The sequence below is a fragment of the Giraffa tippelskirchi genome, chromosome 13, assembly GCF_054371585.1.
Source record: "Giraffa tippelskirchi isolate mGirTip1 chromosome 13, T2T-mGirTip1v1.2.pri, whole genome shotgun sequence".
Taxonomy (NCBI): domain Eukaryota; kingdom Metazoa; phylum Chordata; class Mammalia; order Artiodactyla; family Giraffidae; genus Giraffa; species Giraffa tippelskirchi.
The window spans coordinates 59,269,685-60,328,178 of record NC_137287.1 but is presented as its reverse complement, the minus strand read 5'-3'; the positions used below and the strand labels follow the sequence as shown (position 1 = coordinate 60,328,178).

Here is a 1,058,494-nt window from a genome sequence, read left to right as displayed (position 1 = left end):
GGGTTGCCATTTCCTTCTCCAATGCATGAAAGTGAAAAGTGAAAGTGAAGTCGCTCAGTCGTTTCCGACTCTTCATGACGCCATGGACTGAAGCCTACCAGGCTCCTCTGTTCATGGGATTTTCCACAAAAGAGTACTGGAGTGGGGTGCCATTGCCTTCTCCGTACTACTGTGTGAGATGAACGCAATTGTGCAGTAGTTTGAGCGTTCTCTGGCATTGCCTTTCTTTGGGACAGATGTTTCTGTGCAAACTGATAAACTGATCTCTGAGCTCTACTGCCCCCTGGCTTCCAGGTAGGGGAGAGCGAGGTGGCTGAGGTCAGCAGGCCTATTCCTCTGCCTGGCTTCCCTCCTGTGAAGTCCCTCCACCCTAATGGAGAGTCAGGCCCTTCCCTGGACTAGAATTCACAGTGGATACTGATTTCACTTGCTTCTGAAAAAACTTCAGCTTCTTTGGAAAATCTGTAGATCAAGAAGCACTTTCACTACTGTAGCAATGGTGGAAATGGTGGTGCTACTGGTTTTCAAAAGTCCTAGATTCTGAAGGTCTGACTTAATAATGAAGACTTGGGGGTGATGGCGATATATTTATTTTTTCTGATGGCAAAAGAGACTGTCAACTTAGAAAGATGCACAACGTGGAAGTTTTATTTGTGGCAAAACAAGGACAGTGGCCCAGAAGACAGCACCTCAGATAGCTCTGAGAGACTGCTCCAAAGAGGCAGGGGGGAAAGGACAATATGTAAGTGGTTTTGGTGAAGAGGCAATACCTGCAGTCAGGCATATATTTTTCTGGAAGGTTTCTACTACTTTTGTGGAGTTTTTGCAAGTCATGAGGAACAGTCATCACCATGAAGGATTTTAGTGCTTTTCTAGATACGGAGAGATTCAAGAATTGGGCTCAAAAAACTGGCTCCTGAAAATATCTAACTATTTGAAGACCTGTCCTGGCAGTTTTTCCCTAAGCACAGAATGACTCATTTCTGCTCTCTACCCTGAACTCCGTTCAGGGGGTGTTGAAGGTCAGCACATGATTTAATCCTTGTAGAGGTAGATGGTAAATGCCAATTTGTAGTTGACGCCACTGTGCATCAAACTCGTTTTCATCTCTAATAAAGAAATCATGTTCTGTTCTCCCTGGGACGGGGTACAGGAGGCATCAGAACCTTGTACACTCGGGGCAGTCTGTGTAGAGCAGCAGGCACTGTTCTTTCCCCTTGTTTTCTGGATGGCCTGCTTCCTCAGGGGCATTTCTCAAGAGAAGAGTTCCTGACTCAAGTCGGTCTGGGAAATACAAAGCAAAAGCAAAGTTACACGGGCAGGTTTATTGCTGAACTTCTGAGTCCTTCATTTGCTAAATCAGCCTTCATGTCAGCACCTACCTCTTGACCACCCTGTCTGTGTGATGTTGTAGGAGGTGCTGGAAACACGGGGATGAGAAGTTTGGTATGAACTTTATGTGCCAGCAGCAGCCAGACAGGAAATAACTACTTCTCCACTGAGAATGCAGTTGTGACCCTCAATAAGCACCACATAGGAGAAAAGCCCACTGCTGTGAGAACCTATCACTAAGTCCTGATCAGCCTGGGGAATCCTGGAATGCCTTTTCTGGGGAGATGAGGCTCAAGATAAGCTCTGAAGAAGAAGAGGCTGTGGACCTGGAGGAAGAGGTCTGGGTGCAAACACTCTCAGGCAGAAGGGTGGTTTATGCAAATGTCTTGAGTAGGAAAGGGCTGGGCATCGGTGTTGTGTTTTGGAAACAGATCTGGTTTCTGATCAGAGAACTCCTTCTCTACAATCCTCCCACCCTCCCATGTGGTGTGGGATCAGCATTTACCTGGCTTTGATTTTATAGAAAGATCCCTGGCGGGGCTTTGGGAAACTCTGGCTGCGGTTGCTACCTGTCAGAAGTTGCTGGGGAGACAGTGCGCTAACTTCTTTGAGCCTTGCCTTTCTTACCAAGAAAGCCAGGGACAGACAGTATGATTCTGAAGATCCTTTCCAGCTACAGCATGCTGCAAGTTCATAGAACTGACTCTCTGTTTCTCAGGGTGGAGAGAAAGGGGCAGTCAAGCTCATATTAAACAGAGTTCATGTTAAAAAGCTCTGGGGCTAGGAGGGCTTCCCTGGTGGCTCAGATGGTAAAGAATCTGCCTGCAATGCACAAGACTTGGGTTCGATCCCTGGATAGGGAAGATCCCCTGAAGAAGCGAATAGCCACCCACTCTAGTATTCTTGTCTAGAGAATTCCACAGACAGAGGAGCCTGGTGGGCTACAGTCTATGGGGTCACAAAGAGTCAGAAGCGACTGAGCAATTAACACTTGAGGCTAAGAGCGAAATGGTTCCTTACTGCAGAGGCTGAGATAGAAAAATACAGCATGTTGACCATCCTTAGGCCTGAGGCAGGACGTTCTGTATTCACTGGGGCTCATGTCACCACGCAGTTATCATTTATCAAAGAGGTGCTCTTTCTCAAGTGCCCTGGGGGATGCGGGGCCTTGGTGTGAGTCAAGAGGGCAACCTGGAGGGGGGGACTTCACCCTGCATGCTTTCTCCTTTCAAAGGCAGGATTTTCAGGGACATGATGCCTAAGGGGCTCTACTGGGGACAAAGGGCTCTGCTGTACACTGGACAGGCCAGAGGGCTGCCCAGGAGGGACTGGCATCTCTTCCTGCCATCTCACCCCCATTCCAGGAGACCCTGGAGCGGGAATCCCAGAGAACCCAGCAGGAGACTTTCAGAGGAGCATTTATTTGGCGAAGTAACAGGTGCACCCAGAATGCCAACCAGTCCTATTTTTCAAACTCCTGAAGGTCAGAAAAGAAGACCCCTGGCAGCACCAGCCTACGAATAAGGACTGAAAACCATGATCTCTCAGGATCCCTGTTTCTCTGTTTTTCCACTTTCAATCTCTCTCCCTCTCATTTTTTTCAGACGCTTTCCTCCCTGTCCCAGAAAACAGACTCTGGCTTTTCTGCTGCTCTCAGATTACTTTGCTGGAAGAACTTGGTGTGAAAGGTTTTCTCCCTGCTCGGAGGAAAATGGAACACTAGTCCTATCTTTGAGCTGTGGCTTGGAACATTCTGGACCCTGCCCCCAGGCCCAAGGAAGATAAACGTCCTGCAAAGGCCCTTCTTCCTGTGGGGCTGGTGTCTTTGTACACTTTGTGGCTTAAACAGCAGGTGTTTACGGTCTCGCAGTTCTGGAGGCTGCCAACCTGAGATCAAGGGGCTGGTGGTGAGGGGTGGTGAGGGAGGGTCTGTTTCAAGCTCTCTCCTTGGCTCGTTGACGATGGCCATCTTCTCCCTGTGTCTTTTCACATCATCTTCCACCTATGCGGGTCTCTGTGTCCCCATTTCCTCTTATAAGGACACCAGTCATGTGGGATTAGGGCCCACCCCAAGGCCCTAATTTGACCTGATTAACTCTTTGAAAACCTTATCTCCAAGTAAGGCCCCATTCTGAGGTCCTGGGAGCTGCGACTCTGACATATGAATCTTGGGGAGACGCAGTTCAACCCATAAGAGGCAATAAGTCTTAAAAAAAAAAAAATTCATTGGCATATAGTTGCTTCACAGTGTTGTGTTACTTTCTGCTACATAGCAAAGTGAATCAGCTATAAGTATACATAAATCCCCTCTTTTGTGAATTTCCTTCCCATTTAGGTCACCACAGAGCACTGAGTAGAGTTCCCTGTGCTATACAGTAGGTTCTCACTTAGTTATCTGTTTTATGCACAGTATGTATGTCAATCCCAATCTCCCAAGTCACACCACCCTACCTTTCCCCCCTTGGTGTCCCATGTGTTTGCTCTCTACATCTGTGTCTCTATTTCTGCTTTGCAAATAGGTTTATCTGTACCGTTTTCTAGATTCCACATATGTGCATTAATATGCAATATTTGTTTTTCTCTTTCTGATGTACTTCACTATGTATGACAATCTCTAGGTCCACCCATGTCTTTTCAAATGGCACAATTTTGTTTCTTTTTATGGTTGAGTAATATTCCATTGTATATGTGTACCACATCCTCTTTACCTATCCTTCTGTTGATGAACAGCAGCAAAGTAAGTCTTAAATGTCAGTGTACTTATGGCTTCTATGGAGGCTTATTAAAAACAGAAGTGCCGGTAACACTCCCACAGATTCCGACTTAATGGATCTGGGGTGGAGATCAGGACTTTGTATTTTCACAACCCCTGCCTGGGGTAAGTGTGATGTGTCCCCTCTCCCCATAAAACCCTCCTAGATTTCAGACAATAAACCCAGCACCTTGCTTACTGAGGGCTTATAATGGCGTTGTGCCGATCATCTCAAACTGCAAAGAAATGACTTTCTCTTGTATCTAGCTTTTCCTAAGTCCCCACTGCAAGGCCAGGCCCTGCTTACATGTCACTGCACACCCTCTTGAATTTTCCAGTCAGACCCTTGTCACGTCTGGAGGCTGCCAGGCCCACATTGATAGTTATTGTCCTCTCTGACTGACAGGTATATGGTGTGACTTGAGCTTGGGACTTCGGGGCCCAGCTCTGCTGCTTACTGGCTGGTTGACCTTGGACATATCCCTGGGCCTCTCTGAGGGTGAGTTCATATGCCTCTGCATTGAGAAGCTTCCTTGCCCATCTCAGAAGGCCCCTGCCCGGACTGAAGGATGCAGTGTTTTCAAAAGGTGGGTTACCTGGTATGTAAAGAGGATAGAGTGTACATTGGTTACTATTATAATCCTCTACCTGCCTCAGATGGCAAAGCCAGATTTAGCTCATTTCTTTGCAGTTTGAGGTGACTGGCACAGCAGGAGGAGGTGGGTTGGCCCGCGTGGGTCCCAGAGCCCCCTGTCTGACCACTGCCTCTGAAACCACGAGAGAATAATTTCTGTTATTTGAAGCCACCCAGTTGGTGGTCATTTGCTATGGCAGCACTAGGAGAACACACATTTGGGGTCCTCTAGGCTAGATTTAGTCCCGGGGGAGTGGCTGACCCCACCTCTAAGGGCCCAAGCCTCCTGTGCTCAGCTCTGGCCGGCGGTAGACAGCTATGGCTGGTGGGATCAAGGAGAAACAGTTTCCAGCAGCAGCGCTGGATGGCCTCCAGGAGCAAAGACGTTTTAGACTTGACACTTTTCTCTGCTCAGGTGGTATGGATCTCTTGGGGTGAAGAGGAGGGGATCCCTGAAGCAAGTAAATGAAATTCCTGATAGTTACACAGGGTCTGAGTATTAATGGTAAAAAATAAAAGGGATGTGACCATATGTGCACACCAATTGGAGCAGTTTTTACTGCTCACACAGGGCTGGACCTGCCTGGGTAGGTCTGCTCCGGGCACTGCCTTTGAACATGGAGATTCCTCATGTCTCTGTTTCTGCGATCACGTCTCAAACAAATGTTATCAAAGTGCCGGCATTCAGATGTTTGAAAGAAGACAGTTACTATTAATTAAACTAGATATGGAGTGCTGGACTACTGTGGGTGCCCTGACCCTCCCCCACCCTGTGCTCCCTCTGAGCCAAATACCAGACCAGATGGCTCCCTGGCACTGCCAGGTGGGGGAACCACTGCTTGTTATGGGAGCGTCTGTGGCCAGGAATCAGGTGAGGAATTCCCAGCAACTCTGGCAGGCGTAGCGGTGGGTTTGCCAGATAGCGGCTCTGCTTCCTGCCAGATTCCTCCTGCTGGCCAGGAGCTGCACCCAGCTCTGGGTGTCCGGCTCTTCTCTCTCCGTTCAGCAAATTCTTCCTTGGTTTGCTCTGTACCCAGGCCCACTTCATACACTATGTGAAGGAAATCGTGTAAATTAAGGACGTAGGTGATCACACCCCACAGGGGTAGGGGAACCTGGTGTCAGGAGAGGCTGGAGCCCCACCCAAGGGCTTGGAGTCAACCAGGAGCCTCCCTGGGACAATGTGAAGCCCAAGTTAGGGCAGAGAGAGTGGGATAACACCAGATGCCAAATTGTATAGGGTGCAGATTTTTAAAATAATGGCTTTTTGTTTGTTTGTTTTTGCCACATGACAGTGTGTGCTTAGTCACTCAGTCATATCTAACTCTCTGCAACCCCAAGGACTGTAGCCTACCAGTCTCCTCTGTCCATGGGATTTCCCAGACAAAGATACTGGCGTGGGTTGCCATTTCCTCCTCCAGGGGATCTTCGCAACCCAGGCATCGAACCCATGTCTCTTGCGTCTCCGATACTGGCAGGTGGGTTGTTTATCACTAGCGCTGCCTAGGAAGCCACACGACAGGTGGGATCTTAGTTCCCTGACCAGGGATGGAACCCATGCCCCCTGCAGTGGAAGGTGGAGTCTTAACCACTGGACCACCAGGGAAGTCCTGAAAAGATGGTTTTAGAAGACTATAAAGTCCTAAGCTGGTAACTCTTAAGGAAATGCCCTACCACGTTCCTTGCCTCTCCCATCCGCACCTGAGGGCAGCTTCTCGTTGGGGTAGCCAGGTGACCCCTGTCCCTGTGTCAGCCTCAGTGGGCATCAGGGTTCAGGGAGGGAACTTTGTCTATGTAGGAGTCACTCTCCCCTCGCCATCCTGTATATGGTTTTCCCATTGGTCTCAGAGCACTTTTCAGATTCCAAGCCTCAAGAGCCAGAATTGCTGGTTACCGCCTTGGGGAAAGATGATCCCTGGGAGGAAGATGGACTCCTGTGCGCCTGGAGAAGAACTGGATGGAGGGATCGGAGAAGTGGGTCCCTGACAAGGTCCCACCGAGGTGCCGGCCACAGGCGCCGTCTGCACGGGTGGAGTAGACAGATTAACTGTGAGGGTGAAGGCTCCTAACAGAAATGAAAGGCTTCCTTTTTCTCCGATGTCAGCTCAGTTGAAAACAGGTTCCTACGTTTCTGGCTCTGGCTGAGGCCATGAAGACGTCTGTCTTCGGGTGGGGGACTAAGGGCTGACACAGGTATTGTGGGGATATCGCCGAGGCCGCTGTCCCAGAGCTGGGAGATGGTGACCCCACAGCCTGGGTGCCTGTTCTGTTCTCTGCCGCCCACACCCTGCTGGGTGGAATGCTGATCTCTAATTTCATGGATCTGCATTTCTCAAGAACAAATGAAGTCAGACCACAACTCTCTCACTCCCCAAAGCTTAATGAGATCAGAAGAATATGGTTGTGTCCAGCCTCAAATCCCACTGTCAAACAGGGAAAAGGGTACCATCCCACACTGCAACCTTTGAAAAGTGGTCGCTGAGGGAAGAGACATGGTACTCTAAGTGGCTCCTCATTTCACCTGCACCCCTACCAAAGTCCTACAAAAGCAAAATGTAAAAAGCATGGTTAATCAGTAAAATTAGGAACATTCTCTAGTGAATGAAGCAGCTAGGCAAGTATTGATAAGGAAAGTGTTGTTGTTCAGTCGCTCAGCCGTGTCCAGCTCTTTAGACATGCAACCCCATGGACTCCAGCGTGCCAGGCTTCCCTGTTCATCACCGTCTCCTAGAGTTTTATCAAACTCATGTCCATTGAGTTGGTGATGCCATCCAACCATCTCATCCTCTGTTGCCCCCTTCTCCTCCTGCTTTCAATTTTCCCCAGCATCGGGGTCTTTTCCAATGAGTCAGCTCTTTGCATCAGGTGGCCAAAATATTGCAGCTTCAGCTTCACCATCAGTCCTTCCAATGAATACTCAGGGTTGATTTCCTTTAGGGTTGACTGGTTTGATCTCCTTGCTGTCCACGGGATTCTTAAGAGTCTTCTCCAGCACCACAGTTCAAAAGCATCAATTCTTTGGTGCTTAACCTTCTTTATGGTCCAACTCTCACATCCATACATGAGTACTGGAAAAACCATACTTTTGACTATATGGACCTTTGTGGGAAAAGTGATGTCTCTGCTTTTTAACACACCTTCTTACAAAAGCAAAATGTAAAAAGGAAGTTTAATCAGTAAAATCAGGAACATTCTCTAGTGAATGAAGCAGCCCAATGAGTATCCATAAGGAAACTGCTTGAAGATAAAAGCTCTTACCCAGCCCCCTCCCCCCAGGCTCTCAGGCTCTCAGGCCCTTTCTAGAACTCCACAAAATCGGGAGGAATGACCCAAAGATCCAAGGGATCCATACAGTAGTTAGAAATACTCTCAATGAGGTAGAGTGAAATCTAGGACATTTCACAGGATCTCAGGAGAGAAGGCCAGATGCAGCATTGCCAGCAAAGTTTGCTCAGAACTCCCAGAAATGCCCCTGTTCCCATCCTTGCCAAATGACTGGGTACAGAAAAGTGACTATGAGTGCAAAACTCTCGTCAGAACTATAGCTTGGAAGGGGGAACATAAAAATGATCTGATAAGAACAGAAGTATGTCTCTGAATGGACATTCAGCCACACTCTAGGAGAGAAAAACGGAAGCCTGAAACACCAAATGTGCAAAAATAATCAAGGAAGCAAAGGCGGGAAGAAATAAACATCCATACAAATGATGGACTAAGAAACCAGTCTGTGAAAAAACCTCATCAAAGGAATAGAAGTAGACTGGAAGCCATGTTTCCGGCCAGAATAGATCCAGGTGGTTCCCCAGATTGCCTCTAACCTAGCAGGCTGTGTTGGCCACTGTTGCCCTTGGCTGCCTTCCTTCCTTGCAGCACACCCCCACCCACCCTTGAGTCCCAGGCAGCTGGAAGCCAAGGCTGCCTCAGGATTAAAGTCTGGCCCCTTGCCTTAGGTGGGCCAGCCCCATGTTCAGTGCTGGCTTGTGGGGCTCACAACTCTACCCATCACTTAGTGGGCAGAGCTGGAGGAGTAAATGGGGGAGACACTTCACACCCACTGAGACTCACGGGTCACCTATTTCTCAACAAGCACAGGAAAGCTTACTCTTTCCCAAGAAGAAATAGTTCTAGGCCCTTGATGTGGCTGTAAAGGGAGGTTTTTCTGCCTAGGAACTGGGTTTTGCTGAGGCTCTTCCTAGATCCGGCATCCGAGCCCAGCATCATTAGGCTGTGAGCAGCAAGCTGGTGTAACTGGTTCTCTGGGCGATGGCAGTAATGAGGTCACTGACAAGCCATCTCTCCTGTGTGTTTCAATGGCACAAGCCCAGAATACCTGTATTCCTCCTGGGGACATACCTGGGGCCAGTCTGACTCTGCCAATACCATTTTCTATTTCCAGATACTTCCCTCAACCCTGTGTGTGAAGCCCTCTTATAGGGAAGATCTCCTTTCCTCAGAGTCAGAGTTTCCACCCCCTCAGCATGGAGCACTGCCAGATTGTGGGTAACTCCTGTCCTCTGGTTAATTAGCTGATCCAATGTGGTTTCTCCTGAACAACTGGTCTACCCTGTAACACCTGGCCTGGTCCTGTGTGTGGCTCATGTTGGTGATACCTCCTCTGGGTGACTTCAGAGATCCTCTATGGCATTCCTCCCTACCCCTTGTCTTGTCCCATAGCTCCTCTTTCTGACATCTGAAATTCCAGTTAAACCATATTCCTCTTTGTATTAGTCAGCTTCTCCAGAGAAACAGAACAAATAGGATATATAAAGACAAACAGATATACAAAGGAGATTTATTGTGAGGGATTGGCTCATGTGATGTTGGAGGCTGAGAAGTCCCACAATCTGCCATTTGTAAGCTGGAGGCCCAGGAAAGCCAGTAGTATGAGTCTGGTCCAAACCTAAAGGCCTGAGAACCAGGGTTCCACTGGGATGAGTCCCAGTCTAGGTCTGGGAACCAGGAGTGCTATTGTCTGAGGGCAGGAGAAGATGGACACCCCAGCTCAAGAAGAGAGAGCAAATTCATCTTTTCTATGCCTTTTTGTTCTATTCAGGCACTCCATGGATTGGATGATGCCCACACACATCAGAGAGGGAAATCTTTACATTCTCTAGATAAATGCTAATGTCTTCCAAAAACATCCTCCTAGGCACACCCAAAAACAGTATTTTACCAGCTATTTGGGCATCCCTTGGCCCAGTTAAGTAGACAGTTAAATTACCCATCACTTAAAGTTTTGTCAAGAATGCAGATGCTGTTCAAAGAGGCAATAGCTCAGCTGCCAAAGAGCAGGCATGGACATCTTGATGAAAGACCATCACATTTTCCCTTAAAGCCTAAGCTTTAGGAGTGCATAGGGCTGGGCTGCGGCCTACAGGAAGAAGGAAAGGAGTGAGATGAACATTCAGGTGGGCAGGTAGAGGAAGCTGAAGATTCCTTTATCAACTTTACAGTTTGTCTCTGGGCTGGGCTAGCTTTGGATCAGGTGTGGGAGAGAGGGACACAGGGTACAGAGGTCCGCTGGGACCCTAAGTACTTCTTCCCAGACCTCTGCCAAAGCTAATGTTGCCTGAAAAATAAGGTCAATGCACTGGTGAGCTGCCATGAGCTCTGAGGGCTCTGGAGGAACCCAGCCTGGCCACCCCAACCTGTCCAGTTAAAACAAGGGGGAGCCTGGGAGTGCAGCTGCCATGGGCTTCATACTCTGTGGACCTGCCTAATGACTGAGGACACCTTCTCTGAGTCAGGTTTGTTATCGAGTTTGGCTCCTGGAGTGCATTGTTTTCTTTCCTTTTTAAGACATGTGAAGTCCTTTGATGAGCTGATGTTTATATTTCATGTTTTCTCATGCCAAACGAGCACTTATTATTATCTACAATTACAAAAGCATTTGGTGTTTTCTGAGCTTAGCTAGCTTCAGATTCCAAGAATATTTTGCTTTTTATGCAATAGAGGGGTTCTGAAACAGTTGTATGTAAATTAGATTTCTGATAATTTAGTAATGATTAAAATTCACTGGTGACCAAAAGGAAACTTCTGGTGGATTTTTTGGGTGAGAAATAAAGCTAACATTCTGTAATGATAATAGCTGCCTCTGTGCTAGACAAAGTGTCATTAAGTTGAGATTTCAGGTTGGCGTGTTTTTTCATTAATTAATTAATGAATTAATTTTTGTGTGTGTGGGTCTTTGTTGCTTCGCGTGGGCTTTCTCTAGTTTCGAGGAGTGGAGGCTGCTCTCTAGCTGTAGTGCATGGGCTTCTCATTGTGGTGGCTTTACTTGCTGCAGAGCACGCTCTCTCGGGTTGCACTGGCTCAGTAGTCGAGGCACACGGGCTTAGTTGCACTGTGGCATGTGAAATCTTCCCAGACCAGGGATCCATGTCTCCTGCGTTGGCAGGCGGATTCTTAACCACTGGACCACAAGGGAAGTCCTGGGTTGGTGTTTTTAAGGAAGGCATCCTGTAACATACACGCTTACTGTTGTTGTATCCTCTATGGAGTTCCGTCTTTTCTTCAATTTTTTTTTCCTCTGCCACTTTTATTTTAATTGGACTATGACTCATAGAACAAGTCAAGCGTGTTAAAAGCCAGACTAAGACATTCAGGGATAGTCCCCAGAACCCCCAGGGCTGGCAAACACCTTGGCTGCAGGGGAAGCCATCCGTTTCCTCAACTGGTCCAACTGGCAAAATGTATTAATAATTATAGTTTGCAGTGCTTGTTAAAGCAGCTGGTGGATGGAGAGCAGGTTGAGCTGCCTTTTTCCTGGGGCTCCAAACAAATGAAACACCTCTTGTTTACCACCCCATCCTAGGCGCTAGTGCAAAGGCCTTCTCTGGATCTTTAGAAGTCGACCTTGAACATGGGTCCCCGCTGCCTCTGAATGCTCATAGGTGAGTCCCGCCAGGAGGCAGGGGTGCACAGAGCCCGGCCTCCTCCAGACCTGACACCAGGCCTCCCCTGCTTCCCTGCCCCGAACCAGAGTCCCAGAGTCCTGGTAATTGGTCAAACTAGTTGTGGTTTTAAGGTGTGGGGAGCCAGCTCCCGGGCTCCCGTAAAGGAAATGCAGCCTTCTCCTCTTCCTTCCGAGAGGGAGCAGCCAGAGCCCTGGTTCAACACAGGTTAGACAGGTACCAGAAAGAACAAAGAACTCTGGGCCTGCTGATCTGGTTTGAAAGCTGCTTGTGCAAGCAGCCAGGGCAGGGCCACCCCCTTGTTTCTCTGCCCAGCCCTCCTGCAGTCCGGCTGTCCTGAGGTGGCTGTGTGTGCTGGGGTGAGGCCATTGGGCAGTGAGGGTGCACTTATCTCCATGATCAAGAGCAGGCCTGGAATCTAAAGGGCAGAATCTTATCCTTCTTGTTCCAAACGTGTGTGTGTGTGTGTGTGTGTGTGTGTGTAAGGAATTGAGAGCAGGAGTGGGGGTGGGATGTGATGAGGGAAGTCCTGCAGGAGAAAGAACAGCATCTCCCACCTGCAATGGGAGTGTCTCTGTCCTGTCTGTTTCACTCTCATTGGAGCTGGGCAGTGCACCCGTCTGAAGTCAATGCTACTCCATTAACAGAGAAAGAAGCTTTTGAAACAAACTGGCTCAGGCCTCGGTGATGGGAGGCAGTGGTGTTGTTAATAAAAGGAGTGAGATAGTAAAGTTGCCCTGTTTCACGTGGCCCAGGGACCTGGGGCCAAGAGGAGGGAAGATGAGCGCTCGGGAGCTGGCTCTGGAAAGTGGAGACAGGACGACAGCAGATGGGACTTTGCAGCTTTGTGCCTTTTTAGGAGGTCAAGCTCTATCTGCTCAGTGCCTTCTCCAAGAAGCAGGCTGGGGAGAGCAGCTCAGATGGCTGGATTGAGCACGGGATGGGGCGTGGAGCCCTGGCAGCCTTTTGGGAGAAAGTCAGAACAAAACCCAAGGCCAGGCCAGTCAAATAACAAGGGTTGTTTCACTTTGTTAAATCAACTCTGACCCCAGGACGCTGTGTTGAGAAGGATTCTGAGTTTCTATCGTAGCAGTCTTTCCTGTTCCACCAAGGCTGTCAGGGGCCCTGGAGGTCCTTACGCAGCAGGCCACCCAGCTCATGGAGCTGTGCGTCTTTCCTCATCTCTGATATGCATGTGACCCTGGTCTCACAGAACTCTGATGCCTGGGATGGGGGACCCCTTTGGCTATAGGGCAGCCACACTTAGGCTGGGAAATAGGGGCAGGCCAGGGCCTGGAAGATTGAATCCAGATCTCTTCCTCGGCAATGGACAAAGAGCTGCTAACTAAAAGTGGGGCCCCATCTACAGAAACTCTGGCAGGTTGGGGCAGTTTTTTGACCGTTGCCCTGGCGGCAGGGGCTTATACCATGGTGTGTGCACTCCTCCCAGAAAGGCCAGAAGTCTAGAATGGAGTGTGGTCTCTGGACACCTGACCAAGTGCGGTTGCTGACTGCCTTGCACAGAACCCGGGAGATTTTGTTTGGGATTAAATGAACTGAAGCACATCAGTTATGGTGGTGCTGATATATGCTAGGTGCTCCATGAATATTAAGTCACTTTCCCTTTCTTTTTAAAAAAATCCAGCAAAAATATACACAATGTGAAATTTATCATTTTAAACATTTTAAGTCTACAGTTGAGTGGCCTTAAGAATATTCACATTGTTGTACAACCATTACCACTGTCTGTCTCCAGAACTTTTTGGTCTTCCCCAATAAAAACTCTGTCCTCATTAAACACTGCCTCCCCAGCCCCTGGCAGCCTCCATTCTACTTTCTGTCCCTATGATTCTAACTCTTCCAGGAATTTCATATAAGTAGAATCACACAGTATGTCCTTTTGTGACTGGTTTATTTCACTTAGCATAGCGCGTGGGCTCAGGTGAGTCCCACTAGGCATCCACGACCTCCTTGGTTGGACAGTTCTGTCAAGCTGAAGGTTAACAGAAACACTGAGGGCTCTTTGAAAGGAAGAAGCCACTAAAGGACATGGTATAATTGGAAGTTGTATGTGGAGCAGAGTGGGGTGATGTGGCTCTGTAAGGATTATTTATACAAATTTACATGCACAGATCTATGTGTGAGTCTGTATGTGTAGACCGAGCTCTACAGGAGTCTTGGTGTTTTCTCAGTAGCCGTGAACAGCACTGCCTTCCTGACTTGTCCCCTGGCCCCCATGGTCCCATGGGCGGAGAGCAAAGTTAAGCTTTGCTCTGTCCTAGGAATATTGCTTGTTCCATCTAGGTTGTGACTTACATATTAATAACTGTTTCTTGCTGTCCTCAATCTGGTAGGTTGGTCCTCCCCCATGGGGTGCTTGCCCTACATGTAAGCACATTCTTCCTCACTCTCTGCAATAGTTCAGACTTAAACACCACCCTTTGCAGAGAATGTGAATGCTAGGATGAGAAAGCACAGAGTTGTTGGCTATAACTAGTGATTATACCACTTTCTCAGTAATACCTGCCAACAATTAGCATCGTGTATGTGTTACACCCCACATATGGGGGCTGCTTAAATCTCCTTGGTACAGACAGACTTCAACTGCAGCTGCACTGGTTTTAAAATCAGATCAATTTAGTGTGTGAGAGCGCATTGTGTCACCGGAAAGCCAAAGTCATTGTGACACAGCTTGAACCACTTAACCTTTGAGTCATTGCAACAGGGGTTGAACCATTGAAACTTTGGGTCATGGCAGCCTTTGTCTGATGGGTATTTTTCTGTTTTCAGTATATTAAAAAAAAAAAAGGAAAGGAAAAAAAAGTCACACAAAGCCCTGTGTGAGGAGGACAAACCTTCCTTTCTGTTTATCTCTCTCTCTGAGGCTGGGAAGAGATAAGATGGAGCTCTCCAGAAGAGGCTTCTATGCACAGGCCAGCTCTGCTGTGGTCCTTGGGCTGCTCTCATTTTGTTGATACTTTCATCCTAGCTGGCATTCCATTCCCAAGTTGGGGTCATCCCTCAACCTGTGGGATGTTGCAGGAGAATTCCCCACCAGCCCACAGTAGTTCTTCCCTCCACTCTATTCTCCCCGGTCTCTGCCCTTAGGAAGTTTGCAGACACACAGTAGATCATTATGGTAATGGAGAAGATGAATGCAGGAATGCAGGAGAGCCGGATGCAGAGCCCAGCCCAGGGAGGGGAGCAAGGCAGGCATTTAAAGGAGGTGACCGGGGGTGAGGGGCTTCCTACCATGTAGAGGAAGCTTTGGTAGTATAACACTCCTAGTCTCCTTCTGCCATGTAGCTTAAAGGAAGAGGAATTCCTTACGTTTGGAAAGAGATACTGGGTTTGCAGGGTTCAGATATGTCCTCTCCTTTTTTTAGAGAATCAGACTGTCTGCAGAGGATGCAGATCTTCTCTGCCCTTCCCTGCTGTCAATATTCCAGGGGCAAGACCCCCACACAGGGAGGTGTGCTCTGACATAGCACAGCCTGTTACTGGTGGGGGCAGTTCTATTTGAACCTGGTGATAGTGTTCAGAAGCCACTTGTTTGCAGATAACATAAGCCACATTCTCCAAGATCTATTATCTGTTGTAAAGGCAATATTTGGGTTTCCATCTGCTTGGGTCCTTTGACTTATTTCTTAATGACTCAGAACTTGAATAGAGAAGAAGGGTACCATTTGGGGGGGCCATGTTGAATTCTAGTAGTGACAGTTCAGCCCCAAACCCTGATCATTTAAAGAAAAAGGAAGTTGAGAGCATGCTCTATCGTCAAAGTGGCTGTCTGTGAAGAATGTAGGGGTGAGCTGTGCAGGCACAGGGAACAGAAAACCCAGAGCTCGGAGTGAGAAGGACTATCATGCAAAGACTGGAACATACCAGTGTGGCTGGAACACTGTGACTGAGGAAGGAATAATTGAGCAAATGCTCGAAAAATTACCCAACCAGACCACGCAGGCTTTGCAGGCTAAGGAAGAAGAGTTTGAATTTTATTCTAAAAGTGATGGTAGGTCAGTGAAGGTCTTCACAGAGTAAGGATATGACTTCGAGTCATTCTTTTGAATGGTCTGTGGCTGGGTAATGACAATAGGAGAATTGAGATGAATCCTAAATCTGGCTTGATGCATGGATGGATGGATGTGCCATTTACAGAGCTGGTGAAGACCAGGAGAAAATTATCCAGGAGGAGTATGGGGAAGGTAATTAAATTTCAGTTGTTCTGAGACTTCTCAGGGGCAATGTCAGATCAGGAGATGGATATGGCCTCTGTAACTCAGAGGATCTGGAGGAACCCAATATTTAGAGGAGTGTGTGTGCGTGCGTTTGTGTGCATGCGTGTGTGTACACCACACAACAGAGACAAATGAAAACATCCCTAGCTAAGCCATGTCATCCCACCTGGACACTCACTGACAAGGAACACTAGCAAAACACCATTTTTTTTAATTTAAGTTTTTATTTTTATTTAGCAAGGTTTGGGGCTGAATAACACAGACAACGTCCCTTGGAAAATTCTGTATAGAAAACCTAGCATTATAAAGAACTATCACATGATTTTATTTGGGGGAAATTTTCATAACTTCCAGGATATTTTTTCTTCTCCACACAATAACTAGTTGTCAATCATTTTCCTGTTGAGGGCAAAGAATTCAGAAGAATTTTTATTCATTACAATTGATGTCTTTTGCAAAAGGACCCCTTAATTAATGTTTATATGGGGCACATAGATTTTTCAAAGACATCTGGGCCTTCCTAACACACACAGCTGTGCTTGAGAGCCTGATTTTTCACCCAGCCAAAGGACCCCACAGGGATCTACTATTCATCTTAACCTCTGCCTCTCCACATTTTTCATAATGGAGCCGCTTTCCTGCAATGCTCCTGCTGGCTGAAACCCATTCATCTCCATGAAAGGGGCTGCCGATATTTAAAGTTCATTTCAGGAAGGTTTCATAATAAGAACTGGGGAAAATAACATAATCTCATTTTAAAACATTTCCTTCCTCTGTTCTGCTGATGGAATCAAACAATTCAGAGTTCCATCTGTCCTGTAACAGGTCCAGATTGCCTGATGTGGTTTTGAAGTTGTTTGTTTGCTTTGTTTCAGGGCACCTCTGGTGGGATTCCCTCCCCTCCTTGCTGTATTCAGACTGTGCCATTTGATCCTCGGATTTGCAATTCCAGGAGCAAAAATAATGAGCCAGCATTGTAGGAAAATGTCACTCACCCTCAACATGGTCAGAATGCAGGGCTGGTGAGGGATGTCAGGCTCCAAAAGGCAGAGTGGATTTTTGCTTAAACATTTATTTTTTCTCAAATTTTATTTATTTATTTTTGGCTGTGCTGGGTCTTTATTGCTGTGAGGGCTTTTCTCTAGTTGGGGAGAGTGGGGGGCTAATCTTTAGCTGTGGTGCACGAGCTTCTCATTGCAGTGGCTTCTTTTGTTGTGGAGCACAGGCTCTTGGCATGCAGGCTTCAGTAGCTGCGGCTCCTGGGCTGTAGAGTACATGCTCAGAAGTTGTGGTGCATGGGCTTAGTTGCCCTGTGGTATGTGGAATCTTCCCAGATCAGGGCTCGAACCTACATCTCTTGCATTAGCAGGCAGATTCTTTACCACTGAGCCACCAGGGAAACCCAAGGAACATTTTTTAAGTTAGCATAAAAACACACAAGCATCAAATAACACAACAGCAATAATAATTCAAATGTGAGTCTATATGTAATGTGCTGACAGGCTGCATGGTATGTTCATCTTTTTCCCTTCCCTAGGCCCCTGAACAACCTAGGCATTGTAAGATACTACAAGCCTCACAGAGAAACCCTTTTCTTATGTGAGCTCAGTCCTGGATGAAGGTGGGATGGGACTATCTTCTACAGCTTTGCCCAACTCTTCCTTTCTTGAGTTTCTGACCTGTCCATTCCCTTCCCTTTAACCTTGAGGGCTGGCAAACCTTTTCTGTAAAGGGCCATATCTTATTGGTTTAGGCAACTATAACAAAAATACCACAGACTGGTGACTTGTAAACAGAAATTTGCTTCTTACAATTCTGGTTACCAGGACATTCAAGATCAGGGCACCATCAGATTCAGTGTCTGGTGAAGGCCCACTTCCTAGACTGTGCCTTCTGTTGTAACTTCACATAGTGTAACAGAGGGGTGAGGGAGCTCTCTGGGGTCTCTTTCATAAGGGCACTAATCCCATTCATGAGAGCTCCACCCTATGACCTATTCACCCCCAAAGGCTTCACATCCTAATACAATCACATTGGGTGTCAGGTTCAACATAAGAATTTTCGAGAGATACAAGCATTCAGACCAACACGGACCAGATGGTAAATATTTTAGACCTTGCAGATCACACATCTCTTTCACAATTACCCAGTTCTGTCTCACAGCATGAGAGCATCCCCAGTGAAGGGTGATCCAACAAGATTATTTATGAACGTTGAAATTCGAATTTCAGATATATTTCACATGTCATGAAATAGTATTCTTTTGGTTTTTAGAAAACCATTTAAAAATGTAAAAGACATTTTTGGCCCACACGTACAGGCTGTGGGCAGGACAGATTTGACCTGTGGGCTGTGGTTTGCCAAGGGCTTCCCTTGTAGCTCAGTTGGTAAAGAATCTGCCTGCAGTGCAGGAAACCTGGGTTCGATCCCTGGGTTGGGAAGATCCTCTGGAGAAGGAAATGGCAACCCACTCCAGTATTCTTGCACGGAAAATCTCATGGACAGAAGAACCTGGTGGACTGCAGTCCTGCTGCTGCTGCTAAGTCACTTCAGTCATGTCCGACTCTGTGCGACCCCATACATGGCAGCCCACCAGGCTTCCCTGTCCCTGGGATTCTCCAGGCAAGAACACTGGAGTGGGTTGCCATATCCTTCTCCATTGCATGAAAGTGAAAAGGGAAAGTGAAGTCACTCAGTCGTGTCCGACTCTTAGCGACCCCATGGACTGCAGCCTACCAGGCTCCTCCGTCCATGGGATTTTCCAGGCAAGAGTACTGGAGTGGGTTGCCATTTCCTTCTCCAGCGCTGCAGTCCATGGGGTCGCAAAGAGTCGGGCATGACTGGGCGACTAACATTTACTTATTCTAGTTTCTTGCTTTTGTGCTAATATTCCTCCTGGCCACTAGGGGCACATGGCTTTCTCTTCACACTGATCAAAATTCCTTCTCTACAAAAATGAGGATGAGAGAATTTCTATCAGATTGGAGTTGAAAGGTGGAAGGATCCTTCTTATTTTAATTTTTAACTCTCCTTTTTTACTCATTATCCTCGGCAATGTGGTGAGCCTTACCCTATCAGTTCAAGGCCCAAATAGAACAAAAGGTTGATTGCCCCTGAGCATGGAGACTTCCTCCTGCTTGAAAATCTTTGGACTAGGACATTTGCTTTTTTTCTCTCTTTAGACTCAAACTAAATCTTTGACTCTTCCTGGGTCTTAAGTCTATTGGACTTGAAACTGGACTACATCACCAGCTCCCCTAAGTCTCAGGCTTTCAGGCTAGAATTGGAATTATACTCTCAGCTCTCCTGGGTTTGCAGCTTGCTGCGTCTTCCTTCACATGAACCTATTCCTTATAATAAATCTCTCTATATGTACACATCCTACTTGTTCTGTTTCTTTGGAGAACCGTAACTTCCCAATCTAATTATCTGTAGCAATCTGATCTTTAAGTTCCTTGAAAGCACTGAGTCCCTCCCCTCTGTGAGGACCCTTCCTCCCTCCTTCTTGTCCTGGCTAAGGCCTAATCCACCTCAGCTTAAGGCCTCAGTTTAAGCATTATTTCCTTAAGAAAGCCTGACCCCTTGGCATCTTCACGCCCACTGCTAGACCAGCTCTCACTAAACTTCTTTCCTAGTACTTACCATAGTGTGAAGTGTTAGTTGCTAAGTTGTGTCCAACTCTTTGCAACCCCTTGGACTGTAACCTGGCCAGGTTTCCCTGTCCTTGAATTTCCAGCAAGAATACTGAAGTGGGTTGCTGTTTCCTTCTCCAGGAGAGCCTCCTGATGCAGGGATCGAACCCGAGTCTCCTGCAATGCAAGTGGATTCTTTACCATCTGAGACACTAGGGAAGCCCAGTTCTTACCATAACTGTAATTTAAATGTTTATTTGTGAATTTTCTTGTTTAATGTCTTGTGCCTTCCAGGACAGGACGCTTCCTAAGGGCAGGGACCACGCCTATTTTGTTCAACACTGTAGTCCCAGCATATGGACATGGCCATGCACAAATTGATGAAATGATTGCGTGGACTCCTCTGCTCATGGCTGGTAGTGTTCCGGAACGGATAATGTTCTGCAGAAGACAACAAATCTGTCAGGGCAAGGTAAAGAAGTAAACAACCTGCCTGCTGTCATTTATATCAAGAAGTCTAGATCCTCAAGAGAAAGATGTTTTTTCCTTCTAGTTAGAAATATCACTATTGCTCAGTCATAGTTAAGATGAAAATCAATCTTATTAAGGCAGCAAGGTATTTTCCGGTTGGATACTTTTATTTGTTGTGGTTTTTAAAGTGTGTGGGTAGATCTAGGTGATAATAAATGACTAAGAGTCAGGGTAGATGAAATTTTAATGTTTGCTTCTTCACTTTTATCCATCTTCCACTTTCTATAATGACTTCTATGTGGGGATAAACATGATTCATAACTCATGTTTTTAAGTTAAAAATGTATAAATTGAAGCTTCTCAGTCTGCCTCATTTGTTTCAGTTTACAGAGACCTCCTCTGAAACCAGGTTGTCCTTGATTACTGAGGCCTCCCTGGACAGAGGGCAAAATGGAACTGAACTCCATGAGGCTGGGTTTCCCACAGAAAGACCTTGCAGTTCCCTCCTTCCATCTTTTCTGCCTCTTGTCTACCTTCTTCCTCCCACACACCTACTTGACTGGTTTCCATCAGAGATTTGGAGTGGGATATTTCTTCTATTTCCTTACCATGTGCTAAGTTCTATTTTCAGTTTTCCAAAGGACATAACATGAAATCAAAAGAAGAAAAAGTTTCCAAAATAGTGGTGAAGATTTTTATAATATGAAAAGTATGGAAGTGTTAGTCACTCAGTCATGTCCAGCTCTTTGCAGACTCTATAGACTGTAGCCTTCCAGGTTACTGTGTCCATGGAATTCTCCAGACAATAGTAATGGAATGGGTTGCCATTCCCTTTTCCAGGGGATCTTCCCAACCCAGGGATTGAATCCGGGTCTCCTGCATTGCAGGCAGATTCTTTACCATCTGAGCCATCAGAGATATTTTGATAATATGCAAGGCCATTAAATGATACATCAGTTAATGGACTTGATTTTGAAAAAATTTTATTGAAGTAAGGATGATTTACAATGTTGTGTTTATTTCTGCGGTACAGCAAAGTGATTCAGTTATATATATCTTTTTTCATATCCTTTTCCATTATGGTTTATCACAGACTATTGAATATATTTCCCTGTGCTATACAGTAGGACCTTGTTGTTTATCCATCCTATATATTAATATAATAGTTTGCATCTGCTCATCCCAAACTCCCATTCCTTCCCCCCAACCCCTTGGCAACCACAAGCCTGTTCTCTATGGACAGACATGTTTTTGAGTGTCTTCTTTGAGATCTGTGCTGTAGTAAACAATTGAGAGATATAGAAGTACACAGTTATCTATTTGCTCCCTACCTAATATAGTATGCATTGGACATTTGCCTTAAGCAATGTGGAAGATTGTGTTGGAGCTGGAAAGCCCTATGTGCTGAAGTGGGGTGTGTCTGGAGGAAAGGAAAGGAGAAAGCCAGTTAGGAATCGTGTCCTCTGGTGTGAGTTGCTGAGTGCCTGAGTGCCCACACTTCAGAGGTGATACAACCTCACTAAGCTCATCCCTGCTGGGTTCCTTCTGCGCGGCTGCCCTGAATGCTGTTTCTCTAAGTATTTCATGGCTGACTCCCTCATCTTCTTCAAGTCCTTATGCAAATATCATTGTCTCAATGAAACCTCATTATTTGCTATGTTCTGAATTTTGTATTTGGTGTCTCCCCCCAGATTATATGGTGAAACCCTAAACTACAATTGTGATAGTTTTAGGAGATAGGAACTTTGGGAAGTGATGAGGTCATGAGGGTGGGGCCCTCATAAGTGAGATTGTTGTTGTTTAGTTGGTCAGTCATGTCCAACTCTTTTGCGACCCCATGGACTATAGCCCACCTGGCTTCTCTGTACATGGGATTTCCCAGGCAAGAATACTGGAGTGGGTTGCCATTCCCTCCTCCAGGGGATTTTCCCAATCCAGAGATGGAACCTGAATCTCCTGCATTGCAAGTGGATTCTTTACCACTGAGCCACTGGGGAAACCCCTCTGAGTGGGATTATCACCCTTATAAAAGAGATATATATTATTATGTTGGCACCTCTGCTCCCCACAGAATATCTGCTCTTTGAGGGCTTATCTGTATTATTCATTGATGTAGCTTAAGTGCCCAGAAAAAGCACCTGCATGGATACTCAATCAGTTTGTGTTGAACAAACACATGGCAGGTTCACATCCTCTTAGCTAATTTGCTTTTGTGTTCTTCTGGCACATCACTGCATTGAAAGTGGTAAATAATTTACCTTCAAACACCTGTTAGTTGATACTTGTTCTTTTTGTCTCCTGGTTTTCGAGTAGCTGAGAGGGAATCACCAAGGTGGTAACTTCATTGAGAATGGAGATGTTCCATTTGCATGCTAGGGGCAAGTGGGTACTCTTTCTGGATGTATATGGTTCGGACTCCAGGTGCTAAAGACAAGGGATGAGTGGGGGCAGCAAGACGTAGGCTGGACTGGAATAGCTGGACCTTAGATCAGTCATAGGAAGCACCTTCCTGGCATAATGCCCCAGGGGCAGAGATGCGCGAGAAGACAGAGCAGACCAGCTCCTGGATGATGGGGACCAAGGAGAAGCAGGAGGGAGGGCTGGATGCTGAGAACAGGGAAAGCTGGGCAAAGAGCTTTGATATTTTGTGATGAGCCACAAGGAGACAGGGAGTGATCCAAAGAGAGCTTATTTTAGAAGAGACATGGAGTTTCACAAGCCAGCCTGCAAAGTGGAGTCAGAGAAGGTCCGAGCCATCTGCCTCTAAGTTACTACACATGAGAAAGCCAGAAAAAGGTGTAGTAGTACTGGGGTCACCTCAAAGAGATTTTGAAAGAAGCACCTGAAGTTCTTCCAATTTTTATTATGAAAAATTTCAAATGTACAGAAACATTTGAAATATAGTGTATTACTATACATATATGTGTATACACACATTGCCTGGACTCAGCAACTGAAACAACATAATTTGTAAAAAATTTTGTTTTATTTTTAATTGAAGGATAATTACAATATTGTGATGATTTCTGCCATTCACCAACATGAATCATCCTCAGGCATACACGTGTCCCCTCCCTCGTAGACCCCCCCCCACCTCCCTCCCCATCCCACCCCTCTAGGAAACAACAGAATTTTAAGTGGGTTTTATTTCATTTACCAAGAGCCAACGAATGGGTTACAGTAGGGACACTGTATACACAGAATAATATTTTTCCAATTGTTGCAATAAGACCTTTGATTCAATATATGATCACACTGCCTCATTATAATTTCAGTGAGTCAAGACTATAATACTACTTTTAGGAAACTTAGTTTTTGAATATGAACCTCTATGTGAAGTCACAATTCATTAAATTAATGAGAAAGGCAATGTGATGCTGTTTGGTTCAGCGCATCTGTGATTGTAATCTCTGCCAGCAAAATATTTTTTAAATGTTCCTGTTAGTTGGGTTGAGATGGAAAATATTGTTTTGTTCCCCTCTAAAGAAAATAAAAGCTTGTGCAGTTATTTTTTATGCCAAACATTCTCTGAGGATAAAGGGCTCATTCATGCTTCAGTATTTTCACCTCTCATGTAGGAAAATGAAAAAGTAAAAGAGTGAAGTATGAAGGTGAAAATACTGAGGAAGAGACTTAGCAACTTAACATGGAGGGTTTTTTTGTGTGTTATTTTTTTTTTAAATCAGGTTTCTTCCTTTCCCCAGTCTTCTGGTTTAGGTTGTTTTTGTTGCTGTTTATCTGTTTTTTTTTTTTCCAGTCTTTTCATCTGAAAAGGGTTACTTTCTGTGCCTGTCAATTCATAGGTCACCTTTGTCACCAGTTCTCTTGTGGGTGACTTGTTAAAGAACCAATTCAGTACATTCAAACTAGTCTGGTGTATCTGTTCTAAAACCACAGATACTGCATACTCACTGAGACGCAGGTTCTTTGAATTCTCTGTGTAATAAATCAAACTCCCTTGGAGGTGAGTCAAGGAAAACGGTCTGACCGTGAGTTCTGAAACTATAGGTTATGGAGTTTCAGCGAGGACCTAGTGGGGAAGTTCCCACAGTGCTGGTTCTTAGTCCAGTGTCTTCCTCATTCTGCGGAGGGTGGGTCAGTGGTTTGGGGTACCACTGCTTCAGAATAGATTGCTGGGGCCACCCAGCCAATAGAGATGGATGGGTCCATGTGTCAAACATCCAGTCAGCGCTGAGGGAGAGGGTGTGAGGGCGAGAACGAAGTGGGCAATTTTGCTTCGTTCCCTGGAAGAAGCTCCATCCTTCTCAGCGGTCAGCTCTATTTGTTTGTCTGGCTCATGAAGACATGCTCTGTTCATTCTCCTCATTCTTTTTCTGCTTTTATTTTTTGAAAAATTTTATTGAAATATAATTGACTTACAATGTTGTGTTAGTTTTAGGTGCACAGTCAAGTGATTCAGATAAATACATATGTATATATATTCTTTTTAAGATTCTTTTCCATTATAGGATATTACAAGATATTGATCATAGTTCCCTGTGTAGGTCCTTGCTGGTTATTTATTTTATATAGAGCAGGTGAATATTTTAATAAAAACTCCTAATTTATCCTACCCCACCCTCTTTCCCCTTTGGTAACAAGTTTCTTTTTTGTTTCTTTTTTAAAAAGTTAATTAATTTTTGGCTGCCCTGGATCTTCACTGCTGCACACGGGCTTCTTTCTTTGTGGCGCGTGGGCTTCTCATCAAGGTGGTTTCTCTTGTGGAGCACGGGCTCTACAGCACTGGCTCACTAGTTGTGGCTCAACGGCTTAGATGCCCTGAGACATGAGAATCTTTCTGGACCAGGCATCAAGCCCATGTCCCCTGCATTGGCAGGCAGATTCTTAACCACTGGTCCGCAAGGGAAGTCTGGTAACCATGTTTTTTTTTTTTTTTTCCTGTATTTGTAAGTTTATTTTTGTTTTGCAAGTTCATTTGCATTCCTCATTCTTTTAAAATCCACTTTTTACTTGCACAAGTAACGCATGAATATATTCTCACTGTAAGAGAAAATTCTATGCAGATAAAGACAAAAATCCCCCTGAATTCCCCACTCTCCAACCTACTTACTCCCCTAGACATAATTGCTAGTATCAGTTATTGTTTGGTATAAATGTCCAGATTTTCTTGTTTTCATTTGAGTGATCATATTTACATAGAGAAATATAAAATTTAGTGTATGTATTTGCATGAACAATGTCATGTAGCCTTCTGCAACTTCAGTTTGCAGTCAGTGATATGTCTTTGAGATCTTGACATAGGACTATTGATGTGGTCTTTTCCATATGAATTTACTTCATTTATTTATTTTTTTGCTGCTACAGTGTATTCCATGGATATGCAAAGATTTAACTAGTATCTCTAATGATAGCTTTTTAAGCTGTTTCCTTTTTTTTTTTTCAAATTTTCGACACTGCTGTAATAAACATTCTTTGCTTCTTTTGTGCATACACTTGAATAACTCTCTAGGACAGATGGAAACTGGGACAGACATCCAGAAGTGAATTGCTGGCTGAAAGGCATGGACATTTCATAAAGATAGATCCTGTCAAATTCCCACCCCCTAAAGTGTTATCAGTAGACTCCCAGTGTATGGAAGAGAATCTATTTCCCTACCTTAGCTATGGACAATCTTGAATTTTTACCACTCTGTTTTGCAAAGATGTATTATCTCACTGTCATAATTATAATTGGTGTTTCATGAGAATTAGTGGCCACTGAACACATTTATTGGCTATATGCACTCCATCTTCTTGTTCCCTCATTAAGATGCCTTAGATGTTTCTTTTAACAAACGTGCATAATTATGGGAAGACATGTGTTATTTGAAGGGATTGAAGTGAGATGCTTCAATCTGGGATCCAGTCCCTCTCTACAGGTGCATTATCTGTGTGTGGGGTCTGGACTGTGGTGGGACCAGGGTTCTACCTGTGGTCTAAAATGGTTTGGAAAGCTTGTAGTTATTAATTAGCAAATCTGATGACTTTTAAAGACAAAATTCTCTTTTCCTCTGGGGGCTTCGTGACACCAAGTCGGGTTTGATACTCACCCTATCCTTTTACAAGGCCCGATTGTCAACTACAGTCAGCGGGTCATCAGAGATGTTCTGGCCCCTGTTCATCCCCTTCTGAGTGGTTTTCCCTCATCTACAGAAATACTAAGGGCTTTGCTGGGATCTCCTCATCCCTGAGAGAAGATTTAAAGATTCTCCTGATACATTTGATCCTGTCACTTGTCAGGACTCCCTTTTTGTGCCCATCACTCCTTGACTCCAATCCACATGTGTTAACCTCACCGGGATCCTCCTCTTCCCCACCCCGACCCGTCACAACCATCCTAGGATCTGCCTGAGGTCCCTTAGCCCAGTGGAAGGCTTCAGAAACACCTTGGACTTAAAGGCATGGGTGGGGCTGCCAGCGACAGCTGTTCTGCTGTGTTCCCCTCACCTGTCCCTCTCTCTCTGCTTCACTGACCTCTGCTGGCCACACCCTCACTGCTTACCCTCTGCCCCCTCCTCCTCCAGCCCAGCTGTTTATCCACAACTTCCTCCCTCCTGGCAGCAATCTCATCCCACAGCCTGCTCTGCCGATCTCTTCCAAGAGACATGGGCAGCGTCTGCAATGGAACCCAAGGTCCCTGGGAAACTTGACAGCCGCTCACCCCCACATGTTTTCTCCTGGCTCTCCACCCCGAAAATGCACTGACATGGACCAGATGAATACTTCAGTGGCCAGCCACTGGTATGTTTTCAAGTTCCCACCTGCTGTCATTTTGTCCTGAACCTGTTTATCCAGGTGAATTCTGCTTACCTTAGAAGATGAGGTCTTGAAAACAAGAGAGAGACCAGTTCTATGCAACTCCCTCTGCACAGAGCTTAGTCCAGAACCACAAGCACTTAGGTATTTAAGAAATGCTTCCTGGTGGTAGAATACTACAGGAAATCTTTTCTTTAATTGTGTATATCTCGGACTTTCTTGGACTTACGAAGTAGGTGGAAAGTAGGTGGAGTAAGGTGAAAGTAAGTGATTATGTTTTAAAACTTTTCCCAGGGCTCAAACTTCTAATTTGCATATACATGATTGCATAGACATGCATAGAATGTCTGATTTGACAGACATTCTGATTGCCTGGTTCTGGAAAAGTAAAGTGTATTCACGTTATGCCTTACATTTCAAATGTGAAGCATATTCATGGGCTTTCCAGGTGGCTCAGTGGTAAAGAATCCAACTGCCAATGCAGGAGATTCAGGTTCAATCCCTGGCTCAGGAAGATCCCCTGCAGAAGGAAACGGTAACCCACTCCAGTATTTTTGCCTGGAGAATCTCATGGACAGAGGAGCCTGGCGGGCTACAGTCTGTGGGGCTGCAAAGAGTCGGACACCACTGAGTGACTGAGCACATACACACAAAACATATTCAAAAAGCCAAGTCACATTTAGTCCCCAAATGAGCTGCCATACACAAATCTGAACAAATGTTAGTGAAGTCACCCCATTCTTGGCCTCGAGTGGGTGTACTTCTGCTTTGGAGACTTGTCGTACCAAAGCAAATAGAACAGGAAGGGCAGGCTGAGGAGGGAGGAGATGTACTATACTTACATATGATTCATGTTACTGTGCAGCAGAACCCAACACCACATGGTAAAGCAGTTATACTCCAATTAAAAAGAAAGTAAATTTACAAAATACAGAAAAAAGCCCCGCGAAGGGCGAAGAGCATTTCCCCATCCCCACCCCCAGACTGTCTTAGGCAGCCAGGAAACCTTCCTTTATGTCTGATTTTTCATTTTTAAATAATAAACTTCTACAATTTAAAGAAGCTTTTAAAATTTACACAATTTAAAGTTTTAACTGTGACTCATTTGTTGGGGAGGGATGTGGGTGTCTCTATAGTATTATTTGAAGACTAGATAAATTAGAGGAGGTCTATAGGACTTGGGCTGCCCAGGTGGTGCTAGTGGTAGAATCCACCTGGGTTCTTCCAAGGTGGCAGAACCCACCTGCCAATTCAGGAGAATTAAGAGATGCAGGTTCGATCCCTGGGTCAAGAAGATCCCCTGAAGGAGCGCATGGCAACCCACTCCAGTATTCTTGCCTGGAGAATTCCATGGACAGAGAGTCCATGGGGTCACAAAGAGTCAGACACGACCGAAGTGACGTAGCATGCACCAATAGGATTTGGAATCAAGAAAGCTAAGAGTTTTTGTTGTTTGTCTGTTCTAGTTTAGGCAACTTAACCTTTCTAAGTTTTGACTCTCTTACAATAAAACAGGTGTAATGTTTTAAAAAGAAGCCTATGAGCAGACTATTATAATAGCTCTCATAGCTTTAAGTTTAAGGCATCATCAGAATGTCACTCCAACAATTAACCTGGGCCTGTTTGATAAGACCTAGATCTGGGGCCTGATGCATTCTAATCTTGGCCTAACCCAGTGACTCACTATGTGACCAAGAAAGGGTTGGTTTCTCCGTTCAACTTTTCGAATTGTGAGATGGGAACCCTAACAGATTACTGTCTGCCACCCTGATCTACTCAGAATAAAAAGCTGCTGCATGAATGCAGAATAGAAAACGAGCTCTGTGTTGAAAGGACTTGCCCCCAGACCACATGTCATAGCTAAAAACAAGTGCTCAGGACTTCCTGCCTCATGGTCTAGTGCCCAGGCCAGATGTTTGGTGAGAGAGGAAGTAGAAGTGACCCACTCCAGAACTGTCTACTCTCACAAGCTGCCAGTTGGCCTGGCATCAAGGGACTTTCCCGGTAACTTAGTGAAGATGGTTTCTGCTTGGCTCCATCCGTGAATAGCCTTCTGGTGAGGACCAGGGATGCTGCTGCCCAAGAGCTGGATGTTTGAGGGAGCTCGTGCCAGCCCCATAACCCTGCTCAGCCCCTGTGTGTGTTCCCAAGGCCCCTGATTTCCTGGGCTTGTCATCAGAGCAAGGCACAGAGCCCTCCAGGAAGGACCCCTTTGGCAGATGGGAAGGGGCAGGGTCCCACTTGAGCCTGTTGTGAACAGAGCTGGGATAGGAAATCCACCTGGAGGAGAAGGAGAGGGAGCAGAGAAGGCGGAGGAAGAAGTCTGTGTTGTAGAGGCCAGGAGAAAGAAAGTGCACTCTCCTGTCCCTTTCGACTTAATTTTTATTTCAAAATTCTTTTCCTGTCTCTCTGTCCGGGGCTGTATTTTCCATTCAGCTTTCTAACGTCCCGACTCTCAGCTTTGGTGCATATAATCTGCTGTCAGCCTTGCCCTCTGTCTGTTTCCCGCATTTGCCACATGGATCCAGGCTTCTCTCTCTCTCTCTTTTTGCCTTCCTGCAGTTTCCAGAACACATTTTAGAGACAGCAGTCTTCTCAGGTATTGGGTGAAATCCCTTTTCTGATTTTTTTGGTAAGAACATACTTCTTCCTTCCTCCTAGAAACCCTCTTAATCCCCCTCTGATTTCTCCCAACCTCGCAGTTCGCTTTCTCCTATGCTCACTTCTTCCTTTTCCTCCTTTCTCCTCACTGTGAGCTGCGTTTTGGTAACAGCCGTATGGAGATACAGCTCACGTATTACACCATTCTCCCGCTTAAAATGCACAATTCATGGATTTGCCTGGTCGTCCAGCGGTTAAAACTTTGCCTTCCAGTGCAAGGGGCGCATATTTGATCCCTGGTTGGTAGCTAAGATCCCACATGCCTCCCAAAACTCCAAAACGTGAAACAGAAGCAATATTGTAACAAATTCAGACTAAAAATGCTCCACATAAAAAGATAAAATCTTAAAAAAAAATGTATGATTCAGTGATTTTTTGTATAGTCACAGAACTGCAGACCCCTCACCTCTCAAAGAAACCCTGCACTCATCAGCAACCACTTCCTACAGCCCCCATCCCCAGCCCCTGGCAACCAGTATTCTGGTTTCTGTCTCTATGAATGTGCCCGTTCTGGACACTTCACATAAATAGAATCACCATATAATATTTCATCTCTTGTGACTGGCTTCTTTCACTTAGCCGAATGTTTCCAAGGTTCATGCATGTCATAGCACCTGTCAGTTCTTGTTCTTCTTTATTGCTGATACCCAGAGATTTCGTGCATCATGTAGCACAGATAAGGCTGGGGCAAGTGTCAGATGTGATAAGAGGAACATGCATTGTGAGGAAAAGAATTCAAAGTGATAGGTTATTGAAATACAGTGTGGAGCTTTTGCCAAAAATAGTGCTAAAAGCATAGTAAGGATCATCAAATAATCCTGGCAGAAGATATGAAATAAATCTCCATAATTCAGGAAGGGCCCAGTCTAGAAAACTCCTTCCGTGCACATCTCAATGCTCCCAAACTCCCTCCTCTTGTCCCTTTCTCCCTTTTTAACTCTGCTCTGTCTGTACAAAGCAGCAGCACCACCCTACTTGGAACAGTGTGCCCGTGAGGTTGTCCCTGTCCCTGGGAACTTCAGTCTTGGTCAAGAAAGAGAGACGTGCTTTCTTTACTGGGAATTTGGAAGGGCTCACATGAGATAGGCTGAGTTGGCTTCTTATGGTAACAAAAGATGTTATTAACTAAGGAGGAGATGAAAATGGTGAAAGATATTGATAGTCGACAATTTAGAGACTAATTGGCATTGAAGTCTGATGTCATAACTAGTCACTCAAGAGCCAGCAGGTGCAGGATCAGGGAGTAAATGTTGGTAGGGATGGGTGGAGGGAATTGAGGAAATGGTGTCTTGAATTTTCTTCATTTTCAGGGCAGAGGTCGGAAACCATCCTTGCAGCCTCCAGTGCAGCTGTTGTAAATGGGAAAAGCCTCTGATGCAACTGTAGTAAACAGGAAGAGCTGGCCACATTTGAAGTTGAGGAGTAGATCCATTGGTGTTAATATGAACCAGAAGCTGAGAAGCTGAGAAAGGGATAGAGGAGCAGGATGGAAAAGTGCTCCTCTTGCAAAAATATCTCAGAAATTATATTAATCATAACAAAATCCAGTAATTTAAATTTCATGAACTTGACCCATGTGGCTCTAAAACATTAATACAGAAAAAGAGAGAAAGACCATTTTGAAGCTCTGAGATGGCTGATAGGATATTTTGAGGTTGGATTGGAAAGAAAGCAGAAAAGTCAAGGTGTGGTTTGCCATGTTCCATTGGCAGGTGATACTGCTGCCGTGAACTCTGAGATCCTGAGACTCAAGCCCATCTCAAAGGTCCTCATCCACCTGCCATGTTCTCTAAAGAGCCCAAGTGGTGTTGTTCATGCCCCAGAATTTGACCGAGTTCACAGTGACAGTTGTTTTATTTGTAGTCTCCTGTGAGCCCAGGACCCCCATATGCATCCCCAGAACTGGGCAGGAACAGGGATGCTCCCCACCACCACATCGTGTTCTGAATCCCTTCACTCCCTTAAAGAGGGAACGGGCAGTTATTAGTACTACTGACAGTGGGAGTCAGCTGGGTGGTGGAGGGACAGAGCCATGAATAAAATAATCATGGTCCTGCCTGTGAACTGAATGTGCCTCCCCCGCCCCTCCGCAATTTACATGTTGAAATCTTGACCTTCAGGGTGATGGTGTAGCCTCTGGGAGGTGATTAGGTCATGGATTAGTGAGACCCCAGAGAACTCCCTTACCCCTTCCACCTTGTGAGGACACAGCAAGCAGATAGCTGTCTATAAATAAGAAAGTGAGTCCTTACTTACCACTGCCTTAAATTTTTTTTAATTTTCTATACAGTTTTTAAAAGTTACTTTCCATTTACATTTATTACAAAATGTTAGCTATATTCCCCATGTTATATAATACATCCTTGAGCCTCTCTTACATCCAGTAGTTTGTCTCTCCTACTCGATCACCTTCATATTGCCGCTCCCCACCTTCCCAGTGATAACTACTAACTTGTTCTCTATATCTGTGTTTGCTTCTTTTTTTGTTATGTTCACTAGGTGTTTTTTTTTTTTGGTTTCACCTATAAGTGATAGCATGTGGTGGTAGTCTTTCTCCATCTGGCTTATTTCACTTAGCATAATGCCCTCTAAGTCCATCCATGTTGCTGCAAATGGCAAAATTTCATTTTTTTTTTAATGGCCAAGTCGTATTCATTGTGTATATGTACGTAACACATCTTCTTTTGGAGAAGAAAATGACAACCCACTCCAGTATTTTTGTATGGGAAAGCCCATGGACAGAGAGGAGCCTGGTGGGCTACAGTCTATGGGGTTGCAAAGAGTCAGACACAACTTAGTGACTAAACAGCAACAACACAGACATACTCTTTAACCACTCATTTGTTGATGGACACTTAGATTACTTCTATACCTTGGCAATTGTAAATAATGTTGCTGTGAACATTGGGTACATGTCTTCTTAAATTACTTTTGTTGTTGTTTTTTTTCAGATATATACCCAGGAGTAAAATTGCTGGGTCATATTCTAGGGCTAGAATTCATATTCTAGAATTCTAGGGCTTCTCTGGTGGCTCCACTGGTAAAGAATCTACCTGCAATGCGGGAGACCTGGGTTTGATCCCTGGGTTGGGAAGATCCCCTGGAGGAGGGAAAGGCTACCCACTCCAGTATTCTTGCCTGGAGAATTCCATGGGCTGTATAGTCCATGGGGTCATAAAGAGTTGGTCACAACTGAACGAATTTCACTTTAGCAGCTGCCTGGCTAGCTCAGTCAGTAGAACAAGAGACTCTTAATCTCAGGATCATGAGTTCAAGCCCCATTTTGGGCTTCCCTGGTGGCTCGGATAGTAAAGAATCTGCCTGAAATGCAGGCAACCCAAGTTCGATCCCTGGGTCCAGAAGATCCCCTGGAAGAAGAAATGGCAACCCACTCGAGTATTCTTGCCTGAAGAATTCCATGGACAGAGGAGCCTGGTGGGCTACAGTCCATGGACTCGCAAAGAGTCAGACATGACTGAGTGACTAACACTACTACATATGGTAGTTCTATTTTTAGTTTCTAAAGAAGTCTTACTGTTTTCCACAGTGGCTGCTCTAATTTACATGTCATCAAAAGTGGATGAGGGTTCCCTTTTCTTGCCAATATTTGTTATTTGTGTCCTTTTTGATAATAGCCATTCTGACAGATATGGACTAACATCTCATATCTCATTGTGGTTTTGATTTGCATTTCCCTGATGATTAGCCATGTTGAGCATCTTTTCATGTGTCTGTTGGCCATCTGCATTTCCTCTTTAGGAAAATATCTATTCAGTTCTGCCTATTAAAAAAATTTTTTTTGCCCATCTTTAAATTGAATTGTTTGGGATTATTTTTTGATATTGATTTATATGAACTGTTTCTATATGTTTGATGAAAGTGAAAAGTGAAAGTATAGTTGCTCAGTCGTGTTCAACTCTTTGCGACCCCATGGACTGTAGCCCACCAGGCACCTATGTTTGATATTGAATCACTTAACATTTGCAAATATTTTCTCCCATTCAGTAGGTTGTCTTTTTGTTTTGTTAATAGTTTCCTTTGCTGGGCAAGAGCTTTTACGTTTAATTGGGTCCCATTTGCTTATTTTTGCTTTTATTTTCTAAAGTTTAAGAGATAGATCTTAAAAGATATTGCTGTGGTTTGTGTCAAAGAGTGTTCTCTCTGTGTTTTCTTCTAGGAGTTTTAGAGTATCCAGTCTTACATTTTAGGTCTTTAATCCGTTTTGAGTTTATTTTTGTGTATGGTGTTAGAGAGTGTTCTAATTTGATTCCTTTACATGCAGCTGTCCAGTTTTCCCAGCACCACTTATTGAAGAGACCCTTTTTTGCATTGTGTATTCTTGCCTCCTTTGTCATAGATTAGTTGACCACAAGTGCATGGATTTATTTCTGGGCTCTCTACTCTCCTCCACTGATCCACGTGTCTGTTTTGTGCCAGTACCACACTATTTTGATTACTGTGGCTTTTGATACTACTGAAGTCAGGGAGTTTGTGAATTTGCAGATTTCTTGACCTTGGATTTCCCAGCCTCTAGAACTGTGAGAAGTAAATACCTGGTGTTTATAAGATCCCAGTTCATGGTGTTCTGTTACAGCAGCTGGTATGGACTAAGACAGGTGAGCTCATGCAGTTTGGAGTGTGTGGCAGCAACAAGCATTAAACACATCTTTCGCTATAACTGCAGGAAGGGCTATAACGACGCTAAAGGGGAGAGTGTACTCAAAGACACTGAAGGGGAGAGTGTACTTTATGGGATCCTCCCTGAATTGGAAAATTGCTCTTCCCCTGTTTGGAGCCAGACTTTGTTTCTGGATCAGCTCCCTGGTGCCTGGGTCTTTCTTCCTTTTCACTGAATTCCTAGTCCTCTCGCAAATAAAATTCTTTCAGGCCACCCCAACATTTCCCTAAATCTGTCCAGGTATATCCCACCACAGGACAAGGTTATAGTCTGAACTCAGGCGGAGGTCCCTATTGTGTGACAGGAATTTTTAAAGTTTTCTGTTTCTTTCATTTTTAAATTATGGTTTAAAAAATACATAACATGAAAGTTGTCATCTTAACCATTTTTATATACATGGTTCAGCAGCATTCCCTGGGCTTCCCTGGTGGCTCAGCTGGTAAAGAATCCACCTGCAATTCAGGAGACTTGGGTTTAATCCCTGGGTTGGGAAGATCCACTGGAAAAGGGAAAGGTAACTCATTCTAGTATTCTGGCCAGGAGAACTCCATAGACTACATAGTCCATGGGGTGGCAGAGTCGAACATGATTGAGCAACTTTCACTTTCAGTAGCATTAAGTACATTCATATTGTTGTACAACCATCACCACCATTTATCTCCAGAATTTTTCCATCTTTTCAAGTGGAAACTCTGTGCTCATTAAGTAAAACTCCATATTCCTCTTCCCCCAGCCCCTGGTAACACCATTCTACCGTCTATCTCTATGCATTTGACTATTCTAAGAACCTTATATGGTAAAATCACATATATTTATCTTTCTGTGTCTGGCTTATTTGACTTGCCATAGTGTTTTCAAGGTTCATCTATGTTGTAGCGTGTGTCAGAAGTATGTGTGTGCATGTGTGTTTAACCCATCACGCCAAGGTTTTATTGTTCTTTGTAGCCTCTATTGCAGGCATTAAGTCTCACTTCAGTCTTATTCGACATACAAACTCAGAAAACTCGTGGTAGGAAGGCTATCTGGTGATGACAAAGCCCACAGAATAAGCTCTCCACCTCAGGCGCCTGCAACAGGTACGTTTCTTTATATGTCATTTTCCACAGAAAATTGAGGTACTTTCAGGCATTGCTGGCAAGAGTTCAAAGCAGCTTAACAACTAAGGAGGAGGACTTTGTAACATTTAATAAACATCAATGGGTCTCACTAAACTGAAATGAAGATGTCAGAAGGTCTGCATTCCCTTTGATCCAGCAATTTAGCTTAGACTAATTTATTCTGAAGAAACAACCTCCCAGATACAAAATGCCAAATGAAAAATGGTATTGACTGTGGAATTTTTTATAATAGCAAAATCCTGAAAGCACAACCAAAGTTCTTGTCCATAAGAGACTGGTTGAATCCATCATGGAGCAGTCATGTTATGGAGTATTATGCAGCTATAAAAAAGAATGACTGAATCTGTATGAACTGATGTGTATGGATTTATAAGCTATATCCCTAAGTGAAAAAGCATTGTGGAAAATAATATATAAAGCATGTTACCATTTATGTAAAAAAAAAAAAAAGTATGTGGGGAGATGAATACTCCCCACACACATACATGTGTGTTTGCTTGTTTCCACCAGAATCACAGGACAGGTAAACCAGAAACAAATGAAGATAATTACCTATAGAGCATAGGTGTGAATGGAGTGGAAGGAATACAGATGATAGTAATAGTTTTCACTTCTTTGAGGTTATAAGTATTTAAAAAATTAAATTAAATCTAAGAGGAGTTTTAAAAAACCCTTGAAGCTAAATGTGAACAGAAATAAAAGGATCTATGTGGTTAGCAAATTGATGGCGTAACAACACAGATAAGAACTACATGTAACTTTTGAACCTTATGTTCTGATTTGTGTTCCTGCTCAGTTGCTCAGTTGTGTCTGGCTCTTTATGACCCCATGGGCTGTACATGGAATTCCCCAGGCAAGAATACTGGAGTGGGTTGCCATTTCCTTCTCCAGGGGATCTTCCGGACCCAGGGATCAAACTCATGTCTCCTTCATTGGCAGGTGGTTCTTTATCACAGAGCCACCAGGGAAGCTCCATGCTCTGACTAGTGGAATATATTCTAAGGGGAGAAGACCTGCAAGAAGTTTATGAACTGGGCTAGTAATTGAGAGTAATATTGGGGTCATCATGTGAACCTCTCTTGTGCATGTTGTAGGATACAGCAAATGAGTCAACATATTAACTGTGTGGGGGTGACCTAAGGCTCTCATTGTAGTGGGGGAGAAGTAACAGAATGGAGGTAAATATGGAATGGTAATATGATCCTGCATGAGAAATGGAGGTATCAGTAGGCGTTCATGGTGTTCCAGTTCTATCCACTGTTAAAGACAAAGGGGAATGTTAGTTAAAGCTGTGAAAACATACTTTATTCAGTAACTAGTGACCATAGGGAAAAGAACTGAGATCGTTTTATCTCTTTCTTTCTTTTTGGCTGTGCTGGGTCTTTGCTGTTGCATATATGCTTTCTCTAGTTGCGGCAAGTGGGAGCTACTCTTCACTGCAGTGCTTGGCATTCTCGTTGTGGTGGCTTTTCTTATTGTGGAGCACAGGCTCTAGGGCGGCAGGCTGCAGTCATTGTGGCACACGGGCTTAGTTACCCTGCTGCATGTGGAATCTTCCCAGACCAGGGATCGAACCCATGTCCCCTGCCTTGGCAGGTGGATTCTTAACCACTGGACCACCAAGGAAGTCCAATGTCTTTGTTTTTAGAAGATACTAAGACTTAAGGGTGAAATGCCCCAATGTCTGCAACTTATTTTCAAATAAAAGAGAGAGAGAAAGGGAAAGGGGAAGAGGAAGGAGGAGGGAGAAGAGGGAGCGAGAGCAGGAGGGGTGAGGAGAGAGGGAGAGGGCAAATATGGCAAAATGTTCACGACTGTTTGAATCTGGTGACAAGTATACAGCTAATCTTTTTTCTTTTATTTTTTGCATGATAATAGTGTAATAGTGTTAGTCGCTCAGTCATGTCTCTTTGTGACTCCATGGACTGTTGCCCACCAGGCTCCTCCGTCCATAGAATTCTCCAGGCAAGAATACTGGAGTGGGTTGCTATTTCCTCCTCCAGGGGATCTTTCTGACCCAGGGATTGAACCCAGGTCTCTCGCACTGCAGGCAGATTCTTTACTATCTGAGCCACCAGGGAAACTCATAGAAGGAAGGGAAGCCACGTGATAGATTTATTAGAACAAATTCCATGATAAATCATATAAAATCACCATTTTTTGAAAGTCATCCATAACGACCACCTGAGGACAAACTTGTAGAGGTGCCTCCAAGAAGCCAGACAAATGAGTTACTGATCCCACGGTGCAGGCTGGAGGAGAAAGGGGCACGAATTTGTGAATAAAAATATTGTACTGTGATCATCACGGAGGGTGGGGGGATGGAGGTGAGGTGTATGGACAACCACTGCTTGTTTCTGTGGGACAGCTGTGTGGGGCATGGTTGGGGGGCAAGCACCTCCCCCGTGTGGACACAGCAGACTCGAGGGTGGGGCTGGGCATATACAGCTATTCTTGTAGTAGTATTTCGCTTTGCTGTAGGAGAGATAGTTTTAAAATAAAAACTTGGGAGAAAAAGTTTTCCTAGAAGAAGTCACCTATCAATGAGAAACACAGTAACACATCAAGGGCAAGAAAGCCTCTCTAGGTTGATTGGCAGGACCCCGGAAGCAGCAGACATGCCCCTTGGCACTTCAGCATTGTTCAGATTGTCTTCCAATCTGTGTGCCCAGCACAGTCAGTCTTGGTGAGCAGAGCAGAGCTGACAGCAGACAGGGATGTGAGATGGGCCCTTTCCCTGTTGTGGGCTAACAAGATGAGCTGAAGCCAGATTGGTAGACCAGCTGGCCAAGGGCAGAGGTTCCTTCTGTGTGGTGAGAAAGGAGGAAGTCAGGTGCCAGTTCAAGCTTGGACAACTTATTTGAAAACTGGGGAAAATATAGCCTCTTTATTTATGCAACAGAGATCAAATAAGTTCTTGTACAAGGCAAAACAGTCTTCACAGATTTTTCTTATTATCTTGTTTTGAAGATTATCTCATTTTATTTTATAGATTTTAAATTCTGGAAATATGATAGCTTCTTTCATATATGGGTTGTTACAGATGTACTTGCTCTTTGTAGTTCTTTGCAATTCTATTACAGTTTCTAATACAGAATTTGTGATCATTCTATTTCACATGATTCCCATCAAAAAAGAAAAAAAAAAGCACTATGTCTGAAAGGGTCTTTGCCATGTTGTTGAATCCTGCTAACTCTTTAGGAGTCAGAAGCAGAGGCCTTCTTCTCTGACTGGGCTTCACTGAGAACTGATTGCATATTTCAAACTTGTTTCTCTTTCACTATCAGTATGCTTTCAGGGCCTGGTGCAGTAGGACACTTTCATACTAAGACATGTTTTCTGGGTGAATCTGCCTAATGTATAGTAAGAAATATTCCTGGAAGCCATTGCTACATTAAGGGGGCTGATAACAGCCATAACCCAAGTGATTGTGAACCACATGGATCCCACCAAACCCAATAAGATGTATCCCTAAGTCAACTAACTTCCCCTTAGCTGGAATCCAAAATGCCATAACCTTCCAATGTATCTGTGCAAGGGGAAGGAGGATGGAGAGGAACTCAAGAGGAAAGACAATGATCTTAATTAACTACAGTTAAAACATCTTACTTTAAAGAGAGAGAGGGGGAGAGATGGTCAGGGAGAATTTCTCAGTGTTACATTTAACAGGAGGTAGAGAGGTCCATCAGGCAGTCAGAAATGTGGGTCTGAAGAGATAGTGAATGGTAACACAGAGGTTAAGGATGTCATTTCACAATCATAGCTGCATGATTGGATGAATTCCCCAAATGAAAGGAAAGAAAACAGGACAGAATATTGGACAATGCCTAAATTTCATTGTGATGTATAGGGGAAGAGATGGCTATAAAATCTTGGTCCAAGACACTGATTACAGCCAGGATATGAAGAATGAAGACAGATTGGTTTGGGTTTTTGTCATTTATAACAGAAAGACTTTTGATAATACATACATTGAAATATTTAAGATGAACTATAAACCTATATTTATAGCTCTTCTACAATTATAAAATCAAAACATATTAAGTACAAGCAGAACTACAAAATTCAAAAAATAGAAATTGACATTCAGTATGACAGATGGTATTGTTTTGCTGAAATAAAATTGCTGCTATTGGCATTAATAGTAGAAAATCTATTTATATGGTTTCCATTTCTCTCGTTTTGTTATTTTGATTTTGAGCATACTTCCCATCATTTGGGTAATTGTCATGATATCTCTGGTGATATTTTTCCTTTTTGACAGAGTTTATTTTATATCCCCTATCCATCATTTAGAAGAGACTGTCTAATGCTGCATCTCAAATATGATGGCAAAAGTATCAGATAACAACATTTATTCATCGAGTGTTCACTATACCCACTAATGGCTTCCTGGATGGCTCACTGGGTAAAGAATCCTCCTGTAATGCAGGAGGTGAAGGAAACGTGGGTTCAATACCTGGATCAGGAAGATTCCCTGTAGGAGGGCATGGCAACCCATTCCAGTGTTCTTGCCTGGAGAATCCCATGGACAGAGAGGTGCTTATAGTGCTATAATCCATGGAGTCACAAAGAGGTGGACACGACTTAGCAACTGAACAACAACAACTGTCAAAAAAATGTCTGTGTCAACCTTTCCACATCAAAGCCCTTATGGGAGTCAGTGTACAAGGAGCATGCGTGTGGAAGTCAGATAATTTTGAATTTGGTGATGCTCTCACTAGCTTTAACATTGGGAAGTTATTCAATCACTTGTTTTTCTCATCTGTAGAGAAGTGTTATGATGATTAAATGAGGTTATGTAGCTAAAATGCCTGAAGCTGCCTAATACATAGCTGGTGTTCAGTAATTGTAGCTTTATCAGTTTTAGACATTCAGTAGGGCTAGGATAAATGTGGAACTCAAAATGCTGGTAGATTAGATAAGTAAGGCTCAGAGGTCTGATAGGTCTGGATCAACCAAACTAAGGGCGGGCGTTGGCACTTAAGATGATTCAGAGTCTGTATCCAGGTTATTGCTTGTTCTAAATTTTTGCAATGTGATGTCCTTCTGTGTTTGTGTCTAGATAATGCACCTGTCCCCCAGCTGTTCAAAACCCTAGCGTCACTTACTCATCACATCTTATCAATGAAATTGATGAATTTCATTATCAATTTGGGGGAAAGGCTTTGGTACACAATCCATTCCTGGGGGGGTAAAGTGATTATTTCCTTCATCTTTGAGGATGATAATCCCTTTGGGTTTCTCTGGACTTTCTTCTTTTAGTCTTTCTTAAAGAACTAATTTCTATTCTTTTTTGCTGTTGTGGTTGTCATTGTTAGTCTGAAGAGTTCAGTCCTAATCATGTAGGAGAAGAGATTAAGTTCAAGCAGACCTGATTTCATCCTGGGTCTGTCACTTCACTGTTGCTTGATCTTTCTGAGCATGAGTTTCCCCTGCTGGCAAATAAGGAACAACAAAGCTCACCTCCTGAATTATTAGGAGGGTCAAAGGAGAAATGGCTGTAAAACCCTGGACCATTCAGCACTGTTCACATCTTCCCAAGTTCTCCCACCCCACTTAAAGAGCTCTTTGCAAGGTCAGCAGTTCTTTGGCATACAAAAAAAGCATTTTTAATTCCTGTTTGGAAAATATTAAAAACTATAGCACCAAGCTGAGTCTAACCGCACTTCAGAAAATTGGAGAGGAATTTTAAACTGGAAGCTTACTTTATTCGGGATGAAGAAATACTGAAATCAAGGGGGGAAAATCTGCTGCTAACTTAAATACATAATTATTACCATAATTTATTTCTTTTTTTTTTAAACTAAGGAGTACAGCTAAAACACAAATGATTTCCAAAGCTTGTCTGCAAATGCGTTTAGCACGAGGCAGTACAGTGCAGGGCCCCTGCCACTAATGAGCTCTAGAGTCTCAGCAGGTGCCCCCTTCCCTCTCTCCTCAGTTTCCCACCATAAAATGAGGTGGTTGAGCTTAACTGGGAAGAAGAGTGGGGCTTGAGTATGTGTGGGATGTTTCTGCTCTCACAGGGGTGATAGGCGTATGGTAACCAGATTCCCAGTGAGCCCCCACCGACCCCTAGCTCTCTAGGCACCTCCTCCCCAATACTGCAGCAAGATTGATCAGTGTGACCATCTTCAAAAGTGAGGGCCATTCATCTATCGATGGACACTTAGGTTGCTTCCATGTCCTGGCTGTTGTAAATAGGGCTGCAGTGAGCATTGGGGTGCACATGTCTTTCTGAATTATGGTTTCCTCAGGGTATATGCCCAGGAGAGGGTTGCTGCATCATAAGGTAGCTCTATTTTTAGTTTTTTAAGGAACCTTCATACTGTTCTCCATAGTGGTTGTATCAATTGAGGGTTGGTGGGAGGGAGGTCCAATAGGGAGGGGATATATGTATACATATAACTGATTCATTTTGTTGTCCAGCAGAAACTAGCACAACATTGTAAAGCAATTGTACTCCAATTAAAAAAAAAAAAGTGAGGGCCAGTCATTCTGAGATAAGGTTAGGAAAGGTACCGTAGCCTCTGTCTTGGGCTTCCTCTCGCCTTCCTCCCCCTCCCTTTCTATCTCTCTGTCTCTCTCTCCGCTTGATCTGTGGAAACCCTACTGTGAGCAGCTCTGGGGAGAGGTCCACATGATGAGGGACTGAAGCCTCCCACAAACCGGCCACGTGCGTGAACTTGGAAGGTAGCCCTCCAGATCAGTCAGCTCACACCTTGACTGCAGGCTCATGAGAGACCCTGAGCCTGGAGCAGCCAGCCAAGCTGCTCCCAGGTTCCTGAGCTACAGAATCTGTGTGATAACGTCAATAAGTAGATATTTGTTTTAGGATGTTAAGTTCAGAGTGATTGGTTTTTCAGTAATTGGAAACTAACGTAGCATGCTGATGATGATCTAGTCGCTAAGTAGTATCCGACTTTTGCAACCCCATGGTCTATAGCCTGCCAGGCTCATCTGTCCATGGGATTCTCCAGGCAAGAATACTGGAGTGAGTTGCCATTTCCTTCTCCCAATATAGGATGCTACTGGGTTTGAATTAGCAGAGTCAGAAATACGAAGTGTCCTGTGGTCTGTGGGACAGTCCTGCTCCCCAAATTTCTGTATTGGAATCTAATCCAAAAAGGTGATGGTATTTGGAGGTGGGGCCTTTGGGAGATGATTAGGTCATGAGAGGGGAGCCTACATCAGTGGGATTAATGCTCTTATAAATGGACCTCAGAGAGCTCTCGCTCCTCCTGTCCTGGGAGAACACACGGAGAAGAGAGCTGTCTGTGAACCAGGAAGCGGGCCCTCACCAGACACTGAATCTGCCAGTGTCTTGATCTTGGGCTTTCAGCCTCCATAGCTGTGAGATGTAATTGTTTATTGTTTAAGTTGCACAGTCTATGGTATTTTTGCTAAAGCAACACGAATGGACTAAGACACCACCCCAGTGTGGAGACCAGGCCTCTTCCAACGCTGGCACGACCTCTCTCAGCTTGAAATATGGATGATTATCTTTGTTGAGTATCCAATGGCCCAATGATTCTCTTTTTTAATCTATTCTAAGAAATCCTGGCAGATGTGAACAAAATGATGTACAAGGATATCTCTTATCCCTTTGTTTGCAAATCTCACTGAAAACCTAAATGTCCACCAACAGAGGATTGTAAGTTGTAGTACATCTGAAATATTATGCAACTCTTAACAAAAATGAAGTCAGTCTATCTGTTATGGCATAAAATGAGCTCAAATGCCAAAGAATGCTCAAACTACCACACAATTCCACTCATCTCACACACTAGTAAAGTAATGCTCGAAATTCTGCAAGCCAGGCTTCAACAGTATGTGAACCGTGAACTTCCAGATGTTCAAGTTGGATTTAGAAAAGGCAGAGGAACCAGAGATCAAATTGCCAACATTCACTGGATCATTCAAAAAGCAAGAGAGTTCCAGAAAAATATCTACTTCTGCTTTATTGACTATGCCAAAGCCTTCTACTGTGTGGATCACATCAAACTGTGGAAAATTCTGAAAGGGATGAGAATACCAGATCACCTGACCTGCCTCTTGAGAAACCTGTATGCAGGTCAAGAAGAAACAGTTAGAACTGGACATGGAACAACAGACTGGTTCCAAATTGGGAAAGGAGTACCTCAAGGCTGTATATTCTCACCCTGCTTATTTAACTTATATACAGAGTACATCATGAGAAACGCTGGGCTGGATGAAACACAATCTGGAATCAAGATTGCTGGGAGAAATATCAATAACCTTAGATATGCAGATGACACCACACTTATGGCAGAAAGCTAAGAAGAACTAAAGAGCTTCTTGATAAAAGTGAAAGAGGAGAGTGAAAAAGTTGGCTTAAAACTCAACATTCAAAAAACTAAGATCATGGCATCTGGTCCCATCCCTTCATGGCAAATAGATGGGGAAACAGTGGAAACAGTGTCAGACTTTATTTTCTTGGGCTCCAGAATCACTGCAGATGGTGACTGCAGCCGTGAAATTAAAAGATGCTTGCTCCTTGGAAGAAAAGTTATGACCAACCTAGACAGCATATTAAAAAGCAGAGATATTACTTTGCCAACAAAGGTCTGTCTGGTCAAAGCTATGGTTTTTCCAGTAGTCATGTATGGATGTGAGAGTTGGACTATAAAGAAAGCTGAGTGCAGAAGAATTGATGCTTTTTTTTTTTAATGAAACAATATTTTTATTTATTTTTTTATTTTATTTTATTTTTTTCCAAATAAATTTATTCATTTTAGTTGGGGGCTAATTACTTTACAATATTGTAGTAGTTTTTGCCATACATTGACATGAATCAGCCATGGGTTTACATGTGTTCCCCTTCCTGGACCCCCCTCCCACCTCCCTCCCCATCCCATCCCTCTGGGCCATCCCATTGCCCCAGCCCTGAGCATTTGATGAAACTGGAGCCCATAATACAGAGTGAAGTAAGCCAGAAAGAAAAACACCAATACAGTATACTAATGCATATATATGGAATTTGAAAAATGGTAACAATAACCCTATATGTGAGACAGAATAAGAGACACAGATGCATAGAACAGTCTTACGGACTCTGAGGGAGAAGGTGAGGGTAGGACGTTCTGGGAGAATAGCACTGAAACATGTATATTATCATATGTGAAACAGAACACCATTCCATGTTCGATGCATGAGAATTGATGCTTTTGAACTGTGGTGTTGGAGAAGACTCCTGAGAGTCCCTTGGACTGCAAGGATATCCAACCAGTCTATTCTAAAGTAAATTAGTCCTGAATATTCATTGGAAGGACTGATGTTGAAGCTGAAACTCCAATACTTTGGCCACCTGATGCAAAGAACTGACTCATTTGAAAAGATCCTGATGCTGGGAAAGATTGAGGGCAGGAGGAGAAGGGGACGACAGAGGATGAGATGGCTGGATGGCATCACCGACTCAATGGACTTGAGTTTGAGTAAAACCCAGGAGCTGTCAATGGACAGGGAAGCCTGGCGTGCTGCAGTCCAAGTGGGGCTGCAAAGAGCCGGACATGACTGAACGACTGAACTGAACTGAAAGTGAATTATTAAATGAAAAATCTTAATCACAGAGCACTATAAATGGTATACCATTTAGGTTTTTAAAAGCAATAGGCTGGTATGTGTGTGCATATGTATGTAAATGCATGTAAATAGATAAGATATGTATGATTCCCCTCACACCCTTAACAGTAAATTGCCATTTGGGAAGGAGCTGTGTTAAGTAGAACTTTGTCTTTCATTCTCCAAACCACTGTTTCATTTGAATTTTTTACAAAAAAGCATTGCTTTGTCATTGTAAAATGTTTTAAGTCATTATACTCAGTGACATTGGTAATGTCTCGTGTATTTTGGGTGCCACTGAGGTTGGCAGGGTAACAGAATTGAGGACATTTGTGTGGAGCATATTTCACACTTTGGCCACAGCCCCCTCAGCCCTGTGAATTCCAAGGTCCCTAAAGGACCCATTACTAGCTGGTCTGGAAGCATTAGAAGCAGCTCCGCATCCAGAGATGGAACTGGGAACACTTGGACTCAGAATGTCCTGGAGACCCTCCATTTCCTCTTGGCTCCTTTAAAAGTGAAGCTGTGTTTCCACCAACATTTCCAATTTAAAAGTGGAGTCAAAGATTTCAGAAGTATGAAGTAAGAAGTATGACTTTACATGGGTTGGACTGGAGTGCGTCTACTCTGCTCACAGCTAGCCTCCCCCTGCTCATTGGCTGGCTGCATTCTTACCTCAGCAGGTCCTTGCCAGATAAAACATATGGTGATAGAGGAGACCTCACTCATTATCAACCAACGGAAGCTTGGTGTTATATATCCAAAGTCCAAAAATGTACAAACAATGAGATCAAAATGAGAGTAATAAATATGACTAAGGAAACGCAAAGTTAGATTTATGTGTGAAGATAAAACAATAAGGGGCTAGGACTTCCCTCATAGTTCAGTTGGTAAAGAATCTACCTGTGATGCAGGAAACCTGGGTTCAATTCTTGGGTTGGGAAGATCCCCTGGAGAAGGAAATGGCAACCCACTCCAGTGTTCTTGCCTGGAGAGTCCCCTTGGTCAGAGGAGCCTGGCACGCTACATTCCATGGGGTCGCAAGAGTTGGACACGACTTAGAGTCTAAACCACCACCACAATAAAACAATAAAGATAAGTAGTACAGACATCTCAGATAATGATAAATAAGATCCAAAGATGAGAGGGGAACAGCTAAAGGAAAAAAAAGAAGCACATTTTCGAAGACCTGTTGATCACTGCTTGACCATCATCTCAGAAAAATATAAAATCACGTTTTCTAGGTTGAACAAAAATTCAAAGAACTCCCCTGAGGCCCTTTGGTTTGTTACAAACAACACTTGTTCAAGATGTGTGGAGCTGAAGATATTGTTTTTCCCCACAATCCACAAACCCCTTACTCAGGACAGGAAATGTACATTCAGCGAATGACTGTGTCGAAAACACAATAAAAGAATGGGAAAACTTTACTTTTTCCCTTTGTATGGAATTAAACTGTTGGAAGGAAGCCAAGGAAATGACACATCTCACCTCTGTTCTGGCTAAACAGCCATTTAATCACTGATAGTTGTTAATCAAATTGTTCAGGGTCTTAGAGACTGTGGGCGAATTTACTTATTTTCCAGCCAACCAATTTTAGTTTTTTTGTATTTCCATGAGGAAATGAGATATGGTGCTTTTATGTAAATCATAAATTTATACTACTTTAAAAATGAAAACTAGTGGAAAATTATCCTTTGCATCATCTATTTGAGTAGTTGTTTGGTTACTTGTGCTGATTTTTAATATCTTTATTTAAGTGACTTCTCTCCAACCAAGTAAATGTAGAGAATAAATCTTTTCTTTCCTATGTGTTTTTCTGAATATATGGGGTTGGCCAAAAAGTCTTTTGGGTTTTCTGTACGATGTTAGGGAAAAACCCAAATGAACTTTTTGGCCAACCCAATTCTTGACTTTTCACTTTACCTCTCAAAGTCTTAGTTTCCTTATCTGTACAGTATAAGTATTTACTGTATGAGTCACAGGTGTACTTTATTTACTTTATACTATACACACATGTCTATAGTTGAAAGCACTTTGTAAACAGTAAAGTGATAGAAAAATACTAACTACTTTGTTTCCTGTTCAGTTTATGGAATTGAATATTTTTTCATAATTCTAGAAGATATATCTAGAGCCAGACATCCTGGAATGCACAGTCAAGTGGGCCTTAGGAAATATCACTACAAACAAAACTAGTGGAGGTGATGGAATTCCAGTTGAGCTATTTCAAATCCTAAAAGATGATGCTGTGAAAGTGCTGTACTCAATATGCCAGCAAATTTGGAAAACTCAGCAGTGGCCACAGGACTGGAAAAGTTTTGTTTTCATTCTAATCCCAAAAAAGGCAATGCCAAAGAATGTTCAAACTACCACACAATTCCACTCATCTCACACACTAGTAAAATAATGCTCAAATTTCTCCAAGCCAGGCTTCAACAGTACGTGAACCATGACCTTCCAGATATTCAAGCTGGATTTAGAAAAGGCAGAGGAACCAGAGACCAAATTGGCAACATCCGTTGGATCATAGAAAAAGGAACCGAGTTCCAGAAAAACGTCTACTTCTGCTTTATTGACTATGCCAAAGCCTTTTACTGTGTGGATCACAACAAACTGTGGATTACAACAAACATCTTCATGAGATGGGAATATCAGACCACCTAACCTGACTCTTGAGAAATCTGTATGCAGGTCAAGAAGCAACAGTTAGAACTGGACATGGAACAACAGACTGGTTTCAAATCGGGAAAGAGATACATCAAAGCTGTATATTGTCACCTTGCTTATTTAATTTATATGTAGAGTACATCATGAGAAATGCTGGGCTGGATGAAGCACAAGCTGAAATCAAGATTTCCAGATATTGAAGAAATATCAATAACCTCAGATATGTAGATGACACCACCCTTATGGCAGAAAGCAAAGAACTAAAGAGCTTCTTGATGAAAGTGAAACAGGAGAGTGAAAAAGTTGGTTTAAAACTCAATATTCAGAAAACTAAGATCATGGCATCTGGTCCCATCACTTCATGGCAAATAGATGGGGAAACAATGGAAACAGTGACAGAGTTTCTTTTCTTGGGCTCCAAAATCATGCAGATGGTGACTACAGCCATGAAATTAAAAGACACTATCTCCTTGGAAGAAAAGCTATGACCAACCTAGACAGCATATTAAAAAGCAGAGACATTACTTTGCCAACAAAGGTCTGTCTAGTCAAAGCTATGGTTTTTCCAGTAGTCATGTGTGGATGTGAGAGTCGGACTATAAAGAAAGCTGAGCGCAGAAGAATTGATGCTTTTGAACTGTGGTGTTGGAGAAGACTCTTGAGAGTCCCTTGGACTGCAAGGAGATCCAACCAGTCAATCCTAAAGGAAATCAGTCCTGAAAGTTCATTGGAAGGACTGATGTTGAAGCTGAAACTCCAATACTTTGGCCACCTGATGCAAAGAACTGACTCATTTGAAAAGACCCTGATGCTGGGAAAGATTGAGGGCAGGAGGAGAAGGGGACGACAGAGGATGAGATGGTTGGATGGCATCACCAACTTGTTGGGCATGAGTTTGAGTAAGCTTCGGGAGTTGGTGATGGACAGGGAAGCCTGGCGTGCTGCAGTCCATGGGGTCACAAAGAGTCAGACACTACTGAGCGACTGAAGTGAACTGAACTGATACATATAAGAAAGCTAATCAAACCTAAGTGAAAAGTGAAGATATTGAAGAGCTAATTGCATATATGGTTTTTAGACTAAGGATAGGAGTCTGAGCTGAGAGGAGGCATTTGGGAGTTTTCAGCCTCTCTATGGCAGCTGAAGCCAAAGATGTGGCTGAAGTCACATAAGGAGAGTATGCAGTGTTAGAAGAGATGAACATATGGCTTGGGGCTGAACCCAAACCAGTACTAGCAGTTTATGGCACAGGTTTTTGTGATGTGTTAGTTGCTCCGTCATGTCTGACTCTTTGCAACCACGTGGACAGTAGCCCTCTAGGCTCCTCTGTTCATGGAATTCTCCAGGCAAGAATACTGGAATGGGTAGACATTCCCTTCTCCAGGGGATCTTCCCAACCCAGGAACCAAACCTGGGTCTCCTGCATTGCAGACAGATTCTTTACCATCTGAGTCACTAGGGAAGCCCGTATCTTATTTTTTTTTACGTTAGAGGTCTTTAAACTGAGATAAATTCCTCCTAGTGAGGCCTTTCTAAGAGATGCAAGAGTATGGATGTTTTAAGGGGATTCCATTTATAGATCCCCAGCTTCCATTCCTAAATCTGTGATGGTGGGAGGGGTTGGTTGGTGAGTAGGGGAGAGGGTCTCCTTTCTTATTTTTTCACAATTGCCTTTTTTCCGCTTTCCAAAAGAAAGGCACAGTCTTTACCGCACCATGTTACATTACCCTGGAGGGTGAAAAACCTCAGGGGTGTCAAACAAAGAGGCGGATGGAAATACTGTTGGCACTATTTCTGAGGAAGTGAATGACTCTACTGACTAAGTAACAAACCCTCTGCCAGAAAAGTGGCCTCCAACCCTGTGCATTAGCAGAATTGAAGTTGTCAACCTTACTGAGTAGTTAGCTGTTAAGCCATCACAAGTGATTTGTGATTATAGATCACTCTGCAATTTGGGATACAATGAAAAAAAGAGTTCAAAGATTTGAGAGACATTGCTATTAAAAAAACCCAAAAACCAGCTCTTCTTTTCCTATCCATTTATTTATGTGAAAAAGGTTTCTCAAAGCTTCCATCCGTAAAAGTGAAAAATAGGGATGGAATTAATGCTGAACCCTGTCTCATTCTGGTGACAAGTCATATTTAGCAACAGATGACTACATAGGGGAGCAGGGCACAGAAATATATATCTCTGGTCGCATAAATTAAGAGATGCATTTCTGTTGTAGTCTGTTCAGGCTTCTATAACAAAATACCACAGACTGGATGCTTTATTAACAACAACTTTATTTCTCACAGTATTGGAGAATGGGAAGTCTAAGATCGAGGTGTCAGCAGATTCTGGTCTGCTAAGAGCATAGTTTCTGGTCCATAAGTGGCACTTACTATGTCCTTACAGGGTGGAAGGGTCAAGAGAGCTCTCTGGGGTATATTTTATAAGGGCACTATCCCCATCACTAGGGTTCCATCCTCATGATATAATCACCTCCCAAAGACCCCATCTTTTTTTTTTTTAATATTATACCCTGAAAGAAATCAACCCTGAATATTCACGGGAAGGACTGATGCTGAATCTGAACGTCCAGTATCAGTGACCACCTGATGAGAAGAGCCGACTCACTGGAAAATCCCTGATGATGGGAAAGATTGAAGGGAAGAGGAGAAAAGGGCAGCAGAGGATGAGTTGGTTAGATAACATTACCAACTCAATGAACATGAATTTGAGCAAACTCCAAAAGATAGTGAAGGACAGGGAAGCCTAACATGTTGCAGTCCATGGGGTCTCAGAGAGTTGGACATGACTTAGTGACTGAACATCAACATACCCATAAATTCATTGCTGAGGTCTCTTTTGTTTTGATTTTTAAAATTTTATTTATTTATTTATTTTGGCTGCACTGGGTCTTCACTGCTGCCTGAGGGCTTTCTCTAGTTGCGGCAAGCAGGGGCTACTCTCTAGCTGTGGTGCCCGGCCTCCTCACTGTGGTGGCTTCTCTTGTTATGTTGCATGGTCCCTAGAGCACAGGCTTAGTAGTTGTTGGGCATGGGCTTGGTTGCCCTCAGGCATGTGGGATCTTCCCAGAGCAGGGACTGAACCCGTGTCATCTACATTGGCAGGTGGATTCTTAATCACTGGACCACTAGGAAAGTCCAAGGCCCCATCTTTCAATACTATTATATGGGCATCAGGATTTCAAAATCTGGATTGGCAGAGATAACAACATTCAGACCATAGCAACTGGCAAAAATAGTCACAGAGAGCAGAATAGTGGCTGCCTAGGGTTAGGGGCAAGAGTTGGGGATTGTCTGCAAAGAGCCAAGAGGGAAATTTTGGAGTTAAGAAAATGTTTTAGATATTTATTTTGATTGTGGTGTTGGTTACATAATAGAACACAATAGTCTAAACTCATCAAAATGTACATTTAAAATGGAAGAATCAATTTTGGATGAAAATTATACTTCAGTGAAATTGTTGGAAAAGTTTACTTTTCTATTAAATATCTATCAAATGTGTAATATTTTTACTGTTTTGATCAATTACATACTAATAATTATTATAATGACAACTCAGCACAGAAGTCTTTTTTCTTTTTTGCCTTTTTTGTTCTATTTATTTAATATTCACTCTAGATCTCAGTAAAAAAATAATTACACAAATTGTACTGTAAACCAATATAACTATGCTTTTCCATATTTTATCAAAGAACAATATACATACAAAAAAGTATATATTTCATAAAGTATTCACAGTCATGCAATGAACCTGGACATAAATAGTGAAATAGCCCAAAGTATTCTTCAATGAATATTAACTATTCAAAAGATCAAAACACCTAATCTTCTATATAATTTATGATAGTGAATGGTACATAAGGCTAACAAACCCATTGAAATTGAACTGGACCTTCAGAATAGTTTATCTTATAATTGTGTCCATTACATTTATTAATATTATTCTTAGAAATCACTGCAACAAAGTCAATGAAATTACAAAAGAAACCTTTAACACTTAGAGGCTTGTGGCTATGGGAAACACTGCGAATTTTAATTTATACTGTTTTTCCCAGAGAAGTAAGAAAGTGATCAGTGAAAGGCTGTAAAATGGAAACTGTATTAAGGAAAAATTCTTTGGGAAAGGAAATGTGATACCAAAGGGGAGAAAAAACATATAAAATACCATCTGTTAAAAAAGAGATTGTTCAAATATTTAAAAATATGATGATAGTGGGTTGTAATAAATCACCACGTTTTGTAGATTTCATTAGATTTATTTAGAAAAATGATTATAACAGCTTCATTTGAAAACACTTGTATTTATGCTATATTAGAAAACTCTTTCTTGCAGCTATTTAGAGTTGTTGTCGTTGTTTAGTCTCTAAGTGAAGTGAAGTGAAAGTCACTCAGTAGTGTCCAACTCTTGGGACTGTGTAGCCCACCAGGCTCCTCTGTCCATGGGATTCTCCAGGCAAGAATTCTGGAGTGGGTTGCCATTCCTTCTCCAGGGGATCTTCCTCACCCAGGGATTGAACCAGCATCTCCCATATTGCAGGCAACTTCTTTACCACTGAGCCACCAGGGAAGCCCATTTAGACTTATGATAACATTTTTTAAAATGTCAACTTCAAAAGGTACAGAGAGAGTGTATAATCTTTCAAAGTACTTATAAAGAAAAAAAGGAAAAAAGAACCATTGATCTAGGGGTAGGTAGAACAAAGAGGACTAAGAAAGAATAGTCAGGAGAAAGAAGGAAAACTCAGGAAGCATGTTCACAAAATTCAAAGGAGGCAAGGCTTTGGAGGAGGGAAGATTGTTCTGGGCCTCAGAGAGCAAGCAAGGCAAGTTCTAAGAGCTAATCTACTGAGTGCATAGGTCAGTGGGAGATAGTTCACCTTTCCCCTGCTCAAGGGGCATTTGAGTTTGGAGATCAAGGATATCATTGTCCCCTTAGGGGCTAAAAAGGAGTTGGCTTGTTTTAGAGCGGGGGAAGGGCTCCAAGGAGGCTGCAAAATTGAGAGCGGACCTGTTAGTGAGAAGATGGTGTCCTGAGTGATGGAGAAATGAACTGAGGCCCGTGGACTCGAGAGCAGCAGGGCCCAAGGTCTCCCCGCTTAGGACCAGTGGGCACATGACTGGTGCAGTATTCACCTAGGGGAAAACCAGTTTATCTAGTCTAGACAGCACCCCCATGCCCAGCCTAGAACAGAAGCAGGGGAGCCATTCACCCCTGATGAAAGTATATGGGGTAGACGAAAAGCAGATCACTCCAGACTCTGGGAACAAAAGACCCCACCCTCAGTGTTGTGTGCTGTCTAAAACTCTCTGGAATCTTGCTGACCCAGGTCCCAGAGGGAGAACCCCAATAATGGCAGAAATTGGATTTCCTCCCTATCTAGTGGGAAAGGGAGCTTAGATTAATTTTTAGAAAGGAAAACATAAATAGAGCATTTCTTAAAGTCTCCCTGTTGTTACATATTCAAAGCTGCTCCGTAAGGAATGAAAAGCATTTGGTTGTATCTGACAGCTAGGGGGTCATAGGTGCAGTTTCAGCAGAGTTTGAGGGTGAGATCTAGATTTTATGGAATGAGGAATGAGTGGGAGGTAAGGAAGGAGAGGAAACACTTGCAGATGGCTATTCCTAGAAACTTGGCTGCGAACAGAAGGCGAGATGAAGGATGCAAGCTTGAGAGGATGTAGAGGAGAGGGTTCTCCTGTGAGGCCCCTACAGCAGTGTTGGAACCTCATTCTTGCTGACTGTGTTCCTCCCATCCTGCTTTCTTGGGCATCTTTTTGTTGTTTCCTTGGTATTTATAGAGGAATGTATAACAATAATAAAGATACTTAACAACAAGGTCCTACTGTATAGCACAGGGAATTATATTCATGATTCTGTGATATGCCATATTGGAAAAGAATATGAGAAAGAATGTTCAGTTCAGTTCAGTTGCTCAGTCATGTCCGACTCTTTGTGATCCCATCGACTTCAGCACTCCAGGCTTCCCTGTCTACCACCAACTCCCGGAGCTTGCTCAAACTCATGTCCATCGCGTCAGTGATGCTATCCAACCATCTCATCCTCTGTCATCCTCTTCTCCTCCCACCTTCAATCTTTCCTAGCATTATGATCTTTTCCAGTGAGTTGGTTCTTCGCATCAGGTGACCAAAATATTAGAGTTTCAGCTCCAGCATCAGTCCTTCCAATGAATATTCAGGACTGATTTGCTTTAGGATTGACATATAAAGAATGTATATATATGTACAACTGAATCACTTTGCTGTACAGAAGAAATTAACACAGTGTTTGCAAATCAACTATACTTAAATAAATTTTTTAAAAATCTAAAGAAAATAGGGATATGCCAAATTCAACAACAACAACAATAATAACAAAGGTATTTATTGTTAAGTGAGCTGCTTCAAAAAATGAACTGCCAAGTCTCAGTTGCTTAACACAGTAAGGTTTTCTTTCTCATGAAGATAAAACCCTCTTGGGTTTTCCTGCTGGGACCCAAGCTCATTCCATCCATATCATCTTCCACACTTGCTTCCAAAGTTGCTCAGGAAAAGGAAAAGAGCATAGAGAACTGCCTCTGAGAGGGTTCAATGGGCCACGACTGGAGGGGATGAACACCACTTCTGCACACTTTGAGCAGAGCTCAGTCACGTGACCACAGGTAATCATAAAGGGGCTGGAATGAGTCCATAAGGAGACGAGGCTGATGAATGTGAACATGTCTCCACTATGTTACTTACTCACTTACCACTATGGCCCACTTAGCCTATGTCTTAGCCTCTCAGGACTCTCAGGATCTTGACTAGGGTGCTGCTCAGATCCCTGTCCTAATATTTCCAGCCTGATGCATTCAAGTCTCAGAGTTTATCAGATAGACAGTAAGGGAAGAAGTTAAATCACAAAGCTCCTACATTCTGGGCTTGAGAAGTACCAGAGGGGAAGGTTTAGGGGACTGGGCAGCAGGATCAAACACCCTGCCCACGAAACATGGGCAATTCGCTTTCTCCTGGGGTTCTCTACTGTGATGACTACTGTCACCACCATGGCACAGATACTTTCTCCATGAACATCCTACCCCCCAATGTAAAAAAGTAAAACAAAACCCATCTTCACACAGTTGAGACAAAAATGGCATTTCAAAGAGACTTTACTACATTCTACGGCCATCTAAGTGAAGAGCTGACCCTTTGGAAAAAACCTTTATGCGGGAAAGATTGGATTTCCCTGGTGGCACTAGTGGTAAAGAGCCTGCCTGCCAATGCAGGAGATGTAAGAGATGTGGGTTCGATCCCTGGGTTGGGAAGATCCCCTGGAGGAGGGTATATCAACCCACTCCAGTATTCTTGCCTGGACAATCCCATGGACAGAGGAGCCTGGCAGGCTATGGTACACGGGGTCTCAAAGAATCAGATATGACTGAATCGACTTAGCACACAAGCACCCTGAGAAAGATTGAGGGCAAAAGGAGAATGGAGACTCAGAGAATGAGATGGTTAGATAGCATCACTGACTCAATGAACATGAATTTGAGCAAACTCCAGGAGATAGCAGAGGACAGAGGAACCTTTTGCAGTCCATGGGGTCGCAAAGAGTCAGACACAACTGAGTGACTGAGCAACAGCAACAAGGGATGACAAATGAAAATGAACAAAACTCCACCAGCTTTTCCTTGTAAGCATCCTGGTTAGCATATTGTTTGCCTCCAGCTATTATCCTCAGAGTCAGGTAGCTGCAACATTAAAGACTCTGCATTGTTTTGTAATCCAGGCTGCTGGGCAGCCAGCATCTGGAGCCTTGCTTTGCTTGCTGTCATCACTCGTCATCATTGTGACAGAGAGCTTTGGAGGGTCCAGTGCCAGCAATCACGTGTTTCACACAGAAGTTACACATGCCACATTCTGTTCACAACTCACTAGCCAGAAGGACCCCACCCAACCCAAAGGGGCTAGGAAGCAATTCTACCGAATGTCTGAGAAGTAGAGAGCCAGCAATATTTGTTGAACATCACTAACAACTGTCACCCACTGAGCAAACCCCAAGGGGAAATGAAATTCAGGTGCAGAGGCAAGTTCTCCATTGTCAGCATCTTGTCCTCCTGAGGAGTGTCATCTCTCAGAGATAAGGGAGACAGAAATTCCTTATATTTGTGTTTTTTTAAAAAATGTATATTTAAAAAATTTTATTCCATGTGTTCTGCTTAACATGCCTTTTCAGATTATTTTGACTATTATTAATTTTTTGAGGAAGGATCGCAACGACTCCAAGATTAAATACACAAGTTTCACTACTGCTGAAGTAAGTGATGACATTCTTTTTAACCTCGACTCCAAGATTAAATACACAAGTTTCACTACTGCTGAAGTAAGTGATGACATTCTTTTTAACCTCAACATAGTTACGTCTTATTAATAGTTTTATTTGTATATGCCCTGTTTACTCAAAGACACTCTCAGTTTATACCCAAATAAGTACACAGTGTAGAAGGGTTATCACTGGCCATTATCTGTAACAACTGCCATCTTGAGTCTGCCTACCAGAGCAAATTTCTTTATATTATGGTCCATTGATGTCATGAAAATGAAAAGATGGTTCCATATTGATTTGCTTCCTAGATTTCGCAACATCAGAAAAGGTGGATCTTAACTTTTTTTTGGTCAAAAGGAGTGTATTTGGTATTCTTTGAGATATGTCTTGATGCTGGTACCACACATATGTTCGTCATTAGCCATTCTTCCACTGAACTGCATCTTCTTAGCTTCTTGAGGATAATGTCACATCAGAATCTTTATTGAAGAAAGATGCTGTAGATTATAGTTATGGCTCCTTATCAGCATAGTCTCCACTTCATCCTAGAAGGAAATGAAATTGCATTTGCACAGTTTGCTCTGTTCAGAGCTCTCTTCTATTGTACTTTTCTCTGCCCCTCGATGCTTATTTTTGTTGCTGGCCTTCCTTTTATTTGGCAATGGATTATTTCATATTTATATTAGTATCTCCCGGTAGCAAAGATATAAATGTGTGATATGTAATTCCAAGGTTGCCTTTTATTTTTCCACTTCAAAGGCCCTCCCTCCCCCAGTCGTATGTACTATGGGCCTTCCATTATATCCACAAAATAATTGTCATGACCACATAATATACTTCATGGTTCCTCTTGTACTTCTTGGTGAAGAGTGAAAAATGAACAAATAATGTATAAAATAAATTGGGAAGAGCATTAATGTACAAAGGACATCTGTTTTGAGCCTTTGCCTGGAGACCAGCAGGGATTAGGTTATCCTAAGAAAGGATTATTAGCCCAAAGTTATCCCAGATGAGGAAAAGATTGACAATCTTGAGTCACTCCTTTACTCAGTCAGCCTGTCAATCATTTACTGAGTGTTCGCATGCACTTTGCTCTGAAGCTCTGAACAAGCAGCTAAGTGACATGGTCAGATTTAAACAACAGGCAAATCATGCTGTTAACCGTGTGAGCCATAGCTGTGTAGGACAGAGGGAGGAATAGATGGGAGATGAAGAGATTTATAGTAATCCAAATGCAAAGTGATGAGAGATTGAATCCAAAGAGTGACAGTGGTGGGAACAGATGAGGAGGAAATAGATTCAGGAATTATCTGAAGATGGAACCTGTTGGCTTGTTGGAAATGGGGACGGAAGAGAAGGAATGGGAGGGAGAATGCCCCGGTGGCTGGCTTGGGCAGTTAGGTGGATGGTGGTACTAGTTATTGAATGTGAATACGAAAGGAAGAATGGTGTGTGTGTGATGAAATTAGTAGTAGAGGAGCTGCCGGGAGGGATATGATGAGTTAATTATGTGGGTCTGCAGGTCAGCAGAAAGTTTCATTTATTTAATGAGTTACAGCGTGCCTGGGCTCCAGCTACAAGTAGGGCAATCGGATCATTCTCATATAAAGTGAAAGTGTTAGACACTCAGCCGTGTCTGACTCTATGCGACCCCGTGGACTGTAGCCCATCAGGCTCCTCTGTCTGTGGAATTCTCCAGGCAAGAATACTGGAGTGGGTAGCCATTTCCTTCTCCAGGGGGTCTTCCTGACCCAGGGGTCAAACCTGCATCTCCTGCATTGCAGGCAGGTTCTTTACCGTCTGAGCCACCTGGGAAGCCCCATTCCCATACAATGCGGTAGTTAAAAGTATGGTGTGGATGAGACTGTGCTAGACTGTGAGTGCAGTTAGAAGAGCCCCCTTTCCCCTGTACCTTCAACCTCTCTCCTGCGCCTGGATGCTTTTATCAGCAGCGAAACATGCTCTCAGGTTTCCCACCTTGAAGATCCTCTCTGGACCCCTCCTCCCTTCAGCTCTGGCTTCACCCTCTCCTGAACTTGCTCTTTCTATAGCATCTTCAGAACACTCCACTTTCTGCAGTGTCGTTGGAGCAATATCATTGCTCCATTTCTAGCAATGTGAGGATGATCCCACATATCCTCACTGCTCCTGGCTGCTCTGAATGCAGGAGAATGACTCTTTGTCTTCCTCTGGGTGACCTGCCACTGAAGTTAACACTGTTTATGCCTCTTTGTCTCGCAATGTCCCCTGGGAAAACATCCCTTTTGGTCCTTGCTTGCAACCTGTTTTGCTGTTAGGCTTGATTCTAGTCTGCGAGCCTGGGCTGCAGGTTAAACCGTGGCTGTCCCATTCCTCCAGCTTCTCCATACCCCCCATCTCCTCCCCATAGAGGCATCCCCAAACTGCTTTAGTCACTTCCTTCAATGAAAATTCCCATGGGAATAGGTGTAATATGTTCGGATGTTTATTTCACAAAATGCAGAGTTTTAGAGGAGAAGAAATGTTTATAGTAATACAAGCTCACTGTAGAAGTTATTCAGAACATGTGAAAATGTATAAATACAAAAAAATTTCCGGTTATTATTATCCAGAAATGACCACTCTTAACATTTTCAGTGGGCTTCCTTTCCTTCACACTTTTGTCTATGTGTCTCATACATATTTTATTCAAAATAAGATTCTACTATATATGTAGTTTTTTAAAAAGTAAAGGTATATTTCCATTGTTAATAAATACAGATGGATACAATTTTTAAAAAATTGTTTTATTGAAGTATGGTTGATTTAGATTGTTGTGTTAATTTCTGGCATATAGCACAGTGACTCAGTTATACATATGTGTATTCTTTTTCATATTCTTTTCCATTATGGTTTTTACTGGATATTGAATATAGTTTCCTGTGCTATATGGTAGGAACTTGTTGTTTATCCATTCTATATATAATAGCTTGCATCTGCTAACCCCAAATTCCCAATCCATTCCTCCCCATCTACCCCCTCAGCTCAGCAACCGTAAGTCTACAGATGGACATAATTTTTTTTGGACATAATTTTTAATGGAATTGCATTCTGTTAGATGGGTTGCTCTATTTTAATCAATTCTTTATCGGCATGCAGGTGGCTTCTGATTTTTTCATATTATAAACAAGGCTGTGATAAATGGCCTCATTATACATAGATTTTTGTGTGGCCTTTCTGTGTGTAACTTAGTTCCTTTAAAAATATGGCTAGAAAGTAAATTACTGGATCAATGTATTTACATTACAAAATCTAATACATACTGCAAAATGCTTTTTAGTTAAAACCTGCCAGTTTACTCTTTGGCCAGCAAGATATTCTCAACATATTCTGGGTGTTTTAAAATCTTGGCCAATATGATAGATAAATAATTAACATTCTATTGGCCTCAATTTAGGTTTGATTACTTGAGAAACAGAACAGGTGGTTATTAATCATCTGTGTTTCTATTTCTTATGAATTTGCTTGCCATGAACATTGGTGGTTGCCCAGTTTGCTACTGGCACATCTGTATTGACTCTTACTACATCTAGACAGTGTAATAACAATGATTACTGTCATTATTTAGAGTAAAATTGACTGAATCTGATGCACACATTCATATAAGTTCTGTGAGGGCAGGAACCATATGTGTCCTGTTCATTTTTGATGTTATAATGTGTTTCACAGTACTTGGCATATCTAGGAAATTAATAAATATTGGTTGAATTAATATAACCCCCTGTTTTTCATTGGTTTAAAAAAATAGACTTTATGTTTTAGAGTAGTTTTCAGTTCACAGCAAAATTGAATGGAGGGAACAGAGATTTCTCATATGCCATATATCTCCTGCCCCACCCCAATAGCCTCCCCCAATATCAGCATCCCTCACCAGATAATACATTTGTTACAATTGATGAACCTGCACTGACACAGCATCACCCCCAAGAGTCCATAGTTCACATTAGGGTTCATGCCAAGCCGCTTCAGTCATGTCCATCTCCTTCCGACCCATGAAATGTAGCCTGCCAGGCTCCTCCGTCCATGGGATTCTCCAGGCAAGAATACTGAAGTGGGTTGCCATGCCTTCCTCCAGGGAATCTTCCTGATCCAGGGACTGAACCCACGTCTCCAGGGGCTCCTACACTGCAGGCAGATTCTTTACTACTGAGCCACTGGGGAAGCCCACTCTGATTTTAACATGATAATATTTAGGTCAGCAATGAGGCAAAGCAAAATTGAGGTAAAGAAGTTCTTTAGGTGTGCCTCCTGTCCTTTTATCCAATTAGGGCTGAAGAATGACCTCTTTGTTGTGAAGTATTAACCAGACTCAGAAAACTCGTGATAGAAGTGGATAAACTTGGCAAGGAACATGGAGGTTTTCAGAACCTTCTTGGTCTCTGAACTACCCCTGATCAGGTTTGTTGACTATAATTTGAATGCTTTCTTACCTTGCTTTCCACTGGCTGTGAGTGGTTCAGTGGCTGTAATTCTCTTCTGGCCCAGAATTTAACCAACACTTTCCAAAGGCAGATGAAACATTAGAATCTGATGACATGGGGAGTTCTTCATTGACTAATACCCTACTCAAAGGTGATGACAGTTCTTTTGCTACTGAATCACCAGCTCTTGCCATCACAGTGCACAGCACATGTTAGGGACTCAATGAATATCTGTTGATTGAACAAGTGAATGAATGATTTTCCATAAATGATTAACATCAAATATCAAGTCCTTGCACTAAAATGAATTTTCCTAAATTCTTTTTTGACTTCACCTCAAGGCATGAAATTAATTCCTTGATCAGGGATCAAACCCACACCCACTGTGGTAGAAGCATGGAGTCTTAACCACTGGATCACCAGAGAATTCCCCTTTAAATTAAAAAAATTTATTTTTATATTTTTGATAAATTCTTCATTTCTATACAGTTTTAATTAAAGAAACCTCCCCCCTTCTTTTTCTTTTCATAGAGTAGTGTTTTTTTTTTAAACACCCCATCACCATTTTTGCTGCTATTTAGTGAATTAAGTCTAAACTCATTAGCCAAGCATTTGAAGTCCTCCATAATGCTATGCTCTCAAACTATCCTCCTAGGATTACTAATTTTCAGATAGGCTTCCCTGGTGGCTCAGATGGTAAAGAGTCTGCCTACAATGCAGGAGACTTGGGTTCGACCCCTGGGTCAGGAAGATCCCCTGGAGAATGAACTGGTAACCCACTCCAGTTTTCTTGCCTGGAGAATTCCATGGACAGAGGAGCCGGGTCTCAGAGTTGGACATCACTGAGCGACTAACACTACTACTACTCAAACTCTTCTGCTATTTGGCTCCCACTGACCAGGTCAAATCCCATCTCCTCTGTTACAATGCCTGTAAGATTTCCTGTGGTGAATGCTATGACAACCTCCCCCATAGCCATTCCTCTTTTCTTTGTCATCAGCCTAATTTTGCTTGTGAGAACCATGCCTTCCCCATGTGGGAAGAAGCCTAACTCCATTTTTGGCGCTAAATGGAGTTGAAAGTAATTAACACAATCCTGTATCCTGGCTGTGAATATTGATTCGGAAATGGATATGTGATTCAGTTCACACCAGAGTCTGAGACAGACTAGGTTTGCTGGGAATTGTTGGTTTTCTCTGTGATAAGAAGGCATGAAATTGTGGAAATTGTTGGCAGCTGTCTTGCTTTGGTGGAGCTGACATGATAGGAAGCAGAGAAAGAAGCTGGTCCCTGACAATATCATTAAGTCCTACAAAGCCCATCTTCTAGTAGATTTTCAGTGATACGAGTGAAGTGAAAGTGACTCAGTCATGTCTGACTCTGCGACCCCAAGAACTGTGTAGTCCACCAGGCTCCTCTGTCCATGGAACTCTCATTGGAATACTGCAGTGGGTTGCCATTCCCTTCTCCAGGGGATCTTCCCAACCCAGGGATTGAACCCAGGTCTCCCGCATTGCAGGCGAATTCTTTACCAACTGAGCCACCAGGGAAGCCCCCAGTGACATGAGATGTGCCAATAATTCAGCTTTATTATTTAGCCTAGTTAGAGTTGGGTTTTTTGTTGTTATTTGCATCTGTACCACCTGCCTTCTCCTAAGTTCAATCCAGTTTCTCTCCTAAGCACTTTCTTCTAGTACTTTTTACATACTTCCTGTTAGTTTATATATGTATATATATATATATATATACATATTTGTGTATATGTATATATATATATATATACACATACTTGTTGTTGTTCATTCATTAAGTCGTGTCTGACTCTGAGACCCCTTGGACTGCAGCACACCAGGCCTCCCTGTCCCCCACCAACTCTTGGAGTTTGCCCAAGTCCATGTCCATTCAATTGGTGTGGCTCAGATAGTAAAAAATCTGACTGTAATGCAGGAGACCCAGGTATCTGGATCAATCCCTGGGTAGGGAAGATCCCCTGGAGAAAGGAATGACAACCCACTCCAGTACTCTTGCCTGGGGAACCTGGAGAATCCCATGGACAGAGGAGCCTGGTGGGCTACAATCCATGGGGTCACAAAGAGTCAGACATGAGTGAGCGGCTAACACTAACAGTTATTATATAGCAAAAATGTGCTATACTAATAAATATACTAACAAATATACATAGATACATATATGTACGGATTGAGTTCTATTGATGGTAGGTAAGATGGACAAGCCTTTAAATAGCATTGCCTTTCATAGTGACAAATTTAATTTCTTTTCAGAGATTTCAGTCACCTTTTAGTCCTTGTGAATTTATCAGTGACAATCTCCACCTATTGCCAGTATGTTTAGTACTTTTAACATCTCTCATACATGCTAATCTCCCTCTTCAACAAAGAGAACAGCCTTCAGGCTCAGAAACCTCTAGGCAATGCTAACTAAGTGGTTTTAATATCATTGTTTTCAGTGTGTTCATTTTTACTTTATCAGCTGTTTATGTCACATGACATCTCTTTTCTACTTCAGTAATTTGCATTCTACTTTAGATAGTGATGCAAAATTTCCTCTTTAGATTGATCTGAGAAATGTGAATCAATAATAATATAAATGGTATGAAGATTTAAGGGATAAAGTAGAACTCAGATGATTAAATAGGACACTCTGGTGTAAAGACACACTCTCTAGATCTGGAGAACAGGGACCGGAGTCTCTCTTTCCCCATGCAACTCCAGACACATCACTTAGCCCCTTGTGCTACAATTCCTGCCTATCTCACAGTGCTTTACAAATGTCAATTATCATCAAATTACTATTTGTGTTGGGTATTGCCTGTATTAGGCTTCCCAGGTGGTGCTAGTGGTAAAGAACCCGCCTGCCAATGCAGGAGACAAAAGAGATGTGGGTTCAATCCCAGGGTCAGAAAGATATCCTGGACGAGGACACGGCAACCCACTCCAGTATTCTGGCCTGGAGAATCCCATGGACAGAGGAGCCTGGTGGACTACAGTCCATGGGGTCGCAAAAGAGTCAGACACTGCCTGTATCTCAGAGCTGATAAGGTTTAGATTCTGCCAGTGAGATGCACTTGGGATTTGAACAGCACAAGGATTGTGTCATTCTTCCTCCTGCAGCCACTCACAGGATATAAATTTGTGCAGTGAAGCTAGATGCCAAACACTGCTCCTGACAGGCACTAGCTTCTAAGCTGCAGGGTGGCTGTGACATTCGCCATGGTTTCCTGTCATTTCCTGCAATTTCTGATCTCTGGATGCAGTGTCTTCCTGACATCAGGTCCACAGCTGATGCGGAATAACCTGAAAGTTACAGGGTATCCCTCTCGACCTTCACCCATCCACTCCTTCCAAAGTCCTTGTGCGCATCTGATTTCATGGGTTAAATATCTTTCTATTGGTAATACCTTGAGTCATCTCTTTTTCCCTCACTGAATCCTGACATATTATTTGTTTCATTGAATTTATTAAAAAAAAAAACCCAACTACTTATGTTTAATAATAATACAATAAGAGTGAACAAAAAGTTATTATTAATACTAGTCACTTGGGCTAAGCATTTTGCAGGCATAACCTCCTTCTGTCTTCTTAAGAACCCAATGAGGTAGTTTTTATTACTATCCTCATTCTGCAGAGGAGGAAGCTAAGGCAGAGGGCTGCACACTAACCAAGGTCTCAGAGGTGGCCAGCGGTAGAGTTGGAGTTTGACCTTCGGCTGTGTGAATTCAGAGTCCTCAAGGACTCTGTAGTAGACTGCCCTTCCCCTCGCAATAAAGAATTTACTTTGGGTCACCTATAAAGTCAACTTCGGGTCTGAAACTAGAAGTGTTTTGGAATTCAGAAGTTTCAATTTTTAGGAGAGTGACACAGTACACATACTGCATGTTACTTGCGGGGACAGCACAAGTGGGGTCTGGGATAGGACGCTGTAATCAAACATCCTAATTCTGCAATGAAATGAGCGTTCATTTAAATAAGGTAAAGCCCATAATAAATAGTCATAGGACATTGCAGTTGCTACCCAGTGAGTTTAGGTGGCAAATTATTTACAAAAATATTTTTGGTTTTCAGAGCTTTGTTGATTTCAAAATTACAGATCAGGAATTATGGACCTGAATTTGTTTTTAACTTTTGTTTTTTGCCACCCTGCATGGCATATAGATCTTAGTTGCCCAACTAGGGATCAAATCTTGGCCCATGGCAGTGAGAGAGGAGAGCCCAAACCACTGGACTGCACTTTTAATTAAATATTAACAAATAGAAAAGATAAGCTGAGCAGATTGAAAAAAAATTTTTTTTCATCTATTGTCTTATTTTAAGTGTGTCTTCGGTCTAACTTTTTGTAACCACTCCCTTTTTAGCCAAAGCATTCAGGCAAAGTCTTATTTCATATCTATTTATGTCAAATGTACTTACAAGTATATTTACTTTATAGACACCAAAAGGTTGTCTGTCATGTGCTTCACAACGCCCAGCATATCACTCTGCGTCAAAGGAAAGAAACAGACAAAAAATCAGCAACTTAGTAGGGAAAAGCATGCTCAAAATATGTTAGGTTCACCTTCTAATACAACCTGAACTTCTTATATGGCATTTCTGTTAATCTTAAGTTATTTGTTTATTAAGGTCTTAGCTAAAATATAAGTATAGTTTTAACACCATGTTAATCAATATATTCCAGTTACTTGTAAGAGGGTAACAGACTGTCCTAAACTCAATGGCTTAAAATAATTTATTATTGCTCTCATGGTTCTGTGGGTCCCATGGGTTGACTGAGATGGCCTCATTTGGGGTTTCTCATGGGGCTGCACAGTTGGGGCTAAAGGCACAGTGAAAGTTTGACTGTGTAGAATGTCCAAGATGGCGCACCCATCTGGCTAGCAGTTGATACAGGGGCTCAGCCAGGGTTATCATTTAAGGCACCTGTGTGTGGCCTCTCTTGCTTGGGCTTCCTACAGCATGATGGCTGAGTTCTGGGGGAGAGCCCACTAAAAATAAATATTCCAGAGACCCAGGTGGAAGCAGAAAGACTTCTTATGATCGAGCCTTAGAAATCACTTAACATCACTTCTACCTGATTCTTTTCATCAAAAGTGAATCACAGGCCCAGCCCAAATTCAAGAGGAGGATGATATGAAAGGATGTAGATGTTGGAGGCATGGCTCATTGAGGGGCAGGGTCATCTTTGAAAACAACTCTCAGACAACATATATGTTTACAGAGTTTAAAAGTAAATTAAAAAATCATATACACAGAGACAAAAGTTTTATTGCCCAGCAATGGAGACAAAAATGCCTTGAAATTGTACTTCAGTTTTTTTTCAATATCTTAGAACTTTTGAACACAGCCAAAAAACAAATAAATGGCATGACTGACATCTAAGAGGTAGTCAAATGTAGAGCTGAAGTACGGAAACTCCGAGTTGAGCAGACAGGAGAAATTCTCTAAAGCTGTAAAAATATAAGGACAGGCTTTTCAAATGCTGTGACATTATTATAGGTCTCTGGCAAACCATGATAACCCTTCTAGTGTATAATCAGGATCAGGTTGGCTTACGAACAAAAGACGAGAGGAGATAATGAGGCAGCCTTTGTAGTTGTAAACCAATCATTCCTACCTTTTTTTTTTCTTTTGAGTCACACACCCTATTGAGCATATGGGAAAATTTAGGACATTTTTTTCCACGAAAAGAAAATGTATTTTAAAAATTTAAGTAGAGTTGATGTACAGTATTATACAGAAAAAATGTATATTTGTTTCCTTTTTTCCCTCCTCCATTCTTTCTTCCCTTGTTTCCTTCTCTCTTCCCTCCTTCTCTTCCTTCATTCCTTCTATAATTATTTATAGAGCACTGATTCTGTATTTTAGACACTGATCTGGACCAAGGGATAGAGTAGGGAGGACAGATCCTTCTCTAGTCTCACAACGTGTCCATTTTTATGATACAGAGACAGAAAAAACCCAAGTATAATAATAAACAAGACAACCCCAGAATGTTATAAGGAACAAACTGTGTACACAACATCTTGCATACAATTTTATGGGGTTCACAGTCATGCCGCTGACCCTCCTTCCTTGCTGTGCAATCAGTAACTTCTCTTTTAAATCAAAGAGCAAGTTTTCAACATAAGCAGTGTGGATATGGTTGGTGATTATCAATTGCTTTGTCACTTATACATGGTACAAAGGTGTTGACTGGCCCAAGTTGTTTTCAACAATGAAGGACAATTATATGCAGTGTCATTTGAGCTGATTTTCCTAATCATTGGAAAAGCACTGATGGCTTCTGATGACATTTCAGAAAGTACTACTGCTGGTGAGCACAAAAATGTGCATTGCAAGGCTTTCCATAGCTTTCAGTTCAGTTGCTCAGTTGTTTCTGACTCGGTGACCCCACGGACTGCAGCACGCCAGGCTTCCCTGTCACCAACTCTCAGAGCTTACTCAAACTCATGTCCATCGAGTTGGTGATGCCAACCATCTCATCCTCTGTCGTCCCCTTCTCCTCCTGCCCTCAATCTTTCCCAGCATCAGGGTCTTTTCCAATGAGTCAGCTCTTCGCATCAGGTGGCCAAAGTATTGGAGTTTCAGCTTCAACATCAGTCCTTCCAATGAATATTCAGGACTGACTTCCATTAGGATTGACTGGTTGGATCTCCTTGAAGCCCACGGGACTCTCAAGAGTCTTCTCCAACACCACAGTTCAAAAGCATCAATTCTTTGGCGCTCAGCTTTCTTTATAGTCCAACTCTCACATCCATACATGACTACTGGAAAAGCCATAGCTTTGACTAGGCTGGCTGGCCTTTGTTGGTAAAGTAATGTCTCTGCTTTTTAATATGCTGTCTAGGTTGGTCATAGCTTTTCTTCCAAGGAGCAAGTGTCTTTTAATTTCATGGCTGCAGTCACCATCTGCAGTGATTTTGGAGCCCAAGAAAATAGTCTCTCACTGTTTCCATTGTTTCCCCATCTATTTGCCAGGAAGTGATGGGACCAGATGCCATGATGTTAGTTTTCTGAATGCTGAGTTTTAAGCCAACTTTTTCACTCTCCTCTTTCACTTTCATCAAGAGGCTCTTTAGTTCTTCTTCGCTTTCTGCCATAAGGTTTCCATAGCTTTACTAAAAACAAAAAACTGCCCCTTCTAGGGAGCTATCTGCTTCCCCTTATTAAAAAAAATTAAATGAATCCATTAGCATGGGTTTGCATTTCAAATTCTCATTGTACAGGAGACTCTAGGAACCTACCCTTTCATCCATATTCTGAAGACGATAGTGAAGGGTGTATGATTTGCTTTGGAGATTTTTTCCTTTATATCCTATGTTCTTCTGTTCTCACCACAAATTGTACTTCTGGCCTTGGTTATTATGACATCCTGTGAGTATTTAAACATATACTTTTACCTTTGGCAACATTTTAAGTTTTTTTCATTAGTGTAACTTTTGCAAAAATGAAATGCAAATATCCATTTATCTTATCCCATCATAATATGTGAGACATAGCTCTAAACTTTTTGTTAATTGGGAAATATTTTAACTGGTAACATAAAACTGTTACTCCATGTTTTTTTCTACTTTTTGGTGATTTATGAATATCAGGCTTTTATGCTTTTTTCAGTTAAAGGGTATTTTAATATCTGGCATTTCATTGGAATGAATGTAAAACTGGAGTGAGTATAATCCAAATATAACTATTTCAGGGATTGGTAAAATACATCCCTGTGGGTCAGATCCACCTATTTTCATAATAAATTTCTAGTGGAATACAGGCACACTCATTCTTTTACATATTGTGTATGGCTGTTCTCATGTTTGCTTTTTCCCCTTCAAAAACAAGTTTGCCCGTACCTGATTTAGAGGAAAAATAATTCTATTTCCTTGCTGATGACTGACACAAATTCTATGTATTTATCATATGCCATAGATAAGTGAATTTACATGACTACTATGTGTCAAACACTATGCTGGGGATATAAAGACAAAAATTTGTGTTTACAGCTTAACAATAGCTCCAAGATGATTAATTTAAAAAAATTATGGTAAGTCCCTAAAGTCATACCTTCCTATCATAGCTCAGTTGGTAAAGAATCCACCTGCGATGCAGGAGACCCCTTGGGAAGATCCCCTGGAGAAGGGAAAGGCTACCCACTCCAGTATTCTGGCCTGGAGAATTCCATGGACTGTATAGTCCATGGGGTCGAAAAGAGTCAGACACGACTGAGCGACTTTCACTTTCACTTTTCAAGAATGAATACAGGTTTTATACTGAGATGACACAATTCATTGGTGACACTTTGACTTGGGAGAAAATGTGGGTTTTTCTGAACTTTAATCATGCTAAAATTGCAGTATAAAATTGAGTCAATGCTGCTCAGAATTAGGTCTAAAGTTTTCAAAAAATTACCCATATAAATATATGGAAAAAAACATATCAGAAATTTCCATTTCATTTTGCCAAGTGAGCCTGGGGCTGGGGTTGTTCATCCAAAATCCTATTAACTCATTATCTGGTGACTCCAGGTCCTTGTTTATGAAGTTCTTGAGGAAGTCCCTTGAGTAACATCTCCTGTGAGTCTGTGGTCCCCAAGGCCGCCTGAAATGAGAGCTCAAAAATGGTGATTTAATTCAATAAACATTTATTGAGGCCTACCATGTGGGAAGCTGGAGATGGAAATGGCAACCCACTCCAGTATTCTTGCCTGGAGAATCCCATGGACAGAAGAGCCTGGTAGGCTACTGTACAGGGGGTCGCAAAGAGTTGGACATGACTGAGCACACACAAACCTGTGGGAAGCAATCTACTGGTGCAGTGGGGGCTCCTGCCTTTTAGCGATTCAAAATATCCCAATCTGCAGGATCCTAATGAAAGCATTCTATAACTTTTGGAGAAGTGTTTAGGTGTTGAAAAAGTTACCCATGTCTTGCCAACTCCTAATCTGTTTTTACCCCAATTCATTTCATGTATCAGACTGTTCATGGTTTTTGGCTGTGCCTTGAAGGATGTGGGATCTTAGCTCCCCAACCAGGGATCAAACCTGTGCTCCCTGCAGTGGAAGCACTGAGTCCTAACTACTGGACTACCAGGGAAGTCCTGCTCTTGTTGGATCAGAATCATTAAACACTAGTCTTCACAAATCTGGCTTAAATGTATGAAGGCAGACCCAAAGGGAAGTATACAATTGTATTTTCCTGCATTCCTGGAAGATTCTTTACCACTGAGCTACCAAGGAAGACACTTACTGTATTTTCTTAAAGAGTGTACAAACAAGGTCACAACACTTGTGAGCTACAAGGAGAAGCCAGCACGGTTCTTGAAAAAGAATCCTTTGGAAGAGCTCAGTCACCCTGCCTCCTCCTCCACCCCTCCTCTCCCAGAGCACCCAGTTTCTTGGTCTCAGTTTTCAGCAGCTGGAAAAGAGAGATAATGGCAGCCATGCAGAGTTGCCAGCTTTAGTAACTCTAGTTCCTGGAATGAAGGACAGGAAGCCTTTTAGATATCAGCATACCCTAACTCTGCTAGCTCCTATGGCATAAATCATTCGGCTGTCAGCTAATTACAGTATTGGAAAGTTTACATCATTCATCTTTTTATGGAATCTCTTGATGAAGGATTCTGGAGACGAAAACTCTTGACAATTTCCACGATCTTAAAAAAGGAACGCTGACCTAGAGGAGAGACGGGACAAAAGATGAGCATCTGATAAGTTTCAAGCAGCAATGGGATTTTACACAGTAGCCTATTTAAAGTGGTGCTGATGAGCACTTAGATTAAGTTCTTGGAAAAAGACAGAAATGTGACTTTTGTCAGACACAATCCCATTTTATTGAACGCATGGTTATTTTGCACTTATTAAGTATCAATACTATGCACCTGCTTCCAGGTAACAACCCTATGAGGCAAGTATTAAAATGTCACTTTACAGATAAAGAAACTGAGGCACACAGAAAATTAAAGTGTCCAAGCTCTGACAGCTGGTGGGTAGTAGAGCCAGAAGCGAAACACGAGGCAATCTGGCTGCAGAGCCCATGGCTCTCGGCCACTGCTCTGCTGACCTCACCCCTGGTCTCAGCCATTCCTCGACCTGCCAGTGGACACCAGCTGAAGCCTGTCGTTTTCGTGCAATTACTCGAAGCCCCGCTCCAGGTCCTAGCTCTCCAGTCCCGCCTGGGCCCTCTCTCTCTCTCCCTCCCTCGGGGTCCCGGGGGCTGCTCCTGGCCGCGCTTCCCGGGGAGCGGCGCCAGCACCCTGCGGCCCTGGCAGCGCGCCCCCGCGGCCGGCGGGAACACGCGGGAGCGGCGCGCACGTGCCGCCGGGAAGGGGCCGCCCGGGCCGCGCCAAGATGGCGGCGGCCGCGGCCGCAGCGGCGACGGTTGGCGGCGGCCCGTGAGGCGGGCGGGGCCGGCGGCTCGGAGGCGGGGTCCCGGGCGAGCCGCTCTGGGAGGCGGGGGGCCGTTTCCATAGCGGCGGCAGGAGGTGTCGCGCCGGGGAACTTCCTGGTTCCCGGGCTCGGCTTTGCCGGGATCCTCTCGGAAGGGAAACAATGGGGCGGAGGGCACTGCGGTAGCCGCCGCCGCTGCGCCGGGACCTGCTCGGCCCCCCGGGACCACCCGCCCACAGCCGCCGCCGACGGGACCGTTCGGAGGTAAGTTCATTTTCCCCTTTCCCATTGCGAGGGGCTGGCGGCGACTGAGCTCGGCGGGCTTCCCCCGGGCACGGACTCGGAGGTGGCCCCGGGGAGCCGGACGCCGCCATTCGCGGCTCTAGGGGAGGTGGACGAGCGGCGCTCCCGGCCCCCGCCCTCGAGGGGGCCGGCTCCGGAAACGCGCGCGGCCGCCCGGCCCCCGCCCCCTGGATCCTGGACGGCGGGGTGCTGCGGGTGTGATTGGCAGGTCGGCGGGCGCCGGGCGAGGGGCGCCGGGGGGCGTGCGGGCAGGATTTGGCTGGGACGGCGCGGGAGGGGGACCTGCCGACCGGTGAAGGGGGCTCGTGGAAGGGGCGGGGGTCGGCCAGATCCCGGGGAAGGGGAGACCCGCTGCCTCCCTCAGTTCCCCGCCCCCCGGCAAGTTTCGGTCCCCGGGAGACGTGTCTCCCTTGCAAGTTCCAGTTGCGTCCTCCAGAGTCCAAGTGGGCAGGACTGAGGCAAACTTCGTTCTTTTAAAATTATTGCCTTCCTGCCGCGGAACTTCGTTTCGACTAGGCAAGGGGAGGATGGGGGTGAATGAGGGCTTTGGAGAGCCTGGAAATCTGTGCGCCTTTGCAAAGTTTGCAAAATACTTGGGAGCTCACAGCCGGCTGTTGGTGCGGTAGTTGTGATGCGGGCGAACGGTTACTCGTAGGTATTTTAACTGAAATTGTGAGGGGTCTGTGGATCCACGGGTGAACATTTCTATACATTGAAATGCCCCTGCCCCCCGCCCTTCATTTTAATCCACAGATGCTTTTTAGTCGGTAGATTTCAACATGAGTTAAATGAACCGCTTATGGGACTGGGAAGGAGTTTTGAATTGGGGCAGTAACAAGTCATGGAAATAATGTGACATAGAAAAAACGTGGGGACTCGGTTTTAAGTACTTTGCTGGAAGAAAGTGATTTCAATCGTGTATTAATCCGTTTATAAATAGAAGTAAGTCTTTGGGATACTTAATATTTCGTAGCGTAGAGAGGTCGGACAAAACTTTAGATACCACCCTGGCCAACTCCCTCATATATTGAATCTATGGGAAGTTCTGTTCAGGAAAGTCAGGGTGCTTTTTTCTTTTGTGAAGTCATCTTAATAAGAATCAGATTAGGCAGCATTAAATGGACGGTGGTTTATTTGCTTTTATTCCTCACTCTGTCAGACCCTAAAGTTAAGAAGAACAATACTGAGCTTGCTTTTTTTTTTAATAGTAAAGTTTGTAAACATTATCTAGTTTATTATTTAAAATGGATGTTGTTCCTATGTTATGTTCTATATAGCCAATTGAAATATGTAAAAATGTAAGAGAAAAGAACCTACACGAATAAAAGTATAAATTAAAAAACCAAAGCCTTAATCTCCAATACAGGTATTCTGAGTTAATAGAAATTCCTTTGCTGATTATGTCTTTAAAGAATTACTCAGGTGTTACTAGGGCATCAGAGAAGCATCATTTGCCAAACATTAAGTACCTGGGCCCTAAGTCTTGCTGTTGGTGCCTACTTAATGTTTTTAGCTAGCAGACCTGGCTCTCTGGGGTTAGGGTTATGTTTCTGGTGAGAATAGCCCATTACCAGTTATAACATTGTTTTGATATGAAATAGCTCCTTGGGAGGACAGCTGACATTGGTTAAACAAGCCAGTAAGTACAAGTGTTGGCTTTGGCACCATCTGTTAATTGGCTGGTCATCCTTGGGAACTGAGACAGCTTCCTGGTATGGCAGATGCAAGCTGGGCCCCAGTACCAAGCAGAGGTTGCCTGGTCAGTTCGGTTTTTGGTCAGTTCAGTCTTTGCCCATGGTGTTCCCTTCTATCTTAAGTTACTGTTACATTTTGTAGCTATTGAAGATGAGTGAAAAAGAGGCCAGTAAATTTAAGCTAGTGGCAAATTGAAAAGAAGCAAAATTACTTTGATTGTACATGCTAGGAATGTTAAGGCAGTTTGAAGTCCTGCAAAAAACTTAGACAACAATACCAGAACTTTTAAGAATTGCTGCTTCAGTTAGAAAGTGGCAAGTGATTACACTTTATGGTTTATGCTTGCAATTTCACTTTAACCATTTTTGTTTTGTTTAGTGAAATAGTACTGTTACCAATAATACTCTGATCATTTATTACCAGAAAGGTATAGCTTGTCCCTTCAGTGTGATTTTTGAAAGGTGTATTGCCTTGCTAGATGTGATTTATTTATATTTAGTGTCTCATTTTTTTCCTTTAGAAAGTGTCTGAATTTTTACAGTAAAAGTCAATACCAAAGTAATATTCATTTGAAAGAAAGCTGACTTCTTCAACATTTCTTTATAGTACGTGGACATTAGAGCATGAGAATTAATCACAAACACTTGAAGTTTCAACTGGTCTCTGCCATTTCCAGGTTATGGCATTTTATGAAGATAACTTAGTTTTTAAAAGGTTGTTTCTTTGTAAAATTGGGGAGAATTATAAATTCACATTTGTTTATTCAGCAAATATTTCTTGGGTGCCTTTTTGTACCCACAGCCTTGTGTCATGTACCTTGTTTTGAACAACTAGAGGGATCGGTCCTTTGAAGTACAGTACATGGAACTATAAAACTTGTCACCAGGGAACCTGACTTGATTGGGAGGGGCAGGGCAAGCTGTCCTGAGGAAGTCACTGGTAAGACCTGAAGGATGAGGAAGAGATGGCAGTTGGAAGGGTGGGACACTTTTGAGTATGACGGAGAGCATGTCGAGAAGAGAATGCTTGTGGGTGAGTGAGTTCTCTCTGTGGCACCTATCCCACCAGTGTTGGTTGTGGAGAGAAGGTAGGCTCTTGGCCTCACGAACTGTCATTGTCTGAACCAGGTGGCTCAGCCTTTGTAGAAAAAGAGTCTGTCCAGATGACTCTGACCTCGCTAGACTGGAGATGACTCTGCACACTTTGGTGTCCGCACCGATTACTTGATAATTTCTATATCTGTAAAACTGGAATTAAATGTTAAAAGGTTCTTTGATTTCCTTAGACTGTATGATATCGGTGTTTTTAAATTTTGAGAACATTTTCCTTGGAAGAGCTTAGACTGCCTTATTTAAAATGTCTACTCACAAAATGCAAGTAGCAATTCACTCTAAGCTCTGGAGTTTCACATCTTGTTTGGTTAAGTATTTGGGGCTGTAAAAGGATTACTTAATTATCCTCTGAGAGAGGTATACATTGCACCTGTGTCTTGATGACACTGATACTAGTGTAGTTTTCATTTTATCCTGGAATTTTTCTTCACTGAATTAACAAGGGAATTAAAAAATATTAGAGTAATGCTTTTCATGAAATAAGTGAAAGCATATCGTTTTAAGTTTCTTAATATATTAATTTTGGTTGTCCTATGTGCTCAGTCGTGTCTGACTCTTTGCAACCCCATGGACTGTAGCCTGCCAGGCTTCTCTGTCCATGGAATTTTCCAGGCAAGAATACTGGAGTGCCTTGCCATTTCCTTCTCCAATGAGTGTGAACTCAGTACAGAGTATGGAATTTTGCAGGCAAGAATACTGCAGCGGGTTGCCATTTCCTACTCCAGGATCTTCCTGATGCAGGGATTGAACCAGCATCTACTGCATTGGCAGACAGATTTTTTAACCACTAGCGCCACCTTAGAAGCCTCCACATGCCCCCTAAAAGGGTGGAAAATGTGTGAGACTGATAGTACATAGTTAAAATCCCAACATACACATAATTGTAGTGCCAGAGGAGAGGGAGACGAGTAAGACAGATTCAGTATTTGAAAAAGACTTCACGTAGAAGTATTCTGAATCTTAGAATATTTCAAAATGAAGCCACAGACTGAATAATATCCATAAAACAACTCTCTTCCCCCAAATCTAAATATATCACAGTAATCTAGAGAAAACAAAGACAAAGAGAATGTCTGAAAAGTGAAACCGTTTACCTCAGATTGGGACTTGAACCCATGTACTTCAACTCGAACCCAGCCAAAACCCAGTTTGGGACTCAAACTCATGTGGCTGGGACTCGAACCTAGCCAAAACCCTGCTTGGGGCTTGAACCCAGCCAAAACCCAGAGTACCTGATTTAAGGACCTAGTGAAGCTCAGGTTCTTGATGTCTCATCACATACAGAATTCAGTGAGAGGCAAAGGGATAGGTAAGAAATGGATTTATTCAGATTCAGAGAGAAGCACACTCCACAGACAGTGTGGGCCATCACAGAGGGTGAGTGTGCTGTTAGTGATATTACACAGATCAATAATGGCAGATTAATATTTTATTGTGGAATTAATGCAGCATTTGTAAGCCAGTAGTTCTGGGTTTTTTTTCCCTTGTTTCATTTTGTTTGTTTTCCTTTTGAATCTTTTAATGCTTGTTAGCAAGTCTGTAAAATCCCATGGATGGAGGAGCCTGGTAGGCTGCAGTCCATGGGGTCGCTAGGAGTTGGACACGACTGAGCGACTTCACTTTCACTTTTCACTTTCATGCCTTGGAGAAGGAAATGGCAACCCACTCCAGTACTCTTGCCTGGAGAATCCCAGGGACGGGGGAGCCTGGCGGGCGGCGGTCTCTGGGGTCACACAGAGTCGGACACGACTGAAGTGACTTAGCAGCAGCAGCAGCAGCAGCAGCATGTCTGTAGTTAGAAAAGAAAAGGTGAAATAAGGCTTTGAAAACTGAGTGACAATGGAAATGTAGAAAGTAAAATTTATAAAGGTTAGGTATGTGAGTGGGGGAATAGATATTTCTGTGTATTTTGCTGATGCCTGTTATTAAAAAATGAATTGGCAGGTAATAACAATTGATACGAATTTTTAAAAATTAAGAGTAATGTATTCGTCTCACCTGTTCCATGTTCCTTTTTCTCTTTTGGTTTGTTGTGGATTGATTTAAAAAAAATAATTATTCCATTTCCTCCTTTTTTTTAAATTACCTTGGGGTTATATATTCTTTTCCTCTTCCTTAGTATTTGCCTAAGAAATTCTAATCTTTTCTCTACTTATTAAAGTGTAATATTGAGACTTTCACCCTTTTTCCAGATAATATAAGTCTTTTAAAAACATGTAAGTCAATTTCCTTCCTTTTTTTTTTTTTAGTATTTCACTGATACTATGTTTTAAAATGTATAAATGTTTTATACCCCCAAAGACCTGTTTCTATTGTTCTGTACCATTATTAATCAATTCAGTGCCCTTCTTTTCTTCTTTCTTATCTTATTGACCTTCTGTCTGGAAAAATTTTCCATCTGCCTGCAGAATACCCTTTAGTATTTTCTTTAGAGAGGATTTAGTATTGACAAAATCTAAAACTTTTAGTTTGAGAATGTTTTTATTTCACCTACATTCTTGAAAGATACATTTTGCTAGGTATAGAATTCTAGATTGGCTATATGCACATACATATATTTGTATATTCTTTGGAAAAGAGATTCTATAATATTTGTCTTTGTTGCTGTTGAGAAGGCAGCTGCTGTTTATCACTTCGTTGGTAATTTGTTTCTTCCTCAGGCTATTTTTAAGATTTTCTTTTTGTCTTTCAGATTTGATTTCAAATGATCTCTCTCTCCCTCTCCCCCCTTTTCTTTTCACAGCTGTTTATGCTGTGACCTGATGTCTTTCATCTGTCTCGGGTAGTTCTCAGCTATCATCTCTTCAAATATTGCTTCTCCCCATTTCTCCTGCTTACTCTTTCTGAGACTTCAGTTACCCAGTATTAGGTCTCAGTAACTCCACTGTGTTTCACCTGCCTTCTAGGTTTTACTTTTTTTTCTAGTCGTCAGTTTATGTCTGGCCTTTCAGTTGAGTCTTCATCTCTGATTTGCTCTTAAATATATTCATTTTCTGGATTCTTAATTTTGGTTACTGTATTTTTCATTCTAGAATTTCAGTTTGGTTCTTTAAAAATCGCTATGCCACTTTTGTAGTTTATAATTCCCTATCAAAATGTTCAAGCTCTTCACGTGTCTCTGTGAACAGAGTAAGCAGGTACTCTGTCCCAGAGTCCTGCAGATTTTTTCCTATGGTCTTTTATTCTTTGAGGAGTGTCAGTTCCATGTATGCCTGCTCACTGTGTACTGTTCATTGTATTTGAAAGATTATTTCTAGAAGTAAATGTAGATTTAGATGAGAATTTTTCTGTTGCTTTTGCCAGGCACTTAGGATCACCTTGATTCAAATTGATATTTTTTTAGAGTCTGTACGAAGACTGGTTTAGTTTATTTTTTGTGCTATCCTTTCTTCTGGGATTCAGCTTTTTGAGGTCTTATTCCAGATGGGGGTGTGGCTCCCTTAGTGGCTCTTGTACTCTGATTTGCTGTCTTCTGAGCCCTCAAGGCTGCTTAAGTATAAATTAACCCCTCAGGCACCTTCTTTGGGTAAACATTTCCAGGAGGAAAGAAGCTCCAGGCTTCTTTGTATTACAGTTATTTCTCCATACTACTTTTAACAGATATTTGCATTATTTCCAATGTTGGACTGTTAAAATAAAGCTGCTATGAACATTCTTATATACATATTTTGTTAAACATATGGACTCCTTTCTTTTGGAAATATCCCTAGAAATAGAATTGTTGAGTAAATATTTAACTCTTGTAGTTATTATCAGTTTTTCAAAGTGGTTTTACCAGTTTTTAACTCTGATATTTTTAATAATTAAAAAGTATACTTTACATATGTATATTTAAGTCTAGGTTTTTGCCCCTAAGAATGTTGGTGTGTATTATGTGGCCTAGCTTTGTTGGAAATGCAGGCCCCTTATCTTGTCTTTTATGTAACTCTCATGTGTTTGTGTTTTACTCTCCCAGCTGATGCTTAGTTATTGGTAAATAGAGGCTTAATAGGATAATCTGGTTGTGAAGTAGTAGACTCATTTTGAAAGCAGCATCTTAGAATCTGTATTCAAATTAGTACTAAGTCTAGTTACCATTATTAGACCATATCAGTTGCTGAAGAGAAATGTCTCAAATTGCCTTTTAGAAGTTGCTTTTTAGAAATATTGAACCCTATTTGTCATCAGTTTATGTCACATTTTATTGTTAGTTTGAATTCTAAGCTCCTTCACCAGACTTGCTTGGGAATATTTTTCTTTTATAAACCCTTTTTCCTCCAGAGTTGATGATTTCTCATCACTGAAGATTGCCAAAAGAATATCATCTGGATTCCCTCTTCAAATTTAGGGTTACCTTTGATTACTTCACTGTTAGTAGTCTTTCTGACTTCTTTCCAAGTGTCCTTTGAATCTGCCCTTCTGTCCCCCTTTGTAAACATAACCAGCATTTCAGACCAGTTTGTTTTAGTTCATACTTGGTTTATTGCAATAATTTATTAATTGATTCTACTTACAATGGCGAGGGGTTAGAATCTTTCTTAGTTACCTATTGAATTGAAATTGATTTTTAGGTCACAAACCTTTTAGTGCTCAAAAGAGAACTTAAAAATGGTTACAACTTCTTTATTTTATAATAAGACCAAAAATGGACCTGTGCTAATCCATGTGCCAAATATATGAGATATTTAGTTTATGAAAGCATTTTTTTTTCCCATACGTAATCCCTCGACTCCCATCTTTTTTAGGACTTTTGTCCTGACTGCGTTCTGTTAGCTGGGACCAGGTTTGTCTCTTGCTGTATGTTGAGCCCTTTGAAAAGTTTTTACATGTTGCAGAGCTGAATTAGCATTTATTGAATGGATGGAGACATACTTGTGTTTAGAATCCAACTACGTATAAATCCTTAATGTAGGGCCTGGAATCCTGCCTACTTTTCTTTGTAGTTCTCATGGTATCTGCTATAGGGTTTACTATTACAGTTAGTTGTCTGGAATTAACTGACTTTTAAATTTTATTTTTATTTATTTATTTTTGGCTGTACTGGGTCTTCTTTGCTGTGCATAGGCTTTCTCTAGTTGTAGTGAGCAGGGGTTACTCTTTTGTTGCTGTGTGTGGGGCTTCTCTTGTTGCAGAGCATGAGCTCTACAGCCTGTAGATTCAGTAGCTATGGTGCAGGGGCTTAATTGCCCCGCAGCACATGGAATCTTCCTGGACCAAGTACTGAATCCTGTGTCCATTGTATTGGTAGTTCAGTTCAGTCGCTCAGTTGTGTCCGACTCTTTGCAACCCCATGGACTGCAGCATGCCAGGCTTCCCTGGCCATCACTAACTCCCGGAGCTTATTCAGACTCACGTCCATCGAGTTGATGCCATCCAACCATCTCATCCTCTGTTGTCCCCTTGTCCTCCCACCTTCAGTCTTTCCCAGCTCAGTGTGTGCTGTGTGCTTAGTTGCTCAGTCATGTCTGACTCTTGCGACCCCATAGACTATAACCTGCCAGTCTCCTTTGTCCTTGGGATTCTCCAGGCAAGAATACCAGAGTGGGTTGCCATTTCCTTCTCCAGGGGATCTTCCCGACCCAGGAATCGAACCCCGGTCTTCTGCATTGCAGGCAGACTCTTTACTGACTGAGCTATCAGGGTCTTTTCCAGTGAGTCAGTTCTTCACATCAGGTGGCCAGAGTATTGGAGTTTCAGCTTAAGCATCAGTCCTTCCAATGAATATTCAGGACTGATCTCCTTTAGGATGGACTGGTTGGATGTCCTTGCAGTCCAAGAGACTCTCAAGAGTCTTCTCCAACACCACAGTTCAAAAGCATCAATTCTTCTGCGCTCAGCTTTCTTTATTGTCCAACTCTCACATCCATACGTGACTGTTGCATTGGTAGGCAGATTCTAAGAATCTAGACCACCAGGGAAGTCCTTAACTGACTTTTAAAATGAAGCCAGACCCCTGAAAATCAGAGATACTGTATCCTTCACTTTAGCTTTTATCTGTAGACCTCAGGTACTATGTGTAGTTCTGATAGGATATATTAAGTGCATTAGGCAAATATAACATGTAAGCAAACTATAAGCTACTTTTGAAAGACCCACCTCTCTCTAACTGAGATAGGAAAGGAAGCCTTGAGAAGGACATTTGTTTTTCCTAAATACCTAGAAGTTGCCCAGTGTAAAGCTACTAGAATTTGATAAGTGCTTCTGGAAACCTAACTTAAATTCTACCTGCAGACGGGGAAATCAGACCTCATTCTTATGTGCTGTTTCGTTAACATACATGTGTAAACAAACCTAGGAAATCCAAAATGATTTCTCATTTTGCCCATCTCCTTCTCTGATCTTATTAGTAGGAAGTACTTTGTTAATTTAGTGAATGGGCTAAATAAACCTCCTTTTACTCTAGCTGTAGTAGAAGATAGGCTTTACTTCTCTTGAGCAGGGAAAGCACAGAAAGCCTTGAAAATTTAGAATTGTGTTTCAGGGGGTGTAAATTGCAGAAAAAGAGCTCAGGAATTGTGAAAGTACAGTGGTGAGACCATCCATGTCAATGAATGACTTTAATATTCATCATTCATTGGACTATAGCCCTCCAGGCTCCTCTGCCCATGGAATTTTCCAGGCAAGATTACTGGTGTGGGTTGCCATTTCCTTCTCCAGGGGATCTTGCTAACCCAGGGATCAAACCTCTGACTCTTAGTCTGCATTGGCAGGCAGGTTCTTAACCACTAGCGCCACCTGAGAAGCCCACTTTAATATTAACTGAAGTTATTTCTTTATCAGGCATGAGAAGATATTACCCTGGAATGCCCTGACATGTTTATTTCAACTCATAAACTGTGCATCTGAATTAAGGGGAGGTACTAGAATTGCTGGGATGTGAGTTCCATGCAAAAGGGGTCTTTGTTTTGTTTGTGGCTTGTGTGCAGGGTCTAGAACACTCCCTGGCTTGTAATAACTGCTCAGTAAATATTTATTGAATGAATAATAAATTTGTATGCTATCTGTCTGTTTTAAATTTAAAAATTGAACATTAATCCTTTTAAGTTTTAGTTTATAAGCCTTTGGGGTATTACATTTAAATTGGCTGAGACATCATTTCTGATATTTTTTGTTGGTTGTGAGAAGGTGGCACAAAGCACTTTGGAGAGCATTCATTCATTCGTCATTAAATCTTTTTGAGATGTTTTTTAAGTGGATGCAGGAAATTCTACTCCATGTAAATGAACAACCACTCATTTACTCAGTCCCTTATTGTTGCACATTTACATTTATAATTTTTTTTTTTTTTTTTTTTTTGCTGTTACCAATAATGCTTCAAATAAGAAAATTTTCTTAAGCTTTTTCTTGGGATGGAAGTTCAGTACATAGCAATTTAGCAAAACAGGGTCTAAGAATTTCTACTAAAAAATGAACTTGGGTTATACAGCTGTGTAGGTGAGATCAGAATCTCCAGTGATTAGATAGCTGAGCAGCGCAGCTCATTGGGAAGGCAAGCTTCTTCTGCATCTGGATAAAGGATAATCATCAATCTCTTCATGTCAGTGCTGTCTTGCATTTTATAGTGAACCTGGCTATCACTCGTATTTGTCTCTTTCTCTTAAAGAATAAGTGAGTCACTGAGACTCTTTCTGTCTCTTAATTATGGCTTAAAGATTATAAATACATTTACCTCTTACATATGTGGCTACATAAATTTCTCTTTTAATCATTTCTGAATTTCGTTGGAAAAGTTTTGCCTTTCATATTAAAATATAAAACATTCTGTTCATACAAAGGGCTATGTGTAATAAGTGTGTTATATACGTCTAATAGAATGATGTGTATATGTCCCTTCTCTCAGCTTAAGTAGTACAGTGTTAGCCCCACCGTCTTCTATCTCCCTCCAACTCCTCTTGTCTTACTTCTGTCCCCAGAAAACCATTAGCTTCAACTCTGCTTTTTTCTTTTGCTTTTCTTTATAGTTACATATGTTCATGTGTTGTTAATTTTATTTTTGAACTTTATATAAATAGTATCACTTCGTGTAAATGTATACATATATGTATTTGTGTATATATACATATGTTTGGAAACTTAGTAAAATTTTTTAGTTAAACTAAAACCCACAAATTTAATTTGCCTTTAAGTTAATATCTTTGCCTTTTGTATTAGTCATCTTTTGCTGTAATAATGCTGTGTAACAAGTCACTGTGAAACTTCAGTGATGTACAGTGACAGACATTTATTTCTAGCTCATAGGTTTGGCAGTCTCTGCTAGGTGTGGCTGGGTTTAGTTATGTGCTAGGTGTCTCCTTGTTCTGGGACCAGCAGAGATTGGGGTGCAGTGTGGGAATACAGGAGAACACAGCTCAGTGCTGATAAATCCTTCAGTTAGAACTGGTGCAGTTCTGCTCACATTCCTATCTGTCATGTCCCCAGGCCCTCAAATCCATGAGGTGGGGAGTATCCCAGCATGACAAGTGATAGAAGCCTATGAACAGAAGATAGTGTCTGCTTCATCTTCCTCCTAAAATGCAATATAAGAGACTTGGAATAGTTCCATTCCTGTTATGGTACCTTCCTCCTAGATTACATGCTGTTTTTGTTCAGTACTTTAGGTTTGTTTGTTTTGTTTGTTTTTTGGTTTGTTTTTATAACTCATCATTTCGAAATTATACCACTAATATTTGCATTTACCGATTTTTACAGTTCTCTTTTCTCACCATTCTCTCTTGTATTTCAGACCTCCTTTTTGGCATCATCTTCCATCTTTATGAACTACAGTTTTGGAAGCATCCTTAATGATGATCTGCTTACAGTATATTCCCTCAGTTTATGTCTGAATTTTCTTTATTTTGCCCCTTTTCTTGAAAAAATAGTTAAGCTGAGTTGGTACGTAATTACAGCTTAAAACTTATTTTCTCTTGGAGCTTTGGAGATATTGTTTGAGTGTCTTCTGGCTTCCATGGTTGCAGTTGATCAGAGTCTGATTGTTCCTTTGTAAGCGGTCTGCTTTTGTTTCTGGTTGGTTTTAAGAACTCTTTGTCATTGATGATTTGCAGTTTCACTGTGACATCTCTAGGTGTCCGTTTCTTTCCTTTTTTTTTTTTTAATTGATACCTCTTGGAATTTGCTGAACTTGAATCTGTACATTCACATGAATGTGCAACCATCGCCATTCATCTCCAGAACTTCTTTAATCTTCCCAAAATGAAACTTCAGCCATCAAACACTAACTCCTCATTTTCTGCTCCTCCAACCCCTGGCGGCCATCATTCTACTTTCTGTCTCCGTGGGTTTGACTTCTCTAGGTCCCTCATATAAGTGGAATCATAGAGTACTTGTCCTATTCTCCATGGCTGCTGCTCAGTCATGTTTGACTCTTTGAGACCCCATAGACTGTAGCCTGCCAGGCTCCTCTGTCCATGGAATTTTCCTGGCAGGAATACTGGAGTGGGTTGCCATTTCCTACCTAGGGAATCTTCCCAACCTAGGGATCGAACTTGTGTCTCTTGCGTCTCCTGCATTGGCAGGCGGATTCTTTACCAGTGTGCCACCTGGGAAACCCCTTTTCCTAATATGACTTGCTTATTTCACTTAGCACAATATCTTCAAGATTAAATCTGATTTTTAAAAAATTATACTTTGTGATGAGATTAAAAATGAAGATCACATCAGCTTTTAGTGGATATTGGGATTTTTTTGAGTATTCTCTTTTTAAGAAAAGTTATTGTACAATGAAATAAGTTAATATTAATTTGATCCCTGGGAAGAATACTGTTGGAGATAGTAGTATGTGATCCTGTACGTTGTGGTTTATAATTCTGTTAAATTTAAGGTTTAAGTGACCAAGAGTGACGGGGATTAGTTTTAGATCATGTTTGGTGCCCACAGTAAAGAAAAGGGTGCGGTGGAATATTTTTCCTTTAACTAGACCCTGAGTTCCCTGAATATGGTGTTGTCACAAAAGTTGGAGGAGTCACTTGAAAGTACCCCTAGTAGGTTAGCATGAGATAAATTCTCATTCTCATGCTAAAAGTAAATAGCCCTGGCTCAAGTTCCTGTAAAAATGCGTTGAAAGGCCAGCTTTTGCAGAAGTACCCCAATATGCCTTCTATGTGAAACTGTGGATTTGAGACAAAGTGCTCTTTCCCTCTTGCTGATGCTGCTAAGTCACTTCAGTCGTGTCCGACTCTGTGCGACCCCATAGACAACAGCCCACCAGGCTCCCCCGTCCCTGGGATTCTCCAGACAAGAATACTGGAGTGGGTTGCCATTTCCTTCTCCAGTGCATGAAAGTGAAAAGTGAAAGTGAAGTCTCTTAGTTGTGTCCGATTCCTAGCGACCCCATGAACTGCAGCCTACCAGGCTCCTCCGTCCATGGGATTTTCCAGGCAAGAGTACTGGAGTGGGGTGCCATTGCCTTCTCTGCTTTCCCTCTTAGATGGTGTGAAAAACAACATGTAAGATTCTTCTTTCTCTTTTGTATGTCCAGGTGATAGCATTTACAGGAGAAAGGAAATCTGTAAATGTTGTCTTTTGTGCTACTAAACTGCCTCATTGCTGAAAAGAATTGGTAGTCCACCTCCTTGTGCATGAACGGTTTGCATTTCAAAGCTGTGATTGGTGTAAAGAGTCTTGAACACGTGACTTCAGTTATAAATAATTTAAAAGTATGTTTTCTAAGAACTAGTCCAAGACATTAATTCCAACTCATGCATCATTGCATATTTGTCGAGTACATTTATCACCTCAGATGGTAAGGTTATAAATTCAGTGTTTATAAGTTTTATTGTCCTGTTTTTTTTGAGGTTACTATTTTTGGTGCTGAGAAAACTCCTAATATCTGAGGAACCTCAGTCCTTAAATAAGTATTTATTTGGCAGTTCATAACTGTGGGTAGGAAGGGTGCATGGCTTAATACAAAGTGCTTTGTTGTTGCCATTTAGGAATTTTAAATTTCAGATAAGAAACTTTGATATAAATATGAACAAAGAGAGCAGTCCCTGGGCAGAGAGCAGTGCCCACAGGCGTGAGTGAGCCGCGTGTGAGCTCCTGGGTCCTCTGAGGGTGTGGTCTGCCCTGTGTCACAGGGTGGCGGCCCCAGCCACCCCATGACTCCAGGAAGCCTGGCCCACCTCCTAGTCTCCTGGGTGGGCTCGGTGAAGCGTTTTCCTGGTGAGACCCTTTTGTCATGTGGATTATTTTAGATTTTTCCATACAGCTTCTCATTTTGGGGAGAATAACTGGGTTATCTGGAAATGGAAATCATTTCATAATATCCAGTGCGAAATGAAGGCGAGGCCATGTGGGAAGGGGGCCAGGTGATCATGCAGCGCCCCCTGCAGTGATAGGCCACAGCTAATGAGAGTACATGGACCCTGCTGGCATCCAGAATTGGGCGTCCTTCTGTAAGTTTATACTGCTTTCATATATTACACTGTGTGAGTAAAGATGAGTTAGAGATGGGGCAAGCATTATTTCTTCAAAAAATGTTTCTCGAACTGTAATCTGTTTCAGAAGCAGAGGCCCTTAATATTGTGCTGTTTTCTTAATTGACTTTGAAAGTTATCACCTCTTCTTGTGATCCTGAGAGGTAGCTGATCAGCTATGAGGGCAGCTCTGGGTGACTGAGCACAAGTGTAAATTTTGTATCGAATCTGATGTTACCTGGTTTGTGGAATTTCATACATTAGGTTCAGGGAGGCACTTGTGGGTCCATGGTAATGCTTAAATGTAGAATTAGTATTCCTTTGTGCCTCATTTTCTGTAATATATTATCAAGAGAGGAAGGTTTATAATTACATCCTAACAAAGAGTTAACTTTGTTTTTATAATAATACAGGGTGATGCATTGAGTTTTACTCAACTGAAAAGAACCGAGTACAGAATTTTGTATGTAGTATTTATAAAAGTACACTTTAAAAATATATACAGAAAATCCCTGGAAAGGAGACATGCCACAAATGGTTGGGTAGATGTAGTGGCATTGTACTGTTGAGATAATTTTTTCTTTCTACTTAGCTGTTTCCAGTTTTTTAAAACAATGAAGTCATATTACTTTATAATGAAGAAAAGGCCCATTATTAGAGAAAGTATAGCAGTAACTTTGGTAATTTTTATTTGATGGTGTATATAAATCGTTTATGTCCAGTCAAAATACACTTAGCAGGTGTGATGTGTTTAATTTACCCAAAATGGGGTGCTTTCTTCCTATGACTTATTTATGTGGCGATGGAGGAGGGAACTGAAGACAAAGTAATAAGTTTCTGTGGTAACAACTTTATACATATTATTTGCTTTTGAGGTAACTTCTTACAGAAAAAGGAAAATATGAACAGAATCATGATTTTCCAAAAGTTGATTGGTAATTTTTTACATTTAGATGATGTCAGGGTTTTGTTTTTTTGTTTTTTGGAGATTTTTGTAAGTAAATTATTTTTATTTCCTTTTAGAAAATTTTAAATACTGACCTTTAGAAAATATGATTTCTTTCTCTGTTTTTTTCCCAGGACATGTATTCCTCTGAGAGACACTGGACAGCAGATTTGGGTGTAACGCCTGATCGGGACCACATACAGAGACATCTCCAGTCATGGGTAAGTGTCCTAGGTAAATTGGAATTATGTCATTTCATCAGTGATTGAATACTCTGGTGTGGCCCAATACTGTGCCTTTGTCTCTATTTAAAAGAAGGTGGTACTGTTTGGTGTTTGATTTATTCTAAGAAGTTAGATGTGAGGATCTCTGTGTCATTAGCTTCTTGGCTGGCTTAGTTTACCATCTAAACTTTTCTATTGACTGTTCATTGGAAAGTGACTCTTTAGAAATATGAAGAGGGAAGATGGCAATTGACCATAATTAGCAGAGATTTTATTATGTGACATTTAATCATTGGGTAACATGGGTTAATGTTATTTAATGTATTTAACCAAAGATATATCAGTGTCTTTGGATCAAGGAACCAAGTCTAATAGACTTATATTTTGAAATAGATTTTATCCTCTCAGTTGTAAGGGGATAGTATATATAATATTTTCTGTCATTCCTTTCTACTTCTGTTCATGAACAGGAGAACTAGATTTTACTATTTTAACTGTTTACTTCTGGAGAGTGAGGAAAGAATTAAGATTTTATCCTGATGGGGATCCTATGACAATTGTGGTGTACTTTTAGAGTACAGCCTTTTTGGTAAGGGAAACTGGGATGAAGTGAATATTTTCTTATTAGAATATAATAGCACAGAGTTTAAAATTTTTCACATACTGATTGTATTTACCTTGATAGGAATACAGTAGCTTTTCTCATCAGCTTGTATAATCAGGCAAAAGTTGATAAGTGAAAATGAAGCTGTTGTTATTATTGTGAGATCTTTGAGTACTTTCTACTAAAAGTAAAATTGCAAGCTGTGGTCTTGGGTTTTGGAGACTTTTCAGTGGGTTACTTTTTTGGTGTTGCGCTTTGAATAAAGAAGGATAGTTGCCAGATGAGTTCGAATACAAATTAAGAAAGAAGCAGCTTTTGTTATTTCAGCTCCATTCATGTGAAATTTGGTGAGAATGTTTCTTGTAGAGTGCCAACTCTAGTAAAAATGGTAGTATGAGTTCATGAACACTAAGAGCATTTTAAGAAATGCTTACTTTTTTTGAAATTTGAATTTTGTTCTACTTTGTAATCTTAGTGGTCTAGTAGTGTCACTTACAGATGGCAAGTTCTTTGAGGACAAATACCCAGGTGTCTTTCATTTTTGAATCTTGGAGTCTGACACGGCTGTCCCCCAAAACTCAGAGCCCTGTGAGCCTGAAGGTAGAGGGATGGGTGGCTTACTAGGCATCTGATGATGAGTACTAGAACCACAAACAAATTTTTATTTATAAATTACAATGGTTATACTTCATCTGCAAGATTTTTAATCGATTCTTTTTTATATCCACTAGTTCGTTTCTCATTTCTGCTTGTTTGTGTTTAAAATGTTTTCAGTTCTCTTGTTATTTATGTCTTTGAGGGTCTTATACATGTTTATTTTAAAGTCTTTTTCAGGTCATTCAATGATTTGTTTTGTCTGCAGTGAATTTATGTTCTGGTTGTTGATATTATTGGTGTTGACATCATGTTCTGTAATTTTGCAGGCACGGGAGTTTTCTTGTGATGGGAGTTTTCTTTTTCCTGCCTCTCTCTCTCTCTGATTTCCCCTGCTGGTCTGGCAGTTTTGCCCTTGTCTCTGCCTGGCTTTAGAGTTCCCAGATCAGAATTAGGTTTTGTGTTAGTGGACCAGGCCCCGGCCTCGGTGACGTTGGGGATATCACAGATTCGGTCACTGGGTCAGCTGGCATGAGGTCAGCCGTTTCCTAAGCTGTGGCCTCAGTGCAGTTAGCAGAAATCTTTTTCATTCTAGTTCCCTAAACAAGGCAGAGTGCCACCCCAGTGCCTGGTTTTCAGCAAAGTGCCTGCTGCTGACCCTAGTTCACGTGGAGCCCTTGTTACCCCATCTGATCAACCCATAGTTAATCCCTGAGGACCCACTGCCTGCTTGCTGCCTTTTCCTGCTCTGGGGCCCAGAGCCCAGCAGATCTTCTGGCCTCACCTTGGCTCACAGTGCGTGTTCCTGTGAGATTTCTGATCTGTGGAGATGTTTGACTTGTTAGGGGCATAGGTAATGTCCTTTTGGTCATTTGTCTTTATATTTTATCGGTGTTTTCTCAGTGTTTGTTGTGAAAACAGGGAGCTGCAAAGCATGAACAATGCCACTGGGGGTTTAACCACTGGGATTATAATGAAGTCTCATATCCTTACATCACATTTAAAATTAAAAAAAAAAAAAAAAGAGTTTCTGTTCAGTTCCCTGGATCCTAGAGCTCCTCTCCACCATCCTTGCACCCCTTCACTCGCTGGGGGAGCCCTGGGGTGCTGCTTCTCCAGAGCACGCTGCCTGTCTCACTCTTGGAGCTGACATCCTCCAGGAAAATCACTGGCCTGTTCAATCTTCATCTAATCTGTAAACTCCTTCAGGGTAAAGACTTATTCCTAGGGCTAAGCATGGTTCCTGGCACTCAGTAGATGCTCAATAAATAGTGCATGGATTTGGGTGTTCTGTGTGACACCTTTACTGTGTGATAACTCTTCCACGTGTTATTGTTCTTAGGTGAAGTTTGAGCTGCTCCCATGAAGTGTGTGTGTGTGTTAATAGGATAAAGCATTCCAAGTAGGAGAGCACTGTGAGAAAGGCGTGAAGGTTTGACCACAGGAGGATGTTACTGAGTGGTTGAACATCCTGGAGTATAGAGCTGGGGAGGAACTTGTGAGAGATAAAGCTGGTGTAGACGAAGTCAGGGTCCAGGTTGTACACATTTCAGGAGGTTTGGACTTAGGTTATAGTGCCCAGCTTAGGAATTGTTGAGGGACATCAGTGAGGGGAACTACTTAAGATTTCATTCTGGAAAAATTACTCTGACAAAGAGACATTTTTGTTAGATATAAATTAAAAAGATGGGTTACAGGCAGTGTTTGCCTTTCCTAGTTTTGTTGTTGTTTAGTTTTCAGCTCTTTCGATGCTCCCTTTGAAATAACGTTTTGAGTCTCTCTTTCTTGCCAACTTGATTTTCTCTAGTAATGGAAATCATTCTTGAGTGGATGATTGGAACCATAGGTTAGGGAATGTTGTCATGGTCTTTGCTGTGCTGCAGTTTTCAGGGGCTCGTAAGTTTTCATAAAGATGGGAGGGAACTGAGTAAATCAGAGTTCCTGTTTTTGAAAAAAATACTGGAGAAGATATCGTAAAATATGGTACAGGTTAAAAAATAGGAAGATATGTCATTAAAATCTAGATAGAATTTCCAAACCTAGATTTGGGTGAGATTGTTGGGTAACTAGAAATTTTGTCAGTGTTTCTCTAGAGATTACAAGAGAGATTGGGTACTTGTATATGCCTCTGTAGCATTTCCTAACCCTTCCCATGTCGTGAACCATGTAGGACATGGTAGTGGTTGTACAGCATATGGGATAAACTGATGGAGATGTTGGGGTCTTGGAGGCAGCCAGCTCTGACACCTCAGGCCAGACCCAGAGATCACTTTCTCTGTACATCCTGACACATGAATTGGGATGCCCCAACTGTAAGACCTAGAGAATTTGTTAAATGCTTTAAGATGTTTTTCGGCATTTAGTCTAGATTTTTATATATTCTGTCACGTTCTGAGGCTAAATATGTATCTTGTGCAATATGTTGGGCTGCTATGATGTGCATTTCATTGAGAATTGTTAGCTTTGTTACAATTGACAAAAAGCCTTTTGATTTTTCAGTACTTAAATTGGTCTTAATTTTCTATATGTGCCATATTTAGCCATGTTTAGCATTTTCATTAAACATTTTATTTGATAATGCCAAAGATGAAATAAAGCTGTTATATTTAAATTCTGGCTGTAATTTAAAATGGATTTTTTAGATCTTTGATGGAGATTGTAACAGTAAGAGTAGTTTGTGTAAAGAGCAGTGCTTAATAAGTTCTAGATGATCATTTTGATTAAATGTTTTTAAAAAAAGCCAAAAAAGCATCAAAAACCAAAAGTGATAATTTAGGGTACTACTTGTTTTTCTTTTCTCAGGTGTTAAGATAAAAAGATAAATTTTATCCAGTCTGTTTTAAATTTTTAAATCTTTACTTCTGCATTTATTTCACTTTATTTGGAAAAGTTTTGCTCTGTAAGTAATTACATGACATGTTTCCTAAGAGAGTCTTTTTAGGTGTTGACTGGGCAATCCAGGAGTGAATCTATTGTGTTGGAGTGTTTGATTTTGCCCTTTGGCCTAAATAGTGGAATGAGTTTTTTGAGGTCACTTCTGAATATGAAATATTTCTCTTTTATCTGAAGAAAAAGTAATGTTGGTGAATAATTTGGGATGTAGTGTATTTGTGTCTTTCTAGTAAGAGGAACAAATATCATCATTCATTGGAGCGTAGACTGAGAGACAATGCTGAAGTGAAGAACACTTAGTTTAACATTCATTAGAGCAGATAACGTTGTAAATGTTGAGACGATTACTAAACCCCTGAGTGGTAGCATAAAGATTCTTCTGAGTTTTATTAAATAGAAAAATCATGCAACAAGTAAGATAAGACTTTTCTTAAGTATTGTCTTCTTTCTACAACAGTAGTCTATCTGGATATATGTCCTATCTTATGGAATAGCTGTGTACCACAGAAGATAAAGAAAAGAAAATTTAAGTTGAATTGCATTTTAAATACTGACATACCTGCATTTAACAAAATCTTGAGAGAAATCTTTCTGAAAAGGATGCTAATTTCAGAAAATAGAATTTGATTTTTACAGTTTCTTGAATCCACTTTATTAGAACTGATGTACTGGTTTGAAAATTTCATACATAAACTTATCTATTATTTTTCATTTATCAAAAGATAAGTCAAATAGACATTTTCTATTAAAGGAATTGGAGCCTGTGAATGTATATGATGGATGTCATTGTATAGTTGTCCTCTCATTGCCCAGATGAGTGAAATTCATATTAAAGTTTCTCTAGCCTCTGTCTTTCTCCCTCAAAACTGATCTAAAATGGTATTTTGGTGTTAACCTTTTTTCCCTCTTTTTGGAGATAGAAAAGCAATCATGAAATAATTCTTTCTAGCCTCTCTTTAAAACCCTGGGCTGAGAGGGTCAAGAATAGAGTGAAAAGATTTCCCCAGGTTCCCTTACCCCATCCCCGATTCCCACTTTAAGCACTGAGCCATAGTTAGTTTTTTAAAACAGGAAATGTTGCATATATTTCTGTCATGATTGTGGTCCAGAAGTTAGGAAGCCAAATGGGATTGATACTTCTTTCTTTTTTTTTATTTAATTAAGTTAATTCATTTATGTCTGTCCTGGTTCTTTGTTTTTGCACAGGGTTTTCTCTAGTGGGGGCTACTCTTGGCTGCAGTGTGAAGGCTTCTCATTGTGGTGGCTTCTCTTGTTGTGGAGCCCAGGCTCCAGGGCATGTGGGTTTCAGTAGTCGTGGTTCCTGGACTATAGAGCACAGGCTTAGTAGTTGGGGTGCATGGGCTTAGTTGTTCTGCGACTTGTGGGATCTTCCTAGACTAGGGATCAAACTTGTGTCTCCGGTGTTGGCAGGTGCATTCTTTACCTCTGAGCCACCAGGGAAGCCTGTGAACACTTCTTATATGAGTTATCTCTTACTCAGGTTCAAAGATGGTGGTCATTGTATAGGCAGATGGTAGTAGAGTGCTGTTTTTCCCCCTAAGTTCAGAAGCTGACTTCTGCTGGCATTACCCAGGTACACTTGGAGCTACAACAGTTTTCTTTGTGCTTACACATTTGGAGCGGTCAGGTGGTAAGCTTTAAACAATGGAATGTGGAAAGATTACAGTTAAACACTAGTATGCACTTGTATACATCGTATTAAATTGTAGGGCATTTGGAATTGCAGTGCCTTTTAAAAAGTGCCATTGCCTGTTTTGGATTCTAGAAGAACGGGATAGAATGGAGTTTATTTGATGCATGGTAAAAGCTTTTAACCCTGTAAAGTACTGTGTTTGATCTCACTGGTTAACCTTATTACGTTCTAGTAAATGCAAAGTAGAACAAAATATGTTTGCCTGACTATAACTTAAAAAATTCGAAAAGGAAAAGTGTATTAAGTTTTTTGTAAATAGTTGTTCTTTTCTCTTTTCCCTTAATGACTTTCTGCTATTTCCTTATGTGATATGTAGATATAGCTCAAGTGGAAAGTGTTATGTATCAGAAAAGGAGGAACTAGGTATTATCAGTGTTGGAAGAACTCTGAAAACTTGTTTGTGACAATTATGGCACAACAAAATTTGAATTTCCAACTTGCTTGAATTTATTGAGCTGCATTCTCATGGACAGTAATGACCTCTAGGTAGGTCCTCAGAGCTGTCCTCCTTATTTTTTTCTGTTTAAGTGTGTATCTGTTCTCAGCAGGTGAAATTCTATCCCCCCTTCCCACCTGGTCCAACTTTATTTTCCCCATGGGATCAATTCTGTATTTTTAAGTATCTGAATGTGTATTATTAAAAAATACCTATTACTGATTTTGGAACCGTTTGAGAATAGGTTGCATGTATCATGCTCCATTTTGTATTTCAGTAGGTAGTCCTGAAGAATAAGGCTCTCTTAACGTGACCACAGTAAAACTAACTTAATAGATTGTGTTTATCTGGTCTACAGACCACACTTCATTGTTTACAGTTTCCCCAGTAGTTGTGGCACTTCTGTCCCTCCAGTGCAGGGTCCAGCTGAGTGTCGTTCACACCTTGCGTTTGCTGTCTTCAGTCTCCTCTAATCTGGAAGATTCCTCAGATGTTCTTTATCTCACATGATGTTGTGTTCTAGAAGAATGCAGGCCAGTTCTTTCACAGAGTGTCCCTCAGGTTAGGACTGTCTGAGGCTCCTCTGCTGGGATCCACCCTGGCCTGTGTGACAGGTTTGGGGGCATTCCTTCAGGAAGCCTTCTGGGAGGGACAGGGGAATTGCGTAGTGATCTCCCCATTTCCTTCCCATTTGGTTCTTGCACAGAAAATTTTCCCATTTCTTCTTTAATTGAAATAGAGTTCAAATCTCTTCTATAAGAACAGGATTCATTGTTCTGCTTTGCAAGTTTCTGTTTTGCTTAATTATGAAGGTTTAGAAAAATGGCAATAAAATATTTCCTAGAATGTGAGATGACCTTGAAAGGAGACAACATTTGGCTTTTATCAGGAGAAATTCCTTTCTGTATGATTTCTGTTTTGAATTACATTGACAGAAATCTAAGATGCTCTTGAACAGGTACTGTGAAGATATAAGGTATAGTTGAATTTAGTGTTTTTTAAAATAACAGTAAACCAGCTGCAGCTCTTCATCTATTAATTGAATTTGCTTCACTAAAGATTAGCCCTTCCCATAACCTGGTGCTTCTTTGTCCTAATAAATTTTCTTTAGCTAAAATAGAATAAATGAACATAGCAAGGCTCTAATTCCCATTCGGCTTTAGAGATTTATGGGTTATATTAAATTTAATGTGAAATGTCAGAGAATACTTACCATCTATAGTTACAACTTTTAAAAGTTTAATAATTTAAAGGTATATTGGAAGCTAGAAAATTGATGGACTATTGCAAAAGTATAAGAGATTCAAAACTTGTTTTTAGACAACAGTGAGACAGGTGATATAAATTAATTTCTTAAAATATTTTAAGAGTTGTGTTCGAGTCTGATTTTAAAACAGATTTTAAGGAAGAGAATCCATGACTTGGAGTAAATGTTAAAATGCTTTTATTTAGTACTAACAAGTATTTAGTGAGCACCTCCCCATGGGCTGCTGCTGTGTTGGTCTTTGGGGATTTATTAATAGACAAGGACAAGACCCGCATCTCATGGAGCCCTTGACTAGTGGGGAAGATGGACACCCCAGTGCTGGGAGTGCAGACAGGAGCCAGGAGCCTCTCCCCGGGGAGCACAGGAAGCCCACTCTGGGGAAATCATCTTCCAGCTGAGCCTACTTAAGTGGAGAGCAGAGGGGAGAGGGTTCTAAACAGAAGAAATGACAAGCGTAAAGATCTGTAATTGAGAGACTGAGATTAAGAAATGGAGGCGAATTCAGCATTGGTAGAAATAGGTGTTTGGAGGGGATTAAAGTTGGCAACTTTAGTTTAGATGAACACCCTCCTGTTGCTTCCTAACTGAATCTAAACTAATCTGTTTTCTTCATTTTTGCTAATCCCTTTTCATTGTTGTTTTAAAGTATAACCATAACATTAAAATAAGTCCATTTGGGAATGGGGAGAAAGTCATTGGTAACCCCATTCATTTGCTTTTTTGCATATGACCCTCTGGTATTGTCTCGCTATAAATATTTTGATAAAATTGGGTTCATAGTGTATATGCACTTTTATATTTGGATTTCTAACATTGATTTTAGACAGTTACCATATTTCCATAATTGTTTTTATAATTAGAATTCATAATTTTATTCCTTAAAGGTAACGATGCATAATAACTTAATTAACTATTTCCCTATTTTTTTTGCTTTTTGTTTTTTAAGATGGTTCATTTAAAAAAAGGTTTGCAAAATGAATATTATTGGTGATTTTGCCCTATTTCTTTAAAAAAAAATCCTATAATTCCTTAGGCTAGATTTATAGTTCAGTTCAGTTCAGTTGCTCAGTCATGTCCCACTCTTAGCGATCCCATGGACCACAGCACGCCAGGCCTCCCTGTCCATCACCAACTCCCTGAGTCCACCCAAACCCATGTCCATCGAGTCGATGATGCCATCCAGCCATCTCATCCTCTGTCGTCCCCTTCTCCTCCTGCCCTCAATCTTTCCCAACATCAAGGTCTTTTCCAATGAGTCAGCTCTTTGCATCAGGTGGCCAAAGCATTGGGAGTTTCAGCTTCAACATCAGTCCTTCCAATAAACACCCAGGACTGATCTCCTTTAGGGTGGACTGGTTGGATCTCCTTGCAGTCCAAGGGACTCTCAAGAGTCTTCTTTTGAACCACAGTTCAAAAGCATCAGTCCTTTGGCGCTCAGCTTTCTTTGTAGTCCAACTCTAACATCCATACATAACCACTGGAAGAACCATAGCCTTGACTAGATGGACCTTTGTAGGCAAAGTAATGTCTCTGCTTTTTAATATGCTGTCTAGGTTGGTCATAACTTTCCTTCCAAGGAGTAAGCGTCTTTTAATTTCACGGCTGCAGTCACCATCTGCAGTGATTTTGGAGCCCAGAAAAATAAAGTCAGCCACTGTTTCCACTGTTTCCCCATCTATTTTCCATGAAGTGATGGGACCGGATGCCATGATCTTAGTTTTCTGAACGTTGAGCTTTAAGCCAACTTTTTCACTCTCCTCTTTCACTTTCATCAAGAGGCTCTTTAGTTCTTCTTCACTTTCTGCCATAAGGGTGGTGTCATGTGCATATCTGAGGTTATTGATATTTCTCCCGGCAATCTTGATTCCAGCTTGTGTTTCTTCCAGCCCAGCGTTTCTCATGATGTACTCTGCATATAAGTTAAATAAGCAGGGTGACAATATACAGCCTTGACGTACTCCTTTTCCTATTTGGAACCAGTCTGTTGTTCCATGTCCAGTTCTAACTGTTGTTTCCTGACCTGCATACAGGTTTCTCAAGAGGCAGGTCAGGTGGTCTGGTATTCCCATCTCTTTCAGGATTTTCCACAGTTTAATGTGATCCACACAGTCAAAGGCTTTGGCATAGTCAAATGTTTTTGCTTATATCTTCCTGTCTTTCTTAAAAAACTACATCGATTTATAATGACTCTGGTAATCGATATACAGAATATCAGTTTCTCCATGACTAGCTTAGTAGGCTCAAAACAACATAAAGTTGCTTTCAGTTGCGTATTTGATTTTTAGACGGGATAACTTTTTAAAACAATTGTGGTAAAATATCCAAAATGCAGAATTGGCCATCTTAACCACTTTTAAGAGTACAGTTCAGTTGTTGTTCAGTCATTCGGTCGTGTCTGATTCTTTGCCACCCCCATGGACTGCAGCGTGCCAGGTTTCCCTGTCCTTCACCATCTCCTGGAGCTTGCTCAAACTCACGGCCACTGAATTGGTGGTGGCATCCAATCATCTTGTCCTCTTTTGCTCTCCTTGTCCTTCTCCTCTTGCGTTTAATCTTTCCCAGCATCAGGATCTTTTCTAATGAGTTGGCTGTTCGAATCAGGTGGCCAAAGTATTGGAGCTTCACCTTCAACATCAGTCCTTCCAGTGAATATTCAGGATTGATTTCCTTTAGGATTGACTGGTTTGATCTCGTTGCAGTCTGAGGGACTCTCAAGAGACTTCTCCAACCCCTAAGTATCAATTCTTCCACATTCAGCCTCCTTTATGGTACAATTCTCACATCCATACATGACTACTGGAAAAAACATGGCTTTGACCTTGTTGGCAAAGTAGTGTCTCTGGTTTTTAATATGCTTTCTAGGTTGGTCATAGCTTTTCTTCCAAGGAGCAAGCATTTTTTAATTTCATGGCTGTAGTCACCATCTGCAGTGATTTTGGAGCCCAAGAAATAAAGTCTGTCACAGTTTCCATTGTTTCCCTGTCTATTTGCCATGAAGTGATGGGACTGGATGCCATGATCTTAGTGTTTTGAATGTTGAGTTTTAAGCCAGCTTTTTCACTCTCCCCTTTCACCTTCATCAAGAGGCTCTTTAGTTCCTTTTTGCTTTTTGCCGTAAGTGTGGTGTATCTGCATATCTGAGGTTACTGATATTTCTTTAATATCTGACAATCTCGATTCCATCTTGTGCTTCATCCAGCCCTGCATTTTGCATGATATACTCTGCATATAAGTTAAATAAGTAAGGTGACAGTATACAGCCTTGACGTACTCCTTTCCCAGTTTTGAACCAGTCTGCTGTTTCATGTTCTACCTGCATAAAACTTTCTCAAGAGGCAGGTAAGGTGGTCTGGTATTCTCATCTCTTTAAGAATTTTCCAGTTTGTTGTAATCTACACAGCCAAAGGCTTTGATGTAGTCAACAAAGCAGAAGTAGATGTTTTTCGATGATCCAACGGATGTTGGCAATTTGATCTCTGGTTCCTCTGCCTTTTCTAAATCCAGCTTGAACATCTGGAAGTTCTTGATTCACGTACTGTTGAAGCCCAGCTTGGAGAATTTTGAGCATTACTTTGCTAGCATAGTGTTTAATATATTCACATTATAGTGCAACCAATCTCCAGAACTCTGTGTCTTGCAAAACTGAAACTCTGTTCATTAAACAGCTTCATGTTCCCCTCCCCCAATCCCTCAGCAACCACCATTCTACTTTCTGTCTCTATGATATGACTGCTCTGGGTACCTCTTGTAAGAGGGAGCAAATAGTATTTGTCTTTTTTTTTTTTATTTGTCTTTTTGTGACTGGCTTATTTCAGTTATCATACTGTCCTCAAAGTTCATCCGTGTTGTAGCATGTATCAGAATTTCCCTCCTTTTTAAGGCTGAATAATATTCCGCTGTATGGATTACATTTTGTTTATCTGTTCATCTGTTGATGGATACTTGGTTTGCTTCCACCTTTTGGTTTCTGTGAATAATACTGTTGTGAGCCTAGGTGTACAAATATCCCTCTGAGATCCTGCTGTCTGTTCTTTTGAGTACATATCCAGAAATGGAATTGATGGATAATATGGCAATTCTATGTTTAATTTTTTGAGAAATTGCCACACTGTTTTTCATAGTGGCCACACCATTTTGAATTCTACAAAAATTCCAATTTCTCCACCTCCTTGCTCCAGATCCAGTTGTTATTTTCTGTTTTTTGAACAGCAGCCATCCTAATGGTGTTGAGGTGGTATAGCATGGTTAGGATATCTTTTTTCATGTGCTCACTATTTATACTTTCTGTTATATCATACCCTTCTAAAATAGTCTTCCAGAATTCTTACTGAAAAATCACAGATTTTTAACCTTGGATAATGCTTTTATGTCTCCAAAAATTTATTATGGAACAGTACAGTTTTTGTATGTTTATTGGAGCTTTGTTTCTTTTGGGACATGCGTGTTTTTGTGGTGATCAGAGGAGAGAGAACTCACAGTATACAGAAAAGGCAGAGAAAGAAGGTTTCAGAAAGAGAGGACGAGCAGAGAATGATAGGATCAGTTTTGCTTAATGTATTGTTGTGTCAGGGACTCTCTTGGTGGTTAATGTGCTATGATGATTACAGATTTTACATTGAGGAAACTCTGGAAAGATCTTTTTGAATGTTGAAGGGACTGCTGTGTTTATGTGCGCAAGCACTTTTGTGAACTCTCTAGAAATACCTGTGTCTTTATGTTTGTATGTTATATATATGTATATGTATGTCCACATATGAATATTTGATGCTAAGTGTGATGAATTATGATTTATTCCAAATTGAGTTGTGATTTAAGGGATAAACATAGATGTAAATGATTTTTAATATGTGTTTTTTTAATGGTAATGAATTTTTTAAAACTACTAATGTTATTTTATAGATTTGTTAGTATCTGGAGTAGGTCAGACTGCCTGGATATTGTTTTCTTTGAATTCTTGATTTTGAAAACAAAGTCATATTTAGTTTCCTTATTATAACTAGCAAGCCTCTTTTCTTTCCATATCTGCATTCATCTACATGTAGCTTGGGAAAGTCAGAAGAGAGGTCATTTCTGCACAGAAGGAAGCTTACTTTAAAAATTTGATATGTGGTAACTCAGAAATTGGAATATGTTCAGTTAAAATGTAGTAGTATGGCCTTTAATTCACACTTTTTCCACTTAAGGACTCATGCTCAGTCATCTAGTAAAATTATTCACAGTAGTCAATTCAGTTGTCATTCAATGATGAATTGTGTAATTACTTGTTTAATGCCAGTTTCTCTTGGGAGAATGGAAGGTTGGAAGGTTGATCACCCCTGTAATAACCAGCAGCTGATGTTGTTATCTACTTGATGCCTGTTAGGTGTTGTACATACATACTAGGTGCTTAATATTTTGTATGGATTAATAAGACTTTGTTGCCTTTAACATGCACTTATGGTATACAGACAGTACATTAAGAATTTGTGAAGATATATTGGGATAATATGTCTCTATTTCCCTTGTTTGTAAAGCATATTCTGTACATATTTATGACAGTTTCCACTGAACTACAGAGTTGAAAAGTTTCTTGATTGCTTTTTATAAGTAAAATGGATTGCCCTTTGGTAAAATATTTTTAAAAACTAGTTTTGAAAGAATCGCTAGCTTGATTACATTAATACAGGTACTTCATTCATAAGCAGTTACTGTATCTAATATTCTTGGAGATTATGTAGAAGAAGGATAATGTTATCATCCATAAGCACATGTTCTGTGGCTCCTTCTACATCCTACAGTTATAGGACATTTACCTTTATGCCTATGAAGAAAATCTGTCAAGATAGGAGCTTTTGGCAATGTTAATTTTTAAATGCTCATTATGAATTGTTAGGAACACTGGACAGAAAATAGTATAGTTTTAGGTATAGAAAGAATGTGCAACTTTTATTTTTTATAAATAATATATGTTGTATTTTATATTGATGAGTTTGTAGAGACTGATTTTCAAAATTCTGGAACAAAGTGATTATATCTCATCCTTAAGGTAAAATGACAAAGAAGTGAAGTATATTAACTGGTTTATTAACCCAAGAGGAGACCAGTTAGAGGTGGGTTTATAGCTTAATATTCAGTAGTGTTTTTCTATCTGCAGGCTGACTGACATCTTGAATATTTACAGATTATTTTTGTCATGAGAAGGGTAGCCTCTCACATTTTTTCCTCTTATTTATCTACATGTTCTGAAAAAAGAATGACAGTAGTTTAATTCTGAAATATATTTCCAGGAAAACTAAAGAAGTTTTCTGAAAATTGGGTAGAAAAAGAATCTGAATCTTTGCCAAGAATGAAAAGATGCTGGGCTGTTATTCATTTGATCAAAAAATTTTGTGGACAGAGCACAGTGCAAATAGCCTTGTCTGTGTTTATTTTATGAAAAAGATGTCGATGAAATATTCAGAATTGTGAAAATACATATTAGTTCCAAAAGAGTATGCATGCTGTTATCTCATTTTTGTTAAATCAGCAAGCAGAAAGTACATGAAAAGTCTAAAAGGTTGTTAGCAGTGCTTCTCTCTATACAGTGGGCCTGAGAAAGATTTTTATTTTCTTTTGACTTATTTTTGGATAATTTTTTTCTACAATAAGCATGTATTCTTTTTGTAATAAAAACTATTAAAGATGAAAATTGAAAAAAAGCAGAGACTTTGTTAAATTAGTTTGTAGTTCTTTAAGATTCTAAGGAGTTGGTTTGAAGTATCTATAACATTATTTGTTATGGATAGTAGTATAATTCTGCATTAGAATATATGGATTCTCTTGTATTTCTTTTCACTTAGGGCTAAGAAGGATGCTTCAGTGAACTTGTTCATCGTTTTTTATTAAATGAAAGTGGTAAAGAATACAAATGAGATCAAATTCAGTCTTGTTCTTTCTCTCTTCCTGTTTCTTTTGTTGTTGTTGTTGTTGAATGAGGTATGGTGGGGAAAGATTTCTTTCCTCTGCCAGACTGTTTTTTCTTTACATTATTTGCTACACAGTTCCTGTTCTTCATCCCCTTTCATCTGAAAGTCGATTTTTGCCTTTTATTCTCTTTTGGAGAGAGGAAAATGGCACAGTTGAAATGTCCACATAGAAGCAGATTCGGAGTGCCGTCTCTCCGGCCTGCTGCGTTTCTTTCTCTGTTGTCATCTCTCTCATTCGCTCATGGGTTTTCTCCATTGTTTCTGCTCTGGGAATGCTGGATTTGGAAGTGATGGGAAGGAAAAGTAAATCAGCGGTGTTGGGTCTTGGCCAAAAGTTAGTGGTTTTGGAGGTGGCCATATATAACAAAAATTCAAATGTAGGACCCAAGATTGAGGTAAGAGTTTTTCTGTTAAAAAAAGAAGTAGCTCACAAGTGCTTGCAGGCAGCCCATTGCAAGGGCAATTATAGTATTCCTTGTCCTCCAGGCCACGTGGATCTCTCATGTATGTAGGCAATTCAGATTTTTGTTTGAAGCAGTCTCTCTCCTGTTAAACTCTGTACTCTTTGGATTTATCTTTGTATTAAAGAGTGGGATGCAGATTAAATATATATTAAACGTAGGTTAATTCCTTTGTAATTTTTTATGAAGAGTTTTTTTTTTTTTTTTTTCAGAAAAGTTTTAGGCTTACAGAAAATTTGAGTGGAAAGTACCAAGAGTTCCATTATACTGCTGTTGTTAACATCTTACACCAGTGTGGTACTTTTACTGCAATTGATGAGCCAATATTGAAGCAATATTGTTAACTAAAGTCCATAGTTTACTTTAGGGTTCCCTCTTTGAGTCATTTGTTCTATGAGTCTTGACAAATGTATAATGACATGTTTCTGTCATTACAATAATATACAGAGTAGTTGCACTGTCCTAAAAATCCACATATTGATTCTTCTTTCCTTCTTCCCAAATTCTTGGCCACTGCTAATCATTTTATTGTCTCCATAGTTTTGCCTTTTCCAGAATGTCAAATGGTTGGAATCATGTACTGTGTAGCTTATTTCAGATTGACTTCTTTGACTTAACAATGTGCGTTGAAGGTTCCTCTGTGCCTTTTTGTGTTTGATAGCTCATTTCCTTTTATTGCTGAATAATATTCCATTGCCTGGATGTATCACAGTTTGTTTATTCAGAATTCACCTACTGAAGAATGTTTTGGTTGCATCCAGGTGTTTGGCAATTATAAATATAAAGGTTTTTATGCGAATATAAGTTTTCAACTCATTTGGGTAAATACTAAGGAGCACAATTGGTAGATCATATTAGGATAGTATATTAGCATATTTAGTCTTGTAAGAAACTGCCAAATTGTCTTACAAAGTGACTGTACTATTTTGCATTCCCATCAGCAGTGTATGAGAGTTCCTGTTGCTCCACATCCTTGCCAGCATTTGATGTTGTCAGAGTGTTGGAGTTTAGCCATTCTGATAGATGTGTATTGATATCTTGTTGTCTTAATTTGAAATTCTCTAATGACCAGAGGTTGAACCTCTTTTCCTGTAGTTATTTGTTTTCTCTATATATCTCTTTTGGTGAGATGATGCAGATTATTTTAGTATATGTGCTGCCAAAGCGAGCACGATGCAGGTTATTAAAAAAAAAAAAAGGAAAGTATAATTCCTTTAAAAACTGTAGTAAAATGTGTTCTCTGTGGAAAGGTCTAGCAAAAGAAGACTAAAAATTTATTTATAATGCCATCAGAGGAAAAATCATTGGTATCATTTTGATATTTTTCTTCATACATCCAACTCTCTCTCTCCCCTCATGTATGTATAAAAAATGTTAATAGGGCATTCATGACATTTTGTACTTTTCATGTTTATTTATTCACATATAGTTAGCTTTTCCTGTGTCATTCTTCTAGAATAGTGATTCTTAACCTTGACTGAATGTTAAGATCATTTGGGGGAGCTGTTAATGTTTATGGTGCCCAGGCTGCACCCCAGGATAGTAAAGTCAAAATCCCTGTGGATGGACCTAGACATCATTCTTTAAAAATTTTCACAGGTAATTACAGTGTGTATTGAAGATTGAGATTCACTGGTCTCGAATGTAATAGAATTAACTTTTAAGAAAAAATATAATTCCCAAAACATTACATAAAATATGATGCTCTTTTTACAAAGTTCAAAGCAACCAAATAGCAACACTAGGATTTTGTGTGTGTGTGTGTAATAACATATAGATATAAAGGAAATCAGTGGAATGATAGTTACTGGATTCAGGATGATTCTTACTTTGAGTTGAAAGCAGGGGGGGATGAATTGGTGGTTGGAGGAACCACAGGTTACATGGAGATTATTAAGGTCCTAGTTTTTGTTTTGGTGGTTGCTTTGTGGCATTTATTAAGTGAATAAGTAAAACTGGGCTAAGCATGAACCAATGATTAGAGCTGAAGACTGTGAGTAAACCAATTCTTTGTGCTAGAGGGCCGATAAGGAAATATATTAAGTAGATGAAAACTGTTAAATTCCTCTTGTAAGTTTATCCAGCAGGGCTTAAATATCACAATGGTTTGATACCCAATTTCATCCATCTAAAAAAATTGACAGGCTATTCCTTGGTTGCTAGAGATTTTTTCCCCCCTAAAATACACATTCATTCTACTTTACTCCCAGAGTTTTATTCTAATACAGTTGGTCAAAACAACAAACATGATAAATTTTGATAATTATTCACTATAAACTAATATTTTATTAAAAAACTCATATCTTAATGAGTTGAGTGGGCTCATGTTACCTGTGTCTTGATCAGAGGAGCTGTTGAATTTTCTTTGTCCCCACCTCCCACGTTTTACCCTTTGGGGCTCTGCGCCATAGTAAGATGGGTGACGGTTGGCCTTTTTCTTAAGGTGGGAGGAAGGAGACATCCTTCCTGATGTAAAGGACATCAGAGTGGAGGACCACTGCTGAAGGCATCTCCTCCAGATTAGCTTTAGTGGTAAAACTAATTCTTTTAAGACTACCTATGCCAGAGTAAGCCCAGAGGATTGTGGGCCTTCAAAATTTGCGATCCAGGAGGGTTCAGAATGATTTCTGGGGTGAAGAAAGCAAATATGAAATTGCCCATGGATGTATTCCCAGGTGGCGCTAGTGGTAAAAGAGCCCGCCTGCCAGTGCAGGAGACATAAGAGACAGGGGTTTGATCTCTCGGTTGGGAAGATCCCCTGGGGAAGGGCATGGCAACCCACTCCAGGATTCTTGCCTGGAGAATCCCATGAACAGAGGAGCCTGGAGGGCTACAGTCCATAGGGTCACAAAGAATCGGACATGACTGGAGCAACTTAGCATGCACAGACGCATGCACGTGAATGTATGTAAACATATATATACATATACAGAGTTAACTGAAACACAGCATATATACAATGTGTAATTCTTTTTACATTATTTATCTCATTTTAAATTACTATCCTTTATGATTTAAACATATAATAAACATGAGTACATACTTATCTTTTTTAAACAAAGAATACATGTATTGTGATACGTAGTCAGAATCTAACTATTTTGAAATAGTTTCAGTCTTTGGAAAATGTTGCAAGAGTAACAGACAATTCTCATATATTCTCTCCTCTGGATTTCCCAAATGTTAACCATTTTATCTCATTTACTTTCTCATTCTAATAAATACTTTTTGACCAATTAGAGAGTAAATTAATGTATTTACCCTTAAGTACTTCAGGGTATATTTCCTAACATCCAAGATATTCTGTTACATAACTGCCCTGGAGTGTGGTCATAGTCAGGAGATTAACATTGATAATCTATAGATTGTATTCAAATTTGGCCAGCTGTCTCAAAATGTCATATATTTTCCTTCATCCCTTTCTGGTCCAGGATCTGGTCTGGAATCATGTGTTCATTTAGTTATCCTGACTTTTCATTCTTTCTCTAATCTCTAAATGTTCCTCAGTCTGTCATTGTATCCTGTGATCTTGGTATTTTAGAGAACAGCTCAGCTCCATATATTAGAATATATGCTCAGATATTTTAAGTGATGCAGTGTGTGATAAAAACATGAGAAGCGAATGAGAGACAACAAAAAACTGTGGCTTGGCAAAGGTTGACAGTGGCAAACCAGTGTGTTCAAACTGTTGTATGATTTTCATTTACAAAATCAGTGCTGATATCAGTGAGGATAGAGAGTGATGATAATCAAAATTTACGGGAACACAGATGCAGATGTTCTCTTCACTGGTCAGATATGGAGGACAGAGCTGACTGAGCGGATGATGTCTGTCTTATATGATGGAAAGAGAAAGCAAAGCTGCCAGAAAGTACTTTTCACAAACATCCTTCCTTTCCTCGGAAAGGGGAAGTACTGTCTCAGGAGCTGGACTTGCAAAGCACTGGAAAATAAAGCCAGGGGATATTTAACACCTGTTTCATGTTCAGGCTTCCCTGGAAGCTCAGACGGTAGAGAATCTGCCTGAAATGCAGGCAACCCAGCTTTGATCCCTGGGTCTGGAAGATCCCCTGGAGGAGGAAATAGCAACCCACTCCAGTATTCTTGCCTGGAGAATCCCATGGACAGAGGGGCCTGGTGGGCTACGGTCCATGGGGTTGCAAAGAGTGAGACCCGACTGAGAGACTATCACTACTACTACTTCATGTTCAGAACTGCCCTAGGAAATGGGGTAAGGGGTGGAAAGAATTAGGGGAACTTGACTTGAAGGATTTGACTCAAATGTTGATTTGCCTGTTTTAGGTCTTCAAAGGGATGCATTGAAAAGCACGGTTTTGATTTGAGGTTTAGAATTTGATCTTTGACCCATTTGAACTCTTATCTTGATTTGGTTTGCAAGTACAGACAAGCTCTTTAATAGGATAACTGCTGGATTTTGTCCACCATTTGCCAATATTTTCTCACTACCATGGGTTTGTAGCACTTGTGGGCTTCCCAGGTGGCACAGTGGTAAAGAATCTGCCTGCCAGTGCAGGAGACACAAGAGACTCAGGTTCTATCCCTGGGTCAGGGAGACCCCCTGAAGGGAACGGCTACTCACTCCAGTATTCTTGCCTGGGAAATCCCATGGACAGAGGAGACTGGCTACGGTCCAAGGGGTTGCAAAGAGTCAGACATGACTGAGCACACACATCTTACATTAACACCTATATAGAGAATACATTATGCTGCTAAGTCACTTCAGTTGTGTCCGACTCTGTGCGACCCCATAGACGGCAGCTCACCAGGCTCCGCCATCCCTGGGATTCTCCAGGCAAGAATACTGGAGTGGGTTGCCATTTCCTTCTCCAGTGCATGAAAGTGAAAAGTGAAAGTGAAGTCGCTCAGTCGTGTCCGACTCAGCGACCCCATGGATTGCAGCCCTCCAGGCTCCTCCGTCCCTGGGATTTTCCAGGCAAGAGTACTGGAGTGGGTTGCCATTGCCTTCTCCAAGAGAATACATTATGAGTGGATGTATATGCACACATTCTAGCACTTCTCTGAAGAGCTGAAAATTTTATCCTGAATTTCAAAACTGTACATTTTTTCACAAGAGGCTTGGTGCCATGGAAGGCAGAAGCCTTTGGGTTGGAGCCTTCGTTATACTTCCACCTGTGGTTGATTCACCGGGTACCTCAGTTGTCCAATTGGAAAATGGGAAAGTAGCAAGCAAGCTTTTAACTGTGGAGTAAAGGAAACTGCCTTTGATTTGCTCCAGGATCTATTATTTTATGATACATTAAGAATATAAGTAAATGAGAAGGAAAGAAAACTAGTTAAGTCGACAGTACAGTAGGAGGAACAAATTGCTGGTGAAGAATCATTTTAGTAAATGTAACAGTTGACCATGTTAACCTAAAGCTTGTTTTTCTCTTTTAATTAACTCTGTAGGTTTACTGTGAAAGGGCTGCTGTGTGATGAATGGAACATGTGACAAAAGTATTAAATATTAATGGAGCACAGTTGCAGCTTGGCTGTTAAAAATCATACTGCAGAAACAGTGGTTATACTTGATTTGCAGTTCTCTGGCCCATGCCTCAGATGGTGAAACCAGTGACTTTACAACCATTCTGGGGGTTTCTAGTGTGCAGTGGGACTAAGACCCCACTGCAGGGGCTAGATTGTCAGTGGGACATGTGTGAGGGGGAGGGCAGCGGGTTCTTAGGGTATTTTTTGAGGTACCATATCTTCTATGCAGATCTGAAAGCTTGGAGTTAGCAAGATAGAGTTGTATTTTTATCCACATTTTATTTTCTGTATTTCAAATAGATTTTTGAGAAAATTGAAAAAAAAATATCAGGGCTTTGACAGTGCAGGGTATTTTGGTTGACTGCTTCTGAGTGTGTTTTTAAAAACTTGCACACAGCATCTGTGATCCACTATGTGAGGATTTATAGTGTAGCACTTTCTTTTTCCTGTCGTGACTTTTGTCAGAAAATGTTTTCACTGTTCTCAGTGCTTCACAGATTACTTATATTTTGTTTTGTATATAACTTGTTAATGCTCTGCAAAGTTACACATTTTGGACTCTGAAGACGGTGGTTTTCACATGTGGCAAAAATCACTTTGAAGCCTTCATTTCAAGGAGATGCAGCCCATCCGCTCCTGTATCTTACTAACTGCTTCAGAGCCTTCAGGGAGAGCTGAGCGGAGCATGTATTCCTCTGGAGTTGAACTGTGCTCGTTCTGAGCTTCCTTAAAGCAGAGATGCAGTGAGCTCGCGCTGGTAAAACCTGTTGGATTCCTGGGGGACGCAGCTGGAGCCTTTGGCTTGTTCGCTAGCAATGATTCAAGTCTTGCAGATTGTAAAGGAGCTGGTGACACCATCCAGGCAGAGAGCAGCCAGAGTGAAGGAAGGTAGGAACCGCAGCAGGATGCACAGTCGGAGCACTTAAAGGCACTTAGAGATTTTTACCGATATCGACTTAAGGGGCAGCTATCAAGGAGGAGTTTGAGTTCGACTGTGTGCTTTTGCTCTTCTGATGTATTTCGGTATCTGAAGAGGATCAGGTAATGGCATAATTGTTAACACACCTCATTATTACTGTTTTGAAATCACAAATGAGAAGCATATCATTTTATTACGAGGCCTGAAGAGAGAGGAGAGGTTGTGACATATCTGTTGCAGCCATACTTTCCTGCTGTTGGGATCCTCTCGCAATATTTATTTTGGGGGTGAGAAAAGTAATTTATATAATCCTCTTCTAATTTTAAAATATAATCTTCATGGCAGAAATCAGAAGAGAACAAGCTCGAGTTCCGCCTATAGCAGAGCAGAAGGACTGCTTGGTTCTTATTTGTGTGAATAAGTGATAAATAATAGTAATAAATGTGAATTTAGCCAGTGAAAGGTAGATCTTACTGCCTTTTTCAGTAAATAGTTGCTTTTTTCTGTTTATGATATATGCTTAATTCTGTTAAAATAGTCCAATATTTATAGTCTGTGACAGTTTAATATATGCTGGAATACATTTTCGAAATCTTTTTTAATTGCATGCCTGACTTATGGTTCTTAAAATAAACTAATGCAGATAGATCTTTGAAGAAATATTAATACTTCTGTGTTTTGATTTTTGAGCATTTGAAATAGTTTAGCTAATCTCTAAAATGACAGGAATTAATTTAAAAAATATAGGCCTTCAGTGAAGTTTGTAATACTGGCAATTCAACTAATTTAATCTAGAGCTTAAAATCAGCCAGTTGATAAATTTATATGCCAGCTTTTTCATATGAAGGCTATATCATTCTGTTTTTATATTATTAGAATAGCATAAGCATACCTCAGATGATACAAAATATAGAATATTTTGGATTAAAAAAAACTTGATATGATCTGTGTTTAAAGTTAAGTTTATGAGATTCCTCCAAGTCCTATGTAAATGATTTAGGGTGATGATATTAGATAATATTGTAACATATAATTTAATTAGTAATATACAGAATATTACAGCTGAAAGCAACTATAGAAGTTTTCTTGTCTGTTCTCATTTCATGAAAGAATGAGGTATTTAAATGGACAAAAATGATCTCACAAATCAAAGAAACTATTTTCTTTTTTTTTTTTAATTTTAATAAATTTATTTATTTTAGTTGGGGGCTAATTACTTACAATATTGTAGTAGTTTTTGCCATACATTGACATGAATCAGCCATGGGTTTACATGTGTTCCCCATCCTGAGCCCCCCTCCCACCTCCCTCCCCATCCCATCCCTCTGGGTCATCCCATTGCCCCAGCCCTGAGCATTTGTCTCATGCATCGAACATGGAATGGTGTTCTGTTTCACATATAATAATATACATGTTTCAATGCTATTGTCCCAGAACGTCCCACCCTCACCTTCTCCCTCAGAGTCCATAAGACTGTTCTATGCATCTGTGTCTCTTATTCTGTCTCGCATATAGGGTTATCGTTACCATCTTTCAAACAAAGAAACTGTTTTCATTATGAAAATGTGATAGTATTATCTAGAATGCTTCACAGTTATTTACCTCCTGTTTTCTCCTTCACTTTCTTCTGAAACAGAAGATTGTTTTTTATCTCTGAATAGCAGGATTCTAACAATTAGGCATTTTTTTAAAAAGCTTATTGCTTTTACTATTTCAGGAGAATATAAATTAATTAAATCCCAGTCTGTTTGAAAATGTCAGATTCATATAGTTTGACCTTTACAGACAGAATTTTTTTTATTAACTAGTTTCTTCTAGTTTATATATTTTCAGGCACAATCATTGTTACTTTGGATATATGTGAGGAAGGAATAATAATATTCTTCTTGCCTTTCATAATGCACACACACATATATTTATAAATAATGTTATCATATTGACAGGAAATACCATATGAATATAGGAAACATAGTACTAAAAGATACTAAATACTAAAGTAGTAGAATGGGTTTTGCTTTTAGATTTTTTTTCACCTTTATTTTCAGATAGAATTTTCCATGAAGCAGCTTATATATATAGACATTTTTCTTAGAAGCTTGTTTTTATCAAACCTGTTCTAATGGTGTTTTTAATCATTTAGCTAATATGTTTACTGTTTTATCTTTTTGCAAAGTAATGTATTTTACCAATTTTTAGTATCGGTAACTGCTTGAGAAAGGTAAAGTCCTACAGACAAATATAAAACAGTGACTCACTGGAAGAGAGTTTTAAACTCAATTCTTTAACAGGTAGCGTGAACTTGGATGGCTGCAGGGATTGCAATGTTTCAAAGTATTGTGTTCACATTAATATTAGTAAATACTATGGGAATATTGATTTGTGAGTGGAAGTATCAAAATTGGAGATGAAATAATTATGATAGATGCTTTGAGAAGTTTTCATCAATTAGTTTTCCTTGATATGAGCCAGTAAACAAACTTAACATGTTTTAAGTAAGATCCAAAGGGATGGCTAAAAATTACTTTGGAGGAGAGAAATTACAGAATATTCATGAATATTTTCTCTCAAAATTTTCAGAATATTTGCCAAATCACTGCTTTGTCACTTAGTGGAAAAGCTAATCAAGTATCCCAGTCTACCAAAATTTAGTGAAGTGTAGTGCTTAGAGTTCATGCTAATATTCTTTGAGGGATTTGGATTTTGCAGCGGGTAGCACTGTAAGAAAGGGAGAGAACTGGTGATAGTACTATTTGAAGGATAATTTTGATGGATCCACACTCTATTCTAATGATGCTGGGGGAACTGCTGGAAGTGATTGACATTTGTAAGATAGTTGAAGTGGATAGGAATAGATGTTTTGTAGTATAGCCTTGGAAGACTAGGCAAAGGACAACTGATCTTCAGGAAAGTATCTTTGCTTTATGGGAAGGAGAGTCAAATATGCATGTGTATGTATTCATTTGTTCATCATTCTCTCATTTATTCTCCTTTATCAGGTGTCCACTATTTGGAATACACTGTGCTAATCAATCACTGGGAATACAAAATAAGATATGATCCCTGCCCATACCTGGGACAGAGTAGATTCCAGCTATTTATTGAGTAAAGGAAGGAGTGGCAGAATATATGTTTGTTTGTACAGCCTAGTTGACAGGTTATAGTCAGGGTAGTATTGTGAGTTGTTTGTTTTGCCATGAGGTCATCATGGGCAGGATTCAAGCAGTTTAGTCTTGTGGACAGGGAAGGGAATGGGATAAGTGATTCTGTGCTAAGTGGAAAAATAAGCTATCACAGTTTTCCTCTCAAATGACCTGGTTAGCCTGCATCTCCAGGGCCAAGCTTGACTAGATTGAGAAGGAACCATGTCATAGAACAGGCTGGAGGTAAAACCCTACAACCTATTCAGATGTACATCAGGCACAAATGTGGTCATTGTAGCTGTGTATTAGTAAGGAGCCTGGTTTTATCCTTTAAAGGCATCATGTTTATTTGAACAAAATATTTTGAGAATATTACATATTTATCTATCTGGCTAAAGTATGCTAAATATACATCTTTTCTTAATGATTCAAGTTTGTTATTAAAAAAAATTTTTTTTGTAGTCAACCAGATGACCATATTTATCAAAATTACTCTTAAAATCTGTAGATTGAGAATGAAGCCCTGAAAATCTCTCCTGCTAGTAAAACATACGAGCTTTTGCTTCTGTCTTAACCTTTTCATTCCCACTTTCATGCCTTAGCACCTCTCCTCCAGATTATTAAAGTAACTTCCTCCTTTTATTTGATAAACATGCATTTAACACTTATCGTGTCTTAGATGCAAGGGTACAGATTTGTAAACTCAAGGAATTCATGTGCGGTTGGTAAGAGATGAAAGACAGTGATTACAATATTATGAGGAGTATTGTAATAGATGAGATGTCATGGGAACCCCAGGGGAGAACTGGCCCTGGTTTGGTAATTATGAGAGTGAAGGGATTAAACTCTTTGATAAAGTGACAGATACTCTTATTTGAGCTAAGTACCAAAGGATATTTCCAGAAAAACATCTACTTCTGCTTTATTGACTACATCAAAGCCTTTGACTGTGTGGATCACAACAAACTGTGGAACATTCTTGAAGAGATGAGAATACCAGACCCCTTTACCTGCCTCCTGAGAAATCTGTATCCAGGTCAAGAAGCAACAGTTAGAACCGGACGTGGAACAACAGACTAGTTCCAAATCTGGAAAGGAGTACGTCAAGGCTGTATATTGTCACCCTGCTTATTTAACTTATATTTTGAGTACATCATGGGAAATGCCTGGCTGGATAACTCACCAGCTGGAATCTGGATTGCTGGGAGAAATAGCAATAACCTCAGATATGCAGATGACACCACCCTTATGGCAGAAAGCAAAGAAGAACTAAAGAGCCTCTTGATGAAAGTAAAAGAGGAGAGTGAAAATGTTGGCTTAAAACTCAACGTTCAAAAAACTAAGATCATGGCATCTGGTCCTATCCTTTCATGGCAAATAAGATGGGGAAACAATGAAAACAGTGAGAGACTTTGTTTTCTTGAGCTCCAAAATCACTGCAGGTGGTGACTGCAGTTGTGAAATTAAAAGATGCTTGCTCCTTAGGAGAAAAGCTATGACAAACCTAGACAGCATATTAAAAAACAGAGACGTTACTTTGCTGACAAAGGTTCTTGTAGTCAAAGCTGTGGTTTTTCCAGGAGCTATGGTTTTTCTCACGTCATGTATGGATGCGAGCGTTGTACTATAAAGAAAGCTGAGCACTGAAGAATTGGTGCTTTTGAGCTGTGGTGTTGGAGAAGACTCTTGAGAGTCCCTTGGACTGCAAGATCAAACCAGTCAATCCTAAAGGAAATCAATCCTTAATATTCATTGGAAGGACTGATGCTGAAGCTGAACCTCCAATACTTTGGCCACCTGATGCGAAGAACTGACTCATTGGAAAAGACCCTGATGCTGGGAAAATTGAAGGCAGGAGGAGAAGGGGACGACAGAGGATGAGATGGTTGGATGGCATCACCGACTCGGTGGACATGAGTTTGAGCAAGCTCCGGGAGTTGGTGATGGACAGGGAAGCCTGCCGTGCTGCAGTCCATGGGGTTGCAAAGAGTTGGACACGACTGAGCAACTGAACTGAGCAAAGGATGCACAAAAGCTTGGCAGGGGGGTGGGGGGGTGGGGAGGGAGAATAGGCATCTCAAGCAAAATAAATAGTGGAGGAGAGCTCAGTGCCAAACATGAGCTTCTATCCCCTGTGAAAAAGTTTGGAAATATTCCTAAGGTGACAGTGGAAGAAAGTGAGAAGACTGGTCAGGTGTGTCTGGTCATTGAGCGCGTATTTCATCCTCCCATTGCTGTGTGAGCTCATTTTATGAATTTGCTGTAAAACCTGAAGTTGGGACTTAACCTGTATTTCTAGCTGTGATGATCACTAGCTCTCCCCATGCACCCTCTGTGCCAGCAGCACCAGAATGCTTGCTGTTGCCCAGGTGTGCTGCTCCATCGGGATGGGAAGTCCTTCCCTTTCTTCTCCAGAGACTTACAGTCCTTATCAGATCAGCCTCCAAGGCTCAAACGACACCCTCACCAGAAAATGCTCCCTGAGTTTTTTCTCCTCTTGTCTTTCTGTGTCAGAGTTAATAATTTCTTTCTTTGTAATCTTGTAGCATTTTACTTTTGCCTCTACCACTAGATCTTTAAAATTCTGTACCTTACGGTTATATTTATTAAATTGACCAGTAAATGTTAATTGAAATAATATTTTGGCTTACTGAACAATTTAGTTTACATTCTGATTTTTAGCTGTGTTTTAGATAGTTGAGATTGTCATAAACTGATTATTAGAAATATTAAGTGAAATATTATAGCCAATAACATAACAATGGACAGAGAAATGTGTGATTTTCCCTTCAGATATTTTGTAATGGTTTGATAGGTAATGGTTGTTAGCTTATGTATGTTTATTTGTTGTTTTTTTCCTCTTATGTTCTCTTCAGCTTATGTTTAAACTGTATCCATATTTTGCTACATGTTGACTGTTTTAAGTTTGAGAAACTGAAGTCATAGCATCTAGTGTACTTTATTTCTTTGAAGTTCTCTGTGACTTATGGAGAGGTTCATGCTCTTGACCAAGAAACAAGATACCATGATAATTATTTCATGAGAAGCTGAGAAACAGCTGCTTATGGCAAACACTGTTCACTGTCCACCCAGTCTCCCTTAAATCTTTGCTAACAACAGGATCTTGATTTTGTTTGTAGTGAGGTTGTGCTCAGTTAAAAAACAAAACAGCAAATAAACTGTTTCCTGAGATTTAAGCAAAAAAAAGCCTGCTGGAGACTTCTGGGAAAGTTTTGCTTTTTGAGACAGTTGTCACCTCTGCCTCCTTGTTACATCTTTCTTTCTACCTGTTATGGGAATGTAATTCCTGGAGTTACAGCAGCCGTAATGTGACCATGAGGACAAAAGCAATATGGTGGAGTTCAGTTCAGTTCGGTTGCTCAGTCGTGTCCGACTCTCTGCGACCCCATGAATTGCAGCACGCCAGGCCTCTCTGTCCATCACCAACTCCCGGAGTCTACCCAAACCCATCTTCATCGAGTCGGTGATGCCATCCAACCATCTCATCCTCTGTCGTCCCCTTCTCCTCCCGCCCCCAATCCTACCCAGCATTAGGGTCTTTTCCAATGAGTCAACCCTTCGCATGAGGTGGCCAAAGTATTGGAGCTTCAGCTTCAACATCAGACCTTCCAATGAACACCCAGGATTGATCTCTTTTAGGATGGATTGATTGGATCTCCGTGCAGTCCAAGGGACTCTCAAGAGTCTTCCCCAACACCACAGTTCAAAAGCATCAATTCTGCGGCGCTCAGCTTTCTTCACCGTCCAACTCTCACATCCATACATGACCACTGCAAAAACCATAGCCTTGACTAGACGGACTTTTGTTGGCAAAGTAATGTCTCTGCTTTTAAACATGCTATCTAGGTTGGCCATAACCTTCCTTCCAAGGAGTAAGCGTCTTTTAATTTCATGGCTGCAATCACCATCAGCAGTGATTCTGGAGCCCAAAAAATAAAGTCTGACACTGTTTCCACTGTTTCCCCATCTATTTCCCATGGAGTGATGGGACCAGATGCCATGATCTTAGTTTTCTGAACGTTGAGCTTTAAGCCAACTTTTTCACTCTCCTCCTTCACCTTCATCAAGAGGCCCTTTAGTTCTTCTTCACTTTCTGCCATAAGGGTGCTGTCATCCGCATATCTGAGGTTATTGATATTTCTCCCGGCAATCTTGATTCCAGCTTGTGTTTCTTCCAGCCCAGCGTTTCTCATGATGTGCTCTGCATAGAAGTTAAATAAGCAGGGTGACAATATATAGCCTTGACGTACTCCTTTTCCTATTTGGAACCAGTCTGTTGTTTCATGTCCAGTTCTAACTGTTGCTTCCTGACCTGCATACAGGTTTCTCAAGAGACAGGTCAGATGGTCTGGTATTCCCATCTCTTTCAGAATTTTCCACAGTTTATTGTGATCCACACAGTCAAAGGCTTTGGCATAGTCAATAAAGCAGAAATAGATGTTTTTCTGGAACTCTCTTGCTTTTTCGATGATACAGCGGATATTGGCAATTTGATCTCTGGTTCCTCTGCCTTTTCTAAAACCAGCTTGAACATCTGGAAGTTCACGGTTCACGTATTGCTGAAGCCTGGCTTGGAGAATTTTGAGCATTACTTTACTAGCATGTGAGATGAGTGCAATTGTGTGGTAGTTTGAGCATTCTTTGGCATTGCCTTTCTTTGGGATTGGAACGAAAACTGACCTTTTCCAGTCCTGTGGCCACTGCTGAGTTTTCCAAATTTGCTGGCATATCGAGTGCAGCACTTTCACAGCATCACCTTTGAGGATTTGGAATAGCTCAACTGGAATTCTATCACCTCCACTAGCTTTGTTCGTAGTGATGCTTTCTAAGGCCCACTTGACTTCACATTCCAGGATGTCTGGCTCTAGGTGAGTGATCACACCATCGTGATTATCTGGGTCATGAAGATCTTTTTTGTACAGTTCTTCTGTGTATTCTTGCCACCTCTTCTTAATATCTTCTGCTTCTGTTAGGTCCATACCATTTCTGTCCTTTATCGAGCCTATCTTTGCATGAAATATTCCTTTGGTATCTCTAATTTTCTTGAAGAGGTCTCTAGTCTTTCCCAATCTGTTGTTTTCCTCTATTTGTTTGCACTGATCGCTGAGGAAGGCTTTCTTATCTCTCCTTGCTATTCTTTGGAACTCTGCATTCAGATGAGAATATCTTTCTTTTTCTCCTTTGCTTTTCGCTTCTCTTCTCTTCCCAGCTATCTGTAAGGCCTCCTCAGACAGCCATTTTGCTTTTTTGCATTTCTTTTCCATGGGGATTTTCTTGATCCCTGTCTCCTGTACAATGTCACGAACCTCTGTCCATAGTTCATCAGGCACTCTGTCCATCAGGTCTAGTCCCTTAAATCTATTTGTCACTTCCACTGTATACTCATAAGGGATTTGATCTAGGTCATACCTGAATGGTCTAGTGGTTTTCCCTACTTTCTTCAATTTAAGTCTGAATTTGGCAATAAGCAGTTTATGATCTGAGCCACAGTCTGCTCCTGGTCTTGTTTTTGCTGACTGTATAGAGCTTCTCCATCTTTGGCTGCAAAGAATATAATCAATCTGATTTCGGTGTTGACCATCTGGTGATGTCCACGTGTAGAGTCTTCTCTTGTGTTGTTGGAACAGGGTGTTCGCTATTACCAGTGCGTTCTTGTGGCAAAACTCTATTAGCCTTTGCCCTGCTTCATTCTGTACTCCAAGGCCAAACTTGCCTGTTACGCCAGGTGTTTCTTGACTTCCTACTTTTGCATTCCCGTCCCCTATAATGAAAAGGACATCTTTTTTGGGTGTTAGTTCTAGAAGGTCTTGTAGGTCTTCATAGAACCGTTCAACTTCACCTTCTTTGGCGTTACTGGTCGGGGCATAGACTTGGATTACTGTGATATTGAATGGTTTGCCTTGGAAACGAACAGAGATCATTCTGTCATTTTTGAGATTGCATCCAAGTACTGCCTTTTGGACTCTTTTGTTGACCATGATGGCTACTCCATTTCTTCTAAGGGATTCTTGCCCACAGTAGTAGATATAATGGTCATCTGAGTTAAATTAACCCATTCCAGTCCATCTTAGTTCACTGATTCCTAGAATGTCAACGTTCACTCTTGCCATCTCCTGTTTGACCACTTCCAGTTTGCCTTGATTCATGGACCTAACATTCCAGGTTCCTATGCAATATTGCTCTTTACAGCATCAGACTTTGCGTCTGTCACCAGTCACATCCACAGTTGGGTATCGTTTTTGCTTTGGCTCCATCCCATCATTCTTTCTGGAGTTATTTCTCCACTTATCTCCAGTAGCATATTGGGCACCTACTGACCTGGGGAGTTCATCTTTCAGTATCCTATCCTTTTGCCTTTTCATACTGTTCATGGAGTTCTCAAGGCAAGAATACTGAAATGGTTTGCCATGCCCTTCTCCAGTGGACCACAGTCTGTCAGACCTCTCCACCATGACCCATCCATCTTGGGTGGCCCCACACGGCATGGCTTAGTTTCATTGAGATAGACAAGGCTGTGGTCCGTGTGATCAGATTAGCTAGTTTTCTGTAGTTTTAGTTTTAGTGTGTCTGCCCTCTGATGCCCTCTCGCAACACTTACCGTCTTACTTGGGTTTCTCTTACCTTGGGCCTTGGGTAATTCCTCTTGTCGCCGCCACCGCCGCTGCTGGCCCCAGCCCCTGGCCTGGCCTAGCCCCTCTCGGCTGCCACCCCCGGCACCCGGCCCCCTGCCTGGCCTAGGCCCTGTCAGCCGCTGCCCCCGGCCCCCGGCCCGGCCTAGGCCCTCTCGGCCGCCGCCCCCAGCTCCCGGCCCCCGGCCCGGCCTAGCCCCTTGGGCCGCCGCCCCCAGCTCCTGGCCCCTGGCCTGGCCTAGCCCCTCTCGGCCGCCGCCCCCAGCTCCCGGCCCCCCGGCCCGGCCTAGGCCCTCTCGGCCGCCGCCCCCGGCCCCTGGGCCCCGGCCTGGCCTAGCCCCTGTCGGCCGCCGCCCCCCTCCGGCCCGGCCTAGCATATGGTGGAAGAGAAACATAAAAGTCTGGTCTCCAGTGACACCAATTAGACCAGGGAGCATTTGTGTCAGCCTTGACTTACCTGTAGACCTTTTGGTTTATTACTTGTAGTCAAAGCGATCCTCACTAGTGTGGTATCCAATGTGGTTAAAAAAGTTGAAAATCAAGTTGCATCTTTTAAATGCATTTCAAGCACTGTTACACTGTACTTTGTTCAGTGCTGGGGTTGGTCAGTCTTAGTAAGGAGTAGCATGTATCCCAAGTTAAAACATAGATGTGGCCATTTTAATATGATGGGAGGGACACTGATGATTTGGGAGTCAGAAGACCTGTGATCTAGTTGTACCACTGTGTGAGTTTGGGCAAGTCAGTGAATGTCTTCGTATCACGGGGTTTTCCATCTATTATATGAGTTGTCCCCTAAGATCTCATAGAGACCTGACATTCATATTTTACTACTTAATGCCATTTTTGTTTTCTGTGATAGCCTCTTAGATTAAAATATCAAATTTATAATACCTGCCTGCATACATTTACTCTTTTAAACACACACAAACACATATACACAGTACATTGGGTTATGTAATTGACTTAACGATGGAGAGCTTTTAGAGACTTCTCATGGTTTACTGCTCATGAATGACGGCAGCCCAGGGGAGGCTGGTTGAGAACATGGACTGTAATCAGGCAGATTGGGTCTCAGTCTTGGATTTGCTACTCACTTATTAGCTCTGTGACCTTTAGCAAGTTACTTAACCTCCCTGTGCATCATATTCTTTATCTGAAAAGTAGGGATAATAATAATATGTATTTCACAGGAGTGTTGTGAGGATTGAGATAAGCCATATGAAGCACAGTGGCTGGCCCATAGTAAGGGCTAAATGTAAGCTGCCATTAATATTTTTGTTGGTTTTGATATTTTTATCTTTGTTGTTACTGTTGATGCTACATTCCTGATCACTTAGATGGCCAATAGCTTGTTTATAGGAGTTTATATCTGAGACAGAATATAGAGTTCTGTGGACAATGATCTGATTCAATATAGTGATATTTGTTACTGTTGTAGTGTTGGTTCATTTGTACTTGGAAAACTTTAAGCAGTGAATTTCTTCTTTAGATTTGTAATATTGGAAGTTGCAGTTGTATGTGTGTCTTGTGGGCAAAGTCAGTTGATAAAAGTTTTATCAAAACTTTGTTTTAGGGAAATATACTCCTGTGTTCACATCTTAATTAATAACCTTGTTTTACTTTTGTTTTTTTAAACTTTTTTTTTTTGTATTGGGGTATAGCTAATTAACAAACAATGTTGTGGTAGTTTCAGGTGAGCAGCAAAGGGGATTCAGCTGTACGTATACATGTATCCATTCTCCCCCAAATTCCCTTCCCATCTAGGCTGCCATATAACATTGAACAGAGTTCTCTGTGCAACACAGTAGGTCCTTGTTAGTTATCCATTTTAAATACAGCAGTGTGTACATGACCACCCCAAACTGTCCCTACCCCCCACTCCCCAGCAACCCTAAGTTCATTCTCTAATTCTGTGAGTCTCTTTCTGTTTTGTAAGTTCATTTGTATCATTTCTTTTTAGATTCACATATGAGATGTCATATGATATTTCTCCTTCTCTGACTTCCTTAATTTGTTGCTGCAAATGGCATTATTTCATTCTTTTTAATGGCTGAGTAATATTCCATTGTGTTTTCTACCATGTCTTCTTTATCCATTCCTCTCTTGATGGACATTTAGGTTGCTTCCATGTTTTGGCTATTGTAAACATTGCTGCAGTAAACTTAATAACTTTGTTTTTTTAAATGTTATTTTAAAGAAAGATAGGTCATTTTATTTAGCTCATTGGCCCAGTGTATCTTTGTCTTAACTTTGGTGAAGAGTTTCAAGAATAAAGAGTGAATTTTACAATCACTTACTGCTTGAAGCTCAATTATTAGGTTTTCTTTGAGTTGTTTAAACTTTAAAAATCGAATGCAATGGACTGGCTGCCTGGCCAGGGTTTCTGTCTTGCTTGTCAGTAAGGCAGTGCTCTGGTGTAATGAAGAGCAGAGTCTGAGCTCTGTCCAGCATGCTACACTAGCCACTAATATGGGATTATTTAAGCTTAAATAATTAAAATTAAGTAAAATAAAACATTCGGTTCCTCAGTCATGCAAGCTGCACCCTAAGTGCTTGTTCTATTGGGCCACACTGGTTAGATAGTATGGGCTTCCCAGGTGGCGCTAATGGTAAAGAACCCACCTGCCAATGCAGGAGATGTAAGAGACTCGGATTCCATCCCTGGGTTGGGAAGATCCTCCGGAGGAGGGCATGACAACCTACTCCAGTATTGTTACCTAGAGAATCCCAGCCTGGCGGGTTCCATCCAGTCCATGCGGTCACAAAGAGTCGGACACGACTGAAGTGACTTAGCCCTCACGCGTCATGCACGGATAGATTGTGTAGGCAGACTGCTTGGTTCATTTCCTGTGTTCACTACTTAATAGTCATGTGACCTTGGGCAAGTTAGTTCATTTTCCTGTTCCTCAGTCTCCTCATATGTAAACTTGGACAAAAGTTCTCCTGAGGTTGTTAATGTGGATTATGTGAGTCAACATTTATAAAGTGCTTAGAACAGCAGCAGGCACGTTGTATGTGTTCATTAAATAAACAAATATGCATCATGTTCAGATTTACTACGCTTCATAACTTGTGTAGTGATTATCTTTTTGTCCTTAATGTATCTTTTATTGCCCTTTTGAGGAAAAATTTATGTATACTGGCATGCTTGGATTATTTTTTGTATTTGAATTTTTATGTTTGACTGCAATTTAGAGTAATGTTTCTGTCACTGGCTTGAAAAATTCTCTGGGAATCCTCTGCTGCTTTCAAGGTGAAGCACAATTTCCTTTGTTAGACATTTTGGGAGTTCCAGCCTACCCTTCCCAACTCATTTTCACTGCCTTCCAATTCTATCCCTTTTCAATTAATCACTGCCTTTGTTGTTAAAAATATTTAATGGTGCTGGTTCTGTCTCTTCAGGTGGTACGTAAGCTTTCCTAGAATGTGTAGCATTATTTTTTTGTGCATTTAGTAAATGCTCAGGGTATGCTTGTTGAGTAAAAAGAATCTTCTGTTTTTGAAATGCAGTCAGGATTTCTATTAATATCAAAACCACAGCTATTTGTCATCTCTGAAGTAAAGGGAATTCAAAACCCCTTTCACCATCTGTGATGTCAGTACTAGAAATGTGCTCCATCTCTTAATACTCTGCTACTTGGCTGTACTTGTCTCAGTGGGGAGGGATCTGGATCACGATTCTGACCACTGTAGGTCACTACCCTGCAGCATGGTCATGACGTGTAAAGCACCAATTGGTGACAAATTTGGTGTTTTTCTTGGTTATGCATTCTGAAAGCATGGTGATTTTATCTTGATTTACTCATTTCTTTAGGTTATTTCCCATATTCTTTGGTTTGCTTTTTGTTGCTTCTTTCTGTGTTTTTCCTGATTATTGTTGTTGTTGTTTAGTCACTAAGTTGTACTTGACCCTTTTGCAACTCCATGGACTGTAGCCCTCCAGGCTCCTCTGTCAGTAGGATTCTCCAGGCAAGAATACTGGAGCGGGTTGCCATTTCCTTCTCCAGGAGATCTTCCCAACCCAGAGATCAAACCTTTGTCTCCTGCATTGGCAGGCAGATTCTTTACCACTGAGCCACCTGGGAACAAATGCTTATCGCATGAATATAACAAAAGAAAAAAGTCATTCAAAAGGAAAAATGTACCATCTATTCTAATAAGCAAAACTTAGTTTTCATGTTTCTATAATAATGATACCTGCTAAGTCACTTCAGTCATGTCTGACTCTGTGCGACCCCATAGATGGCAGCTCACCAGGCTCCCCCGTCCCTGGGATTCTCCAGGCAAGAACACTGGAGTGGGTTGCCATTTCCTTCTCCAATGCATGAAAGTGAAAAGGGAAAGTGAAGTCGCTCAGTCGTGTCCGACCCTTAGCGACCCCATGGACTGCAGCCTACCAGGCTCCTCTGTCCATAGGATTTTCCAGGCAAGAGTACTGGAGTGGGTTGCCATTTCCTTCTCCCAATGATACCTAGGTATAATTAAGTATTTTATACTTTAAAGAAGTTACTTTCTCCAACATGAGGAAAAAAGTGTAAAACCTCTGAACCTCTACTATAGAATGATGTATGCCTGTGGTCTAAGGTCATACAGAATTCCCATTTGTTATTACAAGTTGCTTAATATATAACAGCATCAGTGGCAAGTCCGTGATTTTCTGTGGATAGCTGCATTTTGGACTGCATATGCTGTACTGCAATATATTGCATCTGTGTTGTGCAGGTTGCCTTGAGTTATGCTGATGGAGAAAAGAGTGGATATTATAAAACTTGAATAAATGTGAATAAAATTTGAGTAATGTGCATAATAAAAGTTATGTGAATAAAATTCAGAAATAAATTGTCTTGGATTGTAACCGGAGGTACTCAGACCTCATCTCTGAGACCTTGATTCAGTGTTGTAGTGTTGGGTGTTTGGAGGTGGCCTGGGGGCAGTTGGGTACTGGAAGACAGAGGCACCAGGTTCTGCTCAGGAGTTCTTTAGAGTTGCCCTCTGCTTGTTACCCTATGACATGACACTTTACGGTTACCTTTCAAAGTGCTGTGCCTTCATTACTCTGTGAGCTTCTTGAGGGCAAGGACCACAGTTCATTCATCATTTTGGAGAAAAGTGAATTCTGAGAAATGCAGTGGTTTGTGAGCTTGTCTGGTATTTGTTTCTCTCTAGCTTATCGTCAAAGTGATGAATGCACACATGGGTAATAGGTAATTGGTATATTTAATCAGTTACCTAATTACTGAGAGGACTCAATTCTCACTTTATATTATTTTATTACTGAAACAGACTGCCCAGTAGATGTTATAAACATTCTCTAGAGAACAATTAGGTTTACAGTGACTTACTGTGCTTAGAATGCTACTTGGAATTAAATGTTTGTTTGTACCGCTATCTTGGTATAATTTAAATGTAATTTAGAAGTGCTTCAGTGTCTTGATTCAGATAACTTGCTACCCTTTAAAAACTGGCTGCTTGAGTCTTGTTTCTCTCCCATTTGGCAGACACCAGATGCAGTGATAAAGGTCATTATGCTACTTAGTCATGGAGAGCTTTTAATGACTATTACCTGAACATCTGCTGGTTTCATCACTATAGTTACCCAGAACATCCAACACAATATAGATGCTATACTTGGAAAATTTGACTTAAGCTAATCTAAATTACTACTTCAGAACATTTTAATATTCCTTTACATGTTAAATAATTGTCATAAAACACTGATTTTTCTGTAAAGTGAACAATAAAAAATATCAAGAAAAGAGTTTTGGAATGGTTGTTCTGGGTAGTCCTGGAGTCCCATAGGCTGAATTCTCAATGTCTAGTTGTCTGTGTACAGAATTGGGTGGGAGAAGCGGTGACTTGCTCATGCATTCTGTTATGTGAAGCCTTGACTGAAAATGTGGGGCTTGGAGTGGAATTGAAAGGAAGGAAAATGGTTCCCCAGCGTCTGCTGGAAGAACACTGAAAAGTGAGAAAGGGTCTGTTGATTATGGGATTTTCAGAAATAGGAACAAATACTTTTAAAATTTTGAAACAGTTTCAGTGCTTGCTTTGGCAGCACATATACTAAAATGGAAATAACTACAGATTCCCAGAAAGTTGCAAAACATGATACTGAGAGGTCCCATGTATCCTTCACCCAACTTCCCCCAATGGTAGCACGTTACAGAATGATAGTTGAATATCAAAACCAAGATATTGACATTGATGCAACTCACAGACTATATTCAGATTTTACCAATTTTACATGTACTTGTGTGTGTGGGAGGGGGGTAGTGTATAATTTATGTAGTTTTATCACACATGGAGGATCCTTGTGACCATCACCAGTAAGATACAGAACTGTTCTATCACCTTTAAAGCTACCCTTTTATAGTAACACCTCCTCCTTTCACCCTGCCTGCCCTTCCCTAACCCCCTGCAACCACTAATTTGTTTCTTATCTCTGTAATTTTGTCATTTTGAGAATATTATATAAGTGGAATAATACAACGTTACTTTCGGAAATTGGCTCCCCTCACCCCCCAGTATCCTTGCAAACTGTTTCAGACATGAATCGCTAGTTTAGTTTTATTGCTGAGTAGTATCCCATAGTATGAATAGACCAGAGTTTAACCATTTACCCATTGAAGGATATTTGGATTTTTTTTCACGATTTTGACCAATACAAGTAAAGCTGTTACGGACATTCGTATCATATACAGTTTTTTGTGTGGATATAAGTTTTCATTTCTCTGAGATAAATATCCAAGAATATGATTGGTAGATTGAATAGTAAGTAGATGTCTTGTTTTCCAGGAAACTACCAAAAGACCAATACTTTTATTTCTCCAAAACTTAATTACTAATGCTTGATAAAACTGAGACACTGAGAAACTAGTCAGTTCCCATATGATTGTGTTCTATAAAATTCCATGTCTACAGGTCGAGAGACAACCAAATGGACATTTAGCTGATATTAACAGATAAATTACAGAAGAAGTACATACGGCTTGTAACATATGAAGGGATTTTGAATGTTACTGAAAATCAGACAACTGTTTATTGTTGGACTTGTATTTAGATGTAAACTTGTATTTAGATGTAAGTAATTTAAAAGCAGACAGAGGATGAGATGGTTGGATGGCATCACCGACTCAATGAACATGGGTTTGGGTAGACTCCGGGAGTTGGTGATGGACAGGGGGGCCTGGCGTGCTGCAATTCATGGGGTCGCAGAGAGTCGGACACGACTGAGCGACTGAACTGAACTGAACTGAACTGAATTTAAAAGCAGTCGGAATGGCTGGAACAGTCCAGTGTGGGTAGTATGGCAGTACATTGGGCAAGAAATGCCTTGAGCAACCCAGATATTTTAATTTTTCTCCTCAGTCACACTCAATCTTTGTCCTTATATTTTCACGGTGGCTGCTGCATCCCCATCCTTAGGTCCAAGAGCCAGTCAGGAGAAAGGAAAAGGGGCAAATCTACAGTGAGGGTCACCTGTAGAAAGAAAGCAGAAACTTTGCTTAAATCATCAGCTAGAATTGTGTCATGTGCTACCAGCAGCTGCAAGGGGACATGGGAAGCAAGTGTTTTTTTGTTTTTTTTACTTGAAGCATTCTTGCTGAAAAGATATAGGGTGTTCTTAGTAAGGAAGATGTGAGAATCTTGGATAGGCAACTGGCAAACTTTGTTGGATAATGCAGATACTAAATGTCATGTGTGCTTAAGACTGGCTAATATTTAAAAATATGAATAACATATGGTGTTATGTAAGAGGTTCTAACACATTGTTCATAAGAGAGTAAAGTTTATGATGGGTGATATATTCTTTACCAGCATTGCTGCTACTGTTGCTGCTGCTGAGTCGCTTCAGTCGCATCTGACTGTGCGACCCCGTAGACAGCAGCCCACCAGGCTCCCCTGTCCCTGGGATTCTCCAGGCAAGAACACTGGAGTGGGTTGCCACTTCCTTCTCCAATGCATGAAAGTGGAAAGGGAAAGTGAAGTCACTCAGTTGTGTCTGACTCTTAGTGACCCCATGGACTGCAGCCCACCAGGCTCCTCCACCCATGGGATTTTCCAGGCAAGAGTACTGGAGTAGGTTGCCATTGCCTTCTCCATTATCAGCATTAAGGGTTGTATTTCATCCGGCCCATCAGTACAGATTTCTGACTGTTCTGTAGAAATACTGTCCCTTGCCTGCTCATGTGCAGAAAGATCTCCTTTCTGTAGCATTGTTTTCATAATATCAGACCACTAGGAAGTATCTGAATGTCAGTGAGAGAAAAACTCTTGCATCATGGTATATATATACAGTGGAGTACAGGAGAGCCCGTCAATAAAAATAATACACTTGATTTATGAGAACAGATCTGGAAAACAGCCATGAAATATATGAGTAGGAAAAAAATTTTTGTAGATTATGCAAAGCAGAGTTCTACCACCTGCCCTCTATACATATGTATGTGTTCTTGCGCATGTGTGCAGGTGTATATGTGTGTGGTATGATTACATCTTTTTTGGCCTATTCAAAAGAGAAGGACTCTATAGAAGAACACCAAGAACAGTTAACATTGGAAAGTGGGTTTGGGAAGGGAGAATGTGGAAAGAGATCTCATTTTTCTAGATATACATCTGTATTGCTTGAATAGTTTACAAGCTTGTAATAATTGTTCAGTTAGCAAATGAAGTTTTGTATAATGTAAATTTTTGGATGCTTAAAGCACATACTTTTAAGTTATTCTGGATGAAACTATGTAACATGTCATTTCACCATTTTATGCCATAGAGTGTACTAGATATTTTTTCTTAGTAAGGCAAAGAAAGATTGAAGGCGGGAGGTGAAGGGGACGACAGAGGATAAGATGGTTGGATGGCATCACTGACTCGATGGACGTGAGTTTGAGTAAACTCCGGGAGTTGGTGATGGACAGGGAGGCCTGGAGTGCTGCAGTCCATGGGGTCGCAAAGAGTCGGACACAACTGAGCAACTTAACTGAACTGAAGGCAAAGCCTAATGAGATACTCAGGGCTGCTTGAATATACTCAAAAAAGATTTAGATTAAATGTTTTTTAACGCTTTCTTATACATCTTTTAGTTTTGACTTCTTAGGGAGCCGTATCTTTTGTATTTTATCAGGTTTCTGCCTCTAACAGTTCTTCCTATTTCTAATTTCCTGCTTCAATCTTCTTTGACTGGAGAATGAAGCAACCAGCAACTTAGTTTTAATTGTGTCTGAAAATAGTTCTGAATAAAAACAGGATAAATTTGTTCTGAATGAAGGTTTTGAGAGACTCTGGTTAAAGTATGTGAATTTTAACTGCTATTTGAACCCCCCCCCCGTCCCCCCAGTTCAGGGCTCTTTTTTTCTTATTTCCTTTTGTCCTCAGCTGTATTTTAGTTATATGAGATGGCTTGATACATAAAGTTTGCTAAAGCCAGAGATGTTTAAAACACAGATATCCCATCAGTGTTCCTCTTTTAGAGAATCTTATTAACAGCGGTAAAGCAAGGAAAATAGAGTGTTTTAGGGCAGAGTTATATAGGGAAAAAGCTCCCGAGCCTTCAGGTATTTGCATTTTCTTTCTGTTCCTTAATAGTAAGATGATTCTTGCCTTTGTTGACAAGTTAATAATTAACCTTTTGTAATAGTATGTGGAGCACACAGACCAGGCTGGAGTTTGAACCCTGATTCTGTCATGTCCTTAGCTAAGTGACCTTCCTGATGCTCCGTTTTCTTACGTTTAAAAGATTGTTTTGCTTAATATTAGACATAGTTTATATAAATGCCTAGTTGACCCATTCAGAGATTACTGTGAGCCCTGAGCAAAGACAGTGTGTCTGTGTGCTTGTGTAATGTATCTGCACACAGTATTCAAACAGTGAGTGCTATTAGGAAGGATTATGTGAAATTTGAGATTTCTGTAAGATATTGTACTTTTTTCTATAATAAAACATTGTATTTTTTCCTTTTATTTTTACAGAATTATTATCCTGGTGGAGAAAGCTTATACAATGCAGAACATACAAGGGGAATTAAAAAAAAAAAATCCTCTAATTTCCTTACTCAGGAAAGATCTCTATTAATATTTTATAGTCTCTCTTTCAGTTTTTTTCCCATGTGCAAATACTACTTGCTTGCTTTACAGACTGTTAAATCCTGCAGACAACCTTACATGGCGTGGGGTTGACTCAGTCTTCTCTTAGTGGAAATGAGGCTGAGAGGTTGAGATCAAGTCGCTGCTCAGTAGTGGAGCTGGTGTTCAGGGTCAGGAGTGAGAAGGGGCTCCCCTCCCCAACCAGTTGGAAGCAGTCATTTCTCTCCAGAATCAGTCTGCAACAGTCTGTGTTTATAAGATGTTTGATCAAGATTTAGGTTGTACTTTGTATTGCTGAAGAAAGCAAAGTAGATTTGGACTTAATGCATTGTATGTCCATATATTATTGCAGTATAATGTTACTTAGGTGATACACATGTTTGGCGCTCCATCAATGTTAAACTCTAATAATTGAGGTCAGACGAGACTTTGTATTACCCCATTGTGGTCTTTGAGCTGTTCTGAGTCTTACCGTGGTGCCTGGAGAGCACGTGTCCACTTTGGATGGTGGATGACTGAGCGGTCTGGAAATTGACCTTAAAGGTGCTGTTTTATTTTACTCAGAAAATGATTAAATCAGCCATATCCTTATTTTATGTTTTTGATGTTATAATTTCCATGATCATGTATTTTCAGGGTAAGAAGTTGTTAGTTGGGTCAGTAAATATTGCCTTTTGATATAAACATCCTAAAGCATTTACAGATTTATTTATAATCTTCAGAAACTCCCTGAAAAACTAGTTTGTGTATTGTACTGTCTATACTGCCTATATAGTACCTTTAGGTGTACACACACACAAATCTGTTTTCTTATGAGAATTTTCCTTTATTACACTATTATACATGGACCAGCTTCAGTATGTTGTAACTTTCAACTTGATTGGGATTAAGTGGCTATAGTTTACATAAAGTTAATGAGGTGACTTTAGATACCTGTAGAGGTGTGGCATTGTTAAAGAGCTGGGTGTGTCTGAAGAAGAAGTACAATGTGTTTTGACTGTGGAGGTGTGTTTGGAATTCCACAATCACAAACTAGGACCAGACTGTCAAGGGTTGTTTTAGATACATTGGGATTTAGCCTGTAGATACCCAGTGTAGACATCCAGAAAGCATCAGGAGAGGAGTTTAGCATCTAGGTAGTACAGGGTAGATAGAGGGACACGGATACAGGATTCATCATTTTGGGAAAGGATATGATCACTCATGGGAGAACTTGATGACAGAGGGCGTGAAGACAAGGCGGGAGACCTAAGGGAGCCCTCTTGGTAAAGGATACCCTGAGGCGGCGGTGTTCCTCTGTGCACGGGCACTGGTGCTTCTCCCGGTGAAAGAGGAATTCAGTTGGAGAGCAGAGGGAGAGGGGAAGAAGAGGCCAGGGCTTCAGAGTCTTTTTGGTGACTCTTGTGACTTCCTGACAGGCCCTGGCCGACCTGACACCCACTTTGCGTAAACCAGTGCAGCTAGATGGGGCTGGAGAATACACCGTCTCTGACTACTTGTCCTGAATTTTACACTCCCTGTCAGTCGTTCTGTATTACACTACTTCATTCGTGTCAATGACTGTCTCATTTCCCCCACATTTCTCAAACCTTCAACCTCTCTTTGACACCTCAATTCTCAGCTGATTATCTTGTCTTCGTTTGTTACTGAGAAACTTGAAGCTAATTGCTTCAGTCGACTAGCGACTGACTCTGTCAGTTACCTCCATCAGCTGAACCCACGGACTCTGCCTGTTCCTGCCCCGTGTGAGCTTGCTGCTGCCACGTAGGGTAGCCTCTGCTTGTGTGGTAAATTCTCTGTCCCCATCTGCTCATAAACCCTGCTCACTCAGCTGTCCGTCCTTTCTCTTGTCATCAGTTTCTTCCTCCAATTCATCATTCCCATCATTACTCCATGTGCCATTATTTCTCTTATCAATAAAAAAATACTTCATTTGACTCTATTCTTCTTGCCAGCAACTGTTCCATTTCTCTCTTCCCTTTTGCAGTAAATCTCCTCCAAGGAGTTGTTTGTACTCACTGTCTTCAATTTATCCTTTTCCATTTTTCTTTTAAATTCACTTTGGTCAGACTTTTAGCCCCGTGACTTCAATTTAACGTTGGCAGAAAGTCAATTTAAAATTTGCTTTTAAAATCATAAGTCTGATTTGAAGTGGGATTTTATTCACACCATTTTAATCTCTTTTGCTAATGTACTATATTTTGAGAAATGTGTAGACTTTACCATCCATCCATAGTTGCTATGGTTATATCATAAAGAGGTATTAAAAATTGTAATAAAATTTAATTGCTGTGGTATTATATTGAGTATCATACTTGCTGGCTTTGTAGTACTGGTCTCCATATGTCTTTTTTTTTGGTGACTATTCCTTAATCTTTCCTACTATTAAGAAGTTACCTAGTGTTGACCAAGAAGATGATTTCAAGTTTCTCTAACATGTTGAATGAAGTTGTGAATGAATAACTGAGCTGAGTATGAAGGAAGCATGCAGGAACTTTGGTATAGAAGGACAACAAAATATTCAGCAGAGTTAATGAAATGATATCCATAATTGATAATGAGTTGTATGCTTCAGCTTTAGTAATCCATTAAAATTTCTTTTGAGTATATGGAGTTGCTCTAGAATTCTTTTAAAATTCTCTAATTATGACCCCTAAGGCCTTCTTTCATGCAAGGATTGTAAAAAATCTAGGTTGTCAATTGGTAGTACCTCTAAAATTGAGAGCTAGATCAATTTACTCAAAAATACTGAATATGTTCAGTTTGTTAAGAGAGGTCTAGAGAAATCTAAGACTATCTGACTTTTCTCTATATTAAAATTTTCTACTATGAGTTTGAATTAAAGAACCTTAAAATACTTTACCTGGTCTATTTTTCCTTTCAATTTTATTGGTTTTTGTTTTATGTATTTTGAAGCATATTAGGTTTTCCACATGGATTGATTCTTTTGATGCGTGAAATATAACTTTTTATCTCTGCTAATGATTCTTGTCTAAATCTACTTTGTCTAATCTAACTACAGTGATAACTTTTTTTAGATTGTTTGCATGGTATGCCTTTTCCCGTGTTTTGTTTGTTTTCTTTTAACTTTTGTTTCCTTATATTTAAGATATGTTTCTTCTAAGTAGTATATATCTTTATGTTTACATTTATTCTGATTATTTTTATCTTTTAACTGGAGTGTTCAGTCTATTACATATATTACTGTCATGTATGAGTATAAATCTGCTTTTCTGTCTTCCCACCTATTTAACATTTTTTTTCTGTCATTGCTTGACATCTTTTAGATTATTCAGATTTTTATTATCCATTGTCACATTTATTAGCTTGTTATAAATTCTTTTGCTGTTTCTTAGTGTTACCCTGGATTGCATTTTTCATCCTTGAGTTATTTCAGTATATGATAAATTAGTGCTGTTACCCATTTCCCAGAAAAATCTTAAACTTTAAGAACCTTCAAATGCTTTACCTGCATTTATATCTTCCTGTCTTGAGGTATTATTCATGTATGTTTTGAGTCTAGGTACATTTTGAGTCCCGTGTATTTAGTATCCTTGTATTTACTTTTTATATTGCTCGTTATTCCTTCCTTCATGTTTGTTCTTTCATTAAGGCTCGTATTCTTCTGCTTGAAGAACTTTTCTTTTATTATTTCAGTGTATGTATGTGACCGTTACATATCTCAGTCGTTGGTCTAGGAAGTATCTCTATTTTTGGATTCGATTTTAAAGAATGTTTGAAGAATTTCTTGAAGTTTTGAATTGCTGATTATTTTCTTTCAGCACTTTAAAGATATTGTTTCATTGTCTTCTGACTTTCATAGTTTCTGTTTAGAAGTTTGCCATTAGTCTTATTTATTGCTGCTTCTTTGAAAGTTATCTGTCTTTTCCTCTGGCTGCTTTTAGGTTTTCTTCCTTAGATTTCAGAAGTTTTACTCTGATGTGTCCAGGAGGTTTTTTCTTTGTATTTGTCCTGCTTGAGGTTTATGTTACTTTTGAATCTGTGAGTTACCATTCTTGCTTATTGGCTCTTTAAAACTGCTTCTACAGTATTATATCTATCTTCGCTTTCTGAGTCTCCAGTTATACGTGTGTTATACCATTTCTTATGTCTCATATGCGCTTCATGTATTTTCTGTTTTTTTTTTTTTTTGTCTCTCGTTTCAATCTATATATTTTCTACTGATTTGTCTTTCTGGATCACGAATCCTCATGTTAGTTATATCTAATCTGCTGTTAATGCTGTCTGTTGAGTTTTTAATCTCAGTGATTGTATTTTTTAGTCCTAGAGTTTTCATATGCTTCTTTAAAAAAGGGTGGGGATTCCAAGTCTTTGGTGAAATTATCTATCTTGTCATTGATTTTCCTGAACATTTTAATTACAGAATTTTAAAAACTGTCTGGTACTGTAATATCTGACTTACCTTGTGGGTCTCTGCTTCCTTTTTTTTTTTTCTTGGTACTGTTTCTTCCTATGCCTGATTTTTTTTTTTTTTTAATAGAATAGCAGCTATTATGTGAAATATTTGTAGAGGTTTTGGATAAACTTTTGCTTCTGGCAGGCAGTTAGAGACAAGACATGGTAACTTAGTTCACTGGGTTTGAACTTGAGTTGCAAGTCTGAGTATTTATTAGGCTTTGTTTATTTCCAGTTCTCCGTTAATCCTAATGTATTCAACAACCTCACCTGAAAGTCTGGGGCACCTACCAGGTTTCTTTTCTGATGGTGGATCTTGAACTGCAGTTTTTATCATTTCAGGACTGTGAGGTTGCCAAAAATTATTTAGCGTTTTAACTGCTATTGTTACTCTCTACTTGGCTTCTCTCAGTCTGTGCTGCTTAGGAATGGGCAAATGCATTGCAGAGTTAAGCAGCTGAGATTTTGACTGACTGACTGACTGACTGACTGCTCTTTGCTTTCTTCTGTGGGGTTTTGGCTCTGTTGTAGGTGCTGTGAGCACCAGTGTTTGTCTTCCCACCCCTGTGAGACTGTTGCATTTTCTGCCTCTTAGCAGGTTTTATCTGGGGCAAGTAATGTTGTTACTCTTTTCCTTCTGTACCCTCCTGCTTCCTCTTGCCATCTATCTTCCTTCATTTCTGCTGTCTGTAACACAAAGTGATGGTTGAAGGTCCAGCGACCATTTTGGTCCATGAGGTGACTTTGATGATGGAAGTCGTGAGGGAGACACTGGAAAAGAAAGACTGAAGAGTCTGGAATCCTGTTGACTCGAGAGTCTCATATCAGACCTAGATGACTTAGATCTGGATTTCCTTGGCATCCAGAGGGAAATCAATATTTTCTTTCATTTCAGTTTTGCTATTTTAAGTTTTATGTTGTACCCAGGCATATCTAACACTAATTAATGGAGTGAGGGGATTCAGTGAACTAGTGTAAGTATACACTCACATAGCATAGTAAGGGTCATTGATTTTTAGCCTTTTATATGTTTATAACATACATAACAAGAAACAGTCCCTGGAGTGAAGAGTCTCATGGACAGCTTGTCTGTTATATCTACTGTAGTTGCCCAAGTGCCATCATTTTATTTTCTGCACAAGGCAAGATGGAAATACAAGTTAGAGGAGCTTTACTATAGGGAAAGACTCAAATTCAAATATTATCCTTGACAAGTTACTTATGACATACCTACCAAATGATCCTAGTAGATCGCAGTTGGGAATTATTGGACATTATCATGAAACAACATTTTCTTTCCATTCAGCAAATATAATTCTATGAACAAAATATGATTGTAGACTAAAGTGGTAGTGGGGGAAATGAAAAAAGCAAGGGATAATTGAAAAAAAATCATAAATTAGTGGAAAATTACATGTAGAAGAGTGAAAGAAAAAGAAATGTTAAAAATGACACTAAGCATTTGAACTTAAGGTCTAGCATGGTGATGTGATTGGTGGAGATAGGTAAATTTGGAAGCGTTTCTTGCAAGAAAAGAAAGTCTCTTTCATCCCCCCCCCCCCCACCCCACAGATAGTACTGAATTTTACCAGACCTTTGCTTGGTGTTGTACCCTTATATATTCCATTATATATTCCCTGGCTGCCCGTATCCATAGATGGTATTTCAGGAACTAATCTTAAAACCATTTGCAATTCTAATGTAGGTGGCAAAACTATAACCCCATTGAAAACAGGAATTCAGCACAAAAGCTACATTATGTCCTTATTTTGACAATGATTATAATTAGCATCTTAGGACCTGCGGTAGTATCTGTTCACATTTTTGAGGTACACACTTAAGGATGACTCACTATCCTGACTCACTTGTTCAAGTTCACTGTCATTCAAAAGCTCTTTTATTCTGCTGTTCTTTTTTTGGCTTTTAGTTTTTTTTCCTGATGAATAGAATTATTGTAGTAAGTCTCACTTTGCTGAATATAACCTTTGTTTTTTCTTAATTGGTGTGTCTATACCACGCCTCTAGGCATATTTGAGCCTTTTACTTATGATGGCTGGCATTTTGTTGTTTGGTCTTGGCAGGAAGTACAGTAGAGTGAGAGCTGGTAGTGATAAGAGCCGTGAGACTGCAAGTTCTGTGGTTAACGGGGTAAGCGTACTTTAGTGAAAATACACACCTATTGTTTAGGAATGTTCATATGTTTAGTCATACCCAATTAAAGCCTTTTCCAGGAAGTACCATGAGGCTAGTAAATATTTCTGCTTAATAATTGAGCTGGCCCAATTATTTCAAAGAATATTTGATCAAACAAAATTCCAGGGAAATAATCTGAATAGTGCTTGAGTTTGTGATAGGGTCTGATCAGTAGTTTAAGACTAGATGAATAGACCTCAGCAGTCCATTATAGAACCACTTATAGGCATTGACACACAGTGAGGTGCACAGGATTTGGAGATGGAAAGGCCTGGGTATGGTTTGTGGCACCCCCACTGTGTAATGGCCAGTGTCCCCCCCAGCCCCAAGTCTCCAGTGGTTCCTGTGTCACTAGTGTTGTGATGAGGATTAAATTAGGAATTTCTTGTCTGTTCACTTAGTCATGCAGTAAGTTTAGTGAGCATCAATTTTGTGCCAGATACTGTACTGGCACTGGTTTACAGTGGAAAATAAAATGACACGGACTTACCTATGGGTTCAGTGGAGAAGACAGAAAGAAAACAAATCATTGACAGTTGTGGTGCTTTCTGTCAAGGAAGATATGAAGGCACCATAAGAGAACCCCTGAAGATGGTCCTGAAGAGGTAGCTCTTCGACTGACAAGGGAAGAGAGTCTGGAGTCAGCCAGTCAGCATGGAGAGGAGAGCGCTGGCTGAAGGGAACGGAATATTCGCAGGCCCTGAAGCAGAAAAGCAGAAGGGAGGAAAGGGAGGGGAAGGTGCTCCTCGAACTGAAGTCAAGTCTGCGTGGGTGGGAGTATCGTGGGTGAAGAGTAGGGTAAATAACCGTGCGTGATCTGTGTGGCGCCTGCCTGGGGTGGAGGGGCTGGGGTATGATTAACGTTAGTTGCTATCATTGTTCTTATTACAATAATCCTTTATTTAAAGGTTATTTAATGGGCTGAAGGAAGCTAATAGCTTCCAAAGTAGATGCTATGAAGTCAGTGAATTAAACTCATGCATGCTGTTTAGAGAGGGCTCAGGCCGTCAGTCAGAGCTTGTTGGTGATTATTTTTCATACTGTTTGCATGAATTTAGTTATTTGATTTTTCTAACAACCTAGATGTACATATAGAGGCATGAATCTAGAGGTTCTCCAAAAGACAGCAAGAAGTTACAGTGTAATAAAGACAAAATTTAAAGTGATTAGTGATTATTAAAGTGAGATGATGAAATCTTTTCCCTCCAGATTTACTGCAGTATTGTTTATGTACAGTGAAATGAATCCATTTGAAGCATAACTTGATGAATTTTCATAATTATATATAGTCACATAGCCACCCCCATGTCCTGATATAGAAAAGTTCTATCAAGAATCCTAAAAATTCTTGTCTTCTTGTGTCTTTCTCCCTTGGCCATCAGACTTAAGCAGCCTCTAATCTGCTGTCACTATAGTTCTGTTTTCTGGAATTTCATGTAAATGGAGTTGTACATCATGAGGTCTTTTGGTTTGACTTCTTTTATTCACATTATTGCATGTGTTAGTAATGTGTTCCTTTGTATCATTTTGTTGACTGAAAAAAATTGCACAACCTAATAGCTGAGAATTATGTTTTATTCAGTGGACATACTGAGGACTTCAGCCCAGGAGACAGGCTCTTAGGTTGCTCAGGTAAGGGAGGAGCCAAGATATGTGGAGCTTTTGCAAAAATAAACCAGGTAGTTAAACATCAAAAGATTTCAGCTAATTAAAAAGCACATCTCAAGTTAATGAATTTAGTCTGGGCTTACTGAAATCATTTCTTTGATATGTACCTTAACTACCTAGGAACAGTCTCCTATTTTTCTCCATCTTGAATTCCCTCAGGGTGTACAGTTGTGGCCAGCTGCCATGGCTGATGGCTTGATGGCCACAACGCCCTTTATTTACTGATAAGTCAGGATCCATTCATTTGAGTTGTTTTGGACAATTTATGGACATTTGAGTTGTTTTTCATCTTTGATTATGGACATTTGAGTTGTTTCTCATCTTTGATTATGTTGAATAATATTTGTATGTACATTCACATAAAAATTTTTTTGACTATATGATTTTGCTTTGGGTAAATACCCAGGAATTGTATTACTGGGTTGAGTGGTAAAGTTCATGTTTAACTTTGTAAACTACTGAATGGTGTTGTACCATTCTGTGCTCTTCCTAGCCCTGTGTGAGTGTTCTAGGTGCTCCACACCCTTGGGAAGCTCAGTATTGTCCATCTTTTTATCTCTGGTGGATCTCAGTGTGATTTTAATCTGCTTTTCTCTGATAGCTAATGATATGGAGCATCTTTTTATGTTTATTGTATCTTCTTTGTGAAGATACCTGCTTGGTATTTTAAGTGTCTGTTAAATCATTTGCCCATTTTAAAAAAATCTTATATTCTGGACACAATCTCTTTGGCAGATATTTTACAAATATTTTCTCTGTGGCTTATATTTCATTTTCTTAACTGTATTTCTTGAAGTTGAGTTTTTAATTTTGTTGTTCTATTTAATTTTGATGAGATCTATTTTATGAATATTTCTTTTATAGTTTGTGCTTATTTTAGTTAAAATAAATCTGTGTTTAACCCAATGTCACAAAGATTTTCTCCTGTGTTTTCATCTAGAAGTTCCATAGTTCTTTCTTATACATATAGATCTGTGATTTATTTCAAGTTAATATTTGTGTACTGTTTGGGGTAAGAGTCAAAGTTTATTCATTTCTCCCCATATAGATTTCTAGTTATTTCAGCACTATTTATTGAAAAGACTATTTTTTCCCCATTAAATTATTTTGACACCTTTGAGACTGAGACTTTGCTATCATTTGTAACCATCTTCTTTCACCAAGAATTTAAGCCTGACAACAGTGCTTATTCAAATATAAATAAATCCATCTTGTATTCTTATTGGTAAGTATATATCTTAGGATGTTATAGGAACAATGAAGGGAATACTTTTCAGGCTTAATTCAAGCAAATGAGGGGATGTTTGTTGGTAACGTAGAAGTGAGGGTAACTTCTTAGAGTTTGTCAAATTCTAAGAAAAAAGTCAGTACTTAGTGATGTATGATTGTCTTCAGGAAAGTAAGTTAGAAAAATATTAGCATGAAGGTGAGCTTGCTTATATTCACAGACTGTAAAAGGAGATCTGGATCAGTGAAAGAAAGATCTCCAGTGGCTACTGATTCTAATGAGAAAGAAAGGATAAAGGAATTTGCACAAAATGAAGTAGCTTCTTAGGTGCTCTTTGAATTCAAGGTAGAAGAATGAAAGGTAGAAGAAAAAATTTGTAACCAATAATGAATGGAAAAGAGTAGTAGGTACTTCAAACACCAGTATCAGGAAGGATCAAGCAAAAATGAACTGACATCCGTGAGCAGTGTGTGGAGCATGTTAAAAACATCTGAAGAAGCATAATTTGGATCCTGGAGATCAGTAATGACCAGATAGGCCTGCTGTTCAGGGCAGGTCATGTCATGTAAATGTGAGAGAGTGCTTCTGAGTCTTGACTCTTTCTTCCACCTGCTTTTTTAAAAAAGTAAAAAACAAAAAACAAAATTATCTTCAAAAAAGATAAGGGAATGGACAGGAGTGAGAGGTAATTGAAGCCCAAGGTAGATTAGGACATGGTAACACCCTTTAAGTCAGGTCTTAAGGATAGGTTGAGTAATATCATTTTAGACTATTTGGAATAACTGTAAATAGTCTTTTAAGAGGAATAGAACATGGAGAAGGTACCTGAAGACTGGACTCAGAAGAGGGGCGAGGGTAGACTCTGGTAATTAGAAACCATTGGGTTTCATGATCATTTGAATCAGAATTCTAGCTTCGTTTATTAAATAATAGCTTATGAATGGGTTTAAAAGGAAGCGATTTTTAGGAATTTTTTTGGATATAATAAGAAGAAACTAATGTTGTTGTCATTAGATAGATACCCTGAGGAAATGTTCGAGATAGGTTTTATTGATATTTGGGTGTTAGAAAGTTATGTGATATGAAGTCTTCTATGATGTCACCATCAACTAGAGCTCATGTAGGGATGTTATAATTAATTGATGAATCATGTTTAAAGTAATGATGTCAGAGTGAAGGTCTTTGCCAGTGTGTCCTATGGTCTTAACTTATTCACAGCTTTTCAGCAGCTTGGATAAAAATTCAGTAATGGTCATTGGAATTATGACGGAAGGAGGAGGGTACAGAGTTGTCAGAGCTCATAAGATTATGAAATGGAGATTTACAAAGGCCTTTACAGGCTAGAATATGGGACCAAAATGAAAAAAAGTTTGAAAATTATAAAATGTCAGCTTCTACACTGAGGTTGCGACAGCTCCTAAGAGAATATTGAGAGAGGTTAAGTGTATGCTAAGTTGGAGCCCACTATGCTGACTTACAGCTGGTTTGGTGGCAGAGCAAGGGAGCAACAGAGCTATTGTTCTCCTTATCTCAGACTTTTGCTGGGCTATCATGTTGGATTTAGGTGTCTCGTTTCAAATGAGAACTTTAATAAAATGTCATGTGTCACACAGTGTGAATATATCAGTGATTTGTATTTGTAGGTTGTCAGGTGGAAAAGCTCAATTTTGTTTAGAGCTAAAAGGAAGGAAGACATTTCTAATAATAAGTAGAATATTTTAAGATGGAAAAGGCTGACTTGTGAGATTTCATCTCTGAAAGCACTGAAGGTCACTGAATTCAGTGACCACTTAATTAAGAATGTTATAGAGGGGAGGTAGAGCTAGATACACATTGAGGTTCCCTCCAATTCCTTTAACTTTTCTTTTTCATTTTAATTTTTACTTAGGTACCTACACAAACTTAGTAGGTACCTACTCAATTTCCTCAATCTTGTCTTATGTTTATATGGCACTTAAAAGTTCTAGAATGCTTTTTATGAGCCTGATTAAGTAGGATGTTCGCAAGAACTTTACAGGTTGGACAGGAGATGTTTTAGAACTTTTAGGAGCAATATCTTAACGATTTAGAGTCTGGCTTCTGGATTCCAGATGTTTTGGGCTTTGGCACTTGCTGTGAGACCTTTGGAAATTTCTGAATGTCTTCGTTTTCCTCATTTCTAATTTGGTGACAGTAATAGTGACTCCACCATAAGGTTGCTTGAGTTTACATTTGATCATATACTTGAGAATATATGGCTAGGATATTACCCTCTGCTTAGAGCCATACCTGACCCATAGTAGACGCTGAGTAAATGTTAGCTAATGTGCTTGTTCTTAGCACCAGGTACCTGTTGTCCAGGTAAGGAGACTGATGCTCACACAGGTTGTGGCCCAAGTTTACATTAGTTATCACTTAGTGATAGAGCAGTTCTTAAGAATTCTGTTGAATTGGATTTAAAAAATGGAGTAAGATGGCTGTATATGGACTAATTTGTGAAACAATATTGATTTCACTTATTTAAGACTTGTGAAATTGTTGATTGTAGCTACACATTCCAGACATAATTCAGTAGGAAGACCTTTTCTAAAGCATATTATAAATAAAGATAATCACATTTTCCTGAAGACTTACTGTGCTTGATAGTGTTTGAAAGGAAGTAGGCAATTCACTTTAGTTTCTGTCGGCATTCTAGCATACTTGCGAAGCAGTTGAGCTTCTGATTTCTAGATGCGCTTAGATTTCTCAAGGATCATTAAGTCAAACTGAGGACATCTCCTAGAAGAAAAATCGAAATAGGCTCTCATGTGTAACTTTGAAGTAAATAAAAGTGATCTCACTCAAAGTCTGTTCTGTCTTCAGGTGATCACCTCTTAGAATGAGTTCATAAAATGCTCCATAGTTTTCTGGTCACCTTAGAAACAATTTGGATTGTGTAGCAACCTCGTTGTCCCCTGTAGAGGATGTGCTGTTCTTTAAGGATTGTTACTTTTGCCTTGCTTCATTGCTGGTGAACACACCTCTTAGAGTAAGGATCCTTTTATTCATTTACAAGGTGTAAACATCTTTAGAGCAGATACTGTGTTTTAATATTCTATGTTTCTTAGTACTTGCAAAGAGCTTCATACATAGTGAGTTTGTTAAATTGTCAAAGCATTGATGGCTTTACTGGAAACCAAGGAACTCATTAATCTGGCTGTATTAAAAATGGTCAATTAAAGTAACTTGCCATTCACAACAGATTACACATGTAATCTATTTATCAGCAAGTTTATTAAAGTTGTGTTTTTGAAAAGGACCGCTATTGGCAAAACATCAGTTGGCAAGATCAGTGTTGTAAGGAAAATACGAGTTTAAAGGGAAAAAAAAAATCCTCTAAATGGCTTTAAAGGCATTTCAAAAACATTATAAACCTAAGTCCTGTAAGGCATCCATTTCTAAATGACACAGGTTTGTCAGTAATAAAAATCTCCTTTGGTCAGTGAATTGATCAGGAAAGTAGTATGATCTGCTCGGGCAGATTCTTTGTCAGTTTTGTTGTTTGGTTTGTGCTTATTTTTTTAAGTATTTGAACCAGCCCTTAACAGTGTAAAATGTAATGAACTATCCTTTGTTTAATTTTTGCAGTTCTCAGTACAGCTGATCCTTTCACAGATTATTACAGTGGATAAGGATAAGTTTCTCTGGGCCTCATTTTCTATTCATTTATCCAGAAGGTAGAATATAGACTCTTGATCTCCTCTTCCTGTGCTGACACAGGTCCCCTGCCTGCTTGGGCTGCTGGAGGTGAAAGTATTAATTGGTTTTCTTTTGGTCATTGGAAAAAGATAGTCCCCATCTCTTTGAATTTCTATTCTTCTTTTCCTTCCTTTAGAGCAGTAAAGACAACTGGAAGGTGAGGCCATTCCATCAGGAAAAGCTGAGGTGGCCTTGCCCTTGAGAGGGGTCTCATCTCATGAGGGTTCATCTGCTTGTGCAGAAGCAGCTATGTTGGATAAACAGTAAATCTCAGCCTTTTCCTGAGGAAGGATTTTTCTCTTACTCATTATCTTTACAATTGTTAACACTTTCATGTGTAGGTTTTGATAAGGTGGGACATGTACATGGTAAACAGTTCAAGGGTATTGAAGGTTATCCAGTGAAAGATTAGTGTCCTTTCCACTCATCTCCCCCAGACAACTGCCATTAACTTTGTGTATTTATGTTCATCTCTGACCCCTGTCGTGTGTTATAAACCTTGACGTTTTCTCCCTCTACATTCAGTATATCTTGGAGATGAATCCAAGTCAAATCAGTACAGAATATTGCTTCATGATTTTTAGATTACTGTCCTAAATGCATTTTGTAATTTCAGATAGTTTATTCATTGAGTTGTTAACAGTGCTTTCTAAGAAATAACTTCTCGCAATGAGAAGTATGGCAGGTCTTTTATATGAAGTGTGTTTTTATAGTTAGTCTTCTGAAGTATGGTAATCTTTTCTGTGGAAGTTGGCATAACTCATCATGCTGGAAGAGGCTCTCTCCCACTTATGACTTCTTAAAAGAGTTTTATTGCTTGGCTGCTGTGTACAAAAAAATTTTTTTTGTTTAGAATCTGATTGAGCCTGTGTATAAGTTTTTGAGGTAAATTGAGGGTGAGGCATTGGAATGGGAATGGGATTTATAGGTTACTGACAAGAAAACTAAATGTGAATTTGCAGGGTCTCCAGGCAAGTTGCTACCTGGAGCCCAGTGGCAGCCCTTTCCCCTTTTCTTTCATCAGTCAGTTGCATTTAAGATTATTGTCTTGTTTTTAAACCTTGAATGTAATGGTGCAAGTTTCTTTGGAAATCAACACGCTACTACTGCTTTTTTTCTCAGGTATGTTATATACATTATCTGGAAGGTAATGTATGCAACAGTATATAGGCATTTCATAATATTAAAGGAATATGTCTTTGGATGTGATTAGACTTGTTTTTAAAATTTGTGGAGGCATCTGGTCTTTCTTTAAATTGTGCACATTTGTGTTCAAGGTAATACTCAGATTGGACTGATGGACTGCTTTTAGCGAGTAAATACTGTGAGGAACAGCTGTGCCTCCACTGGAACAAAGGTGTGAGAAATTCACTGCTCATTCCTTTAGCTTTGGTGAACAGTGTCTGTTTCATTTTATTAAGATGTCTTTGTCAGGGAAACTCTGAAATCTTTGTACAGTATTATATACTACAAATAACCAATAGTAGATGTGTTGGGAGTATTTTTTTTTTTAAAGTTTGATATACTTTAGAGCTAATGAATCTTTACTCTGAAGAGCAATATATGTTGTATATAGAAAGAAACAGATGTGGTTGAAAGGTTTGGGGGAAAAAAAGTGTTGGATTGGGCTATAATGAATAGACACTATGAGATGGCCTTGGTGGGGAGCCCATGCTTTCCTGTTTTCCTGCCTAGGGTCTGGTAGTTGATAACTAGTAAAGCGTTTTTTTTTTTTTTTAAGCTTACTTGTATCTAGTTGTGTATGAAAACAATATTTAGCTGCCTCAATTTAAACTTCGAAAAAATTTGCTTCCTTGTTTATGATACTGTGAAAATGCATTTTATATCCATAAAACTATGGCAGCTTTGTAGTATCAATGAAGGAAACCTTAAACACTTGAGTATCTGAAAGTGTAAGGAATAAGTAACTCTGAAAAGTAATCATTTTCAGATCTAGGAAGACTTTTCTTTTTATTAGAATAGGACGCTCACTGTGGAAATACAACCAGAATAGTAGTTTTGAGCACACTGGAGTTAACTAACCCACTTTCTGGTGACCCTGCACCAGTTTCTTGGTATTATATACCTCATTAATTTAGATATACACACACACACTTTCTCTCTCTAGCATAGTGGGCAGGTGGACACAGACTTTGGAGCCTTTCAGATGTGGGTTTGAGTTGAGCTCTGATGATAATTTAGATGTGGACAAATTGCTTGGCCTCTGCATTTTATTTTTGTCATCTGTAAAATGTAAAAGATTATGGAGCTGTTTGAATGAGATTTTCTGTGTACCTAGCACAGTGCCTAATGAGCTATAAAAGTTCAACAAACAAGTGTGAGCTGTTAACAGGCAGACTAACCTGTTCTTCCTTCCTACGTGTGTGATAAGTTGCTTCAATCCTGTCCAGCTCTTTGAGACTCTGTGGACTGAAGCCCTCCAGGCTCCTCCGTCCAGGCTTCTCCAGGCAAGAAAACTGGAGTGGGTGGCCATGCCCTCCTCCAGGGGATCTTCGCGACCCAGGGATCGAACCCGTGTCTTATTATGTCTCCTGCACTGGCAGGCTAGTTGTTTACCACTAGCACTACCTGGGAAGCCCCTTCCTTCCGGAGTGGTCTTCATTTTCTCCACAGCTTTTCTTCAACAGGAAGAAACATGTTGACTTCCTGTTGACTGGAGAGCATTTACTTGGCCGCTTGCCGTTGTTTAACACTGCTCTGAGCATTCCTGTTGACAGATCCTCTTGATAAACCTTTGTTCATTTTCCTTTTTTATTTATTCAGAGACCATGTGGAGTGGTTAAGAGCACTCTGGAGCCATATTGCCTTGGTCTGAATGCCAATTCTGCAACTTCAAAGCTGTGTAATCCTTGCAGGTTCATTTACCTAATAATTTTCTTGTCTCTTAAATGAATGATAATGATACCTACTTCATAGTTTTGATGTGAAGACATTAAATGAAATAATATATGTAAGACTTTTAGATTGTGCAGAGTAAGTGCTAGCTACTACTTAGGAGCCTGGCTCTTTGTTGGCACTTAATTCATCAGGACTCCTGATCAGTGACAGACCCAATTTATATAGCATTTTGATGTTTGTTTTGCAAAATAAATCTTATCCTGTACTGGTCACTCAAACACAATATTGTTAACACAGTTACAGTAACCATGCAAGGAAACATTTCATATTAAACACACATACACATGAGATATGTATAGATTACGTTCTTAGGATTTGTTAGGTGAAGTGTGCTGTATGTTGTGAGAATATGTGGTATTGTGTTGGACTTTAGGGCTCTCTGTCTTTTTTAATGAGTGAATGAATGGCAGTTTCAATATGATGTGAGCACTTAAAACATTTATCAAAAACATTTATCATATCCCAGATTTCTGACTTTTGATGAGCTTATGTCCCAGTTTGAACTTAAGGGCCATTTGGGGCCCGAATACTTGCATAGTTCATACTTTTGCTTATGCATTAATGCAGTTCTTCCTGTGTGCTACTCAGTTGTTCTGGGTAATACTTAGTTCTTATTTTGGTGTGCTATTTTGAGCACAATATGGTTTTTACATATTTGGATCTTTGATTTAAAGAGTGGAAAAGTTACCTTTGGGTGAGAATAGAGCTTGCCAAACTACTTGTGGGATTAGTTATTTGCTATTAGGATGAGCAGTCTGTGAATTCTCTGTCTTATATCTGGCCTACAAGAATTTGCTGTAATTGCATTATTTCTTATTAAAATCCATTGAGCTGAATTCAGCACAAAGTTTTACTGTAATTAATAAAACTATACATGCTTACAATTGTGAATGAGCTGAAAAGAGTTGTGAAAGTTGAGTAAATGAAGTGAATTCAACAGAATTCTTCCTGTAATCATAGAAATTAATCATGAAGGTATTTGATTATGTGATATTACGCATAGCAAATGCACGGCAAATGTCTGATACCTGTTATACCCTCACTAAGCAGGTTATAAAGCATCCACAAACAGGGAGTTGTTGCAGACCAGTCTTGTGTCATCTGTTAATACAGTCATGCTCTCGTGCTACTGGAAGAACTGCTAAGGTGTAATTTTGAGTTTGCCAGCAACTGTAGGCGGGTTGAAGTGAGTAAAATGACTCATATGCTTGTCTTGGTTCTAAGGATCTGTAGTTGCAATTTTGTCATTCAACCCTGCCGCCAAGTGTGGGAATTAAACTCACATTCAACAAGTAATAATTATGTTTCTCACCAGTAGTAATGGTATTTAAGCATTGTTACATCACTTCACATCCCTGTTCTCTGTGAATCACCTTTCACATAAACGTTGGAGTTACTAGTCTGATTTTAGGAGTTCTAGGGAAGCAGTTTTTAAGAAAAACATCTATTTCTGCTTTATTGACTATGCCAAAGCCTTTGACTGTGTGGATCACAATAAACTGTGGAAAATTCTGAAAGAGATGGGAATACCAGACCATCTGACCTGTCTCTTGAGAAACCTATATGCAGGTCAGGAAACAACAGTTAGAACTGGACGTGGAACAACAGACTGGTTCCAAATAGAAAAGGAGTACGTCAAGGCTGTATATTGTCACCCTGCTTATTTAACTTATATGCAGAGTACATCATGAGAAACACTGGGCTGGAAGAAACACAAGCTGGAGTCAAGATTGCCGGGAGAAATATCAATAACCTCAGATATGCAGATGACACCACCCTTATGGCAGAAAATTGAAGAAGAACTAAAGAGCCTCTTGATGAAAGTGAAAGAGGAGAGTGAAAAAGTTGGCTTAAAGCTCAACATTCAGAAAACTAAGATCATGGCATCTGGTCCCATCACTTCATGGGAAATAGATGGGGAAACAGTGGAAACAGTGTCAGACTTTATTTTTGGGGGCTCCAAAATCACTGCTGATGGTGATTGCAGCCATGAAATTAAAAGACGCTTACTCCTTGGAAGGAAGGTTATAACCAACCTAGATAGCATATTTAAAAGCAAGAGACATTACTTTGCCAACAAAAGTCCGTCTAGTCAAGGCTATGGTTTTTCCAGTGGTCATGTATGGATGTGAGAGTTGGATGGTGAAGAAAGCTGAGCGCCGCAGAATTGATGCTTTTGAACTGTGGTGTTGGAGAAGACTCTTGAGAGTCCCTTGGACTGCAAGGAAATCCAATCAATCCATCCTAGAGGAGATTAATCCTGGCTGTTCATTGGAAGGACTGATGTTGAAGCTGAAACTCCAATACTTTGGCCACCTCGTGTGAAGAGTTGGCTCATTGAAAAAGGCCCTGATGCTGGGTAGGATTGGAGGCAGGAGGAGAAGGGGACGACAGAGGATGAGATGGTTGGATGGCATCACTGACTCGATGGACATGGGTTTGTGTAGACTCTGGGAGTTGGTGACGGACAGAGAGGCCTGGCGTGCTGCAATTCATGGGGTCGCAAAGAGTCAGACACGACTGAGCGACTGAACTGAACTGAACTGAACTGAGGGAAGCAGTAATGATGCTCTTTCTCTTTGAGAAGTAGGGCAGGAGAGATTGACAGATACCTCCTGTGTTGGCTGATGGAGAACATGACATTAGATCTGAAGTGGAAAGGACTTATTAGCCTCTCTTGATTTAGATTTACCCACTGGGTAACTAGCGCACCCAAGCCAACCCCCAGCTTCTGAGAGGAGTAAGGGGAGAGAAGGTGGGAGTTGGGAGCATTGCTCTAGTGAAGGCCCTTTGTGAAGTATGATGTGGGCACACACAGCCAAGTGAGCAAGACCTTCCCATAAAGCAAGCGAGACAGTGATGGTCTGTGAGTAGGCTGGGGAGCTAGAAGAGGGGAAAATGTGAGGAGTATAGATGGGAACACAGACATAACAAGTCTCTGGTTTCTTCATCTTTCAGGAGCCACACACGTACATACACACACATTCATGCATGTCTTCATTCATTCCTTAATATGAGGGTCTTGTGAATAATCAGAAGTGCTACTTAGTTTGTGACTTCTCATGTCTGAGTCTTAATAAAATTTCAAATGCTCCCTTGAAATAGTATTTTTTTTAAAAAAACAGAATAAAATATATGAGAAAGCTAAGAATCTTTAGCAAGTTCAGTTCAGTTCAGTCGCTCAGTCGTGTCTGTCTCTTTTCAACCCCATGGACTGCCGCACGCCAGGCTTCCCTGTCCATCACCAACTCCCGGAGCCTACTCAAGCTCATGTCCATCGAGTTGGTGATGCCATCCAACCATCTCATCCTCTGTCGTCCTCTTCTCCTCCTGCCTTCAGTCTTTCCCAGCATCAAGGTCTTTTCCTGTGAGTCAGTTCTTTGCATCAGTGGCCAAAATATTGGAATTTAAGCTTCGGCATCAGTCCTTCCAATGAATATTCAGGACTGATTTCCTTTAGGATGGACCGGTTGGATCTCCTTGCAGTCCAAGGGACTCTCAAGAGTCTTCTCCAACACCACAATTCAAAAGCATCAATTCTTCGGTGCTCAGCTTTCTTTATAGTCCAACTCTCATATCCATACATGACTCCTGGAAAAACCATAGCCTTGACTAGATGGACCTTTGTTGGCAAAGTAATGTCTCTGCTTTTTAATATGCTGTCTAGGTTTGTCATAACTTTTCTTCCAAGGAGCAAGCGTCTTTTAATTTCATGGCTGTAGTCGCCATCTGCAGTGATTTTGGAGCCCAAGAAAATGAAGTCTGTCACTGTTTCCATTGTTTCCCCAACTATTTGCCGTGAAGTGATGGGACCGGATGCCATGATCTTAGTTTTCTGAATGTTGAGTTTTAAGCCAACTTTTTCACTCTCCTCTTTCACTTTCATCAAGAGGCTCTTTAGTAAAGGTGTTTTGTTTTGTTTTGGTTTTTTTCAGTGAAGCTATATAGAAGTATTTAGTGAGCAGCTACTCTGTTCCAGGCACTTTGGTAGACACAAGAGATGCCAAGATGAGTGAGGAACAGTCTTTTGTTTGTGGAGATTACAGTTTAATAGAAGTGACAGGGAAATAAGTATGTTCAGTAGATTGTTGTAGGTAAATAGATGGTAAAAATACAGTGGACCTAAAGGAGCCATGACCAGTTCTACCTAAAGTTTGTAGTCATGATTAAATTTGAGGGAAAAATATTATTCTCTCTGTTATAATAATGAAATCTTGTTAGTAATTGTAGGACTTTAAAATGATTTTGTTTCTCATCCTTCTGGAAATCAAGAAGCAAGTAATAGAAACATGCCGTGGAATTATTCTTAAGATTATGATTTAAAATATTTTATTGGTAACAGAAGTACTAAATATCTCTCTGATGCTGGGTGCTCCATTTTAAAATATTGAAGATGTGTCCTATTCTTACATCTCTTAAAATATTTATGCGTACAACTGGAACAGAACATACAAATGACCTACCAGTTATAAAATGTTGATCTTTTTGTTTGTAAAAGCAGGAGAAGGACCTGGAGAAGTGAGGGGACCCTGTGAAAGGAGGTTGTGATGGCAGTTGGGAAACTGTTGGAAGGAACTCAGTTGAGCAACAAGGTACAGACCTGCTCACAAGGAGGACTTTTACAACTCTCCTCAACCCCACTCCCCTCCTTGTTGAAAACTGGGCTTCTGTATAAGAATTTGAAGAAATGTGTTTGCATATTTAGTGAAAATTTTAAAATGAAAGCATGACATCACAGAAAATGTTGACATCATGCTGCTAGTGAGATAATAGAAATATTTTGAATGGAAACGTACCAATCCTATTTATGCTGACAAATAAAAGCTAAAATCGAGGATTTAGGTTTGTTGTTTTGAACACTTTTATCTTATCAGACAATGTATATTACCAGAGGAGGAGTATGAAGATGTATGTGGAAGCTTGTGTGGCTCTTCTGAAGTGGAAATTGCGGCATTTCTGAGGACTTTTGGGTTTATGGCCTTGGTTGTTTCCTGTATTTAACTTTCAGTCTTTGGCTGCCCCTTTCCTTGATCATGATTAGTTGTGCTATTTTTATAATTGCAGCTATGATGAGAATCTTGTTGTTATGTTGTTTCCAAGTTAACATGGAAAGAGGGAAGGAAGCCAAATGATTTTTCTAAGATTATTGCTCTAGTGGGAGAAGGAAGAAGGAGAGAAATGGGTTCTTGAGGTTGTACTTTTTTTTTTTTGATAAGACACTTGTTTAATATGGAGTTGTGAGAGGCAGAGGAGGGACTGTGCTGGAGGGCTCACAAGCAGCGGATCAGAGTTCATCCCAGCAGAGGGGTAAGAGGATTGGAGGTTCTGGATTGTTCCTTACAGGACCACCAGGGGGAGCATTTGGCTAAGGACATCAAGGTCTCCTGGGGTACTGCTCCAGAATAAATTTGGTTGCAGAGCAGGCATATGTCACTTTAAGTGCTGTATTTAATTTCATCTCTCACAGAATGACCATTTAAAATAAGTGGTAGTTCAGGTTCTCATGTGACTGGTGTGCCTTCCTTTATTTTGTTTGTTTTTAGTTGTACTTTGATGTTTCTAGTATTTCTCCTCTGAGCATTCCTTCCTGTCTTGGATCTAGAGCATGGCAAGATAAATGCTGAAGTTTTTGGCAACAGTGCCTATTAAGATTTTATTATTTAAAAAAACTTTATTATTGAGGTATCTTAGTTCATAATCTGACTCAGTGGACATGAATTTGAGTAAACTCTGGGAGATAGTGCAGGACAGGGAAGCCTGGCGCGCTCTATTCCATAGGGTTGCAAAGAGTCAGACACAACTTAGTGACTGAACAACTACAACAACAAAGTCTATAATATACTAAGAAAGTGATCACAAATAACTGAAACATTGTTTAGGCACCATTAATACTCGGGGCCTCTTCTGTTTGAACGATGAGATGGCATTAAGGAACTCATAGATGTGGATAACTTACTCAGAATTTCAGGAAAAAAACACTTGTTGTGTGCATGCATTGCATGGGCAAGGAAAGCCAGCAGCAGCAACTCAGGGACAGGCTGTCTAGTCTTATTTTTAGGCTGAAAGGTCTGTATGATAGTGACTCTGCTGTGCTCTGCGTACTGGGTACCGTTTTCCTCTCTGCATCATCTTTTTCTCAGCTTGCTTGTGATTTCTGCTTCCTCATTTTTTCTGCTTGCCTTTGGTCACCATAGCTGGTTAAGCTCTTTACCTCATAAAGTTTCATCTTTAGCTTTTATTACAGATTGACTCTTTACTTTATCCTAGTCACATTCCTAAGAGAGGACTGATTGAATAACCTATGTTAGTGCATTAGGAAACTTTACAGCTTGAAAAAGAGTTGAGGGAGATCCACTGATTTATTGGAGCCAACCTTATCTCTGTGTTCAGTGACATCACGTTGGTACCTTGGTAACTGGCCACTATGGTGGGAATCTTCACAGCATAGAAATTGGCAGATGCCATAAACCGGAGCTGAAAGCCTGTACTTCTTCCCTCTGGGAACTGGTTGCTAAGCTTTTACTGGCACACCACTGGGTAGGTGTTGATATGCGTAAGCTCTAAGATGTACTGTTAAGCAAGAAAAGAGTAAGATCTAGAATTATATACAGAATGGTTCTAGTTTTTAAATAGAAAAGAAATATTTAAATATATGTGCATGTGCATACATACATGCAGATTCTTGTACAGTGTGGAGAAGAGTTTTGGGAGAGAATGGTGGTTGCTTCTAGGAAGGGGGACTTAGGTTTGGAGTGGAGTATATGCAGCTGTTCAGATCAGAGTTCAATTTTAGACTGTGTGTGTGTAGTTGATTCTGAACATTAAAAGCCAATAAAATTCTTATATAATCATAATGTCAATAGTCAGTATAGTTTATTTCAGTGTTAAACATGATGATGAGGTGCGTAGGAAGGAAATCTAATCCTGACACTGACAGTGTCATGGTCAGATGAATTCACTTTTCCCATATGTATCAAATCCATAGCCACACCCCTTTGTATATTACTTCTTATCAATATTTGACCATAACTTTTCATCACTCTCTGCTTTGTTTGTTCTGAGATTTCTAACAGTCCTCTTACCTCTTTTTGGTGTCTTTTATATGTAAGCGTTTACCATATTGCAATAATGTTGTGATCTGTATGTTGCCTAGCATCCACTTTCTTCTTGAAGAACTTTGTATTCCCTCTTCTAATGCAGTCTAGTAACTCTCTAGGCAGCTACCCAGTTGGCATCTGGAAATGTTCAATTTTAGCCTCTGAAGATTTCACAGATCCAGTGTCTGCTCCTCATTTTGATTCTGTTAAAGAAAAAATTATTCTAACACTTATTACAACAATAAAGAAGACTTTATTCAGGGCTGTTGCAAGGAGTGTCATGAATATCACAATAGGGGAGAGAGATAGGGCTCAGCTCCAAGTATAGTAAGGGATTTATCATTAATTTGCCAAGTGAGGGCTTTGGTGGATGGAAAATTACTAAGAGGAGACCTCAGGGACAGGGGAATCTTGCTAAACCTACATAACAGGATTTTTGGTAGAGACAGGCCAGGGTTACTAGTTATCAAGGATGGAGGAGGAGAAATCTGACCAGATAGCAAAGGTGATGAGGTATCAAGGGTAGGGGGATTCCCTGACTTAACAGGATTCTTGCTACAGCTGGGTGAGGCAGGCTGAAGACAGGATGGAGGCCAAGGTCAAGGCCTAGTAATGAAGATGACTGAAGTTTGGACAAGGAGAGAGTCTTTGTCAAAGAAACATTGTTGAGGCAGTAAACTTTGAATCATTGTATTAGTTTTCTGTTGCTACCTATCACAAACTTGGTGGCTTAAAGCAACAAAATTGATCCTCTTACTGTTCTGGAGGATGGAAGTAGTTCCACTGGACTAAAGTCAGGTGTCAGCAGGGCTGATTCCCTGGGGAGACACCAGGGGAGAGGCTGGGACGCCTGGGGAGGGGAGGGGACGGCGGGTGTCCTCTTGTCTTTTTGAGCTTCTGGAGGCTGCCTGCTTTCCTTGGCTCCTGTAAATGTGATTAGACTGGCATCAAATTTCTAATCAGCCAGAAGGTAATACAGCACTTATTTTCAGAGTTCTGAGGGAAAAAAAAATTATCATGAGCTTGGAATTCTGTATCGAGACAAACAACTGATGAAGTATGAAGAAAAAATAAAAACATTTACAGATAGTACAAGATGTGTTGAGCTGAAGATCGATTCCCCACAACATGTCCACATCCTAATCTCTGGAAGGTGTGGATGTACCTAATATGTCAAAAGGGATTTGTAGATGTAATTAATAAGGATTTTCAAGTGGGAAGGTGATCATGGATCATGAAGGTGGGCACAGTGTCATCACAGGAACCTTATGAAAAGAGGACAAGAAGGTCAGAGGAGGAAGGAGATTTGAGGATGGAGGCAAGAGGTTGGAGTGATGTGAAGGAAGGGGCCAGGAGCCAAGGAAAGCAGGCAGCCTCCAGAAGCTCAAAAAGACAAGGGGACACCCGCCACCCTGCACCCCCGCATCCTGGTTTATGATTTGAACTTTTAACCCTCTCTCTGAGCTTCTGAGATCTTTTGCCTATGTTGAATGTTACAACTGGCTTAACTTTAAGTGTAAGTTGAGTTTGATTGTAAACTTAATTCATTAGTGTAATTAATGTGCATAAGCATGCCTTTAACATGGCTGTCATGTTTGCAAAGTAGTTTCCATATTGTAGGTCCCAACCCATTTTTAAAAAAAGAAAGAAGGACACAATGAAGGGAAGAAGGCGAGACTCGGCAGAATAGAGTAGAACACTTCACAGTGCTGCCCTGCAGTAGTTATGCGTATTGTATCATGAAACTTTTATTTCACTTGTAAATGGGTGCTGTATGAAATATTTCCCAAACCTTCCAGAATTTAGTATGTATTTGCTCAGTGTCTGAAAGGGGCTGAAGCTTTCACATTAAAAAGTATCATTAAAATTGTTATCAAATGTACTTGAGAAGAGTATTCATACTGAGATTTAGTTTGTTTTAAGTAAAAATTGTCTTTGTTGCTCCAAGACAAGTTTTGTTAAAAGTAGTAAGAATGTGGCTAATTTTGAAGCGCAAGATGAAGGCTCATTCAAAGCCCCTGCTTGTTACTAGCTGGAATGCTGGGTGTAGGCTGGTGTGGCTCATACTTGGGATGGAGCCTGAGAGGCATGTTTTTACCCTCAACAAACATCATCTTTGTTTGAGTATCTGTAGTCTGTGTAACTACAGCAAGGTCTTTTTTCTCCCTTAGAATATATCTCAGACCTTTTCTTTCTTGTGTTTGTTTCACAAATAGTTTAAAGTAGAGCTGCCTTCCACTCTTCTGTTTCAGTTTGTTGCAGAATGTGTGAGGGACCACCTAACACTGTTGGTGTGCTTGCAGTAATGGAATCTTGGTGTAGATAAATTTACTCTATGAGGACTGAAGCTGTTGTTAATTCCCAGGGCCAGACTGGTTATCTAACAAAGGGTAAAGTACTTTTTACGTTAAAATATATATCTATTTAACATTCATCTGTCAAAATGTGTACTAGGAAAAGTGGTCTGTCAGTTTTGTGTTATTGGATTGAATTTAAAATTTAAAACCTTTGAATGAATTGTTCATTACAGTCTGGGGCTATTACAATTCAGGTGGATCCTTGATTCTTAAAAATTCTTATGTTTACATGGAATTAGAGATGTTCTTAAAATGCTGTCGTTATTTTCTTCTGTACATTTGTGCTCTGAGATGTTTTATATGTACTTGAGTTTTTAATCCAAGTTTCTTTTGATCCTTAACTGCTTAAAATGTGCCTCTTATACTTTGAGACATTCTTATATTAGATGGAAAATCAATTAAAATAATTTGATTGAATTTGAGTTGGATAGTGTGATAGGTTTCTTGTTTGATGATGTGTGGTGTAAGTGCCCAGGACCACAACTGTTGTTGTTTGATGGTTGCCTGGAAGTCGGTGCACACTTGCACAGACACAAGACAGCTGCGATGCCTCCATGGTCAGTGTTTGTAGGGCAGACTCTTTGTTCTGCAGTGGAATTTCTAAATAAGCAATCAGAACAAAACCATAGGGATTATTCTATTATAATTCTTAATAAACTTCTCAACTGTAGATAAGACAGTGTGAAGCATAATTTAAATACAGTGAATTCTGCATAGGGACCCTACTTACTGGGAAGATGATTGCCTTAAATGATGTCTCTAAACTCAGTGTTGGGAAAGATTGGCATTTCCATTTAGTCTCTTCAAAGAAGCAGGTTTGGCTATATTTTATAAGATAGGCTTGACTTTAAATCTGTTCTCTTTTACATTTATTAATACCACAGATTTTTCTCCTCATGGGAAAATAACAAGAGCTTTCTAAAGAAATTTGAGACTCGCACTTAATTGATTCAGAGTCAACTGTGCTAATCATTTTAATAATTTTTCTCCCATAACATTAGAGCACAGTTTCATCCAGTTCCAGTACAGCCTCTATTATTGGCTTGGTTTTCCTTTCTAGGAATTTCTAGATTGGAGATGGATCCATGTAAAGCATAGTATCTTACAGTTTGCCATAAAGATGTTTTCTTGGGATATTTTGTATCTTCATTTCCCAGCTCTATACTGTTTCCAGTTCTTACCTTTATACTTTTATTAAACTTTTCATTGTTAAGTTAGAAATATAGTTGAGATTCCTAGAACTAGTAGCAGAAATAAAGGACTGGTATAAAATACTTCCAAGAAAGCCCTCATTTATTGAATTTTGCCCAGTCACCATAGAAATTCATGCTTAGCTGTTCTGATAATGGAAATGGAATTTACTGTGTGGTCAGGGTTCCTAGTTTGAGTTTAATTTTTGTTCATTTGCTTCCCCTGCCCTTTTGGTAGGGGCAATGTGGTATGAATGCAATGTGTTAAAACTGGGTAAAGGAAGAGGGGAAAAGGAGTTGAGGAAGGTTCCTAAGTCTAAAATAAGATAATTCGAATGTGTATAATTGAGCTGAGTATCCCAGACTTCTGAATGCATTATGTGTGTGCCAAGTCGCTTCAGTCATGTCCGACTCTTTGTGACCCTATGGGCTGTAGCCCGCCAGGCTCCTCTGTCCATAGGATTCTCCAGGGAAGAATACTGGAGTAGGTTGCCATGCCCTCCTTCAGGGGATCTTCTTGACTCAGGGATTGAACCTGCATCTCTTAGGTCTCTTGCATTGGCAGGTGGATTCTTTACCACTAGTGCCACCTGGGATGCATTAGTTTACTGCAAATCTGAACGACTAATCTATATTTTTTGTAATTTTATCGGACCATTGTGTTATTTATTCACATTTCCCTCAAAGGTTCTCAATTGACACTTTGAGACAAGCAGTGGCATAAACACTTTTTCCCCCAAATAAGCTTTAAGAAGTTGACAAATTTCCGTTGTGCTATTTTTACTATTATAAACAACCTTGTGATGATGTCCTTGTCATAAATTCCTAGAGGTGGAACTGTTGGGTAAAGGAGAGGCCTGTTTTGAAGATTTCTGATGTTTTATCAAGATGCTTTCCAGAAGGAGTTGATACATTTGTGAGTCCACCGACTGTCAGTGAGGGCACACCTCCCCACACTGGAATGAGATGGAGGAATATCAGTGCATTTTGGGGTCAGTCTGAGATAGGTGCAAAGTGGTATTTTAAAACTTGCATTTCTTTAGTTTCTGATGACTTGATTCCCCCTGCCCCTGCCCCGCATGTCTTGGCTTTTAAAATTAGCTTTTATTTTTGTCAGAACTTTACTTGGTGTAAAGATTTAGGATCTGTAAAACTTATTTTGAAAAATAAGCTCACTTCCACACCCCTCCCCACCCGGCTGCCCACCCACAGAAGTAACTGCTCTCCAGTCCCAGCTGATTGATTTTCTGTTTACTTCCAAAGCACTAGATAACATGCCTATATTGCCACTTCCTGTTCTGCAGATTTAGTCATTATCTCATGTTTCCTGCTTTGGAGGGTGAGGATCGGGTTTGCTTCCCTGCACTCAGCCTCTTACATACACACATGCCTCCCTTCAACTCTTAGGAACTTGACTTCTTTAATCAACTGCTTGTTTTCAGCCCCACCCTCACCTGGAACCTCCATTTGCTGTGCCATTGAGGGCAAGGATTTAAAGCATCCCCATGTTGTCAGTTTAGTGGGGTTTTAGGAGGAATGGATATAACAGAGTGTGTTCCATCTGCCCTCTTTCACTGGACATCCTTTTTTGTGTCTTTTAGTAATCATTTAATAGAGTAATGGTTAAAATTATGGGCTGTAGATTCAATATTGTGTGAATCCTACCTTTACTAGCTGTGTCACCTTAGACAAGTTAGTTAAAATCTTTAAACCTTGTTGTTGTTTTTTTTTTTAATCTGTGTAATAGAATTAATAGGATAAAGCCCGGAATTAAGTGTGATAAGGCATGTAAGATCCTGCTGGCAGGTTCTTACTATCTGCCGGGTACTTCCTGAGAAGAGGTTTGTCTCTGCTGTTGTTACTCCTGTGAATTTCATGCTCATGACCTTTGCCCAGTTTCCACTGGGATGCTTGTCTTCCTTCTTGACCAGAGGTGCCTTTTATACAGCCGGTCATTGATCTTTTAATTTATGGTACTTGGGTGTGTAATCATATCCATACTATTTCATATTTTGATCTCTACTCATTGTCAGACTTAACGTTTTTGAAAGATAACATGATGGGTAATAAGAAAGGAGGGTGTGTGTTGTGGTAAAACTGCACATTATGATAATAGTTGGGACAGTTGATAAGGGGGACCTCAGAGGTTAAATGTAAAGAAATGATTATATTCATCATGTCAGCAAAATATTTTTTTAAACCCTTAAACTCTATCTTGAACTAGTTTATTTTGTGAGTAAATTACATAAATTTTTAAAAGGCTTCTTGAATGCTCTTCTCATCACCTACCCAGGTAGATTTCATCTGAAAACTTAGAACTCTCATTTCCAGTTTCTACTTTAATTCTTATTTCTATGAAATTAGATCCAAATATAACTCTTGAGGGATAAGATTTACATATCCTCTAAGTTAATGCTGTGTTAACAGATTTGCTTTCTTTTGAGGGTGGTATGTAATATCGAAATAGTATATATGTAGATATTTCAAAGTTGTAGCTACGGATACTTAACTCACCCTTGTAAGTTTATTTGATTTTTGCTGGTTTGTCATTTTAGGCAGCATCAATTTATTGTTTTATTTTCATTCATTTTGTCTTAGTTTTATGATTAATTAATTTATAAATCTTTAAACAACAGTTCACTGAAATTTGATCTCTCCACAGATTCAAACCAGGATGTAGCACTTAAACTTGCCCAGGAACGAGCTGAAATAGTTGCTAAATATGACAGAGTAAGTATTCATCATTACTCTTTAAGTAATTTTTATTTTCAAAAATATAAATAGAAGTGGATTTGCTTTTTGGAGGGCTTAAATTACAGCGGCAGCTTGTTTATTTCCCATTACTTTTGAAGTCATCTAATTTCCCTGACTTTGTCTCCGTAGTTTCTCTCCCTCCTTCCCTCTTCTCCAGCCACGCTAGTCGCTTGTTATTCTTCCAGGCTTGCTCCTGTCTCAGGGCCTTTGCACAGGCTGTTTCTTCTGCCCGGAACACTCATGTGCTGGATACCCTCATGCCCTTTTGCCTCCTCTTTTTCTTTGCCCCGATGCTACCTCTTAGTGATCTCTTCTCTGACCACACTGTTGAATATCCCCCTCCCTCCTCTGGCTCTCTCTGTCCCCTTTCTCTCCTTTATTTTTCACCATATCTTTTACAATATCAGCATACTTTTTATTACATTTTGTTGCCTGCTCTCCTTCCTAGAATGTAAACTCTCTGAGGGTAAGAATTTCTCTTGTTTGATTTGCTCTTGTATCCTAAATACCTACAACAGTTCTGGCTCATACTAGGTATTCAATAAATGTTTTAATTACATTAGTATATAGAGTTAAATACCCATTTTATTTAATTGATATGTGATATTGAAAATTGGAAACATGGATCTGAAATTTGAATTGATACATGATGTATAATCTAGCTTTTTATCTTTAAGTTAGTTGTGGAATCTGGTTTTTGATGCCCCAGAATATCACAGTTGTTGACAATTTACATATGTCCTTATTAGTACCTTTTATCTCTTGAGATCTATAATGAATTGTAGCTGTGATCTATAAATGTCATGTTTTATATTTATATTGGTTGCATGTAGTTTTGTATCTGTTACTTTTGATGATTTGTGAGAATGACAGGAACATGAAATTATAGAAGGCCATCTGGACTGTGCCCTACAGGAACATGCAGGCAGGGCTCAACTTAACAATCTGTTCCCAGAGTTTGTTTTTAAGTTGCTTGTTTGAAACATCAGACACAGTTTCCTTTTATTATGACTAGGTTTTAGCATACTCTGCAAGAAACCTAATTAATTTATTTAACTGCTTAACTAATTTAAAACCAATAGAACCATCATTCATTCATGCTTGTGTGCATTTTTTTCCTATGGTTAGCACTAAGTGACCAGGTCAGGTGTCATGCTAGGCCTTGGGGAGTCACTGTACAAATATGAGTTACAGGGGTGCTTTGCCCACAAGGTTCTCACGGCCTTCGTGGAGTAGAATGTGAGAGCTGACTGACTGTTGTAAATACCCTCAGGTGGAGGCTCCATGAGACAGTCAGGTACAGAGTGTGAAATGTGAGGGATGGTATAGACCCTTCTGGGGCTCCTGCTCTCATCAGTGCTGGTTCACAGCTCAAGAGGGGAATGTGATGGGCAGTGGGCTGAGGACAGAGCCCTGGGCCCACCGGCACTCAGGAAGGACCCACGAGGAAGCCAGCACGGAAGAGTAGGGCAGGGACGGGAGAACCAGGACCTGGTGGTGTCGTGAGGTTGCGTGAGCAACACTGGTGAGTGCACCGGAACAATTCGCTCGATGAGGATGCTGGAGTGTCCGTGGATCTGATGCTGGGAGGCTGTTTTGACCTTGGCAAGGACAGTATTAGGGCCAGTGGAGCGGGGAAGTGGGGAAGAAGAGAAGCAAAATAGGTGGTCCGCTCTTCTGAGAAGTTAGGATGAAGAGGCGAGACATAGTTTTTTCTAACCCTTGTGTTTTGGTCTTTTAAAGAAATTATTCAGTTTTATACATTCCCAGTAACACTCTTCTTTGTCGCCTTCTATAGGGACGAGAAGGTGCAGAGATTGAACCTTGGGAAGATGCTGATTACCTTGTTTACAAAGTCACGGATAGATTTGGCTTCTTACAGTAAGTCACATAGTTTGAAAGCTGACTTTTAAAATTATGTTTCTATGGTCACCTATTGCATTGATTTTCTTTGTTTTTAATAGCATTGCTGTGATTAAGATTCCAGGATTAGTCCTGCAGCCTGCTTTTCTCTTCTCTTTTTTTAAGTTAAATTCCTGGCATTTTTTAACCTCCATGATTGAAACTGAACTATAGCTAAGAATATAATCTTTAATATTCATTGTGTTTTAAGAACATTAAGTGCAATAAATGAGTTGTAGTAATGATTTAGCAGAATTAAATGGAAATCAATAACAACTTGTATTTCGAAAATAATTATAAGGCATTTTATTTTATATAAATGCATTTAAAAAATAATTAGCAGTCAGAACCTCAGTGTTATGCAGCCTAAAAATGAGCAATGGAAAGAAATGCCATTGACCTTCCTTACGGTTGGAAGTGTATTTGTGTTATTTTCTCTCAAAATTAATTCCATTTATCCTGAATATGTTGTACAAAGAGTTGAGAAAGGTCTGGAGCACTATAAAGTAGTTAGAGTGGTTTTGACCCTTGTCCTGCACTCATAGGAGTCTGCAGATTCTGGTTCCAGCTTTGTTTAAACAGATTCCCCAGGCTAGGGACTCTGCTACATCTCTATAGTTCGTTTGGTTCCATACAATTTAGCAATTACCTTGCCACTTACTCACATTTTCCCCAGTCTCATTTATTATGAAGAGGAAAAAGCCAGGGATTTTTATTTTATGACACATGACTACATTTTGAAGAAAAAATTTCTTAGGGGATTCCAAGTGGTAACTTTATAGTACTCAGACCTTCTTTTTCCTTTCCATTCAATTTTCTTGCATTTAGAAAATATTTTGTTGTATCATGTTTTTCTCAGGGTCTCTCAAGCAAACGGAAACAGTTCTGGGAGTTAGAGAAAGTGTGCTGTTCTTCTGGCTTTGCTGGTCCCAGTTAACTATTTCATGCCGTATCTGTGAAGCAGAAATCATTAACTGCTCTGCATACTTAGGGCTACTTGAAGCTTTGAAGAAATAAGATGACCTACAGGTCTAGACAAACTCAGGTGTTGTTATGCTACCTAATGATATCAGCATATCCGAAATGTTCTCCTGAGTAGTTGTAATTAGAAGACTTTGAATTTCAACAGACCAACAAGAGCAGTCTTTAACTATGATGAAAATACTATTCTTAAAGGAAACCCCCACTTCCACTTTTTTATAAGTAAATCAGACGGCTACAAATGGCAGTAAGTGATTTTTACTTTTGTATGGGTTCATGTACAGATCTGAGGTATGTGAATGCTGTTTGAAGGATACTTTGAGCATTTGGCACCATCAAGATCAGTGGGTCCCCAAATTTCCTGCACGTTAGAATTAGCTGGAAAATGTTTGTTTATTTAAATAGATTTCTGGGTTGTATCTCAGATTTTGATTCACAAGGTAGGCTACAACTCAGCTGATTTTTGACCTCTCCAAGTATTTGTGATGGGAGTGAACCACTCTAAAAGATATTTTTATCAAAAAATGGTCTAATATAGTACAAAATAACATGAAAAGGGCTTCCCTGGTGGCTCAGAAGGTAGAAGAATCTGCCTGCAATGCGGGAGACCTGGGTTTGATCCCTGGGTTAGAAAGATCCCCTGGAGAAGGGAATGGCAACTATCTTGCTGTATATCGCTGTGCACACTGTTCGCTGAACCCAGGGTAGGCAAGGCACGAGCTAAGAGGCTGGAAGAAGACCCGAGGAGCTGTAGGAACTGCAGACACATTTATTCTCTCCTCTCATGGCTGACGCAACAGACATAGCATAACCTAACACAACACAACCTCTCTCCTGGCTGTTGCGGCTGATGCAGCAGATGGAGCAGCAGACACGCTGTATTCTCCCCTCATGGCTGACCCAACGGACACAGCCATGCTGCTAAGTCGCTTCAGTCATGTCCGACCCTGTGCGACCCCATAGACGGCAGCCCACCAGACTCCGCCGTCCCTGGGATTCTCCAGGCAAGAATACTGGAGTGGATTGCCATTTCCTTCTCCAGTGCATGAAAGGGAAAAGTGAAAGTGAAGTCGCTCAGTCGTGTCCGACTCTTAGCGACCCCATGGACTGCAGCCTACCAGGCTCCTCCATCCATGGGATTTTCCAGGCAAGAGTACTGGAGTGGGGTGCCATTGCCTTCTCCAACACAGCCATGATGCAGCACTAAATGCAGCCGCTTCCTAGCTCACATATGCATACAGTACCTCCTGAAACGCATGTTCAGTGCCATAAATGATCTCAGCTGTTACATAGTCATTATTTACAAAATGTGGGGTAAGAGAGCCTGAACACGCCATCTTGGCTCATTTGCTCTTTCCCTACAGCAACCCACTCCAGTATTCTTACCTGGAGAATTCCGTGGACAGAGGAGACTGGCAGGCTACAGTCCATGGGGTCCCAAAGAGTTGGACATGACTGAGCAATTAACACTAACACATATGCAAACCTCTTACATTCCAAAAGGGCCTGGGAGTTACCTAAATTTTCTTTCCTCATTGCTTATAACAACTAGGTTCTGGCCCAGAAGCCTAACCTGTATTTGGCAATCCAAAAAGCACACTCAGTTATTCCACATTTGTTTTCACCTCTGTGCTCAGGTCCATTTGTCTCTAGTGGGAAATAGACCAGTGATTTACCATAACAATATTACCTCGTATTTATTGAGCACTTACTGTGTGCTGGGCACTGTTCTAAGCTGTTTACATGGATTATTCCTTTCAAAACCTCTTAGACATAGGTACTCTTTTTATCTTTCTTGAGATGAATGGAAGCATGGAGAGGTCAAACAGCTTGCCCAGGTTCTGCTTGCAGTAAATGTCAACTCCGAGGAACTCACCTTGGCAGCTCACAGCAGAGCCTGAGTTTGGAACTTCTGCGTTCTACTGCCTGTTACTCTTACTCCTCTGTAGTTTTAATTAGAGAAACATCAGTGAAGCTCTTTGAAATGCCTGGAGGAAAATTAAAGGGGAAAAGAAGAGTGCCTAAGAAGGGGGCCTGTTTGAAATGATTCCCCTCCTGAGATGGACGCCTAGATAGTGGTGAGCTCACCTAGTCTTTGGAAACGAGGCCGAACCAGTTCTCAGGCCAGCCCACTGCATTTTTTATTTACTCCGTGATGCAAACCTAAAGCAGGCCCCACGAAGGAAAATGATGAACATAGAAATGGGGTTTAGTGTGATGTTGTGCTTTGTGGGATTTCACACAAGTCACTGATTTTTGTTGCAGCGCCTCATTTCAGTGAGACACTGTTCCAAGGTCGCTGCTGGCGCCTCTGACCACTGGTCACTGTAGACTGGGGTTTTCTGCGCTATTGAATCAAGTCACCTGGCGCAGGCGTCTAGACCTTGCTCCCTGTGGTACCTCGATCAAAAGAGCGTTTCTTGCTGCTGTTTTAGTTCTTTGTAATTTTTGATTGGTTCTATGGTAAACATGGGTTTTAAGTGTCAATATCAATAAAATGGTACAAAGTAACTTTGTAGCCTTCTCTGAAGGTTGCTGACTTTATGTATAATGACAGTTTTTGTAACTTAAATTACTTGTTATATGTGAAGAAGGATGACCATAATTAACAAACATGGCACAGGACTAACTTGGTTTTATAGCAGATTTCACAATAAATATAAAAACTGTTGACAAACCAGCCTGGCTTGCTGGTGGAACAGGATCATCTTTGTTTAGTGTGCAGAAATGAGGAGCTGTCCCCAGCTATGTGCCTGTGATGGACTTGCATCTGGATAGTGGAGAAGTCTAGCTTATTTAAGAACTTAGAGAACTTTCAGCATTTGAACTTTAAACTTTTTTTTTTTTTTCAAAAATAGTCACTGCTCAACAAAGAATGCTTGGTATTTGGATAATGATAGATAATGCTTTTAGGCCACAAGTTATTAATAGAAGAATTACAGGAAACTTTTTCCGAAAAAGATAAAATTAATACCAAGCCTCAGATTTTCAACCACTTCTTAAAAACGTTTATACATTGTCTGAAGTTTAGTATAACTATAGAAATACTTGAAAGCCAGAATAATGGTGTTTTTGTTAAAGAGTATCTGTTTTAATGACAGGGCCTTGAGAACTCCTTCCACCCATCCAATAATTTTGACTAATTATGACTAGTGTTAATCTAAGACAAAATTTGCTACAAAATCTGTAGTGAAATTTAGTCAGTATATTGAGCTAACTGATTTTAACAAGTTAGTTAACTTTTATGTTTCCAAATGAAACTTTATCTCATAGTTATAGAAATACTCCACCTGAGCTATTGAAAAACCACAAGTACATACACTCTAATTAGTAATTCCTTTAAGCTGACTAGCAGATTGAAAAAACAAATAGATCCAAGTAAGGTCCCTGTAGTTCCAGCTATGACTGTAGTTGTTTTTACTTAGTATATTTCTGTGAGGCATAGCTTCTTGCTGTCAGCTTGGTGTTTTCTTTAAGCAGTCTCTAGGTGCCTCTTTTCATTAGAGGACAAAGCTTTGTTTTCTAAAGTAGGGGTAGGCAGACATTTCCATGAAGACTAGATCTTAAGTACTTCTTGGCTTTGTGAACCATATAATCTTTGTTACAGTTATTGAACTCTACCACTGTAGCATGAAAAAAATCATAGACAATACATAAATGAGTATGGTGGTGTTCCATAACATCTTATGGAAAAACCTGGATGAGCTTTTTGGGCAACCCAAAGTGGCTTAAAGACTTGAACATAAGACCTGAAACTCCTAAAAGAACCCTTACGTGGTACACACCAACTCGATGGACATGAGTTTGAATAAGCTCTGGGAATTAGGGATGGATAGGGAAGCCTGGTGTGCTGCAGTCCATGGGGTTGCAAAAAGTCAGACACAACTGAGCAACTGAAGTGAACTGAAGCTCCTTGTCATTGGTCTTGGTGATGATTTTTTGAGTTTGATGCCAAAAGCAAAGTCAAACAAACAAACAAAAAGCAAGTGGAACTACATCAAGGTAAAAACTTTCTGCATAGCAAAGGAAACCATGGACAAAATGAAAAGGAAGTCTACTGAATGGGAGAAAAGACTTGCAAATCGTGTATCTGATAAGGGATTAATACCCAAAATATATAAACAACTTGTATAACTCTAGCCAAAAAAAACCCTCCAAACAATCCAAGAATGAGCAGAGGATCTGAATAGATACTTTCTATTCAGTAAATAGATACTTGATGTACAGATGACGAACAAGTCCATGAAAGTGTGTTCAGCATCACGAAACATGAGGCAAGTGCCAATCCAAATCACAGTACAATATCACATTGCTCCTGTTAGAATGGATATCATCAAAGAGACAAGAAATAAATTTTGGCAAAGATGTGGAGAAAAGAGAACCCTTGCACACTATTGGTGGAAATGTAAATTGATGCAGTTGCTATGAAAAATAGTATGGAGGTTTCTCAAAAAAATTGAAAATAGTACTGCCAATATGATCCAGAAACTTTACTTTTGAGTATGTATCTGAAAGAAATGAAAACACTAACCCCAAAATATATCTGCATCCACCATGTTCATTGCAGCATTACTGTCAGTAGCCAAGACACAGAGAGAACCTAAATGTCCATCAACTGATAAATGGAAATGTGGTTTTTATCTACAGTGGAATATTATTCACCCATAAAAAGAAGGAAATTCTACCATTAGCAACAACAGAGATAAACCCTGATGGAACTCTACTAAGTGAAATAAGTCAGAGAAAGACAAATGCTCACTTGTATGTGAAATCTAAAAACAGAAAAACCCAAACTCATCCATACAGAGAACATATTGGTGGTTGCCAGAGGTGGATTCATTCTATAGGATCTGCCTGACGCAGACCATGTAGCCTGAGCAGATGATTCCCATCTTTCCACAGACACATGGAATGCTTGGTTCTGGTTCATTTCTGATTGTTGACAGCAGGCACAGTTAGGCCTGTTAGCCTTGTTTAGTGAATGGGAGGACGCTGAAGAATTTAACCTGTGGTGGCAGCCAGAGATGGCACTTTGTTTGCAGTTAGGAATGTTCAGTGTTAGGTCAGGATATGCTCAAGTCAGCCACACAGAAGGTTGCCCTTGCCCCGGGCAGCCCACTCACCCCAGAGATACCACTGTTGGTGCACCCAGAGGTTGCCAGATGTTATTCTTTCAAGATGTCCCTGCTGACCTCATCACTTAGCAAGTATGTTCCAGTGATGTCCACAGGCCTTCTTCTGCTAGTCAGTGAAGAATGGAAGATGTCCCTGCTGACCTCATCACTTAGCAAGTATGTTCCAGTGATGTCCACAGGCCTTCTTCTGCTAGTCAGTGAAGAATGGATGCATGCAAATTCATACATCACTGACCCCAGTAATCAGATTACAAATTAGCAGGGAAAGTTAGACTAAGAGCATAACAAAGGCTATTTTAAAAAGGAAAAGAAAAAAATGAGTAGCCACTTATAAAAAAGCAACTTGTATTTAATCTTCAAAATTTCTTTTCTTCTTGAGAATTGATTTCTTAGCCTGTTTTTCATATACTCTTGCACAATCTGAAGATAGATACATATCTTAAGTTTGAACCCACTGGGTTAGATAATGCTGAACATCTCTGTATTAGGGTAAGTGATGGTGACTGAGTGAAAATGTTAGTTTTCTTATCTGTGAAATGAAGGGTTGTACTAGCTCTCTGAGAGCTCTTTCGGCTGTTAACACTTTGTGGTCAGTTTTGTTACTATAGCTTTATGCTTCACCTAAGAACTCGTCAGAGTAGCAAAAGGATGCTTTTGAAAACATTGGACTCTTGTATACTAATGTGTTGTGTTCTTACAAGTGTTATTATCTGGTATGAAGAGAAAGGCAAAAATATGTATAGATCTTGTCAAAACCAGACTTCTCTGGTGGCTCAGATGGTAAAGAATCCACCTGCAATGCGGGAGACCTGGGTTCGATCCCTGGGTTGGGAAGATCCCCTGGAGAAGGGAACGGCTACCCACTCTAGTATTCTTGCCTGGAGAATTCCATGGACAGAGGAGCCTGGCAGTCTACAGTCCATGGGGTCACAAAGAGTCGGACATGACTGAGTGACTTCCACTCACTTGTCAAAACATCAGTACCACTGATAGAACAACTCAAAGCACATAATGCTGTTTATAGATAGTACAGGTAGCTGTTTTTACATTACTGACAGTTAATACAAGAATCTCTGAATGTTTTATATTGAAGGTGATATCACAAAATTACTGTGTCAGAGAAATGGATTTGATCTTTCATTGTACATTAAAAAGTTACTCTTTTTGAAGTTTTGACAAACGAGGCTTTGCCTGTTTACAGAGTAAAAGTTTAAGTTTTCCTTTTAATTCTTAAATCTGTGGGAGACAGTTTTATTTCCTTATACTGATTGTTTTGAACACTCATTTGTTATGGGCTACAGTTTGAGACAGAGTGGAGGTAATGGTCGTGGGTAGAGGTTGGCAAATGATGGCCTGTTGGCCAAATCCAGCTTTCCACCTGTTTTTGTAAACATTTTATGGGAACTAAACCACACCTGGTTTACATGCTGTCAGCATCTGCTTTCACAGTATGACATCAGAGTTGAGTAATTATGAAAAGGACTGTATGGTCCATAAAGCCTAAAATATTTGCTGTTTCAGTATTTGCCTTTGCAGGAAAGGGTTGTTGACCCCTGGACTAGAGCAGTCTTGTCCAGTGGAACTTTCTGCAGCGTGTGTGGAAGTTTTCTCACCTGTATCCGTACTGTTCAGCATGGTAGCTGAGTTATGGCTTGTGAGGCTGATGGCTGAACTTTTAATTTAACTTCATTTTATTTTACATTTAAAATTAAACAGCCACCTGTGGCTAAAGATGATGAGATTGGCCAGAGCGGGTCTAGAGATTCGCAGACAGGAGATGTGGTTTCAGAATGTTGTTGTTTAAGTCTCTCAGTCGTGTCTGACTCTTTTGCGACCCCATGGACTGTAGCGCTCCAGGCTCCTCTGTCCATGGGACTCTCCAGGCAAAAATACTGGAGTGGGGTTGCCATTCCCTTCTCTAGGGGATCTTCCTGACCCAGGGATCAAACCTGCGTCTCTTGCATTGGCAAGCAGATTCTTTAACACTGAGCCACCTGGGAAACCTGTTTACAGAATAGCTCATTGTTCTATGTTGAATGTGGTGGAATGGAAGCTTACATAACTCTTGTGATGACAGGTAAATGTTTGGACATCATGTGTACCTACAGATTTATAATTTTTTTAAAAAATTTGCCCTTATTTCAACTATTTCACACCCATTGTTTTTCCTCTGCAGTGAGGAGGAGCTCCCATATCACAATGCAGCTATGGAACGGGTAAGTCCAGTTCTGTCTTCATTTTTCATTACCGGGGAATTCCGTTCCTCAGAGGAAGAAAAGTTGCCACTTTTGTGATTGAGGGTGCCCTTATTACCTGTCAGTGCTGCTGTCAGCGTTAAAATTTGACCCTCTGAATATCACTGTAAAAAAATAGTTAAATTAATGGTGAAACTTAGATTTTACGGAACTTCTGTAGGTACTTGGAGAAAAGGAGGGGTGGCCATTAGCAGAGCCTACACGTGGATGGTGGTTCTCCATCGAGGCCGCCTCAGGACGTGGGCCTGGTGAGAGCACACGCTCAGGAGCCCAGGCCCCTAACGTTGCCTAGACATCTCTCCAGCACCACATGGCTCCTGCAGCTCTGGTCAAGACCAGCCACTCCTTGCAACACAACTGTGTCACGAGGTTTCCTCCGCATCTCCCGCAGACGACTGCAAAAAGAGTTTGCTGTAGTCAAATGAGTATGTTTGCATTTTAAAGACTTAAGTCTTATATATAGTAAATCTGTCGTGTTTTGATAACTGAGTGGTTCCCCTTTCTCATTGCAGTTGGCTGGGGCCTGGCTCCACAGCTGGGTGTGCTGACACTTAGGGACTGGTCGTTCTAAGTCCCATGGAGTCCCCTCCCCACCTCTCCATTTTCTCATCTACCAAAAAATGAACTGTAGGGATTCATGAATGGAGAGGGAGACTGTTGATCAGGAACACTAGTCTGTTCGCTTATGTTTGATGGGTAAACGAGACTGAGTTTCACAAAATGAAGGTAAAATTGGCGCTGGAATTTAAAAAGCATTTTAGGGAATCTAAAATCAAAATCTTCTGAAAATTAATACTGTAGTATAACGTTGGATAAAATTGCTATTTTACATATGCCATGTAGAGAACCCTGTAGGTATTTCCGGAGGTTGAATTCTCCAGTGACTGCCTGATTCTCTTTGTGTCATAACCTTGATGTTTGGGCAAAGGAATTTCGTTTAATAAAGCTGTATTACTGCTTAGCAACAATGTGTCAAGCGGGGGTCTAGAATCAAGGCAGTATCCTGGAATATCAGGAAAACATGACATAGCTTCTGTTTCTGTAATGCTAACTGTTCGGCAGTGACTGGAGGCAGGCCAGGAGAGACAGTTGAGGGACGTAACTGTGGCTTTCAGGGCCTGGTATTCATGTCATGCGAGGGCAGTGCTGCTAGAGGAGAAGGCTGGTCCCTGCGGCCCTGGGTTGCTGGAGAAGGAAATGGTGGTACAACGCTTTCTACCAGCTCTGCTCCTGGGGAGCTTGTACCACTCCCTTGGACATGGACACACAGGGTTTTGCCAGTGTCCACCCTCTGGCCATCCTCTCTGGTAGTGTCCCGACTTGGCTTATCCTTGGACCCCCTGGATCCCATCACTGTTAGGTCTTGAACCCCGTCTCTTCCTGCCACAGGTCAGGACCTCCCCTGTCCTACTTCTTCTGAGCTAACCTTCCTGCCCCTGCAGCGCCGGTGTGGCTCTATGCAACTGGGGAAGACTCCCAACTGGGATGAATGGCTTTACTTTGCATCCAGGATCTCAGACTTCAGCTGCACATTTATACTGTCTGGACTTCATGCCATGCCTTCCTGGTGAATTTCTGCTCCCACTTTAGTGCCCTTTCCTCTTCCCTCTCAAGCCCCCAGTACCTCCTCCTCCGGCCTTGCTCAGCTGATGTGCTCACTTGTGCTTCTCATTTCTCATTTCTGTACTGTCACCCCAAGTCGTCAGTTCCCAGCTCCCTCCCACACTGTGATGTGGTTGGTTGACCTCTCACTCTCACATGTTCCCCCCCCTTTTTTTGATTAATTAATTTATTTTAATTGGAGGCTAATTACTTTACAGTATTGTAGTGGTTTTTGCTATACATTGATATGAATCAGCCATGGGTGTACATGTGTCCCCCTTCCTGAACCCCGCTCCCACCTTTCTCCCCATCCCCTCCCTCAGGGTTGTCCCAGTGCACCAGGATAACTGGTGCTGAGTGTCCTGTTTCATGCATCGAACTTGGACTGGTGATCTATTTCACATATGGTAATATACATGTTTCAGTGCTATTCTCTGAAATCATCCCACCCTCACCTTCTCCCACAGAGTCCAAAAGTCTGTTCTATATATCTGTGTCTCTTTTGCTATCTTGTATGTAGGGTCATCGTTACCATCTTTCTAAATTCCATATATATGCGTTTGTATATTGTATTGGTGTTTTTCTTTCTGACTTACTTCACTCTGTATAATAGGCTCCAATTTCATCCACCTCATTAGAACTGATTCAGATGCATTCTTTTTAATAGCTGAGTAATATTCCATTGTGTATATGTACCACAGCTTTCTTATCCATTCGTTTGCAGATGGACATCTAGGTTGCTTCCATGTCCTGGCTATTATAAACAGTGCTGCAACGAACACTGGAGTACACGTGTTGCTTTCAATTCTGGTTTCCTGGTGTGTATGTCCAGCAGTGGGATTGCTGGGTCATATGGCAGTTGTATTTCCAGTTTTTTAAGGAATCTCCACACTGTTCTGCATAGTGGCTGTACTAGTTTGCGTTCCCACCAACAGTGTAAGAGGGTTCCCTTTTCTCCATGACCTCTCCAGCATGTATTGTTTGTAGACTTTTTGATAGCAGCCATTATGACCAGCGTGAGATGGTACCTCATTGTGGTTTTGATTTGCATTTGTCTGATAATGAGTGATGTTGAGCATCTTTTCATGTGTTTGTTAGCCATCTGTATGTCTTCTTTGGAGAAATGTCTGTTTAGTTCTTTGACCCATTTTTTGATTGGGTCGTTTATTTTTCTGGTATTGAGCTGCAGGAGCTGCTTGTATATTTTTGAGATAATTCTTTGTCAATTGCTTTGTTTGCTCTTATTTTCTCCCATTCTGAAGGCTGTTTTTTCACCTTGCTTACAGTTTCCTTCGTTGTGCAAAAGCTTTTTTAAGTTTAATTAGGTCCCATTTGTTTATTTTTGCTTTTATTTCCATTACTCTGGGAGGTGAGTCATAGAGGATCCTGCTGTGATTTATGTTATGTGTTTTGCCTGTGTTTTCCTCTAGGAGTTTTATAGTTTCTGGTCTTACATTTAGATCTTTAATCTATTTTGAGTTTATTTTTGTGTATCGTGTTGGAAAGTGTTCTAGTTTCATTCTTTTACAAGTGGTTGACCAGTTTTCCCAGCACCACTTGTTAAAGAGATTGTCTTTTCTCCACTGTATAGTCTTGCCTCCTTTGTCAAAGATAAGGTGTCCATAAGTGCGTGGATTTATCTCTGGGATTTCTGTTTTGTTCCTTTGATTTATATTTCTGTTTTGGTGCCAGTACCATACTGTCTTGATGACTGTAGCTTTGTAGTATAAAGTCAGGCAGGTTGATTCCTCCAGTTCCATTCTTCTTTCTCAAGATTGCTTTGGCTATTCAGGGTTTTTTGTATTTCCATACAAATTGTGAAATTATTTGTTCTAGTTCTGTGAAAAATACCATTGGTAGCTTGATAGGGATTGCGTTGAATCTATAGATTGCTTTGAGTAGTATACTCATTTTCACTGTATTGATTCTTCTGATCCATGAACATGGTATATTTCTCCATCTATTTGTGTCATCTTTGTGTTTTATAGTTTTCTATACATAGGTCTTTTGTTTCTTTAGGTATATTTATTCCTAAGTATTTTATTCTTTTTGTTGCAATGGTGAATGGAATTGTTTCTTTAATTTCTCTTTCTGTTTTCTCATTGTTAGTGTATAGGAAAGCAAAGGATTTCTGTGTATTAATTTTATATCCTGCAATTTTACTGTATTCATTGATTAGCTTTAGTAATTTTCTGGTGGAGTCTTTAGGGTTTTCTGTGTAGAGGATCATGTCATCTGCAGTGAGAGTTTTACTTCTTCTTTTCCAATCTGGATTCCTTTTCTTTCTTTTTCTTCTGATTGCTGTGACTAAAACTTCCAAACCTAGGTTGAATAGTAGTGGTGAGAGTGGGCACCCTTGTCTTGTTCCTAACTTTAAAGGAAATGCTTTCAATTTTTCACCATTGAGGATAATGTTTGCTGTGGGTTTATCATATATGACTTTTATTATGTTGAGATATATTCCTTCTATGCCTGCTTTCTGGAGGGTTTTTATCATAAATGGATGTTGAATTTTGTCAAAGGCTTTCTCTGCACCTATTGAGATAATCATATGGTTTTTATCTTTCAATTTGTTAATGTGATATATCACATTGATTGATTTGCGAATATTGAAGAATCCTTGCATCCCTGGGATAAAGCCCACTTGGTCATGATGTATGATCTTTTTAATATGTTGTTGGATTCTGTATGCTAGAATTTTGTTGAGATTTTTTGCATCTATGTTCATCAGTGATATTGGCCTGTAGTTTTCTTTTTTTGTGGTATCTTTGTCTGGTTTTGGTATTAGGGTGATGGTGGCTTCATAGAACGAGTTTGCAAGTTTACCTTCCTCTGCAATTTTCTGGAAGAGTTTGAGTAGGATAGGTGTTAGCTCCTCTCTAAATTTTTGGTAGAATTCACTTGTAAAGCCAGCTGGTCCTGGGCTTTTGTTTGCTGGAAAATTTTGATTATGGTTTCAATTTCTGTGCTTTTGTGATGGGTCTGTTAAGATTTTCTATTTCTTCCTGGTTCAGTTTTGAAAGGTTATACTTTTCTAAGAATTCATCCATTTCTTCCAAGTTGTCCATTTTATTGTCATATGGTTGCTGATAGTAGTCTCTTATGATCCTTTGTATTTCTGTGTTGTCTGTTGTGATTTCTCCATTTTCATTTCTAATATTATTGATTTGATTCTTCTCCCTTTTTTTCTTGAGGAGTCTGGCTAATGGTTTTTCTATTTTATTTATCTTCTCAAAGAACCAGCTTTTAGCTTAGTTGATTTTTACTATAGTCTCCTTTGTTCCTTTTTCATTTATTTCTGCCCTAATTTTTATGATTTCTTTCCTTCTGCTAACCCTGGGGTTCTTCATTTCTTCTTTTTCTAGTTGCTTTATGTATAAAGTTAGGTTATTTATTTGATTTTTCTCTTGTTTCTTGAGGTAAGCTTGTATTCTCCAGTCCTTCAGAACCCCTTTTTCTTTCCTCACTGGCTGCTCTTTCTTGGTTTCCTCTGCTTGTTCCTTCTCATCTCCTTCATTTTCATTCTTTCTACTATGCCCTGGGGCTCAGGCCTGAAACTTCTCTCTCTTCAAGTACATCCATGAGCAAGCTTCCTGTCTCAGCCAGTGGCAGCTCTACCCGTCCAATTTGCTGTCTAAAATCTACTGAGTTGTCTTTGATGTCCACTTTCACCCCCACACCTCCTCTCTTAGCTTGGTTCACCATGAGTTCAGTCTGATGCCTTCTCAGCATCTCCTCTTCTGCCGCCTGGTTCACTGGAGCCTCTTCTGGAGCTTCCAGCTCCCTGCTTCTGCCAATGCGCCCCCCTCTTCTCCCCACCGTCTGTCTGCTCACTGGAAGAGTAAGAGGGATCATGTCACTTCTGAGGGGAGCGTGATGCTGATCCCCCATCTTATCCACAGTAAAAGGGAAGGTCCTCAGAACAGCCTCAGAGCTACGTGTGGCTGGTTTCTGTCTGTCCCCTCCTCCTGTCTCTTACTCTCCTGCAGGCCTCCTCATTGCTCCCTGACCTGCCTGCCAGGTCTCTCCCCACAACCCCCCCACCCCCAAGAACCACACGACTGGGAGCTCCTCCTTGACACAAGCTATCTACCCTCTCCATCCTTTATTCTCTATTAGCCCTAACACTGTCCAAGTTACTCAGTGTTTTACTTACAGCTGTATTTTGTCTGTTTCCACACTAGGATGTACTCTCTCTGAAGGGGGTTTCCTCTGCTTTGTTCACTGTTGTAGCCACAGAACCCAGAGCAGGGCACGTAGTATGTGCTCAATAAATGGTGGCTGAGTGAACAACCAGGTGAACATAAGGATGTTGTTCGTCATGAAACGCGGAGTTAAAGGCTGGTGGAGCTTGTCCTTTCGAATGTGACAGCATGCTTTATTTGAGAAATTAGAGAGGAAAGAGTTGGAAGGTGTCTTTCACAAAATATGTCTGTATTTGGGAGAATAAAAATCTGGCAGCCCATTACAATACTGACTTTTCTCTCCAGTGCCTCTTCTCTTTCTCTTTCAAGCGATTTCCTGGTCCAGAAAATTCAGACGTGTGAGAATTAGTAGTATAGATGATTCAAAAAATGTGACAGTGAAGGAAAGAAGAAATATGATACAAAATGTTGTAGAGGATACATGCTTGAGGGAGGTTGTTTGTTTTTAATTTTTTTTTTTTTTTAAGAGACTTGCCTGTACAGTAAAAGACTTCTTTACCCAGTGGAATTAAAGTTACAATTAATGGATTGTTTAAAGAGTTTAATATACTAGGAAACCACTAAGAAATGACATGCATACCTTAACAGTTTAACACAAGACAGTTTTATATTCCCTGTCAATCTGTCACTGGGAGAGGGGGTTCTGAGGCTGCTGACTGAGATTCCCTTCTACCCTCGTCCATAAACTAAGCTCACATTGTGTGGCCTGCCTTTCACAGCTTTGGTTTCTTCAAAGTGGGATGAGAACACTAGACACATGAAAAGCAGTCTGAAGCTGGAAACTTGTTAGTTTATCCGAATTTCCCCCAGTTTTTCTGGTTTCACCTTAGTCCATGTGTTCTTCAGTGACTGCCTAGACCAAATGTTCAAGGTCTGCCATTTCTAAGAAACTAATAAAAATTTCTGCATATATTGCTGCATTGAATAAATCAGTGGAAATGATAGCCTTGCGGAAGCTACAAGTGTTTGTTAGTCTTCACAAAGCATCCACTTGCAGCATGAACTTCCTGCTTGCCGTTTGAAAAGATTTGATGTATAGTAAAGTCTCAGGGCTTTAGTTCCAGCTTTGTGGTGGTTTTTTTTGTTTGTTTGTTTTGTTTTTTTACATAACGTAATTCTCTGTTGAAAATAGGGGTAGTAGAAATCAGGCCCTCATAATAGGATTGGTGTTGGTATTTGCAGAGTGCTTTGGATTCCCCCAAACAGGCACATTAACAAATAAACAAACACACTTATTATATTTACTCTGCAGAGAACACTGTTAATAATGGATTGTATTGTTTCTTTGAGCTTATTGATGCTTTTTAATAAAGGAGGAAAGGATATGTAAAACTATGAATTTTCCTGGATTCAGCTATTCATTTTTGCAGTGTGATATTTTGCATAGCTTATTGGAGCCTATTCAGATTTTTAAAATTATATCTTAATTTTATGTGCTGTGAAATCTTACTCAAAATACATGACTTTTCAATGTCATTCTGTCAAAACACATCTCTACTTCTTGCACTCCTTATCCTCTCCTGACCTCTGCTGGTGAGGTCGAGGAGTGCGTGGCGTGGGTCAACTGTCTTCCTAATATTAAAAACATCTGAAGACTTGAACTTCTGTAAAGTTCTAAGATTTCTTATTCTAGAAGAGAAGACTGTTTAATATTCATCCATGGATTTTGTATGTGGTTAGCTTTTACTGTCTAGGTTATTGATAATGTTAGGAGCAGGAGGAGTGTTGGACCCAATACAGGGTTACTGCGTACTGGGTGAGTGATGCAGCAGTTGTTAAGTACTTCCTATTCAACTGGTCCTGCATGGGCTTAAAGTATGGTCTCAGACCACTAGAGACTGAGGCAACAAAGAAGATATTGGTCTAATTTTAAACCCTGCTTAAACCCTTTTAAACCCTTAAACTCTGCTTGCTCCAATGTGAGGGGCCAGTCTTGATTCAGAGACAATGCCAATTTAAGATGGTCAGGTATCAAACTGCAAGCTTAAAATGGAAGTTTTGTCCTTTCCTGAAAACAGCTTCTGGGGAAAAATACACAAAATGTATTGTTTTCATAATCAGTGGAGTTAATGGAGAAAGAGCAAAGGGAACATAGGAGGAAGACCTCTGCATCATTTTCCTTTTGATATGTGTTGTCCTGACCTTCTCAGGGGAGTAGAATTTTCTTGTACTGGGGTCTCCTGTGTGATTTTAAAAACTGCAATGATGAGCACATCTAGTAGCCATTCCCCCTGAAAAAGTACCCCTGTTTCTTTAAAGAAATGGATGATCTAGGTCTAGTATAGAAAAAGTATAAACTGAACCTGAATTAATTTGCACCAGATTGGGCATGCCTAAAGGATCCACTTGAAGAGGGGAAATCTACAACCAGGTAAGAGGCAGTCCAACCAAATTTGGGACGACTTGAGCCTCAAAAAGAATAATGATGGTAATAATGGATTATAACACACTGAATGAATAAAATAATTCTTTACACCGTTAGTTCAGTTCAGTCGCTTAGTCGTATCTGACTCTTTGTGACTCCATGGACTGCAGCACGCCAGGCCTCCCTGTCCATCACCAACTCCCGGAGTTTACTCAAACTCGTGTCCATTGAGTCAGTGATGCCATCCAACTATCTCACCCTCTGTTGTCCCCTTCTCCTTCTGCCTTCAATCTTTCCCAGCGTCAGGGTCTTTTCAGATGAGTCAGTTCTTCGCATCAGGTGGCCAAAGTATTGGAGTTTCAGCTTCAACATCAGTCCTTCCAATGAACACCCAGGAATAATCTCCTTTAGGATGGACTGGTTGGATCTCCTTGCAGTCCAAGAGACTCTCAAGAGTCTTCTCCAACACCACAGTTCAAAAGTGTCAATTCTGTGGCACTCAGCTTTCTTTAGCATCCAACTCTCACATCCATACGTGACTGATGGAAAAACCATAGTCTTGACTAGACTACCTTTACACCATAGTGATATTTAAAATTGGGAGGGACTCAGGAGGGAAAACATTTTAATAGAAAAATATCAGTTAGTAATATAGATAGAATGAGAGGAAAAAAACTCAAAAAAAATGGTAAAAAAAAAAAAAATTACCACACACACAATAAAGGTAAAAAACCATTTTACCACCATCAGAATCAGAATTGATTCAGGCAGAAATTATAGTGGGTGAGGAGACCACTGAGGAGAGTTGTTAAGGAGCAGGATGTCCACATTATGTTAAAGTGCACCACCCAGATTACATATTAGTTACAAAAGGGAATGTCTCTGTTAACAGAGAAATCGGGCAAATACCACTTAACCAAGGCATCAAAAGTTACATCACAGATAATGGTACAGATCAGCACGTGCTGTCAGTGGATGCCATAAGGACATAAAATCTGTTATGTAGTATTCCCACCCGGAGAAGGCAATGGCACCCCACTCCAGTACTCTTGCCTGGAAAATCCCATGGATGGAGGAGCCTGGTAGGCTACAGTCCATGGGGTCACTAAGAGTTGGACGACTGAGCAACTTCACTTTCACTTTTCCCTTTCATGCACTGGAGAAGGAAATGGCAACCCACTCCAGTATTCTTGCCTGGAGAATCCCAGGGATGGCGGAGCCTGGTGGGCTGCCGTCTATAGGGTCACACAGAGTCGGACATGACTGAAGTGACTTAGCAGCAGCAGCAGCAGTATTCCCACCAAAATCTCAGGGAAACAATTAGATGAAGTCAGATAATGCAGAGGAAATGGCAACCCACTCCAGTATTCTTGCCTGGAGAATCCCAGGGATGGAGGAGCCTGGTGGGCTGCCGTCTATGGGGTTGCACAGAGTCGACTAAAGCGACTTAGCAGCAGCAGTAGCAGCAGCAGACCCTTCAAAAATCAACATCATGAAAGACAAAGGCCAGGAGACTGTTCTAGGGTAAAGGGAACTAAAGAGATGTCTTCTCTCCACCCCACCTAAAGAAAAACAGCTTTATAAACACTTTTGAGACTTGTGGGGAGTTGGGTATATGGATGGTTTATTATCAAATAATGAACCAATTTTTAATTTCTTGAAGGAGTGTGATAGTGGTGCTATGATTATGTAGGATAATGTGTCTTAGGTAAATATTTGGAGTGTTCATGTTGTCTATGATTTTCTAATAGATCAGCCCCCCAACAAAAAAGCACCCCAATATAAATAGATTAAATCTGGCAAAATGTTAGTAATTGATGGATTTTACTGAAGCATATATAAGTATATGGTGCATTGATCTTACAACTTTTTGCAGGTTTGAAATATTTCAGTAAAAATTAGAGAAAGTAAGATGTTGGTATATAAAGTCAATAGAGTTATTTAATAGCAGTTTTGTATAGATTCCTAACAGAGGCATGAAAATACATTGTGTGTTGGGAATGACAGATAGTTCAAGATGACCAGGTCATCAAAGTAGCAGAAAACTAGAAGGTGAGTTTGTGTCATCCTGTGTTAGAGCCATCTGTGTAGACATTTGAACTTTATTTGTAGATAATGAGTAGTCGTCGAAGGATATTTTAAACTGGGACTCAGTTAAAAGGTCACAGCAGTGTGGAGGCTGGCTTGAGGCCACTCAGGGCTGCCTGTGAGTTCTTGCCCTTGTCTAGGGATGAGCATTGCCCCACTCCCACCCCCTGGAACAGGCAGAGGACGTGATGAAAGCAGGAGACATGGGGCGGATCAGCAGAGTGCAGTTTGGGTCTGGAAAGAAGATAAATGCAAGACTGAAAAGCTAAGCTTTTAGGCTGATGACTTAGTGGCCAGTGGTGCTGTTAATTCACAGGAGGGAAGGGAAGAGTAGTAGCACCATGTTTAGGGAAGTCCTTTTGGATGTGTGGAGTTTGATGTGTCTGTTGAACTTCTAGGTGTGGTTCTACCTTGCTGCTCTTGTTCTAGTGTCTTGGTGTCAGTGAGTCCAGGGCAAGCCTGTTTTTCTAGAGCATTTAAGTTCATACTTGTCACATGTGTTTTCAGAATAAATTCTGTAGTTGCAAAGTTGTTAGCATCTTTGCTGATAAAGTATATTTTATCCGCTTATTACAGATTCGTGATGCATTCAAATCTGGTGTAGCTGATCTGACAGCATTACGGAGTTAACACTTAAGCCCGATGGAATACCAATGTATAATTTTATTCTGGTGTATAATTTTAAAATCCGACAGCCTGGGAGCTTTACCCAAAGTTTTTCCTTTTTTTGCTGTAGGGGAAAGCAAAGCATACTTAATAGATCTTAAAATTGTGCATGTGTGTTTTATGCTTGCATGTAAGAATATGAAGCATTTAAAATAATTTTTCTGTATATATGATGAGCGTTAGAATACAAAAACGTGCCTTTTTAAAAAAAAGGATAGCTGTTTCTTAAAGTGAGTTATTGACAATTTAATAGTCATAAAAAGGAAAGATAGCAGGAGACCTGCTAGATCTCAGCAGGGTTTTTCCTGGCAAAGTATATGCTATTATGCTCTTGGGTTGGCTTGAATTATTTGGTGCTTTCCTGTTGGTGAAGAAAGGGATTGAGCTTTGAGGAAGTCAGGGGAGGAAGTGGAGAAGAACAGTAAAGGTACCGAATGGCTCCTTAAATCAGTCTTAATTTTTCACAGCTTGGCCTTCTCTGAAGTTGCATTTAGCAGAAACATTAATTAGATTTCAGTGCCCTGCTGAGGTTTAAAATTAAACATATTTCTGGAACCATCTGTAGCATTTTATCACTAATAATATAATGAAGAATATGCTTAATCTTTTGAAAAATGAGAATCATAACAGTATCTTTTGCTCACAGGTGATCATCTTTGGTTATGAAAAACCCATCAAAATTTTTAGAAGAATATAGAAGTAATTAAAGTGTTTTGAGGATATAATCCCCCCCCCCCCACAAATTGCATAAAAATATTCTGATTGGTGAGAATCTTTTCCTAAATTCAGGATTTTCTTTGGGATTTTATGCTTCTTTTGCATCTAAAAATATTGATGGTGGGCCTGTGCCATCTGCCTATTTGGGGCTGGATTCGTCCAAGAGCTGAGATTCCCCCAAGGAGAGCCAGGACTGGGTGGAGGCAAGGGCCTAGGATGGTGGCTGAGAGCACAGGTCCTGGGGCCAGACAGCCTGGCTTTGACCTGACGGGGGGGGGGGGGGGGGACGTGGAGAAGTCGGTTGGCTGCTCTGGGCCTCTGTCTCCTTATTTGTGAAGTGAGGATGATTATGCCTGCCTCAGAGGGGTGTAGTGAGTGTACATTTTTGAGCGTAACTGTTCAGAACTGTTCTTTCCTGTGTGGTCCTCTGTTTCCTTCGCTCTTCAGATGCATTTAATACACTTACAGAGGTCTTCGGGAAAGAACATGCTGCCATCGAGGAGAATTAACAAAACAGCAGCAGCCCACTTGCTCCTAGGAATTCCGTTGTTTTGTTCTCATGAAAGCATGATCACTAGGTGTGGACCCTGTGGCCCTTTTCCAGGCAGTGAGAGGCCACAGGCACCTTGGCCTTCGTGGAGGGAGGTGTCGTGGGGGAAGGAGGTGGAGGTCAGGTGCGCAGCAGCGGGGGGCCGCCTGGACTGAGGAGAGAGACTCGCTTCCCCAGTCGCGGCCCACTCACATGTGCTTTCTGAATGTAGACTGGGCCCACAAAGGGAAGGAACAGAGGGCCATACACCCAGGTCTTTTTTTCTGAATGTACCAATGAGGTAAGTCACTCTACCACCATGAGAGTTAATAAGAGATTGGAGGGCAGGCTGGAGGACTTAGGGAAAATCCCTTCTCCTGGAAACCACGCTGAGGGAGAAGCCTTTTCTCTACCATCTCCGCCCTTCCCTTAACCCCCTCCACCCTGTTCCCAGCTTTGCCCAGAATCTTAATTTAGTGACAGTTGAGACCCCTGGCCCTGTGTTCAGCCTCAGCTCAGGAAGCGTCCTTTTTTAGCCCCTGTGGTGCTGCATTGTCTGAGAAGTGTATCTGTCCACGCTTCTCGGAATTTTGCACTTGATAAAAGCCCTAACAGTCTTCCAGCTCTTCACTCAGGGTCGCCTCCTCTGCCGTCCCGGGTGGGTGTCCTTGCTCCTGCACAGGATTTCAGTCGCCCTCTCTGCCTCTAGGCGCAGCACTGCATGTTCAGTGTCAGGTGCCCTTGAGCAGACGGTGAACTTTCCCAAGGGCAGCAGCAGTTACCTTGTACAGTTTTCACTAGCATAATGCTAGTTATGTAATGATCTCCCAATAATATCCAGTTCTCCTTTACAAAAACCACCTTTGTCACTAAGAGAATTAAAATGCCACAATTCAATAAAATGTCAAAGAAGAGAATGGAATTTTGAAGTTGTGTGTTTTGTTGCTTCATAAAGATATTTCAAAATATTTTAAAATTTCCTTTTGGCTTAACTTTGTAAAATACTCAGTGCGTAGTCGCTCAGTCATGTCCAATTCTTTGCGACCCCATGGACTGTAGCCCGCCAGGCTCCTCTGTCCACGGGGATTCTCCAGGCAAGAATACTGGAGTGGGTTGCCATGCCCTTCTCCAGGGAAAATACCCAGAGTTAGATTAATTTGAAATGTTAGAAAATCTGAGTGACTCCTCTCTCTTTACCTATCTCTCCTGTGTATTTTAACTTCAGCAAGAGAGTACTATTGATATAGTGGTAATCAAGTGTCCAACTATTTTTTAAAAAGTTAAGGTATTTGCTGTCCAATGTTGAATAACTTTTTTTGTAGTTCTTTTTTCAGCATCATTTTCCTTGACGTTTTTTGGTAATTTGTAAGTAAAAGACGTCTGAAACAAACAATAACAATGAATTTCAATTTTATTTTTAGCAAAAGCACCTGGAAATTGAAAGAACTACTAAATGGTTGAAAATGCTAAAAGGATGGGAAAAATACAAGAATACTGAAAAGGTAATTAAAATGTTACTTCCTTATGAAACTATGCAAATTCAATGTGGATTTTCCCAGTAAAATTTTCTCTCTCATTATAAGAATATTAGATGCATATTCTTTAAAAATTTTTTAAATTTTAATTTGAGTGAGTGAAGTGAAAGTTGCTCAGTTGTGTCTGACTCTTTGCAACCCCGTGGACTGTACAATCCATGGAATTCTCCGGGCCAGAATACTGCAGTGGGTAGCCTTTCCCTTCTCCAGGGGATCTTCCCAATCCAGGGATCAAAGCCAGGTCTCCCGCATTGCGGGCAAATTCTTTACCAGCTGAACCACAGGATAATACCAGAGTGGTTAGCCTATCCATTCTCCAGAGGATCTTCCCAACCCAGGAATCGAACTAGGGTCTCCTGCATTGTAAGCGGATTTTTTACCAACTGAGCTATCAGGGAAGCTCCTGAGTGGAATGCCTCAAATTAGGAGTCTCTGTGTTGTCACAGGATACCCAGTTTAGACTGGTTGCAGGAATTGAGAGGACGCGGTGGACAGTCCAGAAGTTGGCAGGCTTTCAGGGGCGGTGGAATTCGGCTGCTTGGTTACATTGCTGCTTGTGATTTCGTTTCTTTCCATCTCCCTCCTCTGCCTGCTGTGGTGTCAGCTTCCCGCTGAACGTGGCTTCCCTTTGGGGTCAGGATTACTGCAGTCACTCCAGGTTTGGTATCCATCTGTCTTCCTGCTCAGAAAGAGAGAGGGCACGTTTTGTTTTGAAAAGTGTTCGTGAACAGGAGCACGTCCTTGTCCTAAAGCATCTAGCAGACCTGCCTCCTAAATCTTTTTGCCCTGCGTTGAGTTTGGGTTGTTTTAAATCAGTTTTTTTTAAATGCATACATCTATTAATATTCCTACTAACCTCATCAGAAAAGTCTTTAAATATTGTTAAGTTGTGAAGTTCCTAGTAGTCGAAGTTTTCCAAAATTCTAACTTTTGCTTGAAAAGGCATAAGTTATTGGTGGCAAAAATACTGTCAGGTATTTTCCTTAAGGGCTTCCCAGGTGGCTCAGTGGTAAAGAATCTGCCTGCCAATGCCAGAGACTCAAGTTTGTTTCCTGGATCGGGAAGATCCCTTGGAGAAGGAAATGGTAACCCACTTCAGTATTCTTGCCTGGGAAATCCCTTGGAAAGAAGAGCGTGGTGGGCTACAGTCCATGGGGTCACAAACAAGTTGGACATGACTTAGAGAATAAATGACAACAAATTTTCCTTAAAGTAACAGATTTACTTCATTTATTTATTTATTTACTTCATTTATTTTTGAGCAACTGTCTGCTAAACACACAGGTCTCAACAACCATGGTTTGTTAGTCATTTTTTCAGATTAGTGTCCTTGACTGAAGCAGTTGGCTCAGATCGCAATTCAGTTTCATTTATAAATGCTCTTACTTGAGGCTGGCACTGTGCTCTGTGTGTCCCGCCTCATCGCCCAGAATATTAAGAAGATGTGTGTTCAGGATTGAGATTGAGTGAAATTAATAGTTTCCGCTGCTTCATTAAGGACATTGCTAGTGCACTGGCCTCTGTTTTAAGCTGTGATCAAAGAACACCGTGACTGCCCACACAGTGCTTCTCCTGCCTTAGTTTGTGCCGAGGCGCCAGGAGCTTCAGCTTTTATGAGGAGCCACGAACTAAGGTTTTTCTGCTCCCAGTGCCAAAGTCAGCGCAGGGAAAGAGGCCAGTAATGTTTTAGTATCATTAAGAAAATGGTTTGCATGGCCCATGCCTTAAGAACTGCTGACATCTAAGCCTCTGTTTCCTCATCTTTGAAATGGAGATAATAATACCCATTTCAAAGAGATGAAGATTTCATGATTTTATGCGTGTAAGCCATTAAGCATTGCACCTCACATGTAGTAAGCATTCACTAGCAGTTTTTTGAAGGGAGGTTAGACAATTAAAATAATTTTTTTTTAAGAGAAAAAAGAAATCTTCCATAATCCTACAACAAAACACTGAGTTAACTGTTAGGCTTTTTGTCTGTCTCCTCGCACTTTTTTTCTATGCAATATATGTACATTTTCCTATTTACATAGATATAAATTGTTGTGGGTCAGCCTTTGGCAACAAGAATTCCAGGGAGCATCAGTTCCTTGGGTTCTAACGGGTATTTTTCCATGGAAGCAGTGTTGCTTACTGATTAAACAATAGACTATCCCAGGTTCAAACCCTAGCTCTGCCATGTTATTAGCAGTGTGACTTGGGGGAAGGTATTTAACCTTTTTTCTGCCTTAGTTTTCTTGTCTGTAAAATGAGGGTAATCACAATACCTCCTTCACTGAGTTGTTTTGAGGATTAAATAAGATAATTCATGTAAAGCACAAAGAATAGTGCCTGACACTTAATATGCGGTCAGTAAGTGTTGCTTATTATTACATGAGAAAGAGGCTCTTTGGTTAAGTCAAGTTGGGAAAATTAAAACTGAACAGAGGTAAGCAGATTTCTTTACTACAGGATTCCTCAGCATCTTTAATATGTGGTAGTAATTTTCAAGAGGGACATTAAATTACGTGACATTTATTCAACCTTGAAAATCTTTTTGTCATGGTGTATCTCCCAGGAGTAACGTCACTTTTCTTTTGGAGCGTCCTAAATATCCCCATTTAAATTCTGTTAGACCCTTACTATTTTGTTTTCATCAGGAGTAAGTTCATTTCTGGGTTGCTAATTTCATTAAAGTGTTTCAAGAAGAATCCGTTCAGAGTAGAATATTGGTCATGATCTCTGTGCTCTGGTTTAACACTCTGCTTCTCAGACTGACCTAAAGCTGAAAACTCCTTCACCTGATGTCTTTGTGGAAAGATCTTTCAAGTGCTAATTACAGAATCTATCATGATGCGTTGTTCCTACGCTTTAATCTCAGCTTCAGTCCAATAAAATACCTGTAGAATTACATGACTTTATGTCCTTCTCTAGTATACATATGTCTGTGAAAGTATGTAAGCCTTTGTTAAAATGAGCATTCTACTAGGCTGTTATCCTGACAGCAGCTCTGCTAATGTACTTCTCAGTGAGAGAGATTTTAATGGGGCTTTCTTTCATGTATCACTTTAAAGCACTTTCCCACAACTATAATGAATGCTAGAATTATTTGATGATAGATATGGTCCAATCTGGTATGAGGCAGAATGCACCTTCTAAAAGAATTGCTGCTCTCAGTTTATACCCAGTTTTAAATTACATTGAAGTTAAAAAATAGTGTATATTTTTCTTCTCTTCCAAAGGAAAGTATATGTTTTCCCTCAACAGAATCCTTACTTATGTGGTAGTAGTACAAAGAAATATCTATAAATATCTTGAAATAAAAATATATAGGTCTGATAGAGAATATTTGTATTTTTAGAATATAAGTTTTAATGAAAAAAGTTGCCATTAAGGTTGCCTGTGTTTTCACAATGACTACCCCCTATGTACAGTCACACTGCATTTTTAAAATATAATCTATTAAATGAAGAGATGAAGTTATCTCTGCTGGCAGAGACCATTCTGATTTAACTAGTAGTGATGTTATTGTGTCTAAGCTCTGTCATAACAGTTCCTACTATGGAGATATATATATATGTGTGTGTGTGTGTGTGTGTGTGTGTGTATATATATATATATATATATATATATATATATAGTGGGGTTTTTTTTTGGTCAAATAACTGAATGGACCTTTGTTGGTCAGGTAACTGACAGACCTGTATTAGCCAACATTTGATTCTACTGATGGGAAAATGGAGGCACGATGTATAGAAATAAATTTCTCAAGACCGTTTTTAACGATAAGCAAGAGATGGTATGTCCGGATGCCAGGGCTTGCTTATTGTCTGTTTGCTTAGCAGTCCCTTTTGGTGTGTGTCAGTTAAAGGCCAGAAGGAAACAGAATGTGGTTGTTAAGAAGCATGGGGCCTCATGGATGGTTTAAAACTCTCAGATCCAGACTCAGGAGACTTGTGCCTATTTGGAATCAGTAATTTATATATAATTCTTGAATACAGAATTGAACAAAAGCAATAAATAATGTCTAAAATCTTTGTGAGTGATGCAGTGTAAGAAATGCATGTGGTTCTTATTTTACTCATGGAAAAACATCTGTCTAATGGACATGCAAGTACATCCATCAAAGTTGAGCTGTTTACTTGCCATCATTGCTTACAGTTTAACATCTTTATTCTGGAAATTCAGGAGAGAATTTGAAGTTGCTTTTAGTGGATTATATTCCTTTAAAAAGTTAAGTTTATTATAAATTTGAAATGAATACAGGTGATAAACTGTCTTTGGAAAATAAATCTTAAAGTCGCTTAAAAAAAAACCCACACACTCATTTTGCAGTTAATGGTGTTAAGTGTTTAGCACATGGGAAATGCTGAAGCAGAATGGAATTTACACACAGCCTTTCTGTACATATTCTTCCAGTTACATCTACCACCTGAGTTAACACTTCAGTGTTTCTAGTCACTGTCTGCCGAAATTTCAAATTAGAGACCGTACTATGTTTATACCAAAGGAACAAAACTGAAATTATGTATGTGATTATCTAATGGGAGTCAACCTCACAGTATGCACTGTTTCACAGGAAAAGTCATTCTACAGTGTTACTCATTTAAATTCACAGTTTGTTAAAGCTACATCATGATTTAGTAAAGGCTTCATTTTTAAAAATCTAAGTAGTATAATTTTAGAAGTTGAAGCTCTGCTTATTAGTTCATAGCTCATCAGCATTTTGGTTATTAGTTCTAATATCTTATTTTCTTAGCCATGCTATTGAAATAATATTATTTTGTTTGTAATGGTAACTATGTACTTATTTTTACCTCGTTCCTGAAGTTTCTGCCATAATTTAATCACTTCCTTTTAAGTTTTAAAGTTTCCTTACGTACAACTTTGTAATGAGCATAATAAATATATGCTATTTTGAATATGTGATTAGCTTTAAGGAAAAAGGCGAATCACAAGAAGTTGGAGATGTATGCTGAGTCTTAAAATTGTTAGAGTGACAGCAGTGTCGAGTACCCAAAGAGTTAATGATACTGCTGCTGCTGCTGCTGCTAAGTCGCTTCAGTTGTGTCTGACTCTTTGCGACCCCATAGATGGCAGCCCACCAGGATCCCCCGTCCTTGGGATTCTCCAGGCAAGAACACTGGAGTGGACTGCCATTTCCTTCTCCAATGCATGAAAGTAAAAGTGAAGTCGCTCAGTAGTGTCCGACTCTTCGCGACCCCGTGGAGTGCAGCCCACCAGGCTCCTGCGTCCATGGGATTTTCCAGGCAGGAGTACTGGAGTAGGGTGCCATTGCCTTCTCCGATGATACTGATGATTTATACATAATTTCATTCAGAAGTGGTGCTCCTTCTTGATGGAAATTTACCACTATTTTTGTCTGGTCAGATAGGATCAGTGTCATTAGGACAAAAACAAGAGTTTTCCTGAAGGAACTCTCCAGAGTTGAGGAGAGAGGAGAGAGGGAAGAGGGAGTGTGTGTGTGTGTGTTGGGACAGGAAAGGGGGGAGATGAATGAAGACTGGGAGCCACAATGAGTTGTGAGATAGAAGGTTCTGGAGAGACTTCATAAAGACACTTCGACACAAGAGAACCACTTTGTTATTCCAAACCTTTTAGATGTATGAGGGAAAAGAAGGGAAGTAAGTGTGTAACTAGTTAGGCACACCAACAAGGAATGTGTCAGATGTTCACAACTTTAGAAAGGGCGCCGACTGTGCTCTCGTGTGTCTGAAGGCGCACCTTTGCAGTGAATGAAAATGCTAATGTGTGGACATACTAGACATCTTCTTACTTGTTTATTCTGTCCTTTCTGTGTATATGTCTCCCTGTTCAAATACAAAGAGGAGAGGTGAGAGGATCCAGTTGTATCAGTTACCAGGAATCCTTTGAAAAGAGGAACAGCTGTGACTTAAGGGACTAGTTTGAGCTTTGTGTTTGTAACTTTCAATTTATGTTTCTTTCCATAAGTTTCATAGGAGAATTTACAAAGGAATCCCACTCCAGCTCAGAGGTGAAGTCTGGGCACTGCTCCTGGAGATCCCCAAAATGAAGGAAGAGACCAGAGACCTGTACAGTGTGAGTACTGAGAGCCAGCCTGGCGTTTTGAATCCATCAGTCACCGGTGGGGCATATTTGTAAGGAAAATTGATCAACACCTGGTTGCAGCTATTCATTTGCAATGCAGTATTAATAATAGATTTACAGTGTCACTTAGAGCTTTTAGGAATATAACAGCAGAATTCAGTTTATCCAGCAGCTGCGTGTGTATGACTGTTTTCTTCTTTCCCCCAAGATTGTTACAACATTTCTAGGTTTTATTATTCGTTAGTAAAAGTGACCAGCAAGACTTTCTGTAAATTGGCCAGTGCATTAAATTTACCTCCTTGTCATCTCTGCTATAGCCTTTCTAAACCTAAATTTTATATTAACCTTTGGAAGGAATAAGAAATTATATCTAAAAATAAATGTTCCTCTGAAAGTATATATAAATAGAATAAGTTAGAATAACTGAGATGAAGAAAAATTATAATTTAAACCCAGTATTAATTATAAAAGGAACTTCAGAATGCTCTTTTGATACCTTCCTGTTTATGTATAAGTAAAATTTCATCAAAAATAAGATACCCACAGGCGCATGGGTTTATTTCTGGGCTTTCTATCTGGTTCCATTGGCCTATATTTCTGTTTTTGTGCCAGTACCATACTGTCTTGATGACTCTAGCTTTCTGGTATAATCTGAAGTCAGGAAGGTTGATTCATCCAGCTCCATTCTTCTTTCTCAAGACTGCTTTGGCTATTCGGTGTCTTCTGTGTTTCCATATGAATTGTGAATTTTGTTTTTGTTCTAGTTCTGTGAAAAATGCCATTGGTAATTTGATAGGGATTGCATTAAATTTGTAGATTGCATTTGGTAGTGTAGTCATTTTCACAATATTGATTCTTCCTACCCAGGAACATGGAATATCTCTCCATCTGTTTATGTTGTTTTTTATTTCTTTGATTAGTGTCATAATTTTCTGTGTACAGTTCCTTTGTCTCCTTAGGTAAGTTTATTCCTAGATATTTAATTCTTTTTGTTGCAATGGTGAATGGGATTGATTGCTTAATTTCTCTTTCTGATTTTTCATTGTTAGTATATAGAAGTGCAAGTGATTTCTGTGTATTGATTTTGATTCCTGCTAAACTTTGCTAAATTCACTGATTAGCTCTAGTAATTTTCTGATACTATCTTTAGGGTTTTCTATGTACAGTATCATGTCATCTGCAAACAGAGCTTTACTTCTTCTTTTCTGATCTGGATTCCTTTTATTTATTTTTCTTCTCTGATTGCTGTAGCTAGGACTTCCAGAACTATGTTGAATAATAGTGGCAAAAGGGGATATATGTATACCTATGGCTGATTCATGTTGAGGTTTGACAGAAAACAGCAAAATTCTGTAAAGCAATTATCCTTCAATAAAATATAAATTAAAAAATTTTTTTTCATCAAGATGTAAGGTTATAAATATTGGTTAATTTAAGCAGTTACTTTCTTTTTTTAAGCAGTTATTTTTTTTTTTTATGAGACTTTTTAAATTAATTATTTGGACTCTCCACAGATTATGAATTTATGTCTTGGGATTTTTAGAGTTTCAAATTATTTTAAATGGTTGACTAGATACTGATTTGGCTGGAAAGTTTATTTGGGTTTTTCTGTAAGATGTTATGGAAATTCAATGAGAATAAAACTACTTTTCTTTCATCTACTAAGATTTTTCTCTAGACAGTGATAATGGCGGTGGCTTCTGAGCTGGTGCTCTTACCTACTGTTTCTCCCGTTCTTTTAACTGTATCTCATTGTTATCGGTCTCTCTGGGGTCTTGTGATCTGTGTCACAGATGGTGGCAGGGGTCTGGCCATGGTGCACAACAAGCTCACCTGAAGCCTTAGCAAGGCTGAAGAATGTTGTCGGCCGGACCCACAATTAGGTGGCTAGTTTTTCATCCAGGTGCTTTCCACTGTACTTCTGCCCTCAGGTTTATAGGCTCATTAGATCCTATTTCTTCTAAGTAAGTGTTTATTCTTTATTATTGTGACATTTCGTGGACTCAGTCTCAGAGATTACCTGAGAAGTTGCTTACCTCCTTTTGTTAAGATAAATATGCTTAATTTCCTGTATTCTGCCCTTAGCTTGTCACTATTCTAGGACATAAATAATCTTTCTGTTCTGTTATTTTTTTACCTGCTTAACTGGGCTTTGCTTGTGTCATGAGGTCTTTTTTGTGTTAAGTTTTCTTGTCCTCTAGAATAATTCATATTATAGATGTGTTTGGGTGTTTTTTTCTCTTTCAACTAAATTGTATTTTAAGGCATATTTTATCATGTCTCGTCAAGCATTTCCTTTCTGGGGCAGGAGGGGTGAGAAACAGAGGGCCTGTGGGCTGGAGAGGACACAGACATGTGGAGGAAAATGCCAGGGAGTGGATGCCCTGCTTGGGGCAGACCAGCCTTTCCCTCCACTCGAGTCCCAGAACATCAGCAGTTGGGCACTTGTCCTCCTTACGGGGGATCAGAAGAGTTTTTCTCTAGGAATCTGACCAGCCCAAGAAAATAACCCCCAAACTCCTGACTGCAGGGGAGGCCCAGTGAAAGCAGCCAGACCACTCTGCAGTGAAGACAGTTGTGAAGCCCGTCTGCACACAGAACTTTCCATCAGCTTTCTTGTGTCTTTCAAATACAAGCAGACAGTGAGGAGAGGAGCTAGGAGCTAGCATGGAAAATAGGAACAAGTGGAAAAAGCAACTTATGAGAAACAGACCATAGAGCAGGAAAAAAACAGAAGAGCTATTGCCGATGTCTTCAGAGGGATAAAAAGAGATATTGCATCCATAAAACAAGTATAGGATGCTATAAAAGGAATATTCGAGAACAACAGAGCCTATGAATATAAAAGATGATAATAGAAATGAAAAATTCTAGAGGCGGGTTTGAAAATGACAAGTGAAGAAGTTTCCCAGAAAATAGATTGTGAAGTCAAAACTCAACTCACTGAGTTTTTAAGATTGAAAAGATCCATCACATGCCCAAACCTGTGGCTAAAAATAGATCTAAACCAAACACAGAAATTGCAAGTTTCAGAACTTAGAGATAGAAGCCTCTTTCTTATAAAGAAGAAGGAATTAGAATGGCAACACTGGAAGCCAGAAGACAGTGAAGCTGGTGCCTTTTGAGCAAAAATATTTTCTAACTTAGAATTCTAAAATAGCCAAATAGCTAAGAAAGAAGGTAGACTTAACGGACATTCAGAGTATCAAAAAATTGATCTTCCACACATCTTTTCACAAAAGCTACTGGAGGCCGAGCTCCTCAGAACAAAGAAATAAACCAAGAAAGATGTGAGATGCAGAAGCCAGGAAACCCAAGCAAAGGCAGGCCTAGCAGATGTTTGTGAAAGGGAGCCCCTGAGGAGCCCCACTGAACATCTGGTCCGAAGGCCCTAGGAGCCGAGTCTGTGGGGAGTAGAAAACAGGAGGTGCCTGTCCTGCTACAACAGCCAGGAGAGGTTGACAGCAGCCTAAAGTGAGTCTGTATTGCATTAGCAGCACTTTATAGAAAGCGAAGCCAACTGAGAAACGAGAAACTGGGCAGTGATAAGCCCCAAGGAAAGCTAGAACATTATGTTGGAAAGAAGAAAGGAATTGCCATGAACTGCCTGGCTTGCCTGGGAAGAGTCTTAGCAACACAAAGTCGGAACATTCTCCATCCAAATGAAAATCTAACTGTCTTGAGAGGATGGGACGGGGAGGAGGTAAGGCAGGGTGGTGGTGTGTGGACAGAGGGAAACCTTTCACTGTGCACCTTTTTATATTGTTTTCATTTTTGAACTATGGAAATGGCTTTCCTAAATCAAAAAAGTTTTTTAATGAGAATTATTTTACTGTTTGTCATAGACTTTTTGACATTTGATTTCCATTAAAATGTGCTTTCTTCTCCTCTTTTTTTCCTCTTCAGAAATTAAAACACAGAGCACGGGGTTGTTCGCCTGATATCAGACAGATAGACCTTGATGTCAACCGCACATTTAGGGACCATATCATGTTTAGAGACAGATATGGTGTGAAGTAAGTAGAGTTTAATATTATGAACTATGAATAGCATTTACAGATAGTCTTTATCAACTTGAAATATGAGTGTTTGGAATATCTTGTATAGGTGGTAATTTTGCTCCCACCTCTGAGGGTTTAAATTTTGGCAGATCCTTTGGTCCATATTATGTAAACTTTAGGATATAATTTAACTTAAATTTTTAATCTTTGACATATCTGAACTATACTATTTGCTATAAAATCATTTTATGATCTGAAATTCTTAAATATATGGTAGATAATCTTATTAAAAATCTCAGAAAAGAAATGAGAGATTTTGTTACTTTTTGAGAACTGTGTCAGTAATAAATGCATTCTTAGATCCTTGATTCCATGCACAGGTGAAACTAAAAAAATGGGAAATGGGTGAATAAAATGGCAGTGACCGTTTAGGAATGAAATGTACAGTTTTGCTGTCCTCCGTATCAGTTAAGGTTCAGCCAGAGAAATAGGAACCAGTAAGAGATATAAACTAAGGCATTTGCTGTGAGGAATTGGCTTATCGTATGCCGGAACTGACTAGCAAGTTCAAGGTCCATGGGGCAGGTGTCAGGAAGGCCGATTGCACCAGGGCTTCCCAGATTATTGAGGGTAATCTCCCCAACTTCGAGTCAACTGATTGTGTACTTTGGTTGCATTTACAAAAGACCTGTTTCACAGCCACACCTCCATTAGGGTTTGAATATCGGGGGATTGTAGCCCAGCCAAGTGCACATAAGAAGCTCACCATCACAGACCATGCTCGTCAACTTAATTTTTGAATAAAGACAATAAAGCTGTACTTCCTTATAATATTCTGTACTTCCACAGCTATTCTGCTTACAACTCAAAATATGCCAACCCCCTCCCGAAAAACTGATGCTGAGTCCTTGGGGATATGTACTCCTTTTGCTTTGATATGTATAACCTAAAGGCTGTGATATAAAGTCAGCTATTATTAAACATCTTATGGTAGATGGGAACATAAGGGAAAAGAGAAGGAACAAAGCACATTAAAAATATATATGTATATACACAAACATATTGATACCAAAATAAGGAAAAAATACTCATAACAGATGTAGTCACTATCTCCGTGACTGGGCATGTGGTCACTGCTGGTCATAACTTACCTTCCACTTCCCATCCCATGTACCCTTTGCTCTCAGCAAATACTTTGGCTGCTGGGGGCCCTAAACCTTTATTCCTGAAGAGTCTACCATTAGCAGTCCTGCCTGAATTTGATTGTGGTGGTGTTCCGTGGACTTGAATCACTGGGTTTGGTTATACTCAGAGGCCCCTTCAGTGTTCTCTGGTGTTCCAGACGTGCTCTTGCTTACGTCCACCATGTCCTAGCAGCTCACCTTTCCCCTTAGTGACCAGGATCAGTCACTGCAGCTGGTACACTCGCCTCCTTCTTTGCCTGCTAATTGAGAGGCATGAGGAGCCCATGGTGGTAGGGGTGGCCAGCCTGGCTCCCAGTTCAGTGGAAGTGTTTGTCTTCTGGTGGGGACACTCCTTTCTTTGGAGCCAGGACCCCTCAAGCAGCAGAGCCTAAGGTTGATGGAGCAGAAAGCAAACATGTTGTTAGTGGACAAGAGGTGACAGTGGGTGGAGCCACTCCTGTTCCCACGCTTGGATCCTGGGCCCTGAATCCTGGCCAGGGGAGAGGTGATGCCAGTCTTGGAAGCTGATTTCCCGCGGACACCGCCCCCTAGGGGACATGCCCCCACCCTGCAAGCTGCTGCAGGATGCTGGCCCTGTGAGTGAGGCTTCAGAAGGCTGGTCCACAGCTCCGTCCAGCTGGCCCCTTCTGTGGGGATGATTCTATAGTGAGAACAGGTCACTGAAAGAGGACAACAAATTGAAGACATGGTGATGTGCTTGTGCTTTTTGGTATAAATCCTTTCTGTCAAAATGAATGTTATCTAGCCTCAAGTTTAGGCTGTGTAGAGTATTGTTTAAATTTGAGCTTGGGGTCATTTCTTTATAATAATAGTAGTAGCTTTATCTGGATTATCTGTTCATCAGTTTTACCAGTCATTTTTTTTTTTTTCAAGTTCCTAATTTTAAAAGGTGAAAAAACTAAATTGTGTTCAATGTAAATTTCTTTCCTCTAGGCAACAATCACTGTTCCACGTTCTTGCTGCATATTCTATTTATAATACGGTAAGTTGGGGCCTGCCTGTCCACATCTCTTTGAGCTGTGTTCTGAGCACCTGGAGGAAATCTTTGGACCTCCTTCCTGAAAAAGCCCCTTTGGCCTGTGTTGCTTCATCTCAGGACTGAGGTCTGTGTGAGGACCTTCCTAAGGCTCCCTCATCCACCCCAGGGTATCAGAGCAGAACTGCTTGGAAAGTGGGTAGAACCACGGTTATGACAGCAAACCTCACTTTTCCTCCCTTACTAGAGGTTGCTTTGTTTTGTGTTATTGTTTTTCTTATTTTTACTTTAAGCACTTAGGACTGGGAATCAGCAGGGGGAGAAGGGCAGGAAGTAGTGCCTAGATTAATTCTGTTTGACTCTTGGTGACTCTTCATTCCCCTGGAGGTTGCCTTTCAGAATCACATTTCATTTATTTGGTTAGGTCCGGATAGCAGACCATAGATACCTACTTGCTGTCTCCTGGAGTAAGCCGAAACTAAATATTTTGGTATTAGAACATGTTATTCTTAAGCCATTGATTACTCTTGAGGGAGAGAGATTTGGAGGAAGAGATCAACTATTGTCAACACCAGTATGGATGCCAAGTAAATGCTTTGCTGACTGGATTCCAGGAAGGACACCTTGAACCTTGAGGTGTACCATTTCTATTGTAATCAAAACCTTTAAGTTACAAGGAACAGAAATTCACTCAAACTAGGGCAGGTTAAAGAGGAATTGATTAAAGGGACATCTCATAGAAATGAAGCTGGTGGTGGCTGTTGGAGCTGGAGGGTGAGAAGCCTACAGGGAGAGGAGCTCTTCTTTCTGTCCTGCTTGGGGCTATATGGTGACTCTGTCTCTGGAAACTTCATTGTACTGTTTCTCTCTTCAGATGTATCTCTTTGCCTGCTTATCTGTTTTTCTTAGGCTGCTGTTACTGTCATAGCCTCAATGTGGTCTTTCTGTTCAGCTACATACCACCATGTATGTAGTTGTGGCTTTATTCAGTTTTCCTGGAGAAATGAGTAAAACTGTCATGCAGCTGAATTGATGGTTCCCTGGGATAGGTGTCCTTGTCTCCATGAGCTGTGGTTCACATGTCATGATATGGATCCCTAAGGCCATGTGAAATTATGTGTAATTATGGGGAGAATGGGCAGTTCTCAGGGAAGGGGTTTAGACTGGAAGGGTACCCCAAAATGTGTCTCCATAAGGATACAGAAATCTTGAGGAGAAAAGACAAGCCAATTGGGAACTGTGCAAGTAGAGAAATTTGCCAACATCTGAGCAAAGAGGAGGAATATTGAGCTGAGAATCATATAAAACAGAAATGTAAACCGTGCTCTTTACAGAAGGTGTAATAACAGTATTGAGCAGAGGTCAGTAGAGTCCTTTTAGGTTAGACTTGTCCACACTTCTGCATTTATTCTCCAACACAAACATAGTCTTTGATAGCATGTGGCTCAGTACTGTGAAGATTGCAGTATTTCTCAGTAGAATTGTGCATTAAGTAATATATTTAGGCATTTTCTGTTTTCCACATCAGTTTTTCATACCTGCATGTGTATGTAATTTGATCTTAAGACCCCTGGTTTCTCTGTTCTTTGTTTCTCTTTAGGAAGTTGGATACTGTCAGGGGATGAGCCAGATCACAGCTCTGCTCCTCATGTATATGAACGAGGAAGATGCCTTCTGGGCCCTGGTCAAGCTGTTCTCAGGTCCCAAACATGCCATGCACGGTAAGATGCCCCTGTAGTTGATGATCAGCAACAAATGAGGGAGAGACAGGCAGATATAAACAGAGTCAGACTTGGGGTGATGCTTGGTAGAGTCAAGTACAGAAACTTGTCTAGGGGTGTGTTTAATTCATTAGTATTTATTACTAATTTCTTATTTAATTCTTCTTCATTGAACTTTTCTAAGCTTTTCTGTTCACATTTATATTCCTTCATGTTTATTGCAACATATACTACTGATGTTTTAAAATTCTTTCCTTACTTGCCCTGGTTAGGAGAAACTAGGTTTGGAAGAATTTAGGAAAAACTGAATTATTGGACGCTTTTGATTGAAACTGTTAGACAGTCATGCCTTCAGTGAAATGTCTACTGTTGACTGGATATTGTGATTTATACCAGTTTGTTAGAGAATATTAATTGAGAAATGACACTGATGTGTTTAAAAGAAAGGTCCACAGTAATCAAGTAGTTTGGTATGTCAGATATGTGTTTTAGTTCTTTCAGCCTTAAAATTGATTCCATCTTACAGTAAAAAAGCTGATAACACATTCTGGGTACTTTGATATTTCAAAGCTTGCATAATTTTTTGGTTTTCAAGTTATTACACTGTTTTGAATAATATTTTCCTTATATTTGCCAAGCATATGCAATAAACTTAACTTGAGAGAGTTTGGATTGAAACTTCTCTGAAAATAAAAGTGGTGTTTGTCCATATAATGCAAAGTTATTTTCTCAGTGCCATTGAGTGTGATAATACCAAATTAAAAACAATTTTAACACTAACCACTCTGAGAACGGACCATAATTCTGTTTGTGAACGTTGAAGCTTCATGTGGTGGGGAACCTGCCACATGTTAAAGTGATGTTTTAAATTTTCAAAACTATGACCTTCCATAGTTTATTAAATCTCACATTCTTACCACGTGGTTACTGTCAGAGCATTGTTGTGTACGTGTGTATGGTTGCATTTAGCTATCTCCTTCAGTGTTTCCTGTGAATTTTTAAAAAAATAAATACTATCTTCTTGGTAAGTGTTTCTGGACACTTTGCATTCCATAAGTGGACTCCAGTAGTAAGACACATCACACTGAGCTGCCATCCAGTAGTATCATTACAAAAGGCATCTTGAAACACAACTCTTCCTTATCAGTCTTTATTTTGCTTTAGCGTGAGATGGCATTGCTGATAATCTTGGAAGTACAATGGAATGTTAACAGCTTAAGTAGTGTGCAATTATGTGGAATACTGTCCAGTTTTAGAAAATTCATCTCTTTTAACAAACCTGATAACTTGCTTTCAGTAATTATTGTCACCAGTCTAAGCTGTGTGTGTGTGTGCTCAGTCATGTCTGACTCTCTGTGACCCCATGGACTGTAGCCCAGCAGGCTCCCCTGTCCATGGGATTTCCCAGGCAAGAATACTGGGGTGGGTTGCCATTTTCTTCTCTAGGGGATTTTTCCGACCCAGGGATCAAACCTACATCTCTTGTGCTTCCTGCGTTGGCAGGTGGATTCTTTACCACTGGGCACCTGGGAAGCCCCAGTCTAATCTACAAAGCAGTATTTATTTTACTATTGTAACATTTACATTTACAAAGCAGTTTAGGTCATTATTATGGGAAAGTTTGTACCTAGAGATGTTTGTTTCTAGATCTGTCTATGAAATTTTATAACTGAAGGTTACCTAAGTTCTTTGCATTTCCTATATGAACCTGTTATCACTCACAAAAGTGTAAAGTGAGTGCTGAAGTATGAGATTTAAAATACCAAGTCTGGGACCCCACTGAAAAGGGAAGCGGTGTTGGGTGTCTTAGCATCCTTGAGCTCATGTTTATTATTGAAGGAATTGCCTTTTTCCAAATCAGACTTTTTCTCAAGTTTCTTCCAATTCCCTTCCTCTCAAATTGACCATGAAAGTGGCAGAGAAAGAGAGAGATAGATATAGATTTTTTTTTTTATGAAACCATTTCACCAGAAAGTATTACTAGGGGAGGAATTTTCTATCTGGAGATTTTTACACACTCCTTAGAAAGCTGAGAATCAGTTAAGAAATAGCCCTTCCCCGGGGATTATAAAGCAGTGCTTCCCAGCAGTGTTCCTCAGGTTCTTGCAGGGACATAGTTTTGCTTTTTGGAAACATGCGTTCTGTGGGGAAAAATTGGACTCCAAGATTAGATAAGTCTGGGAGATGAGGTAAACCAAGAAAAACAAGTGTCTTTAGTCTATAAAACAACTTAGAAACATTCAGAAGCTCATATGCCTGTGACCATATGCAAAAAAAGAGTATACGTGACATACAGTATTTCTCCTGGACTCTTTTAAAAACAGAACACTTACTAATGTCTTTTGAAGTTACCTAGAACCCAGGCTGAAAAACTCATATGGAGAAATCATAAATTCATTGTGTATGCATCCTTTTTAATGGATTATTAGAATATCTGAAAGGAAACTTGTGAATAAAAATAGATGTAAATTTCCATGAGTTACATACACAAAGTAAATACTAACTTCCCATTTACACTTACTTCCTAGAAATCTTATAGATTGTATTGCATAATCATTTGGGATAGAATATGTTAACGTTGATCATACAGTGCCTGTATGTTTTAGCTTATGTTAAATATCCCATAAAAAGGATTAAAAAGTGATAATAATCTGGGAAGCATGGTTACTCTAATGATACTGTTAGAGTAAGCCTGAAAAAAGTAATTGAGTTTGTTTTATATAATGGTGAAGCAAAATAAGTAATCAAGATTAGAATAATTTGTAGAAGTGTGTGTTTAAGACATCACCCAGTACTTCAAGTAAACAGATAATCTTGATAAAAGGCTTCAGTTTCCATTTTTTCTTACTTTCTTAGTTTCCCTTTTAATTCAGAAATACTCTGTCCTCTTTTATACTTTTACAAGGTGATAGGCGATCCTTAGCAAACACATACTAGGCTATAAGTTTTCATTAATCAAAGCTTATACATAATTGTTTCCTTGGAGAGAAGTAAAAATATTTGGGTAACTACTAGGTTTGTTTTTCTTGTTGTTGACAGCTAAAAGGTAAAAGAAATATGTTGCATTTTAAACTAGGGATTTCTGTTGTTATTATTTATGAAGTATTGTTTTTATGTTTGTATTCTAGGATTTTTTGTCCATGGTTTTCCCAAACTCTTGAGGTTTCAAGAACATCATGAAAAAATACTGAATAAATTTTTGTCCAAGCTTAAGCAGCACTTGGTAGGTAGATATGACCTTGACTTACACCCACCTTTACCAAGAATAAAGCTAGAAGACTTGAGTGCAGCCATTGGTCTCCATTACTCTCTTGGTGTCCAGTCTCATCCATTTCATTTACTGAGCAGTTACAGTTCCCAGTTCCTCAAAGGACATTAGATTTGTGAAATTTAGTACCAGTGAACTATCACAGCCCTAACTCATAGCATCAATTGTCTTTGAAGCTGATATATAATAATACAAACAATATAGTTTTTAAGGATATGTGATTTCTCAGTGATTTAGGAGGTTTTTTAATTGCACTAAAGTATTTGCACTAAAATATCTTAAGGATCATACAAACTCATCCTCAGTGGATCACATACATACTCCTCTGGAAAAATGTAGTAATTTAGTAAAGCAAGGATGCTTCCTTTTAGAATATGTTAAAAGAGACTCCAAGTATTGTATTACAGTCTTATGTTATGAGGGGTTTATTCTCAGGGCGATTTTCAAAAGTACAACTGAGGAAGGAGAAGAGAGTCAGAAGAGAAAAAGTGGAAGTACTCCAGCACAGAGATTTGTAATGAATGGCTTTGTTTAGCTGGGACAGCTACCTCCAACAACTTGCCTAACTTTTAGTATTATATTGTTGTATTTTGTGTGCAGCAATCCAGAAATTGTGAAATTTTTGTTTTTTCCAGGATTCTCAAGAAGTCTACACAAGTTTTTACACAATGAAATGGTTTTTTCAATGTTTCCTTGATCGGGTGAGTATTTATTTAAAAAGTCCAATCATAAAATTAAAAATACCAGACAAGGACAAACTGTTCATCTTATTTCTGTTTTGTTTTTAATTATAGACGCCCTTTACACTAAACCTCAGAATATGGGACATCTATATCTTCGAAGGAGAACGAGTTCTTACTGCTATGTCTTACACAATCTTAAAATTACACAGAAGTAAGAAAGCATTTAATTATAAAGATTTCACAAAAATCTAGCCTTGTTTTAAATCTTGACTTCTCATTACCCACCCAACTTCAAGGTCATTTCCTTTCAGTAATGAGTTTAAAAATTCTTTAAAATCAGTGAAGAAATTATCTTCAGTTGGTAGCTTTCTCTCATTGGTTCTTCCTCGTGACTAGAAGCTTACTCATTGCAAAAGTCAATTCTTTTCTCTGTGTCAGTTTCATCTTCACATTTAAGTAGAATGCAGTATGTTGGTTTTACTACTAATAATATTCCTACTAGTTATTTGTTTCCATGGTGTGTGTGTGGGGATGTCCTTTATTTATTCATTTTTTTTCATTGATCTGATTCTTAAGTTTAATAGAAAAAGGGAGAGACCAAAGAAGCCAGGCCCTTTAGTTAACAGGTCGAGAGACGGCGTTTTCTGTGATTACTTCACCAGGGAAAGAGCATCCAGCCCCATGCCATAGACCAGAGATGGGGACCCTCCCCCTGTCTCCTTGTCTGGCTGCTTTGGGGCGTCTGTAGCACCCTCCAGGCCCACAGTTGTCCAAATGTAGCAAAAGGCCTTCAGTTGCAATATTGCAAGGGCTCGGTAAATAGGATATGCTGTGCCTTACTCTGAAAGTCAAGAAGTGAGAGTTGCTCTTTATGAATATGAGGGACCTTATTCATCTTAAACTACCCTTAAAACTTATGGTACTCCTCTTGTGACCATGCAGAGAAGGGAAGAGAGGCTCCACGTGGGTGCTCCTCACCCAGCACCTCCAGCCCACAGCACAGCCTGAGTTCACATTCACAGTATACTCTCCCTCTTTCCTTGTTCTTGAATGGTCATCTCTTCAGTTTCCCAGCTCAGTGATACATTAGCTGAGTGCTGGGGTCATGTTCTGTAGTTTTCCTCCCTGCTGTGGCTTTGTTCTAAGAACTTCTCGTCCTTGGTACTTTGATAGGAAATGGTTTGATTGCTTACTTGAAAAGCATGGTCTTCAGGACCGCCAGATTATTCAGATTCCAGATAAGACTGAAACTTTAAAATCACATCTGTGTTGTTTATTCTGAGAGAAGAGGATTCAGAAGTCTTGTGGTTCATTTCTCTGCCTCCCCAACACCAAACCACCGCCCCAAGATGAAACAGTTTGGCAGTGAACTGTCTTCCAAAACTCAGATCTGTGGTCATAACCACAGGAAATCAGTCAGTCTCCCTCCCTGCCCTTTCCCCACCATGTCCTTCTTTTCTCTCTCTCTGGATTATGAACTGACCAAGATGTAGAACAGAAGCATACTCTGTGTTAAGGTATATACCTACTAGTTTAACACTCCTTTAGCAGTGAGAAAGCCCCATAACTCTCTTCCTCCTCTTAAATTGTGTTTTACTTATGACTCTTGATTAATTTTGACAAGTAAAAAGTTTCTCTACTCTTTTAAATTAACCTTAAGCATAACAACTACTTTATATCCTACTATATCATTAGGTTAAACTCTGGAAAACCTTTGCTGTTGTGTATTTTTTCTTCATTAGGAAGACAGAGATCAAGGACTTATATGAAGTTCCTGCATCATATAAAGCTTCAAAAACTGTGTCTGGGCCAATAGTTACCTGAGGCTCCTAAGATTTTTTCTTGTTTTTTTTCCTGATTCCCTTACCAGTATTTAGAGGCATTGTTATTAAAAAAAGAAAAAAAAAATCACACTGTGATTTTAAACAGTAAAAACAATTAGAAGCAACCTAAATGCCCAGTATTAGAATACCAATTATTAATAAATTTAGAGCATATACACAGTGGACTCTTATGCAGTTGTTAATAATAATGGCGTAAAACCATACTTGTTGAAGTGAGAGGTATCAGTGATACACACCATTGACTGGGGAAAAGCAAAGAGGTGAATAACATGTGAGGTATCGTTTCTTTCTGTAAATTGAATCACATGTACACACAATCTGCTTATAGGGCATTGGCATAAGTATCAATACAAATAAAATTAATAATCTAGATTTTTAAGAAATTTGGAGAGGGGCATTGGTGGTTTAGTGGTAGAATTCTTGCCTCTGAGATTTTTGAGAAATTCTGAGACAGTTAAAATACAGACCTAGAAGTGGCTATGCCTGTGACAGCCGCAGCTCTGTATCAGGAAAACACGCACATTGTCCTGGGTGGGCTTTGTCAGTCTGGGGTCTCTAGGAACTCTTGCTCTGGGGGACTATTGATACCCAGGTATGGTTATTCTTACACCTGTGAGAAGGTATTTAGCAGCATTCACCTCTCCCCAGTCCCCCAAGGCTACCTGGTTTTCTCTATGACTGCTTTAATGTCAGGAAAGAGTTTTGTCCTAACTGGGTTTCGGTGATATTCACAAGGCCATGTGGAAGTTGTATGTGGTGCACTCTTAAAAATAGACATCAGAATAGAATATGTTATCTTCTCAACCTAAAATAGCCAGTTTATTTTTCTCATGTTTTCTTAGAACATCTTATGAGATTGTCCATGGAAGAACTTGTAGAATTTCTTCAGGAGACCTTGGCAAAGGATTTTTTCTTCGAAGATGACTTTGTAATAGAGCAGCTCCAGATTTCTATGGTGGAACTGAAGCGGGCAAAGCTCGACCTTCCAGAACCTGGTAAGGAAATAGCCAGACGCTTTACGTATAACTTACAGTTAAGATCAGGAGACACCGTGCAGTTAACATGGCCCATTGCTGTGTGAAAACGTCCACACACTTGTGATGACATCACGTAAGTCTGTGTCTTGTTGGCTGTTTACGGCTTCATTATTTTAAGAAAAAGCAAATATTCATTAAATCTGCCTCTCCTAGTTGGAAAATTAGGAAGTTTAATAGATAATGTTGTTTTAACAGAAGTTAACTATGGCTTTAAGTTACCATAACAATAAGCACTCTTACTTTCATCATCACTTGGAGAACCACATGCAGTATTGGAGCAAGTAAAAGTCTCATTTTATAGAAGAGGAAACTGATACTAAAATGCTAATAAATATGAAGCCCGCAGAACCTGCAGATAGCAGTACTGCTGCCAGGTTCCTGACTGCTCATCCCGGGTTCTTTGCAGTACACTGCAGTGTAGATAATATATTTTATCCACTTATTCCAAAACATCTTCCAGTGCCTCCTGTTAGGTTTTCTGCTCTGTTGGAGATTTAACAACTAAAAAGAAAGACATTCTTCCTGTTCTCAGGGTGCACGGAGGAGACCCAGAATTTACGCAGTAACAATAGAGTGTGAATAGAGTCATAATAGAGCTAGAAACAGGGTAAAAAGGGAAGGGTGGATGAAGGGTGGTACCGGATGAGAGGGAAAGAAAAAAGAGAATGCAGAGAGAGCACAGTAGAAAGAAGTTTTCAGAATACGCTTTTGCTAAAAACCAAGATGCTTTGCTTTTAGTTATTTAAGTGCAAGGAGTCTAATCGGTGTTTCTCCGAGGTTTGTTTTGCGTCATCAGGGTTCACCAGAAGATAAGCTGTCACTGCAATGGTGGTGTGTGGGCCTGGGCCCTGTGAGGCCAGCACCTCTGCTCTGGGAGGTCCCTCCTCTCTCATTAGTGTTGTCCCTTTCTATGGATTCTTTCTTGTCACAGCGAATGCATTTGGAGTAGCAATTACTAACTATATTCTTGCTATTCCAGCATTTATTTTTAAATGACTTACCTACTTTTAAAAAGAGTTTAAAACAAGTTTTAGTAAAAGACACATATATTAATGGAAAACATACATATATAATACAACTGTTTAAACAGAATAAAATATCCAAAGCTGTGTAATGGAATGGACTGCTTTAGCATGTCACTAACAGCTAGTGTTTATTGAATTTCTGCTCTGTGCCACATTCCACACACATTGTCTCATTTAATCCCTCAAATAACTTTTAGAAAACACTCAACCTCAGTCTACACATGAGGAAACCTAGTGGCAGTAGTTTGTAAGATCTTTTTACAGTAGAACGCAGATGGAGGGGGTGGGGGCAGATAAAAGGAGAGGGGTGGATAAATAACCCCGGAGCTGGGTTATTCTCCGGGCTGATGTTCTCTACTTGGATACAGAAAGCCGCTGCTGTCTTCCGAGGCAGGCAGTCTGAGGGACTTGTAGTTGCGTGTGGTGTCCACTGGGTGGTGACAGAGACTTGAGTAAGATGAAAGATGGAGCAATCGGACTAAAGAGACTCCCTTATTTTTTTTTTTTTTTTTAGGGATGCTAAGGAGTGTTCTTTCTGTTGGGTTTGTTTTTTTTTTAAAGAAAAAAGTGTTATTCAAGAAAAATAAGAAACTTTTTGCCTTTATTCTGAAATACATCAAGTTACAGTTACTTTTTTTTTTTTGAGCAGAGTAGTCTGAAATATATCAAGTTAGTTATTTTATTTATTTATTTATTTTTTGAGCAGAGTAGTCTAATTCTTGGCAGTGGCATAAAGATATTCACCCTTTATGTGATGGAACCCTAGTGAAAAGTGTCATTAGCATAGCATCCGTGTTGTGTGTGATGGGAATCACGCTGCTTTCCCACGTCTTCGTTTAAACTCCGGGTTTTCAGGGGAGAAAGCGAAGAACAGAATTTTAGGCAAGGGGCTACAGTGGGGTGAGCAGAGTACAATGTCATGTCTACTGAAAAGAAGTCCAGGATGAAAGTGTGGGTAATAAATATTAACACTTATTGCCTATTTATAGCCATCTGTTTAACATCAGTTATGCTTGAATCTTTTAGTTATATACCCCGTTGCTTAGGGGTGAAAGGGGATATTTAAACCAAAGACCAAATGCAACAGTGTGTGTATTGGGCGTGTTGGCCGGGGTCGGGGGTGTGTGTGTGTGCATAGTTTGAATAGTTTGAGATGAATCTATGAAGATATTGTCCAAGAATGTTTAATGCTTATACGGATCTACTTATGTGGGAAAAGGGCAGAGAATATTTATCAGCACATGAGACTATGACATATGTCTTCAGCACATGAGACGATGGTATATGTACTTCAGGAAGGAATCACTTTATAATGAAGTCGGAGAATATTTTTCTTCTGATCCCGTACTTAGACACGGAGGTCAGCTCTCCTGGGCGCAGGGCCCTTGGGTTTTGCTGCTGTGGTTGCCAGACAAGGCCTCGGCCTCACTCAGTCCAGCAGCGGCCTCAGGAGGGCCAATGCTCTGCTGTGGGTATCTCCCCCTTCCCCGCCCCATCACCCCCATTACTCTCCCTGATTCTGCCCCATCCTCCCCCTCCCCTCTTTCCCTCCCTTCTCCTCGGGTCCCTCCTTCCCACCCCTTCTCACTCCTTCTCTTGAGAGACAGGCCCCTTCCCACCGCCATGGAGGCCCTTAGAAACGTGAACAAGTGTACATTTGCTTGCCCTTGAACTGCTGAGGATTTGTGCTGTTCAGAGGGGTTGGTCAGTCACAGGAATAAACTGAACGTGGCAGGATCCACATGTCACCTGTCAGCGACTGCTGGTAGAAGACAGAAGTGGGTGCGGAGTCATGGCCCTACCCTGCTCCCCGGTCACAGATCACTGTGGACAGTAGTTGCTGTCTGACGCTGTTTTAAGTTATGCAGATCCCAGCACTGCGGTCCGGCCCTGGTGCCTGGGAATACACTTACCCTCCTGCGTAGGCCTCCTAGCTTAACCTGCATTAGTGTCCATAATATTGGGAGGCGTTAGGGTTTTTAAGCACTTAGGTTTTTAGAAGGTTCTTTCTCATATGTTTGTCTGTTGCGTCTTTCAAAGTACTCTCCTTTTTTTCCTACTTATAGATAATCTTTATGGGAGCTAAGGGGCTGTATCCTCTAAATACCTTTGTTCAGTTGAGTATTCATCATGCACCTCTTACAGAGTCCTCGTTCCTAGTGAGACACTGACATTCAGCAGTTAATTATAGACACCATGCCCTTTTGTTGGCACTGGATTTTTTTTTTCTCCAAAACAAACCTTGCTATATCTAGTTTCTTAGCTATATAGATCTTGAGTATTTATAACTGTTATGTTTTTGTACTGTTTATTTGAATGATACATCATTACTCTAATTAAGATGAATTATATATGAATGAGTGGACATTTTGTCAAAACCTTACTTGTGATTCTGTTACTATTTTAGACACTATAGGAAAGACTGCAAAATAAGCAGGACCGCACTTTGAGCTGGTTATCATCTCCTAAGGTGAAAGGGAGATGTATTATGGGTGACTGTGAAAGACCTTTAAGAAGCTACTTTTTGGATGTTTTAGAACAGTTGAAGATTCCCCCCCACCCCCGCACCGTCACCCAGTGTGGATTTTGGCCTGTTGCCATTCAGTAAATGGAACATGCTAAAATTTTCTTTTAATTCTAATATGATGTGTAGATGCATAGAATATTAATGTCTCTTCTTAGAGAAATGTGTATATTGGTTTGAATATAAAGTAGTGCTAAGTGTAAGGTGAATACTTTTCTTACCTTTTATATTGAAAAATTAAAACCCCTCATATGTATAACACATACCTTTCCATTTTGCTTCAGGCATGAAATTACCACCTCAGTCTATTACTTCTTCCTCATTTTTTCATTCCTTTTCCTGAGAAATACAGGCCTTATATTTGTAATTCTTCATTTTACTACGCATCCCATTAGTCTTTGCTGATGCATGCCTTTTATGTATCCAGAAGATTTCAGGATGGAAATTTCTGGATATGAGAACATAGGGACAGGATGTCATGTGGTATTATTTTCCCCATATGTTCAATACTCTCAGTCTTCTTTCCTCCCTACTTCTTCCTTCCACTTTACCTAGAGCAGCTTTGTTTATATTTTCTTTTTATTGGAGTTTCATATGAGAGTTTGTTTGAGAAAGATAATTTCCTTTTAAAAAGTTACAAAAACCACTGAATTAGGAAAACACAAGGTTTATTTTTAGCTCAGTAACTTTGATTCTGGCAGCTCATCTATTTAAAGGTTATTGCATTACCATCATTCTCTGCTCCCTCCCAAAGAAAAGCTCCTTGAACTTTTTTAATATCTTAAAGAAAATTATGATATGTGGGTAAATAATACAGTTATCATCACCTAAACCATGAGCTACATGGAAACAAGGTGGCGTTTGCCTGCTCACAACTATGGACTCATGGCTTCCTCCTAACCATTTGATAGATGGGGGGACATTTGAAGAGAGCAAAGACTTATTTTTAAGTGACAATGTTTGATTTTGCAGTGACAGGTAGAAAGCATATATCTTAAACTTTGGAATTTTTGCAAGTGAAGTCTGTTGTCTTTTCAAGATGGTATTTATGGGTGTCCATATTATGGTGGATTGTTTTTAAACATTGTTGACTAAATGTACATTTCTTTAATTCCTCTTTAATTTTCTGGTGTTATTTAAAATGTAAAACTAAAAGTATCTAATATGATTTTCTCTTTCTTTTTTATTCTTTTTTCCTTTTTTTGCATTTAAAGTAGGACCTTGTTAGAATATTAATTTGGAAGTAGAGAATATTGTTTCTTTTTATCCTGTGGAGTTACTTGAGAGAATAATAATGAGCTATTTGGGTACAACTTGGAGCCACAATTGGTCATCAGTTGACCTTTAAACTTGGCAGACTTGCTTGAAGTTGATAGAAACTATTTTACTAAAATTCTGAACTCTTTTAGTTGAGGAATGCTTAAGTGGAAGGAATATAATGGTAAGACATTGAACTACTGACCTGAAAGATTGTTTTAGGAATAGAAATGAGAATATCAGCTTTGCATTTTTGAAAAAGCAGGTAGTAATATAGCTTAACAAAATTTAAGAATCATCTTACACAATTCTATGACCTTTACTCATGGGACTTCCTTCGTGGCTCAAATGGTAAAGTATCTGCCTGCAATGCAGGAGACACCAGTTCCATCTCTGAGTTGGGAAGATCCCCTGGAGAAAGACATGGCAACCCACTCCAATATTCTTGCCTGGGAAATCCCATGGACAGAGGAACCTGGTGGGCTACAGTCCATGGAATCCCAAAGAGTCAGACACTACTGAGTCACTATCACTTTGACTTTTTCTTACTACTCATATAAGGTTATATAAAATCTTCCCATCTGCACACTGCCTAATAAGACTTTTGAGTTTTGGAATGTTTTCGTGGCAATCTCTCTAAAAAATGCTTCTCCTAAGCTACTAAAATGCTGCATGTCTCTGTGTGGGTATGCATGTTGAGTGCGCATGTGAAGAGTAAGCAGTAATTCATTGATGTAGGTCTTAGGTTTGGTACTGTTTGCTCATGTGCATGTAGCACTTATGAATGTGTCTTTCCCTTTAGGCAAAGAGGATGAATTTCCAAAGAAACCTTTGGGGCAGCTTCCCCCTGAAGGTCAGTTGGCTGGTGTCACTCACCTGAGCAACGGACAGAGGAGCGTGGGCAGGTCGAGTCCCCACCCTGGCGGTCGGAGGGGCAGCGGCGGTTCACCCCACAAGACCCACGAGCACTCCCCGCCCCACCCACGCCGGACCGGCACCCCGGAGAGGGCGAGGCAGCAGCGGCGGAAGTCGGACGAGGAGGGTAAGAGGCTTCGCGACGAGGAGGAGGCGCAGGCGCAGAGGAGACTCCCGCCGGGCGCCCAGGACGGCTCCGGCCAGTACAACCACGCGGCGGCCAATCAGAACAGCAACGCCACCTCGCGCGCCCGGAAGGAGTTCGTGCCCCGATGGCACAAGCCTTCCGAGGTCGCAGTTCTGGAGAAGACCGCTAAGTCCGCCCGGGAAGGCCGGAGCCGGGCTGCACCCCCCGCGCTCGCCGACCCCCGGGCCCCCCACGTGAGGCAGAAGACAAAGGTGCTGGATGCAGATGAGGGCAAGCGCGGCTCCACCGCCTCTCAGTACGACAATGTGCCTGAGGACAGTCCGGGCGCCGCCGTGGAGGAGGCGCTGGAGCGCGCACGGGCGCAGAGCCCACGGAGGCCCGCGGAACCCAGCGCCAGCCCGTCCAGGGCCCCGCCCAAGTTCGCCTTCAAAGTCCTGCCTCAGCACCCGTTCCTGCCAGACGGGGAAGATCGCAGGGCCGCGCACCCCCCTTCGTACAGTAACCCCCCCACCTACCAGGGCAGCTCTCCAAAACGGGTCCCTGCCGCCAACAGCAGCTTCCCATTCCCCCCCGGGCCACACACGAATCCTTCACGGAGACCTTACGGCTCCACGCTTTCCATCAGTGCTTCTCCAGAGAAATCTTACAGCCGCCCAACTCCTCTGGTCCAGCCATCGAGTCGAATAGAAGTTCTCCCTGTTGATCTTGGTGCCGGTGGATATTCGGGCAATTCGGGGTCCCCAAAGAATGGGAAATTCATCCTTCCTCCAGGGGATTGTTTGCCAGATAACAGAAAATGGTCAGAAGTTGGTTACACGTGGAGGCCAGAGATGCACGGACAGCCGTGGACAAGAGATGTCAACCATGGCCACTTGAGCAGTTTCCCAAGACACCCCACGTTTCACCACGCCCCCTATCAGGACCACTCCCTCCCCTCAGTCTCCGTAGATGGTCCAGTGCGGTATAGAACTTCCCCAGCTCTGGAAGACGCCCCTTCACCCGGATTTCAGTATTCAGGGCCCTCACCTCCAGTGTATCACTACAGAAATCGGGATGGACTCTCAATCCAGGAGTCAGTATTGCTGTAAGAATTCTGTACTTGCTGCACACAAGAGAATAGAAACCGTATGAGACCTGAATTGCTACGTTTATAATTGCCAAAGCAGTATTTTATACGATTGTAAAGAACTCTCACAGTTCTCATGTAAGTTAGTAATAAGAATATATGGAAGTGATTTCATCCCCACGTAGATGCTGCTTAAAGATGTGCTTTTAACGTGCATCATCACCAAACCCATTACAAAGAATTTAACCTGGAAACATAGCAATAGCATTTAGGGATGCACGCACAGTTTCATTTATATCTTTCTTCAAGATCTGAATATTTGTACTCTCTTAGCCCATTCTATTTTGAGTAATGTTACAAAGCACTGAAAAGCTGTAGAATAGATATTTTTAAGGCTCTACCTAGTGTATGTGATTTTTAATAGATACTATATAGGCATCTACCCATATACAGTCAAACACAGAACTAAAAAAATGTTTAAAGAAGAGAACTTTTAATCTAGATCCATGGAATAATTTATTCTTGTTTTCCATAACTTATCTTTCAGTCAAGTTTTGTCCTTCCCGTCCCCCTTTTATTTGTAACCCAGGTCCTAAACTGACTTGCGGGTTTGCCCTGACCTAATTCAGCATCTCACGGCTCAGCTTTCTGACTCAGTTCCTCATTCAGCTTTCAATCTGAAAATTAAAGACATTGGAGAGAAAGGCTAACCACTTAATGGTGCTTAAAAAATCAGTGCAGTTTAAGTCTTGTTTTCAAAAGTACAGCACACAGTGTGTCCGTCTTCACAGAGAAATCAGCTTTCATGTGTCTGTGCCTTTTTTTCTGATCTGAGTCCTGTAAAGCTCAGAGCAGAGTAGCAGAGTATGCTTGCCAGACACCCAGGAATTGTGTGCATAACTCTCCAGTGGATGCCAGCTGAAGTTGCAAGTTACCGATCATCAGTCACTCATAGCAGAACCAACTGCTTTGAAATTCATTTGAAAGCAGGATTAACAATATGGTTCTTTCTTACTTCTGTCCCTTAAATTCCTGTGAAACCTCCCTACAAAGGGTGGGTAGATACTTACATGGTCTTTTCCTGCCCCTCTTCCTTTAAAGAATGTAGTCAGTGGATATTGCTGCTCTTAGGCCATTAAATTATTGCTTTGTAAAATTGTAAAAAACAATCCTAATTATTTCTAGGAATCTCAGATTTTGGTCTTTTTTTTTTTTTTAATAGTGTGACTTTCATATTTTCAGAAATCTTTTTTTGGTTGGTTGTTTCAGTGGAAAAAGTTCAGCTACATGGTAACAAACCAGCAATGTCTTTCAGAATATTCTTTTACACTACAATGACCAAAACAGTGACCAAGTTTGGGGCACTCCAAGAAAGTATGTGTTTGGGTTTCAGTGGAGAGCTTGTTTTCACCCTCACTTTGCTCCTGTTCGAACAGTAGAGAATAGGAAACCTAACATTGATGATGGTTCTTCTTGTAAGTTGGGGCTTTAAGCTTTTAAGGTACAGAAGTATATGTTTTAAAATGAGAGTAACATTTGTTTAGCTAGTGAATGTGACAATATTTTTTATGTATATAATGAGTCTAATGTAATTTTAATCAACTTGGTAATGATGTTATTAAAGGGCAAAACAAATGCAGTGTATTAGCAGCTGAGCACTGCACAGAAACTCGGACAAAATCCAAATACCACAAGGCTCCCAACTCAGATCATGTGGAAGCTGAGAAATAAGTGTATATAAAAATGTAGCTGGGGATGTGAACTCCAATTTTAAACCATGATTCTGTGACTTGTAATAATCCAAGCTGTACAATTTAGTTTATGATAGCAGTATCAGAGCTGCTTCAAAATATATATATATATCAACAGTGGTAAATACTGTAGATTTATATATATATATATGCAAAATATATACACACACACTATTTTCTTATGTCATCTGACATTTTTTATCTGTATACTTTTTTTGATGTGATTGTTTTTAACATGCTGAAGAAGTATATTTTGTTTGTGTCTTTTATGTGCTTTTTTTCATATGGCATCTCTGATTTTTCTAAACATTGTTCCCTTCTAACTGAGTAGATGTGACCCAGTGTTTGCCTCCATGACTGATATTGCAGTTCTGTGTTACATGCTTTACTAGTTTCCAGTAATTCTGTATTTAGAACCATATCACCTGCCTTTATTTAATCAGCCATTTTTAATAGCTTACAAGTCTTTTAGTGTGTGAAATTCACTCAGTCGTGTCCAACTCTTTGCAACTCCATGGACGTGTAGTCATGGAATTCTCCAGGCCAGCTCTGGAGTGGGTAGCCTTTCCCTTCTCCAGGGGATCTTCCCAACCCAGGGATTGAACCCAGGTCTCCCGCATTGCAGGCGGATTCTTTACCAGGTGAGCCACAAGGGAAGCCCTTTTAATAGCAATAAGGTATTATTTTCAGTTTTCCCCATTGTGAAATGTAGCTGTTGGTTTTTCAAGTAGGAAAATTTAATTTGAACTTATTTTGCCACCATCCAGTTTTACTCTTTCAAATTTATCTTTTAATAAAAGATAAATAATGAAGTGTTAAAAGATGGAATAATATTCATATAGGAGGTTAAGTATATTGATAAATTTCTGGTGAGGATCTTCATTTTTTTCTCTAGATATATACGAGGTAAATATTTTACCACTATTAAGTCTTTTCTTCATAGCAGTTTTACTTAACAAATTAAGCACTTTGATATAGTTTTTTTTTTTTAATAGTTTGAAAAAGAAACTAGACCTAGTGTCTCAAAGAGTTTTAAAACTTCAACTCTTTCAGGTGCTTATGTTGTTTCCAGGATATTTAAAACAGAATACAGCCGATAGATGTCTATATTGTCAAGTCGGACATACAGGAGAGGAACAAAATTACTTTTCCTCTTGCCCTCTAGGTTCTCCATCCAGACCTCATAGATTGGGCTGATAAAGGACAGACAAGCAGGAGAAAAGGAACCAGAAGGTCATTAACATGTGTGTCCTGCCTTCACGTGGTATCCAGTGATGAGTTGCTCCAAGGGAGGGTTAGCTTGGAGTTTCTCCACCCAGCTTAGTTGGGGAAAGGGATGGGGAAGAAAGGGCACTTATGTAAAAACAGATGACTTTCTAGAAAATAAATGGGCCCTTAGCAGAGCAGATAGGAGAAATGATCGTTTGTCCCGGGGGCTGAGTGTGGTGCCAGAAGAGGAGATTATAAAGTTGCCTGGGGAGGAGATTTATAACAATTGCATTCTTTGGGAAGGCTCTGCTTTTAGGCAGGTAAAGGATTTCAGGGACTCAGATAACTTCAGCTCAAAAATCATTCATACCCCCAAAGTGGCCTGCTTTGGGGTGGCAGGTCCTGATCCCCTTCACCATCAATGACAGGATGTTTCTCTAAAGAAGGAAAAGAGATTCAGTCAATGGGACATCTCCAAAGAAGAAAAATAGATGTTTACAGGATGTGATGTGGTTGTTTAACTTTTTTTCATTTTAAGAAGATTCTGATACTCAGTTTTATGTCACAGTGAGTGTCACTTTATATTTGTAATCATTTCCGATCTTTGTCTCAGGGCTCGTTACACCATAAGCACAAAAATGATGCCTAGTCAACACTTCGCTAAGTTCTTCTCTTCTCTTTTTATGATTAGAGAAAAACATTCCAGGTCCACAGATAGGGATTTATTCACACAGGATCTGCAGCTTAATCTTCTGGAAATATTATTACTTCTCAGTTATCTTTTAGATTCGCACCTTTGTTTTAGGATGCTCTTGATTGTGGGTTATTTAAGATTGGTTTTGGCAGTCTGTTTCTTTGTTATAGATTTTAAATTTCATTTCTAATATTAACATTAATACTTATCGATCAGACCGTTTTAATAAGTCAGACTTTACTTTTACAATAACCTAAGATGTTGAGAACAGGAAGAAAGATTTCCATTTAACATTTATTTGTGAATTGTACTCTCAGAAGGGTTTTCAGTTACACATAAATCTAAGCATAACTGCCACCATTTTATCAGTAAGGACCCTGAAAAATAGAGAAAAAATAATAAACTTCATAGGAGTGGATCTTGACCCCTGCTGCACGTTAGAACCAACTGGGGAAATTTTCTTTTTTTAATCGACTGTATATTCCCACTGTGAGCTGTCTCAAAAATTCTTAACAGACCCTTTTCAGAGTTTTGAAACTGATTTTGAGTAAGTTAGGAAAATTTCGACTGGAAAGATGAACATCCCCAGCCATCTCGCGGTTCTGATGAACTGCTGCCAGTGGTGGGAAGTGGCAGTGGCTTCAGCCCAAGGCCAGACCCTGTGCTTCCTCTCATCACGTCTTAACAATAGTTCTTCCAAATAGGTCGAGCCTTAGGAGGATTTCCGTTTTCCCGGATCACTTCTGTCACTTTCCTTAAGCGACCTACTGAAAAGAGGCCCAAGCTGTCAGGAAGCCCGTGTGAGGAGCCGAGAGGGTGCAGCACACTGGTGTCCACCTGAGCAGTCAGCATGTTACTGAGCCCCTACAGTGTGCTAGTCACCCTGGGACTGTGCTGGGTTCATACTTCAAGATAGGAGGTGCGTTTTATAGTCTGTGTCTCAGTTCAATGTTGGCGATGGGACGTGTACAGGTGACCATTGTGGGCACAGAAAGCCCAGTGCTGGAGGGCCGGGGAGGGCCTGTGTGGGCGAATGCACAGAGGAGACGGACTGAAGGGAAGGGGCGTTTGTAGAGAAGGGATGGACGAGCAACCTCATGGCGTGTGTGGGGAAGTTCTTGCTTTGGTGTGTGTGTCTGGGATGGTGTGGGAGAGTCTGCAGAGACCAGTCCTGGGGGCCTTGTGTGCCCTGTGGAGGCGGATGTAAGGGTACAGGCCTGGGGGAAGTTTGGATGATTGCAACAGGTGTTATTTCTAAAAGGTGGTACAGATCTCAGCACCAGGGGAGAAATTACCAAGAAAAGGTGATGAACTTGAGAAGTATTTACCAAGTAAAAATCGGTGAAACTTGATAATTGATTGAATGTAATCATAACAATTAAGGATAATAGCTAACATTACTGAATGCTCACTGTGTGTCTGGCATTGTGCTAGGCATATTACCTGTATTAACTCAATTCTCACAATAACTGAAGTGTATGACCTTAATTCCCAATTTCCCAATTTACATAAGGCTCAGGGAGTTGAAGTGGCTTGCCCAAAGTTATGCAGCTGGTAGGAAAAGAGACCCAGGCAGGACTTGAATCTGAGTCTAGAACTTCCATTCCCTCACTGACAATTTTAAGAAAGTATTATTTACCTACCATAAAATTCACCCATTTAAGTATACACGTCAGTAATTTTTTAGTAAGTTTACAGAGTTGTGCAACCATCACAGCAAACCAATCTTAGAACATTTCCATTACCTCAAAAACTCTCTTTTCCCCATTTGCAGGACCCATTCCCACCCACAGCTTCGGGCAACTGTTAATTCACCTTTCTGTTAATCTAAACTAACTAACTAAACTGTTAATCAAATCTTTCTGATTTGTCTTTTCTCGACCTTTCATAGAAATGGAATCGGACAATATTTGGGGTTTTTGCATCTGGCTTCTTTTGCTTTTTGAGGTTCATCCATGGGTAGCAAGTGTCAGTAACCACTTTCTTCTTTATTGCTGAATAGGATTCTGTTGTATGACTATCACATTTTGTTCCTCAAGTCACCAGTTGATAGACATTTGGAGTACTTTCACATGCTGCTATGACTATTTGTGCCAAGTGTTTGTGTGGCCTTGTTTTCATTTTCCTTGGGTATATATTTAGGCGTGCTGTTGCTAGCTTTTATGATAAGCTTGTGTTTAACTTTTTAAGAAGCTGCCACACTCTTTTCCATCATATTTGTATCATTTACCTTCCTACCAGCAACGTATGAAGGGTCTGATTTCTCCACGTCCTCACCGATGCTTGTTGTTTTATATTTCTGGTTAAAGCCATTCTAGTGGGTGTGAAGTGATATCTCATTGTGGCTTTGATTTGCATTTCTCAAATGGCTAATGATGTTGAGCATCTCTTCGTGTTTTTATGACTCATTCGTATGTATTCTTTGGTGAAATCTCTATTCATATCTTTTGCTCACTTGTTTAATTGGGTTGTTTTCTTATTTTTTTAAAGTAAGCATTCTTAAAATACTCTGGATACAAGTCCTTTGTAAGACATAAGATTTGCAAATATTTTCTCCCAGTCTGTGACATGTCTTTTCAGTTTCTTAATGATGTCGTTTGAAGTGTGAATGTTTTTAATTTTAATGAAGTCCAGTTTATTGTTTTTTTCTCTATGGATCATGCTTTTAGTATTGTATCTCTCTGCCTAACCCAAGGTGACAAATAATTTTTCTCCCATGTCTTATTTCAGAAGTTTTACAGTTTAGATCTATGAGCCATGTCAAATTATTACTGTATAAGGTGTGAGGGAAGGATCTAAGTTGATGATATGCATGTTTAGTGGTCTCAGAACCAAGTTTAAAAGACTGTCTTTTAAATTCAATCCAAAACTGAATTGCCTTAGTACCTCTATCAAAAAATCAATGAATCATATAAGTGTTTAAGTTTCAAAAACAAGAAGTGTACATCCTCCAACTTTGTTCTTTCTCAAGTTGTTTTGACTCTTCGGGTCCAGTGTTACGCCTCTTTTGTTGAAGTTATTCCTGTTGTATTTTTCTTACACTTGTGACTAGAATTGTATTCTTCAGAGCCTGTGTGCTTGCACACATCATTTTGTATTGCTGAGGGGAACAGAAGGCTGGAGGTTGATTTCTGCAGTTCCCTGGTTGGGCCGTGGGAGGGACAGTGAGGCCACCATCTGATGAGAAGAATCCAGGAGAAGGAGCGGGTTTAGGGTTGGCGAGGAGACGGCTTCTGTTTGGACACATAGAGTCTGAACAGTGGGGTACGGACACTTCGTGCTGGTGGGCAGCTGGCGACTGCGGAGAGATTTGGACTGGCCGGCACGTAGGGGTCGAGTCATAGGTGAGCACCTGCCTGGGGAGGAGATGAGCTGAGGACGGGACAGCAGGGCGTCACTGACAGTTGAGAGGTGCCCCAGGGAAGGGAGCATGAAGGACTCGGAGGGACCGACCTGGACTGGGGTTCCACGGCACACAGAGGCCCGGTGATTAAGGACGGAGCTTCTGAGTCAGACTGAGTCGAGTTTGAAGTCGGCACCCGAGGCATCCGCTGGCCTCTGTCCTGGGGAAGGAGGAGCAGGACCATAGCACCCGTGTCCTTCTCTGGAGTATGCAGACTGTAGTGTTTCCTGGAGTTGTGAGGACTCAACAAGCTGATTGGTGCACAGTGTCCAGGGCAGCGTCACCATGCGGTAGTAACGAGGAAGGTTACCTGTCCTCGCAGCCCCCGCAGAGCTGGGCGTTAGTGACCAGGAGGGCCACAGCCCTGACTTCATGGAGCTGAGAGTCTCATGAGCAACATAGTGGCACATGTGTCACGACACGGCACATGGGGGGAGGGTGGCACAGGGCAATGGGAGAGGAGGGGCCCTGGCTGGCGGGGTGGAGGTCCCAGGAAGGAGGAAAGGTCAGCAGCCTAAGTGCAGGAGAAAGATCCAGTGACTTGACTGAAGAGATGATTGGAGTTTGACAGGGCGTTGGGGCTGTCATCTGCTGTCACCCCTAGAGCCATGACCAGTTTGGCATGTGTGAGAAGCAATGCCACTCTCTCCAGAGAAGGGTGGGGGCATAGTGGAAGGGGTGCATGTACATGGGGAAAATGATGCCAGTTAGAGGGCAGTTCTGACCCTTCACACACTTGGAAACTGCTACCAGGCCGCCCTTGGTTTTATTCCAGTTTGTTACTTTCTGTATTCCTGGAGATTAAAATATCAGTAGTTAAAAGTCCCTGTATATTAAACTTTCCACTTTAATTTGGAGGAAAGTCAGCATAATTTGAAGATAAAGCCGGCTGCATCAAGACAGCTCTCACGTCCTTCCCTGGAACACCCTTGCACTTCTGTAAGTTTTGCTGCAGGTGTGGTACGCTAAGGAGATTTGAGTGGGAGTTGCCATGTGTGGATGTGGAAAGGCTCACTCCTCTGAAAGCCAAATATGAATCCATGATGAACCACGGCTCCCAGAAAGCTCAGCCAGTCTTCAATACATTCATCAGCTCCACCGAGATCCTGGTGTGACTCTGGGCAGGTCCCTGAGCCTTTTTGGGCCTGGGTTCTCTGATCTGCAAACTCTGGAGGTGGAGGGGAGAGTCTGAAAAGGGTTCTGCCCCAAACTCTTTAAGGGGAGGGTGCCCCAACCCCAGGCCTGTTTGTCTGCTTTGTGCAGGTGCCATATCACGTGGTCTGAAGACAGTGGTGAGCAGAGAACAGATGGCCTTGTGGCATCATGGAGCAGGCGGATGTGTGGAGAAGGTTGGCATTCATGCTTTGTTACAAATGAAGACCCACATCTATGTCAGGGACCAGGAGGGTGGGGAACCCAGTGCGCTCAGCCCCTGTATGACAAGCACGAACATGATGCTTATGAGAAAAGATGCGACTCAGATTGGACCAGTGGGGTAGTCACCACGGAAACACACGGAGGAAACCGGCTCACAGCCATGGGAAGTGGGGGACCCTCACAGGACAGCCAGGGAGCAGAGGATGGATGCAAAGGAGCAAACAAGACCAGACACTCAGGTTGCTACGTGAAGGCAGTCTTAAATCATCAACCACATCTGTACCCACGAATCATACCATTAGCAGTACTACCTCTGAAAGGGCAAAGAGCAATGGCCCTGGCTGTCCACAGCTCGGTGGAGTGGACTGGAAATCGTCATAGCTGTGCCCCAGTCTGAGCTGCCACTCACTAGCAGGTGAGCTTGGGAAAGCCACATTCCCTTCCTGGCCTCACTTTCTCCACTCTAAAATGTGGGCGTTGGAGCTGGACAGGCTGGCGGAGATCACCTCGGAGAGCAGGTCTCAACCAGCGTGGTGAACGAGAGTCACTTGGGAAGCTGCCCAAAATACTGGTGCCCAGGCCACCCCAGATGAATGAGGCAGAGATCTCTGGGGGTGGGGCCCAGGAATTAGGATTCTTCTTAAAAATTAAGCCCACAGCAGCCCAACAGTCCACGACTCTGTGATCTGTCCCTCAGACCCAAACCACGTGATGCAGTTGGACAGGAATAAGCCGCAAGCAGCCAGGGTCCTGGGGTCAGAACCTCTGCTGAGAAGCCACGAATGACATGCCTGCCTCTGCTGCCAAGCAAACTGTTTTGACCATGAAGGAAAGAGACACTGCCCCCTCTCCACCTCCACATCATTGTTGTTCTAGCTTCTATGGCCTTCTTCTGTTACTGTCCACGAACACCTTACAGTCATGTGAGGGCACTTTTATCTAGAGGATGGAGTGTTGTCTGGAAAGAACTCAGGTTTGCAGCAAGCTTGGAGTTGAGTCTCAGCTTTTCCAGTAGCCTTGCTGAATCTTAGCCTCTTGAGTAAAATAGAGAAGATGAGGTGTCCACCACAGGCCTGCTCTGAAGATGTACTAAGATGATGTATGTGCAATACAGTGCCTGGGACACATGTGCTCAGTAAGGTTAAATGATGAATAGAAATATTTGTATAGGGAATGGACTAATATCACTTATATTTGAAATTTATTTTTCCCCCTTGAGACTTGTGAATTACGCCCAAGTGTAAATGAGCAAAGAACAGTAAAAGAAAATGTATGGATAAAGAAGTACAAAGCTACTAAACATATTCTCCATCCTGCCATTAATTCAGTTTAGTCGCTCAGTCGTGTCCGATTCTTTGCGACCCCATGGACTGCAGCACGCCAGGCTTCCCTGTCCATCACCATCTCCCAGAGCTTACTCAAACTCATGTCCATTGAGTCAGTGATGCCATCCAACCATCTTATCCTCTGTCGCCCCCTTCTGCCTTCAATCTTTCCCAGCATCAGGGTCTTTTCAAATGAGTGAGTTCTTTGCATCAGGTGGCCAAAGTACTGGAGTTTCAGCTTCGGCATCAGTCCTCCCAATGAATATTCAGGACTGATTTCCTATAAGATTGATTGGTTGGATCTCCTCGCAGTCCAAGGGACTCTCAAGAGTCTTCTCCAACACCACAGTTCAAAAGCATCAATTCTTTGTCGCTCATCTTTCTTTATGGTCCAACTTTCACATCCATACTTGACTACTAGAAAAGCCATAACTTTGACTAGATGGACTTTTGTTGGTAAAGTAAGCTTTTTAATATGATGTCTAGGTTTGTCATAGCTTTCTTCCAAGGAGCAAACGTCTTTTAATTTCATGGCTGTAGTCACCCTCTGCAATGATTTTGGAGCCCAAGAAAATAAAATCTCTCACTGTTTCCCCCTCTATTTGCCTTGAAGTGATGGGACCGAATGCCATGATCTTAGTTTTTTGAATGTTGAGTTTTAAACCAGCTTCTTCACTCTCCACCTTCATCAAGAGACTCTTCAGTTCCTCTTCACTTTCTGCCATAAGGATTGTGTCATCTGCATATCCGAGATTATTGATATTTCTCCCGGCAATTTTGATTCCAGCTTGTGCTTCATCCAGCCTGGCACTTCGCATGATGTACTCTGCACATGGGCTTCCCTGGTGGCTCAGTTGGTAAAAGAATCCGCCTGCATTGTGGGAGACCTGGGTTCGATCCCTGGGTTGGGAAGACCCCCTGGAGAAGGGAACAATTACCCACTCCAGTATTCTAGCCTGGAGTATTCCATGGACTGCATAGTCCATGGGGTCACAAAGAGTCAGACACAGCTGAGAAACTTTTACTTCACTCTGCATATAAGTTAAATAAGCAGGGTGACAATATACAGCCCTGACATACTCCTTTCCCAATTTGGAAAGAGTCCATTGTTCCATGTCCGGTCTAACTGTTGCTTCTTGACCTGCATACAGATTTCTCAGGAGGCAGATAAAGTGGTCTGGTAGTCCCATCTCTTGAAGACTTTTCCACAGTTTGTTGTGATCCACACAGTCAAAGTCTTTGGCGTAGTCAATAAAGCAGAAGTAGGTGTTTTTCTGGAACTCTCTTGCTAAATGGAAGCAATGACCAACAAGGCCAGTTGGCAGAAAGGATGTCCATGCCCTGCCAGTGGGAGGAAACATGCCGCCTCAGTGTGCCGGTTCCCACACCACTGCATGAGCAGAAGTACAAGCAGAAAAGATGCATGTAAAAGGATGTTTGTCTTGCCACTGTTAGTAATAGAGGAAATATGGAAATAGCCTGGATTTCCAGCAGCAGAGGATTGGTTAAATTGAGGTTGCGTTCAGTTCAGTTGCTCAGTCATGTCTAACTCTGCGACCCCAAGCACGCCAGGTTTCCCCGTGCATCACCAACTCCCAGAGCTTACTCAAACTCCTGTCCTTCGAGTCAGTGATGACGTCCAACCATCTCATCTTCTGTCATCCCCTTTCTCCTCCCACCTTCAATCTTTGCCAGCATCAGGGTCTTTTCCAGTGAGTCAGCTCTTTGCATCAGGTGGCCAAAGTATTGGAGTTTCAGCTTCAGCATCCGTCCTTCCAATGAGTATTCAGGACTGATCTCCTTTAGGATTGACTGGTTGGATCTCCTTGCAGTCCAAGGGGCTCTCAAGAGTCTTCTCCAACATCATAGTTCAAAAGCATCAATTCTTCGGCGCTCATCTTTCTTTACAGTCCAACTCTCACATCCATATATGACTGCTGGAAAAACCAAAGCTTTGTTGGCAAAGTAATGTCTCTGCTTTTTAATATGCTGTCTAGGTTTGTCATAGCTTTTCTTCCAAGGAGCAAGTGTCTTTTAATTTAATGGCTGCAGTCACCATCTGCAGTGATTTTGGAGCCCCCCCAAAATAAAGTCTGTCGCTGTTTCCATTGTTTCCCCATCTATTTGCCATGAAGTGATGGGACCAGATGCCATGACCTTAGTTTTCTAAATGTTGAGCTTTAAGCCAACTTCTTACTCTCCCCTTTCACTTTCATCAAGACACTCTTCAGTACCTCTTCGCTTTCTGCCGTAAGGGTTGTGTCATCTGCATATTTGAGGTTATTGATATTTCCCCCTGCAATCTTGATTCCAGCTTGTGCTTCATCCAGCCCGGCATCTCGGATGATGTACTCTGCATATAAGTTAAATAAGCAGAGTGACAATATACAGCCTTGACATACTGCTTTCCAGATTTGGAACCAGTCTGTTGTTCCATGACCAGTTCTAACTGTTGCTTCTTGACCTGCATACAGATTTCTCAGGAGTCAAGTAAGGTGTTCTGGTATTCCCATCTCTTGAAGAGTTCTCCACAGTTTGTTGTGATCCACATAGTAAAAGGCTTTGACATAGTTAACAAAAAGCAGAAGTAGATGTTTTTCTAAAACCCTGTTGCTTTTTCTATGATCCAATGGATGTTGGCAATTTGATCTCTGGTTCCTCTGCCTTTTCTAAATCCAGCTTGAACATCTGGAAGTTCACAGTTCATGTACTGTTGAAGCCTGGCTTGGAGAATTTTGAGCATTACTTTGCTAGGATGTGAGATGAGTGCAATCGTGTGGTAGTTTGAACATTCTTTGGCATTGCCCTTCTTTGGGATTGGAATGAAAGCTGACCTTTTCCAGTCCTGTGGCCACTGCTGAGTTTTCCAAATTTGCTGGCATATTGAGTGCAGCACTTTCACAGTGTCATCTTTTAGGATTTGAAATAGCTCAACTGGAATTCCATCACCTCCACTAGCTTTGTAGCGATGCTTCCTAAATTGGGGTATAACCATATAAAATAACACTAATATTGTTCACCCTTTAAGAATAACAGAGATAGCCTGATACGTGCTGACGTGCAAAGAGGTCTGATTTTTTTGCTCAGTGAACAGAGCTACAAACAGCGTTCACCTAGACCTTGGTTGGCTTTCCAGCTTCTCCCTTTGCATCAGGCCAACCTTGAAGCTGATGGCGTTGTGGTGTTGAAGGTCATGCATCAAGTGGGGTCAGTGAAGTTCTATGTACACAAGGCTTCAAAGCCTTGAGGGCAGACACTGAAGAAGGTTTAGAATAGATGGGCAGGTACCTAGGACATTAGAAGGAGCCATGTTGAAATAAGAGAGAGGTGAGGAGGGCTTAGGACCCCTGAAGAGCAGAGGTGTCCCAGGCTTGTAGGGATGAAAGCTGAGAGCGAGCCGAGACGGACATGTCCCATCTGGGGCACCATTTAAAGTTTTTAACCATGAATGAGCCTAACAGGGCTTGGATGAAGCTCAGAGGAAATGGCAACCCACTCCAATATTCTTGCCTGGAGAATCCCGTGGGCAAAGGAGCCTGGTGGGCTACAGTCCATGGGGTCACAGAAACTTGGACGCAACTGAGCAACTAAACAACAAGGGCAGCAAATGCCCATCTTCAGTGGGGAGGCCTTCAAACTACAGTTCCCACCATCCCCGCCCCCAAACAGTCCTGCTGCTTCCCTGGATATTCTCTCAGTTCAGGGAGGCAGAAGGGTAGGAAATCAGAGGGGCCCCTGCGGCAGACCTGAAAGGCAGCCGGGGGTCACAGGCTGGTCACCCCGAGCCCAGGGCACTAGTGGAGGCCACATCCTGATCCCCCAAGGATGGTGTGGCCCGGGACAAAAGGGTACTTGCTTATTTTCATATCAAAGCTAAAGGTCAAATGATGCTAGTGAGTCAAAGTTCAAAGGGCAATAATGGGTTTTTTTGGGGAAGTCAGACATCTCAGAAACATGAAGACCTTGAAGCAAGGGGCGTCCGATCCCTGCTAGTCTCTTCCTGCAAGTAAGTCGATGTTGGACTTGCTTCTGTTTCAGAGCCTGTGTGGGAGGCTGTCTTCTCTCCCCTGCTGGCCCCTCAGAAACAGTAGGTGCTTATCAGTTTGAGACAGGGGTGGGGAGGTCTTAAGCCTGGACTTCTCCCATCTTTTTAAAAATCACTCGATGTTTCGTTAGCCTGGGATAGCCTATCTTTTGGAGTTCATGGATCAGTAAAATGATTTACAAAATTTGAGGCACACAGAACTGTCTTCTGTTTCTTGGTTGCTCCTTCTGGCATGTGGGATCTTATTTCCTTGAACCACGTGCCCTGCAGTGGAAGCACAGAGTCTTCACCACACAACTGCCAGGGAAGTCCTGTCCATTTTTACTTTATCAAATATATTTGTTAAAAATATCTTAAAGAATGTTGTTACACACATGAGAAAGGAAGAGCATAAACTGAGGAAAAATGCACAGTCCATTAAACTGAATGCAGTTAGCCTTTTAAAAAATCCACTGTGTTGACCTTTTTTTTTTGTTGTCGTTAACTCCTTGGAAGGAAGTTTATGACCAACCTAGATAGCATATTTAAAAGCAGAGACATTACTTTGCCAACGAAGGTCCGTCTAGTCAAGGCTATGGTTTTTGCAGTGGTCATGTATGGATGTGAGAGTTGGACGGTGAAGAAAGCTGAGTGCCGAAGAATTGATGCTTTTGAACTGTGGTGTTGGAGAAGACTCTTGAGAGTCCCTTGGACTGCAAGGAGATCCAACCAGTCCATCCTAAAGGAGATCAGTCCTGAGTGTTCATTGGAAGGACTGATGTTGAAGCTGAAACTCCAATACTTTGGCCACCTCATGCGAAGAGTTGACTCATTGAAAAAGACCCTAATGCTGGGAAGGATTGGGGGCAGGAGGAGAAGGGGCTGACAGAGGATGAGATGGTTGGATGGCATCACCAACTCAATGGACATGGGTTTGGGTAGACTCCGGGAGTTGGTGATGGACAGGAAGGCCTGGCGTGCTGCGATTCATGGAGTCACAAAGAGTTGGACACAACTGAGCGGCTGAATTGAACTGAACTGAAATGAACACCCTCATCGTCATGGCAGACTGGTGGAGACTGAGTGGGGCTCGGGCCTGGTGCAGTCATCAGCATTTAAAGGCCACTGAATTTGTGTTTGTTTGAGTACCAGATGATATGATTATATTGTGGTTTGTAGAAAATTAAATTCTTCAGCTAAACCAGATGCTAAGCCTCTGCCCAAAATCGATATACTATTTGAAGGCCTGGAAACTAATAAACATACCATAACATTAATTTATGGATGGGTTGTTGGCAAATAACTTCAGAGAAGGAATCCAGGCTTGAAACAGCTTTTGTAATGCCAGATGGAGTGTGGATTTAATCAGTCCTGAGAAGGGGTATCTGTACAGTATCTTAAAAAAAAAAACCCACCTTAATCTGAGTTAGGTCTGAAATAAGCGCTGAGAAAGCAGGGAAAACCAGAACCTAATTGAAAGAGTACAAGCAATTAAGCCCCATGCAAAGAAAACCAGAGGTTCTTTTATGATGAAATGCATTGGTAGGGGGGCAGGGACAACTTACCCACCCAGAGTCCAGTCACCTGGCAGCTTCACCCAAGGACAAGAGGCCACAAGGGACTGGCCTAATTAAGCAAGTGAACGTTCTGCTCGCAGGGTGGCAGAGCTGGAGCGTAGCACCCTTCGAGAAAGTCTCAGGACAGTGGACTACACACAACTCCTCAGCACACCGTTTCTCTTCCTACCATGTGTGCACACAGGCCAGACAGCTCAGCGGAGGTTCTTTACTTCTGCGTGTGTAACTCGGGGGAGAAGACAGTGCAGTTCAGCTAAGCCAAGCTGTAGGCTGAAAGTTATAACCCACCTAATTCCTTAATGAAGCTGTAATTAAGGCTGTGTCCCTGCCATCTGCCACGCCTGGGCCTCCTGCCATGCAATCGGTGGCAACACTGACTACCCTGTCCATCCAGAACCCAGAGGCCCTACTATGTTTGTTTCCAGCAAATCTGTAGTCTCTGCCCTCCTGCCTTGTCCCCACCCCTGCTTCCTCGTAAAGCATGTTTTGAAGTCCACGCCGAGACAGGTCACCCAGCCCACTTGTCATGCGATGGGGCTGCAGAGTGTGGTGTCTACTGCAGACTTCATCTGAGCCTTCGGAGGCCACCTCCCCTGAGAGGACATCTGTGTTGATCATTTGGCACAGGAGCCAACACCTTTCTGGCCCAAGACGTCCCTGGCTTCTCTCCAGGGAGGAGTATGAGGACTAGAACTCAGAGATAAGGAAAAAATGGAGACAGAGACCCAGGAAAGAGGCCCCCACTGAAGGTAAGAGCCTTTGTAGATGTGCCTTTGTTACCTGAGTGGATGTTCAATAAGCATTTGTTGGATGAATGAGTCAAAGCAAATCAAAAAGGACAAAGCTGTTGTATATGAAGCTCGGGCGTCAACACCAAGTGTCCTCCCACCGGTTCCTTGTCAGGCTCCCATCTGAATCACCCTGGGGCCTGTGGGGACGTTGGTGATGGTGTCCTCCTGAGAAGGTGAGCGATGACTCTACATGGGGTTGTGGCAGCTGTGAGTGGAGCTCCTGGACCTGGTTGATAGCAGAACCTGACCTAAAACCCATATCCTGTGACCCCCAGCTCAACACACTGCCTAATCTGTCAGGCTGTTGACCCAGCCAGGAAGTGTGCACCATCCATGAGCACCCCGCTTCGGGTGAGCATGGGGGTGATTAACTCAGGTCCTGCCCCTGACCTCAGTAAAGCCAGGGGCCTCCTTAGGAACTCGCATCCCAGAAGGAAGACTTGACTTTGAACCCTGCTCTCCTCTTCACCTTGGGCAAACCTTTTTACTCAGAAAGTTTGCTTCTGACCCCTTGTACAGTGAAGATGATGCCTCAGATCAGCAGATGAGTGAACTCACAGTGACTCCTCTGCACCTGTGCTGAGTGACAGATGAAGTGACAGGTGTCCAAGTTGCCACAATGTTCCCTTCCCTGCCGAGGAAGAGCAGAGGGCTCTCCATTCTAGCCTAGAACCCAGGGGAGGCTCGGCTGTTAACCAAGGGGAGGCGACGAGACCTTGGACAGGGCAGACCAGTGAGGAGTGAGAAGTGGTTAATATATCTAAAATATATTTTAAAAATGGAACCAACACCCTTGCTGCTGGACTGGATGTGGGCCGTGAGCCAAGGAAAGGAGAGAGGACCACTGCAGGTATTTGGAGTCTCTTTTTGGCTGAGTAGCTTGGAAGATAATGTGCCCTGAACTGGGATAGGGAAGATGTAGGAAGGGCAGAGGAAACGTGAGGGCACTCGTATCGGGTGTATTAACCTTGACTTAATGTGTAATAAGAATAAGAACAGCCTATGTGTACTGAGCTCTTCCTATGCATCAGGCACTGGGCAAAGCATCTTACAGATAGTGTCCCGTTTAATACTGTAAGAGTGCTATTGTCGTCTCCATTTTAGATGTAAGAAAATTCACAGCCTGACAAGACCTCCTGCAAGAGCAGCAAAAATAGATCTTTCCCGTTTAATTGTTCTGCCCTAACTGCACGGTCATGGTTGGTATTGGCTTGTCACACTGTTAATGAAGAGACGAGTTTTCTCCTTGCTCCCACTGAACAGTGAGAGATTATCAGCTTTGTTCTGCTCCTGGAGCCCTGTCGATGCTCCATAGACACTCGAATGAGTGAGTGAGTGAGCTTGTGGAACGTATGGACACCGACCACAGGCTGGGCTGAGTACATTTCTTGCCTGTGAGTGGGGAGGCCGAGGAGCAGAGCGGAGGGTGGGGTCTGTCCGTCTACCAGGCACATGACAGGTTCTGGGGCAAGTGAGCTTGAAAACCAAGGGCACGGACGGTTCACGGTGAGCAACTGGGCTTCATAACTAGAAGCATCAAAAATAGAAAATCTGAGTCAGCACCTGAGGTGAGCAGCGTGAAGCAAAGTATGAGTCGTGGGGTAGGGGAGGAGGGGGCAGTTCACGGCTAATCTGTGGGGCGAGGTGTGATTTGCTGTTACTGGCTGGGAGAGCTTTACTAGCTGGGGGAGCCCGAAAGAGGTCAGCGGTGTGTGCTGAAAAACAGAGAAGTGGGAAGAGCTCCAGGTGTCCCATTCAAGAAGTGTATTCGTTATCTGTTGGCTGAGTAACGAATCACCCCTACCAGGGTGGCTCAAGACCACCATGTTGATTTACGATATCTCACCATCCAGGAGCAGCTGGTGACATCTTGGAGGCTCGTCGCTGCAGTCTGACTGTCAGAAGCCTGTGCCCATGGTGAAGAAGGCTCACCTTTCTCTGGGAGGTGAATCCAAGAATGTGCCGGCATGTTTTACAACCACACAGAGACATGTGACGTGGTATGAGATCCCCAGACTGGGTCTGGGGATCTCATACCCTCCTGATTATCCAGGAGACTTATCATCTATCCAGTGGAAAGTTTCTTGGTGCCTGCAATGGTTGGCAATTCATGTCGGATGTGCGGGGGGATGATGTGACGTGCAGATAAGTTGGCTACATAATTTCTGAGTCTAAATGCTGTGTCAATGTTATTACCAGGAAACCCCAGGCCTGGAAACACTTTTTTTCTGGACTCAGTTCAGTCGCTCAGTCGTGTCCGACTCTTTGCGACCTCATGAATCGCAGCACACCAGGCCTCCCTGTCCATCACCAACTCTCGGTGTCTACCCAAACCCATGTCCATCGAGTCGGTGATGCCATCCAACCATCTCATCCTCTGTCGGCCCCTTCTCCTCCTGCCCCCAATCCTTCCCAGCATTAGGGTCTTTTTCAATGAGTCAACTCTTCACATGAGGTGGCCAAAGTATTGGAGTTTCAGCTTCAACATCAGTCCTTCCAATGAACACTCAGGACTGATCTCCTTTAGGATGGACTGGTTGGATCTCCTTGCAGTCCAAGGGACTCTCAAGAGCCTTCTCCAACACCACGGTTCAAAAGCATCAATTCTTCAGCACTCAGCTTTCTTCACTGTCCAACTCTTACATCCATACATGACCACTACAAAAACCATAGCCTTGACCAGATGGACCTTCATTGGCAAAGTAATGTCTCTGCCTTTAAATATGCTATCTAGGTTGGTCATAACCTTCCTTCCAAGGAGTAAGCGTCTTTTAATTTCATGGCTGCAGTCACCATCAACAGTGATTTTGGAGCCCAAAAAAATAAAGTCTGACACTGTTTCCACTGTTTCCCCATCTATTTCCCATGAAGTGATGGGACCAGATGCCATGATCTTAGTTTTCTGAATGTTGAGCTTTAAGCCAACTTTTTCACTCTCCTCTTTCACTTTCATCAAGAGGCTCTTTTGTTCTTCTTCACTTTCTGCCATAAGGGTGGTGTCATCTGCATATCTGAGGTTATTGATATTTCTCCTGGCAATCTTGATTCCAGCTTGTGTTTCTTCCAGCCCAGTGTTTCTCATGATGTACTCTGGAGGGTGTATATCGGAGCAGACTATAGAGTAGTCTGTATCCACAGGGATACAAAATAGAGCTAGGAAGGCAGAAAAAGTAAGGAGATTGAGCTGGGGATGAGAAAGTGGCCTTGACTTTGTTGTGTTTTTGACTTGATACAGCAGCAGAAAACTCCAAGTCTTTGAGAAAGAGCAGTATTCTGGACCACCTAATCAGCTGCCTCCATGACTGTTAAAACCAAGAGTGACACCAGTCTTTGCAAAATCAGACCACTCATGGAGAAGACAATGGCACCCCACTCCAGTACTCTTGCCTGGAAAATCCCATGGACAGAAGAGCCTGGTAGGCTGCAGTCCGTGGGGTCACGAAGAGTTGGACACGACTGAGTGACTTCATTTTCACTTTTCACTTTCATGCATTGGAGAAGGAAATGGCAACCCACTCCAGTGTTCTTGCCTGGAGAATCCCAGGGACGCGGGAGCCTGGTGGGCTGCCGTCTATCGGGTCGCACAGAGTCGGACACAACTGAAGCGACTTAGCAGCAGCAGCAGCAGCAGTATGCTACTGACTCCAGTGTGAAGTCACTTGGGGTTCTGTGTATGGAAATTGGACTGTAGATCATTGTTTTGTTAGAGGGGAATTGGGAGTTTAGTGAATATAGTCACTAAATATAAGTGAATTAGTGAATTCAAATGTATTTCCAAGTAGAGTTTGAAAGCCTCCTGTAAGGACATTGATTGCACCATGGGATGTTTGCCTGATGCCAACTAATTAGAAAAGTCCATTCTGGGCTTGGCTTGCGTGAGCCCAGGGAAGCATAAAGTATGTCACTATAGTTGGTACCCTGGAGTTCCCAAGATAACTCGTCATCTCCTTACACTTGGTAGAGTTTATTCCATGCACAGACTTTCACTAAAGGCCACCGTGTCCCACCATGTGTGGTAATTGCCAACATGTTGTGGCATCAACAGCTGGAGTTCTTATCTGTGGTTAAACAATTAAAGAGGAACCTCAGTGTCACTGGAAGCAATTCCTTGGACCATTTGCCACTGTCTGCAAAGGAGTCCAGACACCACCACTGCAGGCCCGACTGGGTAGCAAAGACTCACTGAGGCTGGGGGACTTGCTATTTTGAGGCCCAGCATTATGACCGACTTCTCAGTGTCTTGGGCTGGGCAGATTCCCATGAGGGCAGACCCCAGACCCACATCTCTTAGTGTGTGATGTTGTTCCATTGCTAAATTGTGTTCAACTGTTTGCAACCCCATGAACTGCAGCACGCCAGGCTACCCTGTTCTTCACTATCTCCCGGAGTTTGCTCAAACTCATGTTCCTTGATTCAGTGATGCTATTCCACCATCTCATCTTCTGTTATGCTCTTCTCCTCCTGCCTTGTCTTTCCCACCATCAGAGTCTTTTCCAATGAGTTGGCCGTTGGCATCAGGTAGTCAAAGTACTGGAGCTTCGTCTTCAGCATCAGTCCTTCCAAGTCCTTCCAATGAATATTCAGGGTTGATTTCCTTTAGGATTGTCTGGTTTGAACTTGCTGTCCAAGGGACTCTCAAGAGTCTTCTACAGCACTGCGATTTGAAAGCATCAGTTCTTGGGTGCTCAGCCTTCTTTATGGTCCAACTCTCACATCTGTACATGTCTACTGGAAAAACCATAGCTTTGATTATATGGACCAGTGGAATGTAATTTGGCAAATCTCACACATATTATACAAGAACAAATTAATAAGTAAACAAGCTTAAAAGGGAGAAAAAGAGAAAGTGAGCAAATAAATTTGAAAAACTGGGCTCAATAAAAAAGTTTATTTTTTGAAACAGGATTTCTCAAAGCCTTTAATATGCCACCATGCCTAGTGAATGTCCAGAAGGACAGGCAGCATTTTCACATCCTATGTAACCATCGGAACCATTTTCCCTGAGATCACCTTAGATGACTTTGTTTTCCAGCAGCAACTTTGGAATACTCAGGCCTACACTAGAACTGCTTAGAGTGTGGCCCTTTACCTGGTGGTGTCCAAACTGGGAGTAAGTCTTTAGAAAGTTTTCTGGCACTAGAACAGAGTAATTTTATGTCTGTTGAACCTACCAAAGTAGTGGGGCTTATATTTTGTGTTTCTTTGGTTAATTTCATGTTCTGAGTCATTAAGTTTTAGGGTACTTAATAAAAAGTATCCATCTGCAGCATACCACAAGTGAAAAAAACAATAGTCCTTCTCTTCATCATTTGAGAGCATCCCCACCACCAACAAACCCCAAATTAGATTTTTCTAGCATGAGACCATGAACACAAAGGTTACCCCCAGGTGGAGGCTAAGACACTCTTCCAGCATCCTCTAGCCCTGCAGGGCAGGTAGCCCTGCCTGTTGTCATTTCTTCATTCACCCATGATTTTATAGTCTGAGTGTGAAATCTCAGACCCTTGCCGTGGCCCCTCCACTCCTTGCTCATGGACGAAAAGCCCCAGGATGCTACCTTGTCAGGAGAGGGTTCTGGAGCAGAAAGGAGGCAACAGCCATTACCCTGCCTGACCCAACCCCAACATTCAGCACCTCCCATCCTTGGCCTGTTGCTGACAGCTCTTTGAAAGCTTATAGTGTAACAGGCTTTCAGGAATGGTGACTTCCCAACCAGCAGCAGAGGCCTGGGAGGATTTAAGTAACTGGGTTGAAACAATGCTTGCCTTTTGTTCTCCCTAATTGTGCTGGTCTTGTGGGTTCCCCACCCTTCACTCCTGCCAGCTTTCTGAAGTGTTCTTCAATAGAGGACTTCAATCTTTTAAAATAACAATGGTGATTGCCTCAATTGGAGTTCTTTAAAGGTAGATCCTTCTTGCCCACCTCCTCTGAAGATGTGAATCATACTCTGATTTATTGCTCGATGCTCAATCCACATGGTATTATTTCCTCTTTATATCTGTTAAAGGGCATTGTAGGAGGGGAGGCAAAAAACTTCCAGAAGTCCCTATTTTTTCAGCCTAGAATAATTACAAGTAATTTTTCTTTGTTTCCAGGAAATGGTAGATAATCAGCTTTATGTGAAGAAAAATATGCACATGGCATATGGCTGCACATTCCACTGGGTCCTTTCACAGAGAATTAGAACTCTTAACACCCCACTGGGATCCCCAGCAGAAGTGATTTGCTTGTCATGTTTCTGGAGACCCAGTCCTGTTATTAAGGGACAGTAGTTGGCCCTGCATAGTTTTTATCCCAAACAGCTGCATTCTTTCAAATGGTTGTTTGGTCTGCTTGACACACTCTAGGGAAGCAGGCAAAAAACATCGTGACCTTCCCTCTGTGTATGAGGGACATGAAGAGGAGGAATCCGCATGGAAGGATGCACATGGCTGTGTGGAGGGAGCTTGGGACAAGTTTTCAGGAACCAGTCCTTGGAGCATCTGGACACCCTCCTCTGCTCCTTATGTTCTTTTGTATGTCCGAGGGGACAGAAACAGGCCAGCTCTGGTTCTTAGAGTTCTATTTTATGTTGAGTTTTAATCTCCTGGTTGGTGTTGTGTGAAATTGCTGAGAAATGTATCCATCACAGGTAATCTATAAAAGGGGAAATTGGGAAGCGTTGAGTTTTGCTTCCAAAACTCCTCTTGGAGTGTGATGAGCAAAAGCAAGTAATTTGTATTCTGGAGTTCTTGTTAACTTGTGCTTGTGTGTCATTTCTTTGCCTTTGTCCACATTTTAGAAAGACAGTAAAATGTTTCCTCTGTAGTCTTCTATCTGTCATCTATTCATCCTATACCTGTATGTTTATCTATTATGTATCTATCCAATACATTTATCTAACTATCTGTCTAGCTGTCTATCCATCATTATCTATCCACTGTATGGGAGGACAAATTCTCCTCTATCCTCTTTAGGTCTCCAGTTGGGTCTAAGAATTAAACAGACAAAAACAGATGAACAGGGGAAAAACATACACATTTTAGTAAATTGTTACACATCCATAGGAGCCTCCATAAGAGAATGAAGAACTGAAGAAGCAACCAGAACAGAGTCTTTTTATACATTTTGGAAAGAAAAAATGCATTTGTGAAGAATGGACAGGACAGAGGGGTTTGGGCCAGAGTTAGTAAGTGGCAAAGGAGTAATGAGGAAGATGAGGATTGGCTGAACAAGGTTTGCTTCTACACACTCAGGCACCTTTTCTATTTGTGCTGTCTGTCCATTTCAGCCCAAGCTGTCAATGCTTCTTCCAATATAATTCCCTTAAAAATGTTGTGGATGCCCTGTGAATCCTATTGGGGGGGGGGGGCTTCATTAGGAAAAAAGCCTCACCTGCAAATAGCTCCAATATATGCTTTGTGAGGACATGATTGTTGAAGTGCCTAGTCTATGACGTTTGTTGTTTGTATGGCACCCCAAGCCAACTAAGACAGTCACACACTTGGGTTTGTCCATAAAACAGATTTTCCTGACAGTGCCCTGTACTTAATTTTTCCTAGGAGCCCTTTAAGCTTAACATCATTTGCTGTCTGGAGACGGTGAAAATTTTCGAAACCAGAAAGTTCTTCCTCTCTTTTGGTCAACAGTTCTGCCTTTAGCTCATTTCTCTTGTCTTTTTACTAAAAGCAGCAAGACGTCAAATGGCCCCTTCAACACTCTGCTTGGACCATCTCCTCTGCCACCTCACCCCAGAGGATAAGGTATATTTTCTACCTTCCTTATTACTTTAGAAACAGTGCTGGTAAAATTGCTGTCTCTACTGACATAACAATTTCCAGTAAGATTTTTCTGTTTCCTTTAATCCCTGGCCATCCATGTCTGATGAGAAAGAGTTGGACCCTGACTAGTAGGAGTACAGGTGCATCCACATTCGTGAACACGTCACACTGTGGTTTAGAGCTTTGTATCATTCTAGGTGCTGCTCCGTCTCATTCCTTCAGAACCTTATGAAGTAGACTCACTGATGAGAACACAGAAAAGTTGTGTGGTCCTCTCAAGTTCACATAGCTTGTGGCAGACCAAGATTTGAAAATAAGTCTTTATCAGAGCCCATGACATTTCTAGCATGTCAAAGAGCAGGTTGTCTAAGGGGGCCCCTCTGTGTTGAATGGATGGATGGATAGGTTCCTCTAAGATGGTTCTGCCCCGGCCCCAGGTTTTGTGGTAGAAATAGCGGGGAGTTCTGTTAGATGGGGATGGGTGGAGTGCATGCTGCTGTCCTTGGTAGGTGCTTATGACTGAGGAGTTCAGCTCAACACCAATGATGGATTAAGGCTCTTTGGGTTGACCAGATGGACCCTGGGGGAGGCACGCAGGAATCAAATCGGGTGTCTCATTTCCATTCCCACCTGAACCTGAATCCAACCATTCACAAGGAGCCTATGCCATCCCAGGGGCAGTGATGCTGCTGCCAGAGCCACTGACCCTCCATCCTAGGGTCCCTTGAGAGACCCATGGCCTGAACATCTTTGCGCATTGCAGCCAGAGGATGCTAGCACCACCCCATCACACCTCCTGCTGGAAGCTGTCCACCCTCCTGTCCACTGGAGGGAGTGGCACTTGCTCCCAGGCCCTGTCTCTGAGAGCAGCCTTGGCCAGAGAAAGGCTGGCTGAGTAGAATTTGTTCATCTGCTCCATCTGTTCCCATCAGCATGGAAGGAGTCATGACAGCCCACTTGTGTGCAACAAATTAATCAATGAGGGTTTTGCTGATATTGGAAGAGGCATATGTGGGCTTTGGAGTTGACTGGCTCATGACCAGCTATGTGGCTTTTGGCAGGTGACTTCATCTCTCTGAGCCTCTGTGTCCTCATCCACAGGTTGGGGTGCCAACCTCTTCGGAGTGTTGTGAGAGTTCAGTATAAAGCACATGGTACAGTGTTGGACAAACGGGAGATGTTCAAAGATGTAAGTTTTCTTATTTAGTAATAAGGAAGACGTTTTCATTTGGGGAAAAGTGAGGTGTATATGTGTGGGAAAAAAGAAATTAGAGGGACTTTCCTGGTGGTCCAGTGGCTAAGACTTTGCACATCCAAGACAGGGGGCCCTGGTTAGACCCCTGGTCTGGGAACTAGATCCCACGTGCTGCAACTAAGACCTGGTGAAACTGAATAAATAGGTATTTTAAAAAATTAGAGAGTTTATTAGCTTGATGTGGAAAAAGATGTTGCAGGACTCCAAACTCCTATGCTATACCTGTAAAGAACAAGGACAGCCCCTTCTGTCTACCAGTGGAGATCCTCAGACCATGTTGTTTAGTCCATGTTATGGACTGAATTTTGTGTCCCACAAGATTTGCTGAGATCCTGACTCCCAGGGTGGTGGTATTAGGAGATGAGGCCTTTGGGAGGTGATGAGGTCTTGAGGGTGGAACTCCCCGATTGCATTGTTGTTGTTTAGTTGCTAGGTTGTGTCCAACTTTTTTTGACCCCGTGGACTGCAGCATGCCAGGCTTCCCTGTCCTTCACTATCTCCCAAAGTTTGCTCAAATCCATGTCCATTGAGTGAGTGATGCCATCCAACCATCTCATCCTCTGCCACACACTTCTCCTCCTGCCCTCAATATTTCCCAGCACCAAGGTCTTTTCCAATGAGTCGGCTCTTTGCATCAAATGGCCAAAGTATTGGAGTTTCAGCTTCGGCATCAGTCCTTCCAATGAATATTCAAGGTGGATTTTCTTTAGGATGGACTGGTTTGTTCTCCTTGCGGTCAGAGGAACTCTCAAGAGTCCTTAGAATTAGTGTCCCTCTAAAGAGACCCCAGAGAGCTTTCTAGTCCCTTTGCAGAAGGCTCTATCTGCAAACCAGGAGGTGGCCCTCACCAGGCACAGAATCTGCAGCCTTCACCACTGGGAGAAATGAGTACCCACTGCTTAGGGCAGCCAGCCTGTGGTGTGTTTGTTACAGCAGCCCTAGCCAACTGAGACAGCCCCATGGCTGATTTGAACGAACCCAGACACAGCATTCCTGTGGTGCAGAAGCAGGCAGGCTTGATTATTTTTTGGAAAATCGACATTTAATTATTTGTCTCTGTGCCTCAGTTTTTTGGAAGGGGAAGGATTTGACCGGTCCTCAGACAGTCACGGAGGATGATAGTTCAACATACCTAGAGCCCGACTGCCTTCAAATGGCCTCTCAGTCTTGGCTTTGCCCCAGATTGCTTACATTTCCATCGCCCAGCCCAGCCCTGGCACATAATAAGTGCTCAGCAAACCTAGGCTGACTCTCCAGGAAGAACATTTCTCACTCTGCCTGACCTTTATTATGTGTCTCCATCATCCGAGGCTGCTAGAACTGAAGCAGGAACTCCAGTTTGCCAAGCTCTGCCTCCTTCAGTGGCTTTAGCGGAGCCTCCGTGTGTCCAGCCTCCTGTGAGTCCTGGTTTGTACGTACTTTTTCAATCCTGAAAAAAATGTGTGGACAGGGCTTACAGGTGAAAAGAAGGTAGAAAAAGAACTGCCCCTGCCCCCCCTCCCCCCACCAATCCTCATCTCTGATTCTATTGCAAATCCTCCTCAAAGACTGACCAAGCTCGCAGCCTTGACACGCGATCCTGCGAAAGGAGTCACATGGCTGTGGTCTGTGTCAAGTGTCCTGCTGAGACCCGGCGAGAAGACGAGTCATATTAATTCTGTCTGACTCCAAGGGTCTCCTTGCAATTCTTTGCAGTCCCCGCTCAGAGGTCCTCAGGGAAAAGAATGTTTTTAAATCAAGGACAAAAGCTTGGTGCAGGCAGCCCTCCTGGGGCTGGTGGCCAGCTCTCAATAGAGAAATTGACTGTCCAGGCTCAGGCTTTGTACATGAAGGGCCCTCCCCACATCCGTTACGGACGTGGAGACTACTGGCCTGCTCCAGTGGTTCTCCCTGCCCTGGAGCACTGTCTGGTGACTGACTGTAGACTTGGTAACTGAGGAGGGCTGTGGCTCTCCATCCCCGGACTGGTCATCATCCTCTCCCTCCTCAGAAGAGCATGTCTGTGGCCCGAGAGTCATTTGATGGGGTCGCTGTCTGGTTGACCGACCAGGGGCATTGATTCTGTGCTTCTCTGTGAGCTCCCTGTTCACCTGGATGGGAGCTGTCCACTTGGCTCAGGGCTGGGAGCACTAGGGAGCCTGGTGGGTAGCTGTCACCCAATTATGTGAAATGCTGTGGCCGTGTTTCTTTCCTCTAAGAGTCTGTTGATAAGTGTCATTCTGGACGTAGCTGCATCTCCGCGACAGCTTTGGGTTTTAATTTATTCATGTGTATGTTCTCAGAGCCCCATGCCACTGCCAAAGGCTTTATGGCCTCTTAAAGTTTCAGCGCACTTGCTTTATGGCCAGTGTTTGTTGAAGGGAAGTGGTGTTCAGGGAAATGATCAGTCTGCCTTCTAACTGGATGATGGATGAAGGATTAGACTTTCTTCATTCATTTAGAGCTTGAACACCGCCTGGGCATATGTTGTCCAGCGCCACCCATTTTCCCAGGTTTTCATTAATTTGTGCGTACGTGCACAGGCACATGGGATCCACTCTGTGCCAGACTCGGCGCTAGGTGTGTGCTAAGTTCTTGTGACTCATCATACTGAATCCAGCGGGCCGCAGGTTCCTCTGAGTCCTACTGCAGCACTCTGGGGATCTGGATGTAACCCCCACATCCTCCAAGTGCCGTGCAAACCCTCTGCAGCCTGGCCTGCCCCCGGGCGTGCTAGACTCAAGGTTGGGTCTGTTGATAGCGGTCTACTGAATAGCTGTGGTGAGGAGCCAGGTGCCATGGTCAGCGTTACCAGGTGAAGGGAGCGCAGGGATGTGCAGACATGTCTGGGTCCCATCTGGCCTGCCGCGTATCAGGGGAATGAGACAGTTGTAAGGAGCAGGAGCAACGGGGGAAGCAGGTACCACTCACAGCGGTTGGGCGAGTGCGGGTCTCGCTTGCAGGACTGTCCCACTGAGCGAGGGTGGATTCAGCAGGAGCCTCTCTCCCTGCAGCCACAACCTTGAAACAGGATTTTATTACCTTCTACCCTGGTGCCTTGTGCAGGAGAGCCAGGTACAGCAGCAGGGAGGAGAGACGAGTGTGGTAGGTGGGCTCGCCAGCGACTCTGTCCCCCCAGAGCCAGAAGAGAAGTGAAGGGCCCTGAGCTATCCAGATGAGCAGTGACCCCACCTCCAGTCTGCACGAAGCCAGGAGAGGATTCCTCATCCCCTCCCCTCTAGCAGGAAGGTGGAGAGCAACAACTGATATCCAAAGAAAGTCATGGGCTGGACGGACCCTCCCATCCTTGTGACAAAGACACCTGGTCGGGGTCGAGGGACATTCTGGCTCCTGGGAGGGTCCCTTCCCGCCAGGGGGCAGATGTCCTGGCTTTGGAATGACCTGATCCTTTAACATCTTCCTTGACATAAAGTCCTACAACCTTCTTTGAATATCAGTTGTCAGTGACAAAAATTCCTGGGTCAAATTGGAGGATTTCACAGTCTCATCTATCTAACTTGGATTTTATGAGTTTTCCCCCCAAAGGAAAGATGGTGGAGCAAGAAGGTGAATGGAAATGCTGCTCCTTTGGCTTTAGATTCTGTCAGAGATAGCAGAGTCAATGGAAATTATATCAAGCATGGTGTGTCTCACTTAGAATTGTATGAAGATGCAGGGAACAGAAAGCCAGCTAAAATGACTTGAACACATATGGGTTTATTTTTCTCACATAAACAGATGTTCAGAGGTAGGGCTTGCTGTCCCTGGTTTCCTTCATCCATGATGCTCATGCAAGCTCCTCCTTTGCCTCATGGTTGCAAGATAGATGCTGTGGCTCCAGACATTGTGTCTGAATTCAAGGGGGAAAGAAGGGAATCGAGGAGTCAAACAAGCCTTGTCTATCACTTTAATAGGAAAAGTAAAGTTATCTCAGAAGTGTTCTTAATCTACTTCTATTTGGGTCCAGAGTGGATCGTGAGGCCACTCCTGGTTGCAAGAGGAGTTGGGAAGTTGGGGAACAGGATGGTCGTGATGATCTGGTTTGGGCATGTGGCCACCACAGATAAGAGGAAGAAGAGGGGAAGGAGGATGTAAAGGCTACAACAGGTGCTTTGTCTGAACTGACTTTTGAGTCACATCTCCAACCAGAAGACTACCAATCCACATTGATTTAGGATCCCATCTCGAGTAAACAGGGTCTTTTCACCTGCTGTCTTACGTAGAAAAATTGTTTGTACAAGTGACATTATTAACTTCCTGGCCAAGCAGCCCTGAGGGTTGACCTTCACTTGCCAGTTGAGAGGAAACTGCTGATTTCTGCATATTTACCAGCTGTTCTGTTCGAAAAGTTTGCCTAGTTGGAAAGAAAATGAAGCAGATGGGTCTGAGGTTTCAGGATGAAGTTGAAGGTAGGAAGGAGGGATGTCTTTCTTGAACAATGAGAATCTCCAGTCTCAGTGAAACGCTGGTTTGTGAGAAGATCTTCGAGAGCCAGGGCCAAGTGGCGGTTGCCCATGGAAACCAAGGGAACTTTTTTCCTGATTGGGTAGCTGGTCACGAAGAGGTTTATGGCAGCCTGGCCACTATGTTTATTTTTAAATTCTCTCTTTAATTGAAGTATAGTTGATTTACAATGTTGTGTTAGTTTCTGATGTACAACAAAGAACGATTCATATACATATATATGGCTTTTCTGGTGGCTCAGATGGTAAAGAATCTGCTTGAAATGCAGGAGACCTGGGTTTGATCCCCGGAGAAGGGAATGGCTACCCACTCTAGTATTCTTGCCTGGAGAATTCCATGGACAGAGGAGCCTGGCAAGCTTATAGTCCTTGGGGTCACAAAGAGTCGGACATGACTAAGTGACTAACACTTTCATAAATATATTTCATATTATTTTTCATTAGGAGTTTACTGCAAGACATTGAATATAGTTCCCTGTGCTATACAATAGGACCTTGTTCCTCTGGCCGCCATGGTTTCATGGAGGTTTTTTTCTTAAAATTACATAAATGGAGAGAAAACATAGGATAGGGGATAAGAGCCCATGGCAGATGGACTGTTGGTTTTCTCTCTGAAAGAGACTTCAGGAACCTCCAGCAAAGCTCTGCTAGTTATTATTTAGGGATCCAAAGAGAGGCCTCTTTCCTTTAACGCTAATGAGAGCTCTGATATGAAGTGAGTGTGGCTCCTGATATTTCTAATTCTAAAAAAATTCAGAGATTTTTCAACCCGAGGCAAGGTTAGGTGCTGGCTTATGAGAGGTAGAGTTCTCAGTTGAGCCACATGGTTCTTACAAATGAAACTTATGCTTATTTAAATAACATATATGTTTATTTATTTGTATTTACAAAAAGAACTCTGGACTGGCTCATAGGTTTCCTGATTCCACTTTCTTGGCTAGAAAGGAACGGTCCCTCCGACCTCTCAGGCCACCTGGTGGCCACAGTGGGCACTGCAGTGTCCAGTGGGGACAGTGTCCAGGGGTGTCCCTGCCAAATTGAGCCCCTTTCTGTGATAGAACAATAACGATAGAATGATCAAAAACGATAGAATGATCTCTGTTAGTTTCCAAGGCAAACCATTCAATATCACAGTAATCCAAGTCTATGCCCTGACCAGTAATGCCAAAGAAGCTGAAGTTGAACGGTTCTATGAAGACCTACAAGACCTTCTAGAACTAACACCCAAAAAAGATGTCCTTTTCATTATAGGGGACTGGAATGCAAAAGTAGGAAGTCAAGAAACACCTGGAGTAACAGGAAAATTTGGCCTTGGAGTACAGAATGAAGCAGGACAGAGGCTAATAGAGTTTTGCCAAGAGAACGCACTGGTTATAGCAAACACCCTCTTCCAACAACACAAGAGAAGACTCTACATGTGGACATCACCAGATGGTCAACACTGAAATCAGACTGATATATTCTTTGCAGCCAAAGATGGAGAAGCTCTATACAGTCAGCAAAAACAAGACCGGGAGCAGACTGTGGCTCAGATCATGAACTCCTTGTTGCCAAATTCAGACTTAAATTGAAGAAAGTAGGGAAAACCCCTAGTCCATTCAGGTATGACCTAGATCAAATCCCATATGAATATATAGTGGAAGTGACAAATAGATTTAAGGGACTAGATCTGATAGAGTGCCTGATGAACTATGGACAGAGGTTCGTGACATTGTACAGGAGACAGGGACCAAGACCATCCCCATGGAAAAGAAATGCAAAAAAGCAAAACGGCTGTCTGAGGAGGCCTTACAGATAGCTGGGAAGAGAAGACAAGCGAAAAGCAAAGGAGAAAAAGAAAGATATTCCCATCTGAATGCAGAGTTCCAAAGAATAGCAAGGAGAGATAAGAAAGCCTTCCTCAGCGATCAATGCAAAGAAATAGAGGAAAACAACAGATTAGGAAAGACTAGAGATCTCTTCAAGAAAATAAGAGATACCAAAGGAACATTTCATGCAAAGATGTGCTCGATAAAGTACAGAAATGGTATGGACCTAACAGAAGCAGAAGATATTAAGAAGAGGTGGAAAGAATACACAGAAGAACTGTACGAAAAAGATCTTCATGACCCAGATAATCACAATGGTGTGATCACTCATCTAGAGCCAGACATCCTGGAATGTGAAGTCAAGTGGGCCTTAGAAAGCATCACTATGAACAAAGCTAGTGGAGGTGATGGAATTCCAGTTGAGCTATTTCAAATCCTGAAAGATGATGCTGTGAAAGTGCTGCAGTCGATATGCCAGAAAATTTGGAAAACTCAGCAGTGGCCACAGGACTGGAACAGGTCAGTTTTCGTTCCAATCCCAAAGAAAGGCAATGCCAAAGAATGCTCAAACTACTGCACAATTGCACTCATCTCACATGCTAGTAAAGTAATGCTCAAAATTCTCCAAGCCAGGCTTCAGCAATATGTGAACCGTGAACTTCCAGATGTTCAAGCTGGTTTTAGAAAAAGCAGAGGAACCAGAGATCAAATTGCCAACATCCGCTGGATCATCCAAAAAGCAAGAGAGTTCCAGAAAAATATCTAATCCTGCTTTATTGACTATGCCAAGGCCTTTGACTGTGTGGATCACAATAAACTGTGGAAAATTCTGAAAGAGATGGGAATACCAGACCATCTGACCTGTCTTTTGAGAAACCTGTATGCAGGTCAGGAAGCAACAGTTAGAACTGGACATGGAACAACAGACTGGTTCCAAATAGGAAAAGGAGTAAGTCAAGGCTGTATATTGTCACCCTGCTTATTTAACTTATATGCAGAGCACATCATGAGAAATGCTGGGCTGGAAGAAGCACAAGCTGGAATCAAGATTGCCGGGAGAAATATCAATAACCTCAGATATGCAGATGACACCACCCTTATGGCAGAAAGTGAAGAAGAACTAAAGAGCCTCTTGATGAAAGTGAAAGAGGAGAGTGAAAAAGTTGGCTTAAAGCTCAACATTCAGAAAACTAAGATCATGGCATCTGGTCCCATCACTTCATGGCAAATAGATGGGGAAACAGTGGAAACAGTGTCAGACTTTATTTTTTTGGGCTCCAAAATCACTGTTGATGGTGATTGCAGCCATGAAATGAAAAGACGCTTACTCCTTGGAAGGAAGGTTATGGCCAACCTAGATAGCATATATAAAAGCAGAGACATTACTTTGCCAACAAAAGTCCATCTAATCAAGGCTATGGTTTTTGCAGTGGTCATGTATGGATGTGAGAGTTGGATGGTGAAGAAAGCTGAGCGCCACAGAATTGATGCTTTTGAACCGTGGTGTTGGAGAAGACTCTTGAGAGTCCCTTGGACTGCAAGGAGATCCAATCAATCCACCCTAAAGGAGATCAATCCTGGGTGTTCATTGGAAGGACTGATGTTGAAGCTGAAACTCCAATACTTTGGCCACCTCATGCGAAGAGTTGACTCATTGGAAAAGACCCTGATGCTGGGTAGGATTGGGGGCAGGAGGAGAAGGGGACAACAGAGGATGAGATGGTTGGATGGCATCACCGACTCGATGGATATGGGTTTGGGTAGACTCCGGGAGTTGGTGATGGACAGAGAGGCCTGGCTTGCTGCAATTCATGGGGTCGCAAAGAGTCGGACACGACTGAGCACCTGAACTGAACTGTGATAGAAAAGACACACTGGCTAATCGGTGCTGATTGGATGTTGATTTTGGAGTCTTTTGGATTTCATCCTCCTGTATTTTTACGAGTGTCTTTTGCTATTATGCTTGTTATTGTAAAAAAACACATAACAAAATTTGCCATCTTTACCATTTTTGCCTGTACAGTTTGTAGTAATATTGAGTATATTCCCATGACTGTGAAGCAGAGCTTCAGAACTTTTCATCTTGTTGAACTGAAACTCTGTATCCCTTAGCCTACAACCCTTTCTGACTTCCTCTGGCATTGTCATTCAGAGGGGGATGTTTAAGCCTGTCTGGCTGACCACAGCTGAGGACCTGGGCCTTCACTGGAGAGCTGGCAGCTTGCAGTCCATGAGGCCCCTTCTCCACCTCGGATGAGAATTGAGGGAAATGCAGCTGAAGAAGGTAAAGCAGTTTTGCAATGCGGGGCTTACGGATCAACATGGAAGGGGTGGTGGTGCAGCGGGGAGCCTGTGAGGCGGCCGTGGGCAAATGAGTCAGGCTCCATCTCGAGGACCCTGCTTCCTGGAGGGGCTGGAGGCCTAATTGAGTGAGGTGTTTGCCAAGGAAAGAAATGCTGGTCAGTCCAGTGAGTCAGTTCAAGGCAGTGGAGCTGAACTGAACCTGTGTCTCTCATGTCGAATTTGCCTTATGCTGGTACGTGGAGGAGACTGTTTTCCTGCTGGTTAATGTGAATTACAGTAATACTTGCTTTCTTTGACAGAATCATCCCAAAGTGATGGGAAGCAGTCCCTGGTGCTCATTGCAGCTCAGCCGGGCCCCTCATCTGCTGGGAGGAGGCTGGTTCTGTGAACACGAGCTCCCAGTATCCCTAGCCACAGGCTAGGACATCTGTGTGTAAATGTGGGTGTGTGAAGATATAGTCTGTTTACATGTGAAATGTGCATCTGTTTATAAAATGGACAAACCAAAGACTGCAGAGGTGCAGGACAGGAGATGCTGCCTGTAGGCCTGGTTGAGAGGAGTCCCTGCCCAGACCTGGGGTTGAGGACCCCAAGGGCCAAGTGACGGGGCGCTGACAGCCTCCTTTCTAGATCATGAGACCCTTAACACCCTATCTACATGGGCCCAAGCCCACTTGGAGGGCCCCATCCCAGGGCCCATCCTCCTGAGAGCTGACTAGGGCTGGCACGTCCGCGTGTGTGTGCAAGGCCCCCTGAGCTGTGGGAAGGTGTGAGGGATGGGGCTAGAGGGGGCGTGAGGGGCAGGCTGCCTTGTGCCGCTGTGCTCAGCGTGGAACTCTAGTTGTTGTTCTGTCGCTAAGTCATGTCTGACTCTGCGACCCCGTGGACTGTATCCTGCCACACTCTTCTGAATGGGATTGTCCAGGCAAGAATACTGGAGTGGGTTGCCATTTCCTTTTCCAGGGGATCTTCCCGACCCAGGGATCAGACCTGCATTTCCTGTATTGGCAGGTGGGTTCTTTACCAGGGGAGTCGTGGAGCTCCAAGGAGCCCGAGTTCTACGTTGGAAATTGGCCTCTGTGTCCATGTGAGGAAGTGCTTCTCCAAGAAAAGGATGGCACATATTCTATTTAAGAATTTGTTGGCTCAATTTATTATTTTAAAATACATGTCCACATAGAATGTAGGCCTCTGTCTGTGACCTCGTGCCAGAGCCCACACATGTTCAGGGCAGTCTACTAAATTCCCCTTGTGTATTTACCTTTGAAATCATGAAAATGTTTTACATAATGATGACATGAAATTATATTTTAAAGTGTGCTTCCTAAACGTTGAAAACAAAGAGAAACGACTGAGCAGAACTGGGTCTTGGACCAGTGATGTAACTATCCCAAAAGGGACTGTTTTAGGTGACTATAAAATGCAGTCATTTGACACTACATCCCTGCTTGGGCTGTATTCTGAGGATAAAAAGAACTGTGAAGCACTTTAAGAACTGCATCCAGTGACTCTGGTTTGTGGTGGTATTAGGCATTTTCATTTTGAAATGATCGTGTGTACGTTGTGTAATAAAGCACAGAAGTGCTTCCATTTGCCTCGCGGAAGCTCCAACCCCGGCCTCCTACTGCCTTTGTAGACAAGCCAATGAGTCTCGTGTGCCGGGACCCAGAGTCTCCCGATGAGACCAGGGCCAGCAGACCCCTTTGCTGAGGTTGTCCCAGTGCCGTCCCCGGGGCTGTCGTGAAGGTGAATGACTTAGTTCTCATGACAGGCATTTAGTCATGTTATCATCCCTGTTCTCTGGCTTCCTTTACTAGGACTGGTAGCCACATTAGGGCTCCTGGGTAAATGTTTGCTGTTTGAGTAAATACATCCTTTCCTGCTGCCCAACTTCAAATGAAAACACTTCAAAACTAATGTCTGAAAAGCACCATTCTTGCTGGGTGTTTACATCTGGGTCCAGTCAGGAGGCAGAAACCATACAATAATTTGAACAAGGGACAGTCACTACAAGAAATTATGAAACAATGGTACGATAGTGGCTATAAAGATGGAAAAAGAACTCGGGTGCCCTAGGTCAGGAAGACACCCAAGAAAAGGCAGACTTGGGAGGGGGTTCACCATGGATGAAGCAGTATGGTGTGGGGTGGGGGGCGGTCACTGGCTGGGACGGAAGTCCACTGGTGGCTTTGGCCGGAGCTGACCTGTGTCCCCCGGCAGCATGAACGTGTGTCCAATAGCACAGGCAAACAGGGCTTATAGGTGGGCACACAGCGATCAAGGCGCTGCTGCCCGCATGAGGCTGGCAGCACAGCAGTGTCCCCACTGGGGGTCTGCAGCTGGGCAGTCACCAGCCCGGGCCAAGGCCCTGATGCTGCCTGTGCTCTAGGGTAGAGCACCACGGGGCATTCACACACAGACACACACACAGACACACAAGTGACGACGCAATAGGGATGAAAAAGAGCAAACCCGTCTCCCTGAAATGAGGGGAAAGGACCTGGCCTTTTCCTGCACGGTTCCTCTCTCGCCCTCTACTGACAGAAGTTTGGCATTGCACCCACTGTCAAGGAGAGCAAGTGAGCGCTCCCCACCCCTTATCACAGAGCGGGTGCTGTAGGCGAATTTGGATCCCATAGGCAATAAACTGATAACTGGCTTGCTGGGTGAAAATCTGCAAGATAGAATTGTATGAAGTTATTGAAAATTCTGTTGTATAAAACTAATGCCCTGAGAAAATCCTCATGATATGCCGTGAAAAAGCAGACTACAGAAACAATCGATAGAGTGTAATCCAAATTAAAAAAAAAATGAGCTAAGACCTTTGTGTATAAGATTCCTGAATGTCTTCTCCTCTCCCACTGCCTGTCAACTCCCATAATTTGGTGAGAGTGAGAAAGTGAGTCAAAGTTCGGGCAGTGATAGTCACCTTGTGTGTTAGAGAAGTGATGATTTTAACTCCCTTCCTGTCATCTGCCTCACCCCTTGCCCAGGAGCAGCTGGGGGAATGTGCAGGGAAAGGATTATGTTACTCAGACGCTCAGCCACTTTTCCTGCTGCTTTTTTGCTTTCAGAATCCCCTCAGTGATGTTGGACTGGCCCCTCCTCAGGTCGGGAGAACTGGAAAGGATTGGACCCTGGCTTCAGAAAAGGGTGTGAGAAAAGATGGTTGCCTTTATCCTTCAGACCAGCAGGATCAACGGTCACGTGAAGAAAGGTGGTCCGTGGCTGATGCTGCTAGATAAGCCATGCTTAATGGGTTTTATTGATACAGAGTTTCTCAGGGTCCCTGTGTGCCCTGGACTCTCTACCTGGTCAACAGCAAGTCCCAGTCTTTATTTTAATTCATGTGTGTGTTTGTTTTGTGGAACAGTTTGGAAAATGCTGCTATGGAAACGTATGAAAGATGTCTACAAACATTTTTAAAGCTATAATACCAAAATGCCTTTGACCTCATAGCATATCTTCTTATACTAGTGATTCACTTTTGTTACAAATAAGTCTGTCCTCATAAAAATATCACTGCCTCTATATACATATACACACATATAAGCACATATACATATAAGCACATATACATGATATATGCACATAAACGTACATAATACACACACACAGTACACACATATATATGCACACAATCTACATATATACATACACACCTACACATACATGGGTACATACACATAGCATACACATATACAAACGTAATACATGCACATAATATAAAACATATACATATACCTACGCCTATATATGCATATACATGTAGACATACACATATAGATACACATATACACATATGTACACACATACTATGCATACACGTACATGTACACACATGTACGCTTACATACATACACTGTACATGCATATGCCATCTAGGTTTGTCATAGCTTTTTTTCCAAGCAGCAAGTGTCTTTTAATTTCATGGCTGCAGTCACCACCTGCAGTGATTTTAAAGCCAAGAAAATACTGTCACTGTTTCTATTGTTTCCCCATCTATTTGCTGTGAAGTGATGGGACAAAATGCCATGATCTTAGTTTTTTGAATGTTGAGTTTTAAGCCAACTTTTTCACTATCCTCTTTCAGTTTCATCAAGAGGCTCTTTCATTCCTCTTTGCTTTCTCCATAATGGTGGTGATATCTGCACATCTGAGATTATTGATATTTCTCTTGGAAATCTTGATTCCAGCTTGTGAGTTATCCAGCCCAGCATTTCACATGATGTACTCTGCATATAAGTTAAATTAGCAAGGCGACAATATACAGCTTTGACGTACTCCTTTCCCAACTTGGAACCAGTTCATTGTTCCATGTCTCATTCTATATGTTGCTTCTTGACTTGAATACAGATTTCTCAAGAGGCAGGTAAGGTGGTCTGGTATTCCTATCTCTTGAAGAATTTTCCACAGGTTGTTATGATCACAGTCAAAAATTTTTAGCATAGTCAGTGAAGCAGAATAGATGTTTTTCTGGAACTCTCTTGCTTTTTCTATGACCCAATAGATGTTGGCAATGTATACACATATATACAAGTAATATACACATACAAACATGCATGCATGCAGTATATATTTTTAGACATATAAGCACATATACATACACACATGTAATGCGTATACCTACACATATACACTACACATAATGTACACATAATACATATGCATGCATACAGCATACACATGCATATATACATGCACACATAATACACACAATGTATGTGCACATGCATGCACACAATATACACTCATATGCATGCATATACACACACAGAGACACATATCTACACTGACAAAGATCAAGGTTTCTGTGCCATAGAGACAGCAGCTCTCTTCTCATAGGGATGAAATTATGGGCAATTTATCCCACCTGTGTGCTTTTGTGTAGTCTCCAAAATTCCTGTGGTTGGTTGTTGGTTTTGTACTAAGGCAGAAACACTCGTGAACTGCCTTCTATTGTGTTTTCACTGTAGCGTTACAGCCACTTGGAAGGAGGGCTCGACACACGCCCCATCCGGGTGACTGCCCAGAGGGTGTCTCTGCCGTCACATCTCCTGTTGAGGCAGCCACATTGCAGATGTCAGCGGGGAAGTTTCTCTGACCTGCTAATGGGCTGTGTCCGAATCGGCAGGGTCTGCCTGCCTTTTCAGGGTCACGCTTGTGTTTTCTCAGCTGCTGGATCCTGACCCTCTCTGACAATTATTACTTCATGTCAGAAGGCTGCCGGGCAAGCTGTCTGGAGCTGCTGGGAGAGACGGAGCTGCCCCCATCAAACTCCAGGCGGTGAGGCTCTGGTGGAGGGTTAAAGGTTCCAGAGTTTTCTGTGGAAAGACATCTCGGCCGCTTCCCATGGCCCCCTCCCTCCTGGGCTCCCTCATACCCCTCACCAGCCTGCAGCTGGAGCAGAGGCCTCAGACGGTGGCACCATCGTGGGGCCGGGTCTGTGTCGTGACAAAGAGACAAGAGAGATGGCCCTGGGCTGCCCAGTGACCATCTTCAGGTGGATGATCTGAGTCTCCTGGGATTTGTCCCAAGAGGAAGTGCAGAGGGCCTCTTTCTCCCTATAATAATGATGACTACCCAGTTGGACTCCAGGTTTCCTCCAAGCAGGAGGGAGCGAGGGGGCCAGTGTTTGCTGCCTCCATCACTTCACCAGCTCTTATTTACAGATGCCGACTGGGGCCTTCCTGGAAGAAGAATTCATCTGAGAGGAAAGCGAGGGTCCCTGAGAAAGATGAGGGGTGGCGGAGGGCAGTCACCAGGTCCTCCCACTTTTGTGTTTCCCAGCAGAAAGTCCCAAGATGGCAGGAACCAGCCTGGCTCAGGCAGAAGCTGGTGGATCTTCAGATCTTGACTCCCAAGCTCGAGAGCACCGGTGACATGTAGCTCCAACTTGTGACTTCTCCCACCTCACTCTCTGTGCACCCGGGGGTGGCCTGGGAAAATGCCCCTGCTTCTTGGCAGCACTGAGAGTGCCCTCTGTTTACACGGATGACTCTGGAATGAAGACGGCTGGTCACCACCACAATGGCTAATGCTTTTGGAAGGCAAAAAGTGCTTGCAATGGATTCTTTTATTTAAAGTAGTCTTTCAACACATATGTGAACACATCCTGTGTGCCGGCAAGGTTCTAGGCACTGAAACCAGTGGTAGATGACAGAGACAAAATCTCATGAGGGAATAACATGTGTCCTGTACACAGGATGGAACAATATTCAGCCTTAGAGTGAGGGGACACAGATGTGCTACAGCATACGAACATGTGAACGTATGTGCCACAACACAGATGAACCTTGAGGATGTTGTAAAGGAAATAAGCCAGAAACAAAAGGACAAATACTGTGTGGTTCCACTTACCCGGAGCAGTCAGGTGCGTAGGGATAGGAGCAGAAAAGTTGTTGCCAGGGGCTGATGGGATGGGGGAGGATGCGGCGTTGTTGTTTAATGGTGTTGACTTGAAACAAATAGATGGCTAGATATTTCTCTAGCAAAGAGGTTTATTCAGAATCAGCAGAGAATTGCAACTCGACAATGGTGAGCACATCTAAGTCCCTGCCTAGCAAGGGAAGGACGAGCCTTTTACAGGGGGATCGCTGTGGCTTTAAGAACATGGATGCACAACGCCTCTTTCCTGGGTTTTTACAGAAAGCTCCTCAGGTAATTCTCTTGGGCAGCTGGAGCTGAGAGTCCCTGCTTCACAATCTTGAGTGCACCTTTAATCAACTGGGGAGCTTTAAAAATAATACCGATGTCTGTGTCCCATCCCGAAGTTTTGATGTTGTGTGAGTGCCCTTGAGCTATGGGGCTTCTGAAAGCTCCCAGGATGGCCCACTTCGCATCCTTGACCATGAGCCAGATTGGCAGCTCTGCGTCTCTCTGCCAGGGCCTGAGCCTGCATCAAGCACAGTGCCTGGGACTCATGATACTCTCAGGGGTCTACAGCATTTAGCTTTCATTTCTTTAAAAATCAGAAGCAAAAAAAAAAAAATGAATGTTTATGTTGAAGAAAATGTTGTCATATGTACTGTTAATATGTTCACCCTTGTACCAACACTGCTATCATGTGGAATTTTTAAGACGTTTTTGTGCAGGAAGAGTCCACATAGGTCATGGTGCTGTCCTAATGTCTGCTTTGATCTCAGTGGCCCCCCAAGGTCCCATCCAGAGCTTTGAACCCAGTGGGCACTGAGTGAATGAAGGAGGAGACTCAAAGGATTAAACAGCTACAAGGAAAAAAAATTGTGTTACGAGGTGGATGGATGAGCGTGGAACATTCCATGGAACTTGTCCATGGAATGAACTTGGCAGAGCTTGAAAGACATAGAGAGATCAGGCTGGGAAGGAAAAATTAGGAGAGTGGATGTCTGCCCCCACCAGGCACCCCGTTCTTTTTTAGGGGAAGTGACGCCACGCCTTTAATACCCCAGGGCTTCCCTGATAGCTCAGGTGGTGAAGAATCCACCTGCAATGCAGGAGATCTGGGTTTGATCCCTGAGTCGGGAAGATCCCTTGGAGAAGGAAATAGCAGCCCACTCCAGTATTCTTGCCTGGAGGATTCCATGCACAGAGGAGCCTGGGGGCTTTAGTCCATGGGGTCGCAAAGAGTCAGAGATGACTAACACACACACACACAAGCAAACTGAGGCTCCATTTTCACTCCCTGTAGAAAGAACCCAGCCCCTCCCTGCTCAGCCCAAAAGCCACTTTCCTCTGGAATCACTGGGGTTGTCTCACCTGTTTTCTGCTGCCCCTGGACACAGAGCCACTAGCCAGGAATGCTGCCCACTTCCTTCATCCCCTGCAACACATCAGTCCAGGCCTCTCCCTGACAATTTGGGATAGCAGAGGTGAGTTCATGACAGAGCGGATAGGTGACCACTGAACTTGTGCCCGTGTTTGTCCCAAGGGATCCCCAGGCTTTCCAGGAACTTCCTCACCAGCCATCTTCTTCTTGGGATGCTGCCCAGCCCCTCTGTTCCTCCCAGAGCTCCCCCTACCCCTCTAGCCCTCCAAGGAAATTCCAGTTACAGGGCTTAAATCACTGTTGCTTTTTTATGCTGAGCTTTGAACCCTTTTATCTGGGTGGTGTCTTTTGAGGGAAGGGGCAGGCATTTCTTTTAAACCCCAAAGACCCAAGAAAGCCCACTCAGGGCTTCTGCACCTACCCTGGCACTCCCTTTTGTCTTGTACCAGAAACACACTTTCTTCTTTCTTTCTTCACAGCAGGGACTCCATCTTGGGACAGGCACTGACGTCCAGGAAGGGCTGGTAGGTGGACTGCGCCGGTCACAGCTTCCTCTCCAAGTTTTATGATGCCTTGGCATGGCTGCCCAGGTCACTGGGTGGGCGGGGTATCCTGTCTTGGGTCTTGCCAAGTGTGCTTTCTCACTGATTGTTTGGGGGATGGTTCTTCCGCGGAAAAGTTCTATGCAGAATTCATCTTTCATTCCAGATCCAGCCGGCAAATCTAGACAGGGAAGCTTTCTCTAGTCCTTTATGGCTCTTCCTTCTCCAGATGGGATCATATCTGGTTTGGAAAACTGAGATCCCCAAGGAGACCATCGCTAGGTCTCTGTCCAGATCAGGATCCTCCCATGTTCTGGCTGAAGTTTGGGAGTGAGGCTGGGCCTCAGAGACTCCCAGTGATTCTGAGTCAGAGAGGACAGCAGGGAGCCTCGCTTCCTGCAGGGTGTTGACCACGTGTGCACACAAGCACATGCAGTCATGCACACATGTGCACACCCATGTACACACTCATGAGCACACCCTTAGCTGGCCCTGCACATTCACAGCCGTACATCTAGATGGGGTGCCCAGGGATCTGTGCACACAGCAGTCCTCAGCTTCAGAAACGCGGTTCTTGGAGTGTATTCTGTCCTAACTTGCAGGCAGCAGAGGAAAATGGCTACAGAAGAGTCTAGACCCCAATCTGCTTTTGTGGGCAGGCAGACAGGCTTTCAGGGCAAGAGAAGAGTATGAGGTCTGAAGGATTTGGGGAAACATAAGGACCTAAACTGGGTCTTCACAGATGGGTAGGATTTGGATAAACAGAAGTGTGTGGGGCGTTTAAGACAGAGGGGTGTGGTGTAAATAAAGGTTTGTGTGGGAGTTAGGAGCTTGGGTGAGAGCAGCTGGTGGGACTGGAGTGGAGGCGGATGGACAGAACAGACATAGTGGGTCAGAGGAAAGGGGGCTTGGAAGTTTGTACAAAGCGAGTGGCACTAGGGACCACTCAAAAAGAACAAGAAGAAAAGGAATGGATGCAACATGTATTTACTATTTACCAGATTCTAAACCAGTCGCTTTACATTTATTTAGTCTTTACCATAATCCTCTAAGGTAAGATATTATTATTCCTGTTTTTACAAACGAGGCAGTTGAGGCTCAGAAGATGATGTAATCACATCTTGTAATTGATGTGGCCAACTTTCAAACCCAGTTCTCCTGAGTTCCAAAGGTCCTGTTTCTTTCTTGGATCACACTGTCTCCCAAGAAGAGAAACAGCTAAAATTAATTTGAGGAAAGATTAATCTAGCTGCAGTGAAGACAAAGACAGATTGGAGGCGGGGGTCAGGGGATCTGCTATTGAAATAAACAAGACTGAGATGAATGTACAAGATGAGCCCGGACCATCTTGTCACCCCAGAAAGCAGAGAAATGTCAGAGTGGACGCAGGAGCCAAAGTCCTACTGGCAAAAGAGGAGACAATTCAGACGCCACAATTCCCTTGATGACTGCAAGGGATTGACTTCAGTGGATTAAAGCACATCAGATGTGCTGAAATCCGAGCCTTTGTTTTTATTTTTTAATATTTATGTGGCCATGTCAGGTCTTAGTTGCGGGTGCGTGGACTCTCTAGGTGTGGCACATGGGCTCAGTTGCTCCACAGCGTGTGGAATCTTAGTTCCCCAACCAGGGATTGAACCCAGTGTCCCCTGCATTGCAAGGTGGATTGTTAACCACTGGACTACCAGGGAAGTCCCCAAATCCAAGCCTTTATAATGATGCTAAAAATCAGACACTCTTTGGTTACTTTTGAAGAATGTTAGGAAAGCAATTCAACCTCTGGGAAACTGGTATAAGAAGGGAAAGAATCGAGTATTCATTCTGTCCTCCCTGCCCCCAATATGAAGTTTCTCTTCTTTTAGAAGCATTCCGGCCAATCAATGAAGGAGTTATGGAATTAGAGCATCACCGTGTGACTACCTCTAAGAAATGGATGGATCTGGCATCCATGTCTGTTAACATCTCAGAAGGAACTGACCAGACTTGCTGTACTTGCTGATGGAAGGTACCACTGCCTTTGAAGTTTTTGCCAAAAATAATCACTCAGTCTCTAGATCTAAATATCCTTTTACAGAGAAGTCGAGGGACAGAGTAACATATCAAATGACATCTTGAGGATGCAGTCTGAGAAATCCAGACTTGGGATCACTGACTGGATATTTGATAATATTCAGAAACTGATATTTTTTAAAGGAACAGTCTTGTGGATGTGGATTAAGAAAACTGATCTTTTTGAGATACTTTCTATAATAATTACAGATGAAATGGTATGTTGTCTAGGGTGGAGGATGGGAAAAGCAAGCTGGGTTATGCCTGAAACGCAACTAGCTGTGAGGTGAAAACTGTTGAATTTAGGTGATGGAGGTGCATTAATTTATCGTCTCCATTTTTGTAAATGTTTAAAAAGGTGTTTCAAGTAGGATGGTAATGTTGGTGAGTTCACGGCAGTTGGTGCATGAACGGGGCATTTTTAGAAGGGAAAGGAATGGGTCAGAGCTGGACCAGGGCAGGAGGAGCAGGAGGCACCGGGGCGGTGGGGACATTGGGGAAGGCAAAGCCCTTGGCACCCCACCAGCATACAGCCAGGAACGTGGCCTGGCGTGACCCGGGCTCCCGGGGCCAGGCCCTGACTGCAGACGAACTCCTCTGCCTTGGGGAGCTGAGAAGTGTTCCCAGCCCAGCTGGAAGTACTGTCTGCCAGTTCATAATGAGCTGCTCAATGTTCCAGCCCTGAGGTCACCTCCTCTGTGAGTCTCCTGGATCCCCAGGGGTGGAATCAGTCATGCCCTCCTCCAGGAGCCGCAGCTCCTCAGCCCTGATGGGCGTCTGACTTGCATTTCAGAGACTGTGTTCACTATGTTGTCCACACTGCCCTGTGTCCCCTGGGGCAGAACCCAGAGCCCTCCACACAGGAGGCATTCAACACCTACATATTGGTTATGAAATGGACTGCCCCCTCGTTCCCCGGCAGACGAGGACACAGAAAGTGTGGGACTGGGTTGGGGGTCTGGGACCAGAAGAAGGAAGGCCTTAGTTTCCTCTTAGTGAGCACACCCCCCTTTTCCCTGCCTGGCAGATTGTAAGAATCTGCTGGGGGTGGCCCAGGAGGAGAGATCCCTGAGTCACAGGTGGTCCTTCTGGTTGCCATGGTGATAGCTCACTCTTGCTTCCCCATCACCTGACATAATTGGGCTGGCCAAGGCCTTTGGGTTGTGAAACTTTGGTGTCTACATCCCTTTGTTGTTGTTGTTGAGTCGTTAAGTCACGTCCAACTCTTTGTGATTCCATGGGCTGTAGACCTTCAGGCTCCTCTGTCCATGGGATTTCCCAGGCAAGAATATTGGAGTGGGTTGCCATTTCCTTCTCCAGGGGATCTTCCCAACCCAGGGATTGAACCTGTGTCTCCTGCACTGAAGGCAGATTCTTTACCAACAAGCCACCTGAGAAGCCCGTCCACATCTCTTTCCTCTTCTGAGACTGCTGGGACACTCACATACCAGGTCCTTGGGATTCTTAACAATTCCTTTGCAGGTTTCATGATGGATGGAAAGCTGGAAGGGGACTCAGATGGGTCACTGCATTGCTTGGGGTGACCCTAAAGTTTCTTCCCAGCTAAGAACAACAACAGGAAGAACAGATCAGGGATGAGGTAGAATTTGGTTGAGGAATCCTAATTCTCTTTCCTGAGGTCACTTGCCTGTAAGAAGTGATTCCCACCCACCCTGATGGCTGGAGAGGGCTAGGAGAGCCCTGGAGCCATGAATCCCTTTGTTTCCATTCAATTTAGTGGGAGTGGTTTTAATAGGACCAAGTAGAACCTGTTTACCTTTTCACCTTCTGGGTACCGGGCATTTGACAACACATCTCATTTGTGGAGGAAACCAAACCGCTTTTGTCCTTTTGGGAACACTTGCTGGGTCCCCACACAATTAGGGGGCTGCTCTTAGCTTTCTTTTGCATAGAACCCCCAACTTCAAGTCCTCTTCCTTGTTAGGTATCACTTTCTGAAGGTCAGATGATTTCTAAGCAAGTGAATGTGATTGGAGGGCGGCTAAGGCTCAGCATCATAGTGCGGGGCAGTAAGGGGCACTCTGTTCTCGTGGACCCTGGCAGAGGCGCCAGTGGAGTCCTGGCTCAGGAATGTTGCAAGACCAGAATGCCTCCTGTTTTTCCAGCAGCAGCGGACCTGTGCAGCTGAGCCCTGCACACACGGCTGATTACTAGGAACATCTTGGTTGACTTCTCTATTTCCAGCTGTCCAGTTGCTATCACATTCTTCACTGTCCCTGGAGAGTGCGTCATTGTCCAGACCCTGGGGTTCAAATAGCACAGATCAACACAAGTCAGGCAGCTCCCAGCCAATGTCACTTCCCTGGCAGGCAGTCCTGCAGCCTCTGAAGACCTCCTCTGGCTCCAGGAATCTCTCATACCTCCTGCCTACTGGTGAGATTAGCTGTGGGACCTTCTAGAGCACTGGACATCGGTCACTAGGACGCATGGATGAATGTCTATTCTGCCTGTAACCACTGCCTCCTGGTGAATCCATTCTTCATGCTCCAGATCACTCATGGTAGGAAGTTCTTCCAAAACTCCTTAAAAACTTTGGGGCTATAGTCAGTGACCATTTCCTCCCTGGTTCTCTTCAGAAAGTAGAAGAGGGGCTGGTTTCCCTCCTTCACTTGCTCGTGGGCCATTAGCGGGAGGAGCCGTTCCATTATCTGAGCTCTAATGAGCCCAGGAACTGGAGAAGATGGGCCTGTGGGGGTGATTTGATTTGAAATTCAACAGCCCAGTTATTCCAGGGGGCTTTATTCCTGACCTTGGGGCCCTGCAGAGTGGGGTGTCCTGCGCAGGCGGATCCGGTACCTACTGGGGTGTGGAGGGTATCCAGGCGGTGGTGGAGGAGAGGGACCCAGCCAGGGACGTCTGCCTGTTGTTTTCACTTGTAACAATGGCCCTTCAAATGATCCAAGGCCAGTTGTTGCACGCTCTGTGATTTGCAGCTGTAGGGGCTTAATCACACTCCTCCAGCTTTTATAGTTAATTTAAAATGTTTTAGAGTAGAAGTTTGGCTTGTCTGTGGGCAGCCGGATGGCCCATTTCCAGGGGGTAATGGGATGGTTCCTGTCTGCTAGTCCAGATACTGTTCTGCCAAGGGGCATAGGTGGCAACTTGAGGACAAATCTTCTCAAAAAAAAGCGCAGGCCTGGTTTGTAGTCTCTCACCAGATGTGTTGAGTACTCACTCATCAGCTCATTATTTATTAATTCATTCGTTCAGTCCATGTCCACGGTCTACACAGAGTGTCCCCCTACTTCCTTTCCCTTGCATGCTTGTGCATGTGTGTACACACACACACCACACACACACACACACACACACCACTTCGTTGGGATGCTTTGATTACAAGCTCTGACCGCTTTTTGTTTTCTGCTTCATTTCTGTTGAGATGGAAGAATTGTCCCCCCTCTTTCCCAAAGCCAGCATTTCCACCTGCCTTCTTGGGATCCAATGTTCCTCCTCTACTGGCTCTTTTTAAAGATTTTTTTATTGGAGGAAGGCAATGGCACCCCACTCCAGTACTCTTTTGCCTTGAAAATCCCATGGATGGAGGAGCTGGGCAGGCTTCAGTCCATGGGGTCGCTGAGTCGGACACGACTGAGCGACTTCACTTTCACTTTTCACTTTCATGCTTTGGAGAAGGAAATGGCAACCCACTCCAGTGTTCTTGCCTGGAGAATCCCAGGGACGGGGGAGCCTGGTGGGCTGCCGTCTATGGGGGCGCACAGAGTCAGACATGACTGAAGCGACTTAGCAGCAATTGCTTTACAATATTGTGCTGGTTTCTGCCAAACATCAACATGGATCAGCCATAGGAATACGCACGTCCCCCCCTCTTGAACCTGTCTCCCATCTCCGGCCCTATGCCACCCTATCCCGGCTTGTCACAGAGCACTGGGTTGAGCTGTCTGTGTCACACAGCAAATTTCCATCTACTGGCTCTTTTCCATCATCAGTCAAATGTGTTCAGAACTTTTCCCTTTGGAAACACTCCTTTAGGATCCCTAACCTCCCAGTTGTGACTCCCTCCCTCTCCTTGTGTCCCCAGCCCAAATATTCCAGTGTTGTCCCCCCACCTCTCCTTCCCATGGATGTCTGTCTGTCAGCCCTTCGCGCCCCTGAGACTGCCCTCACCCAGGGCACCACTGGCCTCCAGGTAAATCCATCTGACTGCCACTCACTCCCCATCTGCTGTCATTTTCCAGAGCCTTCCTCACCTGTGTTTTTGGGTGATCCCTCTTGCTCGAGGACCGCCCCCAACCCCCCAGCTTCGGCTCCGGAGCTGGGCTCTGGCCCATGTTCGCATCATGTGACCCCTCCCTGCAGTACTGGGCTGAGGTGGGTGTGTATGCCAATCAGAGTCTCACTGCGGGGAGGTTGGACTTGGGATGCGGAGATGGCCAGCTGGCTGCTGCATGCAGCTAGGTGTGCGGACACACGTGTGTGATCCTGAGACTCCGTGTGTCTTTGTGTGCACTTCTCTGAGGGCTGAGAAGTGAGGGTACTGGACTGGAATTTGATGGTGGGAGGCGTAGGGCGGGGAGCTGAAAGAGCCTGGAGGGTGGCCTGGGGGCCTGAAGATAGTCTAGGCCCTTGCTCTAGAACTTTCCCAAGGCCCACTTGAGTGGATTTCCACGAATCACCCCTTTGTCTTGAAAGTACATCTCTGTTTCTCGTAATCTGACTTGAACTGCTTTCTCTTACTGTGACCAAAGGCACTTGGAAATCTTTCCTTCCATCTCATCACTTTTCTTTTCTCTCATCCAGGTCTCTCTCCCTCTCCTCCCACTTCTCTCTTTTTCTTTCCCTTCCTTTCTTGTCGCTGAGCCAAAAGGGAGGGGCTGTGTTGGGAATAGCAGGCTCCAGGCTGCAATGGTCAGGGTCCTTCTCTTCTCTGGGACGCTGAGTTTCAGTTCTCCCCGGTTCAGTCATGGTGTGAGGGGCCTCTGGGCCCCTGTAAGTCATATTCCCAAGTTTAGATCTGTTTCTTTGTTCTAATAGACATATTTTTCTTATGTTCTCAAGTTCAAAGCCACTACCCTAGTGATGGAGATAGACACTTGCTTTTGTATGTTTATATATATATATGTGTGTGTGTGTATATATATATATAAAAACATATATGGGGCTATTTTCATTTATACTTTTGTCTGTATGGCTTTTCCCCAACAGATCCTAAAAGAGATATTCGCTCCTGCAGAGGGGTCCTATTGTCCTCATTGGGTAGAAGCAACACAGCAGGCGTGTGTGTAGTTAGTTTATACACAGAATAGAATCACAGTAGTGCAATTTTAATGAACAGGGAGGAAATAAAAACCCTTTAAAACACTTTGCTTGATCAAAATTTCAAGGCCCTGTACTTCCTATTTGCTAACCCTCCTGGAAGAAAAGTGCTCCAGTAATGACTAAAGCATGCTGAGTTTGGCCTCTCTTTATTGAAAATGTTGTTGTTGTTGTTTAAAGTAGTTTAATTTGAGCATCAGCACCAGCCAGTCTCCTTTTAATTACAGCCTTCCGTTTCTGTGGCTAGCTGCACCGCGCTCCAGAGACTCATGGGGCGAAGTGATGGTGGGGTACAAGCTGGGGAAGCCTTCTTTCTGGGAGGATTTCAATGCCTTTCATCTGGTTTATTTTTGCTTTCTTAGTAAATGTACACTTAGAACACAGGGTGAACAGTTGAATTCCCAGAGCAGTGCTTGGTGTGAAAGCCTATTATTATTTATTTTTTCCCCCTGAAAAAACTTCCTTTGAGTCTTTGTCCTCTTGGTGTCCTGCCTTCCCTGTGTTCTACTCGCCTGCTAAGTTGTGAGAATCAAAGATCATCAAACAAACAGAGAAAACAGGGACCCGAGCAGGTTCTGGTGTTAGTGGTGGACCGGTGAAGGAGCCATTGGATCTGTCCACTGTCCCCGGGGATTTTCTCACCCTCATGCCAGCCGCCTGCCTCTCCCCAGCCCTGTGTCCTCCTGGAGGCTGTCTTCAGGGCCTGTCCAGCTTCAATGACTCATGGTCCGTCCACCGGTGCCAGATGTCAGCTGTCTCTCATACTCAGGTCCTAGCATTTATGGGAACAGCCTCTTTGTATCCTGCACCAGCTTGGGAACAGAACTCGAAATGGATAATCCTCTGACCCAAGAGCCCAAGTCAGCCAAGGAGGATCCCTAGGGAGGGTTTACAGCAAATGACTTAAAGATCCATTTCAGATGTTCTGCTACTCGAAAAATCCTTTCTCTGAGTGTCTTTCCATTTCCCTGTCCCCAGGAAGTGCCTGATCTGGGTGACTGTCCCCTCTTTTTTCATGAGAAACAGAGCAGCCGTGCCCAGCCTCCACTCCCAGACTTGTAGAAACTCCATACAGATCATGGTGAAGCAGAGGGCGACGGGGTTAACTAGAGCCGCTTTCCTTAAAGGCTGTTCTGTGATCATTTCTGATGATCATGTAACTTACCATAAATGGCTTACCAAAATATTTATTTCAGATAGATGTCTCTGCCTAAGAAAAATAATTGAATAATAATTTCTTTTTTACCATTGAGTTTTTAAATGGTGGTTGTAAATGTGGTGTCATATTTAGTGTTCTTTACACTCCTTCCCTTTGGATTCCCATAGATGTCACACTATCCATTTATGCACTCAGAGAATCACGTTTAATAACCTCTCAGTGCCAAGTACTGACCTGGAAAGCTGGCCAGGGCAGGAGCTGGCACGGGTGAGAAGCATGGAAGAGGGAGGGGCCCTTTGGAGGGCATGAGCGGTGCTGCCAGCATACCTCTGGACACAAATTCCACTTGCTTCTTGCCCCCTCAGCGCCTTCCCCTTGCTTACAAGGAAGAGCCCACACCTCTTAGCTGGTGTGCGAAGACGTCCACAGTCGGGCATTAATGGCACTTTCAATCCTCACCTTCCGCTTCTCCGCACTTTGGGCAGACTGGGTTTTCCTATAAAATGCTATTCATCGGGTGTTCTCTTTCTTTTTCATTTTTTAAGATCTATTTATTTATTCTGTGGCGGGGTCTTTGTAGCTGCATGTGAGCTTTTCTAGTTGTGGTGAGAGGGTTTCTCACTGCTACAGCTTCTGTTCTTGTGGAGCCAGGGCTCTGGGTGCACAGGCTTCTGTAGTTGCAGCTTGTGGGCTCAGTAACTGTGGGGCACAGGCTTAGGTGCTCTGCAGCATGTGGGAACTTCCTGGACCAGGGATTGAGTCAGTGCCCCTTGCATTTCAAGGCGGATTCTTAAGCACTAGACCACCAGGGAAGCCCTCACTGGATATTCTTAATGTGGTGGCTTACACTGTTGCTGATTTAAGCACTCTAGGTTCCTGTAGTATCCGAGGCCATGCCCCGCTCCTGCAAACCCTTCTCATCCATGGAGGGCAGACCCTTTAAGCTGAGGGGGCTAGTCTCCTGGGCCCTGCTCCCCAAGGCTTCTCCACCAGTGCAATTGCCTTAGAAAGCATGCAGCCCTGCCCCTCAGGCCCTTGGAGGTGGGGGTGAATAGCTGGGATCAGAAGCCATAGTGTTGCTGGATATTGATTCAGCCGTATTGCAGGGTAGTACATTAATACCTGGACTGAATGAGAATTTGTCCCAGTAACCTGGATCACACTGACAGACTTTCGGGGTACAGCATGAGTTCTCTTACCCTCAGGTCATCCCCGGAATTCCTGGCCCATCACCACACACCTTACAGGGGCGCTGTGTCCTGAACCAGCCTTAGAGGTCAAACTCTGTTGCATCCCTCAGCAGATCCTGGGTGAGATGCTGCTGGAGAAGGACCAGGGAGTATCATCGTGGGACCTAACCTCTGGGATGGCCAGGTGGGTCTCCCCTGCTCTGATTTGCACCCGTATCACCTTCGGTTCTGCCAGCCAGGGGGCTGTGCACGGGAGCTGTGGGAGCTCTGAGCCTCCCCAAGGCCCGGTCCAGCTTGTTCTGACCTGTGACCTACATCTTCTCCAACTCCAAAGATATTTCAGAGATGCTAAGCAGCTCATCTTAAAACCCCTCTATCCATATGGATAAAGAAAAAAAGAAGCTCTGACAAATCTAGACAGCATATTAAAAAGCAGAGACATCACTTTGCTAACAAAGGTCCATATAGTCAAAGCTATAGTTTTTCCTGAAGTCATGTACAGATGTGAGAGTTGGATTATAAAGAAGGCTGAATGCCAAGGAACTGATGCTTTCAAACTGTGGTGCTGGAGGAGACTCTTGAGAGTCCAGTCAATCTTAAATCAATCTTGAATATTCATTGGAAGGACTGATGCTGAAGCTCTAATCCTTTGGCCACTTGATGCGAAGAGCCAACTCATTGGAAAAAACCCTAATGCTGGGAAAGATTAAAGGTAAGAACAAAAGAGGGTGACAGAGGATGGGAAAGATTGAGAGCAGGAGGAGAAGGGGGTGACAGAGGATGAGATGTTTGGATGGCATCATCGATTCAATAGACATTAGTTTGAGCAAACTCCAGGAAATAGTGAAGGACAGGGAAGCCTGGTATGCTGCAGTTCATGGGGTCCCAAAGAGTTGGACACAACTGAGCAGTTGAACAACACTAATCCATATGGGAACCGAAAGTGGGAGGGTGGAACCATGAGCTAGACCTGGTTTCTTGTCCTGGGGGCAGGTTTGGAATATCCCATTCCCACCCTATCCGGGGGAAGCTGCTAACCTCTCTCCCTGTGACATTTCTCTTTTAGTCTCTAAGACCTGAGCTTGCAGCCTTATTTTTTTCTTTCAAATTCCTACGGCCAGCCTTCCTCTTCCCTACCCAGACTAATCATGAAGGTTCTGGGAGGTCCTCGGGTACTTTACGAAGCCTGAGGTTTCTGTGAACGTCTCCAGCAGATGCTTGGCTGAGTCACGCTGAGGCTGTGGGTAAACCTTCCCTGCTTTGCTACCCCTTCCACTGCCTTGTCCCTGGAACTCCCCAAACTCACCTCCCACTCAGGGGTCTTTTTACCCCCTTTCTGCCAGGAGGTAAGAAATTTAGCTTGGGTTTTCCCTAGACTCTTTCCTCCAACACATCTGCCTCCCCTTTCTGGAGGATGTCTTTGCTTGAAACCTCGGGGCCAGGAGAAGAGTGCTTACTCCCACCTCCTGAGTTGGTTCCAGAACCAAGGGGCTAACTACCCATTCCAAGTGCTTCTCACTCTGAGAAGCTGTTCCCTTTGCCATTACCCCATCATCACACCCCCATTCCAGCACTAGAACAGCTCTGCAACTTGGCACTTCCACCTCTGACTCTGCGGGACCCCACGTGGCATTGAGGCGCAGAGGGACCACGCAGTGGTCTGGAGATCCGAGATGGCAGCTTCCCCCACTTTTCTCCTTGTCTTTCCAGCCAGAATGTGAGGCAGACTGGGTAGGAGAGAGCCTGAAGGACCCATTGTCTTGTATTTTTCAGCCTCTGAAAGTGACTCATAGCCCACAGTAAAGATGCTATTCTTGCCTGGGTTGACTGGAGCTGAGGGTTAGGACTTTCTCTATACCTTTAGCTGGGGCCCCAACTTGTCCACCATCCCCTTAGAGCCAACAAACATGAACTCAGGAGATGCCATGGATGTTCAGATTCATCATAAGGTGTGTGTAAGAAATTTAAACTTCAGAGATGGGGCTAGAAGGAAACCCAGGCATGTGATGCTCCTTCCCACCCCACCCCTGGGCTAGCAATCGTATGTCATTGCATCCTCCAGGAGCTGGCTCAGACCTTTGGGATGACCCTAAGTGGATGTCTCCCAGGCCAGCATGAAGCATCCTCTCTTGCTTTACTAGCTGTTTCTTTTCTTCCTGCACAAGTTTTTCTGCCCGTTTACTTCTTCCTTCTTTCCTCAAGACCCCTCCCTTTCTTCTCCATCCCCACCCCCAGCCTCCACCAGAATTTGAGAGGTTTCTTCTACTGCTCTGTGAGTTTTTGCCGCCTCTGAATATAGTCGTGAACCAGTCATGCCATCCGTTCTGCTGCTTTGTGGAATGAAAGAGGCATTGGCCATTGGTGATTGACTCGGTCTCCAGCTCTGCCCACTCCCCAGAGCTCAGGGGAGGGACTGGAAGTGCCAGCCCTCCAGGCACTTCAGTCACATAATAAGGACACTTTTTCAGTCTCCTCCCCTAGGTAATGCCAAGGGTTGGGGAGCTCTTTGCTGGGATCAGGGAATAAGGCCAAATTTATTTCTCCTTTTGTAAATTGCAGCATCACAATCCTTCATGGTGGGAAGCCTGGTGTCCAGGGTTCCCCTTCCCCATCCGTGTGGGGTTGAGACCTCACGTTACATGAGCCCCTTGGTGCCCACCGTCCCTGGACCCCTGTGTGGTCTCTGACTGCCCCAGCACAGCCAAGCAGGAGAGGAAGCCTCTATGCTTGCAGGTCCAGCTCCTGGAGCTGCCACCACCCGCCAGCACTACTTCCCCAGCTGTTCCCGTGCTCTGTGAGCCAGAGTGGAGCCAGCCAGGGAGTGAGCCCAGGGCTGGACGGGATCCAGATCCTGGAAGTGGGGAGAGGAGCAGCGGCCAGCCCTGGCATGGGGGAACAGCAGCTCCGCCAGCCCGGCTCCACGAGGAGCATGAGGACGGCCCTGCTCCTGGCGGTGACAGATAAAGAGGCTGAGCCAGGGACCCTCTCGGCAGTAGTTAGCAGACTGAGTGGGGAGAGTGGCCATTCCACTTGTGTAGCCAGGGCACTGGGCCATCCAGGGCTCGGGCTCCAGAGGTGGCCAGCAGTGTGGTTCCTGCAAAAAGGATGAGCAGTTGGCAGTTTTGGTTGAAAAGCCAGCTTTTGAAGGGTGATTTCTCGGCTCCTCTAATTAACGAGAAACAGAGATTTCAGGTTGGCGAACAGGGCTCCCTCTGGCCACATGCACATTTTTGCACTCTCTCGCTTTTCATGCCTTTATGTCTTTTAAAAAGACTGAAAAGAATAACAATAATAAGCTTTTGGGGGGGTTCCAATTTTCAGATTTGACAGGTATGCACAGGGCTGAACAAAGAGCTCCAAGAATCCCAGCCTCAAGCCTTGTCTTTGGAAAGTGCTGAGCCGAGGCCCTCTGTGCCCAGGTTCCCTGATGGAACCACCCTTCTGCTCAGGCTGGGTCCTCTCACTGTCTCAGAAGTCTGGAGGAGTCCTCAATTCCCCCTGGGGGACACTCCAAATGCCCCAGCCCTGGCATCCAGGTCCTCTGTGGTAGTTTTTTCCCTCTTACAGGCCAAAATAAGCCCAGCTTCCAAACGGGCAGACACTTCCCAGAGGGTCTGTGATGTTCTTGTCCTCCCATCCTTTATGGGCTGGTGGGGGCCCTGGGTGGCTGTCAGATTCCTCACTTATAAAATCAGGAGCCTCTAGAGTCAGTGGGTCCCCATGCCCATCCACGCAGCCTGTGTTCACAGTCCTGCGGGTAATCAGACAGCTGCAAACCACCAGCCCTGTAACTTCCAGGGTCCCCTCCAGCTACAGAGTTCTGTTTCTATAATTTATTGATTGTTTACAGTTGTTCCAGAGTCAAGTTAATTTGATACATGATCTGCCCTTGAATTAAAATCAAGTCCAGAGGGGGATCAGCTGTGGGGGAACCGGCATGGAGGCTGGGGCGTGGGACTGGGGGTTTCATCCTGGCCCTGGGCTAGTCGCTCTCTGTGAAAACAGAGACCCCAGTTTCCCTTTCTCACTCCATTTTCTCATCTGTCAAGTATGTGTCGCTGCCTCAGCACAACCTGGTGGAACAGCCAGCCGGGCACCCATCTCTGATGTATCCAGCCAGCAAGTCGGGGGCTGCCTCCCTCCATGGAGCCTTCCTCCTCTCTGTTTCTTTAGCCTCTCATGGTACAATTATTTTGGGTTAAAATGAATATAAATGCTGTATAAGATTTTTTTAAAAAGTCAATTTGTGATACCCCATGAAGAAACTGAAGTCCCTCTGGACTGTCACTAAGCTGGTCCCTTTATTTTGTCTCCAGTGGATCTTCCTGACCCAGGGATAGAACCTGCATCTTCTGCGTTGCAGGCAGTCTTTACCACTGAGCCACTGGGGAAGTCCACTGTCCCTTTATGTCCATCCGAGAAGGCAGGGCTCTTGGCCACATGCTGCCACCCAGGGCGGAAGCTGGCATTTCACATGTTGGCAGAAGTGGGACCAGGGTTTCAGGGTCTCACAGACTCTGCCACCTCTCAGCCATGTGACTCTGGGAAGAAAATGAAGTGGTGGAATTTGCAAAGGTTCTGTGAGAAGATAAAATCCTGGAAGTCTAAGAAGCCCCTTTCCCCTCCCTCAGGAAAACTTGAGAAGTAGGGTCTGGCTTCCTCGAGAGATGGCTTGGCTTCTTGAAACCAGAACCCAAAGCGAGAGATGCTGCTCGGGGGCCTGGCTTCCTGTGGGGGCTCCCTGCTGGCTGTTCTCTGCTGCTCAGGCTGCCCTCACACCCTCGCCGGCGTCACAGGGGTGTTCTCCAGGCTACAGCCCCTTGTGATTCTTCCTGCTCACCCTTCCTGCTCACCAGGCTCATCTTTGAAATGAACCCTGGGAATGCAGACGAAGAGCAGAGACACTTAACAGGTGGCCTGATGCCTACCACCAGATTCCAGGGCTTTTTATTCACCAACCCCGCTCATCCCTTTTGTCCTCAAGAGCTCATTCGCGGGGAGAATTTGGGCCCAATTCCCTTTTTCTTCTGCGTGGTCGCTGTGGGCTGTTCTCTGTCCATTTCCTCATCAGTGTATCTGCCTCTGCATCGGGACCTGTGCCTTCTATTTCTCTGCAGTTCTGTGCTTTCTGCCTGGCAACCAGGTAACTAATCCCTCTTTAAAGCTCAAAGAGCTGTTGCGTAAAGCTTTTACTGAAAAACAGAACCCTGCCCATAGTCGAGCTCCATGGTCGTTCGAACTAAGGGGAACCTTTGAAGTTGCCCTCTCCTTGCCACCAGCCTCTACAAAGAAACAGACCTGCTGACCACAGCCTTTCCCCAGAGTCTGTCCTACTTAGCTAGCCAAGGACATCTGACTCTGAGCCTGCCTCTGTGCGGTCTCTGCCTCTCAGCTGTCAGGGTTTATATGATATTCAGAGTTTGGGCTGTTAACTAGTCACCCCCTTTCAGTCACAGACCTGGGAGTACAGGCAACAGAGGGGGTCAGTGTCCAGCCATTTCCCCAGCTGTGGACACCATCCCGGGGAAGCCCCCTGTTTTAGCTGCAGCACAGCAGAGGGGGACAAGCAAGGACACCAGTGGCTGCCACTCAGTCCATTTCTTCCATTTGAAGCCTCAGTTTCCTTATTGAGTGTGGGGGTGAGAAGCATGACCCATAGTCGATCAGGTAAAGAGGCAAACATCCAGCTTGGTGTCCACATGTGGTGGGTGGAGTGGGTTGAACAGTGAGCCCCCCAAATCCATGTCCATCTGGAATCTCAGAATGTGACCTCATTTGGAAATAGGGTCTCTGCAGGTACAGTGAAGATAAGGATGGAGATGAGATGAGCCTGGATTAGGGTGGGTCTGGAGTTCACCAAGAGCATCTGTATAGGAGAAAAGGAGACAGGGACATAGAGAAGGCAGCTGTGTGAAGACAGAGGCAGAGATGGGAGTGATGTGGCCACGAGCCAAGGAACGCCAGGAGCTGCCAGAAGCTGGAAGAGGCCAGGAAGATGTCTTCCCCAGAGAGCGTGGTTCTGCTGAAACCTTGACTTTGGGCCTCTGGCCTCCAGACTGTGAAAGAGAAATTTCTATTGTTTCAAGTTTGTAGTGATTTGTTAGGGCAGCAGCAGGGAGCTAATACGGTGTGTTCTTTTTTTGCCACACTGGGTCTTCATTGCAGCTTGCAGGCTCTTTGTTGCTGCACACAGGCTTTCTCTAGTTGTGGTGCATGGGCTTCTCTCTGCCGTGGATTCTCACTGCAGAACTTGAGCTTCTGTGGTTGTGCCCTGTGGACTCTATAGCTTGGGCTCAGTGGTTGTGGTGCATGGACTTAATTGCTCTGTGGCATGTGAAATCTTCCCAAACCAAGGATTGAACCCATGTTCACATTGGCAGGTAGATTCTTATCCACTCTGCCACCAGGAAGTCCCACAGTGTATTCTTAATAAGGGGCAGTTTTTACTGTCTTTGTTTTAAGGAGGAGAGTGGACCATTTGGAGACTTGCTAGTGAAGGAGGACAGAAGGGCAATTGGAGGAGGATGCCCCTGGAGCCGGAGGGGCAGGGCTTTGCAGAGCAGGTCAGGGTGAGTGGGCAGAGGTGCTGGGCATTAACGCTCTGAGGAATTGACGTGCCCCTTCCCATCTTTCCTGCTCCCATCCATGCTGACACACTCCCCAGGGGTGGCAAGAGGGACACAGAATGCATTCCATAGACTCAGAAAGCCAGTGGACATCCCAGAGCCCCTAGCCTCCCGAGCCAGGACTGGACGATGCTCAGAGGTGGTGTGACTAAGCCTGGACCTGTGGTCTCCCCAGTGAGGGCTGAGCAGCTGGGTGGGGATGGAGGGCCGTTGGGAGAGGGATCCCCCCTGGCCCCGCCCTGTTTGGCTGCCCTGGGCACAGGTGCCCAAGCAGCAGAAGCTGACAGAGGTCCCAGTGCAGTTTGCTCAGTTATGAGGAGACAGAATGTAGGCACCCCTGGTATCTGGGGTGTGTTTAACCTTTGCAAGCTTCTGACTGCAGACGCGCAGCAGCGTGTACCTGATGAGTATCTGTGGTGCTCCAGGAAACAAAGCCTGCTGCCTCCAAATCATCTCATTCCGTGGAGCCTGGGAGGCCTGGGCTCCTGAATCTGACTCTGTTCCGGGAAGAAGTGAAGTGTGCTCCCCCTAATCACACCGTGGGGGCAGTTACAGCAGCTCACTCATGTCACGTTAACTAATCTCAGAAGCCAAGCGTAGCCCACCTGCTCCCTTGTCCTTGCTGCTCCGTCCATCTTCACAAATTTGGTTAGCAAACCCTGGACCAACTTGCAAGAGAGGAGGCCGCAAGAATTAAGTCTCCAGCTCCACTGGAGAGCTGCCTGCTGTAGCTCCCATGCCCACCAGGGAGAGAGACCTGGGCCTTCCCTGTCCAGGGACTGGGGGTGGGGGGTGTCTGCTCTGACCTCGACCTTCCTCCTCAGGGATGCCACTCACAGCACAGTCTCCCATGAAGTGGGAGGAGCAAGGCATGAGATGCAGCTGGAGCCAGGGCACTGCCAGACCTTCTAGTGGTCCAGGCTAGAGCTCTGCATGTTTTCCAGAAGGCAGCGGTAAGCCAGGGGGTGCTGGGCTGGAAGGAAGGGTTTTGGCTTCATCTTTGTAAAAAGGTCATTTAAGGGAGAACAGATGAACATGGGGACAGTGGAGGAAGGGATGTGGGTGAGGATGGAGCAGAGGGCTGTTTTGAGAGGTGAACTCAGACCAGAGTCCATGTGCACAGAGGGTGCGGTGAGGGGGAGAATTTTCCCATACAGACCCCACGCACTCCCGGATAAACCAGGCCCAGCACACAGTGGGCATTAAAGAAAGACTTGCTCCATCCCTCTTCTTAGCGCCCACCCAACCTGCACCCAGTCCTACATTTCCCGCCCTTCCCCCTCCACGTCTGGATCTGCAGCTCCATCAATCAAGCTCTCTGACTTTTTTTTTTAAAATACTGCAGATGTCACTGACGGGCCACCCCACAACTGCGACTCTGTAACTCCACGGAATGTGTAATTATAGCAACACAAGCATCAAATTACCAAGGACAAGTAGCTGCCAAGTAATTACATGATTCTTTGTTACTGGGAGGGTTTGGGGATTTCTCCCCCACTTTTTAAGCTTTAAAAGCACCTTTTGAGTGGGCGGGTGGGGAAGCAGGTGGCAGGTGGGCCAGAGGATGAGAGAGATTAGTGAGTGAATTCTATTTGCTTCTCTCCCCAAGCTGAGAGGGGCCGCTGGGTAGAAGGGTTAGGGAGATGGGGGAGCAGCAGGGGGTGGGTGGTTATTCCTGGGGGGGGGGGCGGGCTCCAGAACCAGCATGAAGTGGTGGTCCCCCATTCTATATCCTCAACATGCTCCCTCAGCCCCTCTCTCCCACCCCATCACACATTTCTCATGGACCCTTCAGCCTCTGCAAAAACCACAGGCTGCCACCAGAAGGGGACCTTGGTCTCGGTATGCATCCTGAGCAGCAGATGGGAGGCTGTGCAGCCCTGGCTCCGACCAGCACCCCAGTGGCCTGGAAGGTGGGGAGGGGTGGTTCTGAGTGCAGCCCTCCCGACCTGCATCTCCTGTCCACCAGCGCCCGATGGTTGTTTGTGGTGTAATCGTCCCTCCCTTCCTCCTCGGCCCCCGCAGCTGCTTGGCCAGCCAGGGACAGCCCCAGCATGGGCCCTGCTGGGCTCAGCCCCAGGCTGCCGTCTGCATCTGCATCAGCTCGGGCCTGGGCGCTCAGTGGGTGGCCGGTGACTGTGGAGTGGCTGCAGGACTAGACTGAAGTGGGACTTGGCTCTAGAGGCAGGACACCAGGTAGGAGAGGGATGTGTGGTCCCTATTGTTCTCCAGTGGGTGCCAGGGTGCCCACGGCGACCTGGAGGTAGGTCTGCCTCTGAGACTCTGTGCAGGGGCCCGTCCTGTGAGCCCTTGTGCTGTCTTTAAGATGAATCGTCTGCCCCCCACCTCTCACCCCTGTGTGCACAGTTACTAATCTGCACTTACTTGACCTAATGCCTCAGAAAGGTTTGGTCAGCTCCCTGCACAAGTGTGTGCGTGGATCCTGTCTCTACTCCCGAAGTGCTCTCACCACCATGGGACCCCACATAGCCAGCTGGTGCTCTTTTCACAGGACACTGTGTCTTGTGAACGTCCTCCGATGTGCAGAGCCACCTCTCTCTCACACCCATTATGGTTTAGATTACAGAGCAATTATCCCACTGAGCAGCTGTGTAATTCACAGGTCACATCCACTCAACCTGCTAATGGCGTCGGCAGACCCACAGTGAGCAGAGCCCAGAAAGTCAGAAGCTGATGCCCACGTACCCTTAGTGTGGTGGGGAAGTGATTGGGGGCTCTTGACTCAGATTCCCAGGTGTGTGGAGTGGGAGGTAGGGCTGGGTTCCCTGGGAGAGCATGGGAATCAGGCTGCATGGGCCAGAATCACTTGAGCTGAGTGGACAAGGGCATTTTGGCTGGATTTGGGATGTCATGCAACCAACTCTTTGAATGACCCAGTAACTTATTTAATCAGGATGCAAGAATTCCATTTCTAGGTCTCCAGGGGGCAGGTGCCCAGCAGAAATGCTGCCAACATAGCAGTCCTGCTGGACCCCTATATCCATGCTGCTATCTGTCTCTCTCTGTGATGGAAGATCGACAGAAATATTTGGAATTCTAAAGTCAAAGACATCTAGAGGATGGTCGTCCAAGACATTTACTCATCTGTTCAGGTTTAGCGAAGTCTAGAATTTAATTACTCAAAGGGAAGGGAGCAAACTAACTACACTTTTCAGCTACTTTTTCCACAGAAGCATAGAAGGAAGAACAAAAGCCCCTTTTCACCCCAGCCCAAGCCTAGTCTCCCACAAGCCCAGGAATAGTCTTTGTTGACAGGCAGTGTATGTACTTCTTTTAGTTATACGTTTATAGATAGGTCATACACACCTATGATTTTAAAAATCACTCAAACGGTCCAATCTTGTTCTGTTAATTTGTTTGTTTTACTTGACAATCTGTTGTGGAAATCTTTCCATGTCGCTATCTATGTGTATGCTCATGTCATCCTTGTTATCCACTATGTAGTGTTCCATAGTGAGATGGCTCATCATTTATGTCACTGCTCCCATAGCAACTGTTCCCATTTTATGATATCACAAATGATCCTCCAGTGTCTGGGAATGCATTTTCCTGTAGGTTATAGATTATAAATATGAATGAAATATAAACATATATCTGATGAATAGCCTAAACAAGATTCTTTCCTCCTTCCTTCCTGTTTTGTTTCTTCCTTCTTTCCTTTTCTTAAATGTAACAGGAAGCTGGAGGGAGGTGGTCCAGGGCTGCTCAAGGATGTTTTCTGTCTTCCGGTTCTGCCATCCTCATATGTGGCTTTGGTCCTCTTAGTGAAAGCTCCATTATCTTCTCCTGTATTTCAACAAGGTAGGAGGAAGAGTGAAAGTGAAGGGCAAGAGACAAGGGCTTTCTGCTCCTGAGAACTTGTGTGTGTGTGTGTGTGTGTGTGTGTGTGTGTGTGTGTGTGTGTATGTGTGTGTTGTGGGAGTGGGTATGGAAGGCAACCCTTGCATAGGAGTGCACCACTATGTAGATGGCCAGACTGTGTCACGTGGCCAATCTGAGCCTTAAAGATAGCTGGAAAGGGATTTATTTTATACACTCAGTTGTTGAGGAAGGCAGGGGAGGAGCTGTTTGAAACCGTGCGTGATCTGTCCTCGGAGTTCCTCTGCCCCAGGATATGTGTGAAGAGAGCTGTAGGAGACATTCCTTAGACTGGGTTTTGTTTCATTTCGAGCTGTTTGACCTGCTATTCAGGGTCTAAGGTCTGACCTTCTTTCCTTCACTCTCCCTCTGGCTCAGTTTCCTCATCTCTGAGCACTGAAGAATCGCATGCTCTGTGCACCCTGCTTTGGACCCCACCGTCTGGGGAGGCCTGGCCACCTCTTTCCAGAGCCCACCCTTCTCTGAGGTTCAGTTACATCTGATGTCTTCTCTGAAGCATTCTCCAGCCTGTTCAGCTGGGCAAAGGCTTCTTTTTCCCCAAATGGAGAGTCTGCTTTTGCTCTCAGTTTCCCTCCCCATTTATTCCCAGGGATCTGTTTTCCCCCCGGAACTAAGGAGGGAAGAAATCAATCAGCAGAGAGAAGGCCGTGGCCTCAGGCTAGATTCAGAGACAAGGCCTGCCACATGGACTCAGGTAGGGTCTATATTCAGTTAAGGCCTTGTGGATTTGTGCTGAAATTCTGGAGCTTGGGGGCTGCAGGGAGAAAGTGAGGAAGCGATTTTGCTGAGTCTGGAGGGCCTCTGGGGCCAGGGTGGGCACTGGGGTGGGGAGAGATGGGTTCCTCCTGAAGTCGATGTTGGAGGGCCTGGGGGGAGCTGCAGGTGGAGAATCAGGTCAAGAAATCTTCCACCAGAGCCTCTGGGTTTCAGCACCCGTGGAGTAACATGTGGAGGTCTGTGAGCAGCAGTGACCTTGGCACCAACATGGGAACCTTTGGCATAGCTGGTGCTGAAGGCTGAGAGATGGAAGATGGCCATGGTGGCTGGAAGATGGCCCTGGTGAGCCCCCTCGAGGGGTCCTGGGTGCGGGCAAGGTTGGGGGCTGGAGTTGTGGAGACCTTTATAGCAGGTGGGGCAGAGCGAAAATGCGGTGCTTTATAACTGGTATGTTGATGCCTGCCTTAAAGTGGGGAGCCTCAGCTTACTTACTCAGAGGCTGTCTTCAGGTCTCGTGGCAGTCCCACGAAGCCAGGCTTTGTCCAGTTCCTGCTCACACCAGCTGCCTGCTTGCAGGGTGGGTCTCCTTCTGTCCTGTAGCTGTACTTTGCTGCGAGGTGACTTTGGAGAGGACCCCAGAAAGCAGTGTTGTCCAAAGCCAGCCAGTCAATGGGCACTGGGTGCTGATCATAGATGTGCCACCAGGTTCTTCCAGGTAACATTACTGTATTTTCTCTGCAGTGGAATTTTAAAGTTTCTGCCTTGTGCATGTGAGCTCAGTTGTATCTGACTCTCTGAGACCCCATGGACTGTATAGTAGCCCACCAGGCCCCTCAGACCTTGGGATTTCCCAGGCAAGAAAACTGGAGTGGGTTGCCATTTCCTCCTCCAAGGGATCTTTCCAATCCAGGGATCGAACCTGCATCTCCCTATGTCTCCTGCATTGGCAGGTGGATTCTTTACTGTCTGAACCATTCCGCCTTGTACCAGATTCCAAGTTATTTTCTAAGGAGAGTTGACCTTCTTAATTTTTCTTCCCTTCTGCCTTCAGCCAAGCTGACTTCTCTCCACAGATGTTTATTAAGCTCACAGTCATTGACAGGAACCATCTCAGACTGGCTTCACCATGTACTAGGTGGCCACGTTGAATGAATTACTTGCCTTCACTGTCCATGATTGGTTTCTCTATTAAGAGGAGGGTAATAGTCATATCTTGTTTGATGTTGGCAGGATTAAGTGGCTTCCTACAGGTTGTGAACCAGTGAAGTGAAGTTGCTCAGTCATATCTGACTCTGCGATCCCATGGACTATAACCTACCAGGCTCCTCTATCCATGGAATTTTCCAGGCAAGAGTACTGGAGTGGGTTGCCATTTTCTTCTCCAAGGGATCTTCCCGACCTAGGGATCAAACCCAGTTCTCCCACATTGCAGTCAGATGCTTTACCGTCTGAGCTACCAAGTGCTTAGAATCTGTAATTGGTACATAGTAAGTGATAAACAACAGCAATGGTAGCTATTGTTGTTACATGTGACAGTAATGGTGGTCAGAGCTCAGTGGACAAAATTGACATGGTTCCTGTCTTCATGGAGCTCACAGTCCAGTGCTTTAACGCGCATGCTCAGCCCAGGACCACTGCTGATTGTGATGATGCAAGACTCTTGCTTCACTGGGTACATCAAATAGGTGAGTCCTGGGAAGGATAATGTGATCTGACCATCGCATTTCTTGCACTTACATGAACACTCAAAGCTTTTCTGCCCATCCTTTCTCCTTCTCACCTTGCCTTTGAATTTACTGTTTCTTCTACCTAAAAAATAAATAGTAGCACACATTCATGTAGCTGTGACCACGTGCCAGGCATTGTTCTGACTTACACACATCAACATGTTTAAGTCTCATGTCAGCCCTATGGGGTAAGTACTGTTGTTATACTGTTTTATATATAAGGAAACTGAGCCACAGAGAGGTCAGATAACTTGCCCAGGGTCACACAGTAGTGAAATGGCAGACAGAACAGGATTTGATTCCAGAAAGTCTCTTAAACCCCAGGCTGTGCAGAACACTGGGCTCCCACCCCTATCTCAGCACTGGGTCCTTTCCTATCACTCAAGCATATTTCTTCAGAAAACCTTCTCTAACTGTCAAATCTAAACCAGCATAATCTCTCATGTTGTCATATTTCTTTTTCTTTCTTCTGTGTGTATTTTTTTTTTTAACATTACTACATATTTGTGGACCCATATACATTGTATGGTATTTTTTTTACAAGTTTTAAAATTTTATGTAAATAATGTCATACATATATACCATTCTGCAACTTGGGCTTTTGCTCAATAATATTTCTGAAATTTGTAAACATTGAAGATATGGTTCTAGGTCATTTATTTGAACTAACAGAAAAGTAATCTATTTTATGATACATATCTATAATTCACCTACTCTCTTGTTGATGGACATTTAGGTTGTTTCTGATGTTTTTCTGCTATAAACAATATTGGAATGAACAGTCTTGGGCATGTGTCCTTGGAGACATGGGAGAAAGCATCTATATAAAAAATTCTGTATGCAGAAGGGTCATGGGTCTTGAAAATATTAAACTTTACTAGATGTTGCCAAGTTTCTATCCGAGGGAGATGCTAGCAGTTCATTCCCCCAACAGCAATTTATGAGACTTCCTTTTTCTCCATGTCAAACAATCCGATTTTGTTCTGAGATCACTCTAGCGATGAGTAAAAAGTGAGCTGGGTGAGGGTAGGAAGGTGTGCACGGGGGTCCAGACACATGGAGAGCTAAGAACTGGGACAGTCAAGGTTTGTCGCTCCAGACTGGTAGGGGAGAACTTCCTGCACGATCCTCTGCTGTCTGTTCCCATTTTCCCTTTTATCATGGGGCTGGCGAGAACAGAATTATCTGCTTGTCAAGTGTTATCAATCAAATATCAAATTGTGCAGGCAACTGAACTGCTCTTCTTTGTAGAAAATTATTATTTATTTTTTATTTAACAAAACTCAAGGCTGAGAGGGTGCTCCACTGTGCCCTTCTGTGGTTTTAGTGTTTTCTCTGCTTTGGCTCAGCCCTGGGTTGTTTATCATGCATGTGTTGCAGTGCAAATGTGGAACAAATGAAGCTGAGATATCAAATTAATACTGTGATCTGTTTTTCTGTTTTGTTGCCATAACAATCTGTGGCTCTTGAAGCAAAGAGAAAATTAGAATTGTATTAAAGGTGTTTACACCATGTACACTCCATCCTGCATTATTATTTATTGCTATAATAAGTGTATTTAACATTTTGCTTAAGAAGGTCTCTCTTCTACTTCCTTTTGCCTTGTGGTTTTTCTGCTTGTCCTTCTAACCTGGCTTTGCTTTTGACCTTGATGTTTCCTGTAGTTCTGAGCAGAAAGGATGCTTCATGACCTCATGATTCCTTATATTTATTCCTTCCCTTCGCGCCCCCATCTCCCCCCAATCCTGGGAGCTCCTTTGAGTCAGGAGTCTTGCTTAGAAACAAAACAGGACTTGGAGTATGTTTTCCTCCTTTGTTTGTCTCATTCTTTCCTTCTAAGCCTGCATTGGAGGTTCAGCATCCTTTGGGAGAGATGAGGAGAAGCTGGGGTGGAAGAAAGGAGAATTAGAGCACTTTATGCCTTGGAAGGAGTGCAGTGGAAATCAACATGGCACATGGAGGCCCAGGATGCGGGTCCCCTAAGATCTCCCTCCATTCCACTCTATTCCTATAAGTGCTCAGCTCCCCAGAGCCCTCTTTGACAGACGACCTTACTGTCCCAACCATCACAAGCTGCAATCTGCTGGGACACAGTGTGGCTGAAATGGTGGGGTTGGGGTGATGGAAGTCCCTTCCCCCACTAACTAGATCAGTTTATCTGCATGGGTAAATTGGGACCATCCAGTGTCGTAAGCTTTTTGAAGGTAGATGCTATTCCTGCTCCATTTATAATGCTGGGCTCACACAAGGAGCTCAAGGAGAGCTTCATCCCCTGATTTTTTGGGTTATTGGCGAGGGAAGATGTGTGTAAAGATGTTTATGAGTTATGCCCACTTCAGGGCATCTGTAGCTCCAGAGACAATAGAATGAAAAGGAACATTGCTTTTCTTAAAAAAATTAATTTATTTTTGGCTATGCTGGGTCCTCATTGCTGTGTGAGCTCTTTCTCTAGTTTTGGCAGCAGGGGCTACTCTCTAGTTGGCGGTGTGCGGGCTTCTCATTGCGGTGGCTTCTCTTGTTGCGGAGCACAGGCTATAGACATGGGCTTCAACAGTTGTGGCACACAGGCTTTGTTGCCCCATGGCATGTGGGATGTTCTCGGACCAGGCCTGGAACCTGTGTCTGATGCATTAGGAAGTGGATTCCTAACCATGGCCCATCAGAGAAATCCTGAAAAGGACCATTTCTGACCCTTCTTGGAAGAGTTCTCCAGGTGACCTGGGTCTGCTTTCTTCTGTGGGGAAGAATGTGGGCAGAGAGGGGACATGGGTCACCTCCACCTGCTGACTCTCTGTGCAAAAAGGTCAGAGCCAAAGAGGCCCTAGAGGATGACAGATTTTTAAAATGTTCTGTTGTTGTCCTTTACTGCCCAAGGGACCTTGAGTCAGGTCTAAAGCCCAGGGCATGATGAAGACCCTTTCTTGTGTGAGTCTCTTTTTGAGACTCAAACCTAGAGTGGTCCCTGGTTACATCAGTAATACAGGCAAAGAAAGCCCATGGGGACCAAGAAAAAAAAATCAACCTTTCTCTCAAGGCCAAAGTTATTTTCTTTCTCAGATTCTTGCACATGGGCACACACTTGAGTACACAAACTTTTTTTTTTTTCTGGCCAAGGCACATGGCCTGCAGGGTCTTAGTTCCCTATCAGGGATGGAACCTGTGCCCTCTGCAGTGGAAGCGCAGAGTCCTAACCACTGGACCACCTGGGAATTCCAACACACGTACTCCTAAAAAGAGAGGATAAAGAGGGCAAAGATTGGTTTGGAGTCCAGGTTAGCATGTGAGTGGTCATAGTGGTTATCACACAGGAGGCGGCTGCTTGTGACTATGGCAACTTGGATCCAGAGGGAGGAGTGTGAAATGGAAGGAATATTAAGCAGACTGGCAAAGGGAAGATGAGGGAGTGACAGGAGGGTCTGAGATGGTTGGGTAAGGTTGGTTCTGGGTGCATCTTTGAAAAAAGCATGTCCTGTCAGGTTTCCTGTCTCTTTCTTCAGAGCCCCCTTTTTTCGCCTGGATGTCCATCCCAAGTCTTAGGACAGAGGCTCCTCTAAAAGTAGGGTTGTGGTGGGCAAAATCAGACAGGAGGCACAGCCCAGTCATCCCCAAACAGCAACTCTTTGCATTTATGAATAACCTGTTAAAAATGTTCCTCTTTAGTCACCTTCTCTCACTCAGTCATGTCTGAGAAGGGTGAGTAAGCTCAGTAAATTCTTTTGTATCAGTGGATTTAAATTGCTTAGACAGTGCCACATCCACTACTTCAGTCAGCATTTCTGGCCATAAGGGTTAATATTGTAGTGTGTTTATTTTTGTGCTGTGCCCTTAACTCGGGCATAGGGATGTGAAATAACTTGTCCAGTTCAGTTCAGTCGCTCAGTCGTGTCCGACTCTTTGCGACCCCATGAATCGCAGCACGCCAGGCCTCCCTGTCCATCACCAACTCCTGGAGTCTACCCAAACCTGTGTCCATAGAGTCGGTAATGCCATCCAGCCATCTCATCCTCTGTTGTCCCCTTCTCCTCCTGCCCCCAATCCTTCTTAGCATTAGGGTCTTTTCCAATGAGTCAACTCTTCGCATGAGGTGGCCAAAGTATTGGAGTTTCAGCTTCAGCATCAGTCCTTCCAATGAACACCCAGGATCTCCTTGCAGTCCAAGGGAACTCAAGAGTCTTCTCCAACACCACAGTTCAAAAGCATCAATTCTTCGGCGCTCAGCTTTCTTCACCGTCCAACTCTCACATCCATACATGACTACCAGGTTCACCCAGAGAGGAAATGCATGACTTCAGAGCACTCTATGATTCTGCTTGCTTCAACGAGCACAGTGTGTATGTGTGAGACCAGGGAGCACTGGAACTTTGCTTTTATTTGGTTGAATTCCCTTGTGTCTACATGGTCTGAATGTCAGTGACTGAAACAGGTACAAGGGAGCAGGCTGCAGCAACAGTACTTGCAGAAATGTGCACTTCCTAACTTACGTGGGACATGACAATTTTGTTTGTTCCAAATAAATGCTTTGCAGTATCCTGCAGATAAAATGTGCCTATTATCCTTGCTTTAAAAACCTTCACAGAATGCATGCACTTCTGTTTGTGTGGGAAGATGTATTGTGAAATATTAACATAATCTTTCTCCTCACAAAGACACACACGCAGTTGTTACCCCATGATACTACACTGAATGAGGGTAACAGAAAACAGATCTTTCCCAAAATAGAATTGTCAGACTTAGCAAATAAATAAACAGGACACCCAGTTCAATCTGATTCAGATAAATGACAAATACTTTTTTGTGTATTCTATGCAACATATGGGATATACTTGTACTATTTGACATTTATCTGAAATTCAAATGAAATGGATGTCTTGTAATTTTCTCTGGCAACCTTATCCCAAAGAATGAAATCAAACAACGAAAGTCACATGCTTGGCTTTTAAGTTTAAAAACGGTGGCTTAGTGTAAAATAGAAACACCAAGAAGAGGAAGGCTCTGGGTTGAGGAAGGGACAGACGATTGAAGCCAGGGGGGAAAGAGACAATGGTGACTGTAGCTATTTCCCGCGCCTCTCTGTGTTCCACAGATAACTTCTGGGTCTGCAGGTACCCTGGGAAACCCAGAATCAGCCAGCATGCCGGAACCAGGACCCACACAGGCTCCGCCCACTCCCCCCCTCCCCGCCCCGCCAGCCATCCCAGAGTGCCTTGCCCCAGAGACCGGATGTCCCAGGATTCCTCGCAGTCCCTCAGGCTGGAAGGAGGTGTTTACCGTCTCTGGGGTTTGCCCCAGGCCGCAGTGGACCTATACCACCTCAGCCGTTGTCCAGGGTCACGGGCGAGGTCAAGGACCCGCAGCTGAGAAGCAGCACCAGGACACTGCGGATGCCGGAGGAGGCTGCTGCGCGGAGTTCATGCCCGGCCTACCGCCAGGTAAGCCACCACGGCCTGTCGAGACTGGCCAGAGTAGGGCAAACAGGACGTGATATCGCGTTGACCCAGAGAACCTGAAACTGATGAGGTTCAAGTTGAAAACAAGGGCCAAGTGAGAGGTGATGAGCAGAAGAACAATAATGGGCCTTGCTCACCGAGAGTTCATGGTCGGAGACGTTTGTGCAGCCTGTGGGGTTGCTGTGGGAACCATGCCAAGATGCTGAGGCCAGGACGCCTGGGGGGTGTTTTCGGCTCCATCTTGTTGTCAAGTGGTGAGGCTGCGGCCTAGTGACCCTGAGGCCTGGCCAAGCACGACTGGGCTGGAGCATATCCTCCCGCCCCCTGAATATAGAGGCACACGCTTCCCGTTGCACTTGACAGTGCACTATCCCCCCTGTATCCACCAGGGAGCATCTGGTGATCTTCTGTCCCTGCCCTCCTGATCTGGGCTTTTATCAGTTGTGCGCCTTTAGGTCATTAGGGAAACCGCGGACCAAACTGTTGGCACCGTCTGGTGGCTTGCTGGCTTTAAATGAACACTCAGCAGCTGAAACTCATTTGCTTCCCTATAAACTCATTTGCTTCCCTATAAAATGAAAACAATAATGCCCCCTTCTTTGGGTCCCTCTGAGGATTAAGTGAGGTAATGAGCCAATATAGTGCAACATGTGGCACATAGCTGAGACACCCAAGGTCAGCTTTTTGGGCAGAAGCGTTTTGTTTGGGCGCCATGCACACCCCCCTCCCCCCTCCCCAACCGACCACATCCTTGCTCCTCCTCCTCTCGGGCTCCCCCTGCCATCCATCCTATTAAGATCACCTCCCAGAGAAAGGCCATTCAGGCTTCCAGGTGGAACTGATGTTGTGTAACCTCTTCCCGAATTGTTGCCTTTTCGGCTTTTATTGAATTGTGGAGTGCAAGGCTTCAGGTTCTAAGTGGAGTTTATTAGGGAGGAAGTGTTTGGACCAAGGAACCCTTTCCTGCTGGGGGGACGGGGGCGGATCAGAGCAGATGGCAGGTGCAGCCTGAGAGGAGCAGGATGGTGCAGTGCTGGGCACTGGTCTGGGCCTGTTCCCAGCACACGGTGATGCTCTGGTGTCTCCAGCAGTTGGCCAGGAGATGCCTGAGTGCTAGGAGCCGGCCGGCAAAATTACAAGCCCACGACCCTGTGGTCTTTCAGCGTCACACTGCCACAGATGTCTATTCTTGGCTGGGGTGATTAGCCTCAAAGTGGAAAGTTAGCAGGAAGAGAATGCGGCTTTCCTGCAGTGAGGGACATGATGATGTATATTTGGTACAGTTTTCAGCTGCCAGAGAGGAAAGGCAGCTAATCAGATGAGCTCATCCTACCTGTAGATTTCAGCTGGTCCAGGCGAGCGTAGAATCATAGCTCCAGGTCGAATGATTCCTTGTACTGATTTTGAGGCAGCCATTTTGACATAGGCATGCCAAAAAGGAAAAAAAGAGGTTTTGTTTTTTTTTCCCCCCTCCACACACTGTTGACCCTTAACCCATCCTGAACCTCTTCCTTGCTCCTGAGTAGAGCTCAGGGGTGCACTTAAGCCAAGGATGCGGTGAGGGTGTGAAAGGGGTAGGATGAGGGTTTTGAGCATGTTTTTTTATTGCAGTATAGTTGCTTTACAACGTTGTGTCAGAAACACTGCAGAACAAAGTGAATCAGCCATGTGTATTTATATATTCTCTCCCTTTTGGATTTCCCTCCCATTTAGGACACCTCAGTCTATTAAATAGAGTTCCCTGTGCTATACAGTATGTTTCCATCAGTTGTCTATTTTATTCATAGTATCAGTAGGGGTCCCTAACCTCTAGGATCTGATGGCTGATGATCTGAGGTGAAGCTGATGTAATAAAGTGCACAGTAATTGTAAAGTGCTTGAATCATCTGAAAACCATCGCCCACCTCTGGTCCATGGAAAAATTGTCTTCTACGAAACCCATCCCTGGTGCCTAAAAGGTTGGGGACCACTGATCTATACCATGTTTCTAGATTTCCACATGGATGCATTAATACATGATACTTGTTTTTTCTCTTTCTGACTTCAGTCTGAATGACACTCTCTGGATTCATCCACGTCTCTACAAATGACCCAGGTTTCTTCCTTTTTATGGCTGCTTGCATGCGTGCTAAGTCATTTCAGTCATGTCTGACTCTATGTGACCCTATGAACTGTAGCCTGCCAGGCTCCTCTGTCCATGGGATTCTCCAGGCAAGAATACTGAAGTGGGTTGCCATTTCCTTCTCCATTTTATGGCTGAGTAATATTCAACTGAGTATATGTACCACATCTTTTTAATCCATTCCTTTGGTAGTGGGCATGTAGGTGGCTTCCATGTCCTGGTTATTGTCAGTAGTGCTGCAGTGAACACTGAGGTGCGTGTGTCTTTTTGAATTATGGTTTTCTTCGGTGAAGTCAAGTGGGCCTTAGGAAGCATCACTACAAACAAAACTAGTGGAGATGATGGAATTCCAGCTGAGCTATATCAAATCCTAAAAGATGATGCTGTGAAAGTGCTACACTCAATATGCCGGCAAATTTGGAAAACTCAGCAGTGGCCACAGGACTGGAAAAGGTCAGTTTTCATTCCAATCCCAAAGAAATGTTCAGACTACCGCACAATTACACTCATCTCACATGCTAGCAAAGAAATGCTCAAAATTCTCCAAGCAAGGCTTCAAACAGGACATGAACCAAGAACTTCCAGGTGTCCAAGCTGGATTTAGAAAAGGCAGAGGAACCAGAGATCAAATTGCCAACATCCGTTGGATCATAGAAAAAACAAGAGAGTTCCAGAAAAACATCTACTTCTGCTTTATTGACTATGCCAAAGCCTTTCACTGTGTGGATCACAATAAACTGTGGAACATTCTTCAAGAGATATGGGAATACCAGACCATCTAACCTGCCTCCTGAGAAATCTGTATGCAGGTCAAGAAGCAACAGCTAGAACCAGACATGGAACAATGGACTGGTTCCAAATTGGGAAAGGAGTACGTCAAGGCTGTATATTGTCACCCTGCTTATTTAATTTATATGCAGAGTACATCATGTGAAACGCTGGACTGGATGAAGCACAAGCTGGAATCGAGATTGCCAGGAGAAATATCAATAACCTCAGATATGCAGATGACACCACCCTTATGGCAGAAAGCAAAGAGAAACTAAAGAGCCTCTTGATTAAAGTGAAAGAGGAGAGTGAAAAAGCTGGCTTAAAAGTCATCATTCAAAAAATGAAGATCATGGCATCCAATCCCAATACTTCCTGGCAAATAGACGGGGAAACAATGGAAACAGTGAGAGACTTTATTTTCTTGGGCTCCAAAATCACTGCAGAGGGTGAATGCAGCCATGAAATTAAAAGACGCTTGCTCCTTGGAAGAAAAGCTATGACCACCCTAGACAGCTGACAAAGGTCTGTATAATCAAAGCTATGGTTTTTCCAGCAGTCATGCATGGATGTGAGAGTTGGGCCATAAAAAAGCTGAGCAAAGAATTGATAGTTTTGAACTGTGTGATGTTGGAGGAGATTCTTGAGAGCCCCTTGGACTCCAAGGAGATCAAACCAGTCAGTCCTAAAGAAAATCAGTCCTGAATATTCATTGGAAAAACTGATGCTGAAGCTCCAATACCTTGGCCACCTGATGCAAAGAACTGACTCCATAGAAAACACCCTGATGCTGGGAAAGATTGAAGGCAGGAGGAGAAGGGGATGACAGAGGATGAGATTGTTGGATGGTATCACCAACTCGATGGCTCAGGAAAATCAAATAGGGGCTCTGTATCAACCCAGAGGGGTGGGGTGGGGAGGGGGATGGGAGGGGATATATTTATATATATGTATGTATACCTATGGCTGATTAATATTGAGGTTTGACAGAAAACAACAAAATTCTGTGAAGCAATTATCCTTCAATTAAAAAAATAAATAAATTAAAAAACATTTCAGTGTACATGAATTTGAGCAAGCTCTGTGAGTTGGTGATGGACAAGGAAGCCTGGCGTGCTGCAGTTCTCTGGGGTCACAAAGAGTCAGATGCGACTGAGTGACTGAGCTTTCTCTGGTGTTTGCCCAGTAGAGGGATTGCTGCATCATCTGGTAGTTCTAATTTTAGGTTTTTAAGGAACCTCCATACTGTTTTCTATAGTGGGCTATATCCAAGTAGCCATTTCAGTTGTAGGGTTTCACGGATGTGGGTGGAGCTTGGCAGTCCCCTGGCCTATGTTGAAGAGGGGCAAGGGAACTGCCTCCACCTGATAGAAATCCCAGACTTTTGTCATCAAGTGGGCAGAGGAGGAAGGTGACTGGGGTGCACGGGCTTTGGATGGAATGTAGCCTCAAGATGTTACATCCCAACTTTCTCAGAGTCTGTGTGCTGATCTCCTTTTGGGGATAGGAGAAATAAAGCCCCTGCATCTTACTAGGTGTTGATGAAAAAACGTTGCCTGCCATATTAGTGAACAAAAGATCCTGTGGCCTTCAAACCATCACACTGTAGCCACCCCCAGCAGTGTACCCTGAGGAGACTCAGGATGAGAAAACACAGGACACTGGCCCCAGAGAGCTGAGGTGCACATCAAAGGAATGATTCTAGTGAGCCCATCCTCTTGCATCTTCCTATACATAGAAAAGTGCTGCTGCTGCTGCTGCTAAGTCGCTTCAGTCGTGTCCGACTCTATGCGACCCCATAGACAGCAGCCCACCAGGCTCCCCCGTCCCTGGGATTCTCCAGGCAAGAACACTGGAGGGGGTTGCCATTTCCTTCTCCAACGCATGAAAGTGAAAAGTGAAAGTGAAGTCGCTCAGTTGTGTCAGACTCCTACTGACCCCATGGATTGCAGCCTACCAGGCTCCTCTGTCCATGGGATTTTCCAGGCAAGAGTACTGGAGTGGGGTGCCATTGCCTTCTCCGAGAAAAGTGCTAACTTTCTTAATTTGAGGTATCTGGTTTTCTTTAAATAATAGTACTCTTTTGATGTTCTGACTACCTGATTTTTGTTGTAAAAATTCTCACATATCCTGGCTCCCTCTTTACCTCTTCAGAGCAGTCCCTCAGAACTGTTTGAGAGGCTGTGTCCTGTACTTCCCAGGTGGCGCTAGTAGTAAAGAACCCTCCTGCCTATGCAGGAGTCGTGGGTTCGATCCCTGGGTGGGGAAGGCCCCCTGGAGGAGGGCATGGTAACTCACTCTAGTATTCCTGCTTGGAGAATCCCACGGACAGAGGAACCTGGTGGACTACAGTCTATAGGGTTGCAAAGACTGAAGTGACTTAGCACGCAAGCATGTGTGTTTTGAGCTTAAGTCCTCAGTTTTGTCTGCCGAATAAAACAACTCTGAACTTTTAGGCTGTGCGTTTTTTTCAGTTGACACAGGACAAGCCCTTTTCCTTCCTTTATTTTTCTTGCCTGTTTTGTAATTAATTAAGCTGTGTCAGGTTCTTAGTTGCAAATCGCAGGATCTTTCCTTGCGATGCACAGACACTAGTTGTGGCGCACTACTGATAGTTGTGGCATGTGGGCTCTGCAGCATGTGGGCTCTTAGTCCCCTGACCAGGGATTGAAGCCGTGTCTCTTGCATTGCAAGGAAGATTCTTAACTGCTGGACCACCAGAGAAGTCCCACTGCCTTCCTTCCTTTTGATGCTCTTGTGAGGTGAGCCCAACCACCCCCTTAACTAGTGACCCCCCAGATTCATGTCGCCCACATCTGTTTCTGGCCCCACCTCCTGAGATCAAGATCAGGAGAGATATGAACATGACATAAACCTACTTGATAACCCACACCCCCCTCCCAGGATTTCCTTCCTCCCTTCCTCTTTCTCTGAATGTCGCATTCAGTATTTTGCTATGTTTGAAATACCTCTAAACCTGTTTTCCCCTCTAGTCTGACTGCTCCTTTCTTCTCTGCTTACCTGAGCTATTACATATCCTTGCATCTAGTCTTTTTGTCTTCAGTTCACTTCCCACATTGATCTTCTGATCTTCACTGGTTGATTGGTTCTTTTTAACATTTGTATGTCTCAGTCCTTGTGGAAGAAATCTCAAAGTCCTTAGTTTGGAATACAGAACTGCTAAAAATCTAATGTCAATCTCATTTCCAGTGCATCCCCCATCTTCATCTAAGCTGCACTCCAGTCAGATCAGGCTGTTCCCTGCTTCCCAGGCAGGCCCGGTGCTTGTTGCTATCGTTCTCCACTTCTCTGCTTGGTGACATCCATAGGCATTTGAGGATTTCTGTCGATTTGGCTATGGATTCTCTCCTGAAACCACCATCATCATTAGAGATACTATTCCTTCCCTGCCTCAGGTTCCAGAGTCCTCATTTGCTCTTTGTTCAACACTTAAAACAGCATCAGTTTAGTCGCTCAGTCTTGTCTGACTCTTTCTGACCCCATGGACTACAGCACGTCAGGCTTCCCTGTCCATCACCAGCACCCAGAGCTTGATCAAACTCATGTCCGTTGAGTCGGTGATGCCATCCAACCATCTCAGCCTCTGTCATCCCCTTCTCCTCCTGCCTTCAATTTTTCCCAGCATCAGGGTCTTTTCCAATGAGTCAGTTCTTCACATCAGGTGGCCAAAGTATTGGAGCTTCAGCTTCAGCATCAGTCCTTTCAGTATTCAGTCCTTCCAGTATTCAGTCAGAATAATCAGGACTGATTTCCTTTAGTATTGACTGGTTTGATCTCCTTGGAGCCCAAGGGACTCTCAAGAGTCTCCTCCAACACCACACAGTTCAAAAACATTAATTCTTTGCTCAGCTTTTTTATGGCCCAACTCTCACATCCATGCATGACTGCTGGAAAAACCATAGCTTTGATTATACAGACCTTTGTCAGCAAAGTAATGTCTCTGCTTTTTAATATGCTGTCTAGGTTTGTCATAGTTTTTCTTCCAAGGAGCAAGTGTCTTTTAATTTCATGGCTGCATTCACCCTCTGCAGTGATTTTGGAGCCCAAGAAAATAAAATCTCTCAGTGTTTCCATTGTTTCCCCATCTATTTGCCAGGAAATATTGGGACTGGTTGCCATGATCTTCATTTTTTGAATGTTGAGTTTTAAGCTAGCCTTTTCACTTTCATCAAGAGGCTCTTAGTTCTTTGCTTTCTTCCATAAGGGTGGTGTCATCTGCATATCAGAGGTTATTGATATTTCTCCTGGCAATCTTGATTCCAGCTTGAGCTTCGTCCAGTCCAGCGTTTCACATGATGTACTCTGCATATAAATTAAGTAAGCAGGGTGACAATATACAGCCTTGACGTACTCCTTTCCCAATTTGGAACCAGTCCATTGTTCCATGTCTGGTTCTAGCTGTTGCTTCTTGACCTGCATACAGATTTCTCAGGAGGCAGGTTAGGTGGTCTGGTATTCCCATCTCTTGGAGAATGTTCCACAGTTTATTGTGATCCACACAGTGAAAGGCTTTGGCATAGTCAATAAAGCAGAAGTAGATGTTTTTCTGAAACTCTCTTGTTTTTTCTATGATCCAATGGATGTTGGCAATTTGATCTCTGGTTCCTCTGCCTTTTCTAAATCCAGCTTGGACACCTGGAAGTTCTTGGTTCATGTCCTGTTTGAAGCCTTGCTTGGAGAATTTTGAGCATTTGCTAGAATGTGAGATGAGTGCAATTGTGTGATAATTTGAACATTCTTTGGCATTGCCTTTCTTTGAAATTGTATTGAAAACTGACCTTTTCCAGTTCTGTAGCTGCTGCTGAGTTTTCCAAATATGTTGGCATATTGAGTGTAGCACTTTCACAGTATCATCTTTTAGGATTTGAAATAGCTCAACTGGAATTCTATCACTTCCACTAGTTTTGTTTGTAGTGATGCTTTCTAAGGCCCACTTGACTTTGCAGTTCAGGATGTCTGGCGTTAGGTGAGTGATCACACCATTGTGGTTATCTGGGTCATGAAGGTCTTTTTTGTATCATTCTTCTGTGTATTCTTGCCACCTCTTCTCAATATCTTCTGCTTCTGTTATTAGGTCCATACCGTTTCTGTCCTTTATTGTGCCCATCTTTACATGAAATGTTCCCTCGGTATCTCTTAATTTACTCGAAAAGATCGCTAGTCTTTCCCATTCTGTTGTTTCCCTCTATTTCTTTACATTGATCACTGAGGAAGGCTTTCTTATCTCTCCTTGCTATTCTCTGGAACTCTGCATTCAGATGGATATATCTTTTCTTTTCCTTTGCCTTTAGGTTTTCTTACTTTGTCAGCTATTTGTAAGACCTCCTCAGTCAACCATTTTGCCTTTTTGCATTTCTTCTTCTTGGGGGTGCTTTTAATCACTGCTGCTGCTGCTGCTAAGTCGCTTCAGTCGTGTCTGACTCTGGGACACCCCATAGACGGCAGCCCACCAGGCTCCTCCATCCCTGGGATTCTCCAGGCAAGAACACTGGAGTGGGTTGCCATTTCCTTCTCTAGTGCATGAAAGTGAAAAGTGAAAGTGAAGCTGTTCAGTCGTGTCCGACTCCTAGCGACCCCCTGGACTGCAGCCTACCAGGCGCCTCTGTCCGTGGGACTTTCCAGGCAAAAGTACTGGAGTGGGTTGCCACTCCAGCTTTTAATTACTACCTCCTGTATAATGTTATGAACCTCTGTCCATATTTCTTCAGGTACTCTATCTGTCAGATCTAATCCCTTGAATCTATTTGTCACTTCCACTGTGTAATTGTAAAGGATTTGATTTAGGTCATACCTGAATGGTCCAGTGGTTTTCCCTACTACTTTCTTCAATTTAAGTCTGAATTTGGCAATAAGGAGTTCATGATCTGAGCCACAGTCAGCTCCTGGTCTTGTTTTTGCTGACTATATAGAGCTTCTCCATCTTTAGCTGTAAAGAATATAATCAGTCTGATTTCAGTATTGACCATCTGATGATGTCCAGGTGTAGAGTCATCTCTTGTGTTGCTGAAAGAGGGTATTTGGTATGACCAGTGCTTTCTCTTGGCAAAACTGTTACATACTGTGTCACTTTACATACTGTGTCATAATTATATACCCCTGTCTCTAACAAGTTGGTAATTTTCCCATGGAGAGAGAACAGCCCTGAAAGGACTTAATTGTCTACCAGTATTTCTCAAAGTGTGTCTTAGAACACTGATTCTTTTTATGTTAGTCAACATTATATAGTGCTTATATTGTTAGTGCTACTATAAATACTGAGTTGGCCAAAAATTTTGATCAGGATGTTCCATAACCTCTTATGGGAAAACCTGAATGAACTTTTTGGCCAACTGTATACTTTGCATGTAGGTAGATATTATTGTTAGCCATTTTACAGATGAAGAAACTAATAGCTAATAAGTGGGAGAGCTAATTAGGATTCAAGTGCAGCCAGTATTGTTCCAAAGGCCATGCACTTAACCCAACATGATTTCAACCTATGACATTACACTATGCTGTCCCTCAGGTTAATAGATATTATGTGATACAGAGCTTTAAGAATGAATGCCCTATTTAATAAGCATTAGGTTAAGCAAAGTTAAATAGATGGCTCTTTGCTTCTTGGAGCTTTTTGTGTAAATTTTACTACACATTTTGGATTTTCCAAGAGGAGGCTACTTATTGTGTGTGCTCAGTTATGTCAACTCTTTGTGACCCCATGGACTGTAGCCCACCAGGCTCCTCTGTCCATGAAATTTTCAGGGCAAGAATACTGGAGTGGGTTGCCATTTCCTCCTCAGGGGATCTTCCCAACCCAGGGATCGAACCCTGGGTCTCCTGCCTTGGCAGGTGGATTCTTTACTGAGTCACCTGGGAAGTTAACAGCATTTCTCACACCTTCTTGGCTACCAAACCCTATTTTTTTTCCTGTAAATTACTTGTCTTGCAGGTTAATGTCTATGGAATGTAATTTGGAAAACATTGCTTTAGATCAGGGTTTTCAAATTCGTGCACACTGTAACTTCATAGATTATCTAAATTTTAAACTGTGGACTATTGTATTTATGTATGTGAATATTATATATTTATATTTATCACATTATTTTTTTCCCTCAGTTTTACTGAGATATAATTGACATACCTCACCAGTATAAGTTTTGGAGAAGGAAATGGCAGCCCACTCTAGTATTCTTGCCTGGAGAATTCTATGGACGGAGGAGCCTGACGGACTACAGTCCATGGGATCACAGGGAGTTGGACATGACTGAGTGACTTACACACACTGTATAAGTTTATGTTGTATAGCATAATGGTCAACGTCCATGTATTGTGAAATGATTACTGTAGTAACATTAAGTAGCATCCATCATGTTATACAGGTACAATAAAAAGAGGCAGCAAAAAAATTTTTTTTTCTCATTGTGATGGAAACTCTTACACTTCACTCTATTAATAATTTTCATTTATTCCATGCATCTGTGTTAACTATAGTCATCATGTTGTATACTACATCCTTGATACTTATCTTTCTTAAAGCTGGAATGTTATACCTTTTGACTGTCATCTTCTACCTCTCCCACCTCTGGTAACCACAGATCTGATCTCTTTTATGAGTGGTGTTTTGTTTTTTCCTCCAAAGGGAGATCATATAGTATTTGTCTTTCTCTGTCTGAATTATTTCACTTAGCAAAATGCTTCAGGGTCCATCCATGTTGTTGGAAATGGCAGGATTTCTTCATTTTTTTAATGGCTGAATGATACTCCATGGTGTGTGTGTGTGTATCACAACTTCTTTATCCATTCAGCTATTGATGTTTCCATGTCTTTTTATTGTAAATAATGCTGCTATGGACATAGTGGTGTAGATATAATTTTGAATTAATTTTTTCATTTTCTTTGGATATATTCCTTGAGGTGAAATTGCTGGATCATATAGTAATTCTGTTTTTAATTTTTTTAGTATTCTCTATACTGTTTTTCACAGTGGCTATAAAGTTTACAGTGCACAAGGACTCCCTTTTTTTTCCCCATATCTTCATCAAGCATTTTTTTCTTTCTTTTCTTTAATGGCATTCTAACAGGAAGGAGGTGTTATCTATCTCATTGTGGTTTTGATTTGTGTTTCCCTGTTGACTAATGATGTGCATTTTTTTCATGTACCTGTTGACTGTTCATATATTGGATTTTCAAAATTGTCTGTTCAAGTCTTTTGCCCGTTCTAAAAAGGTGGATTATTGGTTTTTGTGTTATGGAATTGTAGATGTTGTTTGTATATTTTGGATATCAACCCCTTACTAGATGTATGGTTCACAAATATTTTTTCCCATTTGTAGTTGTCTTTTCATTTTGTGGATGGTTTCTTTTGCTGTGCAGAGCCTTTTACTTTTACGTAGCCTATGTCGTTCAGTCGCTCGGTTGTGTCCAACTCTGCGATCCCATGGACTGCAGCATGCCAGACTTCACTGACCTTCACCATCTCCTGGAGCTTGCTCAAACTCATGTCCATTGAGTCAATGATGCTATCCAATCATCTCATCCTGTGTCGTTCCCTTCACCTCCTGCCTTCAATTTTTCCCAGCATCAGGGTCTTTTCTAATGATGTAGTCCATAGTCCCACTTATTTATTTTTTATTTTATTCCTTGTGTTTTAGGTGTCATATCTAAAAAATTGTGACCTAAAGCTCCATGTGTCAAGGAGCTTTCCCCTTATGTTTTCTTCTAGGAGTTTCATGCTTTTGGGTCTTACTTTTAAGTCTTTAATCCATTTTGAGTCAATTTTGTGTGTGGTGTAAGATGGGCTTCCAAGGTGGCTAGTGGTAAAGAACCTGCCTGCCAATGCAGGAGACATAAAACAATTTGATCCCTGGGTTGGAAAAATCCCCTGGAGAAGGAAATGGCAACCCACTCCAGTATTCTTGCCTGGAAAATCCCGTGGACAGAGGAGCCTGGCAGGATACAGTCCATGGAGTCCCAAAGAGTTGGACATGACTGAAGCGACTTTGCGTGCACAGTGTAAGATAGGGGTCTAGTTTCTTTTTTATAAACTGGAGTCTAATCGCTTTACAACGTTGTGTCCGTCTCTGCTGCAGAGTGAAGTGAATCAGCTATAGGTGCACGTGTATCGCTTCCCACTCACCCCTTCCACACCCCACCCATTTCTGTGTCATCTCAGAGCATCAAGCTGTGCTCCCTCTGCTGTATAGCAAGTTCCCACTCTGTCTATTTTACACATGCTACTGTATATATGTCTATCCTAATCTCCCATTTTTTCCCACTGTCCCCTCCCCACACTGGGTCCACATATCCAGTCTCTCTGTGTCTCTGCAGATAGGTTCATCTGTACCATTTCTTTAGATTCCACATATATGCATTAATATATGATACTTGTTTTTCTCTTTCTAACTTCACTCTTTGTGACAGACTCTAGGTCCATCCACATCTCTACAAATGACACAGTTAGGTTTTTTTTTTCTTTGAGATTTATTTGGTTTTGGCTGCACTGGCTCTTCATTGCTGTGCTCGGGCTTTCTCTAGTTGTAGTGAGTGGGAGCTACTCTTCACAGTGTTGCTTGGGCTTCTCATTGTGGTGGCTTCTCTTGTTGCAGAGCACAGGCTCTAGGCATGCAGGCTTCAGTACTTGTGGCTCTTGGGCTCTAAAGAGTGGGCTTGGAAGTTGTGGCACATGGGTTTAGTTGCTCCAAGACACGTGTGGAATCTTCCTGGACCAGGGATTGAACCCATGTCCCCTGCACTGGACCACCAGGAAAGTCCTGCATTCCTTTTTATGGCTGAGTAACTTTCCATTGTTTATATGTACCACATCTTCTGTATCCATTCATCTATTGATGAACATTTATGTTGCTTCCATATTCTGACTATTGTAAATATGCTGCAGTGAACATTGGGGGTACATGTGTCTTTTTGAATTATGGTTTTCTCAGGGTATGTGCCCAGGAGTGGGATTGCTGGGTTATATGGTAGTTCTATTTTTAGTTTTTAAAGGAACCTCCATATTCTCCATAGTGAGTGAAAATTGTTCAGTCGTGTCCAACTCTTTGTGACCCCATGGACTATACAGTCCATGAAGTTCTCCAGGCCAGAATACTGGAGTGGGTAGCGTTTCCCTCCTCCAGGGAATCTTTCCCAACCCAGAGATTGAACCCAGATCTCCCACATTGCGGGTAGATTATTTACCAGCTGAACCACAAGGGAAGCCCAAGAATACTGGAGTGGGTAGCCTATCCTTTTCCAGCAGATCTTCCCAACCCAAGAATTGAACCAGGGTTTCCTGCATTGCATGTGGATTCTTAATCAACTGAGCTATCAGGGAAGCCCATTCTCCAAGGCTCTCTGATGCCCCTCCAGGGTTCTCCATAGTGAATGTATCAATTTACAGTCTCACCAGCAATGCAGGAGGGTTCCCTTTTCTCCACGCTCTCTTCAGCATGTATTGTTTGTAGATTTTTTTTTTGTGATGATGGCTAGTTTGACAGGTGTGAGGTAATGTCTTATTGTAGTTTTGATTTGCATTTCTCTTAATAATTAGTGATATTGGGCATTTTTTCATGTGCCTCTTGGTCATCTACATGTCTTCTTTGGATGTCTATTTAGGTCTGAGCCCATGTTTTGATTGAGTTGTTTGTTGTTTTGATATTTAGCTGCATGAGCTAGTACTTTGTAGATTAATCCTTTGTTTGTTGTTTCATTTGCAAATATTTTTTCCCATTCTTAGGGTTGACTTTTTATTTTGTTTATGGTTTCCTTTGTCACATAGAAGCTTTTAAATTTAATTAGGTTCTGTTTATTTTTATTTTCATTACCCTAGGAGGTGGGTCAAAAGAGATCTTGCTGTGATTTGTGTCAAAGAGTGTTTCCTAAGAGTTTTGTGGTGTCCAGTCTTACATTAGGTCTTTAATTCATTTTGAACTTATTTTTGTGGTATTAGTGTTCTATTTTTATTCTTTTAGCCGTCCAGTTTTTTTGGTACCACTTATGGAAGAGATTGTCTTTCCTCTTTTGTATATTCTTACCTCCTTAATCATAGATTAGGTGACCATCTCTGTGTGGGTTTATCTTTTTGCTGTCTGTCCTGTTCCATTGGTCTGTATTTCTTTTGTGTGTGTGTGTGTGTGTGTGTATGTGCCACTACCATACTGTAGCCTTGTAGTATAGTCTGAAGTCAGGGAGCCTGGTTACTCCAGCTCTGTTTTTCTTTCTCAAGATTGCACTGGCTCTTCGGGCTCTTCTGTGTCTCCCTACAAATTGTGAAAATGTTTGTTCAAATTCTGTGAAAAGTGCCATTGGTAATTTGATAGGGATTGCATTGAATCTGTAGATTGCTTTGGGTAGTATAGTCATTTTGACGATATTAATTCTTCCAGTCCAAGAACATGGTATATCTTTCCATCTGTTTGCATCATCTTTGATTTATTTTATTAGCATTTTATAGTTTTCTGAGCATAGGTCTTTTGCATTCTTAGGTAGGTTTATTTCTAGGCATTTAATTCATTTTGTTGCAATGCCGAATGAGGTTGTTTCCTTAATTTCTCTGATCTTGCATTGGTTGTTAGTGTATGGAAATATAAGGTGCATTAATTTAGTGTCCTTTGCAACTATACCAAATTCATTGATTAGGTCTAGTAGTTTTCTGGTGGCATCTTTAGGATTTTCTTTGTGTAGTATCATGTCATCTGCAAACAGTGATAGTTTTACTACTTCTTTTCCAATTTGTATTCCTTTTATGTCTTTTTCTTCTCTTGTTGCTGTGGCTAGGACTTCCGATATTATGTTGAATAAGAGTGGTGAGCCATCTTGTCTTGTTCCTAATTTTAGAGGAAATACTTTCAGTTTTTCACCATTGAGAATGAATGTTTGCTGTGGGTTTGTCATATTGGCCTTTATTATGTTGAGGTAGGTTCCCTCTATGCCTACTTTTTGGAGTTTTTTTTTAAATCATAAATGGGGATTCAATTTTGTCAAAAGCTTTTCTGCCTCTATTGAAATGTTCATGTGGGTTTTATTCTTCACTTTGTTAATATGGTGTGTCACATTGATTAATTTTGCATATATTGAAGAATCAATGCATCCCTGGGGTAAATTCCAGTTCATCATAGTATATGATCCTTTTAATGTATTGTTGGATTCTGTTTGCTAGTATTTTGCTGAGAATTTTTGCATTGATGTTCATCAGTGATATTCTGTGATTTTTTTGTGTGTGATGTATTTGTCTGGTTTTGGTACCTGGGTGATGGTTGCCTTGTAGTATGAGTTTGGAGTGTTCCTTCCCCTGCAATTTTTGGGAAGAGGTTGAGAAGGTTATGTGTTAGCTCTTTGCTAAATGTTGATAGAATTCACTTGTGAAGATTCCTGGCCCTGGACTTTGTTGGAAGATTTTTAATTACAGTTTCAATTTCATTACTTGTGATTGGTCTGTTTATATTTTCTATTTCTTCCTGGTTCAGTCTTGGAAGGTTGTACCTTTCTAAGAATTTGTCCATTTCTTCCAGGATATCCATTTTATTTGCATATAGTTGATACAGTAGTCTCATTATTTTTGTTGTAGTTAATTTATTTGGCTGCATTGGGTCTAGGTTATGGCACTCAGGATCTTTGTTGCTTCATGCAGGATCTTTTGTTGTGGCTTGCGGGCTCTCTAGTTGTGGTGTGCGGGCTTAGTTGCCCCATGACATAAAGGATATTAGTTCCCCGACCAGAGGTTGAACCCGTGTCCCCTTCACTGCAAGGCGGATTCTTAACCACTGGACCACCAAGGAAGTTCCTGTTGTAGTCTCTTAATGGTCTTTGTATTTCTGTGATGTCAGTTGTAATTTCTTCTTTTTCATTTCTAATTTTATTTATTTGAATCCTCTCCCTTTTTTTTTTCTTTTTGAGTCTGGCTAAAGGTTTATCAATTTTATTTTCTTCTCAAAGAACCAAATTTTAGTTTTATTAATCTTTTCTATTGTTTTCTTCATTTCTATTTCACTTATTTCTGCTCTGATCTTATGATTTCTTTCCTTCTAATAACTTTTTTTTTTGTTCTTTCTCTCTTTGGTTTAGGTGTATGGCTAGACTGTTTATTTGAGATTTTTCTTGTTTCTCTAGGTGAGATTGAATTGCTATAAACTTGCCTCTTAGAACTGTTTTTGCTGTGTCCCATCATGTTTTTGTTATAATTTGTTTCTGCGTGTTTTTTTGATTTCCTCTTTGATTTCTTCAGTGATCTCTTGGTTATTTAGTAGTGTATTATTTAGCCTCCATTTGTTTGTATTTTTTATAGTTTTTTATTTTTTGCCTGTAGTTGATTTCTAATCTCATGGTATTGTGGTTGGAAAAGATGACTGATGTGATTTCAGTTTTCTGAAATTTACCAAGGCTTTGATTTTTGACTCAATATGTGGTCTACCCTGGAGAATGTTCCATGTGTACTTGAAAAGAAGGTGTATTCTGTCACTCTTGGGTGGCATGTCCTATAAATATCAATTAAGTCTGTCTTTTCTGTTGTGTCCTTTAAAGCTCATGTTTTCCTATTTATTTTCTGTCTGGATGATCTGTCCATTGGTGTAAGTGGCATGTTAAAGACCCCCATTATTATTGTGGTAGTGTTGATTTCCCGTTTTATGGTTGTTAGCATTTGCCTTGTATTGAGGCGCTCCTATGTTGAGTGCATACATATATATAGTAGTTATATCTTCTTGGATTGATCCCTTGGTCATTATGTAGTGATTTTCCTTCTCTTGTAATAGTCTTTATTGTATCTGTTTTATCTGATTACGAGTATTGCTGTTCCAACTTTCTTTTGATTTCCATTTGCATGAAATATTGTTTATCATCCTCTATCAGTCTCTGTGTGTCTCTGGGTCTGAAGTGGGTCTTCTATAGACAGCACATATATGGGTCTTGTTTTTTTTTCCTCTACCTGTATTTATATGTGAATATCCAATTTTCCCAGCACCTTTTATTGAAGAGACTGTCTTCTCTCTATTGAGTATTCTTGGCTCCCTTATCAAATATTAGTTGGCTCTATATGATTGGATTTATTTCTGGACTCTTGATTTTGTTTAGTTAGTCTATTTTTCTGTTTATATGCATATCCGTACTGCTTTGATTACTGTAGATTTATAATATAGCTTGGAATCAAAAAGTGTGATGCCTCCTGTTTTGCTTTTGTTTCTTATGATAGCTTTAGCTATTCAGAGTCATTTTAGTTACATATAAATTTTAGAATTGTTTTTTCTACTTCTCTTAAAAAATGCCATAAGAATCTTGATAAGAGATTACATTGACTTTATTGATGGCTTTTGGTGGTTTTGACATTTTAACAGTATTAATCTTTGCAATCCAGGAGCATGAGATACATATCCATTTATTTGTGTCATCTTTGATTTCTTTCCTCAGTGTCTTGTGATTTTTGTATTTTTAGATCTTTCCTCTCCTTTTTAAAGTTTATTCCTACATATTTTATTGTTTCTGATGCTATTGTAATTATTTCTTTTATAGATGATTCATTGTTTATAGAAATGCTATATGATTTTTGCATGTTAATTTTGTATCCTGAAGCTTTACTGAATTTGTTAATTAGATTTTTTTTGGTGAAATCTTTAGGATTTTCTAGATATAAAATTATGTTGTTTGCAAATAGTCTTATTACTTCCCCCCCACCCCCCCACTTTTGAGGCCTTGTATTTCTTTTTCTTGCCTAGTTACTCTGGCAAGGACTTGTAGTACTATGTTGAAAGTAGGAGTGGTAAGAGTGGGAACCCTTGTGTTGTTTCTGTTTTTAGAGGTAAAACTTCAGCTTTTCACCACTGAATATGATGATAGCTGTGATATAATCATATGTGGCCTTTATTATGTTGAGGTACATTTCTTCTATTTCTAATTTATTAATTTTTATCATGAATGGATGTTTAATTTTGTTAGATGCTTTTTCTGCATTTATTGAGATGATAATATGATTTTTTTCTTTCTAGTAATGTAATGTCACTTTGATTCATGTATTTGAACCATGCTTTCAGGTATAAATCCCCCTTGATCACGCGCTATTATGTTATTGAGAATTTTTGTGTCTGTATTCATCAAGGATATTGATGTGTTGTTTTCTGGTAGTGTTCTTTCTGGCTTTATAAAATGGATTTAGAAGTGTTCCTTCCTCTTTAGGTTTTTGAAATAGTTTGAGAAGGATTGGCTGAAGCCATCTCTAAATGTCTGGTATAATTCACCAGTGAAGCCATCTAGTTCTGGACTTCACCGGGATATTTTTGATTTCTGATTCAATCTCCTTATTAGTAATTGGCCTATTCAGACTTTCTATTTCTTCCTGAATCAAGCTCCTAGTTTATATGCTTATAAGAATTTTTCTATTTCTTCTAGGTTGGTCAGTTTGCTGTTGTATAGTTGCTCATACTAGCCTCTTATGATTGCTTGCATTTTTATGGTATTATTTTTAGTGTTTACTTTTTCACTTATAATTTTCTTGAGTTGGGTCCTCCTTTTTTCCTTGATTGGTCTAGTTAAAACTTTGTCAATTTTGTTTGTCTTTTCAAAGAACTAATTCTTGATTTTGTTAATGTTTTCTGTTGTTTTCCTGTTATTTCACTTATTTCTGCTCCAGTCTTGTTTATTTCCTTCCTTTTGCTCACTTTTGGCTCAGTTTGTTATTTTTCTGGTTCTTTAAGGCGTAGAGTTAGGTTGTTTATTTGGGATCTTACGTCTTAATATAGACATTTATTGATGTGAACTTCTATTTTAGAACTGCTTTTCCTGCATCCTATATGTTTTGATATGTTGTGTTTCCATTTTTTCCTTAAGATATTTTTAAGTTTACCCTTTAATTTCTTCTTTGTTCTATTGGTTGTTTAGAAGAGTGTTACTTAATTTCCATGTTTTTGTGAAATTTTCAGTTTTTCCCTCACTATTGATTTCTAGATTCATACCATTGTGAGCAGAGGAGATAACTTGATACGATTTCAGTCTTCTTGAATTTGCTAAGACTTGTTTTGTGGCCAAACATGTCATTTATCCTAGAATATGTGTTCTTGAGAAGAATATTGTCTATCTTGTAGGATAGAATGTTCTATATATGTCTGTTAGATTCATTTGCACTATAGTGTTGCTCAAATTCACTGTTTCCTTATTGATTCTCTGTCTGGATAATCTATTCAAAGTTAAGAATAAGATGTTAAGATGTTAAGAGTCTCCAACTATTATTGTGTTGCCATATATTTTTCTTTTAGCTCTTTTATAGTATTTGCTTTATTTATTTAAGTGCTCTGATGTTGGATGCATAAATACTTACAGTTGTTTTATCTTCTTGATGCATTGACTCGTTTATTATTATATAATGACCTTTTTTGTCTTTTTTTTTTTTTTTTGCCATTTTCAGGTTAAAGTCCATTTTGTCTGATATAACTATAGTTACCCTTGGTTTGGGGGCTTACCTGATAGCTCAGTTGGTTAAGAATCTGCATGCAATGCAGGAGACCCTGGTTCCATTCCTGGATCAGGAAGATCTGCTGGAGAAGGGATAGGCTACCCACGCCAGTATTCTTGCACTTCCCTTGTGGCTCAGCTGGTAAAGAATCTGCCTGCAATGTGGGAGACCTGGGTTTGATCCCTGGGTTGGGAAGATCCTCTGGAGAAGGGAAAGGCTACCTACTCCAGTATTCTGGCCTGGAGAATTCCATAGACTGTATAGTCCATGGGATCGTAAAGAGTTGGACACTGAGCATCTTTCACTTTCATTTCAACCTTGGTTTGGGGCTTCCCAGGTTGTTCAGTGGGTAAAGAATCTGCCTGCAATGCAAGAGATGAAGGCAGATGTGATTTCGATCCCTGGGTCGGGAAGATCCCCGGGAGAAGGGCATGGCAACACACTCCAGTATTCTTGCCTGGAGAATACCATGGGAAGAGGAGCCTGGTGGGGAACTGTCCATAGAGTCACAAAGAGTTGGACGTGACTGAAGCAACTGAGCACCCATGTACCCTTGGTTTGATTTGCTTATGCTTTACTTGAAATAATCTTTTCCTATCCAATCATGCTCAGTCTCTGTGTGTCTTTAAGGCTAAAATGAGTCTCTTGTATCATTGGATTTTTCTTTTTTTAAGCCATTCTGTATCTTTTCTGTCCTGATGAATATCTGCTGATAGTCTTATGGGGTTCTCTCTTACATAACTTCTTTTTTCTTGCTGCTATTAATGATCTTCTTTTGTCTTTGACTTTTGACAGTGTAATCGTAGCATGTATTGGTGTAGGTATCTTTGGATTCACCCTGTTTGGGATAGTTTGGACTTCTTGTATCTGGATGTGTAGTTTTTGCCCCAGTTTTGGGAAGTTTTTTTTTTTTTGCTTTACATACAACTTTTTAAAGAAAATATATTTTTTTGCTTTCAACATACCTTCTGTCTCTTTCTCTTCTGGAATTCCCACAATATGAGTATTGTTTCTTTTCATTGTGTCCCATAGGCTTTCTTCACTCTTTTTCATTCTTTTTTCTCTGACTGGATAATTTCACATGTTCTGTCTTCCAGGTCATTGATTCTCTTTTCTGCATGGTTGAGTCTGCTTTTGAAGCTCTCTATTGAATACCTCAGACAGTTTTTGTATTTTTTCAGCTCTAGTATTTTTGTGTATTTCATCTTTTTAGATGGTTTCTATTTCTCTGTTTCATTTCTCCTTTTGTTAACTTATTTTGTTCAATATTGTTTTCATAATGTCATTTAGTTGTTTTTATTTTCTTGTATTTCACTAAACTTCTTGAGGGGGATTATTCTGAACCCTTTGACAGTTCATAGGTCTTTATTTCTTTAGGGTCAGTTATTTGAACTTTATTAATTACTTTTCATAGTGTCATATTTTCCTGATTTTTTATAATCCTTGATTCCTTACATTGGTGTCTATGCAGTTTGAGTAAGGGGTCTTCTCTTCCAGACTTTGCAAGTTTGCTTTGGTAGAGATAGTTTTTACTGTTAGCTCATTTTGGGTTTCTGGGCAAGTCTACTGGTAATGTCCTTGGACAGGTGGCACCTGATACAAGGTCTAATTTTGGTGCAGTAACTCTTTAAGCTTTGAGGTGGGATGAGTGATGTATGCCACTGGCTGGGAGCAGCTCTATGGAAACCCTAGCTTGTTCCTTGTCCAAGTGAGGCTGTAGGATGGGCTTTGTGGTTGCCTGGGTTCTCTGGTCAGGATTACTAGATGGTCAGGATTGGATACTATACTCAGCAGTAGGTGGGGCTAAGAATTAACTTCGCTGCAATTTGAGGACCTGAATCAGGCAAGAGTGTACACTGAACATTGTGGTCAGAGGACGCCCCAGGCTTTCCTTTGCATACAGGAAAAGCCACAACTTTCTGGGCAAGTGTCACTGTAAGTAGGGCTATTGGATGGGCTGTGCAGCTTCTGTGTGCTCTGCTAAGACTATCCTGTCTAGCAGGTTGATGGCTGTGTTCAGTTATAAATGGGGCTGTGAATTAGTTTTTCTACTGGGCACAGAAGCAGCAGCTCCAGTGCCACTCAGGCTGTTTGGGGTCTCGGCTCCAGCTTACCCTTGTCCCAGGTGGTCCTCTGGCTGAACAGGGCCACTGGCTTTGCTTTAGGGGTGATCAGCTCTGTCTACCTGCCTCTTGGCTTGAGCGTTGCTGGGTTATACAGCAGGTTCCAGGTGTTCTTACAGCTCTTTCTGTCAGGTGGGGCTGGGGTTATGCTCTACAATATATGGGCTATGACTCAGCTCTTTGGCCTGGGTGGAACTGAGTGGGCCCACTTTAGGCAACCCCCAAATTTTCCAAAACAGAGTTTCTGGTGTGGGGTTTGTGGGGATGAGGGCCATGCCCTGAGCAGGCAGGGCAGACTCAGCTCTCCTGCCTGGGGGTGAGCAGCCCAGGCTCCAGAGCCAGCCCAGCCTATTTGAGGCACTGGATCAGGCAGACCAGCACCCTGCCAAATTCTCTGGTCACTCTACCCCACCCCACAAGTGGGGGCTACGACTTAGGCTCTGCAGGTGAGAACTCAGTTTACCAAGGCTCAAGGGCTGGTTGTTGAAGCTTCTCCCCACTTTTTCATCGTGATCAGATTCCCAGTGATTGAGCCTCACAGACTCCCATGGTTCCTGTGGAGTGGAACTAGAGTTGGGGCTCCCTGTGCTGGGGGGCTGGACGTCACCCCGGGCTCTCTTTTCCCACTGGAGGAGCTGGAGGCTTGGGGAAGACCTTTGGCGTGGTGCTGTGCTGCTCTGGGACAGTGTGGTCAGGGTGTGGCTGCCCCTCCTCCCCTTCTGTGGCAGTCTGTCTTGTCTGTGTGGTGGTGGGGAGTGGGGTGCTTCAGCCCCACCACCCTGTTCCAGGATTCTGTCAGTGGTGTCTTGCCCATTGTAGTTGTTAGCTGTTCTTGTTAAGGGGAGTGAAGTCAGTAGACCTATGTCACCTTCCTGGTGACGACACTCCTATCATATACTTCAGTGACAGAATCCTCAGTGTTTCCTTCTTGGTCTATTCTACACAACATGTGACTGGGCTGAAACTGATACTAGGAATAGGGGTATACTTTGCCCTGTAGGAGAAAATGAATGGGGCACCTGGATGGTGGAACACACTCATGGGAGGATGAGGAGGTGGGAACTGGGTGGAGAGCAAGCTTATGGGCTTGAGATCTGGAGCTCTAGGTGGATGGTGACTCCACCATCAGCTCTGCAGGAGTTTTTCTCAGGCCGTAACTCCATCCCTCATTCCCTCCAGGGCCCTTCTCCCCTTACCAATCCCCTCCCCACCTCATTGTACTCCTTGATGGGAAGGCTTCCATTTGTTTCAGGTTATAGTTTTTAAAGAGGTGAAGTTATTGGATGGAACACATTTGGTAGGCTAAGAATGTGCCACAGGTGGCCAGTTTGGGAAATCACTCGAGTACATAGGACCACTTTGCTCAGCTCTGCCCTGGGTAGAGAGGTTGGTATTGAGAAGACCCTTCCAGCTCTTCCACCCCCATCACCTGCTGTATTTCATTCTCCTCTGGGACAGACCTTTAAGCTCTAGCTGGGAAGACATTGTGTCTGAATAGCACTGAGCTCAGTGAAGGACTAGTCTGTGGATCTTCAGTCTATAATAACCCTGCATGGGTACTGTGGTGACACAGTGTCCGTTGTGGGGAGAGAGTGTTGTGTTTGGACATCTACTCTTGCTGCTTTGAAGAGTTTCTCCTTACTTGGCAGATATGCCAGTCAAGGCAGGCTCCTGGAGGCAGGGCCATGGACTACTTCTCTTTGTACTACCTGCCCTGGCGTGAGTGCCTCACATGGGGTAGCTGCTTAGTACCTGTCTTTTGAACAAGTGACTGATGAGTGGATTGTGCTCTATCTTTTTGGTAGCTGATGACAAGTTGGGACATATCATGTGGATTCAGGTGCATTTCCTGGATGCCTGGAGCCACACAGCACCTGGGCAGCACCATGGACTGTCTGCCTTCAGGGCTGTTCTGATGAGTCAGTTGTGCTGTGCTGCTTGTGGGCTGGCGTGCCCTCCTCCAGCTCCAGGCCTAACCTGGCAGGTTGAACGGTGGCTGCAGCTGAGAGGGTGAAAGGGTGCTGACCGCTTCTCAAGAGTGCCTTGGCATTCAATGCCTTTACTCACAGCTTTCTATTGAATTGTACTCGGTTCAGTGGTCTGATCTCTTGAATATTAAACATCTAGAGACAGTCCCTAGATTAAAAAATGTTCCTGAGAGGGTTCAAAATTTAGCTTAGGAAAAGTTGACAGTACTACTCAAGGAGTTTGACCTCATTACAGGAATGTCCTTCTAGTCAGGACTGAGTAGCTGATGACCTCTGTGGCAACAAGGCAGAACCTGTGTGTTTGGGATGCACACGCAGATGAGTGTTCCTCGTCCCCATCTGTGCCCCAGGCCTCCCACAGTGGCTCCTGACTTCCACCACCAGTTTCTGCCATCTTCATCCCAGACTGTAATCAGACTTCTCTCCACAAATATCTCCTGAGTTGTCCGCTTAATAAGGAATGCTTCTCCCGGCCCTAGCAAGACCACCTGCTGCATTCATCCGTCCACCTGTCCGTCCACCCATCCATTTTGAACACTGACTGTATGGCAGGCACTGTGTTGAGGCACTGGGGATACAGAGATGAATGAGACATAGTCACCGCCTTCACAGCTCGAAGTCTAGTAACATGTAAACAGCACACAGTAAATAGTGAACATCATGATGTGTCAGACAGTGAACTATGGGAACACAGAAGCAGTAGAGAGATGAGGAAGGGAGAGGAAGGAGAGACTGATTCCGAAGACAATAAATACGTGTCACAGAGCTTAAGTAATAGTGACCCTCTCTTAAGACTACCCGCATCTAAAGCAGTGAGTTTTAATCTTTGTGCTTTTAGTCGCAAAACTGTGTTTCTAAATAAAATTCTACTTGGATCACCAGTAATCAAAGCAAACAAAAGCGGTTAAGCTGGGGGTGGGGTGAAGTGATCTAGAGAGCTCTGTGCTTGGCCTCATCCAGGCTTCTGAGCCCTGGCCCTGCTCTTCCTGAGGTGCTCAGAGACATACCAGGTCTGGTGCCACTGAGGACACAACTGTGCCTTGGAAGGCTTGTTACAGGCATATCTCCAGGTGATTTTTTGTCATTCCCACCTAGGACCTAAACTGGAAAGCTAGGCTTTTCTTTGGGGTGAGAGGTTTGTAAGTATAATACTTCAAGGTGGGAAGGGGTGGATTTGAGTGAGGAATCAGTTTCCTTTTCTGAGAATGGAGTTAGCTGTTACCCAAGGCTTAGGGCAGCCTAAGGGGGGGCCTGCCTCTCGTGTACAATTTCTTACAGTGGACCTTGTTAGTGCACAGCCACTGGTAACTGGTTGGCCTTGCTCAGTATTTATCTCAAGTGTTTTGTAAATATAGGCTTAGTTAATCCTCCTAACAGCCCTCTGCACTTGGTATTATTCTTGCATCAGTTTTGCCAAGTGAGGAAATGAAGACACGGAGAGGCTACACGGGTGATGGGTGTTGGTGCTGGCATCCCCATGGAGGCACGTGGCTCCAGAGGGCACCTAGGCACGTTCTCCACCTTGCACACCAGCTTCCAGACTGAGGGGCCACCTCACATCTCAGAGCTGGGGATTTTTATTTGGGCCTTTAACTATAATTGATCAGTTGCAGATCACAGGCCATGTCTTTTATGTTTATGTATGTAATGTACATATTTATATAGTTTTTATTTGTAAAAGCATCCTTCAGATGTGGGCAGGCAGAAGTTGGTGCCAGGTGGCTTTGCTGCCAGTAGAGAAATGTTCAGAGAAATAGTGCCTTCCCCCTAAAGCAGCTCTCACCTGACAGACCCTCATGCTGTTGCTCTGAGCTGGTCCCCAGCACGCAGCTCTTGGCCAGTGAGTTCTGGAGCGGGGGCGATGGAATTGGGGCTGCGGGCTCAAGAGGGGCATACATTGGTGTTCATCCTTTCTTTCCTGAGGCTCAGAGCCCATCTTTCCATTATTGCCTTGGATGTGTCCTTTTTCACAAAGAGGATGCTTTCTCTCTATGAGACTGATGCTGAAGGCCACCCACTTTTCAACACCCGAGCCCAGTTCATGTAGACCAATGGTTTTCAAAATGTTAACCTTTTTAAAAACAGAATTTCTGCCTCAACCTTAAATTGCATGGGCTGCAGCAAGTGCATCAACTTTGGCCCTTGGACTTTGGTACCCTTGACTGTTTCTCTCATCTCTCACTTTCACTGGAAATTTTGGTTTTGGTCACAGATATGAATTGGAGGTTTAGGGTGGGAGGAGGCAGAGACTGGAAGAAGAATTTTGGACTATCTGGGGATTTTCATTGATTGTGCTGTCTCTGTTCCTCATTATCGGGGATGAATAAGGTTTGTTTTATAAAGGATTAGCATGTCTGTGCCATTTTGCAGGTAGAGGTTTAGGACTTTTTCTTCAAATCAAACACTAAGCAAGAAAAACAAATTCTAACATAAAACCTCAAAGCAAAAAAGAAAATCCAACAGAAAATGCCATTCTGTTCAGACTTATGGCCCATAGGAAAAATTTCAAAACTATTCCTTCAAAGGGCCAAGCAGCAGGCCTCCCACTTAAGTTTTGCAACTGTTACAGGATGTCTCTCTCACATGTCACTTTGAAATTTCACCCTTCTCATCCTGAGTGATCAAACCCCTTCTCTTGCTCCCTTTCACTTTGCAGTCCTGAGTAGATCCGCCATTGCTCTCCAGCAGGGTATGGTTTTAGTGTCATTTCATTTTGGAAAAGCATTGATGCCAACCAGCAGTATTCTTGGATCTGCCTTTCTTTTTCGTCCCCTTTCTTCTGAGCCTAAAGAGATCACATTCAGAAAGGCAGTGGGGTTTTCTAGGTCAGGGCAGATTCTGGATGCTTTCCAGGGGTCTCTTGGTGGCGAAGGGATTGCTTTCTTCTGCCGCCCCAGATTTGCCACGGCCACCAGTAATGGAATGGTTTTCCAGATGTCTCTCGCTAAAATACACTCGGAAGAACTCCCCCCTCCCCACTCCATTTTGTTTCCAAAGTCAATTTATTAAATATTAAGTCATAGAGCCAGTGATTATAATTTTAATGAAAAATATCCTGTATCACTCAAGACAGAAAAGAACAAAAATACCCCTTAGAAACACTGCTTTGAAAAATAGTTAACATTAATTTTACACACAACAGAATCCTTTCTTAAGCTTTATTTAAGAAATCGAGTACTATATAGTTCAATATATATAAGACACATCCAGTATTGTGTTCCTGATAGCAAGTGCATAGATTTTGTTAAGATATCATTTTCACTCGATATAAACGTTTCATGGTCACATGAAGATAATATTCCCAGTGATTTTGCCCAAGCATGAGAGGAGAAAACAGAACACAGCAGAAATAGTGAACTACAACAGAGATGAAAAACAAAAACAGCGAATTAGCAGAACAGTCGATTCCTGATAAGTGAATAAGCTGATTGTTTGGTCACAATGTTTTTATTCACTTATCAGGAACGATTCACAGTACATTAATGTTCACTGTGTTTCCTAGCCTGCCAGCTCAGGGTGCCTGCCCGAGACTGCTCAAAACTTCTGTGGGCTCTGCAGAAGTGTGACTTCTGTCAGCAGAGTGAACGTTGACAGGTCTGTCATTTCCCAGTGTGGTCTGTGCAGGCAAAGACACCTTGCTGACACTGCAGTGGTGGTTTACAGAATCAAGAGGGTAAGTGTGAGTTTAAGCAGGGACCAGCTTTACAGTCATACGTGCTTAAGGGAGCTAGCGTTTTTGTCCCCTTCTTTGGAGAATTATTGTTTTCGTTGTTTTTCCAAAACAACAAAAATCTGGCTTTGTTTTTCCCTTCTTTTACTTAGCATGAGTATTTTGCCTTGTGCCAAATGGTGGATGTCTACTTGTATGACTGAAGTATTGAAAAAGTAAACACTTGCATCTTGGAAAGAGTTGATCACCCTCTTTACCCCCTTCTCCCCTCCCTCACACCCTCCACCCCCGCAAAAATATTTACGAGAAAGAAAAGGAAATCACACCCTTAGCACTCTTTTCCCCACTAATGTAAGCAGTGGGTTTTCAGAGGCAAACTGATGAAGGCTCTGATGAGATTTAAAGCAGAAGTATTGGCAGGAAGTCAGCTCCCATCTGTGCGGGTCTGGAGCTAGTGGAGAAGTAGCTGGCCTGTGTGGGAAACAGCCTCCACCTCACCCAGCCCCTCTGTGCTGTGCTGCCAACTAGAAAAGAGAGTCTGGGGCTCAGAGGGGCTGCCGAAACCGGAGGGAGAGGGGCCTGAGCACCTGCAGGGAGAATCTCATTGGCAGCCAGGGGATGGCTGCCGGCGCCGGGTGGCCTGAGTCAGAGCTTGTGCGTCTGAAGAGTTGGAGGGAGAGAGCAGACAGGGAGCAGACGTCAGTGGAATCTTGTAAGAGCACTTGGAGAGCAATCAGATTCCTGAGCAGAAGAGTTGGGCAGAAAGGGAGGAGGGCCTGTGGCTTCAGCTTTCAAGCGCATACAAGGAATGGTTTTTTCCCTAGTAGTTTTCTACCTGGGGTTGGGCAATTGTGGGGGGACAAGGCTTTCTACAAAGTATACACTTTCAGGAGGGAGTGTGTGGATGTATATGGCATTCTTGGTTTTCATGTGGAAATGGATGATGTATTATGAAGACTTGGGCATGAGAAGCTTTACCTTTCCCCCTCCCACACGACCAGACTGAGTAGAGCTTCCATTTGAGCCCTTGCAAGTATTTTCTCTTCCATCAGTTTTAATAATTAAAGCTGCTCCTGGATTCAGTTAGCTCTTTAAAGTAATTTACTTTTCTACACATATCTATTGATTGATGGCAAAACATATATTTAAAAGTTTAACGCCTTTCATGTCTATTCACCAGGTAAGTAAAGTTTATTTTCTTCCCTTAAGGAGCTCACCTTTTTTAAAAAATGTGACTGGTTTCTGAGAAGAGTTTGATGGTAATGATAGGCCTTTGGACTCATGGGTAGATAGAAGAAACCCCAGCTCTGCTGCCTCTCTTCAGACGTTTCTTAAGGTTATGCAGCAAAGTGGCAGCCGTTTTTACTGAGTGTTAAGAACTGCGTACACATATCAAGAGAAGAAGAGAGGTGGGGCAGAGAGCAGAGGAGGAGAGAGAAAGTGCAATGTACCAGTGTGGTCAAAAGACCGGACAAGGTCTTGGCAAATCCGACTCTGTAGGCAGTTATGTAGGTGGACCATAGACATAAGTCTTGGAAGCAGTGGTTAAAATAGGCTGTTGTACATAAATCCGAGGTGGCTGGTGTGTAGTTCCCCCTTCCCCAAATCAGATATTCACTTAGGTGGAATCGACTGTATCTTTTTACACAACATATAGAAAAAAACAGATACGTGAAACAGTGAGGTGTGTAGATGTATCACCAACATACAATGACTACCAACAATACAACACTCAGAGAGAGAAACAAGTATTAGGAAAATGGTTTAATATTGGAGACAGAAGCAAAAAACTGCATCACACAATAACATACGTTACAAAAATAAGTTTGACTGTTTCAACTACACAGTTATGTTCACAATGAGGACAGAAGAATCAGAAAAAACTTTGATCTAAACAGCAAAAAAGCAAACCCCTAAAGCTTTAACTAATACATTTATCCACTTAAAGTGACTGAGTACTTCTAAATCTAATTACCTTATTGTGTAACTGCACAATACAGAATAAAAAGTGAAACTTACCGCTGTATTTTAAGACAAAATTCTAATGCTAGATATAAGCAAAGGGAAAAAAGAAATCAAGCCAAAGTTTTTAATTCTCAAAAGAAAAGCAACTTTCTTTCTATCAACCAGAAATCAAACTTGAAATCAGTCATTGTCAGGGGGCCCACTAGAGTAAGCCACAAAAATTTCCATTTTTTTTAATCTCCAGTATAAAAAGTTCCACTGGTACAAAATGCAGAAGTACAATCAGTTGTAGAAATAGGAAAGCCTGCGTTATTTTTTTTTTTTTGGCTCAAATTCCATCAAACAACAAAATCCAAATGCATCAATAAAACAAACAATACTCAAATGGTCTTACAGTTTTCCACTAGGTTGCATTAACTTTGGCTTTTCTCAGACAATATTTAAAAACTATTTTGTAATTCTAAACAAAATGATATTATTAATCTACAAACAACAATTCTCACAGCACAAAAAAACACATACATTTTTTTTTGTATGACATTATTCAAAAAGGTAATGAAACTACAGGTTTTTTTTAAAATTTTATTTCTTAATTAGCACTTAAGATAATTAAAAACAAACAGTAAAATGAATCCAGAGTAGCACAAGCCAAAGAACTATAACCCCTATGGTGAAAGAAAGATGAACTTGTTACGCCTTTGAGGACTGCCATTTGATCGCAATTCTCTAATTCAGTTTAAAAATGACTATTCTCTACACTTGATTTTAAAAAAAGCAGTTTCCCTGTGTGTTTTCTTCTGGCACAGGCCCTTCGCACCCTTGCAGCTTTTTCCTTTTGATATTAAAAGAGAAAGTGAAGAAAAGGACTACTTGTCTTTGAGGAGGGTTATCTTTTTAGCAATGAAACATGCCACAAAAAAGAAAAGGACCATCCCCCTAATGGTACTGTCTTGGTTGCCTGTAGAATAAACACTTAGCTGTACGTGCCCGCCCTGAGCCTCTTGTCAAGTGCACACAGCTCCTCTGGGGGAGGCGGAGGAGGGGAGGGAAGGAGGAGGGCACTGGAGCACTTCTGGCTTCAGTGAAGAAGTGGGGGAAGATGGTTTAAGGTTTATGTATAATTGATAAGAGATTCTGAATGAAACAGTCTAGGAAATTCAGATGGTGTTGCCTTGTGTTCTTACATGTGTATCTGTGTTACCACCTTATCGTATATACGAGAGAGACATGTGCGATAACCTTTATTATTCGGCTGCTTGCTGCAGGAAGTACAAAATAGCCCTCGAAGGATGAAGGAAGGCCCCAGCAGTAGTAAACACGTGTGAGGATAATACAGGTCATTTCACTGTAAGTGCATGTGCTGTAAGAAGGAAACTTTTTTTTTTTTGCATCATTAGAGGCTAGTCCTTTCTCTCCCAGGGCTATCACATCCACACACACAATAAACCAAACAGGGTGGTCAGTGGGAAATGGAGGGAGGAAGTGGAGCCAGCAGTTTCTGAACTCCATTATGAAACAAAGAAGCTTCCAAAAAAGGTAGGAGTTTGTGTGGGTTGCAGGGATGACTTGGGGTTTGTCAGGACAGCAAGAGACCTGTTCACATGAAATCAAAGAAATATGGCACTTTAGAAAATGGCAGCAGGAACTGGTGCTGGGTATTTTGGTCAGTAACTGTGATGAACTGAGTTTGCCTTGAATGGTCAGTCCCCTTTAGATGCATTCAGTTCAGAAGAAACAAAAAGGCAGGGAAAGGATGGTCAATGTCTAACTCCAGACACGTTGCTTATTCAGAGGTAGCCACTGGGGTCGGAAAATCCCCAGCACAATGGCTGATAAGAAACATTACCTTGGGAATACGTAGGAAACAAAAGCAAAATCCCTCCAAAGACTACCCCATCATCACAGAGTGGTTTACCTGGACAGGTGCATGATGTTACTGTAAACTGGAACATACCGCTCACCTGACCTCAAAAGCAGACTGAATTTAAGGTTTATTTAGGTGCTTGACTCTATCTACCGTTCCCGTTTATCTCGTAAACTCTCTTCCTTTCTTTTGGATCTCAACCAAAGGATAAAAAAGTAGGAAAGACAGAAAAACTGAAAGATATATGCAGAAAAAGAAATCCAAATTAGAAACACCCCAAAACAAACGGAAATGATGACAGTATAAAAAGTTATCAACATTCCAGATAGCTCTGGGTAGAAAGGGTTAAAAGTTCAAAACTTTCTCACCTTAGAGGTTTCCATATATCATGAAGAAAATACATTGTGAGGTTGCCGTCACAGCATTGATGTGCAGAGTGGTTAAAAAAGTGAGACATGGGCACTTATACAATGTCTTACAAAAAACATCATAGAGAAATAACAAACAATAACAATTTCAGGCAACAAGACCACAGGATAGCAAGTTAACAAACTTTTTAACCTTTTTTTTTGTTTTTTGTTTTTTAAATATTAGGGATTTATACAAAACACATAATAAAATACCCATGTTATCAAATTACTTCTCACAAGAAACACACTGAAGCTCTAGGAAGGAAGTACCTTTGGAATTTGGCACTATATATTTTTCACTTTTTTTCTTTAAAAGAAAAAACAAATCACATTTTGCTGAACACAAACACATCTAAATAGTCCACAATTAAAAAAAAAAATGACATCAATGCTTTACAAGCCAACACAAAACTTATTCTGGAATAGGTTTTTTTTTCCCCTCACATGAAATTTTTTTTTAAGCAAACAACTTTTTTTTTGAAATTCTTTTTTGTTTTAAGTAAACCAATTCTAAACTTGTCTTATCAACAAAGAACATTAAGACCGTAAGACTCATGATGAAACCACAACTTAATTCACAGAAGCACCAACGTAACACAGTTTACAGTAACCTTTCTCCTGTACATTGAAACAGTATAAAATATAGGTAATTTCATGTGCATTAAACCATGGATTGTCTAACTGTGAGTCAGTTCAGCAAAAGGTGACACAAATAGGTAGCATTTGCCCCAAAACAGGGTAAATATTTTTCTTATACTAATCTACAAAAAGTGGTTCTATATATATATCTTAATGAGAAAGTGAGCCACCTAAAATGGCCTTATCAAAAAACTTTACACTGCCTGAAAAATGTAAAAACTATTACAGACCTCTAGAGACTTAAAATCAGACAGTTTTTTTCTCAAACTGTTTTTGGAAGTAGTCTGTTAGAAACCAACATTCTGTGTCCCTGGACACATATTGCTATTGTTACCAGTGACCGGGAAGAATGCCAATCCCTGTATAATACTTTCAAGTCTGTTTTATGAAAAGAAAAAAAAAATAAGAAAGAAACATTTTTGCCACAGGTTTTTTTCTATAATTAATTTGTCTAATAATAAATTTCAGTCTTGCATGAATGCAGCAATGTTTTTCACATTGACTTCCCAGAATTCATAGCTAGATGAGGTCACATGCAAATTTCAAAGGTCAAACTAGATCAAAGGTCAGTAGGAGAACCAAATATGATGTGAGGTCAGAAAGACATCAGAAACAATGACGGGACGATGAAACTTTTTTGAGACGCCACAGGGACATGCTAGGCAAACGGTGAACTAACGGGCATGAAGATGTCTAGGGAGAAAACAGGGAGAGTAAAAAGTTACACAGAATCTACGCAGCAGCAACAAAATCACTCTTCAGGGTGCAGGAGAGAAACTAATGCAAATCTTAGGTCATTAGGGAGTCTACGAGCCATCCATGTAATTTGCATTTCTTACACTCTTTATCCACAGCACAATGGAACCCCAGAGAATCCATCCGGAGAGGGAGAGGGATGGATTCTGGGTGTTTTGGGGTGAGGGACTGGCAAGGGATGGGGAGAAGAGGGTCCAGTTTCAACGAATGTAACAGACGGGAAAGTCAGACGACCAAACTGTAAACTAGATAATGGAGGTTACGAACAAAATTATCAGACAGATACAAACACCGAGAGGATAAAGCATGAACTTCAGGCCCAGGGTTCAACGGTGAAAAAAAGCCCGTTCCTAGAATGATTCCTCTAGAGACTACTTCAGAAGAATCTAGCTAGCACAGAGAACTGCTCTTCAGGTACCCAATAAGTTAACAGTAGGCAATAAATAGCTTCCATTATTTCTGAGGCAGTAAAAATTTTGTACAAAAATAGAAATGCTTTTTTTACAAATAAAATTTACAGGCCTGTGGCTTTCTTTTTTATTTATGTATTTATGTATTATTTATTTATTATTAAATTTATCTTTCAAGAAACATCAAGTATTTTCACTCATTTTTAATTTTTAAACCCTGTAGCTTTAAGAAACAGATCTCTAAATCTTTTTTTACATTAATCCTTTCTAAAAACTAAAATAAAACAATAACAAAATAGACAACCAGTGTAATAATCTGACCAATAAATGTCATGTTTCTTTGAACCCTAAAATAAAATCCTGCTTATTAAAACAAACCAAATTTAGTGGAAAGACATTTTGTGTTAATTTTAAGTGCTTCTCCTGGCTTTTCTCTGGCGTTATGCCACCACCTTACCCTCTATAAACAGCTGGCGCCCCCCTGCGGGGTGGGCGTGGGCAGGAGGGGCGAATTCTCCAGGCAGTGCTCTGGGGCACAGGGGTCTCAGAGTTAGAATTGCACATTAGCCTTTGTTTGCCTTGTAAATTCTCAAGATGTCATTTATTGTATACGTGTTTTTCTTTAAAAAAAAAAAAAAGCAAAAAACCCCCAAAACAAAACAAAAAAGGTTAAAGGAGATTCAAATTGCAAAACAAAGGAGAATACAGTGGCACAAGTGGAGGAGGATTTACTTGATAGAAACAAGGTAGCCGAGTTTAGTTATGGCGAACTGGGTGGGGGGCGGGAGGGGAAATGGAGGCCTTATTGTAAAAATAACCGTCTCTCTTGGTAAAAGTTGGCAATGTGGTCCTCCTCTGCCTTTCCTGTTGAGCCCAGGCTGGCTCGTGGGACTTACCCTAAGAAAGCTAAAATAAGAGCAGGGAGCCTCTGGGGGGAGGATCAGTAAGGTTTGCTGTCGTTTTTGGAGCGCTTCAGCTGGACCTTCAAGCGTTTCATGCCAATCTGAAAGCCATTCATAGCCTGGATAGCAGCTTGCGCGGACACGGGATTGTCATAGCTAACGAAACCTGGAAGACACAAGGGGGAGAAGGCAGGGATCAGGATGGAGAGGCAGGGGAGCAGCGGAGGGTGGCTGGAGAATGCTTCTGTAGGTGGGAGTGACGGGGCCCGACCTGGGGTCTTGGGTCAGCTCTACTCAGTTCGCGGTTGTGGTTTAGGGGCAGCACTGGGAACACCCACTGTGAAGCAGTGGAGGTGACTGGCTGTCCTGAGAAAACCACCCCGCAGAAAGGTGAAACCTCACCCAACATTGTCGTGAGTCAGTTCAGTCTGTTGACTAATTCCACTCAAATCTGTTCGTGTCTAAGTCCCTTAGAATCCTCCTCAAAGAGTCTCCGTATATCAGTGCACGCAGGGCCCTCGAAGGGCCCCAGAGGCTCCAGGCCCCAGCCAGGTGAGGTTTAGAGGCTCGATAATTAAGGGAAGGCAGCTGATGTGCTGCCAAAGACCCAGACTGTTTTCATTCCAGTTCTCCATGGATACAGGATGGGGTCAGTGAATTAACTCTAGAATAATTTGTACTTGATTTCTACCAATTGGAGCTATTACTGAGAGGAACCTAGGGGCCCAGGGGAAATGTTGGGCCATTCTATCTCAACTTCCATTTTCAAAGCTCCACTGAATTCAGTAGGATGGAAATTGCTACCTTGTATCCCCAAGTGTTTCTTGGAGAATAAATAGTCTAAACAGCTCAGGGCTTAACAGCCATCCTAACACATACTTCCCACAATTTTTCTCTGTACCAACACTTGGATGCCTCTGACAACCATCTAAGCTCTGCCAAGACCTAGAAACAGAGTTCTGACCACATGGTTTGTTTTAGCACGTAGGTAGGGGTAGGGGTTACATGCCAAGGCTTCTTCAGTTAATGCTAGTGCAAAAGTGTTGCCCCTACTTACTTTTGTTGTTGGAAGGAAGTTATACTGATTGGATTTCAACTCTGACCATCCACTGTTCAGAAGGTTTTATACCAAGTTTCTCCATCTACTAAGGAGAACATTGCTTTACGAGTTAGAGGAAGAAAGGAACATAAATATACCTTTAGCAGAGTTCTTAGCTGGTAATAAGAGGCATATAGTATGAGGCAGACTGGCTTCTCATAGGCTGGCTGTATGCAAAAAGATGGTTTAAATTTTTATTAAATTTAAATTCCCAATAAATGTGATCTTGGATCTAAGACTTTTGCTGATGTTCTTCTTCTACATCTTAATCCACAGGTAGCAAGATGATTAAAGAATGGCAATGCGTCAAGGGTGAAATGGATAATGAAACCTGGCCAAGAGCGTAGGATAAAGAATGGGGTATGGCTTATGACTGGCAAACCTGGGACCCCAAGAAGTTATGCTGTCTCACTGAGACACCTACATATGGGATGCTACAGCTTTTTAATAAGAACTGAAAACACAGTGCCTAATGCTAAGTATAATTGTCTGCTACATTACTATGTGTTATTATACACACAGTGGTTAAGAAATTTGTAGGCTGATAACTCTTTTCAAGACAGTAAATATTTTCTCAAAATCAAACTGCAAAGTACAACCCCTTTCAATCGCCAAATAAACTCAGACACTGTTTAGTGATGAGGACTATAAACGTCTGGCTGGAAGCCTAGGGCAGGGAAGCTTCTGGTGGTGAGCCTCTTACAAAACACACACACACACCCTCTGTAACAACTTACTTTCCATTTCATTCTCTCATGAACCATTACAAGGGCATTTATATACTTGTAATGGGTTCAGGCTAACAGCCTTTCCACTTGGATAAAAACAGTGACTTTAAATGGCTGACACACTGATTCCCCTAACAACAGAGGCTTCAGACCTTCCTGGGTGACAGCACAGAAATTATAAGGATGTTATGATAATGGAATTTTAGAAGCCAAAGCACTCTCTTTAGACGGGTTGCCCCATTACCCATCAGCCAAATACCAAGTCTGAAGTTCTGCCTCTTTGAGAACCACCCCCACCTGTTTTTCTTTATACCATACATTTCTTTTCATTTTCCTCTGGCCCATATCTGTTCTACTTGATCTTGTTTTGTGCTGTTGTTAGTACCTACAGCTAATGTGAGTCATTAAATCGGAGGAGTGAATAAAGCAACTGTTACACCTCAGACTGCGCCAGGACTTGCCAGGTGAGGCACATATATCCTAGACATTTGAGCCTCTAAACTACTGTGGGAAACAAAAGGGTTCAAAACATAAAACGAGAACTAGATTTAATGAATGCTCACCTCCTTTGTAAAACATGAGGGCATGCAGGAAGCCTGCATTACTCTCTCTGGGAGCAAAAGTCACCCCGAGGAGGCAGAGTCCAGGCTGCCTGAAGGAGGAGGTTGTGACAGCTCAGGCCACCACAGATCGGGGCTGTCCAGTGTCCTGAGAACACCTGTGTCTCTGGGGCGCTCTGCCTGCCCAGGCCGCCACTGCAGATCCTATCACCCCACCAGACCGCAGCTTCTCATGTCACCATGAGCTAAATCCGCCACCATCCCTGTGCTCATGGAGCCGTGGCTGTGGGGGTGGCGTGAGCACATCCCTGCCGTGAAGGCGTGTGCACTTAGATGTGTGTACGTTTATGTACCACCAGATGCTGGACCATAAGCCCCCAATACAGTGTGCTGCCCACACCCACGGCATCTGAGTCACAGTGAAGGGGATGGGATTCGGGCCCAGTGTCTGTAGTGCCCTCTGTACCAGGACAGCCTCGACCACACTACAGTCTCTAAACCGTTATTTCCATCTGGTGAAGCTCGTCGTTTAGACTATGGGGCCCAGAGACCGATGTTGCTCTACAGTGAAGACATTAGTTCCCAGTAGTGAGATCCCTGCATAGTACAATATAAAGCATCACCTACTTTGTGGGCGTTCAGTTTCCCAGATCTTTCCTCTTTATATAGCCCCTCTTCCTCTTCCAGTTGAGATGACTTTGCCTAGTCTGCTTAATGGATCTAGAGGGCCAGGAAGCACCACACACACTGAAGGCCCTGTCCTGGCATCTAGAATACTGGCCATTGTACTTTCCCTCCCAGGACTCCTTACGGGGAGTGCCCTGTAATGTTCTAACTGGGTTTATTTTGCATACCAAAGCACTTGCTCAGATTGGTCTGTTTGTCAATGAAGACTTTAGCAGAGATAACATTTCCAAAAGGCATGAACATCTGCAGGATGTCCTGGTCTCCAAACTCCTGTGGAAGGTGGTAAATAAAGAGGTTTGCACCCTCTGGACCTAAAGAGGAGGAAAAAAAAAATCAGAGTAAGGTATTCTTCACTTCTTAGTTTCCAAGGCTGCTGCTTAGGAATGTTTTAACAACAGATGGGCTAAGCACGTGGCTTTCTCTCCTGCTGAATGAGAATGGAGACGGACAGATGTCCAGTGCTGGTATGTCTTTTAGGACAGGAGTCATCCTTCATATCTTTCTGATTTCCAAAGAGACACCAGTTAAGAATGGCATCCTTTTCATCTATAACCTGTGGGTCACATTTGCTTACTGCGCATGAGCACATATTTTCAGTCTTCCTGGGTGTGAAGGTGGCAGTCATGGGGTGGAGTGGAGGGCAGAATTCAGGTGTGGGTTTTTCCTGAGTGGCTTTGTTTTGTAGCACATAGTATATACTGTCTCTTGGAGAGAGTGTCCTGTGTATTCTAAGCAAATTGCAGCAATTTAGACATAATGGATATAGCAGTAATGCTGCTTGGATTTCTCAATCATTTACCTAATTACCCATTCAGTTTTGATCTGGCAAATCGCTTAACACACAGTCTAATAATCATCTTTATTAGAAATGACTGGCAGTGAGTCAAGGCAGGGAAAAATAGGTAGCCAGTTTCACAACTGTGATCGGAAGGATGTCCCTGGGAATTAGCCTCACACACTGAGTGTATAAGGTACAGAAGCTGCTCAAACACTAAGCTGAGCTTCACTCTTAACCATCACTCCCAGAAATACGAGGAGGAAGGGCAGAACAGGGGAGAGCTTAGCTGTACCAGAGAGGAAAGCTCTCTGAACTTTATTTCCATTCCATTCTCTCATCTCTCTAACTCCCCGCATAAGAAGTATCTGCAGCTTAGAGAAAGCAAAAAGGAGGGACTCCCAGAGACCTGATGGCAGGTAGTCACCTTCTAATACGTAACAGGTAAGCATGCTTTCCAGGTCAGAGGGTGCTCGGGGGTGTGGCAGATCCTCCTGCAGAGGTTCTGGGGAGGCCCCGCGGCTGGACGCCTCTTGGATGTTCTGGGCACGGTGTCTGGGAGGAGGGGAGCTCATCAGCTGGTGAAGTGGCCAAGCTGCTAGCTCCTGGGACCTGAACTGACCTTCATGGGAGAAGAGCCAGGACTGCCTGTGCCCCTGGGAAGCCCCAGGGGACAAGGTGCAGTGGGTCCTCAAGGGCTGTGGGGAGGGTGTCTATTTGTATAGGTCGAAAAAAAAATAAAACTGAGGTAAAAAGAACTTTGTAAAAATAAAAAGGATAAACATCTTTGCAAAGAAAACTCAAAACAAGTTTCTTTCCATACACATAATCGTAGAAGAAAAAAGTATTGTAATGAATAGAACTTTTCACAAGGAGATCTTCTTAGAGCAAATTTCTGAAGCCACAGAGATGAAGCATTTCCTTGTTATTTAAGTGTTAACGAGGCTACTTTAATTTTCTGTTGTTGCTCGGAATTTCCAAGGGCATAGCCAGTGCAAGAGACGCAGTTTGTATTTAAAGGGACACAATTACAGCGTTTAGGTCCCCAGATGGTTCCTGGTTTTAAAAAAAAAAACTACTCCTAAAAGAAGTCAACACTTAATATAAATAGATGCAAAACCAGAACCCGGCAGATGGATGTTCTCAGAGCCACCATGCAGTGTGGGGAGCAGGAGACCTGTTCTACCCAAACTGGTCGTGCTTCTAAATAAAAAATCCAGATGCACAATGAGAATTAATGGGACCCAATCTGAATCATGAAGTCATCTCACCTCCTCAAGCCCAGGGAGAAAATGCAGTTTTAATGCACTATGACAGATTACTGGCTACGCATGGGTAGTCCTGGCCTTCTCGGATGCAGTGCCTTCTGAACATGTCTGGGCCAGACAGGGGACCAACAACATAGGAAGAAAGTAAATAAACCCAAGGAGTCTCTGTCTTCTCCCTCATCACCAAGAAATACCTGAATTTTGCCAACTGCCGAAGCCGTTAACACAAAAATGAAAAAGAGGTGACTTGGTATGGAAAATCTCTTAACATTCAGAGATACCAAGGGCAAAGAAATAATTTTTAGAGGGTTCACCCTCTGATCTTCCTTCCATCTCCCCTCAGTAAGAAACCTGCTGACCAACCACGCACTTCGTGGGCTTCCGCTACACCTGACTGACTTGCCAGAGCTCGTTGAGTTGTGTCATTGGTCCAGCTGGCTGGCACTCGAGTTCTTATTTCTCACAGGGCCCCAGGGCCTCTGATACAGCAGGGAGCACTGGGGGTGCCAGCGTCTTGTTGGGATATGGGGGCTCTACCTATTTGTGTGTGTGTGTGTGTGTGTGTGTGTGAGAGAGAGAGAGAGAGAGAGAGAGAGAGAGAGAGAGAGAGAGATGTGCCTCCTGCAAACTGACTCAGGGAGATGGGAAGGTGTGAAAGAGGTTAGAGGCTATTTAGGAAAGGCGGGAAAGGTGATCAGGTCGACCTGCCTAATGCTTCAAAGTCTTAGCTGGGAGAAATATTAAAACCATTTCTTTAGAAGGCCAGACTGGTTCACTTTCCTATGGGAAAATATATACCAGGGTACATGACTTGACTACATTAGATTGACTGCGCTCTCTTGATTAGAGAACTATGGAATAGGAAATCTAAAACTCTGTTTAGCAGTGGAATTCGTTGTGGCGTTTTTCTTTCCTTCTCAGTATTACTTGCCTTTTAAATTATGTTTTAGTTAAGCTAATGTGCTGTCCTTTGTCGCTCAGTTGTGTCTGACTCTGCAACCCCATGGGCTACAGCCCACCAGGCCCCTCTGTCCATGGTGAGTCTCCAGGCAAGAATACTGGAGTTTGTAGCCATGCCCTCCTCCTCAGGATCTTCCCAACCCAGGGATCGAACCCAGGTCTCCCTCACTGCAGGTGGATTCTTTACTCTCTGAGCCACCAGGAAAAGATGGTTTAAATTTGTTGAGTACACGTTAACAGGGCAAGAAGATGATCAGAAGAGACATATGAAAAGATGGGAGATTAAAAAAAGACCTGATCTGAACAATCCTGAAACACCACCAACAAAGACTGAGCACTAACCCACGCTACTGGTAGCCTGCAACACCTAAATATAAATAATCTGGAGAGGCAGTATTTATTCTGAATTAGTAATCCCAGAGGGTTAATTATTGCACAAGTAGTGCCTGAAACTCAAGGCACAGAAGTTTAGGGCTGTGAGCTGGGGTGAAGCAACTTCAGGGCCCAGACTCTCTCCTAAGCCACTAACTTTCTAGTCTGCTTGTGCCCAATGTGATCCAGGTTACACGGTTTGCCTCAAGGCCATCCCTGCCGGGGGATGGGGAAGTGACCAGCACTCAGATGCACGTGAGGGAACTGGCTTTCCTGGTCTCTCCCGAGGACATGATTATCTCACAGGATATTTCCTACCACCCTCATCTGTTACCATGGAAGTTGGACCTCAGAAAAAGGGCCTGCCACACAGGCTTTCCCTTGGGGAAGCTGAGGTATTTATGGCACGGAGTCGTGCGAGCTTTAAAATAAACTACAATAACATCTTAACTGAGAGGAAAGAGAGTTGAGAGAAACTAGGATTTTCAAGTTCCTTCCACTTTGAATGCTGTTACAGATAAACAGAAAAAAAAACCCTTAAAAAAACAAAACGACACAATCTTTAAAGCTGTGTTCCTGTTACAGTTCCCAACTTGACAAAGTAAAACCATTCTACTTCTTATTGGACACCATGTTTAAAGTCAAAGTCTTCAGACAAAAACCAGTTTGGAACTATGGGGTGAGGATTAGAACGAAAAGGAAGTTAAAAAAATGTCTTCAGCACTTTCTCATCCTCGCTTCTTGTATGCGAAACAAGTCAGAAAGAGAATAAATATCTCAGTGCAGATTTTGCTTTAAAAGCAACTTCAGTCAGGAGAAGGAACCAAAAGGAGGAAAGAGAGAGAAGCCCTCCCTATTCGGGCTAGTTCATTAACTGCTTTATAATTAGCTTTCATGTATTCTTAGCATTCACTTCCTGATGTTTATTTTGCCTTATTGGCAGAGAAGCAAGGCAATCAATCACTTATTTGCTTCCCCAGAACACCCTGACTAAACAAAGACCGGGTTGACCCTAAGAGTGGATTTTGTCATTAACCTGGACACCATCGCCAGCTGCAAGGCCAGCTTCACCATCATGGGGGACGTGGACTCCGCAAAAACCAGGTGAGCCCACAGGATGCTGCATTGACAACTGGGCCTTCTTCTAACGAGGAGTCTACGTGGAGGAGGAGAAAGGAGATGGCCCTTCTGATTTGGGAGAGGGGGCTCCTGGCAACAGTTTGGCAGCAGCAGCTACTAAGTAGCTGCGATATGGCACACAGAGGGTGGGAGGTCCACTTGACCAGGGAGCGGGACAGTAAATGAAAAGACAGCTAGAAGATTGCAGCAGAGTGTTCAGGCCTGTCAGATGTCTTAAAACGTGAGCAGGAGAAATGAAGCAGGCGCTCTTCTTATTAGGACAGCGGCTTATCACAACTTGCTCGGGACTCTGCTCCGGGGCCGAATGCTGCCCGCGGGCCGGGTTGGGCACCCACCTTCCTTCTGGCTGCCGGCGGCGCTCTGCTGCTGCAGCAGGCTCTGGCTGTAGAGCGTGGGCAGCGCTGCGGCCGCGTACTGCTGGATCCCTGAGTAGGCCTGGGTGAGGGCGTCCACGGTGCCCGCCGCGCCGTTCGTCAAGCCCGTGGCGCCAAGTCCTCCATTCAGAGCCGCCATACCTGAGAGCATTTGAGCAACTTTACAAAGAACCCAACGATAGAGAAGAGAAACAGCACTTTTCATTAGTGCTTTCCAAAGGAAGTCAGAGAGTTATTTGACACAAGTACGACAGCAAGTGCATGCAGCGAGCACACCAGTTACACCAACGTGAACTTAAAAGACAAAACCATGAAGGAACAAGTCGTAAATAATGGCAGACATACAGACAACCACCACAACCCCCTGAGCAATGGTGAGCCTCACTCCCTAGGCCAGGGAGCGAATTCTCCGAGGCACTATAGGTGGGCAATACATCCGAACTCCATGCAGGGTGCTACTGGCAAGACTGGGGCTCTCTCTTTGAAATAAGAGCCTTCTGCTTCTTATAGCTTGGAAGCATGTAAGAAAAAAAACTTTAGTGGCAGAGGCCTGTGACATCTGTACACTTAACTCTGTTCATGGGGTTCTTGAGAAGCCATGGGATGGCCCAGGGGTTGAGAAAGGAAAGGATAGGACGAACCTTCTCACCCTAAGCTGCCTGACGTGGAAATGGCCGGGAGGATGAGCGCTATAATCAGTGAATCGCCAGTTCCATTGACTGGCTTCCTGAGCAGCTGAAGGATGCTGTTGGGGATGAGGACCTTAGGGAGAGTCTTGCTGATGAAGAATTAAGGTGCAGGAAAAAATGCAGCTCCCTCCCCTCATTGGGGAGGACTGAAGCTGCTTATCCAGTGTGAAAGGCTAGAAAGGGGATGGGACCATTCTCAGAAGCAAATGGACACACACACACACACACACACGCACGCCCAAATACTAATTAGTGCCCGTGGAACTGGGATTTCCATCAAGGAGAGCATTCCATGCCATGTTTTCCAGTTAACTGAAGTGACCCTGCCTCTGGAGCTGGATCTTGGCTATTAACCCATGTGAACTGGGTGGTGGCCAGCACACTTTTAATTTTTTTCCTTGTCTCCTGGCTGCTCTTTTGCTCTGATATGGTTGCTGACTGTGTCAGTTTTTCCTGAATACTGACTCAAAACAAGTATACTTTAATAGAGTGTGAACTTTTCAATGAACTCAGGAAATGGAAGAGGTGACATCATAATTGCTTTGAGTTCCCTTTATGATGAAGACTTTTTTTTTTTTTTTTTGGAAAGATCTGTTTCTGCCAAGAACTCAGTGAAAACACTAATGAAAATCGAAGGAATTAGGGCTATTGATTAAGGATGTTAAAATAGCAAAGATGATTAACTGAAAAAAAAGTGTAATAAGCAGTCTAGTGAGAATAGAGGACAACAAAGTAAGGATGCTTAGATATCATACAGAGGAATCAAATATCAGAATCACCTCAACACTTCCATGCATATTTTTGCTTGCCATCCACAGGACACAGGGGAGAGGGGACAGGTACTTACTCCATCATGCTCTGTTCTTCTGACACCTTCACCTCTTAGATTAGAAGATTACACACAAGACAGGAATGAGAGCATGGCTTAACAGTAGAGGAATCTTATGGTGCCTCAGGGCTGGTATTCTCCCTGGGGGGCTTGAGGGGACAGTGCTGCCCTTGGGTGATGTTTGGGGTGAGGGTGGTGTGTCCAGGAAAGCCTGGTGGTCGTAAGCATGGAAAGCCAACTTCCTGAAAAAGGAAGTGGTTTCAAGCAGCTCTAGCTGATCCTGGCTAAGCTCAGGAGGTGCTGGCCAGCAGAGGCCTGCTGACTCTGCTTCAGGTTTCTTTCCATGAAGGAGTTTATTCTGATTGTTTCTGAGGTGTGTGTGCCAATGCCAAGGTAGAATGGGTAACTGATCACGCGGCAGAATTCGAAGAACCATTACAGAAGGATTTCAACTTCTGAGAGTTATTCCTGTTGATGATTTAATGTTATCCTATATTAAATAATCATTATATGACGTTAACACTTGTCAGTTCAGCTGCTGGTGTTTGATTCCACCTAAGCACTTTGGACAACAGAAATAGAGGTTTGAAGGTTAACTGCATAAAATGCTTCCCCTTAAAAGAACAGGGCTTTCTTCGAAAAAGCCAAATGGATTGATCATTTCATCCCAATTTAATCGAGATTCCCACAGGTGCTATTTGTGTGAGGAAGGCTGGAACAAAAGGACAGCTGTGGCAAACCTCAACGAGGGCAGGAAGTCTCTGCAAATGGTCTAGCGATAAAGTTAGTGCACTTCTTAGTTGAGCTGTTAGTATATGACACCTGCCTCACATAATCCAGGAGGGAAAGGCTCTTGTCAGTGAACTGCCCATGTTCCTTCCTTCTCATCTTGCTGTTCTGCTTTTAGCTTTAGAGTAGTGTCCTTTTTTTTAGTCCCTCCATCCATGCATGAACTTATAAAGGAAGAACAAGGATATGGAGCTCAAATAGTGTAGCTACTTGCCTACTAACCAAAACTTGTTTTGTGGGGAGATGAGGAACCCTCTGGGAGGGAAGAGGTAAAGTTTGGGAATTAACTGGATCCACCTACCACCTACTTTCTCCCTGGCTCCTTTGTGGAAAAGAGTTGGTTCTACTCAGAACACCAGAAACCTCTCCTTATGATGGCAGGTAATGGTTCCTGAGTGGAGTGGGGGAGCAAATGGCAACGCCAGAGAAACTGGTCTAGTGGCCTCTGCCCAGGTTCCCGTTTCTTGACTTCCTTTTCTCAGGGCTGTCCAGTGGGACAGGTGGCATCACTGTGTCTGTTAAGGAAGAACGGTCTGAAGGAGGACCCTCTACATTAGGTTTTCTCTTGCTGTCTGAGAAGCAAGCTCCAAGACAGTGTGTTTGGATTGTGAAATAGCGCTGATGGTAATTCACCCCAGCAGTCGTTTTCTTTGTGCATGACTTTGGGTTTAATTAAACATTTTCCTAGTCCATACTGTTTAGCAGGGGTTATTTGAGACTAGAAACAGTCTTAATTTCCCATGAACTATACTTATAGTTATCCAATGGCAAAGTATTTAAAAAACACAACAATAAGGCCGTTGTTCTTGCCAGAAGCAAAATTGAATAACACAGACCCCACACAAGAACTAATCATGGTCTCTCTGCCATTCAACAGAGTCCCTCTCTAGCCGCTGACGATAACAATGGGAAAACCCCAGCAAAGGACAACAGGACAGGCTGAAGAGGCAGGCCCACACGGACAGGACGACACACAGCAGTCATGAGCACGTGCTGAGGAGGACAGCCACTCCCACTGGCCTGGTACTGTGCAGACCAAGGACAGGCAGGCGATCAAATCAAATTCCTTGTTTTAGGGGAACTAGGTCCTGGGGCATAGAAGCAGCATGGAGGGGTGTGTGCAAACACTCGTCTGCAACCGAGGGGAAGGACAAGTGAGTTGGAGCGTCTGCAGAACAAGGTCAGAAACAGGAGTCAAGGCCATGAGGGCTGCTGGCAAGAGGGGCGCTGGAGGCAGCTTTACTGGAATCCAGTACTCTGCTGTCATGTGGTTACCACTTCATTTACTGTTTGCTCACTAATCAAGAGCCATCCAGTCTGGAAAGAAAAAAAATCTTTTTCTTTTCTGCTTTCTTTGGCCTCTGGTCAGATAATACTCAGTCCAAGTTCATGTTTGTTTTCCCCAGGGCATCTCCATAAAAGGATTCCATAAAACCTGAAAGAATTCCCTACCTCTAAATGTGTGACTTACATCTTCTTATCTGGGTGATAACAGCTAGTCTTCATTTGGGTGAGTTCTAGGTTCTTCTTTACAAAATAAATTACAAGGTATTCTTTTGGGATTTTAGGATATAGAATCATTCGCTTGTGTTTTTCTTTTAAATAAACTGTACTTCTTGATCATCCTTTAAAAACTGTTCACTTAGTGAATCGTGGCTAAAAATAAGGCAACTTGCCAAAATTCTTTTCTTAATACTCGAAAATGGGCAGAGGCTGGGTGGCCTGCTAGGTAATTAGGTCCCCAGGTCAGATCTCCTTAGGCTGTCGTGGGCCTGCTGGGTGTGGCTGTTGTCAGGCACAGGGTGTGGGGACCGAGCTGCAGGAAAGGCAGACCTGGGGTCCCCTCTGTGGACTGAGGACCATTCCCTCCAGTGGAGGAGCCGAGGCTGAGCTCGAGCCTCAGCTGTGATTCATCCGCTGGCCAGGAGCTATTCTCCCCACAGATCTAAAGCACCGGAAGTGGGCAGGCTGCGTAGACAGAACTTAGAGTTCTTTGGTCAGTCTGTGTATTTCAGAGCTGAGGAATTCTGTAAACGATTTACCTGATTCTACTTCAACCTGCCGTAGGGGAATGGGGCCCTTCAGGAGACGCACTGCTGTAGGATGACCCTGGCCTCCGGAGGCTTAAGAAAGACCCCAGACGTTCGCTCCAGGGGTGACTCCTCTCCACTTAGCCTTATTTCCTGCTTCCCAAGGCCTCTTCTCTCCTCCTATATGACTGTCATAAACCTCTTGATTTTAGACCTGGAGGGGACCTTTAAGATCACCTGATCCAGAATGTCCCCTTTTCGATGGGACCCTGAAGTCCAGAATGGGGGCAATGACTGGCTCAGATTCCTGCAGGAGACAGAGCAGACTGGGAGCTGGCCCTGTGGTCCTGACCTCCAACTCATCAATTTCTCTTTTATAACATATTCACAGCCTCTCAGAAGAAGGGCACCAAACCAGAGTCCCGGAAACCTGCGGATACTTGTCACCCACAGACATTTGTGACCAAGGACACAAACTACAGCCCTGAAGACTCAGGGTGGTGAGGGGGCTGTCTGTGGAGACACAGAGTGGACACAGGTAGCACACTCCTGTCTAAGCATGTGCTCCTGCCCCTCCTCCCAAGTTTTAGTTCTCCCTGTGATGCAGCCTTTGCAGGTTGTCTCTGGCTGAGCACTATCTGTGGAGAATTTGGGGGAAGGCTGTCCACCAGAGCAGCAAATACTCACTGTTGATGGTACCTGCTAGTGCATTAATGTTATTCAGTCCGACAGTGGCTCCTGCCAGTCCTTGCAGAGTCCCGAGAGAGGTCAGAGAATTCATGGCTGCACCAGCAGTGGAGTTGGGGGTTGAAGCAGCCACTGCAAGACAAAAGGCAGACGAGTGAATGGGGAGAAAGACACCGTGAGTGAGAGCCCGCTGGCCCAGGAGGCAGTCTGTCCTGTCCTAGCGGACGGAGCTGGGGGGGCCTGCAGTCATGGATGACCAGGAACCTCACTTAGGCTTTGGTGTGAGAGACATGGGCTGGGCTTGTAGCAATTGTGACAGTAAGATTTAGTGAAAAAAAATCATCACGGCTCTGCTGTGCCAGCCAGTGAACACGCGCTCTGCTGGCTAGCTAGGGGCAAGCCACGAGAGGAGGGCCCTTCCTCCTGAGTGGCAGGTCCTTCATCAGCCCCACTTTAGGAACCTCTGAGCAAATGAGCAGCACAAAGTGGGGGAGGGGGAGTGAAATGGCAATTCTTGGCTTATTGTTTCTGCTTCAGACACGGCAATGAAGTGAAAAAAAAAAAAAAAGTCATACATATTCCTGGGTGTCAAACCCAGTCTTCTGTCAAAGAAGACTTCAAGACCCAAGTAGTGGTGATTATAGAAGGGGAGATAAAATAGTCCCCCACCTTTAACTAACAGCTTCATTGGGATATAATTCATGTTATAAAATTTACTCCTTTGAAAGTATGCAGTTCCCTGATCAGTATATTCATAGAGTTGTACAACCAGCACCATAGTCTAATTTTGGAACATTTTTATTACCCTCTAAAGAAACCCATACTCATTAGCGCTCATTCTATGTTCTCTCCCCTCTCCTTGGACACTGGCAACCACTGATCTACTTTCTATCTCTGTGGATTTGCTTAGTCTGGATATTTCATATAAACAGAATCATAAAATACGTCTTTTGTGACTGGCTTCTTTAACTGAACAAAATGTTTTCAAGGTTCATCCATGTTGCAGCATGTGTCAGTACTCTATCCCTTTTTATTACTGAATAATAGTCCACTGTATGGAAACACTCCACTTTTTGTCCATCCATTAATCAGCTGTGGACATTTTGATTGTTCCCACTCTGGGGCTGTTATGAGTAATGGTGCTGTGAACATCTGTACTCAAGTTTCTGGGCAGACATATATGTCTTCGGTTCTCTTGAATACGTAGTTAGGAGTGGGACTGCTGGTCATATGATAAAGCTTTTTAATAATTTTCATTAGGTATGAGTGTTTCCCTGGGAAAAAGTCCTCAGATGTCCTCATACTGAAGACCATTCTGGAAGCTCTTCTCGGGTGTCACCTGAAATCATGTGAAAGCTCTTCAGGCCTTTACCTTTTCATCCCCCCCCCCCCCAGGGCGTTATTACTGGCTGAGAACCAGAACTTGCCCCAGGGATAGTTTTTCTCCCTTACTCGCTGGCACAATAGTTTGGTAACAGCTGTCACATGTAGGCTGCTGTCAGACTAAAATGCATTTCTCCATGGGAAACGCCGGGGGACTTCTGTTTCTAGTGGTTAGGTGGTCTAGGTACTAGAGGGACTCTGCTACTGAAACTAAAATGCTCCATAAGATATTTTAAAGAATACTTTAAATTGCATCACTAACTGACCATTCAGTAAGAATTATTCAGAATCAGTGATATAAGTGAGAAGGGGGAACCCAGGAAAATAAGTAGCACACTGAAGGTAGCTTTTGCCTTAAGGGTATTTTGTGAACCAGATAAATGTAAGATTCAGTTCTCAAAGCCTTCCAGTGCATGACAAATACGAGAAGTCTAGGGTCCACCTGAGGTATAAAGTACGTAAGAAGAGACTCCCCCAGCAGAAAGTCTGGAACCCTCAAGGCTAAACAAGCAGTCTAAGGATGAACAAGATATACTTCCCGCTTCAGAAACTGTAAGGACAACTGCCTGTATCAAAACAGTGCTGAGCAGGGGGAGGGGATTCCCTCTAATAATATATAATAAACTAGCCCTCACATAAGCCTGCAAGACAACTTTCTTTTATCTGACTGGTCAAAACCCGTCCAACCATCAATTTAAAGTGGTCCCCAGCTTGTGCTCTCTTCTAGCACCTTGTAGAATCATCTGTAAGTCAACCTTGAAAGGGCCCATTTTCAACAAAGAACTCTCAGAAATAAGGCTCCAAGACAGTTGAGCTCACAATAAAAAAAACAAACACAAAATATACAAGTAAACCAAGTACCAAGAGTAAGAATCAGCAGAAACAGAGTTAGACACTATAGTTAGATCCACCAAAACCTCAGACACTGGAATTATTAGTGTGCAATAGAAAGGAAGTGTCTTTAACATGTCTGCACAATATGAAAGGGTGAAAAATGAAAAAAAATGATTAGAAGAAATAACAGGCGCTGAAGAATGAGGCTACAGCTGTAAATTATACACCACCACCATTTCATTGGCCTCTTTAAAAAAACCAGAAAACTGGAAGCGAGTGGGGCTGCAGTTAAGAGTGAGAGCTTTACAGCAGTCATTTATAACAGTGAAGATATGGAAGCATCCTGTCCATTGACAGATGAATGGGTAAAGAGGATGTGGTGGGGAGGGGGGTGAAGAGTTCAGTTCGGAAAAAAAAAAGGATGTGGTGTGTATGTGTGTGTGTGTATATACATGCATATATATACGCACACATATATAAAATGGAATACCAGTCAGCCATAAAAAGAATGAAATATTACCATTTGCAGCAACATGAATGGATCTACAGATTGTCATATTAAGTGAACTAAGTCAGATAGAGGAAGGCAAATACATAGCACCGATATGTGGAATCTAAAAAAAAAAACACAAATGAATTTATTTATTTAAAAAAAAAGAGTCACAGACATAGAAAACAAATTTAGGTTACCAAAGGGGGAAAGTGGTGCAGGGATAAATTAGGATTTGGGGGTTAACATACACACACTACTATATGTAAAATAATCAGTAAAGACCTACTGTAGAGCACAGGGAACTCGACTCAATACTCTGTAATAACCTATATGAGAAAAGAATCTGAAAAAGAATGGACATGTGTATAACTGAATCACTTTGCTGTATACCTGAAACTAACAGAACATTGTAAATCAGCTATATGCCAATATAAAACAAAAATTAAAGAAAATACCCAAGTTAGAGGTCTCTCTCTATTCTGCTTTTATATTTATTTAAAGCCCCAGAAGACTGGCTGTAGTGCACTGACTGTGGTCTTCTGACCTCTTGTGCTGCTCTTGGGTAGTCCAAGTAGACAGATGGGAAGAGGGTGGAAAATAGCAGGGAGAGGAATCGACGTGAGATTAACTGAACTAAACAACTTGCCTTAACTTGAGAAGACTCCCATGTACTCCAGTGCTTTGCACAATACTCTGAAAATTTACCCCAGTTTAGTCTAAATTGGAAAAGATATCTCAGTTGTGTATCTGGCTGCCTTTAAGAACCTTCTGGGTTCTATAAAATAATGTCTTTAAAGCAAAAGGAAAACTTAAATTTGTCACACAACCAGTCTCAATCAAGTACTTCAAATACTCAGGAGAAACAGGACAGAGGAGCCCCTGGACACAAAAGACAGAGCTGTATTAAATGTCATTGACATGCCTGTTTTCCTTATTTCTGTGCTGGCAGTCTGGCAGGAGGCTGCCTGCGTTCTGCCCACCTAAAATTAAAATTCCCTTCTGTCTCCACTAAGAACCGTATCCTCTGCTTAAAACTGTTTACAAGATGGCACAGGAACGTTTCAAGAGAAGGTGGTAAATAAACGTTGGTTCATCTTTGCTCATGGCATCTCTTTTTTTTGTCAAAGGATGCTCCACGCAGGGGAGAGGCTGTACATCAAAGCCCAGAGGAATGCGGGGCGTCAGGGGGGCAGAGCTGCCTTACCTTCTGGGCAGTGATGGACAGACCTGGTCACACGTCACGTTTCACGCCTGCAGTGCTGCTGGCTCTAGACCACCAAGTGGGCCAAAGAGGTGGTGAGCAGCTGGCCAGCCAGGAGGTAAAACAGCCACGCAACCCACCAGAGCCACGTGTATGTCACCCCACATGGCAACTCGGTTCCGGGCCTTCTGATGACAAGCTGGGAGGGCTGAGGGTGCTGGAGAGGGAGGGGGACCGGGACCAGGACAGGAGCAGAGAGGCCCCCTGTTCCTCTGATGCAGCTTCTGCGAAAGGAACCAGAGCCCACTGAGGTTTCTGAGGCTACATGCAGGCGCGGCCCCTGGAGAGGCAGGAGCCAGCCCTGACGGCCTCATCCCCCTTTCCCTGGACTGTGAGCAGGGACACAGGGGAGGTGCGGCTTTGTTCCTACTCTCTGCACGAGGTGGGGTGACAAGCAGTCTGGGGGGAGGCCGACTGCTGAATGGAGGGAATGTGGCTCTTCCCCCTTTCACAGATTCCAGATCCAGCCAGAAAAGTAGAAAAGTGGCCATCTGGGGTACCAGCCTCTGACACTGACCACGTCTGTACCATCCTTCCTACATGAAGGGGACCCTTCTCTCCTTCGTTTTATGGGCGCCCTGGCAAGTCCTGTCTCAAGTACTCGGTCCCAGAGATGATCATGCTTTCTAGGAACCTAGTGCTTCCATCTCCACCTGTGAACCTTCTCCCCACTTTTCCTGGACTGCAAGATTTTTTTTTAAACTTTTAATTTTGTATTGGGGTATAGCCGATTAGCAAACACTGCTGTGAACACAGAAGGGACTCAAGTGTACATATACATGTATCCATTCTCTCACAAACCCCTGCCCATCCAGGCTGCCACATAACATTAGGCAGAGTTCCATGGAGGGACACCAGAGTTTCAAAAAGCTACAATGAAACGACATCAACAGAAGACACCAAGAATCTGCCTTCAGCGAATCCGCAAGACACTGAAAGCACAGTAGCTTTGTGGTTTAGGAACTACAACAACCGCAAACACAAGAGAACACTGCCTGCACTGACCAGACGCACTCAGGCGGCGGAGCCTGCAGGCACTGCTCCTCGTCACATAAGCGCTGATGTTCCGGAGGGGGCGGAGTGGTGAAGTGGTGACAAGGGCGCCTCTGTCGCTAACTCATCACAACCTGAGGGCGAGCACAGCGCCTCCGCTCCCGTGGGGTCTAGTTACTCCACAATAACCACACCTCTTATTTCCATTTCTTCCCTAAAAGGATTTTTTGGGGGGAGGGATGGGGAGAGGAGAGATGACAGGGTGGGAGGAGGCTGTTTGGGTTAGAAAACTACATTGAAAGCTTCTGCAGTGTTCTGATCTCCGTACCCAGCCACCTGTAATGCGCATGTCTATTACCCCACAAACACCCACGTCACCTTCTTCCTTCGATAACTGGCTTCCAACTCACAAGGAGCTCAGTCAGCAGCCTGCCTTGTGCCACGCTGGGACAGACAAGTTCTGCAGATGGGCCAGAGGAAGCCTCCGAGTCTGAAGGGCTGACTAGAGGAAGAAGTCCCTTGCAGGGACTCTGAACCCCTTCTGAGGTGTTATGCTACGACAGGGGACGTTTCCAAAGATGAGAGGGGTACGGAAACGGACGTGGGCAGTATCATCTCCTCTGTGTCCACAGTGGTCCCACCGTTTTCTTCACTTCAGTTTCATCTCCAAGTGTTCCCTGGAGCCATCACTGGGGGGTGCTACTAAGAAAGAATCTACCTCATAGTTGTCAACAACCTGTGCACCTCCTCACCTCACCTTGTTTCCGGGATCCTCCCCAGTCCGTAAAGAGGGACACAAGAGTGACGGTGTCATTTGGGGCCATAAACTTATTCTAAACAGTTTACATAAACTCAAGTCTACCTGGATCAAACAAGAATGGAGCAAAGGAAAGGACGAATTGGACCTGTTTTCTCATCTAGTGATATTTTGCTTATGAATCACCAAACTAAAAGCACACCCTTCCTGTAGCTGGCTCCAGGTATTTGCCTTCTTTACAGATGGTCATGGACACAGCTTGAAAAAAAATCATGGTGATTTTAACCTGATATATAATTCTAGGTGCCCAGGAGCTCCTGCTTTTGAACGTTCCCTGGGGCGGCAGGAGCGGTAACCCCTCAACCGCGGTTAACAGCCTGTGTTTCCTTGGCAGAAGGAAACTTTGTTTGACCTTGCAGGCTTCCATTTCCTCATGTGGATCACAGAGGGAGGCACCTGCATGAATGAATGAACTTAAAGATTCCTGGTGCTTATGAAACGGGTCAGATTACTATTTGACCAGGCTCTAGAGAGGGAAAATGAGGAACACAGATTTCTGTAGAAAGCAAGTCCCTGGGAGGGTCCTGGAAGACCTGTCTGGATGCTGGTCTTAGGATGTCCTGGAAAGAGGCAGCTTTCCCTGAGGATAACAGGACCACATGGCTGGCAAGAGGTTACCCGGCAGAGTCCAAGGTCTGAGATGCTGTGAACCACCCTTCTGCTACTGGCATGGTTTTGTCTGGAAATGACTGACCACAGAGCACACGCTCAGTATACTGACTGAAAAAAACAACCACTCTCCAAGGGCTTTACCCTCAGTGATGACAGCTACACAAAAATGGGTCTGATCAAAGTTACCATGCTCTCTTTAATCCCACGGTGGCCATTCTGTCTTTGATAAGCAAGGTGTGTTGATTCTGTGACTTCAAATCAAAAAGTTCACTGCCAACTTCTCCAGCAAAGTCCCAGAGTAGAAAGAAGGAAGGAAAGGCTCTACTCCCTGCATTTATAGTCTAATATTTCTAGGAACAGTGGGGATGTATTTGCTTTCCAAAGTCAAATGTTCAGAGAAGAAAAAAATCACTGGGCCTTATTCCAGGTTTAACCAATCTCTTATTGTCCAGAGGAGCAGAATTTAGTGTCATTCCAAAATAATCATCTTCCCCATATGATACTTTAATGCTCTCTTAAAAAGCAATAGCATACATTATTTACACATTCCCTCGATAGTTCAGTAAATGTAAAAATGGACAATTCGATTTCACAACGGAGAAACTAAACAAAGAAAGATGAAATGACTTGCTAAGTCACAGCCTTCCAGCTCTTGGTCAAGATGTCCATGTATTACTAAATGAAAGCGAAACTGTAGTTCCTCTATCGCATTCTTTAGATTAACTACTTTTTTTAAACCTCTGCACCGGGCATGAACTTTTTTTGGTTTCTAGCCCTAGACATGTACATTCTTGTCCTATGCATGATGTGAATACCTTTCTGTCTCAAATCCTTTACAGCCTCCCCAGTCTTGTGTGTCTCAGTGGTGAAGGTGTTCCCTCTCTTAAGGGTACCCAGTCCACTCACTGAGCATCCTCTTGGCTCTGTGCCCTGTCCTGTATGTTAGTGTCTAATCCAATGCTGGCCAACAGCTCGGAAGGTGGGGTGGGGGGGTTGGGGGGATGGGCGTGGGGATGGAGCCTCACACACGCCACTGTTTCAGGTGCCAGAGAGGAGGGTTTGAGTCTTTCCCTCCAGACTCCTTCCCCCTTCAGTCCGTCAGTTTTTTCCTCTCGTCGGCCTCTCATCCCCTCTGTTCCACCTTCTCTTAAGTCTAGAAATATGTCTTTCTCCATCGTAAAATTTCTCCTTCTATTGACCCTTCTAGACTTACAAAATCACTACACTGCAGGAAGATGTCATCTATAAATACACAGCTCCTGCCTCCAGTCTCACACCCTCTCTCACGGCCTCCAGAATTGTGACATCCCTTCCACCATCACAGGGAACCCACCAGTCGGGGTAGGGGGTGAACTGCCTGCCTGTGGTCGAACTCAAACACCTCTTCTCTGCCCTCACCTCGATCTCCTTCCTGCTTGAAACTCCCGCGCTTGGTTCCCTGAAACCAGCTTCCTCAGGGCTCCCTTCCCACCACGTGGCTCCTCCCCTCTGCCCCGCACACACAGTCATCCGTCCAGGCTTCAACCCCTCCCAGCCTGCTTCTCCGCTGTGTTTCCAGCTCGATGGTCCCCCTCGGGACTGGGACCGCACTGACACCTGCCCACCTCTGCAGCTGCTCTGGGACAAACGCAAGGGTCAGGGACCCATCTGCTTGCGGGATGTATTTACTCGACATACTAGTCCACGTGCGCGGCAGCTCAACGTGCGTGAATACCGAGCGCCTTCGCCAGTAAGCTCACCTGCTCCCGACGGCCCTCTCTCCGCTGATGAAGATGCTGCGTTACTGTTCCCACACCCGGCACCTCTTTCCCTCTGCCTCCCTCACAGCACCCAAGCCCCGCTGACACCCCTGCGCTCAGAGTCCTCACCTGGCTCTTCACCGCCTGCAAGAGGAAGTGCCAGCTTCTCAGCCGTGGCTTCCAGGGCCCTCCCTCCCTGCCAGGTTCCTATTTCCCGTCTATCTCACGCTGGTCAAAAGGGAGATGGGTTTCCATTTGCTGACTGAATGCCTTTTCTGTATTTTCTCACACCTGACACATCTGATAAATCTTTCCATTTCTACCTCAGAAACCTTAACTCATCTTAAAGTTCTGGCTCCAGCGCTGACTCTCCTGTTAAAAGTCACCCATTAAGACAGGATCTCTCCTGTCACTCACACCGTGGGCCTTATCTGATTCTTGCTCCTCCACGGGAAGAGTCCAAGTTGGGGCATCCTGCTTGTTTTGTGCATGTGGCCACTGCATCCAGTTTATGGAACTAAGCCACGTACGAAAGTAGCATTTATATTTTGCTGCTTTTAAGTCTTAAAGCACAGACCTTAGGTCATGAACTTCTGAGAAGTTATGACTAAAAGTGTTGTTGCTTTTCCATCTAATACAAAACACAAGCAATCCATACACGTTTTCACTAGTGGCAGCGGTGATGCCTTTCACCCTTGAAAGAAATGATCTGTTATCCTGAAGTGTGCACTTGACTGAGTACACTTACAGAAGTATTAGAGAATTTTAAGACATCTTTTTAAAAGAAAGAAAGAAAACAGAAGGTCAGTAGGATAATGTACACAGACACAATGTTATGTTTTGGACAGAAAACACCAGAGAAATGCTCGCAAGTGGTAATGCTGAGGCTTGTGCCCACACTCCCAAAACCACGAGGCCAAGGCAAGAGATCCACACGCTGGGCAGATATTAATGTCTTTCTTTAAGACCCAGCCACTTGCCTTACAGACAACTTATGCCTTTCTACCAATACCGAGACTCATGCCTCAACAACAGGTTCAAAATAGGGTAAGAAGAAATGACCCAAGAATTAATTAACTAAATAGGAGACTGTAGTAAACAAAGGAAAAATTATCATACCAAAATAAAAGACAAGAAACACGATTAAATCAGGCTTCAAAAGACCCATAAGAAACTCATAAAAGGCCTAATAATGCATTTACCTGGTTTTTATTCTTTCCTGATTTAATTTCTAATTTTATTCCTTACCATCTGATAAGTGCATGAAACACTTACTCTAACCATGGGCAGCTGAGACTATTTTCATGTTTATTGCAAGGCCAGGAGACAAAGAAACCTATATTTATTGCCTAAGGGGATTTTTTTTTTAAACAAAAAAAATAATGCTTACTCTTTCATGTTTTAAAGCATAGACTGTTTAAAATCATTTATAATAATGCTGTAGGGAGTCTGTTCCTGGGTGTGCAGAACTGAAATTATAAATTTACAATTGTTAAAAAAATGAATAGTTTGGGGGTGCTGAGCTGTCCCTGTACTTCTGGGATGGATTTGTCTGAAGGAAAAGAGGTGTCTCAAGAACAAGTGAACCAAGGCCTGGGCAGTCTGGTACGATGAAGCTCTGCTTTCAGTTTGAATGGACTGGCTGGTTATGCATGGTTCAACAGGAAGCCCTGTGTTTTTTTTTTAATTATTTTTATTTTTATTTTTTATTAAAAAAAAAACAAACGAAAACAATGCACTGGCCTTGGGACTAGCATCCCATCCCTTTTATTTCCTGGCAAATTGCTCTGATGAAGTGGAGAGTCATGAATTGTTACTAACCATGTTTTCTGTGACTTTGAAGAGTCCCCGATGGAAATTAGACAAATAATTTACTTTCACTTCAACACCAGATTTTTTTAGTTATTCTTAAGATAAATAATTGAAATGTAGATTTAAATCGCTTCTGCTGCCCACATTTCAGGACTCTAATGAAGCCTAATGAAGACTCTTTTCAGCTCTTATGCAAAGCTCTGCTCAACACAGAAGAGAAAACCCGTCTCCCTGACACAGTGGTTGGCAGGATTTCTGGTCGGGCCGGACGCCATGTGAAGAGCAAAGGAAAGGATGCCTGGCTGGGGTTGGAAGAAAGAAAATACATCTCAGGACACATTTTCCCTTTCTTTCAGGTCTCAGGAAAAAAGCTGAAAATGGTCAAGTATGTTTCAAGTTTCCTTAAATACTCTGGCCACCTTCCTAGGCTGTTCGAGTGCTCTGAATTTTAAGAAGGTCACTCCGTACTCGCATTCCTGACCGTACTGGATGGCGTGACTGTGGATCCAGACATGGACCTCACCTCTCACCCCTTCCTCAAGATGGTGTCACGCCAGTCCCCCTCCTCCTCGCAGCCTGTTCCTGCTCTGTCCTCTGCCTGGACACCCTTGCCCTGCATCATCTCCATGCTTCCATCACTTTCCTCAGGTTTCTGCTCAAACGCCATGTTTCAGAAGGGGAAAACCTCCTTCCATCCCCTCCCATCTCTCCATTCTTATTCTGCCTGGGCCCTCTTCGCAGTGCTTGCGTGGCATACACACGGCTCTTTCCACTGCTCCCTCTTCGCAGTGCTTGCGTGGCATACACACGGCTCTTGCGACTGCTCTCTCTTCGCAGTGCTTGCGTGGCATACACATGGCTCTTTCCACTGCTCCCTCTTCGCAGTGCTTGCGTGGCATACACACGGCTCTTTCCACTGCTCCCTGTTCGAATCCCCCTGACAGACAGGAGACCCCGGGGGCGGGAGTGTGTCCTCTTCATGGCTGTGTCCCCAGTGCCCAGGCTAGCGCCTAAGGCTACACAGTCGCTTAAAAGCACTAGCTATCAATTACAATATCAACACTGATCAGCTGACAGATGCTTTTGCACTTGGCTTCTTAAACCCACGAGCCTTCTACTAAAGGAGAACAAAATGTTGGAATATTAATCCTGATTCCCTGGAACCAAGGCTCATTCCCACCCAGATATCACAATGGAAAAATATATTTTCATAAAGTTGAATGAAGCTTCCCAAGCAAACAACAGATCACATACCATTCACCAAAATGTCCATTTATGATAATGGTCACTTCTGGAACAGGAAAATAATTTCAATGTAGTGACAATATTAAAGTCTTTAAAGGCTGGTGAACCAAATAATAGACTGGCTCCTTGCCATGTAAGGAAGAGTCTTTATGGGAAAAAGAATTTTCTTTTCTCCCTACCTTGTTACCAATGATGTGGTCAGTTTCTTCTTTTTACTCTCAATAAAAGGGAGTCACCATGGTTGTAAAAATTACAATCATTTACTTCTGCCAAATTAATTAATAGTGTTTTCTCTTAGAAAAAAAAAAGCGCTAATCATTTTCATTTATATATAAACAAATAAAACACCCCTCAGATCTTGAGAAGTATTTAGTTTTTTCACTCCAAACAAAATAAAATGTCAGTTAAAATGCTGACAAACGGTCCATGTATATAAAACCATATACAGTGTTTTTTTAAAAAAAGTTTTATTGGAGTAAAAATTTTTATAGTTGATTTACAATATTGTATTGGTTTCAGGTGTTCAGACTGCTGTTTTAATGTAATCTTTTCACAGTCCTCACAGGGAGATGTTTCTTTTTTTTGGCGATCTCAGTTCCCCGACCAGGGGTCAAACCAGCACCCCTGCAGTGGAAGCAGAATCTTAACCCCTGGACTGTTGGGGAAGCCCTGAGATAGTTCATTCTTATTTTTCTTATTTAGCAAAACACTCTTCAGTCTAATTTCTAAAACAGGGACACTAGTGAGGTCAAATACTTGTGTTTTTAAGAAAAAAAAAATCACTATTATTGTCATAAGGGGGAATACACTATGTCAAAAATGTGTATTTCTTTAAAAGGATATATTTAAATAACCAGTTTATGTTTTGCATTAGTTATAACTTAATCTCTTGAAAAAATCAGAAAGATGATTTTTCAGGAGTATTATTATCTGTTGTGTGGAATGAGGCCCACATGTTGTCATGGGATGTTTTTGAAGACATTTCAAGAATGAAGCCAACATCCCACATGCTGTTGCTCTGAGATGAGGTGATGGATACATTGTCCAGCCTTTCCTCAACATCTCTTAAGTTTCTCCCTCAACACTGAACTCAGAGGGAAAGGAGTTAGAAACGCGGTGTTCAGTAGACAAATCAAGGGCTGTGGGGCTTCTCTGCTCCCTGAAGGCGGTTGCCTGAAGAAGGCTGGTCTACTGGGCACTGTAGCGTTCCTTCTCTATTTTTCTAGAAGAAAACGCTGCATTGTTACAGAGAAGTGTGGGGGCCAGTTAGCTCATCTTTTGGGAGTGGCCGATAGAGGGCCGGGGGTTGTTAGTTAGAAAGGGGCCTGGAGATTGTCCAGGCCAGCGCCTCCACGTACCAGAGCAGAAGGTGAGATCATCCATCAAGGCCCAGAAAACCCAGAGAGGAAGGCAAGCCAGCAAAACACTTTTTAAAAAACAAATCCTGGTGTCTAAGCAACCGCATTTGGTCTGGCTCATATGAGAAAGAAAACAGCATCTGCCTTTGAATAAGGCAACAGAATTTTTAAGGAGGGGGGAAAAAGACCTCACTTTAAATGACATAGCCCAGGAGGGGACCACAGAGGGACAACAAAGACGGTCCCCTCTGGACCTCCATGCTGAAAACCAAAAGTAAAGGATGAAGCTGGTGTGAAATATCACAGACGATGATTTGGGGTTTTGAGATTCAACAGGGAGTTCTTAAATTGCTAAAAACACCAACCACCACAAGACCAGGAGAAAAGAGCATTCCTGAGGGACTGAGGTGCCTCATCACTGGGCAACTTCACCAGGATGGAACGGACGGCACAATTTTCAAACAAAAGGAACGTGTGAGAATCAATAGCAGGCTGGATTCCCTCACAAAGCTTTTCTTCTCATTTTACCCTTGGAAGATAAAAATGCACATGCTCAAACTTTGTTTCTTTAAAAGGCACCTGCACCCCTGTGTTTGTAACAGCACTGTTCATGGCAGCCAAGACACGGAAGCAACCGAGTGCCCACTGACAGCTGAATGGGTAAACAAGATGTGGTATGTGCCTACAACAGAATAGTACGCAGCCATAAAACAAAGCCATCTGCAGCAATATCAACTAGAGATTATCATACCAAGGGTAGTAAGTCAGACAAGATGCAACCAGAGATTATCATACTAAGGGAAGTCAGTCAGACAAATACCATATGATATCACTTCTATGTGGAATCTAAATTATGGCATAAATGAACTTACCTATGAAACAGAAACAGACTCACAACACAGAGAACAGACTTGTGGTTACCAGGTGGGGAGTAGGGGAGGAATGAACTGAGTTTGGATTTAGCAGATGCAAACTATTTTGTATAGAATGGATAAACAATGCGATCCTCCTATACAGCACAGGGAACTATATTCAAAATCCAGGCATAATCCATAATGGAAAAGGATATAAAAAAGAATGTTGATATACGTGTAACTGAGTCACTTTGCTGTGCAGCAGAAATGAACACAACGTTGTAAATCAACTCTATTTCAATAAAGATATGTTAAAAAGACAAATAAGAAATTAAAGAGGTAACTAAGTCTGATGCCTAGCGGGGTCTGGGCATGTCCACCCTGCACCCGGCACTGCCCCCCGCATCCTGTCTCCCAGCGGCAGGACAACCCCTTACCGGGACTGGTGAGAGCTCCCAGGGCGCTGCTCGTGGTGGACAGAGGATTTGCATTGGTGGTGGTGGCTGAGGTCTGGGCTGCGGCTGCAGCCGCTGCCAGCGTGGCCAGGTTCTGTAACTGTAAAGCATTCATGCCTGCAGGGGGGAGAGAGGGCACGTCAGCAGCAGGCCCACTTCGCCTGTTTCCCAAAAGAGAGGGCAGGTGATGAGCACAGAGGGCCCCAGGGCTGGCACACTCACCCAGCTGCCCTGAGGACTCGTGTGGTACCCCATGTCCTGTCCCAGCCCAGGACCCTCTTCCCAGCTGCCCCCTCCTGGGCGGTGCAGCTCAACACAAAAGACAAGCAAGAGGTTTCCGTATGGACCACGCATGGCAGGGCCTCCCACCCCGAGGCTGTCACCTGGAGGGAGGGCTTCAGGGTACACTCTCCATCCTTAAACTCGACAGGTGTGCATTCAAGGTGTGACAGAAGAAATGATGCTTTATTGCTCTGAACTTACACTGATCTGTCTTGCTGGATCTGTAAGCTGTGTGACTCTGGACAGATTTCTTAACCTCTCTGATTCTTGCTTCCTGAATGAGTAGTAACAGTTACTTACCTCCTCCCTCATGTGGTTGTTGTGCAGATTAAATAACTCAATGAATGAAAAGTGACTCAGCACAGTTAACTGGCATGACATAAGCCCCAATAATTATCAGCAACTACTGTGCCTGTCACTATCATTATAGACCCCCAAACTTCTCTCTCTAGGTGTATTCAGGAACTCAAGTAATATTTGCTGAGGAAAAGAATGAAGAAAAATGGCAGTGCCATAATATTTTTATTTGTAATATTTGTATCTGCATTGTAAATATATTTGTATCTCAAAGAGGAACTACTTTTAACTGGAATGAATTGTGGGCTAATGAAAATCAAGAAAAGAAGAGTGGAGAGAAACAAAACTCTGCTGACAGGTCTGGGGGGACTGGCCAGGCACAGATTCCATGCCTGAGTCCTCAGAGGTTCAAAGGTTCTCTACACTAAGTCTTTTTCCATGATTCATTTCACCCCCATGTACATTTGAAAAGCCAGCAACAGTGGTTCTTTCCTCATACAGTGGAATTTTGCACAGAAAGATAATGAAGTTATCAGGCTAATTTTACCTTTTCCTCATGTCTCAAATCCAGGCATTTGATACACGTCTACATAATGAATCCAACCTGCTTTTGAGACAGTGGCCTGATGACAGGACTGGGGGATGGGAGATGGAGGAGGTGCAAGAGAACATTCTAGGAGCACGCCTGCTGGAAGCCCTCAGCCACCGTGTGGAGCCCTTGGCCTCAGCTGGCCTCAGAGCCCGGATGCCAGGCTCACTTACCTACCCTGCTCCTCCACCCCAAGTGCCTTCGTCAGGATTTAATTCTACTTAGAAAAGAGTTCCTCAGGTCCACGCTGCGATCTGGGTTCTCATTTTGCTCATGATGATACCCAGGAGGCTCCCAGCCCTGGTGGCTTAGGGAGAAAGCCAGCCCATGTTTTGCAAACCCACATAGGTCCTGGGGATGCTGCGACAGGACGAGGCCCTGCTGGCATCCTGCGACCGTGACAGCTCTGCTCCACTGAGCACGTGCCACTGGGGACAAAGCTCTATCTTCCCCTCGGGTCAGGGCTCAGACAGGGTGGTGCTGACGGGATCCTGCGAAGGGAAAGCACAGGGCCTGTTTTTCCAGGTTTGCCTGAGGAAAAGGGAGCTGGGGGAACCTGAACCGAGCACAGATCTCCCTGGGGTCCCTGCGCGTGGCTCCTGAAAGCAGCTGACCACACTCCGGCTGGTGTGCCTAGGGGCTGGGCGTGGGAGGATGCTGCAGGCTGGGATGAGGCGCACCAGCATGGACCCGCCTGCTCCCCGTGGCCCCTCTAGCATGCTAAAGATGTAACGCAGAGGACCAGTCAACCGGCACGAGCAGACGGCAGTGCAGACGAGAGAAGGGTTTAGCACCGACGTTACAGTCTGCACATCTGGCCGCGGTTAACAGTCAGCCAAGCAGCCTTCTCAGCCTGCGTTTCCCAGGACACCTGCTCTGACCCGCGCTGCGGAACCGCAGCCCAATGCTGGGGTGGAGGAGCTCAGCCTGGTCCTCTGGGTCAGAGCCTTGCGGGCCCTCCTGACATTGAGGCTCTTCCCTTCGGAGGGTGACTGACGGGCCGTGTCTAAGGGCACCTTTACTCATTACCTGTCATCCTCCGTCTCGCTATCTAACTCCCGACGCATTCATTGCAGCCTGCTTCCACATCATACAGACTGCTGACCTCCACGACTAGACGCTAAGCTCCTTGAGGACAAGGCTGTTGTCTTATTTCCTTTCATTGCAGCCTGCTTCCACATCATACAGACTGCTGACCTCCACGACTAGACGCTAAGCTCCTTGAGGACAAGGCTGTTGTCTTATTTCCTTTCAAGTCCACCTACACACACACACAGAGCCATGTTCATTCACAGTAGGTGAAAAATGGGGCCATGGAAGGTGAATGAACATGGCAACCAACAGCATGAAATGTTCCCACGCTGCTCTAAAGAGTGCTGTCTACAGACCCAAATGAGGTTTTTCTTGTTTGTTCTTCATTCTTCAGTATTTACAACAGCTTCAAATATTGACTATTTCCCTCAATCGTTAATTAATCCATTCTGCAAATATTTATTAGGTCTGTGCGTTTTCTTTCTCTTACCCACCAACACTCAGCGTTGCCCTGGAGTCCAGCCGGCCACCCTCAGGTTTTGTGTCCCCCTGTCCTCCCCACGAGTGTCCCTTTCCCCTGCCTCACGCCGAGGGGCTGCTCTGCCTCCACTGTGAAGGCCAGGTTCTGGGGCGCCACACTGGGAATGGCCAGCTCTGTTCGACCACTGGCCGCTATGGAGAAGGAGAACATGGACCCTAGCAAAGCAGAGATGAAGGTGGGGAGGAGAGGTGTCGCGACCCCAGCATCAGAGGGTTTGGGGCGAGAAGTGGGGGGGTTAGGTGGAGAGAAGCAGTTGGCAGGAGGACCTGCAGGTGCTGCCCAGCTCACCGGCTGTTAGCACGTGGCCCCGACAGGCCAGACCCCGGGCCCCGGACCAAGAACTAAGCCTCCCTGCCGGTGAGGAGGCTGCTGGAGATCCGAGTGAAGGGGAGCCAGGGACTGGGGGAAATTCTGTTTCTGGAAATAAGACTCAGACCCAGAAGCTCATTCTCACGAAATGTCCTAAAAGGGCTGCAAGTCCTGGTAGAAAACCATCCAACGACAGCCCTGGGCTTGGCTAAAGCGATCGGGAGGAATCAAGAAATCCGAGCTCAGGAGTGACAGCGCAGAGAATGGATCAAAGAACACAGCTCCCCCCATCGCCTGCCATCCCCACCCAGAACCATGATGTACATACAGTTAAGCAAACGAAAGAAAACAAAACCAGCCCGAGATTCTCCGAGAACATCGGAGCTGCCGGCTGACACAGGGCAGGGGCCATGCCAAGGCCGGACCAAGGAACCTGGGGGCAGTGGGCATGGGGGATGTGACGGGCGCTCCTGTCCACCTCCAGGGGGCTTACCCCACCCGCACACGGGCCGTGGGGCAACAGAGGCACCTGTTCCCTGCACAGTGTCCTCCGGCCAGTGGAGGCCTGAGGTCTGTTCTCCAGGCCGTCCCTACAGCAAGAAAGCCCCCCAGCGAGGACACCGCGGCCCCACGCCTGGGGGCTTCTGAACACGGCTGACATCGGCACGTTGCAGGGACACGTGCGGGGTGTGGCCAGAGCCCTGGACATCGGTGCAGCAGGGTCCCTGTGTCTTCACACCAGACGTGCAGGGCCCCTGGGACGGATGCTTTGGCTCTGCTTGTCCCTGGTGCTCCCGTAACCAGAGGGTCTCGCCTGTAGTGTCGACATCTCCCCTCCTTTCCCCTCCCGCTCAGGGCAGGGGCTTGGGGGCCTGGGGGCCCCGCTGCTGCTGGGAAAGGCCTCGGCCCCTAGCTAGGAAGGCAACTCAGGAGGCTCCGAGGGGACACACCCCAGGCTCTGTCCTCTGCCTGGTGAACTGCACAGACTTCCTGGTACCAGCATCTTTCCTGACCTCCAGCTGCCGCAGGCTCAGCCCCCGATGGATAGTCAGTCCTGGCCACCCCTCTCCCCGCTCCGGCTGTCTCAAAGGGGGTGTTGCTTCTGCTGACGTTGAATTCACATGTCTGGTTCTTTCTCCGTCGTTTCCTGTTTTCTGTGTGTGTGTGTGTGTGTGTGTGTGTGTGTGTGTGTGTGTAAGCACATCCTGTCCTGTTCTCAGATCCTCTGGTTCTCCACCCCCCGGCCCTGTCTCATCTCTGCTCCCCTGACACAAAAACCCTCAAAGGGCACCAGATGGGGGAGGGCTGGCCGGGGCAGGGGGTGGGAGGGATGGGGGGGCAGGCGATGCTGGTTCTGGTTGGCAACAGCTCTTCCCTGAGAAGAGAACCACCCCTTTTTAACCTCACAAAGCACTCTGCTCGGGTGGACATCCCTCAAACCAGGGGCAAATAATCTGAGTGACGAGAAATGCAAAACATTGAGATAAGTTTTAGGAAACCTAACAATGTGCCAAGATCAAGATGGCCAGAAAAAAAAAAAAGCTGGTCATACAGGGGTTCAACTTTTCCCTTATTACTCTGGAAAAGACAACCCTTCTCCAAACGAGGAAAGTATGTACCGAAGAGATGCACACTGTGCCTGCTTGAAACTTAAGGTTTAAAAAAAAAATTATTTATAAGGAGAAGGGCATGAAAATTTAATTGAATGTTCACCTTAGGTAATTCTGTGTCTTATTGTTCAGAGCAATTACCATAAATCTGCATTTCAATAAGCGAGAACAGATGTCAGTTGTTACCAGCGCTTGCCAATCAGGTCTGTTAGAAAGTGACAGATGGGTGGTTATGGAGCATTCTCGTAAGGGCTATTAGCAGGGAGTGTGGGGTGTGGAGGAGGGGAAGCTGGGCTCTGGGAAGAACCTGGGGCCTTTGTGGGTCCAGTCTGCACACCTCCCAAGTGTGCCCCCAATGCGAGGTCCAATTTTAGCCAAAGTCTTCCCTCTTTTCCGCTCGTTGTCACAGACACGCTGAGCCTGTCTTTGCTCTCAGCCAGATCTCTGGCCAGTACAGCAGTCGCTGTGTGGTTCTTTCAGGCAGACACTTGCCCGCTATGATTTCCCTCTGACTTTGGAAACTTAGGCCAGAGATTCTGAAAGCGAATTACTACCCACTTCTGAACGTCAGAAGTCAAGTGAAGCAGTTCTCCCTTTGTCCATCATTAGGTCCTCTTCTTCGGCCACTGCTTCATAACCTCTGTAACTTCTTACTAACAAGCTCCCCACCTAGAAAAATATTTCCCCTAGCAGAAAACCACCCCCTAATAAATTTGTGATGCTGTCCAGAATGAAAGGAGGAGGTTTTCCTGCGGCCGACACTGGATTGCTTCGCTTGGAGCAGTTTTGGGGTTCTTGTGCATTGTTCATTGACGGCTCAGATTTGCTTCTTAGTTGGTCTCTTCACTCGTCTGAGCGATAACATACCTGGATTTGTGGAAGCGCGGTGCACTGAGTGACAGCCGGGCGAGGGGGTGACAGGGCGCTCAGGCCAGTTTGAAATGTGGATCTGCCATTTCTTACCTTGGTGACTCTGGGCAGTTTGTTCATTAACTTCTCTCATCCTCAGTTGTCCCACCTGTAGAATTGGATGCTGAGAGCCCTCATGTCATAAAGCTGCTGCAGCATGTGGGAGTGCTGTATTCTAATGCATGTCACACCACTTCCTTGTCCTTTTCGTACTTCGGTTTTTCCAGCTGTTAGGTAGTAACAGGTGGTGGTTTTCTCCTTGCTGTGCTGTAAAGTGTGAGGATCAACCCCAGGATTATTTCAAGGTGCTCTGTGAAAAACAAACTGGTGTAATACCACCCTCGTTTTTCTAACAAGATGCTTTTTTCAGATGAAACAAAAGACCGAAAAACCAGTTTCCCCTTATTCTTTCTTTTCTGGAAAAATCCAGACTCTTGGCCTGAACTCAGACCCCAAGTTACGGAGATTTCAGAAATTCATGGAAAAAGTACCACAGTTTGAGTGGCAAATGGACAAATTTTTATCACAAGTGGTAAGAGGGAAAGTAAAATCAATCAACTTGAAGGATACACAAAAAATAAAAAGGATACACATAAAAGCAGTCAGCTTATAAAGATTTCAGCCTTACTGTTATATTCTTTGCTTTTTAAATTTCAGGTTTAGGAAAGGTTCCCTTTCATAAAATCATAAAGCACTTCTGAAGTTACTTTTAATTTGAAAGGAAATTTTTTTTTTTTTAAAACAAAGATGTATATAGTTGATGTCTTGTTTGATTTTATCGATGTAACTACTTTAGAAAATTGTCACCTAATTTTTTTTTGTTTTTCCGTTTTTTTTTTTTTTTTTTCTTTTCCAGCTTTCTTTTATTTTCTCTTCAAACAGAAAATGTTTACTCATTCAGATGAGACATTCTAGACTGTGGTGAGACACCTCAGTTTCCTGTAGGACAGACCCTTCTGTTTTCAGAGCTGTTCACAGCCTAGTATCACTGCTTTCCGAGATGATATTCACTGTCTGTGGATGGTGTTCACTGTCTGTGGATGGTGCTCTCAGCTGCAGTACTCGAGTGTCCCATGTGGAGTCGGCTCTCTAGCCCTGGAGGACATGAACGTGGGTCTTCCAGGTGGTTCTAGTGGTAAAGAACCCACCTACCAATGCAGGAGACAAAAGAGATGCAAGTTCAAGTCCTAGGTCGGGAAGATGCCCTGGAGGAGAAAATGGCCACCCACTCCAGTATTCTTGCCTGGAGAACCCCATGGACAGAGGAGCCTGGTGGGTCCATGGGGTCACAAAAGAGCTGGACATGACTGAAGCGACTGAGCACTGCTCTTGCTCCTCCACAGCCTCAATGGCTTACAGGCGCTGTGACCCCAGGAGGGGTCTGGGATGAGACACCTCTTGGTTTCTTCATGTTGTTTCCACCGTGTATGTTAAGTACCATGCTCATGCGTAACATGCAGGACACTACTCACTCGCTGACCCCAGACATTCCACAGCTCATTCTTCTTTTTTTGTTTTGTTTCTTATCTTTTATTTTTTTTTCACAAGTTATTCTTAAAGATACTGCCGTTAGTTTAGGGAACGGTTTGTGGCTTAGACGTCCAGCTAAAGTCAAATTTCTAATTCAAAAACCAGGCATTTCACTTAAGTTTCATTGGGACTGTATGAAGAACGTAAATTTGCACCTGCCAATTTATAAATTGACTCACTCATCAGCAGCCCCAAAATAGTCCACAAATGCCACTTAGAGGGGGTCACACCCTCTCAGAGCATTGATGATTCAGGAGAATTCACAGGTGAGGGAGGAGGGGAAGGAAGTGAAGGTTTTTAGGGAAACGGGGAAGAGGGGGCCCCTCTCCCACAATTCAGTGCGTGGGGGAAACTTCTCCCACAAAGGGACCCCATGACCCCTCCACTTTCCAGGATGGGTTTAGGTGACTGACAGTGAAAAAAGCCCTACTTTTGGGAGATGATGAAAGAGCCGGGGGCCACAGAACTTGGTTGAAAATAAAAATACCCCAAACCATAGTGCTTCCATCACTGGGATGATGAGACCTGATTTTCCATAGGAATGAAGGGCACTCATTACAGAAATGGCAAAGCAGAAGAACCCTGACATCCCCATCCTCGGTCCTCACTACTCAAGGTGACAGCAGAAAATGGGACACTCGGCCTATGACTGCACAGCCTGGGCGGCCTTGGTGCTGAATTTCACACTGAAGGTTCGAGAAAGGGGAATTTTGGAAGGCCGCGTGCATTTACAGACTGACTTTAAATTAGCCATCTGTTCCACACACCTAAGGTGACTCCCAGATGCCCTCCATTGATAAATGAGTGCCCAGTGCAGAGATGCCGACGTCCTGACCTGAGCTGGTGAGCCGCGGGCTCACAGCCTGATGAAGACGGACAGGGCACCCTGTCCGCGCAGGAAGACACGCCCGGCAGCAGCCTCGGGACCCTGTGACCTTCTCTGCATAGTTTAACCACGGCAATGGGAGAGCCTCAGGCTTCCTCTAAGGGAAGACTCTAATTTTGAATTTGGGGGCGGGGGGGTTCCGACTGATTAGAAGAAAAATCCTGCCTTGGTGGAAAAACATGACGCGTCTTGACATTTCTTTCCGAGTGTGCAATCTGGAGGTTTTTTCTTTTTTAAAAACGTAGAAAACTCCCTGAATATTTAAGTTCTGTCTCTCCAGCCCCCTTCACAGAACTAAAAATAAATCAACCGTTCAAGGAGATGCTTAGCTTCGAGGCCAGCTTTCTCAACTGTGTTCATTAACATTCTGCCGGATGATTTCACTACTTATTATTTTAATATCTATTTTTTCTAATAATCCCAAAGCTGTATTATGACAGAATAGGTGGGCAGTGCCTGCAGATTTAAAGGGCCACAAGTACCCGAGCATTGCTCTTACTGCAGGCCAGTCCATCCTGTCAGGTCACAATTTAGCTCCAGAGGCCACCACGGAAGGCGGGGCTGACCACCACAGGACGTACAGGAGGGACCTGTGTGTGTTCATGCCAAGTCTCTCCAGATCCATTCAAAGTGAAACAAGGAGAAGAAAAATAACACAAGGCTATGTATTCAGGATAAAAAGAGAAAAAAGGAGTTTCATAGTGACAGATAAAGAAATCAGGCTTCCACTCTGCATATCCTGGGTTCATTTCATTGACTCAGGGTGTCATTGATGGAAACAAACTGTGCTTGCCTCTAATATGCCAACAATCTGTTCTCATCGCCCACTCTCCTCTACGTTTTTGGAACTGAGGAAGAAGCTTCCTGACTGTTCCTCACGGCAGATTACTGGCCCCTATGTCCTGATTCACTGCACGGGTCAGCGTATCAGCCTGGAAGGTGACTCAGTGGGACCAACCTCTCACTAATCACTGCCCCTAGGTCACTACCAACACAGTTCATTATCAAAAGAAACCCTTCACGGGCTGGCTTTCACATTCAGTCCCACTGTGATTTTTTCCCGACAACAAAGATTTCCACTTTCCCATAAAAGCTTCTGATGCACAATTCTGTCAACTGGGATTCTTTTAAATTAAAAAAAATAAAAATAAAAAAAGGCACCCCTGTTAATTGTGGTTATCAAGGGACTGAAATAGTATCAGTCAGAGATAGGTCTGCAAGCCTGGCTTTCATTCATTACGGAGGACAAAACATTTTTACTGACTGCCTGTTATTAAAATTTTAGAGGGACGTCAATCATGGTGGCTGCCCTGGATACAGGACTCTTGCTGGAAGTCCGCTCCCTTCCCCTGTCCCCACCTCCCAGCAATCAAACCCATTAAAAAAAATAAACACAACTCTGGAGGGTAAAAGAATCTGCCTGCAATGTGGGAGACCTGGGTTCAATCCCAGGGTTGGGAAGATCCCCTGGAGAAGGAAATGACAACCCACTCCAGTATTCTTGCCTGGAGAATCCCATGGACAGAGGTGCCTGGGGGGCTGCAGTCCATGGGGTCGCAAATGCACACAACTGAGCGACTAACACTTTCCACTTTATGGAGGGTACTGTGCAGGAATTCTCAGCCCCCAGTCTTCTCGTTGTATAACTGTTGGAGATGCCAGAGATAGAAAATCAACTTCTAAGCAGCTGACTCTAAGGTTTAACAGCTAAGCCAACAGGACAGGTTTGTGGTTCTTTCCCCCTGCTTGTTTTCTTCGCCCTCTGAACCCATCCCAAATTCACACAACAGTGCGGTCCAAAGGCCAGGCAGGCCTCGTGACTTACCCGCCATCTGCTGAATGCCACTGAATGCACCCAGGTTGCTGGAGGAGGTGGCCTGCTGCAGAAGCTGAAAAAAAAAAAACAAACACCAAAAACAGAGAAATGTGCTATCAAAAAGAAATGCAGTTGAGGACAAAGGAACTTCCCACATCCACAGGGGCACATCCAGTTCCCTTTACATTCACACAGTCAGCTACTGCTGCCTCTTAATGGGCTAAAGGTTCCCAGCGTTGGAGCCATAAATCCATATTAATGTCTAATCTCTATTAAGAAACACAGACACCGGGGAGACTCAATAACGTCACTACCTTAAACAATTCATCAATTTACAATTTTTAACAACCAGGTGTTAAATCTATGGAAACCAACATGGCGTGACTAATGCTATCTCTCTGGAGCTTAGCAGTTCTCGTAACTCATCTCTGTCAATCAGGGTCCAACCCTGGGTCTCCTCCGCTTTCCTTCACAGCTCCCTGTCCTACAACTTTGATTAGGAATGCGCAGATTCGATGACTCCTGGACTAACAGAGAAACCGCTGAGATACCTACAGAGATAAATGTATCTATTCACAGCTCCACAACTGCAGTCATAACTATAGGATAAAGACAATGGTCAATCATTTTAAGGTGGTCTTTGTGGGTACAGAGGAACATACTATTTGTCAAAACTTAGAACTATTTGGTACACTGATGCTATTATTATAAATATATCAGCATCTTCTAAAAAGAAATGAAGACAGCTGTGAAAAGGTCTCTGCATTTTGTCTCTGGAGCTTCCAGAAGTACATTTATTCCGCACGAGGGAACAGTGAGCAGCACAAGGTAAGGCATGTGATTACCATTTGAAAGCACTCTTTCATTTGTCCAAGTAAGTTGAGTAACAGGTTAACTTAGGGTTTCCCTGGTAGCTCAGAGGGTAAAGACCTGACTGCAGTGCGGGGAAACCGGGTTTGATCCCTGGGTCGGGAAGATCCCCTGGAGAAGGAAATATCAACCCACTAAAGTATTCTTGCTTGGAGAATCCCATGAACAGAAGAGCCTGGTGGGCTACAGTCCATGGGGTCGCAAACAGTCAGACACGACTGAGCGACTTTCACTTAGGTGCTGTACTAAGTGTGTGACTAGACTTACTGATATCCTCCTTCTGGTAGATCAGTACAGCCACAGTCTGTACCTTGGAGCGAGTGTGGAGCTGTCTCCTATACTCAGAAGTCCATGGATGTCAAAAGCATAGATTCACCAAATCTATTATTAAAAAACTGCCACGGTTCTGTGAGCTGAGGAGGAACCAGAAGAATTCACTATTTACAAAACAGGCTCTCATCATTCACTTGGAGCTCTGCGCAACCCAACGGAGAGAGCTGCCACTCCTGCAGGTAAGTGTCGGTTTCCGCAGCTCTAGGAGGAGGAGACTCCACAACGGTATAGGACTCACAAATGGGCATCCAACAGCTGACTTGATTCTACCGAAGTCCTAGTTGCAATGATACTATGGGAATTAATGTGAACAGTTATCAGAAACAGGTCTACACCTTTCACTCATCCTTCTGGATTCGGTGTAACAGACTACCTAGATATTACACCCAGACATACACAGATACACACAGAGTGAGGAAGAGGAGGAAGCCAGGGATGACCCATTTCGACAGAGAGCAATCCCTTCTCTTGGTTTGATTTCTTGGGTTTCCCATTCTCTTGTGGTTACAAGAGAATGGAGCTCTGCACAACTTTTTAAAAACTGAAGTTTAGTCAAATTAAATTAGCTTTGAAGATACTTTGAGGGATTAATAATTTCTACTGGAGGAAGTTGCAATACCTGGAGGGTCATTAACCCGAGGATTCTTTCCACTGACAACCACGCTCTGGTGAGCCAGAGTCAGAATCTGACCTCAACACAAAGAAACAGGTGCTGGGGGATGGGGCCAGAAGACTGGGACAGGCATGGGGTCCTGGTTCCTGGAAACAGTGGAACACGAAGCTAGATTCTTAGAAACTCTGAAAAGGTGAGCTTGCCATCAGTGTATGATAGAAATCCTTGTTTTTATTTTTTATTTCAGCAATTAAAATATTTAAAATATTTTATTTCATATTTGATGTTATATAAAATATATAAATATATAATTGATATATAAATATATAACTATATAAATTATAATTTATTTTGTATTTTATTTCAGCAAGACACGAGGAAATTTCACATGGGGTCCTTGTGGAAAAGATGGAAAAATGGCTAGAAGGTGACACAAACTTGGTTACTGCTTCTATCAATGGCTCAGGGGAAGGCAGGAGAGGCACGCTTCTCCCGCAAGACACAGATGTGTCATGAATACCTACTGCTCGTCAGACCCCGACAAGTGTGAGGGTGGGTAAAAGAGAACTATCAGGGACTTCCCTGGTGGTCCTGTGGTTGAGAGTCCGCCTTGCAATGCAGGAGATGCGGGTGTGATCCCTGATCTGGAAACTACGATCCCACCTGCATGGAGCAACTAAGCCCATGCACCGCACCTGGAGAGCCTGTGCGCTGCAATGAAAAATAACGCGTGATAACAGTGAAGAGCCCACAAACCTCGACTAAGACCCGATGCGGCCAAACAAGTAAATATTAAAATAAAAGGGGAATATGAGTCACAGTGCCTTGGAGAAGCAGCCAGGCTGGATGGAGAGAGCACACGGAGGGTTGAAATCCTGCCTGACCACCAGCACCATAATCTTGGGTGAAGTAACAAAACCTCTTTAAGCCGCTCCTTTCCCTCACCTGCAGAAGCAGGGGGATCACCTTTCACGGTTACAGGGAGGGCTGTTTTGCAGAACAGTATCGGTTCTGCTACAAAGTACAGCTCATGGGTCATACTATCCTGAGGGCAGCAGTTCAAAGGTCAGGACAGAATTAGGACACACATACACAGACAGAGGTTAGAATCAAAGGCCCAAATGCACAATACAAAATTATATTTATTAATGTGTAGTCCAGCAGAAAAGTGGGGTAGAGAAGCATGGTTTGGCACTAGTTCAAGTAAAAATAAGTAAAACCTTAGAGGAGTATGAGCTGCCTTCCACCACTCTCAAGCTACGTGACGATGCTTTGAGGTTCACACTAGGGCTCGCTCCTCATGCTTTTAGATCTTACCAGGAGAATGGTCTTACATTTTGACTCTGGCATTTTAATAAAGACAGTGGCAAAGTGAAATGGGACAAAAAAGGGAAAGGGAAAAAAAAAGAGGAGGTGAAACTTTAGAAACAATGAACTGTAAGGGATGGTTGAAAAGAACAGGGTCTATTTGTCCTGAAACAGGATCTGAGTTTCGGGTTTCCAGGAGATAAAGAAACATTTGAACTGAATCAACATCCCTCCTCTGGAAAGACCCAGTGAAGGACAGTTCCATGAGGCCTCCCTCCTAGGTCCTGCCGAGGAACGCCCTGACCTGGGCATAGAGAGCGGGCTGACCACGGCTGCCTGGGGACCTTAAATCATGGTGTGGGAAGCGTGCCGCACCCCTCCTGATGCAGGAGTTGATGCTGGAACACTGGTTAACACCCAGCCTTGTGGAGCCCAGCTCAGCCTCCATCGAGCTAGACCGAACAGTCCATCCTTATGCTCATCAATTTCACCTGGAAAAACTGCATCGATGCCAAGAATTTCCTGACATTCACAGCATCCTGAGGCTGAGCTTTTGGTGTACTGAGGGAACAAGGAGTCTGGAAGAGTTCCAGGTGCAGGGCTCTCTCTCTCTCCCTGGGGTCCCCACGTCCCCCCACACCCCCATCCCCAGGAACTTACCGCCAGGTACTGCGGGGTGAGGCCGCCCAGACCCGTCAGGTTCCCCCAGGTGGCAGTGTTGAGCTGCTGCATCTGCTGCGCCAGTTGCTGCTGGAGGCGCCTTTGCTCCTTGTCCTTCTGGGTATCCGCGAACTTCACCACGATCGGTGAAGAGCAGCCCTGTGGTCAGACACAGCGGAAAGTGAAGAGGGGGTTATAGCCTGGTCCACTGGGCTCGGGACACTCAGTCAGCGTGGGGCCTAGCTTTCTGAACGACTGTGCAGCAGAGGGGACGGGCTGGGCTGGTTTGTAAGTGGTTTGATGGTCCTTCGTCTTCTCTGAATAGCACCATCAACAGAATATTCCAGGGCCTGTCACTGGTGTCTCTGGGGCTCTGGTGCTTGAAGAAGCATTTTGCTCTTGTGATCTGCTTATTACACTGCCTCGCCTTCTCTCTTCAGGGGTCTTCCTTCCACCATCCCAGGACCTCCTCAGGGACAAGAGACCTGATCACTGGTCCTTAATTAAGCTTCATGGTTCGTTTGTCTGAAAGATGGACTTGTCGTGGTGTGTCTGCCTGTTGCTATGTGTGACCAGGGCACAAAGAGGGGGAGACGTAATGGGAGTGAGAGTGCCTGTCATTCATGTCTTTTTGTTTTTTTTTCACTCTTTCCAATGTTAAGTTAAGCATTTTTGAACTTTAGAATGGTGGGAATTACATCGACCCAGTAATATAATTGGGTAAAGCGGGTTTCATTTTAGGAACGTGGATGAAGGAAGGAGATATTCAGGGAACGCAGGCATGAACCGATGTCACTGTCCCCACGTGTTCAGAAGAGTCTCCTCCTTCTCTGTCACATCTAATCTATCACTAATCCCAGGCTACTGCAAATAAAAAATGAAGTATCAGGATCGTGTTCTAGTCCAGGGAGATACATATCAAATGGGAGATGGAGATTTCTACTTGGCTTCTTTTCCTAATCAATCTTGCTGTTTTAGGAGCTTCTTTCCATGTTCATTTCCTTTAAAAGGCAGGATTGGGGGTAGTGAGTGAGAAATGGCTATAGGTTATATAACAGGACCAGCATCTTTGAGATGGAGACGGTCCTTAGGGAAAGTGAGGGCCTAACACCCTAGGCAGGAGGACTTCTTTTTAAAAGCACTTTTTAACATTCGCCACTTGGTAAACACTCAGTGGAAACCAACTGGTTTCCCTCTCCATACAGTTTACTACACATTCCATCACAATTAATGCTGTGAAATTTTGCTGAGAAAAAAGAAGTTAATTCTACCCAAGTGATTAAAAAAAAAACACAAACTTTTATTGAAACTCAGCGTGATAACAGACCTCTCTCTTCTGTCAGAAATTTAATATTCCTATTTAAATGAGCTTTCCCCTTCCTTTTGGGTTAATTTTTCTTTCTCCTAGAAAGCAAAGTTGCATTTTTTTTTTGTCACCTTGGGTAGTTCCTGGAGATGGAGCTATGCATAGATGAGGCAGTCATGCCTGTTATTAACCCCCAAAATGTGGGAAAAGTGAGGTGACTGGCTGTTGAATGAACCTCCAGTGGATTGATCATCAGCTCTGGGGGTCACAGTCACAACCCAGGATGTTAAGAGTCAATAAACTGCATAAAAGTAACATTTCCACCATTTAAAAAAAATCTATACTTCATTTTTCTTTGTCTGCTCTGTATTTTAGTGCTTCATCATTTTAAAGAGAGCAAAACCACTCTGAAGATAGAAATTACAGAGAGCAAGGGTTTTGCATGGAAAGGGTTGTTATTCTATCAAATTCATTCTGTAACAAATTACAGCATCTCCTCCTAACAGTTCATTTATGGTTGACTTTTTTTCTTCTTTAAATACCAGAAAATGATATAAAAGCAGAAAATCAGGCCAATGATTATAGCTCAAAAAATGACTTGTATAAACTATGAAGGGGAAAAACAGGGTGGGCAGAGATGGGAGGAAGGTGGGAAAAATCAAGGTACCATATAAAATTAATGACTTCTTTTTCTTTAAAGAATGTGTTCATTTAAACTTTAACAGTCACATCATTTTGAATTCGTATCTCTTAGATCATACATCTTGGTTGAAGATGTGAGCCAGAGTCCTAAAAATAATGTGATTAATAATAAAAAAAAAGAAAACAAACTTCAATTATACAACTCTAATGAGACTGCATAATAGACAATCTTCCATTTAAATGTCAATATTTTTGAATTAAACAAGAAATTTAAGTGTCTAAGGGCCCCTCTGATTAAGCATGGATGTCCATATTTAAAAACAAGTGCATCAGATCTGATTTCTGATAAGAGTGATATTAACAAAGGATCAACGACTTCTCAAGAATAAATACGCCCCATTCTCTATAGCAAATTCTTTTCCTTCTGAGAGCCTGTGATTTTCTTGGTTTGGGTTCATACCCAGTTCTGCTGTATTTTCTCGTGTTCTCTGTCTGTAGGGACGTAGGAGAACACAGTCCTCCCATTCGGGTGGGGGGCCCTGGGTGAGGGTACTGGGGTGGCGATGTTTCCATGAGACCAATCAGGTACAGATCACTCCATCACAGGAAATAAAATATTTAAGAGTGAAACACACATGTATATCAAGACTTTCTTTTTAACAGTCCTTTTGTTTCCATTTCCAGGCTGATATGCAGCTGGAAACCAGGCTGATCCACCACACTGGAGCCGCCCAAGGTAAGAGAAAGGGTGGCGGACGAGGGTGGGAGGGGAACAAACATATGATCACATGTGTAACTGCATGTTGTTCGAGACTGGATTCCTAGATATTTCAAATCCCGCTAATTCTCTTATTGTGGCCGACTTTCACCTGAGCTTGCCTTCACGTAGGGGGGTGTGAGTGCCTTAAAAATGCATTGCACTGAAAGGAAAACACAGTGATTATATAAGGTATGTTAGGAATACTGAAGTCAAAAGGAAGTTTGAAAAAGACAATAGGCTTTGCAATGCTATCAAAACTCAGAAAAGTACGGTAAACACTGAATGACAATGCCATGCACACTCTCGTCCCCCACACTTCCACCCACCCTTCTGCTCCCTAGAAAAAGTTTGCCCACAGAACAAGACCCAGAAAGATCACTGAGCTCCCGGCATGCTTCGGGAGATGCAGCATGGCCAAAAAAAATAAAACAAAAAACCGAACAACAAAAAAATTAAAACCCCCCGCAAAAGTGGAGGCAAAAAAGAAGCTCAAACAATAGAGAACTTTTGGCACATTAAATAAAACTGAAAAAAAAAAAATTCTTTTTTTCTTTCAAAAGATGAAAAACATAACTTGAGGTAATAGTACAAAGCCACCTCCAGAAAAGATCACCCATACACAAAGATACAGTTTACATGATACAGCAGAACATGCAATCCCAAAGGATTCTATCAGACAATACAGAGTAAGGAACCGCATATCACTCTTGGAATGCTTTTGTGCAAAATCCTGAAAGGCCATGACCCTCTGTCAAAGGACAGAGCCGACGTCTACATTTGTGGGCCCATGCCAGCGTATTTCTCTTCCCCCAAAGCCACTGTGTCTCTCATTAGGAGACCACATCGGAGCCTTCGAGTTTCTTGGTTACTGGTTTTTTTTTTTTTTAGAAGGGGTCAAATCTAATTTTCGGCGGGTGGGGGGAGGCTCTCATACATGAACATTTGTGCTGGTTCCATGTTGTAGGAGAAGTCTTAACTTTCTCCGACACTGCTGATGCAAAAACAATTCTGTTTGTCTTGATTAAAGGTCACTTGACCTCACATTTAAAAAGAAGAGAAAAAAGAAATGAAAGAACGCTGTGACTGAGCACGGGGCCCATTGCAATTTGGAATGGGGGCTGTTAGCGTTCAACCCATCCCACCCTGGGGGCTGGGCAATGTACTTGGTCCTTGAGGGGCACAAAGATGCCCGGGTTAAATGGCATCGTGAACTTTACACGGCAGGACCTGGGCCACTGCAACAAAAGGCTCAGAAAAGAATGCAGAGCAAGTGGAAGGTTTTACTAGGTGCATTTCCAGTCATTAGGGGAAAAATTCAGAGGAGAGAGAGCGGGAGGGAGAAGAAAGTGGGGCGGGGGGAGAGAGATTAAGGGAGGAGGAGTATGGATGAATGAAGAGAAAGATGGTGAAAGTTTACATCTGTGATTGTCATGTGAACAATCCACACAGGAGAGAATCGCTTTCCATTCCCCACCATTTGCACAAAGAAAACAAAGAAAGGGCAGATGATACAGTACCTCCATGGTCTGAGACTGATGCATGGCTTTGATTGCATTCTGTGCCATTGCCCTTGTAGAAAATGTGACAAACGCACAGCCTGTGGGAAACAAGGGGACAGGGAGCAGGAAAGACAAAAAACAACAAGACAAAAGGTTTGGACGCTTGTTAAACCAACACAGTCTACGAGAACTGCCACAGGACGACACTGTTCTCAGTAGTACATGAAATCAACAACTTCTCTCTTTGGTTTTAATCTCATGTTGCTTTTTTACTTACAGTGCTGACTTGCTAATCTGACCAAAGCAGAGAGATTTACTGATGGATTAGTTTATTTATTTTTAGAATGGAGTCCAGGGAAAGGAGGCTGGGTACTCTTTAAGTTTTTTTAGCCACAGGTTTGAAATGCGCAAGACCTAGTTTGCATTTTCTAAAATAAAGAGTTGCAATTTTACATTTTCTCCTTGGCTGACTATCATGACTGAGGGCATCCACCCATTCTGGTTCTATATTTCAAATGGGAGCCTTGATTTTTAAGCAGCCAATAATAAAATCCTCACACCCAGGGCAAATTAGCAAAGATATTCCAATAGCTTGAAATGTCAGCAAATAAATATACCTCATCTTTTCTGGGTGGTTTAAAAGTTAGATATATGTATAAATACACATTCATGTTACTTAAATGCAAATAAATATACCCAAATCCTGTACAAACTACTTAGTAACTGTTACTGATGAACAAAAACAAACCCCCTATTAACAAATGCGCTATTACTCTGGGAATATTCAACAGTGCATATAAAGTAAAATGTAAACATTTGCATTGGATTTGTTATTTGTATCAAATCTTCATGACTTCTGAAAGTTGTGACTTGTGGTTTCTATCAGAGACTGGACCTCAAGTGGAACATACACAAGACAATGCACATTTCTCTGAATGTCTCCCCTGAGGCCCATTGAACCCTCCATGGCTATTTTTTTTTTCCGGCTGTAAAATAACTAGCATCCATAGGACTCCTTGTAGCAGTGTCAGCTACCATGCAGGTCACCGCTCCAACTGCATGGCTCACTGCCCTTTCCACTAATAAAAACACTGCCTTCTAAAATTTACATTTTATTTATCATGCACCCTTGGGCTTCTCAGAGAAAAAGACTGTGAAATTAATGCAGATTCAGGCTGATTTTATAATAATACCACGGCACACTAAAAGCTTAGCTAAAGCAATGCAGACTATTTCACTTATGATCTCTAATGACTTTAAAAGTGCATTGATTTTCAGCTTCTTTAGCCTTGCACAGTTTGAACTTAGGTATCAGAGAATAATTTAGTGTTCCACTCAATTGCCTCAAAACATTATTATTATTGCTACTTAAAAAGATTTCCAAATGAAGCAGATCTAAACACTGAGGGGCCAAAGCTTGTCATCTCAGAGTGAGTGCACAGAAGTGGAATTCTAGCACCCATCACATGAGACGGGTGCCTCTATGGCCAGGAAGCCAAGCAGAAAACTCTACATTTAAACAACCAGCACATGGCTCGGTGCATAGGAGTCACTGTGGGGGCCACTGAATACATTTTCTCTGTTTGCTCTGCATGTGTACCTGGTGAGATTATCAAGTCAATACTGTATTAGCACTTTTTCATCAAACAGCAATAAGAGAAAGCAATGCCTGCCCACACCCCCAAAGCACAACAACATCCAGTCATGAAAAAAAGTCAATGCATTTTTTTTTTGCATCATGCTGTAAGTTTTAATACACAAAAACGCTCAGTACGTGGGAGGTTCATCTCATTCACCTCTACGTTAAGCTGTCCTGATGAAGCCTGCAGTCTAGCTCACTAAGAACGCCAAGCTATTTCTTAGTTTTTCCGACGTTACAGCAACTGGTGAAGCTGTTTGAGCATGGTGCCTATATCTATACTGGCTGTGGTTTCTGTCATCAACAGAAGCAGCTGGGTGGCCTCCTCTAAGGCATCTAGATGAGATGATGTGTGTAATGCCGTGAGACCTACAATGGGACCTCTGCTGGCTCCATACTGAAATGTACTCAGCTCCAAGATGAGAGAGTCCCAAATTTACCATCCGTTTCGAAGTAATATCTCTTGAAGATTGTGATTATCACTGACACTATTAACAGGGGAAATAAGACTGGGAGATTTTTCTTTCTTATTTCTTATCTGGAGACTGCAGGAGAGGCACAGGAAATCATCTAATGGAGGCAGATATGAAACCATGGGCTAACTCTGTTTCATTCACTTTGCTCTTATTATTCGGGGGCATGTGCCAAACTGAGTGTCCAAGCGGAGGTTCAGAATGCATAAAAAAACATGTAAAATGTCAACAAAAATCAATAAGGCACAGTATATGCATTTACTACAATTTCAGAGCAAGCAGAACTTTTGTTAACTTCAGGAGAAAGATCTAGCAATTAACAGGTCTCAAAAGAAAAGTCTAGCAAGAGAACAATGAAGTGATCTCTCTATAAACTCGAACCATTCATTGCCCTTTGCCCTATGAAACCTGCAATTAAAAGCTTGACTGATGCTTCTAATTATACAATCCTCATCCCCTCCCAAAAAATGATCTGACAAATCTGATGACTTCTTTAACCTTTTAATTCTGTCGGCAGCAGTGCAGGGAGAGAAAACCTGTCTCCTAGGGGCTCTGTCAAGTTCCACGCTCTGTGCTGTGTTCAATTACTTACAGGAGAAAAACGACTGTGTCATTTATAAAGGGGGAGCACGTCTGTTTGCCACTCTGGATAAAGTCAAGCAACTTCAGAACCAGATGTTCCATGGGCTGGTAGCTTGTTAACCTTTGCAACGTCTCTAAAACAGGAGGGCGTGGGTAGTCCTATGACTAGGTTCATTTTGTTTTAAGCACCATTGAAAACTGGCTTTGGAGTGAGCCCTCAAATCTGTGGCTTTTTACTATCATAGGGTCACTCGAGTGCCTATGGGGTGGAGCCTTCTTCCACAAGCCAATCAGATGACTTTCCACTGGGCAGAAATGTCTTAGGTCCACTGTCCCCCTTCTGTTTCTACAAGTGAGCTTCTGGGTACAGTGGAGTCTACTGGGTCTCAACAGGACAAGTGCTCTGATCTTACAGGGTCAGCCCTCAACTGTTCTAGGCTGTCGCACATGCTGGTAAAATGCAGGAGAACTTAGATTTGGGGAAAAAAATACAGGTACCAAGATAATGAAGCTACTTTTGGTGGTGGTGGCAGGGCGGCTAAGAGCCTACCTTAAAGCTTCCAAATACATAATAGCAAAAAAAAAAAGGCAAAAATTCCATCTGTAAATGTATCCAACCTGTAATTTAGTTTGCCACTATTTATTGTCTCCACTTTCAGAGTGTCAGAGATTGCTAATAGAAATGAAAGGAGTTGAATTTCTCTTATTATGGTGAGGTTGTCTTCCTGCCGTTTGAATAGATAAATGATTGACTGGGGAAAGGTTTCTCAAAGTAATTTCCTCCTACAGACAGGATCTAAGGAGGGCACAGAGCCTCGTCACCGAGCAGATTTTGGTGCCCATCTATTACACCTGTCATTTCGATTGAAAGGATGTCTTAACTCAGGTGTTCTACCTTTTCTCTAAGGTGCAAGGGAATTTTGAGAGAACTAGATGAATTCTTGCTGTGCACCAAAAAGAAGGCGAGAGAGAAGAAAGGAAGGAAGGAAAAAAGCAGAGGCCCTAGCACTTTTAAAAGCACATACAGTGATGCTAAGGCCTCTTGTTTTCTGCTGCTGCTTTGAAAGAGCAGCAACAGCCACTTTATTTCAACTGAAGGAAGCATAATTTAAGATAACTTGTGTGGCATGAGAAGATGTCAGCTTATGGAAAACCTGTTTATAAATTCCTCTTCAGCTGTAGGAAGATCTTAGTGCAGCCAGTTTTCTTCTCTGTATCTTCTGAGCAGGATTTAAACTACTCCATGAGTAAAACACTGGAGCATCAGAATTAATACTATGATGCACAACCCCCAAGGTCAGGTTTATTTAAAACTGGCATGGAGAGATTGTTCATTCATGGCTTTTGAGGTTGAGGGAAGGCTAGGACTTCAGAGTTGGCAAAATCTCACCCCTGAGATGAGACTGGAAGAGTATCCAGAGCAGGATGACATGCACGCTCAGTCACTCAGTCACGTCTGACTCTTTGTGACCTTGTGGACTGTACCCGCCAGGCTCCTCTGTCCATGGAATTCTCCAGGCAAGAATACTGGAGTGGGTTGCCATTTCCTACTCCAGCAGATCTTCCTGACTGAGGGATCGAACTCACATCTCTTGCGTCTCCTGCATTGGCAGGTGGATTCTTTACCACTGAGTCACCTGGGCAGGATGAAAAGATGCAGCTAATAACCCAGGGGGCCTCTGGCACAGGTTCCCATATAACTGAACGTTTGGGCACCACGTGGACACGACTAAAACATCACGATCAAAACTGAGTCCTCTCCCTGTACATGTTTTAAAAGTCAAAAGCCCCACCCCAATATTTCAGATCAGATATAATGAAAACAAATGAGGCTATAATGGCTACATCCAGACTGTGCTCACCAACATCCCTGAAAATATCGCCAATTCCTTTGTCAAGGGTTTTGGCAGGAGAATGTTGGAACATCATAAACACAGCTGGAATATTCTTAAACAAGCAGAAAGTTACCTTAAATGGCAGTGAAGATCTGACTGCAGTTCATGGGAAAGAAGAACGAAATCAACCCCTTCATTGTCTCTGAGTCACAGATATTCTGTTGCCACGGTGTAGCAAACCCGGCAGATTGTACCCAAGTCATTCAATCTGACCGTGGGATTGCAGGTGAGAACGTGTGTATTATTTTAGGAAACGGACATGCTCAGGTTACACTGTCCAGTAGATGTGTTGGTGTAGCAGTCTGAGGCTTTGCTTCTAAGAGCAGACGTCTTGTTTTACCTGCCATGGGTGGGCTCATGGAATCTGGCCTGCTTCTCAGTGAAGGCTCACGTGGGGGGCCTGAGAGGCAGATCTGCCATTGCAGAAAGATCTGAGTCTCATGAGGGGCTGAAAAGCATTTCAAACCAGGTTTTCCAAAATGGCAGAATGGGTTACTGCCCCCAAAGGAGAAGATGCATATTTAGATGTGGGCAAACGGTGTAAAGTGAGCAGAGTCCTGATGTCTGTTGAGTCGTTTCAACAGGCCTGGCAGGTGTTGTCCATGTATAGACATGACAGTTTCCCTGGGAGTGAGGGCAGGATGGGAGGTCCTGTCTTAAAACATAGCACAGATCTGGGTGCTGGTGAATAACTATGGGGCTTTTAAAACAGTCTTTCTTGCCTATGTGTAGATCATGATTTTTTTTTTTTTTAAACAGTGATTCTAACTGAGAGCATAGTAGGACTTGATAAGTGTGAATTCTGGCAGCTACTCTCATTTGGGGCAGGGGTACTGAATCAACAAGCCTGGAGGAACCAGAGCGTAACACTTGCCAGGTAGGAACGTCAACTACTGACATAGCAGAGAAGGAAAGACATTAGACGCCTGATGGAGACCCAGGGCTACTGCTTGGAAATGTGCACCACTCAAGGGCATCTCTCCCCCATCATAATCATGTAGTTTGATTTAAATCCTTTCCTACTGACTAGTTTATGCCCTGGTTTAGTATTAAAAGGTGCTTTTCAGAGTAGCCAATCTCTCATTTCACTTCATTATTATTTATTCTGTAAACAGCTGAGCCAGCAACAGGCGTGGAGACCAGAAATGCTGAGTGTTCCTGCTCGGGAGTGCCGCTGATAGGAGATACTTATTAATATTTGATTGAAAACTGCAATTCTTTAATGAAAGCAAAATAGTAGCATGAAAGAGAATTGTTCTTTCAACAAATACACTGATTCAGGAGCAGTCCCCAAGTACCCAGGAGTCCCTGGGTACTGCTAATTGAAAAATGCACCACTGTCTGTCTTTATATTTCAGAACAAATGACTATAAATGAGTATTTTCTTTTTGCCATAGGGGATTCTCATCAGTTTGATAGAAATTCAGAAATTACTTTTCTGTTGGAAAAAAGGAGGGGGGCAAGAAAGAGGATTCTACTCTTTACATTAAACCAGCGTTTGCATAAAATATTGAAGAAAGTGTAACTTGTTTCAGAAATAGGCTGCTTCTGGTGTCATGTGCTGGTTCATCAACCAAATGGCAGGTTGAACTGGCCAATTTCTCTCATCAAGTACGATGTCTTGATGCTCTTTTCTGTGAAAGTTTTGGCTGCTTTAAAAATCTCAACTGCAGAAGTATCTAACATATGCTTGAGGATCTCTAGACACCAGTGCTGTTCCCATCACTGCCCCCACTGGAGAGGTGGAGAAATTGAGTCAGAGACTCCGTTCATAAATCAGTAGAGGGAGAACAGAAGTCCAGCATTCCTACTTCATAGTCAAGGCCTCCATGACACCCTATGAATGGTCTGCTTCTACAAAAATGTGGAAGCATTCCCTGGTGGTCCAGCGGTTAGGACCCTGCGCTTTCAATGCCAAGGGGCCGGGTTCGATTCCTGATCGGGGAACTAAGATCCTGCAAGCTGCAGTGCAGCCAAAAAAAAAAAAAAAGAAGATAACAAAAATGCAGAAGCTAACTATGCCCTATTAGAGGAGAAGGGCACATATTTTGACTGCTGCCATCTTCATGGGGGAAATTGAGGACAGAGACAGGAAAAGGAGTGGACAGCGCCCCAAGAGTTACTCTGGAGAAGTTCTAGGTCTGGACCCCAGGGTCATCAACCTCCAAGGCACTATACATTTCACTATGACTAGACAGTTCCCTGTCCATGCTGTACACCTGAGCAAATGAAAAAAGCAAAGGTAACATGGAACCGTGACTGAGAATTGTAACGGGGGAGAATGGTGGTTCTTAGGACTAAACTGGCAGCAGAAAAGGGTTCACAAAAATATTCTTGTCTTTCTCGCCTATTTAATCCAGCCATGCCGTATTTCACCCAGGCATTCGCTCTCCTGGCCTGTGTGCCTATCTGCCTCTCCTGGCTGCAGCAGGATTGGATGATCCGATGTGATGATCAGCTCTCCTGGTGTGGGTCTGCTGGGGTGCTGCAGAGGGATACAGGATGCAAACCCTGGCAGCCTTCTGCTTGCAATGGCTGTCTGGGTCCCCAGCACAAGGAGCCAGGTGGGGTGATGCTGGTGGAGGCACAGGTGCTAAGTGACAGATAAGCTCAAGGCACTGGGTCTGCTACACAGGGATCCCCCCCGCCATGGTGTCTTGCTCAGCTTTTACACTCCCATCTTTGCAGGGAGTGTTAAGCGTCATTTCCAAGCCTCCTCCTCCTTCTCTCTCTCTCTCTCTCTCTTTTTAAAGCCATCTTCAGAAGGAAATGTAGAGCTCACAAGCTTGGAGTTATTCTTCCTCCCCCTCCTAGTTCTTCTCGACACTCCCTTTGTTTTGGGGATCTGGGGGTGCAGGCAGGTGGAAAGCTTTTGTTCCCTGTGCCTTCGAGCAGCTGACATCGTGAAGTTTTATGTCTAAAAGTCAAAAGAACACATGTTCTTCTTCCCGGGGTGCAGAGTTTAGGTAAGACTAGGGAGATGGGTGAACACTAGTGCCTTGATACTTAAGGCCCAAACTTTTCTTTCAATGCGGGGTTCAGGACAGGGGCAGGCAGTGCAGTCCTACAGCTAGAGATGGGGAACCGAGAGAAGTTTCTAATTATCCCTGTGGAACCTGTCTTGGAAACTTCATTAATTGAATGAAATCCTCTCTGTGTTGCCAAAACAGCTTTCTTATGAGAATGGACAAATGTGTTTTACACGCACGGCTTCACCTGGGCCTTGCTGAGCTGACTCGGGGAACTTAAGTCAGATGACTGGGGACCCGGTGACAAGCCTTATGAGTAGTTTAAGGAAGGAGGCGTATGGCCTTGTCAAAGGGGGAGGTAAGTGTGGAAACAGAACAGTCATCTCCAACCACCTTGCATCGCTGTTGGAGAAAATGCTGGTTTCCATCAGTGCTGGAAAGCCCAGCCTTTGCCTCTATCCTGGTGACAAAGAAGAACCTGCAATCTTCTGGATGAAGTCACTTCTCTGCCACTTAATGGACTCCCTATGTTTAGGACTCCAGGAGGTTTGCTCTTTGCTCTAAAACCCTAACACCCTGAGACAGGCTGGGTTACTCTGAGTCTGTATCTGCTCTATGCTATGCAGGGCATTTTTTTTTTTTCTTGGTTTATTTCTCTGTTAAGAGGCCCACAGCCTCAACACCTCTTCCAGGAACAGGCAGAAAGTCAGAAAACTAAGATGCAAGCGGCATACATTCTCTCTCGCCTGCCAAGTCTCTCCCCTACCCATCCCCAATCTCCTTTAATCTGAGCCTGAAAAGCAATGTGTAATGATGGGGCAGCCTGTAGGCCTCCTGTCTGACAGTGATAACCTGAGCTAATATGCTGGCACCAGGACCTTCTCGACTTGAGAAATAAGAGGTGATCATTCCCGCCACGGTGAAAAGTTCGGGCTGGCTAAGTTCGTCCTGTGGGGCGTGTCTTGGGGCGACCTCCGGCCGCGTGCGGGGCTGTGTCTACCTTGGCTGGGACGCGGGGCTCCAATTAGCGCGGAAGGGCAGAGACGCTGCAGATGGCACACTCACCTCGGCTCAGCCCGTCGGGCCCCCGGAGGATCCGGCATTCTTCTATCTGGCCAAACGGAGAAAACATCACCCGGATATCATTCTCGTTACATTTCTTCGAAACCATTCCTATGAACAATTTTCTGTCTTCCACGGCTAGGAGACAGAAATAATGAATGAGCTGAGGCCATTTCATCTTACCCCTTGCAGGCAACGCTTCATCACCACCTCCGACCAGGCCCTGAGGTTAACTCTTCAGATGCCCAGGCCAGGCACAGGCCACCTCTGCCCTCCCACCTGGCCCTTCCTCAGCGTCTCAGCTCCTATTCCAACGCCGGGAGTTTGCACACTAACAAAACAGCTCCACAGGACATGGAATACTGTTTTTAAGTCCTTTCCCTCCATTTTTAAGCAAACAGTAACATGTTCACTAAAACGGTAAAGTTCTGGGTAACTGCTAAGTGACACCCTTGCATAGAGGTATTTAGGGATACAAATTTTGTTTTGTAGTTGGAGGTGGGGGATAGATGTTCTTTTAACTTGAGTGACAGGGAAAGAGAATGGTCAGCAGAGGAAAAACAACAGAAACCGAGTGAAAAAGTGGTCAACAAAGCTTTTAACAAAGCGCTGACGAAAGAAAACATTCTCCTTGCCTGATTTCAAATAGCTTCATCCTCAGGGGTCCAGACGAGGACAGGAGAGAAGAGATGAGAATTTCTCCAGGGAGCTGGGCAATGTTCTTCTGTCCGTAGCACTGGCTACACAGCCCCACCCAGGGCAGCACATGTGGTCTGCACGTTATGATTAAAGATGAAGGCAACTGCAGTCAGGTGAGTGTGGCTGCAGTTATTTGAGAATCTTGTGTATGTGTGTGGGGGACTCCATCTCAGAGTGAAATCCATCAACAACAACAAAAAAAGTACAAGGAAGGAACAATACTATTCTGTCCATTTGGAGATACATTTTGTTTGTGTGTGTGTGTGGCTGCACACAGCATGTGGGATCTTATGGGAGACCTTAGTTCCCCAGCCAGGGATCGAATCTGTGCCCCTTGAAGCAGAAGCGCAGAGTCTTAACCACTAAACCACCCGGAAAGTCTGGGACGTAGGATTCATGATGAACAGAAATGCATTTGGGTTATCAGGGTAACAACGCGCAAATTCTAACCTTGGAAGCTGACCATGGATAGAGATTAGGGAAGGTTTATTCCTGATGACCTGGGAAATTTTCCCTCTAAACCAATGTGCTTGAGCTCAGGATAACAGCGTTTGCTCAGTCTCGAAGGCAGGACTATTATGGATTTCAACACAGACTTCTGTAGGAGAGCAGAAAAGATCGTCCTAGAAGCCCTCAGGGAGAAGGCTTGCTTATTTCCCATGCTTCACTTCATTTCTTAGAATAATAATAATAAAAATAATAATAAAAGATAGCCAGCTACAGCAGCACTTCAGAAAGTCCTAGCTTAAGGGATCCTTTTATATCTGTATTATAATCTTATCATTGCTATTTAATTGGCTTTCATTTCTGTTTCTCTTACTCTTTCCCTGGACAGTAAGTATCTCATTATCCTCTCACTGGCAAGAGTGTGTTTGAGACTTGCCAGGGCCAATAGCTTCAGGTACTGAAGTCAGATTCTGTGGTCTGTGTCTTCCAGGAGCTGGAACGGACGATCTGTTGATGTAATGAAGAGAGACTGGTTTCCTCTGAAGCACCGCCATCCAGGAGAACTCGGCAGGAAGGGGGAAGTCTAGTCTGTGAGGTCCACCCCAGTGGCTAAAGCTGCCTGTGGCCACTGAGCACTCTGGAAGCTGGCCAGTGTGCGTGAGAAGGTGAATTCTTCCTGTGACGTAATTTTTACTAATTTAAAAGCCGCATGTGACTGCTATATTGGACAAGGTGGCACTGAGGGGCTAAGAGCTCGCAGTCCTAGAATCCCAGGCCAGAAGTAACAGTCTTGAAAGACACGTTGTATGACTCTAAAGAGACGCCTGAGGCCCAGCAGGGGGAAGGGTCTGGCCAGGGGTCCTTGCACAAGGAGGCAGACTAACCTAGACCAGGATCCAGTCCCTTTCCCAGCCCGGGGTTCTGCTCCCTCCATGGTGTTTCTGGCAAGTCCGGAGGAGGCAGATGAGGCCAGGAGAGGAGGCCAGTGCTGTGACTTGGGGGACCCTGGTCCTCTTTCCAGTGCTGCCCGGAAGGCAATGGGTGACCTTGGGTGCTAAGCAGACCTTTCTGGACCTTAGTCTTATCGTCCATAGAATGAAGGTTTCAACTTGATTCTTTTTCTTATTTTCCTTCCTTTCTCTCTCTCTCAAGTGATGGAGAGAAGGCAGCCTGGTTATATGGTTTGCTGACTGAAGCACTTGGGTTTGGAGACTCATGGACTTCAGAATCCCTTTCTACCAGCCCCTCTCTCCACACTGGTTGCAGCTCCCAAGACAATGCAGAGAAAAGAGGGTTCCAAGGAATTCAGGCTGAAAACCACAATTCCACAATTCCTGTAAACTGTGAATTGTGCTCTGGAGTTTGAGAAAGGCTTGATATTAGATGTAGAATTGAAGCTGGACTTTAAGAAGCATTGGCAGGGTCTGGATGCGCTGATAGTGGGCTGGGGACATCACATATTAACCAGACAAGGCGCAGAGTCAGGAAGAACAAGGGCAGTCCTTGGGGTGCCCAGAGGCAGGCAGCCTTACTGGAGCACCATATGTATGGTTTTCTGCTTCACCGGCAGAGAGGGGCTCAGTGCGGAAGGAAGGTCACCAGTGGTCCAGGGCCCCTGACCCTGTTGAGCCTTGTTGAGGAAGCAATGGGCATCACAGGCTCTGATTCCTGGGCAGAGGCCGTGGAGAACCCCAGTTGCTTTGTGCAGATGAAGATTTTTAAATTTAAGAAATCCTTTTTCTCTCTTGTCAGAGTAAGTGGACTCCTGGTCATCTAGTAGGAGCTGGTGAAGCACATAAGTCAAGGACTGGGTTGGCCCAAGGATCCAAGCATTTCTAGAAGCATCAGAGACCAGAGAGGATGGTTTCTTGCCAATGGGAGCCTCCGAGCTCCAGTGTGAGGACCCCAGGGCCCCGCCAGCATGAGGCATTCCCCTGAACCGGAAGGGGAACAGACGGGACTGACGGAAATGGGACCGAGGAGGGAGGGAAACTTAGGGAAGGAGGGAAACCATCCTGACCCCTTCCCACCCTCATCTCTGGGACTCCTACCCTCAGGAAGCTATGGCTGATATCTTGATGAGCAAAAAACTAATTTCTGTTGTATTTCTTCTTATCCAGATGAATCCAGTTTTGGTTCTTTCAAACAAAAGCAAAGAATAAAGTCCCAGTTTCCTTGGTATACCTATAATTATGGTATTTAACCAAAATAATTTTCAGGGTTTGAGCTTTGTTGGGGTGGGAGAATGCTAGAGTCACCTAAACGTGCAACTCCTGAGGAAGTTCAAAAATGATTTATATAAGAATATTAAAAAAAAAAAAAAGGAAACCACTTAAGAAATCCTGACTTCCTAGGCTCAAAGGAGGGATAAAAACTGACAAGCAGAGGGAGGAAACATAGCTGTCACTTTTTTCAGTAACAAGTATTAGCTTAAAAGAAAATCTACACCATCCACATGCTACCGAAAGTGCTAACTTCCTTCCCCGTGCGTGGATGTGTGTGCACACATGTGGATGTGTGTGTGTAATGTATGTGTGTGTGTGGACATGTGTGTGTATGCATGTGTGAGTGGAAATGTGTCTGAACACATGTGTGTGGATACGTGTGTGTGGACACGTGTGTGTGTACGTGTTGCCACGTGTGTGCATGTATATAGGAACCCGAATGGCGGCAATCTCTTGAGCCAAAGCTGCTCTGTGGTTTTAACAGTTGGACTTTGTTTACTTTAGTGGCAAAATGGGAATAACTACAAATACCGAGCTTTCCTCTCCTTGAGTTCTCCTGGATCTTCCAGTGAAAATTTATTTCTGAAATTTATTCCTCGGATTCCCATTCTAAGGATTGCCGAACAGCTCTGTCAACAAGTTAAATAAACATAATCATCCTGAATTCACTTAACTTTTTCATCAATGTTAGATGCATTTTCTGGTGGGTCTTGCCTAAGTATTCCCAAGCAGTTACTTAGCTCACTAATTTTCTTCCATCCACAAGAATGCCAGGTGCTTAAATAAACCTATGACATCCATAATGTTCTGCTAAATGCTTTGGGAAACTAAAAAAAAAAAAAAAGATTTAAAAGATAAGGTCTTTGCCCTCTGGAGGAAAAGTCTATCTTCTTTAAGGATAACCGATGAATGAATGAGGGGAAAGGCTTCATACACCAGGGGCTACACAGACGGGGTGGCCACGAATGTCGGCAGCTAAACTGAAAGTGGATTCACAGCAGCGATCACTGCCAGCTCCCCTTCCACAGTGTAAATGAGAAGGGTAATATTACAGGTACGTGGGGACTTTTTTAAGTTCAGGGACTAGAAACTTTATTTTTAACATGTCCTCCGACCCCCAATTTTAAGTCTGTGCTAACACCCTGGTGTACAACCTGTCAAAGTCACACCTGTATTCGGGGCGGCCTGAATTCATTAACAACTTTCCAATGTGTTGGTGCTAACATATGGCATTTAATTATGGCCTCTGAGTCCCAGAGTCTACTTTGAATTTCAAAATGATTTCTTCCTTTTCCAGTGCATCAGCAAGGGACTGCAGGAGGACAACCAGACCCCCATCTCTACAGGCCTCACCCTCCCCAGACGACAGAGTCCCTTCATACTGGCTCTCGCGAGCCTGGAACTTGATGCCTACTCACTGGGGGTTTCAGAGGCCTTGAGGAAAGAGAGAGGGGCTTAAGGGGCATTTCTGGATGCAAGGCTCTCAGGACCCTTGACAGGTCGTGAGACTGGAAGTTAAAGCAGAATGAACCTGACATTCTGTCCACGGAGTCAGAAAGAATCCTTGAAGCTAGGAGCGTGGCCTCACAAGTGCACATGGCTCCAGCCCCCGGGACCCCAAGCCCAGAACCAAAGGTGACCACGACTTCCTCATCGCCCACTGCTGGACTGACTTCAGACCCAGCAATTGCCTTTAACTTTCAATCCTGCACAGTTGGTTGCTTTTCCCTGCATGGCGATGGAGGATTAAAAGCTGGTAACAAGCCCTCTGATGGGAGAGAGAATGAAAAAGAGTGTGTGTGTTTGAGTGTGGCTGGTCCCTGCAATAATCCACGCCTCCTCAAATGCTCTTCCTGTACCATTCACTCAATTAGATGCAAGGGAAAAACAACCACAAAAGGTGAATGCTGTTGAGACCCGGGCATATGTTCAGTGTGTTCTTCTCAAAGTCCCTGATGTTTTATTGCTGGTCCAGAGTAGGATCTTTTTTTTTAGATGCCTGGTGCAGTAGAAGTGCAAGAATGTGAAGTATTGATGAAATGCTGGGAGTCTGCATAAATGTGCTAGGAGGCTGCAGCCGACGCCAGAGCCACTGGAAGCGCAGGTTCCAGGAAGGGTGGAGATCTTGCAGGTTTGTTCCAGAAAACACTCAAGTGCAGGGAACATACAAGAGCAGACTCACGTTTCTAGGGGGGCTTCCCTGGTGGCTCAGTGATAAAGAACCTGCCTGCTATGCAGGAGACCTGGGTTTGAACCCTGGGTCGGGAAGATCCCTGGACAATGAAAGGTCAACCCACTCCAGTATTCTTGCCTGGGAAATCCCATGGACAGAGGAGCCTGGTGGGCTATAGTCCGTGGGGTCATAAAGAGTCAGACATGACTTAGTGACTGAACAACAAACAATTCTGGGCTCACCACAGACGTTCCCTTTGTCAAAATCCCTGAGTGGACAAAAGCTTAAAGGAGTGATTGCTTTTCTGGAATTCGTCTGTCCATCACTAATGAATCTGTGATGAATCTTGCTCAGCAAATATGAAGTTGGAGAAATCGGAACACACTGATAATGAAGAGAGTAACTGCCTCACTATGATGAGTCCTTTGTGCCATCCATAAATGTCAGCAAACTCAGAAAAAAAAAAAGTGCAATTAGAGCTCGTTATACTTCTTTCACAGCCACAGGAGCTATTTTGAGCATCTGAGCCCAAGAAATCTTGGTGCTCTCTGAGCTGCAGAAACTATGAAAAAGTGAAAGTGAAAGTCTCTCAGTCATGTCTGACTCTCTGTGACCCCATGGACTGTAGCCTGCCAGGCTCCTCTGTCCATGGAATTCTCCAGGCAAGAGTACTGGAGTGGGTAGCCATTCCCTTCTCCAGGGGATCTTCCTAACCCAGGAATTGAACTGGGGTCTCCAGCATTGCAGGCGGATTCTTTACCTGAGCTACCAGGGAAGCCCCACAGAAATTATGATTACTTGTCAAAAATGCCATATGACATCAGAAAAGGCCTGCAGCTTGTATCCCTGGCTTTGGGACATAATATCTTTCTCCTTCTTCCACTCAGGTCGAAGGAGAACCCTGAAGTCTGCTCATGACTATGCAAGGTGGGGGTCCACTGGAGCCTCCATGAAGAAGAGCTCTTTAAAAGCCGCCTCTGGAAATGGCAACCCACTCCAGTACCCTTGCCTGGAGAATCCCATGGACAGAAGAGCCAGGTATGCTACAGTCCACGGGGTCGCAAAGAGTCGGACATGACTGAGCGACTTCACTTTCACTTGGTCCCTTTATACTATTTGACTTGTTGTTTCTTAACTGAAAATTCTGAAAATGAAGTTCAATCTACAAGCCAAGGGACCAATGGACCAGAAAGAAGTTTTGCGGGTTTCCCTTTGTGTGTTCAGATCTAAGCTTTGGCAGGAAGAGCCCAAGGCTGGAAGGGCCGGCCTCTGCTCTCAGGAGGCACAAGAGAGGCTGCCTCTGAGGGGCTGGAGATCTGTCGTTAGTGGAGCAGAGTGAATGTTCGCCTTGCACCAGGTGTGACAGTAAGTCTGCAGATGTCAACTGCGGGATGACGCTGTCAGCTGGGCCTTACGGGCGGAACACAGACTAGAAGACCACAGCCCCTCTTATAGCTGGAGACTTGGAGGCTGGGTGAGGTTAGAGGAACTTGCCCAAGGTCACAGCCAACAAGTGCGGGGTCAGAGGTCAAGTCTGGGCTCCTCAAAAGAGGGTGCTTGAAACATGGCATTTTTGGGTATTTGCTCATCTTAGTATAACAGTACCCAGTTCTGCTTGGTTTTTGAGACTATGCAAAACGGGTTGTGCCCCTGGCAGTTGCATCCTGTTGCTGTGGCTCCAGACCCCAAGCAGACACCACCCTCAGTGTCCAGAGGAGACAGGGGGCAGCGGGCTGTTCTGAACTTCCCTGGCAGCCACTCCATGGACAGTCATGGTTTGCGCCTGCCCAGCAGAAAATGCAGAAGAAAGCTTCTCTTGGTTCAACTCTTCAGGTATTTTAAGTCACACATTTCCAACTCAGTTCTCTCTTTTGTCAGGTTTACCACGATGGCCTAAGGCTCAAATGAAGCCTCTTCTTCAGACTTTGATCCTGTGATCGGTGTCCTGACAGTTTGGAGGATTATGGAGCCAAAGAACAGGGAGCATCTCCCGGTGGCTGGACATGCCAGCATGACCTTCGCTGATGGACTTCATCCCACAAATACCAGCCCCATCCCTCCCTTCTCCCAGGAGGAAGAGAACCGACTGTAGACATGCCCACCTGGAGCATGTGGGCTCGGGGAGCCCGCCTTCTGCCTGGGCAGACGCACTTGGCACAGGGCCCTAAGGACCAGGGAAGAATGGGGGTGGACACCAGGCAACATTTTATACAAGCACTCAGTCACTTACAGCACAATCCCAAATATCTAGGAAAAAAGCTCAGCTCTGAGAGGCAGGTACCTTTTCCTATTCTATGAATGAGATTAAAGTCTAGTCTCTCCGTGACTGTTAAGATACTGAAACCAGTGACAATGGACATCAGTTCCAGGAGGGAATGGAGAGTGTCTTTTGCGTCCTTTTCTGCTTTTAAAAATTCATTGCTGCAGCCCCAGCCCCTGGCAACCTGCCCGGCACAGAGTAAGTAATTGATGAAGAATTGTCAAACAAAGGATGAAGCGACTGGACTAAGACCCCACGACAAAGCAGTGGTGGGTTTTAGACCCTCTGACACCCAACGCCATGATTGCGATAAAGGACTGTAGGAAAAAGGGAATCAGACCTGCAGAGAAGGGTGTGGCTGGTCAGGATGGGGGTGAAGCACCAAAGTTTACTCCCCGACAGATGAACCCAGTGCCGGCAGCATCCCCATATGGCAAGGAACTTCCTTCAAAACTTTCCAGTTGATGGGGCCAGAAAATGGGATGTGCTACAATCAGCAAAAACACACCTCGTGGAGAGGCAGAGCTTCATCATAATTTACACATGCGGATATGCAGATCTCCAAATGCGTGGCTTCTGCCCCATGACTAATTAATGAGGTGCAGAGCTGCCTGGAGGCCGGAAACCACGCTGATTGTGTCAGTCTTGTGGGATGGGAGTGCTGGGCTCCAGGAAGGCAGGAGATTCCTCTAATACACATTCAATCAATCCCAAGAACAAAATGGGGAGAGATGGTCTGCACAAGTGGAAGCAGAAACTCCAGAGAGAAATGTGCCTGTCAATCCTCTGGTGTCATGGAGAGGCAAGTCAATTATTCCACGGACCTCATCAAATGCATACATATGTATATATATTTTTTGCACTTAGGTGTGTGTTTATTAACCAGCAGACTGAATTCTGAATAAATATAGATGCAAATGCATGGGTACAACCTAGAGAAAAGTGCAATGAGACACTCTCAAAGCCAGAGGACCAAAGGAAAGGGGGAAAAAAAAGTCAGCCTAAGTCCTGGTGGGCGAGGCCCTCCTCACCTGGCTTCTCTGCCTGGTGTAAGGCCATCCCTTCCCCTCGGTGCCTGTGTCGCTGTCAGAGGAGGTAGACAAGAGCCAAAGGCCACAGGGTCACCATACAGATCACATCCCAAACAGAGGGACAGGGAAAACCACTTCTTGTCGCATCTTCACAGGTCTTTACATCAGATACAGGAGGGAGGGGAGTGAAGCTCACATTTCTCCAGAGGTGCCCACCCCGATGGAAGCTCCTGAAGCACATCTCTCCACCTTCCCCAGAGAAACAGCCAGCTCCTCCCCGTACCCGCTCCCCCCGCCAGCCTCACTTCTGTGCTTAAGAAAACAGACATTAATAGGAGACAATCGGTCACCACCTACCGTTTGATTTTTCACTATCTGCAGGTTTCATCTGAATGGGATGATGCATCTAAAAATAGAAAAGTGACAAGGTAAGGCAGATTGAACAATAGTTCAACAGTCTCAGAAACCCATGTTGTTCAACAAGACTACGGATACCTTTATAAGGGCACTTAAATAATAACGAGACCTCTCTCAGTTAACGGGAACTATTATATATTAAATGCAAGCATGTGTTTGATGTTCAGCAACAGGATGCTTTTAAGTCCTAGGGCTCTGTGACATGGTATCTTAACACGTGAGCTTTGCAGTCAGGCTCGAGTTCAAAAACCTGGTTCTACCACTCAGTGTGGTTTCTGCCTGGATCTGACAGGTGATTCTGGCTCTGCCGTTCATTACAGCGGCGTGACCTTGGGCAAGCGTCTTCTCTGAGCTTTAGTCTCCTCATCTGTAAGATGGAGGTGACATCTATATAGTAGGGCTGGAGAGAATTACCAGAGAAGATGCATGTGATGTGCTTAACAAATGAGGCATAGGAAAAAACAGCTATCGTTATTTTGCATTATTACAAATGATTACAGATGGTCCATTTTTCTCCTGGTCATTCTGTGTCTGCTGCTTGGCTGTTTCTTGGGTTTTAGAGTTCTGAGTAATTTGCAGGTTGACCCATTGATTGATTTAGGTGTCGTTATCTCATTTTTATTAAACATGAAGTATGAGATAGTAATGCAGAGGCAGTGAAAGAATGGACAGAAGGTGAGAGGGAGGGAGCAAAGAATGAGGGAGGGGCTGACAGTCACATTCAGTGCACACGTAGGTGGAGAAAGCACCTGAGACAACATGGTGCCAAGATCCTGCATCTTGGAGGAACAAGATGCTCCATGCTCTTTAAATGATGCCAATCACACTCCTGTGCGTGATCTGCAGAGTTGACTCCAAGCACAGAAAGCTGCCACCATTTCCAATTAAAATAAATTCCTCAAATGACTTTCACGGGTTCTCTAGCTTCATATTTCATCCTACCCCAAGGACTGTCGACGCCACGGGGTGGATGGAATCAGTGGCTGTGCAAATGCTTTTATTATAATGGGTCCCATTCTCTCTGAACCTTTAATTTCCCCAGTGGACTTCCCTCACTTGCCAGCCACAGCTCTGGGTTTTATCTAATTTAAATGAAAGGGGAATGCTACTTGGCTCTGGCACTGCAATGATGGGAAGTGATTATCGGGCAGTCGAGACCACGTGCACCTATGCCTGCCAGGGTCTTCCAAACACTAGAGGAAGAGGACGAGAGAGCAGCACCGGGGGATGAGAGGCTAAATAATTCAGAGCTGCTTCGTTTACGCTCCAAGGCAAGATGCTCTTATGCACAGAACACAGGCCTTGAGGTGTGGGGTCTACTTGTATTCCTACTCCACTCATTAACATGTTCAATTTGTAGAGAAGAGACCAGCATGAGAGGGGAACGCTTAGGGGTCAGTAAGCAAACTTGTCTTTTCAGAAAAGGGGCTGTGGGAGTACAGGGGAGCAGGCACTTCAGTCTGCCTGGTGAGGGAGGTGGGGGTGCTGTGGCAAAGGGCCCGTCTGCTTTGAGTCCTAAAGGCTGGTGGACTTGCCAGCAGAGGAGGGGGGCAGCTCTGAAACCAGTGGACTGTCCCACACAAAGACACGGTGGTAAGGAGGCGCCCAGCCCTCCTGGAGGCAGTACGCAGTGTGAATGTGTGCGTCAGTGGTGACAGGGGGCACATGAGAAGGGGTGCCAGGGCAGCCAGTCTCCAGGCCGTAGACGATCTCGCAGGCTAAGGAGTTGAAATTTCACCTAAAAGTGAGCGATCAGGTATAGAATGTTTAAGCAGCAAAGCAATGAGATCCCATTTGCTTTCTTGAAAAGCCACCTTTGGCTGCGGCGTTGGAGGGTGGAGACTCAGGAGGCGAGGGGGACAGTTCAGCGGCGACTGACTACAAAGAGCCCCCAGGAGCTGGTGAAGGTCTGAACCTCAGAGGTAACTGGCTAGAGGTGGCCAAACCCCAGACCTGGACAACTGAATGTACAGTGGGACCCCGGCCTGTTCACTTCACTTCTGTGTCCTGCATATAACGCTGTGCCCTACAAGTAACGGCCTAAACAGGGAAAACACGAGAAAGCCGTCTGGGGAGGGGGTGGGCAGAGGCTGAGGGGCACAGGTCAGGATGCCCTGCATTTGGTGTGAAGCTGGATATGTGGGTCCTGAGCTGTTAGGATGGCTCTGGGAGCGGGCTGATGCCACAGGTGTGGCTGAAACTGTCCAGAGAAGGAACTGAGTGAAGGGAGACGACAGCCAAGGGCAGAACCATGGCAACAGCCAGGAAGAGGAGTCGTCAGTGAGACAGAGGAAGGGCCAACCCAGAGAAGCAGGAACAGAACTGTGGGCCCCACAGGTGCCACGTAGGGAGAGTTTCAAGAACAAGGTGGTGGTCAGAGCAAGTGCTGTTAGATGCTATGATGAAAATGCCCCAGGGTCCTTCTGCATCTGGCAATACAGATTTTTTTTTAAATTTATCAAAACAGCTTCTGTGGGGTAGTGGGGGCCAGAATGCCAACCTGCAGGTAGTGGGAGGGTAACAGGAAAGGTAATGGTTGATATGATAGACGCAGATAATTACTTCGAGATTTGTTCTAAGAGGCGGCAAGGAGGAAGACAGGAGGCTTGGTGGATGGTAAGGGTGGAGTCTTTCCAGATAGGAAACACCTGTACAGGTCAATGACCTGAAAAGACCTAGATGAATTTCACAGGTTAAAGGTACAGGAGAGATAAGAGTACTAACATTATATATAGGACACAAAAATTCAATGAATAGGACTCTTGCCTTCAAGACACTGCCAACCCAACATGGTGACTGACATGCACATAAATAAAGGAGAAAGCTGGTGATGAGGATCAGAAAAGCAGTACAGAGCGAGTGCTGTGAGCCCTCAGATCCATCAGCGACGTGCACAGAGGTCTGGATGAGGAAATCTGGGAGCTGCAAGGACAGAATCATTTGACTAAAGCTGCCAAGGGCCCTGGGAATCATCTCGTCCAATACTCTCAACGTCTGAAGGGAACAGGTGACTCCGCTAAGGACACACAGCTGGTTAATGACACAGTTGGGATCAGAAATCAGTTCCCTACTCTTCAACCAGAGACGATTCCCACCAACCGCATGGCTTCCCCAACAAATGCCCAACACGGTGTTTGGACTCCTGAGCCTACGAGGAGGAACTGCAGGCACCAGAGAGACGCTCCCTTGGAGGTGCCAGCAATATCCCCTTGGGGAAAAGTAGTCTTCCTCTGCCTTCCCACCACACTTGATCAACAGAACTTCACCATGGGTATTGCACGAAGACCTGACTCCGGGTTTTCCTGCTGTTGCTGAGAACTGACTCTGATTCTGACCTAAGACTATCCAGAAGGCTCAGGAATGTACCAGTTGTAGCAATAAAACAGCTGTGGCCACTTTGGACTTGAATTTGGTTTCTTTGAACTTGAACTCCTGGATCCGGAGAGGAAAAGGAGAGATCTCCTTATGGAGATCTGGATTGTCAGACCAAGGTGATTCTGAACGCGTGGTCACCCTACTCCAGGGATGTTCTGAAACCAACTGTGATAATGTATGTAAAGCGCCTTGACCTTCTTGGAGAGAGGTGTTCAATCAGGACTGTATTAGGAATGGCTCATTATCACGAACAGTTCATTCGAGTTACAAATTCCTGATCAGATACAGGATGTAAATGTCAAGGAAGACAAAAAAAAAAATATGGTTTGGAGGAGTCATTCTCATAATGTTATGTCACTTCCTCAAAGTCTTATTGGAGTAGAGAATTTCCTGGAAAGGAGGGGGCATTCCAGTTTAAAGTTTCAATATAATATTATAATATAGGGAGATTCCTCCTCTCTAACAGAAATGGTGTCAAAGATTCACCTCAGTAGGGTGCTAAGACAACTCACACATTCACTTCATTCCGTTCTGTTACATGGTGGGAATAATGGGTAAACAAGAGTTCTCATCACAACAGAGTGTCCAACGTAAGGGTAGAGAGAGACACACCAGGCGTTTTCCTCATGCGGCGTGGGGACTCAGACAGACACTCGACACAAAGGAAGGGCAAGTGCAGAACACATCTCAGCTGGAGTGATGGTCAGGTTCACTCTTGAAGGGACCCTAATGCTAACCAGGACTTGAGTGAAGGGCATTTCAGGGAAGGAACAACCTACTTGAAGGAAGAGAGTCAGAGAAACGAAGCCACACTGCTCCTAATGAATGATGATGAGGCATCCTAACCAACAGAGGGAGCAACTGATGTCACCAGAGACCATTCACCAAACCCCGAATAACAAAGCGCTACAAGACCCACCGTCGGGGATAAGCTCACGGATCAGAGAAGTTCAAGCAGAGAGAAAACAGCACACATCTCAGCCCTGAAATAGAATGGCCCTGGGTTGGCAGCCAGAGACCACACCCTCACTGCCTTCCCGGAGAACTGAAGATGACACCCATGGCATCAGAACTGAAGCATGCCAACACAGCTTCTTTCCCGATGGGGACGCTGGCCACCTCCACTGCCTGAGCTGGAGGGTGGGGGTATGCACCATGCTCCGCAGTTGGGCAGGCAACAGCAGTAATGGGAGGAAGGGCCCAAGAACTTGGCCGTCACTGTTCCAATCTCCTACCTGAATCAGTTATACACATGTCCACTCTTTTTTGATCCTTTTCCCATACAGGCCATTACAGAGTATTGAGTAGAGTTCCTTGTGCTATATAGCAGGTTCTCATTCTACATATAGTAGTGTGTATATGTCAATCCCAATCTCTCAATTTATCTCACCTCCTTTCCCCCTTGGTAACCATTAGTTTTCTACATCTGTGACTATTTCTATTTTATAAGTAAGTCCAGTTGTACTTTTTTTTAGACTCCACATATAAGCGATTTCATGATATTTGTCTTTCTCTGTCTTACTTCATTCCGTATGACTATCTCTAGGTCCATCTATGTCACTGCAAATGGCATCATCTTGTTCTTTTTAATGGCCGAGTAATATTCCATTGCATATATGTTAAGAGGCATGTTAATTACTCCAAGGCTGCATCTCCATCATTACACAGGATCAGCTAGGTCTGAAGAAACCTTCAGTGGTCTGTATTGTTATGATCTGTCTACACAGTTAGAGGAGCCTAGGGATTCATAACCTCTAGCCAGTAGCACTGACAGGGTAGCTTCCTTGAGGCCTGGAGAAACAGCAGCAGTGAATCTAAGCATGCGTGCTAAGTCACTAAGTTGTGTCCAACTCTTTGCAACCCTATGGACTGTAGCCTGCCAGGCTCCTCTGTTCATGGGATTCATTCTCCAGGCAAGAATACTGGAGTGGGTAGCCATTTCCTTCTCCAGGGGATCTTCCTGACCCAGGGATTGAACCCTCATCTCTTCATGTCTCCTGCATTGGCAGGTGGGTTCTTTACCACTAGCGCCACCTGGGAAGCCCAGTGAGTCTAAGACTTGAGTTCAACTCAGCTGCCCTTGGAGCAGAGAACCTGTCCTACTCCAGGTTCCCCACAGCAGAGGGCCTGTCTCAGGGAAATGGCAAAATCAAGTATTTTAGAAACAGATCCGCTTCATGGCGGCACATTTAACTTAACAGAGTTCATCAAGTTTATGTTTCTATGAAGAAAGCCTTCTAAACCCATTCCCTTGAAGACTGCCTTTGCATGTGAATTTGTTTTGCATTTGAATTTGTTTTACATTTTATTACAGAACAGTGACATCATACCTCACATTCCACAGTAAGGTATTGGGTAACTTGTTGGTTTCTATTTAGTCCTACTTACTTAAAGGCAAATGAAATCTACAGATAAACAACTAGGATTTACTGTATATTACAGGGCATTATGTTCAATATCTTGGAATAAACTATAATGGAAAATAATAAAGGAATATATATACATACATATATATGTATATCTGAATCACTTTGCTATATACCTGTAACTACTGTAATATTGTAAATCAACTATATTTCAATTAAACAAACAAATGCAAATGAAGTCTGATGAAAGGGGGACTAACCAAGCAGATTCGAGAGAAATCGGTTGTTACTTTCAGTTACAACTGAGTATTCAGTACTGATCATAAAAGCAAAGGGCACTGTGGCCGCAGCCCACCAAGCTGCTGTTCCTTAGGGGGCTGATTAGGGTCTCTTGACCTGTGGGCCCCTGCTCTCTGACATGGGCTAGTTTTCACCCCATGCCTCCACTCTCTCAGGAGGCTGTCAGTGTCAGAGGGCACCAGCCTCCAGAACCAAGCCTCACCCTGTACCCTGCCTCCTAATGGTGAGTGCATGGCCCCTGGCCCTCCTTCAGCTTCTCCCCCAGATTCACAGGGGGGCCTAGATTTGAGGCCCTTACTGCTGGCAGGACCTGCTGCTTCTCACTCTGGAACATGTCAACCTTGGATGCGTCACCAGGAGCCTGGCTGTGGCTCACAGAAATGAAGATGAGGATGTACTATAGGGCAAAGGCACCTCCCAAAGGCTGTGGAGGTGACGGCATGGGGAGGGAGCTACAAACGCCTCTGGCAGCAGCCGTCACCACCCTCATTATGAGTCCCATCCCATGAAAAAGACAAGCCTAGACCACAACCACCAGCATCCATGAACCACACTCTCTATGAAGCCTGAGTCATTTCCTTAGGCTTGATCCTGTGCCTTGATCCCATTTCCTTCCGCCTTGATCCTGTGATGGCTAAGGAGGTGATTCTGAGCTGAAATGGCCAGTGTTAACCCAGATGGAGGCTGGAAGACACAGGACCCTGTTTCTCACACCAAGGAGAATTTGTGTTGAAACTTGTTTAACCCCAGCCATCACCAAAGGATGAGTGAACCACCTTTAACACCAGACTCAATATAAAACATGCCATTTTTAACCTGAAATGGGTTTTACAGAGTCACTACCATGCATCTCATTATTAACCCCATTGTGACCCCTAGAAAGAGCAGCCGTGATGGCACATGTTATAAGCTTATTGCCCACAAAGTATTTAAAGGGAGGAAGAAAGGAGGGAAGAAGTGAATGCATGAAGATGAATGGATTCCACTCAGGAGAGACAAACTGGAATTTCTCTTCTGCTCCCTGACAATGCAAACCTGACTCATGGAGAATATACGTCATATCTTGCTATGAGATACCAAAGGCATCTACGCTTCCTGAATTTTTCTCCAAAATGTTTTGCAAATGGGCAAAAATAAATTTCAGAAGAACTGCCATCAGCTGGAGGCACACCATCACCCCAAAGACAGATGTATTGTCAAGGGATGTTCTATGACCATAAGGAACTCCCAGAGCCGTAGAGGCTCCCTCATCTCTCTAGGTAGGAAATTCTGCCATTTCCGTCACTGCTTTTTATACTCTGCACAGAGTAGACTGGGAAGAAACAAAGGGAGTTTCAGGAATGTTGACTTATCAGTTTTGAATAAGGAGCTTTGAATTTCTCTGATTTTAACAGAGTGACACCTCTGCAAGAATACAGATGACCAAAGTCGCATGTGGGATCCGTCTCCATCGGTGTGAAGCTGGGCTTGGCACTCGCTGTTGCGCTTGCTACGTAAGTAGAGAATTTAGGCGATTACAGTGAAAACTGAGGAAATCTCCCCTGTGCTCTCAGTTTTCCCGGGCTAAGCATTGATTGCTGTAGGCTCTTTATATGTATCCTAACTAATATAATTCTCACAACAACCCTGAGATAGATGTGAATAAGGAACTAAAGGGACAGAGTTGGGGGAAGGATGGAAGGAGGAAGACAAAGAGAGATTAAAGAACTTGGCTGAGGCACACAGCACATCAACAGTGGAGCAGGGATCTGAGCTGGGACTGTCTCAGGCCAGAGCAAAGACTCTCAACCCCTCCTGCATACTGAGCCTCCCCTTAGCATATCCAGACAGCTATGCTGTGAGGTGGTTTCTAAGAACTGAGAGCATTACCAGAATCTCCTCTTCCATGCTAGACATAAAGACTATCTCAGGCTGGAGGGTACCTCCCAATTAGAAACTTATATATGAATGTGTGTGTATGTGTATATATGTATACATTCATATATATTTCACATGCACATATGAAATACATATCTTAAAGACTTATTTAAACAAACAAAAATCCCAGTTAAGCAATTTTTCCCACCTTTCACTCCCAGCCTCTGGCAATCACCTATCCTCTGTATCTGTGAGCTTTTTTTTAAAATTAATTTTTAGATTCCACATATAAGGGAGATCATAAAATATCTGTTTTTCTGTGACTTATTTCAATTTAGCATAATACCTTCAGGGTCCGTCATTTGTCCAAAGGCAAGATTTCATTTTTTAAATAGCTGAATGATATTTCATTATGAATGTATATATGTGTATATGTATATATACACAAATATATACATATACATACATACATATTTAAATATGAAACAATCTCTTTATCCATTCATCCAACACTTTGGTAGCTTTCATATCTTGGCTATTGAAAATATATGCTGCAATGGACATGGGCGTACTGGCTATCTTTTTCAAGTTAATGTCTTCGTTTCTTTCAGATAAATACCTAGAAGGAGAACTGAGGTATCATATGATAGTTCTACTTTTAATTTTTTGAGGAAATTCCACACTATTTTTCATAGCAGCTGCATCAATTCATATTCCCACCAACAGTGGAGAAAGGTTCCCTTTTCTCCACATCCTCAGCAACACTTTTTATTTTTTTTGACAACAGCTCTTCTGACAGGTGTGAAGTTGTAGCTCATTGTGGTTCTGATTTGCAATTCCCTGAAGAATGATGATGCTGAGCATCTTCTCATGTGCCTATTGGCCATCAAGATGTCTTCTTAGGAAAAATGTCTATTCAGATATTCTGCCCATTTTATAATCACATTGTTTTTTTGCTACTGAGTTTATGAGTTCCTTATATATTCTGGATATTAATCCCTTGAATATATGATTTGCAAATAATTTTCTCCCATTCACTAGATTGTCTTTTCATTTTGTCAATAGTTTGCTTTGCTGTGCAGAAGTTTTTTAGTGTGATGTAGTATCACTCATTTATTTTTGCTTTTCTTGCCTTTGCTTTGGTGACAGTTTCAAAAAAAAAAATCATCATCAAGAGCTACATCAAGGAGCTTGCCCCCTATGTTTTCTTCTAGGAGTCTTATGATTTCAGGTCTTATATTAAAATCTTTAATCCATTTTCTTAATTTCTGTGTATTGTGTGAGACAGTGGTCCAGTTTTCCCAACATCATTTATTTGAGACTGTTCTTTGCCCATTGTATATTCTTGGCTCCTCTGTCATAAATTAATTGACCATATATGTGTGAGTTTATTTCCTGGGTCTCTATTCTGTTCCATTGATCTATGTGTTTGTTTTTAATGTCCATACCATACTCTTTTGATTACTACAGCTTTGTAATATACTTTGAAATAAGGGGCATGTTGCTTCCAGCTTTGTTCTTTTTCAAGACTGCTTTGCCTATTCAGGGTCTTCTGTGGTTCCATACAAATTTTGCAACTATTTGTTCTGTTTCTGAGAAGCGTATCAGTGGAATTTTGACAGGGATGGCACCAAATCTGTAGCTTGCCTTGGATAGTATGGGAACTATAACAATATTAATTCTTCTGATCATGAACACAGAATATCTTTACATTTGTGTCTTATTCCATGCCTTTCATTAAGGTTCTGTAGTTTTCTATTTACACTCCTTGGTTAAATTTATTATTTTAGATGCAACTGTAAATGGAACTGTTTTCTTAATTTCTCTTTCTGATATTTCATTATTAGTGAATAGAAACACAACAGTTTTTTTTGTGTACTTTGAATCCTGTGACTTTACTAAGTTTGCTTATGAGTTCAAACATTTTTTTGATGGAATCTAAGGTTTTCTCTATATAATATCATATACCATCTTCAAATAGTGAGAATTTTTATGAAAAAAAGATAGCTTAAGGGACTTATGAGACAACACCAAAAGGACCGGCATTCATATTCCAGGGATCCCACAAGGAAAATAGACAAATGGGAAGAATAATTATTTAGGGAAATAATGGCTGAAAGCTTACTTAACCTGGGGAAGGAAACAGACATTCAGATCCAGGAGCCCAGAGTGTTTCAAATAACTCAAAGAGATCCACACAAAGACAGATTATAATTAAAATGTCAAAACTTAAAGACAAGGAAAGACTATCAAAAGCCGCAAGAGAAAAACAACTTATTATGTACAAAGAAGCCCCCATAAGATTACTAGCAGATTTTTCAGCAGAAACAATGAAGGCCACAAGGGAATGGCACAATACATTCAAAGTGCTGAGAAAACAAAACAAAAAACTCCCAACCGAGATTGCTCCACCCAACAGACTTATCATTCAGAACTGAGATAGTCTTCCAGACAAGCAGAAACCAGGTGAATTCAGTAATACACTAAAAGAGTCATATGCCATGATCAAACAGGATTTATTCCAGGGATACAAGGATGGTTCAACATCCAGAAATCAGTGATACACCATTTTAAAATGAGGTGTAAAACTCGTGTGATCATCAATAGATGCAGAAAAAGTATTTGACAAATTTCAACATCTATTTGTGAGAGAAAAAAAAAAACCTCTCAACAAAGGGGGTACAGAGGGAATGCACCTCAATCTAATAAAGGGCATATATGACAAGCTCACAGATAACACACTAAACTGTGAAAAATGGAAAGCTTTCCCTTCAAGCTCAGCAACAAGACAAGGATGCCCACTTCTGCCACTTTCATTCAACATAATACTGGAAGTCTTAGCCACAGCAATGAGGCAAGAGAAAGAAATAAAAGACATACAGACCAAAAGGAGGAAGTAAAATATTTTAGTCTCAGAACAAAATGATTGTCTAGGTTTTCTCTATGAAAAAGGTAGGAAAGAAAACTTAAAATGCTGTCATGAGTGAAAGAAAAAACAGCCTTACAGCCATACTAGGGAAGTATAGCTCTGATCTATGTGCCATCTGACCACAAGGGAATTGTATGCTGTAATTCAGAGAGATTAAATGTTAGCTCTTCTACAGTTCCTTCAGGTCATTTAAAATACATGCAAAATGGAATTAGACTGTGAAGTTTATATTATGGGCCAAGTTATCCAAAATGTTCTATACCTACGATGATGAGAAACAATTGATAACAAGCAAAATTAGCTCTCAGTCTACGAGAGAATAATAGTTTTGAATTACTGACAACTGATCCTACATTTTGTGGTTTCTTCACAAACTGTTAGTGGAAAAAGTACACTGGAATCTATAAAATGAATCAAGTGTAGACCACTTATTAGATAAGTCAGCATTTACACAGGTAGGCACTGGTATCTGGCTTTATGATAGCTGACTGAATTGTACAATGCCTGCTTCTATTTGAATGTGTGTGTGTGTGGTCGTGCTCAGCTGTGTCCAACTCTTTGCAACTCCATGGACTGTAGCCCACCAGGCTCTTCTGTCCATGGAATTTCCCAAGCAAGAATACTGGAGTGGGTTCCTATTTACAACTTCAGGGGATCTTCCTGACCCAAGGATCAAACCCACATCTCTTGTGTCTCCTGCACTGGCGGGTGGATTCTTCACTGTATGACCTGGGAAGCCAAGTAATCATCTGAATACTGCTTTGGAAGGCAGCTATACTCACGACTACACCACCAATGCTGAATACTGCCTTGGAAATTCTGGAGGACACTGAGTAGACAGTGGCCTTTTGAAGACGCAGATTCGCTGGTGGAAGCAGAGTGTATGGGATTCATTTATGCTTTGAGTCACAGTACTATTCCAAATTGCTCTTTTGTGCATCTCTACTAAGTAAGTTAATAGAGAAGGCACACATAAAACTTTAAATGAATATTTGCCCACGTATATCTTTACAAAAGCGATCAAAGCCAAGGATAAAAGGGGATGCGAATATGACAATAACAAAGAAACATGTTATCCTTTCTCTTCCCATGGCAAATCACAACCAGAGGAAAAAACCTACAGTGGAAATAAATGACTATTTCTTCCTAATAGCCATTGATACATGTGAAGTGCTGAAAGCACTGCCTGCATAATATGTGCCCAATAAAGTTATCATTATGATTGTCATTACTATTTGACAAAGCAAAAGGATATCGCTGAGGGAAAAGGCTCCATTTAAAACACACTGGAAGGAACAGGCTTTCTTGGTCACATGGGAAGTATACAGCTAATATTGCTCCCAGCTTTTCCCATATATAATAACAACCCAGTGAGAGAAAACAACCTACAGAACCCAGAATTATATATCTGCTTTTGGCTTCTCAGGCTCCAAAGGCAACCTTTTTTTGCTGTAATGTTACTAGCTATTTACATTTCTGTTACAATTGTGTGGTACACTAGAGGGGAAAAGTCAAGCAGCATAACCATTTAGCTCTGGCAAAAAATAAAATAAATAAAATACTGCAGGAAAATTAGATTACTCTGGGTGGAATTATAGGAGGGGAGCCTGAGTCTGCTACGGTGATTAAGTCATCATTTCTGACAGATGACTCTAATCGCCTGTCAAATAGCATTCCTCAACCCCATCTGTAACTTGGCGTCCTCGTTACTCAGCCCATGTTACCTTCTGTATAGAAAACACACACAAACAAGGGGAGGTGCAGCCCAGCATTTATTACACTCATTAGCTGTAATTAGGTTCTGTGTTTTCATACTAAGTAATAACATGAGCTTCCATTTTGCTTTATTTATTCTTAAAATTAGAAGAAAAATGAATAGGCTCAAAATAGGAGGCACAGAATGTGAATAAAAATAATTGTTATAACAAAGTGCGAGTGTAATGCTTTTCGAAGCATCCCTATTGAAGAAGGATGTTAATCCTTTCTTAATTTTTCATGGAACTATTGTAAGTATATTACTTAGAGAGGTAAATCTATGACACTTTTTAACCCTCTAGTCAGATGCGGGGCCTAATTAGCTGTGATTTCAGTAGAAGGTATTATTGCTATGTTTAGTCTTATTTTTACAAACAGAAAGCAATTTCTTTGATACGATTTTGGTTCTTCCCTCTGTCACTGAATCTCTGGGATAGAGTATAAACAAACGATCCAATTAATTGCGCTCCCAAATAAATACAATGAAAAGCAAAGCAGAACCAGTTAAAATTGAGTGACTGTACTTAGGCTTTCTGGAATCCTCTGTTTAGAGCTTCATGTTTTAATGACACAAGACTGGAACTATTCTAGAAATGGAGGTGACTGGAAAGACAATGTAAGAAGAGGCATGTAGGATCATAGTGCCGCTCAGGCAATAGGACAACCGTAAGCACAGCGGAAGACCCCACAAGTCACACACACACAGGACAGAGTGTAACAGCCACTCCTGATTAATAAGCCCAAATTAACAATAGACGGATATGCTTTCTAACCATGATTTCCTTCTGACAGTGGAATTGTCTTCCCAAACCCAGTGATGAATGTGCCAAGAGTCACTCTTCCAGATGTTACCCAGACGCTCCATTAGATACGCTCCCTGGCTGAGCCAGGCAAAACACAGATGGAAATAACAGGGCCTGACCTGGCCACAGAGGACTGACTTAATGATCCGGTTGTTCCCCTACACTGCCAGTATGATGGTTCTACAGGCCACAAACTTAGTCTCCTCTTGTATTTTAAGACAGATGAGTCTGGTTTAAAAATAAACTGCCCTCTTGACATTAGCCTTGACCCGTCATGGCCACCTTCGGGCTCGCCTCTCACATGGCCAGGGCCTAACCCAGAAGCCAGCCCGTGGGGCTCGCGGGGGCCCCCTCCCCGACAGCTGTCATCCAGGTGGTCGCGGTTACCCGGGTCTCACCTCCTCTGGACCAGGGGCAGCGAGGCCTGTGAGCTGGTGAGCAGAGGCTCGTCCACCTCCCTCACTGACATGCCCTCTGGGGGGAGATGCCCATTTTGCTTATCTGGCCCTCCTGCTGAGTCTGCATGGCTGGCGGACTCCGCATCCCGTTGGGAAGCTTAGTCAGACTGGGAGCACGTTTCCTCCTCAACCTCTCTGCCCTCTTCCCAGGACCCAGCTCAGTTCCTGACACCCCCTGGTACAGTTTCCTAGTCTTCTCTCTACTCAATTTCAGCCACACTCCTGCCTCACTCTTGTAGGAAACAGCCCTTGGCACAGTGAAAGCTGCCTACACTGCACTGGGTTTCGGTCGGTCCCGGAAAACACCAGTGCAGGGCTGAGCCTGAGGCTGCAGCAGCATCAGCTCAGGACTGGAAGCAGCTGTCTGCTCTGTGTTCCCAGACCCCTGTGGGACCGGTACCCGGACTGCACTGGCTTACTCTTCTGCTTCTTGGAATTCTCACTCTAGATCTGTCTCTGCTAAGTTTCCTTCCCAATCCTGCTCACACAGATTCCTGTAACGGACTCCTTGCATGCTGGTCCTTGTCTCCCAGAGCATCGTACACACTGCTTCCTTTTTAATCCATCAAAAATGCAGGTGTAATGATGTCTGTGCCCGGCTCAAACGCTTTCAATGATCTATCGAATTTCATTCTGGCTCCTTGGCCCATCTTTCAAGGAACGCCATGCTTTGCTCCCAAATTACCTTTTCAGGCTGACTTCCCATGATCGCTCTACATTTCCTGTCTCTTCTAGTCAAATTGAAGAACCTGTTCTTCCTGGTTCTTCTGCCACAGGCTCACCCATGGAAAGGCATCATGACCCTTCCCGTGCATCTACAGAGTATTTTCTTTGTCAATAATAACCTCTGTATATTTGTTACTCAGAAACACCTATATGTCAAGTTACAGGCCAATCATGTGAAATTGCCATTTTTGTAGATTAACAATGGTTGAATGGTGAGAATTTCATACAGTGAGACCTCCTATCCTGCATAGCAAAGAATGGTATCATCTTCTTTTCAGATGACTCATAAGAGGCCCTAAACATTCAGTTCATGCAGCCTACCTCCTTTGCTAGGCTTGAAGATCTTTCCAGTAATCCATCTGCATATGTACAAGCTGTATCAGTTCAATTAAACATCGACTTGATAACATAAAATAACATGACCCTCTAAACCAACCTTGGACTTGATGGGTATTTTGTGTGCAACCCAAGACACTTTTTATCTGCTCTTAGTAGCTTCCATGCTCTCTCAAGATCAGTGATGCTTTATCCAGTAATCTCTAGTTTCCTTTCAACTCTAAGGCAAACCAAAGCCACCACACCACAATGCCCCTCTAACAAGCAAATCTTTAAAACCTCTGGTTCAAAACTAACTTGGAAGATTTAAGCCAACTGTATCTTATCTTGAACCTTCTGACAGGGAGAGGCGTTTCATCTGATCAACAGAAAAGCATCACTGAAGCCTGTATTCTAATGACCCTGCCAGAGCTTAGCTTCTCAGTTCTGAGTGTTTGAGTTGCTCTGCCAGCCACGTTTATTAATTAGTGTATAACATTTCCATCTCTCTGCAAGTTGCAACCTCTCATAAAAAATGCATGATTTGATTGGCTTAGGAATGACAACTTCATTTACAACAGTCAAATAAATACCATACCTCACTCAGCAGTCTCTTCCCATTTATTTATTTAACTATCTCCGTGGCCTCTGGGATTTGTACTGACTCAGTGAATGAAAGGAGATAACTAGTGTAATTTTCTTTTCTTAATCATATTTAAGCAAAAATGATTAAATCTCTCTTTTTTTAAAAAGAAATGAAGACTGGCTTAAAAAAATTCCCTACTAAAAATAGATGGCAAGTTTGAAAAAATGCCTTAAGGGCTATTTCATACTATCCATGTTTAAAATGCAAATCCATTAAACATCTGAGCAAGACATCTGATATTGTTTTTAGCAGCTATATTTATTCATCCCATCTTCCGCCATGGTACTAAACTTTGGTTGATATTTTGCCAAATGAGGATCTCTCCTCCAGCGCTGCTAATTCTTTATGAGTTTGAGCTTAATTTCACGGTCTCATTTTGATCTCCACCTTCTATTCTAATGTGCAAGATCGTTTACCAACTTTGGAAATGACTTGTTGGCAGAGCTTAGGGAAATTATGACGGTTCGATTGTTCTATAAATACCTTCCCCTGAAGCTCAGTCTTCTAGAGATCAAATTCAAGTCTTGGGCCTTGCAATATATGGCATATGACCAAAGTTTAAATGGCAAAGGGAAACTAAGAAAGGGGACCCATGAGATAAGACTTTCCTAAGAAATTTATTCTACGGAAATAAAGGGAGAACCCTTCACTGAAATTCAATCTGCAGGGGCAAATCTACTCTGACGGTTTCTTACTTCTCTGGATGTGCTGTACTGAATGTGGGTCTGGGAAACTGTGGTTGCTTTATGTTTGCTTTGTAACGGAAAGAACACCTCAGTTAGAATCATGAGGTTTGGGTTTGCCTGTTGGCTTTGCCAATGCTAAGTACCTAGAGTCAAGCCACTTGTCCTCATTAAGCTCCAGGGAACTCATGTTTGAAGCAAGGATCATATCAGCAAATTCACTGTCTGGTCTTGAGTCCATGTTTCATCTTGTGCTTCTAGTTTGTAGGGTAGGAGTCTACATGACCCAAAGGAGTGTGAAAGACCATGAAAGAGCTGAGACTATGTGCACTCCTCTTACTTTTACCCCACCAGTGTGTAAAGCACTCTTGAGATTATCTGATTCTGTGAGAGTGTCTATGAATAAAAGCTGTCTCCTTCGGATAAAAGCTATCTCCTTCGGAGTTGGTTTACTCAACAAACATTTGCGGAGCCAGAGCCGAAGGTACGAGGCACCACCCTGGCCTCTGAGAACGTTACTTCTGAAGCTGGAGCTCCGTGTGGGAGATACTGATACATAAGTCAAAGGGGAACAGAACACAGCAGTGGGGAGGGTGAATTTCAGCACAGGCAAAATTATGCACAGTGGACCACAAAGCAAGAATATTCACTCCTACCTTCCGGAAGCGTGAGGCTGTGTTTTCACAGCGGGAACACAGTGTGTGAGCAAGGATGGTGAAGAAACTGAGAAGTTGGAGTTCCCACCTCACCCTCAAGAGTCGACAGTTGTGTTCATTTTTTTTCAGCCATCAGACACAACACAACAATGTTCACGCACTCCCAAGAGTGGCTAAGGAAACGTGAAGCCCCCAGCATCTGGTGGTAATTCCACCATCCGCTCCCCCTGCAGGAAAGTACTTAAAAGACTAACGAGTTTAGCTCTAGGTAGGATAACTCCAAAAATTCCCCTAAGCCCATCTGTGCTTTTATTAGCTGTGATGACAACTGATGAGACCAAGTGATGAAGAGGGTGAAGTTGCAGGGCTGCTTCTCAGGGAGAACACAGATCTCCTCACTGATAAGAAATGGGGCCCAGGAAGGGGGAAAAATACAGGATGAGGGGAACCTGAGGATGATTTCAGCTTCCTGTCTTGGTTGGCCCTCATGTCCATGTAGGTGACACACGAGGAGGGCTGGGCTTGTAGGGGGAGATGACTTCAGTTCTGGAATTTCCTGTGGGCCATCTGGATGGAACTTCCCAATAACAGACGCTGAATATCGAGGTTTGGGGCTTGACAGAAAGGTCTGATGTCAAGGTCAAGTGTGGGGATCCAACAGCCTACAGGAGGTAGAGGAAAGCCAGGAGGGTGAATGACAGAGACACAGTGAAGTCACCCAGTAAGAGAATGTGACCCTAGGGCGCAGAGAGGTTTAAGGCGTAGTCCTTTGCTTGCCATCTTTAGGAGAAATGTGTTCATAATAATGTTCATAAGAACACTGTTGATCATTTCTCTTCACTGTGTGTGGAAGGCACTGGGAAGACACAGCTTGAGACGCCTTTCCGTTCTCGTCAGCACTCAGCTCTGTTCTGCTCCAGCTTCGTCCGTGTTCCAAGCTTTAGGCCAGACCCAGCCTCCCCTTCCATAAATCAGTATCAGGGCAGCCAGCTGGTGTATTTTTTCTTTTTTCTTTCATTTCTTAGAATTTTGTTAAAGTCTCAGCTACATTTTCTCATTCCCAATAAAGCTTTTAAAAGATACAATGGAAATGTTGATATTCTGCATTTCCATACAACTCATCTTTGAGCCTATCATGTTTAGAGAAGAGAATCAAGCTAAAGTGCTGACGAAAACACCCCAAGAATCCAACTACCACATCTGTCCAACCAAATGCTGTCAAAGAGACTGAAGGTCATGCTCAAATGAGACTCTGAGATGTTATTCTGGGAGCCGGGCACTTGGCACAGTTGCAATGGAAAGACCTGCCCTGTTGGAGCCCTAACCTGTGTGCAAAGGGTTCTTCATTTTCTTTTTCCCATTGGTGACTGTGAGTGACTTTCACCTGAGAAGCAAATGATACAGAAATATGAGGGTGTATCTTTAAAATCCATACAGGGTATTTCTTTTTGATCTGCATCATCGGGGTACCTCTCAGGAGGTGGCTCAAGGATTGAAACCTCCTTAGCCTTTTGTTCTCTCCTCCTTCCTGAAGGATAAGAGGGGTTCATGGTTAGTCAGCTGTGTTACTGGCTTCTGATTGTTTCCAAGACCAAAGGTGAGGGGGCTCATCTCGTGGGACTCAGAGCACAGTGAGCACCAGTGAGAAAACAGTAAGGGTTATGAGCCTCCAAACTGCCTCAGGAAGAAGCAGAAGCTATTTTTTTTTTAAGCTCAAATCAGAGACTGAAATAAAAAAACAGGCAGAGGAAGGTGAGCATGAAAGAGTATGTATCAACTGTATACAAACCCAGCTGATGCAAGCTCTTCCTCAACGGCTAGTCATGTGCTTGCGCTAAAAACGAGCAGCCCAAGGTACGTGCGGCAGGTCCAGAGGAAGCCTGGGGTCTCTCTCTTGCATAGCCTGTTCTCCTCTCCTGGGGTCTAATACACCATCAGCAGGCGTGACACCAAACTCTTCTTCCTCGGGGTACCTCCTGTCCTGTCCACTGCCTCCCCCCCCCGCCCCCGCTGCTTTGGTCAGTCAGCCACGATTCACGCTTTGTTGCTGGTCTGACAAGTGACAGCTGTGACTTTGGGAAAGGCTGGCTGTGGATTCCATTTTTTGTGGCAACAAGCGACCCTGTGCAACCAGACTGCTACCGAGGACGTTTGAGGATTAGAAATAAGCCGAAATGCGAAAAAATTCTCTAGATTTGTATGAAGAATGGACAGAAACGAGAACCCAGTCAAGGTGAAGTCTCACAATGACTCGTTAGGGCAGATGACCTTCCTTTCAAGCCTTCCAAGCTGCAGAAATGTAGGGACCTAAAGCATCTCTTGTCAGGAGACAGTCTATACTCTGCCCTAGACAGTCTATACTCGGCCCTAGCGTTCGGGTGGTGGTTACAGCTTCTTGCCTCTCAAGCTGTGGATTCCAAGAGAAACAGGAGAGTAAGCCCTCTGCTTTCCTCTGAAGACGTTTCAAGTCCATGAAGGACGAAGCAGCAGGGATTCTAGAAGTTCCTGTGAGGTGGGGCTGGGCTGACGAGTATTACGGATTAACTCTTGGTGGCAGAAAATCGCTCTTCTTGCTTCAGAATAAAACTGGGCTGAAAACAGCACCCACTCCACTCATCTCCTTCCAGTCTGGGACCCGCGAACTCTGCATCAGTCTCATCTATGGGAGATTCCCCAGCAGGTCTTTTGAGTGTTGATGGGATGGAAAAATACTACTGTCCAGAAACAAGGATGCTGGAGAAGGAAGGGTGCCTTCCAGGCCCAGTGGAGTTGCCTCCTTCTTCACCTGTCCTGGATGGTCAGGTCACCCCGATGCACTGTTAAAGTGTGTCCACAAGGGCACCAGGGAAGGTGTCTCTGTCTCTGCCTTCTCCAGGACTCAGATGAGTGAAGAGATCGACTGAGCAGTGGCAAAAGGCACGGAAGCACACACATTCAGAGCATCTTAAAGGGAACTGAGATGGATTCCCAGGACAGCAGCACTGATGAGGCCCGTTTCTACCAGTGCATAAGCATCAAACTTCACACACTAGATATACACATCATCCGGGGATCTAGTTTAAATGCAGGTCTGGGGCGGGGGCAGAGGACATTTCTCACACGTTCCCAGATGAAGGCCACGCCACTGGTCCACACACCACAGTTTGAGTAGCAAGGCTATGCTGTACTCGTGGGAGGACAACCAGCAGGTAAGGTACTCGTGGGCATCCGGATGGACAGTGGAAGAAGCAAACTGTTCACCACCACCACACACCTCTGGGGGTTGATGATGATCCTCCCAGCTGCTGTTCTCAAATCTGCCCAAATATGGGGCTCGCTGGGGGAACTTTAAAAACATTGAAGCTAAGCTCCCACCCTGGGAAATTCTTACTTAATTTGCCCAAGGTGTGGCCTGGGCATGTGCAGTTTCAAAAATTCCCCGGGTGAGACTGGCTATCAGTCAGGGTTACTATTCATTGCCCCAGCTGTAGATGCAAATGGACTGCATGATTAAGGACTTTCCTTTTTCTTCTTCCATTCTTCATAAGTTCATATCATTTATCTGTCATTTTAGGTAAGGGGCCAGGAAGAATATTATCATTATCTCTCTGGGTCTTGCTCAGAGAATGGAAATATGAAAAGCAATCACCACATTCACTTGCCTCACATCACAGAGTGTAATCTACGGACAGACTGGTAATCTGGGCTCCGAATTTCTGATTACTTAAAATGATGTTTTGGCATCATTGAGAAGTTTTAGGGACATGAAAGAAAAACAATAGGTGCGGAACTGGGAGCCGTGAGTTGCCCCACCTCCACTGCCGGGTGGCTGTGTGACCTTCTGCATACCACCTAACCTCTCTGGGCATCCATTTCCTCGACCATAAAGTGGGGACACTGGACGGTGTTGTTTCTAAGTACATTTATGATCAGATCTGGTCTATTGTACTCTGCATGCCCTGTGTTCCTCTGATGACCCAGAGAACAGTATTCAAATAAGCAGAAACCTGCTGAAATTAGCCACAGATTTCCTAAGTCTGTGACTCTTACTTTTCTTTTCCTTACTGATGATGGTTACTTTTTCTCAATGACCTCCAGGGGTTTATCTGGACAACTTTGACGTAGGAGTGATTTCAGTAACTCAGAAGTGATTTGAGTAACTCAGAAGTGATTTGAGTGAGGAAGATTCTCTGATAAATAACTCACTGGTACCTGTGATTTTGTTTTTTTAGGGGTTGTGATTATAGTTAATGCCTCCATGAGCAGAAGAAATGTGAGAACTCATGGAATTCTGGGCTAATGCTCTTTCTCTCTAAATGATATGTCATAAATGTTAGGATATCATAAACCAGGTACTACCAATGGATGAAGGTAACAAGGAGAAGTTAGCCTGAAATTAGCTCATAGCTGTCTTTCCCATCCAACTTGTATCTAGTCCAGGAGGGAAATTATTAGCCATAGAGGTCAATAAGCATTCACTATCACTATGATTTTTATTAATTGAACACTGATTATCTAAATTACAAAAGCCATCTCCTGGCTGGCTCGGTGGGACTAAATTACGAAAGCCAGTGAAAAATATCAGGTTTACTGAACCAAAACTTGCTAGAAACCTAATCCTCCCAGGGTTCTACCACTATGGGTCTGACTTCACACCGAGGATGCAGGATGGAATGAGGAGATACCAACAGATTTTCTCTTTCCTAATCCACACGACTTGTTGACAGTTCATCAACAGTACCCTGGACCCCATACAACATTTAATGCAAAATATCTGGCATAGTTTCCTGGTATATACTTAAATATATGCTCTTCTGAAGAAATGATGATACAGTCTCCACCTGGGAAGGGTGTGATGCACGGAACTGAATATCCCAGAACATACTTCCACGCACCTTCCAGGGAAGGAGGTGAGTTTTCCGGGGAGCCTGCTCTTTGCTCTTTTGTGGTCCTTCCTGGCCCTGATGGAGGACAGTAACCCAGGAAGGGGTGGCCCAGAGAGCACAGGACTTTGGGTTTCATAACCTCACATGCCCGGGGTCACGTTTCCATGACCAAGACAGCGGCAGAGGTGACAAGTGTCTAAGCCTGCACAATAATCCACTTACTCCCCCCTCCTTCTTAACCACACAGAAATCACAGCTTGATGACTGCACAGAATTACCAACATCCCCCGCCCTCGTATCTGCATCGATCCTTCAGTCTTTGATCCGAACTTGAAGGGGGAGGACAGAGCCAATGGTGGGGGGGCGGGGCACAGACAGAAGGATAGCTGAGCTCCCGAGATCCAGGGCAAAGCATCCGCTGCCCTTGACGTGCTGTAGCCACAAGGACAGCAGTGCCTGTTGGTGCAGCACTACCTGCCTATGGTGCTTGCTGCAGATTTAAGTGCCCTCGTTTGGGGGGAGTCTGGTCCCTCATTTTCAGAAGCAGAGGATGCAGATGCCTAGATGGTTTTGCAGACTTCATCCCCCAGACCCTGGTTCCTCACCCACGAAGTAAGAGGGAGTGGGTGGGTCTGATTGTTCTGTAAAGGCCCCCAGGTCTTGTCGGGGCCACAGGGTGGGTGAGGGTGGCGGGCCTGGAGCTCCTCCGAGTTGCTTCCCGGGCCCACAGCTTTGAGTGGCATGTGATAGGGTTTATGCTTCATCTTCGGAGATGAGCCCTGTCCCCATCTGCCCTCGCCCCTTGGACAAAGAGCCCAGAGATGGAAGAGGGCAGGGAGGCCAGCTGGACAGACAGGACATTAGAATGCAGATTGTGGAGTTGGGGCTGAGAGCCTGGGGTTGCAGATAAAGAAAAGAACCCTAATAACCTGAATGTTAATGAGCTGATGTTGGTGAAGCTATGCTCCTCTGAAGAGAGGTGCTGCATTTATAATCATTTCTGCAAAGCAGATCTTCTTACAGTAAGGACCGCTTCTGATATGTGGCTCCATCTTAGTGAACCTGGTGTCAGTCACCTTGGACCCAAGTGACCAGGATACCCTGCCTCTCGCACCTGCTGTTTGTGGGGACCTCAGTCGGGGCCCAAGAGCGTGGTTTCACGTCTTGGGCAGGGTGAGAGGCTGAGGCCTCATGCCCCAACTCATGGGGTGTCAAGACTGATCCTCTGGGCAGGGGTGCTTGGCTAGCTGTGAGGAGGGCAGTCCTGGGTCCAGGAGCTCTGGCCCTCGGGTGGGACCCCCACACAGCACCAAGAGAAGGGGTGATGAGAGCGCTGAGGCTTCAAACTGGGTTTAGGATGGCTGTGCAGGGAGCCAGGGTGGTTATCGGGAGCTGTCGGTGAAGCCAGGGACTGGCTGGGGACACATTTTCTGCTGCAGGAATGGGGGTGCCCAATGGGGCTTAGGAACTATAAGCCTCTGGCCTGTGGAGTGGGGTGCAAACTTGACAGGTGCCAGAGGCGCTGGTCTGAACCAGACTGTCTGTCCACTCCCTGTTACGGGCTGTGCCACCCTGGACAAGTCGCTCCCTTTCTCTGAGGTTCAGCTTCCTTACCAGCAGAGGGGCTGGGTGACACCTGCCTCGTGCAATAGCTGTGACAATGCCAAGTGCTACATCCCGAAAGCCTCCATTCATCGGGGGCCTGAGACCTGGGCCAGTGACAGTCGTTACTACGTAGTGATTTTCACTGTCGTGCTGTGTTGGCCTCTTGAGTCTGACTCCCTAGCTCCTCCAAGGGGGCAGGCATCAGACAAAAATCTCCCATCAGGAGGCCAGGCTATCAGGGAGGCTGAGGGACTGTGACTTTAATTCTAGTTCCATCACTCCTGTGCCAGGAGAGGGCAGAGAATTTAATTTAATCTTCTGGAGCCTCTGTGTCCTCCGTACAACAAGGTGAACGCTATCACTTCATCCCAGAATGTTTTTACGATGGGCAGCAAATAAACAATATCAGAAAGCCATCTACAAACACAGGCAACTCACTATGCATGCAGACCAGGGACAGAGACCAAACAAAGGAAACCCGCCTCCATCCTGGAGCCTCATTAGGTTAAACACCCTCGTCAGACCAAGACTGGAAGCAGGGAAATGGACTGACCTGCTGGCGTTCACCGCCTTCCCTTTCCTTTCTCTGTTCCCTGGCAGAAGAATCGTGAGCGCTAACCCCCCACTAGTCCTCAACCGGAGGGAAGCAGACAGGCTGGGAACACACTGGATGGCCTGCTGTGTCTGCACCAAGTCCTCTGCCATCACCACCCCACACCCGAAGCAAGTCACTCAGAGACGTTCACCTTCCTCCTGCCCGTGGACCTACATTCCTACCTAGACAGGTTTCCTTAAATTCAACGGGACACTAGTGCAATCGACGCACAGGCGCCTGAGAAGGGCTCTAAGGGTCATTTCAGTCTGACCGCGTCACTCTTTGGATGAAGAAAGCACGGACTCGCGAGTGTTTCTGGAGTACTAGGGGGGAGGCGGTGGCAGTGCAGACACGAATTTCGAGTCCTGACGGGAAGTGAGGACGTCAGGAACGGCAAAAGGAACATGGGTCACAGCGCCCCTCCTGAGCATCCCACAGCCGCTGCCCTTTCTCCTTTCATCTCCGTGACTCGTGGGTGAGAGCAGGAATGATCTGGCCCTGAAATACTGCTCTGTTATCAAAACAACTTTACTAGCTCATGTCATAACACGCCTCCTGAACACCAGTGCACCGTGACAGTCCACGGCCACCACGAGCAGAGGACACATGAGGTCCTTTCCCTCCGGCCCCAGGGGCTGGTCTTCTTCACTTGCTCCCAAGCAGACTGGCTCCAGCCGGCAGTGGAGCTCCGAGGCTCCCTCTTCCGGCATCCCTGGCCCCGGCTCAGCCGCTCTCTGTTTCTTGGTGGCTGGGGAAGACCTCAGGGTTCCTGGAGAGCTCTCCTCACAGCTCCCCATGTCATATACACTTTTTGGTGGCCCAGAGTTGGAGGCTCTGAACTGGCCATCCCACCTCCATCAGACAGTCTCTTGAGTTGGGCTCAGCCCACCCGTGAAAAGAGTAGAGGTCTGCCCAGCTTAACAGCCCTGTTTCGGGTGATGCATTCTCACACAGACCACTCACTCTAAAGATGGAATCTGGACTCTTTCCCAGCTTTTAAAAATTTCCCCTTTCATCCCTTCCTCCACAATTCCATCCAGACCTTTAGTCAAATTCATGGGTTTCCCCCCTCAGTCTTCTCTTGAATGAAATCTTATCAGCTTCGTGGGAACTGAGATTTGTGTAACTGAACCGAATACAGCAGGTCCCCGACACACGAGGGGCTTTCTGGTGGCTCAGCAGTAAAGAATTTGCCTGCAATTCAGCAGATGCGGGTTTGATCCTTGGCTTGGGGAAGATGTCCTACAGAAGGAAATGGCAACCCACTCCAGGATTCTTTCCTGGGAAATCCCATGGACAGAGGAGTCATGGCAGGCTACAGTCCATGGGACTGCAAAAGAGTCAGATATGACTGAGCAACTAAACCACCACCACCACCTACATATGAACCTTCATGGTGCAAACTTTCAAAGATCCAAATGTGTGCTGACAACGTTCAATCACGTGAGTTAGTTTACGTGTCTGGGGTACATTGTCACACGCGAGCATCCTCTACAAGCAGCTGTGCTTTTGTGCACTTTACTGTGAAGTACTGCATAAAGTACACTAGTATAGTATCTTTATTTCAAGCCCAGGATGTCTGGAAGCAAGTGCAAAAGCAGTAGTGTACAGTCAACTGTGTTAGTCGGGTATCTAGACTAACTTTCTTGGACTTACGTACAAATCGGGCTTACACAAGTGCTCCTGAAATGGAATGTGCTCTTGGAACAGAACTCGTTCGTACGTAGAGGACTTGCTATATTCCCAAATGATAAACTCTGAAATCTAACTATGACTTCATTTTACCATCCATTTCTTTCAGACACCAACATTTCTCAGTGACACAGGTGACAGTGCAGATGTGGCCAAACATCTGTGCTAGGTTACAGGCATGCACACTTAGGTAAGCCATTTCCTTCTCCAGAGGATCTTCCCAGACCAGGGATCAAACCTGTGCCTCCTGCATTGGCAGGTGGGTTCTTTACCACTGAGTCACTTGGGAAGTTGCTAAGCTCTCAGAACAGTCCTATTAATTAGGTCGGTGTTTGAGACTGTGTTGTTTGCAAAACAAAACTGGAAGGCCTCCCACTGAGTTCTGTTACCAAAAAAGTGGTGTGCTGTTTCCTGTTTCAACCCAGGCTTCCCATCTCAGCCATTCTCAACTTGCCACCACTAAGGAGCCCTCATGAATCACCTCCCACAGGCTTCCTTGTCTCAAGGAGGCCATAATTTTTAAAAAACTGGTTTTTTGTTTAAGGTAATCAAACCCAAACACCAGGAAATGCCCAAAGTTACTGCAAGGATTGTTGGCCTGTCCAAAGCAGAAGCTCCCACTATACAGGTAGCTTGTAGAAGCTTATGGTGGGTAAATGGACAGTTTCCAACAGCCTTAAAATTTTTTTTTTAATTGGAGAATAGTTGGTTTAAAATGTTATATTAGTTTTTGCTGTACAGCAAAGTGAATTAGTTATATATACACGTCTATCCACTATCCCTCTTTTATTACAAATTCTTATCCCATGTGGGTCATTACAGAGTACTGAGAAGAGTTCCCTGTGGTCTACAGTAGGTCCTTATTGGTTATCTATTTTATATACACTAACGGACTTTTGTCTGTTAGTTGCTTAGTTGCATCTAACTCTTTGCGACCCCATGGACTTTAGCCCACCAGGCTGCTCTGTCCATGGAATTCTCCAGGCAAGAATACTGGGGTGGGTTGTCATTCTCTTCTCCAGGGAATCTTCCTGACCAAGGGTCTCCTGCATTGCAGGCAGATTCTTTATCATCTGAGCCACCATGGAAGCCTAATAGCTTGTTATAAAGTATTAAAACGTACTTTCCCAGATCCCTTGGGATTGGCTTGAAGCCTGGGAAGAACCAGGCCAAGGATTTCTTCCTCCCTCCAACTTTCTTGGGTCTAAGCCAATGAGTTGGCCTGCAATCCTGCCATACCAGGCTGAGATCCCTTTGGGGCTGGTTCTATACCCTGGACCTGTCTTCACAGTGGCTTGGCTCCGGAGATGCAGGTGGTGGGGTGGGGGTAGGGGTGGGGGCTTCTGCACCCGTCCCTTCCAGGAGCTCCTCCAACAGCCACACAGTGGTGCTCTCCATCACAGGCCTTTCAAAGTCATTTTATTGATAATTAGGACTTGCCTGGTGGCTCAACCAGTAAAAGAATCCACTTGCAATGCAGGAGACACAGAAGACACGGTTTGATCCCTGAGTTGGGAAGATCCCTGGGAGAAGGGAATGGCTACCCACTCCAGTATGCTTGCATTGGAAATCTCATGGACAGAGAAGCCTGGCGGGCTACAGTCCCTAGTAAGAGAACACAGGCACAGTAGGAAAAACAGCTGCTCAGGGCTAGAAAGACCAAACATCTCGGCCCTGACCAAATTCTGCAAAGTTAAGTTTGAAGAATGCACACCCAACGGGTGTCCTGACGTCGTCCCCAGCAAATACATTTTATCTGTTGGGTTGCTCCTCAAAAATTTCACACCTACAGAAATTGTCAAGTAGAAATAACGTCTTATAAGTCCATTTCTTCAGGGGCTCAGAAAGCTTTACATACATTATCTCATTCAGTGCCTACTCTTCTCTTAAGGAGGTGGAAGGCAGGGATTACCACCATTAAATGGCAGTTGTCAAGTGCTGTAGTACATGTGCTATGAAGCAGCTATGATCCTAAGCTGAAACAAAACTCATCCAAACAACAAATGTGAAGAATTACACAGCTCATGAAGTCTAAGAAAAGTGACGACCGAGCAAGGAATAATATGTGGGCAGACCAAATAGAAAATGAGACTTTCTGCTATTTCTTCCTGTATTTATTTGACTGAACTAATAACCACATGTGGATGTGTGTGAATGTTTTTCCTGTAGGAATACAGAGATATACATAAATATATAGATCTCTATATGTGAAACAAACTATCATTATATACACAGTTCAGTTCAGTCACTCAGTCGTGTCCGACTCTTTGTGACCTCATGGACTGCAGCAAGCCAGGCTTTCCTGTCCATCACCAACTCCTGGAGCTTGCTCAAACTCATGTCCATTGCGTCAGTGATGCCATCCAACCATCTCATACTCTGCCCTTCTTCTCCTGCCTTCAATCTTTCCCAGCATCAGGGTCTTTTCAAATGAGTCAGCTCTTTGGATCAGGTGCCAAAGTATTGGAGTTTCAGCTTCAGCATCAGTCCTTCCTATGAATATTCAGGATTGATTTCCTTTAGCATGGACTGGTTGGATCTCCTTGCAGTCCAAGGGACTCTCAAGAGTCTTCTCCAACACCACAGTTCAAAAGCATCAATTCCTCGGCACTCAGCTTTCTTTATAGTCCAACTTTCACATCCATACATGACTACTGGAAAAATCAGTTTTGACTAGACAGACCTTTGTTGACAAAGTAATGTCTCTGCTTTTTAATATGCTGTCTAGGTTGGTCATTGCTTTTCTTCCAAGGAGCAAGCATCTTTTGATTTCATGGCTGCAGTCACCATCTGCAGTAATTTTGGAACTCCCCAAAATAAAGTTTCTCACTGTTTCCATTGTTTCTCCATCTATTTGCCATAAAGTGATGGGACCAGATGCCATGATCTTAGTTTTCTGAATGTTGAATTTTAAGCCAGCTTTTTCACTCGCCTCTTTCACTTTCATCAAGAGGCTTTTTAGGTTTTCTTCGCTTTCTGCCATAAGGGTGGCATCATCTGCATATCTGAGGTTATTGGTATTTCTCCTTAAATCTTGATTCCAGCTTGTGCTTCATCCAGCCCGGCATTTTGCATGATGTACTCTGCATATAAGTTAAATAAGCAGGGTGACAATTTACAGCATTGACGTACTCCTTTCCTGATTTGGAACTAGTCTGTTGTTCCATGTCCAGTTCGAACTGTTGCTTCTTGACTTGCATATAGATTTCTCAGGAGGCAGGTCAGGTGGTCTAATATTCCCATTTCTTTAATACAGAGATATACATAATACATACATAATACAGAGATATAATAATACATAAATACATAGCTCTCTCTATGTGAAACAAGCTATCATTATATACATCTAGAATCACAAATCCACATGCATCTTACATTTTGGGGTGTTTGGGCAAAATCATTTTTTTGAATAAAACTCAATTCCTCTACAAGTATTTTTCTTTAACTCATTTGGGCATTAAATACCCAAGATCAATTTATTAAGCACTAACTATACATAAGCACATTGGCTGGCTTTGTTTCTTAAAGATTTAGTTATAAATATCACAGTAGCTACTATAGGTCTTGGAACCTAGAATGGTGCTTGACCAACCATAAAATTCAGTAAATATTTGTTGAACGAAGGTATGAATATTTTGTGTGTTCTCCATGGCACAGGAGTTTGAGGACTCAAACCTGTTCATACTGATCTTTTGCCTTTTTTTTTTTTCTCTCTAACAATTTTCAATGAAAGGCACCCGAGGGGGAAAAAATACTTTGAGCACAGCCTTGTCAGGCTTTGATTCAAACGAGATGGTTTAGGGGGAAATTTCCATGATAGGAAGAGATGGAGCTTGAGATATTTTTATGGCAGAAATAATGATGATGATGATGATAAAATAATCACCACGGCTCTAGGAACAAAGACATTACGTACATATCAATAATCAGAAGAGGTGGTGCAGGGTGAGTGAGTCCCTGGAAAAGCATTAGTGGGCAAAGTGAATTTGGTCCCAGTGACAGTCATTGCTGCTCTGCTGCAAGAAACGAGCCCCAGCACTCCTCTCTGAGAGGACACTGCAGGACAATTCTATGGAGGGTTGTGTTCCAGGCCACCAGGGAGGGCTGCCCGCCCACACAGGGCCAGCCGGGAAGGGGGGCATTCACGCCATGCGGGCGAGCACATGTGGCCCAAGAGGGCATTTCATTTACAGCTTCCTCCTGGTGGATCAAACCCATTGGTTTTTATCTCTCAGATCTACGTGTCATTCCCGTCTGCCACGGCTAACGTGCAGCGCTCTAAACAAATGTGCTCTTAGGGCAGTAACTCCTTAACATAAACTGCATTTAATAAAACTGGTAGGGACTCTTAGAAAGGAGGGAGGCAGGCTTGGAGAAAGTGGCTGGAAGAAATTTGCAATTAATATTCCAATTTCTCCTTGCCATTCAAATTTAAGAGCTTTTTCAAAACTGTATTCGTCTCTGTTATTACATCCTTAATTAAATTAATTTATACGGTGAATGCTCTAACGATGCTGCTGGAGATTTTCAATCAAAAAGCCTTATTGAGAGAGACAATGTGTGTGAAAACCTTGAAAAAAGAGTGGCGCTAGGCCTGGAGCAGGGGGATATTTGGCCCTGACACCCGATTATTGAAGGGGTCGTGGCAGTTTTCCTGGGCCTCCACTGGGGCCGTTACTTTATTTTTTAATTAAGCTAAATTAGGTCAGGGAAAACAAAATGAATCTCGAGAATTGCCTTCACAGGGTTTTTCTCTCTGGGAAGCACCATGGCAGACGATGACATTTCTATTGAGTAATTCGACCAGCGAGGTTGTGCCTGCCCGAAACCCTAAACAAAGATAGTACCTCTCAGCCTCATCGGCTGTATCATCAAAGGAGAGGCAATCAGGATTTGTCCAAAGACACAAACGGCTCAGCTGTGGCAAAAGTCAGGCTAAGAAGTTAGTACCAAGGCCAGTGACTCACCCAGTGGTCCTTTTTGCACAGACATGGTCACAGACTCACTCGGGCAGAGCTTTGCTGCCTGGCCCACTGGAAGAGCCCGATACTCTTGAGTGGTTTGTTAACCTAACATGCCTGTGTGCTCAGTTGTGTCTGACTCTCTGCGACCCTTTGGACTGTAGCCTGCCAGGCTCCTCTGTCCATAGGATTCTCCAGGCAAGAATATTGGAGTGGGTTGCTAGTTCCTCCTCCAGGGGATCTTCCTGACCTGGGGATCGAACCTGCGTCTCCTGTGTCTCCTGCATTGCAGGCGGATTCTTTACCTGCTGGGCCATCAAGGAAGCTCTAACCTAATGAAATGTTAGTAATAAATCATGCCCTGTGCCTAAGATGTGATCTCTTCCTTAAGTGTCAAACCACTATCTCTAGAGCAGAGTGTCACCAAACCAGGAGAAGGATCTCCCAACCCTCTGAAGCTCATTTCTTGCTCCCTATGTAGAGCTGCTGAATTTGCTCCCTTATCTTCTAAGAGTGTATTTCTAGGATTTATTTTGAGCATTTCAGAGGATGTAAGACCCAGTGTCTTTCTCAGTCACACAGTAAGAGATAGGCTTAAGAGATGTGTCCTTGATAACTTTGTGCTGCTAAGTAACGCCCTGATGCTTCTCCCTACACCCCACCAAGGAAAGGGTCTCTATAATCCACACATTACGTAGGAGGAAGAGTGCATAAAGAATGTTCAACTGCATAAAAGAACGGCCCATCAGCTTTTCTTTCTTTTCCATATGAACCAAGTTCTTTGTTTCTCTCAAGAATGAAAATTCCTTGACATTCACCAAGTTTGGCTGCATGATGAAAAGTTCCATATGACAAAACACATCAACTGCAAAAGAAAATTAAATAGGGGGAAAAAAAAAAAGGCAAACCAAACACCCAGCACTATTTGATCTTGTTTTAAATGGAAAGTTTTGGACACTTTAGAAAAAAAAAGGCAGCAAGTGCTGTTTTAATGGATTTTATCCACAGGAGAAATGATTACAACCAGAAAAGCTTTAAAGTGTCAGCTGGTGATGCATTTTTCTTTATCCTTTTTATTTTTATTCAGAAAGAAACTGAAGGCATATGGCAAAGTGCATCATTAATTTCTTATTAATTTCATAATAGGAAGGCAACCAGTTAAAATAGTAGTGCTACAACTTTAAATTACTGAACTTGCTTGGGATTTAATGAGAGATTTAGCGCAGCAGGGATTCTATTAAATTAAGTTGTGCCTTCACATCACAGTGGGAAAACAGGTGTATATTGGTTTAGAATTATGGAAATGTTGACTAATTCCAAGGCTTGTAATCAAACAGCAAGGCACCCTGTAATATTTTTTCCCCAAGAATATGCATTAATCTTTTATGTCTGGTCCCATTTTTTCCCGTCCACCAAAGCTCCCAGCTGATAGGAAACCACTTTCATGTTCTAGCTGGAGCTGTTAAGGGTGATGCTGATCAGATAAAGCAATACATAAATGTGAGATGTGGGACTCTGCTCCCATTCACCTAATTTGAAATGGCAGATGTAGCAACAGTGTGTGTACTGTGAAGCCTCAGCGCTTACAAATCAGACCTGACTTCTCAGAATTTTCACTTAACCTGCCTCAAGTAATTGGGCAGAGGAAATTGAACCGGATGAAAAGAAAGCTGAAAACAATCCACAAACCGTCATTTCCAACCCCAGAATTCTTGTCCTTAATAATGGGTTTCCAAAATCAGCAGCCCTGACTTCTACATGCAGAAATTTTTAAAGCAAAAAAGAGACATGGGTAACAATTTTTTTTTTTTTAAATACAGAAGATGCTATTTGTTTGCTGAAAAAGGGGTCAGAGTAAGATGTCCGATGTCCCAAACAGAGGCAAGCTCATCAGTCATTTGTACGAGTTTTAACACAGCCCTAGAGAAGGCAATGGCAACCCACTCCAGTATTCTTGCCTGGAGAATCCCAGGGACGGGGGAGCCTGGTGGGCTGCTGCCTAAGGGGTCGCACAGAGTCGGACACAACTGAAGCGACTTAGCAGCAGCAGCAACACAGCCCATTCGTTAACTCTGGGTTTTAAGGAGCATCTTCATGCATGAAAATGGCATGTTAGGAGTTGTGCTCCTTCCAGTGGAGGGGATGAACTCAAATGAACCAAGCTTCACATTAATTTAAAATAGGATGAGATTTGGCACCAATAGACTCTAAATGCTATAATAACAATCCATCATCTCAAGTAATTTGTTTAAACACATAGAAGGGATTTTGCACACTAATTATTGTAAAGTATTTCATTCTAAAAGAAGGCATACCAAGTGGTCTCTGGGTTGGATTAGGAGCCTGGGAAATAAAAATTATTTTTTTTTCCTACCATAGACAGTAAATATTTACCTTGGTTGCTTCATTCAATAATGTAACCTAATATTGCAACCTCCCAGAACTTACATTGGAAAAATTCCACTTACACAAGGAATGAAGCTGAAATACTTAAAAAAATCATCAGGCAAAGCACTTAGACCCAGTAAAATCTTCCCTACTAAAAAAGTACCTAAGACGTTTCAGAGAGAAGTAGTTAAATTAAATTACGAGGGAGAATTCTGGTATCACGCTTGCTTTTCTGAATCCCAGTCTGTCTGATTTGCTCACACAAAAAGGGGAAAACCAAAGCAGTGTGGTTTGAGACCACAGTTCATAATTTACTATTTTTTTGTTATTACCAAGTTAATGTTTTGAAAACCTTTTACTGAGTATCTTGCCACTAAAATATATAATTTTCAGTGGAGCTAAGGTGAATTAAACAAATGCTGTCTTCTCTGGAGGTGACAGGGTATCAAATGACTTGTGTACATAGGTTTGCATGACAGATAAATGAGAAGACATTACAATTATACCCTGAATGTTACATTAGGGACATCATGTTATTTTTCTTTTACTCTTATCAAATCAGGTTTCAATAAAATCATTAACACAGCACTGCTTACCAGAGGTTCTTCATTATCAGCAACACACATCTTTCTGCCATTAAATAAACTCATCCCTGATATCTGAATCAACAGGGAAAATATCCCAACTAGCACAGAGAAATTTACACCAGCATGCACTAGATAAAATGGTCACAAACCCCCAGAAATCATGTATTCTGATGCAGCAGCTACAGCCAACATTAGTTCATTTCTAGTGAATGGTACCAAATGTCCAATATGACTGGGAAGGAAATGGAAACAAAAAATTGTAAGCTTTGTATTTTCTGTTCTCTATTGACATGAAGCCACAAATTGGGCATTAAAACATTGACTTTGTTAACCACCACTGACTGTTTAGAAGCCATTAGGAGGTTGAATATTACGGCTGTGCAGAGTACATTTTGTCCTTTCAAAAGAAAAATCTAAGGACTAAATTTGAAAAGAGGCTCCTGGTGAGTAAAAGCTTTTCCTTTTCCATTTGCTCCTCTCATGTATTGCATGCATGTGTGCGTGAGTTCTTTTTTTTCCCCTTTCACAATCGCTGCCCACCCAATCCTCTGTAGCAGCCACTGCGACCCAGTGGGGTCATTGTGATTTTCCGACCAGGGGACACACTCTCTGAGAGGTCTTTCTGTCAGTATTAATGCCAGCGCTTCTTGAGGGGCTGGCCAGACGCTCTGGCTGCTGCAAGGGGGACCGGGGGATGGGTCGGGGGTTAGTCAGCACACCCGCCTCAAAAGCCCAAAGTCATTTTTGGCACTAAGAGCCCATCACTAGAACCTTCAGTTGAAAGGACCATTTTCAAGCAATAAAGTGATTCTGGTACAAAAGTAAACCGACTCACCCCAGGTAAAGTTTTAATATTGTGCAGTGCATTCTGGGCCTCAAGTGCAGCTTTTCTCGTATAAAATGTTACGAAACAACAACCTACAGAGAGAAATGAAAAGGTTTTAGAAATTTCTGTGAATGCTTTGCTTCGATATAATGGAGACTGGGGCGAACGAGTCAACTACTTAAAAGGATGCACAATTTAAAAATAAGGTGCATGGGAACAGTAATAACAACAGCTCAAGCATTTACCCAGCGCCTTTCATCCTAAATCATATTTATTAGCTTTTTCCCATGTTGGGGAATCAATTCATAACTGCACACCAACTACCAGGAACCCGCATCTTCAGGAACGGGGTGGGAGGCCGTGGGTGAGTTGTTAATGGGACTTGTGGCGCAGTCACAGCATCAAGTGAAGTGTTTAATCACAACCACAAGAGCAGACACTTATATTAACTATAATTGTCTTAAAGGATATCTCTAGAACATTGCCCTTTTAAAACACTTTCTCAACTCTGAGGCTTAGACAATCGGATGACAAGCTGCCTAGGAGCTGAGACCATGCCCTCTTCTTTCAAATTTCCACCATAGCACATAGTGCAAAGTTCCACACACAAAACATGCAATATTTGTCTGTTGAAATGAAAGACTCTATTTTAGCCAGTTGAGAAAGTGAGCTATATGTGGTGGGCAGATGCTGAAACAGATGTTTGCACTCTCTGTGCTGAGAATGAAACATGGCCGTGAGACGTCAACCCCACTAACCTCTTGATTCCTCATTTCTAAGAGGTGATGGGAGTCCAGGCTGAAGGCTCCTCCAAGGGAGACCAGCCTGTACCCTTCTCCAAACCACCTCCCTCCACCAAAGAAAACAGTCTTGAAACCTCTCATTCCTTCTGTATTCTAAAGCAAGACTCACCCCTTTTTCAACCTGTGTCTAAAGATACTGGTTAACATGGTTAAGCCAGATGAAGACACTGGTTAATAATCTGTTAATTAGCATAACGTTTCTTAGCACAACCAAGTGTAGATAAAAGGGACAAAAAACTTTGGAAATTAAAAGAAAAAGATGCTCCCTCTGACCTGCCTGTCTTGGATGAGTTGGGCTGAGCAAAAGAAGCAGAGAGATGCAGTCACACTCATTTCACTCTGATTCTTATCCTAGCGCTTGGAGAGATGGGGAGAACCTTGAGAGGTCCTCAAATGCCAAGTACAGCAAGTAGCTGGAGAGAAATTCACAGCACTAAGGCATTGACTTTGGCTCTATTTAGGGGAATGATGTAAGAACACAGACAGAAAAAAGTGGCACATTTGGAGAGTAGGAGGTTGGTACCACAAATCATCAAAGGTTCCGAATCACACATTAGCGTCTAGTTTTCAAAACAAAAACTCATTCGAAGGAGTAGGAGAAGATGAAGTACTATACCACTCCCATAGCATTCTGAAATACATATAAGATGCTTCCTCCTTATTTGGAAAAAAGAACAAAACTTGGAACCTTGTTGTCATATACTGTTTCACTGGAGTCTACTGAGATTAAATATGCAAATCCTTTACCTTCTGGATAAAGGAGAGTATGACCCTAGCTTTTTGGCATTTAAAAACCTCCATGTCGAAGGTGGTCCTAAGATGGCGGAGGAATAGGACGGGGAGACCACTTTCTCCCCCACAATTCATCGAAAGAACATTTAGACGCCGAACAAATTCTGCAAAACAACTTCTGAATGCTGGCAGAGGACATCAGGCACCCAGAAAGGCAGCCCATTGTCTTCGAAAGGAGGTAGGACAAAATATAAAGGTAAAAAGAGAGACAAAAGAGGTAGGGATGGAGATCTGTCCAGGGAAGGGAGTCTTAAAAAAGAGAGAAGTTTCCAAACACCAGGAAACACTCTCTCCGGTGGGTCTGTGGTAAGCCTTGGAATCTCAGAGGGCAAAATAACCGAGAGGAAAAATAAATAAATAATTAAACCCCACAGATTACATGGCTAACAGCAACCCCCAGTGGAGGAGCAGCCCAGACGTGCACATCACCCACTAGCCAGTGGTGGCTGGATAAGGACGGGTGGGCTGCATTGCTTTGGTAAGGACTGGGTCTGAATGCCCCAAGGGCAATCTGAGGGAACTAGCTTGAGATAGCAACCCAGACTGTGGGATAGCTATCCCAGGAAAAGCCTTAACCTAAGACACCGCCAGGCCTGCTCACAGAACAAAGGACTGAGCAGGGCTAGCTGGCTGCGGACCAGCCCATCCCCTGCCGAAGACAGGCAGGCGAGGGCAGCCAGAGCCGGAAGGGTGGAATCGCAGCCCCAGAGAGGCATCCTATGCCAAACTGCAAGCAGACTTGTTGCTAACCAAGACTTCTTGGGATTCTGGACAGTCGACACCCGCCGGGAGGGCTGCAGCCAGACATCAGCTCCCCAGAAGAGATACACGGCACACCTGGGAAGCTGCGCCCATTGCACACCCAGAAAAAGGAGCGGCTTGGATGGGGGAGGGGAAAGGTCACAGACTCCGACTGCGCTAGCGAAACACCTGGTCACCTGAGCTGCTCGGACCTGAGAAGGGCACAAAACCCAGGCTCAACCAAGTCTGAGCCTTTGTGGAGTACCCGGGAACCTGAACCTGAACGGCTTAGACCTGGGAAGTACAGGCAACCCCAGGGGCCCGCGTCAGACAGTTCCCAGCAGAGCAACCTAAAGCCTGAGCAGTGTAGACTGGGAAAGCACATGTGCCACGAGCGGGGGCAAAGACAGTGTGGCTGAATCACTGTGAGCACACACCAGTGAGACTTGTTTGCAGTGTTCCTCCATACCCACAGCATGACTGAAAAAGTGAGACTAAAAAAAAGTGACCACCACCGCCCCCTATGTGTCAGGGTGGAAATTAGACGCTGAAGAGATCAGTAAACAGAAGAAGCTAAAATAAACAGAGGGAACCGCTTTGGAAGTGACAGGTGCAATAGATTAAAACCTTGTAGTTAGCACACACTACATAGGAAGAGGCCTGTAGACCTTGAGAACTACAAACTGGACCAAGGAACTATCTGAAAATGAACTGACCCCACACTGTCCGCAACAGCTCCAGAAAAAGGCCTAGATATGTTTTTACTATTATCATTTTTAAAATTTTTAAAACTTTTTTATTATTATTTATTTTTTCATTTTTAAGTCCCCTATTACTCCTTCAGTTTTCTTTTTTATATCCTACTATTACCTTGCAAAAAAAAAAAGACCCTATTTTTAAAGCAAACTTCATATAAATATATTTTATAATTTTTGTGACTCTGTTTTTTTTTTTTTCTTCTTTTTCTTGTTTTTTTCCTTTTCTTGTCTTTTTTTTTTTTAATATTGTATTTTTGAGAATCTAACCTCTACTCTAGATTTTTAACCTTTGCTTTTTGGTATTTGTAATCAACTTTGTATCTTTAAGAACCCAATCTTCAGTACCTATTTTTACTTGGGAGCGAGATCACTGGATTGAGTGCTCTCTCCCCCTTTTAACTCTCCTTTTTCTCCACCAGGTTGCTTCTATCTCCCCCCTCCCCCTTTTCTTCTCGACCCAACTCTGTGAATCTGTGTGTTCCGGCCTGTGCAGAACACTTAGAGAACTGATTAGTGGCTGGATCTGTCTCTCCCCTTTTGACTCCCTCTTTTCTCCTCCTGGCCACCTCTGTCTCCTTCCTCCCTCTTCTCTTCCCTGTGTAACTCCGTGAACATCTCTGAGGGATCCAGACTGTGGAGAGAACAGAGGGAAGTGATTACTGGCTAGCTTGCTCTCTCCCCTTTTGATTCCCCTCTTCTCCTGGTCACCTTTATCCCCCTCCTCCCTCTTCTCTTCTCCATGTAACTCTCTGTACCTCTCTGGGTGTCCCTCACTGTGGAGAAACTTCTCATCATTAACCTAGATGTTTTATCATCAGTGCTGTATAGATGGAAAAGTCTTGAGGCTACTGTAAGAATAAGACTGAAAACCAGAGGCAGGAGGCTTAAGTCCAAATCCTGAGAACACCAAAGAACTCCTGAATCCAGGAAGCATTGATCGATAGGAGCTCATCAAATGTTTCCATACCTACACTGAAACCAAGCACCACCCAAAGGCCAACAAGTTTCAGAGTAAGACATACCACGCAAGTTCTCCAGCAACACAGGAACATAGCCCTGAGCTTCAATATACAGGCTGCACCAAGTCACGCCAAACCCATTGACATCTCAAAATTCACTACTGGACACTTCACTGCACTCCAGAGAGAAGAAATCCAGCTCCACCCACCAGAACACCGACACAAGCTTCCCCAACCAGGAAACCTTGACAAGCCACCTGTCCAACCCCACCCACAGCGAGGAACCTCCACAGTAAAGAGGAACCACAAACTGCCAGAATACAGAAAGGCCACCCCAAACACAGCAATATAAACAAGATGAAAAGGCAGAGAAATACCCAGCAGGTAAAGGTACAGGATAAATGCCCTCCAAATCAAACAAAAGAGGAAGAGATAGGGAATCTACCTGATAAAGAATTCCAAATAATGATAGTGAAAATGATCCAAAATCTTGAAAAAAATTGGAGTTACAGATAAATAACCTGGAGACAAGGATCGAGAAGATGCAAGAAAGGTTTAACAAGGACTTAGAAGAAATAAAAAAAAGTCAATATATAATGAATAATGCAATAAATGAGATCAAAAACACTCTGGAGGGAACTAACAGTAGAGTAACAGAGGCAGAAGATAGGATAAGTGAGATAGAAGATAGAATGATAGAAATAAATGAAACAGAGAGGAAAAAAGAATTAAAAGAAATGAGGACAACCTCAGAGACCTCTGGGACAATGTTAAACGCACCAACGTTCGAATCATAGGAGTCCCAGAAGAAGAAGACAAAAAGAAAGACCATGAGAAAATACTCGAGGAGATAATAGTTGAAAACTTCCCTAAAATGGGGAAGGAAATAATCACCCACGTCCAAGAAACCCAGAGAGTCCCAAACAGGATAAACCCAAGGCGAAACACCCCAAGACACATATTAATCAAATTAACAAAGATCAAACATAAAGAACAAATATTAAAAGCAGCAAGGGAAAAACAACAAATAACACACAAGGGGATTCCCATAAGGAAAACAGCTGATCTTTCAATAGAAACTCTTCAGGCCAGAAGGGAATGGCAGGACATACTTAAAGTGATGAAAGAAAATAATCTACAGCCCAGATAACTGTACCCAGCAAGGATCTCATTCAAATATGAAGGAGAAATCAAAAGCTTTACAGACAAGCAAATGCTGAGAGAATTCAGCACCACCAAACCAGCTCTCCAACAAATGCTAAAGTATCTTCTCTAGACAGGAAACACAGAAAGGGTGTATAATCTCAAACCCAAAACAATAAAGTAAATGGCAACAGGATCATACTTATCAATAATTACCTTAAATGTAAATGGGTTGAATGCCCCAACCAAAAGACAAAGACTGGCTGAATGGATAAAAACAAGACCCCTATACATGTTGTCTACAAGAGCCCCACCTTGAAACAAGGGACACATACAGACTGAAAGTGAAGGGCTGGAAAAAGATATTTCAAGCAAATAGAGACCAAAAGAAAGCAGGAGTAGCAATACTCATATCAGATAAAATAGACTTTAAAACAAAGGCTGTGAAAAGAGACAAAGATGGACAGTACATAATGATCAAAGGATCAATCCAAGAAGATATAACAATTATAAATATATATGCACCCAACATAGGAGCACCACAATATGTAAGGCACTTGCTAACAAGTATGAAAGGGGAAATTAACAATAACACAATAATAGTGGGAGACTTTAATACCTCATTCACACCTATGGACAGATCAACTAAACAGAAAATTAACAAGGAAACACAAACTTTAAATGATACAATAGATCAGTTAGACCTAACTGATATCTATAGGACATTTCACCCCAAAACAATGAGCTTCACCTTTTTCTCAAGCGCACATGGAACCTTCTCCAGAATAGATCACATCCTGAGCCATAAATCTAGCCTTGGTAAATTCAAAAAAACTGAAATCATTCCAAGCATCTATTTCTGACCACAATGCAGTAAGATTAGATGTCAATTACAGGAGAAAAACTATTAAAAATTCCAACATATGGAGGCTGAACAACATGCTGCTGAATAACCAACAAATCACAGAAGAAATCAAAAAAGAAATCAAAATATGCATAGAAATGAATGAAAATGAAAACACAACAACCCAAAACCTATGGGACACTGTAAAAGCAGTGCTAAGGGGAAGATTCATAGCAATACATGCTTACCTCAAGAAACAAGAAAAAAGTCAAATAAATAACCTAACTCTACACCTAAAGCAATTAGAAAAGGAAGAAATGAAGAACCCCAGGGTTAGTAGAAGGAAAGAAGTCTTAAAAATTAGGGCAGAAATAAATGCAAAAGAAACAACAGAGACCATAGCAAAAATCAACAAAGGCAAAAGCTGGTTCTTTGAGAAGATAAATAAAATTGACAAGCCATTAGCCAGACTCATCAAGAAACAAAGGGAGAAGAATCAAATCAACAAAATTGGAAATGAAAATGGAGAGATCACAACAGACAACACAGAAATACAAAGGATCATAAGAGACTATTATCAGCAACTGTATGCAAATAAAATGGACAACTTGGAAGAAATGGATGAATTCTTAGAAAAGTACAACTTTCCAATACTGAACCAGGAAGAAATAGAAAATCTTAACAGACCCATCACAAGCACGGAAATCGAAACTGTAATCAGAAATCTTCCAACAAACAAAAGCCCGGGACCAGATGGCTTCACAGCTGAATTCTACCAAAAATTTAGAGAAGAGCTAACACCTGTCCTACTCAAACTCTTCCAGAAAATTGCAGAGGAAGGTAAACTTCCAAACTCATTCTATGAGGCCACCATCAGCCTAATACCAAAACCAGACAAAGATGCCACAAAAAAAGAAAACTACAGGCCAATATCACTGATGAACATAGATGCAGAAATCCTTAACAAAATCCTAGCAAGCAGAATCCAACAACATATTAAAAAGATCATACATTATGACCAAGTGGGCTTTATCCCAGGGATGCAAGGATTCTTCAATATCTGCAAATCAATCAATGCAATACACCACATCAACAAATTGAAAAATAAAAACCATATGATTATTTCAACAGATGCAGAGAAAGCCTTTGACAAAATTCAACATCAATTTATGATAAAAATCCTCCAAAAATCAGGAATAGAAGGAACATACCTCAACATAATAAAAGCTATATATGAAAACCCCACAGTAAACATTATCCTAAATGGCGAAAAATTGAAAGCCTTTCCCCTAAAGTCAGGAACAAGACAAGGGTGCCCACTCTCACCACTACTGTTCAACATAGTTTTGGAAGTTTTGGCCACAGCAATCAGAGCAGAAAAAGAAATAAAAGGAATCCATATTGGAAAAGAAGAAGTAGAAATCTCATTGTTTGCAGATGACACGATCCTCTACATAGAAAACCCTAAAGACTCCACCAGAAAATTACTAGAGCTAATCAATGAATATAGTAAAGTTGCAGGATATAAAATCAACACACAGAAATCCCTTGCATTCCTATACACTAACAATGAGAAAACAGAAAGAGAAATTAAGGAAACAATTCCATTCACCATTGCAATGAGAAGAATAAAATACTTAAGAATATATCTACCTAAAGAAACAAAAGACCTATATATAGAAAACTATAAAACACTGGTGAAAGAAATCAAAGAGGACAGAAATAGATGGAGAAATATACCGTGTTCATGGATCAGAAGAATCAATATAGTGAAAATGAGTATACTACCCAAAGCAATCTATAAATTCAATGCAATCCCTATCAAGCTACCAATGGTATTTTTCAGAGAACTAGAACAAATAATTTCACAATTTGTATGGAAATACAAAAAACCTCGAATAGCCAAAGCAATCTTGAGAAAGAAGAATGGAACTGGAGGAATCAACCTGCCTGACTTCAGGATCTAGTACAAAGCCACAGTCATCAAGACAGTATGGTACTGGCACAAGGACAGAAATATAGATCAATGGAACAAAATAGAAAACCCAGAGATAAATTCACACACCTATGGACACCTTATCTTTGACAAAGGAGACAAGAGTATACAATGGAGAAAAGACAATCTCTTTAACAAGTGGTGCTGGGAAAACTGGTCAACCAATGTAAAAGAATGAAATTAGAACAATTTCTAACACCATACACAAAAATAAACTCAAAATGTATTAAAGATCTAAACGTAAGACCAGAAACTATGAAACTCCTAGAGGAAAACACAGGCAAAACACTCTCCGACATAAACCACAGCAGGATCCTCTATGACCCACCTCCAAGAATATTGGAAATAAAAGCAAAAATAAACAAATAGGACCTAATTAAAATTAAAAGCTGCTGCACAACAAAGGAAACTATAAGCAAGGTGAAAAGACAGCCTTCAGAATGGGAGAAAATAATAGCAAGTGAAGCAACGGACAAAGAATTAATCTCAAAAATATACAGGCAACTCCTGCAGCTCAGTTCCAGAAAAATAAACGACCCAATCAAAAAGTGGGCCAAAGAACTAAACAGACATTTCTCCAAAGAAGACATACAGAAGGCTAACAAACACATGAAAAGATGATCACCACCACTCATTATCAGAGAAATGCAAATCAAAACCACAATGAGGTACCATTTCACGCCAGTCAGAATGGCTGTTATCCAAAAGTCTACAAGCAATAAATGCTGGAGAGGGTGTGGAGAAAAGGGAACCCTCTTACACTGTTGGTGGGAATGCAAACTAGTACAGCCACTATGGAGAACAGTGTGGAGATTCCTCAAAAAACTGAAAATAGAACTGCCATATGACCCAGCAATTCCACTGCTGGGCATAAATACCGAGGAAACCAGAATTGAAGATACACGTGTACCCCAGTGTTCATCGCAGCACTGTTTATAATAGCCAGGACATGGAAGCAACCTAGATGTCCATAACAGATGAATGGATAAGGAAGCTGTGGTACATATACACAATGGAATATTACTCAGCCATTAAAAAGAATACATTCAAATCAGTTCTAATGAGGTGGATGAAACTGGAGTCTATTATACAGAGTGAAGTAAGCCAGAAAGAAAAACACCAATACAGTATACTATCACATATATATGGAATTTAGTAAACTGGTAAAGATAACCCTGTATGCGAGACAGCAAGAGAGACACAGATGTACAGAACTGTATTTTGGACTCTGTGGGAGAGGGTAAGGGTGGGATGATGTGAGAGAATGGTGTTGAAGCATGTAAATTATCATATGTGAAACGAATCGCCAATCCAGGTTCAATGCATGATACAGGGTGCTTGGGGCTGATGCACCGGGATGACCCAGAGGGGCAGGATGAGGAGGGAGGTGGGAGGGGGGTTTGGGAAGGGGAACACATGTACACCCATGGCGGGTTCATGTCAATGTATGGCAAAACCAATACAATATTGTAAAGTAAAAAATAGATAAATAAATAAATTAAAAAAAATAAAAACCTCCATGTCTCCAAAGATGGGAGGCTCTTCAAGTGTTTAATTTGCACGAAGGGAGGAATATGAAAATTATGAAGGGTCTTTAAAGAATCACAGATGGACAGAGTGGGCTTTATACATGAGCTTTCCACTTCAGCTATTTGACTTCTTCGACCAGAGTGCATTTAGCCATGCTGCCTGGTGGTAGATTATTTTTCCTAAACTGATCAAATTAATGTATGATTTTCACCTCCACTGGCATAACCTAAGCCCAGAAAAGCTATAGGAATTGCTTTAAATCAAGGAATGATTTTAAACGGCAACGTCCAGTTCCAGCTGCTAGTATCCATTGTAATCACTTTAAGAGGAGTAAAAATACCAATTATCTTATATTAGACTTGATACAGAAAGAAAAACATGGAGAAAAAAATTATAAAAGAAAAGAACACACAAAAAAAGAATGTATAACTGAATTGCTATGCTGTACAGTAGAAATTAACACAACATTGTAAATCACCTATATTTCAATAAAACTGAAAAGAAAAACAGAAAAAGACATCATCTCTGTCTTCTAAAAGCTAACAACCAGACTCTCAGGAAGTTCTCCTTTCTCTCTTCTGGGCTTATGGGCTTGGCTTCTGGATAAACAAGCAATGGGGATGCTCTGAACTTAGACTTCAAAACTGAAGCCTCAGAAAGGGGCAGAATCTGATGCTTTCAAGCAGGTAGATTTTAGGGGTGTGATACTTAAAAGAGAGAACCTTTCAGATGCAGTAGAAGTCATAAAGCAGTTTGCTTGCCTGGAAAGAAGGCAATTAAGGAAGAATTTCCTAAGCAGACAGAAAACAAATACTAGTCCGGCCAAGTTCAGAGCTAAGAAGAAAAGCCAAGGTTGACCTAAAAGAACAGTGGAATGACAAGGGAACTGAAAATGGTGACCGACGTACATGGTAAGACAAAAGCAACGAGGAACAAACGAGGATGTAAACTGAGGTAGACTTGCTATGGGGCCACCCTGGACCCAATGCGGTGGTCTCAGGTATAGAGTGGTCTCCACTCTTGCCTTAAACACCCAAAAAAAATTCCAACCACTTTCCATGGCCTAGAAGTCCACTAGGAAGGTGTAGTTCATCTGCTATTGAAGGATTAAAATGCTACCCTTGAGGAAGGTAATATTTAATTGTTCCTAGCTATTTACACCTTAGTATGAATTTGGCAACTTCAAGTGTTTCTGTCTTAAACAAGGTTCTTGGTGAACAGACAGTGGTTTTTTTGTTTGTTTTGCTTTGAGAAAGTTTGAAGCTGATGTATGAGCAGCATGGGATGGGGTGAGAAGGGGCAAGAAAGCAGAGAGGAGCCTAAGGAGCGAAGGAAAGCTATTTCAAATCTCGGACTCTCTCCAATTTCATGCAGGGTCCACTCTGCCTGTGCAGCTGAGAGGGTGACCTCAGGGATTTGCGATGACAGACCTCTCTGTGAACTGTGCATGCCACTTAACTCTTCTACTGGGTTGGCCAACAAATCAGTTTAGGTTTTTCTGTAACATCTCAGGGAAAAACCCAAATGAACTTTTTGGTCAACCCAATACTTCAGTCCCATTTAAACAAAGGCTCTGGAAGAACATGCCCCCCAAAGCTCTAGTTCTAGCTGTAATGCAAAGAAAGAGTATCCTGGACACCACTGGTGATCCACCTCCCCTTCATTCCCAACCCAACAGCTCATCCCTGGGCACCGTGCACTTAGGACCTTTTAAAGAGGCAGCCTATCCCCATGTGGGCATGGCCCCTGTGGCTTAGTGACTTCGAGCTCGGGCTGAATTTCTGCCCCAATGTGTAGCCTCAGCTGGATGCCCTCATGCAATGAACAACATGCATCAATGTGGGGGCTCTGGGGGAAATCTCACCCTAAGACTCTTCTTTTGGTTTCACACTTTCAGTTCCTGAATGACTCGGTGGAAAACACCTTACTTCCTCTATATCTGAGTTACTTGTGCTGCATCACCTCAAAATTAATGCACAAAAACCAGGGCTGCCTACCACTACACTTCCTCCCTGGAAAAAAAAAAAACCTACCTGGATATACAGACAAAAGGTTTCATTCAGAATAAATTGAACAGTCAAAACTATTCCTTCCCTTTCTTGGGCTAAAAATGTCTTGCACTTCACTCTGCATGCATACTAATTGATTTAATAAAAATAGTGTTTGATTAAGTTATCAGAAAATCTGCGGTAGAAATAGAGAACTCCCAATTTCAACATCCGTCTTTAAGGCAGTCATTTGTGGTTTTCCCCCGATGGGACTGGAGTTTGGATGCTTCCAGAATAAGAATGTGTTTCAGAGACTCTTGCTTCTCTGAATTCTCTCCCAGCTAAACAACCAGACTTTTTTAGCAACCAGTCACTTGATATGCTCATTAAAATCTTAAGATTCGTTGACCTGAGGAAATCATTTCAACACAGGAAGGGAGCAATATCGTTAGTATCTGCCCTGAGGTGGTGCTGATCAGCATGGAAAAAGGTTGGGGAGAGACTCTAGGTCCTAGAAAAATTCATGACGGTGCAACAGGGTGGGAATTTTCTTTCCTGCCTACCCCACCTGAATGGACAGCTGTTAAGGGAGCCACGTGGCTTGTGGACTTTCCCATGCTAGCTGTAACTCAGTGTGAGGTTCACTGGATTTGTCTGCAGGTCAGCTGTAACACCAGATGGCCCTACAGTCTGATTTCGGGACAGACCTTTCTCCTTTACCAGGTTCTGCTTCCAACATCCTTGAAGGTGGGTGGTTAAACACCAACCACAGCCCTGGGTGCCCTTCAATCGTCAGCAGCTGTGCTGTGCACCCGAGGGGACCACCCTTCCGGCGTCAGCATCTCTCCTGGCTCCTGCTTTCTCTGCTGTCCATGAGTGCAGAGCAAGGCTTGCTCTACATCACAGAGGGGAGGTGACCTGCCAGGGAACTCCGGGGATGGGCAGGGGCGGAGGCTTCAGCCAGGCTCAGCCCTCCTGTCTCTGCTCTGGGTGGCTTTGAATTTCTCTACTCTGCTTGTCTGACACAGTCTTGTAAGCACTCACACTTTATGATTCTTGTCACCTTTATCCTCTGGCTCCCGAGTTTCTGCTGGTGGCAGCAGCCGGGTTAGAAAAGATAAACCTGCTGTCCCACATCCAGGTGATTTCAACGCATCCCACTTTCCAAGAGTTTCAACAATTCATTGTGTTAATAAGAGCTTTGGAATCTGAAGTGAAAAATTTAAAAATTCCATCTTTTGCATGTCTATTTATCGGCCTCACTCCCTTAACTCCGTACTGAAAGTGAAAAGTGAAAGTTGTTCAGTTGTGTCTGACTCTTTGTGACCCCACAGACAATACAGTCCATGGAATTCTTCAGGCCAGAATACTGGAGTGTGTAGCCTTTCCCTTCTCCAGAGGATCTTCCCAACCCAGGGATTGAACCCAAGTCTCCCACATTGCAGGCAAATTCTTTACCAGCTGAGCCACAAGGGAAGCCCTTACTCCTCACTAGGGTGCTTTAAATTCACAGGTGAAATGGGTTTAGGGGTAAAACCTGAGAGTGACCCCAGAAGCAAGTATTGGTGTCTCAGGTTTGTACAGAGTCCACCAGTGACGACTCCTCACTGACCCTCAAGTGCTGCTGGGTCTGTACATATCGCTGGGGGTGTCACATGAGAGCTTACTGGCCATAACCGTCTCCCGTGAATTCATTTTGCAGCTCAACTGTGAACACTTGGCTAACCCCTCAGATGGCCACTTAAGCCAGATCCATTTGGATGGGAAAGAAGGTCTAGATGGAAAGGTCCTCGGGTGCAGAGCACCCACGGTGAAGGTGACCAGTGGGAGGCCTTGCTATGGGCATCTCTGGATGATCAGGAGGTGGCCAGGGGGTGCTGGGCCCTGAGAGAATGAGTTGGGGTGGGGCTGGAAGCTTTAGAGGGCCCCAACTCCCAGCGGTCAGCAAGTTCAGCAATGTGGCTGCTCAGCTTGTAGAGCCGTGTATCATCAGTATTATAATGGTAAGGTATGAGTAGACCATCTCGCACCAGAAGTTGAGAATGGTAATTCCCAGAGATGCCATGAGCCACCTACTCCAGCTGGGGTGTTGGTGTCTGACTGACTGCCTCTCCTCACAAACAATTTCTGCTGCCATTAAAGATTCCCTCAGGTATTCTGCCAGCTTCACTGCTGAATAACCTGAGACATGGTGATGAGGTTTTTGCTGTTTCCAAAGATAAAGCCTCAGATGAGGTGGGCCAATGGTATCTATACACACACATGCACACAGACACACACAGCAGTAGTGTATTTAAAGCCATCAAGAAGACACTCAACTTTACTGAAAGACTTTAATTTTAAATGATCAAGCAGACTTATCCTCAAAGAAACCATCTGGATTATCACCAATCTTTTCAAACCACAGCTGTTTCTCTTGGAAAGCTTGACTTGGAGACTTGGTAAAAATATGCTCAGGGGAAAAAAAATGCCCTGCTTATGTAGAGATAATCAGTCTATATCATGGCCTGTCCAGAGTTAAACAGCACTGAATTCACATTCTTCTGAGTGGAGGGCTGCGTAGACACTGCCCGAGAGAATGAGCCTGAGATCGGATTTTAAAATTAGTCCTGCCCTGAAGAAAACTGACCCCACGTTTGTTAAGGAAACTTTCTCTGAGGCTACCGAATTGGGGAGGAAGGAAACTGAGGTCTGATTCTCTGAAGACACCATTTTACTAAAAGGCAATTTTCTTCAAGACTTTGGCTCTAAAATATGGACAAGGTAGTTTTTTACTCTGTGTTTGTTTTAAAGTATCCAGGTATAGAGATGGGAAGCCAGTGACTTGGATGGTTTGCAATTATTGAAAGAGTCATTTGTCAGCTGTAGGGTAGAAAGTTCGGATCACATGCCAACAGTTTAGACTCTCAGTGACACAGGAAGCTGGTCATTCCCCACGATTCTCCTTGAGCTACTAGCCTGGATGGACGATAAATTCTCCTTGAAAGGCTGCTCCCATAAAAGCGAGAAAGGGCCTTTTAGGAACATTCCAGGCCTGACTGATAATTCTTCAGTAATATCTTAATATAGGAAATTATGGGACGTTTTCTGAAATACAAACAACAACTTGAGGATGGAGGCAAGAAGGTGAAAAAATGATACCCTACAATGCTGTGGCCAAGCTGGTAAAATAAATAATAAGTGCGGAGCTTCCGGTCTTGTGCACATGGACATCTGCCTCTCCAAGTCAACTCCATCCCCAGGGTAAAAGAGGGGTCACCCACATCCTCAAGGTCATTCCACATCTCAGTCCAGAAATCTCCATCACTGTCCAAACCCACGCAAATAAACACTTGAAAACAACCACACAAAGATCATGTGCAGACTGAACCTTGTACTTATTTCTTTAAAAAAAAAAAAAAAAAAGGAAATAGTCCTGGCAGACAGATTCAACTCAAGCTATATTTGAATTCAAGACAGCAACAGAGTCATCATGTAGTGAATTGAAAATTCCCTTCAAGTCTGCCTTTGAATTCTAACGGGCTGACAGATCAAGAGACTGAGGCCCTGCAAGGCTAAATTAGTAAACCCTCTATGGTGTCTTTTTTTTTTTTCTTTCTATGAATGAAGCTCTCTTTTGTCTACACATCTCCAAGCCAAGCAGGCGCCTCCTTTACACAACTGAATTGCTACTGGGATCTTGGCTTCTTGGAGGGTCAGTTGCCAGTTTAAGTCAGAAGAGGACAGGCTCCTTCTCCTCCCATCATTGGTTTTCTCCCTCCATCTCAGCCACTATGTAGAGAATTTCATGCTCCTTTCAAAATCCAAAGGTTTCCGGACTTTGTGGGGCATCCTGTGCTCTAATGAAGCTCTCGCCCAGTGAGACTGCCAACCATGGGCCCTACCCCTGCCAAGACGCTTGACTTTCAGTTTCTACAAAGCAGTTAAAGGCTCAAAAACCCCATCAAAAATCCCCTGAATTAAAATTTTAAAGTCAATGTAGCTCTGACCTTAAAGAAAGCAGTTTTCCAGTGGTCCAGCAGGTAGCCCTCAGTGTCATGAGGAAAAGGACAATGACAAAACCCTATTCCTCCAGAACACATGGGTACTTCAGGAGGCCAACTGGTCCCCCAGGGAAGTGCAGGTGGCGCTCTTTCCTCAGCCTAAAGTCCACCCACCAGGAAGAACCAGCACTGCAGGGTAAAAACCACACCTCATGCACTGTTATTAACTTAGGGCCCCCACGGCCCTTGGTCTTTTATTCTTTCTACTTTGTCCTCCAAATGTGCTTGATTTACGTGCAAGATGGGGCACCTAATGCTACTGAGGTTACAGCAGTATTTTAAATTCAGTCCCCTGGAACCTTCCTCCGCTGTTGGTAGAAATGTAAGCTGGTGTAGCCACCATGGAAAACAGTATGGAGGTTCCTTAAAACACTAAGACGAAAGCTATCATACGGCCTATCTATCTTACTCCTGGGCATGTATCTGGAAAACACTGGAAACTCTAATGCAAAAAGATAAAAGCAGCCCAATGTTCACAGCAGCACGGGTTACAACAATCAAGCCATGGAAGTAACCTGTGTCCATCAAAGATGAGTGAATAAAGAAGATGTGGTACACACACACAATGGAATACTACACAGCCGTAAGAAAGAATGAAATGTAGCCATGTGCAGCAACATGGGTGGACCTAAAGATTATCATACTGAGAAAAGTTAAGTCAGACAAAGACAAATATTACATGATACCATTTATATGTGAAACCTAAAAAATAATGGAAATGAATTTATTTACAAAAACAGAAACAGACTCACAGACATAGAAAACAAACTGATGGTTACCAAAGGGGAAAGGTGTAGGAGAGATACAAGTTAGGAGTATAGGACTAACAGATACACACCAATACATGCTTAAACACACACACACACACACACACACACACACACAATAGATAAACAGGATCTACTGTATAGTACAGGGAACTATATCCAATGTCTTGTATTAATAACCTATAATGGAAAAGAATCTGAAAAAGAATCTATGAACTCTATCAGCCTGTCTATCTACCTGTCTATTCATCCCATCCATCCATCCATCATCCACCACATGATCTATGCATCTGTATATGTGTCTGTCTATCTGGATCACTTTGCTGTATACCTGAAAGTAACAAAGTGCTGTAAAAGTCAACTATAGCTCAATAAAAAAATTAGAAAATTCAGTCCTTTGGCTGGTAGACACATTTATGTATTCCAGAGTATGATTTCCTCAAGGTGGCTCATCTGAACTGCTACACCAAGGTGGCTGTCATAACATCAACTAAGAGATACAAAGGAAAAGAATTTTAAAGAGCAGCAAAGCAGAAATTCCTTATGGGAAGCACCTGCAAGAAGATGAAAGAGTTTTGTATCCTATTTTTTTTTTTTGCTTTAAATGCAAAAGTAAGAAAAATAAAATTAGAGGAAGTCAATGCATCATCTTTCTGTCTGATTCCACAGAATCACAGAATTTTACAACTATTATAGTTAACTCGAGTCACCCAACTCTACAGTTCCCTTCCATCTCAGGTGAGCCGACTGCCCACAATCATGCAAGAGGCTCAGAGCAAAGGCTAAGTCATCCACATCATTAGTGGTTGACAACAGCCTTCAAAGTCAATGCCATCACAGGAGCGCCCTCCACCAAGCAGTGCTGGTAGGTTCCGCTAAAGATCCCAGAATTGCTTCAACCTCCTCCCATGTCACCAAAAATGTCTTTTTATACCTGAAATCTCTCTTGTTTTAAACTAGTGGTCTCCTAGGACAAGCCACTGTCTCCCCTCTAACTAAAAGTGAGACTCCAGAGCAAGAATAACAGCTCCCCAATACAAATGCCACATCCTGTAGAAGTCAACTTTTAATGAAACTGTATCCAATTAGCTCAGTTTTATAGAATTTGACATAATAGGCACCCTGATGTAAAAAGTAATGCTATCTGGCCACCACCTAGGGAGTAGAGACGGAGCCATCATTCTGCTTTCAGTACTTGAATTACGTGGACACCACTGTCTGGCTCACAAATGCAGTCCCAGGGAATCCCCTGGGAATTTCTCTGACAAAGCAAGAACTGTGCCTATGACTTGTGGCTGCCTGGGGCAGGGATCTGATGTTCCCTCCAAGAACCCTGGCTCCTGTCCCCAGCAGGAGGACTCCTAGACAGTAATCAGCCAACTTTTCAACCAAGGAGAGACTGCTGATCTCACCAGGCTCCATGCAACCCCCACCCTGAGAGTCTGCACCTGACACCTGGGACCACACTCAGTTAACTGGCCACAAGATCAAGGCTACTACCAGCCTCCCTCAGCTGGGGCACTTTTCTTGGAGGAACCATCTCCTGATTCTCCCATGGCTCTGTTAAGTCAGGCAGGCTTTCTAAATCTGCTAGGAAAATGGAGGTTTTTGTTTGTTTGTTGTTTTTTTTTTATCTAGATTAAATCTACCACATTTTTAAGCCTCTTGGGAAAGCAAGGAGGGATGTGCCTGGCTCTGCACATACTGCAACCATTCCTCACCGATTATGATGTAAATCCCAACAACTGTAGGACACATGGAAAAGATATCAAGGGCAAAACCGGGATCTGCTGTTTCCCCCTTCCCGAGGCCTCTGAAATAAGCCACTAAGGTTAAAGCATTTCAGTGTCATAGCTGTAAACGTATCTGGAGAACTTTAACATCACCCCTTTTCGTGGATGGGACAATCACTGCAAATCGTGTTCCTTAAAGGCTTGCACCCTGCTCTAAGCATCGGGAGGTGAGTTTATGGTGACCTGCGCTTTGTCAGGCTTCCCAGGTGGTGCTAGTGGTAAAGAATCCACCTGCCAATGTAGGAAATGTAAGAGACATAGGTTCGATCCCTGAGTTGGGAAGATCCCCTGGAGCAGGAAATGACAACCCACTCTAGTACTCTTGCCTGGAGAATTCCATGCAAAGAGAAGCCTGGAGGGCTACAGTCCATGGGGTTGCAAAGAGTCGGACATGACTGCGTATGTACACACACGTGTTTGTCAAGGAGCCATGGGGATAGAATGCAGAAAGCAAGCAGTCTCCTTTGTTAAGAAATACGAGAGAATAAGCAAACTGTGAATTTGATTAATTTGTGCTTTTTAAATGTTAATTCTAGAGTGTGTAAGAGGCCTATGTATTTTTGCCTCAAGGTAAGAAAAATAACTTTAGGATGAACACTAGACAACAAGAAGGCCATACAGTGGTCTGGCCCCAATCCCTGGGCTGGTCAGTCCCCCACAGGTCTGGGTGGCTGAGAGGGTCCCAGGGGGCTATGGCAACAAATGCTTATTCTCCAAGGGGCCAGAGGATGGAGCAAGGCCTCAGGCTCAGTTAACCAAGATGCCCTCGCATCGATTAAACTGGAAGGTGTCCCAGGGTTAAGTGTGGTAGGAGGTAGTTCCATCTTGAATCCAATTAAAAAAGGATTTTAGTTTCAAAGGCACTGAGGGACCTCATTAAAAAGTTTTTAATATAAGGTTATTGGGTACATACATTCTCTTGGGGACAGGACGGCATTATAATTAGGAGTCTGGTTGTGATGAGAGTAGGTTACAATCACATCGGTCTTTCTGTGATTCTCAGTTCAGCACACTGGGCCATAAGATGCGGGCCTGACCACTGTCTTAAGTCTCAATTTCATGATCCTGCTTGGATGGTGGGGCAACTTGTATCTGCCAAGTCTATACATATTGACCCCTTACGTCACCTGGAATAAAATACAGTTCAGCACCTACTAGCAGCATCACTGATGAAAACTTATGGCCCCGTTTTAGGTGGGGCTGGCTCTTAGAAGAGCTTTTCAATCCAGAGGAGAAGCAAGGTATTTTTTTCTGTTATGGAGGGGGTGAGGAAAGTCATATTGACTTCCTCATTCTGGTCTGTGGGGGGCATGTTGGCTCAAGGAAAGATCTGACCTTATTTCAGACTTTCTTCCTGTGGCAGATGGCTCCGGAGAGCTGATATTTATGGTCACTGTAACCGCTTAGCCCACTCCCACAATAACGAAGGCATCTTTCATGTGCATGCAGATCAGGGAGGGAGACATTTTTATGAATTGCCTGGGGCAGTGGAAATCATATAAGCAATGCACTTTTGTAGCCAATTGTATAAATTGATGTTCTAGCAATAACAGGCAAGCAGCCCTGATCCCAGAGTTCTCAGGGCAGAGACTACGACAGGTTCCAAAGTAGCTCTGGATACTCGCCTCTGCTCTGCTCATAGAGCTTCGCCGAGTAACAAAATCATCCTTTACCAGTGCTTCAGACAGACTGGGTGTTGGACACATTTCTCCAAGCCTCTTTTCTTTGCTATATCCCTTCACAGAGCCCATGGCCCACACAGACCCTGTGTAGGTTTCCCACGAGGCAGATGAGGGACACTCAGCATCACCCTGATGATTTAATATGCACCCCCCAACCCTGAGGCACAGAAAGGCAGCATTCCCATGCCAGCCATGCCAACACATGGCTCTCCACCAGCCTCCGGATGGAAGCGGAGCAAGCCAGCCTCTTTGGTAAGTGATGACCACACACCCTGTAACAAGGCTTGGAACTGATTTTGTTGTCTTGCTTTCTGGAGTAATTACTCACAACTGGCCATGTGCACCCATTTGCATGGTCCTCGAAGAACCTGGACATCTATTTACATGGCTTCTGAGCAGTCGATCCATTTTAATAGAATCATCTTGAGGACTTTTCCTGTACAGGGTACAACAGAATTTCCCCCCACTCTACGGCTGGCGGCACTCCCCCAAGAGGCAAAAATTCCCTAAGACAGTGACTTTTCAGAAACAAGCCCTGTGGCTGTCTAATGAGCACGCCTGGGCTTCATTCCTGAAAAAGGAGCCAAAGCACAGACCTGCCCTTTCTCTGTATTTTACAACAAGGGAGGGAAAAGAAGAAAAAAAAAAAGCAGTGACACTGGGCTCTGCACGAAAAGGTGGGGTTCTAAACATCATGGTCAGGAGAGCAGAGAAGGGGAGCATCTCAGGAGGACTGCAGGTACACTAGGTACCCCCTGAGAAAGGGTTCCCAGCGGTGGGATTTCATTTTGAGAGTCAACATCACACAGTGAAAAAACACAAGAAAAAAAAAAATCACTGCCTGCTTGATGAACCGCTGTCTCCTACAGCGGTTCAGCTATTACTTCATTATCTGCCATCTCAGGACCATCTTGAAGGGCAAGGAGCAACGTCTGAAGCCTCCTTGGTCCCCTTCACAAGGCTCAACGGGAAGCTGGGCTCACAGGTGCTTCTGAAATACTGATGGATCGACCGTCCTCAGGGCCTTTACCCGTCTGCTCGCCCCACAGCCATACGGTTACTTATAGACGTCATCTGCCAGGAGTCTTTCTGATACAGGCTACGGGTGATAAAGACGGTCGATGCAGTACTCCTGAATCCATTTTCTGACAAATGATTCTGTATACGTGGCCAGTTTCTGACCTAAGGTAGGTTTGATGGTCAGGTGAAACAGATTTCAAACTGGGTTTGTTTAGCAAGTTCACGTATATACAATACGAAACTCCAAACTGGGCACACAGAAAACAGAAAGGAACAGTCAGCTTGTTTTCTACCTTCTACTGTCTGATATCATTCTGGGGGTACCGTGAGGGCTTCTTCCACACCTAGAGTGATCATGAATTCATCATCCAAGTGGGGACAGTTTGGAAAGTGGAAGGGGGACTATCAGTTATTATTCTGGGACAACAGATGAAAATCGGGCTGCCGCAGGCAAACCCGAAGTACCCTTCTCCACCCGGCTCTCTCCCAACTCTGCCCCTTCTCCTTCAAGCTTCATCCTTATGACTTGAAGCTCAGATTTGTATTAAAACAAAATTCCCTTAGAAGAAACAACACTATGATCTATTTTTCCAGTGATTCACACTGGAGTATAAATCAATCTGACTACAAGCTTTGATAAGACTTTATGCAGTGAGAATGTTGTGGTTGGGGCATGAAATAAGTGTCATGGAAAATACACAGTGGCCAGGGGAAAGAAACTTCACTTATGTTGTAATTTTGACAAGGGTTGGTCCAGATTTGACTGTGATCCAGTTTAAATCCTGGACTGGAGCGCGGAAAGGGGCCTTAGTAATCATCTGAGTCCCTACTGCCAGCACAGGGACGGGCAAAAGAAATCGAGGCACAGAGAGAAAGTATTTGGATTGGCAAAGCCTGCACCCCCACCTCACTCTTGACAAAGACCTGGAGATCATCATACCAAGTGAAGTAAGTCAGACAAAGACAAATGCATATATTACTTATATGTGGACTCTAAAATATAATACAAATGAACTTATTTACAAAATAGAAACAGACTCACAGACATAGAAAGCAAAGGGTTACCAAAGGGAAAGGTGGGAAAGAGGGACACATTAGGAGTTTGGGATTAACAGATACACACTATTATATACAAAATAGATGAGCAACAAGGACCTATTGTATAGCACAGGGAGCTATACTCAGTATCTTGTAGTAACCTATAATGGAAAAAGAATCTGAAAGTGTGTGTGTGTGCGTGTGTATAACTGAATCACTTTGCTATACACCTGAAACTAACACAACACTGTAAATCAACTCTACTTCAATAAAAGTGTTATGAAAAGAAAAAAAAAGACCATCATGCTTCCTCATTGCTCTAAATCTCAACCTAGATAAATACTGAGCATGGCTTTCCATTTGTCAGGAAATTAAATAAGTATAACTGATGATGGATACAAGAAAAATATAATACACGGTCCCTGGACTTGATGTGTTTAATATTTAGCTACAGAGTTAACTGCTCATTCTTGAGCAGGTAGAGAGAAGATTCATCTTCTTTGCCAGAGAATCTCTCCCTAGAAAACCTCAGAGGGAAAAGTGAAATATCGCCTTCATTTCAAGATTATGGAAAGCTCTACATACTGCACACTGATTAGCAGCCACTGGACTTCACTCAAGAATAACATGCCATCTACTTGCCTTCCCCATGCTGCACGGATGCTGAAGCAATATTTGATCTAAGAACTTTCATTTTTCTCAATCACTGCCCAATGATACTTATTCTTCTGTTAAACCTTTAGAAAAAGGAGAAAGGAAATAATACCCCATAGGCTCCCATTCCAGCCTCCGATGACTGGATGAAGATGGATTTCCAAGTCCTTAGTCCCTTTTGAACGGAAGGGCTTCTGCTTGTCTGGATTTCAAACAAACACAAATGATATTTAAGATGGGGGTGGGAAGAAAGGCAGGTTGTGAAACACTCTGCAAGGAGCTAAAAGGCTCTAGGCAACAAAGATCACTGAACAGAGAAGCCTTTGCTCCCTAATCATGCAGATAACAGATGATAATAACGCTGCTTTGTAGTTACAAGAGATGTTCTTCCACCACTAAGGGTCTCATAGTCAGTTCTCAACTTTATTGTATCATGACCAGATCAATAACTCAAGCGATCTAAAACAGTGGCTGTCACAAATATCTTTTCATTATTGTCCTGGAATACGTTTTATGTTAGTGAGAGGACAAGTTGTCGTTGTTGTTCGGTTGCTAAGTTGTGTCTGACTCTCTGCGACTCCATGGACTGTAGCTCGCCAGGCTCCTCTGTCCTTCACTATCTCCTGGAGTTTGCTCAAACTCATGTCCGTTGAATCGGTGATGCTATCTAACGTCTCATCCTCTGTCACTCCCTTCTCCTCTTGCCCTCGATCTTTCCCAGCATCAGGGTCTTTTCCAGTGGGCTGGCTCTTCGCATCGGTGGCCAAAGTATTGGAGCTTCAGCATCAGTCCTTCCAATGAATATTCAGGGCTGATCTCCTTTAGGATGGACTGGTTGGATCTCCCTGCAGTCCAAGGGATTCTCAAGAATCTTCTCCAGCACCACAATTTGAAAGGACAAGCTACCTTCCTGGATATAACTGTCTTAGGTTAATCTTAAAGTTGGTTTCAACTTGTTGAAAGGAACATGATCCACATCACTGTTGGGGAGCGTGAAGAAGGCAGTCTAGGGTTCAAATGCACCATGGAAAGTACCCACTGGAACTCCCCACACCTGTGTCATTCTTCTAGAACATTCAGAAGGCTGGGTGGAGCAGGTTTCCAGCCTTCATTTCTAGACTGAGGTCACTGATAAATAACTCAGCCACTACCTGTCAAATATATTTATACTTTTAATTTCCATGATGGCAGGTTTCTAAAGGATTCAACATTATCACAAGAGGGGCGAAATCCTAGGAGTTCTTTCCTTGTCAATCTTATACACTGAATTATGTGTTAAAGACCTGTCGTAAATGGATATATTCCAAGTATCTATATAAACCACAGAATAACTGTGTCAAAATGACTGGTGAGCTTGATCAACTAAGGGAGTGCTAGTCACTCAGTCATGTCTGACTCCTTGTGACCCCATGGACTGTAGCCCATCAGGCTCCTCTGTCCATGGAATTCTCCAGGCAAGAATACTGGAATGGGTAACCATTTCCTTCTCCCAACTAAGGGAAGCAGTCAGCTAATTCAAAGAAAAATTCAGGTTTGGACAGGTATGTAAGTAGTACACAGCAGAGTCACTGTATAATCTAGCCTACACAGTAAGGCCTGTAGCTAAACCTGAAGACTAAAGACATTTAAACCAGGGTGCCAGGGGTTGGGTTTAGCACCACTCCTGGGTAGCTCAAATGGTAAAGAATCTGCTGCAGTGAGGGAGACCTGGGTTTGATCCCTGGATTGGGAATACCCCTGGAAAGGGCATGGTTACCCACCTCCAGTATTCCTGCCTGGAGAATTCCATGGACAGAGGAGCCCGGCGGGTACAGTCCATGGGGTCTCAAAGAGGGACACGACTGAGCAACTAACACTTTCACTTTCACATAACACAGCATTCTCAGCCTAAGACTGCAACAGGGACTTCCCTGGTGGTCCAGCGTTAAGACTTGGACTTCCATCGCAGGGGGGCGTGGGTTTGACTCCTGGCTGGGGAGCCAAGATCCCAAGTGCCTCAAGGCCAAAAAACCGAACATAAAAACCAGAAACCATATTGTAACAAACTCAATTAAAGACTTTAAAAATAGTCCACTTCAAAAAAATCTTGAAAAGAAAAAGACTGCAACAACGTTCAAAGTACCTTTCCCACTATCCAACTATATCTTAAGACAGTGTTTCTCAAGCCTTCCTGAAGATAATAATCACTTGCTTATAAACTCCTTGGAACTAACCCAGGTCCTGGGATCAGTTTTTTCAGGGCCAAGGCCTGGTCAGCTGTAAAGTGTCCCCAATGATTCTTATCCTCTAGGAAGCCTGGGAAACGCCACCTGTGATAGAGCTCACCAGCTGCCACCCAAATCCATTCTCTCCTGGCATGGGGACAGGACTGCAGTGGAGGGCATGGTGAGCCCACGTGGGCTGGCTTCTTGCCACATGACAAAGCACAGAGTCTAACGGGATCTAAGTGGAGTGTTACTTGCTGCTGCAGGGCTTTTAAACAGAGCAGATGGAGGTCTTCCACATTTTCCTTCCTTTACTTCTGGATGGAGGCACATGGCCAATAAATAAATAAATAAAGACGGTATTCTCACCACAAAACCGTTAGTTCCAAGTTTAGAGGCACCATTACTTTATTTACCTGATTTTTCAATAACAGCAGCAGCAACAGCAAACCAAGAGAAAGGCCAGGGCACAAGGTGAAGAATGCTGGTTCCCTGTGTCACCACCAACCCAGAACTCCCAGAAAGGATTCCTGACATGAGCAAGAAAGAAAGCTGCCACAGTGTCTGAAGTCCTAATACCTTTATAGGTCTATTATAGCAATTCAGCCTCTTCTGGTGACTACAACATCTAATGGCAGAAAAATACATGTGTAAAAAGATAATTGACACATGGACAATCACGTTAGTGCTCTTTGTCCTATACCTTTCACACATTTTCAAGGTCCTGACCAAAGTGGCTGTGTTACAAATACACCAGAAGAACTGAAATGAATATAGTTTAGAATTTGGTTCCAGAAAATGAGAAGTTGGTGGATGGCTATAGCAAAATCAGGTAGACACAGTGAATGATGCATTTAAACTCATATCTAATAGTTTTTGTGGTGAGACTACCCTGTTTTTTAATTGAAATTAAATCACTTACTAAAATTGACTAGACTGAGAGGATGTAACTCTTGATAAGCAAGTCTGTCTACATTTCAGCCCACATCAGTAGGCAATTTCTAAGTTCATCTGCTTCTATGGTGAGATTTAGTTCATAAATACAAGCTTTTTTTTTGTCTTCTCTTTCCATCTTTGCTCTTTTTTCTTGTTATTACTGCTTTTCGAAGCAATGATCCAACAACTCAGGTTTGTGCCCTACTCTCTCCCTTAAGCGGTAGTGGTAAAGAACCCACCTGCCAATGCAGGAGACATAAGAGACATGGGATCAATCCCTGGGTTGGGACGCTCCCCTGAGGGTGCGGCAACCCACTCCAGTATTCTGGCCTGGAGAATTCCACAGACAGAGGAGCCTGGAGGGCTACAGTCCATGGGGTTGCAAAGAGTCAGACACAACTAAAGCAACTAACATGCACCCTTCCTCAACTGCTTCTTAAACCTATTAGCATTTCAAGTGGTCTGGGGCCCAGAAAGGGCCCGCTGTGCAGGTGGGTACAGAAATCTGATCTGGAAAGGTTTCGAGGAGTCTGGACCAAGTTGGCAGAAGAAAAAGACAATCTCCTGTAACCATTTTCCTGTGTTAAGTTACAGGAGAGCAAGCAGTGTCTCCAAGTCCTTTCAGTGCCTGGGTAGATCTGCAATTACTTTAAATCCCTCCAAAAAACCCATGAAAATAAGTGCATGCCCAAATAAAACTGATTATATGATATCAAGATGTAGGTTATGAAAATCTAGGGAATAGGTATTTAAAAAATTTAATAAAATCACTTTTTTATCCCTGTTGGTTGAGGGTTCATATAAATTTAAATCAGGATATAGAATACTAAGTGTCTCTGCCTAAGAAGATGCTTTGATGCCTAAGTCTTAACATTGTGATACAGGAACAAAGAAAAATTAACACTTGGAATAGAGGTGAGGGTGACACTAACTATGAGAGATATACCTACATGTGAACATGACTACTAAACAGTTTGTAGGGAACATGAAAATCATATAGGCTAACTGGTTCTTGCAAACTATTTGCAAAACTTCTAGAGTGGCCCTGAAGAATTCATGTGCTCCTTAAAACTTTTATAGGATGGCCAAGGTGAGAGCTGGAAAGTACTTATGTTATTTGAACATCATTCATTGTCTCCCACCATAGCGAGAAACCTGGAAGGTCCCTCAAAACCTGTCCCTGGAAGACCTGCCCTCAACTACATTCTCTAGAACGTACCTCTCATGACCCAGTTTCCAGACATTTATGCCAGGGTACTTCTGGGTGCTGACTGCGCTGGAACGCTCCCAGGTGGGAAATGCGGGCCATCCAATCAGCATGCATCTGGGTTACCTGGAGCCTGAGGACTCTGGCTTTATCTCAGCAGAGTTCATCATATCCCTTGTTCTATGCCTTCCTCAGAACTGCTTCAGGGAAGCCGTGCATAGATTGTAGAGAGAGTTAAAAGAAAAATTCTGAATCCCCAGCTATCAAGGCTAACTTCTTGCCTGTCATCAGCTTTTCAATTATTGATGGCTTCTTCCCCTAACAGACAAGCTATGGTTTTTCCAGCAGTCATGTAGGGTTGTAAGAGTTGGACTATACAGAAGGCTGAGCGCTGAAGAATTGGTGCTTTCAAATTGTGGTGTTGGAGAAGACTCTTGAGAGTCCCGTGGACAGCAAGGAGGTCAAATCAGTCAATCCTAAAGGAAATCAACCCTGAATATTCATTGTAAGGACTGATGCTGAAGCTTCAATACTTTGGTCACCAGATGTGAAGTCCTGACTCATTGCAAAAGACCTTAATGCTGGGAAAGAATGAAGGCGGAATGAGAAGGGGACAAGAGAGGAAGAAATGGTTACATATCATCACCAAATCAATGGACATGAATCTGAGCAAACGCCAGAGATACTGGAGGACAAGGGAGCCTGGTGTTCTACAGTTCATGGGGTTGTAGAGAGTTGAACACAACTTAGTGACTGAACAACAACAATAGGCAAGCTGAGTGGAGTCTAGAGGGCCTGCTCTTAACTGTGATTAGAAATGGACTCCGTGTAATTAGATATATTTTTCAACAGAAGATGTACTCAGGAGAGGAGGGGAGCAGGGATCATCAACCCTCTTTCCAGGTCCGATCTGTCCAATGCAGGCTCTAGACAGTGCAGTAATATATAGGCTGGTTCTGTTCACAAGCCTGTCATATACTTTTATTAAAAAAAATTTCTGGCTGCATGATGTGGCATGTGGACTCTCAGTTCCCTGACTGGGGATTGAACCTGTGCCCGCCTTGCATTGGAAGCGGGGAGTTTTCCTTGACACCTGCTTCTGATGTGTCTAATTGGGGAGCAATGAACTGTGTGGCTGAGTTGAAGCAATGACAGAAGTAGTGTTTGGCTGGAGGGACCCGAGTCTGCCTGAGAGTGACTTACTATATATTCAAGAGAGAGGAGAGGCAAACAGGTGATGAGCAACTGAATCAGGAAGCGTAAATCATCATAGAAACAAATAGGAAGCATCTCGTACTGCTATCTTAGCGAAACAGCTTCTCACTGTCCCCAGTTAAAGAGGTTGGCACCAGAGAGAATATTCTGGGGTTCTAAGAAAACTAAAATTTCTTCCTCGATCATCTTTCACCTGTGAAAAACAACCCCATGACGGTACATCACACTACGCTCACCACAACAAATCCCTCTCCACGAGGCATTCCTCCTCAGCCAACAGAGAAACTTCTTGGGCCACAAGATGAGAAGTGCCCTCAAATACAATTAACTCATTGTATCCTTTTTTCCCCACAAACTGAAAAATGTACATTCTACTTTCGGTTCTAGACGGGTTGTATAATTCCATCAGCAGACCTTTATATAAAATATTTTATTCTCAGTCTTGGCTCTTCCTTAAAACATCAATAACATGTCTAAGGATTTCTTTTGAAAACATCTTTGTAAATGAGCAATTATCCCTGGAGACTACATAGTTTATGGGGGGGAAAAAAAACTATGATGCTTTTCCTTCAGATGAGCTTTGCAGAAAATGCTAGGTATGAAGCTGACCAAATGACCTCTCCCTTTCAGGTCTTTTTCAATAGATGGCAATGAAAGGAGAATGCTAAAAAGTGGATACCGGTCTGGATTTTTTTTTTTTTTTCCAAATCCCCTTAAGTTTAAGTATCTTCTGATTACTTTCAGGACAAATGAAAACTCTAAGAATCAGTATCCTTATTTCCAAGGGGCCTACCTACATCCAGATGAGCGAATTAAAGTCTAGTCAAATCAAGTTCATCTAAAAACAAAAGGTCAAAGGTAGAAAGAGTCACTGACAATAGATTAACTGTTCCTATTCCCAGGCCTTGCCCTACGCTTTCAGGCTCCCAGGAGGTCTGACCATCACAACCTATGTTCTCCCTCTAAGAAGATAACAAAATAGAACTATTCAGTTTGCGAAAGGACTTGCTGAATGCAGTTTTACATCAGGGGCTGCATTTGGCTCCCACATTTTAACTACAGCAGAATAATTATTTTGGAGATTGTACACTGCCAAGCGGAATAAGCTGTAACACTGGGAGATAACTGACTGATTACACAGCCATCTTTTAAACATTTCATCAGTCTTAGAACAGCAGATAAAACAACTATTTCATGTGTACCAGCAGGCTCCAGATTAACCCTGCAGAGTTCAAAACTGTGGAACCAAACATCAGCTGATTCCAATTTAAAGCCATAAATCACTGGTGAATGTTGACACAGTTCTATGCGGTCTGGTTACCAGGTGACAGTTACTGTACATTTTAATACAGCTTGTGTATTAAAAAAAAAAAAGAGTATTTTGCAACTGCCTCAAAGCTGCCACAACAATACATTTTTAAAGGAGTAACAACAACCAAATCCAAAGAGATAGCCTTAATAAAACTGTCAACATCAAAAAAAGATACACAAGAATCCTTGTAAAGATGTGAATTAAAATCAGCAGTAAATATCTACCCATAAAGCAGGCAGGAACAGATTTTGTGCACATGCACCGAAATATCAGATACCCGCTTGGGAATAAAAGTTTTAAGAGTTGCCCCCACCCTACCCTGCCATTGACCATGTCACTCAAACGGAAGTGAGCTTCCATTCAGTGCATTGAGCATGGTGGTCCAAAGGCCAGTCTGTGTGTCTTCCACCATGCATTGTTTAAAAGCAAAGTGGCTCTCTGAGAGGCAGTCACTAAATGCTACACTGCCTTCCTTGGAGGTATCATGCAAGCTGGGCCTCGAGCTGGGTTCCAGAGAGCACAGAGAGTGAGTTGTGTTTCTTTTTTTCCCTGTGACATTTGATAAGGGATGCTTTGCTACCCACTGTCCTTTTCATGGGAACTAGAACTCGAGATGACAATGGACGCCTCTGAAACCACAAAGCCTTTTTGACACCTTTGTGGAGAAAGGAGGCGCCCCACGTGGTGACGGGAGGCCCCAGGATGAAGCTGTCCAGCTGGTAGGACAGCAGGAGCACTGGCCTGAGTCCAAGGTGGTGGCCTTGGTCCCCAGTCTCCCATCTGGGCAAGTCCCTGACCCCTCCGACCCCAGAGTCCCATTCTGTGTAATACCCGGACACTAAGCCCACCACGTGCACTCACAGGGTCCTGATGGGGGATAAATGTGGTGATGACGTGGAAATGGGGCCTCCACAGATGGAAGTTGTTATCAAATAGGGTGTCAACTTGCTGGTTTGTAAACCTGGACTGGCGGCTGCAGAGGTTGAGCAGGTCCTAGGAAATCGCTTTCCATCCTCTCTCGTTGGCTACACAGTGGTCTCCAGCCTTTCTGGCACGAGGGACCAGTTTGTGGAAGACAATGTTTCTACCGACTGGGGGTTGGGGGGATGGTTTCGGGATGGAGCAAGCGCATTACATTTATGGTGCACTTTATTTCCATTATTATTACATCAGCTCCACCTCAGGTCATCCAGCATTAGATCCCAGAGGTTGGGGACCCCTGCTCTACAAGGAGGCCAACCACAATCGTGGGCTTCCCAGGTTCGCTCTGGGATGACAGGTCCAAATCACTCTAGATGACATCTTTCTGGGTGTGTACGGTCACACGCTGCTGACCCCGAGAAACAGCCCACTTACAGACTCGAACCATATGAAAACGGGAAGGATAAAGCCATTTTCAAGGGGCTAATTTCTTCCCCAAGGTTCGGGTGCCCCACAGACGTCTACAGAGCAGGTTTACATGAAGACTCTGACCTGCCTCAGTGAAGAAGAGCATTAACAGGTGTGGACTATGTCTGTGAATGAAGATGTCCAAAGAGCCATTATGTTTTCAATGCAGGTTAATAATAAGGCTATTTTTCCACCCACCCTTTGGTACGGCCATACTGTTTCTGGCCTCAAGTCACAGGCGATGTGAAATGAGGGTTTGGAAGATAAATGATACACAGTTACCGGTGCCAGTTTATATAAAATATTACCAGAATGGAAACAGGCTGTTTATTGTCTTAGAGATCACGGCTCCTTTTTTCTCCTCTTTCTTAGCAAATGCAGAGTTGTGATGCCAAGGCCTACCAACAGAGCCTAGTTTGCAGTATCGAGGTAATGGTGAATTAACTGTGTCCTAATTCCGATCTGTTCAGTTCAGTTGCTCAGTCGTGTCCGACTCTTTTCGACCCCATGAACCGCAGCTCGCCAGGCCTCCCTGTCCATCACCAACTCCCTGAGTCCACACAAACCCATGTCCATCGAGTCGATGAGATGCCATCCAGCCATCTCATCCTCTGTTGTCCCCTTCTCGTCCTGCCCTCAATCTTTCCCAGCACCAGGGTCTTTTCCAATGAGTCAGCTCTTCGCATCAGGTGGCCAAAGTATTGGAGTTTCAGCTTCAACATCAGTCCTTCCAGTGAACACCCAGGACTGATCTCCTTTAGGATGGACTGGTTGGATCTCCTTGCAGTCCAAGGGACTCTCAAGAGTCTTCTCCAACACCACAGTTCAAAAGCATCAATTCTTCGGCGCTCAGCTTTCTTTACAGTCCAACTCTCACATCCATACATGACCACTGGAAAAACCATAGCCTTCCGATCTGATGCCAGCCAAAACCTCAAACATGATTTAGCTCCCGTTCTATTCTCTTTGGTGACACTGCTTTGGTAAGCTCTGCTGTTGGCCTGCACGGGTGTGGCGGGGGCAGAACCAAGTCTGATGATTAGGAAAGAGGAAGGGATAAGAAGAAAGGGTACTCAAGCAAGGCTATCAGGCCTTGTGACCCAGTGCAGGAAAGCACAGAAGCAGGGGTCAGGAGACGCTGAATGTTACCGGCTGCTGTTCACAACCACCTATTGATTGCACCCTAAATCTCCCGGTGCCTGCTGTGCTTCTGCTCTCTCCGGTGCAGAAAACAAGAGGCAAATAGCAGTTAACACTCTCAGAGAGCACTTTGGGGATATTCGAGGAAAAGGACAGTAAAAGTGCCAAGTGTGATATTACTCGGCTGTAATAGAAAGAGAAATATTATCACACCTAGAGGTGTGATAGGAGGTGACTTTAAGTTCAGAGTGGAACACTGACAATAAATATCATAGATTTCTATGGCTTCCAAAAGGACACTTCAAAAGCTCCTTCTGAACTGTGCAGGGGGAGGCACTGATGTCACCGTTAAACCTGGATGAGACGAAGGAAACAGCAGGCCTAAAAGTGACCCACTGAAAATAACAGCTCAGGGCAGAGACCACCAGGATCAAAGCTCACCCCTATTCCTTCCTGAGATTACAGCTCATTCAGCTAAGAGCCATCACTATTTCTGTAACCCATATGGCACCATAAAATATGATGGTGTATTGTTTGCTGTGAAACAGACAGCAAATAAAAACTGGGTTGAATTCCTTTGTGGTAAATAATACCTATGAAAGGAAGTCAAAGTGTTAGTCGCTCAGTTGTGTCCGACTCTTTGCAACCCCACGGACTGTAGCCTGCCAGGCTCCTCTGTCCTTGGAATTCATCAGGCAAGGATACTGGAGTTTGCCGTTCCCTCCTTCAAGGGATCTTCCAACCCAGAGATCAAATCTGGGTCTCCTGCATTGCAGGCAGATTCTTTACCACCTGAGCCACCTGGTAAGCCCAGAAATAATACGTATGGGTTTCTGCAACCAATGCCACTTTCTTCTGGGTTCAGACACTGCTATCTGACTCGATGAGTATTAAAATTCAACACTAAACTCCTAGTAAAACAATGTAATATAGTGTCACTGACCTCTGCTAATAATTACAAAAAGGTGAGGGGGCGGGGTTAGGAAGAGTTTATATCAAGGATCCAGGCATTTAATGAAGCCTGCTTTCCTTTTCTTCTGACCTGTCTACAATCAGTTACTTAAACCCTGAATGCTGCAGGAAACCCTTTGCAGAAAAAGGACTCTGATGATTCTCAAGGGCCAGATGAAGGTAAAGGTAGACATTTTTGGGTTACCGGGCAAAGGAAAGCTGCTTTTCTTTCTCAAAATTTTCAATTTCCTCATTCTTTTACTTCAAATGAAAACCTGACTTAAAAATCTTAACTTTTTAAAGCACAAACTAAAACCATAGTAACATTTATAAGACAGAAAAATCACCAAAACGAGAGTCTTACGATGAGTCCGATGCATGGAGGACCTAACTTCCAGCCTGTTGTTGTTCAGTTGCCCAGTCGTCTCCAACTCTTTGTAATCCCATGGACTGCAGCATGCCTGGCCTCCCTGTCCCTCACCATCTCCCAAAGGTTGCCCAAGTTCATGTCAAATTTCCAGATATGTGACCCTTATTTCAACAGTGAATTTCAGTTTTCTCATCTGCAAAACGAGGATGACCGGACGTCTCACAGACTCTTCCCAAGATCATACTAGGAATTAATAGTTTATAACTCTGTAAACGCGAAGCCCCATAGAAGCACACATATTACAGCATTTCTTAGAAAAGTGAGTCCGTCAACAAAGTGATGCAAACACACATGAAATCATTCTTTCTGTTAAACCTGCATTTTTTCCCCTCACAGCACAAACTGTATTAGACCCCCATTAGGTGTTACGTCTTCTGATGAAAATACACCCCCTTAGATGGGTTTGATCCACACACCCACCCCAATCCTTGAGTGGAACCAATCGGAATGCTCTGCTGGAGGCTGCGCTAGCTTTAATGTTAATTCAATTATACCCCATTGTGGAAAACCTTCTTTAGTTAATGCAGTTTGTGGTGAAATTTTCTACTGAGCTCATTTAAATACAATTACGGCACTTATCTTGTCACTGTGAAACTCTTCAGTTTTTCTTTTCAGATTCACATAAACCTGTGATTTCCTGCAGACCCTTCCTTGTAAGGTTTCTAGGCTGAAATTAACTACCTTATTCATCAAAACCATTTTCTCCCTTATCCTCCTGGTTAGCATCTGTCTCCCTGAAGATGCCCCAGCAGTTTCCAACCAGGAAGCAACTTTCTGGAGTCCCAAGCCTGGAGAGCCAGCGTGGTCTTTCCTGGTTCATAGTAAAGCCATGGTCTCCTAGGGAAGGGCTGTTATGATGTTCTATGAAAATTCACTGCAAGACTGGTGAGACGTTCAACATTGGGGGTGTTTGTGTTTCAGGCAGCAAATTACCTAATCCTCACTTGAAAGCGGTCTCCACTGGGTGCTGGAAGGATAAGAAAAACAAAACCAAGCCAGGTCATGAATGATTATAATGGCATCATATCAATGGGGTAAGTTCCTCAGTCATCACCAAAACAAGCAGAAAATGTTACAGTAACACCAAATAGGTTTTCTGCAAGAAATCTAGACAGCATATTAAAAAGCAGAGACATCACTTTGCTGACAAAAGTTCCATATAGTCAAAGTTATGATTTTTCCAGTAGTCATGTATGGATGTGAGAGTTTGACTGTAAAGAAGGCTGAGAGCTGAAGAAATGTGGTGCTGGAAAAGACTCTTGAGAGTCACTCGGAGTGCAAGGAGATCAATCCACACAATCCTAAAGGAAATCAACCCTGAATATTCACTGGAAGGACTGATGCTGATGCTCTAATACTTTGGCCACCTGATGCAAAGAGCTGACTCATTAGAAAAGACCCTGATGCTGGGAAAGACTGAAGGCAGGAGAAGGGGGCAACAGAGCATGAGATGGTTGGATGGCATCCCTGACTCATTGGATGTGAATCTGAGCAAACTCAGGGAGATAGTGAAGGACAGGGAATCCTGGTGTGCTGCAATCCATGGGTTCGCAAGGAGTCAGACATGACTTAGGGACTGAATAACACCACCACCACCAGATAAGTTAATGGAGTGCCTTTCTTTTTCTCAAAGTACCCTTGTCCCATCTAACCTGGTCCTCTGAACTTTGGGGCACATGCCAACCTGTGAGCATCTTTAGTTGCTGCCCGGGCCCTTCTGGAGAGGAATGAAGTCTGCATCCCTGAGTGTGGAGGGCAGATATTGGTGCTTCCGCTTCTTAGTCTCTCTAGGTGCTTCTAACAGGCACATGTGGGTGTGCACACACACGTGCACATACACGTAAATGGCTGCATCTCTTTTGAACCTTCTATCGACTTTGTGAAAAGGGCACTGAGAGGGCAGGCGACTTACTCCAGGTCACACAGGAGACTCATTCTGAGTCTTTATCAGAACTCAGAGTCCCTGACACCTTTCCAAAACAGCAGGGCTCACTTGTCAGGGTTACAGGAGACTGTCAATTGGGTGTTGTGAGGTTCAAGAGCAGAGTGATTGGTTCCATGGAATCACAGCTCCCCCAAAATCTAGTCTGTGGGTGTCAGTGGGTGACACAGCCTCCCCTCCAACAGTCAGGCCCCTGGCAGCAGGGGAGGCAGGACTGTGACAGACATATTCTGCCCCCAGGCTCCTCGGCAACACCAGCTGGGACCCTATACCACTGCCAGAGTGTGCTCTCTCGCCTCCAACCCTGCCTGGACAAAAGGGTCCTCATTCGGGGGGTGGCTCTTCCTCCGTGTTCAGAGCTGGGCATCTGGGGATGTGCTGGAGCCCCATGTAAATCATCATCAGTGCCCTACTTCATGCAAGTGAGTTTGACAAGATCACAGCCCGAGGGGCGCACAGCTGTAGCCTGGGACAGCTGCTGCTTACAGGTGATGGACGAGCTTATACAAAGGCTTGTGCGGCCGGAGAGGAGCAGACGGCAATCCCTCACCACTAACTGGCTCTTTCGGGCAAACTGCCACCAGTCAAGTGACACTGACTCCACCCTCCCCCAGAAAATTCCTGGACTGTCGATTTTGTGAGAGACTGAAGACACACAAGAGTCAAGACACTTGCACGCGAGGGGCAGGGCGGGAGACTATAAACCAGAGAAACAGACAGTCCTCCTCCCCTCTTACTGGAGATCTCTTTCCCCATATTCAGACTTCGGATAATTGCTTTGATCGGATGTCTGAACACTAACAAAACAACCATTCACGACTTCTTATTTACAAAAGAAGCCGAGTCTGATGATTTGGGAATGATCTAAGCTTTGAAAATGAGGATGCTTGTGGGTATACAACCTGGGGAGTACACGCTGAAATGAGAAACCAGGAGGGCAGAAGGGTACCCAGCAGGGGCTCTTATTTCCCCCAGATGTTCAGTGACTTGAGATGGTGTGTCCCCTGACAGGTCACTTTTCTGAGACTGCCCTTTGGAAGCTGTTCCCATGGCGAGTCCTGGACCAGAGTCCACACCTGGAGCCCAGGGACACCTCCTAAGACCGCAGTCTCAGGGCTCAGTGGTGTGGTTCAGCCTCTCACAGACACGTAGACAGGTGAGCAAAACCAAACACTGCCTTTCCCAAAGTCTCACCCCCTGTATCCTCCAAGCCCACGACCAGGGCGGGAATTTCAGGGTCAGAAGACATTCAATAGAACGCTGAAAAGGGAAGAACAAGACAGACATCTGTGAGTGCCCACTATGTTATAGGCTGGCTTGGTGCTTCTAAATACCTTAGGCCCCATTTACAGATGAGAAAACAGATGCAGAGAGGGCAAACTGCTGACCCAGCATCACACAGCTATCAGAAATGGAATTTAAACTTGACTTATGATCTTTCTATAAATACACCTAAGACCTCAAATTCTTTTTTTTCCTTTGATATTGTGGCATACTATCAGTGTAGAATCCACCTGCAATGTGGGAGACCTTAGTTCGATCTCTGACTCAGGAAAATCCCCTGGAGTAGGGAATGGCAACCCATTCCAGTATTCTTGCCTGGAGAACTCCATGGACAGAGGAGCCTGGTGGGTTATATAGTCCACGGGGTCACAAAGACTCAGACACGACTGAGTGACTAACACTTTCACTTTATAATCTTTCCATAAATATGTCCAAGACTTCAAAAACATTTTTTTTCTTTGAGATTGGGACAAACCATCCGTAACTTAAACTGTACCATTATAACCAATTTTAAGTCTATGGCGAGGCATTAAGCACAATTACATTGCTGTGTAGCCACCCCCAACATCCGCCTTCAGAACTTTTTGATCCTCCTAAACTGAAAGTCTGCGTCCACAAAACAACAACTTCCCATTTACCCTTCCCCCAGATCCTGACAACCTCCAACTCTACTTTTGGTCTCTCAGAATCTGACTACTCTAGGCATCTCATGTAAGTGGAATCATTTCAGTGTATTTTTATAAAGAGACAGAAAAAACCAGGGTGTCAGAATCTAGTTTTGTGCCTTCTCCTTCCTCGAATGCTTTCAGTTTTTCAGAGAGATTTTGGAAGAAGACAAAAAGCTCTCTGTAGCACATCCAGGGTCTAGTCTGCTTTGTGGAAATTAAAAAAAAAAAAAAATTCTCTTAAGACGATCTCCTGTTGGGAGTTACTGCTGTGATTAAACAGCTATTTCTTGAGCCAGGTATAGTACTGGGTTGCAGGGAGACAAAGACATTGATATAAAAATCCCTGCCTTCAGAATCTTTATTTCAAAAGGACAAGGGCATCTCTTGTTGGTAGGCTGACACACAGAGAAGAAAGAGGAGGCTACATCACCTCAGTGAGAGTGGACTGTAGCATCCTGTAGACGTTAAACATCCCTAGTTACTTTTACTGAGGATATTCTTTACCACTGGCTTAGAATTTCATCAGCCCAGTGTTCATTCCCGATTCCCCATAAATGGGTACTGAATGGCCATTTACAGATTGCCTGCATGTGTACACATTGTATTATTTCTAAAAGCATCTGTAGATGACAGATAATCTCAAGGGATTTAGACAGAAGAGATAAGACATATGTCTACATAAGCTAATACACATTAGAAGGTGATAGGTTGAAGCAAAGAGGCACACACAAGTCTTTATAGGAGTCTGGAGAGAGAAGAGATTATTTTCAATCAGGAAATTTGATAAAATTTTGTAGGAAATGGTAGGTCCAGAAGTCAAGCTGCTATGAGAAAGAGATGGAGTACCGGAATTCTACCTTATAAAGGAGAATTCTGTAGGAATGAAAATTAAGAAGAGAATTAGAAAAAACAGAATGCTTTACATAAGTCCTGAAAAATGTGGCCAAAGAATCTGAGTTTTATTTACTAGGCTACATGAAGCTAAAGCTCCAATACTTGTGGCCACCTGATGTGAAGAGCCGACTCACTGGAAAAGATCCTGATGCTGGGAAAGATTGAGGGCAGCAGGAGAAGGGGGTGACACAGGATGAGATGGCTGGATGAAATCATCAACTCAATGGACAGGAGTTTGAGCAAACTCCCGGAGATAGTGAAGGACAGGGAAGCCTGGCATGCTGCAGTCCACGCGGTTGCAAAGAATCAGACACAACTTAGCAACTGAACAACAACAAAGTGCTATTAAGCATTCATGTACCATAACTGATGTTCTGTCTCCTCTGGACATACAGGAGGGCATTTTGAGGAAAAAAAAAAAATCAGAGATAAAAAGTATAACCTAGAAGAGCAGACATCTGCTTCTGGCTCGAGATGGTAACTTTCCAGCCTGAAACAACTGACTTCGCTAAAGAGTTTCTGGACTACAGGACAAGGAGAGGGAGGCCAGGTAGAATACGGTAGCCATCTTGAACTGATTTAAGCTGAGAGTGTAGGGGAGACAAGCCAGTTAGAATTCACAGGAAAGAGGACTGGAGAGGAAGGAGCTACACAGAGAGAAACCCAGATATCTGCAGAGGGTCCCTGGAGTATTCAGTAGAGTACTGATCAGTGCACGTGAGAAAAGAAACTACCAAATTCTAAACAAAATCAACCCTGAATACTCATTGGAAGGGCTAAAGCTGAAGTTTCAATACTTTGGCCACCTGATGTGAAGAGCCGACTCACTGGAAAAGATCTTGATCCTGGAAAAGATTGAAGGCAAGAGGAGAAGGGGGCAGCAGAGGATGAGATGGTTAGATAGCATCACTAATTCAATGGATGTGAATCTGGGCAATCTCAAAGAGACAGTGGAGGACAGGGGAGCCTGGTGTGCTGCAGTCCATGGGGTCACTAAGAGTCAGACATGACTTAGGGACCGAAGAACAACAACAACAACAAAGACCAGGAGTGAAAACATTATCCAAAGGATTAAAAGCTAAGAGTAGTGCCATTTCCAGTATCCAGACTCCTAATTCATGGCACACGGGTGAGAGAAACAAGGAAAGCCTTACCTTTGAAGTATGAAATAATTAGCCTTAGGCTGGGTATTGTTTCAGACCTGCCTACTACATCAAAAAGGCAAAACTCAGAAGGATCGTGTTGCTTTCAAGTAACTTAACTGCATTGCAGAACAAATCTCAGAAATGTTAAAGGAAGGCAGAAGTATCTAGTACCGAACAAGATGGATTTCATAAGGTATGGGTATCTTGGTAATTAGAGATTTCTAGCCATGCAAAGAATAAGGTAACCACAGTCTGCAGACAGAAAAATCAACTAATTTAAACCAACCTAGAGCTAATACAGATGTTAGGATTAGCAGACAAGAACATTAAAATAGTTATTATCCCTGTATTTGGTATGTTTCAAAACATAGGCAGAGATTTCAAAGATAAAAAAAAGACCCAAATGGACTGACAGAGATTTAAAACTATAATATCTGAGATGAGAGAGGCTGGGTGGGATTAATGGATGATTAAACATTTTAGAAGAAAAGATTAGTGAGCGAACTGTGTTCAAAATGAAACACAGCAAGAAGCAAGAATTTTAAAAGTAGGAAAGCACATTAGTGAGCCATCGAACAACTTCACACAGCCAAATATGTGACTAACTGGAGCCTCCAGAGGAGAGAGAAAAGGGGGACAGAAAAAATATCTGAACAAAAGGAGAGCTGAAAAAGTTGCAATTTCTTGAAAACTATATAGTTCATAGATCCAAGAAGTTGAATGATGCTCAAGTGCAAGAAACAGAAGAAAATGAAATCAAACTGCATTTTATAATCAAGCTGCTCAAAACCAGTAATAAAGAGAGAGTCTTAAAAGTACACCAAGAAAAACAGACTCAATATATATGGAGAAACAAAGGAAAGGATTTTCTTATCAGGAAAAACACACCTTGAGAAGATAGTGGATCTTTAAAATAATCAAAGAAATGAACTCTAGCTACAGAGAACAGATTGGTGGCTGACAGAGATAGGAGCTGGAGGGTAGTGAAATGGGTGAAGGGGGTCAAAAGTAAACTTCCACTTATAAGCAAGTTCTGGGGATGAAACATACAGCATGATGGCCATGGTTAGTAATACTGTATTGTATACCTGAAAGTTGCTAAAAGTAAATCTTTAAAGTTCTCATTATAAGACAAAAAACTAACTATATGAAGAGTGAGTGAGTGAGTGAAGTCACTCAGTCGTGTCTGACTCTTTGTGACCCCGTAGACTGTAGCCTACCAGGCTCCTCTCTCCATGGGATTCGCCAGGCAAGAATATCCGGGTGGGTTGCCATTTCCTTCTCCAGGGGATCTTCCTGACCCAGGGATCAAACCCAGGTCTCCCTCATTGCAGGCAGAGAGCTTGAACCTCTGAGCCACCAGGGAAGCCCCTAACTATATGAAGAGATGGGTGTTAGGTAAACATTGTGGTAATCATTTCGTGAAGTATACATATGTCAAAATACCATGAAGTACACTAGAACTAACACAATGTTTTATGCCAATTAAATCTCAATAGAACTGAAAAACATAATTTTAAAATACTCAAAGGGAAAAAAAATACATGGGAATCTATATCCAGTGGGAATATATTTCAAGAACAAAGGTAAAATAAATGTTTTAGACATACAACAGACGACCTACTCTGTAAGAAATGCTAATGAAGTCCTTCAGTAGAAAGAAAGTGCTACCATAGGAAAATAGGGGTCTACACAGATGAATGGAGAACACCAGAAATAGTAAATACATGGGTAAATAAGTAGTTTTTTTTTTTTAAATTTACATCTCTTTAAAAGAAATCTCACCATCTAAGCAAAAAATGAGCGAAGAAGAACTAAAGAGCCTCTTGATGAAAGTGAAAGAGGAGAGTGAAAAAGTTGGCTTAAAGCTCAACATTCAGAAAACTAAGATTATGGCATCTGGTCCCACCACTTCATGGGAAATAGATGGGGAAACAGTGGAAACAGTGTCAGACTTTATTTTGTTGGGCTCCAAAATCACTGCTGATGGTGATTGCAGCCATGAAATCAAAAGACGCTTACTCATTGGGAGGAAAGTTATGACCAACCTAGACAGCATATTTAAAAGCAGAGACATTACTCTGCCAACAAAGGTCCATCTAGTTAAGGCTATGGTTTTTCCAGTAGTCATGTATGGATGTGAGAGTTGGACGGTGAAGAAAGCTGAGTGCTGAAGAATTGACGCTTTTGAACTGTGGTGTTGGAGAAGACTCTTGAGAGTCCCTTGGACTGCAAGGAGATCCAACCAGTCCATCCTAAAGGAGATCAGTCCTGGGTGTTCATTGGAAGAGCTGATGTTGAAGCTGAAACTCCAATACTTTGGCCACCTCATGCGAAGAGTTGACTCATTGGAAAAGACCCTACTGCTGGGAAGGATTGGGGGCAGGAGGAGAAGGGGACGACAGAGGATGAGATGGCTGGATGGCATCACCGACTCGATGGACATGGGTTTGGGTAGACTCCGGGAGTTGGTGATGGACAGGGAGGCCTGGTGTGCTGCAGTTCATGGGGTCGCAAAGAGTCGGACACGACTGAGCGACTGAACTGAACTGAAGCAAAAAATTATAACTATGTATTGTGGGCTTTACCACATATGCAAAAACAAAATTATGGCAATAATAGCGTAAATTATGGGAGGGAAAAAATGGAAGCATACTACTGTATAATCAAACTATAGTAAAATTCTCAAACTATATGGAAGTTGTACACTATTATTTGAAGGCAAATTCTAACAAAGTAAAAATACTATAAACCCTAAGACAATCCTTAAAATAACAAAACAATTTGATAGTTAATAAGTCAATAAAAAAGATAAAATGGAATAAAAATAACCCTTGGAGGCAGAAAAAGAGGAAAAAGAGAAGAACAGATGAGAGAAATAAAAAGTAAACATTGAAAAGATCTACACTCAACTTTATCAGCAACCATATTAAACGTTAATTATATAAGTACTTCCATTAAAAGACAGAACTTGCCACAGTGATTTAAAAAGAAGTCTCCTATCTGTAAGAAATGCACTTTAAATTATACTAACATAAATAAGTTAAAAGTGAAAGAATGGAAAAAATATAACATCATAACACTACTTAAAAGAAAACATGATCGGCTTCATTGACATCAGTCAGAGTAGACAAAGCAAAGGATAATATAAAAAATAAAGAATATCATTTCAAAATGATAAAGGAGAAATTCATCAAGAGGACAAAAAAATTCTAAACATTTATGCACCAAATAACAGAATTGCAAAATACATAAAGTAAAAGCTGATAGAACTGCAGTAATAAACAGAAAACTTCACCATAATATTTTGAGAGTTCAGTAGCCTGCCTGATAGAATATACAGAAAATCAGTAAGGGCACAGAAGATGTGCACATCATCATCAACCAAACTGACATTTATAGAACACTCGTCCCCAAAACAACAGGATATGAATTATTTTCAAACACAAATTGAATACTCACCATAGGCCATGTAATATGGCCTCAAACAAGTCTCAATAAATCTGAAAGTCTGCAAGTCATTCAAGATATGTTATTTTCCCTAACCACAATACAATTAAATTAGAAATCAATAATAAATAGCACAATCTCTGTAAAATTTTTGAATACTTAGAAACCATATAACACACTTTGAATAACCATGGGTCAAAGAAGAAATCAAAAGAAATCAGAAAGTATTTTGAATGGAATGAAAGTGAAACCACTGGAGAAGAAAATGGCAACCCACTTCAGTGTTCTTGCCTGGAGAATCCCAGGGATGGGGGAGCCTGGTGGGCTGCCATCTATGGGGTCTCACAGAGTCAGACACAACTGAAGCAACTTAGCAGCAGCAGCAGCAGCAGAGGTACACTCTAGGTACTCCCTGCTTCTCTGCTGTGGGAATTTGGTCCTAAAAGAGTGGCTGTGCTGTCATGGGGTCCTTCTGGATCATGCTGGTCCCATCAACTCAAGACTGGTTGCTCCTCCTCAAAACCAGGATGAAAAAGTTCTGAGATCCATGGATGAGAAGAAACGTGATTGTGTGATCTGAAATAAACCACTTTATTTCAGGTTTTGAATAAAATCTTTCAAAGGCAAAAAGGAAAACATATGTCAATTCACTTAACCAGTATCTATTTTTTCTCCTGATCAAATTATATACTTTGAGTATCTGATGAAGTTTATCTTTCATTGCCATTTTGCTCTTTGTATTAGGAAGCTAAGTCATGAAAAATGTGTTTCAAAACTGTAAATAAATGGAAGCTGCTTTGACTAGTAAAAAAAACAAAAAACAAAAAAGGAAAGTGAAACCACAACGTATCAAAACTTGTGGGATGTAGCTAAGGCAGAACGTACGTCAAGTATGTACCAGTAGATGTGATCATTAGAAAAGAAGAGAGATTTCAAATCAATGACCTCCACTTTCATGTTTAAACCTAGAAAAATGAGAGTGAATTAAACCCAAAGTAGGTAAAAGAAGAAAAGTAATAAAAATCAAAGTGAAAATCAATAAAATAGAGAAAACAATAGCAATGAAGAAAATCAATAAAACCAAAGGCTAGTTATTGGAGCAGACAAATAAAATTGAGACACTTTCAGGCATATGAAGAAGGAGAGATAAAGCACAAAGTATCAATATCAAGAATGGGAGAGATGACATCACTATAGAATCTATAGATAAAATAAAAAATACTATATACAGCTTTGCACAAATAAAACTTGACAACTTAGGTGAAACAGATACTCTCTAAAGGGGAGAAACTCAAGAATATATAAACTAAATAGACCTTTAAGTACATATATATATATATTTTTAGTACATATAGGTTTATAAATACTAATGAATTGGTGCTTAAAGACTTTCTCTTTCTCACAATGAAAACTTGAGCTCCAGATGATTGAGGTGATGAATTCTACCAAACACTTAAGAAAATAATAATGCAAGTTAACAAACTTTTCCAGGAAATTGAAGAGGGAGTATTTTCTAACTCACTCATGAGTCCAGATTACATTACACCAAAATCAGCTAAAGAAATTAGAAGAAAACCACAAAACAATATTTCTCCTGAATAGAGTGGCACACGTTCTGAATAAAATTTGAGCAAACAGAATCCAATAACACAAGGACTGTATCTTACAATAAAGTCGAGTTTATCTCCCAGCAGTGCAAGGCTGATTTAATGTTGAAAATCAACCTGTTGTAAATTGGCTAGCCAGGAGTGCTGTTTGTTCCACCTAAGGTCCTCACTCTGGTCCTTGGACCTTTCTTTCTTCTATTTTCATGGGCTTTTCCCTTTCTTGTCTTTTAGCTACTGCCATTCTGGACTCCTTTTTCCTGTTCTAACTACCTAACAAACCAATGCAATTCACCATACTTACAATCTAAAAAATAAAACCATGCGATCATCTCAATAGATGTGGAAAAAGCAAATGACAAAGCCCAACATCCATTCTTGATAATACTTTCCAGCAACATGAGAAGGGAATGTTTTCAACTTGATAAAGGGCGTCTATGAAAAACGTAATGGTAAAAGACAGATGATTTTCTTCTAAGATCAAGAACATGATAGTGATGTCCATCCTCACTACTTCTATCCAACTCTGACCTGGAGATTTTAGCCAGGAGGAGGAGGCAAGGAAGTAAAACTCTTTTTTTCCGACTGTGGGTTCGGTTTTCCTTGATACAAAACCAAAAGCACAATCAGTAAAGGAACAAATTAATAACACTTCATCAAAACAGAAAATGCTGGCTTTTAAAAAGACATGATTAAGAGAATGAAAAGACATGACACAGACTGACAACAAATATACACAAAACACTGATCTGATAAAAGGAATTGTACTGTCAAAGTTCAACAATGAGGAAACAATCCAGTTAAAGACAGGCATAAGATTTAAACAGATACTTCAAAGAAGATATACAGGTGTCAAATAAGCTCATAAAAATATGCTTAGCATTTTTAGCTATATGAAAATTAAAACCACAATGACATACACCATTACACCTTTTAAAATGGTTAAAATTAGAAACAGTGATTATACCCAGTGTTGGTGAGGATGTGTAGGAACTGAAACTTCTAAACTGCTGGTGGGACTGTAAAATGGTACAATCACTGTAGAAAACAGTTTCTTAAAAAGTTAAATATACCCCTACCACCTGATTCAGCTATTCCACTCCTAGATGTTTGGTCAAGAGAAACAAAAGCAAACAACACTTGTATATGAATGTTCATAACAACTTCATTTCTTAATCATCAAAAACTGGAAACCACCCAAATGCCCATAAATGGGAGAACTGAAAAACTGCAGTATATTCGTTCAGTGCAACACTACTTAGCAATTAATAGGAGTGCATTACTGATATAAGTGAACCACTAATATTAAACCTTGAAATAATTATATGGCGTGAAAGAAGCCACGCCAAAAAAATTTTAGAAAGCACACATTGTATGACTGAATTTACATAAAATTCTAGGAAATGGAGATGTACAATGACTGAAGGCAGATCAGTGATAGCAGGCAGGGCAGGGGGGAAAGGATTTCTATGGAAGATGAGTAAGTTTTTTGGGGTGATGGATATGTTTGCTATTTTGATTGTGGTGATGGTTTCAGAAGTGTGCTGCTGCTGCTGCTAAGTCGCTTCAGTCGTGTCCGACTCTGTGCGACCCTATAGATGGCAGCCCACCAGGCTCCGCCGTCCCTAGGATTCTCCAGGCAAGAATACTGGAGTGGGTTGCCATTTCCTTCTCCAGTGCATGAAAGGGAAAAGTTAAAGTGAAGTCACTCAGTCGTGTCCGACTCTTAGTGACCCCATGGACTATAGCCTACCAGGCTCCTCCGTCCATGGGATTTTCCAGGCAAGAGTACTGGAGTGGGGTGCCATTGCCTTCTCCGTTCAGAAGTGTACACCTATGTTAAAAATGAACAAATTTTATACATTCAGTACGTGAAATTTATTGTATACTAATTGTGGCTCAACAAAGCTGCTAACAAGACATTTGAAAGGTTACTTGCAGCGTCCTAAAGAAGCAAGAGAAACAGTAGTGGTTGTAGGAAAGAGAATAGCTGTAAGAACACAAAAGACTCAAATTCATAAGTTGTGGATATGAAGGTGAAGATTTGGAGACTGGTTGAGAGGAAGGAAGATGGCACCGTGAACAGAATACAGATGGCCAAAGAAGAGCAGGAGAATCCATGCTGTGGACATGCTGTATGCGGCCAGGTCATCTCATTCCCAGGGGACAGTTTAAAAACCTGGGAGTAGAAACGAGGCAAGAAACCCAGCCTGTGGACTCTCCACCCTTTCTTCAGCTTTGTACTCCTCCCTCATCCCCCTTGGGTAGGATACAATTTCTTCTATGTCATAAACTTGAGGAAGAAAACCCAAGTCTGGAAAATTTCCATTCACCTACGTGTGACCTCTGGGGAATTTCTAGGATCACAATCACAGGTCCTCATCTCACAGAGTTCCAAAACGTGCTCAGCTAAGTGGAGCTTTCACAACCTCATAAAAAGGTTGTGTATGTGTTGGCACTAAGTGAATAAAGTGATGCATGAACACTCGACGGGGAAAGGCAGTGCACACCACAGGATCTGAGAAACTCGGAATGGAGGAGGCCTATGAGGTCATTCCTCTGCTCGCTGCCCCACTCCCTGTTACATTGCTCCCTGCCAGAATGGAACTGTTCCTGAGAACCGCACTGTGGCTTGTCGCACCGGAGCCAAAGGAAACATCTGTAAGTCTGGCGGGGTTTCAGGTGAGCATGCCGCTGCAAGGGCGCCGAGCCTTTGCTGGCAACAGATTCCAACCGCACGGTGAACTGTTTTTCTCCTTCCCTATTTTACTTCAAATGTCAAAGCTCTTCACACTACAGTGACACCCTAAAATGATTCTCTTACTTCCATGGCTCCAGTTGAAAGAGTGTTTTTTCATGCTCCATAGACTGCCCACCAGCTGATTCAAAACTAGGAACGTGACGGGGCACTCTATCTCAACGTGCCATGAAAAGAAAAACAAGGAAAAAAGGTAGAATCAGCTGGCAGGGAACAAATCCCATTCTCTTGAACCTTTGGCACTTACTCACTCAACTGGTGTTTATTACCGTTTTACGCACTCTATTAAGTCCTATACTACATGGACATGAATTTGAGCAAACTCTGGGAGATAGCAGAGGACAGAGGAGCCTAGCGTGCTGCAGTCCATGGGGTCTTGAAGAGTTGAACGTGACTTAGTGACTGAACAACAACAATTAAGTTCTGTGAGGTTCTACGAGGTATACCAGTTGACTAGAATAACCCCTCACTTCCAAAAGCTTCAAGTTCACTTAAGACCACTGCAAACCCAAATGCAGCATGACACAGAAACCAATGCTCATGGGGAGTGGGGGCCACATGCCATACAACTTTCAGTGGAGTGGACATTACTCTTTGAAGGGGTGTCCAGAAGGAGCAGTCATGGATAGAATGGCATTTGTAGTAGACTTTGAAAGACCAGGACATAAGCACTGGAATTGGCAAAAAGAAGAAATAATATGTCCAGGTAGAGAAAACGGATACAAGAATACACAGAAGAACTACACAAAAAAGGTCTTGGATAACCACAATGGTATGATCACTCACCTAGAGCCAGACATCCTGGTGTGTGAAGTCAAATGGGCCCTAGGAAGCATCACTACGAACAAAGCTAGTGGAGGTAATGGAATTCCAGCTGATCTACTTAAAATCCTGAAAGATGATGCTGTGAAAGTGCTGCACTCAATATGCCAACAAATTTGGAAAACTCAGCAATGGCCACAGGACTGGAAAAGGTCAGTTTTCATTTGAATCCCAAAGAAGAGCAATGCCAAAGAATGTTCAAACTACTGTACAACTGCACTCATTTCACATGCTAGCAAGGTAATGCTCAAAATCCTTCAAGCTAGGCTTCAACACTACATTGAATTGAGAACTTCCAGATGTACAAGCTGGATTTAGAAGACAGAGGAACTAGAAACTGAATTGCCAACATCCAGTTGGATAGCAGAAAAAGCAAGGGAGTTCCAGAAAAACATCTACTTCCACTTCACCGACTCCACTAAAGCCTCTGACTGTGTCGATCACAATATCCTGGAAAATTCTTCAAGAGATGGGAATACCAGACCACCTGACCTGCCTCTGAGAAACCTGTATGCAGGTCAAGAAGCAACAGTTAGAACCGGACATGGAACAACAGACTGGTTCCAAATTGGGAAAGGAATACGTCAAAGCTGTATATTGTCACCCTGTTTATTTAACTTATATGCAGAGTACATTATGTAAAATGCCGGGCTGGATGAAGCCAAGCTGGAATCAAGACTGCAGGGAGAAATATCAAAAACCTCAGATATTCAGATGACACCACCCGTATGGCAGAAAGCGAAGAACTAAAGAGCCTCTTGACGAAAGTGAAAGACGAGAGTGAAAAAGTTGGCTTAAAACTCAAAATTCAGAAAACTAAGATCATGGCATCTGGTCCCATCACTTCATGGCACAGATGGGGACACGGTGCAGACAGTGAGAGACTATTTTGGGGGGCTCCAAAATTACTGCGGACAGTGACTGCAGCCATGAAATTAAAAGATGCTTGCTCCTTAGAAGGAAAGCTATGACAAACCTAGACAGTGTATTAAAAAGCAGAGATATCACTTTGTGGACAAAGGTCCATATAGTCAAAGCAATGGTTTTTCCAGTGGTCATGTACGGATGTGAGAGTTGCACCATAAAGAAGGCTGAGCACTGAAAAATTGATGCTTTTGAACTGTGGTGCTGGAGAAGACTCTTGAGAGTCCCATGGACAGCAAGGTGATCAAAGCAGTCAATCCTAAAGGAAATCAACCCTGAATATTCACTGGAAGGACTGATGCTGAAGCTGAAGCTCCAATCCTTTGGTCACCTGATGTGAAGAGCTGACTCACTGGAAAAGACCCTGACGCTGGGAAAGATTAAGGGCAGGAGGAGAAGGTGACGACAGAGGATGAGATGGTTGGATGGCATCACCAACTCAATGGACATGAGTTTGAGCAACCTCTGGGAGATGGTGAAGGACAGGGAAGCCTAGTGTGCTGCAGTCCATGGGCTGCAAAGAGTAGGATGTGACTTAGTGAGATGAATAACAACAGAGGAAATGGGAAAGACACAAAGCATGGAAGCTGAAATCCAAAGAGTGTTCGGGGAATAACTCGTATACCATTTAACGTTATTAAGCACCTACTGGATATAACACACTTCGCCAGGTGGTAGGCATACAGAACTGTCAAACACAACTCACACTCCAGAGGAGCATGCAGTCTGAGGAAAAAACCCAGGTAATTTTAATTAGTAATTTCAATTATAATTTATAATTGGTAATTGTAAATACAATAGTAATTGTAAGTACAAAGGACAGAGGCACACCCAGAGTGCTGGAGGAACTCAGGAGGCAGGGCAGTGATGGTTAGGAGCGTGGACTCTAAACACAAACTGCTTAGGTGTGAATCACCTGTCTGCCACTCATTTATGTGTTTGTTTTTCAAATTTCAGTTTTCTTTGGTATAAAATGGGCTCAATAAATGGTACTTGCATCAGAAGATTGTTGGAAGGGTGTAAGTTAAAATCAGATATTGTATGGTGTCAATATAAGCCCCTGGTGTAGAAGCTGGCACGTATCAAGTACTCTGCATAGATATTAGCTGTTGTTACTATTATTGGCAATACTACTGAGAAGTGATCCTGCTCTTACTGAAAGGTCAGTTTATTCTGAATGCAGGCTGCATGCGGAGGTGCTGCTAGGAGGCTATGCTGAACTGTGATGCTCACCTAACCTCTCTGCACTTCAGTTTCCTCACCTAGAGTAGACTGGGAACAACAAGAGCTTACTACTTGCCAGGTGTTGTTCTGAGTGCTTTATCTGTACGATCTCATTGCATCTGTGTTAACAGCCCTATGCATCTTGCTGATGAGGAAACTGAGGCAGGGAGGCATCAGGCAACACACAGAGAAAAGGTGGGGGGTGGTCAAAATGAAGGCACTTAATGGTCAAGGACTGTTCTTCTTCACCCCTGCACCTCACTGTCTTTCTGTTCTACAGTCATCCAATCCCAGAGTGTTTGACTGCAAACTGGCATTTTATTTTGCAGGTAAAGAGTACACAAGAGCTAAACATGCCATGGTGATCAGCCTAAACCAGGAAAAGGACACCTAATACACACACCTACGCGTCACATCTCCCATTTGTGTGGAGTTTGACAATTTATAAAATGCTTTCACTTACTTGATCTACTTTTCTTTCCTTCTGGCCCCAAATAGCCGAGCACCAAAAATGGACTAATAAACATGGTCTCCTGTAAGAGACACTTGAGTCCTGTGGATTTGTGGGTGTGGATAGATACTAACTTGGGGATGAGAAAGGACAGAGTGGGGGGCTTCCCTGGTGGCTAAGATGATAAAGAATCTGCCTGCAACGCAGGAAACGCAGATTTGACCCCTGGTCAGGAAGATCCCCTGGAGAAGGGAATGGCAACCAACTCCAATATTCTTGCCTGGAGAATCCCATGGTTAGAGGAACCTGGTGGGCTACAGTCCACGGGGTTGCAAAGAGTTGGGCGTGACTGAGCGATGAACGCTTAACAGAGACAGAGTGGAAATTTGTTTTGGAACAGTGCTGAGGGCTGATGGTGGGCTCAGCTCTTCCCAACACCTGGTAAGCTCTCCCAACTGAAGGCTTGGTTCTGAGCACCTACAAGATGCGATACAAGTTGGACAACTGAGACGTCCCTCCCCCTATTCGCACATTGCTGTTTTTCTGAAATTTTATTGGGTCAGGGAGCTTCTAAGGGAAAAATTTTATAGACTGTCTTTCCACCACACAAAGACACAGACACAGACACACACACACACCCTTTGCACTCCCACTGCACTGTCCTGTAGACACGGGCCACATCTTTTGTCTTTGTAACTCTAATACAGTAAGCCCCCTACATATGAGAAAGCTCCATCCTGAGAGCATGTTCATAAGTCCAACAAAGTTAGCCTAGGTACCCAACTAACACAATTGACTGTATAATACTGTACTGTAGTAAGTTTATACTTTTCACACAAATAACACATAAAAAAAACAAAAAATAAAGAAAACATTTTAAATCTTACAGTAGAGAACCCTGAAAAGTAATAGTCCAGTACAACAGCTGGCATACAGGGGCTGGCATCAAGTGAACAGGCAAGAAGAGTTACTGATGGGAGGAGGGAGAGGAGGTGGGAGACGGTGGAGCTGAAGGATCGTCAGCAGCAGGAGATGGAGGGCAAGCTGAAATTTCACTCACGCATCAACTGACGTTGATGGAACACATGTTCACATCTTTGAAAGTTCTCAACCTGAAGGTTGGTATGTAGGGGATTCACTATACACTGCACACTGCCTAGAACATAAGGCTCACAAACAATGTTCCAAGAATGGATGAAAAACTCCCTGCCTACCAGCAGAAATTCTGTAAAAAAAAAAAAAAAAAGGGTACATCAGTGTTGAGCCCAAGAGATGCAGTAGTCATTTTAGTCACTAATCCTGACTGCCTGGTCCATGCCAGGCCCTGGGCTAGGCACAGGAATTCGAGACACAAAAGATACAGTCGGCTAACAAGCTGTCTTCAGCAAATTGCATGAAAGACACTTATGAAAATAAGTGTTAGAAATTCCAAAAGATTTTCAAAGTGTGCCTGGAGCTTTGATTTTTACAAGACAGTATTATGTGCCTGTTATTATTTGAATGAATGCCACGAAAGAAAATGGGAGACTGAGTTGTCTTTTAAACTCCACATGCAATATTCAGGCTTAGATTCAAGGTCATATGGAACCCACATGGTGTAGGTAAAAAGGAGTGGGAGCCTTAGAAAAACCACCTCGAAGCGTGTGTTGGATCTTTAAGACGAGATCAGCAATTTCCCCCTGGCATTATCAGCTTTGCTCAAAATATCACTTAATCTTTGTCTCCGGCTCCTCTTCCAGAAGATGGGGGCGATGTTCCTGGGGGGCACGGAGGAAGCGGCCGGAGGGCAAGGGAGGATGTGATAGGGGTTTAACGGTTTCCTCACTTTGAAGTGTTCTAAAAATACAGCATTTTTCATTGCAAACATGTGATGGGCTATGTGTCAACACAGCATTTTGTGTTGCTAGGGCCGTCTGGCCAATAGTTGTACGAGTCTTTGTGCAGCTATTTAGCTAATGCAAGGGGAGAGAAAGCCGCAGAGAGACAGGCCCCACTCTGATCCGTAGAGCAGTCCCGGTGGGGCATCCTGAAGCCACGGGCAGGCCTTCCGACTACTGATGAGTCCAGGCTCCACAATCAGTCTCTGCCAGTGGCCAGAGACTCTCTCCTGCCTCTTAAACTGTCAGTTTTATTTGCCTGGGGGTTTTATCTGTGATGTAAAAGCCTGACACATCCCACTTCAACACTGTGCTCCGAAGTACAGATTAGAGAACAATTAGGAAGAGAGGAAAACCCAGAGACCCAATTAAAAAAAATGTGTCTTTACTTTATTCATTACCTTTTCGTACTCACTGGAAAAGACCCTGATGCTGGGAAAGGCTGAAGGCAAGAGGAGAAGGGGGCGACAGAGGATGAGATGGCTGGATGGCATCACTGACTCAACAGACATGAGTTTGACCAAAGTCTTGGAGATAGTGAAGGACAGGGAAGCCGGGTGTGCTGCAGTCTGAGGGGTCACAAAGAGTCAGACACGACTTGGCAACTGAATAACAAACCTTTTCTTAAGTCTTTTTCCACCTTCAATGGATCAGAGCAGAGCCTTGGCTCTTGGAAGCCTGGCCTTTTGCAAGGACGTGGGCTGGGCGGAGGGACCCACCCACCCGTTGACTACCTCCAGAGGGGAACACGACCCACACCGGACTTGCAAAACAGCTAAGGACTGTCACCATCTGACAGCTGTGTGGCGGCCTCCGTCCAATGAATGGGTGGTCACAATCCAGCTCCCATTAGGCAGGTGGCCCCTCCACAAAGAGAGCATCACGCTCAGCAGCCTGCTCGGCCAAGAGGACAGTGGACGGGGCATGGGAATTGTATCCACTTGTTCTGCTGAACCAGCCTGCTTCCTGGGTGAGGTGGAAGGGAGCCTGGGGGTAGGAGGGGAGGAGGGCAGTGGCTCTAGAGGCATGTTTGTGCCTCCTTTACAAAACACCTCGCCCCACTCCTCAGGTGTGTCTCATTTACCCCACTGGGTTTTGCCTTATGCAACCACCCAGTGTTCTTTTCTGAGACCAGCCCTAGACATGCTGACTTCAGTCGGGAGTGGCGGTGAGGATGTTGGTGGAGATGCAATGCCCGCCACATTCTCTCATCAGCCTCCCTTATGCTATGAATCAGGGACCACGTGTGAGGCAGAGGCTGCTGAGAAAGGTCCTCTCTCAATCTTTCCGGGGTTGACTAGCATTCTCACCCCAAAGGAACAAGTTATGGCTGATGCTAGAGAGAGAGGGAGTGCCGTCTACTGGACAACTCATGGGCATCTTGGAGCGCTAAAGCGATGAAAGCCCAGCTTGCTGCTCTGCCAGTGAGCAACCTGATTCCATCTAGAGAGTGAAAAAGTCAGCCTACATCCTCCCAGCCTAACGGAAGTGCCCCTCCCCCCAGCACAGGGGAAGGGCCCTCCACCGGGCACAGCAGCAGTGAATACATTAAGCAATGTTTTTTCATAACTCATGCAAACAGTTCTGCTTACATCCTCCTTTTAACAACCTGAAATTCTTTTTAAAATCTAAAATTCATGCACATAAACAGACAAAAACCAAACACCCAACTCAACAAACACCAACCGACCTGACCATGGAGAATCTTTAAGCAGCGACGCAGAACGTGACAAATAAGAATCTTGGGTCTTATCTTGACATCTTGGATTAGGTTGCAGGAACTCTATAACGTGCTAGGAAAACCTGTTCAGAAATGGTATCCAGGACTACACTACTTCTCGACTCAACAGAATGTAGGTCCCGCCTAAGGGATGCCTCAGGAATATAAGTTTTGTAGGGAGAAATGTTAATGTACGTGAAAGCGCACGTTAGCCAACATGCTTATCTCCTTCTCAAAGTGGTGACTCTTCCAATAATTACATTAATGGTAATTAGAAGTCATATCCAAAATGAGCTACCCTGCACAGGCTTCTGAAAGCAGCAGTGATGCTGGGTAGGGTGTAGCAGTGGGTTAAGAACTAGCTTCTATGTGAAATACCTTCTTGAGGATGGTTAGTCTAGTAAGCCTAGGGACTGCTGCCATGAAAATCAGGAAACTCTACTCCACTCATGGTCAGAAAACACACCTCTAATGCCAATCAACCATCTTCAAAACTGAGTGCAGCTGGTAACAAGATAGTCTGCATACAAGAGAATGAAGGCACTGGGGCAAATGTTTGAAAAAAACTCGTAAGTAATGTCGTATGGGATGGTAGTTTAGCTGCAATGTCAGCTCTGAACTGATTGTACAGAAACGTCTGAGTGCCAGAGACAAAAAACAAACTTGAAAAGCCCCAAACGGAAAGCCTAGGACAATATTAAACATGGTCTGATGTGTTGAGCAATTATGATGTGAGGCCCGCAGTCATTATAGAATGTCCCAGGAATCAGGACCAGAGCAAAAATGATCAGACATAGAATTATTCTGAAGAACTATTCTGAAAGAGTCTGTTGCCCTCCAGACTGGGTACGTTAGGATCCAGAATTCTGAACAACTACCTAGGTTTGGAATCTATAGGAGATCCTCTAAAATCTGAGTTGCAAAATATTTGTTTTACTGAATTTTACCCCGTTTCCCCAGCAATCACTGGTTTTTACTGACTACCCCTCCCCTGTCTCATGCTACCACATCCTTATCTTTCCCTACATAATGCAGATTTAAACTGCGTATAATATTTTCTAGCACACTCATTGAGAAAGAAGCATTAGGTTTATAAAAGCCCTTCCCAGACTCGTGGATTGTACCAGATCTTCCACATGGGTAAGAGCCCACTACTGTGGTCTTCTCTCAGCTCTGTCTTCTTCTCCCCCCCTACTCTGCAGAGCCCACATCCTTCCCTCAGTCCCCACCCTATACCAGGCACTGTACCAGGCAATTTACAGCCAATATTTTATGAATAATTTGCTTCTCAGAAGTCTACCATGCATACAATAATGTATACAGTGGAAGAAATGGTGTTCAAAGAGGTAAATTTCGAGTTACCAGAAAGTTCAAAATGTAGGGGTGTGTGTGTGAGTATGTGTGTGTTGTACATGGGACACACATACGCGCATACCTCCCCTGTCAACTGGATGCAGCTCCGCCAGGTAGGGGCCAGCCTTGTCTTCAGGACCTGGCACCAAACAGGGTGACATTGAGGGGGACAGTAAGGACCAGCTGACACACAACCATAGACTCAGTCATGCCAACAGGAGGCTGCAAAGTGTGTGCCCTCGGATTTAATGGAGAACCCTCAGAAAAACTGATTGAGTAAAACTTAGGCTGATCTCGTCCTCAACCCACTACGGGGAGGAGAAAGAAGGAAAAATAAGGCTGAGGAAAAAGGGTAAAGGGCGTACTAGGGGGTACATTGCTGAAAAGAAGAACCTCAGGCTCCCACCATCATACAAACTCGGGGTCCCCCAACCCCTGCTCCACCACTGTTGTACACACAGCACAGGGTGCTCAGCTCACGAGGCCTCCTGAGTGTCTGCATGCACACGCGCGTGCACACACACACACCCCCCAAGTGGTCGGTGATGACCCCAAGCTGCCTGGATGTTTCTAAAGGACTCATGTAGTCCTCCGTTTATTGCCAGTCAATGCTTTCTCTCCTGGTGGGGCCAAAAACATGGCCTGTTCATCTCTACGTTTCAGCAGTTAAGTACAATGCCTGGCACACAGTAGGTGCGTGTCTGACTCTGCGATCCCGTGGACTATAGCCTGCCAGACCCCTCTGTCCATGGGATTTTCCAGGCAAGAATAGTGGAGGGGGTTGCTATGCCTCCTCCAGCAGATCTTCCCGACTCAGGGATCAAACCCACATCTCCTGTGGCTTCTGCATCGCTGAGCCACCTGGGAAGTCCACACACAGTAGGTGCTGATGGACATTTGTTGCCGTGTGACGGGTCCATGGGTAAACATATGGCTAGTTTCCTGGGCCACATCTTTTATCTCTTCTATTGAATATTAAAATTCCACATTAAATGGGACCTGGTGCTTTCAAGGTTACTCTAAGCTCCAGATCCTTCTTACAAAAAAGGGAGGCACAAGGCCGCAGTGGGGAGAGCTGATCTGAGGACCACCCCAGGGGGGGCTGGAAGCAGCTGCCCCTACCCTCACCCTAACTTTCATTCTTTTCTCTAAGTTTACCACCTCCTCTGTGTAAAAGTTTGCTCCAACTCTACACTTGGCCTGCCGTATCAACATTTTAAGGCTAAGCCCCAGAATCCTGGGGTTTAGTATTAATTGAAAGAGCTTATCTACACACAGCCTCACTCTGTACCTTAGCGTCTCCCAAACTTCAATAGCATTCTCTTCTTTATTTTATTTTGGAGAGCACAGTCCATCTTTTTACGTTTCGCTACAGCCTTTCTCTCTTTTCATTCTCATGACTCCATGCTCTCGGGTCTTTTAAGTTCACCTTTGGGACCTCTCCAGACAGCCCACCTTCCTAGACCTTTGTGATTCGTGTTGCTTTGCCTCTGGAGCGTGTCCATCTCCTTGATGGAACTTCAATAACGTTTCCTCCTATGAGGTACCATGGCCTATATACGAGCAAAAAGCTCTGTGAAAAGGGGTGAGTTACTTGTTCCTTAACACTTGGCATCTGGCCTCTTCTTTTGGAACATTTAGCCTTTGGGGAACCATTTTGGACCATTCACTCGTCAGAAGCCTTGTTTCTTATGCCTCTTATCCCCTCTCCACTGATCTGATCGCTCCATACAATTATGATGTGGTTTCCATTAAACTACAGGGAGTTTGGGAGGCACTTTTTTCACCTAAAACTGAAAAGAAGGCAACAGGAATTGGCTGGCAAGAGACCACAACAGCACAGAGGACCCTGAAGACAATTTTGAAGAGACAGGTCTCCACCCACATGTAGGTTCTGAACTTGTTCTACAAACCTCCAATACAAAATGTTTTGGGTCACTTAAAGTGTGATGGGTGGATATTCTCTTTCAATCTCTTGATTCACTTCTCTAATTCCAATTTATGATTCTCTAATAAAAATGAGAAAATTATATTCCTTTATTCTTCCAACTGATCACTGCCGCAAGTATATTTCTCCAGTTGGGTTTCTCCAACTTGAATTAATGGAAGAACATGGATACTACATTGGGGACATCTTTCTCAGTCATTTACATAGAGAGTGAAAAAGTATTGATCCTAATATCAATTCCTGTGGCGTTTAGATTGCCATCCCCATTCTCCTGGAACCACTAGTTTTTTTTTTTTTTTTTTTTTACCATTATAACCTGTCCGTCTTCAGCCAAATAACTCCCTTTTCCATTTAGAGCAAACCTACTTCTTTGCTCGCTGTTTGTCTACGTGACTCAGTGAAAAACGGGCTTGTGAAATCATAATCCATCATTCCACACATGCCTTTTTTTTTCTGTCCTCCTTTCTCCAGCACATGTACTCATCAAAGCAGATTTGAAAATATCTTTGGACATTTGAAGTCCCTGATTCTTTACTATATTTAATTGGTCTACTTCATTGCAAATTTCTCTAGTGAGATAACTAATTTCTAACTGATTTTCCCCTGCATTTCAGAGGATGGGTCAGAACATACTCAATTCTCTTGACCAACACTGTTATCTATCATTTCTGCTACCAGAGCCTATAAAAAACCCATATCAATCATTTGGTCACTCATTATTTTAGCATTCTACTCTTCCCCATTTGACCAACTCTATTTCCATCCTTGTTTGGTTTCCGTTGGTTTTGGAGGTCACAATGATTGCATTTATCCATGATGGGTAATCCTGGACATATCACTTATGTCCAATGGGAAGGAGGATTGTTCTACCACGAGGTTTGGACTAGCCAATATCAGATAACAAAACGTTGAGAATGGACTGTCTCAGGATCAGTGAAACTGGACAAGGAATATACATCTCATGCCTAAATTATGGTAGCATTTGGGATCACAGGTTCAAGAGTGAAAATTCAGTCTTTTAAGAAAATCTACAAACACAAGGTTAAAAAAAGGGGGGGAGCTAATTGTGCTAACAGCATGGTATATTTTTATCATGGTTGGGATGATTAAAGATAATATATTATCTATAAAGCTAATGCTTCATAAAGTATGTGATGATTTCATTTATATTTTTAATGCTAGCATTTCTAAACACTTCTAAAATAGGACATAACCATGGCTGACTGGAAATTTTAATTAGAAGCCAAGATGGAAGAAGAAGGAAAGTCAACCTTTCAACCCGATGGCCTGACTATCTGGGGTCCTTGGAGTGAAAGAGAGAAGAGCCAAGGTCAGGCTAAGGCCATTCCCAGGTAATGCCTGCGTTGTGCAGAGTAACCAGCAGCATTACTCCAGGGAGAGCACTTCTCTTTCTGGCTAAAACACTGGACTTCCCATTTCCAAAGACTGGTTTCATAATGACCATAAGGGCATGGTGAGCCAGGGTGGTACAACTGCATAACAGATGGTGAAGCATCTCTGATGTGGAGACATCTCCTCGGGTGCAAATAAAAAGGCAAGTCAGACTTCCAGGTAGGAAAATTATCAATGCATCCATGGGAATTGTGAGTTGTGAGACCTCCTAAACTTGGCTTTTTCAGTCAACCTCTAACATGTGTTGGAGGGATTCAAACAGAAGCCAAGAAACCCTAGGTTTACAGTTTATGGCAAATTTCTACCCCAAGGGCCCATTCTCCTTTTGTTTAGAGCCTGTTTTCTTTATTCTTTTGACACTTTAATTCCAGAAATACAAATCTACAGAGGACAAGATGACTGGGGACCAGCGCTGATGTACCAGACAGAGAAGAAGAAAACAAAATGGTGAGAAGCAACCTTAGGTTAATTTCATTTCTTCTTTGATCCTGGCCCAGTCTCTGTGTGTCCTCTGGATCTCTCTCCTGCCCCTTCCTCCTCTTTTTTTCCCTCCAGAGATGTAAGGATCAAAATGTACCCAGGACAGATTATTATCTGCCAGGGTAGACGCCGCCCTTCTGATATAAATAATGGAAATTCAGGCTGAGATAGACAAGTATAGCCCAATCTCTGGGCATGGAGTATGGGGTATTTAAAAGGACTCCTTCTTGCTATGATTTCATCAAGGCTCACTTAACATTTCTCTTTCATTTATCTCAGTCAGTTTCTTGGGTGTAGTCTACGTAAGCTACAATAATTTAAGACTCCCCACTTCAAAAGACTGAATTGTTAATTTTTAAAAAAATATAACCATATGCTAAAACTGATGAATCTACCTCTCCCAAGGATGTGATAAAGTCTCCTGCAGGCTTGAATATAAAGCTTCTGACTGCATCTCATATTTATCCTGCAGGACCTCGGTCAGACAACAATGAAAGGATGTCATGATACGTTACACAGCAATTTCTGTTAACATAAAGTTAATTCAGAGTGAAAGCACCCTTCCTGTGGGGCACTGAGGCAGCACTAACATAACTGGTACTGTCCCAGACAATCTAGGGCAGACTGCCACCCTCGTTTGAAAGAAACTCAGGGCAGAAATCCTATCTCCGTGTCCATTAAAAATGTAAAACTGGTTCATCTTCCTGTGTTCTGAATTCTTTCTCAATTACCGATTTTGGGAGGAAAGCGTTGAAATAAACTGGCTCCAAGGACATTTCTACTACCCAAGGGAAGTTTCTGAGAATCTTCAGGAAAGAAAGCAAAGGCAAGGAACGTGAAAATGAGCCTTTCTGCTCCCACTCCAGCCCCTCAATATTCTTCCTCAGATAACAAGGTCAAAGGTGCTCTTCACAAGCCTTGCATATTTTGAAGAAGAATTAAGGTTATAAGATGATCAACTCCCTTTGGACTCTACCAGCAGCATCCCCACTGCTTTGTCCTCCCACTGAATATATACAACAACTTGGAGGTAGGCATTATCACTCCCTGCAAAGGTACAGAGATTGAGGCTGGTTCTCTAGACTAGTCCATGATAATAAACACCAGTTTTAAGTCCCATGGCTCCAGGGCCTGCTCTCATTCGAGCCCAGAGGAATGTTCTAGACTCTAGGCTGTCTCGCCAGATTCTGAAATAAAGACAATTAGCTTTGGTGCTTTCCACCCTTCTTTTCCTCCTCTTCATCTCCCCTGTTCATTCCTTGACATCTCATTCTCCAGGACAACTTTTCCAATGTATTGAACTGGGAAGAGAGGAGGATGAATATAGATTTTATGAATGAATTCCTGAAGACTGAAATAAGGGCATTAAGAAGGAAAAAAGCAACTCATATTCCATCACCTAAGATCAGTGGAGGGAAAAGAAAAGGATGAAATCACCCAAAGCGAGCCCTGGCACCTCTCCAATTGCAGCCTGACCAACCAGGAGATGAAAGGGCAAAAGCTGCTCTTTTGAAGCTTAAAGGTAATCCCCCTTCCCTGAGGAGCCGTGAATGTGACTTTTATTCCACCCACCCTGGACTCGACGTGCTGGAAGGGCTGCAGCTGCATGGTGGTTACGCCATGGCCCCCGAGCACATTTCAAGAAAAAAGGAAGTTCTGTTTTTCAGGCCTCTGGCACGGAGCACTAGTCATCGCAAGCCACTTCCCCTTCCCAGTTCTCTTTTAGCTGAGAAGTCAAAGAGAGACAGTAAAAATGTGATGGGTGAGGCACTGGTCAGGGCCAAGGGTCTGCTTCTGCCTCCCCATCTCAAACATCAAATGACTATTCTAGCCACTCAGCACAGGATCCGAAGAGTTCCTTCTAGTAAAATCAGAATAATAATACCTTACTGGTGGAGCTTAGAGAAATATAACTTAGCATTCATTAGAGAGTAGGTTTTTCCAGGGTGCTGGGATCCTGGGGTATAATTTTGATTAAAATGGAAACTGCAAGAGTGATGCTCCAAGGCGCACAAATTTATGTACCACTTACAGGTTCTGAGTTTGGTGTCACTGGACACCATTCCCACAACCTGCTGCCCCTTGCACTGTATGTCATTCACCACCTCCACCCCCTAGCTCTTCTTTCTCCCAGACCAGAGCTACCCTTTGTTTTCACCAGCTTCTCCACCTGAGATGTCAGTGAATATCCTGATGCAACGAGTACGCTTCCTGACCTCCAGCCGCATCTCTCCAGCTCACTCACTGATGGACAGAGAACCACAACTGCCAGGGCCCGCTGTAAACAGACACAGCCTGAGGGTGACTGCACTGTCCTCCAAGTTCAATAATCCCCTTATTCTTTCCCCTACTGGATTTTCCAAAGCCGTCATTTTACACCTTTTCTTAAGTCTTTGATTCCATCTAGACTTCTCAGAAACGGACTACCTCTTGAGAAGTCCAAGAGCATGTGTGCTGAGTCTCATCTCAGAACAAAATTTGCTCTGGTGTTACTTTGTCCCAACGACCCCACTGTCTCGACTGAAGCATCTCTTCACCCGCTGACACATGCTCTTCAGCCACTCCTTGCATCCCTTCCAGGACCCTGAGCCCCATCTACCTTGCACTAACTTTTTTCGCTCTATCTTCTTACCTTTGGCTCAAAAAAAAAAAAAAAAAAAAAAAAAGTGCCGCTAAGCTTTCTTTCCTTTCATTCTGACTCCCAGAAGAGGTAGTCGCCACTCATATCCCCACATGGAAACTTACATGATCCCTCTTCCCAACCTCCCCCATCCTTCTGAAATGTTCCCAGGTCCTCCAATCACCAAATACAATCACTTTCCTTGGCCTACATTCTGCCCAACTCTTCTGAGGCACCTCAGGCTCGATGTGATCAACACTAAACTGACCACCTGGCTCCCTGTCGGCTCCCACCTGCTGACTCCTTCCCCAGTCAGGCCACAACCTCCCAACTGTTACTGCCCCAAAAGAGTTCTCAAGTCCACTTCCTCCCACATGATTACATCTTGGTCACTTGGTTTCTCCCTCTCCGTTGCCATGACAGTGTCCTGTCCAGGCTCCACAGACTCTCTGACACAGGCCACCAGGGTCCTGGCCACCCTCCCTGTTGCTGAAATACCTTCCCAGTCCCTTGGCTCTCTAAGAAATAAAATGTAAATATTTTGGCCTGAGATATAAGCTCTATAGGAACTGACCCTAGCCTTCATTTCTAAGCCTCCTCCTCATCCCTTCGTCCTTCATTTTCTATATTTCACATTTTCTCTGAACTCTGGGAGAATGCACAGTTCCCAGAACCCAACCTGCATGTTCTCCTCTCCACGCAAGAATCAGGCCAGTCCATCTACTTGTATGTTCAATATTGTCTTTGTTCAGTCACTAAGTTGTGTCTGACTCTTTGCAACCCCATGAACTACAGCACACCAGGCTTCCTTGTCCTTCGTTATCTCCTGGAGTTTGCTCAAATTCATGTCCATTGAGTTGATGATGTCTTTACTTACTCAAATCTTATTATTTCAAGACTCGGTAAGGATGCCATTTTGTCCTATTTCCTTAGTTGCAAGTTATTCATCCCTCCTCTGAACCCCTACAATTCAAATATGCTCATCTCTTTCTTGTTTACTCTCATCTCACATTCTCTTACGTCATAGTGATCTGTGTATTTATTTGCCTCACTGTCCCTATTGGATCTCAGGGACAGTGATGATACTAACAACTGTCATAACAACCAGCACCATAGTGAGCTCCTACCACAGTCCAGTTCTGTGCAAACATGAGGTTTCTCCATCTCAGCAACCCACTGAGGACTGTCTCCATTTTCAGCTGAGATTAAGTAACATGCCCAAGGCCAGCATGTAGTAAGTGATGGAACTAGAAACTGAATTGAGGTTTGCTGAGGTCAAAAGCCATGCTCTTAACTACTATACAGTATTCCTTACTACCTTTACTCGACCAATAACTGCTCAATAAAACACATTCTTCCTAGGACCTCAGAGGTGTGATGGTTTACTGAGCCAGGTTCCCCAGAGTTGCTGAGGCTGCTCAGTGAACACATACATTTATGTGAGAGAAGAAACAGTTTAGGTTCCCTTAAAGGATATTTTCAAAAATAGAAAAAAGTTTTCATGCCTCAAGATTAAATAGCACATCACATACAAAATGAGAGGAAAAACCTAACTCACCTGTATTAGGTAAATGCCTGATTCTGTCTCCTTTGGAACCACTGATGTCAGTAATGCAATACATCAAGGCCACCCTAAAAAGCCTTCGATAATTTAAACCATGTTTAGAGAGAGCCTCCAAATTTCTAATTTCTGAGGCTCTGACATCAGCCCCAGGAAAACAGGACAATTTTACTATGTTAACAGAGTCAGATCCAGTGTAAACGTGCGCTCATTGTATTACCTATGAACACAAAAGTAACGTATGACACACTTGGGTCTCTGTGTAAGGAAAAGTGGTGATGGTTGATCTCTATGTATAAGCGGCTAAGGGCTGTAATCCTCCCAAGAGGAATGTCATTATACAGCTCAAATCCCATCACAACAAACACCGTTACAACAGAGATGTCTGTATAACAAAAACCCTTCCAAGCTTTGGCTGACAGCCCATGTACTTCAAGCAATATCTGATGTGAGACCTGGAGTTCACAGTACTGGGAACTGACCTATATTGGCAAAGGTAAGACCTGAATGATTTCAGCTGTGACTTCTACCCCATGATGCCATGAGTTGCAGTGATGTATAATCTCAACCCAGGAGTACAAAAACTAAAGACAAAGACAGAAGCAAAATCAACCCTGTTCTTGAAGGGCAAAATTCCTGCCTTTCACTTGGGGAACCCTTAGAGAAAGGACCTCTGACCCAATCCTGAAATAAAGCAGACCAAGGGCTTCCCTGGTGGCTCAAGAAGTAAAGAATCTGCCTGCAAAGCAGGAGACCTGGGTTTGATCTCTGGGTCAGGAATATCTCCTGGAGAAGGGAATGGCAATCCACACCAGTATTCTTGCCTGGGAAATCCCATGGATAGAGGAGCCCGGCAGGCTATAGTCCATGGGGTTGCAAAGAGTCGGACATGACTGAGAGGCTAACATACTTTCACTTTCAAGGCTGGATGTGGCCTCATCTCATTGAGAAGCGAGATGGAGTGGCCCATGAAGACAGATGCTGCTACTGCTGCTGCTAAGTCGCTTCAGTCGTGTCCGACTCTGTGCGACCCCATAGATGGCAGCCCATCAGGCTCCACCGTCCCTGGGATTCTCCAGGCAAGAATACTGGAGTGGATTGCCATTTCCTTCTCCAGTGCATGAAAGGGAAAAGTGAAAGTGAAGTCGCTCAGTCGTGTCCAACTCTTAGCGACCCCATGGGCTGTAGCCTACCAGGCTCCTCCGTCCATGGGATTTTCCAGGCAAGAGTACTGGAGTGGGGTGCCATTGCCTTCTCTGGAAGACAGATGAACTGGGCTCAAATTTCTACTCTGATGCTTACTAGCTGGGTAAACTAGGCTACATCTCTTAGTTTTTTGTGATCCTCATTCTTCTCATCTGTAAAATGTGACTAGGACCATCTGCTTTCAGGATTCCAGTAAGAATTAAATGAGATAACTATACAAAGCTCTTGGAGAAGGAAATGGCAATGCACTCCAATATTCTTGCCTGGAGAACTCCATGGACAGAGGAACCTGGTTGGCTCCAGTCCATGGGGTCACAAAGAGTCAGACATGACTGACTAACACACACAAATGTACAAAACTCCTGACATAGAGCCTGGTGTACAGCATGGGCTGAAAAAAAGTAAGTCCCCTTACCAAGTCTCCCTTTCTCTCCAAGACTGTGGGCAGATGCAAACTATTTAAATGAAGTTAGTTATAAGACTGAGTGAATGAAGTTAAAATATAAAGTCACAAATATAGCCTGGTAAAGATACTGCTCAGAGGAACATGGGGGAAAAGAGAGCAAATAGTATAAGAACTAGGCCAGGTACAGACACTTACTTGTCTTAGAGAAAGGTCTTCTTGGCTAAAGTAGGACACATGTAATCAAAAGCTAAACTGCACGTAACCAGGTGTTGTAACAATAAAGCTTTGATCACTGTGTCAGAAGTCATTTTGAAAAATGCTGAATAAACCGAAATTTGCAGGCATATTTTTCTAGTCAAGGATGAACTGTGGTTACTGACTCCCAAGCACCGGTTTACTGCCTACAGCCTAGTTTTCTGTGGGGGCTCTTCCAGAAGGTGGGAGGGCCCTTCTTAGCTAAGTCCTCAGCTTCAGCCCATTCATTATACTGTCTTTGGATACTGTAAAAACATTAAAACACATTCTAGTCTTCTTCATTTGGGAAATATGTCAGTAAAGAGTTTAGAAATATGATCAATATTAGGGATATGCCCTATTTGTGATATTTTTAACCCTCTTGACTTTGAGATACCTAATTTATATTTTTAAATTATGGGACAATCAAGTATGTGGTGACAAAATTCTTATATATATTCTTTTGAAAACACCCTTGGTATTACATGACAGTTTTTAAGATAGAAAAGTAGAGTCCTATAAACATAATCTGAAGGCATGCCTGTTCACCTTTATAAAATAGATATGATCTAGGGGTTTTACTTTGGTCACCTAATGCAAAGGGCCAACTCATTGGAAAAGACCCTGATGCTGGGAAAGATTGAAGGCAGGAGGTGAAGGGGACAAAAGAAGACAAGATGGTTGGATGTCATCACCCACTCAATGGACATGAGTTTGAGCAATCTCTGGGAGATGGTGATGAACGGGAACCCTGGCATGCTGCAGTCCACGGGGTCACAGAGTCAGACAAGACTGAGTGACTGAACAGCAACAACAAGGGGTTTCAAAATTTTTCGAACGTTTCCAAAAAGTCCTATCAGACCCTCAGCAACTACAGGGAGCGAGAGACGGCCGAACGTTTCTCGGAGTCAGAATGTCAGAGTTCCAACAATGACTTAGTAGCCCTTTGCCTTGACAGTAAGGAAAAGGCTCAGAGACGAGAATGGGCTAATGTTCATGTGTTCAACTGAAGTGTGTGCACAAGCCATACGTTGAGCTTACAGGAGCTCTTATAAGAGGAAGCAGAGAAAAAAGATAACAAGCCAGACAGAAGTACCAAGTTGCTGCAGGGAAACAGCAACTGTGAGACTCACAAAGAGATGGAGGAGCCCTGGGTAGGAAGACCAAGAGATCCAGAAGAGAGAAACAATTATCGAAGCGAGGTTAAAACATGGACAGAGAACAGATGATAGCAGCAGAGGAGATACTGTAAATTCATTTCTACACAGAGCTCATAATGGGTGACTCCAATATCCAGAAGCTTCAACCCGGAGAGATGTTTTCAGCCTCTATTTAAGAATGGTGCCTCCCTCCCCATCACCCTCAACTTAAAATGGAGGCAGTGACAGCCTTCAGATTGCACACGTGAATCTTACCCCTGCTAAGGGCGTAAACCACAAGCATTTCTGAAGGTGCGCTAACTCTTTCAGGCCACTAGGGTGCTACTTCCCGCTCCCCAAAGGCACACTTCATTTAATGATCCCCATCTAGACCCCAAGAATTAATGTCCCTCCTAGAAGTGTACCCTTTATTCCTTACACCACTGCTTACTGCTGTTTATAAGGTACTTCAAGATCCCCACAGGCTATGGAAAAGTGAAATGCAATTGTAATTACATGGGCAGTAACAGAAAAGTGGGGGGAGGGGGGGGCCGGTAGAAAGAGCTCCTGAAATGCAAGGCTAAGAAACACTATTCCTCTGGGAGGCCAGCCACTCTGCTCAGAAGAGCCTGCGCTGCCTAGAAAGTGACCTCAGGGAGGAATCACGCGCCTGGACAGAGGCGCGGCCACCCCCTGCTCCTCCCTCCCTGCATCCCAGGCCAGCTGGTCCACCTGTCCGAGAGGCAGGCGGGGGCGCTGGGAGGAGCCCTGTTGGCCACAGCGTACAGGGGCAGCCAGGCGGGTCTTTCTCACCCTCCTCCCTTCCCGTGAATAACCAGGACCCCCACCCCAACCCCTGCGCCTCTGACCCCACGCGCGCGCACCCTGCTGTCTGTACCTTTACTCTGGGGAGGGTTCTGACTCCGGTCCCGGAGGACGTTGATCTGGTAGACGGCTCCGTAAGGCTCAAAAAGTTCTTTCAGCTCCTTTTCTGACCAGGACCGGGGGATCTGTCCGACAAACATCTTAATGGCATCTGGGTCTGGTTGGTCTGAGTGATCCAAAGCGCCGTTCATCTTGTTGGCTGTGCCGTTACTGTCAAAAAGGGAAGCGGGAGCCAGAGTTAGGGCTGCAGGGCGAGGGACAGGAAGACAAAAAATCGGGGGTGGGGTGGGGGCAGGGAGGCGGAAGGAGGAGGAAGAGGAGCACGGGGCAAAGTGCCTAATGAGTCGTGGAAATGTGATGAACTAAAACAAAGCACAGGCACCATTAGGTTGCTCCTCAGCAGCCGTGGTGCGGGCTCTCACTGCAGGCTGCTGTTCGGCACCGTTGCCCGAGCCTGGGGCAGCGCCCCACCGGCTGTCACCCGGGGCGTGGACATCTTGAAACCCGGCTCGGGAGGCAGCTGCAAGTTAAGTGCAGGTCTCGCTCTGCGAGGCTGCCATCAATGCATCCGCAGCGTTATCAGTCCCACACTGGCTCTCGTGTGGAAAGAAAGGCAAGGTTGGATTTCTGCTGCCTTTCCCACCGCCACCCCCTCCACCCTCCACCCCTTTTGGGAGGTTTTTGGAAGACAGGAGAGAGGTGGTAATAATAAAGTCACATGAAAAGAAAATGAAACACTTGGCAGTCCGTCAGATGACTAATGCAAGATGCTGGTGATGAATTTGCAGAGCGCGCGAGGCATCCATGTGTGCATCAAATTAGTACGTTGTTGCTGCTCAGAAGAGAAAGTGCTCCAGCAATGCGGCTGGGTGCACCCGATTGGCTGCCCATGCTGGAGAAAAGGGCCCTGGCGGGGAGGGGGGCTCCCGTTTAAAAAGCACATTGTTTATGGGGCCCGGGCACAAAGGCTTTAATTCAGAGAGGCAAAGGCGATCACAGAATTGCCTGCTTTGTGATAGGAGGGGGAAAAAAAAGCAGTCCCAGAAAGTTGAGTTCTCGCTAAAGGACACTGAATATTTCAAATCTTTCACACTCCATAAATTGCTCTCTGTATATCTGACATCCAGATGTTGCACTTGAGTTCTAAACAATCACACGTTTAGGAGAGAAAAGAGTAAAGTCTGCCTTTCCTTCTCCCAGCTTCAATAAATATTTGGGGCCAATACAAAGAGCAAAGACCATAAGCTTTTACGTATCAATCTTCCTTAATGCTGTTTTCCAAAACCCTCATTTGAAAGAGAGAATGCTTGTTCAGAATCTGCAATTCTAGTCACCAACACGTAAAAGGATGATGAAGGCATTCATATTTTACTTGGATCCCCCCACCATTTAAGCTGCAGTAAATAATAAAGCAAAGCCACATACTACTCTTTTCACCTTCCCCCACCCATCACCCCCCAATGCACCCTAAAGCCACCTACTCTGCCAAAAGTGACAAGGCTGAATTCCCTGAGCAGCACTGATTTGCAGTACTAATCCTCAGTCTGTGAAAACATATAAAATGCACTTAAATTCAGCAAACACAGAACCTACAGAGCCATGTTCATGACTGCCCCTCAACCCCAGCCTCTAGCCCAGGAGGCAGAAAGGTCAAGAAATGGCCACATGGACTAAAGCTTCACTGAAAATGGTCTCTTCACTGGAGCCTAGGGTAACAGTAAGGAGGTTTTCAAAGATCTTAAGTAGGTTTCTTTATTTCAGTCAAAAACCCTCAGAGCACCTTAAATTTGCTGCAAAACTAGGCTAGTCCTGAGCCCTTGGGGGAAAAAAAGACACTGATGGCTAACAAACAACAGCAGTAAAACTTATGGAAAGGAGAAATTCTGAATTCAATTTAATCCAGAGAGGAAAATGATGGTAAACACTCTTCAACTAGGTCCTGGCTTCAATTTCTGTTTCTCCTTATCCCCCAATTTACCACTCTCTCTCTATTTTTTTTTAATCCTTGAGATAAACAATCAGACTAACTTGAAAGCACTTTCAGAGCTTTCTCTAATCAACCTTATTGTATAAAAAAAAAATGTTCTACTGAATACAATATTGAGCACAAAACCTTCCTTCAACAATTTAGGTGTAATGTAACGCTTGTTTATATTAGAGCTGGAGCGTTTATCTTCTTCCCATGCACCTCGACTGCTTTTCAAATTGCCCTCCGGGAATTCAATAAACACTTTTAACCCCACAGGGCTGACTCTGGCAAGAAGGAGGTGGCAGAGCCCCACGCAGAACAGAATGTAGCGCTCATAGCTCGTTGAGAGCTGAGAGTGTGGCAAGACTTATTTCTGGGACAGGAAGGGCCTGTGGTTACTGCTGTTGACAATTAGCTAGAATGAAAAGAGGAAGGCATTGCCACAGGTCCCAGCTAACAGAGAACGGAAGTTCAGAAAATGGGGCTCCTGCATCTCCTCTGAACAGAGTTAACACAACAGACGGATCAGGTGGCAGCACACTGGTCCTCATACCTCAACTTAGAATTCTAGAGCAAGTGTTCTTTCATGGGTCTCCAAACGAGGGGTCATTTCTACTTTCTCAAAAAAAAAAATACACACTCCCTGGGGTGCATAGGGAGAGATACCATGAAGAGGGGCTTATGCTTCATCTTTTGGTCTTTACGTTGGTGAGTGTGTATTTAAAATCCCTGCCCGTCAGTCATCCTTCACGGACGCCTTTAGACTTCTTGTAAGCTGATGCAGGTGGGGGTTGGCACTTGGGGTCTGAATTCTGGCACTATCATTTCCTAACTGTGCTGCTCTGGGCCTCAGGCTCTTCATCTGTAAGATGGGAACAACAGACTTCACCTCTGTTGAGTCATGTGCTAACTACAGGATGTGGTCCCAAGTTAAAAGTGTCTAATAGGTGTCAGCTGTTGCCACTGTTAATCTTTTCTGTGCACTTGTGATGCACTAGAAATGAGTGACCACTACAAGTCTACTTTTCAATCCAAAGTTTTTCACAGTGTGGACTCAAACACAATTCATATCCTAAGTAATAATAATAGGCATCTTCCAGTGAGCAATTCTAGGCAAGATACCATGCTAGGTGCTTTACATATATTATCTAATCCTTTTACCATCTCTATGAGAAATTTTTCAGATGCAGATATCTAAGAAATAATTTCCTTTTCTAACATTACCAGTTTATACATTGTAGAAGTAGAATTTGAACATAGGCCCAGTGGGCTCCAAAGCACAGAGTATCTCTAAACCATCATGTGGCCAAGTATTGTATAAGGTCTGTTTTGGGCTGTGAGTGAACAGCTTGTGGAAAATCTATGAGAAGACAAGGCCAAGGGCAAGACCTACTGGTTCCCTGGAATCACGCTGCCAGATAAAAGGCAGCACTAACAAACACATACACACATCTTTCCTCTTTTGGTGTATGAGAATCAGGGTGCAAAGATGGAACTTAAGAGTCTATTAAGACTAGACTACAGCCCACACTTTCTCCATAATCATACAAAGCGTCTCCAACTCCGGAGACTGCCTCCCTTTCTATTCCCACAGGATCCCATGAATGAGCACCTCTCCTCCCTATCTGAATCCTTTTCCAACTACCTGTCCATTTTGCAAACAAATGTTCCAAAGGTCTGCATCAAATGCTAAGAGCAGGACTATCCATTAACTAAGTCCAACAACGTCTAGTTGTTACACAAACTCACAGCAAAGGCACATCTTCCTGATCGAAGCATCAGTGGTCCTATCCCATCGATGACCCCTGTGTTGCTGAATCCCATGCCCTGGATCCCGATGGTATGTTATCAGGAGCCTGGGTAACTTAGTTCTAACACACGAGCTCCTACTTCTTTGGACTTCCAACTTTCTTCCTGGCTGATATTCATCTCTATCGGAGACTTACTGACTTCTTTTGTCCTCATGGGGCTATAAGAGCTGATACTTCTAAGAAGCCAGAAATCATGTGTGTGACAGTTAAATCTTTTGGGGTACTTGCCAGAGGCCACAGGGAAATCAGTTCGATCTACACAGAAGGGTAATTATGGGAACAGATACCCCAACTCTCACTAAGACTTTTAGTAACACCTATTTATTGCAATCTGATCTTGGACTTAGGAATTAGACTAGCTCCCTTCCCGCCCTCCCTAGTGATCCTCAGCCCCCAGCACAGGGCAGGAATTAGATTCAAATTCAAAGATTTATTGACAGCCTACTCTTCGCCAAACAACTTTTCCAGGTATAGGACACAAGAGCACCACAACAGCTCCACAAAGATGAAATTATTATCCTCGTTTTGGAAATGAAGCAACTGAAAGTCATAGAGATAAAGTGACTTTTCCAATGTCACCTCCCTAACAAGAGGTGTCTGCAGAATCTGAACACAGTACACAGAATCCAGACACAGTAACAAAGGCCAACAGTTACTGCTTAATAGTCCGTGAACTGGGTTTCTTGAGGGTAATGTTTCCTGTGGACTCAGTGGCTGCTGGCAGGCCCGAGACACAAGCCCATACATCTCTGCTGGCACCTCACCTACAAACTATGATACTATCCTGGGTGTCAATTCTACTTTTGCTCTTGGCAAAGTGCCACGTAAGGTTCCTCCAGGCCAGATGCCACATGGAATCGGACCATGAGTTGGAGAGCACTAAAGCCAGCAGGCACTGGTGGTATCGATCTCAGAGCAAAGATGAAAATATGATGATGTTGGGGGGAAAATGATAGTGCTTACTCTTTGCTTTAAGTGCTGGCACTGACCTACTTCCCTACTCTATTTTCGAGTAGAGAGAACTAGAGCAACAGAGGATATGCAAAATCTTCTGAGGTTCCTCTAAGTAGCAAAATATTACAGAAATTATAATAACTAATTCAATGCATTTTAATTATTGTTATTAACTCCAGGATGCAAGCTTTTATGAAGCCCAGGGAATGCAGGCTTCTTTTTGGAGAATGCAAACAAAATAAATGATATTTCTATTATTTTATCTTGTTCCTTGGATAGCAACTTTCTGTATTCTATCTCCCTTATCTATATAAAAGAAAGAATAACAAACTTACAAAGTGGCTATGAGAAATCCCAAGTGGCTATAAATAATTTTATAAAAGTTGAAAAAAATGAAATAAAATGCCACCGTCAGAAGATATACCAACCTGAAAACAACACAAAAAGATGCCTTGTCTTGGAAAAATTTTGGATAAAATTAGCTAATCTCTTTGGCTGTTGTTGTTTAGTCACTGTCATGTTCAACTCTTTTGCGACCCCATGGACCATTGCCCGCCAAGCTCCTCTGTTCACGGGATTTTCCAGGCAAAAATACTGCAGTGGGTTGCCATTTCCTTCTCCAAGTGATCTTCCTGACCCAGGGATAGAACTTGCATCTCCTGCTTGGCAGGCAGATTCTTAACCACTGAGCCACCTGGGAAGCCCAATCTCCTTGGTAGTTACTAAAATAGTTTTATTACTCCATACTTTTTTTATCCATCTTACTTTTTTTTGTTCCTTGGGACTTCCTGTATCAGTGCTGCCAACTGTGTGCAATGATGGGAATGGAGCCTACACAATCCAATATGGTAACCATGGGTTACATGTGGCTACTACACACTGGAAATTACTGCAACTGAAAAAATGAATTTCAAAATTTTACTGTAATGAACTTAAATAGATCTAGATGTAAATGTAAGTGGTTTATTTTTTAAAGACAAATAGAGAGTTGAGATTCACCAAAATATTTCATCAGAAAGTTGTTTCGGGTAAACAGAAATGAGGGGCCAGGAATGTGACACCAATGCTTGAGTCACCCAAAAGTTATTAAGTCAGTTGGCAGTGGACTGGCCAGCCTGGGTTCTTGTCTTGGCTCAGCATCAAATTGACGGTGAGATCCCAAGGTAACAGTGTAACCACTCAGTCTCCTTATGTGTAAGAGAGACACCACGGTCCCCATATGGCTCTTTGTTTCTCCGATTCTGCAAGTGTCTGCGTGGCTGGTGGCTCGGGGCTGCCACCGGAGCATCCTTTCTCTCAACTTGTGCCAGGTCTTCCTGGTATCCCAACTGCAGCCCCATCCTTGGAGTCAGTGGACAGGCTGCTGCTTTAAAAGGCTGAGGGACCACTTTTTAATATCCTCATACTCAAGTAACAGCCCATGAAGAAACAGGCTTTGTGTGGTGCCTGAAGGAAACTGTCCAAGGCTGAGCTGTGTGAGGCGCAAGCAGGAAGAACTTGGCAATGGGCCTGGGGCTTTCTGGCGGGCAACGGGATGGCATGAAATTCAGTCACATTAACAGCCTTCTACACTGTCCCTGTTGCTGTGGCTTATTATTTAAGAACAGAGCTCTCTCCTTGATGGATTGGCAACATGGTGCATGGGGTACAGCATCAGTTCTTTCTCATGCCACTCTCTGGGGGAACATATCAGAGACTGGTCCTGCTCTAGCGTCACGGCCCTCTGCTTTAAACCTAACCTCTCCATTTAGGAAGAGGCATCAGCTGTCATTCAGCCTCGAATTCTGGGAACTGCAGCTCCCTTTGAAAACACACCACTTCGGGGTTACCATGAAGAACACCTCCATCTTCTATGGCTGCCTTCAACAGACTACCTCTGCCGGTGGACCAACACAGTTGCATCTCAATCAGGGAGACGCTGGACGGTTGGAAGATTCTGGTAGACCTAATAAAACTCTCTGGGTATCGGTTTTCTCAGCATTGGACGATGAAACCAAGGCCGTTCCCATATTTACTTGGAAGGCAGTGATATCATTTCTCACGTGCAGCTGAAGCTTTGTGAGTCTCATGTCCACCAGTTACAGAACGGGGCCTCACGTCGGCCTCACCAGTGACAGGACGGGGCCCTCAGTCTTGGAGGTGAGACTTCTGCAGGCAGGATTGGCAAATTTACAGAAAATCAAATGGATCAAATAATACCCAGCATCGTTGAAGAAGGCAAAGCCTTTCTTCAAATTGTAAATAAATCAGTTTGTGCTCCTTAGAAGAAAAGTCCAAGTTTCCTACAAGTATAACCACATGTACAATGTTCACCCCTGGGCTTTGACAAAATTTGAAAAGAAACAGAATTTATTAAGAGTGGACAGGACACCAATTTTATTCACAGGGAAAGCACGTACTTGTGACGGGTGTTCCACTGGATGGCTGGAGTCATTGCAGGACTGCATGTGGATGCAGGTCTAAAAGCTGTACATTCAATTACCAGGATGAAGTGCAATCCTGACTGGCAGGAAACCATTCCGGCAGAAAACTGCACAACACGGGCATATGGACTCACCAAGGAAAAGGGAGACCTTACTAGCTTATCTCAACTGGACTGCTGGTAAAAAGCAGAAAGCTGGAAAAGCCCCACAAAGAAGCAAATGTGGCGACATCCAGGGGGTCCCTGGAGTCTGAACACATGACTGCCCTCGCTGGGAAGGTGGTTGGGTATCAGCTCTGGACAGTCCTGGCCCAGGGAACTCACTTCTCTCAGGGATTTATCAGAAAGAGTTCTGTGGACTGTAGAGCAGAAGGCAATTGTACAGGGAGAGTTGCAGATGAATCTTTAGAAATGGCAACAGGGAAATAATCATCATGCAGAAGATTTATATAAGGCTTCACCTTTTCCAAGTGCTGCTGGAGCTCACATTAATTAATCCTCCCCCTCCAGGGGCAGAGGTCAATGTTCCAGATGAGCCAACAGAGGCGAGGGAGGGGGTGTGCTGGCTTGGGCTGCACACCCCTTCTGGGTACCCCTTCAGGCTGATTCACCTGCCCATGGCGAAATGCTGAGGAAGCCACCTGTGGGCATGGGCAACTACTTGCAAGTGGCCCTTCTGGATGATGGAGAAGACATTGGCTTGGCCCCACGTCAATTAACTGAAACATGAGTCATTACGAAATGAAGACAAGAGGTGGGGGACAACTCAATACTGGTCTGAGCTTCCCAAACGGAACACTAATTTTTACCTAGAATGTCTCCCATACTCACATTCTGGCAGTGAATGATGAACACACAAGATGTATTATGTTTAGGGTGACAACACAGAACAGACCCGGTGCCTGGTACCTGTACCTGGGATTCAGTGACTGTGCTTTTCAAGGCAAATAACTCCTGCTTCCACCACTGGCTACAGTATTTCGCCTCGACTGACTTGTGTGAGAGAAAGAACGCTATCAGGGCAGGTTTACAACACCCTCCATCCACTGAAGAAATACTGGTGGTGGAAGTGGAGGGTTCACCTTGGTGGGATTTTGCCCCCTTCCCTTCCCCTGAAAGTTATTCACACACAAAGGCCTTTTCTTTCCTTTCATTACATAGGTGTTGACATACACAGGTGCTGTGTAGGTCAGGAATGGTACTGGGTCTGAAGCAGAGAGAATGGAAATGTGTAACTTATGCCTTTAAGCCACCAGTAGCCTCTGAGAGGAATCAGCCATATGTACAATACAGAACCAAACCACAGAGCCGGAGGCCCAGAGGAGAGCGGTAGGTAAGGGTTCATGGTCAGCCAGCCAAGGGACTCATCTGGCCATGGGGCCTGGCATTTGGCATCGTGACCACATTCCACCCTTGTGGTCCAGTTTGCCAGGGGAGTCTGCAATAATGAGAGCCACAGGGTGACAAGCTGTACTGCTCCCTGAATTGGCAATGAGACGGAAAGAAAACCACCGCAGCAGGGAAGCTGGGCCTGGAGACAATGTGGCTCAGGGTCCCCCCTCCCCTCCCCCTGCATCTGAGATGAGGGACCAGAGCCTGGAGACAGTGCCACACAGACCCACAACTGGATGGCCATCACCTGCTCTGCTGACCCACACTTGGGGGGGGGACAGCCCAGGGTCCCACCTCCGCTCCAAGGAACTGGGAGGCCATTCTGTCCACGAGGCCCTTCCAGCTCCACTCTTCAGTCTGGCCTAACTCCTCTGGGGTCACCCCTCCAGCTGTCCTGTCACTACGACTCCCCCCGGGCTCGTCCGCTCAACCCTCCCATCTGACCCTCTCTAGCGACAGTCAGCAGAAGGGCCGGCACTACCTCGAACTCAGCGCCTCTACAAATAACCTCTTCCCGCCTTCCTTTCCTCCAGCTGGGTTTCACGTTCAACTTCCCTGTTTTCTTACTGCCTCAATCTACCCCCTGCCCCACCCCAAATCTGAGACCAGGAATAATGTCTTAGAACATGCACGTGACACAGGGTGACCACCAGCCCAAACCTGCCCATTCTCTGACTGTCCAACCCACGGCAAGCATCATTAACTGAGCCCCCAGTCAGACACACGGTGAGACTGTGGGACTCCTGATGACATGGATGTTTTAATCATCCCCTCAATATACAACCCTGAAGTGACCCGCTATTCAGGCCTTATTCAACATGCAGGGGATAAAACACTGAATCAGATCAGGTACAACTGCCTTTATGGAGCTTCTAGTCTAGTGCAGGGCATAAAACAAGCTAACCAAGTAAATCTTCTAAGCAAGCACTTCAATGGAGAAAAGATAAAGCAGGAAAGGGAGATGGAGAGGGCTGGGTGCCAGACAGCAGCTCTAAATAAAAGTGCTCAGAGAAGGCCAGCACAGAGCCCTGCATTCAGTCTCAGTACAACGGGTATCTTTTGGATGAACAGATTCAATACAGCGAGAAGTCTTAAAAGTTGTCATCGTTAAGTCACACACTACACAATTCATCACCACAATCATAAAGGGCCATGTTACCCCATCTGGAACTGTTGTACTGAATCTGGGGGTCACTACACCTATTACCAATGAGTTACGAGTCAGGCCTGTTTTCCTCGAAATGCCCGCCAGGTGCACTTGTCCTGGTGCAGCCACTGACCTGATTCTGACTACTCTGATGATAAAATCGTTTCAAGACTGTTCAGGGGGCTCTCCTACTCTGGACTAAAGGACAAAGATTTCACTGACCTTTGAGTTTGCCTGGCACTCAGAACTCTATCTATCCTTCCGTTAAATATTGATCATCTGTCCATTCATTATTCATTTCACCATTTATCAATGGCAAAATTTAATTTCAGGCTGCTCTTTCCTCAACCTGCTTCTGGACTACCTTCCTTGGTCATAAACGATGTGTGATCAAGGAATACAACTTAATTCCTGAATGCTTGCCTCAGGGATGCAGCCAGCAGCAGAAGCTAGAGGATAAACATGGAGATCAGCAATGCTGCTTTTCCTTCCACTGATCTGGAAAATCAGAAGCTGACGGTTAATAAGAACTAATTACGTCATACTAATGACTGTAGTTTAGATCAGAAAACAGAATCCATTTGTGTATTTCTGCATTTGCCATTTATGAGGGTCAGATGTATTTCTTTTTTTCTGATAATGCCTTCAACTCACATGATTGTGAAATGTCAAAAACAGAATGCCGAAAAACAAACAAAAACAAACAAACCCCAGGACATCAGGACTTCCCTGGCAGACTTCATGCTTCCAATGCTTGGGTTTGAGCCCTAGTCGGGAAAACAAGAGCCCACAAGTTGTGCGGTGCAAAAAGGAAAACAAAAGTTTATTTTTTTTAAACAAAGAACATCAGAGCAGTCAAAAACATATTTCACAAAGTTTCCAGCCTGATATTTGTGCCCCTTAAGCTCTCTGGGGAGCTTCCCAATCCATTCCTCAAAGATTTCCTGTTTTATGTTGGTAGGTAGCTGGGCTGACTTACATTCTCCAGGAGTTCCCAAGGACAGCTGCCCAGCAAAATAATTAATCTGCATAATGACTATCCTTGTCTCATCTAAAGGGTCACCTTATGCTCAATAAATTTTCTTTAAAAATGCAAGAAAATATATAATTTATTGTTAAGAAGAATGCCTTCACAAATAAGACAACAAAGAGAATTACTGCCCTCAAGGGTAAGCTTTCAACTCAACTACAAACTCAGCCGAACAGACTGACTCCCTCCCCCAGGGGCTCCCGGAAGCTGCGATTTTACTTCCTCGTTCTAACAAGGCTGCGAGCATCAGAAGTCAAGATCTGTGGACCATCTAATTTGCGGTCGTCACATGCAGCAAACTATTTTGCTGAGACGCTTTGGCTCTGGAAAGGGTTTAACTTTACGTTTTCTGCTCAATTTTTACCTGCCTTTTTGGCTGGGAGAAGTGCCAAGAGTCGTGGGTGGGGACTGAAGCAAAGATGAGTTGTTTCCCTTTTGGGAGGTGGTTTCTCCAAAGTAAATTGTTTGTTCCCTAATCAAGCAGCCAACTTTAATAGTTTCTCTTTAAGATAATCACAAAACATGATGTTTGAGGTTTGAGAATTGGAAAAGAGGGCCCATATGAGAGAGGGCTGTGACACCATTCACGAGACTAACCATGAATTTTCTGGCATCTTTCTGTCCCAACATAGGAAAAGGCGATGAGAGGTTTTAGAGGGATTGCACTAAATTCCTAGAGAGCGATCCAAAATACTTGCCTCTCTGATAGTCTGCTTAAAGCAATGGAAAAAGAACGTTGCCAAGTTTGTGTAATTACTCGAAGACGACCTCCAGAATTGTACGCATGTCAGCTCTTTGCGTATGGCTCCCTATGAGACAAACATGTTGGCATGTCATGCTGCAAAACTCCATTTCAAAAGACAAAGTCCAAATGACATTCTACTTTGCTAGCTTTTAAAACTCTAAATCACACCTATGATGAAATCAATACCAAACACCACATTCTGATTTGGAAATCTATAGGTCTTCTCTCTCTCTCTCTCCACGTCATCAATTCCATTTGTCATCTTAAATCACCAATTAAAATAGGCTTTGACATTTAATTTGCTTTTTTCTTTAAAAAAAAAACAACAAACAAACCATCAGCTCTAACCCCCTAAACAAATAAGAATAGAAATAGGATTATGTGCAAAATTATAAAAGCTGTTATTCCATGAGGCTGCATATCATATCAAAATTCCCCATCGTTGATTTTTTTAAAGCCATTTCTTCATTTTTTGACACTACATCTGGCACAATGAATACAGATGATCATTTGTTTATATATCTGTCTAACTGCCTTTCCCAAACACAGCCAGATGGAGTCTTTCAGAATCAAATTAATTTCAGATTAATTCACTCTGGACCCACTCCAGTTCCATGACTCCTTGCTTTGAGGCACCAACCAAACTGATGGGAAGTCGTGAACTGAAAAGAGCACAGGTTCCTCAGTATTGAGAGGGAACACACGACTCAAGGCTGTGGTTGCTCCCCTTACCCAGAAAGTGATCCATTCTGGTACCGCAAGTTGCAGAGAGAAGGCCTGGCTAACATTTCAGAGTCAAAAGCATCCATCAATAATTTCCTGCTCGATTTCAAAGAGGAACACAGTCAGTTTTATATCCACTATTCGCAACGCTTCAGGAGGATGCCCATCAAAATAAGCGACCTAATTACTAACACAAGAACCAGGGAGGTCACAGTAAAACTTGTCGTCTATTCCAGCCAGGGTGGACACAGGATGCGGGAGTGAATTCTCAATGCCCCTAAGCATAGAATCTCTATCTTGAGCTGTAGGAAGGAACCATCAACAGAAGTAACCAGGCTCTGCTCCCTGTCAATCTCGGCGGATGCCTTTATTATCGCACTTGTTTCAATTGCAATTTGGGTTTCCATGGAGACACAACAGTTAGCTCCAGAAAATTATAAGATAAATGTCAGGCGGTGATAACGGTGTTAATGAAGCTTCGGTGACGAGCAGCTCGGCGCTTCAAATAATAAGCTTATTGCTATTAGCATATGTATAACCTGTCAGAAAACCTGGGAAAGAATATTAAAAATAAATATCGATCTATCTACATTTAAGAGAGAGTGGGGAGAAACCCCTCTGGAGTGGCTTAAGTTTGGTGGGTCAAGTTGAACAAGAATAGACAAGATGAAGTAAGCACTGCTTTTTGGGGAAAATGAGGTACCAGTCATGGCCCGCAATGATGCATTAGCTGATGTTCAAAAATACCTTATTTCATCCAGTAGTGGAGAGAATTTCTTCTTATAATACGGTTAAGGCAATCCCTTTTGTTTCTGGAAGCTAACAGCTCAACTTACTAAGTCTGACCGCGAAAGACATGGGCTCCAGAGACATAAATGCTACATCCAACCTCATGGTGACTGGACAGAAGGCAGGCCTCCCCGCCCCTGACTCTAGGCTGATGAAAAACTATAACTGGATTACTAGAATTCAGGATTCAGAACCATCCTTGACTAGTCTACAGCCAAACAAGTACCACCTGAAATTTTAGGAGGAAGTACGTCAGATTAAAGAAACATGACAACTGTGGATTTATGTAAGGTGGATGCATTCTGAAAACACAACTTGATACAGTGAAATGGCAAACAGCAGCACGGTTTACGGTTAAGATTCTAATGGCAGAAAGCCAACAAGGAACTAAAGAGCCTCTTGATGAGGGTGAAAGAGGAGAGTGAAAAAGCTGGCTTAAAACTTAACATGAAGAAAACTAAGATCGTGACATCTGATCCCATTACTTCATAGGCGGGAAAATAGGGAAATAGTGGAAATAGGGACAGATTTTCTTTTCCAGGGCTCCAAAATCAACTGCAGATGATGACTGCAGCCATGAAATTAAAAGACGCTTGCTCCTTGGAAGGAAAGCTATGACCAACCTAGAAAGTGCATTAAAAAGCAGAGACATCACTTTGCCAACAAAGGTCCATATAGCCAAAACTATGGTTTTCCCAGTAGTCATGTACAGATGTGAGAGTGGACCATAAAGAAGGCTGAGTGCCAAAGAATTGATGCTTTCGTACTGTGGTGTTGGAGAAGACTCTTGAGAGTCTCCTGGACTGCAAAGAGATCAAGCCAGTCACTCCTAAAGGAAGTCAAACCTGAATATTCACTGGAAGGACTGATGCTGAAGCTCCAATACTTTGTCCACCTCATGTGAAGAGCCAACTCATTGGAAAAGACCCTGATGCTGGGAAAGATTGAGGGAAGGAGGAAAAGGGGGTGACAGAGGATGAGATGGTTGAATGGCATCACTGACTCAATGGACATGAATCTCAGGGAAGTCCAGAAGACAGTGAAGGACAGGGAAATCTGGCATGCTGCAGTCCATGGGGTCACAAAGAGTCGGACATGACTTAGTGACTGAACAGCAAGAACAACCATGAAAAGAAATGGAAAGAAAAATACATTTCCTTTTATTTGGAACAGATGATTTAAGAACAGAACAAAAGTTTTATGTCTTCTTCACGGACATCCTTAAAGACCTTGAAAAGTTAAAAGGTTGACGATTTTGCAAATCAAAGTCTTTACAGGAAGACATGAGGAAGACCTGTACTATACACACTTCTTCACAGTTCACACTCTCTGAATGATCCCTGCCACAGTACCCACTATTATTTCACTCCTTCCACCATATTTTCTCTTCATTTATTTAACCACTATTTATTGAGTGCCAGGCACTGTGCTCAGTATACAGCGATGAGTAAGACAGTCTCTGCCTTTACATTTCTCACTATTTAGCAGCTTGTACAACTGAATACCCAGGGTCTTCTCCCATGCCCTGCACCCCCAAGGTCTTGAATAAAGTGTCAAGATGCTCTTTTCTGTCCAAACTCTGGTCCTTTTTGAAATTGACAACATAACCATGCTTTTCCGGGGCAAGGCAATTCCTTCTGCTACACCTCTGCACTAGGAACAGCTGGCCACTCAAATCCTCTTCTACACACCCTGTCTTTGTCTGGATTGTTGTTGTTGTTCAGTTGCTAAGTTGTGTCCAACTCTTCATGACCCCATGGACTCAGGACATTAGGCTTCCCTATCTTTCACTATCTCCCAGAGTTTGCTCAAATTCATGTCCTTTGAGCCAGTCATGCCATCCAACCATCTCATCCTCTGTAGTCCCCTTCTCCTCCTGCTTTCAATTTTTTCCAGCATCAGGGTCTTTTCCAATGAGTCGGCTCTTCGTATCATGTGGCCAAAGTATTGTCTGGATTACTATAACAAAAATACCATGAACTGAATGGTTTATAAAATAAGAGATGCTTATTTGTCACAGCTCTGGAAGTCTAAGACCAAAGTACTGGCAGATTCAGAGTCTGAGAGCCCGCTTTCTAGTTCCTCGATGGCCAACTTCTCCCAATGTCCTTACCTGGAGAAAGGGGCCAGGGAGCTCACTGGGGTCTCTCCTATAAGGGCACTAATCTCATCATGGGCGATCCACCCTCAGGACCTCATCACCCCCAAAGGCCCCACCTACTTCTTAATATCATCATCTTGGGCCATAGGTTTCAACGTATGAATTTTGGGGAAGAAACATTCAGCACATAGCACATTCCTTAAGCACTCAAAATTCCTCTCCCTGACCCTGCTCCACTCTTCAGGAGGGAAGTTAATGGGGTCAAACTCACGCTCAAGGCTTTTACTGGGCCATGGTGCTGGGGTAGGAACTTTCAGTGCAGCTTTTGAAGAATCTGCAAGTTCTTGTTTCCGCATAAAAGGTTTCTTTTTTCTCTCTGGAAAGCTTTCTCATAACTCCATATGGCTGGTGCCAGATGCGCCAGGGCTGCCTCCCACTGCAAGGGGTGGGCACCTCTCCCATCTCTGCAAGGTCCAGCAAGGCAGAGCCACAAATGGCTCAACCCAGATGCTCTGGTTTGGAGGAGAGAGGCGACGCTGATTTCCCTAAGAGCCTTCCTCCCTGACTGAATTCATCATGAGGACATGAAGAACCAGGGATTCCAATTAGGGTCTGGTCCAGAAGAAACAGCCTCAGGCCTCCTTTTGGTGAAGGCTTTAGTTCACGAGGCACTAAGATCTTCCGGCTCTCCTGCAGCCAAGCTGGTTCTCAGAGCCAGGGTTCCCACACGATGGCTCACGGCCATACACTGTCCCCTGGGCACACGAAACGGAAATCTGCAGGAATGATAACCCTGATAGAGGATTCCAGAGCTCGAAAGCCTCTCGACCTCACTCCACTGCAAGGAATTAATGTATCCTTACCTCAAGGCACAATAATGCAAAACGAGCCAAAAACTGTCAACTACAACAACAGAAGTCTATAATATTACAACAAATGCTCATTCTCCTGGTTTCTTTTCCTGCTATCCAACCCATGCAAAAGATATGAAAGGAAAAAACAATTCAAGAGCACACAATGCCCAAGACACTAGCAACAGGATGCCTTAACAAGCCAAAGTAGTCCTCCGAATCCAAGGGATATATGGGAAGAATCATGAGGTTTAAATTTAATAACTCAATGTGGATCCTGGGACTTGAGATTGAAACTTTTTGGTTGTAAATCAAGCACAATACTATGTTACTAAGAACTGGGTGAAGAAACATCTGTAGTCATGGAGACAGAAATTACAAACAGCATGCCTTTCTCTCATCAGTTAAAATATTCTCATCCTGTTAGGTTCATGATTAGGGCTCCTCATTTACTCTTTACATTGTTAAAACTTTTCAACATTTCACATCGCTCTTGCAAAGTCCTGGGGAGTCAAACAGAGAAGCTGAAAAGTCACCTGTCATGGACATGAGTTTGAACAAGCTCCGGGAGATGGTGAAGGACAGGGAAGCCTAGTGTGCTCTAGTCCACGGGGTTGCAAAGAGTGACTGAACAACAACGATAACTGTGGGTATTTTTTAATTGATGAAATAATTACTGTTGTCTTTAATAACAACAACGCGAAGCATATTACAATAGTTCTTCAATTTTAAAATGACAGCTCTAAACTGGGGCAACCAAAATTACAATCATAATTTCCCGGAATTGACAATATTTGCTAAATAGACTCCTTGAGGAGGAGGAGGTTATACATGCGGGAAATGAATAGGAGATGATAATTCGAGTGTGGCACAGCTTTAAAAGTGACTTCAAAATTGAAAATCGAAAACAAATCGCTAAGGAGGTTTTTGTTTTGTTTTCTTCTTCTTGTTGAATGTTAACAGGTTTGACTACACTTTGGCAGCTCAGTTTTAACTGATCTGAAGCCGACCATGATTGGAAAGGTGTTACAAGAATCTTTTAGATTCTAGGGTTGTATTTTTTTTTTAATAGACAGTGGCATAAGGGCAATCAAATCCAACAAACTGAAGAGGAATTCCCATATCAATGGAGTCATTAAAATACAACCATGAAAGAAGCCTTTCCAACAACGCAGAATGGACAGTAAGTTCCTCTAGGACGTGGGTGGACAGGGTTCATGTTCATATGACAATGGATACAGTGACTATGCTGGAAACATGCATGGAGTTAGGATCTGAGCCATAGCAACAAAGGTGACAACCACAGAAGGCGTGATACCTAGGACCCTGCTTTTAGCTCCATGTTCACTTTCAAAATCACGATCTGTTGGTTGGTTTGTTTCTTGAAGATGGATTGAGGGAAAGCACAACTACTTGGAAAGATTTGTTTCTTATGTTAGTGAAACTGACAATAAAACAGAAACACTAAACCCCAAAATGCATCAAGTGCAAAAAGATATAGAAACATGAAAAACCACCACCCAAATGGCTCTGAAAACAATTTCAACTCTCCTCCCTGAATCATATGGTACTAATTCTGGAAACCACATTTCCCCTGGGAAATAGAACTGTATAAGGTTTTGTGTGTCCATAATATTATGAATATACTGAATGGCAGAAAGGCAATCACAGTTCTGGAAATCATCTGACCAGAGAGTATATACGCGAGTGAATGAATAACTTAGGATGGAGGATATTCACAGTGGTGGTGGTGGGGGAGCCAAGATGATGAGGAAAGGTCCTAATTACGTACCTACAACCCTACATATGATCTGACATCAGCCTGTTTTTGAGGCTTCCACACTGAGGTTCCATCAGCAACCCAAAGCATCATGAAGTCAGTGGACAGCTTGGGAACATTCCACCTCTGCACACAAGGACCGTGAGTACAGGGCATGGAAAGAGCCAGGAATAACAGGAATGCCAGAGGTGTCCCGAAGCCACACTCAGAAAGTGCAAAGCCTTGGTGTTCATTTCAGACACTGCATCTGGAAATCCCACCTCCTTTGGCCATTGGGCTCATCTTCATGTGGAATGTGTTTATAGAAAGGACTTGTTCAGGGGGATTTTCACCTAGATGCCCTAAAACCTCAAGATCTATGGGTTCAGCTGTGTGGGAAAGTCAAACTGTACCAGCTGATGAAAGCATAGGGCATCTCCTGAATATACAGGTTAATAATTTAGATGTGGGTGGGAGGGACTGGAAATCAGTAGAAGGTTCCCTCTGGTCAATGGGTCACTCAAGATAAATGGGTTCCAGGTAGGGGTCAGCTCACCTGTGAACTTAGAATGATGAGATTTACTAAGTCAGTTTTTAATTCACTAACTGGTCATTATTGACAGGGTACTAGAGCTGTTTAGGGGGTTGTTTTTAAGACAACAGTTGCTAACAATGAGGGCAACTGGCTGAACGGAGAGAATGCCTTTTTTCCTCTTCTTAATTAACAATAACATTCAAAACCCTGACAGAGAATAATGGTGAAATAAATTATGGAATCACTTATGTATGAAACCATACATTATTAAAACTACTCTAAATGGGTTCTCAATCTAAATAAAGATGGCCATTTTAAGAAGCCAAGCATCTCAGAAATGAGAAAGGACACAACGTTATTCTGACCCAAGATACCAAAGGTGTATTGTTTTGCCAATGGGCCAAGTATCAACCATCCTTGACTCTTATTAAGATCCACACAGGTCTCTTCTGCTGAGTCTCGACTTCAATTATTCACAGCCTTATATTTCTGTTGGTTAAAGACAGGACAAAGAAGCAGATAGGGCAAAATTCACCTCTAAAATTTACACTTTGCCTATTCTAACCAGTCAGCAAAAGCCACTCCATCTGTTCTATGCTGTATACATGAGTTTCAGGACCACCTTTGGCAAAATCTGAATAAAGCATCAAGATATAGGGCTCTCTTAGTTACTAAAAATATTGACTTGGGAATGGTGGGAATACCTTTCACTGTATTAGTTTTAATACACGGGATCACAGTGCACACATAGGAAAAGCACAGAGTCCCTCAATAAACCAAGCCACACCAGTTCCAGGCTCACTCCTACTTAATTTATGCAAATAAACAAGAACAGGTGTTTTTCTGGCAGCTCTGGTGGTGCTAAGCTCTTGTCCCCCTTTAATGTAAAATTTATCTGAATCTAACATCTGCATACTATTTTGGACAACGTTAGGCCCGTCGTCCTTCTGATGTATGATTCTTGATGGGAAAAGCAACCTCTTGGTTGCAAATACAACCACCTCCTCAGCTGGAGGTAGGATACTTTCCCACTTGTGATACCTGGGCATGGTTCTGCATGGCAGTTTTATGCACTGTGGTCACGTGTTCAAAAAAATAAATTTTCAAGTGATGCAGAATGAACTCCCCATTCTCTGCCTTGGAGACAAGGACAATCAGAGCAGTTTCCTCCTAATAAAACCAGCTAACAGTGATTATATATGTTCTATAACTTAAGAGTCTACACTCTTAAGAGAAGTACAAGAGAAAAGCACTCACTCACATCTCTTGCCATGTGATTACAAAACACTGAGCTCAATTGTTCTAACTGGCTCACCCTACTTAATTAACAAAGACATCCTGGTTTGTATGCGTGAGGGCCACACTCAAAAAAGGCTTATGAGGACAAGTTCTGCACAAGCATTTTATTTTTTAATGACTACAGAAGCTCTTGGGGCCCATCGTATTAAAAGAAACAAAAAAGGAGGGAAGCAGCACTGGTTCTTAATTACTTTTAACTCTGAAGCTAGGGGCTTCCCTGGTGGCCCAGTGGTAAAGAATCTGCCTGCAATGCAGGAGACCCAGGTTTGATCCCTGGGTTGGGAAGATACCCTGGAGGAGGAAATGACTACTCACTCCAGTGTCCTTGCCTGGGAAATCCCATGGACAGAGGAGCCTAACGGGCTACAGTCCACGGGGTCACAAAGAGCTGGGCACGACTGAACGACTAACTCTCTCCCTTCTTCTGAAGCTAACAATCTCAAAACGAGAGCTCTTTAAACATTCAGCAAGCAACTAAACTGAGACCTTTCTGACTTGGACAGACACCAGTTTTCCGTTGGGACCACTACTGCCAGCACCATGACGATTCCTCACTAAGAGCTGGAAGACCCGAGCAAATGAGAAGTCGAGATTCCTCTCACCAAGGTTTCATCCTTCACGAAAGCAAGAAGCTCAAAGTCCCAAGTGCTAGTTTCACTTGACTCCATCACCTCCTGTTCATCCCTATGTCACCATCTTACAGTATCACTGTTTTTAAGTGACTACCTTGGTGTACATAAGGAATCTGCAGGTGGGGGGATGAAAGGATGAAGTGATGGATGGGAGGAGGGATGGGATAAACAACTAGAATACAATAATCTGTCTCAGTTCATGTGCGTGCATGCTCAGTCACGTCTGACTCTTTGAGACCCCAGAGACTATAGCCCACCAGGCTCCTCTGTCCATGGGATTCTCCAGGCAAGACTACTGGAGCGGGTTGCCATGCCTTCCTCCAGGGGATCTTCCTGACCCAGGGACTGAACCTGTATCGTCTTCATCTCCTGCACTAGCAGGCAGATTCTTTACCACTCAGCCATCTGGGAAGCCTCTTAATTCAGGTGCTGACCTCAAATTCTAATGACTCCTAGTAAACTTATTAAGGCACCATTCAACCCTAAATACCACTTTGCAAAGCTACATTTACCATTTTGGGTCCACTTTTTTCCTTCAAATAAACACATTCAGTTTAGTTTCTGACTTCATGTGTCATGGCCTTTGGCTGGCTGCTGAACTGCCTTATTTTTTTCACCTAAGCCACGTCAGGGAAATCAGGACAAGATAACACCACATGGATCAACACACTGGGTCGCGGCTGTGGATTGTAAGAGAGAGATGCGCTATCTATTGACCTGGAGCATCAGGTGCCTCTGGCCTCAGGAGGAAAGAATCCTGAAAAGACCTCTTCAATGACAGGAAAGATTCCATCATTGAGGAACGTGAAGAGCAGCCACCCTGAGACACAGCACGTGAGCACATGGCCGGCAGGGAACCACGGAATGTGGTGCACAGAGCCAGACGTTCTTCTCCACTTCACTCTCTGTACTTTCCCTCGGCCAGCTAAGGAGATGCATTCGCGGCCTGGGAGATACACAGGTCACACAGGGATAATAAAATGGAAAGGGAATACAAACCAAGGTTTTTGTTTAGGTTGTAACAAAAATGTTTCCTCCCTATGAATGCATGAAAAACACTACTGAATAAGGTACTGTTACCTGAACTACTCATTCATTCATAATTGATTGTTTTACTGAGTGCCTTTAAAATACTACAAAACACCTCTAGGAAGTTATAAGCAATGGGAAAGACAGAGGGTTTAATGTGAGCCAGATTCAAGTTCAAATCCCAGCTCTACGGCCTTCTTGTTACGTGATCCTGGGTAAGTCACCCAAGTCCCAAGCCCTTCAGCTGGAGAAGGAACACAACAAGGCCTATCCTTGTGCTGTTGTGAGGATTAAATGAGCTGTTTTGAATGTTAAGCTGCACATGGAAAGAATGGAAGTGCTTTCTCATGATCCTTTAATTTTTAAGTAATATCTGAGAAATCGAAAAGTGCTTAAATAAGGAATAACTGTTTCTCATACAAGGTGGTGGTTGTTGTTCAGTCACTAAGTTATATCTGACTTTTTGTGACCCCATGGACTGCAGCATGCCAGCCTTTCCTGTCCTTCACCATCTTCCGGAGTTTGCTCAAACTCATGTTCATTGAGTCAGTGATACTATCGTCTGTCATCTCCTTCTCCTCCTGTCCTCAATCTTTCCCAGCATCAGGGTCTTTTCCAATGAGTTGGCTCTTTGTATCAGGTGGCCAAAGGATTGGAGCTTCGGCATCAGTCCTTCCAATGAATATTCAGGGTTGATTTCCTTTAGGATTGACTGGTTTGATCTTGCTGTCCAAGGGACTCTCAAGAGTCTTCTCCAGCATCACAATTTGAAAGCATTATTTTTCAGTGCTCAGCCTTCTTTATACAAGGTGAATAACAGGATATAAAAGTTATGACACCCCAAGAACCACCCAGAAAGCTCTATACAACTTTAAACTAATACTGACAATCATGCTAAATGAAGAAAAATCAATTAAACAACTTCCTGTACTGTACAGAGGCCTGTCTGGATCATCCACTTGGTTTAGCTGTGGTTATTCCACTTTCAGATTAAAGGGAGTTCACTGTTTACCAGTCTCTCTCTGTAGTCACCATGCATGTCCCCACAGCTCACTTCCTCTCTCTATTTCCACTTCCTCAGCATCTCCACCCTTCTCCAGTAACTGATTTGAGAATAGAGATTTCCCCAAGCAATTCTAGCCTTTAATATCTCCACCCCACCAATCGGTTCTGGGCGAACAACTCTACCTGATTCTCATATTAAATGTAATCACTCACCAGGCAATCTCGCTTGTGAACGTGGGAGTCCTCCGTACAACCTGCCACTATTTGCTTGGTCAGCAGAAAATGCCTCTTACAGCCGCTTAGGCGTCCTGATGCCCTCGCAAACCTATCTGAAGTGCAGCCAGTGCTTTCAGTGATACATAAAAGTATCTCTGCCTCACAGATGCTGGAGACTCATTTATGGACCAATTACAGGACTAGAGCGGCAGCGATGTTTCACATTTGTTCTGTTTTGTATTTTTAGCCCGGGCTTTTTTTCCTTTCGTGGATTATGGTAAATACAACATTTGCTTCCAGAATGTGGGACTGGGTGGGATCAGAAAGGAAAGTGCCTGACAAGCAGATTACCTTGGGCTACTGCGTTACGGGGATGCAGACAGTTACTCTAAGGGGCTGGATTTAGTCCTTCTCAAGTTGTATTAAGCTGCCCTGGCTTCAACACAGAAATAAACAAGAGAGCCTTGGTGTGTAGTGTATTTTCAGGTTCCTGGTCCCCCAGTCAGCACATCCCTATGAAGGAGGGAGGGCCAAGGAGACTCTATGGAAAAAAAAAAATCTTTCAATGTTTCTTTAAATTTGTTCCTGAAGTTTCTTTCCTTTGTAAGTGGCTTGCTCAAGATCAAACTAACAAAGGAGTTGGGAGAGAAAGCAAAATAAGCATGATGATTCCAACGGAAACGACACATTGCCCATTTGTGGAGCCAAAGAATAAACATTCTGACAGAGCATACGGTGCTCTGTCCTGAGCACTGGGCACCCGCAGCTACACCTATTAATGCAACATCAAACTACAAGTTGGGTATTTTGCCTCCTTGCCCAGGTAACAAATCAGTCTGAGCCTGAGGGACAGAGGTTTTTTCCTTCTTGACTCACACGCCTGCTGCTTTTCCGACCTTGCCTTAAATGAGTGAGATACTGAGCTGCAAACGCAGAGCTGAGAATGTCTTTCAGAGGCAATTATGCTGAAACTTTGTTTCAACATCAGGAAATGTGGCATTTTCACCAGATAACGTCCATATGAAACACATCCACCAGAGGCCTAGAGAGTGAAAATGAAAATGTAGCCAGTGGCTGGGCATTAACTGGGAAATGTGGTCTGCACGTGAGTGCCACTGGTCCAGGGCTGTACTGTGACAACACTGTTTTATCTGAAGAACTGACTTCTGCACATCTGTGCATTTTATTTCATAGTTTCCTTTGTGTGAGGAGTAAAGGTATTCCACCCCCACTGTGATTTTGTTTTTAAGTCAAGGGTAGCCTTTGAAGAGAATTATAGTTGAAAAAAAGAGATGACCATAAATACAGAGCTATTTCTAGAAACTTCCAAATATAAGAAGATGCTCAGAGAGCACTGAAAAGGTGAAGGTAACCTGGATGGGTGCCTTAGGTAGGGATTTTGAACCGGGGAAAAACAGCATGAAATACTGCAGGGTGTGCATGGGGCTAACGTAACCGATGTGGGGGATACAAGACATTACAAATAAGGGAAAAAGACAAAAAGTGGTGTGTGCTTTAGAAGACTTCCAACCAATTCATCCCATGTGAACGTCATTTCCAATGCAGAATCCTAGGTGCTGATGAAGGGAGCAACACAGTAAGAGCAAGAATTATTCCAGCTGGAGGGTAAGTGGGCCAGGACAACAGGTAATGTGAAGTGGAAGGAAAAAGTAGTGAGATCTTTAGCTGCAGAAGTATGTCCTCAGGACCTGGAAAGCAGTGAATGTGTTTTTCTGGAAGTTGCTAGCATTTCAACGTTTGAAAAATTTCAATAGACAGGCTCACCTCGCAGATACTATGGGTTGTGTTCCAGACCCCTTCAATAAAGTGAATAATGCAATAAAGTGAGTTGCACACATTTTTTGATTTTCTGGTGCATATAGAAGTTTATATATATATATATATATATTTTTTTTTTTTTTTTTTTTTTTTTTTTTACTATATTTGGGCTTCCCTGGTGGCTCAGACAGTAAAGAATCTACCTGCAATGCAGGAGACCCAGGTTCGGTCCCTGGTCAGGAAGATCCCCTGGACAAGGGAATGGCTACCCACTCCAGTATTCCTGACTGGAGAATTTCAGGGACTGAGGAGCCTGGTGGGCTACTGTCCATGGGGTCACAAAGAGTCAGACATGACTGCGTGACTCACACTTTCACTTTCATACTGTAACTATTAGTCTATTCCATGTGCAATACCCTTATGTCTTAAAAAGCAATGTACATACTTTACACTGCTATATTTAAAATAGATAACCAACAAGGACAAATGTAGACAGCGTATTAAAAAGCAGAGACATTACTTTGCCAACAAAGGTCTGTCTAGTCAAAGCTATGGTTTTTCCAGTAGTCATGTATGGATGTGAGAGTTGGACCATAAAGAAGACTGAGCACTGAAGAACTGACGCTTATGAACTGTGGTGTTGGAGAAGACTCTTGAGAGTCCCTTGGACAGCAAGGAGATCAAACCAGTCCATCCTGAAGGAAACCAACCCTGAATATTCACTGGAAGGTCTGATGCTGAAGCTGAAGCTCCAATACTTTGGCCACTTGATGTGAAGAGCTGACTCATTGGAAAAGACCCTGATGCTGGGAAAGATTGAAGGCGGGAGGAGAAGGGGACGACAGAAGATGAGATGGTTGGATGGCATCACTGACTCGATGGACATGGGTTTGAGCAAGCTCTGGAAGATGGTGAAGGACGGGGAAGCCTGGTGTGCTGCACTCCGTGGGGTGGCAAAGAACTGGACACGGCTGAGCGACTGAACAACAACAACGACCCACTGTTTAGCACATGGAACTCTCTCTACTCAATGTTATGTGGAAGCTTGGATGGGAGGGGAGTTTGGGGAAGAAGGGATACATGTATATGTATGGCTGAGCCCCTTACCTATTCACCTGAAGCTATCATCACAATGTGAATCAGCTGTATCCCAATACAAAATAAAAAGTTAAAAAAGGAATAAGACATTCCTTTACTTAGACAATATATTAACGTTCATTTGATTATTAAAAAAACAATGTACATACCTTAATTAAAAAATGATGTATTGCTAGAAAAAATGCTAACCGTCATCTGACCACATGGTGTTGCTCCAAAGCTTCAATTGGTTAAAAATGCATTATCTGTAAAGTCCAATACAGTGAAGTGCAATAAAACTACGTAAACCTCTATGGGAATCATAATTATGAAAAAGCAGCAAAAACAGTTTATTGAACTGGATGTCAGGATTATGAAAAAGTGACAAAAGAATCACCTTAGGGATTGGTGGCTGTGGGGAACTATCTTTATCATCTCAAATATGAAAGAAATGCAGAACGCATGAGCGACAATGAGAGGCTCAAGAGACAGAAGAAAAGAAGACAGAGGTGGGAGGAAGTTCTCCCAGGGGAGGGAACACATGCTTTGGCTTTACTGTATCTTGTCCTAAACCACGTGACCTTACATCTCACTTGACCATTGATTCCATGCATCACTGCCAAGTTCTTTTTTCCAACTTATATATTTCTAAGTCTCCTACAGTCACTACTCACTCCAGTAGAGTCCATATACTTTTAATCTTGACATCTGAATTCTTCACCATTGGATCCAACTGAAAATTCCAGTTCTTTTCCTGTTCCTCCTATGAGAACCCCTGGGCACGTGCTTTTCTAACCTGTTGTCTGCCTCTGCACCTTTCTTCATTCACGTCTGCACCCAGAATTAGCTTCCTACTCTATCAAGAAGCAAATTACCATTCAAGACAGAGTAATTAATTCTCCAAACTCCCCACATAGTTCTTGTCTACATAAGACATCTGATGAATAACTGCGTTTTATATAGCCTATGTATTTTCATCTTATATAGTTATCTATTACTGGGAGTCCCTGGAGTTACAAGGAGATCAAACCAGTCAATCCTAAAGGAAATCAACCCTAATATACACTGGAAGGACAATGCTGAAGCTCCAGTACTTTGGCCACCTGATGCTTAGAGCTAACTCACTGGAAAAGATCCTGACGCTGGGAAAGATTGATAGCAAAAGGAGAAGGGGGAGGCAGATGATGAGATGGTTGGATAGCATCACTGACTCAGTGGACACGAATTTAAGCAAACTCCAGGAGACAGTGGAGGACAGAGGGGCCTGGCATGCAATAGCAACAATAAAAAATTATTGGCTTATTATTTATTATTTAAACAGTGCAGAGAAGACCCTGGTTGGAGCTCCACAGCTTTCAAACGGGGCCACAAAACATGGATAAATCTGCAGTATCGACTTCCACTAATAAAATGTTGGTTGTAATCACATGCTAGATCACAGTTGTTTTCAGGCTCAGAAGACACTGGATGAGAGAGTCCTCTGAAAGCAATTAAAACACTATATATATTACACGATCATCTTTCTTTCTGATTTGACTCTAAATGTCTTCAGGGCAGGAACTAGGGCCAACAGATCTTTGGATTCTCATCTATCAAGGCACATGGGTATCTAAATAAATGCATCAAGAACTAAATAAATATGCAGCGGTTGATTATTCCACACTCCAAAGTCAACAGCAAAGGGCCCGAGGAAGCAAGGCCCATTGCTTCTGCACCCTCGTACTCTATGGCTGTCGAGTCTGGACCACAGTCATTCATTCTCCACTTGGCTCTCAGAGGGGTCTTTTAAGGATGTGAAATGGCCTCTGCTGCTCCAGCTCCTTTAGAGAATTCAAACTCTTCAGGATATCAAGGCTTTTTAGAAGCTAATTCCAGAGCCTTGCTTTCAGCCCTCTACCCCTTAAAGTCTGCTCCAGACCTGCGGGTCCCACATGAACCAAATTCATCCTTCCGCAATCCTCCAGCTCCATTCGTTTGGCCAATCCTATTTGCCTTTGACATACACCTCAAGGGAACCGTTCTCTCCCTTCTTGACAGGTTAGGAGGTACTGTGCTCTGTGCCACACACAGGACGCTGATGGTCAGGCCCTTGGATCTGCGTTCCCAGAGCTCAGCACAGTGCCTGGCATAGGGTGAGGACTGACAGTTTTGTACCGAACGAACGACTCTGTGGATGAATTTAAAAACAAAATCAGCAATTCCATTTTTAATGGAAATAAACTATTTCCATTAAACAGAAAACTGTTGTCATTTAATACACACAAAGGCATTACATGTCAAAGCTATATTTATGAGACTAAGGAACTTAGTATTTTGTATACTTTTGCAACATATTAAAATGTTTTTTTAAGATTAAAAATTGCTGTTGTTGTTCGGTCACTAAGTCGTGTCCGACTTCTTGCGACTCCGTGGACTGCAGCACGCTAGGCTTCCCTGTCTTTTCGCTATCTCCCAGAATTTGCTCAAACTCATCAGCACTGAGTTGGTGATGCCATCCAACTATCTCATCCTCTGTTGCCCCCTTCTCCTCCTCCCCTCAACTGTTTCCAGCTTCAGGGTCTTTTCCAATGAGTCACCTCTTCGCATCAGGTGGCCAAAGATTAAAAACAGGTTTTCATAAAGTGAAATGTATCTTGTTAAAGTGGATATAACCATTGAAGAAGAGACTTGCTTGAGGCTAAAAGGCAGACCAGGGCAGAAGGGAAGACTATTCCACGTCTGCATTATTTCATGGAGATGCCTACTAGGTAGCAGAAAGAGGCCCTCATCAGAAGAATTCTAAAATATATCCTCTCCTTTGGGGTTCCTATAACTGGGAAGAGTGAAAACCTACCAGCTAGATTTCCCTTAAGCCAAGTTTAGTTACTGTTAGCATTTCTGATTAATTGATTAAGCAGTGAGGCCATTTTCCAAAATATGTTAGGCTTGTGAGTGCTTGCTAAGTTGCTTGATCGTGTCTGATTCTTTTGAGATTACCTGGACTGTAGCCCGCCTGGCTCCTCTGTGCATGGAATTTTCCAGGCAAGAATACTGGAGTGGGTTGCCATTTCCTACTCCAGGGGATCTTTCCAACCCAGGGATCAAACCTGAGAATCCTGTGGCTCCTGCACAGGCAGGTGGATTCTTTACCACTGAGCCACCTGGGAAGCCTATGTTAGGCTCATCATTCTATAAACACTAGGAATGTCTATTATCTTTTTACATTAAGTTAAATCCCAGGAAACTACACCTGACTTAAAACTCTTAAAAAAGAATGCAGATGAGAAACTGGATATGGTGATGAAGAGACATTAGAGGCAGAATGGAAGGATTTTTGAGTGATTGGTATGTATGACTTGAAAGGGAGTTTGTTGAATAAAACATAATTGAATCGTAAGGCCTACTTTGGGAGGCTGGGGATGAAAAAGGGGGATCAAGAACAGGCACTTGAATGGAACTTCCAGGAAAATGAACCTGATGTCAGGGCTGGGAAGGAAAGAGAAGAGGAAAGAGAAAAAATGTAAAGATTTGATAGGTTTTATAACTAAGCTATGGTTTTTCCAGTAGTCATGTATGGATGTGAGAGTGGGACTATAAAGAAAGATGAGTGCTGAAGGATTGATGCTTTTGAACTGCGGTGTTGGAGAAGATTCTTGAGAGTCCCTTAGACTGCAAGGAGAGCCAACCAGTCTATCCTAAAGGAAATCAGTCCTGAATATTCATTGGAAGGAATGATGCTGAAGCTGAAACTCCAATACTGTGGCCACCTGATGCAAAGGACTGACTCACTGCAAAAGATCCTGATGCTGGGAAGACTGAAGTGGGGAGAAGAGGACGACAGAGCATGAGATGGTTGCATGGCATCACCGACACGATAGATGTGAGTTTGAGTAGGTGCTGGGAGTTGATGATGGACAGGGAAGCCTGGTGTGCTACAGTCCATGGGGTCGCAAAGAGTTGGACATGACTGAGTGACTGAACTAATAATAAATTAGAAGACTCAGAGAATCCCTGGGTTGGGAAGATCCCTTGGAGAAGGAAATGGCAACTCAATCCAGTATTCCCACCTGGAAAATACCATGGACAGAGAAGCCTGGCGGGCTATATAGCTCATGGGGTCACGGAGTCAGACACGACTGAGCAACTAACACTCTCATAACCTAGAAGACTCAGAGAATTCCTCTGAGCTCTCCAATGGCATCAGTGCACCCTAAAGAAGCTACTAGAATAATCATGGGAAAATATATGTATTAACTGCACTGAAATACCTTACAAACTTTGGTGATCAGAAGTTCTCCCCTGTAGGTTTTCCTTTTACATAAAATACACATAATTTGCATGAAAGTCTCATCCTTAAAGAGTAACTGAAATACTTATAAGGAAACATAAATATGGCCCCTTTTAGCATATAATGCCATTAATATTAATGCAACATTTTTTGTCATTTAAAAATATTCCTCAAAAAGTTGATTAATGGTTCAAAAATAATCCTGAATTTTAACAGGATTTCTTATCTCCCTCTTTTTAAACTATATATATGTATTTTTTTTTGCCAAAATAAGGTTTCTGGAAATGTAATTTCTGTAATTTAAAGATTTACCATTAAAACTAAAGGGTGAAGATTTATAAAATATATTAGGATTTAAAGATAACAGCGAGCTACACAATTCTGATATTTTTTTTTCATTGTTTAACACTGTACAGATTTCAGCATAAATTCAGCATTTATTCATTTCAGTTTCTTTACAAGTAATATTCTCAGAAGCATTATTATTTTTGGAGATGGTCTATACTGGTTGGTTGAAAAATTCTCAATGTGATGATGGTAATTCATTTTCATGACTTAAGTAATTGAGCTTAGTTTTAGTGTTATTAATTATAATTACATTATACTGTATTTCCAAAGGAAAACAGAATAGATCATAATCACTATAACCATACTGTAAAAAACAGTAATTACATATTAATTTCCATTAGTTCAGTCACATACCATTGCACTTAATGCCTTCAATATGTTTCAGGCTTGAGTTATACAGTAAGCACTGACTTTCACTTAGACTTGATAATTCATGGCTTTTCTCAACCACGGTACCGAAGGTTCCATCTTAAATCATTATAGATGAGACTCGGGTTCGATCCCTGTCAGGAAAATCCCCTGGAGCAGGAAATGGCAACCCACTCCAGTATTGGAGTGGGGGGTTACCTGGAAAATTCTATGGACAGAGGAGCCTGGGGGGCCTACAGTCCATGGGGTCATAAAGAGTCAGACATGACTGCGAGTGTGCACACACGCACGTATGCACACACACACAGATTGTGCAGGAGGGAGAACACAGCTCTGTTTAAACACTCAAGAGATGGCCTGAACACATTTTAGTATCCTGGTATCTCAAACAACAAGGTTTTGATATACATTCAACAAAGGCAGCTCATGACACCTGCTCACATCTTTTAAAAACAGAAATCTGGGAGCAGGTATTAAGGCTACCCATTTTCTGTTAGATTGTAAATTCCTTGAGGGTCAGGCTCGTTTTCATCACCACCATGCACCCAGCACAATCCTGAACACTCTATGCTCTTGGAATGCGTCTAGGTAGAGTGAATAAAGTCTCTCCAGGAAGAAACACGGGACAAGTATGTGAGAGTTATATGGCTTATAACAGCTCTATGCTGAGAAGTTTCCTGTGCTTCAGCTCAAAACTGGGCCCAGCTGGCTGAAAGCTCCAGGGGGCCCACCTAGGAAATGTCATTCATGATGCCCAGGTACCCTGTGGGTCCCAGGCCTGAGCTTCAGGACAAAGCTGATTCCATCCTGTCTCAGTTTATGTTTTAGCAATGTTCTAATACTGAATATGTAAAACAGCTCCAAGAAACCCAGCTGCTGGGAGGAGAAAATTCCATCATCGTTACTGTCAATATTGCCAGGCCTCCTTTATAGGAATTGCTACATTCTGCTTCAGGACAGCTTCACATTGTGCTAATTTTGTTCCAATTATTTTTATCATCCTAAATTGAGCATTCATTGGTGGGTATATGCACTATGAGTACTAAATAACACATCTGTAAATTCATACCCTCCTTTGCGTACAGATCACAAGCAAATACATTTGAAGCTTGTCTCCAAAATTTCAAGATTCTGAATAACTGGAAGAATATGCATGATCCTATTTTAAAAAGTTTTCCCATTTGCTGAAATACAGGTGGAACTACTTGCTGAAAAAGGCCAATAGGTTATTTTGTAGATCCTATTTTGTCTTACTTTTTAGAGAAAGTCAAATGAATAAATATACAGCGGATTCTTCTAACAAACAGTAAATAACGATGATAAAAATCAGAGCTCACACTTCTTGAGACTTGATGTCAGGCCTGTGGATAAGGGCTTAACCTATTAATTTACCTAACAGTGATATGTTATAGATCACTAAGAATTAAGTCCCACAGCCACACAGAAAAGGGAGAGAACTTGATAGGAACACAGACCTGTCTGACTCTAAAACCAAAATACTAAACCACTGCATTGATACAACCTCTGCCTGCTGGGATTTATAAGCATCCAACTGTCTAAAATGTGTCTTAAATTCAGGGTACTTAAACCACAGAGAGGCCAACCCAGGAGAGCCAACTGGTGAGTATTACACAGAATATTTATAACTCACTCTAATCTATGGGCCTCTTCAAAATTCTCAAGAGAGGACATTCTTTCCTCTGTAAAGCCAACCTACAGCAATCTCTAGTATCTCAAATGATCAAAAGAGTTCTAATAACTTTCAGTTGAGTTAATGTACTCTGGAATCACATATTTTCCAAGCCTATCTTCTTTCTCCTTGGATTTTTCCTATGTGTGTATGTGTATACATACACATACATAGGCACACATATAGATATACATATATACTCATACAAATATGCCACGCATTGTTTCATTTTTGTTTAGCTGCTCAGTCATCTCCAATTCTTTGCAACCCCATGAGCCCACCAGGCTCCTCTGTCCATGAGATTCTCCAGGAAATACTGGAGTGGGTTGCCATGCCCTTCTCCAGGGGATCTTCCTGACCCAAGGATTGAACCCTCGTCTCCTGCATTGACAGGCGGATTCTTTACCACTGAGCCACCAGGGAAGCACGATGCCACGCATACACACACTCACTCACTCAAACTAGGTAGCATTTTGAGAACCAAAAAGTGCCTACTTTATCTGAGCATGTGTATGTGCTCAGTCGTGTCTCTTTGCGACCCTATGGACCGTAGCCTGCCAGGCCTCTCAGACCTGGGGCCTCCTGTGTCTTTGCGTTGCAGGTGGATTCTTTACCCCTGGGCCACTGGGGAAGCCTTATCTGAGTATGCCTCCACATAATTAGGTGACTAACCTTTGCTGTATAGTTGGATAATGTTAAGTCAGCAGGATGATCTGAAGAAGAACCTTCTGTTTCAAAAATTCCCAATAGTCTACAGTGCCATATGAAATATTTTAAGAGTGACACTGAATATTAGGTAATTTTTAAAAAGAATTCTAGAAATAGGATGGACTGAGGATGAAGAAAAAGCCAGATGGAAGGAAATGCAGAGGAAAGAGTGACACTTAAGACATTAAGTTATTGTTAGCACCACTCAGCAATTAATCATGCACTAGATGATAGTTTCTTTGTGTAGTGAATGAATCAACTCCTCTCCTTTTATTTAACTTTTCATATAGTGTTCTCTCAACCAGACTAGAAGCTCCTTGAAGTCTAGGAACTATGTTATACTCCCCATCACCTCATGCGCTTAGCACAGTGCCTTTCCCCCTAGGAACTTGGCTAATTGGCTGATGGATGTCAGCTCCAGGTTTTCAGGTATCTCTCTGAACCTCACCATCCGAGGCCGCATCACATTCCTAAACAAATGTAAAGCAGCATGTTAGAGCGTCACATCCATTTCTGTGCATCCTTCTATTCCCAGGACTTAGGGAAGTGACTGGTCTATTTCAGACCGTAATGAGTATTTGCTCAACGGATCTAATCGTTCTTAAAGGGCCAAGAATCACCTGAGAGCTTGGCAGAAGTGCAAAATCTCAGGCTCCACAACCCCAAGAATCTGATTCCATAGATTTGGGGATAGATCCTTGAACCTGCATACCCCTGCCCCAAGCTGGTACTTAGAAACGAGACCAAATTTAGACAAGTCCACCTGCTGCCAGGGCTTCTGGGAAAGGTCTTTGGTCAGAGGAGTCTATGCTATTTGATCAAAATCCAGGCAAGTGGTGTAATAGCGAATTTTCCAAAAGAGAGACAAACAAGAACATTTGTAAGTACAAAGCAGCTTATAGCACCCTCACTCTGTGCCATAAAGTTTTATTATCCTTTAACAAGGTGAGAAAAATGACTGTGCATGTTTAGAACATTTCTTGGAAAGGAAAAGGTCTTTCTTGTAGTGTATTTCTCAGGTATTGACAGAATTAATTTTCCTTTTAGAAAATCTGTTTGCTAAGTTGTAAGCTACAGTGGAGTCACGTTGGAAGAGATAAGAGTTCAAGAGTTCTGACAAACCTTTACATAATGTACAAGACATGCACTTGGTCTCGGCCCCTGACCTCCACTATTTCATGTCATGTACCTAAAAAAGACATGTCAGGGAAGGGAGAAATTGCTTTTAAAAAAAAAAGAGGTGTCCAGGTTAATACAGAAGCTGTATATAAATTATTTTGAAACAAGTACAAAGACAGCAAGGGCACTGTGGGAGAAGAATTCAGGCAGTGCTTCCTGAAGGTGCACAGTGCCGTCAGAGCACACTGTCACAACCGGTCGATGGAGGAAAGGGCACTGGAGTCAGGACCAGGGATCAAGTCTCACCCGGGGTGTCACCCACCCTCAAAGCACGCTGTCATATAAAGGCCTCGCTTATCAGCATTCTTGGGAAGCCACACAGCACTGAGGATCACACGGAGGACGTCAGATTTCCGACAGCATGGACACTAGGCATTGAGATTTCGGTTACGTCCTCTGGAGCCACTGGCCAAAGTTGCTTCAATTACTTGAACAGCAGAAGTGTTTCGATTTAATTACGGACACGCAGCCCTCCTAGGTTTGCCAGATCTCCCCGGCCCCTCCCACCAGGCGGACGCGCTCTGCGGGGGTTGGGGCTCTTAGGGAGGACATTGCAGCAGTGTGTTCCCCATTTTCTCATCCCGAGCTCCTTTTTCACACCCCGCTGCCAAAGGAAACGCAGAGACTGAGAAGCAAGTGTTCACTCGGTCAGCCCTCAGCAGCAGGCATCTATATGAAGGTCTGGCCCCTAGCATGGAGGACTGACTCACCCGCGGGAGACTCTGAGAGTGAGAGATGCTGAAAGAGAGAAGCACAAGATGCCGTGGGTGACCCACAGTGACCCAAACAGACCAAGGGTCTGGTAAGAACCAGTCTTATTGAGAGCCTTCCTTGTGGCCATCTCCAATTCCCAAGGGGATGCTTTTTCACTTATTATTTTTGAGGCAGCACTTGACTACTTTCTCTTTTGGCATTGGTGGGCCCAGAACACCCAGCAGCTAACCCACTATGCCCCTCCCCCCCTTTTTTTTAACCATGAATAAGCAGGTCTGTGGGATCCACACGAAAACCTCGTAACAGTACCTACACACAACACACAGGGAAAGGACAGAGGCAAAGACGGTCCTGCAGGGGGCGCCTTTTCATTTGGTTTCAACACCGGGCTTGGCTGCAACACTTCCTTCTTTTAGGCAGGAGAGAAGGAAGGACAGGTATTCATCTCTCTTTAGATGGGTAACTGACTTTCTTTGCCAAATATATGCAAGCATCGTTATGCTAATTAATGCTAAGCTCTTTGGAAAATATCCAATAACACACAATTGTAACCAGCAAAAACACAAGCAAATCTGTTTGTGACAGGGAACTGAAAATCCAAGGTTTGCTGCACCAATACTCAAGTTTTCAGCCTCTATGCAACACTTGTTAACCTGGGGAGGGGGCCGTCTTTGAAGATTTCAAAGTCCTTTGCAGAGTCAGCCCTAAGAAATTACTCCTCCTGTGAGCAGCTGTGTCTCTTACTGGATCCCCAGGGGAAAAACACGGTGTGTGAAGACAAAGGTGGAGGACAGGGCAGATGTTACAGGTGGGAAACTCGCACAGAAGCTACCAGGCCCTTCTGAGATTCAGATTTCCTCTACGAAGCAGGGTTAATGCTCCTCACTGGACTACAGTGATACAAATGTCTCTTAGGACAGCCTGCTGCTGCTGCTGCTGCTGCTGCTAAGTCGCTTCAGTCGTGTCCGACTCTGTGCGACCCCATAGACAGCAGCCCACCAGGCTCCGCCGCCCCTGGGATTCTCCAGGCAAGAGTACTGGAGTGGGTTGCCATTTCCTTCTCCAGTGCATGAAAGGGAAAAGTGAAAGTGAAGTCGCTCAGTCATGTCCGACTCTTAGCGACCCCATGGACTATAGCCTACCAAGCTCCTCCATCCATGGGATTTTCCAGGCAAGAGTACTGGAGTGGGGTGCCATTGCCTTCTCCGTTAGGACAGCCTAGCACACTTATTTCCCTTTTGTTTTTTTAAGAAATATAATGCTTGCTCTTTTGTTCAGACATTTAAAACATTCTATATCTTTTATGTACAAGTACAAGATTTCCCTTTCACAATGATCATTATTGTTACCTTTAACTGTGAAGTGTGAAGAATCACTTTTATTGTTCTTCCTGGTCGCAAAGCAGAAGCTGCTGGTTCAAAGAATCAGTATTTCAATGGTGAGAAAGGTCAACATTTGAATCATGGGTCATTATTTGAATGAGGAGGTCAATGTCTGAATGAAGGGCACTTAATGGCACTAACTTTCTAGATTCTGATAATTTAAAGAAATCTAGATCCTTGACCTTGATCCTTAAGGAAATCAGTCCTGAATATTCACTGGAAGGACTGATGTTGAAGCTGATACTCCAATACTTTGGCCACCTGATGCGAAGAGCTGACTCATTTGAAAAGACCCCGATGTTAGGAAAGATCGAAGGCAGGAGAAGGGGACGACAGAGGATGAGATGGTTGGATGGAATCACTGACTCAATGCACATGAGTTTTGAGTAAACTCCGGGAGTTGGTGGTGGACAGGGAGGCCTGGTGTGCTGCAGTCCATGGGGTCGCAAAGAGTCGGACACGAGTGACTGAACTGACCTTAATCAATTCAAGGCTCCAAACAAATGTTATTTCACCTGACTGCCCTCTCCTTCCATGGTTCCTTGTGCACTCAAGGGTTTCCTTAGGGGAAATGAGATGTGTTTATCTTCTTCCCTCGACTTTCACATTTTCTTCTTTCCTACTCGACAATGGAAAGCTCACTGGAATTCTAGAAGAGAGCACACATGTAACCCAGCTGTCTTTAAGCTCCTTCCAGTATTATACTTTCAAACAAAACAGCATTATTTAATTAACGGCATTTTCATCACTCACATTTGACCCAACATTTCTGCCACCACCTTCATTAGACTGAGTGTTAGATACCAGGAACCACCAGTACCACCTCTGAGATTATTCAGAATCCTCATCTGTCCTGCTGTGAGGCTGAGAAACTGCTGGTGCCTGAACAAAGCACATGTTACTGTACAGATGACCAATCTTTGGGATGCATGATTCACCAAGACCCAAAGGTCCTCTTGGTGGCCCTGGTTCTGTGAGCTATGACACCCCTTGGACATGGGACTAGCTAAGACTGGGTCATGTTTTCTCCCAGGCAGGCCTTAGCAGTCCTTCACATTTCAGTCTTTTGCTGGCAGAGTGACTTTGCTGCTGTCAGACTGCATTATGGATATTAGCTCTTGAATGAGCTGTAACTTACTACAATTGAACATTTATAACACAAAGACAATTTCATTGGGCCCTGTCAACTGTTTAATACACACTCCCATGAGTCTTCAGGATCCTGTGGGTTCTTGAAACACTACACCTGGCCTGCCCACAACTGCTGAGTTATGAAAGAGGTTTGTTTTCATTCGTTGGCCATGCTCTTAAGTCAATCCAGCCTCACTGTGATGAAAGCATGTCCCTACTTCCTTCTCTTGATATTCTACTTTCTTGTATACAAGGTCTTTGCCCTCTTAACAGCATAACCTGCTTATAAAAACTGGTACAAGTAGAGAAATAAGATAACAATCATTAACATCTACCTACAGGCTTATTTTAAATATTAGATCTTCAGCAAGAATTACATGTTTTGTAAGAAGTAACATGGATCATCTTCCCTTTTTCTTTCTTGTTCTTGACTACACAGTGATGGACGTGTTTAACTGGCAGTGAAATTCTTAAAATCCAAGCAAGCAGGAAAGAAGCAAGGAACCTGGATAAAATAGGATAACCTGAGGATAACCAACTTGGACATCTATTTGCACACAGATAAAAATGGTACCCTTTATAAAAATTTTTTGAATAGTTAAGTCTTACTTTTTTTTTTTTTTTTTTAAATTAAGAGTTCTGTCCACAGACACAAGACTTAAAACTCAACACCCATCCAAAATATTGCTTGGAATCTGCTCTGAGTTTTATCTATGAATTAGTAGAAAGCCAGTTCTTTCCTTACAAGTGCTGGCTATTATGACTAACCAGCTACAAAACTAGATCTCTAGGCCAACCCTTGAAATCACATTCTTGCTTTCACCATAGAGCCTTCTCTTCCCCTGAAAAAACAAACAAAAAACCTCAAGGTCAACTTATAATTGAGCTATAACTAGCTGCAAAGTGTAGCTCATGTATAACAGTTTATGCTACATTAACATAGCTGAGGGTGTCTCATCCTGTTTCATGGTCCATATTAAGTCAGGACAAGGATGATGTTGGGAGGAGGTCTGAGCCTCAAGAATGGGGAAAGATTCTTGGTCCACAGACCTGCACTGGTTGTTATTTGATATTTTCAGACTTTACAAACCAAAATGAATGCAGAGGGGGCATCACAGTCAGCTTTCAGAGCAGGTCTGTTAAGTGCAGGATAAGCCCCAGCAACTAAGAGGAATGCTTCTCCAGCTGCAATGATGAGAACTCAGAATTGGGCAGAAGTCCTGCAAAAGTGTCATGATATTCTTCCTTCAGTGACTGAGTACACAGTGTCCATAAGGGGCCCCAGGGGTTCTCATGCTTCTTGGTACAACGTGTTCTCCACAAACCTCAACAAATGAGAGCTGGCTTCCTTCAGGACATGCTTCAAAGGCAGTGTGAGCTTCAAAATTGTCTTTTTGTCCTTGGGCTTCTAAGGCATCGTGTCAACATTATACCCAACTCAATTACTGTCCTGCCAAGTCTTCAAAGTCAAATATTCAAACTTTCAAGCTGTTATATTACGAACTTTTTTCAGTGGAATTGCAATTTGATGGCAAGTTGTTTTAATTTATTTTACATTATTTTTTGGTTTAATATCACAACACACAGGTAACAATGGTCAAGTTCGTCTTGGGTGTTCAATGCATATCTGTTAATAAGCAGATGCACTAAAATGCAGCTTTAGGGGTTTGTCATATTTCTAACATTGGATGTTATTCTAACCATGTTCTGAGTTTCAATATCTAGTTTATATAAACCAGTAGTGGGGGCTTCCCTGGTGGCTCAGTGGTAAAAAATTCGCTTGCTAATGCTGGAGACATGAGTTTGACCCCTGGTCTGGGAAGATCCCACAAGACGCGGGGCATCTAAGGCCATGCACCACAACTACTGAGCCTGTGCTCTGGAGCCCGAGAGTTGCAACTACTGAGCCCACGTGCCGTAACTATTGAAGCCCATGCTCTGCAGAGAGAAGCCTGTGCGCTGCACCTAGAGAGGAGCCCCCACTTTCTACAACTAGAGAAAAGCCCACACAGCAATGAAGACCCAGCACAGCCATAAATAAATAAAAATATATATAAAAAACCAATAGTGAAAGGGCAGAGCAGAAAAAAGAAACTGCCATTTAGTTGATTAATAATAGAATAGGTTTCAGTAATATTCATATACCCCCAAACTATTCAATCAGCATTTATAAATGCAAATGCCAACGTGCAAATACACACACATGTACAAATACATACACCTATACAAAAACACTCCTTATTGCAAATAGGTGTATTGCATACACCTATACAAAAACACTTCTTATTGCAAATAACAAAAAAAATACACCTCATTGCAAAATTCAGATTTAAATTGAAGAAAGTAGGGAAAACCAACAGACCATTCAGGTACGACCTAAATCAAATCCCTTACAATTATACAGTGGAAATGAGGATAGATTTAAGAGACTAGATCTGATAGAGTGCCCGAAGAAATATGGACGGAGGTTCGTGACATTGTACAGAAGGCAGTGATCAAGACCATCTTCAAGAAAAAGAAATGCAAAAAGGCAAAATGGTTGTCTGAGGAGGCGTTACAAATAGCTGAGAAGAGAAGAGAAGTGAAAGGCAAAGGAGAAAAGGAAAGATATGCCCATTTGAATGCAGAGTTGCAAAGAATAGCAAGAAGAGATAAGAAAGCCTTCCTCAGCGAGCAATTCAAAGAAATAGAGGAAAACAATAGAATGGGAAAGACTAGAGATTTCTTCAAGAAAATTAGAGATATCAAGGGAACATTTCATGCAAAGACGGGCACAATAAAGGACAGAAATGGTATGGACCTAAGAGAAGCAGAAGATATTAAGAAGAGGTGGTAAGAAGAATACACAGAAGAACTATACAAAAAAGATCTTCACGACCCAGATAATCATGATGCTATGACCACTCACCTAGAGCCAGACATTCTGGAATGCGAAGTCAAGTGGGCCTTAGGAAGCATCACTATGAACAAAGCTAGTGGAGGTGATGGAATTTTGGTTGAGCTATTTTAAATCCTAAAAGATGATGATGCTAAAATGCTACACTCAATATGCCAGCAAATTTGGAAAACTCAGCAGTGGCCACAGGACTGGAAAAGTCAGTTTTCATTCCAATCCTAAAGAAAGGTAATGCCAAAGAATGTTCAAACTACTGCACAATTGCACTCATCACTGGATCTCAAAAAAGCAAGAGAGTTCCAGAAAAACATCTACTTCTGCTTTATTGACTATGCCAAAGACTTTGACTGTGTGGATCACAACAAACTGTGAAAATTCTTCAAGAGATGGGAATACCAGACCACCTTACCTGCCTCCTGAGAAATCTGTAAGCAGGTCAAGAAGCAACAGTTAGAACTGGACATGAAATAACAGACTGGTTCCAAATAGGGAAAGGAGTACATCAAGGCTGTATATTGTCACCCTGCTTATTTAACTTATATGAAGAAGACATCATGTGAAATGCTGGGCTGGATGAAGCACAAGCTGGAATCAAGACTGCCAGGAGAGACAGCAATAACCTCAGATACACAGATGACACCACCGTTTTGGTATAAAGCGAAGAACTAAAGAGCCTCTTGATGAAAGTGAAAGAGGAGACTGAAAAAGTTGGCTTAAAGCTCAACATTCAGAAAACTAGGATCATGGCATCTGGTCCCATCACTTCATGGAAAATAGATGGGGAAACAATGGAAACAGTGTCAGACTTTATTTTCTTGGGCTCCAAATCACTGCAGATGGTGACTGCAGCCATGAAATTAAAAGACGTTTACTCTTTGGAAGAAAAGCTATGACCAACCTAGAGAGAATATTAAAAAGCAGAGATATTACTTTACCAACAAAGGTCCACCTAGTCAAAGCTGTGGTTTTTCCAGTGGTCATGTATGGATGTGAGAGTTGGACTATAAAGAAAGCTGAGCACTGAAGAATTGATGCATTTGAACTGTAGTGTTGGAGGAGACTCTTGAGAGTCCCCTTGGACTGCAAGGAGATCCAACCAGTCAATCCTAAAGGAAATCAGTTCTGAATATTCATGGGAAGGACTGATGCTGAAGCTCAAAACTCCAACACTCTGGCCATCTGATGTGAAGAACGGACTCACTGGAAAAGACTCTGATGCTGGAAAAGACTGAAGGCAGGAGGAGAAACTATTTACAAATACGTATACACATGTTCACATATCTACTTTCCTGGAGATGTGCCAAATTCCTCTCAGACTCCTTGTCTGCCTAACATTATAACCCACTTCTGCAAGAGCTGAATTGATATTTTTCTAAATGTACTACTTCTAAGTCCACTGCTGACATCCATGAATAGTTAACAGAGAGAAGAAGTAAGTGCTTCAGAGATGGAAGGGGGACCTTGGGCTCTGGGAAGATTCCTGAGTTACCACAGAAAAAGCTGTGAGTGATGATGGATATAAATACAGAAGGAAGAAATGGGAGTTCAGGTAGGGGTATTCTTTCTTTCGAGACATGGGTCATCCCCACTGAAGAGTCTTTCCAACCCCCCTGTTCACGACAGTACATTCTGGTTACTCAGAGGCCGTGTGAAGTGGCTCAAGTTACCAAAGCCCCAGGATTTCCCATGTTCTGGCCACTAGACAGAAAGATCATATTCTGAGTGATGGAAGGAAAATCTGAGGAAATATACTGAAAATGATAAGCGGGGGTTGACAGAAGATTGAGATGAATGGTCTGCACTGGTTACAAGCTGCACGGACCCAGCAAAGGCTGCGATGTTAAAAACAGGAAATTAGAGTCAGTGTTTGGGGGTGACTCTGTTCCAAGAAGAGCAGACGTATAAATTAAGCTGCCAAGGCAGACGTCAGAAACAAACAGTACAGGTGAGTTTTAGGAGACAAGTCAACACTTTAATGGGGGCAGCGGGGATTTAAGGCTACAGTGACAAAGCAAGGAGGCGGGGCGGCAAAACCGAGAGGTGACAGGCAGGGTGACAAAACACTGCCGCTGTTGACTTAATAGCATCCACTCTGGACCACTGCGCCACCTAAGAGCAACTTGAGATGAACAAGGTGTATTATTAGATAATAGATCATTGCTTTATTAAAAAAAAGGGAGCGAGTGGAGGAACTCGATCTCTCACTAGAGGAGTCTTCAAAGTTACGCTGTAAAGGCTGAGCTATTCTTTCTCAGCCGCTCATTTCCGTGTGTGAAACTCGCATTTTCTTCACCAAATGAATCCATCCTCAACCTGCCTCTCTGTCTCCATTATCTCCTACTCAAGGGCTTTCTCCTATGGCCACATTATAAACAACAAAGGTCATGAAATCATCCCAATTCCTGGCTCACAGAAATTTGGGTGTGTGTCCAAGCAGACTAATTTTACAGCCAGCAAGACAGGACTCTCCCTCCTACCCGAGCCTCTTTGCTCAGAGGTGGGTTTGCACAGAACCTCGTGTTTCATGGTCTATGCTCAGCTGGGGCCCGAGGTCCTCATCCCACATTTGCATAAGTTCTTGACCGTTTCTACTACCGATCTGGTCAATTTCAAGAGAGAGACCGTTGAACCTGAAACGATCATCATTAATGGTCCAGCTAAGTGGTTCCTATTAGAAAGGAAGCCATTTAGACTGAAGTAACTTATAAAACAGGGCTTCCCAGGTGGCTCAGTGGTAAAGAATCAGCCTACCAATGCAGGAGACGAAGGTTCGATCCCTGGGTTGGGAAGATCCCTTGGAGAAGGAAACGGCAACCCACTCCAGTATTCTTGCCTGGAAAATTCCATGGACAGAGGAGCCTGGTGGGCTACAGTCCACGGGGCTGTAAAGAGTTGAACACAACTAGGCAACTGAACACACACATACAACTTGTAGAACAATCTCATGCAGAATGTGGGGAAATTCCACCCTGTGCCTCTTTGGTATCTCCTGTTTTTCCAAGAAAGAGAAGGTCTGTCAGCGTTTTCTTCCTCCATACTGTTTTTAAGAAACCACTCAAACTTCTTTAAAATGCATGTATGTGAATCCAAGGGAAATATAATGTTGTCCAAAGCTACAGAAAGTTAATTAGTAGAGGAATTTGTGAAGATGAATCAGAGGGATTTTCATTCTATTGAACATCTTTTGAAATTTCATATACGGTTACAGGCTATAAGCTTCCTGACAGCAAGGACTGAGTATGTTGTAGGGACCACTATGTACCCAGGACTTAGGAGTGTCTGGCCCAGAGCAGGCATCCTCAAATATGTGTTGTATAAATAAACAGGAAAAAGTGACAACGCTTTATTATATTTTCTATTGGCCTGACATAAATGATCACTAAATTTTGGGAAACTTTTAAACACTTTAAGATCACACTTCTAAATGCTGAATCACTTTCTGTTCTAGATACGAAACACCTGAAGTGAATTATATGCATATTTGTACTGCAATTTATTTTCAATGGAGCAACCTTTATCCCAACCCACTTTCATCTTTATTAGGAATAAAGAAGCTAAGTGATACCATCCTTTTCTCAAACAGGCACGAAAACAGTTGGAACTAATCGTGTTTCACAAAAAAGTCATGAAGAGCAAGCATGACCACATTAGGTGTGTGTAGGTGTACATGTACATAGAAATCTCTCATTTTTCAGCACTGGGAGCGCAAAGTGGAGAGGAGGAGGGTGGGAAGAGGAAGGGAGAGACTACACGTCTTCAGGTTTCTCTGTATATTAGCTTCCTAATTTTCCCCACGTCTTTCAGCTTCATCAGAATTACTTCTCCAGATTACGATGTGGCAGAAGTACACCCAGGTTGAGATCCATCACTGTCCTCATCACTGGAGAAGGCTGGCCTTCCTGTCCCAAGACAGAAATGGCCGGTTCTTCTTCACAAAGAGCAAGGATTCCTCGCCTATTAAGGAATTGGCCCAATACGGTTTTCAGCACCAGTGATGTCACACTGTGTCATCACCAAACTCTCAGCCTTCACCCTCTGTCAAAACCCTGTCTCAGACCTGGGTTCCCCAATCCGCCACGTCTGTCTTAGAGTCAAGGCTCTGTTTTCTCACGACTATGCCTCTCAACTCCATGTTTACTTCTGATGGAGGATGGCTTTTATAGCTGCTGCACAAGGGGAAGAGGAATAGTGTGTGGAATGATGATTGTGAAGGGCGGGTGGGAAACGCTTGAAGATGGATGGAAAGCATGGTGCACACAGCCTTGGAGACCTGTATGGAGGTGTGGGGCTTTGAAACTGCCCATTTCATGCACCTGAGGGGTGGGCTTGCAGAGTGTCCTTATGGACAAGGACACTGTGGGGACTCTGGATCCTCTTTCCTTCACACGTATGACATCTACTCCACCAGCCGGGACTGGAGACTCAGGGAGCAGGAACAGGAAATTCCAGGGGCCAAATTTATCTGCCCCTGTTTTTCTTCTTTTTGGCCACTGGAGGGAGAGTGACACTCAAAGTTGTATGCTGCAGGCCCAGAACTTACAACTGTGCCACTAGGTCCTAGGAAGGATGCTCCAATGTCTACCCCCCACTGGCTCAGGAGTCCTGCTCCCAGCACCCACAGATCAGTTATTTATTTCCACGCCAGTGACTTCAGACTCTAAAATACCTTCCTGTATTTGTGTCCAAGACTCTATGTTTCCAGGGGACAAAAATTACATTTTGCAGGCTACCGAGCTTGGCTAACGTTCATACTTGATATATAGAAAGAAAGCTCTAACACTTTGCACGAGACAAATTTTTCCCCACAACGGCTTCATTTTCAGGGGCCCATTCCTTGGAGTCTCAAAGGAATATATCTAAGAGGACAGGAAAAGGGGGCCCTGATCTCATCCACAAGTTGTCGAGTTAGGAAGCTTCCAGAACAGAACTACTTTCTAAAGACATTCTGCATCACCACACCTGGGTGACTTTCTGCAGTCACTGTTTGGAGGGGACAGCTGGCTGTAAACCGGCAAAGAGTCAATTGATTTTACCATTTGGTTTTTTGACTTTGTCTAACAGGCAATTTCTGAACATCATAAAACCCTTCTTAATTTGGCTCCGTATTGTGTAAAGCAGCTGTCCTTGGTTACTAAACTGATTAGTAAGTGGTTTATATTATTCTAATGGTTGCCATCGTAATTGCAAAAAAAAAAAAAGAAGAAGAAAAATAGTTGAGCGAATAAGGCTGCGAAACAAGGCTGCTCTGCCCAGTACTGGGGGCAGCAGGATGTTGCCTTTAGGAAGGAGTCAGGTCTACAGCCTGGGCCTTGCTGCAAAGACCCACCTTCCAAAGATACTGCTCCAAACACCGATCAATGCTATGCTGTAAAAAATGAATGTTCCCTGTTCAGTGGCTTTCTTAAGATGATGGAAGGCGGGGTGGAAACCAAAGGCAGTTCCCAGAGATGCTGTAATCACCTGGACTCCTCACCTGGATCTGAAATGCACCAGACCCTTTAAACTGGGCCACGTTCTGCCATGATGCTCAGCCATCCAGTGATCTGCCAAGTATGGACAATACATGCCCCACCCCCTTCAGTCTGCACGAGCTGAGCTCTTCCTTGAGAAGTCAATTTCCTCAGTAAGAGGCATAATAATTTCCATGAAAGACATCCCTGTCATCAGAGCCTCTCTCTCAGCCTGCTGGGTTCTGCACACTCAGAATAAGACCTCCTGAAAGACAGTACCGGAAAGGCCCTTCATTCAGAGACAGATAGCACCACCATTCTTCCCCAAATGAAAAGCTCAAGGCAGCAAGGAAAGACGAACCTCTCAGCACTGGGCATGTTTTCTTCATTGCACTCTCTGAAAATTGTAATTTATATGGATTTTTGTGCTTATTTAAATAGGCTAATGCCTGCCTGCCTCCTTGATTTGACCATCAGCTGCTTGAGAGCACAAACCAGCTTTGCTTTTGCTGATTCCTGTCTCCCTGGCAAAGCATGGAGTCTGGCACTCAGTAGGACTTCAAATATTTAACAAGGGAGGGAGGGAAGAGAGAATTGGAGGGGAGCCAAAGAAGGAATGGGCCCCAAGGTAGAAAATGCTGCCTCCTGGCTGGCATTCTTCTAGAATTTGCCTAATTTCTTTCACGTGAACAGCCCAGACCTACAAACATGCAAACATCTTACATGCGTTTATATTCAGAAGCCCACAGAGAGGGGCCAGGCTCAGAAAACACTAAGATAGGTCTTAAAATTTTATTTCAACCATGTAATTGGACCCATCAAGGGAGAAATTGGTTTTCTATGCCTGGAAATTGGTGGGAATTTTATTATTTCTGAATTTGCAAAAATAGCATTGAGTTGAAAAGTCCAATTGTGTCGACTTCACAACTTCCCCAGCCAGGTCTGGGTCTACAGCGGTGATTTCTGTCCTCAACTGCAACATGCCTTGGCAGCTAAGGCATAGAAACCGTATAGACTCTGAGCTCATTTACAGGCGGCATGGCTACCTGCAAGCTCACGGCAATTCTGCAGATGGACACGCTTTAAAAGCTGTTGACTCGAGAGGCGCTGGTCGGCTGATCTGTGCAGTTTTTGAACTGCACCTGCAGTAATTTTGCATTTCAAGGACTGCAGGCTTCTGACAGGAGCGCCAGTGAAGGATCTATAAGAACCTCAGCACTCTCCCTAGAGCTGCTCTGGGGCTGGCTACAGCCCTTGTCCTTTCCCAGAGGGTCATCTAGGAAATCAAGAGCCCACCCACCAGAGCAGATGGAGGCACTGGATGGAGTAGAGAGGGGTGGGGGCGCTGGAGGATGAATCGAGAGGCCCCAGATGCAGGAAGAGTGAAAGCACAGCCTCTTCCCATCTCCCCGCTGAACGGAACTTCCCATTTGCTTTCAGCTTTTTGAACAGTGGAAACTGGTTCTTGGAGATGGGTCTTTGGTGATGCTTAATATTTGCAGGAACATCAATCTCAAAGACCGCGGGGCTCAGAGTGTTTTTGAACATGGTGAAGGATGTCTGAAGTCTGACTTTCTCCTGGTAAATCTCCTCTTATTCAAAATGATGAAATCCTGTTAGAACACGGAGAATCTAGAGCAAAACTCAGCAAAGCTTTTCTTCTCAAAGGGAGGAGCACAGGGAATGGGGACAGCCTGGCCCATTGAGAAATACTGCTCCCCGGCACTGATAATCAGGCATCCTTTCCTTCATCAGAGTGTACATGAACAACTAAGTACACAAACATTCTCTCTGAAATGGCTTACACTTTTAGGTACAGAAACTTCACGAACTCAGTATTCCCTGCACCTGGCAAAAGTGCCTGACATGCACAGGCTCAAAGGGTGTCTGCTGACTTGTACCAACCTCTCCCTTGGCCTGTACATTCAGCACCATATCTGGTCCAACCAAAGTTGGCATGATCCGGAAAATTCGCTGCTGGCGAATCGCAGCATAAAAAAAGGAAGGAAATGGACTGGGGAGTATCCCATGACAACAGACAACTATAAAAGCACATTAAATTCCACTGTATGTAAATAATACCTTAATAAACAAAAGGAGAGGGCGGACTTCCCTGGTATCCCAGTCGTTGGGAATCCACCTGCCAGTGCAGGGGACGTGGGTTGGATCTCTGGTCCAGGAAGATCTCACACGCTGTGGAGCAACTAGGCCTGTGAGCCACAGCTATTGAGCCTGCACTCTAGAGCCTGGGAGACACAACTGCTGAAGACTGTGCACTCTAGAGCCCATGTTCTGCAACACAAGACCAGGCCCCACTCGCCACAGCTAGAGAATGCCCACGAGCTGCAGCAAACACCCAGCCAAAAATAAAAGTAATGTTTCAAAAAAACTTAAAACGGAGGAGAAAAATCCAACAGCCCACGTAAGTAGCACTGTCAGGATTTGAACCCAGATATCCTGTTTGATCTTGACTGAGTGAGGCTGAAAGCAGTTTTCATGCCCCTCTTAGCCACTGGCATTTCTTCTTCTATGAAAAGCCAACTTGAATCCCTTGCCTGTTTCTTTATTGGGGTTTGGGATTTTTCAGATATAACTTATGGGAGATTTTAAAATATTAAAATATATTAACTTTGTCAATAAAAAGAACCTCCAGATTTATAATGCAAACATGACATTTCTGATCACAACATTTCTCTTGAAATTGATAGAATAAGTTATTAATCGTTAGTCTATGTGAGGGGGAATCATAAATTTGATTGGTGTTATAATAGAATTTTTTTCTCTTAAACAATTTTTTAAAAACGTTATGAAAGGGTCTGCGAAGAAAGTGCTTGTCACCAGCTTTCACAAGCAATTATGGATGCTGTCCTGAATCAAAAGAAATTTTCTAGCTTGCTCAGAGGGAGCTGGTTGACAGCAACCGTTCCTCAAGAAAGACGGAAGGAGGTCAAGTAAAACCTGACTTTTAGGAAGCATGTCTATTGAATTTTCCTAACTCAGTTTGCTGCCCTATTTTATCAGACACTCCTAAATATACCTGTTCAAGTTTACTCAAGGTATCTAAAATTTAAGGGTTACCAAAAAAAAAAAAAAAAAACAGACCTCTGGACTCTCAAACCTTCATTAATCCAGTGAGATGGAAGCCGTCAAGGTTACGATGCTGCTGCTCTGATGCATCTTTTTATTGAAGAATCACGAGTCCCCATCTAGCATCAGCCTCATTTATGTATCTGGTCAACCGGAGGGTGGCCTGGGCACAGGCCTTGAGATGCTCTGTCTGAGCATCTCCACTCACCTTTCCTGATAAAGCCACCCTTGGAGACAGGCAGGGGACAGGCTCCCCCATTCTCATTTCACAGAGTGACAGAGCAGTTAGGTGACTTGTGAAAGGTCAAACAACCAGTCGCTGGTCAGGACCAAAATAGAATCAGGTTTGCTGACCTCCTTGTCTCCTGCTCAAGTGATGCAAGGACAAGAGAAGTGACTCCTGAGCTATACACTAACATGACAGGCTTTTAATCGTCTCATCCTTGGACAGACCGAACTCAGGCATGGAGCTGGTTTAACGCTGTGCTTGGTACATACACGTGAGAGGTTGTGGAACTGCTGGGGGAAACTGAGGGCGAAGAAGCCCCACGTGGGTAACTTCAGCTTTCCCACTGGCTAGCATTAACCTTATGCAAAAATCAGGGGCTGCTAAGCCTCAGTTTTTCTGTGAAATGGGGGACACTGCAGACTACTTCTTGAATACACCAATCTTGTAACAGAAGTATGTTATTCAGGGGTGCTGCGACACAAAGCTTTGGGGATGGAAGAGATGAATATGGTTTGGGGGTGGGCAATGCACGGTGATAGTAAATAAGAGAAGGCAAACTGAAAACACTACACTGCACCTTCGATTAAAACTGAGAACAGGAATAGGGAAGCAGCACACATTTAAATGGGGCTCACTTTTACAATTGGGCTGCGAGCCCTCAGTTTGGACACTGCTAAAATACAGCCCCTTTGCTGGGCACATCGGGCTTGACATGGGGCCTAATTTCATTCACAGACATGTTTACACTTCTGCAAAACCACACACAAAAAAAGAGCTTTTAATTACTATTTGTAGAGCATCGAAGACAATTAAATGCTTGTGATTACCCTTTTGTTTTTTAAAAACATAGAACCAGAGTAGTAAACATTTCTTCACAGCCATTAGAGCAAAATGCCTTTTGAAGCAGAATGCTCTGAATACATTCTGCCTTATAAAAAATGTATAAAAGGATAGCACAGAAAAAGGCTGTGAGGCGTGACACGGCCCGATCATGTTGTGCATGCATGAGTTAGCTGGGACAAGATCAGAACCAAAGCTGAGATTAAGCCTATCCACCCGGAGCCCAGGGCTGGGAGCTCCAGCATCACACAGCTTGGGGTCAGTGGTGGGGCTGCTCCAAGGTACCCTTCTCTGGAGAGTCATCCGGTTTAAAAGTATTTGGGCTAACAAATTATGTATCACCTAGAATGGAGACTCCGTTCCCCATTTTAATGTGAACAGGGATCATGTTCCTGTCATGATCCCATCACATCCACAGTCTTTGTTTCAATCGTGAATATTAAAGAGTTAAACATAAACCCCCAATAGGTCATATGGCATGACCTCAAATGACACCCACGTCTCAAGGCAGTCTCCAGAGAACTCACAGGCAGTAATACGAAATCCAGGGAAAGGCCAAGACCCCCTTGGGCACTGCTGTCACTGGAGAACCACTGAGCTCTGGGAAGGATGCCTGGCCCATTTCCACAGTGCTTTGCACTCTAAGAACATTTTGACTTCTGTGACATAATCATACCCATTTGGCAAATGAAAGCAACTCAGGCAACTCTTCTCAAGCCACATGGCTAGTAGATGTCAGCATTCAAAGGCAGGTCTTTTAAACCAGCACACTTAGCATTCAGCAAAAAATCTCTTAATGGTCTTAAGAGGTGAATGGAGAGAGATGATATAAAGGAATAAAATTCACTGGGTTACAGGGACTTTATCACTGGTTGTAGGGCTTCCCAGGTGGTGTAGCAGTAAACAATCTGTCTGCCAATGCAGGAGACCTGGGTTCAATCCCTGGGTCAGGAAGATCCCCTGGAGAAGGGAATGGCAACCCACTCCAATATTCTTGCCTGGAGAATCTCATGGACAGAGGAGCCTGGGGCGGGAGGAGGGTGGGGGCTACAGTCCATGGGGTTGCAAAGAGTCAGACATGACTGATTGACTAAGCATAAACATTATCATTGATTGTCAAAATGATTCAGAAATCACACCTCATAGGATGTGGAGGAAGAAGCATGGCTTAGTGGGTTGAACCTGGAGTCTTGAGCCAGACCACCCAGATTCAAGGCCAAGTTCTGCCATTACTAGCTGTGTGATCCCGGACAAGTTCCTCATTTCTCTGGGCCTGCGTTTCCTTATCTTTAAAATGACAGTGATAATAGAACCTTACCAGATAGAATAAATTAACTTTTGTAAAGCATTTAGAATAACATTCGCCATATAATAAGTGCTGTATATGTGTTTGTTCAATTAATCAATCATTCTACTACGATGTTGCATGTTCTTCTCCAACCGGCACAAACAACTTGCTGCTGAATTTTTAATACAGAAACATTGCCTCCCTGATATCCTGTTAAAAGTTTTCTTGGACTCATCCCAACACCTTTCTGGATCATGTGACCGACAGAAACACGGGGCCTCTCTCCTCGATTTTCAAAAGCAAACCCACCAGGACTCAGCATTCAACCTGTTCCCCAGACTTGCCAGGGTTGCTCTTCTTCCCATGCAGCTCAGAAAACCACTGACAAATTTTATCAAATAATGGCATAGGTGGATCCAAGAAAGACACTTGTTCCACCAAAATGGGCACCACACCCCGCTGCTGGGCTGGAGCACTGTGGCTCAAAATCTGCAAACCCTGCGCGTCAGAGTCTGGTTATGAACCCTTAAGCCTCAGAGGCCTCATGCATGTGGTATGTATGTGAATAAACAGAGGCTCCTCACTTGCCAAGCCTAACAGACTCATCAGAGGAACTGCTGCCTCTTAAAAACCATCAGGCCTTGAAAAGTCAGTCAAAGAACACACACTGAAAAGCATCTGCTAAGGAGGAGACTGGCAGTTTACTGCCAGTTAAATGTGCATCCAGCCTGATCCTTTGATCTTCTGAAGGACGATCTATAAATTTCTGCGGTCTCCAGTTCTTGTAGAGAAGCAATTCAAACACATTAACGTAGAGCCTTCAATTAGAAGGATTTTACCTGAGAAATGACTAACACCATCCCGCAGGATCATGGACATTTTAAACATACTCACTTTTTTTTCCCCTGCATTTATCTTTTGGAAACTAGGATATACAAGCACTGTGCCGGGTTCTACGGGGAAAAAGGTCCTTCCTGTTGTCTTCACACAGAAACTGTCAAAGCACAAATGTCAGGTATATTTCAAAGGCAGGTGGTCTAAGAAGTGGAAACTCAACCTATTTTTCACTCCATGAGGGTGAAGAGACTTACATAAAACTGCTCCCTATGAAAATTCTATTTTTAATCCCACTGACAGCACCAAATTGGATAAATGGTGCTGAGGCGCTAACTTGAATCTACCTATATTTTCATCATGCATTTCAGGATTTTTGTTTCTCAGGTCTATTGTTTTTCCTCTGGAGCTCAGTCAAGTGTCAGCTCTGACTTTCTGAGTAGCTTTGAGTAATGGGATCAGCTAACGTTCTGTACATGAAGAAATTCCATATCATTCGCTTCTCTAAAAATACTGCTGCCTGCCACCGGAGCCAATCAACAGTGATGAATAGCTGAAGGGACAAGTAGGTCTCTAAATGTACTTCGTATCTGACAGCCCTTCAGCAGATATGGAGAATGGATCCCTGTAACTCACATACCCAGCTCCCTCCTCCGGCAAGCCAGCCCTTTCTCTCCCTAGTGAAAAGGAGCATGCATTCTTAACCACCCAATACGTCCCCCACCCCCCTTTACAACAACCCAACAGAAAGCTGTTCAGCGCCTACAGTGTCTGGTTCTCGGCAACTGCTGGGCTGGAAATAAAAAGCTGAATAAGGCACACGTCCTTTTTTTTTTTTCTTAGTCATGCCACGGGGCATGCGGGATCTTAGTTTTCAGACCAAGGATCGAACACGCATTTCCTGCAATGGAAGCGTGGAATCTCTTAACCACTGGACGGCCAGGGAAGTTCCCATGGATACTTCTAACCCGTTAAAACTTGGTTAGGAGGCAGCTTCTGACTCTCTCTGAATTAATGTTACCGTCTGAAAAAACTGAGTGTGTGTGCTCTAGATACATCTCACTGCTGAAGTTCACTGACCTCCAGAACAATCTGTGACACAGATCTCTATACATTGACGGAGGGCCACAGGTGTGTTTAATTGGACTCTTCACTCCAAAATCTTTCTGAAGCCTCTACCCCATGCCAGAAGGTACAGGCTATCTGTCGGGAACCTACTGGTGATACAAAATGGGCAACAGTACATAAGGTCATTTACTCAGTAACCTGATGACCTTAAATCAAAAACCAAATAAAATTTTGATGCAGCTGGCTCTATGTTTTGGCTAAGCAGAACCGAAAAGTTCTACCAAGATGACTGCATTTTCTGCTGTGGGTGTTCAGATGGGGAAATGATCTTTTCAGAGAATAAACATCTTGTGAGATCTAAGACCCTAGGATGCATTTACACTTTTTTAAGTCACAAGAAGGAAAGGGCCTTTGCTCACTCGTGACAACTAGACAGTCCCTTAATAAGGGCCTTTGCTTTTTCCAAACCCACCACCGTCATCCACGCGCTGAACTTCACACACTGGGCAGTGCTTGGCTGCACTGACAAACCATCCGTGTGTCTGACCTGCAAGTCCTCCTCTGATGATCAGTCAGTAACACGATCAAGCTCTCAAAGTCTCCCTGGGAACCTCTCGTACTAACTTCTCTTCTACTCCTGCACTTCTAGCTGCTGGAATGCTTCTGAGCTCAGTCCATGGACCTCGTCTCTTCTGTCTCTGCTCATCCTCAGATGCTCCCATTCGTTCTCAGCACTTTAAATATTATTCCAGAAATGATTTTTTTTTGCAGGTACCGATCTAAAAAGTCTCTCATATGGTTTATGCTATTTTGCACTGACTCAACCTGTTGCAATTTAATCTTTAGGACACTCACTCCATCCCCCTAAAATAAATATAAGTGTTTCAGCCAAAAAAAAAAAAAAGTCCAATATGATGAAACCTAAATTTGTATCTTTTGCCTTCACCTCTCTCCTGAGGTCCTGAGTTCCTGATTCATATATCTAATTGCCTACTTAATATCTGGGTGGCTGTTAGGCATTTCAAACTTATGATGATTAAACATACTATTTTACTTTAATGCCGAATGGGGAAACTGATAAGTTTTTAAAGTCAAGAAACCAAAGGGAATGAGGAGAATTTAAATGGTCTCCGTTCTTGGGAAAGCACAAGATATTACGTGATGGGTAGAATGTCAACTCATCTTTATTTATGGGCAATTCCAAAGGTATTCTATTCTGTCCCCTCATGAAAAAAAGAGTAGCAGTAAATCATGTTTTTAAACAGACCCAATGACACAGAGGGCTTTTTTTTGGTGGCTCAACTGTAAAGAACCCAGTTGTAAAGATGTGGGTGGGATCCCTGAGTTGGGAAGATCCCCTGGAGAAGGAAATAGCAATCACTCCAGTATTCTTGCCTGGGAAATCCCATGGACAGAGGAGCCTGGTGGGCTACAGTCCATGGGGTGGCAAAAGAGTCGGACACGACTCAGTGACTAAACAACAACAAGAGTGTAGCTAATAAGAGTGTCAGTTTCCAGTAGCCACCGAGTGACTTGTGGCAAATACAAATCTGGCGTTATCGAAAGATTTGATACAGTATCAAAAACTGTCAAATTCTCTTCAACATGCTACACATTTACTGATAGTATTATGGTTTTTCATTAACTTCGCTTCCTGTCCATTTTTATCCTGGTATTTTACATAAATATCACTGGCTTACATAATGCTTGTGGACAATAAGAAACTCGGCTTTTTCATATTCAACACATTTTTAAAGGTCGTTTTGATCATTGCATGCTTGTGCTAAGTCACTTCAGTCGTGTCCAACTCTTTGCGACTCCATGGATCGTAGCCCTGCAGGCTCCTCTGTCCATGGGATTCTCCAGGCAAGATTACTGGAGGGGGTTGCCATGTGCACCCACCAGGTTTGGATCATTATTCACTCTCATTTGATTTATTGTTTTTACTCTCAATATTTTCCATGCACCAGGCCCCTCACTAGGCACTAGGACTAGAAAGACAAATGAGAAATGGGGAATCCTTAATTGAGCTATTACATCACATTTTAAAATATTAAGTGGGAGAAATAGGGAGGAACATGGTAATCTGAGCATAGAGGCACTTCCCAGAACTGGATTTGTTATGAGCCGTTTTGGGCCAATTACTGTTTCAATTGAGCCATCTATAATTCTTTCCACTTACATTTTCAGTCTAGAGGAAACCAGACACAAGATGTTATACATGGAGCCAGAAGCTGACATTGTTTCCTGACAGCAGAGATTCCCTGATGACCACCAGATCACAAAAAGAAAGAAGAAATCAAGAAGTGATGCCCTGGAAAATGACACCTGTCAAATCCAGAACCTGACTTCAGCTCCAATGTTCCTCGTTGGCTGCATGGAGGGGACACACCAGGACCCTGATGCGGGCGATTCTGCACGAGGGGAGTTGGCTGGGGATCCAGGTCAAGGCAGACCATCATGTTTAAAAGGGGATTCTCCAGACTCTGGCTCCATCCTTTGTTTCTGGTTTAAAGAATCCCTGCTCCTAACCATCATACATATAAGATGAATAAACAAGGCCGACACACACAGAGTCAGACATGACTGAACGACTAACACTTTCAAACAAGGTCCTACTTTACACCACAGGGAACTATATTCAATATCCTGTGACAAGCCATAATGGAAAGGATTATGAAAAAGAAAAAAATACACATGTGTGTCTGTCTATGTATGTATAACTGAGTCACTTTGCTGTACAGAAAAAACTAACATAACATTGTAGATCAACGTGTGTGTGTGTGGGGGGTGTGTGTGCATGATCAGTGGCTAAGTCCTGTTCAACTCTTTGTGACCCCATGGACTGTAACCTACAAGGCTCCTCTGTCCATGGGATTTTTCCAGGCAAGGATACTGGAATGGGTTGCCATTTCCTTCTCCTGGGATCTTCTGGACCCAGGGATCAAACCTGTGTCTCTTGTGTCTCCTGCATTGGCAGGGGAATTCTTTGCCACTGTGCCACCACCTGGGAAGCCCAGATCAACTATACTTCAATAAAATTTTTAAAAAATTTTAATTAAAAATTAAAAAAAAAAAGAATTCCTGCTTCTGATACAGAACACTTACAGCACATAAACACGTCACCCTGCTTCTTTCACGTCTATATACAGATGCACATATGGAAGGCTGCATCTCCTGCCATGGCTTCCTCCACCCTCCATCCCCAGCATAAATCTAATTACTGAGGAAAGTGCATTGGATGCTACCATGACCTTTTCGTCTGATACACGTCGGTATTCCCTTAACAGCCAATTAGTGACAGCATCAGGAGCATGGATCCCATCATTGTCAGTGCCTCCAATTCCCCACGCACCACCTAGTGGTGATAATTATATTAATAGTCATGATGATGCTGATGATGCTCTTCTCACTGAATTTAAAACACAAAAAGGCCACTGTAACAGTGAGTGGAACAGAACCCTCGTTTTCCTTCTGGAAACATCTCTCAAGACATATAAAGCAGTGCTCCTATTACCTTGACAAGAATCATCAGGGCCTAAATTCAGGTTCCAATGCAAGTGAAAACCATCTATATTTTGAAATAGGAAGGTATTGATTTACTGAGCAACTGAAAATTGCATTTCCCTGTTCACTGGCTTTCCAAATATGGGTGGTAAGAAAATAAAGTGTTTTTGTGGTTGGAACAGAGACTTCGGATACGGGCCACATACGCGGAAATGCAATGCTTTTACTATTGTGACCCAGTCAACTACCTCCCGTCATGATTTCATATTTACTCCTCTTATTTTCATCTATACGCCACTTTTGTTGTTCGAACTTTGCTTGTCTCCAAGATGCCAACAGAAGAATTGATTACCACTACTGCTTTCCCCCCAATAAATACTGCTGTCTGTAGTCGACTGCCACTTGAATCCTTTCTCCTTAAATAAACATAAAGGCATCTCTCTGGCTATCCACCATAGTTACATCTTTCTTTGCTTTTAAAAAGTAAAAAACAAAAAGGCAGTAAATACAGCCCATTTTAAAACCTTCACTTCTGTTACCAGTTGGAAAATTTATAAACAATTGCTTCAACTAACAGCTCTAGTCCTAATTCAAATGTGTGGGTAGATAAAGTTAGGGAGACAAACACACACGCCATGTGTATTATATGTGTATATACACATACTCCACAAGAGGTATCAATTTGGACTCATCTTTCTTCACCTCCCATGGTCTCTGAGTCTCTTTCCCTGGCTCGTGACTGAATGCTTTCCACTTCCTGCGATACATCTTCAAGAAACGAAAAAGCTTACTATCCCCATGGCTGAGATGAAGAATATGCAAGAGCCTACAAAGCAAGATTTTCTTGAAAGGACATTAATACTTAATAAAAATGTGGTTTGAAGAAGAGTGTAAGATCAGAATTCGCGTGGATATGGGACATTTCTAAAATTTTTGCCATGATGTTTCATGTGTATTTAAAGGAGCAAACATGAAGGAGGCCGTTTTGAAAGCCAAAAATGGATACAAAAAATAAACAGGTAGGCAAACTTTTAACTGTGGAAAATTCTTAAAGAGATAGGAATACCAGACCACCTGACTTTCCTCCTGAGAAATCTGTATGCAGGTCAAAAAGCAACAGTTAGAACTGGACATGGAACAACAGACTGGTTCCAAATCAGAAAAGGAGTACATCAAGGCTGTATATTGTCACCCTGCTTATTTAACTTATATGCAGAGTACATCATGCAAAATGCCGGGCTGGATGAAGCACAAGCTGGAATTAAGGTTGCCGGGCGAAATACCAATAACCTCAGATACACAGACGACACCACACTCATGGAAGAAAGTGAAGAACTAAAGAGCCTCTTGATAAAAGTGAAAGGAGAGTGAAAAAGCTGGCTTAAAACTCAACATTCAGAAAACTAAGATCATGGCATCCAGTCCCATCACTTCATGGCAAATAGATGGGGAAATAGTGAAAACAGTGAGAAACTATTTTAGGGGGCTCCAAAATCACTACAGGTAGTGACTGCAGCCATGAAATTAAAAGACGCTTGCTCCTTGGAAGAAGAGCTATGACCGACCTAGACAGCATATTAAAATGCCAGAGACATTACTTTGCCAACAAAGGTCCATCTAGTCAAAGCTATGGTTTTTCCAGTAGTCATGTATGGATGTGAGAGTTGGACTATAAAGAAAGCTGAGCACCGAAGAATTGATGCTTTTGAACTGTGGTGTTGGAGAAGACTCTTGAGAGTCTGTTGGACTGCAAGGAGATCCAACCAGTCCACCCTAAAGGAGATCAGTCCTGAATATTCAATGGAAGGACTGATGCTGAAGCGAAACTCCAATACTTTGGCCACCTGATGCTAAGAGCCGACTCACTGGAAAAGATCCTGATGCTGGGAAAGATTGAAGGCGGGAGGAGAAGGGGACGACAGAGGATGAGATAGCTGGATGGCATCACCAACATGGAGATGAGTTTGAGTAAACTCCGGGAGTTGATGGACAGGGAAGCCTGGCGTGCTGCAGTCCATGGGGTAGCAAAAAGTCAGACACGACTGAGCGACTGAACTGAACTGACTGAGACTGTTAACAAAGCTGCTCTGGGGGTAGACCCCAATTCTTGCTTTACAAAAACCAAGCTCACCACACAGGTTACGCGGACTCTTCTTGTCAGAGCACAGGTATCTCCTACTCCAAATGTCCGAGTAATGTTGCTATTGTTCAGTTGCTAAGTAGTGTCTGACTCTTTGCAACCCCATGGACTGCAGCATGGCAGGCTCCCCTGTGGTTCACTATATCCCCGAGCTCGCTGAAACTCACGTCGATTGAGTTGGTGATGCTATCTAACCATCTCATCCTCTGTTGACTCCTTCTCCTCTTGCCTTCCCAATCTTTCCCAGCATCAGGGTCTTTTCCAATGAGTCAGCTCTTTGAGGTGGCCAACAAAGGTCTGTTTGATTATTCAAGCCCACCAAATTCATAAGATGCAAATTCTACTGCTTTGTATGAGAAAGGGTTTCCTAAAATGTATCACTGTCTGAGGTATTGATTTGTTCTCAAAGTGCTTGTGGAAACACACTGAGTTCCGGTGTCTCCACCAGAAATCCAGGGCATTTTGCCTGCATTACAGACACAGCCCAGGAAGATTTATTCCTACCATCTCCATCATTTTTCATCTGTAACCTCTATGACATAAGGCTAGTGAAAGAGAGCACACTTTCACATCAGGCAGACAAGCATTTAGATCCTCTCCAGGCCGTAAACCAAGAACAGTTTCCCATTTAAAGGAAAATAAATCCTCTTTATAATTGAAAATAGCTTTCCTTTACAACTCTGTTCAGCTTTGCTGGGAAGAAAAAACTTACTTATTTTATAAAGCAAATTTCACTGAATATGGAGAAAAGGGAAACTAAGCTGCTGCTTCTTAGGAATCAGCCTTAACTACACTGATGAATGTCCATCATTTACAAAAGCATTGTCTGTGGCTACTGTCATTTTTGGAGAAGGAAATGACTCCCCACTCCAGTATTCTTGCCTGGAGAATTCCATGGAAAGAGGAGCCTCGTGGGCTATACTGAGATTGCAAAGAGTCACACATGACTTAGCGACTAACACACACTATCATTTTAGATATCATGAGACAGCCAGTTAGTAAATAGGTTACTTGTGCAGTGGGGCTTCCCTGGTGGCTCTGCAGAAAAGAATCCACCTGCCAGTGCAGGAAACGAGGGTTTGATTCCTGGATGGGGAAGATTCCCTGGAGAAGGAAACAGCAACCCACTCCAGGATTACTGCCTGGAAAAGTCTATGGACAGAGAAGCCTGCTGGGCTATAGTCCACGGGTTCGCAAAGGGTTGGACACGACTTAGTGATGAACAACAACTAGTTGCACACCAGTTCTGGTGGGTCATTTTGCCCATCTTTAACATGGGTATTTAGGAAGTCAACAAAACACTCAGCAGAAAGATGAAGACCATCATTAAGAGGCCCAGAAGATTTCCGTGCCCCTGAGGGGAAAAAACCCATCCTGTGAATAAATGCTACATATTATTTTTTCATCCAAGGATTGCTAATCCCTTCTAGATGACAACTCCTATTTCAGGGGCAGACAAGATCATGGAGATGATCGGGAGCCTGGGGAGACGTTGGATGTGTCGTTTCCAGTCTGCCAGCCCCGCTCCTGATACACTTGGCTCCACATCCACCGGGATGTGCCACATTTCGAAGGGCCTCTCTGCCTGGTTCATAGGGATCAGGGCGTCCAAGTGCTTGGGGTTTACAAGAGCAGGCTTACAGATCCTGGAGGCAAGGAGAAACGGCACCTGATGGGACTCTGCCTTGGCACATCCGACTCTTGGTGTTCTACGGGAAAGTGGCCCTTTGCTGGTGTACTTGCTGAGAATGGCCCTGACCTCAGAAGTCATCCTCAGGACCACCCTGCCTGCCTTCCTGCCTTCTTCCCTCATTCAACAGCAAAGTCCCCCAGCCTCTCTCTTCCCATGGACTCTCTGCCTCTGGATGTTACCTCCCATTCAAGTCCTTTGGTTTCTGTTTCACAAAGCAACATTTTTATACATCTTGCCCCACTGAGACTAGAAACAAAATGATAACAGATAACAACACAGGAGCCTGAGCAGGGTCTGCCCCAGACTTAGGGCTTCCTGGTGGTTCAGGGGTAAATAACCCATCTGCAATGCAAGAGATGCAGGTTCAATCCCTGGGGCAAGAAGATTCCCCTGGAGAAGGGAACGGCTACCCACTCTGGTACTCCTGCCTGAGAGACCCATGGACAGAGGAGCCTGGCGGGCTCCAGTCCATGGGGTCAGAAAGAGTAGTACATAACTGAGCGACTAACACTTTCACTTTCACGTTAGGGAGAAGATGGGGAAACACACAAGAGACCAAATGGTTTTTGACAATGCTTTCTGTTCCATATTTTTTTCTGTTCTACTCGATAAAAGAGAAAGAAAAGAAGCTTTTAACACAAAGAACCATACTCTTGTAATGCATCTGAAGTACACAGAGTGTCTAGGAAGGAATGGCGGTCAGATTAATTTTTCTGAATCATATATTAAAATGCAAGGCATCTAAAGGCGATTTCCATCATCTCTGCTCTCCAGCCTGCCTTGCTGTCTAGACTGGCACCAATAAATTCCCTCTTGCTACAAAAAGGAAAGAAGGGAGGGAGGGAGGAAATTAGAAAATGAGAGGAAAATATAAACTAACTACACCTAGTAGTTACAGGTAATTACCAGCCTACACAGCAAAACTTTTGGTCACTTAAAACCCACAAAACTGTGACAGGCAGGAGCAGAAAGTGAGGCCAAAAACCAACTTGCTTTGCCCCCAGAGAGGCGGGAGGAAGCCAGAGCTGAGTCAGAGAACATGGGGGCGGTGTTGGAGGAAACCTGGTCACAGCCCAGTGTTTGCCCCTGGCACGGGACTCTGAGGACTCTGACCCCTACATTTCAGACCATTTTACATTTCATGTAAAAATGAAAGCGTGCAGTAGATTACATATACAGGACCTTCCAGCTTTACAATTCTAGATGGAAACTCCAAGTCCAACTCCCAGGTGCAATGAGGCGCTGGGGTTTCTAGTATCCAAAATGCTCAGGTCTGTTTGCTGTTCTAGAAATGGAATCAGGGTCCCAAAACTGTTCCCGTGTATATGTGGGAACCTGTTACATGATACAGGTAGCAACACAAATTAGGGGGAAATAAATGGATTATTTAAGGGATAGTATTATAGAAACTAGCTTGTCATGAAGAGAAACTGTTAGATCCATATCTCCTCACTATAAAAACAAAACAAATCCCCCAAATCTCCTCCTGGAATGTGGTCAAGGTCTAGATATAAAGCGCAGTCAAGACTCTTGAGAGTCCCTTAGACAATGAGATCAAACCAGTCAATGCAAAAGGAAACCCTGAATATTCATTGGAAGGACTGATGCTGAAGCTAAAGCTCTAATACTTTGGCCAAAGAGCTGATTCAAAGGAAAAGATCCTGATGCTAGGAAAGACCGAGGGCAGGGGGTGACAGAGGACGAGATGGTTGAATGGCATCATCAACTCAATGAACATGAGTCTGAGCGAACTCTGGGAGATAGAGAAGGCCAGGGAAGCCTGGGCTGCTGCCATTCACGGGGCTGCAAAGAGCTGGACATGACTGACTGAACAACAACGTGAGGTGAACAGAAATAGCAATTGGAAAACATCCTCGATTGCTTGCGGAAGGACTTCTTAAACATGATTTATTTTTAACTCATAAAAGAAAAGAATGGTTCTGCCTACCACAAACGATGACACACAAAAATTGACAGAAGACACCTTCATCTCTAAAGAGGAACACAAGATTAATATCCAGACTACACAAGAGATCAAGAAGAAAAAAAAGAGAAGAAACCCAACAGAAAAATGCGCATAAAATACGAACAGGTAATTCACAGAAGGAAAAATCCAAATGGCTAAGAGGAATATAAAAAGAAGCTCGATCTCATTAGTCATCAGAGAAATGCAAGTTTAATGGACATTGATCCAACTACCAGACTAGAGCCAGCAAGTCACACAGTTCCTTGTGGAGGTGGGGGCTGACAGCAGGGCTCGTTCACAGCTTTGGGAGGAGAGACTGGATCCATCCTCTGGCCAACAATCTCCTGCAACTGGGGAAGTGAAGTGGGCTCCTGCTCCATCACCCTGAGAAAATAATCCACAGCCACATACCCACAAAGCACTATACAAGGACACGTATGTTCATTAGAGCAGGATCTGGAATATCTGGGAGCTATGGGTGAGCAGTACTAAGTGAGTGAATGAATGAAACTGTACAAAGTTGACATGATGGTATATACCGTGTGAGGGCTTCCTGGTGGCTCAGTAGTGAAGAATCCACCTGTCAATGCAGGAGATGCAGGTTCGGTCCCTGGATTGGGAAGATCCCCTGGAGAAGGACATGGCAACCCACTCCAGTATTCTTGCCTGGGAAATCCCATGGACAGAGGAGCCTGGCGGGCTACAGTCCATGGGGTCACAAAGAGTTGGACACGACTTAGTGAGTAGACAGCAACATATACCACACGGCAGCCAGAAATGAGAATACAACCCAAACCCACCACCTATACAGCTCTAAAAGCAGCACTGACTGAAAAAAAAAAAAAAAAAAGGAACTGCAACCTATACTCCAGAGATGTATATTATACAACTTATTCACACAAATAAATACTTTTCAGGGACAAATATACACCTAAAGAAATGCTGAACGCATTATAATGGTGATCTCTGAAGGAGAGCGGGGGTGAAGGAGGCAGAAAGAATGAAACAAGAGGGTCCTAGAATGGCGTGACGATGATGGCGATGAGCCACTAAAGGCAAAGAATGATGGTATGAATCACCTCTCAGCACCTGAATGGGGGGTGGTGGGAAGACAGGGGCTGATGATGTCATCAGAAATCACTGGTGTTTTGGAAGTAAATGAAATCCCCAAATCCAGACTAACCCATCCTGAAGGGTAATAGCAACAGCAGCTGCTCCCACGTCTTCCTCTGAGTCAGAAAATGTGCTACAGTTTTACAAACATGTGATCTCACTTAAGCTCCACAACGGGCTTTTTGAGATGCGCACTTAGTTATTCCATTTTACTGACGAAGAACCTGAGTCCCAAGAGGTGAACCAATTCAAGCTCACAATGAGGAAGCTGAAAAGTTAAAGATGTTTGTCGCTCAGTCATGTCCAACTCTTTTGTGACCCCATGGACTGTAGTCCACCAGGCTCCTCTGTCCATGGAATTCTCCAGGCAAGAATACTGGAGTGAGTTGCCATTTCCTTCTCCAGGCAATCTTTCCAACCCAGGAATCAAACCTGGGTCTCCTGCATTGCAGGAGGATTCTTTACCGTCTGAGCCCGCAGGGAAGCTGAGGAAGCTGAGGAAGCTGCAAAGTCGTATTCAAACCCAGAACCTGGCTCCAGATTCTGTGCTCTTAGTCACCACTGTAGATGGAAAAAAGGACTATCTTTATTTTTCACCCACCATAAATCAGGAGATCTGGACTTAAAAGTTTTTCACTCCCCAAAACAAAGCCCAGATGGATATGGATTTGGATCCTTGTTTTAATTTTGCTCATCATGATAACCTAGGGCTGCAAAGAAAAGGCTTGGCCCCAACGACATGTCAGCTGAACCCAGGTTTTTATTCTTTAATCGTGGATCTTCAGAGAAGGTGATTACAAGACTGTAACCAGGATCTGGTTCAGTGTCTCAGAGTCCATGGTCCTAAGTTATGTGTCGGCCATATGCCACACAGCCAGTCTAGACACAAAGAACACACTGACTAAGGTTCTGAACATCCCTTCGTTTACCTGGGAGACTCCCATACTTATCAACCCCAACGAGCATTATTAGAAAATGCAGTCACTTGTGTTTAATGATTTTTTTCCCTCTCAGTTACTGGTGAAGTTTTTTTCTTAGCTCAAGGTTATTTCTTGTAACTTATATTCCTGGTAAATATGTTAAGTTCATGAAGTCAACCTCATCAAAATATGTTGTATGGTGCTTCCTGGAAGCTGAAACACAGATTTTTAAAAATTTATCCGAAGAATAGGAGGGTGGTTTGAGGGAGAATGGATACATGCATTTGTATGGCTGAGCCCCTTTGCTGTTCACCTGAAACTATTACAATGTTGTCAATCGGCTATACCTCAAAATCAAATAAAAAGTTCAAAAGAAAAAAAAAAATCTGAAGAGTCTAATGTTGCATCATCCAAAAAAGTATTATAGTAATTTATAGCATGAGGCAAAAGATAAGCAAATCAGTTAGAAATACTAGAAGAATAACTCTTTAAAAATGTACTTTCCTCCAAATATAAGAACTGTATAACTTGACATGATTCACAGCATTCTAAACAAGGTATGATATGAACAGCAGTCAAGATCTGTGATAGTCAAATTAATGCTGCAGACCAAACTGTAAGAGGAAAGGGGTGACATGGTCCATATTTATTTATTTAAATACTTGTCACGCTTTGCTGAATAAAAGCAGACTGACCAACTATAATAGCACAACTCGAACTTCTTACATTTCAGGAGAGGATGAATTTAGGGGTTACTAAGTTTCACTGATCCAAGTTTTAAAATATTGGATAATTTTTCAGCCTTCTAATCTCAATAACAAAATCATGTCTTAGGAGACTTTTTAATCATTGGGATTACCAAAGTACATTCACGTGTGGATTTCCCACTTGTTATCTATTCATTGACTATTTATTGGAATTCTACTAAGGACCAGCTAATGGAACCCACAATCTGGAAAGAATGACAAACACCACCACCACCATTGCAACAAGTAAACATATACCAGGGACAGTCTTTAGATTAATGTGTCAAGTGCTTTATATCGCTTAGGTAATTATGATGATGCTTTGAAAAAGGCACTACTGATTCCCATTTTACAGATAAGCAAAGTGAGGTTCAGAGAAAACACATAATTTCAGTTCAAGGTGAGTCAGGTTTCAAGCTCAGGTTTTAATCTGATCCAAAAGCCTGTGCTTTAAAAAGGACTAGGCTCTAATGCCTCTTGTGAAGTTTTACTAAAAATAGTCCCCCCAAAATGTATTCACTAGAAGCTTAAAAAACATCATGGGAACAGAAAAAAGGAAACATTTAGCTCTGGAAATACAGGAAGTCATTAGGGGGACATAACACTGAATTGAATCTTGAATGATGAGCAGAAGCTCAAAGATGGAGGGATGGTGCAGGGCTGGCTGTGACAAGATGTGGATTTTTTCAGATACTGATAAATGGTTTTGTGCAGCTGGGTGAAGAGTTTATGCAAGTTGCCAACTATGAGGTTGGAAAAAGGCAGGTTGGAGCTTCACCGTGAGCTGCCCTTCAGACATGCTAAGAAGTTGAAACATCACCCAGTCCACAAAGGGGAAAGTGAAAGTGAAAGTCACTCAGTCATGTCTGACTCTCTGCGACTCCATGGATTATACATACAACAGTCCATGGAATTCTCCAGGCCAGAATACTGGAGTGGGTAGCCTTTCCCTTCTCCGGGGGATCTTCCCAACCCAGGGTAGAACCCAGGTCTCCTGCTTTGCAGGCGGATTCTTTACCAGCTGAGCCACAAGGGAATCCCAACATACCCGGAGAAAACTATAATTCAAAGAGATACATGTACCCCAATGTACTATTTCTATTAGCTAGGACTTGGAAGCAATCTAAATGTCCACTGACAGATGAGTGGATAAAGAAGATGTGGTACATACACACAATGGAATATTATTCAGCCATAAAAGGAGTGAAACTGGGTCATTTGTAGAGATATGGATGGACCTAGAGTATGTCGTACACAGCGAAATGAGTCAGAAAGACAAAAACAAATATTATATATTAACGCATATATGTGGAATCTAGAAAAACAGTACAGATGAACCTTTTTGCAGGGCAGGAACAGGGTCACAGATGGAGAGAACAGACATGTGGACACAGTGTGGGGAGGGAGGGGTGGGATGAACTGAGAGACTGGGATCAACATATATACACTACCACGTGTAAAACAAATAGCCAGTGGGAAGCTGCTGAATAGCACAGAGAGCTTACTCTGTGCTCTGTGACAACCTAGAGGGGTGAGACCGAGGGGTGTGGGAAGGAGGTCCAAAAGGGGGCAGATATATGTGTACATATAGCTGATTCACCTCGTTGTACAGGAGAAATAAATGCAACACTGTAACGCAATTATACTCCATGCCAAAAAGCCACATGCATGGCTGAAGTTGAGACTGGATGGGTAAATGGGCCCAGAGTTTCAGGGACAGGAAGAAAACATCCACCAAAGAAGTTACAGGCAACTGTCTGCTTCTGAGGCTAGAAGGGAAATCTGTGTGTTTTAAAATCTGAAGACTCTTAAGTTATAAAATAAGGCTCAAGGATGCGTGCTACAGTCCATGGGGTCGCAAAGAGTCAGACCCGACTTAGCGATTGAACAACAAGGTTCAAGGAAGGAGTACAAGAAAGTTTAACTTGTCAAAAATAATCAACAGCCCATGCCTTTGTTTCATTCTCAGGGAGGGCAAAACTTGTTTATCCAGGGAAAGTAAAGTTACTTGAGGAACCAAGACTTGCTGAGATATTTAGAATTTTTTTCTTATCTCATACCCCTCAAAAAAGACCCAGTTACTGCCTCTTCTTCACAATCAATAATTTTAAAACTGGCATATTGGGGGAAATATCTTGCCATCTATTGAGGGTCTATTTTGGTCCTGGACTGGAAACGCTTTTTATAAACAACCATGGCTATTTTTATGAATTTATTTCTGCTTCTGCAGTGGAGTCACCGGATCACAGTCTGATCTAATAACAAGCGTCAAACCTTCAAACTCGGAAACATCAATGCGATAAATAAAGTGGGGGGGGGGTGCAGCTCTCTCTGCTCTTCCACTCAAAACCAGGGCAGCGCTATCAATAGTCCTGACATTATAATTAGTTCAATAAAGGGTCCCGCTGCTTCTACGTGGAAGCAAAAACACTTTGGAAAATACATTTATTAAATCTGGACTATCATGTTATTAGGGGCGTCTGATGCCTACTCCCAGGAAACTGCTGTAAAATCAGGACAACTCAGCAATGAGGCTACTTTCCTGTCATTATCCAAATTGTCGACAAAAGGAAAGATCATTAGGATCCCATATACGATAGAAAGAACGGAGCAATAAACTAGATTCATTTCCCACAGGATGATATTAAAGCAAAATGATTCTAGGCTGGGGAGACATGAGGCTTGGTACGCAGAGGCTGGGAGTTTTTCTCATGTGTCACAGTGGTAAAAACATATCAGTCAGCAACCAGAAGGGGTGAATCCTTGCTGTGTACATGGCACAGCCAATCTTTCTACAAAGCAGTTCAGATTACGATGTTGCCAACAACTGACGGGGCCTGAATTAGTGGAGAAAGCCACGCCCCATTACCGAGGATGTCTTTCTCTGGCCCGGAAATGCTCTCCTGTCTTGGGTTTTGTGACGTCCACCATCCCTGGAGCCCCAGCCCCCTACCCCCGACCTCCCGGGCTCCTCCTCTTCCTCTTACCAGCTGATGAGTCGTTCGGTGACCTGATCCATATTCACATCTGGAATGATTCCTATGTACTCACAGTCACAATCTGCATCTTCACACCCAGGCTTTCCCTGTGCCGTCCGGGTCTGCACAGCCAGTCTTCCATCTGCCATCTCCACCTGGGTGTCTCCAAGTACTGCAACTTCCTCCTAATACCTGACCCTCCTGATCTTTTCCCCAAAGCAACTAACGCTCCAACTGGCTACCACAATCTTTTCATTCAAGTACACAAGAAACCCTGGGACCATCACTGATGCCTCCCTTCCCCACCCTCCATCCACAAGCTCCAGCCTCCATATTTAATCCATGTTGATTTCCCCTAATAAACATCTCTCAAATGTCCAATGAAAAGAAATGCCCACAGACATAGAGAACAGACCTGTGGACACAGCAAGGTAAGGAGGGGGTGGTGGGAGGAACTGAGAAAGCGGCATTGACATATATACACTACCATGTGTAAAATAGCTAGCTAGTGGGAAGCTGCTGTGTAACACAGGAGTCCAGCCTGGTGCTCTGTGATGACCTAGAGGGGCAGGAAAGGGGATGAGGTGTGGGAAGGAGGCTTTAGAGGGAGGGGACACATGTATACTTATGGCGGATTCACATGGTCGTTGTATGGCCGAAACCAACACAACATTGTCAAGTGTTATCTTCCAATTTAAAAAGTTTATTAAAAATAAAACAAAAGAGATGGAGGATTCAGAAATAAACACGGGCTTCCCTAGTGGCATAGATGGCAAAGAATCTGCCTGCAACGTGGGAGACGTGGGTTCGATCCCTGGATGGGGAAGATAGTGGCAAAGGTTATTTAGTGGCACATGTGCCTTCTTTGCCTGGTTTTGTTTCATTGAATGCAACTTTCCATTTCATAGAAGGAAGTGAGGAAAACCAGACAGCTGGTATCTGAGACCTCCCATTTCAGCCAACACAGCAGGGGAGTTGGCAGCTCCTGCCCTCTTCCAGGGTGCTGGTCACAGGTTTGCATGCTTCTGTGTGCTGGCAACTTCTCCCTGCTCCAAGAGGGCTCATGTTATAAAATGCTTCGGGACCTCTTTCTGGGTTGGAAGACTCTGCACATTATTCCGTTTGTGGATTTAGAATTAATGCTTAGGGAGTTTCCTGGCGGTCCAGTGGTCAGGACTCAGCTCTTTAGCTGTCAAGCGCTTAGGTTCGGTTCCTGGCTAGGGAACTAAGATCCCACAAACTGCATGCTACGGCCAAAAATACATAGAAATACAAAATTTAAAAAAAAAATTAAATAAAAAACTATAGATTTAACACTTAACTGGTGGTGGGATGTGACGAATGGAAAGTGAATGGGGTTGAGTATCATCTTTTCCTGCCAGCGTAAGAATGAATTTCACAGACTTTGGCAAGCTCTCTTTTCCTGGACAGTATAATCCACCTTGATTTATTAGGAACTCCCATCTGGCCCTGCACAAAGAAAGCCCCATGTCACTTAGGAATAACGTGTTGACATCGCAGGAATGGAAAAGGAGAGGGAAGAGTTTCTACAATTAGCATCACCCTCATCCAAGAGCCTAGGGCATCAACTTTTTGACCATGGGCCATTTTGCATTACAAATATAAACTATGTGTTGGAGAAAGTAGGAATGCAGAGTTCCCATCAACAGGGGTAACTATGTAATATGTAACAAATTCAGAATTCTACCGCTGAAAATGATAGCAACCTACCATTTATAAGACAGACTGTAATTTACACAGCAGTGACGATAAATAAGATATTTCACAAAGAAAAGTCAAATATATAGGGGTAATAACAAAGGACTGTGTTGAGAAATAATTTTCTCTGATCGTAAACAGCAACTACAAAATTTCAGTAGAATTTTGAGTACGTTGGTGTTAACATGCTCACTACCACCCAAAAGCAGGAAGAGAAGGAAATTGAGAATCCCACACCCAGAAGCTAGTCCTCTTTTTTTTTTTAAATCTGTCTCTTAAATGTATTTGTCTTAGGCAGAAACCTAGTAAAAAGCCAATGAACAGAAGAAAAAAAGTCGACCCTAAGATCATTTTTAGTGAGTAATACAATCTGGAGGGAAGTCATGTCAGAATTTACTGAAAAACAGATTTTTCTCCTTCAAAAGTATTATTAAAAAATACGACTGTTTTTGTGACTTATTGCCGAGTATATTGTGTAAGCTCTCTGCTCCCCGGATGTACCACGCTGTCCAACGTGATGGATGGGGGCTCTGCATCACTTACCCTGCAGGGCAGAGCCACTGGGGCTCCGTCGGAAGGTGAGGGGACCCCAGGAGTGCACGGCTTCCTCATCAGGGCACTCCTCACATGGTGCCTGGTTGTTCAAACCATCCCTCCCGACTGACTCGCACACCCGCAGGTCCTCGGAGATGGGATGGCTGGTGGCCAAGAGCCGTGAGTCACACTGTCCCCAGGAGGACAGTCCTCCTCTGGCCCCACTTTCACCTGAAGCCATCCTGGTGTTTCCCGTAACAACCCGGGTCTACAGTTCCGTCCGTTATCCGCGTCTTAAAGCAAACCCAGCTTCGCATAGTCCTTCCTGGACCGTACTCTAACTGAGAGGATGGAAGGAAGTATGGGGAACCTGTCCTCACCCCCGGCCAACAGCACTGGGAGTATCATGTCTCCGTGAAATCAGCTGCCGGTCAGTCCAAGGGAATTAACCACGGATGAGTAGATAAAGGCCCCCAACCACAGAAGAGAAAGATGCAATAGATGACTCTAAGTGGGGCCTTTCCTATTTCACAGAGAAAACAACTTACTCATTGCATGTATTTGTGAAAGTTGCTCAGTCGTGTCTGACTCCTTGCGCCCTCGTGGACTGCCGCCCACCAGGCTCCTCTGTCCATGGGATTCTCCAGGCACAAATCCTGGAGTGGGCTGCCATTCCCTTCTCCAGCGGATCTTCCCGACCCAGAGACAGAACTTGTGCCTCTTGCATTGGCAGGTGGATTCTCTACTGTCTGAGCCACAGGGAAGTCCATGTGTATTTGCACCTATTATGAATTTTCTTGAATAGGAAAAAAAAACAGATGAGACGGAGTCATTTGAACAGTCTCCTTTCTAAAGGGATAGAGAAGGCTTACAGTGTTATCTCATTTTCTCCTCTTTTCCTTACCTATTTTTTTCTCTCTTCTCTCCTGAGTCCTCCCTTGCTCTGTAATTCCTTTTTCAAAACTTGCGTCTTCATTTCCCTCTAGGACCCTGGGGCCTGAGCTGAAGTCCGACTCCTGATGACCCCGGGGGCAAAGGGGACAGAGCAAAAGGAAGAACCAGACGCATCTCTCGACTTGCTAAGTAGAGCCAGAGCCCCGAGCACGCTGCACCCTGACCCTTCACATTAAGAAAAGGTGATGCTTTCCGAGGGCCTGTCTCTATCCATGGCAAAGGCCATTCTTCACCAGCTTCTTTATCCCAGTCTTACTGGGTGGTCCATTCAATCTAAAACCTAGACATGTATCTACTGTACAGCACAGGGAACCATATTCAATATCCTGCAATAAACCACAATGGAAAAATAATATGAAAAAGAATGTATATATGTATAACCAAATCACTGTGCTATACAGCAGAAACTAACACAACATTGTAAATCATACTCCAATTAAAAAAAAGAAGGAAAAATCTAGGCATGTAAAACAGACTTTACGTTTCGAACAGATAAAACTTGAAACCTCCATGAACTCTCAGACTTCCTTCGAATAATAATTCTGAATTGGTTTGTCTAATACACGGGGGACACTGTGGTTCGCTGTCAAGGTTTTGTGGCCTCTGGCGAGTGCCTACTTAAACAATTGAAGCCCAGTGACTGAAGGACAACACCCAACTTTATGTGACTTGGTGTGTTTGAATCTCACGGTCAGTGGCGGGAGCAGGGATACCCCTAGAGCCTGGAGAAGAGACCCACCTGTGGTGAGTTGGGGAAGACCCATCACAGGTGATCACAGTAGCATAGTTGGTCAGAAAGAAAACCACTGTGAACGGGTGTCCCTGGCAGGGAACACAGTATCAGAAAAACCCCAGAGAAACCGAGGGACCCAGCAGGACCCTACAAGCAGGAACGGGAAGAGCAGGACATGCCTTCACGTGGGCACCTGGTCACAAGGCAGACAGGGTGGGACAGATTTCAGAACTAAAGACTCAAGTCAGTCAGGGTGACGTGAGATTTAGCCACTGAATCAAAACACTGGACTCCTTCCAATCTCCGGTCCTGGGGTTCAGAGTCAGGCAGAACTTACGACAGTGGGAGTCACGAGTTTCCAGGTAAAGGACTAGAATCAAGAAGGTCATTCTGTTAGGTGTTCTCATTTTTTTCAGATTTCCATTTCCTATCTACCTCTCTTCTCCTAAACCCACCCAACTCAGAAATTAAAATCTTCTGTCCTTTCTTCATCTCTTTCAAGATAAGCACTTGAAAAGCAAAAGGAACTTCTTTATGAATATCCATCGAGCGAAAAAGATGACATGAAACATTTTTAAAGGCAAGTTTCTTATATTAATGGTTCAATGAAACAATTTTCCTTTCTCTTGCTTTTTATGACAATACCCACAGGCACATGATGAAAATGAAAGGAAAGACCAGCCCCGCCTTTGTTGGGATATTTATAGGGGATATTCTAAATCACTAAATGGCATAGGATAGAAAAATACAGAAATCGCAGAGTTCAAACAGCATCAGGAGAATTGTGTGTGGAATGACAAATATTCCTCAGACCACGCTGTTTTGGAACCAGTGATTTAAAAAACTTCATTTCACTGTTGGCTTTAAACTCCAGTAGACTGGAATGCATTTGAAGACACCAGCTACTAGGACTAAAGATATTCAAGCAGGAGATGAAGGATTTGGTTAGTAATAAGCTTATTTCAGACCTCTTCAGATTAAGGTCAAGTATAAAATTCTCATTAGTTTCCAGTTTATTTAAAGTAGGGTGGGCGGGAGTTGAAAGTCACCTCCATTATCCTGGGCTAAAGGGAGGAAAAGAGGGTGAGCAGGTCCCACAGGACCCAACAGAAAGGGCTGCCTGTGGCTTCCTCATTTACAGGAAACCCTCAGAACTGCTGGCACCTGAAACTGTTTTTGAATCATTTTGGCCTCATTCTTTACAAACGGGTTCCACGGAGCAAGGCTTTGCCAACCCATTTGATCAGCCCTCAAACCGGCTGCCTTCAGTGAGCCCGGGAACCAGACTTGCGAGATGGCAAGCGTTTCCCCTCTTTGATTGTTAACCGCTTTTATTTTCCATTTTATTTAAGATGCTTAATTTGTTTTTAGTGATTTACTCCTCTTTTTAATTAGATGGAGCGATTAGTGAGCATCTTTTCCCTGGCAAGGCAGTTTTCCTTGAACAGAAATGAGCTTAAGTCAACAGTACAGGGGCTGCTCCTAAGTAGGAGGATTTGCAAAGGGGGAAACCACCAGCCAGACTCCCTCCCTCTGGCGCTTCAGGGATGCAAATAAGAGGTAAGACAAAGAAAGACGTAATTAGGAGAAGGAAGGCAAGGAAATGGATATCTTAAATGCAGCATCCATTCATAACACAGCACTTCTCAAGAGGGCTGTTCTAATAGATCACCTTGCTGGAATGCATTATTTAAGATTTGGTTATTTAGAGCAGAAGTAAATGTATGTCCTCTGCATTTGGTGCATTAATGCCTTTTGCATAAATGCAGGTCAATATGAGGCTACTTATTTCTCTGTAAAATCAGATCTGATATAAGCACAAAGGCAAGAGAAAATAAAAGGGGCTGTTAATATCCACGAGTGTGAGGGAGATGCCTAGACATCCTTTCATGACAGTATAGACTAAATATGGCAAAAAATGTGAAAGCATGTTGTGACTACCAAGGAAATTTTTAAAAAAAATAGTTTTACTCTGCAAATCAGTTAAAATATATGCATCTTTTTTCACCAGGATATTTCACAAGGGATTTTTATCACTTTTCTCCTGGTTCTAAGTGTTGGTCTCCTGTTTCGTAGGAATTTCATTTCAAAGTGTCTCCCATGGAGACGATGAACGCCCACAGCCCAGCTTCTTCTGCTGGGGAGGATCGCACGTCTGCCTCTGTCACTTGCTTTTTCTGGTCTCCAAACAAAAATTCCAGCACCACCTCTTTCAAGGTGAAAGGCAAGGAGGCCTTTCCCCCAGCTGGGAGGCTGTTTTCGAGTGACAAAGCCTTGTCACAGTTAAAATGTGAGCGGAAGACAAGGAGGTTTACATGCCTCTGCTAAACCTCGGCAACATGGATTAAAATGTCCCTGGGCTGCATCCTGGTTACAGGTAAACCAGCACAGGCAAAAAGAGACAATAAGTGGACACCAGGGAGCTGAAATGTGGGCAAGACCATCACAGACGGCAACTCGGATGGTGCCAGGGGATTTCAGTCCAAATGACACACTCTGGCTGCAGACAACCAGGCAGTTTGCAGCTCCCCCCACCCCATCCCAGCCTCCCAAAGCAAGGATTCTCATTTGAATTAAGTCACAAACTCTGGTTAATTAAGTCTGTCTGGGTGGGTGTCCCTGTGTGCACGTGCTTGCTTCTCTTAGGGTCGAAACTCAAAGCATCTGGCCCACAAGCACATGAAGAAACTCCATTTTGCAAATACCCTGCACCAAAAACGACAGGGCCGTGGGTCGGGCCAGTGCCCATCTCAGTGCAGAACTAAGAAGAGAAACAGAAAAGGAATGTGAGTATGATGATTGACAGGAATAATAAATCACTGCCCAAGATCAACAGCAAATTGAATCCAGTTCTGACTCTACCCCAAAATATCAAAACGTAATTATACTGTTTTTATACATCCTTATTTGCCACGTGGGGAAAGGAGAACAGACATATTAATTAATGTCCAAAATGATATTCAATTAAAACAAGTGCAGTGTATCCCACCTGGGCCTAAGCGGAGGGGGTGCCTGGGCTACTCTTGCCACCTTTTCTTTCAGATCAATGTTCTCTGAAACAGGATCAATGACAACCAGAAAGTGTGAGTGTCTGACTCCAGCTCTCCCCCGTCCCCTGGTCTCCCACCCCTCCCCCCTCCCCCCTTCTCATGGTCTCCCACCCCTCCCCTCTCCTGTGGTCAGAGACCCCACCAGAGGCTGCTTTGGGCTAAGCCTCTGCGGGCAGCTCAGTGTGCCCCTGCCCCCGTCGGACCTCAGCACCCCCACACCTCGCAGAGGCTGCACCCCCACCCCGTCCTCCCTGACTGGGCCCTGCTTCCTGCAGCTTCAAGGTCTGGCCCAAGATCTTTTCAGCGTCCCCTACTCGAGCAGTTCAGACCAGTAAGTCTCATGCATGTTTATCTGGTGGGTAAGGTTTATCTGCCAGCGACAGAGGCTGCCTTGTGAAGCTTCAGAAACCAAATGACAGACACCCTGGCGTGAGCACACTGCAAGCAGTGCTTTCTCACAGAGCTTGACATGCTCCCATTTTTACCTTCAAAAGTCAATCAGCAGATGCATTTAATACAGAGACCTGGCTCCTGCTTTCCTGATGCCCCGCCTCCCCTTCCTGAGAAGATGTTTTCAGGAAAAGACTGGTTGCTATGGAAGCTTTATTGTCGCCCACTTCAGAAGGTTGGAAAACATTCAGCCAGTCACCTGATCTGCTCAGCATCCCCAAGTTCATTAAAATAAGAATCAGGAGGAGACAGACAAGGTGATTTCAAAAAACAAAGTGGTTCTTTGCCCATAAATGGACTACATGGCTTAGTAACCAGACTCTCCACAACCACGGTCGGTCGACTCTGACACACTTTCTTCCAAAGCTACTCTTACAAACGGCGGCATTTGAGGAGAATAACACAGGATCGCAGATTTCTAGAATAACAGGCGGTTTCCGTCATTGTTATGTACTTAACATAAAGTGAATGCTCTGGAATTCAATTCAGTCCGGCTGCTAGATCTCCGGCAAGTTAATGCGCCATAAAGACACGTTTTCATAAACAGAAGTACAAATAAAGAATTGGAATCCACAGAAAGCAGTTCTCCAAACTGGCCTGAAAAAAAAGGAATGGCCTGCAAGCCACCACCTGGACATCCAGTCTGAGAACTGCTGGACTATCATGGGGTGAATAGGCTCTCATCCTAATACCATTAGCAGAAATGAACTGGAACCAATTGTAAGTGGCTACTAATTGCCCATGACAGTGATGGAAAATACTGACTTGACCTCAGAAGAGTTCATTTAGTCCGAGTGGTAGAGATGGAGGCTGAGGCTGCTATACTTCTATCACGGGTTGACCATATTAATTCGCCATTCTGGGTTTCTAGCTGAAAACAGGGATCAAGAAATGAATGATAAGCTGTGACCACATTGACAGTTTGGGCCAAGCGACCTGAACTGACTGGCTGATTTGGCTGGCAGGAAAAAAGGGGCCTGGATAACATTTATAAAAAAGAGGTTGTTCCCTAGTAAAATCAAAACTGCTTGTTTCATATATGGAGATTACCATTAGCATCAACACCTGTGTGCTTAGCCACGTCTGACGCTTTGCAACTCCATGAACTATACAGTCCTCCAGGCTCCTCTGAGCATGGGATTTTCCAGGCAAGAATACTGGAGTGGATGGCCATTTCCTTCTTCAGGGGATCTTTCCCAGCCAGGGATCGAACCTGCATCTCCTGCACTGGCAGGCAGATTCTTTACCACTGAGCCACCTGGGAAGCCCTTATTAACATCAGGTTTTGTTTAAAAGTTTGCTGACCCATCAAAACAGTTTCACTGGAATACCCTGATTTGATGATACTAAGGTAGTGATGTGTTAACATTATAAAGCTGGGATATGCCTTATGGCTGTTGGTTTAATTCTGTAACATCTCAGTTACTCTTCTTCCCCTTTCCCCCACATGCCTGGTTTGTGCAGCAGGTGTGCATTTAAATACTCAAATAACGATTCGTGCATGTATTTCATGGTACTTTTTGTCAGGACAGAAGAACCTGGAGGTTCAAACGAATATTGGTTGTTGTGACTCTTAAGACTAGGCTCCAATCTCAGGAATAGTCCCTAGCAACCTGTACACTAATTCCCAAATTCCAGACTCCTGCCTCATTGGAAAACACCGTGATGCTGGGAAAGACAGAGGGCAAGAGGAGAAGGGAGAGACAGAGGATAAGATGGTTGGATGGTATGACCGACTCAATGGACATGAGTTTGAGCAAACTCTGGGAGATAGTGAAAGACAAGGAAGCTGGGCATGCTGTGGTCCATGGGGTTGCAAAGAGCTGGACACGACTTAGTGACTGAACAATGACAACAAAACTCCTGCCATCTCAGAAGCACCCTCTGAAGAGGAAACAGGACAAGTGTCCTGCTAAATGATTGACAGCAGCATTAACTCCTCCTTCTGGCGAGGAAATGAACATACCAACAGATGCAAAAAAAAAAAAGCTAGGAGACAATTACAAGTGACCGCGTGATGCTGCATCTATTGGCAAGCTAATTCCATGACAGAACAGAAAATAAAGACTGATGCCAACCAGGAAGCATGGCCTCCGGTCACACACACTGAAAGACACGATCACACGGAGGCTTTCACAGCACCCAAATGCCAGGAACTGCATCTGCTCTTTTGATGAGAAGTGCAAAGTGAGGCTGCAAGTTAAGAGATGGCTGCAAAATATGACATGTGCGTGCCACATGCACGCACGTGTGTGCAACTGGCTATCTGTTCAGCTGTGAAGTTGAGTTTATTTATCAGTCTAAGATGACATGGCCTGAAATCAGGGTGCAAAAGGCTGAGGGGTATCCACAAGACCCCCTGCAAGAGTCTGACTCTGTTTTGATTATGACCACCACTCTAATGAAGGGAGCTGAATGTTGTGTTACATTTCTTAAAACATTTTTCAAAGGTGAGGAAAAAAACATAAACTGTGTGGTTAAGAAAGCTTACTGAAAACTTACAAGGTGGGGGGAGGGGGAATGTACAGCATGTCCTCACATTGTCACACTGGGGCACTGTTTATTGGGTCAAATATTATTTAACTCTCTAGAAAATTTCTGCATCTGATTTTGCTATTTAGTATTTGATTGAAAGTTACAGGTTAATTTCTAGATTTACCTCCAGTTGAAAAGAGTACCCCGAAGCATGAGGTCTCATTGCTATCTAGGAAATTAATCAGTTCAATATATAATCAAGAAATCCTAACGTAATATTCCTTTTTAAATGCCTTATAAACACCTGGTTCCTCAAATGCTCTTTAAATCCCTGTGGCCACCTTACAGGAGTTCTCACTGATGTATCACATCAATGACCCACATTAATTCTTTATCTGATGAAGAATTTCAGTTTTCACTCTAAGATAGTTCGATGGTCAGAAGCTCACTTTTAGTCATTCAGGAGAATTCTACTGCTAACCTTTCTCCATTTTCCTATGGGTTCTATTTTCCTGAAGGTTAAACTTCTACAAAACGACTTCAGAAACTACTATGCCAGTGCTGGGCGGGGTGGAGGGGAAAACTTTTTTGGGGGGGAGGGGGGTATTTCCTCCATGTTTGGCTTAATTTTTCCTCGTATTACTCCCAAATCAGTAGAGAACGCCTTAGCCACCATCTCCCCAGAGACAAGCGATGTCACTTAACTGTCTAAGCGCCCTGACTATGCAGCACCTTGTTCAAAGCATGACCTGAATTCGGGGGGTGCTGGTAAGGTTGTCCTAGAGTCATGTTATTTGGGGAAGCCAGTGGGACAAAACATAGTGAACATTCATGCATTCTTGCTGCTTGCTATCTTTTTGCTTGAAAACATCCTCTTTGAAAGGTTTCCAAAGGCAACGTCAATCACTGATACTTACAAGTCTACACGTGACTTTGCCCACACTCCCCAAGAGCTGCAAAACTAGGAATGGTGTTGAAGGTGACAAGCACATCTTTTTAAATAACATGATCACACTATAGAAAATTCAGGAAACAGAAGAAAACATAGGACCTTGTTCCTCTAACAAAACTACCATTGGTGTTTTGATATATTTCTAATCCGTACTTTTTCAAAAGTGTTTTACATACACAAGTACACACACATGATTTTTCACTTAGACTACATCAATTATCTATAAATTGGTGCAAGTAAATCCTAAGCCTCATACTATTGTTTTAAAACTGTGTTCCATCACTTAACGTTTTCTCCAAGTTTCGGCAAATAGATGACAGTCAATAAACATCAGCCATTTTTCATAACTACTGTTCTAAGTTTAAGTAGCTATAAAACTTTCAATTAAGTGGTAATACCATAAACTCTGTAGCTATTCCATCACTGAGTGACCGCATCCTACGTGTCTGATGGCAATCTCTCCTTGACCACACTAGCACCAGGCTCCTCCGAGTCCTTCCGCTAAGCTTGACCCCAGCTGATAAAGACTTGAACAAACTCTATGGAGTGTTTCTAACAGCTCAAGACCACTTCCCTAAGATGATCCTCCCCTCCCCCACCACTTAAAGTGCCCATGAGAGAAAGGTCAGGGCAGCGGAACAACCTGTTGTTTGTTCCAGCCAAGATCTGGCCTCTGAGGAAACCCCAGCCTCTGTGGTGGGGGTTGCGGGGGGGGGCGGTGAGTAGGAGCCTGACTTCCTTAAGAGGCACTTAGCAAACTCACGTGGGTTTCACGTGGACCAAAAGCCTCCTTCCTTGCCTTTGTGTCACATTCCTAATTCTGCCGACCCCTCCAACCCCAACCCCCTCTCCAATCCCTCACTCTCCCTAACATCCAAGTGAGAGTCAAAGTGTTAGTTGCTCAGTCGTGTCCAACTCTTTGCAACCTTATGGACTATAGCCCGCCAGGCTCCTCTGTCCATGGGATTCTCCAGGCAAGTATACTGGAGTGGGTAGCCATACCCTTCTCCAGGGGATCTTTCTGACCCAGGGATCAAACCCGGGTCTCCCGCACTGCAGGCAGATTCCTTACTGTCCGAGCCTCCAGGGAAGCCCAAAGCTCTGTAAAACTCCAAGTGGAATTCCATTCTTGCTGGACTCATACCTATTGCAACAGTGTGTCACTGACTGAACACGGTCCTGGCTACTGTGTGTGCATGTGCTAAGTCGCTTCAGTCATGTCTGACTCTTTGTGACCCTATGGACCGTAGCTCACTAGGCTCCTCTATCCATGAGATTCTCCAGGTAACTCTCTTGTCTAGAGTTGTTTATCTTGACACAGACATGAGACTGAAAACACTGGGGACAATGCTCATTCTCAAAGACACCGCCAGTCCTCTGAGTCTTTCCAGCTGAGGCCCCAGATGCCACAGAACAGAGACAAGCCATCATCACTATGTCCTGTCCAAATTCCCCACCCACAGATTCCAGTGATGTGGTTACTCTACATCATCAAGTTTGGGCTGATTTGTTATGTGGCAGTAGGTAACTGCTACACCAACAGAACCACCAGTTCTGCCTAGGGCATTTGTATTCTCAGCTTACCCATCCACACAACTGAATCACATAATCATTTCAAGAGTCTAGACAAGCAGCAATACACATGTGGGCTCTGCTTCCAGGCTCTTTTTTTCTTTTTTCCTCTAATCGATTCTAACTATTGTTGAAATAATATTAATCTTTTTAAACTGCAGGCCTAACCATGTCATTTCCCTGCTTCAAACTTTTTAATAGAGTGCCAGTGTGTACTGAGAAAAGTCCAAACTCTTCAGCACAACACGCCAAGTCCGTTCTAATTTGGTCTCAATCAACACTCTCCGTTTTAATCTCCCATTTTTCACTGTCTTCTCCATCCCAACTGGATTCGCCACTCTTCTCCAGAAATGTACAACATCTTCCATGGCTTTGCCCTGCTCACGCTCCTCACTCAGCCTCAGTGTGTTTTCCTCTCGTGGGTATAAGTTGATGCACTTTTTTCCCCTTTTCCAGTTTTACTATGACATACAATACTAGGTAAGTTTAAGCTGTATGAGTATAGAGCAATGATTTCACTTGCATATATCATGAAATGTTATATATTCACTATTAAGTCAATATTCACTGTTAATCATACCTACTACCGATTTAAAATATGAAAAGTGAAAGTCACTCAGTCGTGTCTGACTCTTCGACCCCATGGACTGTAACCTACCAGGCTCCTCTGTACATGGAATTCTCCAGGGCAGAACATACTGAAGTGGGTAGCCATTCCCTTCTCCAGGGTATCTTCCCAACCCAAGGATTGAACCCAGGTCTCCTGCATTGCAGGAGAAATATCCTATTTCATATATAACTGACAAACAATTTATGTATTTCCAATTAAGTGGTTTTTTTAAAAAATTATTTTTAATTGAAGGATAATTAAAATATTGTGTTGGTTTCTGCTTATACATAAACATGAATCATAGGCATACATATGTCCCCTTCCTCTCAAGACTCCCTCCCATCTCCAACCCGAGATGCCCTTCTTTAATGAACCACTTTGCCTCCCCTGAATGTCCTCAGCACCAAAATACAACCTTCATCCTGGCACACCTTTCATGTTGTACAAATCTTTGTTTTTTGCATCCTGTCTCCTCTACTGGACTGCCTCATTCACCAAGAGTACAGATAATGTCTGGGACATCTCTCTGTCCCAGGGCCTAACACTCCGCCTCGCACATTAAGGGGTATTCAGTTTCTCTGTCCTTGCTGTGACTGTATCAGAAAGACAGACTGTTGGCAGGAAAATGTTGAATCACTGGTTCTGGAAATTCTTCTGCCTTAATGTTTAATAAATACAAATGAGGCAGAAGGTGGCTGTGGGAATGACCACCTCCAGATCCTCCCGGGAAGTTCAGGGACAGCAGAATGGCTTTGCTTCAGGTAGAAACAGAGAAGCTGACAGGGAAATTTTAACTTCGGGTGCCCAGAGGAGAACAGACTATGGCCAGTACTCTCCAGCATCTATGAGCCCCTGATTCCGTGGGCACATACTGTTGCAATAGGTCAATTATTCCTGCTGACTGAATACTGTGGAGTCAAATCTCATCATAAATGTGATGTATCTCATTCCAGGCCCTGCTGCAGTGCACTGGCATTTTGATAACAAAATGACGGACAGGTGCAGCTTGTCATTACAGCATGATAAAGCCAGTGACCACATCAACTGCGATGCCATCAGAAATACATTGTGAAGGAGGGGGAGCTAATAATTTCCTTCACCAGGGTGACTTTAGGGAGTCCTCTTTCCAACACTCAATTAGATACACGTTTTTGCTCCTTGCCAAAGACCTGAGAGTTAAGCTTAAGATAACTTGGTATCACGTATTCAGAATATGTTACCACCCATACACCACTCCAACATGTAGGAGACCCACCTCTCATCATCTACATACTCTTCTACTGCCATTCATTCTGCTTGGTACCTGGTATCTGGCGAGCACTCTGGAGGAGATAAACACAGTCTGGGAATGTGAACCAATTTCTCCAACTCAGCAAAAATCCTGAAACCGAAATGTCAACTTCACAGAAAAAAGATATCATCCCCTTGCTTTCTATTTTTTTCCCTGCGTATTCTTCTCCAAGAGACTGCAACTACACAATTCTCTCTCATGGCCCACTCTCTCTCCAAACTACCTCCCAGCGACACACTGACACACAAGCCGGCCAGTGTCCCCGAGAAAATCACACACACCTAATTCTTTTGAAAAACCCAACATGTAAACCCATGGCTGATTCATGTCAATGTATGGCAAAAACTATTACAATATTGTAAAGTAATTAGTCCCCAACTAAAATAAATAAATTTATAAAAAAAAAAAAAAAGAAAAGAAAAACCCAATCCGTGATGATCAATTTCTTTCTCCGTGGTTCCTCCCCCCATCTCCTCCTGCCCCTTTAAAAGGAGGAAAGCACCTTTCCCGGGAATGTGCAGAAACATATTTTTAGGTAAAATTTTATTTCGGTCTCTCCAGGCAGGAAGCTATTACCCCTCTGTTGTTATCTTTATGTGCATGATTAGGAATAATAGCTGATTTGTGAAGTTATCTATTACGGGGAAATAATCAAGATTAATGAGCCCCGTGGCCCTTGCTGAATGCCTCTGGAGATTTATTGCTCAGGCTGGGTGTTTCTCTTGTGTTGTTGGTACTGTCAGTTTGTGTTGTTTTTTTTTTAATACGTGCAAATGGAGACATGGATTAATTGTGGAAGAGGAGAAAAGCTCTTTCAATGTTATCGAATACTGGGCACTGCTCAGCCCCGCCTTGCCCAATGAGACCCTTTTGTGACATATAATGATGCTGGAGTCGAGTCCCCACCCTGCTTTAGATCCAGGCAGGGAGTGTTTATTAGCTTGTACCCTCCAGGGTGTGTGGACTGTCCACTAGAAGTCCTGTCCCGAAATCAAGATTTGGCCAAGGGCTTTCCTGGTGGCTCAGTGGTAAAGAATCTGCCTGCCGATGCAGGAGACATAGGATTGATCCTTGATCTGGGAAGATCTCACACGCCATGGGACAGCTAAGCCTGTGCACCACAACTACTGAACCTGTGCTCCAGGAGCTGAAAATACTGAGGCCTGTGTGCCCTAGAGCCCATGCTCCACAAGAGAAGCCACTGTAATGAGAAGCCTTCATACTGCAACAAGGAGCAGCCCTTGCCAGCCCCAACTTGAGAAAAGCATGTGTAGCAACGAAAACCCAGTGCAGCCAAGACTAAATAAGCAAATATGTTTATTTAAAAAAGAAAAACAAAAAGATTTGCCCTAGATGGACAGGAATTTATGGTGCTGGGGCTGCAAATGCTCAGGGAGTTTCAACCAGCTGCTCAAGCAGGGAGATATTATCTTCTCCTCCATGCATCTGCCCTGCAGCCACAGGGCTGCCGTGGATGGAAAAACCATGGCTGCGGTGCCAACGTGCCTTTGTTCTGAATGTCTGGATTGATGCCGGACATTCTGTATGCTGGGCCTCTCTGGAAATGGAACAGTGATCCAGGATCCAAAAGAAACTCTGGTGGTATAGCCTCTGTATGGTAGCAACTTCACAGTCAAAGTGCGTGCTCAGTCGCTTTAGTCATGTACGACTAGACTCTGCCACCCCTTGGACTGTAGCCCGCCAGGCTCCTTTGTCCATGGGATTTCCCAGGCAAGGATACTGGAGTGGGTTGCCATGCCCTCCCCCAGGGAATCTTCCCCACCCAGGGGCTGAACTCCCATTGCAGGTGGATTCTTTCCCCACTGAGCCACCTGGGAAGCCAATAGGAATAGTCAGTAAGGAATTACAAAGACTGCTTCCTGACACAAGGCAGGTGGGAGGTAGGGACAAAAAGCTCTCCATGACCAGACCACACTTAGTGGAAGCAGACAGAGGTGCTGAATCTCTGCCTGCCAGGGTCAGGATCCCAGCTCTGCAACGCACAGCCACACCCCTGCTGCGAAATGTAAACTTGACACACTTCCATGGCCCATCTGGAAACTGGGGGAAATAACAGTATCAATACCACAAGGTGACTGTGATGAATAAAATGAATGAATACATGTACCAGTGCTTAGGAGAACTTTATAGTATTGTTGTTATTTTTAAACAACTTGTCAGTCGAAATGTACCTGAAATATTCTGGGCTAGAGACCCATGGTGGTCTATTACATCGCTTCGAAACCTGTTAACTTCCCAGTTTGTTTTTTCCCAATGGGCAGAATGAGGGTGTAACAGATGAACCCCAATCCAAGAGTTAAAAAGTCCGGCTTCTAGAACCAGATCAGTCAGTCACCAAAAGTATGATGTTGGGTCAGTGCACTTTATATTTTTGGGTCTAGTTTCCCTATGGATTATACATAGATTTGGAAAATGAGCTCGAATGTCTTCAGTGATGGTATCATATAAACCTTTAGGTCACATGCATATTCTTTTTGTTAACTTAGGTGGAGAAACAGTCCCAGGAGTGAATGCAAAAACCAATGTAACATATACTTGAAATTTTATATAAATAGGATATCCTAACAAAGGTACCTTTGAATATTTAGAAACTCACTGCGTTGCCAACTAATAAAACCACAGGGTATTTATTTGTAGGTTTTTAAGAAGTCAAAGCCTCTAAAAACACACCTGGCAAAATACAGGAATAGCCAAGTGTCCCAACAGAATACTTTTTAATGTGCTGGAGCTTGCATTTCCATAAGATATTAAAAGGATCATTGGGTTTATTTAAAAGCATATATACTGATGACCTCAGCAGACAGACGATAATGGCCTTTCTCTGAAGGGGTTTATACTCTCTAGACCATGATTTTCATGTTCTCTTGGCAGAAAGGTAGAAAACACTTTTTTCATTTTATCCTTTTCCCAGGGACTTGTTAATTCATGATCAGCTAGGGCCTGAGATTTCTACACAAAAACCGAATTGGCTGGTTTTTTGAGCAATATATTGACTTTTCCATTTAAAAGCAGGAATTACTGTGTGTGACCTCTATCGCTTACACATTCAAGAGGATGGATGATTTCTTCACTCCCCTTTCCCAAGCCCCACCCTTGACTCTGCCTATCAACATCCTGTCTTTTTTAGGCCCGAGTCAGATTCACAGACTTCATCTTTAACCTGTCCAAAAGACATTCATTTCTCCTGTCTCAGGGCCCCCAAGCCTTTCACATTTCTAATGGAATACCTGCACATCACATTTCACTGTGGGCTGCTACATCCCTTCATTCAACCCAGTAAGACCTTCAGCATGGAGACCATCTCCGGACCACACTTACTCAACAGCGAAATCAGTCAGGTGTCTGGGTATTCCTCTAGCTGTCCAACAAGATCAAAAATGCAACAACTATGTCTTAATTGGTATTTATTCCCACCACATTTGCTGGCACATACCATCAGTAAAGCTGTGGCTCAATTTAATTCGCAGAATTACATACTTTCTCTTCTTGGGCTTAACATCCAACTAGAGAACAAGAAAGCGGGTTCTCCTGGATTCTTCCCTTTCCTGGAGGAAAATGAATTATCCATAGGATAGTTTCTTTTCTCTGCCCAAAATTATTAGTTCAGACCACGGACAATCAGCCCAGACTGGCTCTTCACAGTGAGTCAGTACCTGCTCTGAATCTTTGATCCTAGAGTTCAGCCCGCTGGACTGAGAATTTAAATAAATTCTAAAGCAGCTCATATTTTGGTTGTTGAGACTGGCCACAGGAGACAGGCAACAAAGATGCCGTTACTATATGGCAGGCCCTGTGTTAAAGTCCTCTCCATCTAGTATGATTTAATCCTACCTATGGCTAAACGCTGACAAAGGTCTATATAGTCAAACGTATGATTTTTCCAGTAGTCATGTATGGATGTGAGAGTTGGATCATAAAAAAGGCTAAGTGACGAAGAACTGATGCTTTTGAACTGTGGTGCTGGAGAAGACTCTTGAGAGTCCCTTGAACAGGAAGGCGATCAAACCAATCCATCCTAAAGGAAATCAACTCTGAATATTCACTGGAAGGACTGATGCTGAAGCACCAATACTTGGCCACCTGATGTGAAGAGCCAACTCAATGGAAAAGATTCTGATGCTGGGAAAGACTGAGAGTGGGAGGGCGAGGGGCGACAGAGGATGAGATGGCTAAACAGTATCACTGACTCAGTGGACATGAGTTTGAGAAAACTCTGGGAGATAGTGAAGGACAGAGGAGCCTGGGTCAGGAAGATCCCCTGGAGGCAGAAAGGGCAACCCACTCCAGTATTCTTGCCTGGGAAATCTCATGGCCAGAGGAGCCTGGCAGGCTATAGTCCATGGGGTTGCAAAGAGTAGGACACGACTTAGCAACTAAACAATAGCAACAAAACTTGAGTTATCTTTCATCATCCACAGGTTGGTTATTCTCATTCATGGAGAGAACAGAAATAACATAAAACAGTCACCAAACCACCCTCTGCAATCGGTCTCCACTACCTTCTCCACTTCTTTCTTATTTAATCACATTTTAAGTTCAAGGGCTCCTGTAAGGAATTGGCGAAGCGAGTCAAGAAGTGGAAATACACATTTGTTTCCTATTATTAGGAACATGCCAACTGGCATAGCCCTAATCATGGGCATCTGTCAAGATAAGTCTTTCACCAGCTCATTTTTATTTCCCCAACAGAGGTGTCAACCATCAACAGAGCCTGTGATATGAACAGAAGGGTCATTATGACCTCTGACCTCATTGCCAGTCAAGACAGAATAAAAACTGCGACCACAGGAAACAAGGCATGTAGGGATGGGGCCTGGGGTTGGGATCTGTCTGCATAGGTGATTCCTCTGAAGGGACAAAGACATGTTTTCTTGTTTCAGTGGAATTCTTCATCTGGCATCTACTTGGAGATATTAGTATAAGGTAGAAAACCTCACCCCATTTTAAGCAGCATTAAGACACCAGCGATTTCGTAACTGCCAGTTATTACATACAAAAGGGTATACAACACATACTATTCAAAAGACAGCAAAGCTCTGATGTGTCTGTTTGGAAGTCTGGCTTCCCTGGCCATCTACACTAAGCATCTTCAGTCGGTTTACTGTGTCCAAGGTGAGACAACCAAGTATCTCCAACCATGGACCTCTTCATAGGCCACCATGTGCTTCAGGCTGAGAGTGGAAAGAACTGAGTTTTCAGCCTAAACTTGGAATCATGAATTACTGGCTCGAGAGATTTGTAATCAGAAAATCTAGAAGCTTTATAACTGGAAGGGATCTCAGAGCTCAATGCAATCCCTTCATTTTACAGATGAGAGAGAGGAGCAAGCCAAGCAAGCAGGAAGAGCAATTTACATACAGTGATGGCTCAAATGGTAAAGGGTTTGCCTGCAATGCAGCAGACCAGGTTCAATCTCTGGGTCAGAAAGAGTACCTGAAAAGGGAAAGGCTACCCCTTCTAGTACTCTTGCCCGGAGAATTCAATGGACAGGGGAGCCTGGCGGGCCATAGTCCATGGGGTCACAAAGAGTCGGACACGACTGAGCAAGTAACACTGTTTTCTTTTCACTCAGTCACTCACAGCACAGTGGAACCTGGAACCCATGCTTCAAGACTCTCAGGCCACCATGCTTTCTGTTCTGCAGGGAAACCTAGCACATCGCCTTGCCCGTGGCAGCCACCAATATTCTGCAGTAGAATAAACAGCTGAATGACCCAGAAATCCAGAAAACCTGAGAAGAATGTCATCACCTGGGCCAGGTCACTGAGCTGATGTCTCCTGTAATTTCAACAAAAGATAGGAGTTTACTTACTGGACAGGATTTCTTTAGGGTCTTCTGCTGGGAAGAGCTAAAGGCTGGGTGTCATTTTTGGGTGTGTCTTTTGGGGAGTAATTAAGAGTTCTGACCTCTTGAGAAAAAACAATGGGGCTTAAGTGAGGGATTAACATGGGGGGTAGATGGGACTGGAGTCTGAATTTTTTTAAAAAATTTTTAACTCTATTGTTGATTTACAATGTGGTGCTAGCTTCAGGGACACACGTAAGGTGAATACATACATACATATAATATATATACATATACATATAATCCACTTTTTTTTGAGATTCTTTTCCCATGCAGGCTGTTACAGAGTGTTGAGTTCTTATTAGTTCACCGGTTCTGTGATCAACCGGCCAAAGTCACAGGAAAACCTGAAAGTCCCTCCAGGAAAAGCAAAGTAGGCAAGAGAGGCATGCTATTGGCCCCAGAACAAAGCTTGACGTGTTTTTCTTTTCTATGAGTTAAAAATGTACAGAAGAAAGTACCAATATTAAGAGGAAATTAGAATCTAGGGAAAGTATGTCAATAAATGACCAATGCACCCTGAAAAAATCTTTCTTTTATAAGAGATGCACATGGGAAATCCTTTAGCAAACCATTCACCAGAAAGGCGAGTCATGAATCAAGTACTTCAGGCAAAAAAAAAAAAAAAATATATATATATATATATATATATATATATATATATATATATGTTCAAATTTTCATCTATTTCTAAATGAGTACTCCATGAGAACCTTTTTAGAGGTTCCAACATGCCAGTTTAATGAATTTTTTTTTTTCCCCCCATCTCAACTCTCCTAGGTTCTGGCTACTATTTGAATCAGTGGTGCCAAGATACTGAAGCAGGGTCCTGATGTATAATTTCCATTTTTTCTGGGAACAAATTCTACTGGGAATGGAAATGCTCTTGTCCTAATATTCTTTAGTCAGGCCCCACTATATAAGAAATTACTTCTACAAGAACAGAACGGAAACTAGTAATTCTTCACTGTAGTAAAGAATTGATTACAAGATTGAGCCTGTCCCCTCCTCTAAAATAATCCCTCTTACATTTATAGAATTTCAGTTTTTGAAAGTTTGATTTCTAGGAAATAGATGCTCAAGCAACTGTGAGAAGTTCAACACACACAGATATTTTTTTTTTTTCAAATAAATACCAGACTAACTTATCTAACAAAGCCAATTAGAAACTGAAAATAGGCAGATGCTGACAGAAAGCTACAACCACCTGCCTCTAGGAACTGGCAGCTGGTTAGACTTAATTCTAATAACAGTAGATGTGGATCATGATAGGTCCAACAATCGTCTTTTCATTAAATGAGTATTAGGACTTTGATTCCAATCAAAGGTTGTCCCAGAAAAGAGTAGCCACCATTCTCCTCCACCTCCGAATGCCTTCTCCTTACTGCATGTTTCAAATCAAGCACATGGATGAGGTTCCCTCTACAAAACACAATGAAAAGGTCCTCCAATATTGGACCTCAGTGCCACGCAGAAATTATATTTTCACAAAATGAGTGTTTGATGGAGAAGAAGGCAATGGTTAATACATACAGGAACTAATACTGGGTTTGCCTGAAATTTACAAGAGCTGTACAGTACATTTCTAGATGCCTGGGTAGGCAGTGATTCCATCTTCTGGGTAATCTTGGGGAGAACTACCAACTCTATGTTCCTTGTCTAATAGAGGGAAAAAATGGCCACACTCCACTAAATATATGTAACCATCCACTCACTCATTCCATGAACATTTTAGTGAGCAATCACGATGGGTCAGAAACTGGGCACTTATTAAGAAATAACCCATTCAAGATGCTAGCATAAAGACTTGTAAATATACAAATTTGTTCAAACAAAGACAGAAAAAGCAAAGGGAACTAACATGAAGGAAGTCCCTACTTGGACTGTTTATACACGACCCCACTTAATTCTCATAATGTGAGCCTATGTAATTTCCATTTTTTTAGATGGCTAAATAACTTTAGTGGTTAAAGAACTCATTAAGATGACACTCAGTAGCAAAGCCAGGCTTTGAACTAGTGTCTGCCAAGTGCAAACCCTTTTCATCCTACCTTACCAGCTCTTACAAATACAGCCAAAACATTTCTGAACCTGGGAGCAGTTAACAGTGGTTTATACTCTTGATTATTCAGCCAGGTTCATTTTTTTAGTTATGAGTCATACAAATGATGAGCAACTAATTGATCCCACAATGATCTGGTTTTTATTACTAAATGCTGCTGTCATCTGTGCTGTGTCATGGTAATTCTGACCACACACCAGGATGCAGCCAGGTGATAGCAAAAGCCAACCCAAGAGGGCTAAGTGACCACTTCTCTATTTTGAATGGCTAGACTCCATGGATCTGCAGTTTCCCCACATTTTTGTGGAGGAGATAACTGTCCATCAACCCCCAAAGCTGGGCATGTGCTAAAACCGAAGTCCACACGTGGAATATGAAGAAATTATGAAATAAGAAATCATTTAGGTGATAGGACTTTGAGTAGATCCTAAAAAAATGAACGAAATCGACAGTTTTGCCAGATGCCTTCCTCTGTACCCAATCATTCTGAAGAAGTTTAAGAATGTTTTTGTTTTCACTTTTAGGCCAATAACTACAAAGAGTATTCTGAACAGCACAGAGAGGGCATGGAGGTTAAAACAGGAGGCAGAGTAGTTTTGTGTAGTCAGTTCATGAAGGAGTGCAAGGCTCTTGCATCACAGCTGCACTCTCAGAATACAAACAGTTGAAAGGAGGCGGTGATCTGCTCGAGGGAATTAATTGACTGTAGAACAACTCTCTTCTAGTCCAAAAGTGTTTGCTTATTTAATTCTTTAATCAGATCACATCTACACTATAGACGGGAGCAGTATGACTCTGAAACACAGGCCCAGAAGCAAAACTCCTCCCAGATCCTCTCTATGGAGCGTCCACAGGTTTACAGTCTTTCCCATGGTGGTCAAGAGTACATCACAGGGACAAGAATACAGAATCGCTGGTGTTCTTTTTGTACTTTTTGTAGGCAGTGCATGAAGAGACAGAATGACTCACACTTTGCTGATCTGATATCCCTATGCATTCAGCCAAGTTTTGATGGGTACAGGACACTGTCCCGCTACATTTTTACAGAGCCTCCCTGAGTGGTCAGTGTGTATGGGGAAGCGGTCAGCGTTGGAAGATGGTGTTTTCAAGGAGGAAGAAGGTTTGCGATAAATGAAGCCAGTGACTCTAGAAATGGGCCAAGAACTGGAATGAGGCCAGCGAAAAAATATATTCAGGCAACCTCTCTCCTCCAGGACTCAGGCTCCAGCTAGTCTCTGTGGGCACCTTTATTACAGGCAGAACTTGTTCAACTCTGGAAAAGCAGTGAATTCATTCCCTTTGTAGTCATTTTCTGTGAGCAAAGCATAAGTTTATGAAAGGTGAAATTTGTAGCACCCCAGAGGAAAAAACTGAACACTCCTTCCCACTGCACATGTTCCCCACAAACTCCTTTTAGGATAATACAAGAAAGAGCAATTACAGAGACACTGGAAGAGGAAATTAAAAGAAAATTTAGGCTGAATGTCTTAAAGAAGCTTTCAAATATCTCAAGCCATTAGACTGTGGAAATGCCCTCCAAGGGAATGTGTTCAAAACTCACACGGATGAGACATCAAGGCCTGTCAGAGGGAATGACCTTGAACTAGCAGAAAACAGCTTGCTCTAGTCAGTCTAAGCAGGTCATTTCCCAAACTAATTTGTATTTTTCCATTTCCTTTGGTACTTGTTTCTCAAGGATTATTTTAGGCTTTCGTTGCAAAACTCCTCATATATATAATTAATGCCCCAATCCTGATGTAGCAGTTTGTGTATCAGACAATTGTCTTCCTCCTACAAATTTTTCTTCTATTCACACACAACTTCTAGAGCTATGGGACTGGAGTTCATAAAAGTGAAATTAGCTTTATGTTTATGTGTGCTGGATGGTAAAGATTATGGGGGAATTGTTTATAATTCACCTGTCAAGAGGCTCACTTGGCCTTTCCATTCTGAGAGTGTCAGGGTGTTGAACACATTTAGCAATAAATAGCTAACTCTGAAATTAATGACTTTCCAGTTTCAACTTTAAGTTTTGCTAACAGAACTAATAACATGTACTTTTATAGGGCTCAGAGGACTTGCATCATTTTCCAGGAGGCAGAAGAATACACACTCACAGCCACATATTTAGAGGACAGAAGCATCTAACACCAACGGGCTGACCTAATTACTTCTGATATTTTGCTCCCAGTTATGGTGTCAAGTCTCCAGTTACCAAAGACTAAAAGAGCACCTTGAATATTAGACTAAATCAGACCTGACCCACTTGGGATGATTTACGATTTTTTTCCAGGGTAGTGTTTGCTCACTTAACTAAATTTGTCTTTAAAAAGAAAGAAGAAAACAGTAGCAGTTGTCATCATTCTAGAAATGTCAATCAAAACAAAACTAACCAAGGAGAAGCCTTTTCCCATTTCAGGTTCACACATCACTTCCATCTTTTCACACAGTTTCTACAGCCATTCTGTAGGTAGACAATCTGATTTTTCTAATGCTAACCCTAAGCTTTGTCTGAACTACCACTCTGCCAGGAGACACTGATGACATGTCTCAGGGTTAATGGTTTTTAAAACCACAATGGATGTGGGAAATTACCATTTTGCACATGAGGAAACTTAGGCCCAGAAAAAAAAATGCAGCAACTCATCTAAGGTGATGGAGCCTTGACTGACAGAGCGAGAACTACAAGGCAGATCTGATCAAGCCCAAGACTTCTTGCCCAGACTCTGTTTAGTGTAATCTGCTTTCTGGAAGGCTCCATGCTACCAATAACCCAAGTTAGATTTCCAAGGCAAGCTCTCCTCTTGTCAATCCCCTTTAAGCCTGAAAATCCACTACTGATGACCAGTGCCTTGATTTGTGGAGCTCAAACCAGGTAACTTAAAATTTCCTCAGGCTTTAGGAAGCTGAAAACAAGATAATGCCCAGGATCCAAGCAATGTTTCCTGTCTCATCTACTCTTACTTAAAAATTTCTGTTTTTTTTTTGTCTATCAGCAATCTAACTAGACTTCTTAAAAGCAAGGTATCATGACTTTTCTTTTTTAATAACTTCAGACTTTTTTTTCTAAACCAATGTGATAAATAATCAAGGTCAATTAAATTAAATCAAATTCTGATTAATTAAATCAATTAAATCAATCAATTCTGAAATAATCAAGGTCCCTCACACTAAAAAAAAGTATGCTGATGCATCATTTAAAGAAATCCTTTAACAAAAATCTGGAAAAAAAAGAAGAGATTTTTGCTTTGATCCTTCTGAGATGTTAATGTTAGCAGTAAATTAAAGGTGTCAGTCAAGTTAGATTTTGCTCTCAGGCCAGTAACTTTTTTCTTGCCCAGAAAGCTTCTAGGCATCATTTCATAGTATCTGTTTGCCTGGGTTCTTCATCAGTATTACTCTTCATTTCATTCCTAAGAATTTTCAAGTTTCTCCCTCCATCTCATCCCGGCCAATGGTGTCACCTGCTCTGCTGCAAATATTTTATCCCCAAAAGACAGGTCTCTTAAATGCCAAACCAAATGGAAACAAAGGTGAGAGAACATATATTCACATTTAGAGTCTGGACATCGGAATCAATACGTATTGCTCAGAGCATTAGCCCACTTTACTGACACAGCAGCCTTCTTCTGAGCTTCTTAAACGTCTTGACAGATAGAACAAAAGAGATCTTAATGACCCAGATAACCACGATGGTGTGATCACTCACTTAGAGCCAGACATCCTGGAGTGCAAAGTCAAGTGGGCCTTAGGAAGCATCACTACAAACAAAACTAGTGGAGGTGATGGAATTCCAACTGAGCTATTTCAAATCCTAAAAGATGATGCTGTGAAAGTTCTGCACTCAATATACCAGCAAATTTGGAAAACTCAGCAGTGGCTACAGGACTGGAAAAGGTCAGTTTTCATTTCAACCCCAAAGAAAAGCAATGCCAAAGAATGTGCCAACTACCACAGAATTGCACTCATTCCACCCGCTAGCAAAGCAATGCTCAAGATTCTTCAAGTCAGGCTTCAACAGTACATGAACCGAGACCTTCCAGATGTTCAAGCTGGATTTAGAAAAGCCAGAGGAATCAGAGATGAAATTGTTAACATCCGTTGGATCATAGAAAAAGAGAATTCTAGAAAAACATCTACTTCTGCTTCATTGACTATGCTAAAGCCTTTGACTGTGTCGATCACAACAAACTGGAAAATTCTCAAGGATGGGAATACCAGACCACCTTGCCTGCCTCGTTGAAACCTGTATGCAGGTAAAGAAGCAACAGTTAGAACCAGACATAGAACAACAGATTAGTTGCAAATTGGGAAAGGAATATGTCAAGGCTGTATATTGTCACTCTGCTTATTTAACTTATATGCAGAGGACATGATGAGAAATGCTGGGCTGGAGGAAGCACAAGCTGGAATCAAGACTGCTGGGAGAAACAGCAATAACTTCAGATATGCAGATAACACCACCCTTATGGCAGAAAGTGAAGAGGAACTAAAGAGCCTCTTGATGAAGGTGAAAGAGAATAGTGAAAAAGCTGGCTTAAAACTCAACATTCAGAAAACTAAGATCATGGCATCTGTTGCCATCACTTCATGGCAAATAGATGGGGAAACAATGGAAACAGTGAGACTGTTTTCTTGGGCTCCAAAATCACTGCAGATGGTGACTGCAGCTATGAAATTAAAAGATGCTTGCTCCTTGGAAGAAAAGCGATGACCAAACTAGACAGTGTATTAAACAGCAGAGACATCACTTTGCTGACAAAGTCCATATAGTCAAAGTTATGGTTTTTCCAGTAGTCATGTATGGATGTGAGAGTTGGACTATAAAGAAAGCTGAGTGCTGAAGAACTGATGCTTTTGAATTGTGGTGTTGGAGAAGACTCTTGCGAGTCCCTTGGACTGCAAGGAGATCAAACCAATCAATCCTAAGGGAAATCAGTCCTGAAAATTCATTGAAAGGACTGATACTGAAGCTGATTGGCCACCTGATGTAAAGAGCCAACTCATTGGAAAAGATCCTGATGCTGGGAAAGACTGAAGGCAGGAGGAGAAGGGGACGACAGAGGCTGAGATGGTTGGATGGCATCACTGACTCAATGGACATGAGTTTGAGCAAGCTCCGGGAGATGGTGAAGGAAAGGGAAGCCTGGAGTGCTGTAGTCCATGGGGTCACAAAGAGTTGGACAGGACTGAGTGACTGAACAACAAAATAGAATAAAACACTCCATCAGACTAGTGCTGATGATCAAATTACCATCTCTCTCCAACTTTCCTGATCATGTCCTTCTTATACATGAGGACTCCACCTAGTCAATCTTTACTCCTTAATGAGGTGTTGTTCCACAGGACAATCTTTCTACTGAACAACTCTTACACTAACCTGCATCTACTTTGTTCTATTTAAAAAGTGCACGTGTGTATATATGCTAATGGATAAGGTGGTGTGGCATGACAGTTTCTTTCACTATTTTGTACAGGAATTAGAAACATGTCCTCAGATAATAAGCTCACCTTACAAAAGCAGAGGCCACTGTGTGGCTCCCCATGCCTCTGCCACTCAGACGCAGTCAATCAAGGAAGGAGGAAACAATCATGTGGCAAGGGCAAAGCTGGTTCACTTCTCAGGCCCAGGGACCCAGACAGAGAAGCATCTTCCCATAGTAACAGCAGCAAACTAGAATATCATCAAAAACAGCTCTTGGCTGGTTCCCTTCGGAGTTCAAGAGGGTTTTTTTTTCTGTACCCCAACTGAGAACCTACCTGTAAACTGTTTTCTAAGAGAAAATAAGCTCTAACATTTAAATATGCAGCTTAACATGGCCCCTAAATGGCATCAGCCAGTAGTTCAGATTGTTCTGCTTTAGATATTTGAACATAAGAAGGACACACAGTTCCCACTGCTGGACAAGGTCACATGGGTCTTTACTAAAGGAATGGGTGTCTTCCTATGCAGAGGTTCAAACAAAGCCATAACCAGGTGATCACTCTAATTTGTCTCTGCTTACACTCTGCCGCTGGAGAAGGCAATGGCACCCCACTCCAGTACTCTTGCCTGGAAAATCCCATGGACGGAGGAGCCTGGTAGGCTGCAGTCCATGGGGTCGCTAAGAGTCGGACACGACTGAACGACTTCACTTTCCTTTTCCCTTCCATGCATTGGAGAAGGAAATGGCAACCCACTCCAGTGTTCTTGCCTGGAGAATCCCAGGGATGGTGGAGCCTGGTGGGCTGCCATCTATGGGGTCACACAGAGCCGGACACAACTGAAGCGACTTAGCAGCAGCAGCAGCAACACTCTGCCGCCAGTAACACTGGGTCACAGAGGGATTGCAGGAAATGGAGGGCATCTGTTCACCCATTTTTCAGTCGTGTCCAACTCTGTGACCCCATGGACTGTAGGCCACCAGGCTCCTCTGTCCATGGGATTCTCCAGGCAAGGATACTGGAGTGGGTAGCCACTCCTTTCTCCAGGGGATCTTCCCAACCAAGGGACAAAACCTGGATCTCCTGCATTTCAGGAAGATTCTTTACCATCTGAACCACCAGGGAAGGTCCCATTTCAAAGAATGATGGGTCCCATTTCCATGCCAAATATTAGTTAGGGAACCCAAAACACCAACCAGACCTCAGGTGGAATCTCTCCCTTTAATTCCATGTTGCTCCTTAAGGCAGTGCCAAGATATTTTGAGAATGGAGGTATTCATTTCAATGATGACATGTGACTTCAGAATAGAGCTGACATACTTTCCAAGAATGGAGAACTAGGCTAGAAGCCAAAGTCACTAAGCAACTTCCAATCTTTGGCCATTTTTTTCAAACTCCCTTGAACAGTAATTCCTACCTTTTTTGAACATATTTCAAAAAGATTTTTTGCTCCCTCATGCAGTAATAGTTGAATTTTTTCGATACCTGATGACTGAGAATTTACAGAAGGATGTGTAAACTATTTGAGTTTAGAAATATGGTTCAAAACTTTTCACTTTACTGATCAAAACAGCAACAAAATGGATCACACAAATGTTGTGACGCACACATGTACACACAGATCTCTACAGATAACGCTTGATGTGCTCAAGGATTTTAGAATTTCTGCCCATAACTCTGCAGTCCTCTCAGGGGCTTAAGGGCACAGAGGCTGGAAACGATTTCTCTAAAATAGTCTTTTAAATCCCAAGCTTCCAAGTTCTATGACTCAAATATACAAAAATATTTTCACTTGGTGTACACTTGTTTTGTACAAGCCCCTGGCTGGGATAAGCACTGATTCCTGTCATCATGCTATGAAGGGGGTGACGTTTGGTTAGAATAGATACCTAACATGCTTTGTGAGTGCTAAGCCGCTTCAGTCATGTCTGACTCTTTGTGACGCTATGGACCACAGCCCGCCAGGCTCCTCTGTCCAGGGGATTCTCCAGGCAAGAATACTGGAGTGGGTTGATATGCCTTCCTCTTGGGGATCTTCCCAACTCAGGGACAGAACCCACGTCTCTCACATCTCCTGCACTGGCAGATGGGTTCTTTACCACTAGTGCCACCTGAGAGGCCCAACGGGCTTTATCTCAATTTTAATCCTCAACATAGCCCCATGAGGAGTTAATCCATTGCCTCCACATTACAAACAACAAATCCGAGGTTCAGAGAGGGCCACAGTTAAACATCCAGGAAGGGGAAGAGCAGGATTCAAACCTTCCAGGCCAGCTGCCTCATGATTCATGTCTCCTGATTTGCTGTCTATGCTGTGTATCACCTCACCTAAAATAAACTGCCTTTCCATCTGGCTCAGTTCCAACATATCACTAATTGTTTACTTATCTATTTATTTATTTGGCTGTGCTGGGTCTTCGCTGCAGCCTGTGGGATCTAGTTCCCCAACCAGGGATCAAACCTGGGCCCCCTGCCTTGGGAGTGCAGAGTCTTAGCCACTGGACCACCAGGGAAGTCCCCGTGTGAGTATTTAATCAATGTCTGCTAACCCACAAACCACAAAGATTATGAGGGCAAAGCCTATGTATGATTTTGATTCCCAGCACCTGGAATCAAGCAGGGCACATACTAGGTTCTCAATAGGGATGTTAGGAAAGTGGATCCCAACTCAGTTCTGCTTTTCTCACCACATTCTGTGAAATAGCTGAAATTGCCCATTATTGCTTCATCATTTTTCTCTATGATTATATATTTTCATACGCTTCTTCACCTCTCCAGCCTGGACAGCAACATACTTGACAACAGTGAAGGGAAGAAGTATTTACTAAGAACTTACTGGGGGCAGGTGGTTTACCTGTTTGCCTTTGAAATTCCCAACACTGTGCAAGGTGAATGAGTGTTCTCATTTTACAGATGGGAAACTGGGATTCAGAAGGTGAACTAGCTTGCCCAAGATCACAGAAACAGTAAAGAGAAAAAAAGAGGTTCAGATTCCCGCCTCATCTGACTCTAAATAACCTGTGATCTAGCCCATCCCCTGAAACGTACACCAGGGAGCCATGTTCTCTTTCCTTTACAACCACTCAGAACATCAAGTTTCTTGCCTTAGAAACAACAGTGACTAAGTGGTATTGTTCAAAGAGCTATGACTTGACTTAAATCAATATTTAGATTTAAAAAGTTTTTTTTTTTTTTCCTGTAAAGCTGGTACTCTCCCTACCGTGTGTGTAGAATCTTAAGTAAAAGTAGAATATATGCCACACAGGACTGAGCGGCACTTTTAGCTTCCTTAGAAAACATAAAGTCAGCTCCAATACATTAATCCCGGCAACGGGTTATGCATCTCACACATCTCAGATCTTCAAAAAATTCAGCAAGTTAGCTCCCCGGTGAGGGATCTGCCTTTTACCAGCACCTGAAAAATATATTTCCATTGGCTCTCATAATGCTTGTTCCCATAAAACTGAATGGCGTCAAGTCAAGCCCCGTGTTCTTAAATCTGTCAAACACGCACACGTGTACGTGCTCTTGAAAAGATGTTACAGCCACATCTCCCTCAGAACTTTTTGGCCTCAAACATTTCTGTTAGATGCTTGGGCTCCTCCTCTCAAAATGCAGAAGGGAATTCATGAGATGACGCTGTTAACAGCCATAAAGAGGTTAGTGCGACATTAAGGGAGGAACAACGGGGAGGTAGGAGGGAACTGGGAGTGCACGTCAAATTCAACTCCCTCACACGTCAGCTTCTACCTCTTGGTAAGATTATCTGTCACGTCACATGATCTTGCTGCCGCAGACTCAGGAAGAGGGTCTGACTGTTGAGCTTATGGCCCAGCAACATCTATGCCAGTGGTCTCGGGGGTGGGGTGGGGCGTGTGTGTATGTGTGTGTGGGGGGTGTGGTTATAAACCTCAGCATAACCAGGGATCCCACACTCACTAGACAGAGTCTCTGTCGCCAGCAGCCCCACCACCTGGCACATGGGAAACGATATTATAATATAGGGGGAGACTAATTTGATTAAGGGCTTCCCTGGAGGCTTGGATGGTTAAGAATCTGCCTGCAATGCAGGAAACCTGGGTTCGATCCCTGGGTTGGGAAGATTCCCTGGAGAAGGGAATGGCAATTCACTCCTGTATTCTTACCTGGAGAATCCCATGGACAGAGAACTCCACAGATAACTCTGACAAAAGCCAACAATGGCTTCTCCCCCAAACCTCCAGACACACAGGCAGTGCTACCCAGAAGTGGACTGCATGCTCCAATTGGCTGGGGGGAGGGGGAATTGCTTTTCTTTTTCACTGCTGCTCCATAGACATTTATTGAATGAATAAGGCCTGACCTTAGTATTTTACATTTTCTCTAAGTTTTTCCCTACTGGTTTGAAGAGGAAAACCTCCTTCTTGCCACCTTCCCATTTTGACATGAATTTGTCAAAAACAACTACTGAAGCCCCTTATGAATGATCCAGGACACCATCACATGAGTTGTTTACTGGGTAGAAAACTAACAGGTGTGTTGTTGTGTAGTTGCTAAGCTGTGTCTGACTCTTTGCAATGCCAGGGACCGCAGCCCACCAAGCTCCTCTGTCCATAGGATTCTCCAGGCAAGAATACTGGAGTGCATTGTCATTTCCTTCTTCAGGGAATCTTCCCAACTCAGGGACCGAACCCGTGACCCCTGTGTTGGCAGACAGATTCTTTACCACTGGACCACTAGGGAAGCCCAAAACTAACTGGTACACTGACTTTATTTTTCCCTGTCTCCTTCCAAAAATCATCGGAGACAGCTCCAGTGCTAAGGCACTTCCCTTCAGCAATACAGACATTTACTGTCAGAGAAGAGGCTGAAGGGAACGAAAAGAACCTCACATTTTTGCAAAAGGCATCATCATGATTAAGAAATGCACACAATGCCGAGTACCAACTCCCAGGACAGATAAAGATGCTCTGGTGATGACGATGCCTGTCCAACGTGTGAATACCCCAAAACCCTGGCATACACTGACCATCTCCAAAGGGGAAACCTTTTTTAACAGAAGGTGTGATTCCCAAATTATGAACAGAAAACCAATCTTAAAATATATAAATCGCTTAATTGCTCAAATCCTTTGATACCAAGGCACTTCACACTAATAAAAGACAAGCTTTAAAGGATTAGCAGAAACAGTCCAGCTGACAAACGATACCCATGTCTCAAGAAAGAAATATTCCTGGAATCAAGATGAGGTCTGCACAGCTTTTGCCATATTTTCCTGCCTGGGCTTATTTCTGTGGATTCTCTGATCACTGGAGAGTCTGTTCTATGCCAGGCTTACCCCGGCTCAATCAACAGATTCCATCCCCATGACTGCAGGTCACATTATCTCATGAATGAACTGCTATTTGGGTCAGTTAAGAGTCTCTGCCTAGTTGAACGTGTGTTTTATCTCTGGTGTTCACGCTCTATATATCAAGATTTCAGATAGTTATTGGGGGTTGGGAAAGAGACAAAATATTGGTATCAGGATACACAAGGGGCTGTGTTAATTACACTCAGTTTGAAGCAGAACAATTCACATCCTGAATAATTTAAAGTCTTTCAGTCTTGAATGATGGGTTTAGTTTTAAACTGAATCATTATTTTATATTCAATTACTTGCTTACCTGCTACTTTCACAGTATTAAACTTTCATTTTTTTTTAACCAAAAAAGTTGTTTGATTTTAACTTTAAAGCTTAGGATTCTAGGAAAATAAAAGCAAGGTACTATTTGTCTTTCTATAAAAGGCAAACAAAAACAATTCCATGGTTACATGGCCAGTCCTGGGTGGAGTGCAGTAGAGAATAACTTGCTGAAAATCGTGAATTAATCCAACATCGTGCATGTGGTGGGGGAGAAATAAAACCCACAAGTCAGAACAAGCGTCAAGCCCCTTGAACTGATTCTGATCACCCAGTCCAGACCCAAGAATTAGGTTAAACCGACCGATGAAAGGACCCTGCCAGTGGTATGTTCAGACAGTGACAAGGCGATAAGTCATCTTTTGCCAAAACCTAAACTCCAGAAGGAGGGGACCAAGTCTTTCCAGCAGGTGCTGGAATAAAGCCTGGTAAGGAGCAGACCTTTAAAGGATGTGCTGAGCAGACTCATGAATAAAGGGTCTCCTGGGCTTCAACTGAGAGGACACAACTAATGGGATGAGCACCGCATCAGACAATCGACACAGAACTCAGGAGGCCCAGACTGCCCCGCCCCCACTCAGAACAAGCACACGAACAATATTCAGGTTCCCCCTTTCAGAAAGGCTAATTTAACTGGTCAAAATGGGACCTGAGTATCAGCATGCTCAAAGAATGATCCAGGGGATTCTCATGTGGTAGCCAAAAATGAAAACCACTTACCTACACAACACAGAGCTCTAAAATCTATACTTGTTTATATAATAATGTTTTTTCTGTCTTGACAAGCAAAAAAAAAAAGCCGTGTCCCTTTTTAAAGATACCTGCCATACTGGCGTAACACATCAAAAAGCATCAGAATGTTCCAATTTAAAATCAGTTAAGTATATTCTAAGAACATTTTACTTACTACCAAGTCAAAAAAACAAACCATAAAATAGAGACACAGACGTAGAGAACAAACATATGGATACCAAGGGAGGAAGGGAAGGTGGGATGAATTAGGAGACTGAGATGGACACATATTAAAACTATGTACAGAATAGGTAACTAATAAGAGCCTACTGTATAGCACGGGGGCTCTACTCAGTGCTCTGTGGGGACCTAAATGGGAAAGAAATCCAAAAAGAGGGGAGAGGTGTATATGGCTAGCTGATTCCCTTGGCTATACAGCAGAAACTAACACAGCAGTGTAATGCAACTGTGTGCTATGTGCTAAGTCACTTCAGTTGTGTCTGACTCTGTGAGACCCCATGGACTGCAGCCCACCAGGCTCCTCTGTCCGTGGGATTTTCCAGGCAAGAATACTGGAGTGAGTGGCCATTTCCTTCTCCAGGGGATCTTCCCAACCCAGAGATTGAACCTGTATCTCTTTAAGTCTCCTGCACTGGTAGGTGCGTTCTTTACCACTAGTGCCACCTGGGAATACCACAAGCAACTATACTCCAGTAAAAATTAATTAAAACAAAACAAATAAACAACAGACCTATGAGGCTTTAACTTAAATGTGATCCCAAGAGACTTTAGAAATTCTCCACACAGTGCCTGGCACACAGCAATGCTTTCAAATAAGAACCTCAAAAATTGACAGATAAATCCTACAGTTTAAATATTGAGGTTTACATGTTTCGGTGCTTAGATTTTAAAGAGAGACCACAAGTGTTATGGTGGCTACCAGGCCAACTCAAATCAGTGTTTTTTACTGAACGATTTCCAATCACTACACAGATAATCAAACGGGAGTAAATATGGAAAAGGCAGCCCCTCCCCTTACATGGAGCATGTCCCTAATTATTCTACATCAACGTACATCCAAGAAGGATGACACCCCAACTCCAGGCAAAGGAGAGATCTCAAAGCAGCAGAACCAAGGCTGTGAAATACAGAGGACAGTAGGAGAAAAGAAACCCCACCGTTTACCCAAATTATGCCTTTCCTGAAATGATGAGATTGTGATGACCAAATCTAGCATGCGGGAGGGGGGCTCCTCATGCCTCCCGAGAGTGTGTCTATGTGTGTGTACCTGTGTGTGTGTGTGCACGCACACGCGCACGCTCAGTTGTGTCTGACTCTTTTGAGACCCCATGGACGGCAGCCCACCAGGTTCCTCTGTCCATGGTATTTCCCAGGTAAGAATACTGGAGTGAGTTGTCATTTCCTACTCCAGGGGATCTTCCTGACCCAGGGATCAAACTTATGAGTCTTGCACCGGCAGGAGGATTCTTTGTCACTGAGCCACTGGGAGGTGCAAAATGCCCTTTGGATCCCAAGGACATGACTCATCCTGGTGGGAAAGTGGCTTCATGGGCTGGCTGATCCTGGAAGCCTTGTGGGGGAGGTTCCCTCTGCATCCAGGGGTTGGATGCAGTCACAAGGTGGACTCCATTGTACCTAAAGGATCAGAAGAAAGGAAAACCACCGGGCACACCTCTGAGATCCTGAGGCTGTTCAGAGACCTGACGAGACAAAGCGAAATGTGAGTCCCCTGAGCCCCGTGCTGGCCCCTCCATAGGCAGTCAAGGGGCCCCCTGAAACAGTCTACATCTCTCTTCTCTTCCTCTTTGAGCACAAGCATCTCATTTCAACGGTGAGCACTTCAGACAAGCTTTTTAAGGGAGAAAATCCGAGAAAAGGAACCACGGCCAAGTCCACTGGTTTCTGAGTACTGCGCCAAGCTTCTGAAGGCTGAAACTGGTACTTAATCAGATAAACGCAAATAATTTAAATGCAAGGTTCTCCATCCTCCTTTAGGCAAGCGGTGAGGAGACAGAAACTCCACACGTTGGAGGGATGTCACATATTCAATAAACAGGCTGGGGAGGCCTCGGAGGGTTCAGTTTCCTTGAGAGAAAGCACCACTCAGAGGCTCTGCTGGTGCCCTGGGCCAGGCTTCCCTAGGCTGATGGACATCACGCGCTGGGCTGCCTCTGTCCTGACAGCTTTTACCTGTAAAAGCTTACCGCAGGGGCTCAACTCTTTCCTTTGGGCTCCATGCCTTCCTTTCAAGGTTTAAAATCCATGATGTACAGAAATGAGAGTGCTTACATGGGATGTTCTCACCCTCTCACCCCAGGCTTTCCCTCCAACAGGCTCAGCCTGGAGAAGGCCACAGCAGCAAACACTTCCCCACATTTCAGCGCACCAGCTTAGTGGGGGCCCTTAACAGTCCGTTTTCACTTTAGTAAAATGGCTCCAACCTCCCCCAGTTCTTAAGAGGCAGGCCATCCATGTTATTAAGCCTGCTATAAATGCCAAAAAACTCAAGCATAGGATCATCCATCCTGAAACAGAAATTAGATTCAAATCAAATCGCCAGGGATTAAGGATCAGAATACACATTATTTTAGCTGATTCACTAAAACCGCATTATCTACCATGTGGCCAAGCTAGGGGACGGAATGGAAGAAGCAATGGATGAGGGTCAGGACACCTGGATGGGCACACCAAACCTTACTGTGCTTTGTGATACTGAGCTTTTTGTTTTCCTTCTGACACATTGAAGGTTAGTGGCAACCCTGTGCTGAGCAAGTTTTTCAGGGACATTTTTCAAATAGCATTTGCTCACGTCATGTCTCTTTGTCACATTTTGGTAATTCTTACAATAATATTTCAAGCCTTTTAATTATCATTCTATCTGTTCTGGTGATCTGTGATCAGTGATCTTTGACGTTCCAAGGCAAAAAGATCAACTCACTAACAGTTCAGATGATGGTTATTATTTTTCTAGCAAGAAAGTATTTTTAAATTAAGGTATGTACTTTCTTTTAGACATAATGTGATGACACACTTAACAGACTTTAGCATAAATGTAACTTTTCTATGTACTAGAAAACAAAATATTCACATGACTCACTTTATTGCAGGGGTCTAGAACTGAGCCCCCGATATTTCTGAGGTATATTACGAAGGCCGCTTTATTCCTTGGTGTGAGGCCCTGAAGGCAACATTTCATCTGCCCATTGCTTCGTTTTCTCACATGTGGAATACAGGAAGCAATGCCTCACCCGCTCCGCTGGCTTACACGGATGGTTGAAAAATAGAGCTTTACCCTCTAATAGCTCTTACAACTAGCAGAAGTGGGATGCAAACATGATGTAACTCACTGTAATTCAGCCTTTAAAACTTTTCACCAAAGAAACACACAGGAGACCTAGACAGATTCCACCTGTAGGACAATTTTCAGACAGTACATACAATGCGACTACATGGCTGAGTTCAGGCTAACCTGGTCTTGTGTTTTATTTATCTTCTTTTGCATTCATAGAAATACAAAAACCTAAATGGGGCATGTTGAATTCTCCAGGAGTTACAGGTGAGAGGGTTTTAACATTAGATTTGTATTTTTTTTTCCTTCAGATAATATATTCCCATTTGGTTGGGAATAAAAGATTTTCCTTTTGGGCAGTTTCCTTTTGATTTCCAGGCAATCTAAGGACACCATCCCCCAAAAAAGAAAAAAATTCTACTTAACTTGCAAACTTGGCTAACTTGGTTACAGGCCAAAGCAAAACTAGCTTTGCTAAATATATTTATTACTTGTGGAGGACTGCCAGCCAATAACAGGATCTCACTGGAAGCAAATCTTAAGATGCGTCTTTGTGATAACACAGGTTAGAGGAATGAGGCTGGGTTTTGGGGAAACAGGTAAGAATACAGGCTCCTGGATCAGCATGGAGGTTCCTTAAAAAAACTAAAACTAGAACCACTACCATATGACCCAGTCATCCCACTCCTGGGCATATATCTGGAGCAAAACACAGTTCAAAAGAAGATAAGCTCCCCAATGTTCACTGTAGCGCTATATACAACAGTCAGGACATGGAAGCAACTAAAAGTCCATCGAAGGATGAATGGATAAAGAAGATGTGGTACATATATGCAATGGAATATTTCTCAGCCATAAAAAGAATGAAATAATGTCATTTGGAGTAACATGAATTGACCTGGAGATTATCATACTAAGTGAAGTAAGCCAGACAAAGATAAATATCCTAAGATAAAAGGAGAAGGGGGCATCAGAGGATGAGATGGTTCAACAGCATCACCTACTCAATGGACATGAATTTGACTAAACTCTGGGAGATAATGGAGGACAGGGGAGCCTGGCATGCTGCAGTCTATGGGGTCGCAAAGAGTTAGACATGACTTACCGACTGCACCACAGCAACAAATCACTTATATTCAGAATCTAAAAAAAACATGATACAGATGAACTTGTTTACAAAACAGAAACAGATGCACAGACTTAGAGAAGGAATTTAAGGTAACCTGGGAGGAAGGGTGTGGGGGAGGGATAGATTGGGAATTTGAGATCACCATGGACAAACTGTTAAAATAGATAACCAACAAGGACCTACTGTAGTGCATAGGGAAGTCTGCTCAATATTCTCAATAACCTAAATGGGAAAAGAAATTAAAAAAGAACAGATACATGTATTACTGAATCACTTTGCTATACCTGAAACTAACAACACTGTTAATTGACCATGCTCCAATATAAAATAAAAATTAAAAAAAAAAAAAAAGAATACAGGCTCCTGTATTTCCCCAACACCTTGACAATCATCACCCCCTAGTTAAGAACTCACAGCTAGAGGTCAGCTTCTAGAACTTCATTAGAAAAAAAAAAAAGGAATAATATTTCAATGACTTTGAGCACAAAATTAGCATTTGTATCCATAGAGGCCAAGCATTGGTGGATTAACACTTATTCAAATGAAATCCTCCCCATCAAGGCCCTGCCTGGGGCTTCTTTCTAAGAGTTCCATGGTGAGCAGTTGTTTATTATGCCATTAACTTGTTTTTTCCTTTTTCTCTTTCTCTAGATTAACATTTAGCAAAATGAAAACCTCCTCCAGCTAGTTACCTGGCTGTATGTAAGACATTCACAGAAGCTGCTGCTCCCTGGGGCTCAGAATTCCACTCCCAGAGCATGCCAACGGGCGAGCGCCCCCTGCAGCAGCCCCCTCCCATCGCCTCCCAGAGCCCAGCCCGCGGACATCATCCCCAAAGTCAGCACTGGGACCTCTGGTTCTTTCTGGGGCTGGACCAACCGCCTCTGGAGATCACTGGTTCATCAGGGTAGCCCGATTCCTTGTTACATAGCTGGCACCGGAGCCTACTGGCGCGGCTGCTTGCTAACTGTCCTATCATGGCCTCCCCTGGGCCCACCTTTGGGATTCAACTGGGAGAAGCTGACTGATACCTCACCTAGGTGGTGAGGACCCCCTATTCCTCCCAGGGAACGCCCCTTCTAGAACAGTGTGGTTGGGAGCCTGGCCTTGGGACCCAATTTTACTCCTACGGGCCCTTCCCTTCTATCTATGTAAAATTCCTCCAGTATCAGGACTTCTGGATTTCTTTCTTCGTTTTGATCTAAGTTTACAATCATTTCTAATGACTGTGGCCTGTCTGATGCTTCATCTTGCTTCTCTGATTGGACTGCTGCTCTGCTTAGCCAGAATGATTATATTCTAGCACTAGCTCTGAGAGTCTTCTTCACGTCACCTCTTTGGAGATGAGAGGTCTACGATGTTAACGAAGCTAAAGCTTCCCACATTGGTTCCTTGGAGACATTCTGTGATGCTTCTATCTAGAAGTCAATCAGCACACTGGGCGAACATTTCATTCTGATTCTTACCACGTATAACCCTCGACTCCCTTCCCGTACAACTCAAACACCTTCCCTACCTACATTAGGGTTCCTCAAAGATCCAATTATGTTCCTCCAATCTCTCATTTTGTATCATAAATTCATTTTGTGGAATTTATGCTTATAATATCACCCAACACCTCTCTTTACCTTGTACAGAGACGGTCACAGTATTGAGAAGTTTGAACACGTGTAATAAACCATTATGGGCTTCCCAGGTGGCTCAGTGGTAAAGAATCCACCTGCCAACGAAGGAGATGCATGCTCAGTCCCTGGACTGGGAAGATCCCGTGGAGGAGGAAATGGCAACCCACTCCAGTATTCTTGCCTGGAAAATCCCATGGACAGAGGAGCCTGGTAGCAACAGTCCAGGGGGTCACAAAGAGTCGAACATGACTGAACACGCATGTACAAATAAACCATTATAACCTGATGGATTACAAAATACAGAGCATGCGACTAGCCACCCATCCCCAGCTCTGCATTTTAGAAAAGGCAGAAGGCAGAAGATTTAACCATTAATTCTAACTATTCATATCCCATAGGAACAACAAAGCCCCATTTATAGAATAACCATAAAATAAAATGGGAGTGTGAAAGGGCATATTCTATATGCAGAATAATTTGTTCCTGTGACTATAAAGTGTATTTTAAGTAGTTTTACAGAAGTGTAGAATATAAAGTATCATGGTGCACATATATTTCTACCTCTAACAAAAATCTCATTTCCTACAGAGATTTTTAAAAAAAATCTATACATGAGTTCAGTATTCTCCATTTTCATTGGACAAACATGCTGAAACCAATTGTGCCTAAAACAAATAAAAACTCCTTCTAAATGCATTTCTTGGATTTAGGCCCTTGTCACAAAATCACTACTCTCCAGTGTGGCTCCCCTGGCTGCTTTTAAAGCTTTGTTTTCAAGTACAAAAGCAGATTTGAGCCTTGCTTGCCCAGAGTGCTGTAGATGGGATTTAAATAATACAGCAGTTGGGACTTAAAAGGAACCTTTAGAAGTGCTTGGACAGGGTATACACCAGATGGGGAAGAGGGACGGAAGGAAAGATTCACAGGCCAGAGCTTTCAAGAGGTTGCCTGGTGTCTGGTGAGTTTATGGAGTCTGCCGTGCTTTCTAACATTATCCAGAGTTTGGGGGAGCAACTGGGATCAAAACTAGGTCAGGTTTATCAAAAAACCTTTGTTTTTCCTCTTCAGAACCCATTCCCCAGAGTGTCAGGGTTAGAACAGATCATAAAGACCTTCTAAGACCAGTACATCTATTCTGCTCACCTACTCAGCTCTCACAGAGGAAAAGGAATATTTTGAAAAGAAGAAAATACACTGAGGTGAGCTGGCCATGTCTGTATCTTTGTTAAAACTATGTTTGGATAAAATGATTTTGTTCTGTTAGCCAAGTCACTCCCTTTATTGTTCTTCTTTCAGTTATTCCAGTTCAGAAACTTGGTAGAAACAAGAATTTGTCCTATTTATAAAGCGCCCTGATGACAATTAAATTGTAGTACTAAATAGAGGATAATAACGGGCCAATGTGGACTTCAAAGGCATTCTACACACTGTGGAATCTACCTACTTCTTCTGTGTGAGTGTGTATCTTTCAGCTATATTCACTCTGTGCCAATCAAGAATCCTGGGAATAAAGACAGATGAAACAAGACTTAATACCTTTCCCATCAATACCTTTTTCAATTATCCTGGGCAACAGGAAATTTGTATAAATGATGTATATACATATAAACACATGGTATACAGGTTATGATCATTATGGTAATAGCAACAATTCAATCAATTTCATTATCTACTATAGCCAGATTATGGATTTAGATCTCATATGTTAGAAAAAGGAGTTTACAATATTCTCTCAACAGCATCTTAACTCTTTGTTCAGTCCTTCATTTGACCTTCATGGTTCATCCAAGCGCTGTTAGCTCAGAGTTCCCTCTAATCCATGGTGAAATGAGATCAGTAGGACAATATAAAGACTTTTCATAAATTGAATTTATGATAAAAGCCAGTCCTATTGATACCCACAAAGACTGTCTACTTCTTTTGAAAATTATGATGAAAGTTGATGACAAATTTTCTAATGTCCTTCCTTATCAAAATAAAATCTTAGCAATCTTATGCTCTGAAGCTGAAGCTCCAATACTTTGGCCACCTGATGCGAAGGGTTGACTCACTGGAAAAGACTCTGAGGCTGGGAAAGACTGAGGGCAGGAGGAGAAGGGGGCAACAGAGGATTAGATGTTGGATAGCATCACTGATTCAATGGACTTGAGTTTGAGCAAATTCTGGAAGATAGTGAAGGACAGGGAAGCCTGGCGTGCTGCAGTTCACCCAGTTTCAAAGAGCTGGACATGACTTAGCGACTGAACAACAACAAAATCTTATGCTTATCCCTCTTGGTCTAAGAACCACAGCCCTAAATATCAACCTCTTCCTAATGATACCTCAGTAACAATGGGATGGTGAAATAAGAAAGTGAAAGTGTTAGTCACTCAGTCATGCGCTACTCTTTGCGATTCCATGGACTGTAGGCCACCAGGTTCTTCTGTCCATGAGATTCTCTAGACAAGAATATTGGAGTGGGAAGCCATCTCCTTCTCCAGGGGATCTTCCTGACTCAGGGATCAAACTAGGGTCTCCTGCATCACAGGCAGATTCTTTACTGTCTGAGCCCCCAGGGAAGCAGGAAAGATGGAAGATTAAAACTTTGATGAAGAAAGGCATAAAGGAAGAAAAGGTATGGCCATGGCCCCCCGGGGACCGTGACTGCATAAATACACTCCAGCTTTGCAATAATCACCATAAGAAGCATCTCCTGTACATGTCTGTGTGCCAGGCACTGCACTGTTGTGTATCTCATCACACCACACAACTGAAGGAGTCAGTCCAAGAATTTGTTGCTTTCTAAAGAGACTAGCATCGAAATTCTTAGCAGCTTTGTTTAGGCTATATCAAAATGGGATAGTCACTTGTCTTTATTTTTCAAATTATCCAAACATAGTCCCACTATTTATATAATACTATCAAAAACTACAAACAAAACTGTCAAAAGTAAATTCAAGATGAGCTGATAGAAAGATCAGAGTCTGAATCTGCACATAAACTGGTTAGGTCTTTTTTAAACATGTATTTATTGGAACAAAAAAATGATGAAAATTTGTTGATGCCAAAGAAAAACAATTATGTTAGCCTACAAGTGAAGAAGGAAAAGAAAAAGATAACACCATGGGATACCTCCTCCTAATCCAGCCACCACACATAGTTAAAACTGCTCTTGAATGTCTTTACATGCATTTTATGTCCTTGGATGTGTCTCAGGTGAAACACAAGACCAGCGTGGTTGAAAGGAAAGGATCTGTGAAAATCCTGAACAAGATCAGAACATCCATCTACTTAACCGAAGAGATGGTCCAGCGAGGAAAAACTAATTAACAGTTGATCCAAGGGACAAAAGAATGCCCTTGTGTGACATTTCGTTGGTAAAGTGACTGTAACAATAATAATAATAAATGTCCAGAGAATATGTCCATAATTACAGGGTTTGTGGCTGATAATTTAAGGACACAAAGTGGATTCTTCTGAAGGACTCCTCCAACCTGTGAGACTACAACTTACTGTGCTGTGACCTTGATTTTCTATTAAATACAAATCTCTGAAGCAATAAACCCAATACTACAAGATTATACTGAAAAAGGAAAGAAATGGGTTGTTTTTTTCCTTGTTTTTGGCTGCACTGCGGGGCATGTAGGACTGAACTGGCACCCTCTGCAGCAGCAGAGTCTTAATCACTGGACTGCCAGGGAAGTCACGAGAAGAATATATTTTTAACAAAATAACTCAGGATCCAGTCAAGAGAGAAGTGAAATAGGATCATGTGGAATTTCACTCTAAGGAAAGTAACCAGCTCTGAAGAGTCAATGTGGAGCAGCTATGTGTCACCATGAGGAAAGCGCTCGATTGTGACGTTAGAAGACTTCAGCTCCAAGCCTCTGCTAGCTGGACCAGCTGCATCCACTTACTGTACCTTCCCAGGCTGCAATTTCTTCCTGTGAATATCACTATTATAGCAGGACTATTTGTTTCATGGAGTTAACTGTTGGTTGGATCAAACAAGACTCTGGTTGTGAAAGAGCTTCCTTTGTAAAGGATCCTACAATGTAATTGCCAGAGAAATTTATCAGGATCCAGAGAAAGACCAACCACCAACAAGACCAGTAAATTATGGTAATTGAATCATACTCTGTGCTGTGCTTAGTCGCTCAGTCATGTCCGACTCTTTGCAACCCTATGGGCTGCAGCCCGTCAGGCTCCTCTGTCCATGTGGATTCTCCAGGCAAGAATACTGGAGTGGGTTGCCATGCCCTCCTCCAGGGGATCTTACACAGGGATTGAACCCAGATCTCCCACATTGCAGGCAGATTCTTCACCAATCGAGCCACCAGGGAAGCTCAAGAATACTGGAGTGCGTAGCCAATCCCTTCTTCAGAGGATCTTCCCTACCCAGGAATCGAACTGGCGTCTCCTACATTGCAGGCAGATTCTTTGCCAGCTGAGCTACCAGGGAAACCTGAATTATACGCTATCTGCAGTTAATTTTTTAAACATGGCAGCTCTTGGTTCTGGGCGGGGTAGAAGTCCCATCTGATAAAGCTACAGAGCAGGACCCAAGACCCTTGCAACAGTGATCATCTCCTGAAGAAAGTGCCTCAGTACTTGGCAATCGGGTGATTTCTCAGGCCAAACAACCTAGAGTTTGCTAACAGGATAAAGGAAAAGTCTCTCCTAAGTGTTTAGATCAAGCAAGGTGGGATCATAGTAACTCAAAACTAGATTATCTCAACTAGATTTTGCAATGTCTTTGAAAAAAGATAATGGTCTCTACTGCTACATCTTCTCCAAATTCCCCTAAATGGTCTACTGATCCAATTTAGCAAAGCAAAAAGTATTAATGGCAGCAACACACACACAGATGAGAACAGAAATCTCAAAGTCCAGGAAGCAGTTTAAGGTCATGAAACTGTAGGGTAATCCTGTGCAGCAGACAACAGGAAGATGTTTCACCTGAAGCTCAAACCTTTCATCCAAGTGAAGCCTGAACCAGCTCCATCCCCAATTAAATCAGAATTATACAATTGTGTGATTATTTGACTAGTATCTGCCTTCCTCTTGAGTGTAAGCGCCAGAAAAAGCAGTCACCATATCTACCCCGAAACACTAGCCCACAGTGCAATGCTGTCACTTAGTAGGTACTTAATGTACACTGAATAAAGAAGTCAAATGCAGTATCTGATTGGGAAGGTATCAGACTGACTTTCATAAGCATGCAATGCTAGGGTTATTATTATGTTCCATCTAAGCCAGCTAAGCTGAAGAGGCAAACCCAGAAGAATATAAGCTAGGACCTGCTGGATTTAAATATTTTCCATAAATAATACATAAATGGATAATTGAAAGAGAACTGAATACGTTTCAGTTGTTTTCAGTATTCAAAATGTAAGTAGGCATTTTGTGTGAAATGAAGTTGAAAGGATGTTTTTAAGATAGCATCCTCCTCACTGCATGGCCCCTGTGCAATCCATCACAAGTTTCTTTTAAGAAGGCTGTTAAAGGGTAAGCTTTTCAAGAAGAGTTCTCTTTTTAGGAAACCAGAAACCAAAGCTCACAGAGATTTTAGCTCCGAATCCTTATCCCTCCCAGACACCAGGTCTGTCTCTTTTAAGAAATCCACCTGCAAGGCAGGAAACCTGGGTTGGATCCCTAGGATGGGAAGATCCCCTGGTGAAGGGAATGGCTACCCACTCCAGTATTCTTGCCTGGAAAATCCTATGGAGAAAGTAGCCTGGCAGGTGATAGTCCATTGGGTTGCAAACAACTGGATACTAACTTTCACTTTGTTTTCATTGTGCATTAAAGAAGGGGACGGTGAATCACAGCATGTTTATTCAGTTTCCATGTGTCCAGTTCTGGCTGCTGAAAGCAGATACAGTCCTGGGGAATACGTGAGGTTTTGTGAGGGTGTTTGTGTCGGGGGCAGGGTGTGGAGCTCTTGTGTTGATCCAGTCTCAGCAGAACCAAATTAGACCTTGCTTCTGGCTCGAGAAAGGCTACAAATGTCTCCTACTTGCCACAGTTTCTGCCTCTTTGTCCTGTCAAGCATCTCATTCTCCAAACTGTGGGGAGACAATGTGAAGGCTGTCACACTTGACCATCTCCCTCCCCCTCATACCCATACCTCATACCCTCCCCCTCATACTCATTACTTGCATGCAAAAAAAAAAAAAAAGCAAAAACAAAAAAAACACCAGCTGAAGGAGGCAGGCAAGACCTCACAACGAACCATTTCTTTAAGGACCTTTTCTACTCTAAATTATGAGTCCAAGGATGTACTAGAAGCATGGGATAGTGGGAGGAAAGGAGAGATGCAGGAACAAGATGATCAAATAAGTTTTATTGTTTTGGAAACGAAAAAGGAAGGTGGTCAGAATGAAAGAAAAGGACAGGAGAAACCCAGAAATATCCAATTGGATGGAAAAAAGAAAAGGGCAAATGAGAAGCACCAAATAAAGGCAGTTTATTGAGTGACACAGGCTTCCCAGGCGGCACTAGTGGTAAAGAATCCACCTGCCAATGCAGGAGACGCAGGAGATGAAGGTTCGATCCCTGGGTTGGGACGATCTCCTGGAGAAGGAAATGGCAACCCACTCTAGTGTTCTAGCCTGGGAAATTCCATGGACAGAGGAGCCTGGCGGGGCCACAGTGTATGGGGTCGCAGAGTTGGACACGACTGAGCACACACACATACACAGGCTGGGGAAAACCAGAGGTCCAGGCATACAGAGTTTCCATGGGCTGTGTCCTTAACTTCTCATCTGTTTCACCATAAAATGATTAGATATGAGCAAGGCACGCAGACATGCACAACTCTGTTGACATCAGAACACGGCAGTGAAGAGATGATGAAATCCAGTATGCTGTCATCTTCCAAATAATTAAAATACCATTGAAAGTCACCCGCTGGCCTCTCCACCCAGGCTCACATCTGCAACCCAGCATTTGGGAACTTGGGAGCAGGGGCAGGAGGGAGCACACTGAGAGAGGCAGTGTCAAAAACAATTTAAAAAAGCACACAAACAAGTTGAGCTCTCAAAAATAAGGCTCAAGTCTGATTTTTTTTTTCCACCAGCAAGGGAAAAAGTAAAGACTTTTCAACAGAACAGTGTGTTCAAGGTTACGTAAGAACATGCAGAAAACAAGAAGCGATTTGCTCCCTGCCAATTTTTCATGGTAAGAGGTTACACCCAAGTTCCCACTCAATCCTGCACATATTTTGCAGCTCCTCTGGCTTCTAATACAGGAAGACGGCATGCAGAGTTTACAAAGAAAGGGCTGTAAAATACCTAATTTCTGTTTTCCTGACAACTTCCACAATGTTGTGCTCCTTGTCTTCTTTAAATGAGGTATCCTGTACTTAGAACTTTTACATGCAATGCATTTACGTGTGTGTTGGGGGGGGCATTTAACCAACTAATTCGTAACACCTACACTCATAATTACACTCACTGAATGAGAACCAGATTGGCTGCAACAGAAAAAGCCAGCGCTCTGTAATGGATCACATTAAAAAGTTTGGATGGCCCTTGGAAGGAAGAGGAAGACGACCACGTTCTTAAATTCTACCTTTCATGTTTTACAGGTGTGTTTTTCACAGCTCTGTGGATCCTAAGACGCGTGACACTGCCGTCAAATGGGGGTAACCCCAGCTTTTCCCAGTGTCAACATCAGCTGCATGGGTGGGGGACAGGAGGTGGGGATAAGCTAGCCAGCAAGGACAGGTGCCGCTAAGACATTCGCGGACACAAGCAGCCACCCTGGAAATGAAAAGCTGAATGGCACAGAATATCGGGCTGGCCAAAAAGTTCATTTGGGGTTTTCTACGCTATCCTATGGGAAAACCCAAAGAAACTCTTCAGCTAACCCAGTATCTAAGACTGCCCTAAATTCCAGAAAGTCAACCATCTCTTTATCAAGCCTATGCTTGGTTTTACCTCTCACCACTTGTCTATATGGGCTCTTCCAACAGCTAAAAACACACATCCTGTTCTTCATCAACATTTAAACCGTGGCAACAGCCCAACTGCAAAGGGGACTTTTCTATTGTCAGTAGCGCTAATAACCTACAGCTATAACTCCACTCTTCCCTTTGACAGCGTCTCAGAGATGAATAACCTCCAAAGCCCGAACTATACTCTTTGGTATCTTCTAGTGACTGAGAAATAGGGTGACACACGGCGTATTGCTAACAGGAATACAGCCTTGGGGTGTTGGAGGGAGGTGAACAGGGAGAAAGACCAACGAACCTGGAAGAGTATAAAGCGACAAGCCACGATCCTTACGCATGGAATTCTGGCTTTGTGGGCTTGTTTAAATTATGAATGACGGAGTTTCGAACAGAGTGAAGTAAGTCAGAAAGAGCAAAACAAGTGTCATGTATTAAAGCATGTATGTGGAATCTAGAAAAATGGTACAGATGAACCTATTTGCCAGGCAGGAATTGAGACGCAGACAACAGACATGTGGATGCTAGGGGTGGGGAGCAAGGGGAGGTGGGATGAACCGGGAGACTGAGAGTGATGTATGCGCTCTGCCATGAGTGAAACAGATAGCTAGTGGGAACCTACGGTAGAGCACAGCGAGGTCAGTGACCTAGATGGATGGGGGGAGGGGAAGTTCAAGGCGGAAGGGATGTATGTATACATACGGCTGATTCACTTCATTGTACAGCAGAAACCAATACAACATTGCAAAGCCACCACATCCCAGTAAAAAAAAAAAAAAAAATTACTAGTAACTTAATTTTTCCATGATTTTGAAAGTTGACATCTGGGAGGGTAGGAAAAAACTTACGACCTCTCTGCATGATCTCACCCTAGAAGTACATGTAGCGATAGAATGTTGGGTGAGTTCGGCAGTGGCGTTTTGTCTAAATTCAACAATGTAAAATGAAAATTTCTATATTCAAGAAGAGTTTAACCAGAAATCAGCATTCAGGGTAGGCACTGGGGCCTTAAGTGTGACAGAATGACTGACACACTACACTTTTTGAAAAGAAATTTTTCCTACTTCCAAAAGGAACCAAAATTATGTCTCTTGTATCTGTACAGAAAAAGAGCAGCTTTCTCTATCTTATATCCCTGAGTCTTCTTTAGGAATCAAAAATTATGATACTACACAAGAATTTGTACACATTACTCCCCCAAAGTCTGTACTAAATGATACGAACAGCATAAGAAGCTCTACCGAAAATTCCTATGCCGAAGGGTCTAGAAACCTCTCTCCCTTACCCACAAGGCCTAAAACCCATATTAAAGATTAGTCTTGAATAATAAATTAGAGATACTCGTTTAACTTTATTTAAACCTGTGATTGCTAAGCTTTATTTCTGTCACTGAATGCTTTCCATCCATAAAACATCCTCCTAGTGTTCCATGGAATCTACTTTGCAAAACACTAAAACCTGAACTTGAGTGCTGGCTGGAAGCAAAGAGTGAAAATTATACTCAGAAACTCAGTGAAAAAGCTATTTAAAGGTCGTCACTATCTTTGCATAGAAGGCTCCGTTGTAAGTGGTAATGGGTCTGTGGAAATGGAAACGGATTTTTTTTTTTCTATTTTTGTGAAGGAAAACACTACTTTCCTCTAAAACTTGTTGATGCTCAAATAGGAGGACTTTAAGGGATATGTAAAACCACCCCTTAAAATTCTTTTCTGGTGAAGGAATACCCAAGTGCTCACACTCAGAAAAATGAGAGAGAAATAAACAATGAATTTGGCAATATAATAATTCCAAACAATCCCTCCTCTAGTCCAGTTTGTTTTGTACTGCTTTCCTACAAACCCTTTCCCTCTCTTCAGGGACTCAATCCAATGTCAGCTTAGCACAGGCACACTTTTGATCAAATTTAAAGTTTCAGAAAATGAAGCCACAAGCCAAAGGCTCCAGCTTTCAGTTAAGGGGTGGAGGGACCAGAAATGAGATGGACAACAAGGGGCTTATAGAGATTCTCTTTGGGAGGTAAAAGAATTTTCACACACATACTGGTCCAGAGGGTTCCCAGGGCTACGATGAGTGTTCTGTCTAGAGATTCGAGAACAGAAAGGGTAAACGAGGAGAACCTTGGACTAGATGAAAACAACAGAACACCAGGGACGCTGAAGCCATGGAAATGAGCCCTGAGCCCACATGGCCAGGACATAAAAGAAATCAGGACAGTCTTAATGAGGATTAGGCAGGGCGCCCAATGAGACCTTAATATACTTCATCTTCCTTTTATATTTCATCTCGGTGACCTCAGACACAGCACACCAACAAGCGTACATCCTGAGCGCCTACTCCGTGCCCGGCTCCAGGCCTGGGTGCTGGGGAGACCTCCCAGTGCTGGCAGCTGTCTCCTCTCCTGACTGGCGCAGCCACACCACCTGGGAGCTCCTTAGAGAGGCAGATTCTCAGCCCCGCTGGGGACCCACGGAATCAGCAAGCCTGGGGGTGGGCTGGATTTCAGGGTTTCCAACAAGCAGCCCTGGGAACCTCTGCGCAGCCCGGCCGGCCGAGGAGGCATGAACTCGCTCAGCGGCGGCTGACACCGGAGCGGAGCTGAAGGCTAGCAGAGCCGGGCAGCCTCCCTGCTCACACAGGCTTGGGTGACCACCTTGTTGTTTTTGCCTTTAAAAACAAACTGGGGGCATTTTCAATTCTGGGTTTGTTCTCTCACTACCACCCCCAGAGGCTCAGATTAGGAGGAGGAAGAGAATGTGAACTGCCATTATAACAGCTAAATGAGCACGAAAGCTAATGGGTATCCTGAGTGTCTTGGTCAGAGTCGGTGCTACAGAAAGATCCATTTTTGTTCCCTAAATAGGCTATAAACATGTATGGTACCTTAAGGGGGTCTCTTTCTGTATTATTTTGTTACGCTGTGTTTAGCGGCAGCCCGGTTCTCTTTTTCCAGGAGCTGAATGAGATACAGTTCTGGAGTGGGGTGGGGGGGGGAGCAAAGGGAATACATCTGAATTTTACTGCTCTATTTAAAGCCGGTTTACTACTCTCCCTGATATCCCTCAGCAAAACGATGCTAGAATGACTATTTCTTCAGCCAAAGTGCGCAAATGTTTTAAGATAGTAATAGTACTAATAAGTGCAGTTAACATTTATTGCACATTTTATTACCAGCCGGGTACTTGAAATGAATCATCTCAATTCTCACACAACCTCAGGAAGCAGCTTACTGTTTTTCATCCCATTCCTACAGGTGAGGTAATGCTGATGAGAAAGAGACAGTCTTATGGGTACACAGCACCTTCAAGACGAAAGATTCAGGGAAACCTGACTATAAGAGCAAGTGTCCTCTCCTGAATTATCTACTGGAAGGCACTTGGACAATGTGGAATTTTAGGGAACATTGTGCAACACAGCAAGATGACTGAATTAAACTGCATGTTCAGCTTATACACATGGATATATACTGTCAACACCCCATTTGGTAGCTTATGTTTTAGACAACATTCTCAACAAATTCTTCCCCCCGAATGTTTATTAAAAAAAAAAACACCAACTACTAGGGCTCTGTGCATATGTAAGTGAGATCCTTATTAGCAGGAGCACAGCAATAAGATATTATTACATTACAATATTATATCCTAGGGTATTATAAGGCAAGGCCATTATCACATACTTGGCTAACAGGGTCCATACTGCTGTAATGTATTAAAACCAGACTAATAAAAATGACAATATAAGCATAATCATCATCTTTGTTACTTGGTGGGGGCGTTTTTCAGATGAGGTCTCAGAGCACCTGCCGAGCACCCTTGCAAATTTATCTATGAAGGAACTGTGCGATAGAATGGCTTGCACAGATTTATACACAACTATAGGGAAGACTTTTTGCAAAATGGAAGAAAGATTAAAAGCTCACTCAACACAGGTTGACAGCAAAACGATTCTGAGTGATGCCCGGAAGAAGAAGAAAATAGCCTGCTCATTCAAGGGTAATTGATTGAGTGCCTAGCACGTGTTAAGTCTGATCTCAACCTACGATGATAGAGCAGTAAAACCAAGACAGGAAGTGTCTGCTGTCTCAGGGCTTAAATCCTGAAAGGTAGGCAGAAAATAAGCAAATAAACATATCTGAGCATCTTTGGAGGAAAGCTAAGAGCTAGAAACTGGGAGGGCTAGAATAAGCAGAACATGGCAGGAACTGAGGGGCATGGGGCAGTCAAGGGCTTTAGAACGGTACAAGGATTTTACATTTCTTTCTAGGCTTGAAAAGAAGCCATGGAAGTGGGGTGGCCAGGGGATATGCAAGGTTTGAAGTCCAGTAAGAGGACTCTAGAGATGACAGTGACTTGGTCAGGGGAGTGATAATGAAGCAGCCTGAAGAGAGGTGACTATGGGATGAACTGTTAGGATTTAGTGATGGGCTGGATCTGGAGGATGAGAGAATGAGAAGTTCGGAAGTATCTCAGGTTTTTGCCCTGAGCAGCTGGGTATCACTCAGGGAGATTGGAATGGAAGGGGAAGGGACAAGAGTCTGGTTTGGGACAAGTTTGGTTTGGTTTGGGACCAAGTCCACACCCAAGGGGAGAGAGGCAAGGAAGCAGTTGGCTATTCAAATTCCATGTTCAGAAAAAAGGTTGAGGTTGGAGATACACAACCAGATAACGAAGAAACAAAACACTCTATTCTTACGATGGGGATATAAAAATAGATCAACTCCAGAATAATGATTTTTTTCACATCTGGTTTTCCTAAAACAAAATGTGACAGGAAAATAGTGACTATGGTCAGGAAACACAGATTCTATCCCTGATCCTACCTATGGCCCTCTGAGGGTTTGACTCTTACCTTCTATACTCTGAACTTCTCATCTACAAAATAAACATAAATAAGAATACCGCGACAGATGACAAGAAAAGTTGACAAGGATGTAGTGAAATTAGAACTTCACATGCTAATAGGCCGCAAGGTAAAATGGTGCATTCACTTTGGAAGACAGGCTGTCAATTTCTCAAAAAGTTAAACACAGAATTACCGTATGACCTAGCAATTTCACTCCTTTTAGTCCAAAAGGACTAAAAATATATGTGCACACAAACACTTGTATGTGAATGTTCACCGCAGCCCTATTCATGTCAGTCAAAACAATCTAAATGTCCATCAACTGATGAACAAATAAACTGTAGTCTATCTACACAATGGAATACTACCCAGCCATGAAAGGAATGAAATATCGATGAAGGCTATAATATGGTGACCCTCGGAAAACGTTGTACAGTCACTAAGTCATGTCCGACTCTTTGTGACCCCATGGACTGCAGCACGCCAGGCTCCTCTGTCCTTCACTATCTCCTGGAGTTTGCTCAAACTCACGTCCAATGAGTTGGTGATGCCAACCACCTAACTCATCCTCTGCGGGGGCCTTCTCCTCCTGCCCTCAGTCTCTCCCAGAAAACATTACACTAAGTGAAAGAAGCTGGACACGGAAGTTTACATGTTGCATGACTGCATTTATGTCATATATACAGAAGAGGCTCATCCACAGACACAGAAAGCAGACAGGGGACTGCCCAGGGCTCACAGGCTGGGAGAGGAGTGCTAGGTGGTGACGAGCACAGATGAGGCGTGGGGTTTCTTTCTAGAGGTGATGAAAATTCTGAAAATCGACAGTGATGATGGTTGCACAACTGTGAATATATTAAAAACCACTGAACTGCACACTTTAGAAGGGTGACTATCTCAGTAAAACAAAACCAACCAACCAAACAAGAACGATAGCTGGGGGATGCAGGATGGGGGTGTTGACGGCCAATCACAATTTCTCAGATAAAAAGGAAGGAAAACCAGGTTAAAATCTATTGTTAGGAGAAACATCAGTGTGACTCTCTGAAGTCCACAGGGACTGTCAGATCATTTGTATGCTGGGGTGGCCTTGATGCCTGCCAACTGTGTCCTCATTTCCACCTTGACTATGGCCCATGCTTCCAAAGAACACAGACCTTTGATTTCCCAGTTAAAAGTCATTCAATCTACTGCAATGTTTTCAGGCTCTCACAAGCTCTGAATCAAATATAGTATCCACTGTGGAAAGTAACAGAAATATGAAAGGAAAGGTCATAAATATGAAATTTCCCTGCCCCCCCCAACAGAAATCCAACCTCTTGGTGGTTTCCTGAAATATCAACCCCGTGCTAAGTCCTCAGCTTTCCTTTTCATTTTCCTAACGAGATTCTGATATTTCTGATGAAAATAGTTCATCACAAATGTTCTAGTCTATCCTGCTAACCATGGGTCCATAACTGTGTCCCCAAGGAGTAGACCATAATATAATTTTAGTGAAAACCAGATAGAGAATAATGGAACTAATCTCAGAAAAGCAGAGCTAGGTATGCACCAAATATCTGAAAATCCAAATAACCCTGACAGAATTCTTTTTATATATAGTAACAGGGCTGTGAACATCCAAAAATATCCACTTACATACTGTAACATCTCCAGGATGCATTCAATTCCAAAGGGATTCCTGGCAGAAGGGTTACAGAGATCCTGCTGGGTAAACATCACAGAAAAGGGCCCAGAGAGATCTCTTTACAAAAGGCAATTTCCTCAAGAAAATGATCTGGAAAACCGGATGAGAGAAGTTCCTGTAATTTGACTGAGCAGAAATTAAACACAGGTAGAGAGAACTAAGAAATATGAGGAGTATTTTTAATATGAAGTCTTACAATCTCAGTACCGTCGATACTCACAATGTTCATATTCTCAGCCTCACGAAATGAGAGGGTTTGGGAACTTTCTCGGGTATGTCTTTCTGAATGCTCAGGCTACAAGTTTGAAAGGGAAATCCCAAAGAATGTGTGTTAGTAGTGAACCACCTTTCATAGCTCTGGTGGCTCCGAGGTTAAAGCGTCTGCCTCCAATGCGGGAGACCTGGGTTCGATCCCTGGGTCAGGGAAGATCCCCTGGAGAAGGAAATGGCAAACCACTCCAGTATTCTTGCCTAGAGAATCCCATGGACGGAGGAGCCTGGTAGGCTACAGTCCATGGGGTCGCAAAGAGTCGGACACGACTGAGCGACTTCCCTTCCCCTTTCATAGCTAACAGCCTTGGTGTTACACTGTCACCTTCCAAACTCTATCCCACTCAGCAGGGTAGACTGTGTTGTTCCACTTCTCTTTCGGGATCTGCTTCTATGACTTGGTGGTATCACTATTTGTCATAGACAGAATGTTTATATCCCTCCAAAATTCATATGCTGAAACCCCAACCCCCAAAGTATTTGGAGGTGGAGCTTTAGGGAGCTAATTAGGTTTAGATGAGGTTAGAGGATGGGGCCCTCATGATGGGATTAGTACCCTTATAAGAAGGGGCAGAGACCACAGAACTTCTTTCTGCCAAAAAGGCAATTGTGTGCAAACCAAGAGAGCCCTCATCAAGAATCAAAACTGCCAGTGCCTTGATCTGGCTTTCCCAACGTTCAGAACTGTGAGAAATAAATGTCTGCTGTTTAAGCACTCAGTCTGTGGAAATTTGTTACAGAAGCCATGAACTAAGACACTATTAGGGGCAGGAGGCTGGAAGAATAGCAACAAAAACAACCTACCACAGAGATGGAGGTAACTAGCAGGTACAGCACAGCTAGATCATGGAAAAGTCTACAAGGTAGAAGGTGAAATGGCTGGAAGAAGGGAATTCACAAGGCAGAAGACAAGTAAAAAAGTATCTTTTCTATAAATGGGACTACAATATTGATGGTACACCTAGAATAGTCACTGGCACATATGTATGCATTTAATAAGTATTTGTTAAGCCAAGAAATAATTACTAAAGTCATGGTATAAGGGAAGAGGGAGAGACCAACAGGACCAGAATGATAAAAAAGTACAACACAACAAGTTACTACATAGGAAATACAGTATAAAATAGGTTTTCCTGGCGGCTCAGAGCTCTACTGCTCCATAATTAAAATTCCATACAAATTATACCTTTAAAGTTTCTATAAACTATTGTTCCTTTGATTATATGATGCAATTTATCAGATGTGAAAATGTTATTATAGCAGATTAAGATCTTATCAGGCACTAACCATCAGTTGGTGTGTTCATATAACAAGAGAACCTATTTTATGTCTTCTCTAAAACACGGTGTCTGAGTCTTGTATATGCTTGTTTTGAATTATCTCCTTTCTGTTGGAGGCAATTCTCACAGAGAACATCATGAAGATGCAGTTAAGTACAGGAATGCCACCCTTTCCTTCTGGTTTGCACTGGCATAGAATTTCTTTCACTTCTCCTGTCCCCATTTCCCTTAGAATATCTGGTCCCCCTGTCTATGACATGGAAGTGATACTTTTTATTTTTTTTTCAAAATTTACAGTTTCCTAAGAGACACTGAATCTAAAGGAAATCAACGCTAATACTCATTGGAAGGAATGATGCTAAAGCTGAAGTTCCAATACTGTGACCACCTGATGAGAACAGCAGACTCATTGGAAAAGAACCTGCTGCTGGAAAGACTGAAGGCAGGAGGAGACAGAGGATGAGATGGTTGGACGGCATCACCAATTCAACAGACATTAACTTGGGGGCAAACTCTGGGAGATGGTGAGGGACAGGGAAGCCTGGCATGCTGCAGTCCCCAGAGTTGCAAAGTTGGACATGACCTGACAACTGAACAATAACAAAGAATCTTCAATTAAAAATCAGTTTCTAGTAGCCCAGATACACACCATCAACACATTTTGTTCTTCTCAATTCCTAGAGTGTCTTTGAGATCCTTTCTGTAGAGATGACATGGTAACATCAGTATGACAAAAGAACGGAAAAGATAACACTGCTGTCTTCTCCACCCCAGCACATCTCCCCCCATGCATACTATATTCTGAAGTTATAGTGGATGTTAAAAAATCTCTATCTACATATTTGAATTGCTTGGGCCCATAGTCATCCCCAGTAGCACTGGCATAAAAGTGTAAAATATAAGAAATATATAATTATCCTTTAGCCTGTAATGAAACTAGCCCAAAAAACTGGTATGCAAGTTCCCACTTCAATGACCACAGTTATTACACACACTTAACACTGATCTTCCACTGAGCGGCTTTCAATAAAGCTTTAAAAACAAACTTGTGACTCTCCAATTGTTTTTCTTCAATAATGTGCATTTAGAAGCTCCGAACGCTTACACAAGGAAACCAAACGTACACTTGGACAAATATAGCAAAGTGGCATCTCCAGAGGTAAATAACCAAGTCCACAGCCAAGATGTGAAGTCCAGGCTTAAGGCACTCTGAGTCTGAACTCCAGGACTTCAGAGCGTGCTGCTGTCTGCTCCGATGACATGCTCTGTGTCTGCGTATCCTACATCCCCAGCCTACGGCAGGAACTCCAGGACAATTTGCTCAGCTCACTTCCACCCCAGCAATGTCAGTTCTTGAGTTTTCTTCCTTTACCATGCCATGTGACACACCCTCACCTCCTCTGGGCTGGAAGGAATGCCAGGTGCTGTGGTCATCAGCTCACTGAACCTTGGCTTCTGACTTCAGGGTACTGCAGTCTAATGGAAGAGATGCAACTCAGATGCTGCTCTTGGCTCACAGGTACAGGATGCCACGGGAGAACAGGGTGCTCAGCTTGGAGGGCAGTCGGGGTGGGGATGGAAGGAGAAGGCAAGGCACACAAATGCCTTCCCACACAAAGTGCTTATTCAGTTGTTAAGCCATGTCTAACTCTCTGTGACCTATGGACTGTGGCCCAGACAGGCTTCTCTGTCCATGGGATTCTCCAGGCAAGAATATTGGAGTGGGTTGCCATGTGCTTCTTCAGGTCATTTCTTCTTCCTGACCCAAGGATCAAGCCCACATCTCTTACGTCTCCTGCATCGGCAGGTGGATTCTTTACCACTGAGACACCAGGGAAGCCCTTACAGAAGGCCCCTCTCCTCCATTTCCATGATTTTGTAAAGCTTTCCATTTTTAACTCCAAAATCAAATTTAATAAGTGAGTTTCACCGCTGCCAGAAATATTTTAATAAAAATGAACCCAACCTATATAATTTTTACTAACTGTCTGATTTTAAGCCCATAGCTGGGGTTCCAAATATTAAGAGAGTTTGACATGTGACATTTATACAAAAGGTTATAGCACATTTTGAAACCATAATCCTTAGGAAGCTGGGATTAGCAGACGATGGATAAATAAAATCTTACTGTACAGCACAGGGAACTATATTCAATATACTGTGATAAACCACAACGGAAAAGAATATGGAAAAATATGTACATGTTATATATATATGTATGACTAAATCACTTGGCTGTACAGCAGAATTTAACACACTGTAAATTAACTCTACTTCAATACAATTAAAAAAACATAACCCTTAAGAAAGAGCATTGAACCCCACCTCTGTCTGTAATTTACGTATAATCTCTATATGGATGAGCATAATATATATGAGATCCCCACTGCGGCCATGGACATTCTAAGTGCCATTCCAGAATTCATTTTGATGACTGTGTACTGCATAATACTAAATTGACCCCAGAAATTCTGTCAGAATTCCTACTGTCCCAGCATCATAACTTTTTCAATGAATTTGCAGTAGAAAAGTAATCACTTTCTAATAGGATTATCTCCACACCTTGCCTAAGTTGACAACTATCCTGTATCAATAACTTAATAAGCCCCACAGTTTGAAAGACCATTCAATTTCACACACCACATACCTCCATCAGCACACCCTGGTGGCATGATGCAGTGCAAACCACCTTAGATGCATTCTTTACAAGAAGAGAAGCATTTCCCCCCCTTAAGAACAAAGGCCAGTTCCAGGAGGACTTCACAAAGAGGAGCCAGGATGCAGGTGGGGTCGAGGGAAAGTGAGGCTGGAATGGGTCGATCCCCGCCCACCCTCCAACCTGACCCAGGCTTCTCCTTGCTGGTGTGCCTTGGTCCTTCCAGGGTTTTGCTATAAACCTAACCTCCCTGATAATGAAGGATGTAATGCTTTCCACTTTGCCCTGCTCATTAATTCAACCTATAGCTTGATTCTTTCTTGCTCGCTACCTTTATGATTTTTTTTTTTTTTTAAGTTTTGGGGCTATGGAACAGAAGCACATCATCACACGAAGGCCAAGTATCATGGCAGATCCACTTCAAAGAGGAGATGGAGATGTCAGTAAGAAATGAAACAGTCCAAGCTGGGCGGAGAAGTTACTTCAGCTTGTGAAACATCAAGTCTAATAAATAAATGAACAAACAACTCTCCTTTTTTTCAGTAAATTATCAAACCCTTCCTGAGATTCATAATGCTCTTAATAAACTGCTGAAAAGGAATTGCAGCCAACTCAAGGTTCTCAGGAAGTAGCCATCACTGAGCAGACAGGCTCCACTTGACTCAAAGCACAGCCACTAGGGCAGAAATACCACTTTCCAAAAGACATCCAACCAGATCAAACGTTGAGAAATATCTTCCCCCTCCTCCTCTAGACAGGTTAGTTGAGGATATAAGCTTTTTCTAGATAAGGAAGTTTGAGAATGACAAACTGAGAATCAAAGACTGAATGATACAAGATGCCAAATATCTAGAAGACACGCAATGCATACTTAATGACACAAAAAACACAGAGCCACACTGATGCTTCCCTCAGCCACCAGTGGGGAGGAAGGCTAATTTCAAATCCCCAGAGAGGCTGTGGGGTAAAACTAAGAAGGGGACAGACCCTGGGTACCATCGTCTCATCAGAAACTGGTCTAAGGAGACTATGAAAGATCAAGACACCACCAGATGGCAACACAGAGCCAAATATGATTCCCACATATTATTCTGAGACGTGTAACAAACAACACTGGATCATAGGAATGGCCAATATATCACTGGAATGTCTACTTTTATGTTTAATAAAAGATAAGATTAGAGAAATCAAAATCGGACCCCACAGAAAGGTAAATATTGAGACAGAAGAAGTTGCTTGTCATAGTGCAGAACAGACCCTCAATTAGAAACTGCACTTTTGCTGTGTAAATGGCAGGGGAATGTAATTAACAATTAATAGAAGCTGCCCTCAATTTAAAGCCTCCAAGGGAAGTAATTAAATTTGGTAGAAGCTATAGCCTCTAAACAAAGATACATCATACAAATACAAAAGGAGACACAGATTTGAATAATCAGTGCAAATCAGAAACAAAGTTTGACTATAGAAGGCAGAGAAATGATCCTCAAGTTATTTTTCCTAAGAAATGTTCTCTTCAAGAGACTAGTTAACGAACTTATTTTAATCTGGGCCAAGGTTGGCTATGAATCCTGGCCAATGTTTCTTGAGTACAACCTTCCTTGCAGAGTGTTTATGCATGCAGATCAGACAGCTAGCTTCCTGCCGTCTGAATTAGCCGAACAAGTACCTTTCATATCAGTGTGGATGTACTTGATATATACAGTGTCAACACTGCTACCAGGGATGGAGATCGCAAACACTGCTCGGCTTGCTGGTCGTGAAATAAAATTGCCAGGCAGAATTTGTGTAGCTCCAGAGGGTAAATTAATGCCAGCGACCTGGTTATCAGCAGTTGTGAGCCTGCCTCTCTAAGCTTCTAACGGAAACATTTAGAGAGCAGAAGCGTTACATCTGGCTACAGCTGCACATTACATGGTCCATTGAGACTCAGATGCTGATGGCTGCACTGAATAACAAACAGCTGGGTATAAATGTAAAAAAAAAAAAAAAAATCAGGAAATCGATTTTAAACACACAGATCGCACAAATCCTCTGAAATTCCAGCACGGAAGGAGAAAGACAAATTAGCATGGGTGAGGGCAAAAATGCATCCCAGAGACCGAAATTCAGAAACATCGGTGGACACCCTGGGGTCATCATCCTTCGCTAGGCTCCCCCATTTCCATCTCACCACGCAGAGCATGAGGACAAAGAAAGGCTGCACCATCAGATCATTTTCTGGCTCTGCTCACGCGCCAGCCGAACTTTAACAAAACTAATGGAGTCATCAAGTTGAGCTTTCCAGAATGGGGCAGTTATTTCATGAATTTAACAGAGCTGAATGGAAAGGCAGCCCTGTAAATATGGTGTCCATGTCTTCAAATGCCGAATCCATGTGCTGGGGGAAAGTTGTGGAGGAGAATTTCCCAGAACAAGAGGTTTCAGTCAGAAAGAAACAATCTAATGAGCTAGTCCATCCAAAGGGCCCAGCAGGGTATTAATGCATTAGAAACGGCGAGCAAACTTGTGTTCAATTCTGAAGAACTTTTCTAAGGATTCAGGCAAGGGAACAGGTCAGAGAAAATAAGGCTAGAAGTTGCTTTTTTCTGAATGTTTCAAAGCATGGATAACCCTTTTTGTGGAAAGGTTTGGGTTAGTCCTATGTATAGACTTTTAAAAGCTGGCAAACATGTTCACGTTTAAAAAAGCTAGTGAGACAGGACCAAACATGAGAAGGGGGACCACGTAATTTATCATCAAATACGGGACACTTTTTAGAGTGAAAGGCAGATACTATTGATGATGACGCCAGTATGACAGGTGCAAACTGGGAGAGTCTCCAGAAACCAGGGCACACACTCATTGTGTCTTGCGTTCCAACTGGAGGTCACATCTCGAGCTACTGGTAAGTGGCTGCTAGGACACTGGCTTACTTTCACACTACATGCCTCTTGGTCTCCAGATTCTAGATCAAGCATAAATTCAAGAGTCTGTCTGAAGGAAGCTGAAGGTGCAAAAAGTTGGACAGAATAAAAATCCAGATTTCTTTGCTTGCACAATTAATTCTGTGGATCACACCTGATCCAACTGGACCTAAAGGAGTGGGTAAAGCACGATTACTCTTGAAGCTTTTTTTTTTTTTTAATAGGAAAGAACTGCAATATTACATGTTTTGGTTAATGTTTCCCCCTATCTCTCAAGCTGCCTGGCTTATACGGTCCAAGTGGCCAAGACCATAAACGTACATGCATATCACCACCAAGAGACCGCGTTTCCTCTACTTAATGTCCTTAGTAATAATATTTTTAAGAACTCTAGGAAGGATGTATGTATAGCAACAAAATTGAGGCAATATCATATTCCCCTCACCTGATCCACAGGATGATGAATGAAGGTCTTTAGAAAGATGTAACAGTTATATTTTTATTTTCCAACAAGAAAATCCTTTACTAATCTTGGCAGAACCTAAAACAAACAGTGCAGAGCCTTCTTCATCTTAAACCAGCATTTCCTCGAAGAAGAAAGAAAGTGATAGACAAAAGCTCAGAGTAACCAAGTGTTTAACTTAAAATATGAACTACTGTTAACACTCCATAAAATTCTGTAACACCTGGAATGGGCAGCAACCAGCCAATACATTAAAGGCTGACACTTAAGCTGCAACTCCTGTTCATGGGCAGGAATTTTAGAGCTAAAGAAAGAAACACAGATTTCAGTTGAGAAAATGTTTAGAACTGATTGATTCAGCCAATGACTAGGTCAGTGGTGACTCACAAATCCTCAATTCCTCAGCTGTCCAACTTAATTTTAACTATTCAGTGTGCAGCACAAACTGTACAACAGCCACGCACTTTCTGACTTGCGCTCGAGTGACTACCCCACAGTGGAATCAATTTGCTATTGCAGCAGCAAACAAGAAACCCCAAGAATTAGATAACTTCAAAAACTAATTCACTTTGGTTCTAGGCTAATTAAATTTCTTAAAGTAAGTTTTGCTGATTGGTTAAGAACCCAAGCTATCGGAAGCCCAGGCACTTAGAGACATAAACACATAACCTGTCAAAAAAGCACGCTCAATGTGGGAGAGTGTAATTCACGAGGGGAATTGATGAAATACACAAACTGAGTTGCCCTCACTTACACCTCACAATCGGGCAATTATATTATAGAGAATGGCCAGGTCTCAGGATTTCCGCTGCCACAAATGCAACAACCCCTTTACATTTTTTAAAATGAAAAAAAAAAGTCTCACACACAGAATTTTGTTGATTCATTGTATTACACATAGAAAGCATTTTACTTGGACTGACAAATTATCTCATTTAATCTCTATGAATGTTAAAAACATGATAACTTTCATGTTACAGTATAAAGCAGTCTGTCCATATCCCAACTGTGCACACGTTTGAGTTTATCATTTATGTCAGAAAAGGTAACACAATACGTGTGTGTTACGATACACTATGACAGACCCGTGTTTTCACCTTCTAGAATCTTCCTTTACTTACACACACACAAGCATCCGGTTCACCAGGTACACACCTGAACTAGGTGGATTCCAACTGTCCACACTTTAATTATGACCTGAAAAATGCCTCTTTGATGACACTGGGGTCCTACCTGTCAGGGCAGAGCTCGACAGAATCAGGAAAGGTCAGTGGGTTTTCTGGGAAGCCTGACTCAAGTGTTTGCCCAGCTCCTTTTCTGAATTAAAGAACCCCAATGATTTTTTTTTTCAGTTTTGAAAAGAGTCTGAACTCTACTAGGGCTGAGACAGCAAGTTGTGGTTTTGGGAACCATCATGTCAGTGACAAGTTTAATATCCTAGAAACAAATTAACAATAACAACGTCACTGTGATTTCTTACTTCCGTTTGCCTTCCATCCAAAACCAAGGAATACTTTCTATTTCATGGGTTCCCTGAATTTTCGGACGCTAATCAACCATGAGCGAAGTACTATGGTCTCACATGTCAGATTCTGTTTTTTTTTTTTAAATTCCATGTGGTTTAAGTTCTCAATGAAAATAGATATGGGGGTCTTATCTTGAGTCTAGAAGAATGAGGTTGGCCAGGATACTTTTCTTGTCCCATGGCCAGGTTCTAAGACCAAGGCAAAGGTCTACCTTGCAGTAGGTCCCCATGGAGGCAATTTGAATTTTTAAATCACACCCCAGGTGGGAAGCAAGGCAGCCTGAAGACAATGTGTCATAAGGATGTAACAGTATCTACCCCAGGAAAGCAACAGTGTCTTTATCTCAACCAACTCCCTCAAAGTGGCCCACCATTCCTTGGATCTAAATCAAATCGTGGCTTCTGGATATTACATCCTGGAAACAGAGGATCTGCGAGTGGATTCTGCCACCGTGACAGAGTTGACAATGGAGCTGGCAGAGCACTAGAAGAGTAATAACATTTTCCCCAATTTTATGATCATCGTTGGGAACCCAGCGCTTTGACAAAGTGTTCAAACATCAGAGAAGGGAGCTGGTATCATGTCGTTTGAGAGCCACAGTATTGGGCCTTATAGTCTGATTTCTGAAAGCCTTATAATGAGGGTGGACTGGATATACATTCCATTCTTTGGCTGTATTTTTGTTCAACAAAGCCTGCAATTTTCAGTCACTTGAAAATGTAATTATAGATAATGTTTGCATCAGTAGCAAGAATACAATAACCACACAGGGCATGAAAACTCCACTCCAATCACGTCCTCTTAGGTTACAACGCGCCTCCTGCCAAGAATAGAGGCATTTCGACAAGCTGATATCTGGTACGAAATGATGTATGGGTTAGACAGACCCAGGCCTGAATTCTACTCTTAACTTTTATGTTACTGGTTCTTCTACTCTGGGTATCTACAGAGGAAACACAAATCTCTGATGTACTGAAAACCCAGAGTCCCATCAAATGTTTATCATTGTTGTTTAGTTGCTAAGACATGTCCGACTCTTTGCGACCCCATGGACTGGAGCCCACCAGGATCCTCTGTCCATCAGATTTCCTAGGCAACAATACTGGAGTAGGTTGCCATTTCATTCTCCAGGAGATCTTCCTGATCCAGGGATCGAACCTGCGTCTCCTGCATGACAGGCGGGCTCTTTACTGCTGAGCTACCAAGGAAGCCCTCCAGTGTTTATACACTTGAGCAAAATGCTATAAAAAGGCCAAAAGAGTACTGACACTTGAAAGGGACCGGGGATCATGCCTGAGTTGGTCACGACTGTCAATCATCTAAAATCCATGTGTTACCTTGTACAGAGACGCTTATTCTATTGCAGACTTCTCTGGCCCATTTATGAAGAAGGGGTAAAACCACAAGTTAACTATAGAAAGGACACAGTGGCAAGTCACCACATGAGGGGGACATCGGGGACTGAATGCCACGCAGGAGTCTTTTTCCAATTCACAAGAAGACATGCTATGAGCTGGAAGCACCCTGAGAAAGGCCAGGTATTCCTCTAAATCAGGTGCAAAAATCAGGAGGAAGAAATTAAGTGGGGGTGGGATGCCAGGCGTCTAATGAAATCCCCCAAACAAATCTCTTCCTGGAAGACACAGTTTCTTCAACAAAGAATAAGGAGCTACCTTGGCCCCCTGGTGGCTCAGATGGTAAAAAATCTGCCTGCAATGCAGGAGACTTGGGTTTGATCGCTGGGTTGGGAAGATCCCTTTAAGAAGGGAATGGCTACCCACTCTAGTATTCTTGCCTGGAGAATTCCACAGACAGAGGAGCCTGGAGGGCTATGGTCCATGGGGTTGCAAAGAGTCCAACAGGACTGAGTGACTAACACTTAACATTCAATGTTAACTGCTTCCTTATCTCAGCTTTAAGAAAGACCCTGCCTCTGGCATTAAGAAATCTCAGTTTTGCTATGGTGACCCTTTCTTCTAACACTTGCTTTCTGGACTCAGAAATTGGTCTCGCGATGAAACAAAATCAAGAGCAAGCAATTTATGTGAAAGGGTATCAAAAAAGCGGGTTATTATTATTTGTTGTTCAGTCACTAAGTCACATCCGACTCTTTGTAGCCTCATGGACTGCAGCATGCCAGCATCCTCTATCCCTCACTATCTCCCAGAGCTTGCCCAAATTCATGTCCATTGAGTTGGTGATGCTATCTAACTCATCTCATCCTCTGCTGCCTCCTTCTCCTTTTGCCTTCAATCTTTATTAGGTCACAGCTAAAAAACTATTTCATACTCAGGATCCACATACTCAGCAGTCAATTCGCCAATGCGTCTGAAATTCAACCTGATAAGTGCCTTCATTTTCTAGAACCTTCCTTCCCTAGTCTGCAAAACAAGAATACAACTTAGGTTGCCAAAGTTTTCTGAAGATTACTGATAATTTATACAAGTCCTAGCTTCATGGCTGGGCTGATAGTACATCCTAAATCAAGAACAGTGAATGTCACAAAATATTTTGGAAAGCACATCCACAAGAAGGCAACACTCTTTAAAACATCAGGAGTCAGAATTATGAGACACACACTAAAAAGAAGATTCTGTTGTCAAAGAATTATACTTTTATTGATACCAGAAAACATTTTTTTTTGGCTTCTGGGAAGACATCGTTATTTTATTGAACAGAAAATACAAAATCAATTTCGATCAAAGTATCACGTTCTGAGTAGATCTGAACAAGACATAGAGGCCAGATCAAGGCCATTTCATGGCTTCTGAGGCTGACAAGAGTCCAATTTTGAAAACTACCATATGACCCAGCAATCTCACTACTGGGCATAAAACACTTGAGAAACCATAATCAAAAAAGACACACAGAAAAGACACATGCACCTCAATGCTCATGGCAGCACTATTTACAATAGCTAGGGCATGGAAATCACTCAAAGGTGATGCTGTGAAAGTGCTGCACTCGATATGCCAGCAAATTTGGAAAACTCAGCAGTGGCCACAGGACTGGAAAAGGTCAGTTTTCGTTCCAATCCCAAAGAAAGGCAATGCCAAAGAATGCTCAAACTACCACACAATTGCACTCATCTCACATGCTCGTAAAGTAATGCTCAAAATTCTCCAAGCCAGGCTTCAGCAATACGTGAACCATGAACTTCCAGATGTTCAAGCTGGTTTTAGAAAAGGCAGAGGAACCAGAGATCAAATTGCCAATATCCGCTGGATCATCGAAAAAGCAAGAGAGTTCCAGAAAAACATCTATTTCTGCTTTATTGACTATGCCAAAGCCTTTGACTGTGTGGATCACAATAAACTGTGGAAAATTCTGAAAGAGATGGGAATACCAGACCATCTGACCTGTCTCTTGAGAAACCTGTATGCAGGTCAGGAAGCAACAGTTAGAAATGGACATGGAACAACAGACAGAACTGGCCATGGAACAACAGACTGGTTCCAAATAGGAAAAGGAGTACGTCAAGGCTGTATATTGTCACCCTGCTTATTTAACTTATATGCAGAGTACATCATGAGAAACGCTGGACTAGAAGAAACACAAGCTGGAATCAAGATTGCCCGGAGAAATATCAATAATCTCAGATATTCAGATGACACCACCCTTATGGCAGAGAGTGAAGAAGAACTAAAGAGCCTCTTGATGAAGGTGAAGGAGGAGAGTGAAAAAGTTGGCTTAAAGCTCAACGTTCAGAAAACGAAGATCATGGCATCTGGTCCCATCACTCCATGGGAAATAGATGGGGAAACAGTGTCAGACTTTATTTTTTTGGGCTCCAGAATCACTGCTGATGGTGATTGCAGCCATGAAATTAAAAGATGCTTACTCCTTGGAAGGAAGGTTATGGCCAACCTAGATAGCATATTTAAAAGCAGAGACATTACTTTGCCAACAAAAGTCCGTCTAGTCAAGGCTATGGTTTTTCCAGTGGTCATGTATGGATGTGAGAGTTGGACGGTGAAGAAAGCTGAGCACCGAAGAATTGATGCTTTTGAACTGTGGTATTGGAGAAGACTCTTGCGAGTCCCTTGGACTGCAAGGAGATCCAATCAATCCATCCTAAAAGAGATCAATCCTGGATGTTCACTGGAAGGTCTGATGTTGAAGCTGAAACTACAATACTTTGGCCACCTCATGCGAAGGGTTGACTCACTGGAAAAGACCCTAATGCTGGGTAGGATTGGGGGCGGGAGGAGAAGGGGACGACAGAGGATGAGATGGTTGGATGGCATCACTGACTCAATGGACATGGGTTTGGGTAGACCCTGGGAGTTGGTGATGGACGGAGAGGCCTGGCGTGGTGCAATTCATGGAGTTGCAAAGAGTCGGACACGACTGAGCGACTGAACTGAACTGAGGGCATGGAAGCAACCTAGACATCCACTGGCAGATAAATGGATAATTAAGTTGTGGTACATATATACAATGGACTATTACTCAGCCCGTACAAAGGAATGCATCTGAGTCAGTTCTAATGAGGTGGATGAACCCAGAGACTTTTATACAGAGTGAAGTTAAGTCAGAAAGAAAAAAATATCCTGTATCAATGCATATGTATGGAATCTATATATAGCACTGAAACATACACATTACCATATGTAAAAGAGATAGCCAGGGGGAATTTGCTGTATGACAAAGGGAGCTCAAATCTGTTTGCTCTGTGACCATCTATAGAGGGGTGGGATGGGGTGGGAGGTGGGAGGGAGGCCAAGAGGAAGGGGACATATGTATACTTATGGCTGATTCATGCTGATGTATGGCAGAAACCAACACAATATTGAAAAGCAATTATCCTCCAATTAAAACTAAATTTAAAAAAGAGTCCAATTTTGGTCACTTTTTATGATAGCTAGACACTAAGTCTTGGCCCAATTGAAAGGCTGCCTACAAAGTGAATTAGATGTCTTAGATGCTGAGAAGATAAAATGTGCCAGTTGCAAAGAACTCATTTGTAGAATCTGTAAGGCAGCCCCTTTTCAAAAGATTCTGCCAGCTTTCACCCAGAGACCCCATGTTCCTCCCCCAATGATCTCAGAATCAACTGTCATCTCTGATAGTGCCTGAGTTCACCCTCATGCAAAGTGGTCTGCGACGGGAGGCAATGGATTTTTGTTTTGGGAGGTTACATTCATGACCTGGGGGTGTCTCACTGGCAACATCACTCCCTTGACCAGAGTGGGTGCCGTGTGGCCCCTGACCCACCATGGAGGACACCCCTCAGTCAATGGACTCAGAGGAGGCTCCAGGCTTCCCAGTTGAATCTGATCATAATCCATCAACTGACTTACAACCGTAGGAGCAAACCTTCAACTGGTTGCAGCAACTCTGGCTTCTTAGGACTTCAAGGACCCTATCCACTGTGTCAGGAGAAGTAAGGACTTGTGTAATTAGAGCAGAAAAGCAGGATGAACCGTGTGACCAGCTTCCCACCTCCACCCACTATGCCAACTCCTAAAAAACTCACTGATTCCAAGTTCTTTCCTCCTTCAGAGGCTCTTGGCATTTTGTGGCCTGAGCCCCTCAAGAGGCCAGCAGGCAACGGGGGCCTACAATACTCACCTCCACGTTCACATCATGGTTGGGTTTCTGCCAGGGTTAGAAGTCCTATCAGGTGAGATGAGCAGCTGAGGCTCCTCCCATAAGAAAGTCAAGATCTATTCCAGCTGGTGTACAGACTGGCTTTTCCAAATATACCTATGGGGATAGTGGAGGGAGATACTGCTTTTTGCTTCATCCCATTCCAGAATGCAAGGTCTGACCACAAATTCACAGCTGGAACACACACTGGATTTTATTTCTCAATCATCGAGCAGAAAGAGAGAGAGAAAAAAAAAGAAACAAAATCAGTCTTCTTAATGTGGTCCTGGGGACTAAGCATTTTCTGAAAGTTTATATGGGAGCAGTATTGCTTTATGGGTCTTTGGCCAAGACGTTAGAGCATGAATGTTCTGAGTGAGAAGACAGTAACTGGTCAGCTGTAATGAAGTTTCCCTGTGTTTGCTTCTCCCAGGAAAGGCAGGTGAACTCTGGTCGGTCTTAAGTAACGCGAAGCTGTAAAATATTTAGGCCGTCATCCCTCTCTGGACATGAGCTTCACAACAATCCTGGGGCACACGTAAGGAAGTGTACCTGATTCTCCTTATGTTCTACATGAGGAATCTTGACAAGTCACTGAGACTAGAGGGGGGTGTGGGACACATCAGGAGACAGGCCGGGAGAAGGCAGGAGACTCTTGTTTAGGAAAAGATGCTCATCCTTCAAGGATGACCTTCCAGCCATTGGTGGAGAGATCCTGAAGCCACATCCCTGGTGGTGCCATTCTGCTACACACAGCAGATCCTGATGCAGGGCAAGCATCCCCAACAAGCAGAAACGATCCAAGAGGAAATTCTAACTCAAGATTAAGACCCGCGCACTGACAAATGAAGTTATGTGGTTTCTATATGAAACCTCCTGTGGGAGGGGCTCAACTAAAAGGAAAAAAATGCTCTAAGTCTCCTCTGGAATGAGGTGCTTTGTGAGGGGCCTGAAAATACCAGAAGTAAAAACCTGCTCTGTCCTGACTCTGTCTGTTGTCAGATGAATGGGTAACTAGGTGATACATACATACATACATATATACATACACACACACACACACACACACACACACGATGGAATATTACTCAGCCATAAAAAGGAACAAAACTGGGTCATTTGCAGAGACATGGATGGACCTAGAGTCTGTCATACAGACTGAAGCAAGTCAGAAAGCGAAACACATCACTCTAGGGTTGCTATATTCCACATATATTACTAATGCATATATGTGGAATCTAAAAAGAAATGGGACAGATGAACCTATTTTCAGGGCAGGAATAGAGAAGCAGACATAGAGAACAGACACAGGGACACAGAGGGGTGGGACGAATTAGGATATCGGGATTGACATTATAGACTACCATGTGTTAAATAAAGAGCTAGTGGGAAGCTGCTGTACAGCTCAGGGAGCACAGCTCGGTGCTCTGTGATGACCTAGATGGGTGGGGTGAGGGATTTGGGGTGGGAGTGATGTCCAAGAGGGAGGGGATATATGTATACAGACAGCTGATACGCCTTGTTGTACAGCAGAAAATACAACACTATAAAGCAAAAACCAAATAAACCAAAATAAAACTCAAAACCAAATATAAAAACCAAAACCAAAATACTCAAAACCAAAATAAAACCTGTTCCGTACTGCTCTAGTAATACAGACAAGGAAGAAATACTGTCTATCAGTAGATGCTGGCATTGACTCTTTGCCATTGAAGAGGAATAGAGAAGCAGGAGAAAAAAAAAAAAGAGGAAAATACGGGCTTTTTGTGAAGAGAAAGCAGCACCCTGACAGGTCTCACCAGAATGTAAAATGAAGATGACTTAACTGTTACTGTCTTGAGATGGAGTTGCCAGTTGTGTTAACCAGCCATCAGGTTTTCCCTAAGGAACTCGTGTGTTGCCTTTGACTCCTGACGCTGAGGCAAGATGGCAGGGTGGACCACAGGAGTCACAAGGAAGGATGCTACCAGCACAAACTGAAGGGAATAATTGCAGCTGGAGGCCTCCTGGTGACAATTTTGAGAAGGCAAACACAGCTGCAGCAGAGCCAAATATAGCAGGCCAAGACAATGACATCCATAAAGTTAATCACTCCGAAATATGCTGCCCTTCTGCCCAACCAGAAAACTCAACACCCCTTCTATGGTCTAGGAAGTCAAAATATATTTCTGTGCACAGAAACGCCAGCTGTGCCAGCGGAACCTACTGCAAGTGATGGCCGAGGCGTTCAGGTGTTGCCCTTCTCGAGGCTGCAGTTCTGAGAATGGTGTTATGGACGGATGTGGCCCCTTCTCTTGAAATTCAGGAAACTCCTCAGGAGAGGGACAATAAATTGGGCTTAGAGAAACTCACTAGAAGACTCACAGAAAAGAATGCAAAAGACATACATCAGGAAGACCTAAGAAAAGCAGGTAGAAAACTTTACGAAGAGCTGTTCTGTTAATGACCTAGAGAAGTCTGGGTTAGGGTGCAAAGATTCAGGAGAGCTGAGTAAGAGCATAATGGAATGACTATCCATTAGTCCACTACCAAAAGTTTTCCTTCCTATGCTTTTTCCTATGATCTTTCTCTTTTATTATTCCCCTAAGATTCCCCCCCTCCAAGGAAAATATGAAAAGTCAGATTTCAGCCTACATTGGCTTCATTTGTGTGACGCCCAATGTCTTACTCTGGAGATGTACAGAGAAAACAACTGGTTGTCAAGGCGTGCATGTGTGGTGAAGGTTTATACCAATTTATCCCCTTACAGGTCTGTAAATCTCCTGTAGCTTTAGCCTTTTTAAGATGTTCAGTTGATGTGCTGGAATCCCACTAGATGTGGGATTTCAAATTCTTCTTTCAGCAGCAACAGGAAGCTATGGGATTACAGCCCCAGCCACGTCTACCCAAGAAAATATTGATGGAGGGTCTACTGTCATGCTTCTGTGAAGACCCTTTCTTCCTATGCTAAACCTGTAAGGTCTTGATATGAGCAACATCTCAAAGGCAACTGAGAAACAGAAGCAGTCCCCAGGTCTGAGGACTTTGCAGCAAGGAGAGAAAAGTCACTCAATCGAGTGGGAAGGGTCTCAGCTTTTCACCCAGGTGTGTGACAGGTCCATCACAGTGACACTTTCTTCACCTTTAACAGAAGCTGCTCTGAGCTTCTGGGCCAAAGAGTCAAAACAACGTTTGAAGAACTATTTCCAGCAGTGTCACTAATATTTCATAATTTTTAGAGACAAAGACCAGAAAGTGAAGAATTATGCCAAATATAGTCTTCCATATAGATGTGTGTATATACATGCATACATTTATTTAAATGTGCATATCCTTTAATATATATGCATGCATTTTTATATATGTAATTTATATATAATTTATATATTATATATATTTACATGATATTGAGCCTACATAATTATAAATATAAAACAATATGAATTATATATTTATATATATGTATGTGTGTGTGTATATATGCGTGTGTGTGTGTACATTTGAAGGCAAAAGGAGAAGTGGGGGCAGAGGATGAGATGGTTAGATAGCATCACCAACTCAATGGACATGAATCTGAGCAAAGTCCAGGAGATAGTGGAAGACAGAGGAGCCCTGCATACTGCAGTCCATGGGGTCGCAAAGAGCTGGACATGACTTGGCAACTGAGCAACAACAAATCACCTGTATCTACATACATATTTCTATATACACATGTGCACACATTTTTACACACATTTACAACCAGGTGAACAACAAAATATTTTGCTTTTATAGCCTGAAGGATGAGCCAATTTTGTCACATAAATGTCGTACAAATTTCCTGCCATAGGAGGAGACCAGGAGACAGGAAGACATCATTCAAGGAAAAGGATCTAAAATACCATCTTAAAATTTAATAAGCCCAAGTCTGGCTATGAACTTCTTTGTGAAAAGGCATGAAAACGAAGCCCTTCAGCATAAAAACATTGAATTTTTGATCCTAGTATGGAAGCTGAAGAACTATTCCATTCCATGAAACTCAAAAACAATTTTTTTCAAAAGCTGTCCACAAGTGATGTCAAAATGTCAGAGAAATCAGCTGAAATTAAATGCATTCTCTGAGGAGTGAGTCAGCACCATCATCTGTGAACCCTGGAAATCTTCAGTCCTGTTTGAGTCTATAAATGTCAGGCAAATGGGCTGGGGGAACTTGATTTCTAAGATCACGACAGACAGAATCATAAACAATCTCACAGAGAAAACAAACCACAGATTTCTTTAATTATTAAGACTTGAAATTCACACACTGCATGTACCCCATTTTTAAAGCACTATCACTATTAAAGGAACCCTGTTTCTGTTTAACTTCTGCTGATGGAAGGGGAGCACACATCATTTAAACTGAGGTCTCTTTCAAACATATTTATTTAAAAATCTGACCTTAAGAAGAAGACCACATGAATCTGGCAGAAAAGTTGAGAATAATAAACTTAAATGATATTTTAGTCTAAATGCAGCCTAAACTTGATTTACATATATCTTTAGGAGGGGAAATTAAAAAAATATGGGTCTAATAATTTGCCAACAAGTTGGCTCTGAGGCATTCATTCAAATGGAGGAATTAAAATTTAACCAAAAACCGAATTTGTACTCATCTGTCATTTTGAGAGCCATATGATTACATATTTATTAGCATTTCATTTTAAATCATCCGCTGATTTTAAAGCATCACTCTTGGGATCTGAACATAATATACAATCTGCAGTTCATAAAACAGACTGCTCATAAAACTCCATGGGTAACAATGTGAACATGTACATTTCAAATATGCTCACAAGGTATTTCAACCACATAAGTGGAATTGTATTTCTGTAAAACTAGTTGGAGTAATCCCTTTCCATCACGGTTTAGAACAAACGGGAAGAGTGAAGCTGCTGAAAATCCCCTGTATGTTTCCCCCCATTCTTCTTAACAGTCCTTTCAGAAGAGTCTGAAGCTTACAGTAAATGAAAAAGACATTCCCTGGAGGAGATGGGGGGTTTCCATCCCTTCACATCTAGATTCAGAGCATGAGAATATTGGATGGCACAATTAAACACTGATGATGCTAAAGGGGAATAATTATTTTACAATTACCTGCGAGCATCACATTTACCGCGCTAATTAGTTTTTGTTTCCCACCAAGGTTTTTCCAGGAATGTGCAGCTCTGTTTCCCTTCAAGTTCAGCAAGAGCTTTTTTTTGAGGAAAAATAAAAATGCATTTTCTGCACCGCTACACAAGTAGCACAACGCGGAGGCTGGCTTCCTTGTATCACCTGCTCCACCTGGAGAGCGGAGATACACGCAGAAGGGCACGAGAACAGGGAGGGTCGAATGAGCTGGAAATCAATTGGACTTTACAAAGCCTTTCTTCTGCAGTTTTGTAGAACAAATATGACACTGAGAAATAGCTAACTCTTCATGACGGCCTAATCTGCCAACACAAAGCAAAAACTGAAGCCTCCTCTTAAAAACGTCCAGTATTAATACTCTAAGTGGGAAATAAAGATTTTTTAAGTTTGGAGGTTCAGCATGGGGAGTGAAAGAGATATCAGTGACTTACTGATTTCTCACTGGGCTCCTTGCCATGTACTGAAAATCCCGAGGTTTCCCAGTGAAATGCAAATCAGGTAAGAGATTCTGATAGTATTGACAACTGTGAGGTCTGTCTACAATTTACTACAGTGACATCAGACCCCCATCATCCATGACTGTATATAAAAGCCTCAATGAGAAGAGAGTGGGTGCTGAACTTGTAAGAAACGAAGCTATGAGGAAGGGTAAGGAGGAATGAAAAATCTGGGGATTTATGTAAAAAAGGGAAGGAGGCTGCAGTTTTTTATCAGAAGGCAAATATGCTATTATTATAGTGTTGGGGGGAGGGGCCACTGGGTTGGAAAACATTCTTAATGGGGCTATGACATCTTAATCACTGGGTTCATATCTGAAAATCTTATCTTCTTTTCATCTTATCTTGCAAAGTTCTTATTCCTCCCAGCTGACCGAATCTCATCAACAGATGCCAGAGTAATCTCAATCCAGCAAATTACAATTAAACAGCAACACTCAGTTAAAATAATACCTCTAACCCAGATCAAAGATAACATTAGTGTTCTAAATACCAACATGGGAGGAATTTTCTGTTTCAGGAAGCAGTTGATACTGAGATAGGCACTCAGAAATCCCACCTGAAAATACTTCTTTAAAAATTTCCTTAAAGTACCATACACACCATCCTTTTAGCGTCTTCATGTTTTAATTTCCTCTTATGTCTATCAAGGAATCGGGTGACAAATCTCAGCACTGTATTTTATTATTGTTGGTAATGGCATTTTCCAAAAAACTTTAAATGCCATCAGAAAAAAAAAAAAAAGAACTCAAGGCTTTTGACTTTCATCTTGCTGGTACTTGGTAAACAAAAAGTTTTAAATTAAAATATATTTTCTTTAGTTTATTAGTTCATGGAATAACTGTGAATTTGAATCAAACAAGAGTGATCAACTTACTAATTTGAATCAAATTAGAGAGTCAATCCTAAATAAGTGATAGGCATGTATCTCCTATAATTCTCCACCATTCCCAGCAAAAATTCTGGCCTCTCTTCTCTATCAACACATAAACATGCATTTATATAAACACACATACACATATATACATATACACACACAAGCAAACCACAGCTTCACCATTTACTGCCTGTATAGCATGCACAAGAATGTAATCAATTCAAACATCATCTGTGAAATGGGTGCAACACCCACCACCCTTATAGCTACTATGAAAGCATAAGTACAGTGTCCTGATACACAGTAGGCATTCAATGAATGACTCCTGTATTTGTCCTTTTAGTGGGGAGGGGGAAGCAGTAATAACACTGCCTTCTTGGACTGGTCCCATTGCTCCTCTAATGGTTTCTTTATCTATAAAACAATGAGGTCTGGTTTAACAGCTTTAACAATGATGTCCCTACAAAACTGCCTTCCAGCTTAATTAGACCTGGATAGATATCTTTCAGGTTATCCCGACTTGGGAGCGCTCAACAAAAAAAAGGTTAATGCATCAAGTTGACTCGGTAACTTCTTCTCTTTGTCAGTAAGGTTACTCACCGAATGTCGGGGAGGGGGGGTAGATTTCATTTTAATTTACTGGTGGCTTTTCCTCAGCATCTTACTCTTAACATCACAAATCTGAACTAATACTTTAAAGGTGCTTTCATAGATTTTTCCACCTCTTAATTTCTCAGTTCCAAGATAGCATCTCTTAATTTTGTTTAAAAATTCAAACACATTAAAAAAAAAAACCTAATGCATACATACAGTCAGTCAAAAGGTGAAACAAAGAAAAAATCCCCATCTCCAACTATAATCCAAAACAAACTGCCCCAGTTTAAAAAAGAATTTAAAATATCAGTTCTGGTGTTGTTTTCATCATGCTCTGTTGCAAATGACATTCTATAGTAACACAAGAACAACAAAAGTTTGATAGTTAAGATCATTTAAAGATCCATCTCCATGTACAGTTTTGATGTCGAACACTGAAAACCCCAGGACTTTGAAGCCCATGTCACAACAATTCTATACCCACTACAGAGCCTTAAACAATCCGGCTCTTTAAATATCTGATGGCTCCTGGGGCCATCAAGCCTAATCATTTACCTCAAAAGCTATCTGTTCATCTGCCTTGAGGACGCAAACATATTACATCTTTCAAACTTATCTAATAGATTCTTGTGGGAAAACGCCATTGAAAATATGTGCCACAGATTTAGAAAATCAACACCAGAAAAGCCCTGTGTTTTATATAAGTTCCTTTTAGGAACAGGCCAATATCTAGCTGACCGCATTTTAAGTCCAAATGGCAACAAACCATAAAAGACGACAGGTCCAGAAAACAATAAATCCCCACCGCGACCCTCTCCACTGTCTGAATGTGGCGATAAGATACACCTGGAGGTGAGTTTCAAGCATTTTCAACTTGTCATATTCCTTCCCACGCACCCCTATTCCCCCAAGACCGACTCTAATGTGAGTTAATTACAAACTCTTAAGGAAAACATGCTACAGTACTCTTAGGGCTAAGGAGACATAAAAATCGATATCTTGGAAACAATAACATTATTTACAAATCCTCTATTTTCTTTTTTTTAAGCTTCAATTAAACTAGAGTTGAAAAAGACTTTGAAAACAACTTGAGTTTAACTCAATAATCTAACACATGGAATAACACACGAAGAGAAATGGGTTGAAGTTATACTAAGATCTTCAGAGCTGACTCCATCCTTAAGACAAAAACGCTCTATTCAGAGCAGTAGTTTGCGCCAGTCACATTCATCCACTAAATGAAAAGGACAAATACAATTTTCGTAATTAATAATTTAGCTGAAAAGAGAGAGAGCATCTTTCAGAGGCCATTAACACTTTACACTCAGAGTATTCTTAGCAGGTGACCATCAATTGCACAATCATGACCAAGAAAATCTTTGGTTTGGCCCTGACACGCTAAGGAGCAGAGGAGAAAACACACAGAACTTTCAAATTAGCTAACTGTGCAAACTTGTGTTGAACCGCTATAAAGGTAGCTATTTTAAGGGGTGGGGAAAGCCAGCGATCTCTCAAAACAAATATCATGGGACCGGTACTAATCAAGATTAACTTCACAAAGAAAACTGCCAAAGGGAAATTCAATATTTTAATTTACATTATCTGATTATCTTAGTTGGACAAGGAACCTGACCATGTGTAAAAGCAAGTTAACATTCTTAATATCGACAAGAAGGACAATTCACATTTAACAGATTTTCATCCCTCTCCCCACCTTTTTTTTTTTCCTCCTAAATCCTAAGGGCTCAGATAATTGGCCACTGCGGAGCTTCTCAAGAATCTCTCAGCTCATAACATTTAACATCCTAGAAAAAGAATCTAGCACCGTAGGGGAAAGTTAGTTGCCAGGGAAATGGATCATAAAGCTCGGAATGGCCTGAAAATTGCAACAGATACAGCAAAGTGCCAGAAAGAATATGAATGTTATCTCGGGGTGCGTACAATAGGAAACACTTTATACGTACTCTTAGCAAGGAGAGCAGTCCCTTTTTCGCTCGATTAATTGTAGCTTAGATTCACTATCACATTTCTTGCCTGATAAGAGACAACTGTGTATATTCCAAGCCTGAAATGGACACAGACCTTTCATCCCCACTCCTGGCTGTCTTTTCAAACATGCCTCAAATACAAGCAGATCCTATTGCCTCCAGAGTGCCCCAGCTGATAAGAGTAACTTTCCTATCAAGACTAACGAGCCCCGAGAAAAATGAGGCATACTTTCCTTTCCTAAGGAATCACAGCTCTCGACTTCTCCCAATAAACTCTCTACTCTAGTTTGACGACGTGTAAAACAACCACAATCACATTTATCATTAAATTATAGGCTGCATATCAGACAAACCACAGTGATTACGTAAAAATTACCTCTAATTTCTGCAGAGTACACCTGGCTATTTTAATGTTTTGTAATTATCTCCTCCTCCCCTCTTTTTCCTCCCCCCACCCCCCACCCCAGAAAAAGGATTTTTGCAAAGGGTGAGACAAGAGGAGCGGGCAATTTGGCAAGAAGAGATCTGTAAACGGGCCACGAGAGCTCCAGCAGCCCCGAATTTCAAATGACACGAGCGTGCACGCGCCCACCCCACCCTGGGACGCCGCGCCCCGCTCGCCGATCCCCGGGGGCGGGACCCCACGCCCAGACCCCGGGAGCCCGCGTCCGGCTCTCTGGTCCCCGCTCTATGCCCCACCCCAGGCTCCGCCGCTCCTCCGGACGCGCTCCCACCTCTCCCCGCATCCAGCGCCGGCTCCGAACCCCAGGGCGCGGCCGAACCGGAGCCGCCCCACGCGTCCCCGGGGCGCAGGAGCGCCGCCGCCCGCCCTCTCCCTCCGCGGAGCTCCGGACCAGCCTCCCGGCGGCAGCCGGGCGGCCACACTCACATTCTGTCGGGAACTAGCAAGCGGCCCTCGACCATCCTGTCCGGGAGGAAATCCAGCTTGAAGGCAGAAGTCATGTTCGCGGCGCGCGCTCTGCGCTCGGGCGCGGGGGGCGGCGGTGCGCGCGGCCGAGCGGCGGCGGGCGGCGCAGACGGGCAGGGACAGGTGCGCGCGGCCTCCCCGCGGCGGCCGCCCGAGCCGGCACTTGTCACATTCTCTCCACGCCGCTCTCCGCCAATCCCCGCCGTCACCCAGCGCCCGGGCCGCGGGCCGCCGAGCGCCAGGTGCGGCGAGCGGGGGCGGAGCGCCGCGCCCGCCGCGCAGCCGCTTAACCCCTGCGGGCCCGTGCGCCCTGCCCCCGGGGGGAGGAGGGCGCGGCGGGACCGCCCCCTGGACAGATCGCCGCCCGGCGTGCAGTCCCTGGCGTCCAGACTTGCACACCCGTCCCCCGCGCCGGCTGTGTCTGGTCCCGTTTCCAGGCGCCTGGCACGAGGCCCGAATGACCGCTTTTCGTGGGTTGAATGCCACCGTATTGCCCAAGCCCCGTGCACGCCACGAGCGCACCCGAACTCCCCAACGGAAGCCACGCGAGACGAATCATCACCGGGGTTAGTTTAAATGCTCGTCGGTGGGCTGTGCTCGCCCGTGTATGAACTCACCACAATAACTGAAATAGCACTCGTAGTTGAGCCAAAGTAAATATCAGAGAAACGGCCGAAGTTGACATTTGGGGACTTTTCAGTGCTTGAAGGAGAAAGATGCATGAATCCCTGCACCACGGTTATACTTCCTTTTGTATCATCTTGAAAACATTGAGACATATACGGGACTGAAACTAAGAGTGATAAATCACCTTTTCTTTTAAAAGGATACATCACGAATTAGTCATTTGCAAGTATTTAACACAACGATTAAAAACCAAGAGTGGCTTCACGAAAGAGTGTTGGGTCTGTAATGGCCATGAAGCTTAAATACTCATTTAAGATCTGTGACCAATTTACTAAAAGGAATTGGGAAACAGGGCAGAACTCTCAGGAAAACAAGAAGGGAATTCAATTTTCCCAAGTGATTTGTGAAAATTTTTAAAAGATAAGTATAAGGTGATGTTCTAATTTGGTCATGATTGTTTTCTTGCGTTTAGATGAAACTGAAATTTTCACAAGGTCAGAAGCCTATAAAACTTCTATGTGGCCTATTTCACATTCTAAAGTAACTTCATAAATTGAAAACTAGAAGTTGCCTCTTTTGGTAATCACTTCAAATTTTATTTTGAAATGATGTTTCACACCTAGGGGTGTAGTCAGGCAGCAGAGGGTTAAACAGGTCATGTGGCATTGTATCACGTGGCTTTAAGTGTATCAGCCACCATTATATGGAGAAAATGTTTTTCTCACCAATTTCTTGTGTTATAATGAGATTGGATCATCTTTAGAGGTTATGAAGGAATATGGATATTTATATACCAATATGAAATCCACACATCAATTGTAAATCCTGCCTTGAGCAATTTGGAATAACAGGCCTGGTATACTCAGTTAGGTCCATATGTACTTAATTGACTTGATTTTCTTCTTCAGCTGAGCAATGTATCTGGCTTTTGACTGAAATCATTTCAAGATACGTGGAGGGCTAGGACCAACTTTCCTCTTAAAATATTGCCTTTCTGTGGAACCAGGTCTAGATTCATAAAGAACGGAAAAACAGATGCAGTAAAATGAATTCTTATACCCAAATGCCCCAACTTTTCCCAATAAGTTACATTTTCTCCCTGCCCTCGCTACTACAGACTGTCTTTGAAATTGTAAGAATTTTGTTGGTCTTTCAATAACCTTGATAAAGTAATTAGCCAGATAAATGAGACAAACCTCAACAGTTCCTGATTTTGAAGATATGATTTATATAACTCCCAAATGTAGATAAGCAGCTGACTCTAATAAAATTATCTGAAGAACGAACGAACAGAACCAGCCTCCAGAACACAACTGCATTCATCTAAAAGGAAAATATTTTCCAGTCTGCTATGGAATAAAGTTCCATGCACAGCTACATCCTAGAAGGTAGAAAAAGCTTCATTAACACGTACACTTCTGAAATATTTATTTTCTCTTTAATTGCATGTGAATTAGTTGAGAGACGCTGTAGGGGAAGGCCTCTTACTGACTTAAGCCTTCTCAGCAGTTTGTTAAATTCTAGGCTCCAATCCCTTGAGGCAATAGTGGATTCAAAGCAGCTTTTAATCATACTATAAGGAGGGTGAGGAAGTATGTAAGTAGGTCATAGAGAAAGAACCATGAGTGCATAGGTTACTGCCTTATTTAACAACTACAGTGTGTCCCCGAGTTTTCAAAGCACATTTGCTTCGGCCATGTAAAGTCAGAAGCAAACCCGGGGTCAGATATAAAAGAAGACTGGCTCGTACATGAAATACAGTGACAACGGGAACGAAGGAAAGCTTCGGATGTAGCTGAGCTGAAATAGTTTGGTTGCCAAATACATAAATAATAGAGTGATTGCATAGGCTCTTAATGTAGGTGCCAGAGAGAAAGTCCACACACACATACATATACCCTATAGAGTTTTGTTTCTATAATCATAGCACCTCCACAATAGCCGTTTTAAAAAAATACAAAAATTCAAAAGCTCTTGAGCTTAAAAACAAAAACAAAACAAAAACATCCAAACAAATACCACTTGATGAAAAGCTTCAATTTATCATTTCTCTGCTTTGGCAGAAGGAAAAAGACCTTAAACAACTCGACGCCCCCCCCCCCTTTTTAATTTTCACTCTGTAACAAGCCATCAGGTATTATGATTTGGTAGTTGGAATTATTTTGCAGAAAGCTCGTCTGAGAAGGTGAGGGTGGGACGTTCTGGGAGAATGGCATTGAGACATGTGTATTGTCATATGTGAAACAGAGCACCATTCCATGTTCGATGCATGTGACAAGGGCTCGGGGCCGGGGCAGTGGGATGATCCAGAGGGATGGGAGGGGGAGGGAGGTGGGTGGGGGGTTCGGGAAGGGGAACACATGTAAACCCATGGCTGATTCTTGTCAATGTATGGCAAAAACTATTACAATATTGTAAAGTAATTAGCCCCCAAGTAAAATAAATAAATTTATAAAAAAAAAAAAAAAAAAAAAAAAAAAAACACACGGGTTCAGAGACACTATTTTATTGCCAAGGTTCTTACCAACAGCAGTGAAAGGGGGTGAGGCCATGGTGAGCCCCCGCTCCTGGGCGCAACCTGGTGGGCGACACCTCTGTGTGCTGACCACCCTGGAGACCAGGCAGTGGGGAACCACGCAATTTCCTCACCATTTTTGCTTCACTGTAGGAAAACCTTAAGCTAGTCCCTAAGCCCATCCCCCTACCTTCCCTAATTGTCTATTTTTTTTAATCAACTTGCTATTCATTTCCCAAACAAAAGGCAATTCAAGAATTGGAAGCACTTCAAGGGAAAGTTTCTGAATGACCTCATTTTATACAAGGCCTTCCAAGGCAATCGGGTGCACGGTGCTGTTTCAGCACTGCCCCCCTTCGCTGCCCACCGCCCCCGCCCCCCCCAAGCCTCATCTCAAACTGAGTTTTCTCCCGTGGTCATTGTTTGAGCACTGAATTATCACTGACAGTAAAACACACACACATACAACCTCTCAAAAGAAACAGAGTGCTAATAAATGCATTTTTACATGGAGTACACACTGCTCCAGTGGAAAGTATTCTATTTCCGTCACCCACCTTCATCAATGAACCAGGATCGAGTCCCTGACTATAAACATTCCAACATTTTTGCACAAAGTTTATACCGTAACTTAAGAGACCGGGGCCCGATAGTGATAGATGCTTATAACCCAACAGCTAATTTTCTTCTCCTGCAGACACTCCTGTATATTTTATGACAAATTTCCGTTTTTTAATTATTCCCACATATAACATCATGGGTCACAGCCTCTTTAAAGCAGCAGACGGTCGGCCACGCAACTGTAGATGTACATATACTGTTCCATCTCCTCAAACAGGCACCTTCACTAAAGGGTTTTTCTTCCCTCACTTCTGGCTCTTTATTACAAACTAGAATCCAAAACATCTTTCCCCATCACTTTTTCAAAGTCAAATTTTATTAACATAGCTGTTCCAGTTTAAAAAAAGCCCAGTGTGCTGAGAGTCATTTGGAGCAAGAAAGGCCCTAGAAGGGACGTGGGGAGTGGGATTCCCATCACTTGGGGTTTTCCAGCCAACAAATGTGAAATCCACATGAATTTTAAGTACCTGGGAAAGTTTCTTCATGGCCATGTGTTTGTTCTTGGCTTACCCCAGTTTGATCAGCAACTTGCAAAAATAAACAACAGTGTCTTTTTCCATGTGCTTAAAACCCCCCAAATAGATCCTTAAGTGATACATTATAAAGGTATATTTTCTTAGCTCCATAAAGGTACCCCTTAAATTCTTCTATCACCAGTCATAAGTTTAAGATGATCTTATTATCCGCTCCTCCTGCCCTCATTTTGAAAGGTTCTGGAATAGTGACTTTATCACATTCCTAAAAGGACTTCAGTAAAATCACACTGCAGTAAAGATGACATTGTGATCAAACTCTTATTTTACTTTTTTTTTTTTTACGAGAATTTTCAGCCTTCGCTCTACCTCGAGAGCAGCTGCTACTGGCTTTTTGCAATCTTGTGTTTTTCTGAATCTGTTTTCCCTAGAGCTGAAGACATAGTGGTGAACTTCCCTCCCATCTGAAGAGACTCTCCAACCGAAGATGGATTGTTTGTGTACATACCTTCGCGCTTGGAAATGAGGTGCCCCTCTAGGGTTTCCAGAAGCTTCCACTCCAAGGGGGTGAAATGCTAACACTGTGGACCTGGCAGGCCTCGAGCCCAGCCAGCTCATCACTTCCCTCTCGGCCTTACATTTCCCTTTTCCTTTCTTCATTATCCTTGCTTCGGCCTTCCTTCTCTCCCTCCCCCCCTCAGCTTTCTCTTTCTTTCTCCCTCTTTCTCTCTCCAACGGAAGCCAGACAATGCCAGACAGCTTTCCTCCACAGCTGCGGCGCTGAGCAGGCAGGTGACCGCCAAAGTGAGAGTCTTGGGGGCTCATCTGTCGGGGAAATCAAGTTTGCCTGGACCAAGGCTGAGTTCTCAGCTAGGAACAGCTGTCTCTGGGGTGCCTCCTTTCCAGACATCATCATGGGGTGGAGGGGGGAGGATGTAAGACCGTGTCCCGTAGAGTGAATAAACAGGATTTGAAAACTTGGGAGGAGAAGACGGGAGAAGGGGTGGGGAGGAGAAGAAGGCTGGCCTGGTGATGTGTGCATGGAGGCACTCAGAAAACACAGCCTCCGAAGGAATGTCCCAGCGGCCTCTCAAAGATGCTGAGATTTGTCAAGACTGTATCAGGTACCTTTATCTGGTGCCAGCCTGGCGGCAGGAACAAAATTTATAGCTATCAGGATGGGGTTTTGAGTTCCCTGACAATCGGCCCTTGAACCACCCCCTCTCCCCCAAATGTTTTCCCCAATCGGCCAGAAGTTCTCCTTTTACTGTCACGTGCTATAAATGTCAAAAAGAGAAACTACTGTTTGACAAAACACAACAGCTGAGTGGCGACAGCTGGGTGGACATAGCAGTAGGCATAACATTAGGTCCAGAGAGAAAGCCGCAACAGGTGGGGGTGGATAAAAAGAGAAAGGAAGTTTTAAGCTTTCCTGGAGGGATTGGGGGAGTATTCTGAAGCTGATCTTGGCAAGAATCAAAATCTGGAACTGAGAGGGACTCTCCAGAGGTCGGAGAGCCCCCACTGGCCTCAGTGTCTCTCCTTTTTCTGAACAAATACATCTTGAAGAAGAGGAAGGATTAAAGAGACAAAATGCTTGGACTGCATGTAAAACAAAACACATTCACCCACGTGATGATGGATTCCCCATCAAAGAGCTTTTCCTTCCGAGGATCAGAAGTCATCTGATACGGTGCATGCAGATCCGACTTTCTAAGACAAATGTGACTTGCAAGTGGAGTGAAATAGATGATAAGACTTAAGAACCAAACCTGTTGGATTCTACATGATTCTGTCAGAGCAGACTGACACTGGAACATGTCACTGAATTTTCTGATTCATTGTCTAGATCTTTGCATGTGCTTGGCCATTATTTCCTCCTAGGGATGGATGGCTGAAAAAATCAAAATCCACCATGATCATCAGATGAGAGGTAAAATGTGTTAACCTAATTATTACAACACCAATTATATAACCAATCTATTAAAGTGACATGTAGGTTGAAAATACATTAAGGTTTTGAGCACAGGAAATTTATTTTTTCTCTATAATATAGTTCAAATCTCTAACTATTTTTAGCTTTACGATAGAGGTTTTTGAAAATCCCAAATGACTTTTTCTTTAAATTTGCTTGTGATGCTAATTCCTATGAAGTCCATTAGGGGAAAATAAATTTTTTTTCCTTCCTCTTAAAAGAACCACCCAAAACCTTCATGGAAAAGTGGTGTAGTAATCTACCCAAGCTGAGTGGAAATATGTTATCTTGTCTTATCTCTATGGATGAGTGTAAACCTTGATGAAAGTGAAAGAGGCGAGTGAAAAAGTTGGCTTAAAGCTCAACATTCAGAAAACTAAGATCATGGCATCTGGTCCCATTACTTCATGGCAAATAGATGGGGAAACAGTGGAAACAGTGGCTGACTTTATTTTTCTGGGCTCCAAAATCACTGCAGATGGTGATTGCAGCCATGAAATTAAAAGACGCTTACTCCTTGGAAGGAAAGTTATGACCAACCTAGACAGCATATTAAAAAGCAGAGACATTACTTGGACAAAGGTCCATCTAGTCAAGGCTATGGTTTTTCCAGTAGTCATGTATGGATGTGAGAGTTGGACTATAAAGAAAGCTGAGCACCAAAGAATTGATGCTTTTGAACTGTGGTGTTGGAGAAGACTCTTGAGAGTCCCTTGGACTGCAAGGAGATCCAACCAGTCCATCCTAAAGGAGATCAGTCCTGGGTGTTCATTGGTTGGACTGATGTTGAAGCTGAAACTCCAGAACTTTGACTGCCTGATGCGAAGAGCTGATTCATTTGAAAAGACCCTGATGCTGGAAAAGATTGAGGGCAGGAGGAGAAGGGGACGACAGAGGATGAGATGGTTGGATGGCATCGCCGACTCGATGGACATGAGTTTGGGTGGACTCAGGGAGTTGGTGATGGATAGGGAGGCCTGGCGTGCTGCGGTTCATGGGGTCGCAAAGAGTCGGACACGACTGAGCAACTGAACTGAACTGAACTGAACTGAAACCTTTATGTGACCTAATCAGTTTGTCTCTCAACACTCCCTGGTAGAGGCTAACAAGTGCATTCGCACCATATCATAGGAATACGGTGAAGTGAGAGCAGAGGAGCAATGTGAATGACCCTCTGGTCTGAGGAAGAAATGGGATGAAGTGAAGGATATTTTATTTGGCTTTGTTTTAATAACAAAGGTGAATCCAAGGTGTTCCAAGCACAACTTCTCCCTCCTGCTCCCTCTTCTGTCCTTCAAGACCCCCTCCCCTGCAATACACACCACTTGATACCTTCGTGCCCACTGTTCTCGCTCTGTTTCAAGACTGTTGTGAGCTTCCTAACTGCTGAGACTATCACATAGTGTATCTGTTGCTTGGTTGGTTCTGATTCCAGTATGACAGATTTTGGTCCCTGATGTAGGTTAAAAGACACATTTTAATTTCATCATGCTTCATATTGCCCTATTAGTCACTTCCAACATGTGTTCCCATTATACAGATTAAAGCATGAGAAAACTGAGGCCTGGGTGCTATAATTCAAAGACCTCAAGGGAGTTGTAAGAACTCAGAAGCAAAAATGGCTATGGTTTTCCCTTTCTTACTGTACAGCTTCCTTGGTATGATACTAGGTATGGACAAATTGAAGTGCACCATGAAAATGTGGCACCAGAGGAAAATATGACTTTCAAGCGTCAAATATCCAACAGTTGTACTTTCAAGTTGGCCACAGAGGAGTTTGCCCGAGTCCTCACTTAGAATCTCTTCCACCATGAGTTATGTGTCTAGGGGCCTATTCCTTTACCCCTCTTAGTGTGAAAAGTGTTAGTCACTCAGTCATGTCCGACTCTTTGCAACCCCATGGACTGTAGCATGCCAGGCTCCTCTGTCCATGGAATTCTCCAGGCGAGAATACTGGAGTGGGTAGCCATTCCCTTCTCTAGGGGATCTTCCCAACTCCAGGATCGAATATGGGTCTCTCTCTTGGTCTCAGTTTTTTTCATCTTTGAAATGGGAATAACATAACTACCATTATCTCTTAGATATCTGGGAAGATTAAATTATATAAAATAGATCCCCTAGTGTAGCATCAGGTCAGAGTCAATAAGTTTTGGATTTATTCTTAATTTCAATTATAATACTCCCACCTCCCAATCTTTATTTAAACCTGGAACTGGCAGATGGGTAAGAAAAGAGAAAGGCGGTCCTAATCCTTTTGTCCTTGTAGCATTAAAGATTTCACTGATACTTCGAAGGCCAGCAGCCCTAACTCAGGGCAGGGAAAAAGGGTACAGTTTATACAGGACAGGCGCTGAGCATCCTGCAGGTGGTGACAAGGGCTCCATCCCTTTTGAGCAAGTCAGTTGCTGAAAAGAAAGTCAAAATGAACCCTAACTGCCACCACCAGGAATTCTCACTGTCCATCACCAGCTCAGTGCATTTCCATTCACAGAGATGCTTCCTCAGTCATCTCTGAATGAATGGGGAAGCCATCTCACAGAACCCGAAAGAGCTGAGGTCCCAGACCAAGATACTCAAAAAGCAAGGCGTGATGCTGACGGCACCTGCAAGTGCCTGTATCGCTGAGATGGGCAGGTTTACGGGCGGGATGACAAGCGTCTGATTCGTTCCTGCAGCAGGTACCATGGTGCCCCTTCGCGTCAGTTCACACACCAGCTGGGAGCCAGCAATGCCATCCATAAGTTTCAACACAGTTTTTACCGATTGCAGCTGCAACCCTTCTCAGCCAGGGATTTGAAAAGCCACAGCTATCGATAACTTCAAACCTCATGCTCTTCGTGTTCATGACAACAAAGTTTGCTGAACTGAATGATTATGGAGGAAAATTCTGGGTTTTGTTCTCCGAGGGCACACTGGCATATCCTGCTTCCTAAACTGCAGTGATTCATCACGACCCTAGGCAGCCAATCACGGGCGGGTCACCATGGAAGGGGGTGAGAGAGCAGCCGAGCTGTCCTGGTAATACATGTCACTCTGGGCTGCTGTCACCCTCCCCCACAGATGTGTTCCCCATTAGCTATGACGGTCTTGACATACAAGAAAATGTGCTGGGATAAGTCACAGTCAGAAAAAAGCTCTGGATCAGATAAACATACCTGCACAGAACAACTCCTGATGACATTGCATGAAGCAGAAGGCTGCATCTGGGGACAAAGGGTCCCTCATCTGAAATCAGGGTTAACCAGCACATTTCTGAGTGGAGTGGAGGTTCAGACACATACACACACACACACACACACACACACACACAGAGTCTCTCTCTCTTACATGTACATCTAGCTTCCATCTCAGTCTGACCTCTGGAGATGAGTACCATGGGATGAGAAAGGTGTTTCAGCTCCAGGACACTTCATTTCAATTCTTAATGGGCTACAGCCCTGAAACCTCACATATGCATTCCTTCCTCTGACACCCTCTTCCCCATGTCAGTTAAATGAAATGCCACGGATCTTAATCCTCTCCAAAAACCACTGCTTCATCTTTCCCACAGAATAAAAGTCACTGCGAGTTCAGAAAAATTCCCAAAGCCAATAATAACCATGAAGGAAGCAATCAATAGTGTGATGAAAGGAGAACCCACCTCCCCACCCTCAACATATCCCCCAGGAATTACCAAAATGTAGAAAGAAATTCAATGAAGGCTAATCAAGATGATCTAAGACGTTACTGCCACAGAGTGAAATATACTTGTTACCGTTGGAAGAAGGGCAGATAAATGCTGTGGGAGCCGCAGGAGATGCATCTTAACAAACTGCTTTCCGTTAATGACTTTTATAGAAACCTCTACACCAGAAACTGAGTCTGATATTTCTGGTTTTCTCACTGTCACGATTATACCAAATCGAGGTATGTTTTTCGTGGACAGATTCTGACCCCCTAAACACGGAGAGATCATTCCCAGGTACCATGCTTGCTTTTGGATTTTACCTTCTTTTCATCAACCTAGGTGTTTCCAGGGCTGCGAGCAATGAACTTTCTATCAGCCACATTTTCACTTAATTAACCACCCTGATTACAATAATTAGTATTGATTCACTCTTCCAATGACTTCCTAGGTATTCCAGCACAATCTGCACTTGCTCTAAAGTTCTAGATATGAATATTAATCAAAGGCCTTTCTTTGTTTTTCAGCCCCAAAGGGATATTATGCAATTGTATGCACTCATATTTTGAAAAGGAAAAACCGTGAGGTTTCATTTTCACAAATAAAAGAACTCTTCCGACGTTGAGGTTACAGATCTCGCAGCCTGTGGTCTGCTGAACACAGCTGTGTATTCCCAAGGCTCCTGTGTGCAAGGACTCGGGTGCAACTGTGACTCTATTGAAAGAAGCCATTTTCCCAGTTTGACTCTTCTGTTCATTTTCTGCAAGTCTAGGCTTAGGATAAAATTCACTTTGACATTTGTTTAGGTCACCTTGGAAGGGAATCATCCCAACATGGAAGTTGATGGCAGGATACAGATTACATATCTTGTTACTGTTATAGAAATAGATGTAGACAAGTTGGCCAACTTCCGGCCATCTCCCACTCCCCTATCAGGCTAGAGGACAAGATAGCTGTGTGTTGGATGCTGGAATGGGGGCCTCAGAATTCTGGAAGCTGGTAATGATTGGGTCAAAGCACGAGTGGGTAGGGGGTTCCCTTGTTGGACCTAATATGATCACCCAGGGACTAAAGTGAATAGATCACAGATGAATGATTATAATTTAGTCAAAAATTTAACATGGAGGTTTCTAAGGTATTTTTTTAATTTCAGCGTGCTTCTGACAGGCAGCTGGGAAACACAGGACACTACTTTTTTCCCCCAAATCACAAAAAAATTGCTTTGTGACCTTTGTTTTAGAAAAAAAAATTTCCCATGAAAGCAGAATCTAGGTGTGCTGGTAACAGTGGGCCAGTTTCAGATAGAAAGCTTCACCAATTACCTTTTATAAGCTCATCCAAAAGCAATTATTGGCATACCCAATGGAATGAGCTGTTCATATCCCTTTGAAAGTAAGAGAACATAATCATAAAATCCACTTTACTTACAATGGATAACTTTAAAAATATAATTATTCTACAGCTATGTTATGGGTTCAAGCAGGCTCTGAAAATATTATCAATAGAAAATTTATGTTTGAGAAGGCAATTTATTGAGCTTGCAACATGAATTTTCACAATTTTGTATTAAATATAACATTTCAGCCTAAGTTTGAAAAATTGAAATGCATGTCCAAACTCTGAAAAATAGTTAATGTTTCATAGCTGATTTTATAAGGACTACATCTTGCTCTTTATTTACTGGGAACATCACTAATCTGAACACAATATAATCCAAGAAGAAATGTTTGTAATTAAATATATCTATCTTTTAAAATTTGCCCTTTAAAATAATTTCTCTTCTGTTTTTAAGAATTAGGTTCTAAATCTCGATGTATTTACAAATATTTTTCAATCTATTGCTCTGGCATAAACAGCTAATTAAAGCAAAACATTAAAATGTTAGAAAAGATATATTCTTTACGGAAACAAATGTCAGTGACATGATTTTCATGTATATCAATTACCATTTAATCTTCTAGGATCAGTTCCTTTATATCTAATGTGAGAATAAAAATGTTTTTAATGTTGGAGAAGTTTGAAACTGATTTTTCTATTTTCTCTTTTTGAAGTCTCACTATTTTCACCTGAGAAACCAGTGCCCATGTTATAAAAGGAAAGATTTTTGAAGATGTGAGACATGTTTGCCCTGCATAGAAATGCATTTTATAAGCACATAATCATATATCAAAAATCAATATATTCTGTAGAGACCTTTAACTTAACAATTTAACAGGCTGGCTAATGATAGTTTGTGACCAAAATTAGGAGGGCAAAAGTTCTCACTTGTCCTTGAATTTCTAAACTGTTTATCTACCTGGATGCCAAAAGAGGAGGCAGACACCAGAAATCATAATTTACTTAAACATTAGAAATATTCCTCTTAACTTTGCTTTAGTGCTATGTTCCGTAAGTCCACCAAACAGGCATATTTTAAATCCCCAAGCATTAAATACTGTAGAGTCATGTCTGATAACAAGGTATTTGCTAGAATGATAATGGTATTACAAGCGGTCTCAATCAATGAGTTTTTTTCTGTAGTTTAACAGAGAGGTAAGTAATAAATCTCTAACTTAATCCAACCAACATAGCTACAAAATGCAAAAAGCCCTACGAACGGCAGATATTAAATTTTTTAAATGCACAAAACCACAAACAAGCAGTCCTAAAAGCTCTTCAATCTGGATAGTCTATACAAACAAGATTAAAACAGATAAAAAGGGTGTTGAGAAAGAAGAAGAAAAAAAAAACCCAGACATGCATTAAGCCAGTTTGACAGCTCCATTGTTCAACGGGTCCCATTGTCAGACCCATAGATGTATTCAGTGCTACAATGTCTGCTAGCAAATAAACAAAAGACTACATTTTTCAAAGCAGGATGCCAATTCTATCATAATTCTTTCTCTGCTTCCCAAAAGGTGGCTCATTCTTGGTAAGCGGTAGGACCCTTACACAGATGCAGGAAACAAATATTTGCTTTCAATACAGAGGGACCCAGGACGCCATGCATGAATAGAGGTCTTTAAACAGGTACACATTTTGGCAAACAGGATAAAGTGATCCAAACCTGGTAACACAGAAGGACTATTTAGGTAGGCTAAGTCCAGATTAGAGCGGTATCTGGAACGCAAGTCTAATATGGAGTCTCCTTAGCTCCTTTCTCGCTGAGTATTCCATGCAGAGTGCATAATAATGAAAGAGGCTTAGACATTGCAAAGGAAAAGACAAACCCAGAGCCAGATTCGGAGCCTTTAAAATTATCCACTGGCCGCGCACAAATAGCAGCAAGCAAATACATGATATGCTTGCAAAAGGCAACTCCTGCAAATATAACTCGTCCACAGGAGTCCTTTTCCTTTCTCTCGCTTGCTCTCTCTTTCTCCCAATCTCTTGGTCTCGATTTTGTTTCCCTCTTTCCCCTCTCTCTCTCTCTCTAGATTCTTTTTCATTTTTTTCTTCTAAGATAAGGAAGCTACTTGATTCTGACTGTGATGACAGTCTTGGGCAGCTCTGGAAACTAGCAAGGCATACATTAAAACAAAGAACACAGCAACATACCTTAAAAGCAGCTCTTCATTTCTCATAGTAACAGCAGATTTGGGACAGCGCATGCTTTCTGCACAGATACACTGATAGTCTCAACAAAAGCCAGTTCAGAAGTGCGCTCCAACATCAATGCCACAGTAGCTGTTCACTAATGCACGCTCCCCCCCTCTCTCTCCTTCTCTCTCTCTCCCTCCCTCCCTCCCTCTCTTTCTCTCTTTCCTCACTCTCTATTCTAGTCAAATTCTGAATGGTAGAGCAAAAGGGCTCCTGCAGATCCACTAAGTAGAAATAATCCTCTCTGACAAGTTATGTTGTCTAAGCATATTTTTACATTAATACACCGTGCTGCCTATAGGGGTCTTGCTTGCATTCGCTCGAGCCTAGCTGGTGTGAGTTCTCCTAATTACCATCTTCAGAAATTGGAAAGAAAAATAAGTTACTCATTTACCTCTTTGTCTTATACACTTCATAGCAAAACCAAGTACATGTGTTCTCTTTGCCATCCACTGTCAGCAAGGCTCGCAGATGACTCACAGAAGATGTGGGTGGGTCAGGGTGCTAAAGAGGAATTTTTGCTTCTCTTTTTTGGGACGCTGAATTCACAGCTGGATTCATCTCTTCCTCGCCCCTTGTCCTCAGAAAGAGTGACAAGGTCAAGACCCTTAGCCCCACTCTGGATTGAGGATGGGGAGGACAGAGGTTGCAGAAACTTGGAAAGATTTTTAACTCTGTGAGCACCAGCGTTCTTGGAGGTCAGGGCATAACCCACCTGAAGCAGGACTTCTAAAAGAGGTAGGCGATGCAAAGATTGTTTGGTCATACTGAAATCCTAATAGACAGTGGAGCATCTGCCTCAAAAGACCAATTAGAATGCTCTTTTCCAAAATAAGAAAAAACTCCTGCTTCCGTACTTCATTATCCTCACTGGGCTTGGCATATATAGTTAGCCAAGGAAATACACACTGTACTTCTGTTTATTGGAATTATAAGAATTCCAGGCATATTAACCAAGTAAAACAGTAAGTTAAACACACACAGGAAAGACAAGATGCTATGGATGGAAGAGTCAGTTGTCCAAAACTGCAAATTAAGGCTTTGCTCCAGGAGGTGTGTGCTGACTGGAAGCCAAGAATGTGCTCAGCTTGGATGGAACAACACAGAACACAGCCTGAAACAGAGCTGGCTCACTGAACACTGGTTTCCTCACTCCCGGGATCAAACACTTCACCTGTTCTCATCAGCACACTCATGCACCTCAGTAATAATCTGGAGTCAAAATATTTGTGGGAATAATAGTGGGGTGGGGAAAATCATGGTGCGCCCCATTATCCTCTCTTTTGGAGATCTGGAATGCACCCCAATATCTTTTTTAAAAGATTTTTTTTAAATGTGGACCATTTTTTAAAGTCTTTACCGAACCTGTTATAACATTGCTTCTGTTTTTTATGTTTTTTGTTTTGTTTTACTGGGAGGCACCGAGCATGGGGGATCTTAGCTCTCCCACTAGTGACTGAGCCTGTACCCCCTGCACTGGAAGGTGAAGTCTTAACCGCTGGACCACCAGGGAAGTACCACACCCCCAATATCTTCCTAGATGTCTGACCTCTGTCCTGGCCCACAGATAAGGAAATGGAGATGTTCTAGAGGGTGAGGATGATGCTTTCAGGGTTACTGCCCAGTAATCACGCTTCATTTATCAACAGGGCTGATGATAACAAGCAATAGTGACTGAGAGCATCCCATTCCTGTTTCTAGATGGCAAGAAGATCCATGATGAATCACTGGACTGGGTCAGAGAATGAAGCCACAGCTCTGTCCTTAAAACAAGCACATTTTCACATTGCCTTCCTTCATCGTTACGTCTGAGGGTTAGAGAGTAAATATATAAAAATGAAGGACCTTGCCAGGGAGATGTACTATGTACAATCTAAGGTACTCTTTTGGAGCAAGATCAATATCACATAAATGATTTGGAACCAGAGACCCTGCAGAGAGAGGATTTTGAGCCATCTCCCTAGTCACCTGTGTTGAGAGCTGAGGCAGGGGTCACCTCCCCTCTCTAGAGCTCTCTTTGCCCTGCAGATAAACAGGGGCAACAAATGCTCATTTATTTTATATTTTTAATTCACTTATTTTAATCGATTGTTAAATTAATAATTTTTATTAATAAATAATATATTTATTATTTATTATATATATCACTAATATCACCCAGCTGTGCTGGGTCTTTGTTGCTGCATGTAGGTTTTCTCTAGTTTCAGCGAGGGGAAGCTACTCTTTGTTGCAGTAAACGGGCTTCTCATTTTGGTGGCTTCTCCTGTTGAGGAGCACAGGCTCTGAGCGGGTGGGCTTCCGTAGTTGTGGCGCATGGGCTTAGGTGCCCTGCGGCATGTGGAATCTTCCCTGACCAGGGATCGAACCCACGTCCCCTGCATTGGCAGGCAGATTCTCAACCCTTGGACCACCAGGAAGTCCTGCTCAGTTATTTTAAAGCCCTGGAAGTGTGTATAATGAAACGATGTGTTCCGTTAGTGCAAATATTAACAAAAAGTGGAATGAGTGGCCTGACACAGGCCATGGTTTTGTGCATCAGAGCAAAGTAAAAATACACTGTTCTGACACAAAACCCTATTTTAATACTTCCATCCAATTCTTGAAAGGGCTAAACTCCGAGGCAAGTACTAACACGTAGCACTAATGCATTTGCTAATCCATAAATAGATTCTTAGCACTGGAAGCCAGGGCTGCTGTCCATGGGGCTATTCCTCTAGTGAAATGAATTATGGATCTGGAGTAGCAAGGACTGGGATGGAATCAAACCATTAAATATTTTATATTCCCTCCACTTCCATTTGAGTCTAGGGACCTAAATAATGAGAAAGCTATTGAGGTAAGAGTTTAGTGCTTGTCCAAACACCAGTCAGGTGACACACTAGGGGTCTTACCCTCGCCAGTTGCCTGTGCTGAACTTGGGGATAGAAATATGAGTGAATATAAGGCAGGTGTGTCATACTGCATAGGAATTCTCTGACTCCAAATCCACACTGGATCAATCTTTGCATTCTTAATCCACCCAATAGAATAAACTCCCGTTAGCTGATTCTTACTAAGAGTTTGTGAAATACAGGAATGAACTTGTTTTTAACACTTGAAGAGCCTTTTATCTTCCATATTCCTTTATGTGCGCGCGTGCTCAGTCTCTCAGTTATGTCTGACTCTTTGCGACCCCAGGGACTGTAGCCTGCCAGGCTCCCCCTTCCATAGAATTTTCCAGGCAAGAATACTGGAGTGGTAGCCATTTCGTTCTCCAGGGGATCTTCCTGACCCAGCGATCGAACCTGCGTCTCCTGCATCTCTTGTACTGGCAGGTGGATTCTATACCACTGTGCCACCTGTAGTTGCCTTAACAATGAAGGGGTGGGCCAGCACTTCTGCCTCTAATTCAAGCATTCCACCAGCACAGCTCCCAACCCTGAGAAGGCCTTCGCTGACACTTTGCGTGTTTCCCTGATGAATCCCTACAAAACTGCAGGGTGTGCACAGCTGGTCCTGTTACCCGCTCTGCTGAAAAAGTTCAGGCACAGAAACAATAAGCTACTTGCCCACAGAAGGTGGATAATGACAGAGCAGGGGAGCCCTGTCTGGGCCTCTGTTCTTTCTACTGGGTTGCAGTGCGACTCAGCAACCCCACTGTGCCCGGGGTGAAAGACACAACCAGGAAGGCATGCTTTTTGAGTAGTATTGTAATGAAGAACTTCACACGTTTCTAATGAGATACTAATAACCTTAGAGCAGCAGTCTAACCTTCCTGGCACCAGGGACCAGTTTCATGAAAGACAATTTTTCCATGGACTAGGGGTGTGAGTGGGGTGGGGGAGTGGTTTCTAGATGATTCAAATGCATTACATTTATTGTGCAGTTTATTTCTATCATTATTACATCTGCTCCACCTCAGATCACCAGACATTAGATCCTCAAGGTTACCTATCTTAGAGGACGATAGTAAATGAATAAAAAATTGATTCGAAGGTTGTGTCTGGGCTACTAGTATTTATCAGTTTCTTTCAAAACTTTATTTCAAATACAGTTTGAGTTGAAACTAGACAGACCAAGCACTTTTGGAGACAAATTTTTTGAGGTCATCTACTATAGGAATTAATTTTTAACAACCCTGATGATTATTAAATTTGGTTTGTAGGGGAAAGTTTTTAAGAGGATAAGGATTATAGCAGTAATTAGTAAAGAACAACAACAAAAACTATTTCAATGCTCTTAATATCCAAAAAGTTTGTTATTAACTGTAGAAATTAATTGTTGAGCTAATAATGCAAGCTTGGTGAGGGAAAAACTGGAGCAATTGAGAAATATGGAGTTGAGCTGAGAATCAGCTAGGTTTCGTGATCTTTCTAGATATGAGCTTCCTAAAAAAATGTTTAAAGCTGTATTATATGTGAGTTTCTTTATATTGTAGGTAATTTCTGGGATTAAAAAGCCAAATTTCCAAATCCAACAAAAAATAATTCAACTTTTTTCTGCCTTCTATGCCTTGTCTTTGCATTTTGATATGCACATCGCAAAAGTAATGGAAAATACTATTTCAATAGAAGTGTACAATATGAAGTATTCTAGATGTAGGACCTGGCTGTATAAAATCCTTTGATAAAACGGATGGGACACTAGGGACTTCCCTGGTGGTCCAGTGGTTAAGAATCTGCCTTTCAAAGCAGGGAATGTGGGTCCAATCCCTGATTGAGGAACTAAGATCCCACATGCAGTGGAGCAATTAAGCCCACGTGTTGCAACTACTGAGCCTGCACGCCACAACAAGAGAGTCCGTGCCCCACAATGGAAGATCCACATGATGCAATGAAGATCCTGTGTGCCACAACCAAGACCCAATAACAACCAAATATAAATAAATAAGTATTTTAAAAAATAAAAGGATGAGACTCTAAAAAGCATCTAGTCTGCTCCTCAGATTCCCATCAAAAAAGAACCATCTTGGAATGTGGAGGCACTGAAGATATTAAATCTATTTAGTTGCTAGTTTCAGATACTGTTGTAGGCCATTCAGGCTGCTAAAGCAAAATACTCCAGACCTGAGGCCTTGAAGCAGCAAATGTTTATTTCTCATGGCTCTGGAGGCTGGGAAGTCCTAGATCAAGGCACCAGCCTGGTCAAGTTCTGATGAAGGTCCTCCGCCTGGTTCATAGTGGGCACCTCCTTGCTTTATCCTCGTGTGATGGAAGGGATGAGGGGTCTCTGTGGGGTTTCCTTTATGAGAACAGTAACCCCACACATGAAGATTCCACCCTCATGACTTAATCAGGAGACCCCACCTCCTAATGCATTGGGCATTGAGCTTTCAACATATGAAATTCGTTGGGGTGTGGGTGGGGGGTTGTCACAAACATTCAGACCATAGCAGACATCAAGAATTGCCAAGATGAACTAAGAAACATACCACATTATTATGAAAGGTGGAAAGAACACACAAAGTCTGTGAAGTGAATACGAAGCGACAACCAAGGTCTACGAGAAATGGATTTGCTGCAAACACCGTACATGACCCGCAGGAGGTGCTCAGTAAAGTGTTAAGTGCGTGTGTGAGGGGGTGGGTTTCCATCTAGAGCTGATGTCAAGCAGAAGACACAAAGTTCCCCTGACCAGCTCTAAGGCTCCAAGGAAGGGTCTCTGAGGACAGAATGAGGCAAAGCAGTGAAATCTGCACGCAGGAGCCAGAATGAATGAAACACGAGAACAATCCTGAGCTTCCAGACACCATGCTCCCTTCTGCCTTGAGAGGAAAGACCTCCAAAGCCCCAAGGATACAAAGATCACAAATCACTACTTGACATAAAATTGACAGTTGGTTTAATGTAAGACCTTGGCAGCCTTAGAAAAGAAAGGATTTGATGGTAATCTGAAGATCTATGTAACTGGAGTTCCTCTCACTTGAGGACTCAAAAAGCACCTCCAAGTCATGCTTAAGCAGCAACTGTCCCTGTAAGCAACCCAATGGCCCCACGTTCCACACAGGTATTCCTTCTCCAAGCTGTGGGATGACATACTCATTTGCAAAATGGAGATGTTTTGCTAGAAGTGGGGCATGGGGATGAGTAATTAGTAAGAATAATTGTAAAGCCCCTTCAAAAGATCAAGTGTCATATTTACCAATGAGTAGGTGTAAATAATAAACCACAAAGTACTTAGAGCTCCAAGAAACCACTTGAAAATAGGCCCTGGATAAATTTAAGGGGTTTTATTATTATAAAGAGTAATAATAACTTGCTTTCTATAGACAAGCAGAGCTGTGAAAAGACACCACGAAGTGAGATTGGAGATCTATGTCCATGTGGGTAGGTCTGTGAAAGACAAAGAGAAGAAAGTCAAAGATTTCCTGTGAAAATGGACTACCATAAGTAACCCTGCTGATAAAATAATTAACTTTGGCTTGTGAATTCACTATTTAGTTGCTAAGTCATGTCCAACTCTTTTGTGACCCCATGGACTGTAATCTACCAGGCTCTTCAGTCCATGGGATTTCCTAGGCCAGAATACTGGAGTGGGTTACAATTTCCTTCTCCAGGGGATCTTCCTGACCCAGGGATCAAACCCGTGTCTCCTCTATTGACAGGTGGGTTCATTACTAGTGAGCCAACAGGGCTTGTGAACTCATGTGACACCATTCACAGCTGTGTGGTCATTTTTGGCCTAAAGTTTTGCCAAGGGCCACCTTTGGGCATATGGGAAATCTTGAGAAAACCACAGGTGAATACATGTAAGTTAGGCACTAACATTAGCATGGAAAACAGGCCACTTTTATTATTGCGGTTATGGTTGGATGGCATCACCGACTCAATGAACCTGAGTTTGAGCAAACTTCGGGAGACAGTGAAGGACAGGGAAGCCTGGCGTGCTGCAGTCCACTGGGTCACAAACAGTCAGACGTGACTTAGCAACTAAACCACAACAACAAAGACAGACACATGCACACACCATCACCTTCTGCTCAGGCTGCACATCCCAGAAATTCTGTAATTTGACTACTATCCCATCTGAATGCAGAGTTCCAAAGAATAGCAAGGAGAGATAAGAAAGCCTTCCTCAGTGATCAATGCAAAGAAATAGAGGAAAACAATAGAATGGGAAAGTCTAGAGATCTCTTCAAGAAATTTAGAGATATCAAGGGAACATTTCATGCAAAGATGGGCACAAACAAGGACAGAAATGGTATGGACCTAAAAGAAGCAGAAGATATTGAGAAGAGTTGGTAAGAATACACAGAAGAACTATTCAAAAAAGATTTTCACGACCCAGATAACCACAGTGGTGTGATCACTCACCTAGAGCCAGACATCCTGGAATGTGAAGTCAAGTGGGCCTTAGGAAGCATCACTATGAACAAAGCTAGTGGAGGTGACAGAATTCCAGTTGAGCTATTTCAAATCCTGAAAGATGATGCTGTGAAAGTGCTGCACTCAATATGTCAGCAAATTTGGAAAACTCAGCAGTGGCCACAGGACTGGAAAAGGTCAGTTTTCATTCCAATCCGAAAGAAAGGCAATGCCAAAGAATGCTCAAACTACCACACGATTGCACTCATCTCACACGCTAGCAAAGTAGCGCTTTACCAGTGCTTTACTAGTGCTCCAAGCCAGGCTTCAAGAGTACGTGAATCGTGAACGTCCAGATGTTCAAGCTGGATTAGGACACAACTGAGCGACTGAACTGACTGAACTGAACTGACTACTATCTATAGTTTTCAATGGCCATGCAGAATTTGGTGCACTTGGGTGTCTGTCTTTCTTAGCGGTTTTGATTCTAGGAATTATAAGACTTGAACAGCACAAGCATGTTGAAGATCAGGGTGCAGCAGGTAGATTTCCTGATGGGCAAGTGAGACCAAGGTGGGGATTCACGTGATTACATGACAGAGATGAAACAGAAACCCAGATGGTCTGGAAAAGATGCTTTTGAAACGACCACAAGAGCTCTTTTAGAATACGCAGGTGCTTTAAATGTTACCTTTCTTTATAAATATCACTCTCTGAAATGAGATTATCTACTTATTTTCTTGTTTATGATCTCTTCCCTCCATCTGAACTGCAGCTGCATTAAAGCAGGAACTCACTGCATTTTTATCATCACTTTAAGCCAATGTGTGGCATATGCTGGACACTTAATAAACATTTGTTCAAGAGTGAAATTTCTTTGTGAAACCCACTTCTTTAAGTGACCCAAACTCAATGGATTATAGTTACAAGACACGACTTGTGAAATAAGTACCATATTCAACCGTGAGCAGTCACTCTGTTAGACCCGGAAAGGGACAGAAAGATGCAGAATTTAAGATTTAAGATTCTGAATTTAAGAACTTGATCGATTCATTGAGATGGAATGATCAGCTTGATGTTTTACTATTTTTTTAAACATTTTTGCTGCTGTTGTTTAGTCGCTCAGTTGTGTCCGATTCTTTGTGACCCTGTGGACTATAGCCCGCCACACACCTCTGTCCATGGGATTCCCCAGGAAAGAAGACTGGAGTGGGGAGCCAATTCCTTCTCCAGGAGATCTTGCCAACCCAGGAATTGAACCCATGTCTCCTGCTTGGCAGGTAGATTCTTTACCACTGAGCCACTAGGGAAACCTTTTCTAACTTTAAGGCACCATTTATATGGGTGAATAGAAAATAAAGTGATAAATGATACATTTCCTTCATTACTTTCCATCAGTGCTAAAGTTTGGGAGTTGACAAACTGCAAGCAGGTAGGACCAGGCTCAAAGCACTCCAAGCCAGGCTTCAAGAGTACATGAACCATGAACTTCCAGATGTTCAAGCTGGATTTAGAAAAGGCAGAGGAACCAGAGATCAAATTGCCAACATCCATTGGATCATCGAAAAAGCAAGAGAGTTCCAGAAAAACATTTAATTTGCTTTATTGACTATGCCAAAGCCTTTGACTATGTGGATCACAACGAACTGCGGAAAGTTATTAAAGAGGGGAATACCAGATCACCTGACCTGCCTCTTGAGAAATCTGTATGCAGGTCAAGAAGCAACCGTTAAAAGTGGACATGGAACAACCGACTGGTTCCAAATAGGGAAAGGAGTACGTCAAGGCTGTATATTCTCACCCTGCTTATTTAACTTATATGCAGAGTACATCATGCGAAATGCCAGTCTGAACGAAGCACAAGCTGGAATCAAGATTGCTGGGAGAAATATCAGTAACCTCAGATATGCAGATGACACCACCCTTATGGAAGAAAGTGAAGAAGAACTAAAGAGCCTCTTGATGAAAGTGAAAGAGGAGAGTGAAAAAGTTGGCTTTAAACTCAATATTCAGAAAACCAAAATCATGGCATCCAGTCCCATCACTTCATAGCAAATAGATGGGGAAACAATGGAAACAGTGGGAGACTTTATTTTGGGGGGCTCCAAAATCACTGCAGATGGTGACTGCAGCCATGAAATTAAAAGATGCTTGTTACTTGGAAGGAAAGCTATAACCAACCTAGACAGCATATTAAAAAGCAGAGACATTACTTTGCTGACAAAGGTCCACCTAGTCAAAGCTATGGTTTTTCCAGTAGTCGTGTATGGATGTGAGAGTTGGATATAAAGAAAGCTGAGTGCTGAAGAATTGATGCTTTTGAACTGTGGTGTTGCAGGAGACTCTTGAGAGTCCCTTGGACTGCAAGGAGATCCAACCAGTCCATGCTAAAGAAAACCAGTCCTGAATTTTCATTGGAAGGACTGATGCTGAAGCTGAAACTCCAGTACTTTGGCCATCTGATGTGAAGAACAGACTCATTTGAAAAGACTGATGCTGGGAAAGATTGAAGGCAGGAGGAGAAGGGGATGACAGAGGATGAGATGGTTGGATGGCATCACCGACTCAATGGATATGAGTTTGAGTAACTCTGGGAGTTGGTGATGGACAGGGAAGCTTGGCGTGCTGCAGTCCATGGGGTGGTGAAGAGTCGGACAGGACTAAGTGACTGAACTGAACTGAGGACCAGGCAATGAGGATGAAATGAGTTGACAAAACTTTCAGAATTAAGAGCAGTGGGAGTTGGAGTGTGATTTGTGGGGTGTCTTGGAAAAAGCAAATGTCTTTGTTGGCAGGGAACAGACATCAGAATCAGTCTAATTTTTGCTCATTCATTTTCAGTCACCCGTTTCCCACATTTAACTCTTTATATATATTGGTAGGTCACCCCTTTCACCCTGTGTAGTCCTGTCCTCCTTCCCTGTCAGTTCCCAAGATCCCCAGGCATTTACATCAAGTTATTCCCTTATTGGGAAGATCCCCTGGAGGAGGGCATGGCAACCCACTCCAGTATTCTTGCCTAGAGAATCCCATGGACACAGGAGATGGGTAAGTTACAGTCCACAGGGTCACAAAGAATCGGACACGACTGAAGTGACTTAGCACAGCATGCACATCTCCTTATTAAGTGGCTCAGTGGTAAAGAATCTGCCTGCCAAGCAGGAGACACAGGTTTGATCTGCGGGTTGGGAAGATCCCCTGGCAAAAGAAATGGCAACCCACTCTAGTATTCTTGCCTAGGAAATCCCATGGACAGAGGAGCCTGGTGAGCTACAGTCCATGGAATCGCAAAAGAGTCGGACAGAACTTAGCGAGTAAAATAACAACATCCCCTTATAAAGTTTTATCCTCCACCTGCTGTTAAAAACGAAACAGTAAATGCTATTAAAGGCTATAGACATATCCTCAAGGCAATTCCTAATGAGATGTCTCCTCACTTTGAAAAGTGTATTAGCTTGATTTTGTTCTTTATTGCAGGGATTGATAGAAAACTTGACATTGACCTCTCTATTCCTGTTATGATGAAATATTGTTGGTGGGTACCGGAAATGCACAAAGAACATGACTAAGTCATGATCATCAAAGGAAAGTTCCTAGAGGCCAAAGGTGGATGAGGCAGAGAGTGGCCCCAAGCCGAGGGAGGAGGGACACTGCATCCTGGACTGAAACCTGGCTGTGTGAAGCCATGAAAGATTTTAAATGGCTCTGGATCTGGAAAGGTGACTCTGGTTTCAGCGTGACCCCAAAACAAAGAAGAGCGTGGAGTCAGGGAGACAGCGGGGGAGCTGCTGTACAGTCACAAGGCCCTGTGGCTGGCAAGATGGGTCTTCTACTCATGGACCACTGCCTGTTGGCTGGGTTTAAGGGCCTCCGTGTAAGATCAAATCACTCAATTACCAGAGCAATTCAGTAAATTGCTATTATCATCCACATCACACAGATGAGGACATGGGGGCCTGGGAGGTCAAGAGAGGCCCAAGCCGACAAGTACAGTGAAACTGGCAAAGATGGGGAATGGGACTCAGCTCTTTCCACTGTTTTACATGGTCCGGGTGGTAAGGACCAGGGGAGAAGAAGGGGTCAAGTCACTATAAGGACAGCTGAATGGATGGAATGAAGAAAAGGGCTGAATCAAAGAAAATCCTGATGTTTTTTAACCTGGAAAATTTAGCAAATGATGACACTGCTAAATGAACGGAAACCCCAAAGAGCAGAACAGGGTGGAAGGAGAAGATGATCAATTTCAATGGGGATGAGCTGAGCTGGAGACCCCTGCAGCTAGGTCTTCCAAGCAGAGGGAACAGTTAGAACCACTGTAGGAGTATTAAGGGCAAGGAATGAGAACGGGACCAAGACCAGAATCCCAGGCAGACCAGAATTGGAGGAGAGAGGCAAAGAAAGATGCTCCTCTGAAAGAGGGGGTTGAACCCATCGCTAAGGAGCTTAAATCTGGCAGGAGAGAGAAAAAATATGTATATGAGGTTTTTGAGTTACCTTTCCTGCCGTATATGAGATCATGAGTTATATGTTTAGATACTAAGTGAAAAAAGCAGGGCAGTGCAGATCCGATGTAGGAACATTCAGAAAGTTTCAGGAATCATTTGAGAACTGGGGCAGTAACTCTAGCAGGCAGCCTGATTTTAAATGAAGGAAGTAGGCTGCTTTCACACCTGCATACTCACTGGAGATGGAGGCAGGGGTGAGGTCAGGGGAGGGGGAAGTGATCCAATTCAAGAGGTTTTGGATCAAATCCTTGCTTTCTCTGGCCTGACTCTAGCCCAACTATTCAGCTACTTGTCCTGACTTTGAGATGGCAGTGACAAGTGCCCTGTTCTTGGTCACCATCTCCTTGAAGGCATAACTAAAATACCAAGAAGGGAGGGGTGGGGGCTGGAGGGCTGAAGTTAGCTTGCAGAACAGGAAAGCAGTCATGCAGAACAAACTTGAATGCTCTCATAGGCTGGCTGGGTCCACCAGTTCAAAAAGGCAACAGCAAAGGCAGTTTTTGAACATGACTGTGCATTTGGCCAGACTAGGATTCCAAAAGTTATAAGGAACTATAAACTCTAGACTTGGAGAGCATATTCTGGGGTCAAGGGTTTTAAACTTTTGAGTGGAGTATCACACACTTAGATAAAATGACCCATAAATGCTCTCTGAAAATTCACCGAGTGTACAGACCCGATGCAACTAGACCCATTCAACTAAACCTTGCATCCCCTTTTAATTCCATAGCCAAAGTGTGATTGGATGAATATAAACATACAAGAATTAGAATGCTTGTGAGTAAAAGCTGCCAGGGAGACAGTGAGTCAACTGAACCAGACTTTCTCTAGAACCCATCTACTTGTCACTATCTCAGTCAGTTCAGTTCAGTCGCTCAGTTGTATCTGACTCTTTGTGACCCTATGGACTGCAGCACATCAGGCCTCCCTGTCCATCACCAACTCCCGGAGTTTACTCAAACTCATGTCCATCACGTGAGTGATGCCATCCGACCATCTCATCCTCTGTCATCCCCTTCTGCTCCTGCCTTCAATCCTTCCCAGCATCAGGGTCTTTTCAAATGAGTCATTTTTTCGCATCAGGTGGCCAAAGTACTGGAGTTTCAGCTTCATCATCAGTCCTCCCAATGAAAATTCAGGACTGATTTTCTTTAGGATGGACTGGTTGGATCTCCTTGCAGTCCAAGGGACTCTCAAGAGTCTTCTCCAACACCACAGTTCAAAAGCATCAATTCTTTGGTGCTCAGCTTTCTTTACAGTCCAACTCTCACATCCATACATGACTACTGGAAAAACCATAGCCTTGACTAGACAGACCTTTGTTGGCAAACTAATGTCTCTGCTTTTTAATATGCTGCCTAGGTTGGTCACAACTTTCCTTCCAAGGAGTAAGCATCTTTTAATTTCATGGCTGCAGTCACCATCTGCAGTGATTTTGGAGCCCCCCCAAAAACTAAAGTCTGCCACTGTTTCTACTGTTTTCCTATCTATTTGCCATGAAGTGATGGGACCGGATGCCATGCTGTTAAGTTTTCTGAATACTGAGTTTTAAGCCAACTTTTTCACTCTCTTTCACTTTCATCAAGAGGCTCTTTAGTTCTTTTTTGCTTTCTGCCATAAGGGTGGCGTCATCTGCATATTTGAAGTTATTGATATTTCTCCCGGCAATCTTGATTTCAGCTTGTGAGTCATCCAGCCCAGCATTTCTCATGATGTACTCTGCATATAAGTTAAATAAGCAGGGTGACAATATACAGCCTTGAGGTACTCCTTTCCCGATTTGGAACCAGTCTGTTGTTCCATGTCCAGTTCTAACTGTTGCTTCCTGACCTGATACAGATCTCTCAAGAGGCAGGTCAGGTGGTCTGGTATTCCCATCTCTTTCAGAATTTTCCAGAGTTTGTTGTGGTCCACACAGTCAAAGGTTTTTGGCATAGTCAATAAAGCAGAAATAGATGTTTTTCTGGAACTCTCTTGCTTTTTCGATGATCCAGCGGATGTTGGCAATTTGATCTCTGGTTCCTCTGGCTTTTCTAAATCCAGCTTGAACATCTGGAAGTTCACGGTTCATGTACTGTTGAAGCCTGGCTTGGAGAATTTTGAGCATTACTTTATTAGCATGTGAGATGAGTGCAATTGTGCAGTAGTTTGAGCATTCTTTGGCATTGCCTTTCTTTCGGATTGGAATGAAAACTGACTTTTTGCAGTCCTGTGGCCACTGCTGAGTTTTCCAAATTTGCTGACATATTGAGTGCAGCACTTTCACAGCATTATCTTTTAGGATTTGAAATAGCTCAACTGGAATTCCATCACCTCCACTAGCTTTGTTTGTAGTGATCTTCCTAAGGCCCACTTGACTTCACATTCCAGGATGTCTGGCTCTAGGTGAGTGATCACACCACTGCGGTTATCTGGGTAGTGAAGATCTTTTTTGTATAGTTCTTCTGTGTATTTTTCCCACCTCTTCTTAATATCTTCTGCTTCTATTAGATCCATATCATTTCTGTCCTTTTTTGTGCCCATCTTTGCATGAAATGTTCCCTTGGTATCTCTGATTTTCTTGAGGAGATCTCTAGTCTTTTCCAGTCTATTGTTTTCCTCTATTTCTTTGCACTGATCACTGAGGAAGCCTTTCTTATCTCTCCTTGCTATTCTTTGGAACTCTGCATTTAATGGGTATATCTTTCCTTTTCTCCTTTGCTTTTCACTTCTCTTCTTTTTATAGGTATTTGTAAGGCCTCCTCAGAGAGCCATTTTGCTTTTTACATTTCTTTTTCTTGGGGATGATCTTGATTTCTGTCTTCTGTACAATGTCAGGAACCTCCATCCACAGTTCTTCTGGCACTCTGTCTATCAGATCTAATCCCTTGAATTTATTTGTCATTTCCACTGTATAATCATAAGGGATTTGATTTAGGTCATACCTGAATGATCTAGAGGTTTTCCCCACTTTCTTCAATTTAAGTCTGAATTTGGCAATAAGGAGTTCATGATCTGAGCCACAGTCAGCTCCCAGTCTCTTTTTTTTGTTGACTGTATAGAGCATCTCCATCTTTGGCTGCAAAGTATATAATCAGTCTTATTTTGGTATTGACCATCTAGTGATGTCCATGTATAGAGTCTTCTCTTGTGTTTTTGGAAGAGGGTGTTTGCTATGACCAGTGTGTTCTCTTGGCAAAACTCTATTAGCCTTTGCCCTGCTTCATTCTGTACTCCATGGCCAAATTTGCCTGTTACTCCAGGTATCTCTTGACTTCCTACTTTTGCATTCCAGTCCCCTATAATGAAAAGGACACCTTTTTTGGGTGTTAGTTCTAGAAGGTCTTGTAGGTTTTCATAGAACCGTTCAACTTCAGCTTCTTCAGCATTACTGGTCGGGGCATAGACTTGGATTACTGTGATATTTAATGGTTTATCACCATCTATGATCTCCTAATTCAGGCTCTCCCAGTCCTTAGGAGTCCTCCATCTCTACTCTCTGATTCATGCCACACATTTCAGCAGAGTTAAGTCTCTAATGGGCTTCCCAGGTGGCACTAGTGGTAAAGAACCCACCTGCAATGCAGGAGACATAAGAGATGCAAGTTTGATCCCTGGGTTGGGAAGATCCCCTGGAGGAAGGCACAGCAACCCACTCTAGTATTCCTGCCTGGAGAATCCCATGGACAGAGGAGCCTGGTGAGCTATGGTCCGTAGAGTCACAGAGTCAGAAGTAACTAAAGCAACTTAGTACAAATGCATGCAAGTCTCTAGTATCAAAATGTGGTCACTAGCTGCTCCAACTTAGAGATCATCAGAGCTTTCCCCTTGTCCCTATGATGAAGTCTAAGCCACAAAATATGGTTCACAAAACCCACTCATACCTCCAACCTCATCTCACATGTTTTCTCAGCACACATACTACACTCTCTGCACCATGAACTTCTTTCAAGTCCTTGTATATATATGATTTTTTTTTTTTTTGCCTCTGTGCTATTGTCCATGTTGTTTCTGACACGTGCAAAACTCTCCCAGTTATCTCCATCCCCTCACCAGGTTTATTTCTGCATATCCTCCAGGACCTGACTTTACCAACTGCTGAGCACAAAAATAGGGACTGAAAAAATAGGGACTCAAAAAATACTTGCTGGCTGTCTGGATGAATCCATGAATAAGGCAAGGACATCATCTCAGTAGCAAAGGAAATACACAGATGTCATAATATGGTCCCAGTTTTTCTTTTTTTTTTTTTTTTAAAGCACAACATTGTGATGAAATAAACCAAGCAGATTTTTTTTGTTTTTGAGGGACTGACATGCTAGTTGGGGCTTCCCTGGTGGTTCAGTGGTAATGAATCTGCTTTTGATGCAGGAGACTGCCTGAAATGCAAGAGACACAGGTTCAATCCCTGGGTTGGGAAGATCCCTTGGAGAAGGAAATGGCAACGCACTCCAGTATTATTGCCTGGGAAATCTGATGGACAGAGGAGCCTGGCAGGCTGCAGTCCATGGGGCTGCAAAGAGTCAGACATGACTTAGCAACTAAACAACAACATACTAGTTATCTAAAACTGAATTCAAGAGAGGTACCAGTCATGGCCTCTGTCCTCAGTGAATGTATGATCATGTTAGAAAGACAGAACTATGTGAAATAAAAACAATATCGTGTCCACTGCGGGCATGTTTCATTAGCCCTAAGAGTTCCAAGAAAAAGAGTTTAGAGCGGCTGGAGTGATCTGAGAGCCTTTCTTGGAGGAAGAAAGTTAAGGGCATCTTGAAGAATCCACTTGCATTTGGGCAGGACATGGAGTCAAAGGGTGAGGACACCCATAGTGGAGGGAACCAGCTTGCGGAGAGAGCTCATGTAGGAGACAGTGAAGAGAAAGTCTGAATAGAAGAGCAGAGATACTGACAAATGTGGGGAAAGAAAAGAAATGAGGAAGAGGGAGGCCAGATTATGAATGTCATCAATGGAGCAAGGGGTCTGGATTCCACAGGTCAGAAGAAATGAAGATTCAATGTACTTTCTGGATCAGGAAATGAGCATCCTTTTTGAACATGCCGATGGGAAACTGAAAAACTACTCTGACAGCTGGTAGCTGATAGGTATGCCATGATATGTCCAACAGAATATAAAAATAATCAGACTCTGAAATTTCAGTGGAACAAGAGAAAGACAAAAACACTGCAACTACAAAAATAACTTTCTTTTAATAAACCGTTTCTGGTTGGAGTGAGCCACAGGGATAGTCCTGGGAGATATGTGGGCCAGAAGAGAAACAGCGTTTTGCAGCTTGGACACATGCATGCTGATATGCTGACTGGCCTCCTTGTGACAAGCAGCAGCTCTGCCTTCCCAATCTTCTGGAAAGTCCCTGACTCCTGGGCCAGGTGTGTGTGTTGACCTCTGTCCCCAAGGCTCCCAAGGCAGAGGCAACAAGAACTGACCCATGTTTTAGTCCCTCCTTGAATACAATCATGCGGTGTTTGAGGTTCTAGCTTGCCCTGAGTTGCTCCAACTTTACATCTATTTTCCCTTCTTGATTGGTTGGCTTGTGGACATCAAGTTCCATATCTGATGCAAAAAAGCCTTACAGAGACTGCTTAACCTACTGCCACAATTACTAAAGTCAAATCCTTGTAACAACTATATATCTATGTATCTAACCACCATCCATGTATCATCTATTTATGTAGTCATCAATCAATCTATCCACTTTCTCTTTTCTTTACTTTTCTTGCTTTCCTTCCTTCCCTCCGTCCATCCATTTATTATCCACCTTATATCTATCAACTATCTTATATTATCTAAACTCTATAGTCTAATATCTATCTTCTATCTATATATCTTTCCATCCCTCTATCCATGTATCTAATTCTCCATCCATCCACCCATCCATCCATCCACCATCTACCTGTCTATCTATATGTCTTTTGTCTATCTAACCATCCTGCTGCTGCTAAGTTGCTTCAGTTGTGTCTGACTCTGTGCGACCCCCTAGATGGTAGCCCACCAGGCTCCCATCCCTGGGATTCTCCAGGCAAGAACACTGGAGTGGGTTGCCATTTCCTTCTCCAATGCATGAAAGTGAAAAGTGAAAGTGAAGCCGCTCAGTCATGTCCGACTCTTCGCGACCCCATGGACTGCAGCCTACCAGGCTCCTCCGTCCATGGGATTTTCCCGGCAAGAGTACTGGAGTGGGGTGCCATTGCCTTCTCCGTCTAACCATCCATCACCTATCTATCTATCCTACTGGATGTGCTTCTCTGGTTGAATCCTGACTGATGCACCTAGCCCTCCCTGAGATATTTCCCTATCCTTCCTCTATATCTTCAATACACTTCTCTTGTACCATTTAACATACTTTAATGCCACAGTTGTTATTGTAGATTAACTACCTTGCAAATTCTTCATACTTTCCCTCTATCATGTGACCTTGTCATGCACTAGAATCGGTAAAATAGATTTTTCCACTCCATTGATATTGGACTTGACAATGTGACTTGACTCAGCTGTTGAAACGTTAGCAGGCATTATATTAAATGTGCTTGTGTGGTATAATTGGGTGTTGATGCTCTGGGACCTGCCACGAGAGCAGCATGCCCCAGGGAACTGCTGCCCCTTCCACCTGAGCCTCAGGAAAAATATACATGGAAAAGATCTGAGTCCAAAAAACACTGTAGAGCCAAGCATAGCTGAATCACAGCCTGAAAGAGAGCCACCCAGGCAACCTCTGCCAAACTACCGTTGACCTGCAGATTCATTGTGCATGAATAAATGTGAATTGTTGCACACCACTGTACTGTAGAAGCATTTGTATGCAACCTTATTGCAGCAGCTGACCAGTAAATTACTTTTCATTGGTTCCTTGAAACAAGGGACTGTGATGATAATTGCTATTTCTCCAGTGTCTACTAAGATGCCTTACAGATAGGAGGTGCTCAAAGAATGTTCTTCGTATCCTAGAATAAAAAAACAAATGACTAAATAATCAAAGAACCAGAATGAAGAGAGGCATGTCTCTTCCAGGGGTGTGGAAGGAGAAGGTGGAAGGAGAAACTAAGAGGTGGACAGAATGGAAAGGAGGGAGGGAGTGTGGTGAGTGAGTAGGTGTCAGCCTACTGTGGTCTATGCACAATCACGCGATACAAACAGCTGCCTTTTATTTTCAGATGATCAAATGTTCAACTGGCCACAGAGGTTCCATGTGACTCAGTATCTTTGAAGAGCATTTTCTCCTACTCTGAATTCTCATGAGTCTCTGGGGGCGGCTGACAATAAAAGCCACAGTGCCTGTCTGTAGCCACACATAGTAAGGGAATTGACAAAAGATGAAGAGCCGGAATCGCCTCCAAAAAAAAAAAAAGAAAAAGAAAAAATCAAGGAAACAAAATTACTGGGAAGTAAAACTTTCCTACTCTTTCTTCAGGTAACCTTGTCCCTGTGTAATTATCTAATCTGATGCAGTCAGTTTATAGACCCCATGGATCATTACCGTTTTCTATTATTGTTGAGAGGCTGGTGTGATACCATATGTGAAGCTCGCAGCCTGGTCACCAGAGGTCTGTGCATCTTGGGCCAGCAAACCAGGGAGATGAAAGCAGGTCTCCACAGCAGCAGTCCTCCCAACAGAGACTGCTGTCACCTTCTCTGTGACATCAGAATTGCTCCTCATGAGTCACAGCTTGAAAGATGCCAAATGCATTAGTCTGCCATTCAACTTTTCAAATCTTTTTCCTTCTTTCAACAAACCACATCCACAGATGTGCACACAAATACACACAGGAGCATGCACGCACATGTGTGCACATCCAACACCGACACATGTGCACACACTCCACTGTGTTTTGGAGAACAAAGAGCTAGACTGCATTTCGTTTGGTGTCAATCAGAACATGAGATTAAAGCTGCTATTTTATGCATTCGAAAGCCACACCCACCAAACTCATGCTTGTCTGCCTAAGCTCTGAACTTCAAAAGGAATATTTCATAGGAAAACACACACACACCAAAACAACACACACCCACAAGAAAACAACACATACAAACCTCAGAAAGATGCCATAAGCACCAAAAGCATTCCTATAAAGGAAGGCTCAATGTAGGGAAGACCTGTAAGCCCACTAAGGTTATACAAACCATGGGGAACACACGCTGCCCCAAATAATACCCAAACCGTGTTGATAATATAGACACTACAAGCCTGTCAGTCTCATTATTTGTGAGTAACTTATTGAATCCTACTTCCAGGCTGTTTCAGGCTGAAACCAAACATTTTTGGTAACAATTATTTATCTATTTCTGGGAAATAATCGCCTTTTTTAGCCTATATTTAGCATAATACTCCAAATGATACTTATCAATATAAAATACTGAATTCCCACTGAGCATGTAACATTATACTATTAAAAACTCTACTATTAAAACGTTCTTAATTTAGATGCCATTAACTCAGATTTAGGAAAAATTTGAGCATCGAATGTGATTTTTTAAAAAAATAACATTTACTGTTTTTAATGATTATGAAAGCAATTCATGTTCACAATATTGCCTGGAAATAGAAAAAAGTATAAAAAAGAAAAATTATCACCTAAATATGACTAGAAAAAAATTATTGTTTAACTTTTGGTACATTTCCTTTTGTTTTCAATGCATGTACTTCATCTTTTTATATACAAACGGGGGTATACTGGGGCTTCCCAAGTGGCCCTAGTGGTAAAGAATCTGCCTGCCAATGCAGGAAATGCAAGAATCGTGGGTTCGATCCCACCCAGGTTCCCTGGGTAGGGAAGATTCCCTGGAGGAGAGCATGGCAACTCACTCCAGTGTTCTTGCCTGGAGAAGCCCAGGGACTGGTGGGCTGCCGTCTATGGGGTTGCACAGAGTTGGACACGACTGAAGCGACTTAGCAGCAGCAGCAGCAGAAGTGACTTAGCATGCACGTGTGGGGGTGTACTGATCATATAATTTTTAAACTTTTTTTTAAAAACATGAGCTATTTGTCTCCCATAAGTAGCTCTTTTTATTTTTTAGCCACCCTCTGGAGGCTATTGGATACTAGTTCTTCAACCACGGATCAAACCCCGGCCCCTGGCATTGAGTGTGCCAAGTCCTAATCACTGGACCTCCAGGGAATTTCCCAGTAATTTTGAAAAAAATGTTTTCCAAGGATTGCATGTTATTTCATTTTACTGATGTCCCATAATTTAGTTTTGCAAGATTAGATATTAGCAGTGTTTCTACATTTTCACTTTTATAGGTAACACTGAGATGAAAATTCTGAAACATGAACGTTTGTGATCTTTTCTGACTTTCTTCTGAGAGATGAGTACTAAGTTAAGTCTTAATACAAATTACTAAATTGTTTTGCAGAAGATGTGCAACAGTTGATACCTGCCCACAAGGTAAGAAGAGTTCTTGGTTTACCAGTCTCTCAAACACACTGACTTTCAATTTTAAATCTGCAAAAGTGTTGAGTGAAGCAGATTATGTCACGGTTTGATTTGTGTTTCTTTCTAATGAAGATAAATATTTTCCCCAAAGCTTATTGTCCTTTGTCTTCTTTTCTGAAAGATTAATTTCTGTACCTCAGTCAAAAATGTGTTTTTTGATTTTAGCTGTGGCACTTCTCTATATATTTCTGTATTTTAATTCTTTTAAAAAAAGGTTTATAAATATGTCCCAGATTCATAATTTACTTTGCTTTCAATTAAAATAATTGGGGTACTGAATTAAAAAATTTTATATAATTATTTCAATAATTTCCCTCATATTTTTATTTATTACATAAAAGGCCTTCCTTGTTCTGAAAGTAAATTAAACTTTGTTACCTTTATATCTTGTTGGTTTTAATTTTTACTCTTTTATTCATATAGAATTTTTTTGGAGAGTTAACTCCAACCCGAGTTTCCCCTCTTTTACAAAAAGGCAGTTTTACCTCTATCATTTGTTTCATGATTCATTCTTTTTTCCAGTGGTTTCTGGGGTATGATGCATGTATTGATGTATTAGATTAAGTTCTACTTAATCTCTCTCTCATTTATTACATTGATATCTCTTTGTATTAAGTTGGGACATTTGGTAGCTTTATTTTATAACAGCTAGAATGCCCATTACTCTAATTATTACTCTTTTCTTGCAAAGGGAAATTCAAGTTGAAGTTTCAAATAATCTTATTCACACAAAAACATGTTCTACTAAGACTCTGAATCGTATTTGAATTGAACCCTTAAATTTCTTTGGGAAAACTTAACATCTATACAGAACTTGTAAATTCTAAACTTACTAAAATCTTAATTTCTTTTTCTCTCAGGGAGAACTTAATATTTTCTTTAAATAGTTTCCACATGTGTTACTACTGATTTGGGTAAAGTTATTGATTTGAAACATTTGTTATTACCTTCTCAAACTCAGAGATTTTCAGTTGATGACTTTGTTTTTTCATGATCATATTCATAAACATGCATGTCATGTGCAAACGACGTATTTTTTATCTTTGTGTTTCTAATTGTCATATCAATATTTCAGTTCCAGGGACTACCCTGGTAGTCCAGTGGCCAAGACTCCACGTTCCTAATGCAGGGGGCTGCAGTTCGATCCCTGATCAGAGAACTAGATCCCATGTGCCACAACTAAGAATTCACGTGCCGTAACTAAAGATTCTGCATGTCGCAACAAAGACCTGGTGAAGCCAAGTAAATGAATAAATATTCAAAAAACATTTCAGTTCCATGTCTTATTGCTATGATCCAACCTTCCAAACCATTACTTAATGAATGTTGATAATCTGCATGCTTGCTCATCTCTCATTCAAGGACTGGTTTCAGATAGCTGTCTTTTATTAAGTTTTAAAAGTTTCTTTTCATTCCTGGTTTTCTCAGAGTCCTCCCACTCCACCCCCGCCTCAGGAATAAGGGTTTAATTTTACTGGCTATATTTTGAGATCCTTTTTTTCTTGCTGACCTACAGAGATGATGTATTATATTAACAGATTTTCCTAAAGCAAAAACATCTTTTTATTCTTGGCATAAAACCATAATTGCTTGTGGAGGATTTTTTTTTTTTCGTGTACTCTATCTCTGAATCATGTCAAGGGCATAAGTCAAAACACCATCTTAACTAGAAATCCCAAAGAATACGTAATTCTTTTGGATACAATTTTAAAAAGTAAGTGATGTAACTAGATACGTTAAAGTTCAGAAAATACACGTACTCTAGCCCTGTTGTGACATATTTGTTTTCATTTAACATATTTAATTCCACTAAGTAGTATAAGTACGCCTTAGTATAATATTTACAAAAATAGTTTATTTGGGAAATTTTCCAATTTTAGGAGAGACTGTTTTGAATTAGTGAGGTTTTAGCACACTACCAGAAATGGAAAAAATATCTCTGAAGATCGGTTATTTTTTCACTACTGAATGACCAGACATTTTAAAGTTATCAGCCATTTTGCAGCCTGCTTTTTGCAATCAAGTGTCATTACGGTCTTGCCAATCTTAATTTCTTTCATTAATACCTTGAAACATGTTTCAAATAGCACAATCAGATTGAGGTGGTGGGATTTGAAAATTAAAGATCACTACTGCCAAGAAGGCTGTCCATGGGTGACCTTCAGAAAATCTCTTCCTGACTTTTAGCTTCTTCCCATAAAGTAAACAATTTATATACTTCTACAGCATTCTCCTAACATTTTCACCAATTACCCGCTGGATTTGTGCCGTGGGGAGAGTCCACAGGGCAGAGGGTCTTCTCTGAATGCGGGTTCTCTCTTCCATACACTCATGCTTGGCCTGCATGCTAAGCACTTCAGTTGTGTCTGATTTTTTGCAACCCTACAGACTGTAGCCCACCAGGCTCCTCTGTTTGTTGAATTCTCCAGGCAAGAATTCTGGAGTGGGTTGCTATGCTCTCCTTCAGGAGATCTCCCCGACCCGGGGATCGAACCCATGTCTCTCATGTCTCCTGCACTGGCAGGCAGATTCTTTAACACTAATGCCATCTGGGAAGCCCTCAATACACTCATATAGACCCATTATATTTAGCAGTAGGAGAGTATGGCCATTATGATTCTGATACTAACGCTTCCCGTATTTCCTCCCAGCGAGGCCAGCCACGTTGCAGAGAGGTTGGAGTTACATTACCCGTAACAGGTGTGCACGATCACTTCCGGTGTGGTTTGAACTCCTCAAATTCATTAATTCAATTTTTAAAAATCACCGAGTATCAGGGCTTCCCTGGTGGCTCAGTAGTAAAGAATCCCCCTGTGAATGCAGGTGACACGGGTTCGAACCCTGATCTGGGAAGATCCCACATGTCATGGAGCAAATGAGCCCATGTGCCACAACTACTGAGCCTGTGCTCTAGAGCCCCAAAGCTGCAACTACTGAAGCCCGCATGCCCTAGAGCCTGAGCTCCCCAATAAGAGAAGCCACCACAAGGAGAAGCCCGAGCACTGCAACTAGAGAGCAGCGCCCACTTGCCACAACTAGAGAAAGCCCTCTTGAAGCAATAAAGACCAAAAACAAATAAATAAGTAAAATTAAAAAAAAGTCACTGAGTATTTGTAGTGTGCATGGAACTATTCTACAGTGTAAGGCTACTCAGTCTGATTATATGAGACTCTTTTCTCCTTCCCAGTTAAATAAAAATTTTAATTTCTACCATTTGGGTAGCAGTACATAACTAGTTTCAATAATTTTAAAATTACTTAGACAGCATCCATCATCCCTGTTCACTTCTAATGTGATGCATTTATCTCACATTGAAATCCTATAAAATCTATGAGTTAAATAATACTACGAAGCAGATGGGGCTTCCCCGGCGGCTCAGTGGTAAAGAATCTCTTGCCAACACAGTAGACACAGGAGATGCAGGTTCCATCCCTCAGTCAGGAAGATCCCCTGCAGGAGGGCATGGCAACCCACTCCAGTATTCTTGCCTGGAGACTCCCATGGACAGAGGAGCCTGGCGAGCTACAGTCCATGGGATCACACAGAGTCAGACAGGACTGAAATGACTGAGCACACACACAGGAAGCAGATAAATCTTTATGAGATTAGTGGGACTCACATAAAACTTGACTATGTCCATATTATAAAATACCTTTCTTAGATATTACAGGGAAAAAACTCTATTGGTATTTGACCTATTTCAGAGTCTAGCAAATTATATATAGAGAGAGATCCTTTGATTTGTTTGACTTTTTCATAGTTTAAAATACAGAGAACACATTCTGTTTTTTAAGGTTTACACTAAATGGATAAACTTCATTGTTACTATATGTTGTAAAGAAATGAAGAAAAGTAAGAATTAATCAATTATCTATGAAATTTTTATGTGTTCCATCTGCGAAAAACTATATCAGTGATTAGAATTCCCTCTCAAATGGAGTTTATGTTTTTGCATTTTAATCTAAACATAGAAATTCTTCTAACTGGAATTTCTAGATGCTCTACAAATTTCCAAGGAATAAGTCCACAAATTTCCTGAGGTGGGGTAGTACAAATTTTACACAAACATAGCCTACATGCTTCTATGGTTTGATAGGATAAGGTCAATGCCCACTGATTGCCCAGGAAGGGGGTCCCCCCCACATCTGTGTGGCTATCATCATGATAACATGAAGACCCAGCCTTGTGACCACACATTCATCATTCTTTAGACAAATGAAGGAAGAAGAGAATGAAACAGAAAGTAAGGAATCTGGACTCTCAAAGTGGAAAGCTTCTAATTCTTTATCTTACTTATTATGAAGGTTTAAAGGTCGCTGTGAATTCCAAATTTCACCAAGGACACTGCTTCTCCCATGAACCACACTCCCACACACAGCCTAGAAATCCTCACAAAAGGAAACTTGTAAAAGATGATTACCAAGCACATATATGGAGACAATGTGTTCTTTGTGATCAATTAAAATGCAAGAATAGTCTGTAGTAGGATGTCTTACAAAGGAGCCCTTTCTTCTTAGTTCTTTAAAACAGGCAGATCTATCAAACTTATGATAATGCCTTGCCATGCTGATTTAATTGTCAATTACAAATTACTTAAGTGTACTTTAATGATCTATATAAAGCCTAATTTTTTTCTTAACCTCTAATAGCTATTAATGGTTGTTAAAGAAAATGAAACCACTTTACTGAAATGTAATGTGAGGGTCTATTAAGAATAAGTTTTCAAAATGATAAAATATTATCACAAAAGTGTGAACCTCAGTACATTTTAATATTCCTGAGCAGGTCTATTTTCACTCCACTGAAAGAATATTTCCTTCAAATTGCACACAATTACAGTTTAAACATCTTCACTTGTATGTAGAATAAATTCTACCTAATTCCCAGTCAAAATGCTTCTTTAGAAGTTGGGAAAGGAGTGGGGGGAGCATATTATCGTATTTCCTCCCAAAGTGGTAGAAGATTTGAAATACTGGTCATTAGGATAAATCTCAGTGAACTCATTCACACCCATGTCTCTGTTCATCTCTGTACTGGTCCCTATTTGCTTTTAAAATTATTAAAAGAATGCTTGACATCACATAAGAGAAGTGTTTTGTGCTTTATGTAAGGACAAATATTTGATCAACTCAAGATACAAATGTGCCTCACTTAGCATAAAAGATACATTTCTAAAAAGAAGTGCAATTCAAATTCCTATATTAAAATCATATTTTTTAGATTTTTAAAAATTGAAGTACAGTTGATTTACAGTGTTGTGTTTCTGCTGTACAGCAAAGTAAGTCACTTAAAAAAAATATATATATACATATATACACATTCTTTTTTGTATTCTTTTCTATTAGGGCTTATTGCAGGATATTGAATATAGGTCCCTGTGCTATACAGTAGGACCTTGTTTTTTATGAAATAATATTTTAAATATACTTACTAATTAAATTAAATTAAGTTTGTAGTGAACTCCTTTAAGAGAGAAGACTTGTTTTGTATCTGTAAGCCTGACTTTTCTGTATGGAATTTCTTTAAAGGGGGTCATACCTGTCTTGCTCTAAGGACTACCAAACATCACAACAGAAGACATCCTCAAAATGTACCTTTCCCTCTCCTCCAGGATAGCCACAGACAAAGAGCTATTAGGGATATGAAATTAAATATAATTAGAGTCAGAATAAGACCGTGTCAGGCTTATGTCCACATAACCTAAAGTAATTTAGAGACTTAACAATTATCCATTTAACTTGTAACTGTAGACAGTTAAATAAGCCAAACAGTCAAAGCAAAATAGCTATTTTAGACTCTTAATTATTCTATTTGGCCTCCTGCATTGAGCATATTAAAAAGCTATCAAAACTTTATTTAATTTTATATTTTATGATAGGATATGAAAAGTACCAGTAAGAAGACAGGTTTTAGATTAATTATGAATCAAATTCAGACTCGGTGACCATCTTTCTGTTTCCTTGAGCAAGTTTCTTATCTGGACCTATTTCCTCATCTGTAAATTGGGGATAATGAAAGCTGTAAAGATAAAATAATTGAACAAATGTTAAGAACCTATCGCATAATATACTCTATATAGGTGTTACTGTTTCTTACCACGATCTCTCCCACCCTGAGGTCTTAAAAAGAATCAAACTCCCATGAGCAAGTCTTCCATTCTCCACTTGAGTCCAGTAATTGAGCTCAGAGCTTACATGCAAACTCAAATGCTGGTTTTTAAAGCATAAAGGGCAAGATTCAAAAGTTACATTAAGACATATTTGTCTTCACGGCTTCCCTGGTGGTCCAGTGGCTAAGACTCCACACTCCTAATGCAGGGGCCCTGGGTTCTATACCTGTTTAGGGAATGAGATTCCACATGCCCCAACTAAGACTCTGCATGCCACAAGGAAGACCTAGCACAGCCAAAATGAATAAACAAATTAAATAACAAAATATTTAAAAACACACATCTTCAATAATACCTACCACAGCACAGGGTTTCTACAGCCATTCTGGAAAAATTGTAGATTGAATTAGCGACTCCAGTAGAAAAACCATGTGTCTGTTCTTTTGTTCTAAAGGCTAATTTCATTTTTCCTCAGTCCCTAATCCAGTCAGCCACATAAACCATTAGGTTAGAGAAGATGTGCCAATTTAGGTACAAGTTACCTACTGAATACCACCCCCAAACACCCTTTGTTTATTTTACTATGATGTGCGTATGTAATGCTGCATGGGAATGCATGATACTTAAGTAAAAAGTACATCAGTTAGATGTATCTCTAATTTTATTTAATAATTTCATTATGTACAAGTGGTCCATGGGTCTGAATATGCCTCCTGAAAAAATTGGAAGAAAAATAATTTAAAAGGGGTTTAAATCACTGAAAAAATTAATCCCTGAGCTAAAGTGAAAACTGAAAGTGAAAGTTGCTCAGTTATGTCCGACTCTTTGTGACCCCATGGACTATACAGTCCATGGAATTCTCCAGGCCAGAATACTGAAGTGGGTAGCCTTTCCCTTCTCCAGGGGATCTTCCCAACCCAGGGATCTAACCCAGGTCACCCGCATTGCAGGTGGATTCTTTACCAGCTGGGTCACAAGGGAAGCCTAAAAAGGCTGGAATGGGTAGCCTATCCCTTCTCCAGGGGATCTTCCTGACCCAAGAATCGAACTGGGGTCTACTGCATTGCAGGCAGATTCTTTACTTACTGAGCTATCAGGGAATCCCTGAGCTAAACTGCTGGGTTAAGATGCAGTCCTCAAGCCAGTAAGGGGTTAATAACCCCATCGATACAGCAAAACTGGAAGGGACTTCTTCAGCATATGACAACATGCCTTCTTACCATTTAAATGAATAAATCCAGAAGCACAGTAGTCCCATAAAATTTCAAACATGAAAATAAGCGAGGGAAGCTCTAGTGGACCAAGTGAAATGAAAGTCACTTCAAAACCAAACGCATTTTATGCATCTGTGTCTCTTATTCTGTCTCACATGTAGGGTTATCGAGGGAGAAGGTGAGGGTGGGACGTTCTGGGAGAATAGCATTGAAACATGTATATTATCATATGTGAAACAGAACACCATTCCATGTTCGATGCATGAGACAAAGGCTCAGGGCCGGGGCAATGGGATGACCCAGAGGGATGGGATGGGGAGGGAGGTGGGTGGGGGGTCCAGGAAGGGGAACACATGTAAACCCATGGCTGATTCATGTCAATGTATGGCAAAAACTATTACAATATTGTAAAGTAATTAGCCCCCAACTAAAATAAATAAATTTATAAAAACAAAAACAAACCAAACGCATTTTAGAAATTGAAGATTAGGGGTAGTTCCGAACAAAAATACGAAAAGTGGCAAGTGCTTGATAAATTAATTAGCTTTCAAGAAGTGGTGGGAAAATGTAATCCTTGAGTTGCCTGGATGAATATGCCTCAGGTCATAATATGAATCTGGTCTGGACACAGAACCGACTTCTTCCCTCCAGATCCAAGCTGAAACCACAGGGCAGTAAGAAGGCATTAAATAAGTTTTCTCATCCTCTGAGCTGATGGGAAGCTCTTGCCTGGCCCTTATTCCTTCTTGCTCTGGCCTCACCCCACTTCCTCCTGGACCTCTAGCCTGGCAGGGCTGGGTTCTGTCTTCCCATCTCTTCTCCAAAGGACCCACAAGCTGATTATCCTCAACTATGCCCCCAGGATGGCTAGGTTCATACATTTCTGTAGCAGCTAAAGACTCATTTCCCAAGTGAGTTTGAAGGCTGGTTTTCTTTTGTCGGTTTAGAAATATAACATCAGGCACATGCATGAGAAAGGAGGATTTTGGGTCACTGTAAGACCTCCTATACCTCCACCTATGATTTCTGTGTGACCCCAGGGGCCAGAGAATTTTGTTGGCCTAAATGCCAGGAAGTAGAGGAGGTCACCTACCAAGCAGTTAGGAGCAGAGGCTTAGAGACGTGACAGACCACAGAGTAAATTCTGAGTGGTCCCTCTAAATCTCAATTTTCTCAATTCTCAGATGAGAAGAGTATAATTTTACCTGCCTAATAGAAGTAAATGAGGAAATTCCTGAAAAAGACCTTGGCACAATGCCTGGCACATAGAACGTGCACAAAAACGTTAGCTATTCTTATCATTTCTATAACTCTCAGGGGGAAAGGGTTAGTGTAAAATATAATAAAATCATTGGTGTCCTAGAAAGGGGAGTAGCTCTGGCCAACACTGTTCAAAATACCTGCTTTTCAGTGAAAATAACGCCCGCATGAACAACGGACAACTTGGCACATAACTTTGCTATTTGTAAAACAGGTAGAGAAACCTGGGATTTAATAAATGCAGATGGTAACCTCTGAGGCACTCATGAACTGGTGCAAATTACTGTTGGTGCTGAGTCCAGTCTTGACTACATTAGACTATATGCATCCTACTTTTTCCAGCTATTGCTTTCCAGTGCTCTCAAAATGCAGCGTCAATAGAGGATTGCTAAGTGCAAGGTACAAGCAATAAATATTTTGACAGGTGGGTGAAATTTAGGAAGTTTATTCCCCGCTCAGCCTTCAAACAGATCCCATCGTTCCAACAGCCACAAAGACTACAGAGAAAAAAGACCTTTGAGAGGTATTTTATAGAAGTCTATATCATAAAGTGGAATCCCAGATGAGAAGAAGGGAATAAAACATGTGCAAAACATTCATTCATTCATTCAACAATACTTATTGGACATCTGATCTATATCAACTCTGAGAATCCGGTTGATGTGTCATGAGGGCCCTGGTGTACTGCTAACCCACAGCCATTGTGGACTAGTAGTTCAGGGTTTTTGTGACCATGTTTGTTGGACAAGATGAATGAGAGAGAGAGGAAGAGGCCTATGAGAGAGAGAACATGAGCCCTGAGAAGAGCAAGGGCAGATTTCTGAGTATATTGGCAGTTTTAAAGAACCATCCAGATGGCCAGCACAGCTGAGCAGAGGAAGTGAAGTGATAAGTACGAGAACGAGGCCACAAAGAATGTGGACTTCGAAGGAGACTCCAAATAGAGACACACCAGAGCGAAGGTCCAAGAAGGCCTTTGAAGATAGCATTCCTTGTAAAATAAGACGGATACTGTCTTGGGAGCAAAGGAAAAAAAGACACAGCTTCTTTTAAATGCACAGGCACATCTGTAAAGAAAAACAACTCAATGATTAGGAAGAGAAGCTCAAAAGTGCAACAAAGCAGAGTCACCAGCAGAGACACTGGAAAAGTAGAAAATAAAATGGAAACCGGGCTCGATGTGGTCCCGTGTGTCTATTTTTGCTTTTGTTGCCTGTGCTTTTGGTGTCACATCTGTGAAATCATTGCCAAGACTGATGTCATGAAGTTTTTCTCCTATGTTTTCTTCCAGGAGTCTTTCCATTTCAGGTCTCATGTTTAAGTCTGTAATCCATTTTGAGCTGGCTTTTGTGTGTGTAAGATAAAAGCCCCCAAACTTCTGCACAGCTAAGGACACAATCAACAGAGTGAAAAAGCAACCTACACAATAGAAGAAAATATTTGCAAACCCTGTATCTGATAAGGAGTTAGTTTCCAAAATTGACAAGGAATGCCTATGATTCAGTAGCGAAACAAAAACTAATAACTGGATTAACACATGGGCTAAAGAGTTGAATAGACATTTTTTCAAATAAGGCATAGAACAAATGGTCAACAGGTACGTGAAGAGATGCTCACCAGCACTAAACATCAGAGAAATGCAAATCAGAAAGTGGGATATCACCTCACACTTCCAAGGAAGCTACTATAAAAAAAAAAGATAACAAGTAATGGTAAGGATGTGGAGAAACTGGAATCCTGTATACTATAGCTGGGAATGAAAAAAGGCACAGTGTTTATTAAAAATAAGGGTTCCCAAAGAAATTAAAAATAGAACCACCATGTGATCCAACAAGGGCTTCCCTGGTGGCTCAGTGGTAAAGAATCTGCCTGCCAATGCAGAAGACATGGATTCGATCACTGTTTAGGGACGATCTCCTGGAGAAGGAAATGGCAACCCACTCCAATATCCTGGCCTGGGAAATCCCATGAACAGACAGACAAGCCAGGCAGGCTACAGTTTACAGAGTCACAAAGAGTCGGACATGACTTAACAACAGAACAACAACAGCAACAATGATCCAACAAGCCCACTTCTAGGTAGCCAAAAGAGCTGAAACCAGAATTGCAATGAAATATCCAGACTCTTATGTTCATGCATGCATGAGTGTAAATTGCTTCAGTCATATCCAACTCTTTGAAACCCTAGGGACTGTAGCCTGACAGGCTCCTCTGTCCATGGGATTCTCCAGGCAAAAATACTGGAGTGGGTTGCCATGCCCTTTTCCAGGGGATCTTCTGACCCAGGGATTGAATCTGTGTCTCTTACGTCTCCTACACTGGTAGGCATGTTCTTTACCATTAGTGCCATGTTCACTGCAGCATTATTCACAGCAGCCAAGATGTGGAAACAACCTAAATGTCCATTAATGGATGAATGGGGAAAGAAAATGTGTGTGTATACACACACACACACACACACATACCTACACAATGGAATACTATTCAGCCTAAAAAGAATCCTGCAACACATGACAACATGGATGAACCTTGAGGATGTTATGAAGTGAAATAAGCCAGTCACAGAAGGACAAGTCCTGTGTGATTGCACTTACAGATAGAAATGTCTAAAATAGTCAGACTCATGGAAGGAGAGAGCAGAATGGTGGTTGTCAGGGATTCAGGAGGACGAAATGGCGAGTTGCTCATGAAAGAGTAGAGTTTAGTCATGCAAGATGAATACCTAGAATTCTAAAGATCCGCTATGCAACACAGTGCCTACAGTTATCGATACTGCACATGCACTTAAAAATCTGTTAAGTGTAACCTGGACTGTTCCACTGCTTTATTGTTCTTTGACATTTAAAGCTATTACAAGTTTTCTCTCTCTTTCCTTGTACTCTTCTCCCTTTCCTCTGTTTTTAGCAACTTATCAGAAAAAAGTCAGATGTCTTTTTGTTGAATTATGAACTCAGGGTCCTGGTTTGCTGAATGCCTTCTTATTTATCACCTTTAGCTTTGCCTCTACAAGTGCTTTCCATGTTCTCCCTAAAAATACTGCCCTTTCACTTTCTCAAAACAACCATGCCATTGAAAAATAATCTCTTTTTATCAAAAAGGGACCAAAACATTTCTACTAAAATCTTTGCCATTACAGAATTTTTCTTTTTCTGTTTATTATTATTAATCCTCCACCCTCTCTCCCCTTACCCCCGACCCCCACCATTTCAGTAGTTTTACCAAATACGTTCTGATGTAGTTGTGCTTCTCCAGGAATCACAAAGTCTGATTTGCTCTTTAGCTGAGAACTTGGCAAATTGCATAGCTACAATCCCACCTGATTTCTATGATAATTGTTATTTACTATCATCGAAGATTATTTAAGCAATTCCCATGACTCTCCCCTAAAGTGCCTTCTTGGATTTACAATTTGCAGTTCGCTGATCAGTGACTCTCCAGGCCTCATCTTATCTGGACAGTTGGAAGACGCCTGCCCAGAGCCAAGAGTAGAGAATCACTGCAGCAAAACACGGGTGTGGAGGCGGGACCCCAAGTATGCTCTGTCTCGGTCTTTCCTTGCTCACAGGCAGCTGGGTTTCAGCCATTGTTTTTTTCTCCTGGAAAATAGTGGCCAAATCTCAGGCCAGAAAGTGGACAGGAAAAATTTTAAGGCAGAGAACTGGCTAGAACGTGCAAGTTGAAGGGCAGTTTCTAGGTGTGGAAAATAAGAAGCCTGGACTCCTGAATACGGGCTGCATGGTAATCAGGAGCTGTGTCCTGCCAAGCAGCCAAAATTGTTTTGTTCCTGATTTCTCAAAAGGCGTGAAATATGCTTACATAAGGGTCTCTTTGCTCATGAATATTTCTGTTAATTTTCTTCATATGCATCAGCAATACTGACATTGTTTGGACACTGGGTTTTTAATATTGCCCCTTTCTCTTTTCATAAGTCTTTTCCTCCTCCTTTCATATTCAGTGTCCAGGCTTAGGGCAACAGCCTCCAGCATCAGTTCAGCTCAGTTCAGTCGCTCAGTCGTGTCCGACTCTTTGTGACCCCATGAAGCACAGCACGCCAGGCTTCCCTGTCCATTACAAACTCCCAGAGCTTACCCAAACTCATGTCTATTTAGTCAGTGATGCCATCCAACCATCTTTTCCTCTCTCGTCCCCTTCTCCTCCTGCCCTCAATCTTTCCCAGCATCAGGGTCTTTTCTAATGAGTCTGCTCTTCACATCAGGTGGCCAAAGTATTGGAGTTTCAGCTTCAACATCAGTCCTTCCAATGAATACTCAAGACTGATTTCCTTTAGGATGGACTGGTTGGATCTCCTTGCAGTCCAAGGGACTCTCAAGAGTCTTCTCCAACACCACAGTTCAAAAGCATCAGTTCTTTGGCGCTCAGCTTTCTTTATAGTCCAACTCTCACATCCATGCATGACCACTGGAAAAACCATAGCTTTGACTAGATGGACCTTTGTTGGCAAAGTAACGACTCAGCTTTTTAATATGTTATTTAGGTTGGTCATAACTTTTCTTCCAAGGAGTAACCGTCTTTCAATTTCATGGCTGCAGTCACCATCTGCAGTGATTTTGGAGCCCAGAAAAATAGTCTGTCACTGTTTCCACTGTTTCCCCATGTATCTGCCATGAAGTGATGGGACTGGATGCCATGATCTTAGTTTTCTGAATATTGAGTTTTAAGCCAGCTTTTTCACTCTCCTCTTTCACTTTCATCAAGAGACTCTTTATTCTTCCCTTTCTGCCATAAGGATGGTGTCATCTGCATATGTGAGGTTATTGATATTTCTCCCGACAATCTGGATTCAAGTTTGTGTTTCACCCAACCCAGCATTTCTCATGATGTACTCTACATATAAGTTAAATAAGCAGGGTGACAATACACAAACTTGATGCACTCCTTTCCCGATCTGGAACCAGTCTGTTGTTCCATGTCCAGTTCTAACTGTTGCCTCCTGACCTGCATACAGATTTCTCAAGAGGCAGGTCAGGTGGTCTGGTATTCCCATCTCTAAGGATTTTGCACAGTTTGTTGTGATCCACACAGTGAAAGGCTTTGGCATAGTCAAGAAAGCAGAAATAGAAGTTTTTCTGGAACTCTCTTGCTTTTTCAATGATTCAACTGATGTTGGCAATTTGATCTCTGGTTCCTCTTGCTTTTCTAAATCCAGCTTGAACATCTGCAAGTTCATGGTTCACATACTGTTGAAGCCTGGCTTGGAGGATTTTAAGCATTATTTTACTAGCATGTGAGATAAGTGCAATTGTGTGGTAGTTTGAGCATTCTTTGGCATTGCCTTTCTTTGGGATTGGAATGAAAATTGACCTTTTGCAGTTCTGTGGCCACTGCTGAGTTTTCCAAATTTGCTGGCATAAAGCCTCCAGCATCACTGGTGGCTTTTGAATCTTGCCAATTTCTCCTGGCTCCCTCTTCCTAGACAATTGCTAGCTACGCCTCTCGTCTTCCCATTCACAAGCTACTATAATATTTGCAGTAGTTTTTTATTGCATTCTTGGCATATAGGACACAACTTTTGAGCTCGAATTCAATCATTTTGGATGCTGATTAAACTGTACTGCCAGTCACTCATCAACTTTATGTCTTAAAAATATACAAACCACCTCAGAGATCCATAAGGAAAATTACCAGGAATGCTTCAGTGCTTGCCTTCCTAATTTGCCACCAATTGAGGTCATCAATGGAGAAGGCAATGGCAACCCACTCCAGTACTTTTGCCTGGAAAATCCCATGGAGGGAGGAGCCTGGTAGGCTGAAGTCCATGGGATCGTGAAGAGTCAGACAGGACTGAGCGACTTCACTTTCACTTTTCACTTTCATGCATTGGAGAAGGAAACGGCAACCCACTCCAGTGTTCTTGCCTGGAGAATCCCAGGGACGGGGGAGCCTGGTGGGCTGCCATCTATGGGGTCGCACAGAGTGGAACACTACTGAAGTGACTTAGCAGCAGCAGCAGCAGCAGAGGTCATCAATTGGAGAAGGCAATGGCACCCCACTCCAGTACTCTTGCCTGGAAAATCCCATGGACGGAGGAGCCTGGTAGGCTGCAGTCCATGGGGTCTCGAAGAGTCGGACACAACTAAGCAACTTCACTTTCACTTTTCACTTTCATGCATTGGAGAAGGAAATGGCAACCCACTTCAGTGTTATTGCCTGGAGAATCCAGGGGCGGGGGAGCCTGGTGGGCTGCTGTCTACAGGGTTGCACAGAGTTGGACACGACTCAAGCGACTTAGCAGCAGCAGCAGCAGCAGCAGAGGTCATCAATAAAAACATAAATATAAACAAAAAAATCTTGAGCTAGACTACTTTTTTAACACAGCTTTCTAAAAAGAAGCCAATTGTGTCTGCTTACCATTTGATTGATACCCCCGCAAGATTAACATTATCAGAACTGCAAGAAGGTGGTAAAACGGTTAAACTATGACAGAGACTGACTTGGCAAAGCGTTAGGATCCTATTGGATATCCATTTTCTGAGTAACTCAACAATGGGGTCAAACTGAAAGCCTGGAAATGTTTCAAGAGCTATTCTTCTGTTTTGATTTTTGAGTTATATAATTTCAAGAGGAGTCAAGTATGGTGATTTCATAGGGACATTTTTTATAAATCTCTTATCAACCTCAAAAAAGTCTCATTTAATGTTAACCACTTTTCTTTGGGGAAAAAAATCCGGAAGAAAAACCACTTATACTTTCTTTGGTACAATCTACTTCCATGTAATAGCAAAACAGCAGCTGACATTTATTGAGCATTTACTGCAGAGGCACTGAGTTTAACTCTTTGTAGGCAAGATATTTATTCGTACAACACTTCCTGGAGATGTGGAGCTACTGATATCTCAGTTTTACAGAGGAAGACTCTGAGCCCTGATGAGTTAGATACCACATTCAAGGTCATACAGCTATGAGGCAGTGGGTGCAGTTCAAAGTGAACCCAGTCTAATTCCGGGGCACATGACAGTGAACTGTCAAGTAGGCAACAAGGTACCCGAATAAACTGAACAAATACAGTGTACAAAATTCTTCCACTACCCTTTTTAAAAACTGCAAAATTCCTCCCCCCTCCATAATTTCAGAAGAGAATGACATTCAGAATAAGGCTTTCTTTCCATTTTTGTGCTTCAGAGTATCCAAATTGACTCCCTCCTAATCTTTAAAATTTCTACATTTCACACCAGGAAAGACAGTCAGAGAAGGGAACGTTTTATTCCCAAGTGACATTCTGGGTTTAAATATCCTTTGCAACAGTTTTGTTTTGAAATATTTCAGTGGTTACATATGAACCAGCCAGATGTCAATGATGAGTCTACCATGTACAATATTCCCCAGAGACTAAAAATAGCCCTTGCCGATAAGAGTATTTGGAAATACCACACACGCCATTGGACCCGTCGCATCCCTAAGTGTCCGTGTCAGCGCGTTTGAAACAACGGATGTTCTAGGCTCTCACCGTTCCTTTCGAATAACAAAATAACTTGTGAAGAGCTGAGCTTCCCCTCACTTTTCCACAGCGGTTTCCAGAAGAATTGGCTCATTTCAACTTCCAAAAGGAGCACCAGACACTGTGCAGGTTCCAGACTCCACCTGCGGCTCCGTGCAGGTTTCTGCAGGTGTTTGCCCAGGATGCTGTCAAGAGTTGGTCCCAATCAGGGCAGTGCTCCTGACAGAAGGGGATTAACCAGGGGGAACTTTCTAGGGGCAGGAATACCTCTCCGAGACACAGGTAGGTAGGTGGGATCTGCGCTCAAAAACAACTCAGTGACGGGGACAGCAGAAAACACAATGGCTGAGCAGAGCAGACGGAAGGAAAGTTTCCTAGAAAATGCACAGCCAGTGACAAGAATTGACACGTACACGGCGGGGGTTCAGAGAGGGACCCAGGGTTGCATTTTGAATTCCCTCAAGAGAGGAGAGGGGACATTTCTAGAAGCCAGATCCTATAAGACAAGGGAAGATGACATTCAACATAAATGAACACGCAACTGGGGTTTGAATAGCAAGGTCAGCCATCGTGCTGATGATCACCAATTCCTTGTGTCTACAAGTGCTCTGCAATTTCCAAAGCCTCACTAAGGGCACTGTGTCATGTGATTGATTAGGAACTTGGGACTAGAAAGTGGAATCAGGTCTTGAACCTTGAAAAGGGAATAGAAGAAAAAGGGAACAGAATGGAAGGTAATTTCAAGTCTTCCTCCCCAAAATTAAAGGCATGGGAAAGGAAAGGGTAAAACAGTTTAAAGTAAAAAGAATCCCCAAGCCTGACACGAGACATCATGAAGATAAATGCAGACACAAGTTACTCTGTCTGCAGCATCATCTCACAATGCTGAGAAGCATCAGATAGTTCTAATGCTTCTCAGGCAGAAGACCTACATTCTAGACTTGGCTCAATCAGCGAGCAACTGGGAGCCTTTGGACATGTTATTTACCACCAGGAGCCCATGATTCTTTATCTACAAAACAGGAGTATGGGATCTGCTTTCTGCCACACACTCAAATGCATGTATGGTATCGCTTGGCATTTAGGAAGCATGCAAAAATGTTAGCTTAAAATGACATCAGATTCCTTTCAGGCAATCACCTATGAATGTTTCTCCACACAACAAATTCATGTCCAAGATCTCCATGAGTTAGATGTTCTTCCAACTCTACGCTGAGAAAAAAAAAAAATTTAAATTGAACGCTCAGTTTGTGGACCTGTCATTAGAGAACAAGTCTTCAAACTTCTGATCCCTGGATCTTTTCACTGGGGAAAATAAATCACTTGCATGATGTGTCCCATGTCACACAGTTAGAAAGGAGGTGAGAGACACCATCGTGCTTTATTACCTGTGAAAACTAAAAACTTCTGGCTTTCTTCCACCGTCTATCCACTGTTGATAACAAGTGACTATTACTCATTTTCAGATAAATATGTAAACAGAGTTCTGCCAATATGGAAAGATAAATCTTTCAGTCAGAGCACGGTAAAATCACCATCTGCTTTACCTTTATGGTAAAAACAGAAGTTTGACTCTATATAATGATCTGGAAACTAATTTCGGCTTTGGTTTATGAACACTTGACTAGGCAGGTCATGCTGTTCATTTACACTCAACTTAGTTATCATAGTTGAGAGGTGGGATCAGGGAAAACAGCAATTCAGCAAGCATTTCTTCTCCTTTCACTGACAGGAAATTGCTATACATAATCACATAGCCAGAGGGCAGAGCTTAGTACACTAAGCTTCAGGTTTGCTATGCCTAGGCTGCTTTAAGCCTCAAGTTCAAATCCCAGCGGAGACCATATGACTCTTCATCTCCTTGAGTTTGATCAATTACACTTCATAGATTTTTTATTATGTGAGAGACTCAAATAAGGCTTTATAACCCAAATCCAGTTTATCTTAGGGAGACTCTTAAACATCTTGGACTTTCTATTTATCTAAGTATTGAATTTCAGGCTTACTCTCTCTAATACCTTCCCAGCACTTAGGAAATTATGTGAAAACTTTTAATGAAGATGAGAATGTTTTAGTGGAGTCTTGAGTTATAATATTTATATAAGTGATCTACCAGTACTGGTGAAGGAAGGGGTGCAGAAAAAATGTAGTCAGGGAAAATAAAGATGAATTCAACATACGAAATGAGAGTAACCACCATTAGTAGCATGCTGTCATTTACCATAGTAAATGACTGCTATGTGCATGACACTTAATGTGAATGATCTCATTTAAGCCTCATGGCTCCTCTAGAAGGTATTTTTATCCCCAGTTGACAAAGAATTCTCAATGCCCTGTGCAAAGTCACATGAGCTGAAATAGGAGAGCTGGAATTTAGATACAGATGTGTCTGAGTCCAAGCCTGTGAAGTTCCATTTATCTAGCCTGCCATAGAATCACTGTGTGCCTCATTAGAAAATAAGAATGACATGCATGAAAGGTACCAGAAATGGAGTTGAAAAGTGAAAGCCCAAATCAGGAAGGCAGCCAGATCCGGGGACTCAAGAAGAAAACTTGGGTCAAATCGTCCTCATTTTATATCAAGATTGTCCTTAAAGAGCTGGTGGCGGATCTTCCCACTCATGCTGGGCCTCTTCCACATGGTGAGTAGGCAGGCTCACAGGCACGGTCTCCAGAAGAGCCCAGTGTGGGTGGGTGCCAGGATTTTAATACCCTTTCAAAATGTCACAGATAAAGTTCTTCCACCTAGTAGAATGACACTCTGCTGTGATGCATGGCCTGGGGGGCTGGGGCCCCAGAAGTCATATTCCCATCTGGGAGGATATTCTGTTGTCTTCTGCTTTGTCCAGCCAGCTCCCTAGGTTTCTGTATTCTTTGCTCTTGAAGAAACATTTCATCCTCTGTTTGACATTCCTGCTGGGAGTCTTGTAGTGCAGACTGAGTTGGGAGGAAGTTATGGGCAAGATCAGCTCCACTCCCATGCTTTCCAGCAAAGAGGAATCTCTGGGTGTCATTCACTAACACCGTTCACTAATAGTCAGGGCCAGAAACAGGGCAAAACTGAAGGGTGGAAGTGGAAATAATCACATCAATTGCAGACAAGTTGGGTTTGAATTGCCTGGATAGCATCAAGGTCAAAAAAGTATCTAGAAACATCCAAGTGGAGAAATAGGGTAGAAATTTGGATATGTGGGTCTAAAGTGGATGAGAGGTTCAGAACTGGAGACCTATATTGGGACTCATCAATATGTAGGCGGTACTTAAAACCACAGAGAGGACAAGCTCTCCATGGAGAGAATATTAGGAAAGAAAAGCAGTGGGTCCAAGCAGAATGCTAGGAAATACTGAAGTGGGGAGGGGAAGAAAGAGAGAATTGAGAGCCATAGAGGTTCCAGGAAGCAGAAGAGAACAGCAATGGTGGGTTCAAGCTTGACGGGCAGCATTTCCCAAACAGTATTCCTGGTATTTTAATAAGATGAGTTTTACAGATTAACACTTGCTTGCTAATTTGCAGTGCAAATCTTTAAAGAATATCATAGTATGTAAAGCTTTCTAAAATTATTTGACCATGGAACTCGTTTTATATAAAACCTATTCATATCCCCCAAGACTAACGTTTCCCAGAGCATACTTTGAGGAAACCTGGGGTGAGTTTCCCCAAACAAGAAATTGCCTGTGATATCAGTACCACAAGGAGATCTAGTGTACAAAAACTCAACAAGGGCTACATTTTGACGAACAGCAAGTCATCGATCACCTTTATGAGAGCAATTTTAGAGGGGCAGTAACAGTGGGACAAGACAGGATAAATAAGATATGAGGATGTAAAAAACACTGCATGTTGATGACTCTTTCAAGAGACTTGGGTTTCAAAGGAAAGACACACAGGATAGGACAACTTCAGGATGCCAGAGCTTCGTACACATTTATAGGCTGAAAGGGAAAACCAAAGAGAGAGAAGCCAAAAATACATGGGGGTGTGAGAATGGGGCACAGTGGACAAGCTGGAGCAAGAGACTGAAGATCTGGAAAGGAACCAGACTTAAGATAGAATATGGGATGAGGAGTTCACATAAATGTAACCATCTCGGAGAAGACACAGGAGGAAGAGCTCGGTGCTCATTGTGAGGACCAGGCAGGACTCCTTGTAAGAGGTGGCCTTTGATTGGGAAGAGGTAGCCTCTTCTTTGAAGAGGCAGAGAAAAAAGGCATGCAGGAATTGAAAGCCATACCAAAGACCAGAGTGAGAAGGAAAGGTGTGGAGGCACCAAGGGACAGAGTGAACCCAAGGAAGGACACCTGGGATTGGAATGCTGGCACTCTTCATTTTCAGCTACCTCTCTTCTTATTGGATGTCACTGGTTCCACGGAATGAGATGGCTAGTTGAATACAGGATCCTTAATGACTACCCCCTCCATCTATCTGTTCATCTGTAAGTTGGGGCCCTATTTTATTATTTGATTCCCAAGCTCTAAAGAGACACACCTCAAATTTTCTATGAAAAAGAAAAGGAGAGTGAAGAAACACATAGTTGACTTGGTGAACAGAAGAGTATAAGTAGACAAAACCAACTAAAACCTCGGGAGTGAAAAAACTGCACGTGGTTCACTTTGCTAATGTGGAGCTAGGAGTTGAGTCAAGTGACTGATGCAAGAACAGAATCTGGAAAGAGAAGAGTCACAGACCAAACAAGATGACAGCTTCCACCCTGCTGGAATGATATCTTTTTCTAAATGAGAAAGTGGGGGCATTCTTGATGATTACTGTTTACCACCTAAAAGTATGAAATAATCAGTATCTTGGGTCACAGTTTGAAAAACAGTGATTTTAAGAGGCTTTCTTGTCTGTGCAGTTTGAACCAAGGACTTGCTAGTTATCTCCTGTTTTTAGAGAAGACATGAATACTGGGGTTTGGATGTATTCAGAAGACATTTCAGCAAAACATTTCTGTTCTAAACAGATGGCATAAACAGAACCTTCTCAGCTGTTTTCTTCTAAACATTACATTTCAATCCTTTAGCTAAAGTCATATTAAAAATAATAGCAGAAATGGAAATTATTCTGTTCTAAAGATGTTGCTTTAATCAGAAGCCTGCCTCACTCAGTTTCTTGATGAAATTTCATTGTTACTCTATGTTAGCAGCTGGGGAAAGTTGTTTCCCACCCCCAAAAAGTATTTAAACAATAATTATTAATTAGGTGGCAAATTGGTAATCTATGACACGAGCATCAACCAACACCCTATTGAAAATAGGACCGTTAAATGTATATATCTTTCACTGGGAAGATAGGGTGGCAGAGGATGAGATGGTTAGATAGCATCATTGACTCAATGGACATGAATCTGAGCAAACTCCGGGAGATAGTGAAAGACAAGGAAAGCTGGCGTGCTGCAGTCGACAGGGTTGCAAAGAGTTGGACATGACTTAGTGACTGAAAAACAACAACAACAAAGGATAAACATCTCCATTTATGTGGGAAAATCTTATACAAATAGACCTCCAATAACTACACATTATAGATGTATAACTGAAGGGAATGCATTTCTACTTGATGTATATTCTGAGGCAAAGAACTAGAGAGAGCATCTTTCCTTTTTGGGTAGAGTGAAGGAAAGAGTGTGCCTGTAAGTGTATGTGTGAGTGAGAGACAGACAGACAGACAGAAAGACATAGCATGGAATACTGTGTGTGTTTCAGTAAGTGTACCAAAATAGGAATGTCTGTAGTTTGTTCCTTATTATTACAAAATCCAAGGGCATAGACTGGTTCATCTACAGGCCATGATTTTGCTTTTTTTTCCTCCTTTTTAAAAAATTTGACGTAGATCATTTTAAAAGTCTTTATTGAATTTGTTACAATATTGTTTCTGCTTCACATTTTGATTTTTTGGCCACGAGGCACGTGGTACCTTAGCTCTCCAACCAGGCATCAAACCCGCAACCCCTTCATTGGAAGGCAAAGTCTTAACCACTGGACAGCCTGCGTTGCACATCTTAACAGCTAAATCTCCACTTCACATAAGATAATGCACCATCCTGAAACACTGGAAGACCCTGTGAGTCATGGTTCTTAGAAACACCTTCCTGTTTCTATTCCCTGGAATGCCTACCCCTAGCCTGCAACTTACTGGATTTTGTTTCATGCCTTTTGCGGTTCACCCAAGCCTCACATTTTGAAACTATCTCTGAAACCATCTGTCATTGTAATCATAATTTTAGCCGTTCTTCCTCTCAGAAAAAACAAGTTCTTTGTTCATCTCCTTTGTGTATTATTAGAACTGTCTAATGTATTTTCATTCTGAACAGGGACAAAAAAAAAACAAACCGGTCTTTCATTCTTAGAGTCATTATCTTGTTATTAATTTGAACTCCAGTCATTAGAAGTGTATCTCCTTAACCACACAATTAGCAACTTCATCGGTTACCATAAGGGCCTGACCTTTAATCTATGTATTCTTTACCAAGAAAAGTAATACTGAACAGTCAGCAACTGCCCCACTCTGATGCCTGAATGGCTTTTATCATGTTTTAAGCAAAAGCCGTGGATAGGTTGTCATTTTGTGACACATTATTTAAAGCCTAAAGGAACAGGGTGTGAAGAGCCCTACAATTAGAATACAATACGCCTGCACCATCATGGGAACTTCTGCATTAGTTCAGCTTTTCAAAAGTCATCTAAAAGAACTTCTGAGCCCCATGCACCCACACCTCCCACAAACAGTCTCAAAAAGACAAGAGTCATTGGGTTTTGAAAACTGTAAACTCTCATTTCTCCAATTCTACATCAGAAATAAGAAAGCAAATTATTTACATAATTTAAAATACAGCATGATACATGTATATTTAACTTTGGGAATATCGCTAGGTGGCAGCTGGTATTCTAAACATCATCGCACGTTCCAGCCAGTGGAATGGAACACAGATTATTTATAAAATGAAAAATTAGGTGCTCCACATTTAAAGGCCAAGACTTTTTTTCTAGGTCAAAAGAATGAAAATTTTAGCCATCAAAAAAAAAAAAATGCATTTCCAATTCTTGACTATGAAGTAGCAATTATTCAGTTGGTGCTTTTTCCAGCCTTCCCCTCCCCCGTCCTCCCCCTTCCTCTGGCAGCAGGCTCGTGGCATTTTGTTGCCCTTTCATTAAGCACTGAGAGAAAAATGAGGCCAAGGCAGATCATTTTGCTCCTCTTCCCAGCTCTTAAGACCAGTCCAGAGGGACAGACAGGCTGAAACTGTAGGCTTAAAGTAAAATTTTCAGATCATGGCAGATTTTAATGGTCTCTGCTCTCTACTTTCAAAGTATTGAAGATAATGAAGCATTTTTCTTTTCCTTTTTTTTTTTTTTTTTTGGCTTTAATAACCATTCCCATCGCAAAGCACAACTTTTCACTGACCCAGGACGCTCTGGCTATTGGTGTATGTGAAGGAAACACACCGGGCAGAAAGCCCAGGACAGGGGCCACAAGTGACCAAGGGTCCCCAGTGGCCAGGCTCTGAAGTCCATCTGCACGTGCGTGATCCAGATGACACTTCACACTGTCTGTTCCCAGCCACAGACTGAGCACAGGAGGAGTGTCAAGGCAGGTCTGTTCCTGGGAGACACGGGGCAGCTCTGGGAGTCAAGTTCACTCAAAGACCACCCAGAGCTTCCACGTGGGTCTGAGAGGCTTCCACCAACCTTGCCTCCCTCAGGGTCGGGCATGCACTACAGTTGGGCCACTCTTTCAGCCTTTTCTGGCTCCTTCCCATTGTCTCCTGATGAAATCCTAGCTACGTGTCTCCTACGTCTCCTGCAGTGGCAGGTAGGTTCTTTACCACTAGCGCCACGTGGGAAGCCTGTCCCCGCACCTCCCCGCCCCCCTGCCTCAGGATGGACAGGCAGCTCTCTCTGGACTCAGCAGCCCCGGTGGGCTGTGCTGTTGACCCAGTTATGGAAGAAAGGCACCTTGAGTTCCCCTCGTCACTGGCTGACAAATGGGGAGAGCACATGGAATTTGTGAGCTGGCTGTAGCGGGGCTGTGGATATACCCACAATGCTGTGCACAGTGACCATCAGCTGGATGGGCCGAAGAACTCAGCATGTCCAAAGTGGAATGTCCACCCCTTCCTCGCTGCTCTTCTATCTGGGTACCCTCTTCAGTTGGCAGTGATATAAAGCTGTACCCCTAAACTTGTCCCCTTAGAAACCCAGGGTTAGGACCTGTGGTACTGTTAGAACTATCTTCAGGAGAATTATGAGTGAGACATTTGTTAGGATTGCTTCTCATAGTTCTTCTGTGGCAAAACACATTTTGAGTTCCAAATACAACAGAGTCCAAATAAACAGAGGAATATGATCCATTCATAAGTTGGGTAATAGCTGTGCTAATGATGTGGGATATATCCTCATTTAGAAAATTATCATTATCATTAATCAGTTAGAGTTATTCATTCGTATAGCTTGGTATATTTGCAGCTCAGCTGGATTTCTTTTAGGTCTTTTGTGGGTTTAGCAGTAAGTTCTTGATGACATTTGTTTCTATGAATAATGTTGCTTTGTGCTCTTACAGGGCTTCCCAACTAGACATTGGGACATCAAATAAAATTTGGAGGCAACTTTACACATGAATCTAACGCAATGATCCTCCAAGTGTGGTCTCAGGACCTGTAGCATCAGCATCATCTGGGAATTATTAGAAATGCAAATTATCAGCCTGACTCTATACCTCCTAAATCAAAATCTCTTGGGGTGGAGCCTAGAATTGTGTTTCTAGGTGATTCTGATCCAGGCTCAAGTTTAGAAACCACTGATCTCCTCTCTCTATTGTCTTTAGGCTGGGATTATATTAGATCAGTTAAAAAGTTCATTTGTGTTTTTCTGTAACGTCTTATGGAAAAACCCAAATGAACTTTTTAGCCAACCCAGTATCAATCATGGATCAATTAAACTGTTTTAAATGTCCTATATGTAATAATCCCTCCGGAGAGTACAAAAGTGACTCCAAGAATGAGTTTCATTAAAAGTTTTCAATCAAGTTGGGGAAACTCACACACATGACATTAACAGAAAACTAATAGGATAATAAAAAATGAAATGTGTGCAAATTAAATGAGTGAGTGAAAGTTGCTCAGTCGTGTCGGACTCTTTGTGATCCCATGGACTATACAGTTCGTGGAATTCTCTAGGCTAGAATACTGGAGTGGGCAGCCATTCCCTTCTCCAGGAGATCTTCCCAACCCAGGGATTGTACCCAGGTCTCCTGCATTGTAGGAGGATTCTTTATCAGCTGAGCCACCAGGGAAGCCCAATCAAATGATACCAAAGAGAGGGGAACCAGAAATTAACACAACATTGTAAATCAACTATACGTCAATAAAATAAATAAAGACAAAAGAGACTTGTGTTACCAAGGGGGAGGATGGGAAGGGGAGGAATGGATTGGGAATTTGAGATTATGAGATGAGAACTACAATATTATATAGGCGATGAATAAACAGTAAGGTCCTGGGAACTTCCCTGGTGGTCCAGTGGCTAAAACTCCACCCTCCTAATGCAGGGCCCAGGTTCAGTCCTTGGTCAGGGAACTAGAGGGCACGTGCCGCAAGGAAGACTGAAGATCCTGAATGCCTCAACTCAGACCCAGGCAAGCAGATAAATATCTGAACAAATATTAAAAAGGAGACAAAGTCCTACTCTATTATAGCACAGGAAACTATATTCAATGTCCTGTGATAAATAATAATCGAAAAGAATATGAAAAGGTATATACACTTGCACCTGAATCACTTTGCTATACAGCAGAAATTAACAGCATTGTAAATCAACTATACTTCAGTAAAATAAATTTTAAAAAGAGCGGGGGACCATATTTATTGTACTTTATCTATTTTGGATATGATTCAATATTTGCCTTATGAATATATATTTATTGATGGAAAGGTAGAACATTCTTCTAGGAAAAAGAGAAAAGTAGCAACAACCTTTTTTCCTGGACCCCAAGAATCGGGTTAGAGGCAAATTTAATTGTGATCTCTAAACATACTTTGCTCCCTGGTGGCTCAGAGGTTAAAGCGTCTGCCTCCAATGCGGGAGACCCAGGTTCAATCCCTGGGTCAGGAAGATCTCCTGGAGAAGGAAATGGCAACCCACTCCAGTATTCTTGCCTGGAGAATCCCATGGATGGAGGAGCCTGGTGGGCTACAGTCCATGGGGTGGCAAAGAGTCGGACACGACTGAGTGACTTCACTTTCACTTTCAGTATCAAAGATAATGACGGCTCCACAGTCTTTCTCAGTAAACCATGCCAGCATCTTACCACTGTGAAAGCTGAATGTTTTTTCATGCCCAGCTAAAATCTTTCCATATCGACTAGAAAAATAAAAAAGTTCTTCATAGCTAATTCATAATTGACACTGCGAGGCAGTGGGATGGAAAAGCATTTCATAAACTCCGAAATGTTATACAAAAGGAATATATCTGTTATTATTGTAATTATTTTTATTGTTTGATGTAAAGAGTTGCACTGCTTCTGCATGAGAGTCTTAATGATATTTTTGATTCTCAAATGACAATACGAGAAGGGAAGGTTCACATTCAGCTTAAAATTTTAAAAAAATCTATTTTCTTATTCCTTCTGTAGATGTGTCTGAAAACGTACAACAGGCAAATCAAAAGCCCCAGGCTTTCTTTTGCTCTTCAGATGATATTTTTTTAAGTCGCTGAAATGACATAAAATCAAATCCCTTTGAAAGGTGGATGGCCTCACATATAATTCTATTAGACCTGATTCTAAAACTGAAAAAGGAATAATTTACTCACTTTTGATGATCATTAATTCTCTTAAGTTACAAAAGTACCATTTAGTAAATTATCTTTTCTGGGGCACCCAATGACATCATAAAGGGTTGAAATGTTAAATCACCTTCAAAAAGTGGTCAGTTTACCCCCTAATCAGTGATAAGATCCATCCAACTAACTTTTTTTTTTTTTTCCAGTGCTGGAGTCTGATATACATAAAGACTATTATAGACTGTTAAATTCATCCTGAACACCATAGTCAGGGTGGAGGAAGGGGAGCCCTGAGGAAAGATTTTAGAATTTCCCTAGTAACTAAGTAAAGGAATGCTACAGTTTTCAAATTTTTGAATCATAAAATTGTTCAATAACTGCAAAGTCATATTATCCAAATGCTGCTATTTCTCTTTTGTTGGCCAGGCTTTACGATGCTAAGAAAGACATCTAGTCTCATATCTCCTTGATTCTAATTTATGCTTTCAGGCTGAGTGGGAGCATATGGTTTTAAATTTTATAGTTTGGTCTAGGGGAGAATCTTGCTGAATTTTTTTTTTTTTTTTGACAACCATGAACTTGGTAGGAAGTCAATAGCCTTGTTCACGAAGAGTCTGCAGGGGGTAGGTATGTATACTAGAACGGGAAAGGTTGAGAATTCACTGCTACATTGAGATTGGGCTCTCTGTGCTCAGGGTGACAATATTAGGAAGATAAATTCCCTCCTTCACCTTCAATGGACACCTTTACCTCTTCCTGCAATCTTCACTCTAATGTCAATTTAGCACTCTTACCCAAAAGTCATAAATTAAGTTCTGGTCATGAGCTACATTATCATTTTTCCAACAAACCAATGACTAAAAACTCCCCCAAGAGTAATAATTCATCAATAAAAACACACATACACAACTTCTCTAGTGGTCCAGTGGTTGAGAATCTGCCTGCCAATGCCAGGGACATGGGTTCGATCCCTGGTCCAGGAAGATCCTACATTCTGAGGGGCAACTAAGCCCATGCACCACTGAGCCTGTGATAAAAGTCCTTGAGCTGCAACTACTGAGCTCTCATGCTGTAGTTACTGAAGCCTGAGTGTATAGAACCTGTGCTCTGCAGCAAGAGATCCACCGCGTTGAAAAGCCCGGGCACCACAACTAGAGAGAAGCCCCCGCTTGCCACAGCTAGAGAAAGCCCACACACAGCAAGGAAGACCCAGCATGGCCAAAAATAAACAGTAATTTAAAATAAACACACATCGGATACAATGGACCTGTAATTAGGTCCATACGTAGAGGAATAAGGCAGAGATTTCACACTGTCAGGTAGAAGGGAGCCAGGGTGGGTCCTGCTCCCATCCTTCACATAAGTTTCTCCAGTTTTCAGCTTGTACGTCCATATCTGACAAATTTCAAGGAAAAGCTCTAATCCTCATTGGCAAGAAATGTTAAAGACTCCCATTAAGGGGACAAAATTGAAGATGACAACTTCAAGTATGGAAGGTAAGGGACATTTTTTTTTCCAATGAGAATTGACTCATTGAAAAGGTGGGGATCAGAAGGCTGGGCAACAGTGAGGGGCTGCCTGTGGAAGGAGCCAAGGGTCTGCATGACCTCTGGAGGGCTTGGAAGAAATATCCAATTTTGTCTCCTCCTCTTCCCCTATCATCTCCCTCCTCCCTCTCCTGCCTTCCTCAGTCTGAGAAGTGAAAGACTCTTTGCGAACCCATGGACTGTAGCCCACCGAGCTCCTCTGTCTATGGAATTCTCCAGGCAAGAATACTGGAGTGGGTTGCCATGCCTTTCCCCAGGGGATCTTCCAGACCCAGTGACTGAACGTGGGTCTCCTGCCTTGCAGGCAGATTCTTTAACGTCTGAGCCACCAGGGGAGCCCCCTCCTCATTCTAAGTTGTTGAATAAGAGATTTCTTGTGAAGGTATATTTTCTCTGTTACTTCAAGCATGGCAGCCTCTTTGGGCAGAACGATGAGTCTGTCCTGCAGCAATCAGTGGTTCCGAGAACCCTTCAAAGCCTGTGTGTGATGATAGAAAGAGGAGCCAGAGCTGGGCGGAGAGAGTGGTAATGAGCATCCCTCTTGTTTCTCCTGAAACCTTCATCATGTGGATCCATGGGCCCTGTGGATTGAGAAGGGGGGAGAAGAAAGAGCCTTTTCTAATTTTAGATTAAATTTTTGTTTTTCATCCATATTTGATTGGGAAAAAAAAAAGATATGGGGGGGAAAAAAGAAAAGAAAGTATACCCAGGAAGGCAGTGAAATATTCACTTAAAAGTCCCAAGTTGAATAATGTGCAAAACATTTTTCAAACATCTTCAAAAAAAAAATAAACCCTAAAACCAAAACTAAATCTTTGGTGTTGCTGGCGCCATTGTTTAATTAGTCACATGAAGAAATTTACCTGAATGGGAATGTCACACATTCCTTCTTTAACAAGATAACATTCCCCAATATATTTTTAGTTTTTCTCTTCAAGAAGTCAATATCACAAACTATAAATACACAGTGTAATCTTCTGCCAATAAAATGAGGTCAGCTTTCCTTTGGGTCTCTTTTAAACCTTGAGATCATTAACTCCAAATCCCCTCACCTACTTGAAGAACTTACCTCTTCTCTATTTTGGGGGTGGGATGGGGGGGCACCGAGGAATTTCAGTTCCAAATGAAACTCTTTGGTCTTCCTCAGGCCTAAAAATATTCCTTATAGGAGGGATCATTTTGGAATTCAAATTCCATTGAGGAGCTGGGGGCTGTGCGCAAGAAATAGGAAGAGATATTAGAGCAATGAAATAGATTCCTTTTATCCCATTAGACAAAGAGAATGTCAAACGTTGAGAAACTTAGGAGCAGCTAGTTGTTTGGCTGAGGGCACAACTAGTTACAATACCTCCCTCTAAAATGTGCCTTCTGTATTTCAATCTATAAAGTTAATGCCCAATTAAAAAAAAAAAAGGAGGCAGATTCTAACGAACGCCTATTAATTTCCCCATAAAAAATAAGAAACACCTAACTCTGCCTTGAGCAAAAGCAACCAGCCAGATGTAACAAGAAGTTTCTCCTAGGAAATGGGATATTGTGTCAAATCAAACACTCAGTTTAATAGAGTATCACCAAAAATACTAGGTATGTATTACCAATTTGCAAGAAATGGAACACAACAAAATACTATTAATGCTAAAACAACATATTTTAATCTTTCTCTGATGATTCAAAGTGTTTCAAAATATTTCATTGCCTCTAGGTCACCATTCTGAATCTCAATTTTCACTGCGCCCAGTGAAGCGTGGTTGTATCAATTAAACAGAGGTTTCCATTTGACAGGATGTTCTACCAACTAGCTTTAAGAACACAGGCATATTTCGACAATATTGTGGGTTTGGTTCCAGACAACTGTGATAAAGTGAATGCTGTAATAAAGTGAGTCCCACAAAATTTTTGGCTTCCTAGTGCATATAAAAGTTATGTTTGCACTACACTGATCTATTAAGTGTATAATGTGTGTTTAGTCACTCAGTCGTGTTCGACTCTTGTGACCCTGTAGACTGTACCCTGCCAGGCTCCTCTGTCCATGGGATTCTCCAGGCAAGAATACCGGAGTGGGTTGCCATTCCCTTCTCCAAGTGTATAATAACAGTATGTAAAACAATGCACATACATACCTTAGCTTTAAAATACATTATTGCTAAAAAAAAAAAAAAAAAAAAAAACCACCATAATCTGACAAGTTGCCGCAAACCTTCAATCTGTAAAAAACTGCAGAATAAAGCAACATGCAAAACCTAGGTCTGCCTGCATATTGCTTCTACTGGGTGGGTACTAACATGAATTCTAATCAGTTGGATTTTTTGCATTGCATGCTGGTTCACTGGTTCAATGCCTCAAAGGTTATTGGCTTCAAGTGGTCTGAATGATAAAGTTTTGGGGAAAGATTATTCAGACACTACACATTAGGAGGAATGGAGAGAGAAGGAAAAGTTCTTTGTGTTCATTCTTCCACCACTGTTCTTGCAGCCCTTTTATCAGAAAGGTTTCCAGTTGCCAACATCTCATACTTCTAGAGCCCCACTGGATGAAAAGTCTGCTAAGAAGTTCACTATCTGGCTATGAAATCCAACTGCAGTTTAAAGCCATCCTGAGTGGCTGGAGAGTTTTGGAGCCTGTAGCGGAATCCTGACAGCTTCATGTGTATGCTGATAACCACAGCCTTGGAATAAAGGCGTGTTGATGCTAATCCTTTTTCAGTTTGGGTCACATGAGGTGACAGCTCCTGGTGCTAATTGAAAAGGAAAACGATAATTCAATGCTACAATAGTTTGCACCGACTTCATGCTTTTTCATCCAGGAAACATTTTTTTACAGAGGAAAATAATCTAAGGCAACTTCCCCTGGGGCTTGGGGTCAATCTCTATCTCTGAAAAGGCCAGACAGTACCTATGTGATGACAGCACCTTCTGCAGATGGATCAGAAATACCCAAGGAGGGAAAATGTAATATTCAATCTTATAAAGATGGTAGAACTGCCCTGAAATAACACAGGCTAGAGATTCAAGAATATTCTTATAATCTCAGCTTGGTTCTCCATGTTGGACAAGTCTCCTAGTTGGAACCTTATCTGTCTCCCTTGTAAAATGCAGGTAATAATTTATTGTGAACATTTGTTTTCTTCTGAGGAGAACTCAAAGTATTTTAAATGCTCAGTAAATATTTACGGAAGATGAACACAGTCTCACAACTCTGATGAGAAGTACAATGTCAAACAGAAACTAGTGGGCTGTGATGGACTGGGTGACTTGGATGACTGATATGTAGAAGGCCATAGTTGTGATGTGCATCTGTCTTAGTCTGCTTGGGCTGCTATAACAAAAATACCATGACCGCAGACTGGGTGGCTTAAAAACTAAGCACTTATCTCTTATAGTCTGGATGCTAGGAGTCTGAGACGAGCGTGCCCACAGGGCTTGGTTCACAGTGGGGGCCTTCCTCCTGGTTTGCAGATGGCTGTCTTCTGACTGTCTCTCACAAGGCTGAGCGAGATCCTCTCTCTCTTGTCTCTTCTTAAAAGGACACTAATCTCGTTCATGAGGGCTCCACCTAATCACCTCCCAAAGGTCTCACCCCTAAGCACCATCACATTGGCGCTTACAGCTTAAATATATGAATTTTGGAGGGAGACACATTCAGTCCACGGCAGTATTAAACTGGATTTGGAGCTTTTCCGTACTGGAAAGATGTGTTGGCTGAGTCTTTGGTATGCCAACCAAGCACAGTACATTCATACACAGGGGTGATATGGTGGCTCTCTTGTTGTTGTTGTTGTTTTTAATAGTTACTTATTTTCGTTGCATCAGCCCTTAGTTGCAGCACACAGGATCATTCATTGCAGGGTACAGACTCTTGTGGTGCATGGGCTCAGTAGTTGAGGTACATGGGCTTAGTTGCTCCACAGCATGTAGAATCTTAGTTCCGCCACCAGGGATCAAACCCATGTCCCCTAGATTGCAAGGCAGATTCTTAACCACTGGACCACTAGGGAAGTCCCCTTATTCTTTGTTTTCTAACATATCTGAAAGGCAGAGCAGTGAAATGACACTTCAACATGGCAGACAGGGCAGTTCCGAACCAGAGGGTCTTTGCCACAGTTTCGCCAGGATGTTCTGTGTTCCATGTGTTTGCTCCAGAGAGCCTCAGGCTGGGCTGCAAAATATCTCAGCAGACGGCTAGTTTCTCACTTCCATTATCCTGGCTTCACTGTTTGTTCTGTGTTCCCCCTTAAAAATGTGGTTCCTTCTAGAAGCAGATGCATTGGTACACATGGTACTTCTGAGGATAAATTCCTGAGAATTCAGCTGCAAAGTCCAGGAGAAGCATCATCTCCGGGAAGAAGCCAAGTACAGATTTCAGGGCAACATTTCCCTCATGCTTGAACAAGTTTTCCTTTCTTGTTGAATCTGTTCAATTCCCTCTACACACCCTCCTCTCTAGACAGATGTACGAAGAGGCAGACACATGCTTCTTTTGGTCTAAACATTTCTTTGATGAAGGAGAGCTTTCAGCCAGGCTCAATTACTGACTTCTAAATAATCACTCACATTTCATCTGTCTACTTCATCCAAACCTATGAACACTCCATAAACATTCCTGAAGTCCTACACTCCTCTGAAACAGAAAACCAAAGCAAAAACTCAAACTATACAGCGGACCCTCCAATGGTATCCTCCATCTTCTTAGGTTCCTCATCTGTAGATGTGACCAACCACGAATAGAAAATACTACGGAAAAAAATTTCCAGAACGTTCCACAAAGCAAAACTTGAATTTGTCATAAGCCAGCAACTATTTACATAGCATTTACATTGCATTAGGTATTTTAAGGACTTCCCTGGTGGCTCAGACAGTAAAGAATTTGCCTGCAATTCAGGAGACCCTGGTTCTATCCCTGAGTTGGGAAGATCCCCTGAAGAAGGAAACGGCAATCCACTCCAGTATTCTTGCCTGGAGAATCCCATGGACAGAAGAACCTGGCAGGCTACAGTCCATGGGGTCTTAAAGAGTCAGACATGAGCAACTAACACTTTCACTCTTTTCAGGTATTATAAGCAACCTAGAAATGATTTGAACTATACAGGAGGGCTGTATACATTATATGTGAACACTTTTTCTGTAAGGGACTTGAGCATCTGTGGATTTCGGTACACACAGGGGAGGGGGCAGTCCTCGAACCAATCCCCTGAGAACACCGAGGGAGGACTGTGATGAAATGACCTTCTTCCGAACAATGTGAAGTGATTCTAGTGGTTTTTTTTTAAGATTCTTTTGGACGTGGACCACTTTAAAATATCTTTATTGAATTTGTTACACTGTCACTTCTGTTTTATGTTTTGTTTTTTTGGCCTTGAGGCATGTGGGGTCTTAGCTGCCTGACCAGGAATTGAACCTGAATTGCCTGCATTGGTCCATGGGGTTGCAAAGAGTCGGACACGACTGAGCGACTGAACTGAACTGAACGCCTGCATTGGAAGGCAAAGTGTTAACCACCAGCTTACCAAGGAAGTCTTGTTATTCTAGTGTTTAGCCTCATATAATATCACCAGCAGGGTGTGAAGAACATGATCCCAAAGGGGAAAATGGGGAAGGCTAAAGGAAAACATAGTTTGTTTGCAGGTAAAGAGCTTATTTTTTTCTGTTCTGACCTCCAAACCAGTTTCTATCCACAACTACCAACTCTTTGCTGAATCATAGGGACTATTCTACAATCCAGTAAGCCTGAGCAGTTGTTGAAAGCATGACCTGGTTAATTCCAGCAGGTGTCTTCTGGCCTTAACTCACATCACCTCATAGGTGAATCAATCCGTTCTTTTACATTCAAGCAGAAGGCATTCTGGGATAATCTTTAGTGAGTGAGTGACTGAGTGCATCCCTGAGGATTGTTATTGTTGTTGTTCAGTCACTAAAACCACTCTTTGCCACCCCATGGACGGCAGCACGCCAGGCTCCTCTCTCCTTCATCATCTCCCACAGTTCGCTCAAATTCATGACAATTGAGTCGGTGATGCCCTCCAACAATCTCACCCTCTGCTGCCCCCTCTCCTTTGGCCTTCTTTCCCAGCATCAGGGTCTTTTCCAGTGAGTCAGCTCTTTGCATCAGGTAGCCAAAGTACTGGAGCTTCAGCTTCAGGATTAGTCCTTGCAATGAATATTCACGGTTGATTTCATTTAGGATTGCCTAGTTTGATCTCCTCACGGTCCAAGGGACTCTCAAGAGTCTTATCCAGATTTAGATTAGAAACCACAATTAGAAAGCATCAACTCTTCTGTGCTCAGCTTTCTTTATGGTCCAACTCGCACATCTGTATATGACTACTGGAAATACCATAACTTTGACTATACAGACCTTTGCTGGCAAAGTGATGTCTCTACTTTTAAATAAACTGTCTAGGTTTCTCATGGGTTTCCTTCCAAGGAGCAATGCTAATTCTATCTTGGCACTGATGTACCATTACTACTAGTATTCTTCTTTCAATAAATTAACCAGGACCTTCTATCACAGCTAAACACATAAACCAGTTTGAATGAATTGGTGGAAAAATTGGTTAAATGACATAGAGACCAAAAATTATCATATGAGGAGAAGTCAAAACTCTAGAGTGCTGAAGCAAGGGGAGGATTTGGGGGAGAAGGTGGTTGCTTTTAAATGTTTGGGGAGCTGCCCTGTGGGGGATTCTACCCTTAATCCTGAGAGCTCAGCTATCAGAGTTAGGGCCAGTCATCAAGTTATAAGGGGGCAGTTTATCTCATTATTAGAGAATCTGAGATGTAAGCAGCAGTGAGTATGTAAGGGCCACTCTGGTGAGCGCTTTCACAAATGGTGTTCACTGAACCTTCTGCCTCACAGTCCTGTCCAGTAGATATTATTTAACATTGTGGTACAGAAGTTTAACAATCAAGGTTCAGAGAGGTTAAGACACTTGCTTCAAGTCACACTGTGTAAAAGAGGCAGAAATAGGATCTGATCCAAGTATGGGCTCCTCCCAAGGTTGTTTGCAGTTGATGGATGCCACGGGGTGGAGGGTGGGGACTGCTAAAAAGGGAAAGAAATATGCAAGTAAAAAGAGCACCTGAAGCATTTTCTTCTGGTGACAGGAAAGTATTTTCTCTAAAAAGAATTTTAAACCCTAACACTTTGATGATGGGCTTCTCTTGAAGAAATAGAGTGGAGAGACCATACGCTTTCATTCTTCTTTCTTTCACTTTTTATTAAGGGCAGTATTGTGGCAGCAATAAAGTAAAATAACTCAGTATTGATGTTCAGTAAGCTCCCCATCAAACACGGAGATAAAAAAAAGAAGGATGTTGCTATAAAAATATCTGTAAACTGATGTATCCACGAAAGACAACCTTAAAAACCAGGGCAAATGGATTCTCAGTTGCCCTTTCTTCCCATCTCTTTCTAACAAGTACAATCTTTTCTAACTTAGGTCTGGGCAATTCCAAATAATGACTTGATGTGATGGACAAAAAAGGAAGATGGACACAGAAGGAAGCAGGGAGTTCTGCTGAGCATTTATTTAAACTATTGGGATCCTTCACTTCTCTGAGTTTCAGTTTCCTGATGAATAACCGAAGGAAGCCCCATATTCCCTTTCAACTTAGCCCATGCATCCACCATCATGGCCCCAGAACAATATCCTGGTGTCTTACCTTATGATGGCAAATCACTCAATATGAGCACTGTATGTGGCTGAGAATGTAGCCCAGTGGATCAGAGCCCAGGAGCCAGACTCTCCGGCCTTAAATCTCAGCTCCCACACCATCATTAGCCCTGTGACGGGGGCAGATTATTTAACTTCTCGCTCGAAGCCTGCGTGTCCATATCTGTGAAATGGGGACACTGATAGTACCTACTCACGTGGTTGTCTGACGATAAAACAAGTCAATGTGGGTGGGTGCTACTAGTCTTACTTATTACTGAGTGGCAGTGGTTCTGAAGCTCCATGTTATCAGGCTCATCCAAGGAGCTTTGAAAAGCCCTCGTGTAAAGGTTCTATTCCAGTGGGTTGGATCAATAGATTTAGGATGGAGCCGTGTGTGTGTGTGTGTGTGTGTGTGTGTGTGTGTGTTACTTGCTTAGTTGTGTCCAACTCTTTTGACCCTGTGGACTGTAGCCTGCCAGGCTCCTCTGTCCATGGGATTCTCCAGGCAAGAATACTGGAGTGGGTTGCCATTTCCTTCTCCAGGGCATCTTCTCACCCCGGGATCGTACCCGGGTCTCCTGCTTTACAGGTAGATTCTTTACCAACTGAGCTACCAGGGAAGCCCTAGGATGGGGCCTAGGAAGCTGCAAAGTCCGTGGGCCACCCTCATGCTCAGCTAGAATTTCATCAGTTCATGTGAAATGAGAAAGGTGAGGCATGCTTGCTCAGCCTGGCTGAGCAAGAAGCACACAAGCTTTAGGCCCAGACAGACTTGGGCCTAGCTTTGCAACTTCTCGGGCTTCCCTTGTGGCTCAGCTGGTAAAGAATCTGCCTGCAATGTGGGAGACCTGGGTTCAATCCCTGGGTTGGGAAGATCCCCTGGAGAAGGGAACAGCTACCCACTCCAGTATTCTGGCCTAGAGAATTCCATGGACTGTATAGTCCATGGGGTGGCAAGGAGTCGGACACGACTGAGTGACTTTCTCTTCACTTACAACTTCTTAGCCACGTGGTCTTGAGTGAGTTCCTTGCCATCTCTGAGTCTCAGTTTTCTCATCCATAAAACAGACACATCACTATCTTTCTGAAAATGTTGTTCTGAGGTTTAAAGAGAGATCTGTGGAAGCTCTAGGAAGCCATCAGTAAATGATGCTTTAAAAATGCAGAGTTATCCTTACAGAGATTGCTCAAACCAGAAGGAAAGATAATAGAAAGGGAAGAAGTGCTGAATATCCGGAGCCTTTGGAAGAGCAGTTAATCTTCTAAGAGCCAAAGATGATGATTTATCTTTTTAAAACAATGAATGCATCTGCCTGTTTTTTCCCTTTTGAACAAAACATATTTATGTACTCTGTGCTACATATTGCTGCCTTTTTTTAAAAAAAAACAAAAAACTTCACAATATAACTTGGGGATTTTCCTAAATTAGTGCTTAAAGAACATCCGTATTTTTATTCCAGAGAAACATAAGTGTTACACTGGATTGTTGTCTCGTAATTTAACTTGTTTCCCACTGAGGGGCATTTAGGTTGTTTTCTTGCATTTTCTTTTACAAACAATGCAGGAATGGGTAACTTTTAAATAAATCTCTTCACATAAATGTATCTGTAGGATAAATTCCTAGCAGTGGAACTGCTGGATTGGAAGGTTTGTACATTTGTCATTTTGTTTGAAGTTGCCAAACTGTCCTCCACAGAATCTGTACCAATTTCTACTCCAATCAGCAATGGGAAAGAACCTACTTCTCATGCTCTCATCAACAAAACCTTTTGCACAACTTTCTGATCTTGCTGGTCTGATCATCAAAAACTGCTATCTCATTGTAGTTTAATCAGCATTTACCTTTTGAGTGGAGCTGCGCATATTTTCATATGTTTTAGGAAAACGTGAATATTCTGGGAAATGATTATTCATATCCTTGCCTATTTCTCCATTGGTTTGCTGGACTTTGTCATTTTGATTTATAGCAGCTCTTTACATATTTGAGATAGCAGGCCTCAGTCTGTGATATGAAATGCAAATATTTTTTTTCCTAGCTTGTCATTTATTTTTTGACTTGGCTTATTGCTGTTTTGGTCTGTTTTTGTCAGTTTGCCATGCAGAATTTTTTTTTTTTTTTTGGAGTTGAATTTATCTAATATTTTTCTTTTAGCTTTTGGATTTTGTATCATGGTTTTTATTTTTATTTTTTTAATAAATTTATTTATTTTAGTTGGGGGCTAATTACTTTACAATATTGTAGTGGTTTTTGCCATACATTGACATGAATCAGCCATGGGTTTACATGCGTTCCCCATCCTGAACCCCCCTCCCACCTCCCTCCCCATCCCACCCCTCTGGGTCATCCCATTGCCCCAGCCCTGAGCATTTGTCTCATGCATCGAACATAGAATGGTGTTCTGTTTCACATGTGATAATATACATGTTTCAATGCTATTCTCCCAGAATGTCCCACCCTCACCTTCTCCCTCAGAGTCCATAAGACTGTTCTATGCATCTGTGTCTCTTATTCTGTCTTGCATATAGGGTTATCGTTACCATCTTTCAAATTCCATATATATGCATTAGTATACTGTATTGGTGTTTTTCTTTCTGGCTTACTTCACTCTGTATAATGGGCTCCAGTTTCACCCATCTCAACAGAACTGATTCAAATGTATTCTTTTTAATGGCTGAGTAATATCATGGTTTTTAAAAAAGCTTCCCTCCTCTGATGTTATCAAAGAATTCTCCCATGATTTCTTCTGATACATCTATTGTTTCATATTTTGCATTTAAATCTTGGATCCCTTTGAAATATATCCCGGTGTAAGGGATGGATCTAACTCTTTTTTAATTGGCTGAACTTTATTTCTTACATTGAGAGAAGAACAATTTATAAGACATGATATGTAGGGCAAGAAAAATAAATAGACTTGAAGATTTCAATCAAAGAGAAAATGAACAATTATTCTTGTTCAATAACTTCAGCAGCTTGACTTTCTCCCAGTTTTCCTGGTGTGAAAGCATATTCAATATTCTTCTCCCTCTTTTCAACAGTTGTCACTCACTTACTAAAAATATTAATCTTCACAGTGAATTGAGTTAAAAATTACAGATGGTAACAGTGAGTGAAAATCTCTGATGATGACTAGAGCGATGGGGCAGAAATTTCCCCCTTTCAGAGGATTCTTCTTTTGTGGGCATTGGATCTCCTTTATCGCCAATGCTTTAAATGCCTCCATGCAATAACAGTATAATCATAAAAGCTAATTAGTAAAGATTTTGTGTCTTGTTAATGATGTACAATTGATTATGGCTGGAGGACAGAATGAGCCTAACCAGTCATCTGTGATGAGCACTGCATTTGTCTTCCCACAATATGGAGGTGATGGCATTTTTATTACTGTTTTTCTATTATGTAGGCAATCTGAACCCACTCACCCATCTGTTTTTCTCCAGCATCATCTTTTACGACCACTGAACCTGAGCCCTTTAAAAATGTAGGGATCACTCTGGATGCCTGATTACAGGAAGAATGAGCAAACTTAATTACACGTGGACCAAATGGGGGACCAGCATCAGAGAGCATTCCTTCTCCACACTATCTTGGCTTAATTTCTTAAACTATAGTTTTCTCCCATAAAGCCATGGGCCATAATTACACAATACAAATGTCTGATTAAAACTAACTTTAAAGTAGCCACTTAAATAACTGCACTCCTTTTTCTGGACCATCTCATACTCATTAATTCTTTATAAAGAGAGGTAGCTAGATAGAGATAAGTGTTCAAATATTTACGTAGAAAAAGGAACAAGATGTAGAGACTCTGGGGCTCCACTGTCAAGGCCTCTTCCCAGGGTTTCATGTCCTGCCACTTTCTCCCCAAAGTCCAACTCCTATTTTTTTTTCCTTCCCTTGCTGTCTTTCTTCCCTCTTAATACCTTCCATTTCCATGAAGCCATGTGCAACGATAGCTCTTTTTTGGGGGGGGTGTACAGAGTGGAGTGAGCACAGTGAAAGCCGCTCAGTCGTGTCTGACTCTTTGCGGCTCCATGCACTATACAGTCCATGGAACTCTCCAGGCCAGAATGCTGGAGTGGGCAGCCACTCCCTTCTCCAGGCGATCTTCCCAATCCCGGAATCGAACTGGGGTCTCCTGCATTGCAGGCGGATTCTTTGCTAACTGAGTTATCAGGGAAGCCGCTGATACAGAAGCAAAACTTACACCCCCAAATGTCTCTTAAGCATGTGAAAACGATAAAGGCTCAAAAGACTCAGAAAGAACCTGTGACCATCCCCACAACCCCCTAAAATAATGTAGGGGACCTCCCTGGTGGTACAGTGGGTAAGAATCTGCTTGCTAATGCAGAGGACATGGGTTCGATTACTGATTTGGGAGGATCCCAAATGCCGAGCAGCAACTAAGCCCGTGCACCACAACCACTGAGCCCAGGCTCCAGAGCCTGGGAGCTGCAACTCCTGAAGCCTGAGTACCTGTAGAGCCTATGCTCTGCAAAAAGAGAAGCTACAGCAGTGAGAAGCCCGTGCACTGCAAGCAGAGAAAGCCCACACAGCAATGAAGACCCCATGCAGCCAAACATAAAATAAACAAATAAAATTTAAAAAATAAAATAATGTAGATGGAGGACTTGGCCCAGGAAGGGAGTGATCAACATAAATTATTAGACTATGAACTAGGTGTGTATACAGGGAGCACTTCTGCTTGTTAGAATTCCTTTCTATATCCCATTGTCTCCACATGGCCCAGCAAACATTTGTTTACTAAACAACTGTTTTTCCAATGTCATGTGAACAACTTTCCTCCACTTTGAAGTCCCAAGCCCTACCCCCAACATCCTCTTTCGTTTTCAGCTGAACATGGTGTTGAAGGTGAGGGTGTCAGCCATTTCGGTGAGTGACTCAGTTTCCCTGGGTCTCTGCCACATACACATGGTATTAAACTTTTGTTTGACTTTCTGTGTTAATTTATCTCATGTCAGTTTAATTTTCAGACCAGCTAGAACAACCTAGAAGGGTAGAGGAAATCTTCCTTCCCAACAGTGGGCATGGTCCAACAACCAATTTTTCAAAAGGATGGGGGTTTGGCTCTTTTCCGAGCTGGTCCAGAGCACACAGCTGTGATAATAAAAGTACATAATAGCTGCAGAACTTCAGCAGGTGAGGATTAAGAGTTTGTTATGACACGGCTCTTCCCTTAGAACCAAGACAGTAATTCTGGCAGAGTAATTCCCCATGGCTATTTCCTGACATTTGAAAATGTCCAAAGACGTTCTCCTTGGGTGCGCAGAGCAGCCCTGGGCCCCCCACTCCTGAGGCTGAGGGCAGCCATGCTCCCCTCTCTGGCTTGGGGCCACCAGCTCTGTTTGCCATCCACTCACCCTCCTCTCCTTGGACAGTGGGGCTGAAGTGGCCCTGTGGCCAGTGGGACAGCCCCAGAAGTCCCAAGCGCAGAAGACCGAAGGGGAGTCTGTCATTGGAAGAAGCCCTGGGCACTGGAGACTGGCCCCAAACACCTGCTTGTGCAGAATGCCCTTCCCCTCTGGGGCTCGTCTCTTGGCTAAGCCATGGCTTTACATTTGGGCTGCTGCATCAAAGGGAAAAGGTACAGGGCTTGAGGGACAGGTGATAAAATGAAGGATGACGTCTTCACCTCTACCCCACCTTTGGTGACTAGTGAGTGAAAGTCGCTCAGTCGTGTCCTACTTTTTGCGACCCCAAGGACTGTAGCCCACCAGGCTCCTCTATCCATAGGATTCTCCAGGCAAGAATACTGGAGCGGGCCGCCATTCCCTTCTCCAGGAGATCTTCCCAACCCTGGATCGAACCAGGGTCTCCTGCATTGCAGGCAGATTCTTTACTGTCTGAGCCATCAGGGAAGCCTCCTTAGGTGACTAGCATGTGATTTAAATGGAAAAGCAAGAGCTGTCTTCTTTCCTCTTTGTTCAAGGGATAAAATGAAAGGGTTGGTGTTAAGCAGGGAATACTAGCTGAATGGAAACACTGAACAGTCTGTCAATGACAGACTCCCCTTTGGTCTTCTGCACTTTGGGCTTTCGGAGTTGTCCCACCAGCCACAGGGGGCCTTCAGCCCCACTGTCCCAGGAAAGGAGGGAGAGTGGATGGCCATGGGTTGGGGGTCGGGGGATGCAGTCTTCATCCTTCAAAGCTAGTGTCCTTGGAGGAATAAAACACATGGAGCCATGCTTACCCACCCAATCCTTCTTCTCTTTAAGTGGTAGCTGTTCACTGAACAGAAACTTAGTAACTTCGGGGCTTGAATATTTAGAACTGCAGGAAAGAAGAATAGTACTAAAGATGAGTTCCCAGTTGGCTCCTTCTGATGGCTTTGGTAACTGGCTTTTAGAGACTCCAAGTGTCTCGCTGAATAGTAGATCAGGAAACACAGGCTTGCCAATCAGACACAGTGATATTCTCAAGTTACCACGATGCCACCGCAAAAGTAACTGCTGCCACGTACACGTCCCACCAAGCTACAACCCACCTGTTCTCAAATGTGACCTTCAAAGTGTTTCTCATGGAAATTCTGCTTTAGTGTAGCCCAGGCCTGGACGTGTAACCTACCTTCCTAAGAAGCATTGAACAGTGGAGATTTTAATACGTGCTGATAGCTGCTGCTGTTCTGCCTTGTAGACTTTAACGGAATTTTATGTTCTGTACTCATGCCCTGAGGCAATATAATCACGAGAATTACAATTTTACATGCAAAGATGATAAATAAGTAAATGGTCTCCAATTTCCAAAAGAGGGTGGCAGCAGTGGAAAATCATACGTAGAGGTGGTCATTCTTCACATCTCTCTTCTGAGACCCCTGCAATCCTTCCATTCTTCCCCAAGCAGGAAGCCCCTGGTAACATCTTATTTTAAAGGAATCATACATTTATCCCGTACCCTCTCCAAAAGGAAGAGACTATTAAGGACCATCCCCATTTCCACTTGCAGTGGCTACTGTTTAAGGGAACACTGCCTGGTTCCTTTGGCCCTTTGGCCAGGCCGCCATCTGAAATCCTGCTGAGTTTAAGACATTCACTCCATTGGCTCAGATCCAGTGTTTGCGGAGATTCCAGTCAGAACAGCTGATTCTACAAGGCTAAGATCACCATTCTCCCCGTGACCTCTTTCCTCTGTGTGCCCTAGTTATGTTCAGATCACGGCCCTTGCCCGCTCTAGCTTCCACCCTGCTTGAGAACACACAAGGCAGGCAGGGGCACACAGTCTGCAAACCAGTGAAGGGGCACAAGTGCGGCCAGAGACCCACCCCGGGCCCTCCCCCAACCCCACCTGGAGCCATGGGAGGACGGGAAGGAGGCAATCAGAGGAGACCCTCAAGCAAGCCAGGCTCAGAAAGGAGACAGACACTCTTTGGGCACTAAAAAATGTCAAAGATGGGTCAGTCTGAAGAAGGGGACTCTCTTCCTTAGGCTAAGCAAGGGTTTTCAGCCAGAAATGGATCCTTGCAGCATGAACTGAGTCTGAATTTCTAGATGGGACTTTAAAAAAACATAATAAACAGTCTGCAACTCCGAGAGAAGATCCCCCTGCCATCCCCTCACCTACACCGTGCTGTCTTCTACTTTGTCCCCCGGCGCCCCCGCCCCACCATCCACACAGCGAAATGAGGCTGGGGAGAGACCCCAGGGAGTCACAGCCTCCTGGGGACACAGGCAGGGTTGGGGGACTGATAGGCTTTTCCAGAAAATGCAGGGGCTTTGGGAGGGGGGCAGAGCTTGAAGGAGAGAGAGAGAGAATATGGGAGGAGCTGAAGTTGGAGCAGGCTGGATGGGGCAGGCTACGGGGCAGGCTTCTAGAAGGAGGGAGCAGCTCAGGCACCCTCAAATGCTGGAGCAGGGTTGTCTCATACTTAGTCTTAGTCTTCTTGGGCTGCTGTAACAGAAATCCACAGTCAGGGTGGCTTTCAAGCAATAGAAACTTATATCTCACTGTTCTGGAGCTGGAAGTCCAAGGTAAAGCTGCCAGCAGTCCTGTTCTCATGAAGGGCCACCTGCTGGCTCAGAGCCAGCACCTTGTCCCTCTGTTTTCAGAAGGGGAAAGGGGACAGCTTGGGAGAGGAGAAGAAAATCGGGCTGAAAACTATCTGGCCTATGCTATATGGTCAGAGCATACAGTCATATGCTAGACGCCATATGCCTGTGTCCCTCAGATTGGCACCTTCACAATCAAGCAGCTCCCGAGCACTCTCCCCCCACCTCCAACACCATCACCTCTGGGGGTTAGGATTTCAACATGGCAAATTCAGGGGCCACAGGCATTCTGCCCATATAGCACAGGCCAAACACTTCAGCCCAGATTTCCTTCTCCTCCTCCAAGCTGTCCCCTTTCCCCCTCTTATTCTCTGAATAGATACCAGTTCCACCTCCTGTGTTTCTGTGTGAGTGTTCATTCTGGGGCACGCAGATCAAGGCAGTATCGGGGGTACATAAAGGACTTGCTCCCCCTTCACCCTGTCCAGAAGCAGGCCCTGCGTCTTCAAGGCGAGTTCAGAGGGGACTAAGGATATCCACTGGCTTCTGGTTAATTTCCAATGTGTATCCCCTGGGTCTTTACCTACAGCCTGGTATAGGCTGGCAGCAAAGAGAACTAGCACCTGGACTGTGCAGAGTCAGGGGTCCTCTGTGATGTACGAAGGGGTGGGGAGGGTGGAGAAAAATAAGGAAAAGAGAAGCTTTTCTTCATATGTGAACTGTCTTCAGTTTGAGAGGAGGCCACTATGGATTCCATGTCCCATCAACCGTCCGCATCTAATGAAGAAGGTAGCTGGGAAAATGAACTATTAGGAGGTACCACAGTCTCTGACAAAACATTACGTGTAGAAGGACTTTCATGGAGCATGCATAATGGTTTCTTAATCAGGCACTGAACTACCCTGTGGGGGGTATGCTTGATGCTGCCTTTTGATATGTGTCAACTTTGTGGCCCTTGCTAACTCATTCAGTGACCTGACCTAGGCCCCGAGGCAGTCCCACGGATGGACAAATGAATGGACAGCTCCATTTCTTCCCTGAATCACTGGGGAGACTGGGAACAGAGACATGGCATTTGGGAAGTTCATGGACCAGATACTCCAAGGCCAGAACTTAAAGCAAAGGGCCCTTTGTATCACATACAGAATCCTGTTCTGAGAAGTGGGAGCGGGTCCAGGGACTAGAGGACCCCCAAGAAGGAGTTGCATTGAGGCAGAGCTTCTTGGCAGAGGGCTTGAGATGCTTAGAACGTCTGTGGCTATTAGCATGGAGAATCTGAGGGGAGGAGGGGCAGGGTCTGAATTTCATATTAGAAACATCATTCTCGCTGATGTGTTGGGAAGAGGCTAAAAAGTTCCAGGCTGGAACAAGGGAAACCAGCTAGAGGATTGTTGAGTTCCAAACAGCTGAGTCTACTATCACCAGGCAGTGGGGATGGGCTGGTACCACTGCAATAGAAGTCATTCTGAAGTCTGCCTGGACATGCACCCCAGGCCACAGGAGAGGGTGGCGGTGGATTCTAGTCAGCTCAATTCAGTTCAGTGCATGCTCAGTCATGTCTGACTCGGCTACCCCCTGGACTGTAGCTCGCCAGGCTCCTCTGTCCATGGGATTTCCCAGGCAAGAATACTGGAATGGGTTGCCATTTCTTTCTACAGGGGATCTTCGCCATCCAGGGATCAAACCTGTGTCTTCTGCATTTGCAAGGGGGTTCTTTACCACTGAGCCACCTGGGAATCCCGATCCTGGTCACCTGTGGGGAAATACGACTTTCCACTCTTGGCCACTTTGTGCTCATGAAACATGAATGATGGATCTTCTTGTTCACCTGACTGTGTCTGAGCCATCCTGGCTCATTTACTCATTTCACTCATGTTACTCACTTTCCCTCAGGGTTCTGGTTCATCATCACCTCTTTCACCATCACTTCTACGGAGGTGCTCCTGGGCTCGGCCACCCCCACCTACACATCTCCAACCGCCAAGCATACAATTTATGACTCTCCATGTCCCACCACAGGAAATTCAACTGGGTATCTTTTCTCCTACACTCGCTCTTCCTCCTGACCCCCAGATCTCCTGGTTCAGATTTTTTAGTTGTAACTCAAACTTCCCTTGTTTTTATTTTTCCCCCCTCCAAACAACTCTGATTCCTCTAAATTACACCTGAGAGACATCTCTTCTTTTGAGTACCACCTGCCATCTTGGTTCTGGCTTCCCTTCCTCTAGATAACTCTCATATCCTCCCAGCAGCTCTCTCTGCTCCCAGCTTCATCCCTCACGACAGACCCTTGGAGTTCAACCCTTCCAAAGGTGAGCTGTGAGCTTTGCTTTAAAATCTTCCACTATCCTTCACTGCCTGGTCTACCATACACAAATGCCCCAGCTTGGCAGTCACACTCCTCACGGTATGTCAAAACCTATCTCAGCTTTATTGTTTCCTTTATAACCTGTACATCCCTAACACTCTTGTGAACTTTCTACCAGATCCTCTTCATCCCTTAGAGTCCACCTAGCCTCTGCCAGCTTTTTTCAATACCCTCTTCACAAAGATTTTCCTATTTCCCCAAGCATTTGCTCTCTCCTCTAAATGCCATTTTCTTGTATGCATCTGTGCGACAGATGTGTATATTTGTCCCATTATATTACTTACGGGGCTTCCCAGGTGGTGTACTGGTAAAGAATCCACCTGCCAAGCAGGAGATGCAAGAGATGAGGGTTCGATCCCTTGCCTGGAGAATCCCATGGACAGAGGTGCCTGGCAGGTTTCAGTCTATGGGGCTGCAAAGAATCAGACATGATCGAGCAAGCATAAAATATGTACTACTTATGACCCTGAAAGCAGAAAGCCAAAGGCCCTCTTGAATGACTCCAGGTATCTAGCAGAGAGTCTTCTGAATGCTAGGTGCTCCACAAACATTAAAAGCCAGCCACTGTTTTAGGCACCGAGGACACAAAAGTAGTAAGATACCATTCCCCTCTTCAATATGCTGCTTAGGTACGCCATGCGGCATGAAATAATTTACAAATTACAGGCGTGGTAATCTGACCATCCTCACTTAACAATTACATTTGCTGCTTCCTTCTATTCCTGCCCTCATAAATCACGGTAATTGCTTGGCAATCTGGCTAAGCCTTGTAAGGCGAAAGAGCTGTTCATGTCTTGTGTCTAATGGTGAACAGGGAGGGGGAGGAATAGGGTAAATTACTCTGCCTCCCATTTGTGCTCCATCAGTTCTAAATCTTCAGGAAAAATTATGGTCAGTGTGGCCAAAGAGCATCCCAAAGTAGGGTTTTAAACCATACATAAGTATGTACGCATATCTGAAACTTTGTGCTGATCTTCTGCGCTTGAGAGAGAGTGTGCACTTCTAGTAGATTTCAATGGATACCTTACCTCCCCCAACTGTGCAAAGAGCAAGCAGGGCAGGGCTCTGAAGGTCTGACAGGGACGCATACTGCACGTTTTAAAGATGCTTTGTGAAATGGAAAACACCACTATCTGCTTAAGTTCAAGTGCCATTCTGATATCCACCCACCGTCAATGCAGCGATGTCTAACACGCTGAGATTTCAAAATGTATTCTCCCCAGAAAGAGGGGACAAGTATTTTAAAGGACTCTTGAAACTGAAAATGAGCAAAATGTGTGCAGGGCAGCCAGTGGAGAGCAGTGGTCAGGAGCCTGCTGGTGCAGGAACCCTAACTCCACCACTCCCTGATTGTGTGACCTTGGATGAGTCCCTCACCCCCTTCATGCTTCATCTCCAAAGATACTGACGCTCCTTAAAAGTGTTATTGTGAATATGAAAAGAGTGAATATTTATAAGATGCTTAAAAACAGTACCGGGCAATAATTAGCACCATATAAGTTTAAATGGTGCTATCATATTAAATTGAAAAAATTTAGACTGCATCTTTTTTTAAAAAGAACAAAAACCACTTCATCTTTTTAAGAAAAAAAATAGAGCACATAGGCATGTCAGTTACCTCACACAGCACCCCTGTATGGCCTCCTCATTATTTGGAGCCCACACTGGACTTCCCTGGTGGCTCAGATGGTAAAGCGTCTGCCTACAATGCGGGAGACCCAGGTTCAATCCCTGGGTCAGGAAGATCTCCTGGAGAAGGAAATGGCAACCCACTCCAGTATTCTTGCCTGGAAAATCCCATGGACAGAGGAAACTGGTAGGCTACAGTTCATGGGGTGGAAAAGAGTCGGACACGACTGAGTGACTTCACTTTCACTTTCTGCATTTCCCATCATCTCCTGGGAAGCCACCACGATTGGTAGGAAAAGGAAGGGGGTACACGTCGTCATATACAGTATGTTTTTATGGGCTTCCCAAGTAGCTCAGCTGGTAAAGAATCTGCCTGCAGTGCGGGAGACTCCGGTTGAATTCCTGAGTTGGGAAGATCCCCTGGAGAAGGGATAGGCTACCCACTCCAGTATTCTTGGTCTTCCCTGGTGGCTCAGACAGTAAAGAATCTGCCTGCAATGCGGGAGACCTGGGTTCGTTCCCTGAGTTGGGAAGATCCCCTGGAGAAGGGATAGGCTACCCACTCCAGTATTCTTGGTCTTCCCTGGTGGCTCAGACAGTAAAGAATCTGCCTGCAATGCGGGAGACCTGGGTTCGTTCCCTGGGTTGGGAAGATCCCCTGAAGAGAGAATGGCAACCCACTTGGACACGACTGCGTGACTAAGCACAGCACAGCACAGGCAGCACAGTGGTAAAGGATCTGCCTGCAATGCAGGAGACTCAAGAGACGTGGGTTTGATCCCAGGGTCTGGAAGATCCAGGTAACCCACTCCAGTATTCTTCCCTGAAAGATCCCATAGACAGAGGAGCCTGGTGGGCTACAATCCATGGGGTTGCAAAGAGTCAGACACGACTGAGCACACACACAGTACATTTTTATACTCACTACTCTCTTAAACGGAAGAAAAACATACAGAGAGGAAAAAAAATCTTTCCCAAATGAAATTTGAATAAGCCCCCCAACATGAAAGCTATGTAGGTAACATAGCCCTCTGGACAGAGTGACAGAAATGCTGCACCATTAATGAGAATCACGTGCTTTCCTGTGGGGCGAGAAATTCCCCCAGTCGGCCCTCTTTATGCCTTGTTTCCTCCTTCATGTGCAATTTCATCTTTCTGGGGCCAGTATAAACCTCTCTCCCCCCGTATTATCTTCCCATTAGGAGCACACGGCCATAATGACAGCCACCTGTTTTAGTGACAGAGCCAGGATGCCATCATTTTCCGCCGAATGTCGTTAATCTAAGTAACCTTCCCCTCCAGGAGCGCGGTCCCCACCCTCACGCAGTTACGAGCCATTTCCAGAGCACCTGTTCCCCCTCTCGTTTCAAAAGGTAAATTCCTCCCAAGGGGGACCCCCACCCGCTCACATCCCAAACCCCTGCTACGCTCTCTAGATAAATCTCGCACTTTCGATGGCTATGATTTTCTCAATCAAACTAGCAGGGGGAGAAAAGGTAGTGCTGGAAACATACTGTTGGAGAATACACATTAACATATTGTCGCGGCCCTGTCAGAAATTTGTCAGCAGTTAACTGCCACCTTGCCAGACTCGCGTCCCGGAGCAGCTGCTGACAGGTCCTCGCACGGCCTCCTCCCGGTCAGGTGTGTGGCGCCCATGGACATCCCCGTGGGGTGGAGCACCACCAACACCATTTGCCAGTCAGATTCGCCCAGCAGCCCCCTCTGATCAGGCTCACCCAGGCTCACTGGTGCTGCTGGGTCACGTTGGCCCCAGTTTCTCCAGTGTCAAAGCTGCTCTGCTCAGCCCAGCCACGCTCTCGACTTGTCCACCCAGCCCTTAGGATGCAGTGTAGTATAAACTGGAGACGCACAGCCTGAGGTCAGGGCCTGGCTGCTCGCCTACCAGCCCAAGGACTTCAGGCAGGCCTTGTCCCTTCTCTGACAAAAGGCTGCGGGAAAGCAAGTGACAGGTGCCAGCATCATACAGGGAGCAGGTTCTCAGCACACGTGATTACCTGCTTTCCTTCCTCCCTGGAACACCTGAGTTTCCTGACCATCCTCCAAAATACAGGCCCCTAGTCACACCTCCTCCAGGAAGCCTTCCCTGACTTGACAGCTTGCCGGGTTCCCTTCTGGCTACCCGAGGAACTCCCTGCCCTACAAACAGCTCCTCCTTCCTCTGCCTAAGTGCAGGTGGCAGGGCTGGAGGGTGGAATATGCTGTCAGACATCTCTACCCACCGCCCTCCAGCCTTGCTCTTCCTGTCCCATATCAGGCTCAGTAACAGCCACCCCTGCTCCTGGGCCATTGGCCGCATCCCTGCTGCTCCTGTCTGCTCTTGGGTTGAATATCTAGGAGACCCGTTGAAGCTGCCAGTCCCACAAGTTGATCTAAAGCCACACACACCTTTCTTCCTTCCTCTGTCCATGGACTTCTCCAGGTAAGAATATTGGAGTGGGTTGCCATTCCCTTCTCCAGGGGATCTTCCTGACCCAGAGATCGAACCCAGATCTCCTGCATGGCAGGCAGATTCTGTAGCATCTGAGCCACTAGGAAAGCCCTTTTTCCTTTCATCCTATTTAAATGGAGGCGTTGGCCATCTTCTCTTAGGCTAACCCCTCTTGCCTTCCCAGAAACTGCACCCCCATTCTTATCCTCTCCACTGATGCCTTCTATGCATTTAAATGTGTATAAGTCTCCTCTATCTTTAAGAAACAACCCACCTCAAGTTCATTACTTCCCCAGCTCCCAGCACCTCTCTGTGATCCCTTTCGAAGCTGAGCTTCTTAAATGAATCTTCTGGATTTGCCCCCTTCCAACCACTCCAATCTCAACCCTCTTACCCCTTAGGTGTATCTGCTGGATACATCTTCTTCCCCTGTTCCCGGATGCATGCAATTACTGAGGTTCTAGTCTAGCCTTCCACTCTCTGCGTGCAAAATGTCTCCCCTGGGTCAAATATACCCTCACATTTCAAAGATAAACTGTTTGGTAATGACTTCCAAAATGATATTGACACCATGGAAGAAGTGTTTCAAGGAGAAGGAGGTGGTCAATGGTATTGAATACTGCAGAGAGAATAAGTGCTATATGCACAGAAGTGTCTACACATGGGATTGGATGGAGCTACTCATGGGTCTCTGGCAACCTCTTTAACGTATTGTAGTTGAGAGGAGAGGCAAATCTCTACTTCATTCCATAGATCAGCTTCCTAAACCCAAAGAGGCAAAGTGACTAAAGAGACTCAAAGATACACACTTAGATCTAGTAACACTTCCAAAGATCCAGTGACACCTACCTAGATCTAGCACTAGAACAGGGACTCCTGACATCCAGCTTAGTGTGTGCCAAAGGGATGCTGACTATGGCATTCTATGGTGAGCAGAGACCAGGTTCCATAAGGATGGAACACCACCCTTTGGACCACGGCCAGCCCACTATCAGGTGGTCAGGCTGTAGAGTGAACCCAGCCAGGAGCCATCCTGCATAGGTGATAGAATTAGTGTTTTGAGAACAGTGTTTTTCCCAGGTCTCCAAAGTTCTTCTAGAGCATCCTGATCTTTCCACAGGCAGTCCTAGAGGAGGGACTCTTTTGTTTCCTATCACAATCTGCTTGTTCTAGTAGGAAGTGGACAGTCAGGGTCCTCCTCCCACCATCTCTCTAGGTCTCAGATACACAGGTCCTTCTGCTTTCAGAGCTCAAACAACTTGTCTTGCAGCCCTCACAGAACATACTCTTGGCTTGAACTCTGGTGTCTTCTTAGCCATAATGGGACAAATTTCAATTACCAAGTAGATAACTATCACATTTTTCTTGGCCCTATGATTTCTCTCTTCCATATCTGCAAGGCATCAATCCACATTACCACCGATAATGAGTTTGTCTCAGAACATATCATGTAACTGCAGCAAAGACAACTCTCCATCACACTGAGATTTGGAATCATATCTGTGTAAGCAGCTTCTACCATGGCCCCCAGTGATCTCCACCTCTTGATATTTGTGTCCATGTATAATCCCTCTTTTGAGCAGGGGCTGGGTCTTGTGACTCATTTACAATGAAGAGAGCACTATAACAGTGATAGGATGTCACTTATGACATTAGGTTATAAAAAGATGGCAACTTCCATCTTGCTGGCCGTATCTTATTCTCGCTCTTGTTTGCTGCCATGGAAGTCAACCCCAGTCAACAGAAAGCCAGAAACTGAAGCCCTCAGTTCAACAGCCCACGAAGAACTGAATCCTTCCAACAACCACAAGAAACCATGAGAGAAAGCTTGAAGGTGGGTCATTCCCCAGTTGGGTTTTCATATGAGATTGCAGCCCCAGCTAAAATCATGACTAAAGCTTTGTGAGAAAATCTTGAAATGTGAGCCCTCGGCTAAGTCAGGCCTAGATCCCTGACCCAGAGAAACTGAGATAACAAATGTTTGTTTCTTTAAGCTGCTAGGTTTTAGGGTAATTTGTTACACTAAGACATGTTTAAGAGTAGTGAAGAATCCAAGACAATTTCTTTTTTTCTGATTCCTACATCAAAATGAAGATAGAGAAATACATTGCTGGAATTCAAACACAATGACACATGTGGTGTTCGTGATGGTCACTTGACTTTTGATTTCTAAGGTTAACAATTAAGAGGAAAACAGCCTTCAATACCCTTCAATTCCCACCATCCCAGCAGAATAAACAGAGGAGATAATTAGTTGTCACTTGCTTGGTGTCACTTCCTTGTTTTATTTGGCTGTTTTGGGCAGATGGGAAGTGAATCTAGCATCCATGTGCAGAGTTAGCATTAATGAATTCCCAAAATACCCTTTTTTTTCTGGGGTGAATTTACTTTGTAACTACCACCACTGCCAACCAAAAATTAAATCAATAAATCAGTATGAGGAAATTGTCAGGCAGAGCCAGGCGTCCTACTAGAAGGAAGAGAGTGTTTATGGGTTGAATTCCCACACCACTCGAGGCTAACTGGCCTGCCACCCAGTTCCAAGGCCGTGGAGGGGCCTCAGGGGAGGGAGACCGTGTCCAGCTCCTGAGGACAGGAAGATACTTTGGTACTCTGAGTCCACGTTGGCCCCAGTGTCTTTGTAACCCATTTCTCCTTCACTCCAGGAAAAAAGGAAGGAATCACTGCCAAATGCTTTCTGCTCCTGTTTCTGGCAACAAATGAGTATGTCTAGCTTATTAACCCTTTGCTGATACTGTTAAGCTCTGCCTGCTTGATGCCACTTCCCTATGGGTCCCTTTTCCCTTTAATGTGATTATCTAGAACAGTATCACTCAGGGTCCGTAAAAGGGACAAAAGAGCACAAGTCTGCACACCTGTCAGTGTTAGAGGGGGTTGTCTAGTAGAGAATATGGCCTTCTGAGGTTTTTGCATTCACTGAATTAAGGAACAATTGTAAATGTTACAATACAAGAGTTACAAATGATTAAAACCAGCAAATAAGAAAAAAAAAAAAGTCAAAACCCTCCACTTACTTTGGGGAGGAGTCCCTCCTTCCAATCTTCCTCCCAACATACCACACAGACATATATAAACACATTCAGGTCCATGCCTGGCTAAAGAGAAACACTCTCAGGGGAAAACTATCTATTTACATAATGAAAACCATCAGAATAATAAATGCAAGTAATCATACACTATTTCTAGAAAATTCCTGTGCTTAGGGCCATGTATCTGAAATATCTGTGTGATTTATTGACTGTTGTACTCTTCACTCAAATATGTTAGCAGAATGTAAACAAAGTCACTGCCCATCTGCAAACAGCCAGGTGACCAAGGTAGATTTTCCATTTTTGCCTCTGCTGGCCTTACCTCAAACCCGGGCTCCCCAGGTCACCCCACAACCAAGAAGTTAAGCCCTTTAACCTAAATCCGCATCTAGAACTTGGCATGGATAATCCATGCAGCTCTTCAGTGATTCACAGATAACTACGAACATATATACACTGAATAATCAAAGACAAACACACTGTTAACCTTTCAAAAAATTAAGTGGATATAATACAACTATTGATGCTAAAAGTCAAGTCCCCAAACACCAGACTTTAGAATTAAGGTTGTTGATACACAGAGCTGTCTGCTCTCTCACGCCTATCTTTTCTTGTCCCGTCTCTTCACGCATAATAAATCTGGCAAGCATAAAATTTCAGTGTTAGCTTGAGGACTTAAGTCAGAAGCGAGATACCATTTTTAAAAATTACCTCTAATCTTCAATCTATTACTGTTGTTGGCTGGCAGGTAGCCAATGCCACCTTTGCCCATTTTATTTGAGTCAAGTGTTTTCCTCTCTCCCTGCCTTCCTTCCCTGAATAAATATTTAAGGCTGATTGCTGAAGAATTGATGCTTTCAAATTGTGGTACTAGAGAAGGCTCTTGAGAGTTCCTTGGACTGCAAGGAACTCATCCCTGAATATTCATTGGAAGCACTGATACTGAAGCTGAAGCTCCAATACTTTGGCCACCTGATGTGAAAAGCTGACTCATTGCAAAAGACCCTGATGCTGGGAAAGATTAAAGGCATAATGAGAAGAGAGGAGCAGAGGATGAGATGGTTAGATAGCATCACCAACTCAATAGGCATGAATTTGAGCAAACTCCGAGAGACACTGAAGAACAGGGAAGGCTGGTGTGTTGCAGTCTATGGGGTTGGACACAAATTATAGCGACTGAATAACAACAAGAAGCATCTGCTAGGTACCAGGCACTGTAACAGGTGCTTGGGGATACAATGGTGACCACACCAGTAACATAGATATTGTTAATGCCCTGCTTTTAATTTGCCCTGAGGGTCGCCTGCAGATGCTATGTAGAAGCCTACAGATTGCTCCTATTGCTGTCTTTCAGAGTGTGTCTTCTCTGGCCTTAGAAGTACTTGGTCTGAGCATGGGGAAGAAAGAAGTGCCCATGAATGAATTCTCCCTGAGGGACATCAACCACTGAAGGACAAGATATTATGGAACATACAGCAGCTCGCTCGTCCTTCAGCGGACAGTGTTCCATGGGGGCCCAGGGCGCCTGAGTCCCCACTCCCGAGCACATGTCCTCTGGCCGGCCTCCCCACCCACCTCCCTTCCCCACTCCCTCATGTCCTTGGACTCCAATCTATGTATCAAGGGTCTTCTTTGTGCAAATCCATTGGGGGAGACACAGAAAGGAAACTCCAAATTGTCACAAAACTCCTATTTTTTTTCCAAATAGGATAACAGCAGCATGCTATAATCATCCAAATCGAGAATTATCTAAACCTGAGTTCCCTGGTATGTTTGCAATGGTATTTTAACATGTCCCCAAGCGTCACAGAAATCCATAAAGCATTCATTCAAATGAAATTTGAAGGACATAGAAAACACAGGCAGAATATTCTCTGAAAGAATTATCATGCATTGCCTTATAGATAATGCACCAGCATTTTTCATTCTCTAAAGATAATCCTTTGGTATTTGGGTCTTTTGGACTGGCTGGACTGTTCGGCTTTTTTGTTCAACCTAAATAACATTTCCTATTCTGCAGAATAATATAATACCCTGAATCAAACCAGTCCTACTTGGTAAACTTTACTTGAATGCTATTTTTCATCAACATCACATGCCTATTAGGAAAGAAAGAACAGCTGGCTTTTCACTAAAGTAATTATTTTTCATTATTGAATTCTGAGTATTCAATGTTACCTATCTTTTTCTGTATCTCTCTTGAGTCATCCCAAATTAGATTGCTATACCCAGATACCTCAGTTTACTTTAGTAAAGGGGATAGGATGAGTGGGAATAGAGGGGAAAGAAGAGAAGTAATATTGCTTCTAGAATACTTCGCAGGCTCATATGGAATAAATAAAACAAAGACAATTTTATCATCTGCACAGTCAATAAACGCCAGTTTCCAGGAATGAGCAAGATAACCTGTGAATTGACTGTAGTGTTGAGGCTGACTCCTGAATATGAATGCGAATACATATATATTCATTGTGTCATATTACCAAGGCTGACAGTGTTTACAGTCACTGATACAGAATAAGAACATCTGGGAACTCAATTACTTGACATAAATAAGTCTTTGTATTTGTAAAATAAAAACTTTCTAATAGCCAAAGTTCTGGTTTCTTCTTCAATGGGAGCTGCTCATCGTAAACCCAGAATTGAAAGTCAAATCTTGATTGATATTGAATCCTAAACTCACATGGGCTTGATAACCTAAGATTGCCTTTATATAGTTCAATCCACAGGCTGCTACAGTGGGTTTATAGTATCTCAGACTTTGAAAAGAAATTACTCCTGCAGTGGCAGCTTGCAGAACACTCTGTAGCATCTTCTCAAAAAGGAAACAAGCCAACCAGAGATAAGAGATAATAAAGATATGGATGCAGAACTTGGAAAGTGATGGGGACTTCTTTCAAACAAGATGTGGCTGGTGGGTCTGCAGTTCCTTGCTGCTCATGGGGTGTTCAGAATCAGCTTGTTTGCAATGCAGAATTTCGGGCCTCATTTCAGACTAACTAGATCTGACTATGCATTTAAATAAATTCCCCTGGTAATTCACAAGCACATTAAAATCTGAGAAGCACTATTTTTTTTTTTTAATATTTATTTGGCTGTGCCGGGTCTTATTTGCAGCATGCGGGATCTTCACTCTTCCCTGAGGCCTGTGAAATCTTTAGTTGTGGCATGCGAACTCTTAGTTGTGGCATGTGGGATCTAGTTCCCTGACCAAGGATGGAACCCTGGCCCCCTGCATTAGGAGTTCGGGTCTTAGCCACTGGACTCAGATGTCCTCTCAGAAGCATTACTGTACACTATGATATACGCAGCATCAACCAAATCTCTACACCTGGCTTTCATTTAGTTGAAACAAGGCTTTCGTGCAAATACTGAAAATGAAGATTTTGTCCCTAGGGGAAGGTAGGCAAGGCAGATAGAAGAAAACTGAGAGGAAAAAGATCTCAGAAAGTAGATAACAGGCTTCCAGGTCTAGGACTCCAAGAACAGACCCTGAAATGAACACAGACTCCATCCACATCATGCAAATATTGATTTGTCCAGTAAGCACAAAGAGTGTGGTCACTAAAGCTGGCTTCTGACTTTCTGATACTCAGCTTATTCATCTGTAAAATCAGGAGGTGATGCAAGATAAGTTCCATCTAACTCAAAAGTCCTCCCACTGGACTTATGAAAAATAACAGGCCAGGTGGTGGTGGTGGGAGAATATTCACATAAGAATATTCGCACAATTCTTATGCAGATTGCTTTGTGATCTTGAACAAATTTTATGTTGAAATTTGATTACTGCTGCACTGAGAGTAACCATTTCTCCTTTTTTAAGGAAAAACATCTATTTATTTAAAAATTTTTTTAAAAAACTGAATCTTTCTTTGCTTGAGTGAGAGGAACCATTTCTTGACATTTGTTCATTCTAAAGATCTTATTGCTGCTTTCTACTTCACCAAAGTCAACTACAATGCACATATACATTAGAGAAGGGAAAGGATCCACTGAGATCTTGGAACAGGAAGAGAGAAGAATAAAATATATAAGAAATCTTTGTGTTCTCGGGCTTGAGAATTCACAATTGCTCTGACTTCATCTCACTCTGTCTTTAGTTCCTTTCACCGAGTTTCATTTACCAATTTTCTAAAGTACTATTGTCCTTCACTTGAGCTCAAAACAGAAACATAACTTTTTCACCCTCACAGGCATCTCTGTAGGATGCCTGAATGGCCATACACATTCATGAACAAAATTCAAAATCGACAAGATTCAGCAACCCCTGGGCTGATCTGGGGAACCAGCTCCCAGGTAGCTTTTATGACCTGTTTTCCCTTAATGGTAATTCTTCAAGTTGTCCCAAAACATTCCTACATGAATCCTGGCTCCTTTATAGAAAATATTTTAATTTGTATCATTTCGGCAATGCTGCAACCGGGTTACAAAATGAACGGATAAAATGTGGCATTGAACTTGGGTTTCAATTCCCCCTGGTATTAAAGAGACTCTTGCATCTTGGAACTTGAACTTGGATAGGACTTTCTCAACTGGACACAGTCAACTGTCAGGCATGAACCCAGAAAAGATGAAACTCCAGACATGACGGAATTAGCCCAGAAGCACCAGGCCAAGATGAAAAAGGCCAAATGGGAGCAGGCAGCATATAGGATTCAGCTGCCAACCCAACCCCTCCACGAGTGCCAGGTATCAAGTTCTCACAGTGAGTGTCAGGACCAAGATGGCAATTGAGGTGGGCATTTAAGGGGAGGGCACAGTCTATTAAGTCACCCTAGAAAACTTCCCTTATTCATTCTCTAGAGAAATTGGCAGAATTTTAGAAACCACTTGAGTATTACGCTTATCTCTGCTTCAACATCATTTGTCCTCATGGACTCAGTATCAAATTTGCATCTTGCTTAATTAATTGGGCAAAGGATGTCACTCTGACAGGGAACCACAAAACCCATGTGTGCACAAGATGACTTCAACTAAATTTTCATGCAAGCATTTCCCAAGATGCTTTATTACTTAATGCTCAAATCTGCAGTTCCAAATCCACAAGTGTCCCTTACCCTCCACCAGAAATGTTCATCAAAATATCTGGCCTTTATTTCAAATTCGTGTGTGTGTGTGTGTGTGCACGCGCTAAGTCGCTTCAGTCATGTCCACCTCTTTGCAACCCCATGGACCGTAGCCCGCCAAGCTCTTCTGGAGTGACAGGCAAGAACAATGGAGTGGGTTGTCATTTCCTATTCTAGGGTATATTCCTGACCCAGGGATCGAGCCCGCATCTCTTATGTCTCCTGCATTGGCAGACAGGTTCTTTACCTCTACAGCCATCTGGGAAACTTATAAAGCAATCCTCTTTCTAGATTCACATTTCCCAACAAGCCCTGTCCAGACCTCCCTCACTGGGTTTGGTGGGTGACACCAATGACATGGCCAAAGCGGAAACTTTTTATCCACTGCCTGAGTTTCAGCAAGCAATATTATCTGTAATCAGTCATTGCTTTTTTTTCTTTCTACAAGACCAGTCTAGTTCATGCATTTATTATCCTCATTTGAACTATTTGGAAAAACTCTCATCTCCATTTACCATTAATTCATTTGGCAGATACAGGAGCACATACTGTGCCCTGTAGGCACTGTTCTAGGTGCTGAGGATAAAAGAGATGAACGAAATGGAACTTGGTCCTAGTCCTCTCGGAGTTTATGCTTTGTGCTGCTCTTATCAGAATAACACATTTTGAAGGACACCATCACAGTCACCTCGCTCACACACTTTTTGAATCGCATATTCGTCCAACTCAAACACCTCCAGTGGCCCACTGAAAACAAAGCCAAGCAAAATGAAAACTCTTCCATCCCTTTAAAGAGTGCAAGCCGGCTTCTACCTACACCTCTAAACTCATATTTCATTATTCTCTCAACAAACCATCTGGTTGAAACCAGCTGGCTGCATCCCCATTTCAGAACTCCATATTTCTCACTCTTTGCCTTGTTACTGCTGTGTCTTTTCCTAGAAGATCTACATCCTCCATGGTGAGATTTTTCTAATCACCTTACTGAAAAATGTTCTCTCTCTCCTCTGAACTTAAATACTTGCTCAATTTAAATGATACATAATGTATTCAATAGAAATGTTTTCATCTCATCATTGGACACACTTTGTCCTAGGCATGGAGAGTTAGTGAAGGACATAGTTTCTCCTACTATAAACCAGATTTCCACTTTCAGACGTTTTGGTTCTTAAAAGCAGAGTTCATCATACCTTGCACCTCCATAGGATCTCACAAATTTCCTTGCTCACATGGATGCTTGGTGATGCAACGAGTAACAACAATATTGTTAAATGTCAACAGACTAATCTTAAAGTTTCATTGTTTATTATGTCTATAAGCATCTTCTTTATTCATTACATATATTTTTAAATTGTGAGCTATTCACTGAAATCTGTTTCACTGAAAGCCTAATTTGGGAATGATTTCCCTTTGCTTCAAGGAGCTCAAGGGGAACCTGGTGTATTATAATGAGTTACAGATGACCAAGTGACATTTTTGGAGATGTTCACCTGAGTTCCATAGGTCTGAACTGGCCAAGTGTGTGTGTGTGTGTGTGTGTGTGTGTGTGTGTGTGTGTGTGTTCCCAGTCACGTAGTTGCGTCCAACTCTTGGCAACCCAATGGACTACTGCCTGCCAGGCTCCTCTGTCCATGGGATTTCCCGGGCAAGAATACTGGAGTGGGTTGCCATGTCCTCCTCCAGAGGATCTTCCTGACCCAGGGACTGAACCCATGTCTCTGGTGTCTCCTGCACTGGCAGGTGGATTCTTTACCACTGCACCACCTGGGAAGCCTGAAACTGGCCAGGAGATGGTCTCAAATGTCGTATTGTGGTAGTGAAGGAGAATTTCCACTTCCGCACTGGATAATCCTGCTCTGGATATGAATTCCTCTTTAGCATCCTTTATGTAGCTCAGCGTCACTCCTTGAAGTTCCAGCCTCCCTCCCCCACCCAAAGTGTGACACGCAGAGGGCTAAGGATGAACAGTCAGGCTAAATGGTGAATTTATTTTCTCTGTTAGCTTGTGTCACTGCCTCAGTTTGGTTTTGTATAGTGGCATGTGAGTTTAATATAGCTTATTTGAAAAATGAAACCAACATCAGATGCTTGAGTGGTTTGAGCCCAATAGGAAATCTGTATATTTGCCAGAAAGAAGGCAAAGGGAAATACATAATAGAAACATTTACAAAACCTAATCTGAAAAGAAAGGTTTCTGAGGTTTAAAAGTATGTATAAATGAGTTTTGTTAATTTACATGATCTTGGCAGCTTGAACATTCCAAACACTGATGGAGGCAAATGTTTGAGAAGGTATAATAAAAAACAAACCAATCCTGCACGGAAAGAGAAACGCTTCCACCTGGTGTTGTGTCAAAGCTCAGTGGACAGCAAATCTGAAATCCTTCAGGGAAGACCGAGAAGCTTTTCTCCTCCTAATATGTTTTATATGACAAAGCAGTATCAGGCAAATACGAGGAAAATGTATTTAACATAGTTTTATCTTGGCAGCATCCCTTTAAATGCAAAAGAAAATGAATAATGGAAGGTGATGAAACAGAATTCTTTACCCAAGAGGCTCCAATAGCTCTGAGGAGACTCAGTCCTAGGCTTCTCCTGTCCTCTGCATTAACCCTTCTTCCAGCAGGCTGTGTGTATGTGTATGTCTCCTTCAACCCCCTCAAGAAGCGCAACTTATCCACAGCAAATAAGGAGTTCTAATGGCACAATTATATCTTCCCTAGAATCCATTTTCTACCCCTTTGCTCTAGAAGCACTGAAGATATGAACGCTTCCACAAACAGAATGAATAAAGCCTCAATTCTCTACGGCGACAAATTCAGGAAATGGCAGGTTTTATCTTCAAGGAGTTCAACGGCTCCACAAAAGCTCTCATGCGCAAATAATGGAATTCTCAAATTGGGATAAATGTGCTTTTAAGAATTTTTATTTTGATCATTTATTTCAGGTAACACTTGTGGATAATATAACACAGCTTTGGATTCCTGAACAGATAAAGAAAATCTAAAAGGGAAAAAAAAATTAGGGCAGGCCTTTATTAAATTTTAAAGTATGCCTTTGCTACACTTTTATAAAGAACCAAATAGGGTATTGAAATCTCTGGAGATCGCCAGTATAATTTCTTTATCATGTTCCATTTAAAATTTAATTATGCAGTCTACAACAAGAAGAATCTGAGCCGTTTAAATAGGTCATGCAGTGAGTAACTTAACAATATTCTAAAGTTTTCCTTGTAAAGATGGTTCCTTTGATAGTCTGTTACACATCAGAACACTATATTATAAAACAAGTGTAATTTAATTCAGTCACTATGGACTCTTATACACATCCATAAAGAAATGTTTTGATTTAGGTTATCTGGAGAATCAATGAAAACCATGTTCCTGGTAGAGCTGCCCAAGATATATAAGCAATATGTGAATATATACTTTCTTTGGGTAATTGTTATTTTCATGTGTCATAGCAAGGTTAAGGGAATTTTGTATTTAATAACTGAGGCATTTTGTTTTAGATGAATAATCATCCATAGCAAGGCAAAAGATCTAGCCACAGAATAATTAATATCTGAATGAGCGGTTTCTGTGGCCTGTGACTTAACATTCCTTCATTCCCCATCACAAATTTCAACTAGCATGCAACTCTAACTTCCTTACAATAAAGTAAAGTAGGCATTATTTTGAGCACTTTACACCTATCACTTTATTTCATTCTCTGAACAACTGTTCCTATAATGACTTCCAATTTATAGACAAGGAAAATGAGGCACAGAGAGGTGAAGAAATTTACCCAAGATCATGGAGTAAGTAAGGAGCTGAACAGGGATTTGAACATATGTTGAAGTTTGTCTCCAGAGTGTAGGTGCTGAACCACTTCACTAGAGTGCTTCTTGTAAGGCAACAAGGCATCTTGCCTCGATAGGGGCACAACCCAAATAATGAGCATAAAGCTACCTCTGAATCCACCACTTTAAAAGCTACCATCTACTTCCTGGGTGCCAGGCTAAATATTCTATGTAGATTATCTTCTCTCAGTGACACTATGAGATGAGTAGCACAATTTTTCCAAATTTTCAAATAAAAACTGAGACAGAGATATTAACTCACTCACTCTAGGTCAGATGATTAAGAAAGTACAAACACAAGATTAAAGCATGTCTGAGCCCAAAGCTCAGTCTCTTAACCTCTGTGCTAACAGACTCAACAGCAACAGCTCTGAGCAGCCTGGTAACAGGCAAATTTAAGTTTATAAGTTTCCAGCCAACAAGATGAATTTTTCTGGTTGCCAAGAGCAGAGTAAGAAGGGTGATTGAACACAGAAATCATATATCTGGTCTAAGACTGGTACTCTGTGAAGTTTCTCCAATGCTTCCTTCCTCCTTTCCTCTTAGGAACTGAATGTGTCCCCCCACCCCCCAAATTCATATGTTGTTGTTGTTTAGTCACTAAGTTGTGTCTGACTCTTTGCGACCCCATGGGATTTCCCAGGCAAGAATACTGGAGCAGGTTGCCATTTCCTTCTCCAGGGGATCCTCTTGATCCAGGGATCTAACTCAAGTCTCCTGCATTGGCAGGCAGGTTCTTTACCATTGAGCCACCAGGGAAGCCCACAAAATTCATACGTTGAAAATCCTAAAGCCCAGTGTGATGGGGCTAGGAGGTGATCAGGTTTAGATGAGGTCATTAGGGTGGGGATTAGAAGAGACCAGTGAGATGGCTCTTTTTCTTTCTCCCCTTCTTTACCTGCTCCCCCACCCCAACCTGGTGAGGATACAGAAAGATGGCAGCAGACAGTAGACCAGGAAGCTGGTTCTCACTCAGATGCTGAATCTGCCAGCACCTTGGTCTTGGACCTCCCAGTTTTCAGAACTGTGAGAAACAGATAAGTTTAAGTCACCCAGGCTCTGGTACGTTGTTTTAGCAGCACCAGCAGACCAGGATACTTCCCAATTCAAACTTTTATTCGTTCATTCAAACATCTATTCACTCAAAGACTTATGTAAATATTAAGGGTTTACTATGTTCCAGGCACTGTTAGACACTGAGGAAAAACGATGAATAATAGTGGGATCTCAATGCATTTCCTAATTAGTGGATATCTAAAAGTCTCTATTGAACTCTATTATCAATGATACGGATGCCAGCATAGAGGTTAGCACTTGGGTCTTTGGCAACTACAGAGGAGGCACGGAACTCTTCAGGGCAGAGATGACTTCAGAGCAGAAACTGCATCTAAGATGCGTCTGGAGCATGGGTTGGTCAACTTTTTCTATAAAAGTAAATAATGGATATTTTTGGCTTGTTGGGTCATACAGTCTTTGCCACAACCACTCAGCTCTGACTTGGTAGCACAAAACCAGACATTGGCAATATGTAAATAGATGGGCTTGGCTGTGTCCCAATAAAAACTTATAAAAACAGGAAACAGGCTGGATTTGGTCTATGCGCTATAATTTGCCACCCTGTATTGGGGATGTGTAAGGGATAGTTTGGGGAAGGAGAAAAAGAACAGGGAGATGATAAGAGACTTTCAAGTAGACAGAGAAAGAAATGAAGATATAGAGATAGGTCCTCAATTTTCTTTTCTCTAAAATGGGGGCTCACACGGTCATTCAACAAACATCAATTGGCTGCCATCTCTGTTGGGAGTCCTGTGAACAGAGGAATAAGCAAGAAAGCCAAAGGAGACTCTGTTCTGGGGGTGGAGGGAGGGGAACAGACAATAAATAAATGGACAAATAAATGAACACATAATGACAGTTACTCTGTGGGCAATATAATATGGCAATGTGACAGTCCCCTTGCTACAGAGGGGACTACTTGGAGAGGTCAGAGGCAGGATCTCTGAGGAAGTAAGAGAGAAGAAAGGCCAGTGGGTCAGGAACAAAGAAAAGGAGAGGGTGAGCAGGAGGCAATGAGGTTGCAGAGTCAGCTCATGGAGGTTCCCGGATGCGAAGGTATGCTGCGTGGACTTTATTCTCAGCGAGAGCAAACTTGTTCAGTTTGAAGCCAAAAGCAATGTGGTTTGATTGATGACTTTTCAAAGATTTCTTCGGCTGCCATGTGAAGAATGATTTGCAAAAGAGGAAATGGAAGACCAGTTAGGGGCCATGTTAATAGTACAAGCGGGAGTCTACGACGGCTTAGAAAAAGATGGAGAAAGTGGCCAAATTAAAGATGAAATTTGGAGACTGAGTCAACAGACTTGGATGATGGATGGTCTATTAAGTGTGAGAAAAAGAAAGGCAATATAAATGACTCAAGGATTCTCCTTTAAACAGTTGGATACCTGAAGTTAAGGTGGCTGGGGGTAGATTTAAAAGTTCTTTTTGAGGGACTTCCTTGGTGGTCCAGTGGTTAAGAATCCACCTTGCAAGGCAGCGGATACATATTCAATCCCTGGTCGGGGAATAGGCAACTAAGGCCATATGCCGTAAGCATTGAGCCTGTGTGCCACAACTAGAGAGAAGTGCCATGCTGCAACAAAGAGCCAGAGCACTGCAACTAAGACCTGACACAGCCAAATAAATAAATATTTTTTAAAACGGGGTTCTTTTCAATCACTTCAACTTGAAGATTATATATCCAAGAAGAGATGTTAAACTGATGATTGAGTATTCAGATTTGAAACTCAAGGGAGAAGTTGAGGCTGGAGATATGAAAATGGGAACTATCCTTCTTAAGATGAACTTGATGACATCTCTCTCCACATCCTCTCTATGAATGAAGAGAGAAATGGACAAGGGAAGCCCTGGGAAGCTCAGCAGATAGAGTCCAGCAGAGGAGGAAGAACAGGCAGGCAGACTGGGAAAGACCAGCCAGTGAGAGAGGGAGAAACCTGGGAAAGACTGTTGTCCCAGAAACTCAGAAGGTGTTTGTTTCATGAAGAATGGAGGCCCTACTTTGAGTACAGCTGAGAGATCAAATAGGAAAACAGATAAATGGCCACTGGACTTTGCTGGACGGAGGGTGCTGTTGACCTTGACCAGGTCAGTATAGTGGAATGAAAGGGTTAGAAACACAGTTGCAATAGGCTGAGGATTGAGCAAGAAAAAAAAGTTCTTGTGGCAGATAGCAGTTCCTAAGTATGTAAAGCCATTTTCCCCCTACCTTGACTTCTTCCTTTCTTCTTAATGGCAGAATATGTCTCCTAATATAAAGGCTGCAAATACTAGAAACCCAATTTCCCCTCCCTAAGAACTCAGACACGGGCAAGAAAGTCTTCCCTAAAATAGAATACATGATAAAAAATGCCCTTCTTCACTGGATGTGATCATGTCTCCATGTGATGGCTGGAGCTGTGGCAGTCACATTGTGAACATGAGGCACATCATAACCAAGAGATGCTGAGAATGGCAAAGGAAAAAGAGAGAATACATAAGGGCATGATATTAACTATGGGTTTTCTCAGATTTCTTGAACTATAGCTACAAACTCAATCTGCATTTTCTGCCCTGATATAGCTACAATGCTTTTTGTTAAATGGCTTCAACCTGGGATAGATAATAAGAATATTATAAGAGAAAGATTCAAGCAGGAAAAATTTTAGACATAGGCTATGAGTCGGGGGTAGGGGGGAATGCACTGTAAAAGATAAGGAGGTGAGGGTTGGGGCAAGGAAAAAGGATACTTCTTACCAACTGCAACTGTGGCCACAGAGTCAGTGCGCAGTATAATGGTGGGTATACTATAATATAATATAAGCAGGAAACTGGGTAGTGTAAGGTTTGTAAAACCATCACTTAAACCAGAGGGCTTGTTTTCTATTGTTAGCCAAACAGTGACTCTGAGAAAGGGGAGCTCTAGGGATTGTAAGGTCTGGGAGTCCCATGGGGTCCCCTGTGGAGAACATCCAACTTTTTTTTTCTTTCCCCAAATCCATTCTGTCAATTTGCCCAGATGACTCTTCTTAAACAACAGTTTAGAACTCTTCTTGGATGAATAATAATCAAAGAGAAGAACAGCTCCTCAGACTGGTGTCTAAATCCTTCACATCAAGTGATCTCCAAGTGCCTCTTCTTGTCTCTGCACTCCCTCCAACAAGATGGCACCACTTCCTGTTACCTGCAAAGCCCCTGCACACCTCCTCTGGGTGATGATGTTCCCTCTGTGTTGAGCACACAGCCTTCTGCACTGCCATATGGTCAGACCTGAGCCATTTGTCCAAGCCCTGATCAGAAGGTTGACTCACAAGGCTGTCCTTGCTTCCTCCAATTAGAGGTGGTCCATCTCACTTCTGAAATTCCCTTGTACTTTTTGTTTGCTTACATGTTTTTCTATCTTTCTTATGGCATTAAACACTTTCCACCCAGCACCATGATTATCTATACCTGCTATGCTAGACTATATTACTTAGGAGAAGAGACAGTGATCAGTTTGTTCTCCACCACAGAGCCTATAACCATTCTTGGCATAGAAGTAGTGTTCAATGCACCTTTGTTGAATTAATTAATAAATGGTGGATGTTGTAAATATCAAACTGCAACAGACCTGGGTCCCAGGAAGCTGGGAAAACTGTTATTTCTGAGGGATAATAAGGAAAATAAGAAATATTCATCAGCTCTAGATTAATTAATATGAGATTGGTCTGGGACTAGCAGCATTTTTCCCCCATATTTCCTTAACCCTGTCCCACCAGGTCCTGGCAACCAGTTTTCTACTTTCTATGTGTTTGACTTTTAAAATTTTTTTATTGTGACTTTTTTAAAGATTCCACATATAAGTGATATCATGCAGTATTTGTCTTTGTCTGTCTTGCTTATTTCACTTAGCATAATGCCCTTAAAGTCTACCCAGGCTGTCACAAATGGCAGAATTCCTACTTTCTCATGGTCAAAAAATATTCTAGTGAATGTGCATACTATGACTTCTTTATCCATTCATCTACTGATAGACACTTAGGTTGTTTTCATGTCTTGGCTGTTGTGAACACTGCTGCAATGAACATGGGAGTGCAGATATCTTTTTGAAATTCTGTTTTCCTTTCCTTTGGATACTCAGAAGCAGTAATGCTGGATTATGTGGTAGTTCTATTTTTAATTTTTTGAGGATTCTCCATACTATTTTCCATAGTAGCTGCACCAATTTACATTCCCATCAACAGCGCATGAGGATTCCCTTCCTTCACATCCTCACCAATGGTTGTTATCTTGTCTTTTGATGAAAGGCATTCTAACCAGTGTGAGGTGATAGCTCATTGTAGTTTTGATTTGCATTTCCCTGATGATTTGTGATGTTGACCATCTTTTCGTGTACCTGTTGGCCATCTGTATGTCTTCTTTGGAAAAATGTCTATTCAGGTCCTCTGCCCATTTTTAAAATCAGACTGTTGAATTTTTTTGCTATCGAGTTGTGCGAGTTCTTTACATGTTTTGGATATTAAACCTTAGAAGACATAATTTGCAATTACTTTCTCTCATTCTACAGTTTGTCTTTTCATTTTGTTAATAGTTTCCTTTGCTTTGCAGAAGCTCCTCAGTAAGATGTAGACCCACTTTTGTCTACTTTTGCTTTTGTTGCCTTTGCTTCTCGTGTCACCAACATTCTTATCTTCTAATTGCTAAAGGTCTTTCAGAAGACAGCAACTTAATTGAGGACTAAGAGAAATATGAGATTTTCTTACCTACCAAAGCCCCACAGGGGAATGAACATCTAACTGAAAACCCATGGTGCATACATGGTGAGCTGAGCTGCCAGATATTTTTTTAGTTCTCTTTGTCTCCATCTTTTCCCTTCTCTGCTACCTGATCAGTGACACCCATGACTATTTGAGAAATCTGGTCAATCAGAGAGTTCAGTCTTCCACTGCATGAAATCTGCTGAGTTCAAATTTCAGAAAACAAAGACCTATAACTGAAGATCAAAATTTCACAAGTGAAACTGCCATTCCATGACTTTTCTCTCTGAGACTCACACCAACCAAGTTCTAACTTCTTGGTAGAGAAGCTCAAAGGATAATCTGATGGTATATACTGATGTTCTTAGCCTTGGGTGTTAAAAGGCTAAAAAAAAATTGCTCCCACTGAATGCTTATGTTTCCTAACCTCCTCTGAGAAAGCATAGAAAAAGGTTAAGTCACAGGATTAAAGTAGAAGAAAAGGGACTTCCCTGGTGATCCAATGGCTAAGACTCTGCTCCCAGCGCAGGGGGCCTAGGTTTGATCCTCGCCAGGGAACAGATCTCACATGCTGCAACTAAGAGATCCTGTACGCTGCAATGAAGATCGAAGATCCCATGTGCCTCAACTAAGACTCGCTGCAGCCAAATAAATAGATAAATATTAAATAAATAAGTAAAGTAGAAGAAAAAAGACTGCGTATCTTTTATAACTTTAATCTTTGGCCCCTGCCTCCATTGGTTTCTGATAAAATCCATTAAACATAGTATCTTATTTATGTATTTAATTATTGTAAGCTTCCTTTACCAATCCTTCATGTTTTTCAAAGAGCATCCTGACTTCTGGGTGTTGAGCTTTAAAAACTGCTCATGAATCTCTACTGGCATCTTTAAGATGCTCCTATTAAAGTCTATTAAATAGCTTTATTTTCTATTCTGCTTAGTTTATATTGAGAAATAGTAGATTATGTTTAAGAAATTAAAAAGCTCTCTCTTTTTCAAAAACAGCCACTAATATTGTAAGATTATAGTAAAACTTCTGCTAATAAACACCTTGTTGACACCTTCACTCTGCTATCCATAATAAAGTTATTCCTCTGTGTAGGCATCCTTTATACTAAAATCCCAGTTTATCATAACTAAGTTAGTACCTCCATTCCACCTGAACAACTGCAGTTTTACCATGATTTAATTGAAATGCATCTACCGAAACTAAATACCCTGCACCATTAAAAAAGGTCTTGAAAGACATGCTTGCAATGGAGAAACACAATTGTTCCAATTGCTAAATTGATCTTTACTACAGCAAAATAAAAGCATGAAGTCTTATGTAAGATTATAAATGATCCTTTTCACAGCTCAGGAAATGGATGCATATATTCCTTTTCCAGAACACTTCAAGATTAAGAGGATAGCATGAGTAGAACATGTAGCCAGTTTAAATATTTGTTTTAATCCTGATAATAACATTGGTTTTAATATTTATATGATTACAATGCTTAGTGCATGTTGCTCATATAGTCTAATTTTTTCTGGTGACATATTATAACTAGGCTTTAAGTTCAGCAATGGTAAGAATTCCAAAAACACATTTAGGTTATCATTAGTGATGAAAGACAAAACCAGGTGTCTGTTCAAGTACCTTGTGCATATATCTCATCTCAACCTCAACCCATTTTTAACAGCCAAGAGAGGATCCACTGCTGTTATGATTTGTACATTTCACAGAATAGTATCAATTAGTGGCCAGCTGTGTACAGCAATTAAAGTTGAAATATCTCATCTTTCTGCAATATTTGTAAATGGTCTTTCCAAAAATTTCAAGATAGTCAAAGCCAAGGAAAACCAAAACATAAACCTGCTATAAAACGCCACTGTCTTTCTTTCCAGCCACATATCACAAGGTAGCAGTTGCCTGAATTACAGTTTTCCATTTTTCCTAGATGTCACCACATAAGCCCACTTTTATGACTAAAAGGATAAAACCTCCAAAGTGTCATGTTCCACTAATCATTAGCCGACAAACAGTAACGACAGGTGTCTTGCTCTAAATGCACTAAGGCTTTCCAGGGCTCATTTGCACTTTCCCAGTGACAAGCTGAAGAAATTTGAAAAAAAAGGCTGAAAAAGGCTGAGAGTTGAACACCTGATTGAATTCTATAAGACGGTACAAATAAACAAATGCTAGCAGCAGGAAGAGTGAACGCCAAGAGTTTTCATCACTAAATAGTCACATTATTTTGTGTTAATGGGAAGAAGGGAAATAATTGTCAGTGGATAATGTCCTAAACTGCCCCCAGAGAGAGTCAAAAGAATGCCCAGGGCTACATTAGAAGAATAATGGAGAAATAACTGACATATTATTTCTCATGACCTTACCACCATACGTTACAATGACTGCATGCTGCAGTTAGAATGGGATTGGTGTTGTGTTTATTCTCAACACGATGCAGTATTAAAGTAACAAAAATTCATGGAAAGAAACAATAAGTAGGCTCATTACTAAAATACCTCCCACAAAACTCAAGAAGTGAGCAGACTCCCTCCAGTAATAAACCAGCAACAACCAAAGATCGTTCTCGGTGAATGTGGGAAATGCCACTTGGTATTCACAACAGGATGCTACTTAATAGAATTCAGGGTGTGCACCAGATTTTGCAGACATCTGAGTAATTTTTATCTTCATGATTACAGTTCTGCATGGGTCTTATCTGACAATACAGGGGTGGCCCGCCCCTTAGCCATTCTAGAAAAGTTTAAAAGTCACCCTTCATTCAATTATTTGGGGATTAACTTCTGCACCACAAACACAAGTAGATACACAATTCTCTGTCTCCCAGAAAATGACGAGATGCTGGGTCTTCACAGTGGACTCTTTCCAGACTGAAAGCACAGGACAAACACACCCGGTGGAGATGGCCACACTAGAGCACACAAACACTTTTAACCCTGTAAGCTAGCTTTGAGATGGTATCCAGAGAATTAAGACATACAGTAATTTAAATATTTGGATCACAGAAAACAGTTTTCTGGACATATTAGTTATGATCCTATAAGCAAAGATTTTCTTTATGTTAAAAAAAAGCAACCACATGAGCTTATGTCCTGGAACAGATGGTGACGGTTCAGACCTCCCCCGGCTCCCTAGTGTTGTTCATCACCACATTCTGTAAGCTCTTCTATCGCTTCTTCTTGAGATTCTCTACATTTCCCTTTCCAACATTCCCAGGCAAAACTCCATGCCCTATTCATTCATTCACCGAAGGACACCAAGCAACTTCCAGGACTCAGGCGCTCTGTGTGATGCCCAGAAAACATCTCTTAGAACATTCCTGCCTCCTTTCTTTTTTTCTTTTTTCTAATAGATAGTGGTAATCATTTCTGATGGCTAGCTGTCTATAATCGGCACACTGTTAATCATGTCTTCTGTCATATAGCGACATATCCAAAATACATTAAAGACATCGATAAATTTATATACTGATTTCTTTCCTGGGTGAGATATTAACTTGTTATTCAAATGATGATGTGAATTACAGATGCATTTATGCTATCATCAAAACCATGATGCAAGTTCTTTAGGGGAAGCTCAAAATTTTCACCAAACTATAAATCCTTGAAGACCATACCACTAATGGATATTATGGAAAAAAAACAATTCAGTATGTCTTGAGATTGTCAATACCCATTAATATAACACAGAAAGTAGCATGTTTATGATGTCTGTGGAGAAAATAGCCCAATGGACCCATGTGCGTACGTGATGTAACTTCCATGGGATGAGAATGACTTCTCTAAGTCATGTATGGACACCACCTTCACTACCTCTTGGTTACATCACTTACACCCAGATTTTGGCATTTACATGGTGAAGCAGAGGTCTTAAAATCTAACTTGAGGAAGAGAAAATGAAGAATACCTCTGCTTCATTCTGCTACAACTCTTCTTTCAGGGGGTGTATCAGAACTCATGTACAGAAATAAGCAAAGCTCACTGCTCACCTTGGTAGACTTCCAGCTAATTCTGTGGTTGTCTCTCTGGAAGAAAAAGAAGATAAGCATGATTAGTTTATTTTGGCAAATTATAAATATGTGTTTAACAAAGCCATAATCTAACGTGCCAAGGCATTCCAGTATCATATGGGTGCAGAGGATACTGTATTTGCAGTTGTTTAGAAACTTAAAATCAACACATCACATTTCGGATTAATTCCCCTAAGTGTTTCAGTGGTTACTTTCCAAGGAAATTCTACATGCATGCAAAATATCTGCCTCTGCTTTCTGGTGGTTGAGCTTAACTGATTTTAAAACATTCAACTTTAAAATGTACAACATATGGAAGGAAAATAAGAGGGAAAAGAATCCCAAACCGAGTTTTGGATGTTTCCCATTTGAACAAAGCACCTGTTTCTCTTTCCGAGAATCATTTAGGAACAAATTGCTTTGAGAGTGTGTCTTTGTACTGGTCTCTGTCACCTGAGGTTTATGAAGTAACATGTCCAGTACAGAATCCAGTTCTTTTAGCAGCAAATTACTGGGTAGCTCAGTGGTAAAGAATCTGCCTACAATGCAGGAGATCCAGCTTCAATCCCTGGGTTGGGAAGATCCCCTGGAGAAGGAAACAGCAACCCACTCCAGTATTCTTGCCTGGAGAATCCCATGGACAGAGGAGCCTGACAGGCTACAGTCTGTGGGATCACAAGAGTCAGACAAGACTTAGCCAGTAAACCACCACCACCACCACTGTTTTTCATTTCTTTGTTATAATATCCTACCAGGTCAAAGGATTAATCACAGATGCTACGACAATTAAAATGGCACAGATGACAAGTCACTGATGGAAGTTCTGTAGTACATGAGTAAGAACCACCAGAGACATATTTCAGAGCTAACCTGTTCCAATTACACATCTTATTTTTTGATTACAGATGTGTTCTTGGAAGAAATGGGTGCAAGGAGAAGGAGGAGATCGAGGCTTAGTGCTGAGATAGTTTAAAAGCAGAAGTGGGCTTAACTTGAGACAGAGGGATGCAAAATATAATTCTTAGAACAGTGGTACATAGTCTTCTTCATGTCATATAATCCCTTAAGACTCTCATAAGAAGAGGTAGTATATACATATGCAATGGAATACTACTCAGCCATAAAAAGAATGAAATTATGCCATTTGCAGCAACATGGATGCAACCAGAGATTATCATACTAATTGGGTAAGTTGGACAGAGAAAGACAAATACTATATGATGTCACTGATAAATGGAATCTAAAATATGACACAAGTGAACTTATCTCCAAAACAGAAACAAACTCAAAGACATAGAAAAAAACTTATGATTACCAAAGGGGAAGCGGTGAGGGGAGATAAATTAGGAGTTTGGGATTAGCAGGTACATACTACTCTGTATAAAATAAACAACAAGGTCCTACTGTATAGCACAGGGAACTATATTCAATATCATGTAACACATTATAATAGAAAAGAAAAAAGAATCTCGTTAAAGAGGTAAGCACCTGGGGTGGGAGGGAGGTTCAGGGTAGGGGGACAAGTGTATGCCTGTGGCTGATTCATGTTGATGTCTGGCAGAAACCAACGCAACATTGTAAAGCAATTATCCTCCAATTAAAAATAAATTTAAAAAAGATACAAACACCTTATGCAGGAAAAAAATAATGATATACACATGACATGCCCACATACACAAAACGTGGTGTATAATTATAATGCTTCATGGACCTCAGAAAGCCAATATGTCAACCCTGGGTTAAGAATCTCACCTTGAAACTTGCATTGTCTTTATATATTCATTTTAATCCAGAGGGCTTCCTGCTAGTTTCTAGAACTCCCTCCCACCTATTGTCTGTGACAGCACCCGGGCATATTAGGGACAGGCTGGTTCCCACAGATCCATGCTGCTTTAAAAATATAAGTGATTATAATTTCAGCTCCTATAGAAATGCTCTTTCCCAAATAACCACATAGTATTAAAGCTTTGGCCTTCATTGCTATAGAAATTGATTTTTGAGAGAACGTTCCACTCCTTCAACAAAACCGCAGTTGAAAGCCTTGTCCACTATATCGTTGAAGGCCTCACAGGTATTCATCTCATTTAAGAATTTCATGCCTGCCTAAGACATTTTTCTTCCAAAACAGAATCTGGAATTGTGGATACCAACCCGCCTGCCCCCACCCCCAGCTAAGAGGCACCTCTTCCTCAGTCTTCCTCTGTAACATGGTGTCACAATAGAAGTATCTTTTAAATTCTATTTTTTTATTTATCATTTCGTTACTTGAGACCAAAATATATGAACACGCAGTCAATGCTTATTCAATTTGTAAGGAAGGAATTAATGAACTCTTCTGACCTACTTGTTGACCTTGAGGGTTAATTCTATATTTAGAACTTGATCATAGTAACAGCAGCACCTCAGGGTTAAGGTGCAATTCCCTTTCCTCCTTTCTAATCTTTTAACTCCGTATTTTTGCTCCAAGACTATACGTGTTTTAATATAACGAGTCCCCCTGTGTATGCTCAGTCACTCAGTTGTGTCCAACTCTTTGCGACCCCGTGGACTGTAATGTAGCCTGCCAGGCTCCTCTGCCCATGGGATTTCTCAGCAAAAATACTGGAGCGGGTTGTCATTTCCTTCTCCAGGAAGTCCCTGTGGTATCTAATATAACTACATTGGATCTATATTACCATAAATCCATTTAAACCACAGTAGCGGTACTTCTCAATCTGGGCACTATCATGACATTTCGGGCCAAATGATCCTTCCTTGTAAGGGACTGTCCTGTGCTTTGCAGATGTTCAGCAACATCCCTGGCCCCTAGCCACTGGATGCCTGTGGTACCCTCCTCCCAGACTGTGACCATCAAAAGGTCTCCAGACATTGCCAAATGTCCCCTGGGGGCAAAACTGCCCTCAGTGGGGAACCACTGCAACAGAGCAACAGAATCCAAATGTCTGCAACTGACCTCTGTTTCAAAACCTTCCTGGATTAACCAACGATCTCCATTCTCTTGGAAGAACATGGGCCTGAGCTCTCTCAGGAGGGCCTGTTTCACTTTGCACCATCACGTAAGTTTGTACGCTTACCACTGTGTTTGTTCCCCACCCATTTATGTTAGTGGGACTCATTTTAATCTTCAACTAAACATGATGTAAGGGCTTCCTAGGCAGTGCAGTGGTAAAGAATCTGTCTGCCAATGCAGGAGGCACAAGAGACCTGAGTTCAATCCCTAAGTCAGGAAGATCCCCTGGAGTAGGAAATGGCACTCCTGCTGTAGTATTCTTGCCTGGAAAATTCCGTGGACAGCGGAGCCTGGCAGGATACAGTCCATGGGGTCGCAAAGAATCAGACATAACAGAGCAACTGAGCACACACAAACATGATGTAAAAACTGATGAAATAAAAGTACTGAAAAGTTCTTGTTTCTATGAAAACTGAGTTGGGTTCTTTGGAAAGATTAAAAATGACAAGCAGCTTATCAATGAAAAAATGTTGCCTTCCCTATCACTTAACAAAGGATGCTGCAGCCATCAAGCCACCACATTACAGCTGCTCTGACAGAACTTAGGATACAAACAGGATGCCTACCATCCAGCAGTCAGCTGCTGCAGTCACCTCCATCAGTGTACCCAGAGGAAACTCACAGTGAAGAAGGAAGGACACTGGCCACAGACAGCTGAGGTGCACATCAAAGGAATGATTTCAGTGAGCCCAGGCTCTTGCATCTTTCCAAACATAGAGAAGAACTGAATTCCTTAACTTGAGATGTCTGGTTTTCTTTAATAGGAACCTTTCAATGTTTTGACTACCTGGTCTTTGTTGCAAAAACTCTGATATATCCTGGCTTCTCTTTGGAGCAGTTCCTCAGAGCTATCTGAGAGGCTGCATCCTGGGCTTAAGTCTTCAGTTTCATCTGCCAAATGAAACATAATTCTCAACTTTTAGGTTGTACATTTTTTTTCAGTCAACAAGCTTAAGAAAAATTGATGGTTAAGTTAGGTCTAGGGGCAAGATAACTATAAATACTGTGGAGAAAAAATACATGGTTGTCACAAGTTTTTCCAAGTTCTTGTTCTTCTTAAGTAAACTAGAAATTCCTAGATGGTGAATTATCGGTGTGATTTACGCACAGAAGAGAATGCAGAATTCCATTCAGTACATCCACAGACTCAAGGTGTTTGCCTTGCCTTTATAGCAAAAGACAAATGCTAGAAAAAAGTTATGCTTTCCACACACTTAGTACTAGCAGCAGAAAATTTATCTTTTATATAGCCATGCACTTACATTAGAATTACAGATGTTACTTCATAAGAAATGTTATTTTTGGTTAACATAAATGAATGGGTAAACACAGTTTAATTTATAAGATGTTACTGAAAAAAACCTGATGATTCCTCTGGAGCATGTAGCTCCATGATTTAAAAAATAAAAAATAAAAAGAAAGAACCACTGTATCTGATGGCAAAATGTGGCAAAGACTCACCAACCAATGGCCATTTTTTGAGATCATCAGAACACCAGAGCTTTTAAAATAATAACTTGTTCACTTTTATTCTTTCTTTATTGCTAACAAATCATCTGAATTATTCACATTTCATGAATTTATATCTTTTGTAAAGAAACCCTTGAGGAAAATAAATGTAGCATAATATGCTAAGCATCTTTTATATAATTTTCCTTCATAACCCAATTGAGAGAACCTAAAGAAGATGCCATATGGAAAAATTTTAGGGCAGTAAAGCTCCTCTTACGACACCATAATGGTAGACACATGTTAACACACATTTGTCTAAGTCCATAGAATGTACAAGACTGAACCCTAATGCAAACTGTGGACTCTGGTTTTGACACAGGTCCATTAGTTGTAACAAATGCACCACTGTGGTGGGGGATGTTGATAGTGGAGGGGGTTATGCACGAGTAGCGGTAGGGGCATAAGAAAAATCTCTGTACCTTCCCCTCAATTTTGCTATAAACTTAAAACTGCTCTAAAAAATTAAGCCTTTTGAAAATAAGATGCCATAAAGATGATGCTTTTTCAATAAACTTATATAGATCATAATGTCCATTAATAACATTCCTTTCTAAGCATAAACCATCTTCATCACTAATGTTTATTCATCTAGCATATTCACTGAGCACTTACGCTATGTTCAGCACAAACTGTGCTGGGTGCTTTCAGTGGCACCAAGAGGAAATAAATCCTGATTCTTCTTTCCAAGTGTGTACACTCCGGTAAAGGATATTATGTTAAGTATTAAGTGGCGAATACTTTTTAGTTTTCCACTAGTGAAAGCTCCTCTAAGTCAAAGATCGCATCTTGTTCAAGGTTTTGGATACTCAGTGCCTGGCACCTACCAGACACTCAATAAATATGCATGGAAGAGAACCATCAAACATTGTCTGCTGGCAGGTAATTCTAGTCTTTTAATTTTCTAAAATGCCCGTTTTAGTTATAGCAATATTTGGAGTTTAATTGCACTAATTTTCTTCCCTTAGTTGTCATGACCAAGATAATCTGATTTCAAGAAGAAAGTGGAATCCTAAAAATTGAAGGAAAACAATGATGAAAAAGATAACAAAGTGAAGTCATATGTTCTGAGAGACAGAGTTGTCCTAGGGGCTAAGAATTAGACCAAAATGATGGAGGGCGTTCACTTCTGATAGGTTGCATATCCTTGGGCGATTCTTTCTGCCTCATGGGGTTGCTAAGTCCCAGAATGGAATAATAATGCTGCCTGTTGATCTAGAGTTGCTGGATCAATCATCAATGTGAACAAACAGGAAAGCTTTCTGCAAATTTGAAGTTGGGCTATAATTCCATTTTACCAAAGGGGGGAAAAAATAAACTAGAAGAGACAAGTATTTTCAAAAGCAGACAAGTGTCTCGTGTATTATACAGTTTTTGGAGATAACTTAGCAATTCTTAAAAACAATTTTAATTTTAAACGTGTAGAACATTTGCCAGGGCGCACAGAGTGATGCCAGCTCTTCTCAGCTGTTTGAAATAGCGGTCTTCCTCATCCTCTCCTATCCCATCCCATTCTTGAACTATGCAAACAGTTCTTTTTTTAGGACGTGTTGAAGCAAGAGCTATCTATTTCTGTGTGGCTTGCCAGTTTCCAAAATTAGCTGACAACTATAAAGCAGAAGACATGAGAACCCCCCTGTTAATTGTGTGTCAGCATGATAAATATTTTTAAGACTTGGACTGTTTCTCTCCATTGGCACCTCTGATTCTTTCAAAAGTACAAAGACTAAAAAAAAAATGTTAAAATACCTTTTATTTTTATTGCCTGGCGCTGTAAATGATTTAATGTTCTGGTCATAAGAGGTAAGGGTGAAAGTATTACAATAAATCAGATTTTGTTCTTTTCCTTGTGTTTTTTTTTTTTTTTTTGGTCACCCAGTGCTTGGGGCAAACTGTGGGCCTTTAAAGCTGGATCTATTTCCAAATAATACATAGATAGAAAAGATTAGCTTCGAGGCATCATTACAAATTCATATATCAATTTAGAACAGTTCAGTTTTTTTCCTACATGGTGAACCTCAAGTCTGGGAAATCTAAAACACCTTGGAGATTAAAGTGTCTTCTCTGATAAAGTCAAAGACACTTCTTCCACTCATCCCAACTTCTTTCTTTCTGATCATTTCTCTGAATTTATAATCTCTTTATTTTGGCCCTTCATTTCTTCTCTTCCACTTTATCCTTCCTCAATTTTCACTCCCATAATTAAAATGTGTGTGTGGGTGTGTGTGTGTGCGTGTGTGTGTGTATAAATGCAAGCAATTACTCTTACATGGTGAAATCTACACACATACACACACCACACACTCACACAGCATAACTCACATTAACTGGGCTCTTATTTAACACCAGCCACTATTCTAGGCCATTTACATGCATTCACTCACTTAACCCGTCTAAAAGTCTCACGACGTTGTTGCTATGATTCAACTACAATAGAGATGAGGAAAATGAGACAGAAAAATGTTAAACAGCTTCCCAAGGCCAAACAGCTAGTGATGGACAGAGGCATTCTGGCCCCAAAACCCATGCTTGTGGTCACTATGCTACCTTGCTTGCTGCTCAGTATCTACCAGAACTGATGTATACATATTTTACATCCATTCATTTATTCTGGGTTCTGTGCTAGAACAGAGAACAACCACTAAAAATGGCCCCATTGTTGGAAATTGTACAATCTAGAAGGTTCTGTGCTAGAACAGAGAACAACCACAAAAAATGGCCCCACTGTTGGAAATTGTACAACCTAGAAGGTTCTGTGCTAGAACAGAGAACAACCACTAAAAATGGCCCCATTGTTGGAAATTATACAATCTAGAAGCGGGAGATAGACAAAAAACAAATAAGCAAATGGATGTTTATGACTACCTTACGTAGGCTTCCCCAATGGCTCAGTGGATAGAGTCTGCCTACAATGTAGGAAACACAGGAGTAGTAGGTTCGATCCCTGAGCTGGGAAGATCCCCTGGAGTAGGAAACAGCAACCCACTCCAGTATTCTTGCCTGGAAAATTCCAAGGACATAAGAAGCTTGCAGGCTGCAGTCCATGAGGTCACAAAGACTCGGATATGACAGCACATGGCACTACATAGCATATGTCATGAAGAAGAATGAGGCAAGGTAGGAGATAGTATCAATACATAACAGTAGGAGTCACAGGGGGGCTATTATTTCCATAGGAGGGCTATTTCTATAGAAAGGGGACTGAATATGTGGAGGCGTGAAACACAACGACTTCTACCCCCACCTTCATTTCTAATGTCTATTTCTTTCCTTTGCATTATTGCATTTCTTTTTTTTTCTCCAGCAACTATTCACTGGTACTTAGTGAATGGAGCAGGCAATATGAGGCGATTCTGCAACTTAAAGAAATGATAGTCTGGACCTGTACTTTCTAAATACTGATAAACTAAAAGGGGAGACAAGATCCTTAGAGAAACTCACGTACTCACTTAGAAAACTGCAGGTTTCGACAAGAGACACTTCATATCACTAAGAGGCCGGCCAGCCTCTCAAGTCCACTCCGGCATGGAAGTGAATGAGATGTCAGCCGGTAGCATCCACAGAAGTGGTCCCACCTGCGGACCTGCTTCTCAAGAGGTATCACTTCACGCTCCTTCTGCCTCGTCTGTGCTCGCAGGGGTTAAACACACCATGCCTGAGTTTACAGTCCACCAGGTGGAGTCTCTCTTTACATCACTTAGGGATTTAACTCAGGCTGAGGGCAGCCACCAAGGGGAGATGGGACTTCTGCCCACCAAATCCTCAGGAAACAGAGTCATACAGGGGGTTACTGGGAACTAGCATGTGGGAGCAGGCAGACATGCGATGTGGGTTGCCAGAGGACTGGCTGCATGAAGACTGATTTAATCTAATCACTGATGTATCCAGCCTCCTTCTGAATTGTCACTGTTTAGTTGCTCCGTCGTGTCTGACTCTTTGTGACCCCATGGACTGTAGCCCGCTAGGGTCCTCTGTCCATGGGATTTCTCAGGCAAGAATACTGGAGTGGGTTGCCATGTCCTTCTCCAGGGGATCTTCCAGACCCAGGGATAGAACCCAAGTCTCCTGAATTCACAGGCAGGCTCTCTACTGCTGAGCCACCATGGAAGCCCTTTCCTTCTGAATAGGCCAGTCTGACTCAGAGTCCTTGATAAGATTTGCTTGGGCTCCAGATTTCTTCAGATTACTTTAGTACTCTTCCTATAAAACAGCCACAAATGTGCGCCTCTGGCTCTGCTCTTGTGCTCATGGGCCTTAAGAACAAAATCACCTCAGGTTTCTCTTAATCAAATCTGCCTCAGGTACTGTGGCACCCAGACTGTCATCTGTGAGTTGGGCCACTGTTCAAACAACACTGCTGCTGTCCCTTCAGTCAGTGGGACATGGTGTTAAGGGCTTTTGTTGTCTTTTCTTTCAAAAATGTCATCTTGACACTTAGCTCAGGAATGCACTTGAGAGGGAGACGGCTGTCCTGGACTTTGTTGGTGGAATCAGAAGGAGGAGAAGGACGTCTCCACACTCATGGGTTTACCTCTTAATCATTTATGCTCCTTCTGCTCTGTAAATCCACCACGGTTACATGATATGATCCAGTAAGTACCTGAATCAACCATCCTTCAAACACTCGGCTCCTGCCGTGGGGTAGGGTGTTAGCTTACTACACCCTCTAGGGAGTTACTAGGTTACTATAAGACCTCTGCAGTTACTTTTTTTTTTTTAATCATTGAGCTGGAAGCTGTACTGCAGTTCATAAGTGAGCTTCATAAGGGAAAATATGCCCCCCCATGTTATTAACTGAAAATAATTTTTTCTTTGATAAGTCAGTTTAAAATGAGGCCCATTGTGCAAAAATAAAAGCCTAATTTTTCTCTCCTAGCTCCCAGAGACATAATATCACCAATAAGTCCTCTTAATGAGAGAAAATCATCCCCACTCCTGATAATTTCTGGATCAAAGAGGGATTTGCAAACACCAGCCTGCATTGTAATGTTTGACTAATGGCCTAATCCATCAACTGACGTGTATGGGTATTGAGTTCATTAGCATTTACTTATTTGCTCAACAAATATTTCTACAATTCCTACTGTGTGCTGGTTTCTCTGTGCTGAGGATGGAGCAGGAAATGAATACACGTGAACTCCTCTCTCACAAGGCTGACCACCCAGTAGGGGAGTCATCCACCGACACAAAGGCCCGCACGCAGGGATATCCACGTGTCAGGAGCAGGGTGAGACTTTATCCATGCCAGCACATGATGATCTCCTCCTGTGGAGGTTTTTGGAAAATAAATCCAGAGCGACTTCATCAGTGTAACTGCTCCAAAGTCTTGCCTGATGAAAAGACTTTAGCAAGAGGAAGGATATTTTGTCTGATCGATGTCGTCCTTCCCAAGAATATAAAATACAAAAGCCAGGGACTTCTAAGACTCCACACTTCTAATGCAGGGGTGCAGGTTCAATCCCTGCACAGGGAACTAAGATCCCACATGCTGTGGCCAAAAATAATAAAATGAAATACAAAAGCCACTAGCCAGTCTGAGGTGGATGTGAGAGCTTGCAGGACATTGTGGGCATTCCTGGAATGGGCGCTGGCCTGGGGGAGGGCAGCAGGGGACCAAAGACACAGGGAGGATGGTGGGGGGAGACAAAGGAGAAGGAGGAGGAGGCTTCTGACAGCCACAGTCAAACTCCACGGGGGATGGAGCTACTTAATAAGAAAGATGGAGAGATGGTTACACCAGCTCTCGAAACCCTGGCTGGAGACTGGCTAGGCGTCCAGCTCCTTCCTCCCCTTTTTACAGACTGGCCCTGCAGGCCCTGCCAGGCACTGGGGGCTGTCAGGCTTCAAGGACCACAAGCTGGAGCACAAGCCTCTTGTCCTTGTTTGTTTCCACCCAACATCCCGAGTGAGGAACAGATACGCTTCTGTTCAGGGTGTAGAGTGGCCAAAAGGACAGGACCTCAGGGGGCTTCTCTCTGTGCGGACCTGGTGCCAACCGGTTGTCAGGAATGGGGCTCAGGCCACGGCATTAAATGTTTTTTTTTTAATTAATAAATTTAAAAATTTTAATTAAATTAGAATAAGTAATTTTTTAATGAAAAAAAATACTCCAGAAATTCTGTCAAAGCTTATCCAGCTATAGGGTAAAAGCTTATAGTAGCCATCCATGGACACTGAAAAGTAGTAAGGGTTGTTCTGATGTGATTTGGGGGAATCTTGTTTTTTGTTGGTTTTCTATTTTTTTACTTTTCAGAACAGGGGACATAATAAATACATAATAAAAATGCCCCTTGTTCCGGAAGCTAAAGAACCTACTTCTTCTCTCCCCTCGTGTCCAAGGTTGGGTTCATTTCGTTTTTCAGTCCGCCCTGGCATGGTCCTGGATGAGGAAGTAGATTACTTGTCATTTGTCATTACCCCTCATTTTGCAGACCAGTGAAGTGAGGCTCTAAGAAGTTCAGGGCTTCCCAGGTGGCTCAGCAGTAAAGAATCCGCCTGCCAATGCGAAAGACGTGGGTTCAGTCCCTGGGTCGGGCAGATCCCCTGGAGGAGGAAATGGCAACCCACTCCAGTATACTTGCCAGGGAAACGCCATGGACAGAAGAGCTCGGGCTACCAGTCAACTCAGGGACTCCTGCCCGGCCCTTCTGACTATAAAGCAGGCAGGGAGGTCTGGTCAGACACAGAATGCCATCTGAGTTCTGAACACAAAGGGAGGAGTGAGAGGAAAATTGTCCCATTCATGGATGCGTTCCCCCTTCTTTAATTTACCCGTTTGAAATGACTCTGAGAGCAGAGGGGTAGTTAGGGTGTTCTCGATGTGTTAGATGTGTTCCCTCACATCTTCCAGGTCACTTCTTGGATCCTGCTGGGTAAATTAAATTCGGTATTCATCACTACCTCTGGAAATTCAAATCTGTGTATTCAATCACGGTGGGTCACATCCAATTCTCTCCTTCAACAATTGCCATAATGTCTTTTCTGTGGCGATGGAGGTTTTGAACCAACCCCAGATGAAATCTCCAACCTTCAACACATTCACAGATGACAATTATATCTCTACAATTGCTAAAAAATAAAATAAAATAAAACCAACAGAAACGAAATCAGCAGTAAAAGAGCTAAATTACAGATAACAGAATATTCAGAATCTGTACCTCATCTCTTGAATGTGGGTGCACTGTCTGTATGCCAGAATTTCTTTAGCCACTGGTGATATTCAGCGTATTGCAATCGAGTGCAATTACAGTTAGCTATAATTAAGAACAATTACAGCTTTTATTTCTCTACTTGTTCTTTAAAAGCACATTTGTAATAAAACTTTTTTTTAAAGGTGAAGAATATAATTATATATCCTTATAACGTCTCAAATAATTAGTCTGACTAAAGTTTCTTCTGGAACAATTTTCATTTTAACTGTCAAATCTGCCATTTATAGTCAATGAAACATACTTAAAAAAAAATTCCATCATTAACCTTTTTCACCCCATCTAGCTGTATATGAATTATTGGTACAAATAGAAGGTTTCAGTATTTAAATCTCCAGGGCCTGCTGCAACCTAGAAAACAATTTTCCCTTCTAGTTGTGTATGTGTGTGTGTCATTTAATTGAAAAAAAGAAAATGCTAGATTTGTAAAGTATGTTTTCCTTCTCAAGATTTTTGGAAAAAAAAAAAAACTGCTTGTGTTCGAAAGACTCATTCACTTGTTCTATATGACAGACCACCGCCTTTTTGTTAATTTATGGCGTACTTATATAGTGCCTAAACTGCTGCTGCTGCCAAGTCGCTTCAGTCATGTCCGACTCTGCGACCCCACAGACGGCAGCCCACCAGGCTCCTCCATCCCTGGGATTCTCCAGGCAAGAACACTGGAGTGGGTTGCCATTTCCTTCTCCAATGCATGCATGCATGCTAAATTGCTTCAGTAGTGTCCGACTCTGTGCGACCCCATGGACAGCAGCCTACCAGACTCCTCTGTCGATGGGATTCTCCAGGCAAGAATACTGGAGTGGGTTGCCATGTCCTTCTCCTAGTACTATACAGTGCTTAAACTATGAAATGCCAAAATTAAGACATCCCTGGATTGTGCCAAATCTGTCTCTTAGTTTAGTATGTCATGGAGCACAAGGTCAATATCAGCCGAACAGAAACAGTACCTAATTACTATCAGTGAAATGTTACCTTCTCATAAATCCAGACTCCAACTCATATGCACTTCATCACTGCCTCTCCTGCTAGACTGTAAAGTCACACAGGGTACTGTTCATCTCTATCATCAGCACCCAGGATGGACAGTGGGCCTTGTAAAGTGCTCAATAAATTGAATACATTGAATCAATGAAGATTCAGTTCCTTCCCATTTATGTAGGGAATAATTGAAAATTAATCACCTGAATGACTTTGATGATAGAAGACAATTAGGTAATACCACTTTGGGATTTAGGGGATATTTTCACCACTTATCTGGTTGAATTAGCTGTCCTGGGAAATAAATTGTTAGCCCAGGTCTGTACACCTGGGAATGACGAGAAGGGAGTTAGAACAGATCATCTTTTAAGGTCCTCTACAACCTTGAGATTATCTAATAACTCACCAAACTTAGACCAAACATAAGGGCAATTAACATAAGCCTAAAATGGGCAGGTGCAATTGTGTGAGAGTAAATACATAGCAATCACATCCACAGGATAGACTATTAGTATCAAAGATGCTAATATATTGAGCCATGGCTTCTGTTAAAAATTCCCTCAAGGGACTTCCCTGATGGTCCAGTGGTTAAGAATCTACTTTGCAATTCAGGGGACGTGGATTTGATCCCTGGTTGGGGAAGGAAGATCCCACATGCTTCGGAGCAACTTAGTCCATGTGCTGCAACTACTGAGCCCATGTACCACAATCAGGGAGAGGCAACAAAAGATCCCACATGACACAACTAAGACCCAATACAGCCAAACAAACAAACATTTTAAAAATCCCCTCAATATTAAAAATACTGAAATAGATTTACACTGCAGAGTTTATCATTTACTCTATAACAGCCAGCAACCACATACTTACCATGGTTTGATCACTTAGCACTTTATAGAAATTCCCTCTTCTATTTTCCACAAGCGTGAGATACTTACATGATGCCCATTTTTCAGGTAAGAAAACTGAAGCTCAGAGAAGTCAATTTGAACCCAGGCCTAACCAACTCTACAATAAATGATTTAAAGAAGAAAACCACACAACACATGGCTAATCATGGTCAAAAGTCACCAAAAATAAGATGATAATCTGGGTGGATTTCTATAGAAATCTAACGGCCAGAGTGAGAGAAATGGATCTAAGAAAAAAATTTCACTTTCCAGTTTTACTAATAGTAATCTATAAGCTTTTATCTTTTTGGTTCTGAGACAGAGATACTTTCTGTGGAAAAGGTCTGAATGTATTGGAAGTTTTGAGAGCAGTTAAGACATTAAACAATACTTCTCAGGGTCAGGTTTAGGGTTGAAGGTTAAACTATCTCTAGGCATCACAGCAGGCTTCCCTGGTGGCTTAGTGGTAAAGAACCTCTCCTGTGATGCAGAAGACACAGGAGATGCAGGTTCGATCCTGGTTGGGAAGATCCCCTGGAGGAGGGCATGGCAAGTCGCTCCAGTATTCTTGCCTGGAGAATCCTGGACAGAGGAGCCTGGCGGGCTACAGTCCATAGAGTCACAGAGAGTCGGACATGACTGAAACGACTGACCATGAATGCACACAGGCATCACAGTGCTATGTGTAACTGAAACAATCTACACGCCCACAAATAAGGCCATGGAATAAACTTCCACGTCCACATTGTGGAGTGAATATGGAGCCTTTAGAAAGAATGATGTAGCCGTGTGAGTTCTAAAATGGACAGAACTCCAAGGCATATTGAAGGATAAAAAGAATAAGCTGCAGAAGAATACACTGAGTTTTAATGTGGCTGATGTTCGAGGTGATGGAATTCCAGTTGAGCTATTTCAAATCCTAAAAGATGATGTTGTTAAAGTGCTGCACTCAATATGCCAGCAAATTTGGAAAGCTCAGCAGTAGGCACAGGACTGGAAAAGGTCAGTTTTTGTTCCAATCCCAAAGAAAGGCAATGCCAAAGAATGCTCAAACTACCGCACAATTGCACTCATCTCACATGCTAGCAAACTAATGTTCAAAATTCTCCAAGCCAGGCTTCAACTGTATGTGAACCATGAACTTCCAGATGTTGAAGCTGGTTTTAGAAAAGGCAGAGGAACCAGAGATCAAATTGCCAACATCCACTGGATCATTCAAAAAGCAAGAGAGTTCCAGAAAAACATCTACTTCTGCTTTATTGACTACACCAAAGACTTTGACTGTGTGGATCATAACAAACTGCGGAAAATTCTTAAAGAGATGGGAATAGCAGACCACCTTACCTGCCTCTTGAGAAATCTGTATGCAGTCAAGAAGCAACAGTTAGAACCGGACTTGGAACAACAGACTGGTTCCAAATTGGGAAAGGGATACGTCAAGGCTGTATATTGTCACCCTGCTTATTTAACTTATATGCAGAGTACATCATGAGACACGCTGGGCTGGATGAAGCACAAGCTGGAATTAAGACTGCTGGGAGATACGTAGATGACATAACACTTATGGCAGAAAGCGAAGAACTAAAGAGCCTCTTGATGAAAGTGAAAGAGGAGAGTGAAAAAGCTGGCTTAAAATTCAACATTCAAAAAACTAAGATCATGGCATCTGTTCTCATCACTTCATGGCAAATAGATGGGGAAACAATGGAAACAGTGACAGACTTCATTTTCTTGGGCTCCAAAATCAGCTGCAGCCATGAAATTAAAAGACGTTTGCTCCTTGGAAGAAAAGCTATGACCAACCTAGACAGCATATTAAAAAGCAGAGACATTACTTTACCAACAAAGGTCTGTCTGGTCAAAGCTTTGGTTTTTCCAGTAGTCATAGATGGATATGAGATTTGGACTGTAAAGAAAGCTGAAAGCCGAAGAATTGATGCTTTTGAACTGTGGTGTTGGAGAAGACTCTTGAGAGTCTCTTGGACTGCAAGGAGATCCAACCAGTCCACCCTAAAGGAAATCAGTCCTGAATATTCATTGGAAGGACTGATGTTGTAGCTGAAACTCCAATACTCTGGCCACCTGATGCAAAGAACTGACTCATTGGAAAAGACCCTTATGCTGGTAAAGATTGAAAGCAGGAGGAGAAGGGGATGACAGAGGATAAGATGGTTGGATGGCATCACCAACTTGATGGACATGAGTTTGAGCAAGCTCCAGGAAGCCTGGCGTGCTGCAATCCATGGGTTGTAAACATGATTGAGTGACTGAACTGACCTGAACTGATGTTAAAAGCAAACAGAGCGAGACGTTCCATGGGTCCACCGGAGGATGGAAAAGCAAGAGAAACAGGCTTGGGAGGATGCACAGGAGGCAGTAAGTGCTGGCCTCTGCAGAGAGGGGAGAGTTGGGCATAGAAAGTTCAGTTCTACACACAAAACATTTTGTTTCAAAGGGTCACACAGCCAACTTGAGGCCCTGATGGTGGGGGTTCCTTTTCTGGGCAGTAGTTCTCTGGGGAGCCAGGGTGCAGGGCCCTCCCAGTGCACAAGCTGATCCAAGCATCTCTAGATAGGTAGCAGGAGGTGGGCACCACATGTGCCCATGTCCTGGGGAGGGCTGCAGGCTTGGTCCGGGAGGGGACAGGTTTGGGTGCAGACTGGTCCTGGGTGCGGAGCAGGCTTGTATATATGACCTGCTCCCACTAGCAACACCTGCCTGTCTGAGACGGGACACTTACCACTCCCATCACCACCAGGCCAGGTCCAGCCACACCACCACGGAGTCGCGCATGGCAGAGGGTGAGCACAGGCCTGGGGATCTGCCCTGGAGAAGGGCGTCAAAGAACTCAGGTCGCCCCTCAACAGCTGTGCAGAGGGCCTCCTGCTAGGGGCACCAGGAAGGTCCCTGAGGTCCCTGCGAAGCACACAAATACAGTTAGGTGGGTCCTGTGGATGCTTCACTGCCAGCTTCCAGGGGACCTTGGGGTGATGAGGGGGGACACCTAGGACCAGAGGGGCCCATTCACAGAAAGGGTTGCTTATGCAAAAACCTCCTTTCACTCAGGCTGGCTTAAAGCATGTAGACAGATTCCTGAAGTGCATGCAAAGCCATTTCTATACATATATATAAAACATTAATTTTATATGTCCTCAGAAAGCTTTCTTATTTAAAAGAGCCCTTTGGGGACTTTGGGTAAAGAATATGATCCATCTCTCGCTTGTTTTACAACTTGTATCTTCCTCAATCGAGCTTGCTTATTGGAATATTTTGTAATGAATAGAATCCTCTGCTGTAAGGGTTAAGTAGAGAGTGAGGAGGTTTTTCTACTAATAGAAAAACAAGTCCTGGATGATACCTGTGGCCTGAGTTCTATGTGGAGCCCTTCGCTTTTTCAGCTAACATTCTGGGTGAAGAAACTTTTTAGTTTTTTCTGAGACGGTGGACTGCTGCAACCTTGATGTTCCACAGATATCACAGAGAAGTTGCAAAAAGTTAATGTGACTACAACTATGCAAACAAACATCCCAGTGGGACATGCCTGGTAGCTCATATACTGAGTTAAGACCAATCAAATTAGGAAACACTGAGGAGCTTTAAAGAAATTCTTTCCTTTCACTCACCTAGCCTCCCAGATAGCTCCCTAGAGAGCTGAAATTTCCCTCTCTCCCTTCTCTCTTCCTTCCTTTCCTCTCCTCCCTTCCTTCTCCTTTAGGAAGAGACCATCTCTGCTTTACTAAGGTATAATTACGTATAATAAATGGAGTATACTTAAAGTGTAGGATTTGATTAATATTTGACGTATGTATACATCCATGAAACTATTGCCACGATCAAGATAATGAACATACCATCTACTCCAAGAGTTTCCTTCTGCCTCATTGTAATCCCTTCCTCCCATCCCTCCCTCCATCCCCAAGTAACTGCTGATTTGCCCTGTCACTCCGTATCAGCTTGCATTTCCTAGAATTTTCTATAAATAGAATCATACAGTATTACATTTTCAGTCTGGCTTCTTTTACTCCGTGTAATCACTTTGAGATTCAGACATGTTGTAGCCTGTATCAATAGTTCCTTCTTCCTTATTCTTGAGCACATTTTCAGAAGGTGCCATGGTTTGTTTATCCATTCTTTTCCTGATGGACACGTGGGTCATTTCCATCTTTTGACTATTACAGATATAACTGCTATAAACATTCATGTAAATGTCTTTGTATGGACATTGTATGATTTTCTTTCTTTTGGGTAAACATCCAGGAATGGAATGACTATATCATATGGTAGATGTACATTTAATCTTTTTAGGAAACTGCTAAATGGTTTTCTAGGGTGACTGTATCATTTTACATACCTACCAGGAGTGTAGGAGAGTATACAAAAGTTTCATGATTTGGTATGATCGGTCTTCAGTTTGAGCCTAGAAATTCAAACAGGTGTAGAGTGGTAGCTCATTGTAGATTTAATTTGGGTTTCCCTAGAAACTAATGATGTTGATCATCTTTTCATGTACTTATTTGACATCTTTATACCTTCTTTGGAGAAATGCCTGTTCAAATATTTTGCCCAGTTTTTTAAAAAATTCAGTTATTTGTTTTTATGTTTCATTTTCAGAATTTTTTAAATCAGAGCCACAATTTACAAATTTTTCCTCCTAGTATGTGACTTTTCTTTCTCTTCATGATTTCTCTCAAAAACAAGGATATTTTAAAATAAACTCCAATCACTAACTTTTGAATCATTACTATTAGAATTGTATTTAAGAACTCTTTGCCTATCCAAAGTCACAAAGATTTTTCTCTAATGTTTTCTTCTAGAAGATTTATAGTTTTAAAATTTGTATTTAGACCTACGGTAATTTTGAGTTATTTTTGTATGATGTAAGAATTAAAGTTTATTAATTTTTTTGCATGTGGCTATCTAGTTGGTCTAGCATGATGTGGTTGCAAAACCTATCATTTTCTTACTAAACTGTCTTTGCATCTTTGTTGAAAACCACTTGTTTGTATATGTATAGATCTCTTTCTGGGTTATTTTGTTCTATCTTTTTGTCAGTATCACACTGGTTTCATAACTGCAGCTTGATCATAACTCTTGAAATCATGCAGTGTTAACCTTCCAAGTTTGTTCTTTATTTTCCACAGTTATTTTGATTATTGTAGGCCTTTTACATTTCTACATAAATTTTAGTCAATTTCTAACTTTTAAAAGCCTGTTGGAATTTTTATTGGTATTGCATTAAAACTACAGATCCATTTGGAGAGAATCGACATCCTAACAATATTGAGTCTTCTCACACATAAATTGGTGTTACTTCTCTCCATTTACTTAGGTATTCTATAATTTCTCTCTGCATGACTAGTGGTTTTCACTGTATAGATTTTCACTTCTTCTGTCAGATTTACTCAAAAGCACTTAATGTTTTTGACGGCATCATAAATGGCAGTATATAGAAACAACTCATGCAACTCAATAATAAAGAAACAAACAACCCAATCAAAAAATGAGGAGAAGACCTAAGCTGACATTTCTCCAAAGAAGATATACAGATGGCCAACAGATACATGGAAAGATGCTCAATGTAGCTAGTTATTAGAGAAATGCAAATCAAAACAACAGTGAGGTACCACCTCACACTTGTCAGAATGGCAATCATTTAAACGTCTACAAATAACAAATGCTGAAGAGGGCATGGAGAAAAGCAAACCCTACTACGCTGTTGGTAGGAATGTAAGTTGATGCAGCCACTATGGAAAACAGTATGGACACTCCTTACAAAACTAAAAATAAAGTTGCCATATGATCCAGCAATCCCACTCCTAGGCTTTTATCTGGAAAAGAGAAAAACTCTAATTTGAAAAGATACATGCACCCCAATGTTCACAGCAACACTATTTCCAGCAGCCAAGACATAAGCCAAGACACTCATGGATGGATAAAGAAGGTGTAGTATATATACACAATGGAACGTTGCTGCTGCTAAGTCGCTTCAGTCGTGCCCGACTCCGTGCAACCCCATAGACGGCAGCCCACCAGGCTCCCCGTCCCTGGGATTCTCCAGGAAAGAATGCTGGAGTGGGTTGCCATTTCCTTCTCCAATGCATGAAAGGGAAAAGTGAAAGTGAAGTCGCTCAGTCGTGTCTGACTCTTAGCGACCCCATGGATTGCAGGCTACCAGACTCCTCTGTCCATGGGATTTTCCAGGCAAGAGTACTGGAGTGGGTTGCCAGTGCCGTCTCCACAATGGAACATTACTCAGCCACAAAAAGGAATGAAATATTGCCATTTGCAGCAACATGGATGGACCTAGAAAATGTCATACTAAGTGAAGTCCAAAAGAGGAAGACAACTATCATATGATATCACTTACATATGGAATCTAAAAAATAATACAAACGATCAGTTTACAAAACAGAAACAAATTTACAGGTATAGAAAACAAACTGACAGTTACCAAGGGATGGTGGAAGATAAATTAGAAGTATGGGGTTAACAGATAAATACTACTGTATATAAAATAGATAAGCGACAAAGATTTACTGTATAACACAGGGAACAATATTCAATATCTTGTCATAACTTATAATGGAAAATAATCTGGAAACAAAATATATAACTGAATCACTTTGCTGTACACCTGAAACTAATACAGTTTTGTAAATCAACTATATGCTATGCTATGCTATGCTAAGTCGCTTCAGTCGTGTCCGACTCTGTGCGACCCCATAGACGGCAGCTCACCAGGCTCTGCGGTCCCTAGGATTCTCCAGGCAAGAACACTGGAGTGGGTTGCCATTTCTTTCTCCAGTGCATGAAAGGGAAAAGTGAAAGTGAAGTCGCTCAGTCGTGTCCGACTCTTAGCGACCCCATGGACTGTAGCCTACCAGGCTCCTCCGTCCATGGGATTTTCCAGGCAAGAGTACTGGAGTGGGGTGCCATTGCCTTCTCTGTTAAATCAACTATACTTCAATACAAATAAATGCTAATAAGTATAAATAAATTAGATTTACTATTACAGATCTCATATCCTGTCAATTTGCTAAGCTTATTCATTAGTTCTAGTAGCTTTATGTAAATTCCATAGAATTTTCTACAAAGACAACAATACCATTTCCTTCTTCCTTTACAATATAGTTGTCCTTTATGCTGCACTTTTATATCAGTTTTCCTGATGGTATTGTCTAGAACCTCCAGTATAATGTTGAATAAAATTGAAGAGGCAGACATCATTGTCCTGATTCTGTGCTTAGATGAAAATGATCCTTTCCCTATGAAGTATGATAATAGCAGTTAATTTTTCATATCAGATTGATTGACATCACTGATATGATCAGATTGAAGCAGTTTCTGTCTAGTCCTGGTTTGTGGAGACATTTTATGCAGGAACGGATGTTCAGTTCAGTTCAGTTCAGTCGCTCAGTCATGTCCGACTCTTTGCGACCCCATGAACCGCAGCACGCCAGGCCTCCCTGTCCATCACCAACTCCCGGAGTCCACCCAAACACATGTCCATTGAGTCAGTGATGCCATCCAATAATCTCATCCTCTGTCATCCCCTTCTCCTCCTGCCCTCAATCTTTCCTAGCATCAGGGTCTTTTCCAATGAGTCAGCTCTTCTCATCAAGTGGCCAAAGTATTGGAGTTTCAGCTTCAATATCAGTCTTTCCAACGAACACCCAGAACTGATCTCCTTTAGGATGGACTGGTTGGATCTCCTTGCAGTCCAAGGGACTCTCAAGAGTCTGCTCCAACACCACAGTTCAAAAGCATCAATTCTTCAGTGCTCAGCTTTCTTTATAGTCCAACTCTCACATCCATACATGACCACTGGAAAAACCATAGCCTTGACTAGACGGACCTTTGTTGACAAAGTAATGTCTCTGCTTTTCAATATGCTGTCTAGGTTGGTCATAACTTTCTTTCCAAGGAGTAAGCGTCTTTGAATTTTGTCAAATCCCTTTCTGCGACTATTGGATGGTTTTAGTTTGTTAATTTGGAGAATTATATTAATTGATTTTCAAGTGATGCCACAAGTTTGCATTCCTGACATAAAAGCCACATGGTTGTCATGAACTCTCCTTTCTATATACCGTTGGATTCATTACATTAAAATTTTGTCTGTTGTTGTTGCTCAGTCGCTAAGTTGTGTCCAACTCTTTGCGACACCATGGACTGCAGCACGGCAGTCTTCCCTGTCCTTTACTATCTCCCAGGTTTGCTCAAGCTCATGTCCATTGAGTAGGTGATGCCATCCAATCACCTCGTCTTCTGCCACCCCCTTCTTCTCCTGCATTTATATATCTGTGTTCACAGTGGGTACTGATCTGGAGTTTTCCTGTAGTGTCTTTGTCTGATTTTGGTAATAGGTGATGCTAGTCTATAGAATGAGTTGGAAAGTATTCTTTTCTTTTTAACTTTCCTAGGAGAGTTTTGGTAGGATTGTATTCTTTCTTTCTTGACTATTTGGTAGAATTTATCAGTAAGCCCCTCTGGAACTGGGGTTTTCTTTGTGAGAAATTTTTTAACTACAAATTCAGTTCCTTACTATATATAGGACTATTCAGGTTACATTGTCCCCTGATGTCCGTGAAGCATTGGTTCCAGAGTCCCCCACCCCCAGGTACCAAAATCTGTGGATTCTCAAGTTCCTTACATAAAATGACATGGTCAAGTTGGCCCTCCATATCCCAGGTTCCACAACTCTGGATATGCAGGGCCCACTGTATTTATTTCTCCTTCAGTAAGCTTAATAATTTTGTGTGTTTCAAGGAATATGTCTATTTCACTTAAGTCAGAAGTTGGCCCTTAGCCTGCAAACTAATTTTTTTGTTTTTTACATTTTTAAAGATTGAAAGAAAAATGACATTGCCCATATGTGGTCCTCAAAGCCTAAAGATTTTACTCACTGGTGCTTTATAGAAAAAGTCTGCTGATAGCTAATCTAAGTTTCAAATTTGTTGGCATAATGTTGTTAATAATAATTTGCTATTATTCCTTTAAATATTTGTAGAATCTCTAATCATGTCACATCTTTTGTTTTTGATATTAGTAAATTAAGTTTTCTTTTTTTCCCTAGTCCATCTGTTTAGATGTTTAGCAATTTTATTAATGTTCTGAAAGAACCAGCATTTGGTTTCATTAATTTTTTGTGTTGTTTTTCTGCTTTCTATTCCATTCTCATCTTTATTATTTCTTTTATCTTAAATTCAGTTCAGTTCAGTTGCTCAGTCTTGTACAACTCTTTCCAACCCCATGGACTGGAGCATGCCAGGCCTCCCTGTCCATCACCAACTCCTGGAGTTTACTGAAACTCACGTCTATTGAGTCGGTGATACCATCCAACCATCTCATCCTCTGTCATCCCCTTCTCCTCCTGCCTTCAATCTTTCCCAGCATCTGGGCCTTTTCAAATGAGTCAGTTCTTAAATATTTTGTGCTAAATTAGCTCTTTTTGTAGTTTCTTAATGTATAAATTGAAGTCACCAATTTGAGACTTCCCTTTAAGCCTCTTATCCTTATCCATCAGAGGACAGAGAGAATGAAAACCATAATCACAGAAAACTAACCAAACTGATCACATGGATCACAGCCTTATCTAACTCAATGAAACTATGAGCCATGCCATGTAGGGCCACCCAAAACAGATGGGTCATGGTGGAGAATTCTGACAAAATGTTGTCCACTGGAGAAGGGATTGGCAAACCACTCCAGTATTCTTGCCTTGAGAACACCATGAACAGTACAAAAAGGCAAAAAGATATGACAGTGAAAGATGAACTCCCCAGGTTGGTAGATGCCCAATATGCTACTGGAGAACAGTGGAGAAATAACTCCAGAAAGAATGAAGAGACAGAGCCAAAGCGAAAACAGTGCCCAACTGTGGATAGAACTGGTGATGGAAGTGAAGTTCGATGTTGTAAAGAGCAATACTGCAATAGGAACCTGGAATGTTAGGTCTGTGAGTCAAGGTAAACTGGAAGTAGTCAAACAGGAGACGGCAGGACTGAACACTGACATTTTATGAATCAATGAACTAAAATGGACCATAATGGGCAAATTTAATTCAGATGACCATTATATCTATTATTGTGGGCAAGAATCCCTTAGAAGAAATGGAGTAACACTCATGGTCAATAAAAGAGTCCAAAATGCAGTCTTGGATGCAGTCTCAAAAACGACAGAGTGATCTACAGTTCGTTTCCAAGGCAAACCATTCAACATCACAGTAATCCAAGTCTATGCCCCAATCACTAATGCCAAAGAAGCTGAAGTTGAATGGCTCTATGAAGACCTATGAGAACTTCCAAAACTAACACCAAAAAAAAATGTCCTTTTCATCATAGGGGACTGGAATGCAAAAGTAGGAAGTCAAGAGATACCTGGACTAACAGGCAAGTTTGGCCTTGGAATACAAAATAAAGCAGGGCAAAGGCTAACGGAGTTTTGCCAAGAGAATGCACAGATCATAGCAAACACCCTTTTCCAAAAACACAAGAGACAACTCTACACATGGACATCACTAGATGGTCAATACCGAAATCAGATTGATTATATTTTTTTTGCAGCCAAAGATGAAGATGCTCTATACGGTCATCATAAACAAGACTGGGAGCTGACTGTGGCTCAGATCATGAACTCCTTATTGCCAAATTCAGACTTAAATTGAAGAAAGTAGGGGAAACCACTAGACCATTCAGGTATGACATAAATCAAATCCCTTACGATTATACAGTGAAAGTGACAAATAGATTCAAGGGAATGGATCTGATAAAGACAGTGTGTGAAGAACTATGGATGGAGGTTTGCGACATTGTACAGGAGGCAGTGATCAAAATCATACCCAAGAAAAAGAAATGCAAAGAGGCAAAATGATTGTCTAAGAAGGCCTCACAAATGGCTGAGAAAAGAAGAGAAGCAAAAGGCAAAGGAGAAAAGGAAAGATATACCCATCTGAATGAAGAGTTCCAAAGAATAGCAAGGAGAGATAAGAAAGCCTTCCTCAGTGATCAGTGCAAAGGAGGAAAACAATAGAATGGGAAAAACTAGAGATCTCTTCAAGAAAATTAGAGATACCAAAGGAACATTTCATGCAAAGATGGGCTCAATAAAGGACAGAAATGGTATGGACCTAACAGAAGCAGAAGATAGTAAGAAGAGGTGGCAAGAATACACAGAAGAACTATATAAAAAAGATCTTCATGACCCAAGTAACCACAATGGTGTGATCACTCACTTAGAGCCAGACATCCTGGAATGTGATGTCAAGAGGGCCTTAAGAATCATCACTACGAACAAAGCTAGTGGAGGTGGTAGAATTCCAGTTGAGCTATTTCAAATCCTAAAAGATGATGCTGTGAAGTGCTACACTCTGTATGCCAGCAAATTTGGAAAACTCAGAAGTGGCCACAGGACTGCAAAAGGTCACTTTTCATTCCAATCCCAAAGAAAGGCAATACCAAAGAATGTTCAAACTATCACACAATTGCACTCATCTCACACGCTAGCAAAGTAATGCTCAAAATTCTCCAAGCCAGGCTTCAACAGTACATGAACCATGAACTTCCAAATGTTCAAGCTGGATTTAGAAAAGGCAGAGGACCAGAGATTGAATTGCCAACATCTGCTGGATCATCAAAAAAGCAAGAGAGTTCCAGTAAAACATCTACTTCTGCTTTATTGACTACTCCAAAGCCTTTGACTGTGTGGATCACAACAAACTGTGCAAAATTCTTAAAGAGATAGGAATAGCAGACCACCTGACTTGCCTCTTGAGAAATCTGTATGCAGGTCAAGAAGCAACAGTTAGAACTGGACATGGAATAACAGACTGGTTCCAAATAGGGAAAGGAGTACATCAGGGCTGTATATTGTCACCCTGCTTATTTAACTTATATGCAGAGTACATCATGCGAAATGCCAGGCTAGAGGAAGCACAAGCTGGAATCAGGATTGCTGGGAGAAATTTCAATAACCTCAGATATGCAGATGACACCACCCTTATGGAAGAAAACGAAGAGGAACTAAAGAGCCTCTTGATGAAAACGAAAGAGAAGAGTGAAAAAGCTGGCTTAAAACTCAACATTCAAAAAACTAAGATCATGGCATCTGTTCCCATCACTTCATGGCAAGTAGATGGGGAAACAATGGAAACAGTGACAGACTTCATTTTGGGGGGCTCTAAAATCACTGCAGATGGTGACTACAGCCATAAAATTAAAAGACGCTTGCTCCTTTGAAGAAAAGCTATGACCAACCTAGACAGCATATTAAAAAGTGGAGACATTACTTTACCAACAAAGGTCCATCTAGTCAAAGCTATGGGTTTTCCGTTAGTCATGTATGGATGTGAGAGCTGGACTATAAAGAAAGCTGAGTGCCAAAGAAGTGATGCTTTTGAACTGTGGTGTTGGAGAAGACTCTTGAGAGTCCCTTGGGCTGCAAGGAGATCAAATCAGTCAATCCTAAAGGAAATCAGTTCTGAATATTCATTGGAAGGACTGATGCTGAAGCTGAAGCTCCAATACTTTGGCCATCTGATGCGAAAAACTGACTCATTTGAATAGACTCTGATGCTGGTAAAGACTGAAGGCAGGAGGAGAAGTGGATGACAGAGGATATCATTGGATGCTATTGCTGACTCAGTGGACATGAGTTTGAGCAAGTTCTGGGAGTTGGTGATGAACAAGGAAACCTGGCTTTCTGTAGTCCATGGGGATCGCAAAGTTTCAGACATGACTGAGTGATTGAACTGAACTGATTTTGTTTCTAATATAAGAGTTTAGTGCTGAAAAGTCTTCAAAATACTGCTTTGGTGGCATCCCAGAAATATTGATATGCTGTGTTTCTCATTTATTGAGTTCAAAATACTTTCTGATTTTCTATTTGATTTACTTGACACATGGATTCTCTAGAAGTATGTTATTTTCATTTCAAATGTTTAGAGATTTTCTGTTATAGATTTCTAATTCAATTAGAAAAAAGTACACTTAGTCAAAGTGTACTTTGTATCATTTGAATAGTTTTAAACTCATTGAGACTTGTTTCCTGGCCCAGAGTGTGGTCTCTTTTATAAATGTTCCATGCGAGACAGAATAAGAGACACAGATGCATAGAACAATTTTATGGACTCTGAGGGAGAAGGTGAGGGTGGGACGTTCTGGGAGAATAGCATTGAAACATGTATATTATCATATGTGAAACAGAACACCATTCCATGTTCAATGCATGAGACAAGGGCTCAGGGCCGGGGCAATGGGATGACCCAGAGGGATGGGATGGGGAGGGAGGTGGGTGGGGGGTCCAGGAAGGGGAACACATGTAAACCCATGGCTGATTCATGTCAATGTATGGCAAAAACTATTACAATATTGTAAAGTAATTAGCCCCCAACTAAAATAAATAAATTAAAAAAATAAATAAATAAATGTTCCATAGGCACTTGAAAAGAATATGAATGTTGTTGCTGGGTGTAATGTTCTATAAATGTCAATTAGGTCAGTTGGTTCAAGTGTTCAAATCTTTTATACTCTTACTGATTTACTTACTTGTTCCATCCTTTCTTTAAGAGAGGAGTGTTGAAATGTCTGACTGTTGTGAATTTGTCAATTTTTTCTGTGTTTTCACTTCATGTATTTTGAACCTCTGTTATTATACATAAAAGTTTAGGATTTCTATATTCTCTTGATACATCTATAAATGACCCTTTATCATTATCAAATGACCCTATTTATCTCTACTAATAGCCTTACTATTATAAAACCACTCCAACATTCTTTTGATTAGTGTTACCATGGTGTATTAGTTTCTTAGGGGTGCTGTAACAAAATACAGAAAATGGGGGGATTAAAAATCAGCAATTTATTATCTCACAATTCTGGAGGCTAGTAGTCCAAAATCAAGATGTCAGCAGGGCAAAGCCATCTCTGAACTCCCTAGTAAAGAACCTCCTTGCCTCTTCCTTGCTTCTAGTAGTTGCCAATCATCCCTGGTGACCTTGGCTTATTCCCACATGCCTTCAGTCTCTGTCTCTATTGTCACATGTGCATCTTTCCCATTTGTGTCTGTCTCCTCTCTTCTTACAAGGACACCAGTCATATTGGATTTAGTGTCCACACTAATCCAGTATGCTCCCATCTTAACTAGTTACACCTGCAAAGACCCTATTTCCAAGTAAGTCCCATTCTGAGGTTCTAGATAGACATACTCTGAAGGTGGGAGACACTATTCAACCCATTACAGTTTGCTCTCTGGACCCCCCAGTTCACAACCATTCACATCCATGAATGCAAAATACATTCATCTCATCTCAACATCCCCCCAATTCCCTTGTCCTTTAAATTATCCAATTATAAAAAGGTGTATATCCAGAGAAAACCATAATTCAAAAAGATACGTGCACTCCAATGCTCACAGCAGCACTGTTTACAATAGCCAAGACATGGAAAATACCTAAATATTCATCAATGGATGAATGGATAAAGAAGATGTGGTACATATATACAATGGAATTCTACTCAGTCAAAAAAAGAATGAAATAATGTCATTTGCAGCAACACAGATGTACCTCGATATTATCATACTAACCGATGTATGTCTAATAAAGAAAGACAAATATTATATGATACCAGTTATATGTAGAATCTAAAATATGACAAATGAACCTGTCTATGAAACAGAAGCAGAATCAGGGACATTGAGAACAGACTGGTGATTGCCATGTGGGGTGGGGAAGGGTGGGAGTCTGGGGTTAGCAGATGCAAACTATTATTTTACAGAATGGATAAACAACAAGGTCCTGCTATATAGGTCCCTACTGTATAGGGAACTATATTCAATATCCATGATAAACCACACTGGAAAAGAATATGAAAAAGAATGTGTGTGTGTGTGTGTAAATATGTATGTATAACGGAATCATTTTGCTGAACAGTAAAAATTAACACAACATTGTAAGTCAACTATACTTCAAATAATAATAAAAGATTGTGGGTCAAAAGTTTGACCACCTTTCAAATCTTGGTTCTGTCCCCTATGTGCATGTGACCTTGGCAAGTTACCTCACCTTGGCAACTCAGTGTCCTCATCTGAAACATGTCGATAAATCTGGACTCTTACATGGATTAAATTTGATATCATATGTTAATACTCAGAACAGTGCCAGGCATACAGCAACTAGTGTTCACTTCTCAATAAATGTTAGCTATTTAGTTAGTTAGTTGTTTTCACTTCCATTTCAGCATATTGCCTAGATGAGTAATGTAAGAGACATTCATTATAAATAGAGTTTTGGCTTTCTCAATGGACAAACTTATCCAGCTTATAACTTGTATGCATGCAGCATGCTAAGTCACTTCAGTTGTGTCCAACTCTTTGCAACCCTATGGACTTTAGCCCACCAGGCTCTTCTGTCCATGGAATTCTCCAGGTAAGAATACCGGAGTGGGTTGCCATGCTCTCCTCTAGGGGGTCTTCCCAACTCAGGGATCGAACCTACGTCTCTTATGTCTCCTGCATTGGCAGGTGGATTCTTTATCACTGAGCCACCTAGGAAGTCTGCATATTTGAGAGAGTAGGAAATCATATTAGATTTCGAGTGAATCCATCCTCCAAGTTGATTCACCACAGGGTTGCGAAGGGGACTCACCTTGGAGCAACATGCAGATTAACTTTGGGAACTGAGTTAGAGTCATTTAAAAACATTGTATCTGATAGACTGCCTGATTTTATACAGATTTTTTTTTTCAGGTGGTGCATTTTATAGGTGAACACAGTACATTACACTTTCTAGTTAATCATCCCTTTCTTAAGTTCTGCTGCTGCTAAGTCACTTCAGTCGTGTCCGACTCTGTGCGACCCCATAGAGGGCAGCCCACCAGGCTCCCTCGTCCCTGGGATTCTCCAGGCAAGAATACTGGAGTGGGTTGCCATTTCCTTCTCCAGTGCATGAAAGGGAAAAGTGAAAGTGAAGTCGCTCAGTCGTGTCCGACTCTTAGCGACCCCATGGACTGTAGCCTACCAGGCTCCTCCGTCCATGGGATTTTCCAGGCAAGAGTACTGGAGTGGGGTGCCATTGCCTTCTCCGTAAGTTCTTCTTCTTCTTCTTAAGTTCAGACAAGCTTTTATAACCAACTGCTTATACCAGATATATTGGTATGATCGAAAGTTGATGATATAAACTAGTAACTGTGAAAAGGAATTTTCACGTTATCTTTGAAATAGCCCTATGTATCTACGACTTTGATAAAGACAATCCGCTTTAGAACAATACCAGCAAAATCAAGTTACTCTTAGCATCACACTATGTGGTCAGGTTACTTACAATATCAAAGCTTAGCAATTTTAGATGTTACACTAAAACATCATATTGGTGCTATTGAACTGGTCAGAAGATTCATCTAGGAAATCCACTAACACGTTACCAACTCATCTACTCAGACCCCAATTTTATTCTATTTGGCTCTTTATAATCCATTTCAAAGCTCACATTATACTTCTTCTTTAAGCTGCAAGTTTTGGCCTCTGGGCTCGAAGAGGAACACTTCTGAGATTACCTCCAATTCTTTTTGGCCCCAAAGGAAAAATCTATCACATGGACTTTCTCTGCCCTGTGTGAATCATGTTAAAAATGTTTATTGTTCAAATTATCTTGGAGGTTCTGCCCCACATTCATTACTGATGCGGTGAACACAGCCATTCTGGTCCAAGAACTTTGAGTCTAGAAATCACAGAGCACATCCAGCGCTTACCTACCCAAACGAGGTTTGCTCTGGGAACCCTGCCTAGAAGACCCAGGCCACGGTTTTAGGTCCTGCAGCCACATATAAGAATGTAGAGGCAGCTCTCTACTCATACACAGAAGCCTGCATTCTGCTCCTACCTGATTCTGGGGTTTAAGCTGATTGCTCCTCACCTCCAACCCACTCCAGTATTCTTGCCTGGAAAATTCCATGGACAGAGTTGCCGGGCGGAGGCTACAGTCCATGGGGTTGCAAAGAGTCAGATAAGACTGAGTATACACTGGTTGGTTGGCTCCCCACCTCGTGGCAGTTGATATGGCAACCACTTGGACTACAGAGGAACTGCTGGATGCCTCAAACATCAGGAGTTTCCTATCATCTTAGGCCTCCAACAATTAAGATCTTTCTGTACGTGTCACTGCTTCCAAGTCACTCAGAAACTTGCTATGTGGCCTTGGGCAAGTACTTGACCCTCTCTTGTGTCTTTGTGTGAATATCACCTCCCCCTGACCCCCCCCACCTTGATCTGTGAAGTGAAAAGAACTGGATTGACCCCTCTCATTGTGATTCGGGCAGGATTCATTTGTTGCTGTATTTGAAGAGCAGTTAATGCTAATCCTCCTTTCAAAGCAAGAGGTTCGAATGTTCTGTTCTCGTGCTCTTCCCAAAGCCCCAGAGGAGCCACTGCTAGGAATGAAACAATCAAGAGGAAACAGTCCTAAGGAAAACATGACCACAAAAAACGATATCCACATTTCACTTTTGGGCACATTCTCCTTTCCTTTCAAGTACGATTATCTCCATCTGAGACTAAGGAATGACCAGTCCTAACCCTCCACAAACACAACATCTTCCTGTGTTTGCTTTCAATTGTAACAACAAGTCATCTTTCCGTGCTTTTAATCTTCCATATTGCAACACAATGCCTTCCTCCCTGATGGCCAGGTAAAACTGAGGAGGCTATTTTTGGGTGAATTGGAGCAATCTGCAGAGCCCAGTGGTGGCTCAAGGGAAGGGTTAGTTCAAGTTGACGATGTGTCGGAGCTAGTCCAAGTTTCCCTGTGAACTTAGTTTGCCATTATGAGAGAAGACAGATAACAACAGTAAAAACAAACAACAAAACAAAACAAAATCCATGAATGAGACAGTTTGGGGAACAAGATGTTTTGAACTAATCTGAAATTTCTATTTCCAGTCTTTGTGCCTGGAAATCTTTTAAAAATGAATCCATCCACTGTGTGTGTGTGTGTGTGCATGCTCAGTCGTGTCCGACTCTTTGCGACCCCATGAACTGTAGCCCGCCAGGCTCCTCTGTCCGTGGAATCTTCCAGGCAAGAATACTGAGTGGGTTGCCATTTCCTTCTCCAGGGGATCCTTCAGACTCAGGGATCAAACCTGCATCTCTTAAATTTCCTGCGTTGGCAGGCAGGTTCCTTAATACTGCACCACCTGGGAAGCCCCTGTCCACAGGAACAGAAAAGTGTACCTTTCCATGTGGATGGAGAAGATGTAAAATGCTCTGGCTCTGAGAGTCAGTGTGCACTCAACAAGATGCCAAGGCAATGATGGGGTTCAGAAAGAAACACAAGAAGATGTGACAGAAAGAGCTACATGGGTTCAAGGCTTCTAGTAGGAGAGGCAACCTTGGACTAGCAACTTAAAGTCTATGGCCCCCAGAGAAGATTCCTGCTCTAACAGCCTCTGATGGCGACCCTAGAAATAAATATCTTAGAAGCTGTTTGGACTTTTAGCAAATCTAGGCTGTTCACTTGTTTTCTTACTGACATCTTGCTCTCAAAAGTGAAGTTCAAGAAAACAGCAAAAAGCAACGTAGATCATAGAGTTTATAAATATTTGAGCTCTAATTAAATAAAGGTTTTATTGCCTGTCATAGCTTGAGCTACTTGATAAATGTCCATGTCTTAGAATAATATAAAACCTTTAACACAAACACATCTTTAAGAACAAGCTTTGCAAACGATACCATCCAAGAAGCAAGAGTTGTAAGAAGCCCTGATGTCTGTGTAACACTCAGAACACATTGTCATTTGGTTCCCCCAGTGATCCTATGAGGATTGAAGGCCCAATATTAACAGCACTTCACAGATGAAACAACAGGCTTAGTGCGATTAACAGACTCTTGCAAGACCTCCAGGGTGATAAGTGACAGGATAGAGACACGAAGCCAGAGGTTACTTGACCTTAAGGCCAGGAGCTCTGTAAATCCATCCATCCGGCTCATCTAGCTAATAAATAGCAAAGCAGCAGCACGGAGGAGTGATGGGAACTAAGGCCTGAAGTTGGACGTGGATTGGAGTCCAAGCTTTGCCTCTTAAAAGCTTTCCAAGTTATGCCAACCATGTGAGCTGATGTTGACTCCTGAAAAATGGGAAGTATGACACATACCTTTCAGGGCCATTGTAAGGATGAAGTTACATGAGTTGAAGTATGTCAGTACCCAGTACAGCATCTGACACATAGAAGAAACTCAATAAAAGTTGCCTATTATTATTATTGTTATTAATGATACAGATAAAGCTTTTGGATTTTGTCACTTCCAGTTTTCAATTTCCAACACTATCAGCTACGCTTTTTTTCTTTTTTGCAATCAAAACAGATTTATTAAGAACAAAGTGCTCCCATTTCATTTAGTTTGTTTTCCAATTTCTTCATCTCCTCTTTTTTTTTGATATTCTTTCTCAAGCCTTTATCAAGCATAGTAGAAAAGCTTTTGTATACATATATGTAAATAGTATTCATAATATATATATTTTAGAAAACTTATAAACTTTTGCCTAACTAAAAAATTTATGACATTTTCATTCTACTTGTTTGACTTAGTATGGACAGATGCTAGATTTCTAATTTTTTAAAAAAGATATGCACCAAAGGTTTACTGTATAGTACAAGGAACTGCAGTCAATATACTGTCAAATAACCTATAATGGAAAATAATCTGAAAAATAACATACGTGTATATGTATAACTGAATCACCTTGCTGTGTACCTGAAATGCTGTAAGTCAACTGTACTTCAATAAATAAATATATTAAGAAAAAGAAGAACAAAAGAGCATAACTATTTTAACTCTAAACTTATCACTCTCTGCTATGCTAGCAGAGAGGGTAGAAAAAGGAATAGAAATTTTAGAGGAGGGAATAGAAATTCTTCCGTGGAGTCTGACACTCAGGGTTAGTTGAGGCTGCAGGCTCCTCACCCCAGGGGCCTGCTTTGGCCAAGGATTTATATCAGAAAAGGGTTAACAGCACAATTGTTGTTGTTCAGTCACTAAGTCGTGTCCGACTCTTTGTGATCCCATGAACTGCAGCACACCAGGCTCCTCTGTCCTTAACTATCTCCCTGAGTTTGCTCAACCTCATGATGGTTGAGTCAGTGATGCCATCCAACAATCTCATCATAGGAAAAGCAGTGTGAATAATCACAAACAGATCATCCTCAAGTTATTTACATTTGTTCAGACTTAACGCATGTAGTTCTAATCTCTTGGAAATAATTTTAAACAAAAGAGTAAAATCAGTCTGACCCCTGAGTTTCCCCGTGATGCTCTTTTCTTCAATTGCTTTCCTCTTTCGCTTCCATCGTGGAAATGGAAGATACTGACGACGGGCAGAGCGACTGAAAGCAAAGCCTGCTGCTGCTGCTGCTGCTAAGTCGCTTCAGTCGTGTCCGAGTCTTCGTGACCCCATAGACTGCAGCCTACCAGGCTCCTCCGTCCATGGGATTTTCCAGGCAAGAGTACTGGAGTGGGATGCCATCGCCTTCTCCGAAAGCCTGCTGCTGTCTGTCAACATCCAGGTGGGAGGGACCTGGGCTTCAGAAGGCATTTTCTTCCCACAAATAGAGAGTAAAGTAAATTGCATGTGTGTGAATCAGATTGGGAGGAAACATCTGTAAGTTATAAAGCAATAATTTCAAGGATTGTGATAAGAAACAACTGAGTGTCATACTGTGCCTTTCAGTTTTCAGAGCACTTTCTCTGTGTCATTCCATGGAGCTCAGCCAGTCTTGTAAGCCTACCTTGTAGAATGAGGTTGATGAGAGGCAGAGGGGATGGGCACTTCCACAGCTTCAGGCTGGGTGTCTGTGGTCCTTCCACCCTAGCTCACTCTCTGTGATGAGGACAATGCATCCTTTGGCACTCCAGACCCAGCCATAATGCTCCCTAAACACCACTGATTTCTAGAAATTTGGACAATAGTGGATTGGATCCTCTTCCACCTTGGTATGTCATTATCTCATTCTCTTTGGCTATTAATTGTATTCTCATTTTGAAATGAGAGAAGAAAACAGTCATGAGAACTAAAGTACATCCATAAGTCACTAAAATTCTCTAAGTTGAAACTTAGGAAAAAAAAAAGCCCTCTTCATTACTTTGATGCCATTTTTTACATCTCATTAATCTGCATACTTTTGAGTTTAGATTAGAAGATGAAGTTCAAGGTTGATCAACATTTGTGTAAGATTCTCTTAGCTGTCACTGTCCCGAATTTATCAAGCACAGGAAAGAATCTAGTCTCTCTAAGTCAGTCATTACCAAGGATGGGCTGTTTATTTCTCTCAGAATCAGAACCAGCCCCTTTGAAACTTTCTGTTATTCTATTGTGTTGCAAATGCAGAGGGGAGGGTAATTTCCTGCCCAGCAGGTCCATGGTTGGAGGTGGCAGAATTGAATTTCTTTGGCTGTGTCAGGTCTTAGTCGTGGCACTCAAACTCTCAAGTTGTGGCACGCAGGCTTATTTGCTCCTAGGCATGTGGGTTGTTAGTTCCTGGATAAGGAATCAAACCAGAGTCCCCAGAACTGCAAGGTGGATTCTTATCCACTGGACTGCTAGGGAAGTCCCAAGAACTGAGTTCCTCATATCAATGCTCAAGTGCGGACTAGATCTGAACATCTGCCATCACTTTTATCAGAAAGCCAAGGTCAGATGGACATGGGCCTGCGACCACAGGAGGTCTTTTGAAATAAAACTGATCACCTGGATCCTGCATGGGTCTGGTTTCCAGAGATTGTCCAGTTATGCTAGAGTATGCGCAAAGCCTGATTTTAATGAAAAAAATCACTCATAATAATGCACACTTGCTTTGGAGATGACAGAAAGACAGAGAAAGGAAGAAAGAAAGAAAAGGAAAAAAAAAAGTATTATCTACAATGATAAGCATCAGCTTATTTATCACTGTTTTGTACCATGCTGTCTAGAAAAGAAAGACTCTAGGACCCCGTTGGTAGAGTACAGTATATGATTCTTTGAAACTTCATTACATGGAGATTAACCCCTGCAAAATGCCTCCATCACATGGAATTACTGGGAAGAGGCGAAAACAACAAGAGAGCAAATCCATGGATTTCAGAGTGAAAATCCCTGAGGCTTAGTTTCTTCTCTGTTGGATCTGCCCACATGAACATTTTATATTAGAAGATTTTAAATTCTACAACCACCTCTGCTTTCTTCATCAGAGAAGATTTTTACATTAAGAGTTTCACGTTCTTGGACTCGATAAGAAATAGAGGGTGCTGGGCTGTTCCTTGGACTTGCTGGTGTTTCTTCTCCGGGCACAAAATCATTCGATCATGAGTCAGCACTGGCTGAGAGGTTCTGATCTTCTAGGACAGGCCAGGCATACAGAGGTCAAGGTCACACGGTCATGACTCACAATCTAGGGGGGTGCTGGAAGACCCTGCCAATGCAGGGAATGCAGGTTTGGTCCCTGGTCTGGGAAGATCTGATGTGTTGGGGGGCCACTAAGCCTGTGTACCATACTACTGAGCCCTGGTGCCTAGAGCCTGTGCTCCACAACAACAGAAGCCCAGGCACTACAAACAAGAGTAGATCTGCTCACCGCAACTAGAGAAAAGCCTGCGTGCAATGAAGACCCACTGTGGTCAAAAATAAATAAATAAAAGAAGTGTGTACAATGTGCTCATGGACTTCAGAAAAGAGATGCCAGTTTTGATGAGAGGTGGTGATGACTGTCTGTTCTAGGTCTTAACAAACAGGTAAGAGAGTATTTCAGGTGGAGGGAACAGCTCGAGCAAAGGCGTGGCTCATGAAAAAGATCAAGTTTGAGGGTTGCAAGCTTTGCAGTGTGGCTGGACTCAAGTCACGTGTTCATGGAACACAGGTATGAAAGCAGCTGAAGGAGGGTGGTCAAGGTGAGCTTTGCTTCTCTCTTTACTCAGGAAAAATTTTTTCTTTAAAATGAAAAGCTCTGCTCATCACTTGTTACCCTCATAAAGACCAATTCATTTATTTATCTGGACCTTACGATTGCATGTTGCTCTACAAACAAATGATAATTTTTAGCTTTGCTGGAAGTTATTCTTTGAATTGAAATGGCTCCCCCCAGTTCTTCCCCAACAGACTTCAATTCAAAGGAAAGCCTTCTCTGTCCCTCTTAATACCCTGTGTGCACAATTAAATGTCCTTCAGAATGTTTCCAGTAAGCAACTCGTTAGGAATGTTCTTTAGGCTCTCATCAAACCCAAGGTGCTTTCCTTTTCTTTTCTTTTTAACCACTTAACTCTTTTGCCATTTAGAAACTGAATAACTCAAATAATTTGCCCTTTCAACCGCAAGTCTCATGCACATATACACCTTAACAACAGTCCCCCATATTCATACTGCGGCATTACAAATTGAAACAGAACTGCACCTTTGTCTTTGCTTCAAGACTGTTCCTAGACAATTTTTAATTGCTCAGCTTCATATTCCACCAGAAACATTGATGTATTAATTTCTGAGGAAAAAAACACCGAAAGATACCTAGAGAAACCTTTTCAAAGTATGTATAATAGTCTGGAAATGCCTCCCAAAATACACGAGCAGCCAAATAGTCTCGTCTCTATCAGTTCTGTAAGAATTTGTTTTGCTCACTCTGCAGAAGCCGAGCAAAATCAATGGGACAAGAGGCCCTGTCAATTCAACTGAACTCTGCAAACTACCAGGCGGTCATAATAATATGCAGTGAAATGCTTGCCTTACATAACACAGCTCTTATCACGTGAGATTTATCAGCAGCCACATTTTTCTTGCGAGGTTGGAGTCCAGTGAAGTCAATGGTGAGACAGCCCTATTAATCACAGCTGAACCTGGCGTGCTATCTGTGATACCTTGTAAAGAGGAGGGTGATAAAAAAAGATGCACAGTGACACTGGCTGTCAGAAATGCTTATGGGATGATGTGCTCATATCAGATGGCTTTGCAAGTTGGATTGGCATTAAACATTCCACAAGTGGAGTTTAGAAAAAATAACAATGCTACAAACCTGGAAAGGAATAGCTCTAGGCTTCTGCCAGTCCCCAGTTATTTTAGACCTGGTGAGAGGGAGCTTAAAGGCTTAAGGGAAGCCCCTGAAGCGTTCATTCTCAATGGCAAACTGAGGAAGCTGTGGCACCTGGACAAAACTCTGTCCTCCCCACCGCACCCTCCACCCCCTATAATTCCACCCTCTGTAGAAATGCAGCCGTTGTGACAGCTCCTTGCTTGGCCACAAACAACTTATAAATAATGCCCACACACTGCTCACTTCGTGTTTGAATGCACAGAGATGTTCCAAGCTTGCTTGGTTGTCAGACTCTAACTTGGGTATCTGTTTGCAACAGCCTCATCTGTCAGAAAGTGTAAGAATCAGGAGGGCAGCCCCTCTGTGAGCGGTTTGCCAGCATTCAGGAATTTGAATGTTCAGTGAGTGTTCTGTCATCATGATGCCGCAACTTGTTGATGGAAGGCTCGTCCAAGGAATAGCAAGTGGGGTGACAGCACATTCTCACAGCTCTGTCTTAAAGGATCAAAGGGGAGATGGGAGGTCCAGTGACTTCTCTTGTTATCACTAGTCTGGGCTAAAACAGGTACCTGACACTTACAGGTACCTACAGGAAGAAGGGAAGACAGGAAAACTATCTTGGATAGAATGCTGATTTAAAAATATAAAAGACCATCTGTCCAGATCATTAGACTATTTGGGAAGATTGAGTTCCTTCCAGTATTATAAGAAATGGAAAGTAGGATGGTAACTCTTCAAGGGTCTCCAGATTCTGATCCCTGTGAATATGCTACTTTATATGGCCAAAACGGACCTTGCTAACGTGGTTAATTTAAGGGGTTTTAGTAGGAGAACACCCTGGATTATCCAGGTGGGTCCACTGTCATCACAAGGGTCCTTGTAAGAAAAGGAGGGAGGGAGGACATTCACAGTGAGAGAAGGCAGTGTTAGTGCCAGCAGCGGTTCAGTACAGAGCATCCCTTGTCACTTTCTGGGTGGCCACAATCCCTTCTGCCCATGGCAGGCATGCACAGGTCCCACCCAAAGCCAGCTACCAGGAAACACAGAGCTCCAGCTCTCAGTAAAATCCAGTGTAGTTACAGTTATTCTTCATGGAGTCACTGTTACAGAGTTTTAAAGCTTTGAGATGATTTGTTTATTTTTAAAAAATGTAATGGAAAGAAAAAGGAGAGAAAGATTGGGGTTCCTTGCTGATTCCTAAATCACAATTCCAAATGACTCTGGCTAGGGAGGAAAGGATGAAGAAGAAGAAGATGGGGAGGGGAAGTAAGGGGAGGAGGGGATAAGGGGAGGGGGAGAGAGAAGCGGGGGCGGAGAAGGGGAAAGGGAAGGAGAAGGGGGGATATCACAAGAGCACCTTGCCCATGTCACCTCTAACATCAGCAGTAGCAGAGATGTATTAAGTTAAGACATATGAAATATTCATTTTCTTGGGTAAAAAATGGTCAAACAGAAACAATCAGATACGGTTTAATCTGTCCATCATCCACTCCTCACCTCCCCGTGGTGCATCTTCCTAAATGCCTCTGGGCTTATGTCACCTGGACCACAGCAGCCCAGATCCAGCGGGCGGACCCCACCATCATGGAGGCAGGCATGACGTGGGCTCCAATCACAGTGTTGCTAGCCTCCCAGGGACTCCTGAGAATGATGCAAGACAAGGACTATGCTAGCATGTTAGCATGTTAGCGGTTCATCTCAGCAGCATCTAAAAGGGCTATTCTCAGCCGCAGCCTCCATGGTGAGTAATGGTAACACAGAGGGAAGAACAAAGAAGGCCAGTTTGTATACCGAATGCATTTAAAAAAGAAATCCCCTCAGAGATGCCCCAAATCTCAACATTACTGCTTGAAGAAAACACCTTTGTTTTCCTTATAAAGGAGGATATAAAACTTTAGATCATGAAAAATGCTGCACTTCTCAAATTTTATTTCTTAAGTGCTCAATTTCTAGGGGAAATTTTAAAGCTAGAGAATTCCCTGGTGGTCTGGTGGTTAAGACTCAGTGTTTCCAATACAGAGGGCATGGGTTGGACTTCTGGTTGGGGAACTAAGATCTCGCTCACCCTGTGGCACAGGCAAAAATTAATCAATAGAATAGAATAAGATAAAGCTAGAAACAAATAGAATGCAGCTCAGTTAACATACAGTCTCATTTGTTGTTAGTACTTGTTTTTTTTTTTTTTTTTCTTTAATATACTTTTGCTCCTCTAGTCAGCATTCAGGTTTGCAAAGCTTTCTGAAGGCATTCCTCCTGAAAGTAACAGACATGCAGGCTACCCCTGGAAAGGTGACTGTGTCTGTTACTAGGCTAGCAAAATGACAGTATCTTATGATGGCCTATTAAAATATCATAAAAATGAAAGCAAACTATTTTTCACTCCCAGTGCTATCTTATCTTAATTAAAAAGTATTAAACTAACAATTCAAGAGTCAGGGAGAATGATCATAAGCACTTTTGTCACCCTCCAACACCCAGCGCTTATAAACTAGTGGGGAGAATGAGCTTTACTCTAAAGTCAAGACAAGATCATAGATGGGAACATACTTGGCCTCTGGAGAAGGAAATGGCAATCCACTACAGTATTCTTGCCTGGAGAATCCCATAGACAAAGGAGTCTGGTGGGCTACAGTCCATGGGGTTGCAAAGAGCTGGACACGACTGAGCGACTAACACACACACTGCTGGCATTGAGGGGACAAGCCAAGGGGCCAGAGCTGAATCTTGAATCCAGAACATGATGGGTATTGTTCAGTGTTTCACATTTTGGAATAACAGAATAATAAAATAAGAACAGCAGCATAGTAAATGCATTTTATTTATTTATTAGGAGCCCAAATCACAATAAAACCTTTGGGGAGAGAATTCACATGGGACATCCTTGTTATTAAGTATTATTTTTTCCCTTCTAGTAATATAGTTTCTGTTGTCAATGAATGAATTGCTTTTTAGAGTAATAAAACCCAATGGAATAATTCAATTTGTTCATGTCAGCAGTGGGATTTTCCAATAATGAATTGAATTTCATGAGAAAGAGAGGACACATTTTCCTAGAGATGAATGAGGATTAAGCCAATATAAACTTCCTTCCTTCTTCAGGCAAGTACTTTAGTGACAATGGAACACTTTCCCTTTGCGGTCAAGTAATGAGAGTGGCGATGAATTTAAGGAAACAAACTGTGAGGGAAACCACATTTCAACTCTGCTCTTCTACAGCAATTTAAGCAGCGGTGGGCTCACTCCACAGATGCTCTGCTTCTTGCTTGCTTTCTTCTTTCTCTTCTCTTCTTCACCTAGTTTTTCAACTTCCCTCTTCTTGCTAATGGTTTCAGTTTTTGAGATGAGACTGAAAGTGTGAGTAAGAAGATGCAAGTCAACAGTCCTCTATATTGATGAACATTCTGGAGCAAATGGGCAATCCAGCCAAATAAATGGAAATGGTAGCAGTGATTGTACCCTTCAGAAGTATCATGGTGTTCTGCCACCTGTGCCTGATTCACTTGACATGTTTCTTCTGCAGTGTCCTTCAAGGCACATTGAAAGAGGCAAAAATGCAGTAGGAGTAGCAAAGAAAACTATCAATTGAAAATACCACAAAGCTTTGGGAGAAATTGCCCCCAACTGCAGAATAGACAGATCATATTAAATTAGGAATCAAATCATGGTGCCTAGACTTCTTTTTTAAAATTATTATTTTTTTACTTTTTGGCTGCACCACATGGCATGTAGTGTCTTAGCTCTCAACCAGGGACCAAACTCACCCTCCCTGCATTACAGAGTGTTAACCACTGGACCACCAGGGAAGTCCCATGCCTAGACTTCTGAAACTCAGTAAGGTAGACTCATACTGGATAAATGACTGTCAGGCAGCAGAAGAGTTATGCAGCATATACCCAACAACTTGCTTTCAAGCTTCAGATCTGAGAAAGGGATTGTAGCAGCACCAGGGAGACTCTGAGAGATGAATTTGTCAGCAGGTGAGTACTGGGTATAGAAAATCTTTTCTCTGTTTGAGAATCAGTATGAAAAACAGAACAGATGTGTAATTGGGAGGAGTCTGTGCAAAGAAGCACTAGCATAAAAGAAAGGATCCATTTTCCTGTAGAGGCAATGGAAGGGCACCTTATGGAGCACGGTGCTTGTAGAACTATTTCATGGCTGAGAATGGGGATTTGGAAGCCAAACCTCTGGACTAAAATCAGAGCTTTCCCATCTATTAGTTATTAGTCAATTGGGACTCAGACTCCTCAACTATGAAATGAGGGTAACAGTACCACATGGTGTGAAGATGAAATGGATTTATACACACAACAGCCTTGATGAGTAGATAACCATTGTTTGCTGTCACTGTCATCATCGTCATCATCACTACGTGAAACTAGAAACTATGGACCTCTGCGCTTGGCCTTAGAATATCAAGGGAGCATGGATTTTTATGAATCAGGAGATTAAAATATTAGAGGGGAGTGGATCTGGGTAAGGTGTGAAAAGGCAACTGACAGAGAAGAGATTCATGTCAGAAAATAAACACAGGACTTCCCTGGTGGTCCAGGAGTTGAGAGCCTACCTGGCAATGCAGGGGACATGGGTTCAAGTCCTGGCTCCAGAAGATTCCACGTGTTGCAGGGCAACTAAGCCCATGTGCCACGACCATTGAGCCTGCACCCTAGAGCATGTGCTTCACAAGAGAACTCCGGGCACCACAACTAGAGAGTAGCCCCTGCTTACTGCAACTAGAAGAAGCCTGAACGCAGCAACAAAGACCGAGTGCAGCCAAAAACAAACAAAGAAAATGAGCACAAATGCCAGAATAAATGAAAATGTGTATTCAAAGCAACAAAGAGAATTGACATTGCATAGGAAATATACAACTGATACTGAGAAAAACTGACACTCACACTGACACTGAGAAAAAGTACAGATCATTTATAGGGAAACAAGCACTAAGTAAAAAAGATCAAATAAAAAACACTCATAATCCTATATCTAGAAAACTCACATTCCCAAGAAAGAAATCACAAAAAAAGATATATAATGTCACATCTCCATGATGTAAAGACAGCTTCCCCTCTTCCACCTAGACTTTTTAGTAGCTATAAAAGCAGGAGGTTATCATTTTACTGATGTGTAACATTTATACAAACATATGCATAAATATGGGCTTCCCAGTGACACTAGTGGTAAAGAACCTGCCTGCAAATGCAGGAGATACAAGAGATGCAGGTTTGATCCCTGGGTTGGGAAGATCCCTTGGAGGAAGGCATGGCAACCCACTCCAATATTCTTGCCTGGAGAATCCCATGGACAGAGGAACCTAGCAGGCTACAATCCATAGGGTCGCAGAGAGCTGGACATGACTGAAACAACTTAGCATGCACGCACGCATGTATATATATGCATATACATAGATATGTGCATGCATGTATGTATATATCTATATAAATATAAATATATATGTGTGTATACATATTTATGTATATACATGCACATATAATTAAATCAGCAATGTATATTAAAATTTTTGTTTGTTGTTGTTCAGTCGCTAAGTCATCTCTGACTGTGACCCCATGGACTGCAGCCTGCCAGGCTTTTCTGTCCTCCACTATCTCCCAGAGTTTGCTCAAATTCATGTCCATTGAGTTGGTGATGCTATCTAATATTACATCTTAATATAGTAGTATCTTAACATAGACACTAAAATTCAGTAAACACATTTCTGAACTAAGAAAAATGAGTCAATAGGAAAAGATTTATCTGCATTCCAGAAAAGAATAATAAATAATAATAATAAGTGCAAATACATACACCAACACTTTTAAAATGTCAAGACTAAAGAAAAGGAATGCCCTAGTGGTCCAGGAGTCAAGAATCTGCCTGCTAGTTCAGGGGACACGGGTTCCATCCCTGGTCTCAGAAGACCCCCTATGCCCTGGGTAACTCAGCTTGTGCTCCGTAACAAGAGAAGCCACTGCAATGAGAAGCTTATACAACTAGAGAAAAGCCGGTGCAGCAACGAAGACCCAGCATAGCCAGAAATAAATGAATAAATAAAATTTTAAAAGAAGATTAAAGAAAAATACTTTAATCAGAAATCAGACTGGGAATTTAGCTGACTCTTAATATTTTTCTTCTTTAACAAAAGAAAGTAGATTTGAAGTGTATGTGAAAAAATATTTCATTATATTAAATCTGGATGGTGGATTTACCTTTGTCTAGTTTTACTAATCTTTGGACACTGGTTTAAAGTATTTGATAGTTTAATAAAAGAAGGCCTCTCTTGCTCAGACTTCTCTTTCTAAACTGCAAATTGCAGGAAAAAAATTATGTCAAACTTTTTTCTGAAGAAAATAAATGATTACTTGTGCATTCTGTACATAGCCAGATGCTTTTCAGATTTTAAGGCAACAGGCAGTCTTGCTTGGATATGCAAGGTCTCTGAAAATATATAATACATGTACCAGTTCTACAAATTTATGTAAATCTATTCCAGTTATAAATGAGGTGAATCAAAGGCTGAACTTTAGCATGGGAAAGTCAAGGTGTAAAAGGACTCTGGTGGCAATTAAATAAGTGAAACCTACAGATTTACACTCAAGTAACAGCTCAAAATAAAGCTACAAAATTAAACATGAATGGTGGAAATAATTTTTGAAAGAAAATATTTGTTGCAACAATCTACAATTTAGTGATAAATATGATTAAGTAGTAACAACCAGGGTCTGGAATCTTATATCACTTACTATTAGCCAAAAGGTGATGGGTAGAAGTAAAATCATTCTAAATTTCACATTATATAGAAGGATGAATTAAAATAATGGTTCTTGAATCAGTAAATAAAGCTTTTCTATCTTTCAGAAATGGGCCTTTCTCACCACCAGGAAAAAAAAATAAAAGCACAAAAGACAGATAATTATGGAAAGATTAAGGCATATAAATATGAAATATTTAAAATAATATGACAGAAGCTTGTTTAACCATTTTAAGGCAGAAAATCATTGTTTGAACAAGGTTTAAAATCCCCTTTAAGAATTTGTTAAAACCAAAATCCAACTAAAAGCTATTTTAAAGGGAAACAAAAGGACAGAAAACTGCTGAAAAAGAAAAAAAATTTTAAAAAGATGAGCTCACACATATCAGGTAACCACAAATAGAAGGAAATCAGTGGTGGCAATAATAATTGAAAGTAAATCTGATTCAGTACAAAAAACTTTAAATGAGAAAGAGTATCATTTTCATTACTGAAACAATTTTCTCAAAGAAATTCTCAAATATGTAGGTGACAATTCAGATAGCATTTCAACAAATCAAAAACTTAGAAATAAAAGAAATAAACAAAAACTAAATTCTGTGAGAATTATATCTCAGTCTTTCAAAGGTGAAAAATTTGAAAAACAAGGAGATTAAAGATTTGAATATCATAAAACAGATAAAATTGAACAGATATATCTCTACCCAGCTTTATATTTCACAAAGCAGCCAAAATCTTGATCCAATAATAGACTATCAAAACATTTTAAAAATTCCTTTAAAAAGAAATCATAAATGCCATAGATTCTGACCATAATGCAATAAAATCAGAAATATGAAAATTTAAGGAAATGTACCAAATCACTTGGAAATCTAAAACAAAATAAAACAAAGTTAAACAAAGTCTGCTAGACAACACTTAGATTAAAGAGGAAACTATTTTTAAAACTTTACAGACTATTAGAGAATAAAAATATTAAAATATAAGGTATAAAAATTTATTACTGGGGTAGATTTATTCAACAATGAGTGAAAATAAATTATACTTACGAGAGTAAGCAAAAGATAAGAAGAACAGAAGGATCGAAAAGGAATTAGTAGAAATTATAGGAAGCAAAAGCAAAAATAAACACAGAAATCAGATAATGAATCAGCTGTTTGAGAGATGAAAGTATATCGAGAAAATTAAAACCACAAAGGCCACAAAAACAAAAATATACAAATAAAGAATAAACAACTAAAAAACAAAAATAAACATCAAAAGCATCTACAGAGCAAATGAAACCATCAACAGTTACCTATAGAGGAATGAAACTGGACCCCTATCTCACACCATACACAAGAACTAACTGAAAAATGGATTAATACTTAAGTTGAAGATCTAATACCATGAAACTCTAGAAGGAAACAAAGGGGTAAGACCCTTGACATTGATCTTGGCAATGATTTTTTCAGATTTGATGCCAAAAGCGAATGCAACAAAAGCAAAAAATAAAGAAGTGGGATTACATCAAACTAGAAAGCTTCAGCACAGTAACAGAAACAATCAACAAAGTAAAGAGGCGACCTACTGAATGAGAGAAAGTATTTGCAAACCACATATCTGATAAGGGTTAATATTCAAATACATAAGGAAGACATACAATTCAATTGCCAACAGACAAATAACTCCATTTAAAAAATGGGCAAAAGTACCTAAATAGAAGTTTTCCCAGAAAAGACATACAAATGGCCAAAGTGTATATGAAACGTTGCTCAATATCACTATTTATCAGTTCAGTTCAGTTCAGTCGCTCAGTCGTGTCCGACTCTTTGCAACCCCATGAATTGCAGCACGCCAGGCCTCCCTGTCCATCACCAACTCCCGGAGTCTACCCAAACCCATGTCCATCGAGTTGGTGATGCCATCCAACCATCTCATCCTCTGTCGTCCCCTTCTCCTCTTGCCCCCAATCCTACCCAGCATTAGGGTCTTTTCCAATGAGTCAACCCTTCGCATGAGGTGGCCAAAGTATTGGAGTTTCAGCTTCAACATCAGTCCTTCCAATGAACACCTAGGATTGATCTCCTTTAGGATGGAGTGATTGGATCTCCTTGCAGTCCAAGGGACTCTCAAGAGTCTTCTCCAACACCACACTTCAAAAGCATCAATTCTGTGGCGCTCAGCTTTCTTCACCGTCCAACTCTCACAACCATACATGATCACTGGAAAAACCACAGCATTGACTAGACGGACTTTTGTTGGCAAAGTAATGTCTCTGCTTTTAAATATGCTATCTAGGTTGGCCATAACCTTCCTTCCAAGGAGTAAGCGTCTTTTAATTTCATGGCTGCAATCACCATCTGCACTGATTTTGGAGCCCCCCAAAATAAAGTCTGACACTGTTTCCACTGTTTCCCCATCTATTTGCCATGAAGTGATGGGACCAGATGCCATGATCTTAGTTTTCTGAACGTTGAGCTTTAAGACAACTTTTTCACTCTCCTCTTTCACTTTCATCAAGAGGCTCTTTAGTTCTTCTTCACTTTCTGCCATAAGGGTGGTGTCATCTGCTTATCTGAGGTTATTGATATTTCTCCCGGCAATCTTGATTCCAGCTTGTGTTTCTTCTAGCCCAGCATTTCTCATGATGTACTCTGCGTATAAGTTAAATAAGCAGGGTGACAATATACAGCCTTGACGGACTCCTTTTCCTATTTGGAACCAGTCTGTTGTTCCATGTCCAGTTCTAACTGTTGCTTCCTGACCTGCATACAGGTTTCTCAATGAGGCAGGTCAGGTGGTCTGGTATTCCCATCTCTTTCAGAATTTTCCACAGTTTATTGTGATCCACACAGTCAAAGGCTTTGGCATAGTCAATAAAGCAGAAATAGATGTTTTTCTGGAACTCTCTTGCTTTTTCGATGATCCAGCGGATATTGGCAATTTGATCTCTGGTTCCTCTGCCTTTTCTAAAACCAGCTTGAACATCTGGAAGTTCACGGTTCACGTATTGCTGAAGCCTGGCTTGGAGAATTTTGAGCATTACTTTACTAGCATATGAGATGAGTGCAATTGTGCGGTAGTTTGAGCATTCTTTGGCATTGCCTATCTTTGGGATTGGAACGAAAACTGACCTTTTCCAGTCCTGTGGCCACTGCTGAGTTTTCCAAATTTGCTGGCATATTGAGTGCAGCACTTTCACAGCATCATCTTTCAGGATTTGAAATAGCTCAACTGGAATTCCATCACCTCCACTAGCTTTGTTCGTAGTGATGCTTTCGAAGGCCCACTCGACTTCACATTCCAGGATGTCTGGCTCTAGGTGAGTGATCACACCATTGTGATTATCTGGGTTGTGAAGATGTTTTTTGTACGGTTCTTCTGTGTATTCTTGCCACCTCTTCTTAATATCTTCTGCTTCTGTTAGGTCCATACCATTTCTATCCTTTACCGAGCCTATCTTTGCATGAAATGTTCCTTTGGTATCTCTAATTTTCTTGAAGAGATCTCTAGTCTTTCCCAATCTGTTATTTTCCTCTATTTCTTTGCATTGATTGCTGAGGAAGACTTTCTTATCTCTCCTTGCTATTCTTTGGAACTCTGCATTCAGATGGGAATATCTTTCCTTTTCTCCTTTGCTTTTCACTTCTCTTCTCTTCCCAGCTATCTGTAAGGCCTCCTCAAACAGCCATTTTGCTTTTTTGCATTTCTTTTCCATGGAGATTGTCTTAATCCCTGTCTCCTGTGCAATGTCACGAACCTCTGTCCATAGTTCATCAGGCACTCTGTCTATCAGATTTAGTCCCTTAAATCTATTTGTCACTTCTACTGTATACTCATAAGGGATTTGATCTAGGTCATACCTGAATGGACTAGTGGTTTTCCCTACTTTCTTCAATTTAAGTCTGAATTTGGCAATAAGCAGTTCATGATCTGAGCCACCGTCTGAGAAATGCAAATCAGAATCACAATGAGATATCACCTCACACTTACCAAAAAGATAAGAGATGACAAGGTGGAGAAAAAGGAACCCTAGTACGCTGTTGTTGGGATGTAAATTAGTGTAGCCATCATAGGAAATAGTATGAAGTTTCCTCAAGAAAGTAAAAATAGAATTACTGTATGATCCAGCAATTCTACTTCTAAGTATTTATCTGAAGAAAATGAAAACACTACTTTGAAGAGATATATGTACCACTATGTTCAAGGCAGCATATTTTCAATAGCCAAGCTTCCCTGGTGGCTCTGACTGTAAAGAATCCACCTGTAACATGGGAGAGTTGGCTTAGATCCCTGGGTTGAGAAGATCCCCTAGAGGCAGGCATGGCAACCCATTCCAGTATTGCCTGGAGAATCCCCATGGACAGAGGAGCCTGCTGGGATAAGTCCCTGGGGTCTCAAAGAGTCAGACATGACTGAGAGACGAAGCACAGCACACACAAATATAGAAGCAACCCAAGTAGTGTTCACTGATGGATGAATGGATAACGATGAGGCTACCCTCACTCTCACACACGGAGGAATATTATTCAGCCTTTAAAAGGAGAGAAATTTTTATCATTTGCAGCAATATAGATGAATCTTGAGGGTATTAAAGTGAAATAAGCTAGAGAGAGAAAGACAAATACTACGTGTGTGCTCAGTCGCTTCAGTCGTGTCCAACTCTGCGACCCCATGGACTGTACCCCGCCAGGCTTCTCTGTCCATGGAATTTTCCAGGCAAGAATACTGGAGTGGGTTGCCATTTCCTCCTCCAGGGGCTCTTCCCAACCCGTTTCCTCCTCCAGGGGCTCTTGCCAACCCGGGGATTGAACCCTTGTCTCCTGCATTGGCAGGTGGACTTTACCACTGAGCCACCAGGGAAGCCCATAAATTACATAAACAGGTGTAAAAATGCTTCAGGTAAAATGGGATCAAAAGTAATCTTTCTTAACATGACAAAAACCATCTATCTGTATATTTTAAACCAACAATCACCATTCAGGTAATCGAACACTGGATAAATTTGGTTAAAAACATCAGAAGTACCGTGATTGAAATGTGTTGCAGGAGAAATATCTCAGTCCTGAAAAGCCATCCAAGCTTCTAGGGCCCCAAAGACACATTGCTTTGCCCGAGTTTCTCTCCTGACTGTCACCCTTTGGAGGAGGTGTTATTCAGATTTGTGTGAGGTGGGTAGGGAGCAAATGTCCTCGCCTACTTTTCCAGGGCATTTTTTCCTCAGTGCCCTCGTGATACAGACACTTATTGCTACTCCTATTGGCTTCGAACTGTTCCCAGCTCCTCTGAATAATAATGTCCTTGCATAATATTATAGGTCTTCCTTTATTCCTCCCTCAGTTTGCTCTTTATGCTTCAGAAATCGTGCCCCTCTGTATCCAGATGCCCCACATATTTCAGGAGTAGAGAGTACAACCAGTGCCTTTATAACCCCAGGTCCCATTTGAAGGATCTTTCAGGTTAGTGCCATAGTTTCCTAAAAGGATGTGGGTCAGAGATGTGTTCCCCAGCATCCTTCTTTTATTGATTTATCTATTTATTTATTTTTGGCTGTGCTGGCTTTCTCTAGTTGTGGCGAGCAGGGGATTCCATTCATTGTGGTACACGGGCTTCTCACTGCGGTGGTTTCTTTAGTTGGGGCTCAAGGGCTCTACAGCGCAGGCAATAGTAGTTGCAGCTCATGGGCTTAGTTGCTCCTCTCTGTGTGGAATCCTCCCAGACTCGGGATCAGACCCATGTCCCCAGCACTGGCAGGTGGATTCTTAACCACTCTACCACCAGGGAAGAATGCTAGCATCCTTCTTTATTTGATCACAGTAAGCAATGAGGCCAGAGAATTTCTAGACTGCATTTCTCACTCCTGTGGTCCCTCTGCTCTGAATATTCAGGCCTACAATGTAAGTGCATTTATCTTTCCAGACGCATGCAAAGATAGCACAGATCACAACATATGCTCCATTAACAGGAGCTATGGAAGAAAATCTAACTCTTTCCAAACCCAGATTCCAGGCTGATCCTTCCTCCCTGATCAGCCCAACTCCTGACAGTGTCCATAACTAGTAGGAACCAATCCAAGAAACTGCCTTGCCTTGTACCATCCCTTCATTCACTGCTGCGTTCTTTTACTTGGCTGTTCACAGATTTCAGATTTACGGTCCTTGAAGATAGGAACCTTATCTTACCCTTCCTGACTCCCATTAGATTGAGTGCATTTTTTTTTTCTATTTAACAGGCTGAATAAATATTTGCTAAATGGATTTAAAAAGGAAAATTGAACTGCTCACGTTCACCCTGTGTGAGATTTCTCAGGAGGTTAGATGGCAGGTTTTCTAATTAGGGAGCTGGTCCTCTCTGATGCCATTACTGTCAGACTTGACAAGAAAGTCCACAAAATCTGCACATGGTGAGGTGGCAGGTGGGGCTGGCGAGGGTGGACACAACTACATGAAAACATCAGAACTGTTCTCGGGGTGAAGAGGAGGCTTAGGGGTAGGATTGCCAGTTATGAAGGAGAGTTGGAGAGAGACAGCCTTTACTCTCATGTTGAAGGCAGAATGGACACCAGACAAAGGGATTACAGTTGAGTGAAAAGAACTCAGATCGTGATGAAGGAGAGATTTCCTGAATTCAGTCGCAAAAGATTTAGACAGTTATCCTGTAGACGCTTCCTAGAGAGCTTTTCAAATGTAATTGCCACCTACTCTATTCAGAGTACTTGGGCTTCCCTGGTGGCTCAGATGGTAAAGAATCTGCCTGTAATGCTGGAGACCCAGGTTCAATCTCCTGGGTCATGAAAATCCCCCTGGAGAAGGAAATGGCTACGCACTTCAGTATTCTTGCCTGGAAAATTCCATGGTCAGAGGAGCCTGGTGGGCTACAGTCCTTGGGGTCACAAAGAGTCAAACAGGAATAAGCGACTAACACTTTCACTTTCATTCAGAATACTTAAAATGCAGGAGGGTATTGGTCAATTTAAGCACCACATTTTATTTACTATCCTGAGAATCTATGACATGAACAGTGTCAAGAATGAAGTTTTTCAAAAATTTTTATTTATTTATTTTTGCCTGTGCTGAGTCTTTGATGCTGCATGCTGTCCTCCTCTAGTTGCGGGAAGTGGGGCTTTCTCTCTAGTTCTGGCTTCTCATTGTGGTGGCTTCTCTTGCTGTGGAGCATTGGCTTCAGTGCATGCAGGCTTCAGTAGTTGTGTCTTACAGGCTTAACTGCCCCATGGCACATGGGATCTTAGCTCCCAGACAAGGGATCCAACCCGTGTCTCCTGCATTGGCAGGTTCTTAACCACTGGACCACCAGGGACGTCACAAGAATGAGTTTTGCGACAACCCAGCTCTAAAGAATTAAACTTCCCTTTTAAATGCACGGGCCAAATTGAAGTTCTAAATCCAAGTCCTAATCTGGGTGTAATCAGGTTGCATTTAAAAATATTAGCCAGAGTGTGGCACTGCTTTTTCTACACACTGGAGAAGTGTTGAGGAGTGGGTGCCCGGATACAAAGAGGAGCTGCCAGCATCGTTTTTCTTCCTTTGCTAGATGCATGGACTTGGATTCCCCAGGCCACTTCTTTAGACGTTCAGCTGTTTAGAAAAGTGACACCCTGTTTACTTTCCATTATGAGGAAGTCCATTGCTGTGCAGGCTTGGAATTAACTGTTTTCATTTGATTACCTAAAGGATAGCTACCTGTGGGTACCATCTTCCCAGTTATTCCCCTAGATATAAGAGACAAGTAATTAACGGCCCTGTGTGCATCTTTGCCAAAGCGAAAAGGAATGTGGAAAAGCCCTGAGAGTTAGGCATGTGAGAAGTAAAGATAAAATCTTCATTGGTTTTTCCAGACCACGTATTGGAGGGCAGTCAGAGCTCTTTACCTCCCCTGACCTTGATCTCCACCCAGAGCTCGACAGAGACCAGGAGATGCTGGGATACAGCTGTAATCAGTACAGTGCCTTTCATCTGTGTATTTATGAAAAAGAAAACAGTGTTTTTGTCATAAATGATGGTGTGATCACAATTCTAATTGGAAACAAATACTCTCTCCTCCAGGACTGGCTGGATACTGTTACTCAGAAAGCCCTCCCCTCTCCCAAGATGGGGAGGGCCTGGTAGCACACACGGCAGTCTTGAGAGAACTCAGGCAGGGCTGAGAGCATCAGTACAGCCATGGGAAGTGCTGTCAAGGCCAGAGCTGGGACTTCCCTGGTGGTCCAGTGGCTAAGACTTTGCATTCCCAATGCAGGGGGCCCAGGTTCCATCCCTGCTCAGGGAATTAGATCCTGCAACTAAGTCTGTATGCTGCAACTAAAAAAAAAAAAAAAACAACTCATATGCTGTGAGAAGATCAAAGATCCTGTGTGCCACAACTGAGACTCTATACCTGTAAATAAATAAATATTTAAAAAAATAGTTTAAGCAAAGATGCAAGCTATCAACCAGGTGAGGCCAGAGGTTGTGCCAGGCCTGTTAAATATAATATGCATGAAGCAGAACTGGTCACACTGTCTTGTAGGTTGGGATGAAGGAAGGTTGAATTATTGCTTACCCAGATCACCCATATGGCCTCTTCTTGACCTATTCATAGTTTACATTAATTGCTCACCTTTATGGAGCTATATCTGAGATGTTCTAGACATATACTAGTTTAGGACTCTTCTAAAAGGATGCGAAACTGCTCTAGATAAGAGTAGTGGAAAACAACTTGCCAGATACCATTCAGCTGAGGAAATGTGAGTTCAGGAAGTTCAGGTAAGGACTTCAATCTCTGTCCTACATGCATGTAACCACACATGCACAAATAAACACATACACACAGTGCCCAAGCATCGCTATGTTTTTTAAAGTGTCTCTTAATTTACATCTGAAATTTCACCTTCATGTGAAGGACTGTAGGATGCTGATTCTTTCCTGGAAGTACGTTTTAGCAGCAGGAAGGAAACACAGGAGAATGTAAGGGAATGAATCCTTTAAGTGGAGGAGCATTCCATGCAGGAAACCCAACACACACAGGGAGGGCTGGGGTCTGTGAAGAGCCATGTATATATCTCACAAGCTTGTCTTGCCACCATCAGAAAATCAGAGTGGTCAAACTGCATTAAAACTGACCAGCCTCACCAGATGCAGCATCTTTCACCACATCCTATTAGTGGTAGACATGCCTGTCCACACACATGACAGTCTACTCTATGTAAGAGGAAGAGTCAAAGAAGATTCTTACTACGCACCTAAGTTCTAATCAGTGGTGGGACACTTCAGGCAAGGTGGAGACCCTGTCTCCGAGCATTTAACTCTAAGGTTGAATAAAATCTCCCCAGACTGGCCCACCGTGAGAGTTCTCTTCCAGACATTACCCCACTTCTTACCACTTGGCATTTCCCCTGCCCTATTCTAGGAGAAGACATTTCTCCAGTTGGTAATCAAATGGAAACTGACATTAGGTTTCCTTCTAAGAGACTGATGTATGTGAGGCTTTTTTATATGGCCCTCTGTTCAAATCTAGAGATTAAAATGAGCCTCAACATAAACCATAGGGAAGAAGGATAAAAATGATTGTGAACCACACAGATGCCCAGCTGATACTTGTAAAGCGCAATTGTGTTTTAATGATAACACTTTGAAACGGCTCAGGTAAATAGAACGTTGTATGCAAAGCTTTCAGATCCCCACAAATGCCACCAGTACTTATGATTCCTGTGGGTAGGTTTGCTCTTGCTGTGTTCAAGTTTGAATGGAATATAAATGCACCATTAAACCTGCCCCAGAAGTACAGAGAGCGGCTATTGCATAGTTAAGTGAAAAAGGCAGCATTTTATGTCTGATAGAGCAGTCATCTTGTAAAGAGCAAATTGGTAGAGAGAGGTAGGGGGAAGAGATATATGGAGAGTGGCCTCCACAGCAAAGGCAAATGGAAGTCTAAATTCTTTTATAAATTCCTTTTAAGTAACATATTTTATTGAGCTTTTAGAAGAAAAATGCTGATTCTTTCCAAGGCTTAGAAATAAGGTGCCTATTCCCAAACTCCCATTCAACATACACATCAAAGCCACTCTGATCACCACCATGATTGTTAGTAAGAAGGGGAGAAAAATAGAAACAAGAAGAAAAGTCATCTTTCACTACAGTAAACAAAGTGAGTTTAGCCTGTCACTGTGAATGATGGATATCTACCTATCACTTTCCCAAGGAGAGAGAAACCAAAGATTGTGTATCAATTTCTATAATTTTAGGGCTGGAAGATAATAACTCTGCAGAAATGGAGCAGACTATATAAAAATCCTCTCTGAAAATGTGATTACACATAAAAATCCATAAAAATGTACAAAGTGATAGATGAACCAAAACTAAGCAAATGTAGTTTTTTATCCTTTTGGAACTGAGCAGAAATAGCATATGTAGAAAGAATGATTTTATTTTGTGTTTTTAAAAGAAATATTTGGAGCTTAATTGAATTATACTTGTGGTGGGAATTGAAATCTTCAGATGGAATATCAGGTTTTATTTTAAATTGAATACTATTGAAGAAATAAAGAATAAACCATCAGTGAAATATTAGCAATAAAGACGACAAATTTCAAAAAACAACTTAAAAAGCTAAGCATAATATAAGCTAGCATACTGTCTTTCTACACTTTCCTTACCCTCAAAGGGTCTCCATCAATTATTCTTGATAATTCTAATAAGGAAATCATCTTTGATCTACTCTAATTAAATCCAATTTACATCTGATATTTATTCTTGAGATTCTTAAAACAAATCAAAGTTAAAACCTTTTTCGGTCATTTCCTTGCTAAATTTACTATGTCCCTCATACCTTCAATTTATTATTATGAATAAATCTGGAACATGCATCAAGATGCATGTCTCATTTGGCTTTTTCCTTATAAGTTATTAAATTAATCCCAAATTCTATACACTACATTTTACCAAGTTATATTATTTTTTATTTATTTTCAGTTATTTTATTTATGACAGATTTTGTGATGTCCCTATCTGACATATTTAACCAATAGTCATGTAAAATAATGTGTAATTAATTTTTTTGCACTTAGAAATTACATCTATAATTAGTATTTATTTAATGATTATAATAAATGGGGGGGAAATGCCCTTTTCTGCTATAAATTGCAAAAAGCTGGTCTCACAAGTCCTTAGAGGTCCACTTGTATTTTTCAACTATGGTTAACAAGTAAGGACACCATCATATAAGACAGATGAGGTGTTTTCTCTGTAGTGTGGGTAAAGGGTATTATAAACACAGTGTGTAGTTTTTAATATGCAATTTCAAAGTATTATTGATACCAACTAGATTTAAAGGATGTATGGAGGCTAGGCTAACACCGTGCTACTCAAGCAGTACTTTAAATGGCCATAAGGAAGAACAGCATGCACAGAACTTGGCTTCCAGCAACCTGTTTCCTCTACACCCTCAGAGAAGGGCAGACCAAGGAGCAAGTCCTGACGATCAATGATAAGGGCTTGGGGAAAGGAGACCAAGACAGAGATGACAGATGAGAAAAATGAATTCCTGAGAAAGACAGAGGAGACAGAATTCTCAAGCCTTGGGTTTACTACTAATTTCTTCAACATCTGATGACTTTAAAAACATTGGGTAAAAAACCATTCAGGTTGTTTAAACTTTCACCCCTCAGCTGCCCCAATTCTTAACAAAAGAGACCTGGTAAGAATTGACAATAGTCTAGGAGCGGGCAGGGACCTGTTATAAACACTCTGAACTGCAATTCATCTTACAAAAAATCTTGGACAGGATCCAACCTGAGAACTGTAAAACGCTATGGAATACAAGATGCTGTCCCCAAAGAATCCTTGTTTGCTTATCAAAGAAAAGGCAACCAATTAATAGTTTTATTACTAATACTACTGCCCCCAAGGGCTCAAATAAAGTTTATTTATTTATTTTAAGTTCAACCTGCTAAATTCCATGCTAACACCCAACAAGGTACAGCTCGTATTACAAATGAATAACTTAATTAAAAAACATTGATTTTGCTCATTGACTGCTGCAAATTTTATTAAATATTCATGATAACATTTTGTATTTTTTATACGAGTCATGAAAGTTTTATGTGCTCTCTCCCCTACAGCAGCCTTAGGTTTTATGACAAAATCTTAGGCAGCTCAAAGTACAAATATAAATATTGCATTGACCAGCTTGGTACAATCTATGTGTGTACATAAGCCAACGGAGTTGATGTGTGTGCATTTACCCAAATACCCATTGAATTAGGAGAGCTGACTCAATGTGAGCATGGAAGAAACTTGAAAGGTTTGTGTTTTATTTTAACCACCAAGAAGGGTCACCCAGAAACTCTTGAAACAGGCACTCTGTGAGATGGGACTTCAGAACCCTTATAATTGAGGGTGTTGTCTCCCCAAATTCTGTGTATATGTGTGATACTAAGCACATTGGTCTAGAAATAACATAATTTCACAGGTTACAAATTCTCCATGGCAAGAGGTTTCACCAAAAGGACAAAATTCTCCTTTTCTCTCAACCCCTGTGCCCCTAAAGCCAAGAAAAAGTCCACCGGGCTATGGAAGAGCCTTTAAAATTTTGTTAGAAGTTTTCGTGGCTGTTTCTGTGGGTTTATTTCCTATGTTTATAGTAGAGTCAGTACAGCCTTAGGCGTTTATCATGTAGATGGAGCAGAAGTAACCCTTATCTGTTCCTCTAAGCTCTTAATGGGAACCATAAATGTTTGGAGTCAGCTGACAGCTGTGTGAAGTGAATCAGAGGACACATTGTTTGGAATGTTTTTATCAGTATTTGGAAAATTTCACTTAAAATTTTGCAAAGTGTTCAGCAGAACATCACTGCAACTTTGAACTTCTGCAGTGACTTTCTTCTCTTTCTGTCTCAGACATTTAGAAACAATTGAGAAGTCACTTCCTCAAATCACCTCGCAGGTCAGAGGGATGGGGTCAGGTCTCTGACTTGTACAGTCTTCCCTAAACTTAACAAATTTCCTTAGGAATACAATCATAGCAACCCAGGCTTGAAAAACAAACCGTGAGTATTACCAAGTACTTGTCAAAAAGGTTCCAGCCGTACTTGGCATACTTTGCAAATGCTCTCATCGTGAAAGGTGAGGGAGGGAGAAGGGGCAGAAACATACTTTCAAAAGGACACACTTCACAGGAAAAACAAGAGGCATTTCTTAAAATGTGGAACTAAAAGGCACGTCAGAAGATCTTTGAAATATACACATCATATGGTATCACTGATATGTGGAATCTAATTTTTAAAAATGATACAAATGAACTTATTTACAAAACAGAAGCAGATGCACAGATATAAAAACAAACTATGGTTACCACAGAGGAAACGTTTTGGAGGGGTAAATCAGGAAACTGGGATTAACATACACATATCCAAGTGGCACAGTGGTCAAATAATCCACCTGCCAATGCAGGAGATGGCAAGAGATGCGGGTTCAATCCCCGGGTTGTGAAGATCCCCTGAAGAAGGAAATGGCAACTTGCCCCAGTATTCTTGCCTGGAAAATTTCATGGACAGAGGAGCCTGGTGGGCTATAGTCCATGGAGTTGTAAAAACGTCGGACACAACTAGCAACTGAGCCCACATGCACGTACTACTGTATATAAGATAGATAACCAACAAGGACCTACTGTATAGCACAGGGAATTCTATACAATATTCTGTGATAACCTATATAGGAAAAGAATATGAAAAAGAATGAATATACATATATATGTATAACTGAGTCACTTTGCTGTACACCTGAAACTAACACAGCATTATAAATCAACTATATTCTAATAAAATAAAATAAAAAAATACAAACACACATTTCTCTGAAAAGCAAAATATATTTTTGTAAGACATTCACCAAAGGTGGAGAAGGCAATGGCACCCCACTCCACTACTCTTGCCTGGAAAATCCCATGGATGGAGGAGCCTGGTAGGCTGCAGCCCATGGGGTCGCAAAGAGTCGGACATGACTGAGCAACTTCACTTTCACTTTTCCCTTTCATGCATTGGAGAAGGAAATGGAAACCCACTCCAGTGTTCTTGCCTGGAGAATCCCAGGGACGAGGGAGCCTGGTGGGCTGCCGTCTATGGGGTCGCACAGAGTTGGACATGACTGAAGCGACTTAGCAGCAGCAGCAGCAGCAATGTCCCCAGTACGTTTCAGCTGTGTATGGCCCTCTTCTCTGTTCTCCCATCACAATGGTCCCTGTGGGCTCTGGTAGGTCGAATCCAAAGATTGTACCTCACCCTGGGACCCTTGGCAGATGCTTCCTGTTGGGTTGGGCCAATAATACAGCAGATATAGGATGGAAGCAGAGAGATAAATGGATTGCCTCCCTGCTGTTCCCAGCCTTGGGCTGAGTTATCAAGTTTCTGCCCTGTTTGTCTTCTCTGCAAAGACTCTTTCCTCTCCTTGTTCCTTGAGCCTCCTTCTGCTTCTGGTTCTTGGGTTCCTCTTGGTGGCTTTGGGTCTTTGGTCCCTTGGTGGCTATACACCCAACAATCTTTCATGAGAAATCCTTTGAGCCATCTGAGTTAGGATTTCTTTGTGTCTTTCTTTTCCTGCCAGAATTAGGACTAGCAAAAGCCAAGAAGTTGTAGCTCCTACTAAGTGTTCTTCACAGGTTGTGCTACTGCAGTCCCCAAACTAGCTTCTCTAGTTGTGGGGGGGGGGGGCGGTATTCTTCATTGCAGTGCTCAGGTTTCTCATTGAGATTGCTTTTCTTATTGCAGAGCTTGGGTTCTAGGAGCGAAGGCTTCAGCAGTTGTGGCTTGTGGGCTCTGATGGGCTAGCTCAGTAGTTGTGGTGCATGGGGCACAGTAGCTCTGAGGCACATGGGGTTTCTTCCTAGACCAGGGATTGAACCTGTGTCCCCTGCATTGGCAGGCAGATTCTTAACCACTAGACCACTAGGCAAGCCCTTATTTCTATTATTATTACATCAGCTCCATCTCAGATCATCAGGCACTAGATTCCGGAAGTTGAGGACCCCTGATGTAAGATGACTCTAGAGGTCAGATCACAGGTAGGTTTCAAAAAAGAAACTTTCTAAAGAATATCAAAAGATGATCACCAATCAACATGTGAGAATTTGTGTCTACAGATTCCTGTGAACTGAGAGATATGCAAAATGTCATGCATTTACATCAGCATTATTTCCCTTTCTGTTGTGGTGAGTAACCAGGAATAAGAAAACAAAGCAAAAAAAAAAAAAATACATATATATATATATCAGCCAAACAACCCAACCATTCCTTGCAAGGACTCCAGTGAGAGACCCCAGGGCATGTGCTCTGTAAGTGTGACACATTTTGAAAGGAACTCATGTCCCTAGCTCAGCTGGACTGTGAACCAGGTCTATAGAGCCACCTTTAGTCCTCCCAGGGAATAAATTAAATCTGCATCTTGACTGTGTTGCCTGGAAGAGCTTTTTAAATTATTTATGGCGCAGTAGCAGGGAGCTGCTCTTCCCTGCAAGCTGGGGGTGGGGTAGTGGCATGTCTACTGCCTTTTGTGGATTGCGGGGCCACTGCGTTCAGTAATGCCTAGAGAACAATAACCGGGCTGGAGGCAACCAAGACACATTACAGGAAAGTGGCAGTAAATCACTTTTTAGTTGGGAGAGTGCTTTCAGACTGGCACGGCTGCCACTCTACTCTGGCTTTTACCTGACAGGGCCGATGTCTGCTGATGCCTGGCTGGGGAAGGCTGGGCAGGTGATGGGCCGAGGACCCCACAGATTCAGGGTTGAAGTTTTCAAAATAGAAATAAGAAGAAACTTAACAATGTGTAGAAGAGATTTTGCTTCCTTGACTTCCACTTTTTGTTGTTGTTGTTGTTGTTGTCGTGTTGGACTCTGCTACCCCATGGACTGTAGCCCGCCAGGTTCCTCTGCTTCTGCTTTGCTGTTGTTGCTAAGTCGCTTCAGTCGTGTCCGACTCTGTGTGACCCCATAGACGGCAGCCCACCAGGCTCCCCAATCCCTGGGATTCTCCAGGCAAGAACATTGGAGTGGGTTGCCATTTCCTTCTCCAATGCATGAAAATGAAAAGTGAAAGTGAAATCACTCAGTCGTGTCCGGCTCATCGCGACCCCATGGACTGCAGCCTACCAGGCTCCTCCGTCCATGGGATTTTCCAGGCGAGAGTACTGGAGTGGGTTTCCATTGTCTTCTCCGCTGCTTCTGCTTAGTTTTATGTATATAAACCAAAGATTTTTGGTCTCAGTTTATATACATACTCAATGTTCAAATGGCTTTACCTTGAGAATCAGAGGACCTGACCAGTTCCTACAGGGGTGGTTCAGAGGAGTTCCTTAAAGTTTCTCAGGGATTTACTGGTAATTTGGAAATTGTGCAAGCACAGAGCCACGTGGAGAACTTCAGTGGTTTTCCATTAGGTGAGCCTTTCCTGGTTTTTCCAGTAGTCATGTATGGATGGAGAAGGCAACGGTAACCCACTCCAGTACTCTTGCCTGGGAAATCCCATGGACGGAGGAGCCTGGTAGGTTGCAGTCCATGGGGTCGCTAGGAGTCGGACACGACTGAGTGACTTCACTTTCACTTTTCCCTTTCATGCACTGGAGAAGGAAATGGCAACCCACTCCAGTGTTCTTGCCTGGAGAATCCCAGGGACTGGGGAGCCTGGTGGGCTGCCGTCTATGGGGTCACACAGAGTTGGACACGACTGAAGTGACTTAGCAGCAGCAGCAGCATGTATGGATGTGAGAGTTGGATATAAAGAAAGCTGAGCACTGAAGAATTGATGCTTTTGAACTGTGGTGTTGGAGGAGACTCTCGAGAGTCCCTTGGACTGCAAGGAGATCCAACCAGTCCATCCTAAAGGAAATCAGTCCTGAATATTCATTGGAAGGACTGATGCTGAAGCTGAAGCTCCAATATTTTGGCCACCTGATGCAAAGAACTGACTCATTTGAAAAGACCCTGATGCTTGGAAAGATTGAGGGCAGGAGGAGAAGGGCACAGCAGAGGATGAGATGGTTGGATGGCATCACTGACTCAATGGACATGAGTTTGGGTAAACACTGGGAGTTGGTGATGGACAGGGAGGCCTGGTGTGCTGCAGTCCATGGGGTTGCAAAGAGTCTAACATGACTGAGCAACTCAACTGCACTGAACTGAGCCTTTCCTGTGGACCATGATTCCTTGTTCCTTGATGCCCAAATTACTTTAATATGAATTTTAAAACCTGTTGTGTAGTTATAGAGAAAATTTAAATTCACACATATCCTGGGACAACAAATACATTAGGCATCAAAGGTAAAGTTATCTCAATGACTAATAGTTGCTTTTTAAAAAAGATCCATCATGTAATAAGGCCTAGTGGAATAATGCAGTGTGGAGGAGAGGTCAGAGAGTGGACACTACACAGGAAGAAAGATGGGGGGTACCAAGGACTATCTGGTCTGTCATTTTCCTAAAAACAAGGTTACTAAGTGATTTGTCCTACATATCTGGACGGAGGGAAATTCTATACTAAAATGTATATTCAGGACCATCTTTATTTCAACTCATAAGGGATATTAGTAGCTAATTTCATTGGAACTAAAATAGAAACTGAGTATCTGAAATTTATATGAACTTTCTTCCCAGACCATAAAATCTCTTCTACCCCTTGTCTAACCTCTCCATATCCAAGTTAAGAGACCACTTTATTATCTCATTTTACTATTAAAGAAAGTAAGGCATGGAAAAATGGAAAATTTTGCTTTCCTTGATAAATAGATGGGTCGGTAGATAGATAGATGGGTTCTAGCTATAGCAATACAGATAGAGATATATGGATATATAAAGTAATTTTATTTATTCTAATATTAGTATGTGTTGCTGTAACATCCTGACTTTTATGTATGGTAAACATCAATTAATTCTCTAGTCCAGAAAGAAAGGTGCTAAACTTGGAGCAATATCTATCATTGGAGGTAATACCCAAAATACATACAATGAATTTAGTACCAAAAATGCACATTACACATTTGCCAGCAGGGAACCACAAATTCTTACCATTTTCTAAATGTATTATTCAAGTATAATGTACACAGAGAAAAGTAACCATATCATTAAGTGATTAATTCATTAATCTGTGTGTGTGTGTGTGTGTGTGTGTGTGTATTTTAATCTCAACATAGAGATATGAGATTGCACAGTTGGACCATAAAGAAGGCTGAGCGCCAAATAATTTATTCTTTCAAACTGTGGTGCTGGAGAATACTCTTGAGAGTCTCTTGAACAGCCAGGAAATCAAACCAGTCAATCCTAAAGGAAATCAATTCTGAATATTCACTGGAAGGACTGATGCTGAAGCTGAAGCTCTAATACTCTGGCCACCTGATGCTAAGAGCCGGCTCATTAGAAACCCTGATCCTGGGAAAGATTGAAGGCGGGAGGAGAAGGGGACGACAGAGGATGAGATGGTTGGATGGCATCACCAACTCAATGGACATGAGTTTAAGCAAGCTCCGGGAGTTGGTGATGGACAGGGAAGCCTAGTGTGCTGCAGTCCGTGGGGTCGCAAAGAGTCAGACACGACTGAGGGACTGAACTGAACTGATAGGTCAGGCAGTAGAGGAGCCAGTAGGAAGGAGCCAGGTAAAAACTAAGAGCTTTAGCACCACAGCAGACTGTAGGCTCCAGAGATGGCAGAGATGACAGTCATACCTCCATCCCCTAAGCTCTTCTGCAGTGTGACCTTTCTATTCCTTTATCAGGAGGTAGAGTTTCTCTCCTCACTTGCATCTGGTTGGCTCTGCAACTGCTCTGACCAACACAACACAGCAGACAAGACACTGTGTCCTTTCTGGGCACAAACTTATACTGGTTTGGTAGCTTTAACTTCACACCTCCTGGAATATCTGCTCTTGGTATGTGTTATCTCAGAAGCTAAGGCTGGGCTGTAAGAAGCCCAAGTCACATGGAGGGGCCACATGTAGGTGTCTCAGTCACTCCCCAGCTGAGCGCCCAGCCAACAGCCAACATCACTTCCCATCCACACAAGTGCCATCTTGGATATCTCACTCCATCAGGACCTCAGATGACAGTTACTGCAGTCAATACCTGACATCAATTACATGAGATGGTCCAGTGAGAAGAGCCCAGCTGAGGCCAGTCAACCCACAGACCCATGAGAGATAGCATTACATGGTTTTAAAGCCCCTGCTTTTGGAGGTGGTGTGCTAACTAGGAACAGATAGCTGGAATATGTACCAAAAACACCCATACTGGAATTTGGCTTTAATGGAAAGAAGGCAGAAAAGAGGAGAAAAAATAAGTGAGATTATATATACGTTTCCAGATTGGGCAAGAAATGAGAGGTGAGATTTGGAAGCATTTTTAGTAAAAAAGAGAAAAATATGGAGTCTCAGATTTAAAAAAGGGATATATATTTGAAATATCAGATATGTGTAACTTAAGACAGAATCCAGCAAAAATTCACTTACACGCTGATGTCGTAAGCTATAAATGTGAAGAATACCATTTGCCAGGAGGCTGGGATTTCTCCATCTGTGCTCAGCTGTCCAGTTAAGAGAAGAAAAATCCAATGACAGGATTGATCTTGGATTGCAATTTTAAAGAGTGTGTGAGGAAGGAAGAGAAAGCAAGATAGCTGCGGGTTCGGGTAGGTATTATTTGAAGCAATGGACCACAGATTTTAGCCTGTGCAGGGAAAAGAAATAAAATGGGGAGATAACACATAATAGGAGTGAAAGAAAAGAAGATGCAGAAATTTGAGGTCTAAAAGATTACTATGCAAGAGAAGGGAGTCAGGAAGTTGGAGAGGTTCAGTTTTGACCCCAAAATAGAATATAATTGAATTTTTTTTTGCTGTTTTTTATAACCTTAAAAACAGAAAAAGGGAATTTTTATAACCTTACTAGTAATAAAAGGTTATACCTATCAAATATTAAGGACTGTGCAAGTGTGCTCTGTCGCTCAGTCATGTCCAACTCTTTGACTGCAGTGACTCCATGGACTGCAGCCCAGGAGGCTCCTCTGTCCATGAGATTCTCCAGGCAAGAATACTGGAGTAGGTTGTCATGCCATCCTCCAGGGGATCTTCCTGACCCAGGGATTGAACCCACGTCTCCTGCTTTGGTGGATTCTTTACCAGAGCCACCTGGGAAGCCCCTAAAGCTTAAGTAGCATTTAAAGACTAACATATGTATTAATAAAAATCCAAACCAATTAATATTTCCACTTGGCAGTCATCTGTAAGCAACCCTGGATGGGAAGCTGACTCAGAGGGGAGGTATAATTTGCCTACATCCAGATATGAGAAGCCCACTCACATCCACTCATGAGAGCTGACTGTGTACACCTCTATGTTTCTGCTCAGTGACATCACACTGTAGCTTGACACTGGCTACGGTGAAACATTTACAAACTACAGAAATTTGCAGACACCACACATCAGGGCTTTTGTTTCCCAGAAAGTGGGTGTTAAATATTTTCCAGCACACTACCACCTATTCTGTCCCTGTAACTTGTTTCCACAGAAAGAGAAGTTATTTTAGTACATTCTTGTCAATGTCTAGTAGCTTATGCCTTATTCTGCAAAGGGCATAAATGGAAGGTTATTTCCCCCTATTTTATTATCTGCATGAAGCACAACTGTTGGATTTAAGATAAGTGATTTACCACATATGAAGACACACATCTCCCCCTTTCTGATGCCAGAACATTCCAAGACTGAAGGAAAAAGGCAACAAACAAGCTGAAGTAAGCAAAGTTCAGCCATGTGAAGATGTAGGTCCTATAACAGCTATGGAATTGGAAAAAGGATTAACTGTGAAAAGATTATTTTAAGAGGAGAAAACTGGCATACTTTAATCTTCCTTCTAAGTGAGCTTGTGGTGGAGATGAACTGAAGTCAGGAGAAGTATTCCTTGTGATCCCCAAGAATACGCCCACCCACCCTGCTACTCGCCAGAAACCCACCCCAAAATGTACACATTCCTACTGCCTTTAGCTTGCAGCATTATAATATAGACACTGAAAGGAACACTAAATAAACTAACCACTAATAAAACAAGTTACTGACCACCCCTATTTGCCCACTTAAGCAGCTGATATATTATAATCTAGGGAGAAAATAGGGTAAGAACTTCCTACTTCACTTTTAGGAAATTTTTTTTTCAGTTTAGTTTTCAAATACTGTCTGCATCTTTCTTACTCCCTCATTTTGCTTTATAGTAACAAAAAGTAATAAATTAGCTCAAGAATAAAAGGTTCCTAGGAATATAAACGAAAACATAATCCTCAGAGAATTTCAGCCTAGTAAGTTTGAAATAAGACACAAAAATTTTATCTGCTAGGCAAAAGCAAACCCAGGAATTTTGAGCTGTTCTTGAGTATACTAAACTAGATTAATATTTTTTCCATTCATGCAATAAAAACTTACTGAGAATGACTTAGATGTGAATGTAAGGGTAATAAAATTTTTTGTGACTCACTCTCAGAATTGCAATATAGACTTGAAAGGTTTCATTAAAATTAGAAGCATGTTAGCTTATTCTGTTTCTATTAGATGCACTTTATTTGGGGGAGAATTAGAAGAGATGAATATGTAATAACTAGTGTTAAAATGCAGATTGATGTTTTTGAGACAGAAGAAGAACACTAACAAAACATTCTACTTGAACTCTGGTTGGTGTGACATTCTTCTCTTTTTAAAAAAATTATTTATCTATTTGGCTGTGCTGGGTCTTCATTGCTGCTTGGGCTTTTCTCTAGCTTTTCTTTAGCGAGTAGTTCTACTCTCTAATTGCGGTGTGTGGGCTTCTCATTGCAGTGGCTTCTCCTGTTGCAGCCCCTGGGCTTTAGAGCACAGGCTCAGGAGTTGTGGCACACCAGCTTACTTGCTCTGCGGCATGTGGGATCTTCCCAGAACAGGGATGGAACCTGTGTCTCCTGCACTGGTAAGGGGATTCTTTACCACTGAGCCACCAGGGAAGCTCTGGTGACATTCTTTATGCAAATGGCTTCAGTGATAATCCCATTAGGCTTTTGCAGGTGTTATGCTAGTCACTAGATGGCCTCCTTCCATATTTTCCCTTGAATACAGTAGGAAACAGACCATATTTCCTTCTGAGACCAAATGATAAGTAAGGCACGTGGTGAATTCTGTTTACTGGTTACTCTGTTGAGTGAATGAAAATTATCTATCAGGGAAGAATACTTTTCCTTATTGTTCCCTCCGAGGACACTTATTAAAATGGATTTTTTAAATGAATATGCCATGATAAAGCAAATTAAGCTCAGTATATTAAAACAACAACACACTATGAGATTTTGAAGATATGCAAGTTGTAAAATTTTTATATAAGGGGAAACTACTATATTGTGGATATGTTTTTTTTTTTTTTTCATTTTTTTTCATCACTCCCACATGACAGAATTTGGGGACAAGAAGAGGCTTTAAAATTTCAACAAGCAAGGAAAAATGACATGGGAAGTGCTATGGATTTGTATATGAAAGCTCGTCTGTGATGAATTAAATGTTTGTTTCTTCCCCAAATCCATATGTTGACATTCTAACCCCCCAAGTGATGGTATTTTTGAGATGGGGCCTTTGGAGGGTGATCAGGTTTAGATAAGGTCATGAGGATGGGGCCCTTGTGTGGGATTAGTGCCCTTAGAGGAAGAGACAGCAGAGGGTTTGCTCATTTTCTTTCTCTCTGCCATGCATGGGCACCATGAGAAGACAGTCTTCTGCAAACCAGGAGGGAAGCTCTCACCATGAATTGTGAGAGAAGCTCTCACCAAATTGGCTAGAACCTTGATCCTGCACTTCCCAGCCTTCAAATCTGTGATAAAATAAGTTTCTGTTGTTTGCGCTGCCAGTTTATGGTATATTATTATGGCAGCCTGAGCTAACTAACAGATAAGTCTATGCTCTCAAAGAACTCAGTCTAGAAGAGATAAGAAGCACACAAATTAATTTAATAAGTACTGTGGCCACAATATGCATAAGGTGTTAATAAACTACATTGAGAAATGACTTTGTTCTCCTCTGAGATATTAATAGGTGACAAGGTAAAGAAGCTGCCCAGATACTTTACTTTTTTTTTTCTGGCCATACTACACAGCATGTGGGATCTTAGTTTCCCAACCAGAAATTGAACCTGTACCCCCTGTAGTAGAAGCACTGAGTCTTAACAACTGGACTGCCAGGGAAGTCCCAGAAACTGCCCAGATGTTAAAACGACTTGCCCAGGTTTAAAAAATTGTTGGTGGCATAGGCAGAATACTGAAACTATTTTTGTGTGTGCATATATTTGGGCTTCCCAGGTGGTTCAGTAGTAAAGAATCCGTCTGCCAACGGAGGTGATGCAGGAGACTCAGGTTCGATCCCCAGGTAGGGAAGATTCCCTGGAGTAGGAAATGGCAACCAGTTCCAGTATTCTTGCCTGGAAAATATGGACAGAGGAGCCTCATGGGCTACAGAGGCTTGGGGTGGCAAAGAGACAGAAACAACTGAGCACAATGTGCATATATTTAGATTAATAGATACATTTTTTGCCCATTCACTTGGTGAATTTTTACTGTGTGTTAACTCCTACAATACATGTTTACATGAATATCTACTTCTGTACTCGTAATCACCCTGGTACCATTTGACAGATGAGAAATCTGAGGTTGAGTGAGATTTACTAACTTGCCCAAGGTCACCTAGGTAGCAAAAATCAGAGCTTGACTTTGAATCAAGACACTGGAAACATCAAAGATTTTGGAAGGTAAGAAATGTAAAATGACTTGAAAGAAATGAAATCGTATACAAATGCTGATTAGTAGATGCCTAACACTTTCTCACTTGCTATTAACACACATGAAAATAACACAAATTATGTCATTTTCTCTTCACTAAAATTGGGATAATACCTTCTTCAGAAGGTAATGGGACTCTAAGGAAGCTTCTCTCTCACTACCTGGGAGAGTGTATGGAGTGCTCCTTGCTCACCCACACTCTCTCCAGACCATCGCAAAATCACTGTCACTTCGAAGCTCAGGGCATCTGGTCTGACTAGCCTCTCACCATAGCTGGGGCCAACATTCCTAAGTGCCCTAACTGTGGCCATGATCACAGGGAACTCCAAAGTCTATGCAGATGATACATCTAACACTCTGGCTCTTAGGTCTTTTCTGACCACCTCCCTTCGTGCCCTGCAGCCACCCAGCCATCACATCCTTGAGGTTGCTGTCACGTCTGCAATCACAAGTTCATGCCTCTCACTCTCCAATCACAGCCTCCTCTCCCTCCAGCTTGCTCGATTAAAGAGCTCCATTGAAATTGCCCTTCAAGTGAATGAAGAAATATTTTCCAACACACAGGATGTGTTCTCTTCCCTTTTCTTTCATCCCCTGTTTACCCTGTTTGGATCTCATGTCCCCCACTGGTGTCATTCTTTTTGTTTTTCCCTCCTTCCTTCTCATCTTCATGGCACAAAGGGAAATTATTCTACTTACAGAAGCCCTTGCCTAAGAGCTATCAGAATGGAATGTTGTGTTTTATCACAACTGGTTCTAATATCAGAAGCTTGATAACAAATTTTGAGTGGCCTGGAATATCAGACTTTTACTGGACCTACTTGAGATCTCTTTTCTGACTAACAGAGCAACAAAACTTTAAAAAATTAACTCTGTACAGACATATGGACTCATTCCATTCTATCTAGAGTGCTGCTTTTTAATCCTTTAATTAGCATAATAACTATAAATCATCTCACTATCAATATTTAATGACCTCTTTTTTTTTTCCTATCTAACTACTCTGAGCATCCCTCCACTGATGTATTTTTCTTGCCTGTAAGGTAATAAAATTGGCTTTGTATCTTTTTAAAGCCTTGGTGTTATTTGTTTTGTTCTCTGACAAGAAAATCCCAACTCTAGATAGGTTTATTCTCTCTGCTTCTTTACGTCCTGATCTGCATAGTTGAAAAAGACTGAAGAAAAAGAGCACTAACTCACATATTATTATCATTAGATTGTGTATAAACAACATCCCAATTGGGTGGTCTTGGCAGCTGGCTCTAGTGAAATTCTCTCAAACCCCAGGGATTACTCATATACAAGTCAATGGCATATTCTTCATCTTCCTCAATTTAAGCAAAGAAAAACTTGACGCTGTTGCCCAGTCACTACTATGTTTTATAATATTATATTCCTTTGACTGACATAATTCTCTCATTTCTTCCTATCTCTTCTTATACTGTTTCTTTTTTTCTACTCACCCCTTAAGCCAGAGCTCCTCCTCAGTATTCTATTCTTACCAATTTTTCGAATTATGTCTTCTGTCCATGGATCGCTACTTGTCTGAAAGCAGTTCTCACAATTTCCAAGTCTAGATCTCCATTCAAGAACAGTCCTTTGACTTCTGGACTTAAATGTTCAACTGTCTGTTGGACAAACTTGTGATGGCATTCTCTGAAGGAAGGAAGGAAAAGAGGATTCCAGTGGGGATGGGGTGGGGGTGGTGGTGGGGAGGCTTAAGAAGGAGGGTATATGTGTATGCATATAGCTGATTCACACTGTTGTACAGCAGAAACTAACATAACATTGTAAAGCAATTATACTTCAATTTTAAAAAGTATAAATAAATAAGCGATTAGTCTGTACTTTAAAAAAAGAGTATTCTAGGAGGCCTGTGCAGGGGAGGAGCTAAGCAGGTGGCTGAGCAGGTCAAGAGACAGGTGGGGGGAGGGGTGGCAGGACCCAGGGACCTTGTACAGCCTCAGGGATCATCAGGAGGCCTTTGCTTTCTGCCTGGAGATTTTTGAGACTGAGTTGGTTTTAAGAGAATAGTTTTCTGCCAAGAGTAAAATGATGGAGTATAGATAGAAGATAGATAAGCTAGGCAAAAGGTAAAGAGAGACTTTTAATCTAAAATTCATATAGGACTTTGTTTTCAAGCTTTTTCTTAGGACATAAAATTGGTGCATCCAAAATAAAAGAGGCATCATATTGTCTCCATAAATTACTATGAAATTCAACTTAATTTAACTTTGTTCTAATTCTCAGTCCTAAATTAGAATGTTCCATTTTAATGCATCCTAAATTCTGTCTTAGCAGATAAACTGTGCTGAATCTAGCTCAACTCTCGCCATTAGGCCAAGCCAGTGTCCAAAGTCCTTACAGGTGACGGACATTTTTAGTTTTGAGAATCAGGCTTTTATCTCCCTCATTTATTGCCCACTATTAAATGCTTATAATTCTGTGCATATTTCTTTTTGGTTTTCTTCTCTGTCCCTTTTTACTTCCATATAGAAAGTATGCTTATATTTGTCAATGTTTTGTTGATAATATACAAATCTTTCCTTTATGATCACATTTTCATCAACCAGAAGAGTGAAACCATCCTTCTCTCAATAGTTTCTAGACTCAGAGCTTATTCAAACAATTTTTAATATTAATACAATATCTAATTTAACAGTAATTCTATCAACAGTTTAGCAATTTGCAACTTTTAACAAATTAACTTCAGAACAAAAGAATTACTTAGAATTTGCTTTCTGAAAAAGGTTGCTTCCTTTACACACACTACAGGAATTTCAACAGAATTAAAATAAGAATTCTGAACATAAGTTGTTTTCAAGTGATCATGAATATTTTTAATTACAAAAAGATATAATGCACTTCACCAATATTACATCGTTTCCATGGGAGATGTTTTTCTTCAATTGAAAATATTAAAGCAGGCCCTCTCAACCTTATGTGGTGTGCTGATTTTAAAGCATGTCTAAACTACTGAACACACCACCCATTGAAAGGTAGGGTGCACATGCCCTCCTCTTGAATCTGGGCTGACCCTAATGACTTCCCTGCAACCGTCAGACAACAATGGAAATGATGCTGAATGACTTCTGAGGCTGCATCAGAAAAGACTGAGTGAGAAGCTTCTGCCTAGTTCTCTTAAGATGTTTGTTTTAGGGTAAACCAGCCAGGTTCTGCATGAGAAATTTGAAACTGTCTTGTAGAAAGTCCATGTCAGTTTTGATTGACAGCCCAGCTGAGTCCCAGTTAACCACCTACATCAACTCTCAGGCAGATGACGGAGCCAAATTGGAAATACACCCCTGTCGAGCCTTCAGGTCATGTTACAGCCTAGTCAACACAAGAGACCTTAAGTGAAAATTGCATTGACAAGTCTTTCTTGAATACCTGGCCTACAAAACTGTGAGAAAAAATAAAATAATTGTTTTAAGTTCCTAAGCTTGGTGATAATTTTTTCACAGCTAGTAGCCAGAATACCCAAATATTAAAGCCACTATATGGAGTTCCCTGGTGGCTCAGACTGTAAAAAAGTCTGCGTGCAATGCAGGAAATGTGGGTTCAATTCATGGGTCAAGAAGATCCCCTGGAGAAGGGAATGGCAACCCACTCCAGTATTCTGGCATGGACAGAAGATCCTGGCAGGCTTACAGTCCATAGGGTCGCAAAGAGTCCGATACGACTGAGTGCCTAACATTTTCACTTTCACACATGTTTAAAAGTCCCCTAATGTCATCTGGTCTTACGACCTTGCAGGCTACATACAAATATTTCCAAAGAAGTATACTTTCACAGATAGAAGTCTTATCTTAATACAAAGAACTAGTTTTATTTTTATTAAAATGTCTCAAGAACCCTGATTGTAAGCATTTTGGAGGGCTGAAGACAATGAGAATAAAAAAGAAAATAGTTCAGGCTGCCAATTCCTTTTATCAGACCTATTGTGTTTTAAAGATTATGTCTAATTACTTAATGGTTACGGAGTCAAGGGCCTTTGTCTACCTTTGAGCATATTAATTATCTTCCATCTTACTTTCATAAACTCAAGGATGTAAGTAATTTTTATCTTCCTGGATCATGTCTTCTAGTTCTAGGAAACACTGAACACTTTTCACTTTAAAATAAAATATTTTAGAAAATAATTTTGAAAGTATTCCAATTCTTGAGAGAAGTTCCAATTCTTGAGGGATATTAGGACGACAGGTAAGGAGAGGGATTGGGAGAGCAGAGTTGTTGCTTTGTGGATCAAGTGGCTGGAGGCTAACTTTATGGATGGATTTATCTATGGCATCTTTCAAAGCTGAGAAACATCCTAAGGATCATTTATTTTTACAAGACCATGCAAATATATATATATATATACATATATATATATATTTTTTTTACAAAATGTACTACATCTCATCATATAAAATTTATCAACTGAATTAAAATCAAGTTTTGCCAAAGGAATGGTTGCCAAAGAAACCAAAGTAATAAAATTTACTTCTTTCTCTTATACTTTTGATCACTTTTCATTTCTTTTTTATGAGTCATACAATTGCCATCAGGAGACACTGGTCAGAGAGAAAAGCTCTTTGAATTGGTTAGGACAGACATTCTCAAAGTGCGGCCTGGGAAACCCATGGGTCCCAGAGACCCAATCAGGAGGTCTGTGAAGTCAAACTATTTTTATAAGGATGTTGAAACTTTATCTGCTATTTTTCATCTAACTCTCTCACAAGTGCACTGTGGTGTTTTCTGGAGGCTGCACGGTATGTGATATGGCAACAGACTGAATGCAGAGCTCTATACACAAGAACTCATTTGCCTTATTTTATAGGATATTAAAAAGATTACAAAACTATAAAATAATGCCACTTCATAACTATTTCTTGAAAGAAAATTATCTTATAAAATTATTCACAAAGATAATATTTTTCTTTAAAAGTATTAGCATGTAATGGATTTATTATTATACTGAATAAATGAATAATTTAAAATTTTCTCAGCTGTAAACTCTAATGTAAATATTGGCTAGACACAACACATACAAATAAATACACTTTGAAATGCTCAAAATTTTTTAAAAAGGTAAAGAAGAATGGGGACCAAAATGTTTGAGAATTTTAGGAATTTATCTGAGGAAACACACATTATTTTACTGACAACAGATAATAACATCTTTACTTCTAGGTAAATCAAAACCTTAAATCTCTAAGGTTTGTTAGAGATGTTATGCTGCAAGTTTTAAAAATTCTTATAAGAATCAGAAACATCAGAGTGTAATATATGGTCTAACTAACAACACTAGGTTAGGCCAGGCAGGTATTTGGAGCTCTCTGAATCAAGGATTCTGGCTAGTACAAAAAAGGGTGTGTGTGTGTGTGTGTGTGTGTGTGTGAGATTATTTGACAGAATGACAGGTTAATCAGAAAAAAATGTCTGTGTGAAATGCTATTAATTGGAGAACTGGCTTTTCTTCTCTCTAAACTTCTCTCTTCTTCTCTTTTCAGACCTGATAACAGGTCAGACCATGGAGGCTACTCATCATTTCCTCGTTCACTTAGCAAAATACGAAAAATGGTCAGATCCTTCGGTTCCAAAGGATTCTTAACACTCCCTCCATTTAGCCTCTTGAACAAAAAAATGAGGATATTGAATCCTTTTTGTTTAAGAAATCCTGAAATTATATTCTAATTAGGATAATAAGAATTAGCCACCCTGACCAACTCGAGCCTTCAACCAAGACTTGTTCTGAGGATTACGTTTTAAGGAAATGTGCAATTTGTTTTTTATTGTTTAATGACTTGCGTTCAGGTCTTTAAAATCCCATTTGTAGTCAAAACCAACTGAATAAATGAATAACTGTGCCCCTCCCCAGTAAAAAAGGGAAAAGAGGTGGAAAGTAGCATAATTTTCACAACTACCTGGAAAGTCCAGTTCTAATAGTATCCTCTTATGGTTTTGAATTTGCTGTGTGAAAGTTGGTTCTTCAAAGAAAAATAAATATTTACTTATTATCTGTTAGTTATTAAGCACCTTGCAGCTATCACAAAAGATAAAGAAACCAGTTATTCAACCCTAATATTAAATTATACCTATACACATAGTGCTTTATCAAGGTTGTCAGACAAAATACATTTCTTCTTAGTCTATAAACTCCTTGAGTTTCTGAATCTTTTAGTTGAATTAGAAAGATAATACTATTTAAATGTCCTACTAAAAAGCAGAGATGGTATATCCTACTGTGTTTCAGAAAATATATGTATCCATCCCTGCATTTCTCCATTAATTCAACAACTATTTATTGACCAAGTACTAAGGACTGGAAAAGAGAAGATGTCAGAGTACTCTATTATAATGGAGTAGATAAATTAATATTTGATATGATTTTGATTACTTGTAAGTGCTAGGCAGAAAAATAAAACAAGAATATAGTGTGATAGATGCGGAAGGAAACATGTATCAATAGAATGGGTAGACTGCAAATGACCAGACATTCTGTCTCACTAGGCCTGTCTTTTTGAAATGTAGCTTATCAAAATATAGAGTATATTTCTCTAGCCTATGAATCTGGCCCATGTCATGTGACTGGATGTGCAATGGGCCATTAGAAAATCAAATATAAGTCAAGTCCTTTTTTTTTTTTTCCATTTGGAATATAATTGCTTCAGTACTTCCTTCATGGTACAGTGGTAAAGAATCTACCTGCCAACTGCAGGAGGCTCAAGAGACGTGGGTTTGATCCCTGTGTTGGGAAGATTCCCTGAAGTAGGAAATGGCAACCCACTCCAGTATTCTTGCCTGGAAAGTTCCATGGACAGAGGAGCCTGGATGGCTACAGTCTATAAGGCTGTGAAGAGTCAGACACGACTGAGCACACACACGCACGCACACATACACATGGTCACTTTATAATGTTCATTGTGCTAGTTTCTGCTGTATGATGAAGTGAATCAGCTATATGTATACACATGTCCTCTCTCTTGGACCTCCGTCCCATATTGTCCCCCATCCCACCGGGTCATCTGGGTCATCATGAAGCACCAAGCTGAGCTTCCAGTACTTTATAGCAGGTTCCCACTAGCTATTTTACATGTGGTAGGAAAAGTAGTTTTACATTGAGTTTCCCTCTTTTGTTATTCCTTCTACCATTCAGAGAGGCCAGGTGTATCCTACTGGATTCTGTGTGAGACCTCACACATACCTCCCAACCCTGCTTGGTACTTGTGAAATTTTTGATCAGTGGGTTTGCAGTTTTCATCATGTTTTGAACAATTTCGATTATTATTTCACCAACTATTTATTCTGCCTGCATTCCCTTCTGGAACTCCAAATTATGTTTAAGCCCACTTAAAATCCATCCATAGCTCAGTGGGGCTCTATTTTTTTTCAGTAACTCTTCTCTGAATTTCTTTCTAATTTGATCATTTCTGTTGCTATGTCTTTAAGTTCATTAATATTTCTTTTATAGTTTCTAATTTGCTGATGAGTCCATTTAATGACTTTCTAAACATTTAGAAAGTGTATTTTTCAATTCTAGAAATTCCCTTCATGTGGTTTATATATTCTGTTTCTCTACTAATCACATTCCTGCTTCCCTTTAAATCCTTGAGAATATTTATAATAGCTGTTTTAAAGTCCTTCCCTAATAATTTCATCATCACTGTTGTTTCTAAGTCTTTTTCTAATTTATTGATTTTTCTTTTGGCTACATTTTCCTGCCTCTTTGTAATCTCATAATTTTTGATGGGATGTTGGACATTTTAAAAATTGCACTGTTGTCTTCCATTAAGTGTGTTTTGGAAGGCAGTTAAGTTACTTGTGGGGCAGCTTAATCCTCCTGAGATTTGTTTAGCTTTATTAGGGTGAATCTGCAGTAGCTTTTACTCCAGGGCTAGTGGAGTCCTACTACAATGAAGTAACCCTTTGGGGGTCTCTTTTGAATGGTTTCATTGTCAACAAGTTCTCTCCATTTGATCTGATTGAAATTCAAACATCTCCCACCCTCTGAGAGCTCTGTAAATTTTTTAGTTTGTACAATCCCTGGTTGTTCTTATTCCAGCCTTGTAGAGATTCACTCAGCACATGAGAAGCTTAGAATTCAGTCAAAGACTAGAGGCAATTTCATAGATTTCCGGAGCTTTTATTCTGCAAAACTCCTTCTTTTCTGGGTCTCTTCCCTGAAAATTCCAGCTTCCTCAGCTTCTCCAAACTTGAATCCTTTTGCTCTCCATTCATTGATATTGCTCTTCTTTTTATGGGTATTCCTTCCTATGCTGCAGTTCAGAAAGTGCCTTCAGGTAGAAATCTGGGGACTCACCTCACTTGGTTCCCTTCTTTAAGTGATTAACATCCTATGGTGCCTGTTTTCCAGTATCCAAAAAAAAATTTATTTTATAGTTTTTTACTGTAATATTCTAATTGCTTATGATGGAGGTCAAGTTCAATACTGATTTCCCAGTCAAGTGTGAAAATAGAAGTCCAAAAGACTGTTACTTATTTGTTCATTTGTTTGAAGATGGATGATAGTATAGCAATGTTATATGCCAACAGGAAGGATCCAATTAAGAAGGGAAATCTGCTGATGCTTCAGAGAAAGGATATTTCAGAGGTAAATCTGGTTGGAGCATAGCTTGAATTACTGTGATATTGAATGGTTGGCCACACAATTGCACTCATCTCACACTCTAGCAAAGTAATGCTCAAATTCTCCAAGCTAGGCTTCAACAATACGTGAACCGTGAACTTCCAGATGTTGAAGCTGGATTTAGAAAAGGCAGAAGAACCAGAGATCAAATTGCCAACATCTGTTGGATCATCGAAAAAGCAAGAGAGTTCCAGAAAAACATCTACTTCTGCTTTATTGACTATGCCAAAGCCTTTGACTGTGTGGATCACAACAAACTGTGGAAAATTCTGAAAGAGATGGGAATACCAGACCACCTTATGTGCCTCCTGAGAAATCTGTATGCAGGTCAAGGAGCAACAGTTAGAACTGGACATGGAACAACAGACTGATTCCAAATTGGGAAAGGAGTACGTCAAGGCTGTATAGTATCACCCTGCTGATTTAACTTATATGCAGAGTACATCATGAGAAATGCTGGACTGGATGAAGCACAAGCTGGAATCAAGACTGTAGGGAGAAATATCAATAACCTCAGATATGCAGATGACACCATTCTAATGGCGGAAAGTAAGAGGAACTAAAGAGCCTCTTGATGAAAGTGAAAGAGGGAAGTGAAAAAGTTGGCTTAAAACTCAACATTCAGAAAACAAAGAACATGGCATCTGGTCCCATCACTTCATGGCAAATAGATTGGGAAACAATGGCAATAGTGAAAGACTTTATTCTCTTGGGCTCCAAAATCACTGCAGATGGTGATTGCAGCCATGAAATTAAAAGATGGTTACTCCTTGGAAGAAAAGCTATGACCAAACTAGACAGCATATTAAAAATAGAGACATTACTTTGCCAACAAAGGTCCATCTAGTCAAAGCTATGGTTTTTCCAGTAGTCATGTATGGATGTGAGAGTTGGACTATAAAGAAAGCTGAGCACTGAAGAATTGATGCTTTTGAACTGTGGTGTTGCAGAAGACCCTTGAGAGTCCCTTGGGCTGCAAGGAGATCCAACTGGTCAATCCTAAAGGAAATAAGTCCTGAATATTCATTGGAAGGACTGATGTTGAAGTTGAAACTCCAATATTTTGGCCATCTGATGCGAAGAACTGACTCATTGGAAAAGACCCTGATGCTGAGAAAGATTGAAGGTGGGAGGAGAAGGGGACGATAGAGGATGAGATGGTTGGATGGCATCACCAACTCTATGGACATAAATTTGAGTAAGCTCTGGGAGTTGGTGATGGACAGGGAGGCCTGGCATGCTGCAGTCCATGGGGTCACAAAGAGTTGGACATGACTGAGCGACTGAACTGAACTGTATTTAACATAGTAATTAAAAATCAGTCAATGTAAAAAGAAAAGGAAAGAAAGAAACATGGACTTCCTTGGTGGTCCAGTGATTAAGAATCCGCCTAAAATGCAGGCAACGGGGGTTTGATCCCTGGCTGGGAAGATTCCACATGCCACGGTGCAATTAAGCCCATTCACCACAACTGCTGAGCCCAGGGGTCAAGCTCCTTTGCTCCACAACAAGAGAAACCACCCTGGTCTTCCTGCAGTGAAGAAGCCCACAGACCACAACCAAGTGTAGCCCCTCACTTGCTGCAGCTAGAGAAAGCCAGCACAGCACAACAAAGACCCAACACAGCCAAATAAATAGGTAAGAAAATGTTACAACTCTGGTTTTCTCTTAGAAAAGCCAATACAATTTTGTATATGAAATGGGACTAATATCCACATAACAGAGCTAATACGGTTACTGTTAGCATTAAAATAAAATATAGTTAATGTGCTAACCTTATTTGTCACTGAAATACTAACTTCTCTCTCTTCTCCTTCCTAGATGGTGGGAATCCTGGCTCATATAGTTCTGCCTTGAAATTAGAAATGTTAAGTTCTCTGGAAGATTAACTCACTAGGAGGACAACATTAGATACCACCCACCAAAGAAGTCTGTTAATTCAGTTGCCTTTTCCTCAAAATACTCTTAATTACTCTTAAATCTAGTGTTCTCAAACTGAGATCTCCTCACCACTTTTCCTTACTTTTGTCTCTTTTGTTCATTGATGGATCTCCTGGGCTAGAATCATGCCTAGCACATAGCAGAAATCAGTAAATACAAAGCTGGAAATTAATGCTGAATATTAGTGCCTTTGAATACCTCCAGGGGCCCCAGTATTCTATGCAACAAACTTTAGGAACGATATCATGGAGAATAATTCAGTTTAAATTAATCACCCTGATTCTTTTCTATTGAGACTTTCTGTAGCACAATGAATGGGTAGCTAGCTTTCTTGGTATATACATCAGAAATGAGCGATATCCCGTCTGGCGGCTAAACCTTTTAAAGTCACAATCTGTAGAGGGTTTATGTGCCAGAGATCTTGAAGGGATTAAATCTCCCTGTGCTCTGCTGGCCCTTGGTGACAGGGCACTGTATTTTGCTGTTACCAGAGCCCCTCAGTGCCATGGACTTGGACGAGCAGGCTGTGCACTGCTGTTTTGTGTACACATGTCAGCTGCAGGAAGTCCATCCTAGGTGACAGCAGTGTCACTTTGCTATCGCATCCTCTTTTACACCTGATCACACTTGCAGATGGGAATGCCAAAAGCACTGCGGAGTTACACGGCTGGAGGAAGCAACTGGAACACTGGATGCCAAATGGACATCTTGACATGCAGAGGGGGCCCAAAGACCCTCCACGTGAGTGCTGGGAAAGGAGACAAAACTTGTGCATCACGCACAGTCTCTTGCTGGGACTGGAATCCAGGTGCACAGAGGGGTGACACTTCAGGGACCAGAGAGAGGCATGTGCACCTACATGTAGACCCAAGAATGCAGTTTCCAGACAGGCGAAGATGGACTTTTGTCTGTTTGGCAGTTACACACTCGTTGTGTCGGGGACGTGAACTTACTCATCCATGCCTAACAGTTGGGCTTCGTCTGTAATTCTTCACCTGGAATCCACTTCCTGCCCACCCATGTGTGATTAAATCCTTGTGTAACAGGGCCAAACATTTGTTGTTCAGTCACTCCGACTCTTTGTGACCCCAGGGACTGTAGCATGTCAGGCTTCCCTGTCCTTTACTATCTCCCAGCGTTTGCTCAAACTCATGTCCACTTAGTCAATGATGCTGTTCAACCATCTGGTCCTCTGCCACCAAATGTTATTCTGAGTGAAAAAGGCATTTTATTCTTCTAGTCTTTCAAGCACCTTTAGCCCTTCAAGGCAATCATGTAGATTTGGTGGGAGTGATGAGAGGGGTGATGTTATTTGATTCACATCTAGATATCTTTATATTTATATATAAAATGGTGAGGGTGGGTTTTGGACTGAAAGTTGAAAGAGGAAGAGAGAGTCCTCAGGTTTGGTGTGTAGTACAGAAGGAGAGTCCACAGCAATGCGGAAAGAGGTTTTGGGAACTGTGGCTTCTGAACTCAACACAATTCAATACTTTTGAAAATTGTTAGTCACTCAGTTGTGTCTGACTCTTTGCGACCCCACATCAGGCTCCTCTGTCTGTGGAATTCTCCAGGCTTGAGTGGTAGCCATTCGCTTCTCCAGGGGATCTTCCTGACCCAGGGATTGAACCTGGGTTTCCCTCATTGCAGGCAGATTCTTTAAGGTCTGAGCCACCAGAGAAGCCCTAATACTTTTGAGGGAAATGCAAATAAAATTGGAATCATTTTTGCCAGTAAATAGTTTTGGTTCTTGGACTATAATTTTCTAATGAATTATTGGGCTGAGAATAGGCCATGTGGACCCTGGGATTTACTGGGGTTAATTTTTGAATTGAATCCATTTCTTACTTGTTACCTCTCAGCTGACTGATCCCTGTGCATCCGTTTCTAGAGTAAATGACCATTCAGGTAGAGCCCTTTGCAGGTTTGGCTCAACATTTTATCAGAAGTCACAGCATGTATATCACCTGACTCTCGATTCTGCCTTGCTTAGCAGTTTTTCATAGTTTGGGCTTCATACACCTAAAGTCGGTATATACCCCTAAATTGTTCCTTAGGCAGGGATAGCTCTGGACAAAACCTGAGCAGACCTAAGCCCCATTTTTAGCTTCCCTATTCCAGGTCCTCCCCTTTTCTAACACAGAACTCTTCTAAATGTCCACAGACACATCTCTACTAATATTTCGGTGACCTGGCATTTTTGTTCTACCAAGGGAAAGAATAAATTTAAATAAGCTATCAAATGAGGGTTAATGCTTAACATGAAAATATCCCCAAATGATGGGATTTTAGAAACTTCATAAAGAAGGAATTGAGAGGGTAGAAAAGGTGCCTTTCAGGTCCTTTGGAAATACCACCCCCAACCCTTGACTTTTGCACAGGTATAAGTCTCGTTCTCCCTTCTAACACCCTTGTTGAGACAGATGTTCATCACCATCGGGTCACACGGCATCATTTCTCCTCCCCAACGGCTTCCTGGTTTCCTCCAGTGGAGCCCTGCCCCTTACACTGTGGGGAATTGAGTGCAATGTTAGGTTCAGATGTCTGTGCCTCCCTACAGAGACCACAGAGGCCAGGTCGCTGCTCTCATTGTCTCTATATGGCCAGGAGGAAGGAATGTTAAGTCCTTCAGTGAGAGACCTTTGTAGGCTGGACTTTGGCCATGAGCAAGTGATCGTATAACTAAAAAATGCTTGGCATGCATTATTCCCAGCCACCGTGCCTCCCAACCGCCTGTTCCTACCATGAGACCACTCTATTTATGTGGTTTCCTTTCCTAGACCTCCAGAGCTGCTTCTCTTTCTGCTCATTTCCAAAACTGGTTCTGTAGCCTTCTAGTACACTCTCTGAGCTCCTCAGATCCTTCCACTAAGTATCCTTTTTCTTTCTTACAGTAGCTTAATAATTAAGCCTGTTCTTGTAACTGCAACTAAGAATCCAGGACTGATAAACAGGGAAAAGACAAAGTTAAAATGATGATGAATAGTTGCATTGTATGAGCACAAACCCTCTTGTGCCCAAGTAAAATGGCAATGTTAGTCCTGTGTCCTAAAAAAGGACCCATAAAAATAAATCATTGAACATCTCCTGTTCTGTCTCCAATGTCAACTTTTGGAAACTGAAGACCTGCATAAGGGGATTTCGTCCCATGCTGGTGTCTTGAGATACATGTGTATGTTTTAATTTAATTAAACTTTTCATTTTGAAATAATTATAGATATATCTAGTTTCAAGAACTAATACATAGATCTTTTACCTTTTAATTATTTTTCCAGAATGGTAACATCTTGTAAAATTTATAGTATAATATCACAAACATGGACACAACTCATGGATCTTATTCAGATACAATCCATGGATCTTATTCAGATTTAAGATCCCTCATTTTTTAATGCACTCATTTATGTATGTATATTTGCATGCATGCTCAGTCACTCAGTCACGTCCAGCTCTTAGCAACTCACGGACTACAGCCTGCCAGGCTCTGTCCATGGAATTTCCCAGGCAAGAATACTGGAGTCAGTTGCCATTTCGTTCTTCAGGGGATCTTCCTGACTCAGGGATCAAACCCGCGTCTCCTGCATTGGCAGATGGATTCTTTGCCAATGAGCCACCTGGGAAGCTCATCTATCTGTATATTTAGTTTTATGCAATTTTATCACGTGTCCAGGGCTGTGTACCCATCACCACAGTCAAGATACAAAGAATTATATCATCATAAGGGTTCCTCTTGTTCTCCTTTCATAATCATAAAACTCCCTTGTTGCCCCTTCCCTTCTGATCCCTAGCTCTGGCAACCCTAATCTGTCCTCTATTTCTACAATTTTGTCACCTAACAGTGTTATATTCATGAAATCATGTAGCTTGTAACCTCTTAGAACTGACATTTTTCACTCAGTATAATTTCCTAGAGATCTACCCAAGTTGTGTAAATCAGTTTGTTTCTTTTGTTATTGGGTAGTACTCCATGGTATTTATGTACCTCAGTTGGTTTAAACATTCCCCTATTGAAGGACATCCAGGTTGTTTCCAGTTTGGGGCATTATAGATAAAGCTAGCATAAACATTCATGTATACTTTTTTGTATACATGAAAGAAATTCAAATTTCTTTCTTTTGAGTAAACACCTAGGAGTAAAATGATTGCACTGGATGGTAGCTATACATTTACCTTTTTAAGAGACTACCGGACTGTTTTCTAAAGTGACTGTATTATTTTGTATTCCTACCAGTGGTATATGAGCATTCCAGTTGCTCCATATCCTGACTGACATTTTCTATACTCAGTTGTTTAGCTGTAGCCATTCTAATCGATGTACAGGTGTAGCTCATTCTAGTTCTAATTTTGCTAATGACTAGTGATGTTGGAAATATTTTCTGCACCTGTTGGTCATCCATATGTCTTCCCCGGGGATGTGCCTATTCAAATCTTTTGCTTATTTTTAAAAATTAGGCTGTTTTCTTACTGTTGCATTTTTAAGAGTTCCATACATAGTCTGGACATAATTTATTTACCAAAGATATAATTTGTAAATATTTTCTCCCCATCTGTGGCTTATCTTTTCAGTCTCATTGACATCTTTCAAAGAGAAGAATTTTTCTTTTGTTGTGCTATTTTGTTTTGTTGCTAAGCCATGTCTGACTCTTTGTGACCCCATGAACTGCAGCACACCAGGCTTTCCTGTCCTTCACTATCTCCAGGAGTCTGCTCAAACTCGTGTCCATTGAGTCAGTGATGCCATCTAACCATCTCATCCTCTGCCGTCCCCTTCTCCTCTTGCCTTAAATCTTTCCCAGCATCAGGGTCTTTTCCAATGAGTCAGTTCTTCACATCAGGTGGCCAAAGTATTGGAGCTTCAGCTTCAGTATCAGTCCTTCCAATGAATACTCAGGGTTGATTTCCTTTAGGATTGCCTGATTTGATCTTCTTGAAGTTCAAGTGACTCTCAAGAATCTTCTCCCGCACCACAGTTCGAAAGCATCAATTCTTCTTCAGTGCTCAGCCTTCTTCATGGTCCAATTCACACATCCATATGTGACTACTAGAAAAACTACAGCTTTGTTGGCAAAATGATGTCTCTGTTTTATTTTAATGATTTCAATTTGCCAACTTTTGGATCAGGGTTTGAGGGTTACATCTTAAACACTGCCTACACAGGGACACAAAGACTTTCTCTGCTACCTTTACTGGAAGTTTTATAGTTTTTAGTTTTATATTTAGACCTTTGATTATTTTGAGCTAATTTTTAAATGATAGCATGAGGATCAAAGTTCACTTTTTGCATACAGACTTCTAATTGTTTCATCATCATTTGTTGTTTATGGTGGGAGTGCAAGTCTGATACCTAAAAGCTGCTATAAGCATTTGTTGTGTGAACTTCAGTTTTCATTTCTCTGGGACAGATGCCCAAGAATGCAATTGCTGAATTTTATTAACATCTGCCAAACTATTTTCTAGTATGTATCTGAAAAAGGAAGATGTAAAGGTTAAGAATGGAATGAATTTGGCTTCTGCTTCTTCCCTGTTAGTAATCCTCAGCAACTTACTAAATATCTCTGTGCCTTAGTTCCCTTATTTATAAGCAGGTACAATAATACTGCCCACCTCCCTGGCTTACTATGAGGATTAGATCATTAAACAGCAAAGAATTTAAAAGAAGGCCTGGGGCTTCCCTGGTGGCTCAGTAGTAAAGATCCTGCCTGCCAATACAGAAGACGTGGGTTTGATCCCTGGTCCGAGAAGATCCCACATGACACAGAGCCACTGAGTCCATGTGTCACAACTACTGAGTCTGTACTCTAGAGCCCGGGAACCGCAACTACTGAGCCCACGGGCTGCAACTACTGAAGCCTGTGTGCCTGCGAGTCTGTGCTCTGCTACAGGAGAAGCCACCACAACGAGAAGCCTGCTCTGCAACTAGAGAGTAGCCCCTGCTCACCACAACTAGAGAAAACCCCACTCGGCAACAGAGACACAGCACAGCCTAAACTAGTAAAGAAAATTTAAAATAATGTCTAAATTGCATTTTCTTTTTTACATTTGTATGTTTTCTCACAAGTGTGAATTCTATGGTGTCAAGTAAACCTTTTGTGCCATGTAAAGGCTTTGCCACCTTCTGTACACGTGTAAGCCTTCTCCATAGAACGAATTTCTGATGCTGAGTAAGGTATGCATACTTGTTAAGGCTTTGCTACATTCTTTATATAAAAAAAACAATGCCTAGCATGTAAAGCATGATCAGTAATGTTAGCTGTTATCGTTTGCAGCTGGTGTCACTACTGTCATCTCTGTCATCTTTTGTGACTGCCCAGCACTCTCCTGCAATGCAGGAGATCCGGGTTCCATCCTTGAGTCAGGAAGATCCCCTGGAGAAGGAAATGGCACCCTACTCCAGTATTCTCGCCTGTGAAATCCCATGGAGAGAGGAGCCTGGTGGGCTACAGTCCATGAGATCACAAAGAGTTGGACACAACTGAGTGACTAACACTTTCACTTCACTTTCAGCACTCTCAAACACCCTTCCTACATTTCGATAATCTTCCATGTTATGAAATCCCCAGAAGAAGCCAGAAGTATGCAGTCCCATCGTTTCCTGTAAAGGCATGTGACCCAGGCTCTATCAATCAGACGTGGCCCTGACAGCCTTGGTTTCAGAGGTAAACAATAAAAGCAGATGGTTGTGTACCAGCAATTCACTTTTCAAGAACTTCCAGGGGCAGCCATAGCAGTGTTCTAGAATTCAGCTCCAAATAGTATAGGTACTGAGCAGTGCCATCTGGTTTTTTTGTTTTTTTTTTTTTCTGGAGTGATCCCTGTTGTTTGGGCTTTTTTTTTTTTTTTTTAAACTAGTTGTGTAGCTTCAGAGTGTGGCTGTCTGGCCTTTTTGGAGATTACCATACTATCTAAAACTATTTAATAATTTCCCTTGCCACTTAAATTATTCAATTACCTCAAATTATTCAATTTTAAAAGCCATACATCGGAGAAAATCACAATTTGAAAAGATACATGCATCCCAATGTTCACCGCAGCTCTATTTACAAAAGCTAGGACATGGAAGCAACCAAGATGTCCATCCACAGAGTAATGGATAAGAAAGACAGGGTATATATATATACAACGGAATACAACTCAGCCACAGTTAAGCCTACTGGCCTCTGTAAAGCCCCACTTCCAAATCTCATCACACTGGAGACCAGAGCTTAAACATACGAACTGGGGAAGAGGGGGGACATAAACATTCAGTCTAGAGCAGACAGAGAAGTTGGTTTCACGCTTTTTCCCCTTCATGCCCCTCCCCAGGCAGTCGCTTCTTGAGACTATGTGAGGGAGTCCACAGTCATGAACTGCAGAGGGAGGTACTCCTTAGATGCTACCTAAAACATGGTGGAATTCCCTCTCCAGCTCCTCGCTCCAATCTCAGGCTATAATCACCATTTTCTAGAAAGTTGAAGAAACTCGATAGAGATAAATGAAATGCCCTTTTCAATTTACTTGACTGGAAGAGACAGGAATAGGAACCTCTTCTCTTGATGGCCCTTCTCTGTCTCCCCAGGTGGCTTGAGAAGATGACCCTAAGCACACAAAAGCCAAAACAAACCCTTCCCCTTCTACCCTACAGGGAATAGACTGGCAACACCCTATGACATCATGGAAGCCTTCCTGGGAGTAGTGAAAACAGAACTCTTGCCATAGCTCGCCTTCTGTTATGTGTGACTCTGAAGTGCTTTAATTAAAGACTTCCATCTTAATCCCATTCATAAACTTAAGCCAAACTTTAATTTCCCATGAAGTGTCTTTTGGTGAAAAGTGACAATCCTAATCTTTATCAGTTTTTTCAGTTTCATGTGTCATGCTTTTAAAGAGAGTGCCACTTCAAATGATCCTGCCTCAAGATTCAAGGCAATGTTGCTAATTTTGAAGCTTGCAGTCCACAGAGAGGAAAGGCATATTGGCATGAACATGAGATGCATAAAATGGTTTCACTCCCTATAACTCAAGAGCATTCAAACGTATTCAGGACCAGGCTAGCTTTGTGGCAATAAAGAGGTACTGAACAGATCAAATAGAAAAGCTTTTACCTAAAATGCACTTGTTTAAAAGGGCAATTTCATATAGGAGAGGGAAATGAAATTTCTTCCAAAGGATTTAATCTGAACTGATATGCACACTATAGCAGGAAATTGTAATCTCCAGTTATCTGATGGACTCGTATACTTTGAGAGCAAGAGAAAGGAGAGAGGGAGACAGTGGGAGAAATAAAGAGGGTGGAAGGGAAAGAGATGGTTCTCAATATGTTCTGTGATAGTTGCCTTTGGGTTAAAATTCAATTCTTACTAACTTGACTGTATTCACTTTTCACAGAATTACTTTTTCCTGAGTGTATGTTAAATACTGTATCTTCAGATTCAGAAATCACCATATGAAACTTGGCTGTCCATTAAAATCCCAAAGATGCATAGAACTACACCAGGTCTTAGTTGAGATCAAGTCAATCAGAATCTCCAGGGGTGGGCTGCACCATGAGGGGAGAACCAGTGCTTTAAACTTCAACTCTACTTTCTACAATCAACATGCTCCCCAAAATGGAAACCTTTCACATTCACTTGAACTTGATATTGAAAGTCATTCTATAATGATGCTTCTTCAGTATGAAAGCCATTCTCCCTTTCATAAAGGTGAATCAAATATTTTTACATTGTATTAATATTTGCTTCAAATCATGTGAATGTTTACACAGAGAGGTGACTGTATAGAACAAAAGTGTGTTTCTTCACACACGTGATTCACAGGGATACACCTGGACTTCACATTTGCATTTTTCTCCTAGAACAGTTTCTCATTTGAGCTTGAAAAGTAAGAAGGTCAGATGGAATCATTGCTATTTTACAGACTGATGAGAAGTCAGGGAGAATTGAAATGACTTTTTAAAATTATCTTTGTGAAAGGACTAGCATACGGTTTTCTTTGCAGTTCATGCAATGCTTTTCTTCTTACACTTTTATGTCCTTATTTATATAGATATAAATATAGACAGTGGAAGACATAATATATCTACATATATTGCTGTGTGTGTGCTCAGTTGCTCAATTGTGTCCAACTCTTTGCAACCCCATGGACTGCAGCCCACCAGGCTCCTCTTTCCATGGGATTTCCCAGGCAAGAATACTGGAGTGGATTACCATTTCCTACTCCAGGGGATCTTCCTGACCCAGGGATCAAACCTACATCTCTTGCATCTTCTGATTTGGCAGGCGTGTTCTCTACCACTGGGCCACCTGGAAAGCCCCTATAACTACATATAGATGAATACATCTCTATCATCTATATAGTGGAAGACACAGTAATATGTGATTAAAAGCCATGTGTGTGTGCAAAGTCGCTTCAGTCATATCCAACTTTGTGACCCTCTGGACTGTAGCCAGCCAGGCTCCTCAGGCCATGGGATTCTCCAGGCAAGAATACTGGAGTGGGTTTCCATGCCCACCTCCAGAGGATCGTCCCAACCCAGGGATTGAACCAGCATCTCTTATGTCTCCTGCATTTTCAGGTGGGTTACCACTACTAGTACCACCAGAAAGCTCCAATAATAAGTATATAATATTATAAAATTTATACGTATATAATATGCCATATATAATTATATATTATTATATAGGAGTATATGTTATATAAATTTATTTAAATATAAATTTACTTACGCATATCTATATGTATTAAATATTTCTTTAAATATCTATACACATATATTTATTCTTAGGTATATAAATAAATTTATATGTAAGTAAAGTTGTACAATATGAATTTCTATATAATAAACATAGAATTATATTTTTACATGTAACAGATTATTCCATATTACTATGTCTCTCACTCTTGTTAATATATGTATATTTATATATGCAATATACATCTCTCTCATGTAAATAAAAATACTAAAGTATGCTTAGTTTTTTTAGATCATCTTCTTCAAGGTTAATAATGGACTCAGCTATCAAAATTATACATCAAATTTTATTACGTACGTAATAAAATAAATCACATCAGGTGTACCTTTCTTAACCTTAGGCGAGCAGGTATGGGGAAATTGCAAGAGGGAATGACAAACAGAAAACCAAAACCTGCAATCACTTGGAAATGCTCAAATCTCATTTAAACAGCATGTACAATAGTTTGGTGCCCAGACTCAATTTTTACTTTAGGAAAACATAACTTTTCCTTACACTATTTTCAAAACTCATTTCAGCAAAATAGAACTTGGTCTTGAGATTCATAATATACCATACTCTGCTTGCAGGCACATCTACAAGGGTGTCTTTCTGCTCTGTGTTAAGTGTAAACTCAAGGTCTAAAGCTTCCATTACAGATCTGGACCATTCAGGGTTTCACACTGGCTTCCCATGTTACACTCAACTCAGAAGGCAATTACTGCTTTCTCTTGCAATTTATGGATTCCTTCTAAATCTTTATTCCCAGTGATAAAAACATCAAAATGAAGACACGTTCTTGAAAAGAAAGTGACAGGGAAACTATCACATACATAGATTCTTCTGGGATTTTGGAAAGTTATTTGCTTATCTGAACAATATTTGCCAAGATGAAAAGACACCAGCAAATTCCTTAGACTCTCACTGACCAGACACCAGCTGCTGCTGTTCTGTTGATATAGAGAACATCTGTGAAAAAATCTGGGCAGCGAGTGGAAAGAGTTCACTGTCAGCGAAAAAGCTCCAGGAACAACCGCGTCCTGAAAAGCATGAAGAAGCCAAGAAACAACACTGAAACGTGGGGAAAGGAAAGAACCCTGTTATGTATAATTAATCAGGAGAATGTTGGGGCTGCACACAAGAGGACGAACAGTCCCCAAGATTGTTCAGGGAAATGTCTGCTTTTGCTTGAACTCAGGGATCATGGAAGGATCCTTCAAAGCACAAATGCCTACAATAAAAGGGGCCTCACAGGTCAGTGACCCATTTTACAGATGGGTAAACAGATGCATAGGGATGCCATGACATCCTGACTTACTCTACTGAATTAGTGATTTGCTCATCACTGAACCAAATGGGTAGAAGCTGCTAGTTGTATTTCTGCTTTTAGAATCCCTCTTTGATCTCTATTTCCAAGGCACTGCCTTTCTTTTGAAATTGCTCAGAGATGCACAGCAGGCTTTTAGCTACAACTCGTGTGTGTGTGTGTGTGTGTACGTGTGTGTGTGCGTGCGCATCTGTGTTGCGTTTTGTTATTTTCTTTTGTTTTAAAATTTTAGGGAGTTTCCACAGATTATCATGATAACACCGGGTTATTTACAAAAACAGCTTCCATTTTCTTTGAGCAATGAGCTGAGGCCTAGTGGACAGGAAACTGGGGCTATGTTTTCCTTCTTTCTCTCCTCACAAAAGCCAATTTGCACTTGGAAACATGTATAAAACAGATTTCTCATTTGAGCCTTCTAAGAATGAGCCTACCCTCTCAGAGACTCCGGTTATTCAAGCAAGAAAATGGCCAAAGCTATTTCCTATCTATGATGGCAAAAGCCACTTATCATTAAATAAAACATTTAAGCAGTAATTTAAATATTACAGGCTATGAAACTGCTTAGGCAGTGAACAGGAACTGGCACGAGAAGACCTAATCCTGTCCTTGAGCAAATAATTAAAACCTTACTGTTTCTCACTCTTGTCTACAAAAATGGAATGAAAATTCTAGTCATTCATCCATCTAACATGAAGCTCTGAGAACTAATGAATAGTTACAAGGCTCTTTCTCAAAGGGAAGTCCTTGTGGGAGAGGTGAGCAATAAATAGCAGCTGTACTTTCCTGAGTTTCCAAGACAATTCTGATTGCAAATTTTCTGTCCCTTTGTCAGGTCATAGATCAGGCTTTGGGCCAGATTTTTCTGCTAAACATAACCAAATTGCCCTTCCTTGTGGACCTAAAACATTTAAAATCCTCTAAAGTCAGGGAATTCCAACCCAACAAAGAATACCTAGAGAGGATACACTTAGGAAATTTCTCTAATATTAGGTATAAGGCATATGCTAATTTGCACAACTGACTTACAGACATCATAAAAGAGCCATCTGTCAAAGTTTCCGCAGGCTCATCACTTTTCTGGGGATATAAGTGCAAAGAGCAGCAGAGCAGGTCTTCCCTGCACTCTTTGTCCCTACTTAGCAGAATCTTCCCTACTATCCAAGTTCAGGCATCCCTAAGTTCAGGTGTTTTAAAGAGCTTTTTCTTTTAAGCAATTTTATTTCAGGAGAAGGTAGCAAGGGATAGCAAGAGAATCACTATTTTGGCTAGAAATATTGATAAAGACTCCTTATATTTCTTCAGTTTTTTCAGAATCATCACTTTATCTGGCTCACAGGGAGATATATATTGTTTTACCCTTTGCTTGAATATTTTAAGACAAGTCCTTCTTATTAAAGAATGATCTTGGGGAAAAAACCAGAAAGATATTTGACCCATTTAGGTCCCTCAATGAATATACTCTTATATATTGGTCAGAAGTCACAGATCAGGTTTTGTTTAACCAAGAACTTCTATTGCTGGGGACACAAATAGCAGGACTGTGAGGCAGAAGCAAGAATGGGAGCAAAGAAGTGGAAAAGTCAAAGTAAAAGCATCACTAAGAGAATCCAGAATCCCAGAGTAGACAGGATCTTAGAAATCTTCTAATTCAAATTTGTCCTGATTCATGATTCCCTTCCACACTATCCTCTACAAGTGGTTGTTAGCCTCTTGTTTCATAGATCTAGTGCTAAGGATACTCATTTTCATAATTCATGGAAAGACAACCGGGTTAGATCAGAGAGAACTTGGATCTGTGCTGTTGGGCAGTGGTTTTGTTTCAAAGATCAAGACATAGTTAAGTGCCTCATACCCCTGTCAATGGCAACCCACTCCAGTACTCTTGCCTGGAGAATCCCCATGGACAGAGGAGCCCGGAGGGCTGCAGTCCATGGGGTCTCAAAGAGTTGGACACGAGTGAGCACGCACAGCACAGCACAGCACACCCCTGTCAATAACAGATCAAGCAGGAAGAAAACAATAAAGATGGAGATGATGTGAACAGTACAATCAATGAACTTGATCTAATTGACATTTATGGAATTCTTCATGTAACAATAGCAGAAGACACTTTCTTCTCAAGTTTCAGTGGAACATTCACCAAAATAGACCACATTCTGGGCCATAAAATACCCCTCAACAAATTAAGATGAACAAAATTCATATAAGTATATTCTTGGATCACAACAGAATTAAACTAAATCAACAACTGAAAGATAGCCATAAAATTCTCAAATATTTGGAAATCAAACTCTGCAATTCTAAATAATCTATGAGTTGAACAGAAGTCTCAAGGGTACTTTAAAATAATCTGATCTGAAAGAAAATAAAAATACAATATAACACAATTTGTGGTATGCAGCAAAAGCAGTGCTGAGAGGGAGATTTATAGCACTAAAAAAGCATAATAGAAAACAAAAATCAATAACTGGTTTATTCCTTATGATACTAAATAAGGAAAAACAATGTACTCTGAAAGCAAGAAGAAGAAAAGAAGCAATAAAAAATTAGGGCAGAAATCAATGATTGAAAATAGGAAAACAATAAAGAAAATCAATGAAACCAAAACTAGTTATTTCAAAAGGTCAATAAAATTCATAAACCTTGAGCCACGTAAGAATTAAACGAGAGAGGATTAAACAAATTGCCAATATCAGAAGTTGAAGATGGATCATCGTTAGTGATTTGATAGACATTAAAAGGATAATAAAGGAATATGACTAAAATCTAAAGAACTGACAATTCCAATTCCTGGTGGGATGTGAAGCAACAGAAATTCTCCTTTGTTGCCAATGGGAATACAAAATGGTACAGCAACTTTGTAAGGTAGTTTGGCAGTTTCTTACAAAGCTTATTAGCTTATGACCTAACAATCATGCTCCTAGGTATTTATACAACTGACATGAAAATTTATGCCCACACAAAAACCTGAACATGAATGTTTATAGCAGCTTTATTTGTAATTGTCTCAAACTGAGGGCAACCAAGAGATCCTTCAATAGGTGAAAGAATAAACAAATCGTGGTACATCTATATATCGGAATACGATTCAGTGATAGGGAGGAATGAGCTACCAAGTTAGCATGGAAAGACATAGATGAATCTTAAATATATATTTGGAAGTGAAAGAAGCCAGTCTAGAAAGGCTACATACTGTATGATTCTATGTATATGACATTTTGGAAAAGTCAAAACCATAGAAATATTGAACACATCAGTAACTGCCCAGCAGTTGGAGTAGGGAGGTTGAATAGATGACCCACGAGGAAATGTTAGGGTTGTTAATCTGGTCTGTATGATACTGTAATGGTGCATACATGATACTGCACTTATCAAAACCCTTAGAATGTCACAGCACAAAGAGTGAACCTAAATTTATGCCAAGTTCTAAAGAGCTCATTTAAGATCCCAGGATGGAGTTCAGAATGTGTCAAAAATAATCTATATTCAAATACATGAAACAGCTTTACCAAAGGTGATAAAGTGGGAAAGATTTTGATCCAAGTAACTCTGGAAATGAGCGGAGTCTACAAGACTAGAGGCAAAAGGAACTATCCATAAGCACTGTACTCTGGCTGATAGTTGTTCCTCAAAGGGGTGTGAGTATGGGTGAACACGCTGAAATCACTATATCTGTGAAACTGAACACCTTAAATGGATGGTATAAGCTGAGACCTAGATATCTCATTGACAGAGGGAGAGTTTGCAGATAAACAAAGGGAGAAGGTAATGGATAAAAGTGGGAGACATCGTTATGAACTTACATTTAACAGCTTACTATTTTTTATATTTTTAAAATAATTTCATGTATTTATTTGTTTTTGGCTGTGCTGGGTCTTCATTGCTATGCCGGCTCTTCTCTAGCTGCAGTGAGTGAGGGTTACTCTCTAGTTGCGGTGTGGAAGCTGCTCAGCGTGGTGGCTTCTCTTGCTGTGGAGCACCGGCTCTAGGGCGCGCCAGCTTCAGTGGCTGTGGTGCAGTTAGTTACTCCAAGGAATGTGGGCTCTTCCTGGACCAGGGACTGAACTCACGTCTCCTGCATTGGCAGGCAGATTCTCTACCACTGAGCCACCAGGGAAGCCCCTAGCTTATTATTGACATCAATAGTTTATATATAAATATGTGGAGATTAATATACATGTACTTATTTCCTTGGTCTGTCATCTGAGAGGGCCTAGGTGCAATGATGACTCAGTAAAGCATACCTAGTACCCTGACCTTGCTTTTATATATGTATTTTTTTGGCCACGCCATGCAGCTTGTGAGATCTTAATTCCTCAACCAGGGATTGAACATCTTCTGCAGTGAAAGTGCAGAGTGGTAACCACTGGACTTCCAGGAAATTCCCCTGATCTTGCTTTCTAATGCCACTCTCCAATAAGTGGAACTGGGGTTCCTTTGAGAAAAGGGTGATTCTAGGACTTAGGCAGGAAATATACAACATGCACATAGAACATCCTGTTTTTAAGCAAAAAAAATACTCAAAATATAACAACCCAAAGAGCCGGCAAGGATGGGGGTATGTCAAAGAGACACAAGAGACAACTAGAAGAGCTCCCAATGGTGAAAACTGGAAACAATCTGAGCAATAGAACAAAGAAGTTAGTATTGGATTATAATCCAAAGTATAAAACAAGTATCCACGGGTCCATCCTGATGTAAATAAGTAGTTTAAGAGCTAATTAAATGGGGGAACAAGAGACAAATCTGCTTTCAAAAAATAATTTTTATAGCTACTCTGCCCTCTGATAGGAGGAGCAGAGATCTCCTCCACTTCTTAAGTGTGGGATGCACGCTGTGACTTCCTTCCAAGGAGCACAAGTGTGGAAAGTGGGGGAAATAACTGATTTGGCAGTGGAGAAGCATGACAGGCACTAGGAGAGTAAGGTCACCATCAGCAGTGACAGGCCATGTGGACAGTATGCATGTTTGATATGATATGATGAGACTGGTGGCAACTTCTCTCTCTGGTCACCCCCCACCCCAAACCCACAAGCCCAGTCGTGAGAAAAATACCAGACAAATTCAAATTGAGGGACATTCTACAAAATACCTGACCAGTACCCCTCAACACTATCAAGATAATCAAAAAACAAGAAAATCTGAGAAACTTTCATAGCCAAGGGGAGACTCCTAATTCTCCTTAGGCATAATGATTGAATGTAATGTGACATCCTGAGGGGGTCCCTGGACTAGATAAAGAACACTAGATAAACATTAAGGAAATCTGAAGAAACTATGAACATTAGGCTATAATAGTAATAATATGTGTCAATATTGATCGTGAATTGTAACAAATGAGCCTAATATAAGATATTAATAACAGGGAAACAAGAGGTGGTGTATCCTGTACTATCTTTGTAATTTTTCTAAAACTACACTTAGGTTTTAAAAAAGGTTACTAATAGCAAAACAAAACATAGTCATTGGATCAAGGTCTTGTACTTGGCAGCAGTGTTCCTCCAGAAGGCATCTAGGCAGTTGTGTGGGTAAGTCCGTTCTCCTTGATGCCAACTCCAAAGTTAGGAGGAAATGAATGGAACATGTCATATGGGTCAGACAATACTGTGTACTAATATAGGTGAAATTTTGTGTTGGGAAAATGTTTAATGCAAAGGCCACTGTAATCCTGACCCTTTGGTAAGAGATGACATGAAAGATAACATGAATAACAGCAGTCTTTGATAAATGTCATTCTAGGGGCCACAGACAGAAGGTGCCTTGGAAAATTCAGAGGGAAAGATCAGGGCAATTGTGAAATACTCCATGTAGGAGTGGGGACACAAAGACGCTCACGAGCAGGGAATTCTCGGCCTACGAATGTATGTGGGCAGAGGTGAAGAGGAAAGGAAGTAGCAGGATGAGTGCAGTTTGACTAGAATGGACTATTCAGATGGAAGACAAGCTGACAGTGAGGCTAGAAAATTTGGGGTTTATGTTAGACATAGTACATAGCAAGCCATGCACAGTTTCTCCCTAAAGAAGTGACAGAATTAAATAAGGATTTTAGGCAGTGCTTTGCCTGTACACATTGTGTTCCTGTCTTCTTTTCCCATTTCAGTCCAGCCCCGAATGGCTTCTCCCTGCTGGGCTCACCGCCTCAGTAGTATCACATCTAATGGTCGCGTTGCTAGTTTTAGCTCTCGTTTCTCAGCAGTATTTACCTCTGCTATTGAGTACTGCCCCTTGAAACAATGTTTTCTATTAGTTTCTGGAACATCACCCTTTCTTGATTTTCTCCCTGTCTCTCTGGCTACTTTTCTCCTGGCTCTTTGCAACCCCATGGACTGCAGCCTGCCAGGCTTCCCTGTCTATGGGGATTCTCCAGGCAAGAATACTGGAGTGGGTTACCATGCTTTCCTCCAGGGTATCTTTCCAACCCAGGGATCAAACCTGGGTCTCCCGCATCAAACCCAGTAATCCGACTCCTGGACAGGCGGATTCTTCACCATCTGAGCCTTCCTTCTCTATCCAATCTTTAAGTGATGGGATTCTTCCAGTTCTCTGTCCCTTTTCTTCTTTCTCTGTAGACTCATTCATTTCCATGGCTTGGTTTATTTCCTTCTGCTTGATTTTCTTCTCACAATTTATTATCTCTAGCCCAGAATTCTTCTCTGAGTTCTACTCTTATGGATACAGCTGTATAGATGACACCTCTGTGTGGACACTTGAGTTAAGTCAGAGTTACCTGAAATTTAACATATCCAAAGTTGTTCTCTTGATCTTCCAAGCATTCTCCTCAAATCATGCCCCAATTTCTGACATCTTCATAAACAGCACTACTGTCTTCCTAATTCTGTACAAAGCATCCTTGATTCTACCCTTTGCCTCATCTTGCTTGGTCCTTGCCCCATCCAAATCCATTAGCTGGTTCTATCAAGTTTTATTTTAAAATTACCTTCAAGAAAATGTGGTATATGCATACAATGGAACATTATTCAGCCTTAAAAAGAAGGAAGTCCTAATAGATATTTCTTCAGAGAAGACATATAGGTGGCCAACAGGTACATGAAAAGATGCTCAACATCACTAACTGAGAAATGCAAATCAAAATGATGATGATGATGTATTATCTCACACTGGTCAGAACAGTCATATCATCAAAGAATCTACAAACAATAAATGCTGGAAAAGGTGTGGAGAAAAGGGAACCCTACTACATGGTTAGTGGAAATGTAAATTAGTACAGCCACTATGAAGAACAATACAGAGTTTCCTTAAAAAACTAAAAACAGAGTTTCCATTTGACCCAGTAATCCCACTTCTGGGCGTATATCTGGAAAAGATGAGAACTCTGATCTGTAAAGATACACACACACATGTATCTTTATAATACATGTTCACAGCAACACTATTTACAGTAGACTAAACATGGAAGCAACCTAAATGTCCATCAACAGATGAATGGATAAAGAAGATGTGGTACATATATACTATGGGATACTCAGCCATGGAAAAGAACTAGATGATGCCATTTGCAGAGGTATTGATGGACCTAGAGATTGTCATATTGAGTGAAATAAGTCAGGCAGAGAAAGAAAATATCATGTGATATTACTTATATGTGGAATCTAAAAGAATGATACAAATGAACTTATTTACAAAATAGAAATAGACTCACAGACATAGAAAACAAACTTCTGGTTACCAAAGGGGAAAGGGTAGGGGAGGGACAAATGAGGAGTTTTGGAGTAACAGAGGCACACTACTATAAATAAAATAGATAAGCAACAAAGTCCTGCTGTATAGCACAGGGAATTATATTCAATATCTAGTAATAATCTATAATGAAAAAAATCTGAAAAAACTGAATCACTTTGCTGTACACCTGAAACCAACACAACATTGTAAATCAACTATACTTCAATTACAACAAAAAAGGAAGGGAATCCTGCAATTTGTTGCACAATCAGGATGGACCCAGAAGATATTATGATAAGTGAAATAAACCAGACATAGAAAGAGAAATGCTACATGATCCCACTTATATGTGGAATCTAAAATAGTTAAAATAATAGAACAGAGAGTAAAATGATGGTTACCAGGTACTGGGGACTGGGGGTGGTGGTGGTGGAGAGATATCAGTCAAAAGGTACAAAGTTTCAGTTATGCAAGATGAATAAACTATGGAGATTTACAATATAGGGCCTATGGTGAAGGACAGGGAAGCCTGGTCTGGGGCAGTCCATGGGGTTGCAAAGAGTCGGACACAACTTAGCAACTGAACAACAATAACAATAGTATCTGGTTATAAGATGAGTAAGTTCTGGGGATCTAATGTACAGTGTGGTAATCATAGCTAATAACATTGTACTATGTGCTTGAAAGTTGCTAAGAAGTAGATCTTAAATGTTCTTACCACAAAAAAGAGATGGTAATTATGGGATGAGATGCAGGTGCTAGCTAGCTACAGCAGTAATCATTTTGCAGTATAAAACTGTATCAGATCAACACGAGGTACATTTTAAAATTACACAATGTTATATGACAATTACATCTCAATAAAGTTGGAACAATTTTGCTAAGAGGGTAGATATTACCTTAAGTTCTCTGACTACAAAAGAAAAAAAATATTAAAAATAAGTAAATTTTAAAAAATGTAATTACCTTAAATTTGTTCCCCTTTCTCCATTGCCTTAGTCTAAGCCATTGTTATCTCTTGCATGAACACCTGAAACAGCCTCATAACTGGCCTTTCTAGTTCCTTTCTTGTCTACTTCTGTCCTTTTTCTCTGTCATAGCAAATCTTTTCAAGTCACCTTCTATTTAAAACACTTTTGTGGCTTCCTGTGGCTCTGAGGATAAAAGTCCAAAAATTTAATGCACCCTGCATGGTCTGACCTCATCTCCACCTCTGGCCTCACCTTGATTCACATTTTTCCTTGCTCTTTACACTTCAATCATACCCGTTTCCTTTCAGAACCTAAAATATAAATCTCATCAGACAACCACCTTTTTGTCAGTGGCCTCCATCTCACAAGGAAGAAAACACAAACTCTTTGACCTGAACTAGAAGACCTTGTATGACTGGGTATGCATGCTCACTTTTTCTATCTCATGTCATTTTGCAGCCAGGCAAGTTCATTTACATCCTGAGACTTTTCACCTGTTGTTGCCTTTCCTGGCATTTTCACTCTTGACCTTTTATAAGCTCCATCTCAGCTTAAATATCACCTCTTAAGAGAAGTCATCCCAGGCCACCTTATTTAAGCAGGTTCTTCACTGTTCTCTACCCCAGCACGTTATTTATATCTTTTAAAGCTCTACAGTCTTATAATTATGAATTTGTTTGCATGTTTTTGTCTATTTCCCCTGCTAGAGTATAAGCTCCAAAAGGACAGGGCTACACCTGTTTTTTGCCTACCCTGGCATAGAAACTCAAGGTCTGATGCATGCTAAGGACTCAGATATATAAAAATGAACCTTGTCACAAAGTACAGGTAGTTTCAAGATGCAAAGAAAAGTTGGCGGGATAAGGCAGAAGTCCAGGTATCACATCTTTGACTTAACACTCGAGCTTCCTATATAAGGGATAAAAGGGTGTTAGTCACTCAGTCGTGTCCAACTCTTTGTGACCCTATGGACTGTACCCCACCAGGCTCTTCTGTCCATAGGATTCTCCAGGCAAGAATTCTGGAGTGGGTAGCCATTCCCTTCTCCAGGGTATCTTCCAGGGATCCACCTCAGCTCTCCTGCATTGCAGGCAGTTTCTTTACCGAGTGAGCCACCAGAGAAGCCTCCTATATAAGGGAAACAAGGGTGGGGAAGCACAAATGTGAGAGACATTAATAAAGCAAGAGAGATAGAATTTTGTTACTGGTTTGATAGAGTTGTAGATGAGAGAGGAAAAAGAATAAAGATGATTCTAAGGCATCGCGTCTGGGCAGATGTATTGGCTGATCACTGAGACAAGACTTCTGGACAGGAAGTAGAACAGAAATACTGTGTCTGCCGATTAGGAATCTGCCCCATAAATAAACCAGGTTTCCTTTTGTACTGCTAGTGAATTCTATACTTTTATTATATTTCACATAAAGCTAAGTTTTTCTCTTACGTGTGATGTTAAGAGGTTTAGTGAGCTTCTTGATTCTTACGGAAAGGGAAGAGGCTTTAGGGTCAAGTAAAAAAAGTCCCTGCCCTGCCACTCCCTAGGTGTGTGTGTGCCTGTCATGTTAATCAGCTTCTCTGGTACTTGGAATCCTCTGTAAAATGAGGATAACTTCATGTTGTTATGAGAGTTAAAATTAGGTAACATACTGTCAGGTGGCCCTGTACATCTCAGCCTCCCCCTCCTCCTTTCTAACATGGCTCTATTCCTATGCGTCCCTGGATCTTCCTGATTCAAAATCCTTGACTATATCCCTACCTTGTTTCAAAGGACAGTGTGAGAATAAAGGAGATAATGCTTCCTTCTCCCTGTTATCCACTTTGCTGCTTGTTTACAGAGAGCTCTTTCTCTTGGTTTGGCCTCATCCTGGCCCTAGGAGATATCTTAGCAGTTTCTTTATACTCTCGGTTGCTATGCACTCTGGGAAATGAGCACTAATCTAACATCAGTCTAATGGACTCAGTTGGTAAGGGAAAATATCATTTACATTCCAAAATCAAGCACAAATGCCCTTTGAAATTATTGGTGGTTTTGAATTATGCCTGCTATTGCTGCATTTACAGAAACCAGGTTGATTAGAGTGGGCTATGCTGTGCTGTGTGCTTAGTCACTCAGTTGTGTCCGACTCTTTGTGACCCCATGGACTGCAGCCCTCCAGGATCCTCTGTCCATGGGGATTCCCCAGGCAAGAATACTGGAGTGGGTTGCCATGCCCTCCTCCAGGGGATTTTCCCAAGCCAGGGATTGAACCCAGGTCTCCTGCACTGCAGGTGGATTCTTTACCTGCTGAGCCACAAGGGAAGCCCAAGAATACTGGAGTGGGTAGCCTATCCCTTCTCTAGGGGATCTTCCTGACCCAGGAATCGAACCGGGGTCTCCTGCATTGCAGGTGGATTCTTTACCAACTGAGCTATCAGGGAAGCCCACTGTAGTGGGTAGCCTATCCTTTCTTCAGGTGATCTTCCCGACCCGAATTGAACCAGGGTCTCCTGGATTTCAGGCAGATTCTGTACCAATGGAGCTACCAGGGAAACCTCTAGAGCGGGCTACATACCATAATTCTGAAAAAGACATAATGCCTTTTGGAGAGAAAAACCATAAAGTTCTATCACAAAAGTTTTATGCATGAGGACAGACCCTCAAAAGCATGAAAGGGAAGAACTGACTTCATTTTATTCTCCTTGCTGAAATTTTTGCCTCACAAAATTCACATTTTAAAATACCTATTTATGCCCCTCTCTGTGTGTATCAGGCTCAAAAACTTGAAAAATTGCCAGTTGATACACCTGGCATTGGGAAAACTCCAAAATGATGTCCTTGAGTGAGTCCTAAATAGTTGAGAAAGCTAGTTTTTCTAACCGAGGTATCTCACTCTTTACTGTTTTTAGTGACAGGCTAAATTTGTTTCATTTTTTGTTTGTTTAAAAAATGTATATTTTGCCGTGCTGGGTCTTAATTGAAGCGTGAGGGATCTAGTCCCTTGACCAGGATCGATTGAACTTGGGCCCCCTGCTTTGGGAACACGGAGTCTTAGCCACTGCACCACCAGGGAAGTCCTCAGGGAAGGCTAAATCTGAATTGTGCCTGCTTTTCCCTCCAATTCTAGTGCAATGAATGCATGTTTTCAGAGGTTGTTTGTTTATGGTATTTCCACATTAAAAACAAGGAAGCAGAGAGGAGAGAAGTAACTTTGAGACTATAATCAAGGAAACTAGGGGGAAGATGTAGAAATTAGGTAGAGTCCCTGACCTGAATCATGCTATGCTTAGAAACCTCATTGGTCGTGAATGTTTTATTGGACTGATCCTCATGTCCTTCACAAAGCTATAATCAACCTAGAAAGGTTTTTCCTCTCCTTTGTTCTGTTAGAACAGCATTCGTCAAGAAGTTGAGGTCAAAAGTGAAACTGCAAAAGAAGAGCCTTGACTATTTTCTTGCTTTTTAAATGATTCTTGTGCTAGGAGTTGATCCCACTTGTCTTCATGTCTGGGATCTTACAAGAGGTCCCAAGTATATTCAAATCTCTCTGCCAGTAGCTCTAGAATCCCTGGTTGAACCCATTTGTGAAAAACGCTTGCTCTTTGGAAGAAAAGTGTGGTAAACCTAGATAGTGTATTAAAAAGCAGACACATCACTTTGCCAACAAAGACCATAAAGCTATGACTTTTCCAGTAGTCATGTATGGATTACTATGTATTCCAGGATGTGAGAGCTGGACCATAAAGAAGTTTGAACACCGAAGAATTGATGCTTTTGAATTGTGGTGCTGGAGAAGACTCTTGAGAGTCTCATGGGCTGCAAGGAGATCAAACCAGTACATCCTAAAGGAAATCAACCCTGAGTATTCATTGGAAGGACTGATGCTGAAGCTGAAGCTCCAATACTTTGGCCACCTAATGGGAAGAACCAACTCATTGGAAATGACCTTGATGCTGGGAAAGATTGAGAGCAGGAAGAGAAGGGGGCGACAGAGGATGAGATGGTTGGATGGTATTACTGACTCAATGGACATGAGTTTGAGCAAACTCCAGGAGATGGTGAAGGACAGGGAGGCCTGGCATGCTGCAGTCCATGGGGTAGCAAAGAGTCTGACATGACCGAGTGACTGAACAACAATCCCACATGTTGTTCACTCAGCAAATATTCATTAAACACCAACCATGTGCCAGGCACGGAGCTAGTTTTTCTTGGGGTGACTGACACAGGACATGTTGCCCATATAAACATCAGGCTTCAAGGGCAACAAAAGGGGTCCCCTTGTACATGGTGGAATGAAGAGTTGCCCCATATCCCTACCCCGTGGATGAAACATCCAAGAAAACTGAGCTTATCACATTCTCATTCTCTTTCAACACCTCGCTTTAGGAGGTATTCCATCACCTCTTCGGGCTCAGGGACTTTGTAGGGAGTTGGTGCACATTGTTCTGTGCCAACCACATGGCACAGGAAGACAGAAGGGGCTCTGTAAACCCTATTCCAGAAGTGCCTTTGCTACGCTTTGTATTAGCCATGACCCTTAGCCAACCCTGAGGAGGTAAACACCAGAGAATCTGGGATCACATTCAAGTATCTCAGAATACTCATTACACCATCAGAAGTCAACACTGGAGCAATTTGTTCTAGAATAATGCTAACATACTTGAAATTTGCAATGGGGAATTTAATGCATCTCTGCACAAAACAACATTTCTTTCTTTGTTCTACTGGCTTCAGGAAAAAAGAAAAAAAATTCTTCCAGTGTGTCAACACTGCCCATCTCTAGCACTTCTAGTTAATTTTAGGCCATTCTCTCTGAAGCAACCTCAGACAATCCCAATACTCAAGCAAGATCGGGGATCAAATGCAGAGTTAAACAACGTTGGAATCATCAGAAATTTGGAATTTTATATGGTGACGTCTATTGTTTTTAACACACTGAAAAACAAATTAAGGGAGTAGATTCGTTGACAGATGTGGACGATTGAGATGAAAAAAAATAGTTTTGCAATATATTTGTGTTTTGCAGCTAGGCAACCCCAAATGACTAACACACAGGAAGTATGTACTTGTGTGCTTCTTCTAGCCAAATTATGGGAATTATAAATCTCTTATTTTCTTCATGTGAATATTCTCTATGTAAAAGAAAAAAAAAATGAAAAGAAGTAAAGCCTCTCAAGTTTAGAGGGCTTGTTTTCCACCAACTTCTCTCCCACAGTCCTTTTATTTTCTTTTCATAGCTTTTCCCACAGGGCATCAGGAGTGGGAAGTTCTGTAAAAAGGAAAAAAAAGAGTGGATTATAAGCTATTACATTAAAAAAAATCTTTCAAGGACCCAAGGAAGAATACCATAAAAGGAGGAGTCAGTCTTGGCTTCATTATGGAGTGACATATTACGTGAACTATGTTATACATATCTTTTAAGCTTTCAGGAAACAGACTGGCATTGAAGTAAAGACTATAGATATAAGTAGCTATGATTACATTGTAATTCAGACTCTAATGATCTGCTATAAATATTGTTTGTATTATTACTGTAGTTCTACAATAACTTCCTGTTGATCTTTTTTTTAATCCATGGCATTTAATGCCCACAATTTGTGCCGCCCTCCGGAAATCTTTTCACAGCCTAGGCTAAACAATTGCATTTATGTATCCAAGTGCAGAAATGTTCATTACTGTACATCATCCAGGCATTGTTGAGAAAGGGGTCTTATAAAACTTCTCAACAGAAATTTCTGTACCTTGACCCTCGACTGGCTTTACTTCAATAATCTCTTTACACTGAAGCTAGGCAGGCGAAGAAGTAACTAAGATATGATACCACATAAACGATGCTGGGGAGAAACAAACCTAACTTGGCCAATGGATTACAGATTGTTTCTGCTGGATTTTAGAAAATGCAGTTGTATGTTAAAAATGATCTTACATCATTTCCAAAGATTAGCCAACTACAGAAAATGTTGGGGAATTTGATTACAACATTTGCATCACATCCACAGAAATGAGCCTCTGTAGGACCAATGGTCAACTACCTAGGCTCTGCCAAGGTCACTATGTCCCCTCACCTGTGTCCCTGTCCCCTCAGGGTCTCCCTTTTGCTTATCATCTCTGGGGACATTGGCTGCCTGAAGGCTGAGATGCAGAAGTACATTTTTAAAGCTTTCCTTAGAAAGGTGCCCAGAAGAAATCCATGTAATTTACACCCCAAAGCCTGCTGTACCAACAAATCTGACAGAGCAATTTCCTTGGATTAACTTCTGGTAAATTAATCTGGAAGATATTTAAATCCAGATTCCATAAAATGATTAAGGATTAAAAATTACATATCTGTATCTATCGACCTACCTATCTATCTACCTATCTCTCTAGTATACAAGTTGATTACAATCATTCAAAATTTCAAAACCATTAACCCATAGAAGGGCTTCCCAGGTGGCACAGTGGGCAAGAATCTGTCTGCCAATGCAGGTGATGAAAGAGATGCAGGTTCGATCCTTGGGTGAGGACAATTCCCTGGAGTAGGAAATGGCAACCTGCTTCAGTATTCTTGCCTGGAGAATCCCACGGACAGAGAAGCCTGGTAGGCTACACTCCACGGGGTCACCAAGAGTCAGACACGAGCGAAGAGCCTTAGCACGCACATTTGCGTGCTCATCCCCAGTACATCTACCAAAGCACAGAGATCCAGATTCTGTCACGGAATTTTGTCTGCAGGTAGAGTTGCCCATCGCCCCCGGTGGACGAGAGGGGCTAGGCCGGGCCAGGGTCCGGGGGCAGCGGCCTAGAGGGGCTAGGCCAGGCCGGGGGCCGGGGGCGGCGGACGAGAGGGCCTAGGCCGGGCCGGGGGCCGGGGGTGGCGGCGGACAGGAGCTAGGCTGGTCCGGGGGCTGGGGGCCTGCGGCGGCCGCGGTGAGAGGAATTACCCAAGGCCCAAGGTAAGAGAAACCCAAGTAAGACAGTAAGTGTTGCGAGAGGGCATCAGAGGGCAGACACACTGAAACTAGAATTACAGAAAACTAGCTAATCTTATCACACGGACCACAGCCTTGTCTATCTCAATGAAACTAGGCCATGCCGTGTGGGGCCACCCAAGACTGATGGGTCATGGTGGAGAGGTCTGACAGAATGCGGTCCACTGGAGAAGGGCATGGCAAACCACTTCAGTATTCTTGCCTTGAGAACCCCATGAACAGTATGAAAAGGCAAAAAGATAGGACACTGAAAGATGAACTCCCCAGGTCAGTAAGTGCCCAATATGCTACTGGAGATCAGTGGAGAAATAACTCCAGAAAGAATGATGGGATGCAGCCAAAGCAAAAACGATATCCAACTGTGGATGTGACTGGTGATAGACGCAAAGTCCGATGCTGTAAAGAGCAACATTGCATATGAACCTGGAATGTTAGGTCCATGAATCAAGGCAAATTGGAAGTGGTCAAACAGGAGATGGCAAGAGTGAACGTCAACATTCTAGAAATCAGTGAACTAAGATGGACTGGAATGGGTGAATTTAACTCAGATGACTGTTATATCTACTACTGTGGGCAAGAATCCCTTAGAAGAAATGGAGTAGCCATCATGGTCAACAAAAGAGTCCGAAATGCAGTACTTGGATGCAATCTCAAAAACAATAGAATGATCTCTGTTTGTTTCCAAGGCAAACCATTCAATATTACGGTAATCCAAGTCTATGCCCCAACCAGTAACGCCAAAGAAGCTGAAGTTGAACGATTCTATGAAGACCTACAAGACCTTCTAGAACTAACACCCAAAAAAGATGTCCTTTTCATTATAGGGGACTGGAATGCAAAAGTAGGAAGTCAAGAAACACCTGGCGTAACAGGCAAGTTTGGCCTTGGAGTACAGAAAGAAGCAGGGCAAAGGCTAATCGAGTTTTGCCACGAGAACACACTGGTAATAGCAAACACCCTATTCTAACAACACAAGAGAAGACTCTACATGTGGACATCACCAGATGGTCAACACCGAAATCAGATTGATTATATTCTTTGCAGCCAAAGATGGAGAAGCTCCATACAGTCAGCAAAAACAAGACCGGGAGCAGACTGTGGGTCAGATCATGAACTGCTTATTGCCAAATTCAGATTAAATTGAAGAAAGTAGGGAAAACCACTAGACTATTCAGGTATGACCTAGATCAAATCCCTTATGAGTATACAGTGGAAGTGACAAATAGATTTAAGGGACTAGACCTGATAGACAGAGTGCCTGATAAACTATGGACAGAGGTTCGTGACATTGTACAGGAGACAGGGATCAAGAAAATCCCCATGGAAAAGAAATGCAAAAAAGCAACATGGCTGTCTGAGGAGGCCTTACAGATAGCTGGGAAGAGAAGAGAAGCGAGAAGCAAAGGAGAAAAGGAAAGATATTCCCACCTGAATGCAGAGTTCCAAAGAATAGCAAGGAGAGATAAGAAAGCCTTCCTCAGTGATCAGTGCAAAGAAATAGAGGAAAACAACAAAATGGGAAAGACTAGAGATCTCTTCAAGAAAATTAGAGATACCAAAGGAACATTTCATGCAAAGATAGGCTCGATAAAGGACAGAAATGGTATGGACCTAACAGAAGCAGAAGATATTAAGAAGGGGTGGCAAGAATACACAGAACTGTACAAAAAAGATCTTCACGACCCAGATAATCACGATGGTGTGATCACTCACCTAGAGCCAGACATCCTGGAATATGAAGTCAAGTGGGCCTTCGAAAGCATCACTACGAACAAAGCTAGTGGAGGTGATGGAATTCCAGTTGAGCTATTTCAAATCCTGAAAGATGATGCTGTGAGAGTGCTGCACTCAATATGCCAGCAAATTTGAAAAACTCAGCAGTGGCCACAGGACTGGGAAAGGTCAGTCTTCGTTCCAATCCCAAAGAAAGGCAATGCCAAAGAATGCTCAAACTACCACACAATTGCACTCATCTCACATGCTAGTAAAGTAATGCTCAAAATTCTCCAAGCCAGGCTTCAGCAATACGTGAACCGTGAACTTCCAGATGTTCAAGCTGGTTTTAGAAAAGGCAGAGGAACCAGAGATCAAATTGCCAATATCCGCTGGATCATCGAAAAAGCAAGTGAGTTCCAGAAAAACATCTATTTCTGCTTTATTGACTATGCCAAAGCCTTTGACTGTGTGGATCACAATAAACTGTGGAAAATTCTGAAAGAGATGGGAATACCAGACCACCTGACCTGCCTCGTTGAGAAACCTGTATGCAGGTCAGGAAGCAACAGTTAGAACTGGACATGGAACAACAGACTGGTTCCAAATAGGAAAAGGAGTACGTCAAGGCTGTATATTGTCACCCTGCTTATTTAACTTATATGCAGAGTACATCATGAGAAATGCTGGGCTGGAAGAAACACAAGCTGGAATCAAGATTGCCAGGAGAAATATCAATAACCTCAGATATGCGGATGACACCACCCTTATGGCAGAAAGTGAAGAAGAACTAAAGAGCCTCTTGATGAAGGTGAAGGAGGAGAGTGAAAAGGTTGGCTTAAAGCTCAACGTTCAGAAAACTAAGATCATGGCATCTGGCTCCATCGCTTCATGGGAAATAGATGGGGAAACAGTGGAAACAGTGTCAGACTTTACTTTTTTGGGCTCCAGAATCACTGCTGGTGACTGCAGCCATGAAATTAAAAGACGCTTACTCCTTGGAAGGAAGGTTATGTCCAACCTAGATAGCATATTTAAAAGCAGAGACATTACTTTGCCAACAAATGTACGTCTAGTCAAGGCTATGGTTTTTCCAGTGGTCATGTATGGATGTGAGAGTTGGACGGTTGAGAAAGCTGAGCACCGAAGAATTGATGCTTTTGAACTGTGGTGTTGGAGAAGACTCTTGAGAGTCCCTTGGACTGCAAGGAGATCCAATCAATCCATCCTAAAAGAGATCAATCCTGGGTGTTCACTGGAAGGTCTGATGTTGAAGCTGAAACTCCAATACTTTGGCCACCTCATGTGAAGGGTTGACTCATTGGAAAAGACCCTAATGATGGGTAGGATTGGGGGCGGGAGGAGAAGGGGACGACAGAGGATGAGATGGTTGGATGGCATAACCGATTCGATGGACATGGGTTTGGGTGGACTCCAGGAGTTGGTGATGGACAGAGAGGCCTGGCGTGCTGCAATTCATGGGGTCGCAGAGAGTCAGACACGACTGAGCGACTGAACTGAACTGAACTGAACAGAGTTGCCCAACCAAAATACAGGATGCCTAGTTAAAATAGAAATTCAAATGAGTGACTAATAATTTTTTCTGTATAAGTGTATCTCATGCAAAGTTTGAGACATACTTACAATAAAAAATTATTTGCTGCTCTCTGGAGTTCAAATTTAACTGAATGTTGTATGTTTTTATTTGCTAAATCTCGCAACACTGAGAACATGAGTCCTGTGTGTGTGAAGTCCATCTTGGCCACTGGTGGATGAATAACCAAGGAGGTTATAGCACCTCCATGCTCTCTGGCTTCCTTACCTGTTGATAAGGAATAATAACTTATCCTCCTCAAGGGAGGAGAAACTCAGTATAATTGGTTACTTGGGAAAGACTACTGATTTTTTCCCTATCTAATTAATATTAGTGAAATACTTGCATGAAATTTATCCACTGAAAGTAGGAGTAACCTGTTTTATTTTAATAATAAAGGAATGCTTGAATGAGAGGTTTAACTTATTCAAAACCAAACCTCTTATAGTTTGATGACCCTGGCATTTGTGCTTGTGTGTGTGTGTGTTAGTTGCTCAGTAGTGTCCAACTCTGCGACCCCATGGACTATAGTCTCCCAGGCTCTTCTGGGCATGGAATTCTCCAGACAAAACTACGGGAGTGGGTAGCCATTCCCTTCTCAAGGGGATCTTCCTAACCCAGGGATAAAACCCAGGTCTCCTACTTTGCAGGCAGATTCTTTACTATCTGAGCCACCAGAAAAGCCCCTATCTGTGCCTATGTAGTTCCTTAATCTGAATTTGTAAGGATTAATATCAGAGACTGTACTTTAAGCTCTGAGTATGGCTTCCTGGGCTGAGCATGGCTCTTTCAAGGTAGATAATATGATTGTTATTAAAATATCTCTGTATGAATAACATGTCCCATAACCTGAAGATGGATTCACAACCATCATATAATCAGAGCTTCAGATATGAGGGATGATCTGATTTAAGTTTATTATCTTACAGATAAGGGAACTGAAGTTTAGTGAGACTGAGTGATGTACAGGAAACCTCCTAGTTAGAGAAATGTCCTCTGCACTCCTAGCTGTTATGGAAGATGATAGAGTGGAGAGGTACACACATGTTCTTGATATCTAAATAGGTGACATAATTCATAAAGGATTTACACCCACAAAGCAAAAGTACCAGGCATATTTAAACATGTGTGCAAATATTAACTGTACCATTATGAAACTTTATAGAAATTCAGACATCTTACTATTACCATTGGAAACTTCACATCTTGGCATCTTTCTGGAAAAAGACCCACTGAAATCATGTAGGCGGAGCCCCAGGGAGGTTGAAGCAAATGATCCTATTTGCGCCATCTCCAAAGAACTGCCAATTTCCAATCGTAAAACAGCTCAAATGAGTACCGGAGTCTCTTTGGAAACTATTAAGATGCTGGTGCAGATGAAAATTACAAACGTTTATTAAAACAGTATGCCCAAGAAAGTGGAGAAGACAAACAATGACACATGGAAAGGTCACCGTCTGATGCAAAGTTTCCACCAGGTGGCCCAGCCCAGGCTCTTCCTCTGATTCTTCTCTCTTAATTGGAGGCTAACAGAGGTGGGGATGAGAGCTGGAGAGTTAACTTTTCATGAGCGCTAAAACTTTGAGCTTACAATTCATTATTCTCAACCTTTTCTTAGGGCTTCTGGCAGCCTGACCGTACAGGCACAGATTGAGCTGACCTCCTCTGGCTGAGGTTCCCTCCTAGAGACTAAATATTTCTGACACTGGCTCAAGAAAGGAGTTATTTTAAGTGGGTTTACACTTGGCATTATTATGAAAAGTACAGCCTAACATTAAGAGTGTTAGAGGCTGTGTATAATTATGATCCCAAAGGCACATGGGATTAAGGAAATAGGACTGTCTGAGGTGTGTGCTCCAGGCTGGTTTGATGAGGATTTCAAATACCTTCCAGTTCATTTCACTTTTATTCTTTATCAGAGTTTTGGGAAACTATCGCAGGTTCCAGATATGCATTTGAACTTTGGGGGAGAGGGTTGTGGATATGACTGAGTGGTCACAGATACTGTGAAATGAGGCAAATGGAAACTTCTAGGAAACTCTGTCTTAGCTGGCCAAATACATACATACATAAATAATAAGCATCACACACTATTAATAGCATTCCTGAGTGTGCTTAACCCATATAACACAGCTCATTATTTAGATGATAAAACAGAGGGTTTCATAAAGTTCTTACATGGATTTAATATGCTAGACTTTCTACTTTTAAACTTTAATAACTACGATTATGCATATAATAGGAAAAAGCTCAAAGTGGTATTTGAAGGGAAAATGAACTTTCATTTCTTAGTTCTGGTGAGCTTCAATGCTATCAGTCTCTCTCTCTATATATATACCTCTATCTAGATCCAGATTATGTCTATTAACCCTCTATATCTATCTGACTATCTAATTGCATATAATTTAACACAAAATATATATGAATATATAAAATTATATATAATTTAATTTATATTAAAATATGTGGTTTTTTCTTAATGCAATTATTGTAATTTTTCTAAAGATCTGAAATAAGGACAACTTATGGTATGAGTTTGGGCAAGTTTTATGCCTTTGTTTTCTTGTCTGTGAAATGGGGTTGTGACCTGCTTCACCGGATTGTTGCAAGGATGAAAGGAGATAATAGACGTGAAGTGTTTAGGACAGGGCTTAGTATATGATTATTATTCAAAGGGAAGCTGATATCATACTTAGAAAGCATTTATTATTAATTCTATTATCTCTACTACACTTAATTCAGTGTTTTTAAATGAATAAAATTGTTTGATGGTTTTCTGATATATTTAAGGGCTTCCCAGGTGGCTCAGTGGTAAAGAATCTGCCTGCCAGTGTAGGAGATGTAGGAGACTAGGGTTCGATCCCTGTGTCGGGAAGATCATTTAGAATAGAAAATGGCAACCCACTCCAGTATTCTTGCCTGGGAAATCCCATAAACAGAGGGGCCTGGTGGGTTACTGTCCATGGGGTCGCAAAGAGTTGGACACAACTGAGCACACACACACACACATATAAATTTAACATAACTCAGCCATTCCACTCATTCGTCTGTAGGGAAACATATACAGACACACACACATACACATATGTATACACAGCTCCATTAACCAAGTCCCTCACTTTCTTTTGCCTATGGATTACATATAGACTTAAAAGAAGCAGAAGATATTAAGAAGAAGTGGCAAGAATACACAAAAGAACTATATAAAAAATATCTTAACGACCCAGAAAACCATGATGGTGTGATCATTCACCTAGAGCCAGACATCCTGGGAGTACGAAGTCAAGTGGGCCTTAGGAAGCATCACTCCGAACAAAGCTAGTGGAGCTGATGGAATTTCAGTTGAGCTATTTCAAATCCTGAAAGATGATGCTGTGAGAGTGCTGCACTCAATATGCCAGCAAATTTGAAAAACTCAGCAGTGGCCACAGGACTGGGAAAGGTCAGTCTTCGTTCCAATCCCAAAGAAAGGCAATGCCAAAGAATGCTCAAACTACCACACAATTGCACTCATCTCACATGCTAGTAAAGTAATGCTCAAAATTCTCCAAGCCAGGCTTCAGCAATACGTGAACCGTGAACTTCCAGATGTTCAAGCTGGTTTTAGAAAAGGCAGAGGAACCAGAGATCAAATTGCCAATATCCGCTGGATCATCGAAAAAGCAAGTGAGTTCCAGAAAAACATCTATTTCTGCTTTATTGACTATGCCAAAGCCTTTGACTGTGTGGATCACAATAAACTGTGGAAAATTCTGAAAGAGATGGGAATAGCAGACCACCTTACCTGCCTCCTGAGAAACCTGCATGCAGGTCAAGAAACAACAGTTAGAACTGGACATGGAACAGCAGACTGGTTCCAAATTGGGAAGGGAGTACATCCAGGCTGTATATTGTCACCTTGCTTATTTAACTTATATACAGAGGACATCATGAGAAACGCTGGGCTGGATGAAGCACAAGCTGGAATCAAAACTGCAGGGAGAAATATCGGTAACCTCAGATATGCAGATGACACCACCCTTATGGCAGAAAGTGAAGAGGAACTAAAGAGCCTCTTGAAGAAAGTGAAAGAGGAGGGTGAAAAAGCTGGCTTAAAACTCAACATTCAGAAAACCAAGATCATGGCGTTCAGTCCCATCACTTCATGGAAAATAGATGGGGAAACAGTGGAAACAGTGAGAGACTTTATTTTGGGGGGCTCCAAAATCACTGCAGATGGTGACTGCAGCCATGAGATTAAAAGATGCTTGCTGCTTGGAAGAAAAGCTATGACCAACCTAGACAGCATATTAAAAAACAGAGACATTATTTTGCCAACAAAGGTCCATCTAGTCAAAGCTATGGTTTTTCCAGTAGTCATGTATTGATGTGAATTGGACCATAACGAAAACTGAGAGCCAAAGAATTGATGCTTTTGAACTGTGGTGTTGGAGAAGACTCTTGAGAGTCCCTTGGACTGCAGGGAGATCCAACCAGTCCATCCTAAAGGAGATCAGGCCAGGGTGTTCATTGGAAGGACTGATGTTGAAGCTGAAACTCCAATACTTTGGCCACCTTATGCGAATAACTGACTCACTGGAAAAGACCCTGATGCTGGGAAAGATTGAAGGCGAGAGGAGAAGGGGATAACAGAGGATGAGATGGTTGGATGGCATCACTGACTCGACGGACATGAGTTTGAGTAAGCTCCGGGACTTGGTGATGGACAGGGAAGCCTGGCATGCTGCAGTCCATGGGGTTGCAAAGAGTCGGATATGACTGAGTGACTGAACTGAACTGAACTAACAGATTAAAAAGCATGAGGTGCAGAGAAGACAGATCTAAATGTGAACAGTCAAAGCATGAGATGGATCACAACTCCCTATTCCTAATTACCCAAATTGAGTTACAGTCCTATAACCAATTTACATCCCAGCAACAGCTCTGATCCTCACTCTTCCCCACTCATCCCATAAGACTGTACGGGGGAAGTCTATAAATGCAGAGCCAGTACAGATGAAATGTTTGGAGACAGGGCTCAGATATCAGATTTTGACTTAATCTGTAATTTCAACTACAGGCTCATTATACATTTATTTTTACTTGGAACTCTAAAGGGTACTGGTATTACCTGTATATTTTTTCTTTCTATCTACAAAAAAATAAAAAAAGCTTTAAAAAGTGCTTTCTGGATTGTGGTATTTTTTTCCCCCAAGGAAACAACAGAAGAATAGAATTACATATGGTATTTTTCAGGGCCTTTTTACTCCAGCTCAAGAAAACATCCTGTTTTTAAGAGCTCAGAGAATCCAGACTCTTATCAAAATAAGTAAATAATTGCTAAAAATTTCATTTTGGATTTATCAGCATTTGTCATTGCCCTACAAGTGAAAAAATCTCAGAAATGTACAAAAATGTTCATTATAAGTAGATTCTTTGGACTGTATCAATCCTAGGAAAGCTACTAGGACCAGTTGCCTTCCAAACAAGATGAAAAAAAAAAATGTAATAAGTAAAGACCTAATTTCCTTAACTCCAAAGGACAACGTTTCCAAACTTATTCAAAACCATGCTCTCTCTCTCTTTCTCTTTCATATGAAAAGAGTAGGAAAAGAACCTTCATTGTAGAAAACCAGTAAAATATTAAATCAGGTCTCTATATAAGAAATACAGGTAGTTAATTCCTTTAAAAGACATCTTTTCCCCCGAGATTCTTCAAATGGAAATTTGAAATTTTTCTCACTGAACACATGTAATTAACCTATGGAATTTAATCTGGTGGAGGGGGATGGTTTAAGAGCATTTTATTTTGAGTAAAAATAATGTCATGCCTAAACCAATAAAGCCACTTTGCCTACTAAGTTCAAAACACATGATTGCATATGTGTTCCTAGCACTCCTTTTAAGCATTATTTATATAACTCCTTTCTTTAAGGTAAGGAAATTACTTCCCTTGCAGGAAAACGTGCCTCCGAGGTAGGCAGGCAGCAAAGAGCTGTGTCCACATTTGTAGAGAAGGAACAGAAGGTCAAATGGCAGCAGCGTTCACATCACTGCACACTTCCTAGATGCCAAATGTTTTCCCAGGCTTTGAAGATGCAAAGGTGGGTGAAGTCTGGTCCCCTCTACCAGCAAGTCTATTGCATTTCAGCCAGAGAGAAACCAACTTTGGAACAAGTAGTGGCAGTACAACGTGATTCTTGCTCAGCAAACATAGACAGGAGAGAACAGGGAGACCCAACGCTTCTAAGAAGGGGAGAAATAAGATCACACTTGTCTAAGAAGATAACCACAGCAGCTCCATGAGAAGCCCCAGTGTCAGGAAGGAAAGTGGCAGTGAACCTTGTTAGAACCTAACTGAATTAGAGAGAAAGACAGAAGACCTCGCTTATCGCCAAAGCACCAAGGAAGATGAAGGGAAGGAAGGGAAGGGAAGTCGCTCAGTCGTGTCCGACTCTTTGCGACCCCATGGACTGTAGCCTATCAGGCTCCTCCGTCCATGGGATTCTCCAGGCAAGAATACTGGAGTGGTTTGCCATTTCCTTCTCCAGGGGATCTTCCCGACCCAGGGATCGAACCCAGGTCTCCCACATTGGAGGCAGATGCTTTAACCTCTGAGCCACCAGGGAGAAAGTGAAATTAATTTAATGATAACTAAGATGTGTGGCGAACATCAGGAGCTAAGCCATTGACCACTGGTATTTTTTTAAGCCTCGGTCCTAGGTCCTCTTTCCTTTCCATGCCAATGTTACTTACATGCATTCAACCACCACAGATGCATTCAATCACCCCCTCACCCCCACACACAAATGAACTATATGTAGATCTCCCCACTCATCTCTTTGGAATTTGAGATCCATGCTGCTACTGCTGCCAAGTCGCGTCAGTCGTGTCCTACTCTGTGCGACCCCATAGACGGCAGCCCACCAGGCTCCACCATCCCTGGGATTCTCCAGGCAAGGACACTGGAGTGGGTTGCCATTGCCTTCTCCAATGCATGAAAGTGAAAAGTGAAAGTGAAGTTGCTTAGTCGTGTCCGACTCGTAGCAACCCCATGGACTGCAGCCTACCAGGCTCCTCCATCCATGGGATTTTCCAGGCAAGAGTACTGGAGTGGGGTGCCATTGCCTTCTCCGATCCATAGGGTCAACTTATTGCTTGAGGTGTCTTCTTAGGTATCTTAGAGGCAACGTTGGATTCAAGATGTCCAAAACCAACCTTAAATCTGGTTCTCTTGCAAGATTCAACCTCAGTAAACCACCCACCATGCCACAAATCTACAAGTCATCCTTGGTATTTTTCTTCCCTCATCCTCATCTCCAAGATCACCTAAAATCCTTAGATTTTATTTCCTAAATCTCATTTGTTGTTGTTTATTCACTAAGTCATATCTGACTCCTTTGCAACCTCATGGACTATAGCCCACCAGGCTTCTCTGTCCATGCGATTATCCTGGCAAGAATAACTGGAGCAGGTTGCCATTTCCTTCTTCAGGGGACCTTCCCAGCTCAGGACTGAACCCACGTCTCCTACATCTCCATGTATTGGCAGGCAGTTTTTTTGTTTTTTTTTTTTAACCACTGAGCCACCTGAGGAGCCTCTAAATCTGACTTGAGTCTGTCCACTTATCTCCCTCCCTACTGCTATTCTCCTAGTTCAAGCTACTATCTGGACTGGACATCTCCAACAGCTTCAGAAATGTTCTTTGCACATCCATACTTGCTCTCCTTATGAACTTTTGGAAATGGAAATCTTGGCACATTGCTGTTGAAAAATCTGAGTAGTTTCCATTGTTCTCAGGATGAAAGAACAAGATCCTCAACATGGCTTAGAAGGCATCTTAGCACCTTTTCCTACTAGTTAAATCCTACATCATGTTCTGATCTCACTTTAACTAACTACTCCACAGGAGTACCTTTCCTGATGTCCCTAACTAGGTCAGAGGCCCACGTATAATTCCCATAGCTCTACCTACTTCTGTATCTACACAGATGCCATTTTGTGATCTCATTCATGTTTTCCTCTCTGAAAAATAGTGCAGTTATAGGGCAGGGTCCTGCTTCCTCCTCAAGGAATATATTTAATGATATCTTTGAGTTATTCTGTAGCACTAAAACCTCCACCAAGGTGGAGGACAGCAACTTCAAGCTGAGCATAAGATTCCTGGAACACCTTCCTGGTACCTCACCACTAACCAATCAGAAGAAAGTCACACACTATAGCCCTCACCCCAAATTTTGCCTATAAAAACTTTCCCTTGAACCATCGAAGAGTTTGGGGGTTCTGAGCATAAGCCACCTGTTTTCCTTGCTTAGCCCTGCAATAAACTTTCTTTGCTCTAAACTGTGATGTTTCGGGTTATTTGGCCTCACTCTGTGTTAGGCACACAACCTTTGCTCAGTAACACTACCTCAGAGAGTCTGTACCTAGCTAAAGTCACACAGCTATTAAGTGGCACACTGGACCTGAATTCAGGTCTCTGTTGTTCTGAGGCTCTCTCTCCCCCTACATGTTAGGCTCCAGGAACAAATTAGAATAAGAAATGTTGAGGAAGGGAGCAAGCTCACCAACCTCATTGGCGGTGGTGGTTGGTGGTGGTTTAGTCACTAAGTCATGCTCGACTCTTTGTGACCCAATGGGCTGTAGCCCGCTAGGCTCCTCTGTCCACTGGGATTTCCCAGGCAGAAATACTGCAGTAGGTAGCCATTCACTGCTCCAGGAGATCTTCCCAACCCAGGGATTGGACCCCTGTCTTCTGCATTGCAGGAGGATTCTTTGCCAATTGAACCACCAGGGAGGCCTCCACCAATCTCATTATCTTACTTCATGCCCAAAACTCAGGACAAAGAAAGCCTAATATAGATAGATGTGTCTCTTCATTTTCTTCAACTCTGACACACATCAAGCATCCACTTACTTCAAGCAGCCAAGGGGAGACCCCTTAACCACCTGCCATATTTGTTGTGTACCATCCAGAGACCTCTGGAACCAGTTTCAAAGCTCCAATATGCTGGCCACCTGATGCAAAGAGCTGACTCATTAGAAAAGATCCTGATGCTGGGAAAGGTTGAGGGCAGGAGGAGAAGGGGATGACAGAAGATGAGATGGTTGGCTGGCTTCATCAACTCAATGGACATGAATTTGAGCAAACTCCGGGAGATAGTGAAGGTCAGGTAAGCCTGGTGTGCTGCAGTGCATGGGGTTGCAAAAAGTCGGACACAACTTAGTGACTGAATAACAATAGACTTCCAACTTCCTTTTCCAATGCTCGGTTTTCTTTCTTAAGTAAGGGGCAGAAGAATTCCTATTAACATAGTTTATCTTTCCTCTACTAGAGGTTTTCATGTTGAAAACTCAAGTACAGACTTCGGTTACATGCTGTCTTTAAAAGAATACCTGCTTAACGTTAATCCATTACCTGAATCCGGATCTACTAAACCCAACTGTCATATGGAGTCACCTGGAGAGAGTTTAATGGAAAAGCAACGAAGTAAATTAGTGCCATATGATTAGCTTGAGTAATACTAAGTTTGTTTATCCAAGGCCCCTCAGAAGAATGGACTGTATTTTTAAGATACGACTTGTTTTCCATATCTGCTGAAGGCTTGTTGCTACTTAACTGGACATTTAATTTTCTACTTATTCATTTCCCCCCTTACAGACAGCTCGATGGCTATTCAATATGTGCATAATGCAGAGAAAAATAATCATAGGAAAGGGACACAGAGAATGTCATAATTAAACTGTGCATTTGCAAAATACACTCAATAAACCCAAAACATCTTGATTGCTATAATCAGGTAGATTAGGTTTTCAGCAAATACTTCTTAAAACAGAGGTTTATCTAGAGTCAGAAGCAGTCAGGCAGCTCCCTGTATCACTTTTTAACACAAAATTAACTACATTTACCTCCGATTATTTTTAAAACAATCAAATATAAAGAGAAATCAAAATGTAAATCAATAGATTTGTGAAACATGAGGGCATTTTCCACAACCTTCTAGAACAGGTTTATTTTTTCCTCATCTGAACCCTCATTATCAAAAGCCACTGTGCCTACCAATGACAAACACAGAAATTTATTGCCTCGAAGATGTGGTTCAAACTTTTACAGTTTGGAGGTTGGCGTTCAGAGCAAATTCAGTTGCGGGGGGTCACTGAAGGTAAAAGATCAAGGTGGGAGAAGGGCGTTCGGACAAGTTAAAAAACATTCACAGTCTTTATAAAGAGAAAAATATTGCCAAAATATAAGAAATGATGATCAAAAGGGATTTAAACCAATTACTGGGACGAAATACCCATGCTATAAAATAGAGAGTCAGTGAATCCAAATCCTCTTACTCTTTCTCTACTTTATGGTGTTTGAAGTTTATATGCAAAATATTTCTCTCTGATCCCCATCTAACTAATGGGCTCATTGAGAGGACTGGTGATTCTGCTGATTTACTGAACAGTGACCTGCAGAGAAAAAGCAAAAGACAAGGAAAGCAATTTTATGGAAACAAACAAAAAAATTAACTAGAGATTTAGAGCTTAATATAGCTTTATCCTCCAGAGAGCTCTGCCTGATTGCAGACAGAGCTTAAAAGCAGGATTCAAAAGCACAACACGCTAGTTCTGTTATGAGAGCTCTGCCCAAGATATGTTCAATAAATGGAAAACTGCCTTTGCGGCCTGCCTTTCGTAATGAGAGAAGACAGGAAGGCAAATACTAGTTTGGGAAGCAGGGAAACAGCTTTACTCTCCAACTCAGTTACTGGTTTTTTAATTTTAAACAAAAATCCAAGTCCTCAGGAGCTGTTTTCCTCTAACACACTCACCCCTTTTTCAAAGATGAAAACAGTGACACTTCCCTTCCTTTCCTTCAGAAATGTTAATCAAGCAAATGATGTCTTACATAGCATGTCTTCCTTCCTGCTCCTTCCTGTCATCACCAGTGCCAGGGGCTCAGAGGTAAAATTGGAGTCCTGCTTCAGGAGGGGACAGTTAGGGGATGGGGAGGAGAACAAAGCCAGGGAGCTGGGAGGGAGCCTGATTAGATCTGGAGCAGGGCAGGCACTCAAGAGGGTTTCCTAGCAATTGGGAAGAAGTCATAAATGAAATTAAAGTCTTTAAGAAAGAAATTCTGCTTCAAACCACGTCTCTCTCCAGTGGTCTTCTCTTGCATAATTCCAGCTCTTTGACAAGAGGAACTGACACTTTCGATTGAGTGATTTAAGGGCAATTTATTGTGAAGTGGTAATTTATTAAGTTAGGTTCAAGAATGGAGAGAGCTCCCTGTACCAGGAAGGGACTCAACTCACCCTCAAGTGCTCCCGACACTGGTCTTCTGGGCAGAAACTCGGGGCACAGAAATCCTCACCAAACTCCTAATTCCTGGACACTTGTGCCCCCACCCCCTCAGCCCCACTCCATGCTGCATAAGTGGAAGCAAGTCTTAAAACGTAAATTCCCAGACATCACATCATGGTAATCTAGATTTCGAGTAAGCTGTAACTGACTGATCTCTCTGAAGAGCTTTACAACACTGGAGAAGCCAGGAAAGCTGTGGTCCTTCATTTGGCCTGGTGCCAGTTCTTAATCCCAAATCTCTTCAAAAATGCTATTTGTGTTCTGCAATGATGGTGATGAATGACCCATCACGGTGGGGGCAAAGAGGTACCCGTCATAGGCAGGAATTGTGGGCTTCTGTGAGATACTAAATCTGTCTGCTTGGCACGATCATGCATGTGTTCAACTCAGCCTTCAATCTGTGAGTGAGCTTTATTTTCGTTTAATGATAAAATGCGTATGTGTGCTGTGTGCTCAGTGGTGTTACCCCATGCACTGTGTAGCCCACTAGGCTCCTCTGTCCGTGGAATTTTCCAGGCATGAGTATTGGAGGAGGCTGCCATTTCCTACTCCAAGGGATTTTCCGGAGCCAGGGATTGAACTCACAAATCTTGCATCTCCTGCATTGGCAGGTGGATTCTTTACTACTGTACCACTTGGCCACATTCTAAAGAAGAGGGTGATTTTTTTTTTTTTGAAGACTTTTCGAGTCTTTATTGAATTTGTTACAACACTGCTTCTGTTTTATGTTTTTTGGTTTTTTGGCCACAAGGTATGTGGGATCTCATCTCCTTAACCAGAGAGCAAACCCACACCCTCTTTGCACTGGAAGGCACAGTCTTAACCACTGGACTGTCACCGAAGTTCCACAACAATTTTGTGGTGATAAAGACCGCAACAGTGGATACAGACCAAAGGCACCGGGAGTCAGGCTATATTTCTCCAGAACTCACTTTGTGACTATCTCAGGCTTTGGGCAATCAATGACCTGGGTTGCCTTCTTTCCTCAGATTCCTATAATCCTTGTAGGGCAAGTTTTTTAAGATCCTCTTTTCTTTCCCTCCCTTGGTCTCATTTCCTCATCTGGTCCCATGCTCCAAAGGGATAAGTTCCGGCAACAGATTGATGAGCTTCCAGGTCATCATAAAGGTCAGGTGGGTAACAGTGCTGGGTCTTCCTTGAAAGGTGAAGGATGCTCTGCTTCTTGCCTCCATGTAGCCAAAGTAAAAGGTGATCCTGGGTCTGAGACAGCCCAGCCATCCCTCCCTTACTCCTTGTACCCTTTCTCTTCTTCCCAGTGATGAAAGCCAAGTACAGCTTAGGCCAGCTCAGTGCACAGCATCCGGGAAAACACATTCTCTCTTGCTGCTTCTTCTGGTTCAACTTCCCTGCTGCTGGCCAGGCTGCCTTGGCTCTGAAAGATCCAGAACTCAGCGGAGCATACATGGGCCACTGACTGACGATGGCCTGTGGGCCACATCCAGCCCACTCTCTGTTTTTATAAGTAGAGTTTTATTGGAATACAGCCATGCCCATTCATTTCTATATTGTCTCTGGCTGCATTTGTGCTACCATGGCAGAGCTGAATAGTTGTGACAAAGAGCATATGGTTTGTCAGCAAAGCCAAAAATATTGACTAACTGGCCCATTGCAAAAAAAATGTTTACCAACACTTGGTTTAGACCACTGTAAAATGGAAATGAAATAGTCAGTTTTTGATTACCTGCAGCAGGAACATTCTAACCAAAGCTGCGGTTTCAATGAGAAACAGAGCAGAAGTTACTTGGAAGAAACTAGATTATATCAGGGGAAAATTGAGTATTCTTTATAGTCCAAACTAGCTCATTAGATTTTTACAGATATATATTTATATAGGGGTTTTGAGCCAATGTTACATTTAATTATAAACTATTGTTTTTGCTTCAATTTGTTATTGTTTCTCTCAGGCCACGAGGGTCTGAATTTGGCAGAATTGGTAGTAGGGGAGACTGACTAAGTATTATAGAATGCTCCAGCTTCCCTCTCTCACCCCCAGGATTCCCAAACAAACAGCTTTTAAAATCCTTGGTTGGGAAACTGAGGGGCCCCCATCTTGGCCTCTCCATCCTCAGTCCTTGTGGAAACTTGTCCATGAGAGGTAGCTGTCATCTACATCAGGACCCAAATATCCCTCCATTTCCTGAGCACAATGCCATTTAATAGTGCCCAATCTTACTTCCCATCTGTGTGTAAAAGAACCACAATTGTTATGTCATTGAAATGCACAGATTTCATAAATACCCACCATAGTGGGCCTCAGTGTTGAAGTTCACCTAATTTAAAAACAGGCAGAGAATCTGAAAAGGCATTGTTTCCAAAGAAGACATACAGAAGGCCAACAGGCATATAAAAAGGTGCTCAGCGTCACTATTTATCAGGAAAAGGCCCATCAAAACCACAATGCAGTATCACCTCCCATCTATTAGAATGGCTGTTATCAGAAAGACAATAAATAAAAAGTGTTGGCAAGGATGTGGAGAAAAGGAAATCCTTGTACACTATTGGTGTAAATGAAAATACTATTGGTGGCCATTATGGAGAACAGTACAGAAGTTCTTCAGAAAATAAAAAATAGAACTACTACAAAGTCCAGCAATTCCACTTCTGGGTATTTATCTGGAGAAAATAAAGCCACTTAACTCAGAAGGATATATGCACCCCCATATCATGGCAACCTTATTTAAAAGAGCCAAGATATGGTAACTATCTAAGCATGCATCAGTAGATGGATGATAAGAAGATGTGGTATATATGTAAATAGAGTATTTTCAGCCATAAAGAAGGATAAAATCTTGCCACTTGCAACAACATGAATGGACCCTGAAGGCATTACCCTAACTGAAATAAGTTAGACAGAGAAAGACAAATACTGTATTATCTTACTTATATGTAGAATCTTAAAAAAAAAAAAAACCAAAAAACCCTCCCCCAACTCAAATTGAACCTATAGGCTCATAGATGCAGAGACCAGATTGGTGGTTGTCAGAGGTGGGGGGTTAGGGGTTGGGCCAAATAGATGAAGGTCAAAAAATACAAACTTCTAATTATAAAATGAGTAAGTCATGAGGATGAAATGTACAGCATGGTGACTATAGCTAATAATACTATATTGCATAGTTGAAAGTTGCTAGGAAAGTAAATCTTAAAAATTCTCATCATAGGAAAAAAATTTTTGTAACTATGTATGGTGATACATGTTAGCTAGATTTACTGTGGTGATCATTTCACAGTCTATACAGACAGTGAATCATTATGTTGTACACCAAAAACTAACATAAGGTTATATGTCAATTATATCTGCCCCCCAAAAGCCTCCATATTCCAAATAGTTATTTAAACTACATCTCTGTAGAGTGATGACTAAATGTTAAGGAAGTTCTAAAGAGGCTAGTGGACAAAGTGAACAGGGTTATCAGGCAAAGTTGCCTTCAGAAGCTCAGGTTAGAACAAACTTTTTAAGCATATGTGTTTTCATGGAGAAGATGGAAAGAATATTCCAGCTTTTGGGTCCTCAATAATGGTTGTTATGGTCAATAATGATGATAATGATGGTGGGAAAAAATGTCACGTGTAAAGGCTCAGAAGCAGCATTGTGCTCCATTTGTAAATACCAAACTTAAATGAGGACAACAATTTCCTGTTTACAAAATCTTTCACTTACCCACCAGAAAACATGATAAAATACAGAAAATTGCCGTTTCTAGGGGCCTCTTACAATTCTTTCTGGCTTAGACATTTGTGTCTCTATAAGAATGAAAAACTAGTGCAATGAAAAACAAAATGGCGTGCCAAAGCCATGGGTAACCGAAACACCTGCAACCTGGACTGATTATAATACTGAGCCCCGTAGGACTGGTCCTATGATTGCTAATGTCGATACGTGTCAGCAAAACTCATTCCTGGAACAGCTGATTTACATTATAGCCCTAGTTCGAGACAGAACATCTGAAACCAGGTTTGTAGTTTAGTCCATCAACTCTACAGAAGGACTGGGAATAAAAGAGGCTTGAAAGGAAATGAGGATCAATAGCAAGAGAATTGCTTTGCTGTGAGAGAAACTCGTCAGTGTAGGGAAAGGATGCATCATGTGGCTCAGAGATGGGACTCAGGGTCCTGAGGGAGGGTGCTTCTTTGTTCTCACACTGATCGTGTAATTTTATAGACAGGATCCCTGTATATAATCTGGTTCAATCTCTCATCTTACAAGTGAGGAATGTGCAGATGTCTCTTCAAATCCTGGCTGGGTGAAATGCCATGTCGGGTGATGCTAAGGATGCAAGTGGATGCAAAGATGAATGGGGCATGGACCTCATCTATCTTTTGAGAGTTTACAGTCTAGGAATTAAACTAAGATGTACATAAACCTTACAAAGTAGGAAATTTGGACTTGCACTGGAGCATCTAAGGCTTAGATTCAGTGCTATGAGCATTTAGGGGAAGAAAATCTTCTTTCCTGATGGCTGCTGTGTGGGATGTGAAGGCAAGGAGAGATGGTTATTGAGTTGTCCTTTGAAGAAATTGTTGTTTTGTTGCTAAGCCAAGTCCGACTCTTTTGCAACCTCATGGACTGTAGCCCCCAGTCCATGGGATTTTCCAGACAAGAATACTGGAGTGGGTTGCCATTTCCCGGCCCAGGGATCGAACCTGCGTCTCCTACAATGAGAGGCAGATTCTTCACCACTGAGCCAACTGGAAAGCTTTTGGAGGAAATGGGGAAGAATGAGATCTGGGTCAGGGAGATTTTATAACACAAAGTTGCACAAAGGGGAGTAATTAGCTGATCTCTTGAGGTGCCTTGTGTTGCCCCAAAACAGAGAGGGGAGGTAAATACAGGGACTCCATGTGTGGGAACAGACATGACACCCTCACATTGAGTCCTCTCCTTTCACTATGACCTACAGCATCAGTTTCCAACCTTTTTGGCACGAGGGACCAGTTTCATGGAAGACAATTCTCCCATGGACTGGTGCTGGTGGTGGTGCGGGGGGCGAGTTGGTTTCAGGATAATTCAAGTGCATTACATTTGTTGTGCACTTTATTTCTATTTATCATTACACTGTGATATACAATGAAATAATTATATAACTCATCATGATGCTGCCGCTGATCTGACAGGAGACAGAGCTCAGGCAGCAATGCGAGGTTGGGAAGTGACTGTAAACACAGATGAAGCTTCCCTCGCTGGCCTGCCACTCACCTCCTGCTGTGCGGCCCAGTTCCTAACAGGCCATGGTCCCTGGTACCGGTTCATGGCCCAGGGGTTGAAGACCCCTGATCTACAGCATATGATGCTAGTATTCAGGAACTCTTGAGTCTGAATACATATTTGGGGAGTGTAGAGAGGTCACTAGCAGATCCTCTTCTGAAATAGTGGAATAAAAGTGGCAGGTGATCCTTTTCCATTTGGGGAAAATAACTTCTCTGTGGGGGTTCCCTGGCTCAGATGTTAAAGAGTTTGCCTGCAGTGCGAGAGACCCGAGTTTGATTCCTAGGTTGGGAAGATCCCTTGGAGAAGGAAATGGCAACCCACTCCAGTATTCTTCTCTGTGGTCTCTGACCTTAGAGAGACATTCCCCCATGGCGGGAGAGTTTTTCTTTTGTTTCTCCTAACAGAGATTTCAAAGGATTGGGATGTGTTGGGTTTGTCCTTGATACTCTGCTGGTCCAACCCACTGGAGAAACAGACCCACTCAGGAGGGGGAATAAAGTAATTGTCAAGTGAGTATTTTTCGGCTGATTATTGGAGTCAATGGACCAGAAACAATACCTGAGGGTGACTTAGCATCTGGGATTTTTGAGGGCTGGAATGAGAGGTAAAAACCATGGCAGTAACATTCCAACCTATGGATAACAGGATTTTTCTACATTTTTATGTGATCTTATAATACCCTTTGTCGTTATTAGTTATGTTATGCGCTACATTAGTCATGTTTTGTGAAAAATAGTAGATTATTCTCTGATATAATAAATTATTTAAAAGGCCCAGGTCTTGTGTTCACTTTTATAAACATGTAATTCATTCTATCTAGAGAATTATTACTGAATATAACTCTTGCTTTTCATAGCCTACTCTCCCCCTGCTCTGCAAAGATTTTTTAAAGTACCCAGTAGTAAGTGGGTCATGATTCTTCAAACTTTCCAGTGGGAAAAAAGAATGACGGGGTGCAAATTTTTCCCTTCGAGGGCATAGTGAAGGCAACACACTTCATTAAGTTGCCAGTGCACCAAGGAAAGGCGCCAGACAGTACATGGAATCATTTTTTCAAGTGCTCTGGCCCAGAGTTACCAAAACCTGGAGTCCACAGTGCGGCAAACAGGAGCAGCAGTACTGCCACCTATTTCATAGAGTTGTTGCAAAGATTAAGTGAGATATTAAACAAGGAGCTCTTAGCATAAAGCCTAGCACACAGAAACTATCAATAATTCTTCTGTCATCCTGGAAGAAGACTAATAATCCCTGATCTTTGGGTGGCCAACCTGCTCTCACTGGATCCTAAGCGAGTTGCCCATAACCTCTCCCCAATCCAAGCATCTCCAAGATGTCATGTAATATGAGCTGAAGAGTATCTACACATGGCATTCATTCAAAATCACACTGCATGCTTTCCTCTTGAGTTTGGAATTCATCTTGGGAGATTTATCAGGCATGTGAAAGAGAAATATCTCCTAAATGAGCTGGAGAAAACAACGAAACAGAAAGAAACGAGGCCAAGCAGCGACTTAAAACATGTCAGGATTTGGTCTATTTTTTTTTTCCATCAACATGTGCTGTTCTCATTAATGGGAGTTTCTCACACGCTCAGTAAGGGAACAGGCAACAGTGTCTTTTGTTATAGCCTGAAGGCTCGTCCAAACATTTAAGGGATGTGCGAGCCATAAATTTCCTCCAGACTGTAATCATCTTTGCAAGATCAAGTGCTCATGACTGAAAACATCTCTGACCTGTGAAATATCACCAAGGCTCTTCATTTTTTCCCCAATAATGAGGTTAGTTTATGGCATGTACTTTGTCATATGAGATTTGAAAACATCCTTCCAACTATCTATCATAACCGACTGTATTTTTGTTGCTGTTGTTGGTGGTGGTCAAGTCATTAGTCTAGATGATAGATGAAAGGTAAAGTATGGCCCTTGGGCCAAATACCACCTACGTCCTGTTTGTATAAATAAAGTTTTATTGGTTCACATTCAAGCCTAGTCATTTACATACTTCCTTTGGCTACTTTCATGTTATGATGGCAGAACTAAGTAGCTGCAACAGAGATTATGTGGCCACCAAAACCTGACCCTTGTACTATCTGGCCCTTTATAAAAGTTTGCCAACCCTTGATCTAGATCATTGCTTTCTGTAGAAAAAATTCTGGTTGAATCTGTCTGGTTCTCAGAGAATTTAAAAATTTTCCATATTATTAAATCCAGATACTTGGCTGATTGCAGCAGAAGGGAGGAAGTGAAGAGAGAATTACTAAACTCTGAGTTAGAAGACACTCATCCATTTATTCATTCCACATAAGACACCACCACCACCATCCCAGGGAAACACTGGAGTGTGAACAAAATACATAAAGCCTCTGGCCTCACAGAGTATAAAGTTAATGAGGGAGATAAACAGAGACCACGTCATTCATTCATTCATTCTTTTCATAAAACAATATTTATTTATTTGGCTGTGCTGGGTCATAGTTCTAGAACTTGGGATCTTCAATTTTCATTACAGCATGCCAGATCTTTAGTTGCAGCACGTGGGATCTAGTTTCCTGACCAGGAATTGAACCCGGGCCCCCTGCATTGGGAGGGTGGAGTCTTAGCCACTGGACCACCAGGAAAATCTCCATTCATTCATTCTTCACTCATTCATTCTCTGTAATGTGCCTGGAGATATTTTAGGCATCAGTTAACCATACCAAAGATAGATTCTAACAGTGGAGAGAAATAATAAATAAGCACATATGAAAACAGCAGGTACCGATATGTGCTATAGTGAGAGTATTAGTTTAACTATACAAAATTGAAAGTTTTATAGGTCTACAGTGGCTGAATGTTGGCAGTTTTCTATGGTTCAGCCTACCAGTGAGAAATGCTGAAGAGTCACTTTCAGATGGCTTTAGATTAAGGGGTCTGGGAGGGAGAGATAAGTTAAGAGTTTGGGATTAATATATATACACTATGATATACAAAACAGATAAACAACAAGGTCCTACTGTATACGACAGGGAACTATACTCAATATATTGTAAAAACCTATAATGGAAAAGAACCTGAAAAAGAATATACATACCCACACCCACACACACATATATAACTGAATCACTTTGCTATACAATTGAAACTAACACTAATTGTAAATTATACTTCAATTAAAAAAAAATTGAGGGATCAAGGAAGGCTTCACTGAGGAGGTGACATCTGAGCTAAGACTTGAATGACAGCAGCATCCTGCCCGGTGAACAATGAGGGAGATTTCCAGGCAGGGAGCGGGAGAGCTCCTTGCAAATACCCTACAACCAAAATAAGCTTGGTTCATTGGACGAAAAGAAGACCAGAGGGGCTGGAGTAAGGTGGGATCTGGGGAAAGATGGAGGAGCTATGGTTGAAGAGGCAGTCAAGGGTAAGGTCAGATGAGGTCTTGTGGGTTAGGATAAGGATCTTGGCTTTTATTTGAAGAATAACCAGGAGGCTTTTAAAAGGAAAGTCACGTGATCTGATTTATGGCTTTCAAGTGTTTTCATTCCTCTTCTGTGAAAAGTAGCCTATGATAGCACGAATTGAAGCAGGGAGATTTAGCAGGTAGTATGGAGTTCTGAGAACAACAAGATCACAGCAAGGAAAGGTGGGGTGAGAAAAGTGGGGAGGCAGGAGATGTTTAGGAGCTGAAATCCATGGAGCTGGTGATAGTTTGGATGTAATTAGAAGGGAACATGAGGGATGAGGGAGCCTGCCAACTTTCCAATTTGAGTACCTGGCTGGATACCTACTCGCTGTGATTCATAAGCCTGAGAACACCAGAAAAGAACCAGGACGTGGGGGAGATTATAGGTACCGTTTTCAACCTGTTGAATTTGAGTCATCTTTATGACTTGTTTTCCCTTAGGTGGTATCGATGGCCATGAAATCTTATGTGAATCAAATTGGCAGGATTGTTTTATTCTTCTAATCATACGTCTACTACTTTGTCTTTTTCTTCTTCTATGTACTTTTTTTTTTTTTTTGACTTAGCTGATTTTGAGTCTCTTGAGTGAAGCCTTTGTGTTTGTGCTTTCCCAGTGGTCAAGAGGGGAGTGTTACAGTTGCAAATTGTTGGCATGTATGTTGGTGGAAGTCATTTCTTTTATGCCCGTTGAGGTATACAGGAATTAAAACAGCCAATAGCAGGATTCCCAACCTGGATATTTTTTTTTTCCATTTGACAAAATGAACCTAGGAGGGAGTGATGCCAAATATACAGTGCCTGAAAAAGGTTTATGACCTGAACTGGTATCCCACCCGCAGATCATATCTTATAACACTAAACTGGGGTGTAAGCAGATTCAAAAAATGTGCCTTGCAATCACTTTTCAAGAGCAGCAGGTTTGGCAGAACTCCAGGCTGCATACCTGGAACAAACATGGAAAATATTCCAGGTTAGGCAGGTCTAAAAGTCTTTCTGTGTTATAGACCAAGCATTCTGCTCACCTATTAATCAGACAAGGGCAGTAGCAGTATTGTAATAGGATCCCTAACCTCTGGATTTGTAAAGCATTTTATTGACGTAAATCATATCACGTATAACCCTGTATGCCATTAGCATGCACATCCTCAGTCTCCTGCTAGATTATCCCTTTTATAAGGTCATGTCGTATCTTTGCTTCTCCTACATACACAGACTCACCTCAGAGATATTATGGGTTTGATTCCAGACTCCTGAAGTAAAGTGAAAATCACAATAAAGTGAGTCACACATGTTTTTGGTTTTCCAGTGCAAATAAAAGTTATAGTTAAACTACAGCCTATCAAGTGTGAAACAGAATTATGTCTAAAAATTGTATGTGTGTGTATGTGCTCAGTCACTCAGTTGTGTCTGACTTTTTGTGGCCCCATGGACTGTAGCCCACCAGGCTCCTCTGTCCATGAGATTCTCCAGGCAAGAATACTGGAGTGGGTTGCCATTTCTTTCTCCAGGAGATCTTCCCAATCCAGGGATTGAACTCACGTCTCTTGTGTCTCCTGCACTGGCAGGGAGATTCTTTACCACTCAGCCGCCTGGGAAGCCCCTTAATTTAAAAATATTTTATTGCTAAAAATTGCTAACCATCATCTGAGCCTTCAGAGAGTCATGCATGATCTTTTTGCAAAAGTAGCATTAAAGATCACTGAGCACAGATCACCAGAAGAAGTATAATAATGATGAAAAAATTGAAATATTCAGAGAACTACCAAAATGGGACACTGAGACAAGAAGTGAGCAAATGTTGCTGGAAAAATGGTGCCAAAAGACTTGCTCATTGCAGGGTTGCTCCAAACCTTCAGTCTGTAATGAAGGCAATATCTGCGAAGCACAATAAACTGGAGTATTAAAACAAGGCATGCCTGTAATGGACGGAGCCTTAGTGTTGGTGAGTGAATGACTCTATGAATCAGAATTAGCCAAAATGATGCCTGATGATAAACAATTAAGGAATTTAAAATGTGACTCTTAAAAAAAAAAATGTGACTCTTAAATACTACCTAGTTTATAATAACTTATCATGGGAAAGAATTACGCACAGTAGAAATGAGGATGGACTAACATTGCCAAGGAGAGGTGTGGACAGAATGAACTTGGTGCACCAGAGGTCAATGCAAAGATCCTTCTCTTTCCCAGGTCATCTCAGTCCAAGTCTGTGGAGCTTTCCTTACTCTAGCCATAAATAAACTTCACTTATGTTAGAGACACACCGAGGGGAAAGGCAACATTACCACTGGTTTTCAAGTGCATTAAGACTAGGGATCATCATCTAAAAAGGCCTTTGGCATCACCAACTCAATGGACGTGAGTCTGAGTAAACTCCAGGAGTTGGTGATGGACAGGGAGGCCTGGTGTGCTGCAGTTCATGCGGTTGCAAAGAGTCAGACACGACTGAGCGACTGAATTGAACTGAACTGAATCTTATGTATGTTCAGAGCTGGGGCCTGCCTTATCCATTTGTGCAATAATATTAATAAGTTAATCACCCAAAACAATTTTTTAAAAAGCACCCTTAAGAAATATTTCAATATTAGAAGTAGGTTACTAATCCAATTAAAGAAAAGGATAATGAAATTTATTGTAATAGCTGCATCATGAGGACATTTACAGAAGTACTTTAGCATCTCTCAGTTAAAAGTAAAAGTTAAATCTACAAATAGAAGAAAATATCACTGACAGACCCATAAAACACTCGTGTTTTTTCATCTAGAAATCCTGGGAATTATTTAATGAGAGCAGAAAGGTATATACACAAAGATGCCACTGAGTCGTTGTTCATATAAATCAAGGACTGGAAACAGTCTAAACTTTCAATCAACAGGGTAATATAGTAAAAACAATGTACAAATCAACATCACGATGCATTTATAGCCATTAAAATTTTGATTATGAAAGGGAGGAAGAAACTTGGAAATGCATTTGATATTTAACTGCAAAGACAGCAGATTATAAAATGACACATTCTATATGATATGTATACGCACCACTTGATGCAAAGAACTGACTCACTGGAAAAGACCCTGATGCTGGGAAAGAGTGAAGGCAGGAGGAGAAGGGGATGACAGAAGATGAGATGGTTGGATGGCATCACCAACTCAATGGACATGAGTTTGAACAAGCTCCAGGAGTTGGTGATGAACAGGGAAACCTGGTGTGCTGCAGTCCATGGGGTTGCAAAGAGTTGGACCTGACTGAGCCACTGAACTGACTGACTGATACATGTGACATTCTAGAGAGCAAGGTACAAGAATTTTTAAAAAGAAAATTATTGAGATAGATAATAGCCAATTTTTTAATTTATTTGCTCTTTTGTATCATGTGGTTGCTTTTGTTTATTTTTAAAATATTTATTTATTTATTTGGCTTGAACAGGTCTTAGTTGCATCACATGGAATCCTTAGTTGCAGCACTCAGAATCTTTAGTTGCCACACTCAGGATCTCTTTAGTTGCAACATGCGAACTCTTAGTTGCAGCATGTGGGATCTAATTCCTCCACCAGGAATCGAACTCGGGCCCCCTGCATTGGGAGTCAGAGTCTTCGCCACTGGACCACCAGCGAAGTCCCTCATCTGGTTGCTTTTAAAAATAGTAAAATTAGTTTATTGCATCACTATTTACAATAGCCAAGACAAGGAAACAACCTAAATATCCATCAACAGTTGAATGGATAAAGAAGCTGTGGTACATATATACAGTGGAATACTCAGCCATCAAAACCAATGAAATAATGTCATTTTCAGCAACAAGAATGGACCTAGAGATTATTATACTATGTGAAGTCAGAAAGAGAAAGACAAATACCATATGTGGAATCTAGAATATGACACAAATGAAATGATCTATGAAATAGAAACAGACTCACATAGAGAACAGACTTGTGGTTGCCAAGTAGGGAGAGAGGGATTGGGAGTCTGGGATTAGAGCTATAGATGCAACCTATATAGGATGGCTAAACAACAAGGTCCTACTGTATAACACAGGGAACTATATATTCTGTATCCTGAGATAAACCATAATGGGACAGAATATGAAAAAGAATGTGTGTGTGTATATATATATCTATATAACCAAATTACTCTGCTATACAATAGAAATTAACACAACATTGTAAATCAACTACACTTCAATAAAATAAATTTTAAAAATAATAAAATTAGGCAGAGCTCATGAGAGAGAACTAAGTAATAGCCAATTAATACAAGTGAAGTCGCTCAGTTGTGTCCGACTCTTTGCGACCCCATGGACTGTAGCCTACCAGGCTCCTCCGTCCATGGGATTCTCCAGACAAGAATACTGGAGTGGGTTGCCATTTCCTTCTCCAGGGGATCTTCCCGACCCAGGGATCGAACTCGGTTTTCCGCATTGGAGGCAGATGCTTTAACCCCTGAACCACCAGGGAAGTCTCAATTAATACAAGATGTCAGGAAAAAGAGGTGCCTTATTTGGGACTTGATGTAGTTCCAGTGGAATCATGTTTGGGAGTAGATACCAGGGACAACACGTCATTGTGTTGAATCACTTTTCATAAAAACTCATCCATTTAACATTTTTTATTTTTTTAAAACTGCCCAAAGTTCTTTTGGCTGGGAAATATCCTTCAGTGTTAAGTTAAACTAGAAAGGAATTGTAAGCTCTAATGAAGGAGTCAGTTTATACTCAAGCAGAGGAAATGCATGAACTTTTGCCACTTTGAAGTCCTTGGGTTCTCATTTTTCTGGGTCTCTGAATCATGAAGTGGTCAGAGTTCATCTTTCCAGGAGCATTCAGAGAAAGAGCTCCTTTCAGAAACTCCACTCATTCGGTTCAAAGGTGAGCCGAGTTTTCACAGCACTGGCTTTTCCAAATTAGACCTGGGGGTGGGGAGGAGAGGTCACAGGAGGAAACCGCATTTCCATGGGCTCTCTTCCTAGAGGAGCAGCAATCGTTTTCTGGAAAGTTCGCTTTTTTATCTGAAGTCCCAGAAAGTTTGCCACTTCTTCTCTGATGGATTCAGTGCCCCATGAAACGCAATGACAAGGATAACTGGTTAAGACTTAGCCAACGTCAAGAATCATTTCACGAAGACAAACTGTCATTAAAATACGCCGCCTTCCCCTCGGGGGTGAAACTGAGGACTTCTCACGCCCCTCTTTCCGCGTCTGCTGGAAGTGGATGCCGAATCACCCCGGAGCACAGCACCCCACCCCGAGCAGATCCGGCGGCCCCCGCCTCCCACCGCAGGCGCTGCGCTCAGCGACCCGAGCGCCTTAATTGGGGTGAGGGGAGCGCGGAGAGGAACTTGGCCGTGAACGGAAACAGCGACGCGAGAGAAAGGAAAGCAGGCCTACCTTAAAACTTTCCAGTCTTTGAGTGGATCCAAATCAGAGATTAAAGAGACCATTGTCTAGAGGGTGGCCGAAGGCAGGTCCAGTCCGGAGCGGAGGGGGCGCGGGGAGGGAAGGGGAAAGGAGGCGGCTGCCAGCTGCTCGGCTCAGGCCCGGAGCCACTGGGCGCCCGCGCGGCTCTTCCTCCTTCTAGGATTGATAAGCACTTGTCCTGGCTTTTCTCCACCCCCCCACCCCCCCCAAATCAATCTTGCGCTATATTACTTCCCACCCCGGCTCATTTCTCCACACCACCTTTTAAAGCCCTTGTAATCTGCTCCGACTGATCACATTTGACCTTTTTGTAGCCCACTTTATTCCAAGCACAGCTCTCAGTTAAATCTCTCTTTATTAACACCGTCCTTCTTGGCTTGCTTTTGGAACAAACACAGATCAAGCCTGAAGCCTCCAGACTTTACCAGCAATCATTTACAGATTACTGCAAGCTGCAGCTTTCTCCTCCTCTGGGGCATCCTCCTGCCTCTGAGATTTTGCTTTCATATTTCTGTCAGAAAACCGGTTAGGTTTCTTTCTTTCTTTCTTTTTTTTTTGGTGGCTTGGGTTCTGGGACACCAGCGTCGGGCTTACAGCTTCCCTCAGAGGCTGTAACTACATGACTGTTAGGATTTGTTTTTTAGAAATAATTTGGAACCAGGCTGCTTAACAAGCTAGAATTTACTGTGTGTTTTCTGGCAGAGAATTTGCTACACTGCTTTTTTGCCCCCCACCTCCTTTCTTTCTTTTTCGTGTTTTAAAATAACATGAAGAGGGGGAAATGTAGAATCTTTCTAAGCATTAAGAGAAAGGGCGTGGGCTTTTCTCCCTCAACTTACATATCTTTTGTCCTTTATTTAAAACTGAACATCCTTTCAATAATCATCTGAAACCGTGCATAGCAGATGTTTGAAGAAAAAAAAAAAAAAATCCAGAGCAGGAATGTTTTCCTCTAGACTGGTCTCTGTGCTGATGTGGGTTGTTTGTGAGCATGCGGGTTTCTAATTTTCATCAGACTGTCTCTTAGCATGTTTTCTGCTTTCCTAGGTTCTAGCTAAGGCTCCACTTCTGAAGCCCATCCCCCACCCTGTCCTCCTAGGATCCTGGCATTGACCTTGAAATCCCCTGGCATAGTGGTCTCTATGACTTGTCTGGTTATTCAGATTTTCCTATACCTGCATGCCACGTGAGCTGTACTTGATTCTTGATCCTCTCTCTTTCTATCCAATTCTTCCTTTCCCTACCCTTATTTTAAAAGGTAATTTTAAGATCATCACCAGACATGGAAGATCAGCCTCCCTGGTCTAACAAAACAATGATTATTGCGCCTGGCCACATGGCCAGTTCTAGGTCTTTTTGTCTTGGTTGAAAAGAGTGTGGAGAGTGTTAAGGGGTGTTAAGGACACACTGGCACCAACGAAGAGTTTCCCCACAAGAAGAGTTCAGACTTAAAAAGAATGCAGTGCCATTCAATGTTCTGCATTGACCTTACTACCTAAAATGGTCAGCCAGGAGGATGGGTTCCAGTTTCTTGCCTTTAGGCTGAACTTACCAGGAAAAAGAATCTCTGTAGGGAAAGATGTGGTGACAGCTGTTGGCAGCATTCTGCTTTTATTGTCAGGAAGTTCTTCCAGTTAACTCAGAATGCCCCTCACAGCGTTTTAAATCCTTTCCGTTACCCTTTTCTCTAAGGACCCCCTTCTATCTGAGAATATGCAGCAAACCCTCAGCTTTCCCATTTACAATCATACACACTTCCCTTAATGGCTGTAAATGACTCTCTTTAGAAGTATGACTATCTTTATGCTAAACTGAAAGAGAATTTCATACCTTTTATAAAAACCCCTGCCTCTCTGGAGCTTCATGCTTCTTCCTGGGCTGTCTTTGCTGTCCCACTGTGGATCTTGGGTCACAGCAGAGTAATGTGTAAACATTTACAGAACACTTGTAATCCTCAAGTACTTCACCAAATGTGGGTGATAATAATAGCATTTGTGGGGCGTGTACCTCCAAAGGGTTCCAAATGCTTAGGTAATTAATAAGATGTTTCTCCCTTTAGAAAGTTAGCAGGAGAAGACAAAAGATTATAATGAAATCGCTTCTGTGACTATAATGAAATCGCTTCATCTTTATAAATTAACCCATCTCTCTGCCACTGAAATTCAGGTCTGGAGGAGAGGGGGGAATGGGTCCTTAACCCGTGGAGTTCAAGGTTAATGGGTGACAGACGGAGGGACTTGGTTTTTGGCCAAAGGACGAAAGTACAAGAGCGTGTTCCTCGATTATGAAATCATGTTTTAAAGCAGTCATCCTTCCAAAAAACTTTTAAATGCAGTTCCTTTGGATGAAACCCTGCCCCACGTCCAAGTGCAGAAACAGATTCTAGTGCAAGTTTATTACTGGGAACTGTTCTAATTTCTTTAGGTATGTTAGCTTGTTCAGTCCTCATGACTAACTTGTTTACGAGGTAAGTTATCAGAAGCACCCCCATTTTGTTAATGTAGGTGAGGACATTCTGGCATGGAAATTTGGGCTCACAGGGCTAGTCCTCAGCAGGGAGAGGGGTGGTACAGAAGCCACACCCACTGGACCCCACAGGATTGGCCACACCAGGCATTCGTTGCATCTGTATTGGGGTGGGACTAGGGTTGGGCACGGGTTAGGGGTGGATAAGATGGTTTGCATGAGGTTGCTGCTTCCTCTCCTAAGGCACCCTAGGAAGCCCTAGCGTTCAGGAGAACAGGCTTTCAAATCCAATTCCTGAAAATGTTTGGTGATAGACCATCTGTGAAGGGCTGAATTGAGTCCAAACTGGGCTAAAGATTTTGCTCTTCTCTTTCTTAGTTTTGAGGAACAAGTATTTTCTTACATATACTGGAGATTAATTCCATGCTTTATATATTGCAGATTTCTCTTTTTCCTCCCTCCCCTAAGTATTCCATTCCTGATTCTGAACAGCTTCACATCAAATAGATCCATTTCCTACTAAGAAAAAGGCCATGAGAAAAATTCACTCACCTTCAGCTATTAGGGAGCCCAGTAAGAATGAAGAAAGAAACAAAGTACTGCCCTGTTCAAAATTTGGCCAACTATTCATCTTTAGCTCAGGAAAATCAACAATAAACTTTTTATATGTAAAACTCAGAGGTTAAATTTAGTGTAGAGAAATCTGGCCCCCAAATATAATTTTCTTCCATGTCACTGAATGAATTACAGGGTTTAATTCTGTATTCTTTTTCTCATATTTTGATTAATTGATATCTTTAAAAATGAAATTGTTTTATTATTTCTTATAATGACTTTTCAATAGTTGGCTCTTCTGAGTTGTCCCTGAATTGTTAAAAAACAATGTCATCCATTTAATTTCCAAAAACATGTTTTTTTAAAAGTATTTTTGATATTAATTTCTCATTTTGATATTAATTTCTCATTTAAATGCTTTTTACTCTGCAATCACCCTCTGTGTTTTTTCAGTCTTCTAACTTTATTGAGGCTTACAGTGGCTAAGTCAAAGATGTCTCTTGGTAAATATCACGTTGCACTTGAAAATATGTGGGTTATTTTCAAATATCTTTTGATATTGATTTCCAACATAATTCCACAGGGATTAGAGAAGATACTCTGTATGATTTTAATATCTTTAGACCATGAAATTTTTGCACCTTGATTTATGTCCCTGGGCATGTTCCAGTATCTCCTAGTTTATATTCTATGGGAACTTGAATAGAATTTGTATCCTACTGTTGTGTGAAAATTGTATAAATCTTAATTATGTTGAATTGGTTCAGGTGCTTTTCAGGTCTACTATATCCTACTTTTCTGTATATTCATTCTATTAGTTTTTGAGAGTTTGATATTGAAACTCCAGCTAAAAATTTTAATTTATTATCTACTTAAAAATAATTATAATATATAGTGGGACTATATGTAACTTTGTTCTGTATTTTCCAAATGTCCTGTAAATGTGTTATATTTTCATAATTTAAAAATAAAAAAGAAAGAGACAATCAAGAGACCTCAGTTTACTTTTGTGTAAAATGGTGATGATAAAACTCATCTTAATTATCTCAGGACATTATTTAAGGATAATGTATCTGAAAGTGCTTCAAAGAGGTTAGGAGGCTATAAATACTGTATTCTAAACTTTCAGAATAAAGTAAATCATGTCATAAAAATGTACCTTTCCAAAAAAAGAGAATGGTCATCCATATAAAGCAACATTCATGAATTGTCCCACTATTACCAGTGACAAGACTCATAATTCTCCTTTTCATATAACTAAACTGTCTACGTCTTTCCCTCTTCCCTGGCACAGAAACCAAAACCAAATCCAAATGCAAACAAAAAACAACCCCCCTCTTTGGACCTCTTGCATCCAAACAAACAAAACCTCAGGCTCCAAATCTTATGAACCTGTGGTTTTCACGAGTATGGGGGTTAGAGTCACCTGGGAAGCAAATGGAAACACAGAATCTCAGCGAAGAGACAAGAGCAGGAGCCAAGGAAACTTCATTTCATACCAGACTTAGGCAATGCTGATGGAGAGTCAGCAAGTAGAAAATTTGGCGGCTCAGTGCTAAAGAATCTGCCTGCCAATGCAGGAGATACAGGAGGCACGGGTTTGATCCCTAGATTGAAAGGATCCCCTGGAGGAGGAAATGACACCCCTCTCCACAACTGATAGACTGAGCACGCACTCAAGTAGAAAATTTGCCCTGGTCCTTTAGCATCCTGGGTGGCTTTTCATGTGCTGAGAACCATGTCACTGAAGCCAAAGGTGAAGATCTATGGAAGCTCATCTTACAGAGAAACAAGAAGCCCTTGGGTGTGAAGTAGCCAAAGAAAGAAAACAAGCCTTCTCCATCAGCTAGAAGTTAGACCAACCACTAAACAAAGCTTTAGAAAGACAGATATGATGTCTTGGGAAACTAACTTATCTCCCAACAAAATGTCCTGATAGTTAGGAATTAAAAAAAAAAAAAAAAAGCCTTAGCCTTGCTACAGGGAAAAAAATAACATTTTATGTCCTTTTTTTCATTCTGTGTTTGTCTCTAATTTCTGATTCCTAGGAATCTGATTATTCTAATTTTTTAAATTTTATTTTAGAAAATCTTGCTTGAAGCTTAATCATCCCTAATTCTATTACTTCTCGATAAAGGTTCTTTCCCCTTCTGCTTGTTTCAGATTTTTCTTTTTCTTTTTTGGCAGCTCTTTTCTTTTCCTCAAGTGGGTAAGTTTTCTCTCTCCCTTTAAGAAACTGAAATGACTGATTGGAAATACATTCTACTTCTGCAGAAGAAGCTTCCCTGTCTTGGTGATGGGACAGAGTTGTAAAGCTGGCAGATGGAACGAACTCAGAAACTCCAGCTCTTGTTCTTGACCCTGGAAATCAGATCCAGCTCTGCATTGTTTTCATAGCAGTGATGATAGACAAGGGTGGCCAGATAAATTCAGCACACTCTGTTGAAGCCAGATTTCAGAGACACGAGGAGGAAATTTTTGTATAAGTATGCCCCCTCCAAATATTGCATGGGACACACATATACTAAAAAATTATTTGCTTTTTTATCCGTACTGACACTTAAAGTCCTGTATTTTTATTTGCTAAATCTGACACACCTATGCTAGACTGACTTTTAAATAAAAAGAGCATTATCACTGTGATAATTATTTTTCATTCATGGAGGTCTGTAAAGGCACCCTGATGTTACTGGTTGTGTTGGGGATCAGAATAGGCCTCCCCAAAATGGGCCACTTCAGCGTGTGGATTATTTTGAGTTACAGGGAATCGAGACCCCCAAGGGATAGAAAGACACTAGTGGTTTAGTCACTAGGTTGTGTCCAACTCTTTCGACCCCATGGACTGTATGCCACCAGGATCCCCTATCCATGGGATTCTTCAGGCAAGAATACTGGAGTATGGTTGCTATTTCCTTCTCCAGGGGATCTTTCTGACCCAGGGATCGAACCCAGGTCTCTTGCATTGCAGGCGGATTCTTTATTGCTGAGCCACCAGGGAAGCCCAAAGAGACACTACTGCCCCTCCTTCAACTTCATAGAAGAATTAAATTAGCTTTTTCCTAGAAAAGTAGTTATTAGCAGAGAGACATTTTCTCTAAGTGGCCTCATCTACATGGCAGGACTAACATCTCATTACCAGACATATGCTCTTGTCATCATCCTGTGAATGGCCCTCCCATCTTTGGTCCTTGAAAGCCCCAGCGTCCATCCCATTCCTCAGATCAGGATGACACATATGCCTCAATTTACCTTTCTGTCTCTGACCCTCTCATGTACGTGTGATTCCTGTACATGTGAAATTAAACTCTATCTTCTCCTGTTAACCTCTTTCATGTTAATTTAATTCTTGGACCAGCCGGAAGAACCTGGCAGGGTAGAGGAAAGTTTTCTCCCTCCCTGACAATCAGGCATCAAAATGCATTTACTGAAATGTTCTTAAATCATCTGTACTGTCTCAGGTGTTATAAGCCAAACATAAAAAGCCCCTCTTGAGCTTTCTTTTTCAACAAAGCAGTGATATGATGAAAGAATGCCTGTATCTTGTAATATTGGAAATTAGAAAACGCCAGGCAGCCTTCTTAACACCGGCAAGTTGAATGCATTTTTAAGTGTTGGTAACATTGATGTTCAGAAGCACCAAAGATGACATTTTGTAAAATTTGGGAGCATCTCTGTATTATATTTATCTTATACAGAGTGACTTCACAGATAACACAGCTGCTGTGTCCTCGTTTTTGCACCAAATAAGCATCAGCTCCTATTGTATGAAGTCTGAACCTGAAACAGTTAACCATTAATCTTCAGTTATGTAAAATGTGTCTTGTACATATCCTCACATTAACAAGGTCTACAGAGACCAACTTCCAAAGATGGCAAGATTTCTCTCTCTCTCTCTTTTTTTAAACAAACGAATATAACTTTAATGGAATTTCAAGTGCTTTCCTGTTTGGCTCCCAACACCTGATACAATGAAAAGCCTATGAACAAAGATATGTATTTTGGTGCTTCGTCAGTGATTAGAGAATTGCTATTATGGAATACGCACAAAAATTATTATTATGGCAACTAAAAAAATTCTAAAGTGTCTCTGAAGAGACAGCTACAAAACCTGCTAAGGAGAGGGGAAGACAGAATGTGTTATTCAGGGTCTACATATGTACCAAATATTTCTAACGATGCAAAAACCCTCTTAACAATTGGGAAGGAATGCTTTTTCTCATTTGGAGTCTTAGTCAGCTGAACAGGAGGGCAAAATGGATTAAAGCAGGAGGAGAGGAGGGTTGAGTCTCTGCCAGGCATATTTTAAAAGTGAGAAAGGAAGAGAGGAGAGGAAACCAACACCCAGCCAGCAGCTTTTCATGCCATTCAAAGGAATCACGGGCCAAATTTGGTACATACAGAGGGAAAAAAAAAATTGAGCTTTAACTCCTGTCCTGCCACAGAAGATGCAATTTTTTAAAGCTGTATAATGTCCTTCTTTTAATTTCCAGTCTGCTTTGTTAGCACTCACAGCTCCCAGCAAGAGGGACAAAGGGATGCCCAGAAAAAAGATGTATTGTTCAGATGGTCCCTGTAGCCCAGGCCAGGAAATAAAACCTGCACCGCTGATTCTAATTTTTTTTTGTTTGTTTGCTTTTGTTTTTTCTTTCAGTGACAGTTTCAGATTTCTCTGGTGTTTGTGTGCTTCAAGCCAGGACTCCTCACTGCTCTTTAAGAGGGAAAACTGAGTTTTAGAGGAAAGTCAAACATAACTGTCAAGTTTCCGGTTAATGAAACAATGTCAACATCTGCTTATGCAAGACTGCCTGACCAGGAATTCTGCCCAGGAATCACTCAGAGAAAAGGATAAGCTGCCTCTTATTATCCTCAAAAACAAAACCAGCAGACCTAAGTGGAATTACATTGCGCAATGAATTTACTTAAAGTCACAGATTTAAATACCTAATAACTTGTTAATTTAATTCAAAGTAGTAACTGCAAACAAACAAAAATATTGATTGATAATTGATTGTATAAAGTGTTTCCCAGGTGGTGTTAGTGGTAAAGAATTCACCTGCCAGTGCAGGCGATGCAAGAAACACAGGTTCAATCTCTTAGTTGAGGCGATCCCCTGGAGGAGGAAATGGCAACTCACTCCAGTATTCTTGCCTGAGAAATCCCATGCACAGAGGATCCTGGAGATCTCTGGTCCATGGGGTCCCATAGAATCAGACACGACTGAGCTACTGAGCATGCACAGCACATAAGTGTTTATTTGGCAATCAAATGATCCATTAGGCAGTGCTTTTCACCATGTTGGAGGATCGTGTTTCTTTCTTTTTGTTTTTTTAAATTTTCAATATGTTGTAGACCAATATTTTTGTAAGATACAATAAAATTGAATTACTAGAAAAACTAAAGCAAATTCAAAGTATGAACCAAATTTTTAAAATTATTGGATTAATAGATAAAAAATTACTCTGTAAAATTGCTGAACATTTCCCAACTCTTATTCCTAATTAAAAAACAAGCAATCCAGAGACCCACATTGGTTTATGCTTTTCACACTCTGAGTAATGCTGTGAAAAGTATTCAACAACAATAAAAAACAAATTCTAGAGATTTTGAAAAAATAGTTTTAGAATCTGTATTAAACCAAGCCATATGTGACATAAAGTGAATAGAAATTATATTCATTTATATTGTTGATAAAAAGAAAATGTATTCTAGTGAAACATGAAAAACTAAAATCAATTTACTTAATAGCCAGCTGATACCAGATATTCTTAAAGTCACCACTTGATGAGAAATTTAAAAATCATTTATAATTACACTCGTGCTTTAAAAAAAGTGGGACTCAAGTTCATTGAAAATAATTCTTTGTTGATTGGGAAGTTTGGAAATTAGTCCTTATCTGTGACACATCTCCAATTTGTTCCTCTAATTCCTATTTTATTGTACATTAGCAAAAGGAAAACAAAACACTATTAATTTGCCACAATTTAAGATATCTCAATATATGAAAATACAGATGTATTCCCCCAAAGATCATTTAGATTATAAAATATTTTGAAGGTTTCCTAATATAGTTCATTTTCCCTAGTGTACTTGAGCAGTGTTTTAAATCACTAAACAGTTGTCACAGTTATAATAGAAGGACTTAGAAGTGAAAATGGAAAAGATTATTGATTTAACAAACCCATAGCACTTACTATGTCCCAGCCACTGTTTTAAAGGTTTTACAGAAATTAACTCACTCAATCCTGATAGCAACCGATGAGGCAAGCTTTATTTTTATCTTCATTTTACAGAAGAGGAAACTAAAAGCTCAGAAAGGGTAAAAAATGATTATAGTGAGTAGGTGGCAAAGGGAAGATTTGAAACAAAAATGGTCTGGTTTTCGAGTCACCCTCTCATTCCAAACCTAAAATACATCTTCTAATGGACAATTAGAAAGAAGAACAAAGCATTTTTCAAATCATAAATGCCGTTCAGCTGGATAATTAAATGAATGAGCATTGTGGTTTATCTAGAACTTCTCTGAGACTTCCCTGGTGGTTCAGGGGTTAAGACTTGCACTCCTAATGCTGGAAGCCTGGGTTTGATCCCTTGCTGGGGAACTAGATCCCAAATGCTGCAACTAAGAGCCCACATGTCTCAACTAAAGATCCCACACTAGGCAGTGAAGATCCCCTGTGCTGCAACTAAGACTTGGTGTAGCCCCTGCACCCCACCCCAAACAACAACAACAAAAAAACCTTTCACATGATCATAATTAATTTATAGATCAAGGCAGAAGGCAAAAATCATAGGTTAATTCTTAGATCACTGAAGAGTCACTGAATATCCATTCACCTCCCTTTTGAAAGCATTCTTTCAGAGTCCTTGCTAAATAAGATAACTAGAATAACAAATGACCACTCAGTTGCCTTTGTACTTTCCTTTATAAATATCTACTCCAAATTGTTCGTTTATGGGAGAAAGCAACTCCAGCTCTAACCCTCATCAATGGATCCTTTATGCATACCCTACAAGAGCTTACAAAAGATCAAAGGTTTCTGAGTGTGCAGGTAACAAAAACCATAAAAGCATTTCCTGAGTTCAGAGGGGAATTACTATTTGACATATAAAGATCAAAACCTACATGCATATAAGTACAATTAGGAAGGAGATATTCCCAAAGGGATGTTTGGATGAGATGGTTGGATGGCATCACTGACTCGATGGACATGAGTTTGAGCAAGCTCCAGGAGTTTATGACGGACAGGGAAGTCTGGCATGCAGCAGTTCATGGGGTCACAAACAGTTGGACACAACTGAGCAACTGAACTGAACTGATTCCCAAAGGGGAAAAAGTAGGAAGGAAAGAAAATGTATCTAGATAGCAATAATGATAGTAGAAGCCTACTGGTATGAAATTTAACAGAGCATCACTGAAACAGAGTATGATCCACACAGTCTTTACACTATTCCTTTAATAAAAAAAACTAATAGATGATGCTGAAAACATATAGACGAACTGGAATAATTACTCTATTGACATCATGTGAAAATTTGTGGGAATTCTACAGAGGTAAAAACATTAGACCCTCAATTCATATCAGAAACAAAATAAATACCAGACAGATGAAAGAACTAAATGTAAAAGGTGAAACCATAGAAAATTACAGAAAATAGGGGAGGCAAATCTTTATCTTGATAATTTCTCTGCTTTCAAGTAAAACCAATTATAAAGGAAATTTTTAAGTAAACGCAGTTATAAAAAATGAAAAGTTTTATATTTGAATCCATAAAAATCTGTTTATCAAAAACATCATACATTAGAATATGAAAATGCATTTTAAAACATATATGTGCCTATAACAGCAACATTTTTGGATATAGTAGAAAAAATGTGGGCAAATGCTAAATGCAGAAAATGTACAGGAGAAAGAATGCAAATGAAAATATACATAGAAAATCTCTGAAAGAATAAAAGAAATGTCAGTCAAAATAAAATGAGGGACTTCCCTGGTGATCTAGTGGCTGTGTGTGTGTGTGCTCACTTGTGTCCAACTCTTTGTGACCCCATGGACCGTAGCCTGCCAGGCTCCTCTGTCCGTGGGATTTCCCAGACAAGAATACTGGAGTCGGGTGACATCTCCTTCTGTGGGGGAATCTTCCTGACAGAGGGATCGAACCCAAGTCTCTTGCATCTCCTGTGTTGGCAGGTGGATTCTTTACCACTATTACCACCTGGTATGGTGGCTAAGACTCCGAAATCCCAATGCAGGGCCCCAAAGTTCCATCAGGGAACTAGATCTTGTGTACCACAACTAAGAGTTCAAATTCTTAGACTCAAATTTCAGCATGCCGCAACTAAGAGTCACCCAGCCAAATAAATATATAAATAAATATTTTTTAAAAATGAAGTACAGTGTTTTACCCATCCACTTGGTAAACACCTTTAAATGACTATATGTAATGACCAAATTAGGTACAAATAAATGGACCCGCTTATATATAGCTAGCTATATGGCAGGTGAATGTTTAAACTGTGGTCCAGAAGGCAATTTGGAATTGTGTGTCAAAATTTTTAAAAATATTCTTATTATTTGACTCAGGAATTTCATTTCTAATTTTTTTGTTTTTAAGATTTATGTAGAAGGATATTTATTGCAATACTGATTATATTAATAAGCTATTAGTAGCAATCTAATAGTCCAGCAACTTAAGGAACATTAAAAATACTATGCATACGATGTTATACTATGAGATGGTATGTTATGAAGTCATTGAAACCGTGTTTTGGTGGAATAACTTTCAAAAGATTTTCGAACTATCAGTTCAGTTCAGTTCAGTTACTTAGTCATGTCCGACTCTTTGCGACCCCATGGACTGCAGCACGCCAGGCCTCCCTGTCCATCACCAACTCCCGGAGTTCACTCAAACTCATGTCCATTGAGTCGGTGATGCCATAATAAGAGATAAAAGCAGGGCATAACACGTTCTCTATCGTGTATTATCAATATTTTGTCTTGCTACCAGGGATTGTAAACTTCATTGCCAGTAGGTCAGAGATATCATAGTGAGTAAAGCTAGCAAAGCTAGCTAAAGCCCACTGGGGGCTTCCCAGGCAGCGCTAGTGGTAAAGAACCTGCCTGCCAATGTAGGAGACGAAAGAGATGAGGGTTCAATCCCTGGGTTGAGACGATCCCCTGAAGTAGGACATGGCAACCCATTCCAGTATTTTTGCTTGGAAAATTCTATGGGCAGAGGACCCAGGTGGGCTACAGTCTATGTGGCAGCAAAGAGTCGGACACTACTGAGCACACACACACACAAAGCTAGTAAGGAAGATCCCTATGAAAATGCAACAATCTTTCTTTCTCCACATTTCCCAGAAATACTCAGCCTTCTCAGTCTAGCTTTTTCTTTTGCAATTATCTTTCCTTCTGTCATCACCCATTGTTCTTTTTTCCCACTCTTATTGAAGATTAGTCTCAGAAAAACATATCTCCACTGTAAGAATGTGTAAGTACAGGTGATGGAAATTCAGCATCACATTAAGGAAGAGTGTGTGGAGGGGAGAGTGTGGTTAGCTGGAGAGGGGAGCCCTCTGAGGCTAGGGGTCCCACCCAATTTATTCTTGCCATAGCACAGTGGAGCCTAAATGTCAATTCTTACACTTTGATTTAAGATTATACACACACACAGTTTATAAGATTTCATGTATGTTTCATACACACACCACGAGGATCAGACAACACACATTGAGAAGCTTCAAGTTTGTGACTACTAACAATCCTGCTTATGTACAAGAATGCAAAAGGTGGAAAAAAAACATAAAAAATGCAGTTAGCATAATTTCAGTCATTTTAATTTTATTTTCATCATACCCTTTCTATTTTCTAAGTTCTCTCCATGTATTTCTTTTCATAATCAGTAAACTATGACCTTCCCTTGTTATTTTATCCATTTAGTAATCCTTTTAGGAGATACAGCCTTTTTTAAAAAATGAAGTATACTATTTTGAAGCTTGTCTATGACTTTTTTTTTAAAGAAAAAAAAAATTTTTATTTTATATTGGAGTATAGCTGATTAACACTTCCCAGGTGGTGCTAGTGGTAAAGAACCCACTTGCCAATGCAGGCGACATAAGAGACAAGGGTTTGATTCCTGGGTCAGGAAGATCCCCTGGAGGAGGGCATGGCCACCCACTTCAGTATTCTTGCCTGGAGAATTCCATGAACAGAGGAGCCTGGTGGGCTGCAATCCATAGGACTGCAAAGAATAGGACGTGACTGAAGTGACTTAGCACGTTTGCATGCATAAGTGATTAAAATTTTGTGGTAGTTTCAGCTGGACAGCTAAGGGACTTAGCCATACATATACATGCACCCATTCTCTCCCAACTCCTCTTCCATCCTCATTGCCACATAACACTGAGCAGAGTTCCCTGTGCTGTACAGTAGGTCCTTGTTGGTTATCCATTTTAAATATAGCAGTGTGTACATGTCCATCCCAAGACTATCCTTCCCCCCTCTCTTCCCCACTGGTAACCACAGGTTTGTTCTCTAAGTCTGTGAGTCTCTGTTTTTATATGTCTAAATGCATCCACCTGTCTACAGGGTTATAGATTATGTCTTCATTTGTGAAATCATAATTTCTCTTTTTGAAATCATTATTTTTAAGAATATTTTAAAATATGGACCATTTTAAAGTCTTTATTGAATTTTTGTTACAACATGGCTTCTGTTTTATGTTTAGGCTTTTTGGTCACTTGGCATGCAGGGATCTTAGCTTCCAGACCAGGGATCAAACCCTCACCCCCTGCATTGGAAGGTGAAGTCTGAACCACTGGACCACCAGGGAAGTCCCAAAATCATTATTTCTAAGCTGCTGGAAAATTCTTTCAAAAACAGGGGTCTAAAAATTTGTCTCATTTTTTGTTCCCTAATTATTTTTGGCATAATTTCCTTGCATTTTCCTCCATCCTTTTCAATTACAGTTAAGTGATGTTAAGCAACTTTCTAATCTAGTGGCAGAGGTTCAATTTTGGCAGTTTACTGGCCAAAGTGTCTTATTATTTTAAATATTAGGACATTCCATAACTGTTTGGAAAGGTGTGGCTTTAGAAAGAGAACAGAAAGTTCTAAGGTTTGTGAGCACTGCTATGCCATCTCTCAGCACATGCTTCTCTGGGTAGCCATCTTACAAAAGGGAATTAAAAAAAGCAAAGAGAATATAGCCACTAAGTACAGTACTCAATCTAGGAAAAAGAATGTTACAGGCTCAGACGATTGAGAGTTATGATAAAATAACTGGCGACAACCACAAAGCCCTCTCTTTATGGAAGGACAAAGAATGTCCTTTCACAAAGCTCAAAACAAATTAATTACAGAATTACTGTTACACACACACAGTCATCTTTATACAACTCCCTGTCTGGGTATCATGTTTAAAGGGTGAGGCTTCTTGGAAACAAACTGGTTTGACCATTTGTCTTGTTTGTAAAGCTTGAATTTTATGAAAATTGGGAAAACAGAAAAATCTGGATTTCATTTTTAACCAGCCATTTTTTCCCCCTAATTCTTCTGTTTTATTAAAAGCATGTTGTGTTTTTTACAGTATTAAATTAAAAAAAAAGAAAATTGTTTGAATTAGTACAGCATAAAGACAAGTGTATCCTAGCTATTAGGCTGATATTATTGGACCAGGAAATAGTGTAGTTCATTTTCAAAGGAGGGCTTGCTATAACCTTTAAAATAATACTTTTTTTTTTTTTTAGCATGTGATATCAAACCTTAAGGGCTTTAAAAAGTGAGAGTTCTGATTTCTTGTTGACAGTGTTTAAATGAATATGTCAGTTATAATTACAAATGCAAGGGGGAACTTTTTATAGCTGAATATTTAACACATATTAAAGTTATAACACAAATCACATAGTGTATTTCTTGCCTCGTTTTGTCCATGCTTTCACTCTACAAAACAGGTGTCACAAATCGTTCACTTGAAAACTTGAAAATAGTTTGCTGAGATGACGATTTACTATGAAAATGGGGGTAGAGGACTCTATAACCTTTCTTTTAATGTATGTGTGTATAACATACATAATCCTTAATAACATAATCCTTACAGGTAAATAAAGTCCAAAAGGAATAGGAAGTAAGTATTTCCTATAAGGGTTGAGGGTGTAGAGGGGTTAAATTCACTATGCTTATGATTTCATTTTGCTTAATTTAGAATGTTTCCTGTTCCTATAACATCTTTCAAGTGAGCTGGCAGACCCCCTGCTCAGTACGGAAATTCCCCAATCCTCTCCTTACTTTCCTGCGACCTCCTGAAAATAAGGTTAGGCTGTTTATTTCCTGCTAACTTGATTTCCATTCTTTGAGTTGAATCATGAGTATAGAAAACTTATCATAGCAAATTGAGAAATGCAGAAATAGTTCAAGGGTTTCTGCGCTATAACTTCTTTTTAGAAGAAGTAACTCTTTATAGGGATTTTTTCGTCCCTCCCAGATGAATCACAAGGTGTAACTGAAGACCTCTCATCATAAAGACCTAAGTTTTATATTGCCCAACTGTGTGCTTTTATCATGTGGTAGCTTAGGGTCATTTTTATTGCCTCTTCTATGTACTCAACATGACCAGAAATCCCTAAGTGGACAGTCCAAAGGAAATTTTTTTTTTAAATTGAAGTATAGTTGATTTATAATGTTGCATTAGTTTCAAGTGTACAGAAAAGTTATTCAGTTATATATATGCATGTATATGTATATACGTACACATATATATGTGCGTATATTTATAGATATGTATGTATATATTCTTTTTCAGATTATTTTCCATTATAGGTCATTATAAGATATTTAATATGGCTCCCTATGCTACACATTAGGTCCTTGTTCAAAGGACATTTTTATTCCTGATAACAGTAATATGGTATAAACATTTTACATGCATTTATCTCTTTTAATGTCCACAGAAAACACTATGAGGTTTGTAGTATTATTCCTTTTGCTTTACAAATGAGGAAATAAATTCCAGCCCAAAGTAGCACCACTATTAAATGGTGAAGCAGTGGTTTCAGGTCACCTGTGGCTGACTTCAGAACCTACACTTTTCCAGTGGTTCCTCAATCTTAGCCGGGAGTTTTAAAATTCCAACATTGAGGCCACCCTTCAGACAAAATGAAAATTGTTATCTATGAGGGTCGTACCACTCAAGCACTGATATTTTAAGGACTTCCAGGCAATGCTAACCTGTGTGATGGGTTGATACCCCTGCACTACACAGGTGTCTTGATCACCATGAAGAGTCAAGACAAGGACTGGTCACAATTCAAAGTCCAAGTGCATAAGGGACGTTTTAAAAAACTTTATTTGATATTTGACAACAATCTTTCACAATAACTTCAGCAGGCAGATGCAAGTGGAATTTGACTTGGAAAACCTAAAACTATATAACTAAGCACTTGTAATTTCAACTGTAAGCAGTTAAGACCTGCCTACAGGAAATCTGGCAGGAGAGGTGAGGGTCTGTGGAGGGCAGATACCATACAGAAGCCTCCCATACAGATGAAATGGGTCCAATGTGTGTTTAGCTAAGTCTCTCAAGCCATCTCAACCCCAGAAACATTGACTCAGAGGCAGCAAGTCTGAGATCATAACCTCCAGTTCTTATTTTTGCTTGAGAACAACCCCTGCTGCAGACTGAAAAGATTTTCGCTTAGAGCTTCAGCTGCAGGGCACTTCAAGTCTTCCGGAAATAATAACGTATTAGCTTCCCGGGGCTGCCATAACCAAATACCACAAATGGAGTAGCTTAAACAACAGACATTTATTGTCTCACAGTTCTGGAGGCTGGAAGTCTGAGATCAAAGTGTCGGCGAGCCTGGCTCCTCCAGAGGGCTGAGAGGGAGCTTCGGACGGCCTCAGGCATTTCTTGACTTGTAAGTGGCTGTCGTCTCCCTGTGTCTTCATGTTGTCTTCTCTCTTATGTCTTATCTCTGTGTCCAAGTTTCCCTCTTTTATAAGAACACAGTCCCTTTGGATGTGGGTTCACCCTAATGACCTCCTCTTAACATGATCACTTACAAAGACCCTATTTTTACAGATACTGGGGGTGAGGGTAGTTTGCGACTTCAGTATTTTTTAGAGGGACAAGGCTCTTTGTGACCCCATGGACTGTAGCTTACTAGGCCCCTCTGTCCATGGGATTATCCAGGCAAGAATACTGGAGTGGGCTGCTGTGCCCAGCTCCAGGGGATCTTTCTGACTCAGGGATCTCTTACATCTCCTGCATTGACAGGGGGGTTCTTTACCATAAGCACCACCTGGGAAGCCATAACATGTACCTTCTGCCAACTGAAAGAAGTTCTTACTAACCAGAAATTGTGAAAACCCCTCAAGGGAAGAGATTTCTTACTTTTTCAGATAAAAGGTAAGAACTGTACCTTAAACATGTATGGGATATTAAAGTTGATAGAACATATTCAGACACACTCTAAGTCATGATCCTCGCATGGCCCTTTAGATTTACTAAATAAATTTAAAATCAGAGAATTTAATGAAACACTTTGGGGCCACACAACTAATAAGGGGGTGTCGTGGCTGGAGTTCTGTCATCCGTCTTCACCCATGACTGCTGCTCTCCCCAAATAAATTAGGGGTCTGGCTTGACTTATCACAGATGACGAGGTCTGATGGCTTAGAAACAGATTTACTGAGTGGACATGTCACAAAGAACCTGAATGGTCTGGCCGCAAGAAGGTGAAGAAAGGTGAATACATTCCCCAGTAGAAAGTAGAACATTCAGGATGAGATAAGAGTAAAGAGGAAAACATAACATTATTGCATTGTGGGCTTCCCATCAGTACTGTTTACAGGGAGAAGGACAAGGAAGACTGGCTTTTTTGATAAGTGGGTCATTTTCCCAAAAATGCTTTTTTGGATGGATTCACTTGATTCCTTAGTGTTTCTGCTTTGACTCAGGAAGAGTAGAATGTAGGATCAAGAAGGCATGTTGTGGAATTTCCCTGGCGTTCCAGTGGTTAGGACTCCATGCTTTTACTGCAGGGGGCATGGGTTCGATCCCTGTTCCAGGAACTAAGATCCCACATGCTGCATGGCAGGGCCAAAAAAAAAAAAGAGAGAAGAAGAAGAAGCCATGTTGCTTCTTGAAACATGCAAACCCTCCACGTGGAACAGTTACTCCGAGTCTGTAATAATCCCAACTTCATGACCATTGAAAAGTGAAACTACTTACATCTGTGTTGATGTGTAGGGTTCTAGTTAACAGTGTCAGGCGTAGAAACTCTTGTAAATACTGGAGCCCTTAGATGCTTGAGTTCCTTGGCTTTTGAAGTGTTTCCCTCGGTTTGCAAAACACATTCTTAGATCAGGAAGGAAAGAGGTCTGTGGAGTAACTGAGCTATACTGCCAATCCAGCAACACCAAGAAGCACCTGGGGTCTGTCCTCATATTAAAAATGCTCAGAGTAAGTGCCTCCAAGAATCTCTTATTCTAATTCTTGCCAAATATTCACATGCACAAAATTGTGGTAGGATTGGGAAGCACCACAAAATGACTGACTCTGGACTCAATATTAAGACAAAACAAACAATAAACAAAAGGTCCAGAGTTTTTCAGTCATATCATGTGTCCAAATATATAACTTAAAAGGCACTTTCCTCAAAGGAAGTATGAGTTACCCCTCTTGAGAAAAACAAAGTAAAACAAAAGCACAGCGAACTCTACTCAATAGTCTGTAACAACCTATGTGGGAGAAGAATCTGAAAAAGAATAGACATGTGTTGGTTTGTGTGTGTGTGTGCTCAGTCGTGTCTGACTCTTTGTGATCCCATGGACTGTAGCCTGCCAGGTTCCTCTGTACACGGGGTTTCCCAGGCAAGAATATTGGAGCGGGCTGCCATATTTTCTCCAGAGGATCTTTCTGACTCCGGGATTGAACCTGTATCTCCTACATCTCCTGCACTGGCAGGTGGATTCTTTACCATGAGTCTCCTGGGTAAGTATACGTGTAACTAAATCGCTTTGCTGTACCTCTGAAACTAACACAACATTGTAAATGAACTATGCTTCAATATAAAATAAAAATTGAAAAGAAGAAAAAGAAAATACATACTTTGGAACCAAAAAAACAAAACCCACAAAAAAACCCAAAGCAAAACAAAAACACAAAACTCTGTACTATCAGAAATATCAGGCCTAAAGTTGGACAGAGAAGTTGTCAGAATCCACCCATCCTCCCCTTCCCGTCTTACCTACAACCAACTTCACCCTCTCATCCTCCATAACTCCCACTTCTGACCAAGCCTCCCCCCGGGATTCACCTTATGAACCTTTGAAGGGGACATCATACACTGGGAAATTGACTGTTTTCTTAAATGTCATTCAGGCCAATGACTTCATTTTACAGAGAAAGAAAAATTAAGATAAGAAGGGAAAGTTTAGATCAGTGATTCTCAGGCTTGATTGCACTTTAGAATCTCTTGGGGAAGTATTTAAAAATGCCAATGCCAGAGTCCTACCCCCAGATATTTGAACGTAAAGCCCTGGAGATGAAGCCATGAGCATTGACTTCAAAAAAAAAGAAAAGAAAAAAAGGATCTCAGATGAATGTGATGAATACTGAAGTGTGAGAACCACTGGGCTGGGTGGAGCTGATAATTCACTTTGGACCAGCAGAGTGTGGAGACATGATTGCTAGTAGAAAGTGGAAGTAGAAAGCATGTAGAAAGTAGCTAGTAGAAAGCATGAAGAAAACTTCATGCTACCACACTGGGGCAGAAGGAAGGAAGGAGGAAGAGAAAAGAAAGCAAAACCAAAGAGCAGACAGACAGGCCCTGGGTAGAGTAAGAATTGAACATTTTCAAAACTCTCAGCTCCGTTTTTTTCTTCACTGCACACTGACTATATGTTGTATTTGCTTAATTGACTGTGTAGGAAAAGACAATGGCAGAGAAAGGGCAAAACTAGCCTAAATACTTCTGGCTATTGAGTATCTAACTCATTCCTTCAACTTTACAATATTCTATGATGTGGGAATCATCATAAGAACACCATTTGTGAACTGTTACCCAGGTACAAATGCACATTTTAAAGAGATGACCCAGTGGAGGTAGGTGAAAAAAAGGTGAAGGAAGAAAGAGTGATTCATACTCAGCTAAATGCACAACGTCTTGCTAGGCTCTTTTCAATTGCCTCTTCCTGGGACCCACACTCACTGCCCTCCTCCATCCATCTTTGTTTTTTCACACTGATCCTCAGCAGAGATGGTGTCTATCCAAACTACAATTGGGCAATTATATTAGCTAAGCGAGATGTAAGACCCTATTGGTTATCAAGGCCTATTTTCTACCTTCACATCTAAGCTCCAGTGTCATCTCCTCTATGAAGCCTTCCTGGATTCCCAGCCAGAATTTTACTTGTTCCCTCTGGTGTTCCCATTGCCCCATATGTGAGTCTCCAATAGAACCCACTGCTCCACAGTGGCTTTAATCTTTGCCTCTATCCCCAGCTGACTGAAATTCTTAGAGTTCTAATGATGACTCATTTTTGGTTCAAAAACATGTACTCATTTATTTATTCTTTTCACATAAATTTATCAATCACTCATTATTAGCTAGATCCTATGCTCCAGTCAAAGCACTTATAATCCAGTTAGATAAACAAGGGAATAGGTGATTTCTATTCAGAGGCATAAGTGGGACAGTATAAGTTTCTGTTCATAACTTAGGTGTGCAAGAAATATGTCTTTATTTATATTCTTCAACATGCTTTTTTGTTTTTTTAAGCTCCCGGTTTGCCAGGGCAAACTCAGTTAATTCATAATTTCTTCCCCTTTTCTAAGGTGTGGTCTTCTAAGTTCTGGGAGCTTACAATTGACTAAGGTTTTGGAGGCAGGATGGTCCCCTAATGCTGGAGCCATCTGTGAACACACTGTGAGCTTGGACAAGCACTGAGACACCTCACCATCTTACCTCCCTGGGACTCCCAGGTGGGATGGTTTTCTCTGTTGGGTCACTTAGGATTCCTGTTGAATTTTCCTTACGAATCTGACCCCCACCCATCACTAAGGCTTTCCAGGTGGTGCACTCACCTGCCAATGCAAGAGCTGCAAGAGAATGCAAGAGAATGCAAGAGAAGTGGGTTTGATCCCTCGGTCAGGAAGCTCCCCTGGAGTAGGAAATGGCAATCTACTTCAGTATTTTTGCCTGGGAAATCCCATGGACAAGAGAAGCCTGGCGGACTTCAGTCCATGGGGTCACAAAGAGTTGGACACAACTCAGTGACTGAGTACACACACATATTACTGTGCCCAAGCAAGTGAGGTACGTTCTCCATGCCCCAAACCCCTTGACTCTTCTCCAGTTTTACTGGTACTACGCTGGGCTCTTTCCTAAAAATGGGGAAATTTCCTAAAATTTATATGTATATAAACTAACACAATATTGTAAGTCAACTATACTACAATTTAAAAAATCTTTTTTTTTAAGAATAGCGTAACTCGAAAAAGAGAAGGGACTTCCCTGGTGGTCCAGAGGCTAAGACTTCATGCTCCCAATGCAAGGCACCTGTGGTCAATCCCTGGTCAGGGAATTAGATCCCGCATGTCCCAACTAAGAGTTCCCATGCCACAGTTAAAGATCCTGCAAGCGGCAACTAACACCTGGCACAGCCAAATAAATAAATAAATATTTTTTAAAAGAAAAAGTTACAGGAGAATTTCTCACTATCACATTTTATGCCTTTAGTTGCTACATATTAATGCCTCAAGTGACTTGCCTGGAGAGACTTTCCACAAAACAAGCCTTGGCTGAGAATCGTCTTAAAAGGTGGCTGACTATAAAAAATGGGGGGTTATTTTTCTCTCCTTTGTTTCATATTCACTTGAAATCTACATTATTTTTGTGTTTAAAGAGATGTCCTCTATATTTTTACAGTCAGTAGTGGATCCTGTTTACTGAATAAATGCTAAATCAGCATGTCTCAGACAGTTTAAACTACCTTGTGCTGTGTCCCCTATTCCAATTTGATAATATAAATCTTTAAAGGTATACCTTTTAATGAAATGTGATTTATGCGCTAAATTTTCTTCTACTGTATAGAAATTAAAAGCAACATTTCTCTGGCCTAGAGCTAACTTTTTATGACTCCCCTGGCACTCTCTTTTTTATCTTGATTTTTTAAGATGTTCAAATATGCGAATTTTCTTTTTTTGCTTGACACATTTTCACATATGTTGCCTTGATCTTTCACATCTTTTACCCATATGGGAGACTTCCTAGGAAATAAAGGATCTGTGTTTAATTATCTCATGGGGACAATTTAAAGGGAAATCCAGAGTGTCTCCTCTATAGCTCTGCCTTAAGAAAGAATAAGAAACAATGGTGAGTTTACAGCTTTTGGCTGTTGATAGAGATTTCTCCCAGTTGCCCTGTGATAGTACTAACTCCACCCATTCACTGGGTCCATCCGAAGCTCACTGATGCAGAGTCTAATTGATGAACATTCAGATTAGAACCAGCTTGAAGTGTATGGCATGTGTATCACAAAGGTTTGCTTAGCAAATTAATAAAATATGAAAAGATAAAGAGGCAGCATTCGCATGGAGACCAAACTAACATTATGCAACTTTAAACACTGAAAAACTATTTAATGTTTATGTAATTTATATTCAATAATTTAGAGCTGATTCTAAAAAAAAAAAAAAACTAGAATCACAGAATTTCTTTTAAATTAGAGGATGATTACTATATTGTAATGACTTCTGCCATACATCAGCATGAATCAGCCACAGATATACATATGTCCCCATTCTCTGGAACCCCTTCCCACCTCCCTCTCTGTCCTACTCCTGTAGGCTGTCAGAGAGCACCGGCTTTGGGTTCCCTGCCTCATACATCAAACTCCCACTGGCTATCTGTTTTACATATGGTAATGTATATATTTCAATGCTATTCTCTCAAATCATCCCACCCTCTCCTTCCCTCATTGTGTCCAAAAGTCTATTCTTTATGTCTGTGTCTCCTTTGCTGCCCTGCACATAGGATCATCATTATTATATTTCTAGATAGAATCATAGAATTTGTATTTTACAGCTGATACTAAATATAGAGAATTCAAAACATTTACCCAAGATCATGTATCTGGAGAGTGGCAAAACCAAGATTAGAAGGCAAGTTTCTAGACTCACTATGAAGCCACACTGCCTTCCTATTTATCCATTAAAAACAGGTCCACAGGACACCCTTATGTTAGCTCCAATGGCTTTTGTTCTTGAACATAATAATACCTCTCATAAAATGCATCCTACAAATCTAGAACTTCTCCCTAATTTCCCTGTTGTTGGCCAATCACATTGATGAGGGGCTACTTCATTCTGCTCTTGTTGAAGTTATGTAGTCGTAAAAATCTTCCCTGCCAATGCAGGTAAATGAACTCAGAGAAATGAATGACAGGTTGATGAATTAGGAAGAATTTCCCTTTCATATGTGCATCAATAAGAGCTTTTTCAGTTGTAAGTGACTGAAATCGATATTTTTGGATTCCATAGCTGGGAAAGATTCTGGGCAGCACACAGGATTCAGGGAAGAATTTCAGGAGCCAAAATCAAGGACAGAAATAGGGACTCAAATCTCATTTTTGCTCATCTCTGCTTGACTACATTCTGGAGATAAAGTCCTACCAACACCTGGGAAGACCACCATCAGTGAACTGAGATTTACACCAAATTAGCAACACCACTGTAAATAATGTCTTCCAAATCTATTTCTAAATATTAAAAAGATGTCTTTGATTGGCTCTGCTTAGTTCACATTTCATTGTGTCCATAGGAAACAACACCCAATGTCCCTAGGTTACTGCAAATTGGGTAAGCATGTGTGTGTGCTCAGTCATGTCCAACTATTTGTGACCCCATGGTCTGTAGCCAGCCAGGCTCCTCTGTCCATGGAATTCTCAGGCAAGAACACTGGAGTGTTTCCTACTCCAGAGGATCTTTCCGACCCAAGGATCAAACCTGTGTCTTTGCATCTCCTGCATTGGCAGGCAGATTCTTTACCACTGCATCACCTGGGAGATCTCAAAAATTGGGTGAGGGGTGGATACAAAACTGGGGCATAGCCAAGCCTCATGGAGAGACAGAGTAACTCCCAAAGTTAATTGCAGATAGAATTAGCTATCAATTTGAAGAGCTAGAGGAAGGCTCATCTATTCCTCAGTTGCTCTTCCACTGACCTCCCTCTTTAATGGAGGTATTTGCAAAAATTCAGATTCCCCTGTTCGTTCTCCTGACAGAGAGCTGAATCAGAATCTCTTAGGATGGAGCCCAGAGGGCGCTTATTATTGAAACATCATGATGGGGGACTCTGCTACATCCCTAGTTAAGACCCACTGTTTTAAGTCATTATCATCAGGAGTCTATTTTCTGGGATGGATAATGTATTCATCATCCATCAATACCTTATCATGAATTAGTTTAACAGATTAGCCTAATTCATTTAGCTGGGTTTCAGAAGTATGAAATATCAGGTGAATATAATTTCATGAAGAGGCAAAGAGGAACTTGGACTGGCCCAAATGGGGCTGAGGGGTGGGAAGGGAAGAGGGGTGAGGCATTACAATGGGGCCAAGTCCAGTTAAGAATGATCTTAAACCCTTATTCCATTTTCTGACCACAATCTATGATCGAAACTCTCTCAATTCTCATTCCTACCACATCTTCTCTTTGGTCTCGTACTTCTAGTTCATGGTTTCTTAGTATTTTTCCTAAATTCATACTGGCCTCAATCTCCTCCCTTACTAGCCTGGACCAACTGCTTCAATTACTTTGTAATCTCATTCTCTGCTGCTCCTTGCCTGCCAGATCTCAGCCCTGGGATCAGTCTCATGTTTTGATTTCATCCGTCCTGTTTACCAGCTGCTCTACACCATTGAGGAAGTTGTACAATGACACCCCAAATCAGCTTGACCTGTAGGCTGTCCATCAACCTTGGATTTACCATGCAACCTCTTTGTCCCATTAACATAGAGACTAAAGCATACCTGCCCTGCTCTCACCAAACCACCCACTCAACCTTCATGTCCATCATAACCTTTACTACTCCACACTTCTGGGAGAAAATTGGGTCTGTCCAGTCCACTAACCTCAACATCCAATTTGTCCACATTGGGACTTGGGCCCCTACTTATCTTTCTCTTTCTTCTCAGAGAATGAAGTGTTTCTCTTCTTGCTCATGATCAGCATCCCTACTCTCTCCTGACCTTCAAAGCTCTTTCTTGGGTCCTGTTTTTATCTCTCTCTGCTTTTCATTTCTTTCTCTTTTTGGGTTACTTTTTGTCTGCTCATTCCTTATACATTTGACTTAGTTAAGAATATATTTGTGGTCCATTCACCCCCTTGATTCAGATAATTACCTTAGGTGATCTCTTATATCCTTACATTTTTAACCATCAAATCCATATGGAGGATTCCCAAACATTCGCAGCCGTAGCTTCCTTCTAGACATTCACATCATGGGCATGTCACTCTTACTCTATCTAGAACTAAGCCCATCATCTTTTCTGCCAGATCTATCTCTCTGCTTATATTCTCAATCCCAGCTCATTGCACCACATCCTCTTAGGAACCCAAGTCTGAAAGCTTCAAGTTATTCAGCATAACTGTGGTTACTTCTATCTCTGTAATTAATTATGAAATCTTGCTGATGTTACCACTTAGGTACATTCTAATCTAATTCTTTCTTTCTAACCCTCTTTAACTGCACTACTGATTTAGACCTGCATCATCCTTTGCTTGGTCAACTGTAGTAACACTACCATTAATTTCCCTGCTGCTATAAATTGATCCTCTACTCTTCAGCCAGAATAATGTATTTAAGAAATAATCAGTTTTCCCCTTCATCTTGCTTCCCTCGCACCCTGAGTCCTCACATGCACCGTTCTCCAAGGAGCCCCGTTGGATCCTGGTACAGTCACATATACCAGACCCTCTCCATCTCCTTCCGATGTCCTCCTTGGAACCTAAATGTGCTCCATCTATGGTTCACTTTCTCTTTTCTCAAGGCCTCCACCTGTCAATCTGTCCCATGCAATCATCTCAGATACATTTACGACAAAGGAAGTGCAATAAGCGATGCACTGCAAGACAGTCCTCCCATTTTTCCACATGACTCATCATCCAGGAAAGCTGATCCTGTGGAGCAACGGACTGGCCTCACCGAGGCTCAGCTAAGGCACCAGCTCAAGGAAGACATCTTACAGGTCAGTGTGTGGTCCTGTATGTTAACATATGTGCTGTTCATGACAATAGTCTAATACAGTCTCAATAGGTCATTACACTATCAATACATGAGCCCAGGAACCAAAGAGACAAAAAGTGACTGGGCCCTCTCACCATCACCCAATGACCAAATTACTGCATTTGTGTTTCCTGTCCCTGCACTTTTAATTTCTACCAGGTTAGAAGTTCTGGTTTCTGGGACTGGTGGGTAGGACTCCTCTGCAGGGGCACTTGGTTTCTCAAGTCCGTGGACCAGAGGCCAGTAAAGCAGCTATTGCCATCTGGCTGCTCGATCCTCCCACGAGGAGGCAGAGTCGGGAGGAGGGGTGCTGGTACACAATGAGGCAGGGAGAGCACGTCTGGGATCGGGGGGATTCTCTGGAGTCTCTGGGTGTTTTATTGTTCAGTGATGACAATGAGAAATGGAAAACAGGGAGAAGACAAGCAGTCCCTCAGGGATGCAGGTCTGGTCAGCCCTCCGGGTAAGCAACACAGGTGAGCCCCAGAGCTGGCTGAGCAGGAGGGCAATCTAGAAGGGGTGGTGGAGGATGAGTAGAGACCATCGCTTCAAGACCTACTGCAGGAAGGAAGCTGTACTTTGTTTTATCTGCCTTTTTAACTTAAAAAAATATATATTTATTCATTTATTTTTGGCTGTTCCAGGTCTTCATTGCTGTACATGGGCTTTCTCTAGTTGCAGTGAGTGGGGGCTACTCTTTGTTACAACACGCAGGCTTCTTGCTGCAGTGACTTCTCTTGTTGAGGAGCACAGGATCTAGGCACACAGGCTCAGTAGTTACAGCACATGGGCTTCGTTGCTCTGTAGCATGTGGGATCTTCCCTGCCCAGGGATCGAACCCGTGTCTCTTGGATTGGCAGGCAGATTCTTAACCAGTGGAACACCAGGGAAGCCTCTGCCTTTCTAATTTTCGGTCCTCAGAGATTGAGTCTGGTTTTATATCTGTACTCAGGGCGTCTTGTTCTTAGAACAATGAAGCCCCAATTGTATGGAGGAGTCAACATAGCACAAGGGCCTGGATGAGTCTGACAGCCACTCTTTCCAGGACCTGGGCCACTGGCTCTGACCTTCCTGCTGCTGTGTAACCAGCCCTGTCTGGGTTCTGGCCAATTTCATGCAGGCACAACACAAATCCACCTGCTGCCGCTGCACTGAGTACTGTTGCCTGCTGCCCTTGGCCTTCTATTTTTCTAAGAATGGAAACAAGAGAGGCTTTGAGACCCGCCCAGGGCCACGTTTGGGCATCTCAGAAGTGTGGGGCGGCTATCTCATAAACTTCCCCTGTGGGAGGTGGGAGCTGGTAGATGAATCCCTCCTCCGTCCTCCCTAGACACATGGTCTGAGGTTTGTACGAGCTCCCTGGATGTCAGTCCCACGAGATCAAGCCCTCAGTGACACTGGATGCCAGGGGTGGCCAGCTTGGTAATGATAACCTGTCCTTGGATGGAATCTCATTTCTCCTCCTTGTCACTCTTTTCCCCCTTAGTCCTGCTTTCCTGGAATTGTACTCTCTAATGAAATACTACATGTGAGTTTTTGCCTTAGGCCTTGCTTTTTTGGAAGCCTAGCCAAGGCAGAATTTATTATTTTCTCTCTTTTATTTTAATTTAATATATTAAATTTTTTAAACAAAGTTGTATTGTCTTCTGCCACACAACAATGCAAATTAGCCATAATTATACATGCTTCCCCTCCCTCCCCTCCCCATCCCATCCCTTCAGGTCATCACTCCAGACGGGGCTCCCTATGCTACACACAACTTCTCACCAGCTATCCATCTTACACCCAATGGTGTATATACGTTGATGCTACTTTTTCCATTCATCCCACTCTCTCTCTCCCACACTGTGTCTATAAGCCCATTCTCTACATCTCCAAGGCAGAATTTAAATAAGAACTCAGAGATTTGAGGTAGAGTTAGTGTGTACAAAGATCTGGAAACAAATGTTTGTGACACAGTAGAAGTGGGATAGATATGCCCAGAAAGGTGAGGAGATGCTTTTTCTTCTTGACTGTATTATCCAATTCAAGGATTGTTTAAGTAGGGACTTCCCTGATGGTCCAGTGGCTTATACTTCACTCCCAATGCAGGGGGGCCTGGGTTCGAGCCTTGGTCAGGGAACTAGATCTCATGTGCTGCAACTAAGAGTTTGGGTGCTGCAACCAAAGACCCTGCATGCTGCAACAAAGAACCAGTGCAGCAAAATAAATAAAACAATTTTTTTTAAAAAAAGAATTTTTCAAGTAAAGTATTGCCATGATGATTTACAATAATATTAAAAAGAGATTAGAAAGATTGGAAAAGTAAGATTTTGAGACATGTAAAAAAGGGGGCTGGTTGATATGGATTTTTTCCTGACATTGACTCCTGGCCTGGTGCTTTTCCCTTCAGAGACTGCTCTCCAGACTCATTCCTCTTGTGGGACAACTTGGCTTTGCCTCTTCTCAGAGGATACATCATGCATCATACGGTGCCCCTCCTGTTGGATTAGCTTTTTGTGAACAATCATGTTGCAACTTTCAAATGTTTGCCACGAGTGTATTGGTTTGTACCACTTAAATATGTGGGATGGTATTATCAAAGTATGAAGGCATTGGATGAGATCCCTGTCAATTTGCCAAGTGGAGCTTTTGTGGAAACTACACTTTTTTTAAAAAAATCCCATTCAAAACAGCTTTGATTTGGAATTTTTAAAGGACACAAGATTTCCCTTTCAGATGTGAGCTAGTGGGGTTGTATTGTCAATGTGTACAAAAAAAGGGTATCGCAAACAGCCTCCCGGCAAACAGGTTCCTCTTCCCAAAGCATCCCACTGACAGCCACTTCCTTTTCTTCCTTTCTGAATTTTTACATGACCCTAGAGTTGCTGTGTTACTAATAGGAAAGAATGGCTGAATGAACTCTAAAAGCATGGGGCGCTGCTCGTCTGTGGGTTACCATTTAGAACTCTTTCAGGCAGCCGCGCAGCGTGAAATACTAATTCATTACATCCACAATACCAGATCCATTAGAGCCTTCTCATGCTGGAATTTAAATAGTCCAAAGCTCAGAGAGTCACTAAGGAGAGTAATTAATACAATAGCACAATTCTCCGTGGTTCAGGTGGTATGATGGACTGACTCACCTGCCACAAATAAATATCATAGGAGACAGTCTCCTTCTGTTTGGCATTTTTAATCATCCTCCTCCTTCTCCCTTCCAGCTGGATCCTATACTTTTGCCCAGTGAAGACACGCTGCCCCTCTGTTCGCAGCCTCGTGCCTATTTCTATTCAAAATAGCTGCACAGTTTGACTAAGCACACAATTGCAGAAACCATGCACAGAAGGGATATGGTTTCTGTGCTTCTCTTTGTCCTGCCATTAGCTGTCTTTCCACCTCCTCTTCCTTGAAGGGGAGCAGTCTGTTATCCCAGAAAACGACTTTTTGGCATAAGGATTATTTTAAGCTGATTACTATTTTTTATACTTTTAATTAATTAATTTATTTTTGGCTGTGCTGGGTCTTTGTTGCTATGCAGGCTTTTCTCTAGTTGAGGCGAGCAGGGGTTACTCTCTAGTTGGGGTGCATGGGTTTCCAACTGCAGTGGCTTCTCTTACTGCGGAGCACAGGCTCTAAGCACATGGGCTTCAGTAGTTGAGGTACAGGGGCTCACTAGCTGTGGCTCGTGGGCCCTACAGCATGCAGACTCCAATAGTTGTGGCGCATGGGCTCAGTTTTGGCATGCAGGCTCTAGAGCATGGGTTCAGGAGTGTGGCACATGGGCTTAGCTGCTCCGAGCCATGTGGAATCTTTCCAGACCAGGGATTGAACCCATGTTCCCTGCACTGGCAGAAGGATTCTTATCCAGGAAATCCCTAGGTTGACTCTTAACCAGAAAATTCCTAGGCTGATTAAAGAAACAGCAGAAATAAGGAAGGCTCTGAAAAGTGAGTAGAAGTTATCCTTTTGTGGGAGATATCTACATTTATAAGGGAAATCTCAGTTTCTAAGGGTGTCTCACTCTCTGTACCAGGAAGAGAAAGATGGTTAAATCTCTAGAAACTCTTGCTGCTCTTGTTGATAGAGAAGGCAAAGACCTAGATCTGCTCTTCTTATCCATTACTGTGCTTTTCCTGGTCACCTTCCTTTAATAGGCTCCTCTACCTTCCAACATCTTTCCTTTGTCATTACCTAAAGATAGTATTTAAGATGATGGCTCAGGCCATTTTGGGGAGTGATTCAGTTTCTCTGGGTCTCTCCCTTGCATACAGGAGGTATACACATCATTAACTCTCTGTTTTCCTCTTCTTAATATGTTTTTTGTTTGTTTGTTACAAAGGCCCAGCCAGGAACCTAGAAGAGTAGAGGGAAAATTATATTTCTTCCTCTAGAGTTCTCTCCCTCTTTTTTCAAATTCAGGCATGCATGCTCAATCTCTAAGTCATGTCTGACTCTTTGTGATCCCACAGACTGTAACCTGCCGGGCTCTTTCTGTCCATGGGATTTTCCAGGCAAGAATACTGGAGTGGGTTGCCATTTAATTCAGGGCAGTTCTACGAAGAGTACACGACTCCTTAGAAAAGGGCTTGTCAGTCCTAAGACCATCCAAAGAGGGTTTCTTTTTTTTTTTTTTTTTTCTGTTTGTTTTTATTTTTTTTTAAATAAATTTATTTATTTTACTTGGGGGCTAATTACTTTACAATATTGTAATAGTTTTTGCCATACATTGACATGAATCAGCCATGAGTTTACATGTGTTCCCCTTCCTGGACCCCCCACCCACCTCCCTCCCCATCCCATCCCTCTGGGTCATCCCATTGCCCCGGCCCTGAGCCTTTGTCTCATGCATCGAACATGGAATTGTGTTCTGTTTCATATATGATAATATACATGTTTCAATGCTATTCTCCCAGAACGTCCCACCCTCACCTTCTCCCTCAGAGTCCATAAAATTGTTCTATGCATCTGTGTCTCTTATTCTGTCTCGCATATAGGGTTATCGTTACCATCTTTCAAATTCCATATATATGCATTAGTATACTGTATTGTTGTTTTTCTTTCTGGCTTACTTCACTCTGTATAATGGGCTCCAGTTTCATCCATCTCAGTAGAACCGATTCAAATGTATTTTTTTTAATGGCTGAGTAACATTCCATTGTGTATATGTACCACAGCTTCCTTATCCATTCGTCTGCTGATGGACATCTAGGTTGCTTCCATGTCCTGGCTATTGTAAACAGTGCTGCGATGAACATTGGGGTACACGCGTCTCTTTCAATTCTGGTTTCTTCAGTGTGTATGCCCAGCAGTGGGATTGCTGGGTCATATGGCAGTTCTATTCCCAGTTTTTTAAGGAATCTCCACACTGTTCTCCATAGTGGCTGTACTAGTTTGCATTCCCACCAACAGTGTAAGAGGGTTCCCTTTTCTCCACACCCTCTCCAGCATTTATTGCTTGTAGACTTTTGGATAGCAGCCATTCTGACTGGTGTGAAATGATACCTCATTGTGGTTTTGATTTGCATTTCTCTAATAATGAGCGATGTTGAGCATCTTTTCATGTGTTTGTTAGCCATCTGTATGTCTTCTTTGGAGAAATGTCTGTTTAGTTCTTTGGCCCATTTTTTGATTGGGTCGTTTATTTTTCTGGAATTCAGCTGCAGAAGTTGCTTGTATATTTTTGAGATTAATTGTTTGTCTGTTGCTTCGTTTGCTATTATTTTCTCCCATTCTGAAGGCTGTCTTTTCACCTTGCTTATAGTTTCCTTTGTTGTACAAAAGCTTTTAATTTTAATTAGGTCCCATTTGTTTATTTTTGCTTTTATTTCCAATATTCTGGGAGGTGGGTCATGGAGGATCCTGCTGTGATTTATGTCGGAGAGTGTTTTGCCTATGTTTTCCTCTAGGAGTTTTATAGTTTCTGGTCTTACGTTTAGATCTTTAATCCATTTTGAGTTTATTTTTGTGTGAGTGTTTTGCCTATGTTTTCCTCTAGGAGTTTTATAGTTTCTGGTCTTACGTTTAGATCTTTAATCCATTTTGAGTTTATTTTTGTGTATGGTGTTAGGAAGTGTTCTAGTTTCATTCTTTTACAAGTGGTTGACCAGTTTTCCCAGCACCACTTATTAAAGAGATTGTCTTTTCTCCATTGTATATTCTTGCCTCCTTTGTCGAAGATAAGGTGTCCATAGGTGCGTGGGTTTATCTCTGGGCTTTCTATTTTGTTCCATTGATCTATATTTCTATCTTTGTGCCAGTACCATACTGTCTTGATGACTGTGGCTTTGTAGTAGAGCCTGAAGTCAGGCAGGTTGATTCCTCCAGTTCCATTCTTCTTCCTCAAGATTGCTTTGGCTATTCGAGGTTTCTTATATTTCCATACAAATTGTGAGATGATTTGTTCTAGTTCTGTGAAAAATACCATTGGTAGCTTGATAGGGATTGCATTGAATCTATAGATTGCTTTGGGTAGTATACTCATTTTCACTATTTTAATTCTTCCAATCCATGAACACGGTATATTTCTCCATCTGTTTGTGTCCTCAAAGAGGGTTTCTTGACCTTGGAAACCTGTGTATGTTGTTTGAGTTCGAGGGCTTCCATCTCATAAGTACAGACTCTGAGGCTTTTTGGGAATCTCTGCTTCTGTCTATTCAAAATATCTCAAGAAATGTCACAAGGTTCACGTCAAGAGATGTGGTTTGCATTTGTGTACAGCATATGGGGAGTTAAAAATCTTTTGCAAAATGTTGAAATTGCTCAAATGACTTCTTTTTCACAGGAGAAAAGCCATTGACCCATAGCTACAAATTTGGCCAATATTTTATACTTAGAAACACAACTTCCCACGCATGATATCATTTGATGCCTATAACTACTCTCCACATTTGACAGGGCAAGTATCATCACACGTATTTTTTCAATGGACAAATTGAAACAGGGTAAGAAGAGACTTGTGTATGGTAAATCTAAGATTAAAACCTAGGGCTTCTAACATATGTATTAATCTCACCCAAAAAAGCATCCTCACTGACATATTCAGGATCATGTTTGACCAAATATCTGGGCACCCTGTGGCCCAGTGAAACTGACACATAAATTAACTGTCACAACTTTTCAGAAACATATACCTCTGACTACCTATTAGTCAGCTTCCCAGGTGGCTCAGTGGTAAGGAATCTTCCTGCCAATGCAGGAGACACAGGTTCGAACCCTGGGTCAGGAAGATCCGCTGGAGAAGGGAATGGTAACCCATTCCAGTACTCCTGCTTAGAGAATCCCATGGACATAGGAGCCTGGCAGGCTACAGTCCATGCAGTCACAAAGAGTCAGACATGACTTAGACACTAAAGAACAACAACAACCTATTAGGTCCACTTTTTCTTCACACGGGTGCTTCAGACTTAACCTGCTAAAACATTAATGTATAGTGTTTTTCTTCAAATTCATACCACCTCATGTATTCCTCAAAACTACAAAATGATACCACCACCGCTTCAACTGCTCATGTTAGAACATGAAAGCCATATTTTACACCTTTTTGTCTCTATTCCCCCAAATCATCACTTTCAGCCAATTTCAGTTCTTGCAGATGTCAAAGCCATCAATTTCTTTCCATTTCTATTGTCACTTACTTCAGGTCATCATAATATTAACACTATAGACCAAACTGGTCTGCAGACTTCTAATTCCCACCACTCCAACTCATGCTCCATAAAGCATTGAGCGATCTTTTAAAATGATATATAAAATGCTCATTATATCGTGTTACACCCAGCTTAAAATTCCTCTATAGCTTCCCATGGCTGTTACGATAAATCCAAACTCCTTAACAAGCCCTACAAAGCCTTGTACGATCTGACCTTTGCCAACATCATTAGCCTTATTTTGTCGTTCTTTCTCACTCATGATGCCTTGCTGGGAATTTTTTCCTCTTCCTCCCATACATAGAGCCCTTCCCCTCCTCAACACTGTTATAGACACTGTTCTTTCTGCTAGAAACACTTGTGGCCTTTGCCTGGACAAGTTCTATAGAGCCTCAGGACTCAGCTTACAAGTCATTTTCCCTGGGAACTCTTCCTGAGTCCTGTGATGCGGTGACTGTGTGCTCCTAGTACCCATGCTTCTCTGTTACAGCTCTAATCATAGGCATCATTAATTCACTGCTTTTGTAATTCCATTTAATGGCCACCTCCCATATCAGACTGTATATTTTATCCCCCTGAATTACTTGCATCTTGTAAGTTAAGCAGGGCTTATATAAGGTACAAGCTGTCTAGTGAATAATGATCTAGTGAACAAATGAATGGATGCAATGAAGAAACCAATGAAATGGCTGGCTCTTCCTACACAATCAGATACCAAACCAAGTAACAGTCGCAGAATCTCTTCCCCCTCCAAGTGTCAGTCTGGATCCTGTGGAGAATCCAAAGAACAGTAACAGCAGATGATTCCTAGATGGATTCTTGATTTCATGTTTGCAGGAATAAAGAGGAGGTCTGGAGGTGCCAGGTGCAGAAAGGCTAAGAGTCAGGAGAACAAAGGTAAAGATGATAGAAACCTGGCTATTCCTAATAAAAACAGTACTTTCTTTTCAAGAATATAATTTGTCCTCTCTGAGTGGTTTTCCAAAAGGCATCAATAGATAGGAAAAAACTTGGCATCTGATATTGATATTCTTATTTTCAGTGAGGAGGGGAAGATACGCATTGAGATTCATGCAACCACTGAAAGAACCTTCTATGACAATGATGATTCTTCTGTGTGTTGCTGGGCCCTGTGGCTGAACTGGGGGTGAAGTCCAGGGTGAGCCATGTTTGGCTGCCCAGTGAGGTGCCTGAGTTCGGCCAACACGCTCGATACCTGCTTTATTGCAGGCTGGGTGTGGTGGGCTTGGCATGGTCATCTGTATATTCTTCTTTCATCTGGTTTCAGGGAGTATTATGCCTTTGGGATTTGGCTTCAATGATGAATTTGGATGCTATGCTCAGACTCAGACAAAGGATGGCAGGAACTGTGTTATGAAGCAATCCAAGATTAGATAGTTCATATCACTGTGAAGCAAAGATAGTGCCAACCAAAGAGAACTTCAGCTTTTCACTAGTTTATAAGCATTCAGAGGGCTGTCTGCAAATCAGGAGACAGAGAAAGCTATCTGAGTAGCATTATTCAAGGAAGGCAGTTTTAAGAAAAAGACAAATGAAGTTAGAAGACACATTGTACTGATCTTAGGGAAACAGTAAGGCATATGTCAGGGGAACAAGAAATGTATGAAATAAAGAAAGGAAAGGGGGAGGCACTTGTTTTGGATGGGGTGGCTTATTTCATTCCACACTATGCAGATGCACTGAAGTTTGTCAAGTATGCAATGGATGCCATGTTATAGTTGTTTACAGCCATGCAATGTCTGAGCTCTCTTTCCCATTAAGGCACCAAGGTCAATGATACAGATAATTAACCAACTGATTTAGTGCATTAATTTTCCTGGAAGCTGTAACAAGTGTCTTAGCATCTAGCCTCGAGATTCCTACTCCACGTGGACGCTGGGAAAAGGCAGCTCTCTAAGGGACACTAATGTAATCCATGGCTGAGGTTTTGTCTAGCAGCATCATGTGTCTACTTAAATGATGATGAATGCTATCTTTGGTCCAGGCAGGAAGATGTCACTGTAATCACTGGCTCAGATTGCCAACCTCCCAGGGCTTCCCACTAAGTGTTGCCAAAGGGTTGTAATGCTGGTAATTCTTCCTAGAGCTCTGAAGAGAATAAAGCAGATAGGCAAACCTGATGAAAAGTAAAGAGCCTAAAGTGAATTGAAGCTTAATACACCAAAACAGCACAGAGCACAGCTGGTGTCTCATTCTTCCTCTTGTTTTTCCTTCCCACAATTTCAGGCAGCAGTCCACTGGTTATTTCTGCCCTCTCAAAGCATCCTCAGTCACTCATCTCTAGTCCTGTACTTCACCTATCAATATAAGGAATTTGAAATCTTTCAACACAGAGATATTATTTCTGCTTCAACTTATTTCAGGATGCCACAGTTCAAAATGAAAATCTGCAGATTGCTGATGGCTCTGTCAATATCAGTCAGCTGCTAACAACACTTTATTGGAGGTGCTTCAAGGTAGAGTGTAGGCATCTAAAACCATCAATAAATGGAGAGAAAGTCCTGAGGCTCATACAGTTCCATTCTACAAGAGGCCAAGTTTACAAATTTCGCTTCTTCATTATGAAAGAGTTCTTTACACGTTCTCAACTATATAAACTGTAACTATCTTGTTAAGGGTTCGATGGTGTGGGAAAATAAGACAAGAACTGTTCCTTCTTTTTCTCCTTGTGCTGCTTTCATTTTGCGCTGAAAGAAAAATGAGGAGTATTTGCCATAATGTATTATTGTTTCATGTCACAGATATGCAGTTTCTTCAAATGATATATTTAAAGACAGCTTATTCTTGTATTTTAAGAAAATAGTTTATAGTTGTTTTAATTGTTATTACTTTTTATTGTTAGACTGTTGAATATCTTTTCATATGTTTCTTAATCATTCCTTTTTCTTTTTCAGTCATCTGTACATTTGGTTTTATGGGCTTTCACATACATGCATATGTACATACACTGCACATACATGTTTGCATGTGCGTGCTCAGTTGCTAAGTCATGTCCAACTCTTTGTGACCCCATGGATGATAGCCTGCCGGGCTCCTCCATCTATGGGGTTTCCCAGGCAAGAATACTTGTGTGGGTTGCCATTTCCTTCTCCATGTTTGCATGTCCGTGTGTGTTTGTTGTTGCCATTGTTGAATGCAGTGAATTCATACAAGTTTTTTATTATAAATATTGAGCTTTTGTCTAGTGATTAACAAAAACTATTGATTCTTTAAATCAATCTGATTTATAGGATTTTGATATTCACACTGTTCTAGGCCTTGATTCCTATTTTACTGCTCACAAATGAATTTTAATAAAGTGGTATTTCAAGAAAAGAAAAATAAAGGGATCAATAGGAATATCATTATTGTCACCAGTTAATTTAATTGAATCAATATAACTAAGCCACTAAAAGTCAACATATTTGAGCGAATACTCAATATGAATCTACTTCTGCCTCTAATGTTCAGGGAAAAATTACTAATCAAATATGGAATAAATCTATGTGATATAGGATAGATTTTATAAGTCAAGATTTAATATAGTGTTATTTCAGGAGAAGTGAAAATAAAATATCTAGCTGAAAACTATGAGTGCTTTTATTTTCAGGAGAAAAAAATAAACTCTACCCAAACATAATACTTCTAACTCAAATATCAAATAATGGGAATATTAGATATTTTAAGCCAATGCTTATAAGCAGAGGTATTTTATTATTGTATTTATTTTGAATAAAATGACAGAAATGAAGTTTCCTTACTACCAAAAGTCATCATGGCAATAGCATCACCCTTAGTAATCAGTGAGCTAAATTTTCTTAAACATCTTTAAATATAGACTGAGGAACTTTGAAAGGTTTGCTGCATGAGATATTAAGTGACCTGCAAAGAATAGCCTTTTTCTAAAAGAAAATCTATAGAAATGGAAAGAATCAGCATCAGTATTCTTGGTGAATCACTATGTTCCTGAATTTTTTCAGGTATGCAGAATAGAAAGGAAAAATTATTCTTGATGTCATATGAAATGGATTCTTCCAAAATAATTAAATATTTACTAGTTAGTTTCTCCTATTAATATATCTATGAACTTACTGTGGGAAAAACAGACATTTCCCAGGGATAAATTTGTGTTTAACAGAAGCAGTACATAGTCATACTGAACAACAGAGTTGGTCATTGGAAAGGTACACTTTGGATCTACATGGGAAGAAGAGATTTTTTTTTTTTAAGGCAAGTTGGAGTCATGGCTATTGGTTTTCTATTTAGCATCTTTTCTATCATTTCTTCTTCCCAAAGAACTCTAGTTTTGTTGAGGTCCCTTCTTATTTCCCACTCAGCTCAGGTGTCTCAAGGGACTTTGAACACACCCACAGTTCCAAGTGTTAGTGGCTCAGTCATGTCCAACTCTTCATGACCCCATGGACTGTAGTCCACCAGGCTCCTCTATCCATGAAATTTTCCAAGAGAGAATACTGGAGTGGGTAGCCATTCCCTTCTCCAGGGGATCTTCTCAGCCCAGGATCGAACCTGAGTCTCCTGCATTGAAGGCAGCTTCTTTACAATCTGAGCCACCAGCTCCAAGGGGTTTCCCATGTGGCTCAATGGTAAAGGATATGCCTGCCAAAGCAGGAGATGTTGGAGATGTGGGTTTGATGCCTGGGTCAGGAAGATCCCTTGGAGGAGGAAATGGCAACCCACTCCAGTATTCTTGCCTGGAAAATTTCAAGGACAGAGGAGCCTGGTAGGCTACAGTCCATGGGGTTGTGAAGAGTTGGACGTGACTGAGCACGCACACAGGTACAGCTCCAAGAGTGATTGGTCCGGTTGTGTTTGCAGGAAGGGTCACGTGATGTAACTTGGCAAAATGGTACATGGACTTCACTGTAGAATCATCTTAGGAGAGGTCTTCCCTGCTGTTTTGGAAAAGATTATGAATATGCCACTTTCTCTTTTGCCTTTGGACAATTTGTCCTGTGCAAACACTGGATGTGAAGCTATTGCTGGTCTATCAAGACCAACCCAAGGAGGAAGCCAACAGACGAGGGAGGGCAGAACCAAATGAATTGCAGGCAAGAAGAGCCAGATTAAGAGAAATATAATAACTGTCCAGCCTCTGGATTTCCAATGTTTTAAGCCAATAAGTGTCCTTACTGTTGATGCCAATTTCAGCTGGGTTTTCTGTTACTTGCAGCTATAGTCATCCTAAATAATACCTAAATAATTGGAATATCAGTATACTATGAACGAGAGGCAATAGAAGATAAATATGAGAATGGAAAAAAGTGCATGTTCTAACTCCAAATATCTCGTGTAAAATGATAAAAGGTTTTATTAATTATATTAATCATTCATATACCTTAATATGAGGACTTTTATGATATTTTGAGATTATAAGCCTATAGATAATTAAGACTTATTTTTTCTTTGTTTCTCTTTAAGTTTTCATCTCATTATTGTTTTTTTGTAGACATGACCTTGGAATTTAAGTTTCTGATTAGTATCATCTTTGAACCCAGTGACAATGGTCTCTACTCACAGGAAGCAAATAATCTATTTTCTAAAGCCTCTAAATTTTAAATAGCGATAACAACTAAGAGAATACACAAAGTATATTCTTACTGTCAGTTGATTGAAGCAGATAGCTTGTGGCTTAGTAATTCAAGAGGGTATTATTTCAGGCATTGGTAGCCAGGAGAGGCTTTGGAGTCACAGAGAGACTAGTTTGGGACTTCAGAGAACCAGTAGAATTCAGATCTGTAAAGAGAGCTGGGCTTCAAAGCAGTAGGAGACTGAGTTTGGCAAAAATGATCGATGCCCAAGAAAACATATCTAAAGAATCTGGATGTAGGGACTTCCCTGGTGGTCCAGTGTTTAAGAAACCACCTTGCAAGAGGATGCAGGTCCTTGGTTAGGGAACTAAGATCTCAATGCCATGGAGCAACTAAGCCTGCATACCACAACTATTAAGCCCACGCGCCACAACTAGAGAGTCCATGTGTCACGATAAAAAGATCCCACATGATGCAACAAAGATCCTGCATGCTACAACTAAAATCCAACACAGCCAAATAAATAAATAGTGAAAGTGAAAATGTTAGTCACTCAGTCGTGTCCAACTCCTGTGACCCTATGGACTGTAGCCCACCAGTCTCCTCTGTCCATGGAATTTTCCCAGGCAAGTATATTAGAGTGGGTAGCCATTTCATTCTTCAGGGGATCTTCCCGACCCAGGGATTGAACCTGAGTCTCCTGCATTGGCACATGGGTCCTTTACCGGGGAAGCCCAAATAAATAAATAACTATTTTTTAAAAAGGATCTGGACATAAACACCCATTAATCATTAAATTCTAAGACAGCAGAGGCTGTTCTGAAGCCATTTTTAAAAATTATCATGCTTATTTGTATGTATCACCTGAAACTGGTCTAGTGCCTTCATTTCTCCTCTAGTATCTCAAAGAACAGAAAAAGAGTGCTTCTGCTTCATCACTGAAATGGTTAACTTCCTGTGCTTCTCTAGTTAAATGCTAAAAAGGCATAAATTTCCAAACAAGCTATATTTATATTTACTTTTAATAAGAGCTGCAAAGCAAGTCTCAACAAGCAGAAATTTAATTACATCCATGCATTTGATCTGATGAACATCCTGTCTACAATAAAGCTTTACCTATAAATACACATGGAAGATACAAACTCAGCATCCATGTAAAGCCATGTGACCTGTTTTCTAGATGTCATAAATTTTGCTCTGGATTTATCTGTATAGCCTCAGAAAGGGCCTATCTTCTTTGTATAAACTTTAGCTTTAATTTGGAAAGTCAGAAACCTGGGACTGTATACCCTAGGAAAGGATAACACAAGAAATGTTATGGTTTCAAAAGCCAACTGTTCACCCTAGCACTTCTCCCAAAAGACTTGGGGATTTTTTTATATAAGAAACAGAAACACTACTCTGGTTTTGCCACCCAGGAGTAAAAGCTGTAATTACTCAATAACATGGTCTTTTATTTCCCAATTCTTGACAGTATTTCTTTTTTGGGAGTGTGTTTACTTTTCATAAGATACTATTCATTAACAAATTTCCATAATGTTACAGGTGAGCAAGAGAAGAGAACATTCTACTACTAAGTAGATAAATTGGAAATAGCTGTGGGAACTATTGGAACTCTGCAGTAAAATATTTATTCTTTTAGGGATTTCCTTGGCGGTCCTGTGGTTAAAAATCCATGTTTCCACTACAAGGAACATGGGTTCTATCCCTGGTTGCGGAACTACCCCACATGCCACATGGTGTGGCCAAAAATAGATGTTTAAAAATTAATTTTTAAGTCAGTTACTGTTTCTGTTGTAGAATCGCACACAAGCACACATACATACAAGTGTGTAAGTAAAAGCCCACAACGCTCTTGTTTTGCATATGTATGTGCATGCACACACGCAGAGCTTTGAAAATTAGAATTCATTTTTAGAGAAGAATTTAAAAAAAAAATGACCCTTTATTATCAAAAGGACATAAACTTCCTATGATATTGGCTTTAAATTTTACTTCATATTGTAACATAATATACAACTCACCAAATACACACAAATTGAAACAAACATTTCACTAAGCCATACTTGCCTCTTAATGTAAGACAGGCTCAGAGAAGTTTTATTCTATAGTATCAGGTGGCGCCAGTGGTAAAGATCTGGCCTGCCAGTGCAGGAGACACAAGAGACACATGTTTGATCCCTGGGTCAGGAGGACCCCTGGAGTAGGAAATGGCAAACCACTCCAGAATTCTTGCCTGGAAAATTCCAAGGACAGAAGAGCCTGGCAGGCTACAGTCTACGGGGTCACAAAGAGTGGGACACAACTGAGCATGCACATACACATCTGTCATTTAAAAATGAAAGAGAGAGTTGCAGCCCACAGCATTAATTTCACAATTCACTAACAGGACACATCAGTTGAAAAACACTGTCTTTAAGTACATTAGATAATGTTCATAGACAACTCTAATATATGGGCTTCCCAGGTGGCTCAGTGGGTAAAGAAACCTCCTGCATTGCAGGAGATGCAGGAGATATGGGTTTAATCCTTGGACCAGAAAGATCCCCTGGAATAGGACATGGCAACCCACTCTAGTATTCTTGCCTGGAGAATCCCATGGACAGAGGAACCTGGCAGGCTATGGTCCATAGGGTAGCAAAGAGACAGACATGACTGAAGTGACTGAGCACACACACATGTATAATATATGTAGACAAACTTACATATGTAAATTTGCACATATGTGAACTAGGATGCGCTTGAACCAGGGATTGCCAATAAAATAATCCTGAAACTTAATATTTCATTTTTAATGTCTATAGTGGAAATATTTTTATTATCAGCTCTTTTGACTGGGTAAGATCAGTAAATTATCTTGAGTTCTTGTAGATCTTCAGAAATACTTTGAAACATAAAGAAACATCAAAGCAGTTCATTCCTTCCATGTCATATTTATAGACCAACTTTATATAACAGGCCTGCTGTTCACATGCTCTTGGTTGCATCTTTGAGCACGAGGAGGATTCCACAATGTGATGGTTGATGGCAAAGGTTGATAGTGACAGAAAACATCCTGGGAGTATCCCTGGGCTGAATTATACACCAGATTCTCTTCCAGGAGGAGCACAAGTCAATGGGAACCAGGATTTGAATTTGGCACATGCTCTGTTGCTGTATGGATAAGGAAATGGCAACCCACTCCAGTATTCTTGCCTGGAGAATCCCATGGACAGAGGAGTCTGTTGGGCTGCTGTCTATGGGGTCGCACAGAGTTGGACATGACTGAAGCGACTTAGCAGCAGCACAGTTATTGCTGTAAATGCTAAAAAGCAACACTTCTCTGCATCCACTTGAATGTTTTCAGTTACAACATCAGACAATGAGGTAAAAGCTCATCTTTGTCAATTCAATGACCTAGACATCTTTTTTCAGCAATAATATTGGTCTAGCTCATTTGGGAAGGTACACCTTTTAAACTTAAGTCAAAGAAGATGAGGTCAGGAGAGCTGGGCAACAAAAGAATATATTAGCGCCAGAAACCACACGTGAGTATTTAATTTCTCACCCAATTTTTCAAAACTTCCCACTTGCAAATTGGAAATATGATATATTTCACAAACACATCTAAACTCTTTAAAACATAAAATTAAGCTTATTTATCCAAAACCAGCACAAGATTTGCGCTGATCTATCTCCATTTTCACCTTACTACTTACTCTGTGAGCACAGGGATTGGACTCAGTTGTGTCCAACTCTTCTGTCACCCCAAGGACTCTAGCCCGCCAGGCTCCTCTATCCATGGGATTTTCCAGGCAAGATTACTGGAATGGGTTGCTATTTCCTCCTCCAGGGGATCTTCCTGACCCAAGGATCAAATCAACAATTAATAAAGCTTGGTAGTCACAAAATTTACAGCCCTAAAAGGAAGGTCATTTGATAGGTCACTATTGAAACTGAATGCTTCATCAGCATGAAGAGCTACTTAAAGGAAATATAGAAGAAAAAGGCAAGGCACCATCAATATGGAGTTACAAAGTGACTGTCACAAATAACAGCTCTTCTCTGGTGTCTGCTTTGCCCCTACTCGCCCCTAAGGAGTGTATTATAATTCTATTCCTCTCAGACGCAGACTAGATTCTATCTCATGGATTTATATCTGAATTGGAATTATGTTCTTTTACTCTAGAACGTTCACTCCTTCACCACCGGACTAGAGTCAGCTGACCTAGCTTTAAAGCAAACATCCTCATATAACACAGTGGACAGTCTCTCCATTTGGTGTAATTGCTTGTAAGACAGTGAGACTTATTTTTAAGTAAAAGGACAGCACGGGAGAGGGGGGGTGGGCTACCAGAAAATGTGATTTGTCAATGTAGCTTCCCAACCAAAATTCCAGAAAGATTTGTCATAAACCGAACTCTCCAATATTTCTCCAAGAAGGAGAGATATGGTTAGCGCAATGAGATTTTAAGCCTGCTGAATTCTATAAAGAGCACAAAGAATATTCAGGGATTTCTAGATAGCTCTGAAATGTCTTTGAAATCCTGAAACAATTATTTTGAGAAGTGATGTTTGTTACAATACATTTGTGGGTCTTTCTATCTGCTTTAATAAAGGGATTTGGGTTGTACAGATGCTAGCATCTAGGTTGGAATAAGAATGGAATGGATTTAGTGACTCTAGGGACCTCACTCTCTGCACCCATGGCAACTGCAGTGGTGCAGTCTCACCACTTAGGCTTCAAGGACGCCTTGCCAGCTGGGCTTTAATTAATGATAAATCAACAGACAGACAGGTGACAACCATTATATTCTTCCACCTTATCACTGGGGCTAGAACTAGCAATAAAAGTTTTAATTAAATTTTAACTTTATCTCTATTAACTTTATATGAAGATGGAACACACATACACACTTATATGTGTATGTATGTATTTGTTTGTTTAGTAATTAAATCTTTCTAAGTTCTTGTTTTACATTAGAGCATTTAAAGAGAAAGGGATAGCATTTAATCCAAATTAATCCAGCATATGTTTAAGATTCTCCAATTGTCTTTCTTTGAGAACGTAAAATACTTACAAGAGTGCTTGACACACAGTCAGTGAACTGTAGATATTAATTAACAGTGACAATTTTACACTTTATCTTATTTGTCTTGCCTTATTGAGACTATCTCTCAGATCTCTGGCATGTTTTCCCCATGAATTCTCTCCATATGATATGCTGGCTATAAATAACAGAATTACTGATCTTTTCAGTGACTTAAGAGGAAGTAACTAGCCTGTTTCTTGTATGTTAATATTTATTCCATACATTTTACTTAAGGGTAGGGATCATATCTACTTGTTCCTGTTATTTCCCCAAAGTACCTCCTATCACAGTTCTCTTCTTTCTTGCAAATAATTGATGGTAGATTAATTATAAGAACATTTGAGAAATGCTTGAAAGCATAGGGAAAACATGATAACCACTTTAAATCTTACCATCTATTGATAACCGTAATTGACATTTTTACTAATTTCCTTTATATTTCTTCTATGCATATATTTCAATCCTTAAAGAAAGCTTATATACTCTACATGTGTTCTAGTAGTCTACTTTTCACTTATACATTTTAAATATTATCTCAAGCCATTAAATATTTTTCAAAACTATTATGTACAATGGTTGCTTAACATTACTTTTTAAAAATGTATGCTATTTAATTTTTCCTTCTTTATTAGACATTTAGGTTGTATGAATATTTTGTTATTATAAATAAATGGTAATATTCTTTGAGCATTGATTTTTTTTTTTTTTAATAAGTGAACTGATTCCTGTCATTCAGGTGCCATTTAATCTACAATTTTTAGGATGGATAGTATATAAAGTTCTTTCTTTTGGAGCACTTGGTAACTCTTGGCTTGCCATTATGTGTCTCAGGACACAGTCTATTAAGGAAACAGAGAAGGCAACACAACTTCTGTAATGAAGCTACTGCTTAAAGCAGCTCTAAGTTGATTTTATACCTAGCCCAAACTTCCTCTAGATCCAGAATCACTTATCTTCTATCATAATAAAACAGTGTAAAACACATAGTAGGTATTGAATGAAAAATTGTTAACTGAATATCCAAATGTCTACTTGATGTTTCACTTGGTAGTCTACAAGCATTTCAAACTTAACACGCCCATGTGTTGAACATGTTGAACTCTTAATAACTTATGAATTGCTCAGATAACAGATAAAAAAAAAAATCACCCATGTCTCTCTGTCCTCCCCATCACAGCAAATTGGGTCACAATTTACATGTTTTGTCAAACCAGAAAGCTGGGAATCACCCTTAACACTCTTATCTCCCTCTCTCCACTCAACAAGTCGTGATGCTTCCTTGACAGAACCACTTCCAATCCATCCACTTCCCTCCATTGCTACAGCCATGGTGGTCCAACCCCGAGTCCTTCTTCCTGGCCTTCTCACCTCCACTATTCACTGTTTCCAGACAGATGTTTTTATAATACATTTAAGGATTCTGTGACTTCTTTTTGGAAAAAAAACACTGTCTTTTGCATTTAGAACTTTTAATAAATAGAAACTCAGGCTCCATACTTTGGCTTGCAAGACTCTACATGACTTGTCTCCTGTCACAGGTCCTCTGTAAGTTCTGTGGCTAAAGCAATGCTTCCTGTTCTCTGAGGACCCACTGAGGTTATCCTCTTTTGTTCTGTACCCCTCACCCTCTTCTCTGTTGCCCTTCACAAAGCTGGATCTCTCTCACACCTCAGGTCTAACCATTTGCCATCTCCTACAATACCTGTCACTCTCTCTCAATGTGCCTTGTTCATTTTCTTCCCTGCACTTACCATAATTTGCAAATACATTTATTAATTGGCTTACTTATTTATTCTTTGTCTCCATCTCTACACTGAAAACTATAAGAAAGCAGGGTGCATCCAACTTACTTTACTTACAGTGCTCTACTCAATGCTCAGCACAGTACGTGGCACATAGTGGGCCCTTCAGGAATATTTGTTGAAAGAGACAAGGCTTTAGGCTCCATCACCCCAGGGTAGTGTAGGGATAACTTAGAATAATCTCTATCTATAGGTGCACAAGCTTACAGGCTTCCAAAGGATGGAGCTGTTTCTAGTTGGGCAACATCAGAAACTGTTGCAGTTGTTTTTTTTTTTAAGTTTCCTGAAAGAATTCTACTTCTGGAAAAATTGTGCTGGATAAGTCCAAATAATTTTTAAGCAAGCCTACTTCGAGGTAGCCAAAGGCTCTAGCAGTGCTAAACTCTGTTGCTACCCAACCCAGCTTTCGTTTGGAAATTACCACAACCATTTACTTCTCTCACACTTTTGTTTCACACATGGTGATGCTTTGTAAGACTGCGAAGAATTATCTATGATTCAGTGGTGACATGGCAGTTATCTATTTTGGGTGCATTTGAGATATTTAAATTATTTGAATAATTTAATAATATAATTATTTTATTTTATTAATTATTATTAAGAATAGCAACTCTAAAGCCAATGCCACCAACATTTTCAATTTTAAGGTCTAAAAGATTTAGTAACAAGTTTTAAAACATCAAGAAACTGCTTCACTGTGATTGTTGGCTTCTGTTCAGTTTTAGGCAGAGAGACACCAGAAGGATAATGAGAATTCCCTCTTTAACAATATGCATTGAAATTTACTTTTTGAGTTTGGCCTTATTCAGAAGTTAAAATGATTCATGTAAACTTATAAAATTTTTGAACTAGCACTCTGTATCCAATGGCTAATCAATACCCAATCCAGGTCTCATTTTTGGCTTATTTGACACAGAATCTTTCCAAGAGGCTGCCAGTGTTAGTCAAATTCTTATATTCTCCATCCACCAAAATAATGATGACAGCATGCTTTGATAATAAATGCATAATTAATAGTAACTATCTGATTTTTTTAAAGTCTGGGTCAATATTGTCCAGCACTATTATCTATTGTCTAAATTTTCTGCAGATTTGCCTGTTGCTCTCAAAGAACTCCAACTATTAAGTTTTCCTAATAAAGAATTCTGCTGCAAGACTCAAAAGTAAGACAATGAAAGAAAACATGAATGATAAGGCAGCTGATTTGCCTTAGATGGATGGGTAAGATTTAGGTGTAGCAGGATTCATGCCCCGGCTGGGCCATCAAATTAAAATGAGAAATAGCATGGGTGAAAGTTAAGCAGTTGGGAGAATTAATAATCAGCCACAAATGCAAGATATGGACACTATTTTTTAGATGCTCATTTCCATCTCTATGTCCTCCAACCCAAAAAACAGGCAGGAGATAATATCAACACGATGCAGACAACATTAAAAAATGTTTTACCCTCTGACAGCACAAAATAGATGGGCAGAGCAGGAGATCATCCCTGGTCAAGTCCAGAAGGAATGAGAAATTACCAAGCATTATGCTACTTACCCAAAGATCCCTACATCAAGGTCAAAGATAGTGAGTACTGATGGTCAGCTAGTTCCATGGTCCTTTTAGAGGGATCAACCTCTATCAGACAGAGGCTGGCAGAAAGTAATCCATAAATAGTGAAGCATAACAAAGATGGGTGGTCTTTGTGGAGATAGATATACCCACTGGAGGGAAATGGAACTGGTTTAAAATTATACTATTGGCAGGCAGGCCAGTTAGGAGAAGGTTAAACACAACACACATCTCCAACTCCCAGGAGGAAGCACGCTGCTCTGCTAGGAAGGATCTGCCAAGTTCTCCACTTCAAAGAGAGCTCCAAAGGGGTGCCGGCGAAAGGAAGAATTTGGATGAACATGTGAAAATGTTTACATGGATCTAGGAGAAAAGATTGAACAAATTCACATGGACTAGAAAATTGCCTTGAGTACCACAAAAAGAAATATGAGTCAAAAAAAAAGGAAAATAATTTATTAAGAAATCAAGGTGATGAAGGTACGGCTTTGACCACCAGAGTGTTACTTGGCATTAGTTCTAACCCCCCATTCTGTAAATTTTCTGTGCTTGCTGAGTGATGATGGAAAAAAAAAAAAAATCACAAGTAGGCCATGCCTGTAAAATAGGTCTCTTTGCAAATATCTCTTCGGGTTTTCTCAGTGTTTTCTTTTTTTTTTTCCCCTATAGCTTTACATGGCATAGTTTTGACGGATTTGACAGCAAGCACATTCCGCCTATCTTTTATGGAAGAAGCTTTTCCCACAGGAATAAACTCATATTCATGTCTCTGAGTTGGCTTTTCTGAGCCTCCCTGCCCTGGTTATCTTCCCGGAAGTCTGGCTATGAGTGGGCTGTTTTGAGAACGCCATGTATGAATCCTGCGTAGCAGAGAAGGTTAATAGAATATGAACAGGATATGTTGCTAATTGGCTTCCAATTTGGTTAGAGAGTTCATTCAAGTAAGAAAAGATCCCTCCTCTTGGTAAAGAGCCTCTCTTTGACTTACAAATCTTGATCCATAGTCAGAGCATGAGGGAAAAAGAAAATCAATGGCAGTGTTGGCCAATTAAATGTCAAACTAGAAAGGGTCCAGCTCCAAGCGGGTAATCAATGAATTACTAAAAAAAAATAATGGAATCATTTTTACTAGCATAATAGATATAAATGAATATTTTGAAGTAAAAAACACATATTTTGAAGTAAAAAAAAAATGCAGTGTCTTCTCATTGCATAGGCTTTTGAGAATTGACATGGAACACAGACATCGTGGTTGGTTGGATGAGGTACATGGGCCTTCCACAGAGGTGGTCCACAGCTAGAGGTGGCTGGTATGGCATAGGGTAAAAATAATCACTTGTGCCAACTTTTCCTTAATTGGGAACAAGCAGATATCCTAGGGAATTGCTCTGAAAAGCATTCTTTAAACATTTTTGAAATGCACTAATATAAATAAGTACTAAATCACATGTACTATTACTGCTAATCTATGACCAAAAGATGTCTTTTCGTTTCTTGCAAATGTGAATAATTACACCTAACATCTCCAGGCACTAAAAATGATATGCATTTGAATGATTTAGGATGCAAAACAACATTGATATTTTTTAAATTTAGAGAGAAGAAAAATATGTGTTTACAAGAGGGTATGGTTTCTGTAGTTGTTTCCAATATATAGTTGGTGGAGTGAGCTGATGACATTTATACTTATTTATTCTCTCTTGAGATTTTAGAGTTTCTTTGAGTAGCATGGGCTCATTTTTTTTTTTTTGCCTCAGATATTTTTAATATAGTCTTATCCAACCTATTTGGAGAAAAGATCCTCTTACAAAGAAATACATTTTAAAAACTTGTATTGAAAAAAATTAATGTAAAGAAGGAAAATGAGCTACTAAGAAAAATTTTTCCTTTTAATTCATATTCTGGAATTACTAGAGATGATCAAGTTTGCTGAACTGGAATCACTCCACTTGTATCACTACGTTTATGCTTCCAGAAATCTATTTTCTAATTTTGTATTGAAACATTTGCCTTAAATAATGTCTTTTAAGAATTTATACGGTCTGAATGGCACCAAACCAAAGGCAATAATCTTTTTGTGTGTGACATTCTAGTCATTTCCATAGCAACCATATGGGTTAAGATGTCACAAAGAGGATTAAGACTTTAGGTGAGGAATAAAACAATAGGAACGAAATAGCACTAATACAAAGATGCTGCTTAGGCATTAAGTACATGAGTGGGAAATAGACAAAATGGAACAGCAGTGTTTTCCAATCAAAAAAATTCACTGCACTTGTAAGTTGCCTGTCAGAAAGTGAAAGTGAAAGTTGCTCACTCGTGTGCGACTCTTTGTGACCCCATGGACTATACAGTCCATGGAATTCTCCAGGCCAGAATACTGGACTGGGTAGCCTTTCCATTACTCCAGGGGATCTTCCCAATCCAGAGATCAAACCCAGGTCTCCCGTAATGCAGGTGGACAGAAGGAATCCTCAAATGTGGGTTTGGGCAGATAGTGTCTTCTCATCAGGTGTGATAATGGCCCAACTCTCTGTCACCATTTACCTATTAGAGCTATTCTTATGTTCTCAAAGAGCAGTCCTTGAGCTGGCTGCATAGAATGAAATACTTTGTGGAAAAACTATATTATTGTGGGTACCCATAACTTGCCATTTTTTGGTTTTCATCAGAAACGCTCCAATTTCTTCCAGTCCAAAGAAGCTTACATTGCCTCTAAAGATCATCTCTCATTCAATGGAGACTTCTAGCATGCTAAATCACAGGGTGTCCTTAGAAACTTTCCAAGTTTGGAGGGAGTTTTTTGGGTAAAGACTATCAACAGTATTTGGAATCAGAAGAATCTGTGAACTGTGGACATATATTCTACAGTGGAAGGTAAACTTTCTGGGAGGCAAGACTATTTTCTTCACCATTTATCCAGAAATGGTAACAGTCTTGGGCACAAAAAAGTATTTAAGTCGAACATAGCAATGGATACCTTGAGAGCAAAGGTGGGAATGCCTATTATGTAACTTAGAATGTTTCACCCCGAAGTTAAGATTCCAACCTCAAGGAATACAAACTTCATCCTTTGCCAGAAGAAGCTGCCATTCTCAGTTGTTGCTAATAGAGATCATGGATCTTGCCTTTTTGTACTTTTCCAGGGAAGTGTTGATAACAAGAGCCTGGCTTCCATGGAGAAGACTGTCCTGGTCATGGAGAGCTGAAGCTAGGGAGGCAGGTAGCCATCCTGTAAGCCATTCTAAGCACTGGCATTGCCTCTAGCCATTTCAAGTTACAGCTTTGCTCTTTCTTCACAGCTAACTTAATGCTACACCTTTCTGTTAACCTGATTTCTTCCAAGGTAATTTCACTCAAGTGAAAATGTTCTTGTAAAGAGATGATGGAGAAAGAAGTGTGTGACCATATACGGGAATAAACCTTAACTTGATTGAGTTATACACCTAAGAATGAAACCATACAAGCATTGGAAGCAAATATGAGTGAATTCCTCTTTAAATTTGGGTAGGAAAAGGCTTTTTAACTATGTCTTAAAATCCAGAGGTAATGAAAGATTGATAAATTTGATGACATAATTAAAATATTTCACATGGCAAAAATATCTCATAAACAACATCAAAAGACAACTGATAAACTGGGAGATGCTATTTCAACATATATCACAGACAAAGGCCGAATATCCCTAATACATAAGGAACCCTTAAAAACTTAGAGACAAAGGTTCAAAAACACAATAGAAACATGGAGAAAGAGTCAAAGAAAAATTTCATAAAATATATATAAAAAGGCTCTTAAACATAGGAAAAAAACATTAATACGTTTAGAGTTTAATTCAGTTATTAAATTTGTTATAGGTATGGGTTAGCAATTCTGAAACTGCTTTATGTGTTTATTAGGATTGAACAATACAGATAATGAGGACCAGGTTTTTCAGTATTAGAGAAAAATTACAAACAAGGAAGACACAATGAATCTGTGGTGGTGGATTGGAATTTATCAATCATCTGTCTATATATCATTTAGGCAGACGGATGTAGAAATGTAGGGTGTTTGTGTTTATGTGTGGATTTATGCGCATACATATATTTCCTAGGTCACTTTGGCTAGAGGTCCTAGAAGCAATGGTTTTTCAGTATTAATAGCATACCTTGGGTCTAGATTTTGTTTCTAAACATCATTTTCCAACAAAAGGGAACAGGACTCCTTGGAGACATAGCTGACTCCAGACTTGGCCCAGAGAAATACAAAAGGAGCCTGGGGTGTGTGTGTGTGTGAACTATCACCACCACCACCATTGCCACCACCAGAATGATTAAATCAACATGTTGATATCAATATTAATCACCTGGCTAAGTGTTGTTTATCAGGTTTCTCCACTGTAAAAGTGATTCTTCTAGCAATTTTTCCATACTATACTCTTCAGAAGGAAATTACAATGCATATCCCACATTTAAGGAGACAGTCAAATTTTAATGGTTCAGAATTATGAATGAATTTCTGTATATTTAATCAGCTTCTTTTTGGGGGTTGATATAAAGGGGGTTTTCAAGTTTAAACTTGTACAAAGAACTTTGCAATGCATTCTAAACTAGTATATTGATCTCTTCATGTGTCCTGACTATTTCTTTAGGGTAAAAAGCAAGAAGTGAAATTTCTGGGTCAAAGAATATGTACAGCAATTCTTTTGATATATAGTGCAAAACAGATCTCCAGAATATCTGTGGCAGGTCCTAGTGCCACCAGCCTATAACAGTGAGAGTGTGCTGCTCCTTTGTACTACTTGCGCGTCGCCGAGGTGAGGGAATGTGGTCCAAGATGATGTTGGAATGGTGGGCAGAGGACCAGCTGGGCAGGGTGTGCAGAATTCACCTTTTATTCCTGGTGTCATGGAGGCCCTGAAGCTGGTTCACAGGGGAGAGGCTGATCAGTTTCATGTGATGGGAACCATGTTTGAGTTCTCAAAATGGTCCAAGAGATTATGGCTGACAGTGTCTCTTTCGACCTTAACTCAAGGTCTTCCGCATAAAAAGGTGACATGACAGATGACCTGTCATTCTATCTTATGCCAATCTAACTTGCCATCAGTGAGGAAATGCAGAATTTGGAACTAGAATGAGAAGAGGGAATGCCAGATGATTTATTGGGGGTCGGGGTAGGTGCCAGGTGGCAGAATGGAGAGGGCAGAGAATGGGAAGAACCACCCCGCTGCTGATGGCTTTCTGCATGATTCTGCTAATGAACCCGGCCTTGCCTGCTGTACACAATGTGCTGCATTGTGTACAATGAAGGGCAATGGAGAGATGAAAGTGATGACTCCCTGACAGCTGACAGTTTTCTGCCAGTTTTGAATCTTGGCAGCAAATACATTACCTACGATAAGGAGGGAATGAGGAAACATCGGAGAGAGCTAGCTGTTCAGAGATGGCTCTTGGGAGGAACTTGGCTCAGTTCAGTTGTTTAATCGTGTCCAACTCTTTGTGACCCCATGGACTGCAGCACGCCAGTCTTCCCTGTCCATCACCAACTCCCGGAGCTTACTCAAATTCATGTCCATAGAGTCGGTGATGCTCTCCAACCATCTGACCCTCTGTCGTCCCCTTCTCCTCCCTCCCTCAATCTTTCTCAGCATCAGAGTCTTTTCAAATGAGTCAGTTCTTCACATCAGATGGCCAAAATATTGGAGTTTCAGCTTCAGCATCAGTCCATCCAAGGAATATTCAGGACTGATAGAAGACTCTACACGTGGACATCACCAGATGGTCAACACCGAAATCAGATTGATTATATTCTTTGCAGCCAAAGATGGAGAAGCTCTATACAGGCAGCAAAAACAAGACCAGGAGCAGACTGTGGCTCAGATCATGAACTGCTTATTGCCAAATTCAGACTTAAATTGAAGAAAGTAGGGAAAACCACTAGTCCATTCAGGTATGACCTAGATCAAATCCCTTATGAGTATACAGTGGAAGTGACAAATAGATTTAAGGGACTAGACCTGACGGACAGAGTGCCTGATGAACTATGGACAGAGGTTCATGACATTGTACAGGAGACAGGGATCAAGACAATCCCCATGGAAAAGAAATGTAAAAAAGCAAAACGGCTGCTGAGGAGGCCTTACAGATAGCTGGGAAGAGAAGAGAAGCGAAAAGCAAAGGAGAAAAGGAAAGATATTCCCATCTGAATGCAGAGTTCCAAAGAATCGCAAGGAGAGATAAGAAAGCCTTCCTCAGCGATCAGTGCAAAGAAATAGAGGAAAACAACAGATTGGGAAAGACTAGAGATCTCTTCAAGAAAATTAGAGATACCAAAGGAACATTTCATGCAAAGACAGGCTCGATAAAGGACAGAAATGGTATGGACCTAACAGAAGCAGAAGATATTAAGAAGGGGTGGCAAGAATACACAGAACTGTACAAAAAAGATCTTCACGACCCAGATAATCACGATGGTGTGATCACTCACCTAGAGCCAGACATCCTGGAATGTGAAGTCAAGTGGGCCTTAGAAAGCATCACTATGAACAAAGCTAGTGGAGGTGATGGAATTCCAGTTGAGCTATTTCAAATCCTCAAAGGTGATGATGTGAAAGTGCTGCACTTGATATGCCAGCAAATTTGGAAAACTCAGCAGTGGCCACAGGACTGGAAGAGGTCAGTTTTCGTTCCAATCCCAAAGAAAGGTAATGCCAAAGAATGCTCAAACTACCGCACAATTGCATTCATCTCACATGCTAGTAAAGTAATGCTCAAAATTCTCCAAGCCAGGCTTCAGCAATACGTGAACCGTGAACTTCCAGATGTTCAAGCTGGCTTTAGAAAAAGGCAGAGGAACCAGAGATCAAATTGCCAATATCCGCTGGATCATCAAAAAAGCAAGAGAGTTCCAGAAAAACATCTATTTCTGCTTTATTGACTATGCCAAAGCCTTTGACTGTGTGGATCACAATAAACTGTGGACAATTCTGAAAGAGATGGGAATACCAGACCATCTGACCTGTCTCTTGAGAAACCTGTATGCAGATCAGGAAGCAACAGTTAGAACTGGACATGGAACAACAGACTGGTTCCAAATAGGAAAAGGAGTACGTCAAGGCTGTATATTGTCACCCTGCTTATTTAACTTATATGCAGAGAACATCATGAGAAATGCTGGGCTGGAAGAAACACAAGCTGGAATCAAGATTGCCAGGAGAAATATCAATACCCTCAGATATGCGGATGACACCACCCTTATGGCAGAAAGTGAAGAAGAACTAAAGAGCCTCTTGATGAAGGTGAAGGAGGAGAATGAAAAGGTTGGCTTAAAGCTCAACGTTCAGAAAACTAAGATCGTGGCATCTGGTCCCATCACTTCATGGGAAATAGATGGGGAAACAGTGGAAACAGTGTCAGACTTTATTTTTTTGGGCTCCAGAATCACTGCTGGTGACTGCAGCCATGAAATTAAAAGACGCTTACTCCTTGGAAGGAAGGTTATGGCCAACCTAGATAGCATATTTAAAAGCAGAGACATTACTTTGCCAACAAAAGTCCGTCTAGTCAAGGCTATGGTTTTTCCAGTGGTCATGTATGGATGTGAGAGTTGGACGGTGAAGAAGGCTGAGCGCCGAAGAATTGATGCTTTTGAACTGTGGTGTTGGAGAAGACTCTTGAGAGTCCCTTGGACTGCAAGGAGATCCAGTCAATCCATCCTAAAAGAGATCAATCCTGGGTGTTCATTGGAAGGTCTGATGTTGAAGCTGAAACTCCAATACTTTGGACACTTCATGGGAAGGGTTGACTCATTGGAAAAGACCCTAATTCTGCGTAGGATTGGGGGTGGGAGGAGAAGGGGACGACAGAGGATGAGATGGTTGGATAGCATCACTGACTCGATGGACATGGGCTTGGGTAGACTCCGGGAGTTGGTGATGGACAGAGAGGCCTGGCGTGCTGCAATTCATGGGGTCGCAAAGAGTCGGACATAACTGAGCGACTGACCTGAACTGAACTGATCTCCTTTGGGATGGACTGGTTGGATCTCCTTGCAGTTCAAGGGACTCTCAAGAGTCTTCCCCAACACCACAGTTCAAAAGCATCAATTCTTTGTCACTCTACCTTCTTTATAGTCCAACTCTCACATCCATACGTGACTACTAGAAAAACCACAGCTTTGACTAGACAGACCTTTGTTGGCAAAGTAACATCTCTGCTTTTTAATATGCTGTTTAGGTTGGTCATAGCTTTTCTTCCAAGGAGCAAGCGTCTTTTAATTTCATGGCTGCAGTCACCATCTGCAGTGATTTTGGAGCCCCCCAAAATAAAATCTCTCACTGTTTCCATTGTTTCCCCATCTATTTCCCATGAAGTGATGGGACTGAATGCCATGATCTTCATTTTTTGAATGCTGAGTTTTAAGCAAGCCTTTTCACTCTCCTCTTTCACTTTCATCAAGAGGCTTTTTAGTTCTTTGCTTTCTGCCATAAGGGTGGTGTCATCTGCATATCTGAGGTTATTGATATTTCTCCTGGCAATATTGACCTGTCTTTTGGTGTGACTTAGTAATTCTTCATACAAAGATGGTTATAACACTTGGGATGACAAAGGGCTGATAATAAAGTCGCAGAATCTCCTAAATCTTTATAGCTTTTCAAAAAATGAGGATTAATGAGAATTATAGGAACAATATGAAAACGAAAAGTGAAAGTGAAGTCACTGAGCTGTGTCCAACTCATTGTGACCCTATGGACTTTAGCCCACCAGCCTCCTCCGTTCATGGGATTTTCCATACAAGAATACTAGAGTGGGTTGCCATTTCCTTTTCCACGTGATCTTCCTGACCCAGGATTTGAATCCAGGTCTCCTGCATTGCAGGCAGACTCTTTAACATCTGAGCCACCAGGGAATCCCTGGGAACCGTATATGATTTACTAAACAGACCCACCAGAAAAATTTTACATGTTTAGGGAAGAATTAGATGGGACCAATAAATAAATAAATTCAAGAACAAAACACTGAGACTTCTTGCATTTTTTTTTCTCTGAAAGGTCTTACCATTGATTGGGATATATGAGCATCAATGCTCTTTAAGCATCTCAGGAATAACCAGATGGCCCATCCATCTTAGGGCCTACTGAGATTTAGAATTAATCTTTAATTACTTATTTATAATTTATAATTACACAGATAGGGGCCGCTTATCCCACTTGAGTCATTTTCTCTGTGGGATTAAGCCGTGCCATTTGGAAGGCACAGTGATTCTTTCAGTCCCTAGAGTATTTTAAACTGGTATACCAGGGTACCACATCCTCATGATCAAAATTATTAGCCAACATTCACATGAAACCACTGAACAGATTGGTCTTGGTGGTCTCCTGTTTTAAAAATGATTAAATCATTTTACTAACTGAATCCTGCAAAATTGACAATCAGCATATTTTGGCTACTGAGAGTGCTGACAAGACAGGATCAGGAGGTTTTTTTTTTCTTCTTCTTTTTTTCCACCCGCTCCCAACTCAATCATCTCACCATATAGGTATGGCTTCATGAACTAAAACAAGCATACAAGCAAACAAAACCCTCAATATATTTCTCTTCAGTTGTATTATTTGTAACTGGAGTATTTTATCAGGTATTGAGCTACAGAAACTCAAATTTGATGTGCTTGATACATCTATGTAACAAGGCATGCAAAAATAGTTAGGAGATGGGTAAAAATGAGTAGGAATGATCTTAGCAGCAAAAACTCTGGGCTAGAGCATGGACTACCTTCCCAACACCTTTATTTCAAAACCAAACGGGTTTAATGAACATTTACGGGAAAATAGCCAAAGAGGCAAGGATAAAATCTTGCCAATAAGTTGGGCTAGATCCTTTCTCAGGGTTTTGTATCCTTTTCTGCTTACTCAGAAAGAATCCAAGATGAAGAATAATGCAATAGATTCTAAGATGGCAGAATTTCAGGGCTGGACTGAGTGCTCAAGACAATCTAATTTTCTTATTTTAAAGATAAGAATGATCAAGTCCATTGACATTGGTAACTTCTCCCAATTCACACATTGAGCTATTGGCTTACTCATCTAGCAGGTGTTTTTTGCCCATTAGTTGAGTTTATATTGAGCATTGCTGAATTTTAGGCACAGAAAAGATATTGCCAAGTAAGCTATCCTGCTTCCCTGATAGCTCAGTTGGTAAAGAATCCATTTGCAATGCGGGAGACCTGGGTTTGATCCTTGGGTTGAGAAGATCCACTGGAGAAGTGATAGGCTACCCACTCCAGTATTCTGGCCTGGAGAATTCCATAAACTGTATAGTCCATGGGGTCACAAAGAGTCAGACAAAACTGAGTGACTTTCACTTTCTTTTCTATACAAGCTATCCTGCGGTTGACACACTGCTTCTCTCTTAAAACACAATGTTGTTTAATTTTGACTAGGAAAGGCTAAGTGACAATAATCATCCACAAAGATGAGAAATATTCTGAGGAAAATGTTGACCATTTGTTTTTATCACCATAGGGATGCAAATAAGACAAATGGGTCCATGTTACAGTAGAATAAAGTTTAGTTAAAAATAAGAAACAGCTTCTCGGATGCTATGGTGATTAAACCCTGAAATTATCAAGGGCGTATGTTGATAGATAGAATGAAATAGATATTCCTCTTCTTCAACTTTAGTTTTCTTTTAAATAATTATTTTTGTTTCTTGTGAGGTCGTGTTTCAAACTATTAATTCCAATGGTTTGGGCTGCAAAGTTGTTTTTGGTATAAAGTGCATCACTGCTGTTCTCTCTGAGATGCTAAGTTCATAAAAAATTAATTGTGACTTTTTTTCACAACATACGGCTGCATAGAAATAGTTCATAAAACATGACAGGGATGGGATTCTGTAAAGTTGGCTTAAATAAAATTCAGAATTTAACTTTTAATTTTTTATCTCTGATTTTACGTTAAAATATGGAAGACAAGTAACCATGGAAATCACTTGGTTTCTGCAGTTAATAATAGCCTATAACAATAACTTCCGAGGGCCAGTTTCCCACTTTGCACAGGATGCTTTTAATTTCATGCAATCATCTCAAGCAACCATATTTTACAACTGTTAAAAGAGAAAGAAACTCAGAAGATAATGAATATGGCCCAGTGTCACAAGGTAATAACTCTCAGGATAAAGTCTGCAACTGGAGAGAGATTGACCACAAGGCTGGTGGACCACAAGGCTGAGTTCCACGGCTGCTCACTCACCTGGCCCCTGCAAGGCCCTGGGAGGTGCCCCAGAAATGTGTCTATAAGACAGAGTGACTGAGTGTTCTGGTTGCTGGAGACTAATGGGTTGTTGGGGAGGCTGGGCTTTCAATGCTAAACCTGGGTCTGTCCTGGGCAAGCTGAGATGCTTGGTCACCCAATTATAAAGTATCCTAGGTTTGTAAAAAAATTTAAAAGTGAGATGTTATGATTCCAGTGGATTAAGACAGATGCTTTTTCCCACTCATATTACCTTCTCATCTGTGATAGCTCCCCTCCTGTTAGTGGTATTCCATTGTATTTTGGGGGTCTAGCTAAGGGGACATTATGTTGTGATTCATATATTTATGTGGATGGTTGGTTCTGTGATCAGTTAAAAGTTTGCCAGAATTTCTGGATTAGGAATGGCTACCAGGGCTGCTCCTATGCCCACCTGGCCAACCTACTTAGCACTGTAACTTGATATTGCTGAGGTGCAGATTCAATGATGACATAAATACACCCTAATAGCATCCTGCACTGAAATGTGTGGGAAGTGGAGAGAAAACAAAATGTGAAATGTACAATTGTGAAGCTCTCCTACAGAAAATTCTTCCAAATCTCACAGTTCTTATAGGAAACAAACTTGAAGAGCTTCTCCCAAATTTAACTCCAATCCTAAATGTGTATAGGCTGCTACCAATGACAAGTTATGAAGTTGGAAGCTCTCATAGTAATAGTAACAATCACCACTAGCTTCTGGTCAATCATTCTGGAAGATGGAGTCACCTTTCCGCTTGCTTCATTAAAAAAATAAATCATTATTTATCATATCAAAAGGTGATCAAAGACTTTGTAACCAAAAAGCATACTGGGAAAAGAGTAATACTGAGGTATTTTTGTGGTTGTTGTTTTTCAGTCGCTAAGTTGTGTCCAACTCTTTGCAATCCCATGGACTGCAGCACGCCAAGCTCCCCTGTCCTTCACTATCTCCTGGAGTTGACTCATATTCATGTGCACTGAGTCATTAATGATATCTAACCATCTCATCCTCTGCGGCCCCTTTCTCCTTTTGCCTTCAATCTTTCCCAGCATCAGGGTAATTTCCAGTGGGTTGGCTCTTCGCATCAGTTGTCCAAAGTATTGGAGCTTCAGCTTCAGCATCAGCTCTTCCAGTGAAAATTCAGGGTTGATTTCCTTTAGGAATGACTGGTGTGATCTCCTTGCAGTCCAAGGGACTCTCAAGAGCCTTCTCCAGCACCAGATTTCAAAAGCATCAATTTTTCTGCGCTCAGCCTTTATGGTCCAACTCTCACATCTGTACGTGACTACTGGAAAAACCATAGCTTTGACTATACAGACCTTTGTCAGCAAAGTGATGTCTCTGCTTTTTAATATGCTGTCTAGGTTTGTCACAGCTTTCCTTCTCAGGAGCAAGCGTCTTCTAAATAATTTCATGGCTGCAGTCACCATCTGCAGTGATTTTGGAGCCCAAGAAAATAAAATCTGTCACTGCTTTCACTTTTTCCCCTTCTACTTGCCATGAAGTGATGGGACTGGATGCCATGATCTTAGTTTTAATGTTGAGTTTTAAGCCTACCTTTTCACAGCTATTAATAAATATACATATGTTATTTTTCTGGATTTTTTGTTTTATAAAATTTGTTATTTCCTATGATTTCTCATGCTCAAAAAAGACTTTTTTTTAAGTGGACTTTGTTTTTGTAATTTTGTATCATTCTTATAAAGGGTCTACCAAATTTAAGTTTTAGGCCCCACAAAATTTGCAGCCAATACTGGATGAATGTAAAATCTCAGGTGTAACGGATTCTGCAGGCTGTCCCCTTTCTGCTGCCTCTCCTGGGCATACTCTCTTAACATGCTTACAGTTTGACTCTCTGATGACTGTTGTTGGAATATTTATCTCTACTGAAAGGCAGAGGGAGGGAAAGTTTGAAGAAAAATATAAATTATGGATGTGATTATGGACATGCCACATACAAGTTAAACAAGAACAGCAAATCTCTTATAGAAATTGACAGGTGGAATAAGCCTAGGCATAGACTGAACTTGTGGGCAAGTCAGATGCAGGTGCTGAAGCATCCTTTACATCCTCTCCTTCTCTCTGAGGAGTATGGTCTTTATCACTTGATAAACTGTTAGCAGGTTGTATTATGATACTACTTAAAAGAAAAATTTAGCAGTGCTGCACGGCTTGCAGAATCTCAGTTCCCCTACCAGAAATTGAACACTGGTCACAGCAGTGAAAGTGCTGAATCCTAACCACTAGACCATCTGGGAACTCTTGCTGCTTTTTAAGTTAAAGAAAATGGTCCCAGAGTTAACTTCCAGGAGACAACTACTCTATGCAACATTGAAACTGAGCAGGACACTATGGTCTTTACCCCCCGCCATGTCCTCTGCCTTTTGTCTATGGAAAAAACTTTAGCTAAAGAAAAAGTTTAATCAGAGAAGTGAGAAAATGCAGAAACCAAGGGAAACAGTCAATGGAGACCAACTAATAGTTAAGTCATTAAACAAAGTCAAGGACCTCTTCAAAGGCAACAGGTAATACTCTGAGCCATAGCCTCTGAGCTGTCTTACAGATACTGAAACCCCCAACTGGTGGAGAAGTTAACTATGTGACGACCAGACTGGAGCCCTGACATAAGCTCCCACAATGTTAAGAACTGGCGTCAAGAAATGGAACATCAGACCACTGATGACAGATATCAAGATGACTGTCAGAGTTGACTGTCCTTTTTTCTACACATGGCCCTCCCTCTGTAAAAGCTCTTGCCCACTGATTGTCAGCTGGGGGAGTTGGCCTCTGGACAGGCATCCACCTTCTGCCCCACCCCTGCCCCCATGGTCACCAGCATCTAAAAGGGCAGTGAGTAGCCCAACCCCACTTTCAGTTACAACATCACACTCCTTATTGCTTGATGCTTCTTTCTTAATTTTCATTGCCAACTAATTGATCCCATCACAACTTCTTTCTCTCTTTGGCTAGTTTGAGGTTGGACTTCCCAATCCCAACCTGCCTGCCAAAATATGTCTCCTTTCACACAGTCTGGAGGTTACCTATGTACTGGTATGCTTCTTCTTTTCCTCTTGGGGTTATGAGTTGGTAGGGTTGAACACTGTATGGATATACCAAACATACAAATTATTGAAAGTAGCACTGTTGGTGGCAATATTCCGAGGGGTAACCTTTCTAAATGAATTTTTTTTGAAAGTGTTATTTTGACAAGCATGGATCTTCAAATATGGACTCACCACATTTTATCTCTTATTTTACATTTCACACTGCATTTAAAAATATAAGTTTCCATATTTCCATAACAGATGCTGGGGAAGTTTTCGATCCACAACTTTCAGAAGAGAATGTCATTTATGTTAGATTCTCATTTCTTCCTACTTTATAAAACTGTCACTTTTTCTATTAATTATATTGTGTGCAATATAATGGAACCATCCATTCAGTAACATTAGACATGGGAATTCTATCCATTCAATAACATTAGACATGAAAATAATATCTACTTGAATGATCATGGTAATCTATCTATTTATATCAAGTCTTTTTCTATATTCACTAAGAAGACAGTGAATGAAGTTGCTGAGATGTGTTGTGTGTGTGTAATGTTCTGCAGAGTCATCCTTGTCAACTTAGTATATAAACCCACTCTGAAAAGAGTTTTTCCACTGGAGGAAAATCTTCAGGTATGGACTACTGCAATACTTGAAAGTTTAATCAAACTGGCCCCTTTGGGAATGGGATGGAGTTTGGGAGTGAGGTTGAGATCGGGAAGATGTATACCGTATGGTGTGGGCTTCCTAGATGGCGCTGATGGTAAAGAACCCACCTGCCAATGCAGGAGACATAAGAGATTGGGTTTGATTCCTGGGTTGGAAAGATCCCCTGGAGGATGAAATGGCAACCCATGCCAGTATTCTTGCCTGGAGAATCCCTGGACAGAAGAGCCTGGCAGGCTATAGTCCACAGGGTCACAAAGAGCTGTATACAACTGAAACAATTTAGTATGCACGCATGCATATCATATGGCATTTAAATAGGAGAAGGAATGTTTCCTGGGAGATAATAGCAGCCACTTTATCTTTGCATACTGTACTATCCAGCATCATCTCAGGGACTTAGAACCACAGAAGGTGATTTCTAACTCTTACATTATGTCCATAGGTTAGTTTGGGACTCTACTTATTATAATTAACCTGGGATTATAATTCAGGCTGATGGAGAAGCTGGCATGAGCACTGAGAGAGTGAAAGTACACTCTGCAAAGTCTCACACTAGCAACCAGATTGGCCAGCCTGGACATGACCATGGCCACTTCCACTTACAACTGATTGCTGGAATTACCATTCATGTGACCCCACTTAACTACACAAGGGCCAGATTACAACATCCCCACATGCAGAAACAGAACTATTTTATGGACAGAATGAATGGTTTTCGCTTGGGAAATATTTTAACCTTTCTTCTTTTTATTTCTGCCTCTATCCATCTGCACATCATTTTAACATGTGTTTATTTAGTTACTGCTATGTGCCCATTACTGTACTAAATGCTAGGAGGATATGAACCAAGTCTTGATTCCCAAGATTGAGGGCACAGTGAGGGAAAAAGTAGAAGATTTATAAAATATTGGAGAAGTCCCTTAGTAAATCCCATACACATTGAAATGTTCTAACATTTCTATAATCTTTCTTTATGTCGTGTTTCCTATCTTAATCTATAGGGGTTGTTGAAGATTTGAAAAGACCATCATCAGGTGTTTTTTACTGCTTATATGCCATTACTCTGTCCTGGGCTTCAATGCTGAGAAAAGTTTGGGTCTATCTATTTTTCCAGCTACAGACATTGAAAGTCTGAAACCTGCTAGGAATAGCCAATGTACAAAAACTCTTCTATGGAGTACAAAAGATGATTAATTTTCACTTATTTTGCTATTATTACTACTGTAATACACAACTTCATTAGTGATAACAATAAACTTATTATCAATAATCGTGCTGATTATTTTTCATACTTATCTTTAAGATTCTATGTAATTCTATGATGCTGTTATTGTTAGAAATAATTAACCACAACTAGAAATACATTGGAGAAGGCAATGGCAACCCACTCCAGTGTTCTTGCCTGGAGAATCCCAGGGACGGGGGAGCCTGGTGGGCTGCCGTCTATGGGGTCGCACAGAGTCGGACACGACTAAAGCGACTTAGCAGCAGTAGCAGCAGCAGCAGCAGAAATACATTGCAACCTGTGGGGTTTTTTTGTCATGTTGCTTTCTAAGGAAAGAAACAAGACAAATTCCACTTGAAGAAGCCCTGGTTCAGAGAATGTGGCTTGACCAATCTAACCTAATCTATTATATCTTTCAAATTGGGCTTCCCTGATAGGTCAGTTGGTAAAGAATCCACGTGCAATGCAGGAGACCCAGTTTGATTCCCAGGTTAGGAAGATCTGCTGGAGAATGGATAGGCTACCCACTCCAGTATTCTTGGGCTCCCCTTGTGGCTCAGCTGGTAAAGAATACACCCACAATGCGAGAGACCTGGGTTTGACCCCTGGGTTAGGAAGATCCCCTGGAGAAGGGAAAGGCTACCCACTCCGGTATTCTAGCCTGGAGAATTCCATGGACTACAGTCAGAGACATGAATTAAATATTTGATTAGCTTTATTTCTTTTATCATCTACTAACTAACCTACTTTATGTGGATTTAGAAAAGTTAGGAACTTCTCTGCAGACTCATCCATTAAATAAAGGGCACAGCTAAGGTTTTAGAACATCTGGTCAAAAGACGGAAACTTCCTCTCTCATGAAGACTTGTATTTTTATCTGGTACCCTCAGTTTGTCTGCATAATTTTTTGCCCACAAATTGGTATTTAAACCTCAAAACCTTTAGCTAACTACATCTGTCATTGATATTTTATTGTTTAATTTTCTTTTTATGGAGCCAAATTACATCTCTCCCACATACAGCCGGCGCTTTACATGTCTAATTTGTCGACATGTTCTATAATGATAATTTCATTGATTTAGAAAGTGACATTATGAGCAACATATGTTCAGTTTAGCAGTAGACCTTGTTATGGCAATCAATTTTTTTTCCCCTCCAGAACTCAACTAGATTCCACATTTAGAGGTGGCAAAGTAATTTAACCAGTTCATGTTCTTATGATTTTTTTAAAAAGAGAAAGAAGCCTACTTGTGGCAAGTTTTCCTGAAAGCGGCAGTTCTCATACTGTGCAGTTTGCCATGTGCACATATTATCACTGTATACCAGAGGCAGGCAAAAAGAAATAAAGGAGCAAAAGCACCTAATAAAACAGAAAATAACAGAGAAGAAATGTCTTGCAAAAGTCCTTTAACTTTTTCCTGTCTCTCCGACTCACCATGCAAGCTTAAATCAACAGCTCTGCAAGTATCAGCTGAGAATCCCCAGCACATCAGGTACCGTGCCAAGCTCTGGACTTTTCTGGGTGTTTTCTAGCCCCCGTGATCATGCTTGTATTTTTTTCTCTCTCCCTTTACTTAAACAAAAACATTCCTCTCATACTTCAAAATCCAACTCAAAGGTCACCTCTATGCAGAGGCTCTCCTCAGCCCTCTTCTCTCAATCCATCAGCGTTATGCCATGGTTGAAAGTGAAAGTGACTCAGTCGTGTCTGGCTCTTTGCGACCCCATGGACTATACAGTCCATGGAATTCTCCAGGCCAGAATACCAAAGTGGGCAGCCTTTTACTTCTCCAGGGGAACTTTCCAACCCAGGTCTCCCAGATTGTGGGTGGATTCTTTACCAGCTGAGCCACAAGGGAAGCCCGAGTATACTGGAGTGGATAGCCTATCCCTTCTCCAGCAGATCTTTCTGACCCAGGAATCAAACTGGGGTCTTCTGCATTGCAGGCAGTTTCTTTGTCAACTGAGCTCTGTCATCACTACCTGTCCTTAGTGTGTGGGACCTCCTCCTCCTCCTCCCTCTACTGTAAACAACTTGGGGAGGGAGGGTCTTTCTCATATTCGTGTCCCCCAGCAGCTCAGTGCCTGGCTTATCATAGTGCTTGATAAAAATGAATTGGATTAAACAGAAGATATTTTCTATTTGGCCGGGTTATTGTATACCATAATGGAATCTTTAAGATGGCACCCTGTTTTTCTTTATCAAGTCTTCAAAGATAGGTATTCTGTGTTGTTGCTAATGAGGATTTATAGAGTCACCTTGGACTTTAGTTCACTATCAGTATGGAGTGGTTTAGAAACAATGTGAGGAGTATTGGGAAGAAGGTACAAAAGTCTCTAAGAATGTTGGGATAGGTAGTTGCATAAAAAAAGAAACTAACACAGGATGATGGAAGCAAACTGATTTAACCATTACAGGGGCCTTAGTTTTGCCTGAAAGTAATATTTAGGATTTAGCCTATAGTGGCGGTAAATCCCCTATAGCATCTGTGTCTACAATACTATGCACTTATGATAGTGAACATAACATTATTCTTAAAAAGTTTTTTAACATAGTGATATCTTAATGATAAAAGATTAAATTGTGTTTTGTAGAAAGGATGCTTAGGAAGGTAGGAAGATAGGGACATACTTTAGAGACGTATTTTCAAAAATAAACATTATTGCAGAAAATCTGTGTTCCACATTCATGACCAAGATGGAGTTCATGCTAAGTACAGCCAAACACTGGGTCACTGTGTCTATGAAACAGACATAAGAAGACTGACAAGTAGAGAAAGCAGTCCAGCTAGACTCGATGGGACTTGATCCACAATATGGCAGTGAGTCCCCTGGGTTTTCCTCATGCCTCAGATATCCCCAACTGGGGACTGTAGAAAGTGACAACCCCAAAACTACAATGGGAGTAGACAAAAAATGTCAGAAGAAAAGCAGAAGAAAACTCTCTTCTCTAACCAAAAGACCAAGAAAGGGACCAATTAGCAAGATAGAAAATGTGTAGACAATGAACAGTCAAACAAAGGGGAAAAAAACCCACTGTCTCACTCTCAGCCCTGGATACCAGTTCTGTACTTTCCTCCTTGAGGAATTATCGCATGTGGAGTACTGAAGCACACACTAGGCAACTGGGATATTTTATATCATTTAATGGTTATAACACCCTGCCAGGGGAGTCGTCATCACATCCTGCATTGACCACACAGGGATGGTAAACACTGCTCACAGAAGCTGTGTGATTGGCCCAAATTGGGAAGTTCATAAGTGGAAGAAATGGAATCAGAGAATAGGTCCATCTGTCTCTAATCCCACGCTTGTCCCATTTCAACACTCTGTCTTAATACTGTACCCAAGGTGGGAATACAAATGACTGGAGGTGAAATTTATTACAAGCACATTGGGATTTTCTCTGGCAGTCTGAAAGGACCACCAACAGTGGAGATACATCCCATAAGATGATAAAGAAAGAAATTTTTTTGTGTGTTTACCCTTCATTCCTGTACTGCTGTGGACTATTTGATAGCTGCGACATTTCACCCCTGCTGATGGAATCAATCACTTTGATTCAGTTTGTTTATCACCTTGTCAAACAGGATAAGGCCTCCATCCTCCTTTGACAGAAAGAATATCCTATATATATGTAAGCACCTACAAATACATTATTATTATTATTATTATTGTTAGTGTCAGTTCATTAGAGTCACTTTTCAATTCATACCCAGAACAAAAAAAAAAATAGATTTTTCAGTATGCAGAAAGAAAGATACCCTTAGGGAAATTATAGTCAATAATTGAGCTAGGAATTGGAATTCTGGTAAAAGCAGAAAGAAATCCAAGACTAATCTACACAAATTAGTCCTGAAGTTGAACATGTTTCCAAAACAGTAGAAAACAGAGGTTGACAACTAGTTCTACTAATCAGGATTAAATGTTTTAAGTAGAACTGCCATCGTGTACATTTTAGAATTAAATTAAAAATGATACTCCTTTCAGAGCTTTCTGAATATATATCAAAATCATTATCACTTATAAATATCCCAATAGACTCAATGATTAAGTCAACTCTATGTGGCCATTTGGAGTCATTTATATAGAAACTTATAGGCTAGAAATATTTACAGGAGGCGAGGATTTGAGAGAAAGATATGAACAATTAGTACGTTTTCAGTATGAACACCATGCTGACAACTATCACTGACAAAATCCACATAATTAAGGTTGTAGCGTGACCTTGGACTTTTGAAGCACAAAAGAGTTAATCCATGCTTCAACTATAAATTTAATTTTAAGTTCAGGCGATTGAAGTCAAAAGAGGTGAAATGACTCTCCCCAATTTGTACATCCTGGAAGAGATGGCCTTGGGAATAAAAACATGTCAGGATTACTACCCAAATGTTATTATTTTTGTTTTTGATTTGTTTTCATTCAAAATAAAAGGGATAGAACTTTTTGTGAAAATGCACAGAGATGAGGTGATTTACAATAGTTGGAAAGTTCAAGGATGGGGCCTTGATTTTTCTGCAGTTCTAAGTCAGCCATCCTGGGGCTGAGTTTGGGACACAAGTGGGAGGAACACAGATATTCATCTGCTGAATATATCAACACACTGATTTTACATTGCTTTAACAGATTGATAGGTAATATTACTGGCCCTTTAAAAATCAAATATCATGCTTACTTTAAAAAGAAAAGACAATCCTTAGTCTTCCCACTACCCTTCCAGTGGTATTTAGAGCAATTATCCGACCAAGATGTGAAGAATACTATCAATGAGATGTGATTTATGTAAATATAACAAAACATTTTGAAATGCATTGTCTGTTTGTCAAGTATGTACTACTGCTTTTAATTTTCACCTCTTTTAGAATTTTCTCTCTCTCTTCCTCCCAGAAAGACATGCTGGTGCTTTCCCAAGTTCTCAAAGCAATCTTCTTTTATCCTCCCTAATGTTGCTAATACACTTTTGCAGGTTAGTAATCAGGTTCCAGGCTTTTAAAAAAGAAGGGGCAGCAAAAGATGTAAAAGTACATTAGATGGTTTAAGTAAGTTTCAAAGAAAGACTCACATTTCAAGGTAAAAGCTAATTGGTGAACTGCTTGGAATTTCTAGAAGAATTTCCAGCAGCTCAAATGCTATTCAAATGACAATGAATTAAGAACTGAAAACACCCTCTCACAAACGCTGTCTTTACTGGTCTCTGACTTTGTCTCTCTCTTTAAATGGATCTGTTTGAGTAGCCACTGAGAGTTGCCTTTCTAGGATGCTGGGGACATTGCTTAGAAAATCTTTTAGACCAGAATCTCACTTATTTCAGCTTACCGAAAGTCAAGAAATGTTTGATCCTTTTTTTTTGAGACAGCTATATTCATTTTTATATACTTATTATGGAATGTTTCTTATCGTAACTACTCTAAGAACAGCCATCCTGAGGAAAGCAACAGACCCAGCCCAAGGTCACATTAAAAAGAAAAAAAAGATAAATTTAGGGAATATTTAGTACTTTCAATTGGTGACAACTGGGTCTAAAGTCTTATTCCTTACAGATATCACTAAATCAAATTCAGAGAAAAGATAAAATCCTTGAATAGCATAGAACATAATGATTTATGACGAAGGAATCGATTTTGCAGTTGAGACTATAGCATCTCCTCTGAGAAAAATCAAAATCAGATTAACATCAGGATCCAACATCAAGGAAGAGAAGTATTGTTTCTTTGTCAGAAGAGGAAATATCTTGGCTCATTATCTCTTAGTTTGTCCAGTCCTGAAATCTCACTTCTGCTGGCATCTTGCCCAAGTTAAGATAATCAAGATGGTTACTATAAAGGGAAATGCTAAATCTTGCTTCAATTTATCCATGCAAGTTATTCTTAATTTTTCTGGTCATTGTTGGATGGCTGGTTGTAGTAAATCAGGTGTCATTCATGGTTCCTACACAGCAGAATTGTTCCCCTATTGAAACTCATTACATTGATGACTTTAAGCATTGGGCTACAAAGTTCCATTTTTGAAAAAAATAACTTTTGCTTAGAAAAACATTTCTGTTATGAGAACTAGGCTCTGAGTCAGAGTTGAGAGGAGAAAATAAAGGGCACTGCTTTGTTTTTAATGTTTCAGTTCAAGCATTGAGTAAACTACACTACCTTTTATGGAACAAAGTTATTTAAGCAATGCAAATTTTTATGAGCCTACAGGTATTTCCTACCTTCAACTTCTTTCAAAAATTTCTTACCATGCACTATTCAAAGGGTGGCAATAGTAGTAAGAATATATATTTATACATCATTTTACTACTTTTAAAATGTTTGCCTAGATTCTGACTTGTTTAATCATTGCAACAGCCTGTTCAATGAGTGGGGTGGATTGCATTATCCTCACTATACATGTGAGGATGCTCATTAATTCATTCATCAAACTCTCAACTTATAGTACTGTGCTGCCCCCAGAGAGGAAAGGATTGATCTGAAGAAATGCAACGGGAAAGGAGCCAGGACAGGAGGAAGGCTGTTCTTGGCTGTAACTGACTATGATTAGTGAAACTGTAGAGAAGGCAAATATGTGGTGAGAAGTGGATATACTGCTAGTTTATCTAGGGTGAATTTTGAGAAGGAAACATCTGCCATCCAGGGGAAATGCAAATTCTTTACAGAAATTAAGATTTAATTCAAGAAAATACTCATTGTGCTCTACCTTCAAAGGGAGATGCAAGGAAAGATCAGAAGGAGATATGGTATTGATAAGCAGAGGAAGGTATGGAACGCTGATGTATCATTTTGTTCCAAAACTTCCACTTGGCAAACATTAATCAAACAGAACAAATAGTAACTTTGAGTTATACCGATTAGTTTTCCTAAACAGACACTAAATATTTGATGGTTGGGTATAGATTGTTGTTAAATTCCAAGTGAGATTTCCGTGTAGATGAACAGGAGTAAAATGCATTAAGTGTGGGTAAACAAACGATTAATATTTTAAGCTGGATCTACTTGGTTACTTTTAAAGACTGACCTCGCCCTACTTCTAAACCTCTGCCAAAACCCAGCGGCAGGCTCCTCTTTGCAAACGGTACAGGAATAACTCTTCATCAAATGCAGCTGTGTGTGACACTAAGGTTTTGAATTTAAAGTAAGATATGCTTTTAAAAACTCATAAAAGGCAAATGTTTATAGTCTCTGTGCAGAAGTTGCAATCTGTGCAGGAGTGCTTTACCCACACTAAATTGACTAAAACATTACCTGTCTAACACGGCTTAATTATTTTATTAATCTGTGTTACCAGGCAGAACATTTTTGTTTTACATCCAGTAGGGTTTTAAATGATAGTTTTAGAATTTGCATTCATTTTTTTTCCCCCACCTGGCTTTCCTAAGATACGATTTCTGTTTATGGTGCATTTGATGCTGAATTCAATTGGGGGAGGGGGTTGCATACTGATCCCAGGCAAGAACCCAATTGGATTACCTGCAATGGTTGCCCATCAAGATTATCTGGGTCCAACACCAGCTGTCAGTGGAGCTGTGGCAACTGTCACAGAACTCTCTGTCCGTGGAGTTCTCTGTGGCAATCCAGAAGGCCTTGTGTTTCTGGGCCCGAGGTTTGAACCCAGGCTCTGCTACTCCCAACCAGCGTGAGCTTGGGCAGCTGCTGAACCTCTCCGAGCCCGAGCCTCTTCCCTCCTCTCCACACCAAGGACTATTGATAACCCCAAGTGTGACGATGAGGAATAATATGTTCAAATAGTTTTGAATGATACTAGGCTCATGGGAAGCCCTCAATAAACTATGGTCAGAAAAAAATATTATTTGAGTCTGGATCAAATGACTGGACTCTTAATTAAGAACCATTACTTGGGATAAGGAAGTTTAGATAAACAGACCTCAATGGTACTCTTAAGCTTTTCATGGTCTCTCTGAATTTCTCTATTTTTTGAACAAAGAACATCCAGTCAGCATTGACTGCAGCTAGGAAAAGGAGTACGTCAAGGCTGTATATTGTCACCCTGCTTATTTAACTTGTATGCAGAGTACATCATGAGAAACACTGGGATGGAAGAAACACAAGCTGGAATCAAGATTGCCAGGAGAAATATCAATAACCTCAGATATGCAGATGACACCACCCTTATGGCAGAAAGTGAAGAAGAACCAAAGAGCCTCTTGATGAAAGTGAAAGAGGAGAGTGAAAAAGTTGGCTTAAAGCTCAACATTCAGAAAACTAAGATCATGGCATCTGGTCCCATCACTTCATGGGAAATAGATGGGGAAACAGTGGAAACAGTGTCAGACTTTATTTTTTTGGGCTCCAAAATCACTGCTGATGGTGATTGCAGCCATGAAATTAAAAGACGCTTACTCCTTGGAAGGAAGGTTATGGCCAACCTAGATAGCATATTTAAAAGCAGAGACATTACTTTGCCAACAAAAGTCCATCTAGTCAAGACTATGGTTTTTCCAGTGGTCATGTATGGATGTGAGAGTTGGACGGTGAAGAAAGCTGAGCGCCGAAGAATTGATGCTTTTGAACTGTGGTGTTGGAGAAGACTCTTGAGAGTCCCTTGGACTGCAAGGAGATCCAATCAATCCATCCTAAAAGAGATCAATCCTGGGTGTTCATTGGAAGGACTGATGTTGAAGCTGAAACTCCAATACTTTGGCCACCTCATGCGAAGAGTTGACTCATTGGAAAAGACCCTGATGCTGGGTAGGATTGGGGGCGAGAGGAGAAGGGGACGACAGAGGATGAGATGGTTGGATGGCATCACTGACTCGATGGACATGGGTTTGAATAGACTCTGGGAGTTGGTGGTGGACAGAGAGGCCTGGTGTGCTGCAATTCATGGGGTCGCAAAGAGTCGGACATGACTGAGCAACTGAACTGAACTGAACTGAACTGAGGATGATCTGATCCTTGGCACTACCCTTTTCTTCTCAAAATTCTTGCAACCCAGATTCTGTGCCATTCCTTCTCCCTACACAGAGGAGCAGATATAGGTGGACACAAGAATTAGCGAAGGGGCCTAGTATCTAAGCAAGCTGTCCTACTGTTCATTAGCTGCCTTACCTAAGTGTTCTCATGTAATCATTATTGAAATCATTTTGTGGGGTTTTCAAGAGCTGGTGCTGACAATGGGGACTCTCTCAAGACATTGGGTGTTGACAGCAGCTTCAAAAAAGCAATTAGGAAGCAGACAAATTCATCATGGGCAAGGAACATGCTACTGAAGATGGTAACAGTCCCTTATATTTGCCTGGTATTCTATACTTAACATATCATGTTTTAAAATTTTGTTTATTACACCAAAACCATGAGACTTTTAGAATTACGATAACTCCTATTTATTAATGAGTTACTTGTCAGATGTCCTAAAAGTGAAAAAGTGAAAGTGTTAGTCACTCAGTTGTGTCTGACTCTTTGAGACCCCATAGACTGTAGCCTGCCAGGCTCCTTTGTTCATGGAATTCTCCAGGCAAGAATACTGGAGTAGGTAGCCATTCCCCTCTCCAGGGGATCTTCCTGACCCAGGGATCGAACCTGGGTCTCCTGCATTGCAGGCAGATTCTTGACTGTCTGAGCCACCAAGGAAGCCCACCAGGTGTCCTACTCAGTGTTAAACCAGAGTCCCAGACTAGTATATAGCCTAATACTTCCCATCTGACATTTCCTGCCCCTCTTCATGAAAAGCAGTCCGATTGGATCCACTTGATTGCATTAAATTGTATCATTTGAGGACTGAACCAGATGTCAAGAAATGATGAAATTCAGGCATATGAAAGGGCTGATAATATCTGTAACCTGTGATTAATTGAATGTCTGTCTTTGGATGAAAACAGCCTCTTTTGTCCTTTTCGAATTAGGTTATGGATTGCTTTAATCCCACCATCCAAATCAGAATCAACAGCTAACATTTATTGAGTGTTTACTATCTTCTGTGAGGTAAGCTAACTATTTTACCTCTATCAATCCTTCTAATCTTCCTACAGGATCAGTATTACATTAATTCCTTCTTAAGAGATCAGATGAAGCACAGAAAGGAAAGGTCACACAGCTAGATAATAAGGTCAGGAAAACAGCCCAGGTCAGTTGGATTTAGGGCTGTCATGTGGTTCACAGCATTGAAGGAAGCCCTTGGCCACTGTCATACAGCATTCAAAAGCGATATCCAGCTTCCATTAACTAATTATTCTGGAATAAACGTAGGCTTCCTCAGCATGAATGGAAATATCTAAATAATAGTTTATCTTTGCTTCTTAAAATGTTTGGGCTGATGAGATCTGGGGAGTTGGTGCAGAGGGCATTCAGGCTCATTGTCACCAGGTGACAAGTTCACTGCCACATGTGGGAAACCTGCTGGCTTCTTTCCCCAGGTGTGAGGAGGGCACAGCAGTAGGTGACCAGGGGCCTGGTGTTTGGTGGCCTAGCCTTGGTTGGCTTCTGGGAAGAGAATCCCTGTGACAGCTAGGTTTCAGCCTAGCTTTCAGTGGGAGAGTGGGGAGCCCCCCATAGAGCTGTTTTTCCACTCAATGAATTGAGAGAGGGAAGAGCAACAAAGGGCTTCCCCTGAGCAAGAACCATGAGTCCTGGCAGGAGATGCTGGCATTAGCAGGAACCAGCACTTAGGTGCTGCCTGGACATGTCATGCAGTTTGGACTATGCAGATGCAGACACAGGGCTGCTCCTAGTCCACCTCTGGGAACCCTGCAAACACCACCAACTGCAGTGCAGCGGCTTTGATCTTCTTCCTATGCCCTAGGCCGCGCTGGATCTGAGTGATGAACCTCACTCTGAGACCAGCCCAGAGAAAGAAGAGGGGGGATTGCCAAGAGGGATGGAGACGAGCTAAGCAAACAGCTCAAGGGGAATGCGATGTTGATCAGCCCCACACAATGTGATGTGGTTTGATAGGAGCCTTGGTCAAGACCTGTGCTCCTGGGTACATCCAGATTTTCCATCTCATAAATATGATGGATGAGTCACCCTAGATGCATGGGAAATCACCATAAAGGCAAGAGAGCAGATTGAATAGATGTGTCTTGGGTTCAAATTTCCTAGTGTTCTTTTACTTCCTGTTAAGAACAACATGGCATCCGCATTCCCAAACACAGCTTTTAGGTGCGTTTATTTAAAATCTGAGGAATTTAAAGAAAATCGGGTTGGTTTTGTTAGACAAGAAAGTATTTATAAGTGGCTTCTCTCTCCCTTTGATGTTTCATTTCCTGCATTCTTGAGATAACGGTGACCTTCTCTTCCTGTCTTTAATACCAAATATGAAGTCATATAATTTAAGTGAACGCATCTTGTTACTGGGGGAGAATACTCATAATTCATGAATTTGAGAGTATAGCTTCACTGCTGCTGCTGCTGCTAAGTCACTTCAGTCGTGTCCGACTCTATGCGACCCCATAGACGGCAGCCCACCAGGCTCCTCTGTCCCTGGGATTCTCCAGGCGAGAACACTGGAGTGGGTTGCCATTTCCTTCTGCAATGCATGCATGCATGCTAAGTCGCTTCAGTCGTGTCCGACTCTGTGCGACCCTATGGACAGCAGCCCACCAGGCTCCTCTGTCCACAGGATTCTCCAGGCAAGAATACTGGAGTGAGTTGCCATTTCCTTCTCCCATAGCTTCACTAGGAAACATGATTCAGTCATTAACTGAATTATTTATAATAATTTAGCAACCCTGGGTGGGGTGACGGTGGAGGAGGAAAGTTTCCCAAGCCAATTAATATCCATAAAGACACTAACAGAAACCTATAAAACAGCATAGTATTCCCTTTGGAGGAGATTGGGGTTAAATTTTTTGGACAGAACGTACTTTGATGGATCAAATAGAATATCATATCATTTCTGTCCTCCTCCCTCAAATGACCCTGGTTCCTTTTTCTCTGTTTTTTTTCCTCTCACTTAAATCATCACATACAACGGTGATTCATTCTTTCTGCATTTTACTTCCTGTAGGTAAACACATGACTTAATATAGAGTTGTAAAAGCTCTTAATTTGGGAGGCATGAGGTTAACTATTTTATACATAAAATGGTTCATTCCCATGTGTATGAAAGGAAGAGAGCTAAATATAAATTTATTTTTCACATAATAGACCGAAATTTTCTTTCATGAATAAAAGTAGTGGCTTATGAAGTAGTTTAAAAAGCCATTCACAAGGCTATTTTGATGAGGCGCCTGTATTTGACTAAGATACATTATTTTCTTAATAAGTTTCATTGCCTTTGGTGACTCCTCTCTCAAAGGGAAGAAAAAACCAGTAAATTAAAGGTACATGCTGGCATGTTAAAAAAAGTTCCAATGGCAGGACACAAATTATTTTATTACCACACCAACTGAGCCACTGATACTTCCCAATTCATGAACAAATTTTCCATTACTATAGAGTCACGCTTTTATTGACTGTTATAAAATCACCATTTGTATCTTTTTTATCCTGCTGTGTTTCTATTTTATTGGAAAACTCCTATAACAGGTATAACATCAGCTCAGATTACCAAGAAATCTATAAAATAGCTTCCTGCTACTACCTTTGGTGCAGATTGAAAGAATACATTATGATCCCACTGAGTCTCTGATAAAAACTGTGATTCACATGCCCACATGATTTACCCTTATCTGTTAGACATCCAGGCTTTATCTGCTCTATTAAATTATGGGAGCATTTCGCTGGTATTGATTAGTTATGCTTGGCAGAATTAAAACATCTGGGTCATGAGATTTAGATACAAACTTTGGGCACAGTAATAAAATCAAAGAAAGTCCAGAATGTTGCCATGGGAAGGCATATTCCAACAACAGATTATCTTTGCCTGTGTTGTGGGTGGTACTGATCACTTTGGTCTCTGATACTCAGATATAGTACCCAGCTGAGGTTCAAAGGAAGACAGGGACACAAGCATGGCAATAAACTGAAAGTAACACTAACTTACTCAAACAACAACAACAATAACAAAAAGGAATTGGTTTTTAAATGATCAGTCTCAAAGTTTTTACAAAGCATATAAGTGTGGATACTATGATAGAAGTTCATGAATTATTTGACCATTTGAATAGTAATAGGACATCATTGATAAAAATTGCTCTCGACTGTTACTGGGGATAGGATTTCTATCTGTGATTATATCTGTGGGTCAGCTAGCAAAATCAGCTGGTACATTCTTGTTTCCTTCCACATGGTTTCTGCTGATGTTCAAGTAGAAATTTTCTAACTAATGGAGAATGAAGTTTGTGTTTTTAAGTACAGAGCAAATTACATCTGAACTATATCAACTCTAGCTGATTTCAAAAGAACAGGTCACGTAGAAGAGAAAATATCCCTTTATCACAGATGGGGACCTGCCAGAAGGTTCACCGTGTCACTTTCAGGGACAACGTGGGAGTACTTTCTAATCACCTGTGGCTGATAAATGCAAATGTCATACCAGAGTTAACTATCCCTGTTTCTATTGGCTGTATGGACAGCTATTCATGTGTCTCAGAGTTTTCAGGTAGCTCAGCCCATCTTATCCTTAAAGAAATCCCTTAAGACAAGCAGATAGGTGAGTTATTTCACTGCTAAAGAAAATGATGGTTTTGTGCTGTGCTATGCTTCGTCGCTCAGTCGTATCCGACTCTTTGTGATGCCATGGACAACAATAGCCTGCCAGGCTGCTCTGTCCATGGGTTTCTCCAGGCAAGAATACTGGAGTGGGTTGCCATGCCCTCCTCCAGGGGAACTTCCCAGCCTAGGGATTGAGCCCAGGCCTCCCGCACTGCAGGCAGATTCTTTATCATCTAAAACACAATACTGGGTTGTAATTTTTCTACGAGAGTTTTTGGCTAATGTGCCAGCTATGTTTGGTTTCAGAGAACAGCACAATGGTGATTTAGACTCACTATCTGAACCCACAATGTTACATAACATAGATTAATAAAAGAAATGATGATTTAAGCCTTTTTGCTATAAATGTAGTAAGCAGTAAATATTGAAAAAGCAGCTTTCATAAAAAAAATAGAAAATCGCTTTTATCCAAGAATATAATTTAGCAATTTGAAAGTAAAAGGAGGTTACTAAACACTGACCAGAGTTTTGATATACGAAAACTTATTTTGTATATACAATTTGATCATCTAGCTTTTAAGTTGGAGGCTGGAGGGTTAAAAATTCTATGGGGATGGTTGAACAAGGTTATTTTGTTCCAGTTACTTAAAAAGCAAAGGGTCTATTCTCTTCCTTCATGGCTTTTGGTTAACTACCGATGTCCTATTTTATATCATGTTTTTGTTCTTTAAAGCGATCCATGAAATTCTTAAAATGTTGACTTACATTCCTATTGACACATTTGATGATTTTAGAGATGCTTTTCTTTTTTTTAATTTCTGATAGCTCTTCAATTAGTTATGGCTTTCTGGAATGTGAACTTTAAATTTCTTTCTTTTTCTCATCTAGGTCCAATAATAACTTCTAAGCAAACACTTAAAAAACACAGGAGAGCTCTTTATAAAATCATCCAGTGATGAATCTTTTATATGGTGGAAATAAAACCCCTTTGTAGTATAAACTACATTTTCAATAAGCTAGATGTTTATTATGTTTTATATGGCTTTTATATGTTTATGTTTGTACGGGGTAGGAATGAGTAAAGGATGAACACACTGTAGGTCTAAGCCAACATAATTACTTGTCAATTAAAATATACACATGGGGATGCAAAAAAAGTATTTTAACATGCCCACTTTTATATTTTGGAGAAGTCATTTTCCCTATGATTAAAGGATATCACTTGTAGGGAATTCATCAACAATTTCCTGTCCTTCTAGCAGTGAAATGATTGTAATTCTGTCAACTTGTCGTAGGGGCATATGTAACCTTCTTTTATTGTGTCAGCCTACAGGCATCCTTGATCTCAATTGGTGTGAATTTCATTTAATTGCTGAACTGTGGAAAGATGCAAGGTAGATTCGGATATTTTTTTCCCTTGTAGTTCACACTTTTTTTTCCTCTTGAAGCTGAATATGTCTAACTAGCAGAGCTCCCTAATTCTGATGGCTTGTCTCTAATTAGTTATCGTTCAGCTACCATCTTGTTTTATATTTCAGGTCAATATTGGTCATTGTACTGCATGTTTGCTTTATTTTTCAGATAGAAATTTATTTTACCAGTGATAATTCTGTTGATGTAGGCAACAACAAAGTAATTATAGAGAAAATAATAGTGGTGTAAACGTAAAAAAAGAAAAAATGAGCTTTGGAGAGTTGCTTCAATTTAAAGGCTACTCTTTTAGGAAGTTTCATATTTTCCAGTGGCCAAAAGATGTTTAATATTTTGGGAGGAGTTATGGTCTTAATTACCATCTAAACATTGTCCTAAAGAAGAATCCTGCATTGATCTCATTGCTCTGAAAGCATTTATACCTTTATTTCCTTTTGGTGCTAGTTCGATCCACACACAATGACTCATTCTGTTCTTAAGTTGCCTAAGAATTCTGGCGTCCCAAATTCCCAATCCATGTATACACTGCTATATTTAAAATAGATAACCAGGGCTTCCCTGATGGTCTAGTAGTTGAGAATCCACCTGCCAATCCAGGGGTCACAGGTTCAATCTTTGATCCAGGAAGATCCCACATGCTGCGGAGCAATTAAGCCCATTCACCACAACTACTGAGCCCATGCGCCTAGAATGTGTGCTCCAAACCAAGAGAAGCCACCACAATGAGAAGTCCTCACAGAGCAACCAAGACCCAGCACAACCAAAAATACATAAATAATAAAATAAAATAGATAACCAACAAGGACCTACTGTTAAAAAAAAAAAAAAGAAATTCGGGCATCACTGGGTCTAAGTGGTAACCAAAAATGTGAAAGCAGAATTGCATGACATACCAGAATTTGAAGCAAGCTACCCAGAAATAGGAGTTCACCTGATTAGTTCATATGTAGACTTTAAAAATCACTGAAGGGCTATTTGGGATTCTCTGCAGATCTCAAGATGGATAAAGATACTCTGTTGGTCAGCAAGCACATGATAGAGCCAAGTAGTTGGCTTATTAGAAAGTCTTGAAATAGTGTCACATACACAAAGGGAAACAGGCAAAAAGCTTTTCCATCAAAACAAAGGGCTTCCCAGGTGGTGCAGTGGTAAAGAATCTGCCTGCCAATACAGGGGATGGAAGAGACTCAGGTTCAATCCCTGGGTCAGGAAGATAGCCTGGAGAAAGAAATGGCAACCCACTCCAGTACTCTTGCCAGGAAAATCCCAGAAGAGCCTGCAGGCTATACAGTCCATGGGGTTGCAAAGAGTCAGGCATAACTGAGTGACTGAGCATGTTCAAACACACACACACACACACACACACACACACACACACACACACCCAAACAAATCAGATGTGTTAGGGACTGAAGTAAGGTCAGTGTGACAATTGTATTGTGAGTGAGGGAGGGGTGGTGGGAAGTGACAGCCAGGATTTGGAGGTCTTGTGGATTTTAATAAGGGTTGAATTGCACCCTAAGTATAATGGGAAGCAGAGAACTGAAAGCTTTAGAAATACTTTGTTGACAGAGTGGTAATTCAAAGATGATTGCTTTGATCCAAGTGAGAGATGCAGGTGGTTTGCACTAGGGTATGAGAGTGGAGAATGTGAACAGTGGTTGGAAAACTAGGTTTCAAAACTATTTTGAAAAACTACGTATGTGTATGAAGCAAGGAAAGGATGACTCCTAGATTTAGGGGAAGATTGGGTGTTTGAGGGAGAGAAGAGAGAAGTCAGTGGTTGGCCCTTGGCCAGGTTAAGTTTGAGGTGATTGTTTGTATTGAGATGAAGACGCTAAGTACAAGTTGGATGAAGGAGACAGAACTCAGTGCAGTGATTGTAGGCTGTGGAAATGCACCATTGACATGTGAATTTATTTGAAACTGGGATTGAATGAGATCACACAGGAGGAAGCAGAAGGAGGAGAGCAGAGCTGAGGATAGGGCCCTGTGAACCCTGTTCTATTGGTGGGTTTTATAGAAGGGATGGGGGGTTCCCTGGTGGCTCAGATGGTAAAGAATCTGCCTGCAATGCAGGAGATCTGCGTTCGATTCCTGGGTTGGGAAGATCCCCTGGAGAAGGGAATGGAAACACACTCCAGTAATCTTGCCTGGAGAATTCCATGGACAGAGGAAGCTGGTGGGCTACAGTCCATGGGGTTGCAAAGAGTCAGACCTGACTGAGCAACTAACATACACACACATACATAGAAGGGAGGACCCGGTAAAGGAGCTTACCTGTGATGTGTTAGGAAAATGAGACAAACATAGTTTATGGAAGACAAGACAGTAAACAGAGAAAAAGAATGTAGTCCATCATGGCAAATCCTACTGAAACTTTAGGCAAGAACCATCTGCTCTGAAAAATCCTGGGTCTTGTGAGGATACAAATCTTTCCTGATGGATTCGCTTTGGTGATGATCTACAATGTAAGCCTGGGCTGACACATGATTAAAAGGTGACTGATGCACTTTTCCCATTCTGATAAACTCCAGTGCTTCATGTTTATATCCTACCAATCTCCAAGAAGCTCCATAAAACTACAGAGACATCCTCAAATCTTCTAAGACAAGAAATGTCCAAGGAAAAAAGATACTCAACTTTCTATAAATAGGGAAATAAAGGTCTAGAAAAGCTGAGGATTGTTTGGGCTCAGTACTCCCTTGTGGCCTCTTCCTTGAAAATCCAGAGATAAACAGTTTGCCATCCTTCCAGGAGGTAAACCAATGGTAGAATAAACACATTCATCTTTCCCTCTCTTATGGTGCACATGGTTTGTCATTATAACTAACCCCCAGGCACACAAGTTGGAGCAAAAGCTCCAGGTGGTGTCTGCTCAGGGAAGTTAAGGAATGAACTTGAGATAGGGAGGCTACTTGGTGACTCAGAAAGGCAACTCTGGGACCAGGACATCACAACACTGTGCATCTTTTTCTTAAGAAAAGAAACTTATGAGTCACACAATAAAAATATGAATTCTAGTGGGGTGGGACAGATAAAGGGTAGAGGATTAACAGATACAAGCTACTTTGTATAAAATAAATAAGATCCAAGAATATATTGTACAGCACAGGGAATATGCATTAGTTGCTCAGTTGTGTCCAACTCTTTGTCCATGGGATTCTCCAGGCAAGAATACTGGGATGGGAAGCCATTCCCTTCTCTTTAAAGAATCTGCCCGCCATGTAAGAGACCTGGGTTTGATTCCTGGGTCAGGAAGATCCCTGGAGAAGGGAATTGGTACCCATTTCAGTATTCTTGCCTGGAGAATTCCATGGACAAAGGAGTCTGGTGGGCTACTGTCCATGGGGTCACAAAGAGTCAGATATGACTGAGTGACTAATACTTTTGCTTTTTTTTCACTTTCACAGGGATTATGGTCGATTTTTTTTATAATAACTATAAATGCAGTATAACCTTTAAAAATTGTGAATCCCTCTGTCGTACACCTGAAACTTACGTAATATGGGACATAAACTAGATTACAATAAAAAATACACAAATTTGATAATGTTATAGTTCTTGGAGTATGTGATTTCTTGGTTTAACTTAGAGCAACAGTGATACATTGAATCCAAAATTTGCTCTCACAGCCAGTAGCAGTTCACATAACTTGTTCTTCCTTAGGCATCAGTACAAAGCAGTTTCTAAATGAGGCGGTTTCAGTATATAGCAGAGACAGTTGGCAACATCTGGAGACAGGCAGTTTAGGTTGTCACACTGCGGCCTGTTGCTGCATTTAGTGGGTAGAGGCCAGGGATGCTCCTGAACATCCCACAACCTACAGAAGAGTCCCCCACAACAAAGAACTTTCTGACCCAAAATGTCAATGCAGTCAAGATCGAGAAACTCTCATACAAAGAAAACTGAAAAACCGTCTTTAATTCTTAGCATTAGACTTAATTTTCACATGACTTGAGTGTACTCATGAGTTCATTTTCCTGGCTGTTCTATCATTATATAACAGCATCAGTGTCTCCATTTTTGCCATTTGTCTCACTTTGTAAAAAGAAAATGAGAAAGGTATTCCATTAGAAGAAGTACACAAGTGCCCATAGCTATCTACTGACTCCATTAATGCATTTTACATTTCTTGTGAAATTTCGTGATGCTGATATTGTAAATGAAACCCCCACTGCTCCTACAACAAAATTTGACATTTTAAAGTCATTTTGAGGGAGGAACAAAAATGAAAAGGAAAAAAAAATCAGATTTCAAGCACACCGGGTAGTCGGTAACCACTGTAATTGATTTTCAACCAAACAACTCTTTCTTTAATCATATTATCGAATCAACACCACACTTTTGCTGGACTCTGTGATGCTCGTAAGACAGTGCTACCCATGCAGTAAATGCTCAGTATATGCATCTTGAATCAGAGAAGCTCATTGATCAGCATGTGTTTCCTGCATCCCTGTAATTATTCCTACTTAGCGATATGAAATCCTGGTCTTAGCAAATTTTTGTCTGGGACACTAATTATCTCCACATGACAAAGATTCTTATTTCAAATTCATCTCTTCACCCCACTTTATGACTGTAACAATGTCATCCTGCCTGAAGGTTTTACTTTGAGAAACCCACTTTTTCTTCCCACTATTCTTTTTAAAAAAATACTGTTCTTATGCTCCATATCCTAGAGAGGAAAACTGGTTTTGGTCTGCTCTTTAAAGCATTCTTTTAGTGACACAGGAGCTGAGTCCTTGCAAAGTGGCCAGCAGGGCTCTGTGAGTTTTCGTAAGTGTATTCTGGAATCCTCAGTCAAAACATTGTTATGGGGTTGAGGAATCCGAGGCAGAGTGAGGAGCCATGGGGGAGGGAATGGACAAAGCAAATGTTCTGAGCTGTGTTACCCAAGCACCAAGCCATCAGCTTCCCTTGCAAAGATGGGTGCTGCTTTTAGAATTCTGTGATTTGTAGGGAAAATAGAGGGTATACTAAGACACATCAATCTATCACCTTCTAAAGAGTACAGGATCACTAACTGATCCCAACTGATAGGAACTGGAAAACCCTTGAGTGCTTGATTTGTAAAATTACTATAATAACTATAATATACTACAACTTGGGCAAACTCTGGGAGATAGTGAGGGACAGGGAGGCCAGGCATGCTGCAGTCCATGGGGTTGCAAAGAGTTGGACATGATTTGGCGACTGAACAGCAACAATATAACTATTGTTTGATTCTTGTTTGATGTAATTGAGACAGTTTCCTTTGGACATAAGCTGTTTGACCATACTATTGCCCTTTCCCTATAAAGCTATAATCAAATAGGACAAAAGGAAACAGTTCACCTCTCCTTAGATACAAAGGAGCTTGGATAATAAGTGTTATTTTAAAACTTGAGTATCTCAGAATCCTTTCCACATTCTCTTCATCAAGACTTCCATTATTGGTGGTGGGGCAGTTACTTCTTATTCCCTAACTTTTCACGGGAAAGAAGAAGCAGCCTTTAATCATAGGAATTTTGCTGGCTTAAAAATTGGGGACAGTAGTTAAAAGTGAGGAGAGAGATCAAAAGTAACAAAAACAGAATTGAGGGGAAAGAATGCTAAAATATTCGGAAGAGGTTTGGAAGAAGGACAGAGGAAACTAGAGATTTCTTTTCAAAAGAGTCCACATACTCTGGGTTTCTATTCCTTCTGAATGTTAATTACAGTCTTTACCTTGGCATTTTGCTCTCATATCAGGGAAGCAATTACTGGCCTAATTCAAATTCATAGCAGCCATTAACAATGAACAAACAGATACATTATTTTAATTCCATTTGCTGCTTCCTTTCTGCTGATGTATTGACCCATGAAGCTTTGACTGGATGTCCTGTAATTGGCATTTGGCAAAGGTTGTTATCATCATCATGCTTTTCATATACGAGTATTTATTAAGCACATATTGCATATATAATACCTTGCAAGGGCAGGCAGCTTAAAGACCACAGGCCAGAAATAGTTTGTGCCTTTATAGAGTTTATGTAACAATAACTTTATTTTTTAGATAAAAATTTAGTCTGCTTATATGTGTGTGTGTGTATAAGGGTCAAGGTGAATCCCACAGGCTAACAGGATTATTATTTCTTAGCTTAAATATAATTTATAACTGTTCTCCATATATTATTTCAATCATATATGTTTGACATTATTCTTGGCTCAACAATACCAATTATATCAAACTCCCAAGGCAAGATCTCACAATGAGATGCTGCTGCTGCTGAGTCGCATCAGTCGTGTCTGACTCTGTGCGACCCCATAGACGGCAGCCCACCAGGCTCCTCCGTCCCTGGGATTCTCCAGGCAAGAACACCGGAGTGGGTTGCCATTTCCTTCTCCAATGCATGAAAGTGAAAAGTGAAAGTGAAGTCGCTCAGTCGTGTCCGACTCTTAGCGACCCCATGGACTGCAGCCTACCAGGCTCCTCCATCCATGGGATTTTCCAGGCAAGAGTACTGAGATAGAGTTCATGAAAAGAGAGGAAAACAAGAGAATTAGCTTGAAAATGGAATAATCTATAACCCTTTCCCTATGATTTCGTTTTCTTTCTTGAGTCAATGACTTACCACAAATCTCCACAATATTCTTGCTCTCCAATTGGTTTCACACACTGACATAATTTTTGTTATGCTTTCATTTGGAGATATTTAATATGTGCCAAGTCATTTGTTTGCATTTCCTTCCTCAGGTTCATTTAATGCCACTGTCTTGTGTCCTAAGACATTCGTCCTCACATGAATGAGTTAGTTTGGCTGTAAACGCCACCCAAATCCCTCAGCACAGGGATCATTCCATGAGCTGTGGGCAAGTAGTCCTTTACCTTCTGGGACCTCAATCCCCACATCCGGAAAACAAGATGGTGGGATTCTAGGGTGACTTCCAGCTCTGAGACTTTATTTACATATTTATTTTAAAATGTGTTCATTCTGCCAACTAAAGATTGGCACTTGCCATCTGCCTTTACAAGGGGAAAGTCACTGGCCACAGCAGTTGCTGACCTTCAACACATCCTGAAAGGAGTTCAGGGTGGAGATCAGGAATGATGCCTTCTGTGCTGTGGGAAAACTGGGAGACCAGGCCTTCGACATTTTCAGGAAGAGATTCCAGGAGCTCAAATTCTTGCATTTTCTCACATTTAGAAAATCACTATATCATAGCCTGAGACACTGCTGTTTGTGACCAGCAGCAACTTTCTGCCACAATGTGTGCTTGACTGCATGGACCCCCTTCACTAAAATCACATATATACTCACTTTCCCCCATCTCTTCAGAGCAGTTCCTCAGAGCTCTCTGAGAGGCTGTCTTCCGGGCTATAATTCTCATTTCGCCCCAAATAACACCTTACGCTCACATTGTGTGTGTGTGTTGTTTTTTTTCAGTCTACAATTATGTGATAGTACTGAAACATGATCCTGTGTTTCTCAACTCGTAGACTGAAACAGAATTATTGTGCAACAGGAAAATTTTATTTAACAGTTGATGTTTCCTCTTTTTCCCTTTTAATTTTGCTTCCTGCCTCAAACACTCAGTGTTGTCATGACTTCCCTTTCTCAAATCAGCTCCAAAAGCATAAAATGTGAAATCCTACCTATTCCCTTGTTTGTGTGCATGTATTTATGTTCATAAAATCCACATTCCTGAAGTTGTCTCTATAAAGGATCTAGGGACTTCCCTCGTGGTCCAGTGGCTAAGACTCTACACTCCCAATGCAGGGGGCCTCGTTCCCAACTCCCCTTGTTGGGGATCTGGATCCCACATACCATAACTAAAGAGTTTGCGTGCTGCAACTAAGAACCGGTGCAGCCAAATAAATAAAAACATAAAAATGAATATTTTAAAACACTGTCTAGTAAAGTGCATCTTTAGATGCTTAGTAATAATTCATTTAAACTAATAATATAAAACTTACTAAAATCAATAATTTGTGAATTGTATCATGCCTGCTATTAGAAGGAAATTATTATAAAGGAAGTCATCTTGTTGAATTCCCCACCCAACATAGGAATCCCACCTTCACCAGCCTTGACAGATGGTTATCTAGTCTGCTTTTGCTTCAGCAGTGACCAGTTGTTCACATATTCTTAGAGTGGGTCATTTACAACTGTTGACCAGCTCTGTTGGGAACTGTTTTCTGTACATGAACCAAAACTCTGTCTCTCCATAGTTTATTCAGTTTTTCTTATTTTGACTCTAGATTTACAAGGAATTCATCTACATTGTTACCATCCAAGTACTTAATGAAAATGATCATTTCCCCATTATCTGACATTAACTTCATTTGATTGACCAACTTTTCCTACCTTAAACAGAGGAAAGAAATCTACCATCATCCTGCCTGATGGAATCAAAAGCCCCAAATACTATCAGATGGCTAGATCTTTGATGACATTTAATGAAGTGCCTGGAGATGGAGGTTACACACTCCACTGGAGACTTTCTAGATCAAATTGTTCACTGATTATAGAGCCTGGGGTCTGTAATTAGCACCCTTAACATTCAGTTATTATTTACATGTCCACTAGAGCATTATACTCAAAGAGCCAGCATTTCAAATGAACATGAATATTTAACCCAGATTGATAAACTGGTGGTAAGTCAGCCACCCCACAAGCTCACAATTTTAGTGTTTACTTCAAGAGTGGAGTTCCACTGAAAAACTGGCTTGTTTTTAGGAGATGAAAGTCTGAGTTGTAGGTCAGTCTTGGTGGACTAGTTGCTCTCCTACTTGTACTGTTAAAGACTTTCTGAGCTTTGGTGTTTTCATCTACTTTATCTTCTCTCCTTCAAACCAGTAGGGGACATATAGAGAAGGAATCTTTGGGTGGCTATTTGTCTAAAGTTTTGGTAAAATAATAAAGTTATAAAATCTAGGTAAGAAATTAAAGTTATAAAATTAAAGTTATAAAATCTAGGTAAGAAATAATCACAGGATCTGTGTGATATCACTTATATGTGGAATCTAAAAAACAAACTAGTGAATATAACATAAAAGAAGCAGAGTCACATATACAGGGAACAAACTAGGGCAAGGTAGGGGTGAGGGGTGGGACAGACAAACACTTGGGCATAAGCTATAGGGATGTGTTGTCCAGTGTGGTGAATATACTCAATATTTTGTAATAACTGCAAATGGAAAGTGAATTTTAAAAATTGTATAAAAATTTTTAAAAATTAAAGAAGTTCTACGGGTGGGCAAACTTTTCCTTTAGAGGACCGAGAGTAAATATGCTTGCCTCTGTGAACCCCACGGTCTCTGACACCATTCAACTTTACAACATTAGTCCAAAAACAGCCAGAGGTAATATATAAGTGAATGGATATGATAATAGATATTCCAAAATACTGGAACATTTTATCTATTCCAATAAAATGTTACTAAAAATAGCAGTTCATCCTGATTTACACAAAGCAGGGGCAGGGGGCGGGGTGGCGACAGGGGAAATTCAAGAAGGTTTTTGCAGAAAGAAATGAGCCCAAACTTATTTTCTTCTCTGATCTCCTCTAAGTGCTAAATGAAAGACTGAAGGCAGGAGGAGAAGGGGACAACAGAGGATGAGATGGCTGGATGGCATCACTGACTCAATGGACGTGAGTTTGAGTAAGCTCTGGGAGTTGGTGATGGACAGGGAGGCCTAGCATGTGCAGTCCATGGGGTCACAAAGAGTCGGACACGACTGAGTGACTGAACTGAACTGAAGTGCTAAGTGAGTGGGACATGTGAGGCTCCACTTCACATTTTTCAGGTGTATAATTTCAGGTGGTATTTCTTTTTTAAAAAATTTATTTTTTTTTAATTGAAGGATAATTGCTTTACACAATTTTGCTGTTTTCTGTCAAACCTCAATATGAATCAGTCATAGGTATACATATATCCCCTCACTCTTGAACCTCCCTCCCATCTCCCTCCCCATCCCACCCCTCTAGGTTGATACAGAGCCCCTGTTTGAGTTTCCTGAGCCATACAGCAAATTCTCGTTGGCTTTTTATTTTACATATGGTAATGTAAGTTTCCATGTTACTCTTTCCATACATCTCACCCTCTCCTCCCCTCTCCCCATGTCCATAAGTCTATTCTCTATGTGTTTCTCCATTTCATTTCTTCAGGTGGCATCTCTTTACCCTGCAGGACATTTACTCACCTAGTCCCACCTTAAAGTTGAAACAATCTTTGATTCCAAAATAGGAATCAAATATTTTAAATGCAAATGCTTCCGAGAGTCAGCCCATTGGTAAAGTCTCCCCCTGAGACTTCCAGGTTCCTGTGGGAAGGAGGTGAACTTCTACACTGCAGTGAGTTCAGGGTGGCTGAGTCAGAGGAGAAAGGAGAGGAAGATGGATCTCACACATTCACGCAGTTTGAGAGCTTCACAAATGTACCTGTGACTTTATGTTCATTCATAGAAGAGTCTGAAGGCAAGTGGGTTGGATGGATAGGAGAAGAAAGAGAAAAGAAAAAAAATTCTTACATAAGTTTCTTCATGTCTGCTGAGATGGTGTGGGGGATATTTTAATGGGAATGCTGGCACTCTTTCACCATTAAATACTAAGAACATCATTAAAAAACTTCTGCTTCTATGACTAAGAGCAAATATTGGGACCCAGTAGCTCAGCTAGTAAAGAATCCACCTGCATTGCAGGAGACCCCAGTTTGATTCCTGGATCGGGAAGATTCCCTGGAGAAAGGAGTTGGCTACCCACTCCAGTATTCTTGGGTTTCCGTGGTGGCTCAGACAGTACAGAATCTGCCTGCAATGAGGGAGACCTGGGTTCAGTCCCTGGGTTGGGAAGATCCCATGGAGGAGGGCATGGCAACCAATATTCTTGCCTAGAGAATCCCTTTGGACAGAGGAGCCTGGCAGGCTACAGGCCATGGGGTCGCAAAGAGTCAGACATGACTGAGCCACTAAGCACAGCACAATAGACATGACACAGCAGAATACCAATGCAGATGACAGAATGAAGGAGAAAGCAGTGTGCCCGTGTGGGACTAAACTAAGTCCAATGTTGCTGTTGTTGTTCAATCACTGTCGTGTCCCACTCTTTGTGACCCCGTGGACTATAGCCCGCCAGGCTCATCTGTCCTCCACATCTAAACTTTCCAGCAAAAAAGGGCCTCACAGAGAAACCAGAGGCTACCCTCCACCGCCAGAGATGCTGATCATCAGCCTTTTAATTTTCTAGTTTGAATTAAAGTACCCCTTGACGTATGTTTGGTTGTTAATTATTATATTATTGTTCATTATTTCTGAAAAGTAATAACATGTTTAATAAAAATCGGAGCTACAGTAATGAAAATCATTTAGATAATTTCAAGCGTTTCACCTCCTGAGGACTTCAATTTGATTTCTAAAACACAGTAGAAACTTCCTAATTCAGACTAATGACAGAGAGCCCCATTGTGAATTACCAAATTTTTCAGATGAGTGGGTATGCAAACAGACAGACAAGAATCAAGGAATGTAAACCACACAATATGTTTCATCCCTTTGTTTTGACAGTGGTACTTCAGACTTCACAGTCTATGATAAAACTTTCCGGTACCTCGATATAAATGTACCGTCGCTTGTTTCACAAAGATAATGAAGTCTTAGTAATCAGAAATCTCACTATAGAAGTCAGACATTAAATCTTTGCTCAGAGATTGCTTTGGGAATGCAGGGGGTTGTGAATAATTATCTGGCTTACAGAGTACTGAAGTGAGAACGACACAAGGTCTACTGTAGATGCAAAGTGAGGAACAGAGGTAAAAAGACATTTTAATCTATCTTATGGCTTCCCAGGTAGCTCAGTGGTAAAGAATCCACCTGACAAGCAGGAAACACGGGCGTGATCCCTGGCTCAGGAAGATCCACTGGAGAAGGAAATGGCAACTCACTCCAGTACTCTTGCCTGGGAAATCCCATAGACAGAGTAGCCTGGTGAGCTACCATCTATGGGGTCTCAAAAGAGTTGGACACAACTTAGTGACTGAACAATGACAACAAATGGTTGCATTTAGCATTACTCTCGTATTTTTTCTCTGCAATCACAGATCTTTCTAGGCAGAAGAGAGCTCATATGTGTTCTCTCTCACAACCTCCTCGTCTATTCTACTGCTGTATTGATTAGGATTTTATGATCTTCCCTTTAAGGAAGGAGGAGGTCCAACTTAATTACATGCAATGCTCCCTTGTCTGAGAAAAGGCTACACATTTTTATGTGTGGAATGGGACCCAGGCCCAGGGATGATGTTGGGATTCAGAATCTCAAACACTTAGACATTATTATTTTTTTAGTAAATCATCTTTTTTATTGATATTGCCAATTTCATAAGCTGATTTAACAATGCTGTTTTTATTTATTTATTTTAGTTGGAGGCTAATTACTTTACAATATTGTAGTGGTTTTTGCCATACATTGACATGAATCAGCCATGGGTGTACCTGGGATGGGGAGGGAGGTGAAAGAGGGGTTCAGGATGGGGGACACATGTACACTTTGATTTTTATTATCCATCATTTTCCCATTATCTCCTCCCCCTCTTCACTCTGTTAATCTTGATGAATTGTTCTCGACTCTGCTGTCGACTGAGTCACTTAGGCAGCTATTTGAACACACTGTTCCTCATGTGCAGACATTCTGCCTTAATTGACTGAGTCACTGGGAGAGTGGTGAGAGTCGAAAGGACCCACAAATAGCTGTGTTTTTGTGTCAAATCATCAATATTACACTCTGTGTCTTTAGCAGAGCCACAGCAGTGGGGATTTGTGTAGATTCCAGGGTAGGGAACAATCTGTCTGTCAGGAAGAAGTAAGGAGCAGACGCATGAGTCTTGGAATCAACCTGCTGGATTTGAATTCTCACTCTACCACTTACTAAATAAAATACAGTTAATGAAGGTATCCAACCAAAGAGGTGTGATTAAATGAGTTAACATACATGAAAGGTTAAGAATAGCTTTCAAAACATGGCAAGAACTAGAAACTTGGAGTTGTTATTCAAAGGGATCTGGAGGTCAAGAGAGAGAGAAAGCAAAAGGCATCACTTTACAATGCCTGTAGGTTCTGAAAAATATTAGGCTGGGGCCACTGGAGACAGAAGAATTGCTGAGAGCTGTCAGAAAGAACAGGATGGCCCTTTTGGGTAGACACCATGAATGGTTTGAAGCAGAGTCAGTTTTATAGGATCTTTTATTTTGTACCTATTTCGAGGAAGAAAACTTATGTTAGAAAAGATCCAGGGGAATAAAATTGCTTATATTTAAAGAAAGGTCCTCCTGAGCTCTAATAAATTCTGTTCATCACCAAAAATAGATCTGGACCAGTTTTTAGAGGATGGACTAGTTTTTGAAATGCTTGCTTATCCATGGAAGGAACTACTGCAGAGACACAATATGCTGTGTTAAATGTCCCAAACATAGACACAATTATAACTTGGACTTTCTGAGAATTTGCAAATCGTTCATTTTGTGGCTACATCCCCTTTGAGTGGCAACATTTGCATTTTGGACTTTTCCTTCTTGTTTTGTTTCCTTCTGTTTCAAGACAGGCAGGGCTAGTAGAAGAGAATCCAAGTTGGATACCTGTTTAAGCAAAAACTAATTAGGGAAGCAAATCCACTGCTCCACTTGAAAATCAAACATCGCCTACCAGAATCAAGTCAAAATGACTTTTAGATTGTCTGTTATTTGGGAATATCTGTACCACAGCTCCTTCAATTACCAAGTCTAATTTGGAGTTGACTGCAAATTTAAGCACTTTTAGCAGGAGAAGTTCATGAGTCATTCAGGCTAAATCTAATTCATTTGTACAGTATTTCTTGGGCAAAGGTGGGTACCGAGGGATTTGCCCAAGTATGGAGACAGGAAAACTGCAGCGTGAGGGACTTTCTGAAGCTCTGTAAGTGCTATGAGGGCAGAAAAAGAAGATTGAATGTGGTTGTCCTCACCACCATCCTGTCTTGACTCCTGGTTTGCCTAACTTGCCCGGTTGGCACTCCTGACTGCTTCCCCCAACACTTTGCTCTCTGTCTCTCTCTGCACAACACACAGGGGGGAAAAAAAAACCTGGGTAGAGCAATGTTTACACATATTATGTCTATGTGCATCTCCATATCATGCACATCCTGTGAAAACCTGGAAATCGCAGTATTTGAATATAATTGAAAGGGCGCCTGCTAATTTAGAGGCTGTGACAGCACCGTAACCAAGATTTACAGTTGCAAACGGTTGACAACTCGGCTATTGGGTGAAAAGAGGATGATGGGAATCTGATTTGATGGGATGACCCTTTCTGACTTGTGAACAAAGAAACCTGCATATCTATTTTTAACCAGGCTCTGGAGACTTCCAGTAATTGACATTTGGAGCTGAGGCTCCTACTTGTCCCAGTTCCTGGGGATATTTGCATCTCTTTCCGTGTTTGGGTTTTGTCTGCCTAATCCCTCCGAGCAGGTGGGGAATGCAACATTACCTCTGCGTTGGAAGGAGGCTCAGAGATGCCCTCCTCTCTTGCATGTGCTCACTGCAGCCACCTCCCTCCTCTTTGGCTGGGGCTTCCAACTGGAAACCTGGTGTTTGCTATTCCAGGAAAAATGCAAATACTACTCTGAGCTTTCATGAGTTGTTATACCTGAGTGCCACTGATACATCTAAGTTTAGGCTTCACAAGTGTTATTTATCACAGCAGCGAAAAAGGAGCCACCGGGGTTAGATCCTCAAGATGAGGTCCAACAGAAGCCACAATGAAGCCGGAACTTGGGATTTGGGGGTTTCATGCAGAATTTCTCACACAAGGGAGTGACTGCATTACATTGTAAAGTCTCTGAATGTTGTTGGGTCTCCTCTTTGTCTCCTTGGTGTTATTGATTTCATCCCACCCATCTTCCAATATTTGGGTTTTATTCCACCTCTTCCTAAACAAAACCTCTTCACTTGAAAAGACTCAGTGATTTATTCATACAGTCATACAGAAGAGGTTTATCTGCTACTTCTTAGGATGTTTCTTTTCTTAAACCATTTTAATAGGGATAAAGCCTTTAAGCCAAAGGAGTAAACCTTTTGGTTTGGGAATTTCAGATCTCTTGTGGGGGTGATATTTCCAGCTTAAGTTGAAGACTGGAGATTTTTCTGGAATTACTAAAATGTCAGAAACATATGGTCAGCAAAAGGAAAACGGGGAAGGAGGGATAAATTAGGTGTTTGGAATTAAAATATACTCACTACTATATATAAAATAGATAACCACAAGGACCTACTATAACGGACAGGAAAATATACTCAACATCTTGCAATAACCTATAACAGACTAGACTGTTAAAAAAAAGAATATGTTGTTGTTTGTTCTTGTTTTAGTCACCAAGTCACATCCGAATCTTGTGACGCCACGGACTGCAGCCCGCCAGGATCTACATTTCTACAAATTGCCATGGAATTTCTCAGGCAAGAATACTGAAGAGGGTTGCCATTTCTTTCTCCAGGTGGCTCAGGAGTAAAGAATCCTCCTGTCAATGCAGGAGACTCGGGTTTGATCCATGGATCAGGAAGATCCACTGGAGAAGGAAATGGCAACCCACTCCAGTTTCCTTGCCGGGGAAGTCTGATGGACAGAGGAACCTGGCAGGCTATAAGCCCATGAGGTCACAAAAGAGTCAGACATGACTTAGCGACTACACCACAACAAAAAAGAACATATATTTATATGTATAATTGAATCACTTTGTTGTGCATCCAAAACTAACACAGCATTGTAAATTAGCTATATTTCAATAAAAATTTTAAAAAGGAAAAAAGTCAACATTTAAGTGTATAGATGCCATTTCTCTCTGAATAAGATCAGTCTCCCCTAAGATGAAGTTAAGGGTGTGAAATCTGAAAGATATTTTGAAGATGCCATTCTCTTCTTCACTATTGATTACCATAGTCACTTAGAAAACGGAAACTTCTTCAATCCAGCTGAAAGCTGGAAGCAGTGTATCATGCCTCTAGGGGAAAACATAGGCAAAACACTCTCTGACATAAAGCACATCAAGATCCTCTTTGACCCACCTCCCAGAGTAATGGAAATAAAAGCAAAAATAAACAAATGGGACCTAATTAAACTTAAAAGCTTTTGCACAACAAAGGAAACTATAAACAAGGTGAAAAGACAGACTTCAGAATGGGAGAAAAAAATAGCAAACGAAACAACTGACAAAGAATTAATCTCCAAAATATATAAGTAGCTCATGCAGCTCAATACCAGAAAAATAAATGACCCAATCAAAAAATGAGCCAAATAACTAAACAGACATTTCTCCAAAGAAGACATACAAATGGCTAACAAACACACGAAAAGGTGCTCAACATCACTCATTATCAGAGAAATGCAAATCAAAACCACAATGAGGTACCATCTCACACCGGTCAGAATGGCCGCTATCAAAAAGTCTACAAACAATAAATGCTGGAGAGAGTGTGGGAGAAAAGGGAATCCTCTTACGCTTTTGGTGGAAATGGAAACTAGTACAGCCACTATGGAGAACAATGTGGAGATTCCTTAAATAATTGGAAATAGAACTGTCATACGACCCAGCAATCCCACTGCTGGGCATACATACCGAGGAAACCAGAATTGAAAGAGACACGTGTACCCCAATGTTCATCATAGCACTGTTTATAATAGCCAGGACATGGAAGCAACCTAGATGTTCATTGCAGACAAATGGAAAAGTAGGTTATGGTACAAATACACAATGGAATATTACTCAGCTATTAAAAAGAATGCATTTGAGTTAGTTCTAATGAGGTGGATGAAACTGGAGCCTATTATGCAGAGTGAAGTAAGTCAGAAAGAAAAACACCAATACAGTATATTATCGCATATATATGGAATTTAGAAAGATGGTAATGATGACCGTATATACAAGACAGCAAAAGAGACACAGATATAAAGAACAGACGTTTGTACCCTGTGGGAGAAGGCGAGGGTGGGATGATTTGAGAAAATAGCATTGAAACATGTATATTACCATATGTGAAATAGATGACCAGTCCAAGTTCAATGCATGAAACATGGTACTCAAAGCTGGTGCACTGGGACAACCCAGAGGAATGGGATGGGGAGGGAGGTAGGAGGGGGGTTCATGATGGGGGGACACATGTACACCTGTGGCTGATTCATGTCAATGTATGGCAAAAGCCACCACAATATTGTAAAGTAATTAGCCTCTAATTAAAATTAATTAATTAATTTTTAAAAATTAAAAAAAGAATCTGCCTGCAATGCAGGAGACCCAGGTTTGATCCCTGGGTCAGGAAGATTCTCCAGAGAAGGAAATGGCAACCCACTCCAGTATTCTTGCTTGGAGAATTCCATGAACAGAGAAGCCTAGGGCTACAGCCCATGGGGTTGCAAAGAGTCAGACACGACTGAGTGATTTTAACACTTGTGAGAGTCATTCTAATAGTCTATGTGGATAATTCAAGCCAGAAAAGTTGTCACAGTGTGATTGATTATCATTTGCTGCTAGGATTGTCCTGAGTTCAGGAGGGGAGTGGTCAGGTCTATGGAGGCTGGAAATCAAGAAAGACTTCTTGATTTGAAGTCTTGATCCTGAACAAAGGTCATTTTTCCCACAAGGTCTTTCCTGATTTCCAGTCCCTGTAGAATTGACCAATCTCCTTATCTGTATCCTCTGTGTATCTGGAACATCGTCTCTTCTGTTAGACTGTAAGTTTTTCAAGCAGACATTGGGCCATTCATATCTGTAGCCCCAGTGCTTACAAAGTGTCTGTACAAGTGGATGCAATAAAGTACTCCTGAATGAATGAATAATAATAATAATAAAAGAGCAACATTCCTGACACAGTCAGCAAGGTCAGCCTTCTCTGGCAATCCCAGCCCCTCTTGTCTCCTGAACTCCTCCCTCACAGACCATCTCCCAGTTCCCCAACCAGCAAGCTCTCCTGCTTCGGGTAGAATGCTCCCTCCTCCAGCCAGGACACCTGAGACCCCGTCTCCTGGAGCAGGCACCCCACCTCTCCCTTCCTCTCCATCCTCCATCCCACGCTGTCTGTCTAGATAACTGCAAATCACCCTTCAGATACTGGAGGGTGTCTGTTCCTTAAGGAACACTTTGACGGTTAGGTCCCATGCCCATGTTATTTGCTCTATTTTTATCCATAAGCGCATGGAGCCAATTTGCAATTATACGTCTATTTATGCCATTATTTACTTTTCGTCTAAGTATCCATCTCCACGAGGACAAAGGTTGCATGTGAATCACTCACGCTGGCTATTCCATCCCTCTCTAGGACACTGCTGGGCTCACAGACTGCAATCAGAACTAAGAATGCACTCAATGAGCTTATTGTACTGAAACTTTGAAGTTTCATAGAAATTCTCTTTTATCCTCAATGAATAATTATGGTCTTGCTAGTTCTTTCAGTGGTCAGAAACTTAAGTGGAGTTGTCGTAAATATATGTATTGTTTTCTTTGGTAGGTTTGATGTGTATGTATACATATTTATACGTAAGTAAATGAGCAGCATAATCAGAATATTTAATGGACTTATAATTGGAATATAAAAAGGACTTTTTATATCATCATCTATCATATTTGCTCATCAAAAATCTCTGTGAGGAAAGTGAGGCTTTTATTGTGAAGAAATTAAGAGATATATATATATATATACACACACACATATATATTACATATACATATCAGTTCAGTTCAGTGGAATGTGGAGGAGCTACTCCACATTCAAGGTCAGGAGGGGCCGTTATGAGGAGATACCCCTTGTCCAAGGTAAGGAGCAGCAGCTGCGCTTTGCTGGAGCAGCCGTGAAGAGATACCCCACGTCCAAGGTAAGAGAAACCCAAGTAAGATGGTAGGTGTTGCGAGAGGGCATCAGAGAGCAGACACACTGAAACTATAATCACAGAAAACTAGCCAGTCTGATCACACGGACCACAGCCTTGTCTAACTCAATGATATATACATATATATAATGTAATAGTATCTACTATAGTACACAGTAGATATCTATATATAATATGTGATAGATATATAATAGTGTATAAAATACCCTAACATATAATGTATATGGGTTCCCAAGTGGCTCACTGGTGAAGATTCTGCCTGCCAAGCAGGAGACACAGGTTCAATCCCTGGGTTGGAAAGATTCCTTGGAGAAGGAAATGGGCAACCCACTCCAGTATTCTTGCCTGAGAAATCCCATGGACATACGAGCCTGGCAGGCTACAGTCCAGGGGGTCGCAAAAGAGTAGGACACAACTTAGAGACTAAACAATAACAAAATAATGTATATTCTATATATTATATACTGCATGGTAGATATATAGTATCATAACATATATACTAATTTACTAGAATGCAATTATATACTATATAGACATAAAAGATATTACATATGTTATATAAGCCAATTAACCAATTGGGAAAGGAGTACATCAAGTCTGTATATTGTCACCCTCCTTATTTAACTTATATGCAGAGTACATCATGCAAAATGCTGGGCTGGATAAATCACAAGCCAGAATCAAGATTGCTGGGAGAAATATCAATAACCTCAGATATGCAGATGATGCCACCTTAATGGCAGAAAGAAAAGAGGAACTAACCTCTTGATGAAGGTAAAAGAGGAGAGTGAAAAAAAAAAAAAGAGGAGCGTGAAAAACCTGGCTTGAAACTCAACATTCAAAAAGCTAAGATCATGGCATCTGGTCCCATCACTTCATGGCAAATAGATGGGGAAGCAATGGAAACAGTGAAAGACTTTATTTTCTTGGGCTCCACAATCACTGTGGATGGTGACTGCAGCCATAAAATTAAAAGATGCTTCCTCCTTTGAAGAAAAGTTATGACCAACCTAGACAGTGTATTCAAAAGCAGAGACATCACTTTGCTGACAAAGGTCAGTCTAGTCAAAGCTATAATTTTTCCAGTAGTCATGTATGGATGTGCGAGTTGGACCATAAAGAAGGCTGAATGCAGAAGAATTTATGCTTTTGAGCTACGGTGCTGGAGAAGACTCCTGAGAGTCCCTTGGACAGCAAGGAGATCAAACCAGTCATCCTAAAGGAAATCAACCCTGATTATTCATTGGAATAATGCAGATGACACCACCCTTATGGCAGAAAGTGAAGAAGAACTAAAGAGCCTCTTGATGAAGGTGAAGGAGGAGAATGAAAAGGTTGGCTTAAAGCTCAACGTTCAGAAAACTAAGATCATGGCATCTGGTCCTTTCACTCCATGGGAAATAGATGGGGAAACAGTGGAAACAGTGTCAGACTTTATTTTTTGGGGCTCCAGAATCACTGCTGATGGTGACTGCAGACATGAAATTAAAAGACGCTTACTCCTTGGAAGGAAGGTTATGGCCAACCTAGATAGCACATTTAAAAGCAGAGACATTACTTTGCCAACAAAAGTCCATCTAGTCAAGGCTATGGTTTTTCCAGTGGTCATGTATGGATGTGAGAGTTGGACGGTGAAGAAAGCTGAGTGCCGCAGAATTGATGCTTTTGAACTGCGGTGCTGGAGAAGACTCTTGAGAGTCCCTTGGACTAGAAGGAGATCCAATCAATCCATCCTAAAGGAAATCAATCCTGGGTGTTCATTGGAAGGTATGATGTTGAAGCTGAAACTCCAATACTTTGGCCACCTCATGCGAAGGGTTGACTCATTGGAAAAGACCCTGATGCTGGGTAGGATTGGGGGCAGGAGGAGAAGGGGACGACAGAGGATGAGATGGTTGGATGGCATCACCGACTCGATGGACATGGGTTTGGGTAGACTCCGGGAGTTGGTGATGGACAGAGAGGCCTGGCATGCTGCAATTCATGGGATCGCAAAGAGTCGGACATGACTGAGCGACTGAATTGAACTGAACTGATTCATTGGAAGGACTTATGCTGAAACTGAAGCTCCAATATTTTGACCACCTGATGTGAAGAGCCAACTCATTGGAAAAGACCCTGATGCTGGGAAAGATTGAGGGTAAGAAGAGAAGGGGACAACAGTGGATGAAATGTTTGGATGGCATCACTGTACTGACTCAATGGACATGAGTTTGAGTAAACTCTGGGATATAGTGAAGGACAAGGAAGGCTGGCGTCCTGCAGTCCATGGGGCCGAAAAGTCAGATACGAGTAAGCTACTGAACAACAACAAAGCAGCATATTATACATAATTACCTAAAGCCACCCTGTAAGCTAGTTGCAAAGACAGAATTCATTATGGAATTTTATAATCTGGAGTGATGATTAAGATGCTTATAACGTTATGTGGGTGGTGTTGAAAAGAATGAATCCAGACAATTCTTCCTTCCGTGTGTGAAAACAGCTCTTTAATTTTTGCACAATCTTTTGCTGTTTGCTCATGAAAATAAATAGATGGCTGCTATGAGAAATCTTTCATTGCAGACTTTTCTGTAAAGTGAGAGAGAATAAAATTGAAGTCAGGAAGCAGTTGAGCCCAAAATGGTTTTGCTGACAACCATGTTCTTGGATCAGAGCCCCAGACCTGCAGTGTACTGAGAAGACTTCTCCACAGTTTGGATGGGTGAACCTGAAAACTAAAGGACAAGTAATTTGGAGAAAAGGTAGAATTTCTCCTTTTTAAAGTAGAAGGAATTAGGAGGAACAAAGAAGGGAAGTTACAAGTGTTTATCATTTACTTTGCATCCAAGACTTTGCTTAGCAATTTCCACAGTTTTGTCTTTCTTATTTAATCCTCCTCACACCCTGAGAGACGGAGGTATTGTTATTGCCATGTTACCGCAGAGAAGTCAGTTAACATGCATTGTGTCAAAGGAGTATCCCGACTTGTGGATCTGTTCTACCACACTGAGCTCCACACATCAATTCCAAGAGCTTAAAATCCTCTCTTGGAGATATTTTCCAGTTAAAGTGAATATTCCATCATAAACTGACTGTCCCATTAGATGAGTTCCTAGGATCTATGAAATGAAATGTCTGGTATGATGCCAGGGCTTGAGGTTGCCATGCCAACCCTCTGCAGATGCCTACAGAGCTGGCTTGTATATAACTCCTTATTCTCACACCTTGCCCTAAGCGGTATTTTGCAGCACTCTTAATGAGATGGGTTTTCCAGGTCCTCCTTATTTGCAATGGACAGCTGTCATCCAAGAGCTGCTTTGCTACTCTGTCACCAGTTCTCCACACCTCTGTCCCACTGGTAATATCCTCCAAAAAGCCACTACCGTGTCAGTAATTCCCAGGCCCTGTCCTTGGTGTTCCCGCCCTGTTATTTAGGATGCTCATGTGTCACACTCCAGCGTCCTAAATAACAGGGTGGGAACACCAAGGACAGGGCTTGGGAGTTACACTTGGGCTCCCCTCATAGCTCAATTGGTAAAGAATCCGCCTGCAATGCAGGAGACCCCAGTTCAATTCCTGGGTCAGGAAGATTTCCCTGGAGAAGGAATAGGTTACCCATTCCAGTATTCTTGGGCTTCTCTTGAGGCTCAGCTGGTAAAGAATCTGCTTGCAATGCAGGAGACCTGGGTTCGATCCCTGGGCTGGGAAGATCCCCTGGAGAAGGGAAAGGCTACCCACTCCAGTATTCTGGCCTGGAGAATTCCATGGACTGTACAGTCCATAGGGTCACAAAGAGTTGGACACAGCTGAGTGACTTCCACTTTCACTATGTCACACTCAACGTTCGCCCAAACTCAGCTTGGAGGCTTGCTCCAGGTGGACCGTTATTTCTTTCATCTTGTTCTGAGTCAGGATGTCATAACATGTTCCAGTCACGATACCAAGCATCTTCAATATATTTTATTATCTAACCCATAAAATCACACTGAAAGATAGGAATAGTTGTGATTCTCCATTTTTTTCTGAAAAGGAAGCTGAAACAAAAGAAAATTTCTCCAAGGATACAGAGTTTGACGGAGGTTGAGCTGGGAGCCCGCGTGCAGGTGTTCTCTGTTTAAAGCCTGAATGGTTGCCACCCAGAAAGTAAGGAACGGATGCTGGATGGGAACAGGTGGGCATTCTTGACTTTGTTTTCTACCTTTGTTTCGGCAAGTCAGTACCTCACATGTAGCGTGCTGCTTTAGCATAGGTATGGATGTACTGTACTGTGCTCAGTGGCTCAGTTGTGTCTGACTCTTTGATACTCTCTAGACTGTAGCCCACCAGGCTCCTTTGTCCATGCAATTTCCCAGGCAAGAATACTGGAGTGGGTTGCCATTTCCTCCTCCAGGGGATCTTCCCAACCCAGGGATAGAACCCTTGTCTCCTGTGTCTCCTTCCTTGCAGGTAGATTCTTTACTGTTGAGTCATTGGGGAAGCTCACAGATATGGATAACTCTTACTAAATAAGATACATAGATAATCTTTATCATACAGAACTGATAGGCAGGAAACATACTGGTTTTGTATAACTCAAACCTCACTCCTGCAAGGGGATTTACAGACATAAGTGTACTTTGTACCCTAGAAGTTGACACCTGCAACTCAGACACTGTAATGAACCAGTCAAAACAGAAAAAATGTTGCCAAGTTCTGACACTCCATGTGAGGTCAGAGCACATGTTAGCATGGAGGAACTCCTCTGATCCTGAAGGGTCTTGGAAGAAGAGAGAAATTTGGACTTGGAGAAATGACACAGAAAGAGACGACCGAAGAAGTTTCTGTGTGTGCATATTACACCTCCCGCTGCACAGAGCTGCTCACTCCTGGCCCCTCATTCTCAATCTCGTCTTCTAGGACTCTTGCCGCTGGAATCCGTTGGGTGCTTAGACTGTCCTCAACTTATACTTGTTGAATGAATTAACCTGGGAACTATTTTCGGTGGGACTTCATATTTGATTTCAAGTATATTTGATTTGATTTGACATTCAGCAGAAAAAATGTTATGTATACATATAGAGAGAATTTTGTTAGAATATATGTATTTCAATGACTCTGTAGCATAATGTGGAAGCACCTTCCACTTCTGTTTAAAATCTTTGGCTGAATGTGGGTTTTCTTTGTGGAGGTTGGGGTACATGCTCAGTTTTTTGCTAATCTGGGGTCTTTGGCAAGGCTGCCTTGTGTCTTGGTGATTTTGCATGTGTCACCTACAGATTGGCACTTGCTATCCACCTCCTCAAGGGTTAAATCAAGAGCTGTTGCAGCTACAGACCTTCATCACACTGAAAGGAGTTCAGGGTGGAAATCAGGAATGAGGGACTCCGTACTCTGGGAAAAACTGGTAGAATGGGTCTTCAGATTGATATTTTCAGGAGATGAATTTATGATCCCAATTCTTGCATCTCCTCATATCTAGAATGGCACTAAATTCCTTCATGGTAATGTCTGCCCCTCGTGACTAACAGTAACCTTCACGAGAGAAACAGAAACCTCCGCAAAAAAAAATAAAAAAAATAAAAAAATGTGCTTGAGTGTATGAAACCCCTGTTCACCAAAATCACATTTATTCTGAACTTCTCCCCGCCCCTCACCCCTTTAAAACAGTTTTTCAGAGCTATCTGAGATGCTGTCTCCTAAACTAGAGTCCTCATTTTGCCCCCAAATAAAACTTAACTCACAGCGTTTACATGTATTTTAGCAAATTCATTGACATAAAACCCTCTTTGAGTAATTTGTTAATATCTTTAGCCTATATGTTAGAAAATATTTCACAGTACTATGAAGTTTATTTAAATACTCTTTTTAACTTTTCATGACTGGATATATCGCAAAATTGGTATAAAATTATGGCACTCAGAAAGGGTACCATTCATTTTCTTACAACCAATTGTATCACCATGAATTAGTCTTATGGTTTTGATTCAATTTGGGGGGAAGCTAAATGCTGTAAGTCTTGTAGGGGTGCCGTGGTTGGGAAGCAATGCACTGAACTCCCCGTGTGGCACTCAGGGTGTTCTCTGCATTTCCCTGCAGCAAATAGCCTATTGGTTTAGTGGCGGGAAATCATCTGTAAATTTGGGAATGTAGTAAGCCACAGACAGGAGGAGCCTGGGCAGGATCTGGACTGTACATGAAAACAATGATCATAGTCTATTTGCATCTTTCTTCCTGAATATAGTCCTGGGATTGGCCTCTCTGAAACCTCATAGCTTTGCTGTGCGACTCCATATGTGGAAAGGCAGTTTCAGGTTTGTTTACAAGCAAGGGTGTCATCTTCCCTGTTAAAGTGTTCTGTAGAATGTGGTATCTCAATAATTCCATGTTGAAGTTACAGAACCTACAGTTCTTGTCTTAATAAGAGCATATCTACTGCATCTGCTGCCAAGTTGAAATGAGAATGCACGTAAAATCTTGACTCCCAAAATAAAAACTCCGGAGAGACAAACAACAAAGCAAATTCTTACCATTCAGGGAATCATTTAACATTTCAGTAGCTCATGCCTGAGTATTATAAATGTGGTAGCCACAGTAGGACTTGTTGGGGATGTGCAGCCTAGAAAAAACCACCGTAAAGATTGCTGATGCCTGAATCACAAGTTAGAATATGATTTTGCAACTCAGTCCTTTGCTATCCATCACTCTTCTTAGCAGAAGTTCCCAGACTTTCTGGCTGTTCAGATTATGTTTTCCCTCCTGCTCCAGGTAGCAAATTGACAGTGAAGTTGGGGAGTGTAAATGTTGGGGCAATAGAAATTATGTAAATGTTGCATTCTAGCAAGACAAATTTCAAGCCCTTGAGGTCTTTCAAGGAGCATTAATTTTAGAAATTATACACAAAATTTAACTTTTTCATGCTAATAGTGATTTCATAAAGAAAAACTCATTAGTAAAGGTGACAAATATAAAGTTCTATTGAACATTTAAATTCAAGGACCTCAGTGAATGCCCTGGGGAGGTATTTACCCAGCCAATGACTCTCTGATGTTATTAAGAAGTAATTTATTCAAGAAAGTCTCCATTCATGAGTTTACATAAGAACAATATCTACTTTACAAAGGCTTGTGTTCTCAGTATAGCACATACCTAATTTACAATGACTTTTGGTTAAAATTTTCATTAGGTTGGTTCAATAGTATTTGATAATTTTAATTCAGTTTTATGAGATCCCAGGTTCCCATTTATAGGAAGAGAAAATGAACGCAGAGGAAATAAATTTTTAAAGAGCAAATTTATCTCTCAAATGAGCTCTGCTAATTTCAGTAGCAAATCTGAGGTGGAGGAAAGTTAACCTTTAGCAATTCTGTGAAAGTTCTTTTGGGCACAGACTATGGACATCCTTTAAAAAACCACTCAGTTCCACAGCATCAGTGCTCTGCAACTATGCCAATCTGTGCAGTGATTTTTACAATAGACTCTTTTGTGAAATACGGACGTGGAAGAGGGGCCCCCAGGGTTTAAGCACAGGGTGTTTTCATGGTTGAAGACAGGAAGGGAACAGAGCTCCACAGGCATAGATCAGATCTAGAAAAACAGAACCAAAATAGATGAGAGATGAGTGTTCCCTGTTCCTTAAAGAGTATACAATTATGAGAGTTCAAGAACTTAGGGGAGAAAATTGTTACTTGAGCTTTAATCAAGAATGTGAAATCAGGGCAGACTGAGAGCCCCAGATAAAGGAAGATGAGAAAGACACATTACAGGACAGGTCATTGGAGAACAGACCAGCCCTGATTTCCCTGGTGGTTCAGACAGTAAAGAATCTGCCTGCAATGTGGGAGACCCGGGTTCAATCCCTGGGTCAGGGAGGTCCTCTGGAGAAGGGAATGGCAACCCACTCCTGTGTTCTTGCCTGGAGAATCCCATGGACAGAGGAGCCTGGCGGGCTACAGTCCATGGGGTTGCAAAGAGTCAGACATGACTGAGCAACTAACATACTTGCCTTGCCTGACTGGAGAAGGGATGAGGTTAGCAGGAGGTTATAAAACACACACACACACACACAGAAAATTAAAGTTTTTTCAGCAATTAAGTTTCCTGTTAAAGTTCTCTGATTTAGATTTACATAACAACTTCAAACTCCTTGCCAACTAATCTGCAAATAGCACAGGACCATGCAAAGGACTAATGCTGAAGCTAAAGCTCCAATACTTTGGCCACCTGATGTGGAGAGCCAACTCATTGGAAAAGACCCCGATGCTGGGAAAGACTGAGGGCAAGAGGAGGAGGGGGCTACAGAGAATGAGATGACTGTATGGCATCACCGAATTAATGGGCATGAATTTGAGCAAACTCTGAGACATAGTGAAGGACAGGGAAGACTGGCATGCTGCAGTCCATGGGGTCACAAAGAGTTGGACATGACTCAGTGACTGAATGAATAGCAGCAACAACAATGCAAAGTGAAACACCACCCCTCCAATCTTATCAACAAATTGAAAGAATCAAATACTATTTGCCAACAATGAAGTCCAACTTCTTGCAATACGGTTACTATGTTGATAGAGGAAATGTAAATAAAATTCCCTGTCACATGATGCTCCAGGGTCCTGATGACCCAGCCGTGGTTTACAATGACTCCTGTGACAATTGTGGGTGAAAAAGCCCAGAGAAGGCACTTCGCTCCTTATCCTACCATTTCCATTCTGAACTGGGCTCTTTCCTCTGACTCTTCAAGTAAAGGAAGAAGTCTACTAAGCAAGTATTCAGTGAAACCAAACTAGATTGTTTACCTAAATGTCAGATTTTATTGACTAAAGTCTTATTTGTGTTTATTCTCTTTATCTAGCTCTTACAAGTGCCCTTGGTCTATCAGGAAACAGACTGTTTCTAAAAGTCTTCTTTATTGATAGTTATAAAGTCAGCCTCATATTAAGTCAGGATTCAAATGAACATCTGATTTTTTTTGGGTCTTGGCCTCCGAGACATTACATAAAACCTTTGAAACTAAAGTCAAATGCCCTATTTGTTAGTTGTATATGGACTACACTGTCTGTCTAAAATGCATTCTGTGAGTGTTAAAAGTGAATCTACAGAATATATGGTTTATTATTGTCATTGTGATTATAAGTTACAGCTCTGTATTTTATAGTACATAATGAAATGAGATGATAAAAATGACATCAAGCTTTGGATTTTAGTGTCTAAATCACCCATTTTACTCATCATTTGGCAGCTAAATGTCTCTTAAGTGCTATGCAAGGTTTCATGATTTAATGTTTGCCCAAAGAATGGAGAGAAATATGTTGAGCTGTGCTACTAAGTAGAGTCAGGCTACGCTTCATGAGACCATCGGAAGGCAGGGCCAAAGTTCAAGCTGATCTGTCTACCTCTGGACTTCTGATTCCCAGAGGCTCATCAAACCCACAAGATGCACAGAGAAAATTTACAGAGAAAATTTATGAAGTTTACCGTTTTCCCATCACTACATTTAACTTACTCTGACAGCCCTTTCAAGGTCTTCTTCTCTCTGAAAAATTGATATTTTGGTCTGTGGTGGTTTTTTTGTATTTAGCCTCCTGCCTTTATGAGCTTTGCTGTGACCAAAGAGAATTCATTATTTTGGAGGAATCTTAGCTCACAGGGGTGAAAGGCTCATTGCGGTAGCTTCCAGTGCTGTGACTATTACGTGCCTGCCAGTTTTCTTAAAAACTCTGTAGTCTATAAACCTTGTTCTTCAGTTTAGGAGCTTCAAAACAGGATGTTCTATTCTTGTGATGGAAGGCGGCTTAACATGACAAAGTACTCGTTAGTCGCGATTTTTCAACTTTATTCTACTGAACCCTCTGCCAATGCAAAGGACTTGCCATTCCCACCCTTTACACCCTGCCCTTCAGATGCTGGGTAAGATTATGGCCAGAAAACAGTGGCATCTAGTTTCAAGGTCACTTTGTCTTGCCTCTGCTTTAAATAGGTAATAATCATGATCAGACTTCACACTGATGGAGGATCAAGACATTTAGTAGTGTGACCCTCATGATTTTAGTGACTTTGTGATAGTCCTCTGACTCCTTATGTTTGCCAACTCTTGCCTCATATTAAAACAAACTCAATTCACCATCATCAGTGGTGCTCTCTTGATCCCCAGACATGACTGTCAGGTGATATGTGAAGGCTATAACATAGATAACTCCCAAGATGTTATTAATTATACCTCAAGCTGCAGGAAATATGTGAGAAAGGGAACTAAGGAAGGAGAGGGATAAGAAATCAAAAATCCAAAATTTGTGGAGATGTTCCAGCCTCAGAGCCTTTGCTTTTGGCCCCATTGACAAAACTCTAGGGCTTTACAGTATCTAAATTGCTTTTTGTCACCCTCTCAATTAGAGAAGCTAATCCTGATGTTATTGAACACTCCTGAGCAATAAAGTGTGTGAAATAACTTCCCTCTCATAACCAAGCGATGGTATGTGACCCAGATCACAGCTACTATCCATGCAATGCATACGTATTTTAGGATTAAGTTAAGTTTTTGCTTTTCCATCTGTGCTCTAATTCTGTGCCATGTGTCACCTAACAAGGTATTATCCATTATTCTTTTATTCAGTTCACTGTGTTTTGTTCCTCCTGTCCCTTGAAAATTAGCCTGTCTGTAATCAGAAATCACTTCCCCTCACAGTTCAGTGCATCTACTGGAGAAGCAGCAAATGCTTGTTTACAGGGCTGGTAATTGGATTAAAACTTTGAAAAGAAACAGAAAAATGGAATGTATTGAAAAAATGAAAGACTAGAGCATGAAAATCAACAAAGCCAAAACAAATTAAAAAGCTCTAATGGATGAAATTGCTATTAATAGAAATCACTTATCAGGTACAATGTTCCAGAGTTTATCAATATTCAATTGCAATGATATTTGAAAACCTAAGAGAAGAAGGAAAAGGGTTCTGAATAGCCTTTCTGTGGGGATGAATTGAGAATGGTTGATTAGTTTCTGTGCATCTTCTGAACTGTCTTATAAAATGAGCAGTGCATAAATCTGCACAAGATATGGATATGGAAACACTACAGTAGGGACAGTGATCCTGTGTTAAATTATTTAAGAAGGAGAATTAAGTATCCTTTTTAATTTGAATATTGTTATTTTGATAAAATCACAGAAAAGAAAAAGTTAAGTAATATCTCTTTCCACACATTCTTGGTGAGTGATGTGAACAAGCATAATGTGACAATGAGAGTCACTGGGTGTGGTGTGCCATTTTGTCAATGCAGAAATGCTGGCATTGTCATATAGCTGGCTGCTTCCAACCTTAAAACTATATTCAGACCTAATTTTCTCTGTATTCTTCCAATAACCATATTCAAAATATTTTTTCAAAAGAAGCCAATGTTTTGGATAAACAAAATAAAATGCCTTGCAAGAAACCAAAAGCAATAGAAGTATAGGAATTTAAAATCAAATAGTCATACTGGGATGTCAATATCCAACAACAGGAAAACTTTGATATAAATGTGATCCAAAGAGGAAATGCAGCAGACTCAACAGTAAACACAATCCGAAAGAGAAAAATGCAAAGAGAAATAACAGAAATGTTTATACGTCAAAAAGCAGAAAATCGAATTCACATGAGTTAACCACCATCACTACCTTTTTAGCAGGTATCTTTAAACTGTCCATCTTCGGTCTACAAAAGATGCAATCTCTTACCTGTGTGGTGGGATCACTCTTTCTCAAGCTCTGCAGATCTAAAGATGAAAATAATACAAGTAATTATGTTCAGTCCTTTAATTTGATAAACATAGTCTATGCTAAGATAATTTTTAAAATGTGCTCATTTTTTTGGTTAAAAAAAGATGGAATGAAAGCAATGCATAGTAATTAAGCACATGAGATGAATTTTCTGTTATTTGCTCTTGCAGTTTGCTCATTGACCTAAAGTGACGGCAGGAGTAAAATTTAGTTGTGGGGAACTTGTTCAGTCTTCATCAGGATAGAATGATGGTGCTGAGTAACTGATGTCTGATTGTTGCTACAGCTGTGCTGATAACATTTTATAAGGGTTTGTCTATACTATGTTAGGGATTTTGGTACCTAATGATTACCCTCTATTTTATCCATGTTGATTGAATTGTGGGGAAGAAAGAGAATCATTGCCCTTCCTTTGCCATAGAAATCCTATCTAGGGACTTAATGTCACAGAATTATTACAGGAATCTGCTTGGTCTGTTTCATTTAGATTGTAAAGTCTAGAACATTAGCCAGTTGTTCTGCTCCAATGCTTATTGAAATCCATTTACCACGTGTAACATTTTCATTTTTTGACCAAACAATAAAAACTGGGTTCTAAAATGTTTTAGACGAGTTACAATTCATTTTCATGCTGTCAAGAGTATAAGATTGATGAATTGGGAGCAACGAGGAATATTCTATTATAAATGGAAAACCTGAATCCAATTCTAGAACCTCTGAATCAATGGATTAGCCTACCCAGTGGTTGGCAAGCTGTGATCCAAAGGGCAGAATCCAGCCTGCTAGCTGTTTTATATGAGTTAAGAAAGATTTTTACCTTTGTAAGGTATTGACAAAATTTAAAAGGAATAGCATTTCTTAGTATGTGAAAATAATACAAAATTCAAATTTTGGTGTTCATAAATGCAGTTTTCTTGGGACATAGCCACACACATTTGTGTACACGTTGTCCATGGTTGCTTTCATGCTATAACCCATGTGGAGGTAAGTAGGTAAGTAGTTACAAGAGGTAAGTAGTTGGAACAAAGAGGATATAGCCTGAAAACCCTAAAATATTTACTACCTGGCTCTTTAGGAAAAAATGTATTGACCGCTTAGCCTGTGATCGATTCCATCTTTGTTGGGGACACGGGTGGGAGGTGATATGATGAGATCCCAATAACTGAAGCTCATTATTACAGGTGGGCAAGTGAGACCTTTTCAGACCATTGAAACAAAAGTGACTGCATTTCATTCTGGAGTCCTCTAGGATGAAGACCATATGGGGCGAATTTATAAACACGGAGTCCTTAGCTGTTTGCGTGGCAAGTTCTAGGCTGGCTTCATTGCTGGACTCTAGTTACTTATCAATAATAAGATTTCAAGACTCTCCTTAGTATTTGATAAGAATATCTAGAATGTTAACCCAATATGGAATAAACAAAAAACCAACTCTTAAAGGAAATGAAACATACCGTATAAGTATATACATATAATGATTTATATGAAGCATTTCTATGAGGTTCAAAAACAGACATAACCAAACTATATTTTTAATGAAAGGATGTATACATATAACATATATATTCACATATGTACAGTAAAGGGTTAACCTTGCCCAAGATAGGTCTGGCCTTTGCCCTCAGCTCTTGGGATACCCTACCTGGTAAGAGTGTTGTTGTTTACCTAGTGGCCTTGGTTTGTACAAAATAATTTATGCTGCCAATGTGATTTATAGCCCTCAGGGAGTTTGGAACTTGCGGTAGAAACTTAACCTCTGGAGGGGCTGGAGACAAAGATCAGCCTAGCAGATGACCAAGTTTCTTTTGTGACTGAGTCCTTTAAACCTCTGGACTCCAAGGCTTGGATGGGTTTTCACGGTTGGCAATAGTATGCATGTATTGCTGCACATCATTTCGGCAGAAGTAAGCACTGTCCACACAACTCCACTGGGAGAGTATTGCTAAAAACTCTGTCCCGAGAACCCTCTTGGACCATGCCCCATGTCCTCTTCCCTTAGCTGATTTTAATCTCTGCCTTTTCACCGTAATAAGCCACCACTGTGATTGTAACAGTTTTTTTAAGTTCTATGACTCTTTCCAGCAAATTATAGAACCTGAGGATGGTTTTAGGAACCCTCTAATTTGTACCTGGTATCAGAAATGAAAGTAGTCTTGGGGACCCCTGAAAACTGTAGTATACATATGTTTTTTTAAAAAAATTATATACACATACATACGCATATGTATCACAAAAAACTCATGCTAGTGGTTACCTGGACTGGGCAGCTGGGCATGACATGTAGTTTCTAGGATGCTAGCAATGTCACATTTCTAGATCTGATGGCAGTTAAATGGATATTAACATATAATTACTCTGTAAGTTGTATTTATACATTTTATATACTGCTTTGTGTTTAAAATATTTCAGTGTTTTAAAAAGAGTAAAAATATCTCCATGGAGCACATTACTATAAATACACACACACACATGGTCCAGTGTATCAACTAAGGTATTCAGCTATAGAAAAGATAGTCATTCTGTCTTTAGTCTAACTACTCAAGGATTATTATCTATTTTTCATGAAGAAATCAGTCACTTAGTTGTTCAAGGATCACAATTCTTATGGCCATGTGACAGAATATGGATCTTAATTTGTCTTAGTTGTTTCTGGAGTCTTGAAAATTCTGTCCCACCACTTACATGTGTCTCTTGGAATGGACTATGTGATTTATCTTTTGACTTCATTGTAGCAGAAAGAACCCCATCTGCGTAGGTTAGATGAAATGACTTTAAAATCTCAGTTACTCTGTAGAGCCACATAAGATCATACCAGTGAATTGTAACTTCTTTTAAGCACGGGAACTGGGATTTCTCCTTTTCAGCACCTCTCCCAGTTCTGGGACTAATGCATGCCTAGGTAAATAATTCTAAAGTGCTTGATAACAAGGCAGATTCAAACCCATCAACAGTCAGTCCCCTGTACCCAGAGATCCATTCAGCCCCAGTTTCTGACCTTTTTGCAGTCTCTGCCAGCCTACACAACAGATCCAATACTGTCACATAGAAAGATCACTGTCACACAGAAAGATCAAAAAAAGCTCATGACTCTTGGTAATCAGATCATTAAACTTCCTTAGCAGTTGTAAGTACCTAGCATCTGACAAAGCCAGTTATAGCCTGAAAATAGAAATGTAATATGGTCATAACAAAGTAAAATAATTTTAAACATTCATTTAATTTTTTAAGGTATTGGATATAATTTACTGACCTTGGAAAAAAATTGAGCTTGGAAAAAATTTTGCTAGCTGTGGGGAACATGGGCATCTCCCTAAAATAATATAGTTATAGACCACAAAGGGAAAAAGATAAATCTGGCTGGCCGCTAGCTGAGTAGAGCAGTCAAAGCATGCCGAAGAAGCAGAATGCTGCTACAGACCTCCATCAGTGGTCTGCTCAGACAGAGGGATACATAGAGACCAAAGACAGAAACTCGCTGGGTCATCTTCTGAAGTGACTGCCTCTTAAAAGTCACCCAGATCGACTGTCACAAGTCAATTCCAAGTAATTGCATTACCCGGCTTCATCTGATTCCATTGTTCATATGGCCCTAAATAATCAGGCCAGTCTCATTGATCAGCGGCTTGTTCTGGTCAACCGAACAACTCAATCAAATTGACCCACTGGCAACCAGTTTCATTGTTTAGCAGATAGCAGTTAGGATTCCTCCAAAGCCAGAGGAGTCAGCCTCATTTGGGCCATTTAAATAAAGCACCAAATGCCAGACAGCTTCCAAGCAAAGACTGTGATTGAAAGGAAGAAACCAGGGTCAGGGGGAGTAGTGGGCATCACCTCCTCTTTTTACATCCATTGGACATACCGTTGGTAGGTCTCAACTTCATAGTGTGTAACAACCATTCAGTGAAACGTGTCTAGAAACTCTAATTCCTAGGCAGGTCCCACTCCAGAGATACTGATTCAGTACTTTATGTTAGGGCCTCCAGGATTTAGATTCTCAAGAACTACAAGTCATTCTGATATTAATGGCCTCGGAGAAACTTTGAGAAACACTAAGTTTCTCTTTGTCCTGTGAAAGTGAAAGTCACTCAGTTGTGTCCAACTCTTTCAGACCTCATGGACTTTACAGTCCATGGAATTCTCCAGGCCAGAATACTGGAGTGGGTAGCCTTTCCCTTCTCCAGGGGACCTTCCCAACCCAGGAATCGAACCCAGATCTCCTGCATTGCAGGCGGATTCTTTACCAGGTGAGCTACAAGGGAAGCCCAAGAATACTGGAGTGGGCAACCTATCCCTTCTCTAGTGGATTTGTCCTGTAGCCCAGTCCTAAGCAGTCAGAACTGCTTCTAAGCTTCCAAAAGGAGCAGCTGGTTTCCACTGTCACCATAAAATTCATGTGGTTTATGCCAGGACCCTTGAACAGCACACATTCTATCACCCAGTAGAAAAGGTTGCACCCAGGGACCTTGTCCACTAGCCACAGGACTCACTTGGATACTGTATAAATGGTATTTACTTGGCTTCTATTTAATTTTGAGGATGTAGAGAATGAGATGATTAGATAGCATCACTGACTCAATGGACATGAATTTGAGGAAACTCCTCCAAGACACGACTGAAGTGACTTAGCAGCAGCAGCAGCCTCCAAGACAATGGAGGATAGAGGAGCCTGGCATGTTGTAGTCCACGGGTTTACAAAAAGTCAGACATGACTTCGTGACTGAATAACAACAATAAAGGATATGACCCATCAAAGTACTTTATCAACATTGTGTAAATGTATATTCTAACATCCTCAGAGAATAATCTTGGCAGATTTCTTTTCTCAGACCACACATTATTATTGTCATCATTACCTTACAGCTGTCAAATAAAACCAGCTGAGCTAGTCTGCTTTTTTCTGGACTATACTAAAATATTTTATATTGTTAATAAATGAAGGCAACTAAAGGTTAGGCTCATCTAGCCCTTAGAATAATGACAGATTATAAAGGCAGTTTCAACTTTATTCTCCAAGTTTAAATATGGCACTCATAATTATTAAGTCTAAGGGCTAAACTATAACCATGTATTTTAATGTCTTTCAATTTTAACCAAAATTTAGGATTGGAATAAGTGACTTGTTTTGTCTAATGGTCACAGTTGGGCTGACCAATCAGTAAGGGTGTTATTACTCTTGTTGAAAGTTTAATTTAGATCAACAAATATGTTGAGTATACGCTGTGTTTAAGGCATGTAGATGATTCAGTCTTTGCTTGCAAGAGGCATGCAGTCTTAAGTAAGTAGCTATAATACTGTGAAAAATGTGTGAGAAGTTTAGGTAAAATTGTCTAGGGTGGAGAGAGAGAGAAAATTATATCTTGTAAGAACGAATGAAGATGTCTTGGAAGAGTTGACATTAGCTATAGCAGTTTGGTGGCAAGTATGGAGAAAATTAGGAGCTTCCCAGGTGGGCCTCCCACCTGGTGGCTCAACTGGTAAAGAATCCACCTGCAATGCAGGAGACATGGGTTTGATCCCTGGGTTGGTAAGATCCCCTGGAGAAGGAAATGGCTACCCAGTTCAGTATTCTGGCCTAGAGAATTCCATGGACTATATAGTCCATGGGGTCACAAAGAGTCGGACGTGACTGAGCAACTTCCATTTCACTTCAGGTGGCTGCTTGCCAACGCAGGAGACATAAGAGACGCTGGTTCAATCCCTGGGTCAGGGAGATCCTCTGGAGGAGGGCATGGCAATACACTCCAGTATTCTTGCCTGGAGAATTCAATGGACAGAGGAGCCTGGAGAACTACAGTCCATAAGGTCTCAAAGAGTCAGACATGGCTGAAGTGGACTTAGCATGCATATGGAGAAAATACATCACCCAGTTAATTGCATTTTGAGAATGACAGCACACAATAGGCTGCAGGCTATTATCCCTCTATGCCTTTGGGTCCTGGCTCTTATGCAGTTTTCAGACCCTGATCCATCATCATGGTAGGAACCAAGAAGATGATGTTTCCTTGGCTTTGTAAAATCATTTTCTCTCTGTGTGTCTCAGTTTCTCCACCTATGCGATTTATTAGCGAGGATTTCTCCTTATCTCAAAGAAACATCAGCATAATAAAAACTTTGATTCGAATGTTATTCTTCACAAGACATCAACATTATCTCTTTTGGTTTATATAAAGTACCTTTCATGTATTTGGGGCTGGCATTTTCATCTCTATTTTGCAGGTGAGGAAACTAAGGTGCAGAGGAAAATAAACTAACTGTCTAAGGCCACACTGCTTTCAATGAGAGAGCCATGATTCAAATCCATGCCTCTTGCTGCCGAACCATTACTAAGCTGCCTCTCTTCACAGTGAGGAGTAAATAAGGGAGGAATAAACATATATCATCGGGCTTCACTGATGGCTCAGTGGTAAAGAATCCACTTGCAATGTAGGAGACACAGGAGATGCAGGTTCAATCCCTGGGTCAGGAGGATCCCCTGCAGGAGGAAATGGCAACTCAACCCAGAATTCTTGCCTGGAGAATCCCATGAACAGAGGAGCCCGTGGGCTACAGTCCATAGTGTCGCAAAGAGTCGGACATGACTGAAGTGATTGAGCACTCATGCACAGACATATTTTATAACAGATGCAACATTAAAACTCCCTTTTCTGTAATTCAACTAAGAGTCATCTTAACCCTAACCTAGATTTTCTTACATGTTAACTTTTAAGGAAGAAAATACATCATTAAAAGCAAAAAAAAAAAAAAGACAACAAATAAAAGCAAGTATTCAGTTCAGTTCAGTCGCTCAGTCGTGTCCCACTCTTTGCGACCCCATGAACCACAGCACGCCAGGCCTCCCTGTCCATCACCAACTCCCGGAGTCCACCCAAACCCACGTCCATCGAGTCAGTGATGCCATCCAGCCATCTCATCCTCTGTTGTCCCTTTCTCCTCCTGCCCCCAATCTTTCCCAGCATCAGGGTTTTTTCCAATGAGTCAGCTCTTTGCATCAGGTGGTCAAAGTATTGGAGTTTCAGCTTCAACATCAGTCCCTCCAATGAACACCCAGGGCTGATCTCCTTTAGGATGGACTGGCTGGATCTCCTTGCAGTCCAAGGGACTCTCAAGAGTCTTCTCCAGCACACAGTTCAAAAACATCAATTCTTTGGCACTCAGCTTTCTTTATAGTCCAACTCTCACATCCATACATGACCACTGGAAAAATCATAGCCTTGACTAGCTGGACCTTTGTTGGCAAAGTAATGTCTCTGCTTTTTAATATGCTATCTAGGTTGGTCATAACTTTCCTTCCAAGGAGTAAGCATCTTTTAATTTCATGGCTGCAATCACCATCAGCGGTGATTTTGGAGCCCAAAAAATATAAAATCAGCCACTGTTTCCCCATCTATCTGCCATGAAGTGATGGGACGGGATGCCATGATCTTAGTTTTCTGAATGTTGGGCTTTAAGCCAACTTTTTCATTCTCCTCTTTCACTTTCATCAAGAGGCTCTTTGGTTCTTCTTCACTGTCTGCCATAAGGGTAGTGTCATCTGCATATCTGAGGTTATTGATATTTCTCCCGGCAATCTTGATTCCAGCTTGTGCTTCATCCAGTCCAGCGTTTCTCATGATGTACTCTGCATATAAGTTAAATAAGCAGGGCGACAATATACAGCCTTGACGTATTCCTTTTCCTATTTGGAATCAGTCTGTTGTTCCACATACAGTTCTAACTGTTGCTTCCTGACCTGCATACAGGTTTCTCAAGAGGCAGGTCAGGTGGTCTGGTATTCCCATCTCTTTCAGAATTTTCCACAGTTTATTGTGATCCACACAGTCAAAGGCTTTGGCATAGTCAATAAAGCAGAAATAGATGTTTTTCTGGTATTCTCTTGCTTTTTTGATGATTCATAGAGACATTTGTATCAATCAGATATTGTGTCTTTGACATGATGCCTCATGAAATACATATGTTATTTTTAGCTAAAAATGCTTAAGAGGAATTCATCAAGCCTCTAAATAAACCTTCTACTTTATGGGAAACCTGAGAGAGAGAGGAATAAGCCAAATGACACCAAGAAGAAGAAAGCAGTCAAAAATATTCTAATAGGACAACTCACCTGGCTTCCTTAACAGAGCAAGGTCCTAAGTTTAGGATGAGGTTGAGGAATGCAGGATGGAGTGAAGGCGAAAAATGATAAAGAGGCCCATGGAGAATTGAGGGTGCTGCCTTGATCGTGGTGACGATGTTACAGATGATTAAACATGGCAACACCTATCAAAGCGTACAGTTTATCGTATGTCAACTACACTGCAGTAAAACTGAAAAAGATGCAATCGTGAAAACCATTCTAAATCTCTGGGTATTTCAGCATCTCCGTCTTAGCCGGTGCTTTACCTGAATTGTCTATTTCATCCTTTAAAACGGTAGAGAAAAGTAAAGAACTGGTATGGCTGATGCTTTGATCCGTGCCTCTTTGGGGCATATCATTTGAGCAGCTGGTGTAGTCAAATATATCTGTTCAGGAGTGAGGGTGTGCAGAGAATCATGGGGTTAAGTTTCAGGGTAAAAAGCTAAAATGAACTGCCATTCTGCCCAGAATAGTCCTGATGGGAAAATGGTTAGAGCTATGCCGCTAGCAAACAGAAAGGCTCAAGTTTGTTTCAATATGAGCTTCCTCTGATCACACCTTACATCCTTATCCCAGGTGTTCCAGCGGACAGGGTGGTGGGAGGTTAATACGTGTGCACCTAACAGAAGCACCTTTGAAAAACTCGAATTTACATAAACTCACACATGGAGGGTGTTTAAAAGATCCATCCATTACGTATAATATGGCTCCTGCAGATAAAAACAAAAAGACTCCTGGGAATTTAAGGAATGCATTCAATAACTCAGTTTACATGCTGTTTAAGTTATAGGAAATATTTCAACACTCATTTAGAGCTGTGACCAGGTTGGCAAATGTTCTGGTGGCTTTTTGTGCTGAAAAACATCTCCGTTTCAATATGTCAACACCTGAGCACACTCGCCTGCAGCCACTCACACATACACTTTTGTTTATTTGGAAGGAATTAAAGGCAGGAACGGATTTTGAATATATTATTTTTTTTCTAAAACAAATGATTGGTCTGTTTTCACAACATGCCCTGATACAGGCTGTCACTGAAATAGGAAGCTGACCCCTAGACGTGTTTTCCTGATCCTATTGCATGACTTTAAAAAATAGTCAGCTATTTGATTAATAATAACTGTTACTGCCATAGTCATAATGCCTGTGGACCAAATCACTTATTCAAATAGCCTGGCACCTTTCAACCTGACATCTTAAAACATTTATAAATAAACAGGGACCTTTATGATTGCCCAGAATAGGTATTCATTTTCCCTCCTGTTTCACCCCTCCACCTGATTTATTTTGGAGGGCTGCTGGCTTATAAATGTATGCTGTGGTATAATGTGTATGTATGTATACACACATACACACAAGATATACACACACCCTGAGAATAGGCTACAGAGTGAATTTGACTCTTTCTTGCTGGCACACAACCTTCCCCCTCAAGGGGGAGCCTTGGCTGTTTCTGAAGTAAGTCATTCTGAGGTTTTCCTCCCCTTCTCATCTGCTGTTTCCATGACCACCTGAGACCCATCTTGGTTTCTTCTACAATGCTCAAGGGGCAGGTGATGGTTGCTGGAGGTCATGTCAGGTCACAGGCAGAGCTGCTGACCACTGAATGAGTTGGTCCTACCCCAACTCACTCCCCCCACCCCAACCTCCTGGGGGACACTGAGCTAATGCAGGGTCTTCAACCCAGAACTGATTTTGACCAGTAGAATCTACAGATGGCAGACACCCAGTCCTTGGTGCTTGGCTGGGACTTCTTACTTAGAACAGGGAAAGGTAAATGCTCTGAGGGCCCCATTGGGAAGAATAGGTTTGTACTGTCAGGTTGATTTGTAGATTTGGAAGCCAAGGTAATGACTATGGAAGAAAGGAAAGCCAAGATGTCTGAAAGCCCAGCCAGGGAGGCAACGGGGCCAATGGAATGGTTTTCCCCTGGTGCAGGCAGGGAGAAGGCAGGGGCCTGCTGAGAAATGCCCTGGCCATTGATATCACGTGGGCCTGGCAGTATGGCCGGTGAAACCCAAATGTAGGTTTCATGGACTGTGGCTGCCTTCATGGACCATTGATTACTGGTGATTGCAAGGGCTAAATCTGCACAAGCAGTTTTGTAGAATATTTTTTCTTAGAATTTTTTTGACCTTTTCCTACCAAATGAGCTATTTGTAGACCTTAATATTTAGGAATAATTTGTGAGACATTGATGTATCCTACCCCACCTCTTGAACCATCCTAAATCCTAGTGTTTCATGATAAATGACTTGTGAAATGATATCATCACCCCTTTTAAAACTAATTTGTGGGCCTTCCCTGGTGGTCTAGTGGCAAGATTCTGTGATCTCAATGCAGGGGGCCTCAGTTTGACCCTAGTCGGGAAACTAAGATCCCATGTATAGCAAGAAAAAGATCCCACATGCCACAAATAAGACCTGGCCGAGCCAAATAAATAAATATTTAAACAAACAAACAAACAAAAAAAGCCCAAACTAATTTGTGATACACTGAGGTTGGGATTAAGTAAATGTAATCATATTTTTGTTATATCAGTGTTATGTTTATTTTCCACTACAAAATGGGTGCTCATTAGATACCAAAATTTTAATGCCTGCTGGTAGGCACACACACACACACACACACACACATACACATAAACCATTCATCCATAAGGATAATATGGCTTTTGCACATAAATGTAAAAAGGCTCCTGGAAATCTGAGGAATGCATTTAATAACTTCAGCTTACATGATTTTTATGTGTGTGTGTGTGTGTGTGTGTGTGTTTACAAATATATATATACATACAACTACCAGGAGGCATTTATATATATCGAAGGTTGACATGGGTCTTCTGAGAGAGACTGCTATGTATTTCCTTCAGGTAAGATAATTCAATAGATAATTCAAGTATTTGGATTACAAGAACAAAAACTGAAATTTGTCTCTTACTTACACATATGTTTACACATAGCCATAATACATCCCTATGCATATAATGTGTCTGTAATGCACAGCCATTGGAAAGCTGAATTGCAGCAATTTTGCTACTTCTGCAAGTTTATGGGCATAAGCTCTCTATTTAATTTTGATTTCCATGGTTTTTACCATGGCCAGGCATATTCCTTGGCCCTAGGAACAAGTTTTGACCTTTTCAGTTCCTTTATTCGCTTTGACATTAATTTTTATTCTTTACCCTTAACAGGTTTTCACTGTACTTAGTGAACAATACAGGGGCCCTGGGGCCCAAAATAAGCCCATAGAGTGCCCGTGAATTTTCACCAAAGACTGCAGCGCTACATGATTAAAAGCTTTACATTCTCAAAGAGCAACATGATTAATCTAGTACCACAGTGCTGAGTGGCTTCACACTGGCTTCATTTGTTGGTATTGTTATTTTCCTGGGTTATATTGGATTTGTTGGAATGATGATGATTTTTAGTTCATGCAGTTAACATGGACACTTCTCTGCAATTGCAAAAATGTCTTAACTATTTCACTCGGTTTTTAAACTATTCACATCCAACTTTGGGAGGAAAAGAATGCAAGTGTAAGATATGCATATAGAGATTGTCCTTGTGGTTTTAGTCACTAAGTCATGTCCGACTCTTTGCGACCCCATGGACTGTAGATTCTCTGAAACCACACACTGGAGTTAGAGGGGGAAGGGTGTGGCTATCATGCAGGTGAGGCAAGAATTGTCTTCAGTTTCTTGTGTTTAGTGGAATTGAAGGCAGATGGTTTGGATGGTTTTCAGTTTAGTTCTTTTATTTATTTATTTATTTACTTTTGGCCACTCTGCTTGGCATCTAGGATCTCAGTTCCCTGACCAGAGACTGAACCCATGCCCCCTGCATTGGAAGTGCAGTGTCTTAACCACTGGGCTGCTAGGGAATTCCTTCAGATGGTTTTCTATCCTGGTTTGTTTTCTTCCCAGCTCTCTCTACGATTCTAAACTTTTTCTTGAGAGCGCATTTCAATGCTAAAGTTAAAAAGGACCTGCAGCAGTTTCTAGCCAAACTCTACTTCTGCATGTTTTCTTTTGCTGGATCTTTGTAAATATAGAGAAAATCCCCTTTGCATCTTCTTTGTACTATTGTTTCAAGGATTGCTCTGACAGTAGTTTCCCAGGTCAAATCACCTCTATTATCATTCATCTTTCATCACAGAGCTTGTTTCATATGTGTTTGTACAGTTATACTCATTTTTTAAAATTTGAGCTCCAAACTGGTTGCAATAAAATGCTGTATTATAAATATTGAAATTGAGTCATTGTTTCACTTCTGGCCTCATCTCATTCTCAAGAGGTAACTGTTGTTTTTTGTCATTGTTGAATAGTTGCTAAGAGGTGTCCGACTCTTGGCGACCCCATGGACTGCAGCAAACCAGTCTCCTCTGTCCTCCACTATCTCCCGGAGGTCACAGAAATTCATGTCCATTGAGTCAGTGATGCTATTTAACCATCTCTTCCTCTGCCACCCCTTTTTCCTTTTGCCTTCAGTCTTTCCCAGCATTAGGGTCTTTTCCAATGTTAGCTCTTCACATCAGGTGGCCAGAATATTGGAGCTTCAGCTTTAACATCAGTCCTTCCAATGACTATTCAGGGTTGATTTCCTTCAGGATTGACTGGTTTGATTTCTTTGCTGTCCAGAGTCTTCTTGCTGTCAAGAGTCTTCTTCAGCACGATAATTCAAAAGCATCCATTCTTCAGTGCTCAGCCTTCTTTATGGTTCAAATCTCACATCTGTACATGACTACTGGAAAAACTATAGCTTTGATTATACAAACCTTTGTCAGCAAAGTGAGGTCTCTGCTTTTTAATACACTATCTAGGTTTGTCATAGCCTTCCTTCCAGGGAGCAAGTGTCTTTTAATTTTATGGCTGCGGTCACCAACTGCAGTGATTTTGGAGCCCAAGAAAAGAAAATATGTCACTGTTTCCACTTTTCCCCTTTCTATTTGCCATGAGTGATGGGACTGGATGCCATGATCTTAGTTTTTTGAATGTTGAGTTTGAAGCCAGCTTTTTCACTCTCCTCTTTCACCCTCATCAAGGGACTCTTTAAAAGATGGTAACGATAACCCTATATGCGAGACAGAATAAGAGACACAGATGCATAGAACAATTTTATGGACTCTGAGGGAGAAGGTGAGGGTGGGACGTTCTGGGAGAATAGCATTGAAACATGTATATTATCATATGTGAAACAGAACACCATTCCATGTTCGATGCATGAGACAAGGGCTCAGGGCCGGGGCAATGGGATGACCCAGAGGGATGGGATGGGGAGGGAGGTGGGTGGGGGGTCCAGGAAGGGGAACACATGTAAACCCATGGCTGATTCATGTCAATGTATGGCAAAAACTGTTACAATATTGTAAAGTAATTAGCCCCCAACTAAAATAAATAAATTAAAAAAAAAAAAAAAAAAGAGAGACTCTTTAGTTCCTCTTCATTTTCTGCCATTAGGGTGGTATCATCTGAGGTTGTCCATATTTCTCCCAGCCATCGTTATCCCAGCCAGCCTGGCATTTTGCATGATATACTCTGCATATAAGTTAAATAAGCAGGGTGGCAATATATAGCCTTGTCATAATCCTTTCCCAATTTTGAAGCGGTCTGTTGTTCCATGTCCGGTTCTAACTTTTGCTTCTTGACCCACATAATGAAGAGGAAAAGTTAAAATTTTACATAACCTCCTTCTCCTTCTGCCTCTGTAACTCAGCTTGCCCCTTGCAAAGTCTAGATCACATAGGTCACGTAGTCTCAGAAAGTGGGGACTTGCAATACTAGGAACTGGAGTTTATCTCACTCACCCTTGTCCTGCTCTTTGCAATCACCCCACCCCTGCAAACCTGCTTAATCATGCCTGTCCAGGCTGGCATCCCCCTCCCCATCTTGGTTGCTATTCCCGCCTGCGTGAAACCCCTTAGTTTAAAACAGCCTATTAACAGCTAGTGTTGCCCACTACAGCCTGTCTATAAAAACTCTGTAATCCCTTTGTTCAGGGCTCAGAGCTTGGAGTGTTAACTCTTCTGGGCCCACTGGCGTAATAAACCTGAGTTCTCCAACTCTTCGAGTGTGGTGCTTGGTTTCTCGAGTACTGGTTTCTGCAACAATAATAGATTTCTCAGGAGACAGGTAAGGTGATCTGGTATTCCCATTTCTTTAAGAATTTTCAACAGTTTGTTGTGATCCATACAGTTTTCCTCCTTAGATGGCTGTGTCTACCCTTTGAGTTGCTGGAAATTTATCCTCAGTTTGCAATTGGCTAGGACTACACTAAAATTGTGTTTTTGTGCAGAAACCTGCCTCTCTTTTACCCAGATTTTGAGTGAATTCATAAACTCTAAGGATATTAATAGGGGTCTATCTTCAATACTTTCATCCTTAACCTAATTTGTTTAAGAGATGAGCCTCCAGGAGGCCCAATAAGTGTAAGTTTTCAAATCAACTTTGCTTTCTAAATGTCACTTCTAACCAGATGGGTTTCTTTTGTTCCACTAGGTTAACCAGTGGTAGTAAACTGAAGATGACATGCTGAGGAATCTTCTTCGGCTCTAACTCCATAATAGGTCACTACTGCTGAGTTGGGAATGTAATCACACTTCTGCTGCATGCTGAGTTTTACCTCTGAGGGAAAGGATGGATATCTGTGGCCAGGCACATGAGCCTCTGATATCAGTAATAAGTAATTTCAAACATAAAGTCAGCTTTTCAATGGGCTAGCCAATGTACACTTTTCCTATCATCTCACCATGTCATTTCCATGTGGGACTCTCTTTTCTAACAACTGGGCATCACTGAGAAATAATGAACTTTAGGTATTTTTCCTATCTGTTTTCCCCTTGGGTCAGCTGCTGACATAGTTATTCTTAGGGTCACAGTTATCAAATGAAGTGACAGCTTTAGTAGCCAAAATCAATGTCCCAGGACTTGGAGAAGGACTACAATTTAAAGAGTTATGAGTGGGTATTTGAAAATGACCTTCTCTCCATCAGCATATGAATACTCTAGATTTTTTTCTTGTGTTTTTATTTTTTTGAAGAAGCTAGGGAGGAGATGTAATGTATGGGGCTCTTGTCTTACATATGAACTTATGCCTACTTGCTCTCAAACAATCAGAGAGAAATAACCAAAGATTAATAAATGCTGCTCAATGTCACAGTGGTTGTTTTGGGGCAAGTTCTTCCTCGCTGGACTTTCGGTTGCACACCTCAGCTGCAACCTTAAAATGAAAGGCTTTTCAAGTTCATCTCTTAGCCCCTGTAATATTTCAGCTAAGCCTGCCTGAGGACTTCCTTGCTTTCTTTCTTTGATGGAAATAATAAACTACAATGAGTTTGCAATAACAGCTATCGTTCCCACCACCATCTTATTTCCAAGAAGTGGAATAGTATCTCCTTATACTGCTGAGAATGAGCCCCTCCAGAACAGAAGCAGTGCACACTGAGAAGCTGGAGTGGGCCTTTCTTCACACTAAGTGCCATGAGGGTCACAGAAAGACATCTTGACATTGAGTTGCCATGGATGCATTGCAATATTGTAGTGATGCTCCTCTCTCTCTGCAAGTGGTTAATACGCTCTCCAATTAACACATTGGAAAGCAAGGCAACTGTGTTCACAGATCATCTGTGGTTCCTGAGACCCCTCTACGTCTATCTCCCCACCGTTGCTGGCTTGGCCGGAAAGAAGAGAAATTAATCTTTTGCCATTTTGTGATCTATTCTGTTTCTTTTTTTTTTTTTTAACTTTTTCTTTTACATTGGAGTATAGTTGATTAACAATGCTGTGTTAGTTTTAGGCTGAGGGCACAGTGATTCAGTTATACCTATACATGGATCTATTCTTTTTCAAATTCTTTTCCCATTCAAGATGCTACATAATATTGAGCAGAGTTCCCTGGGCTATACAGTAGGTCCTTCATTATTATGCCCATTTCTGTCATTTTATGATTACAATATCCCTCAATGAGAGAGACCGCTTGTTCAAAAGACCAGGTCTATGAAGGAGGGGTCAGTTTTTTGTGTGAAATGAGACTTAGACATGGAAATTTCCTTCAGGTCACAAAGGAACCTGTCTCTCCTCACACTCCTGCCGAGACCGCTGGGACTACAAGTCTATGATATTAAGTGGTGACCACAGCACCATGATGGGGGGCAGGGGGCAGCTACCGCTGGGGGGTGGAGTCAGGGCTGGGAGATCTCAGAGAGCAGTCACACCATCCCTGGAGTGCAAGGCCGCCACGTAGATGCTCAGAGGTGGCAACCTCTGTTGGCTTTTTACTCCTTGAAGAGACACGCATGTTTTCTAAGTCTGGGGGGATAGCTATCATCTATATAGAATAATCTAATCTGGGCCGTGGAGGTGAGCCTCTTGGACTACTGTCCAAACACATTTCTCTGTGTGAGTTGTCCCATCCTAAAGGAATTGAAGGTAAATTGTGGGATGGAGTCTTGTATGGATGTGAGAGTTGGACTATAAAGAAAGCTGAGCGCTGAAGAATTGATGCTTTTGAACTCTGGTGCTGGAGAAGACTCTTAAGAGTCCCTTGGGCTGCAAGGAGATTCAACCAGTCCATCCTAAAGGAAATAAGTCCTGGGTGTTCATTGGAAGGTCTGATGCTGAAGCTGAAACTCCAATACTTTGGTCACCTCATGCGAAGAGCTGACTCATTTGAAAAGACCCTGATGCTGGGAAAGACTGGGGGCAGGAGGAGAAGGGGACGACAGAGGATGAGATGATTGGGTGGCATCACTGACTCAATGGACATGAGTTTGGGTGGACTCCGGGAGTTGGTGATGGACAGGGAGGCCTGGAGTGCTACGGTTCATGGGGTCGCAAAGAGTTGGACATGACTGAGCGACTGAACTGAACTGAACTGCGGGATGGAGAGAATTCATGTACTCTGGTGGCTGAGCTGGGAGAGGGGACGCTTAGAGCCCCACCCAGGTTCTCTTCACCAGGCTGGTGCTTCCGCCCACCCAGCTGCTGTGAGTGTTAGCTCTTTATGTTTCCCCCTCTGAATTGCTTTGGGCCTCCACAGAAGCCATAATACTTAACAGACGCCTGGGAAACATATTCCACTCCCTGGAGGAGGAGGACTGTCTTCAGCTGATGACTGTCTGAAGTTTGAATACAAAGGGCCCAGCTCTCCCACCTTAAGATGGGATGCTCCAGGGCTTCCCTGGTGGCCCAGCAGTAAGGAATCTGCCTGCCAAGGCAGAAGACAAAGGTTCCATCCCTGATCTGGGAAGATCTTAGGGATCCCACACTTAGGGCAACTAAGTGTGTGCACCACAACAAATGAGCTTGTACTCTAGAGCCTGGGAACTGCAATTACTGAGTCCACGTGCTGCAGCTACAGAAGTCCTTGTGCCCTGGATAGAGCCCATGCTTCACAATAAGAGAAGCCACTGCAATGAGAAGCCCCGTGCACCACAGCTAGAAAGAAGCCCCTACTCCCCACAACTAGAGAAAAGCCCAAGTACCAATGAAGACCCAGCACAGCCAAAACAAATAAATAAATAAAATTATTTAAAAAAAATGATGGGATGCTCTAGAGCTTTCTTTGGAATAAGAATGAGGCTGGGCTTCAGCTGAAACCACTTCTTTGCTTAGCTGCTTCCCTGTGACACCCTGCTTTCTTTACTCTCTAACATGCTTCTCCTACAGTGTTATTTCAACAGATCACATCCACAGGAATCCTTGTCTTGGCCTCTACTGCAAGAGAACGTAACCCAAGACACATGGTAGCTAAGTCTGCTATGGGAACACACTGACATTCACAGAACAATTATGATAATTCGTACATTTTTGAACACTCTAGTATTTAGATATATATACTCTATCTGGTAAAATGCAGATATAGATTTACAATGCGAACCCACGATTCCATTTCTAGATATTTATCAAGAGAAATGAAAACATATGTACACAAAAAGTCTTGATCAAGAACATTCATAGCAGACTTATTAAAAAAAACCCAAACCTGGAAACAACCCAGATGTCTGTCAACAGAAGAGCAGAAACATAAACTGGAGTGGGTTCCTAAAATGATATTCAACCCAGCAATAAAGAGTATGAACTATTGCTGCATGCAACAACACAGGTGAATCTCAAAAATACTAGACTGGGTGAAAAAAGTCAAGCTCAAAAAGTACACAGTGTATGATTCAACTTAAGTGAAAGTCCAGAGTATACAAAACTAACCCAGAAGATAGAAATCAGAGCAGCAATCTTTGGAGGAGAACATGGAAGTGACTGACAAGGGGCAAGAAGGAATTTCTGGGGTGGTAGAAAGTGCTTTGATTTGTTGTTGTCAAAACTGATGGAAGAGACTTCCCTGGTGGTCCAGTGGTTAAGAATCCACCTGCCAATGCAGGGGACACGGGTTTGATCCCTGCTCTGGGAATATTCCACATGCCACAGGACAACTAAACCTGTGCGCTGCAACTACTGACCCAGAACTCTAGAGCTGTGCTCTGCAACAAGAGAACCCACTGCAAGGAGAAGCCCATGAACCAAAACTAGAGTAGCCCCCACTCACCACAACTAGAGAAAAGCCCGCATGCAGCAACAAAGACCCAGCACAGCCAATATTAATAAATAAATACATAAAGTAATTATTTAAAAAGCTGATGGAAGAACACATCGAAGAGCTGAGCATCTTACTGTATGTGAATTATACTTCAATTAATTAAAATACTAAATTATTTAAGAAGAGCAGACATGAAAAACATATCTTTTTCTGAGTTTTACTTTGATCATAAACTTTTGCTGAAGAGGGACTCTGACAAAGCTAGCTTAGAGACAGACCACTTGGACTGCAAGGAGATTAAACCAGTCAATCCTGAAGGAGGTCAACCCTGAATATTCTTTGGAAGAATTGATGCTGAAGCTGAAGCTCCAATACTTTGGCCACCTGATGCGAAGAGCTGACTCATTGGAAAAGATCTGATGCTGGAAAAGATGGAAGGCAAAAGGAGAAGAGGGTGGCAGAGGATGAGATAATTAGATAGCGTCACCGACTCAATGGACATGAATTTGAGCAAACTCTGGAAGACAATGAAGGATAGGGAAGCCTCAAGTGTTGGAGTCCATAGGGTCGCAAAGAGTAGGACAAGACTTAGCGACTGAACAACAACAAAAAGTGAGTGGTTGCAATATGTTAGCATCTTTATGTGTCTTTTCTACAGAGTGTTCCATTTAGGGTCAACATACTTTAGGTTTATTTGGGACTGAGAGGGGTGGGGGTGGGGAGTAGAACTGATTCACTAGATTACTTTTTAAAGATGAATGTAAATGGGTCATACTCTTTGATGACACATTATTTGTAGATCTATAAAAGGTTCTGCCCTTCATTTTCTTCTGTCAAGCATTTGTAGCTTACAGCATTACAGGCACTGGGTTAGATGCTAGGAATATGAAGGAAAATAAGGCATTTTCTTAGCCTCAAGGAATATGTTAAAGGAATTGATTGTAGTCGCTGGGGTGATAAATGGATGGTAAATGGTAGAAGTAAGGAGTGTACCAGGCATAGAGGATGCTGAATGCAGCAGATGGGGAAATCCATTTGGGGTACTAAGAACAGCTAAAGGAGGTGATGCCTGAAATAACACACCAAGTCTTTAGAAAACCACAGACAGAATGGTCCTATAGAATGAGGACAAGGGACAGTGTGAGGTCACTGAATTAAGCAAACCTCAGACGCAGTCTATCATTCTGGGCAATTTGCTCATCTTTCTGGAGCCTCCAGGTCACTATTTCTAACCTGGGATAATAATGCTTACCTTGCAGTGTTATTGTAACATCGTATCTCACTATTGTTATCATTATCTAGGAAAGGGGATATAATTAAGTCAGGATCATTCATTACCACTTTGCTTTATCAGATTAGCAACCCAATCTAACAGAGAACAAAGATTACCAGTGAAATCTGATGTTTCGAGTCCAAAATCAAGTTCATTTCCTTGTCTTTTCCATCTTTTACAGGCCCCCTGCTTTCCTTGGCTCATAGCCTCTTTCTCCACCTTCAAAACGAAGCAGTGTAGCATCTTTAAATCTCTCAATCTCTGACCTTGGCTTCCATTGTCACATCTCCTACTTTCTCCCTGCTTTTGTCATCACATTGCCTTCTCTCCCTCTGGTCCTCCTGCCTCTCTCTTATAAGGATTCTAGTGATAACATTGAGGACACTTCGATAATCTGGGAGACTCTTCCCATCTCAAGATCCTGAACTTCATCATTCCTGCAAAGTTTCCTTTAACATGTCAAGTAATGTATTCCAGGTTCTGAGGAATTACCTGAGGGCTTCTTTGGGGAAGGGGCACTGTTCAGCCTACCACAGATGATATATGAACTATTTGGACACCATTCTGGAGAATCTGAGAATAGGTGAAAGCTCAGTTGGTGGGACCGGGCAGATGAGAGGCTGGTTGGGAGGAAGGAAAAGCCGTGCATGGATTTGAGAGGGAGCCTGGAGCTGAAGGTCCTGAAGAAGTCTCACACTGATAAGCTTAGGTCTGCACTGCAGGGAACCAGTTCTGGTTGGTAGGGAGGGTGGCTAAAAGGGTTGGGAAACGGAGGTGAGGCTGTAACCTTGAAATCATTGCAACAGTCCTAATGAGGTCTAAACTAGGAAGTTGGCCAGTTTCTTAATCTTGCCCAAGATGGATTCCATCCTTAATCACCATAATGAGGGAGGGGGGTTGGAGAGAAGATAGAGAAAGGAAAGAGAGGGGTGAAGAAGCATGGATTTCTTATTTTCAGAGTTTTGACAGAATAGGAAAGGAAATTACTTTCATAGGACTTACTTATAATTACTCACTTTGAAATTCCTTTAAATATTGCAACACTGAGGGCATTTTAGACTTGAAAACATAAATATTTTATTAAAGAGCAAACAATTCACTGACTAACCTGGCTGGGAGAAAGTTCTCTCATTATGAAAACAGTGACAGATTATTTGTATACAGGCCACGATCTCCTTAATATGCTCCTGTTTTTTTAATGAATTGAGGGATTACACAGGTCAAGAAGATCTTAGAGAACAAAAACCCTTATTATCAAGCACTTAGGGTCATTTTACATTCCATAGAAATAATTTGAACAGCATTTTGCTACGAGAGCCCAGGTAGCTTATGCTTGCTTTTCCTAATAATCAGAAGACAAACTTTATTTTTTAGCATTATTCTGGTGAACTTTCATTACTTCAAACATCTCAAACAGTAATGCAGGTTGATTTATGAGTTCAACATCATCCCTAGAAAAGATGCTACAGATGACATTCAAATCTCAGAAAAGGTCCCCTCAATTCCCTTGAAGTTCCTACCGTTCTCAAAGAGACCCAGACATTTTCTACGTATTATCTTGGCAAAATGTACAAAGTCCTGGAACATGACACAATCTGCATAATAACTGTCTAGGCTTTGTGAAGAACAAATTCTATTAGGTCAGTTGAAAGGTTAAATACTTGACTTGAAAAAGAAGCAAGAAGGATATATGGAATATATTCAGAAGTTGTAACAATAGAAAATATATTTTAGAAGGTCACACTCTCTGAATTTGTCTTTCTCTATGCAGAAAATTTGAGAAAAAAATGCAGAAAACAGGTCAAAAATACTTTCATGAAAAAAATTTATAAAGATTGGTCAGCAGGCCAAGATTTTGGCTTCCTATTGGATGGATGCACACAGTTTCTTGGACAGTTTGTAGGAGATCTGGTCCTAGAACCAGAATATCCAGATTTATATTGACTTCCTTTCATCCATGTTGTAGCAAGTATCAGTACTTTATTCCTTGTTATGCCTGAATAATAATTTTATTGTATTGATATGCCACATTTCATTCATCCATTCATCACTTGATGGACATTTGGATGGTTTCCACTTTTTGGCTATTATGAATAATGCTGCTATGAACAGTCATGTATAAGCTATTTATGTGGAATTTGTTTTTATATCTTTTAGGTATTTACCTAGGAGTGGAATTTGTGAGTCAGATGGTAACTATATGTTAAACAGTTTGAGGAACTCCCAGACTTTTTTTCAAAGTCGCTGCACCATTTTACTTTCCTATCAACAATGTATAAACAAAAACAATAAATGAATTCCCATTTCTCTACATCTTTGCCAATATTTATTATTTCCTGTCATTGTGATTAGAGTGATCCTAGAGTGTAAAATGGTATGTTGAGGTTCTATTTCAGTTTTAAATACTGTATAGTATTCTATTTTGTTAAAAAATTCATTCTTCTATTAGAAGATATATATATATTTTTTTTTTCTTACAAATAATGCTGTAAGTATATTTTTACATGGGCTGCTTTGTTACCTTTAGGAATATATCCATGATTGGAAATTCTGGGTCATAGAGTACACATATCTTCAATTTTATGAAAAATTATAGTAACTATATTTTGACTGTGAGTTTGAGCAACATGAATAGGTTTACTAATTGGCAAATAAGGTAGATAGCATAAATTTGAACGTGTTCAGTGAAAACAATTTTGATTCTTTACCGAGAGGCCTTGCTCTTCATATCCTCTTTCTGTACAAGGGGATGTTTTGAACACTCACAGTGCTTTCAATGAGGGGCTTTTTGTTTTGCTTTGTTTGTTTGTTATATTTTTGTTTTCCATTTCATTTTATTGCCTCAAATTGAGGCTTTAATAAAATGCTACTAAGGGAGAAGGCTGTGCTTTGCATTGTTCTTTATTATTCTTTGGGTTCGGGAACAGCACTTCCTGAGCATTAAGCAGCCTGCAAGTTTTCAGCAGCTTGTAATGCAACTGGAATTCTTGGAGCTAAGCCCACGTCTCTCTGTACAGAACGAGCAGATTATGGCTGGGCGGATATCTTTGTTGGGCTGTCTCAGGCATCCATCTAAATAGCCCCTTAAGTCATTCCCCTGCAGAGATCGATGTGGAGGTGGCAGAAGTGAGTAGATGGACTGCCACAATCCAGGGGACTTTGAAGGCAGAGGCTCAGGTGTCGGAGAATCTCTGAAAGCATGTGGGCATGATCCCAGACTTGGGGTTTATTTACACTATGCTGAGGCTTTTACAGCACTGGGACGTGTGCAATCAGGATCCAGTGTTTTGGGAACTCCAGAGATACCTGAGGTAATGGCGGTCTGCTTGCTTCTTTTAGAATGTGAATCATGACACCTGTAGATTAAAGTTAGAATACGCTTTATAAGTCTGTTAGTTTGTTATTGTATAGAGGTGATGCTTGAGAATGTAAACTGCTATCCATGACAAGCTGGGTGGTATCAGATGATACAGTCCTCTCTACAGGATGTATCTGTATATGAAACATATAGGCATAAAAAAACAACCTTGGGGATGGTGCAGCTCATTTCTTTCCCCAGAGAAAACAGTTGGTAATATTGACCTCAAGTCAAAATAAAAGAGAAGACACATCTTGCCACCTACTTGGAACAATTTCCAAACTTCCAACAGAAAAATGGACTTGCCTTTTTATTCTGTGACTGTGAAGGTGAGTGTATTCAGAATATGTAGTTACCTGTTATTTATTAGGTCATTTAGAAAATGAAAGACTCGCCATTCTAGGCTATGAAGAGTGTGTAAGTATATGTGTAGGTCTATCTAAAATGATCCATGGTTTCACCAGAGTGAAAATATCAGAGGATAATGGTTTCTTTAGATATAGTATCTCTTTCAGAGAGAAATAGATGGGAAATCAGTCTTAGCTTACCAGCTGAAAGTCCAGGATTGAAATCTCAAGCCTTGAAAAGTCCCCATATATCATAAGACAAGGAGAGGAACACGTAACATTTCAATTCCAGGGCTCTTGGCGAGAGAAGACAAGTCATAGGAAAGAACATAGCCCATAAGCAGTTCGTCTCTCTCCCCTTATTTCCATCATTGAATCAAAATGGAAAGCAGTTACAGTAATATGTTTGAGAACATCAAATTTCAAATACGATTGTTGGAGTATTTCAGGATAAATAATCATGACATTTAGGAATGCCTTCCTTCAGGCTGCTGGGTAGCATGGTCAGTCATCTTGGATATTAAGAAACAAATTACACAATGGTAAAATAAAATAAAAATAGGCAGTAACAGGAAATCTAAGTACACACCTGATCCATTTAAGCTATAGAACGCTACTTTCAGAATGTGACCTACAACATAGAGGGGAGAGGGAAGGTTGTAGACTGGCATGGTGCAACACTGTGTCATATATTTCTCATTACAGTTATTCCTGGGCTTTGGCTTTTGGGAAAATGGTACATTTTTTACACACTTCAATCCTCCCCACCTAGCTTCAGAAAACTAGGAAGCTAGTCCACTTATTTGATAAATAGAGACAGAAGAGAGCTTACAAGAGGCCAGACACTGATCAAAGATGCAAAAGAGATGATTCATACATCCAAGGACTTCATAGTTGAGTAAAAAAGGCAGATGGATGATAATAACGAGGCTGGGAAAATGCTCCAGGGAGCCATGATACATGAGTACACAGAGAGGATGTTGAACTTCTCTTGAGTTTCTACATTGAATGCTGGATGTGGACATAGGGAGGACCAGAGCTGAGAACTGGGAGCAAGGTTTCCAGCAGAGAAAACCTGGGCCTTGGGCACATTTTCTAGGCAGTGAGTGGCTTCCTTTGTTGCTTCTAGGTCGCTGGGGGTAGATAAAAAACACTTTGATGTATCATTAGGCCAGTGAAGATGGAAACTTCTTGAGGGGCAAAGACATTTTTACATGAGGTTTAGAGTTAATACATCTGGGTTTAAACTCTGGTCTGTCACTAATCTGTGACCTGGGGAAGTGATTCAAGATGATGATCGATTTTTTCTCTTCTAACAATGAATTAATAACAAATGTGTCATCTCTTTACAGAATAATGATGGAGATCTTTTCAATGATGTTCTAGTGTTTTTTCAAACTGATATTGCAGGCTCATGGGGTCTTTTGGGTCTGGCACTTTCACTAAGTGGTGAGTGATTTTAAAATAGAAAACAAACTCCTAATTTAGGAATTTTGGATTAACAGATACACATTACTATATATAAAATAATCAATACTCCTGTATAGTACAGGGAAGTATATTCAATAACTGTGTCACTTTGCTGTATACCTGAAACTAACACAAACTGTAAATTAACTGTTCTTCAATAAAAATGTTTTAAAAAAATTAAATAGAAAACAAGATGGTTTATTGTGGGAGATAGAAAGTTCACACCAAGTCTTAAAAATAAAGCAAGAGATATAAAATATTTTATGCTTGTTTCTCTTTGGGGTCTGTATTCCCAAGCCCAACACTCAAATCTGTGTTGGGGGGGGCGGTGCAGACATTTGAGACGTGCTGTTGATGGAGGAACTGTGTAAATGCAGGGCACTGTCCAAACAGAGAGACCTCTGCTTTGTAACCATTGTTTATTGATAAGTTATCTAATTCTCACAAACAAGAGCTCCACCTCAACTGCAGAAAAATGGCTTTGGAATTTGGTAGCTAAATCCTACCCACGTTTATGTTTGCATTTAAAAATAGTTCTCAATTTGTTAAAAAACACAGAAGTGACCCAATGGAAAAGTATCTTTTAGGTCAAGGCAGTGATAACATGCCTACCCATGCATGGGATGGGGTAAAGAGGGGGTTCAAAGGACAGGGAACCTCAGAGACCAGGGTTCATTAGCAAGAAAGGTGTCATGGCAACTGGTACTTCAGCCAAGCTCTGAAGGAGGTACAGTGTTTGGACTGAAGGAGAAATGGTGCAAGAGGAGTTGGCTGGGAGTGAAGAGGCAGGGGTGAGCTGAAACACGGAAGGAGAGGCCAGGTCATCAAACTCAAAAATGAGGGTTGAATTCAGGAAGGAGGGGAGAGTCAGGCACATCCACATGTCCCTATTTGTAAACTCATAGAGATACTAGATAGCGGGAAACGTGACCAGTTCCTCAGTTCATCATTTCTCCCACCAACGAGGAGGCTTGATGTGGACAAGCCAGGATGCGGGTAGCTCAATGAACAGCAGGAAGAAAGCGCTGACGCGGGCACCCGGCTCACCCTCCCGGGCTCTGCTTCTTCACTCTTAGCACTGAAAGAGCTGAGCTGACAAAACAGACGCACAGCAGATCTAAAGTAGTAGAGACAGGTTCTTGGCAAACATGGACCAGGCAAGTCCCACATAACGATGTGGCCCCTCCGTGGCACCTGTTTCTAGTCAGAACATCCTGGTTCAATATTTTATCACAGCTTGTCATAAATATTCCATGAAACAAAATTCGGGAAGTAATACTGGATTTGGAGAATATTTTTTCTAGTCTTGGAAGTCATAGCAGCAATTTTCATTTTCAAAGCATCTAATCCATGTCTTAATTATGCATGAAGATGGATGTGACTGCTATAATATTTAACACTATCAAGTGTTGTAGGGACAAAAAGAGGCTTGGCTAAATAGTGTGGGAGCAGAGTAAGGGACCCAGGGACAATGTGCTGAAGACTCCATATTCTTCAGGGATGGGCGACAAGTGACAGACCCGTGTTTTATGGGAAAACTGTGGAATTTGCATCAAGTTGTCGTGACTTTCATTGGATTTGTTGGTTTTCATTGTGCCCAGGAACATACATTGCCTTTATTTGTGGGTGTTTACTGATTGGCCATTGGGAAAATGGTGAAGAAGGTGGATTTTGATTTTAGTGGGTTTTTACATCTCTTTCTGTCCTCACTCAAGACCCCACTATTGTGGTCCTTTATCTGTGGGTGCTCGGAACACTTAGATGGCCTCAGATGCCCTGTCTTGTAGGGAAAAGTGGACCAACACAAGCCTAATAAATTGTTAGCACTGGCATGTATTAGCACTTATCTGAGAAGCTGCACATTTTTAAGGGAAGTAAGGTCAAGCTAAGGTCAAGCTCTTAGGATCCTAAACCAGGGAATAAGATTGGAGCATCTCATAGGGAGATTTGGGTTCACACCCTTCATCACAGGAGAGTGGATGGAGGCTCTAGGAAGCCAGGGTCCTGGCATCAGTCCCAGCCAGCAGAGCACAAAGCCAGGACCCGGACCCTGTCACCCTATAAGACACATCCCTGGAATCTCAGAATGGAGTTTCTTCCATCATGCAAAGAAAGCTTGCTTTCAGTAGTCACTTACTCACTCAAAAATAGACGTGCAGAATGTGTGCTGTTTGTTGGGAGATCTACAGTGAAAGGACACTCCAGAAACTTACCTTTCAACAAACAAATCTCTTCTGATTCGTAATGTACAGCAGAAACTAACACAACATTGTAAAGCGATGATACTCCAATTTTTTAAAAAAATTAAAATATTTTCAGAGAACTTTAATATCATTAATTTTATTAATATTGTAAATTTCTCTTTCAGGTTATCACTCCACATTGAGTGAACTGCCCTTCCCCAACTAACACAAATCTGAAAATTAAGGATGTATTATATGCATCAGAGTAAATGATAGCAATTTCTTAACATGGCTCTTTTTACATTGAAGGATAGTTGACTTATTGTGCTAGTTTCAGGTGTACTGCAAAGTGATTCAAATATTTGTTGTTGTTCAGTTGCTAAGTCATGCCAGACTCCTTGTGACCCCATGGACTGCAGCCCATCAGCCTCCCATGTCCTCCACTATCTCCAGGAGTTTGCTCAAAGTCATGTCCATTGAGTCAGTGATGCTACCTAACCATCTCATCCTCTGTTGCCCCTTCTCCTTTGGCCTTCAATCTTTCTCAGCATTTGGGTCTTTTCCAACGAGTCGGCTCTTTGCATCAGGTGGCCAAAGTATCGGAGCTTCAGCTTTAGCATCAGTCCCTCTAATGAATATTCAGGGTTGATTTCCTTTAGGATTGACTGGTTTGATCTCCTTGCAGTCCAAGGGCAATACATATATATATCCAAATTCTTTTAAAAATTCTTTTCCATTACAATTTAGTACAAGATATTGAATATAGTTTCCTGTGCTATACATAGATTCTTGTCATTTACCTGTTTTTTATATCGTATCCTATACTCCCAATCTATCCCTTTCTCTCCATCCCTTCTGGTAACCTAAGTTTTGCTTTCTATGTCTGTGAGCCTGTTTCTGTTTTGTAAATAAGTTCATTTGTACTATTTTTTAGATCCCACATATAAGTGATATATAAGCAAGTCATTTCTTCATCACAGTTATGATAAGCCTAAATCACGAGTGGTGACTGTCTATTCCAAGGTGGGTGACTGGACCTTCTCCTTGAAACATCTATTCAACAAGAGGGTATTCAACAACCTTCAACAAGGTTGGAGGGGGCGGGGATTTATCCTTGCCAGCCAACGGCATCCCATGTCCACATAACAAGCGAGGTACCCGACGTCCGACTGTCCTGGTATCTTCACTGTGCTTTCAAAACAGGCCAGTACCCCCAGGGGTCGTTCACAACTCTGGCGGGAGTTTTCATTTTCGGTTTGTTTTCACAGCTGCTAGTGGAGAGGAAGGCTCTCTTGGTCTGTTGGCTAAATTTACCCAAATGTGCCCTGATGTCCAGTTGTCCCACTTCATCCGCCTGTCACTAGGATTTTTGAAGTGATGTGAAAAAGTTGAATTCCCTCTGACATATTTGAAATCATGGCTGATTTGTTGACATTCTCCCAGTTGTCCGGGTGGTAACTGTGACTTTCCAAAATGCACTTGTCCAAAAAGGCTGCTGTGTGAGAGGGGCAAGGGCAACCAAGGGGAACCCTCTGGAAGCTTATGGAGCTGGAAAAGGGCTTTTGCTTGATTTTTGAAACAAACACACTTAAAAAAGAAATCCACCAGCATCCCTCCGTGCCCACATGGTTTCTCTGTTCCCCTCACCTGGCTCAGAGGGATCCTGTCTCATGCAAAACCGTGGGAACAGAGGAAGATGAGTTCATCAGCCTGCTATTGTGGAGGTGGACATGGAGTTCCAGTGTGTGGTTCACTGTGCCAGGCTGCTGGCTTCAACCGTGGTAAACATGAATCCGTAAGAATAAATCTGACACAGCTCTGTCTCAAAGCAGACGCTCTGAAGTGCATGAACGCACACACACACACGTACACACACTATGCAGTTTCCTAATTGAATCTAAAATGTAAGTGCTTTGCTGTTTAAAAGGACCTTGCTATCTTGATAAGAAAAACTAATGAGATGCCCTTTCTGGAGCTGGTCACACAATAGCCCTACTGACAAGGACCCCTATCAAGAAATAAAGCAGAAGATAAATGAGATTTTTCTAATATCCATTTCACCCATTGTTCACAGGTGTCAGGCAGTACAGATTCTATTTATCATGGGGTGGTAAAGAAGAGACATGATTTTGTAAAGAAAACCTAAACTGTCAGCACTGTGTTTTCAGCCATAGGTAAACCTTTTCTGTCACCTGGTAGAAAGCAAAATGAGGCCTGGGCTTGAGGGGTGCAGGGAGGGGAGGATGTCCATAATCCTGCATTTTTACCTCCAGGCTAAGACCATGTCCATGCAATGATAGTTTGGAAAACAGGGGAGAGGTTATTTCTGACTAAGGACTACATGAGTTTACTCATTAAAGTGTAACTGTGTCAAATACTCGGAATGCAAAGGGAGAAATTGCCACTTAAGATGAACGCAATTAGAATTTTCAGAGGTGACATGAAGACAAAAATGAAAATAGTGATATTCAATTTCAGGTCCAGAAGAATGTTGGGTATAGGAAACCCCCTGGCATTCACTTTTCTAAAAGAAAGGACCCAACAGGACTCAATACCTAGATGTTGTTCCCTAAGATCCAGGAATAATAAAAGAGAGCATTAGGCAAAGGGGTCAGAGTATGAACCAGGAAAATATTTTAAAACTCTGTGGCCCAATTTTCCAAAAATTTCCATTTACAAGGATTGTGTAATTGTCAGAAGTCTGACTGTGCAAAGTGCTCAAGTGAGATGTTGAAACACACATATGTCCTCCGCTCGTCCTCTTTAGCACTGCAGTGTATGTAGCCTTGTGATGGTTGAAACATTTTCTAATATTTTACATTTCAAGAGGAGGAGGACTTTCTTATCTGCAGAACTCAAAGGGTTGTGCTGGTTCCACTTCTCACAACAACTGCTGTTTACCAGCAATGCAGATGAGGAATGCCCTTGTTCTTTGAGAAGGCCAGCAGCCGCCAGGCAGGCTGAGAGGCGATCCTTGTGCGGTGACAGCTCTGGGGTCTGATGCCCCACCTGTTTGGGGACCACATCGTGCACCTCGGCCACTGGCTTCCTGTGGAACCCAGGGTTGGGCAGGGCTCCACCGGCACTCCTGCTTGCCTGCGGGCCCGTTGGGGAAAATGAATGATTTTTGAGCCAACCTTAATTTACTCCTCTGGGACCTTTTACTCTTCCATTTGCTATTTTTAAAGAAAGTATGCATTTTAAAAATATGTATTTCCTCTCCAAAATGCCTATGTGTTTTCATAGTATTCGTGCCCTAAAACTTTGTAGAGATAAGCAGGTGGGGGGGGGGGGTGAGGCAATACTGCTATCTTCTAACAGATTTTCCGTTTCAAAGGAGCTAAAGTACAGGCACAAAGGATTCATTTGCATTTCAATAAACAGTTTCTCTTCCTAGTTGTTTCATTTTTCCTATTGCTCCTTGCTAGAAAGACATCCTCAGTCAGGCTGTGACATCAGGATTTAAGGCAGGCGACCCTGCCCCACTCTGTCTGGTGGTTAAAGTGAATCGGAAGGTCATCTGAGGTTGGCGTTGCGGCTTTGCAGGAAAAATGAGTCTGAGTAGGATGGTTGGTGTGACCTGTAGGAAGCTCCTTTCATGCTATGGCTATAGTGACAAAAGACAGGCAATCATTGTGTGAAAGGAAGAAAAATTTGGCTGAGATAATAAACAGAAAGACCTTGTTGCTGCTAAGGCAAAGGGAGTCACCCCTTTCTGCTCCTCAGTCCATATGCTGCTGACTTCCTGTTTTCTTTTTTACTCCAGGATGGTCTTGACTGACTATTAAATAAATAAAGGACTCAATCATTTACTGGCCGTGCCCTGTCACGGCCTTTACAGGACACTCAAAATCAGAAATAAAAGCAGGGTCCTTCCTCTCATGGGGTTTATGATCTAGTTTGAAAGTTTATTAAAATAAACCTTGTGAAAAATGGCTTGATGCTTTGGGAGAATAAGGAGGATATATTTGGGAGAATAAGGGAGAATAAGGAGGGAGACTTGGAGCCTGAGGGTTACCAAGTTGAACTTTGATATTATTTTTGCCCACTTTTATCTAAAAATAAACTGTGGAAAATTCTGAAAGAGATGGGAATACCAGACCATCTGACCTGTCTCTTGAGAAACTGTATGCAGGTCAGGAAGCAACAGTTAGAACTGGACATGGAACAACAGACTGGTTCCAAACAGGAAAAGGAGTACGTCAAGGCTGTATCGGAGAAGGCAATGGCACCCCACTCCAGTACTCTTGCCTGGAAAATCCCATGGACGGAGGGGCCTGGTAGGCTACAGTCCATGGGGTCGCTAAGAGTCGGACACGACTGAAGCGACTTAGCATAGCATAGCATAGCATAGCAAGGCTGTATATTGTCACCCTGCTTATTTAACTTATATGCAGAGTACATCATGAGAAACGCTGGGCTGGAAGAAACACAAGCTGGAATCAAGATTGCCAGGAGAAATATCAATAACCTCAGATATGCAGATGACACCACCCTTATGGCAGAAAGTGAAGAACAAAAGAGCCTCTTGATGAAAGTGAAAGGGGAGAGTGAAAAAGTTGGCTTAAAGCTCAACGTTCAGAAAACTAAGATCATGGCATCTGGTCCCATCACTTCATGGGAAATGGATGGAGAAACAGTGGAAACAGTGGCTGACTTTATTCTGGGGGGCTCCAAAATCACTGCAGATGGTGATTGCAGCCATGAAATTAAAAGACGCTTACTCCTTGGAAGGAAGGTTATGGCCAACCTAGATAGCATATTTAAAAGCAGAGACATTACTTTGCCAACAAAAGTCTGTCTAGTCAAGGCTATGGTTTTTCCAGTGGTCATGTATGGATGTGAGAGTTGGAGGTGAAGAAAGCTGAGCAGCGCAGAATCGATGCTTTTGAAGTGTGGTGTTGGAGAAGACTCCTGAGAGTCCCTTGGATTGCAAGGAGATCCAACCAGTCATCCTAACAGAGATCAGTCCTGGGTGTTCATTGGAAGGACTGATGTTGAAGCTGAAACTCCAATACTTTGGTCACCTCATGTGAAGAGTTGACTCATTGGAAAAGACCCTAATGCTGGGAGGGATTGAGGGCAGGAGGAGAAGGGGATGACAGAGGATGAGATGGTTGGATGGCATCACCGACTCAATGGACATGGGTTTGGGTAAACTCCGGGAGTTGGTGATGGACAGGGAAGCCTGGCGTGCTGCAATTCATGGGGTCACAAAGAGTTGGACACGACTGAGCGACTGAACTGAACTGAACTGATCTAAAAATGGTAATGGGGGTTGAGGCGAGGGATATGAGAGAGAAAACCTAGATAATGAGAAATGTGTTTTAATAACTAGCATTATACCAATGGGGAGAAGGATGTCTTAATATTATCTTAATGTCTTAATATTATCTAGACACTGTGCCAAGTATAGACATATATTTCAAAGTTTACTTCCTAGTAACAGTGTGACAAAACACTATATTATTTCCATTTGACAGATGAATAAACTGAGGTTAAATAACTTGCCTAAGGTCACACTAGGAAGTAGAGTTATATAATCTAAACCTTGGTCTGTTTACAAAACCTATACTTGTTCCCACTATTCTACACTTCCTTCCTGATAAAAATATTATTAGTGTTGTTGATGAACTCAACAACTATTAGACTATGGGAAGCTGGTGAAATTTTATATTTATCCAGAATGTCTAGTAAGATATGACAATGATTGATGTTCCACAAGTTCTGCACAACATAGTTTATACTCTGTTTGGAGATTTTTAAACTTTTCTTTTTCCTTAAAGAAGGTCTATCATATTCATGTTATTGATTTCTTGCCAGTTGGAATCTCTTTGTTCCTCAAAGTCAAGTAGATGGACTGAGTAACAAGCAAACTGTGGAAGAAAATAAAGATGATTTCTAGGTGGGCTCTCCATTGCTGTAATTGGGCCAATATACTTAGGTAATGAATAGTAGAGGTAGAAGGAAAATAAAGTCAAGGATTTTGTAACATGCTATGTGAATTAAACCTATTTCTTTCTTCCTTCCTTCTCTCTTTCCTTCCTTTCATTTTTAGAAAATTACACAAGAATGATTGTAAGATGCTTTGATTTATCTGCCAAATTCATCCTGCAATTATTTATTAGTGCCTACTCAATTGGTCTTGGAAATTCAGAGTGACAAGAATAATTCCTGTCCCTAAGAAACTCACAAGACTACGAGTTATCACAGCATCATGTGACCCTTGCCATGAGTGAGGAGACAGAGATTTCTTTAAAAATGCAGAGGAGAGGCCCAAATCTCTTGTAAATTTGGTACAGGGGAGGGTGATAATCAGAAAACTTACTACAGGGACCTGACAATCGAAGAAGTCTTGATGGATGAGTAAAAGATTTGGGCCAAGAAGGAGGTAGGACCTGAGAGAAGGCATCCTGGGCAGAGAGGACAACAGTATGAACAAATGTAGACAGATGATTCATTGGTACCATCTTTTTAGATTCTATATATATATGAGTTAATACATGATATTTGTTTTTCTCTTTGTCACATGGAGCTCAAACCCAGTGTTCTGTGACAACCTAGAAGGGTGGGATGGGGTGGGAGATGGGAAGGAGGCTCAAGAAGGAGGGAACATATGTATACTTTTGGCTGATTAATGTTGATGTATTAACCAACACAGAAACCAACACAATACCATAAAACAATTATCTTCCAATTAAAAATAAATGAATTAAAAAAGGCAGATAGATAAAAAAAGAACAATATCTTCACAGAATTAAAAAACTATTTAGCCAAGCATTGACTAAACACCTGATATGGTCAAAATATTTCTAGGGGCACAAAGATACAAAGACAGGCTAAGGTCTCCCTTCTCAGCATGTTTAATCTCTCATGAAAGAAAGATGCACACCTCATTGCATAAGTAAAATAAATAAAGGCATAATGAAAACAGTGTAAAACTGGGATGGAAATAATACTCTGAGAGTGCAAAAGGAGGGGTAGTTAACTAATGGAGTGGAAAGGCTTTTTGGAGGAGATGACATGTAAAATGGGACTTCAACAATGAGCAAGCTTTGGTCAACAGACAAAAAGGAGGCAGAAGGCATCACAGGTAGCAAGAACAAGGTGCTCAAAGACAGAAGAGAATAGCATTGAAACATGTATATTATCATATGTGAGACAGAACGCCATTCCAGGTTGGATGCATGAGACAAATGCTCAGGGCTGGGGCAATGGGATGACCCAGAGGGATGGGAGGGGGAGGGAGGTGGGAGGGGGGTTCAGGATGGGGAACACATGTAAACCCATGGCTGATTCATGTCAATGTATGGCAAAAACCACTACAATATTGTAAAGTAATTAGCTCCCAACTAAAATAAATAATTTATTAAAAAAAAGAAGGTGCGGACTATTCTGAGGATGAACCATGTTCTGGTGGACTGGAACATGGCATCCATAGGGGTTCAGTGGTAAAGAATCCACCTGCCAAGCAGGATACTCAGGTTCAATCCAGGGTCGGGAAGATCCCCTAGATAAGGAAATGGCAACCCACTCCAGTATTCTTGCCTGGGAAATACCACGGAAAAGAGGAGCCTGGCAGGCCACAGCCCATAGTGTCGAACATGACTTAGCAACTAAACAACAACACCACCACCAGGGCAATTAAGATCCATCTATTCTAAAGATTTTTGCTACTTAAATTCTGAACAAGGTCAAAGTGAAAATGAGAAAAATAAAAAAGAGTGAACTCACTATTTGCATCAATACTCTGTGAAAATAGGTATCTCCTCTGACATTTATAAAAGTCCTTACATATTCTTCAGTTTACCTGCCTCCTGAGAAACCTGTATGCAGGTCAAGAAGCAACAGTTAGAACCGGATATGGAACAATAGACTGGTACAAAATTGGGAAAGGAGTGCATCAAGGCTGTATGTTGTCACCCTGCTTATTTTACTTACATGCAGAGTACATCATGCAAAATGCCAGGCTGGAGGAAGCACAAAATGGAATCAAGATTCCCAGGAGAAATATCAACAACTTCAGATATGCAGATGACACCACCCAAATGGCAGAAAGTGAAGAAGAACTAAAGAACCTCTTGATGGAGTTGAAGAAGCTGGTTTACAACTCAACATTCAAAAAAGTAAGATCATGGCATCTGGTCCCATCACTTCATGGCAAATAGATGGGGAAACAATGAAAGACTTTATTTTCTTGGGCTCCAAAATCACTGCGGATGGTGACCACAGCCATGAAATTAAAAGATGCTTACTCCTTGAAAGAAAAGCTATGACCAACCTAGACAGCATAGACATTACTTTCTGACAAAGGTCCATAGAGTCAAAGCTATGGTTTTTCCGGTAGTCATGTATGAATGTGAGATTTGGACCATAAAGAAGGCTGAGCACTGAAGAATTGATGCCTTCGAATTGTAATGTTGGAGAAGACTCTTGAGAGTCCCTTGGACTGCAAAGAGATCAAATCAGTCAATCCTGAAGGAAATCAATCCTGAATATTCATTGGAAGGACTGATGCTCAAGCTGAAGCTCTAATACTTTGGCCACTTGATGTAAAGAGCTGACTCATTGGAAAAAACCCTGATGCTGGGAAAGATTAGAGGCAGGAGGAGAAGGGGACAACAGAGGACAATATGGTTGGATGTCATCACTGACTCAATGGGCATGAGTTTGAGTAAACTCCGGGAGATGGTGATGGACAGGGAAGCTTGGCATGCTGTAGTCCATGGGGTTGCAAAGAAGAAGACATGAAAGAGTGACTGAACATTTAATTAAAAAAAAAAAATGTTTGCAAAAAGGCAGAAGCCCTGTAAATTGCAACCACCATTTCAATATCCAAAGAGGGAGCTCTCAAGAGATATACAGCAATTTGTGATATAGTCCAGAATGGAAAATACTTTTTTGTCATAATTAACAGGACCACATGCCACAAGCTGATGGTATTACTAGCTAGTAACAATATTCAAGACACTTAGGGTATTCAATTACTTAGAAAGAATTTCACAATATCCATTTTAATCACACAATTGCACATTTTTCTAGGGTATGTCTTGGTTTGTTTTATTATGCTCAAAAGGTGGTAGCCAGAGTTGGATATTAAAGCTATCTTTTGGATTTTTTTTTTCAAAAGAAAGAACAAATCCAAGAGACAAATAAAAACTTAGAGGAAGAAATGTTAATCATATATATGTGATAATTCAGACTCTAGAGGTGAAAAAACAGTGTCTAAACAGTTCATACGTACTTAGTCATTCAGTCTTGTCCAACTCTTTGTGGCCCCATGGACTGTAGCCTGCCAGGCTCCTATGTTCCTGGGATTTCTCAGGCAAGAATATGGAGTGGGTTGTCATTTCCTCCTCCAGGGGATCTTCCCAACCCAGGGATCAAACCAGCATTTCCTGTGTCTCCTGCATTGGCAGACATATTCTTTGCCACTTGCAAAGTGAGTTCAGGGTCTCCCTAATTGTGGGAATAGCAAAATTCCATTTTTGTTGAGTTTCATATTGGGATTTCTACTTTGCTAGTCAGGGTGAGGTTGAAAAGTTTGAGAAGAAAGTGGAATTTGACTTCAATTTACATAGAAACCAACTCCTCATGGTTTTGAGGAAAGTTCTGCTTTTGGAGAAACCATTTGCTCAAGAAAGAGTGGAGAATTTGCTCCTTTGCTAGTAGGTCTTGACTTGCCCTGGGGCAGATGATATAATTAGACACCTGTATTCTTCATCATACACTCCTAACAGCAACTTCTTTAGTGAGTACGTACTTTCAGAACGTTATGTGTCATAACAGTATTGGGCACCCTCCAAATTGAGGTGGATGTAGCGACTACTCATGCCAAGATAGGCATTTCAGTAAAATGTTTCTTTTCCATTAATGACTCAGAGTATCTGGAGCTAATCTTATTCATGATATGCATGACCTTCCAGTAGATACTGTACAGAATACTTAACAATCCCAAACTCTTATTATACCACAATATGACAATTTCCCCTAATTCATAAGTGAATGGACAGATGGATCAGTGAAAAATAGATTTATGTAGAATTTTGCTAATGAATGAAGCCTTTGGTGGTCAGATTATAGGCTTGGAGTAGAGGATACTTAAAGGAGAACTTCAGACACAGAAGCCAAGAGGATCCAGGGATCTATGGATTTATAGAATGCTGGGCCCTTTAGTAATCTGGTATCAATGATATCATATGCTTACATTAAGTTATATAAACAAAAGAAAGCAGCATGCTGGTGGTGTCTTACTCTGTATGCCAGAAAGTCACTGGCAACTTTGCTTACAATATTTAAAGGTACTCCAGTTTATCCATATTGTGCTCTTGATTAAACTGAATATTTCTCAAGATTCTGTGTATGATGAACTACTCATCAATTGGACTAAAGGGGAAGCCATACATAAGAACCTTATAATATTTATTTTCTTCTTAAGGAAGTACAATTTCTAAGCATTATGAAACCTTATAAATAGGATGCTTATTTTCAGGACCTCAGAAATTCTACTTAACCCCTATTCAGACCATGGAATTTAATAGGGCTGCAACAAAGAGACTTCTGATGCAAAAGACCAAGAAGGACAAGGGAAGGTCTATTCAGGTTAATTTGTGCAGAGCAGAGAACCCACGACAAGTTCAAATCATCTGAGATTCAATTCAGTTGTTCAACTGAAAGGTGAATTCAGAATGTCTCAGATAATAGTTGTGATCATATGCCCACTGAGGAATAGGATAGTTTTATCAGTTACCTTTGCTGGGCATTTTGCATGAAGAAGTGATAAAATATCAGGGTTCTGAAAGCAATACGTGCTTTGATTTAGGTGGATGGCTACCAGGTTCTTCTCTGACCACTAGGTAGCACAGCCAGTGCTTGTGTAGAATGTCTCCTCCTGCTCTGAGAAACACATAAGCCCAACTTTGATGGCTACAGAATGTATCCTTTCTGGGGTGCTAAGGTGGATAGTACTGTGCTGGGGAGACTGCTGCTTGGGTGGGGTTTCAGTCCAGTCCTCACCGGATAAATACATGATCTTCATCTGAATGCCTCTGTGCCTGGGATTCTGGGAAACTATGTTTTGAACGAACATCGTAAATCTCTCTAGGATGCAGACTGTACTTCAACATTCATACCCTTCCTTCAATAACTTACTAGGAGTTGGGATTAAGTGGGCCAGGACACTGCGCAACTGCCTATGAGTTGACTATTGGACCCCTCTGAGTCCCAGAGGGGCTCATCTACACAATTATCATGATATCTGACACACTTCTTATCTGGAAAAATGTTTTGATTTGTAGATTTTATTTATGCATTTCACCTATATAATCTCTGGGAGAAAATACATTTCCAAACTTACATACTAATATGAAAATAGCCTTATTTCTCTTTATCCTAATAATTTCATTGTCCCACATGCAAATATCTCATTAGTCTAGGTTTTCAGAATTTGGTGAAGCAGGCACCTTCACGATTTCTCTTACAGATTATCTTCATATAGAATGTCTTTTTGACAGTTCAGTTCAGTTCAGTTCAGTCGCTCAGTCGTGTCCGACTCTCTGCGACCCCATGAATTGCAGCACGCCAGGCCTCTCTGTCCATCACCAACTCCCGGAGTCTACCCAAACCCATGTTCATCGAGTCGGTGATGCCATCCAACCATCTCATCCTCTGTCGTCCCCTTCTTCTCCCGCCCCCAATCCTACCCAGCATTAGGGTCTTTTCCAATGAGTCAACCCTTCGCATGAGGTGGCCAAAGTATTGGAGCTTCAGCTTCAACATCAGACCTTCCAATGAACATCCAGGATTGATCTCTTTTAGGATGGATTGATTGGATCTCCTTGCAGTCCAAGGGACTCTCAAGAGTCTTCTCCAACACCACAGTTCAAACAGTTTTGACAGTAGACTTACTTAAATTATTCACCCCATGATGTTAGGGTAAAGACTCTCAAAAATAGCAATTTCCATTTTCTCAAAAATAAGAAGGAAACTGACTATTGGGCATATATCTAACAGATAACTGCTAGTGGCCTTGGCGTGACTTTGATGTTGGTGCTTCATGATGGTAGGAGAGACTGAGGATGCCACGTTTCCAGAGCATTTTTTTTTCTATTTAAATTGTCCAGTGCAGTAAACACAATTATTGTAACATAGCTCACTGACTTCCTCTGAACTGATATATTCTGTGCTAGCATGGGGCTATTAACATAACATAAATGTAATCTGATTTTATTGCTGAACTCAAGGCTACTTTAAAAAGTAGAAAGAAAAATGTTAATATATGCACCAGAAGGTATTTTAAATAAATATCTGTCATATATAGTTAAATGTGTGCTTCCCTGGTGTTAATTATGGCACAATCAGAAGAGAAGAGAGAGGAAGGTATTTACTGCAGGTTGAAAAGCCAAATACTAGCTCTGTTACAACGTAAGTCAAGTGAAGTAGCAATTACATGTTGTGTTGATCATGCAGAGAATTTTTAAAAACAGATATTTTCCTGTGTATATATTATTGATCAGAAGGGAATAATCCAAATAAAAAACTCTGACTAATTGGCCGTTAAGATGACACTTTGGGAGCATTAGAAATTCATTCCTTTAGGTTCTTTTATATTTCTTATGTGAAAAAGATTTCTGCTCAATAATCTTTTCTTTAGCACATTTGTCACAATATACTTCTGTTTAGATGCACTCAGATGGGTTTGGGGAAGAAGGAAAGTTATTCCAAAAACATAATAGACCTTTTAAGAAGACATGAATTATTAGAAATTATGTTATCCTAGTCACCATTCCAACTAGTAGGAAGGAGTTGCAGGTCACAGGGTGGTGTGTGTTTACTAATCAAGTAATTACCTTGTTTTGGGATAGACTTTGATGACAATCTAAAAATCTTTCCATAGGTACGTAGTATTGCTCTTCTCCTATGCCAACATTTTTTATTTTGCTCATTAGAGACAACTTGAATACGTTTACTTTTGATGCAGTGGCTTTTGAGGCCAGCAGATGGAGAAGGCAAAGGTACATATATTTATATATATAAGTTCATTCCCCTTCTACACATACCTTAAAAAAATAAAGATTTTATGTAACACACAGTGCTTTAAAGAAGAAAATCTCTCTCCTCCTCTCAGAGGTACAGAGTTAATCTAGAATTAAAGGGATAAACCATGGAAGGAAAGCTCAAGGAGATAAACACTACAGTGGATCAGATTAGAATGTGGCATAGCCTCCTGCAAGAAACACTGATAAACTGATACATGGGACCTTACACAGAGAAAGGGACATGGGCTTGGGATCATTCTTGAAATATATTTGAGAACTGGGCTTCAGTAATGTTTCCTTTTAGCAAGCTTTAAAATGATGTTTTGTACGTTTTTTGTACATTTTTTAACTTTCAGGGTGATAAATAAACCAAAGAACTAATTCTGCTGGGGGCCACTGGAAAAACTATTTGCTAACTGGGTCCAGGGAATTAAGGGAGAAGGCACATTGTATTGTATTCAAGTCACCTCTACTTTCTGGGATGTAAGAGGATTAACCTTCTTTGCCCCTTGGATGAGTATAATGTTTCACTTGCTTTGAAAAATGATATGTAAGCAGAAGTGATACACAGGGCTACTGGGTTTAATTGCTGATAGCCCACCCTTTGTCTCTCTTTTCTGCTGCCTGGTATCCATGGAAACACGCGCTAGTGTCAAAGTGCTATTAGGGCCATGCCACCCGGGGTGTTGAGCCACACATGGAGCACTGCTGTCCTGGAGAATCACCTGGACCCCCAGCAGACTTTGGCCGGGCTGGAAAAAGACTTTGGTTGTGCTAAACCTCTAAGAATGTGGGGATGTTCAGCCATGCAGCATAGCTGACCTTATCCCCACTAACAGAAGCTAATGTTAGTAAGGAATATTTGCAGTTGATATGTTACTTACACACGAAACACAGAGACTCAGCTGACAAAATTCTATGAACAGTTTGATAATTCAGTAAGCGGTCTGGTGAAAAATTAATATACACAGTGAATAGCCATAAATATAAAATATGGTAGAAGAATGCTTTCTGTTTACAGTCACATCCCCAAATTCAGAACATCGCTAGGAATGAAATTAATGAGATGTGCATAATATATATAAAGAAAATGTAAAGGCATTACTAAAGAACTCAAAAGAAAACAAATGAATATAATAGCATGTCACACTCTTAGATAAGAAGAGATAGTATCACAGAAATTGAATAATCTGATGTTAATTTGTAAACTCCATGTGATCTAATTAAAATACCAAGAGAAGTTTACTCCAGCGTATATGTGGCATAGTAAAAAGAAGAATGCCAAGAAAATTCTAGATAAGCAGGGAAATGAGTAGTACACTAGCCTTAGTACTAACTAATGTGTTATAAAGCTGCAATAATGAAAACCTGTTGTCTCTGGAAAACATTTAAATAGGCAGAATTGGATGCCGAGTAGAATAGATAGTTGGAACAGAGTAGAAATAAGCCCAAATGCATATAAGGATTTAGTAAATGATAAAATGGTATTTTTTTTAAATCTGTGGGATGTTTTGAGTTTATTTTGTTTTATTTTCCTTGTATATTTGAAACAAATTTTAATTGCTGTTAAAAAGCACATCAAATTTACCATCTTAACCATTTTTAAGTATACAGTAGTGTTAAGTATCACAAAGTTTTTCAACAGCTTTCCAGAACTTTTTCATCTTGCAAAACTGAAACTCTCTACTCATTAAACAACATCTCCCCATTTCTTCTTCCCTCAGATTCTGGTCACCTCCATTCTACTTTTCTATAGGTTTGACGATCTTAAATACTTTAGATAAGTGGAATCACATGGTATTTATCTTTAAAAAACAAAAAACAGCAAAACTGGTAGGCCCAAATTTTTTCAACTGAAAAGAAAAACTTCAAAATACTTTGCTTAACAATTCACATATAATTGTCTGACAACTGTATCAGTGTAAAATACTGGGCAATAGCTATATATATAAAGTGGTGTTTAAATCAGTGGGGGTAGATGTAATGTCCATTAAATGACAAATGTATACCTATCATGAAAATATCACATCTCTATCTCACTCTTTGCACAGAAATACATGATAGTGCAGTCAAATTTTTAAAGGTTAAAAAACTTAAAATACTAGAAAAAATAATCTCAGAATAAGGATGTTTTTATAATGTGATATAAGAAAACGTAAAAGATGAAAATGAAAAATTTGGTTACATAAAAATAGAAATGTTTTCTAGGTAACTAAAAATTATACAAAAAGAAAAGGACAAATCTTAGAGAATATTCAACCCATAAGACAGTTATCAATATTAATATAAAAAGATATAAACCAGCATAAACACCAACAGTTCAATAGAAACATGAGCAATAGGTATGAAATAAAGCACATATGATGGATGAGAAACATACAAAAAGATACCAAGCCAGAGAAATGCAAGCAAACACTATACTGAGAGATTATTTTCACAGACTAACAAATATCAAAACAGCCTATAGACAGTGTTGATATGAATGTGGGGCAACAGGAACCAATCTCCATTTCTGATGGTGTAACTGATTAAACCCTCTATGGGATTAATTTGACCATGTCTAAATACCCTTGAAGAAGAACTTCCCATAGTCTTTGAACCATTAGTTTAACTTTTGTAAATTTATCTTATAGATATACTCACAAAGGGTGAAATGAACTAGGTCCAGGTACATAGTCCACCAGTCAGTCTCTGGTGAATGAATAATGATGATGATAATAACATTTAAAGAATGACTTCAATGCTCATATAGAAATAGTTTAAGGAAAAGCATTCATTCATCCATACAAGAGAATATTATGCAGCCTTTATAAAGAATGAGGCTTCTCTGTATGGCTAATATGGAATAAGCTACAAGGTATATTAAGTGAGGAATGCAAGATTTAGGCCATACTGTGTGTATCTTATGCTCTTATTGGTGTATATATTTGTACTTCTGTGCACACAGAGCATAATTCTGAGAAAATATCCTACAGCGATGGCAATAGTGGTAACTTCTAGAGTCTGGACTTGAATACTAGGTTCAGGGGCAGGAAGAAGACCTGATTCCCACCTTGTGAATTTCAACCTACATGCCTTATCATCTACTAAAACAACTGAAACAATTTTTAAAAGAAAGGTCAGCAAACAAAGGTAAACAAAAAGAAGGTTTAGAGATTTTATGGCAAGTGCAGGTTCACTAAGTGTTAGCATTCTAACAGAACTTGAAAAGACAAATTGCACATGTGGGTCGGTCTGGCTGTTCTCAGTGATCTAATTGCCAGATGGTAGAATACCTCCACTTCACCTCACCTTTCCTAGCATGTCCAGACAATCTACTCTTCCATGTAGTAGAAGCTTATACTTTAAACAAATTATTGGAGAATTTGGAAGTTGAGATGTGTTTGCAGAATATACAACATGAGGCTTCTAAGAACTAGTTGTGAATATCCAAGACATCACGGGATAAGCCAGGCGATGACTTACAAGGTGAGACGATGAAAATAAAACTCATTTCATTCCTTCCTAAACCCCCACCCTGTGTATCTACAGCTGCCAGAAAGAAGAGGGTGTCATCTGCCCTGCTCCAGCATGTGGAAGGTATGCCTCAGATTTCCGTCTTAAAATAAATTCAGAAATAACAACTTCTCCACTTTGTTTTTCGTTAGAAGAATATAGCTTAAAACATTTGGCTTTGGAAAATACAGCAGAAGGGGAGACAGAATGAGTATGGGTTGGTATGTGGGAGCAAAGAGAACTAACAATCAAGAACACCTGCTGGGTGGTGGGCATTGCGCTAAGTATTTCACATAGATATTTCATTTATGCCTGACAACAGCATGAAGAGTTATGTATCATTAATATCATTTTGCACATCTTGCAGCTGGTAAGAGGCAAACCAGGCTCTCCACCCACTTCACACAAACTGGCATGGCATCAGAGTGTTGGCCATTATTTAGTATCTTTGCTCAATTCTTTCCCATTTCCTTGTTTCACATTTTGTAACGTGTCCTTCTTCCTTCATGAATAGAATTTCTCCTATGTGAGGGAAAACTTTGATCCTAAGAACTTAGAATAAGAGCTGAGTGTCAAATGTGGATGCTCTTCCAAGAAAGAAGTCTGGTGATTCACTAAAATCTCAACTTGTTCACATTCTGGGAATTTACATCTTTCCTCATCTTTTCATCAAAGAAAGTACGACTTGATGTTTTCTATTTTGAAGCAACTTAAATAGGTTTATTGTTATGTTGTAAATCATTTCTCAATGGAATGGTTGGTTGGTGCTGGCATGATTGGTATCCTTGCTTTTTGAGAACTTCTGGAACTTTCTAAAGCTAACATTCCTCAGACTGACATGACCTCTAGAGACAGATATGAGGTGTATTTCTGGGTTGGCGATAGTAAGTTGATCCCAAGCCCTTCCTTCACTTCTGTGCACACACAGAAGAGAATCAGGTCCAAATGACGATTTTCAAATATGCGTACACACCTTGGAAACTACTTTTTCTTTAGCCAGTCTAGTTTAGTTTGTTCAGACTCACCATGAGTTTGGCTTTGCTTCTGATGAGAAAGGTACCTTTGTTAATTATAAGTCTTGCATTTAGAAACACAGTTCCAAAAGTCAGGCTGAATCTGGAAGTCATTACTTGTAGGAATAAAACATGGTAAGTACGTATTTGAATGAATGCTCACAGCTGTGTTTTTTATTGAAGGAATTCAGTGAGAAGAGTTTTAATGCTTCATTATAGTTGAGAATCTTAAGGTATATAACATTGGCAATTCCAAATTAGAGCTCCCCTGGCAACTTTCACTCTGTGACATCACATTTTCTCTAATAAGGCATAAAAATGTACATTTTGTGTACCGCAGAGCAAACTCATGTTCAGGGGAGTATGAGTTAAAGGGAGAATGGGAGCCATCTCTTTAAAATTTTAGTTATAATGCTTCATCTTTGCAGTTTCTTTACTTGCAGCTATATTTTCTGCAGTTCTTACAACTCAGTAATTCTAATGCATTGCATATGCTTTTAGTACAATGGAGATATTCAGTCAGTTACTTTTCCTATTCCATTTTTCCCACTCTCATTAATTTCCCTTCCAATCCATACAATCTTCCAGAGCAATTAACAGATTCTATGTTTATGCTTGTCCAAATCTCACTCATTTTATGAGCCATTAGTTTAATGGCTACAGAATGTTTTATAGCATCTTTAGTCACAACCTCTACTGAGTGGATCTAGTTTCAACTAGTCACCAGAGTCCTGTCACATTCACTCATGATCTTGGCTTCTGTCTTTCTCCAGCTAGGGGGACCAGTCAGTGTAGGATAGAGGTCTGAGTGACCTCTGACCCAGACACTAGGTACATGGATTTGCTTTCTTCTCAGATGATACACAATTCCTTGCCTAATATGTAGTTTAACCCCTACTGAGAAAAGAAAAAGTCGGTGAGAATTGCAGACTGTCTTTACAATGGCAAACTCTGCGTTTTGAAAGGTTGGTGCCTGTGAATGCCCTTACAATCAAAATGTGAATTGAATGTGAACGTTGAATCCTCAATCCTTCCCCCCAGATGGAGCCACACAGATGGGCTGATTAAAATCATAGGTCTGTGTTAAAGGAAAATTATTGCATTAGAGGAAGCATTTGGGGAAAGTGGGCGATGGGTTGGGAAAAAAAATAACAAACAAAAGCAGATGGAGTGTCTTACTTGGCAAGATATTATTCCATTATTCTTTTATTATCTTACTTATGAAATGGGAGAACATAGAATAATAGTCGATACAGATTTGTCAGTAATAAAATATCAGGTAAAACTCCTTCAGGGCCAAGACAACTAACAGGCTATTGTTTAATAGCTTTACAGAAGCTTGATTTTCTTTTTTTTTGTCTCCATTTGTGCTTTGCAATGATTCACTTATGCAAAGAGCTACTGTATATGTGACATCGTGTGCAGTACCTCCAGATTCCTACAACAAATGCCTCCAATTAGTATTTTGAAATGGAGTACGCTGGGCACTCTAACATTCCCTCTAGAAAACACTTCACTGGAAGAATTATTCTCTTTTTAAACACACTAGTTCTTTTGTTGAAGAGACTGTTATTCCCAAAGTATCTAAGTCTATGTCATCCAAAAAGAATGCAGCTCAAGTAATAATGATTTTGAAGTTTATGTTACAGAAAGCATGCTAGTGAGACATTTATTTAAGACGACATAAAGGGAGACTTAATTAAACTTAAGGAAATCAAATTTTCAAAAGGATGGTAAAAAAACAGTTGGCCAGTTTTCTAGGGGATAGAAGAACCTCAATGTTGAAAAGCAAATGTATCCATTAGTCCGATAAATTGTAAACTGAATTCCAGGGATAAAAGTGCCTTTTGTGACCATAGTTTCTTTCTAAACCCATGGGAGGAAGGGAGAATTATTGACTCGAGACTACTTTCAGAGGATGGGAAAATGAGCCACGGTAAGAGGACAAGAAAGGTCAGCAGGGAATATTGGGGGCAAAGGTCCAAGGTCAGGGAAGTGAAGTAGTTTGGGGCAATTGCACATCAGAAGCCAGGAACTGAGAGATTCAGTATTAACCACCTCTCTTGGGAAAACAATATGCACTACCTTCGCAATGGACATGAGTTTGAGTGGCTCCAGGAGTTGGTGACGGACAGGGAAGCCTAGTGTGCTGTAGTCCATGGGGTCGCAATGGACATGAGTTTGAGTAGGCTCCAGGAGTTGGTGACGGATAGGGAAGCCTGGTGTGCTGTAGTCCATGGGGTCGCAAAGAGTCGGGCACGACTAAGCAACTGAACTGAACTGAATGCCACTGGATTAAAAATGGGGGTCCTCTCTACTCTCTTGAAGCTTTAAAATTAGAAGGTGATGCTCTTACTTATAGTCATAATCCTTTTCTGGGTATCTTCTTCTCAACATCCCCAAATCTATGTAAAGACTGCCTGGTAAAGAGGAAGTTTCACACTCAGAAACGTAACCATGAATGTCTGCCATTTTTAGCCCAGTGACTTGGATAAGCTACTTACATCTCTGAGACTTGATTTATTCATCTCCAAAATGGAGATTATGTTCTCTATTTCATACATTTTTTTGAAAGGATGTTGAAATCAGAGTGGTTGGCATATGGTAGATGCTCCATAAATGAGACTCTCTCTCTGCCTTCCTTCCATTTCCTTTTCTGGAAGAGGAACATCTCAGTCTACATGATCATATAATATTTGGTTCTATAGACACAAGGATCCTGATAAAAGTTTTTGACTGTGCCAAGTGGCACTCACTAAGTTTTAGAGGGTTAGACCAAGAATTAGGCATCTCATACTCAGTTGCTTCAGTTGAGTCTGACTTTTTGTGACCCTATGGACTGTATTCTGTCAGGCTCCTCTGTCCATGGGATTCTCCAGGCAAGAATACTGGAATGGGTTGCCATTTCCTTCTCCAGGGGATCTTCCCAACCCAGGGATCGAACTCAGGTCTATTACATTTCCTGCATTGGCAGGCAGGTTCTTTACCACCAGTGCCACCTGGGAAGCCCAGGCATCTACTGTGTCCCAAATAATATGTCAAATATCAGCAATACAGTGATAAAGAAATTCCATACTCAAAAAAAAAAAGAAAAGAAATTCCATACTCATAGTTTTACCATCCTCCATCTTATATTCTTGCAGAAAGTGGAAAAGAATCCCATTTTCAAGAGGCTATGTAGAAAGGTTCTTTCAAAGGGTAGAAGCTGAGGTGCTCTGAGACTTTAGAAGACCCAGAGTACAGGAATAGGACTGAGTCCGCTGGGTTCAGGGCGGGTTTGAGTCCCATTACATACATTCTTTCTCATGCTACACGGTCCCCTTGCACACACAGTCCCTGACCCCAGTGTTGCCATCCACGGAGATCATTGAATGCCTGGAGGCAGGTGGTGAAGTTCAAACAAAAAGGTGAAAGGGCTTGGGGCTCCATGAGGTGCCAGACAGAAGCACTTCTCTAGTTGTTCAGGGTTCTGGGTCTGCTTTCTGCAGGCTTGCACCGCAGGGAGCTCTGATGTCCAGCAGCCTCTCCCCCTGCTCTGCCCATGGATGTAAACTCCCTGGAGGCACAGTGAAGGCTCCCAGAGACCATTCTGAGACCACTCACTTATGGAATATCAGCCGACCGGCAGCAGCGAAGAACATCAGTGAGGCTGAAACATAATTACGTTCTCTAATCATCCTTGAAGTGTTCTCCAAATGCCACACTCTACCCTTTCCCTACAAAGGTATAAGCGTTTGTTTCTAGGTTTTATTGTAAAGTGTAAAGCTGGGAGATGTGAAGTCCTATAGGCTGAACTCTTTCAGTTCTTGGTATGAGAGCAAGTTTGTTCACCTCCTTATAGGCATAAAATGAGGCTTTTTGGGGAGGCTGTACGGGAAAGCTACATACTTTTATTGGGTGTCCCTGGCACTTGTATTCTGCTGATCAATTCTTTGTTCAGTTATAACAGCCACTTAGCAGTAGCTTCTTAAATACCAGAAACCTAGAGTTTGGAATTAGAGGATTGCTAATAAATTTGTGCTCATTTCAGAATCCCATGCTAGGATTTGAGGAATGTTAAAAATAAATAAATAAATAAAAACATCAATAAAAAACCCCAAACCCTCTGAGCCCTATAACACTTGATATGGAGTCAATATATCAGTGGTGTTGATGGAGAAAAATACTCAACAGTTCTATTGTAAACATGTGATTAAAGATTGATTTTTCAGGATCTGAGGACTCCAAAATTAATATACAAGAGACAGCACATTTTAATAAGCTGTCGATGAAGTACACCAAATAGAAAATATACTGCTGCCTGCTATCAGAGCTAAACAGCTGAAGAAGAATTATTCTGCTGCAACTCAATCATATAGGAACCCTTAACAGCATTAAATATTAAGTTCTAAAATAAGAGAAAAAAGTAGAAAGTATGAAAATCTGTAGCAAAAAGACAAAACCCTAAAGGGAGAATTCAAGAAAATCTCTTTGTGATCTTCTTTTTTCATCCCCTTTTGAAAAACTTTGTCAGTAGCTGATGGGTCTCACGTGTATGAAGCTGTTAATCACATTTAGGAAATTTACATACTGTTAACTGCCTATGAAACTCACTTAAATCAGGCAGATTTACTACCATCAGATCAGTCTTATTTCATTTACTCTATACCTAGCACTAATACAAATTCCTCCTAACATGAATGTGTGAGGCTTGACTTGACAACGACCCTTTCCTTTTATTATGAATGACAGCCCAGATGCAATTCCAGAGCTGTTTGGTAAAGGTGTGATTCTGCAGTTCCAACCCAGAAATACATAATAAATCAGTAAAGTGACTAACATGCTCCACAATCGGGTTCAGGCACACAAGATAGCTGAAGGAAAATAAGTTCAAGGTGAGAAAAAGTCTACATTAGCTTTTTATTTTGGTTCAAGTTGGGAGCAAGAAGCAAAAATATTCTCTTTCTAGGTGAAAGCAGGTGAAACCACATGTAATTGCACTGTCCCAGGCTTGAATCTTGTTAGCGCATATTTTTAGAGAAAAAAAAAATCACATGAAATCGATGCCATGGCTAGAACTTTCCAGGAAATGAATGAGGCGAATGAAGCAAAAGCAGAAAATCGGTGGGTAGGTGACACCCAAACACTTGGACTCACCCTCCTGTCCTTTTGGGGCTTAGGATGGTGCTGAATGTGCCTTGTACCTTTTGCACTTCTTCAGTACAGAACAGACAAGAAGTTCAGATAGATAGCTTGGGCTAAGAATAGAAAAGAAGGATGCTGTGAAGAAAGGGAAGCTGGCCCTATAAGGATGCTGTCTAAACCCAGCCTGAGTTATACATGATCAACTAAGGGGTTTTTACTTTGGCTCTGAGGCTATTTCATTCGAGGGAAAACCTTGCTGGTCAGAGATTCAAGATTTGAAGTTTTAAAATCTCACTGCCTTCCCAGCTGATCCAGCAAAGCATGATACTCTTTGTTCTATGAAGATACAGGACATTATTACCATGCTTCTAACACATGCAATGTTGCCTCATGTAATATGGGATTAATGTTAGTATGCACTAAAGTACGTTATAAAAGGTTGCCATAAGCATTAAATGAGTTAACTGATAATGGCAGCCTCACATAGTACAAGGTCAATGACCTTTGGCTTCTGTTACTACTGTTTCTGTGGATATTATGGCCATGTTTCCATAGTAAGAATTGCCCTCAGTTACCATATGTAGAAGGCAGGCAAATGATAACGTAGCAAATGGATGAAAGGCCAAATGGGGGAAATTTTTCATTTGTCACTTCTATTAATAATATGGTTTCCCAAGTAGCACTAGAGGTAAAGAATCTGTCTGCGAATGCAGAAGACACAAGAGACGGAGGTTTGATCCCTAAGTCAGGAAGATCCCCTGGAGGAGGAAATGGCAACCCACTCCAGTATTCTTGCCTGCAAAATTCCATGGACAGCGGAGCCTGGTGGGCTATAGTCCATGGAGTCCCAGCGAGTCGGACATGACTGAGCACACACACAAACACACATACATTAATACTATACCTTTAGGAATAGGGAAAATCTCCCACCTTCCCTACATTTTTGCAAATGTGCATGTGTGCTCAGTGGCTTCAGTCATGTCTGATTTTCTGCGACCCCAGGGACTGTAGCCCGCCAGGCTCCTCTGTCCATGGGAATTCTCCAGGCAAGGATACTGGAGTGGGAGGGTCACGCCCTCCTCCAGGGGATCTTCCCGACCCGGGGATCGAACCTGTGTCTCCTGCGTTTAATGCATTGAAGGTGGATTCTTTACTCATTCTTTCCTGAGCCACAGGGGAACTGTCCGTACATTTTTACTCAGTGGCTATCTGATTAAACTGAAAACCAATCATGGAAAATTTTAAGGGATAAAAGTCACAAAATGGCAATTCAAAGACTTTTTAAAAAATTATTTTGTTCATTTTATGGTAAACTTGAAGAAATATTGTCACCCAATTAGACTTGGCAGTGGGGCTACTTGTGGTGTCTTGTTTTATTACTAACAACAAAAGTAGCAGAACAAGGACCTTTTCACCTGCCATCTACCTCTGCATGTCCCTGAGTTTGCTCTTTCTCCCCTCATTCCATGGAAGGAGATGATTGTCTGCTATTGATTTTGGTGGTATGGAATTTCTCTTGAAAATCTCTGGGCTCAGAATAATTGTTTTAATGTCAAATTCTAGGAAAACATCTGAGTATATAGCATGTTATTCACAGATTTCTAGACCTATTGGGATTTGAGACTATCCTCTAGAGTTTTCTGCAGTCAACACATATAATAGCATCAGGACTAGGTTCATATGCGGAAAACATGATGCAGCATTAATCTGGGTCATTTTTACAAGCCATTATGCATCAATTGACCAAATTAGCCAACTGTGATGTGAATTGATTAAAGTAGCCAGATTTACTAATTGATTGTACTGAAACAAAATTATTTTGACCACGTAGATGCAGACCTAAGCTTTTAGGTGACTGGAAAAACACAATGCATTACAGAGCTATTATGTACATGCAGTCACTTTCTGTGGATCATGTGTACTGAAACAAAGTAAAAGATCTGCTGAAAGGCCTTTCTGATCTAGAAAATGATAGGGAGCAGATTTCTGGTATGGATTATAGAAATCTGTGCACAAGTTCAGCTGTGATCCATGTCAATTGTCACTAAAGCAGAAGAGATGGTAAAAATGAAGCAAATGCCATGAAGAAAGGATCTGTGTGTTGCCCATGGGATAGTCTTCCTAATGCTGTTGCCTAGTACATACTGTTCCTTCTCATTCCAAGTCACAGAGATATGTTAAAAGAACATATTATCATATGTGAAACGAATCGCCAGTCCAGTTTCAACGCATGATACAGGGTGCTCGGGGCTGGTGCACTGGGATGACCCGGAGGGATGGGATGGGGAGGGAAGTGGAAGGGGGGTTCTGGAAGGGGAAAACATGTACACCCATGGTGGATTCATGTCAATGTATGGCAGAACAAATACACTATTGTAAAGTTAAAAAATAGAAAATAAACTAATTTAGAGACAAAAAAAAAAAACAACAACCAAAAAACATAAAACACTGGATAAATAGTCAATGGAAATGCAGAGATAAGAGTGCAACCTAGAAAGGCTTGCTGAGTCCAGTTTTATCAGAATCTTATAAGACACACACCACATTTTCTTACCTCTGGGGTTACATACATGACCCTACAGTCAACCTCCCTGGATTCTGGGCCAAGTTAGCCAATTTCACTCCTTGGCTGACATTGGGCAGTTAGTTAATTCTCTTCATGTCAACTTCCTGATCAGTAAATTGGGTTTTCGAGACCCAATTCCATAGAGTTGTGTTAAGCTTTCAATGAGATAAAATTATGTAAAGCACTTAGTACAGTGTCTGACACATAAATTCTTATATTTAAGCTCTGTTTTATCCTCTTCCTCATTTCTATTCCATGATGTCTTCTCCCCTCATCATCTCTGGTTTGTCTTGATTCCCTCAGCTTCTTAATACCTAGATTCAGGTAAGCTTTTCCAGGAGTCATGTACGGATGTGAAAGTTGGACCGTAAAGAAGGCTGAGCACCAATTGATGGATTTATGGTTTTGATTTGTGGTGATGGAGAAGACTCTTGAGAGTCCTTTGGACAGCACAGAGATCAAACCAGTCAATCCTAAAGGACATATTCTTTGGAAGGACTGATACTCAAGCTGAAGCTCCAATACTTTGGCCATCTGATGTGAAGAGCTGACTCATTGGAAAAGTCCCTAACGCTGGAAAAGATTGAAGGCAGGAGGAGAGGAGGTCAATAGAGGATGAGATTGTTGGATGGTATCAGCAACTCAATGGACATGAGTTTGAACAAACTCAGGGAGATGGCAAAGGACAGGGAAGCCTGGTGTGCTGCCATTCATGGGTTTGTAAAGAGTTGGATACGACTTAGTGACTGAACGATAATAACAACAATCTTCCTCTCAGATATAGAAGCCACTGGTGCTGGTGCTGTTCCCAAGGGGAATTTCCCACTGCAGTGGGTTTAGATTAAGTCATGGCCAGCAAAGTGTGGTGAGTGCCAAGTCTGCCCAAGGGAAAGGGGCTCCATGCCACTAAAATACTGCCAGCATGACATAATTCCCCACTACTAAGGTTAGCATCTTTGCAAAATCAGAATACAGTATTAGTAGAAATAACTCAAAGCAAATTAAATAATTACTCTGTAATCAACTTGCAAACTGCCCTTTTACTTTGAGCAAAGTATGGAGCTCTTTTCTGGTGTGTGTTTATGGCAGAGATTACCACATTTGCTGCCCTCTGGAGAATAAGAAGATGCTCTCTGCAGATTAGATTCGAATTCTGGGAAACAGAGACAACGGTGCTATCATTCTTAGGGATTCCACAGGCTGCGTCTCCTGTGTGAGTGAAAGAAGTGCATGCGTGCTAAGTTGCTTCAGTCACTTCCGACTCTTTGCGATCCCATGGACTGTAGCCTGCCAGGCTCCTTGGAGAGTCTATGGGATTGTCCAGGTAAGAATACTGAAGTGGGTTGGCATGCCCTCCTCCAGGGGACCTTCCCAACCCAGGGATACAATCCGCGTCTCTTTAGTCTCCTGCAGGCGGGTTCTATACCACTAGCGCCACCTGGGAGTGAAAGAAGGCATTTCATCAAATCGTGTATTGTTTAGACCAAGGTTGCTTATGGCCCTAAAGAGGGCTCCAACCACTTACTTCGAAACCAGGTACACAGACACACAACCTTCCAGGAGTTCATTCCTTTGCCCTATTAGCAATCTTTGTCTCAACTTGAAAATGCTCAGTTCTTTTCCCCAATCCATGCCAATCCTTGGCGTCTTTCAAGAATCAATCCATCTTTCACGTGCTTAATCCTTCACTGAGTTATAGTAAAAGGTTTGTACTGGTAAGCCTCAAAGCCAAAAGTACATTCATTTGAAATCTGCTGCAAGAATGATCGACATCAGGGCTTCCCTGGTTGCTCAGTGGTAAAGAATCCACCTGCCAGTGCAGGAGACATGGATTCAATCCCTGGTCTGGGAAGATCCCACATGCCGAGGAGTGACTCAGCCTGTGTGCCACAACTATTGAGCCTGTGCCCTAGAACCTGGGAGCCACAACTACTGAGCTCACCTGCCGCAACTAACGAAGGAAGCCCGAGCGCCTTAGAGCCTCTGCTACACAAGAGAAGCCACTCAGTAAGTCCAGACACCACAACTCGAGAGGAGCCCTCGTTCACTGCAACTAGAGAAAAGCTGGGGCAGCAATGAAGATCCAGCACAGCCAAAAATGAATAAATAAGTAAATGAAATTATAAAAAAGAATGATCTAAATCAGAGAATGCATTTGCCTGTGGTGGTTAATTCCGGCTGTAACTCAGAACCACCCGTGGTGATTTTACGAAGCCCTCAGGGTCTCAGCCCCAGAGAATGTCAATAGCTGGGACAAAGCCTAGGAATGGGAGCTTTCAGAAACCTCCACAGGGCTTGCAGTGTGTGGTCAGCCTGGAAACCACTCTGCTTTTCACTTTGTGGCTTTGAGTACCCTCCAGGTTCAATGTGATACACACCTTTTAGAATGTAGAGCTGAAAAAGTTTTTTTTTTCCTAGTAAAAGATTCAATTTTCTTTCCTCTCCTACAAAGTGAGACTTGTATAATACACTTTACTTCTTATTATACTTGATATCGGGAAGCTTAGAATAAATTTGAGATTCAGTAACAGAAACCATCTTAGCTCTCATGGCAAGGATAGTTGATCCCCTCTTTTTTGATTCAGTTTTAACATCTCTCATAAATATATTTGTTACCTAGTTCATCGTGAGTTTCTTCATATTCTTGGAGGAGTTGCTTCTTTTTCTATTCTTCATTTTTTTTTCAACCATAAAGTGAAAGGTGAAAATGGGCTAAACCATAATAATAATAATAATAATAATAGTAATCATTATAATGATGGGGATCAGTTGGGTGCTTTGCATTGGCATGGTAGAGTCACTGAGCTGAACCATATGTGAAGGTGGCTCTCTGGATGATGTGATAGCTCATTTGATATGCAAAAGACAAGTGGGATCTCATGAGGCAAATTTCATATTGAGCTAGAAGGACAAAGGTTCAGCAAACGCAGAGGTCCTGAGGTACAAAGGAGCCCCTTTCCGGGAAAATCATGGGGCACTGAAAGCTGTAGGTGAGGAGACTGGTTTGAAAGACAGGCCCACCTTGTCTTGCATCTGGAAATGAGTTTATGCTTCAGAACACTAGGGAGCCATCAAATTATTGTAAGTACCAAATCTACATGTTGAAAAGATTCCTCAGGTTGGGTTATAGATAATGGGTTGGAAAGATGCAAGCCTGAAAGCCAGAGTGGGCTGTGGCAAAAATCCAAGCATGAGATGGTAGAGAGTTATTGAAGATGTGAGGGTTGAGAGGGCTGGTTAAAATCAAGAAGTATTAAGACAGTGAATTGGTCAGAGTTCTTTGATTTACAGAAGGAGGCAGGGAACAGAAGACATGGGTAATGACCAGGGTCCTTTCTGGGCTTCATGCTTTCTGGTTCCAACACAAAATTTTTACCAGTTAGAAAGAATGAGCTGCTATGGAATTGCAATATTAATGTAAATCTGATGTGTGCCCTTTCTGGTGATGCCACTGCACTCTGGTTCATGGTTACCAAGACCCAGCAAAGCTTCAAGCTTCCACAAGAATCTGCAATCAGAAGACTCAGGTTCAAAACCCAGTTTAGCCACTAAATGGCTATGTAACCTTCAGCAAGTTGTTGTTGTTTAGTCACTAAGTCACATCTGATTCTTTGCGACTCCATGGACGGCAGCACCCCAGGCTTCCCTGTCCTTCATGATCTCCCAGAGTTTGCTCAAACTCATCCATTAGCTAATCTTTTTCCGCTTCACTTGCTTCACTTTAAAATAGCCTTAAAGAAACCATAAACAAAATGAAACAACAACCCACTGAATGGGATAAAATATTTGCAAACAAAGTGACCAAAAAGGAATTAATCTCCAAAACACACAAACAACTCATGCAACCCAATATCAAAAAACCAAACAACCCAATAGAAAAATTGACGTAAGATCTAAATAGACATTTCTCCACAAAAGACACAGATGGCCAGTGCTTTACTTGAAAAGATGCTCATCATCACTAACTATTAAAGAAATGCAAATCAAAACAACAATGAGGTATCACCATGTTGGTCAGAATGGCTATCAAAAAATCTACAAATAAATGCTGGAGAAGGTGTGGAGAAAAGGGAACCATTCTAGACTGTTGGTGGGAATGTAGATTGGTACAACCATCATGGAGAACAGTATGGAGGTTCCTTACTGTTTAAAGACACCTCATATAATATATACAGTTGATTCATTAACATTGTGCTCATGGCCAAGAGCACTGTAATTCATCCTTGAACAGTCTTGACCTAGCACACGTATGCACATGTTACAGCCTTCACGTAACATGTTATCCTTAGGAATCCTAGATGGCACTTCAGCACTACGCTTGATGGCCATTTTAAATACATTTTAAAGGTGGAAAACATGGCACAAAATAGACTAGGAGGAGGACATTTGTTTATAATATAGGATTTGCTTGACCTCAGCTGAGGGCACATGCATCTGGTGATTCAAGTTTTTTTGCTGTTCTTTACATGCCCATGGGTTTCCCTGGTGGCTCAGATAGTGAAGACTCTGCCTGCAATGCAGAAGTCTTGGGTTTTATCCCAGGGTTGGAAAGATACCCTGGAGACAGTAACGGCTACCCACTCCAATATTCTTGCCTGGAAATTCCCATGGACAGAGGAGCCTGTTTACAGTCCATGGGGTCACAAAGAGTTGGACACGACTGAGTGGCTAACACTTTCACTTTTATGCATGTCCACAAATAATGACAATAATGCTGCATTGATTTTGGGGTTACAAATACATTTTAGTGATGAGGCCAATTGGCAAATACGGGATCAATGATTAATTAAGATCAACAGTACTTTGATACATATCTTATCTCTCCAATAATTGCATTAAATACTTTTAATCTCTGATTTGCTGGTTTTAAAGTACAACAGAGAATAGTGAATAGGTCACACAGTCCTAAAACAGGGACTAGAACATAGTAGACTTCATTTATTAATGGGAAGATGGCCCTGAGAAGCTGGGACATATGAGCCAGGCTGAACAAGCTGAACAGTTATCTACTTGAGCCTGTAGATACCATCAAGATCTTCATCCTTTCCCATCACTTGATTGCCACCCACTACTTTATAGTAAAAGATCTGTCTGGCTACCTATGTGCTGTGATTTGTGCCTTATGTCTGTTTCCCAGAGAGTGAGTTTTTCATTTACCAATTCACATCTGTCTGGGCTCTGGCCAACACTTGCAGAGAGAAAAAAAATCCTAAATTCACTATCCAACTTCCAATCAGTGGCTTCTAAACCTGGGTCACCTGCTTTATCTTAATAGTGTGATAGCAACTGGCAGGGGCAATAACATGAAGATAAGGCTGGACTCATATCTCTCCCTGTCTATGGGCCTGGCACCCTGTTCATTTTTATTCTTGAATAAGTGACTCAATCAATTCTCCCTTGCTGACTTTCTTGTGGCAGCCTCTGTGAAGTTGTGGGTAACGTTAATCACTCACTATCAGTTCTGGAGACAGTGGGATTTTATAACTTTTGTTTCCTGTTGTTTAAATGGAGCAATTTGCCATAAGATAAATCTGCCTTTAAAATCAGAAAAGCAGCTTCTGGGGAGATGGCCTTATGGAAGTTGCCGCTGAGGGACAGACATATTTCACACTGGCTTGATCAATGGGTCTTGTGTCCCAGGAAGGGGAAATAGCTTATTCGGAGGAAAATGGTGTTTGTGTGCATGTGGGGTCATTCTATAGCAGAGTAGGAATGCTAACAGACATCTGTTTGTCTGTTGTCTAGTTGCTAAGTTGTGTCCAACTCTTTGCGACCTCATGGACTATAGACCACCAGGCTCCTCTGTCCGTGGGATTTCTCAGGCAAGAATACTGAATTGGGTTGCCATATCCTTCTCCAGCGTATCTTCTGGACCCAGGGATCAAACCTGAGTCTCATGCATCATAGGCAGATTCTTTACCATTGAGCCACGTGGGAAGCCCAGTAGACATCTAACTGGTGCTAAATCCAAAGGCATAATAAGAATTGTTAAAATTGCCAAAGGATCAATGGAGGAGAAAGGAGACATCTGGTCAACCTAATCACCCTAGCAGTCAGTTAATTCAGATACTCAAATCCAAATTACTCCAGAAACACAAGCTCAGTCTCCTTTCTACAAACATTACTCCTGGTTACAGCCCATGCTCATGAATTCTATATTAGTTGGGGAGAGGGCCAAAGCATTTGTTTATTCCCTCATTCTGTCTTACCCACTATTACACATTTGCTGGTACAAATAATGGCATTTAAAAATTATGCACAATGAGTGTCATAAAAAAAAAATCCAACCCTTATTTCCAAAAGAACTGATCACCTTACAGGAAGGGGCAATAAATCTAAGGGACAACAGCAAGATGAATAATTATTTGGGGCAGGTTATAGTACTCCAAAGCATCATTTCTATCTTGCACTGTGATTATCTCACCATAATCATACCCTTGTGTTGCATTATTGCTCATAATAAAAGTCCACATATTGGAGAGGAAAAGGGATTTTTTTTTAAGCATTTTCAAGGAGAATTAGAAATAATATAAAATCCAAGCAATAGCAAACCTAACAGGAGACCAACCTACATACCACATCCAACAGTTTGAAAGTAGGCTAATAGTAATTAAGGGGGAAAAGTCAGGAATCTGCTACATTATGCCATCTCCATAATTAAACAATAAAACTATATCATTGGACACAGACATTGTAAATACTAAATTAAGAATCTCCAATGAAATGTCAGATGCATTTTCTTATGAGTTTATATCAGCCATGTGATTATCATATTGATTCTGCACGCCAAAGAGATAGCATTCCACTGTGTTTATTTTTCCCCCAATTGCCTTCCAGAAAGTAATAAAATTAAATCCAATATGATATTAAATGTAAATATGCATGAATATTATGTGTAAATACCCATTTTAAACTCTCTGCTTTTTGATATTTTCTGAGCATAATGTTGTCAAGGAACAGTAATATTCCTCAGTCTCATGCGGTCCACCCTCACTACTAGCACTGAGAGAGGGAACACCCTTCGTAATTCCACTTGACATTTGTTTCATGATTTGTGGAAAAGGAAATACCCCCTCCCCCACAAAGAATCTGCTTTTAAAAGTTACTGAGCTAAGAGTTAAACAGCTAAGAAAGTTTGATTTATCAAACTGATGCCTTGAATGGGTCTCTGTCATAGGTTTCATTACACTGCTTTATATCTCCTCATGTTAATTTTGTTTTCCTCTAAATGTGTCACGTCATGCTAATTGATAGTTAAAACAGCTGCACTCATCTGTTGATTGAAATGTCCAGTTCAGACTTTGTCCTTACAACTCAGACAACAACAAGACCTTTATCTTTGCAGAAAACAAAGCTTTTCATTAGGATGAAGTGATTGGTCACCTTTGCTAAGTCAAGAGGACCCACTACAAGAATCTGACTCTGAAAGTACATGGCAACTGGCTAGATATGGTGGCTCCAGAAGAGAGCAATTAGTGTATCACAGGGTTCATGTAAGAAGGGCATCCAATACAAATCAATTACTCTTTTTTTAAGAAATTATTTATTTAGATTGGTTGAAGTCTTAGTTGTGGCTTGTAGGATCTAGTTCCTTGACCAGGGACCAAACCCTTGCATTGGAAGCATGGAGTCTTAGCCACTGGACCACCCCACAAATCAATTACTTTAAAGATGCTTACTTGAGGTCTGAGGATTTAACAAGTTTGCTCATCATAATTCAACCTCCTTCTATCACCCTGCTAGTATCTTCTGTTGCAGAACTTCAATATCTTTCCATGAGTTGTCCCTTTGTCCAGGAAGAATAAGTCACTTGCTTCTATCAGAGATTTGTCTCTGTTAACCAGAATTATTTATTGCCCTTTTCTCTCTCTGGCTTGTACGTTCTTGTATCTAGCAGAGTTCTTGGTACATAAAATTCTTAATAATTGTTTGGAGATAGGATGCTTATGGTCATACAGCTAATTAGTGACATATCTGAAATTAGAACTCATATTTATTTATATGTCTGTGTTTTTCCTATTACTTATGCTTTCTTCTCTGCACACTATCTATAGAAAAGCTTACCATTTCATCATTTTCTGCAGAATGTACAAGAAGTGGAAGATGACATGTAGAATTGGATTTAAGATTTACTCATAATGCAAATTGGCATTTTTTTTTTGCCAATGGGGCCTTGAAAAACAGGCTATATATTTAGAGCAATTTTAGGTTTACAGCAAAATTGAGCAGAAGGTATGGAGGTTTCCCATTTACCCTGTTTCCCCCACCATCCTAGACAGCTTCCTCGATTAAAGTGGTACATTTGTTATAATGAATGAACCTATGTTGACCTATTATAATCATCCAGAGCCCATAGTGTATATCAGAGTTCATTCTTGGTGTTTGCATGGGCTTGGACAAATGTATGATGACATGTATCCATCATTAAGTATCAGACAGAGTGACTTCACTGACCTAAAAATCCTCTGTGTTCCACCTATTCATTGCTACCTTCTCCTGGCAATCACTGATTTTTTTTTTTTCACTATCCCCATAATTTTGCCTTTTCTAGAATGTCATATCATTGGAATAATACAGTACCAAGGACCAAGTATAATTGGTCCTTTTTGCAGTTATTTCTTTTGTGAAAACACCACTGATAGTACTTTGGATAAAAGTCACTGCCACATTTTTATGGGTGGGTCTACCTAATATGGCAATAACTAGGCTTGAGAGGAAAGTTTCATTTTTCTAACAGACTGTTTCTGTATGCAATATCATAATGGATAGATGGTGATTCTTTTTCTCTTTTTCCTCAAAGTAACTATTAGACTAAAGTAATAGATCTCCTTGGAGTCATGCTTTCATGATGCTACATGTGAATACAGAACCACTACTTCCTCCTCTCTCCAGTCATGAGGGGCTGCAGTAAATTTGTGCCTGGTTTGCCTTCTCACAAATAGCTTGCCATTTCAAGAGAGTTGGCTGATCATAAAAGAGAAATATAAAGAGATTATATTATATTTATATGATACATTATATTATATAGTAATATGTATATTAATATACTATATACATATACTGTATGTATGCACATGTGTGTGTATGCTCACTCGGTTGTGTCTGACTCTGCGACTCCATGGACTGTAGCCCACCAGGCTCCTCTGTCCATGGGATTTCCCAGGCAAGATTACTGGAGTGGGTTGCCATTTCCTTTTCCAGGGGATGGTCCCGAACCAGGGATGGAACCTGCATCTCCTGCGTTGGCAGGCAGATTCTTTATCACTGCACCACCTGGGAAGCCCCATACTATACGTATCTATGTATATAATATATAATTATAACATGTGTGCATATAATAATATACGTATGTCTATAGAGAGGTGTATGTGTGTGAGTACTTGAGCATTTGTATATAATTTAAGGGTCTCATGTGTCTCTGGCCCATTGTCATTAATCTCTAACCAAGCCAGGAAATCAAATTAGATGTAGACAGAGATGATGTTGACTTTCAGTATCCTTCTTTCAGAGAAAGGGCTTAACAATCATGTTGAATTTTTAGGGACAGCCATTTGAAGTGATGTCAGTTACGTTTTGCAACAAATATGGCTTACAACATCTGTGTCTTCATTTCAGATGTTTGTGACTTATGAGTTCTAGAAGGCATTACTAATGCAATAAAGGTACATGGTTTTGAAGCATTTTGCTAAGGTATAGTTATTGGAGGTGGCATCTTGCAGCTCAAAGAGGAAATGTCAAATGAGATGACATGGCATTCCCTTATAGTCCCTCAGTGCAGGAAGTTGGGGTGAGTTAATGTGCCTGGGACTCTCTAAGGTCCTGGTGTCCAGCTATAGGGCCAGCCTCCTAGAAGGACCCTGTTGCATTGGAATTCTGTGCAGGAGAGTGACGGGCACTTCTTGGCTCTGATCATGTCTACATGAGACCAGCACAGTGCCCCACACCATAACTCGGGGGGGGGGGGGGCGCAAATTAATGCAGTCCTAAAGTGTTGGGTGGTCATTTTGCTTCCAGCTTTCTTTATTTGAACCAAGACTCACTTGCAAAAATGTCTATGTTGATCTTGTTGTAAATTTCATTTCTCTTTCTTTTCTAAACCCAGAATTCTACTATTTACTCCTTTCAAGCACTGTTAACTGCTCTGAAAGTGAGACAGTTAACTTGTTCTCTTTGTACCTACCAAATTATGACTTTGACTATTTTTTATTGACCTTTCCAAATCCATCGTTGGCTCTTTTGGCATCATATAGACAAAAGTCTTTATTGCCAGGAAAGAACAGTTTCCTATAAGTTAAGTGGAGCTGAATCAAAGAAAATACCTTTCTTCAAACTTTTAACTTTCATCTCAAATAATGTGTGAGTCTGTCTAAAGATAAATTTAAGATTTTAAAGTTATTTCACATTAGTGAAAACAACTTGGAGCAATAATCATTTGAAATGAACTGTCAAAAAATGTCAACTCTGAAAAAAAAAATTACCAGCCACTCACAGAATGAAATCATATTCACACATGTTCTGAAGCTTAGAATGAAAAATTTTGTTTGGCACCATTTTAAAGAAGCATTGAGGGAGAAGAAATGTGAAGATGCATCTTTGCTTGTTTGGGAAGAAGATTTTCATTTTTTCAAACCATGAATATCTTAAAGATATAGCTCTGATTAGTAATGCTGGGTGTTGTGGCATATTCAATCAAGCACATAGCATATTCATTTTGATAGATCTTATCTAACTGCCTGAAGAAAAGCAAGGCTCATATTGTTGCTGCCTTTTAGTTGTAATCAAAATATCAAAGGGTATTTCAGCCTGAACTAGTTATCTTAATTGATACGATACACAGAAAAATGTATTGATCCACAGGAATCGGTCCCAGATCAATTGTCCTTTTGAAAACAGTATTTACATTTAGAAAGGGCCTCAGATTCTCAATGAATACAAAGGTTAATATAAATTTCCCCTTAACAACAGTGATTAGTTGGTTTCTCTGTACCTTGCAACATTTTGAATTAATCTGGAATCTCTGAGAGACTCTGTAATGTTCCCTCAAAGCATATTTGTGAGACAAGTAGGTGCAGAAGATGGTGTGGCCCATTATTTTAGCACATTAGCAGATGGAGAGAACTGAGTCACAAGCCAGTTGGGTGATTTGGCTAAGACCACAGCATCTGCAGTGAATACTGCCATCCTAGAATAGAGTTCTCAACTCCCACTTTCCATCTGTTCTTTAAAGAGACTTTGGGAGCCAACTATCTGTCCTCTTGTAAGAAGAATCCATTGATGCTATTAGTAGAGACAGAGCTGGCATCAGCAGAGTTGGCCTAGACTTCCCCACTCCTGCACATCTTCCTGTTCTGGGTCCCCACCCATCTTGCCTGCCCTCTTGGTTTCCAACCACAGTCTTTTTGTCAGCTCTTCAGAGCCTTCTGCTGTGATGCTCCCAGAGAGGGCATGTGTACATGGGTGGCAAAGGGGAACTTTTACACATTTATTTTAAAAAATAATTTTATTTATTTATTTAGGCTGTGCTGGGTGTTCATTGCTGCATGGGCTTTGCTCTTGTTGTAGGAAGCGGGAACTACTCTCTAGATGTGGGGTTAGTTCTAGGTGTGTGGGATTCTCATTGCTGTGACTTCTCTTGTTGTGGAGCATGCGCTTGGGCATGCAAGCTTCAGTAGTTGTGGCATGGGGGCTCAGTAGTTGCAATCCTAGGGCTCTAGAGCACAGGCTCATAGCTGTGGTACAGAGGCTTAGCTGCTCCAGTGCATGTGGGATCATCCCATACCAGGGATCGAACCCATGTCCCCTCCATTGGTAGGTAGATTCTTTACCACTGAGCCACCAGGAAAGTCCCAAAAGGGGATCTTTGAGAAAGGAAATATTTATGAGCCATTTTCTATGTCCCAAACACAGCTGTGGGACATGGCACCATTTTCTCATTCCAGTCTCACCAGAATTTATTGCAGAGGGAGCATATTGCTCAATGCACGTGATAGATGCTACAGAGACACATTGATGATGCTGGTGTGGGTGGTGGCAGAGCAGAATGTCTATTGAGTCAGAACTAAAATAACTGGATTCTGACTTTGGCTGTTGCTGTAAAACTCATGTGACCTTGGTTAATACACTTTTCCATCGCCGGATTTAATTCTTTCACTGGGAATATTGGCAGGGCACAGTGGACTACATGAACACTCAGACTGTGCCGATTCTAAAATGATGTGAGAATGTGATTGAAATGGTTCAATTAAGGTAGGAAATATCAATGGTTCTCTCAGGGGAGATCACATTTTCAAGAAGGATTCCTTTTGGTCCTGGTTCATTTCAGAGTAGTCTCAACACTGGCCATAAATCATAGACAACCCTCATCCTCAGAGAATTTGAAATTTCTAATACTGAGCTTGCTGATTCTGGGAGTTTTGAAGGTTTTCTACCTATGTTTTTAAAAAGGCCCTGAGGTGTTTCTAATAGGCACTTTTACATACATAGTTCTAGTTAGGAATCACTGCTGGATTCCACGAAATTCCAGAAAATAGGGGAAGATATTTGGCAGATTTCTCAAGACTCCTTACCTCACATCATCTCTGTGGTTTCAGTGAGTCTCTGGGGAGAGTTGGAAGACCTGGGAAAGCACTGACTGTAGGACACAAGCTAGTTTTGTCCATGAGGCCAGGCCTCATTTGCTTTCCTTTCATCCTGATCTGTTCCCCTTGCCTCCAATTCAACCTGGATGGAGTTTTAAGTCTTTCTTTAAAGAACACCCATTAAAGATGATGAAGTAGTCTGGCTTCAAGATCCATTCAACCCCTCCAGCTCAAAGATAAAATAACAGAAGCATCCACAGTGTCTAATTTTGTCTTTGGAGCTAATGAAATATCCCGTGGGAGACACTGAGTGCAGGATGTTGTTTTGCTGAAAGTAATGGACAGTCACTAAGGATGAATGATTTTAGGTCCCCAGGCCAGTGTTAATCTGCTTGTCTTAAGGTAAACACATCTGGTGTTCAAAAATGCTCTCTCTCATCTAAATCAAACAGCTACTTTAACTTGGATATCCTCCAACGAAACGTCTTTTTGTGTAATTCCACAGATCTCCAGGATGTAACCAGAGATATGAGAAATCCTTTTCCTTCTTCAACTCATGTTTAGAACTTCCCCTTGTTGGTATCCAAGAAAACAGACACTGTGTCACTTTAAAATGCCTGCTCTCTCATTTTCAATGATCATGGGCAAATAGCTGAGCCTGATTGAAAATGAGTCACTAAGTTTAAAACATCCTAACTTTTATACTTCAGTGCCAGTGTTGGAAGAAAATTTACCTAATAGTCTTGTTCTAAAACTAACAGAGAAACAGTCACTGAGGCATCCCCCTGTCTTTCTCTATGATGGTTTTCCTTCCATACCTTTGTGTTTTGGGGGCTCCAAATCAGGATGAATGGAAGACACCTGCTGCCTTTCAGCACAGACTGCTACCCATGCTTGGCTTTGGGATCTATCAAAGAATAAACCTGTAATTTCACTACTTGTAGTTTGAACCCACAAGTTACAAATGGAAGTCACAATTCCTGTGGCAGGCATTTTGTTAGGCTGTCAGGTAGCTCATTTCACTGCCGTTTCCTACTTTTAACATTCTCTTTACATAAATAAAATGTAACACTGTGAAAAATGAAACACCTGAACAAAAACACATGGGGAGGTGCATCTGAGAGCATGTACGTTACTCATCTTCAGTAGTGGGTTGACATATGATCTTTGCTGTATATTTCAGGGTTAACAGTACTACTAAGGTTATAAAATGAGTAGGGAAATTAAATTGTTCTTGGTCAAGGATCATCTTCCGCATTAAACAGCTTCTGAATATTTATAGGGAGCATAAATACCCTAGTGGTCTTTAAAGACCACCTCAGTAATATTTTTCCTTGGTTTCTCTTTTGATGAAAATCATGCAATTTCAGGTCTAGAAAGAACTTCAGAATAAGGTGGGCATAACCCTTTCCTTTGTTTACATAGTTGATTCTTAGTGGACCTAGTCTAAACCTCTCATCTGCCACCTTCCAGTTTGAACATCCTTCCACAAAGGCATGCATCTGTAGGTAAATGAAAAACCAGACTTTTTTAATCTTTGTCATCATTAGCTCAACCTCATTTTATCAAATAAATTATTATCTCAGTATTCTAGTTTTACTTTAGTGACCTCTGAGAGCTGTAAGAGACAGCTCGAAAAGGGACCCATAGAATTTTACAAGATTCACAAGAATTTATTTCACAAGCTGGTTAGAACCTGTTACAAGGAACCCAGTTTACTGATTGGAACCCCATACAATGCACCCCTAGTTCCTGTTTCATGGCCATACAGATACCTCACTTTGTGAAAATACATGCCAGCGGTTGAGGAGTGGCCACAGTGTCTTCTACTCAATTGATCATTAGTAAATCAGCTCAATTCAAAGCTCATTCTCGACTAACCATGGGTCAGTACCACTGCGTTGATTTCCAAAGGGCATTCATGCCCCAAAACTTATGCAATTGCCTTCAGTTTCTGGACTGGGACTAAAACTCAAGCCTTTTATTCTCTGCCCAGCAGATTTTCCATCACAGTCTGAATCCTCCCAAGTTCTCCCAGAGGACTGAAACTAGCCAAGTCTCCCCAGTCATATTTTTCTGACTAAAACAGATATCTCAGCAGAGAGTCCATTTAATGTGTCTTAACTTGCAGGACCAAACTCAGGCAGAGAATCCTAGTAGCCCCTTTGTTTACCTCTGAAAACGAGGGCCATGTCTACTTCCTTTAAAGGAAAGAGAAGGGTTGGGGCAGAAATGGATGGGAGGGTAAAAGGAAGGAGCCATGAGCACAACAAAACACCTGCACTTTCCAACTCTGAGTCACATGCAGGGTTGTAAATTGACTTCTAGCCCTGAAGATGTTGGCAGAACACTCAGCATAGATCATGCATTTCAAGTATATGATGTAAATGCCTCTTGGCGTTTGATTACAGGCAATTCCTGAGGCTCTAGTACACTTCCAAATACTTCATTATATTTGCTTTGTGCACTAAAGCCCCTTGGACTGATTCAAGAAAACCTTCCCAAAGCCTAGCTTCCACTCGCAGTATAACTTTGCTGTTTTGTCCATGACTGATGTGACCCTATGTTCTTGAAGAGAGTTTTACCAAACATTTGTGCAAACACATGTGACCTCCATTTCCTGGATGCTTCTCAGAGTAAACATGCTTGTACAATGTGCTCAAATTGTCCAGGGTGTGGTCCAGTCACTGCTTTAAGCAGGTTTCATGTTTGATGATGTGATAAACCACAGGGTCAACCATGCACTCTGATTTGACCAAAAAACCAGCCAAAAGAGTAATCATATTAGGGGTGATTCAGCGGTAAAGACAGAGGTTTCCTTGATCACATGGAAAATCCAAAGCTTTGTTCCATAGTTGAAATTATGTGCTTTTATTTGTAACAATATTTTTAGGAAGATAGTCATGAAATGATGATATAAAATATATGTATTCAAAGGAGAGACACCATGGGAATTTTCATTTTTTAAATACAAGGGTAAAGGGTATTCTCTTCAGTAGTTATTGATTTTAACAAAACATTTGTATTAATTATGAAGAAGTTAGATGTGCTTAATTGACTACTTTTTTCCTATTATCTGATCAAGATTTCTGTGCTGATGATTGGAACAGGTAAGAAATTCTAGCCAAATTTACTAGTAACTCTTTGTAGAAAGAACAGCTAAATAAATTCAATAAATCTTATGTTTGCTCCCAGCTTACTTGTCATAGCTTATATAATGGTTCAGTGAATTATTAATATTATTGCTACTATGAAGAATCTTAAAGATCATTTTACTCTGTCTATAGGAGGTAAATTCACTAAATCTTGTAATTTAAAATTTTTATCCTTTTGGTCAAGGCTTCATAACCTTCAAATTTCTTTTTGACAAGAACATTTGATTCATTATTTCCTAGCAAAATTACTAAATCTTAAGCTCACGTGTTTTACCTTATGAGAATTAGTATTTGTGAATCTTTTAAGCAACATTTTAATTTTATACCTCTCTGAAGCATTCTAACCTTTATCATTTATATTGTGAAGAAATTAATTTTATAAGTTAAAATTTTTTTAGAGGTGATTTTTTGGGGGGAGAGGGGTGGAAATACTCCAGACATGGCTTCCTTACTTTATGTATCTTTAGGCAATAAGAGATCTGACTGTCTTCTGTAGGAATACTAAAGATTTAGAGGTTTATTAGCAGACTATTAGAAAAAAAGCCATTTATATTTGTTTTATTCAGAGAATGCATTCTTTTTTACAGTAACATATTCCATATTTCTGTTGAAGTTGTTGGTTCAGTTTTGGCAATAAGATTAGTGATGAAGTCTGCTCTTGTGATAATTAGCCCCCTTTTCTCTCCATTCTCCCCAAATACGAAGAGTTTAGATTGAAATGTATCCCAAGAGACAAGACAGTGGCCCCAAGATAAAAGCAATTTGAGTCTTCACCTGAGTCTTACTCTCTCTGCTGTTCATTCATTTTGTGGCTTGAATGAAGAATGCATTGCCTAGATTTGCAAAATATATGGAAAACAATTCTACCTCCAGTTCATTGTCCTCTTAGCTATTTTTCTCATTTTGATGCTGCATGGAACTATTTTGGACTTTCCCAGCACACTTAATGTTACTTTAAAGGAGCTTTAAGTCTCCCTACAGGACTGAGTCTCCAACTCTTCATCCAACAGAGGAAGGGACAGGGGTTTTAGTACACACACATTTATCTCATGCCCCTCTTAGTTAGAGATCATAGAAAATAAAATCAAAGACTTATGGTTACAGTGTGATTCGATAGAAAACAATGGTATAAGAGCAGCTTGATGACCACTTAGCAAAGATACAAATGAGATCCAGAATATTTTCAAATATAAATGTACATTCCTTTTTGGGAACCTCTTTGATAGGCACAGTCAGGTGTTTTAGAGACAACTCCAACTCCATGAAAAGACAGGAAAATTTATCTGTGAATTATCTGTCTGTGTGTGTTTGTGTGCTAAGTCACTTTAGTTGTGTCTGACTCTTTGCGATCTCATGGACTGCAGCTTGCCAGGTGCCCCTGTCCTTCAGTTTGTCCTGGAGTTTGCTCAGATTCATGTCCATTAGTCAGTGGTGCTCTCTAATCATCTCATCCTCTGCCACTCCCTTCTCCTGTTACCTTCAATCTTTCCCAGCATCAGGGTCTTTTCCAATGAGTCAGCTCTTCACATCAGGTGGCCAAAGTGTTGCAGCTTCAGCAATAGTCCTTCCTTCAGAATCAGTCCTTCCAATGAATATTCATGGGATCTTCCCGACCCAGGGATTGGACCTGGGTCTCCTGATTTGAAGATGAATTCTTTACCACCTGCGACACCAGGGAAGCCCCATTATCTGTCTATGGGCTATTTTGTGGCTTCTTTGTGACAAGTTGTTGAAAACAGAAGACCAGTTCCTTGTTGCCATCATGGGTACTTTGTGATGCCTGCCTATTTTTTTCTTAAATGTATGTGTGCTTACCAAGTGTCAATCAATCAAAAAACAGCTGAAAGTCAGGTTAGGAAATAAAGTTCTCATCTCCGTCCAACTTTGGTAGGGGACTCACTGCCCAAATTACAATATTTATATTAATTTTTGAAAGCTCATCACCAAATCTAAAATTTGGTACACGGTAGACACTCAATAAACATTTGTGAAATGGAAATAAATTGACCTAAATGAAAAGAATTTTTAAATCATAGCTCCTGATGCTTTTGGTTAATTGAGGTCATAATACTCCTGCAAGCAATTCAGTTCTATTCTATTTTAGAAAGATTGAACACCAAATGGGTGCATAAATGTGCTATTCTTATTGGAGGGGTGTGGGGGTGAACAGACCTGAGTAGGAATGAATACCTATATTCAAGGAGCCCAGGCTTGAAGCCAGAGGCCAGGAACTTCGTGAAACCGTACAAGGTCAGCAATGCCTTGGGAAGTTCAGAGAAAACCCATGTCTGCAGCCTCTCACCATGGGTGGAGCTACCCCTCTCAAGTATCAAGAAAACCAAGGCTTAAGCCAAATTGCCATTAAGAGAAAGCAAATATAGGAGCTCAGTTTGTTTTTTGTTTCTAAGAGGGAACTGAGCACAGATGGGCCATTCCTTAGATTTACAATGTAGTAAATTAGACAGTTAAAAGGTTACAGACAGAATGGTTTGAAGAGGAATCAACTGCAATTTAAATGCGCCTCATTTCAGTACAGGCTTTCCTGGCCCAAAGTTTAAGGAGTAGTGTCTGCTTTCCACTTAAATATATGTATTTTGTGCAATGGAAGCTTGGACTATCAAAAGTTCATTATGTTTCCTGATTAAATCCCATCACCCTGACTAGAGATGCACTACAATTTTTACAGCATCATTAAAATCTTCCTCTTACCTCCTTTGCTGTCACTCCCCATCCTGACACTCTCTGCCAAAGCGGCAGTGACGTGAAGTGGTTTCCTCTTCATTTCCCTCTGTTCTCCCTTGAAACTTTGTGTGTGTGTGTGTGTGTGTGTGTGTGTGTGGAGAGAGAGAGAGAGATCGGAGTTGAGGCACTATGAAAAGTGTGGGACTACTTTTCACAAGATTTCAACTAGGATATTAAAACCTCATTTGGTTGTGAAAAATGAAGAGGGAAGTTTGTTCTAAAAGCTAGCGTGTGGGCTGAATGTTTTGGAGCCAGAAGATCACTGCTCTGTACTGTTCTTTCCTCATTTCTATTAGTCTGGCTGCTGCTCTGGCCCCTTTAAGGCCCCTTCCTCCACCATCATGGTATCTTCCCAGACCTTTCAAACCCTGGAGTCCTTCTTTCTGGATCTACTCATTACTGACTTGGCAACCTTGAGCAGGTTGCTTCACCTCTCTGTGTTTCAGTTTGCTTATCTGTAAAATAAGAAAATATAAGGGGGTAATCAAAGTACCTATTTTCCAGACTTGCATAAGATTTAAATGAGTGGCTTTATATAGTGTGCTTACAAATGTCACATAGTGGGACCTCCCAGGTGGTCTAGTGGCTAAGATTCTAAACTTCCCATGCAGGGAACCCAGGTTTGATCCCTTGTCAGGGAACTAGATCCCACATGCCTCAACTAAGAATTCTTATGCCACAAGTAAAGATCACACAAGCTGCAACAAAGATTGAAGATCCCATGTGCCACAACTAAGACCCAATGCAGCCAAATAAATGCATAAATATTTTTTTAAATGCCATATTAGTAAGTCCTATCAGTTTACTCTTGTTACTTTATTTATTGAAAGTGAAGTAAAATCCTTTGACAATAAGGAGCTGTGTCTTAAAAAAGTGTGAAAACTCCTAAAGTTTTGTTCCCCTTGCATTATGTGTCAAATGAATATATTGGTTCCTCTCCCTCTCAAACTATTCGATTTGTCTCATCTTCCTCTATCCATCATCTGAATGAAGGCTTTTCCCAAAGGTCTGCACCAAGATCTTATGCTTCCTCTTCCACTTTGGGATTTTATTTGTTTCCATGGCTACAAATATTGTCACCAGTCAGGCAACTTCCACATTTCTTTTTTTATCCAAATAAATCTTTTAAAAATACTATAAGCAAAAATGCTTGTAATCCTTTCAATTAAGAGAATGCAAAGCAGAACGGCAACTGTATACATTATGAATAGCACTGTGGTTTTCAACAGTGAATTCAGAGACAGACTAGGCTCTTATGAAGTTTTAAAACTAGAATTTTGGAAATTGACTCTGTGAATGCCAATTAAGAAACTAACTTTTTTTTTTTTTTAAGAAACTAACTTTTAAATGAATGCTTACTATGCAAAATCTGTATCTTCAAATCATGAACCAGCTTCCTCCTTCCTCATATCTCCATCCCAGGAGGCATGAATTACTCTATATTTTCCTGATGACAAACTTGACAGTGTCCACCTGCCCCCAGTACCTTTTTTTTTGTTGTTCAATTGCCCTTAGCTGGTCATAATTGTTAAGGATTTAATAGTACATTTATGCAGGAGGTCATCAGTAAGGCTTATAAAGAAAAGGGACAGAAACTAGACAGTAAAGACAACAGAAATAAACAATAAAACATGTCACAGATGGCTTGGCAGCCAAGAGGATAGTGACAATCTTTTCATCCTTTTAAAGCATGGCTTTCGTTTCCTCCTTTGCATACCCACCAGCTTCAAAGCTCATGTTTCTCGTAATGTCTACTTGCTATTGTTTTACATTCTTAATGGGTATACTTAAGGATGTCAACTGGAATTTGGTAACAAAATAAATTCTTTGTAACGTGACTCTGTCTACTGCTAGTAAACATCAAGACTGCTAATATGTGTTGAGTTTATATTCCCAGCTAAGTGCTTTTACTTTATTTCATTTAATTTTCTCAATAACTCTAGAGAGATATTCTACTCTTATTTCCTTTTTATAGGTAAGAAACTTGAATCTCAGAGAAGTTAAGAGCCTAAGACAGGCTCTCATTACAGTTAACAAGGAGTGAAGCCAAAATTTCAAATCAAATCTCATCAAAAGCCATTGTTGTTAATGACTTCCCTGTTATGTTGTCTTAGTCCACTGGGGTCACTGTGACGAAACACCACAAGCTGGGTGTCTTATAAACAGCGGGAGTTTACTGTTCATAGTTCAGGAGACTGGAAGTTAGATTAGGGTGTCAATATGGTTGAACCCTGGTGAGAGCCCTCTTCTAGACTGCAGATTGCCAACTTCTCACCACAACCTCAGATGAGAAAGGGGTGAAGGAGCTCTCTGTGGTCTCCTTTATAAGGGCACTAATCCCATTCATGAAGACCCCACCTTCACGACCTAATGACCTCTCAGGGTCCCACCTTCAAAAACCAGAACCTTGGTGGTTAGGATTTCAACATATGAATTCTGGGGCAGGGAGGAGGGGGACACAAATATTCAGACCACAGTAACTCTTCTTACAATTTATATTAGTTAATAATTTTCATCAACAGTGCTTAAAAATCAGTGCCAAAACTGGGCACAGGGAAACAAAGTGAAGCAAAATGCTGAATGATACACAATTTAGAAAACCAGTCTTTGATTTTTGAAAGTCATCAAAAACTGACAAAATCCCACAAATTTTTCAGCATGCCTAAATTCTTTAGTTTCAATTGAGTTCATCTAAATAGTGTGCTCTGAATATCCATAGACATTTATGATAATTTACACAGATATGGATACTTTCATAACCATAAGGATTATGACTCCATAACTGGAATCATGTGGCCCCTGACCAATGTGCTGTTGGTCAGGGATCTGGGCCTCTCACCAGACACCAGCTGTCTGCAGCAAGGCATTTACTGCAGTGTTGCAGGGTCATATTTCAATATTGATTATTACAGTTGTCGGACATGAGTCATGCCATTGTACAGAACCTACTGCCAAGTCCCTAAAGAACTATGGCAAAAATACAAAAATCTCCTCTGAAAGAATGATGACTTACATAAATCTATGATGGACCTTTCCTAAGGAGGAACTGAGACCTCATGTAATAAATACATTCATATTTTATTCATGTCTATCTGAGGTTCCAGAACACAATCTTTGACTGTATCAATATCTCATACTAAATACAAGATTTTAAGTGAAACACTCTAGAAGAGCTCCATTCATTAGGGCCCCTGCTCTCTCTGGAAATGAGGTTTCCATCAGCTTAAGAGAAAGTATTTGAAATGCTTTTCCACCCATGCATGAAGCAGTTCCTTTTCAACCAGAAAGCACTGTATTGATAAATTTATCCACCATGCTCAAAAAGGTAGTCTCCTTAGACTAGATTCATTAAAATAAAAAGCTTAACCCTGGGTTTTATTGAAAAGGAATATTTAGGTATTATCCTGGACACCATTTTCTTTTGAAGGCACTGGGGGAATATTTAAGAGAAAATATTTAATTGGGAAAACGTGTTGCTTTATCTACAGTCAAGTGTCAGGGTCACTAGAATAGGCACTTGAGAAAGATTGGAAAACACAAAGCATCACGGCAGAAGAGGCCCAGGGATCAGCACACTTGAAATGTGATTTCTGTTAATGTTGCCGCATTTCATTGTATCCATTTGTCCAATCTTACCAATAACTTGGAATCAACTACAAAGATGTTTTAGAGGACTGTGTATCACATAGTATTCCTTTAAAGTTCATTATAATTACCATGTAATATCAGAAGATTATTAAACAAAATGTTCTCTTGGCTATTAGTGTTGATTTAGTCTATATCACATTTATGCCTGCCCACAAAGGATTTGGAAGCATACTTTATCATTATTACTTAATAAACTCAAAGTTTTGAGTACACTTTTCATAGTATACTAGGGGCTTCCCTGGTGGCTCAGACAGGAAAGAATCTGCCTGCAATGCAGGAGACCCAGATTTGATCCCTAGGTTGGGAAGGTCCCCTGGAGAAGAGAATGGCTACCCATCCAGTATTCTTGCCTGGAGAACTCCATGGACAGAGGAGCCTGGTGGGCTACAGTCCATGGGATGCCAAAGAGTTGGACACAACTGAGGTACTAACGCTTTCTTTCCATAGTATACTAAAGTGTGATGTTGAAGTTTACTTTCTAGGAGCTTTTGATATTTAAGACAAAAGGAAATTCTGTTCTCAAGGCTTAGTTAAAATATACCCATTGTTCAGAGTGGTATTGCCAAATATACCATCATTCAGAGTTCGGTGTGGATGATTACAATTCACTGAATTTCTACATTCTAAGCTGTTGGGCCCCTCATTCCCATAGATGAAATCACTTATCTCTAACATTCAAGATACTGGAAACATGTATCTTTCTATCATTGATTAACACACTGCAGATACTCAGATATGAGTTGAGGGAGATTAAGCTTTATATTCTCGTAATCTGACTAGATGTTCTGGGGTAACCAAACATATGACTGCTACATGGGAAGGTTGAGGCACAACTTTGGTGTTTTGGTAGTGATTGATATTTAAAAAGAATTGGTCTCTTGCATGAACTTTGAGGAACCACTGTATTTCAGTGGTCTGAGGAGGGAGAAATCCTTGTGAAAGTGATTGGAGAGAAGTTAGAGAGCACAGGAAGGGGAAATCTATACTCAAAAGAGAGGCTGAATGTCTGAGTTCGTTGCCATGACCACACCTTTCAATGCTGTACTTCAAACAGGAGAGGAAGGATGAGAAATGTTCAAGAGGAAGAAGACAGACAACTGAGACTATGACTTTCATCTTCTCTGAGAAACTGGGTAAACGATAGGCTGACACATGTACATACATGGAGGGACTGACCAGGAGTCCATACCAGAGAATTTAAAGCTCTTTCAAACAGGAAGTGGTGGTGTGGCTGGAGAGGACATGAACTCCATCCTCTCTGCTCCTGTTTGTTTAGTAACACAGGACTGTTTGGTATCCTGGGACACCTGCACTTTTTGCACTAGCAACTGGGGCTCCTCCTGCACAGGTTGCTACCCACCCACCACAGCAGAGCAGACTCAAGCCCCAGGCATGCAGAGTTCCCTGAAGGGACACCAAGCCATGTGCCCAAATCTGAGACAAAAGGCAGAGTGGGTGGATGGTCCTGGAACAATAATCTACCACTGCCCCTGCCATTCTCCATCCTCTTCACCAACCCCCAAAAATGTGAAAATTAAGTTTCTTAAATGCTTCTTTCAAAGCAAACATTACAATGAAGATGTGAATTTGGCATTGATTTTTTTTCTTTATATACAGAAGCTGCAATCCTGTCTCAAGTTTCAAAATTCCTTGGTTTTTCACCAAACTCAGCCCTTTGAACCTCAGCACCCATGACACCAGAATGGAGCAGGAACAAAGGTTTTCATGAACTACTTTCAACATGTCATTATCAAATCTCTCAGCCATTCCCATTAATATCTTGGTGAAATTGGGCATTCCGTGCCTGTCCCTGCCCTGACTTGTTCTCTTGTGCTCCCTCCTACCCCACTTCTCTGTCAGGTTGTTAGCTTTGGGTCCTCAGACCTTTGAATTTCCATGGATAACTTCTGAGAGCCTTGAACAAGTCCCCAAATCCTATGAATAACTGTGTGTGAATGTGAATTTTTATAGCAAGATGTCCATGGTTTCATCAGTTTAAGAGCTAATGACCTAGTAGGTCAATATTTCCAAATCCTTTGTCCTATACTCTAGCATGTTGGGAAATTGGTTTCTGTCTATTCTAAGTCCAAAGGAAGAGGCACATGCTGTCTGGGAGCAGTCCCCCAGATATCAAAGTAAGACAACCAGCACACCCTCTGAAATCTCTTCCACCTGCAAGACTTTGTACCCTCCTGTAGAAGAGAAGTTTTTCTAGTTGTCCAAGAATTCAGAGTTGAGAGATTTCCCAGGGGAATTGACTTGGTACTCAATACTCCTCCTGTGGTTCTCCTCCAGGCACTCAATACTCCCATGGTTCTTAAGCAAAGCTGCATCTTTCTTTTGTTTCTGCCTCGTGACTCTTGACACTCATCATTTGATTGAGAGTTTGCAGTGCCTTTGTTGGGATCAGTCTTGAATTGCTCTTTCCTTCTGGAGGAGGGAAATTCTTTCCCTTTCTCTCCAGATGACTGCTTCCCTTCCTGTGTTTTGGTCTTCTCTGCTTCTGGGCATTTTACTTAGTTTAACCCCTCCCTATGGAGACTTCTGATGGATGACAAAATAAGCACTGCATTACCCTTCAGAGAAGCTGTGGTTGGTTAAACCACAGTGAACAAGATGAGGAAGTCCAGTCACTTACATCTGCTTGTTTGGATTTGGATTTCATGGAGGAATAACGCTCTTTTCACTTCTGAAAATAAGATCCTTTGCCTGCAAACATAAGTGGAGTATATAGGTAGTTTCTTTTCACATTATGTTATCTCAAAAACCCATAAATTGGCTTGCAATTAAACTCACAGGGTCTGTCCAATGGTTGCCCATCAGCCTAGACTCCCATAGGTATCTTGCATTCACCTCACATACAACTCATCATTATTTTTCCTTCTAAATGAGGCTTTCCTCCTATATTAGCTGTACCATTTAGAAGCAATCCTCTCGGCAAACTAAGTCAGAAAAAAATTTGGAGATTTCTCTTGAGTCTTTCTTCTTCTTAAGAGTTCACCATAAAATCAATTTCCTTCTTATTCCAGTGTTAAGCCCCCAATATTTCTCACACCCTTCCTCTTGTCTCTGCCCTAACTACTGTTGCCCATTTTCGGCTTTTAGGTGATCACCTCTCAACTGAGCCTCCTTGAAATCAATAATAATGATAATAATAAACTAGTGATGATCAATGCTTAATGGGTGCTCATCACAAGTTTAGACTTTGTTGATGTGCTTTGTATGCCTTATCTCATGTAATCCTCACTATAACTATGAGGGTAGGCATCTGGTATTTTTTATCTCCACTTCAAAAGATGGGAAAATTTGAGGCTTGCAAGCGTCGAGGAAGTTTCGCCAAGTAAACCCAGGTCTTTCTGTCTTCAATGAATGAACTTTTATGACACAGCGTCTATGATTTCTGTGAAGTTATAGTTTCCTGGTTGTCTCATTTAAAATAAAAACAAAATAAAAATATGACAAGTCCACAGCTAACATCATACTCAATGTGAAAAGCTGAAAGCTTTCTCTCCAAGATCAGGAATAAGAACAGGATCCCCACTCTTGACACTTTTGTTCAACATAGTACTGGTAGTCCTAGCCAGAGCAATTAGGCAAGAAAAGAAATAAAAGACATCTCAATAAGAAAGGAATAAGTGAAGCTGTCACTATTTTCAGATGAAATGATGATATTATTTATAGAAAAACCTAAAGACTGTTAGAACAAATAAACAAATGAAATAAAGCTGCAGGATATAAAAATCAATAGACAAAAATCTGTTGCATTTCTATACTAATAATGAACTATCAAAATCACACTTACAATTGCATTAAAAGTAATAAAATAAGGAAAAATTTAAACAAGGAGGTGAAAGATCTATACACTGAATTCTATAAGAAACTGATGAAAGAAAATGAAGAAGACACAAATAAATGGAAAGATATATTCTATGCTCATGTATTGAAAGACTCAATATTGTTAAAATGTCTATACCATCCAAAGTGATATATAGATTCAATGCAATCCTATCAAAATATCAATGGCATTTTTCACAGAAATTGAACAAACAATCCTAAGAAACATGAAAGACTCTGAATTGCCAAAGCAATCTTGAGGAAGAACAAAGCTACAGGCATCTTGCTCCCTGATTTCAAACTACATTACAAGTCTAGAATAATCAAAACAGTATGATTTTGGTGCAAAAACAGACATGTAGATCAATGGAACAGAATAGAGAAATCAGAAATAAACCTAAGTATATACAGTCATTTCTACAAAAGGAGCCAAGGCTATGCATTGGGGAGAAAGACAGCATTTTCAATAAGTGGTGCTGGGAAAACTAGACAGACACATGCAAAAAAGTGAAGTTGGATCAGTATCATACATCAGACACAAAAATTAACTCAAAATGAATTAAATATTTCAATGTAAGATGGGAAACCATAAAACTCCTTGAAGAGAACATAGGTGGTAAGCTCCTTGACTTTGGTCTTGGCAATGAGTTTCGAGTTTACACCAAAAGAAAAGGCAACAAAAGCAAAAATCAACAAATATGACCATACCAGAGAAAGGCAGATACCATATGATACGTGGAATCTAAAAGAAAAATGTACAAATGAACTTATTTACAAAACAGAAATAGAGTCACAGATGTAGAAAACAAACTTACGGTTTTGGAGGGGAGAGGCTCAGGAGAGGGGAATAAATTGGGAGACTGGGATTGAGATATACACACTACTATAAAATAGACAACTAATAAGGACTTACTGTATAGTACAGGGAACTGTACTCAATACTCTGTAATGACCTATATGGGAAAAGTATTTTAAAAAGTGTGGATTTATGGTATGTATAAGTGATTCACTTTGCCATACACCTGAAACTAACACAATATTGTAAATCAGCTCTACTCTAACATTTTTTTTAAAAAGTGAGGATGTATCAAACTAAGAACAAATAAAGAACTCCAATATAAGAACTCCAATATAAGAACTCCACTTAGCAAAGGAAAACATCAACAAAATGAAATGAAAAGGCAACCTATAAAATGGGATAAAATATTTGCAACTCATATAGTTGACAAAAACCAGTATATGTGTGTGCTTAGTCACTCAGTCGTGTCCCTCTTTGCAACTCCATGGACTGTAGCCCACCAGACTCCTCTGTCCATGGGATTCTCCAGGCAAGAATACTGGAGTGGGTTGCCATTTCCTTCTCCAGGGGATCTTCCTGACCCAGGTATTGAATCCAGGTCTCCTACATTGCAGGCAGATTCTTTACTGTCTGAGCTACTGGGGAAGCCCTCTGAGATACCAGGGAGTCAATATCCAAAATATATAAATAACTCATTTAACTCAGCATCAAAATAACAAGCCATTCAATTTAAAAATAGGTGAAATATCTGAATAGACATTTTTTTTTCAAAGACATACAGATAGCCAATAGGCACATGAAAAGATACTCAACATCCCTCTTCATAAGGGGAAGTGCAAATCAAAACCACAATGTGATTCCACTTCACACCTGTCAGAATGGCTATTATCAACAAATAACAAGTATTGGTGAGGATGTAGAGAATGAGGAACACTTGTGCACTGTTGGTGGGAATATAAATTGGTGCAGCCACTATGGAAAACAGATGGAGGGTTCTCAAAAAAATTAAAAATAGAACTACCAAAAACCAAGTGGATGCAGCAATTCCATTTCTGGATAGTTTTCCAAAAACAGATGACAACATTAACTTGCAAATATATGTATGTGTATATATATTTCCTCTGTTTTAAAGTCTTAAATGGTCTCCCATTTCTTTAGCATGTCATAACACTCAAGACCTTTTATCATCCTTCTTTTCATAGGAGATTGTTAACGTATCAGCCTGCAATATATCACACCTCCCATGCTTTTGACAGTCCTCTCCCACACTGACTATGGGCTTAGCTAGTGGTACCCCACTCCAGTATTCTTGCCTGGAAAATCCCATGGACGGAGGAGCCTGGTGGGCTACAGCCCATGGGGTCGCTAAGAGTCGGACACGACTGAGTGACTTCACTTTCACTTTTCCCTCTCATGCACTGGAGAAGGAAATGGCAACCCACTCCAGTATTCTTGCCTGGAGAATCCCAGGGACGGTGGAGCCTGGTGGGCTGCTTTCTACGGGGTCGCACAGAGTCGGACATGACTGAAGTGACTTAGCAGCAGCAGCAGCAGTTGGATCCAAGTGAAGGCTTGAAAATGCTTGCATTCCTGTGGCTCTCTGGGAACACTTGATGTTCAAATGAAGAATCCAAGTGAACTCTTTCAGGAGACCACACCCCAGGTATCCTAGCTGTCACCTCGGATGTGTGAGTTAGGTCATCCTATACCATTCATCCCTGGCCAAGCTGGTCCAGACCCAAAGAACTGTCTATGTGATCCACAGATTCATGAGTATTAATAAATATAATGGTGGTCATTTCAAGCCCTGGAGCTTCCCTGGTGGCTCAGTGTTAAAGAATCTGCCTGCAATGTAGGAGACCTGGGTTTGATCCCTGGGGTCAGGAAGATACCCTGGAGAAGGGCATGGCAACCCACTCCAGTATTCTTGCCTGGAGAATTCCATGGACAGAGGAGCCTGGCAGGCAACAGTCCATAGTGTCGTAAAGAGTCAGACATTACTGAAGTGACTTAGCAGCAGCAGCATTTTTAGCTGTAAAGTTTTAGGGTGGTTTGTTACACAGAAAAAGCCAACTGATACACCTGCCTCCCCTCCCACCTTCATCTCTCACCACTCCTCACCGGCCACTCACTGGCTAACAAGGGCTTTCTGCTTGTTGGCCTGGGATTCTTGCCTCATTTGCTTCACTTCACTGGGAACATGCTTCCTCTCAGCGTGGTTAACTGACTCATCCTTTCCTACTTAGTTTGGATTTTATCTCCTTATTCCTTCCTTGACTCTTCTATCCTAATTTCCTATGGCCCTTCAGGCTGACTTAAGTAGGTATCTCTTCTAAACATTCTCAAGAATCCCCATTACCATGTCTCCAAATACTTTTACAATGATCTGTTTATGAGTCTACTTCCCTGCTAGCTGTTGGGATTTAGGAAGACACGGGCTATGCTTTGCTTCCCTAGTGGCTCAGCAGTAAGGAATCTGCCTGCCAGTGCAGGAAACTCTGGTTCATCCCTGGGTCAGGAAGATCCTCTGGAGAAGGAGATGGCAACCCACTCCAATATTCTTGCCTGGGAAATCCCATGGACAGAAGAGTCTGGCAGGCTGCAGTCAGTCCATGGGGTCGCAAAAGAGGCAGACATGACTTTGCCACTAAACAACAACAACAGGTCTATGCTTTATTCTTTCTTTCTTCCTGCCAACACCAAGCAGAGGGGCTGACACTTAGTAGCCAATAAAATGTGTGGAACCAATGAAGGAATGAAACCCAGGAGGTGGTCTTAAGGTAGGTAGGGAAAGCCTGCCAAATCAGTAGATACTGGTTTGTGTTGACACTCATTAATTCAGCTTTTATATTTCTTTGTCTTACTTCAATAAGATAGGAATCGCAAGGGAAAAAAAAAAACAGAAAAAAACAAATGGATGAACTTTAGACAAAGAACATGTGAGTAGGGCAGAGACTGAAGAGACTTCAACCATTTGGTTTGGGAGATGGTACGAAAGGGTGGAAAGTAGCTAAATTAAACCCACTGAAAGTAGGTCTGACGTAGACTACTTAAGTTGTTCAAGTGTTCAAAATAGAAATCTGAACCCATTTTCTAACGGGTTTCCTATTGCTGGGTAGAATAGAGAAAAGAGAATTTTTCTTTCCTTTCTCCCTTACAAACCTCCTAGTGACATCATAAAACTCACCCCAGACAGAGTTGATAAACTGACAGATAGTATCAAATGTCAGGCAGGGCTTGTTTCCATCCCCAGGCTCTTGGGAACAGCGCGCGAACAGATTGTTCCTGCCAGAGTATCTCATTATTTTAAGCAAATTGAATTTCTCATTGACTATGTTGAAAGGTTGTACGCTAGTTATAATTACCGGTTTTACTTAATTTCCTTTTATAAATAGGTCGGTACTCTGTACTTGAAAGTAGTCTGTTGATTACTGACTTTTTTTTTTTTTCTTTTGGCCTCAGGGACTGTTTAGAGGAGAAACTGCTGAGGGAGTGAATTTAATGAAACAAATACATGTCCAATTACAAGACAGTGTGAGTGTGTATGAGGGTACATACAGGACCACAGGTAGCAAACACACAATAAGCCAGAATTCCATGTCTGACAGTGAGTGCAGAAGAGACTTGTGTTGTGACGCTGTGTTAGGTGTGTTGGAACTGCTGGAAAAAGCAGCCATTTGTAGCCCTGGGAGTTGAGAGGCTGGGAAATGTTCCCTCTGCAGAATTATTTTCTCTATCTGAACAGTCAGAGATTCTACTCATGGAAACCCTATGTCCTAATGAAAGTCAGCTTCCTGAAAAAGTGCAAGTATGTTATTTGGGAAAGGGAAGAGATAAAATTGACAGTTTCACAGCAATATTTAATGAAATATGCATTTTTTGTTTTTCTAGTTATCACAATAATGCATTTTCTGTCAGAACATTTAGAAAATGAAGAAATGCAAGAGAGAAAAATCATAGAAATTATCTATAATTCCACCACCCAGAAATAACCACTAAAATTTCATATATTTAAAAAGCTTCCCTATATATGTATTTATGTATATATATGCTCATATGCATAACTTTGTATCTCATTTTTTATCACTATTAATATACTGAAAGCATATCCCCATGTTATGCACCTTTCAAAGTATAACTTTTAATGATCAACTATTATTTGTAGTGTGGGTAGAGTGTGGTTTCTTTAGAGCCATCCCATTATTATTTCATGTCTCATTTCATTTATTTATCATTTCTGATGTTATAAATAACTCAATGTTGAACATTCCCATAATGAATCATTGTGCATAGGTTTCACTAATCCCTTTTAGTAAATTCAAAGAAATAAGATTTTTGAGTCAGGA

General features: G+C 42.0%; 4 protein-coding genes, 8 long non-coding RNA genes and 1 other non-coding gene across 63 annotated transcripts; 6 read left to right on the top strand and 7 right to left on the bottom strand.

Moving 5' to 3' along the window:
- Nucleotides 1-55,846: 55,846 nt before the first annotated feature.
- On the bottom strand, nucleotides 55,847-71,589 carry LOC145530949 (uncharacterized). Its single transcript, XM_081552282.1, has 7 exons — nucleotides 71,492-71,589; nucleotides 70,263-71,339; nucleotides 69,711-69,870; nucleotides 67,453-67,580; nucleotides 64,622-64,689; nucleotides 60,204-60,425; nucleotides 55,847-56,300 (listed from the first exon to the last, which is right to left on the bottom strand). Exons 1-2 carry the CDS (start codon nucleotides 71,587-71,589, stop codon nucleotides 70,352-70,354), a joined length of 1,086 nt encoding a protein of 361 aa, XP_081408408.1. The 3' UTR covers nucleotides 55,847-56,300; nucleotides 60,204-60,425; nucleotides 64,622-64,689; nucleotides 67,453-67,580; nucleotides 69,711-69,870; nucleotides 70,263-70,351.
- A 14,572-nt stretch (nucleotides 71,590-86,161) lies between these two features.
- On the top strand, nucleotides 86,162-210,725 carry USP6NL (USP6 N-terminal like). Of its 15 annotated transcripts, none has more exons than XM_081554031.1 (16): nucleotides 148,122-148,198; nucleotides 152,956-153,093; nucleotides 156,913-156,980; nucleotides 158,803-158,885; nucleotides 159,766-160,134; nucleotides 167,199-167,238; nucleotides 180,871-180,951; nucleotides 186,937-187,044; nucleotides 190,960-191,069; nucleotides 193,193-193,241; nucleotides 194,836-194,956; nucleotides 198,085-198,179; nucleotides 198,860-198,925; nucleotides 199,019-199,118; nucleotides 201,594-201,746; nucleotides 207,397-210,725. In XM_081554031.1, the coding sequence occupies exons 6-16, from the start codon at nucleotides 167,230-167,232 to the stop codon at nucleotides 208,743-208,745; spliced, it is 2,241 nt and encodes a 746-aa protein (XP_081410157.1). In that variant the 5' UTR covers nucleotides 148,122-148,198; nucleotides 152,956-153,093; nucleotides 156,913-156,980; nucleotides 158,803-158,885; nucleotides 159,766-160,134; nucleotides 167,199-167,229; the 3' UTR covers nucleotides 208,746-210,725. The 15 variants fall into 15 exon arrangements, with proteins under 15 accessions (XP_081410148.1, XP_081410159.1, XP_081410160.1 ...); XM_081554030.1 differs by lacking the exon at nucleotides 152,956-153,093 and adding an exon at nucleotides 148,823-148,913 and having other exon boundaries at nucleotides 148,127-148,198; XM_081554032.1 differs by lacking the exon at nucleotides 152,956-153,093 and adding an exon at nucleotides 149,997-150,143 and having other exon boundaries at nucleotides 148,160-148,198.
- Nucleotides 210,726-232,371: 21,646 nt separating this feature from the next.
- Nucleotides 232,372-326,820, top strand: LOC145531486 (uncharacterized). Of its 3 annotated transcripts, XR_014072477.1 has the most exons (19): nucleotides 232,372-232,616; nucleotides 245,518-246,815; nucleotides 247,420-248,816; nucleotides 250,113-250,293; nucleotides 250,670-250,714; nucleotides 252,595-252,737; nucleotides 254,102-254,232; nucleotides 254,911-255,302; nucleotides 260,441-260,609; nucleotides 267,876-268,004; nucleotides 268,397-268,498; nucleotides 269,077-269,247; nucleotides 270,749-270,873; nucleotides 271,541-271,645; nucleotides 271,866-272,010; nucleotides 272,245-272,383; nucleotides 272,899-273,015; nucleotides 273,205-273,353; nucleotides 277,441-277,921. XR_014072477.1 is itself a non-coding variant. In XM_081554070.1 (4 exons), the coding sequence occupies exons 1-3, from the start codon at nucleotides 271,433-271,435 to the stop codon at nucleotides 314,335-314,337; spliced, it is 630 nt and encodes a 209-aa protein (XP_081410196.1). In that variant the 5' UTR covers nucleotides 270,669-271,432; the 3' UTR covers nucleotides 314,338-314,350; nucleotides 324,039-324,795. The 3 variants fall into 3 exon arrangements, 1 of the variants encoding a protein (XP_081410196.1); XR_014072476.1 differs by lacking the exons at nucleotides 232,372-232,616; nucleotides 245,518-246,815; nucleotides 247,420-248,816; ... (12 more) ...; nucleotides 273,205-273,353; nucleotides 277,441-277,921 and adding exons at nucleotides 278,479-278,824; nucleotides 314,267-314,350; nucleotides 324,039-324,206; nucleotides 324,568-324,671; nucleotides 325,583-326,820 and having other exon boundaries at nucleotides 270,669-271,645; XM_081554070.1 differs by lacking the exons at nucleotides 232,372-232,616; nucleotides 245,518-246,815; nucleotides 247,420-248,816; ... (12 more) ...; nucleotides 273,205-273,353; nucleotides 277,441-277,921 and adding exons at nucleotides 278,479-278,824; nucleotides 314,267-314,350; nucleotides 324,039-324,795 and having other exon boundaries at nucleotides 270,669-271,645.
- Nucleotides 270,416-273,316, bottom strand: LOC145531494 (uncharacterized). The gene is made up of 2 exons (XR_014072485.1): nucleotides 272,161-273,316; nucleotides 270,416-270,858 (listed from the first exon to the last, which is right to left on the bottom strand). It is a non-coding gene; the product is annotated as an uncharacterized LOC145531494 (long non-coding RNA).
- Nucleotides 307,695-624,451, bottom strand: CELF2 (CUGBP Elav-like family member 2). 35 transcript variants are annotated; one of them, XM_081554061.1, is made up of 15 exons: nucleotides 624,057-624,451; nucleotides 547,739-547,986; nucleotides 477,143-477,339; nucleotides 409,796-409,878; nucleotides 375,339-375,387; nucleotides 366,150-366,284; nucleotides 357,545-357,624; nucleotides 353,320-353,478; nucleotides 349,545-349,608; nucleotides 339,717-339,851; nucleotides 325,891-326,010; nucleotides 320,816-320,995; nucleotides 316,133-316,276; nucleotides 312,886-313,057; nucleotides 307,695-311,516 (listed from the first exon to the last, which is right to left on the bottom strand). In XM_081554061.1, exons 3-14 carry the CDS (start codon nucleotides 477,318-477,320, stop codon nucleotides 312,930-312,932), a joined length of 1,455 nt encoding a protein of 484 aa, XP_081410187.1. In that variant the 5' UTR covers nucleotides 477,321-477,339; nucleotides 547,739-547,986; nucleotides 624,057-624,451; the 3' UTR covers nucleotides 307,695-311,516; nucleotides 312,886-312,929. The 35 variants fall into 35 exon arrangements, 30 of the variants coding, with proteins under 30 accessions (XP_081410187.1, XP_081410175.1, XP_081410179.1 ...); XM_081554049.1 differs by lacking the exon at nucleotides 547,739-547,986 and adding an exon at nucleotides 321,323-321,364 and having other exon boundaries at nucleotides 320,816-321,013; nucleotides 325,879-326,010; XR_014072471.1 differs by lacking the exon at nucleotides 547,739-547,986 and having other exon boundaries at nucleotides 320,812-321,013; nucleotides 325,879-326,010; nucleotides 624,212-624,451.
- Nucleotides 564,100-569,549, top strand: LOC145531487 (uncharacterized). Its single transcript, XR_014072478.1, has 3 exons — nucleotides 564,100-564,221; nucleotides 564,871-565,057; nucleotides 569,272-569,549. It is a non-coding gene; the product is annotated as an uncharacterized LOC145531487 (long non-coding RNA).
- LOC145531493 (uncharacterized) lies at nucleotides 570,338-574,001 on the bottom strand. Its single transcript, XR_014072484.1, has 2 exons — nucleotides 573,704-574,001; nucleotides 570,338-573,425 (listed from the first exon to the last, which is right to left on the bottom strand). It is a non-coding gene; the product is annotated as an uncharacterized LOC145531493 (long non-coding RNA).
- A 342-nt stretch (nucleotides 624,452-624,793) lies between the features above and the next one.
- LOC145531490 (uncharacterized) lies at nucleotides 624,794-636,134 on the top strand. Its single transcript, XR_014072481.1, has 4 exons — nucleotides 624,794-625,308; nucleotides 626,125-626,265; nucleotides 628,918-629,013; nucleotides 634,653-636,134. It is a non-coding gene; the product is annotated as an uncharacterized LOC145531490 (long non-coding RNA).
- A 17,570-nt stretch (nucleotides 636,135-653,704) lies between these two features.
- Nucleotides 653,705-660,443, bottom strand: LOC145531492 (uncharacterized). Its single transcript, XR_014072483.1, has 2 exons — nucleotides 658,592-660,443; nucleotides 653,705-655,520 (listed from the first exon to the last, which is right to left on the bottom strand). It is a non-coding gene; the product is annotated as an uncharacterized LOC145531492 (long non-coding RNA).
- Nucleotides 655,821-657,042, bottom strand: LOC145531491 (uncharacterized). The gene is made up of 2 exons (XR_014072482.1): nucleotides 656,967-657,042; nucleotides 655,821-656,433 (listed from the first exon to the last, which is right to left on the bottom strand). It is a non-coding gene; the product is annotated as an uncharacterized LOC145531491 (long non-coding RNA).
- Nucleotides 660,444-682,298: 21,855 nt separating the features above from the next.
- LOC145531495 (uncharacterized) lies at nucleotides 682,299-686,372 on the bottom strand. Its single transcript, XR_014072486.1, has 2 exons — nucleotides 685,097-686,372; nucleotides 682,299-684,164 (listed from the first exon to the last, which is right to left on the bottom strand). It is a non-coding gene; the product is annotated as an uncharacterized LOC145531495 (long non-coding RNA).
- On the top strand, nucleotides 684,995-685,067 carry TRNAW-CCA (transfer RNA tryptophan (anticodon CCA)). Its single transcript has one exon. It is a non-coding gene; the product is annotated as a tRNA-Trp (tRNA).
- A 228,918-nt stretch (nucleotides 686,373-915,290) lies between the features above and the next one.
- On the top strand, nucleotides 915,291-990,151 carry LOC145531488 (uncharacterized). Its single transcript, XR_014072479.1, has 5 exons — nucleotides 915,291-915,420; nucleotides 915,816-916,020; nucleotides 916,290-916,366; nucleotides 916,446-916,489; nucleotides 989,494-990,151. It is a non-coding gene; the product is annotated as an uncharacterized LOC145531488 (long non-coding RNA).
- The last annotated feature ends 68,343 nt before the right edge of the window (nucleotides 990,152-1,058,494 follow it).

Excerpts from the sequence above, each read along its gene's own strand:
- LOC145531486 (XM_081554070.1), top strand. The coding sequence starts at position 271,433 with ATGTCTTCTCTGAAGCATTCTCCAGCCTGTTCAGCTGGGCAAAGGCTT. Across the intron at positions 271,646-278,478 it reads GGCCTGCCACATGGACTCAG|ATAACTTCTGGGTCTGCAGG; the intron begins GTAGGGTCTATA and ends TGTGTTCCACAG. Across the intron at positions 278,825-314,266 it reads CATGCCCGGCCTACCGCCAG|GTAGCAAGATGATTAAAGAA; the intron begins GTAAGCCACCAC and ends CTTAATCCACAG.
- LOC145530949 (XM_081552282.1), bottom strand. The coding sequence starts at position 71,589 with ATGTTCACCCGTGGATCCACAGACCCCTCACAATTTCAGTTAAAATAC. Across the intron at positions 71,340-71,491 it reads TACCGCACCAACAGCCGGCT|TCCTGCCCACTTGGACTCTG; the intron begins GTGAGCTCCCAA and ends AGTTTGCCTCAG.
- CELF2 (XM_081554036.1), bottom strand. The coding sequence starts at position 624,285 with ATGACTTCTGCCTTCAAGCTGGATTTCCTCCCGGACAGGATGGTCGAG. Across the intron at positions 339,852-349,544 it reads TGGCATTCAGCAGATGGCGG|GCATGAATGCTTTACAGTTA; the intron begins GTAAGTCACGAG and ends TCCCCCCTGCAG. Across the intron at positions 313,058-316,132 it reads CAATCTGAGCAAGTGCTTTG|GTTTCGTTAGCTATGACAAT; the intron begins GTATGCAAAATA and ends TGTGTCTTCCAG.
- USP6NL (XM_081554020.1), top strand. The coding sequence starts at position 107,489 with ATGATTCAAGTCTTGCAGATTGTAAAGGAGCTGGTGACACCATCCAGG. Across the intron at positions 191,070-193,192 it reads AGAGACAGATATGGTGTGAA|GCAACAATCACTGTTCCACG; the intron begins GTAAGTAGAGTT and ends TCTTTCCTCTAG. Across the intron at positions 199,119-201,593 it reads AATCTTAAAATTACACAGAA|AACATCTTATGAGATTGTCC; the intron begins GTAAGAAAGCAT and ends ATGTTTTCTTAG.